Below are 1,153,433 nucleotides of genomic sequence, written 5' to 3'. Positions count from 1 at the left end.
TCACAGGTTGTCTCATCTGAAAGGACTGTTTGGGGTCCTGAATGGAGGTGTGGGAGGAGATAAATCGGCAAGTGTACTACAAAAGATGACCCCAACAGATTGGAATTGCTGTCAAGGTGTTATGTACCTCATGCCTGGTGGTATTTTTGAACAAAAGACAGTGGAAATAAATGTTGCAGATTAAGAACCAAACAGCCAGATTTTTCAGACTCTAAACCAGATTCCTGGGATATTGGCCTCACAGGCAAACCAATGATTTATTGGTCGTCTCTAACTGCCTTTGATGAGGATGGTTTGTTAGACATTTAGTGTGGGTAGTTAAGAATCAGCAACATTGCTATGGGTAACATCTGGCCAGAGTAGGTAAAAACAAATTAATTGCCTATCTAATCTAGCATATTCTCTGTGCTATTACTTTTTGAAGAAAATACGTTATTCAAAAGACTGCACCTTTAAACCAGCTTTTGCCAGGTAATGAAAGAAGAATGTCAGAAAGTCATTGTCTTTAGTGAAAATATCCTTTACTTACCTCCAAGTATTCCTGTAAAACAAAGAGGCATCTGGCCTGCTATGCAGAGATAACTCTGCAATTAGTTGGTACATGAGTGAATCTGCAGATGCTGGAAATAAATAAAAAACACAAAATACTGGCAGAACTCAGCAGGCCAGACAGCATCTATGGGAGGAGGTAGTGACGACGTTTTGGGCCGAAACTCTTCATCAGGAGTGAAGTAACATGGGTTGGTCAAGGGGGGATAAGAAGTGGTACATATTGTGGTTTACTTGTCTAATCCTTGCCTTGGGTTAGAATATTGTGGAGTTAAAGCCATTCCAGAAGTTGAAATAGAGACACAGAAGTTGGCACCTCAGTCCAATAATGAGGAATCTTTACCAAGTAGAGGTATCAATGAGATACCTCTATGCCCGCTTCCAATCTCCTAAGTGAACCCTGGCTGCTTTTCAAGAGGAGTGGGGACATTATTTGCTGAGCTAATACTTATTTCTCAGCCAAAAGCACTGAAGAAATTATCTGACCACCCTTTACCTAAGGGAGGATTTATTTGGTATGAAGGAGTGCAGCAAATGTTCGTCAGATTAACTCCTGTGATGGCAGGGCTGTCATATGAGGAAATACTGCATTGACTAGGCCTGTCTTAGGACGAATGAAAAGTAATCTCATTGAAGCAGGCAAAATTCTGACAGACTGAGTGCAGACAGGATGTTTCCCCTGGCTGAGAGATCTAGAACAATGTTCAAAGCCAAGGATGTGAGGTAAGACATTTAGAACTGAGCCAAGGCGAAACTTTTTCACACAGTTGATGGTAAATTGTGGAATTTTCAGCCAAGTGATAAAGTCCAAGTCACTGGAGAAGAAATTAATATGTTATTGAGATAAAAGATCAGCCATGATCATACTGGTTTCAAAGCAGCTCAAGGGGCCTAACCTTCCCCTACTTTCTATGATTTTGGACATTTGCTGAGAGAAAATGAGCTGATGAAGTTTATGAAATACAGTATTGAGCACATTTTAACTAAGGTGTTTATTTCTTTAGACTGTCCTAACACTATGTAAGGTGCTATGTAAGGCTGCCAGAACAGGTTGGCAATGTTAATTCTCCCGCTAATCTTGCCCCTTTGCCCAGTTAGTCACTCCTCCTGTCTCTGGTCGAGATACCCCAGAAGTTCACACATTTTGCCCTCTCAACCTGCAGTTCCTGGGAGTTCACCATTTACACACCCAAGAATATAACAATCACTAGCTTGGCTAATCAAAACAATCCCTTCAGCTAACTTGCTTTAGCGGTTTATAACTCATTAAAACAAGGGTTCTAGACAAAGGCATTCCAAACAGTTTCATTTATTTTTACTCACACTGTTAATTCAGTTTGTAAATAGAACAGCTCAAAAAGACCCGAGGGACAGTTTGGGGTGTCCTAAAATAATGCCTGGGTTAGTGGGAGCAGGTGCACTACACTCTGTACAGGAAACTCCACTGGGGGGAGACATTATTTAATTAATAATAATAATAATAATAAGTACTTCATTGATCCCGAATGGGAAATTATTTTGTTACAGCAACATTTAAAAGCACACTTAACAATAATAAATATAACAATAATACTATTAACTACTAATAAAATGCTGAATAATAAACACAATCATAATTTACCAATGTGCAATAATAATGTACAACGTAATAAAGCAGAGACTATTGTACTATGATGTGTGTTCTCCTGTTGCACAAAGATGAACTGTTGAATATTGCAATTGGTAGGAAAGATTTTCTGTAACAATCTTTGTGATAGCAGAGTTGAATGAGTCTGTTCAAAAGGGTGCACTGCTGCTTATTCTGTAAGTTATGGAGAGGATGTACCTGATTACCAGTTTGTTTAGTGACCTCCTCTCCACCTCCACCACTAACTCATAAAGTCCAGGTTGTAGCCAAGGATAGATCCAGCTTTTTTGAGGAGTTTATTTAGTCTTTTTTCATCACCAGCACCAATGATGCTCCCCCAACATAAAGCCACAAAGAAGACTGCACTCGCTACAACAGACTGGTAAAAGATCTCCAATAACCTGCTGCACGCATTGAAGGATCTCAGCTTCCTTAGGGAATAGAGTCTGCTCATCCCTTCTTGTAAATAACCTTGTTTTTGGTTTTCCAGTCAAGTTTGCTGTTGAGGTGAACACCCAAGTATTTGTGCTCCTCCACCACCGCAACTTCCTCTCCCAGAATGTATACAGAACTTGTCACAGCCTTCTTCCGCCATGGTCACCTCCCTGGTTTTGGCCATATTCAGGATCAGGTGATTCCTCCCACACCACTCCATAAGCTTGCCCACTGGTCCTCTGTACTCTGACTCCTGCCCATCTCTGATACACCCAACCACCGCAGTCATCAGAGAATGTAGACAGTGATCTATGGGTTTAACTAAAGCATTTGTTGTGGAATAAATCTGTGGGGTCCTAGAATCCCTGTTTTAAAATATTCCAATTCTACATCTGAAATAATTATTATAGTCTGGTCACGTGATTATATCATCCCCCACCCCCCCCCCCCCCCACCTGCAGACCAACAGTAGAATTTTCTGGTCCTCCCAAACCAAGCGAAGGCAGATATAAAGATATCTCTTTGATAGAGAGGTGCAGAGATTTGATTTGATGGTTGGTGAATAGCTATACTGAAAAGTTAAAGGCAAAATGTGCCATGGACAAAGCCTCTGTATATTTATACATTTTCATATGCATATTTGTTTTCATTTGTCTATTGTAATTACTTTTTTTCTACACAACCTTTGGGCAGCTTTTGTATTTTTTTTGTTTGGCACTAAATGAAACTCCTTTGCACTAACGTGCTGTTGTGGCTTACCATATTTTTTATCCAACTGGTCACCCTCGTGGGGCATGCTTACCCACACCTGATAAGTAAGAATGCAACACACAGGAGGCTGGTAGAAGGTAAGACCCAGACCTTGCTTTGCAGATATTGAGTGTAACACCCAGTTACTTATTTACTTAAGTGAATAAGTCAATGTTAACTTGGAGCTCTGCCTCGTACCATTTGCAGATCCAAGAATTGTCTACGTACTGCAGCTGGATGATTCAAATTGTAGTGACCTTGATTCTGGACAGAGAGGGTATAGGTTGAACATTTTCTCAATTATCCTGGAGATTACCTCAAATCTGGCAGGAAGCTCGATGGAGTTGAGGCATTGCGATATGATGAAAAAGATTGAGAAACTGAGAGGAAGACAAAACTTCATGTGACTCCAGACTGTACTGAACTCCGACCAGTTTTGGCCCTATTGTTTAAGATCAAAGCCTGCCTGTAATCATGTCACTGATGATGTAAGATCATGCATCAGGGTGTAAAAGTGAACTAGATGGAGATGGCACATATCAAATGGAAGAATCTCTGACACTATCTGTATGGTCAGACAAAATGTAAAGAAAGAAATAGAAGGAACTTATGGGAAAGTTAAGGTGATAAAAATGTTGAATCTCAATCCAACATGTGGAAAAAAATTAACTGGCCAAGGATTTCAAAGAGTGTTTCAGGATCGTTTGTTAGACCAGTACACTTTGGAACCAACCATAGGGCAAGTTTCACTCAAGCTGGTATTATGCAAAAAGATGGGGTTGTTAATGACTTCATTGTAAAGGTTTTCCCAGATAGCTGCAATCATAAAATAATCAAATTTTACATTCAGTTTCAGGGAGAAAAGAACAGGTTTGTCATATTTTGATCTTACAAAAAACAACTGAGAGGCCAACAATGGAGAACTAGCTAAAGTAACGTGAGGGAGGCAAGTACGGAGGGGGAATTTTCAGAGAAAGAAAGAAATAGAAAGAGAAGGAAAAGGAAAAAATCAAAGGGACTACGCACCAACTGTGCTGAACTATAAAGATAGTAACAAACTGAAAGACAAGCACATAATTGCACAGAAATGATGGTAGGTCAGAAGACTGGACAAATAGAAAAAACAAGCATGATTACATAATTAATCTGGAAGAAGAATATTGAAGCGTAAAGCAAAATTAGCCAGAAATATCACAGCAGATAGGAAGAGTTTCTATCAATATTTAAACAATAAAGATGTCAACAAAGTAGGGGTTGATCCTCCGGAAAGTGAGTGGGGAATTGATAATGGAATGCAAGGATATGATTAATTAGATGCCATGGTGACTGGTTAGATCTCGAAAGGACGTTTCCCCTTATGGAAGAATACATAGGGCTGGTGTTTAAAAATAGGAGCTCTCTAAGTAAGACAAGAGGCTACATATCCCCATGCCTGTGTTGGGGAATCGCTGCCTGGTTATCATTGAGATATTGGACTTTCTCTGCTCTTTCCACCTATAATTTTTGTGCATTATCATCTCAGTCTTTCATTGCTTGTAGAACTGCTTATTTTTTCTTGAGATATGGCATTTGCAAACCAAGTGCTTCAGAGTAATTACCTCCGGAATCTCCTGGTCATTCTTATCATGTTTTTTGGTAGAGAAGGCCAGAGTTTTCTTAAAGGTGCTTATTGTGATGAATTTCATAGTAGTACAGGCATCATGGGAACCTCCTTTGATTGGAGTTACCTGTAAGATGCTGGATCAGACAAGCAACACACACAAAATGCCGAAGGAACTCAGCAAGTCAGGTAGCATCTATGGAGGGAAGTAACTTCCATAGATTCCCTCCATAGATTCCCTCCATAGATTACACTTGATCTGTAAATTAATCCAGCAGTTTGCCTATCTTTCTCAAGATTTCCTACAACTACAGAATCTATTGTGTCTGCAGATGAGACAAGCAATCTTTGCAAGTACCTTAAGACTTCCAACATGGTTTTTCTTGTGCCAATAGCTCATATTTAAATAATGAAGGTGTTGATGGCTCTAGGCCTGTACTTACTGAAATTTAAAAGAATGAGGGGTGACCTCATTGAAACCTATCAAATATTGAAAGGTCTCAATAGAGAGGATGTGGAAAGGACGTTCTATCCTCTCCAGACCAGTGGACACAGCCTCAAAATAGAGGGACATCATTTTAGAATGCAGATGAGGAATTTCTTTAGCCAGGGAGTGGTGAATCTGTGGAATTTGCTGCTACAGGCAGCTGTGGAGGCCAAGTCTTTATGTATATTTAAGACAGAGTCTTATAGATTCTTGATTAGTCAGGGAATGAAGGGATACGGGAAGAAGAGAAGAGATTGTGGCTGAGAGGGAAAATGGAGCAGCCATGATGAAATGGCAGAACAGACTTGATGGGCAAAATAACCTAATTCTGCTCCTGTATCGTACGGTCTTATGGTCTTGAACAACATTGTTGAACGCTTAACAGTCCTGAAGTAGACATGTGATTCCAAGCTCTGTCACGGTGAAGGATTATCAATTAAACATTCTGAGGGTGGTCTCAAAGCCTCCTTGAAAATATGTGAAATCTTCTTCAACTCATGGATATCCCTGGTCCATATCCACTGGAAATGGAGAAGAAGCATTCAGAACAGCACTAAGAACCTTGCATATATTTGTTGAAAGCACAAAGAAGTCCAACGTACAGTAAATGTTTTAAGAAGCACAAGCCTGATTTTTAATCCTCCCACTCTGATACTTAAAATGCCCACACAAGCAACCACCTTGTTGATATTCATTATTCTGATGCTGAGGGATGGCCATTTAGGGAAGGCAATAGAATTTTGCCAGTTCTGATGCATCACCATCTTTATGAGATGACAGAATAATAGGATATACGTAAAATAATTAAGTATCTGTCATATCCTGCTTCGGTAATAACGTTGTAGCACAAATTAATTAAAGGTGAGTCAGTATCTGATTTTTGATAAACCTAAATTAAAATAAGAAATTTTTGCAAGTGTTCAGCCCTTCAACATTTCTGGGATTTTGCATTGTTGATTCCTTCACGGCTGTTGATTGCCGTGCTTTTGCTTTAAGCTCTGTAATTCCTCCAAGTCAGTCAACTCCTTTACTCCTCTTCCTCAAAGACCGAACCCTTTGACCATGTATTTGGTTATTGTGGTATCTGTTTCAGCAGCTGGGTGCTTTGGAACATTTAATTACAGACACCGGAAGAACACAATTCATTGGTATTCAACAAATTGATGGCTAAAAAAAGCAAACTGTTGCAGGAACTCAACTGGTCAAGCAGTATCTATGGAGGCAGAAGAATACAGAAAGATTGACCATCCCTGTGCCTCCAATGTTGACCCTCTGAGTCCTTCCAGCAGTGTGCTGTTCCAAGTTCTAGCATCTATTGTCTACTGTGTTTTGAAGATACTGGGAAAATTTAGGTTAACAACACAATAGGCTGATATGCAGTGTGAAATGTAAAATGCAAATAGACAATTCAAACAGGGTGACACTCGTGCCCACACAAGGTGAATGGCACGGACTGCAATGATTCCTTTTTTCTGAGCTTCTCCCAGCCTCTCATCTTTCTGTCAGTTTGCTGATTGGTTGCTTCTAGCCATTGCTGGCCTGGGATTGCAGCATTACATTAACTCATACTGAGGGACATCCCCTTCAAATGGGAAAGGCAGTCCACTGTACTCCCTGCTCTTTCTCCGGTTGGAGATCTACAGCACATCTGGAGAGAAGTAGTTTGCTTTGGGAATAAGGAAGTCAACAGATTATAAGATTGTCTGCTTAAGGCACTGGCAGTAGACACAATGTGAAGAAGGAGGATTTTTGGGGGTATATAGGGTCAAGATGGTATACTTATTCATCATCATCTTGTACACTCTTACATTCTTTAATAAATAAGCTATTTAGAATATAATTTTATAAGCTGAAATTGTGAATCATTGAAAAGTACTAAGCTGGTCCTACCTTGCCAAATATATATAAAACAATATCTTACACTTTCACATCTCTTTAAGATGTCCAAAGTCTTTTTAAAACCAATGAAATACTTCTAACTTGTTGGCACTATTGCAAAGTACAGTAAGAACCCAGTCATCGGATGCATGGTGAGGTTACACACATGGTATTGCCGAGCTGGTTTTGGTAACAGTAAAGGATAACCATTGATTAGGGCATCAGGGAGAGCTTCCTGTTCTGCCTGAATGCATTGCAATGTGATGCATTACATCCATTTGGTAAGGAGACAAAGCTTCAGTGTACAATTTTGCTTGATAACTGTGCCTGCAGCAATGCAGCACTCTACACCACTGCAAAGCAGAATTAGCCCAAATGTTTTTTGTGTAATTTTCTGGAACAGAACATGTGCATTGTGATCATTGCTGAGGATTTGCATGAGATGTTTCCATCAGTTTCAAGAATGAGTTCAATATCCAAATACGTTTAAGTGTTCCTCTTGATCTCACCTTGGACACTTGGTCTTGATATGACTTAACTACCACTGCGGTCATATAGAAACATAGAAAATAGGTGCAGGAGTAGGCCATTTGGCCCTTCGAGCCTGCACCGCCATTCAGTATGATCATGGCTGATCATCCAACTCAGAACCCTGTACCCGCTTTCTCTCCATACCCCCTGATCCCTTTAGCCACAAGGGCCATATCTAACTTCCTCTTAAATATAGCCAATGAACCGGCCTCAACTGTTTCCTGTGGCAGAGAATTCCACAGATTCACCACTCTCTGTGTGAAGAAGTTTTTCCTCATCTCGGTCCTAAAAGGCTTCCCCTTTATCCTTAAACTGTGACCCCTCGTTCTGGACTTCCCCAATGTCGGAAACAATCTTCCTGCATCTAGCCTGTCCAATCCCTTTAGAATTTTATACGTTTCAATAAGATCCCCCCTCAATCTTCTAAATTCCAGTGAATATAAGCCTAGTCGATCCAGTCTTTCTTCATATGAAAGTCCTGCCATCCCAGGAATCAATCTGTTGAACCTTCTCTGTACTCCCTCTATGGCAAGAATGTCTTTCCTCAGATTAGGGGACCAAAACTGCACACAATATTCTAGGTGTGGTCTCACCAAGGCCTTGTACAACTGCAGTAGAACCTCCCTGCTCCTGTACTCAAATCCTTTTGCTATGAATGCCAACATACCATTTGCCATTTTCACCGCCTGCTGTACCTGCATGCCCACCTTCAATGACTGGTGGACAATGACACCCAGGTCTCGTTGCATCTTCCCTTTTCCTAATCAGCCACCGTTCAGATAATAATCTGTTTTCCTGTTCTTGCAACCAAAGTGTATAACCTCACATTTATCCACATTAAATTGCATCTGCCATGAATTTGCCCACTCACCTAACCTATCCAAGTCACCCGGCATCCTCGTAGCATCCTCCTCACAGCTAACACCGCCACCCAGCTTCGTGTCATCTGCGAACTTGGACATGCTGCATTTAATTCCCTCGTCTAAATCATTAATATATATTGTAAATAACTGGGGTCCCAGCACTAAGCCTTGCGGTACCCCACTAGTCACTGCCTGACATTCTGAAAAGGTCCCATTTACACCTACTCTTTGCTTCCTGTCTGCCAACCAATTCTCTATCCACATCAATACCATACCCCCAATACCGCGTGCTTTAAGTTTGCACACTAATCTCCTGTGTGGGACCTTGTCAAAAGCCTTTCGAAAATCTATATATACCACATCCACTGGCTCTCCCCTATCCACTCTACTAGTTACATCTTCAAAAAATTCTATAAGACTCGTCAGACATAATTTTCCTTTCACAAATCCATCTGACTTTGTCCGATGATTTCACCTCTTTCCAAATGTGCTGTTATCACATCTTTGATAACCGACTCTAGCATCTTCCCCACCACCGATGTCATTCCCCAGTTTCTCGCTCCCTCTTTTTTTAAAAAGTGGGGTTACATTAGCCACCCTCCAATCCTCAGGAACTAATCTAGAATCTAAGGAGTTTTGAAAAATTATCACTAATGCATCCACTATTTCTTGGGCTACTTCCTTAAGCACTCTGGGATGCAGACCATCTGGCCCTGGGGATTTATCTGCCTTTAATCTCTTCAATTTACCTAACACCACTTCCCTACTAACATGTATTTCCCTCAGTTCCTCCATCTCACTAGACCCTCGGTCCCTTACTATTTCCAGAAGATTATTTATGTCCTCCTTAGTGAAGACAAAACCAAAGTAGTTATCCAATTGGTCTGCCATGTCTTTGTTCCCTATGATCAATTCACCTGTTTCTGACTGTAAAGGACCTACATTTGTCTTGACCAATCTTTTTCTTTTCACTTATCTATAAAAGCTTTTACAGTCAGTTTTTATGTTCCCTGCCAGCTTTCTCTCATAATCTTTTTTCCCTTTCCTAATTAAGCCCTTTGTCCTCCTCTGCTGGTCTCTGAATTTCTCCCAGTCCTCAGGTGTGCCGCTTTTTTTTACTAATTTATATGTTTCTTCTTTGGACTTGATACTATCCCTAATTTCCCTTGTCAGCCATGGATGCACTACCTTCCCTGGTTTATTCTTTTGCCAAACTGGGATGAACAATTGTTGTAGTTCATCCATGCGATCTTTAAATGCTTGCCATTGCATATCCACCGTCAACCCTTGAAGTATCATTTGCCAGTCTATCTTAGCTAATTCATATCTCATACCTTCAAAGTTACCCTTCTTTATGTTCAGAACCTTTGTTTCTGAATTAACTATGTCACTCTCCATCTTAATGAAGAATTCCACCATATTATGGTCACTCTTACCCAAGGGGCCTCGCACGACAAGATTGCTAACTAACCCTTCTTCATTGCTCAATACCCAATCTAGGATGACCTGCTCTCTAGTTAGTTCCTCGACATGTTGGTTCGGAAAACCATCCCGCATACATTCTAAGAAATCCTCTTCCTCAGCACCCTTACCAATTTGGTTCACCCAATCTATATGTAGATTGAAGTCACCCTTTAGTCACCCATTATAACTACTGTTCCTTTATTGCACGCATTTCTAACTTCCTGTTTATTGCCATCCCTAACCTCATTACTACTGTTAGGTGGCCTGTACACAACTCTCACCAGCGTTTTCAGTGTTTTGCAGCTCTACCCATATCGATTCCACATCCTCCAGGCTAATGTCCTTCCTTTCTATTGCGTTAATCTCCTCTCTAACCAGCAATGCTACCCCACCTCCTTTTCTTTCCTGTCTATCCCTCCTGAATATTGAATATCTCTGGATGTTGAGCTCCCATCCTTGGTCACCCTGGAGCCATGTCTCTGTGATCCCAACTATATCATATTCATTAATAACTATCTGCACATTCAATTCATCCACCTTGTTACAAATGCTCCTCGCATTGACACACAAAGCCTTCAGGCTTGTTTTTACAACACTCTTAGCCCTTATACAATTATGTTGAAAAGTGGCTCTTTTTGCTTTTTGCCCTGGATTTGCCTGCCTGCCACTTTTACTTTTCACCTTACTACTTTTTGCTTCTACCCTCATTTTACACCCCTCTGTCTCTCTGCACTTGTTCCCATCCCCCTGCCACATTAGTTTAAAGCCTCCTGAACAGCAGTAGCAAACGCTCCCCCTAGGACATTGGTTCCAGTCCAGCCCAGGTGCAGACCATCCTGTTTATACCGGTCCCACCTCCACCAGAACTGGTCCCAATGCCCCAGAAATTTGAATCTCTCCCCCTTGCACCATTTTTCAAGCCACATATTCATCTGAAATATCCTCCTATTTCTACTCTGACTCGCACGTGGCACTTGTAGTAATCCAGAGATTATTACCTTTGTGGTCCTACTTTTTAGTTTATCTCCTAACTCCCTAAATTCACCTTGTAGGACCTCATCCCGTTTTTTACCTATATCGTTGGTACATATGTGCACCATGACCACTGGCTGTTCACCCTCCCATTCCAGAATGTCCTGCAGCCGCTCAGAGACATCCTTGACCCTTGCACCAGGGAGGCAACATACCATCCTGGAGTCTCGTTTGTGGCCGCAGAAACGCCTATCTATTCCCCTTACAATCAAATCCCCTATCACTATAGCTCTCCCACTCCTTTTCCTTCCCTCCTGTGCCACAGAGCCACCCATGGTGCAATGAACTCGGCTGCTGCTGCCTTCCCCTGATGAGACATCTCCTGCAACAGTATCCAAAACAGTATATCTGTTTAGGAGGGAGATGACCTCAGGGGACTCCTGCACTATCTGCCTACTGCTACGCTGTCTAGTGGCCACCCCCTCCCTTTCTGCCTGTGTAGCCTTTACCTGCGGTAAAGGTATATTTCAAGAGAAAATCTGCCTTATCATAATTTGATATATTTCAGATAAATCTGAGAATCGTCAAACTATGCTCATGGAAGAAGCTCATTGTACCTCTTGCAGCTCCTGAAACACCTATCAAGTTCTAAAATTCTCTTCCACCATCCTTTCAGACAGTGAATTCCAGACCAAAGCAAGTTGCTGCATGGGTTAAAGTATTCATGTGTACATGGCAGCAAAGTGAGGCATTAGTAATGCTGTTGACTAACAGCTCCAGTGACCTATGTTCAGTCCTGACCTCTAGTGCTGTCTGTGTGGAGTTTGCATGTTCTTCTTGTAATTGCCTGGGTTTCTCCCGGGTTCTCTAGTTTCCTTCCATGTCGCAAAAAAATGATATGTTCTCTGATTACAGTAAACTTCCCGAAGTGTGGGTAGGTTGCAGGAGAATGAGAAGAGAATTAATTGCATGAGAAAGAGAGTTGGTTACCAGGGAAAAAGTGGCTATGTCAGATCATGGAAGTTACTCTGACAGAAAGCATTGATCAAGGACCAAATGGCTGCCTTCAACATTTCAACATGGGAGGGAAATAGGAATAAGGAATTTGGTCAGGGATATAACCAGACAGCACCACCTAAGATCTAACTGTTGCTTGTGAGTCATGCTGCTAGGCAGGACAGCTTTGGGTTCATTGGGATGTACATGGTCACAAAACTACTGTAGGAAGCATGGAGTAAAAACTCTCCCCTTACCTCTTTGGGTTTTATTACCCTTTGAGGTCATAGTTCTTTTGGAAACAAAATTTATTTGAAACTATAAAGTATAGAAACAAATTTAAACTGATTTTCATCTAACAAGCCTCGAGTAACACTTCTGTTTAGTTCTTCAGGCAGAAAAATATTCTCTTTAAGCAGCATAGCAAAATGAACAACGCAGAATTTCTAAAATGCTTGACCCCCAATGAAAACACTTCTACTATACTGCAGCTCATTTTCATAGGCTGCTTACGTTACCTATGTATCAGAGCTCAATACATTACTGGGTACAAGGAAGAAACTAATATGTCTCATGGCTGAATAAATTCACAATATTCTTGCACACTGCTACAAGTATGAAAAATCTTTGGTTCAGTTTCAACTTTCTCATTCTCGGAACAGTTGTCATTGCTTTTAAACAGCTGTTGGAACAGATTTGTGAGCTCTATTCTGACAACACACTAAACTTCTGACAATTATTGCTGCAGGATTACTCACAATAACAGAGGAATTAAGTTAAGTCTGAAGTCTACATTCCAGTGTTGCATCTACTCTGGTGTTCATTTTATTAAAAAGTTATTAAGGACATAGAGAAGGTTTAGTTTCTTTCATCTCATATCCATATTGAGATAGATGATCATCCCCATCTTTTTATAACCCCATGAGACTTTTTAAGTCATTGGTCTGACTACACGTGGAGTATTATGAACAGTTTTGGTCCCTATAATCTAAGAAAGAATGTGCTGCCATTGGAGAGGGTCCAGAGGTTTATGAGAATGGTCTTAGGAATGAAAGGGTTAACATATGAGGACCATTTGAGGGCTCTGGGCCTGTACAAGGACGAGAGGATCTCGTTGAAGCATACCGAATATTGAAAGGCCGAGATAGAAGGTACATGGAAAGAATATTTCTATAGTGACAGAGTCTAGGAACATGGGGCACTGCCTCAGAATAGTAGATCCTCCCTTTAGAGGAGAGATAAAGAGACTTTTCTTTAATGAGACAGCAGTGAATCTGTGAATTTCATTGCCACAGTTGACTGTAGAGGCCAAGTCATTGGGGTATATTTAAAGCAAAGGCTGGAAGTTTCTTAATTAGTAAAGGCATCAAAGGTTATAGGGAGAAGGCAAGACAGTGTGGTTGAGAGAGAAAGTAACTCTACCATGATTAAATGGCAAAGCAGACTCAATGAGCCAAATTACTTAATTCTACTCCTGTGTCTTATGATTTTATGGTCTCCTTATCTCACTATGTCCTGGCAATATACTATCTCTCACATCAACCCATCAGCTGTTTTTTAATCCCTTTTTCCATGAAGTAACACTTAGAGATAACTTATGGTAGGCAATTAGCTACTAGCAAACCTTTGGGATGTGGGAGGAAATTGGAGAACCCAACACAAACTTACATGGTCATGAGGAGAACATGAAAACTCAACAGAGCCAAGATAGAATCCAACGTACTGGACCTGTGAGAGAGCATCATTAACACTGTGGCATGAGTGCAAACGTTTTACGATGTCGCAAGTCAAGCACTGGCTTTTTCCTCCCTTGCAACATGAACTTTTGCTGAAACTCATAAAAAGCACAATACGTATGGACGCAGCATCACTAATAAGGTATCAATTAAAAGATCGCAGAATTGGTGCCAAAGTATGTAGGCAGTTATCAATACCTAGGAAAAGGGAAACCTCAATGGCAGATTGCAGCCATTTTATACATCAGAGCCTTATACTGTAACATCTACTATTACTCATTGTCCTGTTACTCACAGTGACACCAGGCTCTCATAACCCAGGACTCTTCTTAGAGCAGACAATTGCATGTTAGAGATCCACATGCAGAACACAACTATGTTCTTCCCTCCTTTGCAGTTCCCTCACCATAATGGCAATGGAATTTGTCTATTATTGTTCTAATTGTATTCTTTCCTGTAAAAATTGTGTATACTTTATTTGTAATGTATGCTTTTTTCTTGTGAATGCTATAATCTGATGCTATATAGTGCCTATAAAAAGTATTCACCTCGCACATACCTCCCTGCCGCAAGTTTTTATGTTTCATTGTTTTCCCACATTGAATAACACTGGATTTAATTAGGCTCTTTTTGACAGTGATCAACAGAAAAAAGATCCTTTCATGTCACAGTGATTACAAACATAAAACACAAAATAATTGATTGCACAAGTATTCACTCCCTTTAAAAATGATACACCAAATCATCACTGGTGCAGCCAATTGGTTTTAGAATTCATATAGTTTGTTAAATGGAGATCTGTTTTCAGAAATCCTTTATGCAGTCAAGGTGTTTCAACTGATTGTAGTAAAAATACACCTGTATCTGTCAGGTCCAACTACTGGAGAGTCAGTATCCTGGCAAAAACTACACCATGAAAACAAAAGAACACTCCAAGCAACTCCGTTAAAAGGTTATTGAAAAGCACAAGTCAAGAGATGGATACAACACAATTTCCAAGTCACTGAATCCCCCTTGGAGTACAGTTGTTAATTATCAAGGAATGGAAAGAATATGGCGCAGCTGTAAAGCTGCCTAGAGCAGGCCATCCTTAAAACTGAGGGACCGTGCAAGAAGGCGACTAGTGAGGGAGGCCACCAAGAGTCTTATGACAACTCTGGAGGAGTTACAAGCTTCAGAGGCTGAAATTGGAGAGACAGCACATACAACATCTGTTGCCTGGGTGCTTCACCAGTTGCAGCTTTATGGGAGAGTGGCAAAGAGAAAACCACTGTTGAAATAAACTCACATGAAATCTTGGCTAGAGTTTGCCAGAAGGCATGTGGGAGATTCTGAAGTCAGTTGGAAGAAGGTTCTATGGTCTGATGAAACCAAAATTGAGTTTTATGGCCATCAGACTAAACGCTATACCTGGCATAAGCTGAATGCCACACCTCATGAAAAATACACCATCCCTACAATAAAACATAGTGGTGGCTGCATCATGCTGTGGGGATGCTTTACTGCAGCAGCCTTGGAAGACTTGTGAAGGTAGAGGGTAAAATAAGTGCAGCAAAATACAAGGAAATCCTGGAGGAAAACCTTTTACAGTCTGCAAGAGAACTGTGACTTGAGAGGAGATTTGTTTTCCAGCAAGACAGTGACCCCCATGCATAAATCCAAACTACGCAGGAATTGCTTAAAAACAACAAAGTTAAAGCCTCAGAGAGGCCAAGTCAGAGTCCAGACCTCAATCCAATTTAGAATTTGTGGCTGTACTTGAAAAGGACTGTTCACTCATAATCCCCATGCAATCTGACAGAGTTTGAGCAGTTTTGTGAAGAAGAATGGGAAAACATTGCAGTGTCCAGATGTGCAAAGCTGTTAGAGACCTATCAACACAGACTCAATATTGTAATTGCTGCCAAAGGTGCATCTATTAAATACTGACTTGAAGGGGGTATATACTCAAAGAATCAATTATTTTGTGTTTTATTCTTCTTCTTCTTGCGCCCTTAACTCCCAGTGGAGTCATCGGAGTGTCGTCATGACAAGCTTTGCACTGGTCTGTTCCATCTGTCGCAGTTGTGTGCCAGGGCCTGGATCACCGCAAATGTTTTCCCTGCCCATTCTTTAATGTTGGCTATCCATTTTTCCCTCTGTCTGCCTCTCCTTTTCCCCTCCACAGTTCCTTGTAGAACGGTCTTTGCAAGGCCACTGGATCTTGTTACGTGGCCATACCATCTCAGCTTTCTTTCCTTCACTGTTGTGAGAAGGTCTTCTTGGGGGCCAATGTGGTGCTGGATGGTCTTGTGGACCTACTCGTTTGTGATGTGGTCCAACTATGATATACCCAAGACGTTGCGATAGCATCTCATTTCCAATGCCTGTATCTTCCTCTGTAGCTCTGCTGTGAGGGTCCATATCTCGCATGCGTACAGGAAGGTGGAGAATACCAATGCACACAGGAATCTGATCTTGTACTTCATGGTGATGTTGCTGCCCCTCCATATTGTCTTGAGTTTGGATAGTGCAGTCATTGTCTGTGTGGTTCTGGCCAGGATTTCTGGTCTTGATCCTTCATCACTGATGATTGTGCTTTATATTTGTAAATAATTTAGATCACTTTGTAGAGGTCTGTTCTCTCTTTGACACAAAAGAGTCTTCTTTGTTGACCAGCGTCAAAAAACCCCCAGATTAAATGCACTGTGATTCAATGTTGTAAAACAATAAAACATGAAGACTTCCAAGAGGGTTGAATACTTTTTATTGGCACTATATGCACCTGTGATTATGTTGCAAGTAAGTTTGTCATTGCACCTGCACATGCAAGTACTTATGCAGTCAACTTTGACTTTGTGTAACCCTCCTGGAGGCACCAGGGTAAAGTCCCTTTGAAGTCCAACTCACTTTCTGTTAATCAGCACAACAGAGTCACTTTTAATTTGCCTCCTATGTATAACCACGCAGATCCCATTTTAGCTCATTGCTCTGGAGATGAACTGGAGATGCTCTTTTGCCCATTTGCAATACTACAGTCAAATATGGGAATTTACTCCACATAACTTATTTAAGTAGGATATCATAGGCCTCATTCAACATTGATATATAGAACATTCCTTTTTCCATCATTTGCAGCTACAAAAACCAGGTCCCTGATAGGTATGGACCCAAATGACTCATTGGATCTACAATCACCTATTGAGACCATGGTCCCGGATTTGCTGGAAGCACTGAGAAAAATCCATGCCCTGCATGCACTACTTTTTCAATTACTGACCTAATTCCCTTAAGGGAAGATCATTTGGGATCTGCTCCTGCCACTCCTCCAGGCGGTGAATTTCAAAGAAACAAGACTGATGTTTTTTTTTAATCCTTGTCTCCCCCTTAAATGCATATGCAAATCAGCTTAAATCTCCCAAAATCATATTGTTCTAAATTACTCATCAGTTCAGAGAGCAGTGAAGAATCAATCATGTCAACTGGGTTGGAGTCGCTGAGAGGCTACATGGAAATCCTGGCACAAAGGAGCTGCACCACATTTCTTACTGAAGAAAGATAGTGAACCAGAAGGGCTTTCATTGTTGCCAGGAGTTTAATGGTCGCCTTCATTGGTGCTAATATTTTCTTTCAGGTTCTTTTAATTATTTGAATTTAAATCACTTCACTGTGATGTGATTCAAATTTATATTTCCAGAGTAATAGCCCTGATCAATGGTTCTGAGCCCAGTAACTCAATTGTGATCTCATTTTCTGGTAATGGTAATGACCTCTCTCCCTTTATCCAATTGAAATCATTCACCATATTCTTAAATGCAAGGATTTTTACATCAGAATTAAATATATTATCATTGACTTATATGGTGTGAAATTTGTTTAGTTGCAGCAGTACACTGCAGAGACATAAAATTATTATAAATTACAAAATAAATAAATAGTGTAAAACAAATTGACAAAACAACACACATAAAATGCTGGAACTACTCTGCAAGCCAGGCAGCATCCATGGAAGTGAATAGATAGTTGACGTCATGGGCCGAGACCCTTCTTCGGGACTGAGAAGGAAGAGGGAAGATCCTTGAATTAAAAGGTGAGAGGAGGGGAAAGAGGTTAGCTGGAAGGTGATGGGTGAAGCCAGGTGGGTAGAAAAGGTCAAGGGCTGGAGAAGAAGGAATCTGATAGGAGAAGAGAGTGGACCATAGAAGAAAGTGAAGGAGGAGAGGACCCAGGGGACATAACAGGCAGGTGAGAAGAGTGAGAAGAAGTAAAAGATCAGAATGGAGAATAGAGGATGGGAAGGGTGGAATTTGCTTACCAGAAGGAGAAATCTATATTCATGCTATCAGGTTAAAGGGTACTCAGATGAAACATAAGATGTAGCTCCTCCACCCTGAGGATGGCATCATCTTGGCACAAGAGGTGGCCAGGGACCGACACGTTGGAATGGGAATGGGAATGGGAATTAAAATGCATGTCCACCGGACCAAACGTTTTAATCAACAACAAACATGAGGAAATCTGTAGATGCTGGAAATTCAAACAACAACACACACAAAATGCTGGTAGAACACAGCAGGTTAGGCAGCATCTATAGGGAGAAGCGATGTTGACGTTTTGGGCCGAGACTCTTCGTCAGGACTAACCGAAAGGAAAGATAGTAAGAGATTTGAAAGTAGAGGGGGGAAGGGGGAAACGCGAAATGATAGGAGAAGACCGGAGGGGGTGGGATGAAGCTAAGAGCTGGAAAGGTGATTGGCGAAAGTGATACAGAGCTGGAGAAGGGAAAGGATCATGGGACGGGAGGCTTCGGGAGAAAGAAAGGGGGGGGGGAAGCACCAGAGGGAGATGGAGAACAGGCAAACAACTAAATATGTCAGGGATGGGGTAAGAAGGGGAGGAGGGGCATTAACGGAAGTTAGAGAAGTCAATGTTCATGCCATCAGGTTGGAGGCTACCCAGCCGGTATATAAGGTGTTGTTCCTCCAACCTGAGTTTGGATTCATTTTGACAATAGAGGAGGCCATGGATAGACATATCAGAATGGGAATGGGACATGGAGTTAAAATGTGTGGCCACTGGGAGATCCTGCTTTTTCCCCCTCCTCCCTCTACTTTCAAATCTCTTACTATCTTTCCTTTCGGTTAGTCCTGATGAAGGGTCTCTGCCCGAAACGTCAACATCGCTTCTCCCTATAGATGCTGCCTAGCCTGCTGTGTTCTCCCAGCATTTTGTGTGTTTTAATCAACAAGGTAGGTTTCATAGATCACTCAGAAATTTGAGGGCAAAGGGATGACATCTGTTTCTGAATCAATAAATGTCCCTCTTCCCCAATAGTAGTAACAAGAAAGAGGCAGAGGGCATGTCCCAGATGATGAAGCTCTTCAATGATGTATATGTCATCTTCTTAGGGAACTACCACTTGCAGATGTCCTTGATGGTGTGGAGTATTGAGCCATGGTGGAGCTAGAAGAGGCTACAGCCTCTTGCAGTCCTGTGCCTTTGTGCCATGCTGTGATGATATCAGTCAGAATACTTTTCACCTTACCTATAGAAATCTTCAGTGACACACTGAATCTCCAAAAACTCTGAATGAATTAGAGCTGCTAGCATGTCTTCTTCAATGTGTTAGACCCAGGCTAAATCTTCTGAGATGTTAATGCTCAGGAACTTGAATCTGCTCACCAGCTCCAGCACTGATCCCTCACCGAGGACTGGTGCGTGATCTTCCGACTTCCTCTTCCTGAAGTCTACAACCAATTCCTTTGTCTTGCAGATGTTGAGTGTGTGGTTATTGTTGCAACACCACTCAATCAGCTGATCCATCTCACACCTGTACACCTCCTCATCGCCACCTGAGATTCTACCAGCAATAACGTTGTGATTGATGAAGTTAGAGATGGAACTTGAGCTGCGCTCAGCCACACAGTCCTGAGTGTAGAGAGGATTGTCGAGCCACTCATACTCATCAATGGAAAAGCATATGGCAATGATTCCTAACAATCCTTTCACTCTTGACATGTGCTTTATTTGCTGCTGAACAGGATAGGCAGGACCACAAATCAACTGAGGTTCACCAACCTTAGTTTCAGCATGATGTGCCTTTGAAACACATTTTCCTCTAATCATAGCTAAGATCAAGATTCCTGTCTGGCACATGTATACATCTTGCATTGAGGCCATGGTCTCAAAATAAATGCCATATTACAGGGTGGATAGAATTTTAATGTGCAAACAGCTAAATATAGTGGATCTCCTACATAACTTCAGAAAGACCACAACATCAATGGAAGATGACAATTCAGTTCTGTGGCTTTTGTTATGTGGATTATTGTAATGCAGAACCTTAATGATGAACTATATTCAGTTTTGCTTGCTACGTTGTGGGAAGGATGTGAAAAATGTGAGACAGCCAGAAAAAAAAAGTTACAAATGGGTTCTCAAGTAAGATACCACAGTCACAAGGACAGATTACAGTGGCTTAGGACAGTTTGCTTTGGAGAAAGCTGATTTGATAGAAGCATTTAAAATGATGAATGGTCTAGACAGTGTGGATAATGAGATACTGTTTTCTTTGGTGGACCAGACAAGGACTTGAGGTCACAGGTACAAAATGAAGGATAAGAAAATTAAGAGTGTCTTGAGAAGAACATTTTTTATGCAGGGTGTGGTGGGAATCTCAATGTGTTACCTGTATATGAGGTGGATCGGCTTGCTTTGTGGCATTCAAGATAGAATTAAATTGATGTGTAATTTGCCAAGAGACAGGCCTTGGTGACATCCTCTGGTAGAGAGCGAGTTCAGATACAATGGGCCAAATGGACTCTTGGTATGTTGCAAACATTCTATGATTCTATGTTCAAATTTGTAATATTTTACAATGATCAATTGATATTCCAGAGAAAAACAAAGGCATGGCTTGATATAATGGCTTTCATGATTACAGAAGACATGCTGGTCCATGAAGCTGTTTTTATAGTCATTAGTGCTGTGGGAAATACTGCTATCTTACAAACAGCAGCAGAATAATGGCCAGATTGTTTCAAGACATAGCATTATAATTGGCTATGGAGAAATACATAGTGTACAAATTAATGGCAATTTAAATCTTGAATAAATACCACAGTAATAAAAAGGTAGCTTCCGATGGTAGATTTAAACCTCATGATGACAAGACAGTTCAGGGGTACAAGGAAAGATTGCTTGTTGAAGCAAAAAATTGATTACAATGAAAAGAAACCTGGAATACTCAGGAAGCCAGGCAGCCTCTAGTGAATATATCAGGCTGATTCAAGATTCATATTGTTTAATGTCATTTCCTGTACATGAGTGTCAAGGAGAACAAAATAATTGTTACTCCAGACCTGATGCAGCACAAAAAACAAAGATGAAGAACATAATAATAATAAAAACATAATAAATATAAATATATAAGATGGTTTATACAAAATTGGTAGCATGGTAGCATAGTGATTAGCACAACACTTTGCAATACAAGCAACCTGAGTCCAATTCCCGCCCTTGCCTGTAGGAGTTTGCACATTCTCCCCATGACTGCATGAGTTTCCTCCGAGTGCTCCGGTTTCCTCCCACATTTGAAAGGTGTACCAGTTAGTAGGTTAATTGGTCATTGTAAAGTGTCCCTTGATTAGGATAGGATTAAATGGGGGATCACTGGGCGGTGTGGTTCAAAGGGCTTATTCTGCGCTGTACATCAGAAAATTTAAAAAATAATATACATGATTAATATATACACAGATCAATTGTATGTCCAAGCCAGCAGCTGGAGATAAAAAAATAAACAAATTGGATCAGAAATATACTGCTACATCCCGAGAGAGAGGAGAAAAAGGAGTGGTTACCTGAAATACTTAACTTCAATATTAGACTCAAGGTCTGCCAGTTGCCCTGATGGAAGACAAGATGTTGTTCCTGCAGCTTCCATTGGGCATCCTTACTGTAATCAAGTTTAAATTTAATTATCATTCAATCATACACACAAGAGATTCTGCAGATACTGGAAATTCAAAGCAACACGTACATCTGGAGGAACTCAGTAGGTCAGGCAGCATCTATGGAAATGAATAAACTTTTGATGTTTCAGGCCAAGACCCTTCTTCAGGGTGCCTGTCCTGAATAATACATAATATGACCTTTCGAGCACTATATCAAGGTGGAAGCAGGCTCAACGGCAACATTCAAAAGAGAGTGGAAGAAATACTTGAAAGTGAAAAATCTGCAGAGCTATGATAAAAGAACAAAAATTGTTAGATAATTCTAACTATGATGCAACACAAGTACCTGGGCAAAATGGTCTTCTTCTACTGGGTTGAAATTTGCCCTTACTCATTTAAAACTAATATAAGTTCTTGATATTGACAGCACAGTGTATCCTGTTTCTTCCAATGAAATCAAATTTTGAGTGTGCAGTATGAAGCAAGGCTTCAGAGCAAATGTCTGTAGAAGAATTCTTTTCCTGTATATTTCTATATGAAAAGCAAACCATTTGGTCAATCTGAATCCCAGTCTTGTGATGATGTTGCAAAAAGATGATCATTTAATTGCAAATGTAATAATGTTGCTGTGACCTCATATTAATTTCTCTGAGCCACATGAAACACTTTTCTAGATATTTACACATAATAACTACATGTGATTGCTAAGCATATATTAGATATTTTATATATCTCTATAATATAGTATGGGCCCTTAGGAGTGAAGTTTTTGTTCAGTATTTTGTGGCTTTGATTCTGTGTATAATACAAAAATGTCACTATGTGCCATTGTCTTCTAGCTATATCTTGAAACCATTGTCCAATGTGCCATTAAAAGATGGCTGAGGAAGGGTTGCATAGTTCAAGGTCAGGAAGACTGTTTCCATTTATTAATAACTAGTGTAAACAATGACTGGGGCAACACGTAGGGGACACAGACAAATGGATAACATAGCACCTATTTTCTCTTCTAACTTTCTTTGATGATGATAAGTCAACCATTAATAAATGGTAAACACAAGAAATTCTGTAGACGATGTTAATCTTAAGCAATGTATACAAAATGCTGGAGAAACTCAGCAGGTCAAAGTTCAAAGTGCATTTTATTATCAAAGTATATATATATGTCACCCTGAGATTCACTTTCTTGTGGGCATCCTCAGCAAATCTGTAGAATAGTATCAAAACAGGATCAATGAAAGATCAACTAGAGTGCAGAAGACAACAAACTGTGCAAATGCAAATAAAAATAAATAGCAAAAAATAATGAGAACATGAGATAATGAGATAAAGAGTCCTTGAAAGTGAGATAATTGGTTGTGGGAACATTTCATTGATGGGGCAAGTGAAGTTTAGATAGATAGATAGATAGATAGATACTTTATTCATCCCCATGGGGAAATTCAACTTTTTTCCAATGTCCCATACACTTGTTGTAGCAAAACTAATTACATACAATACTTAACTCAGTAAAAAAATATGATATGCATCTAAATCACTATCTCAAAAAGCATTAATAATAGCTTTTAAAAAGTTCTTAAGTCCTGGCGGTAGAATTGTAAAGCCTAATGGCATTGGGGAGTATTGACCTCTTCATCCTGTCTGAGGAGCATTGCATCGATAGTAACCTGTCGCTGAAACTGCTTCTCTGTCTCTGGATGGTGCTATGTAGAGGATGTTCAGAGTTATCCATAATTGACCGTAGCCTACTCAGCACCCTTCGCTCAGCTACCGATGTTAAACCCTCCAGTACTTTGCCCACGACAGAGCCCGCCTTCCTTACCAGCTTATTAAGACGTGAGGCGTCCCTCTTCTTAATACTTCCTCCCCAACACGCCACCACAAAGAAGAGGGCGCTCTCCACAACTGACCTATAGAACATCTTCAGCATCTCACTACAGACATTGAATGACGCCAACCTTCTTAGGAAGTACAGTCGACTCTGTGCCTTCCTGCACAAGGCATCTGTGTTGGCAGTCCAGTCTAGCTTCTCGTCTAACTGTACTCCCAGATACTTGTAGGTCTTAACCTGCTCCACACATTCTCCATTAATGATCACTGGCTCCATATGAGGCCTAGATCTCCTAAAGTCCACCACCATCTCCTTGGTCTTGGTGATATTGAGACGCAGGTAGTTTGAGTTGCACCATATCACAAAGTCCTGTATCAGTTTCCTATACTCCTCTTCCTGTCCATTCCTGACACACCCCACTATGGCCGTGTCATCAGCGAACTTCTGCACATGGCAGGACTCCGAGTTATATTGGAAGTCTGATGTGTACAGGGTGAACAGGACCGGAGAGAGTACAGTTCCCTGCGGCGCCCCTGTGCTGCTGACCACCGTGTCAGACCTACAGTCTCCCAACCGCACATACTGAGGTCTATCTGTCAAGTAGTCCACTATCCAATCCACCATGTGAGAATCTACTCCCATCTCCGTTAGTTTGTGCCTTAAGATCTTGGGCTGGATGGTGTTAAAGGCACTAGAGAAGTCAAGGAATGTAATCCTCACAGCACAACTGACCCCCTCTAGGTGAGAGAGTGATTTGTGCAGCAAATACGTGATAGCATCCTCCACTCCCACCTTCTCCTTATACGCAAACTGAAGAGGATCCTGGGCGTGCCTGGTTTGTGGCCTCAGATTCTGTATTATCAGCCGCTCCATGGTCTTCATAACGTGCGACGTCAAGGCAACAGGTCTGAAGTCATTCAACTCCTTTGGTTGTGGTTTCTTCGGTACCGGGACAATACAGGATGTTTTCCACTGTCTGGGTACTCTTCTCTGCTCCAGGCTCATGTTGAAGATGCGCTGTAGTGGTTCTCCCAGCTCAGTCGCACAGGCCCTCAGTAATCGTGGGGAAACTCCATCCGGTCCAGCCGCCTTGCTGGTACAGATCTTCCTCAGTTGACCTTCCACCTGTGCAGCCGTAATCCTGGGCGTGGGCAAGGTCTCCTGTGAGTGGCTATTTTCCTGTGAGGGAAGTAAGCCTGGTGTGGATTTCTGCGGTGAGGATGAGATTGAGCTGTCGAACCTGTTGAAGAAGTTGTTCAGCTGGTTCGCTTTCTCCACATCTCCACTTATGTTCGCCCCCCGCTTTGCACCGCATCCGGTGATGATCTTCATCCCATCCCACACCACACAGTGTAGTGGTGTTTAGTGTAGTTATCCCCATTTTTTCAAGAGCCTGATGGCACAGGTGTAGTAACTGTTCTTGAGCCTGGTGGTGTGAATCCTGAGGCACGTGTACCTTCTACTTGATGGCAGCAGTGAGAAGAGAGCATGGCCTGGGCAGTGGGGATCTCTGATGATGGATGCTGCTTTCCTATGACAGCATTTCATGTAGGTTGCTCAGTGGTTGGGAGGGCTTTATCCGTGATGGATGGCTGAATCCACTACCTTTTGTAGGATGTGCCATTCAGAGGCATTGGTATTTCCATACCAGACTGTGATACAGCCAGTCAAAGAACTCTCCACTACACATCTATAGAGGTCTCCCGAAGTTTAAGATGTCACAGAATCTCTGCAAACTCCTAATGAAGTAAAAGCATTTTTGTGTTTTCATCACAATTGCACTTAGGTGTTGGGATAGGACAGGTCCTTCAAAATAATAACACACAGGAATTTAAAGCTGCAAAACCTTCTCCACCTTGGATCATCAGGTCCTGATGAAGGGTCTTGGTGCAAAATATCAACTGTTTATACACCTCAGTGGATGCTACCTGACTTGATAAATTCCTCCAGGATTGTGTGTGTATGGTCAATATTAAATGGGTCAGACTGGCACATATTCCTATCAATAGTGTCTATCATAAAACAACAAAGCCAAAAGTCAGAAGGCACTTAACAACAGTATGGAATATGTTAGGAAACAGATTTTTAATATGAATATTCACATATTATTGTGATGTAATATACAGTACTGTGCAAAAATTTCAAGCACCTATGTTTATCTATGTATCTATCTAGGTGCCTAAGACTTTTTCACTGTACTGTATTTGTCAACATGGAGCAGAGAGCGAGTTTATAAATCTGGTGGGAGCAAAGGATGTGTTGGGACAGCCGGCAGAGAAGGAGTGCCAGAGGCAGGGGCTAGCACAGGTACAGACACACCCAGCCCTGAGACACCAGGCAAGGTTATTTGATTCCCAACAATTGGTTTATTGGAGATGATTCCATGGTCAGATCAGCCATGGTCTTATTGAACGGCAGAGCGGGCTCAAAGGGCCAGATGGCCGACTCCTGCTCCTGTTTCTTATGTTCCTATTACAGAATGCCTCTCTGGTACTTCCTCCCATCTCCCTTCCATTGTTCCCAGCCATGATTCTCCTCTGCCTGCTCCCTTCCTACTCAGTCCACAGCAGAACCCCATATCAGAATCAGGCTAAGCATCATTTACATACAGTATGGAATGGAATTTGTTTTTTGCAGCACCAGCAGTACAGTGCAATATGTAAAATTGCTACAGTACTGTACAGAAGTCTTAGGTACCCTAGCTATATAGAGGTGCCTGACACTTTTGCACAGTATGTACATGAAAACCATACGAGGGAACAGGTAAATTTGACAATTGTTCTTGTGCAGGATTACTGTATAATGCCTCGTCTAGAAACCTTCCCGCAGAGATTCTCTCCATTAGATTTGTATTAGAGCCTTTTGATACAGATGCATCTCACCAGAGACTTGTTAGATTAGATTACATTTAGATGACAGTAAAGCTGCCAGTGCAAATGAGAATTAAGCCTGGGAAATTTAGCGACATGGCCTTTCTTTAAATGTCACTTGGAAGAGAATTTATCTCCTAGGCTAAATTGCAGCAGATTTTTAAATGCAAATAGACATTACAATTAAGAAGCAGAACTGAAAAGACAGATGAGGGAAGGATCAAAAACACTTGGACTGAATATTAACACACAGATTTGCATAAGATCATAGGACGTAGGAACAGAATTAGGCCATTCAGCCCATCTAGTCTGCTCCGCTATTCCATTGTGACTGATTTATTAAACCTCTCAACCCCATTCTCCTGCCTTCTCTCCGTAACCTTTGAGCCCTTACTAATCAAGAATCTTTCAACCTCGACTTTAAATATACCCAATGATCTGGCCTCCATAGCCAACCGTGGCAATGAGTTCCACCTTCAGGTTAAAGAAATTCCTCCTCATCTGTGTTCTAAATGGATGGCCCTCTATACCGAGGCTGTGCCCTCTGTTCCACACTGCCTCTAGACCTTTCAAAGTTCAATAGGTTTCAGTGAGATCCCCCTTATTCTTCTAAACTCCAACATGTACCGACCTAGAGCCATCAAATGTTCCTGATACATTAACCCTTTCATTCCTGGAATCATTCTCATGAACCTCCTCCAGATCCTCTCCAAGGCCTGCACATCCTTTCATAGATAAGGGGCCCTACACTGCTCCAAGTGTTGTCTGATCAATGCCTTATAAAGCCTCAACATTATATCTTTGCCTTTGTTTGGATTTACGGAAAGTTGCTCCCCTGCAGAGTTCATATCCAAGACAGGTTAGCTAATCCAACACTGTGGAAACCAGGTAGCCGAACTTCAGCAGGAGGTAGCTGACCTGCGATGCTGTAGAGAATTGGCAGGTAAGCTCCAGATGTCCTGTAGGGAAACAGGGTGAGTACCACAGGTTGAGACTCCAGACCAGAAAGAAAGAGACAGGTGGGTGAATATGGGAAGGAAGCACAGGGTAAGAGATGCACACTGCCCAGGGGCATCAACCCCAGAGTTGTAAGTGCCCAACCATTTTGAACATCTAGCAATACTCAACAATGACCATGACCTCTGATCCTAAACCTAAACCTTGTAAAAAGGAAGTAGTGATAGTAGGGGACTCAATTATCAGAGAGGGTTGAAAATCAGATGTGTACTGACATGGAGTTTTGTACGGTGTGTTGCCTACTAGGAGCACAAGTAGGAGACCTCCCTGGATGTGTAGGTAAGCTCCTGGCCAGAGCTGGAGTGGATCCAGGAGTCATCAGAACAAATGACGCAGGTAAGGGCAAGCTGCCAGTTCTGCCAAACAAATTTATAAAGTTAGGTGGAAAGTTCAGGGACAGAACTGACAAAATGGTCTTCTCGGAAGTTCTGCCTGTGCCAGGTGCCAGTCCAGGTAAGATGGAGGAAGTTAGATTTAATGTGTGGTTCAGATCATGGTGTAGGTTAGAGGGGTATAGTTTTATGGGACATTCGGGCACCTTTTGGAGTACGTGGAACCTATACCACCAGAAGGGTTGCATTTGAACTGGAGGAGCACTAATGTACTGGGCAGGCATATGCTTCAGTTAGTTGACAACTGTTTAAACTAGGAAATGGGGGCCAGGGAACTTAGAACAGGCCAGGCTCAACTGTTAAAAAGCCTTAGTGGAGAATAACATTTTTGGACATAAACTGATTATAGGCTTCAAAAATATAAAAATGGATCAAAATGGGGTGAAAACATTGGTAATAGACTAAGGTTGGCCTGTATAACTGGATGAAGTATTAAGAATAAAATAAATGAGCTGAAAGTATATGCAAGTCTGTATAAGTATGAGACACAGTAATAATAATAACTGAAACCTGGTTGACCTCAAAGGGTGGTGATGAGTATAGTATTAAATGATATACTGAGGAAAGATAGGCAAGATCGTAAAGGTGGAGTAGTAGCCACATACATTAGGCAGAATTTAAGCATGAGGCTGCTTAAGACAGGAGATGAATCGAGACTTAGTGAAGATATCTGAGTGAGAATTGAAAGCTGTAAGGGCAAAAGAATAACATTGGGTGTGTGTTTGAGACCCTCTAATGCTGATAGCGATTTTAATAAACAACTCTATCAGAATATTAGAAAAAAGTTTTAAGGGTGATGTTATAGATATGGGTGGTTTTAATTTCCTAAATATTGAGTGGGAGAACCCAGTGACTAATGGATTACAGGAAAGTGAATTCATTGAGTTATTGAATGATTTGCTTTGATGCAGTTGTAAATGCACCAACAAGAGGGGAGGCCTGTCTAGATTTGATATCGTGTAGCTATCAGGGTAGAATTTTGAGTACAAAAGTTGTTAAGCCTTTTGGAACAAGTGATCATAACATTGTTAGACTCAAAGTTTTTTGGGAGAAAAGAAAAAGACTAAAGCCATTAAATTGAATTTCAGAAAGGCGAAGTTTGTGCAGATGTGGCAAAGACTTCAGAAGATACCTTGGAAGGTGATGCTTGATGTTGAGTCAGTTGAGGAACAATGGGGTCTATTTGAAGAGGTAATACACACAGTGCAGGAAATGTTCACACCCAAGGTTGGGAGAAGCAATAAAAACAATAGATCAACAACATGGATGAAGATATACATTATATACAAAGATATACAATTAAAATGATTGAAGAGAAGACAGCTATATAAGGAAATCAGAAAAAAATAGCAATGATGTTTACCATAGGGACTTTGAAAATATGAGAGCTAAAGTCAAGAGGGAAATTCAGATTGCCAAAAGGCAGGTTGAGAAGGATATTGCTGATAATGCTAAGACTGACTCTAAGATTCTTTACTACTAAATACTTCAGTAGTAAAAGAAAAGTCAAAGAGGAAGTTAAGTGTATTAGGAATAATAGTGGGGTGTGAGATTATGCAGAGCAGGATGTAGCAGATACTCTTAACTCATATTTTGCTGAAGTATTTACCTGCAAAGATGTTACCAATATGCCAGTTAGTGTAGAGAAAAATAAGGTTGTTTAAGTGACTTCAAGATCTTAGAAAGTGAGGTCCTGCTTCAGCTGAAAAGGCTGAAAAGTAATAAATTTCCAGGGCGAGACAATATATATCGAAAGATGCCTAAAGAGGCCTGTGATTATATATACAAACTCCAAACACGTCTTTTCCAAACGTTATTGAAGACTGGTGATATCCCTAAGGACTGGAAATGGGCTAACGTTGTCCCAGTATATAAGAAGGGTGACCACACTGACCCTGGTATCTATAGACCAGTAAGCTTATTGTGTATGGTAGGTAAGATTATAGAAATATTAACAAAGAATAAGACAGAAAAGCATCTGATAAGAAAAGGCATGTCAGCGGAAAGCCAGCAAGGGTTCAGAAACGGAAAATTATATTTTACTCAACTGCTGGAGTTCTCTGAAGATGCTACTAAAATTTATGATAAAAATAAAGCAGTTGACATCATTTACTTGGACTTTCAGAAGGCTTTTGACAAGGCACACACGAGAGGTTAATATTCAAATTACAGGAGGTAGGGATTCAGGGTAAGGTGTGTGAATGGGAGCAGAATCAGCTCAAAAACAGAAAACAATGAGTTCTGGTGAAAGGATCATTTACACACCAAGAAGATGATAAAAGTGGGGTTCCACAGGGATTGGTTTCGGGGCCTCTGCTGTTTTTAACTTACATTAATGATTTGGATAAGCACACAACAAATAAGCTTGTAAAGTTTGCAGATGACACAAAATTAGGGGGACAGGCTGATAACATTCAGGCAGCATAATCAATACAATTAGATCTAAACAAAATCCAGATGTGGGCAGATAAATGGCAGATGAAGTTTAATGTAAGTCAATGTAAAGTATTATAGATAGGAAGTAGAAATATTAGATACAAGTCTACAATGGGGGTCTTGAGTTAGAAAGTGCATTGTAAGGAGGATTTTGGTGTCCTTCAACATCTAGACAATGCACAGAAGTGATTAGGAAGACAGACAGATGGACATACTTTATTGATCCCGAGGGAAATTGGGTTTCGTTACAGCCGCACCAACCAAGAATAGTGAAGAAATATAGCAATATAAAACCATAAATAATTAACTAATAATAAGTTAATCATGCCAAGTGGAAATAAGACTAATAGAATGCTGGACTATATAATGCACTCAGTGGAGTTCAAATCAAAAGTCATTCTCCTTAAGATGTAAAACTCACTTGTGAGGCCACACCCTGAACACTGTGTACAATTTTGGTCTCCATATTTTGTGAGAGATGTGAAGGCACTGGAGAGAGTCCAGAGAAGGGTGACTAGACTCATTCCAGGTCTGCAGGGTATGAGCCATGAAGGAGGATTGAAGTAATTAAATCTTTTTAGCCTAAGTCAATGTAGAATGAGAGGAGTCATGATAAAGGGTAAATCATTAAGGGTATAAGTAAAGTGAATGCTTGATGCGACTTCAAAATGAATCCATCATCAGTGACATGGGGCCATAGGTGGAGATTAGTTAAGGGAGATTTCAGGTTAACATCAGAAAGTATTTCTTTACACAGCGAGTTGTGGACACATGGAACAAACTACCTAGTTGTGTAGTTGAGAGTAGTGCCTTAGAGAGTTTCAGATTTAAGCTGGATAGTTATTTCAATGCACTATGTGAATAGGAATTTGGCAATCTATGTTATACTGAATGGCCTGTTCTTGCAAAAACTTTCTAATGTTCTATATTATATACCTGTTCATTTGCTTTTATGCTGTAATTGATTTCCTTTGTCAGCCAAGTTTGCCCCATTCTCCCTTTAGAATACTTCTTCAACTTTGGGATGTATCTATCCCGAACCTTCTGAATTGCTCCCAGAAACTCCAGTCATTGCTATTCAATCAATTTTGGCTAGCTCCTCTCTTATGCCGTTATAATTACCTTTACTCCACTGTAATACTAATACATCCAATTTTATCTTCACCCTGTCAAACTGCAGGGTAAATTCTATGATATTATAATCACTGCCTCTAAAGAATTCCTCTACCTTGAGCTCCCTAATCAAATCTGCTTCATTGCACAACACCCAATCCAGAATTGACTTTCCCCTTGTGGGCTCAACCACAGCTGCTCTAAAAACCCATCTCACAGGCATTCTACAAATTCTCTTTCTTGGGAACCAGCAGAAACCTTATTTTCCCAATGTGCCTGCACATTGAAATCTCCATAACTATTGCAACATTGCCCTCTTTCCATGCCTTTTCTATCTCCCAATGTAACTTATATCCCACATCCTGGCTACTATTCACGGGCCTGTATGTAACTCCAATCAGGGACTTTTTACCTTGCAGTTTCTGAACCCTATCCACAAGAATTCTACACCTTCTGATCCTATGTCACTTCTTTCTAAGATTTTGATTTCATTTTTAACCTACAAAGCCACCCCACCTCTTCTGCCTACCTGCTTCTCCTTTCAATACAATATGTATCCTTGGATTTTAAGCTCCCAACTATGATCTTCTTTCAGCCACATCTCAGTGATGCCAACAACATTATACCTGCCAATTTCTAACTGTGCTACAAAGTCATCTAACTTATTCCATATACCGCATGCATTTAAATATAACACCTTCAGTCCTATCCTCCATTGTAAGTTGTATCTCACATCATGGCTTGATAGTTAGGGATAAAAAGGATCAAAAGTCGTTTTTGATTTTGCCACCATGTTGCACTTCTACTCATCCCACCAACTGCATTTTTGCCCTATCATCTGCCTCTCCTTCCTCACAATCCCACTACACAATGCATTGACTTGTATATCAACCCTATCACTCTGGTTCCCATCTGCCCGCCAAATTAGTTTCAACCCTCCCCAATAGTACTAGCAAAACTACCTGCAAGGTACAAGTAACATATCCTTTTCATACATGTCATGACATCCCAATGATCCAGATATCTGAAACCATGCTCCCTCCACCACATTCTCAGCCACTCTTTCATCTATACTATCACCCTATTCCTGTCATGATTAGCATGCAGTATTGGGAATAATCTAGAGATTACTACCTTGGAGGTCCAGCTCTTCAGCCTCCTCCCTAACTCGGTCTATTCACTTTGCAGGACCTCTTCCCCCTTTCCACCCAAGTCATTGGTGCCAATGTGTACCACAACATCTGGCTGCTCACCCTCCCTCTTGAGAATCTTCTGCAGCCACTCTGAAGCACCCTAGGCCCTAGCACCTGGGAGGACACACACAATCCTGATGTTTCTTTCACGGCCACAGAATCTGCTGTCCGCCCCCTAACTATCGAGTCTCCTTTCACTATCACTCTGCCTGACTGGGTCTCAGAGCTGGCCACAAGGCCGCTGGCCTTACTGCTGCTGCTGTGCCTTGATAGGTCATTCTCCATTGCAGTATCCAAAGGGGTATACTTGTTACTGAGGGGAACCCTGCACTGACTGCTTACTCCCCTTCCCTCTCCAATAGGTCACCCATCCACTACCTGTAGCCTGCACTGCAGTGTTGCCACCTTGGTGAAAAGCACAAAGTTTACTAAGCTGCTTTAGAAGCATTGAAATTTGTCAGCCTGGAGGTAAGATGTGACTTCAGAGATGGAGCAGAGTTGGGGTGGTGAACTTTGGAGTGTCCAATTATATCTGGATTGATCACTAATTTTAAATTTGGGATTGATAGATTTTTGAGAAAAATGATGGAAGTGAGATAGGTACATCAATTTGGGATACAAATCATCAACAGATTCAAAGAACAGGTTCAGTGCCTATTATATTACAGTACAATATTCCCAGCTTAGGGGTTGGGAGGCTTATAATGGGTGGGCATTGGAGTTATGCATTAGGGTGGAGTGGAGGCAGTGACACTGACAATTTCTACAACTCCTCCTTGTCCTGGTCATCACGGCTTTGTTGCAACCTTCAGGTTTCCCGAGGCCTACTGTCAAAAACCAAATGGTCAACCGTTGAAGTTGTTTGGGATCTGATATTCCTGTGCCTCTGAGATAAGCTGTGTGCTCAAGTCCCACTGCGACCACTTAAATGCAAACAACTGCACAGTACTCTGGTGCTGGTTAATAGTAATCCTGTAATTGTCTGCTAAATTAGATGATTAATCCTGGTTCAGCAGTAAAAGGTTTCATAGTTTCCTTAATATCCAAGGCTGGTAAAAAAAATCATTTTCTGGATACTGTATTTATGCTATGTCACTCTGTATCAGGCCCTAGTAATTCAGAGTCTCTAGTAGATAAAATCCAATGTGTGCACAAATGAAGCACAGAAGCATTCCAATTTCTCAGGCACAGAGCAATTCCCAGCAGATCCAATATGCCATATAGTGAGGTCAATTTATCTACAGATAACACAATTGGTTTATTGTAACAGACAGATTTGTTCAGGCTGAGCAAACTATTCACCCAAAATGCAGTACAAAAACCCCTCTGCAGTATCCGAGTGTCTCTTGCATATAAATTCAATAAGACCATAAGATACAGGAGCAAGAATTAGGCCATTTGGCCTGTCAAGTCTGCTCCACAATTTCATCATGGCTGAGCCATTTTCCTCCCTCAGCCCCACTGTCTTGCCTTCTTCCTGTATCGTTTCATGCCCAGATGAATCAAGAATCTATCAACTTCCACCTTAAATATACCCCAGGACTTTGCCTCCACAGCTGCTTGAGGCATCAAATTCCACAGATTTACCACTCTCTGGTGAAAGAAATTCCTCCTCATTTCCATTCTAAATAGGCGTCTCTCTATTTTGGGGCTTCTAGTCCACCCCCACCATAGGAAACGTCTTCTCCACACTCTATCAAGGCCTTTCAACATTGAATGGTTTCAATGAAATCCCCCTTCATACATCTGAATTCCAGTGAGTACACGCCTGGAGCCATCAAACACTCCTCATACGAAAAACCATTCAATGCTGGAATCATTTTTGTGAACCTCCTTTGAACCCTCTCTAGTTTCAGCACATCTTTTCTTAGATAGGGAGCCAAAAACTCTTCTTAATACTCCAAGTGAGGCCTCACCAGTGCCTTATACAGTCTCAGCATTACATCCTCACTTTTATATTCTAGTCCTCTTGAAATGAATACTACTGTCTTGAGATAGATAGGTTCTTGATTTGCCAGGGCATCAAAGGGTATGGGGAGAAGGCAGGGGAGTGGGAATGACTAGAAGAATTGGATCAGCCCATGATTGAATGGCGGGGCAGACTCGATGGGCCAAACAGCTTACTTCTGCTCCTATATCTTATGGTCTTACTAACATTGCATTTTCCTACCACTCCACCAACTCAACCTGCAAACTAACCTTTAGGAGATCCTGCGGGAGGATTCCAAGTCTCTTTCCGCCTCTGATTTTGGAATTTTTTCTCCATTTAGAAAATAGTCTAGGCTTTTATTTCTTCTGCAAAAGTGCATAATCATACACTTCCCAACATTGTATTCCATCTGCCACTTCTTTGTCCATTCTCCTAATCTGTCTAAATCCTTCTTCAGCCTTCCTGCTTCCTCAACACTACCTGCCCCCTCCACCTACCTTCATAACAACTGCAAAAGTGGCCACAAAGCCATCAATTCTGTCATCCAAATCATGGACATACAACATAAAAAGAAACGGTCCTAACACCAATCCCTAGAGAGCACCGCTGATCATCAGCAGCCAACCATAAATGGCTTGCTTTATTCCCACTCTTCACCTCCTGCCAATCAGCCAATGCTGGAATCCATGGCAATCGATGTGATTATCTTTCCTGTAATACCATGGGCTCTTATCTTGTTAAGCAGCCTCATGTGCAGAACCTTGTCAAAGCCCTTCTGAAAATCCAAGTAAACAACATCCACTGACTCTTCTAGTTTACCTTGCCTATTTCCTCAAAGAATTCCAAAAGATTTGTCAGGCAAGATTTCCCATGCTGGCTTTGGCTTATTTTATCATGTGCCTCCATGTATCCAGAAACCTCATCCTTAACAATCAACTCCAACATCTTCCTAAACACTGAGGTCAGGCTCACTGGCCTATCATTTCTTTTCTTCTGCCTTTCTTCCTTCTTGAAGAGTCAAGTGACATTTGCAATTTTCCAGTCCTCTGGAACCATGCTAGAATGCTTTGATTCTTGGAAGATCATTACTAATGCCTCTACAATCCCTTCAGCTACCCCTTTCAGAACCCTGAGATGTACACCATCTAGTCCAGGTGACTTATCTACTTCCAGACCTGTCAGTTTCCCAAGCGCCTTCTCTCTAGTGATGGCAGCTCCACTCACTTCTGCCCCCTGACCCTCTCAGACTTTTGGCATCCTGCTGGTGTCTTCCACAGTGAAGACTGATGCAAAACAATTATTCAGTTTGTCCATGCCCCTAATACTACCCTGTTTCCTGTCACCCATAAAATATCACCGTTAAAGAAAAACTGGTGACTCATATCAGAATATCACAAATACAGGACAACAACACATTGCTGCTAGTAGACCTTCTTGGTTCCAGATTGATTGCTGCACTACCTACAAAACTGACCACACCTCAAAAATACCAGGTACTTTGAAGGGTCCGGCTTTTTTGGATGCATGTTCTTAAAAACTGAACACCTTTTGCAAAAGGATTAGTAGGACTCATCCTTCTTTGCTCATTTGAGTTAAATCCATAAGTCACCAGGTTTTCCACTGGCAGCATGCATTTCCAATTTAACCAGCTCATCCTTTCCATGCCCATGTGCTCTCATTCACTAAATCTCTCTCCCATGTGCTTGTTATTTGATTCCCAGTCGTCCTAGTACTATCTAGGGACAGGCAGTTTATAAATTCGCACCATATTCAGTGGCATGGTGAGTAACATGATCAAGATCAGAGAAAACACAATGGCAGCAACACTCAGAGACTATTAAATGAAATGAAAAGCACTTAACAGGCAATCAAATTGACATAAACATAGAGGGAACTCATTAGATATGGACCAACTAGAAACAATCAACAGGGATTTGTAAAGGGTGAGTCACATTTGATGAATTCAGTCAAATCCTTTGATGGAAGTATTAAGCTTCTACACAGAGCTAAAGCATGAGATGAGTTTTTAAAAAGACTACAGGACAAAAATTACAAGTCATACTACTGAAAAGCAAGTGCTGTGTGGATGTAGGGATTAGTGAAGTATAGGAGCTAAAGAGTGGGATTAAATTAACATCTGTGGGTTTGATATGCAATCCAGGATTCTGTGATAACACTGTCTTGTTCTGTTCTTCATTATATGCAAAATATTAAAAACGGGACTCAAAAGGGAAATATTTTCTATTGCCTTATGGTTTCCATGTATTGATCTCTGCACTCGGTATGTGACTTCACTAAGAACTAGGAACCACCTGGGTCCGAGAAATCACAATGGTGAAGGAACAATGGGGATTGGACTTCAAATAGTGCCTTCTGAAGTTTAAAAATTAAAGTTTTAGACTGAGAATTGATACTGAACTTGATAAGATTGTCAACTCCATTCAGAGGGTCATATCCAGTTCTTAATGTCCCAAAAAATAAAACACCGAGAAGCCAAGCTAAACTTGGGTGCACTGGCATAGCAGCATAGATTAGTGGAAATAACTATGAGACATTTGAAAAAATAAGGATAAAGAAATGGTCAAGGAAATGAAAATGAAAATATTTAAAATTGTGAAAGGATTTAAGAAGATAAAGAATGAAAGATTACTACTAGAGATTAACAAAGCTATGCTGAGGTGAGTTAAGGAAAAGATAGCGTTATCTTTGTATTAGAGTAAAGAGTGTATTGAAATAAATACTGTATCATATCATTGAAGAAGGAATCAAAGTACATATGAGCAGAAATCTTGAAGGATGGATGCAAAGGAGGAGAGAAAGAGTGATATAATACGTTTGTATAACTGCCTTTCACAGCTAATGAAGCACTTCTGAACAGTATTTGTTGCAATGTAAGAAGCACAGGGGACAGCTGCACACAGCGAGCTCCCAGGAACAACAATGTGATAACAACTGGATTACCTATCTTTGGTGTTGTTAATTGGGGGAAGGGGTGAGTTCACTTACTGTTAATGGGGAAATGAAAGCAAAAGGAGAGAAGGTATACTTCAATTATACAGACCTCATCTGGAGCAGTGAGCATAGAATTAGGCTCTTTATTTAAAGGAGGATATTAAAGCACTAGAAGCAATTCTGAAAAGGTTTGTTAGTCTAAACCCTATAATGGGCGGGACTTCCTATGAGCAAAAGGTTAGACAAGCTGGGTTTGTATCTACATAAACTGAGAAGACAGAGATGGAGCTTGACAGAAACGTAAGATACTGCAGTGTCTTGACAGGGTGGAGCTGGAGAGGATCCACATCCCAGATCTCTTGTGGGAGAATCTAAAACTAATGGTGATTGTTTAGAATGTAAGAGATCATTTACTTTTCATAGAGGTAAGACTTTGATTTTTTTCTTGGAGGACCATGAATCTTTGGAACTCTCTTTCTTAAAGGATGGCGAAAGCAAAGTCTTTGAATACTATTAAGGGTAGGGCACAGCTAGAGCTGAGGATACAATCTGATCAGCTATAATCTGATTGAATGGGGGCAGAACCACATTCTCCCTCTCTTAATATGTTCATGGATAAATATTAGCCAGGGCATCAGAGCCAACTCCTTCGCTAAAGACTCAGAATATCCGATGGAATGCCAGTATAAATAAAGTTATCAAAATACTTTATCCAGGCCTAAAATTTTCAAGGACTGTATCCCTTCTTGCACACAGTGGCAATAGAGCAGAGCAAGTGTGGTGGAATGGCCTCCAGCCTGCTTTTGTCACTGAGCACATATGTCGGAAAGCCAGACAATGGAAAAAATAAAAATGCAATTTGCAATCTTCTGACTGAAGATAGACATGGATTTCAATTTATGGCCTAGATCATGTGAATTCTGACCTTGGTGGTACATCAAAAGGCCAAGAGGCTCATTTCCCTTTTCCTTGTGCAGCTTAAGAGAGCAACAGTTTGGGCCATTGTACCTCCACTCTCACATTTAGTGATCAATCCCCAGCTCATCTCTGCGCCGCGCCTCAGTCCACCAAGTAATGTCACACACTCTGATCAGTATCAAATAGCCCAAATGCAAATGAGATCTACTACTCAAAAAATAAGCAGGCATTCCGTCAGGACGAGAGGCTGGCGAAGCTGTATGTTCCACAAACCACAACCAAGACTGCTCATTGATTGAAGCTTGCATTGAGAACAGGGTGAGGGTATATACAGACACATACAGTAAATAGTAGGGCATTAAGAGATGTTGATGAACAGAGAGAGGCAGTGATCCAAGTCCTTAGTTCCCTGAAAGTGGTCACATAGGTCAATAAGAAGGCATAAACCAAGCCTACCTTCATAGATTGAGGCATAGCAAAAAAGTTGTAATGTTTTCTTGCAACTTTATAAAACACTGGTTAGGACACATGGAATATTTGGTGCTTTTCTGATTGCCACACAATAGGAAGGAAGTGATTGAACTGGAGAAAGTTTCAGTGGAGATTTACCAGGATGTTGTATGGATTGGAGGACTTTAGAAATGGGAAGAATATGCTGGTTTTGTTTTCCGTGCAGTTAAGGAGCTTAAGGGTGTTACCTGATAGAAGTGTACTCTCTCAGTGGCCAATTTATTAAGTACCTCCTGTACCTCATAGAGTAGCTATTGAGTGTAAGTTTGTCTTCTGCTGTTGTGGGTCATCCACTTCAAAGTTCGACATGTTGTGCATTCAGGGATGCTCTTCTGCACCCACTGTTGTAACACCTGAACCAATCAGCTTGAACCAGTCTGGCCATTCCCCTCTGACTTCACTCATTAAAAAAGGGTTTTTTGCCCACACAACTGCCACTCGCTGGATTTTTTTTTGGTCTTTTTTTGCACTTTTCCCTGTAAGCTCCAGAGCATGTTATATGTGAAAATCCCAGGAGCTCATCACTTTCTGAGACCCTCAAACCACCCTGTCTGGCACCAACAATCGTTCCACAGTCAAAGTCACTTAGATCACATTTCCTCCCCCTTCTGATGTTTGGTCTGAATAACAACTCTTGACCATGTCTGCATGCTTTAATGTATTAAATTGCTGCCACGTATTGGCTGATTAGATATTTGCATTAACAAGCAGCTGAACAGGTGTACCTAATAAAGTGGCCACTGAGTGCACAATTCACACTATGCTGACTACAAAATGCAGGCCATCCTTCGCCGTTAAATAAAATGACAGACAAATCTATTCGCTGATACTTTCAGAAAGATGATTAATTTCTTGATCTTCAGTAACAGTTATGGGACACAAGGCTTTTTGTTTCTGTTTAAAACCATTCTGTTCTACTTTTCCTTTTATTTACTTCATTTCACTTATATGATGTGCGCTTTATGTTGGTGAGCTCTGTACAGTGTCTGTCATCTTGAAATATTAATCTCATGCTGTACAGGAGCTTTACTGACGCTAAAGGTTATCACGTTGATATAACGCAAATTAAACTAAGCAACTGAGAGTGGATGTGCATGGGCAGAGCAGCTGTAATGAAGCTTCTGATTTAAATGAGCTAAGGCCACAGGCAGAGACAATCCTCTCAAATAAAAAAAGCACTTTTAAATTCCCAGCAGATTTAATTTGGTAGTTTTAAAATATTATACCATACTGCGTTCAAATAACTCTGATTCTAATGTCTACCTTGTACAATATGCAACGTATCTGCATGTCCAGGCTACACTGATACCAGACCTGGAGTCTCTACAACTAAGAAGGTCAAGGGGATCAGGAACTACAGATTCCCATCCAATTAGCACCGGGGTCACCAACCTTCTTTGCATATATATTTTGACAATATTCTTGCGGACCGGCCGAGGAGGGGGTGCGGTGTGGGTGTTAATATCGACCGGAATATAGGTGATAAGTCAACTATAAGTCACTTATAAATGGCTAATACACGCAATTTCGTTTCTAAAAGGGTTTATCTAATGAATTTAATATTAAACACACAGCGCATATTTTCCTCGTATGAACATATAAAATTATTGCAACACACCAGTGAGAGGACAGGTTAAAGGGTGGAGGACCCTGTATTGGGACCACGGCGGTCACAGTCCAGACAGAGCGACCGACCAAGCGAGGAGTGTGACAGGGCGCACGCCCGCTCCCCTTGTAGGTAGGTAGGATCTATCGGCCGACAAAAGTTTGGCTCGAGGGATGACTTTCAGTAGACCGCAGTGACGTGGCTGCTCTGCTACTTATGGAAACCTGAGCCCGAATTAGGTCGTCTGCGAATATTTTAGCACCGGATTCCCCACAAACATTCGGTGTGCTAAACAGGTTTAGAGGCAGCGCCCATCTGTCCACGTTCCAGGCCAGTAGCAACGGCACTTCTCGTTGGCCGCGCGAGGCGGCCGGTTACCCGAGGCCAACCAGTGATCCTTGGCGTGAGGGTATCACTGCATTTAGGCGACTGATGATTTCACGTGCTTTCAAGTTCAACAGTGAGTGTGAGAGGAAATGAGAAAAGGTACAGCTGACTCATATCATTTCATATCAACAAATCATATCATTTCCTTGTGGCCCGCTAGCACATGCTTTGCGGCCTGGTACCGGTCCGCGGCCTGGTGGTTGGGGACGACTGAATTAGCACACCAACCACATCCACTCCTTTATTGTCACTGGCTGTAAGTTCTGCAATGCCCCCTCCAGTGGCACTGTGGACATTCATTCATGAGGACTGCCGTAGTTTTAGAAGGTAGCTCACCATCAACTTCTCAAGGATCAGTCAGATCCCAAAAAAGTGAATTGAAGAAAATGTTTTGAAAGTGATGCTACCCGTCTTGGCTTTGAGGTTATAACACATGGAAATGGCACATAAGAATAAGGAATCTTTACATTCAAGTAGCATCTGGGTCTGTTGCTTCAGCAGTTCAGGCCTAAACTTTCACAGATTCCTCGCTGTGTTCATCAGATTAGAGATGGATGACAGCTCAGATGACATGACACCTTAAAAACAGCAAGGGCAGCAAGCGAGGCATTTTAATTGGGAACTTGCTTCATGTGGATGTAAAGTGGAATGATTAACACTGTAGTGAAGTGGTAAAGACATGGGGTCAAAATACCAAATGCTGCTGCACTCAGGATCTAAATGCATAATAATTTTAGATAATATATAGGACTGAATCTTTTCTTGAATAGTGTGAATTTCACAACAATGACAATATAAAGAGAAAATGAATAAAACTTTGAATAACATACGCAGCACAATAGTCAAATAGTCAGCACAGTGTATTTCTGTTTAAAAATACCTATTTTAGATTATCAAATATTTCCCACAGATACCCTGTTTACAAAGACACCATTCTGTCTGCTTTCCCTGGAATTAGACAAGGCTCGACACAACTGCGACGGACTCTAATGGAGACGGATTACCAAACGTGCAGGGATCATCGGGGCCAGGGATTTTGTGTGCATTTTATGATACGCTTTCACTCCATCAATGTGCATCGTCACTATAAATCACCCTGAGGCTTCAGGCCCAGAGTTGCCATGGTAACTGTTTCATTGCATGTTATTTATAGAGACACATATTTGCTATAGCTCAACATATTCAGTGGAGGAAGATAGACTGAAAATCAATAAAATATATTATATTAAAATATTTCTTATTTATTAATGTGCCAGCATGTATTTCGCTGATTAGGAATTAAAACTGCAAAATTCAAAAGAAAGCATAACCTACATCCTGAAATCCATCTTAGCATTGCAATTATTATAACTTGTTATTCCAAACATAAATTTGCAAATGGTGATCACTGTACTTACAAGTAAGTTAAAGTCAACACATTGCTGAGTTGCTGAAATAAGTAGTACCAATGAGGGTAAATAAGGGCTTGTTCCTTGTCCTAAACTAAATCAGATGATTGAAGCTGGTGCAACAAAATCAAGTTTTATAATTTACACCAAGATCCCAGACTGGTTCCAGGGTCTCATCCAATGAGTCACTGTTGTAATTTGCAGAGTAATTCTTGGGAAACATGAAGAGATTTAAAAGATGTGACAGGTGTATTCCTAATTTATCCAACATTGTCCTGCACAAAATTATACACCTGTTTAAATATATCATGGATTCATTTGAGTTTTTCTATATAGACTACAGCCACAATCTAGTCCAACAGACTGATTTTGTTGAGGCAACTTACCACCAAAAGTATCCATAGAGTCCTAGATCATATCAGTCTCACCTCTGAGTGGAAGATCTACAGATTCTAGTCCAGATACTTGGGCCAATAATCTAGACTAACCCTCTGGTGCATTACTGGGTAGACATTACATTATCAAAAGAGGTGAGTTTCAGGTAAGTTGTTAAATTAAGGTCTCATTGGCACCAGCTGTATGGGACAAAAATCACTTTTAATGAAAACAGGTTGCAGGATCAAACCCTGATCTTATGTCCTACATTAATCTTTCAAAAAAACATTCTGATTATCACTACATTATTGTGTGTGAGATCTTGACCCCCATTTTACTTACGTTTTTACTTTCTATGGAGAGTATGCTTCAGTAAGTGTTTCATTGACTGTTGGGAGGATTGGGATGCACTACATTGCTGTCTTCTTTTCTTTGAGTACTCTGTACCAAGCTGCCTCCTTTACATTGTCCATTCTGTCTCCATCTCATTGTAATCAAACACTATCAGTTTTTTTCAGCCTTTATAGTATACACAGCTGGCTGGTGCCGTAGTGGCAACAGCGCTGGACTCCGGGGCCAGAGGTCCCAAGTTCGAATCCAGCTGGCTCCCGTTAAGAGCTGGTAATCTCTTAAAACAAAACTCACCCGGCAGAAGGCAAACCACTGCTGTAACTTGCCTAGTACACTATTTCCCAATATGTCAGAGCGGCGTGGAAGGAGATCATCTGCTACCTGGAAATGATTCCGGATGCGACATACCTACCTATATTACACAACTGATGCAGCCTGATCCCAAAAGCAGAATGTGATACAGCATTGCTTGGTAAATTCCCTCTGCACTCTCTCCAGTACTGTAAAATCCTTTATACAGTATGGTGGCCAGAAAGGTCCATGGTTCATTGTCCTCTCCTATCAGTTTCCATCTTCTTCAGACCTACCACCTCCCAGCTTCTAACTTCATCCTCATTCTCCCCCTTTCCTCACCTGTCTATCAACCCCCCACCCCCCACCACCTCATCTAGGCTCACCTGCTAGCTCCAACACCCTCTCCCCCCACCTTTTTATTCTGGTTATCTCACCTCTGATGAAGGGTTTTGATCTGAAATGATGATTGCCCATTTCCCTCCATAATTTCTGCCTGACCCGCTGAGTTCCTCCAACACTTTGTGTGTTGCTACGAATTTCCGGCATCTGCAGTTTCCAGTGTGTCTCCACATAGTATTCCAGCTGAGAGCTAAACAAAGCCTGATAGATTTGGAGCATAACCTCCATTTACAGCCCCAAGTAAAGAAGGCCAGTTTCACTTTGTATGTCCCAAATTTCCATTATCCTCCCACTGTAGTTATTCTTGCAGCTGTCTAGGCTGTGTACTGTGAGGCATCTGTTAGTCCCGCGAGACCATGGATCTGCACCTGGAAAGTCTGAGCGTCCTCTCCAGGGCGCAGGCCTGGGCAAGGTTGTATGGAAGACCGGCAGTTGCCCATGCAGCAAGTCTCCCCTCTCCACACCATCGATGTTGTCCAAGGGAAGGGCTTGGATACAGCTTGGCACCTGTGTCATCGCAGGAGTTGTCAGAATGAGGTTGAAGGCAACGTTTGACTGCCTTAGGGACTCCAGCTCTGGATTTGTCCTCGGGGTTCACTCCCGAAGCCTTTCCCATGAGTGGGTACGGCCACAAGGCAGAGGAGGTTTAAAATCAGAGTTTTCCCTCCCTTAGATGGACTGCCTTCCCAGTCTGACGAGATCCATCTACCCGAAGCACTGGTTTTAAGGTGCCAGGACCCGCCTTCACCCCTTCTCCTGTCAGTAGAAACAGTTCCGCCGGGCTTAGAGGCTAAGCCACACGAGAAGACCAGGAGTTGGACTTGGTTGTCAGAGGCCATTTGAGACATATGCCGTGAGGAGCACTTTTAGGTAGTGGAAGCTTGTCCCCACTACCACTCCTCGGCTTGACAAACTTTGGAACCATTTGTACTGTAATTTCCTTCTAAGCTTCTCTACCTTGTTCCTTTTTGAGACAAAGATGAAAAAAAACTTCAGTGGCCATGTCTTTTATCATCTGCCCTAATATTGTTTACAGTGGCCTACTGGCAAACTCAGTTGGACGTTGTGCCTGTGAAGTACAATGGAAAGATCTGGGTATGTAAACTGTGTAAAGATTTCCATCAATATGTTAGCGGCTAAAAGGCATAAAACACTGAGGAAATTATCACTCCTCTGCTTTATCAGTATCCTCACAGAGTGATTCTGGTGTTCTGATAAGTACATTGAGTTGTGATCAAACCTCTATTAGCTTTGTTGTGTGGCCCATTGTCTTATAGACCCTGCGACTAAGAAAGCACGGTGAAATGAATTGGAAAATTGCTAGAAACACTCAGCAGTCCAGCCAAGATCAGTGGAATTTACAATCTGTCAGTTTACAAATGTGCAGAGTAAGGGAGCAGGGAATGGCAAGTAAAGAGCATAGTCCGTGTTGGCATAGAAGACATGATGACAGTATAAGGCAAAAGGATGTCATTATGAGATGTAACGAGTAGAAAGGTCTAAACAGCAACAGTAGAATCATTGTACCTACTGTCTCAAGTAATTGGGAGCACTACAAGTGATCTAAAATGGTTAAATTCAGTATGAGGTTGAAATACCGCAATCAATATGAAAATGTGTCCGTTGATCTTATTGCATGTAGAACACTAAAACAATCATTTGCAGTGACACTTTTGTTATCCTTAAATTACTTGCAGCAGTTTTCAATATTGCAGAGTATTGATTATGTTTTTGTACAAATAAGAAACTGTTGGTCTATTCAAGTGAAGATGCAATTCAGTCTCAGATGTACTGAAAGTCAATCAGATCATTAGTTGTAAAGTCTGCACCATCATCGGTTGCAATTTGAAAGCAAATCTTTTTGTCTTAAAGCTTACCTTCATGGTCAATTTTCCAAGCATTCCTTGAATAACAATGAGTGCTTCCATTAAATTTTTTACTGCTTCAGGTGATTCCAAAGTATGCTCCAGCAAATTAAGGGCTTTTTTGAAATATAGTAACTATAATGCAGAAGTCAGCTTATGCATAGCAAGACCCCACAATGTGTTAACAAGCAGATATTTTTATTATAAATAAAGTCTGTTTTTGAAATATAAAGATATAAACAAAAGAAAGAACAATACAAAGCAATTTTTATACTCATGGTCTTTACATTGAGTGGTGTAAACTTTGAAAGAAAGAAAACACAAACACCATTTCAACTCATGTGGCTCTCTGAGGTGATACATCTTTCATTATTTGAGTAACTCACCACCTAGTTCAGCCCTTCCATGTTCAGTGGCAGAAGGAGTCTAGACTGTGGTCCTTCCCCACAGAGTTTTAGCACTGGCTGCACCGCTTCAGTGCATCCCTCAGCATGTACTCCTGCAGCCTGGACTGAGCCAGCCTACAGCATGCCCTTATAAATATCTAGTATGCTGGAAGACCAACAAGTTTCTGGCAGACCAATAGGAATCTTTCATCAGACTGATGACCTTCCAGCAGGACTTGATGTTTGTCTCAGTGTGTGACCCTGGAGATGGACCATAGATCAGAGAATCCACTGATAGGCAGCTGTTGGAGATAAACCAGGGACAGACTCTTGCATCCTTCAACATACCCTCTTATTAAGCCACAGTCCGCTGAAGTGGATGACCTCCTCCTCCCCACCACAGCTGCCCCAAGGGCAGTATACGCTGAGGTTGATTTCCTGTCCAGGAGGGCCTCTGGCTGTGAAGGCCACACTTGCTGCTGGCCAAGTGAGGTTTTGGTGCTTGTTGGTCAAATCCAGCAAAGAAGTTTTCTGTCAGATAGTTTGAACAATCTGCTTAAGGAACAAACCAACAGAATCGATAGTATTTCTGGCCCGCAATGTCTTCAGTATGTTCTGCGCTGACCACTACCTGATGGGCTTATGGTCAAAGGTGCTTACGTGGAACTACTCTTCCACAAAGAGCAGGTAGTGCAGCAACATCCAGCTGACTGGGGCATTGCACGGTTATGTGGCCTGGCCTATCTTCCGCACCACCAGGGACAAGTAGCACTCTGGTATGCAGTGTGCACTCAGTGGGGAGTTTACAGAGAATGGTGTGTAAAAAAGAAGTGAGCGGCAGTTTCATGAACAGAGGAGAGTGTCCAGACTAGTTCAACCTGACAGGAAGGCGACACTAACTTAAATAGCCACACGTTACAACAGAGGTGTGCAGAAGAACATCTCTGAATGCACAGCACATATTTACATACATTACTTCTCCATTCCGACGTTTGGTCTGGACAACGACTGAATCTCTGAACTACGTCTGCATGCTTATATAGGTTCTGGAATGGTTCTGGAAGACTGGAAAACTGTCAATTCCATTCTACTCTTTAAGAAAGGAGAGAAACAGAAGAAAGGATACTATAGGCCAGTTAGTCTGACCTCAGTGGTTAAAAAGATGTTGGAGTCGATTATTAAGGATGAGATCTCAGGGAATTTGGAGGCACATGATAAAATGGGCCATAATCAGCATGGTTTCCTCAAGGAAAAATCTTGCCTGATAAATCTATTAGAATTCTTTGAAGAAACAACAAGCAGGACGGTCAATGGAGAATCGGTTGATGTTGTGTACTTGGATTTTCAGAAGGCCTTTAACAAGGTGTCACACCTGAGGCTGCTTAACAAGCTATGAGCCCACGATATTACAGGAAAGATTCTAACATGGATAGAGCAGGGGCTGATTGGCAGGAGGCAAAGAGTGGGAATGAAGGGAGCCTTTTCTGGCCAGCTGCCAGTGACTAGTGGTGTTCCATGGGGTCTGTGCTGGGACCAATTCTTTTTATGTTATATTTCAATGATTTGGATAATGGAATTGAAGGCTTTGTCGCAAAGTTTGTAGACAATTTGAAGATAGGTGGAGGGATAGGTAGTTTTGAGGAAGCAGAGAGGCCACAGAAGGACTTAGACAGATTAGGAGAATGGCTAAAGAGATCGCAGATGGAATGCATGTCAGGAAGTGTATGGTCATGCACTTTGGTAAAAGAAATGAAAGGGTTGGCTATTTTCTAAATGGAGAGAAAATACAAAAAAACTGAGGTGCAAAGGGACTTGGGAGTCCTTGTGCAGGATTCCCCAAAGGGTAATTTTCAGGTTGAGTCTGGTGAGGAAGGCAAATGCAATGTTAGCATTCATTTCAAGAGGGCTAGAATATAAAAGCAAGAACATAATGTTGAGACTTTATAAAGCACTGGTGAGGCCTCACCTGGAGTATTATGAGCAGTTTTGGGACTCTTATCTTAAAAAAGATGTCCAGAAACTGGAAAGGTTTCAAAGGAGGTTGGTGAAAATGATTCCAGGATTGAATGTCTTGTCATACGAAGAGAGCTGGATAGCTCTGGGCCTGTAATTGCTGGAATTCAGAAGAATGAAGGGTGATTTCATTGAAACCTATCAAATGGTGAAAGGCCTTGACAGAGTGCATATAGATGCTTCCTATGGAGGGAGAGTCTAAGACCAAAGGACCCAGCCTCAGAATAGAGGGGGCGTACTTTCAAAGAAGAGATGAGGAGAAATTTATTTAGCCAAAGAATGGTGAATCTGTAGAAATCTTTGCCACAATCAGTTGTGGAGGGAAAGTCTTTATGTAATGCATACTTAAGGCAGACGTTGCCAGATTCTTGATTGGCCAGGGCATGAATGGATATGGGAAGAAGGCAGGAGATTGGGGCTGAGAGGAAAATTGGATCAGCCAGGACAAAATGGCGGAGCAGACTCAATGAGCCAAATGGCCTAATTCTGCTGCTATATCTTATGGTGGTGGGGGGGGGGGGGGGGGGGGGGAGAGAGAGAGAGAGAGAGAGAGAGAGAGAGAGAGAGAGAGAGAGAGAGAGAGAGAGAGAGAGAGTACAAATGTTAGAAAACTGAAATAAAAACAGAACATGTCAGGAAAGCTCAGTCGGTAGACAGCATCTGTGGAACAAGAAACAACAGATAACATTTCAGGTCAATGGACATTCATCAGAATTGGAATTAATTAGCCATCTTCAAAGAGATTCCACCTCCAGACCCATCTTCACCCCTTCAGTATTTCTTCAGGGAATGTTCCCTTTTGAGACTCTGGTCTACCATTCTTCCCCACCAACCAAAGGGCATACAACACTCATCTATCTGATGAAGGGTCTCGGCTTGAAATGCCAATGTCTTTTGCCTCGATAGATACTGCCTGACCTGCTGAGTACCTCCAGCATTTTCAGCATGCTGCACAAGATTTCCAGCATCTGCAGAATCAAGTCCCCACTCTAACCTAAAGGTCCGTCACAGTGAGGCCCAGTACAGGGTCTTCCTGTATTGAGGAACAGCATCTGATCTGGTGTCAGGGCACATTGCAGCCTTCTGAACTCAGTATCAAATTTTACAACTTTGGATAACTTGATTTCTGATGGTATCAGTCATCAATTTATGAAATTGGCTCATCTAGGTTTTTCCCGTTCCCCTATTTTTCTCTGCGGGAGTGGAGGACATGCCCAGCCTACCCTATCAGGTATGCCTTTGTTCTTTGGTCTCTGTTCTCACTCTATGACTGCTCCCATTAAGATAATTTTGTTTCTGGCTTATCTCCATGGTTCCCCTCCCTCTCCCCCCTCCCATACTAGAGACATTCCCTTCCCTACTCTCCCTGCAGCATAAATAGCTTCTTTTATCACCATTCCAGTTCTGACAAGGATTTTCGACCTGATACTTTAAATTTGTTCTTCTTCCCATGGATGCAACCTGAGCTACTGAGTATTTCCAGCATATCAGAAACATATCAGTAGTTCAATTCCAAGCATTCACTTTGTTTACTGTTCTTAAGAGGAGAAAAGTTGAAGATGAATACCTGTACTTATTCCAGTCTTGATGGGGAAATTGGATGACACCAGTGAGTTTTTAATGTTCTTATTATCTTTTACACTGATTCTTTGCCTCAGTATTTGGTTACTTGTCCCTCTGAACTGCTCTTGTTAATGCATATCTCTCAACTATCATCACTAACACAAATTAAAGAGAAACTCTGATAATCGAACACCCTCAGGACTTCAATGACACTGGCCCAGCAGATTTATATCAACACTTTGGTGATCCAGATGGAATTTCCAAATACTAGAATAATACTGGAGTTTTGACATTGCATCAGGGGCCAGAGAAAACCACAAAAAGAGCTAGAACTTGCTCCTCGGCAACTGGGCCAACTGATCCAATGCCACTTCAATTGTCGGGTCTGACTGCCTTGAAAGTGCTGGGGATTTGCTTGGAAAGGACTGAGGTGGGAATGGTAGGAAAGTTTCAAATTTACTTACCAAATACAGAAACATATCAGTAGTTTAATTCCAAATATTCACTTGGTTTACTGTTCTTATATGCAGAGAAATGGAAGGTGAGATCAAATATCTATGAAAGAGTCATAGGCAGGAATATTTTCCTATAGATCTGAAACCAGTCCCTGAGGTAGAATGTGCTGAAGCAGAGCAAAACAGCATAAGCACGAGAAAATATGCAGATACTGGAAACCCAAAGCAAAACACACAAAGTGCTGGAGGAGCTCAACAGGTCAGGCAGCATCTGTGGAAATGAATGAACAGTTGACGTTTTGGGCCAAGACCCTTCTTCAGGACTGACATGACTTAATTTCTAGGTAACGAACTGTCAGTTAATCTCCCTTGTTTTCCACTTGCATCAGCTGCCCCATTTATTCTCTCTCCCTTCACTTACTCTATATCTTAAAACTTATTTTATCTCTTCCAGTTTAGACTTGTGTCCCTGCAGATTATTTCCAGGAGTCTGTCCTTTTTTTGATTTTGGAATTCCAGCAGCTGTAGTATTTTAATTCTGACCATAGTTTTCCTGTTCTTTTATTTCATTACACTTTACCAGACATCCATCATTTGTTCTGTTTTCCTTATCGGTTGTCCAAACTATGTCAGTTTCTGATTGGCCACCATGTCCTCAAGCAAAAGGAGGCCTTTGTTTAGCTGGTTCCCCTAGTTGCTGTGAAATTCTGACCGACCTTTTGTAAAATCAACTGTACTTCACGTTAATGTTATATGGCTACTATATGCTGCTCATAATTGGGAATAAATTTACAGATAACTCTGTATATTAATATTGTCAGCAGAGGTGTTCGGCTGGAAAGCTGATGTAATGCATGACTGAGTCCATAGCAAGCAGCCAATTGTACAGCAAAAAAAAAACAGGGTTGCTCAAAATAACGCAAGAACCTATTCAAAAAGGTTGTAAGAAACACAACTCTTGACAATTTTGCTGGTTTATTTCTATTTTGCAATATCCTAAGGATATTTCAAACCATGAAAGGAAGCAAGGAGAATTGACAAAAAGGTGAAAGCTAAAACTGTTGACTTTGCTTCTTCTAAATACGCTTTTAAGCAATCCATCAAAACATGTTTAGTTCTATTTTGAAATGAGGTTTTTTCTCCCTTCCCACAATCACACCATATTAAAACAATCTATACTTCAGAAGATGCAAGCTATAATAATTATGCTGCTTTTCTAAGTTAGATTTTGTATCCAGAGTTATACTACAGTTAGACTGAACAGGGTTTACCCATAAAGAGCAGATTATACTGTACTGTTAAATAAAGATATGAAACAGATGTTCACAGAATGCCTGTAGGCATGGTCTGTCCAATGTGTGTTAAAGAAGAAAGAAAACAATCTTAACTCTTTGATTAAAAAATCATGTAGCCAACAAGATTTCACAAAATTGGGTAACAGATTTCCTTTCAGTATAGATGTTGAAGTGTCTTCGTCTCTAAATGAAATGATGTGCAAGCCGATAAAAATGTTTGTCGTGCATCCCAAGCTGGTTGAGCTATAAGTTCTAACTCTGGACAATAGCCAGAATGGTTATTGTGAATTGCCATCCAATGCAAATGAAGCTTGAGCAGTAAATTAGGTGACCTTATCACTATTAACAGTAGTATGAATAAAATATCCCCTCCCACTCCCAGACTTTGAAACTTGGACCCAGAATTCAGACCTTGATGAATTTAGGTCAGGGATTGTGGACATCTCTGATGCAGCTTACCAGCAGTAGGCATCTCAGAATATGATAGTTCCACTTCAGCTCCAGACTGAAAATGATTTATTGAGGTACAAGATCAAAGATTCAGTTTTGCCAGTGAAACCTAGTCTGGGTTGAAAACAAACCAAAAGGGGAAGCAATCCCTATGCTTTCTTCAGATATCTCACTCACTTTTCATAATCTGCATTAATAAAAAGCTGCCAGTCTTCCTTCCTGCGTTATCCTTGGGCACTTTAATTATCTTTTGTTCCTCCTTTCAATTCAGGGCCTGGAACATGTGAAGGGACCTCAGGCAGTCCCTGCCACTCTGAAGAGGTACAGCCAAACAACTTCACCCTAAATGGAAGGGCAAAGCTCTAATCGACATCATCATTCAGAACATGGTCATTCAGTTCAAATGATTGAGCAGCTGTCTCTGTTAACACACTGGTAGGCAATGATTATAACAGGGCTTCCAGACCACCTCATCACTCCTACACTCCATTCTCATCTACAATCATTTTGGTGAAGAAGTCTTGTCACTGGAGAGGCATATGTTGCTGTCTCTCATGACCAGAGCACAATAGCTCCATGATATTGCTCTTACTATGCCCCAGCTTGGGCTGAAAGAGATGCTGCCAACTCCAGCTGGGACCAGAGGATCCAAATCTGCTCCAGATAAGATACCTGATGAATCCACAGATCCAACTCCAGCACCTTCTGATAATTGTCATGTTGTGGGACCTTGCTTTGGCTGCCACTTTCAATCAGTATCAGAATCAGGGGTAATGTAATCGGCGTATGTCATGAAATTTACTCTTTTTGTGGCAGCAGTACAATGGAAACCATAATAATAAAAGAATAAACCAGGGAAGGTAGTACACCCGTGGCTGACAAGGGAAATTAGGGATAGTATCAAGTCCAAAGAAGAAACATATAAATTAGCAAAAAAAAGCGGCACACCTGAGGACTGGGAGAAATTCAGAGACCAGCAGAGGAGGACAAAGGGCTTAATTAGGAAAAGGAAAAAAGATTATGAAAGAAAGCTGGCAGGGAACATAAAAACTGATTGTAAAAGCTTTTATAGATACATGAAAAGAAAAAGATTGGTCAAGACAAATGTAGGTCCCTTACAGTCAGAAACAGGTGAATTGATCATAATGAACAAAGACATGGCAGACCAATTGAATAACTACTTTGGTTCTGTCTTCACTAAGGAGGACATAAATAATCTTCCAGAAATAGTAAGGGACCGAGGGTCTAGTGAGATGGAGGAACTGAGGGAAATACATGTTAGTAGGGAAGTGGTGTTAGGTAAATTCAAGGGATTAAAGGCAGATAAATCCCCAGGGCCAGATGGTCTGCATCCCAGAGTGCTTAAGGAAGTAGCCCAAGAAATAGTGGATGCATTAGTGATCATTTTTCAATACCCCTTAGATTCTGGATTAGTTCCTGAGGATTGGAGGGTGGCTAATGTAACCCCACTTTTTAAAAAAGGAGGGAGAGAGAAACTGGGAAATTATAGACCGGTTAGTCTGACATCGGTGGTGGGGAATATGCTAGAGTCGGTTATCAAAGATGTGATAACAGTACATTTGGAAAGAGGTGAAATCATCGGACAAAGTCAGCATGGATTTGTGAAAGGAAAATGCCTGTGATGGAGCAGACTTAGTTCACAACTTTCTGCAGCTCCTTTCACTTCTGTGCAGATCACCCCTCCACCCCGCCCCACCCATACCTGGTGGCGACTCAGCCAGTTAGAGTGCTCTGTCCACAGAACAAGTGCAGAAATTTGCAAGAGTTTTTGCTGACATACGAAATCCCTTCAAACTTCTAAGGAAATATAGCCACTGTTATGATTTCATTGTAACTGCATCGATATGTTGGGCCCAGGATTGACCTTTAAAAATGTTGACCCCCAGGAACTTGATATTACTCACTCTTTCCACTTCTGATCCCTCTATGAGGATCTGGTGTGTATTCCTTTGTCTGACATTGAGTGCAAGATTGTTCAAGTCAAGTCACTTTTTATTATCATTTCAACCATAACTGCTGGTACAATACACAGTAAAAATGAGACAATGTTTTTCAGGACCATGGTGCTATATGAAGCAATACAAAAGCTACACTGAACTATGTAAAACAACACAAAAACTACACTAGACTACAGACCTACCCACAACTGCATAAAGTGCACAACACAGTGCAGGCATTACAATAAATAATAAACAAGACAATAGGGCAGTAAGTTGGTGTCAGTCCAGACTCTGCCTATTGCGGAGTCTGATAGCTTGGGGTAAGAAGCTGTTACATAGTCTGGTCTTGACAGCCTGAATGCTCCGGTGCCTTTTCCCAGACGGCAGGAGGGAGAAGAGATTGTATGAGGGGTGCATGGGGTTCTTCATAATGCTGTTTCCTTTGCGGATGCAGCGTGTAGTGTAAATGTCCGTGATGGCGGGAAGAGAGACCCCGATGATCTTCTCAGCTGACCTCACTATCCGCTGCAGGGTCTTGCGATCCGAGATGGTGCAATTTCCGAACCAGGCAGTGATGCAGCTGCTCAGGATGCTCTCAATACAACCCCTGTAGAATGTGATGAGGATGGGGTGTGGGAGATGGACTTTCCTCAGCCTTCGCAGAAAGTAGAGACGCTGCTGGGCTTTCTTTGCTATGGAGCTAGTGTTAAGGGACCAGGTGAGATTCTCCGCCAGGTGAACACCAAGAAATTTAATGCTCTTAACTATCTCTACCGAGAAGCCATTGATGTGCAACGGGGAGTGGTCATTCCGTGTCCTCCTGAAGTCAACAACCATCTGTTTTGTTTTGTTCACATTCAGAGACAGGTTGTTGGCTCTGCACCAGTCTGTTAGCCACTGCACCTCCTCTCTGTAAGCTGACTTGTCGTTCTTGCTGATGAGACCCACCATGGTCGTATCATCGGCGAACTTGATGATGTGGTTCGAGCTGTGTGTTGCAGCACAGTCATGGGTTAGCAGAGTGAACAGCAGTGGACTGAGCACACAGCCCTGGGGGGCCCCCGTGCTCAGTGTGATGGTGTTGGAGATGCTGCCTCCGATCCGGACTGACTGAGGTCTCCCAGTCAGGAAGTCTAGGATCCAGTTGCAGAGGGAGGTGTTCAGGCCCAGTAGGCTCAGCTTTCCAATCAGTTTCTGAGGGATAATTGTGTTGAATGCTGAACTGAAGTCTATGAACCCCATTTGAACATACGTGTCTTTTTTGTCCAGGTGGAGGATGATGGCAATGGCGTCGTCTATTGAACGGTTGGGACGGTATGCAAACTGCAGGGGGTCCAGTGAGGGGGCAGTAATCTTGCTCCTGTACACCTTTTTGTCACCATCTGAAACTGCATTACAGCAAAGCCTAGATGTTACAATGAGCAGTAAGTCATTCAAGGTGTAAGTCATTAGTATTTTACACACTCTTCCATTTTTCATCACTTTTCTTATAAATGGTCCTCACAAGGGGATTATTGACGGGTTAAGTGAATGGACATGACAAATAGAAAGAAAAAATGTTACTGAGATTGTGCACTCATTTACATTAATTCTACACTAACCCATATAATTGATTCCCCGCCCCCCAAAGATTTAACATTCATCTGCACACAAGGGGCAACTTACAGTGGCGAATTAACCTGTCAGCCAGAGCATTTTTGACAAGTTGGATGAAAGTGGAACACTCACACACACTATCCCAGACAGAACATGCAAACTGTACACCTGCAGTACCGGAAGCCAGGATTGAAACTCAGTTGACGGAACTGTAAGGTGCAGCCATATTTGCTGTAATACCTAGAACAAAATGTGGGAAATGTGCAGTCATCTACTTTAGTCAACAACAAAGTGAAATGCTGATTATTTTTTAAATGGTTACCAAAGGGACCTGGGGTATCCTTGTGCAAAGGACATAGTACAGTACTGCAGAGGAAAGACCCTTCAGTCCAATCTTCACCAGCCATGATGCCAAATGAACTAATGCCTGCACATGGTCCCATATCCTTCCAGGCACCTACTACTTACTGTGTATAAAACTGGCCACACAAATTTCCTTTAGCCTTTGCCCCTCCCACCTTAAAGCTCTGCCCTCCATTTTTTGACCTTGTCATGGTGGAATAAAGGCTCAATCAATCAGATCTATATCTCTCATAATCTTATGCAAGCGTCTGATGCTCCAGAGAAAATAACCCAGGTTTGTCCATCCTCTCCTTATAACATACTCGCCAGTCCAACCTAAATCCCAGTGAGTCTTTTGAGTGCCCTCTCCAAAGTCTCCACATCCTTCCTGTGGTGTGGCACCGAAAGTTGCATACGGTGCTCAAGTTACAGCCTAGCTAGAGTTTTATGCAGCTACAAGAAGACTTCCTGATATTTCAACTTCAAGTTTATTATCATTCAATCATTCAACCATATACATGTTACTGATGAATGAAACAACGTTCTCCCGGACCAAGGCGCAGCACACAACACATAAGGTAATGTTACCAGATATAAATTAAAGGTGTGTTTACGACACAAGTCAAAAAATAAACAGTATATGCTACTGGCGCTTCATATGTGATGAGTCCTGGTGGTGGCAGAGAATTCAATAGTTTCACAGCCTAGGTGAAGTAGCTGTTTCCCACCGTAAGACTCCTTGTCCTAATGCCCTGATGAGAGGGCATCAAAGAGATTGTTGGAAGGATGGGAGGGATAATCGATATTGCTAAGGGCCCTGCATATACAACACTCCTGATTACTATCTCAGATAGGTGGAAGAGAAACCCAATGGTTCTCTGAGCAGTCTTCGTAATCTTCGTAGGTTCTTGTGGTCAGTTGCCTTGTGATTCCCATACCAGATGGTAATGCACTCTCAATGTCCTGTAAAAATTGGTTAGAATTATGAGGGAGAAGGGAGCCTCATTCGCCTCAATCTTTTCAGGAAATGGAGACGTTCCTGTGATTTCTTGTCTAAAGAGATGGTGTTGAAGGACCAAGTGACATAGTCTGTTATGTGCATCTCCAGAAACTTGGTGCTCCAAACTCTCCATGGAGAAACCATTTATGTGCAGGGAGGAATGGTCAGCCTCCACCTTCCTCAAGTCTGCAATCATCTCTTTAGTCTTGTCTACGTTCAGACTCAAGTTGTTCTGCTCACACCATACTATCAGCCGATCTACATTCTCTCTGTATGCAGTCTTGTCATTCTTGATAATTAACCAACCACCGTTGTGTGATCAATGAACTTGATGAATTCCTTTGAACTGGATCTAGCAGTACAGACATGCATCAGCAGTGTGATCAGTAATGGGAGAGGGGTGCTGCTAAGGGTGACAGAGCTAGAGATGTTTCTGCCAACACAGATTGACTGTGGTCTTTCTGTCAAGAAGTCCAAGATCCACTTACAGAAAGAAGTGCTGAGACCCAACTGGGACAGTTTACCCACCAGCATCTGAGGGATGATCGCATTAAATGCTGACCTGAAGTTGATAAACAGCACCCTGGCAGAGGAAGCACCATTTTCCGAGTGGGACAGGATGGAGCAGAGGGCAGAGGACATGGCATCATCAGTGGACTGATTTATATTCAATGCCCTGACTGATAAAGGCAAACATCCTATGTATCTTTTTATCACTCTATCAATTCATATTGTCACTTTCCGAGAGCTATAGACCTGCATACCAGGATACTTATGAATCTTGAAGCTCCTGGGGTTCCTGCCATTTATTGTATTTTTTCCTCTTGCGTGATTTCATGTGGTCTGTACGTACTGGCTGTGTCTTTCACCTCAGATGGTTGAAGAAGTTTGGCACGAGTCCCCAAATCCTAAGGACTTTCTACAGGGCCACAATTGAAAGCATCCTTACTGGCTGCATCACTGCCTGGTATGGGAACTGTACTTCCCTCAAACGCAGGACTCTGCAGAGAATGGAGTGGACAGCCCAGCACATCTGTAGATATAAACTTCCCACTATTCAGGACTGTTACAGAGATGAGCGTGTAAAAAGGGACCAAAGGATTATTGGGGAGCCGAGTCACCCCAACCACAAACTGTTCCAGCTGCTACCAAAACGGTACCGCAGCATTAAAGCCAGGACCAACAGGCTCCAGGACAGGTTCTTCCATCAGACTGATTAATTCATGCTGATACAAATGTATTTACATGCTGTATTGACTGCCCTGTTGTACATAGTATTTATTACAAATTACACATTTAGATGGAGACATAAAGAATTTTACTCCTCATGTATGTGAAGGATGTAAGAAATAAAGTCAGTTCTATTCAAATCGATTCAATTCTTGCATTATGCCTCCCAAAATTCAAAATGTCTTACTTCTTAGAGTAAACTCCAACTGCCTTTATTAATATTGATAAGTTGTATAATACCAACATGTTCCTCATCACTATCCAGGTCCTTCTTCTTGGCAAATCCAATGTCTTACTCTGGTTCCATGCATGAATTCCCTCCTTTATTCTTGAATGGACCCTTTCCCTAGCTACCCTCTTGTCTTCAATATATACTCAGTGGCCACTTGATTAGGTAAAGGAATGGAACTCGATGTAGTCTTCTGCTGTTGTAGCCCATCCACTTCCATATTCGATGTACTGCCCTCGCTGAGGTGATGCAACATCAACTAGACAGTCAGCCATATACCATTCAAAAATAACATGAGAGTCAGGAAATAGCATCCTAGTTCCTTGGTTTTATTTGCAGACTCAATGGCATGACAGAATGAATAAGGAAATGAAACTGAAAAACAACAACATAGAGTGCAATTGCTGTGTTGTTCCATTCACACAAGTTTTGACCAAACTTATCTTTCGTAATCCAAGGTTTCCAAACCCAGCTCTTACAGTATCTTTCACCCTCACTGGAATAATGACCTGGCCAGGCTCATTTCCCAATACAATGGCCTCTTTCTGATTGTAGCATGAACATAATGTTTCAAGAAGCCCTCATGAAAATACCAAACAAATAAACCCCGGCGCATAGGGGTGCCTGTCAGTGTGGGCGATGTTAAAATCAGCCACTACACTGTTACTTTTACAATCTTCACTGATCAGACTGCATTACTGCTACTGTAGACACTGTTTGCTATTGGTTGGTTTCTTGAGTAATCCCTTCATTGTAGCTACTATGCTATGATCTTATTGAATTGTGGATTAGGTTTACAGAGCAGAATAACCTGCACCTGCTTCGATTTCTTACTTTTTTATGTTCTTATAACATTAAAGGGATTCGGCATGTAACCATATGAGCTTTCTCCGCTCTGGCTGCTTCTCAATCTCAGCTCTATTTTTGTCAAATGCTGCCATATTCATTGATTACATGAATTTATTACTCTCAGTCTTCGATATAAAAAAAAGAATGAGGTTTACTAAAATTTATTGAAAAAATAACTATTTGCCCAAATTTTTGAACAGTTGACCTCATATCAGAGGACCGAGCTTCCTGTTCATACTTGTACATGAACTATCCTGCTATTTGTGTGATGGTGCTAATCCTTCCTCCCAATGGACAGCAATTTCCAAATCCATGTTCACCCTTACTTCAAAGAGCTACCTCCAAGGGGACCACAACTTCGTCATGGTTTGGAAGCTTGCATGCCTCAATGATCCAAAGAGCAATGCTGGCTGGAGCAAAGCTTTATGCTTTGGCTCTTGGAAGGGTCACCTATGCCAAACAGGTCAAAGGGTAGAGGCCAGACTAAGAGTGCTCCACTGGTCCTCCAGGTTCATGGGTTCAGCTCAGGGCAAACAACTTTGACTGGTAAAACAAAATTGTTATTGAAACGGCAAAGAAGAATCCTTTTACATCTGAGTGTGATGGTATTCCTGAGTCTCCACCTGGGACTTGCATGACTGACAGTAGTGACAACTGAGAAGAAGCTACTGACATGATGAAGGAAGCCCTCAACACCAACAGAGATGGTGGACCTTTATTACTGCCTTAAATGCCAGTGGAGTAACAGGCAGTAAGTAAGACAGAAGAATAAAGGGAGCAGATGATTGCAAAATGTACATGTATGTCTTTACCAAGATATTCTGTGTGTATGTGTACAGTGATACTCACAACAACATTCAAACAGTATGAATGTAGAGGAAATCAGCTATTTCATTTATATATTTTTTGAATGAATAAAGGTTAGTTTCAAAATTAAAATAAACCATATTACTCAGGAATAATCTGTTTCATATATTCCTGTCCTTAATATATTTTATCCTTAGTAGTTTTACTTCAGAAAACATTTATCCAATTTACTTCAATGTAAAAAAGAATGCATTACATCAATGTATGATATTTTGCACAGAAGCACAGATTCCATCAGCCAAGTGCTTTTTCATTAAAGGAACATTCATCAATAAGAATGCATTTCCCAGTGGCATCTGTTATTAACAAGACTAGATCATATGGAAATCCAATTACACCATGGCTGAGTAAACTCATAGATAGGGTACATAGCAAGTAGTCCACATTTCATCAAAAGCCATAGGATGTGTATGATTGTACAGAATTTTGCAAGGTGCTATGGAAATAATGTAATTTGATTCAAATTATGATGGTTGAATAAAACATCCATCCAGCTATTCAGATTAACTGAGTCATCGGATATGTTTTGTAAACATTTCTATGCACTTATAATTTTTGCCTTCACTAAATTTTGTACATCATTGTCTTTTTAAGCTATTGGCAATTGCAACATTCAATGGCAGACTATAGTCAACATAGGGAATCAACCGATTACCTAAAACATACAGTATGCCAATAAAATTACATTACAAGCTGATATTCTACAATTAAGCAAGAAGTTTTATTTTTAAACACCTTGAGCACACTGAATCACTTTTCAGAAAATGAAGTAATTTTGACACATGTTCACTGTTACAATGATCAAATGTCTTTCCTGTGAAATTGGTTGAAGGATAAATATTGACTAAAGCCCAATAGAGAGTTCAAGTGCTCTTCTTTGAATGAGTCCCTTGAGATCATTCATGTTCACTTAGAGTAAAACGGTATTGGGGATAAAGTCTTGTAAAGGATATGTTATTTCTATCAATGCTGCAAACTCCACAATAGCACAAAAGGTTGGTCAGATTTGTCAATAAATCCCATTAGTTAAAATATTTCCTCCACTACCAAATAGAAAATAAATTAAGAGTATGCTACAGTGACCACAGCGGAGCAGCTCAGCCAATGGCAATAAACTTTTTAGATGGGAAAAAGAACTGTCGATACACACAGTGGTCACTTTAATAGGTACCTCCTGAACCTAATAACAACGATGGATAGATAATATTACTCAGACAATGAGTATGACATTGGGGGATCTTAGGGAAGCAGTTTCCAACAAGAAGGCTTGGGGTGCAGGAGTCCATGATGTCACAAAGTGTCGGACTCGACTTAACGACTGAACAACTAAAACCTAATAAAATGGCCACTGAATGTATGCACATGGTCTTCGACTGCTATAGTCCATCCACTTCAAGTTTCAAAGTGTTGTGTATTCCAACATGCTTTTCAGCACACCACATAATACACGGTTATTTGAGTTAAAGCTCAAAGTTCTAAGTAAATTTTATTATCAGAGTACATATATGTCACCACATACAATGCTGAGATTCCTTTTCCTGTGGGCATACTCAGCAAATCTATAGAATAGTAACTATAACATGATCAATGAAAGACACAATTATGCTGAACTACGGATCATTTCCAAATAAGAAGTTATTTGTGAGGTATAAACAAAATGGAAACTAGTCCTTTTTAATCCTCAGCCATTCAAGAAGTTTCTAATCTCATCTATCATCAGGGAACCCCACCACCCTGATCATGCTCTCTTTTCACTGCTGCCATTAGGAAGAAGATACAGGAGCCCCAGGACTCACAACCATCAGGCCCTTGAACCAAAGGGGATAACTTCACTTGCTCCATCACTGAACTGTTGCTCATTGTCAAGGACCCTTCATCTCATGTCTTTGATATTTATTGCTTATCTGTTTATTATTATTAGTGTTGAATGGGAAGAGCTAAAGATGGCACCAGAGGTTTTTTTGGACCTGGACAACTTTTTCCAGTTCATCCAGGAAACAGTTCTCCTCTCCTCCTGTCTTTTCTTTCCTCTTCAAATTGCCTGGGATCCTGTTGGAATCCATAATCTATAGCAGTGGGTTCTCACTCTCTGAACTCATCATGTGGTCTGGTGTTTCAGATTCTCCAGGAATGTCCTGGAAGACATGTATCTTCAGGGTGCAGCCCTGTGGACAACCCAATTTCTCACCAATGTCACTGACTGAAGAGTCATGGGTGATTGAAACATCGAGACAGCAGGTGCAGATATGAAAGGCCTCTGTATTCGAGCGATCTCTCCCTCTCTCACTCTCAATGGTGACTGAGAGCCTACTGGCTCTCAAGTCAGGGGAACTCAAATAAGCAACGCTGCAGATTGTAACATTGAAACAGTGAACTGTTGGCCTCACCTTTCGCTGTGGCAAGACCAATATCACTCTCACCTTTGTTGGTGATGTCAGAGATTACGGTAAGTGTTAGGATGGACAGTAGTCTTTCATGGACTCTACACCATGGTCTCAGGGGTCTTTGCTATTGCTAGCATGGCAGTTGGTGAGGGGTTGATGCTCTTGCTGGAGCAAGTGGGTGGGGGGTTGATGCATTTTGCTGCTGATCGTGCATGGGAGGGGGGAGGGGGGTTCTAATGATAAAGTCTTCTCGGGCTTCCAGTCAGGTACAGATAACAATTACTTAATTGACAAACTCAGCCAACTTCATCAGGGATGATGCCTGAGCACATCTAGTTAGGCGGTAGTTATACCCCCTCAGTCCATCCCTCCTGAACTGTTAGTCTTCATCCAATCAGGTTTCTGCTCTCCCCACCTTTTCAACAATAGAATTCCAGTTTTTACTTAGAGTGAGAGCTTCAACTTTGTTGAAATTCTTTTCATCTGGGTTTATTTCAATGATTTCCTTTACCAGGCGGCCCCGAAAGCCATTGGTGCGACACAGTAGTGTTGTGACATCATAGAAACATAGAAAATAGGTGCAGGAGTAGGCCATTCGGCCCTTTGAGCCTGCACCACCATTCAGTATGATCATGGCTGATCATCCAACTCAGAACCCTGTACCTGCTTTCTCTCCATACCCCCGATCCCTTTAGCCACAAGGACCATATCTAACTTCCTCTTAAATATAGCCAATGAACGGGCCTCAACTGTTTCCTGTGGCAGAGAATTCCACAGATTCACCACTCTCTGTGTGAAGAAGTTTTTCTTCATGTCGGTCCTAAAAGGCTTCCCCTTTATCCTTAAACTGTGACCCCTCGTTCTGGACTTCCCCAACATCGGAAACAATCTTCCTGCATCTAGCCTGTCCAATCCCTTTAGAATTTTATACGTTTCAATAAGATCCCCCCTCAATCTTCTAAATTCCAGTGAGTATAAGCCTAGTCGATCCAGTCTTTCTTCATATAAAAGTCCTGCCATCCCAGGAATCAATCTGGTGAACCTTCTCTGTACTCCCTCTATGGCAAGAATGTCTTTCCTCAGATTAGGGGATCAAAACTGCACACAATACTCTAGGTGCGGTCTCACCAAGGCCTTGTACAACTGCAGTAGAACCTCCCTGCTCCTGTACTCAAATCCTTTTGCTATGAATGCCAACATACCATTTGCCTTTTTCACCGCCTGCTGTACCTGCATGCCTACCTCCAATGACTGGTGTACAATAACACCCAGGTCTCGTTGCATCTCCCCTTTTCCTAATCGGCCACCGTTCAGATAATAATCTGTTTTCCTGTTCTTGCAACCAAAGTGGATAACCTCACATTTATCCACATTAAATTGCATCTGCCATGAATTTGCCCATTCACCTAACTTATCCAAGTCACCCTGCATCCTCTTAGCATCCTCCTCACAGCTAACACAGCCGCCCAGCTTCGTGTCATCCGCAAACTTGGAGATGCTGCATTTAATTCCCTCGTCTAAATCATTAATATATATTGTAAACAACTGGGGTCCCAGCACTAAGCCTTGCGGTACCTCACAAGTCACTGCCTGCCATTCTGAAAAGGTCCCATTTACTCCCACTCTTTGCTTCCTGTCTGCCTAATCCCCTGTGTGGGACCTTGTCAAAAGCCTTTTGAAAATCTAAATATACCACATCCACTGGCTCTCCCCTATCCACTCTACTAGTTACATCTTCAAAAAATTCTATAAGACTCATCAGACATGACTTTCCTTTCACAAATCCATGCTGACTTTGTCCGATGATTTCACCTCTTTCCAAATGTGCTGTTATCACATCTTTGATAACCGACTCTAGCATTTTCCCCACCACCAATGTCAGACTAACTGGTCTATAATTCCCTGGTTTCTCTCTCTCTCCTTTTTTAAAAAGTGGGGTTACATTAGCCACCCTCCAATCTTCAGGAACTAATCCAGAATCTAAGGGGTTTTGAAAAATTATCACTAATGCATCCACTATTTCTTGGGCTACTTCCTTAAGCACTCTGGGATGCAGACCATCTGGTCCTGAGGATTTATCTGCCTTTAATTTACCTAACACCACTTCCCTACTAACATGTATTTCCCTCAGTTCCTCCATCTCACTAGACCCTCGGTCCCTTACTATTTCCAGAAGATTATTTATGTCCTCCTTAGTGAAGACAGAACCAAAGTAGTTATTCAATTGGTCTGCCATGTCTTTGTTCATTATGATCTATTCACCTGTTTCTGACTGTAAAGGACCTACATTTGTCTTGAACAATCTTTTTCTTTTCACGTATCTATAAAAGCTTTTACAGTCAGTTTTTATGTTCCCTGCCAGCTTTCTCTTATAATCTTTTTTCCCTTTCCTAATTAAGCCCTTTGTCCTCCTCTGCTGGTCTCTGAATTTCTCCCAGTCCTCAGGTGTGCCGCTTTTTTTTGCTAATTTATATGTTTCTTCTTTGGACTTGATACTATCCCTAACTTCCCTTGTCAGCCATGGGTGCACTACCTTCCCTGGTTTATTCTTTTGCCAAACTGGGATGAACAATTGTTGTAGTTCATCCATGCGATCTTTAAATGCTTGCCATTGCATATCCACCGTCAACCCTTTAAGTATCATTTGCCAGTCTATCTTAGCTAATTCACGTCTCATACCTTTAAAGTTACCCTTCTTTAAGTTCAGAACCTTTGTTTCTGAATTAACTATGTCATTCTCCATCTTAATGAAGAATTCCACCATATTATGGTCACTCTTACCCAAGGGGCCTCGCACAACAAGATTGCTAACAAACCCTTCCTCATTGCTCAATACCCAATCTAGAATGGCCTGCTCTCTAGTTGGTTCCTCGACATGTTGGTTCAGAAATCCATCCTGCATACATTCCAAGAAATCCTCTTCCTCAGCACCCTTACCAATTTGGTTCACCCAATCTATATGTAGATTCAAGTCGCCCATTATAACTACTGTTCCTTTATTGCACGCATTTCTAATTTCCTGTTTAAAGCCATCTCCAACCTCACTACTACTGTTAGGTGGCCTGTACACAACTCCCACCAGCGTTTTCTGCCCCTTAGTGTTATGCACCTCTACCCATATCGATTCCACATCCTCCAGGCTAATGTCCTTCCTTTCTATTGCATTAATCTCCTCTCTAACCAGCAATGCTACCCCACCTTCTTTTCTTTCCTGTCTATCCCTCCTGAATATTTAATATCCCTGGATGTTGAGCTCCCATCCTTGGTCACTCTGGAGCCAAGTCTCTGTGATCCCAACTATATCATATTCATTAATAACTATCTGCACATTCAATTCATCCATCTTGTTACGAATGCTTCTCGCATTGACACACAAAGCCTTCAGGCTTGTTTTTACAACACTCTTAGCCCTTATCCAATTATGTTGAAATGTGGCTCTTTTTGCTTTTTGCCCTGGATTTGCCTGCCTGCCACTTTTACTTTTCACCTTACTATTTTTTGCTTCTACCCTCATTTTACACCCCTCTGTCTCTCTGCACTTGTTCCCATCCCCCTGCCACATTAGTTTAAAGCCTCCTGAACAGCAGTAGCAAACACTCCCCCTAGGACATTGGTTCCAGTCCAGCCCAGGTGCAGACCGTCCTGTTTATACCAGTCCCACCTCCCCCAGAACTGGTTCCAATGTCCCAGAAATTTGAATCCTTCCCCCCTGCACCACTTTTCAAGCCACGTATTCATCTGAAATATCCTCCTATTTCTACTCTGACTAGCACGTGGCACTGGTAGTAATCCAGAGATTATTACCTTTGTGGTCCTACTTTTTAGTTTATCTCCGAACTCCCTAAATTCACCTTGTAGGACCTCATCCCGTTTTTTACCCATATCGTTGGTACCTATGTGCACCACGACCACTGGCTGTTCACCCTCTTATTCCAGAATGTCCTGCAGCCACTCAGAGACATCCTTGACCCTTGCACCAGGGAGGCAACATACCATCCTGGAGTCTCATTTGCAGCCACAGAAACGCCTATCTATTCCCCTTACAATCGAATCCCCTATCACTATAGCTCTCACACTCCTTTTCCTTCCCTCCTCTGCCGCAGAGCCACCCATGGTGCAATGAACTCGGCTGCTGCTGCCTTCCCCTGATGAGACATCTCCCCCAACAGTATCCAAAACAGTATATCTGTTTAAGAGGGAGATGACCCCAGGGGACTCCTGCACTACCTGCCTACTGCTACGCTGTCTAGTGGCCACCCCTTCCCTTTCTGCCTGTGTAGCCTTTACCTGCGGTGTAGCCAACTCACTGAACGTGCTATTCACGACTTTCTCAGCATTGCGGTTCTAATGTTTTCTGTCTTTCATTCTTTAGGTTTTCTTCTGTTTTGTGGATGACAGTGAAGAGTAAGGATTTCAGATTGTCTACTTACTACATTATCTGATCTTAATTGAACCATTATTTTTATCCTTTTTGTATTTGCTCAGTTTGTTGTCTTTTGCATACTGGTTGTACGCCCAGATGGAGTGGTCTTTTATTGATCCTTTCATGCCCACAAGAAAATGAATCTCAGAGTTGTACATGGTGACAAATATGTACTTTGATAATAAATTTACTTTGAACTTGGATTTTAATAAGATGTAAATGAACACATTGTAACTGTTAGAATGACCGACGGGATTAGTGATCCCAGTGACATAATAAAAATGAACAATTGGCTGGTAGTGTAAAGCTATGAACTATGCCCATCCCATTCTGCTACACTGATGTTATTTTAGTTGCTTTACACACTGCCTAGGTGGCCAAAAGATAAGAGCTCTGTCCCTGAATACTATCAAAAATCACACAATTATTTCTGACTTAGTGAACTGCTATTATTTGTTACACCAAACACACCTTTGAGGAGCATATTCATTAATGATGCGGTTACGCTGGAGGCCACAGTTGATACTGCCCTCACCCACATCTCCTCCGCTTCCCAAATATCCGCATTCACCCCATCTTCCCGCTGCCTTAACAGTGATAGAGTTCCTTTTGTCCTTACCTACCACCCCATGAGTCTCCGCATCCAAAACATAATTCTCCAAAACTTCTGCCATCTGCAAATGCATCATACCACCAAACATACCTTTAATTTCTCCCTCCCCTCCACTTTCTGCAGGATTCACTTCCTCTATGATTCTCTTGTCCATTCATCCCTCTCCAGTAATCTGCCTTCCCACTCTGATCCCTGTAAGTGGCCTAAGTGCTACACCTACCCATCCACCTCTTCCCTCACCTCCATTCAGGTCCCCAGACAGTCCTTTATGGTGAGACAACACTTCTCCATCGTAAATTTGCGGAACACTTTGTCGAGCACCTCCACTTCATCCACCAATAGCGGAACTTCTAGGTGACCAATCCCAATCCCCATCCCCATTCCTGTTCCGACATGTCGCCCATGGCTTCCTCTTGTTCCACAATGAGGCCACCCTCAGGACTGCGGAGCAACACCTTATATTCTGTCTGGGTAGCCTCCAATCTGATGGCATGAGCTTTCATTTCTTTTTCCAGGTAAAAAAAAAATACCCTCCCGTTCCCCTGTTCTTCTATTCCTCACTGGCCTCTTATCTCTTCCCACCTGCCTATCACCTCCTTCTGGGTCCTCTGCTCCTTCCCTTTTTCCTATGGTCCATTCTCCTCTCCAATCAGATTCCTTCCTCTCCAACTCTTTACCTTTCCAACCCACCAGGCTTCACTTAGCACCTTCAAGCTATCCTCCTTCCCCTACCCCAGCATTTTATTCTGGCATCTTCCCCCTTCCTTTCCAATCCTGAAGAAGGGTCTCATCCCAAAACATTGACTGTTTAGTCACTTCCATGGATGTTGCCTGACCTGCTCAGTTCCTGCAGCATTTTGTGTGTGTTGCTTTGGATTTTCTGCATCTGCAGAATGTCTCTTGTTTCTGATTTGCCATGACATTGTCTACTTTAAAGAATTTCTGTTATAAGAGGAGACTGCTTAGGCTGGGTTCGTTCTCCCTGGAGCAGAGAAGGCTGAAATGTACATAAAGATATATAAAATTATCAGAAGTCGATGGGTTAGATAGTAAAATTCTTTTATCGTGCTTAAGACAAGGGGCGTAGGTTTAAGAGGCAGGAGTTTTGAACTGAACTTGAGGAAGAATATTTTCACACAGAGGGTGATCGGAGAATGGATGAGTCATCTGAATACATGCTCAGGCAAATACTTCCACAACATTCACGAAGCCCGTAGACAAGCACATAAATAATCAGCACATTGAAGACTGGACAATGTGTAGGTAAATGGGATTAGTGTAGACAGGTACAGAGGGTGACATGATTATGCTGTGATGAAGGCTTTTTTCTGTGCCTTTTGACTTTATGACCTTTAACACACATAGCAGAGAAGTTCAATGAGCCCGGTCTGTCTTTTTGACAGATGAGTCCAAGCAAAGTACACCATGTTCTTAAAGTACATGAAATACATAAAACAAAGGATATAAAGTACATTAAAGTACAGTATATGAAGAAGTATTCAAAGGGAGGATGAAGCAACCATAGCTGACAAGGAAGTCAACAATAGCATAAATCAAAAGAGTGACGTATAATATACCAAAAATTATTGAGAGCTAGAGGATTAGGGGGCTGTTAAAAACCAATAGAAGGAGACTAAAAAAGCCATAAGGAGAGAAAAGATGAAATATGAATGTAAGCTAGCCAACAATATAGAGGATCCAAAAAGAGAGACCAGTGTGGTTATCGGACTGTTGGAAAATGATGCTGGAGAGACAGTAATGGGGGACAAAGGAATAACAGATGATAAGTAATTTGCATCAGAAATCACTGTGAAAGACATAAGCAAGATGCCAGAAATTCAGTGTCAGGAGGCAGAAGTGAGGGTAGTTGCTATTACAAAGGAGAAGGTGCTTGCAAAGCTGAAAGATCAGTCACCTGGACCAGATGGACTACACCCCAGGGTTCTGCAAAAAGTAGCTGAAGAGATTGAGGAGGCATTAATAGTAACTTTTCAAGAATAACTAGATCCTGGAATGGTTCTGGAGGACTGGATAATTATAAATGTCACTCTATTCTTTAAGAAGATAGGAAGGCGGAGAAAAAGGAAATGATAGGCAAGTTAGCCTAACTTCAGTGGTTGCAAAGATGTTGGAGTACGTTATTAAGGATGAGGTTTGGGGTAACTGGAGCATATGATAAGACACGCCAAAGTCATCATGGCTTCCTTAAAGGGAAATGTTACCTGACAAATCGGCTCTTGACAGGATAGACAAAGGAGAATCAGTGGATGCTGCTTACTTGAATTTTCAGAAGGCCTTTGACAAAGTGCCACACATGACGCTGCTTAACAAGATAAGAGTCCATGGTATTACAGGAAAGATACTAGTATGGATAGAGCAATGGCTGACTGGAAGGAGGCAAAGAGTGGGAATAAAGGTAGCCTTTTCTAATTGGCTACCAGTGACTCGTGGTGTTCTGCAGAGGCTGGTGTTGGGACTGCTTCTTTTTACATTATAGGTTATTGATTTGGATGATGATACAAATGTAGGTGGAAGAGAATGTTGAGGAAGTACGAAGTCCGCAGAATGACTTAGACAGATTAGGAGAAAAAGCAAATATGCAGCCGATGGATTATAGTGCAGGGAAGTGCATGGTCGCTCACTTTATTAGAAGAAATAAAGGCGTAGACTACTTTCTAATTAGGGAGAAAATTCAAAAAAACAGAGTTACAAAGTGACTTGGGAGTCCTTGTGTAGGATTCCCTAAAGGTCAAATTACAGTTTGAGTCATTGGTAAAGAAGGCAAATGCATGGTAGCATTCATTTCGGGAAGACTAGAACTTAAAAGTAGCTGAGACTTTATAAGGCATTAATCAGACCACAGTTGGGAGTACTATGAGCTGTTTTGGGCCCCTTATCCAAGGAGAACATGTGCTGGCCTTGAGGTGGTCCAGAGCAGGATCACGAGAATGATTCCGTGAGTGAAAGGTTTAATGTATGAGGAGAGTTTAATGGCTCTAGGCTTGTACTCACTGGAGTTTAGAAGAATGAAGGGGATCTCATTGAAACTTATCAAGTACTGAAAGGCCAAGACAGAGTTGATGTGGAGAGGATATTTCCTCGAGTGTGGGAGTTTAGAACCTGAGGGCACAGCCTCAGGTTAGAGCTACATCCATTTAGAACAGAGATGAGAAGAAATTTCTTTAACCAAAGGATGATGAATCTGTGGAATTCATTCCCACAGATGGTCGTGGGGGCCAAATCATTGGATATATCTAAAGCTGAGACTGATAAATTCATGAATAGTCACACCATCACAGGTTTCAGGGAAGAGGCTGAAGAATGGGCTTGACAGGGATAATAAATTTGCCATGATTGATTGATGGACCAGTATCAACTGGCCCAATGGTCTAACTCTGCTCGTATGTCTTATAGTCTTATAGTTTTAAATTGTTAGTCCATGTTCTAACCAACAGCAGTGAGGAGAAGATTAAACAATTTGTCTTTCATTAATTGGAGCACTTTTTCCTTTATCTTGGATTTCCCTCTACCATAGTTGACGGGCTCCCCTCTGCATCTCCTCCCACTCCTGCACTCCTATTCTCATCCCCATGACTCCCAGGCAGAAGGATGAGAGAGGGTTTCACTCATCCTTATCTTCTTCATCCGCATTCTACAGATCATACTCTATCAATTTCATCACATTCAATGGGATTCCACAAGACCATAAGACATAGGAGCAGAATTAGGCTATTTGGCCCATCAAGTCTACACCACCATTCCATCATGACTGATACATTTCCCTCTCAATCCCATTCTCCTGGCTAATCAAGAAACCACCAGCCTCCGCCTTAAATACACTCAATGACCTGGCATATGGCAATGAATTCCACCGATTCAACACCCTCTGGCTAAATAATTTCCTCATCTTCATTTAAAATGGACATTCCTGTATTCTGAGGTTGTGCTCTCTGGTCCTAGATTCCTTCACCATGGGAAACATTCTCTCCACATCTATCTTCCTAGGCCTTTCAAAATTCAATGTTTCAATGAGATCCTTCCCCCTCCCACCCCCACAGGGCCCGAAATCACTGCTCAAGTGATAACCCTTTCATTCCCAGAATCATTTCCATGAACCTCTTCTGAATCCTCTCCAACACCAGAACATTCTTTCTTAAATAACAGGCTCAAAACTGCTCACAATACTCCAAGTGCAGCCTCTCCAGTGCCTTATAAATCCTCAGCATTATATCCTTGATTTTATATTCTAGTCCTCTCGAAATGCTAACATTGCATTTGCCTTCCCCATTACTGACTCAACCTGCAAATTAACCTTCAGGAGATCCTGCGTGAAGACGCCCAAATCCCTTTGCCACTCGGATGTTTGAATTTTCTCCCTGTTTAGAAAATAGTCTGTGCTTTTATTCTGCATGACTATACACTTCCTGACAGTGGATTCCATCTGCCACTTCTTGGCCCACTCTCCTAATCTGTCTACGTCCTTCTGCTGCCTCCCTGCTTCCTGAACACTACCTGCCTCTCACCTGACTTTGTATCGTCTGAAAACTAGGCCACAAAGCCATCAATTTTGTCATCCAAATCACTGACGTACAATGTAAAAAGAAGCAGTCCCAACACCAACCCCAGCAGAACACGCCAGGCCATTTTTTTCTCCCCTTCCTTTCAGCATTCTGAAAGAATCATTCCCTCCGTGACTCCTTTGTCTTCACCAGCCACTTGCCTGCCGCCAGTCACAGGGATGCAACACTCGCTCTTTTACTCCAACTCATCTCGTCATCCATCTAACCAGTCTTTACAGATAAAGCAGCAATTAACTTGCACTTTGAATTAAGTGTATTACTTTTGAAGTTGAGTTTGTTGTCCCTTCTACTTCACAGAATGCTTCTATTCAGTTTGTGAGGACAATACTGAGTTTCCAGCCACCCGTTACTTTAATTCTCCCCTGCCTAGTCTGACCTCTCTGGCTTCTGCCTTTAAAGTTGCACAACAAAATGTTAAGGGCATGGTGGAGATAATACCTCTTCTTCCTTCTGGGCAACTTCCTTCCTATCCTTCCTCATCTCCCTCCAAACTCAATGTTGAAGTTAACAATCTCATGTAAGAATATTTCTTGCCTTCTCTCTCTTCACAGATGAATTGAATTACTTGACTTTATTGCTTACAGCCTTCATATACATGAAGAGTAAAAGCTTTTACGTTATGTCTCCGTTCAAATGTGCAATGTGCAATTGCAGTAATTTATAATAGTATGTACAACAAGATAGTCGGCCTGGTGGAAGAAGCAGTCTCGGAAACTGTTGGTCCTGGCTTTAATGCTGTGGTACCGTTACCCGAATGGTAGCAGCTGGAACAGTTTGTGGTTGGGGTGACTCGAGTCCCCAATCATCCTTTGGGCCCTTTTAACACAACTATCTTTGTAAATGTTCTGAATAGTGGGAAGTTCACATCTACAAATGCACCGGGCTGTTTTCCCCACTCTCTGCAGAGTCCTGTGATTGAGGGAAGTACAGTTCCCATACCAGGCAGTGACGCAGCCAGTTAGGCTGCTCTCAATCATGCCCTATAGAAAGTACTTAGATTTTTGGGGAGGGGGCATACCAAATTTCTTCAGCTGTCGGGTGGAAGAGGCGCTGTTGTACCTTTTTCAATGCACAGCCAATATGTACAGATCACGTGAGAAACTCAGTGATGTTTATGCCAAGGAACTTAAAGCTGTTCACCCTCTCAAACCCAAATCCATTGATGTCAATAGGGGTTAGACTGTTTCCATTCCTCCTGTAATCCACAACCAGCTCCTTTATTTTTGCGACATAGAGGGAGAGGTTGTTTTCTTGACAACATTATGTCAGGGTGATGACATCGCTGTAGGTTGCCCCATTATTATATGAGACTAGGCCAATCAATGTAGTGTCATCAGCAAATTTAATTAGCAGATTGGAGATGTGGGTGGTGACACAGTCATGGGTATACAAAGAGTAAAGGAGGGGACTTAGTACACAGCTCTGAGGGGCTCCTGGTCAGAAGGTCAGAGGGGAAGAGGTGAGGGAGCCCACTCTTACCATCTGCCAGCATTCTGACAGGAAGTGCAGGATCCAATGTTCTGCACTGTAGTCCAAGAACAGCATTCTCACATAAGCATCCCTCTTCACCAGATGTGTGAGGACAGTGTGTAGAGCAGTGGCTATTGTGTCATCTGTCAATCGGTTACATCGGTAGGCGAATAGTAAAGGGTCCAGTGTGGGTGGCAGCATGCTGTAGATATAGTCCTTGCCCAGTGTCTCAGAGCATTTGCTTATTAATGAGGTGAGTGCAACAGGATGCCAGTCACTCAGACATCTTACCTTGGTCTTTTAAGTACAGGGACAATGGTGGATGTCAGTCACTACCTAATTGCAGCGTGAAAAGACATGGCTGGACTTTTCCGTTTCAAGTAGTTGGTCTCCATCCTTCTGTGCTTCACTGCACCCTTCTCTTCTCACACCTGTTTTTCACCTTTCCCAGTTCTGGTAAAGTTATTGATCTGAAATATTGATATTGTTTCTCTCCCCATGGATACTTCCTGATCATTCATTAATGATGCATGAAGGAAAATGTGGTAACTTCATGAGAGTTCATGCATCCTCCTGAGAGAATCAACATATCACATCTGCATCCATCTTCACTCCTCTGCAACATCACCTTTGATTTCCTTTTACATATCCGAATCAGACCTGGAGCCAGAGCCTTCAGGGTCAATGCAAGGAGTGCTGTTCACTGATTCACACCTAGATGTTTACAGCCAAGAAGATAGCCACCCCAGCATCACAGGCAGGTAGATTCACACATCAATCATGTTATATTTCATTTATACATCAATTAAATTTCAAAGTAAATTTTATTCTCAAAGTACATGTATGTCACCACATACGACCCTGAGATTAATTTTCCTGTGGGCATACTCAGTAAATTTATAGGATAGTAACTATCACAGCATCAATGAAAGATCAACCAGATTGCAGAAGACAACAAACTGTGCAAATATAAATATAAATATATAGCAATAAATAATGAGAACATGAGATAACACGATACAGAGTCCTTGAAAGTCTGGTTATTGGTTGTGGGGACATTTCAGTGATGGGACATGTGAAGATGAGTGTAGTTATGCCCTTTTATTCGGTGGTGGAAGGGTAGTAATTGTTCTTGAACCTGGTGGTGCGAGCTCTGAGACTCTTGGGCCTTCCATCTAATGGCAGCAGTGAGAAGAGAGCCATAACCTGGGTGGTGAGGATCTCTGATGATGGGTGCTGCTTTCCTACGACAGCATTTCACGTAGATGTGCTCAGTGGTTGGGAGGGCTTTACCCATGATGTCACAGGGAATTATATAAGGCTGTGAAAAAGTGTACAAAACCAGATAGTGATGTAAAACAGAAACCCATTTGGATCCATATTGCTTCATTGGTGATGTAGGGTCAAGGTTATGAAGGTCAGTTCAAGAACCTAATTGTTGTTGTCTCTAAGCCTAGTGGTAAGGGACTTCAGGTTTCTGTGACTCCTGCCTGACAGGAGCTATGAGAAGACAGCATGAGTAACCCCTAACCCTCAGAATAGTGCTAAAGCTATCAGTGCTTCCCACTGGGTTACATCTGCAACTACAGATGTAAAACATTTCATGGTCACTATTTTGAAGAGAATAACTATTAAACACCAACACTGATTTTTGTTTTGGATATCACTGCACTCTGCACAAACTATATTTTACTTCAAGTCCTCTTCAAGCTGGACAATTGTTAGTTGATTCATTGAGATTTGTGAATTCTTGCTTCATATTTCTGGAATGATTTTAAATGTACTGTGAGCAAGGTCATTGATCCCTGCTAGAATCTGATTGATTGCTTTCATTTCACAAGAGCTGCTCTACCAAAGGAGCTGACTTGCAATTCTGTATCAGACACATAAGGGCAGAGGAGAGGAAGTAATATAATTTTCCTTTGGATAGTTAGCACATCACTGTTATGCATACAAGATCATTAGCAAGAGACGTTATTAAGATACAGCTCCAAAAAGAATCAGAATCTAATTTGCATACAAAAAGCAAAGTATGTGAATCATTAAAATTATAATAGATTAATTCCTCTGAGCCTATATATCACCAGGACCATTTGAAGTGAAATTCTAAGACAAAGCCTCAGCATACTAACTGTAGTGGTTACATTAAAATATACCAAAAGCTCTCAGAGGCTAAGCACTGGGTGGGGGAGGGCTGACTCCGTAAGATGTGCTCTCCATCAGATAATGAAGTTTTGAAGCCCTTTATTGAGAAACAATCAAAGACGAACTATCTTCTAACGATAAAACTAATGAAATTAAGGGTTGTGGTGTAAGTGTATTCAAACATACTTAAAACAAGCATTATTAAATGTATTTAAATGATAAATGAAGCGAGGCAGTCAACAGAAAAAATATCATTCCCAGCTACCTCTAACTCTAACCAGACTAAAAACTAATCTTAAAGCATGAATATGTCGCTATACTCTTCACTTCTACCACACCCCAACACGCGTGACAAATTACCCATAATAAATGCACAGCACAACAGACAGACAGACAGAAATTATATTCATGGTTTTGCAACATTTGCTCTTGAACCCATATGACTGATTTCTGGTGATCAAATGTCAGTACATTAATACTCAAAGTTCAAAGCAGATTTATCATTCAGGTGCATATATGCCACCATATGCTACCCTGAGATTCATTTTCTTGTGGGCATTCACAGTAAGTAGAATCAATGAAAATCCACACACGACAGAGGCAGACAAACAAAGAATGTGCAAAAGCCAACAATCTATGCAAGTCCAAAATGAAAAGAATAATAACTCCACATATTCATATGCAATTCTGATAAGAAGGATACACCACTAAACTTAAACGAAAGCAAAATTCAGAAGAAGAAATGATCACTATAGAAGAAAAGTTTAGCCAATGGAAGAGCATGACCCTCCAAGGAAGACATCCTCACGATCTGAACAGACAAGGTGTCGACGAGGAATTTCGAATGCCCGGCTCAGAGCGGGAGACCTCTTCCCAGAAACAGAAAGGCTCCTTGTGGCAATGTAGGACCAGGTGGTTTACACAAAAATATCAAAAATTCAAGATAAAATACCAACAAATTCAAGATGATAAATGCAGAATATGCCAAGAGAAAGCAGAAACAAGAAACGATCCAGCACATTAAATGATCCTGCAGCAGTTTAACTCAATCTAATTACACAGGCAAGATCAACTGACAAAACACAAAATATAAACACATAAAAGACACCATACTTTACTATAAATACAAGCCTGCGCCAGTTTCAGAGTTAGAGTCCTACAAATTATATTACACCTGATTCATTATCACAGACAGGACAATCCATAATAACCACCTAGATATAATAATACAGGATAAACAAGAGCAACTTACTTAATAAATATAGCCATTGCAAACACATGTAACATAAATTAATAAGAAAAAAACAGCAGGAATATGCTGAATTAAAAGAGGAAATTGAAGGACTATGGAACATGAACAGGGTATACATTGTCCCAATAGTAATATCTACAACTAGTATCATCCCAAAATCACTACTCATAGCATTAAACAATTAGGCATACACAGTAATGTTAATGTAAATCTTTAGATAGCCACAACACTAAACACCACTAGAATAGTCTGAAAGTTGCTAGCATATGAGAAATGGTGTGCTTGGCTATGCCAATACCTTAGGTTTTACCAGCTTGAGCTGAGAAAAATGAAAATAAAGCAATACCTTTTAAACATGAGGAAGTCTGCAGATGCTGGTAATACATGCAAAATGCTGAAGGAACTCAGCAGGCCAGGCAACATGTATGGAAATGAAGAGATAGTCACCCTTTTGGATCAAGCCCCTTCTTCAGGACTGAGAAGGATGGGGAGGATGTCAGAACAAAAGAGTTGGGGAGGGGGAAGGAGGCTAGCTAGAAGGTGATAGGTGAAGCCAGGTGGGTGGAAAAGGTAAAGGTCTGCAGAAGAAGAGATCTGAGAGGAGAGGAGAATGGATTATAGGAAAAAAGGAAGGAGGATGTTATATAAATAATAACTATTTATACAGCAACTTTTATACATTAAGATATAGGCTCAAAGTGCTTTACATATATTATAAAAGTAAATCAATATAATCATAAAATATTAGACAAAATTAAAAATCACAAGTAAAAGCAAACATTATATGGAATAAAAAGTAATCAAATATACTAAATTATATAAATGTAATCAACATCAACATGCATGAAGTAATCCTATAAGTAGGCCAAATTAAAAAGTAGGTTTTTAGAAGTGTTTTGAAATGTTGCACAGTGTTAGCCTGCCATATGCCAGTCAGTAGAGTATTTCAGATTTTTTGATGCATAAGAGCAAAAGGTATCAATTCTTACAGTATGTGCTTGGCTCTAGGAACACTAAGCAAACCAGAATTCATGGAGATATAGGGATATAAGGGGATAGACACTCCAAAATATATGGACGAGCTAGATTATTCAGAGCCTTACATACAATTAAGGATTAAAAATTGATCCTAAAGGACACAGACATCCTGTGTAATGATGCTAAAATGATGCAGATTGAATGGAGTATTGGCTCCTTACCTATACCTCACTTGGAGGGTTGCATTCAAAGCTTCTTGCAAACTCAGTATTCTTTGTTCAAAGTTCAATTTTATTATCAAAGTACATAACCATCACCATTTTCAACTCTGAGATTCATTTTTGCAGACATCCTCAATGAATCCAAAAACCATAATAGAATTAATGAAAGACTGTACCAAAAGGGCAGACAAGCAGTGTGCAAAAGACAACAAACTGAGCAAATGCAAAAAGAAAGAAAAAAACTAATAATAATATAAATAAACAATAACAAACAAGAGAAACTCTGTAGATGCTGGTAATCCTAGCAACACAGACAAAATTCTGGAGGAACTCAGCAGGCCAGGCAGCATCTATGCAAAAGATACAGTCAATGTTTTGGGCCGAGACCCTTTGGCAGGAGTGGAGAAAAAAAGATGAGGAATAGATTTAAAAGGTGGGGGGTGGAGGGAAAGGAGAAACACAGGATGATAGGTGAAATTGGGAGGGGGAGGGATGAAGTAAAGAGCTGGGACGTTGATTGGTGAAAGAGATACAGGGCTGGAGAAGAGAGAATCTAATAGGGGAGACAGAAGCCATGGAAAAAAGAAAAGTGGGAAGTAGCACCAGAGGGAGGCAAGGAGATAATGTGAGGAAGGGAAAAGGGGATGAGGAATGGTGAAGTGGAGGGGAGGCATTACCAGAAGTTTGAGAAATTGATATTCACTCTATCAGGTTGGAGGCCATAAAGTGAGATGGAATATAAAGTGTTTTTCCTCTAACCTGAGTGTGGGCACACTGTGACAGTAGAGCATCCAACAATAAATACTGAAAGCATGAGATGAAGCGTGCTTGAACGTGAGTCTATTGGTTGTTGGAACAGTTCAGTACTGGGCAGGTAAATTTGAGTGAAGTTATCCCCTTTGGTTCAAGAGCCTGATGGTTGAGAGGTAGTAACTTCTCACGAACCTGGTGGTGTGAGTCCTGAGGCTCCTGTATCTTCTTCCTGATGACAGCAACAAGGATAAAACATGACCTTGGTGTTGGGGGTCCCTGATGATGGATGCTGCTTTCCTGTGACAATTCTCTGTGTAGACATACTCAATGGAGGGGAGAGCTTTACCTGTGATACACTAGGCCGTATCCACTTCTTTTTGTTGGATTTTCTGTTCAAGGGCATTGGTGTTTCTATACCAAGCTGTGATAAAGCCAGTCAATATACTCTCCACTACACATCTATAGAAGTTGGTCAAAGTTTTAGATGTCATGACGAATCTTCGGCCAGCTTCTAAAGAAGTAAAGGCCCAAGACATCCTTCTGAAATTGGAACTCTGAGGAATTTAGTGACCCTCCCACTTTGTCATCCAATTGATCGAGCTGAGAGAAGCTTGTAGAAGACCAGTGATAACCTCAACCACAGCCAGTGAAGGCCTACTCTGAGGGCTCCTACTACTGGAGGGAAGATGGCACTGGCACTGGAAGAGGCAAGGCTGCAATCATCATGAAGAGCAAAGAAATTTGGACTCTGGGAGCTCTCTGAAGACACCCATAACCAGTCTCAAGTGTACCAGATAGTGTTTTGGACTATGACATTGAGTTGGAGCCTGAATTAAGTATTGCAATAATTAAGTGTGTGCTAATGAGTGTGTATAAATAAAGTGGAATTTGCACTGTCCTCTTATTTTCTTCAAAAATGTAAACCACCAGGGTAAAACACACACAAAGGGATATTAGCTGAAAAGCTCAGAAAAAGTAGGAGCAACATTCAGCTTGGAAAATGCCCAGTTATGGACAATCAGCCAGCAGATCTGTACACATCTCAGCTGCAGATCAACCATCTTTCCCAGGGGAGGTATCTGGCCCAGACGGGGTACCCGGCCAAGTACTGGGGACCTGTGTGATTCACTTGGCTAGTGTGTTCACCGTTATCTTTAACCAATGCACCATCCTGGCTTCTCTTTTGTAGCCACAGAATCTGCTGTCCGTCCCTCTGACTGTCATGTTTCCTATCACGACTGCTCTCCCTGACTTTACCCTTCCCTGCCGAGTCTCACCGCTGCTGCTGTGAACTGACAGATCATCCCACCCAGCAGTAGAGAAAGGGGTATACTTGTTGCTGAATGGAATGGCTACAGGGGAACCTGCACTGACTGCTTACTCAACTTACTTTTCCAGGTGGCCACCCATTTATTATCTAAAGCCTGCACTCTGGGTATGACCAGCTCAGTAAAAGTCTCATCTATGAAGTCTTCAGCCTCCCAGATGTTCCTGAGTGCTTCCAGATCCAGCTCCAGTTCCTGGACCTTGTCAGTCAGGAAATGGATGGACTTCCTGCAGATGAAGTCATTAGGTAATCTGAAATCCCACTTCTCACAGGAGGAGCATCTGCCATCCTGCCTATACTTGTTACGCCTCTAACTTCTCAAGCTTAAGTTCTAGCCAAGCTTTTGCTTTGAGATGGTGCTGGTGAAGCACAGCAACTACTTATCGGAAGCAAACAAAACAAAGAAAACTACTAAATGCCTTATTAATAATACTTTATTAATAACTATCACCGCTAACATTGGAGAGGTGAGCAGAAGCACAGATGAGGCAGAGTCGAGGCAAGTGGAGGCGAAGCGTCCTCAAGAGAGAGGAAAGACCCGATGTTTGACCGATTTAAGTGCCGAGCTGAATTGAAAAGGTTAGGTACTGGCCAAATAGTGACAACAGATTCCAAGCCCCAGGGCAGTTCGAGGGTAAGGAACAACCTGATGTTGGACAGTTTAAATGTCTGGCCAGATTGAAAAGGTCAGGTTGGCGGGACCTGAAGCAAAGGACAGGCCGGTTCTGCCCAGTTCTGCTCACTGCTCCCTGACATTTACTTAGCTCTGCACTGAACTGAGGCTGTGGACTGCTCCAACTGCAGTGATGTCCGGCTTCGTGTCTTTCATAAAATTTCAGTCCTGAATGCTATTTGCTTGCTTTTATCATTTGCATGATTTGTTTTCTTCTCTCTGCATATTGGCAGTTTGATGGTCTTTTTTTAAAAATGGGTTCTTTTGGGGTCTCTTTGTTTTGTGGTTGCCTGTAAAGAGACAAATCTCAATGTTGCATAATGTAGCAATACTTTGACAATAAATGCACTTTGAACTTTAGCCAGTGCTTGTTCTCACCCAGCGCTTAAATTGGTCATTCTAACATTGGCCCATCAGGCTCTGCTCTCTTTCTAAAACTGGCACGTAGAGTTCACATGGAACTGTCTCCACTCACTCTGCGATCTCCCACTCTACAGACAGAGATATGGATAGATAATGAGATTCTCAGGAGTTCCAGGAGCCAGAGAAAACATTGCAAGTGTCCATGGTGGTTTGAGAACATTCTTGAACTTTTTTTTCTGTCTGCCTTGGTGATCTCCCCCATTACAGAATTGAATGCCACTTTGAGAGTTTGGGAGAAAGGCTGGGTGAACATCTCATAGTCAGTATTCAGCAGAAATGGGTCTGAACCTTCCCCTGTGACCTCAGACACTGTTCACCATTTGGGAACTAGGTATAAATGTTCTCTTGGTGAGCTCAGACACTGTTCACCTGACGGAAATAAGTGTGACCATTTTCCTTGTGATCTCGGACAGTGTTCACCAGTCAGTGTATAGGTGTGAGCATTCCCCTAGTGAACGGTCATCGTTCAAATGCTAAGACATTCTAGCAGAAGCAGAAGGGAAGGAACTCATCAGCCCTGAGAGAGGAAATTGCTGACATTTGCCGCATTTTCTGTTGCTGCTTGTTGCTACGCAGCAGGATCTGACCATTTGTCTCTGTGGGACCTAATGGAAAGGACATGGGCAAATGGCATTTAAAGTAACAGGCAGTTTAGTAAAGCTGGTGTGCACCAGGAGACCAGTCAAAACTGATGAATATCAGTGCACGTGGAAAAGTTTTTACAGTCTCAGCTGAAAAGATTGCATGGATTTTTGATTAACAGTATAACTAGGGTTTGAACAGTGTCTGTGAGTCTGAGTGTCCAGGGCCAAGGACTGGAGGCCCATGAGCAAATTGTCCTGGGGTTGGGTCCTGTATGAAAGGGGTAGGTGGGTGGGTAGGAAAATGGCTTGTTTTGATGATATTGTCACATTTAGCATTTAGTTCTGTTGTTATTGCTGTTGCTGCTGCTGCTGTTGTTCTGCTGACTTTGTGGGCATGTTGTGTGACATTGGAATGTGTAATGACATTTGTGGGCTGCCCCCAGAAATCTTTGCGTGTGCTGGCTGTAAATGCAAACAAAACATTTCTATGCACATGTGTTTCAATGCACGTGGTAAAAGACTTAACTAATTAACAAACTAGTTCTTGATTGTAAAATAAAATGATTATCCACAATTCTACTTTAGTTAACGGTAAATCTGATTTTCCATTACAACAATGGTGTTTCCTGTGACATTATTAATGAAGTTCTTGAAACGTGGGTGTCATCACTGCTGCATTCCATGTCTCTACATTTCAGTTTTGTCTGCGGTTCTCCATTACTGCATTAGCACAATCCACATCCCTATTTACTGGTTGTTAGCCTTAACTTTTTTCCCTACAGCAGCTCCTTTAACTAGTGCTCACAGCTACCCAATTCCAAACTAAAGCAAGCTATGTCAACATGGACTGGAATGTTTTTGGTATCCATGCTTTGCTCAGTGGAATTGACTAACCCATCTTGTAATTGTTTAAAGCAGGAGACTGTTGAGCCATTGGTGTTAATTTAAAGCCGTCAAACACTGCAGCAAAAAAGCATGTTGTTTAATGCTGCTATTAAGCAGGCATGTTGACCTTCAAATGATAAAATATCAATGTCACAACAGCAAATGGCTTACTGTACACAAATACACGTTCATTAAATAAGTGCAATTTAAAATGATCAATTTATTCCTCTAGATGCTTTGGGCTCTGCTGGCTAATTGAATATAATCAATTGTCTCTGGATAATGTGTAAAATCTAGGTCGCTTCCTAATCAAACCTGACTATAACTATGTGCAGTGAAGCATTTTACACTATCCTGGACCGAGAAATCATGCCACTATTGTCTGAACAGCAAAATATAAAGCTACTTTTCTGTCCACCTGATCTAATGTAGAGTCAGCTCCATTCATCTTTAACAAGTTTCCAGATACAATACATGGCACACTATTAAACTGTCATTTTCACAAGGTTTTATTGCATCTGAAGGTGCAAAGAATGAATCCTGCCTTAAATATTAAAATGGTTCATTGCAGGAGAGATCAGATGGATCTTTTGCTTAACCATGGACAATTACTAATCAATCAAGAACGTCTCTCTGCCAAACAAAAATGGTTACAAATTGGTTTTGTGGAAGGTCTGAGGATTGAAAGCAAAACAAAATGAATATGGACATCCTACATTATCCAAAAGGCTTCTCTCTGAGGATTACATGAGCAGTTTTATTTGGCACACAGTTCACAAAACAACACCAAAAACAAACGAAGGCTTATCCCCAGGGAAGCTGCTAAACTATGATGTAACCAAAACTGGGACATCAAGAACAAAACCTAACACTAGAATGAGATTTAAATATATTCAGTGAAATACGTTGTTATATGAGGACAGTTAATCAGTGTATTGAACATTCAACATTGTAATCATATAACTGCATGAGTAAGATAAACCATCACTCTGAAACGAGAATAATTAGAAATAGTAATTATGGAGTGAGTCTCAATGTCACTTTGTCAGTGGAGCTGGTTCAAGACTTATGATCGGACCCATAGTAACCAATTGCTATTTACACATCAAATAGTAAACAAAATTATTCAGCAAATTGGAAAAAGTGGCTAGAAATCCAAAATTAGTACCGTGCATTGCCCCTACATTATTTAAGAGTAGTGTCTAAGAATTTTCAATCATAATCTTACTTCACCCACAGCATATAGTCAGATTTCTTTCCTCAAATAGTTCTTATTTGGGAGGTGGCTACCCCTCACGAAAGCCTGCAATAGAATGCTGAGCTATTGCTTTAGCTCTTAAAGGGATCTGTGCAACTTGTACTCACCCTGCAAAGAATGAGGACAGGAGAGCAAAGGAAGCAAAGCCCCTCCTCCCACTCCCAGCAGCCCACGCCAACAGTGTCAGAGAATTGCGGATTTCCTGGAAGAGATTCACAGCAGATGGAGGTGCTCTATGCCAGAGAGGCAGGAAGATGTCCAAAACTGCAACCAGACTCACCTGGCAGGAGGTAGGGGTGGGCTGATCTCCAGCAGCAAGACGTCCCAAAGTACAGAACGATATAAGAAGAACAGACGTTTGAGTTTTTATACAATTTACATTCCTCTAGAATGTAATGGCTTAGGCTGCTACACCGTGATGACTCAGGTGCCAGGTTTGAATCGCCAGCCCTCACTGATAATGCTGCACACACACTATCCTGTACTCCCTTCCCTAAACTAACAAGGGTTAACCCCATCCTCTCTCACACTTTACAAATGCCCAACAGTGATCCCCTCACTTCCTCCCTACCGCCATACCACAGTGGCAGCCAGACAGACTTCTGTTCTTACCCCCATCCAAATACAGACCAGTCTGAGCCCTACTCACTCTCCCTCTGAAAGACTCATAGATGGGCATTCAAAGCTCATATGCACGCCTGCTCCCTTCCCACCATGCTCACTGACAGCTGCTCACAGGTACACATCTTCACCAGGCAGAGAAAAAAAACAACTAAAAGATAGAAATAAACCATGAGGAGTAATCAAGTGCCATCGCTTCTGTGGAATACCTGTGTTCAGTCTGCAGGATAACCATATGCTTTCCACCTTAACTCCCCATCTTTCTCTCATTCTGTCCATGGTCTCCTCCACTGTTTTAATGAAGCCCAATGAAAGTTTGAGGAACAAAAACTTATTATCATATTCAAAACTCAATATTGACAACATGTCCCACAAGTCTCAACTCAGGACTGAACGTGTCCTAGAGCCTTACTAATAGCCACACATTACACAGGTAAAGAACGGTAATTTGAGTTTTACTAGTTCTTGTCCTTTGGTCTCCCCGGATCAGAGATATTGCTGTTGTCCTTCCCTTCCCTCTGTCACTCTCTTTCTCCTACCAAATTCTAACAAGTTCTTTTCTCAATCCTAGGTTTGACAGTGGATTCTGGGTCAAAATGTGACCTGTTTCTCTTTTGATAAATTTTGCTTGAATTCACTTCATGCTGGAAATCGAAAATTAAAGAGAAAATGATGGAGGTTTTAAAAAATTTATTTACATTAACAAAAGATGCTTGAGATGGAATGAAACTGCAGAATGCTGCAGAGCAAACGCTTTTGGGATCCCTGTGAATGACACTTGGAAAACTATATGGGAGGGCAGCAAATTATGAGGAAGCTAACAAGTGTTTTCTCTTAATTCAAAAAGGTTTGGAGAATAAAAGTAGGGAAGTCTTACAGCGGGAAGAGAAAGGAGATACACTATTTGTCACATGTACATTGAGACATCGAAACATACAGAGAAAATATGCTGGGGACTGGAGGACCTGAGTTATAAGGAAAATTAAATAGATTACGAATACAGTCCTTGTAACATAGAAGATCAAGAGGAGATTTGATAGAGGTATGCAGAATTATTAGTATAGATAGGGTAAAAGCATGTGGGCTCTTTCCACTGAGATTGGGTGGGACTACAACTAGAGGTCATGGGTTAAGTGTAAAAGGTGAAAAGTTTAAGAGGAGGAGATAAAGGTGGAGCCAGAGGTTTTTGAGGACCTGGGTGACTTCTTCGAGTTCATCTACGAAACCGTTTAAATCTTCTGTTTTCATGTCTTTTTTTTTCTTTTCAGGATGGCTGGGGTTCTGTTGGAGTCCATGATCTACAGCTGCGCACTAACTACGCTCATTACAAACGGTGGGTTCTCACTCTTCAGAACTCACCAAGTGGCCTGCATTTTGAGATATCCAGGAGCAGCTTGGAAGATGTGCGACTTATGGGTGTGGCCCTGTGGATGACCCGATTCCTTGACGACGTTGCTGACTGAAGTGTTGCGGGAGATCAAAGCATCAAGACAGCGGGCATGAATTTTGGAAGCCTCTGCACTTGAGTGATCTCTCTCTCTCTCTCTCTCTCTCTCTCTCTCTCTCTCTCTCTCTCTCTCTCTCTCTCTCTCTCTCTCTCTCTCTCTCTCTCTCTCTCTCTCTCTCCCCTCTCTCTCTCTCTCCCCTCTCTCTCTCTGCAGACTGTAACATCAAACAGCAAGCTGTTGTCCTCTCCTCTCGCTGTGACTGGAGCAATATCTCTCTCCCTAGTTAGTGAGAGAGGGCCTGTTGAGATGTCAAGCTGTTGGGATGGACAGCAGTTTTTGATGGTCTATATCATGGTCTCTGGGTGCTTGCTATTACTTGAAGTGGGGGTGGAGGGGCTGATAATTTTTGCTGGTTGTGTGTAGGAGGGGAGAGGGGCTTTGAGGTTCTAATGTTTCTTCTGTCATTCCTTTGTTTTTTTTTCTTGGATGCCTGCGAAGAGGAAGGATTTCAGGTTGTATATGATATGCATTCTCTGATATTAAATTAATCCATTGAACATGGGGGGAGCTTTTTCACTCATAGGGTCGTGAGAGTGTGGAATGAGCTGCCACTGCAAGTGGTGCAAGCGAGCTTGATTTTAACGTTTAAGAGAAGTTTGGATAGGTACACAGATAGCAGAGATATGGAGAGGACTGTAGGCTGCAGATCGATAGGACTAAGCAGTTTAAATGGCTTGCAATGGACTAGTTGGGCTGAAAAGCTTGTTTCTGTGCTGTACTTTTCTATGAGCCTCTGACTCTAAATGCATCAATTACATAACAATCAACACGGTTTGAGGATGTGTGAGGGCAGCCCACAAGTGCTGCCATGCTTCCAGCACCAACATGGCTGCACTCAGCTCACTAACCTGTATGTTTTTGAAATATGAGGGAAAACTAGAGCATCCGGAGGAAACCCACATGCTCAATGGGAGAACATGCAAACTCCTTACCGACAGTGGCAGGAATTGAACCCTGATTGCTTCCACAGTAAAGCATTCCACTAAACACTCTGCTATCAAGTAGGCACCAGTGAGACCACATTGCAGGCACTGTGGGCAGCTTTGGTTTCCCCTATTTCAAGAGAAGATCTTTGGAAGCACTTCAGAGAAGGTTGACTTGGATGATTCTGGGTATAAAAGAGCTTCCCTACAAGGAATGGTTAAACAGTCTGGGACTCTATTCATTTCACTTTAGAAGAATGAGAAATGATCTTCAAGTTAAAGCTGAAGGTCAAGTTTATTGTCATTCAACTGTCTAAATCAATACTACCAAATTAAACAATGTTCCTCTGGACCAAGTGGACAACACAGTACATATAACTCATACACAACACATAACGTAATACAATCAAAAATAAATTAACAAATAATGAAAGATATTCCAGAAGAATGACATTTAACATAACATGCATTTATAATACAAGTTAAAAAGTAAACAGCATAATTCTACAGGTGCTTCAGAAGTGATGAGACCTAGGTGGTGACAGGGAGTTCAGTAGTCTCACGGCCTGGGAGAAGATGCTCATCCCCATCCTAACACTCCTTGTCCAAATATTATGGTACCTCCTGCCTGATGGTAAGGGTTCTAAGAGATTGTAGGATAGATGGGAGGGATCCTCAACAATGCTAAGAGCCCTGTATCCACAGTGCTCCTGACAAGTATCTCAGATGGGTGGACGAGAGACACCGATAATCCTTTCAGCAGTCCTTGTAGGTTCTTGTAGTAAGATGGCTTGCAATTCCCATACCAGACAGTGATGCAGTTGGTCAGGACACTCTCAATGGTGCTCCTGTTAAAAACTGATCTGAATGGGGGGAGGGGGAGCCTCACTCATCTCAATCTCCTCAGGAAGCGGAGACACTACTGTGCTTTCTTGACTAAAGCAGTGTTGTTGAGGGACTAGGTGAAATCATCCATTATGTGAACTCCCAGAAACTTGGTGCTCATAACTCTCTCCACAGAGGAGCCGTTTATGTGGAGTGAGGAGCAGTCAACTTGCACCTTCCTGAAGTCCACAATTGTCACTTTAGTCTGTGCACTTTGAAACTTGAGCTGTTGTGTCACACCATTTCTACATTCCATTTTACCTCCTCTCTGTACATCGTCTCATTGTTGTTGTTGATCAGGCCAACCACTGTTCTGTCATCAGCAGAGCTGATGATTTGCTTTGAACTGGATCTAGCAATACATTCATATGTCAACAGTGTGACCAGTGGCGGGCTGAGCCCACAGCCCCGGGGCTGCCAGTGTTCGGAGTAATGGAGCTCGAGATGTTGCTGCCAAGACGAACTGACTGTGGTCTTTCTGTCAAGAAGTCTAAGATCCAGTTAGAGAGGTGTTGAGACCCAATGAGGACAGTTTACCCACCAGCTTCAGACAGCAAACTGGTGTATAAGGCACCATTTTCCAAATTGGACAGGACAGAGTGGAGGGCAGAGGCAATGGCAGACAGATTTGAACGATAAACAAACCAGAAAGGGTCCAGTGTAGCAGTCTTATTGAAACATTTGGCTGGGCAAGGTAACACTGTGAATATGTTTCATATTGTGGGAGAGTTCAGGATCTGATGGTCTCAAAATAAAGGGCCCATTTGATATTGACTGGCAAAATAATTTAATCTTCCAGAGGTTATGATTCTGTGAAACTCCCTGCCAGGAGATCTGTAGAAGCAGAATTCTTGGATATATTTAAGAATGAGATGGGTAGATTTCTCATCAGTAAGAAAATCGAGAATTATAGGGAAAGCAGGCCTCAGAAATGTCAGATCACACTCGATCTTCTTAAGAGGCTGAACCGGCTCAAGGAACTGAAAGGTCTATTTCTGTTCTTTCTTCCTATGGTTTTACAATCATGGTAAACAGCCTATTAAAGCAATCCAGGATGCTGCCTGGATTAGGAGATATGAACTATGTTGAGAATTTGGACACACTTCGGCTCTTTCCTCTGCAGAGTTGGAGGCTGAGGGGAGACTTGATAGAAATTTATACAATTATGAGTGGCAAAGACAGGGTAGGCAGTCAGAACCTTTTCCTCAGGGTAGAAATGTCAGATACAAGAGGACATACATTTAAGAAGAGAGGGGGTATATTTAAAAGAAACATGTGGGGAAGTGTTTTGACATCGTAAGTGATAGGTGCCTGCAATAGGCTGCCGTGGGTAGCAGTGGAAGCAGACACAACAGCAGCATTTACGTGATCTTCATGCAGGAATATGTAAGGATGGAGGGATATGGATCATGTGCAGGCAGAAGAGAGTTACTTTAAGTTTGTATAGTATTCAGCACGGACATTGTGGGCTGAGATGCCTGCTCCTGTACCATACTGTTCTATGTTCTATTTTCTGTCCCTGGCATCTCGGTTAATAAACAACACAGAGAAAACCAGCATTCATACAAACATTTGAACTAGGAGCAAGAGAAGACCACACACGGTAACCCTTCACTGCTCATGATATACAGCATGCTGTTTGAAGCAACATTCTGTATATAAATGGATGGTTAAGTCGCTTTGGCTGTAACTGTAAAAAAGGTCACAAGTACTTTGTTGGCCAAATTATCCACTGACTGATATTGTGAAAGGTCCTCTGTCTATAAAGCTCTTTCCATTTATTTGGAACATATGCTGCTGTTTGCTTGAATTATTGTACTAACATAAGATGTGGTGATGCCCTGTGTTACATAACTCCCTCTCTCCCCATGGAAGGCTGTGGTACTTAGTAAAGAAAGAATCCGTTGCTGCAGAATCCCCTTTAGGATTGTGGACCCCTCAACACAGTGAAAAGCTGCCAGAACAGGTATCAGGAGAGCTTACAACTTACTGCTAATGGCTTTTGCTGTCTTCCCTGGAGCTATTTGCGGCCATGGTTTAATGAACCATGTTCACAAATGAGTTCACTGTGATACAGCAGTTTTGTGAGGCAGACTCTTTACAAAACCCATTGGGGTCTCTGAGCACGTTTGCCTGTGAGCATTTAATGGACAGTAACACAGCAGGATTTTAAGAGAAAAAAGACACTAAACTCAGTGGGAAGGAAAGTGTTTTATTGAATGTATTGTCTGGGGTAAGATCTATCATTAAGAATTTTGGCAGCCTGTCTATCACTATCCATGAAACAATTACTTGTCCAGTGAAAGATCAATTAAAGTAGACAAGGAACCTATTTTGGTGTTTATTCCTTAAATATAAACAGTTCCATAATTGTCCCCCTTGGATAAACTCTGAAAAAGCAGTATCATGCATTTATATAACACCTTCATGACCACGTCAAGTCCAACAGAACATTATGGCAAATTATATACATCCAAAGTCCTTGTAACGTACAGCAAATCCCACAAAGATTTTAAAGATGATAATTTTAGTGATGGATTTTGATTGAGAAATAATTATTGACAGACCAATAATTTGCTATTGGGAGGTTGGATTGGGGTGAAGGATTGGAAAAGCTTAGAGAAGTTTGTATGTCTTCAAATTCTAAAAGAAAGGTAATTCCAACAACTGGAAAGGTGAAGAGTCTGCTAATTGTATGAAAGCTAGGGAAAGATATATGTTCTAATGAAATAGGTATGATTAGCTGAAGGGAAGGACAGATGCTGATGATGCTGTCTATTGAAGAACACAGACAATCCAAAATATTATATTACTCTTTCAAATAAAAAGATTGTCAAATGTAAATAAAAGTCCATCATTATATATATGGAAGACTTGGGATGCAGTGTTTAAAAGATGCATACATTTCCAAGCTTTGGAATATTCAGTAGATTAATATAGTGCAAATTAAAATATTAAATATAGCTTGCATTGTCATCTTTCACAATATGAACTGTCCTGAAACCCTTTCCAGCCAATGAAATACCTTTATATTGGAGGCTGGGTTGACATGATGGAGCTCACCAATCACAGACTTTATCGGAAGGTAAATGCTAATCAAGGGGAAACTTGGGTCTAACAGTTACATCACCTTCAAGATATAGTTACCTTTCACTTTTTGCTTGAAGTGTGTTTTATGATATGTGTTCATGTCTTATGCAATAAATCTCAATTGCAAGGGGACGTGTAAGACAGAATAATTCATAGAGTTAGAGAATGGTAAATGGGACTAATGGGATTGCCTCACTGAGACAACGGGCTGAGTGGCTTTCCTCTATGTCATTATAACTACAAGAGGTATGATATGATTCTCTGCGGTGAGACTGCTCTGGCTGCCACTGTACTTCACGTCTGCGAGCTTCATAGCAATTTGCCCCGCTATGTGTTGAACTGAGACCAAGGCTATGGGATTACTCCAGCTGTTCTGAGATCCAGGTCTATGGACTCAATCTGGTTTGAAATGCTGTTACTTGCTTTTATTGTTTGCATCATTTGTTTTTTTCTCCCCTCTGTTTCTCTGCACATCGGGTGTTGCTCTTCTTCTTAAACTGGGTTCTTTCCTACTTTGTGGCTGCCTGTAAGCAGACAAATCTCAAAGTTGTATAATTTATTCATACTTTGATGTTCAATACACTTTGAACATTGAACTTGAACCTTGAACATGGCATCCTAATGTCATAAAACATCTCAAAGTACTTCATAGCAGTAATCGTGAAGCTAAACATCTCACTGAGATACTAAAGAAAATATTTGGTCACTGAGGCACATCTAAGTGAAATGTAGTTTTAAGAATCAAATGTAACACATGCTGTGATGTGGACTCATTGTTATAGTAGCCTTGAAATATGTCCTGTGAATGGGTCTTCCTCTGTTCTCCGACTTGATAAGCAGCAAACTCCAAAAGTGCCTCCAGACGATAGGCAGGGGTAACAAGCAATCTGCTGGAAGAATCTCAACAGCTTGAGCAGCATCTCAGAGTCAGAATCAGGTTTGATATCAACAGCATATATCAAGTAATTTGATGGCCAGGGGATGGGAACCTACACAGAAAAGAGGGAAGTGATGCAGAGATCAAAGCTAGAATTAGTGAAGAAAAAATTAAGAGTAAAGTGCATAAAGGCAAAAAGCAAAAATCGCATAGGTCACTAGATTCTAAAAGGACAATGAGTATAAGGGCACCTTATCTAAATGCCTGTAGTATTAGAAACAAGGTTAGGGAACTTGTGGCACAGATCAGTACCAAGGCATTTGATTTAGTGGCCATTACAGAAACCTGGTTGTAAGGTGGAGATGACTGGGAATTAAGTATCAGGTAATATGGAAAGATAGACAGGAAGGCAAAGGAGGTGGGGTGGCACTCTTGATTAGGGATGAGATCAGGGTGATTGTGAGAGACGATATAAGAGCTATGGAGCAGAATGTTGAGTCCATCTGGGTAGAGATTAAGAATAATAAAGGGAAAAAAACCATTGGTGGGAGTTGTCTATAGGCCACCTAATAAAAATATTGCAGTGGCAGAGGCGATTAACCAAGAAATAACTGAAGCTTGTAAGAACAAAACGGCAGTTGTCATGGGGGATTTTAACTTCCACATAGATTGGGTGAATCAGATTGGTCAATGAAGCCTTGAGGAGGACTTCATAGAATGCATCCATGATGGCTTTCTTGAGCAGCATGTTAGTGAACCTACAAGGGAAAATGCTATCTTAGATCTAGTCCTATGCAATGAGACAGGTAAGATTAACAATCTTGTGATCAGGGATCCTCTTGGAAAGAGTGATCATAGTATGATTAAATATCGCATAGAGATGGAGGATGAAATAGTTAGATCTAAAACTAGTGTATTATGCTTGAACAGGGGAGACTACAATGGGATGATGGAGGAGTTGGCTAATGTGAGCACAAGCTATTTGGTAGGACAGTTGAGGAACAGTGGAATACTTCCAAAGAGATTGTTCACAGTGCTCAACAAAAGTATATTCCAGTCAAGAGTAAGGACAGTAAGTGTGGAGAGAGCCAGCCTTGGATGTCTAAGGAAATAAAAGATAGTATCAAATTAAAAGCTCATGTGTACAAAGTCACAAAAAGTAGTGGGAGACTGGTGGATTGGGAAAACTTTAAGAAGCAACGAAGAACAACTAAACAAGAAGTAAGGAAAGGGAAGATTGAGTATGAAAGTAAATTAGCACAAAATATAAAAACAGTTAGCAAAAGATTTTATAAATATATAAAGCGGAAGAGGGTGGCTAAAGTCAACATAAATCCGATGGAAGACGAGAAGGGGAAATTGATATTGGGTGATAAGGAAATGGCTGAGGCACTGAGTGACTATTTTGTGTCGGTCTTCATGGTGGAGGACACATCTAATATGGCAAGGAATGATGTTATGGATGAATTGGGAGGTGAGGACCTCAATAAAATCACTGTTACTAAAGAGATAGTGATGAGCAGACTCCAGGTCCTGAAGATAGATAAATCCCCTGGTCTGCATAGGATGCATCCCAGGGTGCTGAGGGAATTGGCAACGGTTATGGTAGATGCGTTGGTAATCATTTACCAAAATTCTCTAGGCTCTGGAAAGGTCCCGGTGGATTGGAAGACAGCAAATGTCACACCACTTTTTTAAAAAGGATGTAGGCAAAAGACGGGCAACTATAGGCGAGTTAGTTTAACATCCGTAGTCGGGAAAATTCTTGAAGCTGTCATTAAGGAAGAAATAGCGAAACATTTAGAAAGGAGTGGTTCCATTAGACAGACACAGCATGGATTCAGAAAGAGCAGGTCCTGTTTAACGAACTTACTTGGATTTCCAGAAGGTGTTCAGTAAGGTGCTGCACTAGAGACATAAATAAGATACGGATGCATGGAGTCGGAGGAAGTGTATTGGCATGGATAGTGGATTGGTTAACCAACAGAAAGCAGAGAGTTGGTATAAATGGGTGTTTCTCCAGTTGGCAGTTGGTGGTGAGTGGGGTGCCGCAGGGGTCGGTGCTGGGCCCGCAGCTGTTTACCATTTACATTGATGATTTGGAAGAGGGGACTGAGTGTAGCATAGTAAAATTTGCTGATGACACTAAACTGAGTGGAAAAGCAAATTGCACAGAGGATGTGGAGAGTCTGCAGAATATAGATAGGTCAAGTGACTGGGCCAAGGTCTGGCAGATGGAAGTGTGCGATCATCCACTTTGGAACGAATAATAGAAGAACTGATTATTACTTAAATGGTGAAATATTGCAGCATGCTGTTTTGCAGAGGGACTTGCGAGTGCTTATTCATGAATCGCAAAAAGTTGGCTTGCAAGTACAACAGGTTATTAAGAAGGCAAACGGAATGTTGGCCTTCATTGCTGGAGAGATTGAATTCAAGAGCAGGGAGGTCATGCTGCAACTATACAGGGTACTGGTGAGGCTGCACCAGGAGTATTGTGTCTAGTTCTGGTCTCCATACTTGAGGAAGGATATACTGGCTTTGGAGGCAGTGCAGAGGAGGTTCACCAGGTTGATTCCAGAGATGAAGGGGTTAACCTATGAGGAGAGAGTGAGTCGCCTGGGACTATACTGTCTGGAATTCGGAAGAATGAGAGGGGATCATATAGAAACATACAAAATTTTGAAAGGGATAGATAAGATAGAAGTAGGAAAGTTGTTTCCATTGGTCGGTGAGACTCGAACTCGGGGACATTTCCTCAAGGTTCAAGGGAGAAGATTTAGGACAGAGAGGAGGAGAAACTGTTTTTCCCAGAGAGTGGTGAATCTGTGGAATTCTCTGCCCAGGGAAGCAGTTGAGGCTTCTTCACTAAATATATTTAAGATAGAGTTAAATAGATTTTTACATAGTAGGGGAATTAAGGGTTATGGGGATAAGGCAGATAAATGGAGCTGAGTTACAGACAGATCAGCCATGATCTTATTGAATGGTGGGGCAGGCTCAATGGGCCGGATGGCCTACTCCTGCTCCTATTTCTTATGTTCTCATGTTCTTATGTTTTTGCAGCAATAGTACAATGCAATGATAATAAAATAACTGTGAATTGTAGTGTATATATACGTGTGTGTCTGTAGTGGCGGCTGCAATTACCAGCCGCACCATCAACCAGGCACATTAAAGTGTCCTGTAACCAACCATCCTCCTGATAATCTGGCAAATGACTGAGCTGTTGCATTGTACCAGCCTAAGTAGATGGGGCTGGATAATGGGTTTGTGCCATTCTGCTACAGCCAGAGGGGTGTTCTCTGGCTCTGCTTCATTTATGCCATATCTTTTTAAGGAGGGGTATGTTTTCTCTCTCCTGCAATTTACTGTGGACTGGCCAGCATCGAATATAAACCCACAGTAGGGAGATGAGTGGTGTCTCTTGGTTTGAGGAGCATTTACTATGTTGTAACTAAGTTCTGTTTAGCTGATTGAAGTTTGGACTCTAGAACAGTTCTGTTGAGTTTGTAAACATTTTGGGTAATAAAACCCCTATTTTTTTCACCTTTATCTGCTCTCCCAGTTTTTATTTATTTATTAAATTTTTAGAAAATTACAAAGAATAAATGTAATGATAAAATAGTAAGAGAGAGAAAAAATAATATTAACCCTCCCCCCTCCCCTTAACCCTTGTCTAAAGAAAGAAAAAAAAGAAAGAAGAGAAAGATTGCCTGGATATCGGAGGATCCCCACATGCTCCATGGAGTTCAAAATAATTTTTATTTTTATTTTTACTTTCCCCAATTACTTTATAATTTTATCTTCACAGGACCTATGTATTTAATCCTATCTTTTGTAGGTATGAGAGCCAAACTTTCAAAAATATATCATATTTATTTCTTAGATTGTATGTAATTTTTTCAAGTGGAATACAACTATATATTTCATTATTCCAATGATCCATAGTTAAATATAAATCAGATTTTCAAGTAACTGCGATAACTTTTTTGGTTAATGCCAATGCAATTTTTATAAATTTTTTCTGATATTTATTCAATTTAAGTTTTGGTATTGTCCCTTCAATGTCTCCTAATAAAAATAATATTGGACTATGTGGGAGTTGTTCCACATAATTTGTTCCAATAAAAGTCTTAGATTTATCCAAAATTATTGAATTTTAAAACAAGTAGAATGTAAAAAAGTACTAATTTCTTGATTACATCGAAAACATTGGTCAGACATATTTGAATTTAATCTATTTATTTTCTGTGGTGTTATATATAATTGATGTAAAAATTATATTGTACTAATCTAAGTTGAACATTTATTGTATTTATCATACTATCAGAACATAATCTTGACCAGCTTTTTCCATCAATTTTAATATTCAAATCAGATTCCCATTCCTGATTTAATTGTCTGTTTTTGAATCAAATTGTACATACAGGATGTAAATTTTTTAATTTTTCCTTTTTGAATTAATATTTCTATTTCACTAGGTTTTGGCATCAACATTGTTTGACCCAGCTTTTCTTGTAAGTAAGCCTGTAATTGAAAATAACAGAAAAGAGTGTTGTTTGATATTTTATATTATTTTTTAATTGATCACTCTCCCAGTTTTATGCTTACCCAGGTCCTATATATATACATATATATATATAGACACACACACACACACACACACACACACACACACACACACACACACACACACACACACACACACACACACACACACACACACACACACACACACACACACACACACACACACACTTCCTTCCTTCCTTCCTTCGTTCAAAGTCCATTTAGAAATTGGATGGCAGAGGGGAAGAAGCTGTTCCTGAATTGTTGAATGTGTGTTTTCAGGCTCCTGTACCTCCTCCCTGATGGTAGCAATAAGATCATTATCACCACCAGTTAATGGTGGTTCTTAATGATGGACACTGTCTTTTTGAGGTATCACTCCTTGAAGATGCCCTGGATACACTGGAGGCTAGTGCCCATGAGGGAGCTGACTAATTTCACAACTTTCTGCTTCTTCTTTTGATCCTGTGTTGCTACCCCCCTCCACCCATACCAGACGGTGACACAGCAAGTTCCATGGTGCATCTGCAGAAATTTGTAAGTGTTTTTGGTGATATACCAATCCTCCTCAAAATTGAAATGAAATTGATGCACCATCAATAACTCACGCCGAGACTTAGGTAGTGAGATATCGGCTTTTATTGACTGAAGAACAACACTACATCCTGGGGAAAATGAGGGAGAGCAGCAGGCCACAGTCGCCTTTATACAGGGGTCTGTGGGAGGAGCCACAGGGGTAGTCAGCAGGGTCTTGGGAGGAGCCACAGGAGCAGTCAGACAGGTATATCTAGTTCACCACAGAAATATAGCTGGTGCCATGCCTTTTTTTATAGCTGCATTGATATGTTGGGCCCAGGATAGATCCTAAGAGATGTTGACACCCAGGAACTTGAAATTGCTCATTCTTTCCACTTCTGATCCCTCCATGAGGACTGGTGTGTATTGCCTTGTTTCATCCTTTCTGAAGTTCACAATCAGTTCACATTCATCTGTGGGAGGAAATAAATTGCCAGCATTTTGATTCAGAACCCTGCATCAGGCAGGGCCTAGTCAAAGAGTTTTGGACTGATGAGGGAGAGTTGCAGGGAGAATATAGCCACTAGTGGTGGGAGGATTAAAACCTTGGTGGCAGATCTTGACTTACAAGTAGCATTAACACCTCAGCTAAGAGAGGCCCTCCTGTGGGTTAGCACAGTTTATGAGTGTGTAAGAAGTTATAGCCTCACATCATGGATCACCATAGGCTGTGTTTACGGAGGCTTCTAAGATCTGACATGCAGAGCTTCCAGTAGATAAAAAGGAGGCAGCCACCTCTCTTAATTGTATTGCAGCAAGCACCCCAGGAAGAAGCATTAACAAGTAGAGAGAAAAGCTGGCATGTTCCCTGGAGTCACATTACCATACATCACTTGCTTCCTGGTACCTGAAGGAAAATTCAAGCATAATTATCAAGCAAGCAATAATCCCGTCCTTTATGCTCTCAGCAGCAGGGACCAGAAATAGTCACTAATAAATTAAAGTTGTTAATTTTTCCTGGCAACTGTTTTTGGAAAAGGTGCTTGGCTCCATCATATAACAATAAATTCACCTCTGGCTTGAGCTGTTTGATGATGTTGGGCCATCAAACATTATCATCGATCATCAATTTGACATTTTGTTGAATTATTCACTTAGGAAGAAGCAAACTGTTTGAAGTACATCATCATCTCGGTTAATTCAGTTTTAGATTCTGACGATCAGCAATGTGTGTAGAATGCGAATTATTAAATGCTTTGGAGCTAACAGCATTGAAATAATTACAGGTTTTTTTGAAAAGCCACCTCGTTTTTTTCAGATTTTTATGCAGATAGACAAATGGTAACTGAATGTGATCATTCAACTCTGATCTTGGATTCTCAGCTTTTATTTCAGCTTGGTTGTGGTCATTTCCTGTACAGGATTTATTTTCCACAATTTGCATTGGGGCAGACAAGATTTGTCACTTTCTCTTACTGGGAGCAGCCGAGGCAACTTTACAGATTTGTTTAAGCTGGAGATGCATGAAGGGAAACGGCACAGAAGGTTGTGATTATGGGTTGGAATTAAAATAAGGTAGAAAGAGGAGGGGTGAAGGTTGTAAACTCTGGTGCAGGCCATTTTAACCATATGATCTATTTCTGTTCTGTTAATACTGCATAATTCAAAACCATACAGTAACACCATAACCTGGCAGTGACATGATTTCACTTTCCACAGAAGCCATTGATCAGACAAGCTCAGCCTGAATATGCTTATGGGGGAACCTAAAGCCAAGGATTGTAAGTAAGCTGCAAAGAAATAAACTCAATAAGGAGTTTAAAGAAAAGAATATTTTTAGTCAGAATAAAAGTAATAAGCCTGCAGTGAATTTAGGAATAAATATGGGAAGGAACGGATAAAAGGAAATACTGGTTGGCTGAGGTAAAGTAGAACAGAGGGAACATGGACAAGTTGGGCCGAATGGCTGTTTCTGTATTGTAAGTTTATTTGTTGAAAATAATGCATTGATTTTCACAAATAAAGCCAAAATTAATGTTAGTATCAACAGCTATAAAATGCACAGTCATTGTGTGCATTTGCTTAGATCATTAAAACCAATAGAGTGGGAAAGCTGGATTCTACCAGTTATTGATAATATGGCTTCATTAATAAGGCTGTTGATTAGTTTCTGTTTGGCATTATGTATTGTATTGACCATTAGGATGTTTGCGGAAAGCTCCTGGTCGTTCAGAATATCAATAGTCAATGATTACCATGGTTTTCAATACTAAAATTGATTCTATCAGGTGGAGTCAACTCTTTACATTTACCTGTTACACAAAGCTTTTTAAGACAAAATGACCTTTTTAAACCAGAAGGGCCATGTGACTGCATACTTCCCTGACTGGATGTTTAAATATTCTGCACGGCTACTAAAGCAAGTGATGTATCAAGGATTCCATTGTAACCATCCAGCGATATCCACCAACCACTTGCAAAGGCATTTTATACAAGATAAGAAATATCTTACCCCCTCACTATTCACAACGATTGTGGCCAACCTTTTACATCAGTGCCACCTTCCCGCATTAACTTCATATCCCCTGATTCCCTTAATTTTCAAAAATCTAGAAATTCTGCCTTGAATTTATTCATTAACTGAACCACCACCGGTTTTGTGGGCAGATTTACAAAATGAGTCCACCCGCTGTGTGAAGAACTTTCTTCATGGTTTGGTTCCGAATGGATCTTCCCTTATTTTGAGTCAATGACTTCTAATATACAAAGCCCCGGCTAGGGGAAACCTCCCATTCTTCTAAAATTGAGCATATAGGCCCATCTGCTTAATCTCTCACCATTTCACAAAACTTCAAGCACCAAGTCAACACACACAAAATGCTGAAGGAACTCAGCAGGACAGGCAGTATCTGTGGAAAAGAGTAAACAGTCAACGTTTTGAGTCAAGACCCTTCATCAGGACTGAAAAGGAAGCTGAGAAGTCAAAATACAAAGGTGGGGGGAAGGGAGGAAGAAGTACAAGGTGGCAGGTGATAAGTGAAACCAGGGAAGGGGAGAGTGAAATAAAGAGCTAGAAGTTGATTGGTTGAAAAAGATAAAGGGCTGGAGGAAGGGGAATCTGATGATAGAGGACAGAAGACTATGGAAGAAAGGGAAGAGAGAGGAGCACCAGAGGGGGATGATGGGAATAAGAAGAGAAGGTGTGAGAGAGAAACAAGAATGGTGAATGGTGAAGGGGAAGGGAACAATTACCATAAGTTCAAGAAATCAATGCCATCAGGATGGAGGCTACCCAGACGGAATATAAAGTGTTGCTCTTCCAAGCTGAATGTGGCCTGACCGTGGTAATAGAGGAGGCCATGGAGTGACATGTAGGAATGAAAATAGGAAGTAGAATTGAAATGGGTGGCCAATGGGAGATCCAGCTTTTTCTGGGAGATGGAGCAAAGAGGCTCGACAAATCAGTCTCCCAATTTACAGGATGCCACACTAGGAGCACCAGATACAGTAGATGACCCCAACAGACTTGCAAGTGAAGTGTCGCCTCACTTGGAAGGACTGTTTGGGGCCCTGAATGATAGTGAGGGAGAAGATGTAGGGGCAGGTGTGGCATTTTACTGCTTGCAAGTGTAAGTGCCAGGAAGGAAATCAGTGGCGAGTTGCAAGTGGACAAGGGAGTCGTATTGGGAGCGATCCTTGGGAAAAGCATAAAGTGGGAGGGAGGATAGAGAAAGATACGCCTGCTGGTGGTATCGGATTGGAGATGGAAAAAGTTACGGAGAATTATGTGCTGGATACAGAGGCTTATGCAGTGGTAGCTGAGGACAAGAGGGATCTTGTCCCTGTTGTGGTGAGGGGAGAATGGGATGAGGGCAATTGTGTGCGAAATGGAAGAGATGCAGGTGAGGGCAGAGTTGACAATCTTATACACCAAAATCTTTCAATTTTTCACATTTATGTAATACTCTACCTTTCTATTTTCTCTGTCAAAGTATCAATTGCTTGATGTATGTTACTTAATGAGTTTACTAGCTGTGACTGACCTGCCTAGTAATTACACTAGGCATAGGCTCGTTGTATGGAAAACCCTTTTTGTAAACAAGTCAGCTAAGAGCAGTTAATGAGTGTGGTTGAATAATAATTAAGTAGCATCCAGATTATTGATATGGAGATAAGTAAATTATTTTTATCAAGATGCCTGGGAATTTTAATATCAAGCTATTAAGTAGATCTGAAATAGCATCAGTAACTGTGACTAAGAAACTACTAGATGACTAATTCCTCAATAGCATTTGGGAAAGACTTTTAGGAAATTTCTATTTACCAACCAAATGTGTTTGGAATAAATAGCACACAATTGCAGTCAATCCTTCTGAGAGCCACCATAAAGCCACTTTCTTCAGTTTAATACCTTCTTAGTTGACAAACTGTGCTGCTTCCATTTCTATGCAAGTTAATTTTCATAGTGACGACAGTTATCGAGGTAGCACAGTAGTGCAGTTGCTTTACGGTGTTAGTGATTATTAGTCTGGGTTTCATTCCTGCTGCTGTCGGTAAGGAGTTTGTACATTCTCCCTGTGACTGTGTATGGTTCCGCCGCATTCTCCAGTTTCCCCCCTCATTGTAAAGAGATATGGTTAGTGTTAGCGAGTTGAGGGCATGCTATGTTGACAAGAAAGCATGGCAACACCAGTGGGCTTCCCCCAACACATCGCCAACAATGATGCACAGAACACATTTCACTCCATGTTTTGATGTTTCGATGCACATCTGACAAATTAAGATCAACTTTATTTTTACCTTTAAATTGGCTTGAGCTGTACCTCCATTGCAGTGCATGGGGTGAACAAGGCTAGCTTATAAATTCAAAGAAAAATGTTCAGAAATTTACTGGGCATCAATATTGTGAAGCAAAATACAGTCATCCCTCCTTATCAGCAAGGGATTGGTTCCAGGACTGTGGTAAACTATGTATACCTGTCTGGACACGCCCCTCTGCTGACTGCTCCTGTGACTCCTCCCACAGACCCCTGTATAAAGGCGATTGGGGCACTGCTCCTCCCTCAGTCTTCGAGATGTTGTGCTCCCTTTTGCTGTTAATAAAAGCCTATTGTTCACTTCCAGTCTCCGAGAGTTATTGATGGTGCATCAGGGACCCCCTGCGGATACCAAAAAAAAAGGATGCTAACGTCAGTGGACTTTAGGACCTGGCGGAGCTCGGAACCCGCCACCCACAGTGTTCCTGTTCCGTAAAATGATCATGATCGAAAATAGAGAAGAAATAATAAAGCGATCGGAAAGAGGTGAATCGCCATTGGTCATTGGAAAAGCATTAGGCTACAGTCAGTCAACGATCGAAACAATTTTAAAGGATAAAGTGACAAGAAGAAAAGTCTGTACATGCTCAAACACCAAGTGCTGGAGAGAGAACTTCTAGGGTTTCCCGATCCGCGGTTGGTTGAATCCACGCATGAGGAACCCGCAGATAAGGAGGGCCGACTGTATTATGACTGCTGACAATCTGATGTAAAAACAGAAACAAATTGAAATGTTCAGCATCCTGGAAAGGGAAGAAATGGGAATTCTTTTCTCAGCTTGATGGCTTCTCATTAATATTACTTGCAAGCTGAACTGTCTCTTTTGAATGTTGGTACCTCTATGTTTAATGAACTCTTGTAAACTCAAGTGAGGGGCGTCCAGCTTTAACAAACAGAACAGACAGCATGAGTGAAAAACCACAGTATGAGTTCATTTAATTTGTGCGTTCCAATCCTGCACCCCATCAACATCAAGCTTTGAATCATAATGACAGTCAATGAATCAAAACCAGAGATAGAATCAGGTTTATTATCGCTGATATATGTCATGAAATTTGTTGCTTTGTGGCAGTAGCACAATGCAATACATTCAAAATATTATAAATTACAGTAGGAAATATACTGTGGCACTCTAGGGGCATGGTCGACAGCTCACCCCAGTATTCCTAATGGCTAGCACTATTTATTGTTCTTGTTTTAAATTGTGCTCATGGAACTATGGCAAGATGTTCGTTCATTTATTCTTCCCTTTTAGCTCAGGTTATATAGTTGTTTGCCTGTGTATTTATGGGCCACCCTGACTTAAACAAAGGTGGATAATAATCAACTCCCCCATCTGTATGTGACTGAGTTCTTCTCTCCCTGGGTCATAGCACTCAGTTTGTTTTTGTGCTTGTCAAAATAAAAATAAAAGTTGAGTTGAATGAGCTCTCCTCATCTGTTGTCATGGACCAAATGTTCGCCACAATATATTTTTTTAAAAATTAAATAAGCAGAGTGAGAAAAGAATAAAAATAGTGAGGAAGTGTTCATGGGTTCATTGCCCATTCAGAAATCTGATGTTGGAGGTAAAGAAGTTGAAGTTAAGAGGTGGATGGGTAATTTCTTGCCACAAATATACATGTAACAGTAGTTTATTGTTCTGCTTTTCTCAAGCAGTGCTCTGTTGAAGCCAATGGATCCAAATTTCAGAAATGAAGTGCAATAACCAATCATTAACAGGTATGCTTTTATCACATGTATATGAGGATGAATCTGCCTAAAGGAGCAATCTTTGAGCCACAACCAAACAGCAAAAAGTGGAAGACAAGAGACTGAAGATGATGGGGCAACAATCAGTCTGCTGGAGGAGCTCAGGGGGTCAAGCAGCATCTCTGGCAGCAAAGGAATCGTTGATGTTTCGGATCAAAAGGCTGCATCAGGACCGAAAGTGAAGTGGGAAGATAGCCTGTATAATGAGACAAGGAGTGGTAAGGCAGGAGCGTGAGGTAAGCAGAAGTGGTTGAAGACAAAATCCAGCTGCAAATAACCACACCGTGACATCCTGCGGGATGCAAAATTTGCTTTTGCCTTCATTACCACTTCCGATACAGTTACTTTTTACTGGCTTACAGGAAGGAGTTCATCTGTCCTACACTCTCTTGCTAGATTCAAATGGTTAGTAAAGAAGCATTTTGGCCTTTTGAGACTGTGAAAGCGCCACTCTTTAGTTCTATTCTCCTTACTCCTATCCCATACCTTGCAGAATTATTTCTTGTTAAAGTATTTCCACCACCCTCTTTTTAAAAAATTGCTGTTAATTCTGCATTGCCCTGCCTTTGAAGCAACACATTCCAGATCATTGTACATCATGTAAAATAATCTCCTGTAAGATCATTCCTGGTGTTTTGACTTACTACCTTAGATTTACACCCAGCAGTAAATGATCTCTGCACATGCCAATACATCTCTCTGTATTTACTTTATATTTTCACCTGCTCTCTTAAATCCTCAGCTGTGGTTCATTGGTTAACATTATCATCTCCAAATCACAGTTGTGGGTACCTATCTAAGTTCAGAGATTGAAGCACAAATATGTAGGCTGATACCCCAGCACAGAAATGTGGGAGGGGAAAGAACTGCAGATAATGGAAATCTAAAATATAAACAGAAAATGGCAGAAACATTCAACAGGTCAAAAAAATCTGCAGAAAAAGAAACAGTTAATGATTCAGGTCACAAAACCTTTGTCAGAACTTGTCAAGAGAGAAAACAAATTAATTTTCAGAAACAAAGAAGAGAAATGAAAACTGAGTTAAATAAAGGGAATACCTCTGAACAGAATAGAATCAATTGCATTAATATAACAGCTAGAGGAGGAGATCACATCTGGCCATGCTTCTTTATCAATGTGCTCTGTTGCTAGCAGTAAGGTTGTAAGACTGCACCAGCAGGACAGACTATGCCAAACTGAGTTCAGATAATGACAGGCAGTGATATTCTTTTCCAATAGATAGAAAGAAAGGGTGAGTTATCTGAAGTTTGAGAAATTGATGTTGCAACTGGATCTCACAGAAAATTAGATATTGTTCCTCTGGTTCAGGGGTTCCCAACTTCTTTATGGTATGACCCAATACCATTAAACGTGGGGTCTGTGGACTACAGGTTGAGAACCCCGGCTGTAGTTTGTACTAGGCTTTATTGCTACAACATAATTCAAGAGAGATCAGTCAGAGAGGGAATAAGATGAAGAATTAAAGTGGACTGAATGCATGTACTCCACAAAGTGATCACCCAAGATGCCCTTGGTTTCTCCAGTGTAGAGGAGATCGGATTACAAACATCAAATATGCTACATCAGATTGGAAGAACCTTAAAGGAATTGTTGCCTCATCTGGCAGAACTGTTGGATCCCCATGTGGTGGGGAACAAGAAGTGATAGGACAAGAGGTGAATCACTTGCATTTGTGAAAGGAAGTGCCGTAGGATGGAAGAGTGGACCAGGCAGTCAAATGCTGAAATATGAATTGAATTGACTTTATTACTTATATCCTTTATCTACATAAGGAGTAAAAACCTTTACATTATGTCTCCGTCTAAATATGCAATGTGCAATTTATCGTAATTTGTAATAAATAATATGTACAACAGAACAGTCAATATAACATAGAAACACACTTGTATCAGCATGAATTAATCAGTCTGATGGCCTGGTGGAAGAAGCTGTCCTGGAGCCTGTTGGTCCTTTTATGTTGCGGTACCGTTTCCCAGATGGTAGCAGCTGGAACAGTTTGTGGTTGGGTGACTCAGGTCTCCGATGATCCTTTGGGCCCCCTCTACACACCTGTCTTTGTAAAAATCCTGAATAGTGGGAGGTTCACATCTGCAGATGCATTGGGCTGTCCGCACTTCCCTCTGCAGAGTCCTGCGATTGAGAGAAGTACAGTTCCCATACCAGGCTGTGATGTAGCCAGTCAGGATGCTCTCAATTATGCCCCTGTAGAAAGTTTGAGGAACTTTGTGGAATATTATTGGAGCTGGCAGAAATTGGGAAGAACATGCCTTGTTCTCATGGCTAGCATCAGAAAGGATGTACAGAAGCCTGAAGGCACACACAGCTTCTTCCCCTCTGCCTCCAATTTCTGAATGGACATTGAACACATGAACACTACCTCACTACTTTGTTATTTTAATTTTTACACTACTTATTAAATTTAACTATTTTATGTATCTATGATTACTGTAATTCACATAATTTTTCTATCATTATGTATTGCAATGTACTGGGTCATTAAAAAAAATTCATGACATATGCTGGTGATATTAAACCTGATTCTGATTCTGAAGTTAGATTGTGTACAAAAAGAAGACGTCTTATCCCTCATTCCCAATGTCCAGCAGCTCTAAAAGCTCCTCCCTGTAATTAATATTTCTGATCAATGGATTTTCACAGAATGGGAAAATTAGGTGTAAGTCGAAGGGGATGAATGAGGACAGAGGAAACAAAATGCTGGAACTGTGTGGTACAATATAGGTGCCAGAAGTATGAATAAAATAAATTGTTAGAAGTACTCAGAAGGTCAGGAGACATTTGATAGTGGTTAAAGTCGGAGTTAATGTTAGAGATTAGTGACCTTTCACCAGAACTGACCAGTCCTGATACAAACTAGGGACCATCTCAAGGTAATCTTCTGACTTCTCCAAAGTCATCTTTCAGACTTTTCAACTCAAACCAGAAAGGCCATCTTACACTATGTTCGTCTCTCCAACTGCTGCCTGATCAGTTGAGTAGTTCTAATATTCTTCTTTATATCAGAATTGCAACATCTGCATTTTCCTTATTTTCACATTATCCCTGATGCCCTGGTCAGCAATTATCCTTAAATTGAGACCTTCAGTACAGATCTAGTTTGTTATTGTAACATTGTTATTTGAAGAACATGGGTTGTACAAATCGGCTCCCATATCACCAATGATTATGAATATTACTCAATACTATTTGATTTGCTGTAAGCTTGTGAATGGCACCTTATGAATGCAAATCTTTCTTTCTTAACATTACAGTTTTACTTATTCTTGGATATCCCTGAAATAATTTTGGAATGCACTTACATCAAGTGTTTGCATTGTTATAGGTCATCTTACTGCATATCTTGAGAGCCACTCCATATGTGAATCCGTGGTGAGTGATTTTTCGATGGAGACTTCTGAAGCTGAATATGCCATTAGTGAAATTTATTACAGTAATACCTTTTTCTAATTTTCTGGCATCTGTAGCCACATAAAAAAATGGAATAAGGAATGTCAAGCTAAAAATTGGAGGCCTATTTGTAATTAATTATATATTACTTTAATACATCAGAGATCTGTTTTCTTTACTGTTGCATTTCTCTCCCCTGCTGAGATAATTTCCCCCTTATCACTCTGAACCAATACTACAATTAATCTTGGTTTCCTAGTATGGCAATTTTTTTTGGACCCTGTGTATATTTATCAATACGAATTTATCTTGCAAAAATGGTCATGATTTGGAAGTTTAAAGTACCCTGAGTCAGTCTGATTCTAACCCTTTACGCAGAAAAGATTGGCAAAGTCCAATAAAATTAAATGAGACGTAGCAGAGCAGCCATTGTAGGAGCGTCCATTGTCAGAGTGCACTATGTTAGATTTTGGCTCAACAGGCTTAGGCAAGAAGGGACAAAGACCCTAATTAAGTTTCTAATAAGCTATTTTTCTCTTTCTTTTTCATGTGAAATGTGGGAACCTACAGTTTCCCTTATACCAACATCTGCCTGATGTACATTGAGCTGCAGCTCCTTTGACACTGTTCTAAGGAGCTCAAGCTGCCGCTGGATGACCTTCGGCTCGATTGGGAGAACATGCAGGACTAGATTGGAGCTACAGAGAGGTAGTCACTCCCACGTTGCAGAAGGCAGGTACCTGGGTGATTGTCAGGAGAGAGAAAGGGAGTAGGGAGTCAGTGCAAAATTACCATGTGGCTGTTCCCCTCAATAAGTATATCACTTTGAATACTATTGGGGTGATGACCTACCAGGGGAAAGCTGTAGCCACTGGATCTCTGACATTAAGTCTGGGTCTGTGACATAGAAGGGAAGTGCAGTAGTAATATGTGATTCAGGAGATTATACGAATTTGAAAGAGACACATTTTGCCTCCCAGGTGCCAGGGTCAGGGATGTCTTAGATTGGGTCAGCAGCATTCTAAACAGGGAGAGTGAGCAGCCGGAAGTCATGTTACAAATTGGTACCAACAACAAAGGTAGGAAAGAAGAAACAATTCAGGGAGGTCCTGAAGGGACAATATAGGGTGTTAGGTGAAAGCTGAAAAGCAGTTCCTCCAAGGCAGTAATCTCTGTCACGTACCAATGAGGGTAATAATAAGATGAGTTGGCAGATGAATGTGTGGGTGAGGAACTGGTGCAGGGGAAAGTTTCAGATTTCTGGATCATTGCAATCACTTCTGGGAAAGGTATGACCTGTACAAAAAGGATAGACTGCACCTAAACCTGAGGATGACCAATATCCTTCCAGGTAGGTTTGCTTGAGTTGTTGGAGAGAGTTTAAACAAAGTTGGTGGAGGGATGGGAACTGGAGTGGTAGGGTTATGGATGGGGAAGTTGTTATACAAGTAGATGCATTGTGTAGTGAAACTGTGAAGAGTAACAGGCAGATGATAGGGCAACATTTTAGTCAGTGGGATGAGTTGAAGTGTAACGTGGGGTCAAAATTGATAAGTGTGAAGAATACAGGAGAGAAGGTGATATATTTGAATGCATGTACTATACGGAATAAGGTAGATGAATTTGTAGCGCAATTAGAAATTGGCAGGTGTGATGCTTTGCGCATCACTGAGTCATGGCTAAAAGAAGATCATAGCTGAGAACTTAATATCCAAAGATACGCATTATAGTGAAAGGACAGGCAGGTAGGTAAGGGGGTGGTTGGGTCTGCTGGTAAGAAATAAAATCATCTCCTAAGAAAGAAATGACATAGGATTCAAAGATGTAGAGTCCTTGTGGGTAGAGTGCGGAGAAAAGACCCTGATGGGAGTTATATACAGGCCTCCAAACAGTAGCCAGGACATGGGAATCAAATTACAATGGGAGATAGAAAAGGCATGTAAAATGGGCAAAGTTAGGACGGTCATGGGGGATTTCAATATGCAGGTAGACTGGGAAAACCAAAATGGTGCTGGATCCCAAGAGAGGCAATTTGTAGAATGCCTACAAGATGGATTGTTCAGAATAGCTTGTGCTTGAGCCCAATAGGGGAAATGCAATTCTGGATTGGGTGTTGTGTAATAAACCAGATTTGATTAGGGAATTTAAGATAAAAGAATGCCCAGGGTGCAGTAATCACAATATGATAGAATTCACCCCGTAGTTTAAGAGGCAGAAGGGTGAGTCAGATGTATCAGTATTACAGTGGAATAAAGAGAATTCTAGAGGCATGAGAGAGGAGCTGGCCAAGGTCATTTGGAAGGAGACACTAGCAGGGATGGCAGCAAACATCAATGACTGAAGTTTCTGGGATCAGTTTGGTAGACACAGGAGAGATACATCCCAAAGATAAAGAAGTATTCTAAACTACTGGACAGGGAGGGGATGTATTTGGTGGGAAAGCCCCTAAAACAATGCAAGAGTGTATTATCACGAAGACCTCTTAATAAATAAATAACATTGAGAATGTAAAAGATTTTCCACTGCATTTTTCTTTTTGTATATATATATTTTGGTCAGCATCAACTTCCAAAAATTTAATTTGCTCACCTAATCTATATGGGTTAATCAGGTGCAAGTGCTTCGGCCTTAGGAAAGAGAGGAGAGAGTTACGTAAAAATTTTCCCTGATTACATTAAGTCATTTAAATGTTTCTATATTTATTTTGATGTATGCTCGTATGTGTGTGTTTGTGTGTGTGTCTTGTGCATATGTATATCTGGTGTGTGTGTGTGTGTGTGTGTGTGTGTGTGTGTGTGTGTGTGTGTGTGTGTGTGTGTGTGTGTGTGTGTGTGTGTGTGTGTGTGTGTGTGTGTGTGTGTGTGTGTGTGTGTGTGTGTGTGTGTGTGTTTCTATGAGTCAGTGTGAAACACGCCTATGGAACCTATATCCCACCACTGAGCCATTGAGCTAAATGAAGGCATGCTGATCTCAGACAGATAACAGATAAGCGCAGAATAATGGTTAGATGGCAGAAATTTCAGGAGATGTCCAGACACCAAATCATACTTCAGCAGAGCCTGCTGGGATATAGGATACATGTTTCCTATAGTGGGGGAGTCTAGGACCTGAGGGCACAGCCTCAGAATAGAGGGATGTTCATTTAGGACAAAGATGAGGAGGAATTCACTTTATCTAGAGGGTAGTGAATCTGTGGAATTCATTGCCACAGACTCCATGATTAGTCAGGGCATCAAAGGTTATGGAGAGAAGACAGGAAAATGCATTTGAGAGAGATAATAAATCAGCCATAAGGAATGGCAAAGCAGACTCAATGGACCAAATGGGCTAATTCTGCTCCTATGTCTTATGGTCTTATATCACTCTCAGTGCAATTTTAATCCATTCCATTATGAGCTTGTTAGCAGTGAAGAGAAGTGGTCTGAGTAGTGCAAGTTAGGCAATTCAAAATTGGTGAGGCTGTTCCTTGGAGATACATGGCATTCAATGCATGAGCTTCTCTCTCTGCAGGTAAATTAAAATTAAACTTGTTTCTTCCTTTCAGTTTGCGTGAGTCAGTGTGAAACACGTCTATGGAACCACTATCCCACCTCTGAGCCATTAAGCTAAATGAAGGCATGCCGATCTCAGACAGGCAACAGACTGGTGCAGAATAATGGTTAGATGGCGGAAATTTCAGGAGATGTCCAGACACCAATCATAGCTCAGCAGAGCCTTCTGAGTTATGGACACACACAAAGTAAGAAAAATATCTATTATCTGTTCTAATACTCACAACCATAAGATGATCCTTGAGGTGCAATAATGATTGACTGTAGCATCAGTTCATTCCTTGGCATTAGCCACTGTTATGAAGATGACTTGCAGGTTCTGGGTGGAAAGAAATGAACTTGACCAACCCCTCCCCAGACCATTATCCAATTGTACTTTCCAGCTGTATTCAGGTTTCAGAACACAATGCTTTTCTGAGGCAGAGAAATGTGAGGAAGGTGAGGATATGCAAAGACATGCAAAGTTATTTATCTTTCTGCAGGCAATTTGTCCTCTATTCAACAGGATACATGCATTCAAATATCCTCATAGTACCTTGGCTATTTTTATAAAGTAATCCACATTAATGATTGCTAATCCTTTGTAAACTAAACATGGTGACAATGGGTAATGGCAGAAAACCTATACATATAATGTACACCTCCTTCCACTTTTCTGCAAACAATAGTTTCTCTCTTATTCAGTATCACATTAAACAATGATTTTTTTGTCATCAATTTGCTTTTGTGGGAGTTTGATAAGCATAAGTTTGACTGGAAAGTTTCCCACATTGCAACACTACAAAGCTGGCTACAAAACTCTTTGGAATGCAGTAACCAGCTCTTAATTTTCATTTATGTATATACCTTGCCTCAGGTAAAGCAGTGCAGTACAGATTCAATCAACTTATCTCACAATGAAAAGGGAGATAATATTTCTAATTAAAATTAATCCTTGATTCTTCAGGGAATGCTGAAACAATTAGTAAAAAAGATAATAGATTTTTAAAGAAGAGCAGAACACAGAGTACGAGTGATCCGTGTAACCACGCTTAAAGTAATAGTGGGCACAATATGAAATCAAGAACAAATATCAACAATTCCATGTCATAAGAGGCAATTTTACACCAGGAGTGATAATTGTACATGAGATAAAGCAATCCTACTGTATATTCTGAGTGTACTTTAGATAAGGTGCAGGCACGTTTGAACTCTGGCTCTCCATCTGAACAGTGGAGCTGGCTCCACGTCATGTCAGGACCCTCTGCTTTATGTCAAATAGTTCTTCTCATTTGACCTCATTAAAATGATTGGAGTAACTGCCTAGTTTAGAAAAGATAAGTGGGTTTCTTTTTCATATTGTTTTAATTAATATTCATGTTTTCAAATAATTTATGTTAAATATCTTTTTTAATGAATTCATTATTTTTCATTAATATTTTAATTTACATAGGTGCCTTTCATCAATTTCCAAAGGTCTCCAATTACCAGTGAGACTTGCAAGTGGTGAAAAGATCTTTGACTGTGCATGATCTCAAGAGGCCATCAAGGCAATCTGTGGCCTTGGTTACAGTTGGTTTACAGCTCTGTTCCATCAAATCTTATGACCTTGGCAGTGGGGTTAGGAAAACATTCAAAGCTTCAAGGCTGAAAACATTGGTGCATTCGCAGGCAACATGCATATTGTGCTGGGTTGGCAGTGATCCAGCCTATTAAGTCCATGCCAAAGTATAGTCGTGAAGTACTGATAAAATGACAGAATACAAAAGCAATATGACAATAGGCCAGTTGATACTTGATTTGACTCACTGTACAGCTGACAGCAATTTTGCGATCTCGGTACTTGAGCCATTCTGTGAATGGAAGGGCCGCAATTGCCAAGCAAGCCCTAGGACCATGGACTCTGAAGCTTATCTTCCCTGACTGCCATAGAGTCATAGAGTCATAGAGCACAGGAAAAGGCCCTCGGCCTAATTGGTCCATGCCAACCAAGATGCCCATCTTGTCTGGTCCCATTTGCCCACATTTGACCCACATCCCTCTCAAACTTTCCTTTCCAGGTACCTGTCCAAATCTGACCTTTCTCATGTTAAACCGAAGCTGTTTAGTTCTTGATTTCTCAACTCAGGGGAAAAAAGGCTATGTGTATTCACTCTATCTACGCCCTCCATGACCCTGCTCAGATCACCCCTCGGCACTCTAAACTTTAAGTAATAAAGTCCTAGCCTGCCCAACATCTCCCTATAACCCATTCCCTCGAGTCCTGAAAATATCTTCACACATTATTTCTGTATATTTTTCTGATTAATGGCATCATTCCTGTAACAAGGTGACCAAAAGTGAACATAGTACTCCAAGAGCAGCCTCAAGAGTGTTTTGTTCAATTGCATTATAATATGCCAACTTCTGTACTCAGTGCTTTGACTGATAAAACGCATTCTTTACCACCTACCAACCCGTGATGCCACTTCCAGTTGGTTGATTTAAGTAAGTACAGAGATAAAAATCAAAAGAATACATTTATTCAATCCATGTTGAAATGCTGTTAATTCATTAAAATCTTAAACGTATAAAGAAATAAATAACATGTTGGACAAAGGAGGATTTTTGTCACTGGAGTTGTGGAGATTGTGGGGAGTCATAGTCATAGAGCCATGGAAGAGTACAGCATAGAAACAGGCCCTTCAGCCCATCTAGTCCAAGCCAAACTATTTAAACTGCCTACTTCCATTGACCTGCACCCAGACTATAGCCATCCAAACCCCTATCTCCCATGTACCTTCTCTTCTCTAAAACTTTGAAATCGAGCTTGCATGCACCACTTGTGCTGGCAGCTGATTCCACACCCTTATGACCTTCTAAGTGAAGAAGTTGCCCCTCAGGTGCCCCTTAAACCTTTCACTTTTCACCCTTAAACCATGACCTCTAATTGTAGATATACCCAACGTCAGTGGAAGAAGCCAACTTGCATTTACCCTATCTGTATCCCTCATAATTTTGTACACCTCGAACAAATCTCCTCTCAATCTTTTACATTCCAAGGAATGAAGTCCTGATCTATTCAATTCTTCCCTATAACTCAGGTTCTCCAGACCTGGCAACATCCTTGCAAATTTTCTCTGCACTCTTTCAATCTTATTTACAATTTCCTGTAGGTAGGTGACCAAAATCATGCACAATACTCCAAATTACACTCCCCAGTGTCTTATATCGCTGATAAAATTTTAAACGTTTATAATATCATAAGAGGCACGGATAAAGTAGACAGCTGGTATCTTTTTTGCACAGTCGAAATGTCGATAATACTAGAGGGCACGTATTTAAGGTGAGGGCAGGGGGCAAGTTGAAAGGAGAAGTGTAGGGCAAGCATTTTTACACAGTGTGATGATGCCTGGAATACACTGTCAAAGCTAGTAATAGAAGCAGATGTGATAGAGGCATTTAAGAGTTTCTTCGATGGGCATTTGAATATGCAGACCGTGGAGGAATATTAATCATATATAGACAGAAAAAGGTTGGTGTCATTAGATTAATTTGTTCGATACAACACCATGGGCCAAAAGGGTCTGTTCCTGTGTTGTTTTAATATCAACCAGAAAATTTAAACAAATACCTCCTAAATTTTGATAGGCCATCTCATTCAAATGAATAGGTTGCCCTGCATTTGACAACCAGGACAGGTGTAAATCTGTGGAGGCAAATATAAAGTGCATCCAGCTTCTCAGCTCAGTAATTAACCAAATGCCTATGATCTTGGTTTTGCGACAAAACCTCCTACCTGTTTGTCAGAGCACTTCCGTGCATTGTTCATGAACTAGAATCCTGATTCCAAGGTGATTACAGTGGGGAAATATACTTAAATCCTAGCTGGGAAATTTCATTCAGTCCTATCAGTAGATTTGATAGAGGTCCTATCAAGTCCTATCAGACTTGATAGAGGTATTTAAAATTATGAGGGGGATAGATAGAGTTGACGTGGATAGGCTTTTTCCATTGTGAATAGGGGAGATTCAAACAAGAGGACATAAGTTGAGAGTTAGGGGGCAGAAGCTTAAGGGTAACACGAGGGGGAATTTCTTTACTCAGAGAGTAGTAGCTGTGTGGAATGAGCTTCCAGTAGAAGTGCTAGAGGCAGGTTCGGTATTGTCATTTAAAGTAAAATTGGATAGGTATATGGACAGGAAAGGAATGGAGGGTTATGGGATGAGTGCAGATCAGTGGGACTAGGTGAGAGTAAGCATTGGCATGGACTGGAAGGGCCGAGATGACCTGTTTCCGTGCTGTAATTGTTATATGGTTATATGGTCATATGATTTGGAGGGAGAAAAAGCTGATATCAGTAATGGTGATCATTAAACTATCAATCATTACTTGGAAAACAATATCTGGTTTATGAGTAAGTGCTGTCCTTGCCAGTGATATATACCTCCTGTGCAAGAATAAAGGAGAAGTCAAAACTAGAAATAGACTGCTTTTTGTTTGAACAATTGCTGCTACTGGGATTGACCATCAATCTGAAATATAATAACCGTTATCTAGGGACTGTTCACTGTCATTCTGAGGAGCAAGCATCAGGCGATGGAGGCAATGGTGTTGAAATAATAGATTGATGGTATGAATAGGCCTTTTCTACTGCCTGTTCAGGCAGCAATGAAGGTCCTCGATCTCTAGTGTTGTTCAAGGCTTTCTTCATTGTGTCAGTAGATTGGTTTTCACTACCATCAGTCATGCAAGTCCCGGGTGGAGACTCAGGAATACCGTCCCACACAGATGTAGAAGGACACTCCATTGCTGTTTCCATAACAATTTTGTTTTACCAATCAGGGTTACTTAGCCTTGAGTTGAACCCCTGAACCTGGAGGACCAGTGAACCATTCTTAGTCTGGCTTCTACCCTTTGACCTATTTAGCATGGATGAACCTACCAAGAGAAATAGCATAAAGACAAAGTGAACAGAGCTCTCTGGGTCATGGAGACACACAGGCCACCAAGCCACAAGTTGTGGATCTCTTGGAGGATGAACAGGCCTTGGTGCCTCAAGATTGTTTTTATATATTTATATTTATCCTTTATTATTCTGGTATCATTTGGTGAATCTTTGGTCTCTTCTCTTACACTTGATGTCATCTATAAATAAAAATAACCGCACATCTTGAAATTCTCTGAATCAGGTATATTCGGAATATGGCATTTAGCCAACATTAGTCTCTCCTCCAGATTACCTCCCTAATGTTATTCCAAAATGAAGTAGAAGATTTCCCCCAGATGACCTATTTGATACCTGTCCCACAATGAACATTTCAAAAGATGTAAGCATTCTCATTAAAAATGTCTGGAAAGTTGCTCGAAAGAATTTGTTGGAATTTTCACAGAGAATGTTTGGCAACAAGATTGAATCATTCTGATTGCAAGGTTCAAACCACATAAGGAGGCAGATCCAAGCAGCTTTGACATGTATTTCACTTGACATTAAGCACTTTTGACCTCATTGAAGCACTTTAAGCAGATTAGGTGGAAGTAGCACACACAAAATGCTGGTGGAACACAGCAGGCCAGGCAGCATCTATAGGGAGAAGCGCTGTTGATGTTTTGGGCCGAGATCCTTCATCAGGACTAACTGAAAGGAAAGATAGCAAGAGATTTGAAAGTAGGAGAGGGAGGGGAAAATGGGAAATGATAGAAGAAGACCGGAGGGGGCAGGTGAAGCTGAGAGCTGGAAAGGCAATTGGCAAAAGGGATACAGAGCTAGAGAAGGGAAAGGATCATGGGACGGGAGGCCTAGGGAGAAAGAAAGGGAGAAAGAAAGGGAGGGGGGAGCACCAGAGGGAGATGGAGAACAGGCAGAGTGATGGGCAGAGAGAGAAAAAAAGCTGAATATATCAGGGATGGGGTAAGAAGCGGAGGGGCATTAACAGAAGTTAGAGAAGTCAATGTTCATGCCATCAGGTTGGAGGCTACCCAGCCGGTATATAAGGTGTTGTTCCTCCAACCTGAGTGTGACTTCATCTTGACAGTAGAGGAGGCCATGGATAGACATATCAGAATGGGAATGGGACATGGAATTAAAATGTGTGGCCACTGGGAGATCCTGCTTTCTCTGGCGGACAGAGCGTAGGTGTTCAGCAAAGCGGTCTCAGTTGTGTATTTATTGGAAGTACTGTTTATCATTTCACAAATACTTTCTAATCTGCTGCACACTTTCAAAATTTCCTTCTTTATGTGGAATAATATTGTTTATCCTTCATCATCACTAAATCCAAGCTTGGGAGTACCTCCCTACCTGAAGGATTGCAATGGTTCAAGGAGGGACCTCATCTCTAACCTCCCAAGAGCAGTTAGGAATAGCTAATAAGTGTTGGCCTTGCCAGCAACATCGAGGAGATGAACATAACAACACAACACTTAATTTTAATGCTTTGAAGGATGCAATATGTCTGTCTTAAATGTTCCCCAATTAATATGAAATCAAAAGTAGCAGGAAATAGTCCTTCTGGATAAGACCATAGGAAAATATAGTTCAGCCCACCATGCTTTGCAGGCTCTTTGAAGAGCTGTCCAGTTAGTTACATTCACCTGCTTTTCCCTATAATGCTGTGGACTTTAAGGATGCACTGAATAATCATCTTTGATAATCATGGGACAAATGTATATTTTTTCAGACATGGGAATTAATTATTGTATAATTTATTATACACACAAAGGAAGTGGAAACATTTCTTCATAGATATCCAAGTATTTTATTTATTCCTTTTCGTATTTGTATAGTTTGTTGTCATTTGTACACTGGTGGAATGCCAAAAATGGTGGGTTTTTTCATTTATTCTATTATTTATTGAGTATGCCCACAAGAAAATTAAGAAAATTAATCTCAGGGTTGTATATAGTGACATAGACTGTATGTATAATGCCCTGGTTAAGATTTTTACTGCTCTGCATTTTAGTATTTTTCTGTAAAAAGCAAAGTGCCCTGCTGGTCGAATGTTTTGGTTTCAGCTAAAGATAAGGGGCCATGTTCTTCATCTTAGGAATGTTGTGTCAGCCAATCAGGATTGTGGAATTGGGAGAAGGTTCTAGAGAGAGCTGGATGGAGAGAGATTTGTGATGGACATTGGTGAGGTTCTTGGTCTTCTGATGGGAAATGTGGAGAAAAGAAGATCAGGAGAGATGTCCATAGGATTCGATGGGATACGATGGGAATCTCTACTAGTGATTGGTGATGAGAATTCAGCACCATGAATAATGGTTATACCCTGCTTTTGGAAGAAATGAGCCCCAACAGTCATGTGCATGTTTAGACTGGTCTAACTATAATGGCCCTTTTATATTTTTTCTTTCTATTCTTTCTTTTGCTAACTGTTTGATAAAACTGAAATTGGTAAATATACTTGCTTTATAATTTTATGCTGGTGTATGATTTGTTATTTCTTGGTCACCAGTAATTCTGTATGGGCAGTACCTAATCGAGTTTCCATCAATCAGAATATCTCAATTTTCCTGTTTGGTTGAACCCCAAATCTTACCGACCGTAGATGTATATTGGTATAAAAGTGGCCTTCTCACTACTTGGTCATGCGACTGTTAGAAGAGTTAGCTATCAAGCTAAGTTTGCATACGAGTCTGGTGAGAGGATTACACATGTACTTTGATAATAAATTTACATTGAACTTTGAACTTTGAAGTTCAACCTTAGAAAAGAATCACAAGGAATTATCAGAAGTTGTAGTACTGGAGTAGAAATTGGTCATTAATCTCTATTTTTTTTAATAAATATTCTATGCTATGAGTTTGAAAGCTGCAGTCAACATCGAAAGGTATCAGTCAATTATATAAGAAATCAATTATTATTGATATTTTGTGCGTGGTTAAATAAGCAGAGCTGTGTTCAATATGTTTGCATTGGAGGATACTAAATTTCATGATACAGATTAATTTTGTTAGTTATTAGTTACCAGTTGTATATTTATCAATCCAAGCTCTGTTAGTAGTTATGCAGTTAATGCCTTCTTGAAGTAACATTTGTTGTTGTCTCTAGATCTTATCAGTTCTGAACCTTTCTGGTTAGCCTCCATTAGTCTATTCCGTATAAACCTACAATTGTTCAGAACCTTGCTATACATGTTTTAACATACCAGAGCTAACTGCCCAGCTTTATCTCAATACCCTCATTTGGCATAGTCAGTCTCGTTGCAGGGTTTTGAGTGAAATGTTGACAATTCCTTTTCCCCACAGACTTCCTCTGATAGATTTTTATTCCTCCAAATTCTAGCATCTACAGTCTCAGTATGCCTCCGTTGGCATACTATTTGTCTGAATTACATCACACAATGAGTACTCCAGTCAAATATTGGGAAAACCAAAGCCATTGTCTTTGGTCACTTTTACAAGTTGCATTCTCTTGACATTAAATCTAACTCCATCCATAACAGTCATTTGCAGCTAGACACAGGGTGTTACAACATAGTGTCCTATATGACCCAGGTTAAGTTTTGGACTACATATCTACACCAACATATAGACAAGCTGCTCCCTTGTTCATAATGTCAGTACTCTGCTACTGAAACCCTCATCAATATTATGGCTCATCTCTACACTTGACAATTCCTTTACACTTCATGCTGCTCTCTCCTTCTCCAACCCCTCCACGCTCATAAGCTTACCTAGCACTCTGCTGTGTGCTAACTCGCCCCAATCCGTTCACTCAAAAGAATCAGAATGAGATTTATTATCGCTGACCTACACAATATGAAGTTTGTTGTCTTGTGGCAGCAATGCAGTACAAAGACATTAAATAAAATAAATTACAAAAATAAATAAGTAATACAAAAAAAGACACAGTAACATTCATGGGTTCATGAACTATTCAGAAATCTGATGGTGGAGGGGAGGAAGTATTTTCCAAATCATTGAGTGTGGTCTTCAGGCTCTTGTACTTCCTCCCTGATGGGAAAGAAAAGATTCAAGATTAGTTTTATTTGTCACATGAACATTGAAACTCAAAACATATAGAGAAATGTATCATTTGCATCAACAACAAACCTATTTGGAAGATGTGCTGTGGGCAATCAGCAAGTGTCATCATGTTTCTGACGCCATTATAACATGACCACATCTTCCTAACCCAAACCTGTACGCCTTTATAATGTGGAAAGGAACTAGAGTACATGGCAGAAATCCATGCAGTCATGGGGAGAAAGTACAAACTTCTTACCTTGAATGATCCAGATCCTGAACGAAATTAAACGGAGGTTCCGCGGCTCCAGGGCTGGAAAACTGCGCAGGGATAAGTGGACGGAGATGAAGAGGCGTTATAAACCCGCTGTTCCTTCGGTCATTATGGGGAACGTGAACTCGCTGCCAAATAAAGTGGATGAGCTAGCCTCATTAGTAAGGAATGTTAAAGAATACAAGGAATGCAGTTTAATGTGTTTTTCCGAAACATGGCTGACGGCTAACATCCCGGATGTAAATGTAGAATTACCTGGTTTTACTACGGTAAGATTTGACAGAGATGCCAAAAAGTGTGGGAAGAAGAAAGGAGGGGGACTCGCTGTCTACATTAACGAAAGATGGTGTAACCCTGGGCATGTGAGTACAAAGATCTCCGTTTGTGAAAGAGATATTGAGCTGATCGCCGTGAGTATGAGGCCATATTACCTGCCTCGAGAATTCGCAAGCGTCATTGTGGTGAATGTGTATGTCCCGCCGCGTGCCGACGCAACGGTAGCGTGTGACGTCATCAGCTCCGCTGTTGCTAGGCTTCAGACACAGCACCCTGAGGCACTGGTGATAATTACAGGGGACTTCAACCATGTGACTTTGGACAAGACACTACCTGCTTTCTCCCAGTACGTGGATTGTTACACCAGGGGTAATAGGACTATTGACCTACTGTATGCAAACGTAGAGGAGGCATATAGTGCATCCCCACTGCCTTCATTGGGGAAAGCTGATCACAACCTGGTTTTGTTACAGCCCAGATATAAATCAATTGTGATGAGGCATCCCACTACCACACGCTCTTTTAAGAAGTGGACTCCTGAAGCTGAACAGGCCCTGAGAGACTGCTTCGGTACTACTAACTGGGATGTACTGCAAGGGGGGCTCTGTGGGGGCGTTGAGGAGGTCACTGAATGCACAACGGACTATATTAACTTTTGTGTGGATGCAGTTGTCCCTGTTAGAACTGTTCGCTGCTATCCCAATAATAAGCCCTGGATCACTAGTCACATCAAAGGCCTCCTAAACCAGAAGAAGAGGGCCTTTAAAGATGGTGATCGGTTGGAGCTTAAAAGAGTTCAGAAGGAACTCAGAGTACAGATTAGGGGGGCAAAGGAGCAGTATAGGAGGAAGCTAGAACAAAAGCTGCAGAAAAAAGCATGAAGGAGGTGTGGGATGGGATGAAGATCATCACCGGATGCGGTGCAAAGTGGGGGGCGAACATAAGTGGAGATGTGGAGAAAGCGAACCAGCTGAACAACTTCTTCAACAGGTTCGACAGCTCAATCTCATCCTCACCGCAGAAATCCACACCAGGCTTACTTCCCTCACAGGAAAATAGCCACTCACAGGAGACCTTGCCCACGCCCAGGATTACGGCTGCACAGGTGGAAGGTCAACTGAGGAAGATCTGTACCAGCAAGGCGGCTGGACCGGATGGAGTTTCCCCACGATTACTGAGGGCCTGTGCGACTGAGCTGGGAGAACCACTACAGCGCATCTTCAACATGAGCCTGGAGCAGAGAAGAGTACCCAGACAGTGGAAAACATCCTGTATTGTCCCGGTACCGAAGAAACCACAACCAAAGGAGTTGAATGACTTCAGACCTGTTGCCTTGACGTCGCATGTTATGAAGACCATGGAGCGGCTGATAATACAGAATCTGAGGCCACAAACCAGGCACGCCCAGGATCCTCTTCAGTTTGCGTATAAGGAGAAGGTGGGAGTGGAGGATGCTATCACGTATTTGCTGCACAAATCACTCTCTCACCTAGAGGGGGTCAGTTGTGCTGTGAGGATTACATTCCTTGACTTCTCTAGTGCCTTTAACACCATCCAGCCCAAGATCTTAAGGCACAAACTAACGGAGATGGGAGTAGACTCTCACATGGTGGATTGGATAGTGGACTACTTGACAGATAGACCTCAGTATGTGCGGTTGGGAGACTGTAGGTCTGACACGGTGGTCAGCAGCACAGGGGCGCCGCAGGGAACCGTACTCTCTCCGGTCCTGTTCACCCTGTACACATCAGACTTCCAATATAACTCGGAGTCCTGCCATGTGCAGAAGTTCGCTGATGACACGGCCATAGTGGGGTGTGTCAGGAATGGACAGGAGGAGGAGTATAGGAAACTGATACAGGACTTTGTGATATGGTGCAACTCAAACTACCTGCGTCTCAATATCACCAAGACCAAGGAGATGGTGGTGGACTTTAGGAGATCTAGGCCTCATATGGAGCCAGTGATCATTAATGGAGAATGTGTGGAGCAGGTTAAGACCTACAAGTATCTGGGAGTACAGTTAGACGAGAAGCTAGACTGGACTGCCAACACAGATGCCTTGTGCAGGAAGGCACAGAGTCGACTGTACTTCCTAAGAAGGTTGGCGTCATTCAATGTCTGTGGTGAGATGCTGAAGATGTTCTATAGGTCAGTTGTGGAGAGCGCCCTCTTCTTTGTGGTGGCGTGTTGGGGAGGAAGCATTAAGAAGAGGGACGCCTCACGTCTTAATAAGCTGGTAAGGAAGGCAGGCTCTGTCGTGGGCAAAGTACTCAAGAGTTTAACATCGGTAGCTGAGCGAAGGGCGCTGAGTAGGCTACGGTCAATTATAGATAACTCTGAACATCCTCTACATAGCACCATCCAGAGACAGAGAAGCAGTTTCAGCGACAGGTTACTATCGATGCAATGCTCCTCAGACAGGATGAAGAGGTCAATACTCCCCAATGCCATTAGGCTTTACAATTCTACCGCCAGGACTTAAGAACTTTTTAAAAGCTATTATTAATGCTTTTTGAGATAGTGATTTAGATGCATATCATATTCTTTACTGAGTTAAGTATTGTATGTAATTAGTTTTGCTACAACAAGTGTATGGGACATTGGAAAAAAAGTTGAATTTCCCCATGGGGATGAATAAAGTATCTATCTATCTATCTATCTATCTATCTGAATCCTGATCTTACAGCTGCTGCTTTAAAGGATTACGCTAATCACTATGGTGCTGCGTTTATGAGAAGGGCTTGTCCCAGATGGTGAGAACACTTAACGATGGATGTTCCTTTCCTGAGGCACCATCTTTTGCAGATGTCCCTGATAATGAGGAGGATTGTGCCTGTGATGGATGTGGCTGAGCCCTCTGTGACCTCTTGTGATCCTGTGCATGAAACCTCCATACCAGGCTTTGACGCAACCTGTAAAATGTTCTCCAGCACATATTTATAGAAGGCTGCAAGAGTCTTTGGTGACATCCCAGATTTTCTCAAAATCCTAACGAGTACACAGAGTGTCTACTTTATTAAGTACCTTCTGTATCTAATGAAGCAACCACAGAGTGCATGTTTGTGGACTTCTACTGCTGTAGCCCCTCCACAGTCAAGGTTTGATATGTTGTGCATTCAGCAATGCTCATCTGCACACTGCTAATGTAATATGTGGTCATTGGAGTTACTGTCACCGTCCTACCAGCTTGAACCAGTCTGGTCATTCTCCTCTGACCTCTCTCATTAACAAGGCATTTTTGCTCACAGGGCTGGCACTCATTGGATGTTTTACATTTTTGCAGCATCCTCTGTAAACTCTAGAGATTGTCATGCATGAAAATCCCAGGAGATCAGCAGTTTTTGAGATACTTAAATCACACCATCTAACACCAGCAATTATCCCATGGTCAAAGTCACGTATATCATATTTCTTCCCCAATCTGATCCTTAGTCTGAACAACAGCTTGACTATGTCTGCATACCTTTATGCATTAAGTTGCTGCCACATGATTGGCAGATTAGATATTTGCATTAACGTGTAGGTGTACAGCTGTACCTAATAGACCAGGCAGCCTGACCTCAGTGGTTGGAAAGATGTTGGAGTCAATTGTCAAGTATGAGGTTATGGTGTACTTGGTGAACAGGATAAGATAGGACAAAATCTGCATGGTTTTCTTAAGGGAAAATCTTGCCGACAAACCTGTTGGAATTCCTTGAGGAGATTACAAGTAGGATAGACAAAGGGGATGCAGTGGATGTTGTATATTTGGACTTTCAGAAGGTCTTTGACAAGGTGCCACATATGAGGCTGCTTACCAAGTTAAGAGCCCATGGTATTACATCAAAGTTACTGGCATGTTTAGAGCATTGGCTGATTGGTAGGAGGCAGCAAGTGGGAATAAAAGGATCCTTTTCTGGTTGGCTGCCAATGACTAGTGGTGTTCCACAGCGGTCGGTGTTGGACTGTTTCTTTTTATGCTGTATATCAATGATTTAGATGATGAAATAGATGGCTTTGTTGACAAGTTTGCAGACGATACAAAGATTGGTGGATAAAGAGGGTTCAGAGGAGGTTCGCAAGGATGATTCTGGGAATGAAAGGGTTATCATATGAGGAATGTTTGATGGCTCTGGGCCTGTACTCACTAGAACTTAGAAGGATGAGGGGTGAATATCATTGAAACCTTTTGAATGATGAAAGGTCTAGACAGAGTAGATGTGGAAAGGATGTTTCCCATGGTGGGGGAGTTTAGGACAAGAGGAGACAGCCTTAGGATAGAGGGGTGTCCATGTAAAATAGAGATGGGGAGAAATTTCTTTAGCCAGATGGTGATGAATTTGTGGAATTTATTACCACATGCAGCTGTGGAGGCCAGGTTGTTGAGTGTACTTAAGGTGGAGATTAATAGGTTATTGATTGGTCATGGCATTGAAGGTTATGGGGAGAAGGCCAGGGAGTGGGACTCAGGAACGGTAAAAAAGCTCAGTCATAATTGAATGGTGGAGCAAACTCAATGGGCCAAATGACCTAATCCTGCTCCTAAGTCTTATGGTCTTATGGTCTAAATAGGACGAGTTTGGTTGGGGTATCTAGGCTGGTCTGGACCATTTGGTGTGGAGAGTTTGTTTCAGTGCTGTATAACTATGAACACTATAAAAACTTCACTTTTTCAATAGCTCATATTACCAATTATAATTCAAGTTGTTTCTGAATATTTGATTGAAACACTCTGTCCTTATTTTAGAACCACAACCTTTTGAATTAATCCAGTTATCTGCATTTCTATAAACTAGGTATTTTGGATGTAAAGATCATGCTTGAATTCTGTATTTGAACTCTGATTTGACAAAACTTCTACATTATGTTTTGGTTTAAAAGGTTTATTTTCTATCATGTAATCATATTGAAAGCAGATCATGGTTCAACCTCTCTATTCTCAGCAGAGACTTGTATTGCAGACTCAAGGAAACAGAATTGCTGATAAAAGCTTGCAATCTGTGACAAAGTGAAAGATCTGCCCTTGAGGAATTGAAAATCTGTCACTCTCGGGACCTCTTTTTCAGTTTGAACAAATTTCTCTCACTCTTGTTGATGTGTGAGATGAGAGAGAAAAAAAAGAGGGTGGACTAGGATCCAGAATGGTTTGAATGGAATGTGATTTTGTGGGATTGGGCAAGTTTAATGGGTGCACAGAAAATAGAAATGTCAGAAACAGAAGCCCAGATAGAGAAAGAGAGCCAGAAAATAAAATGTTCTCATGAGGAGGTTTGCTAGTATTGTAGGTCAGTTTAAGCCATTTTTGGTACAGAGTTGGGGACTGGAAGGTTACAGTTGTAAATGAGAAAGCAAGAATAGGGTAATGTAATTGGTGAAAATGTACATAATTTACAACCACTGACTTTTTGTTGGAGTTTACATGAAGTTCTGTTACTGTGCTTTTTATGTTCAGTGTTTGGAGTAAAATAAATGAGTTTTTATGGTTTTTCTTAAACATAAAATGCCTCATTTCATTTTAATTGCAAAGACCTACATTGGTGACCCCGATGCTCCAAGACGATGGGCAACACATTTGCTTTGAAACTGCTGGAATTTTGGGAACAGAATTACATTGCTTGGTTTATACAATCTACACTGCAAGAAATCTCTGCCAACAACACCAAATATTTCTATTTGGAAGCACCACTCAGTAATTCCACGGCTGCGGGAGTGATGAAACTACTAGAACACCTGCCTGAATATGATAAACTCGCAGAAAACTCACCTTTTATGGACTTCTGGATTATCAGACTCTGAGTATGTCAAACAGTTGCTCTCCTTGCGCAGCCTTGGTGATTCTAAGACATCGGAGCTAATGGACTACAGTACATGTTGTCTCTCCTGGGAAAACGCCATCCTTGTTTTATTTTTAAAGGATTCTTCTTGCAGCAAATACCTCATCAAGTTCACATAGCCCTCACTAAGGCACCCATGAAGGATTATATGGAGCTTCCTAAAATGGCTGACAGTCTACACTCAGCCAGGCTGTGACGCATCATTCCTCCTCCCTTCCCTACCTCAATAAGCACAGTCAGCAAGGTCCCTAGAATAAGGATGCCCATGGCTGCAAAACAGATGATGCCAGGCCTGTGCTTTTACCATGCTCGCTTTGGTATGAACAGTAGAAAGGGCCAACCATCTTGCAACTTTGACAGTGCCAGCACATCGGTCTGTCAGGGGTCTGTGAACACCATGGATTCCAGCTGCCAGGGTCATCTACTGTTCATTACAGACACTTTTTCAGGGCAACACTTCCTGGGAGCATGCTGCCAGCATTGCCTATTGATGAAATGGCAAAGAGCAACAAAAATTTGCTGGAGACCACCAACTGCAGCAGAATCCAGCAAGGACACGACAGGTGACATTCTGCTTCAGAGGGTGATGTTACACATGAGACTTTGTCCTAGCTACAGGGGCTAGACCTCTACTTGGTGCAGATTTCCTGTGTGCCAAACAACTGTTAGTCGATCTTCAGAACTAACAGCTTGTGGATGTCAAGGACTTTGGGTTGGTACCCTGCTCCCACAGTAAGAATCAGAATCAGAATCAGACATACTTTATTGATCCTGAGGGAAATTGGGTTTCATTACAGTCGCACCAACCAAGAATAGTGTAGAAATATAGCAATATAAAACCAAAAATAATTTAATAATAAGTAAATTATTCCAAGTGGAAATAAGTCCAGTACCAGCCTATTGGCTCAGGGTGTCAGACACTCCGAGGGAGGAGTTGTAAAGTTTGATGGCCACAGGCAGGAATGACTTCCTATGACGCTCAGTGTTGCATCTCGGTGGAATTAGTCTCTGACTGAACGTAATCCTGTGCCTAACCATTACATTATGAAGTGCATGGGAGACATTGTCCAAGATGGCATGCAACTTGGTACAGCATCCTCTTTTCAGACACCACTGTCAGAGGGTCCAGTTCTACCCCCACAACATCACTGGCCTTACGAATGAGTTTGTTGATTCTGTTGGTGTCTGCTGCCCCAGCACACAACAGCAAACATGATAGCAATGGCCACCACAGACACGTAGAACATCCTCAGCATCATCTAGCAGTTGTCCTCACAACAATTCTGACAACATGCACCACCGCATGTGAGTTTACTTGACTGCTGGGTGAATTCCCAAACCTCAGCAAGCCCACATTCTCCACTACAGTCCCGAAACATGGGATCGAGCACAACATTCCCAAAACTGGCCTGCCAGTCCATACCTGTGCATGTAGGCTGGACTCAGGAAAGCTGGCAACCACGAAGGCTGAGCTTGCCAATGTGGAAAGACTTGGAATTGTACACCGTTCCAATTGCCCCGGGCCTTGCCCCACCATGTGATCCCTAAGTCCGATAGTGGCTGCTGCCCATGTGGCGATTACCAATGTCTTAACGAGGTCACCACCGCCACTCATTTCCCACTCCCACATGTCCAAGACATTTTGGCACCTTTAGTCGGAAAGTTAATTTTTTCCAAAGTCAACTTAGTCATGGTCTACCTTCAGGTTCCTTTGTGCCTGGAAGACATTACTAAAACAGCTGTGGTAACACTGTTTGGCCTTTGAGTTTCTGTGCATGCCATTTGGGCTGAGAAATGTAGCATACACTTCCGAAAGGCTGATGGGCCGTGTATTAAAAAGACAGACTTTATTTTTGTTTACCAGGATGACATACCTGTCATCAGTGCATCCAAACCCAAACACATATCTCATCTCCACACATTCTTCAAGCGCTTAAGTCAACATGGGTTGATTATTAATCCTGGTAAATTCCAGTCTGGGTTGTCAACCATCGACTTTCTTGACCTTCACATCTCCACAGATGATGTGAAACCCCTATCATCAAAAGTAGCCACTATTATGGATTTCCCTCCTCATTGCACTACTAAAAAGCTGTAGGAGTTTTTAGGTATGGTTAATTTCTATCACCACTTTATTCATGAGCTGTTGAACTAATGCTCCTCCTGTATAGTGCACTTAAAGGCAATGTCCCTATTTACCTGCTTGACTAGTCTGAGTACATGACCAGAGCATTTGATGACACCAAACATGCTGTTTCCAACGTCTCCCTTGTGGCGTACCCAGTCCCCAATGCACCTATAGCCATTGCTACTGACACTTTAGACGATGCTGTGTGTGCTGTGCACGGGCACTTGGTTGGAGGCGTGTGGCAGCCGCTCGCTTTCTTCAGCCGGCAGCTTTATCCCCCAGAAACGAAGTACAGCACGTTTGACCATGAGCTACTTGCTCTCTATCCAACAGCCTGCATTTTCATTCTCTCCTAGAGGTTCGCCGTTTTACAGCATTCGTTGACCACAATCTCCTTGTGCATACAATGACCAAAATGTTAGACCCTTGGTCTGCACAGCAGCTAGGCCAACTGGCCTACATTCAGTATCAGATTTCACAACCAATATACAACATACCAAGGGGAAATATAATGTTGTGGCTGAATGCTTCCCATGGCCAGCTGTGGAGGCCATACACATAGGGGTTGACCCAGAGGTCCAAGCTTACCGATCAGTAACCATAGGCCTGCAGTTGGCTGACATTAGGTTTAGGGAAACTGGGGTTTCTCTCCTGTCCAATCCCTCAACTGGTCACACTTGCCCCATTGTGCCTGCAAACTGAATGCAGACTATCTTTGACTCCACAAATGGCTTCTCGCATCCAGGCTGGAAGGCCTCACAGAAACTGGCTGCACTAAAGTTTGTGTGTCATGGACTTAGAAGGGACACGCATGATTGGAGAGGAGCCTGTGTGGAGTGCTAGCAGGGAAAAATTAACCCTCATGTTGGTGCCATTGGGACCTTTTGAGGCCCTTGAGTGACAGTTTGACCATGTCAATGTAGATCCTGTTGGTCCCCTTACTCCCTCCCATGATTTCACACAACTCCTTAACATGGTGGACCGTAGCACCAGGTGGTCAGAGCTCATCCCTCTAGCATCGATGATGGCCGCAAACGTGGTTCGGGCCTTCTGGGTTGCTTGATTTGACACACCATCTGATATTTCTTCTGACTAATTAACTAATTAACTTCCTAATTAACTTCAGATCTCTGGGTCACGATGGCCCAGAACCTTGGCTTCAAGCTATATCGCATCTCGACTTATCACCCGCAGTCCTATTCCCTATGTGAGCGGTTTCACCATTTCTTAAGGGCTGCTCAGACAGATGAGTGTTGGCATGATCATCTCCCGTAGGTCCTGCAGGAGCTCAGAACAGCCCCAAAAGTGGACCTGCAGTCGTCCATGGCTGAATTGATATTCGGGCAGCCATTATGAGTGCTAGGTGATTTTATTCCTGATGCCACAGCCGCCTGGTCAGCCTTTCAACAGCATTCCACCCTCCTCAGTATATTCAATTACTTTGCACGTATTCCTACCTCCCATCATGGTGTACAGCACTCTTGGGTTCTTGTTGACCCTCATTCTGCCTCATTTGTTTTTATCTGCCATGACACACAACGTCCCCTTAGGCTCCCTAATAATAGCTTGTTCCATGTTTTGGAATGGAAGGAAAATACCTGAATGCATTTCAGTAGATCATCTTAAACCAGCCCACCAAGGTTTGGAGGATTCCGCTACCATGCCCCTGCTGTCACAACATGACCGTGAGTGTGTCAACACACCTCTGGATGAGCCAGAGGCACCTGCTGTTCCTCCACCCGTGGAACAGAGGACCCGAGCTGTGCAGCTCATCCAGTTGCAGACAGGCTCACAATGCTGGTTTTAGTGAATTCTGGGGGGACGGTGGGGGGTGAGTAGGGTGAAAACGTACATAACTCACAGCCACCAACATTGAGTTGGGGTTCACTTTAAGAGGCTGGTCTGACATGATGACGTATTACGTGAATTTCTGTACCACTTTTTTTGTGTTCAGTGTTCGGCGTAAAATAAACGAGCTGTAATGGCTTCTCTTAAACATAAAACACCTCATCTCATTTCACTTGTGAAAACCTACACGAGTACAAAGAGATCTAGGAGAGTTAAAAAGCAGCAGGGCAAAAAATAGAAAGTTTTTTAAAAAAATGTGATCAGATGAAGAGACAAGGTCAAAGATAATTCATGTCTACAAAGAGAAGAAATTAAATAAACGAGGCCAGGGAGTTGCAGATACAACCAATGACATATGATTTTGATGTTGTGAAAAGAACAGGGAATGCACTGGCTAAAAAAAGAAGCTGGAATTGCAAGATAATAACCACAGAAAATGGTGGAAAAACTCAGCAGGTCAGGAAGGATCTGTGGAAAGAGTAATAGTAAACATTTCAGGTCAATTCCCCTTTGTCAGACTGAATAGAAGAACTATTCCGTGATGGGAATGATGCTGAACAATTTCTGTCTGGTACTATATGCTTTCAAGCTTTTGTATCTTCTGCCTAATGGAAAAGGGAAGCGGGTGGTGCCTTTAATTATGCTAGCTGCTTTACCAAGGCAGCGAGAAGTGTCCACAGAATGTACAAGGGGTGATTGATAAATTCGTGGCCTAAGGTAGAAGGAGTCAATTTTAGAAAACCTAGCACATTTATTTTTCAACATAGTCCCCTCCTACATTTACACACTTAGTCCAGCGGTTGTGGAGTATACAGATCTTGGACCTCCAGAAAGTGTCCACAGCAGGGATGATTGATAAGTTCGTGGCCTAAGGTAGAAGGAGATGAGTTATAAAGCTCTCATTACATGTACATGCAGGTCAACTCTTTGAGTGATTATGCAGAAAGTTTGAAGTTGATAACTCATCAGGGTGATTGATAAGTTTGTGGCCTAAGGTAGAAGCAGATGAGTCAAAGTGAATTTCTTAATAAAGCACATATATGCTGCTGTGTACTATCCTGCAATTCATTTTCCTGCCGATATTTACAGGCAAGCATGGAGCAAGAATGGCAATGGAGCAGTAGGATGAAACATTTTTACTGAGTCGTGTTAGCCACTGTAAACACTGGGCAACTTACAATGCCAAAGCCACAAATTGGGCCCACCAAAATGAAAACTCGAAAAGAGAGTGCCTTCCACGTTTGGGAGACCTAATCGATTCACCGAGTGATCGATCAGCCACAAGCTCATTTTCCACATTCCTGCAGTCAATCTGATACAGTTCACCCCTCACCCCTGTAAATGGGAACTGCAGAGGAAGGGAACAAATGAGGTCAACTGAGAAAAACAATTAAATGTCTGTCCCACTTGGTACCGGCTGACTGATGGAGCCTCTTGGGCTGGGGAGAGCAGCTTCTACCTTTGTGCCTTAATAGTTAGCTGATGTCGAGTGCAGTGGGCTGTGAATCTCTTCTCTTGATGGCTCTGGCTTCATCAGCAGTTTGCTGGTGTACTGTATTTGATCCAAATGTCACCTAACAATTCATCCATCTGTTAGCTACTTGACTATGACAAAGCCAGACACATCTGATAGCCAGTTTCCTTCCTGTGAGGTGCACATGTAGATTCTATCTCTGGCACCAAACATTCACAGCCTGGAATGAGGATTGTATTTTTGTTTCAAGGCCTCTTGCTTGCTGCAACTTCACTCCTGGATGGCTGGCTGTAGGAAAGCTATTCTGGTGCATAAGCTGTAGCCCAGGATAATCTAGTGATGGAAAAGGCCTGAAATGGATTAGGTACTTGGAGTAGAACGGCCGTTCTTGTCTTGATCCCCATCACCAACAGTTACATACGTGCAGAGCAAGAACGACAAAGGAACAGAATGATTAAGGTACAGGCAGTCCCCAAGTTACAAATGTCCGACTTACGAACAACTCATACTTACGAATGGAGAGAGGAGAACGCCATCCGCCATTTTAAGTCAGATCACAATGCCATCCGCTATCTTAAGCCGTTGCCGTTAACACTGTGTTGAGTGTGTAACTTTGTAGTTGGCTTAAATATTTCTTAGCAAGATTCACCCTGACCTCCCCCACCTTTTCCAGTCAGCAACTTGTCCCATTTAACCTGTCTCAGTGCAGGTGGACTTTAGGACCTGGGGCAGCAGAGGACCCACAGCTGCTGCTGAATCTGCAGTTTTCCGTTCCGTTGATGGAAAACAATCGCGATTGAAAACGAAGTGGAAATAATAAAGTTTTCGGAAACAGGTGAAATGCCATCAGTCATTCGAAAAGCTTAAGGCTACAGTCAGTCAACGATTGGAACAATTTTAAAGGATACAGGTAAAGGATAAAGTGAGAATAATGGAGCATGTAAAAGGTCCTGCCCCGATGAAAGCTACAATTACTAAGCAACGCAGTGGTTTAATTTTTGAAATACATACATTTCTTAAGTGTTTTATATGCATAGAAAGGTAAAATATATACTATATACTAAGGCAAATGTTTGACTAACTGGCGCTAAATAATACCAGATGTACCTGTTCCGACTTAAGTACAAATCTGACTTAAAGACGGACTCAGGAACAGAACTCATTTGTAACCCGGGGACTGCCTGTATTTATTGAGTCATGTTAGCCATTGCACACACTGAGCAATTTACAGTGCGGAAGCTACAAACCAGGCCCGTCAAGATGAAAACACGTTCACATTCGAAAGCCCATGCAAAAGGTTCAAAGTAAGTTTATTATCAAAGTAAATATATGTCACTATATACTACTCTGAGATTCATTTTCTTGTAGGTATTCACAGTAAATATAACACAATAGAATCATTTGTATTGGACAAACAACCAAAGTCCAAAAGACAAGACGAAAAGCAAACAAATGAAATAATAATAATAAACAAATAAGCAATAGATATTAAGAAAATGAGATGAAGAGTCCTTAGAAGTTAGTCAATAGGCTATGAGAGCAGGTCAGTGTGGGGTTGAGTGAAGATGAGTGAAGTTATCCTCTCTGGTTCAAAAGCTCGATAGTTGGAAGGTAATAACTGTTCCTGATCCTGGTGGTGTGGACACTGTGACTCCCCTACCTCCTTCCTGATGGCAGCAGCAAGAAAAGAGCATGTCCTGGATAGTGGAGTCCTTGATGATCAATGCTGCTTTCCTGTGATGATGTGCTGTTAACCAGTTGTGATGGTGGGCAAGTTGGAGAGGATCCAAGTCGCTCCTCGGGGAGGACTTAATATGTTTCATCATCATCCTTCGGAAGCATTTCATCACAGTGGATTTAAGTACTACTGGACAATAGTTATCAAGACGAGTTATCACGTTCTCCTTAGGCACCGGCATAATTGAAGCCTATTTGAACATCAGACTGCTGAAGCGAGAGTTTAAAGATATCAGTGAACACCCCAGCCAGTGGATCAGCAGAGGTCTTCAGTACTTGGCCAGGTACCCCATTTGGCTCTAATTCTCTCCTGAAGAATGCTCTCATGACATCTTCAGAGAGACTGAAATCACAAGGTTTTCGGGGGCTGTGGGCGTTCATGAAGGTGACTTCATATTTTCTCAGTCAAAACAAGCATAAAAAGCACTAAGCTCAACTGGGGGTGAAACTTGGTTGTCACATGTGTTGCCTGGTTTTACTTTGTAGGAAATGATAGCACTCAAGCTGGGCCAAGGCTGCCAAGCATCCTTTTGTGATTTGAGTTTGGTCCAAAATTGCTGATTCACCTGTGAGATAGCTTTTTGGAAGTTGTACATGGATGTCTTGTACTTTACTTGCTCACTAGACCCAAATGCCATTGATCTGGCCCCCAGCAAATTATGGATCATCCTGGTTCATCTACCCCTTCTGACTGGGGAAGACTCTGAATTATTTTGTTGGGGAACACTTGTCCATGACTGGCTTTATAAAGTCTGTGACAAACATGGTGCATTCGTTGACATCTGGTGAGTCCTTGAACATGGCCTTGTCCACTGTCTTGAAGTCCTCTGCCTCACATGACCACCTCTTCATTGTCCTTACTTCTGGCTTTACTTGTCAGCCTCTGCCTATGTGCAAGTAGGAGGAGGACAGCCAGATGATCAGACTTCCTGAAATATGATCTAGCGATGGAACAGTAGGCATTCCTTATGGTATTGTAGAACTGGTCGAGTGTATTATCATAAGACCATAAGATATAGGAGCAGAAGTAGGCCATTTGACCCATCAAAACTGCTCTGCCATTCAATCATGGACTGATCCAATTCTTCCAGTCATCCCCACTCCTGTGCCTTCTCTCCATACCCTTTGATGCCCTGGCAAATCAAGAACCTATTTATCTCTGCCATAAATGCACCCAATGACTTGGCCTCCACAGCCACTCATGGCAACAAGTTCCGTAGATTTACCACCCTCTGACTAAAGCAATTTCTCCGCATCTCTGTTCTAAATGGTGTCCTTCAATCCTGAAATCGTGCCCTCTTGTCTTAGAATCCCCTACCATGGGAAATAACTTTGCCATATTTGATCTGTTTAGCCCTTTTAACATTCAGAATATTTATATGAGATCCCCCTCAATCTCCTGAACTCCAGGGAATACAGCCCAAGAGCTGCCAGACGTTCCTCATACGGTAACACTTTTGTTCCTGGGATCATTCTCATTAATCTTCTCTGAACACTCTCCAATGTCAATATATCCTTTCTAAAATAAGGAGCCCAAAACTGCGCACAATACTCCAAACAACACACACAAAATGCTGGTGGAACACAGCAGGCCAGGCAGCATCTATAAGGAGAAGCACTGTCGACATTTCCGGCCGAGACCCTTCGTCAGGACTAACTGAATGGAGAGATACTAAGAGATTTGAAAGTAGTGGGGGGAAGGTGAAATGCGAAATGATAGGAGAAGACTGGAGGGGGTGGGATGAAGCTAAGAGCTGGAAAGGTGATTGGCGAAATTGATACAGAGCTGGAGAAGGGAAAGGATCATGGGACAGGAGGCCGAGGGAGAAAGAAAGGGGGAAGGGAGCACCAGAGGGAGATGAAGAACAGGCAGAGTGATGGGCAGAGAGAGAGAGAGAGAAAAAAAACAAACAACTAAATATGTCAGGGATGGGGTAAGAAGGGGAGGAGGGGCATTAACGGAAGTTAGAGAAGTCAATGTTCATGCCATCAGGTTGGAGGCTACCCAGCTGGTATATAAGGTGTTCCTCCAACCTGAGTGTGGCTTCTTCTTGATAGTAGAGGAGGCCATGGATAGACATATCAGAATGGGAATGGGATGTGGAATTAAAATGTGTGGCCACTGGGAGATCCTGCTTCCTATGGCAGACAGAGCGTAGGTGTTCAGCGAAACGGTCTCCCAGTCTGCGTCGGGTCTCAGCAATAGATAAAAGGCCACACTGGGAGCACCGGACACAGTATACCACACCAGCCGACTCACAGGTGAAGTGTCGCCTCACCTGGAAGGACTGGAGGTGGCGGAAGTTACGCTGCCTCCTGCACGCATGCTGAGTTTCCTTCGCTACATCGATGACTGCATTGGCGCTGCCTCCTGCACACATGCTGAGCTCGTTGACTTCATTAACTTTGCCTCCAACTTTCACCCTGCCCTCAAATTTACCTGGTCCATTTCCGACACCTCCCTCCCCTTTCTTGATCTTTCTGTCTCCATCTCTGGAGACGGCTTATCTACTGATATCTACTATAAGCCTACAGGCTCTCACAGCTACCTGGACTATTCCTCTTCCCACCCTGTCTCTTGCAAAAATGCTATCCCCTTCTCACAATTCCTCTGTCTCCGCCGCATCTGCTCTCAGGATGAGGCTTTTCATTCCAGGATGAAGGAGATGTCTTCCTTTTTTAAACAAAGGGGCTTCCCTTCTTCCACCATCAACTTTGCTCTCAAACGCATCTCTCCCATTTCCCGCACATATGCCCTCACCCCATCCACCCGCCACCTCACTCAGGATAGGGTTCCCCTTGTCCTCACCTACCACCCCACCAGCCTCCAGATCCAACGTATAATTCTCCATAACTTCCGCCACCTCCAATGGGATCCTACTACCAAGCACATCTTTCCCTCCCCCTCCCCTTTCTGCTTTCCGCAGGGATTGCTCCCTATGCCACTCCCTTGTCCACTCGTCCCCCCCATCCCTTCCCACCAATCTCCCTCCTGGCACTTATCCTTGTAAGCGGAACAAGTGCTACACCTGCCCTTACACTTCCTCCCTCACCACCATTCAGGGCCCCAGACAGTCCTTCCAGGTGAGGCGACACTTCACCTATGAGTCGGCTGGTGTGGTATACTGCGTCTGGTGCTCCCGGTGTGGCCTTTTATATATTGGTGAGACCCGATACAGACTGGGAGACTGTTTCGCTGAACACCTACGCTCGGTCTGCCAGAGAAAACAGGATCTCCCAGTGGCCACACATTTTAATTCCATGTCCCTTTTCCATTCTGATATGTCTATCCATGGCCTCCTCTACTATCAAGATGAAGCCACACGCAGGTTGGAGGAACATCTTATATACCGGCTGGGTAGCCTTCAACCTGATGGCATGAACATTGACTTCTCTAACTTCCGTTAATGCCCCTCCACCCCTTCTTACCCCATCCCAGACATATTTAGTTGTTTGTTTTTTTCTCTCTCTCTGCCCATCACTCTGCCTGTTCTCCATCTCCCTCTGGTGCTCCCCCTCCCCCTTTCTTTCTCCCGAGGTCTCCCGTCCCATGATCCTTTCCCTTCTCCAGCTCTGTATCACTTTCATCAATCACCTTTCCAGCTCTTAGCTTCATCCCACCCCCTCCAGTCTTCTCCTTTCATTTTGCATTTCCCCCTCCCCCACTACTTTCAAATCTCTTAGTATCTTTCCCTTCAGTTAGTCCTGACGAAGGGTCTCGGCCCGAAATGTCAACAGTGCTTCTCCTTATAGATGCTGCCTAGCTTGCTGTGTTCCACCAGCATTTTGTGTGTGTTGTTTGATTTCCATCATCTGCAGATTTCCTTGTGTTTGCACAATACTCCAAGTGTGGTCTTACGAGTGACTTATAGAGCCTCAACATCATAACCCTGCTCTTATATTCTATGCCTCTAGAAATGAATGCCAACATTGCATTCATCTTCACCACCAATTCAACCTGGAGGTTAACCTTTAGTGTATTTGCACAAGGACTCCCAAGTCCCTTTGCATCTCTGCATTTTGAATTGGGACCCCCTGGTACTGCTGGTGATATGTTGATGATAATTGGGCAGAGATTTCTTCAAGCAAGCTTGTTTGAAGTCCCCAGCAATTACTTAAAAGGCATCAGGTAGGCTATTTCTTGTTTGTTAATTGCGGCACTCAACACGTTGACTGGTTGCTTAACATCAGCCTTTTGCAGTATGTAAACTGCGGTCAGAAGCATGGAGGAGAACCTTCTAGGTAAGTAGAATGGACTGCACTTAATCATTAGATGTTCCGGGTCAGGAGAATAAGAGTGCAACCAGACCGCTACATTTAAGCACCATGAAGAGTTTATCATGAAACACAGAACCCTATCTTTTGCCCCTTCAAATCAGAAGTCCAGTCAATCCTTTGGACTGAGAAACCCTTGAGTCTGATCATTGTATTTGGCTTGTCCGAGATGAGCCATGCCTCCATGAAACAGGGAACACAGCAATCCCTCATTTCCCTCCAACCTTGTCCTTACGTCTTCTATCATGTTCTCCAGAGACTGTACATTTGCTAACCAGAGAATGGGTGGAGGAAGTTTTTCAGCCTGCCGTTTTAGTCTTGCTTGCGTCCTCCCCTCCTTCCCCTCTTCCTGCTGTGGCAATGAACCTTCGTCTGCTTAAAGGTGCCACACCTGAGTCAAATCCGCCAAACTCTTCAGGATATCACAAAATCACTGCTTTGTAAAGACAGTTTAAAATAGTAAAGGGAAAATAAAGTCTGCAGATTGCAGGAATAATAGTTCAAAAGAGGTACATCTAGAGGAATATTAAGAGGAATAGATAGAGTGGACAGCCAGCGCTTCTTCCCCAGGGCACCACTGCTCAATACAAGAGGACGTGGTTTTAAGGTAAGGGGTGGAAAGTTCAAAGGGGGTATTAGAGGAAAGTATTTTACTGAGAGAGTGGTTGGTGCTTGGAATGCACTGCCTGAGTCAGTGGTGGAGGCAGATACACTAGTGAAATTTAAGAGACTACTAGACAGGTATACGAAGGAATTTAAGGTGGAGGGTTATATGGGTGGCAGGGTTTAAGGGCCAGCACAACATTGTGGGCCGAAGGGCCTGTACTGTGTTGTATTGTTCTATTTTCTATGTTCTAGAAGTTTTTTGAGAAGCCCACGGAACAACACAACGTATCACCAGCACCATCTTGGAAAAGGGAATCCTCTCGTGCATAGGAAGCCTGGTTGACTCACCACACAATCAATCAGCTGCATGTTACTTGCCATATTCTCCCAATTACAACCTTGTGTGGCTCAGTTTCAGTCAGTCACAACAGAATAAAGTGGTAATATCCTCTTATCTTCCAGCATCAAATGATGCCACTTGACATCAAAGGGAATTGTTAAGGAAATACTGGGCAGCAAGCATTTGGAGCATTTTGATTAATACTGAGACACTGAATAGAAAACTGCAAAACAGTTCCACAATCCACACTGGGTTATAATCTTGCTGTGTCACTACATAGAAGATTCACAACATGACTGAGTTTCGTTCAGCTAGATTTTGAAAGATGAGTGGAAGAGAAACAGTTGAGGCAGAAACAAATTGTAAGCCGGTCATAGAGTAAGCAAATTGATCAACATATAGTGATCCTATGTTAATACCACTCACTAAACCAGATATCTGGAATCAGAATGTTGAAATGGTAGTTGATGTACATGCTATAAAGATAAATGAAATAAAAAGAAGATTAAACCATAAGTAGATGCATAAAGCACTTAATGCCTACAAGAGGTATTGTCGTGGCTATTCCTCGAGATCGAGGATAATGTTCTTCGTTCCGTTTTCGCAAAGCGAAGATGCCTGCGCGTGTATTTGTTTAACTTAATGTTTCACTCCAAGAAGCACACGATACTTCACAAATCAACACACTAATTCCAATGGCATGGAAACCATGACGATTGGAACTGATGGATTTGTTGCAGCCTTCATCCACCTTCACAGCCATTGAGTGCAAAGTAACTTCATCTGCCTGTTCCACCGTTGAGGTCTTGGTTGGATTGTTCTTTGTCAGGGACCTCACCCTCGACCTCACCACCATGGGTGACCCTACTAGGAGCATAGCTCCAGATGGCGTTGTTCTCGGGATCTCAGGACTGCACGAGCTTCTCCACCACAACAAGGTGACAATCCATGGAGAAGTATACAAAAATGTCCAAGAATTGTACTGAAAATGCCCAAAATAGTGACACTTTATTCTTCTTTATAGATGCTGCCTGACTTGCTGAGTTCTTCCAGCATTTTTTGTGTGTGTTATTCTGGATTTCCAGTATCTGCAGAACCTCTTCTGTCTATGAATTATGCGATTAATGGTGTATTCTAGAAGCTGATTGATGTATACATATGAATGATTTTCTTTTTATAAAGGGGAAATCATCAGTCTAGTGTATAAATCTAGTAGTAATGTGACCACTTGTGTCAAGTATGATTTTCTCCTAACGGGTTGTTCCCTTACTGGGGAACACCTGGGCATGACTTTGTTCAATGTGGGGAGGCTGATGTATGGGCAGCCACCACATGGTCCTTGACAGATCAGGGTCATGGAATGCAAGATGACTGCAGACCCTTCACTGCTGAGGCCTTCCTCTGATATGTCATCGTCTCCCACCAGCTCCACTGTTGGGATCCTCTTTGGATCACACTTTGTCTGGAACCTCCCCCTTGACCCTTACCAGGAACTAAGTTCCAGAAAGCTTCTCCCCATAATCTTTAACTCCCTTACGAATCACGAACCTATCAATCTCTGCTTTTAATGCAGCCAATTCACAGATTCAGTGTCCTTTTGCCAAAGAAATTCCTCTTCATCTCAATTCTAAAATGCACATCTCTTTATCTTGAGTCTATGCCCACTGAACCTAAACTCCCTAACTGAATGGAAACATCCACTCCATGTCCACTCTATCCAGGTCTTTAGTAGGTTTCAGAAAAGAAAGTCATGGGTGAGTTAAAATGAGAAAACTAGCAAACCCAGAGCTTGCACCATGTTAGTTTAAAACTGTGCCATTAAACTTTGTTCAACATGGATAATGCCAGATCTCAGTGACTTAGAAGCACAAACATGAGAAACTCTGCAGTTCCTGGAAATCCAAAGCAGCACACACAAACTGCTGGAGGAAATCAGCAGGCCAGGCAGCATCTGTGGACAAGATACAGTCCTGATGAAGGGTCTTGTTATATTTGTCCTCATAAACCTGCAAGGCATAATAAAGATATTTACATTAACTTCAACTGTAATAAGCAAATACAGACCCCTATTCACTCATCTACTTTCAATCTGCCTCTGTGCTGGTTTAATGATCATTTTCAGTCTGGTAGTTGCTTCTACAGATGTATATCTTTCATTGGCTCTGTTGATTTTCTGTTCTTATTCTTGCTGTGTGGCCACTATTCACTTCACGTGCCTCATAATGGAGCCCTGGACTACATCCAGGTGATCAGTGGGTCTTTGCACAACTTTCTACTGGTTCCGTCTCAATTCACTGAGCTCCTTCTATTGGCTGCGTATTATAGTTAGCATCTCCTGTTGGTCTGTGTTGAACTGTTGCTGCTGTTCTAACCTTTGGGTCTGTGTGGTCTTCAAATGTTGAGAAGATTGTGGAGATATTGTTGATTTCTAGTATTTAATGGGAAGTCGATGAGAGACAGATTTTGAACCAAAGCTGCATAATGTGGAAGCAAGATTGGCGACTTCTTCATCATGATCACTGTTTAGTACTGGCATCCTGACTGTCATGCTGGTGTAGCTGGTACGGATGCCTGTGGAAGGTGGACAATTATTGCAGGTCTTTTCATAAGCAGGACACTACGTTGGGATGTACCCACCTCCACATCTGCTGCATTTACTGTTTGAGCCTACCTCTTCGCTATGTTGCTGCTTTGGGAAACACCTTGTGCTCTGTATCTCTGTTATCCCAGCATTAACTGTTGTTTCTGCCCAGTGCAGCTCTTTAGCTTGAGTTTGTGTGGTCTCTGCTGCCCTATACATATTCACTGCCTTTTCTAACGTCAAATATATTATCACAGAGCAGGCTTTCACTGAGCCCATTATCTGGGATTCTACAAACTATTTTTTCTCTGATTAGTGAGTCTCTCGAATCTCCAAACTCACAGGACTTACTCACTGTGAGTAGCTCAGCTAAGTATTGGTCAAAGCTAACACCTTGTTATTGGTCCTGACGAAGGGTCTCGGCCCAAAATGTCGACAGCGCTTCTCCCTATAGATGCTGCCTAGCCTGCTGTGTTCTACCAGCATTTTGTGTGTGTTGTTGTTTGAATTTCCAGCATCTGCAGATTTCCTCGTGTTTGACCTTGTTATTGGTCACAGGAAAAGAACTTGTATCTCGGAAAAGTGTCGTTTTTACTTGGGACAAATACTCCTCAAACTTTGTCATCAGAGTGTCCAATGCAAAAGCTGTCTCATCAATTTGAAAGCTGTTCTAGATGTCCAAAGCCTCTTTGCCTATTATATGCAGAAAGACAGATGCATTCAATTTTTCCTCCATCCCGCCAGCTCTGCTCACTGCTAAATACAAACGTTTGTATGTATTGAATCGCTGTTTGAAGCGTTTCCAATTATCAACTAAATTGCCGGTAAACTGCTTAGCTGTGGGTTATCCATTGCAGAGTTTTCGGGCTCTTGCCAGGTATTCTCTTGGTGAATCCTATGAACTTTGGCAGCTTCAAGAAGCAAAGTGCTCCCTGAACTTCTCTCTTTCTTAGTAGCACGTGACATTCATTTATGTTCTGTATTTAGACCTCACACTGACATCTGACACCACGTTTGAGTTTATTCATGATAAAAGACAAACTTTGAGGGGGTTTAAGCGCTGCCACATTTATTAACAGCCATGGCTTCAAGCTCCACACTTTGTGCGCACAGCCAGTTCACCAACATCACTTCCGGTTCCGGATGAACTGCCAGCATTGCACACAGGATCTGAAGTTCTTTATCATATGCTCACCTAATAACACAGGTATCAGTGAGAGTGTGACAGAGTGTGTGAGTGTGAGAGTGAGAGTGTGAGTATGAGTGTGACTGTGACTGTGAGGGTGTGAGTGTGAGAGTGAGAGTGTGAGAGAGTAAGTTTGTGAGAGTGAATGAGAGAGAGAGAGAGAGAGAGAGAATTTCAATGCAATGCATTTACACAGACATGAATTTACACAGCATATGTCAGGATGATTCAAAGTGCTTTGAGAAAATTTAGTATTTTGTAGTGTTGTCACACTACAATGTAGGAAGGACAGCTGTCAGTTCAGGCAAAGCAAGCTCCCGCATAGAGTAATCTGACGGCAAGCTGAAAAATCCGCACACACTGTGTTGAGTGAGGGATGAATAGTGGCCAGGACAGTTAGAGATTGCCATGCTCTTCTTTAAGATGGTGCCATGGATCGTATTAGAGAGCAGCGAGGGCTTTGGTTTACGACTCAGCTCCATCTGCTCCATTGAGTGCTATTCTTGGCAGCCTGCAGAGACAGTGTATTTTTTCTGTCAACCCAGCAGTGCGCTTGTGTGCACATTCCCCAGGGGGTTCCTGTGTGCACGGGGGAAGCAATGCCTGGATGTGATGTTGTAGAACAAGACTGCTGATGTCTGCTGCACACATTCAACATGACCTGAAAATTAATTTTTGCCTCACCAAAGCCAATACCAGAGTCTTAAAATAGTCCAAGCTGTGTCTGTCCTTTGTCACTTCTTCCTTAACAGGAGGTGGCTGCAGTTATTAGCTGCTGTGAAATTCGGTGGAGACTGTGAGCCTTGCCCCATCCCCCAACACCCCTTCCCCACTCTCTGCAATTAATGTGTGGGCCATCAGGATCCGATACATTACAGCCATTGGCTCCAAAGTGCACATGTGTGACTATAGTGAAATATCTTTTATTTTGCCTACCTTTGAAGCAAGTAAAACAGAGACGTATTTTACCTGCAGCTACCCCCACCCCCCTCCCCAAACCACCACCACATCTCTCAAATAAACAGCTGCAAACAGCAGCTGCTCTGGGAATTTACTGAAAATTGCCAATTGATCCAGGGTTTCAGAGCTGATTGCTGTTTGACTAACACATCTGCACTCTTACTGGGAATATTGAGAACCAACATTACACTCAAACCTGACTCGCTGACTTAAGTATCAGGAAGGCATGTCAATTCTGCCCAGAAATCTACTGGTACAGCAGCAACTAGTCAAATATCCACTTGGGCACCACAGGACACATTTGCTAGAAGTCTGGAATAGATAGGTGCCAACTGTAAATGATGTGTTGATAAAGTGCTGATTATACCCAATCCCATTCAGGAATTTACATCCTTACTTTATGAGAAGACTCCTTTGTTTTTACAAAATTGTATAGTTAAGAGCATACTGTTAAATTCTGTAAGATAAACAAAAACATATTCAGGATATGTGCAAGTTGATGGAAGTAGGCAATTTAAATAGTTTCAGCGTGGACTAGATGTGCTATACTTTTCCATGGCTCTATATTCTGAGGTCAATTTGAATATACTGTACAGTATATTTACAAATACAAAGTATGAAGTCATTTAGATACAACAGTAAATTATGTGCATTTCTGTAGCGTCCTTCTCAGAACTTCCAAAAGAGCTTTAGCTCCAGTTAAGTGACTTTGAAGTGAAATTGCTGGGGCAATGCAGGTAACATAGCAGGGCACAGCAAGGTGTCACTATCAGAAAAGTACAAATACCCAGGTATGGGGCATGTGAGGGATGAGTATTGACCAGGAAATGGAAAGAGCTGTCCTGTCCTTCAGTGAATCTTTTTGACTTAACTGACAGAGCAGATAGAGTGCGGGTTAAACTTTGCATCGGATAAGACAGCGCCCTGACAGTGTGGCAGTCATTTACCGTTACGTATCGGCGTGGATCTTATGCTTAGATATCTGAAATGGGCTTTGAATGCAACAGTTACTAATACAGGTAAGAAGGCTTCTAACTGACCAGGACCTGGTACTGTATAAACTGATGGAACTTTCTTGATATCACTCGCATTTTTAACATTTAATGGGTTGAGGGATGAATAAATAATCCAATTGTTTCTCAGGGCTGTTGCTATAACATCCTTAACCTGACTCACCAGCAGAACCCACTTTCATAATACAGACAACATCCTCTGGTGCAGCCAAGTATATTTCCATAAATCTAACTTCATCTTAACGAGGAGGTGTTCAAGCCAGAATCCTCGAGTTTGGTGATTGTGCTGAATCTCATCAGCTTTATTGCCCAAAAATATTCCTTTTAGATCCAACATGAAAATGTTTTATATTTTTTCCAGAATTTATTGTCCATGATAAGGAGCATTGCAAATTCCCAATCTCTCTATCTTTGTCATTCACTCTCCAACTGTTTCTTCCTATATCTCTTTTTCTCCATTTTTCTCTCTTACATCTCCTTTGCCTCTTCCTACCTCACTTTATTTTATATTTCTACTCCTCTCCTTCTCCTTACTCTCTTCCTCTTTCTTTTTCTCTGTCTTTCTCTCTCTCACTCCCTGTTCTACATTTCTCCCATCTCCCTCTTCCTCCGCAGCATGTCGCTTTTTCTCTGTCCCTATTTTCTCCATCTCTGTCCAGCTCCTCTTCTCCCTTTTCACTTTCCACTCTTTCTATTTTTCTCTCTCTCCCACTCTCTTCCTCTCTCGCTCCCTCACTCTATCTCCAAAGATGTACCAGATAGGTTAATTGGCCATTGTAATTTGTCCCGTGATTAGTTAAGGTCAAATTGAGGTTGTTGGGAGCTGCTGAGGTGGCATGGCTCAAAGGGCGGGAAGAGCCTACTCCAGACTATATCTCTAAATAAACAAATAAATCCCCCTTCCTCTCTCTCCCTTTGTCTCGTGCACACACAGAGAAGGCCAATCGGTCACATACATTGCAATTACTTCACCAGTCTGCCAAGATACTCTCACTCATACTAACCTGGCAGAATGATGGTATGTATTCAACATTTCAGCAATATTTGAGTAATATTATACAAATTCATCTAGATATTTCATTATGGATTATATGTAAAAGTACCTAAATGACATACAGTATGTCATCACTCCACCATGTCATATGTACGCGTCTCACAGAAGTAAAAGCAAAATGTAAACATTTTCCCCTGGCTCCCTTCTTTTTCTTTCAATTTGTTTTATCTTTCGGAGTTACAAAACACAACAGTGGCAATGTGGAAGTTTTAAAAAAACCCGAAACGACTACCTACCTGTTGAAGAACGGTAAGGCATTCAAGTTTAAAGAGTTGCAGCGAGAGGCGGTCGAGTTATAAAGAAGAGCAGCACGTATCTCCTCAGAAAAAGAAACAGAGATGATCAAGTTCAATAAAAGACAGAAAACAGGCGAAATTCACATTTTATAAACAATGAGTACTCGGTGTTAGTAATAATAAATCATAGCATATGAGTTGTGATGCATTCTGTATTGTGTAGGAATTTATATCTAAGCAGGGAGGAGAGTTACGTATTTAATATTTCAGTAATATTTGAATAATATTGTAAATGCATTGTTTGATTAAGCATTCTTGTTCATTTAAATAATTTATTCCAGCTTATATGTAAAGGTATGTAAATAGCAGACATTTTAGGCCACAAAGTCATATGCACACATCTTGTTAAAGTGAAAATGACTTCCTATCTTTTTGCTTTCAATTAGTTGATGCCACTTGCAATGTCCAGAGCAATAGTTTTAAACTGATAAATAAGTACTGTAGGAAAATGGGATTCTTGCCTTCATAAGAGTAAGGAGGTTATAGTGCACGTTTATAAATTATTTGTTAGGCTGCAGCTGGTGAACCGTGTGTAGTTCTAGTTGTCATACTTTAGGAAGGAAGTGACTTTAGGAGAGGGTGCAGAGGAGAATATAATATATAACCATATAACAAATACAGCACGGAAACAGGCCAACTCGGCCCTTCTAGTCCGTGTCGAACACATACTCTCACCATATAGCCACAATATGCATTTCAGTTGTGAGGAGAGATTGAATATGCAACCTTTGTCTTCTTTTAACTGGAGGAGATATTCAAAGTTATGAGAGGGAGAGATAGGGTAGACATTAAGAATCTTTTCCTCATAGTAGAAGTGTGCAAAACTATATTACATAGGTTTAGGGTAAGGATATGGGGTAAGGGGTTTAGAGAGGATCTGAGGAGGATTTTCTTTTTTTATCCAGAGGGTGTTTGAGATCTGGAATCCACTACCTGAAGAGGAGATGAAGACAGGAAGACTCCTACAATATTTAAGGAGTATTTAGAAGAACATTTGAATTACCAAAACATGGGAGACGGAAGCCTAATGCCAGTAAATGGGATTGGTAAAGAAGAGTGGTATTGATATTCACGGGGACATGGTGCATTGAGGCTTATATGATTCTCTGATACTATATTTATTTAAGTTCACAGACTAGAAACAACAAAATGTACAACTATGATGATCTAATGTGATGATGAAATAATGAATTGGATTTCTCATAATTAAGGTACACCATAATGCGATCAGTCAGTTTTGTCAATCACAGCCACAAACAACCAAGGCCATTACCACAGTGACTCCTTTTTAAAAAATGTAATTACTTTTGTAATGCAAGCAGCATAGAAGCTAATGTGTGCAAATCAATTTCCCACAGACCATGATATGATCATGAGCAGATAATGGACAGAACTGCTGCTAGCCTTTGACTACATAAATTAAATAATCCTCTTAATTTTCAGTTGGAAGTGTTTCCAGCGCCACTGAGAAAATTAAAGGAAGTGTGATTAATTGGCATTTCTCTTCCAAAGATACATAAAATGGTTTCTTTCTGTAATATCCCATTCAATGTTTCTGCAATGAGTAACATAAGTACTGAGTCAAGAACTATTTAAGGTTCCACTGTTTGTAATTCAGTGAGTACATGTTCCAGTAATGTTTGTTGAATAAAATCTCAACAAAAATAGTGGAAATGATGGATTACTTTCACCATCTCTTAAAGAGGCTTTCATAAATCCATACCGGGAGAAATAAATTCCTGTTGACATTTGGTTGCATCAACTGCTGTAAGTTGATTTTTACATCTTACTTCAGCTTATTTCCTACGCATTACCTAGTCCATCCGGCACATTTCCTCTGAGTAACCCTTCTCCAACCCATCAGCTGCAGGTAGCTCTAAACCTTCAAGTTCAATTATTTTAAAATTCAGTTTCAGTCCATCATAAAGATATTTTGAAGTACAAGCCACTTGCCCAGCTTCAGGGCTGGCTACTGTGATGGGTTACTCCAATCTGGTGATTGCAACACAGTAGGAAAATAATACAGCACTGTGATTGTATTTCTTTCAAATAAGGAACATATACAGTAATGGGACCCTAATTTATAAGCTCATGCCACAAAATTTGCTCATGGAGTAAATTTCTTATAGAAAGATTGTTTAATATATAAGATTGTCCTTAACTTATTTTGCTGCATCATCATTGAATTATTTTTAATTGGAAAAGCATCAGCATAAATCACAGAAAGGATTACTGGAAATGTATTAATTTTTCTAACTTGAAAATCATGGTTAGGTTTGAGGTACATAAACATGACCAAGAAACCTGCAGGAGTCTGCTCACTCCATTTATCATCTGAGGAGGTGAGAAAGGGGTGGATGCTGTGATTAAAGATAATATTTTGTTTGACAGTTCCAACTGTTTTTAATCTGTAATTTGGATGCTGCACTGACTGCTAAATTTGACTATATATGTTATCTGAAGTCCATCACTGTAGGTGATAACTGGGCTTTAAGAGAATGTAGTTATGGTAAACATGAAAAGAGATTCTATTGTATATACATCTGCATGTGTATGCATCTGTGATTGTGTGTGTAGTTTTGAGAACAGGTTGTCTACTTGGCTTGACTTTCAATATGTTTTTTTCTTGCAATAACTACTGACAGTTAGTAGACAGGAATAAAAGATATTTTGGTGACTCTTACAGTGTGATAAGCAATTACGAATGGTAAATTTATGAACAGCCTATAGAGGTACATAACCTAGTGAACTATAGCAGAGCACTCACCATATTTCTATTTCCTGGCTGGACCTGCAAAAGTTTTGTCAGGTAGGAAGTTATTTTTGTGTTGTTTCATTAATAACTAGAATAAGTTTGTTACTCACAAGAGCAGCATTTATTGTCCGTCCCCAAAATCCCTTGTGAATTGGTGGTGATTGCCTTCTTGAATTGTTGTAGCCATTTTGATGAAGGTGCTCCAAAGGGAGGGAGCTGCATGAGAACCACTAAGGAATGGCAATATATTTCCAAGTTCACTTGGAGGGGAGCCTGCAGATGGGGGTGTTTCCAGGTAGTGAAGGCAACAGGTTTAGAAGGTGCTATTGAGCAATCATAATGTATTTTTAGGATGGTGCATACAATGGCTGGTGTACCAATTATGGAATAATTGTTATGGCTATTAAATAAAATGTCAATCAAATGGTTTGCTTTGGTATATGTTCTTAAGCTTCTTTAGGAATTGTTTTAGCTGCATGCATAAACAAGTGAGAAATAGTTCATCATACTCCTGACCTGGACATATTAGATGGTGCAAAGTCCTTAAAACATTGGGATATGAATCACTCACAGCAGACTATTGTCTTAGACTTGCTCTTGTAGACCATATACTTTTGTGGCTGGAAGTTAGTTGAAGTTGTATGTCGGGGTGTTAATGATGGAAGCACCTTTGAATATCAAGGTTCAGAGTATGATCATCAGAGGTGATCATTACCACTCTAGCAAAACTTATGATGTAGATGCACCAAATAATTATTAACAATATTGAAATATTGGTCTTTATTGCAAGGAGTCTGGGATGTAAATATAGGGAGTTTTCCAGTGAACATTTGGAGTTCTATGTATAGTGTTCATCTTCATTTTTGCATTTGAGGCAGTACTGAGATTCCATCTGGTGGATACTTGGGATGAAGGAGCTGGTGTATGGAGAGGTTAAGCAAGTTGGTCTTGTATATGTTGGAGTTTAGAAGGAGAGATGTGATGCTATTGAAACATGCAAAATTCTGAAAGGGATTGACAGGGTGAATGCTGAAAGGAAGTTCTTCTATAGGAGATACCTACACACAGGAGGCATAGCTTCATTAATAAGGAATCCACCCATTTAAGAAAAAGATGAGGAGGAATTTATAGGGTCTGATGAATCTTCGGCATTCTCTACTCCAGAGAGATGTGGAGTCAGAATCTGAATCAGGTTTATTATCACTGACATATTTCAGTGAAATTTGTTGTTTTGCATCAGTGGTACAGTGCAAGACATAAAAACCACTATAAGTTAAAAAAAATAAATAAGTAGTGTAAGAGATGAATAGCATCTGTTAATGGGTTAATAGGATCATGGGCTGTTCAGAAAACTCTAGGTGGGTTGGTGGGGGGAAAGAAGCTGTTCTTAAAAATTTAAGTGTGGATCTCCAGGCTCCTATACCTCCTCCTTGGTGGTAGCAACACAAAGAGTGCATGTCTTAGATGGTGAGGGTCCTTAATGATGTATAATATCTTCTTGAGGCACCACCGCCTCAAGATGTCCTTGATGGCAGAGAAGGTGTTGTCCATGATGGAAATGGCTGACTCAACAATCCTCTGCAGCCTCTTGTGACCCTGTGCACTTGAGGCTCCATACTAGGCTCTGATGCAATCAGTCAGAATGCACTCCACTCTACATCTTCAAAGGCAGAGATTAGTGGGCATTTCAGCCAAAAGGGATCCTAGGGTTACGAAGAAAGAACGGGAAAGTGCGCTGAGAACAAGATTAGATTGGGTATAATTTCATTGAATGATGGAACTAGCAAGAGGGGCTTACAGGACCCTGAATTGAAACATTGACTGTCCATTTCCCTCCAGAGATGCCACCTGACCCACTTTGTTCCTCCAGCATCTTGTATGTTCCTCCTGTTTCTTAAAAGGTGCAACATGCCCACTTGTCAGCCTGTACTTGAATGTTGTCCAGACCTTGCCATGTGCAGGTGTAGAATATCTTATTTTTAAACAATATGCAAATAGAATTAAACATCTGGAATCATCAGGAAACACCTCTGATCTTATAATGTGATGGAAGTTACCTTGTGATGAAGCACCTGTGAATAGATGGGCCACAGACACTGCTCTGTGCAGTTTCTGAAATGATGTTGTAGGCTGGGGTTGTACAAGACAACCATCTTCCTTTGAAGGATGGCTTTGACTGGAGAGATTTTCCCCCGATGTTCCCTCACTTTAGTTCTACCCGTGCTTCTTAACGCCACACCTAGACAAGTGCAGTCTTGAGGAGAGTCACTCACAGCTCTGCTTTGGATTCCTTTGATCTATGTTCGTGATAAAGTCTGGAGCCAGCTGGCCCATCTCATGAAATGGTTGTATGACAGTGAGCTACTTATGAATCCTGTTCATTATACCACGGCTGTGAACGGCTCCAGGGAAGACAGCAAAAGACATTAGCAGAAAGCTCTGCTGATAACTCTTCTGACAGCTTTTCTCATTTTGGAGATGTGTTATCTCATTTCAGCTGAACAATTCAAAACACATTCTAATGGAAAAGAACATAGAGTTTTTTATAATATCACTATAATTAATGATATTAATTATAATGATATTATAAATAATAATAAATAAAAAGGCTTTATAGCCAAAAAAAATACTTCTGTTGCTATAAAAGCAACAGAAAATTATGGAGATGCTGGACAGATCAGGTCACATCTGTGTGAAGAAAATCAAAGTTAACATTTTAAGTTGAAGACCTTTTGTCAGAGCTGAGAGGAGTGAAAAGCAGGTTGTTAAACTGAAGACAGAATGGGGGAGTTGGAGAAATCTGGGATGGGGTAAAAAATAAACTGGCAACGATCAGGCTGGGTATGACTTCATTTCCAGAGAAAGGGGGAGAAAAGGCAGAAAAAAAAGCCAACCAAGCTAAGATAAAATCACAGATAGACAAGTGACCAACGCTGAGAAATTATAGTACCTCAAGTTATAGAACACAGTGCTGAATCTGGAAGGCTGCAATGTGCCCGTATGGAAGATGAGGTGCTGTTCCTGAAGCTTGCATTGAGCCACACTGTGACAGTACAGGAGCTCAGAGATACATCACAGGAACAGCCCATAATGTTGTACTGAACCAGCTTAAAAGCAAATTTTAAATTCCCAAATACGAATCCCTCCTAACTACACCATGTCCATATCCCTCCATCTTTCTTATATCCCATGCGCTTATCTAAATGCCTCTTAAAAGCCTCTAATGCATTTGCCTCCACAATCAAACCAGGCAGCACATTCCAGACATCCATGACTCACTGAGTTAAAAACTTACCCCTCGTATCCCCCTTGAACTTACTTCTTCTCACCTTCAATGCATGCCCTCTGGTGTTAGACATTACAACCCTGGGACACAGATACTCTCTGTCCACTCTATCTATGCCTCTCATAATCTTGTAAACCTCTATCAGATCTCTCCTCAGCCTCCGATGCTCCAGAGAAAACAATCCAAGATGCCTCTCATGATAGCACATGCCCTAAGACCAGGCAGCACTCTCATGAACCTCTTCTGCACCCTTTCCAAAGCCTCAACATCTTTCCTATAGTGGGGCAACCAGAACTGTACACAATACTCCAGATGTGGCTTAATAAGAGTTTTATAAAGTTGCAACTAAGACACTCCGGTTCCGGCGGCTGCATAAGTCTAGGGAAGATGATCTCCAACCCTGGCAAACGTGGGAGATTGAAGCACAAGCTCATCAGAAGACCCTGTTTGTGTGGATGCTGCGTGATTCATTACTCCATTACAAATAAATACCATGAAATAATGGACAATACACCACATACAATTAAATCATTCAGCCTTACAATTCTAAGTTTGACTAAAGGGTTAGTAAAGAAAAAGTGAAAAGACAAAAGGGCCCATTTCAATGAAATAGTCTAACGTGCACAAGTTGGAGCTCATGATTTCTCTTTCACCGATCCTCCTTCGACCCTCCTGGGCTTCGTCGAATCATGGCTCCGCTTCAGGTTGAGTCCTACGACCTCTTCTCTCTGGCATCTTCTGCCAAACCAAAAACGCAGCTCACACCAGTGTCAGGCACACAACACAGAAACACACTCCCTTCATTGGACCGCTCATATTCAAAAGCACCCATAACCCAATTACTGCTTCATTACGTTACGTTAGCAGTGAAACCTTTCCCAGGATGTTACACTCTCCCCATGACGTTGAGATAATTTGCCACCCCTTCATACAAAGCACAAAGTCTAACCCAGGTGTAAATGGCAGTGACATAGCTCCCCAAGGCAACCAGTGCCACACTCTGTTCCCCCGGTGCTACATAGGCCAGCCTATCTTGGGGTCTCCTGATTCTTTGAGACATCCTTACCCCATCATCTACTTCTTCAGATTCAGACACTCCTTGGGATACTTCTGGTCTACAAGGCGAGGCCTCTCCCGGACTATCACTCGTGCCCTCTTGCAGCTCAGACCCTATGCCATTTGGTTGAGCCCTGCTTCATCCCTTTCATGATCCAGCTACAACCCAGTCTACCCACAGATAGTCCCCCCGATTCCACCTGACTCTGTCTGAGAAGGGTCAGCAATCAGTGGGGAGTTAGCAAAAGGCAGCATATACCACACCCCCCATTTCCTCATCCTCAAGTCCATATCCCGTTCAGGGGTTAGGGCCGGTCTAATCTCTCCTGTTGTTGGTCCTTCAGTTGCTGAATTCTTAATCTCCTGATGGTCACCCATTTACTGTCCAGAGACTGCTCTCTGGGTCCGACCACCTCATCAAAAGTCTACTTTATATCGTATCTTCAGCCTTCCGAATGATCCTAAGTACATCCAACTCCAACTCCTTGACCCAGTCAGTCAGGCACTGAGGCTGAGTGCACTTCCTGCAGTGGTCGTCAACAGGGAAACCGCAGGTATCCTGAATTCCCACATCTGACAGGAGCAGCATTCCATCCTGACCACTCTCTACCGAAACATAAAAGGCTTACCTCTTCTTAGCTGTGCCTCTGCCTGTTAAGCCAAAGCCTTCACACTCTATCACTGGCAAACACAAGCAATGGCCACTCTGCTTGATTAAAGTGGTTAATTAGGTGATTAAAGTGCCTCCTTTTATTTGCATCTGAGGTTAGGCTTCTGCCACTGACACTTTCTGTCCTTACGCAGTCCGAAAAGACCGGCCTTGTGTGAATCTGTCCCTAAACTCCATAGGTTTCTGACACTGACTGATCCGCCGAGAAAAGACCAGCTTTATCAGAGTCTGCTCTTTTCATACTCGTATGCCACGCTGCAGTAGGCCTCATTCAGCTCCATCATGGGCACTGGCCTTCCCAGCATTCACAACATCTTTAAGAAGTGATGCTTCAAAAAGGCAGCATCCATTATTAAGGACCCCCATCTCTCAGGACATGCCCTCTTCTCATTGCTACCGTTAGGGAAAAAGAACCTGAAGGCACACACTCAATAATTCCGGAACAGATTTGTCTCCTCTGTAATCAGATTTCTGAATTGACATTGAATCCATGAACACTACCTCACTACTTTTCTGTATAAATATATACACAGACCTCTTATTGTAATTCACAGCTTACATTTTGTGTATTGCAATGCACTGCTACCACACAACAATAAATGACATATGCCAGTGATATTAAACCTGATTTTGATTCTAATAGATCAGAGTGGAAGTGGATCCCTGGTATTTCACACCCATTTCTAAATTATCTCAAGATCCTGGGGGAACTGAGATGCCTGCAGCCCAGGTGCTAAGTAACTCCAGGAAGCATACCGTTAGCACAGTCAGTCAAACTATGACGGATGGCCAAATATAGGAAAGTATTATGCGTCAAAATAGCTGCACAAACAGCCTAATTTTATTAAATGATTCTCTTTCACATAGAAAAAGAAATATTTATACTTGGGGGGGATTTTTCAATGCTTTTAGACACTATAAATAAACATGCATGCTTATAAAAACAAAGATTTGAGGACACACAGAAGACCCATTCACATAGTCTCCCTCGTTGCCCTTGGTGAGGTACAGTAGCAAGTCTTCATTTGCTGCTGAATCATAATTCTGTTCTATTTTATCTGTGAACTTTTATTTTAACGTGTTCTTCACATTGGGTGGTCTGAGATCAAAGACTTTCCAGCTGGGATGGGACACGTCACACACCAGGAACAGCTGAAATTGTCTCATCATCAAATGCAGACCTAAAACATTGCTGCTAGGCCGTTTAGCTGTTTAATATGTTAAAAGCACTACAAAATGGGCAAATAAAGTACATGTAATCCCTCTATTCCTCTTATATGTTCTAGTCAGGTTGGACTCAGGATCCCTCCCTTAGTATTACGTCAGTAAGTATGTATGAACCTTTAAGAAATGAGGGTAGCACGTGCTAAGAATTTTGATACACAATTATACTGGCCACTGATATTTGTTGGGTGTTTACTGCCTTCAGTAAAGGAAATCAGTCAGATCAAGTGTGCAGGTAGATTGGTGATTCGATGTGTTGCAGCCAAAGACAAATCTTTCCCACTTCATTCTTGAACTTAAAAAGAATGAATTTCAAATACGATGTAGAAATATTGAACTGAACAAAACATAAATTATCTTTGACAAGTGCTAAAAACTAGAAAAACAACAACCGACACCATCTATTATGTCCTGGAATATTGCAAATGAACAACTTATCTTGGCTTTTGCTTAGCTTGTGTTAAAAAAAAACAAGTTTATATTTTTGGCATCCTTTCTGACCGCAAGATACCCCCATCAAGCTTCAAGGCAAATATGACACAGGAAACTGTGGTAGCCAGCCTCTGTATGGTCGGATCCCACAAGGAGCGCAAGGCAAGATAATCTGCTCCAGCAAGGCCATTGTTGGAATAAATGATGACTGCTAGCTCTGGGAATCAAACGCTGCAAATTGATGGTCACTTAAGCTCTTACAAATCAGCTTGTGTGGAGATATTGAGGTTGAATTACAGCCCACACGTGAGCTGAATTGGAATTCATGCATATCTATCCGTTCGTGCTGTGATTTTATATCTTAATCCCTGACACCACTGTTTCAATTGCTGCTGACTGCAGAAATTCCTTGATGTGGTTGTGAAACTGAATGGTAGAAAAGATGGATCTGCCCACAATATATTCCTCAAGGTTATCTACAATGACAGGCAAAGGGATTCACATTCCCTTTGGGAATTACCTCATGGGTGCAAGATGCTGAAGTATGATTTCTTATGCTTATCCTCTATATTGCTTTTCCTAAGCATCCTGGTGATGCCCTCACTAATTACCAAGGAAGTGTTACATCTTCAGAGTGGTCATCTTTAGACTAGAAGTAGATCTTCTCTCTCATTGGATGCACAAGTTCATACTTACTGCCACAAATAAGAAAGCCATTCAGCGAGCATTTTCTCCTAGTTAAGCAATTCCATCTGTCCATTCCATCTCTCCTTATTTTCCTCTATCCTGTTATTTCTTACAAGTGAATCAACACCCATTTGTTTTATTTTTTTCAATCTACCTATGTCTATTTCATTATGGCCAATTAACCTATCACCATACATTTGAGATGTGGGGGAGTCCAGAGCACCTAGAGGAAACCCATCCAGCCACAGGGGTAACATGAACGCTCCACACAGTAAGTAAGGGGAGGGAGGGGGCTGGGGGTGGTGAGGTAATCACCCACTTACTTCTTTGCGGACCATGCATTTGCCAAGTATACCTGAAAATAATGCAAGGATCCTCCTCGAGGTTCAACCAAACGTAAAAGATGGCGTTGACTCAATGGGCCAAAAGGCCTCCTACGAAAACATGCAAATAATTTTTTACAACCGCTACACAGTTAAAGTCTTTGTACCTTATTTCGAGGTGCTTCATAATCTAAACTGCAAAATGGCACGTAGCTGGGATGTGATTTTATTAAATGAAGCTCTGTCTGATGCGTAACTTGGCACATTCAAAGTGTGATGCTAATACTAGCTGGTGCTGGTTTTGCAACCATCTCGCCTGTCCGTGATTAAATCTTGCTGTTGGGATTTAGAAAGAGCACACCTTTTCCTTTAGGGCTCTGTACAGAGCTGTAACATTAGTTACATGGCAAGCCAGCTACAATTAAAAGATTTGTCATTGATATTGTGTGTTATAACCAGAGTTCAAAAGGCCACAAAACACGGTTTCTTCTGATTCTTCACAGCCACACAGAGAAATGGAGATTTAAATATTGTTGTAAACTATAAACTAAAGAACAATGTTTAAAACCAAGAGTTAAACAGACATTTTGGTGGAAAGGGTTTCATTACACACTTGCTGATACTGATAGGCAAAGTCCCAGGCAACCAAATTCAGAGTCAATGGCTAGTGACAGGAAATTGAGAACAGGCACATTTCATAGCCTGGAGGGTAAATTATCAATAATCACCTGATGGGTTGGGTGGGAAAGCGGTGGCCCATTGTGCCATTTACATTGGTCATCTGCGAACTGCCAGGACGTGGACTCCAGATTCTCATTGGCATTGGAACCAGTTCTGGGGGAGGTGGGACCGGTATAAACAGGACGGTCTGCACCTGGGCTGGACTGGAACCAATGTCCTAGGGGGAGCATTTGCTACTGCTGTTCAGGAGGCTTTAAGCTAATCAGGAGGATGGGAACAAGTGCAGAGAGACAGAGGGGTGTAAAATGAGGGTAGAAGCAAAAAGTAGTAAGGTGAAAAGTAAAAGTGGCAGGCAGGCAAATCCAGGGCAAAAAGCAAAAAGAGCCACTTTTCAACATAATTGTATAAGGGCTAAGAGTGTTGTAAAAACAAGCCTGAAGGCTTTGTGTGTCAATGCGAGGAGCATTCGTAACAAGGTGGATGAATTGAATGTGCAGATAGTTATTAATGAATATGATATAGTTGGGATCACAGAAACATGGCTCCAGGGTGACCAAGGATGGGAGCTCAGCATCCAGGGATATTCAATATTCAGGAGGGATAGAGAGGAAAGAAAAGGAGGTGGGGTAGCATTGCTGGTTAGAGAGGAGATTAATGCAATAGAAAGGAAGGACATTAGCCTGGAGGATGTGGAATCGATATGGGTAGAGCTGCATAACACTAAGGGGCAGAAAACGCTGGTGGGAGTTGTGTACAGGCCACCTAACAGTAGTAGTGAGGTTGGGGATGGCATTAAACTGGAAATTAGAAATGCATGCAATAAAGGAACAGTAGTTATAATGGGTGACTTCAATCTACATATAGATTGGGTGAACCAAATTGGTAAGGGTGCTGAGGAAGAGGATTTCTTGGAATGTATGTGGGATGGTTTTCTGAACCAACATGTCGAGGAACCAACTAGAGAGCAGGCCATCCTAGATTGGGTATTGAGCAATGAGGAAGGGTTAGTTAGCAATCTTGTCGTGCGAGGCCCCTTGGGTAAGAGTGACCATAATATGGTGGAATTCTTCATTAAGATGCAGAGTGACATAGTTAATTCAGAAACAAAGGTTCTGAACTTAAAGAAGGGTAACTTTAAAGGTATGAGACGTGAATTAGCTAAGATATACTGGCAAATGATACTTAAAGGGTTGACGGTGGATATGCAATGGCAAGCATTTAAAGATCGCATGGATGAACTACAACAATTGTTCATCCCAGTTTGGCAAAAGAATAAACCAGGGAAGGTAGTGCACCCGTGGCTGACAAGGGAAATTAGGGATAGTATCAAGTCCAAAGAAGAAACAAAAATTAGCAAAAAAAAGCAGCACACCTGAGGACTGGGAGAAATTCAGAGACCAGCAGAGGAGGACAAAAGGCTTAAGTAGGAAAGGGAAAAAAGATTATGAGAGAAAGCTGGCAGGGAACATAAAAACTGATTGTAAAAGCTTTTATAGATACATGAAAAGAAAAAGATTGGTCAAGACAAATGTAGGTCCTTTACAGTCAGAAACAGGTGAATTGATCATAGGGAACAAAGACATGGCAACACCAATTGAATAACTACTTTGGTTCTGTCTTCACTAAGGAGGACATAAATAATCTTCCGGAAATAGTAAGGGACTGTGGGTCTAGTGAGATGGAGGAACTGAGGGAAATACATGTTAGTAGGGAAGTGGTGTTAGGTAAATTCAAGGGATTAAAGGCAGATAAATCCCCAGGGCCAGATGGTCTGCATCCCAGAGTGCTTAAGGAAGTAGCCCAAGAAATAGTGGATGCATTAGTGTTAATTTTTCAAAACCCCTTAGATTCTGGATTAGTTCCTGAAGATTGGAGGGTGGCTAATGTAACCCCACTTTTTAAAAAAGGAGGGAGAGAGAAACCGGGGAATTATAGACCAGTTAGTCTGACATCGGTGGTGGGGAAAATGCTAGAGTCGGTTATCAAAGATGTGATAACAGCACATTTGGAAAGAGGTGAAATCATCGGACAAAGTCAGCATGGATTTGTGAAAGGAAAATCATGTCTGACGAATCTTATAAAATTTTTTGAAGATGTAACTAGTAGAGTGGATAGGGGAGAGCCAGTGGATGTGGTATATTTAGATTTTCAAAAGGCTTTTGACAAGGTCCCACACAGGAGATTAGTGTGCAAACTTAAAGCACACGGTATTGGGGGTATGATATTGATGTGGATAGAGAATTGGTTAGCAGACAGGAAGCAAAGAGTGGGAGTAAACGGGACCTTTTCAGAATGGCAGGCAGTGATAGTGGGGTACCGCAAGGCTCAGTGCTGGGACCCCAGTTGTTTACAATATATATTAATGATTTAGACGAGGGAATTAAATGCAGCATCTCCAAGTTTGCGGATGACACGAAGCTGGGCGGCGGTGTTAGCTGTGAGGAGGATGCTAAGAGGATGCAGGGTGACTTGGATAGGTTAGGTGAGTGGGCAAATTCATGGCAGATGCAATTTAATGTGGATAAATGTGAGGTTATCCACTTTGGTTGCAAGAACAGGAAAACAGATTATTATCTGAACGGTGGCCGATTAGGAAAAGGGGAGATGCAATGAGACCTGGGTGTCATTGTACACCAGTCATTGAAGGTGGGCATGCAGGTACAGCAGGCGGTGAAAATGGCAAATGGTATGTTGGCATTCATAGCAAAAGGATTTGAGTACTGGAGCAGGGAGGTTCTACTGCAGTTGTACAAGGCCTTGGTGAGACCGCACCTAGAATATTGTGTTCAGTTTTGGTCCCCTAATCTGAGGAAAGACATTATTGCCATATAGGGAGTAAAGAGTAGATTCACCAGATTGATTCCTGGGATGGCAGGACTTTCATATGAAGAAAGACTGGATCGACTAGGCTTATTCTCACTGGAATTTAGAAGATTTAGGGGGGATCTTATTGAAACGTATAAAATTCTAAAGGGATTGGACAGGCTAGATGCAGGAAGATTGTTTCCGATGTTGGGGAAGTCCAGAACGAGGGGTCACAGCCTTTTCAGACCAAGATGAGGAAAAACTTCTTCACACAGAGAGTGGTGAATCTGTGAAATTCTCTGCCACAGGAAACAGTTGAGGCCGGTTCATTGGCTATATTTAAGAGGAAGTTAGATATGGCCCTTGTGGCTAAAGGGATCAGGGGGTATGGAGAGAAAGCAGGTACAGGGTTCTGAGTTGGATGATCAGCCATGATCATACTGAATGGCAGTGCAGGCTTGAAGGGCCAAATGGCCTACTCCTGCACCTATTTTCTATGTTTCTATGTTTCAGCACCATTACTGGCACTATCTCTCCACCTTATCCAAGATTAAGTTTGAGTTTATTGTCATCATAGGCATCTATTCACAAGGTATATATGCCAAGGAACTTAGCTTCATGCAGCAGCAGCACAGTACATTACAATCACGAGGAACATAAGTGATCATAAACATGAATTATACATCAAACATGAGAAAATCTGCAGATGCGGGAAATCCAAGCAACACGTGCAAAATGCTGGAGGAACTTAGCAGGCCAGGCAGCATCTATGGAAAAGAGTAAAATGTTGATGTTTCGGGCAAACAACAAAATAATGTCACTTTTTGCAGTCACGGATCAGAGATTCCTAGGGATCAGTGGGAGTGTTACCAGTTTTCTGGGGGTGGTGAGGTGGTTTGAACACATTCTTGAGCTTTTTTTTCTCTGAGCACCTTACAAATGTTTCCTATTAAAATAGAGAATAGGTTTTGGCGTGTGTTGTAGAGAAGGCATATGGCATACTTGCTTTCATCAGTTGAGACATAGAGTATAAATTGAAAAATTGGCCAATTAGTTCATTATTGTCACAGGTACAGTGAAAAGCTTGTCTTTCATACTGTCCATACAGATCAAATCATTACAACAGTGCATTCAGGCAGTTCAAGGGGAAAACCATACAGAGCAGGGCAGTTGCCATTCCATCTGGAAATGTCACAGTTGTCAAAAACTGTGGTTAGCAATGCTTGGAATATTTCATGGGGAGCTGATGGCTGCCTGCAACAAGCTGCTAGCGGTATCGATGTAAGGAGATGCAATCATGATATTATAGAGGCAGTTAGCAGGCACATAAGTATAAAGAAATGGAGGAATATGTGTGATGTGCGCGCACATAGGAGTCGTTTAATTTTTCATTGGGTTTGCACAGATATAATGGGCTGAAGGGCCTATCCTTATGTTCTGTGTTGAAATGGCCAGCATTTATCACCCATCGCTAATTACCCTTGAGAAGGAGAAAGGTAGCTGACACCTTGAATCTCTGTAGTCCTGTTGGTGAAGGTACATTGTCATTAAACATCTGTGTGCTACCCATAAACATCTGTTCAGTTTAGTTTAATATTTGCATTCTTTTATTGCTGACTGACCTCCAACTAAATCAGTGCAGAGAAAACCCATGATGGTATTTCATCCCAGTCAGTGCCTGGGCTAAAAATCTGCACTTCTGACTGCATGAAATCCAACACAAGTGTATATGAAATTCATTCTTTCCAGAATCACTACTCTATCAGCCTTCCCTCCATTGCATCAGATTGCTCCTTATACCAGCCAGCCTCCTGCCAACAATCATTTCCACTGGCGGTGCGCTCAAGCTATTAATTAGTTAAAAATTGGAGATCGATACTTCCATTTTCTCAAGTGAAGTGGTTACAAGTGCCTTTATGTATCAGGAGCACTTTCCAGTGTTTCAATGACAAACCACCTCACCAATGTCTCCATGGTCTCATTGATACTGAAACCCCTGCCCCTGGTGCACATAGCCAGAATTACCCCTGCTATTCCCTGGAGTGAAGAAATCATAAAGCATCACTGACTAGCAAACCCCACAACCCCTACCCCCTCCTTTTGGTTGGCTTTACTGAGGCAGAGGACAAATGTCACTCCAACTGTCCCGACGCTGTCATGGTGCTGACCGTTAATTCCCTTTGATGGCGGCACACCTGATTCTCATCAAGACCTGCAGCATAAGAACCCCGGCTTTGGAACCACTAGTTGCCAGATACTGTCGTTGGTTTTGCCTGTGTGGTCATTAATGTTTCCCAGCTGGTTTTTTTTTTTGCTTCATTACTGAGAATTACCTGTGAAACTCAGTCTCTTCATGTCAGGATAAGTCTTTTCAGTTTTACTTCGGCACCGTGTAACTCTGCCTCTCCGTGCTAAGAAAAGTTTTGTCTGCTTCTTCCCTTTCTACACTCCCTGTCAAGATCAGTTCTGCCTGACTCCTGACTTCCTGCACTTGCTCCTGTTTGCCACTCAACGCTCACGCCCACGTCTACATCCTAACGCAACTTCCATGTCCGTGGCCTGTGCTTGGGCTTGCTTTGTTCGTTGCAACAGGTGCATTGCTACAAGTGGATCACAGCTGGTCTGGGGTTGGGAAATGGAGGATGGGAGCGACCAGTTGATTAAAACACTGTGAGATTCTACGGAGCTCCATGAAGAGAACTATAGCTAACTATTGCAGAATTTGTTTCATAATATTTATGCAAATTGCACCCATTTATGATGGGTTTGATTCAGTATTCTGGAAGATTCCACATTCAAACTCCTCTCGAATTTCCTAAACTGCAATAATATTATAATGCATTTCATTACCTGTAATATCCCATGAGAATGGCACAGCTCAGGTTGCTATAGAATCACAAGTCTTTATTTTATATTATTTAGTGTAGAAAAAGAAGGAAATATTGGCACTATTCCTCATGCATAAAATAGAAAGGAAGCTGTATTGAAATAGAAATTTCCTAAGATGCCTTATAGCCAACAAAATACCTTTGTTACTTTTGTGATGTGGGAAACATTGCACTAACTTTCACAGAGCAAGCTTCCACTAAATGATTCCAGGATTGAAAGGCTTGTCATATGAAGAGCGTATGATGGCTCTAGGCCTGTATTCACTAGAATTCAGAAGAATGAGGGTGACCTCATTAAAACTTATCAAATGGTGAAAGGCCTTGATAGAGTGGATGTGGAGAGGATGTTTCCTATGGTGGGAGAGTCTAAGACCAGAGGACACAGCTTCAGAATAGAAGGACGTCCCTTTAGAATGGAGATGAGGATGAATTTCTTTAGCCAGGGCGTGGTGAATCCATGGAATTCTTTGCCACAGGCAGCTGTGGAGACCAAGTCTTTAAGGCAGAGGTTGATAGATTCTTGATTGGTCAGAGCATGAAGGGATATGGGGAGAAGGCAGGAGATTGGAGCTGAGAGGAAAATTGGATCAGCCATGATGAAATAGCAGAGCAGGCTTGGCGGGCCTAATTTTGCTATATTTTATGGTCTTATGGTCTTATTTTCATATTTTCATGTCTCCAGGAAGACCGCCTTCATTGCTGTTGCTGCTGTGAAGTCCGGGTCTCTGCTGGGAAGAACAGGCCCCCAGTCCTCGGGGTCACGTCGCCAATGGCCGTTGTCGGGGACGTCTTGATACACTCGGCAGAGGATGGTTCTCAGAGAAGCTGTACCAGAGGCTCGGAGTTTCAACGGACTCGGAGTCCGCTGCAGTCAGGTCGCTTTCACTGTGTGCTGTGTCTGCGAGGCTGAGTCGGACGGCGCTGTGGAAGTCCATAGCGGGGGTATTCCCTTCTGCCGCCAGCGTGGGAAGACGAGTCTGTCGGGACCCTGAGGACTTGTGGAAACTCTGTGGTGGTTTCTTTTGAACTTCACACACAAAATACTGGTGGAACACAGCAGACCAGGCAGCATCTACAGGAAGAAGCACTGTTGACGTTTCAGGCCGAGTCCCTTCATCAGGACGAAGGGTCTTGGCCCGAAACGTCGACAGTGTTTCTTCCTATAGATGCTGCCTGGCCTGCTGCGTTCCACCAGCATTTTATGTGTGTTGTTTGAATTTCCAGCATCTGCAGATTTCCTCGTGTTTGCTCTTTTGAACTTATAGTCTTTTAACATCTTTGGACTATTTTTACTGTGCCCATGGTCTGTTTTTTTTTAATCAATTATACTATTGTTTGCACTGTTGTAACTATATGTTGTAACAATGTGGTTTTGTGCAGGTCTTGTAGCTTTAGTTTTTGGTCTTGTTTTGTCTGGTGGATTTGGAGCTCCTTTCCGGGGAACACGCTAAGATGGTAGCGCGATATTAATACGCAGCAGCCTCTCCGGACTCTGGATTGGGAATTGCCAAACGTTATGTGTATTTTCTGGTATAGTCTGTTTTGTCATGTGCTTTTGTGATATCATTCTGGAGGAACGTTGTCTCATTTTTTAACTGCATTGCATTTGTGGTTTCTAAATGACAATAAACTGAATCTAAATCTGAATCTGAATAAACTGCCTCTTTGTTGTTGCTTGAGGTATAATTACTGGCTGAGACATCAAGAATGTCTACTCCTCTTCAAAATTTCCAGGCAATCTGTTATACCTTTTTAGTTAAAAGATAGGGCTTTAGTTAAATGCTTTTTTTCTGAATGTAGCAGCACTTATGGTTCAGCATTCCTTCAGTATAATTCAAGACAATTATACAAGAATTTTGTTCTCAAGTTCCTGGAATAGACTTCTGATGCTGAAACTTTACAAAGCCACAGCTCATTTTAACCCAGGATTCTGTTCTTTCACCACCCAAGTGTAGGTAAATGGTCCAAAGTTGTCACTTGAGAGAGAATTGGAAACTGTTGTGACACGCTTTTGGAAGATTCCTTTCTCCACTCTAAATGTACTTAATGTATCATGTCGGCAGAATAAGCCAAATGCAATAAAATAAACATGAAATCATGCAAAGCAAAAATTAGTGTGTGAAGCTTAAAATATTTGTTTATAATCCTTTTACATTGACTGAAGATGTTAACAAATCTCAGTGCCATGGTCATATACTAGTTTCTCTCTCAAGTTAAAATAAAAATCTTCTGAAAAACTAGACACCCAGCCCATTGATTCAGTTCAATGATTCAAGGCTGACCTAACTCCAAACCTTAATCCTTAATACACCAACAAATTTCTATTAGTCCGGGTTTTGACATTTTCAGTGGCTCTAACACCAACAGCTATTCTGGTGCAGAGGCGAGGTTACACATCTTTGTTACCTCTATCCACTGCATGATGTTCATGTTGTTTAACAAACGTGTGGTTCCCATGTTGCAGCCTCATTAGGCTGCCACCTCATCACTGCCTTTTGTTGCTCCCTTTAAGTTATTTTGCACTTCCAAATAAATTAGGGTTTATCACATGGCTTAATGGTAGTGGTAAAGTGATGGATGTGTCCAAAGGTTCTAAGGTGAATCATTATGGTGGTGTACATCTCCACTGCCATTGGATATCCAATTATAAGATGCAGACCTGTACTGGCTTCATGTGGTCTGGAGTCAACGTTGATATCTTCAAGGGCAACTCCCTCCTCCCTCCCCCCCTGTATACCACTGTAGCACCATCCCTGATTGGTCTGTCCTGCTGGGGACAAGACATACACAGGCATTGTAATGGTGGAGTCTGCCCAAGTTATTTATAAGGTCTGGTTGTATGAGGATGACCATGTCTGAATGTTACTTGACTGACCTGTGGGACAGCTTACCTAGTTTGAACAGCAGACACTAGATGTTCAGAAGGAGACTGCGCTGGGAGTAACTTGGTCATGTCTGAATTCAGTGTCTAGACTGATGGTAGTGGTCTACTGTGGTTTATTCCTTTATTGAAATAGTACAGATACAACTATGTAAGTTGTTAGATCACCTCAGAGGGCATGTAAGAATTAGTCTATGGAGTGGTATTTCGGCCAGAGCTAATAAAGATGGAAGATTGGAGATTAGTGAATCAGAAGGTTTTTATGAAAAATTAATTGCTTTAGTAGTCACCACTACTAAAATTACTTGGTGATTTATTTCCTCCAAGTTCCAGATATTTGTCAGAATCTAAATTCCACAGCTGCATCTAGGTATTTTACCTTGGGTCACTAGTTTTAGTCCAGACCACTGGATGACTGGTGACTTAATGCTTGCACCAACACCATTCCCATAGATCTGAGCTATCAATGACTCAATCCACTGGACTTTCAAGAATTTATCAAGACAAAAAGGAGACACGATAGGATGCAGCTGCCAGAATCCAGAGCAATCCACAAAGGAACCTGGAATCCAGATGAAGTGACTTGACACAAAACATCAACTGTCCACTTCCCTGCATAGATACTGCCTGACCCATTGAGTTCCTCCAGTAGGTTGTGTATTGATCTGCAAAACAAAGGTCCTCCACCATCTCACCACTCAATACAACACAATCCTCCAACAATAAAGGACCTCAACAAGACCCTGGAAAATAAACCACTTTGAATATCAGAGATCCAGAGATCAGTGGTTAATTGAGAACTTGACTATTCAAAGATAAAGACTTAAGAGCAGGCTCAAAGCACAAGGTCCATCAAGGTCACAGCAACCACTGCTGTCCTTTATGTGTTTAAAACTTGGACTACCTGCAGTAGGTACCTCTTAAGAGATACAATCAATGCTCTCTCTATAAATTTCCCCAAATAGATTGAAAGGTGAGGTGTACTAATCAATGATTTTCCCAATATCCCCAGAAGTGAAGCCATAACTACACTCAGTCAGCCTAATGCAAAGAACAGAACAACACAAGGTCTGTGCCAACCATAAAGGCAAACTAAACTTATCCTTCTGCATGCACATTATCCATATCCTTCCATTCCCTGCATATTCATGTACCTATCTAAAAGCCACTTGAACAGCATTATTGTATCTGGTCCCACTACCACCCCTGGTAGCGCATTCCAGGTACCTACCACTGGCTGTTTTAAAAAATGTCCTTCACATCCCCTTTAAACCTTCCACCTCTCAGCATAAAGTTATGATAGATAGATAGATAGATAGATAGATAGATAGATAGATACTTTATTCATCCCCATGGGGAAATTCAACTTTTTTCCAATGTCCCATACATTGTACATGTTGTAGCAAAACTAATTACATACAATACTTAACTCAGTAAAAAAATAAGATATGCATCTAAATCACTATCTCAAAAAGCATTAATAATAGCTTTTAAAAAGTTCTTAAGTCCTGGCGGTAGAATTGTAAAGCCTAATGGCATTGGGGAGTATTGACCTCTTCATCCTGTCTGAGGAGCATTGCATCGATAGTAACCTGTCGCTGACACTGCTTCTCTGTCTCTGGATGGTGCTATGTAGAGGATGTTCAGAGTTATCCATAATTGACCGTAGCCTACTCAGCGCCCTTCGCTCAGCTACCGATGTTAAACTCTCCAGTCCTTTGCCCATGACAGAGCCCGCCTTCCTTACCAGCTTATTAAGACGTGAGGCGTCCCTCTTCTTAATGCTTCCTTCCCAACACGCCACCACAAAGAAGAGGGCGCTCTCCACAACTGACCTATAGAACATCTTCAGCATCTCACTACAGACATTGAATGACGCCAACCTTCTAAGGAAGTACAGTCGACTCTGTGCCTTCCTGCACAAGGCATCTGTGTTGGCAGTCCAGTCTAGCTTCTCGTCTAACTGTACTCCCAGATACTTGTAGGTCTTAACCTGCTCCACACATTCTCCATTAATGATCACTGGCTCCATATGAGGCCTAGATCTCCTAAAGTCCACCACCATCTCCTTGGTCTTGGTGATATTGAGACGCAGGTAGTTTGAGTTGCACCATATCACAAAGTCCTGTATCAGTTTCCTATACTCCTCCTCCTGTCCATTCCTGACACACCCCACTATGGCCGTGTCATCAGCAAACTTCTGCACATGGCAGGACTCCGAGTTATATTGGAAGTAGTTATATGTCCTTTACTATTTGACATTTCATCCTGAGAAAAGACTCTGACCCTATCTATGCCTTTCATAGTTTTATAAACTTCACTCATGTTTAATTCAATTCCCTCAGATTCCACATTATTTACCTGATAGATGAGCAACAGTCCAAATAAATTAGTAAGTGCTTAATTCCCATTCAATTCCTTCACAAGCCATGTATAAAACAGTAATTACTATTATAGAAGACTGTGCCATTGAACTAAATAACTAGAAGTATCACAAATTTGCAGTCAGGTGAGATACGTTGATTTGTGTTGATTGCCATTGAGTAAGAACTGGTTGTAAACAAGCTCTAGCATCAATATCAGCTATGGATCAGCCACAAGTTCTCATTCTTTTGAATGAGTCCTCATTCTCCATTCAACTCAAGTTTATGGGTCTTGCGGGTTCAATTCCATTTCCAGAGAAATGAGGGAAGAGGAGCTGAGATTGCAGGGTGAAATCGTGTGGTGAAGGCCAGTATTTGCGTAACATGCTGTCTACCCATCACATGGGATCTCAACTAGTACTAAAACAGTCGTTTCAGACATGATCGCATTGCTGTGTGTGAGGTAAAATGCTGGAAGACTTCATTTCCATGTCTCATGTAGGTAATGGCATTTCCACAGTGAAGTATTCCCCAAATTAATCAGGACTAATAAGGCAGCTCAATAAACTGAGCAATATTCAGCGATAAGACAACCAAATGCAGGAAACTCAGAAATGCTTCAAAAATGGGTCTCTCTGTCATGTATGAATGCGGTATCCCACAAGGCTACCTGCAGATGGGTAATTGAACATAGAAATAAAATCACTAAAAATAGAAGCTGGACTAACATTCAACTTCCACCTGACCTCCCTCATAAACTAAAATGCTCCATGCCTTGAGAACTGTTATACCTGCAATCCTCACAAATCTAAAGAAATTCAAATTAAAATTATTGATTTTGGTTGATTCCCCAATCTGTCATATTATTTTTATAATACAATTGAAAAATTACATCATTTCTAAATAGTACTGTTATTGTACCTCAGTTACAGTATAACATAAGAAATGTGAACATGAAACTATAAGCTTTGGTTCATATTCATTAAAGATCAAGGAAAGGAAAATAAATACACTTTACACTCTGTGGGATTTCGATTGCTGCACTAATAATAACAAATATTTTATATCTAGCTTATATTTGGTTGTTTTAAGAGCTATGCATGTAGCATTAGTTTCATCAGTGAATCTATTCCTACTATCTAAATATTGATGTGTACACCAGTATGTGCCAAGTTGGCATAAGATGTTTCCTGTGAAAACATCTCACTGCTGTCAGATTGTAAAAAAATCATTCACAGTTTCATTTGGCAGTAAAGGTAATCATTATGTTTCATATTATTATGGATGGAGTTTAAATAATTGAGAGACAGCTCTCCATGCCAGGTGCCAACAAAATTTTTGCATGTGTCATCTTGAGCAGGTCATACAATAGTTTCGCTACCCCTGGAAGGCTACACCACTTGAGATTCTTGCAGGACATGCAGATGTTTGGTAGACCATGCCTTCTTTTATGTCTTGGTAAGAAGTTGAATTAAATCAAGAGATTGAATTTTATTGCTCTATGGATAAGCAGATCACCAAATCAATTTACTTCTAATTTTATCAGATCCTTTAAAGCAACTTCACATTTACATGGGACTTTGTTTCTCATTGAAAACTGTTCCAAAGGTTGCCCAATAACACCCATAATTGCTGCTCTCATTTTCACTTGAATATTCATTGAAATTCACTTGAATTGTCAATATTCTGCACTTTGTATGCAATCAATGTGGTTGGAATTAATGACTTGTGTTCCAAATGCCCCTAAAATTAATTCTGCACACCTCAACTTTGGAACATGCATCAGTTTTGCCAGAGTCCACCTATTTTTTGTTGATTGGACTCGTGTCAGTGGAAAGAAAGATCCAGAACTGTGGCAGTCCTTGTTCTGTTCTATGTGCTGCTGAGGTCAACGCCCTTAGAAAGGAAAATAAATATTTTCTTCACTAATTTTCAGATCTTTTTCAGAAAGTCCCATAACATTTTACAACCAAAGAAACCCTCTTCTTCAAAGGGGTAGACACAAGTGGTTTTGGAATTGAGGCAACCACTTTGCAGCAACAAGCTCCCTTTTACAGTTTTAAGCTAAATACTAACTAGTTTACCTATTTTAGAAATGTTGATTGTGGGATTAATGTGGGTTTGGATACTTAGTTATTCCTCTCCTATGCTTCAAAATAGTGGGATCATTTTCAACCGCAAGAGATCAGACAAATCTTTGGGTTCAATGCTTCATCCAAAATAGCACCTCCAATAATGAGGCATTCCCTCAATTATTCCTTCTTATTCCATCTTAAGCAGCCCCGTGGGTTCTGTCATAACTCAAGTCTGGTTTTATGGATTCTATGATAACTTCACTTCGGTTTGTGAGTTCTGAGATCACTTCACTCTGGTTTCTGGGTTCTGAGATAGCTATGAGGACAATGCAGAAACAAGCAACTCTTTTATAGATGGGACAGGAGGAGCCTGATGGAGTTGGCAGGTGGGTATTTGAGAGGTGATGTGGTCCTTCCAGTGGCCTTAATGAACTCCTGATACAGAATCTTGGGGTTCTCAATGCAATCCCAATTACCACATTTCTATTTTTTGCTGTTATTGGCCACAGACTCCCAGGAGTCAAGCAGTTATTGACCTTCTTCAAAAACGCTTTGAATACATCCTTGAATCTTTTCTTCAGTACACCAGGTCAATTCCTTCCATGAGGGCCCAGAGTAGAAACATAGAAAACCTACAGCACGATACAGGCCCTTCGGCCCACAATGCTGTGCCGAACATGTACTTACTTAGAAATTACCAAAGGTTACCCATAGCCCACTATTTTTCTAAGCTCCATGTACCTATCCAGAAGTCTCGTAAAAGACCCTATCGTATTCATCTCCACCACTGTTGCTGGCAGCCCATTCCATGCACTCACCACTTTGTGTGTAAAAAACTTACCCCTGACATCTCCTCAATACCTTCTTCCAAGCACCTTAAAACTGTGCCCTCTCGTGTTAGCCATTTCAGCCCTGGGAAAAAGCCTCTGACTAACCACATGATCAATGCCTCTCCTCTTGTAGGCAGTAAAATATCTATTTTTGGAACCTAGTGTCAAGTGTGTAATCAATATGGCTTGCTCTGTGTAGATAAGAGCAACTGAACACAGATACTAAGTTAATAGAGTCTCAGAGTTGCAGTATGGAAACAGGCCCTTTGTCCCACCAAGTCTGCACTGACCATTAAGGACCCATTAGCTGCTTCAGGTCCAGGCCTTTCTCAGATCTGAAAAGTTAACTTTGTTTCTCATTCCACAGATACAGTCCAATCTTCTGAATATTCTGAGCATTTTCTGTTTTTTATTTCAAATTTTCAGTATCTGCTCTTTTTGTTATTTTCATAATTTGTGTGTAATGAGGGTGCCAATGTTTTCAATGTTGACCTGGGTGAAGATACTGATAACACAAGAAAGTCTGCAGATGCTGGAAACCCAAAGCTACACACACAGAGTGCTAGAGGAGCTTTGCAGTTCAGACAGCATCTGTGGAAAAGAGTGAACAGTCGCCATTTTGAGCTGAGGCCTTCCTTCAGCACCGAAATGGAAAGGGGAAGATGCCAGAATGAAAAGGTGCAGGAGGGGAAAGAGGAATAGCTTGAGGGTGATAGGTGAATGCAGGTGGGTGGAAAAGCTGAAAGGCTGGAGAGGAGAGTGGCCCATTGGAGAGAGAAGAGGAGGAGGGCACCTGGGAGGAAGTAATGGGCAAGTGAGAAGAAGTGAAAGGTCAGAGTAGGGAACAGAGGAGAGGGGATGAATCTTGTTCACGGGAAGGAGAAATCAATATTCATGACATCAGCTTGGAGGGTACTCAGATAGAATATAAGATGTTGCTCCTGCACTCTGATGATCTCGTCATGGTACAATGGAAAATGAAAGATATCGATGTTGGCTTGTTTTCTTTCTAGTGAATTTGAAGGATTTAGCAGAAACATTGGTAGTATTTTTCCAGTGCCTTTAAATGCCTGCTGTAGGTAGTCCAGTCTCATATGGGAAGGCAGGGATTACTTGGTAGATCTTGATGCTTGTGCATGGTCTGAAGTCTTAATCTTCAAATACCCTCTTCCTCAACTGATCAAATACTGGTGAAGGTAGTAGTGAATTTCATCATACAAACCTGCATTCAAAATGGCTCAAACAAGGCTCTCAAGACTGGGAAGTGGTCGATATTTTCCTGGATCTAGTCATGAAACTTTTTTTTGTCTGAGGGCAGTATGCTTCAGGAAGATCGGATTGGCCTTGCAGATATTGTGAGGAAGACACATCTTACGCTTTGTTGCATGAATCAGCCGAGCAAGGCACTGCTGGTAGTTGCAGGGAACCTGACAAGCACAGTGTCCCCAATGCATCACTGACTCCTTCTGGCAAAGCTCACGAGTGATGCTTTGCTATCTCATCGAAATACCGTACTGCTTTCAATGGCCTCCTGCGATTTCACTGTTTTCATAAGGTTCATCAAATCCCAAGAGATCCTCTTCCTAAAGACCAGGGGAATCAAAGCTTTACAAGTTCCAGCTTGCCCAGTGCAGCTAATTCAAGCACAGGTAGATATACATAGAGTACTTGGTATAGAATGCCAGTGGTAAATACAGTAATACAATTTACTGAACACATTACTTTTAACAGGATACTGTCACAACCATGTTCACAGCTGCAGCGTCTGGGCACTCTCACAAGCAGGGAGCTGATAAGAGGCAGCAATCCCGCACGTGACAATGCACATTCCAGCCAGTCAGGCTTTCTTTGTAACACCCCTCCTTTTGTTTCAGTCCTGACCGAAGAAGAGCGACAACAATGCTCCCTGCTTACCTTGGCCCACGTCCCAGGAAAGAAGATGTTGTTAAAGGAGTGCTATTAATTTCATTTGAGGTTACTGCTTTCAAGACGCAGTGAAGGCATGAGATTTTAAGTAGTTGGGAGTTTTCAGTTAGCAGCCCTGTTGGCTAAATGGTTATTATTTTCTTTGTTACCGTACAGTTCTAATTTAAACAGAGTGAATTGTTCATTCGACTCTGCATCTCTCCCTCTGCACTTGGGCCACTGCTGAGGTCCTGGATACTGCACAGTAAGCCATGGAGACCCTGCACACAAGAGACGTTCAGATGCTGGAATTCCAGGGCAACACACACAAAATGCTGGGGGATCTCTGAGGGTCAGACAGCATCTATGGAAATGAATAAACAGTCGACGGTTTGGGTCAAGACTCTTCATCAGGATTGGAAAGGAAGGGAGAAGACAACAGAATGAAAAGGTGGGAGGAAGGGGAAGGAGTACAAATTAGAAGGTGATGGGTGAAGCCAGGCAGGTGGGGAGGGAGATGAAGAAAGATGCTGGGAGGCAATAGGTAGAAAAGGTAAACAGGTGGAGAAGAGGGAATCTGACAGGAGAGGAGTGTGGACTGTGGGGAAAAAAGGGAAGGTGGACGGGTGCCAGGGGGAGATGATAGGCAGATGAGGAAAAGAGGTAAGAGGGGATCCAGAGGGGGGAAATGAAGGAAGGGAAAGTGGGATGAATTACCAGAATTTGGAGAAATCTATATTCATGCCATCAGAAGATCTTCCACCAACTTTCTCAACTGAAATGATGACTATCTACTCATGCAGCATAGAGCATAGGGCAGAGAACACAATAGCATAAGACCATAAGATAGAGGAACAGAATTAGCCCATTTGGTCCATCAAGTCTGCTCCATTATTTTGTCACGGCTGATCTATTTCCCTCTCAGCCCCAATCTCCTGCTTTCTCCCCATAACTCTTCACATCCTAACTTGTCAAGAATCTATTAAACTCTGCTTTAAATATACCCAATGATGGCCTCCTTAGCTGCCTGTGGCAACAAATTCCACAGATCCACCACTCTCTAGCAAAAGGAATTCCTCATCTCTATTCAAAATAGACACCTCTCTAATCTGAGGCGGTGTTCTCTGGTCCTAGACTCTCTCACCATAGGAAACATCCTCTCTACATCTACTCTATCAAGGCCTTCTGACATTCGCTAGGTGTCAATGCGATTTCCCCACTTACTTGATTTTATGTTCTAGTTCTCAAAATTAATGCTAACATTGCATTTGCCTTCCTCACTATTAACTAAACCCGCAAATTAACCTTTAGGGAATCTGCACGAGGACTCCCAAGTCCTTTACTACCTCTTTGAACATGTTACAGTTTCCTTCCACTCTCTGTGTAAAAGAAAACTTGCTCCACATATCTCCTTTAAACTTTCCTATGCACAGCTTGAATCTATGCCATCTACTACTTGTATTCCCATCCAAGGACAAGCCTTCTATCCTTCCGAGCTATGCCTCTCATAATTTTATATCCTTCTGTCAGCCTCTGATGTTCCAGAGTAAACAATTTACGTTTGTACTACCTCTCCTCATAGCTAGTACTCTCCAATCCAGGTAACATCCTGGGGAACTGTTTCTGCAACTTTCCAAAGCCTGCACGTTGCTCCTGTAATGTTGCATCCAAAACATGAGTTCCCAACTATTATACTTCATGTCTCAAGCAATGAAGGCAAGCATGCCATCTGCCTTCTTTACCAGCCTATTGACTTGTGTTGCCACTTTCAGGGAGCTGTGGGCTGGCAACTCAAGATTCCTCTGGACTTGCATATTGCACAACATTCTATTAAGTACATGATGCACCATCAATAACTCACGCTGAGACTTAGGAAATGAGATATCGGCTTTTATTGACTGGAAGAATAAACAGCACTACATCCTGGGGAAAATGAGGGAGAGCAGCAGCCCACAGTCGCCTTTATACAGGGGTCTGTGGGAGGAGCCACAGGAGCAGTCAGACAGGTATATCTAGTTCACCACATTCACCCCTCCTTTGTTTAAAAAAAAATCCCCAAGTATATTTACAGGTTAAGTCTATCAGGTGGTCGAATCGTTCGCTGCGATCTACGTAGCTCCGGCTGCAATTGCACAGGTGCCGGAGGTGATGTTTGCACCGGAGGCGGAGAGTGGGTTGGTTCTGTCCCAACTGGAGGTGTCAGGGATCCCTCACGTGTGTGCGAGGCGCCCGGAATAGACGCGTACGAGATGCCCGGTACATGAGCGTCGTGAGGAGTCTGGGTGTGGCACGGTGTGTGCGGTGTCACCTCGGGTACAGGGTGCATAGTTACCGTGGAATGCTCGGGGTAGTGGTCTGCTGCTCCGGCGGGCGCCAGGTCGCGGACAGAGACCATGTCCTCCCGCCCATCAGGCAAGACCACGTAGGCATACTGGGGATTAGCATGCAGGAGGTGAACCCTCTCGACCAGCGGTGAGTACTTATTACTCCTCGCATGTTTACGTAGCAGCACTGGCCCCGGGGACGTCAGCCAAACTGGCAGGGTGGTCCCAGTGACAGACTTCCTGGGAAAAGAGAATAGGCGTTCGTGAGGGGTGGCATTAGTGGACGTACACAACAGGGAGCGGATAGAGTGGAGTGCCTCAGGGAGGACCTCCTGCCATCGGGAGACCGGCAACCCTTTTGACTTAAGGGCTAAAAGTGTGGCCTTCCACACTGTGGCATTCTCCCTCTCCACCTGGCCATTCCCCCGGGGATTATAACTCGTGGTGCTAGCAGGAACCGGCGCAACTCGTCATTCATAAAGGAGGACCCTCTATCACTGTGGACATAGCAGGGATATCCGAACAGAGTGAAGAGCTAGCGCAGGGCTTTTATGACCGACGTGGTAGTAGTGTCGGGGCAGGGAACGGCAAAGGGGAATCGCGAGTACTCGTCAATAATACTGAGAAAATAGACATTGCAGTCGGTGGAGGGAAGGGGGCCCTTAAAGTCAACACTCAGTCGCTCAAAAGGGCGGGTGGCCTTGACAAGCTGCGCAGTGTCAGGACGGTAGAAGTGCGGTTTGCACTCAGCGCAGATCTGGCAGTCCCTGGTCATCGTCCTGATGTCCTCCAGGGAGTACGGCAGGTTCCGGGCTTTAATGAAATGGTAAAATCGGGTGACCCCCAGATGGCAAAGATGGGCATGAAGGGCGTATAGCTGGTCGAGCTGTGCACTAGCACACGTTCCCCGGGATAGGGCATCAGGGGGCTCATTGAGTCTGCCAGGCCGGTACAGGATATCATAATTGTAGGTGGAGAGTTCTATTCTCCATCGCAAAATTTTATCATTTTTGATTTTGTCCCGCTGTTGGTTGCTGATCATGAACGCAACTGAGCGCTGGTTGGTCAGCAAGGTGAACCTTTTGCCGGCGAGATAGTGCCTCCAGTGCCTAATAGCTTCCACTATGGCCTGGGCTTCTTTCTCCACCGCGGAGTGCCGAAGTTCAGAGCCTTGAAGGGTACGAGAAAAAAACGCCACTGGTCTGCCTTCCTGATTGAGGGTAGCATTGAGGGCGACAAGCGCCCCCTCGTAGGTGGAGAGGTCCCTGATGAATGAATAAACTTTTGGGGCGACCCTCGAGAGGAGAAGTCTGAGCCGAACAGCTGAGTCGGTGGCACGAACCTCCTCCAAGTACGATTGGAAGCACACAAGCCAGTGTTCAAAGGCAAGAGCTGCTTCAGGGTCTTGGGGGTCCAAATCTAAGCGTTCTTGGCATAAAACGGTTTCCATGTTGTAACTTCCAGTCAATAAAATTGATGCACCATCAATAACTCACGCTGAGACTTAGGAAGTGAGATATCGGCTTTTATTGACTGGAAGAATAAACAGCACTACATCCTGGGGAAAATGAGGGAGAGCAGCAGCCCACAGTCGCCTTTATACAGGGGTCTGTGGGAGGAGCCACAGGAGCAGTCAGCAGGGTCTGTGGGAGGAGCCACAGGAGCAGTCAGACAGGTATATCTAGTTCACCACAGTACATTTATACTTCTTCAAGAACATTCTTATCAAATACTCCTGCATGACCATTACCTCACTACATTTTTTCTCTTTTTCCACTACTTTAATATATATATTACAATAATGTACAGTTTTTATTATTATGTATTGCATTATACTACTGCTGCATAATAACAAATTTCATGACATATGCCAGTGATATTAAGCCTGATTCCGATTCTGATGCTTATACCAGCTCGATATAAATTAAATCTCTTGCCATCCCATGCTCAACATAAAGTACACTCTTTGACAAAAATTTACCTTTTACAGTAATGAAATTACATTTACTGAAAAAGTCTGAAATTAATTGCTCAACATTTTATTCAGAACTCTCAGAGAGAAACAGAATTAACATTTGAGGTTTATGACCTTTTATCAGAACTTGTGGTGAATCTGTTCTGATGAAAAGACATTAACTTGAAACCTCAGCTTGCCTTGAATGTTGCTTAATTTCTTTCTGTCCTTTGTTGATTTTTGTTAGCCTGTATTTAATACTGATCTTTTCATTCATTGTCACCATAGCAACAGATTCCAATTTCACAACATAGTCTGGGCTTTGTTCAAATTAGTCTCAACTGTTTCCCCTTAAAGAGAAGGAAGAAATGAAAATGCAGTAGTTGAGGTGTATTGATTGCACAGGGACTTGAAAGACCTGCAACCTGCTCCAATCTGGTGCAGAATTGGCAGCGTCTCTTTTATTTAGTGAGCTACCACTGTCACACTCTGCTATTTGAACTCTGAAACAGAAGGGAGCTACTCATTGCATTTTATCTTTTCCAGATCAAAGATGGAGGCAGTGTCATTTAATTTACCTACATTGCAAACAAAAATAACGTAGGAAATTTAAATGGTGTTGGTTTCATCATTGCAAAGTCCACCACTTTGAATATAAAATGCCTTGGAATAGCCTAAGGTTGGGAAAGGGGTCGTACAGTGTATATTAAGGGCTTTTGCATCCATTACCTCGAGTTGACATTTAAGATTCAATCCTATTGTTTCGAAAATAGCAGAAAAGATATTTGTAACATCCTGGTTAATACTTATCCTTTTGGCCAACATCATTAATGACAAGTCAACATCACAATACTCTTCATATATGTTCTGATGAATGGCCATTAACATGAAACACTTACTGTGTTTCCCCCTCTACAAATGTTGCCTAGCCTGCTGAGTAACTAGCATTTTCAAAATCAGAATCTGGGTAGTATATGGTGATATACATGTACTTTGATAATAAATTTACTTTGAACTTTGACCTATGCCATGAAATTTGTTACTTTGTAGCAGCAGCACTTTGCAAGACATTAAGTATTACTATAAGTTAAAATTTAAAAATGTAATAAATAGTGCAAAAGAAGAATAGCGAGGTACTGTTCATGGATTCATAATTCAGAAATCTAATGGTGGAGGAGAAAAAATTGTTCCTAAGATGTTGCGTGTGCGTCTTCAGGTTCGTGTACCTTCTCCCTGATGTTTGTAAGGGTGAACAGGGCATGTCTCAGATAGTGAGGGTCCTTAATAATGGATGATATCTTCTTGAAGCACCACCATTTGAAGATGTCCTCAAAGGTGGGGAGATTTGTACCTATGGTGGAGCTGGGTGAGTCTACAGACCTCTGCAGATTCTTTCAATCTGTACATTTCCTGTTTTTACTTCAAATTTTCAGCATTTGGAGTTTTTGCCTTTCACTCACAATGCTCTTTGTTGGAACTTACTGTTGCAAGCAAACTGCCTTATTTTCATACTACAATAGCAACCACTTTCAAAAGTGCTTTATTGACTGTGCCTTGAGTGTGCAATTTAAATGCAATCTTATTTTAAAAATATTGTCTAAAGTGATACATTGTAGAAGCTTGTATAGTTATTCAGAAAGTGACTTTCAATAATTATTCAGAAACTGACTTCCCTTCATTATTACAAAAATAAACAAAAAGCCTTTTGTGTCTATTTCAGGATGTGCATTATGAACATAAGACATTGGAACAGTCATTTCCAAAGGGATGTAGATAGGTTAAGCAAGTGGGTAAAGATTTGGAGCACGGAGTATAATATGGAAAAGTATGAAACATAAAGAAAAGGAAAAATGACAAAGAAGCATATAATCAAAATGGAAAAAAATTGTAGAGTTTGAACTTCATGGCATCTGGATGTAGAATGTTTGTATGCTGGTAATTAAAAATACCTCTTTTTATTATGAAGGGAATTTCACACAAAAATAAATAAGTTATGCTTCAGTGATATAGAAGCTGCTGAAACCTCATCTGAGATACCATTTCCAGTTCTGTTAAAGTATATTGGACCTGATATACATATTAACTTTATTTCTTTTTCCACATAAGCTGCAGACCTGCTGAATGTTTCTAGCATTTTCTGTTTATACTACCACGTACAGTATTGGCCCTCTTATTAAAGGGCGTATGTTAAGGCATTTGGAGCAAATCAGAGAAGGTTTACAAGAGTATTGCATGGAATGGGTTGGTTGTCTCATGAGCAGAGAGCGACCAAGCTGGAATATCTGCTGAAATTCAGAAGAATGAAAGTAGATGGAAAGATACATCCTGAGGGGTGAACGGAGTTGATGAGAGAATGCTTCCTTTCTGTGGGAAAATGAAGAACTAAGGGGCACTCTATGAAAATAATAAATCACTTCCAGTGGAGGAATGTGAGATGTTCTGTCAGAGGATTGTGAGTCAATGAAAGTCTCTTCCTTAAAGGAGAGTAGAAACAGCATTTGAATATTAGAGATATGAAGGCAGTGATAAATAAATTCTTCATAAGCAAGGGGAAGAGAGGTTACCAGATCAGACAGGAATTGGAATTACAGTCAGATCATTAAATAGCCAAACAGGATTGATGGGCTGAGTGGCCTATTCTTACTTGAAATTCATTTGCTCCTGTATTCATTTATCTGTAACAGTAGGCCATTCTGTCACTCAGGCTTGTTCCACCATTCAACAAGATCATGGCTAATCAACTACCTCAACACCATTTCCTTGGCCTATCCCCATTTCACTTGATTTCTCTAAAATGCAGAAAGCTTACTATCTCAGTCTTGAAAGCAATCCACATGAGTCTATACTGCTCTCTGCAGCTGGAACACAGAAGTTCAATGAGAAATTATTTTCCTCTTAAATGGCTATTTGATCTGTGCCACTTTCAATGTACCAGGATGTACCAGGTTGAATATCTCACAACAACTCCATCATCTTTGTGCAAGAAAAGTAGCTCCATAACAATAGATTTCAGAACATGTGGACATATTAAACAATGTTTTGGTTCAGTTGAACTTCTGGCCCTTTCAATGAGATTCCAACTAAGCCTGCACAAAAGTTCTCTTTCCATTGGCTCTGCTTCTGCTCCCAATTCCTGGAATTAGTTCAACAAGTCCTTATCCAACCACACACACACTGTAGTAGAACAAGCAGAGAGGTACATACCACCAGAGGGGTAGAAAGGAAAGTTTCAGCAAATGAAAATTGTCAATTAAGTGACAACTACTTGCAAAGAGCAGTCTGCTGAAGCAACTAAGAAGGTCTAGCAAAACCTGTGCAGGAGAAAGGAATTGTCAATGTTACCCCAACCTCCCACCCAAATGATGCTGCTCAACCCATCAAGTTCCTTGTTTGTTACTCCAGATTCCAGTATTTGTAGTTTCTTGCATCACCAGCAATAACTTGCATATATGGAACATCTTCCACACAGTAAAATATCTCAAAGAGGTTTGCAGGAGGATTATTAAACAATATAGTCATAGTGAAACATATTTGACCAGATGATCTAAGGAAAGTGAGGTGAAAAGATACATCTTAAGAAGGAGAAGAGATTTCAAGAGGTGGAAAGGCCTACAATTGAAATTCCAAAGGATCAAAGGAATGGCAGTGAAACATGAACTCCCTGCGATAATTCTTTCCACAGGCACAGGCTGAAGGGTGAAGATCTGAAGAACAGCACAGCATTCTGACAAATCATTTCTCATCAAGCCAGATAGCTTCTCATTAGCAGGCGCCATGGGAAGCTGTGAGTAGTGCTGCTTCCTCGCAGGTTTCACCTCTTCTCGCTGCATCTTTAAAAGCTCCCGATGCTTTTGCTCAGCTTAAATGCATGTGCTGTATTACTGTATTACATTTAGCAGGACTGGATCAAGGTTAACAAGAAGACTTTGTACCTTATCGTGTCCTCATTAGCATTGAATTTAATTTTGATCAAAGCAATCCAACAGAGGTCTAACTGTTACGTCTGTTGATAGGACAAATATTTTCCCCTGCAGTTACACTGGAACCCTGTAATCCTCCTCTAGGCCTACCTAGTGCGACATCACAATGATTCCAATCCACACCAGCAAAATCCGAATCATTGTCAGAACACTGTGTCAATGTCAATGTCAGGCAAGTTTCTCTTTATGTGTTCTAGGTAGTGTGTTTGCAAATTACTGAACTGGTGTCCAGTGGTCTGAGTAATTGTCAAATGGTGCAAGCTAAATCATCTGCAGCCCAACATCAGCAAGACAAAGGTGAAGGTGATGGACTTTAGGAAGACTAAGCCCGCACTGCTCCCTGTTACTGTTGATGGTGAGGATGTGGATGTGGTGAGGACCCACAAGTACCTGGAGGTGCACCTGGATCACTGGAATTTAGAAGATTGAGGGGGGATCTTATTGAAACGTATAAAATTCTAAAGGGATTGGACAGGCTAGATGCAGGAAGATTGTTTCCGATGTTGGGGAAGTCCAGAACAAGGGGTCACAGTTTAAGCATAAAGGGGAAGCCTTTTAGGACCGAGATGAGGAAAAACTTCTTCACACAGAGAGTGGTGAATCTGTGGAATTCTCTGCCACAGGAAACAGTTGAGGCTGGTTCATTGGCTGTATTTAAGAGGAAGTTAGATATGGCCCTTGTGGTTAAAGGCATCAGGGGGTATGGAGAGAAAGCAGGTACAGGGTTCTGAGTTGGATGATCAGCCATGATCATACTGAATGGCAGTGCAGGCTCGAAGGGCCGAATGGCCTACTCCTGCCCTATTTTCTATGTTTCTATGTTTCTATGGATGACAGACTTGAGTGGAGCACCAACATGGAGGACGTGTACAAAAAGAGCCAGAGTCATCTCCACTTCCTGAGGAGTCTGAGGTCCTCTGGAGTATGCAGGTCTCTCCTTCACATGTTCTACCAGCCTGTTGTCATCAGTACGATCTTCTATGCAGTGGTATGCTGGGGCAATGGCATCAACACGGGTGATGCCAACAGGCTCAATAAACTAATAGAAAGTCTAGCTCTGTTTTAAGAGTCAAACTGGACACACTGGAGTCTCTGATAGAACAAAGAACCCTACATAAAATCCTGGCAATTCTGGACAATGTTTCTCACCCTCTGCATGCCACCTTGGCTGAACAGAGGAGCACTTTTAGTAATAAACTAAGGTAACTGTGCTGTTCCAAAGAGCACTATATGAGGTCATTCTTACCCTCGGCCATTAGGCTCTATTATGAGTCAACCTATAGCCGGGGAAGTGATGACCCCCTCTCGTAAGACTGTTTGAGGTCATTTGTTGAGCTCATGGAAGGAGGCCATTAGGCCCATCGACACTATGCCTGCACTCAGAGCATTTCTATTCATTCCATTCCTCCCATATTTCCCTATAACCTATTCTTTCTCATGTGTCCCTCAATACCTCCTAATTGTCCTGTCATTGTACCTAGACTGGCACAATTATCTAGATTAAATTACCTAGACTGGAAGGAATTTACAGGAGCCAATTAACCTATCAGCACAGCTTTTGATGTAGAATGAAACTGGAACAGGTGGAGAAAACAAACACAGTCACAGGGAGAAAGTACAAACTCCACATGGCCTGCCCACAAGGCCGCTCTCGGCTATGCCACTTTAGCCATTTTTGTGTATCCTCTTACTTGAGACCTTATCAGTAAATGATCACTGGGTTTCCCTTTTTGTCGCTGTTAGTTTCACGGTGTAGTGACAGTGACTGCCAATAGCTTGCTTGGCATGATAGTCATAAAGCTGGAGCAATGAGTGTGACCTTTCAATTAACTATGAATTTGAGCTCACGAATTCTTTGAATTCTTCTCCCATCACCCTGAGCTTTGTGAGGTGGTCTATCACTTAAACAAATCATGTTTTCTCCTAATTTCTCAATACCACCCTGTTCAGTCCTTCTCTTAGTGGACAGTCATAGACCTGAGGATCTCAGAAATCAGGGGAAATTTTGCCTTGAGCACATTTATGTAGAACCTCAAGCAAAGTAAAAATTATTCCAAAGAACTTCTTGAGGGGATTACACGTAATAGACCAGATGCTATACTACATGGGAAGACCAAGTGGCCAACAAAGCTTCATAAGGACAGATAGGGAAGAAGGGAGTGGAGGGAGTTCCAAAGTGTAGGGATATAGCTGCTGAGGTCACAGACATCAATGGGTGAGTGATAAAATCCACAATGTTCAAGAAGCCACCACTGGAAAAACACTGGGATCTCTAACTGTCTAGAGTCTGCAGGAGCTAAGGAGGAGAATCAAGATCCTGAAGTTTATTGTTGTCGAAGGCACACATTCACAGGGTATAAATGCTTTGAAAGTTAGCTTTTTGTAGCAGCACGTTATGTTGCAAGATGGATTCAAACATGTTAAATTAACCTCAATTATGAACAACTTAGATTTGCGCAAAGATAAACAACAAAACACACAATGGAGCAAGACTGAGGGAGAGAAAAATAATTGAAGGCAGCACAGGTCAGCAAGCAATAAAGTAATGGCAAATGGAACGTGGCACAATTCACTACACCAGCATCAAAGTTAGCAAAGAGAACTTCAAAACAGGAGCCAATAGATTTGAGGATATTGCATAAATTGACAGATGGATAATAAGTATAGGAAACTGAGAGACAACATCAGCCATGACCTTATTGAACAGAGGGCCAAGGGCAAAGGACCTAGTGGCCTACTCCTGCTTTATTTAGTTTTTCACAGAGCCAACGACTCTGGCCAGGATGCTGAAGCAGTCAAGTCTAGAGGCCACCAAGGTATCAGTGGGAAGTACAAACCATGCAATGAGCAGAAATAATTGTTAACCAGGATCAGCATCATCACAGATGACGCCCAGCATAGCAGCACTGAGCCACAGCGAGGCTGTTGAAATTCCAGCCTAGCCAGTCCCTCATCAAAATTGCTTTTCAGCTCTGGCATCTTCCTTGTGATTCTCTGTTTAATATTAACACATCCTCCCTACATTGTGGTGAGCAAAATTAGTGCTAATCCCCTCACCCCCATCCTGTAATCTTTTCTTGGCTCAGAATTTTTGTACTGTCTTAACCGATGTTCGTATCATCACTGGAGCAAGAGAATCCAAGGTTTAAACAGGGAGGTGACATGTGTTTGAACAGCGTGATCTTCAGTAGGCTGGAAATCATATTTAGATGTCTCCGTGGGTGAAAATGACAAATTCTTCACAGAAACACATTAAGGGAATTGACGTCTCATTTGAATATGTGTTTGTGGAGGATTATTGTTTTATTTCCATTGTTGATGTATTTCCACAGAGGCTAACTAGTGCCACGTTTTCAGAGAAAACAGGACAAAATCAACATCAATGAAATAATATTTCTTAGCCTTGCCTTTGATTTTTTCCCTTTCTCTGAGGTCACATTTCTCATAGTTTTTATAACACAAACATAGTTAAAGGTTGAGTCGATCCAAGCAGAATTTTGACCTAAACCCAAGGTCCCAGTGTATCACGTTGAGATGATTCATTCCCATTAGAAGGCTGCTCAGCCCAAAATTCTCTTAAAGCAGATCAACTTGTTTTGTTTATTCATAAAGGAGAAAAATAAAGCCTAAATTATAACAACAAAATTTTTATTTGTTTACTCACATGATATGAATATTGCTGACAAAACGAGAATATTTTGTTTTTTCCCCTATTTGTCCTTGAGAACATGGTGGTAAGCTACCCTCTTGAACTGCTTCAGTCCTCCTGGTGAAGGAATTCCCTCAATACTATTGGGGCATGAGACCAGCAACAATGAAAGAATGGGTTTGTGGATTGAAACTTGGAGGAGGTGGTGTTCCTACGTGGATAGACAACACTAAGGAAACTCTTGGGAGACAGTAATGTTGTTGCACTGGCAGTCCAACACAATTGAAAAAATGCATCAGTGTATAAATCACCATAATCTTACCTCCTGTGTATATGCTCATGTTCTACATACATAAGCTTAAAAGCAAGCATTCTTTCCTGTGCTCTGTTAAACATAGAACAGCACAGCATAGCACAGGAATAGGCCCTTCACAGTCAATGTCTGTACCAAACACAATGACAAATTACACTATATGTCCAGTCCCTGTACATTTACATGGCTCATCAGGAGGCTTCAAGGCTCTCCATTTCTTTCTTGATAATCCTAACCAGCTCCTCAGTCTGGCGGAATTGGTACTCATCCTCAACAGCTTCTCTTTCCCACTTTCTCCATGCCAAAGGTGCAGCCAGGGTCATTTGAATCTGACCCAGCTATTCCTGCCTTTTCATCAGCTACGTGGAACAGTCCACGTTCCAAACCTACACTGGTAACGCTCCCCAACTCCACGACATTGACAATTGCATTTGTGCTGCCTCCTGACCCTAAGCAGACCTCATCAAGTTCATTTACTTTGCCACCAACTTCCACCCCACCCTCAAATTTGCTTGGTCCATTTCTGACACCTCTCTCCATTTTCTTGATATCTTTGTCTCTATTTCTGAAGACAGATTATTTACTGACATTTTTTTTAAAAACCCACTGTCTCTCACGCCTACCTTGACTACACCTCTTCCCACCCTATCGCTTACAAGGAAGCCATTTCCTTCTCTCAGTTCTTCTGTCTCTGTTGCATCTGTTCTCATGATTATACTTCCATTCCAGGACATGTGAGATGTCCTCCTTTATCAAAAAATGGGGTTTCTCCTCCACTGCTATCAATGCATGCCTCTCCCACACTTCATCATTTTCATATCATTCTCTACATCCTACACCATCTCCAGTGGAACTCCCCACCCCACCAGGCACACTTTCACTTCCTCTCCTTTCTTCATTTTCTGCAGGGATCATTCTCTCCGTGACTCCTTTATCTGTTTGTCCCTACCAGTTATCTCCCTTATCTCTACAACCAGGCTGTTATACCTGTCCCTACGCCTCCTCCTTCACCAGTATTCTGGCTTCTAAACAGTGCTTCGCAGTGAGGCAGCATTTTGCACATGAGTATGAGCACTGAGGTCATTTACTGTATCTGATGCTCCCTCTGAGAGCTCCTCTACATTGGTGAGACATGAGATTGGGCAGTCAATTCATTGAGCACCTTCACTTATTCTGCCATAGCAGCCAAGGTCTCCTGTTGGCCAGCCATTTTAATTCCTTTTCAATTGCCATATTTGCAAGTCTGCCCTCAGCCTCCTCCACAGCCACAATGAAGCCAGAAGCAGACTAGAGGAGTAAAACCTCATATTCCATCTTGATAATTTTCAACCAGACGGTATCAATATTGATTTCACTAACTTCAAATAACCCTCCCCTCTTTTTGCCCCTCACCTTTGTTTTTCCTTATCCTTCTGGCACCTGTATGTGTACATTTCTGTGTTATCAATAAGATTGAAAGCATGCAGAGAAAAGTTGCATGGATATTGACAAATCTTGAAGACTTGAATTATGGGGAGCTGTTGGATAGGATAGAAATTTATTCCCTGCAGTGCAGGAGAATGAGGGGTGATCTAATAGAGGCATACAAAATTATGAGGGGTAGAAATAGGGTAAATACAAGCAGGCTTTTTCCACTGAGGTTGGATGAGACAAGAACTAGAGATCATAGGTTAACGGTCAAAGGTGAAATATTTATAGAGAGCAGGAGGGAGAACTTCTTCACTCAGAGTGTGGTGATTGTGGAACAAGCTGCCAGCAGAAGTAGTGGACATGGATTTGACTTCAAAATTTAGGAAATGTTTGGATAAGTACATAGACAGGAGGGGTATAGAGGGCTATGGTCTAGGTACAGGTTGTTGGGACTAGGCAGTATTAGGTTTGCTAATCAAAAATTATAAAATCAAATTACCTTAAGTCCTATTAGATATTCTCAGTCAAGGGAGGTTATACTGTAACTACCCAATCTTCAAAAAGTCGTTCACTTCCCTGTTTATTCTTCATGGCAAGGTTAGCTGCCAATACCATTACTTGAGTGGTGGGTACTCCTCGCTACCAAAGAGAAAGTACTTCCAGCTAACAATTAGTTTAAAACACATTTCATTTATTTCTAGTGATACACTGTTAAATCCAAACAATATTCTTAAAACTCAGTTAAAACACGCACAGGATTTCTATCATAAACATTTCCAAGTTACAAATCATTTCTAAAACACAAAGGATTTCCTAAACACATAAACAAAAAAATATATACCAATGATGCAGACAAACAAATCATTCATCACAAAAACTAAAGCCAGTGGGATGGATTCTAGTTCACCCCATGTTTCTTTCATGCTTCTTGATGTTTCTTACCCCATCCCTAATAAGCATGTACTGCTCTTTACATTTAAACGGTTTCTTTGCCACTTGGGAGACTTCACACACTTATATTTCCTCAGAAATCCTATTTACACAAATGGTTTAAAAGCTTTTCAGAAACATAGTTCCCAGCTATCCACAATTAATGCCTAAAAGCTAACTTCTCTAACTAAATAAATCTTCCAACTATAAGCACATCAGTTAATTGATATGCTAAATGTTTGTTTCCATCTGGTATGCAAGCTTCCTTGAACTAAGTAACTTAACCAGCATTGGCTAAAACAAGCCACATTAAATAACCCATTGCCTTATACCACAATTCTTCAGCAGTGGTCAACCAGGTGCAATGACCAACACCCTACATTCAACAGACAATGTGTCTGTTATATACAGAGCTGATTGCTAAGCTGTTCTATAGACAATGCTTGTTCTAATTTCGAACTATTACTGCTTTCTATTTACATTTTAAGAGCTGAAGATGGGTTCCTGTTTACAATCAGAAGTTAAGCAAAAGATATAATTGGATTATTAACTTACACTGCTCAATTTTACAAGTAGCAGCTGGAGTGTTTAAGAAGTTGAGCCAAGTAAAAAGGCCAAGAGACCCATTGGCCCAGGAAACAAATATCCATCACGCACTAAGATGGTATTGAGTTTGATGACCACAAAGTTCTAAACTCAACAAACACCTTAAGTCCTAACAGATATAAATATCCACAAATAGACCACTGCAGCACAAAAACAGCCCCTTTGGCCCATCAAGTCCATTCCACCTGATCTTCCACCTAGTCCGAATTATCTTCATCTGGACAATATCCTCTATACCCCTTTTAACCTGTATACATCCAACCTTCCTTTTAACATTGAAATTGATCCCATCAACCACTTCAGCTGGCAGCTCATTCCATACTAACACCACCATCTGAGTGAAGAAGTTTCCCTTCACGTTCCCCTTGAATATTTCACCCTTCACACTAAGCATATGACCAGTATGTCCCACCCAACCTGGGGGGAAAATGAAGGGTTTCAATCTGAAACAATGACCGTACATTTAGTGTGAGTACTCCTACTAAAGGGATTTTATACTGTAACTACCCAATCTTCAAAGACTAGCTCAGTTCCCTGTTTATTTTCCATTGCAAGTTGAGTTGCCAATAACTACTACTTGAATAGTGATCTTTTTATACAAATGATCTAAAAGTTTTTTTGAGAAACAGACCTTGAGTACAGTAAACTTTCAAATCATTAATAGATCACTTATTAATATGCTAGAAGAGTTAGATTCCATCTGGTCTGTAAATTTCTTTGAACTAAGCAACTTAGTCAATGTTATCTGTTTTGAAAAAAGCCAAATTAAATAACCCATTGTCTTATACTACACCTTTCAAGCATTAATAAACTAGATGTTGTGGGCTAGCAGTCGCAAAGGTATTCTACAGGCAGTGCTTGTTTTAATTTCAAACTAATTACTGCTTGACATTTACATTTTAAGAACTGAAGACCGGCTCACATTTATGACCAAAAGCTAAACAATGTCAGTTGGAAGTTCATTTATAACTTTATGATCTTAGAAGTGACAGCTGCTGTGCTTGGAAAGCTGAACTTAGCAAGCATGAGACCTCTTGACTCAATAAGTGAATACCCATCACAAACCTCCTCTTGCTTAGCGAAGATTTCTAACCTAGCTTCATCCTATGGTTATCAGCTTTGAGATCAAGACTCCTGCCACTTGGGAACAGACTATCACTCCACCAACCATTCCAGTAGGTTACCAGTGCTCAAAAAGCTCCTTTGGATCCAAGGCTCAAATAACTTATTGAGTACTTCTCAATATAGGAGTCTCTGTGTGATGTTCTCTTAGAGTATTCACTTCCTTAATCTCAACTGAAAATATTTCCCAAAACTCTAAGGACTGTCGCCATCACAATTTTCCATAAGTATGTGATAATGATACATCCATGCCCATACTACAAGTCCATATTAGTCTATCTTTAAAATCTTCTTCCCCATAAACTGTTCTTGCCATTTTCTTGATGCAAGTTTCAATCACTGTCTCTGTTAGTTCATTAGGTCAGTAGGCAATAACTTTCCCTAAGCAAAGATAGCACATTTTTTCACAGAGGTGTTTGCATTGCTTTTGATGTGGTGCATGACTTTACTCAGGTTTTCTGAAAGTGTGTCTTGTAAGCAAGTTACTGATTGTGTTTTGCTGTCTTCTTTTGCCTAAGAATTAGTAATTTCACATTTTAGTTATAGAAAATTATATCCATCAGCTACATGATTTCACAATATAATAACATACATAAAAGGCAAAACATTTACAAAACTAAAGAATAGTACAGTTTTCTCATTGAGGATTCTGTCCATACCTTTAATTCTAGGCTCCCAGAAAAAAAATGTCAGAACATAGGGATTGGTTATGTCCGTTGCTTGGGAGTGGCATAACTTAACTTTCTGACACCAACCATAACATCTACATAAGTTTTTTCCCATTTAGTTGATTTTGAACTCTGTATATAACTGTTCATGTCTTCCCTTTTTACTTTGTTGAGGATTGGGCCAAAATGAGAAGTATTGACACACCTTCCCAAATTTATGTTTTCCCAGATAACTTTAACTGAGCAAAGATTGCTCAATCTGTTCTGTCAAACCATGGGATTTTATCAACTAAATACACAGGCTGTTCTACAAACAAGAGAAAATCTGCAGATGCTGTAAATCCGAGCAACACACACAAAATGCTAGAGGACTCAGCAGACCGTACAGTCAACGTTTCGGGCCAAAACATCAACTGTACCTTTTTCCATAGATGTTGCCTGGCCTGCTGGGTTCCTCCAGCATTTTGTGTGTGTTTCACAGATTGTTCTGGTACTATCAAATATAACTTGAACGGCTGTATTGGTATGCCTAGTGATCCTCCTTGTTGCATTGTAGGTGTACCACGTACGCAATATATGCTCATACTCTGATAGAAGGTAAAAAACATTCAAATCGTTCTACCTTGTTACCATATAACGTTTTGTAGATCTCGGTCGTCCAAGGATTACATCACTATTCCTGAAGAAATTGCAACAGAACAGGTAAAAAGGTTACCAGGAGTATAGCACTCTTCTGGGGTAGATGTCCTTCTCCTCCTGGTAAGGCTAACATAACACACAACATATCACAATGGGGTTGAATATAAAAGTCAAAAACATAAACCATGACAGCATAATCCCAGCATTAGAAATGAACAATATCTTTACAAAGTACATTGTTTAAAGTCTTAAGAAACATAAATAGAGAAAATACTCATATTAGTAAGTAAATATGTAATATCCAAAAAAAAGAAATAAAAAATGTTTATCATCTCATTCTTCCATGGGATTTTGTTATTAGACCAATTATTCGCAAAAGACACATCACAACCTCCCTCAAGATGAGGCACAAAACATGCACACCCATGAAATGTTAGGAATTACGATTAGGAAAAGGAGAGGAATGAGAATAATATGATCAGGGCAGTCCCTGCTCTTCACTCTTCTAAGGCTGAGGACAAATCAGAGCAATAGGTGAAGAGGCATGCATGAGCAAAGCAGGCATAGTCATATGAAGGATATCCCATAGTAGTGCAGGCTAGTTATTGGAGTTAATAGAGTTATACAAAATGCAGGTCACCAAATTTCAGACTTTGCAGGCTTCAGTGTTTCAGCAGAAAGAGTGCCGATTCCAATGGCTAAGGGAATTGTCCATTGAAGAACTGCAGACAAAACAAAATCTGTAATCCAATTTAAAGTAGTGTCAATCCACCCAGAAACTGTATTTGCTGCTGCGGAAGCTAAATCTGTACAGATGGAAGGGTTTTAGTTATTGTTTCAACTAGAGCATTAAGCCAGTCAGGGGCTTAAAGTAAGCCTGCAAAGAAAATTTGTGGAAGAAGATGCCTCACTCTTCAGATTATGTCGGTTCATTTACTCTTGTAATGTATAGAGAAATTATCTTTAAATTTGTCTGAGTTTCTTCTAGCTATTGTTGATGAATATCAAGTCCTTAAAGTACATTGTTTGCTGCATCCATCATAAATCATTCCTTAAAACTGGATTCTGTCTTGAGAAATGCAACATAGATTAAATCATCAAATTACTCCGAGTTATTTAGACCATAAGACATAGGAGCAGAATTGGGCCATTTAGCCATTGAGTCTGCTCTGCCATTCAATCATGGCCAATCCCTTTTTTTACCCCCCTTCAGTCCCATTCTCCAGCGTTCTCTCAGTAACCTTTGATACAAGGCCAATCAAGAACCTATCAATCTCCACCTTAAATACACTCAGTACCCTGGCCTCCACAGCTGCTTGTGTAACAAATTCCACAAATTCACAACCCTCTGACTAAAGAAATTACTCCGCATCTCTGTTTTAAATGGTCACCCCTCTATCCTGAGGCTGTGCCCTCTTGTCCAAGACTCCCCCATCATGGGAAACATCCTATCCACATCTACTCTGTCTAGGCCCTTCAACATTAGAAAGGTTTCAAAGAGATCCCCCTCATTCTTCTAAATTCTAGCGAGTACAGGCCCAGAGCCATCAAACATACTTCATGTGATATCATTCCTTTCATTCCAGGAATCATCATTGTGGGCCTCCTCTGAACCCTCTCCAATGCTAGCACATTTCATCTTCAACAAGGAGCCCAAAACTATTCACGGTACTCAAGGTGAGACCTCACCGATGTCTTATAAAGCCTCAGCATTATATTCCAGACCCCTTGAATTGAATGCTAACATTGCATTTGCCTTCCTCAGCACCGACTCTACCTGACGGTTAACCTTTAAGGTGTCCTGCACAAGGACTCCCAAATCCCTTTGCATCCCAGATTTTTGGATTTCCTCCCAGTTTAGAAAATAGTCTGCACATTTACTTCTTCTATCAAAGTGCATGATCATGCATTTTCTAACATTGTATTTCATTTCCCATTTTCTTGCCCATTCTCCTAATCTGTCTAAGTCTTTCTGCAGCCTATCTGTTTCTTCAACACTACCTGCCCCTCCACCATATCATCTGCAAACTGGATACAAATCCGCCTATTCCATCATCTAAGACATTGATATACCACATAAAAAGAAATGGTCCCAACACCGACCCCTGCAGGACACCACTAGTTACTCATAGCCAACCAGAAAAGGATCCCTTTATTTCCACTCACTGACTCCCACCAATCAGCCAATGCTCTCACCATGTTAGTAACTTTCCTGTAATACCATAGGCTGTTAACTTAGTAAGTAGCATCATGTGTGGCACTTTGTCAAAGGCCTTATGCAAATTGAAATATACAACATCCAATGCATCTCCCTTATCTATCCTACTTGTAATCTCCTCAAAGAATTCCAACAGGTTATTCAGGCAAGATTTTCCCTTAAGGAAACCATGTTGACTTTATGCTATCTTATCCTGTGTCACCAAATAGTCCATAACCTCATCATTAAATATTGACTCCCAACCGCTTAGGTCAGGCTGACTGGTCTATAATTTCATTTCAGCTGCCTCCCTCCTTTCTTAAAGAGTGGCACCATGCCAGAGTCCAATGATTCTTGAAAGATCATTATCAATGCCTCCACTACCTCTGTCAGTACCCTAGACTGCAGTTCATCAGGTCCAGGAGACTTATGTACCTTTAGGTCTTTCAGCTTTTTCAGCACGTTCTCCCTTATAATACTAACTGTACTCACTTCTCTTCCCTCTCATTCTTCAACATCTGACACGCTGCTAGTGTCTTCCACAGTGAAGACTGATGCAAAATATTCATTTAGTTCATCTATCATCTCCTTGCCCCCCATTATTATCTCTCTAGCCTCATTTTTAGCAGTCCTGTATCAACTCTCATCTCTCTTTTATATTTTACATAGTTGAAAAAGCTTTTTCTATCCACCTTGATACTGTTGGTAGCTTGCTATCATATTTCATCTTTTCCCTCTTAATGATTCTTTTAGTTGCTTTCTGTAGCTTCACACCCCTTTATCTCCCCACTAATTTTTGTTTTATTGTATGTCCTCTCTTTTGCTTTTACATTAGCCTTGTCTTCACTTGTCAGCCATGGTTGAACTATTTTTCCATTTGAGTATTTCTTTGTTTTTGAAATACATCTATCCTGCACCTTCCTTGTGTTTCCCAGAAACTCAAGCCATTGCTGTTCTGCTGTCATCCCTGCCAGCATCTTCTTCCAACTTACTTTAGTCAACTCCGCTCTCATACCACTGTAATTTTCTTTACTCCACTGAAATACTGCTACATCAGACTTTACTTTCTCCCTATCAAATGTCAAGTTGAACTTAATCATATTGTGATCACTGGCTCACAAGGGTTATTTTACCTTAAGCTCTGTAATCGCCTCTGGTTCATTACTTAACACCCAATCTAGTAGACTCAACGACAAACTGCTCAAGAAAAGCCACCTTGTGGGCATTCAACAAATTCACTCTCTTGAGATCTATTGCCAACCTGATTTTCCCAATGAACCTGCATGTTAAAATCTCCCATGACTATCACAGCATTGCCCTTTAGACATAGCTTTTCTATTTCCCATTGCAATCTGTGGTCCACATCCCAGCTACCGTTTGGAAGCCTGTATATTAATTACAGTTCCTTAACTCAGCCCACAAGGATTCAACATCTTCTGATTCTATGTCACACTTTTCTCATGATCCTTTACCAACTGAGTCATGCCACCCCCTCTGCCTACCTTCCTATCCCTCTGATGCAATGTGTAGCCTCGGACACACAGTTCCCGACTACAACCATCCTTCAGCCACAGTTCAACGAAGGTCACAACATCATATCTGACAATCTGTAATAGTGCAACAAGATCATCCATCTTATTTCGTATACTTAGTTTTTTAAAATTTATTTATTTACGGGATGTGGGCGCCGCCAGCTAAGCCAGCATTTATTGCCCATCCCTAATTGCCCTTGAGAAGGTGGTGATGAGCTGCCTTCTTGAACTGCTGCAGTCGCTGTGGTGTAGGTACACCCACAGTGCTGTTAGGGAGGGAATTCATGATATTGACCCGGTGACAATGAAGGAACAGCGATATGTTTCCAAGACAGGATGGTGAGTGACTTAAAGGGGAATTTCCAAGGGGTGATGTTCCCAGGTATCTATGCATATAACACTTTGAGTACTGTATTTGCTACCCTTTTTGATTCTGCATCCCTAATGCACTGATACTCACCCTGATGACCGCAATTTTGTCCCATCATCTGCCTGCCATCCCTAATAGTCTGACTGCACACCATCTTTGCTTTTTCACCATCCAACCTATCCTGAGTCCCTTCACTCTGGTTCCCAACCCCCTGCCAAATCTGTGTAAAACCTCCCCAACATCTCTAACACACCTTCTCATGAGAATATTGGTGACTGTCTAGTTCAAGTGCAACCCATCGCTTTTGTACATGTCATACCTCCCCCAGAAGAGATCCCAATGATCCAAGAACCTGAAGCCCTGCCCCCTGCACCAGCCTCTCAGCCACGCATTTATCTGCCAAATCATCCTGTTTCTACCCTCACTGGTGCGTGGCACAGGCAGCAATCCAGAGATTACTACCAGGGCGGTCCTGGTTATCAGCTTTCTAAATTCTCTTTTCAAGACCTCATTGCTTTTCCTTCCTATGTCATTGGTACCAATATGTACCAAGACATGTGGCTGCTCTCCCTCCCCCTCCAAATTGGTGTAGACGCGATCCGAGACATCCCTGACCCTGGCACCTGGGAGGCAACATACCATCCAGGGGTTCCGTTCATGTCCACTGACCCTCCTGTCTGTTCCCCTCACTATCAAGTCCCCTATCACTACTACTCCACTCTTTTCCTTCTTTCCCATCTGCACCATAGACCCATGCTCAGTGCCAGTTTATATTTCCTCTACAAACTTTAAAAAGTGGGCGATCCTCTGATAGCAGTATGGCTGAACAACTTTTGTCTTCATAAAAGGATATATTTGGAAGATTAACTTACACTATTTGACCTAACAAATGACAGTTGTGGTGTTTAGAAAGCAGAGCTTGACAAAGTACCAAGAGGCCCATTGGCCCAGGAAGTGAATATCTATCACAGTGGTTTGACATGGACGAGATGGTTCAAATGGTTTGTTTCTATGCTGTAGTGTTCTATGACTCTAACCCAGTAATTCCCAAAGGGGGCAGTACTGCCCCCAAGGGGTGTTTACACGTCCTAAGGGGGTGTTAGGGGAAGTAGAAGTCATGGGGGTGGTGTTCAAGATTCTTGGGGGGCAGTAAGCGGCACCCTAACCTGAGACACGAGACCTGACCGATCGTGTCAACTGGCTGCCATCATCGACATCTGAAGGGCATTCCCAGTTTGTGTTAATTTTTTATTTTAATTTAGCCCCATTAATGATGGATGGTACGGCGCCATCTCTCTGAGTCTGAAGGTGCTGAAGTCTTGATTTCTAATCCTGCTAAGAAACTGAGACTACAGAAAGTGCGTCAATACAATGTTACATACCTGGAGTATGGTTTTATTCCAATTCCATCTGATCAGCAATGCCTGATGTGTCTTATTTGTAATAGTGTACTGTTTTATGAAGCCATTAAACCATCAAGATTGCAGGAACACTTCCATAAAAGACACCCTCACTGATAAGGCTATTTATGGTATTACTCAATTTCAGAAGATGAAAGAAGCATTTGAAAAGCATTGCACACTTGAGTCATTTGCCAAGAAAGCTAAAAATGACCTTGGTAATGGTCTTATTGCTTCTTAAAACATTTCCAAAATGACAGCAAGGTGTGGAAAATCTCATACAGTTGATGTAAGATTAATAATGCCGGCTGTATCAGAAGTGCTCACCACAGTTCTCAAAATGATACCAATATTTTAAAATTAATTCCTCTGAGTAATAACTCTGTAGCTGGTTGTGTTGATGAAATAAATGAAGACATTGAATATCAACTATGCACAGAGCTACAAAAACAGAATTTAGGATTCAACTGGATGAGTCAACTGTGCAAGACAATGAGCCATTGCTAATGGCGTATATACAGTTCATCAAAAATGGAAGAGCTTATGAAGAGCAAAAGAAAATCTGCAGATGCTGGAAATCTAAACAACACAAAATGCATGAGGAACTCAGCAGGTCAGGTAGCATTTATGGAAAAAAGTATAATTGACATTTTGGGTCAAGACCCTTCATCAGGAGAAATAGAATTTGTGAGGAGAGTATTCAAGATTCTTGAGGGTGCAATAAGTGGCACCCTAACTTTAGATACGAGACCTGACCTACTGTGTCAACTTACTGCCATCGTCAAAATATAAAAGGCATTCCCAAGGGGTGTCGCTGATCAGATGGGAATGGGATAAAACCATACTCCAGGTATGTGACATTGTATTAATGCACTTTCTATATTTTTTTGTTTCTTAGCAGGATTACAATTCAAGTTTATGAAGAGATTCTCTTTTGTAAAAAGTTAAAAACAAATATCAACAGAGAATCAATCTACGGCGAGCTCAAAATGTATATTGAGGATAAAAGAATTCCTATTAGGAACATGATCTCTTGTACAATAGATGGAGCACCATATATGACAGGACACCAAGCTGATTTAGTGGCATTTATGAAAAAAAAAATTCCAGTCTATTTGCAATCCATTGCAAATTGATTCTAGTCTATTTGCAATCAATTGTGTAATTCATTGTCAGCAATCAAAAACCTCTGCCAGTGACTTATTTCAAGCATAACCCTTGTAATATCAAGATTAAAGCTCATCCATTAAATAGCAAAATATTTCACCAATTATGCCAAGGTAGCAATGAAGAGTTTGAACACTTGCTTCTTCACACTGAAGTGTGTTGGCTGTCAAAAGACTGCTGCTTAAAATGATTCTTTGATCTTCTTAAATCGACAAGAACTTGGGAAACAAGATTGAACTTCAGTGTGAACGTGTGGCATACCTAGCTGATCTGTATAACAAAATGAACATTCTAAATATGAAATTGCAAGATGAGAATTTCAATTTAATCCAGGCAAAATGGACTGTCCACTTTTATCGGAAAATTGGAAATATACAAGTAACCCATTGGGAGATGAAAGTTCTCACAGTTTCCTTGCATGGAAAGTATAGCACTGTCTTTCACAGATGGTGATTTGCAAGAGTACTGTAGTCACTGAGAAGAATTTTCAGAATTGATTCAAGGATTTGAACAATCTGGAAATTACAGACTGGGTAATTAACCCATTTCTTTGCAAGGTAGAAAAATGAGAAGAGAGCTTGCAAGAAGAAATTATCAAAATTTAGAATGATGAAGGAGTAAAACTGCTTTTCATTGCATTTTCATCCTCCTACCTTGTTGAAAGAAGCTTCTGTGCAGTGAACCACACACTCACAAAAAACAGTAACTGCTTGAACATTGTTACACGTGGGGACTTAAGGCTTTTGCTGTCACAACTTGAACCAGATATTTCAACTCTTGCTAAAAACCATCAAGCTCAAGGATCACATTGATGGCGAAGCTGCTGTACAGTGCACAGGTACTGTGCAAGCTAGGTTTAAAGACAAATAAAAATTTAAAGCAGAGTCATTTTTCTCTTGCAAACGTGTGGTAGACATGTTTTTACACTATGTCCGATGGCATCTGTTAGTCTCGCGAGACCATGGCTCTTGCCCTCGAAAGTCTTGCAAGGGTCCTCTCCAGGGTGCAGGCCTGAGCAAGGTAGTATGGAAGACCGGCAGTTGCCCAAGCAGCAAGTCTCCCCTCTCCATGCCCCCGATGTTGTCCAAGGGAAGGGCAAGGGCCAATACAACTTGGCACCAAGTGACGTCGCAGGAGTTGCCAGAACGAGGTTGAAGGCAACATCGGACTGCCTTAGGGACTCCAGCTCCGGATTTATCCTCAGTGTTTACTCCCAAAGCCTTTCCCATGAGTGGGTATGGCCGCAAGGCAGCGGAGGTTTGAAATCAGAATTTTCCCTCCCTTAGATGGACTGCCTTCCCAGGCTGATGAGCTCCATCGACCCGATGGGGGCACCTTAAAGTATATTGTTCCTAAGAGGGGTGCTGGCAAGAATGAAGGTGCTTTAGCAGGGAGCTGGCAAGTATGAAAGTGCTTTAGAAGGGGTGTTGGGCTAATAAAGGTTAGGAAACACTGTTTTAACCTTTCTAAGCATCTACCATTCACAACATAAAAAAACTTTGCCCCACTCATCTTCTTTAAACTTTTGCCTTCTCGCCTTAAATTCATGTCCTCAAGTATTTGTCATTATTACCCTGAAAACACGCTTCTGTCTACCCTAGCTCTGTCTCTTATTATATTTATAAACCTCTATCAGATCATATCTCAGCTTCTAGCACTGCAGAGAGAACAACCCACTTTTGTCCAACCTCTTTCAACCTAGTTACTGCAAAAGTGTATAAGAACCATGCTCAGAACTTGGGTAGAAAAGGGTCTTAAATCTGGCACCTTTCCCATTAACAAAGATACCTGCAGCTTGGTAATGGAATTATTGAAGTTTTAGTGTCTTTACACAGTCTACTGCCAGATGTATTTAAGTCTAAGACAAGAAGCCCTCAACTTAAGTTGCTGTCACTTGCAAATAACTTCCTCTTCCTGTTTTGTTCTTTCACATTCATTTTTCTTCCACTGAGTAATAACAATATTAATAATGCACAATACTTCAGCCAAAGGGATATTGTGATATTGGAATATAATATGCTATTTTACTGATGTACTCCACTGAAACTGAAATAGGTAGCATGCTGAAAACCAAACCTAAGCTGCATCTTTATGATATATGTTACTGCCTTATTGGGAGGAGTCTGAATATTCTGGTTTCATACACTATCTTCATGTCAGAAATCTGAATTCAAGCCATACTAATCCCATCAAACTGCTTTCTGTTGATAGTCCTCTTGTTGAATTAAAAACAAACCATGGGAGGAATATTTAGCTAGACGAGCAGCATCTATGTTGTTAACATTTCAGAAATAAGTTTGTGGGGAGCAGGTCACATTGAAAGAAAAGAAATATATTGTCTTTAAACAAAATTCTCAAGCGTTACATTAAGGAACAAGCAACCATGATTTATTTCTGAATGTCAGCTTGCCCAGTGTGCTTGCAGATCAGTGGAAGGCCACCAGAGAGCATCAAAGAGCTTTTGTTCGCCACAGTGAAATAAAACATGATTAGCTTTGCTTGTCAGATGTTCATCGAAACTTCAAAATATTAAGCGAAATGCATCGTTTGTATCAGTAAATAACATAGTCCAAGGATGTTGTGGAGGTAACCTGCAAGGTGTGCCAGAACAAGCCCATAAACCTACTAAAACCCTAACCCTAATCTGTACGTGGTTCCTAAGGTTGTCATAGCTGGGGCGGTAGTGGGGATAAGCTCCCACTACCTATAAAGTGCTCCAAATGGCGTGCGACTCTAACAGCCTCTGACAAATAAGTCCAATTCTTGGCTTTAGCTACTAGGCCCGGCAGAACTGTTTCTACTGATAAGAGAAGAGGCAAAGATGGACGACTGGCGCCTCAAAACCAGTTGCTTTGGTCAGGTGGGGCTCGTCAGCCTTGGACGGCAGCCTGCCTTGGAGAAGGAAAACTCTGATTTTAAACCTCCGCTGCCTTGCAGTCATACCCATCCATGGGAAAGGCTTCGGGTGTAAACCCCAAGGAAGAAATCCGGAGCCGAGGTCCCTAAGGCAGTTTGATGTTGTTTACAACTTCACTCTGGCAACCTTTGCGACAACACTGGTGCCAAGCTGTATCAGCGCTTGCCCTTCCCTTGGACTGCGTCAGTGACGTGGAGAGGGGGAACCCGTTGCATGGGCAACAGCCAGTTCTTCAAATCTTCCCACCCAGGCTTTCACCCTGGAGAGGACACGGTCCCCCAGAGGCGTAAACCCAACGATCCCCTGGGATCGACAGTTGCTGATTTTGGAATCTGTATGTCTTTAGAATGTAGAAAGAAACTGGAGCATCTAGAGGAAACACATGTGGTCACAGGGGAGAACATTCAGGTTCCTTACAGACAGCAGTGGAAACTGAACACCAATCACAGATCACTGGCTCTGCAAAGTGTTGCGATAACCGCTATACTACTACAGTGCAGCTTTTTTTGGGAGGGGGGTGTGGGTAAGTGGTAATAACCTGACCTCCAAGCTCAGCCCACTGTAAATGCTTCTGCAATAAATAGTATCCATACTCAGCATACAATTTGTAATAGCCCAGTTGCTCAATGCTGCTGCAGATTTAGATCTTTAATTTATAAAACTACTCTATCAACAATATAAGTAACTTGATAGCAACTTTGTAATATAATGCTATACTCTATATCAACCATTCTATTACTCCAGAGTAAAATATATGTGTTATTTAAGTTTCAGGCTATTCATACTGTAAAGGCAAATGTGAATTAAGAGTATTTTTAAGGGTAATGCTTTGGATTACGAGTTGCTGATCTCACACCTGAAACATTTACTCTGTTTCTTTTTCCGTAGATGCTACCTGACCTGCTGAGTGTTTCCATCATTTTCTATTTTTATTGATGGTGCGATGTTCACAATCCCCTCCAATAATTGACTCCAAAATCTAGGCTGTTGCACCAGTATTTTGCAGAGGGATGTACAAGAGCTGCACCTGTGTCATCTTCCAGCTGTGGGCCGGTCCTGCTCGTTGCTTCACGATGTTTACTCAGCTCTACACTGAACCGCAGAGCCTGCTGCAGTGACGCCTGGCCACCAGCCTGTGGTCTCGCAGAGTTTGCTTAGCTTTGCGATGCAGGTGGCTGTTGCCTGCTCCATTTGCAGAGATGCCTGGCTTCGTGCCTTTCATAAAACTCCTTTTCTGAAGCTATTTGCTTATTTTCATTGTTTGCATGATTTGATTTTTTTCCCCTCCCTTTCTGCATGTTGGGTGTTTTGACGGTCATTTTTTTGAAGGGTTCTTTTGAGATTTCTTTGTTTTGTGGCCGCCTACAAGGAGATGAATCTCAAGATGTATAATGTATACATACTTCGATCATAAATGTACTTTGAACTTTGATATCAAAGTAAGTTCCAGTAAGTGTAAATGATCCTGTGGGATCATTCAAGAGTGATACACTGTGGTCTTCACTAGTATCCTAGCCAATGTTTATCACACATAACTGTGGCACTTATGTCACAAAGTCCAGTTTAATTTTCATAGGTTCTCTCATTAAGTTCATCTAATCTGATATAGTATAGATATCTAACAAGTCCAAGACTAGTGTTGATATTGGTTCTAGTATATTATTGTCATGTATACCAAGACATGGTAAAAAGTTTGTGGTAGTGTGCCAACCAGGAAGGCCCCATTCCACATACAAGAACATCAAGGTAGTAAAAAGAATATGGTGGATCAGCTGCAGAGAGAGTGCAGATAGACAAATACAGTTGTCCCTCCTTATCTGCGAGGGATTGGTTCCGGGACTCCTCGCGGATACCAAAAAACATGGATGCTCAATTCCCTTATTTAACCTGTCTCAGTGAGGTGGACCTTAGGACCCAGCGGAACCCCAGATCATATTTAACCTGTCTGAGTATGGTGGACATTAGGACCCGGCTAACCAGGTCAAAACTAACCAGGTCAGGCAGCTTCTGTGAAAAGAGTTCATGCTTCACATGAAAATAAAAATATAAATACCTCTGAGTTGCAGCAAAATGTGGGTGAAACCAAGGGAATTTATCTGATAAAGTGAAGACAAATGGTAGATGGGATGAAGTTAAGCTTTAATGGCTTAGTATTTGAAAACCAAACTGTTGGAAGAACTCAGTGGATCAAACAGCATCTGTGGAAGAAAAGGAATGGCCAATGCTTTGAATCAAGACCCATCACTGGAACTGAGAGTGGGGTGGAAGGTGAACCAGTAGAAAAGGGAGGGGAGGTAGGGACTGATACATGATGGATGGAGCTACATGGAGTGAGAGATGAAGGGCAGGTGGAGTCAGATGGAGGAGGAAGAGGGGTGAAGTAGAGAGGCAGAGGATGGGGTAAAATGCAAGTAACAAAGGCAGAAGGAGCCAGGTGGGATGAGGGTGGGGTGAAGGTTGAGGTTGAAGCTGCAGGGTAATTTGAGGAGGCACAAGATTTGCTGGACTAAGTAAGGAAGGTGATAAGTAGAGACAGAAAAGAGTGAGCTGATGGGCAGCTGGAACCAGATGGAGAAGGGATAGGAGATGAATGGTTAAGTGTCATGGGTGAGAGGTGGATCTGGCATACTGGGACATGCTCAAGGACTATTCATGGAGGAAATAAAAAATGATGTCATGTTATTGTGTAGTCAGGAATAAAGACAATGCTATCAGAAGTTAGAGAATTTGATATTAAGTTGAACGTGCTTCAATATGCCCAGAGAGAAGATGAAGTGGTATTCTTCTAGCTTGCATTGGGTCTCATTGTAACCAGAACTGCTGTTGAGATGTTTCTACTGGTGGAAGAGGACATAGATCAGTTATCAGTAAAATGGAAGTCATTTAAAATGGAGTGTGTCAGAATATCTCATCCTGGAAGATGTAAATCTCTGTAATCTCTACCCCGAGAGTTGTGGAGGCTGGACCTGTAACCAGTGAAAGTATTTTCACTGACACATTTTTAGCAGAGCAGGAAACTGGGCTATGAGGAATTGGCTCAGAAAAGGGTTAGCCATGATCACATTGAATGGCAAACAAGGCTAGGGGAGCCAGGTCATTTACTCCCACTACTAAATTCCTGGACATTTTTCTGCTCGTGTATATTATCTTAAGACTGAGTGCACGCTGTGCTAGCCTGCACCAAGTTTACCTTGGGAAGAATGTGAGAGATAGCAACTGTATTTCCCATTTGAGAAACCTTCAGTGAGATAGCACTGAAACGCCACCATACAGCAGCAGAAGTATCACAGTCAACCGGCTGGCAGTAGAGTAGAACTTCCATACTTCTTTGGCAGTCCCTTGAGATCACTGAAGCATGAGACAGCACCACTTATAATGCAAAATCTTGTTGCCAGTTAGAACACTATATCAAGAGATCACTTGGGTGCAAAGTATCAATGTTCTCTTTGCCTCCACATTTCCAGCTTTGTCTTCTGGGTTGTCCCAACAGTTTCATTTTTGCTTCAGAGTCTGAATCTGCAGTCCCTTGTGTCTCCAGGAAATGGTGTTGTGAGAATACCAGGAACATTCCACCTAACGTGGTCTAACTATGACCAAGAGTCATTACATACCACTTGCATTGTTAACAAGGATTTAGTTGAAAACGTGCTTTGACAGGGTTTTACTTAACTTGAGAAATGTGTGCCAAAATGCAAGTGTGTGTGATAACCTGCAAAATTTAATTCCAGGGACTTGAATGTGTGATGGATACTCATTCCTAGTCAGTAGTCCTCTTGGTTGTTGACTAACCTTGCTTTCTAAACACAGCAGCTGCAACTTGGAAGATCACAGACAATTGTAAGTAAACTTCCAACTAGCTGTTGTTTGACTTCTGGTTATAAATGGAAGTTTGTCTTCAGCTCTTAAAATATAAATGGCAAGCCATAATCAGATTGAAGTTAAAACAAGTACTGTCTGAAGAACAGATTGGCAAAGAAGCTCTGTAGATAATAGACACGCCATCTGTGAGAAGTATGATTTAGCTTACTACATCTGGTTTATTGTTGCTCGAGATGCAGTATAAGACAATCGGTTGTTTCGAGGAAGCTTACAAACAAAATGAATAACATAATTTAGAATATCAAATAACTGATGTGTTTATAGTTGGAAGGTTTGTGTACTCAGAGAAGTTAGTTTTACAACATTAATTGTGAACTGTGAGCATTAAGCTGAGTTCAATATCTCCAAAATCCTTTCAGACCATTTGAGGAAATATCATATATATGTGAAGTCACCAAGTGGTGGAAAAAAGGTATAAATGTAGAGAGTGCATCAATTTTATTATAAGTGTTTGAAGAACATCAATAAGAATGATAGGAAGACAAGGTGACTAAAATCCATTCCTCTTGCTTCAGTTTCTGTGACGGACGATTCATTCATCTGCATTATTGGTTTGTCTTTCTAGTTGAAAGGAATACTACCTGTGTTTTGGAAATTTTTTGTATTTTAAAAATGGTATGTAATTTGTAAATTTGTAAGGTAGAAATCCTCACTAAAGATAAATGAACTGTACTTAAAATACTTTGTTAGCTTGAAGTATTTTCTCCTTGGTAAGGAGAGGGCAGCCACTGCTGAAATAGTGGGCACTGACAGCTAAAACTTGCTGTGGAGAACAAACAGGGAAGAAAACTAGTCTTTGAAGATTGGATAATTACAGGATAATCTCCTTTTAGTGAAAGTATTTGTGGATATTTATATCCAATAGGGCTTAAGGTCATCTTGAGTTTTGAACTTTGCAGTCAGCAAAGCCAGTGCTATCACAATTGAAAGTGCATTCCCGAAACAAAGCACAATGCATGGCTCGTAGAGTTGACCTTCACTATTCATGTATGTGCAGCATCCTTTTTTTTGAAAATTCTCAGACAAGGGAACTAGACAAATTGGGCTAGCTCTTATCTATCAAATTGGGCCATCAATGCCTTTAGTGGGCCTTATGACATTATTTGTAGAATACATCTAAGAAGAAAAATCTTGTTCGCTTTGATCTATTCTTAGTGTCCCTGGATGACTCAGAATGAGAATATTTGGAGGAATATTGCTCCTTGAAATTGGCTGTGGGTTGAAGAATGTAATTTGAAATGTGTTCTATATTATTACTGGATTCTCAAAATAATATATAATGATGCTGCATACCCTGAGGTGATTTATAATGGCATTCTTATGCCCCATTCTACTACCACAAATCTTCTTGCTTTTCCCAACTTCCTTTTCAATTCATCATGCACAGCAGATGAAACTGGAAGCAAAGCAGCAAAATTTGGTGAGTAAAGATAGCGTACTCTATGGTATGTGTACATCTATTTCTCTGCCTCAGAGGGCCATGTTTCTAAGCTAGTGACTAAATTACTGCAAATAGCTAGTCATAGAAAAGAGTTTTATCCCAGCCAGCACTGTGAGCATCATCATTTATTGTTGAACAAAGGAGAAGAATGCTTTTTTAAAAAATTGGTCAAAATAAATCTTCAGACTTTCTTATAAGTACAATATTTTTCGGGCATGTTTCCTATCTTGATAGGAGGAAACATGTGACCTTTTTCTCTTCCCTTTCAGGGCTTCTCTGCCCTTGTTACAGATGATGCTTCTCCCTGATTCATTTCTGCCCACACTCCCTCTGCCTGAAAAAGTGGGACATAATGATTTCCCCAGATGGCAAGCTATTGATTTTCTTCCAACCTTTTGACATTTTCAGGAGGGCGCAGCACACAAATTGTAGTATCAGTCTCCAGTCTCTGCAATTTGTATTTCAACTAGCCACTACTTTATGGAGTAAACAAAATCTGTGATAACAACAGCATACTTTAGGGCTCTTTTATAAACTAAAGCCACATTTCCTGTACTACTCTTGTTTCTGATCCACACACACCATTACTGCCTGTCTATCTCTGTAACTTCCTCCAGCCTCAAGAACTCTAAGATATGTATTCTCCAGTTCTTGGCAGTTTATTATTAATGCCTATGTCTTCAACATCTGAAGTTCTAGGCTCTGGAATACCCTTTCTTTCTTTCCCAATACTAACTTTTTCTCTGAATACTTGCCATTCTTAATCATGCTTCTTAATATTATGTGATTTATTCAGTATCAGTATGTTCTCATTAACTGCTTCTGTGAAATACTTTGTCTCCATATTGCCAACTAAACACTAAATTGACATTGATTTATTATTGTCACATATACTGAGATGTAGTTAAAAGCTTCTTTTACACCCTGTTCCTACAGATCAAATCATTAAACAGTGAATCGAGGTACAACAAGGTGAAAAGAATGACACAGAGTAAAGTGTAACAGCTACAGAGAAAGTGCAATGCAGGTAAACAATAAGGTATAAGATTGTGAAGTCAAGTGTCTATCTTATCGTACTAAGGGCATATTTAATAGTCTTGTAACAGCACTGTAGGGGTTGTCCTTGAGCCTGATGAACATCCTTTTGGGCTTTTATAACTTCTGCTCCGTGGAAGAGGATAGAATAGAGAACGTCTGGGGTGGATGAGATCTTTGTGCTGGCTACTTTACTGAAGAAGTGAGAAGTTCAGCTGGATTTTATCAAGGGGTGGCTGGTTTCCATGATGTATCCACAACTCTCTGCAGTCATGTGCAGAGCAGTTGCTATATCAAGCCATTATGCATCCAGATAGGATGCTTTCCATGGTGCAACAATAACAAAGTGTAAGGGTTCATGGAGACTTGCCAAATTTCTTTAGCCTCCTGAGGAAGTAACAACATTAGTGAACTTTCTTGGCTGTGATGTCTATATAGTTGGACCAGGGAAGGCTACTGATGATGTTCACTCCCTAGAGCTTGAAGCTCTTAAATCTCTCAATCTCAACATCATTGATGTAGACAGGAGCATGTGCACCACCTCCCTTCCTGAAGTCAAAGACCAGATGTTTTGTTTTGTTACCATTGAGGAACAGGTTGTTGCCATGGCTTTATGCCACTAGGCTCTTTATCTCCTTCCAGTCCTCTGACTCATTATGTTTGAGACACGGCCCACTCTGATAGTAACATCTGCAAACTTATAAATGGGGCTAGAGCAGAATCTGGCCATGCTTTCATGAGTGTACAGAGAGTAGAGTAAGGGTTATGGATGCAACCCCGTGGAGCACCAGTGGAATAATCGTGGCAGAGGTCCAACTGCCTGTCTTTACAGATTGAGATCTGTTGGTCAAGAAGTGAAGGATCCGGTTGCAGGGTCTGGAGTTTGGGGATGAATTTTCTTAGCATTATGGTATTGAAGAAGGAACTGTAGTGAATAAGTAATACACTTATGTAGGTGTGATTACTGTCCAGATGCGCCAGCGATGAGGGTAAGGCTGGTGAGATGATGTCTACCAGAGACCTGTTTCGGCAGTTGGCAAATTGCTGTGGATCAAGGTTGTCTGCAAGGTTGGAGTTGATGACCAGACTCTTGAAGTACTTCATGATGGTAAATGTCAAAGCCACCAGCATATTATCTTCTTTCTTTTAGGTGCCAGGATGATGGTGGTCTTTGTAAAGCAGGTGGGGACCACAGATTGAAGAAGAAAAAAGTAAAACATGCGTACAAATACCCCTACCAGCTGATCTGCACAGGATCAAAGAACATTGCAGGGACACTATCTGGACTAGATGATTTCCATAGGTTCACTCTCTGGAAGACTGATCGTGCATCCACAATGGTGCCTGTGAGTTCAGGTGCATTGGAAGTTGTTGGGTAACTGATGACATTCCATGCCCAGTATTCAAAAGGTGCATAGACTATGTTAATCATCAAGAAGGGATGTGTTCTTGTTGGCAGTGCTGCTCAATTTCATTTTATATGTAACTCTTAAAGTATGTAACACTTGCCACAACTGTTGGCTGGTTTGGGGCTCTTCTTTTAATTGATACTGATATCAACCCTGATAGCTTTACACAGGTCATGTCTTGATTTCTTGTAAAGGTTAGGGTCACTTGATTTGAATACTGCATATCTAGACTTCAGCAGGAAGTGGATCTCTGTTTATCCATGGTTTGCGGTTTAGAAACCAAACTGTCCTCTTTGGTACACAGTCCACAGCACACTTGCTGATAAAATCCATAATGGTGGTGACATACTCATCTAGTCTGGCATCTGAGTCTTTGAATGTGGCCCAGTCTGCTGACTTAAAGCAGTCACATAGAATCCCTTTTATCTCTCAGACAACCTAGTGATTCTGATTTGCCAAAGTATGGCTGAGGGTGGGGGTGGGGGTGTATGGTATCTCAGTAGGCTGGTTGCATAGCAATGGTGGAGAGTCTTTGAGCCCCTGGTCAGGAGATATGCTGGTAGCAATTTGGTAGCACTCCCTTGAGGTTTTCCTGGTTGAAGTCACTGACAATGATGATAAAGGCATCTGGCTATCTTGTTTCAAGGCTGTTGACCATAGAGTATAATTCGTTGAGTGCAAGCTTCACTTCTATCTCAGGTGGGATCAAAATAGATTAAATGAATTCTTGTGACAGGTAGTATGGGCGACTGTTAAATATTCCAACCATGGTAGCAGGAGCTTACCACAACTGTTTCATACGAGCACCACAGGGAGTGGATTAAAAAGTCAACCCCCCCCCCAACTGTAACATTGTCTGAAGACACCATTGAGCCCATCCAATGAATTTAGAAGCCTTCAGACTGAATGTCACAGTCAAGTGAAGCAGCTGTTAAACCAATGCACCTTGCAGTCCCTCAATTCTCTTCAATAGGCCAGCCTTAGCATTAGGTCATCAATTTTGTTCTTAATGGCCTAGACATTGACTAGTAGTTCGCTGGGGAAGAAGAGCTTGACCCATGCTGTTTCAGCCTCACCTGCAGCCTAGCCCTCTTCCATGCTTCGAGGAAAGTGACTACACCCAGTCAGTCCTGGAGTGGAGCCACATGTCCGAGAAGGGAAGTGACTGCATAAGAACAGACCTGGAAGAGCTGGAGTGGATTCAGCTGGCCTGTAAGTTAAGCTCTTATTCTGTACAGGTCTGAAGGTCTTGAAGAGGAGTGGGCTGCCCCAGCAGGTTAGTGGGTGTATTTCAGAGAGCCCTATCATTGGTACTTTTGGGTGCTTTGTACAGTTGGGCTTTCAATCTAGAGGGGCCCCAGCATTGCGCCTCAAACTGGGTTCAGCTTCAAGCCTCAGCCCCCACAGCCTCCATAGATCAGGGGCTATTCAGCCTGCCAGCTCAAAACCTGACTTGCATTTGGTTCAAATGCTCAGCTTAGAGCACAATGTAGAGTATATGTTTGTCTTAATACATTCATGAAGATATTAGTCATTGAACATCTTTCAGGTAGATTAGAGCAAGACTTTTCTCAGATAATAACTTCTTATTTAACTTCAGGAATACTTAGTAATTTTGAAAATGTCTCAGGATATTATGCATGGGAAATTATTTCTTTAGTTGTGTCTCAGGGACATAAAAATGTAAGATATAAAACTCCTTTCAGAGTTATTCGCCTTTTTGCTGACTTCAAGGAGTGACAACATCAACTAATAAAAAAGGATGCTCCATTTTTAAATTCCACCACCCTCCACCACGATAAATTCCCTTTGATCACATAAAAATAGATATAGACCCTCAGTAAGGTGATCATCTTTGATTGCTTCAGCAAGGCAAACATTAGAAACAAATGGTCTAGAACATCCATGCATCTCAATTTGTATAAAAGTTAGAGACATTCCAAAAATGTCTAAGCTGATTTAGTTTCATTTATTGATGGGATGTGAGCATCAATAGCAAAGCCATCACTTTTATCCCCACCTCAAACTGCCCTGCAACTGAATGGTTTAACACGAGGAAATCTGCAGATGCTGGAAATTCAAACAACACACACAAAATGCTGGTGGAACACAGCAGGCCGGGCAGCATCTCTAAGGAGAAGCACTGTCGACGTTTCGGGCCGAGACCCTTTGTCTGAAAGGTTTATTTCAGAGGGCATTTAACACATTTGATGTGTCACCAAAGGCTGTAGCATGGAGACCACTCTGACTGGCTGTGTCACTGCTTAGCATGGAGGCTCCAATACATAGGATCCAAGAGGTTGTAAAGAGTTGTAGGCTTGGTCATTTCCATCACGGCATCCACCAACATGGTCCTTGACAGAGAAGTGTCAGGGTCCGATAGCAAGACTACTGGCGATCTTGCACTGCTGCAGCATTCCTCCATCTTCACTGCTGTCTTCTGCCAGTGCTACCATTGAGGCCTTGGTTGGATCTCTCTTTTTCTGGAACCTCTAGTTGACCTTACCACTATAGGTGACCCTAGCAGGAGCTGGGTACCAGATGGTGAAACTCCAGACAGCGTCGCCCCCGGGATCTTAGGAACACACAAGCCTCTCCACTGTGAAAGGTGGTGATCCTCAGACATGATGAACAGTCCATTAACCCATGAACATTACCTCACTATTCATTTTTTGCACTATTTATAGATTTTTGTGCAATTGTGTAATAAGTCATTTCTATGTCTTGTACTGTACTGCTGTCACAAAACAACAATTTTCAAGACATATGTCTGTTATGATAAACCTGTTTCTGAAGCTGGTTTTGATTCTGACATAGCTGAGGCTCTGGAAACAAACACTGAGGAAGGATAGGAGATCACCCAGAAAATCATGAACCAGAAACATAGTTTTTAATGATCTTCCTGGGAGATTCATTTGTGATTGTAGTACTACACTGAATTACATTTTCCAGTTGCATCAGTGGGATTCAATTTCATTTCTATGAATCTTTGACTCGAGCCTTTGGATTACCAGCAAAGTTGCAAAGCCATGACAAGGCAACTGCAGATGCTGGAATCAGAAGCAACACAAAAATACTGGAGGAACTCAGTGTGTCAGACAGCATCTACGGCAGGCAATGGACAATTAACATCTTCCGCCAGATGAAAGATCTCAATCCAAAAGGTCAATTGTCTATTTCCTTCTATAGGTCCATCTTATCCATTGAGTTCCTGCAGTGTTTTTGTTTGTTATCATTCTAAACTGAGATCCTACCTTATAGAATACAGCACTGTTGATGAGTTTTTCTTTTCCTGGTCTCTACATCAAGTCTAACTCTCACAAGTGCACTGCTACTTCTAGACAAAACTGGCATTGTCTGGCTTTAGTTAACAGTGGCACACAGTGACTGGTTTAATCATTCTCCCAGTCCCGCTGCTGTTTCTGATCCAAGTGATCACTTTCTCTTAGATGCTTAGGCTGCTTTGATTCCTTGGGATAAAGCTGAGCAGTCCTAGTATGGGATGCAACTCTGAGCTGTGTATTTTGGGTAACTAATATTCAGGAGAAATCTGATATGCCACCGAGTTAACGGCATTTCAGCCTGTTACACTCGAACAGCAACATGCAGGCAGTAGAGACTCTGTCATGTTGTTGAGCTCTCTGAATAATCCCAGGCATGCACAGTGAACGGATTTAACACAGAACACATCTGAAACTTCTCAGCTATGTCAGGTATGGTTACTCACAGCTGGTGCATCAGGAGCGGCTGCCTAAACCTCCCTGAAGACTATCTGCAACAATGTAAGTACAGTGCATTCTCTGTTCAAAATCTACGCAGGATACAACCAGCACTTCTTTTCACAAGTTATCCTTTGTTATCTGTTTATAGAGTGTATTTGTCGTTGCTAATACAAGCATTTACTGCCCCTTCCCCCATCTACTAATCAGAAAATTATCAGAAGAAGAGTCCCATTTCAGGTACCTGCAGAGCTCCATTCCATAGGTCTCAGGGTGGGAAGAAGATTTGCTGATTATTCCAACATGCTGCAGCTTTACACAGCAAATCTGGTGTTGTTGAATTGTATCAGGACATAGTTTATAATTTTCATATAATATAGAGTCATAAAGCACTTCAGCACAGAAGCAAGCCCTTTGGCCCATCTAGTCTGTGTTGAACTTTATTCTGCCTCGTTTCTTTGACCCGCACCTGGAACATAGCTGTCCATATCTCTCCCTTCCATGCACTTACCTAAACTTCTCTTAAATGTTGAAATCAAACTCATATCCATCACTTCTTCCGGCTGCTTGAAACATCTTTTGAGTGAAGAAGTTCCTCTTAAATATATCATCTTCACCCTTAGGGCAAAGTGCAAAATAAATCGTTTAAAAATTGATTGTGTTTAATAATGGTAGATGGCAGCATTCTTAATTAGACATTGCACATAGGTTTAGCAAGGGCAAAGATTGAAGATGAGAGGGAAAAGGTTTCAATAGCAATCTGTGGGGCAGCTTTTTAACCCAGAGGCTGGTCAGGATAAGGTATGAACTGCCAGAGGAAGTGCTTGAGACAGCTACATTGACAGCATTAAAAAGGTATGTACTTTTACAGGTACATGGATAGAAAAGGTTTAGAGCAGGGGTTCCCAACTTTTTTTATGCCATGAACCAACACCATTAAACAAGGGGTCCTGTTTTAAAGGAATATGGTCTAAATACTGGCAATTTGGTCTAGACTAATTTAGATGGGAATCTTGGTTAGCATGGACAAGTTAGGCTGAAGGGCCTTTTCCAGTGCTACATGACTTTAACAATAATATTTTCACAATAGCATTTTGGAAGCTCTGTTGGTTATATTAAGGAATGTTTCAGCTGATATGTTTCATGTATACCAACACATTTTATTTTTAAGATATGAGGAATTAAATAGTTAAATATTACTGGGTTTTTGGTCTTTGGAATGCAATTTGAGAAAGGTTGGTGGATCCACCAGCCTGGGTTTGATCCTGACCTTTGGTGCTGTTTATGTAGAGTTTGTATGATGTCCCTGCAACTAGGTCCTCTTGATTCACTCCATAGCCCAAAGATGTGCCAGTTAACCAGTTACTTAGTTATTATTGATCACTCCGAGTGTGGATGGTAGCAGGAAAATTAACTAAGGGAGGCATCTAGACAAGTGTTACAGGGAAATAAGTTGGAAAATGGCCTTGGTGGGAAACGTTTAAGAGTTGGAATGGACTTGATGGACTGAAAGTCATCCTTCATGTCATGAATAAATATGAGAATTTTTTAAATTACACAAATACATTTTATTGAAAAGTCCTTATTGATTTATAGAGATCATAAAAGGAACCACTTAAATGCAACTGTTTTTCATAATACGTTATTTTGTATTTCAATAACATATATTTATCGACATGTACATAATGAGATGCTCTTTTCATTACTTATACAATGTTGTAATGAATGTGGAATTAAACAATCAATGTTTTGAGTTATCCAGAGCATAATGCACTTGGTGAAAGGGTGGTGGGAGCAGATTCACTGCTGGCTTTCACTGTTAGCATAACCAAAGATTGTTAAAGGGCTCCAAAAAAAAAAGAATAAACAACTGTGGGTGCAAATGAATTAAAAAGGACATCTCATTCTCTTTATTTCTGTGTAGTACTGAGAAATGGCTTCACTGACTGAGTGTCCACTTTTATATAAGATATTAAAGTAGGACCTATCTACCTTTGCAGGCAGAGGTCTGAAATGAATGGATTTGTTGCAAAGAGGGAGTCATAGATGGCATAGAAGCCTATTGTTTGTGGAAACATGATGAGCACAAATTGGTTTCTGTGCTTCCTAAATCACCTACAGTTCAAAGGTATTTTATTGATTGTGAAGTATTTGGGATGCATTGAAAGGTGCTTGCAAAGTGTTTATTGTGGCAAGTCTTTCTTTATGAATCAACATGTTTCCTTCACGTTAATATTTTTGGAAGAATAAAAGGTGTTATATAAATGCATACAGATTCTCAAAATTGTGGTTTTACAAGCTAGAAAATATGAATATTTAATTCTGCTTCATAGAAGTGGTATTATGCAGTTGAATTTTACTCCATTGTTTTTATATAAAATAACAGTCGAAATATGTTTCCCAAAAGATGGAACAGAAGAAGTTCTGCTCCCAATTAAGCAACAACTGGATTCTACAATAGAGTGAAATAGAATGTTTCTGTGAACAGACTTCCACATTCATAAATACCTTGTGAACAGATAAGGACAATCCCTAATTGAGAAGTTCAAAGGTAGCACAAAAAAAAGTAAGGGTAGTATAAATTGAAGGATGCAAATCCAATGTGGATTTAGGAACAAAGAACAAATGGCTTATTATGCACAACTTTATGAAAGGTGACAGGACAGGTGAAGAATAAAAAATGTGGACTTCTGATTCTACAAATTGAGACATGTATTGCATTGAATCTATATAATATGTACACTTGTTCAGCTGCAATAGAAGTATTACTTTGAGTAGAGAACATCCTTCAGAAAGATGTGAAAGCCAAGAGCTAATGCAGAGATAAAGAATTGGAATGATGCTGAGCATAAGGGACATCAGTTACTTGGAAAATGTAGAGAATTTAGTGTTCTTCTCCTTGGAACAGAGACGAGTGCAAGGTATTTTGACAGAAGTGTCAAAATGATCAAAAGTGCACACAATGTGAATGATGCAGAAATGATAACCAGAAAGGTAGGGGTGAAATCACCAGGGAGGTTGAATGTAATAGTTTACATGTAGTGAGGATTCATAACCTGAGTTTCTCTACTTGAGGCAATAGGATCAGATTTAATTATCCCATTTGAAGGGATAAATTGAATCATTCTTCTTCTTGAGCTCTTAGCTTCCATCTCCATTGTCCAAAGTCAATGGTATTGTTGTTTCATCAATGTTCCTATATTCCATTGTATCCACTGTATAGAGGTTTGGCCTACACTGCTTCACCAGAGCTCTGTTGGCTGGCCTTGCCCATTTCCAGCTCTCACAACGGGGATGTAGGGTTGGACTTTGACAGGCGAATTGGACGATTACCAGAAAGAAAGAAGTGCATAGTCACAGTAATTATGCTCGGAAATAAGCCTAACTGGATCACTCCCATGGAGACCACTATCACCTGGATAGGCTGAATGTTTTCCTAGTATAAAATTCTACGATTCTTTTCTTGAGTGCTAATTGATGCTAAGAGGATTTGGGTGATGAATTTGTTCAAATATTTTAATGAAGCTTGTCTCAAGAACATTTGCACTGCCAGCGCAGCTCAGAAGAAAATGTTGCACTGTCAACCACAGAAGAACAGAAGAGTAAATGTGGCCAAGATTTACAAATTCATCCTCCAGCACAATAAGCAAAATTAATTAAGCTGATCTACAGAAGCGGATCAGAATTCCTGAAAATGCGACGATAATAATTTCAATCAATTAATTAGAGAGTGAATACACAATTAATGTTGTTGATAATAAAAGAAAGTGACCGCATAGATCCTGAGCCACATAGTAGCATATTCAATAGAACTCCTGCCTCACAAATCGGGTGACACAGGTTCAATCCTGATCTTGGGTGTTGTCTATGTGGAATTTGCACATACTCCCTCTGACTGTGAGAGTTTCCCCAAGTTTCTCAGTTCCCTCCTGCAGTCAAAAGAAGTGCTGGTTAGTAGGTTAGTTGGTGACTTTAAATTGCCACTAGTACATTGATGTGTTTGGAATCTGGGGAACACTGAGGAGAACATGCAAAGAATTAAGTGAGCTGGAGGCCACATCTCTGAGCTGTATGGTTCTATAAATCTGTTCGTCTGTACAAACCAGGAATTCTGTTTATCTGTGGCAACTCCACATTTATGGATCATCAATAAGTGAATGGTTGGCTATCAGTTGCACAAAAATAGACTCCAGTCTTTGTTTCAACTCTAGCCTGTTTTCAAGGATACTTGACTGAAGAGATGATGTCTACTCTGAAAGGAATCATAGTTTCATGAGAAGAATGAGAGGCAATGAATACTGATAAATGACGCAGCTGCAAATTGATGGCTTTTACCTTCAGTAGAGTGATTAACTAATGCTTTTCTTCTCTGTACATCTCTACTTATTGCTTTTCAGTTTCAAATACAGTATCTCTTATACAGCCACAGGCTAGAGTGCTCGAATATTACAAGCCTGTGTTGTTCCCAACTGAAAAAAATTACACAAATTTTATATTCTTATTATATCCCCAGGACAAAAAAAGTTCATATCATTAGTGTTTCCTTTCTGGTTTCAGCATTCTTTCTCCTCTTTGGAGAGAGGAGAGATGTCACCAGCTCAGCCCAGCCGTCCATGGGCACAATAAAACAGATCACTGTGAGTTAGAGTCATAGAATCTCACTGCATGGAAGCAGGTCCTTTGGTCCATCTTCTCTGTGCTGATCAAGTTTTCTAACTGAACTAGTACCATTTGCCTGCATTTGACAATATTCCTCTAAATGTTTTCTATCTATGTACCTGCCCAAGTTATTTTAAATGCCACAATTGGATTGCCTTGGCCACTTCCTCTGGCAGCTCACTCTACAGACACACTTGTTTGTGTGTAAAAGTTGTCCACCAGGTACCTTTCCCTTCTCTCTTTAAATCTGTGTCCTCTAGTACTTGACTCCTCTTGCCTGGGAAAAAGGGAAATGTGTCTATTCACTTTATCTCCGATTTTATAAACCTCCGTAAGGTGACTCTTCCTGCCGGGGGAGAAAAGTCCTATCCAGCCTCCAGTCCTGGTAACTTATCATGAATCAAGGATGTTGGATATCTGTAACAGAAACAGAGAATAGTGAAATTCTCAGCAGGTCAGGCAGCATCTGTGGCAAGATTGTCGGAGTTATTCTTTTTCAATCAATAGCCTTTTATCAGAACTGGGAATAATTAGAGATAAAATGATTTTTAAGATACAGAGAAGGAAGAGAGGGGAAAATGATAGGAAAGAACATGTAAATATATGAGGAGGAGGAGGAGAAGGACTATCATGGCTGATCTGAATGTAACCTCATCTCTGTATTCTCATCACAATGTTACCCTTTACCCTTTTTTTTAACCAAGAATTAATCTACCTCTGTCTTAAAAATATTCAAAGCTTCTATTTCAAAACCCTTTGAGGAAGATTGTTCCAAAAACTGAAAACACACAGAGAAAAAAAAGTCAACCATCCCTTTCTTTGACAGTAAGCCTTTAGTTAAATAGTGGGTCAAGATTGAGGCTAAATGAAGATTAAATAACAAAAGGGAATGATGCACTAAAGGGGATTGAAGAGAAAGAGATGATGATATGGAAGAACCCTTCTTGATTTTTCAAACGCTATCTAGCAGTCCAAGGAGAATCTAATTCATCAGATATGCTTCATAGATCAAGGTTTTGTGCTCGATGTCATTATTAACTGATTTATACACAAATGATCAGGAATTAAGATTTGGAAATAAAGAGTGTTTTATTCAAATAACACTTTATGCTATAGTGGAGAGATCAAGTTCGACTTCAGATTTAATTATCATCCAACCATACATGAATTTCAGGTTGTATGTCGTATACATTCTCTGATATTAAATGGAACTATTGAACTATTGAATACTCATGAATACAGCCAAATGAAAAAGCATTCCTCCGGGAACAAAGTGCAATACACAGAACCAAAAGTCATACATAGCACAAATATGATAGCAGTAAATGTACAGTCATACAAATAAATATAATATAGCTTAAGTTCCCAAATGGCATGTCCGATATAAATACTGTGGGCAGGAACACAGCCTCAGCAGTTGCCAGACAAATGCATGCACACAATCCAGCTTGTCTTCCACCGAGCAAACACTGGAAAGCAGCACCGATGGGAGTGACCGGCCCCCAATCCAGTGTGGCTGTTGCTCCACTCTTGATGGCTGCAACAGGCAACACCACAGCATGAGGCCTTGTCCTCAATACAACCAAGGCCATGCAGCTCCCCTGCTATTGGTCTAGCCAATAAACCGGTAAACCAGACTACAAGTATTCTACGTTATCAATGCCTAACATGACCTTGCATTGACAAGATAGATAGATAGATAGATAGATAGATAGATAGATAGATAGATAGATACTTTATTCATCCCCATGGGGAAATTCAACTTTTTTCCAATGTCCCATACACTTGTTGTAGCAAAACTAATTACATACAATACTTAAGTCAGTAAAAAAAAATATGATATGCATCTAAATCACTATCTCAAAAAGCATTAATAATAGCTTTTAAAAAGTTCTTAAGTCCTGGCGGTAGAATTGTAAAGCCTAATGGCATTGGGGAGTATTGACCTCTTCATCCTGTCTGAGGAGCATTGCATCAATAGTAACCTGTCACTGAAACTGCTTCTCTGTCTCTGGATGGTGCTATGTAGAGGATGTTCCGAGTTTTCCATAATTGACCGTAGCCTACTCAGCGCCCTTCGCTCAGCTACCGATGTTAAACTCTCCAGTACTTTGCCCACGACAGAGCCCGCCTTCCTTACCAGCTTATTAAGACGTGAGGCGTCCCTCTTCTTAATGCTTCCTCCCCAACACGCCACCACAAAGAAGAGGGCGCTCTCCACAACGGACCTATAGAACATCTTCAGCATCTCACTACAGACATTGAATGACGCCAACCTTCTAAGGAAGTACAGTCGACTCTGTGCCTTCCTGCACAAGGCATCTGTGTTGGCAGTCCAGTCTAGCTTCTCGTCTAACTGTACTCCCAGATACTTGTAGGTCTTAACCTGCTCCACACATTCACATTCACACAAGAGAAGTGTCTGAGATAATCACCCTCTGCTACACTGTACACTGCCTTCACACACCAACTCCAATGCCTTTCTGTTGTTGGTAGCAACATGATCCACACCAAGTTCAGCTGCTCCAGCTCCTCCACCAATGAGCAACTTGCTCATTGACTTTGAAGGACCATCCCAAAACATAGATCTACCGACTATCTTCAGGATGGCCTTGTTCTTTTCTCATCCTCACCTAAGTCTGGTATCACTTCATGGGGATTCCTGGTGTCCAGTGTACGGTATGGTATAGCCAACCAAGCTAATGCACTATTTTCAATTAACTTTTCTTCGATATTTACAGAGTGAAAAAATTAAATTGACACATGTGAATGTGTAGAAATACTGGAGCACTGATAAAAATAAAATTCTGATTATTTGGAAGTTCCTTTTATTTTGCAATATGTGAAAAATTGCAATTCCTATACAATAATTAGTTTCCCATGGTGTCTTATACAGCAAGGAAAAATATTCTTAGACCAAAAAAACTTGTTTTGGCCCATTTACACCACTCCTACACTAATCCCATTGTATTCACCCCACATTCCCATGGGCATCCCATCCCTCTCACCTCTATCACCCCCCTCCACCTCCACTTCCTCAACTCAATTGGCTAGTATAAACCTACAATTTACACTAGCCAATTAACCCTATCAAATCTCACACATTTAAGATGTGAGAGGAAACTGCAGCAGCCAAGGGAAACTCACATAGTCACAGGAAGAACATGCCGACTCCACACTGTTAGCACTGGAGGTCAGGATTGAAACTGGGTCACTGGGCCCTTGAGACAGCAGCTCTACTGACTGTGCCACTGAGTCACACGGTGCCTGGTGAGCCTGGTATTCGCCTCCTCAACGTGGCCTCTCTTTAAACTTCTTGCTGCCTCAGTAAAGCAGTCAGCATAATCAAAGACCCTACGCACCCCGGACATTCTCTCTTCTTCCATCGTCAGTCAGAAGATACAAAAGCCGGGACACACATAGCACCAGGCTTAACAACTGCTCTTTCCTCACTGCTAGAGGATGAATAGAATGATTACCCAGTACAATAGGATGGACACTTCTCCTCACGATTGACCTCGTTATGATCTTTCACCTTATTAGTTACCTGCACTGTATTTTCTATGTAGCTGTCACACTTTATTCTGCATTCTGTTATTGTTTTACCTTGTGCTACCTCAACACACTGAGTAATGAATTTGTCATAGATTTCAGATTACATGCTTTTTCTCTCAGTGCGGAACATGACTGATTATTGTGTCTGAAGTTGCAGTTAAATTACTTTAGTTTTAGGATTCTGGAAATGGTAACACATAGAGGTTTGCGGAAATGGAAGCAACAGCGAATCTTTGGATTGTCTACAAATAAAATTAGATGGCACGGTAATCATTCATTACTCAGGAACAGGAGCTACACCTGCCCCTACATCTCCTCCCTCACTACCATTCAGGGTCCAAACAGTCCTTCCAGGTGAGGCGACACTTCACCTATGAGTCTCTTGGGGTTATCTACTACATCCGGTGCTCCCGGTGTGGCCTGCTGTTTATCAGCGATACCTGATATAGATTGGGAGACTACTTCGCTCTGTACGCCAAAAAATGTGGGATCTTCCGGTGGCCATCTATTTCAATTCTACTTCCCATTCCCATCCCAACATGTCTGTCCATAGCCTCCTCTACTGCCAGGATGAGGCCATACTCAGACTGGAGGAGCAACACCTTATATTCTGTCTGGGTAGCACCACCCGATGGCATGAACATCAATTTTTTGAACTTCCAGTTATTCTTCCCCCCCCCACCCCCCATTCACCACTCCTCATTCCTGTTTCTCCCTTTCATCTTATCTCCTCACCTGCCCATCTTCCTCTGGTGTCCTCCCCTTCCCATTCATCCATGGTCTTCTGTCTTCCCCTAACAGATTCCCTCTTCTCCAGCCCTTTATCTCTTTCACCAATCAACTTTGCAGTTCTTTACTTCACCCCTCCCCCCACCTATCACCTGCCACCATGTACTTCCTCCCCTCCCTCTCCCCACCTTCTTACTCTGACATCTCATCTTTCTTTCTAGTTCTGATGAAGGGTCTTGGCCTGGAACGTCTACCGTTTACTCTTTTCCATTGATGGTGCATGGCCTGCTGAGTTCCTCCAGCATTTTGTGTGTGTTGCTTTGGATTTCCAGCATCTGCAGATTTTCTCACGTTAATGAAGATAAAGGGACCACATTAATGTGCTGCTATGAACACTGAATCAGACAGCAAGCTAGCATTTATCAGAAGAAATCTTCCCCGGTTGTGTTGTATTTTAACCACCAGGTGTCAGTAAACTTCCTATTATTATCCATAATCAGAACATGTTAAGCTAATAATATAAGATTTTCAAAATTCAAACTAGAATTTAATTTTCCCTATGCTGATGTTGTTTTATTAAAAATAAAAGAGCTGCAACTTGAATCTGAAAATAGCCACACTTAATATCAGCTTGAGTTAATGAATGCTTCTTTTGCAATGTAGTAGAGATTTATTTCCGATGCCACTCAACTGTCATTCCTATGGTCTGTCCCATGTTCCTCTTTGTTGACTCAAAAGCTTGTGTGAATCAAACACGATAAATCCAATTACCTGTACTGTCATAGATGCAGACTTTTAGATGAGACATCACAACTAAACTCTATCTGCCCTCTCGTACAGATGTATAAAAATCCAAGGCACTGTTTTAAATAAAAACATGTAAATTACCTCCAACGTGCAGGCCTTTCAAAGAAATTAGGTGATCCACCATGACAATAAGCAATAAGGTAGGCAAACCAACTGCCATATTTCAGGCACTGCAATGAGGAAAGGCTGAATATCAACATGGTGTCCATAATGTCCTGAGCTTATAAAGGATCCACAATGTATGAAAAGTCATTGCCTTTCTTGTTCAGGGATCTTAAAGAGCTGGTCACTATTTGTTACTTTATTAACAAAATTGAAGAGCAGATCAGCTGGTCATTTATCTTATTATTTGTAACAACCAACTACGTGCAGAGATTGGATGGAGTATTTGACCACTTAACAATAGCAGCTGCAAGACAGTCATTTCTCATAAGGGCTGTTGTTCAAAATATCCTGACAGACCGATAAGGTAAAATCTGGAGCAACAAACAACTTGCCAGCAGAATTCAGCTGGTCAAGCAACAATGGAAGAAAACGAATAGTTGGTGTTTCAGGTTGAAAATATGATGCAAGGTTTTGATCTGAAATGTCAACAAGATGGCACTGCTGAAGACAGTTACCAAAACAAGGAACACACCTAAACACTTCATTAATAACACTTTTTCTTTAAAAAAAAACTATGGTTAACGATCGGCGCAAACGATGGAGAGGCAAGTGAAGGTAAGGCTCAGTCGAGGGTCGAAGCGTGCGGGTGCAAGGTGAATTCGAGACAAGGTCAAGGCATGTTCGAGTCAAACTCAAGGCGAGCGAAGTGGAGCAATGTTGGAGCAGAAGAGAGGCAGATTCAACCCCATCCACTTAAACAGAGAGCAAGGTTTGATCCATCTGAGCACCGGGCCGATTTGGAAAGGTCGGGTACAGACTGAAACGTGACGGCAGGGTCCAGGCCCAGAGTATCAAAGTGACAGGGCCTGGGTCCTGCAATGAGGAATGACCCAATGTTTGGACAATTTAAACACCAGGCCAGATGGATTGGAAAGGCTGGATGTCAGAATCAGAGGTGAGGGTCACACCGGTTCTACCTGTTTCACAATGTTTCCTCCACTCTTCACTGCACTGAGGCTATAGTGGTGGCCTGCTCCGTCTGCTCCAGGCTCTGTGTCTGAGGATTCATTTTCATTCTAAATGCTGTTTGCTTACTTCTATTCTTTGCACGACTTATTTTTTTTTCTCTCTCATTGGATGTTTGTCAATCTTGTTTTTATGGAGTCTTTTGGGCTTTTTTGTTTTGTGGCTGCCTGTAAAGAGACGAATCTCAAGATTCTTGTATAACGTATACATACTTTGATAGTGTATACACTTTAAACTCTGAACTTTGAACTTTCTTCCACAGAGGATACTCAACCCACTCAGTTCCTCCATCAGGATTTTTGTTGCTTCATATCAATGACAGTCTTTATTAGTGTTACGTATTCGGGCAACAATAATATAGATGAGTTAGGCAAGGGGTTTTATAACGAATAACACGTTTATTAAACACTGATAACAAACCCCCTTCAAATGTAAACAAACCCAAACAATGGTCCGAGCTCAGCTGCTGGCAGCTGCTCAAACAGTCTTTAAAGTAGTATTGAAAAAACCAGTTCTCCAAAGCGATATGCCGAATGAAAGCAGTATTTTAAAACGATATGCCGACAGTTCAAAAGCTCACGGTACTTTTAAAAGGAGAGACTTTTTAAAGCGATGTAAATTCTCTTCCACGTCGATGTCCTTCGATTCCCAGCGTCGAACTCCCACGTCGAATCTTATTAAATATAACAACTTAAAGTGACTGACCTTCCTTCCAAAATATTCTCAAACCCTTTCTGGTCATCCCAGGGGTCAACAGCGAGAATAGTCAACGAAATCCTTCCGAATGAGGATCAAACAAAGTCGAAGTCAATCCATCGAAAATCAATTCTTCTCGATCTCCATTTTCCAAACTTTTCTTCACTCTCCATCAGCAAAGAAACCGTTGGCTCTGACCTTTTAAACTTTAGGCATTAACAAAACTTCATTTTTAACTAAACTGCGTCATCCTTTTAAATCACGCAGTGACATGAAGTCATCTTGGCAAATCCAGCCACGAACTGCCCCACCTGACAGGGTGGATCTTCCTTTTATACCCTGTAGAAAAAAACCTGTCACATGACCTCTACTGGCGGGAAAATGACATCACTCCACCATTACCTCATGTCCAGTATAACTTCAACCCCAGTCACGTGACAAGGGTACCACTGTCACGTGTCACGGGTACGTAACATTAGTAATATTTAGATTTGTGACCTTTGGTACACAGAAATCAAAGGAAATAATTTATTTCATATAATTTTTTAATTTGATGCATTCATCTGGTTATGTTTTTGTGTATGTAAAGGCAAAAATTTGCAGCCTCTGAAGCTTGAGGTAAAAGACCAGCAACAACTGTGATGTTTTAAATCAATTTCATTTCATTGGAAATTGATAAAGTTAGAGATGAAACTGAGTTTAAAAGTTACAAGGAATGGGAGAAGGTGCAGCGAGAACAAAGGGAATCTCTGTAATATAGCGGAGACCGGGGGTGGTGGTGATGCTAACAGAGAGTGGAAAGGTAAATGTGCCTGAGAAAGGTCTAAAAAGGAAGAGGGAAATGAGATCAAGAAAGAATGGAAGAGAGACTGAAAAAGACTGAATGCCAGAAATGTAAAATACACGGCTGCAATAGCTGAACATGAAAATTGTTGAGTTCATTGTTGAATCGAGAAGATTGCAATGAGCCAAATGGGAAAATGACATGTTGTTCCTCAAGCTTCTGTTCAGCTTCATTGGAACAGTGTGAGAATTTGTGTATTATTACTACTTCACTCTGACCTATTTGTGGCAAAGGTTCAAGTGCGTGTTCAAGATAATCTACAAGAATGACCCTTTGGAATCGTTGGCTCATGAGAGCTCAAAATACAGAAGCAACATTCAGAATGATATTGCATCAGGAACATACCAGTGCCCTACATCAGAAATAAAAGGACAACCCATAAGTCTACCCTCTCAGGCACCTCTGCCTCATCTGAGAGCATTCTTCTGCTCTCACATTGACTATGTTAGACCCTCAGAACCCACAAAACAGGAGTAAATGTGTTTCCTTTCATCCCAAGAATAAATAAGAAAATTGCCTGCATTCTGCTGTAGCTCCATGGAAAATATATTTGTTCCTGACTCAGAGGGTCTAGTTCATCTCACTCCAATGATACAAGCAGATGACTTCAGTGCCTTAGTACTGCTGCAGATAGTACAGCAGTCACATAGATTCAATGATTTGAGTCTGAATTTACTGTCTGCTGGAGTTTTTTACATTTTCCATGTAGCTACGTGCGCCATGCTGTTTGGAACTATAAGAAAAATGAGGTTATGCATCCAGTGCAGTGATGAAGGAGTGCTGTTCTGCTGGAAGAACCCTTGAAGGATGAAACATAGAATACTATCTCCCCTCACATCCTCATGAAACCATTCTTAAGGAGAGGAAGAAATTGACTTGTTGTCCTGGCTAATATGTATTTCTTTGTGACACTGAAAGAGATCTATTGGTTTATGAGATCTTGCTCTACATAAATAATTGCCAATGTTTCCTCCATTATAACAGTAACTGCAAAAGTACATTATTTAGGTTTCTTAAGGTTACGATAGTGGGGAGAGTAGTGGGGGTAAACCCCTACTACCTATTAAATACTCGCAATGGCATGCGTCTCAAATAGCTCCTGATAACCAAGTCCAGCTCCTAATCTAGCAGAACTGTTCTTATGAGCAGGAGAAGAAGCAAAAATAGGTTATTGGTGCCTCAAAACCAGTTGCTTGTCAACTATGCAACAGCTCATCGAGGAGCAGGAAATCTCTGATCCCAAACCTCCACGGCCCTGCAGCTATACTCACTCAAGGAGAAGGCTTCAGAAGTAAGCCTCAAGGAAAAAATCCAGAGCTGAGGTCTCTACATTGAGTTCAATGCTGACTGACAACTCCTGCGGCACTGCTGGTGCCAAATTGTTTTGGTGTCTGCCGTTCCTTTGGATTCAGCAGATGCGTGGAGAGGGTGAGCTCTAGTCCATTTCATTGGACTAGAGGGTGAGCTCTAGAAAATGTTGTTAATAAAAATAGGGAATACATTCATCCAGTTGTTTGTATCAAGTGTCCAATGTTGGCTCAGCTGCATGAATGGAACTGAATTTGGCAAGCAGTATGCAAAGCATGGCCTCCACTATAGAAACCAGATTAGGAGCTTCTGCATTGATAAGCAAACTAAACAGAAAGCTTCTGAAAGAGTGGAAAACAAGTGGTGCAAGGCAGAAGTGGATGGTAATGGGACACAAAAGGAAATAACTGGTGATCCTGAGGAAATTAAAATCAAAACAGCAGGACCATAACAAGAACCTAGAGACATTGGTGACTGCATATGCTGGAATCTGGAGAGGTAAACAAACTGCTGGAGGAACTTATGCAACATCTGTGGAGGGAAATGGACAGTTGTTGGCTGAGGTCAAGATGAAGGTTCTCGACAAGAAATGACATCTGTTGGTTTCCATCAACAGGTGCCTCCTGACCTGCTGAGTTCCTCCAGCAGTTTGTTTTATGCTCCAAGCTGGTGTCAGTAAAAACAGAGTGATCTCACCAGTGATAAAAAAGCAATCTCCCCTCTGTGGCAGCGGGGCAAACCCCAACAATAAAAAGGCAAGCAGATGGTGTTTCAATCTCCCTTGTCACTTTAATCAGCAAACAATGGAAGCTTTAATCAGTGAAATGGAGTCGAACATCAGCTCGCAGCCTTCTCACCACAAGATTCACACACACTGCCTCTCCCTCCTGAAATCCCCTCAGAGACTGCAAAGTGCCAGAACACCCAAACGATCTCCAATCACAGGCTGCAAATCACAGACTCCAACAGTTCCAGAATCACATTCAAGACAAAAAACAAATGTAAAAGACATTTTAAAAAATGAAATATACAGTTTCATGATCTATCCAGAAAATGTGGACTGAAGGAGTATTGTACATAGGCATCAACTTGACTAGAAGCCAATTTTGCTCTGATACAACTCAACAAAGTATCTCATCTCCTGTATTCAGTACTTTGACTTATGAGGGGCAACGTGCTAAAAGCTTTCTTTATGACCCTATCTACATGAGATGCCACTTTCAACCAGTTATAAAGCTATATTCCCAGATGCCATTATTCTACATTACTCGGCAGTTCCATACCACTCACTGAGTAAGTCCTGCCCTGGTTGGTCCTACCGACGTGCAACGCCTCACAATTGTCTGCATTAAATACCGCCTGCCATTTTTCAGCCCATTTGTCCAGTTGGCCCAGATCCCACTGCAAGCCATGATAGCCTTCCCTACTGTCCACTACACCCCCAATCTTGGTGTCATCCACAAATTTGCTGATCCAATTTACTACATTTTCATCCAGATCATTGATATAGATGACAAACAAAAATGGACCCAGCACCAACCCCTGCGGAATTCCACAAGTCACAGGTGTCCAGTCAGGGAGGTAACCATCCACTACCTGTCTTCTCCCACAAAGCCAATGTCTAATCCAATTTACTTCCTCATCTTGAATGCTGAGTGACTGAACTTCTTGAACAATCTCTCATGCAGACTTTGCCAAACTGCCTTGCTATAGTCCATGTAGACAACATCCAATGCCTTGCCTTTATCCACTTTCCTGGTAACTTCCTCAAAAATCTCTGTAGGACTAATTAGACATGATCTATCCTTAATCAGTCCATGAATCTCAAAATACTTACATATTAGTCCTTCAGAATATCTTCCAATAATTTTCCCACTACTGTTGTCAGGCTTACCAGCCTATAATATCCTGATTTATTTTTAGAGCCTTTCTTGAACAGTGGAACATCATTGGCTATGCTCCAATCCTCTGGTACATCAAATGTTCCTAAGGATGCTTTAAATATTTCTGCTAGGGCCCTGGCAATTTCTGCACTTGCCTCCCCCAGGGTCTGAGGGAACACCTTAATTTGCCTCAGGACAGCAAACACCTCCTGTCTGTAATCTGTATAAGTTAATGACGCTTTGTCTCACTTCTATAGACTGTGTGTCCATCTTCTGCATAAATAGAGATGCAAAAAAATCATTGAGGTTCTTCCCCTTCTCTTTTGGCCCCTCATTTGGATTACCATTCTGATCTTCCACAGGATCAATTTTGTCTCTTGCAATCCTTTTGCTCTTAATCTACCTGTAAAATCCCTTAGGATTTGCCTTCACCGTGTCTGCCAGGGCAATCTCATGCCTTATTTCAGCCCTCATGATCTCTTTTTTAAGTGTTCTGTTGCATTTCTTATACTCCATAAGCATCTGATTTGTCCTACCTGCCTATACCTGCTATGTATCTCCTTTTTATTACCCAAGGTCTCAATACGTCTTGAAAACTAAGGTTCCCTAAACCTGTTATCTTTACCTTTCATTCTGACAGGCACATACAAGCTTTGTACTCTCAAAATTTCACTTTTTAAGGCTCCCACTTACTAAGTTCACCATTGCCAGAAAACAGCATGTCCCAATCCTCACTTGCCAGATCCTTTCTGATACCATCAAAATTGGCCTTTCTCCAATTTAGAATTTTAACCCACGGACCAGACCTATCTTCTTACATATTTACTTTGAAACTAATGGTACTGTGATTGCTAGATGCAACATGTGCCCCTACACAAACTTCTGTCACCTGCCCTGTCTCACTCCATAATAGTTGATCAAGTGTCACACACTTTCTTGTAGGGACTTCTACGTACTGATCAAGGAAAATTTCCTGAACACATTTGACCCACTCTATCCCATCTAATCCTTTGACAGTATGGAAGTCCCAGTTAACATGTGGAAAGTTAAAATCACCTACTATTATAACAACCTTATGTTTCTTGCAACAGTCTGCAATCTCTCTGCAAATTTATTCCTCTAAATCCCTCAGACTGTTGGGTAGCTCTAATATAATCCCATTAACATGGTTATACCTTTCTTATTTCTCAGTTCCACCCATAACACCTCATTAGACAAATTCTTCAGCCTATCTTGACTAAGCACTGCAGTGACATTTTTCCCAACTAGTACCACCACCCCCTTGTCCTTTAATCCCTCCCACCCTGTCACATCTAAAATAGAACCCTGGAATATTAAGCTGCCGGTCCTGTCCTTCTTGCAACCAAGTCTCACTAATGGCTACAATGTCATAATTCCATGTGCTTATCCATGCCCTGAGCTCATGTGACTTTCCTACAATACTTCTTGCATTGAAATATATGCAGCTCTGTACATTTGTGGCACTATGCTCAACCTTTTGGTTCCTTACTTTGTCTGAAGTCTTAAGAACATCTGCCTCCACAACCACTCAACTAACTGTTCTGGCACTCTCGTTCCTGTCCCCCTGCAACTCTGGTTTGAACCCCACCATGCAGCATGACCAAACCTTCTTGGTTTCAGTTCAGGTGAAAACCCTTCTTCTGTACAGGTCCCACCTTCCCTGGAAGAGAGCCCAATATTACAGACCACCCAACAATCCAAGAGATTTAGAGGAACAAATCTACAAAGAGATCCAAAAATGTTATGCCCTCACTCCTACACCAACTCCTTAGCCACGTGTTAAACTGCATAACCTTCCTATTTCTGGCTTCACTAGCACATGGCGTGGGTAACAACCTTAAGATCACAAACTGGAGGCCCGGTGGTTTAACTTAGCACCTAACTCCCTGAACTCACTTTACAGAACCTCACCACTCTTCCTACTTATGTCATTGATATTTACAAGGGGTGATTGATAAGTTTGTGGCCTAAGGTAGAAGGAGTCAATTTTAGAAAACCTAGCACATTTATTTTTCAACATAGTCCCCTCCTACATTTATGCACTTAGCCCAGCAGTAGTGGAGCATACGGATTTTGGACCTCCAGAAAGTGTCCACAGCAGGGGTGATTGATAAGTTTGTGGGGTAGGGAGAAGGAGATGAGTTATAAAGCTCTCGTTACATGCACATGCAGTGCAACTCTTTGAGTGATTATGCAGAAAGTTTGAAGTTAATAATTCATCTCCTTCTACCTTAGACCACGAACTCAGTGCCAGAGACCTGACTGCTGCAACTTTCCTCTGCTTGGTCATCTCCCCAACACTACCAACAATAATATTACCTATTTCTGAGAGGGATGGCCAGAGGGGTACTCTGCACTGGCTGTTTAACCCTATTTCCCTTCCTGACTGTTGCCTAATGCCCTGTGTCCTGCACCTTGGGTGTAACTACTTCTCTATATATCATACTTATCACTTTCTCAGACTCCCGAATGATCCAGAGTTCTTCCAGTTCCAGGCTTATGCTCACTAAATTTTACAGTTTCATAAACATTCTTAAAAATCTTGATAGACCTTGAAATACTGTGTATCCTGTCTCAAGAAAAAATGAAGGAAAGGGGGAGTCAATGTGCCAAGATAAAGGATTGTCCATTTGTAATCAAAATGAAGAGAGGTTTCTTCACTCAGGTTGTGGCAAATCTATGGAATTCTCTATTCTGATGATTGTGAATGCCCATTCATTGATTTTTACCTGCACTGAATGTCAATACTTTTCACCTTGATGAATAATTTTTTCAAAATTGGTAAAGCAGGAAGGTAGAGTTGAATAGATGAAAAGTAGATATTTTTCAAGGTCAACTGGTTGATGCTGGTTCCTATTAATTGCAAAAAGATGTTACATTTCAAGTATCTAATTATTTATTTTTGATAGTTCCTTAAGCTTATCTAGGATATTCTTCCAATATATTGAATATGGAATATATGGGTTTCATTATGGATATCCTAGTCCCAGGAGCTCTGTAAAGAAAAGATTTGCATAGCTCTATCATATACTCTGACCAATAATATTAATGAATTATTAGTCCTGTCAAACAGTACAATTACTTATGTTAATGAGAAAGTGAAGGAAGATTATTACAATGGACATAAATAATAAAGAGTATAGCAGGGAATCAAAATCAAAATCAAGTTTAATATCACCAGCATGAAATCATAAAATTTGTTGTCTTTCTGGCAGCTGTATACATAATGACAGAAAAAAAGGGAAACTCTCATTTTATTTATTAAAGGTTGTGAGCATTCTGGACAAGAATACCAGTACCCCAAAGAAGATCATAGTGAAGTTTTCCACATTTGACAAATCAGTTGCTTGATAAATTACTCTACACTTGCCTGGATGTGTACAGCTCCAACATCTCCCATCTTTCTTAACAGCACCTTAACCACGGTCCTATGTAAATATAATTTCACTACCCAACAACACACTCTGCTGCAAAGTTCATTCCAGCAAAGTGATTCCAATAGCACCTTCAAACCTGTGACTTCCATCACTAAGAAGATCAGAATCAAAACAATCAGTTTTAAGTCTGTCTTATATGACATGAGTCTTTTTTGTTTTGTGGCAGCAGTACTGCGCAAAGACATAAAATTGCCAAAAATCACAAAAAAAATGTAAAAAATGAACCATTCAGGACCATTCAGAAATTTAATGGTGGCAGGGAAGAAGCTGTTTTTGAATCATTGAGTGCGGGTCATCAGGGTCCAGTACCTCCTCCCTGATGGTAGTAATGGGAAGAGGACACATAAGAGCCAAAGTTAAGTGATTGAAACATCCTTACAGAAATTATCTGACTGCTGCTAAAAGACATAGCACGTGTAGCCTCAAAGGATGGTGACAGAGGTGGGTTACATCAAGGTTGCCAGGCCGAAGAACAAAATAACACAGTAAATTGCAAATCAAAAACCTATAAAATAATAATTATTGCAATTTAAAATTCTGATGTGGGACACTGGCATTTAAAGATTGGCAATTTGGAAATAATGTTGAACTCAATCTGAGGAATATATGTGAGTCACTGTCCTGGAATTGTAAGTTAATTTCTTGAGAGTGACTGGAAAAAAAATCCAAGAGGGAATTGAAAGTATTTTCCCATTCAACGCTTCACTCGAACTCTATTTCACAAAGAATCAGTGGAGAGAAAACACAGACTCAGTAAGATGGCAGCCAGATTGGTCCAGAGAGGTAAGAAAAGATGTGTATGTTGTCCAATAGATGTGAGGCACTTTGAGGATGAACCAATGATGAGAGCAAGGTGGACCAGGCAATTAAAAGTAAGAATCAAAGGTAAGGCAAATATTAAAGATGAGAGTGAGAAAAATGAGAACCTGCTGAGTGTTTTTATCCCCTGGCATTTTCTGTTTTGAGAGGCCATTTGATGAAATATCTTGGAATTGATTAATTGGGTGGGAGTTTCAGGTACAGATGAAAACCGGCACATTGTAATGTTCAGTCACGCTCACTAGAGAACAGTGTAAATCATTGTCCACTAATTTAATTATTTTCAAAGTATGCTGAAATTATTCAATGGACAACTATGGAATTTCATATTAATATGCAGTGTGTCTTTATTTTGAATTGGGCTGCTTTTGTAAAGAATTATTTCCCTTCAAGAGAGAGGTCAGTAACCAGAACGGTTTAGCCATCTGGTGGAAGAATGTGAGTTGAGTTGGGGAAAAATAAATATTTACATCAAATAGCAAAGGGTTCAGGAGCTAACTACCTAAAAGTGTGATCGAGGCAGAAACCTTCCTCACATTTAGATGAGTAAACACTTCACAGGGCTGCAGACTAGAAGCTGGAAAATAACTAACATAGCTCTACTCTTTTTTTCTGGAAAGAATACAAGAGCAAAATGGCTTTCTTCCACTCTGTAATTTGTAATGATTCGATGCTTCAGTCAAAGGTCAAAATATGATTGATCCATTACTTCATTTAATCCTTTTTATATGATGGTATCTCACCATCATTATGGAGTATTATTCAACACATATGGAACACACTGCTGGAATGGGCAGTGGAAGTTTATTCAATAATAACAATGGAAAGAAAAGGGATGAACACGTGCACAGAAAAAACTGCAGGGAGAGGTAGAGAGAGCAGTGCAGTGATGCAGTGACAATCAGAAGGACCAGCAGCAGCAAGCTGGGGTCAAATAGCCTTTCTGTGTTGCGTCATTCTGTGATTCCTTTCCATGATTTATGTTTCAGTGTTGCTCTTATCATTGGACAATGGTGGAAGGCCGCTAGGGCAGGATATTACCATAAGCTAAGTAAATAGAAGGGCAGATAAAGTAAATGCAGACATAATAATTAAATGATACCAAAGTTTATGCCTTTATCCCACGAGTGAAGGCAAAACAAACATTGAGTAAAGGAAGACGATTCCCCAACTAGATAATCGACTTAAGGAGAAAAGTGATTAAAAAGATTACTTTTCTCTTGAGAAGAATTAGTGGTATTACATAGCACTGGGATATAAAAAAGACATTATCATTCGGATAAGTCATTGGATTTGGCAAGACCCCAGAGAAATGAGTATTGGAAGAGGCAAGGATTCAGCTTCGTTCCAATAAAACTGCCCTTAAAAAATTTAGAAATCCAACAAGGTTAAAGCAAAGATGAAGACAAGGTGAGTTGGGCAGATTCTTTTATGAGGCAGCAAATCATGAGTCAAAGGTAAATCAAACTAATCTGTCCCGATGAAGGATTTCAGCCCAAAACCTGACTGCTTATTGCCCATCATAGATGTTGCATAGATACTTGTTGAGTTCCTCCAGCATTTTGCGTGTGTGTTGTTCTTCATATACATATTACTTTAGCAACGAGCCTGCTTGTCTCTGACAATATTCATAGTCTACGCCAGCCACCTCCCATCTACATTAACTTGATTTATTTCTACATCCTATCTCTCCTTCCCCTTTTCATTTTGTTTAACTTTTCCAAAAGTGTATTGAACTATCCACCTCCTCATTCCTTAGACTCATGAGTTTCATGGTACCACCGCTTTCTAGGTTAAGAGGTTCCTCCTCAATTTTATATTGTATTCACTTATGACTGTCTTGTATTTACATGTCAGTGGATAGTCATATGAGCAGCTGGTGCATATCACAAGTCCTGGTTATGCGACCACTACACTAGGCAGACAATCTCTGAAGAGTATTGGTGATGGCTGAAGTCACCTGTCTTGTAAAGTCACTGCCCAGAAGAAAGCAATGGCAAACCACTTCTGTAGAAATATTTGCCAAGAACAATCATGGTCATGATTGCCCACATTATGATATGGCACATACTGATGATGATGCTATCTGACTATAATTATGGTCAAAAGTGCTAGAAGTGAAGGAATGAACTTTTGGTTAAGACATTCTTGATAATGCATCCAGTGTGTTGACTTCACATCACAAGATAAAGATTTATTGCAACTTGGCAATTTGATCCTAAAGTTGGCTTAGTAATAGGAGGCAGAGGGTGTTGGTGGAAAAGAGCCTAAGATCATGGTGTTCCACAGGGATCGGTGCGGGAACCTTTACTGCTCGGAGGAATAGGAGGTAATGTAGGAGGTATGATTATTAAGCTTGCAACTAACATGAAAGTTGGTATTATTGCTGATAAAGAAGGAGAAAGCTGAATGATATTGATCAATTGACAAGATAGGGAAAGCAATGGCAGATGGAATTTCATCCAGTTAGGTACGGTGTTGCATCTCTGAAGGGCTCATAAGGGTATCATATGATAAATAATAAGGCTCGTGCTCTAGGATCTATTGAAGAACTTTAGTGTACAACTACAAGGAATGCTGAGTTTGGCAGTGTAGGTGGATACAGTGTTAAAGGAGCCAGGCATAACATTGCCCTCATTAGCTAGGGCATACAACAGTCTAAAACATTGAGATACAACAGGGCATTCAATAGTCTAAGTAACTGGTTTGGCCCCAGCTTGAGAAGTGTGTGCAGTTCTGGGCACCATACTATAGGAAAGGCACAGTGGAACTGGAAAGGGTTAGAGACAGATCACTGGGCTGTTGCCTGAGATGGAGAGTTTCAGCTCTAAGGATAGAATGGAGAGGCTAGGTGTTTGCCTGTGGGGAGTACTCGATATTCTGTAAATAAATAAAATTATGAAGCACTTAGGGAGAACAGAGAATGGGAAACTCCTCTAAAAGCTGAGGTACATAAAGCCAGAGGATGCAAGTTTAGGGTATGGGTCAAAAGATTTAAAGGAGAAGAGCTTTTCACTCAGAAGGCAGCTGGGATCAGGAACACCCTCTCAAGAGGGCGGTGGAGACAGGTACATTCACAACCTTTAAGAAGCATATCGATGAGCATATGAATCCCTGCTGCATAAACAGTTATGGAACAGGTACTGGTCATCAATGGGATTTGTAAAGGAAGGTATTTGGTAGCCAGCATTGACATGGTATGCTGAAGGACCTATTTGTTTGCTGTGTAATGCTGTGACTCCATTACTCTATAACTATCTGTGTTGTGGGAGTATCATTCTCATGATAGTGCATGATTTTCTTTTTACCAGACCTAGTGTACAGTTCCGTGATATTTCCTGTTTTTGTAAGGTCAAAAGTGAAGGGAGGAGAGAAGTCTTCAGTATATTAAATTTGACATGTTAATGTTGGCAAAGCTTACACACACTGATGGGTTATTCAGGACTACTGAGAAGGAATATTCTTGACTAATTCAACATTCCCAAACGTGTGCCAATATCAAGCAGTCAATTAAGAGCAGATATATAGACATATACAGTTAGAGCCTGAAGGGATATGGGGAGAAAGCTGGAAATTGGGGCTGAGAAGGAAAATGGATCAGTCATGATGAAATGGCAGAGCAGACTTGATGGGCCAAACTTTTCTTGGCAAAGCTGTTCCTATAGTCTTGTTGGGGAGGGAGTTCCAGGATTTTGATACAGCAACACTGAAAAGACAGCAATCTATATCCAATTCAAAATTATTTAAAGTCTGAAAGAGATAGTATGGTGATATATGTGCTTCCATTTTGAGGTCATAGTTTTGAAGTGTCAGTCAAAGAAGTGTTGACAAGTTAATACAATGAACTTTATAAATGGGACCCAGTGGAGCCATAGTGTAATGCAAGTGAATGTTATAGTGAATGAGGCCCTAAGCAAGAAAATGACCTTGTCTTTGATAATGTTAAGCTTTTTTTAGTGTTGCTGGAACCATGCTGAACCAGGGAAGTGGAGAGGATTCTGTCATATTCTAGGGTTGTGTTTTATAGATGGTGGGAAGGCTTTGGGATGTGAAGAGGTGAGTCACTGGATACGCATCTCCTGATCTGTTCTTGCAGACTTGGCATTTTCGTGGCCTGCCCAGTTAAGTACCTGGTTAATAGTGGCCCCATAATGTAGATATTTGCAGATTAAGTGATGGTGATATCAGTAAATATAAAGGGAAGGACTGGACACTATCATGTTGAAGATGCTGAACGTTACGGACATTACAGAGACCTGGTTGCATGAGGGATAGGACCAGTAGCTTAACATTTTTAGGTTTCGTTGTTTTAGACATGATAGATGGGGGGGTTAAAGAAGTGGAGTTATACTACCAATAAGGGAACATGTCACAGCAGTACTTAGAGATGAACACACTTCAGAGGTTATCAAAAGAGACAATTTGGGTTGTGCTCAGAATAAGAAAGGTGCAATTACTCTGATGGGATTATACGAAAGGCTCCCCAAAATTGACGAAGAGTTGGAGGAACGGATGTGTAGACAGATTTTGGAAAGGTGCAGAAGCAACTGGGTTGTCATAATGGGGAACTTCAACATCCCCAGTATTGAATGGAACTTCATTCATGCAAGAAGTTTAGATTAGCGGGACCTTTTCAATGCATCAAAGAGGAGTTCTTGAAATAATATGTGGACAGTTCAACATATTAAGAAAACATATTGGATCTGGTTTTGGGGAATGAGCCTAGTCAGGTGACAGATCTGATTATCACCACCAGTTCAGAAATGGCCCAAGTGCGGAGTGAGAGACAATGAAACAGGTCAATAGTTCACAGACTTTAATTTGTTACGTATCCCGTAACTGGATCACTTACCAGCAAAGATAGAGAGGTCCGCTGAAGTCTGATGGTACAATTTTTAAACGTTTTTATTTATAAAGGGGCACAAACGTAAGGTTAATACAAACATTTAGATAACATACGTCGTCAATACTCAATCTAAAGCGCAGGTATAGTAATAATCAATCAGAAATAAGCTCTATCGTTGTCTAGGGGATAATATATTGTCCATTTGGAAATATAAAAGTCATTCAGAAGTCTGCAGGCTTCAGCCTCTTGGGAACCGCTGGGTTTCCCGTGTTGGAGAGAGAGAGAGAGATTGGTGAGAAAAGGAACACTTGCCCGGGTCCTTACGAAGCAAAGCCGTGGAATCAGGGGAGCAGGCTTCCCTGTTGTTAGTTAAAAGCAGTTTTCCGTGATTCCAGCCACAGACTCCCGATTCGGAATCTAACGCACGTGGCTTCCTTCAAAATGGCTTCCCGCTACGACGGGATCGCTATCGTGTCTCCTTGGTGCGTCTGAAGGGGTCGTCCCCCCCCCCAGACCCTCCTTTATACTTCCTCACGGGATCGCAGGTATCAATCTCTCTCTCAACCAGCCCACTTTGCCCGAGGGCTTTACACGTGGTCTTCATGAGACAATAGTCAAGGTCGCCTTATTCTGCATCCCGGTGGAACGCGGGATTCAGCACGTCTCTCTCTCTCCCATTTCCTGTGTCTATTCAGCACGTCTCTCTCTTCTCTTGGGTCATTGACCCCACCCCCCCTTCACTAGGGCTCTTGAGATTCTCACAAAGGAGGGGGCTAGTATCATAACAAATTCAAGAAAAGGAAAATAAAAGAATAAATGCTTGGCCAAACAGGGCCGATAACTAAAACTCTCAAAAGGGAAACAAAGCCTACACTGCGGCTGAAAAGAATATCTAAACATTAAACAAATACCGCTAGTCTTCAGAGTCAGTTGATTTTGAAAGTCCAATGGCTCTGGAAAGGCTGAATGCAAAACAGCAGCGAAGCTTTGCTATGCTCTGTCCAAGTCTCAACAAGCACTACAATGATAAGAATGTAGTTAAATACTATCACGATTAAATAATAATTACCTGACACATGCAAATTCACAAGCGCAATTGCCGTATCTACTGCGCTGCCGAATCTGTGGTTGTGACACTGATAGGGAGTGAACATTTTGTGAATAGTGACCACAGTTCATTATGCTCGAAGATAGTTATGAGTAAGGATAAACTCAGAAGGATCTGAACTGGGGAAGAGCAAATAATGATAGGATGACTGGAGTTAAATGTTGTTGATTAGCAATACTGGCTAATGAATAAGTCCTTATCTCATATATGGGAATTGTTTAAAGACTAACTGATTGGAGTTCTGGATTGGCGTGTTCCACTGGAGGAAACACAGAAAGCCTCTTGGGTTTCTGTGATTAATTTCACAACCCAATAAAGTACTTTTGGAGTCCAATCATTGTAGCATGTGGGCAGCACGATACAACTGTTACCTCTCAGCTCCAGCAACTCTGTTTCATCTCTAACTACTGGTGCAATCTGGATCAACCTTTCACATTCACCCTGTGACCACTCGGCTTTTCCAGGTGCTCTGGTTTCCTCCCACTTCTCCAAGATGTGCAGGTTGATTAAGTTGTTGCAAGTGTGTTGGGGAAGGATAGAATCAGGGCAGAGCTGATGAGAAAGAGGGTAGAAGAAAAATGGAATTGGTGTGGGATTGGTGTGAATGGGAACTTGATGGTTAGCATGGACTCTTGGACACATTACCGATAACATTCATTTTCCATGGTCAGACGTCATATAAAACTGGAATCATTATCAAGAGTGAAATGCAAGAATGACTATTTGTGACACATACACAGAATTGCTGGAGGAACTCAGCAGGTCGTGCAGCATCAATAGATTGAAATGAACAATTGGCATTTTGAGCTGAAACCCTCCTATTTATCTTCTTCCATAGATGCTGCCTGACTTGTTGAGTTCCTCCTGCATATTGCAGATTGTCGCACAAGATTTCCAGCATCTGCAGAATCTCGTGTGTCTCTGATCAATAATTTCTGAATTACTTCACACTGCTCCAGAAATATGGCTGGGCAGTTACAGGCATGGGCCATGTTTGTATATCTGACAAAATTCTCTTGTGGATCATTGTGGAGACATTTACATCATGTTTTCAGGGAACTGATTATAATCGGCAATGGGGTTAATATAGAGAAGCCATCTTAAGGCCCCTTGTTCTTTACTGTACTGACTGACTTACTTACTGCCCATTATGCTGTTACTGCTTAGGGCAACAATGAAGGTCCTCCATCTCTGGCTGTCCTTGCCCATCTTCTCTATCGTGCCCCAGGTGTGGTTCAGGATCCTCATTTCCACCTCTACAGTACGGGGCCAAGTTGTCTTTGGTCTCCCACATTTCCCCTGCCCTTCAGAGGTCTTATGAAGTGCTGTCATGATGATGAAGTTGGTCTCTCTTGACATCTCATGCCCAATCTACCTCCAGTGTATCCTCATGATGATTGTAGTCATGTATTCTTGATGACACTGAAGGAATAGAGCGTGGTTGGAGATCCTTCATGGCCAGAAAATACAAATGATCTTCTGGAGGCTCATGGTGTGGAATGACGACAGCTTGGCAAGGTCATTCATTCTGTCATACAACAGCATTCTGACCCGTACAAGAGTGTGGATAGAACAATGCTCTGGTACAGCTTCACCTTGGTGTGAAGACTGTACTTGGTTGATTCACATGCTGAGTCTGCACCGGATGTCGTCCTTGGTCCAACCAACCTGCTGAATGTCTGGGTAGGCGCCATGTAAGTTGATGCCGACTGCCTTAATGGGAGGAGGAGACTCTACGTTGCAGGTCATGGTCTCAGTCTTTCTTTGCCTGACTCTGGGTCCAACCTGTCCGCCAAATGTACACAAGCACTGAGTTTTCTCTTGCATGTGCTGATGTGTATGTGATAGTAATGTGAGGTCATCACAAAGTCAAGGTCTTCTAAAGCAGAGAATAGAGTCCACCTAATGCTTCTCTGCTCATATTTCATTGTTTGCCTCATAACCCAGTCAATCACCGGTTTAAACAAAATTGTTGACATCACTCAACCTTGCCCGACTCCTGTCTTGACTTCAAAGCTCAAATTGCAGTTACTATACCGAGGCTGCCTTTTATCACAAACTCAGGAATCCCCATGTGAATTAATCAATCATTCCTCAGCAATCACTATTGGCCTCGTGTTTATGCACAATTGATTGCTATGCCTTTTACTTTACATCAAAGTGGAATTGAAGTTAAGTTGCTGGGCTACCAGCCAGATTCGTCAGCCATTGATCCAAAGATCTGAGATCAATTCCTACCATATCTGATGGGAAATTTAAAGTTAAGTAATTATAAATCTGGACTTCAAAAAAGTCTCAGTAACAGTGTGAATAAAGCTACTAGTTGGTTATAAAATCCAATCATGAGAAGGATGTCTAGTATATACACTCAGTAAATCAATAGTTCCATTTAATATCAGAAAATGGGTACAATATACACCCTGAAATTCTTGCTCCACGAAAACAGGAGAACCCCAAAGAATGAGAGGCAGTAAAAACATTAGAAACCCAAAGGCCCCTTCTCCCCCCACACACAAACAGCAGCAAAGCATTTACACTCCCCCTCCCCCACCCATTTCAGCAAAGAAAATCAGCAGCCCTCACCCACCAAGCAAGCAATAGCAAAGCCCTCAAGAGAGACCATGATCTGCAGTACAACAAAAACTAATCGTTCACCCAACAATTCGACATACCACACGCTCTCTCGCTCCCTCCCTAAAAAAGGGGCAGGAGGTGTAACTCAGTGAGACGAGAGACAAAAGCAAAACAGGTCACTGATTTACAGTGTTAAAGTCAGCCACATCACTTCTTCTTTAAGTCCTCCGACTCGAGAATTGACACAAAATTCTCCCCCACTAACGAGAGAAAGCAGAAGAGCTGTTTGCCGAGTACAGAGACCTCCGACAGCTGATCCACTGTTCCTGATATTCCATTTTCTCCCACGACACTTTAGTCAGTGGCACTGGCATACAACTGGTTTGTCCACAGGGCGGCGAAGTCCCAGAACCCTGAAAGCGCCCTCATCTTCCAGGCTGCTTCCATAGGATATCGGAAAACGGCTGATTGGTGAGCCCTGGAGCGGGGTCTTGTTGCTGTAAAGAACCTAAGTTTGAGTGCAGCTGCAGGTCAAGGATACTGACAGAACCCCATCCACCTCAAAAAGTGAAAACGCAACATTAAATATAGAAATTAAACAGTTTCTGCAGATGAGCTTGAAGAAGCTGCTCTCTAGCACCATCGTAGTTATGCATATTTCACCCAGTGGATACATTATTAGGTACACTTTATTAGGTGCACCTGCTTGCTGATGCAAATATCTAATCAGCCAATCGTGTGGCAGAAAATCAATGCATACAAACATGGTCAAGAGGTTCAGTTGTTATTCAGACCAAGCATAAGAATGAGGAAGAGATATGATCTAAGTGACTCTGGCCGTGGAATGATTGTTGGTGCCAAAAGTGATGGTTTACGTACATTAAAAACTACTGATCTCCCGGAATTTCAACACACAACAGTCTCTAGAGTTTACAAAGAATGGTACAAAAGTGAAACAAAAATCCAGTAAGTGGCACTTCTGCAGGTGAATGAGAGAGTTCAGAGGAGAATGACCAGACTGATTTAAGCTGACAAGAAGGAGACAGTAGCTCAAATAGCTGCACAGTACAATAGTGGTGTGCAGAAGAGCATCTCTAAACACACAACACCGTGAACCTTAAAATGGATGGAATACAGCAGCAGAAGACCACAACATTAACACTCAGTCCCACTTTAGTAGGCACAGGAAGTAACTAATAAAATGGCCACTGAGTGTATGTGGTTCCAGGCTCTCCAATGTGGCTGACAGAAGTTATCAAGATGGACAATAAATGTTAGCATTGCCAGTGAGGCCCCCATCCTGCAGACAAGTAAATTAAAAAAATGTGACTGCACAACAAAAGTGTAACTGGATTCACAACACACACAAAATGGTGGGGGACCTCAGCAGGTTAGGGAGTATCTATGGAGAGGAATAAACAATCAACATTTCAGGCCAAGATCTTTTGGTTTATTCCTCTCGATAGATTCTGCCTGGCCTGCTGAGTTCCTCCAGCATTTTGTATGTGTTGGTCTGGATTTCCAGCATCTGCAGATCTCTTCCATTTATAAAGGTGACTCCTTCTTTTCCTTTGCCCTGAAGAAGATCAGGCCTCTCAAATAAAAGGTGAGTTATGCGCTGTAAGTGTTTCTACAAATATCAAGCTGTTATTTAGGCCATTATACATAAAGGAAGAATTAAGCCATTCAGTCCATTGAGACTGCTCTGTTATTCAATCGTGGCTGATTTATTTTCCCTCTCAGCCCCATCCTCCTTTGACATCTTTGACATCCTTGCTAATCAAGAAGTTATCAACCCCTACTTTTACCCATTGACTTGGTAATGAATTCCACTGGTTTACTACGCACGGTTGAAACAAACTCCCCCTCATCTCTGTTCGAAAGGATGCCCTTCTATTCTGCGGCTGTGCCCTTTGGTCCTAGACTCTCCCACTATTGAAAGCACCCTCTCCACGTCCATTTTCCCCAGGCTTTTCAATATTCGGTAGACTTTAAGGAGATTCCCCTGCATTCTTCCAAACCCCAGTCAGGGTAGGCTCACAGCTATCAAACACTGCTCAGACAGTAACCCTTTCATTCCTGTGATCATTCACATAAACCTCCTCGGGACCCTTTAAGCTATGAACATACAAAGATTGTATGTTTAGCAGGCATGTGAAAGTCACTTAATTGTTCACCCAACAATTCGACGTACCACAGGCTCTCTCGCTCTCCCTAAAAAAGGGGCAGGAGGTGTAACTCAGTGAGAGGAGAGACAAAAGAACAGAATGGCTCCTTGCATTAAAGGTGCATCAGCCCCCAATCAGCCCCACTCACACAAAGTTCCAATAGGATCAGATCTGCAGGGATTTAGGCTGAACCTTATAAACATTCAGGAACATCGGTCTCAGATTCCTGGACCCCAAAATCTTGGAACAAAGCACAAGGATGCTCACAACAACAGAAGTAATTCCACAAAGGACATGAGATGCCACTCCTCTAAGTGCTTATTCTTAGTGAGACAATAGACCCATTTACACATATACAATGTGTGATGCATTTCTCATCTGTTTGTTTTGAGCTGATTCCTTGGCAAACGAGAGAGATGAAGTAATGATACACTGGACTGGTCCTTAAGCTTGTCTCACATTTACAATATCGCATGAGCTGCATTCTAACTTCAACACAATTCATTTTCTCTCAGACATCCAGGATCTTGATTCCAGGATCACTGGATCATATTTTTACCTTATGGAAGAAGGCCATACAACTCAGTGGGTCCATGCTAGCTTCCAGTGGAGAAATCCCATCAGTCCCACTCTCCCCGCTTTATTTCCCTGTAGTCCTTCAACTTATTTTCTCTCACACATGCCATCATTTAGCCATTAAGCTGCACTATACGTAAATTATCTAGATATTTAACACAGAACATAAAACATAAAACAGTATAATGGTACCACATTGGCTCATAAAGTTTGTTTATTGAGATGCACCATGGAGTAGGCCCTTCAAGCCACACCCAGCAAATTTAACCCTAGCCTAATCTTGGGACTATTTACAATGACCAAATATCCTACTAACCGGTATATCTTTGGACTGTGGGAGGAAACCGGAACACCTGGAGGAAACCCACGCATTCCACAGGGAGGACGTATAGAATCCTTACAGATGATGTCAGAATTGAATGCCAAACTCTGATGCCCCGAGCTGTAATACCGTAACACTAAGCACCACTGTGGCAACGTATGTTGTGCCACATCCCTCCTGTAATAAGGCGACCAGAAACACGATATCCAAGTGTGGGTGGACCAAAGTTTTATAGAGCTACAACGCTGCCTGTTGAACTCACCCCCACAACTCATGAAGGCCACACACCAACACCTTCTTAATTACTGCTTGCACAGTAACTTTAGGAGATCTATGAACATGGATGCGGCACAACATGGGTACAGAGAAACAGACATCCCTCTGTTTCTCTATACTTCCGAATCTGCCATTAAACCTGCATTCTGGCTTAAATTTGACATGCCAACATGCCTTTGGGATGTGAGAGGAAACCACCCAGAGGAAAACCTATCCAGTCACAGGAAGGATATGCAAACTCCCTGTGAACACCACCAGTGGTCGGGTTTGAACTCAGTCCATGAGAACTGTAGGGCAGCTCTACTAATTCTGTTGATTTCTTCATTTATTGTCTCATACTATTCTCACTTGGATGTCTCAGAATTTTTTATTTCTTATACTGTCATTTCTTTGGTGGATACATCTCTACAAGTGGAGATCACTTAGTCCCAGTTACCTCAGATAAAGAGACCTCAAAGGTCATTGGGATCTCAACCTCTGATGCGGCTAACCTTTGCCATGTCAGTGGGAGGAGACCTTTTGCAGGAAGGAACAAGTCATTGCTGGGTTACTACTGGGGCTGGTGGGAAAGATGCAGGCATCTTCTCTGGCTATGAGGTTAATGGCTGAACCCACTTTTGTCTATCTGGACGGTTGACTTCATTGACATCAGAATCCAGGATAGATTGGTTCCTGTCTGAACAAGCCTAGTTAGGAGGTTTGGCTCAGATCTCTGCAGGGTGGTGAAGAAAGCACTGGGCACGCTTTCCTTCAGCTGTCAGGGTATTGAGTATGGGAGCTGTGACTTCATGTTCCAACTGTACAGTTCATCGGTGAGACCACACAGAGTATTGTGTACAGTCCTGGTCACCCAGCTGGGAAGGATGTCATTAAGCTGGAAAGCGTGTGGAAACAAATTGTCAAGATGTTACCAGGGCTGGAGAGCTGGAATTACAAGGAGTGATTGGATATGCTGAGACTTTTTGACAGGAGCATTGGAGGTTAAGGGGTAACCCTACAGAGGTATATAAAATACTGAGGGAATTAGATAAAATGAATGATTACAGTCTTTTTCACAGGATAATGGAATCTAATACTAGAAGAACTAGATTTAAGGTAAGAGGGGAAAGATTTAAAAGGAATCCACAAGGCAACTTTTTCACACAGGGGTTGGTGGATATATGGAATGAGCTGCCAAAGAGTGGTAGAGGCGAGTACAATTATAAAATGTAAATGACCTTTGAGAAGATAACTTGATACAAAAAGTTTATAGCAATATGGGCCGAAAGGAGGCAGATGCAACTAGCTCAAAATTGTATAACTCTATGACACATTGACTATATTGCTCCAGTTCTGGCTGTTCATATGCCCTTCATTTTCATTTCTTCATTACACCATCTCTCAAGGCCCTGAGCTTTGGAACTTCCTCATTCAACCTTTCACCTTCTCGGCCACTGCCTCTTTGTTTATGATGTTTCTTAAAACTGTCCCAAATCTTCATATACTTCCAGCATTAAATCTGTTTTGGTAACATTTCTCTGAAATGTCTTTGGACAATTGCCTGTCTTAAAGGCTCTGTTTGAATTGACGTTTTGTTTTTGTTTACATGTTATAATGCCCCTACAATTTGAAAGCTTCACCTACAGGACAATTCCTTTGAAGAAAAATTTCTACAGATCCTTGCATAACTTCAGGATATCACAAGGGAATTCACGTTGATCATTAATTTAAAGAATCAAATTCAAAAGCTTTATTATGAATTAGATCTGTTTGGGATAGACCATTCCCCAATGTGCTCCTGTGATTTCAGTCTCTGAGGCTGATGTGTGAGCAGCCTTCAGGAAGGTGAGCACACGAGAAACATTCGGCCCAGATGGGGTACCTGCCAAGTCCTAAAGACCTGTGTTGATCAACTGGCTGGAGTGTTCACTGAGATCTTTATCTTCTCGTTTCAGCAATCTCAGGTACCCACCTGCTTTAAGCAGGCTTCAATAATACCAGTATGCTAACCCACCTCACTGACTGTCATCCTGTTGTACTTCCAGTATATCCTCTCTGATGAAGTGCTTTGAGGGGTTGGTGATGAAACATATCAACTCCTGCCTGCAAAGTGACTTGGATCCTCTCCAGTTTGCCTACTGGAGCAGCAGGTCCACAGCAGATGTCACCTCATTTGCTCTTCACTCAACCCTGAAGCTTCTGGACAGCAAGAATGCACACATCAGGATTCTCTTTATCAACTACAGCTCAGCATTCAATACCATAATCGCTTCAAATCCTCCACAATCTTCATCAGCACAGTTGCACCACAAGGCTATGTGCTTAGTCCTCTGCTCTACTTGCTTTACACTTTTGATTGTGTGGCTAAGCACAGCTCCGATGCCACATTCAAGTTTGCTGATGACACCACTGTCATAGGCTGGCACAAAGCTGGTGATGAATCAGCATATAGGAGGGAGATTGAAAATCTGGCTGAGTTGTGTGATAACAACAACCTCTAACTCAACATCAGCAAGACCAAAGAGATATTTATAGATTCAGGAGATAGAAACCAGTTCAAGAGCTAGTCCTCATTGGAGGATCAGAGGTGGAAAGGGTCATCAACTTTAAGGTCCTCTGTGTTATTACTTTGGAGGACCCATCTGGATCCAGCACATAAGTGCAATTACGAGAGAAGTGTGCCAGTGCTTCTACTTCCTTAGGAACTTGCGAAGCCTTTGCATGACATCTAAAACGTTGACAAACTTTTACAGATGTGTTGTTGAGGCATATTAACAGGCTATATCACAGCATGGTATGGAAATACCAGTACCCTTGAATGGAAAATCCTACAAAAATTAATGGATATGACCCAGTTCGTCACAGGTAAAGCCCTCTCCACCACTACACATACTGTATGAAATGCTGTTTCAGGAAAGCAGCATCCATCATCAGGGACCCCCATGCTCTCTTCTTGCTGCTGCCATCAGGGAGAAAGTACAGGAGCCTCAGGTCATACTACTAGGTTCAGGAACAGTTATTACTCCTCAACCATTAGGTCTTGAACCAAAGTGGATAACTTCACTCAACTTCATTTGCACCATCATTGAAATGTTCCCACAATCTATGGATTCACTTTCAAGTACTTTTCATCTCATGTTCTCAATATTTATTGCTTATTTATTATTATTCTTTCTTCCTTTTGTATTTGCAGTTTGTCGTCTTTTGCGCACTAGTTGAATGCGCAAGTTGATGCAGTCTTTCATTGACTCTGTTATGATTATTATTCTATTAAGGATTTATTGAGTATGCCCACAAGATAATTAATTTTGGGGTTGAATATGGTGACACATATGTACTTTGATAATAAATTTACTTTGAACTTTGAAATCATGGCAATGGCTTCTTGTGAAAAGCCAAATGTTTGGTCTGAACCTTCCAGTTAGGATGTTACAGGACCGTCAATAGCACCAGAGTTACCATCTTCAAGGACCTATAAGTTTCAGGGTTCAGAACAAAAGTGATTTCTTTTCTTGGTCTAACACTCTTGACACAAATAAATTATTGGGTGAAGAACAACAGTGTGAAATTATTGAAGTCTATGTAGACATAAGTCCAAAGGTGCCAACTGCTGCTTTAATTGCTCTTGACATTAGTCTTACTTCCCCTTAGCAGGGGAAGTCATTGCCTTTTGGTATCTCACCCAGTTGGCAATTACTCTTGTTACGTACCCCGTAACTGGGTGTCTGACCAGCAGAGAAAGAAGAATCCGTTGGAGTCTGGTGGTACCAAACTTAAGGTGTTTATTAGTAAACTACTCAATACAATATCAAAAATGCAAATATACATATAAAACAAGTTAGCAGTAATAAACCTAAAAGTGTAGGAATAATAATAATCAATAATAAACAAGCTCTATCGATGTCTAGGGGTAAATGAATTGTCATAGGAAAGTATAGAGTTCAGTTCATAAATGCTGAGGTGGTTATGGTTGTTGTGTTGAAATCGTTGGAGAGAGAGAGAGAGAGAGCAAGCGAGAGGTAACAGCAACAGCTGTGGCAGGCAAACCTTTTGTTGCTTTCTTAATCCGTCGTGTCGTTGTGGCCATTCAGTTATGACCCCTCTGTTCTTCAGCCAGACCGTTCTTCTGTGGTGGACTCGTCACTCTGGCATGAGTGGACACACACACACAAGTCCCCACCGGCCCTGCTGTAACACTGTGAGCTTTACTGACCGATCTCCTGGTTCGGTCTCCGAAGCCCCCACCTTTCTGTGGGTTCCCAACACTCAGTCAGTGACAACTGGTGTGTCTGAGGGGTGTCTCTCCAGACCTGCCTTTTATCCCCACTCACGGGGTCTCAGCTATCCCATCAACTCTGAATGACCGTGTCCATCAAATCAGGCCACTCCTGCTATCTCCTGAGGAATGTTAATGAGCAAAGTACAGTCCTTGTAGTGGAAGGTAAATAATCCAGGAAGAGTCATAATACAGTAAATCAGCAGTCTCTCTCCCCCTCTTAACTGTAGCGAATGTTCTTGCCTGGGCTTTATCTCTCTCTCATGAGCAGCATAACAACAGCAATAGTTCGTAGTTCTCAGGAGGGGGGGGTTGGGAATGGTTAACTCTGCACCCCATTGTCCATCAGGTCTGTTCAGCACTCATAACACTCTATCTTAGCCATCTGCTCTGACCATTTGGGGCATCACAGGTCTCATCTTAGCCCAGTGTTCATCTGCACATGCCTTCTGAATGGCTAACAGTCATAATATTGGTCTGGCATTTTCCTATAATCCATTGCTCAGTCATAAGCACCCCGAATGAGAAGTAAACTAAAAGAAGCTGACATAAAAAACACTGGTATCAAATGTAAATCTATTTGCCACAATAACTTGTGTTTATGTTGTGTCGTTAGCAAAAGAAAAGTTCCAAGAGGCACCCCACAAGAGAGACATCAGAGAAGTACGAATGTGTAAACCACACAACGAAATAATCTGGATGGTGAGCCAAAGCTTGATGGAAGAGGAAGGCGTTAAGAGTAACTGAAAGATATAGGAAAATATAAAAGGCCAAGGAGATTCAGGAGGAAATTCTAAAGATTAGTTCCTTGATAGGTGAAGCCACAGACTTCATAGTGGAGCAATTACATTCAGAGATAATGGGAAACAACAACTGGAGGTGCACCAATGTCTCATAGGGTTGTAAGGTTGAAGGAGATTACAACAAAGGGAATAATGGAGAGATTTGAAAACAATAAGAACGTTAAAAACAAGGCAATGCTTGATTTTGAACATGCAAGACCAAGCATGGGGTAATGAATAAATGAGACAGTGCAAGATAGGACGTGCACAGCAGCATTTTGAATGAGCAGTTAGGTAGGAAAGCACAATGGAAGTCTTCAGTACCCAGTGATGTGGTAGAGCCAGTTGGGATTGGAATACGTGAATTCTGCAATAGCACCGAAGTTTGATCACTTCACCTCAGGATCACACACATCACCAAACTTGCAGCAGGTGCGGCTTAGCTTTGGGTGGGTGCTGAGGACAGGGACTGAGCTGCATTTGAGGGCAGAGTTTGGAGCAGACATTAAAGGCAACAGCTTTGATCAAACTCATGTGTGGAGCAGTTGGGAAAATTGCCTATTCTGGAAGTTAATTCTATGTCAAATTTGGTGACTATTTTTGTCACAGTTAATAATGAATTTCTTCAAATTCCAGTCGCAGATTCACAAATCTATTTAAAGTTAGCCATAGGGCCCACTGTGAATTTCAAAACTGACATTGATCAGCTTTTGAAAGGCAGTGGTTTTTAAAGATAGATGGTGGAATTAAGAAACAGGCAGCTATAACCTTATAGAAAGGCAGAATGGCCTTGAAGAGATGGACGGGCAACTCCTTTTCTAAGTTCCTTAAATAGCTCTGTTCACTGTATTGGATTTGGACTCTGGCTGATTGACTTTGACAGCTGTACAATCACAATAAGCCACATTGTCTCAAACGATTCAGGACCAGAATGCAAAGGAGACGCTCTCAATTCTGCCGTGATTCCACAATGTGCAGCCATTGGACAGAAAGATGATATACATTCAGCAGGTGTTAGCTTTGTCTGGAAGGAGAGTGGTATGGAATCTCACTGTCATTGGATGCCAAAATGATGCAGAACATTAAGAAGAACACTGACAGAGCACTCCTGGCCAGCCACCCTGCACCAGGACTGCTATCTGTCTATGCAAAACAAAGATACTATTTTTTTCTGACTATCCTTAAGAGTGGTCTTGAGGGAATACTTGCCCACAGTGTGAAGGCCTAAGAGTGCTACACTTGTGCGCCACCTGTACTGAAAACTTTGTCTACCCATTTTTTCACATAAGTGGAGATGAATATAGAAAGGCCAAGATAGAATGGACATGGAGAAGATGTATCCATCGGTGGGAAAGTGTAGGATCCAAGGGCACAGCCTCAGAATAAAGGGGCAACCCTTTAAAACTGAGATGAGGGCAGTGAATCTTTGGAATTCGTTGCCACATATGGCTGTGAAAGACAAGACATTGAGTATATTTAAGGCAATGTTTGATAGGTACTCGATTAGCAAAGGAATTAACAGTTATAGGGAGAAGGCAGGGGAACAGGTTTGAAAAAAAACTCAGTCATGATTGTATGGCAGAGCAAACTTAATTGACCAAATGGCCTGCTCCTGTATCTTATGGTCTTTCATCATGTCTTTAGTCACCTACCTGAGCATTGGTATTCAATTCTTCATACTAACTTATGTTAACTGATATCTCTGTTGGGTACCTCTGGTAATTCATTGCCATTAAAGATGCCATGTCAATGCAGGAGGTATTGTGGTAGTGTGGAAATTAAATAATTGGATTGTTAGTGCACAAAGCTGGACCAATAATCCAAAAACTCTCATTTACATCTTACCATGACCATTTAAATTTAGCTAATAATCAAGAATATATGAGAAATAGCTAGTGTTTGAACTGAAGGCTGTGAATCTAGTGGACATTTGTCATTAAAAACCCATCTTGTTCACTCATATTGAATAGAGAAGGAAGTCTCTCTTCACCCAGCTTCACCAATAGGTAATTCCAGATCCATCAATGTGATGACTCTTAAATCTCTTCTGAAGTAATTTAACATTTGGAGTAAACATCAGTAACTTCTAATATTCATCAGTAGAAAAATCTGCCATGATTGAAAGGTGGAACAGACATGATGTGCCAAATGGCCTAATTCTGCTCCTATATCTTATGGAAATTGGGATGGACAATAAATGCAATCTCGATCCCACATCTGAAGACATGATAAAAGATGCTGTTGTTTTTGCTGTGCTAATGAGCTGTTAAACTAAGCCCCATTTGCTCCCTGTGTACAAATTCCTACAGCCCTTTTTGAAGATGAGCACGAAATTTCTATTCAGTCTATTTCTATTCTTTTCAGTCTTCTGGCCAACATTTTTTTGTTCAATCAACATCTAAAATGAATAGCTTTGCTTTTGTTAATGGTGAAGTTAGTGAGAGCATGCTGTGTACAAATTGTGTGCTGTGTTTCCTACAACGCTGGCTCCAAATTGGAAGTATCTAAGTTTATTCTAAATTACTTTGCACCATTCCACTACTTGGGATGTGAGAAGACCAGGTGTTCATCCCACTACCATACAACCTCTGACTAATCTGCAGCAACCCAGAAAAAGCAGTGTGTTTCAACCACCACGGGGCAAACACCTCCTTGTGCAATTGGATCCAGTCAGTTTGAATTGGTACCAACATCTCCTCCATGATCTCCAACAGCACAGGCACTCCATAGATCTGTATGCTTAGCCCCTTGCTCTACTCGCTTTACACTGTGGTTAAGCACAGCTCTGATGCCATATCTAAGTTTGCTGATGACACCACTGTTAATGAATGAATCAAAGGTGGTGATGAATCAGCATATAGGAGGGAAATTGAAAACCTGGCTGAGTGGTGCCACACAACCTTTTACTCAATGTCAGCAAGACCAAAGAGCATTGACTTCACGAGGAGAAAACCAGAGGTCCATGAGCCATTCCTAATCAGGGGATCATAGCCAGAGAGGGTCAGCTACTTTAAACTACTTGGAGTGATCATTTCAGAAGACCTGTCCTGAGTCCACCATCTAAGTGCAATTATGAAGAAAGCATGGCAGTGCCTCGACTTCCTTGGAAGTTGGCGAAGATTCAGCATGACTTCTAAAACTTTGGCAAACTTCTAGAGATGTGTAGTGGAGAGTATATTGACTGGCTAAATCACAGTTTGGTATGGAAACACCAATGCAGTTGAATGGAATACCCTACAAAAAGTAACGGATACGGCCCAGTCCATCTTCACTCAACTTCACTCAAAAAAAATTCACTTGCCCCATCACTGAACTGACCCTGGAACCTATGAACTCATTTTCAAAGGCTCTTCATCTCATGTTCTTGATATTCATTGCTTATTTATTTATTATTATTACTTTGTTTTTCTTTCTTTTAGAATTTGCACAGTTTGCTGCCTTTTGCACATTGGCTCTCCACCCTGTTGGTGCAGTCTTTCATTGATTCTATTATGGTTATTGGGTTTATTCAAATGAATCTCGGGGCTGTACATGGTGACATTTATACACTTTGATAAAAAATTTACTTTGAACTTTGACTGGATCTGCGGCACTAGCGGAACCACTTGCCCCTTGTGCTTTTGACTCCTCTGCCATACCACTGACTCACTGAATTTCTCATATCTCTTCTTAACTTTCACAAAATTAAGCAGCCTTCACGTTTAATTTAGAAATCAGCAAATCTATCAGCTTTTCTATTGAATGCCATTGGTCCTATTCTTGGAGTTGATTTCCCTGGTGATATGCTGTACTTTGCTGCAGATTGTCTGGTGCGTAGAATTATCCTTGGTCTTTAAGCTCTAAACCATGTCAATCTCTATGATACTTTGCTTCCACATCACGTACTCCTGCTAACTACCACGATCATCTCATTAGTCAATGTCCTTGTACTGAGGAAGAAAAAGAGATGGCTGAATGCAAATTACATTACTATCTAATGTGATTTGCTCAAAAGGCAAAGATTATAGCCCGTTTGTCTTGCTGTGGTACGTCACTAATCAGAATAGTTGCTCTGTATTTGTGGATGAATGTATATTGATAAAAGCTTTATATTGATAAGATGCTTTCCGTTTGGGTTGATTATTGGTACTTCTGTGCTTTGATCTCTAATCTGAGATTGTGTTGTTCAAAATTGTCAATAATTCTTCCCTAATGACCATCTAGCAGTAATTCCATAAGGATCCATAAGGATGACTGGAATGGGGAGTGTAAACATTGCACCATTATGCTGAAACATTTGGAATTCTTTATGGGTTTTGGATTCAGTCCTAGAGCAGGTTAGAAGAAGCAATAATGCTAAATACCTTTTGTGAGATTTAAGCATGTTGTTGGTGGTGTCAGAGCTGCAGAATCAGAAGGAACTGTGATTTTTGGAGCTTTAATTAATACAAAAACATAAACATGCTAAGGAGTAGGCCGTTCAGCTCCTTTTCTGGCATTCAGTTAGACAAGCATGCTGTTCCTGTGGAGAGGAAGAATAAGGTGAAACTAGAATCAGGAGCGTGGTGGAAGAAGGGTCTTAATATCCATGCCACATAAGTAGATGGCCATGTGTGCTACTAAAAGGCCAGGTAGGGAAAAGACAACTAATCCTCCAGTTAAGGTGGCGTGCTCAGGCTACACTTCCCACTGGCTAGAGAAAGTAGACAACAAAATCAGGGATCCATCTCACTCTCATTATGTTCTCTTCTCCCACCTCTCATCAGGAAAAAGATAAATAGCTTGAGAACACACACCACCAGGCTGAAGAACAGCTTCTATCCCTCTGTTATCAAACTCATGCACACTAAAGACAAACTCTTGGTCTCAAACTATGCATACAATGGCCCTTGCATTTCATGATCTACACACTGCACTTTCTCTGTACTGTAGCATTATATTCTGTGCTGTATTCTTTCTGTACTAGATGAATGATTTGTCTGAATGGCATAAGTATAAAAACTTTTACTGTGTCTCTGTTCCCTTTCCCTCTCCCTCTCTCTCTCCTCCTGTCTCTCACAGAATGATGATTCTTTTTATTTGAAATGATTGTTTATAGAATGTTGTTTTTGTTTACCTTCCACATACCTAGGAATAACAGGTCATTGTGCGCCTACTCAGTGCTCTTATTCAATTAGGTTAGGGTTCCTCTGTATCTTAATGCCATTTACAATCAAACTTTCACTCATAAAAATGAGTACTGCTTTTGAAAACTTCTTCAGACTATATTCAAAACACTTCTAGGCAAGAGATGCAAGTTTTCACTGACCTTTACACTGGTTCGCAGCTCCAGTGTCTCTGGTGCAGTGTCTACTCTGTGACCGCACAGAACTTTCTCAGGGCACTCTCATTTCTTCCAGTATCCCAAAGGCATACGGATGTGTAAATTGGCCACTGTAAATTATTCCACAATGTAGCTACGAGGAGGCAAGGTGAATTATAAGGGAGTTGATGAATATGTGTATGAGGAAATGTCTCAGAGAGGAGGAGTGTGAGTAGTGGGATTTCTTCTGGTGGCTAGCATGGACCTGATGGGCTGAATACTCTTTTGTAAGTTAAGAAGTGAAGCACTACCTCAACATGATGCTGAAGTTTCAGCCTTTTTTTTTGCTTAATGAACATAGAGGAGATAGAATATGGAATAGTCCATCACCGGAATTGGCCATTCCTTCCACCGTTGCTGAACTAATGAAGTTAATGGATCCTGGGGTTGAAATGCCTAATACTAGAGGGTAAGTGTTTAAGGTGAAAGGAGGACAGTTTAAAGGAGATGTGCTGGGGTTTAATTTTACATAGAGTGGTGGGTGCCTGCCATGTACTGCCATTGGTGGTAGAGGAGGCAAACAGGATAGAAGTGTTTAAGAAGCACTCAGGTGGGCACATGAATATGCAGAGAATGGAGGGATATGGACCACATTAAGATATAGGGGAGCCCTAACCTAACTGAATGACAGCACCCAAGCAGGCGCCCAATGGCCTATTATTTCTAGGTGTGTGGAAGGTAAACAAAAACAGCATTCTTTAAGTAATAACTTCAGATTTTAAAAATGCGTCATTCTGTGTGTGTGAGACGGCGGGGTGGGGGGGGGGGGAGGGAGAGGGAGATCTCTCTCTGCATCAAACCTGCTAAGACTCCTGCAAATAACTGTGAATGTTCCATTTATATTTGATTTCCTAAGTTGCAACATCTTACCCTTGCCTAGATTAAACTCCATCTGCCATTTCTTTACCTATGCATGCAATTGATCTTTATCTCTCTGTATCCTTCAGCAACCTTTTCCACCATTCACCACAACACCATTCTTTGAGACATTTGCAAACTTACTAAATGACTCTTGCCTTGATCTAAGTCATTTCTACATACAGTGGATTGCAGTTAATTGGGGCACATTGGGACCAGTTCACTTTAGCCAAATTCAGTGGCTGACCCATTTAGCCAAAATTTCAGTGAAATAGTTAAAAAGGTATAAAAAAGACAAACTACCATTGAACTAAGTAACAAATTATGTTTTAAATGAAATACAGAACAAATTTGAACATTACCTACTGTGACACTATAAAATGGTGTATTAGCTCCTATAGTTATCAACAGAGGAATTCATCAAGTGTATCCTACAATGTTATTTTGAGTGACTGTAAATGAACAAAATCAGAACAGATGCCTAGTGCAGATAATGGACTGCATTCACTCCCGGACATTTATCGCATCACCAAACCTGAACTTTCAGAAGACATTTGATAAGGTGCCACACATGAGGCTGCTTAAGATAAAATCCTATGGTATTACAGCAAAGATATTGGCATGAATAGTGGAATGACTGACAGGCAGGAGGCAGCAAGTGGGAATAAAAGGGGCCTTTACTGGTTGGCTGCTGGTAACTATCGGTGTTCCTCAGGGGTCAAGATTGGGACCGCTGCTTTTCACATTGTTTGTCAGTGATTTAGATTATGGATTTGATGGCTTTGTGGCAGAGTTTACAGATGATAGAAAGATAGGTGGAAGGACAGCACGAACTTAGACAAATTGGAAGAATGGGAAAAAGGTGGCAGATGGAATACAGTATTGGGGAATGTATGATAATGCATTTTGGTAAAAGGAACAATTTTGTGAACTATTATCTAAATGGGGAGAAAGTTCAAACATCAGAGGTGCAAAGGGGACTTAGGCATCCTCATGCAAGACTCCCAGAAGATTAATTTACACGTTGAGTCCGTGGTAAAGAAGGCAAATGCAATGTTGGCATTTATTTCAAGGGGAATAGAATGTAAAAGCAAAGAGATAATGCTGGGCCTTTATAAGAAACTAGTCAGGCTGCACTTGGAGCATTATCAACAGTTTTGGGCCCCATATCTCAGAAAGGATGTGTTGTTATTGGAGAGAATCCAGAGGAGGTTCATGGGGATAATTCTGGGAATGAAGGGGTTAGCATATGAGGAGCATTTGACAGCTTTGGGCCTGTACTCACTGGAATTTAGAAGAATGCTGGGGGATCTCATTGAAACCTATCGAATGTTCAAAGGTCTAGATAGGGTGGATATGGAGAGGTTGTTTCCTCTGGTGGGGGTATCCAAAACTAGAGGTTACAGCCTCAAAATTAAAGGGCAACCTTTTAGAAGAGAGGTAAGGAGGAAAGTTTTTTATCCAGGCAGTAGTAAATTTGTGGAATGCTCTGCCTCAGACTGCGGCAGAAGCCAAGTCCATGCATATGTTTAAGGTGGAAGTTGATTGTTTCTTGATCGGTCGGGGCATGAAAGGATATGGCGAGAAGGCAGGTGTATGGGGTTGAGTGGAATCCGGGATCAGCCATGATGGAATGGTGGAGCAGACTCGATGGGCTGAATGGCCTAATTTTGCTCCTATGTCATATGGTCCAATGCATGCAACTGCAGTGAGTAACACAGTTCTGAACTGATTTATTGCTTATTTCTCGTCAACAATCAGTTACAAAAATCACAGTATTTGAGCACAAACACGCGCGATTTAAAAAATTGTTCACTCTAAACACAGTAGCGTTAAACAGCCGGAAAGGTACACGCAGCTGATGATAGTTAGAAACAGTTTGGCAACAGTCTCCTGTACCATTAAGTGGCATAGTGTCCTAAATAAACAAAGGGAATCCCAGGTATTATTTCAATTAGTTTTGTTCGTTAAGAGTTGTCCCAGATAAGTGGCTGCCCCACTTAACTGATCACTGTATCACATACAGCAGAGGTCCCTGTACAGCTCCTGCAGAACACAACTGGTCACAGACCTCAGCCAGAATAAGACATATCGAATGCCGTGAGCAAGTAAATTCGGAATCCAAGTGGCCAAGTCACCATAGATCATATGGTTTGATCTGTCATCTTTCAGAGACAAAAGATGAGCCTGACGCTGCAAATTTTAATTCTAACTGTCCATTACCATTTTTAGTGTTGTACACTTTCACAGTTGGGTGATGACTTCACAGAGCGGCCATCCGCTCACACAGCTGCTGTGCATACAATCTAGCACACACAAGACAACTTGAAATAAATGCTTCAGTTGTGAATGAATTGAATGTCATCAGCTGCAAGTCAACAACAACAAAACTTGACCTTTATGCAGCAACTGCCTGGAGTCTTTTCAGAACAGCATCCCACTCTAAACAAAGGAACACAAGAGTTTTTGGATGCATTTGACTTCCTAAAGGAGTGAAGTCTTGTCAGCCGACAGGTTGGGAAGTAACATTTCACATGCCACAGAATGAATATCATTTAACTGTAGCCCATTAACCTTTTATCACCTTGAAGAACAAATGAAGACTATTAGCTTAGAAGACTATTGGCTCAAGCCTCCCTTCGATCCATCTGTTTGTAAGAGATGCCAAGCTTCAGATATCTGCTGAAACGATGCGCAATGCTTTTAGAGGTAAAGGAGGAAAGTTCCAATGTGTTTACAACGTTGATCCCAGGGACAATCTGAGAAAGATCAGCACCATAAAATATGGGACAACTTGACTTACATGTGAATTGTGACCAAAACCACTTCAGAGATGTTTTACACCAACGCAAGGCTCGGGAACTTTAGGTCAGGGTCTCACCAGAAAATATCCATAGTGACGCTGGGAGATACCACTGGTAGCACTGGTTAGGGTGATTTATTTTAGTTGGACACATTGACAGTGTAGAATTGTTTTTAAACATTATTTAAATGATAAATACTTAATTTGCACAAAACTGAGAAGTGCACACCAATGAAACTGCTGCATATTTCAACCGAGCTTCTTTAAAAGTCGCTCACATTTCAATCCTCTGTCTCTGATTGCAGGTGAGCTGAGTGATCCTCTGTCTCTGTAAGATAAGAGCTGCAGCTTCAACATGTCCACATTTTGTGATCAGCAGTCTGATGTTGGTTTTGACTTTCAGATGCAGAGGCTAACTCCCACAGTTAGCATTGTAAACTATTTAATCAGAATCAGGTTTATTATCACCGGCATGTGACGTGAAATTTGTTAACTTAGCCACAGCAGTTCAATGCAATACATAATCTAGCAGAGAGAGAAAAGGAAATAATAATAATAAATAAGATAAAAGGCATTAATAAATAAACAAGTAAATCAATTACATATATTGAATAGATTATTAAAAATGTGCAAAAACAGAAATACTGTATATTTTAAAAAGTGAGGTAGTGTCCAAAGCTTCAAAGTTCATTCAGGAATCAGATGGCAGAGGGGAAGAAGCTGTTTCTGAATCGCTGAGTGTGTGCCTTCAGACTTCTGTACCTCCTACCTGATGGTACCAGTGAGAAAGGGCATGTCCTGGGTGCTGGAGGTCTTTAATAATGGACACTGCCTTTCTGAGACACCACTTCCTAGAGATGAATTGAAATCCCACATTTCAATTCAACTCAAATTTAATTGTCGCTCAACCATACATGAATACCCTTAAATACAGGCAAACGAGAGAGTGTTACCCCAGGGTGAAGGTGCAAAACACAGCACCAACAGTCACACACAGCACAAAAACCTACTAGTAAGATACAGCCATGCAATAAAAGAATCCAAACTTGAGCCATCTATGTTGCAGAGATCTACAGTCGACCACAATACATCATGTCTTCTGCTGAGTGAACACTGGGTGCGGTGGTGGGGGGGCCACACCGCCACAAGTGGAGTGCACTGGCTTTGAAGCCTCTCTCCTGGCAACTGTAAACAGTCAATACCACGGCTTGAAGCCTACTCTTTATCAATGTTCCCTCTAATTTGTAATGTCCAGTGTGCACAAAAATCGTATGCAATTTTTTGCAACAATATGTGCGCACTGAACAGTTTCTACTATAAAACTATATATTGGTAACACGAGGGGGAATTTTTTTACTCAGAGAGTGGTAGCTGTGTGGAATGAGCTTCCAGTAGAAGTGGTAGAGGCAGGTTCGGTATTGTCATTTAAAGTAAAATTGGATAGGTATATGGACAGGAAAGGAATGGAGAGTTGTGGGCTGAGTGCGGGCCAGTGGGACTAGATGAGTGTAAGCGTCGGCACGGACTAGAAGGGCCGAGATGGCCTGTTTCTATGCTGTAATTGTTATATGGTTATATGGTTATAAAACCAGTAGAAATAAGCCAGTTCTAAAATCTGCAGATAAATCATCGCAGACTCCAAGTTGTCAACACTGTCTGCATCAGAAGCCAGAAAAGGAAATATGGTTGTGTATGATTGTGAATATACTTAACATGCCAACGAGGTAGAGGGTGACAACCTATCTTATGTAATTTAAATTCCTTTGTGCACTAGTAGCAAAATACGTGTGTGTGCGCACATGCACAACTTAAAGAGAACATTGGTCCTCGCACTGCTTCACCATTAGGCAATGCTTTCAGGGAGCAACCATCCACTCACACACGTCCTCCACCTTAGGTACTAAACGGATATTATAACCAGAATAAATGAAGTGATTGGCTAAATTCTCTTCCACTCTCTTTCAGCTCATGAAGGTTCACCCCACAGTTAACAGCAAGCAAATGAATTTCATTAGAGAGCTGAACAATAGACCAACCGACACATTTTATCGCCAATTTCCAATTTCAAAATACTTTTAAAATAACTTACTGCATGCAGAAGTTCCAAGAATTTGGGATATCCAGAGTGGAGATTTGTTTCTCAGGTTAACGAAAAAATACAGAACACTAAAACTCACCCTCAGTATGCAGCATTGAAGTGTGTGGAAACAAATATCAGATACTGGAGATCAGCACCTTGGTGGTTATAGAGGAACAGAAGATGGAGCATAATCTTAGGGAGCGAGGGAAGAGAGAGGGGTGTGTGTGTGTGTGTGTGTGTGTGTGTGTGTGTGTGTGTGTGTGTGTGTGTGTGTGTGTGTGTGTGTGTATGTTTTGAGGGGGGAATGATGAAGGTTTTGGGAAATCTGGTTTGGTTGGATCAAGGTTGTGGAGTTCGGACCTCTCAGGGAATTGGGGTGTTTAGAGAACTGGGCAATCCTGGACTAGTGAGGCAGGAATACGGGGCTCAGGAAGTTCGGCAGCCAAATTAGAGAATCGGGTAATGGAGTTGGAAGGGTGACGTCAAGGGAAATGAATTAGGGATTAGGACAGGAGTGTTGGGGTCAGAAAATGGGCAAAAACCAGTGTATGAGTGTGTGCTACTAGACGCATGGGGAGGGAAGAGGACTATAAGAGAAGATATTAGCAATGGAAATTATCTGAGTCAAGTCCCAGGTCAGTGCTAATAGAGCATATTTGTTCCAGAAATCCCTCAAGCGGGCATTCCGGGGGATGACATAAATTAATTCCCAAGTTAATGCCTGACTGGGAATGGCACCAATTAATGCACACCTGAAGTGGAAATATTTCCAATGTGTTACAGTTCCCCTCAGTCAGAAGGACCTATTGAGTATCGCAGTGAGGCAGTTCAACAGGGAAATTATAGTAAGTTCATTGCACTCCAGGGTTTTAGTTTTCACATGCAAAACACTGAACAGAATCTGAGTCACCCATCTGAATTTTTAGGCCTTTATCATTCCTGGACACTTGAATTATAAGTGCATCAACTTCCAAGTAAATGAGGATGAGGTGGACTTGGAAGATTTCAATCTTCATAATTAGCTGGTGGAGTACACTGCCCAGCTGCTGCACCATTATCCTTATTGTCAATCCATTAATCTTTGTTACAAACCCTATTTACCTCAGTCTAATTGGTAAGAACTATTTGTCTGAAAATGTTGCTGTAATGGGATCTTAGGGCCCTGCTGTAAAACACACTGCACCACATTTCATCTTAGCATGGGCTGCTTCTCCTGGGCTCTAAGTGAATGTTCAGTGCAGGAGGGTAAGAGTTCAGCTCCAGCTGCACAGAAGCCAGGTTAGACTATTTCTGGAGTTCTGAGGAAACTAAGGTTGACGAGAATGATTCCTCTTGGATTTCAGGTATGAAATTACAGGGAGAGATTACACAAGCCAGGTTTGCATTAAGATTAGGGATTATTTGATTGATGTTTTTGAGGTTTTAAAGGAGAAGGACTAGATGGAGAAAAACTAATTGGTGAATCCAGGGCTACAGGGCAAGACCTAAGTACTTAAAGCCAGATAGTTCTGGAGTGAAATTAGAAAACACTTCAATACAAAATGGGTGGTGGAAGTTTAATTTACTCCTCTGCAAGCAGCAGCTGTTAATGGGTTAGTTAATCATTTTAAATATGGGACTAATAGACTTTTAGGCCAGCTGGTGGCACAGTGACAGCAGCGCTAGACTCCGGAGCAAAGGTTCCTGAGTTCAAATCCAGTCGGGCTGTTCCCAGACCGTGCTGGGTTGAATATCGAGCTCGCAACTCGGCCTTGTTAAAAAACATTGCGCTCTGAGAAGGACGTGGGGGACCACTCACAGAATCGTTTCTCCAAGACAACCACTTTGAAAAAAGTGGTCACTGAGGCTCTGGTAGAGCATGGCACACACAAAAAAAAAATAGACTTATATATATGGAAGCTATTAATGGATATGGGGAAAGAGACACAAACAAGAGAAAATATGCAGATGCTGGAAATCCGAACAGCACTCACAAAATGCCGGAGGAACTTAGCAGGCCAGGCAGGCCAAAACCCCAAAACGTCGACTGTACTTTTTTTCCAGAGATGTTGCCTGGCCTGCTGAGTTCCTCCAGGATTTTGAGTGTGAGGGGAAAAGGCATGGACTCAGATTATAGATCAAGCATTATCTTGTTGAATGAATTGTCAGCCTGACTCTCCTCCTCTTGTTCCTTTGTCTCTAATGTTAAAAGGTAGGGACAACTGAGGGATCTTTCACAAAATCAATGACAACTTCCTCAAGTGCCCCCTATCAATGACAACTTCCTCAAGTGCCCCCTTTGTGTTAGTGAAAGTGAAATCCTACTTTTGCAAAACTATTTCTAACACCACCACTTGGAAGGACTGTGTTTAACCGCATGCAATATTCTCTGTCACTGATGGCCTGATCTGTTACTAACCTATCACTAAGCAAGACTCTCATCGCTGAGTCTGAAGGCTGTAGGTTCACTGGCCTCTCCAGAGATGTGACTACAAAAATATAGGCTGCCTTTTCAGTGCAGAACTGAAGGAGACCTCACTGCTGGAAGTGCAGACCTACAATGCCTATAAAATATGTTCACCCCCCCCCATAAGTTTTCATGTTTTATTGTTTTTACAACAAATCTCAGTGGATTTAATTTGGCTTTTTTTTAAAGCTGATCAACAGAAAAAGTCTCTTTCATGTCAAAGTGAAAACAGACCTCTACAAAGTGATCTAAATTAATTGCAAATATAAAACACAAAATAATTGATTGTATAAGTATTCACTCCCCCCCCCCTTTAATATGACACACTAAATCATCAATAGTGCAGCCAATTGGTTTTTGAAGTCATATAATTAGTTAAATAGAGATCACCTGTGTGCAGTCAAGGTAATTCAATTGATTGTAGTAAAAATACACCTGTGGCTGGGAAGTCCGACTGGGAATACCGTAATCAACCAGAAACAGTTGAACATGTATTGATAAAGTGTAAGTACCAAAGAGAAAGAGGGAAGATGATAGCAGCACTTAAAGATAAACAAAAAAACTGCTGTGGGTATAAAAGACATTTTAAGTGGGATTTCAAGAGAAATATGGACCTATATCATGAAGTATCTGAAAGACTCTGGTTTATTATATAGAATTTAGGGAATGCAATTCTTTTCCTTCCTCCTGTTTATCAAATGATCCACACTCTAGTCTAGCAGGTGATGGTAATGCATCTTAAAGCTGGTTGGCCAACCGCCATAAAAGAATACTAGAAGAAGAAGAAGAAGAAGGTGGTCCAACTGGGCTGTTTATTGAAAGAATTGGATTGGTAAGGAGTTGGTGCTGGCTGGCTTGAGAAGTGGTGGTTTGTGGTGCTGGCTGTGAATGGTGTGGGGATGTTGGGAAATAGCATAGGTTTGGGGGTGGTGGAACTTAGAAAAGGAACTGCAAATGGAGGATTTGGGTGAGGATAGGAGGAGGTTGGAAGGTAGTTGAAACCAGATCTAGAAAATGGGAAAAGAAACATGATGTTGGAATAATTTCAAGTGATGGAGAGGAATAGATAGATATTTTGGAAGAAAAAGACTTCAAGGTATTGTTTAAATTTGAACTGGAATAGCTGCTCTCCATCAATCCCATTAAATTAACTACTGAGAGTGGCCATAAGGGCCACTTATGGCCCTTGTACTTGATTGTGCTTGTACTTTAAGAGGAGGGAAGGTGTTAATCATGTGTAAGGATAAAAAAGCAGTGTGAGAGGGCATTATGATTGAAGACTTGGCAAAATGATAGTACTGATTTTGCCTTCTAAAATAGAACACTTATAACAGATGTTCTGGTGGAGATTTTAACAGAAGAGGTTAAATCCCATTTATTGGGAGATAAGGTTAAGATGGTAAAGAGATTGCAAGTAGTCAGAAATGGGGGAAGGATAGATAATTTATATTGATATGTTTTGATGAAGTGAAGCTCCCTGATAAAGATAGTTTGGAGTATGTTAGTAATAATGTTTGAGCTTATACTCCACCTCCTGTTACAAATGTCAGAGGTTTGAGCATGTTGTGGCAGTATGTCGTGGGAAACTAAGATGTAGTAAGTGTAGTGAGGAACATAAATATGAAGATTGTGAAGGTGTAAAGTTGTAATTGTGGAGGAGAACATGGTGCAGCTTGTAGAGGATGTGAAGTACCTAAGAAGGCAGCTGAAGTTCAAAGGTTGAAGTATAGTTAGGCATATCTTCTGCAGAGACGGTGCAAAAAAATTAAACTGACCATTGATAAAGTATTACCAGTCAGAGGACAGACTGTGAAGTCAGAGGCTATTTGTCGGCATCATACTTTTACGAAAGATACCTTACTAATTGATAAAATAAAGTTTGTGATGTTCATAATGGATGTGGTGAATTGTACTGCTCATTTAGTCATACTGAGAAAATTAAAATTATTGTGAAAGCTGCTGAAGAGTATAACAGGTGTAATGTGGGAAGCTGTAAATGAAGACCTGATGGGTGGGGTATCTATATTTCAGTCTCCTTGTGAAGGCAGACAACGGGCACAAGAATATTGCAGGGGAATGTGAGAAGCCCAATTTCTAATGGTCAACACTTTAAGAAGTTAGTTTCTAATTTATCAAATCCACCTGATGCTATATGTATTCAGGAAATCTGGTTGTTACTGCATTTAAGTTTTTGCTTGCAGGGTTATATTGTAATTAGGCATGATAGGTTAGTTGGCAGAGGGGGTGGTGTTGCAAGTTTTATAAGGAAAGAGATGGGACATAAAGTTGTGGATGTAACTGAAGTATATGAGGCACTTGTAAAAGAAGTATTTGATTCAACAGGTAGCGGCATTAAAGTGGTAAATTTTTCTAACCCTTGTAGAAAGCTCTTGATTGATTTGCTGGAAAGCGTATGTAGCTCTAGCTCATTAAGGGTCATATGATGTGGGGATTTTAATGCACATCGTTCACTGTGGGATTGCTCGAAGAATGATGGTAACAGTTTGATTGTAGAAGAGTCTTTAGGTATTTCACACCTTGTGTGTCTTAATGATGGGAGGGGCATGAGATTTAATGTTCATGATAGTCCTGAAACTGCTATCAATTTAACTTTAGTTTTGAACATTCAGGCTGGTGTGAGTGAGTGGGATGTCATGGGAGATGAAACATTAGGAAGTGATCATTTTCCTATATTTGTAAATTTGGGTGTGGATTTGTATAGGGGACAGGAGGCCACTTTCAGGAGGTGAAATTTTGGTTAAAGCAACTAGGGAGAGGTTTAAAGTTCTGTGTCATGAATGTCTATATCAGAGCTGAATGTTGAGGATGATGTGGATTTCTGCAATGAATGTTATGTCACATAATTCATCAAACTGCTGTGGAAGTGATTCCTAATAGAAAGGGCATTAATATGAGAAAGGCTGTACCATGGTGGACTGAGGAGTGTACAGAGGTAGGAAGAGAAACAAGGCATTTAGGACCATTAGGAACTAACCCTCTCTGAGTGACGTTATTAAGTATAAAAAAAGGCACAGGCTGTGGTGAGGAAAGTGGAAAATGTTGCAATAAAGGTTTACTGGAGGTCATATTGTGATAGTATTGGAAGGGGTATTAAATTTGGAGATGTTTGGCGAATGTTTAAAAAATGGAGGGGATTCCAGTATTGATTAAAGAAGGTAATACAATTGTTACTGAAACAAAATTTGAGTTACTGGCTCAGTCATTTGCTGCAATTCATAATTAAGATAATTAAACTGCAGAGGCTAAACAATGTGGGGATAAGGCTCTAAGTAAATGCCCTGATGTGTCGGAAGCCAGCTGTAGCAATGATAGTATTAGTGATGTGGAGTTTTCTTTGTGCAAATTTATGAAAGCTATTGATAGTACAGGTCAAATGGCTCCAGGAAGGGATGATGTGTGTTATTGTATGTTTAAACATATGGCTGACATCTCTTTTAAGATAATATTAAAATTTCTAAACTGTATTTGGAATTTAGGCCACTTTCCCTCTTCATGGGAAATAGCAGTAGTAGTGCCTATTCTAAAGCCTGGAAATCCCCCATTGATCCTTCTAGTTATAGACCAATATGATAACATCCCATTTGTATAAACTTATGGAATGCATGGTAATAGAGCAGTTGAATTATATTTTGGTAAAAAAATGATATCGCATTTTACCAGAGCGGATTTCAGAAGGGTAAAATGACATTGTTTTCATTTTTGTGTTTGGAAGATATTAGGCAAGCACAGGTAAATAAAGAAGTTGTAATAGCAGTACTTTGATATTGAAAAAGCATGTGATATGTTATAGATGGAGGGACTTTTGACTAAATTATGGAAACTGGGAGTGGGAGAAAGGATATCTAATTTTTTGAGTTTCTGATTTGGGCGGTCTATGCAGGTAAGGATAGGAAAGGTATATTTGGGCTTCTGAGATGGAGAATGGGACTCTACAAGGCAGTATTTGCAGCCCTTTATTGTTTAATATTATGATTAATGATATTTTCTCTGAGATAGGCTCCATCACTTTTTGCAGATGATGGAGCTTTATGGATCAGAGGAAGAAAATTCAATTTAACTGTATATAGGATGCAATTAGTAATTGATAAGATTGAACAGTGGGCAAATAAATGGGGTTTTAAGCTTTCAGTAGCTAAAACACAAATTATGTTTTACAAAGAGTATCGATAGACCTGCACTCAATTTGAAATTGTATTGTCAAACTCCTGAGATGTCAGTGGTAAGATTTCTTGGCATGTGGCTGGATAAAAAGCTGACATGGAAGTGCCATATCAATAAGATAATTGAAAAATGTGAAGGGGTATAAGTATCCTTGCATGTCTATGTGAGTATTCTTGGGGTGCTACATGAAGATCTGTTCACCATTTATGTTTGTCTAATTAGATTGATACCTGATTGTGGCTGTGTGGTATATGGATCAGCATCTTCAAATTTAAAATGTTTGGATGTGATTCAAGCTCAGGCTTTAAGATTGTGTTGTGGTGCAGTAAGGTCATCTCCTGTTTCAGCTTTACTGGTTGAAATGGGACAATTACCCTTACAGTTATGGAGGATGAAGTTGTTGTTAACCTACTGGGTTACCCTGAGGGAGCAGAGGAATGATCATACTGTTGGCAGACTGTTTTTAGATTTTGAGTGGCTGAGGTTCTCATCCTGCTAGGAATACGGGTTTTCTGGACTATGCAATTTGGCCCACTGTAGCTTTTTTGGTTACCCTACCATGCATTTTTTCCAATGGCTTTAGTTGATTTTAGGTTGAATGAATTAATGATATCCATGGATTCTGATATGCCTGAGAGTCTGTTGGTTCATCAGAATGTTAAGGAGAATTATTGTGATGTTAACCATTTTTTATGATGGATCAAAAGATAATTGAATGGGAAATGTTGTTGGTGTGGCTGTTTTTATGTGCCTGAATTTCAGGTAACAATAAAGAAATGTTCTACTAACTATTTATCAGGTGCTTTGAGCACAGGATGACAACACAATATAGTTTTCAGTCGTTCAAACGCCTCCTGGCAGAGGTCAGCCCATACAAATCTCTCACTCTTCCCAAGGAGTTTTGTAAGGGGGAGAGCGATATCTGCAAAGCTTTTACAGAACTTCCAGTAATACCCCACCATTCCTAAAAACCTTCTCACAGCTTTCTTGTTAGTCAAAACGGGAATCTCAGCAATAGCCTGTACCTTGGCCTGTACAGGTGCCAGCTGGCCCTGGCCTACTACATACCCCAGATACGTGACAGTAGCATGGCCAAATTCACTTTTAGCGAGGTTCACTATTAGATTGGCTTCAGACAGCCGCTTGAACAATTTTTCCACAGCCACAATGTGCTCTTCCCACGTGTCACTCCAGACCACTAAATCATCGATACAAGCCCCTGTGTTTTCTAAACCTCTAATTACCGAGTCAATCATCCTTTGAAATGTTCCAGGACCATTTTCCATTCCAAAAGGTAAAACATTATATTCGTACAGTCCTGAAGGTGTGACAAGTGCTGAGATTTCTCTAGCCCTTTCAATCAAAGGAACACCAATATCCTTTCAGCAGGTCAATCTTTATGAGGTACTTGGCCTTTCCCACTTCATCAATGCAATCATCTACTCTTGGAATAGGATAAGCATCTGTCTTTGTGATGGCATTGATTTTCCAGTGTCTGCCATGGCCACTGGAAGCAGTACTAGATGATTGTCAAGTGTAATCACAATTCTCCTGCTAGGGATAATCTTTCGGCCATCACAAAACCACGTCACCTGTGGCTGTGGATAACTGCTGAGATTCGGAGGTTTTAGCACTGCTGCCTGGCCTTGGGTTATTGCAATATGTTGATCCGCTCCTTCAAAGTTCCCCATGTATGCTACATGTACTTCTGTCTTCCTCTGCATAAGTGCTCCCCGCCTGTTCCGTACAACACACTGGGAAAACCCAGTGTCCAATCGTTGGAGTGATGAGATTACATACCTGTATTCCCTTGAAAATGCCATGATCACTGTACCATTTTGGAACCATTTAAATTCGAGTGGCCAACTTCCTTCAGCTAGGCAAGTTAAGACCAGACGATTTCCCTCAAGATGAACTTGTGGCAGCCCTGGCTCCATCTTAAAATAAGGTAGAACATCTTCTTGTGCAAGGGTCTGTAGCACATGAATATGAAACAGCACCTCTCCGGTCAGCATTCGGATCCCTCTCCAAAGTCCTGATTTCCTGAACGGCCATTGCAATACCCTCTTCCGACCACCTTCGCCCCAACACAGTGGAAAGAGGTAGAAATGGGCGCGTTTGCTTCCCAAATCTGTTTTCATAATTCCACTGATACCTTCTATTCCAAAGCTAGGGAATTCTAGACAGTAATAATTAATCCCTTTGAACTTAACTCCCTCGTTTAACCCCAGGTTGATAATTAACTCCAACCATCTGGGCACTTTTGTTTTTTTTTAAAAATGTGTTTATATTTCTGAGGAAAGTTTGCTTGTTCCCCCCAATAGTAAATAGCAAGAAGTAAAATTCCGAAATCTTAATGAGATCCAACAGTACTCAATCTCGACCTCAAAAGTTTCATCTCCACACTTGGAGTAACTCCCAACTTTGAGCAAATCCTTCACACAGCCATAAAGCCTGCAGTTGACAAAGCTTTATCATTCAGTTAGTGTTTTGAACTGTGCTAAGGACGCACCACCCCACATAATTTGTTCCAATCCCGGACGCAGGCCCAATTTTGTCACGTACCCCATGACCGGGTTAAAGAACCAGCAGAAATGGAAAACACATTGGAGTCTGGTATGGCTATAAACTAATAGTGTTTATTAGTAACTATGCAATACAGTAATATAAATGCAAATATATTGAACAGGTTAGCAATGATATGTGTGTGTGTGGAAATAGGAACAAAACTAGGTTCTTTCAAACCTAGGGGTAAATGGGTACAGTCTTGCGATGTGATGAAGAGAGTTCAGTTCAGTTCGAGGTAGTTAGTTGAGTAACGTGGGGGGGGGGGGTGGGAGAGAGAGAGGTGATGCCGTCGATCTTCCCGTTGTTTTCCAAAGTCCTGTTGTGGTCATCGACTATGACCATGATATGATCAACTGTTCCATTCAGTGGTGGAATTATCACCCAGGCAAGGATGGACAGACACATAATTCCCCACCAGTCGCACCTTTTCACACTATGAGCCACTGATCGATTTCCCTGAATCAATCCTCCAAAACCCCCACCTTCCTGAGGGTGCAACAAGCTTGTTCAGTGTCCGAACTATGTGTCTCTTGGTGTGTCTGTCTGTGTAACAGCGGACCTGGCTTTTATCTCTCCATGTTGGACACCAGCTGTCCATCAACCTGCTCCTCCCTGCTCTCTCTACAGGAACCTTAACAAGCAGGCAAGTGACCTCGGGGGAAAAGGTCAACAAGCTGGCAGAGAAAATATTACATCAATCTTTCGAGCAGTTTTCCTCTATCTATCTATCTATCATTCTTAGGGTCTATTCTGGACCCTGTTTCAAACTAGGTTTTCCCCTGACACAGTGTATACTAGAGAACTGATCGCCATCATTTTGGGCTTACAGTGGGTGGAGGAAATTGTCCTTGCAAAATTGTAATTTGTTCAGATTCATTTTTTGGTTTTGACTCTTAAAACAGATCATTCTAACAGTAGGTCAGATTTACTGCTGAAAGCTCTTCAAACTTTATTTCACATTCAAAGTATTAGTCTACATGACTTCTTATTGGTACCTGCACCCAGAGGTGTTGAGGGGAATGACAGGTTGATTGTTTGGCCAAAAAGAACAGGGGAGTCCAAACCAATACTTTTCTCTCAATATGTCATTAAAACAGATTATCTGTCATTGCTACATTGCTACCTGTGAATTCTCTGCCTTAACTGTGTTTAAAAGTATTTCATTGGCTGTAAAGCACCTTGCGACATAAAGGTTGTGAAAGGTGCTATGTAAGTACAAGTCAACCATTGTTTTAAGCTGTTAAATTTGTGCCCACATTTTAGTTATCCTGTCGTCAGCCAATACCTATCAATAACACCTTGCCTTGAAGTTCAAGGAGCACATTGGCCAACTTGCATATTTTTTTTAAATTACGTTTCCATAAATGTGAAATTCCCGAAAGGTCATTATAACCACAATTTATTGAAACTAAAAAATGCTTGAGATGATTTTTGTTCCAGATGCTTTGCAATGATAACAAGGTAGTACTACATCGCCAAAAACAGAAGAAAGGCTGCAGATGCTGGAAATCCAAAGCAGCGCGCACAGAATACTGAAGGAACTCAGGAGGTCAGGCAGCATCTATGGAAATGAATAAACAGTTGACGTTTCTGGCCAAGACCTTTCTTCAGGACCATTATCTTGAAGAAAGGTCTCGGCCCGAAATGGTGACAGTTTATTCATTTCCATAGATGCCGTCTGACCTGCTGAGTTCAAGTATATTGTGTGTTGCACTGCATCACCAAGGCAAATGTATCAAAGAGCAAATGTATCCAAATGCATTAGATACTGGATTATAAAGCAGTCAAGTGACAAGACAATAAATACATTTACCTTATGGATTAATCATCAAAATAGGGCCAAACACCGAAAGAAGTCACTCTGGTCAGTCTGTTGTAAGTGAAAGGGTGAAGATTGGTTCTCATTTTATGACTGCCTTCAAGGAGAATGGCTGTGTCAATTCCCATGTACTTCATCAGTCATAATAATTAACTGGAAATAGCACTGACTTTGCATAACTTTGCAAATGCCACTCTAAATACTGTAAGTGTCTTTGTTCATGAGGAGACCTACACTGGTGAAAGCCAAAAAAAGCGGTCAAGGATTTGTTTTAAATAGAGTTGTTTCATAACATTCTTAATGAAAGAGATTAAAGTGGTCCAAAATATAGTGTAACATGATCCATCTTCATAAAAATAAAACAGTCCACATTATTTAAGCTGACTAATTTATTAATGAACTCACTGAAATATTAAGAACAATCCACTGTTTGAAGAAGGGTGAAAACTGATTTGGATGAGTTTTCTTGATTAGTCTTGGAGTAAGCGTCCGAGTGACTGCAGCTGGCCTGGAGTTGAGCTTCGGACCACATGTAATGGGTGATCACCTGGCACCTGCCACACCTTTGTGCTTTGCTCAAGGTGTCAGATGGCGTGCTTCACAAGCAAAGAGCTAGGAGAGGTGGGGGACAAATGATGAGTTGGCAGGGGGCTTGGGAATCCAGAACACAGTCCTGTTTCTCTTGGCTGCAAGAGACTTTGGTGGTTGGGGGGGGGGGGGGGGGTGGAATGTATAACATAGTTGATCAGAAGTATTTGTGGCCTGTCATTTGCCCTGCAGTGATTAATAAGGGGTTATGAGTGGGACAAGCCAGAAACATGCCCAGTTTCTTTGAGGGAACTTGAATGAGACCTTAGATCCCTTTAAATAATAAAAACAAAGAAAGGCCATTCAGCCCCTTGAACCTTTCCCACCATCTCATAAGATCATGGCTGACGTCTACATTCCTGCCTGTGTTCTCTTACCCCAATTCTCTCCATGTCCTCAATCTATTGATATCAGCCTTGCAACCAAAGTCTCATCTCTGAGAGCAGAGAACTGCCCAAAATTTCCCAAACCTATATAACCATATAACAATTACAGCATGGAAACCGGCCATCTCGGCCCTTCTAGTCCATGCCAAAGCTTACTCTCACCTAGTCCCACTGGCCCGCACTCAGCCCATAACCCTCCATTCCTTTCCTGTCCATATACCTATCCAATTTTACTTTAAGTGACAATATTGAACCTGCCTCTACCACTTCTACTGGAAGCTCATTCCACACAGCTACCACTCTCTGGAACCCTCCGTGGAAGAAAGTTTTCCTCATCTATGTCCTAAATTGCTGGCCCTTTGTCCTGAGAATGTAACTCTGCTGCCTAAAGTGAACACTCAGACCCCATCCTTTTGAATTTCAATAATGTTTAAGAACCCCTCGGCCTAATTGTAGGGTGAACATCTTGTAGGCACACTTGGAGTAAGGCCATTGTTTTATATAAAACTTTAATTAGGCTGCATTGGAATATTGTGTACAATTCTGGTTGCTCTATTAAATGACGGATGTGGAGGCTTTGGAGAGGATGCTGAGGGATTTCTGCCTAAATTGGAGGATATAAACTACTATTATCGAAACCGAAAAGGGTGGGTTCTGAGTGTTCTCTTTAGGAGAGTTACAGTGTCGGGATGAAGGGTTAGTGATGAGGAAAAATTTCTTCCCCAGGGACTTGATAATCTTGGGCAGTTCTCTACCTTCAGAGAATTTGGGCACACTTGAGCATTGGAAGTTGAGAGGAAACCTAGTAGAAATTTATAAAACTGAGCGGCAGAAGTGGGATAGGCAGTTGGAATCCTCTTCCCAGGGTAGAAATGCCAAGCACTAGAGCTGTGTATTTAAAGTCAGAAGGAAAGTTTAAAGGAGATTTGTGGGGCAAGCTTTTTATGAATAGGCAGTAGGTGTCTGGAATGAGCTGCCTTGGGTAATGATGAAAGCGGCATTCAAGAATCAGAATCAGGTTTATTATCACTGGCATGTGATGTGAAATTTGTTAACTTAGCAGCAGCAGTTCAATGCAATACATAATATGGAAGAGAAAAAAATTATAATAAACAATAAGTAAATCAATTGTATATATTGAATAGATTTTTTAAAGTGCAAACACATAAATACTATATTTTTTTTTTAAAAAGTGAGGTAGTGTCCAAAGATTCAATGTCCATTTAGGAATTGGATGGCAGAGGAGAAGAAGCTGTTCCTGAATCGCTGAGTGTATGCCTTCAGGCTTCTGATGGTAACAGTGAGAAAAGGGCATGGCCTGAGTGCTGGAGGTCCTTAGTAATGGGCGCTGCCTTCCTGAGACACTGCTCTTAAAGGTGTCCTGGGTACTTTGTAGGCTAGTACCCAAGACGGAGCTGACTGCAGCTTCTTTTGGTCCTGTGTAGTAGCTCCCCCCCCCCCCACACCAAACAGTGATGCAGCCTGTCAGAATGCTCTCCACGGTACAACTATAGAAGTTTTTGAGTGTATTTGTTGACATGCCAAATCTCTTCAAACTCCTAATAAAGTATAACCACTGTCTTGCCTTCTTTATAACTATATCCATATGTTGGGAGCAGGTTAGATCCTCAGAGATCTTGACACCCAGAAACTTGAAGCTGCTCTCTCAGAGGCTGTTGGGTAAATGAATATGAAGGGAAGACAATCATATACATTCAGAAGAGAGTTAGTTTAATTCAGCATCATAGACATTGTGGGCTGAAGGTCTTGTACCTTTGCTGTATTATACTATGTTCTATTTGTGGACCTGTTATCCCTGTACAGTCTACACATTACACAATAGCTGCTCAGCACACATTGCTTTGGGGTTTATGTGACATGGTCAAAAAGACCAACAGGACAAAGGCTTATTCACATTCACACACTGCTCTTATTAGCTGTGTAACTTCCTATCATATGGATATGTGATCTGCACATCTGCAAGCCTTCAATGAGTTAGGTTGCAAGGTTTCTACATGAGTCATAGGAACAGAATTTGAAGCATGTCACTGGGCATCCAGTGCACTCTTTGGTTCAAGTATGCATGCGATGTGGAGCAATACAGCAATTGTAAAAGAATGTCTGACCTGCCATAGAGATAAATCACCGATCAACTGCTTTGGAAGGAAACTTAATCACAGATTTCAGCAGGCAGTTTGGAATGTGTGACTGGACATCCACTCAAAGGAATAGTGGTATCACACTGAAGGAAGACTTGTATCCTTATCACACTTTCATGAGTGCAGGGATTTGTAAAGTGCATTAGAGCCAACAAACTCCCTTTAAAGTGAAACCTCTGTTGCACTCTGCAAAACTCAATGGCCAATTGCACACAATAAGCTATCATGATTTTTTGATTTTACAAGGATAGATGATCTACTTCTGAGGTTGATGACCAAGAGATCTTTTTTACATTCCGCTTGGAATATTCAGGACTTCAGATTGTCAGCTCCCTTGGAAAATCTAAGATTATTTTGGTTTGGAGAAGGAAAAGTCTGATTTCAAACCTCTGCTGCCTTGCGGCCAAATCTACACATGGGGAAAGGCTTCAAGAGTAAACCCCAAGAAAGAAATCTGGAGCCGGGGTCCCTAAGGCAGCTAGATGTAGTTCAAAACTTCACTCTGGCAGCCTCTGCGACAACACTGGTGCCAAGCTGTATCGATGCTTGCCTTTCCCTTGGACTGTGTCAGTGACGTGGAGAAGGGGAACCCACTGCATGGGCAACAGCCGGTTCTTCAAATCTTTCTGCCCAGGCTTGCACCCTGGAGAACACACAGTCCACCAGAGGTGCAAACTCATGATCTCCTGGGATCATCGGCTGTCTACTACTTTGGCTTAGAACCATAGAACATTACAGCACAAAAACAGGCCTTTTGGCCCTTGGCTGTGCCGAACCATTTTTCTACCTCGTCCCACTGACCTGCACCTGGGTCATATCCCTCCAAACCCCTCTCATCCATATACCTGTACAAGTTTTTCTTCAATGTCAAAAGTGAACCCGCATTCACCACTTCATCTGGCAACTCATTCCACACTCACACCACTCCTGTGTGAAGAAGCCCCCCACAATGTTCCCTTTAAACTTTCCCCCTTCACCCTTAACCTCTGGTTTTTTTTTCTCCCCTAGCCTCAGTGGAAAAAGCCTGCTTGCATTCACTCTATCTATACCCATCATAATTTTAAAAACCTATCAATCTCCTACGCTCCAGGGAATAAAGTCCTAACCTATTCAACCTTTCTCTGTAACTCAGTTTCTCAAGTCCCAGCAACATCCTTGTAAACCTTTTCTGCATTCTTTCAACCTTATTAATATCCTTCCTGTAATTAGATGACCAAAACTGCACATAATACTCCAAATTCAGTCTCACCAATGTCTTATACAACCTCACCATAACATTCCAACTCTTATACTCAATACTTTGATTTATAAAGGCCAATGTACCAAAAGCTCTCTTTACAACCCTATCTACCTGTGATGCCACTTTTAGGGAATTTTCTATCTGTAGTCCCAGATCCCTCTGTTCTACTGCACTCCTCAGTGCCCTACCATTTATCTTGTATGTTCTACCTTGGTTTGACCTTCTGAAGTGCAATACCTCACACTTGTCCGCATTAAACTCCACCTGCCATTTTTCTGCCCATTCCTCCAACCGGTCCAAGTCCCTCTGCAAGCTTTGTAAACCTTCCTCACTGTCCACTACACCTCCAATCTTTGTATCATCAGCAAATTTGCTGATCCAATTTGCCACATTATCATCCAGATCATTGATATAGATGACAAATAACAATGGACCCAGCACTGATCCCTGTGGCACACCACTAGTCACAGGCCTCCACTCAGAGTAGCAATCCTCCACTACCACTCTTTGGTTTCTTCCATTGAGCCAATGTCTAATCCAATTTACTACCTCTCCATGTATACCTAGCGTCTGAATCTTCCTAACTAACCTCCGTGCGGGACCTTGTCAAAGGCCTTACTGAGGTCCATGTATACAACATCCACTGCCTTCCCTTCATCCACTTTCCTGGTAACTTCCTCAAAAAACTCTAATAGATTGGTTAAACATGACCTACCACGCACAAAGCCATGCTGACTGTTTCTGATAAGTCCCTGTCTATCCAAATACTTGTAGATCCTATCTCTTAGTATTCCTTCCAATAATTTACCTACTACCGATGTCAAACTTACTGGCCTATAATTTACCGGCTTACTTTTTGAGCCTTTTTTAAACAGCGGAACTACATGAGCTATCCTCCAATCCTCCGGCACCTGACCCATGGATATCGACATTTTAAATATTTCTGCCAGGGCCCCTGCAATTTCAACACTAGTCTCCCTCAAGGTCTGCGGGAATACCCTGTCAGGTCCTGGGGATTTATCTACTCTGATTTGCCTCAAGAAAGCAGGAACCTCCTCCTCTTTAATCTGTATAAGTTCCATGACCTCCCTACTTGTTTGCCTTGTTTCCATAAACTCCATTCGAGTTTCCTCAGTAAATATAGATGCAAAAAACCCATTTAATATCTCTCCCATTTCTTTTGGTTCCATACATAGCCGACCACTCTGATCTTCAAGAGAACCAATTTTATCCCTTACTATCTTTTTGCTCTTAACATATCTGTAGAAGCTGTTAGTATTATCCTTCACCCTGACTGCCAAAGCAACCTCATGTCTTTTAGCCCTCCTGATTTCTTTCTTAAGTATTTTCTTACTCCTTTTATACTCCTCAAGCATCTTATTTCCTCCCTGTTGCCTATGCATGTTATACATCTCTCTCTTCTTTATCAGAGTTCCAATATCCCTCGAGAACCAAGGTTCCTTATTCTTATTCGTTTTGCCTTTAACCCTGACAGGAACATACAAACTCTGCATTCTCAAAATTTCTCCTTTGAAGGCCTCCCACTTACCAATCACATCCCTGCCAGAGAACAACCTGTCCCAATCTACACTTTTTAGATCCTTTCTCATTTCTTCAAATTTGGCCTTTATCCAGTTTAGAACCTCAACCTGAGGAACAGATCTATCTTTATCCATGATCAAGTTGAAACTAATGTGTTATGATCACTGGAACCAAAGTGTTCCCCTACACACACTTCCGTCACCTGCCCTAACTCATTCCCTAATAGGAGATTTAATATTGCATCTTCCCTAGTTGGTACATCTATATATTGATTTAGAAAAATTTCCTGAACACATTTCACAAACTCTAACCCATCTAGACCATTAACAGTATGAGAGTCCCAATCAATGTGTGGAAAATTAAAATCCCCCACAATCACAACTTTCTGCCTCCTGCAGTTGTCTGTTATCTCTCTGCAGATTTGTTCCTCCAATTCTTGCTGACTATTGGGTGGTCTATAATACAATCCTATTAATGTGGTCATGCCTTTCCTGTTTCTCAGCTCCACACATATAGCCTCAGTAGACAAGCCCTCTAATCTTTCCTGCCGAAGCACTGCTGTAATATATTCCCTGACTAGCAAAGCCACCCCCCCCCCCCCCACCCTTCATCCCTCTGCCTCTATCACATCTGAAACATCGGAACCCTGGAACATTGAGCTGCCAGTCCTGCCCCTCCTGTAGCCAAGTTTCAGTAATGGCTATGATGTCATAATTCCACATGTCAATCCAGGCCCTCGGCTCATCTGCCTTCCCACAATACTCCTTGCATTGAAATATACACACCTAGTAGATTGTTACCACCACACACAACCTTACTATTTATGACTTTGCATGAACTACTAACATCATTTATTTTTACCCCCGTTCCACTATAATATTTCTGCCATTAACAACTGAAAGCTATTAATCTTGTTCTAGATTTTTTTCCCAGAAAACTTGACGATATTTAGTGTATTTTCTGGTTTTACTTTTTAATATTCACACATGACTTCCCAGTGCTGCTGAACACCACAGCAAATGTTCTACCTGCTGTTTTCCATGTAGACAATCTGCTAGTTTTAATCTGAGGGAGGGGTTGGGGGGTCACTTGAGTTTTTGTTTCTTTTTCTTTTTTTGTGCAGGAGTTTTGATGTCTTTTCTTTTAATGATCTCCATGGTTTTTCTGTATTTCCTGGCTATCTGGAGAAGACAAATCTCAGAGCTGCATTGTGCATAAATGTTTCGATAATAAAATGAACCTTTGAATCTTTGAGCAAACACAAGGAAATCTGCAGATGCTGGAAATTCAAACAACACACACAAAATGCTGGTGGAACACAGCAGGCCAGGCAGCATCTATAAGGTGAAGCACTGTTGACGTTTCGGGCCGAGACCCTTCGTCAGGACTAACTGAAAGGAGAGATACTAAGAGATTTGAAAGTAGTGGGGGGAGGGGGAAATGCGAAATGATAGGAGAAGACCAGAGGGGATGTGATGAAGGTAAGAGCTGGAAAGGTGATTGGTGAAAGTGATACAGAGCTGGAGAAGGGAAAGGATCATGGGATGGGAGGACTCAGGAGAAAGAAAGGGAGAGGGGGTGGAGCACCAGAGGGAGATGGAGAACAGGCAGAGTGATGGGCAGAGAGAGAGAAAAAAAACAACTAAGTAGGTGTGGGAACTATGAGGTTGGTGGCAGTAGATGGGAGATCTCTGGAGCTGATAAGGTTGGTGATGGTATAGGAGACAGTGGCCTGGTGCTCCTTAGTGGGGTCATGATCAAGGGGTAAATAAGAGGAGGTATCAGAGAGTTGTCGCTGTGCCTTGGCCAGGTAGAGGTCAGTACACCAGACAACAACAGCTCCCCCCCTTATCAGCGGGTTTTATAGTGAGGTTGGGATTGGTGCGGAGGGAGCGGAGAGCAGAGCGTTTGGAAGGAGTGAGGTTGGAATTGGAACAGGGTGTGGTGAAGTCGAGACAGTTGATGCCCCATCGGCTATTAGCAATGAAGAGATCCAGAGCATGTAGAAGACCAGAGCAGGGTGTCCATGAAGAGGAGGAGGGTTGAAGATGGGAGAAGGGGTCACACATTTTAATTCCACATCCCATTCCCATTCTGACATGTCTATCCATGGCCTCCTCTACTGTCAAGATGAAGCCACACTCAGGTTGGAGGAACAACACCTTATATACCGGCTGGGTAGCCTCCAACCTAATCGCATGAACATTGACTTCTCTAACTTCCGTTATTGCCCCTTCTTACCCCATCCCTGACATATTTAGTTGTTTTTTTTCTCTCTCTCTGCCCATCTCCTGCTGGTGCTCCACCCCCCTCCCTCTTTCTTTCTCCCGAGAACTCCCGTCCCATGATCCTTTCCCTTCTCCTGCTCTGTATCACTTTCGCCAATCACCTTTCCAGCTCTTAGCTTCATCCCACCCCCTCCGGTCTTCTATCATTTCGCATTTCCCCCTCTCCCCACTACTTTCAAATCTCTTAGTATCTTTCCTTTCAGTTAGTCCTGACGAAGGGTCTCGGCCCAAAACGTCGACAGTGCTCCTCCTTATAGATGCTGCCTGGCCTGCTGTGTTCCACCAGCATTTTGTGTGTGTTCTTTGAATCTTTGAACCTTGAAATCACATCTGCAAAAGAAACTCTCCTATGGGTGGAGTAGGATGTCGGCAGTAGAAAGGAGAGGGAAAATATGTTGAGATTTAATGCAATATGTCAATTATCTGTTTCATTACTGAGTGAATTTGGAAAACAATCCCTTATCATAATACAGAAAATCTAATCAGTATACCATGTAGGTTAGACAGTATGAGTGAGTGTGTACATGTAAGTGTGTATCTGTGATGTACACGTGTATATATCGCAATATATATGTCTGTGCTTTGGAGTTTGAATGTGAATGTATGTATCTGTTTATTCGTTATCCATGTGCTTATATCTGAGTGTCTGTATGATACTATGTTTATCTCCCTCTACCTAATTGTGTTTCTGTACGTAGGAGTGCGTGTATGTTTTTATACATGTATGTATACCTACAGTATATTTGCATGTGTGCAGGTGTGTGTATGTGTGCATTTCCTTATGCCCAATAAATCTTGGCTGGAGGAAAAGACAAAAATAACTGAGAATTCCATCTGTTAATCATTCTGCACTTAAGTGGTTAAGGAAACAATGTTCCCTTTTGTTGAATTATGCTAAATAAACCAAAATGAGCATAAATTAATCCAATAACTCATCAGGAAAGGCATGAATTAGTAGAGTTTTGTTAAACTCACATGAGATTAAGACCTTTGCCTGGACTTGCTGATCCAAGACTCCATTATTCATAATTCTGACATCAGACTCTGGAAACTGAAACTTCTCTCCAAGCTCTTTCGGCTGAAATGTTTAGCAGATGATAGAAGAAAACATTGAAGGGTGTGCTCAAAGTATCCCGGGGGAAAAAATGCAAAATTCTGATTCCTCCTGATAATCTCTGCTCCCTCTGTGTATGAGTCTGCAATTCCCATATTGGCTTTATTAGTCACTTCAGGCCCCTCAGAAGAAGTAATCTTCAAGCTCGAAGGACTGTCTAAGAAGAAGGAAATTTTTATGGGATATAATTTGGATTGGTGAATGTCCATTTTGTAACTCCTTAAGTGCTTCAGTACAATCAAGAAGAAAGCAACAGCCCAATGTTTAAGTTGTGATATAAATTCTGAACTATTAGTAGATGGAAAAGACAGAGGTGTGTAAAGCAGTTTTGCAGAAGCTTCCACTTATTGTGTAAATCATGAGAGCACCAAGGTCTTGCACAAAGTAAGCTTGAGATAGTGGCCCAATTCACCCAATTCTGATGTGTGCATCTCATGTTTCCATCTACCCAATATTTTCCAGTTTATGGAAATCAAAAAGTTGCAGATGCTGCAAATTTGAATATGCTGGAAGTACTCAGCATTTCAGGCAGCATCCATAGAGAAAGAAACAGAATGTTTTAGGTTAAAGACTTTCATTAAAACACCATTTCCAGCTTCCCCTTGTTGTTTCTTTTGGATGGGAGAAGTTATGCAATTGTGTGGCATCAAAATAAATCACCTGCAGGAGGCTTCACTTGGGATGGGAGTCATGGGAATCTTGCCTTCTATAGGTTCTCCTCATCCTCTACCCACTCCCCATCATCCGATACTAAACACAGCTCTATATCTGTTGTTGCCACTGCCTGGGCCCTGTGGAATGATCCATCCAGCCACTTTGTCCTGGGAGGATTAAACATACATCACCAGTGTCATGTGAATGAGGTGCTTGTCATCCAAAGATATACTTCAACAAACCACATATGAACACCACCATTAAGGACAAAGGCATAGAGCAAATGTGAACACTATTGAGGAGATTGAGGGAGTTGAGAAGGTGGGGATTATTGTAAAGCAGGTTGTTGATGGTTAGTGTAGACTTGATGGACCTAGTGACCTGTTTCCATGCTCTATCTCCCAAAGATTCAATAACTCAATGACTCCTATATGAACAATGTACTCTATGTAATACACACAAAATGCTGCAGAAACTCATCAGCTTCTATGGAAAAGAGTAACTAGTCACTGTTTCAGGCTAAGACCCTTCATCACTGCCTGGATTGGAGAGCATGCCTTATGAGAATAGGCTGAGTGAACTTGGCCTTTTCTCCTTGGAGCAACGGAGGATGAGGGGTGACCTGTGTGAAAGAGGTGTACAAGATGATGAGAGGCATTGATCATGTGGATAGCTGGAGGCTTTTTCACAGGCCTGAAATGGCTAACCTGAGGGGATTTAGTTTTAGGGTGCTTAGAAGTAGGTACACGGGGGACGTCAGAGGTAAGTAAGAGAGTGGTGGGTGCGTGGAATGCACTGCTAGTGAAGGTGGTAGAGGTGGATACAATAGGGTCTTTGAAGAGTCTTAGATGGGTACAAGGAGCTTAGAAAAATAGAGGGCTATGTGGTAGGGAAATTCTAGGCAGTTTCTAGAGTAGGTTACATGGTCGGCACAACAATGTGGGCCGAAGGGCCTGTAATGTGCTGTAGATTTTCTAAATTTTTATGACTGGAGAAAGAAGACAGAGTAAGGAGGGGGAGGGGAGAAAGAAGTACAAGGTAGTAGGTGATAGATGAAACTGGGAGAGGAGGTGGAGTGAAGTAAGGAGGTGGGAAGTCGATCGGTGAAAGAGATAAAGGGCTGAAGAAGAGGAAATCTGATAAGAGGGGACAGAAGGCCATGGATGAAAGGGAAGAGGGAGGAGCACCAGAGGGAGGTGATGGACAGGTAAGGAGGTAAGGTGAGAGATGGGAATGGGGAAATGTAAGGGGGGGGGGAACAATTACCAGAAGTTCGAGAAATTGATCTTCATGCCATTAGGGGTTGGAGGCTACCCAGACAGAATATAACGTGTTGCTCCTTCAGACTGAGTGTAACCTCATTACGGCAGTAGAGGAGGCCATGAACTGAATTGTAGGAATGGAAATGGGAAGTAGAATTGAAATGAGTGGCCACCAGGAGATCTCCCTTTGTCTGACAAACGGATAGTAGCTGCTTGGCAAAGGAATACTGTATGTATTGGTAATTTATTTATTATTGTCACATGGTCCATGATACATTAAAAAGCTCTTGTTTGCATAACATCCAGGCATATCATTCCTGGTTAAGTACATGATATGAAAATAAGAAATAATGCAAAATATTTTTTCGGCAGGCTGCAATCATTGTGAAAGGTCATATGTTGGTGAGGCTGCATGAGATTTAAAAAGAATACATAGCATGTTGGAACTTTTCAGCAGACTGCAATTATCATGATCTTTAAAACACTTGGAAGGGACCAATAGAAAGAAGTGAGTTGAAAGCAAAGTAGCCATTGTTGGACTGAGCCTGTGCCAGAGTGGTTAGACTTTGGCTCAACAGGTTTGGGTGAGAACAGTCACAGGCTAGAACATAAGCTTGAGGAGATAAGTGTAGGCAGGATGGTAGTTCAGGCAGTGGAATACTCCTCCTGTGAGATGTGGGTTTTCAGGGTACCTAACGGTCACTCTAATGACTACATCTGCAGGAAGTGTACACAACTTCAGGTACTGACTGACAAGGTCAAGGAACTGGAGCTGGGTGCACTCAGGACCATCCAGGAAACTGACACCCTCCTTTACTGATGTGGTCAGCAGGAGAAGTAAGGGGAGTAAGCAGTCAGTGCAGGGTTCCCCTGTGGCCGTTCCCCTCAGCAACAAGAATACCTCTCTGGATACTGCTGGAGGGAGGGAAATGAACTAGCGGGTATAGAGGCAGCAGCCAGTCTCGTGGCACAGTGGCTGGCACTGAGACCCAGCAGAGAAGGATAAAGTCAGGCAGAGCAATAGTGATAGGAGACATGATGGTTAGAGGAATGGACTGCAGATTCTGTGCCAGCAAAAGAGAAGCCAGGTTGGTGTGTTGCCTCCCAGTTGCTAGGGTCCAGGATGTCTCAGAATGGCTGCAGAAGATTCTCAAGAGTGAGGATGAGCAGCCGGAGGTCATGGTTCACATTGGCACCAATGGCATAGATAGAAAGGGGAAGGAGTCCTGTACAGTGAGGATAGGGCGTTCGGGAAGAGGCTGATGAACTAAACCTCCAAGGTATTAATCTCTGGATTACACCCGTGCTACGTGCTAGTCAGGGCAGGAATAGGACAATAGTACAGATTAATGTGTAGCTGAGGGACTGGTGCGCACTGCAAGGCTTCAGGTTACTGGATTATTGGGATCTAATCTGGGAAGGGTATGACCTGTACAAAAAGAGCAGGTGGCACATGAGCCCGAGAGGGACAAATATCCTTGTGGCAAACTTTGCTATAGTTGTTGGTGAGGGTTTAAAATAATTTGGCAGGGAGATGGGAACTGGAGTGATAGGACTGAGGATAGGGCATGTGGCATTCAAGTTGATGCAGTGTGTAGTGAGGCTGTGGGGAAGGAAAGGTAGATGATAGGGCAAAATTGTAGTCAATGGGATGTGGTGAAGTGTAACGTGAGCAAAAATCAAAAAGGGTGAAGAATGCAAGACTGGAGGTTTCATATTTGAATGCAGACAGTGGATGGAATGAAGTAGGTGATCTTGTAGCACAGTTAGAGAATGGCAGGTATGACACTGTGGGCACAGTGAGCTGGGGCTGAAAGAAGATCATAGTTGAGAGCTTAACGTCCAAGGATCCACCTTGTATCAAAAGGATGGATAGGTAGGCAGAGGGAGCGGGGTGGCTTTCCTATTAAAAAAAATGAAATCAAATTCTTAGAAAGAAGTGACATAGGATTGAAAGATGTAGAATCCTTGTGGGTAGAGTTAAGAATGCAAGGGTAAAAAGACCCTGCTGGGGTATACAGGCCACCAAACAGGAACCAGAATGTGGATATATAAATTACAGTGGGAGAAGTAAAGGTAAGTAATACGGACAATGTTATGATGGTCATGGGGAATTTCAACATGCAGGTAGACTTGGAAAATTAGGTTGGTGCTGGATCCCAATGGAATTTGCAGAACGCCTAAAAGATGGCTTTTAAAAGTGGCTTTTGGTTGAGCCCACAAGAGGAAAGGTAATTCTGGATTGGGTCTTGTGTAATGAACCAGATTTGATCAGGGAGTTTAAGGTAAAGGAACTCTCAGGAGACAGTGATCATTATATGATAGAATCCACCATGCAGTTTGAGAGGGAGAAGTTAAAGTCAGACGTATCAGTACTGTATTGGAGTAAAGAGAGTTTCAGAGGCATGAGAGAGGAGCTGGACGAAGTTGATTTGAAGGGGACATAAGCAGGGATGACAGCAGAACAGCAGTGAATGGAATTTCGGGGGGCAATTCAGAAGGTGCAAGATAGACACATTCTAAAGATAAAGATGTTTCCTAAGAGAGGATAAGGCAACCATAGCTGACAAGAGAGGTCAAAGACTGTATAAAAGCAAAAGAGAAGGTATATAATATAGCAAAACATAGTGAGAAGTCAGAGGATTGTGAAGTGTTTTAAAACTAACAGTAGACAATTAAAAATACTTTAAGGAGAGTAAAGATGAAATATGAAGGTAAGCAAGCCAATAGCATAAAAGAGGATAGCAGATTTTTTTTTCAGATATACGAAGAGTAAAAGAGAGGAGTGAGTAGATATTGGTCCACGGAAAATGAAGCTGGGGAACTAGTAATGCGGGACAAGGAAAGGCAGATGAATTAAATAAGTATTTTCCATCACTCTTAACTGTGGAAGACACTAACAGTGTGCCAGAAATTCAGAAGTGTCAGGGAGCTGAAGTGTGTGTAGTTGCTTTTACTAAGGAGAAAGTGCTTGGGAAGCTGAAAGGTCTGAAGATAGATAAGTCACCTGGATCAGATGGACTACAGTCCAGGGTTCTGAAAGAGGTGGCTGAAAAGATTTTGGAAGCATTAATAACAATCTTTCAAGAATCACTAGACTCTGAACTGTTTTTGAAGGACTGAAAAATTGCAAATGTCACTCCTCTCTTTAAGAAAGGAGGGAGACAAAGAAAGGAAAGTATAAGTCAGTTCACCTGACTTCAGTGGTTGGGTAGATGTTTGAGACCATTATTAAGGATGAGTTTTCAAGGTACTTGGAGGCATATGAAACTCAGCATTGTTTCCTTAAGGGGAAATCTTGCCTGACAAATCTATTGGAATTTTTTGAGAAAATAACAGACAGCATAGACAAAGGAGAATTAGTGGATGATGGTTACTTTGATTTTCAGAAGGCCCTTATCAAGAAGCCACAAATAATGCTGCTTAACAAGTTAAGAGACCATGGTATTACAGGAAAGATACTAGCATCGATAGAAGATAGGCTGACTGGCAGGAGGCAAAGAATCAGAATAAAGAGGACCTATTCAGGTTGGCTTGTGGTGTTCCACAGGGGTTGGTATTGGGACCTTTTCTTTTCATGTTACATGTCAATGATTTGGATGACACCATTGATAGCTTTGTGACCAAATTTACAAATGATACAAAGATAAATGGGGGGGGGGGCAAGTAGTTTTAAGGATGCAGCAAGTCTGCAGAAGGACCTATACAGATTAGGAGAATGGGCAAAGAGGTGGCAGATAGAATATAGTATAAGGAAGTATATAGTCATGCACTTTGGTAGAAGAATTAAAGGTGTAGACTATTTTCTAAACAAGAAGAAAATTTATAAATCAGAGTTGCAAAAGGATTTTAGAGTCTTTATGGAGAATTCTCTAAAGAACTTATAGGTTGTGTTGTTGGTAAGGAAGGCAAATGCAATGTTAGCATTCATTTCAAGAGGACAGTATAAGAGCCAGGATGTGATGCGGAGTCTTTATAAGGCATCGGTTAGACTAAACTTGGAATATTGTGAACTGCTTTAGGCTCCATATCTAAGAAAAGATGTACTGGCTTTAAAGAATGTCCAGAGGAGGTTCACAAGAATAATTCTAGGAATGAACATGTGAGAAGCGGTTGATGGCTCTGGGCCTGTATTCACTGGAGTTTAGAAGAATGAGAGGGGAATCTGATTGAAACCTATCAGATATTGAAAAGTCTAGATAGAGTGAATGTGGGGAGGATGTTTCCTATAGTGGGTGAGTCTAGGACCAGAGGACATAGCTTCAGAACAGAGGGACATCAATTTAGAATAGAGATGAGGAAGAATTTCTTTAGCCAGATGATGGTGTATCTATGGAATTCATTGTCACAAATGGCTGCAGAGGCCAAGTCATTGAGTATATTTAAAGTGGAGGTTGATAAATTTGTGATTAGTCTGGGTATCAAAGGTTACAGGGAGAAAGCAGGAGAATGAGTTTGAGAGGATAATGTATCATCCTTGATGGAATGATGGAGCAGACTTAATGGGCCGAGTGGCCTAAATCTGTTCCTTTATTTTCTGGTCTAATGGTTCTATGTAATATTTCATATAACTGTAAGACGTACTGTCTTACAGTCATAGAGAAGAAAGTGCAAGGACAATTATGAGGTAGAATGAGAAACCAGAAGTTAATCTTTCATATACAAGAGATCAGTTTAGAACAGAGAACAGAGAAATCTACGGGACATTACAGGCCCTTCGGCCCACAATGTTGTGCCAACCATGTAACCTACTCTAGAAACTGCCTAGAATTTCCTAACTGCTAACCCTCTATTTTTCTAAGCTCCATGTACATATATCTAAGACTCTCTTAAGAGACCCTATTATATCCGCCTCTACCACCGTTGCTGGCAGTGCATTCCACGCACCCATCAATCTGTCTGTGAAAAACTTAGCTCCTTGTACCTACTTCCAAGCACCTTAAAACTATGCCCCTCCCCCTCATGGTAGTCATTTCAGGTCTGGGAAAAAGCCTCTGGCTATCCACACGAGCAATGCCTCTCATCACTTGCATGTCTCTATCAGGTCACCTCTCATCCTCCGTTGTTCCAAGGAGAAAAGACCAAGTTCACTCAACCTATTCTCATAAGGCATATTCTCCAATCCAGGCAACATCCTTGTAGTTTAAGAGATACATAATACTGGAATAGAAGGCATCCATTTCAGAAGGGCAGTCACAACTAACTTCTCAAGGGCAATTAGAGATAGAAATTAAATACTGGTCTTGACAGGAATTCATACCTCTCATGAATGAGTAAAAGTATCCTCTCACTATATCAGCCTACCCTCATTTCCCCCTCAACAAGGCATCTACTACTCTCACCAGATCAGTTACACAACACTACTGGATCCTGTCACTCCCAGTTGGGTACTCTCCACTATTTCCATTTACTTCTCTCAATGAGGTGTGTATTTTTTTCTTTTCAAAATGGGTTGCAAGGAAATGAGTGGTGGAATGGAATTCTAGGGACCATTCTGATAGTCAGAAAATGTCACAACAAATTAAAAATATGAGGAAATTCTCATTTTATAAAATAAGGATATCACACCAAATCTTAATCCATCCCATCCTTTAGAGTTAAGACTGTAAGAGAACTTTGATCTTCACATAAATGACATTACAAGATACAGGACATAGTCCAGTGGAGAAATGTGTAAACATTCTTTATGAAATATGCCTTATACTCAGCATTTGGGAAGACCCTTAGTTTCCCTGGAGAAGGTGGTGCTGAGTCTATGTAGAAATCATTTGGCCTCAACACACATGATACTAACAGTGTTTTCTGCCTCACTTCCAAAACAGTTCAATTGGAGTCACTGGGAACACAGAGCAGAAGAATACAAAATTGTGCAGCATCTTATGTGATTATTTCTCCTTGCAAAAGATGAATCTCTGAATCCTTCCCAGCAGTGCAAATATTGCACACTTTGTAAACTCTTCCCACCCTGTCACATAGGGTCGTCTAATGCTGCCCTGCTGTATCACACCAGCTCCATCGCTCTTTGTCTAGACTGGGTCTCTTCCAGCTGAATCTCTCCCAGCTGTATATGCTTTATGAAACCTTCCCTCTTAACTCCTACCTATAAAGTCAGCCAGAACTGAGCAGAGCCTCAAAGTCCGTATCCCAGCACAGTCTTGTTGTAGCTAAGGGATACAGGATAGAGATATAGAGTGAAACAGCATGGAAGTAGGCCCTAAGGGCCAGTAAGAACATCAAGTACCCACTTATATTAATTCTAAGTTAAGTCCATATTTGTTTCCCACATTTCCATCAGCTCCCCTCCCATTCCATTATCCACCTACCCAATAGGAACAAGTTTCAATAGCCAGTAAACCTAATAACTTGCATGGTTTGGGGATAAGACCAGAACATCTAGAGGAAATTTACATGGTCACAGAGAAGCATGCAAGCTCCACACAGACAGCACTGGAGGTCAAGAGTGAGCTGAAACTTCTGGCGCTATGAGGCAGCAGCTTATGAGCTGCACTGCTGGGTTCCAAAGATTTCTAGGAAGAGACTGGCTGATCTAGCACAACTTTCTTCATCAACATGCATGGTGTAGTTTAACAGAAAGAGAGACCACCCTGCCTATCAGCCCTATGCCTTCTCTTTGAGCATCTTATCCAATTAGTTCAGTTCCTACATGGCCCTGTGATTCTTTTCTTCTTTAGATGTTGTATAAAAAGACCAAAAACTCAAGAGATTCTACAGATGCAGAAAATACAGAGTAACACACACAAAATGCTCGAGGAACTCAGCAGGTCAGGCATCATCTATTGAGAGGAATAAATAATTGATGTTTCAGGCAGAGACCCTTCATCAAAAAATGCCATCATCTGTCCTAATGAAAGGTCTCAGCCCAAAACATCAACCTTTTATTCCTGTCCAGAGATACTGCCTGACCTGCTGAGTTCTTCCAGCATTTTGTATGTATAAAGTGACCACCTCAGACAGTTCAGTACCACATGAAATCTTTTCCTTATCACTTCCAGTCTTTTTTTTTTTTGCCTCACACTATGATGTTCTGACTAAATTTCCAATCCATTACCAACCAGGTACCAAAAGAGTCACAACGAGGTATTGCTTTACTCTTGCCGTTTTGATTGCTGCTGCTTCGATTACAAACACTGTGCTATTGTGCACACAAATTCCAGGCAACTAAATAACATCCATTGGGACTTCAAGGAGACTATCCGTCACCAGCCCCTTTACAATTGCTTATTCCTGTGTGCACAGCGTCTTTGTTTAACTTTCAGCAGCATCAAGAAATTATAAGTCTTGGACATCACTGAGTCCCTGTGTTACATTAAAAACCTTACCTTTCACAACCAATTTCAACCATAAAATGATTCCTGCCTCTGTAAATCACAGGAGACCTTGAGCTGCTTGAAAGAAACACACTAATTGATGGATTTGTATCTGTTTCACATTATTCAAATTGGAAAATGTTAACCACCCAAGGGTAAAATTTGTAAAGAAAAATCAGAATCAATATCTCCAATAGTTTCAGCACTATTCCCAATCTGACAGAAATGAAAATAATACAAAGATATAACAGCAAACACAGCAGCAACAAGCTCAGTGACAGCTTCTACCCTATTGTTACAAGACTCTTGAGCGGATGTCTTAAATGATAATGATGGATTCTTGATCTGTCACTCCTCATGACCCTTGAACTTTATCTGTCTTCCTGTACTACATATTCACTGACAGAAAGGCAATGACAACTCAAATAACCACTTGTTACGACAGGGGTGGGCAGAAGAGTATTTCTGAATGCACAACATGTTGAACCTTGAAGTGGATGGGCTGCAGCAGCAAAACATCACAAATATACCCTCAATTGCCACTTTATTAGGTACAGGGGGTACTTAATAAAGTGGTCACTGAGTGTATATTCTGCAGTCTGTTTATTTTTGCTTTTGTTTAGCCTTGATGTATTTGCATATGAAATAATCTGACTGAATGTCATGCAGACAAAAGCTTTTCACTGTGACAATAATAAACCAGCGACCCTTATCATTCAATCTCACTGGCTCTTCACCTGGCCTTGGACCACCTGGGCAACACCAATACCTACGTCAGGCTGTTTTGATTACAACTCAACATCCAACACCATTCATCCCCCCAGCAATAATAAATGAGCTTTAAAAGCTGGGCAGCACACACAAAATGCTGGAAGAAGTCAGCAGGTCAAGCAGCGTCCATGGAAATGGATGTTTGGGGGGAAAGACCCTTCTTCAGTACCCTCCTTCAAAACCTGGGCCTCTGCATCTCCCTCTGTATCTGGATCCTTGGCTTCCTCATCAAGAGATCACAGCCAGTGTGGATTGAAAATAACATTCTCCTCACTGATGATCAATATAGGCTAGACACCTCTCAAGGATGTGTACATAGCCTGCTGCTCTACTTTCTCTGCACCCATGACTGTGTGGCTAGGCACAGTTCATACGCCATCTATAAATTTGCTGACGACACAACTGTTGTCAGCTGAATCTCATATGGTGATGAGGAGATACACAGAAGTGAGATAGATCAGCTGATTAAGTGGTGTCATAACAACAACCTTGCACTCAACATCAGTAAGACCAAGGAACTGATTTTGGACTTCAGGAAGGGAAATTTGGGGAACACACCAGTCCTCATCAGCAGTGGAAAGAGTGAGCAGTTTCATGTTCCTGGCTATCAAAACCTTTGAAGATCTATCTTGTGCCCAACATATTGATGCAATTGCTAAGAAAGCACACCAATGGGTGTATTTCATTAGGAGTTTGAGGAAATTTGGTAAATCACCAATGACTCGAGCAAAATTCTACAGATGAACCATAGAGAGCACTCTGACTGGTTGAATAACCTTGCAGTATGCAGGTGCCAATGTACAGGATTGGAAAAAGCTGCAGAGGGTTTTAAACTCAGCCAGGTCCATCATGAGCACTAGCCTCCCCAGCATCAAGGACATCTTCAAAAGGTGATGCCTCAAGAAGGCAGCATCGATCATTAAGAACCTTCACCACCTGGGACATGCCATCAGGAAGGAGGTGCAGGAGCCTGAAGACACACACTCAGTGTTTTACTAATTTATTTTTATTGTAACTTACATTATTTTTATTATGCATTACACTTAACTGCTGCCACAAAACAACACATTTCATGAAATATGTCGTGATAATAACCCTGGTCCTGAATCAGTTTGTCAATCTAAGATGGGCGATGACTATTCAGCCATATATTACACATTGCTCCAGATTTGATGAAAACGTAAATCTGAACAGATGGATGACAGCAAGATGAATTGCCATCACTCACTTTGCATTACTTCCCACATTCAAATCCCTCCCAGTCCCTTGCTTGAAGCTGTTAGTTACAGAAAACAAGTCAGTCAGACATGGTGCAACAAATTATGTGCTGGAGGAGCTCAGCAGGTTGTGCAGTATCTGCAGGAGAAAAGAAATTGTTGATGTTTTGGATGGAGCCCTGCATCAGGATTGAGAGTGGAGATGTAAGATGGTCAGTATAGGGAGGAGAAGGGAGTGGCAAGAAATGATTCCAAGGTGACTGTGGTCTGAGGAGGGGTGTAGGATAACAGGCAGATGGTGCCAGGAAGCGGAGGTCAGCAAGGATGGAGTCAAGAGACTGTGGCAGGTGAACGATAAATGGAGGAAAAAGAAAAAAAATACAACAAGTGGAGTAAGGTGAAGAAGAGGAGTATGAAGATGGAAGACACCAGCTGGAGGGAGATAAGCAGGAACACAAATCACTGATAGATACGTAAAGGAGGTGAGAATTCATCACTAGGAGAGGGGTGAATGAATGGTGGAACAAGATGGAGAGAAGATGGCGGGAAACTCAATATTCATGCCATTGAGTTGTAGACTACCTGGTGGAATATAAAGTGTTGTTCCTCTACTTTGTGTGGGCTTCAGCCTGGCAGTAGAGAAGGTGAAGGATGGGCTGGTCAGTGTGGGAATGGGAAGGGGAGTTGAAGTGGTCGGCAACTAGGAGCTCAAGATGGCTATTGAAGACTGTGTGTAGGGGTTCTGTGAAGTATGAACCTGGTCTCACTAATGTTGAGGAGATCACATCAGGAGTGCCAAATGCAGTAGGTAAGTTTGGAGGAGATGCATGCGAACCTTTGCATCTCCTGGAAGCACTATTTAGGTTGCTGGATAGCAGTGAGGGAAGAGATGTAAGGACAATTGTTACATCAACTGTGAGAGCAGAGGAAAGAGATGGGGGTATGGGAAATTTAGGGATTGAGGGATGAGTGGACCAGTGATCTTGAGGGGGAGATCCCCAGAGAAGGGGAGGAGGAGAAGATGTGGTTGGTGGTGGTGTCATAGTGCTGACAGAAATGACAAATAATGGATCCACTTACTGGATGTGGAGGCCATCGTATGAAAGGTATGGACAAGGGAAGCTCTCTCTGTTCTGTCTGGGATGAGGTGGGGTACGAAAGTACAAGAAACAGATGGGATGTAAGATTGGGCTTCATCAATGACTGCAGAAAGGAATCTGTTTGCTGAAAAAGGAGGGCATTTCAGAGGACCTGGAATGCAAAGCTCGTTGATAGTAGGTGTGGTAGAGATTGAGAATCTGGGAGAAAAGAATGGCATCCTTGCAAGAAACAGGATGGAAGATGGATAATCTAAGTAGCTGTGGAGTTATTGGGTTTACTATAAATATCAGGTGAGATTTAGAAAAGCAAGAGAAGTGTCAGAAATGGTGCATGTGAATTTGAGTGCAGTGTTAAGGTGGAAGTTGGTGTTGAAGGTGATAAAATTGGTGAGTTTCACATGAGTGCAAGAAGCAACACCAATGCAGTCATCAATATGTTTGAGAAAGAGTTGGAGAGTAGTATTGGAGAAGGTTTGGAACAGCGACTGTCCACATAGCCAACAAATTATAGTCAGGTAATCTACTGTCACATTCTTCCAACTACAACCCTGCTCACCTCCCCTACCTGTCTGTCATCTTACATCTCTCCTCATTCCACCACTTGTCTTTGAATTCTTTCTTACCACTTCCCTTCTCTCAATGTGGCCATCTCACTTCTCTACTCTCAATCCAAAACCTTGACAATTTCTTTCCTCCAACAAAAGCTGCCTGACCCACAGAGTTACTCCAGCACATTGCTGCTTCAGATGCCAGCATTTCCAGTATCCCTCACCACCAACCAGTACCATGTTTGACAGGAATAACAAACAAAATGCTGTAGAAACTCAACGGGCCAGGCAGCATTTGTGGATGGAAATGAACAATTGACATTGTAGGCCAAGATCCTTTATCTGGACTGAATATAAATGGCAAACAGACAGCATGAAGAGGTGAGGCGATGGGATGAAGGAAGGGCCAGCAAGTCTTGGGTGAATCAGGTGAGGAGGGACGTTAGGCAGACGGAAGAGGCAAGAGTAGAAACAGCGACAGGGGCTGGGAGGTGATAAGAGGAGGCAGCAAAGGATTGCAAATGATGAAATCTGATAGGGAAGTTTAATGTGAAGCATGGAACCAAATAAGGAAGGTAGAGCGGGCGGGTAACTCAGTCCATAACCCCGTCCCTTGAGACCCAGCAACATCCTTATAAATGTCCTCTGTACTCTTTCTGGTTTAATGGCATCCAAGACTACATTTTCTGAAATATGGAATATAGAAGCTGTCCAATCTCTGCTCCTGCTTGGAGCTCAGGGTCCATCTCACACAGATATGAAGAAAGCAAATGAGGACAGAAGGCTGATTAAAGAGATTTTTTCTTTCAGTTTAGGAGCCCAAGGTGTGAGGTTATAGCCATCGGAACCCCTTGGCGATTTGAGAGCAATGACTGTAACACTGTTACAAAAAATATGGTGAGACAGGAAAGTTTCTATAGGAAACAAATTGACTGAAATAAAGAAACAAATATTTGTATTGCATCTTGTCTGGGAATCAAAGAGGTCAACATTAAAGAATTAGCCATTCTTTGACGTTATAGTAACTGCATCAAATCCAAATTATTTGGCACAAATGATGAAGCCAAGCTTCACAAAGCTGGACTTGAAACAGCAACCAATTAGACTAAATGCAACAAAATTGTCAAACTAGATTTCTCTAAGATAAAGATCCTTCTTTGTATTTAAATAGTTGTTTAATTACTTTTAAAGAATTCAATGGCCAGGGTCAGGAAGTAATTGTATTTATTTGGTTAAATGGCTAATTTAAATGCAATTTTCTGATCTGAATAGGTCCAGTTAAGGCAGAATGGGACAAAGTCTTCCTTTTTGGAATTCTGTCACTGCGTTTAATTGTTAATACTCACGGCAATGATAAAGCACACAAACTAATTCAGACATGATGCTTAGACATGAAAAAAAAGCCTTGTGTGAGCCACACTCACTTGTGCTGCCTTAGTGTACGGCCCTTTAGCACAGAAATAATGGACTCATTCTGAGCACCTTGTCAAAGGAATTCCTGTTAGTTTGAATAGTAAACGTCCAGCTTCTGACAGGTAAAGCACAGTGTTTCTCATTGTGTGATCATGCATTTATGGTTTGAAATGAGGACAATTAACATAGAAACTAAGTTAAAAGCTGCCCGTGAAAAATGAATCCAAGCAGAATCAATAAAAATGAGCAATGATCTCATTGAATTCATACAGGGTTCTATAGGGTTGATGTAGACTTGATGTTTCAACTAGTTTAAAAATAAAGAGTCCTCCTTTCATCACATTTATGTTGAAAAACTTTCTGAAGCCATATCACAGAAATCTGGAATTCTTTTGCCAAAGAAAGATGTAATCAGTTGTTCAGTGTATTGAGCACAGTGATCAGTATTGTACATTTTTTTGGATATTAGAGATACCAGGCAAAACCTCATTGATGAAGGGATGGCACTCATGTAACAGATCTGCCATGATCTTATTGAATGACAAAGCAAACTCAGGGCCCCAATGGTCTACTCCTGCTTTTACTTCTCAGTTTCTTTTCTACCTCAAGACAACTCAGGCTAAATGGGGCAGCTTTGGAAAAGATGAAATTTCATCTCTACTTCATCTTGACTATGTGGGCTGTTTGAAACTCTGAACAAAACTGCCTCACTCATCACAGAGTTCAGCTAGGCCTATACTTTCAACAGATGAACTGGCGCTGGAGGGGAGGCGCGGTAGTTTAGCAGTTAGCATAACGCTATTGCAATGCTAGCTGTAAGATAAGGCTTCAATTCCTGCCTCTGCCTTTAAGGGGTTTGTACGCTCTCCCCGTGAGTGCATGGGTTTCCTCTGGGTGCTCCAGTTTCCTCCCACATTCCAAAGTCAGAGTTAATAAATTGTGAGCATGTTATGTCAGTTGCCTCCAGCACATCTCGGATTCTGTAGGTCGTTGATGCAAAACAGCATATTTCACTGTACGTTTTGATACACGTGTGACAAATAAAGCTAATCTGATTTTACTACTGTAGTGTTATACCAATTTCAATCTGAGCTAATATTTTTACAGTTGGGATAAAGGATTAAATAATGAGACAGAGCCATAAATCTTACTTCCAGGCTTTCTTCAATATAGGTTTAAGGATTAATTTAACTGAAGTCTCTAATATACAGTAGTTAAAAGAATCAAAAGGTTTGATTAAGAACAACTGTTTCCACTGCAGAAACTAAGGGCCCATTTGCTGAAAGGGGTGATTTTAGGAGCCATTTCTTCAGGTAAGAGAAACTGGAACTATTTCCCTCTGCTACTGAGATTGCAGATCAAATGAAAATCACAGTATTGGAAGCAGTGTTGTTGGCAGGATTTCAGTGGTGACAAGGGGGCATACAGGAGTAAGATAGATCAGCTGGTTGAGTGGTGTTGCAACAGCTACTTCACACTCACTGTCTGCAAGACCAAGGATTTGATCGTGAACTCCTAGAAAGGAGTTTAGGAGAACTCAAGTAAGTCCTCACTGGGGGACCAGTGATGTTTAGGGTGAACAGCTTAATGTTCCTGGGTGTCAACATCTCAGAGGATCTATTCTGGGCTCAACATGTTGATAAAATCACAAAGAAGGCACATGAACTGCTCTAATTTATTGTGAGTTTGAGGAAATTTCAGATGTTACTTATAAATATTTACAGATGTACAGTAGAGAACATTCTGACAGTTTGCATCATGGTCTGGTATGCTGCTTCCAATGTACAGGATCACAAGAGGCTACAGAGGGTCGTAGAGTCAGCCAGTTCCATCGTGGGTACAACACTCCCCACCATTAAGGATATTTTTGAAAGTTGACGCGTTCACCTTGAAAGACCCTCATCATCCAGAAAATGCCCTCTTCACGTTACCATCAGGAGATGTACAGGAGCCTTAACTCAATGTTTTCAGCACAGCTTCTTCCTGTCTGAGTTCTGAGCTGTCTGTGCCTCATTATTTATCTATTTGTGTAACTTAGAGTAATTTTTATGCCTTGCTCAGTATACTGCTGCTGTTAAACAACAAATTTTACAATGTATGTCAGTGATAATAAATCTGATTCAAATGGCTTTTGTTTGATCAGCATATCAAGGACTAGGGAAGAAAGGTGGGTTGAGATGCAGGTTAACCTCGAGTTGACTAAATGATTGAGCAAGTCTGACATACTTACACAGGCTGTGGATGAAAGAACTACCCATTTCCAGCGCTGATAAGACATGGATCTCATTAATCAACCCTGAGGGTTTATTGGATGACAACCTGAGCTTGGCATGGTCATAGCTATAAATAATATCCTTTTATTTGCTCAGATTTCTTTGCATCATTCTGCAGTGGATTGAATTTTCAACCTTGTGCTTTATTCTGTTCATTCACAGCAAGTTCAGTAAATGTAAAAGACTTTTTTAATTTTTTTTTACCCTTTTAAAGGATTATAAAAAGCTGAGAAGAGAAACAGGATGCAAATGCCCTCCTTATGAAAGACATTGGCCGGGTTAGTCTCATGAAAAGGTCTGAGGTTAATTCACAGCACTCTTTCCAGCAATCTTTGGTGGTTGAGGTCAACTGCAGGCAATTTATGAACCTCCCAGTGATGGAACATAATGACTGACAATCAAAGATTTAACATTGGATTATAGTTTGCAATGGTTGTCTTCATTGTTTCTTTAGTGGTTTGATTGACTGACATCAACTTTAGCTTAGATTTATATGCCACTTTGAACATAGTAAAAAAGTGCTTCACAGGAAGGTTAGATTAGTTGTCATATTCTCAAGGCTGCAAGGAAATTCCTCAAAACATTCACATGAAACTCACAGAGTAAACAGTGTACGCACTGACAACAGATACAATTACAAAAATAAATACAGCAACTAGCTCCAAAGAACAGAATGGTGCAAAGATTGGAGTGCAAAACAAAAGCTAAAGTGATAATTATGGCAGAACCAAGAAAGAGCATGGCAACGCCACCAGGAAGGAGGCGCGAAAGAGGAGGTTGGTTCAGAAGTCTGATAGCAATGGGGAAGAAGCTGATCTTGTGTGGATGGCCAGGTTTTCAAGCTCCTGGATCTTCTTTCAGAAGGTAGAAGAGAGAAATAGGAATGACCAGATTGGCAGTGATCCTTGATGATACATTTAGCCTTCCTAAAGCAATACATAGTGGAGGGATACAACATGCATCAATTATAACCGGCATCTATAATAAATTACACATATATTTTCTGCAAATTGTATCTAAATTTGAAAATAAAGCAGAGCTGAAGCATGAAGCCTTAGTTTGCTTGTGTGTTTTAATATAGATAATTCAGGCCAGATCAGTGTGGACTCAATCTCAAACTGGTTACTAGTGCATTCCCTAAAATTTTCTCTCCATTTAATCTTCTAGTTGGATTGTCTTTTAAGATGTGAAATGTTGATACATTGTTACAAGGAAGACTTCCTACACAAATCCAGCTCATTTATAAGTGCAATGTAAGCTGTAGGCGAGGGCAGGCTAAACTCTTTGAAGCATAAACTGGCATGCAGTGGGAAGGTGTCTGAGTCAGACCACCAATGGGGCACATCTATTATCCACATTTCCTCTTCCCAACCAATAGGGAACATCAATCACCCCCTCTGTCTCCCTACAACTAATGGGAAACATCCAACTGTTAAAGTTATGGGTCCATGATGTAAGCAAGCAGCAGCTAATTATTTCTACCCTACCAACTGCATAGCTTGTGTGTAAGTCAAAGGTCATCAAGTCTACCTGGAGATTTGTGCTTACAGCAATATGTTTCCTCCCACATAGAAGGAATATCCTCCCCATTAGAAGCATAAGAAAGAGCGACAGCCCATTGAGACAATTATCATCTTCAGCAAAATCTTTTAGCTTTACTCAAAAGTGTGGAATTCCACACCTCAGGGTCCATGGATGCTCAGTCACAGAGGCATAGAGCACTCTCTAGGCCTTAGGCTCTTCATGTCCATGCTGACCTATTTACCCTTGTTAGCTGAAATAATGAGCCTGTTCAAGGCTAAGATCAATTTTTGGGTATAAAGTGACTCAGAGGATAAGAAGAAATGGGGGAATATGACACTGAGGTCAAAGTGCAACAGTGGCCTTATTGCAGGGCAACATAAGCTCGCTGGCCAAGTAACCTGGCTTGCTTCTAATCATTGTGGTCTGAACTCAGCTCCCCTATTCTAACAGCATTCCGATTGATCTCCCAAAAATAGAGGCAACTTTCTGAAATATGCCTGAGCTTCAAATTTTTATTTTGATCTGGATGGATCATTTTTATTTAGTATTTTATTAGTGTTCATTATTTTTAGTTTTAATAAAGAAAACCTAATTGAAAAATTGCTTCAACACTTGTTCGGCATAAAATTGAATCAGTAATAGTGACAATAAAAAACATTAGTTCGGTGTGACCTTACTTCTCTGACAAGATAATTTTAAATTTTGCATGAAACACACTTTATACATTTTGCCACTATCTTTTACACTTCTGGCTTACTTTTACTATTGTCACAGGGTGCCCTGCAAGCAACAAACCTCCAACACACAATGAAGTTTCTACTAGATATTTATGCACCTAGTTTTTGTAAAGAAAAATGTAAACATTTTCTTTCTTTGCACAGCAACTTCCCCGCTATCCATTCCCCAAACCATGATCCATAATCCATGATGCTGCATGCCTTGGTCTGACCACCTGGGGGCACCAGAGTCCACCAGGCTCTGATACACCCCACCCACCCCCCCTGCCCCCCGCCCCCTAGCAAAAGAGTAGGAGGCAGACACAGGTAACAGCCCACTGGGTCACCTTTTCATCCCTAACTTTATCCATTAGGATGTGTCACAATGCAGGCATAGCATGTATCACACTACATCTTCTCAAATGGTGGAGTTCATCAAGAGGTGGTTCTGGTGGCTGAGCATTGATAGAGATGTCAAATTATAAGTGGCAGCCTGTCACATCTGCACTCAGAATAAGGAACTCAGATCATATCCAGAGGGGCTGCTGGACCCACTGCCCGTTCTTTCCCATCCGTGGTCCCATATCTCCATGGTGGCGAACCAGTTCTCCAAGGCCTGCCATTTTGTGCCCTTACCCAAGTTTCCCTCAGCTCAGGATATGGCCAGCCTTATGCCGAAACATTTAGTTAGAGTACACAGCTTTCCCCAGGACATTGTTTCTGACCAAGGCCCTCAGTTTACCTCTGTTATGCCGTCGGCCCCCTCCTTTGTGAGAATCTCAAGAACCCTAGTCAAGGGGGGGTCAGCTGACCCAAAAGAGGAAGAGACGTGCTGAATAGACACAGGAAAATGGGAGAGAGAGAGAGAGACCACGTTCTCCCAAGAAGCAGAATGAAGGTGACCTTGACTATTGTCTCATGGAGACCACGTGAAAAGCCCTCGGGCAAAGTGGGCTGGTTGAGAGAGAGATCGCATTACCTGCAACTTGATTGACACCTGCGATCCCGTGAAGAAGTATAAAGGAGGGTCTGAGGCGGGGGAACCCTCAGACACACCCAGGAGACACCAAGGAAGCACGATATCGATTCCCGTGGGAGCGGGAAAGCATTTTGAAGGGAGCCATGTGCGTTAGATTCTGAATTTCGAATCTGTGGCTAGAACCAACGAAAGACTGCTTTTAACTAACAACGGGGAAGTCTGCTCCCCTGATTCCAAGGATTTGCTCTGCCAAGACGACGGGCAAGTGTTTATCTTTTCTAAATCATCTCTCTCTCTCTACAACGTGAAAACCCCAGCGGTACCCAAAAGGGAAAAGCCTGCAAACTTCTGAGTGACTCTTTATATTTCAATTGGACTTAGTATTACCCCTAGACAACTATAGAGCTTATTTCTGATTGATTATTGTTACACCGGTGTTTTAGATTGAGTTTTGATGATGTATATGATCTGAATGTGTTTGTATTAACCATACGTTTGTGCCCTTTTTGAACAAAACGTTTAAAAATAGTAGCATCCGACTCAGCTGATCCATCTATCTTTGCTGGTAAGTTACCTGGTTACGGGGTTACGTAACACGTCCCAGTTCTAGAAGGCCTTCTGTTGGTTCATTGGAGCTGTAGTCAGCCTCTCACCTGGATTTCACCCCCAGTACAATGGGGAGGTGGAGCGACCAACCAGGACCTGGAGAAGACCCTGTGGTGCTTTGTGTTGGGCGACACCTGGACCACCTGGAGCGATTACCTGCTCTAGGCAGAGCTTGCTCTTAACACTCTGCACCACTCTTCTACATGTGTGTCTCCTCTGAGGGTCAGATTGGTTGGTCAACCCCTCTGTTTCCCGAGGAGGAGCCCGAGGTGGGAGTCCCATCTGCTGAACAGCTGGTCCATTGTTGCGGGCAGAATTGATGAAAGCTTGGGCAGCTCTAATGGAGGCCTCACTGCAACAACAGCGACAAGCTAGCCATTGGAGGCAGCTGGGGCCTTTGTTCCATCCTGGTCAAAGTGTCTGCCTTTCCACCAAAGGCCTTCCCCTGCAGAAACTGATGCTACGCTGTATCAGATGTACGAGGTGCTCGGTCTGATCAACGCAGTTACCTACCTTCCTCAGTTGATTATCAACCCTATCTTTCATGTCTCCCATCTGTAGCCTCTTCTGTACAATCTGCTGTCACCAGTCCCAAGATCGCCCTCAGCTCGTGGCTGACTCCAGTACATGGTGGATTGAGGGTGTAAAAGCACAGAGGAAAGGTCGTGGCTTCCCTCCCTTGGCATCCTGGACCTGGACATGATCAGGGACTTCCACTGTTGCCATCCAGATCACCCTGGGCCATCAAGTGCTGGCCGTAATGAGCCAAGAGTGTGGTCATAGCATACCTTGTCCTGACCACCTTGGGGGCACCAGAGTCTGCCAGGCTCCAACAATCCTCCTCCCCTGATTAGTAGTTGATTACTTTCACATGCTGGGGTGGTAATGGGGACAAGTTCCCACTACCTATCAAAAGCTCATCAAAAACCTCTGACAACCAAGTCCAGCTCCTGGTGTTCAAGTATGGTTTAGCTACTAAGCTTGACAGAATCATTTCTACAGACAGGAGAAAGTGCAAAGTCGGGTTATTGGCACCTTAAAACCGGTCGTTTCAGGCAGATGGGGCTCATCAGCCATGATTGGCAGCTCATCGAGGTGAAGGAAAACTATGATCTCAAACGTCCACTGCCTTACGACTGTACCCACACATGGGGAAGGCTTCAGGAGTAAACCCCGAGGGAAAAATCCAGAGCTGGAGTCCCTAAGGCAGTCCTACATTAAGTTCAATGCTGACTGGCAACTCTTGAGAAGCTGCTGGTACCAGTTTGTATCAGTCTCTGTCATTCCTTTGGGTTCATCAGATGTGTGGAGAGGGGGAGCTTGCTACATAGGCAACAGCTTGCTCTCCATATTGTACTGCCCAGACTTGTGTATCTAGACAGCTAGGACATAATATCCATGCTCAACTCTGACCTCAACTCACGTTTTCAGATGTGTCTTGTTTTACTTAACAACACACCTGTGCCTTCTTTTGCTTATCTGTTTAAGTTCACTCTGTTTCCTTTGTCTTTGCCCACAGGGTTTACCTACCCCATGTGTAATGCTTCTCAAATCCTAGACTATATAAAACAATGCACAACATATTCTTTGTTCAATTCTGTCCTCATCCCTGATCTCCTCTGCACTTTGGTCCATCTAGTCTGAGTCTCTCCTGGTAGTCCACTGTTTAAAGATATGGAACTTTACCATAACAATCGCAGTTCAAACCCAGCTTGGCCACTACCGCTAAAGACAGTGGACTTTAAATTCCTCTAATTTATTATTTCAGAGGACCTGTTCTGGAACCAGCACGTAACTGCAATTATAAAGGAAGCATGGCAACACCTCTACTTGCTTGGAAGTTTGCGAAGATTCAACATGTCACCTAAAACTTTGACAAACTTCTAAAGAAGTGTGGTGGAGAGTATAGTGACTGGTTGCAAAACAGCCTGGAATGGATACACCAATGCCCTTGTACAGAAAAACCTACAAAAAATAAAAGATATAGCCCAGTTCATCTCAGGTAAAGCCCTCCCATCTATTGAGCACACCTACATAGTGCATTGTTGCACTAAAGCAGCAGCCATCATAAGGAACCCCACAATCCAGGCCATGCTCTCTTCTCATTGCTGCCATCGGGAAGAAGTTACAGCAGCCTTAGAACCTGCACCACCATGTTCAGGAACAGTTATTACCCCTCAGTTAACAGACTGGTGAACCAGACGGGATAATTCACTTGCCCCATCATTGAACTGTTCCCACACCTATGGACTCACATTCAAGGAATTGTCATTTCATGTTCTTGATATCAAGTCAAGTCAAGTCAAGTCAAGTCAATTCACTTTTATTGTCATTTCAACCGTAACTGCTGGTACAGTACATAGTAAAAATGAGACAATGTTTTTCAGGACCAAGGTGTTACAGGACACAGTACAAAAACTAGACTGAACTACGTAAAAAAAAACAACACAGAGAAAGCTACACTAGACTACAGACCCACACAGGACTACATAAAGTGGACAAAACAGTGCAGGCATTACAATAAATAAAAAACAGGACAATAGGGCAGTAAGGTGTCAGTCCAGGCTTCGGGTATTGAGGAGTCTAATAGCTTGGGGGAAGAAACTGTTACATAGTCTGGCCGTGAGAGCCCGAATGCTTCAGAGCCTTTTCCCAGACGGCAGGAGGGAGAAGAGATTGTATGAAGGGTGCATGGGGTCCTTCATAATGCTGTTTCCTTTGCGGATGCAGCGTGTAGTGTAAATGTCCGTGATGGCAGGAAGAGAGACCCCGATGATCTTCTCAGCTGACCTCACTATCCGCTACAGGGTCTTGCGATCCGAGATGGTGCAATTTCCGAACCAGGCAGTGATGCAGCTCTATTTATTTCATATTTATTTATTATTATTTATTTTTCTTCTATTATTTCTTTTGTTCTCTTTCTTTTTGTATTTACACATTGTTGGGTTTTGTTTATTACATTGTTTATTTGTCGGTCCTGTTGGATGTGGCCTTTCGTTGACTCTATTGTACTTCTTATATTTACTGTGATTGCCCACAAGAAAATGAATCTCGGGGTTGTATATGCTGACATATATATGCTTTGATAATAAAATTACTTTGAGATTCACTTATTTATGTGCTTTTAGTATTGGAAAGGAGAAATGGGCTGTGTGTTATCATTTTCCAAACACCTGAGTACATTGCTCATTAGCTTCTGTCCAAATTCCTTCAGCAAAACTATGGATATCTTCAACATTTCTGGTTTTGCTTTAGTAAGAATGATAACTGATATTTTGATTGTCGTATCATTAAAGATAATTATTGGCTTCATCAAATACCTTTGCTTTAGAGATGTAAGAGATTAACTTAAGGTTGGTCCACAAGTTACACTGTTGACCAGTGGGAAGGGTGATTTCCATAACATAAGAGTACCCAGTGAAAGTAAATTGGGAACAGAGGCTTGTGTATAATTTGACAGCTGGCATATCGAGACATATTGAGAATGTAGAATCAGCATCTTCCAGTAGGGTGAAAGGCAAAGATAGCAAGATTAGAGGCATTAGTGACAAAGGATACTGAAGGTTTGATCAGGAAAATGGGGAAATATATGGCAGGTATAAACAAGTTGGGTTTGAGGAAGTCTTTTGAAGAATATAGAGCTGGAAATAACTTAAGAAAGAAATTAATAGGACAAAAAGGGGCCATGAAGCATCCTTGACAAATTAAATTAACAAGAATCCCAAGCTCTTCTCCAGGTATATCAGGAGCAAGAGGGTAACCAGCAAAAGTGTGAGTCCCCTGAGGGACCTAAGGGATTCTGGTGCTGGAGAAAATATCTTAAGTGAATACTTCTTATCTGTATTCACCAAGGAGAAGGACATGAAAGATTAAGTTCAGCGAGGGCTACATGCATTATCTAGAGCAAGTCTATATCAATAAGGAGAAGATGTTACATTCCAAGAGATATATAAGGGTTGATGAACCCCCAGGACTAGATCAAATCTATTACAGGTTGCCATGAGAAACAAGTGAGGAGATAGCTGGGATCCTGAAGGAGATGTGGGCATTTTGGACATTGGTGAGGTACCAGAAGACTGGAGGAAAGCTAATGTTCTTTCTTTAGTTAAGAAGTCTAGCAGGATAGGACAGGTGACTACAGACTGGTCATCCTTACATCAACTGGTGGAATTATTCAAGACAAATCCTAAAGGACAGTATTTATGTACGTTGGAAACACTATTGGCTACTCGGGGATAGATAACATAGCTTTATGCAGGGGAAATCCTTTCTCACTAATTTGATTGATGTTTTTTGAGATGGTAACCAAGGAGTTCTATGAAGCCAGGATGTGAGCATTATGAATATAAACTTCAGTAATGCATTTGAGAAGGTTACACATAACAGACTGCACAAAAGGTTAATGAGTATGGGATCCAAAGAACACCATCTAACAATCTAAAATTAGCTTGGTGATAAAAGGCAGTGTCACAGTGTGTGCTGACAGATGACTGAGCCCAGGTGTGGAGAAATGAGAGACTCCCAAGCAGAGACAGAAACAAAAGTTTATTCATAGGAATTCCAACAGAGCATCGATGGCTTGACTGAGTGACATCTTGAGGTGAATCATTGTTAAAACGCATGGACCCCACAATTGGCACCGACCTGGAGACCCCTTTGAATAACCACAGTACATGGAAAACCCATGCCAGTCAAAGTAAACTTGACGAGATTAAACAGAAAGCACAAGTGCTTAGCAATTCTAGATAAGACAGCAGTTAAGAAAAAATACAGGTGCACAGGCCCACTGGGCTCATGATGGTTCCTCTCTCCCTAAGGCTGGCACCTGATGGCCTTAGAACTCAGGACAGGGCTGGTAAACTCGAAAAAAGACCTGATGCTCTTGTAGCAGAACTGGTAAACTTGGGAACATTGTTTATAACTCGGAAACATTGCGTATAACTCAAAAACATAAAATCAAACTCAGAAACATGGAGTAGTCCTCAGAACCCTGGAAGACCCAGGAAAGCTTGGTGACCTGAACGTAGACTGGAGGAGCTCGGAGCTCGCAATTCCAACCCTCATTTAGTACTGCACTAAACATCCAGTCTGAAGGTATTTTTCCATCATGGATTCCAAATGTAATGTCAACTGAATGTACAGTCTCTGCAACTATCAACTGAGCTGCAACTGACAATGTATACAATTGCCATTTTGTAGACCTATTATGAGATAAAGTGACCAAGTTCTCCATGTTGAACGTTGGCCAGAACATCAGAGTAAAAATCCTCCGATTGTTTTCAATCGTCACTTAGCTCCAATTGATGTTGACACTTGGAATCCAAAATGGAGAAAATAAATACTTCGATTATTGTTGGGTATGAGTGCAACTGAGAAAGCAGTGCTTGATACACCCCAGAATAAATATATTATTGGAAAAGCTCATCAAGTCAGGCAATATCTGTGGAGACACAAACTGAATGTTTCATATTGTAAACCCTTCTTCAGATTTGGGTCCCAGTTCAATCTGAAATAGATTCTGTTTCTCTGTCCACTGATATTTTCTGACCAGCTGAATGTTTCCATCAGTTATTTTCAGATTTCCAGCAATTGGAGGTTTTTTTTGTTATTCAAGAAGGTATCACTTCTTACCCAGGTAACCACAGTTCCTTAAAAATAGGTGGCTGCTGTTCCTCGGCTGAAAACATTGTCATGGTTCCAATCCCCATCACAGTATACATCAGGACTAAAGGATTATTGGTGCAAATATTGCTAAATAAACTGAACCGGTCTAGCCAGTTAAAACAGCTCTTCATCTTAAAGCCTCATAATCCCAGTAAAAAGATTTCTGTATCTGGCCAGGAAGATTGGATTGAAGCACGATCTCAAGAAAAAATTGACTTTTTTTGGAACCAGTAAAAATGTTTGATTCCTTACTCTATAAAAGATGTGATGCATTAAATGTGGGCTTGCTCACAAAGCATTCATTATCTACAAAGTATTACTTCATGGTTATAAAGGAAAGCATTTCCTATACTCTGACATCACCCTTTCCGTTGCAGCTACTGGCCCACATGGTTTGCATAAAACTCATGGACCAGACTAAATAAGCTGAATGGAGTATGACTTTCATTGCAATTCACTCTGGTACAATTATCAAACTGATAATTTAGTGACTCACTTCTCTTCTTTCTTCCTCTGTGTTTCACCCACAGTGAATTAAATTAAAATTGTCAGATCCAGCTTTTAGTTTGTTCTTGCCATTTATGAATTGAAATCTAAACTCTGAGGCCATCTGGAGGTAATAACAATCAGACTGGTTCCCTGCTGCCTCGCAGAGATGTAATGGCATTGACAAAGGCCAGATGTCAAGGACTGAAATAATGCCAGGCACTCAGGAATGCACACAGTCATAATTTGTTGAGTCTTTCAAAAGTCTAACTTTACAGCTCTATATGCCAAACTTTACGGATAGTGTTATTGACCCACGAAAGCTCAAACCTGTATCTGGTTTTCCTCTGTTCCTGGCTTTAAAAGAACTAAAGTCCCTCACAAGTGTCCTGATATTGAATTAAATCATCGTCTTTCTTTTACCTCACCATCACTTCTCCACATGAACCGACATGCTTTCATTCAAGTCAAGTCAAGTCAAGTCAAGTCAACTTTTATTGTCATTTCGACCATAACTGCTGCTACAGTGCATAGTAAAAATGAGACAACGTTTTTCAGGACCATGGTTTACATGACACAGTACAAAAACTAGACTGAACTATGTAACTTAAAAAACACTGAGAAAGCTACACTAGACTACAGACCTACACTGGACTGCATAAAGTGCACAAAAACAGTACCGGCATTACAATAAATAATAAACAGGACAGTAGGGCAAGGTGTCAGTCCAGGCTTTGGGTATTGAGGAGTCTGATAGCTTGGGGGAAGAAACTGTTATATAGTCTGGTTGTAAGTGCCCAAATGCTTTGGAGCCTTTTCCCAGACGGCAGGAGGGAGAAGAGATTGTATGATGGGTGCATGGGGTCCTTCATAATGCTGTTTCCTTTGCGGATGCAGCATGTAGTGTAAGTGTCCATGATGGCAGAAAGAGAGACCCCGATGATCTTCTCAGCTGACCTCACTATCCGCTGCAGGGTCTTGCGATCCGAGATGGTACAATTTCCGAACCAGGCAGTGATGCAGTTGCTCAGGACGCTCTCAATGCAACCCCTGTAGAATGTGATGATTCAATAAATATTCTAAAATTCTATTGAATATACACAAAAGCTAAACCCTCACACCCTTCTTGGGTAAACAATTCTGAAGATACACAACTCTCTGGATAAGGATTCTTTTCTTCTGAATGGCCAAGCCTTGTTCTGCGATTTCAATCCCTGGTCCTAGGCACCCCAGGCAAGCAAAATATCAAATCCGCACCTACCTCGTCAAGCTCCAGAAGAATTTTTTTTTACTTATCATTTAGATTATCTCTCATTCTTATAAACAGGTAGAGGTTGCTAGATCTCTCCTCAAGGAAGCAAATCCCCATCTTTGGAATGGATCAGGAAAACCTTTGCTGAACTCCCTTTGTCACAAGTATATCACATTCAAGTTCAAGATTTAAAGTTTAATAATCATTCAACCATACATGAAACTAGCCAGACGAAACAACGTTCCTGCAGAGCCAAGGTGCAAAACGCATTATTAACAGCTCACAGCACACTGCACATAACACATTGCACAAATACCACATACAGTTATGATTTCAGAAAAGCATTCAATCATAAAGAAAAAAAAAAGTAATATAGCCCAAGCCCCTGAGTGGTTTGACTGTAGACTGTAAGTTGTCTTGGTCCAGTTTGTTCTTCCATTGAGCGAACACTGAAGGGCAGCACTGGGAGGAGGGACCAGCCCCACAACCCAGTATAGATTCCGGCACACCCACAGAGGCTACTGCTGTCGCCCACATTGCCTCAGCATCTCTTCCCCTGAACAACTGCAATAGATGATCCTGTAGCAAAGGCCTAGTCCTCGCCACAACCAAGACAATGCAGCTCCCCTGCCATTGGTCACACCAATGAACCTGTGAACCAGATTTACAGTATCCTGCATTACGAATGTCCAACAGGGTCTTGTGATTATATTAAAAACAACCAAGACAATTACATGCCACCTCTGCACAACAGTATGAAACAAGTCTAGGCAACAACAGATCAACAGTACACAATATGTCCAGCAACCTACTGATGAGATAATCCAGCAGTACTTGATGTTTTTAGCATCCAACAAGACTTGCAATCATAAAAAAAGACATACAAGATGAACAAATGCACCACAGATTGACCCCGGAGTAATCACTGTGTTTAATTTTACCGCCATTTTATCAAACAGATCCTTCCTTGGACACTAGATCTCTGCACATTGTCTCAATGAAATCTAAAGGTCTCTATATGATTGCAGCAAATCATTTTACTCTTGTACACAAATACTCTTGCAGTAAAGACCAATGTACCATTTGGCTGTACACTAACTTGTAACAATGAATTCACAAGGTCACACAATTCCCTTTGACAACCAACATCTTTCAATCTCCCATTATTTAAAAGAAAACTCCAATTTTCTACATCTTTCACTAAAATAGGTAACTCACATTTTTCCACATCACTCGTGAAGTCTACGTACATCCCCCCAGAGCCTTTCCACAATCCACCCTGTCACCCAGTTTGGTGCCACTAAGAGAAATTAATATTTTTCACTTGGTCTTTTCATCTAAGTTATTGAGTTACATAGATTATTAAGAGCTACAGTAATCTCCAACACTGATCCCTGCAGCACCCCAACTCAAATATGACCTCTTTATTCCTACTCACTATCACCCAATCAGCAGACCATGCCAGCAATCCAAATAAACGGATTTAGTTTAATAACCTTTTCTGTGCCACCTTATTGAATACCTTCTGAAAGTCCAACATTTCTAGATCTGCATCATCAGTTCAGTTGATTGCAGTCTCAAAAAAACTCTAGCAGATTTGCCAAACATTATTTTACATCAATATATCCATGTTGACTCTGTTTAGTCCTATGAATATTTTCTAGATGCCTTGTGGCCACTTCCTGAATAATTGATTTTCCCATGACTGATATCAAGCCAACTGATCTATCATTCTTTGTTTTTCCTTCATTCCTTTTTAAATAGTGGGGTTACATTACCCGTAAATCAATGGAAAATGATCTAGTATTGATATAATTTTGGAACATGACAACCAATGTATCCACTATCTCCAGATGATCTGGGATGCAGGTCATCAGGTCCTGGGAATTTAGTACTTTTATTCCCATTCATTTATCCAGGGCTGTTTGTTTACTTCAGATGCTTCCCAAATTATGGCAGAGTCTTTCTGAGGACTGTTTGTAGTCTGAGCAGTTTGCACATTGGAAATGCAGCTGCAAGCCAAGTTCCCACACAGCAGAAGATTCCTGTAGCTCCAATGCAGCTGACAAATCCATAGTAACTTGATGCAGGGAAATCGTCAAATGAGATGCCTCAAAAAAAGTCTGCGTCTATATTGAGGACCTCATCACCCAGGACATGCTCTATATGTATCAGTACCAAATACAGGGTGTGAAGGCCTCACCTTCACACACCTGCTGAGGTCATGACGTTTCTTTCAATATTGTTTTCTATGTTGTGGTTTGCTTTTCTTTTGGAGATGAAAGGTGCACATCGCTATTGACCTGGGTGGCCCACTGATCACTCCCACACACGCAAACTACCATCTTGTATGTGTGTTTCTGTGAAAGTAAGTGCACGTTTGTGATTTGTGCGTAAGTACATGCACACACTTGTGTCTTGTGCGTGTATGTCTGTGTTTGTGTGTGCACATGGATATATCTGTGGTTTCTGGTGAAGGGTAATGGAGCTGAGGTGTTACCTCTTTCTCTTTCCACAGCTGCTGCCTGGTCTTCTGGGTTTCTCTAATATTCTCTGTTTTGTTTCAGGTTTCTAGCATCTGCAGTTTCTTTTTTGTGCATGTGTGTGTGTGTTTCCATTTGGTATACCTGAATAGCTCTGTGAAACTGCATTGAAAGTTTTTATCAGGATACACCTGTTTCCATATAAACTAGTGCTCGGAAAATAAAACACTCTTGCACTGATGGACACAAATGGTAATAGTATACAGTTTTAGCATTTGATTGCAGGGTAAATGACTTTCCAGAATGGGGAAGTATAAGCATAGAGGAGAAATTGCCGAAGTATTTCCAAGTGGTGAGGAAAAGTTTAAATTGAGTTTCAGAAAAAAAATCTATTCCCCCCTCCCCCCTCCCCCCTCCCCAGGAAGCTACTAATGGTTGAAACAGTTCTATTAACAGCTGAGGAAATGCCAGTGATTGAAACGACATAAGCAGGCTTCTCAAAGCAAGAGTGTGTTCCTTGGGTACATTATAATGAGTCATAGAAGTTTGAAAACTAATCATTGTGATGCCTGGGAATTTAATTCCATGGTCTCAGAGGAACAGGAAGGGACGTGGAAGCAGCTTGGCAGTTCTTTTGGCATGACTTCCTGGCCATTTGCACAACAATAGGATGGCAACGATGTTCAGAGGGTTTCCTCTCTTTTCACATTTGAGATTTAACGTGCTTGCTGTCTTCTACTTTTAGAGAAATTGGAAGCATAGCAGGCTAGATAACTGAAATGTCTTTGCCAATGAAACCTCTTCAACAACTCACAGAAATGCAGGGCATTTTATACCCAATACAGTACTTGTTTGATACAGAATGTGGCACATCTTGAAGTCATAATAAAGAATCTCCACTTCTACTTACACACCTACCTCCAGACCCAACTCATCTCATCTGTTTCCGAGCCCTGATATGTGTTTTGTTTTGCTTCCAAACCTGACCTTACTAGTGTTCTCCAGACCGACTCTCACTTTCTGCTCTCTGTAAACTGAAGATCATTCAAATTTGGTCTCCCCAGGTTAGCTCACACCAAGTCTCACTCTTCCTTTACCCTGTGTTTGTTGACTCAGGGAACAGCAGCAGCCAGTGTTAGTATCACAGCCTTGTCATGCCCCTCCAAATCGCGAAATGCTCCGAGATTGCCTGCCCTTCCCATTCTGACATTTTACAGGTTCTTGATGGTTATCACTCCAACACTGGTGATCATGTGTTCATGTGACAAGGACCTAACCTCTGTAATTCTCTCTCTAAACATTTGCACTTTGTCACCTCTTTTACCTTTTGAGATACACCTTAAAAGATGGTCTCAGAACAAACTTTGGTCACTTCCTAATCTCTCTTTATTAAAGGTAACTTTGATTGATAATCTCTCCAGCAAAAGCATTAGTAAAAAATGTTATTAAAAACATGATGCAGCTGTGTGACCCATCTGTTAAGTAGCTTGATCTTTCTAGGAAACTACTTTTATTTGATCAAAAATATGCCACAATTCTCGCTATTTTTCTAAAATATCCTTCTTCTTAAGTATTGTACTGGGATCATGGAAGACACACATTTACTAAATTTGAGTGGGTTCTGAGGTCAGTGAGGGCCCTGAATATTTTGGCACTGTTGAACAGGAAGAACCTAGCTAACTAGATGGATGGGTAGTTTACATTCATTCCGGCGTGAGAACTACTATTTCTGGTAGCTCATTCAAAATACACACTGCCATTGCAGGAAGGAACCACCCATTTTAAATCTCTTGCTTCTGACCTTAAACTTATGCCCTCTTGAATTTAGCAGCCCTTTCCTGGGATAAAGCCTGTGTGCTTTCACCCTGTCTACCATACTATGCAAATCTTGGGCACATGTAAAAATTCTGAGGAATAAAGTCCTTAATAATTCCCTCCCCCTTTGCTGTTAAAGACCAAATAGTTTGCTCTGAATAAGAGTCTCAAAGCTGACATGTTATCTCTGTCTTTCTACGTAAGTTGCCTGGCCTGATAGGTATTTCCAGTTTTCACCTCATAATTGGTGAAGCACAGTGCTGCCCCAGAGAAGCTAATTTCATGATAATGAAGTTTGCTTTGTTGTGTTTTTAATCCTGTGTAAAAATACCCCTTTATGCTAATTATCTTGTGTTTGCAATCAGGGGCCACTTGACCCAAAGGCCTGGATTGAGGTGAACTGCTGACAGACCTATCAATCAGCTTGGTTACAAGGTGGGGATCGGGCCGAATAAAATGATGAGAACTGCTGTTACATTTCTTTGTGGTTCAGTTCCAATTTTGGTTTGATGATGCTCTTCACAAGAGTATATTAAAATGCATTACATTAAATCTGCTGGACAAATGTAAATTTTTATTGCCGTAAAGGCTGCAATAGCCCAGAACAGTGAACAAGCAGAATAGGTTCAAACCAAGTCAAAACAATCCAATGAAAGGAACGTAAGTGCATGGTGCCCACCATCTGTTCTGAATTAGTGATTTGTACTTGCTGTTTGACTGTTTAAGGTCAATGTGTTGTAACAACAAACACCTATGATCATGCAATATGCTCTTTCTGGTATCTTAAAGTCAATCAGAAGTTTTTGCACATTTTTTTGCTAACAGCTGAGGAAAGACAGGTCTTTAAGCTGCTTAAGCCTCAGAGCACTGGATTCCACTGAGTCTTTCCAATTGTAGATAACTTCAGATAAACTTGTCGGAATACTTCCACACGCTTGCTGCATCTGGTGCCCCTGAAGAAAGTGGACATGACTGAAGCTTTCTTGCTCATCTAGCAGCAGTCTAATGGTTTTTGATGGAAGTTTTTGGATTATATGATGCATTCTCACTAATAGTTAGCCCCCAGTCTACAACTATCAGTGAAGGATCATTCCCCTCTGACATCGAATTTCTAAATGGACACTGAACCCATGAACACTGACCTTTTTTAACTTAACTGTTTAGTAGGCATCTATAAACTTAAGCTAACTCGGTTTTTTCTCCTTTATATTTATTTATCAAGTATTTCATTGTACTGTTGCCATACAGATAACAAATTTCACAACATATGCCGATGATATTAAGCCTGATTCTGATAAATAACAATAATAAGTGGGTTGTTGGGTGGTGTGACATATTAATTAGTTCAATCTTCAATCAAATAGTATGTGATTTTCAAACTTCCATAGAACACATTCAGTATTTCAGCATTTATGTTTCATGGGAAGCAATTGGCTTCTATTAATGATGCATTTGAAGGAAAGCTGGAGAATCACATGAAGGGAGGAGTATCAAAAGGTTCTCATGAGGCTGTAGGATGAGGTAGTGTATGAAATCTAAATGGAGCTGAATACCAGCAAGAAGCAGCCAAAGTGGCCTGTGAAATTCTACACCCACTGAGGCTGGGTAGGACTACAACCTGAGGTCATGGGTTAAAGGTGAAAGGTGAAAAGTTTAACGGGAACATAAGGGGACTCTTCTACGCTCACAGGGTTGTGAGAGTATGGAATGAGCTGCCTGCACAAGTGTTGCAAGTGAGCTCAATTTCTAAGAGAAGTTCAGATAGGTACATGGATGGTAGAGGTATGGAGAGCTATAGTCCTGGTGCAGGTCAATGGGAGTAGGCAGTTTAAATGGTTCAGCACAGACTAGATGGGCTGAATGACCTATTTCTTCTGTACTTTTCTAGACTTTCTAATTCTATGAAGTACGGTATTTCTTTCTCAATCGTTCAGCTGTTGTGATAGAATCTAATTTAAGGGGTTAAATAAACAGCTGAGGGAGAAAGAACTGAAGGAAATGCTGGATGAGGTGAAGAAGAGCAGGAGGCTTGTGGGCACATGTTCCAGGTAAAGAGTAGAGGGCCTAAATGTTCTTTTCCATTCCTATGCGTGCTTATAACTTAATTCGGTTAGAAAATATCAAGTGGTGTTTCATTTTGCTTTTGGTGTTTTGACACATTAAGATTATCGTTTCAAAATGAGTTTGAGAAAGCCAAGGCCTTCATACTTGTGTGCAAGTTCCAACCATGAAATGAAAGCTGTTTTGTGCATTGATCTCCTTACTGAGCTTTGCTTTCAATTACTTTGCTCTCAAGTAGCAGCAGCACCCTCCAGAAATTGTTACCAAACAATGTGTTTGTAAAAACTGGCTCCCGTGAGTGACTGTTGCCTTCTTGATGTTCCATAGATAGCAACATATTATATCCCTATAGCACTTTTAAGCATGGGTGTCAGTGTTCTAGAGCAGGGATCCAATCACAGACCTAGTTCTGTGCACACAGTGATATTAATTGAGTAACAAATCCCAAGGTGCAAACAAAGTTAGTGTCAAAGTTCAGGCAGAGATCAAAACATCCAGAGAAATCCAAAAACCAGAATCGGGAAACAGGCAGAGACAATATTCAGACGAACCTAGTACAGATTTGAATGCTGGAAAGGCTCAGGAAAACTCACTGGTGCAATCTTGCAACAAACAGGTGAAAACACAGGACTGAAATACACTGAACAATAAACAGAGAGGCAGATGATAGGTGGAGCACAATGAGACACAGGGGGCAGCAATACAGGTGATAATGAGAAACAGATGAGGGACAGAGTACTCAGTGATACAGGGGCCGGAGTAGAGCAGGAGCACATGGCAATACAAAACCACAGACTGACGGGCTAGGGGAAACACACAAAAGGACAGAATTCAACTGGACGTACTGACAATGGGTCCAGAATGAGAAATCTGATACCAAGTCACAAAGCATGATGGCTGACCAAAGACTTGCTCAGAAACTTAAGTTTCAAGGAATATTTCGAAGAGAAAGGGAGAAATTTGGAACATGGGAGGTTGGGACAGCACAGCACAGGAACAGGAACAGGCCTTGCAGGCCATGATACTTGTGCTGAATACGATGCCTAATTAAATTAAATCCCTTCTGCCTGTACATGATCCACATCCCTCCATTCCATGCATGTAGACATTGCATGTGTCAGTCTGGCAGCTTCTTTGGTGTCACTATTGTAGTTATTGCATCACTACCAATAGCAGTGCATCCCAGACTCTAACCACTCTCTGCATTAAATATCTGTCCTACACATTTCCTTTAAGCTTTTCCCCTCTCACCTTAAATGCAACATATCCAACCTGGGAAAAAAGATTACAATTCTCCACCCTATCTATATTTCTCGTAATTTTATAAACATCTATCAAGTCTCTCCTCAGCCTCCAACACTGCACAGAAAACAACTCAAGTTTATCCACCTTCTCCTTATAGTTCATACCTGATAATAGAGGCAACATCCCGGTAAGCCTGTCCTGCACCCTTTCCAAAGCCACCACTGTAACGGAGTGGCCATATTTCAATTTCAAAGTTCAAGGTAAATTATTATCAAAGTACACACATACCGTACCCTAAGATTTATTTTCTTGTGGACATTCACAGTAGCACAAAGAAATACAATAGGAGCAATGGAAAAACACATGAACAAAAACTGACAACCAATATGCAAAAGAAGATTAACTACTCAAATACAAAAAAACTAAAACTAACAAATAAATAAGTAAATAAATAATATTGAGAACAAAAGTTGTAGAGTTCATAAAAGACCATGACGCATAGGAACACTCAGCTCATCGAGTCTGGTCTGCCATTCCTTCATGGCTGATTTATTATCCCTCTCAATCCCATTCTCCTGCCTTCTCCCATTAACTTTTGATGCCCTGACTAATCAATATACTTAATGACTTGGCCTCCACAGCTATCCATGGCAATGAACTCCACAGATTCACCACTCTCTAGCTAAAGAAATTTCTTCTCATCTTTGTTCTAAATGGATGCCCCTCTATTCTGAGGCCGTGCCCTCTGGTTCTAGACTCATCTGCTATAGGAAATATCCTCTCCACATCCACTTTGTCTAGGCCATTAAATATCCAATAGGTACCAATGAAATCCCCTACCCCCCAATTCTTCTGAACTGCAGCAAGTACAGACTCAGAGTAATCAAATGCTCCTCATACATTAATCATTTCATTCCCAGAATAATTCTTGTGAGCCTCCTTTGGACCGTTTCCAATGCAAGCATATTTTCCCTCAGATAAGTGGGCCAACATTGCTCACAATACTCCAAGTGCAGACTGATCAATACCTTATAAAGCATTAATGTCACATCCTTGCACTTATATTCTACAACTTACAACTCAACCTGCAAGTTAACATTTAGGGAACCCTGCACAAAGACTCCCATCCCTTTGTACCTCTGATTTTTGAATTTATTCCCATTTAGAAAATAATCTATGCCCTTACCGCTGTGCATTACCATATACTTCCTGACACTATATTCCATCTGACACTTGTTTGCCCATTCTCCCAATCTGTCAAGTCCTTCTACAGACTCCCTGCTTCCTCAGTACCACCTGACCCTCAACATATGCTTGTATTGTCTGCAAGCTTGGCCATAGAGCCAGCAATCTTTCATCCAGATAATTGACATATAATTTGAAAAAAAGCAATCCCAATACCTCTTTTTTCCAGCAGAATTTTCAACCAGAATAAGCCAGCTTAATTCTGACTCTTTGCCTCCTGCCAGTCAGCCAATCTTCTAACCTGTAATACCATGAGCACCTATCATGTGCGGCACCTTGTCAGAGGCCTTCTGAAAATCCAAGCAAACAACATCCACAGATTCTCCTTTGGCTATCCTGCCTGTTACTACCTCAAAGAATTCCAACAGATTTGTCAAGCAAGTTTTTCCTTAAGGAAATCATGTTGATTTCGGCCTGATTTATCATGCACCTCCAAGTAACCTGAAACCTCACTCTTAAAAATGGAGTCCAACATCTTCCCAACCACTGAAGCACTGTTCCCTCTAAGTTGAGTGGGCGCATAGCTGCACAGTAACTGGAATTCTCCTGCACAGGTAGCCTTTGATGCCACACAGCTGGAACAAAGACAGACAAGAAGAAGTTTACAACATGTGAAACATTTTCTTTGTTGTACTGTATTTATTATACCCTTCAATTAATAAATAAAATCAAAATTATGTGATTTTTCAATTTTCACTCTAAGTGTTTATAGTATTCTTCTTACAAAAAGTGCCACGAAGCTTTCAGGCTGTGTAACAATCTCCTGTTTGAAGCAATGGTTCTCCATGCAGCTGTAAAAAGCAATGAGAGGGAACATTGCACTGAATGTCAGTATAACTGGCCTATAATTTCCAGTCTTCCAAAACCATTCTAGGATCTAGTGATTCTTGAAATATCAATACAAGTGCCTCCATAATCTCCTCAGGTAGCTCTTTCAGAACCCTGGGGTGTACTCCAGCTGATCCAGGTGACCTATCTACCTTCAGACTTTTCAGCTTCCCAAGCACCTTCTCATTAGAAATAGCAACTACACTCACTTCTGCCCCCTGACACTCTCGTACCTCTGGCATTCTGCTATGTCTTCCACAGTGAAAACTGACACAAAACACTTAGTAAGTTCATCTGCCATTTTTTTGTCCCCTTACTACCACTCCAGTGTAATTTTCCAGGAGTCAAATATCCACTCCCGCCTCTCTTTTATTCTCTATATATCTGGAAAAACTTTTGGTATCCACTTTTATATTATTGGCTAGGTTACTTTCATATTTCAGCTCAACCTACAGAATAAATTCCTATTCTTAGGACATACTCAATACATCCATAATAGAACAACAACCATAATAGAATGAATGAAAGACCACACCAACTTGGGTGTTCAACCAGTGTGCAAAGGACAACAAACTGTACAAACACAAAAAGAAAATAATTATAATACTAAATGAGTAAGCAATAAATAAATGAGTAAGCAATAAATATCAAGAACATGAGATGAAGAATCCTTGAAAATTAGTCCATGGGTTGTGGGAACATTTCAATGACGGAGCAAGTGAAGTTACCCCCTATGGTTCAAGAGCCTGATAGTCAATAACTGTTCCTGAACCCAGTGGTGTGAGCCCTGACCTTCCTGATGGCAGAAGCAAGAAGAGGGCAACACCTGGGTAGTGAGGGACCCTGATGATGGAGACTTCTTACCTGTGACAACATGCTGCGTAGATGTGCTCAATAGTGAGGAGGGCTTTACCCATGATGGACTGAGCCGAATTCATTACTTTGTTTAGGATTTTCCTTTCAAGAGTAGTCAATATACTCTCTAGCACACATTGATGTCATGCCGAATCTTCGCAAACTCCTAATGAAGTAGGGGCACTACCGTGCTTTCTTCATAATTGCACTTATGTGACAGGCCCAGAGCAGGTTCTCCAAAATGGTAACACCAAGAAATTTAAAGTTGCTGACCCTCTCTGCTTCTGATTCCCTGATGAAGACTGGTTCAACGACCTCTGGGTTCCTCCTCCTGAAGTCAATAATCAGTTCCTTGATCTTGCTGACATCGGGTAAGAGGTTGTTGTTGTGGCGCCACTCAGATTTTCAATCTCCCTCCTAAATGCTGAGTCATCACCACCTTTGATTCAACCTACAACAGTGGTGTTGTCAGCAAACTTGAACATGGCATTGAAGCTGTACTTAGCAACACAGTCATAAGTGTCAAGTGAGTGGAGCAGGGAACTAAGCCCACAGCTTTATGGTGCATCCGTGCTAATGGAGATTGTGGAGGAGATGTTTTTGCCAATCTGGACTGACTGGGGTCTGCAAGGAAGTCCAGGATGCAATTGCTCAAGAAGATATTGAAGCTTATTGATTAGCTTTGAGTCACTAATGGCATTGAATACTGAGCTGTAGTTGATAAGAAGCATCCTGATGTATGCATCTTTGCTGTCCAGATGTTACAGGGTTGAGCGAAGAGCCAATAAGATGGCATCTGCTGTGGACTTGCTGCTCCGGTAGGCAAATTTGTGCAGATCCATGTCACTTCTCAAGCAGGATTTGATATGTTTAATCACCAACCTCACAAAATACTCCATCACAGTGATGTAAGTGCTGCTGGATGATAATCATTGGGCAGGTTACCACATTCTTCTTAGGCACTGGTATAAGTAAAGTCTGCTTGAAGCAGGTAGGTATCTCAGACTGATGAAGCAAGAGGTCAAAGATCTCAGTGAGAACCCCAGCCATTTGATCAGCACAGGTCTTTAGAAATTGGCCAGGTATCCCATCTGGGCCAAATGCTTTTCATGGATTCATTCTCCCAAAGGCTGATTGCACTTTGGCCCCAGAGACTGAAATCACATGATTATTGGGAGCAGCAGGAGTTCATGATGGTTCCTCCATGTTTTTATGGTCAAAGTTATCATAGAAGGCATTGTGCTTATCTGGAAGTGAAGCTCTGTTGTCACCTATCTCACTCAATTTGACTTTATAAGAAGTGATGGAATTCAAGCCCTGCCACAGCTGCCAAGCATCTTTTGTTGAACCAAGTTTAGACCAGAGTTGCCACTTCACCTGTGAAATTATACCTGGACCTCTTGTAACTTTTTTGGTCACCAGACTCGAATGCCTCTGACCTGACCATCAGCAGACTGCAGATCTCATGGTTCATCCAGGGCTTCTGGTTGGGGATGACTCTGAATAATTTTGTGGGGACACACTAGTCTACAACTGCTTTAATAAAGTCCCTAACAGCCATAGTGTATTCATTCACATCCACAGATGAGCCTTTGAACACATTCCAGTTCACTAACTCAAAGCAAGCCCATAATCACTCCTCTGCCTCCTATGACCACCTCTTTGTTGTCCTAATCTTTAGCCTTGGCCTGTATGCAGGTAGGAGAAGAGTAGCCAAGTAATCAGATTTACCAAAATGTGGTCTGGGCATTGAATAGTAGGCATTTCTTATCTTAGTATAACAGTAATCTAGTGTATTGGAACCTCTGGTGCTACAGGTTATATGCTGATGGGAATTGGGCAGGGTTTTCTTCAAAAAGCCTGGTTGACATCTTTGACTATGATTTGAAATGAGTCAGGAAGGACTATTTCTTGATTGGAGACAACATCATGCAGTATCTTATAGTCGACTGCTGGTGGTATGTAAACCATAGTCAGGATTATGGAGGAAAACTCCCTAGGTAAATATAATGGATAGCATTTCACCATTAGGTGTTCAAGGTTGGGAGAACAAAACCGCCACATTGGAGCACCACTGAGGGTTTATCATGAAACACACACCTCCACCTTTTGCCTTTTCTGAATCAGCAGTTCAGTTCATCCCATGAATTGAGAAGCCTTTGGGTCTAATCACTTAACAGTGGTGCTAGAAATTTTGTGAACCCTTTAGAATATTCTCTATTTCTGCATAAAAGTGACCTAAAATGTCACGTAAAGAGAACCCAATTAAATAAATAACACAAAAAACATTATATTTGTTCATTTATTTATTGAGAAAAATAATCTAATATTGCATACATTTTTTGGATTGGATAAAGTGTGTGAACCTTTGCTTTCAATAACTGATGTGACCCCCCCTCGTACAGCAATAATTTCAATCAAACATTTCCGGTAACTATTGATCAGTCCTGCAAATCGGCTTGGAGAATGTTAGTCCATTCGTCCATATAAAACTGTTGCAGTTCATCAATCTTTCTGGGATACCTTGCATGAACAGCCCATTTCAGTTCATGCCACAGCATCTCAATTGGGTTAAGATCTGGACTCTGACTTGGCCATTTCAAAACACAGACTTTCTTCTTGTTAAACCTTTCTGTTGTTGATTTACTCTTGTGTTTTAGATCATTGTCTTGTTGCATTATCCAACTTCTATTAAGCTTCAGGTGATGGACTGCTACCCTGAAATTCTCCTGTAGAATGTCTTGATACAATTTTGAATTCACTGTCCCCTCAACAATTGCAAGTTGTCTAGGCCCAGAGGCAGCAAAGAAGCCTGAAACCATGATGCTTCTTCCACCATGCTTCACAGTTGGTATTGGTGTTGGTGTGCAGTGCCCTTTTTCCTCCAACCAGGGAAATGTGTATTTCTGCCAAATATTTCAACTTCTGTTTCATCTGTCCACGGAACATTGTCCCAGAAGTGCTGTGGAACATCCAGGTGGTCTTTGCAAACTTGAGATGTGCAGCAATGTTCTTATTTGGAGAGCAGTGGCTTTTTCCATGGTATTCTTCCACAAACTCCATTCTTGTTCAGTGTTTTCCTTATATTGGATGCATGATCAGAGTCCTTAGCAAGTTTTAGAGATTTCTGCTGTTACCCTTGGGTTCCTTTTCACCTCCTTCAGCATTACACATTGTGCTCTTGGTGTGATCTTTGCAGGACACCCATTCCTAAGGAGAGAAGCAATGGTAAAAAATTTCCTCCATTTGTAGACAATTTCTCTTAATGTGGACTGATGAACACTCAGGTCTTTAGAAATTCTTTTGTAGCTTTTTCCAGCTTCATGCATCTCTACAATTCCTCATCGAAGGTCCTTTGAAGGTTGTTTTGATCGAGGCATAGTGCACGTAAAGGGATCGTTCTTGAGAAGCGCAGGCTCTGTCAGTAACCTGACTTTGTGTGTCATTTTTAAAGGGCAGGGTATCTCTACAACCCACACCTCCAAACTCAACTCACTGATTGGAATACCTGACTCCAAATAACTTTGGAGGCATTACCTCGGAGGTTCACATACTTTTTTGAACCTAGATTGTGATTGTTTAAATAGTGTACTCAGTAAAGACAAGAAAAAATACAAATATTTGTGTGTTATTAGATTAGGCAGATTCCGTTTGTCTATTATTGCGACTTAGATGAAGATCAGACCACATTTTATGAGTAATTAATGCAGAAAACCAACTAATTGCAAAGAGTTCACAAACTTTTTCTTGCAACTGTATGTGGCACGTTAGAAGTAAGCTATGTCTCAATTACACATAGAACCCAACAGCTTCTCATTTCCCTCCAATACAGCAATCTTGTCCTCAGTTCCTCAATTTTATTCTCCAGCGACTGCACTTTTGCTAACAAGATACTGGGTAGAGGGGGTCTCATTACTCTGTTTCAGCCTCTCCTGCTTTGGGACATGGCGATGAATCTTCGTCCGCCTAAAGGTGCTGTACCTGCTTGCTTAAGAGTTAAGTCTGCCAAATCCTTCAGCAGATTGTGAAATCTGCAGTTCATTAAGTCAATTTAAAAGTACATTGCCAAAAGGGAAATTACATTCTGCAGATTGCAGTGACAGTAATTCAAAAGAGGTACATACAGAAGTGTTGTAAACCAACAGACGGCAACTAAAAAACCATAAGGAGAGAAAAGAGAAAAGGTGACATTTTTAGTTGCCTTCTGTTGGTGTTTAAGAGCTTCCCAATCTCCTAACTTCACACTAATTTTTGCGCTTTTATGTGCCCTCTCTTTTGCTTTTATGGTGTCTTTGGCTTCCCTTGTCAGCCATGGTTACGTAATCATCCCTTTAGAGTACATTGTCATCTTTGGAGTGTACTGTATCTATCCTGTGCCTTCTGAATTGTCCCCAGAAACTCTAACCATTTCAGTTCAGCCGTCACCCTTCCTAGTGACCTCTTCCAATCAACTCTGGCCAGTGCCTCTCTAATGGCTCTGTAATTCCCTTTGCTCCACTATAATGCTGATTCACCTGACCTTATCTTCTCCCTCTCAAACTGCAGCATGAATTCTATCATATTATGATCACTGTCTACCAAGTGTTCCTTTACCTTAAGTTTCCTAATCAAATCTGGTTCAAATACACAACACCAAACCCCAGATTGCCTTTCTCCTACTGCACTCCACCATAGGCTGCTCTAGAAATCCATCCTGTAGGCATTCTACAAATTCCTTCTCTTGGGATCCAGCTCCACCCTGATTTTCCCAATCTATCTGCACACTGAAATCCTCCATAACTGTTGTAACATTGTCCTTATTACATGCCTTTTTCCTTCCCGTTGAAATTTATATTGCACATCCTGGCTACTGTTCATTGGCCTGTGTATAGCTCCCATCAGGATCTTTACCCTTGCAGTTTCCTAACTCTCCCAACAAAGATTCTGTATCTTCTGATCCCATGTTACCTCTTTCTAAGGATTTGGTTTCATTTTTTACCAACAGAGCCCCCCACCCCCTCTGCATACCCACCTATCTTACCAATGTGTATCGTTGGATGTTAGACTCCCAACTATGACTCCCACCTCTCAGTCATGGCCAATTGTTTGTTCTGAATCCCAGTTTCGTGCCTTGTCCCCATAAACCTCAACCCTCTTGCCAATCAAGAACCTATCAATTTTTCCCTTAAATGCACACAGTGACCTGGACCTCACAGCCATCTTTAGCAATGAATTTGTAGAACTCATTGCCAGTTTAGTAACATGATGTCATGAAAACAGCAATTCCTTCAATGTCAGCAAAACAAAAGAGCTGGTCATTAACTTGAGGAAGGGAGGCATTGCACATGCTGCCATCTACATTAACAGTGCTGATTTTGAGAGAGTTCAGAGCTTCGAGTTCCTGGGAGTGAACATCACCAAACGTCTTTCCTGGCCCAACCATATAGAAGCCACAGACTTGAAAGCTCACCAACGCCTCGACTTCTTCAGAAGGCTAAAGAAATTTGGCATGTCCCCATCGAACCTTACTGATTTTTATCAATGCACCATAGAAAGTAGCCTATCTGGATGTATAATGGCAAATGCACTGCAAATTACAGCAAGAAACAGCAGAGGATTGTGGACACAGCTCAGCAAGCACAGAAACCAACCTCCCCTCTGTGGACTCTGTCTATGCTTCTCACTGCCTTAGTATAGTAGCCAGCATAGTCAAAGATCCCCACCCACCCCAAATATCACTCTGCCTTTTCCTCAGGAAGAAGAAAAGCCTGAAAGCATATAGCACTAGGCTCAAGGACAGCTTCTACCCCATTGTTTAGGACACTATTGAATGGTTTCTTAGCATAATAAGAGTGACTCTTGCCCTCACAATTTATCTTTCTATGTCCCTCCACCTTACTCATTATCCAGTGGGTTTCAATGAGATCCCTCCTCATCTTTCTGAACTCCAGTGAGTATAGGCCCAGAGACATCCAATTCTTCTCAAAATCCATCTGTTAGCTAACACTTTTGGTCACCTGAGCTAATTCCTCCTTGTATGGCTCAGGGTTGGAAGTCTTCCAGAAACTCCCCATATGCTAAAATCTTAGGCCATTTTGCTACATTAAATGTGCAAACTAAATGCTGCTGTTGATCCAAGATTTTGCAGTTGTCCAGAAGGTTCCGGTTCAGTCCGCTGGTGAAAAGGGAAATTCATTCACATTCCCAGTGAGTAAAGAGTGGAGTCACATTCCCACAGAATAAATTGCCTAACACACTCAACTATTACAGTGACAGACAGAAATCATGGGAACAACAACACACACAAAATGCTGGTGGAACACAGCAGGCCAGGCAGCATCGATAGGGAGAAGCACTGTCGACGTTTTGGGCCGAGACCCTTCGTCAGACCCTGCTCTGGATCTTTTAAAAATTACACTGAAGAAATCATGGGAACTCTCTTGTTTTCCAAAGTAAACACAATTAGGAGAATAATTAGTGATTGAACATTCAGTGTGAGAGGTTTTGGGTTTAACTCTGATCAAATCATATGAAGCTGTGAAATAGAACTAACTGGGAAAATGACTTGTTGGTGTATATTGGAATGTGTCGGCCATTTCTGCTCTCTGCAATCTGCCAGTTGTATCTGTCAGCAGTATCAAGCTTGTATATTCAATAGACCTGAGTACTAATTCCTCAGCATCTGTGGCTGGCTTTATTAATTCATACCTCCAAAACATAGAATTGTACAACACAGGAATAACGTAAGTACCCGTAAATTGCACAATTGATGCACTTGAATATTAGATACTTTAACTGTGTTCAATCCTGTAATACAAATGGCAGATTTGATGGGAGAGGAAAGGGAAGGGTCAGAGGAAAAGAAAAGGAAGGAAAAAGAGGTGAGAGAGAAGAAAAGAAGGGGAAACAGTGTTAGAGAAGGAAGGTGAGTGAAAGGAATGGCCTATAACATTAAAGAAAGGATGGTTGGTAGCCTGTGCGGTTGAAGGAAGGAGAGGGAGAAGGGGCACACGGAGAGGACGGAGAGATAGAGGAAGCATGGTGTAAAAGGTTAACCATAAAAAAGGTAACTGTAGATGGCAGCAACCTTGGCATTCAATCACAGCAGCTGAAGTGAACTCTAGGCTGGGAGGCAGCATGCTGATGAATTGCTCTCTTCTTTCTGTCTTCCTTCCTTTCCCTTCACTCCCACTTCTTTTCCCCTTCATCCCCCAACTCTCTACCACTTTTCTCTCTCATTTCTACCCTCCCTTCTTCTCTTATTCCCCTCTCTTTACCCTCTCATCCTCCTCTTTTCCCCCTCTCTTCCTGTCTCAGTTTCCCAATTTCCTTCTTCCCCTCTCTCACTCCAACCTTTCTCCCCGTTCTCTCTCCTCTCACCTGCTCTTCTCTCCAACTCTCTTTCCACAGTTCTTTCTTCCTTACTCTTTGCCTTTTCTCTCTCATCCTCACTGTCTCTCCACAGTTCTTCCTTCTTCTCTCCTCTTACTACTCTCTCTGACCCACTTTCTCTCCCTCAATCTCTCCTCCACATCTTTGTCCACAATTCTCTATCATCCATTCCTTTCCCTGCATTCCCCCTCCTTCCTCCTCTCCTCTTTCTTACATCCTCTCTCTCTCACCAAACTCTTCCCCCTTTTCTCTTTCACCCATTTTCACCACTATTCCTTTCACTTCTTAAGTCTCTCCCCTCTTCCCTACCTCTCAATGCAGATGGTACCATGCACCATTTCTTTATGTTCTGAATGTCAGAAGTAAATTAAACCTAATAGAACTGCTGATACTAGACTGTGAAACAAAAACAGAAGTGCTGGAAGAACTCAGATAATTAAAGAGCATCTGTCAACATTCAGTTTTCACAGTGACAGGTCAGACACAGATATGTTCTTCCATCATTCTCAGATCTCAGTTCCATGTAGGTTAAGAGGAATTGTGGCATGATTCACCTTGACCTCAGAGTGGGGAATGGTGGATAAAAATTGCATGGTACTCAACATCCTGTTGTTTTGAGCCATGTTACAGCATAAACCAAAAGGTATTTACAACCCACATTGGGTCACAACCAGTACTGACGAACCATTGATCTGGATCTTTGGTCATGATGGTTGTGCTCCTGGACTAATGTTCTTCTCCTGACCAACGGCTAAAATCCAGAAAGGCAGCTGATGATTCTTCAAAAATAAACTGTCCTGTGATGCAAAATCATCAGGTCCCGATGAAGCATCTCAACCCAAAATATTAACTGTCCATTTTCCTCCATGGATGCTACCTGACCTGTTGGGTTCCTCCAGCTTTTTGTTCGTTGCCCCAGAATTTTACAGTCAACTTAAATCTAAATAAATGCAAAAGCTAGAAATCTGAAACAAGAACAGAAAATGCTGAAAACTCCCAGTAACCCAAGCAACATCTGTGGAAAAAAGTAATGTTTCAGGTCAAACACTCTAGCAAAACTGAGTTTCTCAGTCAAAGTCAGGTTTATTGTCATTTGCACAAGAACGTATATGAACAGGTGCAAAGAAAAATTTACCTACAGCAACGTTACAAGCACTTAATGTCAGTGACTTGACATTTACAAGAAAAACAAAACTGTACATGAAAGAATACAAATAGAAAAATATATTACATTCCACCTAAAGTTCCACAGGAATGTTTCCAGCAATTCCATTTTTTAAACAGATTTTAAATTGTTTTACATTATATAGTGAAATAAAGAGCAAATATGCCTGATCTGCATTGAATAGTGGGAAAAAATATTCTATTACTAAAGCAAACAAATACTTTGTTTTAATCCACACAATCAATCTCTTACATTTGTTTTACTGGGCTCTTTGTCTTTTTATGAAGCTCAGAGCATAAACTATGATTTTATCAAAAGATCATCCATTCCATGCCAAGGAAACAATAACCCTGAAGTGAAGACAGGCAACTCAAATACAGCTTGGAGTTCATGAAGGTCAGGATGTTTAAACTCACTTTAATAAAAAAAAGAAAAACATTCTCAGTCAAGCATGCATATCATTAAACATGAAGAAATCCATTAATTTAGTAAAGAATGTGAGCGTAATCAGGAGTGGCTCAGGGTTTGAGACCTTTTCAGGCTTTGTTGATGTGTCATAGGCCATGTCTCCCAGACTTGATCCTTCAGGATTATGACAGCACAGAACAGCGCTGTGGCGCAGCTAATGGAGATAACTGCCTTATAGCAACCATGTTCATTTCTGACCTCTGGTGCTGTCTGTGTGGATATTCTCCCTGTAACTGCATGGGTTTACTCTGTATAGAGTCATAGAAAAGTACAGCACAGAAACAGGCCATTTGGCCCATCTACTCCATACCAAGCCATTTAAATGACCTACTCCATCGACCTGCACCATGACTATATCCCTCCATACCCCTACCATCCAAGCACCTATCCAAATTTTCCTTAAACATTAAAATCAAACTCGCATGCACCACTTGTGCTGGCAGCTCATTCCACACTCTCACAACCCCCTGAGCGAAGAAGTTTTCCCTCATGTTCCCCTTAAACTTTTCACCTTTCACCCTTAACCCATGACCTCTAGTTGTCATCTCATCCAGTCTCTTCTCACAAAGACAAACAAGTTGCTTGACTGGCAGCTGTCAATTGACCCTAGTGTATGAGTGAGTAGCAGAAACAGGGGAAATTGATGGGAATGCGGGCTGTAGGGAAAATTAATGGAGAAATGCGTTTGCTCTGAGTTGGCGTAATATTGATAAGCCAGGTGGCCTCATCTTATGTAGTGAAAAATAAGGAAGTATCTGAATAACAACATAAATAAATTGAGGATTCTTCACTTTTGACAGCTTAGGGAAAGTTGGTTTCCTTCCTAAATGTCTCTTCTCCAGTTCAAGTTCTGAGGGACAGACAAACAACTCACTGAAAGTTCATTCCCCCTCTCTCCTGGTCACAGAATGCGGCATCATTGGCAAGAACTGCATTAATTGTTCATCTCTAATTATTGTGAGAGAGTTGTGTGAGTCACCTTCTTAGCCACTACAGTCCAGGTTGTGAAGGAGAGACAGACCTTTTGGATACAAAGTTCAATGGTTTATACCCATGACAATGAGGGATCAGTCATATTTTGCTGACTCATAATCTAATCTGACCTAGAGAGGAACCTGCAAGAAGATGCTCCCTTACACTTTTGACACTCTTTCAGGGCTTGGGAAGTGCGATCAAAGTAGCCAAGATTAACTGATGCAATGTGTCTTGCAGTCTTGGAGCAATTGCTATCAAGGAAGTAACTACTTAAGCCGGTAATTATTTTGTCATTCAGGAGAGCTGTGTCCTCTTGTGGCAACCATTTCAGCCCTGGGGAAAAGCCTCTGACTATCCACACGATCAATGCCTCTCATCATCTTATACACCTTTATCAGGTCACTTCATATCCTCCGTCACTCCAAGGAGAAAAGGACGAGTTCACTCAACCTGTTCTCATAAGGCATGCTCCCCAATCCAGGCAACATCCTTGTAAATCTCCTCTGCACACGTTCTATGGCTTCTACATCCTTTCTCTAATGAAGCAACCAGAACTGAGCACAGTACTCCAAGTGGGGTCTGACCAGGGTCCTATATAGCTGCAATATTACCTCTCGGCTCCTAAATTCAATTCTACAATTGATGAAGGCCAATACACTGTACGCCTTCTTAATGACAGAGTCAACCTGCGCAGCTGCTTTGAGTGTCCTATGGACTCAGACTCCAAGATCTCTCTCACCCTCCACGGTGTCAAGAATCTTACCATTAATACTATATTCTGCCATCACATTTGATCTACCAAAATGAACCACTTCACGCTTTTTTGGGTTGAACTCCATCTTCCACTTCTCAGCCCAGTTTTCTATCCTATCAATGTCACTCTGTAACCTCTGACAGCCCTCCACACTACCCACAACACCTCCAACCTTTGTGTCATCAGCAAACTTACTGACCCAACCCTCCACTTCCTCATCCAGGTCATTTGTAGGGATCAGAACAGATTCCTGAGACACTCCACTGGTGACCAACCTCCATGCAGAATATGACCCATCTACTACTGCTCTTTGCCTTCTATGGGCAAGCCAGTTCTGGATCCACAAAGCAATGTTCCCTTGGATCCCATGCCTCTTTACTTTCTCAAGAAGCCTTGCATGGGGGACCTTATCAAATGCCTTGCTGAAATCCATATAAACTACGTTTACTGCTCTTCCTTTATCAATATACTTAGCCACATCCTCAAAAAATTCAATCAGGCTTGTAAGGCACGACCTGCCCTCAACAAAGTCATGCTGTCTATTCCTAATCATATTATACCTCTCCAAATGTTCATAACTCCTGCTTCTCAGGATCTTCTCCATCAACTTACCAACCACTGAGGTAAGACTCACTGGTCTATAATTTCCTGGGCTATCTCTACTCCCTTTCTTGAATAAAGGAAAAACATCCGCAACCCTCCAATCCTCCGGAACCTCTCCCACCCCCATTGATGATGCAAATATCATTGCCAGAGCCTCCTCCCTCGCCTTCCACAGTAGTCTGGGATACATCTCAACCGGTCCCAGTGACCTATCCAACTTGATGCTTTCCAAAAGCTCCAGCACATCCTCTGTCTTAATATCTACATACACCGGCTTTTCAGTCCACTGCAAGTCATCACTACAATCACAAAGATCCTTTTCCATAGTGAATACTGAAGTGAAGTATTCATTAAGTACCTCTGTTATTTCCTCCAGTTCCATACACACTTTTCCACTGTCACACTTGATAGGTCCTATTCTTTCAAATCTTATCCTCTTGCTCTTCACATACTTGTAGAATGCCTTGGGGTTTTACTTAATTCTGCCTACCAAGGCCTTCTCATGGCCCCTTCTGGCTCTCCTAGTTTCCTTCTTAAGCTCCTTCCTGTTAGCCTTATAATCTTCTAGATTATTACTGAGCTCTCTAAACCTTTTGCAAGCTTTTCTTTTCTTCTTGTCTCAATTTATTACAGCCTTTATACACCATGGTTCCTGTACCCTACTATAACTTCCTTGTATCATTGGAACGTACCTATGCAGAACTCCACACAAATGTCCCCTGAACATTTGCCACATTTCTTCCGTACTTTTTACTGAGAACATCTGTTTCCAATTTAAGCTTCCAATTTCCTGCCTGATAGCCTCATAATTCCCCTTACTCCAATTAAATGCTTTTCTAACTTGTCTGTTCCTATCTCTCTCCAATGCTATTGCAAAGGAGATAGAATTATGATCACTATCTCCAAAATGCTCTCCCACTGAGAGATCTGACACCTGACCAGATTCATTTCCCAATACCCAATCAAGTATAGCCTCTCCTCTTGTAAGCTTATCTTCATATTGTGTCAAGAAACGTTCCAGAACACACCTAACAAACTCCACCCCATCTAAACCCCTTGCTCTAGTGAGATGCCAATCAATATTTGGGAAATTAAAATCTCCCATCACAACAACTCTGTTATTATTACACCTTTCCGGGATCTGTTTCCCTATCTGCTCCTCGATATCCCTGTTACTATTGGGCAGCCTATAAAAAACAGCCAGTAAAGTTATTGACCCCTTCCTGTTCCTAAACTCCACCCACGGAGACTCCGTAGACAATCCCTCCATGGTGTCCACCTTTTCTGCGGCCGTGACACTATCTCTAATCAACAGTGCCATGCCCCCACCTCTTTTGCCTCCCTCCCCGTCCTTTCTAAAACATCTAAAACCCAGCATTTGAAGTAACTATTCCTGACCCTGAGCCATCAAAGTCTCTGTAATGCCACCACATCATATCTCCAAGTATTGATCCACGCTCTAAGCTCATCCGCTTTGTTCACAACACTCCTTGCGTTAAAATAGACACATCTCAAGCACGTCTGAACACGTCCCTTCTCTATCACCTGCCTATCCTCCCTCTCACACTGCCTACAACCTTTCTCAATGTGTGAGCCAACCTCCTCTTCCCCAGTCTCTTCAGTTCGGTTCCCACCCTCCAACCATTTTAGTTTAAACTCTCCCCAGTAGCCTTAGCAAACCTCCCCACCAGGATATTGTTCCCCCTGGGATTCAAGTGCAACCCGTCCTTTGTTATATTGCCTAAGTCACAAGGAGTTGAAAAGAGAAGGGGAGAGACAATATGCTCCATTCGTCGAGACTTCTGGTCCAATCCTAACTGGAACATTGTGTTCAGTTTTGATTGCTGACATCCGAGCTGATGTATTATCTTTGTAGGTGGTACATGCAAATTCAATATGAGGATGTGGTTAAAAGGGATAATATGTTGGGTAACTTTATATCAAACCATATAGCATATTAAAAGAAAAATGGAGATAAAATTCAAATATTTAAAATAAAGTAAGATAGACGTAGAGCAACTATTTCTCTGATAAGATGATCTAAATTAGGAAGTGAACATTTCTGCCATCGTCCTGATGCCTTCAGCAACACATTCAGAAAATATTTCTCTACCCCAAGCTGTGGGCGATGAGTTAAATCTTCAAGAACAACATCTGTGGATCTATAAATGAAATGGACAGCTAGGAGTGCAGAGCAAAGGCCAGAGAGGTTTTGCTCAATAATTAGCCCAGCAGGGGCAGACAAGATACTTATAGCAACACCTCAAAGCTTTGGAGAGATACCATTTTAAGATCTTCCAAACCCACTAACAAGATAAGTGAAACAATATCATCACCCTCTCCCTAACCAATAGCTCCAGTGTCAATGATCTAATGCATATCATTTCTAAGTATGATGTTAGATTCCCAAAACAGAATCTAGAGAAGAAACATCGGGAAAGACACCTAAACATCAAATCTTTTGGCTGGAAGCACAAAGAAGCCTAGCATTAATGACAGAAGGAACAAACCAACTTGCAAATTGCAGCACAGGAGCGCCGCAGGGAACCGTACTCTCTCCGGTCCTGTTCACCCTGTACATATCAGACTTCCAATATAACTCGGAGTCCTGCCATGTGCAGAAGTTCGCTGATGACACGGCCATAGTGGGGTGTGTCAGGAATGGACAGGAGGAGGAGTATAGGAAACTGATACAGGACTTTGTGATATGGTGCAACTCAAACTACCTGCGTCTCAATATCACCAAGACCAAGGAGATGGTGGTGGACTTTAGGAGATCTAGGCCTCATATGGAGCCAGTGATCATTAATGGAGAATGTGTGGAGCAGGTTAAGACCTACAAGTATCTGGGAGTACAGTTAGACAAGAAGCTAGACTGGACTGCCAACACAGATGCCTTGTGCAGGAAGGCACAGAGTCGACTGTACTTCCTAAGAAGGTTGGCGTCATTCAATGTCTGTAGTGAGATGCTGAAGATGTTCTATAGGTCAGTTGTGGAGAGCGCCCTCTTCTTTGTGGTGGCATGTTGGGGAGGAAGCATTAAGAAGAGGGATGCCTCACATCTTAATAAGCTGGTAAGGAAGGCGGGCTCTGTTGTGGGCAAAGTACTGGAGAGTTTAACATCGGTAGCTGAGCGAAGGGCGCTGAGTAGGCTACGGTCAATTATGGAAAACTCTGAACATCCTCTACATAGCACCATCCAGAGACAGAGAAGCAGTTTCAGCGACAGGTTACTATCGATGCAATGCTCCTCAGACAGGATGAAGAGGTCAATACTCCCCAATGCCATTAGGCTTTACAATTCAACCGCCAGGACTTAAGAACTTTTTAAAAGCTATTATGAATGCTTTTTGAGATAGTGATTTAGATGCATATCATATTTTTTTACTGAGTTAAGTATTGTATGTAATTAGTTTTGCTACAACAAGTGTATGGGACATTGGAAAAAAAGTTGAATTTCCCCATGGGGATGAATAAAGTATCTATCTATCTATCTATCTATCTAACCAATAGCCTCAGTGTCAATGATCATTCCTGAGTATGATGTTAGATTCCCAAAACAGACCCTTCCCTGCAAGCTCCATCATGATCAGAGGTTCCAGGCGAGCAGAACAAACATTTCAAGGATGTATTCAAAGCCCCTATGAGAGAGCACAACATTTCCACCAATCGGTGGAAGCCTTTGGCTTTATAACCAATTGATGTAGAGAAGGAACATCGGGGATGACACCTAAACATCAAATCTCTTGGCTGGAAGCACAAAGAAGCCTAGCATTCATGACAGAAGGAGCAATCCAACTTGCAAATTGCTCTCTCAAGCATCTCCAGCCCCACCACTGGGTGAGTCTAAAGGTCCTTCATAGGTCTTATCTGCCACTTGGGACAGTAATCTAGAGAAGTCTAGTAATCTAGTGTATACTACGCTCTTTAGAATTGACATTAAACCGATCCTCTCCCATATATCGACAATAAAGATCCGAAGGCAGCATTTCATGTTATCAGTATGATCACTTACCCCTTGGTTAACAGATCTCAAATTACCATTCATCACTTTGTCAGCAATGACTCTTTGTTGAATGATATCCAGCTGCCACATTCCTCCATCTTTCAACTGTGGACTGTAGTACAGCTGTGTAGAATGATGTGGAACTGCACCCATGCTGGGTTTTATCTTACAGCTCTACAAACTATGCTATCAAATAGTTACACTTTAATCTGCTTCCACCCTTCCTGGAGCAAAGCATTCCAGATCATTAAAACAATCCACATAAAATATACCCTTTATGTTGTTTGTATCAGTTGAAATTAGTTTTTTTATACACTCAATTAAAGTTCCTTTACAATGGTTGACATCTCTATGAATTACGCTTTTAACCCTGTCTGCTCTGATCAGAACAACCTTACCTCCACCAAAACTTCCATGTAACCAAGTTTCTCCTGCTCTGTCACTGTGCTAGAGCTGCCTTGTTGTTCAATTCGCCCACTCTCTCCAGTATAGATTGACACAACTGGGCTTACACAAAACCCATTCAACCTCTTGATAATCAATCTCACCCAGGCCTACAAGGAGATAAAGTTTGATTTTCAAATTCTCAAACTTGAATTCAAGCATCTCCATGGCTTTGATCTTCCTCCGCCAAAGGGTACAGTGCAGTTACAGAGAAAGTACTGTAGAGCAAAATCAGAAAATAAGCTGCAAGAACACAACTAGGTAGATTGTGAGGTAAAGAATCCATCTTATCATACAAGATGTCCATTCAGTGGTCTTATAACAGCAGCATAGGAACTGTCCTTGATCCTGATGGTACGTACATGTTTTCAGGCTTTTGTATCTTCTGCCCAATTGAAAGAGGAAGACAGAACATTATAGGAGACACCTTTGATTATGTTTGCAAATTTACCAATGCAGCAAAGAGACCTTGAAGGGGAGATGGGTTTTTGTGACATGTCAAGGTACATCCACAACTCTGCACATTTTGTGCACATTCTGCACATTTCTATGCATTTGAACATCTGGTGTCTGGATCAGTAATCCCTGACTGATATTATGTTAAGGATTTCACTTCAGAACACAAACAGAACCAAATGGTTTCACATCCCAATTCCTTCAAGTTTATTGCATCTGTCTTCAGATATGATGCTCACTCAAGAAGGAGAAGGTTGATTATCCAGGTCTCAGATCTCTCAGTATGCAGAGAGAGAGAGAGAGACAGACATACTCTGCAGTAAATCCAGGACTGCAGCTCATGCCACGCCCAGTACAGCAGAATGGGATTTACTGTTAAACTTGGCTAAGCAGAGAAGTCATGGGCAACATGACGGCATCACTGAATTTCCCAAAATTAACACCAGGAATCGCCATCCAGATCTACAGAACCTTTGTAAGGTCTGAAATCCCAATGATTTCAACTGGAATTATAAAACCATGGATCAGAAGGCAAAAGGAAAGTAAATTACTTTATCTAAATTATTTCGCATTTAGGGGGAATGGGGTCTCCCATTTGGCACACTAATAATTTTTTTCCCTTCTGTAGAAACCGAATTCTACAGATCAAAGCTGATTACCAGAAGAAGGGTCTTGGTATGAAAGGTCAACTGTCTATTCATTTCCATCGATGGCCTGCTGAGTTTCTCCAGCATTGTGTGTGCGTTGCTTTGCATTTCCAGTATCTGCAGATTTTCTCGTGTTTATAATTACCAACCCTAAAGTAACCAAGCCATCCTTTCGTGGGCACAAAGATCACTAGCCATATATGTTTCACAACAAGTTACTAATACAGAAGTGTTGTTCATTTGTTTCGTACAAGTAAATACTCTCAATTGGATCTTAAAAATTCTAAGCCATTTCATAACTTACAGTACCGCTACAGTGCCAAAGGTATAGAAGAAGATAGGGTCCTCATTCACAGATTGGTACATTGCCAGAATTTCACATTTAAGTCTCTCCAACATCTTCCATTCAGAGTCATAGAGTTGGACAACACAGGAATAAAGCCATTGTGTCCATGCTGACCACTGTGTTTAGTAAATAAGTCTCATTCACCTGCATATGGTCACTAGCTTCCCATGCCTTGGGCACTTGTGTGTTTGCACATAAGAACCTGGATTCACTACAGTGTACCTAAAGGGGTTAATGGCAACCCATTGTGGGTTAGTGGGAGAAACTTGGCGGTTCAGTCAAGGGACCAATGATTAGATTTTTATGAAATGCATAGTTCTTATTTCAGATGAGCAACAACTAAAACCAGCTTTAATTTAATATCTCATTTGAATCATGATCAATAATGTTTACAATCTAATGTCCATTTCTATATTTGTACATACTGTGCACTAAGTGGCCACTTTATTAAGTACACCTGTACACCTGCTTGTTGTTGCCAATACCTAATCAACCAATCATGTGTCAGCGACTCAATGCATAAATGCAGACATGGTCAAAAGGTTCAGTTGTTGCTCAGACCAAACATCAGAATAGGAAAGGACTGTGTGACTGATCGTGGAATGATTACTGATGCCAGATGGGGTGATTTGAGTGTCTCAGAAGGTGCTGATCTCCTGGGATTTTCACGCACCTCAGTCTCTAGAGTTTACATAGAACGGTGCAAAAAACAAAAAACATCCAGCCAGTGGCAGTTCTGTGGGTGAAAATACGTTGTTAATGAGAGAGGTCAGAGAAGAATGGTCAGACCGGTTCAAGCTGACAGGAAGGTGACGGTGACTTACCTTAGCATGCGTTACAATGGAGGTGTGCAGAAGAGAATCTCTGAACGCGCAATACGTTGAACCTTGAAGTAGATGGGCTACAGCGACAGAAGACCAATGAACATACACTCAGTGGCCACTTTATTAGGAAGTTCCTGATAAAGTGGCCGCTGATTATATATTAGTTAAAACATTCAATAAAATGTCTATAAGCAATGATGCTAATAGAAGGTGGTGTAACTTGCTGGCAGCTTCCACATTTTAGAGCATATATCTGCTGTACCTCAAGCTTCAACAATTCCACGAGCATTTACTGTGCTTCTTCTATCCACTTGCTGCAGTTGGAGGGTGATAATGGTTCAAAAGCATTTCAGTTTCCATCACATACGATTCATGTTATCCACCTAATGTCAAACAATCCTTCTTAGCACTTTGCAGCCATACACTTGATTTTAACATTGTGCAGTTTGGCGAGGCGCATTGAAATTGGGTTCATCTGAAATCAGTGGATCACGTTTATTAATGCTGATTGCCAAGTAGACCTAAACACCTTCAGTACTCCACAGACCTTGTTCAGTGTTCCTTATTTTGTCAGAATGAGCTGGCAGATTCACAGGCTCAGACCACTGAACAATTTATCAGCAACTGAGCTCACTTTATAATGGATTGATTGGGAAACATGGCAGCCTTTTAAGAGCAACTTTATCCATTTGTTTTCCTTAATTTTTGACTGACATGAAATAGCATCCCAGTGAAAGGTTTATTAGTTTATTATTGACACATGTACTGAGGAACAGTGGCAAAACTTGGTTTCCTTTGATTCATTGATGGCCAATGAGCCATCATCCCTCACCAGATCTAGATCTGCCTACTACTGCTAGAATGGTCCAAGATTTTCAAATCTCTTCCAGTTTAACCTTAAACATTGGATTCATTAGACAAGGGTTCCAAACATGGAGTCCACAGACCCTTCCTTAATGGTATTGATCCATGACATACAAAAGGAGGGGAGTCCCAACATTAAACCAATGGTATAGACTTCAACAAAACTGTCTTCAGTAAAACATCTTTAAATATTTTGGACAGGTGGGGAGGGAAGGGGTTTCTTTGCTATACGTTCTCATCCACCACCACCACACAGCTCCCAACCCACCTCTGTATTCTCCTCCAGGACCACACACCACGAAGATCTGTGATCTCCTTCACTTGTGGCCTGTTAGCAATCCTTAATGGCTATGCAGTTGATAGCCTTCTGCTGTCAGGGCTCCCTACCTATTTCACTCCATCTCTCTACCTGTTGTTACTCATTTATTATGCTCCTTTTAGATTAGGTGTTTGAACATCATTCCTATCATCTTCTTGGTGCCAAATTGATTTGATGATATTCGGGTGTGATACCACAGGATATTTTACACTAAAAAAGGTAAATGGAGGTTGTTGTTGCTATAGGATGACAAAATTAGTTTAAGGCAATGCACCTTCTTCTCTATGTTTTAGCACCATTGGATCCTTGGGCTGTTTGTAGCATGAAACAGCTTGAATTAAACCCAACTAGAACATACCCAATGCCACAGGATGAAAATCTTCAAATGTCTATTAGTTGTGGAGTCTCAATTAAATACCTGATATAGGATAGACACAAATGATATTAAAGCAGTGCAAGTACTAATGTCTGTCAAATAGGCACATTATAAAATTATATCCAGCAGAAAAAATGGAATTTGTATTGAAGAAATAAAGAATGATTTTTCATTATTTGCTGAATGTATCCATAAATTTGAAAAAATAAAAATCAAGGCAAATGAAGGAGCTAATATTCTTTCAGGCTGTTTGATCCTTGGGGAAAGTTTGTAAAAAATGTCCCTATTAAAGTAGATCCTTGCTGAAAAAGAGTTCAAGTAAAGGTGGCAGAAAGCACGAAGAATATTCTCTGCTGAAACAGGGGGGAAAAACAGCTAACTTATGCACAACAAGAATCCAGAAAAAGCAATGAAATGATGCAGAAGGGAAACAGGGGAAAGAGGGGAGCAGTAGTGATAGGGGACCCAGTAGTCAGAAGAACTGACAGGGAATTCTATGGATGTGAACAGGACACCAGGATGGTACGTTGCCTCCCAGATGCCAGGTTCAGGGACATCTTGGATCATGTCCACAGCATTTTGGAGGGGCGGGAGGAGAGCAGCCAGATGTCTTTGTACATATTGGAGCCAATGACATAGGCAGGAAAAGCAAAGAGATCCTGAATAGAGAATTTAGAGAGCTAGGCAGAAAACTGAGAAACAGGACCTCTAGGGTAATAATTTCTGGATTGCTACCTGTGCCATAAGCCAGTGGGGGTAGAAACAGGATGATCTGGCAGATAAGTGCATGGCTGCGAAGCTGGTGGAGGGAGCAGGGCTTCAGGTTCTTGGATCACTGGGATCTCCTCTGGTGGAAGTATGGCCTCTACAAAAGTGATGGGTTGCACCTGAACCTGAGGGGGACCAATACTCTTGTGGGCAGGTTTGTTAAAGCTGTTGAAGAGGGTTTAAACTAATTTAGCAGGGGTTTGGGAACTGGAGTGAACGGACTCAGCATAGGACGGATGGTAAAAAAGCCAACATAGCATGTAGTCAGACTGTCAGGAAGGGCAGACAGCAGATAGGGAAATATTGCAGCCAACAGGGTGAGTATCAGTCCACTAGGGATGCAGAATCAAAAAGGGTAGCAAATACAGTACCCAAAGTATAATATCTCAATGCATTGAGTGTAAGAAATAAGGTAGATGAACTTGTTGCACATTTACAAATTATTGGGTATGATATTGTGGCCATCACTGAATCGTGGCTGAAGGATGCTTGTAATTGGGAGCTGAATCTCCACGGTTACACATTGTATCAGAGGGATAGCAAGGTAGGCAAAGGAGGTGGTGTAGCTCTGTTGGTAAAGAATGGTATCAAATCAGTAGAAAGATGTGACAAAGGATAGGAAGATGTTGAATCCTTGTGAGTTGAGTTAAGAAACTACAAGGGTAAAAGGACCCTGATGGCATTTATATACAGGCCTCCAAACAGTAGCAGGGATGTGGACTGCAGATTGCAATGGGAAATAGAAAAGGTGTGTCAAAAGGCAATGTTATGATAGTAATGGGAGATTCTGACATACAGGTAGTTTGGGAAAATCAGGTTGGTAACGGATCTCAAGACAGTGAATTTGTTGAATGCCTACGAGATGGCTTTTTAGAGCAGTTTGCTGTTGAGCCTACTAGGGGATCAGCTATACTGGATTGGGTGTTATGTAATAAACCAGAGGCAAATAGGAGCTCAAAGTAAAAGAACCCTTAGGAAGCTATTAGCACCATATGATTGAGTTCAACTTGAAATTTGATAGGGAGAAAGTAAAGTCCGATGTAGCAGGATTTCAGTGGAGTGAGTGAAATTACAATGGTATGAGAGAGGAGATGGCCAAAGTAAATTGGAAGGTGATGCTGGCAGGGATGACAGCAGACAGTGATGGCTTAAGTTTCTGGGAAACACGAGGAAAGTGCAGGATAGATGTATTCCAAAAACAAAGAAATACTCAAATGGCAAAATAGTACAACTGTGGCTGACAAGGAAATTCAGCTAATGTAAAGGCAAAATAGAGGGCATACAACAAAGCAAAAATTAGTGGGAAGATAAAAGATTATGAAGCTTTTAAAAACCTACAGAAAGCAACTAAAAAATGAATTAGGAGGGAAAAGATGAAATATGAAAGCAAGCTAGCAAACAATATCAAGGTGGATGGAAAAAGCTTTATCAAGTATATAAAAAATAAAAAAGAGAAGAGAGTGGATATAGGATTGCTAGAGAATGAGGCCAGAGAGATAATACCAGGGAACAAGGAGATGGCAGATGAACAAAATATTTTGCATCAGTCTTCACTGAGGAATACACTAGCAGTGTGCCAGATGTTGAAGGGTGTGAGTGAAGAGAAATGAGTGCAGTTACTATTACAAGGAGAAAGTGCTCAAAAAGCTGAAAGTCCTAAAGGTACAGAAGTCTCCTGGACCAGATGAACTGCACACTAGGGTTCTGAAAGTGGTAGCAGTAGAGATTGTGGAGGCGTTAGTAATGATCATTCAAGAATCATTGGATTCTGGCATTGTTCCGGAGGACTGGAAAATTGTAAATGTCACTTTGCTCTTTAAAACATAGAAATCCTATAGTACAATGCAGGCCTCTTGGCCCACAAAGCTGTGCCAAACATGTCCCTACCTTAGAACTACCTAGGCTTTACCCATAGCCCTCTATTTTTCTAAGCTTCATGTAGCTATCCAGGAGTCTCTTAAAGGACCCTATCATTTCCGCCTCCACCACTGTCGCCGGCAGCCCATTCCATGCACTCACCACTCTCTGTGTAAAAAACTTACCCTGTGACATCTCCTCTGTACCTACTTCCAAGCACCTTAAAACTATGCCCTCTTGTGCTAGCCATTTCAGCCCTGGGGAAAAGCCTCTGACTATCCACACGATCAATGCCTCTCATTATCTTGTACACCTCTAACAGGTCACCTCACATCCTCTGTCGCTCCAAGGAGAAAAGGCCGAGTTCACTCAACCTATTCTCATAAGGCATGCTCCGCAATTCAGCCAACATCCTTGTAAATCTCCTCTGCACCCTTTCTATAGCTTCCATCTCCTTCCTGTAGTGAGGTGACCAGAATTGAGCACAGTACTCCAAGTGGGGTCTGCCCAGGGTCCTATATAGCTGCAACATTAAGAAAGGAGGAAAGCAGCAGAAAGGAAATCATAGACCAATTAGCCTAACCTCAGTGGTTGAGAAGATGTTGGAGTCAATTGTTAAGGATGGGGTTATAGAGTACTTGGTGACACCGGACACGATAGGACAAAGTCAGCATGGTTTCCTTAAAGGAAAATCTTGCTTGACAAACCTGTTTGAATTCTCTGAGGAGATTACAAGTAGGATAGATAAAGGGGATGCAATGGATGTATATTTGGATTTTCAGAAGGCCTTTGACAAAGTGCCATACATGAGGCTGTTTATCAAATAATCAGCCATGATTGAATAGCGGAGCAGACTCAATGGGCCAAATGGCCTAATTCTGCTCTTATGTCTTATGAGACCAGGCTACCTGTTGGTTTAGCGCTACAAATCAACTGTGACATGAAGGAAAATCTACACCCCCCCCCTCCAGTCTCTGCCCCTTTTCTCCTTCAAAGTGGTACCATGGTATTCTACAAGCCTGTCTGAGAAAATAGATGAGCCATTCACTTAATATACCACTCCAGTGGAAGTTGACTTTGTTTTGCAAGACATCCATGTGAATCATTTCACCACATCAGTACATCGAGCATATTGGCAAGCCCATCATCGCTGGACTTTGAGAGCATGCCGTCCAAAGAAAGGAGTGCAATAGCACCTTGATGGCCAATGAGCCAATCATCCCTGACACACTACTACCTCTCAAAATGGAATGATCCAAGTTTTTCTTAAATATTTTCTATTTCCTGGTATATACGTCTTGACTACTATATAGAGGCCTGTATATAACTCTCATCAGGATCTTTATATCTTTCCAGTTCATCATCACCACTCACAAAGGTTCTACACCTTGTTATCCTATACCAATTCCTGCAATTAATTTGATTTCATTTTGTTGTCTGAAGTTAGATTCCTAACCCAATCTAATCTCACAGTCCTTTTTTTAATTTTGGACACTTTAATAACCTCGACTGCACTCATCTTCTTGTTAACTGTTTCCTCAATTTTGCATATGCTGTTAAACCTAGCCCCACTCTCCCTACCACACCCCCAGAATAAAATAACTCACTCTTACTTTCTACTTGTTTACAAACTTACATTTCTGCATCCCATACTTTTATTTTCAGTTCTGTTTATTTCTGCATTATGACTATGCAACGTCACACAACATTAGCAGCACTTCATAAACACAAGATTCTGCATGTCCTGGAAATCCAGAACAACAGACTCAACTGCTGGAGGAACTCAGCGGGTCAGGCGACATCTGTAAAAATGAATAGACAGTCGACATTCCGGGACGAGACCCTAGCATTTCGTTAAGTACAGTAAATGCCAGAAGCACTCAGTAAGTTAGGCCACATCCATGGGAAGAGAAGCAGAACTAACATTTCAGGTCAAAGACCCTTCATACATTATAAGCTTAATCGTAGCTTAGCTGCATCCATTATTTCATCCTATCAGAGAAATCCCCATTGTTCCACCTACTGCCCTCCTCCACGTTCTCTGCTCTCTGGGCTAACCTGTTGCTCTTTCTCAGTTCTGATGAAGGGTTTCAAAGCTGAAATATTAACTTTCACACTTTCCACAGAGGTAGTCTGATCTGCTGTGTTTTTTCCGGTGTTTTCAGCTTCTATTTCATTCAGCTGATTTTCACATTGATTTTTGTATTTTGCACAGCTGTCAATGGTGACCTGTGCCAGAAGCAATCAAAAGCTGCCATACTCAAAGTATTGCAGATCCTTCTGCACCACCCTCTTACCTTTGAAAATTCATTGAGGGTTGGTGAGAGTGTCCAAATGAACATGCATTCTTTCCATGGGAGAAGCAGAACAATGTCTAGGCTTTTGAGATGTCATAAATAACCATAGTTTTGATATTTTTTATGAAATAGAAGGAAGCCATTAAACTTACTGAGTCCATGCTGGCAATGCCATTTCCCCACTAGCCATCCCCGTAATCTACTGCTCATGTCTACCCTTCATTCCCCCTTGATACAACCACTCCACTATACAAGGAGCAATACAAGTGATCGTTTAACTGACAAACCCACTTGTCTTTTGGACATAAAAGGAAAACAGAGCACCCAGAGCAAACTCACATGGTCACAAGAAGAACGTGCAAATAGACAGATTGAACCTAGGTGACTCCCTCTGTGAGTTTGCGTCTCTGCTTATTGCAGTACTGTGTTTAGTAAATGCTCCTGAAACAAGAGAGCTCAGACCGTATGAGATGAAAATTACTGTACTAAATTACTCCCAATAAGAGTGTAGTCCTCTGAGAACTGATTTAGTTAAATGGGCTTACATTCTCTGGAGTCTAGAGAAGTGAAAGGTGATCTACTTTCAGTAGAGGATTCTGAGGGAGAGTGAAAGGGGAGATTGTTCCCCTTAGCTGGAAAGGCTGGAACTCAGCAGAATTCTCTCAAGATAAGGAGTTGGATATTTGGGGCCGTGATCAGAATTTGTTCATTCACAGAATCATGAAACTCTTACTCCAGATAGTTGTTCATGCTCAGATACTCAAGATGTTCAATATTTTTATTCATTTAGTACAATTGGATCTGGAGAAATTGTGATCCAGAGATTCTTTTGAAATCAAGAATGAGGTGTAAATCTTGGGGGTTCTGAGTGTTTTATTCGGTGATCATAACAATAAAATGTAACGGTCATCTTACTCAAAATGTGCGGGGCACAGCTGCTGGTGTGCTTATAGGCATTTTTAATCTCTCCCTCTCCCAGTGTAAAGTGTCCTCCTGCCTCAAAACATCCAACATTGTCCCTGTACCAAAGAAAACCAAGGTAGAATTTCTGAACATCTAGCTTCCTGTCGCATTCACCTCAATCATAAGCAAATGCTTCAAGAGATTGGGCAAGGACTACATCTGCAGCATGCTACCACCCACATTGAACCCCTACAATTTACCTACTGACACAACTGATTAACAGACGATGCCATAGCCACAGCTCTGCACACCATCCTCACCCATCTGGAAAAGAGGGATGGTTATATTAGAGAAAATGCTATTCTTGAACTCCAGTTCAGCATTCAATGCCATTATTCCACCCAGGCTCGACAAAAAGCTCAGAGACCTTGGCCTACACCCCGCCTTGTGCAGCTGGATCCCGGACCTCATGTTAAATCGCTAGCAGGTAGTGAGGATGGGCACCCTCACCGCTACCCCTCTGACCCTCAACACAGGAGCCCCCCAGGGCTGTGTCCAGAGAACCCTCCTCTACTCCCTATGCACCCATGACTGTGTTGCCAAGCACAGCTCCATTCTGCTGATCTAGTCTGCAGATGACATGACATTGATAGGCCTTATTTCCAACAAAGACGAGACAGCCTACAGAGGAGAAGCCAATGCCCTGACACAGTGGTGCCAAGAAAACAACCTCTCCCTCAATGTCGAAAAAAAATGGAGAAGTTGATCGTGGATTACAGGAGGAATGGAAACAGGCTAGTCCCTAGACATGAATGGGACTGTAGTTGAGGGGGTGAGTAGTTTCAAGTTCCTCGGTATACACATCACCGAGGATCTTGCCTGTACTATGCATACCGGCTGTGTGGTGAAAAAGGAACAACAGTGCCTCTTTCAACTCAGACAGCTGAAGAAGTTTGGCATGAGTCCCCAAATCCTCAGGACTTTCTACAGGGGCACCATCGAGAGCAACCTGACTGGCTGTGTCACTGCCTGGTACGGGAACTTACTACTCTCAATCACAGCACACTGCAGAAAGTGGTGCAGACAGCCCAGCACATTGGGTTTGTGAACGTTCCTCTGTTCAGGACATTCACAGCAGCAGGTTACACCTGAACCCAAAAGGGTTGAATGTCCTAGCAGGCAGGTTTAATAGACCTGTTAGGGAGGGGTTAAACTAATCTGGCAAGGGGATGGGAACCGGAGTGATAGGGCTGAGGAAGGGGAAAACAGAAATAAATCAAAGGTAGCATGCAACAGAGGTTATAGAAAGAACAGGCAGGAGATGAGGCTTAATCAAAGCCTTGAGTTAATCAGGCATGAGTTACAGGGCAATAGAGGTGTGGTGCAGTTAAATCAGAAAGCAACAAATACTGGACTGAGAGTGTTGTATTTGAATGCACGCAGCATAAGGAATAAAATGGACAATCTTGAAATTCAGCTACAAATTGGCAAATATGATGTTGTGGCTGTGGTGATATCACGTGTCACATGTAAGAACATGATTGGACAGATTTCGGAGCATGCGCAGAAATGACAGAATAATCTAGAAAGTATGGCAGCATGGTTGCTGTTTGCTGTTAAATGAAAGTTCTAGCTTTAATTCTTCCAGAATATGGTTTGTTCTTAGTAACCCACGGTACGTATAAAGAACACAACATGGTCTCAGAAGTCGGTCAGGAAGAATAATTCGTTTCGCTAACATGGGAGAGATGAAGATAATCGAAAAAAAAAGAGCACGAACATTTTTGTTGTTTGCTAACAGCTTTAAGAATGGAAGTTTTGCAACCCCCATCAACGCTTCAGCTGACTGGAAACGTTACCGAAAACTGGAAAAGATTTAAACAGCGTTTTGATTGGAGCAGAAAATAAAATAGAGAAAACGAAAGCAGCGATCTTACTCCACATGACTGGGGACGACACAGTTGAAAATGGAGATAAGTTGAATCTAAAAGCGACAATGAAAAAATTTGAAGCATTTTGTATATTGAAGCACAATGTGACGTTTGAACGGTACAAGTTCTTTACCAGTCGGCAGAGAGCTGGTCAAACAATTGATCAATTTGTTATTGAGTTGAGAAACCGCAGTAAAACATGCGAGTTTACCGAGCTGACGGACTCTTTCGTTAAGAACAGAATTGTTTGTGGCATTCAGGATAATGGTCTGAGAGAAAGGCTGTTAAGAGAACAGGACTTTGACCTGGAAAAAGCTGTGATGTTTTGCTCAGCTTTTGAGACCATGATATCGGAGGCTGAAGAGCTTTTTATCGAGAATGGCAGCATAGATGCTGTAAAGCGTGAACATACTTTTAAAAGATAATAAAGCGACAATGAAACTGCCAGAGAGCAAGACGTCATCTGAAAGAAAAAAACCTTTGTGATTGCTGTGGGCGGGAGCATCGAACTAAAAAGTGTCCATCGTATGGAAAAACGTGCAATCGTTGTGGTAAGAGTAATCATTTTTCACACTGTTGCAGAAGTAGAAAGGAAATAAAACATGTAAATGCAGTGCTTGAAAATAAACATGAGGAATTTTATATAGATGTGCTTTCTGAAAACAAACAAAATAAGAATAACTGGACTGTGCCATTGCAAGTGAACCAAAACAATATTCTATTTAAACTGGATACCTGAGCACAAGTAAATATTCTTGCAGAATCTGAGTTTAATGCTTTAAAGCCAAGACCAAAGTTACATCAGACTGGGAATTCAGGTGCAGACATTCCAATTAACGGAACATGTGTGGCAAAAGTATCACACAAAAATATTGTGCACACGCTTTCATTTGTGGTTGTGCCTAAGAATGTACAGTCAATACTAGGTTTATCTGCCTGTGAGAGACTGAATTTGGTGAAAAGAGTCTTAGTCCTGGACAGTGACACAGAGTCGAATACAGTGACTTAATGAAAGAGCAAGAGAGAACAGAATTTGATTCCAATGCGGCAAAAGTAAAATAAGTCATAAAGAAAAATCCCAGACCCATCCCTTTGTTACAAAACTTGCCGGTACAGTACAATACTGATATGAAGCCAAAGAGTAACAAGAATCAGGATCCAACTGAAGAAGTGAAAGCACAAGTGAGGGAATTGAGAAGTTTTATTGAAATGATGAAGTCTCAGCATAAAAAAGAGATTACACAGTTAATGAATGAATTGCAATTTCTTCTTAAAGACCTCAAGAAAGAGCCAACTTCAGAGTTTCCATTAACTGATGCAGACCAGACGAAACATGAATATAACAACGAAACACAAGAACTGTGTGAACCACTTAGAAGGTCTACTCTTGTTTGTAGATACCCAGAGTGACTGATAGAGACATGTTAAATTATGCATTTGTTTTGATTAATGTTGCTAATTGTTTTTCTTTTTAAGGAAAGGAAAATATGGTGATATCACATGTCACGTGTAAGAACGTGATTGGACAGACTTTAGAGCATGCGCAGAAATGACAGAATGATCTAGAAAGTATGGCAGTGTAAAATGTGGTTGCTGTTTGCTGTTAAATAAAAGTTCTCAGTTTTAATTGTTCCAGAATATGGTTTGTTCTTAGTAACCCATGGTATGTATAAAGAACACAACAGTGGCCATCTCTGAAACTTGGCTAAAGGATGGCTGCCATTGGGAGCTGAACATCCAAGGATATACAGTGTATCAGAAAGATAGGTTAGTAGGCAGAGGGGGTGGTGTGGCTCTGTGTATAAGAAATAATATTAAATCATTAGAAAGGGATGGCATAGAATTGGAAGGAGTTAAGAAATAGCAAGGGTAAAAGGACCCTAATGGCAGTTGTATACAGGCCTCCAAACAGCGGCAGGGATGTGGATTTCCAATTACAGCACGAGATAGAAAAGGCATGTCAGAAGAGCAATGTCATGATAATCATTGGGGATTTTAACATGAAAATGGATTGGGAAAACCAGGCCAGTACTGGACCTCAAATGAGAGAATTTGTAGAATGTCTAAGGGATGGCTTTTTAGAACAACTTGCTGTTGAGCCCACTAGGGGATCAGCTGTGCTGGACTGGGTGTTGTGCAATGATCCAGAGGTGATAAGAGAGCTTAAGGTTAAGGAACCCTTAGAGAACAGTGATCACAATATGATCAAGTTCACTTAGAAATTTGAAATTCCAATATGTCGGTATTTCAGGAGAATAAAGGAAATTACAATGGCATGAGACAGTGGCAACAGGCCAAGGTTGATTGGAAAGGGACACTCGCATGCCGGACAGCAGAGCAACAATGGCTGGAGTTTCTGCGAAAAATGAGGGAAGTGCAAGACAGATATATTCCAAATGAGAAGAAATTTTCAAATGGAAGAAGCACGCTACCGTGACTAACAATTGAAGTCAGAGCCAAAGTAAAAGCAAAAGAGAGGGCATACAATGAAGCCAAAGATAGTGGCTAGATAAAGGATTGGGAAGCTTTTAAAAACTTGCAGAAGGAAACTAAGAAGGTCATTAGGAAGGAAAAGATGAATTATGAAAGGAAGCTTGCGACTAATATGAAAGATACTAAAAGATTTTAAGTATATAAAGGGTAAAGGAGAGTTGATGGTAGATTTAGGACACTGGAAATATTGTATTGAGAGACGCAGAGATGGCAGAGGATCTGAATGTGTACCTTGCATCAGTCTTCACAGTGGAAGACTTCTGCAGCTTAACCAACATTCAAGAGTGTCAGGGAAGTGAAGTATGTGCAGTGAAAATTACGACTGAGAAGGCGCTCAGGAAGCTTAATGGTTTGAGGGTGGATAAATCTCCTGGACCTGATGGAATGCACCTTGGGTTCTGAAGGAAGTAGCTGGAGAGATTGTGCAGGCATTAACGATGCTCTTTCAAGAATCGATAAATCCTGGCATTGTACCAGATGACTGGAAAATTGCAAATGTTATCCTGCTATTTAAGAAGGCTGGGAGGCAGCAGAAAGGAAACTATAGACCTGTAAGCCTGACATTAGTAGTAGGGAAGTTGTTGGAATTGATTGTTAGGGATGAGATTACAGAGTACCTGGAGGCACATGACAAGATAGACCAAAACCAGCATGATTTCCTGAAAGGAAAATCCTGCCTGACAAACCTACTGCAATTCTTTGAGGAAGTTACAAGCAGGGGAGACAAAGGAGATGCAGTGGATGTGGTGCACTTGGATTTTCAGAAGGCCTTTGCAAGGTGCCGCACATGGGGCTGCTTAGCAAGATAAGAGCCCATGGAATTACAGGGAAGCTACTAGCATGGGTGGAGCATTGACCGATTGGCAGAAAACAGAGAGTGGGAATAAAGGGATCCTATTCTGGCTGGCTGCTGGTTACCAGTGGAGTTCCACAGGGGTCAGTGTTGGGACCGTTGCTTTTTATGATGTACGTCAATGATTTAAACTATGAGATTAATGGATGTGTAGCTAAATTTGCCAATGATACAAAGCTAGGTGGAGGAGCAGGTAGAGCTGAGGAAACAGAGAGCCTGCAGAAAGGCTTAGATAGTTTAGGAGAATAAACAAAGAAGTGGTAAATGAAATATAATGTTGAAAAGTGTATGGTCATACACTTTGGTGGAAGAAATAAATGGGCAGAGTATTATATAGATGGAGAGAGAATTCAAAATGCAAAGATGCAAAGGGACTTGGGAGTCTTTGTGCAGGATACCCTAAAGGTTAACCTTCAGGTTGAATCGGTGGTGAAGAAGTTGAATGCAATGTCAGAATTCATTTCTAGAGGTACAGAATATAAGAGCAGGAATGTGATGTTGAGGCTCTATCAGGCACTCGTGAGACTACACTTGGAGTATTGTGTGCAGTTTTGGGCTCTTTATTTTAGAAATGATATACTGACATTGGAGAAGGTTCAGAGAATATTCAAGAAAATGATTCCAGGAATGAAAGGGTTACTGTATGAGGAACATCTGGCAGCTCTTGGGCTGTATTATTCCCTGTAGTTCAGGAGAATGAGGGGGAATCTCATAGAAACATACCGAATGTTAAAAGTCCTGAACAGATTAGATATAGCTAAGTTATTTCCCATGGTAGGGGATTCTAGGACAAGAGGGCACAACTTCTGGATTGTAGGACATCCATTTACAACAGTGATGTGGAGAAACTACTTTAGTCAGAGGGTGGTAAATCTGTGGGATTTGTTGCCATGAGTGGCTATGGAGACCAAGTCATTGAGTACATTTAAGACAGAGATAGATAGGTTCTTGATTAGACAGGACATCAAAGGGTATGGGGTGAAGGCAGGAGAGTGGGGATGACTGGAAGAATTGGATCAGGCTTGATTGAATGGCAGAGTAGACTCAATGTGTCGAATGGCCTACTTCTGCTCCTATATCTTATGGTCTTATAGGTACATAAAAAGGGTCCAGAGGATTATCAAGGACTCCAGCCATCCCAACCACAAACTGTTTCAGCTGCTTCGGTCTGGCAAATAGTACCACAGCATTAAGGTTAGGACCAACAGGCTCCGGGAGAGTGTCTTCCACCAGGCCATCAGATTTATCAATACACATTGATCTGATTGCATATCTGCCTGTGCATACACGTATACAAAACAATTATATATACAATCTTAGTGTTTGGGCAATATCCTCCCACATTTCCCTTCCTTATTGCTTGTACATAATGACAGGGACGCAACATAAAGATTTTTACTTCCTCATGTTGTGAGATGGATGTAAGAAATAAAATTCTAAGTCTAAAGGAGAAGAACTAAGAAAAGATAAAGAAACAACAAAGTCATTACTGTCTTGTACTAAAACTAGCTCACTAGAGAGATAAAGTGCAGTCCGGTGATAAGAGGTAGCCTATGAAATAGTTAGATTCAAGTGCCATGACACAGGCTGCAGAGAAACTTCCAGAAAATTACAGAATCTGTTATACTACTAGAATTACTGAAAATTCACTGAAGAATCGTACAAGAGCACTCAGTGTCCATCTTTATTATGTATTCCTGTACGCCTGCTCATTAATGCAAATATCTAATCAACCAAACATATGGCAGCAACTCAGTGCATAAGAGCATGCAGACATGGTCAAGAGGTTCAATTGTTGTTCAGACCAAACATCAGAATGGGAAAGAAATGTGATTTCAGTGACTTTGACTGTGGAATGGTTGTTAGTGCCAGACAGGGAAGTTTGACTATCTCAGAAACTGCTGATCTCCTGGGGTTTTCATGCACATCTGTCTCTAGAGTTTACAGAGGATGGTAGGAAAAACAGAAAACATCTGATGAGCAGCCGTTCCGTGGCTGAAAATGCCTTGAGAGAAGCTGGAGGAGACTGGCCAGACTGGTTTAAGCTTACAGGAAGGCACAATAACTTAAATGACCATGCATTACAACAGTGGTGTGCAGAAGAACTTGTCTGAATGCACGATATGTTAAACCTTGAAGTTAATGGTCTGTGTTAGCAGAAGACTATGAAAATACACTCAGCGGCCACTTTATTAAGTACAGAAGATATATAGATGATATGGGAAAAGTTAGACTACAAGAAAACCAAGTAGACACTCTAATCCCACAGTACTGAAACCTTTGGGATTGGATTCATATCAAGACTGGGCAGGTACTTGGGAATACAGCAACTGTAGATCAGCCATGATTGTATTGAATGGTGGAATAGGCTTGAAGGACCTCATGACCTACTTATGTCCTTAGGTACTGGCATCTGAAAGGGTGTGATGGGTTAGAAATGAATCCCTGCACTTCATCTTCAGAACATTACAAAGCACTTTGTGGCTGATAATGAAGTATAGCCATTATTGCAGTATTGGAAGTACTGAGGTTAAGTTACACACAGCAAGTTCCTGCAAAGCAATGTGATGCTGATGAGTTTTAGAAATATTTACTACTCTAGGGATAAATATTGGCTCGAGTATTAATAATAACTTACCTGTTCTTCTTTGAAACATGGGATCTTTTACAACAGCCTCAGTCTGAAAGCAGGTCTAGAGTCATCTGACGGACATGCAAGGGTAAAATTCTCAGCTTTGAGTGCAAATTGTGTATATCCTCTGTAGTTTAGAGGAAGCTGACATTCTGTAGAGTAGGTGACGGATGGTGGGCATAAAATTATTTAATGTAATTTAAAGAGATTGTACTGCAAATGTAGAGAAATTGTTTGTTTGGTAGGAGAATGAATTAGAATCAGAATTATTACCACTGACATAGATAACGTGAAATGTGTTGGTTTTTCTGCAGCAGTGGAAAGACATAAATCACAACATTAATTACAGTGCAAGAAAAATGAACAAAGTCGTGTTCATAGGTTCATAAACAATTCAGATATCTGATAGTGGAGGAGAAGAGGCTACTCCTAAATTATTGAGAGTGAGCCTTCAAGCGTCTGTACCTCTTCCCTGAGGGTAGTAATAAGAGGGCATCTCCCAGAAAGTGAGGGCCCTTCATAGTGGATGCCACCTTACTGAAGCATCTGTTCTTGAAAATGTCTCGATAGAGTGGAGTGTTGTTCCTCTGGTGGAACTGGCTGAGTCCACAACCCTCTGTGATTGGAGCCTCAACTCGTCATGGTAGTGCAACTAGTCAGATTGCTCTCCACCGTCCAAATATAAACATTTGTAAGAGCCCACAGTGACATACCAAATCTCCTCAGACTCCTAATGAAGTAGAGCTGCTCGCACGCCCTCTTCATGGTTACGTTGTTTTGTTGGGCCCAAGATAGATCCTCTGAAATACTGATGCCCAAGAACGTGAAAGTTGAAGCCCTTTCCACCTCAATAAGGACTAGTGTGTGTTCTCCTGACTTCCTCGTCCTAAAGTCCTCAACCAACTCCATGGTTTTGCTGACAGAGGACAAGGTTGTTGTGACACCACTCAATCAGCCAATATATCTCAGTCTCAGATTAAAGGAGACATGATTTTAAAATCTGAAGATAGAGCCTGCCTGCCTTCAGTATATGTAATGGTGAAGTCAGGGTGGTGGGGTGGAGATAATTCTCTACCAAAGGAGGTATAAGGTGCTCATTCCCTTGGGCAGGGTGTAACACCTTCTTGCCTCCCCCCTCCTCGATTAGGGTCATTTGAAGACATATGAGCAGCTGGTATAGATCACATCCTGGTTATACAACCACTGACGCCAGGCAGGCAGTCTCTGAAGAGCGTTGATAATGACTGGAGTCACCTGTCTTGTAAAGACACTGCTCAGAAGAAAGCAATGGCAAGCCACGTCTGTAGAAAAATTTGCCAAGAACAGTCGTGGTCATGGAAAGACCATGATCATCCACGTCATACGACACACCACATAACAACTGAGTGGTGAAGGTTAGACTGCTCTATACATTAAGTAGTGAAAATTTGAGAAACCTCGCTTTCAAGAGGCAGCAGTCTCAGCAATGAGAGAGCTCTTGATGTGTCAATTAAAAGCGTCAAAGCCAGGAATAGATCCCCGTTATTTATTTGACAGGAATAATAAGGGTGACAATAGATGGAGTTTTAATGCCGATCAGACCTGACCTAATTGTATGCTGTGAGAATTTAGGGAGGATGAATAGTTTACTCCTTTGCAAAGTTTCATTACAGCACTGCCACTGTTAAGGTCCCTAATAACTCTCGGGGCAGAATGAAACAAGGGAAAGAAGGAAAGTCTGGCTTCTGTGGAGTTGGTTGTGAAAGTCAAATGCTTGGAGCTACAAAGCTGATATTGTTTAAGCAGGAGAATTCCATAAAATGTGATACCTCTTTGCCAGGAGCATGTAATGAATTCCCAGGGGCACGGCACTGCTGTGAAATACTTCAGCCTGACCAGCAATGCTCTCAAGCTTTTCCTTATAAGGCAATTTAATTCCAGCACAGAGGAATGACAACAAGACAAAGTGTCAATCCCGGCAGCAATGGAGGAGTATAACAAACTTCACTATAGGGTCGTACTATTTACATTACTGCTCAGAAGGAGCTTGAGTTTATAACTGCACAAAAAAACTTGTAAACTGACCTTCCTATAAATTCTAGTTTGTACAAAGCTCGTACGAACTGTGGAACTAAATGATACATCAAAGAAAACAGATTTTCATTTCTACAGTGGCTTTTGCATCTCCTTCAGAATATTCTGAATCAAGCCACAAATGCTGGAGTATGTTTTTCTTTGGAAGGGTATTCAGCAAGCACCCCAAGCAGCAAATAAACTGTCTTAACGGTGTTGCTTGAGGGGCAAATATTGATCCCTGGAGACTGCAGATGCTGGGATCTGGAGCAACAATCTGCCAGAGCAACTCATCAGGTCAGGCAGCATCTTTGGGAAGGAGAGTGATTGTCAATATTTTGGGCAAAACCCTGTATCAGGACTGAGAATGGAAAAGAGACCTATCTGGCCATCTTCCCCTCTCCATCCTTAGTTTTGATGGCGTGTTTTAAGCTGAAACACTGACAACTCAAAATCAAAATCAGGTTTATTAACACTGATATAGGGAATGTTTTGGAAGTTGGTTTTGCAGCAGCTGTATTCAGTGCAAGACATAAACATTACAATAAATAAATAGTGCAAAAACAAATTGTGGGATAGTGTTCATAGATTTATCAGCAATTTAGAAATCTGATGGTGGAGGGGAAGAAGCCTTTCTTAAAATGCTAATTGTAGGTCTTCAGGCTCTTGTACCTCCTCAAAGAAGAGGGCATTTTTCAGATTGTGATGATCCTTTCTCCCTGCAGATACTGGTCAATCTGCTATGTTCCTCCAGCAGGTTGTTCGTTGACCCCTCAGAGGCCAGAGAGTAGTCCTATGCTCTCCTTTGAAAATCGCAAAATACTGCTGCATATCCCAACAATGACTACACTTCAGAAGATAAAACTATAAGGGGTTTTGGCATATATTTCGGTTATGAAAGGTATAATTTTTATGCATGTAGCCATAGAAAAAGAGCCAATTTGCCCGACAGTCTCCATGCCAGCTCCCAGGACACCCCAGTCACATTTCCTTTCGCATTACTTTCCAATAAATCTACAGCATATTCATTCTCACATAAGCCTATCAATTCCCCTTTGATTATTTTTGCAATTAGCCTTTTCTAAGGAGCAACTTACTGCAGAGTAGCCAATTAAAATGCCAGCAGATCTTTGGGAGATGGGAGGAAACTGGAGCACCTTGAGAAAACCACATGGATCATAAAGAGAACATTCAAACTCCAGGCAGAGAGCAGGACTGAACCCGGTTCGCTGCTGCTGTGGCACAGTGTATGGCTTTCTTTATTGGGTATTTGTGTAACATAAATCCATAGCAAAGCAAAAGAACCTGCCCTGTATGGAATCAATCTGAGCAGTCTTAATCTAGCTCCTGGTGTGTGTTGACCTACAGCTCACAAATACTTCAATGCTAGTACAATTTCTGCACCACAACATTCTTCACCTTGAGGTCCTTGGGTGGCTGGAATTCAAACCAGATGTTCAAAAGATAAAAGGAGAATGTATTTTGAATCACTTCGCTCAACTTTATTTCAAAAATGATATGCTATGTTTAATTATGCAGTGGATTCTGGTTAATTGGGGCATCTACTTATTTGGGACAACTGTTAAAGAACAAAAACTAATTGAGAAAATAGCCAGGATTTATTTGGGATGCTACGCTGCTTAATTGGGACAGGAGTCTGTTGCCTATCAGTTTTTAACTATCATTACTTGCCTGAACTTGTGTGACTATTGGACCATGCTTACAGCAAACAGCTTTTAAATAGCATCCATTGCATCTGTTTGTGTTCAAAAAGCAGTGATTTTTTTTTACGCTGATAATTGGTGAAAATTAAGCAGTAAGGCATTTTAGAACTGTTTTGCTCATTGTGTTTTCAAGCATTCAATTTGGAGATGTCAGAGATGTCCAGGAATGCAAATGAAATGATTTAAATACTTCAACAAGTAACGAACTATAAAGAATTTGAAGGTATCTGCATCATCTTGAATATTACTATGAAAATGAAGATTTGGAAGATGCAATCATTGGAAGCATTGTATGAAGACAGTCCATTATCTGCTCTAAGTGTCTGTGCTAATTTTGTTATTTACAGTCAATCAAATGAACACGGCAGCGTGATGGTTGTCCATCATATCCAATGACGACAGTGAAACCTGTGCAGGAGAGTTTTGAAAATGGAAAAGCCGTTCCACTCTCAACCTCAGAATTCCAGATCCGGTGGTATGAATAGTCGTCCCAAACTTAGGTCTACCTTCATTGCAGTGGAAAAACATGGCCTCTTCTGTACCTTATCATGTCCTTCTCTCTGCACAAAGCATTGCAGATCTGCCTTCTTGGCCATTGGATCTCAACAGCCCTGTCCCCCGGAGTCAGCTTCATATGCTAGGACAGATATGACCCTATTTCACTGGGGTATGAGGTCTGCTGGCTACCCTCACATGGCTTAGCTCGAATGTCAAAGCGTCACATGCAACCAGATGTTTGGAGCCACAGGTGAGAGCTAAGTGTTTGGTGGGGACCAAAGGTGAGTGAGCAGGTCCAGAATGGACATGACAAGCCCCTTCACTGTTTATCAGTTGGCATGTTAAACCTCTGACCGGATTAAAATTAAATGAATTTATCCTGATTCAGTTTGAACAATTCCTCTTTAGTTGAGTTTCTGTCTATTTAGAATTTTCTGTTTTTTTTCAAATCACCCATTGGCTTGTAATTCTTTATCTCTGAAAGCTCCACCATCTTCACAGCTCTCAGCAATTTGTTCTTCTGTTCTAGATTCCAGTATATACAATTTCTTGTGTCTCCATCACCCTTTGACATCATACTGGAGTGTCAGCCTAGACTGAGTCTATCAGGCCAAAATTTACTAAATCTCTCTCTACTCTTGGGAAATGGAACACCAAATGCTAAAAGTGATTGAAAGTGACCATCTTCAGGGAATGGATATCTAACAAGAAAAATCCCACTAAGCAACAACTATAAAATCATAGTAGCACAAAAAAATGAACCACACCTGCGACCCATACTCCGGAGATCCAGAGTCCATAAACCCCGGAGGCTGGTGCACTCAGGAACGTACTGTACCACAGTATCTGCAGAGAGAGAGAGTATTTCTGGTTGAAAGATCTCGTGAAAATTAGGACAGAACATGAGGTGGGACAGTAGCATAGTGGTTAGCTTTATAGCACCATCTACAAGATCAGGGTTCAATTCCTGCCAACTGTCTGGAAAGAGTTAGTTTGTTTTCTGCATGACCGTGCATGTTTAATCCAGGTGCTCTGGTTTCCTGCCACATTCTAAAGACACACGAGTTAGGGTAGTAAGTCTGTGATGTTGGTGTCGAGAGCATAGCAACACACGCGAATTTCGCCCAGCTCTGTTTGTCATTAACGCAGAAACAACTCATTTCATAAGAACATAAGAAATAGGAGCAGGAGTAGGCCATCCAGCCCATCGAGCCTGCCCCACCACTCAATAAGATCATGGCTGATCTGTCCGTAAACTCAACTCCATTTACCTGCCTCTTCTCCATAACCCTTAATTACCTTACTATGTAAAAACCTATCTAACTGTTTCTTAAAAATATTTAGTGAAGAAGCCTCAACTGCTTTCCTGGGCAGAGAATTCCATAGATTCACCACTCTCTGGGAAAAACAGTTTCTCCTCATCTCCATCCTAAATCTTCTCCCCTGAATCTTGAGGCCATGTCCCCTAGTTCTCGTAGACCAATGGAAACAACTTTCCTGCTGCTATCTTATCTATCCCTTTCAAAAAATTTTATGTTTCTGTAAGATCCCCTCTCATTCTTCAGAACTTCAGAGAGTGTAGTCCCAGGTGACTCAATCTCTCCTCATAGGTTAACCCCTTCATCCCTGGAATCAACCTGGTGAACCTCCTCTGCACTACCTCCAAAACTAGTATATCCTTCCTCAAGTATGGAGACTAGAACTGCACACAGTACTCCAGGTGCGGCCACACCAGTACCCTGTATAGTTGCAGCATGACCTCCCCGCTTTTGAATTCAATCTCTCTAGCAATGAAGGCCAACATTCCGTTTGCCTTCTTAATAACTTAACCTATCTATATCCCTCTGTAGACTCTCCACATCCTCTGTACAGTTTGTTTTCCACCCAGTTTAGTGTCATCAGCAAATTTTGCTATGCTACACTCAGTCCCCTCTTCCAAATCATCTATGTAAATGGTAAACAGCTGCAAGCCCAGCACCGACCCCTGCGGCACCCCACTCATCACTGACTTTATACCAACTCTCTGCCTTCTATTGGTTAACCAATCCACTATCCACTTTCACTGTGTGTTTTGAAGTTTACATATGACAAATAAAGTTAATCTTTTTAAATTTTGAAGAAAAGCATATAAACAAGTTAGTTTTAAGTTGCCGGGAGGGGGTTGATTGAAAAGATTGTTTGGAAGTAAAAGTGAATTGCTGCCTCGCCTGAAAGAACAGTTTGGATCACTAAATTATGGGAGGAATGAGATACAAACAAATGATGTGCAACCTTGTGAAGGTGACAGAAATGCAAGGGAAGTCCAGTTGAACATGGAAGCTGGTCGAGTGGGATATGGGAACCAGGGCTTTTCTATTCTTGCTTGTTCAGAAAGAGAGGGGTTGAGAACAGACGTGCAGGAATGAGGTGAAATGAAGTTGAGTGCTCTGTAGTAGAAGGGAAGCCATGCTTCAGGAAAAAAGGTAGGCATTTCAAAGTATTAACAGAGTGGATATGGAAAAAATGAGAGCAGCAAACACTGTTGGAGGAACTCAGCAGATGAGTCAGCTCTGGGGAAAGGAACTGTTGATGTTTCAGTCGAAATCCTGCATCAGACCTGGAACTCACAGAGGGGAGAACAGTAAGAAAGGGTCTCACAGAACTCCCATCAGAGAGAGGAGGAAAACAACTTCAAAGTTGGCATAGCTTGAAGAGACCTCTCAGTGGAGCAGTACAATGGAGACAAATGAGATGGCAGATGTTGGAATCTGGAGCAACAATTTGTTGGAGGTACTCAGCAGGCTGAGCAGCATCTGTTGCAGAAACAGAATTGTTGATCATTCAGGTCAAAGCTCAGAAATGCGAGCTCGAACTGGAGTCCTTATAGGAGGCAGAGTGAGAGGAAGCAGTTGAGAAAGGGTATCTGTGGGAATGTAATGGATATTGACCATCAATAAATCTACTGAGATGGAGACAGAGAGATCCAGAAGGAGCTCGAAGATTGGATATGGACTGAAGTGAAGGTAAGAGAAGAGTGGAAGTTGTTAATGAAAGGGATGAAGTATTCAAGTAGGACCAATACTGTTGCCCATGTACTGGATAAAGAATTAAGAGAGGAGTCTCCTGTCGGACTCCTGTAAACTGTCCCACGTATTCCACGAAGAGTCAGTTGTGGCTTGGGGTCCAAGGATTTTCTTACAGCTTCTCCTTTCATCTGGAATGAGTGGAATTGAAGGAGAAATGGTTAAATGCAAGTGCAAACTCAGCGTGGTGTACTTGTATGTTGAAGGAGGAGAATTCATTGGCGCTCTGTTCACCGAAGATGCAAGGAGCCCTTACACCAAATGTGATTCACCAAATCATCACTGAAGTTGCCAATTAACATAATTACTTAAATGGAGATCTTTGTGTGCAGTCAAGGTGTTTCAACTGATTGTAGTAAAAGTACACTTGTATCTGGAAGGTCCAACTGCTGGTAAGTCAGTATCCTGGCAAAAACTACACCATGAATATAAAAGAACACTCTAAGCAACTCTGCAAAAAGGTTATCAAAAAGCACACGTCAGGAAATGCATACAAGAAAACTTCCAGGTCTCTGAATATCCCTTAACTTAAGTCAATCATCAAGAAATGGAAAGAATATGGCATAGCTGTAAATCTGTCTAGACCAGGCCATCCTCAAAAACTGAGAGCCTGTGCAGGAAGAGGACTAGTGAGGGAGTCCACAAATAGATCTATGACAACTGTGGAGGAGTTACAAGCTTCAGTGGCTGAGATAGGAGAGACTGAACATACATCAACTGTTAAACGGGTGCTTCACCGGTCACCACTTTATGGGAAAGTGGCAAAGAGAAAGACACTATTGAAAAAAACTCACATGAAATCTCAGCTACAGTTTGCCAGAAGGGATGTGGGAGACTCTGGGCTCTATGGTCTGATGAAACCAAAATTGAGCTTTTTGGCCATTGGACTGAATGCTATGTTTAATGTAAGCCAAACACTGCATCATGCTGTGGGGATGCTTTATTGCAGCAGGCGCTAGAAGGTAGAATGCAAAATGAATGCAGCAAAATACAGGGAAATCCTGGAAGAAAACCTGATCCGGTCTGCAAGAGAACTGTGACTTGGGAGAAGATTTGTTTTTCAGCAAGACATTGACCCCAAGCATAAAACCAAAGCTACATAGGAATGGCTTATAAACAACAAAGTTAATGTCCTGGAGTGGCCAAGTCAGAGTCCAGACTTCATTCCAATCGAGAATTTGTGGCTGGACTTGAAAAGAGCTGTTGAGTCATGATCCCCATGCAATCTGACAGAGCTTGAGCAGTTTTGTAAAGAATGGGGAAAAATTGCAGTGTCCAGATATGCAAAGCTGATAGAGACCTATCCACACAGACTCAAAGCTGTCATTGCTGCCAAAGATGCATCTACTAAATACAGACTTGAAGGGGTGAATATTTATGCAATCAATTATTTGTGTTCTATATTTGTAATTAATTTAGATCATTTTGTAGAGCATTGTTTTCACTTTGACACAAAAGAGTCTTTTCCTGCTGATCAATATCAAAAAAAAGCCAAATTAAATCCACTGTGATTCAATGTTGTAAAACAATAAAACATGAAAACTTCCAAGGGAGGTGAGTACTTTTTATAGTCACTGTAAGAGGGAAGGGGCTAGAGCAGGAATGAAAGGGTGGAATCTAGCAAGAAGGAAATAAGTACATTGCAGAAAGAGCAAACTAAAACAATGGATCTGATCAGACAGCCCACTTACATTGAACATAGAACATAGAAAATTACAGCACAGTACAGGCTCTTCGGTCCACAATGTTGTGATGACCTTCTAACCTACCCTGAGATCAATCTACGCCTTCCCTCCTACATAGCCCTCCATTTGTCACACGCCCTTGATCTTTTCAATGGCTTCAAGTTCCCTGACCCTGGTTGTCTCATCCATGTGCAAATCTAAGTGTCCCTAATGTTTCTAGGCATTACACACACCTATCATACTGTGTGAAAATTTAACTCTGACACCCCTGAAGTGTTATATAAGTCTTTGAAAGGAAACAAAAGCAGACATGCTGCCAGTGGAACCCCACCCTCCCCTTCCCGTACCCACCACTCTGCAATACCATGACTCTTGGGTCCTCGGAGACTCCATCCTTCTTTCAACCCCATCTTCCATTAACAGCTAACCCTCCTCTCTCTTCAGCCACTACCAACCCTCCTCCCCCCTCCTATTCCTGCTTTCATCCATGCTGTGCTCTCAAAATTCCCCCTGACCTTCCCCTCTCTGAGGCAGAACGTTCTGTCCTCAGCAAGGGCCTCACCTTTGTCCCCTTGCGCCCACACCTCAGTGAGCTCTTCTTTCACTGCCTCCATCTCCATGTCTATTTCTTTGGCAAAGACTCTCCAACCCACACCGATGACCCCTTCTCCCATCTTCAACCCTTCTCCTCTTCTGATACACTGCTCTAGTCGTCTGCCTGCTCTGGATCTTCTCATTGCTAACTGCCGATGAGACATCAACCGTCTCGACCTCACCACTCCTCTCTTCAATTCTAACCTCACTCCTTTCGAACTCTCTGCTCTCTTCTCTCTCCACAGTAATCCTAACCTCACCAACAAACCTGCAGATAAGAGAAGTACCAGAATAAACTGGTGGACTGACTTTTACCTTGCTAAGGCCAAGCGACAACTCTCAAACACCTCCTCTTACTTACCCCCTGAACAGGACTCCACTAAGGAGCATCTGACCATTGTCACATGCACCTCCATGAAGAGCTCAGTGTTATGGCGGGTATGGAACTCACAGAGGTGTGGGTGCAAGGGGACAAAGATGAAGTGGTCGACCATGCGTACTGTGGCTCTGGTAGTTACTGAGAATGCCCTTTCCAGGGTGCAAGCCAGGGTAGAATTGATATGGATATCCGTCTGTTGCCCATGCAGTGGGACCCCCCCCCCCCCCACCACACTCCATGCTGATGACAGATGCAAAGGAACGACGAAAGTCGATACAGTTTGCTGCCAGCAGCATCGCAGGAGTTGCCGTGCCGGGGCTGGGTACAGCAGTCAGCCGCCTTCGGGACTCCGACTCCAGATTTTTCCTTGGGGTTTACTCCCAAAGCCTTTCCCGTGAGTGGGTATAGCCACAAGGCAGCGGAGGTTTGAAATCGGAGTTTCCATCTCCTAGATGAGCTACCATCTGTGGTTAACGAGCCCCATCTGCCTGGAGCAACTGGTTTTAAGGCACCAGTGGCCCACCTTTGCCCCTTCTCCAGTCAGTGAGAACAGCTCCGCCAAGCATAAGAACTATGCCACACGTGAAGCCCAGGAGTTGGACTTGGTTGTCAGAGGCTGTTTGAGACGTACGCCATGTAGAGCATTTGTCTAGCAGTGGGTGCTCGTCCCCACTACCACCCTTCAGCTATGACTACTTTGGAGCTCACATCACCAACTTTAGTAAATATAGTCATCTACCATCCACTACCACTAACTTCTTAGTTCCCTTGCCTCCCCTCCTCTTGTTTCTACCTCCTACCCAAGATCCATAAACCTGCCTGTCCAGACAGACCTCTTGTTTCTTCTTGTTCCTGCCCCACCAAAATTATATCTGCATACCTTGACTCTGTTTCATCCCACCCCCCAGTTCAGTCCCTTCCTACCTACATCTGTGACACTTCACACGCCCTTGATCATTTCAATGACTTCAGGTTCCCTGATCCTGGTTGTCTCATTTTCCCTATGGATGTCCAGTCCCTATATACCTCCATCTCTCACCAGGAAGGTCTCAAAGCTCTCCGCTTCTTTCTGGACAACAGACCTAACTAGTTTCCCTCCACCACCGCTCTCCTCCATCTGTTGAAACTGGTCCTCACTCTCAATAATTTCTCCTTTGGCTCCTCCCACTTTCTTCAAACAAAAGGTATAGCCATGGGCACCCGCATGGGTCCCAGCTATGCCTACCTTCCGATAACTCTTCCTTGATCTTTCTGTTTCTATCTCTGGAGACAGTTTATCTACTGATGTTTTTTATAAACCCACTGATTCTCACAGCTACCTAGACTATACCTCTTCCCACCCTGTCACTTGTGAAAATGCCATTCCCCTTCTCTCAATTCCACCATCTCCACCACATCTACTCTCAGGATGAGGCTTTTCATTCCAGAACTAATGAGTTGTCCTCATTCTTCAAAGAAAAAGCCTTTCCTTCCTCCACATCAAAGTTGCCCTCACTCGCATCTCTTCCATTTCATGCACACCTGCCCTCACCCCATCGACCCACCTCCCCATGGTGTACCTCTTGTTGTCGCATTCCACCCCACCAGCCTCCGCATCCAGCACATAATTCTCCATAACTTTCACCATCTCCAATGGGATCCCGCCACCAATCACATCTCCCCCCCCCCCACTTCCTGCTTTCCGCAGGGATCACTTACTATGTAACTCCCATGTCCATTCACCCTTCCCTCTGATCTCCTCCTGGTAATTATCCTTGCAAGCAGAACAAGTGCCACACCTACCCCTACACCTCCTCCCTCACTACCATTCAAGGCCCCAGACAGTCCTTCTAGGTGAGGTGATACTTCACCTGTGAGGCTGTGGAGTCATTTACTGTATCCAGTGCTCCTGGCATGGCCTCCTGTATATGAGTGCGACCCAACGTAGACTGGAAGACCACTTCACTGAGCAGCTACACTACATCCACCTCAAAAAGTGGGATCTCCCAGTCGCCACCTATTTCAATTCTACTTCCCATTCCCATTCCAACATGTCAGTCCATGGCCTCCTCTACTGTCGCAATGAGGCCACACTCAGGTTGGAGGAGCAACACCTTATATTCCGTTCGGATAGCCTCCAACCTGATGGCATGAACATCAATTTCTCAAACTTCCGGTAGTTGCCCCTTCACCATTCCACACTCCCATTTCCCTCTTTCACCTTATCCCCTTACCTTCCCATTACTTCCCCTTCCCATTACTTCCCCTTCCCTTTCTTCCATGGCCTTCTGTCCTCTCCAGCAGATTACCCCTTCTCCAGCCCATTATCTCTTTAAACAATCAACTTTCCAACTCTCTACTTCACCCATCCTCATCTCCCAGTTTCACCTGTCACCTCCTACCTTATACTTCTTCCTCCCCTCCTCCACCTTCTTACTCTGACCTCATCTCTTTTTTCCAGTCCTGTGGAAGGGTCTTGGCCTGAAACGATGAGTGTTTACCCTCTTCCATAGATACTGCCTGGCCTGCTGAGTTCCTCCAGCGTTTTGTGTGTATTATTTTGATTTCCGGCATCTGCAAATCTTCTCTTGTTTGTAAAAAGCAGGCAATACTGGGTTTGGGGGACAATAACTTTGGAGACTGTGGAGAGAAGATCCCCAAAGAAATAAGGTCAATGATTTCATGGGGACACAATGGTGTGATATACTGTAGATATAGTTAAGGTCCAGAGAGAGGTATGAGGAGGTGTCTGAGAGCTGACATTTGCCTCTGAGACAAAGGTCTGTTTGCCAACTCATGAAGACACCACATTTGTCAGCAGATTTGAGGGTTGACCGGAGTGAAAATGTGCTGCAATTTGCAGGGAGGTAGGTGAGAATAAGGAGCATAAAAAAAATTGAGATGGTCAATGTTACATAGGCAATTAGTGATGGATATGCTGGCATGTTCTCTCTGCCCCATATTGGCTCACCTCACACCCATTATTCATGCTGCAATGGTGGACGAATTCCAATTATATTGAAGAGTTTGAGCTATGTATTGAAGAAGTGTACATTGGAGAAAGCAAAATTGGACTTACAGTATTTGATCACTCTAAACATGGAAACACTGCCTTCATTCTCCATCCCTCCCTCCGCACCTCTGTGAAAACTAATCAGCCAAATCAAAGTGCATGTGAAGATCTACATACAAAGCTCTATTCATGTAATTGTTGAAAATTTAACGGGAATCAGATTGTTTCATGTAATGTTCAATAGCTTGGTTATGGAGCTAGCAGTGCCCGTGTATAAAAATCTCAGCATTGTACCTTCCAGGCAAGTTCTGAGTGGAAACATTCAGATGAATCCAAACAAAAGTCTGTATCTTTTCATGTGGATTAACCCAAGTTGCATATCGTTAAAGAATCCAAAATAATTTGGCATGTGCTCTTGTGACAATTTGCAGTAAGTCTACTGTAATGGGACAGAGAAACTTAGGAGTACAAATGCATATTTTGTTGAAAGCAGCATCACAAGTAGATATGGTGGTGAAAAGGTCCTTTAGCACACCGACCGGCCTTCATCAGTGGGGACTTTATGTTGTAGTTGTATGACTTGGTGGTGAGGTGGTACTTGGAGTGTCATATACAGGAAAAATATGGTTAAACTGGAAAAATTGCAGAAAAGATTTACGAGCATGCTGTCAAGATTAGAAGGCTTGAGTTATAGGGAGAGGTTGGCCAGTTTAGGTCTTTATTCCATGAAGCGTAGGAGAATGAGGTGTAACCCTATACTGCAGATGTTTATGAAATCACTAGGGATACAGATCAGGTAGACAGTAAGTCTATTCCCCAGGCTTGTGGGCTCCAAAACTAAGGAAAATAAATTTTGTGTGAGAAGGTAAAGATTTTAAAGGGACACTTTTCAGCAGGAAGAAATGGATGATGAAAGTATCATTCAAGAAGTAAATGGAGGGTTAGAGCTTGGAGGGAAATAGGCTGAACACAGGAAATTATACTAGGTGGGAGAACATTGTGGCTGGCATGGACTCATTGGGCCAAAGGATCTGTATCCATGCAGTATTGCTCTATAACTCAGAAAGGTAATAGCAGGGGATGGTTCCTATTGATCTGAAAGGACAGGTAATGTTATAGTTTAAAATCCAATATCCTCTCACCTCAGTCCATGCAGCACACCTTCTGTACTCCACTAGAGATTGGTATAACTATCCACTGTTTTGTCAACCCTTCCTCCCTGCCTAGCACTCCCATCACTTCTCTCTTCCTGCCTCTCACTCCCATCCTGCCACTCACACCCTCCTTGTCTCTCATTCCCTCCCTGCCTCTCATTTCCTGCTGGGAGGAGAGGCAGGTAACCTGGATGTTTGTCTACACAGGAAGCATTTACTAAGGGAATAAAGGAATGAGACTTGGTAGTGACTTTCAAAGGGAAAGTGGATGTCAAGCAGAGAGAGAACCATTCAAGGCTGAAGGAGAGAGTGGGACCAATTGGACCTCATTATCCAAATGGCCTCCTACCTTGCCGAATGACTTTATGATTCTCCCACATTCCCAAGGTTACACCAGTCATTGAGGATTTTCTTTTATATTTTGATCTTTAAAATTTACAAAGAAATCCTCGCAATGAAAAAGGATAACAAAATGCTTTCAGCTTTCAAAATCTGGAATGTGATGTCAACATTAGGAGCTCGTCACCTCTTGGAGTTCTATAAGAAACTACTGGCTTCCAACCACATGGAATAAGTTCTGCTACTAAACTGGAAGTTGGCAGCAGACCTGGAAAAATAGCAGTAAAGCAAAAAGGCTGTCTGGACTATTTTTAGTGTGATTCCTAATGGGCTTTTTGCATGATCTTTTGCTTTCTCTTTCTCCCATACATCCACATTCACACACAGACACATATATACACACATACAGTACAACTACACAAACACACACTCACACCTTCTTGCCTACCGCATATATATCACATAAAGTAATATGCTTCCACCCAAGGGTCATTATTACACATTGTTGCAGTGTTGAGGCCCCCTCTGCCATGACCCTATTCTAGGAGGAGCAAGCCGTTAGCAGCGCGTCAAAGCAGAAAAATGATAGACATGCCAGCTATTCCTCTGCTCAGCTCCTTCTCGCTGCACATATGAGGCTCGTGTCAGCAGTGTGGAGAAAATGCCCTCACATTACAGCTGAAGGAGGCATTGATCTAGTGGCTGAAATGAGTCTTTGCAGTACATCTTGCCGGCAATAGCGTCTCGCAGGGAGAGCTCTTTCAAGCTAAATCCCCTACACCTCCTGTCCCCATCCCACCACTCTCCTTCTTCTTCAACTTACCTGAGTGCTTCAACTACGCTCTGTTTGGTGACTACACTCTTCTGTGTCCCTCCTCTAGGATGGCAGAGGCTGAACTGCAGAAACAGAGACTTCAAGCCATAGCAGTAAGTCAATTCTCTTTACCTCCTCTCTGGCAGATTTTTAACTTTTCACTACATTCAGTCCATATGTCATGTTATAGGAGACGCAGCTGGAAAGAGGCAGAACATTGCAATGAAGCCTGATGAACTTCCACCCAGGTCTACAAGTCAATAAAACCTTTACCAACAATTGTGTTAAAATACGCTCCTGCATGGTGTGTTATGTACAAATGTGTTGTGATATTTTTAACTCCATCATTTGGGGTTTGCAGTCAGTTCTGTCTATATGGTCTCTGTTTCATTTTCATTTTCTTTCCTCTGGGTAAACAAATGATTTTTTTTTCACAAATGGTCACAGGCAGGCTAAATCCAAGGAAAATCCAGTGATCATTAACAAAAAGATTGTAGTGAGGACACAGATCCTGAATCGGGTTGCTGTGTGTGATTAAAAGCAGAGCGTTCCCAAACAGCACTCTAGCCTGCTGAGGGCCGAAGATTTAAACTACAGCCTTCACTTGGCTTTAACCCTTTGATGACAGTTTTTGCTGTACACGCAAGTTGCAGAATATCAACAGTGAACAAACTAAATTTATTTTGACAGTTCCTTCTGCGGGAGATTTAAAATGTATTTAATCTTTGTTCATAAGAACTTAGAATATTAGAAAAAAATGTTGCATGTGAGATATGTAAATTTCATTTTTAATTTGCTGCATCTTTTCAAGTAAGAAAACACAGATTGTGGCCTAATGAGCAGTTCTACGTTCTTAAAATAAAACTGGTGCTTAGAGCCTGTTATTAAAAGCCTCCTGCAGAAAATCCACTGCATTCTGAATTGGGCCAGTGATTTTTAAATAATTCTCCTTTATCAGGGCTGTAACTGTTCGATATTTTGGTTGGGATTTGGACCCTTATATTAATAATCCAGCACTCCTTTGTTTGAGCAATGTTGGTGGGCTCTGTGGTCCAGAGGCAGAAAATGGAGAATCAACAATCTTTAAAATGGCAAATTGAAGGTTTACTAGCAATCCGATGTTCCTATTGCACTAAAGTCTCTGTGCTCTTCCAATTCTGATGTCTTGCACATCCCTGATTTTCATTGCTCCACTATTGACAGCTTTGCCTTCAGCTGCTTGGTCACCAAACTCTGGAATTTCCACCCCTCCTACCCCACCTAATCCTATCTATCTCCCTACCCACACTTCTTCAAAAATACATTTTTGGCCAGGCTTTTGATCCTCTGACTCAAAACCTTCACATAGTGCAATCAATTTTTTTCCCCTAATCACTCACTTAAAACACCTTAGGTTGTTTTATGACACCATCGGTGTTATGTTTTGTAACTTCAAAGCATTAAACTAATTCAAAGGAAGTCGCGGGAGTCCAAAATGTGAGTTAACTACAGGTTTACTTTAAGCGAAACATGCACATATCATGTGATAGTCTAATGATGTATGTAGTTCACATATTTATAAATATAACCCAAAATGAATTATTTAAACAAACAGGAATGCTTAATCAACCAATATATATACACAAGATTACACAAATATAAATGAAATATTAAAATCATAACACTAGACTCAATATGGAACAGGTAAATGAACAGATGGAATATGAATCACATGCAGGCAGTTAGAAACAGAAACATAGAAAACCTACAGCACAATACCGGCCCTTCGGCCCACAAAGCTGTGCTGCTGAACATGTCCCTACCTTAGAAATTACCTAAGCTTACCCATAGCCCTCTATTTTTCTAAGCTCCACGTACCTATCCAGGAGTCTCTTAAAAGACCCTATAGTTTCCGCCTCCACCACAGCCACCGGAAGCCCATTCCACGCACTCACCACTCTCTGCGTAAAAGACTTACGCAGGATTAATTTCGTTTAACATCTTGGTCTGCACTTACATTGTGGGATGAGGGGACTGTTCCTGTGCTGTACTCTTCTATGTTCTATATAGATGCAACTACTGGTTGTTTGGTTAATACCTGAGAGGCACTGATTTTCTTTTTCTTCAACTGACCTCTCACTGTGTGTCTGCCACTGGCTTAGAGTTTTTATATGTCAAATGTTGTGAGGTAAGATGATCAACACTCCTCATCTAGCTTATAGGCCTTTCCAGTGACATGAGAAGCTTGAGCAGTGACTGTGCCAAATAGCAATGGGAAGAAGAACTAAACCAAATGGAGCTGGCATGAGCTGGAACTGGCCCTGTCAGTAAGAGGCTGGGCACAAGAGACTTCTCCCACAGCCTTTCACCAGGACTTATAACAGTTGTTTCTAATTCCCAAGCCAAGGTGTTTGCACAGATGATTTTAATTAGAAGGGCAGCTACTTTGCTGGGTTCATTTATCTCAAACCACTGAGAATGGGTAGGGTGGAGAAGCCTTTGGGAATTTCTAATAATAGCTGCTGCTGGGTTTCAGCCAGTCGGTGAGCGGGGGTGGAGGTTGAGCGTGGATGGCTATAAAACTCTTCCCAAGTACCCTCAAGCGTCAGCTGTGTGATATTTGCAAAGTTTACATACATGAGATCCCTTGTCTTTAAGAATTCAGCTGCTCTGGGCAGTAATTTTCTGCAGGAACAGTCCATTGGAATGTTAGAATATTTTTAGTTAGGCTCACGACTGACTCATGCATTAATGTTGCTCTAAATATGAACATACAGCTGCTTCCAAAATATATATTGGGTTTTATAGCTTGCTGTTCTGCCATCTCTCAAAGATTTAATCGATATTTTGTTTCCCTGCATTCACGCCCACTTTAATGAGAGTCCTGTAATTCATTAAAAATCATATTGCCTCTTGAACTTAATGCTGTTATTTCTGGTGCAAACATTTGAAAAATGTTACTTCAATTATTACATGGAAAATGTCAGATTATAAGAGCATTTGAGCCCGTGATAATGCTAACTAGTGGTGAAGATTCTAATTCCATATTGAATTCCAAGTACTGCTCAACAATACCCATTCCCTCTGATGTGATCTGATCAAAGGTGCATACTTGCAACTGAAATCTAAAATAAAACATTCAGCTTATTTCACCTCTGTTGAGAGACAGCTGTGATGATAAGAATGCATTAAACATTTTTTTTAAACACATCACCTGAAGATTTCATTATTTATTAAAATGCTTATCAAAAAGCATTATATATCTCCAGAGATGCACTTACTGACGGGTGTGCAACTGAGGTGATCTTTGAAATCATAATGTTCCGTACAACTTTATAACTTCCAGATCAGTTTCAAAATGATAGCTTATTTTTGCAGGTAATCAGTTTTCATATTTCAAAATGTTAATATATTGTAGAAGTGGTAGAGGCAGGTTCGGTATTGCCATTTAAAGTAAAATTGGATAGGTATATGGTCAGTGGGACTAGGTGAGAGTAAGCGTTCGGCACGGACTAGAAGGGCCGAGATGGCCTGTTTCCGTGCTGTAATTGTTATATGGCTATATGTGGTTATATTGCTTAGAACAAATAAGAAGCAAAACAGATTTTAGCACCCATCCACCAAGATAATTGAAATACAGATTTCAAAGGCTGAATTAAATGGGAAAAAACACAATGAAATGAAGTTGCAATGGAAGTGAAAGCAACGTAACATTCTATTTAACACAGTTGTATTGCTAACATTGCTGATTTAACCCATTCATTCTGACTGCACAGCCCACAAACTTACCAAATACACTGTACTCATTCACCTTCACTTGAATTTTCTGGAATGAATGATTTCTTCAACACTTCTATGAGTATGTTGAATTTATGAAAAGGAACTATTTCTTCTAGTTGGAAAGTCTGGGGGATGAGGATATTGTCGAAAAACAGAGCTAGATTTCTTGGGAATTAAGTTAGAATAGTTGAAAAAACTGACTTTTTCCACAAATAAGACTGATGCTGGATTAGTGACAGGTATAAAAAGCAAAAATACAGATAGAGTGAACAACAAAACGTCTAACAGAACTTTATTATTTATTGGAAAATGGAATCTAATTACAAAAGTAGAGACGTTATGCTTCATTTGTAACTTCTTCCCATGCAAACCCTCTGAATTAAAGCTGACTTGCTTCTACTACAGTGTTATGGACCCTGAGGTTTCTGGTGATAGCAGTGTGATTACACTGGGCTTTGGCAAGGCCACATGTCGAGTACTGTGCACAGTATTGGTCTTATTTAAGGAAAGACCTAAATATGTTGGAAGCAGTTCAGAGGTTTACTGGACTAATATCTGAATGAACAAGTTGTCCTGTGAAGAAAGGTTGAACAGGATTGACTTGTATTCCTTGGAGTTTAGAAGATTGAGAGTGTTCTGGACTAGAATTTAAGGTTTGATGTGGAAAGGATATTTCCTCTTGTGGGAGAATATAGAACTAAGAACCAATGTTTAAAAATAGTAGGTTTCCCATTTAAGACACAGATGTCCTGATATTTTTTTTCTGTCAGAGAGTAATGAATCTTTGAAACTCTCCTCTTCAAAGCACAATGGAAGCAAAGCCCTTAAATATTTTTAAAACAGAGGTAGATAGATGCTAGCTAAGCAAGAGGATGAAAGGTTATGAAGGATAGAAGGGAATGCAGGGTTAGGATTACAGTCAGTTTAGCCATGATCTCATTTTAGGGCAGAGTATGTTCAAGGGTCCATGGACACAGTGCTGCTCCTAATTTATACATGTGATTGCTAAGCCTGAATCTGAAATTGATGGATCTTTGTTATTCTGTCTGAGTTAGATGGAGCTGGGGGACAGATCAGCCTTCATCATGCTGAATGGAAGACCAGACTGAATGGATTTTGCTAGTTTGATTGCTTCTGTGAGCATAAAAATCAGAACAATAGAGCATACTGAAGAAATCACTGACTGACTGCACAACAAACAATATTTGGTGCACCTTATATTTGTGTGAACCAGAGAAACGGTCCATTGCTATGCTAGGGATATCACTGCCGAACGGGAACAGGCTGGATATATCAGAGGGCTGTCATTTCATTTCCCTGTCATTTCTTGTGTATGTGTATAACTGTCTGCCCTTAATAGTGTTTAGAGTTCAGCTGGGGTTTCAAAAATTCTCTGTTCCAAGTCCCTCCCACAGACTGCATTCCAGCCTAACTCTCAGTAGTAAATCACACGAGGCTGGAGTGAATGCTGGTACAATTAATATTCTCGTTTTAAACTCTGCCGTCCTCACATGAAGAGGGTCAGATCTTTAATGCTCCTCTGCTCCCAAGAGAAAAACCCCTCACAGTAGCACTTGATTATTTAAATGAACTCTTATTTCTTGCCATAATTATAATGGGATGCACCAATAAATTTATGTCCTTCCCAAATCTGTTAACCAGTAATCCTGACAGGCAAAGTCATATCGTTTTAATGACGCACATCATATGTATACTAATTTAGATATAAGCCTTGAATTGCAATCCTCCAGAATCTGCTGTTGATTTATACAACGTCTTTTAATTAATGTGTCTGTAAGGCATTGACACTATGGGCTACGTGACTCCTTCTGTGTTATAACAATTCAAAGTACATGGTAACTAGTCAACCCAACAGAAAAAGGAAAAATCTAAACTCTTCAATCTTATCCAGTAATGTAGGGAAAAGTGAGGGCATTGTCAGAAATGTCTGATTTTCATTTTTCTTTTTGCCTTTCAGTCGCTTTTCTTTCCATCTCTTAATGCAGTCATCCTCTCCTGTCTCTGAGAAAGAGTACTGAGTTCTTGCCTGTATTCTGGGCCAGGAATTATCAGTCTATCAACATTACAAAAACATATTTAACAAGCAATAAAGTGCAAGTGCTGAAAATAAAATAATCAGAAACTGAAATCAGAGTTGGTTGTGCAGATCTTTGAGCCACTCTGTCAATCAGAAAAACTGTGGCTAATTTTCAACTTTAGTTTTCCTTCACTATCCCATATCCATTAATTTCTTTAATTACAGGAAACCTATTCTCAGTTTTGTATTGAATCCATGTCTGAGACTCCAAGCTTAGCAAGATAAAGAATCCCAAAGGTTCAGAATCCTTTAAGTGTAATTTCTCCTAATTTCAGTTATAAAGAGTTTACTTTTTATTTTGATTCTGTGATCCCTCATTCCAGGTTCCTTGGACTGCGGGTACATCTTCCCTGTACCTGGTGAGTCCCTGAAAGAACGTTCCTTACTTCTATAAGGTCACCCCTCATTCTTCCAACCCTCACCAATCCCTACTCAATTTCTCCTCAGACCTAGAAGAAATACTGTGAACTCTTGTTACATTCTCTCTATAGCAAGTGTATCCTTTTAAAGAAGCAAAATCTGAGGGCACTGACCACTTCAAGGTCCTGTGTAAGGCAGCTTTACTCATGTATTGAAATCCTTTCAGAATAAAACCCAGTATCAGAACCAGATTTATTATTACTGACAAATGACATGATTTGTAAAAATTTTATTTATTTGTTTGTTTGTTTGTTTATTAAAATACAGTGTGGAATAGGCCCTCTGGCCTATTGTAATGCTGGTGCTGGAATGTGTGGCAACACTCTTAGGCTGTCCCAGCACACCCTTGGATCTTCTGGTTGCTAACACAAATGAAGCATTTCACTGTATTTTTTGATGCACATGTAACAAAAAAACTTGAATCTTGAGTTATACATGTGGTGTGATGTTTGAACTTGAAACCTCATCATACTCATCACTGCCTTGATGCATAAAACAGAATGGTAAACTTAATGCTCATATCACTAAAGCATGGAGTTCTGCCAGGTTTCTACAGTGGGAATAGAACTCGGGGCTTAGTTTTGACATTGTTTCTCCTTAATAGCGTAAACATTAGCAAGTGAGGGGATTTTGGTTTATTTTAAGATCTTCAGTTTGCAACTTTTTCTTTTTCTTAAATCCATGATTTATTAGCACGTTTACTGTGACCTTTACTTGAACGCGGTATAAAAATTGCCAAAAGTTTGAGCCCATGAAACATTGGTATAGATACTACTCAGTGAGCTAACTTGAGAGCTCGTAAGCTGAGCATTCACAGATCCATGACAATAAATGAGCGTGCCCATCTGGACCTGGGACAATGATGATGCCTCTCAACCACAACATAATGAATATAAATAGGGGAAAGGCCATTCAGCTCCCTCTGCTTTCTCCAACCTACACTGAGATCATGACTGATCTTTTACTTCAGTGACACTTCCCTGCACCAACCCCAAGTTACCTGATTTCCTTAATATATAAAATTCTATCAATCTTGAATACACTCAGTGACTGAGCTTCTTTTGCAAAGAATTCCAATGTTTCATCACTCTCTCGGTGAAGAATACCAGAGAATTCTGAGACCTGAATAGGTAACCTTTTTTTTAAAGAATCAGGGAGATCAAGTCATGTGCTAAGTAGAGTGAGGTACAACATCACACACGTTTGGGTGTAGCCAACACGCAGAATATAACTCACACATAAATGTTATAAAACATTAAAAAGTTTGGATAGGGCAGAATTCTTTAAGGTGTGTCCAGGAAGATTTCTGATTCAATATATAGACAGGCTGACTGGAGGAGAGGCCATTTTGGATTTGGTGCTAAGCAATAGACCAGGTCAGGTGTCAGATCTCTCAGTGGGAGAGTGTTTCAATAACTCCCTGACCTTTACTATAACCTTGGAGATGGATAGGAGCAGATGGTATAGGAAAGTATTTAATTGGGGAAGAGGGAGTTGTAATGCTATTGGGCAGAAAATGGGGAACAAAAATTGGAAACAGGTGTACTCAAGAAATCGATAACAGAAAAGTGGAGGTTGTTGAGGGAGAACTTGCTGGGGATTCTGGATTTGTTTGTAATATCAAGGTGGGGAAAAGTAAGGTGAAGAAACTGTGTTTGATAAGAGATATGGAACTTTTAGCCAAGAGAAAGAAGGAAGCTTAATTAAGGTTTTTGAAGCAAGGATCAGGCTGGGCCCTAGAGAGTTACAAGATAGCCAGAAAGAAACTGAAGAATAAACTTAGGAGAGCTAGAAGGGGGTATGACAAGGTCTCGGCATGTAGAATTAAGGAAAACCCTAAAGCGTCTACACATATGTAAAGAACAGGGGGATGGCTAAAGTGAGCGTAGGACCAATCAGTGATAGAAAAGGAAATGCGTGCCTGGAGTTGGGGGAGGTAAGGAAAGTCCTTAATTAATACTTTGCTTCAGAATTCACAGTGAAAGGGAGCTCAAGGTTTGTAAGGACAGTGTAGAACAGGCTGATATGCTGGAACATGTTGATATTAAGAAAGAGGATAAGCTAGAACTTTTGAAAAACGTTAGGATAAATTAGTCCCAAGGGCCAGGCGGTATATAACCCTGGTTATCGTGGAAAGCAAGGGAATAGATTGCTGCAGCTTTAATGAGGATCCTTGCATCATCACAGGCCACAGAGTGGTATCAGCTGATTGGAGATTGGTGAATATTATTGCTTTGTGCAGTAAAGGGAGTAGTGATGACCCTGGGAATTACATACCTTAGAGTCTTATTTTGACAGGAAGCAAATTATTGGAGAGGTCTCTTAGAGACAGGAATTATGTGTATTTGGAGAGGCATAATCTGATTAAAGATAGTAAACGTGGCTTTGTGAGGGGCAAGTCATGTCTCACAGGCCTAACTGAGTTCTTTGAGGATGTGACAAAGTATATTGATGAACGTAGACACATAAAATGCTGGAGGAACTCAGCAGGCCAGGCAGCATCTATGGAAAAGAGTACAGTCAACATTCTGGACCGAGACACTTCATCAGTACCTGGTCTGCTGTGTTCCTCCAGCATTCTGTGGGTGCTGATTGGATTTCCAGCATTTGCAGATTTTCTCTTGTTTGTTGATGAATGTAAAGTAGTGGATGTGGTGTATATAGATTTTAGTAAGGTGTTTGATAACATAGTAGGCTTATTCAGAAGGTCAGGAATCTTGCAGGGAAGTTTGGCTGTGTGGAAATATAACTGGCCTGGAGTTTGGTGACCAGAGGTGTTCTGCAGGGATCTGTTCTGGAGCCCTTGGTCTTTATGATTTTTTATAAATGACTTGGATAAGCAAATGGAAGGCTGGGTTAGTAAATCTGCAGATAGCATGAGGGTTGGTGGAGTTGTAGGTAATGAGGAGAGTTGGTGTAGGTTGCAATGGGACATTGATAGGATGCAGAGTTGGGCTAAAAAGTGGCAAATGGTGTTCAACCCGGAAAAAAGGGAAGTGATTTATTTTGGAAGGTTGAATTTGAAGGCAGAAAACAGAGTTAATGGCAGGATTCATGGTGATGTAGAGGAACAGAGGGATCTTGGGGCCTATATCCATAGACCCTCAAAGTTACCACAAAGTTGATTGGACTTTTAAGAAGGAATATGGTGTGATATCCTTCACGAGTTGAGGAATTGAGTTCAAGAGCCGTGAGGTAATGTTGCAGCTCTGTAAAACCCTGGTTAGATCACACTTGGAATATTGTGTTCAGTTCTGGTTGCCCCATTTTAGGAAAAATGTGTAAGCTTTAGATAGGGTGCAGAGAATTTTTACCAAGATGCTGCCCAAACTAGACAGCATGTTTTATGAAGATAGGTTGAGTGAGCTATGGTTTTTCCCTTTGGTGCAAAGTGGAAGGAGAGGTGGCCCAATGATAAATCATTTAGACAGATTGGATAGCCAGAGACATTTCCTCAGGGCAGAAATGTCTATATCAGAGGGACAATTTTAAGGTGATTGGAGGAAGTTATAGGGGGGTATCAGAGGTACATTCTTTACACAGAGAGTGGTAGGTAATGGAATGCCTTGCCAGGAGTGATGGTAGAGCAAATACAGTAGGGGCATTTAAGAAACTCTTAGATAGGTACATTGATAATAGAAATATGGAGGGCTATGTAGAAGGGAAGGATTTAATTGATCTTAGAATAGATTAAATGCCATTACAAAGAAGGCATGTCTCAAAGTTTTTCGAAGTTTGTGAAGCTTAGGCATGTTACCCAGAACTTTGACAAACTTCCATAGGTGCATGGTGAAGAGTACACTGACTGGTTGCACCCTGGCCTGGTATGGAAATGCCAATGCCCTTGAATGGAAATCCTACAAAAAGTAGTGGATACAGCCCAGCACATCAGAGCTAAAGCCCTCCCCACTATTGAGCACACCTACAAGGAGCATTGTTGCAGGAAAGCAGCATCCATCATCAAGGACTGCCCCCCCCCCCCCCCCAATCTTAGCCATGCTCTCTTCTCACTGTCGACATCAGGAAGGAGGTACAGGAACCTTAGGTCCCACACCACCAGGTTCAGGAACTGTTATTACCCATCAACCCTCAGGTTCCTGAACCAGAGTCAATAACTTCACTCACCCCAGCACTGAACTGATTCCATAACCTGTAGACTTATTTTCAAGGACTCTACAACTCATGTTCTCACTATTATTTATGACTTATTTAGTATCATTATTATTATTTTGCTTTTCTTTTTGTACTTGCACAATTTAATGTCTTTAGCACATTAGTTGTTTGTCCAGCTTTGTGTGAACATTTCATTGATTCGATGGTGTGTCTTTATATCTACTATGAATGCTCGCGAGAGAATTAATCTCAGGATAGTATTTAGTGACATATATGTACTTAGATAATAAATATACTTTGAACTTTTGAAAGTGTTGATACAACATCATGGGCTTAAGGGCCTCAAATGTACTTTAATGTGCTATGTTTTCTGTATTAGAAGGGGTGAGAAGCAAGAGTGTGGGAAATCAAGACCTTAGTGCAGAGGAGACACAATGCAAGACAAGCTGATGAGATGCACTATTCCTGTCTCTTCAAGCACTTATCACTTCTAGCCTCAGTCAGTATTTTTCCCCTCCCCTCCACCTACTCAGCTCCATCTGACCAACGTGCCCATTTAAAGTGTCTCTGAAACGTCACTAATGTATCAGCCTCTACCACCTCCCTGGCAGTGCATTCCAGCCACTCTTTGTGTAAAAAAAAATGAATTCCAGCATCAGCCATCTCCTCACTCTCCATTATCCCTGCATCTACTATGTCAAGGAAATTGAAGATGTCACAAATGGACTCACATATTTTTCTCTGGAGTTGACTTGATGCTTCTGATAAGTCATGAAAATTATTTGGATTTTCATTCAGGGTCTGATTACTAAAGTCTGAGGGTCCATCCCACAGTGCAGGAGCATGGCTAATCCCAGTTATGCACCTGTTCCTTAGTCTGTTCGGCATTCCTGGTCTTGGCTTTGTCTGTGTGGTCCTGACTTTGGGCTTCACATACAGACTGTCTTCAGACTCACATACATGCTCTTGATCTCTGTTTTTGTCTTTATGCTCATGACCCCAACCTATGATTGTACGCTTGACCTCTGCTTTAAAATCCAGCCACAGCCTCAAGCCAGGCTTTGCATGCTTAATCTCAGGTCTGTGCCCTCAATCCATGTGGCCCATCGAGTCTACTCCACCATTTCATTATGGCTGATCCTTTTGCTCTCTCAGCCCCAATCTCCTGCCTTCTTCCCATATCCCTTCATGCCCTGACCAATCAAGAATCAATCAACCTCTGCCTTAAATATACATAAGGACTTGGCCCTCACAACTGCCTGAGGGCAATGAATTCCACAGATTAACCACTTTCTGGCTAAAGAAACTCCTCCTCATCTCCATTCTAAATGAACATCCCTCTATTCTTGGAAACATCCTCTCCACATCCACTATTCCGAGGCCTTTCAACATTCGATAGGTTTTGATGATGTTGCTGTGTGTAGCAGTTTTGTTATTGGGAAGTATTAATTATTATGATACTGCAGGTATCAATGGTTGGGCACAAGCCTCTCATAACAGATCAGTGATTTTAATGCGGAAGTCCAATGTAATATTGGGCACGATTGCGGGTTGTGAGAAAGATACAAAGAGGCTTCCAGGTGACTTAGAATGAATGAGTGGGAAATAATTGAGAGAAGCAATATAATATTGATAAATGTGAGATTTTCCTTCCACTACAGTAGGGAAAGCAGAAAATACTATGAGCTTGGGAAGTACTGATGTACAAAGTGTCCTGGTAACCCAGTTACTGAAAGCAGTTAAGAAGGCAAGTGGTATGTTGGCCTTTGTGGCAACAGGATTTAAGCCCAAGAGCAAGAATGCCTTGATATAATTACATTGAGATGATTCTTGCAAAATTGTATGCAGGCTTTATCTCTTTACCTTGGAAAGGATATGTTTGCCATAGACAGTGTGCAGAGGTGTGAGAAGAGTGAAGATCTGGATTCATTAGGATTAAGAAAAATGAGATGAGATCTAATTGAAAGTTACACAGTCTGATGTGGCTGGATGTTGGGAGGATGTTTGCCTTGGCTGGATTTTCTAGGAAATAGAATCACAGACTTAGCCAACAGATTTAGGTCCGGGTTGCGAAGAAGTTTCTTCCCTCAGGGGTTGATGAACCTGTGGAAGTTCTTACCACAGAGGGCTACAGAGGACAGGTCACTTAATATTGATAAGAAGGAGATTTTAAAAACTCAATGCAAATGGCATCACAGGGTTTGGGGGGAAGAGCAGGAATAAGGTAATGGGAGAGAGTATCAACATGATCAAAGAGCTGAATTGCCTACCTTTCTTTTTTATTTAATAATCTTTTGCTTCTATGTTTTAAGAAAAGTGTTTGATTGCTAGAATGTTGGCATAAGGGATGAACTGGTAACAGTTGAAGCAACACATTTAAAACACTCTCTCCCTCGCTCTCTTTGAAGGAAAAAAGGCAGAGGCAGAGAGAAATCGAGAACAAACGACACCAGCTCGAGGACAAAATACTTCAGCTGCAGCACCACAAGGTAGGAGATCAACGAGAGAACTTCAGGCTGTATTTCCTGTCAAGTGCGCAATACTGTCATGCTCATTTATTCTAGGTGACTCTGCTGAGAGTGTCTGTGGCTAAATATTCCTAATGGGATGGCCAATTCATATCTTAGATGTGATTATGAGTTACTGCATTCCTTTGCTGCTTTGTCCTTGCATTTGGGTTAGACTCTTCCAGTACCTAAACATGGAAGAATTTTAGTCTGCCAGTAACAGAACATTTTTGTTCCAAATTAAGACAGAATATGCTAGAAACACCCAGCAGATCAGGCAGCATCAGCTGAGAGAGAAACCGAGCTAACATTTCAAACTGATAACTTCTAAGAGAACTGAAAATTGTTAGACAAGATCCAAAGAGAGGGTAGGGATGAGCAAACATGAGAGAAGATGAAGTGGAAAATGTAAATCAAATAAACTGTGAATGCTGGGAATGTGAAATAAAACAGGAAAACTGGCAGATCAGACAGCTTCTATGGAGAGAGTATCAGCATTTTACCTCAGGCTGATGGTCCTTCATCAAAAGATGCTGAAGAGATTCAATGAAGAATAGAAGAGTGCTCCAAGCAAAGGTTTCCATTTTCTTTTGTTTGTAACTTCAGATTTTCATCACCGTCGTATGTTGATTTTGATTTTTTTAAAATTGTTTGTTTTTATCTTGTTTTGACTATGAAAGACCCCTGTGACTTCTCTGTGTTAAATCCTGACAATATATCTTAGACCCAGGTACCTCCCTGATATATGCAGCAGCAGTTGCTACCACTGACAACTTGATGACCTCTCTAAGGTCTTTCCACCTCCCCAGTCTCCTTGTGCATCCTAATTCCCTTTGTTGTACCTCACTTATCTGGTCACTAAACATCTCCAAAAAACCTTCAGTCCCATTTACTCTCCCTCCTCCTGAGGCACCTCTTAAATCAATCTCTTTGACCTAACTCCTGTGCTCATGTCTCATGTGATACGCTATTGTAATTTGTTCTATAGCATACGTATGAAAACCCTGGAAATGTTTTAATGCTAAATAAATGCAAATAAATATTTATGTAGTCTGACAAAATAATTTGAAAATTTCATGCAAATTATCATGGTCTTGCATTGTGGAATTGCGGCAACAAGGTGATGTAGCTCCCTCTTTTTATCGGGAGGTTACCATAGCAACAATAGACACTTCACCCCTTTGGGGAATGATGTCAAAACCCAGAGCTGAAAGGGCAAGTTCTTTGGTTTTTTTTGAAAAAGGATGTGTATTTAAGGTGAGAGAAGCAAAGTATAAAGGAAAGGTGCAGGGCAGGTGTTTTACACAGAAACGGTAGCTGCCTGGAGCAGGCTGCCAGGGGTCATGGTGGAAGCTGATACAACAATGGCATTTAGGAGGTGGATAGACAGACACGTGAATGTGCAGGAAATGGAGATATATTTTTGGTGTACAGGCAGAAGAGACATGATTTAATTCGGTGCAGATATTGTGGTCGAAGGGCCTTTTCCCATGCTGCACTGTTCTATGTTCTAGGACAAAAATCTGGTGCAATAAGAAAGGAAATGACTGGCTGGCAGATCATAGGGCCTGTTGTTACCTCAGTTCTTCGGATCTTAATCCTTAATTCGTTCCACATGGTGCTTTAAAAATTATATCGACTACTTTACAGTAATATTTCACAAGCAACTGGGGATGAATAAGGCTGCCAAAAATTTATGTAATAAAAATTGAGAATGACTACAGACTATGGTTTTGATTCAAGTCAAACAAACATTCTGATAAATCTGGTGAGCGGAAGGCTTGAGCTTTGTAGCTGACAACATATTGCAGGGGTGATTGTTAACCAGTCAATGAAGGACTCATTCTCCAGAAAACTCTGTTTGTCGGTCTGCAGTATGGTCTGTTCGGGTGGAAGAGAGGGCTCACAAGTTGTATTGTGGTCAACCTTGGTAAGAATGCATATGGCAAATACTCATCAGTGACCCGGAAAATACTTTGGGATGATGAAAATCTAAAATAAAAGCAGAAAAGCACTGGAACCACTCAACAGGTCAGGTAATGAAAGAGATGATAGGCACTTCAGGACAATGGCCTTTTGTCAAACTGACAAGAGGTCATCGCCTGTGTTTCTCGCTCCACAGAAGCTACTTGACCTGTTGAGTATTTCGAGCTCGTCCCATTTTTAACTCACAGACAGCCGCTGATTAGGATTTTACCCATCTGCTCCTGAGTTCCAGCTCAGGATATTTCTACCTTTGCATGAGGTTTCTGACAGCAGGTTCCTGAAGAAGTCCCTTCTGCAGGGTCTTCGGGTTGTGCCCAACAGTTGCCTATATTGAGCAGATAGTGCTGACATGGATGACAGTTGCAATTGAGATAAATTACTTCAGGTGTGCCAGCTGTTACAGACAGGGAGATATCCTTCTATTCCAACACACATCTGCCTTCATAGGCCAATCGTAACTGCACTTGCATCAACCCTGCTATGAGGTGAGGCAGGACGCAAGATGGGAATTGGCTGGAGCATGGAATCATGGAACCATACAGCATAGAAACTGGCCATGTAGCCCATTAACCCCTTGCTGACAATTGGTACCACTATACCAACTATAAGAAAAAGATGGTGATCTTACAGATGAAGAAATGGATATGAATTAAACCAAAGGTTACTTTTTTATTGTGGAAACTGGTGAGAGATTAATAATGTACATATAGGAATTACAATGGAGAAACAGGCCATTTGTCCCAAATGGTTCATGCTCCACATACACTTGGTGGCCACTTTATTAGGTACACCTGTACACCTGCTCATTAATGCAAATGTCTAATCAACCAATCATGTGGCAGCAACTCAATGTATAGAAGCATGCAGACATGGTCAAGAGGTTCTGTTGTTATTCATACCAAACTTCAGAATGGAGAAGCAATGTGATCTAAGTGACTTCAGCTATGGAATGATTGTTGGTGCTAGACAAGGTGGTTTGAGTATCTTAGAAACTGCTAATCTCCTGGGATTTTCACAAACAATACTCTCTAGATTTTACAGAGAATGGTTTGATAAACCAAAAACTTCCAGTGAGCGGCAGTTTCGTGGGTGAAAATGCCTTGCTAATGACTGGGATTAGAGGAGAATGGCCAGACTAGTTCAAGGAATGCGACAGTAACCCAAATAACCACATGTTATGATAGTGGTGTGCAGTACAGCATCTCTGAACACAGGTCAAACCAAACCTTGAAGTTATTGGGCTACAGCAGCAGACCACATCTATCTTCTTTTTCCCACATGTAGTTTTCCCTATTTCCCAATAAATGGGTCAGAAACCCACAAGCTCCGGAATCATACAGTCACAGCTGAAAGAGCTGCTACTGCACAGCTCCCATGACCGCTGATGCAGAGTGCTCCTTGTGCTCCCTGTGACCATTTGCCCACTGGTGCCCTGCTTTCTTCCCAAATCTCAAAAAATGTGTGACTTGATACGTTACTTGGCCACCCCAAATTGCTACTAGTGTATTAATGAGAGATGGGATCTGGGGGAAGCTGATGGGATATGGGGAGAATAAAATGGGTTAAATTAGGATTAGAGTAAGTAGGTGCCTGATGGTGTGTGGACTCCATTAAAAATGCCCATGCTGACCATGACAGCAATTTAAGCAGTTCGTTTGCCTGCACATTGTGTATCCCTCCATTCCTACCTATTCATATGACTGTTTAAATTTGTGATCATATCTGACTCCTCTACTCAGGCACCTAGTACTCTCTGTGTAAAAAAAAAACTTGCCTTGTAAACCTCCTTTCAACCTTTCCCCTCTCATCTTAAACTTATACACTCAGAGATTTGACATTTCCATCTTGGAAAAATGACACTATTTATCTAACCTATTTATTACCTCTCAAACATATGGAACAATCTGCCACTTCTAGCAGCTCATTCCTCTCACCCTAAATCTATGCTCTCTGGAGCTGGTCTCTCCTAAGCTGTCCACCTTCTCTATGGCTCTCATATTTTTAAACATTTCCATAACCTTGTCTCCCATTCTCCTGCATGCCAAGGAATAAAAAACCTGACCAACCCCTCCTTATAACTCAAGTCCTCTGGACCTGTCAGTATCCTCATAAATCTTTTCTGCTTTCTTTCCAGTTGAACCATAATTTTTCCTATAACAGGGAGACCAAAACTGTACTCAGTACTCTAAGTGCAGCCTCAGTAATGACTTACACAACTGCAATGTAATGTTGTAACTCCCATACCCAAAGCCCTAAATGATGAAGCCAAATGCACTAAATACCTTTTTCACCACCTTGTCTACCTGTGATACCACTTTCAATGAACTGTACACTGTTCCATTACACTCCCTAGTGCTGTGCCATCACAATATAAGTACTACACTGGTTTGATTTTCCAAAATGCATCACCTAACACTGCATATCTCAATAGGTTTCAGAGGTACATTTAATGTCAGAGAAATGTATACAATATACGTCCTGAAATTCTTCTTCTTCACAAACATCCACGAAAACAGAGGCGTGCCCCCAAAGAATGAATGACAGTTAAATGTTGGAACCCCAAAGCCTCCCCAGATCCCCCTCCCATGCATAAGCAGCAGCAAAGTAATGACCCCCCCACCAGAAAAAAACATCGGCACCCCCCCCACCGAGTACTCAAGCATCAGTAAAGCAGCAACAAAGACACGTGACTTGCAGTACACCAAGGTCTACTAGTTCACCCGGTATTGAACATACTGCAGGCTCTCTCTCTCTCTCTCACCCTAATAAAGGAAAGAGAGGTGTCCCCATTTCACAGTGAGAGGGGAGACATAACAAAACAACTCACTGATTTATGGTGTTAAAAGTCACACAAAGTACTGGAGGAACTCAGCAGTCCAGGCAGCACCTAGGAAAAGAGTACAGTCAATGTTTTGGGCCAAAAAGAAGTCATGCCAAAGGGTCAGAGCTAATTGTTCATCCTTCACCTTCTCTATTTGAATTGATTGAAGGGAACCAAGTGTGTTGCTCGTGTTCTTCGTGCTTCACTGAGATTTGGAAAATTTCCCTGCTTCAATCTACTCCCAGCCATTCCCCCGCCCCCCCCCCCCCCCCACACACACACACACCCCGTTTGCTGAATAAGCAAAAATTAGTATTTGGACTGTGCATGCAGGAACAGAAGATACTCTGCTCTGATACTCAGAGTTAATTTGCCTGCATCTTCCTTGACGCTCTACCTGACAAAAATCCATCAGCTAACATTCTGAGGTTTTCCATTGACCCATCCGGTCCAGCAGGACTTCTAGATTTCAATTCCTCTTGGTAGACTGTCTCCTCACATCACCTCAGAATGACCTGGCCATAATTTTTAAGTTCTGCCCTCCTGTTGTGGACAATGCCAGCAGAGCACTTAGCTGCTCTTCATATGCCGCACTAAAGGTCCCATATTAAATACTTATTATTATAGCTGTTGGTCTAATCCCTGTTTTATTTTCCCCTTGGCAATATCAACCAGTCACTCAAATTAACAGTAGCTGTAAAGGACTATAACAACCATTGCATTACCAATGATATTTGACTACGGCATCTTATGTTATTCATAATAAATTTTAAAATGAAGCAGATGAGAATGGCTGTGAAAATATTTGCATATATTGAGGAGGTGTCAGCCCTGCAGAGTGTTCTCCGCAGCTGGAGTTTGACCCTGTTCTGCCCTACAGAACTCCCTTAAATATGGGAATGTTGCCTGATTAAAGTAATAGGAAGCAGCCAGGCATTGAGTTAAAGGACCAAATCAACAAATCTATTGAAATCCATGCAATTTCCTCCCATCAAATCCAAAAGCAATCTCAGTTAGAGAAATGGATTTTCTAAACTATTGAACTTGTTTCAAAATTAATCGAGTAACCTCTATTGACCGAGTGTCTTTAACTTAGTAGAGCATTCCACTGTTTAATTTGAATCTCATCAAACAAAATATGATGTCATGTCACAGAAGGACATGACAGAAGTCTGACGTGCAAAGAGACTTGGGAGTCCTCATTCAGAATTGAGTCGGTGGTGAGGAAGACAAATGCAATGTTAGCTTTCATTTCAAGAGGACTAGAATATAAAAGCAAGGATGTAATGTTGAGGCTTTATAAAGCATTGGTGAGGCCTCAATTGGAATATTGTGAGCGCTTTGGGTCCTTTATCTAAGAAAGGATGTGTTGACATTGGAGATGGTTCAAAAGAAGTTCACAAAAATGATTCCGGGATTGAAAGGCTTATCATATAAAGAGCATTTGATGGCTTTGGGTCTGCACTCATTGGAATTCAGAAGAATGAGGGGAGAATCTCATTGAAACCTATCAATTGTTGAAAGGCATCAATAGGGTGGATGTGGAAAGGATGTTTCCTATGGTGAGGGGTGTCTAAGACCAGAGGATACAGCCTTAGAATGGCGGGATGTCTCTTTCGAACTAAGATGAGGAGAAACTTCTTTAGCCAGAGAGTGGTGAATCTGTGAAATTCATTGCCACAGGCATCTGTGCAGGCCAAGTGTTAGGGTATATTGAAGGCAGAGTTTGATAGATTCTTGATTGATAAGGGCATAGCGATTAGGGCTGAGAGGGAAATGGATCAGCTGAAATGAAATGGCAGAGCCGACGATGGTCCAAATAGCGGAATTGTGTTCCTATATTTTACTGTCTTATGGTCCATGGAGACATTAAACTGGGTGTCCAGAAGCTTGCTTTGATAGATTGGTTTTAAATGGTGTCTTAAAGTGGCAGAGAAAGACAATATATCGAGAAGCATTTTCAAGGGACAAGGCCAGAACAGCTATGGGCAGGTTGATTACAATCGGAGATCAAGGTTTTGTGACTTCCCTGCTCTGCAAATTAAAGTTTTCAACAAGTCTTTCTTCTTTCCTCACTCAGTCCAAAGCCATGCGAGAAAGATGGCTGCTGCAAGGAATCCCTGCCTCATCACCTGAAGAGGAGGAAGCAAGGACCAACCAGGTCCAGCTGGATGAGAACAAGGCAAAGAAATTGGAAGAAGCCATTCGCAGGTCAGAGCTTACATTTATAATCATTTATTATGCTAGCGAATAAATGATGGCCTGTAACACATCTCCATCTTCACGTGTAAGGAGTCCTTCCTGGTACTGGACCATCCCAAAGGGGAAGGATGGTCCCAGGTCCCATCCCCATCCTTTACTGAGTTAATTGTTCCCAGTCAGATGATAATGGGAGTTTCAAGTTCAAGTTCAAGTTTATGGCTTTCATCTATATAAATGTATACCACCAAACAAAACAACGTTACTCTGGACCAAGGTGCACAACACAGTATGTATAACTCAAACACAGCACAAAAGGTACTATTACCACAAATAACATAACAAATAAGAAGGTGCATTTACAACAGAAGTCAAAAAATAAACAGTACACATTAATGGTGCTTCATATGTGTTGAGATCTGGTTGGTGGCAGGGAGTTCAGTAATCTCATGCTCTGGTGGAAGAAGCTGTTTCCCATCCTAACAGTCATAGTTTAATGCTACAATACCTCCAACCTAGTGGTAGGGGGTCAAAGCAATGGCTGTCAAAGAGGCTGTTACACAGAGGGGAGGAATCATTGACAATGGTAAGGGCTTTGCAGGCAGCTCTCCTGATGGGTTGAAGAGAGTCCCCGGTGATCCTCTCAATAGTCCTCACAACCCTTTGTAGGGTCTTGTAGTCATATGCCTTGCAGTTCCCCTATCAGATGGTAATGCAGTTGGTCAGGACACTCTCACTGGTGCTCCAGTAAAAATTGGTTAAAGTGGGGTGGTGGGGGCTCGATCACCTCAGTCTCCTCTACAAGTGGGGATGCTGCTGTGCTGTCCCATTTCAGGAAGTAAAACAGAATTCTAAATTGGTAAATTAGTTATTGTACAAAAGGACTGTTCAATAGTCTTATAACAGCAAGATTGAAGCTGGCCTTGAACCTGGTGGTACATGTCTTCAGGCTTTTGTATCTTCTGTCTGATGGTGGGTGGGGGAGAACTGAGTATGTCTGGGTTGGGTGGGGTCTTTGATTGTGTTGGCTGCTTTACTGAGGCAGCAATAAGTCCATGGAGGAAGGTTGGTTTTCGTGATGTCCACAACTCTCTTAAGTTTCTTTCCTACAGTCACATGAAGTGCAATTGCCATACCGAGCCAAGATGCATCTGTATAGAATGTTTTCAAAAGTGTATTAATAAAAATTGGTGAGGGACTAAGGATGCAGCCTTGTGGGACAGCAGTACTGAGGATAGTTGTGGCTGAGGTATAGTTACCTGTCCTCACTGATTGCTGTTTGTTTGTCAGGATGTCAAGGATCCAATGCAAAGGGAGATGTTGAGCCCCAGATCTAGAACTTTGGAGATAAGCTTGCTTGGAATCATAGTATTGAAGATGGAGTTGTAGTCAGTCAATAAACAAAGATCTAAGATAGATGCCTTTACTGTCCAGATGATTCAAAGATGATCGTAGGGCCAGGAAGATGGTGTCTGCAATAGACCTGTTTCGGTAGTAGATGAATTACAGTGGGCCAAGGTTGTCTGGGAGGCTGTAACTGATGTGTACCATGACCGGCCTCTTGAAGCACCATATGATAATAGATGGCAGAGTCTTCAAGTGGTAATCATTAAGGTACATCACCTTATTTTTCTTAGTTAGTGGATGAAAGTGGTCTTTTATTAAAAAAAAGTAGAACTTCAGATTGAAGTAAGGAGAGATTAAAAATTCCTGCAAATATTCTCGCCAGCTGTTCTTTGCAGGATCTAGGGATACTGGCATGAGCGCCATCCGGGCCAGATGCTTTCTGCAAGTTCACTCTCCTGCAGATTGATCTGATTTCTGCAATCATGACTGGGGGGTTCAGTTGCTTTGGAGGCTGTTGAGGTGTGTGGTGATGTACTTATACCCTTCTGTTCAAAACATGCAGAGGGAAACTCATCAGAAAGAGATGTGCTGTTGTCAGCAATGCTGCCCAGCTTCGTCTCGTCTCGTAGCCTTTTATAGCGTGTAAGCCCTGCCCTTATACACTAAGACCCAAGGGTCTCGGCCCGAAACGTCGACAGTGCTTCTCCCTATAGATGCTGCCTGGCCTGCTGCGTTCCACCAGCATTTTGTGTGAGTTGTTGTTTGAATTTCCAGCATCTGCAGATTTCCTCGTGTTTGCTCTTTAAACTGGTATGGTCTCTTGGCATCTCAGATAGTTTTATCCCAATTTCTTGTATGGGACAAGGTTACCTGATATGAATTCCACAGTCCTGGATTTTAGTAGGGAGTAGACCAGCTACAGTTCCTGGCTTGGGAACACCCAGATTGGCATCTTTTGTACACAGTCCTTTACACGCTTGCTGATAAAATCCATTATGGTGGCGGCATATTCAACTAGTTTGGCTGCTACTTGGATTCTAGTGTATATTACAGCAATAGCATAATCCAAAGCCCACAGTCAGGTGTGTCACTGGAATGTAATGATCTGCTTCGGATCAGGAGAAGATAACAATAGTAAGAGGCATTGAGGATTAGAGAGAATAAATATAAATGCATCTCCGAAAGTAGCAGCACTGGTAAATGATATTGCCTGGAAAGCATACACGACTCTTAACTTTTATTGGAGAGAGCATTGAATAAAGCAGAAAGGAGGTCATGATAGAAATGCAAAGGGAACAACTGAAATACTATCCGAATGTGATGTTGCTGGAGATGATGAAGAGATCTTTGAAGATAGTGTGAAGTGGAACTAAATGGATATTAATTGAGCAGTGCATTTTTTCATCCAGAGACTGACAAAGGTTGAAAATCATTATAGCCATTATACATATCCTGTTTGAAAATGATATTTGATTGTGTGTAATGTCTATTTGATTATACACAATGAGGTGCTGTGATGAGTTTTGAATACACTAGTACCAAACAGTTCCCAGGAGTGAGAGTATTAATGGGGTTAATGCTAAAGGGGAGTTATTATAGCAATATCAGAAGAGAGAGAGAGAGATACATCGCTGATAACACACACTGCATAAACCACAGTTCTCTTCACTACTGTGCGCTGCTTTACGGGAATTCTGATTGGGGACTTAGCCCGCTGCTGGTGTTCCCATGGCAATGAAACAGTTAAAGTGTCCTCTTCACCAATGTGGGGTAAGCCACCATGGCAGAGTGCAACAAGCACCTGAAATGACCCGACATTGTTTTTGGCTTGGGTGAGAGGAGTGGCTCAGAGTGGCACCTTGGCCACCTCAGTGACTTCACACCATGATGACAGACTGGCAGCATTTACTCTGTGTGTTGTCAGACCATTCAGATCAACTACATCTCATCACCTCCTCTCATCACAGTTGCTATGGTAACAAGCTAAATATCCAATGACCACTGCTGAGCTTGTTTCCTCTGTTTGTGTCGGAGCTCAAAATAGATTATCAGTTCAGGAGTGGGGTGTAAGACTCATGAATGACATAGCCTGCCCAGCAGATCCAACTGATTGTATCTAGGGCCTCAGTGCTGGAAATATTGGCCTGGGAGAGGAGATGAACTTTGGTTCACTAATCCACTTGGAGGGTTTTGCAAAGACATTGGTCACATCTTTGTGGTACTAGAAGTCATGAGTTCTGGTGCCAATCTCCAAAAGAGCCATAGCTCCTTTTCATTTTTTTTCTACTGGGCCTTCATCCTGCACTAAAGGGGTCATATTTCATGTAAATTATTTTCGCTGTTCCTTGTTTTATGGTAAAAACAAATTAGATAAATGCATTTGAAAAGGAAAACATATTCAGTGTTAGGCAGAAAGGGTGAGGGATTTGATTGGATGGCTCCTTTAAACTAATATCAGAGGCACAGTGAAACAAATGGATTGCTTCACTGCTCAGTGTTTGCAGCACTCACTGTTACACTTCACACATTTGGTCACCCTGGTGACACCGAGGCTCATCGTCAGACAATCCGTGAATTATAAATTGGTGTGAAAAGACGCCTTACTCAGAAAAGAGGAATAAAATGTGAAACAGAGAGAACTTACAGGTTAGGTTGTTTAAAGGATTAACAAATCCTGTTGTGTTTAAAAGCTGTTCTTGGATCCTTATAGGCTATTAAATAAGTCAGGCTAGAACTATTTCTGTGTATACTAGTCAAAGCAACTGGGAAAGCTCACGTCCATTAAGTGCACCAGTAAGCCGTGTCAGGTAGGTGGGGATTAGTTTAAATAAATGTGGTGGGTATGTCAATTTATTTGGATTAGTTTCTGCAGCAGCAGTCTTAAAGGCAATTTACGGTGACAGCAGAGGTTGTGGATAGGTTGCAAGGCCATTTCATGCATGTCAGATCATCTGTGTTGTTTCATTTTGTTACAAACCTGCATAAAAGGATGATGATAAGTGTAGTGGCTTAAAGTTAAATGCAAGACTTTAAAGGGCAGAAAATTGGACCACTCAGCACATCCATCATACTCACTCCACGGCCAAGTATGGTCAGCTCTCTCCAAGCTTTCACAAGAGTTAACTTACAATGAGGACTTTGGTTGCCTGTAGATGTCCCTGTTTACCATATGACCATTGAATTACCTTCAAACTTCAGTCACTAAAGCACTGTAATGTGGCACAGTGCAATCCCACAACAATTAAATTAATAGACACTTTTTGTTTTGGATAATCATGATGCCCAGAAGAGAACAGGAAAGTTTCCTGAGTAATGTTTCATGTGAAAGTTCAATGGTCCCTGTGGGAGCACTAGCCTTGATTACAGGCTGGAGAGTAGGACCGGACTAGTAGGATCTATAACTTTCCAGTGTTGAAATCTGTTCCCAGTAAGGGTGATGCAAACAGATTCAACAAAAATAGCTACTCGAAGAGGAACAGCTTACAGAGCTATGGAAACAATGGGATGCGGGGTCAAGATGATTGAAAGTGGGTGGTCTTGTTGTGAACCCCTGTTTACATATATGTCATCATCCACATTAGCCTAACCACCATCTGTATCTGACTCTGTCTGGTATTACCCTGTGGCAATGAATACCATTCCATCAGCTTGTGCAAGATGTCTACAGACTGGCTTGTCAGCACATCATTAACCTATATTGCGGGATAAACGAGCATCATAACTCTGTGAATAGACCTGCCAACAGCAATTACTGAAAATAGGAATATTTCATAAACAATGCCCAGGAACAGCTGTGTTTAAGAAGGATTAACACTCTCTGATGAATGGATCACAAACGAGGCAAGGCTATCAGATTTAGAGTTGGTCTTTAACTGAGGTTGTACAGTAACAGCAAAAGTAATCGAGAATATTACATCCTCAACAATAGCAAAATTAGAACAAAATGGAGAACTGTCTACAAAGACATCAGAAGAGATTGTAACAATTTGACTTAGGCCAAATGTCCTGACAAGATATCTGTCAGCTCTTAGTTTTAGGGAATGTTGGATTGATGCCATGGAGTGCAAAGCTTGCAAAGAAAATGTTGGATGTGTTTCATTGGCATCTACTGGATTTGAACAATGTTATTTGATACCAGTGAAGACAGTAGGCATTGGCCATGGATCAGAAGAGAGGGATTATACTTGCTTAAAGCAGCTCATTGTTCAGAAGCATGCTGAGGAATGATACTAATCTCAAATAAAGTTGGCAGTAGCATTTTCAGAGAGCGATGTGCTGTATCTGTAAACCCAGCAGAACTTCAAACCGCAAGGACTCACTCAAAAAAAAGCTACTAGACATAGATATATCTGCAAAGAAGGAAGCGAGAGAGAAAGAGCAGCAAAGAAAGAAGAAAGAAATTGGCAATATGTGAAGTGAATTGATTCCATTGGAAAAAGTAGTGGAATATAAAGGATTGAAGGAAGGCATCAGGATCCAAAGGGTATTATGGAATCATCAGAGAGACAGTTCATCACAACGAGAAATCTCAAGAGGGTCAGAGGATTTGTGCTGCACAAAGAGAGTGTTTCTGTTTTTTGCTCAAATTGTGACCCAAGCAAAAGTTGCACTCAAATTGTTGTTTTTAAAACTGATCCAATTATTGTTTGAGTGTGCACCTAGATTTACATATATTATCAAATATAATCAAGTCTGCAGAACAGGCAGTGTTTTAGAAGATCAATTTTATTCAAACCGTTTATTGAACTAAGAAATATTCCATGATCTCCAGAGTGCTTATTTAGTTGATCGAGATGAAAATTAATTCAATGCATAAGTAAGCATTTACCATTATTCTGATTTTTAATAACTGAACAAAATGTTACAAAAAAGATAAAGAGCCATCATAACACATACATAAGAAAATCTGCAGATGCTAGAAATCAAAAGAAACACACACAAAATGCTGGAGGAACCCAGCAGGCCAGGCAACATCTATGAAAGAATAAACAGTCGACATTTCCCCAACCATTATCAATGCTCATCAGAAGTGGTCTGTCTGGCATCAGTGGCTGCAAAACCAGCACTTGTGATATGTACCAGCTGCTCATATGACTATCCACCACCTGTTCCCATGGCTTCACATGACCCTGATCGGGGGTCTAAGCAGATGCTACACCTTGCCCAAGGGCAACCTGCAGGCTAGTGAAGGAAAAGAGTGCCTTACACCTCCTTTGGTAGAGACATGCCTCCACTATCACCCATCTGTCAGAGTAGGCTGGGTAAATAATCATAATTCATTTCATGGACAGCCCATACTGCAATTAGGTTATCCCTGTGGTGAAATGAATGAATATTTAAGATGGTGGAGGGGGAGGAAATCAAATGGGCTTCTTTGTTCTGGATTAAAACATGTTAGTGCTGCATCCAGGATAAATAAGTGAAGAAGATCCCTTGCTAGAGGGCGCCCTTCTGGATCCTGGCAAGAATGTGGTTCATCAGGCGATGAGCCACTTGCCAGAGTTTTCCCAGGCTCTGATCTGTCCTTATTCCCATGATATTTATATAGTTTGTCTAGTTGAGTTTCTGGTCAACGCTGACCTCTAGAACATAACATATGAGGACTCTGAGATAGTAAAATTATTGAATATCAAGGGCTGATGGTTAGGCCATCCCTTACTGGAGTTACTCATTGCCTGACAATTGCCACTTATCAGCCCATATCAGACTGTCTTCTGGGTTTTGTTGAATGCAAACATGGGCTGCTTCATTGGCTGGAATTGACCACTGTAATCATCAAAACTTCCATATATCGCAATTCTCCAACTAAATCTTCCCTCTCCACCGCATCATCTGTTACAGACTGCTGCCAGGTCCTGGGTGAAAAATATTTACCTCAAATTCCCTTTAATCCTTCCACCAATAAAATGAAATACCAAAAATAAATCTTGGTAAATTAATAAATTTAGTAACATTTAAGATGACTACTACAGTTATTAAAAATAGTTTCATAGTAAATTAGGGAAAAGACTGGAATGTGATCCATACAAGGTCACAGGCTGCAAAGACTGATTGGGTGTGCAGGAAAGACAGCAGCAAAGCCATGGGACATGGCTGTGGACAATGAATCAACCTCACCCCAGGGAGAATAAAGACCAACAGCTTTGTGGTGAAGGTGAAGGAGGTGAGGTTGAGTTACATCTAGGGGATGAGGGTAGAGGGAGAGAGAGGGATATTGGTAAGAGAAGGGTAATGATGAGGGAATATCACATGAGAAAGAGAAAGGAGAAGGGGCCTCACAGAGGAAGATGATATTGGTCAAGGGAGGGCAGCAGAAGAAGAGAAATGAACATGTTGTGTATATCCATCTGTGTGACCATGTGCCTGTAGCTAGAGTGGAGTTAGACTTGGGATCTGAATATATCTGTAGTTATTTGCAGAAGAGCCTGGTCTCCAAATATCTTGGACCTTTTTGGATGAAGACATTTGCGGGTTGCAATTAGAAATCTATGTTAAAAGAGTAGACACAACAGATCCTCAAATGCAAGAGAGTACAGGGCAGAAAAACCTTTTGAAATGCGTCACCTTCAAAATCTAAGAAGAGGAGTAGACAATTTATGCATAGCAGGATCCCAGAATTTTCAATATTACAATGCCCATACAATCACCTTCTGAGAGATTAGTATTAGCCATGAAAATTTAAAAAATAAACATCGGTGACCACACATGACAGCAGAAGAAAAAATAGACTGTAGATTAAAAAGAGAAATTCAATGCAATATAAACCGGTATACCTTAAATGGCATTAAGTCTTTTAGCCATGTATTTGTGATTTTATAAGTTATGTTTGTCAATGTCTTTCAATGGCTTCTTTGGTGTATTCCCAGTTTTAGGGCAATATCCCTTCATATTTAAAGTGCACTGTTTATTATGTGATAATGGGTTGCAGGTTAGTAAGAAATTGGGAGCAAAAATAAATGTGAAAATAGTGTCCAACTCCACAAAAAAAACATGCTCTGGTATCCTAGTTATTTTATTTTAGTAGGATTAAATTGCCATTTTATAAATAGTTTCTCTTCCCTTCTCCAGTGAAAGGCATGCAGGGGCTTTAAATGACAACTATCTGCACTATTTCATGGGAATAACTTTCAAGCACATACAGTACATAACTGTGAGCCAAAATAACTTTAACAAATATTCAGCTTTGAAAAACAACCTACTATAAATGACAAGTCACACTATCCTTTGAAAATATTTTCTGTTTCATTTCTTCCCGCCCCATTTTCACCTAACAGTCTTGCTTTGATTCGGCAGATAGTACAGTATGGAAACAGATCTTCAGCCCATCCAGCCTATGCTGTCATTTAACTTCCACATCTGTAAACAGTTATTGATTACATTCTCTATCCAAGTTTCTGACCCATTTCTTGTTTGTCTGCAGTTCTCAATCCTATATAACCTTGAATGTTAACATAGATTCTACTAAGACCTTTGACCTTGAAAGTGAGTTCCACAGTGTCCCAGCACTGTGCAAAGAGGTCCTCTTCACTCTATTTTTAGAACATAGAACTGTACAACACAGGAAAAGATCATTTAGCTCACAGTAACAATGCCAATCATGATGATGAATTAAACTAAACCTATCTGATTGTAAATGAAGCACATCCCTCCATACCCTGCAAGTTGATATGCCTGCCTAGATGCTTCTCAAATGCCCCTATCATGTCTGTCTCCACCAACAACCATGACAGCGCTTTTCAGGTGCCTACTGCTCTCTGGGTAAAAAAAATCCAATCCATCTCCTTCAAACTTTTCCCCTCTCACCTCAAATCTATGTGCTCTGATAGTTGACATTTCTACCCTGGGAAAAAGAATCAGAAAAGCCAGGTTTATTATCACTGACGTATGTCATGAAAATTGTTATTTTGCGGCAGCGTTACACTGCAATATATAAAATGTATTATAAATTACAATAAAAATACACACTCAGTGGCCACTCTATTAAGTACAACTTCTCATTAATGCAATTATTTAAACAGTAAATCATGTAGGAGCAACTCGATGCATAAAAGCATGCTGACATGGTCAAGAGGTTCAGTTGTTGTTCAGACCAAACAGAATGGGGAAGAAATGTGATCTAAGTGACTTTGACCATAAAATGATTGTTGGTGCCAGAGAGGGGTGTTTGAGTATCTCAGAAACTGCTGATCTCCTGGAATTTTCATGTACAACATTCTCTAGAGCTTACAGAGATGGTGTGACAAACAAAGATCATCCAGCGAGTGGCAGATCTGTGGGTGAAAGCACCCTGTTAATGAGAAAGGTCAGCTAGCCAAACTGGTTCAAGCTGACAGGAAGGCAACAGTAACGGCACAACAGTGTCATGCAGAAGAGCATCTCTGAACACACAACACATCGAGCTTGTGGCCTACAGTAGCAGAAGATTAGAACGTACATAATAAAGTGGCTGTGTGTGTGTGTGTATATATATATATATATATATACATATATAACAGCAAAAATACTGATCATGGGTTCATTGTCTGCTCAGAAATCTGATGATGAAGGGCAAGAAACTATTGCTAAAATATTGAGTGTGTGTCTTCAGGCTCCTGTCCTTAATGATGGATGCCATATGTTGAAGATAACTTTAATAGTATCTTTTCCAGTGCTTCTAATAAATCAGCTGATCATCTAGGTCATTTGTTCAAAAAAAATCTCTTTTTATTGGCTGTAAAGCATTCACCAGAACATGACTGCAATATGAATTTATACTTCTTGAAAACGGCAAGGAAGAAAGACATATAAAGAAGATTCCACAATAATTTATAGAGCTCTGGAATTCCAATCTATTTCCAGTATCTTTTATACCCACACACATTTATTTATTTAGTGATACAGTGTGGAGTAGGCCCTTCCCGTACTTTAATCCACGCTGCTCATCCCTCAACAAACCCCATCAACCCTAACTTAATCGTGGGACAATATACAATGACCAATTAATCTACTAACCGACACAGCTATAGACTGTTGGAGGAAACCAGAGCACCTGGGAGAACCTCACACATTCCATGGCGAGGATGTGTAGATTCCGTACAGAATGGATCCGGAATTGAACTCTGAACTCTGGAATGCCCCGAACCGTATTAGTGTCGCGCTAACCGTTATGCTACCTTGGAGCCCACATATATCCCTAACATGTTAAATGATTATTGAAGGTAGAGGGACTGTGTCTCTTTTGCAACTCAACCTCCCTCCTTTCCTCCACGCACCCTGGCATCCCAGACACGGAATCTCTCAGCCTTTTTGTTCATAAATAAGATCTGGCCACGTGCTAAATACGAAGTGTCACTTTTTGGATTCTGCTTCCACACATGGAACACAAAACGACAGTGAGCAGGAGGCTGCGATAAACAAACGAAGTTGGAAGATGCATAGTCTGTGCTCTGCAGCAGAGCTGCACGGTACAAGGGGTTTTCCACTGGCCTGAGATATTAGCTGTCAAGCCTGTCTTAATAAAGAAAGTGAGTTAGGTCAACTAAATTGTCTTTGGATCTAACTTTATCAGACATTGGAGGATAGCCAGTATGTTAAACCAGCAACATATTCATATAAACAAAAGGCTTTTCTGAGAGAGCAGCTTGGAAACCGTTGTCGTGCACCCTTATCAGTCCCATCTGTTGGACTGCACCAATTCCAGGTTTTGGCATCACTCTTGCTGATGACAATGAACTCCACCTCATACCTCTCCGGATTCTTTGGGATCACTACTTACACGGTGCAAATCCTGGCAGGCTTCTGAGCAGTCTTGTTCTCTATTGATCACACCTCCTGTGGGTTTTACCTACACTACCTCTAGATAAATGGCTTACTTCATGCAGATACGGTATTGCATGTTGCTCTGAGTCAAACTAAAACATCTTTAGTTTCCCTCATTCCAACATCTTGGCATAAACACATTTAGTGGGTATTTCTTTCACTGAATTAGCCTCATTTGGCACCAAGGTAATTATGGTCAACTAGTACTCTGATTCTAACACCACACCCTAAGGATTTTCAATGTCTTCTTTCCATTTGAACACGATTTGTCAAGGTAATTTTTACAGTGTTCATCATGTGTATTTTTCCCAAGCACAGTGCACTGCTTTGCCAGCTTATCATTTTGCTGTCCACAAGAATCGCAACATCTAATCAATCTTAGCTTTACTTTCACTCTTCTGCCTTTAATCTCTCACCTCTCCACATGTACTTCCTGCTGCTGGCCATCCAAAATTTCCATCCTGGCCTTGGATAGCTACACAAATTTGAATGCCCCCGTTTGGAGTTAAACCACTTTCAGCCATTTCCTCAGGCTGATCTTGTGTGTTCCACAAATAGCAAATCTTTGTTGAGGGAGTTCTTTAAATCTATACAATCACAGATCCTTCAAGAAATTATCAGATAATTTTCCCTGCTTCCAAGTTCCGTGCAAAGAAGTGGTCACAGTCCACGTTTCATTTCAAGGCGCTTTGCAGTGTGCTTGTATTGTGTTCTCCAGGGTCTCATTTGACTGTTTACTGATAGGATACAACTTTGTGGTGTTGCTGCCAAGAGACTTTATAATATCTCAACTTCTGGCTGTTCTGATTGATTTTGAGGTGAAAATTTTTTCTCCACTATCTCCATTCCTCTGAAACATGACTTGCCTGGAAATCCATCAACTATTCCTTTGTTTCAATCGCACGACTGATTGTCAACAAATAAATGTATGCAGGTTTGATTAATTAGGAGAGATCCTATTTTCCATTAAGTATTCAAGTTCATATAGGGAGTTGAAATGTTATGGCTTTATCAACCAGCGCTTCTAACAGCACACATCAATATTATTCTGTAAGATACTGGAGGATATCAGAATCAGGCTTATTACCATTGTCTTATGAGAAGAAATTTAACAGCAGTGTGAGAGAGTGAGAAAGAATCAAGTAAGTTTTTATTTCATGTTAAGTTTTCTGCCATTTGCTACAGATGGAACTGATGAATTTAATCAGTCTTGGTACAACAAAAAATACTGGAAACACTCAACAGAATAGATAGCATCAGTGGAAAGAAAGACACAGTGATTCTCCAAGTTGAACCTGCAAGATTAACTCTGTTTCTATCTTCCCAGATGCTGCCTGACCCAGATAATGTTCCCAGCATTTTCTGGTTTTATTCAGATTTTCAGCATTTGTGTTTTTTTTTCATCTTCATTACAGATAATTGGGTGTATTTTTTTCCATCGGCAACCTCTTGCTCCTCTTATATGTTTTTTTGGCAAACTTGATCAGTGTTCAATTATCCATCAACAGTCAATGAGCCTTAGTTTAGTTGGCTCAACAGCCACTGAATTCCTCTAACATCTGAAATCAGTCCAGTTTTTTTATGGCAATTTGTCAGGCATGAATCCCCAGGCAGAATGCTCAGAAGCTTCAGCCTATGGTAGTAAATTCTAATTGGCAGGCAGGAGTTGGTGATCAGTAAGAATAAGGTACCATTCTTGTTGTACTCTACAGTCTACAAGTCAATGGCCTTTAGCAATTCTCCAACTAACTTCTTTGAGGAATATAAAGACCAGGGAACTAATGTAAATGCTGTGTTTTTTGTTGATTTGAAGAACAACAACTTTTATTTAAGAAAACGCTCAACAAAACATTCTGTGATGCTTCACACAGGTTTCCTCATGTATAAGTTGTGATAATAAGGCAGGTAATTAAATGCCCATTAAGGAGAGAGTTCTTCAGGGGTAGTTTAAAGAGAAAAAAAAACAGAAGGGTTTAATGCGGGAATTCTAGGACAGGGGATCATAACAGATGAAGAAGTGTTGTTCATTTTGTAGTTGCTTTGTTTATAGATGATCCAAGCAGGGAAGTAAAGGATTGGTGGTTCTGGATGAGAACGCAGAGGCAATGAGGTGTGAGACAGTGGAGGGATTGAAAAACAAAGATGAGAATTTTAAAATCTAAACTTTGCTTAACCTTACAAGGCAGCAGGAAGGACATGGATAGGACACAGGCAGCAACCTTTTGGGTGACCTCTGTTTTAGGGAGAGTATCTGAGATGCAAAGTGACTTGACACAGATTAGGAGAATGGGCAAGAAAGCAGCAAATGAAATACAATGTTGGAAAATGCATGGTCGTGCACTTTGGTAGTAGAAATAAATGTGAAGGCTATTTTCTAAATAGGGAAAAAATCCAAATATCTGAGATGCAAAGGGTCTTGGGAGTCCTTGTGCAGAACACCCTAAGGGTTAACATGCAGGTTGAGTCAATGGTGAGGAAGGCAAATGAAATGTTAAAATTCATTTCAAGAAGTCTAGAACACAAAATCAAGGATGTGATGCTGATGATTTATAAGGCACTAGTGAGGCCTCACCTTGAGTACTGTGAATAGTTTTGGTCTCCTCATCTAAGAAAACATATGCTGGTATTGGAGAGGGTCCAGAAAAGGTTCACAAGGATGATTCTGGGAATGAAAGGGTTATCATACAAGGAATGTTTGATGGCTCTGGGTCTGTACTCGCTGGAATTCAGAAGGATCAGGGAGGATATCATTGAAACCTTTGAAATATTGAAAGAACTAGCAGGGTAGATGTGGAACTGATGTTTCCCATGGTGAGGGAGTCTAGAACAAAAAGGCAAAGCCTAGCCTCCATTTAAAACAGGGTTGCAGAGGAATTTCTTTAGCCAGAGGGTGGTGAATTTGTGGAATTTGTTACCACATGCAGCTGTGGAGGCCAGGTCGTTGGGTGTATTTAAGGCAGAGATTGGTAGATTGTTGATTGGACATGGCATCAAAGGTTACAGGGAGAAGGCCAAGGAATGGGTTTGAGGAGGAGAAGAAAAAAGGATCGTCCATGATTGAATGGCCTGATTACATCCCATCGACCATTATCCTCTGTCCTCTACAAGCAAGCCAGTTCTGAATCCGAACAAACAATTCACCATAGATCCTTTGCATCTTAATCTTCTGGATGAACCTCCCTGAAGGTCCTTGTCAAATGCCTTACTAAAATCCATGTAGACTACACTCAACCTTTATCAATCAACTTTGGTCAAGACTCCAGCAATCTCATCTCCCACCTCTCTCATTAACCTTGTGTATACTCCTCAGGTCCTGGGAACTTATCCACCTTAATATTTTTTAACAGACTGAGCACTGACACCAGTCCTTTGTTATACAGTCGGCCCTCCTTATCCGCGAGTTCCGCATGCGCGAATTCAACCAACCGCGAATCGAGAAAACCTGGAAGTGCTCTTCCAGCACTTGTTGTTCAAGCATGTACAGACTTTTTTCTTGTCATTATTCCCTAAACAATGCAGTATAACAACTATTTACATAGTATTTACATTGTATTAGGTATTATAAGTAGAGATGATTTAAAGTATACGGGAGGATGTGCGTAGGTTATTGCGGATCGGGATTGGAAAAAACAATGAGTTCTTTTACTAAGTGAGTTGGAATATAATATTTAGCGTCAGTTAATCAAACGTTTGTCTTAGTATATTGTACATATTTTACCTTTCTATGCATATAAAATGCTTAAGAAATGTATGTATTTCAATAATTAAACCATTGTGTAGCTTAGTAATAAATTGTAGCTTTCATTGGGGCAGAGCCTTTCTCACTTTATCCTTTAAAATTGTTCCAATCATTGACCGACTGTAGCCTAATGCTTTTCCAATGACCAATGGTGTTTCACCTCTTTCCGATCGCTTTATTATTTCCACTTTATTTTCAATCGTGATCATTTTCGTGAACAGAAACACTGCGGATTCAGATCTCCGCTGGGTCCTAAAGTCCACCGCACTGAGACAGGTTAAATAAGGGACTTGAGCATCCGTGAATTTTGGTATCTGCGAGGGGTCCCAGAACCAATCCCTCGCGGATAAGGAGGGCCGACTGTATTGATATGCCCTAGCTTAAATTCACACTCCACACCGATCACCTTGTCTTCCAGTCCTTCTCATTGGTAAATACTGATTCAAAGTACTCATTTAGACCTCACCTACATACTGCACGTCCAAGCACATGTTCTTTCCTTTATCTTTGAATGGTCCTACCCGCTTCCTAGTTATCCACTTGCTCATGATACACATACAGAGTGCCTTAGGATCCTCTTTAATCCTACTTCCCAAGGAACTTTCACAACCCCTCCAGGCTCTTCTATTTCCCTCTTGAGTTCTTTTCTGGCTTCTTTATAATCATCACGTGCTCTGTTTGATTTTGGCTTCCTAAATCTTAAATATGTTTCCTTTTTCTCCTTGACTAAATTCACCACCTTTTTCAACATGCAAGATTCCCTTACCTTGTATTTCCTTCCTATTAAAACAGACCTGTCCTACACTCTGTACTGTTTGTCTTTAAACACCCTCCACATGTCAGTATTGGACTTGCCCAAAAACAGCTGTTCCCAATTAACTCTCCCTTGTTCCCGCCTAATACTCCGGTAATTTGATCTGTTCCAATTAAGTACTCACTGCAAGGTCAATGTTATCCTTATCAGTAGCAATTTTAAAACTTAAATAGTTGTGATTACTGTTCTCCCACTGAAAGTTCAGTTACCTGGCCAGGCTCATTATCCAGCACTGTAGACTTTCCTCTTGTTAGACTATCAATATATTGATTTAAGAAACCCTCCTGGATGCACCTAACATATTTTGCTCCCCTCTAAACCTTGTGCATTAAGAAGGTGTAGTCTATATTGGGAAAGTTAAAGCTACCCACTACAACAATATTGTTGCTTGTACATTTTTCCCTAATCTGCCTTCATATTTGTTCCTCATTGTCCCAGTGGATACTGGGGAGATCTGTAGTATAATTCCATCTGAGTGACTGCATCTTTCTTATTTCTGATTCCTTCCACTGTGGACTCTATGGATGAGCCCACCATTATGTACCCTCTGAATGCAGCTATGATACTGCCCCTGATAAATAGTGCAACTGCCCCACTCCTACACATTTTACTTCTTCCTCTATATTTTCTGAACCATTGAAACACTGGAGCATTAAGTATCCATTCTCATTCTCTCTCCCTCACCCTCTCTTCCTCTCTCCCTCTCTTTCCCTCCCTCTCTCCCTCTCTATCCCTCCCTCTCTCCCTCTCTTTCCCTCCATCTCTCCCTCTCTTTCCCTCCCTGTCTCCCTCCCTTGTCTCAAAATCGCAGTTCCATGTATTGTTCCATAATCTAAGTTCATCACCCTTATCCATAATACTCCCAATATTAAAATACACACATTTCAATCTGTCCACCCCATTATGTCTACAGCATTGCTCCTGTCAGTTCTTACTGGTCTTGCATTCTACCTTCTTTTCAGTCCCTCCACTTACTGATCTGGTGCGCTGGTCCCCATTCCCGTACCAAACTAGTTTAAAGTTTCCTGAGTAGCACTAGTGAACTTCTCGGCTAAGATATCAGTTTCACTCCAGATCAGAATCAGGTTTTTGTGGCAGCAGTACAATGCAATACATAATATTTTTAACTGAATTACAAAGTTTATACTATATATATAAAATATGCAATGCAAAAAAAGGTAGTGAGGTAGTCTTCATGGGTTTGATGTCCATTCAGCAATCAGACAGCCAAGATGAAAGTTGTTTTCTGAATCTCTGAGTGTGTGCCTTTAGGCTCCTGTACCTCCTTCCTGATGGTAGCAATGAGAAGAGGGCATGCCCTTGGCGATTGGGGTCCTTAATGATGGACGCTGCCTTTTTGAGGCATCACTCCTTGAAGATGTCCTGGATGCTATGGAGGCTTAGTGCCCATGATGGAGCTGACTGAGTTCACAACTTCATACAGCTTCTTTTGATCCTGTGCAGTACCCCTCCCCCCATACCAGACGGTGATGCAGCCAGTCAGAATGCTCTCCACGATACTTTTGCAGAGATTTGTGAGTGTCTTTGAAGACATAGCAAATCTCCTCAATCTCCTAACGAAATATAGCCACTGTCATAACTTTGCTGTAACTGCATCAATCTGTTGAGCCCAGGATAGATCCTCAGAGATGCTGACACCCAGGAACTGCTCACTATTTCCACTTCTAATTCATGAGGACTGGTGAGGAGAGGAAGTCAAAGTCAAGTTTATTGTCATATGCACTAGTGTTATGAAAAGTTTAGTTACCACAGCATTGGAGACAAAGTCATAGAGTCTGCATCATCCATCAACTACCTACTTATACTAATCCTACAGTAATCTCACTTTTTATTCTCCCCACATTCCCCCAAGATTCTACCACTCACCTGCACACCAGGGGCAATTTTATAGTGGTCCTACATATCATTGGGATCTGGGAGGAAACCAGAGCGTCCGGAGGAAACCTGGATGGTACGAATTCCAACACATGCAGCACCCAAGGTCAGGAGCAAACCAGGTCTCTGGCATTGCAAAGGCAGCTCTATCTATTGTGCCACTGTGCCAACCTCATTTTAGTAAATAAGTAAGGAAACCTAGCACTGAATCAGATTATTTGGAATGACTACTTGAAAAGGTAATGGAAGAAGATTCAATAGCAACTTTCAATCAAGGAATTAGTTGAATATTGGTTAGCTATAGGATAGGATGGGGAAAGAAGAGTAATGGGATATTGTTTTAAAACATCTGGCAAAGTCATGATGGACTGAATGGCCTCTATCTGCATTAAAATTACGAGGAAGACAGGATTCCCCATCTTACAAACCAGAGCTCAATGAAAAAGAATACAAAAATACTTTGAGTGCATTTCTGAACCTGATGATTAATGCAGGTATTAAGTACATCAAATTTTGGATTTCACCATATTTTCAGGCTGCTATATTAGAGCTTACGCCTGTAAATGAGAAACAATCTTAGAGTCACAGCGCAACTAAAAATTGATAAGATTCAGTTCATGCAATTTCGTTGAAATTTTTGTGGGGCTGCCATGTCTTTGACTATAACCATGCTACCATAAACACTTTTCAGTTTTCCCTAGAGGGGCAATTAGTTGAAATTGTTAGTTTTCTGCAGCTGATCTTGATTTACAAGTAGCGTAGCTGACTAAATAATCACATTTCTATTTCAATTAGCTTGGAAACCTTTTGTTTTATGACAAAGAAAATTATCCTAAATACTTGCTGGTCTCTCACAGTGGACTCCTGCCAAAGTTGTTTTTAATTCATTCTTGGCATGTGGCCATAGCTGAAAACAGAAAAATGTGTTGCCCATCTTTTGGTCCCCAAACTGAAACCTGAGTACATTTTATGAGACCACTTCATAAGACAGTTCAAGGTCAAACATGTTCTCAGGGGAAAAGTGACACTATAGACCAGACCAAAATTAATATGATCCTGGAGGAGTTGAGGGGTTTTGTTGGAGTGGTTGTGGAGAGGATGCTTCTTCTTGTGGGAGAATCATGAATTCACTTTGGGTAAATGGGAATGTGGATTTGAGATATCAATCAAATGAGCTATGATTTTATTAAATGCCAACACAGGTCTGAGGAGCCAACTAGGTTACTCCTGCTCTTCACTTGTATCTTCATATGATTATTCTTACCAAAGGCAATTTTTTTAAACCATGCCTGGATTGTCAATCTGCTTCAGCCCTGAAATAGTTTCATTCCAGGAGGGTTGGTTATTAAAGCAGCTGCCTGGATTATGGACTGGCAAGGTTCTTCATGAAGTATCTGGAGTGGTTTGAGCCCTGCTCCAGAACCTGGCAAAAGATCTGTCATGATGTCTCAGTAGTGAGGGAATGCTTCATACTCAAAGCTGAGGTACCTCAAATTAGAAATAAATAGGAATCATAGAGTGTTACAATACAGAGGCCATTCAACCCATCAGGTTTATGCTAGACTCTGGTATAGCAAACCTGTCAGGCCCATGCCCCACTATTTCCACACAAAACTTTGAAGATTTCTCTCCCAGATCCTAGCCGCCATCCTTTCAGATTACCAATATAAACTATCCTCAACCACCCCAAAAGGGAGTAAATTTCAGATACTATATGAAAAAGATTTTCCTCACAGACCTCATCCTGCCCTTTTATGTATTTTGCTAATTTTTTTCAATCTGTATCTCAAGTAGTTGAACTTACCTTTGTACAGTTCTGTCAATTCTCCTATCAATCTTCTTTAGTCCATGTAGATCAAGATATCTCCTCCTTGTATCCAAAACCTGTCATATCTGAAATTATTTTTAAGAAAGGATTTTCTGAAATCTTTTCTGCAACCTGTCTAGGATTGTCAGGTCCCTCCTTAAGTGGGGTGACAGGAAGGAACTCGATGGGAACTGTGGTTGTGAAATGCGATAACCCCCTTTAGAAGCTCCTGCTTTTCTTAACGGACAGACCTCAAAGATCACAGAGCACAATGTTGAAGAATTACAGTCCCATTTATCACTTAGAAAACATAACAAAAATATTATGATAGGTCTTTGATGTGAAACGTCTCTCTCCACCGATGCTGCCTGACCTGCTAGATTTGTAGATACTCCTGCAATCTCCTTTTTAACAGATTCTCATGGGGAGAACATACAAACTCCTTATAGGCATGGCGGGAATTGAACCCAGGTTGCCTGTACTGTAAAGCCTTGTGCTAACCACTACACTACCAATAATGGAACTAACTCTGGTTATTCCTTTGGATGCATAGAGTTAAGTTTCTTGAGACTTACTGGCACCGCACTCATCCATGCCAGGAAGTATGATCCACATCTGTGAAATGTGGATCATACAAAACCATAAAGCATTAAAGCAGAATTAGGCCATTCTGCCTATTGAATTTGCTCCACTATTTGATCATGCCCAATTTTCCTTCCTCTCAAACTCCTGTCTCATTCTCCTGCCTTCTCTCCATAACGTTAACAGCCTTACAAATTGAAAACTATTGACCTCTGCTTTAAATATACCCAATGACTTACACCACAGCTTTCTGTGGCAATGAATTCCACTGGCTAAAGAAATTCCTCCTCATCTCTGTTCTAAAAGGACATCCTTTTATTCTGAGGCTGTGCTCTCTGGTCCTAGATGTTTCCGCTATGGGAAACATCCTCTCCACTTCCACTCAATCCAGGCCCTCTCAGTAGGTTTCAATGAGATTACTCTTCACTCTTCTAAACTCCAGTGAGTACAGGCCATGAGTCATCAAATGCTTCTCATATGTTAACTCTTTCATCCTCAAGCTCAGATTCATAAAGCTCTCTGGACCTCCTCCGTCACCAGCAGATCTTTCTGATTTATTCCTTGTAATGTAGAAAATTGAGAGGTGATTTGATAGGGGTATACAAAATTATGAGAGGTATAGATAGCGTAAATGCAAACAGACTTTTTCCACTGAGGTTGAGTGAGACTACAACTAAAGGTCATGGGTTAAGAGTGGAAGGTCAAAAGTTTAAGGGGAACACGTGGGAAAACTTCTTCACTCAGACGGTTGTCAGAGTGTGGTACAAGCTGCCAGCACAAGTGATGCATGCAAGCCCGATTTCAATGTTTATGAAAACTTTGGATAGGTACATGGATTGTAGGGGTAAGGGGGGCTCTGGTCCCCGTGCAGATCAATGGGAGTAGACAGTTGAGGTGGTTTGGCACAGACTAGATGGCTTGAAGAGCCTGTTTCTCTGTTGTACTTTTCTATGACTCTATCCTTCTTTACACTCCAAGTGCAGTTTGACCAATGCCTAATAGATCCTTAGCATTACATCCTTGCTTTAATATTTTAGTCCTCTAGATATGAATGCAAGCTTTGCATTTGGCTTCTTCAAAACCATTATCATTGGAGTAGGGTGGTGAAAGTTTTGAGAGGGAGGCTAGGGAGAGAGCCAGGATTGCCCATGTCTTGGATTCTTTAAAAAAAATGCAATTTATATATTTTTAAATCATTTTCAAGAAATAATGATTTGCAAAGAAATACTGTAAAATTAGATTTGTCTTCTGAAAGTCCTTCTTTAAAAAATTACCCAGCTAAAAGTGGCCCAATGAATGTTTCACTCTGATGTTAGTATACGGCTATTAAAATAATCAAATACCTATTAATGTTACATCGGAATCCACTGTTGGTTTCACTTAAATTCTTTACATTGGGTTTCCTAATAAAAATAATTATGAGTTTACAGTACTGCTTGTTCTGCTTCACCCTCCCTGCACACTGTTTAGCTGGATTCTTTAAATACAATCACACTCTTTGTCCTTTACCTGCAGTTCTGACAGGTTGGGGTAAATCCGGACAATCTTTCTATTAAGAGTCAAATAATTATTCTCCTTCTGAGAAATTGAAGACTTTATTAGCAAAAACTCAAAAATAAGAGCCCGACATTGCATTATTTTTCAAGCCTGCATAAATCATAACTAGGAATCTTAACACACAAGTCTTCTCAGGAGAAGGAGAAACCATTTCAATATAGTTTGCTTTGTTCTGGAACCAAGCACTTTTGCCAAATGTATAGATTCAGCAGTTATACAGAAACACTATTGTTCATTTTGCGAGTTACTTCTTTCAGTGGAATAAGAACGAGGACTGTGGTTAATAGAGAGGGGCTCCTTTTTTTAAAAAAAAAACAACCAATTCTAGTGTATATTTTTGCAATGCTTCTGTTATTTACAAGTTCATAGAATAGTGGCTATTGAAAGTACAGAGACCAGCTTCTGTACTACGTGCCAAGAATGATTTTTCAATCATGGCAGAAATTAACTGAGGTTAGGATTTTTGCTAAACTGCCCTTGCAGAAGGAATGTATTTTTGCCTGTTTCAGGGATGGTAAAGCTATGAAATAAACGTTCCTTACCCAGAGATCAGTTGGATGCAGAACATGCTGCTGCAGAGCTGCTTTGAAATAATCAGTATGGATGCAGTTAAGGGGCTGATAAGTACACACAAGGGGAGGAAAGGGAAAAAAGGAGGGAAGAAGTTTGTTCAGAGCATATATACCAGCATGAAGTAGTTGAGGCAAATAGTATTTTTCTGTACTGTAGGGGTTAGTGGTTCCTTGAACACCCAGATTTGGAAGCAGTTCTTGATGATGAGGCCGCACTTGGTGAATTTAATGCCAGAATCAGAATCAGGTTTATTATCATTGGCATGTGACGTGAAATTTGTTAACTTACCAGCAGCAGTTCGATGCAATACGTAATCTAGCAGAGAGAGAAAAATAATAACAATAATAAATAAAATAAAAAATAATAATAAATTGCTAGAAACAGTACAAGAACGTGGTCAGGACTTGAGATCCTGAATTATCAGGAGATCTTAGGCAGGCTAGGACTCTTCCTTCGATCATAGGACACTACGGGGTGACCTCATGCAGATGTATAAAATCACAAAGGGCATAAATAAGATGAATGAACACAGTCTTTTACCCAGGTAATGGTAATCAAAAAGCTAGAGGACACAGATCAAAGATGAGAGGAGAATTTTTTAGAAGTGACTTGAGGAGTAAATTTTTCACACAGCAGGGGGTGCATAGATGGAATAAGCTACCAGAGGAAGTGATTGAGGTAGGTACAATAATATCACTTAAAAAAATATTTGGATAGGTACATTGATAGGAAGGTTTAGAGGGAAATGGGCCAAACAAAGGCAAATGAGACCAGTTTTGTTGGGCAGCTAGGTCAGCACGGACGAGTTGGGCCGAAGAGCCTGTTTCTACACTGTATTACTCTATGAAGGTGGGTTAGGGGCAGGCTCAGCTGTACTGTTCCATCTAATATGTTTAGGATGATGGCTTGGATAATATGTTAGGAAAGCAGCACCATTAATGAGCAAAACTATGGCAAATGCTACCTAATGTAGGGAAGTAAGAGCTCAGTCACTTCGGCTCCACAAAAAATAGACTGAAACACTTTCTTACTGTAAACATCTAATAGGTAGTGGCTGTTCAGAAAAGGATTGTCATGGTGAGAAATTAGTGGGACAGGGTGGGGTGGAAGCAAAAGGATTTAAGTATCCCTCGACACAAAACATTTGTTAATAAATATACAACATAATGAAAAGGCCTCTTGAAAAATGGTGGTCACTGAATACCACTACCCCATGAAGAAACCAGGAGAGCAGGTGAATGTGTTAGCCATTGTGTTTATAGGAGGGAGCTGTCCACTTTATAATCAAGCACACATCTCAGTAAGTTGATGCAAGGAAGTCTCTACGTGACATGCATGGTAACATTATTAAAGACAGAAACTGCTGGCCAGGCAGCATCTGTGGAAAGAGAAACGGTCAAAGTTCAAGTTTGACATACTGATCTGCAATTATTTTGATTTTTATTATGATATTTAGGCCAGGTTTGTTCACCTAGAGCAAACCTCGGGTGTGTGCTAGTGGCAATGGCGTATTTATCAGAATGCTGGTGGCTTGAAAGGAAGTAGCTAGCATGAACTAACTTTAATCCCAGTATCCATCAGCATGAACATATCCAGTATCTGTCAGGTGGGCTCAGTGGAAAGATTCATATTTCTGAGGTGGATAGCTGAGTTTCAAGACCCACCCTAGAGATAAGATCACAACATCCAGGCTGACACTCCCAGTTCAACTCGACAATGTTAGGTGGCCCATCTTTTGGATGAAATATAGATTCAAAGTCCCACCTGATCTCAGGGAACCATCAAAAGTCCCTCGGCATAAAATTATGAAAAGAATACAACTTCTTGCCAAAATTGGTCCCTTGATTAACAACATTAAAACATTATCATCAGCGCAGATGACGGGCCTCGACCCAAAATGTCATCTGCCCTTTTCCTTCCTTAGATGCTGCTTGACCCGTTGAGTTCCTCCAGCATCTTGAGTGTTGCTCCAGGTTCCAGTATCTGAAGTTTCTAGTGTCTCTAAAATTGCCTGTTATGATGTGGTGGTTATGTGACCACTGTACAAATGCATTTCATAAATTGCAAAACATTTGAAATGTTCTGGACTTGTTTATGTGCTTCTTTATATTGAATAACATCAATAAATGTGTCAGGTTTGATGGCAGATTTACACTGTCTGTATGAGTATAGAAACTACAAGAAATTCTCTTGTTGGAAGCATGCCATTTGTTTGAAGGTGGTTCATAGGTGCTTGGAGATGCAGTACCTTGTTAGACGAGGAGATTTAAGTTTAACTAGAATTAATGAGTAAATTCAGAGCAAGAAGGCTGTGAGTGAACTGCTGATTTTTCGGAGCGAAGGGAGTTCTTTTTTACTACTTGGGTTAAAGAGAGGCGAGACTGCGCAGGCGCGTAACATCAACCAATAGAGCATGAAAGGTTTAAAAAGAAGGCAGCCATATCCAGTGGGCAGCAGAGTGAGAAGGCAGCAGAGCTATAGGGCTTTGGCTCAACGGGCTTAGGCGGTAATGGGACAAGACGAGGTAGGAAGTATATGTGTGAGGCCAGTTTTCTGTGCTCAGTGTCAGATCTGGGGTGTCCTGGAGTCTCCCAGCCTCCTGGACAGCCACATCTGCACCACATGTATTGAGCTGCAGCTCCTTATGGACCGAGTTAGGGAACTGGAGATGCAGCTCGATGACCTTCGCCTCGTCAGGAAAAGCGCGGAGGTGATAGAGAGGAGTTACAGGCAGGTGGTCACACCGGGGCCAAGGGAGACAGACAAGTGGGTCACAGTCAGGAGGGGGAAGGGGAAGAGTCAGGAACTAGAGAGTACCCCTGTGGCTGTACCCCTTGACAATAAGTACTCCTGTTTGAGTATTGTTGGGGGGGACAGCCTACCTGGGGGAAGCAACAGTGGCCGTGCCTCTGGCACAGAGTCTGTGGATGCAGGAAAGAAACTCAGATGGTAGTTAGCCTCCCAGGTGCCAGGGTCCGGGATGTTTTGGATTGCATCCAAGATATCCTGCGGTGGGAGGGAGAACAGCCAGAGGTCATGGTACATATTGGTACCAATGACATAGTAGGAAAAGGGAAGAGGTCCTGAAAAAAAGAGTACAGGGAGTTAGGAAGGAAGTTGAGAAGCAGGACTGCAAACATAGTAATCTTGGGATTACTGCCTGTGCCACGCAACAGTGAGAATAGGAACAGGATGAGGTGGAGGATAAATGCGTGGCTGAGGGATTGGAGCAGGGGGCTGGGATTCAGATTTCTGGATCATTGGGACCTCTTTTGGGGCAGGTGTGACCTGTACAAAAAGGACGGGTTGCACTTGAATCCCAGGGGGACCAATATGCTGGTGGGGAGGTTTGCTAAGGCTACTAGGGAGAGTTTAAACTAAATTGGTGGGGGGTGGGAACTGAACTGAAGAGACTGGGGAAGAGGTCAGCTCACAAATAGAAAAAGCTTGTAAACAGTGTGAGAGGGAGGATGGGCAGGTGATAGAGAAGGGACGCGCTCAAATTGAAGGCTTGAGATGCGTCTATTTTAATGCAAGGAGTCTTGTGAACAAAGCAGATGAGCTTAGAACATGGATCAGTACTTGGAGCTATGATGTTGTGGCCATTACAGAGACCTGGATGGCTCAGGGACAGGAATGGTTACTTCAAGTGCCAGGTTTTAGATGTTTCAGAAAGGACAGGGAGGGAGGCAAAAGAGGTGGGGGCGTGACACTGTTGATCAGAGATAGTGTCACGGATGCAGAAAAGGTGGACGCCATGGAAGAATTGTCTACGGAGTCTCCGTGGGTGGAGTTTAGGAACAGGAAGGGGTCAATAACTTTGCTGGGTGTTTTTTATAGGTCACCCAATAGTAAAAGGGATATCAATGAGCAGATAGGGAAACAGATCCTGGAAAGGATTAATAATAACAGAGTTGTCATGATGGGAGACTTTAATTTCCCAAATATTGATTGGCATCTGCCTAGAGCAAGGGGCTTAGATGGAGTGGAGTTTGTTAGGTGTGTTCAGGAAGGTTTCTTGACACAATATGTAGATAAGCCTGCAAGAGGAGAGGCTGTACTTAGTTTGGTATTGGAAAATGAACCTGGTCAGGTGTCAGATCTCTCAGTGGGAGAGCATTTTGGAGATAGGGATCATAATTCTATCTCTTTTACAATAGCATTGGAGAGAGATAGGAACAGACAAGTTAGAAAAGCGTTTAATTGGAGTAAGGGGAATTATGAGGCTATCAGGCAGGAAATTGGAGGCTTAAATTGGAAACAGATTTTCTCAAGGAAAAGTATGGAAGAAATGTGGCAAATATTCAGGGGATATTTGTGTAGAGTTCTGTATAGGTACATTCCAATGAGACAGGGAAGTTATGGTAGGGTACAGGAACCGTGGTATACAAAGGCTGTAATAAATCTAGTCAAGAAGAAAAGAAAAGCTTACAAAAGGTTCAGAGAGCTGGGTAATGTTAGAGATCTAGAAGATTATAAGGCAAATAGGAAGGAGCTTAAGAAGGAAATTAGGAGAGCCAGAAAGGGCCATGAGAAGGCCTTGGCCGGCAGGATTAAGGAAAACCCCAAGGCATTCTACAAGTATGTGAAGAGCAAGAGGATAAGACATGAAAGGATAGGACCTATCAAGTTTGACAGTGGGAAAGTGTGTATGGAACCGGAGGAAATAGCAGAGGTACTTAATGAAGTACCTCTTTAGAATTCACTATGGAAAAGGATCTTAGTGATTGTAGTGATGACTTGTAGCAGACTGATAAGCTTGAACATGTAGATATTAAGAAAGAAGATGTGCTGGAGCTTTTGGAAAGCATCAAGTTGGATAAGTCGCCGGGACCAGACAAAATGTACCCCAGGCTACTTTGGGAGACGAGGGAGGAGATTGCTGAGCCTCTGGCGCTGATCTTTGCATCATCAATGGTGACGGGAGAGGTTCTGGAGGATTGGAGGGTTGCGGATGTTGTTCCTTTATTCAAGAAAGGGAGTAGAGATAGCCCAGGAAATTATAGACCAGTGAGTCTTACTTCAGTGGTTGGTAAGTTGATGGAGAAGATCCTGAGAGGCAGGATTTATGAACATTTGGAGAGGTATAATATGACTAGCAGTAGTCAGCATGGCTTTGTAAAGGGCAGGTCATGCCTTTTATTGGATTTTATTGGATTGGATAGTGGACTACTTGACAGATAGACCTCAGTATGTGCGGTTGGGAGACTGTAGGTCTGACACGGTGGTCAGCAGCACTGGAGCGCCACAGGGAACCGTACTCTCTCCGGTCCTGTTCACCCTGTACACATCAGACTTCCAATATAACTCGGAGTCCTGCCATGTACAGAAGTTCGCTGATGACACGGCCATAGTGGGGTGTGTCAGGAATGGACAGGAGGAGGAGTATAGGAAACTGATACAGGACTTTGTGATATGGTGCAACTCAAACTACCTGCGTCTCAATGTCACCAAGACCAAGGAGATGGTGGTGGACTTTAGGAGATCTAGGCCTCATATGGAGCCAGTGATCATTAATGGAGAATGTGTGGAGCAGGTTAAGACCTACAGGTATCTGGGAGTACAGTTAGACGAGAAGCTAGACTGGACTGCCAACACAGATGCCTTGTGCAGGAAGGCACAGAGTCGACTGTACTTCCTTAGAAGGTTGGCGTCATTCAATGTCTGCAGTGAGATGCTGAAGATGTTCTATAGGTCAGTTGTTGAGAGCGCCCTCTTCTTTGTGGTGGCGTGTTGGGGAGGAAGCATTAAGAAGAAGGACGCCTCACGTCTTAATAAGCTGGTAAGGAAGGCGGGCTCTGTCGTGGGCAAAGTACTGGAGAGTTTAACATCGGTAGCTGAGCGAAGGGCGCTGAGTAGGCTACAGTCAATTATGGAAAACCCTGAACATCCTCTACATAGCACCATCCAGAGACAGAGAAGCAGTTTCAGCGACAGGTTACTGTCGATGCAATGCTCCTCAGACAGGATGAAGAGGTCAATACTCCCCAATGCCATTAGGCTTTACAATTCAACTGCCAGGACTTAAGAACTTTTTTTAAAGCTATTATTAATGCTTTTTGAGTTAGTGATTTAGATGCATATCATATTATTACTGAGTTAAGTATTGTATGTAATGAGTTTTTGCTACAACAAGTGTATGGGACATTGGAAAAAAAAGTTGAATTTCCCCTTGGGGATGAATAAAGTATCTATCTATCTATCTATCTATCTTACGAGCCTGATTGAATTTTTTGAGGATGTGACTAATGTTGTGGTTTCTCATGCCCCACAAACGACCAGGAGACGCAGAAGATTCTTCAAGAAGGGTTAAACTTTAATTTGCAAATCAAAGCTGAGACAGTCATTGAGCTAGTCGCTGATTGCCCACCGATCCTTGTACATAGCATTTTTTATAGCAATCTCCTGGTTTAGTTGCATTAGCATATCCAATCCGTCTACAGTTGCGTATCACAAGTACATCCGCCACTATTGTTTCTACCCATTGACTTAATCATGTTCTAATCTACATCTCTTAGCTACCTCTCATTAACACACCATTATCTTCTACATTCTTAAGATTTCATTCCCCTACTAAATTGGATACATGCATAGCAAATAGCAAACTCAAAGCTGACTACATAATCTACATCTCTTAGCTAGCCTCTCATTAACACACCATTGTCTTCTACATTCTTAAGATTTCATTCTCCTACTAAATTGGATACATGCATAGCAAATAGCAAGTTCAAAGCTGACTACATAGTTTTGGTTACACAGCAAACAATGCAACTTTTATACTCCAATATATCCCCCCTTACAGAGAAAGAAGACTAAGAGTCCGCGCACAAAAGCCCCAATAAACTCAAGCACTTATTCCCAAATCTCGGGTTAAACTATAATTTTCTGCGCCAAGACCTCAAAATATTCTCTCCCTGTTACCCTGGGCCGCTGAGCCAAAAACCTGTCCCTTTGTACCTGAGACAGGGAAAAAAACTCAGAAGCCCTTATAATCTACTCCCACACTGTCGTTTTGCTCTTGTTCATCCTGCAGGTGTTGTAGGCTATAACGATATATTTTCGGTGTTTCTTTCTCCACTAAGCTTGCTTCAGTAATTGCCACGAGCATCGGAAATTGTTTGGTTGCAGCACGCACTACAAGAGACTTGAGACAAGGAAGAAAACAGCACAGCACAAGCGCACAGCTCAACAATACAATACTGACAGTTATTGCCATTTTAGTCAGCCATGCTCCCCATCCTCCGAGTCTACTTTCTAACCAGTCAAATAACTGATGTCCAAATCCTGCATTCTGTTTAACTTCCTTTCTTCGACTTTTCAACTTATACATTGCCTTAGTAAACGATCCTTTATTTTCTTTATCGCATCCCCCCTTGCACAATGGTCAATCCCATGCACTTCTGAAATCAGAATCGTCAGTAGAGGGGTGGGCGCTACCAACAAACCATCTTCCATGCTCCACAAGCCTTCCGGGTTCTGCTTGGCCCCCCTTCGTCTCCACATTGTCTGTTCTGCCAAAGTAGCCTTACCTTGTATTTCAATTAGGTCCTCTACCACAGGTTCTGGAGCTAGGCTTACCTGGGGGGCAATGACAGCTGATGTACATCCAGACGCTTTTCTGGCTGCCTCGTCCGCAGCTTGATTTCCCTTTGTTATTACATCATTTCCCTTTTTATGTGCCTGGCATTTTACTATAGCCAATGCTTTAGGTTTCATTATGGCTTTTATTAAGTCTAGAATTCGCTGACAATGTTGTATGGGATCTCCACTGCTTTTTTTTAAAACCTCTCTGTTTCCACACTGCCCCGAACAAATGGCATACTCCATGAGCATATGCCGAATCAGTATAGATGTCTACTTTCTCACCTTCCATCATTTCACACGCAGCTGTCAGGGCTTTGATTTCCGCTAGTTGGGTGGAACACGGTTGGGGACAGGACTCCATCCTAATAATCTTATAGCTCGACTGATCCTGCTGCACTACTGAGAACCCTGCATGATTTCCATCATAATCCCTATAACAAGAGCCATCTACGAACAGAACCTTTTTATCTGCATCCTCTAGTGGTTCTGACCGTAAATCTGCTCTCAATTTGGCAAATGCCATCATCTTCCCTACACAATCATGGGGTTCTCCTTCATAGCCCAAAGGGACAAAATCAGCTATATTACTGGTAGTGCATCTCTGTATAGTTATGTCAGGAAATGTCAATAGCATCTGATACGTTGCTATCCTGGCTAGCGTCAGCACAAATTTCTCTCTTTCCAGCAATTCTGCTATTTTGTGGTGTGTGTACAGAGTCACAGGATAGCCCAGGGTTACAGATGATGCCTTTTCATATGCATAGTACAACGCCACCAATCCCTGATAACAGGGTGGATACCCCTGAGCCACCTCAGCTAGTCTCGTACTGTAGTATGCTATCGGCTGCTTTGCTTTTCCTGTGCCTGTCCCCCGTGCCAGAACCACCGTGACACAACCCTCCTGTCGGTTGGATACATACAAATGAAATACCTTCTCGTAGTCAGGCAAAGCTAATGCTGGTGCTGACTGCAATTCCTGCTTAATAGCATTAAAAGCTATCTCCGCCTCTCCATTCCACTGTAAGCCGTTCTTCAAATTGGTATGTCCTGCTTCTTTCATTATCTTTCTCAAAGGTGCCACAATCTCAGCATATTCTCCTATCCAATCTGAGTTGTACCCTGCCATTCCCAAAAACGTCATCATCTGCCCTACAGTCTGGGGTTTTGGGGCCTTAGTTATTGCCTCAATCTGATCTGGTGCTATCGCCTTCACTCCCTTGGATATTACCCTGCCTAAGTATTCCACTTGCTGCGTGCAAAATTGCAGTTTCTTTTTGGATACTTTATGTCCTCCATGCGCCAGCTTCTCTAACAGAGTTATAGTGTCCTGCTCACACTGTTCCTCACTGTGGGAGCAAATCAACAGGTCATCCACATACTGTAACAATGTACTTTCCAATGGTATGCCCTCTAGGTCTGCCTTCAACACCTGATTAAAAACATGTGGTGAATGTTTAAACCCTTGCAGCATTCTGGTATAGGTATACTGAGCACCTCTGTAAGTAAATGCAAACAGATACTGACACTGGTCGGCCAGAGGAATGCTGAAGAAAGCCGAACACAAATCAATCACTGAAAAGTAACTCGCTTCTGGTGGAACATTAGTCAAAAGCGTGTGTGGGTTGGGGACTACCGCTGGCCAGTCCTCTACCACATCATTTACCGCTCGCAAATCATGCACCAATCTCCACTTAGACTTATCTGCTTTTAAGACCGGCAGCAACGGGGTATTGCATGGACTGTTTGTTCTTTTAAGCACTCCTATTTCAAGCAACCCCTGCACTGTCGATGCTATTCCCTCTTCTGCTTCTGGTCTTAGAGGGTATTGTGGTCTCCTGGGTGGAATTGCTCCTTTTTTCAGCCTTATTTCCACCGGACTAGCTGTTTTTATTTTCCCTACGTCCGTGTCATGCTGTGACCACAGAATAGATGGCAACTCATCTAACCTTCTATCTTTCTTCTGGCCTCTTTCCTTTCCCAGCAAGGGCAGGTGTGGGTGGGGAGTTATTTCAACCTCTCTCACTATCCCTACCATATCTACACTTACCATTATTTTAATGCAATTGTTGTCTTCTGATATCCACACCTCTGGCATGATTTTCCTCCACACTGTTACGGTTTCAGCACTCTTAACTAAGGGTCCTAAGTCTTTAGACTGATATCCCTTGTTTACCAACAACGTTACGTGGGGCGCAGCCTCTGGTATCCTGTACCATTTTTCTAAAAAGGTGTTCCACTTAACTTGTAAAGCTGCCCCTTGCTTTCCAATTATCACAGCCTCCCCTTCCAGGTGCTGTTGGGTACATGCCTCCAGGTGCCATCTCTCCTCTAACTCCCTGTTCTGAGTCTTGTCAAAAATCACTGTACAATGTAGCTCAGATTTGGGCATTACAGCCCTGGGTAATATAGCCTGCACGCCCTTTTTCCATTTTTCCCAGGTTCCCTGAATCTGATCTGCGATGTCTCCTATCCAAAAGACATTAGCCTTCTTGTTTTCTTGCACTATCAATTGAGCCCCTGCTCTTTCCACACTCAGCCCATTTCTGGTGCATTCTAATTTTAATTCCAGTTTCAATAAGGCATCTCTGCCTAACAAATTAATTGGACTTCCTTTAAATACTAGCACCGGCAAAACAATTCCTTTATTTCCCATTCTCAACTGCACTGGAGCCGTGCACTGTGTCAACTGTGTTTTCCCCGAGAACCCTACTGTCTTAATAAACTTTCCTGACATGGGAAGGTGAAGGGCATACTGTGGCTGTACACAAGTGTACGTGGCTCCAGTATCTATCATCATTGGTGTCAGTTGCCCTTCTAACATAACCTGAACAATGGGTTCCTCGTCTGCCTCCCTTGTTATCATTGGGTAATGTCCCTTCCCACTCGAGTTCTCGGGGCACCCCTAATACCTCGCATAGGAGTTCACAGGTCCGCTTGGGCCTGTGAGGGCTGGTCCTTGGCTACACTTTAGTTCCCTTCTTATCGGTTCCTGCTGGTGTGTGACAGGCCATGGTGTAAACGGACAATCTCTTCTCATGTGACCTGGCTGATTACATCCCCAGCACAATCTCTCTACCTCTCTTTCCCCGTTTCCTCACTGGTCCCCTCTGCCCATAGCTCCTCTGTCCCCCTCCTTGGGACTTCCAGTCCTGTCTGGGCTGTTTGAATTTAGTCTGTTCCTGATAGGGCATTTGTGGGAATGCTCCTCCAAAGACGTTGATTATTGGCATGGGGTTTTCCGGCCCTTGTCTTACAGTATGATCAGCTCCTCCATATAGCAGTGCTTCATCCAGTTTGATGGCTGTACTCGGACCGGTGGTTGCTGGCAGCATCTTTTTGTTTTTCTCTTTTTCCTTCTTTTTGAGTTCTTCGAGCTGCATTTGTATTAACTTTCTTTACACCTCTTCCAGCTGCTCAGCCAACCTTCGTTTGTCTTTCCGGTATTTCTCAACCACATGGACTATGTGGTCTCTAAATTCTTGTGGGGTCATTGACGTCAGCCCAACCACTTCCTCCAGTTTGGATTTTACTTGCGGAGGCATTGCATCCAAGATGCTATGTCGGAACAGTGTGGTGATAAATAAGCTATTTTCCACCTCTTGCTCAGTCTCCAGTCTCCACCTTTTCAACTGGTTTTCTACGTAGGCTGCTGGGTTTTCAGTGTCTCCCAGTGGATCCCCCTTTAAGGCTTTGGGGTCCACTTTGGGTGGGTAAAGCTTCCTGAGGGCCTGCCATACCCTCTGCCTCACTCTGTCAAACCCGTCTCCATCAGTTCTCGGGTTGTTCGAGTTTACTATGCCAGCCATTTCCATTAGTTCGTTAAATTTGGAGGTTCCCATCAACCTTATCAATAGTGCCTTCAAATCTCCCATAGCCAATAATAGTCCCGCCGTTTCTTCTTCAAAGGCTCTAATCCATTTCCCTGCTCCTTCATGTAGATTGAGCAGAGTGTTTTTCAGCCCTTCTAGGTCCTGGAATCCCCAAGGGATATACTGCACTTGTCCTGATCCTTTAACTAACAACGGCATCATTCTTCCTCCTCCTTCCCACCTGCCCTGGCTCTCCTCCTCGCCTGACTCCCCATCTGTCTCAGGGTATGTCTTTACTGCCTCCCACACAAATTTCTCCGGGGTCCTCTTCTTCCCTCGGTCTCCCTGTGGAGTCCTTCCTTTCTGTCTTGATTCAATACTTGGTTGGCCCCTGGAGTATTTTTTGCATCTCCTCTGGCAATCCCCTCTCAGTAACTTATCTAGCTCTCTCTCTACTTCCGCAAGTCACTTCCCTACTGCCTCCTTCTGCTCTTCTAGGCTTCTGCCTCCTACCTCTTCCCCACAAATTCTCACATCCTCTCTCTCTCTCCACTTAACTCTTGCTCCTCCAATGAGTCACCTTCTCTTTCTTCCTGTCCGTGTCTATACACCTGTGGCAGGGACTCCTGATGATCCTTACTCGTGCTTGATTCCCTTTTCTCTTGTGTTTCTCCAAGACTCTCATCTCCTATCTTTTTTCCACTTCCTCTTGAATGCCTCATCTCTTCCTGCCCTGATGAGCCACTTTCTTTTCTAGTCTGTTTATTTCTATGGTATAACCGATACTCCTCATACTCCTTTTCCTCTCTCAAGTATTTCATCCGTTCAATCTCTTCTTTCATTTCTCTCTTTGCCTGTTCCACCTTTATCCTTTCTGCTTGTATCTCCTTCCATATCGCCATTTTTTCCTTCTCGTATTGTCTTTTTCCTCCTCATTATCCCAAACTTGTACTTCTCCCTGCATGTTTACTGTTCCCGTCAACAGGGGGCACTGCTTAGGGGTTCCTTCCTCATTATAGGGAGGGGACTTTTCTGTTTCTTTCGCATCCGGGTACAGAGCTGAAGCCAGCTTCTCACTGTACCTTCCTCTCTCTCTAACAGGCTGTTTCTCCAGCACCTTAGTGTCTTCCTCGCTTGTAATCAATATTCTACCTGTCCTCCTCAGCCTTTCTCCCTCCGTTCTGAAGAGTTTTAGCACTTCCATTTCTTGTTCTCTTTTTTGCCCTCTTTTCTTAGATTTATCTTTTGGTTTGTAATTTTTAATTAGTGCCTCCATTTCTTCGCACAAGCTTAAATCAAATGTTCCTTCTCTTGGCCATTTTGTGACCAGGTTTTTGGTTCTCTTTTCCCATTTTTCTGAAGTTTTTGTGATCTCATATTTATTTACCGGGATTTTTTTGCTCAGAATCTCTACTGCCATTCCTTTACCTGTCATGTTGTTCTCTCTTTTTAAGGTATCTCAGAGATTCACAATTCGTTTACAGGATAATATTATTTTCTCTAATTCTATGCCTAGTCTATCGTTTATCTACCAGCTCTTTAAACTATATATTGGACTGTCCTTGTTTCCTATTCTGTTCTGCCTGTACAGACCTCTACTCAGAGCGGTATCCACAGAACTTTCTCTTTGCACCTCGTCTATTCAGACCCTTATCTCTTAAGGCGGTATCCACGAGGATTTTCTCTATTTTCCTTTCCCTGCCCGTTCAGACCTTCATTTCATACGAAGCGGTATCCACAGGGATTTTCTCTATGCACCTCATCTATTCAGACCCTTATCTCTTAAGGCGGTATCCACAGGGATTTTCTCTATTTTCCCTTTCCCTGCCCATTCAGACCTTCGTTTCATACGAAGCGGTATCCACAGGGATTTACCAACACCACGTGGAAGTTTTCTTCACTTAACTTCTTATTAGCTTATTTGTACTTACCTTCACTGCAGTGTTCTCGATCAATCCTCTGAGCCTCCTGTTAACCCCCAATTCTGCCAGATTCTTTGGACCGGAGAGACCCTTTGGCAGTGCTTCTACACTTCTGAGACTCCAAGACCTCCCCAAAACCAACAGAATTCTTAGTCCAAATTGTCGCAAAAAGCGCTTACCTTTTGTTTGGGTGCACCCTTAATTCTGTTAGCCTTGTGGGGGTCCCTAGAGGACTGGAAAGCGTCCCCAATCTGCCGTTTCCTTTCCGCGGGTCTCTTTCCAGTCCTGCCGCGGTCGCCAATTTTGTTGTGGTTTCTCGTGCCCCACAAACGACCAGGAGACGCAGAAGATTCTTCAAGAAGGGTTAAACTTTAATTTGCAAATCAAAGCTGAGACAGTCATTGAGCTAGTCGCTGATTGCCCACCGATCCTTGTACATAGCATTTTTTATAGCAATCTCCTGGTTTAGTTGCATTAGCATATCCAATCCGTCTATAGTTGCGTATCACAAGTACATCCGCCACTATTGTTTCTACCTATTGACTTAATCATGTTCTAATCTACATCTCTTAGCTACCTCTCATTAACACACGATTATCTTCTACCTTCTTAAGATTTCATTCTCATACTAAATTGGATACATGCATAGCAAATAGCAAACTCAAAGCTGACTACATAGTTTTGGTTACACAGCAAACAATGCAACTTTTATACTCCAATACTAAATACATTGATGAAGGAAGAGCAGTAGATGTAGTGTATATGGATTTCAGCAAGGCATTTAATAAAGTACCTCATGCAAAGCTTACTGAGAAAGTAAGGAGGACTGGGATCCAAGGGTACATTGCTTTGTGGATTCAGAACTGTCTTGCCCCCAGATGGCAATGAGTGGTTGTAGACGGGTCATATTCTGCAGGGAGGTCGGTCACCAGTGGAGTGCCTCAGGAATCTATACTGGGACCCCTACTCTTCGTGATTTTTATAAATGACCTGGATGAAGAAGTGAAGGGATGGGTTAGTAAGTTTGCTTTCTTTTTACAATATTTTTATTCAGAAGAAAAAACAAGATTTACAGAGTGCAACACATAGATACATCTCAACATAAATTGTGCACATTCATATGTTGTAATAAAATTGATGAAAATGTTATAGCATATCACATAAAGGTATACCACTCTGTAATCAAAAATTTAAAGATAGGTCATACATCATAAAAGAAATTTTTTATATAAAAAAATGTCAACCCCCTACCAACTACCAAAGAAAAAAGCTGATGGATGATAATGGATAATTAGAAAAAAAACATATTCGCTTAAGAAGAGAAGATAAAAATATACATAAAAGTCTGTGCACTCTTAAACTTTATAAATTGGAAAAGTAATTTAGGAAATGTCCCCAGATATCATAAAAAGATTGTTTCGAATTTAAGACTGAGCAGCGGATTTTTTCTAAATTTAAGTAAGACATAATATCACATAGCCATTGAAGATGTGTAGGAGGAGTAGACTCCTTCCATTTAAGCAAGATTGCTCTTCTTGCTAAAAGAGACGTAAAAACTAAAACCTGTAGGTTAGGAGTATTTAACGTTATATCTTCATTTACAATAATACCAAACAAGGCAGTAAGGGGATTTGGGTCAAATTGGACCCTAAAAAGTTGTGAGAAGGTATGGAATACTTCCCGCCAAAACTTTTCAATTTTAGGGCAAAACCAAAACATATGAATTAAAGAGGCATCAGCAGAGTTGTATTTATTACAAAGTGGAGAAACGTGCGGATAAAAACTGGACAGCTTCTGTTTAGAAATGTAAGCTCTATGAACCACTTTAAATTGTAGGAGAGAATGACAAGCACAGAAAGATGATTTATTAACCCATTTAAGAATTTTATTCCATCTTTCATCAGAAATCTGACAATTTAGGTCATCCTCCCAAGCTTTTTTTATTTTATCTAAAAAGTTTTGTCTAGAATCAATCAAGTTATAGATACCGGTAATAGAACCATTAACAAAAGGTTTTTAATTTAAAATATCATCCAGTAAATTTTTATCAGGACCTATAGGAAAAGTAGTTAATTGGAAACGTAAGTTTGCTGATGACACAAAGGTTGGAGGTGTTGTGGATAGTGTGGAGGGCTGTCAGAGGTTACAGCGAGACATTGATAGGATGCAAAACTGGGCTGAGAAGTGGCAGATGGAATTCAACACAGATAAGTGTGAAGTGGTTCATTTTGGTAGGTCTAATATGATGGCAGAATACAGTATTAATGGTAAGACTCTTGTCTGTGTGGAGGATCAGAGGGATCTTGGGGTCCGAGTCCATAGGACGCTTAAAGCAGCTGCGCAGGTTGACTCTGTGGTTAAGAAGGCATACGGTATATTGGCCTTCATCAATCCTGGAATTGAATTTAGGAGCCGAGAGGTAATGTTGCAGCTGTATAGGACCCTGGTCAGACCCCTCATGGAGTACTGTGCTCAGTTCTGGTTGCCTCACTACAGGAAGGATGTGGAAGCCATAGAAAGTGTTCAGAGGAGATTTACAAGGATGTTGCCTGAATTGGGGAGCATGCTATATGAGAATAAGTTGAGTAAACTCGGCCTTTTCTCCTTGGAGCGAAGGAGGATGAGCGGTGACCTGATAGAGGTGTACAAGATGATGAGAGGCATTGATCATGTGGATAGTCAGAGGCTTTTTCCCAGGGCTGAAATGGTTGCCACAAGAGGAAACAGATTTAAGATGCTGGGAAGTAGGTACAGAGGAGATGGCAGGGGTAACTATTTTACTCAGAGAGTGGTGAGTGCGTGGAATGGGCTGCTGGCAATGGTGGTGGAGGCAGATACGATAGGGTCTTTTAAGAGGCTTTTAGATAGGTACATAGAGCTTAGTAAAATAGAGGCTATAGGTAAGCCTAGTAATTTCTAAGGTAGGGACATGTTCGGCACAACTTTGTGGGCCGAAGGGCCTGTACTATGCTGTAGGTTTTCTATGTTTCGATGTTTCTAAATGCAAAGGTTTCCTAAGACACACAGGGTTATTGATGTAAAGCTGCAATTTCCTTTTAATTGATAATTTAGTCACACAATTTGCACAGCTACTGGCTCTTAAAACTGTTACAGAACTCACATAAGGTTCTGACTTGTAATACAAACCCATTTCTCCACTTTAGTCCCATGTTCCTGGAACCGCGCAGAATCATTTGAAAAATTATCTCTAAATTTATTTACTCTGACAAATTCCAAAAGCCTTTGACTAGTTACTACATCCAGCCCAGCAGATCCAAGTCATTCACAGCAGATTTCAATGCCAAGGCTTTAATGGGTTTCCAGGGGCGTATCTACGGAAAATAGCGCCTATGGCAAGCACTGAAATTACGCCCCTGTCCAAACATCAGACACCCATCTTTTAGATAACTTTACCATAATATCAGCTCAAAAATACAAGTCAAGCTCGTTAATCTTTTGATTAACTAATTATGGCGCTACATGAAAATCATAACTGTGCCTTCCTTGCTTTCACTGATGCGAATTGGTCTATGATGTGATCAAAGTTAGTTTTTTCAGTTTCTTCTCTTTCCACACACAGCAGAACAAGATCACAGAGCTGCCTTGACCCATGGAGGCTCTCAAATATGAAAGTACTAGTTTTAACTTGCTGAATAATCTCTCACAGCTGGTGATGGAAACTGTGATGGTTAGCATTATCTGAATAGCAATGCGAAGATTGGGGAAGACGCTCTCATCTCCATACCGAACAATAAATTCAAGAAGCTCTTCAGGTCTTGATATTGTCATATTGACCTGCCTTGATAGCAACATTCTGCAATCCAAAATTTCTTCATATCGCTGCTATCCATCAACATCAGAGCTGTACAATTCACCCAAATTTTCGCACTTCTTCTTTAGGTCGTTACCATTGGTGCCGTAACACAGTCCCTTGACATCAAGAAGGAACCCAGACTTGTTGTCAGTGTTGTGCAAGCGTGCGAACCTTTCGTCCATTTCTCTGTGAAGATGGTCAAGTGTTCCCTTCATGACTCTTTCCATTTCCTCCTTAGCTGTTAACCCAGCGTCTCTCAAGTTCTCATTAGCCATTCGTTTCTTTCGTCTCTGACGTCTTTCAACTTCAATATTCCTTTCTTGACAGAGACCGACTCCTTCTTCGAGTGACTCACTGACCAACACTTCTCTTTCATCATAAAAATGATCTCAGAGGGCTTTCAAATCCAGGGCAGCATTGTGAAAGTTCATGCTAGGATCCTGCAGCCTCTTTTGAATACAGTGAACGCGAATGAGTACTTTGTTCCAAAATCCTAGAAAAATCAGAAAATCATAACTCAACATGCAGTTGTACAGCTGCCTTATGTCACTTCTTGTTTCACTGGTCTTGTTTTCATTGTCTATCATGTTCTGGAGAACTTGAAGTATCTCCTCAAGGTACTTGTTAACAGGTTTCACTGCTTCTGTCCTTGCACTCCACCTGGTTTCGGACTCCAAATTAACAACCACAGGCACGGCGTTTTTGAGGTTTTCCCTGCTCTGTGTTGAACAAGAGAAAAACACATAGAGAGCTTCAATGGTTCCAAAAAACATGATCATTATTGTATCCTGCTTGGCTGCATGTACACCCACCAAGTTGAGTGAGTAATTGTCGCAATTCACAAACAATGCCAGGTTGTTTTTCTCACTTATTCTTTGATGAACACCACTTCTGTGCCCAACCATCACAGCAGCGTTGTCATAGCACTGTGACCAACAATCTTGTAGCTCCATTTCGTCCTTCTCTAGCTGTTTCAAGATGTCTTCAACCAAGCTCCCAGCATCCTTCTGGCTTATCTGGATAAAACCAAGGAAGGACTCTCTACCACAGACTGTTTTCCTCTCAAGATCAACTTCCACATACCTCACTACTTCTGACATCTGCTCACAGTGTGCCTGATCAAGAGACGAGTCGAACATGAGACTATAGTACTTGGCATTGCGAATGCTTCTCAGTAAACTCTGGCAAACAGTGAATGCCATCATGTGGATGAATTCTTTCTGGACACCCAGTGAAAGATAAGACATGGGTCCAGGATGACTTCCCAAATGAGTGAGATGTTCTTTTATGACAGGGTCAAAGATGGCCAGTAGTTTCAGTAAACCAAGGATATTTCCCACATTAGAGTCATCGTCTAGCTGAAGTGACTCCCTGTGTCCTCGCAAAACCAGGTTCTGAGTCTCAAAGAACTTTATGCAGTGAAGGATTCTCGTCAAGATATCACGCCACTTCTGCTTTTCCTTCTCAATCTGTGACTGAAATACTGTGTCAATAACTCCTCTGTTTCCAACTAACTTTCTTTCCACTGTGTGAAGCATTCCTGATAATTTTTGGCATTTTCATGAACACTAATCCTTTCAGGTGTTTTCCACTGGTTGAATCCACTTTCCTGCTCCAATAAGGATTGGTGGTCTGACCGGGAATAGAGAAGACAACAGATACAAAATGCAGACCTTTTAGAAGGGGAATAGACCAGCCATGAGCGAGTCACTTCCTCACCACAACCATTTCCCAATTTCCTTTTGAACCAAGTTTTGTTCATTGAGTGGTTATTTGTTGGTACGAAAGGCCCCTCACTGTTCTGGAAATACTTCGAACCCAGCTTTATTATTTCTGTTCTCAATGCATCAGGCAGAATTACTTTTCCAGTATCCTTGTCAAACTTCAGAAGTCCAATGTCATGCTGTTCAATCACTTCTGGTATGACAGTTCAAGGCTCTTTAACACTTTCCAGTTCACTAGGTTCAGTGTCGTCAGGTTCAATCTCGTCAGGTAAAATCTCATCAATAAATTCAACATCACCACCACCAAATTCTTCCCCTCCTGTCATGCCCACATTCTCTGTGGCAGCCTCACTCTTAATCTCGTCATACTCGGATTTATCTGACTTGACTTCCTCCTCGGCTTGTGACGTATTTGTACTTGATCCACCTTCGGATTCTAACGAACTTGTAACAGGTGCAGGCGACTCCATGGAATGTATCAAACTACTTGTTCAGGGCTTTTCAAAGAAGGGCATGAAGAACTTGCTCAACTTCTTGGCTTCCTCTGCCTCCAACTTTCGTCTCTTCCGTCTTTCAGCTCCACTTTCCTTCTTCTTCGTGAAGAAACGTTTCATGGTCTTCTTACACAATGCTCTGAAATAAGGCCATCCTAGTGCTTCTCACCCATGATAATCAAAGACAGATCACACTTCTGAAGAAAATTCTTTTATCACTATCCGAGGATGGCTTGTCTGACTTTAATAGAAACTGCTCAGTGGCGCCCCCCCCCTTCAAGTGGCGCCCAGGGCACATGCCATACCTGCCATGCCTTAGATACGCCACTGCGGGTTTCCTGCTTTAGGTCTTATACCCTTCTATTCCTTGGGTCATAGAATGTGCGATGACAAAGTCCTTAAGTTCTAAGGTGAGTTAGACTGCCATGTGTTAGTGATTGTAAGGTGATTCACTGTGGCTGTAAAATTAATACTGCTAGATTCCTCATCTGAGCCAGGGCCCCCTTGAAACCTGCCATTATCTTTCAAAACTAAATCTCATAAATTGTGCTGCCAATCTCAGGCAAAGGCTTTATTTGCTCTTATATCACCATGCCCTTGGCTGCCTTCTCCTGTTACTGGTGCTCTTGAGGGAGGTTATCATTTGGTGACGTCTTTTCTCCAGATTCATTCAGCCCACACATGCGGATATTGGCAGCAAGTGTAAAGTGCCACTATGCATGTGTTCTTTTTTTTAAACTGTGTCTGACCAGTTACAGCCCCCGTGCTCAATAACTAGGCATGCTGACCTTGCAACAAAACCTATCTCCTGAAAAATAAATTGAGAACAGCACAGTTTATGACTTCTTTAATTTGGTATTAGGGAAATGTTATCATTACAAGGCCAACATTTATTGCCCATCACTCTCATTGTGTTTGAGATGGGGGCGAGCTGCCTTCTTGAAAACTACAGTCCTTCTGGTAAGGGTACTCCCACAGTGCTGTGGGAGGAGTTTCACCCAGCAATATACTGTATTTCCAAGTCGAGATGGTGTCTGACTTGCACTGAAATCTTAGGTAGTGGTACTTTCGTGCACACTGCTACCATTTCTGTCTTGGTGTTTGATGTCACAGGCATGGGAGATTCTACCAGCTTAGCCGAGGTAAGCAAATTCATTAGATTTTTTTAATATTTCACACTACGTTCACAGTGGTGAAGAGGTAAAAATTAAGTGAGCTGCTTTATCCTACATGGGTGTAGAGTTTATGTGAATTAATGGACTGCATTGATCCAGACAAGTGGAGAAAATTTCTTCATATTCCTAAAGTCTGCCTTGTAGATGATGGAATGAACTGGGAGGATTTAAGGATTTGGTGGTCGAGAGGTTAGTCACTCTGCACAAGATGCCTTGCTATAGAATTTATATGACTGGGCCAGTTGACTTTCTGATCACTGGTGACCCAAGGTGTTTAAGGTGCAGAATTTGTCCTTGAATATCAAAGTTGGTCCATGGTTCATGCTGATATTCACAGTGAGCTGATAAATTCTCTCTTGCTCGAGATGATATTGTGTGGCACTTTTCTGGTGTGAATGTCACTTGCCATTTGTCAACTCATGCTGAATGTTGTCTAGGTCTTTCTGTACGCTTGCGTGGAATGCCTCCTTTACTGTGAATGGTGTTGAGTATGTAGAATCATTTGTGAACATTGTATAATCTGATACTATAATGGAACCAAGGTCATTGATGAAGCTGCTGTAGCCGATTGCATTAAGGACACCATCCTGTGTAACACCTGCCACAATATCCTGGGATAGGATGTTTGACTTCAAACAAGCACAATTATTTTCCTTACTGCAACGTTCCTCCAAATATGAAGGGTTTTCCTCTGATATCCATTGACTTCAGTTTTACACTCAATCAAATGGAGCCTTGTAGTCAAGAGCAGCTAATCTCCTCTCAACCATGTAAACACCTGTTTGGTCCATCTTTTCAGAAAGGTTATGACAGTGTTGTTAAGAAGGTGTATGGTGTGTTGGCATTCATCAACCATGGGATTGAGTTCAAGGGCTGTGGGGTAATGTTATAGCTATACAAGACCTTGGTCAGACCCCACTCGGAGTACTGTGTTCAATTCTGGCCACCTAACTACAGGAAGGATGTGGATACTATAGGGTCTGCAGAGGAGATTTACAAAGATGTTGCCTGGATTGGAGGGTGTATCTTATGAGAACAGGTTGAGTGAACTCGGCCTTTTCTCCTTGGAGTGACGGAGAATGAGAAGTGACCTGATAGAGGTGTGTAAGATGATAAGAGGCATTGATCATGTGGATAGCCAGAGGCTTCTTCCCAGGGCTGAAATGGCTAACATGAGGGGGAACAATTTTAAGGTTTTAGGTACCAAGGGGATGTCAGGGGTAAGTTTTTCACACAGAGAGTGGCATATGGGATTGATGCCACTTGTTTTTCTAACAGGATTGTACTTTTTGAATGCACTGCCGGCAGTGGTGGTGGAAGCGGATACAAAAGGGTCTTTTAAGAGCCTCTTAGATAGGTACATGGAGCTTGGAAAAAATAGAGAGCTATGCGCTTGGGAAATTCTAGGCATTTCTAGAGGAGGTTGCATGGTCAGCACAACATTGTGGGCTGAAGGGCCTGTAATGTGTTGTAGATTTCTATGTTCTATGTTCTGTATTCTAAGGGTTCAGTGAAATCCAAACTGGGCACCAGAGAGTGGATTGTTGACTAAGTGTTGCTTGACAGTTGTAATTCTCCTGTGTTCTGCAGATGGGACATACCAAAGCTACTTTTCAATTTGTTGGTTAGATGGCAATGTTGCAACTGTATTGGAACAGCTTTGCTGTTGATGCACAATTCCGAAACACAGGTCTACAATACTGCAGTCTGGATGGCGTCTGGTCCATAAATGTGCATGTTATATCGTACTTCCTTAGCAGTTTCTTCATGTCACATGCAGTGGGTCAGTTTGGTTGTAGTCTGGCTTTCATGAAAGTTAGGATCTCAGGATAAAACCAAAATTAGTCATCCACTCTGCACTCAAGAACACTGCAGAACAGAAACAGGCCCTTTGGCCTATCTAGTCCATGCTGAATCTGCCTAGTCCCATCCATACACCTCTCATCGATGTACCTATCAAATTTCTCTCAAGTGTTGACATTGAACTGCCACTTCCACCACTTCCATTAGCAGCTCATCCACAATCTCATCACCTTCTGAGTGAAGAAGTTCCCCTTTGGGTTCCCCTTAAACATTTTACCTTTCACCATTAACCCATGACCTCCAGTTTTGTCTCACCCAATCTCATTGGAAAAAGCCTATCATTTACCCTATCAATGCCCCTCATAATTTTGTATAATTCTATCAAATATCCCCTCATTATTCAATATTCTCAGGAATAAAGTGAATTTCTGGTTGAACATGGATGGAAATTCTTGTTCAACAAAGCAGTGACCAGCAAAGTGTTGTAGGTGGCAGGGATTGGACCTAAGTCTAGATATCTGAGAGTGACAGTGAACTCAACTTTCACATTGAAATCAGTGGTCCTATTTGAAGGAATTTATACTTGTGGCTTTTTGGCATTACAGGTGTGAACAAGGACAGGTTTGAGTGAGGAGAAAGCAGGTATGAGTGAGAACAGGTATCAGCAAGGTTAAGTGAGATTTGAGACAGGTGTAAGTGAACACACATGTGAGCAAAGAGGTGAGAATGAGGGCAAGTATGAAGGTGAGCAGGTGAGAGTGAGGACAAGTTTGAGGAAGGACAAATGTGAGCAAAGACAGGTGAGAGCGAAGACTGGTGTGAGTGAGGATAGGGGTGAATAAAGAGTTGTTAGTGAAGACAGCTGAGGAAGAGGACAGGTATGAAGGAAAGCAGCTATGAGTCTGGATGGATGCAAGTAAGGAAAAGTGAATATTGCTGCAGCGAGATGTGTAGATAAAAGATAGCCAGAGTTAATAAGGCTTTAAAGGCATCTCTTTTGTCAGATATTAATAACTACTTATAATCTAATGAACATAAAGCTACTTCCAACAATATTTCTTCTGGTATTTCTGAACATTTAATTTTGAGAGCAGTCTCCTTAAAAGCAATTCTAAGATATTTCTGGGATGGGAAGTGCTTCAGGGGATGACTGGGATCTCACTTTGGGTCAGTCTATTGAGATTTGTTTGACAGATAATTTGGCATTTCTCTGCCTGTGACAGAGCAAGAGGTGACACTACTGTGAAGCACTAACATACTGTGAAGTTTCAAAAAGTGGCTCCTCTGTAAGTGAATAGCACACGTGTTGGTTCAGAACAATATGGTTGAAAATCTCACTGAAGATAAATTTTGGGTGCTGTCCCACTGCTGACATCATTTAAGTGGGAAGGGTGCCGGAAGTTCAGTGCCAAGATACACAAAAATCTATTGGTATTTCTATTAGAATTGGTTTATTATTGTTACATGAACTGAGATGTAGTGAGAAGCTTGTCTTGCATGGTGTCCATACAGATCAAATTATTAAATAAATCTGACAGAAAGGACCTTGCAATGTTAGCAACTTTAGTTAATTCACCCAGAAAAATGCATGGACAGGACAATGCAAGCCTTGATGTGTTCCACTCAATACCTGATGGCCAGATTCAAATAGAAAATCTCTCTTTCCTTTTATATTTTGTTTAAGTCACCTTTAATCTAATCCAGGGGTATGTTGTGGCTGAAGCATTATCTCATCAATCACTTCATTCTTTCACAGGAGCCTGATTGACAGAATTGTATTCATCTTGCACAATGGTATTGAGTATTTTTCTACCTTGAAAAGTAAACTACATAATGGGAACAAGAGGACCCCTTGAACCAGTTCAAAGTTTCAGTTAGAACAAGACTGATCCTTATGTACACAGCTCTATGTCCCTTGACTGTCTTTCCAAAGATAAACCAAAACTCACTAGAATAAGCATTTCATGTATTAATGCCTCAGCTTTATACAGGTTCCTTAAGCTTCCTTAAAGTTTATATCCTGGGATTCTCTCGCTAATGCTCTGGACCAATTCTCTTCCCTTAAGAAACTTCTTGGGACTTGTAGAGTCTACATGTTTGGTACAGCATACAGTATTATTCTCCATATTTAAGGAAGAACCTGAATTTATTGGAAGCAGTTCTAAGATATTTCTAGTATGGGCAGGCTGTCTTCTAATGTTGAACAGTTTAGGTTTGTATCCACTGAAGTTTAGGGGACAATTGAAACATTTTAGATCTGTACAGGGTGGATTAAGTTGGTCTCTCTTGCAGGGAAATCTGGACATGGAGACTCCATTTATCATTAAGTAAAGCAGAGAAGAGAAACCTTTCTGAGGACTGTGAGTCTTGAACTGTGAGGACTGTGAGACTGTGAACACTTCCTGAAAGCTTGTGGAAACAGAATATTCTGAAACTTCCTTTGCAATGAAGGTTGCATCTGACTTTAAGAATTTTTTAAATGTTTCTAGCATAAATAATTTAACATACTAAATTAAAACAAAACAATTCAAACATTGCATCAAACATTGAAATAAATGTGATTAGTGAACTGAGTGAACTGAATCCCCAGAGTAAATGATGGAGAATCTCAGAGAGACTGGATTCTGCTTCCAGTCCAAAAGTGGAGCCAGCTGATATTCAGCCCTCAAAGTACACCAGTCAATAAGACCAGGATTTTCATGGTTTATAGCACATGGTCCAAGATTTGAATGTTAGCATTTAGATCATCAAATGTCAGTGCCTGCTAACCCAAACACTGTAATCTGACTTTGAGTACGACTTCACATTAACAGTATCTGGGCTTTCAATGCTGGCTGCCGGATTGAGAGTGACTACATTTTCTAATCAGATGTTTAGATTTGTGAGGCCAGAGAATACAGAGAGAAAAAGCATTTTAATTCCCAAAGCTCCCAACGATTGAGAAAGAAAAGCCTGCTTATTCAGAGTAAAGTAAAAGCTACCACTGATGCCCAGATTATCAAGTCAGCTGTATGGGTACTACTAAAGGAACCTAAATGACCAATAGACTGCATTGCTATGGTACAAGTGTCAATCTACAGTATAAAGACATAAAGGAGATTGTATCACACATCTCCAGCATTGTGCCCGGCAACTCAAAGTAGTAGAAAGGGGACTGAGAAGGAGAATGATCAGAGACTAGAAACGCAATTGCCGGGGCAGTCAGTCTGACCACATTTAAAGTGTAGCTGGTAGAGTCATAACATAGAGAGCTATGCTGGGAAATAGAATTAATCTAAAGTTGACTTCTGGTCAGAACGGATAAGATGGTCCAAATAGCCACCTTCTGGGCTGTATACTTCTGTGATTTTCCAGTGGCTACATTGGTAGCATTTGTGGTGGTGGCCCACCCATCCAGCACTCTGACACTCCAGCCCATCTCACTCTTGGTCCCTGCCACCACTCTGTCTCACCAGCTCCATGGTTCCCAGTTTGTGGTACCAGTAGAGGATGCACAGTCCCAAACCCCTGTCTGGTCTGAAGCAGGCTGATAGCCATGCATCTGGAGGTAGCTGGAAGGAAGTGAGTGAGACATTGACTAGTCCTAAGGGAGTGCAGCAGGCAATTCGGCCTGCAGCAGTGCAAGGATGGTGATAAGCATCACGTAAAAGGATCCTTTGCCTGAAATATTAGCTTTGTATCACTTCCCACAGATGCGACCTGACCTGCTAAGCTTTTCCACCATTTGATGTTTGTACATATATTGGTGATATGTAATCCTTTGCCACTGATTGTAGTCATTCCTTCCTTTTCTGGTAATTGTTGAGAGGGGGGGTGGTGGATTCCAGCTCTAGAGTCTCTTTGCACGGTTTCAACCCAAAACATCAACAATTCCTTTCATTTGCTGCCCAACCCACTGAGTTCTTCCGGCATTCCAACATATTGTTTGTGGCACCAGAAAGTAATTAGCAATCCCTGGAACAATCAGAGTCCCAAACTTACACAGCTATCGGCTTTACATCATGCAGCTCGGAATGGGCCCCACTTAATCCATGCCATCCCCAAGGACCAATTTACACACATTCCACTTTATTGCCCCCACACTCCCAACAACTCCCTCCAGGTTCTACCACTCACTTGGTAATTCACAGTGGGTGGAAACCGGAGCACACGAAAGAAATCCACACGGTTGATGGAAGAACATTAAAACTCCACACAGACTCCAATGGGAGTCAGGATTGATCCTAGATTACTGGAACTGTGAGGCAGCAGAACCATGAGCTGCAATATTATACAGTTTAATTATGTCTCTTTCAATGTAGGGAAACTATACATTCATTCCTCTCAGTGATTAACCAGGTCTCTGAATTACTAATCCAATTACATTGTCACCGTACAACCAAACTCCATTGAAATAGGGTAAAAAAAATCTTGAAAGATAATTTACTGAAAAAGACTGATCCATTTATCTGTAAAAGTGGGAATTAGCATTCAGTAAAAGAATTAAACTCATTCAGATCAACAGCTGTTTCACATATTAATTCAATCTATTGGGTCAGGGAGAAGAATGAAACTTCTAACCTATTTACTGAGGGAGCCTAAGTGAATTAAATTTTGAATTATGTATAGCCACGCATCATCACCCTTTGTTTCTGAATATTCTATTCCTGGTGTCATTCAAAAGAAGTATCCAATGAGACAATAAACTCACCTTGAATTTTACATTTTGACCATTCAAATAGGCAAGACAACCAGTGCAAAATGTCAAGCTTGGAATTGGATTTTGTTCTGGAGCATGTTTTATTTAAAACAATCAACAAGGCAGAGGAGCCATCTTAAACACGTGCCACCAACAACATCTATGTTTGTTAATGCATGGTGCCTTCTGTGTAGAAACATACCTAAGGAGTTTCAGATCAGTATGGTCACAGTGCCGCATGAGAAGATCTTAGGATGCAGCCCAAATGCTTCGTGAAAGGGTGATGTTTAAGAGTTTCTTTAAAAAAAGAGAAAGGGGGATGGAGTTTAAGAAGCGAAGTCCAGATTTTAGCAGCTGAAGACATAGCCTCAAAAGCTTCTGTAGAGAAACTTTACATGTGAGGTCAAAGCTGTCTCCAGGAATGCTGATAGACCAGCCCAATGCAAGATTTGAGCATAAGGACAATAATTTTAAGTTCAAGAAGTCACTAGAATATGGAGTCAGAATAGGTCAACAACTTCAGAAGTGAGGGATGAATAAAACTTGGTACAAGTCCGAACGCAACACTTTGCACATCTTTAAACAAAGTTACAGTATTGTCAGAGCTTTCATTATACAATCAAATGATCAAATGTTCTGATGAAGGGGCTCAACCCAAAATGCTGACTGTTCATTTCCCTCCATATTTGCTGCCTGACCTATTCAGTTTCTCCAGCTCCTTCATGTGTTGCTTCAGAGTTCCAGCATCTGCTGACTCTTGTATATCCTGGTTTTCATGGGTACTGAATGACCTACTGGATAGAATTAGTTTTCCTACATCCCATCCCTCCCTACCTCACCATCTGTAGAGAGCTTCAAACATACAATCAATTCTAACCTGCATTTGAGAATTTCAGTGGCATTTCAATCATGGTTGGTAAAGTGTGGTATATATGGTGTCAACTTTGATTTAGATTTTTACCTTCCTGATTTAAGAAGTGTAACCTAAAGCTGACAGAGCAACTGGGTGTTTCTCCTCAACTCCAATTTATTTCCTTTTGACAATAGATGCATGACTTTGCCCAAACTTTCAATGCGCTCTGCATCAGCATTTGATACATAATATTTTCACTTCTGAGTCAAAAAATTTGGAGATTCAAATCCTGCTCTTGAAACATGAGACCACTCTCTAGAATTGCTTCTAGCTTGTTTGGTAGGCTGAATTTCAAATCATGCATTAATCCAACCTCAACAATTATCTTAGGCACACTACTGAAATAATGAATGCTCTTTCACCAATAATTATTTCTGAGGGTAGATCCGGAATAAAAACAGAAAAGCTGGAAATATTTGGCACCTGCAAAAAGAAAAGCAGAGTTAATGTTCCAAAACGATGGCCCTTTGTCTTACGCTTTCCCCTTTCTATGGACATTGCCTGACTTCCTGAGCAACCCCAGCATTTTCTGTTTTTATTTCAGATTTCCACCATCTGCAGGTTTTTATTCAGTTTCATTTCCTGAAGTTGGGTTATCCAAACAGGTAAGCAGATTAACTATCTCAGTGATAGTTGCTGGAATTTAGGTGCATATTAGCCCGCTTCTTGTTCATCAAGGTGTACTAGAATTGCTCTAACACCCATTTGAAATTCGGTTTTAGTGCAATAATTGGAACGATTGTATAAATCATAGTGTTGGAACCTATATGTTACATATTATAGCCAGGGAAACATTATTCACTGAAACATTGTGTAAATGATTAAATAATGATGGGAGACATTCTGATAAAGTAATGAATTAATCCAAAGGTTAATCTACCAGATATTGCAAGGCCATAGAAATGAAAGGACATTTAGTTTGTAAGACCTTTGTCTGATGCTTGTGTGATCTGAATTTACTGTGGCTCAGTGGTCAGAATAATGTCTCTGAGTCAGGAAGTTGTGAGTTCAATTCTGTTACAGGTCTGTAAACAAGAGAAAATCTGCAGACACTGGAAATCCAAGCAACATACGCAAAATGCTGGAGGAGTTCAGCAGGCCAGGCAGCATCTATGGAAGAGAGTAAGCAGTCGACATTCTGGGCTGAGACCCTTCATCAGGACTGCTGAATTCCTCCAGAATTTTGCGTGTGCTGCACAGGTCTGAAAATACCACGTTCGTGGAGGGTTCACCTTTTGGATAAGCTGCTACACTCTTCACCGTAAATGATCCCAAGGAACTATTCTGAACAAGATCAGGAAGATTTTCCTGGTGCCCTAGCTGTAGGAGCCACATGTCTATTTTCTAGACTGCATTGCATTTTGTGGCAGGTTTATTATGGTGATCTGTCACATGGGTTGGGATGTGTTACAAGAAAATGAGTATAGTTACATATTTACACTTTATTTTAGTTAGTAATTTAGTTTAGTTTAGTCTAGTGAAGAGGGGATGAGCCACTGGGATTGACTCATAATTTAGTTCAACCACTAACTGAAATGCTAACTTCAATACTTCATCAAATACACCATTATATTGCTTGATTGTATCACTAACTTCATTATTTCACTAATTGGATTGCTAACTTCACTAACTAGATCACTAATTAGAACAGTTAGATAGGCTAATTATGCTATGATACTGCTTAGTATCACTAATTTTGCTATCAGACCATTTGTTAGACTGTTAAATCGCTAATTTAGTTTTGTTTCTTTTCATCACTACAAGATCATTTGTCTTTGCTGATTTCATAATAGAGGATCAAATGTACCTTTCCGATTTGGAAATTCATTATTTAGAAACATGTCATACAGTGTCGATTACCCTGGCTTAGTCTCTTGGCAGTTTTGGTTTGTTTTCAAGTAACAGCAACACAAGACAATATTAATTCCAAAACCAACATTGTCAATTGAGATTATTTGATCGTTATCGAACTTGGGATTTTGCTATTCTTCATTGACTGCAGAATCTCTTGTATTGTAAAAATGGCAAGAATGGCATTACTATAATGTGAAGGGACTAAATACACTCAGAGGCCACTTTATTAGGTACACCTGTACACCTACTCACTCATGCACATGCAATATACAATCAGCCAATCATATGGCAGCAATGCAATGTAGTAAAACATTCAGATGTGGTCAAGAGGTTCAGTTGTTGCTCACACCAAACATCAGAAAGGGGAAGAAATGTGATCTAAGTGACTTTGACGGTGGAAAGACTGTTGGTGCCAGACAGGGTGGTTTGAGTATCTCAGAAGCTGTTAATCTCCTGGGATTTTCATGCACAACAGTCTCTAGACTGTACAGAAAATGATGCAGAAAACAAAAATGGAAAAATGGAGCAAAATCGCCTTGTTGGTTAGAGAGATCAGAGCAGAATAGCCAGATAAGTTCAATCTGACAGGAAAGCAACACTCGAATAAACACGTGTTACAACAGTGGTGCCCAGAAGATGATCACTGAATATACAGCACAGCGAACCTTCAAGTGAATAAGCTACAGAAGCAGGCGTCCACTGACATACACTCTGTGGCTACTTTATTAGGTACAGGAGGTATCTAAAAAAAAAGTGGCTGGTGTGTGTAAGTCTTGTACTCTCATTCTCAAAACTCACTTAACTTCTGCAGATATTTCTATTATTTTTAAATCTGCAGGATTTCAAAGATGCAGATCTTCATTTTAGAAGTCTTTACATGCAAAAGGAAATTATGGAATTTCATAGGATTTGTATGTTTCTGTTTTCTTCTTTCCCTACCACTATGTCCACTGAGTACTAAGTTTTCTTCACAAAGCTGCAAAATATTTCCTCAATACCACCTCCAAATGTCAGTGAGATTAAGCGTAGGTTCACCCAAGGAACAGCATGTGCACACATTAAAGAGGCACTGAATTTCAATCAATGGTTATTAACTTAATCAGAGCTCCAATACATTTGAATTGCTGTAGAAAAAGCAGGTTCTTTTGTAAGCTTAATTTCTGAACAACCCTGTTGACCTGAATCATATTTTCAGACTCCTCAGAACGAAAGCAGCCCTGTTCCAAAGTTTGACATGTAGAGCTGAAATTTACAGTGTGCAGACTTATAAAATGACCTGAACACTGTCTCCAATCAGTACCAACATGGAATGTCAGCGCAAGCTTTATTTCCTTGCTGTTTGGACATTAAAATTTATGTTAATAGTTTCTCCAAAGCAAAGACCCATAAATATAAAATCAATTCACCCAAAGGGAAATTTATGAGAAACATCATCGCAGAGAGTGAGTGGAATGTGGATCTCTGTACCATATGGAGAATTTGTGGCAAATGGCATTGATATATACAAAGGGAAGCCAGCATGACACAAAAGAGGGATTGGGAGTGATGTGGACACAAGTGTGGGTGAATATAACTTTGGCATGAGTCAGATGGGCTGAATAGCCTCTTTCCATTGTACATTTGATGTAACTGTAATTGGTAGAGGTGCTTGAAGAAAAACATGTGTTTTTTTCATGGCAATATGCCAGCATTTTGGGAATTACATACCATGAAGACAACAAACCAGATGGTTGACATTGACACAATAAGCACCAGAAGGGTAAGTTCAATAATATCCTATATATTGAGCTTTTTTATTTTATTATCGTTCTAATCTTTCAGTTAAGAGTTAATGTCTTTGCCTGGAGACAGGGGAGAAAAGCAAATTCCCTAATGGAGGGTTGCATTCTAGGAGTGGATATTAATCATTAATGAAGCTGATCGAAGCATCTATTTCAGACATTGAGAATCATAGATACTAAAATCATCACTGGTCTATGTACACATCACAAGGATTTAAAGTTGAAATTTACTTCATCAAGACCTTCAAAATATCTTAGTTTTCATACCTACCTTTACTCTTTGTCACCTCTCAAAGTATTCCATCAAAATATCAACCATGCTCTTCCATTTCATTTCAATATGATTGACTCTAAAATACCCCCTGTAAAGCCATTTTATCTATTTTGTCCTTTCATTAAATTTTTTTCAGGGGCAATTAGGGGTGGCAGTAAATGACAGCCACAGTCAGCTAAAATGGAAAATTAGAAAACTAAACATGAAACAGGGCTGAATGTATGTAAGTTTCTGTTTGTATTTGTATTGTGAATACTTATTGCCTTTTGATCACACCATCGTGGGCTCTTTGCATAATATATGACATAATTTAGCTAAACACAGATCAACTAATGGAGACATAAGAGACTGCTGATGCAGGAATGTGGAGCTACACATAGCAATTTGGAGGAACTCCATAGGAAATACTAAATTGTCCCATTCAGGCCTAAAGATTTAATTGCTGTGAAGGATTTTTTTTCTCTTGTGGGATAACGTCTTTCATGACAAGGGGGATCGCTTTGCTTGGCAGGTGAGACTTGTGACTATGAAAACAATCTCAGGTTCTGGGACCTCCTCTTTGTTGGCTATAGGAGTTGGCTCTGAGACAGCAACAGGTGGTTATGACAGCTCCAAACACCTTTCTCCTTACTTTTTCTTCTTTTCGTTTGTGCATCTTGATCTTGGAAAGGTGGATTTAATTCACTGGAGTATTATCTTATTAATCCTTCTGTTGCTCCCTTTATGATCTGATCTCTCCTCTTGGTTTCCTTATCCACAACATCATCTGATGAATCATCCGTTTTTGTATCTCCATTGATTTCTCTTTTTTTTGGCCTTCCCTTTGTCCAGCTGGGCTTTGGTTTTTGTATCTACTTTTACAAGCAGTTTGTTGTCTCCCACTTGAAGTTCATGCAATAATCTTAAAGCATGCAGAGTAGATTCTGGTCCTTTATACTCACAAAAGCTGAATATTTGCAGCTTTCCTGAAACTCCTTGAACTCTCTTCCAGCTTAAAACCAAGCCACATTTCGCAAGTAACTGCCTGATTAACGTATTGGAAGCTTTCTCAGATATGTTGCCTACAAAACCTGTTGTAGTTGGATCATTGCTTTCATCATGTTCTCGATCCCTGTGAGCAACATAGTTCTTCCTTGGGCCAATATGCTTTCCAACCAGAAGCACAGAGGTTGCCAGCAACGCCTGTTTGACCTCTGTTGGGTAATAGTTCATGATGTACAGCATGGGGACAGGTGTGGCATCATCCAGTAACTTTCTTAATTTACTTTCAGTTGGCTTCATTGTAGAGCATGTGGATATTCAAATGCTGGATGGATCACTAATCAAATTGAAGTTGTCTCAGCCAATCATGTCCCCACAATGTTCGCTCTCCTTTTTTAACCACATACAAGCTCAATGTGGCTTATTCAGATTTTTCATCAACAATATGCAGATTAGTGCTCTTTTTGAAAGTTCAACTTGACTTGTTATCTTTTTCTTTTCTCTGTGCTATCCATTTGGTTTTTGCCTGCCTGACATGCTCTTAGTATTGTTACGTACTCGTGACACGTGACAGTGGTACCCTTGTCACGTGACTGGGGTTGAAGCTATACGGGACTTGAGGTAATGATCTTGTGATGGTGGAGTGACGTCATTTTCCCGCCAGTAGAGGTCATGTGACAGGTTTTTTTTACAGGGTATAAAAGGAGGACCCCTCCCTGTGAGGTGGGGCAGTTCGTGGCTGGATTTGCCATGTTGACTTCATGCCACTGCGTGATTTAATGTTATGACGCAGTTTAGTTGAAAGATGAAGTTTTATCTAATGCCTAAAGTTTAAAAGGTCATTGCCAGCAGTTTCTTTACAATACTGCTAGTTGAGAATCAGTGGAGAGTGAAGATCGGAGTTCGGGAGTTAAAGATCGAGGAGAATCGATTTTCGACGGTGAAACAGGTTCGACCTTGTTTGATCCTTATTCGGAAGGATTTCGTTGACTATTCTCGTGTTAATCCCTGGGATGACCAGAAAGGATTTGAGAATGGTGATAAAGGAAAGGTCAGTGCCTTTAAGCCGTTACGTTTCATAAAATTCTTCGTGGGAAGAGTTCGACTTTGGAAACTGAAGAAAAACGACGTGAAAGAGAATTTAAATCGTCTTAAAAAGTCTCTCCTTTTAAATGGACTGTGAGCATTTTGAACTTTTGGCAATACCACTTTAAAGAACTGTTTTTGCAACATCGCTTTAAGAACTGTTTGAGCTGCATCGCTTTAAGAACTGTTTAAGCTGCCGCACAGCAGCTGATTTCCGGTTACGTTAGTGTTTGTTTACTTTTGGGGGGTTTGTTTTCAGTGTTTAATAAACGTGTTATTTGTTATGAAAACCCTTGCCTAACTCACATATATTTATTGTTGCCTGAATCCGTAACAGTATGTGTTCTACTTCGATTCATTTTCTGAAAGATTTACCTTTAAACCTGCATTGATCTGGTGTATGTGAGCCACTGCCACAACGCTAACACTATTTGTTGGCCAGGCTAGTTTCTGTTTAGACTTTGAGGTTTTGTTCACGCTCACTTTCATTCCTGACTGCAACACAATTTTGCCTCAGTCTGTGCTTTCCACTGAAACAGCAATTTCAACTATTCTTTTAAGTATAAGTTGTGCTTCAGTTAGAAGCAGTTTTTGAATGCTTTCTCAACGATTCCACAAACTAAATGATCTCTGAATGTATCATTAAGGCTATTACCAAACAGACAATGCTCAGAAGCAGGATAAGGGAACTATGAGGTTGGTGACAGTGGATAGGAGATCCCCAGAGTTAATAAGATTAGTGATGGTGTGGGTGACGATGACCTGGTGTTCCTTAGTAAGGTCCTGCTCAAGGGGTAAGCGAGAGAAGGTGTCTGAGAGTTTCCAGACTACTACAACATCTCCCTTTTCTATGGGTTTGATAGTAAGATTGGCATTCGTGTGGAGAGAGTGGAGACCAGTGCCTCAGATGGAGTGAAGTTAGAATTGGAGAGAGGAGTGGTGAAGTCAAATGGTTGATATCCTGTCAGCAGTTAACAATGATCCAGAGCAGGGTGTCAAGGAATAGGAGGAGGGTTGAAGATGGGAGAAGGGGTCATCAGTGCAGGCTGGAGAATACTTGCCAAAGAAGTAGGCAGAGAGATGGAGGTAGTGGAAGAAGAGCTCGGAGTCACGGTGGGCACGGAACTCACTGAGGTGTGGGCTCAAGGGGATTAAGGTGAGGCCTTTACTGAGGAAGCAACATTCAGCCTCAGAGAAGGGAAGGTCAGGGGAAATTGTGAACACCCGGCACGGATGAGAGCTGGGTCAGAAGGGGGAAGAGGGTTTGTGGTCTCTGAGGAGAGGGGAGGGTTTGGGTGTTCAGGGAAGTATTTTTAAAAAAAGGTATAAAACAACAGACATCATGGGTACATAAACATTGAGTACCAGGTGATAAAAAAGGAGCAGAAATGTCTGGCTACATCAGAAAGATTAGTATGTTTGATTCCACAAGAGAAAACTGGAATATGTATACTAAGCTAATTCAACAATATTTTGAAGCAAATGCAATAGCCAATGAGAAACAAGTACCAATTTTGCTGTGCATTGAATTTAAAGGCATACAGTTTACCTCAAAGTTTGACTGATCCAACCCAACCATCCATTTTGTGTGTATTATTTTTAATACTTGATTGTGTCTTCCCTTCCAAAGAACAAGTGTTATGCTGCATTTTGTACCTGAAAGATCTGTTGCTGCATTTTATTTTAGTTCAGACATCTCACCGCACTTCAACGGGTCAGTAGCTGTCTTGGGTTTGTTTTTAAAATTCCTCATTGCCAATGTTATGTTTTGTAACTTCAAGACATCAACCCTGGAGTCTGGGAATGTGGGTCTAACTTTGTGTTTATTTTAAGCGAGGCGTGCATGTATCACATGGTAGTGTGACAATGTGTGCAATTTACGTATTTAAGCATATAACCCATAATGAATTATTTAAACAGACAAGAATGGTTAATCAAACAATGTATATGCAAGATTACTCAAATATTGCTGAAATATTGAATACATGACACTACCCAATCAGTTTCTGTCAAATAGATCTGTGTAAAATGATGTCAAAACAGGTCATTAACATCACTTCTCAAAGTCAAAGTAAATTTATTATCAAAGTACTTATTTGTCACTGTATATTATCCCAAGTTTCATACTCTTGTAGGAAGTTACAGGAAAATAAATAAATGCAATAAAATTTTAAAAACTATAAATAAACAAAGACTGACTAACAAACAGTGCAAGAGAAGACAAACTGTGCAAATAAAAGAAACAGTAATACTGAGAAATGTGAATTGTAGAGTCCTTAAAAGTGAGGCTGTGGGTTGTGGAATCTCTTCACAGCTGAGCTGGGTGAAGTTATCCAAAATAGTTCAGGAGCCTGATGACTGTTGGGTAATAGCTGTTTCTGAACATGGTGGTGAGGGACACAGGATCCTGTATCTCTTGCATGGTGGTAAAGACAAGAAGAAAGCATGACTAGATGGTGGGAATCCTTTATGATCGTTGCTACTTTTTCAAGGCAGCCCTCTTTGTAAATGTGCTGAGTGGTGAGGATGCATTTGAATATGATGGACTACTGCATCCACCACTTACTGTAAAGAAATAATTTTAAAATGTAGACCATAATTTTAAGTTAGGCCATAACTGATGTTCTGTGAATAGTTTCCTTATCATCAGAAGAACATAAGACCATAAGACATATGAGCAAAATTAGGCCATTTGGCCTACTAAGTCCACTCCACCATTTGATCATGGCTAATTTATTTTCCTTCTCAACCCTATTCTCCAAATCCCTTTGCAACTTCAATATCTGAATTTGCTCTCCATTTAGAAAATAGTCTATACCTTTATTCCTTCTTCCAAATGGCATGACCTACACTTCCGGGCATTGTATTCCATCTGCCACTCTTTGCCTTTTCTCTAAACTTTTCAAATTCTTCTGCAGACTCCCTGCATCCACAACACCACTTGCCCCTCTACTTATCTTCGAATCATCTGCAAAATTAGCCACATAGCCATTAATTCCACCAGCCAGATCATTAACATACAATGTGAAAAGTAGCAGAGCACCTCTGACTCTGTGGAACACCATTAGGCACCAGCAGATATTCACAAAAGAGGCCCCTTTTATTCCCACTCTTTGCCTTCTGCCAGTCAGCCAGTCTTCTGTCCATGCTAGAATCTTTCCTGTAATAACATAGGCTCTTATCCTGTTTAGCAGCCTCATGTGAAGCACATTATCATAGGCCTCCAGAATATCGGAATAAACAACACCCACTAACTCTCCTTTGTTTATCCTAACTGTCATATTCCTTAAAGAATTACAACAAATTTTCAGGCAAAATTTTCCCGTAAGGAAACCAAGCTGGCTTGGGCCAATTTTATCATATGCTTCCAAGTACCTCAAAACCTCATCCTTAGTAATGGACTCTAACATCTTGCCAACCACTGATGTCAGGCTAACTGTCCTAAAAGTTCTTATCATTTGCCACCCTCCCTTCTTAAAGAGGAGAGTGATACTTGCAAGGAAGACCATAGGAACCATACAAGAACGTGCTCCTGAATGCTTTTACCTTTTGGGGTGGATTGAAGAGACTAATGCTTATTTTTCTGAAATATGTCAGAAGGTTTAATAAACCACAGATAAATTTCCAGTTGAGTAGGATATAAATTAGATTAAAGAACTGTATCCAAAAAAATCAGATTGGTGATATAGAAGATATATAAATGAATTTTCAAATGTGATATTCGGAACGGGGTAATTGGAGGGTAAACCGGAAAAAGGAACAGTTGAGATGTGACAAATGAGACTTTATAAATATCAGCATGAACTAGATGGACAGAATTACCAATCTATGGGCTGCAAAATTATGGGATGGGTCTCATCACTAGTCATGTGTGGTCAGCTTTTCAAAGTTGATATCACTGCTTCCTGGTCTTCCTCCAGAATTCAAGCCAAGGAAGCCACATTTCCAAACAAAATCACATTTATTTCAATCCCTGAAAGAATATCACCTATTCCTCTAATTGACATTAAAAATAGTCACCACTGACTTTAAATCATAACATAATGATCAAATTTTTCTCATGTACTAAGAAGATAAGCATCAGACTACCACTGTTCAGTAATCTGTACAGCCAAACATGGCTAATTGAAGAAAATATTATGCTTGGATATACATTAAGTTTTTAAGTGTTATGTCTGGCGTGGGAGTAACATGTATTGTACAGGAAGAGAAATTACTTTGGTCTCTGGAATGTTTTGCCTCTGTCAGGTTGGCTCTTGAGACTTGAGAATTCTGCTTTCTGGGTCAAAAAATGTCTGTGACATTGATCCACATCAAATAACAACTGACGTGCATTATAGATTGGACAGACCATCGTTACAACAGACCCATGCCCATTAAAGATAGAATGACATCTTAAGCAAAGGTCAAATTCTGATCTTTAGAAGCTTAATTAATTTGGAGGATTGGTTAATGGAAATAATAAAAGGCACTTTCCAGTGAAATGACTGGAGTGATACTTTATAAGTTTAAAGAAGCCTGTACCACTTGTGAGCTGATGTTAAAGGGGAAAGCTGGTAGGCAAGTTGGTTTCATGCACAATATGCCTGTCAGAATTTCTAGGCTCCTTTGCAAAGACCTGACTGTGTATTAGCACCCTATATCACAGGGATGACAGGACTTCTAGCAGGCAGCTAATCTGACAAGAAACAGAGGCTACTTAAACAATGTACTCCAGCCAACACCCTACTGAATCTACTGCCAACAGATTCAGACTCTATTTAAACAGTGGACAACAATACAGAGACTGATGATAAGCAGCTTTACAAATCTCAGCAAAAAGAATTCATGATGAAAATTCAGTGATGTTTCCCAATATTAGCAGAATGATTTCTCCAGCAAAATAATTCTATAATAAAATTTCTGCATAAGATTACTGTGGGCACTTCCAACAGTGGGTCACCAGATGAGAATGACAGTGAAGTTAATCAGTCATCTGCATTCAAGCTGGTTGCTAATGACTTTGATTAAGGCCTATTTGCAGAATTATTTGCAGGTCCGGATGAAGGGTCTCGGCCCAAAACCTCAGCTGTTCACTCTTTTCCATAGCTGCTGCCTGGGCTGCTGAGTTCCTCCAGCATTTTGTGTGTGCTGCTTTGCAGACTTGAGAACAGCTATGGCCATTGTGTTAGAGGGAAAATATGGAGGCTTTGGAGAGGGTGTAGAAAAGTTCGACAGAAGGTTCTCTGGGTTAGAGAGTACTACGTGTAAGTGTGAAGTACGCTGCTGTCACTGCTTCTCCAAATCCGGGAGCCAGGTAGAGATTTTCCTATGTCCAGGCCGAGGCAATGGAACTTGGTGTTTGGTAGACGGTCAGAAGAATAGCGTAAGCCGAGGATCAGGGAAGGGAATTGATAGGCCAATGGAGAGAATCGGAGTGGGACTGGGTAAGACAGTTGTGGAGGATTAAGAATATGTAACCACATAGGAATGGAAGCTGGAGCTGTCCATTCATCCCAACCTGTCTTCACCACCATCACCAAGAGCTCAACTGATTTTTACATTCAGTGCCACTTTCCTGCATTTGTCTCTTGGTTAAATTAATATCTAAAAATTGATTGATATCTGCCACTTTGTGATGACAATTCCAAAGAATCACTCTTGGTAAAAATGCTTCTCTTATCTGTCCTGAATTGTTGATCCCTCTTGTGAGAATGTGAAACCTGGTTCTATATACCCAGCCAGAGGAAATATCAACTCCACATCTACTTTGTCCAACCCCAAGCAAGTTCGTCTATTTCACTGAAATCCAGTTTAATCTCTCCTCAACCATTCCTCATTCCAGGGATCAATCCAGTGAACGTCCACTGCACTGTATCACAAGTACATCTTTCCTTAAGTAGGAAGATCAAACCTGTGCACATTATTCCAGATTGAACAAAGCTTTATATAACTGTAGAAGATATATTTAATATGAGTCATAACTCCCCTTGTGATATGAGGCTGCAGGACAGATGAGGGAGAAGACAATGGCAAAAGCAGAAGGAAAGCCTATTTGAAGATCAAGACTTCAAATGTAGTATACAGTCCATAGCCTACTGGATAACAATGATCCCCAGCTTCCTGTATGGTTTCAAAATGCAGACTACACACAGCAGATACCTCAAAGCATTGGCATGGTGCTACCAGTCGTGCCTCTACAGAGTTTTACTGGCAGAATTGAACCAGCACCTGTGTTCCCCTCTTAGTCCAACATCCCCAACACAGAGACTCCAATGACACCCTGTCGGCGCCATTCGTATGCCCAGCACCAGACTTCCAAAGCAGACACTCTGTTCTACACTGACCACAAGAGAATCTCAGGTGGACTTGAACAAGTGCAACATCCCTACCAACTCCCAAAGAAGGCACACCAATGCCTTTACTTTCTTAGACAATTACGGAGGTCCGGCATGTCAGTGAACACAAATAAACTTCTACAGATTACTGGTTGCATTATGGACTGGTACTGCACAGGAATGCAAGAAGCTGCAGAGCGTAGTAGTGGACTCAACCCAATACATCACTGGCATGTCCCTTTCCACCATCTTTTCAAGAAGCTGCCTCAAGAAGACAACATCATCAAAGGGCCCTGCCGTCCAGGCCGTGACATCTTCTTGCTGCTACCATCAGGCTGGAGGAACAGAAGCCTGAATCTCCACACTACTAGAATCAACAGCAGCTACTTCCCTGCAGCCATTTGGCTCTTGAACCAATCTGTACAACCCTAATCACTGCCTCAGTATAGCAACATTATGGCCTCTTGACCATTTTGAATTACAATTGATTTTTTTTTGCTAGAGTTGTGTTCTTTCTTGCATACCCTTATATAATTAACTCATCAAACTTATCAAAACTAATTAATAAGCTCCAAGACCTTGGCCTCAATACCTCCTTGTTCAATTGGATTCTGGATTTCCTCACTTGTAGATCCCAGTCAGTTCGGATTGGCAATAACATCTCCTCTACAATTTCTATCAGCACAGGGGCACCACAAGGCTGTGTGCTTAGCCCCCTGCTCTGTTCACTTTACACCTATAACTGCGTGGTAAAGCACAGCTTCAATATCATATTCAAGGTTGCTGATGAAACTGCTATAGTGGGCCGAATCATAGAACCACAGAACCATAGAGCACTACAGCACAGAAAACAGGCCATTCAGCCCTTCTAGTCTGTGCCAAAACTTTATTCCACCAGTCCCATTGACCTGCACCCAGTCCATAACCCTCTGGACCTCTCCCATCTATGTATCTATCCAATTTATTCTTAGAACTTAAGAGTGAGCCCGCATTTACCACATCAGATGGCAGCTCGTTCCACACTTTCACCCCTCTCTGAGTGAAGTTCCCCCTAATGTTCCCCCTAAAACTTTCCTCTTTCACCCTAAAGCCATGTCCTCTCGTATTTATCTCTCCTAATCTAAGTGGAAAGCCTACTTGCATTTACTCTGTCTATACCCCTCATAATTTTGTAAACCTAATTCATAGATGGTGATGAATCAGCATATAGGAGGGAGATTGAAAATCTGGCAGAGTAATATCATAACAACAACCTCTCACTCAATGTCAGCAAGACCTAGGAACTAATAATCGACGACAGGAGAGGGAAATCAGAGCTCCATGATCCAGTCCTTATCAGAGGATCAGAGGTGGGGAAGGTTAGCAACTTTAAATTCATGAGTATTACTATTTCAGAGGACCTGTACTGGACCCGGCACATAAGTGGAATTGTGAAGAAAGCACAGCAGAGCCTCTTCGTCCTCAGGAGTTTGCAGAGACTCGGCATGACATCAATAACTGTAACAAACAGATAGATGTCTAGTGGAGAGTGTACGGACTGGCTGCATCACAGCCTGGTATGGGAACATCAGTGCCTTTGAATGGAAAATCCTACAAAAAGTAATGCATTTGGCACAGTACATCAGGGGTAAAGCCGTCCCACCTTTCAGCACATCTACATAAAAGCTGTAATAAAAAAGCAGCATCCATCATCAGAGATCCCCACTTCCCAGGTCATGCTCTTTTCTCATGATGTCTCTGGTACTATATTCCTGTGATATTGCTGCAACTAAGTTTTTCATTGCACCTGTACATACATGTACATATATTACATATATTACAACAAACTCAACTTTGACTTCGGCGTTGAATGCTTGGAAGTCCCTGGCCCACAGCCTCTCAGATTTGAGGAGGAACATTCAGGAAGGTATAAAGGAAGTCAAGGCCATGCAACAGGAAAATAAAAAGCCTAGAATACATGGCTGAAGGCATGCATCACTTTCCAAAATGAGTCAACTACCTTGTGTCCCACCTATAGGAGAACCTGCTGTCCCACACTAGTCTCACCATTTACCTCAGAACTGAGAGAAATAGAAGAGAAGCAACTTATTCTCCATCCACAAAGATTGCATGAGAGAGAGAAAACAAGGGCTGACCTCAGACAGAAGTTGCTTCAGGTTCGCAAGACTGAGTGACTGCACGGAGTGTCATGAAAAGGCTTGAAAGTGGCTGTTATTGTGCTTCCCATTGGAAAATGATTTTTCAAATACTTAATGCTGAAAAAAGCAGTGCTGCATGAATGGATTTCTCAATTAGATTAAATTCCTGCCTTAGAGAGAGTGCAACAAAGGTTCACTAGACCTATCTCTGACATGAAGAATTGTCTTATGAAGATCGATTGAGCAGACTAGGCCTATTTTCCCTTGAGCTCAGAAGAATGAGGTGATCTCACTTAAAATGATAAATTCTTAAAGGCTTGACAGGGTAAGTGTTGACAGACTATTTCAGCTGCCTGGGGAGTCTAGAAGCAGGGTCCTCGGATACCAGGTCAGCCATTTTGGACTGTGACGCAGAGACACATACTCACAAATCTTGAATCTGTCATTAATTAGATTCAAAACAGAGGTCAGTGAAGTTTGGGATATTAGTAAAATCAAAGAAATGGAAAATCATGTGAGAAAGTGACACCACGGTTAAAGATTGGTCTTAACCCCTTTGACTAGAGGGCCAAGTTAAAGGGCAATACAATCTGTTCTGTCTCCAGTTACTTAAGATCTTTTTTGACAAAAATCATTAATACTGTTTTTGTTTTCTTTCATTCTCCCCGTGACTCATGGGATCCAACCTCTTTAAACTCCCTTTGTTGCTTACCATAGTATATCCTCAAATTGTCTTAATTATATTTACATTTCGTCTTCAAGCACCTCCTATCTATCTATAATTCTGTGTGTTGAATTTTCCTTCCTTTTAATCGGTCTTAATCACGCAATGATTTCCTCTGTTTCCACTATTATCTTCCATTATCTTCCATTTTCCTTTCCCCTTTTCTAGTTTTACACCTATCTAACATTCCCAAGTGATTCTACTAAACCCATTGAATTCCTTCAGCAGATTGTTTGTTAATCCCAGATGTTCCTTTCCTCATAAATTACCGATCTGATCTTCCCTATTAAAATTAAATCTATTGGTTTGGGAATCCAGAGTGTAGAGAGAACATGCAAGTTTGTGGAAATTTTAAAAACCTTGATCAGCGTACTCCAAATTCTGTAGTAATTTAACCCATACAAGCCCCAGGAGTAGTGGCGAGTTAGAACTAAAACAAAGAATGTCACCTTAAAAGAATTAGCCACGTGCTTTAATGGTCTAAAGGGGATCATTGGGAACTGCTTGCTAAGACTGCCCTCTCCCACTAACCCCATCCCTGGGAAGGAAGTGAGCCAGGCAAAGAAATGCCAGCTGCTTTAGCAGAAGGACAAGAAGGTGAGATGACAACCTTGGTCTTTACAGGTACAGGAAATTCCTCCTCACCTGCAATGCACCTTCACCATCCCAGCATTTTGGCATGCATTTATATAAGCACTTTCATGGCTTCAGAGTGATTTATAGCCAATTAACTACTTTTAAAATGTGGTCTTGTTACATTGTAGATAACATGGCAGCCAATCACAAAACACCAAGCTCCTGCACCCAGGAAATATGATAATGATCCAATAGTCTGCTTTCATGCTGTTGCCTGAGGAATAAGCGCTCTATGACATGGGAGATGACACTCCTGCTCTCATTTGGATCAGCACAACAGTACCTTTACAGCGCAACTGAGAGGGCAGGTGGCGCTCACTTTATCAGTGCTAAATTGGAATGCCTGCCCAGCTTCTTGTGCTGAGGTAATTTGAACCATAACCTTTTAACCCCAAGACAAGAGTTAACTGACTGAGTCTGAGCCCAGCATTGCTGCTGAACCAATAATGAACATGCATGTTAAGAGTAGGTGTAGACCACTTGGCTCTTCATGTCTACCTCCACCTCAAAAATATTTAAAAATTCTACTTCCACAGCCTTTAGAGAAAGGAAATTCCAAACAATCCCAATCCTCTGAGATCTTCCTGACTAAAACAAGCAGCCAAGTACTTTTAAATATTGACCCCTTAGCTCCAAATTTTCTGACAAGAGGAAACATCATCCTGTCCGGACCCCTTGGGATTTAACTATGTCAATACTTTCCCCACTCATTCTTCTAAACTCCAAGGGATACAGCCTAGCCTGTCAACCTTTTCCTCATGTAGCAACCCACACATTCAGAGAACTAGTAAATCTTCTCTGAGTTGCCCCCAGAATCTTTGTTCCTTAAATCAGGGTGGTAAGCCAGATCTAATCTTTCTCAACGTTAATTGAAAATCCCATCCTTTGTCATATTAACTTCCTACTATTACCTGATAGAAATCCCTAAAGAGGTTTAATAATGGGATAGAAAACAAAGGGGAGTCTCCTGGACAGCATTCCCACAACATAAATCTGGCATTATTCCAGTGGAAAATTGGCCTCCACCGCAAAGTCCAATATGTTCCATTTTTCCAAAGGTGACCTCACTAATGCAAAATGTATGGTTGATATAGCCTGCTTCGTCCAATAGTCATTAATTGTCAGCACACTATCACCTTCAGGCTCCCCTCTTAGTCGCAAACCATCCTGATTCAGAAATACAATCACTCAAAATCAATGATCCTGAACACCGGAACTCAAACCTCAACAGCACAGTGGGAGCACCATCACTGGTTCAGTGGTTCCATTTGTTATCAGAGAATGTATACAGTATACAACCTGAAGTCCTTACTCTTTGCATACATCCACAAAACAGAAGAAAGCCCCAAAGAATGAGTGACAGAAAAACATTAGAACCCCATCAGAGCGAATAAAATCTTCTCGGGACCCTGATGAAGGTGACAGAGTTTGTCATCGAAATGTTAGTTAAAATTGATACCTGTATCTGGCTGGAAACCCAGGAAGAGTTTATTTATCACATCTGCCAGGAAATCACTAAATCCTTTTCCCATCAGAACATTTAGGAATGGACAATAAACGTTGGCCTTAACCAGATACAAAAAGAAAATCACTGAATAGTCTTCATGGCAAAGGGACATTTCTCTGAATGGCCAGTTCTCCTGTTTTGACTTTTAGCATCCAGTCATTGCAGGCACATTACTCAGGCTTTCTGTCGAGGAATAATATGATTTGCAATACCAAATTAATTTCAGGTTGACACCTCACTCAACTCCGTCTTTATTTCTTTATTTCCACAGGCTTCTCCTTACTTCATTCTTCCATTCCTTATTCTCCTCCCCTTTTGCTGTCTGACCTTAGAACTTGCTTTGGCTCTGACTTTATGATCAATAGAAGGTAACAGACCTGAAACATTACTCTTCTTGATCCCCGTATATTGCCCAGCATTTGACAACTTCTTTTGTTAACTTTAAATGATTTCTGCGATCAGCCATTCACTTATCCTTAAATTTCACTGATTGAAATTTGGCACATTTAGGCAGTAATTCTCCATCATTGCAGAAGCTTATTCAAATGTAGTCACAATTTGTAGACACAAATTCAATGTAGTCACTCATTTCAATAATATACTTTCATATAAAATTCAAACCTCATGGAAAATAGTGTTACACAAAGCAATTTTGACCCAGTGACTCCTTAGACAGTTCTTTGGGACTCTTCCAAAGGTGGAGCAGGAGGTGACTGAGAGGATGGGTAACTTGTGAGTTGGTGTTCTCCCTCCACTGTCACCGAGAACCACCGTGCATTTCCGGTACATGGCCTCAAGATTCTCGGTACAATCCTGAACTCTCCTTTCCCACTTTGAGTGGGCTTGGACCAGAGGTCCCAAGGAGTGAAAATGTCGCACATTTGACACTTGTTCCCACTATTATAGCAATAAGAATTCTGGGCTTTTTGGATGACATTTTGCTAAGATTTTGTGTTACTTTGTTCATTTGTCCAATGTCTGTGATTTGTAGGAGTTGGACTGGTCTGTGGGTATGCAGATGGCTGGAGAGGCCAGTCCATACTCAAAAAGTTCTTTGGCGGCATGGACAAAAGACGGCAGCCACATTGGGTTGGAGGACACTGGCTCAGGCTTTCCAGGCCATCCTATGTCTCTCTGCTGCGATTTCCCTTTCTATCTCACGTGTCACTGTACTCTTGTGGAGGGAGGAGCACCACTCAGCCTGATCCTTGATGATGTCTGGCTTGAAGCCAAAGGCTGTTAGTGAAGTTTTCAGAGTGTCTTTATGGCGTTTCTTTTGGCCTCCACAAGAACGCTTTCCTTTCTGTAGTTTGACCTAAAGCAGTCTTTCATGCAACCGATGGTCTGGCATACGAGCTACATGGCCTGCCCAGCAGAACTGGGACTGCATCAGAATAGTGTAGACTCTGGGCAGGCCTGGCTTGATAAGTACCTCCGTGTCAGGGATTCTGTCTTGCCACTTAATATTGAGGACCTTTCTGAGGCTGACTGTGTGTAAATGGCTGTTTCTTGGCATGCTGTTGGTACTGTCTATGTTTCACAGGCATAAAGCAGAGTAGGAAGTTCTACAGCACTACTATACACCTTCAGCTTCATCTGTAGATTTATTCCTCTTCTGTTCCAGATGTCAGTATAAAGTCTGCTGAAGGCTGCACTTGTTTTGGCATCCTGGAATTTACCTCATCATTGGTGATGATGTTCTGGGACAGCGAGCTGCCAAGATACACGAAGCTGTTCACTGGGTTGAATCTTTGACCATTGATCGTGATATTTGGCTCAACGTATCATTTCCCAGGAAAAGACAGATGCATTATTTCAGACTTCTCGGTGTGGATGGGGCACCCAAAGTTGGGACAGGCATCAGAAAACTTGGTGACACAGCACTGCATGTCACCTTTTGAATCAGCATCGAGGGCATAGTTATCAGCAGAAAGGAAGTCTCTGATGGTGTCTGTCTGTCATAACCTTAGTTTTTGCTTGGAGTTTCCAGAGGTTGAATACTTTCTCATCAGTGCAGAATCTGCTGCCAATGCCTACATCAACTTGACAGAAAACCCCATACTGAACAGCATTGGTGCCAAGACACAGCCCTGTTTGACCCCGTTTCAGATGGGGAAGGGCTCAGATGTCTCACCATTCTCCTGGACTCTAACTTTCAAGCCATCAAAGAATCACTGCACCCTGGTGATAAATTTCCTCGGTCGCTCGTACTTCCATGATCTTCCACAGATCATTTCTGCTAACAGTGCCAAAGACCTTTGTCACATCAACATAGCAAGAGAGCAGGTCATCGTTTTGCTCCTGACATTTCTGTTGCAGTTACCTTGCAGCAAACATCATGTTGATTGTCCAACACTCTTTCTGGAATCCTCTCTGGTAGGAGTCCCGGATCGTGGTGTGATGTGAGGCAGTTGAGAAGAAGCCTGGTAAAGATTTTTCCCGTCACAGAAAGCAAGGATTTTCCCCAAAAGTTGTCACAGAACTGTCAGTTTCCCTTTCACTTATACAGGTGGATGATGGTACAGGCGGATGATAGGTGTGTCTTTAAGTTCCTGTGGAATCATCTCTTGCTGCTACAGGTACTTGGGTCAGGGAATTGATAGTTTTGTCATTTAGAGTCGAAGGATGATTGAGAACACTGTTAGAGTACTCAGCCCACTTATGAAGCATTTTATTTTTGTCGATGTTCCCATCAGCACGAAGGAGAGGGGATGATCTTGATGATGTGGGGCCATAGACTTCTTTTGGTGCCACGGTAGAAGCTTTTAAGTCATCCTATCTGCATACACCTGGATCTCATCAGTTTTATTACTCAGCCAGGAATCCTGCATCTGGAGCAGTTTGTGTTGTATGGTACTTGAAGGCATCCTTCTTTGAGTAAGGAAAGCTTTGTGGAGATGAGGTTTCTCATCAGCAGTTGTTTGATGTCAACACAGTTTCATCAAACCTGTCCTTGTGCGTTCTGGAAGCAAACCCCTGAATCTCTGTAGCAGTGTTGTAGAGCAGCTCTTGAAGGATTGACCAAGCAATTTTGACATTCTGATTGGCCAGAGTAGTGGAGTTTAAAGCGGTCTTCCATGGTGTCAACAAAAGATTGCTTAATGTTGCTCTTTTCAGCTTGGAAACGTTCAGCCATCTTGGGGCTTTCTTTCCTTGAGGGCATCACTGGGACCAAATATGGATGTTCAGTTTAGAAACGATGAGACAGTGTTCTGTCCAGCATTCAACACTGCACATAGATTTTGTCACCTTTAAATCCTGCCTGTCTCTCGTCCTGATAATGACGTAGTCAATTAGATGCCAGTGCTTAGAGCAAAGATGCATCCACAAACTCTGTTCCAGGTGGGAAGACAGAAGACAGCATTGGTGTTCAACGATTCATGTTCGGCACATGTTTGAAGTAACAAAGACTGTTGCTGTTGCCGCAGCCAGTGCCATATTTCCCAAAGACCCCATCCCAGGATGTTTTGTCAGAACCTACCCTTATGCTGATGTCATCAAGGATGATGAGGTCCGCTTTGGGAACAGTGGCAATAACTGAGTGTAGTTCTTCGTAGAACTTGTCCTTGACATCATCTGAGTTGGTCATGGTTGGGGTATAAGTACTGGCAATGGTGACGTGCTTCCTACTATGTGACAGGTTATGGTCATTGTCCAGATCTTGTTATTCACACCATATGGAGGTCCAGCAAACTTCACTGCAAATCCATTCCCCAGCCTCATGTCAGTCTTGATTTCCTCTGCCACTCCAAAACAACTTGTATCCTGTGCCCCTTTCACAAAAGATCCCCCTGTCCTGCAAGGTAGATCTCACTCAGGGTCACGAAGTTGATGTTATGTTGGGCTAATTTGCTCCCTATTAAAGCAGTTCTCCTCTGAGGTCTGTCAGCATCAACTCTTTCCAACAGTGTACACACATTCCATGCACTGATGGTGAGAGAAAAGGTCTTTAATTTTCTCTTTGATGTACTGTATTTCAGTCATCACCAGCTAGGGCCCAGATAGGGCCCCACCAGCTGCAGTAAACTGGCCAGGGACAGAATGGAGCAAGTAATGTTTAGGGCACTTTTTCTAGCCCCTTCCTCATACCCTGGAGGTGAGCAGTACATTCCTGTAAAAGCTCAGTCACTCAGGTGGCTTCCAAAAGCCAAAAGTGTCAGTGGATAACGACCCAAATGCCTGAGTCGCCAGTGTGCAGGTCTGTGGCTACGGCTGCGAGTGTACCTGTATCTGCCGTTTGTCGCATCCTGTCACTACAGGACTTAGGTTAGTTTGGGATGGGAAGTATAGACGACGAGAGTGACTTGTGCAAAGATTTAGTTTAAAGTGAGGAAGAGTTGTGCAGCGTCAACCTCACCTACCTGTCTGAGACCATCTGTCTCCAGTGGCAAGACAGAGTCAAGATAGCTGGAGATGGAGTTAGATGTAGTGGATGACCATACCATCCTGAGTGCCTGGTCACAGCTCCTTGCTGGGTCCACCAACCTGCCCATTGAGCCAAACTACTGGGTACCTCCATGAAGTTTGCCAGGTCCAGTCTTCACTAGCTTGGGTAGACAAGCCCAAAACTCACCGAGGGTTAAGGCTCATCGATTACCCTCACCTGGTTTAGCCTGCTTGTCGAAGTGGACACTGTCACTAGCTAACAGCTGCTAGAAACCACAAATGAGAGCTGAGTGCCAAGTGGGGACCAGTGGTGGATGATCTACTCCCAAGGGAGCATGTTGTGCTACCATATCCTGACACCCCATGTCCTTTACACAAAGTATCAGTGAGGTGTTTTCATTCAGGGAATCTTCCTCAGTGAACCAGTCACACAAGCTTACAAACAAACAGGAGGAGTGGAAATAATGGAAGCACTGCCACCTACTCATTGATTTGACGTGGAAATAGATCCCAAGTCCTTCATCACCATTGAGTCTAACTCCTGGAAGTCCCTCCCACTCACCATCTTCAGAAGGACTGTTGTGGTCCAGGTAGAGTTGGTGATCAAGATTTACAGTTGTGCTTTAGCTCAGTTCAGTGCACTCAACATCAGAAAACCAAGATGAACTTCAGGAAGGGGAAGTCAGGAGAACACACACCAGTCCTCAGTGAGGGATCAGCAGTGAGCAGCTTCAAGTTCATGGGTGCTAACATCTTGAAGGATCTATCCTAGGACCAACACTTTCAAGGTATCACAAAGAAGGTACATCTGTGGCTATACTTCATTAGGAGTATTATAAGATTTGCCATGTCATCAAAGATCTAGCAAATTTCTACAGATGTACAAAGTATGTTAGAGCGCATTCTAATTCACTGCATTACTGTCTGGTAAGGAGGCTCCAATGTGCAGGATCAAAAGGGGCTGCCACGGGTTGTAGATTCATCATGGACGTAACCCTCCACACCATCAAGGGTATCAAGGAGATGGAAACCATCATTAAAAACCCTCACCATCCAGGTCATGCCCCCTTCTCATTGCCACCATCAAGGAGGAGGTATGGGAGCCTGAAGACCCACACTCAACTTTTTAGGAACAGCCTCTTCCCCGCAGGCATAAGAATTCTGAATGATCCATGAACCATGGCTAACCCTTTGCTCTATTCATTTTTTTTTGTAATTTAAAGTCATTTGTTTGTCTTGCACTGTACTGCTGCCACAAAACAACAAATATCACTTCATATGTCATTGATAATAAACCTGACTTTGATTCTGATGCATAATTGTTGCCTTCACATGGATTATCTGCACATCCTTTGCACACCCTAATCTGCCAGCACAACACAGAGTCTCCTTGACCTAGCTTTTCTACAGGCAGGAACACTTCTATGATTGACAGCCAACAGGATGATCAACTGAGGGAAAAAAGTCAGAAGAAAGCAGTTGTTGAAAAGCAAAGAACATTCAGCTGTAAATTACTAAACATTCCGTGATCTTTTCTCCTCAGGCTGTTCTTCTGGATGAATGTGAAGGCCCATCTGGCAACATTTGTGCTGGCTTGGTTAAGGACTCACCTAAATTGAATTACATATTTATATATTAGCAGCATTCTACACTTTTCTAAGATTTATGTGTGCTCTGAGTGTGAATGATTTCTGTGGTTTCCAATTGCCTTAAACGCCCTTGCCATTGAACACAGTAACCTCCCATGAAGAGCAGTATGAAAAATTCAGGAACTTTGTGTGAGTGATATGAAGAGTAATGCCGGTTGGCGTGCTAGGTGTGACTCCATTATCATTAAAAGAAGAATCAAGAGTATTTCTGGGTTCATTTAAGAGAAAAGATTGTCTTGCATCAGGGGTTCCCAATCTGGGGTCCACGGGTCCCTTGCTTAATGGGATTGGTCCATGGCATAAAAAAGGTTTGGGAACCCCTGTCTCAGATTGATGTCTGTTCTGAAAAGGACACCTCCAGAAGATCAGCATTCCCTCAGTGGTGCACTGGGAGGTGTTAGCCTAGATTTTTGACCTCACTCTTCTAACTTAGAAATAAGACAATTGAGCATGGAGCACTGCCATCGGCTAATCACACTATGAACTCACATTTTGATTCAGATCTCTATAAGGTTCAATCTCTTGGTATCTAAGAATTCAGCTGGGTCAAATGCAGTGGAGTAGCAAAGATCTCTTCTGCTTGTATGGGGATCTGAGAAAAGGAATGGGGTTGAAGACTGAAAGCAAGTGCTGAAGGGTCTGGACAAAAAGCTGAGGGTGGGTGAGGGTGAAAATCACAAGATGAGGCAATTGGTTGGGAAGGGGGTGTGGACGAGAGATGAAATGAGCGTTGAGACTAGGGGTGAAGTTGAAAAGTTGAGTAATGGTTGGAACAACTTGCAGGAGTCAATTAAAAAACTTTGGTGGCCAACCATGAGATCTGTGGAATTATTGGAGTGATGGACCACCCAATTAGAGCTGACTTTATTAATATTACGATTCCAATTATTTTTGATCTATTAAACCCAAGGGAGTACCAATTATACTGAAAGCCTCTGACTATATTCAAATTGACTTAGAGTCTTCTGCACAAAGAGAAAGAGGCTGATTTCTCACAGCTCTAGAAAGATTGCTGAAAACCAAGTCTATATTGGGTCATCTAGTTGGGCCAATAAAGAAACTTTATTTGTGGTGAAAAGCTGGAAACAGAGATCTGGGAGTCTGAGTACAGTGTAGATCAATAACTGTTAAAAGAATATGATTAAATATTAAAATGAAGTGTAGGCCTTTATATCTGGAGTGCTGAAGAAGGAGGGGATAGATCATAAGACATAGGAGTGGAATTAGGCCATTCAGCCCATCGAGTCTGCTCCACCATTCCATCTTGGCTGATCCTGGATCCCACTCAACCCCATACACCTGCCTATTTGCCATATCCTTTGATACCCTGACCAATCAGGAAATGATCAATATCCAGCTCAAATAAACTCATGGACTTGTCCTCCACTGCAGTCTGTGGCAGAGAACTCCATAGATTCAGTACTCTCTGGCTGAAACAATTATTTTTTACCTCTGTTCTAAAGGGTCAACCCCCCCCCCCCAATTTTGAGACTATGCCCTCTATTTCTGGATAACCCACCATAGGAAATATCCTCTCCTCATCCACACCATCTGGTCCTTCCAACATTCGATATGTTTCAATGAAATCCTCACGCAATCTTCCAAATTCCAGTGAGTAGAGGCCCAAAGCTGCCAAAGACTCCTCATATGTTAACCCCTTCATTCCCAGAATCATCCTTGTGAACTTCCTCCGGACTTTCTGCAATGACAACACATCCTTGAGATATGGGGCCCAAAACTGTTAACAATACTCCAAGTGTAGTCTGACTAGTGTCTTATACAGACTCAGCAATATCTCCTTGCGTTTATATTCTATCCTCCTTGAAATAAATGCCAACGTTGCATTTGCCTTCTTTATCACAGACTCAACCTGTACATTAACCTTCTGGGAGTCTTGCATGAGGACTCCTAAGTCCCAGTGCACCTCTGATGTCTGAACCTTCTCCCCATTTAGATAACAGACTGCACTATTGTTTCTTATACCAAAATGCATTATCATACATTTCCCATCACTGTATTCCATCAGCCCATTCTTCCAATTGTCTAAGTCCTGCTGGAATTTCAATTGCTTCCTCAGCACTACCTACCACTCCACCTATCTTCTATCATCTGCAAACTTTGCCACACACCAATCAATTCCATAATACAAATCATTAACAAACAATCTGAAAAGCAGTGAGCAGTCCCAATACTGACTCCTGTGGAACTCCACTAGTCACTGGCAGCCAACCAGAAAAGGTCCATTTTATTCCCACTTGCTGCCTCCTGCCTGTCATCCATTCCTCTATCCATGCCAGTATCTTTCCTGTAACACCATAGGATTTTATCTTGTTAAGCCGTCTTAAGTGTGGCACTTTATCAAACACCTTCTGAAATTCCAAGTAAATAACATCCACTGCCTTTCCTTTGTCCACCCTGTTTGTTACTTCCTCGAAGAACTCTAACAGATTTGTCAGGCAAGATTTCCCTTTACAGAAACCATGCTGACTTTGACTTGTTTTATCATTAGTCTCCAAGTACCTCAAAACCTCAGCCTTAATAATAGACTCCAAATTTTCCCAACCAGTTGGCTAACTGGCTTTGTAATTGCAATGACACTCACTCTTGCTCCCTGACACTCATGGACCTCTTGCACACTGTTAGGGTATTCCACAGTGAAGACAGATGCAAAGTATCCATTAAGTTGATCTGCAATTTCTTTGTTCCCCATTACTACCTCACCAGCATCATCATTTTCCAGTGGTCTAATATCAACTCTCACCTCCCTTTTACTCTTTATATAACTGAAAAAACTTTTGATATGTTGTTTTATATTATTGGCTGTCTTTCTCTCATATTTCATCTTCTCCTTCTTATAGCTTTTTTAGTTGCCTTTTGTTGGATTTTAAAAGCTTCCCAATCATCCAACTTCCAACTCACTTTTGCTACCCTATAATCCCTCTCCTTGGCTTTTTTCTTTGTCAGCCATGGATGCCTGCCCCTGCCATTTGAGAACAACTTCTTCTGTGAAACATATATATCCTGCACCTTGTGAACTATTCCCAGAAATTTCAGCCATCTCTGCTCTGCTGTCATCCCTGCCAGTATCCTACTCCAATCCAACTGGGCAAGCTCCTCTCCCATGTCTCTATAATTCCTTTTATTCTATTGCAATACTAATACATGTGAGTTATACTTCTCCCTCTCAAATTGCAGTATGAATTCAATCATATTATTATCACTGTCTCCTAGGTGTTCCTTTATGTTAAGCTTCCTAGTAAGATCTGGGTTATTACACAACACCCAATCTAAGATCGGTTTTCCCTGAGTACAAGCTGTTCTGAAAAGCCATCTCATAGGCATTCAATAAATTCCCTCTCTTGCGATCCAACACCAACCTGATTTTCCCAATCCTCTTGCGTATTGAAGTCTCCCATTACAATTGTGTCATTACTCTTCTTACATGCTTTTCGAGCTCCCTTTCCAATCTCAACCCCACATCTTGGCTACTATTTGGAGGCCTATAAATGATTCCCATAAAGATTTTTTTAACCCTTAAAATCTCTTAACTCCTTCCACAAAGATTCAACATTCTCTGACCCTATGTCACTTTTCTCTAAAGATGAAATTCTATCTCATACCAACAGAGCCACACCACTGCTTATGCCTTCTGCCTGGCCTTGTGATACAAAGTCTATCCTTTGATGTTAAGGTCCCAACTATGGCCTTCTTTCAGCCACAACTCACTGAAGCCCACAACGTCATACCGATTAATCTCTAATTACGCCGCGAGTTTGTCCACCTTATTCCAAATGCTGCGTGCATTTAAATACAGCACCATCAATCCTGCATTCTTCGCTCTTTTGAATTTTGCCTCTGTGGTACAATTTAACTCTTTGCTCTGTCAGCATTTGTACCCAATCATTGGCTTGTCCTTCCTTACATTCATGTTACATCCATCATCTACTTGTAAACCTGTTGACTCATCCTCAGCTCTATCATCCTGGCACCCATCCCCCTGCCATATTAGTATAAACCACTCCTGACAGCTCTAGTAAATCTGCCTGCAAGAGTATTGGTCCCCCTCGGATTCAAGTGTAAGCCCTCCCTTTTGTACAGGTCCCACTTGCCCCAGAAGAGCTCCCAATTATCCAGAAATATTAATCCCTGCCCCCTGCTCCAATTCTTCAGCCAGCATTTATCTGCCACCTCATTCTATTCCTATCCTCACTGTCGCGTAGCACAGGCAGTAATCCCAAGGTTACTACCTTTGAGCTCCTTCTTCTCAGCTTCCTTCCAATCTCCCTGTATTCTTTTTTCAGGACCTCCTCCCTTTTTTTTCTGATGTCATTGGTACCAATAGGTACCACAATTTCTGGCTGCTCACCCTCCCTTCTCAGGATAGACGTTATGGAGGAGGTGTTGAAATCCCTATTAGACCTTGCCTGGAACACTGTGGGCACCACACCTAAGAACATGTCAGATATGTTTACCAGAATGATACCTGGACTCTGGGGGTACATTACAGGGGGACTGTATAAACCAGATATGACTATACTGCAATTCAAGACTTTTAAAGTACTAAGGAGACTCAAGATTGGATGGAAACAGACATATTTCTGTTGGGCAATGAGTTGAGGGCCAAGGAGAAGAGTCTACAGATTATGGCTAGTCCTTTCAGGAGTGAATTTAGCTCCTGCTATACTCGATGGTAGAAATTGGAAACACTTTACAGATAGTTTAAACTGGGCCAATCATTAATTTTAAATGTGAACTTGATAGCAGAATCAATTTCCTTGAGTCCAGAGGAATAAAGCTAGTGTAACATGAGAGGCCATGAGAAGGTTGAGTTAAGTCAATGTACACGCATACACACGTTTTTCAACCAGTGCACAAAAGGTTAGTTACCTAAAATAATGTAGTAATTAGTAATTATACTTATTGAAAATAATCTTTTAGCTAAATGTTTCTGTTGACTAGTTAGCAGATGCATGGAAAGAAGTCAAGTTAATCAGAGACATTGAAACTTTGATGAGAACAATCTATACAATGTTTTCTTGATCTGCAATTAAAAGATGCAAATTTAAAGAAATTGCAGAGGCCCCTGAAAATGAAGCAGTTGCTTTCAGACCACTCAACGAAGTCAGATGGTTATCTAGACATTTTGCATTGCAGGCGATAATAAAAAATTATGAGGCACTGATCATGTACTTTGAAGAAGATCAGTCAAATGACACTGGCTAAATACTGCCACAAGAAATTGATAAACTTCACATACAAAGTAACTTTACAGGTTTTAAGTGATGTCTTTGATGAACCGGCTGCACTGTGCAAGATTCTGCAAAAGAGTGGCCTGACACTGATTGATTCACTTCATTTTGCACGAGGCAAAATTAACAAGATAAGAAAGCAGTATCTGGGAGATAATATTACGTGGAGTGACAAAGTTAAAGTTTCGCTAAGCCAACAACGTGAAGAAAACATCACAGTAGATACAAGTTCGCTGTTGACTTTTAGAAATAGTCTTTGTGTTCATTTAGAAGAAAGGTTTCCTGAAGATGATGTACAAGAATGGTCAGCTTTTGATTTCTCTGCAATTGCAGATTGTGACTTCACATTTAACGATGAACAAGTTAATGCTTTATGTCTAAAATACCATGATTTTCTAGCTGAAAATCTAGTTACACAGTTTAATGATTTCAAATCTTCCATGCAAGAAAAAATTAAATCCAAACTGATTTCAAATTTTGCTCAAATGGTGGCATTTGTACTTCAAACTGAACGGTTTTGTGACATTGCACAGTTGATGGTGTTACAAACCCCATAACTGGGTCACTTACCAGCAAAGATAGAGAGGTCCATTGAAGTCTGATGGTACTATTTTTAACAGTATTTATTAGTAAAAATACACAAAAATAATATCAATGCAACCATACAGATAATATACGTCATCAATACTAAATCTAAAAGTGCGGGTATAATAATAATCAATAAGAAATAGCTCTATCGTTGTCTAGGGGATAATGTATTGTCCGATGGAAACATAAAAGTCACTCAGTTCATTCAGGCTGCAGCCTTTTGGTTGGAGAGAGAGAGATTTTTAGAAACTTGCTGGCTTTCCTTTTATGATTTCGATCCGTCAGAAGTCCCGTTGGTATGGCCGTTCACTTGTGGCCTCTCCTTTAGCTAAGCCGTTATTCCGTGATGAGCCCGCTACCCTGGCAAGGGAGGACGCACACGGGCCCTTACCGGCGTTCGCTATAAAACGCTGTCACTGGTTTTCCAGCGTTTCTCCTGGTGCGTCTCAAGGGGTTGTTCCCCAGACCCTCTTTTATCCTTACTCACAGGGTCTCAGATGTCAATCAGGTTGGGATGATGCAATCCCTCAACCAGCCCACTCTGGTCATCCCCTGAGGGGCTTCAATGAATAGTACAGTACTCAATACACAATTCCGTCTCCAAGAGACAATAGCCGTTATCAGGGGTTTTGTTTTCGCTGAGGCCAGGACACATTCCAAAACCTTGTGGATTCTCTCTCATTTCCTGGGTCCCAGACCCGAATTAATAACAATCTTGTGATTCTCAAAAAGGAGGGGGCGACTTTGTACCCTTCAGCCCCTCAGAGTTGTGGCACATTCGTAACAATGGACATTGGGGGAACCTTTCTTGCATCTAGTGCGGACTGTGAGCGAGGTTTTAGCCTAACGAATCAACTCAAAAACAAGCTGAGAAATCGTTTAGGTGAACGTCATTTGGATATGTTAATAAGAAACAAAAGCTATCAATTTGATGGAAGTTCTATTAATCTAAATAGAGTTTACAAAGAATGGGTAAATGCCAAGGACAGGAGAGAGAAAAAAATAACTGAGTGACTTAAATATGTATGTTATTTTGTGTTATTCTGTGCAGTTTTATGTCAAATATTTTGTAAACTGTGCCATGTGTGCATTCAGTGTGCACATACTTTTGTCACAGGAAAAAACTTTGCACAACGTAAGATTTTTGCACATACAGACTAGTAAAAATTAGAGGGAACATTGGTCATAGATAGGACATGGTTTTACTGACAGGGAGCCTCTTCCTATTCTCACCTTCCTACAAATAGGTCTCACCCATTAAAGATTTGCCATCTCTTTCCACACTCGCTTGAGACCTTTTCCAAAGTGCTGTGGAGTATTTGACACTGAAATGCTCCCTAAATCATATTCTACTTCTTGTGGTTGATCCATAAATCAGCTTGACCTAAAAAGGTAACTTCTGATAGATGAGAGCATTTTTTAAAAAGAGCTAAAAAAAAAAACCTGGCCAGAAAGTAAAGAGCTTTGGTGGAGTCAATCCATTGGAACTTATTTGCAATTTTTTTTTTCACTTCCCAAAGACATTGACCTGAAGGAACTCAGTCCATGATGCCAGTGAGCTCTAAATTCCTTGCCAGGAGAAACAAGTTTTTGCGTGAATGATATTCAGTGGGTTTCCTGCTATTCCATAACAGCATTGCATAAGGTTGCATCAGAATCCTTTGTCCGTCCAACACAAATATCTCGGTTTCATGAAGACAGTTTTCAGACTCTCATAATTTGAACAAACACTCCCTGCTTATCTAAAGGGATCAGATATGTTCTTACGGTTTTGAATGGTAAACTAGGGCTTCTCCCAGATATGAAGAGTCCCTCAGTTAATGAACAAAGATCCTTGCATCTATTATTCCTGCTCAGACAATTGCCAGGTTTCCTAGGTCTTGGCAAATTGATACAACTTTGAACTTCCATGTGCTCAAATGGAAGTACTTTCTCCTAGGCTTTTCATGTTCATACCCTGAAGATGAGTCTTTGAAGGAGCAAATTATGTTTGCCAAATGTGTTTGGGATTATCAACCATCACTTGCCGTCACCATTTGTAAAGTTGGTTAAGTTGAAGACATTGAAACCAAAAGGCCGAAGGTAAGTAAAATTCGTTTAGACAATTACTCTCATTTAAGTTCTAGAAACCTTACTACAACCACAGATAATTGCCATCTCTATCTGTGGGGCAGGCATGAAGACAGATCTAAAGAGAAGACAAGTGAATCTGGACAGTGGAATTCACTCTTGGGAAAACTCCATTTCCTTCAATGGCAAGCAACTAGTTAATTCAATCTCTATTCCGTGTTAATCATTTTAAATTAAGATCCCTATTTTATATTTTGAAATGAACATATAAAGAAACAGAATTATTTGCTATGTTCTATTATACTTCAGCATTGAAACCAAACTATAGGCTTAATTGGTAGAAACTCTTCCTGTCAGAGCTTATGGTTTGTGTCTATTCTGGAGCTTTGAATATAAATTCTAGACTGTGAAGTCTAAAGAAAAATGTCATTTATTATAAAATCGAATTATAGAACCATACAGCACAGGAACAGGCCACTCTGTCCACCAAGTCCATGCTGGCCATTGTACTTACCTACACTAGTCCCATTTTCCTGCGTTCTGTCTGTAACCTTCTACACCGTGAACAGCTTGTCTAGCAGCTCCTTAAGTGTTGTGGGTATACCTGACAGAGAATGACCTTGCCAAGTTGTCATCATTCCATACCATGAGCCTCTGGATGATCCTTCATATTTTCTGGCCAAGAAAGATCTCTGGCTATAGCCTAATCCTTCAGTGTTACCAAGAGGACATGCTGCAATCATCATGAGGAAACATTGGAGATGGATTAGGCATGTGATGGGAAGAGAGGCCAACTCCATCATCAAGACAGCATGTCATTGCACCCATGAAGGGTGGAGGAAACATGGGAGACCAAAGAAAACTTGGCACCGTACCACAGAGGTGGAAATGAGGATTCTGAACCACACCTGGGGCACAATAGAGAAGATGGCCAAGGCCAGACAGAGATGGAGGACCTTCATTGTTGCCCTAAATGCCAGTAGCATAACAGAACATAACCAATACCTTCCTCCACCACCTCCTCAGGCAGCATATTCCAACCAATGTCTGTATGGAAAAATTCCACCTCAGGTCCCTTCTTAACCTTATACCTGTGCTGTCTTGCTTTCCACACACTCACCAAGTCTATGGGTGAAAGTAAAAGATCCTGAGAAGAGCAGTGGTGTTCTAACCCGTGCCCAGGCCAAAGACAAAATCAGGCTTCAGTCACAATGTATAAAAATGAAACAAATCATCCACCTTTTTCACATTGATATTTGTGTGAACTTGCTGATTTCAGAATGGCTGTCACTTACACATTTGCAGTGAAGTTCCTTGAACTGTTTGGACTGCTGCTTACATTTACACTTAACACCAGCTGGACCTATGTGGTATGCATCAAGGTAAAGAAAGACCACAATAGTTAAAGTAATAGACATAAAAGACATAAGAAGGAGCTGTACTTCCCAGCTCAACATTACATTGACATAATCAAGGACAATTCTAATTTAAAGGAAGAGCATTAAATAATGAATTCAATAGCAAAAAATTAAGGAAGGTGATCAGGAGAGTTTAAAAAAAACTTACAATGCTTAATTCTGTCAAGCTTCTCTCGCACCCTCAAGCTGCTCCCCTTTTAAAACACTCCATAAAACCTCTTTATTTTGGCCACTTGACCTAATATCTACTCATGTTAACAGCCATTGGATAATCCTCAAAGGAAGGGTCTTGGGTAGTTTACTATTTTAAAAGTATTATGTAAGCAAAATTTGGTGATAAAACCTGCAATATCCGATGTCATTTACATCAAGCCTACTCCACACAAAAACAACTTTCAATTGTCTCAGAGTAAATGGTATATAGCATATTAATAGGAGAGAAGAACATATTATTGAGAATGAGGATGGCCTAGAATATTTGACTGGATCATAGGGCGAAATGACTTTAGAGGTGCTGAAAACACTCAGAAGATCAGGTAATGTTTCCAAAAGAAACAGAATCTTTCAGGGCAATGACCTTACATCAATACTGTTCTGAAAAGTTATTCCTGCTACTCTCTGCCCGACCTGCTGATTTCCAGCATTTTCCTTTCTTATTTCAGATTTCCAACACCTGCAGTTTTTACTTTTCGATTTACATTTAATGTAATTCTGTTTTAGTTTTGAATAATGGTTGTAAAAGGTAGGTTAATGCATTTAGAATTGTCATGGGGTCCATTGTGTCGTATATAAAATATTGAATATTAATTAGCTTTGTATTCATTTTGGAACAAGGTTGACATTGTTATATAATACCGTATGTTTATATAGTAATCCAACCCTACAGAGTGCTGTTTCCCTAAACAATATTTTAGGATCAAGATCCAGATTTATTTCAGGACTTGTCACAACCTAGATACTAAAAATCTAGCTACGATATTTTCTTGGAGGGAAACTTTAAACAATTTAAGTATAGGGCCAGTCGAATGTAGTTTTTATAGATCTCATTAAGACCTCTGACTCTGTTGCCATAACCTTGCTTTTAAAGCATTGGGCCCTTATGGGGGTTGGCAACCATTTTGTTATCCTCATTTTGGACTGTTTTCCAGCACATCAATTTTTATTGCAAACTGGACCCATCCCTATCCCGAGAAGGGTGAAGCAGGATATCCTGATTTTGACTTTTTTTCTTTTTCCTTTTTTGTAGGAATGAGTGCCAGTTTTTATTTGGCAATGGGCAACTTTTATTGCTCCACCCTTGCTTTTGCAGATAATGTGGCCCTTATCAGTGACTTTCAAAAGGTCAAGACTGAGAACCTTGTAAAGAAGTTCTGTAAACATCAAAAAAATCATGCTTTTATATGGAGTCAAAAAATTAAGATGCTTATTTTGTGTATTAATTTATGGAAATTCATTGGTGGCATTTGGATCTAAATGTTAGCTGACTTTTCAAGGTTCTCTGAAATGACCTCGCAAGTCACTCGGTTTAGGGACACCTAAGATGTCGGATGATGCCCTCACTTGGAAAGTTCGCTTTGTACAGTACTCTGTACCTTTCAAGACCATCGTGTCTGCCATGAAGCAGTGCTCAGAAATGAAGGCAGAACAACAATGAAAGCAGCAGAGACACCATGGCACCTCCCAAACAAAGCATCACTTCTTGCCCCCACTGTTCCAGGCTATTCCCCTCCCATGAGATATAACCTTTGTTCCATTTTATTATATAGATGTCTGTGTCCAAATGATTCCTGAACACTATATGGACAGCTAACTCCATTTGTTATGTTACAGCTTCTAACTCCTTTCCATTTTGAAAATAGTAATATACTGTATACAGTTGTACTATCTAGTCATGTAGTAATCCCACACTACAGAACACAATATTTCTGGGCAATATCTTTGTCAACATCATCAAAACAGATTGGGTATGTAGACTTTTTTCCTGTTTGCTTGTGATGAGTCCGAAATGGTGAAGGTGGTCAGTTGCATACCACCTTGCAACTCAGCTCCATTGAAACAACTTTGTGAAGTGGGGTGCAATTCATGACAACTTTAGCATAAACAAGCAAAGCCATCTTCGTTTCTCTGGTCATCTGGCTGCTGTGTTCCCCACGTTTACAGCCCGCTTGTGGAAGGTGCTGCAGAAGTAATGCAGAATACTTGTACAAAACTGCACAGCTTAATCCTGCCACTTGGGGTCCCAGTCTAGCCATTTACGTAGTAGTGAATAGACATGCTCCAGGTACCTGAGTAATTTAACATTTGGATTAATTGTGGGAAACTGAGTAAGTGCCTTTGGTATGGAAAGGAGAAGCAAGATCAGAGGGGTGAAATGAAATATATTTTATTGCGTTCCATTTGCAGACTTTTGTCTTCAAAGAAAATTATACAGAGCTGAAATGCAATTACATAAAAGAAAAAAATCAATTTTAACAGCCTACAGTTCTCAAAAATAATGGAGTTTGGAACTTGGTGACATTCTTTACAAAGATGACACAATTGCCAAAAGAAATAAAGATGAAGTGGGGAAATAAAATTATGCAACTGGCTAATGTATTCTGGCATGGACTGCCTAAAAGGGTGATGGATGTATGTCCAAAAACAATTTTCAATGGAGGAAATAGGTACAGACACTCAGTGACCACTTTATTGGGTACTTCCTGTACTTAACAAAGTGACCACGGAGAGTATGTTCATGATCTTCTGTTGCTGAGCCCCATCCACTTCAAGGTTTGATGTGCTGTGTATTCAGAGATGCTCTTCTGTATATCATTGTTGTAATGTGTAGTTATTTGAATTACTCTTGCCTTTCTAAGTTGTCATCACTGCTGCCTTTTGTACATCTGGTCTCTCTTAGGCAGATGACAAAATATTTCTTGTCAACTATTTCAAAAAAAAGCATGGGATCTTTGGACTATATCTATCTCTCAACGGCCAACACTTAAAAATAGGTCATCAGGTCATTGCCATTTGTGAGAGTTTGCTCTGTGACGATATATTGTTCCATTATAGCCAACAACACATTGGCTATAAAGTACTGAGGGTGAAAGCTATATGTAAGCAAAAGACTATTTTGTTTCTTTGATTTCTGAAGTATTGGGTGTGAACATTATTCTTTAAGAGCTATTGGCACTTAAAATACAGTCTCTAGACCTTTTGCAGACTCTGCAATGTCTGAGAAGAAGATTAACATATCCAAATATCAATCACTAAATAATATTGAACAACTTGGGGCACCATGCTACAATGAGCCATCTCATGCCGTTCAGATAACCATATAACCATATAACAATCACAGCACGGAAACAGGCCATTCCGGCCCTCCTAGTCCGTGCCGAACTCTTAATCTCACCTAGTCCCACCTACCCGCACTCAGCACATAACCCTCCACTCCTTTCCTGTCCATATACCTATCCAATTTTACCTTAAATGACACAACTGAACTGGCCTCTACTACTTCTACAGGAAGCTCATTCCACACAGCTATCACTCTCTGAGTAAAGAAATACCCCCTCGTGTTTCCCTTAAACTTTTGCCCCCTAACTCTCAAATCATGTCCTCTCGTTTGAATCTCCCCTACTCTCAATGGAAACAGCCTATTCACGTCAACTCTATCTATCCCTCTCAAAATTTTAAATACCTCGATCAAATCCCCCCTCAACCTTCTACGCTCCAATGAATAGAGACCTAACTTGTTCAACCTTTCTCTGTAACTTAAGTGCTGAAACCCAGGTAACATCCTAGTAAATCGTCTCTGCACTCTCTCTAATTTATTGATATCTTTCCTATAATTCGGTGACCAGAACTGTACACAATATTCCAAATTTGGCCTTACCAATGCCTTGTACAATTTTAACATTACATCCCAACTTCTGTACTCAATGCTCTGATTTATAAAGGCCAGCATTCCAAAAGCCTTCTTCACCACCCTATCTACATGAGACTCCACCTTCAGGGAACTATTGACTGTTATTCCTAGATCTCTCTGTTCCACTGCATTCCTCAATGCCCTCCCATTTACCCTGTATGTTCTATTTGGATTATTCCTGCCAAAATGTAGAACCTCACACTTCTCAGCATTAAACTCCATCTGCCAACGTTCAGCCCATTCTTCTAACCGGCATAAATCTCCCTGCAAGCTTTGAAAACCCACCTCATTATCCACAACACCTCCTACCTTAGTATCATCGGCATACTTACTAATCCAATTTACCACCCCATCATCCAGATCATTTATGTATATTACAAACAACATTGGGCCCAAAACAGATCCCTGAGGCACCCCGCTAGTCACCGGCCTCCATCCCAATAAACAATTATCCACCACTACTCTCTGGCATTTCCCATCTAGCCACTGTCAAATCCATTTTATTACTCCAGCATTAATACCTAATGACTGAACCTTCTTAACTAACCTTCCATGTGGAACTTTGTCAAAGGCCTTGCTGAAGTCCATATAGACTACATCCACTGCCTTACCCTCGTCAACATTCCTTGTAACTTCTTCAAAAAATTCAATAAGGTTTGTCAAACATGACCTTCCACGCACAAATCCATGCTGGCTACTCCTAATCAGATCCTGTCTATCCAGATAATTATAAATACTATCTCTAAGAATACTTTCCATTAATTTACCCACCACTGATGTCAAACTGACAGATCTATAATTGCCAGGCTTACTTCTAGAACCCTTTTTAAACAATGGAACCACATGAGCAATACGCCAATCCTCCGGCACAATCCCCGTTTCTAATGACATCTGAAAGATCTCCGTCAGAGCTCCTGCTATCTCTACACAAACTTCCCTCAAGGTCCTGGGGAATATCCTATCAGGACTCGGAGATTTATCCACTTTTAAATTTGAAAAAGAATATTTTCCTCCAGAAAATTAATCATTCACAGGAACAATTGCTTAATTGTTATTTCGCCAGAATACCAAGATAATTGAATAACTTCATCTTTGATGTGTGGTGACACACTTCATAACTTGGGTGAAGTGTTCAATATCTTTACCATGGATCTATTCTAAAAAAGGTTGGGTCCATTCCCTTGAGTACTCTATACTTCTCAGTCAGCGATTAGGTGGTCATTGTCCCATTATTTGTTGGAGCTTTCTATAATTTAAAAGGGACCTGAAGAGCAACCTCTTTGTTCAGATGGTTGTCTGTAGACATCTGATTGAAGAGGTACTTAGAAAGAGCTGCTAAAGGAAGTAATTGAGGGAGGTCACAATTGCAACATCTAAAAGATACTTGGACAAGTACATGGATGGGTAAGGTTTATGGCCAATAGACCAAATGAAGGCTAATGAGACTAGATTAGGTTGCATCTTGATTGGCATGGATGAATTGAACCAAAAGGTCTATGTCCATCTTGTATAACTCTGCAATTCCACGGATCTAGAACAGCACAATGTCACTAATCTATCATGACAGTTGTTGTTTGAGGTACAAATATTGAGCAAGAGACTAGATTTAACTCTCCCACAAATTAACATTATGAATCTGAATCAAAAATCATATTTGTCATCACTGTTTTATATGAAGTAATATCTGCTGCTTTTTGGAAACAATACAGTGCAAAAACATGAAACTACTACAATTACAGAATAAATAAAAATTAAGGTAGTGTTCGTGGGTTCATGGACCATTCAGAAATCTGACAGCAGAGGGAAAAAAGCTGTTTCAGACTCAATGAGTGTGGGCATTCAGGTACTTTACTTCCAATCTGATGCTAGTAATAAGAAGAGGGAGGTCCCAAAGGATGAGGGTCTTAGTGATGGATGCCACCTCATGAAGAAGTCCTCGAAGATGAGGAGGTCTATAGTGCCTATAATGGAACTGGCTGAATCTACAACCCTCTGCAGCCTCTTCCAACCCTGTGATTGGAGGCTCCATACCAGGCTTTGATGCAAGTAGTAGATTGCTCTCTACAATACACCTACAGAAATTTGCATTGAGATCTTTATTTCCACATAAGACAGCAGATCAGACCTGGGTTTAAAATCTCATCTGAAAGACAACAGCTTCCCCAGTGCAATATTCCCTCTCAACCACTGTGAGAGGATCAGAATGAATTATACCCTCTGGTGAATGTTGCATCCAAAAACCACAATACTTAAGTCATGATCTATGAGGTGGAAGGACAGATGACCAACAAACACAGATACAGCTGGCAATGGCACTAGAATTGCATTCACATCCAGTGACCGGCCCCTTCATGAATATAACAACTTCTATGTAAGTTTCAACTTTATAGTTACAGTTTGCAGGCACCCGCATTCATATTCTCAATATTTATTGTTCATTTTTTTTTCTATTTTTCTATTTGCACAGCTTGTTGCTATTTGCACATTGGTCATTTGTTCATCTTGTTTTGTGCATTTATTCCATTCTATTGTGTTCCTTTGTTTTTACTGTGAGTGCCCACAGGAAAATGAATCTCAGGGAGGTAAATAGTGACATACATGTACTTTGATAATACATTTACTTTGAACTTCCCTGAATCATGGTGTTCCCAGTCCTGACACTAATGACACTTCCTGTTGCACAACTGTTCTACATCCTGGTTCCAGCTCCATCAACTCACCCAGTTCACGTTCCGGATCGCGGCAATCCTACCAACATTCACGTTCCCTGTGTTCCTGATTCCATCTTGCAAGCCTGTGGGTCAGCAGACGGTATGTGTGCAGATAACAAGGATTGAGAGTACATCTACTAAATGTGCATGTACCTTTGGAAGTGTTAGTATTGACCTTGTTCTTTGCTCCCCAGAGAGGGACCTGGTTCTACAGCAAGACAAGGCTGCCCAATAACCTTTGTTTTAAAGCTTTCATCATAGGCATATTGTACACAGGAGGTAGAGTAACACTGCACATTGGTTACTGAATACAGGACTCAAAGCCAAAAGCCTGTGCTGCTGTTGAGAAGACATGATTCTCCATTAGTCTGAATGACACTAGGAAAGCAAAATTCAAGTAATTATAGAGTCACGGAGCATGGAAACAGGCACTTCAATACAGCTCATCCAAGATGACCAACCCTGTGCCGTTTATATGTACACAGAACATAGATTGGAAGAACACAGGATTAGGCCCTCTGCACCAGACACAATGCCAAATTAAGCTAAATCACTTTCCCCATTCCTGATTCCTTTCCATATCATTTCATTCCCTACGTATTTGTGCCTTTATTTAAAAGAGTCCTAAATGTCACAACTCTGTCTGCTCCTATCACTATCCTTGGTATCCTGTCACTGCTCTCTGTACAAAACCCTTGCCCAACACATTCTGTTGTGTATTTAACTTTTAAGTAATGTTTGAGTGATCTTGTATATATATTGTTTGATTAAGGATTCCCATTTGTTTAAATAATTCATTACAGGTTATATGTATAAATACGTGGATTGTATATGTCATCACGCTTCCACGTGATACATGTGTGCCTCGCTTAAAGTAAACCCAAAGTTACACCCGCATGTCAGACTCCCGTGTCTTCCCTTGAATTAGTTTAATGTTTTGAAGGTACAAAGCACAGCAATTTCTATTAAACTTTTCCCCTCTCACTTTAAATGCATGTCCTCTGGTATTCTGACTGTCTACCCTTTCCATGCCTCTCATAATTTTATAAACTTCTAATTAAATCTGAAATTAAAAAGACAAATTATTAAGGATGACCACAAAATTACTGTATTGTTATAAAGACCTCATCTGGTTTCTCTTCAGGGAAAGAGGGAACTTTACTCTCCTTACTGAGGCTTGTCTATACACAGCTCCTGACTCATAATATCCTTTAAATTAGACTCAGAGAGATACAACATGCAGATAGGCCCTTCAGCCCACTCAATCCATGCTGGCAATCAAGTACCTGTTTACACTAATACTACATTCTCATCTCCTCCTCTCTCCCCCCATCACCAGATTTTCCAACTCACCTGCATTCTTAGGAAAATTTACAACAGCCAATTACCTGACCAACCTGCACATCATTAGGTTGTGGGGAGAAACTGAAGCACCCCAGGGGAAACCCACGTAGTCACAGAGGGAGGGTGCAAACTCCATACAGACAGCACTGGAGATCAGGGCTCAGCATTGTGAGAGAGCGGTTATGCTAGCTGTGCCACTCAGCTGAACCTGGCGCCTACAGGGCAATGACAAAAGAAAATAAATGTTACACTAGCCAGTGACGCCACTTGTCTGGAATGAATTAATAAATAAAAATTACTCAATTACTCTCAGGGTCAATAAGTGACACTTATAAACGTTTAGTTACAATCTCGCAGCTCGCTAATGAATTAGCGTCCAGAGCAGTGGATGGAGGCCCCTTTGAATCAGAGAGCTTCCATCTGCAGCAGCCATGTAATTCTCTGAACAGAGCAAGGATCGCACTCAGATTGGAGCCGGGTTGCAGCTGAGCCCAGCTCTGACACCTGGGTAACAGGAGAATTTAATGCACTTTCTCTGCCTTCGCTGACCCTGAACAGATTCCTTAGGAGTGTAACAAAGCAGAAAAGAGTGGACGAGATTTGTGTGGGATATGAATTTCTCTCCTGGTTTGCACCGGGCTGTATTTTGAATGAGGAAAAAAAGCAGCTAGTTGGAAGAAAGGCTCTGAGGAGAATGGCAGGAGGTAAGATGTCAGCACTGGTTTCAGTTATATTGTATAGTGAAGGGGTCTGGAAATACAGCTCAAATAATTTAAAGCAGGTGATATATCCCTAGCAGGAATTGTAAATAAGGTTAGACTCATTTTCTATTTGATCAGCTCTTTTTATTAAGATACAGCACTGCACGGTGCTTGATAAAAGTAATTGTTTCAATGAATCATGGATGTCTAAATGATCTGTTTGAGGCATGCAGAGGAAGGTCTATAAAAGGAGGATTCAGCAAGAACTGCTGCTTCAAACCTCCATGAAATTATTCTCTGCTGTTTCAGATTTTCTTTCATGTGTTGATATGGGCAGTGTTTTGGGCTGGTAATTAAGCTGGAAATTTAAGCATTTACAGCAGTTGTCAACGCACTGAGTATCCTCGATGAACAATTATATACACGCAAGAGAGTCAATGATAAGGACTTTATTTCCACGATTTATCAAGGACAGGCTCCAGATCCTTTCAAGGAAATCCTTCATCTGTCTATATATACACATCCATGATGAAGAAAGGCTGCCTGTTTGATAACTGACATTATTCATTTTAAACTCTAATATTTCATTTATTAGCTCTCCATTTTACGAAGGAAAAAATATCTTTCCTTCTGCTTGACTTAATATCTGCTGCTATCATTGGTCTCACCCTGAGAAGGTTTGGAACTATCCCAAATTCCCTTTTGGCTGCTTTCCGAAGCTAAAACGAGGAACTGTTGTACTTCCTGGCACCACTGGAATGTTAGCTTGGAGTCACCCTCAATGGGTGGGGAGAATTTTCACTCTGCAACGGGGACAACATAATTATAAATATGTTTCTGATGTTGTTATGTGTTACTAGGATAAATATGTATAATGGAAGTACAAAGCATTGCCTTTATTTAGATGAAATGCTTTGGCTGTAGCTCCAAAGATCACATTGTTACTGGCGGTGACACAATGCATATACCTGTCATCTTTGAATCGAAGGGCTCTGGGTCCAGAATAAGAACCAGGTTTAACATCACTGGCATATGTCATGAAATGTGCTGTTTTGCGGCAGCAGTACATTGCAATACATTATAATTTTTAAAAACTATGAATTACAATGAGAAATATATCTTTAAAAATTAAATTTAATAAATAGGCAAAAAGAGAGGAAAGAATATTGAAGTAGCGTACATGGGTTGAAGTCTCACTTTGAAGTTCCGAGTATTAAAAAAAAATCTAACATGACACCACTGGTTCAGTACTGAGGGAACACAGTGTTGATGGGATTGCCACTTGCTGGGTAGTATTAATCCAGGGCCTCCTTATTCTCCCACACAACTACTGAAGGACATTTAAACAGGTACATGGATAAACAAGAAGGATATGGACCATAAGGAGGCAAATGGCCGCCGCTTGGTTGATGTGAAAATGTTTGGCTCAAGGGGCTGATTTTGTGCTATATAATTCGACGTCATTATGACATAAAATGCACCATGGTGCTGTTTTGTGGGAAATAGGGAGAGTCCTTCCTTGAAATTTACTTCTGCCTTAACCTTAGTGAAATAGGTAATCGGGTGATAATCATTATACTATTGTGGAGCTTGCTGACAATAACTTGGATGCTGCATGCCTTGATTTTCACCAGTATATCAATTGGAGATGCACGAGTATTTTTGGACATCTCATGTATGTGAATGGTACTATAGAAATATAAATCATTGTTAGATGTTTGAACATTTCACAAAAAAAACAAGCCTTAAACTTCAAGGAAATAATTTATTTCCCATCCAACACTCATTTTTAATATTTGGCATCAAGATATTAAATCCTAAAAACCAAAGCCCTTCCACATTACCATAACTTCAGGGAAAATCAGCAGGAAGCATTGGGTTCTGGATGAGATCCCACATTATCCAAGACCATCAATGCGCTGACAGTGCTCCTCCAGCTTCCAAATAAAGTGTACAACAGCAAGAAGCCCTGCGATAGTTGGGGGAACTGATCTGTTTAGGAAATTCCTTCACAAAGACCTGGCATTGGGTTGTCACTAGATTATTCAGTAGGGTCAGAACACCTCCCTGCCGTACAATGGAAGCACGTAGGGAATGGGGCCCGAACCTCCTCACAGAAAACTAATAATGTGATGATATTGAATTTGCTGTCCACAAAATTCCAAACTTAAATGAAGATCTTAACCCCTATAAAAACACCAAGTGCTGGCAGAACTCAGCAGGCCAGACAGCATCTATGGGAGGAGGTAGTGACGACGGAAGGGTTTCAGCCCGAAACGTTGTCACTACCTCCTCCCATAGATGCTGTCTGGCCTGCTGAGTTCTGCCAGCATTTTGTGTTTTTATTTATTTCCAGCATCTGCAGATTCACTTGTGTAATCTTAAACCCTATTGACTGTAGATAGCTACAGGTACCCTTACTGAAGAGAAGTTATACAATAGCCACCTAAGGCTATTGATCTAATCTTCAAAGGTTAGATCACCTCCCTGTTTATTCTCCACAGAGAGTTTAACTGCCAATACCCTCTATTTGAGCAGTGCGTGTCCTCCGTACCCCCCCCCCACCCACCCCGCTTACCAAGATTCTTCTACCTAACAAAGTAGTTTAAACACGGTTCATTTACTTTTAGTGATACTTGTTTAAATTTAGATGAAATTCCTTAAGCACATTTAAAACTCACAAAGTTTCTATCTTATAAGTTATTTCCAAATTACAAACACTTTCTAAAACACAGAAGATTTCCAAAATACAGACACAGTTCCTATAAGTCAAAAAAGATAAGCCAATGAGCTATAGATACGTGAGTCATCGATCATGGAAATAAAAGGCAGAGGAACGGATTCTAGCCACCCTGTCATTCCTTGACCATTCCTAACAAGTCTGACAGCTCTCTGATATTTACACTGCTTTTTTAACTACTTGGTGACTTCACATGCATGTGATATGTTTCAGTTACATCATCAGGCCAGGTGACCCAGTTGTTCACTTGTTTATGACAGGAGACTCAGTAAGAACTGAGTAAGTCTGAGAATTTTGCTTGGAAGTTTAACTTACTTAGAAGCATCTCTTTGGCTGCTGGAAGAGTCAGCTGCTGTTTTAGAAAGCTGAGCTTGGCCAAAAGCCCCGAGACCTTGGACAGTGAATGTAATTTATAATAACATATTTGCAGTATGGTCACTCAGAGATTGCTTGTGTAGATCCACCAGTGCAACACTTACACTGCCCACCATCTTCCCATCTGTGCCAAGCTATAATTCAGTAGGAAGCACTCTTGCCTGCAGCTGAAAGTTGTGAGTTTGTATCCCACTCTAAAATGTTATGCACCCACCCCCTAACCCGCCATATCACTGAGGGAATGCTATACTGTCAAAGGCACTCTCTTTTGTTCTGGGACTTCACATGGAGCTTCAGTTTTGGTTGAATATGAAGGACATGACACAATTTTGATGAAGACCAAAGTTTTCTAAGTCATAGTTATCACCCACACGCTATGACTGCAACACAGATTACCTGGTCATTGTTACGTTGCTGTTTGTTGGAACGTGCTATTGCAAGTCATCTACCATGTTCCCTCCATTACAACTGAACCAATGGGATGATTGGCAGATTCAATAACTAAATCTGCACAGTTTCTTGAAAACAGAGTATAAAATAACCTTACAACAGCATGGAGGAACTCAGCAGGTCACACTGCATCTAAGGGAATGAGTTAACAATCGACGTTTGAGGCCAAGACCCCTCATCAGGTGTCAGCCCAAATCATCGACTGCTTATTCATTTCCACAGATACTACCTGACCTGCTGAATTCCTGCAGCATTTTGTATGTGTTACTCTGGATTTCCAGCATCTACAGAATCTCTTGTGTAAAATAAACATTCTTGTTACACTCCATCTCCATATTTCAACAAAAATGAAAACTTGCAAGAGTTCACATGACTAAAGGATGTAGAACTTGTACTTTAAGTTCTAAAGTAAATGTGTGGATAGTTCTGGTGTATAGGAATTAATTTAAAATTTTACAGGAGTGTGGGATTTCTGAACATTTGTGGAAGGAAGTGATCACATTATGAGGATGTTGGGAAGCCACTTCAACCATTCGGTTCAAAAGCAAGCAGGACAGTGGGTGGTTGAGTTAGGATTCAATGAAATGTTGACTTAGGAATCATATTGTACGAGCCAAATACCTTGATGTTATCACGCATATTAAACAGTGCAAATAAAAACGGAAGTCTTTCTTGCTGTGGGATCTGCCCATCGAAAGGAATCTAAACAATGGCAGGAAATTTCAGAGAGAGGTGGGGATGAAGTTAGAACAACCTTAAGTTTAGCAGTTTCCTGATTGGAGTGATCTCTCAAATGAATGCTGGAAAAGTCCACAGATTGCTCTCTGGCAATAAATATAACCTCAGAATCCCATCTCAAAGATAAAAGTTGTGAACGGTTTGATCTGTTACTGGTACCTATCAGGTTTCACCCCCATAAAGGTAAATAGAAGTACTGAGGTATATGATAAATGTTCCCTAATCCTTTACTGCTTTAACATAACATGATGCCCAACAAATAAATATCTGAGATACTCTATCATTGTCCCTATAGTCGTCACTTAAGAGTGCTGACTTGTATTTTCTTGGGAAATCCACCGAAGTTGGACAATGTGTTTCAAGTGTGTCAGCCACTCAGCTCCTGATGCTTCACGATGAAGCTTCATCAACATCAGTTCCTACCTACCACCTCCGACATTGTAAATGCCTCCAAGGCATCATAGAGCAAGGTTAGCAGAGATAGAGCAGCATTAGACCAAAGAATGGTTCCTTAAGGTTGTGTTACGTTCCCCAGTAACCGGGTGACTTATCAGCAAAGATAGATGGGTCCGCTGAAGCCTGATACTACTATTTTCAAACGTTTTTATTTATAAAGGGGCACAAACGCATGGTTAATACAAAACATTCAGATCATGTACGTCGTCACAACTCAATCTAAAGCACAGGTATAGTAATAATCAATCAGAAATAAGCTCTATCGTTGTCTAGGGGTAATGTAGATATATTTTGTTTACTGGATATTTCAAAGTCTTTTTGCGGTCACTGCAGTTCCACCCGCTGCTGTTGTCGTGGTGTCGCGTTGGTGCACTTTTGTTAGAAAGAGAGAGAGAGAATGAAACATTTACCCGACAGGTTTTCCAACCTGTAGGAGGTAGTCGGAAGTCTTGTTGGGGAATGGACTCTCATCTGTGGCTTCCCCTGTAGCTAGGCCGTTCTTCCGTGGTGAGGTCGCCAATCCCAGGCAAGGAAAAGACGCACACGAACCCCACCACCGGCTGTCGCTCTCCAAAACGCTGTCGCAGGAATTCTCGCATATCTTCTGGTGCTTCTGAAGGGGTCCTCCCCCACCCCCCCCCAGACCCTCCTTTATACTTCCTCACGGGACCGCCGGTGTCAATCTCTCTCAACCAGCCCACTTTGCCCGAGGGCTTTACACGTGGTCTTCATGAGACAATAGTCAAAGAGTCGCTTTATTCTGCTTCCCGGGGGAACGTGGTCTTCAGCACGTCTCCCTCTCTCTCTTGGGTCATTTGACCCCCCCCCCCTTGACTAGGGCTCTTGCGAATCTCACAAAGGAAGGGGCTGGGGTCATAACAGTTGTCATAGCTGGAAGTGTAGAAGGGAAAAGCTCCCACTACCTATTAAATGTTCCCAATGGCATGTGTCCCATATAACCTCTGACCATCACGACCAGCTCCTGGCTTCACATGGGGCTTAGCTTCTAAGTCCATCAGAACCGCTTCTACTGAGAGAAGGAACAAAGGCGGGTTACTGGCATTTTAAAACCCAGTCGCTTTGGGCAAATAGGGTTCATCAGCCACAGCTGGCAACTCATCTAGGAAAAGGAAAACTCTGATCTCAAACCACTGCTGCCTTGTGGCTATACTCACTCATGAGGAAGACTTCCGGAGTAAACTCCAAGGAAACCCCAGAACTGGAGTCCTAAGGCAGTAATACATTGAGTTCAACACTGACTGGCAACTCATGCAAGGCCGCTGGTGCCAAGCAGAATCGGTCTCTGCCGTTCCTTTGAATTTATCAGCTGCGTGAAGAGGGGGAGTCCGCTGCATGCCAACAGCTTGCTCTCCATATCATACTGCCCTGCCTTGCATTTACCAACTGTACTTAGTGAGCTAGGATGAAACATCTGACCAACAGAGTGCCTCAAACCAAAGAATGAAGCATTACGATAACTCATCATGTGTTTGGTCAAAAAGTAGCTTTCAAGGGTTTTAAGCAGAGCCTAAAAAGGAAAGGCAGAGAGGTTTGGAGAGGGAATTCCAGAGATTTCAGCAGGGACAGCTGAACCCCTTATGTTCTTTTTCTCTTTAATTAGGGACTTGCCACTAAGGAACATCTGCAAATGATCAGTGGCTAATTGTCACATCCTTAATAAAGAAATTTCTTGCAACAACTTTCAGTTCAGTGCAGATGAGAGATCAAACTCAGAAATTTACTCCTCTAGTTTCACTCAAAAGGCTTTATGCAATGAGCAATTGAGAGCAAACAAACCTCATCCCTTCCCCAACACCTGTTCTGAAGCGAAACCAGACAGTTTTCAATCCTGAAGTCATATTTAATCCCAAGATGTGCTTCGAAACACAGATCTGCAACACCACTAAATATGAATCTCAGTTATGTCCTACTCTGCCACTGCCTCACCTCATCTGCTGCAGAGACCCTTCTCCATACCTTGATGCTGCTAGACTGGACTATTCCAATGCACTTCTGATACCCTTCCTCTGTGCATCCTTCTTAAACATAATATTATCCAAACTTTTACCCGTGCCCTGACTCGCACCAATCCTGTTTTCCACCACCCCTGTGCTTGCTGATGTAGTTTGGCACTCCACAGTCCCCTTTCCTTCCCTTTCCTTTCCATGTCCCCAAGTCCTGCAAAGCCCGGCGATTCCTAAATTCCTCCATTTATTATCTTCTGAACATCCCCAAACTGAATCACTTTACCATTGCAATCCATGCCTCCAACTGCCAGGGTCTAAGCTCCAAACCCCAGATTTCCCTCTGTAAAGCCCTCCTCAATTATTCCCTCCTTTAAGACACACTCTGGAACCTATCCCTTTTTATCAAACGTGTTCATCCCTCCCAACATTTCATTGTGTAATTAAGTGTAAGGTTTTCTTTGATAATGTCCCTGTCAAATGAATCTTTCCTAATTAAGGGGTAATTGTTATTGTCACAACATATCTGTCTCTTGTTATACATATTATGATTAAATTATTGATCCCTATATTGCTCGGTTGACCATTGATGTTGCGCCCCAGCTGTCTACGTGATACGCAGACTAGGGCAGTACAATATGGAGAGAAAGCTGTTGCCTATGTACCAGGCTCCCCTCTCCATACAGCCAATGAATCTAGGGGAACGGCAGAGACCGATACAGTTTGGCACCAGCAGTGCCTCAGAAGCTGCCATTCAGCATTGAACTCAACATTCCTTAGAGGCTCCAATTCCGGATATTTCGTCACGGTTAATTCCTGAAGCCGTCCCCACAAGTGGGCACCGCCACAAGACAGTGGAGGTTTGAGATCAGAGTTCTCCTTCTCCAATATGAGCCGCCAACCGCAGCTGACGAGTCCCATCTGCCTGAAGTGACTGGTTTTAAGGCACAGTGACCCGCCTTTGCCCCTTCTCCTGTCAGTAGAAACGGTCGACCAGGCTTAGAAGCTAAACCACATGTAAAGGACAGGAGCTGGACTTGGTTGCCAGAGGCTATTTGAGACACACACCATTTAATAGAAGTGGGAGCTTATTCCCATCACCACCCGCAGCTATAACAACCTTAAGGAACCTGCTCTCTGATCAATTGTTCTAGGCCTATGTGTGCCACTTCAAGTTCTGGCAATAACTTCCAAATGATTTTGACTGCACTGCAACTACTCTACAGAAGAAAATCAGACATGTTACCCAGTCATTGAGATATAGAATGCAGCACAGAAACAGGCCCTTTGGCCCAATTCATCCATTCCTGCCTATGCTAGTCCCATTCCTGCTTGTAGCCCATATCCCCATAAACCTTTCCTATTCATCAAACCATTTCTTCTGTCAGCTCATTCTGTCTGAAAAGCTTGCCCTTTAGGTCCCATTTATATCGTTCCTGTCTCATCTTAATCCTTGGTCCTTTAGTTGTGGACTTCGCTACCCCAGGAAAAAGGCTGTGATCATCCATCTTCTCTATGCCCTCATGATTATATATGCTGCTAAAAGGTCACCCCTCAGACTCCTTCACTCCAGGGAAAATGATTACAGCTTACTCAGCCATCTCTCTTCATAACTCAAGCCTTCAAGTCAAGCAACGTCCTTGTGAATTTTTTTATGTACCCTCTCGCTATCTGCACTCAGAAACACACGTTGGCAATTCAGGTTTAGTACCCGCAGAATGTTCTGATCTTCAGATTTACAGCATCTCTAGTAATTTGCTATGTCATGATAAACAAGTTATACCTTATTTCCTCCTTCTCCTCCTATTGTTTCTCCCACTGTCCACTCTCCTCTCCTATCAGAGTCTTTCTTTTCCCACCCACCTGACTTAACCTATCACATTCCAGCTAACCTCTTTCCCCTCCCCCTAACATTTTATTCAGGCATCTTCCCCCTTCCTTTTCAGTCCTGAAGAAGGGCTTTGTCCCAAAATGTCAACTGTTCACTCCTTTCCATAGATGCTCCCTGACCTGCTGAGTTCTTCCAGCATTTTGTCTGAATAATTTATTTCCACGTCACTGGAGCAGAATTAGACCATTTGGCCCATTGAATCTGCTCTGCCATTTCATCATGGCTTAACCATTTTTCCTCTCATCCCCAATCTCCTGCCTTCTTCCCATATCCCTTCATGCCCTAATTAACCAAAAATCTGTCAACCTCTGCCTTATATATATATATGTTGCCTGTAGCAAAGAATTCCACAGATTCACCACTCTCTGGCTAAAGAAATTCCTCGTCATCTCCATTCTAAAATGCCGTCCCTCTATTCTGAGGCTGTGTCCTCTATCTTAGACTCTCCCACCACAGGAAACATCTTCTCCACATCCACTCTGTCAAAGCCTTTTTTCATTATTCGATACGTTTCAATGAAGTCACCCATCATTCCTCTGAATTCCAGTGAATACAGGCCCAAAGCTATCAAATGCTCTTCATATGACAAGCCATTCAAATCTGGAATAATATTTGTGAACCTCCTTTGAACCCTCTCCAGTTTCAATACAACCTTTCTAAGATAAGGGGCCCCAAACTGCTCACAACGCTCCAAATGAGGCCTTCCCGTGCTTTATAAAGTCTCATGATCTCAGAAGGCATTGGAATGCTTCAAAGGAAATAAGGTTTTTTTTAACAAAAAAATGCAACATTCCCCTCACTGACTCCTGGGAAACTCTCTCCCATATCCGCTCAAGGTGTACATGGGGTGCATGAGTACCACCCATCAGCCATCTCCTGTCCCATCTGTAAAGAACCACTTTGGCTTCATTAGCCAACACAGAATCTTCAAAACCAGAGATAAAGCAAGTCACCTTCAATCCCTGAGAGATTGTCTAGGATTCTTGACACGTGGTCAGCCACTTGGCATGATGCAGTTCATAGCACATAGACAACTGATTCAGACTTGTCATTGACCTGTTTAACTGACAGACAATTGTCCATCATGTACCTATCCTTCTAAAGTGATGATGGGATTCCAAGTCGGGCACCGTGGTAGTGAGGTGGTTAGCGCGATGCTATTACAGCTCAGGGTATTGGAGTTAGGAGTTCAATTCCAGCGTCCTCTGTCAGGAGATTGTATGCCCTCCCCATGGAAAGCATGCGTTTTCTCCGGGTGTTCCAGTTTCCTCCCACAGTCAAAAGATGTACCGGTTAGTAGGTTAATTGGGGATTGTAAATTGTCCCGTGATTAGGCTAGGGTTAGTTCTGGGGTTGCTGATGGTATGTTCCATGCTGTATCTCTGGATAAAATAATCCAAAACTCTTTTGATTCCGTGACTAGGTATCACAGCTGAGCCAAAAACAGTCTTCATCAGGCATATGCATAAATTCCTGCAGGATTTATAATCTATTCCGTTGTCCCTAAATAATCCTTGGCACAAGATTTGGAAGTTTAGTCCTTCTGTGTTATCCTGCTTAGATCAAATTAGTTCTGCTAAAACAGGCACTGTAGAATATTTCAGATCTCTGCAGTGTCAAACCTGCTTCCAATTTGCTGCTGAGTTTTACGTTATCTATGTCACAGTTTAAAAGTCGCATTTACCTTACCACAAAAACTGCAGCTGTGACTCCAAGTCCCATCACAGCAACTTGAGAAATTAAATTAAGTTAATTAAATGAACGTACACATTTAAAAAAAAAACTGAAATCAATAATGGTCACCATAAAACAACAGGATTGTTACAAAAAGCCATCTGGCTCACCAGTATACTTCAGGGAAGAAATCTTTTGTCCTGACTCAGTCTGGCCTATGTGTGACTCCTGGCCTACAGCAGAGCGGTTAACTCTTAACTACCCACTGATGTAGTGAAGTAGGCCTCCCAGTACATTGACAAATAATGGACAACAAACTTAGGCCCTGCCAGTGATGCATTCACTGCATGGTAGCAAAAGATTTTTTTCATACTTTGGGAATGCTTGTTTTAGCTGGGGGTTTGCTGTTTTCTGTGTGTAGTGACATGTTTAGCCATGGTGGACTCTAGAAATCCCCTTTACAGTTTTGGCCATTGCTCAGAAAAGGAAAAGTTTTCACTGAGCACAAAATATCAAGTTGCTGGAGGAACTCAGCAAGTCAGGCAGCATCTATGGAGGAAAATTGGTGATTACTATTCAAGTCAAGGCCCTTCATGAATAATGAAACATCTCAACCCAAAACATGGAATTTTCCTTTCCCTCCACAGATGCTGCCTGGCCTGCTAAGTTCCTCCAACAGATTCCAACATCTGCAGTTTCTTAGCAAAACACACAAAATGCCGGAGGAACTCAGCAGGCCAGGTAAAGAGTGCAGTCAACATTTCAGGCCGAAACCCTTCCGCAGGACTGGAGAAAAAGATGCTGAGGAGTAGATTTAAAAGAGAGGAGAGGGGAGAGAGAAGCACCAGAGGACAAGTGAAACCTGGAGTGGAAGGGATGAAGTAAAGTGCTGGGAAGTAAAGAAACATAAGACCATGGAAGCAAAGAAGAAGGTGGATCACCAGAGGGAGGCAATAGGTGGGCAAGGAGATAGGCGAGAGAGGGAAAAGCGGATGGGAAATGTGAAGGAGAGTGGAAGCTTGGGGGGCATTACTGGAAGTTTGAGAAATTGATGTTCATCAGGTTGGAGGCTGCCCAAAGGCTACCCAAACAGATTATAAGGTGTTGTTCCTCCAACCTGAGTGTGGCTTCATCTTGACAGTAGAGTAGGCCATGGATAGACATATCAGAATGGGAATGGAAGTGGAATTAAAATGGGTGGCCACTGGGTTTCCCACTTTTTCAGGTGGATGGAGTGTAGGAGCTCGGCAAAGCGGTCTGGCAATCTACATCAGGTCTCACCAATATACAAGAGGCCACACCAGGAGCATTGGACACAGTATATGACCCCAGCGCACTCACGGGTGAAGTGTTGCCTCACCTGGAAGGACTCTTCGGGACCCTGAATGGTAGTGAGGGAGGAGGTGTAGCACTTGTTCCACTTGCAAGGATAAGTGCCAGGAGGGAGATCAGTGGGGTGGGATGAATGGACAAAGGAGTTTCTTAGGGAACAACCCTGCAGAAAGCAGAAAGTGGGGGGAGAGAAAGATGTGCTTGGTGGTGGGATCCCACTGGAGATGGTGGAAATTTCAGAGAATTATGTGCTGGATGCAGAGGCTGATGAAGTGGTAGGTGAGGATGAGGAATCCTATCCCTGGTAGAGTGGTGGGAGGATGGCATAAGAGCAAACATGCGTGAAATGGAAAAGATGTAGTTGAAAGCAGCATTGATGGTGGAGGAGAGGAAGCCGCTTTCTTTGAAAATGGAGGACATCTCCTTTGTTCTAGAATGAAAAGCCTCATCCTCACAGCAGGTGGAGGAGGAGGAAGTGAGAGAAGGAAATGACGTTTTTACAAGTAACAGAGTGGGAAGAGGTATAGTCCAGGTAGCTGTGAGAGTACATGGGTTTATAATAGACATCAGTGGATAAGCTGTCTCCGGAGATTTAAGGGCAGGGTGGAATTTGGAGGCAAAATGGATGAAGTAGACGAGTTCATGGGTGCAGGAAGCTGCACCAATGCTGTCCTCAATGTTGCGCAGGTAAAGTGTGGGATGGTCACCAGTGTAGGCTTGGAACATAGACTGTTCCACATAGCCAACAAACAGGCAGGCATAGCTGGGACCCATGCGAGTGCCCATGGCTACATCTTTTGTATGAAGGAAGTAGGAGGAGCCAAAGGAGAAATTATTTAGAGTGAGGTCAAGTTCCGCTAGTCAGAGGAGAGTGGTGGTAGAGGGGAACTGGTTAGGTCTGGTGTCTAGAAAAGAACAGAGAGCTTTGAGGCCTTCCTGGTGGGGGATGGAGGTGTTATCTGCAGTTCCTTGTATACTCACTAAATACATTGACCAAATGGACATCTTTCATCCCTTTGCAATTTATTGGTGCTGCATTCATGACAACGCACCTGAATATTGTCTTCACCTCAATGTAGAAAGCAATGGGCCATGCAGGTGAACTTAAATAACTCTTGGTTAGACAGGAACAAATTCAGCCAATCCTGTGTTCTACTGGGGACTATTGTCAGAGCAACATAGGCATGTGACTGGATTTATCAGTCCAATTTTCCCCTGGATTCCATGAATATTAGTGATTGTAGCTCCAAACCAACTAACATGAACATCCTTTATGAATCCTGCAAGAATGCAATTGAAATCTATGGTCATGTTTATATAAGTGAGGAATGACCCACATTTGCACATTCAAGAAAGGAGACAGATAGATAGATAGATAGATAGATAGATAGATAGATAGATAGATAGATAGATAGATAGATAGATAGATAGATAGATAAATACTTTATTCATCCCCATGGGGAAATTCAACATTTTTTCCAATGTCCCATACACTTGTTGTAGCAAAACTAATTACATACAATACTTAACTCAATAAAAATATGATATGCATCTAAATCACTCTCTCAAAAAGCATTAATAATAGCTTTTAAAAAGTTCTTAAGTAGTTTACTTAAATACATTAAATACAATCAACCCCGGCACTTTAACATATCTTACTCCTGGCGGTTGAATTGTAAAACCTAATGGCAGAACTGACTGCAGTAACTTCAGAGGGGTCTTCAGCTATCTATTATGGAGAAAGCCTTTGCAAACTTCGCTCAATAACCAAAGAGATCTCCTTAAATCACTCTGTCCAGAGACACAGTGGGCATGACCTTCACCATGTGAAATGCCAATGGAAATACAGGAACTTTTTTGACCTTACCAAAACTCCTGACCCTATCAACCAGGAAGGAATATGGAATTTGTAGTGAAAAAATTAATTTCCATGTTGTGCCATCTTCATGATGGCATTTAAGGCATGATAGGTGGATTCACAATGGACACAACCACACTGCAGACAAGTGTCAAGCCAAACCCCATTACATCTTGCTCCAAAGTATGTTTCAATTTTCCTCTCTGTAGTACTACAAGTTACCTTCAATTAGCTCCCCACTAGAGTAGAGATATGTATACAATTGGACAAACTGGAAACTGTTCAAACTCTACTGCCTCGATATTTGAATCACTGTCTCACAACTTCAGTCGTCAAGATGCAGTACACAGATGTGATCATTTGAAGGGCGGGAATCCAAACAACATCAGCTTCTTAACGAAAATGTTTGAGACATTAATATCTGGAAGAGCTCCTTTATCAGCATGCCTCCCCTAGACCACAAAGTCCTCTGACAATAAAGATTCACGGTGAGATCTTGGGAAATCAGGGACCATTTCCCATATTTTGGGAGTCACATTATTTCAAAGGTTGACATCTGTAATCAAACTCGCATTATCTTCAATGCCCTGGAACAATCTTTAACCATGTGAAAAAATGGCTATTTATAGATTAAGTTTCCAAACTTGACGCAAAGCAGATAATCCCCAAGCAATAGTAACCATTTTATAGGTTCTTAGATTGATGCTACCTACAGCAAACATTCTAAGCACTAAAGAGATGCCACCACCAGTTTTAAATCCTTCTAATCCACCAAGAGGATAAGCAAACTAACATCAGTGTCACTTTGCAGGCCAACATCCCCAGTATTGAATCCTTGATTATATCCAATCAGCTCTGTCGTGCAAACAATATTTGCATAGTCAGAATCCTACATTGCCCACTCGTGATACTGATGTTCTACCAGGATTACCTGGAGGAACAGGACAACTGATTCACGAATATTGTCAAAGCCTCAATGAAGAAGTGTAACTTCCTAGTGGGCTTCTAAAATCAGATGGTCCTGAGAAACCACAGGTGCCAAGAAAGCCTGGTACAAGTGACAGATCCAGCAGACTATCTCACAATCTACTCATCCACCCTCCTATCCTAGCAGAAGCAGAATCTAATAACAACCATATTAGCTTCATCAGCTACCTCAGATCCCATGAAACAAAGAATAAGCAAATTATCCTTGACCCTGAAGGACTGATTAAGAAGAAAAAAAGAGTATATATTTTACAGTTTAAGAATGAAACAGATTTGAATATGCAGTGCCTATAAAATGTAGGACTAAGCAAAAATTAAATTGGGGCACTGAAGGAAACTCTCTATATTCAGTTTATGTTAACACCATCAACTTTTTGTGAGGAACAATAATGCCAAAAGAGCCTTGAAGGACAGATACAAATTCTGTGCTTTTTTTTCCGTGCAGACTCGAGGTGGAAATAGAACAACTTGAGAGAGAGGAATCCCAGATTTCTGCCAAGGAGCAAATCATTCGGGAAAAGTTAAGGGAAGCAGAGAAATCGATTGAGGACCTGCAGAAGGTAAGTGGACTGGAGCCCTTTACTCACTGACTGCTGAGGTGGAAGCAACTCTGAGCTTAAAGTTTATGCCACCTATAGCAGAGGATAAATTTAGAAATTAGGGAGAACCTGGAATTGTAAATGTTCAGATAGCTTTAAAAAGTTCTAGGGATGGACAAGGACAGTGGCAGATATCAATGAAAGCGTCCAGAGGCAGCATTTCCTTTGACCGTATCCTTAGGAAGGCAGTGACTCTTACTAGAAGTGCGGTGGGTGGGGGGGCAGCCATTTTAGATCATAAACCTGGATGGTTGAAGCACAAACCTCCATGCCCAAGGTGACGTGGCCCTCCATTCTACTGACCCTTTAAAAGAAAAGGGTCCATCTCCTGAGCAGGAGCAGTGTTCTCAGTGTTACTTGTGAGAAGCAGTTGCACACAAATTGGAAACTGAACAGATCAGATCTTTGCCTGGCTGGATGTTTCCTGATGGGATCACCATGACTTAAACCTATGGTGCCGCCCACTTTCACAGCAGTGGGCCTGTCCAGACGACTATCCCCATTTGAATGTCTTCTCATTGAAAGAGTATGCACAACAAGCAGTGTTCTGTCCTGACACCCAAATTCCAGTCCACCCTGATGTCCTTTGACCACTAGCCTGCACTTACCTTCCAGCTCAAGACTGGTGACCTCATTCACCAGAATGGAGGAACTCTAGATAGGCCAACAGCAGCTGGTATAAAGCTGAAGTGCCAATTGGCAAGAGCACCTCTCAGCTCAACTCATGATTGCTTGACTGCCATTTTTCAGCCAGCATCTGATCTCCAGCTAATGTCTGCCTTCCCAATGTCATTGTGTTGGTACAGAACTCAAACTCAAGATGACCAGCAAAGAGGTCACAGCTGGCACTACCTGTCCAAAAATAGCCATTATCCAATCAAGAATTCTAACAGTTGACATTATTTTTAACTGCATTTATTTTATTTTATTTTAATTCCCGTAGAACTTTGCTTAGGAGAGATTGGCCAATGTTGTGGGTTGATGGGAAGCACTCCTAGCTCGGATTCAGAAGGATGCAGAGAACAGTCCCATTCCGGAGATCATAGCAGAGATCTCTAGGCTGACATTTCCCTGCAGTGATGAGGAAGTGCCACCTGATGTTTAGAGGAGACGGTTTATTGAGTCCCTCTCTGCTCTCTCAGGTGAATGTAATAGAAGGACAGGGAGCTTCTGACGGTGTCCTGTACAATATTTACCTTCCAATCAAAATCTCTAAGTCAGGTAACTCATTGTTGTTTGTGAGGAGCAGTGGGAGGCTAATTGTTTTTTATGTTCCCCACAATACCACAGTGATCACTTAAGAACATGATTGGCTATAAAATGCATTGAGACAGCAAAAAACCATTAAAGAGTCCTGCTTTTATAACTGATCATAGTTCGGACTTAATGCAAACTGACAGCTTTTCCTTCAGTGATCTGAAGCAATGCCATTAGGGGAGATCTTTGGTCAATGTCATTCAATGCTCCTGGGATAGCTGGTCTGAAGAAAGGCTAAGTATCCTCTGAAGTTTGAAGAATAAAAGGAGACCCCGTTAGAAGGCACACAATTCTTGGATGGCCTGACAGAGTAGATAGAGAATGGATGTTTTTGTTGGAGGAGTCTTGAACCAAGGTTCATACTCAAGATAAAGGAAAAATTATTTTAAAATGAAGTGAGAGGAAAATTCTTCACTTAAAGCGTGGTGAACCTTTGGGATTTTCTCCGACAGCTAATTGGAGAGCTAAAGTATTAGTTGTATTCAGAATAAAGATCAATGGATGTTTGGATAAGTATTAAATGGCAGAATAGGTAGGAGAGACCAGTTGAGATGAATGATTGATTTTAAGAATGGTTTGAGCTGATATTTTAACGTGAATGATTTTATTCAGTGTCAAAAGCAGTTTTCACTGCTCACTGTGCATTCCCAGCCTGCTTTTGCTCCTTTTGTTTTTGCTATTATGCTGCACCATGGAAAAAAATAAGACTGTGATAGAAAAACGTGTTTATTAGCCTTCATTTCCTCCCCTTAAATGTACAGGCTCCTCCAAGACACACAGCCAAGTGAATGGTATCAGCTTGTGTTGTTGCAGGCAGACAATTGTGGCCACAAGCCTGATAAGGCTTCGGTATTAACCAACAAATGCATATCCTTCTAGAAAGGAAGGAAAGTCATTATTTGCATTTTTGGAGTTTTTTCCGGCTGCTGCACCTCCCAATGATTTACAGACAGTACAATGTTTCTCGTTGCCTGTTTACTGTTGTCGTGTGGGAAACAATGGCAGCCATGGGAAGATCAAAAGGGTAATGATCAGACAGACTTTATTTAGTGGTATTTACAGTGGAATAAATATTGTACAGGGCATTCAGGAGAACTTCTCTACCTTCATTCATGTTTGAAATACATCCTTACATTTTAACTATTGAGCATGAAAGAGAGATTTTCCCTTGAAGTGCTGTTTGGGAAATATCTTTTCTGCAGCCAATTTTGAATTGCTGATATAGTTGTCAAGTTACTGTACTGGTTCTCCAGAGCTCTGAAGTGAGTATACAGAGATGCAAATTTCACCATTTGGTGAACTCAGTTAATGAGCTCATCAGAAAGGTAAAAGTATTGACAACCATGAAACTTATCAGAGATGAGCTGAACAACTGAGATGGAAGATACCTAATGAAAAAGCAGGCTCAGTACAAACAATTGAATGACCTATGCCTGCATCAATTTATGGTTTATATCAGGCTGTTGTAAAAACCCATCTGGTCCATAAATGTTCTTTGGGGATCTAGACTGTAACATCACATGTGACTTAGTGTTAGATATTCTTTGATAATGCTCCCACAATAGAAGCTGATGTTTCAATAGCAACTAAGAATCTGTCTTGACAGGCCCCTTCACATACTTTATTTAATCTAATGGAAATATCTCCAACCACAGTAATCATAATGGGTGTGTTACATTGCATGGCAGTGACAAAGAAAAAGGATGCCCCTCCCTTGCAGACCCAACTCCTCAAATGTTGTGCCACTAAGTCAGCTGATGACTCAAGTTAAACCCTCGGAAACTCCTTCCACTTGCATGTTTCATAGCTTGCAATAAAGTATAATTTTAAAATATGTTTTAATCTTCGCTTGAAATTCCCTAGTATAGTAAAATGGAATTGTGACCCCACGATCTACCTTATTATGATTTTGCACGTTATTGTCCTCCTGCTCTGCACTTACTCTGTAGCTGCTACACTTCATTCTGCATTCTGTTACTGTTTTATCTTGTTTGACCTCATGCATAGCATAATGATTCAATCTATATGAACAGTATACAAGACAAGGTTTTCACTGTATCTTGTTATTTATGACAGTAATAAACCAGGTCCATTCCCCGGTTGTCCCCAGACCCAACAGTCTGATCTGGTCATTAGGTTATAGAATCACGTGGCATGACTAGTGCCCTTCAGCCCATCAAGGCTGAACTGACCACGGAGCACACATTTGCACTGCACCAATCCCTTGTTATTCTCCCCACATTTCCATCAGTTTCCCCTGAACAACAAAAGCAAATGCATCCAGGCACTCCTCTACTCACTCGAGGGAATGTACAGGGGACAATTAACCCAACAGCCCACAGGTCTTCGGGATATGGGAGAAAAGCAAAGCAACCAGTGGAAACCAAAACATGCAAACTCCACACTGAGAGCAGCCAAGATTAGGATCAAACTGGAGTTCCTGGAGCTGTGAGACAGCAGTCCTAGGTTTCCCAAGCCTTTGAGTAAGGATGTGCTTCCTCCATGGGCCTCAACCAGCCTAGTTCTATCATTATGTATTCTTGTCCTGAACTGCTTCTTGAAGAAGCAGTAGTTGGTCTTCAACCATCCCAACGTGATTTTCTTTTAAACTTATCAGTCAGATTGCTCATGCAAAGGTGCACCTGGATGGTGGAATTTATTACTTAGTCTGTGTAAATGTCTCTCAAACAGCACTAGATCCATGGTGATGCCTGATAGTCAGCTGAATACAGCATTCCTCTCAGTCTCCAAGCCACTGCACCAGAACAGCCTGTGCTTCGGTATCCCAGCCCCCAAGTTAATTATCCTGTTAGTAGCTACTTCCATGGAGAATGGTCGCGGAGCTCAGGACTGACCTTTTGTCCTCACCAAGTGGGCCCCCCCACCAAAACCTAATTGTGTAGCTCCTCGGCAGGAGAGAAACCGGCAGCGTGACATTTCTTTGAAAGCTCTCCTCTTAGCAAATTTGTGTTAAACATCAATTGAGGCCACCATCAGTGCCGAGACTTCCCCCCGTAATCATCTTAAAAATCACCCAGTTTCTGCGCTACGGTTTGACTGCTGCAGAGTGCTTGTAATCCATAATGATATTATAAGCAATCACGTGACTTCTCATGCACTGATACGCAACTGGTTAGGTCTGTATGAGGAGGCATCTCACTCTGCTTTGTAATAACTGCAATGGAAAGCTGGAATTTCAGCAGAAAGTAGATTTTAATCTTGCTGCTAGGGTGTGTGCCTTAAATTATTGTGCCTTGTGTCCATTACAATATTAATAAATGAATGCTTTGTTTCATTTCACAGAGCTTCTCCAAACCTGATGGGGGTAAGTAAGCTTTTCATATTCAGTATAAGATGTTTTGGTGTGCAGGTGCTGTATGGTTGTCAGTGATATAAATGGAGATTGCAATTGTACATATTGCCTTCACTTGTGAACACACTTGCACAACACAAATTTGAAAAGGGATTAACCTGTGTCAAGTACATAAGCTTACTGACTCCTTCAAATGGTGCATTATTTTTTTAAATTCAAAAATCAGCAAGATTAAAGTGCTATTCCTGTTGCTGTCAATCATATTTTTTTAAATATTATGAAGAAATCAGAGGTTTCCGAGTATGAAATTCTCCACCTGAATAGTCTCAGTGGCTGACTACATCGAAGCCATAGATCAATAGATCGGATAAAGGAATCAAAGAATGAAGGCTTAGAAAGGAAAGTGAACAATATTATTCAAAGGTAGAGCAGCCTTCAGGAAATTTGGCACATTCCTGCTCATATTTTGTATGTTCTTACAATATAATGTATCCCCATTATTTGATTGCCAGTGGCAGGTTATTCAGTCACTCTGACCCTGATTTCTGTCCCTAGGTCCTTCTGTGTTAACCATTTTTAGTTCTTCCCTACAAACCCTTTGTGCTGGTTAATGGATTAATAGAGTATTGCTGGTGAGCACAGCACTTATATATAGATCTGAAATTTCCTTTGAGAGGGAGTTGATGAGCTGTCTTTTCAGATACAATAGGCCTTGTGGAAGTGGTGCTTCTGCAGTGCTGTTGCATAAGGAGTTCAGAGTCATATTGGTTTATTTTACAGATGTACTTTATTCATAATGCATACAATAAATACTCAGTACATGTCTGTATTTATTGTGTGTCAGTCCAATATATTTCCTGACAAACGTGTCAATGTCACTCCCATTTACTGCATCCATGAAGCATTTGAGAAATTGCTTCACAGGCACCAGAACCTCAATATCCAGTGACAGCATGACCTTAGACTGCGATCCTCCCATACAGGGCCTTTGCAGAGACTGCAACTCTCAACACCTTGGGATGTGCTTGGGTCATCTCCTTTCACTGGAAGTCCAAAAGATTTTGAGCAGACCAGATCACATCTTTCATGACATGTGTGATCTTTTAGCAACAGCTGTTGCTTGTCTCAGTATGCATCTAGTGACATCAAAGGCCACCTCAAAAATTCATCTGATTACCGTAGTGGCCTAGTGTCGACACTTCTCCCTTCTTCCTGCACCAGCTCCAATAGAAGATGTATACAGGGCAGCTGCTAAACAGCGTTTCCTGGTCAATTGACTCTGCATTGATGTGGGATATAACCTGTACTTTCCTGTAGAACCTGCATCTCATGGACCTTCAGTGCTCTGAAAGCTGACTAAGCAAAGCCAAGTCCAATGTAAAAGTTCAAATGAGATCAAACATTGTTTGTTAATTCCAAGGATGGAAAGCCCCTCACCAGTTTGTATTGACTTCTAGTACAAATCAAATAATTTCAAAAATTACACTTGGGTTTCATACCTTGCCATGTATTCATCCCTCCACAGCACTGATACAATGTCAAGGATGTATATGGTATTCACACTCTGATAATAAATTTACTTAGAAATTTTGAACTTTGAAACCTCTCCTGAGTGTGTAACCTCTGAAGAAATCTATGTCAGTCTGATACTAGCTTCTTGCATCCTCCTGGTTTTCATCACAGCACCAGTAGTGGCCATTCTTACAGGGTTGCCCAGTTCCTAAGCTCCGGAGTTCCTTCCTTGTACCTTTCTACTTTCACACTCCAATGTGATCCCTAAAACCTTCTCTTAAACCTCAGTTACCCAACCTCACAGCTCCTAATCCACTCAGTGTAAAATTATGTCCACATAAGGCACCTTATTATTTTAAAGGATATGTATGAATGCATGCCTTTGTTGTGGTTCTGGCACCTTGCAGATTAATGTAATTGTTTATTTTTGGGGGGTGGTGTGCTTGCTGTGCCCAAATTGACTTCATCTTTGAAATATTCATCACTGACCAAAAGAGAATTAGTTTCCAAAATCTTATGAATGAAAATTGATTTCAGCATTGCAAATCTGGATAAAGAAAGAATCTAAAATAAATAAAGTTGTAATTTTAAACATAAGAAATTCTTCAGGGTTGGATCACACACAAAATGCCAGAGGAACTCAGCAGGTCAGGCAGCATCTATGAAAATGAATAAACAGTCGACCTTTCAGGCCAAGACCCTTCTTCAGGACTGGAAAGGAAGAGGGGAAACGCCAGAATAAAAAGGTGGAGGAAGGGGAGGGATGGTAATTAAAAGGTGATAGGTGAACCCAGATAAATGGCTGGAGAGAAAGGAATCTGAAAGGGGAGGAGAATGGACCATAGGGAAAAGGGAAGGAGGAGGAGACCCAGGAGGAACTGATAGGCAGGTGGGAAAAGGCAAGAGGTCAGAGTGAGGAATAGAAGAGGAGAGAGTGAGGGAAATTATTTTTTAACCGGTAGAAGAAATCGATGTTCATGCCATCAGGTTGGAGGCTACCCAGACAGAATATAAAGTGTTGCTCTTCCACTCTGAGGGTGGCCTCATTGTGGCACAAGAGGAGGTCATGGACCAACATGTTGGAACAGAAATGGGAACTGGAAACATAACTTGTATATCTGAAGATCTAAAACCTCATTCTCACTCAAGGGACCTTCTTAGTTGGAAGAAAGATGGTAATGTGATTCATTACTGGTTTTGTAATGATGTGACCCCTAGAAGAATAATTAAAACCTCAACCAATCTTGCTAAAGAAGCAATGTGGCAATTGTCCTTGTGTTTTCCTAGAGCCTGGCAGTGACTGGCTTCAGTAGTCAATGGCAGTGGTGAAATGGGTGGGATTCTGGGGTGAACAAGAACGATTATTGTTGATTCCTCGGGTGGAGAATCTGGGAGGGTATGGTCTCACATAAAGAGTTGACTCTGTCCGAATGTTTCAAATTCCACTTCTAAAACTTGAGCACAAAAGACTAGGCTGACCTTTTGGGGCAGTGCAGAGAGAGTAAGTGCTCTGTCACATGCACTGGTCCTCAGTTCCTCTGTTCTTTCGAGTGGCCATGAGAGCTGCCCCAGCACTCTATTTGAAGACAGCGGAAAGGTTCTTTCCAACCACCTAAACATCATTTATCCCTTAGTCAACCTCATTTTTAAAAAATAAGGGATTACATCACTATCATGCATTCTATGTGGGGCCAGAGTTAAGAGTTTGTCAGCACCAGTGACCCAGATTCCATCCTGACCTCCGGTGCTGTCCGGGTGGGTGGAGTTTTCATATTCTCTCAGTGACCAAAGGGTTTCCCGTCTACTCCGGTTGTCCCCTCCCCATATCCCAAAAGCATGCAAGTTGGTAGGTCAACAGGCTGCTTTATGTGTGTGGGTAAAGGTAGATGAGTTTATATTGTCCTTCCTATACAGCAGGGTGTAATGGCGTTCATTGTTCCTAGTAAAGCGAGCACGTGGTGATTATAAAAACAACTATCAATAGAAATGCGAGTGCAAACAAAAAGACAGCAGCAAGGTGGAAATGCCATAGTGCAATATGAGGTAGTACAAACGAAATGCAAATTCTGAAGTGACACTAGTGGAGAAACCGAGGGAGGTAAAGTTAAGAATGGGAGAATGTACCCGCGCCACTGGGAAGAGGTAACAGTGGAGACGTCAAAGTTCGATGGACATGTGAGAGAGAATAAATTACAGGGAAATAAATGAGGGACTGGAATCGCTCAGAAAGCCAGCTTGGGCTTGACAGGCCCAATGGCGTCTCCAATGTTGTGAGGAAACAAAATAAGTCGGAATGAGCAGGAGGTGGGAGCTTCCCGTGCACTGATTTTCCACTACATCTCGTCCATTATAAACGTAATGACAGAGGAGCAATTTGTGAAGCGGTGAAAGGACGATTCATTCCTTTCTCTGCGCGGTAGTTCAGGTGTTTTGGAAATTGATACAGTTCGTATCTGGAACCCCAGTGGATTTTCCTCTCTGTAAAATGTTGCTAAAATCAAGGAGCTGCGACGTGGGAGTGTCACCGAGCTCTGTTCAAAACCTGGAAACACCGACTGAATGAAATGTTCAGCGGCTCGTAGGCGAGTCTCGATATTTCCTGCCTCAGCTCCCCTATTTAACGCCAATCATGGGACTGTGATCCTGTTCATTGTTCCCTCTGATCCAGCTGTTCAGTGCGAAAAAAAAAAGCCTGATGCGGTGGCTGCCTTTTATTGTTCAGCTTTAATACACTACTCCCGGAGACTGCTACATCAGCAGCAATCTCGTCCTGCCAGTCATTTTGTTTTCCCATTTCCTTTCCCACCACTCCCCCCACCCTCCAACCCCACCAGCAGATGCACTGAATTACGATTTTTCTCGGACTCCCGACCTTCCGACTCTCTGCTCACAAAGGAAGGAGGCGATGAAGGGGGAAGACGGCACAGAGGAGGTGGCGGGTGAGTGGCAGAGGAGGGTCTGTGTAATCTGCGTAGTACATTTCGGGAGGGGGGGGGACCTGAAGGTATGCGGATTCAGATCTTTGAAGGTCTCAGGACAAGTTGGGGAGGCTTTGAAGGGAGCATCCAGGTATCTTGGCTTTATTGGTAATAACGGCGTAAGGTACAAAAGCAGGGAAGTTGTGCTGAACCTTAATGAGACGTTGAGAAGGCATCAGCTGGAATATCGTGTTCAGTTCTGAACACCAGACTTTGAGGAAAGATGTCATTGGTCTTAGACTAGACTGCAGAGGAGGTTTGACAGACATCGTACCAGGGTTGTGGGACATGAGATTTGTGAGGGCTCTCCAGTTTGGAACAGAGAAGGTCACAGGAAGATTTATGTTCAAAATGCTGGAGGATTTGGCTGCTGAGATTCAGGAGGGCTGACAACCAGAGGAAAATAATCAGAGATGAAATGAGGAAAGTTTTGTTTTTTTGCAAAGCAAGTTGTTGTGAATGGGAGGACACAGCCTGAAATGAGAATGGGAGAAAACTAAATGGTAGGAATTCTTGAAGAGAAAATTATGATAGAACTGACTGCAAAGAGAGAGGAATAAGATTAATTTGAATTTTGCCTTTAAAAGTCTGGTACTGACTAAATGAGATAAATAACTACCTTCTGGTACGTTAACCAAATGATCACAAATCTGATTGGTGAATGTAAAATCATTAATGTCAATCGTCCCTCCAACTTCCTATTTGTCTGCATAAGAGGGAGGGAAGACAGGTTAAGATTCACCCTTACCCAGTATGGAGGGAGATTTGTCTTCTCTTGTCTATACTAAGCATGTACACTAGTTGCTAGTTACACACCACAGCCACAATGAGATCAGTGTGTGAATGGAAGTGCTGAGCAGCATGTCCAGTAGCTGATAGCCTTGTGCACCACATCTCCCCACTGTCCCTTTCAGAAGAAAGTCCTATTTAATTGCCCAAGGCAGGATCAATGACTGAATTAATCTAGGTCATAACTTAGTCAGTTCCCAACTCCACTCTTGGCCAGACTAATTAGGTATAGGCCTGCGGTCCTACAATATCACAATTTTAATGGCTGTTCTAAAACAATGCTAATGAAGAATTTGTCCGAATATGACTTAATATCTTTCGATGATTGTGGTGCTGAAGCAGTGTGCTGCAAATGTCCCTGGTTTTTGATGCTATGTTAAACCAAATGTTTCACCTGATCTCAGGTGGATGTAAAAGATCTCATGCCACATTTTCAAAGGAGTTCACCCTAAGATTCTGGCCAGTATTTTTCCTTAAATCAATGTTTTTCGACAATGAATTATCACACTAATACTCATGGGTATTGTTCTGGACATTCTCTATGCTTATCCCAGAGTCACCAGACCATAAAAACATGCTTTATTGATTGTAAATTATCTTAGGACATCATTTGGAGAGTAAAAGAAATGTTAGTAATGGAAACTGAAGGGTGGGTTAGCTGTATCTGGGTCATTTCTATACAAAGCATGTGCTGGTGTAGTGGTTAGTGTGACATTATAACAGTTCAGGGGCGAGGGAGTTCAGAGTTCGATTCCAGTGTCCTCCGTAAGGAGTCTGTAGGTCCTCCCCATAGAATTCGTGGGTCTTCTCCAGGTGCTGCAGTTTCCTCCAACAGGCCAAAGACGTCCCGGTTAGTAAGCTAATTGGTCATTTAAAATTGATCATGATTAGGCTAGGGATAAATTGGGGGTTGCTGAGCAGCATAGCTCAAAGGGCTTACTTCACTAAACAAAACCATGGCTGAATAGATCACCTCACTGAATGAGATATATCCCTTATTTATTGCCATATATGAAAGGAAATTCAACCCACGCTAGGTCCCAGCCAAGCTACCCCAACAGCCTATTTCCTTTCTTTCCTCATGCCTGTGCCTATCCACTCTTCTTTAATTCTTTTGCAGTTTCCCAGCACTAAGGGTGATTTACAGTGGCCAGTTAACACTTCCCAGCATGTCTGGGACTGGGGAGGAAACCAGGGCACCCACTCTGGAACTGTTGGGCAACAGCAGTATCTGCTACACCACCATGCTCCTTTTAGTGGCCTCATTAGCTGGGCCTGATGCACAAGTAATATTTTGTTTTGAAGTCTGTGGTGTCTGCTTTACTGTTTGCCAGTGATCAGCTTTCAGCAGGGCTCCATTCTGTCACTGGGACTCCATTCTACTCTGAGCTGTAAGGAAGAGTGTGAGAAAGGTAGTGCGGTGCAGAAATATGAGCCAGACAGAAAAGCAGAACAGCCTGTTTCTGTGCTGTGTACAAGGTGTAACTCAAAATATGTATAATAAGACCTTTCTTGGTATACTGCCTGATTTTGTATCCGCAAATCACATAAGTATTTTTCTTTGCACTGCTATAGTCATTTTGCTATTAGTCATTTTATGCCACTGTCCAACAAAATATAAGCACTAACTCAAACACAAGAACCAGGCTGACTCTCAGGGACAGTACTAGGGAAACCTTGACTTGTTGGAGGAGCTACCAGTAAGCTGAGATGCTAAACCAAGACCCTATATGTCTCTCAGGTGTAAAGAGAGATCCCTATGCACACTTTTGGAAGTGACCTAGGAAACATTCCAGGTGTCCTGGCCAATGTTTATCACTCAGTCAGTTTGTGGGAGTTTGCAATGCACTACAATATTTGGCTGCCAAGTTTCCTGTGTTGAGGTGACTGCTCTTTATTTGCTGTCAAACAACCTAAGACTGTTAGTGAAATGCAAATATCTTCCAGACTGTCAAAATTACCTTTACCCGGTCATTATCTATCATTGGAATCCAGGGATCATTTCTGCAAATTTTCTCTTCAACTTGATGAAATAATCTGCCACTTATGTTAATAAGATTAAAAAGATTCGTCTTTGGGGGCACTTTTCAGGAAGTCAGGAAGATACAGAACACCTTGCTACTATAGGAGACACAGAGATTTTGCAGATGTTGAGAATCTTGAGCAACATACACAAAATTATGGAGGAACTCAGCAGGTCAAGCAACTCCATGGAGGGAAATGAATAGTTTACGTTTTGGACTGAGTTCCTCCAGAATTTTGTGCATACTGCTACAGGAAAGTATAATTTGAAATATAGTCAGTGTTATAATGTCCATTTTATTGTAAAGTCTATTTCTCTGCTATGCTACTTATCATTCACTCTGAGCCTTTACACGGTCAATTCCAATCTGATTTGCAATGTGAGAAATTTGTGTACAAGCTCCCATCAATTATGTTCAGTGCAAACACGAGGAAATCTGCAGATGCTGGAAATTCAAACAACAACACACACAAAATGCTGGTAGAACACAGCAGGCTAGGCAGCATCTATACATCCTGACGAAGGGTCTCAGCCCGAAACATCGACAGTGTTTCTCCCAATAGATGCTGCCTAGCCTGCTGTGTTCTACCAGCATTTTGTGTGTGTAATTATGTTCAGAGATTAAATTTGAGAATTTCTGTGTGCAAGAACAATAAAGGTTAAATTTTCAAAAGATTTTCCAATGTATGTTTTAGTTCACTGAGAAACTACTCCCAATGTAATTAGCAATATAATTAGCAACAAAAAATAATTATTTAACTATTTCCTAGGTGATGGTTGGATCATTATTTTTTGATAATCTAGTTTTGAGTTGCATTAGGCAGTAGTACCAAATTATCATTATTCATTGTATCTCACTATTATCAGGTCAGGAGGAAGATTGGCCTTTTTTTACACTAGAACTTAGCAGTGACAGCAAGGTTTTGTAAAAGATTGTCAGAGTAAATGCCAAATGACTGGCAAGCCTTTAAGCAGAACCTTTAGTCTCAGAATAAAGCTTAGTCATTTCCAACCAGGGGAAGGAGAAATCTCTTTGGAATCCTCTGTTCCCTATCTAGGCTGTGATTAGTACATTTTAGAGTGCTAAAGGAAATGGGAATTGGATAGAGTAGTTCACTTGAGCACAGGATGGTAGTGATCGTATTGAATACTAGAGCAGGTTTGAGGGACAGAATGCCCTGAGCCTGCTTCCCTTTCTAACATTCACTTGTGGGATAGTTTAAAGTAACCTGACCTTGCTGATTTGTGGTTAGTTGTGTAGATTCGAAGATTCAAAGTACATTTATTATCAAAGTATGTATACAACTCATAGAACATAGAGCAGTACAGCACAGGACCAGGCCATTTGGCCCACCATGTTGTGGTGAACCAGCTAAAAGAAAATCAAAAACACCCAAACACTAATCTCTCCTACCCTATGCCATGTCCATATCCCTCCATCTTTCTTGCAATCATGTGTCTATCCAAACGTCTTTTAAAATCCTCTAATGTATTTCCCTCTGCCGCCATAACAGGCAGCATATTCCCAGCATTCATGACATTCTCAGTAAAAAACTTACCCCTCACATCCCCTTTGAACCTGCCCCGTCTCACCTTCAATGCATGCTCTCTGGTATTAGACATTTGAACCTTGGGACACAGATACTCTCTGTCCACTCTATCTATGCCTCTCATAATCTTGTAATCCTCTATCAGATCTCCCCTCAGCCTCCAGTTCTCCAGAGAAAACAGTCCATGTTTATCCAGCCTGTCGTGAATGCACTTGCCCTCTAAACCAGGCAGCGTCTTGGTAAACCTCTTCTGCACCCTCTCCAAAGCCTCAACATCTGTCCTATAGTGGGGCAACCAGAACTGGATGCAATACTTCAGATGTAGCCTAACTATAGTTTTATAAAGTTACAATATAATCTCCTGACTTTTGAACTCAACAAAAGCAAGCATTCCATAAACCTTCTTAACTACCTTATCAACCTGCCTCACCACTTTCAAGGAGCTATAAAGGTAGATCCCTAGATTTCTCTGCTCAACAACACTGTTAAGGATCTTGCTTTTAACAGTGTACTGTCTCCTTGCATTTTCCCTACAGAGGTGTAACACCTCACATTTATCTGGGATAAACTCCATCTGCCATTTCTCAGCCCATATCTGTAACTGGTCTATATCGCAATATATTCTTTGCCAGTCTTCTACATTATACACAACTCCACTAACCTTGATAACATTAGCAAACGTACACACCCGTCTACATTCTCATCCAGGTTGATTATAGACATTACAAACAGTGGAGGTCCCAGCACAGATCCCTGCAGAACACTACTAAATACAAACCTCCAGCTCAATTTAGTCCCTTTAACCACTGTCTTCTGTCTTCTATGCATAAGCCAGTTCTGAATCCAAACAGCCAATTTGCCGCAGACCAAATGTATCTATATCCTCTGGATTAGCCTCCAATGAGGCACTTTGTCAAATACTTTACTAAAATCCATGTAGACAACATCCATTGCCCTAGCTTCATCAGTCTCTCTCATCACCTTGTCAAAAAGAAACTCAATCAAGTTGGTAAGGCATAACCTACCACGCACAAAGCCATGCTGGCTCTCCCTACTTACACCATGGGTTTCCGTATGCTCATATATCCTATCCCTAAGAATTTTCTACAGTAATTTCACTACATCTAATGTGAGACTCACTGGGCTATAGTTCCCAAGATTTCTCTTATTCCGTTCTTAAATAAAAGCACAACATTAGGGTCTCACCAGTCCTCCTGGACCTCGCCTGTAACTAGAGAGGTCAAGGGCCCATCAATCTCATGTCTTGCCTCCTTCAATAACCCGGAGTAAATCCCATCAAGCTCTGGGGACCTATCTACCTTAATATTCATTAGGAGGGCCAACACTTCCTCCTCATTGACGTCTAAATACTCTAACATATTTATACACTCAGCACTTATCTCCTGGTCCTCCATATCCTTTTCCTTGGTAATTACTGAAGCAAAATACTCAATAAGTACCTCATTCACATCCTCTGCATCCAAGCAAATGTTCTCCCCTTTATCCTTGAGTGGTCCCATCCTCTCCCTAATTATCCTCTTGCTCTTGATTTATGTGTAGAATGCCTTGGGATTCACTTTAATCTAACTTGCCAATGCCTTTTCCTAGCCCCTCCTGGCTTTCCCAATTCCCTGTCTCTAGTTCTTTTCTGGCTTCTTTATACTCCTCGTGTGGTTCAATTGATCCCAGCTTGCAAAGCTTTACATACATTTCCAGTTTCTTCTTGACTAAATTCATCACCTCTCTGGACATCCAAGGTTCTCTTTTCATCCCATCCTTCCTTCTAATAGGAACATACCTTTCCTGTACTCTGTGCGATTGATTTTTAATCACCCTCCACATGTCTGATGTGAAGGTGCCAGAGGAAAGATGTTCCAAACTAACACTCCTTAGTTCCTGCCTTATGCTCTTATAATTTGCCCTGCTCCAATATAAAACTCTCCCACAAGGACCATACCTATCCATATCTATAGCTGTCCTGAAAGCTAAGGAGTGGTTTCTACTCCATAACTGTTCACGCACTGATAGGTCAGTCACCTGGCCAGGATCATTACCCAACACCAGATCCTGTACGCCCCCCCCCCCCTCTCATTGGACCATCCGCATCTTGATTTTAGAAACCTTGGATACACTTTTTAAAAATCTGCCCCATCTAAGCCCCTTAAACTAAGAAGATCCCATTATGTTTTAGGGAAGTTGAAATCCCCCATGACAACAACACTATGATTTTTGAACATTTCCTTAATCTGTTTACATATCTGTTCCTTGATGTGCCAGTGGCCATTAGAGGGTCTGGAGTACAATTCCATCAGTGTGATTGCACCCTTCCTGTCCCTGAGTTATACACAAATGGACTCAGTATCTGACCCCTCCGTTATATCTCCTGAGTACAGCTACGATATTGTCCCTAATTAGTAGTGCAATTCTCCCCCACCCTTTTACCTCCTCCTCTATCTTTTCTAAAACTTCAAAAACCTGGTACATTAATCATCCATTCCTGCCCCTCTCTCAACCAAGTTACAACAACATAGTTCCATGTACTGATCCATGCTTTAAGTTCATCCCATCACCCATAATACTCGTACCATTAAAATATGCACGCTTCAAACTATCTGATCCATCATACATGTTATTGCGACGTTGCCTCTCAGTACTTTCCCTTACATCTACCTTCTGGCCCAGTCCTTCCCTTAATGACCTGGGGCTCTGGTTCCCAGCCCCCTGCAGAACTAGTTTAAACTCTCCCGAGTACATAGGCAAACCACCCAGCCAGGATATTGGTTCCCCTCCTCTCCCTCTTGTACAGGTCACCCCTTACCCAGAAAAGGTTCCAATGATCAAAGGAGCCCTGCCTCCTGCACCATCTCCGCAGCCACTCATTCATCCATGCCATCACCCCATTCCCTACCTGCACTAGCCCGTGGCACAGGGAGTAGCCCAGAGATTACAACCTTGGAGGTCCTTCTCTTCTGCCTCTTTCCTAACTCTATATACTCACTGCATAGGACCTCTTCCCCTTTACTGCCTGTGTCATTGGTGCCAATATGCACCACGACCTTGGCTGTTCCCTAACCCCTTGAGAATTTCCTACAGTCGCTCCAATATACCATGGACACTAGCACCTGGGAGGCAACACAGAATCTTGGTGTCTCTTTTGCGACCACAGAATCTCCTTTCTGTCCCCCTAACTATCGAGTACCCTATAACTACCGTACTGCCTGACTTCATCCTTTTCTCCAGAGCCTCAGAGCTGGGCACAGTGCCAACAGCCTAGCTGCTCCTGTTCCCCCCCCCCCCCCAGCAGTATCCAAAAAGGTATACTTGTTGCTAAGGAGAACAGCCACAGGGATCCCTGCACTGACTTCTTAATTCCTTTACCTTTCCTGAAGGTCAGCCACCCACTGTCCCAAGCCTGTACTCTGGATGTGACCACCTCTTCAAAATTATTGTCTATAATACTTCAGCCTCCCAGTTGACCTGAGTAAATCCAACTCCAGCTCCAACTCTTTGACCCAGTCAGTTAGTTGAGTGCTATTCCCGGATATGTAGTCATCAGGGAAATCACCAGGTATCCTGAATTCCCACATCTGACAGGAGGAGAATTCCATAAGACCATAAGACATAGGAACAGGATTAGGCCATTCAGCCCATTGAGTCTGCCCCATCATTCCATCAAGGCTGATCCCAGATCCCACTCAACCCCATACATCTGTCTGCTCACCATATCCTTTCATGCCCTGGCCGATCAGCAAACAACCAACTTCCGCCTTAATATACGCACAGACTTGGCCTCCGCCGCAGTCTGGACAGAATATTCCACAGATTTATTAGTCTCTGGCTTAAAATAATTCCTCCTTACCTCTGTTCTAACGGGTCACCCTCAAATTTGCAGCTGTTACCTCTAGTTCTGGATAACCCCACCATTGGAAACGTCCTCTCCACATCCACCCCTAGTTCTTTCAACATTCGGTAGGTTTCAATGAGATGCCCCACATTCTTCAAAATTCCAGTGAGTACAGGCCCAAAGCTGCCAAAAGCAAATCACATGTTAACCCCTTCATTCCCGGAATCATCCTTGTGAACCTCCTCTAAACTCACTTCAATGACAACACATCCTTTCTGAGCTATGAGGCCCAAAGCTGTTAACAATACTACAATTGCAGCATGACTAGTGCCTTATAAAGGCTCAGCATTATCTCCTTGCTTTTATATTCTATCCCCCTTGAAATAAATGCCAACAGTGCATTTGCCTTCTTTACCACAGACTCAACCTGTAAATTAACCTTCTGGGAGTCTTGCATGAGGACTCCTAAGTCTCACTGCACCTCTGAAGTTTGAACCATCTCCCCATTTAGATAATAGTCTACACTATTGTTCCTTTTACCACAATGCATTATCATACATTTCCCATCACTGTATTCCTTCTGCCCATTCTTCCAATTGTCTAAGTCCTGCTGCAATTGCAATTGCTTCCTCAACAATACCTACCCCTCCACCTATCTTGTTATCATTCACAAACTTTGACACAAAGCCATCAATTCCATTACCTAAGTCACTGACAAACAGTGTGAAAAGTAGCGGTCCCAATACTAACCCCTGATGAAAACCACTAGTCACCGGCAGCAAACCAGAAAAGGCTCCCTTTATTCCCATTCGCTGCCTCCTGCCTGTCAGCCATTCCACTATCCATGCCTGTAGTGCCATATGATTTCATCTTGTTAAGCAGCCTTATGTGTGGCAACCAGTCAAGCACCTTCTGAAAGTCCAAGTAAATGACAGCCACTGCTTCTCCTTTATCCACCCTGCTTGTTCTTCCTCAAAGAGCTCTAACAGATTTGTCAGGCAAGATTTCCCTTCACAGAAACCATGCTAACTTTAACTTATTCTATCATTAGTCTCCAAGAGCCTCAAAACCTCATATTCTTAATAATAGACTCCAACACTTTCCCATCCACTGAGGTCAGGCTCTCTGGCCTATAATTTCCTTGCTTTTGCCTTCCTCCCTTCTTAAAGAGTGGAGTGACATTTGCAATCTTCCAGTCCTCCAGGACCGTGCCAGAATCAAGTGATTCTTGAAAGATCATGACCAATGCATCTGTTATCTCTTCAGCAACCTCTCTCAGGACTCTGGGATGTAGTCCGTCTGGCCCTGGTGACTTATCCACCCTAAGACCTTTGAGTTTACCTAGCACTTTTTCCATTGTAATAGCAATGGAACTCATTCCTGCTCCCTGACGCTCACAGACCTCTGGTTCACTGCTACTGTCTTCCACAGTGAAGACAAATTACAAGTACCCATTAAGTTCGTCTGCCATTTCTCCGTCCCCCATTACTGCCTCACCAGCAAAATTTTCCTTTCTTTTTCAATCTTTTTATTAATATCAACATCATGAGATAACAAAAATTGATACATCATTATTGGGATTACAAAATTAAAATGAACATAAAAGGATATATAAACAATAAGTACAATAAAGTTAAATCTCCCAAAATCATACATGATACGAATATAATATGAACAAGACAAAAAAAACAAAGTAGGTATAACATTATGAAAAAAAACAGAAAAAAAATTTACCCCAAAAAAAAGAACTAATCTAACAAACTAACCACTAACTTAAAAAAAAGAAAAAGAAGAAAAAAAAATGGGCTGTTTTTAATATCTAAGAAAAGACAAAGAATCATCAGTGTCATCAACTCCGATCCTCTTTACATATATATAATCAGAAACGGAAAAAAAATAAGATTGGAAAAGGGTCAAATTACATCATATGAAAATATTGAATAAATGGCCTCCAAGTCTTTTCAAATTTAATAGAAAGATCATATATGACACTTCTAATTTTTTCCAAATTTAAACATAACATAGTTTGAGAAAACCAATTAAATGTGGTAGGGGGATTAATCTTTTTCCAATTCAACAAAATAGATCTTTTAGCCATTAATGTAAGAAATGCAATTATCCAACACGCAGAAGGAGATAACCAACAAAATTTTCCAGTGGTCCAATTTCAACTCTCACCTCCTTTTTACTCTTTATATAACTGAAAATACTTTTAGTATCCTGCTTTATATTGTTGGCTAATTTGCCCTCATATTTCATCTTTTCCCTTTTAGCTTTTTATGTACCTTATATGCCCTTTCCTTGGCTTTTATGCAGTCCTTAACTTCCTTTACCCCTGCAATTTGAGAACATCTTCCTCTGTGGGACATACCTATCCTGCACCTTGTGAACTATTCCCAGATACTTCAGCCATCCCTGCTGTGCCGTCATCCCAGCCAGTATCCTCCTCCAATTCACTGGGCAAGCTCCTCTCTCATGCCTCTGTAATTCCTTTTATTCCATTGTGATACAGATACACGTGAATTATACTTCTCCCTCTCAAATTGCAGTTTGAATTCAATCATAATATGATTACTGACTCCTTAGAGTTCCTTTACGTTAAGCTCCCTAATAAGATCTGGGTTATTACACAACACCCAATCTAAGATCGGTTTTCCCTGAGTACAAGCTGTTCTAAAAAGCATCTCATAGGCATTCAATAAATTTCCTCTCTTGCGATCTGACACCAACCCGATTTTCCTAATCCTCTTGCGTATTGAAATCCCTCATTGCAATTGTGTCATTACTCTTCTTACATGTCTTTTCCAGCTCCCACAACCCCACATCTTGGCTACTATTTAGAAGCCTATATATGACTACCATAATGGGTCTTTTACCCTTGCGATTTCTTAACTCCACCCACAAAGATTCCACATTCTCTGATGTGATGCCACCTCTTTCTAAAGATGTAATTGCATCTCTTACCAACAGAGCCACACCACTCCCTATACCTTCCTGCCTGTCTTTTCAATAGAAAGTGTATCCTTTGATGTTAATCTCCCAACCATGTCCTTCTTATAGCCATGATTCAGTGATGCCCTCAGCGTCATACCGACCAATCTCTGATTGCGCCATGAGCTCGTCCACCTTATTCTGAATGCTAGGTGCATTTAAATACAGCACCTTCAGTCCTGCATTCTTCGCCCTTTTGAATTTTGCCTCTGTGGTACAATTTAACTCTTTGCTCTGTCTGCATTTGTACCCAATCATTGGCTTGTCCTTCCTTACATTCATATTACATCCATCATCTACTTGTAAACCTGTTTACATCCTCACTACTCAGTACTAAAAAAAGGCTTAACTCTTCTTTACTGGGCTTCTGCCTGTTCATCTTGAAGCCATTAAGCCAAAGCCTTTCCACTCTATAACTGGCACACTCAAACAATGGTCGCTCCAAAAATGGCCACTCCTCGAGCCTAGCTTCCTTTCATTTGCAGCTGGGTTTAGGCCTCTGACACTGACACCTTCTGCACCTGCGCTGCCCAAAAAGACCAGCCTTGCCCAAATCTGTTCCTTTTATCCTCTCTCGCCCAACTTCTGTAGAGCTCTGACACCAACACTCACATTCCTCATCCCTGAGCCACCCAAAAAAATCTCTGAGATTCATCTTCCCACAGGCAACAAAGAAACACCATGGAATCTGTTCAGCGAAAGCATCAAACATGCAAAACACAAAAAAGAGAACAGATCATGCAATTGGCAAAAAATGAGTGAAAAACGCAGAATATGAAACATTAAACCACAGAGTCTTTGAAGTAGTCTAGGAATATTCAGTTCAGTTCAATTTAGCACTGCGTTGTCCATTGATGAATTGTATCCTTAAATGTCACTTTTCCAATCTGGCAGATGTTCAATGGCCATTAACAGCAAACATGCCCATCTGCATAAGCTTTGTTCCAAAGAGAGTCGTAAGGAAAAGGAGCATGGAAACAGGCCACTCAGCCAACTGAGTCCATGCCCAACATCAGGCACCCATTTTATAGACAATAGACAATAGATGCAGAAGTAGACCATTCGGCCCTTCGAGCCTGCACTGCCATTCTGAGATCATGGCTGATCATCTACTATCAATATCCGATTCCTGCCTTGTCCCCATATTCCTTGATTCCCCTATCCATAAGATACCTATCTAGCTCCTTCTTGAAAGCATCCAGAGAATTGGCCTCCACTGCCTTCCGAGGCAGTGCATTCCAGACCCCCACAACTCTCTGGGAGAAGAAGTTTTTCCTTAACTCTGTCCTAAATGACCTACCCCTTATTCTCAAACCATGCCCTCTGGAACTGGACTCTCCCAGCAGCTGGAACATATTTCCTGCCTCTATCTTGTCCAATCCCTTAATAATCTTATATGTTGCAATCAGATCCCCACTCAATCTCCTTAATTCTAGCGTGTACAAGCCCAGTCTCTCTAACCTCTCTGCGTAAGACAGTCCGGACATCCCAGGGATTAACCTCGTGAATCTACGCTGCACTTCCTCTATAGCCAGGATGTCCTTCCTTAACCCTGGAGACCAAAACTGTACACAATACTCCAGGTGTGGTCTCACCAGGGCCCTGTACAAATGCAAAAGGATTTCCTTGCTCTTGTACTCAATTCCCTTTGTAATAAAGGCCAACATTCCATTAGCCTTCTTCACTGCCTGCTGCACTTACTCATTCACCTTCAGTGACTGATGAACAAGGTCTCCTAGATCTCTTTGTATTTCTCCCTTACCTAACTCTACACTGTTCCGATAATAATCTGCCTTCCTGTTCTTACTCCCAAAGTGGATAACCTCACACTTATTCACATTAAATGTCATCTGCCAAGTATCTGCCCACTCACTCAGCCTATCCAAGTCACCCTGAATTCTCCTAACATCCTCATCACATGTCACACTGCCACCCAGCTTAGTATCATCAGCAAACTTGCTGATGTTGTTCTCAATGCCTTCGTCTAAATCGTTGATGTAAATCGTAAACAGATTTTTTACACCAGTCCTATCCCTAACCCATTTTATTCACCCCATGTTCGCGTCAGCTACCCCATAGATCCTAATCCTAACCCTTCCATGCTAGTGGCAAATTACAGTAGCTAATTTAACTACCAATCCTAATATCTTGATCAGCTGGTCAGAGCAAGACTAGTTACTTCTTTAATATTTGTGTTCTTGATATTACAGCAATGTATGCCATGGAGGTCAGCGTAGAAAAGGACAAGCTAACGGGGGAATCCAAGGTTCTCTCCGCAACTCCCGTGGGTCCTGAGGGAGTTCACCAGAGAGGGGTTAAGGTGTACGACGATGGCAACAAAGTTGTATATGAGGTACATTCTGGAGATGCGGTGGTGGAGAATGGGGTTCATCATTTAACCACATCAGCAGTGGACCGACTGATAAACAAAGCAGGGAGAGCGAATGTGGTCAGTAAATGTGCATCGGAAAGCAGTACTTCCCGGGACGATTGCCGGAGTGGTGGGGATAGCGGACTTAGAAAGGACATGGTTGGGAAGGAAGCCCGGCTGAAGGCTGGCCAGGCGGGAAAGGAGGTGCAGCCGATCCCTCCTGGGGAAGCTCCCAAGGCCAGCGCCGAACACCCAGTGACAATGATCTTCATGGGGTATCAGAACGTGGAGGATCAGGAGGAAACCAACAAACTTCTGGGATATGACGGCACCATCCAGGCTGAGCTGGTGCTGATCGACGAAGACGACGAGAAGTCATTGCGAGAGAAGACTGTCACGGACATCTCGACAACGGATGGCAACGCTGCGGAACTGGTGGCCGGCAAATCCATAACCGAGGCTTCTGAGACCCTCTCAGCAGAGGAGAACGAAGGGACGGACACTCGGATGGAACCAGTCGCAGGTACAGGCAAGAAAAAGCGCTGTAAGTGCTGTGCTGTCATGTGACCACATCTCCAGGCAATGTGGTCTCACTGTCTCTCACTGACTTTAACCTCATTTTATTAATTACACTGCCTGTACTGTGAACTGGAAGGGACCTTCCTTAATTCACTGGAAGTCGGTTCCTGAACACTCACCTTACTATGGTCTAACCAACACCAGAGCCTTATCACTGGTTAGACCTCCTTTGAGTTTACATGGAACACACACCACAGAAACAGGCCACTCAGCCCCATAGTCCATGTTCCATCAGAAACCTTTGCACATCTCACCCTCTCCGTATATTGATTCCTTTTCCCATGTCTTATATCCATATTATCTCCTTCAACCACATCATTTTAATAATTTTAATAGGGTGACGAAGATTGACCCTGAATTCTTCATGGGGTTTATTATTGCTGTTCTTTCATTGATGTTTGCAATTTCCCATGAAGTATAAAGAGTTAAAAGAATTACCCACAAGAAGGATAGAATAGCAATAGCCACTTAATAAAACTCCTATGTTACCACAAAACATATGGATAATACTTAAACTTGCAATAAGCTTATGATTCTCACCTCCCTGTGTTATAATCTAATCACGGCTACACTGATCTGTGCCATTTGTTTCCTGAATTACTTCCTATCCTGAAGTCCCTATTCATTTCAACATTATCAGTTCCTACCCATTAAAATTTTATGCTACAACACAAGAAGGGATTATTATAAACTATCTTTCATTCAGGTTCAAAAGACTTCCTGATTTCCTTCAACTTTACTGAGGAGTTTCTAAACTTCAAAGGAAATTTATTATACGTATATGTCACCATATACTACCTTGAGATGCATGCTCTGGCAGGCATTTACAGGAAAAATAAAGAAATACAATAGACTTTACACTGCCTGTTAAGACTGACAAACAACCAATGTGCAAAAGAAGGCAAACTGTGCAAATGAAAAGTTATACAGAGAAAATGAGTTGGAAAGAATCCTTGAAAGTGAGTCTGTAGGTGATAGAATCGGTTCAGAGTCAAGTTGAGTTAAGTTATCGTTGCCGGCTCAGAACCTGATGGTTGTAGGGTAATAACTGTTCCTGAAGCTGGTGGTGAGGGACAAGGCTTCTGTACCTCCAGCCCATCAATAGTAGTGGGAAGAGTGCATGGTCAGAAAGGTGGGCGTCCTTGATAGTAAATGCTGCTTTCTTGGGGCAGTGCTCCACGTATATCTATTCAGCAATGAAGCAGGCTCCAACTTGGCAGTTACTTGTAAACTGGCAAGGCTTATAGGCGGCATCAGGGTTAGCTGCTCACAAACAGGCTCACATGAAATGCTGGAGGAACTAGCAGGTCAGCCACCATCCATGGAACAGATGACTTCCAGGCCAAAACTCTACTTCACGACTGGAAAGGGAGGGGGAAGATGCCAGGAAAAAGGTAGGGTGAGGGGAAGGATGACAGCTAGAAGGTGATAGGTGAAGCCAGGTGGGTTGGAAAGGTATAGGGCTGGAGAGGAAGGAATCTGAGAGGAGAGTGAACCATAAGATAAAGGGAAGGGGGGTTTGATAGGCAGGTGAGAAGAGGTAAGAGGCCAGAGTGGGGAATAGAAGAAGAGGGGGGGGAGGCAATTTATTTTTTACCCAAAGAAAAAATCGATTCATGCCGTCAGGTTGGAAGCTACCTATACTAAATATAAGGAGTTGCTTCTCTACCCTGAAGGGTGGTCTCATCGTAGCACAAGAGGGGGCAATGGACCAACATTGGCAGAACAGGGAATTGGATTTAAAATGTTTGGCCACTGGCATGTCCCGCTTATGGAGGATAGTGTGGAGGTGCTCGACAAAGCGGTCCCCCAATTTATGACAGATTTCACCGATGCAGAGGAGACCGCATTGGGAGCATTGGACACAATAGACAACTCCAGCAGTTTCACAGTCAAAGTGTTCTGTCAACTGAAAGGACTGTTTAGGGCCCTGAATGGGTAGGTGTGACACGTTGACAGCTTACAGGGATAAGTGTCGGGAGGGAGATTAGTGTGGAGGGACAACTGAACTAGGGAATCACGGGGGGGAGTGATCCTTGTGGAAAGCGGAGAGAGGCAGTAGGTAAAGATGTGTTTAGTGGTAGGGCCCCTTTGGAGATGGCTGAAGTTGCGGAGCATGATATGTTGGTTCATGGGGTGGTAGATGAGGACAAAAGAAATGCTATCACGGTTAACTTATTTATTGCCTGTTACACTGCTGGCTTTTAGGGCAGCAATGAAGCTCCTCCATCTCTGTTGGAATTCAGAGCTTCTTTCATCATGATCAGTAGCTTCCTCTCAGTTTACTGTCAGTCAAGCTGAACCCCCGAACCTGGAGAACTGGTGGACCACTCTTAGTCTGCCCTCTACCCTTTGGTCTATTTACCAAGAGCCAAAGCATAAAGCCCTGACTCCAACTAATTTAGCACTCCGGGTCACTGAGGCATGCAAGCCTCCAAACCACAACAAGATTGTGGTCCTCTTAGAGGTATCACTATTAAGGCAACGGGAAAGTGGGGTGAGTGCAGATGTTCAGAAAATGGAGGAGATGTGGGTGAGGGCAGCATTAATGGTGGAACCCCATTCTTTGAAGAAGGAGTACCTCTCTCATAACCTGGAAAGGAAAGCTCCATCCTGGGAACAAATGCAGTGAATTTGAAAGACCTGAGAAAAGGGAATAGTACAAAGACTGTAATCTCTGGGCCTTAGACTTGCCAAATCAGGTTTCAGTTCCCAGTGATGCCAAATGTCTGGTAACTTTGAAATCAGCAAGAAATCAAACAGCCAATGAAATTAAAGAATTCTCACAGACAGCAAATCAGGAAGTAGAAAGCAATAATTAGTAACAACTGATTTAAACAGTTTACAGAGTGTTACATAAAGTTTAGAAAATACAAATAGAATAAGAAAAAGGTGAACATCATAAACAACTTTAAAAATATATTCAATTTTTTATCACTTTAAAAAAAAGGGAATTTTGAAATCACTAACAAAGATAATGACAATCTATATATATATAATTGGTTTTGAGCCCAGTAAAGTTGTTAGGACATAATTTTGATTTATCTGTTAAAAGCTTTGTTAACCTTCATTATAAAAAATTTGACTGCTCTGTTACCAAAAGAATAATTGGAAAACATTTAAAGATCTTGTCAATTCACTGATTTCAGCAGATAGTGCTGCTGAGAACAGCAATGATGCTTCCTGTGGTGATTACCCACAACAACTTCTGGATTTCAGTACTTCACCACGCATGTGCGTGTATCCAGGATATACAGTCAGATTTTTCCATTGTAGCATCATTAGCTTCATAACTATTCCTCTCCAGTGATGTAATCTCTGCCTAGTCCACTGAGATGTTACTGTAAAGTATGAAAGGCCAATACCAGCTGATTTTCAATGTAACAAAAGCAGTCCCAAAGAATGTGCAGGATGATCTGGGGTGAAGTACAATGAAAAGTGGGTGGCAGGAGAATGGGGGAGAGGGATACCCTTCTTTCCCTAGTTTAACCTTCTGCTCCAATACAGTGGATTAATGGGCTGTCTGGTGTAAAGTTGTAGTGCAGAGAATTGTAAATTCAAATGCAGGACTGTGTTGGGTTTTGCTGATCTCAAAGATCACCTTTGTTTGAGGTACTACAGTTGGCAGAAAAATTGGTTGGTGAACTAACCTGACTTACTGGCCCTGATTGCTGACTTAAGACCCTGGTGAAATGTGCTTAAGCATCAGGCACGTGAGGATCCATACACGTTCAATGGAAGCTTTGCCAGCTACACCATGTAAAACAGACCACGGGAACCAATAAAAGTAAAAGGAGAGTTGCTAGCTCCTTCTGGGACATCCTACACTCTTATACAAACACAATGTCCATCATTGGATTGAGGGTGGAAGATTAATGTATAATGTACAGTCTGTGCCCCAGGAAAGACAATGTATTGTGAAGTATTTATTTCCCAAGACATTGAGTCGTTAAACCATATTATTACTTTTTTTAGTCATCAATATACCTTTAAAAGCTATGCAGATTTTATTAATATTCAAATGGCTTTGCAAATATGACAGTGTCATCAGACAATAATTACACCAATATATTTATTGCCAGCTTGAGTTTTCCAAATCTCCTGGCTGCAGAAGAATTATTGACATATTGTGCACATTTGTATCTATTCTGATAGAAAGCCTGTAGGTAAATTCCCAACAGATGAAAATCTTGTTATGATGTCCCCATGGGTAATTACTATACAAATAATCTATTCAGCAACATCTTAACAGAAGTACCTACAACTGTTCTATATTCTATCTGTAAGGGACAGAGGATGGATTTGATTGGAAGGTAACAACTAAAATGTTAACTGTATTTCCAACAGGTTTTGCATTTGAATCACTAAAAACGGCAAAGAGTAGAAATATCTACTATGGGATTGTGAGAAATTGAAGCTGGAGCTGGTAGCAAGTACTAGCGCCACCTTTGATGTATAGTAAAATCTTACCTTTGACCAATGTTATTAAAGCTGATTGCAGAGTTCGGGGAAGAAAGGGGGAAAAGACTTGAAAAAGTAGTCAAAAAACAGAGAGCACAGATGTGCAGAAAATCAGCTATCAGTGGGAGCACTTAACCACAAATTGCTGGATATTTTCCAATGCAGTGGTAAGATCTACCAGCTCAGACCCTGAACTGGACCCCAGTGTACTGACAGCCTATGGCCCGTGGGGCTCATGCAGGTGGTTTCTGACATTGCATTGGGTACAAAGTGGGTTTCAGCAAACAGAAACTCTCTATTTTCATTGAAGTTGATGAAGTTTAGGAGAGATGTAAACCCATTGCATGATTTTCATTCTTGTGCAAGTTCAGGAACAGTCCTGGTGCTACTAAAGATATCCTGGTATATTGGATCCTCGGGATACCAGATAGCCCGTCAGCCCACGTAAACTGGTGGATTTCAAAGGCTTCTGTGTATGCTCATAAAGATATTAATTCCACTCTATTGAAGTTTTCACCAGGATTACATTAAGACATTTCTAAATCGACTAAGTGCTTTTTTTTGTATTGTTAAGTGGGTTCTTTTGTATTGGTAAGAAATTATAGGGTGGGTGGGAAGTGAAGGAGTCCTAATTTTCGAATATTGGTGCCTTTGTCTAATAGCTTTGATTGCACCGAGAGGTGGAATGCCTCACAGTGATTCTGGGGCTCTGAATCAGTGAGAATGGATCCATGATACATTAACTGGGTTCAGGTTAACTACCTGCTTAGTTCTGTGATTTTTAAAACTGCTCATAATTGGCATCCTGTACAACCTAGCAGGTTCCATCTCACCCCCAGTCCCTCCCAGTTCACAGTGCTTGGTTACCCAATCTATTCACGAGCACAGGTGAGGGAGAACTAACACTATAAAACTGTCATTGATTTTCTGCGATGCCTTTCAGTGACTGTGCCTGATTTTTTTTCTCCCCACCCCTAAATCCCATACACTAATGGTTTTTTTGCCTAGTTTCAATTTGATTAAGGATACTGCTGTATATGGATGTTCAATGATATGGTCTATAATTAATATCTCGTATACAGGTGGGAAATTCCCCTCTCCTCTTTCAATTGCTAAAGGTTGTGAATTTCCTACTTATAAAGCAATTTTTTTGATTCTATGATTACTTTCACTGAGACATATCTATGACGCAACTAACACTGTTGTTCTACAAGAAGGTTGTCTTTGAATTGACCATTTTGTACCTTGTTCTATTGCAGTTTGTATGAGATTTCTACTTATCTTTTCCTTTTTTTTAAAAAAAACACAATACTCTGGAGCAAACTTAGTAACTATTGCTGTTTCTAAGCATTTGATGCAGTGTGTGATTATGGTTCTCTGTTCCCTTTTCCTTTGATGCCAGTACCAACGAGCTCTTTTACATTACCTCTTCAAGCTACTTATCCACCCACTGAGGCTTAGGCAACACCCATGCAATGGGGACTTTGATTGACAGCAGCTGGATGTAATAATTCCCCCTGAGTAATTAACCCATTGTGCATTGAATGAGCATGTTGCTGCCAGATTGCACAAGACCTGGCTTTTGATGCAAAATGTCACTCTGAGTTGTGTGCACTTTTAAGACAATAATTTGTTTCTGTGGAGCATGTTGAACATTTTGATAAGTCTCAACATTTTTCACAGTAGCACTGAGCTGGACAGTGCTAGTTGGTCAAGGATTTGGTTTTAAGGAGTATTCTGATGGATGAAAGAAAGGAAGAGAGCTGAAGTTGTGAGAGAGACTTCCAGAGGCTTTGGCAGCTCAAGGGAAGATTTCCAATGAATGAATGACTAAAATAGGGTGTCAGAGAAATCCCAGAGGGACACTGATTTTCCAGAATGTTACACACACACACACACACACACACACACACACACACACACACACACACACACACACACACACACACACACACACACACACACACACACACACACACACACACACACACACACACACACACACACACACACCTCACGTGCATATTACATACACACAGACATGCCCGTGCTGACAGATAGCACACAGAGGCAGTTGCATACTCACATGTTACACACAGTTTCCACTTGGGTACAGGTAGTCCATTAAAATGGAGAATAATCAAAATGGAATGTTGGTACATTAAAAAAGTGAAACAATGATTGCCATGGTTACCATGGTTGATTATATTCCTTAGGATATTAAAACTTTCAGAACTGTAGGATGCCTCAGTGTTTTTCTGCCTTTTTTGTAATTATACTATTTTAGTACAAAAAGTACAAGCATTGATTTGCACATGGTGAGCCCCCAAAGACAACTATTTGATGGAGTCCTTATAAGCTAGAGAATATAGTTACTTGTGATTGATAACCAGCTGCTGCAGCTCGTGTTCCACTAAAAAATATCTTTCAAACACAACTAAAGTCCTCTGGTTTTCTAGGGATGGAAGTCATCCCTCTGTATCTGACTGCAAGCCCATGCAGCAATATGGTGACTGTAAACTTCCCTCTGGAATGGCCTAGGTTGGACCATGTTTCCATTCTCTCCACACAGCCTGCAGTGGTGTTGCTGTGATCTTTCAAGCTGCTGCCTCATCACTCCTGGGTGCCAGGTTTGATCCTCACCTTTGATGTTGGTGTGGAGTTTGCTCCTACTCTCCATGACAGTGTGGCTTTCCTCAGAGTGCTCCCATTTCCTCAGTTACGCTAAGTTGCCTTTTAGTGCAGGTTAACAAGAATCAGGGAGGGTTGAACATTTCCAAAAAGGAATTGAGAGATGGACATCAAATGCTGACCTTGCTATTGAGACAAAGAATAAATAAAAATCAATTGATGTGATCTGTTTTTCCATAGTTAATAATAGATCTTTTATAGAATTATAAGATCATCCATAACAAAGGAAAACCATTCAGCTTACACATACCAGCCAAAAAGAGTTATTTAAACTAATCTAACTTCCAAGTTCTCAGTTGATTATAAGTCTGTAGATCACAGCACCCCCAGGTACATTTTAAATGTGACGAGGTTTTTTTTTCCGCCTTCATACATTCAAGCATTGCATGCCAGGTCACCATTGCATGGGAGTACATTCCTCAACTCTTATCTAATCCTTCTATATATCATCTTAAACTTATATCCTAAAAGGATTAACCTCACTACTGAAGGAAATAATTCCTTCCTGTTCTGAGAAATTATCTTTGAACTAAGGAGTCAGTAGATTACCTGATGAGTTGAATGTCTGCAATCTTAAAAAAGTGAACATTCTGATAGAATTATCATTTTAATTGCAATTTTTGAGAGAGAGACATAGTGATTCCTGTTAAGAGATAAAAATAATCACATCTTTCAGGCTTTTACAACACATGGAAATGAAATTAGTCAAGATAGGAAAAGCTCACCATATGTAACCCATCCCAAAATCGCTCTGTGTACATAAGGATTGCCACATGTCATCCTAACACTGAGCCATCTGGGATGTTGAGCCTTGACTTTGATCCAGCACCTGGACCAAAAATTCCTTTGTTGAACTTTTCAAAGTGGAAGTGATCTTCCACATCCCTTCAAGGAGACTCATGAGCCCATGAAATGGAGACAGGGACATTCTTTAAATATCTCAAATACCACTCATGAAATTTCCCATGCACATGCCCCTCGACATCATGTTACCTTTATGTTTATTAGCTAGTTAAAAGAGTGTTGTAATGCGACTTCATAGTCCTTGTCAGTTAATCAACTGGTAAACCTTTCATGAAACATCACTTATGATTAATAATGCAATTTTGTTTTACAGTGATTAAAAGAACTTGCTTCAATAATCTGGAAGTCAATCTTTTTGTGGTAGAGAACTCCAAAGATTTATACCTGTCCAGTTGAAAAAATCACTTGCATATCTGTCCTAAGTGACCAACTCTTTATCTTTTACTGCCAATAATAGTTGGTGTCTACTGCAGTTGGAATTTGACCATGTGCTTAATGATGCTCATCAGCATCCTAGTATCCCTTTCAGACACACTAGTTCCCTTTGATGACTTTTTTTCAGATCAGCCAGAAGTTCAATGGGATCATCACTGACCTCACTCAATGTGATCAATGCCTCGAGAACATTAGTTTTCAAAAGATGGTTAAAGATAGACTATTTTGAAACTGCAATGGGTGAATAGTTCATAACATCCATAAATATTTTGGAAGTATAGGAACATAGTTCTATAATTTTATAAAACCATCATAAGTATTATACAACCATTTATCTAACAAGGGATAGAATGAGTTATTCACTAAAGACACTTGCATTTAAGTTGCTTTGATACTTTTAATGATTAGTCTTTCAGTAGATGATAAAACGGGATTGGTCTGGAGGCTTTCTTCAATGTCAGGTTCAACATCCTCCAATATAATCCAGAAGAATCACTGCCTGTAATTTGTCAAATATGTGGCAAACACCAACCATTGTTAATGGGTAATGGGTAGGAGAATGGAAAGTTGGATTTATAATGAACATTTCCCAGTGGCCTTAATACAGGAGCCATTTTGAACAATGCTTCACTCCGCCGTGCCAACAGTGAAGTTCAATACCACTGTTACTTTCATTAAAAGAACAAGTTTAAAAAATATCCTTTGGGAACATGCCTGACAATTATTGAAAATGTTTACAGAGACAAGGTATATCATATTTACTATTAGCACTATTTGCAAAAACTGCATCAAATCCTGACCTTATACAAAACCCTAAGGTTTATATGATCACTCACACCACTGCAGGATAGGGATGTGAATAAACATTGACTCTAACTTCTTACGTTGTAATGCTGTCCACACTTCAAAAGTACTTCAGCAGCTGTCAGGCACTCTGAAATATCCTGAGGTATTAAAGGGACATTCTAGAAAGGCACCTCTTCTTCCTTAGCTTAACTATTTGTTATTTTGTGGTTTATTCTTAATCTAGTTTTGACTTCTTTTGCATTGCTATTTTTGACATGCTCCCACAAATTTAAAACAGATGTTATAAATACATAGGCTCAATAAACAGTCTCCAATATTCTTCAGCTCCCTTGCTGAAGATCTTAGTCTGAACAACAAACAAGATCCTAATCTTGATACTGACCAGCAAGCATAGTGTTGAACCTAGTGTCTATCTTAGAAGGGGCTACTGTAGGTGGAACTCAAAGGTTAGCAGTGCTGATTCTGTGTAGGGTGGGGCAAAGAGGGAGAAGTCCAGTGAATAGGGTAAGAATGTCATAGTCGGAGCTAACTCTGTAATGGAATGTGGTAACTTGTAGTGGGAGTTAAGACAATAATTTGCATGGTTTAAATTGGATGGAGCTAGAGACATAATGAGTGGAATTAAAGCTGCAAAGGTTGGAGCTAATGCTGGGGAGGCTGGTACCAAAACGTGGATGCAGCAAAAGGCATAGTTGTAGGACTGGAGCTTTAATAGATGTAGGTAAAACAGTAGTAGACAGTGCAGATGGTGGTGTAGGCAGAGCAACAGATGTGATGGGTCTGATGTAGAAATGGAAGAGTTAAGAATGTAGCAGGTGGTCTTAAAGCTGTAGTTCCCATGGTTTGCAGAAAAAAATCAGAGATTCCGTTTCATGAGATATTATTGAAGTCACAACACATTTTTTCTTATTGCCGTCTTTTACTTAATTGTTTTTGATTTGTTTATTTTGCAAGCTACAAAATTCTAATTTCATTTCTTACATAAAAGTCAACCACGAAAAGGTGTTAATAGGTCTGCCAAGAGAGGTATGCTTTTGGGCATTTAAACACAGCAGACTGGGAAATCCAAAAGACATCGAGGTCTATTTTGCTTTTGCTGACTCAAAGAACACCCCAAAGTCCTTAACAGTTAATGAAGCAGATGGGAAGTGCGGGATAGGTGATGGACTATTTGCATGTAGTTAGCTCCCACAAGCAGCAAAATAATCACCTGGGTTAGTGGTTTTGAGGTTATATATTGGCTAGGACACTTTGAATGACTGCATGAATGGGCAGAAAAGACCTTACCCAAACAAGGGCACCTGAGCAGTGCTGCACTCGTTCAATACTGCAAAAGAATAATATCAGTTAATATTGTGCAGCTTCCATTTATAAACAGTTCTGTTTTTCAACAGCTCCAAGATGCCAATGGGAAGGAGAGAACATTCCTCACTTACTTTGTGAAACTAAGCCCTTTGTAATTGTACATAGGCATTTATTCTTACAGCAATTAAGAAATCTATTTTAGATGTATGCACACAGCTCCAAGCTATGTGAGTGCCAATTTTGGTTACCCACTTTAAGGATTTCTTCAGTCATTCCATATAACTGGTTCAAACCTGCAAGAGAGCTAGATGTATTAGTACACATCACTGCCTTCTCTCATTCTATTAGCTGGTATCCTACAAGAGAAGCCTTTCCAGCTGTCATAGTTAAACAATATGAAGCACAATTAGTAAATTCTTTTACATCAATTTTCATCGACCTCTATATTTTGATACAATCATTCAACACCACCACTTACTGCATCAATGCCATGTCATTATTTTTGAGCAGCTGTCAAATTTGTACTATTGAAGTCATTTCCTGGGCGGCACGGTGGTGTAATGGTTAACACAATGCTTTACAGTACCAGTGACCAGGTTCAATTCCCGCTGCTGCCCTTAAGGTGTTTGTACGTTCTCCTTAGTTTTCTCCAGGTGCTCCAGTTTCCTCCCACAGTCCAAAGATGTACCAGTTGGTTAATCAGTCATTGTAAATTGTCCCATGATTAGAATGGGGGCACGGCTCAAAGGGCTGGAAGGGCCTATTCCACAGTATATCTCAATAAATAAATAAAATTAACAAAGTGCCAAGAGAAAGTGAGTTAAAACCAGAGTACATTTACATCCACTGCATCAAAGGCGGGAGGTTATTAGATTGGGAGAGAGGAAGCTGTGTGTTTTATTAATAAATCATCTGCCTAAATAAATGTAAAAGAGCTCAGAGACTGGGAATTATGCTGTGCTAACACTGGATCAAACTTGCTGCGTTTTCTGCTGTACTTTTGTAACCTGAAGTGTACTTGGACTGTACTGTTCTGTTCTGATAAACTGCCACTGGCCAAGCTGTGACTTCAGCTTCTCTTCTGTACCGAATTAATATGAATAAACTGGCTCTCCACAGTGTCTACACAAGATGGTCTCTGCTACATTTCTTTCTAACCCTCACTTTGTAAGACACTCCAGACTACAAAAAGAAGAAGCACTGTTCTGATAGCACAGCCTGCACTAAAAGGTTACTAACCTCTTTAACTTCCACTCTGCACGAGCATGCATCACTCTTCTCCCTGTTTCTGTCACTGCGGCAGCTTGCTACTGCATTAAGAAAATGCCTTTTACACTTGGATTCCTGGGGCGTTTGGCAACGAAGGCTCTCTTCAGGGACAGGAATGAGATGTCCAGTTTGATCATTAAAACCAATACAATGCCCTTCATGAACTGAACACTTCCCTAAACAGTTTGCAGTCACTGAAGCGATACTTTAAAGTGTAGTCACTGTTGTAGCATAGCAAAAAGCCACCTTTTCCTTGGCACATTCTTGTAAATAAAAATGTGAAAATGACTAGTGTTACATTTTATAACTTCAAAATGTACAATTAATTACAAGGAAAAGACTGGATTCCAGTTTTAATTTTGTTTTTATTGTAAGCAAGTCATGCACTTATGACGCAATGGTGTAATAATGTATACCATTCACGTACTTAATATATATCAAACCAAATTCCATTATTTAAACAAATAGAGAATGCTTAATCAAGCAATATATTTAAAATATTACTTAAATATCACCAAAATATTAATTACACAACACTCCTTCCTGCTTAGCTATAAACTCCAACTCAATAGAGAATGCATCTTGACTTATATACATATATGCAGTATACTATATAACTACCATATAGACATCCACAGCATGTGTAAGTTATAAGTTGTTCCTTTCAGGCCTGAAGATTTAATTGCTGTGGAGGATTTCTAACTCCTATGAGATAACATATTTGCTGACACTCTGCTTGCAAGGTGAGATCTCAGGTTCCGGGGCCTCCTCCATAGTAGTTGTAGGAGTTGACTCTGGGACTGCAAGAGGTGGTTCTGATGGCTCTGGGCACCTTTCTTCGCAATGAGTTTGAGGGGTGGAGCACAGTAGGTAGGTATGGCGGGAACCTGTTATGGAAACTGCGACACATACTTTGGCTTTGAGGCATCCACCACGGCTTGAATTTTCTCAGCACACTTGAGTAATACTTGAGTGTTAGTCGTGTGACTACAATAAGTGATGCTTGGTTTTAAGATTACAAGTTGCGTCATGCCCTAAGCCCGTAGTCTTCTAATCATTTTCCGCTGTCTTGAGATTTCAGAGATGTTCTTGTCATCATAACCAGTAACAATTATGTCATCCAGATAACACTGAGTGCCTGGACAGCCTTGCAGCACCTGGTCCATGGCTTTCAGAAAGAGTGCAGTTGCAGATGCTGCTCTGAAAATAAACCGAAATACTGACAAAGCCCATTATGATTGTTTATGGTGAAAAACACTTTGGATTCTTCTTTCAACTCCATCTGTTGGTAAACCTCAGCTACCACCACATTGCTGAAGTGTTTCCCTCCAGAAAGTTGTGCAAAGTTATCATCTATCCTAGGCAGAGAGTATTGATCTACTTTCAGTACTGGGCTAATGGTGACCTAAAATCACCACAGATCCTGACAGACCTAGTCTTCTTGACCACTGGCATTGCCCATGGGCTCCACTCAATCTTGGAAAGAATTCCTTCAGCCTCCATGCAATTTAGCTCACTGGCTACTTTATCACAGGTGGTATAATGAGCTGAATGGACTTTGTAAACCTTGGGTGTGGCATTTTCATTTAACACTATCTTACCCTTGATATGTTTGAGTTTTCCAATGCCATCCTTGAACATTGCTGAGGCATCACCCAGTAACTTTCTTAATTCACTTTCAGTTGCCTCTATTGCAGGGGATGTGGCATGCAAACGATGGATGGATCTCCAAGCAAGTTGTAGCTGTATGAGCCAATCATGACCCCACAATGATGGCCCTCCTGTTTATACCACATACAAGCCCAATGTGCCTTATTGCTTGTTGTATTTCACTGTTACAAATATTATTCCCACAGGAATTATCTCTTCTCCAGTATAAGTTCTTTGGTGGATATCTGCAGGCTTCAGTTCAGAACCTTTGAAATGCTGTTCAGGGTCATTTTGTGGAATGACTATAACAGCTGATCCAGTGTTCAATTCCATTTTAATTATCTTACCATTCACTTCTGGTATAAGCCATATTGCTTGTCTATTGTTAGTTCTCACACTGTAAATCTCAAAGCTACTCAGTCCTGCGTCATTCTCATTATTATCAGATTTTTCATCAACGGCATACGGATTAGTATGCTGTTCTTGAAACTGAAACTTGACTTGTTTTTCTTATTTTTCTCATTTTCTTTATCTCTTTTTCTCTTTCCTGTGCATGTATTTTTGTTTGTTTGACATGCTCTTTGTATGTGACCTACTTTGTAAAATCGAAACTAAGACTCATTTTCCTGGGCTTTTTCTTGCAATTCGTCTTATATTCTGGAGTTGCAAAACATAACAACAAGGCCACCTATTTTAGTGATGTTGGTTGAAGGTTAAGTGAGAACTCCCTCCTTTGCCATTTTTCAAAATAATTACACAGGATCTTTTGGGTCTACCTCAGAGGACAAAAACATCCTCAGTTTAATATCTCATTCAAATGACAACAATAAAGTATCACTATCTCGGTACTGTACTAAAACGGTATGCTAAGTTTTTTTTACTCTGGTCTCTGTAGCGAGGCACAAGTTTAATACCTTTAGAAGTGTAACCTTAACTAAGAGCCTGTGGAAGTACTTTCAAAATGTTCACTTCACTATGGTTCTGCATTGAAGTTCTTCTGTCTGATTGAACTCCACTTCAACTGACATCAAGTCCCTATAAACAGCATAAAGAGGGGCATTGCATATTCAGAGGTGACCCAAGATAGGTGGAGGGTTAAACTACTAAATGATAACTTCACATGTAATGCAGGCCCCCATAGTCTGTCAGCATCCTTCCAAATTGGAAGAGAATGTAGGAAACTGATCCGTGAGGGCAAGAGAAAAGGTCAAAGGAGTGGATATCCAAAGAAGTAAAATTTCTTTGGTAAGAACAGGCTATTTGGTCCAGCTTGTCAAGGCCAATATTTATAGTCTGTACCTGATCCTCCTACTCTACTTCATCTAACCAGGAACACAAAATAGAAGAAATTTTGGCAACTCCTGTGTTTAAGTGTGCGGCATCTAGAAACACTTCTGCCTCAAGGTCTGGAGCAAGGCCATGTTGGGATTAAATACAATTGCAAAGGCCTTTAGTTTGAGGCATTGCAGTACCAGAGGCACAAGCAAGGTGGGTGAGCACATGACAAATTGTGGGAAGTGGAGGTGCAGATTGGTTGCCAATGGGAGAACAGTGGGTAGACCACTGGATAGGTCCCTCTAGAAATGACAAATAACTTGGTTAATACTTTGAGACAGAGGCAGAAACTAGGATAGAGATGGACAGAAGTGGGATTGATAATATTAAGCAAATGATATCAATCAAATGGTCAGAGTCAAGAAGTCATACCGCATGGAAACAGGCCCTCTATGTCCACTGTGCCCACGCACACCAAATGTACTGATGCCATTTTCCAGCTCTGATCCATTGCCTCCTCTGCTTAGCAAATCAAGCTCTTATCTATATACTTCGAAAAAGCTGTGAATGTCTCTGTCTCCACAGTCCTCCTTCCTTCTTCCTCAGATGAGCTCTAAACCTCCTGGCCCTTACTTTAGACCTATGCCCTTTGGTTTCGACCCATCTATGCCCCTCAAGGTTGTACATCTCAGTCCGATCTCGTTTTGCCTCCATCGCCACAAGAAGAGCACATCCAGATGGTTCAGTCCCTCCCCATAACTGAAATGATCCAACCCAAATCAACATACTGGAGTTGCAATCACTCTCCAGTGCGATCACTTCCTTACTAGAATGAGACAAACAGAGCTTAACTTTTACTTCAGGTAATCACAATCAGATGTATTATCACTGATATGTGTTGTGAAATTTATTGCCCTCTGGCAGTGCTACAGTGCACAATATAAATATTACTATAAGTCTCAAAAATAAATAGTGTAAAGGAGAAATAATGAGTTTGTGTTGATGGACCATTCAGAAGTCTTTTGGTAGCCGTTCCTGTATTGTGGGTCTTCAAGCACCTATACCTCCCCATGATGGTAGAAACATGAAGTGGCCCTAATCAATAGTTAATACAATTGTTCCATCACCTCACTGCTCTCATTTATTTTATTTACATATTATTGATACAGCACGGAGTGAGCCCTTCGAGTCACACCGCCCCAGCAGCCCCTGACAAACCTGATTAACCCTAACCTCATCACGGGACATATTACAATGACTAATTAGTGTACCTGACACATCTTTGGACCTGGTGAGGAAACTGGAGGATCCCTGCTAATGAGGGCAAAGGCACCATATGTTTCCTAATCCACCCTGTCTAGCTGTGCTGCCACCTTCAGGAAATGTTGGAACTGTACACCAAAGCCTGTCAATACTCTTCAGTACTGCCCAGGACATTCCATTCACTGTGCATGTTCTACCTTTATTAGCTGTCCTAAAGAGCATCACCTCACAGTTCTTCTGCCTGTGCTGTTCTGTCTTTTCAGCTCTTCAATATCATCCCTAAGATGAACATCCACATGATCAAAAAGGTGACTAATATACGGACTGTACCTTTTATTTTCACATCCAAATTTTCAACGTATATGACAAACAATAAAAGGTGCCAGCACCTATTGTGCGGTACATTACTGGCCACATGTTTACAATCACAAATCAACCTTTGCTATCATCTGTGTCACCTGTTTTCAAATTTGGATCCAATTTGTCCTGGATCCCGTGGGGTCCAACTTTTTGATTTGCTCTACCATGTGCGACCTTGACAATCACTTGCTGAAGTCCATGTAGATTTCATCTACTGCACTTCCCTCATCAATACACTTTGCTACTTCTTTGAAAACGTCAAACTTGTTGGACCTAACAAAGCCATGCTGACTATCTTTGATCAGAGTCCGTTCCTTTTCAATGTAGATTCATCTCATCTCTCGGTATTATTTCCACTATTCAATTATTTCCTACCATTGACATTACACTGAGAAGCCTATTGTTACCTGGCTTACTTCTGCTGCCTTCTCACAGAGGGACCACTTTTCCTGGCCTCGAGTCATCTAGAGTCTCGCCTGTAGCCAATGAAGATTTAAAAATCCTGCAACTTCCATGATAGTTTCCCATAGAGAACTGGATACATCGTATCAGGAACTTTCAGCTCACTAAGACATATATCTCTTCTCTTTGTTAATAACATGTTCCAGAATTTCACCATTCTGACCTGAATTCTCCAAATGCACTGTTACTGTGAATATTTCTCATGTGAGTAGTGAATTCTGTCAGAAGTATTCATTTAAGACCTCACCTCCTGTGGCTCTACAGAGAAATAGTAACTTTGGCCCTCAATGGGGCATACTTTTCACCGGCTACATTACTAGTCACTTTTTTCTCTTAATATACTCATAAAATGCTTTAGACTTTCCTTAATCACCTTATTTCCCTTCTAATTACACCCTATACTTACCATCTTCATAGACTCATAGTAAAGTCCAGAACAGAAACAGTCCCTTTGGCCCATGTAGTCCATGCCAAACCATTTAAACTCCCTACTCCCACCAACCTGCATTGGGACCTGAGCCCTCCATAGCCCTACCATCCATGTACCTATCCAAGCTTCTCTTAAACACTGAAAACAAGCTCAAATGCATCACTTGGGCTGGCAGCTCATTCCACACTCTCACAACCCTCTGAGTGAAAAGGGTTTGCCCTCATGTTCCCCTTAAGCTTCTCATCCTTCACCCTTAACCCATGACCTCTGGTTATAGTTCCACCCATCTTCAATGAAAAAAAGTTTGCTTGCATTTACTCTATCTATACCCCTCATTATTTTGTATACCTCCATCAAATCTTCTCTTAATTTTCAGGTTCCAACAAATAAAGTCCTAACCTTTTCCATCTTGTCTTATGACTCGGGTCCTCCAGTCCCAGCAACATTCTTGTAAAATTTCTCTGTACTCTTTCAACCTTATTTTCATCTTTCCTGCAGGTAGGTGATCAGACTGCACACAATACTACAGATTAGGCCTCACCAATCTCTTAAACAACTTCAACACAACATCCCATCTTCTGCACTTACTATTTTGATTCATGAAGGCCAAGGTGTCAAAAACTTTCTTTATAACCCTAGCAACCTGTGATGCCACAATCAATGAATTATGGACCTGTATTCCCAGATCCCTTTGATCTATCACACACCTCAATACCGTACTGTTCACTATGTAAAACCCACCCTGATTGGTCCTACTGAAGTGCAACATCTCACACTTGTCTGCATTGAATTCCATCTGCCATTTTTTCAGCCCATTCCCCACCTTTCATTTCTCTACACCTGTCATTTGTTTCCTTTATTTTTCATTTTTAGCCAAACCTCCATATCCCTTTAACCCAGGTTTCCTGGGAGCTGCTGATATGGATTCATGGAGTAATACAAGCCATTCAGCCCAACTCATCCATGCCAACTAGGCGTCTCCCTAAGCTAATCCCACTTGCATGCTTTTGGCCCATATCCATCTAAACCTTTCCTATCCATGTACTTACCCAAACGTCTTTTAATATTGTGGTTATAACCTTCTTAAACTAACTTGTATGCTAGCACATTCTATATATGCACCACTAAATGAAGAAGTTGCCCCTCAGATCCCATTTGAATCTTTTGTCTCTCGTCTTTAAGCTACACCCTATAGCTTTCGGCTTCCTGTCCTTGGGAAAGAGACTGTGTGCATTCATAATGTCTGTACTCATCATGATTTCATACATGTGTAAAGGTTCACTCCTCAGCCTCGCATGTTCAAAGGAATAAAACCCTAGCCTGCCTAATCTTTCCAATAATGCATGCCCTTGAGTTCTGGAAATATTCTCATAAATCTTCTTTACACTCTTTTCAGCTTAATGACATCTTTCCTATGATGGCCAATACCAAACACAGTACTCCAAGGGCAGCCTCACCAAAATAATGTCCCAACAACACATACAAAAAGCTGGAGGAACTCAGCAGGTCAGGCAGCATCAATGAGTTTGGAGAAAGTGGGAGGAGCCGAAGGAGAAATTGTTGAGAACAAGGCCCAGTTCTACCAGACAAAGGAGGGTGCTGGTGGAAGGGAACTGGTTGGGTCTTTTGTTGAGTAAGAAGCAGTGGGCTTTAAGGCCTTCTTGATAGGGATAGAAGTGTACAGGGACTGTACATCCACAGTGAAAATGAGGCAGTCAGGGCCAGAGAAATGAAAGTTGTTGAGAAGATCAGGAGCATGAAAGCATAATGTCTCAACTCCTACACTCAGTGTCCTGACTAATGAAGGCCAGTGTGCCAAACGCCTTCTTCACCACTCTGTCTACTTGTGATGCCAATGTCAGCAAATGATGCACCTGTACTCCTCAGTCCCTTTGTTCCACAACTCTTCCCAGGGCTCCACCACTCAGTGTACTGTATAAGCATAACCCTTCTTTGACTTCCCAAGATGCAACGTCTTGCTCTTAACTATACTGAAATACATTTTCCAATCCTTGGCTCACTATATCACCCTGTAATTTTTCATATCTTTCTTCAGTTTACAATACAACCTATTTTGCAAATTTACTATTCAGGCCTTGTACGTTCTTATCCAATAACAAGCAATGGAGGTCCCAGCACCAGTCTCTGTGTAACATCAATATCCATGGGCTTCCACTCCAAGAAACAACCTTCCGCCATTACCATCTGCATCCTACCATCAAACAATTATGAATCCAGTTTACTAGTGATCTCAATCGACCTAACCTTCCAACAAGTCTACCATGTAGGACCTTGTCAGAGTCCTTGCTAACATCTATACAGACAACGTCCATCACATTGTCCTCATCTATTTTCTTGGTTACTTCTTTGAAAACCTGTAACAGGTTTCTTAGGCCCAATTTTACATGGACAAAGCTAGGCTGTCTATCTCTAATTAGACCTTTTCTATCCAAATGCTGGTAGGTCCTATCCCTCAGAATCCCCTCCAGTATCTTACTCACCAGCTTGCAGGGATGTAGTTCCCTGACTTGCCTTTGCTGCCCTTCTTAAATAGCTCTTATTATTACCTGTCTTTCTTTAAGTAACATGTTGGCCTGGAACTCTCACCACAGTGCCTCCCCAGGTTACTACAGTGTTCCATTCTGTGAATCATTTGTAACCACAAGTCAGAAATGTGGCCACAGACCAAGTTTCCATAAGGCAGATGATGCCCGCAGCCCTGCAGCAGATGGCAAATCCATTCTGCCGGTCTCCCAGATCTTCAGTCATATGTATAGGATGTATGTAAATTAGGCATTTGTAAGCTGGGGAGGACCTGTATTTCACTTTTAAATGGTTCTCACTTTTCAAATGTAGACTTGGCTACTAATCGCTGCTCGCAGTCTAATTTTGCAAGCTCTCCTAATTAAGGATCTGTTTCCTGTCCATCCATATCCCTTGAACATAACAGAATTATGGCCATTATCTCCAAGGTTTTCTCCAGCCACTTGACTGGTTACATTCCCTTAGCTGTGCCTCTTCTCTTGTAGGTCTGTCTACCGACTGGTACAACCAACTCCTCATAACACATTTAGGGCTCTAAGCCTTTTGTAATAAATTGCTTGCTGAGTCAGGAAGTCAGATGGGTTCATGTAAGATGACAAGTCTCTCTCCTTGTCTCAACACTGAGGCAAGGAGAGAGGCTACACTGGTGAGATGGGTATGAAGTGTATTACACCATTGACACTATAGGAATTTACTTTCTATTGTCTGAGCTAAATGCATGACATGAACTTTATAAAATCTAGCCTCACTGAAGACAATATTGTAGTGTATATAATATTGCAGTAATAGTTGAGTAAAATTGTAAATATAATGATTGATTCAGCAATTTTGTTCACATAATTCTTTATGTAAAAAGCACGTCACATAAGAGTACCTCACTGAAGTGAAACTAAGTACACGAGTATCTCCAGACTCCTGTGCTTTGCTTTCGGTGCAGTTACAAAACGTAGCAGTGGCAATGGGGAAGTTTTAAAATGAACCCAAGACAACTACCTCTCTGTTGAAGTGCAGCACGTTTATTTCCTTTGGAAAGGGAGAGAGAAATGTTTGAGTTCATAAAAAAAGTGCAGCACATCTGTTCAAAGAAGAGAGAGAGACATTCATTTTAAAAAAGGCAGAAAATGGATGAAATTCATGGGTTCATAAACAGTACACACTGGGTGATAATAATACTAAATAATTCTTAAAATAACAGAAATGACTGGCTGTATTAGAAAGATAGATACATTCAATTGCACAAGAAATAAGTGGATGGTGTATACTGAATAAATTAAGCAGTACTTTCAAGCAAGTGAACTAGCCAATGAAAAGCAAGTGCCAGTGTTACTGAGTGCAATAGGTAGAAAAGCATACAGTTTATTTAACTGTGCCAACCAAACCAGCCAAAATGAGCTTTGCTGATATCATGAACATAATGCAGGAACATTTAGAACTGAATCCACTGTTGATCACAGAACTCTTTAGGTCTCATAAATGGAATCAAAAGGAAAAGGGGTCCATTTCAGTTTACATGGTTGAATTGAAGAGATAGTCTGAGCATTGTCAGTTCAGTGGTGCACTGAGAGATCATTTAGATTGCAGAATCTTACAAGAAAACATTCAAAACTGGCTCCTATCTGAAGCACAACTCACATTTAAAAGAGCAGTTGAAATTACTGTATCAGTGGAAACAGAAGACAGATGCAATTGAGTTGCAGTCAAAAGTGCAAATGAGTGTGAACAAAATAGCAACATCTAATCAGAAACCTGCCTGGCTAAACAAATTGTGTTACTGTTGTGACAGGGGCTCACATACACCAAACCAATGCAAGTTTAAAGGCAAAATTTGCAAGAAGTGAAACAAAGTAGGACACATACAAAGAGCATGCCAGGTAGACAAAAGTAAAGGGACTTCACATGGGAGAGAAAAGGAGAAAAAGGTCAAGTTGCAGTATCAAAAAGAAAACTAATGTGAATGCTACTGATTGAAACTCGGATAATGATGAGAGTGACACAGGGCTGATAGGCTTGAGATTTACAATGTGAAAACTAACAAGGGACAAGCAATATGGCTTACACCAGAAGCGAACAGCAAGTTAATTAAAATGGAATTGGACACTGGTTCAGCAGTTTCAGTCATTCCACAAAAAATGGCATTTGAGACATTCTGAACAGAAACTTGCAGATATCAAACTTATACTGGGGAAAAGATAACTCCTGTAGGAATGACGTTCGTAACAGTGAAATACAACAACCAACAAGGCACATTGGGCTTGTGTGTTGTTAAAATAGGAGGGCCAGCGTTGTGGGGCCATGATTGGCTGAGACAACTACAACTTGGTTGGAGAGCCACACCCTATTTGCATGCCATATCCTGTACAATAGAGTCAACAGAAAGCGTATTAACAAAAGTACTGGGTGATGCCACAGCAGTGTTCAAGGATGGCACTAGAAAACTCAAACATATCAAGGGTAATCATCATCATCTTTATGTTCCATGTCATATGATGTGACTGCTCATGATTACTCTTAGAAAATGTTCCTCCAGAAGTAGTTTGCCATTGCCATCTTCTTTGCAGCATCTTTACAAGATGGGTGACCCCAGCCATTAGCAATACTCTTCAGAGATTGTCTACCTGGCATCAGTGGTCGCATATGCACCAGCTGCTCCCACGGCTTCACGTGGCCCTGGTCATGGGGCTTAGCAGGTGCTATGTTTTGCCCAAGGGTAACCTGCAGGCTAGTGGAGGGAAGGAGTGCCTTACAAATCCGCTGGTAGAGACATATTTCCACCCCGCCACCCAAATATTAAGGGTAATATAATGTTAAATGAAAGTGCCGTACGCAAGTTTTACAAAGCCCATCCGCTTCCGTATACTATCTGTAACATTTGCACTTGCATTCTGGCAGGAAGCTATGGACCAGGTACCGCAAGGTTGCCCAGGCACTCAGTGTTACCTGGATGGCATTGTTACCGGTAAGGATGACATCTCCAAAATCTCGAGAGAGAGTGTTAAAAAGATCAGAAGATTATGGGCTCAGACCACAACACAAGTGTGAATTCTGTAAACCAAGCATCACTTATTGTGGTCACACCATTACACATTTGTGCTGAGCAAGTTCAAGCAGACTCTGAAGAAATGCAATGGACAAAGCAGTGTGAGGTGAATTTCCAAAAGGCAAAGGGAATAGTGATGTCAGACACTGTGCTCACACATTGTCCAGTGAAGCCGGCCATGCACTGTTCAGGAATCCAACACGCCCAGAAGAAAGGTATCCAAAGCAGTCAGAGCTACTTTCTGCAGAGTCAAGTCCTATAACACCCATTTAGGTGGCCCCAGAACCTGGTATTTTTTCACAGCCACAAGTCTCACCTACCAACCCTCTTGTCAGGAGAGACGTTATCCCATAAGAGTAGGAAAGCCTCCTCAGTGATTAAATCTTTAGGACTGAATGGGACAATTTACAATTTACCATGCAGTGGATGTCTGTATAATAGTTGTACTATATAGTATACTGCGTGCATTGTTGAAATGCATTCTATATTGAGTTGGAGTTTATAGCTAAGCTGGAAGGAGTGTTGTGCATTTAATATTTCAGTAGTATTTGTGTGATATTGTAAATAAACAGTGTGATTAAGCTTTCTTGTTTGTTGAAATAATTCATTATGGGTTATGTGCAAAAATAAGTGAATTGCATACATCATGACCCTGCCATGTCATACGTACTCACCTCGCTTAAAGTAAAAACTAAATTAGACTCGCATTCCTGGCTCCGTGTTTCTTTTCAACTAGTTTTTCAATATTAGATGGGTTTCAATGAAATCCCTCCTCATTCCCTCATTCCTTTGAATTCCAGTGAGGACAGGCCCAGAGACATCAAAAGCTCCTAGTATATTAACCCTTTCATTCCGAGGATCATTCTCATGAATCTCATGTGCTTGTTAGTTCACGGTGCATTTAGAACACCCCGCAGAGGAAAATTTTGTCCCCACCCAGTGATTAACTCAATGCTGATCAGTAAGCAAAAGAAACATTTCACAGCCACATCATATACAGTGCTTCCTGCAGTTCTTTCCGATAGCACTAGATCGAGTGGGCCAGCTCCCAAGAATCCCTGAGAGCAGATGGGAGAGCAGGGCCACAACTAATAAAACTCAGTGGCAGTAAACTTAGATACAAGTTTGGTTCAGTGTAACAATAAGTACAGTCACAAGGACCTGTAATATTCTTTAGCTAAAGATCGCAAACTGTAGTCTCCAAGCCACAGAATAATTCAATCCCTTATTTTCTTGGCTCTTGTTTCCATTATCCTTGTGGCTAATTTTGCAAACAAGTAATCAAACAGTTCCCAAGCTTCCAGCAGTAATTGTTACTGATTTGATTGACACTGACAACAGCCTAGAATTACACACTCACTCCCTCACATTATCAAACCTCTCCGTCATACCACAATGACAATATCAAGTGACAAGATTCAGAACTGAGGCATTTAGTCACCAGTTTTGGGTAAGGAGGAATTGTTTTATTTCTGTTCGGTGCAGGAAGTAGCCATTGAGGCTGTTACTAGAGAACTGATTCATCTGGAATGAGTATCCAAAGGAATGTGTCATTCAGTCTTTGAGGGTGAAAGGAAAGTATCGAGCCTTTGACCAGTCATTCCAGGAGCTCTATAAACAGTAGGATGACCCAGAAGAGTACATTACTCAAGTAGAAAAAGCTGGTGACTGAGGAACCAAGGCCTGATTTGTTCATCATTGGAACTATACTACAAATGCAGAGTCTTTGGGATAAACTATGAAGGGTTAGAATTCAAAGGTTCATAATAAGCAATGGGGCAGATGAAATCCAACGGAACAGTGCAAACCTCTACAGATTTCGTAGCTCTCAGACCAGGTTCCCCGGGACAAGACTATGATCATGCCGAAATCAATGAGAGAACTCAGATCCTAGAACGAGAACAAGGAAAGGTTTGTACCTGGTTTAATTAAGTTAGTTTCAAAGTCCTGATACAGGGTTTTGGCCCAATATGTCAGCAATTCTGCTCCCACATACCCAACATTTAACCCATTGTATTCCTCCAGAGATTATTTTTTGTTCCAGTTTCCAGCATCTGCAGTTCTTGTGTCTCTAGTTTCAAAGTTCCATTTGTTTTAAATGTTTGATTTTATCTTAACTTCAAAATTATTACTTAATTATTTTAAATTTATTAAAACAGCTTTTTTAATTTTGCTCAGTCTTGAGTGAATGTGAATGGATACCAGTCACAAGCACTCAAATTAACCATATAACCATACAACAATTACAGCACAGAAACAGGCCAACTCGGCCCTTCTAGTCCGTGCCGAACGCTTACTCTCACCTAGTCCCACTGACCCGCACTCAGCCTATAACCCTCCATTCCTTTCCTGTCCATATACCTATCCAATTTTACTTTAAATGACAATACTGAACCTGTCTCTACCACTTCTACTGGAAGCTCATTCCACACAGCTACCACTCTCTAAGTAAAGAAATTCCCCCTCGTGTTACCCTTAAACTTTTGCCTCCTAACTCTCAACTCATGTCCTCTTGTTTGAATCTCCTCTACTCTCAATGGAAAAACCCTATCCACGTCAACTCTATCTATCCCCCTCATAATTTAAAATACCTCTATCAAGTCCCCCCTCAACCTTCTATGCTCCAAAGAATAAAGACCTAACTTGTTCAATCTTTCCCTATAACTTAGATGCTGAAACCCAGGTAACATTCTAGTAAATCTTCTCTGTATTCTCTCTGTTTTGTTGTCATCTTTCCTATAATTCGGTGACCAGAACTGTACACAATACTCCAAGTTCGGCCTTACCAACGCTTTGTACAATTTTAACATTACATCCCAACTCCTATATTCAATGCTCTGATTTATAAAGGCCAATATACCAAAAGCTTTCTTCACCACCCTATCCACATGAGATTCCACCTTCAGGGAACTATGCACCATTATTTCTAGATCACTCTGTTCTACCGCATTCTTCAAAGCCCTACCATTTACCATGTATGTCCTATTTGGATTATTCCTACCAAAATGTAGCACCTCACACTTATCAGCATTAAACTCCATCTGCCATCATTCAGCCCACTCTTCTAATTGGCCTAAATCTCTCTGCAGGCTTTGAAAACCTACTTCATTATCCACAACGCCACCTACCTTAGTATTATCTACATACTTACTAATCCAATTTACCACCCCATCATCCAGATCATTAATGTATATGACAAACAACATTGGACCCAGTACAGATCCCTGAGGCACACCACTAGTCACCAGCCTCTAAATCGACAAACAGTTATCCACCACTACTCTCTGGCATCTCCCATCCAGCCATTGTTGAATCCAGAAATTCAGCAGAAAGTTTGCCAGCTGGTGAGCTGGAATGATGAACTGTTGCATCTCTCCTACCAGATATCATCTCTGGGAGAGGCCCTGTGTTTCCTGGGGCTTTAGTGATGTGGGTGCCAAGCTCCCAGCTGAAGACTGTATACAGGACCCTGGCTGAAGGAAGCCCCTTGAATCTGCTTGGCTATATAGCTGGTCCCTGATCCTTAAGGCCACCAACATCATGTCCCACAAAGCAACCAAAACTCTTTCAGAGGTGGTCCTGTTGAAAATAAGGGGGAATTCAGTAAATAGGATTAACTTGGATTTTCAGAAATGATTTGAAAAAAATTATGTGGTGACAATCTTTCAAATAGTGAAAGCATATTAATTATATGGACTGAAAACTGGCTTAGTGTTAGGAAGCAAAATAGGATCAGGGAAAATATAAGATCTGACATAACCAAAAGGTCTTTGAGCTCTTCAGTTAATCAATTCCCCTCTTAAAGCACTGGCTGACTTCCATAGAACCCCTGTGGATATTGGCAAACTCCTGAAGGTGTCACCTACCCAAATGAAAACACTGCTACTATGCAAGAATTTATTTTGAACTGTATATTCACAGCAGTAGAACTAATGTGTTAGTAATAGGATGGATTGAGTTGAACAAAATCTTATGTTTCTGGTGACCCAGTTCCTTAAACAAAACAAATGATTTATAAACTCTGTAGGAATGAGTACCTACATTGTACATTGAATAATTTAGTACAGGCTTTCTTACCCTTTTTTGACCCTAATAATAATAATAAAATGTAGCTGCAGTGCTGCTGTGGGTGAGAAGAAGAAAGGGTTTGTTTAGTTATGATGCTTTAATCTAGCCACAATCTGTATGGTACAGCGTTAATGGAGCACCTCAAAAACATTGTACTTATGAAATTAAAAATGACACATATTAATCCGATCTGGTACACTCCAATTCCCAATAGTGATTCATATACTGAAAGCCTGAGATAGCCCTATTATCAAATCCAAATATTAATTTGCTTGCAGCTCCTTTGCAGAAACTACTCTAAATGAAAATCCAGATCAGAGCTCGGAAAAGAAGGCTATTTTACCCATTATGCCAGTGCTAACTCTTTGTAGAACTACCAGCTGCTATATCTCCACAGGTCAGTAAGTTTCCCCCAAACAATTATTTGTTTGGTTCCTTTAGGGCAAATATTGCATCCAATTCCATTGACAGTATTTAAGAAAAACAGCCATTCTGATCTCCCTTCTGTTTTCTCGGCTGTCTATTTTAAATTTCTTTCCACTGCTAGTGCAAACTGTTATCTCTGTCAATATCTTCTATCATTGTGAAGTCCAGCATTAAATCTTTTTCCTGTAAACCTCTTCCAAGCAAGGAGACCATTTCCAGTTTCTCCATTCTTCATACCACATCATATCACCAAACTGATCTTGAGTAGTTGCTTGGGCCAAGTAAGCCAAGGGAAGGTAGGCAATGACAGTAATAGAGTTGAGGTGTGGGGGAGGCAAACAAGAGTCCAAATCTTCACTATTTCAAAAAAGGAAGTTGTAGATACTGGATATCTGAAATAAAAATAGAAAATGCTAGAAATAGTCAGAAAGCCAGGCTGTATCTGTGGGAAAAGAAGATCCTTCACTCATCTTCTGCTGAAGGATGTTCGATTAAGAGTCTTTGAAACTTTAGCCCTGTTTCTTTTCCACAGATGCAGCCAGACCAGCATTTTCTATTTTTATTTCAGAGCAGTTAGTTCTTTGGTCATGTTGGTGGAAAGCAGTTCACTAAATAAATAATTTTACTATGATGTTATTCAATAAACATTATTCATTTAACAACATATCATTGATGCCTGAAGTAATGGCCTCTAGAAGATTATACATTTAAATTAGAATCAGGAAATGCTAGAAACACACAACCGGTCAGGTAGCAGCTACAGAGAGAGAAAGAAAGCTAAAGTATCAGGAGTATATTCTTTAATTGCTTCACCTTTTTTCCTTTCTCCACAGTTACTTACTAACCTGAGGAGTACTTTAAGATTTTTCTATTTATATTTTAAACTTCCTGCATTTGCAGTTTTCACTTTTTGACCACTTTAAATTATGGTATATATGTATGATTACTCACTAATTAAGATCTCTCCCAGGACGTTTGGGTGGTAGGGTTTTAAACTCGGTGAAGACTGCTAAATACACAACATCTCATCCTCATGTAGTTCGTATTTGTCTTTCAGTTTGGATGTTTTCCCCATCTCTTCCTTACAGGCCTGGACTATGTCTTGTACCAAAAGAAGGCTGATAGGTGGCCTGAAAGAGGAGCTTAAAATTATAGGAGACAGTAATACAGTACATCTTATATTCCATCTGGGTACCCTCCTACCTGATGGCATAAATATCGACTTCTCCTTCCTATAAACAAATTACCCCCCACCCCTTCCTTTATTCCTCATTTTAACCTTTTTCTTTTTCTCACCTGCCTATTACTGCACCCTGATCCCCTCCTCCATCCCTTCCTCTTGTGGTCCTCTCTCCTCTCCTATCAGATTCCTTCAATCCTTTACCTTTCCCACCCACCTGGATTCACCTATCACCTTCCATCTCGTGTCTTTCAGCTTCACCTATCACCTTCCTGCTTGCCTCTTTCCCCTCCCCTCACACTTATATTCTGGCATCTTTCCCCCTTCCTCCTCAGTCCTGAAGAAGGGTCTCGGCCCAAAAAGTCAACTGTTCTATTCATTTCCATAGATACTGCCTGACCTGCTGGGTTACTCCAGCATTTTGAGTGTGTTGCAGTAGACAGTGGTTGTTACTGAACTAGTATCCAGTAATCTTGACTATTGATCCAGAATTCTTAGTTCAAATCACTTGAAATGAAAATTAAATCTGGCATTAAAATACTTGTAGTATCATGAAATGTGACCGATAAACTACTGGTATCTAATAAATGTAGACCTACTCAGAAAAGGCAAATGCCATCCTTATGTCATGTGGTCACATGTGAGCTAGCAACGTGATTGTCTCTTATCTGCCCGCAGTAAATGCCCTGTGACCAGATGTGAGGATTGTGCCCCAAATAGCTCCAGTGGCTATAACTTCTGAGCGGCATCTCAGAAAGGCAGCATCCATTATTAAGGACCTCCAGCACCCAGGGCATGCCCTTTTCTCACTGTTACCATCAGGTAGGAGGTACAGAAGCCTGAAGGCACACACTCAGCAATTCAGAAACAGCTTCTTCCCCTCTGACATCCAATTCCTAAATGGAAATTGAATCTTTGGACGCTACCTCACTTTTTTTTTAATATACAGTATTTCTGTTTTTGCATGTTTTTTATCTGTTCAATATACATAATTGATCTACTTGTTTGTTTATTTATTTATTTATTTATTCTCTCTGCTAGATTAAGTATTACATTGAACTTGCTGCCGCTAAGCTAACAAATTTCATGTCACATGCCAGTGATAATAAACCTGATTCTGATTCAGAGACACCCATGTCTTAGAATGAATTTGAATCAAAAAGAAAGTGAATGGGTTTCCATTTGGGATACATGGAGCCATAACTTCATCCACCAATTGGACATTCACAGAGAGCAGTTGCTATGTGAAATCCTTGGCATTCTGATTAGTTGAGGCATCCATGGAATTAAGGGGAAATCATGGAAGAAAGGGGAAGCAGAGACAACCTGACTGATTGGGATAGAAGGATGTGTCACTGCTTTGGTGCTGGGCATTCCATAAGATATAACGCTAAGGTTTCCTAAACTGTTGTGACCTAGTTTAGATGAAAGAATTTAGTTTGAGTCAGGTTGGCAACATGCCTCCACCAATGTTCTAATATATCTAACATGAGTACAAAGGTCCCAGGGCAGCTATTAACCAGCTCCTGCAATCTGCCAAAACACGAGAGCCTCAGTTCAGTTCACTGCACACCATTAATTTTGAGAGAGACTTCCTCGGTTAACAGATGGCACTGGAACCTGCTTGCAGCTCTCTGTTCTGTAACGAGGGTGGGAAATAAGTGTTGAATGTAATTTGAAGAACGGTATTCCGGGGAGGGATTAATAAGTGCAGGTGGTACATTATCCCATCTGCCCACCTCAACAGAGATACCGGTTCTGGGTTAGGTTAATGTGGGCAAGCAGGAAAAAATCTGCAGGTGCTGGAAATCCGAGCAGCACACACTAAATGCTGGAGGAACTCAGCAGGATAGGCAGCATCTATGGAAGAGAGTACAGTCGAAGTTTCAGGCCGAGACTTCATCTGAGCTGATTAAGGGTCATGGCCCGAAACGTCGACTGTAATGTTTTCCACAGATGCTGCCTAGCCCGCTGAGTTCCTCCAGCATTTTAATGTGGGTAGTGAGGTTCCTGGTCATTCTTCGCTCTCTGCTGCCCAGAAGAATCCAGCAACTTACGCTGCAACCGTTTGTATATTTGCTTTCAGCTTTTACCTTCTCTTCCAGATCTGCTTCTTGGAGAAGATTCAATGCATGACTTTTCACACGTCCCACTCATTTACTCAATTAATTTGAAATTCAGACCCGCATCCTGAGAGGAAACAGTGACAGCCTGTGAAACTTGTCAATGAGTATGCAACCCAGCACTGCAGCATGGATAGAGACACACCAAGAGTGGAACTGGGGGGTGGAATTCAATGAGGAAAAACATAATTTTCATATGTCTTTTATGACCGTGGCATTTTCTTGTTCATCAGGTGCCATTAAAGTGAAGTTGCTTTTGTACAAACTTGCACAAGGCATGATCTCCACAAATAAATCAACATGCTAATATGTTTTAGTGAAGTTGGGCACAGAATAAATATTGGCCTGGAAGTTGGTGATCATCATCACTCCAAATAAGTACCACTAAATACCTTATAGACATCTGAGTTGCAGATGGAATTTCAACTTATTGTCTTATCCAAGATCAGTGCTTCCAATAAAACTGAAAACCCTTGCCACTGTGGTGGTGTATCCACCTAGTTGTGAAGACACTTGAGTGTGTGGAGTGGCTCTGAGAACAGGTACTGGAAAAAAAGTAGTCCTGACTGAACTACAGTTAAAACCACGCTTTTACTAAACATCAGATGCACTCAGTGTCGCATTTATTCCAGCACATGCCCAACAGCCCCAATAAGTTTATCAATTCAGTGTCTAGACTATCACAGACTCAATCTCCTTTTGCTTTCCTCAGTAATTCAGAGTAAGTCCTACTGTCTCTATTTTAGGAAGGAGGGAATCACCTGTCATTCCAACTCACGTGTGTCCTTTCAAAATGGGGCACTATTGGGCGCAGAATCTGAGTCACGGGGTATGTTAATTATTCTCATCCACTACGGAAATGATGTGGATACAGGATCAGTTTAGCAGGATGTTCCAACACTCACTCCAAAGCTGAGTGTGAATCACAGTCATAACAAACTTTTATTTATAGGATCCAGAAATCATCACAAAGCCACAGTTAATGCCCCTGACAGGGGTGGTGGATCCAGTCTTAAACTACAGTCTACAGTCCCCCTCATGAAGCTGCTCACACATTGCTATTGGGTAGGGAGTTCCGGGATTTGATCAAATGATAACAATGACAGTTCCGTGTCAGGATGTTGCCACAACTTGGAAGTGCATAGGTTAGTAGTGGTGTTTCCATACACCTGCTATCCATGTTCTTTTTAGTAATAGAGGCTATGGTTATGGAAATGACTCGGACCTCACAGTTGCTTCATGGGGCTGATAGTTCACCTGTCAACAAATCAGCAGCAGGGCCACGTGCGAAGGCTTGCTCTCTACTGAGTCCGTGATGTTGTCTCTGCATCTGTCGGGATTCCTCCTTTTCTTTCTTTCCTCAAGGGAACAAAGTTTTGTCATTTCCCTCTAAAATCCAACAAGAAAGGTATTGATGGGAGGAGATAAGTGAGCAATGTCTCCTCAGAAATACTGTAAGGGGAAGTCCTGACTTGGACCATCTGTTAGAAATGTATGATGGTTGAAAAGCTTTAATTATTGCTTTTTAGGGGCAGAGATAAGCCACACCTATCAATCCAAAGAGTTGGTTCAGTCAACCGAGTTCGACATCGCTGGGACACAACAGACCACAGTGGTGAGTCATTTCCTATCTTAATACAACAGTTGAATATCTTTATATCTCATTCCTCTGTAAAGACAATATAAGGAAAAGATGATTTACTGTGGCTTGTAGCAAATTGGTTCAACCCAAGTGATAATAGTTGCAGATTATGAAGAACTGCAAAAGAACAGATTTGGTAGGGCATGTGGAAATCTTGCCTCAGATCAGAAAAGCATTAAAAGAGTTCTGTATTAATCACTGAGACATGAAGCCTGTGCAAACTTTTCTTGCACATGAAGAAATTGCAAATGAAGTCTGCAGAGTTTTACGTAGAGCAAGTTATTTTGCAAATTTCAAATGAAGTAAATCAACTGCTTCAGTGTTCTTCTTTCTCCACTACACATTTCGACACTCAGTCCATTGATTTCACCCTGCCCTCATTAGTGGAATCCTTGCCTAGAGTCAGAATCCAAACCTGCCCTAGAGACTGGAGAACAAATCTAGGCTGGTGCTACAGTGACACCATCGAACTGACATCTCTGAACTGAACTGCCCTTTTCACCATCGCTCCTTGGGAAAACTTGCTCAGTTACATACTTTAAATAGTACTTCATTGAACTAAAGGGTGATAGAAGATACTGAGGTTACAAAAGGAACTATTTAAATGCTGTATACTTGCTCCAGAAAATTGAGCCTTCCCTTCAAAGCTTAAAAAATAGAATAGTCAAAGATTATTTGTGGGGGCATTTAAATTAAATCAAATTTAACATCAGGAAAATTAGATAAATTTTATCATCAGGATGGAAGATTTAACCCTCATCCTTCTTGTTTACAAAACCATAAATATTTTTGAAGAGCTTGTTTGCAGTTGCACCGCCAGGCAAAACATAAAACAATATACACAAAACGCTGGAGAAATTCTGCGGGTCAGCATCCAAATGAACTCTTCATCACTCGCAAGCATGAATTTTAAACTCTTTTCCTTAAGTACAAGAAGGGCTGAGGGAAGATTTAATAGAATTAGTTAAAGTTATGAAGATTTTTGAATCTGTAAATAGAGGGGAAATATTTTTGCTGGCAGAGTGTCAGTAATCAAAAGACTCAAATAAATAGAACAACTGGCAAATATTCCAGAGCTGGTGGAAAATGAGGAGAAATTCTTTTATTCCCTGAGTTGTAATACATTTGAATTCAATGCATTGTGAGTGCTGGAAGCAATTTCAGTGGTATCTTTGAAAAGGCAACTGAATGAATAAAAAAAACAACTTTTTTTAAACTCATGGCTAGGGGAAAAGAGCAAGGGATCTGGAGTAACTGAATAGAGCTTTTCAGGGACTCTGTATGGACATGCTGACCTGTTGGTGAACTATATGGCTGTATTTTCTACTTGAAGATATAATTCCATGTTAATAATATTAGAAACCATCTTATTTCTGGTGAAGCACATGAAATTCACAACACCTTGTATATCGGCTGGGTAGCCTCCAACCTGATGGCATGAACATTGACTTCTCTAACTTCTGTTAATGCCCCTCCTCCCCTTCTTACCCCATCCCTGATATATTTAGTTACCAACTTACCAAGATTTTATAAAATCTGATAGGGATTGATAGAGACAAACAATTTCTGCTACTTGGCGAATCCAACACAAGGGACATGGTCCCAGCATTAGAGTAAAATCAGGATTCATTTCCACACACAAAGGAGACTGGAAATTCAGAACTCACTTCAAATAGTGATTCATGTCGGGCCATTTACCAACTTGAAAGACTAGTTAGATGTGTTTTTTTTCTCAGAAGTACAAAGAATGTGGGAAATGTGTGTCAGTAGGTAACAGCATTAAGATGCATGTGAAAATATAAGGTCTTTACAGTCAGTGGACTGGAGAAGCCCTGTAGTGTTTATATTCCCTCTTTCACCACCAGAGCACACTAAATCCTGCACGATAGTGCCACTACCCTACCACTCCAGTGACCCTTGTTGGATCCTGACTTCCTGTAGAGTCAGTAGGAAGGTCTCCCCATGATCCCCATGGTTTTCTCCCACAGTCCAAGGATGTGTAAGTTAATTGGGTTGAGTTGTTCTCCGATCTTGGCAGTTTACTTACAAATGTTTCATCACCGTCAGTGCACTGTTAATTGTGATTTGTCCTCAGAATACTTATCAATCAGCTGTTTGGCTGTCATTGCAGAAGCTCAATTGGGATGTGGAGAGGATATCTCATCACTGATTGGTTGTGTGGCAAACTTCATGCGTTGTGGTCAGGAATTTTGCCACCTTGGCTCACAAATAGGATCAAGGTCTACATGTCCGTTGTTCACGGAAAACCATGCTTTTAGGAATTCTTTTGCATGCCTCTTGTTCACTTGCACCATGACTTTCACTGATGCCCAGTTGAATTTGTGTCCCTCTTGATCTTCATGGGTAGAGACTAGGAAGAGTTGGCCATGCTGCTTTACAGCCAGAGGATTGTCATGGATCTTTGTAGATAATTTTCTCCCAATTGGGCTGACGTAATATTTACTACAGTCCCTACATTGGATTTTGTAGACCACATTGGTCTTATCCAGTTGTAAGTTAATTGTCCACTGTAAATTACCCACAAGGTATGCAAAAGATAAAGGAATCAAGGTGTAAATATTTTAAGTGCACTTGAGTGAAAGTGTCAGGGAATTTATCAGGAGACTGGGAGTGACAGCTTTGCTCTCAAAGATTGCTGAATAAATGCAGTGGACTGAATGCTTATGTTGTAAAAATATATGATATGAAAAGTGAAGGAAGCATCAAAGTGTTTTTCTTTTAATAAAGCATTTGTCAAAGTATAGCCTGTTTGCAGAAAGCTACTAATAATAGACAGTTAGGTTGTAAATCAGGTATGGTTTCACTTAAGACGTTAATTGGCCTACTTCTGATCCCATGTAAAATCATTTGCTTTGAATTCAATAATATTCCATTTGCTGATTAATCCAGTAATATGAGGAGTGGATGATCCTTGATTCATGAATCTGGACCACGCTTGCCAGCTGACTTGAGCATGGAAGCATACTGTCTTTTCAAAGCAAATTGCAGCTTGACCTTTTAATCTCCAAAGAGCAGCCAGCATCAGCTAATGGAATTCAAGAATAACATGGCAATCCAGTGTACTTGAGATAAGCAATAGGAAACCTCTGGGATACTAAAAATAACAGCACACATCAGTACTGCAGAGCAAAATAGGTCGAGCTGGATTCTCTTTCTTAAGTCGCTTCTCCAGATACCTATAGAATGGTTAATACCTAGTATTTGAGTTTTGAGACAACAATTGCAAATTTTAAAAATCTTGCATTTTGCTTATGTCAAACATATATTAAATTAGATTCTTTCTGATTCTCTTATAAAGCATTAATAATATCTGCAGTTTGAAGTTCTGACCCAATGTTATTCATGTGTGAACAATGGTCTAATTTTTAAAAAATCATTCCCAGGAGGTGAACTTCAATGACAAAGCCAGCATCTATTGCTTGTCCCTAAGTTCCCTCTTCAATGCCTTCTTCAGTGACTGTTGTCCAGAAAGTGAAGGCCTTCTCACACTGCTGTTAGTTCAGAGGTTCCAGGACTTGAATCCAGCAATATGATGGAATAACATTACTTTTAGACCAGTGTGATGTGTGATCGGAATGGAAACTTGCAGGAGGTGGGCTCCCACTAATTTCATGCCCTTGTACTTGTAAGTAGTGAAGTTCCTGGGGATATTGATTGTGGTTTGCTGTTGACCTTACTCAACTGCCCTATCCATTAGCAATTATAAGAACATCAGATATAGGTGCAGGAGAAGATCATTGAGTCTTTGAGGTCTTCTCTGCCATTCAACAAGATAACGGGTAATCAAAAACCTACATTGCCACCCTATCCTCCATATATCCCTTGATTCGTTTGGCAATCTTTGCTTTGAGCATCATCAGTGATTGAGTGCTCACACCTTCCGCGTGAGGACATTTCTCACCTTTCTCACTCCTAAGTGGCCTGCTCTTTACAATTCATCCTCAAGTTATGGCAGGGTTCTGTTCCTGCGAGCTCTTCATAACTCAAACAGTTCACAAGTCAGAAATGCAGCTGCAAACCGAGTTTCCAGTTGGCAGAAGATGCCTGCAGCTACGCAGCAGCTGCCAAATCTATCCCAGTGATTTCCCAAATGCCTTTTAGCAGGTACGGGCTGTACATAAGTCAGACATTAGTAAGCTGGGGAGGACCTGTATTCTGTGAATGTTATTCTAAATTTCATCCCCAGGGGAAGCATCTTCCACCCTGTTGAGTTTAATATGTTGTCACCTCTCTTTCTTCCAAACTCTAAAGAATAGGATAGAAGCTAACTCAATATCTCCTCAATGAGAACAATATTCTAAAAAAGTTTAAGCAGGATTTAGAGCAAACCACAACACAGAGATGGCCCTTAGCTAAATTGTCAGCAACCTTGGGCTCAGCACCAGATCTTTGACACAATTGACTACAACATTCTCCTAGATCACCTTGCCAACTGGGGTGGCCTCTCTGGTAATGCCTTTAATTGGTTTCACTCATATAAGAAAATTTTTTTGTCACAAGTGCAGATCCTCTTTAAGAAAACAGAAGTGTGGAAGGCGTGCTGGGCTACAGGTACAATTGAAATGCAGAGGCCTTAGACCCTCACCCCCCCCCCCCCCAAGCAACTCCTGACTATCCTGCTGGCAAAAGTACAGCCTCTAGAAAATAAAATAAAATTGAAAACCTCAGTGCAAGATTGCAGTACCAAAGGGACATCAGGGACTGCTATGTCCTTTGCTTCACGGAAACATACCTCAGCCATTTCAGACGCAGCACTGCAGCCCGATGGCTTCAACGTTCTCCACAAAGACAGGTCAGCTGAGTCTTTTAAAGCTAGTAGAGAGGAAGTATGCTTCACGAGTAGCTCATCGAGCTGCACAGACAGGATGGTTCTATCTCAGTCCCGCTCACACACCCTGGAACACCTAGTGGTCAAGTGCAGGGGGAGTTTTCACTGTCATGCTGGTGGTGGTACGCATTCCACCTCTAGTCAGTCAGGCACTAAAGGAGCTGAGCACCATGATCATCAGTCTCAAAACAGCTCACCCCGACGCCTTCCCTTTCATTGTGCGGGATTTCAACCAGGCCAGCTTGAAGAAGTTTCAGAACAACGACCACCTATATATCAGCTATGGGACAGAGGAGTCAACACATTTGACCACTTTATACCATCATAAGAAAGCTTCCCATGGTATCCCATGCCGGCAAATTGGGAAGTCTGATCACCTAGCGGTACGTCTACTCTGTGGTTGTAGGCTGAGGTTAAAGACCACAGATCCATGGTGGTATGGTCAAGAGAAGGAGAGAAACACTTACAGGACTGCTTTATGTCGGTGGACTGGACAATATTCAGGGATTCATCTTTGGATCTGAATTAATACCCCATAGTTGTCACTGACTCCATCAAGATCTGTATGCATAAGTATGTGCCTTTGCAATCATTCCAGGCATACCCAAACCAAAAGCCATGGATGAACCAGGAGATTCATAATCTGCTGAGGGCTAGATCAAGGGTCCAGTGATCCAGAACAATACAAGAAGTTTTGGGCCCCCTATCTTAGAAAGGATGTGCTGGTGTTGGAGAGAGTTCAGAGAAGAATCGCTAGGATGATTCCTGGAGTGCAGAGACTAACATATGAGGAGTGCTTGTCGGCTCTTGGATTTTATTCATTAGAGTATAGAAGAATGAGAGGGGATCTCATAGAAACATTTCAAATGTTGAAAGGGTTGGACAGAGTAGATGTGGAAAGGCTGTTTCCCTTGGTGGGTGAGTCCAGGACAAGAGGTCACAGTCTTAGAATTAGAGGGTCATGGATTTATGGAATTCGTTGCCACATACAGCTGTGGAGGCCCAATCAGTGAGGGTGTTTAAGGAGGAGATTGATAGGTATCTAATTAGATACTAGATGGGAGAATAGTTTAGCTCATGGTGGAGTGGCGGAGCAGACTTGATGGGCTGAATGGCCTACTTCTGCTCCTTTGTCTTGTGATCTTGTAAGAAGTCAAGGTACAAGCTATGAAAGTCTATTTTAAGAGTGAAAAAACAATTCCCATTGAAATTAGAGAGAGAATCAGATGCATGTCACCTCTGGTAAGGTTTTCAGACCATTACTTCCTACAAGGCAAAACCTAACTTCATGATGGGATAAACACCTAATGCACACTTTGAAAGGAAGAATAAAACTACACCTGTGTGTATCCCTGCAGCATCTGGTGACTCTGTAGCCTGTGTCTCATAGGCCGACATCAGAACATCTTTCAGGAGGGTGAACCATCACAAGGTGCTAGGCCCTGATGGTGTACCTGGTAGGGCACTGAAAACCTGTGCTAACCAACTTGTGGGAGTGTTCAAGGACATCAGCCAGAGGTTCACACCTGCTTCAAAAGGGAAACAATCGTACCAGTGCCCAAAAAGAACAGGGTGAGCTGCCTCAATGACTATCACCAAGTTGCACTCACATCTGCTGAAGTGTTTTGAGAGGGTGATCATGGCTAAAATCAACTTCTGCCTAAGCAGGGACCTGGACACACTGCAATTGTCTGTCACTTCATTAGGTCTACAGCAGATGCAATCTCACTGTAATGAGAGGTCTAGACAAGGATGGTAACGACGCAAGTGCTGGAGTATCAGAGACTAGAATTGAGACATGATATGAGACTATGACGAGGACAGGGTCCTAAATTTGATGCTAGATAATGATCCAAAGTAGAACTGACAATTGAGCACCAAACCTACGTTCAGATGCTCTTTAAATACTAACATCTTGGTGCCAAAACATGGCCGTCAATTAGGGGAGTGGGTCTGAATCTTTAAAGGAACCGTGCCAGATATTCATTCCCCAGAAAATCGGAGTGTCTAAACTCCGGAAGCTGGCATGGTCAGGTGCATATCATAACACTCAATGGCTTTCCACTCAGCCTTGGATACCCTGGACAATAGCAATACCTACATCGGGCTGCTGTTTATTCGTTACAGCTCAGCATCAACACAAATCATACCCTCAGTTCCAATTAACAAGCTCCAAAACCTGGTCCTCTGTGCTTCCCTCTGCAGCTGGATCCTTGTCTTCTTCATTGGGAGGCCATAGTCAGTACAGATTGGAAATAACATCTCCTCGTCACTGACAATAAACACGGGCACACCTCAAGGATATGTGCTTAGTCTACTGGTCTATTCTCTCTACACCCATGACTGTGTGGCCAGGCACAGCTCAATCCCCATCTATAAATTTGCCAATGACAAAACTACTGTTAGCAGAATTTCAGATGGTAGCGAAGAGGCATATGGGAGAGGGATAGGCCAGCTGATTCAATGGTGTAGGAACAACAACCTTGCACTCAGTGTCAATAAGACCAAGGAATTGATTGTGGACCTCAGGAAGGGGAAGTCGAGGGATCACACACCAGTCCTCATCGAGGGATCAACAGTGGAAAGGGTGAGCTGTTTCAGTTCCTAGGTGTCAACATCTCTGAAGATCTATCCTGTGCCCAAAATGTTGATGCAATTACAAAGAAGACGCGACAGCGGCGATATTTCATTAGGTGTTTGAGGAGATTAGTTATGTCACCGAAGACTCCCACAAATTTCTACAGATGTACCATGGAGAACATTCTAACTGGTTGCATCACAGTCTGATATGGAGGGGCCACTGCACAGGGTCAGAAAACACTGCAGAAAGTTGCACCCTCAGCTAGTTCCATCATGGGCACTTGCTTCCCCAGCATCGAGGACATTTTCAAATGGCAATGCCTCAGAAAGGCAGCATCTACCATCAAGGACCCCCGTCACCCAGGATATGACCTCTTCGCATTGCTACCATGAAGCAGAAGGTATAGAAGCCTGAGGACACACTCTCATTTAGGAACCCAACGCTATCAGATTTCTGACTGGACGGTGAACCCATGTAACCTACCTCACTATTTTACCTTTTTAATTATGTATTGAAATGTACTGCTGCCACAAAAGAAATATATTTCACAACATGTGCCAGTGATATTAAACCTAATTATGATTCTGATTCTAAATCAGACGTAACAAGCCTGGGTGTTACCTTTGATTCAGATTTGAATTTTAAATTCCACATTAAGAAGGTAACCAGAGCAGCATTTCTACACTTAGGAAATATTGCAAAGGCACGTTCATTTCTGTCATTTAATGATGCTGAGAAACTAATTCATGCCTTTATATTGAATAAACTAGATTACTACAATACACTTTTTATTGGCCTTCCAAAGCAATCTATTGACAAACCTCAACTCATTCAGAATGGCACTGCTAGACTTTTAACAAAAACCAGGATGAGGGACCATATCACTCCTACCTTAGCTACTCTGCATTGGCTTCCTGTATCTTTTAGAATTGATTTTACAGTTCTCTTACTTGTTTTTAAAGCTCTCAATGGTCTGAGGCCAGAGTCCATCACAGAATCACTTTTGCTTCATAATCCCGCTCGAGTGCTCAGGTCTTCTTCCACAAGTCTCTTAACTTTAAACGATCTTCCTCTAAAGAAACTTGGCAGGACAACTTTTTTTTGAACTACACTCCTAAACCATGGAATTCAAAGGCTAAAACTATAAGGAATGCAGACTCATTGACAATTTTAATTGCCAGCTCAAAACCTTCTTATTTAACCTTGCTTTTAACTATCATCTTTGCGTCTTTTATTTTCATATTTTCACTTTATCCCATTGTAAAACACTTTGAACCACATCATCTATAAGAAAAGTGCTCCATTAGTAAGTTATTATTTTAGAGGAAACCCACCATTCTGGTAACCACTCTATTGAATAATCACAGCATTTCCTCTATTGCAGGTATATGTACATTCTCTTTTTTAAAGTCAGGAGACCAAAACTGTAAACAATATTTCAGAGGTGGTCTCAGAAATGGCCTATAGAATGATGGAAAGAAACCTTTTCTCTCGTACTCAGCTCATCTTGTAATAAAGACCAACATGAGAGATTGGGAAATGTTGATGCTCAAAAGAGCCTCCGGCAACTTTAAGGAAACATGTCTCAGGAACAAAGGAACCAGTAAAGACAACTGACAAAAGCAATGTGATGTACAGGATCACACGTGGAGACTGCAACAAGAACTACATCAGCAGCAGACAGGGTGTAAACTCTCAACTCATTTACAGAAACACAAACTGGCAGTACAGAGACATCATCCACTGTCACTAATCTCGGTACACAAAGATCAAGAAGGGGTTCTGGCACAGACAAACGCAAAGCAGGCATGAGAATTCTTAGAAATGTGGTTCTCTTCTGACAATTCCGTAAATAAATTTATCAAAATAGATGGCATCCACAAACCCCTAAGAGCCAAAGAAACCCGACCCAATAGAATTCAAAGGCCAACCGAAGCGGTAGCCAATTAGGATCAAAGCAAGCGAACAGGGCCAGAGAGGAACACCAACAACTGCACGCTGAGGATGTCACCTCGGCTGGTGATGAACTGGCTGCAAGCTAAACGCCAAGTTCAGTGAACACTGCAACATCAAAAGACCAACATATCATTTGTCTTCCTAACTACCTGCTGTACCTGCACGTCAGCTTACAGTGACTTGTGTACCGGATACACAGGCTCTTTTGAACATTAACTTTCCCAATCTCTCATAATGCAAAATATATTCAGTATTTCTTTTCTCACTACCAAGGTGGATAATTTCACATTGTTCCTTTCTGCAATGTTATTGCCCTCTCACTGATTCCTACAGCCTCTTGGAATGTCCTTGCATCTCTATCAATACTAACAAAGTGTTTCATCAGCAAACTTGGGGAATGATACACTTGAACCCCTCATTCAAGTCACTGACATCAGTTATGAATAGTTAGGGCCAAAGCACTGATCCCTGTGGTAGCCCACTTAAAACGGCCTGCCAGACTGAGAAGGTTCCATTGATTCATACATTGTTCCCTTAAGAGTTTGCCAAACACTTATCTTACCAACTTCCATGGGTTCTGAGCTTGCTCAGCCTCCCTCAGGGTACCTTACAAAAATCCAAATACACTACTGCTTTACTTTTACTTTATTGTCACCAAACAATTGATACTAGAGCGTACAATCATCACAGTGATATTTGATTCTGCGCTTTGTGCTCCCTGGAGTACAAATCGAAGTAAACATAATACAAATTTAAATTATAAATCATAATTAGAAAATAGAAAAGGAAAAGTAAGGTAGTGCAAGTCAGGTGCGGATATTTGGAAGGTACGGCCCAGATCCGGCTCAGGATCTGTTCAGCAATCTTATCACAGTTGGAAAGAAGCTGTTCCCAAATCTGGACGTATGAATCTTCATGTTCCTGAACCTTCTCCCAGGGGAAGAATTCTAGTGTACTAGAAGTACTAGTGTACTGCGTACAACCTTAAAGAATTTCAATAGATTACTCAAACATGAATTCCCTTTCGCATACTGAATCTACTCAATCATATTATCTTCTAAGTATCTGCATGTCCCATTATGTATGATTGACCACAGTCTCTGGCAACTGCAGCTGTGAAGCTAACGGGTAACTACTTCCTTGCTTTCTGGTTCATATCTTTCTCGTGCATTAAAATATCCCAATTTTCTAAAATGCAGTGAAAAGATTTTATAAAGCATTCAAGATACAGGTACTTGGTTTATTTTTTTCCAGCCTAACCTGACACTCTTAAATGTCAGAGTTAGCCGTCTATACTGTGAAAGCGAGGCAGCATTGCAAATGTAGGAAGAGGAGGACATTGTCACTGAGCCATTCAATTCTGTTCCAGCATTCAGTGGTCGTAGGTGATTTACATTTTAACTCCATAAACCTGACTTGGTTCCATAGCCCTTTGACCCTCATTCAGCTCATATCCTTTGCCTTTGCCGACTGACAGGCATATCCCTAATCTTCCATGCAGAGGTCTGTTAGTGGACTACTGGTTTCTCCCCCTCTCTCGCCCTTAAGTCTGCCTTGATCTCTGTGCACCAGTTTTCAGCACTTGAGAAAGTTTGGGCACAGTGATCACCAGGCTAGTTTTTAGTGGCTTTAGGTGACCCTGCTGGGGGTTTTGGCAAGTGGCAATGACCAGGTGCATGTATAAAGTGTTGGCAAACAAAACCTACTGCAGCTGCTCCCGGCTTCCCTACCACAGGGATCCAGACATAATAGAAAGATCAGCCTGGTGTTACAAATGCAAGGGAATGTAATATTACAGTTGGAAGGTTTGCATTATTACGGCCACAGATTTTAGTGCTGAACATTATTTTCTCTGCACTTCAGTCATCATGCAATTGAGCATTCATATCATAGAGGTTTGTTTATTAAATTATATCTGTTTAGGAAATAAACTCTTAAAAATGTAATAAAATATTGTAAAATGAGAGGCGTAATTAGATTGTTGTCATAAAAAGTCATAGAGTTATAGAGCACACCTTCAGCCCAATTCATCCATGCCCTCCTGAGCTAGTCCCATTTGCCTGTGTTTGGTCCATAGGCCTCTAAAACCTTCCTATCCATAAACATGTCTTTTAAATGTTGTAATTACACCCAACTCTACCATTTACTCTGGCAATTTGTTCAATTACCTCTGTGTGAAAGCAAGTTCCTTAAATCTTTGCATTCTCACCTCAAACCTCTGCCCTGGGGGTAAAAAAGCTGTGACTATCCACCTTCCTATGGCCCTCATGATTTTATAAATCTCTATATGTTCATTCCTCAGCATCCTCTGCTCCAGAGATGACAGTCCCAGCCTATCCAGTCTCTCCCTACAGTGCAAGCCTTGCATTCCTGGCAAAATCACTGTCAGCCTTTCCTACATCCTCTCTTGCTTAATTATATTCTTTCTATAGGAGGGCAAACACAACCAGAGCTGCTTCCAATCTTTTCTTTCTTTCTCAGTCTCTCTCTCTTTCTTTCTCTCCCTCACTCTCTCTTTCTCTTTATATATCTTACCGGTAGACACAATCTGTGCAGACTGGTGATAATATCCCCTCCTCGCTGATGATCAACACTGGTGCACCTCAGGGGTGTGTGCTTAGCCCACTGCTCTACTCCCTCTATACCCATGACTGTGTGGCTAGGCATAGCTCAAATACCATCTATAAATTTGCTGATGATACAACCATTGTTGATAGAATCTCAGATGGAGACGAGGGGGCGTACAGGAGCAAAATATACCAACTAGTGGAGTGGTGTCGCAGCAACAATCTTGTACTCAACATCAGTAAGATGAAAGAGATGATTGTGGACTTCAGGAAGGGTAAGATGAAGGAACACATACCAATCCTCATGGAGGAATCAGAAGTGGAGAGAGTGAGCAGTTTCAAGTTCCTGGGTGTCAAAATCTCTGAGGACCTAACCTAGACCCAACATATCGATGCAGCTATAAAGATGGCAAGACAGTGACTATACTTCATGAGGAGTTTGAAGAGATTTGGTATGTCAACAAAAACACTCAAAACCTTCTGTAGATGTACTGTAGAGAGCATTCTGACAGGCTGCATCGCTGTCTGGTATGGGGATTGGGTGGCTACTGCACAGGTCCAAAAAAAGCTGCAGAGGGTTGTAAATTTAGTCTGCTCCATCTTGGGTACTAGCCTACAAAGTACCCGGGACATCTTCAAGCAGTGGTGTCTCAGAAAGGCAGCGTTCATTACTAAGGACCTCCAGCACCCAGGACATGCCCTTTTCTCACTTCAGGTAGGAGGTACAGAAGCCTGAAGGCACACACTCAGAAATTCAGGAACAGCTTCCCTTCTGACATCCGATTCCTAAATGGGCATTGAATCCATGAACACTACCTCACTTTTTAAAATATATATTATTTCTGTTTTTACACAATTTTTAATCTATTCAATATACATATACTGTAATACATATTTATTTGTTTATTATTATTTTCTTCTATATTATGTATTGCTTTGAACTGCTGCTGCTAAGTTAACAAATTTCAAGACACATGCCGGTGATAATAAACCTGATTCTGATTCTGATTCTGATTCTGACATATAACGGGAGAGAAAGTGGATTCAGGTTAATTGGACCACTAGTTAATAGGTGCAGCCAATTATTTGGGACAACTCTTAAGAACAAAAGCTAATCAAGAAAATTGCCACAATTCCTTTCATTTATTTAGGACATTATGCCACTTAATTGGGGCAGGAAACTGTTTTTGGACAAGTTCTAACTAGTGTCAGTCACAGGCATTGTGTAGCCATTAGATGCTGCACCATGTCTGGAGCAACCAGTTTTTAAATAGCATCAGCTGTGTATGTTTGTCGTCAAAAACCAGATGGGAAATAAGCAGTTAGAAGATTCTGAGCTCTTTTGCTTACTGTGGTTTCAAGCATTCAGGCTTCCAGAAATGATTTCACTACTTTAACAAGTCAAGAACTACAAAGAATTTGAAAGTATCGACAATCATCTCAAATATTACAATGAAAATGAAGATTTGGAGGATGAAATCATGATAGAATTGTATGGAAGCAATCCATTATCTGAACTAGGTGTGTGCGTTAATTTTGTTCATTGCATACACTGGATGAACTCCTCTGTTGATGGTTATTAGGAATTAAGGTTTTTCCAGCTCTCTCATGGGTTATTTTGATGCATGATGCATCCTGATCACTAATCATCAAAGTGCCAAAACCCACAAGAGAGCTGGGAGAACCTCAGTTTAGTCAGCATTCCCTCAATCCTGCAATGGAGTGCCAGGATCTCTGGAACAAGGCTTAAACCCAGAACCTGACCAGGAGGTGAGAGTAGTACTGATTGAGATGCAGTTGAACAACATGGCAGAATTTGGCAAAAGATGTTGAGACAAAAAAAATTAGGAGTCATTGCAGTCACACCTTGAAGCTAAAGTGACCTAATACTTGAAATCAATAACATGTATGTTTTAATTGACATCAATTTATTGGAGCATGACTTTCCATCAAAATTCAGGCTTTGCTTGTTAGGCTTTTCTCCCTGAATATTTGAAGTGAATTTTGACTGTGGGTCTAAACATCTAGGTTTGTCTAAACTAAGAACATAACTTGTGTTTTATTGTATCTGGTGTAGCGAGGAGAGATGGAGATAAATTGTATCACAAACAAGAGGCAATCTGCAGATGCTAGAAATCCAAAACAACACAGACACAATGACTGAGGAACTCAGCAGGCCAGGCAGCATCTATGGAAAAGTGTATACAATTGACATTTCGGGCCGAGACCCTTCACCTGGACTGGAAAGAAAGAGGAGAATTCAGAGTAAAAAGGTGGAGTGACAGGAGGGAGAAGTACAAGGTGGTGGGTGATAGGTGAAACCAGGAGAGGGGGAAGGATGAACTAAAGAGCTGGAAATTTGATTGATGAAAGAGATAAAGGGCTGGAAAAGGGGTATCTGACTGGAGAGGACAGAAGGCCATGGAAGAAAGAGAAGGGGGAGGAGCACCAGAGCGTGCTGATGGGTAGATAAGGAGATAACAAGAAAACGAAACAGGAATGGGGAATGCCGAAGGAGATGAGGGGGGCCATTACTGGAAGTTCAAGAAATCAATTTTCATGCCATCAGATTGGAGGCTACCCAAACGGAATATGAGGTACTGTTCCTCCATTCTAAGTCTGGTTTCATCATGGCAGTAGAGGGGGCCATAGACTGAGATAGGAATGAGAAGCAGAATTGAAATGGGTGGCTGCCAGGAGTATATGCCACTTTCTTGCAGATGGAGTATATGTGCTTAGCGAAGCTTAGCAGTCTCCCAATCTATGTTGGGTCTCACTGATAGACAGGAGGCCACACCAAGAACACCGGATACAGTATATGATCCCAACAGACAGACTGGTGAACTGTTGCCCCACCTGGAAGGACAATTAGGGGCCTTGAACGGTAGTGAGGGAGGAGATGTAGGGATAGGCATGGCACTTGTTCTGCTTGCAGGGATAAGTACCAGGAGGGAGATCAGAGTGGAGGGATGAGAAGGCAAGGGAATCACTTAGGGAGCGATCTCTGCAGAAAGTGGGAAGTGGTGGTGGGGGACGGAACCTAGCTGTGCTTGGTGGAGGTGTCCCGTTGAAGATGGCAGAAGTTATGGAGGATTATGTGCTGGATGCAGGGGCCAGTGGGGTGCTGATGAAGTGTCACCTCACCTGGAAGGACTGCTTGTGGCCCTGAATTGAAAGTGAGGGAGGAGGTGTGGGGGCAGGTGAGGCACTTGTTCCGTTTGAAAGGATAATTACTAGGAGGAAGATCAGTGGGGAGGGATGAATGGACAAGGGCTCACCTTCCCTTTCTTCCATGGTCTTCTATCCTTTCCTATCATATTCCCCCTTCTCCAGCCCTTTATCTCTTTCACCAATCAACTTCCCAGCTCTTTCACCAATCAACTCACCCTCTCCCCCTCTCCTGGTTTCACCTATCACCTTGTATTTCTTCCTCCCCTCCCCCACCTCCCTGTTCTGACTTCTCTTTCTTTCCAGTCCTGATGAAGGGTCTCAGTCCAAAACATCGACTGTTTACTCTTTTCCATAGATGCTGCCTGGCCTGCTGGGTTCCTCCAGCATTTTGTGTGTGTTGCTTTGAAGATAAATTGCATTGCTTTGTAAATTGATGTATTTTCAGGGGTGCTGATATATTTTCAGGGGTGATATTGGCCTTCGATGCAACATCTATGAGGTCCAGACATTGTATGAACAGAGGTAAGGGCAAAGCAGTGGAAGGAGAATTAAAAGAGGGAGATTACAAAACCGGGATTACAGACATTACCAGGAGTACCGGGAGGGACAAGTGGACAAGGGCTCACCTTCACCTTCTTCCATGGTCTTCTATCCACCCCTATCAGATTCCCCCTTCTCCAATCTTTCTCTCTTTCAACAATCATCTTCCGAGCTCTTTACTTCACCCGCTCCCCCTCTCCGGGTTGCACCTATCACCTACCACTTTGTACTTACTCCTCCCTTCCCCTCCCACTTCCAGTCAAGTCCCTGTCTAGTCAAATCCACACGTACACAAACCTTGAAGAAGTCTCTCATCTCACTAATCTCAGAATCACGCTCTGCAGGAGACCATTCAGCCCCTCATAATAGAAGTATCTCTTGTGAATGCTGTGTGCCTGTGATGCTACAAGTACTTTTTTCATTGCACCTGTGCATACATATACTTGTGGACATGACAGTAAAATAACCTTAACTGTAACTTTGAAACGGATGCCCCATACAGCCCTATTCCCTGCTTCTTCCCGCATGTCCATGACAGTTTTTCATTTTCCAGTATATACTCATTCAAAAGGTGAATCAAGTACCTTCTTAGGCACCACACTCCTCTTCACCATACCTCGACAGCAAATGAGTCTCTCCTCAAACATTAAGCTCTGCCACCCTTTGCCATTGCATCAATCAGAGTTGGCCATATATGGAGGTGGCCAGTCCAGGAAGAATGATGCAGATGCTCCGTCAGGATAAAAATGCTCTGACAGGGCAGTCATGGTTGATATTTGATAGCTGGTATCTCTGTTTTGCAAACAATCCAGTCAGATTAGGTTTCCTATTCCTCATGAATGGAGAGATGAACAACTTTAGCCCTTACCCAAGCTCAGAGCTGGGCTCCACAATAATCCTCAAGCAAAATTAAAGTTACTTTGCACTCTACCCTGGGAACACAGGCAACTTAATTCTTGGATGCTTGCTAGAAATAAATGCAAGAATTGCCCAGAGGATTTAACCCACACCTGCTGCTTCTAATTAAGGTAACTCACTAGCTCCTTGACATGAATGGTGCATCGAGCCATTGCAAAACATGCTGCAGATTGGGTTATCACATCAGCATTGCACCGCTGAAAACTGTATCTGTTACAAAGCAATACAATTCACAGAATGAGAGGCATATGTTGTTATTTAGGAAGTCATAGATTTGTACAGCCCAGGCACAGAATCTTAATCAGGTTTAATATCACAGGCGTATGCCGTGAGATTTGTTGATTTTTGCGGCAGCAGTACAATGCAATATATAATAATAGAGAATAAACAGTGAATTACACTAAGTATATAAAATAGTTGAATTAAATAAGTAGTGAAAAAAATAAAAATAAAAAAGTAGTGAGGTAGTGTTCGAGGGTTCAATGTCCATTCAGAAATCGGATGGCAGAGGGGAAGAAGCTGCTCCTGAATTACTGATGTGTGCCTTCAGGCTCCTGTACCTCCTCCCTGATGGCAGCAACAAGAACAAGGAACGACCTGGGTGATGGGGTCTTTAATGATGGATGCCGTCTTTTTGAGGCATTGCTCCTTGAAGATGTCCTGGATACTACAGAGGCCAGACCCCATGATGGAGCTGACTATGTTTACAGCTCTCTGCAGCTTATTTTGATCCTGTGCAGTAGCCCCCTCACACCTCCCACCCCACTCCCCCAATCGAGACGGTGATGCAGCCAGTTAGAATGCTCTCCATGGTACATCTGTAAAAATTTGCAGGCGTCTTTCGTTACATACTCCCAATGAAGTAAAGCCGCTGTCATGCCTTATTTGTCGTTGCATCAATATGTTGAGTCCAGGATAGAAATATTGACACCCAGGAACTTGAAATTGCTCATTCTTTCCACCTCTGATCCCTCTATGAGAACTGGCATGTGCTTCCTTGTCTTACTCTTTCTGAAGTCCACAAGCAGTTCTTTGGTCTTACTGACATTGAGTGCAATAGACCCTTTGGCCCTATTCATACCAAGCCACCTTCTAGAGCTAGTTTCATTTGCCTGCATGAGGATAGTACTCCTTAAGGCTAGTCTACACCTTCTTAAAACTACCCTACTCTTAAAGGAAAGGTGCCTTGTTGTTACAGTTGGCTCTGTAGTTGGTCTAGAAATGATTCTGACACATGCCCCATTGAAGAATGTACAGTAGGAGAGAGATATAGTTACACCGTGCGTCAACGCATCCTCGAGGTGGGCAGGAGTGGAAAGTTCAGCGTGATGCCCCAGACAGCCACTGCAAAAACAGTGGGACAAAATTGCTGTGAAAAATAATGTGAAGCCCCCATGACTTGGATGCAGCACAGCAGGAGGTAAAATGGCCTTGCAGAAGTGGTCACGGTCAGAGAATGCATCTTCAGATCCCTCCGCTGCATCACATGGCATTCAAAGCACCACATCTTCATCACTCATCTATCAACAATCTCCAGCAACCAGTTCCTGCACCGAACGTTAATATCTTTCATATCCCTCCGCCCAGACACAATAGTGCTGCACGAAGAGATCAAAGTATTACAACAACTTCAGCGACCAATAAAGCTACAACAGCTCCTGTGATAGAAGTTCTCCAACCAGTGTGCTGGCAAGCAATCAAACAAATGTGACCACTACAGGCAATCCCCAGATAACAGAAAATGTTCAGATTTAGTCAGAAAATACACAAAAATCACTCAATACAGTTACCAGATTTCATTTGATATAAATGGCATCAAAAGCAAATAAAACTGATAAGAAAGAACAATTATACAGATGGAGAGAGAGAGAAGGAGAGAGGGAGGGAAGGAGGGAGGGAGAGGGAGGGAGAGGGGAGAGAGGGGGAGAGAGGGAGGGGGAGTCGAGAGGGAGAGGGAGGGAGAGAGAGGGAGTGGGAGGAGAGAGGGAGAGGGGCAGAGAGAGAGAGAAAGAAAGAAAGAAAGCAAGCTAGTTCTGCCAATTATATAAATGAACAAATTCTAAGGACTTTTGAATTTAATAATATTCTATGAGTTTACTTGAGTAAAGGGTTGGCCATAAATTGGGTGTTCATCACCCAGAGACAGCCTGTACCGCCACAGTTCTAGGAGGTGAATCAATTACCTGAATCAACACTTCCACACAGGGGTACCAAGCTGTTGATCTGCTAGTGGTTTCTCCTTTTAGGCAAGGTAGCAAATTAAGATCCATTTTTCCTGTACTGTTGGCTTATTTGACATTGAAGATGTCACTCATGAACACCAAAGAATTCTTCCAGTTTCAACTCAAACCAACTCCCTCCATCAAATTTGCCAAATTTGTGTTTTTCCTTCTCCCTCTCTTGATCTCTCCATCTCTATCTCTATATCTCTGTCTCTCTTTACATACATATTTCTATCTCTCTATCTCTCTCTTTCTTGCACTCACTTTCTATCTTTCCAGCTTTCCACCCATCTCATTTGTTGCTGAATAGATTTAGCTGTGCTCAAATGGGCTGCTATATTTCATGCATAGCAAAGCTAACTTGCAGTTATGAAGTGCCTTTAAAGCAGGGGATCCCATCCTGGGGTTCAAGGAACACTTGGTTAATGGTAAGGCTCCATGGCCTAAAAAAATGGTTAGGAACCCCTGCTTTAAAGCAATAAAATGTCTCAAGATATATCAGAGATGCCACATAAATGCAAGTACTCGGAAATCAATTGGAGTGTTTTATTGACAAATATATCTGCTATCCAACTAGAAAGAAATCACTGCATTTTGGTCCCTTTCAGGTTGTCCAAAATGCAATGTAACCATTGACAATCTGTTGAAGTGTGGTCAATATTCTGAAGCAGGAAATATGGCAGACAATTTATACAAGCAAGATCCCACAGATGGTAACAGTGACGGCAGACAGATAAACTGTCAGAGTGCTGTTCAGTAGGAGAGAAATGTTCATTTCAACAATGGGAGGGAGCTCCTCTGCTATTCTTTGAAATAGTACCATCGAATCTTTTCCATCTACCTGATGAAGCAGACTAAGCCTTGGTTCTGAAAGACAACAGCACTAACACTGCCACACTCCCACTGTGTAGCACTAGGCTGTTAGTCTAGGGCTTTTGTGCTCAATTTCCTGTAAGGGGTCCATTCAAGATGAAGTTTCAGCGTTGCAGTTCCAGTACAGTGCTTCTGCCTTGCTGTGCCCTCAAACTGATGTTGACAGAGTCCAGTCAGAATCTTTGGAATGCCATGAACTTAGAATGAAAAGTTTTGGAAACCCCTCAGTACGATGGACCAGAGTAAAAGGCACTTAGTCAGCATTGGTGAGTTACAGCCAAAACAACCAATCAAGTAATAAACCTGAAATAGTGTTTAAATTGCCATCTGCTCATTCAGATTCAGATTTATTTATTTATCACACGTACGTCAAAACACAAAGTGAAATGTGTCATTTGGGTAAACGATCAACAACCTCTCGGATGTGCTGAGGGAAGCCCGCAAATGTCACCACACAATTCAGTGGCAATATAGCATTCCCCTACTGGACTTGAAGAGATTTGCAGACTTGGGGCTCCAGTCATCTTGGCTCGACTTTCAGACTTCCGATTGATCTTCAGGCTTCGATCCAGACCTCCGAACAATCTTCAGTATCAACCTAGGACTCACAGGTGATGACAAATAAGGACCCAAAATCCAGATAACATGTCTATCTATGGCTTCCTCTATCGTCACAATGAGGCTAAACACAGTTTTGAGGAGCAATGCCCCATATTCTATCTGGGTAGCCTCCAATCTGATGGTATGAACATCAAATTTTCTAACTTTGAATAATCCATTCCCTTCTGTCCCCCCTCCCGCGCACTATCTTTTTCCATTCCAGTTACCCCTTCTCTTCTCCTTTCCTGCCCTCATGACCTTCCCCTGGTTTCCTACCTCCTTCCCTTTATTCCAAGATCCACTGTCCTCTCCTGTCACATTTTTTTCTTCTTCAACCCTTTACCTCTTCCACCTATCACCTCACAGCTCCTACTCCTCCTCCAGCTCCCAACCCACACCTTCTTATTCTGGCTGCTGTCTCCTTCCTTTCCAGTCCTTTACAAGGGTTTCTTTGTCCAAAACATCGACTCCATAGATACTGCCTTAGCAGCTGAGTTCCTCCAGTATTTTGTGTGTGTTGCTCAAGATGTCCAGCATCTGCAGAATCTTTTGTGTCAATGAGCCTCTAATCTGCACCTCTACATTGTGAGGTTGCAAGATGACATTTCCAAGGCACTTCTAAATGTTTACACAAAATTATGAAATCCCTTTATAAATGTAAGGCATGTGCTTTAGATATGGATGGAATTTACATCTTTGAATCAGGAAGTTATTGCTTCAAGTCTGAAGCCAGAAACTTAGATGCAAAAATAGAAGCTATTGTTCAAGTCCAGTACTGAGAAAAGGCTGCACAAACACAACAACATTATTCAGTTGGATGTAAAACATTCAAGGACACCACTGCAGGTGAGTTAATTCATAGCGCCCCAGCTAATGGAAACTCTTTAATCAGTGCTACCTTTAAAAGAAAAATTGCTGACCAGTGGGCAGTGGTATCCATACTGGACTTCGAGGCGAGTGGTCCTGGGATCAAATACAGCTGGCTCCTTGCATGTTTTCCATCCACGCTGTGTTGAGCATCAAGCTGGCAATTTGGTCTCATTAAAAAACAGACAAATGCTAAAGAAATGGCAAGGTTGCCCCTCATGTGCCACAAGGCGCGGAGAGGAACAGCAACAACAGTTAAAAGAAAGTCACATGGTTAATTATGCCACTGCTGACTGGTTCCGTATTTCCGCTGGAATCCCTACACTTCAAAAAGTGCTTAATTGATTGTAAAGTACTTTGAGATATCCCGGTGCCCTGATGTGGAGTTTCATGTGCAATTCTTGGTAAATTGGTTTGGGAAACAGAAGTACTTGGGTTTCCAAAAATCTGCAGAAGTGCCACGTCTATGCTGGAAGTCATAAAGCATTTTACACAACTGAGTAGAAACACTGCTAATTTGAAAATACAAGAAAAATTTTGAATTAGGTAAGTATGGCACAGTCATACGTTTGAGCACAACATATCCCAAAATAAAATTAATACTATTTATTCAATTATTTCTTGCCAAGAGGTTCTTGATGAAATATTCATGACATCAGCTGGAGCTGACACCCACATCCCATTCTTGAGATAGCTAATGTTTGAAACATTGATCCTGCAGAAATATGTGTCAGCAAGACAAGCATTCAAGACAGCTACTAAATGAAGCAATCCCTGCAGGCAAATTGCTGCAGTGAATAACTGGGATACCACACAAATGGGAGAAGTGGGGCTAGCTGAAAATAGAACATTAAATAAATTCTGTGTCAAAGTAAAATTGTGTGTAATCCACAAAAAAAATCTTGAAATACGAACAGGTAACACAATAAAATTAGAATTATATCCATGCTGTCGATTAACAAAATAATTATGTTCAGCAGAATTATAATATGGCTGTACACAATACAACAACAACAACAACATACTGCATGTATATATATATATAAATGAAAAATAGTGCAAATGATGAAAATCTGAAATAAAATCAGAAAATGCTGAGAGGAACCAAAAAATAAATTTAATTTATAATGATCAGTTACTCATTTGATATATAAGTTATTCTCAACTAAGCTTGGAGTTTATCCCAGCCATGTATTAATCATACAGATAAGTTCCTAACCACTTCCCCTCCACAACAACTCTCCTTCATTTGGCGGAACTGGTCCTCACACTCAACAACTTCTCTCTTGGTTTGCCCAGTTTCTCCAACCCAATGTGCAGTCATGGGCACTTCAGCTATGCCTGCATTTTCATTGGCTATGTGGAACAGGCATGTTCCAAGCCTTCACTGATAACACCCTTCCCCCTCACCCAATTCTTTCTGCACTACATTGATGACTGCATTGGTACTGCTTCCTGCACGCATGCTGAACTTGTCAATTTCTTCAACTTTGCCTCCAACTTTTCACTCTGCCCTTCAATCTATTTGGTCCATTTCTGACACCTCTCTCCTCTTTCTCAATCTCTCTGTCTCCATCTCTGGAGACAGACTGTCCACTGATATCTTTTATAAACATATTGACTCTCCAAGCTATCTTGGCTGTACCTCTTCCCACCCTGCCTCCACCACTGATGCTGCAATCATTGCATCTCTTCCATTTCCCAGACATCTTCCCTCAGCTCATCTTCGCAGCACCATAGCAGCAATCGAATTCTTGTTGTCCTTACCTGCAACTCCATGAGCCTCTGCATCCAGCACATCATTCTCCACAACTTCGGCCGCCTTCAAGGGGAATCTATCACCAAACACATCTTTACCTCCTCCACCCCCACTTTCCACTTTCCACAGGGATCATTCCCTTGTCCATTCATCCCCCCCCCCCCCCCCCATTGATCTCCATTCTGGCACGTATCCCTGCCAGTGGCACAAGTGCTACACTTGCCCCTACACCTTCTCCCTCACTATCATTCAGCACCACAAACAGTCCTTCCAGATGAGGCAACACTTCATCTGTGAGTCTCTCGTGGTCATCAGCTGTACCCAGTGTTCGCTGTGTAGCTCCTCCACATTGGCAAGACAAAATGTAGATTGGGGGACTACTTTGTTGAGTACCTTGGGTCCATTTGGAACAGGCAGGGTTTCCCAGTGAACAACCATTTTAATTCCATTCCCCATTCCCATCCCAACTTGTCAGTCCATATCTCCGTTACTGCCCCAATGAGGCCACTCTCATGTTGGAGAACACTTCATGTTCTGTTTGGGTTACCTCCAACCTAACAGCATGAACATCAATATCTCCAACTTCCAGTAATTTCTGCTCCTCTCCCTTCTCTTTTTTTTCTGTTCCCCATTCTGCCCCCCCCTCTTACCCCATCACTTCTCTTTATTTACCTGTTACCTCCCTTTGGTGCCCCTCCTCCTTCTCTTTCTTACTTTCCCTTTCTCTTCTCTCCTATCAGATTCCTTATTCTTCAACTCTTTACTTCCTCCATCTATCATCTCCCAGCTTCTCACTTCATCCTCCCTCCCCCAACTCCCTACCTTACCCCTCACCTGTCTTCAGCTATCATCTTCCAGCTTGTACTCCTTCTCTTCCCCCTCGGCCCAAAACATTGACTCTTTATTCCTCCCCATAAATGCTGCTTGGTAAGAAAAAGAGGTAGCTGGGATTCAATAATGAATTTCAGAGGTTAGGGCCATTAAATTCAGCAAGAGGCCAGAATTAAGGCATGAAGACACTTTACAAGATAATTACAGAGATAGGAAGGGTAAGACCATGGTGGAATTTAGAAAAAGGTTAAGCATTTTAAAACTGAAACACTGTTAATAAGGATGACAGATGGAGAGGACCTGTGGCCAGTTCAGATATGGTCAATAGAGTTCTGGTTGACATCATATTAATGGAAAGCAGAAGGCAGGAAGACAATCACCACCATTTTACAATGATCAAGGAGTTTTAGCAACAGATGGGGTGAAACCAGAGTGTAGTCAGCCAACATTATGAAGGTGGAAGTTGGAGGTCTGAGTGATGGTATGGATGAGATTTCAGAAACTAAACTGGATCAAATACGATACCCAGACTGGTTTACTCTCAGACAGATGTCAGGGAGAGGGATATAATCGGTGACTTGGAATGCAATTTGTGAAGGTGACCATAATGACAGCTTCAGCCTTCCCAATATTAATCCGGATGAAATTTCAGCTCATCCAGTTCTCAGTGTTGAACCATCACACTGATAATTTACAGATAGTGGAGAGGCCAAGAGAGATAATGGTGGAGTAGAGCTGGATGTCATCAATATATATGAGAAAACTGGCACTGTATCTTCAGGTAGTGTTCCAAAGATGAGAAATGCGAAGGGACCAAGGATGGATTCTTTGCGGAATACCAGAGAAAATTGTGTGGATTTGGGAAGCGAAAATTCACCATAGCTAAGAATGGAACCCAGTGAATCCAACCCCCTATGGCTGGATGAAAGTTGTGTAGCATTGTAATCAGAGACAATGGCTAAAGATGGGATAGAATGGTTGTGGAGCGAGAGATCACTCTTCATTGCAGGAACAGAGAGTGTCATCCATAGAATGATACCATAGCTGCACATTATCTCTAGAGTAATATTAATCCTTGTAAAATCAGCTGTTTATAACTTGATGTAACAGTGTAAAATGGTGAATAGGCTGTGCAATAAGCTACAAGTATATGATGCTTATAAAAAAGCACTGCTGTTTACTTTCTATACAATTGTAAACTTGGAAAGCTTGTTAGCATGTATTGTTTTCCATTTGAGTATCTCAAAGCTTGTGATTTTTCCTAACACTTTCTAGGACGAATTGCTTAGAGTTGTGATGACTTTGGGAGACCTCAGCAATCTTGCATGGTTTGCCATCCACCCAGGGGATAGAAGTATGCTATCAGAATCAGAATCAGGATTATTATCACTGATGTCGTGAAATTTGTTGTTTACTACAGCAGTAAAGTGCAAGACTTGAAAATTACCATAAGTCACAAAAAATAGTTAGCTCAAAAGAGGAATAAGAAGCTTGTGTTCAGGGGTTTATGGACTGTTCAGAAACCTAATAGAGAAGGGAAAGAATCTGTTCCTAAAACATTGAGTGTGGTTCTTTAGGTTCCTGTATCTCCTGCCTGATGTTGTAATGAGTTCCCAAACCTTTCTGACAAGAAATTAATGGAAAATGAATGTGGCAACTATATTGGCTTTTTAATAGAAGTAATCATGTATAGAATTAAACTATGCCAAGGATTCCTACACCTGAACCTGGCAGGTGGGGTATGATAGTTTGATTACTGGATCTGGAAATACAGACTATATCTAATGGTCTAGTAATGTGAATCAGATCACAGAGATTTAAATCCAGTTGATGAAATGAAAATTTATCATCAATAATGGTGATTCTTGTCAAAAATCCATTCGGTTTGTAATGTCCCTAACAAATGGATATACGTTGACTTTACATGGTGCTTGATTCTTGTTGAAGACTGAACTTACCACTGAATGGAACAGCACATAGAAAGCTGCAGGATCTCAGCACAGCAGGCAGCATTTATGAAGGGAAAAGGACGGTTGACAATTTATCAGGACTGAAAGATGAAGGGTCTCAGCCTGAAATATCAACTTTCTATTTCTTTCCTTAGGTGCTGTTTGACCCACTGAGCTCCTCCAGCTATTTGTGTGTTTCTCCAAATCAGCATCTGCAGTCCCTTGTGTCTCCATTCTGTTACTGAATAGAATGGGTTGATAGCTTTAAGGGGAAGTGAGATGAAGACATCTCATAAATAAATCAGGAAAAAAATCCAGTCTATAAAAATTCAAGTACATAGTGGGGGGCATATATGTTCATGACCTGACTCCAAACACTAAGTGTGAGAGATCCTATGGGAGCTTAATTAACCTGATTTTCCTTCCAGTCTGAAGAGAAATCTATGGAATTCTTTCATTCGGTGATATAAGGACAAATAAAACCAATGCTTCGATCTTCAATTTTTATCTGTCTTGCAGAATGAACTGAACATTAGTCTAACTATTGACTCCACACCCTCCCACAGGAAACATTAGCTGGGGCTGAACCAGATTGCTCACAAACTAACCATTTTATTCCACCCCAAGGCAAACATTGATAAATGTTTCATGACCCTGTTTGTCCAGGAAGCAGTGAAGAAGATAATAACATAGATGGGTTAAAGAAGCTGACTAAACATAAAGGGTGAAAGGAATTGAAGGTTATGCTGGTAGAATTAAATGGAACAAGCTCAGAGAATACTCACAAGCATGGACCCGACACGCTGAATTGTGTATTTGTGTGAATACGTTGTATTGGTCTACATAAGCGACTTTCACCTTGATCAGGTATGTTAATGCCCTGCAGCATCTACAGCAGGTAGATTTGGAAAGCAATGATGGCCCACTTTAACATGGCCTGGAAATCAAAGGGGAGGTAGAATAATTAAAATTATCTTCCCACCTTGCCGCTACCCCATCTCTTTGAACAATTGAACAAGGTGGAAATCTTTTGTGTCAAGGGAAGAGGGGTGACCTGATGGATGCCCTTATAACGCTCAAGGGAAGAGATGTTTTTGTACCTGAAGGAATCCAAAAACCGGTGGTCCTTAATACAAGACGTCCACTAACACATTTTTAAAAAAAGGGACAAGTTCCTCACTCAGGGTGGTGAGGCTGTAGGACTTACATCCAAATAAGAACGGGCCGATGCTTCTGAGGGCAATGCAAAAGAAAGGAATACGGGGGCGTGCACGTTAATGAGATGTGAGTTAGCACAGTCCAGTTGGGCCGAATGACCGGTATCTGTGTTGTTAATTCTGTACACCGTTTTGGTTCGATCGGACGGCAGAGTTTAAGCGATCTTTCGTGGGTTAAGCCGAGGAAGGGTTAACCATAAAAGAGAAAAGGCTTAACAAATTCCTAAAACATGACTTTTAAAAAATGGGCTCAGTTTTGATTGGACAAGGTGTTTTCCGCTGGGCTTCTTCCCCCCCGCCCTCCCCTCTCCCCTCTCCCACCCCCGCCTAGACAATAGAGAGGACGCGCGTTTTAAGTGACTGAACTGATCGTCAAAGCTTGACTATTTGAGGCAGCGCTTCCCCTTATTCTGATCCATCCTGCTTTGTACTGGGAGGCCGTTTGAGATCCGAGAGAGAGAGAGACAGTACGCACGTTGCCTGGTTTCATTCATTATTTAGAGAGAGAAACAGACACACAATCAGGAGGATCAGGAGTGGAGGGGATTGGTCAGTGCTAGCCTCCGGACACCACTACAACCCTCTTGGATATTTAACCAACTTCAATGCAAACAGCCCGTTTGCTCCTTCTCCAAGTGGTTTCGCCAGCGCTGGGACGAAAGTTGCCGAACCCTGTCAGGTAGGCGTGTGGGATCACTTAATGAGGGTTAACTACTGAGTGTGTGAGTGTGTGAGTGGGTGGGTGGTGTTGATAGCATCGCCGGTGCCGGGAAGGTTTTTGCTTCAGCCAACCTAAAGTGATACGCAGCCTGCGGAGTGTCCCATGCCCCAACCCAACCCCCACTGCAGCTGCCTATCGGTTTCTGGAGCAGAGCTGGCTGCACCGGGCTCGGTGTCCCAACGACAAGAGGAGGTCGGCCACAAACTCGGTCAAAGCTTCACGCATGTACGAGCGAAGTCGACACTAAATATGTGTAGGCAGACTCCGGGAAGGTGGCGGGGGGTACTGGGATGCGGCGGAATTGGGGTAAGGGCAATGACAGATGGAACTGCGTTTTGAGCCATATAGCCTCTCATTTACAGGCTGTTGGCGATGTAGTTTGTGGTGGAGTCTCCCCCCGAGGATCTCAAACGTGGAGGTTAATTCCGGGATTTGGCCTCAACAGAAAAATTATGATATTGTGTAATTGTACACACAGAGTAGGAGGCCGTTCTGTCCATATCTTTGTGCTAGCTCTGTGCAATATCAGCCAAATTATCTGCCCCACACCACCCCACCCTCCGGTGCTAAATTTCACTCAGAAATGCCGAGGAGAAGTGTAGCCCGATCTACTTTCATCGCTCTCTCTGGCGGTGCAGTCCGGAGCATGATAATTCACTTAGTTCGCAGAGGGAAAGAATCTGAACTCCCCTCCCTCATCTGCGGTTACCGATCTTCCTGCCCCAATAATGCACTTTTTGTCTCGTTTAATCTCTCAGTGCTCATCATAATTTTAAATGCCAACTCGGTGCTCAGTGGAGAATAACAAAAACTCGCATTTGCATTCATGATGCGCAGGTATAGAATATGTCACAGGAGCGTTAACGGGGCTGACCCGGAGCCTTGTGAGATGTAGCGCCAGTTGAAAAGGGAGATTGGTCAGAGAGGTAGGCTGTGAAGAGAATGTTAGGGGAGGGAATTACGGCGCGTGAGATGGGGAACTGAGGGCACAGGTGGAATATTGAAAAGAAAAGGAAAGATCAGGCCTGTACAACTAAGCACTGTACAGAGGTAGGTAAGACCAGGGCTCTATCTGTATTAGTAACTGGCTGAGTTCTGTCCTGGGGAGAGGAACAGCCTGCTGGATTGTTAAAGCGGTGCTTTGGTATCTTGTTCATTAATGCCTGCAATATAGAAAACTGGCATATGGAGTGTTGACGATTAAAAGCACTTCCTGTTCAATTAGAATGAAGAAGGTGCTGTCAACATTGCAAACGAGAAAATCTGCAGATGTTGGAAATCCGAGCAACACATTCAAAATGCCGGAGGAACTCAGCAGGCCGGGCAGCATCTATGGAAAAGAGTACAGTCGGCGTTTCGGACTGAAACCCTTCGGCGGGTCCTGTACTCTTTTCCATAGATGCTGCCTGGCCTGCTGAGTTCCTCCAGCATTTTGTGTGTGTTGCTGTCAACATTGTATTCAGTTGTTCTGTCTCACTCTGGAGGCCATTCAGTCCCTCAGTTGGATCCTGAGTATATGACTCTGTAGCAGAATTCAACCACCTTGATTCCACAGTCCTGTGTGTCTCTGCCCAACTGATCATTCTGAATTTTGAAATATGCTTTTTATTTCTAGTTTTCTATGCTTCAATGTAGATGCCGAAGCAATTTTTTCAGGGCCACCTAACAGTAGAGTTTGCCAGCCTGTGATCTACTGGAAGGGTCATTTCCTCCTCAATATCTTCCATTTATGTAGTAGTGCCTTTACCATCATTGTCTCAAAGTGTTTCACAGGAGTTTTACTGAAAAAATTTGTCACTGTAACATGTGATGAGATAAAACAGATGAGCAAACTCCCAGTCAGAGGTAGTTTCTAAACTTGCTTAAAGGATGGAAAGGTTTAGGAAGGAAATGCCAACCAGTAGTGGAGGAAAGAAGCCAGAGATCTATACGTAAACAAAAACAGAGGAGCACAAAGCCATCGGTGGGTGGAGAGGGTTGAAGAAATAGGGAGAGGCAGGCCAAGGAGGATTTGATCACCAACCTAAAAATTTTTAAATCTGAGTCAATATAACTCGATGTCAAATCACAAGACTCTGGGGACATTCCCAACAAGCAAGTACTGGAAAAAAAACTGCAGCATTTTAGACTTGCAAAGCCAACGTAAGCAAGGCACCAAGTAGTGTAGTGGTTAGTGCAACCAAGTGGTTAGTGGAGTTTGGAGTTCAATTCTGGCATCCTCCGTAAGCAAGTTTGTGCATTCCTTCCCATGTGCACGTGGGTTTCCTCTGAGGGCTCCAGTCCAAAGATGTACCCATCAGTACATTAATTGGTCATTGCAAATCGTCCTATGATTCGGCTAGGGTTAAATCAGTGGGTTGCTGGGCGGCATGGCCTGAAGGGTCTGTTCCACACTGTATATATTGCAAGAACCTCTACCAGAGTGCCTGCTGATACATGAAACGGTGCCCCCCTCGAGGGTCCTGGGTGTAGGATATTCAACAGTAGGAATTCTTCTGTTATTTTAGTTAAACAATCAATGTACTGTAATGATAGTTGTCCAATGAACTCAGCTTCGGGTTACAGTTGTCATAAGTTGAATTGCTGCCCATTAGTTCTCAAGTTTAGCTGTTCTCCCACAACAGGTTTGTCAGAGATCAGTAGCAGCTCTGTTGTAAGAAAGATTGGAAATGCATTGGGGCAATTACCTTGTTTGAGGTGAGTCTTCACTGAGAATGGTCCAATTGCGGACCCATCTGTTATTCACCAGGGCTATTCCAGCAGTAATGCTCAAAGCAGCACGCTAGCATAGTGGTTAGCACAACGCTTTACAGTACCAGCGACGGGTTCAATTCCCACTGCTGTCTGGAAGGAGCTTGTATATTCTCCCTGTGATCCTGTGGGTTTCATTCAGGTGCTCCCGTTTCCTGCTACGTCCTGAAGACATACCAGTTGATAGGTTAACTGGTCATTGTAAATTATCCCATGATTAGGCTAGGGTGAAATCGGGGGTTGCTGGATGCCATGGCTCGAAGTGCCAGAAAGCCCTAATCTACATTGTTTGTCAATAAATAAGCATTCTTTAAAAAAATCCATGCCCTGTAGTAATAAGAAGATCAAGAGTCGAAAAGGCACATTAACACACCGCCACTTGCTGATTCCCCTCCTGTCACAGTCGCACGTCATCTTGATTTGAAATATATTCCTATGCCTTCATTATGGTCATGTCTAAATTTTGGGATTTCCAACACAACAGTATTATAACAGGATCTTTGCTAGAGCTTCAGCAGTTCAAGATGGTAGCTCACCATCTCAGGGGCAATATTGACAACCTTGCCGATGTGGTCCTGTCAGAGAAACAAATTAGCTTTTTTGAACAAAGGCAAAGAGTTTTCTTTCTTGTACATAAGGAAGTTTATCATTTGGGACCCTGTGCTTTGGTATTAAGGTGTATTTTAGTAGAGAGTGAAAACAGTATCAAATGACAGTACTTGTGATTTAATATAGGTTGTGAGCAATGTGAGGCTTCCTGATCGTACATGAAGCTAGTTTCTGAGTGTAATGCCGTTCAATGGGAAGTAGTAAAGAGATTAAAGGCTGCTAGGAGTGTTAACATTACATACATGGTGACATTTTTTTCTCATATTTGTCATGTATCCCTGAAACATGGAAACAATGTGGTCCATCAAGTGATGTAGGATAGGAGTGAAACAATCACATGTGTACATCACACCAAGACTGTGTGAAGTGGTTCCTGGATGTCCAATAACCAAAACGGAAGACGCTTATGCATCAAGCAGCTTTTGCTGCATGCTTTTTATAATTAAATTTGAAAGATTTCTCAGAGAGCACTCGAACAGTTTGCCAGTTTACCTCTGCTTCATATTTCAGGTTCACTGTACACTTGGCTCAGTCAGGTTGAAAGAGAGATGAAATATTTTACCTCTAGGATGTGATGGTTTTTGTGGAGCATGGATATATAGAGTAGGTTGAATGGCTTGTTTGTATGCTATTGGTCTGAAGAAACTCTGGAAGATCGATCCTGTCCCCAAACTGTGATTCGATATTCTCAGTCGCTGCACCTACATTGTGCAAAGCCCAGAGGAACTTTCTAAGATAAATTTAATCCTTACTCTAAGTAATTAGACTAGTTAATTATAAATAGACTTGCCCATCCTTTAATTGGGGAAATCAGCCATTTTAAAAGTCGATAATTTTCTTTGAAGTTAAGCGCAATTTGTGTCAGTGCAGCAGAACTGAAGTGTAATCTGCAGCACAATTGTGGATGCTGGCATCAGAGTGGTTGGCAGCTGGGTGGGGAATGTGGTCCTGTCTCTCCAATTTCTTAATCCATTGAAACCTGCTGCAGGAGAGAATGGGAATAAGGCCTACCGTGATCATATCCACAGTCAATACCCTTCCGACATTAAGGATCAACACACAAATGTGATCACTTTGGAGACATCCACAAATCACTGCTGGAGCGAAATTGAAAACAAATTGTATTCCTTTTGGAACTGTTTCCTTCCTGACAGCTTTTACAATTGAAGAACTGCCTTTTGTGTACCTGACTGATAATGCTCCTATCTTGGTATCAAGAAACTCGGATTTCAGACTCTTGAGCACAAAAACACTGGATTAAAATTACAGTGCAGTACTTGGAGGAATTTATTTATTTATTGAGATGCAGTGTAGAATAGGGCCTTCTGCCCCTTTGAGCCATGCTGCCCAGTAACGCTCATTTTAACCGTAGTCTAATCATAGGGCAATTTACAATAACCAATTAACCTATAACCTGGTACGTCCTTGGACTGCTAGAGGAAACCGGAGCACCCGGAGGAAGGCCACGTGACCACAGAGAGAACGTACCAACTCCTTACAGACAGTGGCAGGAATTGATCACTGGTACTGTAAAGCGTTCTGCTACCATGCCACTTTGAGCATTGCTACTGAAGTAGCCGGAATAGCAGGTGGGTCCACAACTGAATCATTCTTAGTGAAGACCAATATGACGTTGGAAGTTTTGTCCTTCAGTTGAGATGTTAAATAGAGGCCCAAACTGAATGTAACAGATTCAGTGGAATACATTTGAAGAAAAGCACCAAAATCATCTCCAGCATCCCAGGATCTCTCGGTCATTATCACTTTTGCATGTTATGTGGTCATGACTATATTGCTGTGTACAAAAGCCTTCTGTGTACAAAGCAGCTGCTGTAATTCCTACCTGGCATTGCTTTAGAAATATTTCATTGCCTTTGGATCTTTTGGGATGTACTGAAAGATGCTATAGAAATGTAATATCCTTTCTCCAAGTAAAACTGTGCAAAAACAATTCACAATTTACCATACTAACCCGCCGTTCTCATTATTCAAAAGGATTCTAACTACATTTAAGGGCAGTTGTGCGGTTGCTGGTTAATGACATTTACTTTAAATGTCTTTTAATTGTATTAAGAGGCTTTTAATTGTATCTGGGCAATCCTTTCAGTGAGGTTTCAGTCTGAAATGAGTTGCAAGCTCAAGCCATTAACTGAGATCTTCACATGTACTTATTGTCCATTATGCCACTAGTGTTTAGGGCAGCAATGAACGTCCTCCATCATCCATCTCTGGCAGTGTTCAGGGCTTCTTTCATCATATCTGTAGCTCAGTTTTCACGATCAGTCATGCAAGTTCCAGGTGGAGACTCAGGAATACCTTTGTACTCAGATGTAGTGGGATTCTTCATTATTATATCCATAACAAATTTGTTTGACCAGCCAGGGTGGTTTGCCCTGAGCTGTACCCCCGAACCTGAAGGACCAGTGGACCACTCTTAGTCTGGCCTCTACCCTTTGACTTGTTTGGCATGGGTGACCCTACCAAGAGCCAAAGCATAAAGCCCTGTAGCTCTCTGAGGCATGCAAGCCTCCAATACCAACAACAAGGTTGTGGTCCTCTTGGAGCTAATGTAGTGATAGTCATTTAAACTCCCGATGAAAGTGTCAAGGGAATGTGATGTTTCAATGCTTGTACTTGCCTGAGTTTCAGTTCCATTCCTTTAAGGTTAAAAGAAACGAAAGAGTTAAGGGTGTTCGGAGATAAGGTCATGATTGTGTGATTCACTGTCAGACAAGACTGGTGACCACACTGATATAAATGATTGAGATGAACTAGGTGCTATCCTTCACTCACTGTATTTTCTTAGAGAAACCACCCAGTTTCTACTTACTGGTTGTCAATCACTCACTCTATTAAAATAAACATCACCAGGATCATGATTGCGATAAACTGCAAAGTCAGATTTGCTACTAGTTGAGCAACTTTACAATTGGTGACACACTCATGGTCCAATTTTTCTCATTGTATGTGGCAGTGGTTATGGGGAATCTCTTATTGCCTGTGCAAATGGAGCAGGATCGTTTTTTACAGTGGCACAGGGAAATATTACTGAGAAGGTATTATATGTAAATGCAAGTTTTATTGTGCCATTAACTTGTAATGCAAGACAAGAAACCCTGTTGGGTTCTAGACTCGCCCTGTGAACAATAATCCACATGCAGAGAGATAACACAAGGTATTGTTTGCTGTGTGCAAATATTTCTTATTGTTACAGAATGTTAGGGTGCAGTCATCAAGATAATCAGTGTTCTTGTTATATATCAAACTGTACAGAACTGTAGATGCTGGATGAATTGTTTCTTAACATCCTTACAGCATCATTAATCTATATAAGACATGGCCTTCACAGCTGCCTGTGGCAAAGAATTCTGCAGAATCAGCATTCCTAAAGAAATTCCTCCTCATCTCTGTTCTAAAAGGATGCCCCTCTATTCTGAGGCTAAGTCCTCTGGTTTTAGACTCTCCCACCATAGGAAGCATCCTCTCCACATCCACTCTATCAAGCCTTTCAACATTCAATAGGTTTCAATGAGGTCACCTCTCATTCTTCAGAATTCCAGTGAATGCAGGCTCAGAGCCATCAAAGGCTCTTCATATGACAAGCCCTTCAAAGCTGGAATAATTTTTGCGAACCTCCTTTAAAGCCTCTCCAGTTTCAATACATCCTTTCTAAGATAAGGGGCTCAAACCTGCTCACAATACTCCAAGTGAGGCCTCACTAATGCTTTATAATACCTCAACATTACATACCTGCTTTTATAAGCTAGTCCTCTTGAAATGAATGCTAACATCGCACTTGCCTTCCTCACCATAGACTCAAATAAACCTTTAGGGAATGCTGCACAAGGACTCCCAAGTGCCTTTGCACCTCAGATTTTTGGATTTTCTCTCCATTTGGAAAATAGTTAACTCCTTCAGTTCTTCTACCAACGTACATGACCATACACTTCCTGGCACTGTATTCCATCTGCCACTTCTTCACCCATCTCCTACTCTGTCTAAGTCCTTCAGTAGCCTTTCTATTCCCTCAAAACTAACTACCCCTCCACCGATCTTCGTATCATTTGCAAACTTGGCAACAAAGCCATCAGCTTCAGCATCCAAATCATTGGCATATAACATAAAAAGAATTGGTCCCAACACAGACCCTTGTGGACACCACTAATCACTGGCAGCCAATCAGTAAAGGCTCCCTTTATTCCCACTCTATACCTCCAGCCAATCAGCCACTGCTTTATCCATGCTAGAATCTTTCCTGTAATACCATGGGCTTGTAAACTTGTTGGGCAGCCTCATGTGTGGCACCTTGTCAAAGGCCTTCTGAAAATCCAAGTACTAATATCAATCACCCCCACCATCCTCCCTTCTCTGTTCCCTACCACCCTCCCTTTTCTGACACAGTACCCTCCCTCCCCACCCCTCCACTCCCTTTCCACCCCGCTACCCTGCCTCTCCATCTTCTTCCCTCCCATCCTTGACAAAGGTGAGTAGCTGTGCAGTTGCCTGCTGTGACCCTGGGCCATATTTGAGAAATGGACCATCTTCCACCTCTCCCAACTATCTTGTGGCTCCTCGCTGTGAAAGCTGGTCAGTAGAGGATGAGAGGATTGGTATGGAATCGCTTTGCAGTGTCCCTCTACCAACATTGGCAAAGGTACATTGAGTAGCTTGGCCAGTTGCTGAAGAATTTCAGTAACTCTGGAACTGTCTGCAGTATGAATCTGGGCTAGTCAGTGCAGAATCAGGAGCATTAGTAACCATGTCATTTGTTTATTTGCTGTACGGTTCACAGAAAATCTCTCAGCTTTTTTTTCTGCTGATTCAACTTTTCCGTGATGAGTCGAGGTGATCTATTTGCTGATTCAATTTAGCCATCACTGCACTCGGGCTGAATCAGCAAAATAACTGCAAAACACATTTGTACTGCAGGTCCGGAACTTGGTGGAAGCCTCTATTTTGGTCGGATGCCATCGCCCTCGTGATGCGCTCCTGAACCAAAGCCATGAATCAGATTGGAGCGAAGAATCTGGGCTCGTGCTTCCAGTACAGTGCAGAGAAGGTTCAGCAGGAGCCAAGTTCTGGTCCTCAGATTAATTGCTAAACTGAATTAACCGGGTTTACAAAAGCAAAAGTCCACCATTGAGGTTTTTTTTGTGACCTGTTGGGTTGAAACGAGAACAGATTTGATCTTTCTCTGGTGTTCCAATAGACAGCAAAATACTTAGTTGAAATGTAAGCACTGATTGGATGTATTAACACTTTATCATCCTGCAGATGGTAAATAATATGTGCTCATAAAATTGAGTGTGGAATAACTACTAGCCAGCAAAACCAGAATGCTGATTTATCCTTAACGTCCACACTATGTCAACTCTTCTACCAACTGAATTGGTGTCATGGTTATTTAAGTATTAACAAGTGATTACTGAGTGGTTAGGACAAGGAGGAGCATGCCCTTTCTCTGAAGTGGGATGATAAACTGAATGGAGCTGAAACATCAGTTGTGCATCCCCCTTCACAGATGCTGTTTGTCCTGCAGATGTTTTTCATTCCAGAGTCCAGCACCTGCAGTTCCTTGTGTTTGCACTGCCCTGATCTTTAAATAGCACCAAGTCATGAGAGGCAAACAAAACTACACTGACAGTTCATCCCAATGATACAGGCTGGTAATAGCACAGAAGGAGAATTATTCAGTCCAAGAAGTCTATGTAAGAGGAGTCCCGCTCCTCCGACACCACTGTCCTCTCTCCATGGTTCTGCAAAGTCTTTTCTTTCGGATGCTGTCAATGCAGCACTGTCTTAGACCAGCTGGGCAGAATCAGCTTCTGTGTTGCCCAGGATGGTTCTATTCTATATCTCGCCACTTCAACTGGGAGCCCATCTTTGGATTCGCTTGTTAACACTCAAATAGCCATTGTGCGATATGCTGGGATGTGCGCCATCCAGGCTAAAAGGGTGAATTCTCTTCTGTCAATCAGAATTGTGGGGGCTGATTTTCAGCTGAACTTGCTCATCATGTCAGCCCTGGGCGATTGTAGTGTAAAGCTATGGCAAACTGAGACTGGGAGCCAATGGTGGTTTGGGTGCATAGGTGAGAACAAACCCAGGGATGGGAATTTGACGTTTCAGACCTTTTATGGATTTTAATGGAAATGCAGAGATGGTGTGAAATAGATCCCCAGTTTGGGTTTTGTACAATGAAAGGAGCCACTGACAGTCACCTTCACTGGAAATGAGTGAAGGAACTTCTGCTTCCAAATGTTTAAAGCACAGTTATGTGGGGACCAGCATCAGTATCTCTCTACCCTATGACAGCAGCAGAAACCAAACCTCTGAATCCAGACTTGTGTGCTGTCCCCAGATTATTGTCTTTCTTATGCTGGCCACATCTGCAACTGTGAGTAGCAGCTCATCTTGCTGCTTGGAGGGCAGAGATTCAGGTGCAAAGCCTGTACATTAACTCAGGACAACACTTCCAGTGCAATACTAAGTGATAGGTCTGTTAAAACAAGGTATCAGTGTTTTGTCTGACACCACCCCAGTGAAACGTGTAAGAATGTTTGTGACATTTTCCTGACTGATATTTACCCATAACCTACGTCAGTGCTATTGATTACCACATTGCTGTTGGGAGTTTGCTATACAAATATTGATTGCTAGGTCCTTGCAGGGCAGCACTGACTACATTTCAGGAAGTACATCTTTGAGTGTCTTGGACACCCCACAGTCATACATGGCACCATATGGTTGTAGATCTTCCTTTATTAAAGCTAACAGATAAATAGATGTTGACCAAACTCTGACCAAGCTTTACAGACTCACACCTACTCCATAATGTGCTCACACCTATTTCTTAATTCCTTCTGCTCTATGTCAGTTTGCATCCAGTTCTTCTGTGAAGCACCTTGCAGTCTTTGAGGCACAGTGGTGCAGCAAGTGTGCTGCTGCTCCATAGCTTCAGCAAATCGGATTCGCTCCCGACTCTCGGTGCTGTGTGTGGAGTTTGCGTGTTCTCCCTGTGACCACGCAGGTTTCTCCCAGGTGCCCTGCTCTCTTCCCACACCCTAATGGGCAGCCCTCGATCCCAGGGGATCATGGGTTTGCGGCTCTGGTGGACTGTGTCCTCTCCAGGGCGCAGGCCTGGCCGGGAAATTTGAAGAACCGGCTGTTGCCCATGCAGCGGGTTCCCCCTCTCCACATCACTGACACAGTCCAAGGGAAGGGCAAGCGGCAGTACAGCTTGGCGCCAGTGTCGCACATGTTGCCAGAGTGACGTTGTAAACAGCATCAAACTGTCTTAGGGACCCTGGCTCCGGATTTCTTCCTCAGGTTTACTCCCGAAGCCTTTCCCATGGGTTAGTATGGTCGCAAGGCAGCAGAGGTCTAAAATCAGAGTTTTCCTGCTCCTAGGCAGGCTGCTGTCCAAGGCCGACAAGCCCCACCTGCCTGAAGCAACTTGTTTTGAGGCATCAGTGATCCGCCTTTGCCCATTCTCTTGTCAGTAGAAACAGTTCCGCCAGGCCTAGTAGCTAAGCCACACATGAAGGCGAAGAGTTGGACTTGGTTGTCAGACTGTTAGAATCGCACGCTATTTGGAGCACTTTATAGGTAGTGGGAGCTTATCCCCACTATCCCCCTGGCTCTGACAATCTTAGGAACCACCCACACTCTAAAGACAGGCAAATGGTAGTTAATTGGCTGCTGAAACTTCCTGGTCATGTGAGTGGTTACTGAGGCTACGTCCACACTAGACCGGATAACTTTGAAAATGCTGGTTTCGCGTAAAAACGATAGGCGTCCACACTAGGCGTTTAAAAAAAATCTCTGTCCACATTAAAATGGATATTTCGGCGAATCTCCTCCTACTGCGCATGCGCAGGACACATCTACCAAAAACAAGTGACATGTTTGGTGTCGAATCTCAAAGTGAAAGACTTGGTGTGTGTTTGTTCAGTTACAGACTAGAAAAACTTAAACGACGGACAGCTGTTGGCTCTTGTGCAGGAGGATTTAATACTAAAAAAACCAAATACTGGAGCATACGGAGGCAAACGACAGGGCGTTCACGGACAGTATGACTCGGTGACAACGAACTAACTGTGTTGCATTAATAAAGCACCTTGTTAAATGTATAAAACATGTCTGCATCAGTGTTATCTTGTATTTCCATACAATGTTACATTAAGTATCTATTGTCAGAGAAGTACTTGCATAAATAGGTAAACCGCCTTCGTATGAGCAAGGACAGAAAACGGGGCAAAGTATACTTAATTATTTGATAAGTTATGGGCCAAAGTATTTGGTGAGTACATTTCTAACTCTTCTGGCTTCAGTCTCATTGCCGTCTGTTCTGAAATTGTTAGGTTGCGTTCAAGAAAACAATGAAATGGAACGCTGCTGCCACAATCTGTTCCGGCTCGTCGTGACAGCATTTTTAGATTTCTCCAGTTACCCATTCCACACTACTCTGCCCAAGCGGCGTTTTCAAAATTACACACTCTGGAGAGCATTTCTGAAAATCTCCATTTTCGGGGGATGAAAATGCCGTTTTAGTGTGGACGGAGGGCAAAAACAAAGAGGAAAAGCTTCGGTTACAGATTTATCCAGTGTAGTGTGGATGTAGCCTAAGAGAATCAGGGTGGGTTTGAGAGGGGATGTCTGAGAGTTTATCTGAGATCTCATAGGTTATAGGGAAATGGAACGAATGGAAATGCTGAGAGAGCTAGCATGGATTTAATGACCACCTTCTGTACCATGAGGATGAGATTAGGTGGATGACCTATTTAAGTGCAAGTCACTGTTGTTAACCTCTACTGCAAAAAAGGATCTACTACTGTTCTGCCTTAGTATACTCAATAGGATAATCAACAAAATTTGGTAAAGATTTCATTCCACAGTGTTCATTGCATTACCCTTCAAGAACCATGACTTGCCCCATTTCCTTTCACCAGGTGCAAAGGCGGATATAAAGCAGGCTTGTGTGCGCTGTGACCTGCATCCCAAGCTGTTCTCACTTCTGAGGAGGGAACTCCTGATTGCACCCAGTAAATGCTGAAAACCACAGCATTCCCTACCATCTCCAGGTTGAAGTCAACATTCCCTAGAAAGTGAAATTAAATGTTGATAATAACATCTCAAACACAAGACAGGAAAACATATGGGAAGAATGTATCGTGGACAACCAAACTTGATCAGAAAAGTTGACCAGAAGATAGAAAATACCTGAGGAAGATTTGAAAAGCAGTCAAAATGCTCCTAAGTTAATCATTTTGCATTAATCTGTGGGAGTTGTGAAAAAGACCTGCTTGTAATTCCATCATAACTCCATCTTGGAGACATTAATGAACTATAGTATTGTATTATAGCAGGTATATATAGCAACTGTGGTATTACTATAGTATAGAACTATAGTATTCTATAGTATTAGCAGCAGCAGGATGAGTAACAGCATTACTAAGTGACAGTACAGTGCCAGTGAAGCTGACGAGGAAAGCCTTACAAGATAGGGGAAGGATTGAGATGCCTGTGGGAAACTTGAAAGGACATTCAAAGTGATAGATAAGAGTCCTGATGTAGAGTTTTAACCCAAAACAGCATCAACAATGCTTTATGTCCCTCAGGTGCTATTCACCCTGTGGATTTCTTCCAGCAGGTTGGTTATTGCGCTAGATAAGAATCCTCAGATGAGCGAACTATCAAAAGTGAATAAAGAGAGGATTAATGAGTCAGGGTATAGTAAAGGAAATGGAGTTAACAAAAACATACAAGGAAGAGAATGGGCAATTGATGACTACAAGGGAAAAGAACTTCCTGAAATGGCACAGGCAGAGGGAAGAACGTACAAACTCCTTGCAGGCGGGAACTGAACCCGTGTCGCTGGTAATTTTAGGTGTTGTGCTAACTACTACGCTACCGTGCTGCTGACATACTTCACTGATAGAATGGTGTGAATGTGTTTTGTTTTGTGCAGCAGTACAGTGCCAGACATAAGAATGACTATAAATTACAATAAATAAACAACGCAAAGGAGGAATAGTGAAGTAGTGTTCACGGACTATTCAGAAATCTGATAGTGGAGGGAAAGAAGCTGCTCTTAAAATACTGAGTGTGGGCCTTCAGGCTCCTGTACCTCCTCCCGGATGGTACTAATGAAATGAGGACATGTCTCAGATATTGAGCGTCCTTAATGATGGATGTGAGGCACCGACCTTTCAAGATGTCCTTGATGGTGGGATTGTGCCTGTAATCGAGCTGGCTGAGTTTACCCCTCTGCAGCCTCGTTTGATCCTGTGCATTGCAGCTGTCATTCCAGTTAGAATGCTCTCCACTGTACATCTGTCGAAGTTAGCCAAGAGTCTTTGGTGACATACCATATCTCCTCAAATTCCGAAGGAAGTACAAAAAAAAACTAACAAAATTTGAGAGTGAGTTAAAGAAGGATGCTAGAAATTTGGTCAATGTTAAGGAACTTGACTAGGAAGATGGCGAGATGAGAAAGTGAGTTTGAGGGTTAGATCTGAGGCAGCTGAAGGCACAGATGCCAGTGGTGCAGACACAAAAGCCAGGGCTACAGGAACACAGAGATGTCTGTGGCTTGTTTGTCTTGTGGAGGGGTCAGATTCAGAGAGGGGTCTGAAACTGGGAAGATGGTTGGAGAGTTGAAAGTTAGCTCACTGACCAAATGGAGCTTTCATACGAAGCGTGATGAAAGTGTGGAATGAAGTCTTTCGGGAGGCAATTGTGGCTGATTACATCAGGAATTTGAAGGAGACGTTTAACAAGTAATTGGTGATAAACATCAATAAAGGGACTGAGGCGCCTGTATTCTCCAGATGGCTGATGGACTCCAATAGGTTTTCCTTCTTGTGCATGAGAAAGTAATTTCCATTTGGCATGATATACACCTCCTTGGGTCAGCAACTTAAGAAACAAATTAAAGGAAGCAGTTGAGCACAAAATTTTTAAAACTTGTACTCAAAGATTTCCTAGTATGGTAGCTTAATAGATCTCCTGCATAGTAAACTAGCAGCATGCATATTAATGCCAAAAACACTCATATTGATGGTGTCATCTATGACTCAGCTGATGTTGCTCATGTTTCTGAGTCAGAAAGTCGTAGCTTCAAGTCAAGCACCAAGAACTCAAACACAAAATCTTGGCCAATGTTTCATTTTGCTTCTAAGAAGGAGTGATATGTTTGGAGCTGTTGTCTCTCAAATGTGTTGTCAAACTGAAGCTCTGCCTGTGCTCAGAAGCCTGTATTTGCTCAACTGCCATCTCCCTTGTGATGTACTCCCACATCAAAGCCACATATCAGAATGGAGCGCAAAGTCTAGTCTAATGCTTTCATCACAGTGCAAAGTAAGTTTAGCAAGTTCTCAATAAGTACTAAACTGAATTAACGCCATTTCAAAATTGAGCTGCAAAGTCTGTGACCTGAACAATATTTTTCACTCGCTCAACATCACTGTTGGAAATGGGTTATCTTTGATTTTTTTTGTTCTTGCAGTTGGAAAGAAGGGGATGACATTTCCTAAATTAAACCATTTCAATCTTTGGGTCTATTCTGAGATTGTCTTTGCCACAGTGATGGGTGAGAACATGGAGGAAATTGGGAGTTGCAGAGTTGGGGGTGGGAGGTAGTAGATCCCATTCTAATACCGACACTCCAGAATTGAGGATGCTCAACACATTCAAAGTGCTGTGCTTTGGAGCACAGTCTGTGAGTTCTTGGACAAATTCAAAAGATCCCACTGCTACGTTTCAGAGGACAGAAAGGAACTTCTCATTGGTATCCTCGTCAACAGTTAACCGACACTCCTTATCACTAAAATGGGTTCTCTGACCATTACTGATTGTCACAGCATGCTGTGCACAACTTGGCTGATACAACTGCTACACAGGAACTGCAATTGTAAACTAAAGGTACAATTTCTGGCTTATACTCTGGAAGGCACTGAAAGATGTTAAAGGTGCTATACAAGTCTTTTCCTTTTATGGTCCTTGAATTTTCATGAAGTGTTCATTCACCCACACTAGGATGAAACTCCATTAGCCAGTAGACTGTTGCCATGACTACGGCACAAATTTTGCTGCACATCCATATGTACTCATGGTGACTAACATGGAACTAAGAGAAGTGTGTCCCATTTTGCTTGAAACCTTGCCAGATAGGCAGATGGTGGCAAGAACTTGCTGAGAAGTTGGTCTAAAGAGAGTTAATATTGACTTTGTCTGACAGAGTTGTAACTGTGAAGTAATTTCATTCATGTTGTCTGATGCCAGCACAGTAAGTGCGTTTTTTGGTTTTTGCAATTCCCAAGGAGGTTTGTCATTCCCATGTCAGAACCCTGATCTTCCTACTCATAAGCATTTGGCTATTCGACTGGCTTACAATAGTTCCAGCAGACCTGTCAGACATGACTGTATCCCTTATTCTGGCTTGGAGAGATGGTGGAGTTTAGGGACCAGCAACACATTGCAATCTAAACTAGTCTCCCTAACTTGTCCTTGGTACGTAGTGTAAGATGTATTGTGATTTTCAAAAGGCTGATGGTAGATCTTGATTTTTTTAAGACATATGTTTCAAAGCTGATGTGTTGGGAACAAATTTTTGAGGGGAAGTCTTTCAGTGTAGTAATCTCCCACAAACACTTTTTTTCTTGTTCTTCAGCACCATGTTTTCTCTCATCTCTCTGATTCGAATATTTCACATGGAATCCTCTCCAGGGGTCATAACACAGTTCAAAGAAACAATTTTCTTTCCAGTCATTCCAAAGGGATTTCAGTACAAGGCTCCATCCTCTCTCGAGTGTGTTTTAAAGTATCATGGCACAGTCATTTTTCTCCAATGTCCAAGCTGGTATTTACACTCCATTCAACATGAGTAAAACAGATTATCTGCTCGTTGAGATATATCACCTTTTGCATGAATTACTGTGTATAAATTGGTTTCCAGTATTGTAGTTATGTCTTCACCTTGTTGGCTGTAATGTACTTTGAGATGTTCTTTTTTTTAAATATAGCTTTCTGAGCCCCTTCCTTTTACAACCCATTTGTCCCAGTTTCATGCCTGATGTACATAGTGCTTCTATGGAGTCATGGAGCAATTCAACATTTATACAGGCCCCTCAGCCCAAAGACTCCATGGCAACCATATTGTCCACTTAGCTGGTCCCAGTTACTCCAGGTGCTTCTTAAATCATACTACCTGCCTTAGCCACTTCCTCCGGCAGCTCATCTTCTGTGTGAACAAGTTGCTCCTCAGGCCCCTTTTAACTCTTTCCCTCCTCTGACCCTAAATCTATACCCTCTACCTCCCGTCCCTAGGGAAAACTCTATTACCTTTTCTGTACATCGCATAATTTAAAATACTTCCTTGCAAGGTCACTCCTCATTTTTCCGCATTCCAAGGAATAAAGACATAGCCTGACCAACCTCCTCCTATAACGCAGACCCGCTAGTCCAGGCAGCATCCTCGTAAATCTTTTTTGCATCCTTTCCAATTGAACAACATCTTTCCTATAACAAGACGATAAAAACTGTGCACAATGTTCCAAGTGCAGCCTCACCAACAACTTATACAACTGTAACATAATGTCCTACTTTTGTACTCAATATATTGACTAATGAAGGTCAGCATGCTGAATGCCTTGTTTTTTTAACCACCCTGATTTCCAATGACACTGCTCTCAATGAGCTATGCTCTTGTACTCCCCAGCTCCCCCTGATTTATTACATACCTGAGTGACCTGCCTTTCATAGGATAAGTCCTACTCTGCCAGTACTTTCTAAAATGCATTATCTCACACTTCGCTGCATTGAAATCCACTTGCTACTCTTTAGCTCACTTCCCTAACTGATCAATCTACAATAACCTCCTTCACTATCAATGACACCTCTTACTTTTGGGTAATATGCAAATTTTCTGATTAAGCTTTGTAGATTCACATCCAAATCATTTATATAAATAACCTATTACAAGAGTCTCAAAACCATTTGTGTTACGTATTCGGGCAACAATAATATAGATGAGTTAGGCAAGAGGTTTTATAACAAATAACACGTTTATTAAACACTGATAACAAACCCCCTTCAAAAGTAAACAAACCCAAACAATGACCCGAGCTCAGCTGCTGGCAGCTGAATCAAACAGTTCTTAATAGCGTTGCAGTCTCAAACAGTCTTTAAAGCGGTATTGAAAAGAACTCAGTTCTCTAAAGCGATATGCCGAATGAAAACAGTATTTTAAAACGATATGCCGGCAGTTCAAAAGCTCACGGTACTTTTAAAAGGAGAGACTTTTTAAAGCGATGTAAATTCTCTTCCACGTCGATGTCCTTCGATTCCCAGCGTCGAACTCCCACGTCGAATCTTATTAAATATAACAACTTAAAGTGACTGACCTTCCTTCCAAAATATTCTCAAACCCTTTCTGGTCATCCCAGGGGTCAACAGCGAGAATAGTCAACGAAATCCTTCCGAATGAGGATCAAACAAGGTCGAAGTCAATCCATCGAAAATCGATTCTTCTTGATCTCCAAACTTCACTCTCCATCAGCAAAGAAACCGTTGGCTCTGACCTTTTAAACTTTAGGCATTATACAAAACTTCATTTTTAACTAAACTGCGTCATCACATTAAATCACACAGTAACATGAAGTCATCTTGGCAAATCCAGCCACGAACTGCCCCACCTGACAGGGTGGGTCTTCCTTTTATACCCTGTAGAAAAAACCTGTCACATGACCTCTACTGGCGGGAAAATGACATCACTCCACCATTACCTCATGTCCAGTATAACTTCAACCCCAGTCACGTGACAAGGGTACCACTGTCATGTGTCACGGGTACGTAACACCTCCCTCCAAAAAAAAAACATTTTTGGTCTATCAAGAACAAAAATTTTTAACAATTACTTACAAAAAAAAACAAATGTATAAATTATATAACATACACAATATATAATACAGTAGGAGTGTTACAATAAAAAAAAAACCACTCCAAAAAAAAAAACATTGTACATTCAATATCGAGATAGACAATCAGCAACCACATTATCTTTACCTTTAATATGAGTTATCACAATATTGTACTCTTGTAACATCAAACTCCAATTTAACAATCTTCTGTTTTTGTTTTTCATCTTACTCAGAAAAACTAACGGATTATGATCAGTGTAAACAATAAGTGGTTTTTGAGTTGTACCAACATATACCTCAAAATATTCCAAAGCCAAAACAAGAGATAACAATTCTTTCTCTATTGCTGAATAGTTTCTTTGATGCTTATTAAATTTCTTAGAAAAGTAAGCTACTGGATGATCAACCTCATCACCCTCATTCCTTTGCATCAATACTGCTCCCGCAGCTTCATCACTAGCATCCACAGCTAATGAAAAAGGTTTTTCAAAGTCAGGTGCCTTAAGCACAGGTTGTTCACATATCATTGTTTTCAATTTTTCAAATGCTTCCTGACAAAACACTGTCCATACAAACTTCACATTCTTCTGCAGAAGATTAGTTAATGGAAGGGCAACATTAGCAAAATTCTTACAAAATTTTCGATAATATCCTACCATTCCCAAAAACCTTCTGAGAGTTTTTTTCCCCGTTGGAGTGGGAATTTCCAAAATTGCCTGAACTTTTGCCTGAACAGGAGCTACCTTACCTTGACCCACAACATAACCAAGGTAAGTCACAGTAGCATGTCCAAATTCACTCTTGGCTAAATTAATAGTCAAGTTAGCTTTTGAAAGCTTTTCAAACAATTTCTCCACCGCAATAATGTGTGCTTCCCAAGTATCATTTCCTGTCACTAAATCATCAATATAAGCATCAGTATCTTTCAATCCCTGAATCACAGAATTAATCATCCTCTGGAAAGTACCTGGGGCATTCTTCATCCCAAATGGAAGAACATTATACTCATATAACCCAGATGGAGTTACAAATGCAGAAATCTCTCTACCTCTGTCCGTTAGTGGAACACACCAATACCCTTTCAATAAATCAATCTTTGTAAGGAACTTTGCTTTCCCAACTTTATCTACACAATCATCTACTCTAGGAATTGGATATGCATCTGTTTTCGTTACAGCATTCACCTTCCTATAGTCCGTACAAAACCTAATACTACCATCAGGTTTTGGCACCATAACACATGGCGAACTCCAATTCGAGTTAGAATGTCTAATAATATCATTCTCTAACATGTATTCAATTTCTTTCTCAGCAAGTTCACATTTTTCCATGTTCATCCTATATGGATGTTGTTTAATAGGTTTGGCATCTCCAACATCTACATCATGTGAAGCTATAGTAGTCCTTCTCGGAACATCTGGAAACAAATCCTTATACTTAAAAATCAATTCCTTCATCTGTTGTTTCTGCTCTAGCTGTAAATGTGCTAATTTCTCATCCATATTTTCCAAAATAGTCGAATTAGGTAACCTAACGGAAACAATGTTAGATTTAGAATGAAAGTCAGATGAATCATCTATCATGTTCCCAGTTAAATCCAACTCATTCTCACTAACCACAACAGTCACAGTATCAGATTGTTTCTCAAAATATGGTTTAATCATATTTATGTGGCAAAGTTGTGTTGACCTTCTACGATCTGGAGTTTTTATTACATAATCCACATCATTAACTCTAGACACAATTTCATAAGGTCCATGAAATCTAGCTTGTAAAGGATTTGTCTGCACTGGGAAAAAAACCAACACCTTATCTCCAGGCTTAAACATCCTCATCCTAGCTTCCTTATCATACCAAGTCTTCATTTTCTCCTGAGCCAACTTTAAATTTTCCTTGGCTAAGCTACAAGCTCTATGTAACCTGTCCTTAAATTTCAAAACATAGTCCAACAAATTAGTATGCACTTCCTTACTAATCCACTGTTCCTTCAATAAAGCTAAAGGTCCTCTAACTCTATGTCCAAACACAAGTTCAAATGGACTAAAACCTAAAGATTCCTGTACCGATTCCCTTACTGCAAATAAAAGTAAGTTTATACTCTCATCCCAGTCACCTTCATTCTCCACACAATATGTCCTAATCATATTCTTGAGAGTAGAATGAAACCTCTCCAAAGCACCTTGCGATTCTGGATGGTACGCAGACGAAGTAATTTGCTTAGCTCCCAATTTATAAACTATCTGTTGAAACAATCCAGACATAAAATTACTACCTTGATCAGTTTGTATTTCCTTAGGCAATCCAAAATAAGTAAAGAATTTTATAAGAGCCTTCGTCACAGTTTTAGCTTTTATATTCCTAAGTGGTACTGCCTCTGGAAACCTAGACGAAGTACACATGATAGTCAACAAATACTGATAACCAGTTTTTGTCTTTGGTAATGGACCAACACAATCTACAATAACTTTAGAAAACGGTTCACCGAATGCTGGAATAGGTTGTAATGGAGCTACTGGTGTAACCTGATTTGGTTTACCCACAATTTGACAAGTATGGCACGTCTTACAAAACATCGCCACATCTTTTCTTAAACCAGGCCAGTAAAAATGTTTTAAAATCTTGTCCACAGTTTTCCTTACCCCTTGATGTCCACCTAAAGGCACACTATGAGCTAAAGTCAAAATCTCATTCCGATAAACTTTAGGAACAACTACCTGATAAACAACATTCCATTCCTCACTTGCAGGAATTGTAGGCGACCTCCACTTTCTCATCAACACTCCTTTTTCCAAGTAATATCCTACTGACACCTTCTCAATTTCACTACCTAGTAAAGCTTGTTCCCTTAATTTTACAATCTCAGGATCTCTATTCTGCTCTGCTATCATCTCCTTCCGAGACAGAGATAAATCTTCATAGTCAGACTTACTCCCAGAATCTTGTTCAAACAACGAAGGTAAGAAAGTTTCTGACACATCCTCAAAACTCAAATCCTGAGTTGAACAGTCATGAGTAACAACCTCATTCTGCACATCAATTTTTTTAGCCATAGCTCTAGTCACAACACAGGAAGAATCTGTGTTAGAATTCACCTCAGGTACCTCTGACTCCATTGTCAAATGCACTTCAGGAAAAACTTGTCCACCTGCCAAGTCATTACCTAACAATAAAGAAATACCCTTCACAGGTAAGCTATGCTGTAGTCCTACCTTAACAAATCCTGTAACTAACCCTGACTTCAAATTTACTTCATGTAAACGTACAGGCATAAAATCACTTCCAACACCTCTTATGTAATTTACCTCACCAGTATCACTCTCTTCATTAAACTTCAACACACTATCTAACATCAGTGATTGAGAAGCTCCAGTATCCCTAAGAATTTTTATTGGCACCAGAGTAGATCCTTCTTTCAAGGATACAAACCCTTCAGTTATAAAATGATCATATCCCTTTCTAACTTTGTCAGACTCTAACAAATCCTCATTTGTATTTACCAAACCCTGTAACTTTACAGGTGCTTTAGTATGTTGCACACAAGCATCTGGAACTGCTTCCTTCTCTTTCTTTTTCAATTTGAAACAGTTAACTATTACATGGCCAGGCTTCTTACAATAGTTACAAATAAGACCAAACTGTCTTTCCTTCACAGGCTTTCCTTCCTCCTTACCTCTCTCATTAACCTCTAATTTAATTTCTGATTTACCTTGAGTCTCCATATTATTTCTCCTCTTAAAAATTCTACCCTGAGGAAATTTATTCTTATGGATTAAAACATACTCATCAGCTAATCTAGCACAGTCCTGAAATTTCTCAGTATCCCTCTCATTTAAGTAGGACCTTACTTCAACAGGAATGCTTCTTTTAAATTCCTCCATTAAAATCAGCTCTCTCAATGTATCATAGTCCCCATTTACATTTTTAGAAGAAACCCATCTCTCAAAACACATAGCTTTATCATAGGCAAATTCCACATAAGTCTTTTCCACAGACTTTTTCAAACTCCTGAATCTTTCCCTGTACGCTTCTGGGACCAACTCATACGATTTGAGAATATTTTCTTTCACAATATCATAATCTAATGCTTGCGCAGCAGTTAAAGCTGTGTAAACGTGTCGTGCCTTTCCTTTGATTACACTCTGTAATAACACTGACCATTTATCTTTCGGCCACTCTGACATCCGAGCAATAGTTTCAAAATGTTGAAAATATCTCTCCACTTCTGTTTCACTAAATGGAGGGACCAATTTAATTTCTTGGCTAGCAACAAACGGTTTACTAGAATCAGCAGACTTTTCTACAGACCTTAATTTCTCCATTGCATATTCAAAATCCCTCTGCTTTTGTTCAATTTCCAATTTACACCTTTCTAACATCATTTGTTCAATTTGCAACTGCATCTCCAGATTACTTATTGGAAACGATTCTAAAATCGATTCTTCAAAATGACCCGAAGCCACAAAATGTGATGCGATCTTTCTCTGTATTACAGCTTTTGATGTAGTTGGCAAGATCCCTTTAAGATGCAAACGATTAGCAAGTTCAGAGACTTCAGTTTTTTTCGCCTTCGCTAACAAAACCGCGTCTGGCGAATCCAGAAACTCATCAATATTCATCGTTGCCGAATACCACTCACAAGCCAAACAAACAAAAAAAAATCGAGCAATCCCCGTTACCAAAACACCGATTCAAAATTCAAAAAACTTTAACTCAAATAATTCAATTCCGGACGTACCCCCATAATTATGTTACGTATTCGGGCAACAATAATATAGATGAGTTAGGCAAGAGGTTTTATAACAAATAACACGTTTATTAAACACTGATAACAAACCCCCTTCAAAAGTAAACAAACCCAAACAATGACCCGAGCTCAGCTGCTGGCAGCTGAATCAAACAGTTCTTAATAGCGTTGCAGTCTCAAACAGTCTTTAAAGCGGTATTGAAAAGAACTCAGTTCTCTAAAGCGATATGCCGAATGAAAACAGTATTTTAAAACGATATGCCGGCAGTTCAAAAGCTCACGGTACTTTTAAAAGGAGAGACTTTTTAAAGCGATGTAAATTCTCTTCCACGTCGATGTCCTTCGATTCCCAGCGTCGAACTCCCACGTCGAATCTTATTAAATATAACAACTTAAAGTGACTGACCTTCCTTCCAAAATATTCTCAAACCCTTTCTGGTCATCCCAGGGGTCAACAGCGAGAATAGTCAACGAAATCCTTCCGAATGAGGATCAAACAAGGTCGAAGTCAATCCATCGAAAATCGATTCTTCTTGATCTCCAAACTTCACTCTCCATCAGCAAAGAAACCGTTGGCTCTGACCTTTTAAACTTTAGGCATTATACAAAACTTCATTTTTAACTAAACTGCGTCATCACATTAAATCACACAGTAACATGAAGTCATCTTGGCAAATCCAGCCACGAACTGCCCCACCTGACAGGGTGGGTCTTCCTTTTATACCCTGTAGAAAAAACCTGTCACATGACCTCTACTGGCGGGAAAATGACATCACTCCACCATTACCTCATGTCCAGTATAACTTCAACCCCAGTCACGTGACAAGGGTACCACTGTCATGTGTCACGGGTACGTAACATTTGCTTCAGCATAAGACTAATCACTAGTCTTCTTTCCCAGACATAACCATCAACCATCACCCTGTGCTTCCTACCTCGGAGTGGATTTTGAGTTCACCTTTCTAGCTCTCCCTGTATTCCATGGAACCTAACCTTGGCAAACACCTTACTTTACGTTTCCTCTTCAAAGAGTTTGTCAAACACAATTTCCCATGAACAAATCCAAGCTGACTCCTCCTAATCAGAAATGCTGCTGGATCATGTCCCTCAGAAATCACCCTAGTGTCTGACCCACAATTGATTTCCCCCCCCCCCCCTCCCAGTGAGGCACCACAGTTTCTGTCAATTGTGACTCAGCTGAGGGAACACTGTTTCTGGGTCTAGATTCCTGTGCCCGTTCCAAAGGAGTGCTGTGCTTTTTGAGTCTGTTTTCCTGATGTGTTGACTCTTGAGGCCTTACCTGCTGTCTGGGGGTGGGCATAGAGTTATCACCATATTATTTTAAAGATTAGACTCAAGTTCTCCCATTGAGATGCCCACAATTGACCTCTGAACCAACCTCGCTAAAACTAAAGGATTATAAAAAAGATGAAGAGATAATGCATCCGGTGCTCCCGGTGTGGCCTTTTATATATTGGCGAGACCCGACGCAGACTGGGAGACCATTTTGTGGAACACCTACGCTCGGTCTGCCAGAAAAAGCAGGATCTCCCAGTGGCCACACATTTTAATTCCACGTCCCATTCTGATATGTCTATCCATGGCCTCCTCTAATGTCAAAATGAATCCAAACTCAGGTAGGAGGAACAACACCTTATATACCGGCTGGGCAGCCTCCAACCTGATGGCATGAACATTGACTTCTCTAACTTCTGTTAATGCCCCTCCTCCCCTTCTTACCCCATCCCTGCCATATTTAGTTGTTTGCCTGTTCTCCATCTCCCTCTGGTGCTTCCCCCCCCCCCCCTTTCTCCTGAGGCCTCCCGTCCCATGATCCTTTCGCTTCTCCAGCTCTGTATCACTTTCGCCAATCACCTTTCCAGCTCTTAGCTTCATCCCAGCCCCTCCGGTCTTCTCCTATCATTTCGCGTTTCCCCCTTCCCCCCTCTACTTTCAAATCTCTTACTATCTTTCCTTTCGGTTAGTCCTGACGAAGGGTCTCGGCCCGAAACGTCGACATCGCTTCTCCCTATAGATGCTGCTGGCCTGCTGTGTTCTACCAGCATTTTGTGTGTGTTGTTGAAGAGATATTAGGTTTATTTGTCACATGTACGTAGAAACATCAAAACATCTAAGAGATATGTTGTTTGCATCAAATCAAATCAGTGAGGATTGGGCAGGGGCGACCCACAAGTGTGTTGCCATGCTTCCAGGGCGAACGTAGCATGCCCAAACTTACTAACCCTAACCCATACATCCTTGGAATGAGGAAGGAAACCAAGCACTCATAGGAAACCTCATGGTCATAGGGAGAACACACAAAGCCCTTGGAAGGTAGTGCGAGAATTGCACCCTGATCAGTGATTGGTAGCTCTGTAATGGCATTATGGTGATTGTTATGCTACCACTATATAATGTATAGATAAGACTTTTCCCTGGGGGGAAGGGAGTCCAAGACTAGTGTGGCATGGATTTAGGGTGAAAGGGGTAAGATTTGAAAGTGAGTGAAGGTCAACCTGATCACACAGAGGTTAGTGAATAGAAATGGACAGATTTGTCAGGGTGCTGTTTACAGGAGCCTGCTGTGCTTGATCTGACCTCGCTATCTCCCACGTTATGACAGTGACTATTTCAAAGCCGATTTATTGGCCGTAGGAGGCAATGGGATATCCTGAGGTAATCAACGGTGTGAAAGAAATTATTCATTTAAATGTCTGGTTGATTCCAAAGTGGAGCAGTTTTGATTTAGAGAAACTGGAAATGGTTAGGAGGCTACCTTTTATGTTTAACATTCAGCATCACCAGTGAAGCTTCAGGACAATTTATTTATTGAGAGAAACAGCACAAAAACAGGCCCTATGGCCCACTGTTTCATACTAACCATCAACCACCATCTACTCCAGGGGTTCCTAACCTGGGGTCCATGGACCACTTGCTTATTGGTATTGGTCCATGGCATAGAAAATGGTTGGGAACCCCTGGTTTCCAAACTAATCCCACATTAATCCCATTTTGTATTCTCTATACTTTTTTGTTAGCTCACATTAGATTCTGCCACTGACCTACAAACATTAGAGGGAAATTCATAGCGCAATAAGGGTTTTGTAGCTGGGGGTGGCAATGGGGCAAGCTCCCAACTCCTGTTAAATGGTCCCAGTGGCATGCGCCTCAAATGGCCTCTGACAACAAAGTCCTGCTCCTGGCCTTCACATGTGGCTTAGCTACTAAGCCCGGCGGAAACGTTTCTACTGACAGGAGAAGGGGCAAAGGCGGGTTACTGGCTCCTTAAAGCCAGTCACTTCAGGCAAATGGGGCTCATCAGCCGTGGTTGGCAGCTCATCTAGGAGAAGGAAAACTCTGATCTCAAAACCTCTGCTGCCTTGCGGCTGTACCCTCTCATGGGGAAGTCTTCGGAAGTAAACCACAAGGAAAAAATCCAGAGCTGAAGTCCCTAAGGCAGTCCTACATTGAGCTCAATGCTGACTGGCAACTCCTGTGGTGCTGCTGGTACCAGTCTGTATCAGTCTCTGCCGTTCCATTGGTTTCATCAGATGCATGGAGAGGGGGAGCTTGCTGCCCGGGCAACAGCTTGCTCCCCATATCGTACTGCCCAGGCTTGCGTTTCTAGAGTGCTAGCATGCATCATCCATGATCGACCCTGACCAACGGAGGCCTCACTCATAGCAGTCAATTAACAGACTAACCCCAAATGTGGGAAGAAACCCAAGCAACTAGAGTTGACCTTCAAGACCACAGTCGGAGCATGCAAACTCAATAGAAGCAGCACACAAGCTCAGGATCAAATGTGGATCTCTGATGTGTAAGGCTGCTGCTCTGCTAGCTGCAACACTGTGCCATCCGTTTATAACTCGGTTCTTTGTCCTGGTCCCTTGTTGCCAGAATGAGGCAATCCATCAAGGGCGCATCCAAGGGTTAAGGTTAACTACACACTACAAAGCAGTTAAAAAGAAATTGGATCTCATAGAAACATCAGTGCATCTCACGTTTAATTCTTAGTGAAAGGACAATGGTAAATGAGCATCAGGGAGCAGCTGTGAATTGTGTAGTGCTGTCCCTTGTGTACGCAGAATGCTTGGAGCTTCCAAGGGTTTTTACTCAGTCATGCATGACCTGCTGGCCACTCAAGATAAAAGGGAGGCCTTGCTTAGTTGTTCGAACTGCTCCTGGCCCACACGGGAGCCTCAGCTCCTCCTTCAGTGATGTACTTATCTGCCTCTTCCTCAGTAGCAAACTACTCTTTTCAACAACAGTCCCTAGACTGCAGCTTCATTGCCACCCATGCTGTCCTCCCTTCTCCCTCCCCCTCAACCTCTGCGACCTAGCTCAAACCCTTACCTGTCTATCCACAAATCATCTCTTTCTCCAAACCCTCTACTGTGGCAAAGCACATAAAGTGAGGAGCTTTTCTACTGAAGGCCAGTTCTGTAGGTTACAGTACCTTGGCTTCAAGGATCTGGTGGACTTTCTGTTTTGGCTGGTCCTCAGACAAGAATGTTCAGTGATGAACCATGTAATAGGGTCAGTTTAAAAGGTTTACACAGTTTCCTTTCAAGTGTTAGGTACCAACTATAAGTATCATGGAAATACATAGTGTTAGTAGCCAAATACACAGAAACAGGTGGTGAAAACCGTCAAACAACAATGCAAAGAATGTTCAGACCTTGGGGACAAAGCACTAGCATTTTGAAATGGCAGGAAACTTGCAAGGAGAATTGGGTAGAACCTGGCAGTTTGGACCATATTTTAGTGAGCCTGTCACTACTCATTCTGTTTAATATACTACAGCTACTTGATAACTACGTAGTGGTTTCCATCACTGAAAGAGATGTGTTACCAAGCATTGTTAACCTGATTGGTTCTGTCATTAAAAGAGGTGTGTTAGCATGTATTGTTAACCCTGATTGGTTGCTTTTACTGAGACAGGCATGCTACATGTATTGTTAACTCTGATTGGCTGCTGTATCTAAAAGAGGTGTGTTAGCATGCATTGTTAATCTGATTGGTTGCTGTCACTGAAAGAGGCGTGTTACATGTGTTGTTAAGCTTGATTGGCTGTTTTAACAGAGAAGGTAGCAACAACCAACTGCTCTGAATATAGTAAGAAGTCCAAGATGCTACAGAAGAATATCAGCAAACTTAATTTACTCCAAACCATACAAATTCCTCAAAATGGAGTCCACAGTCTTTAGTCTCAAACCAGTCAACTGCTGAAACCAAATTCTAAATGGTAGACAGCAGGCATTGCTTAGCAGAAGAAAGCAGCCAGCGCAAGCTGTTCAAATGAGGCATTAAGAGATTTAAAGACTTCCTTCAATTATTGAGCTGACTGATTTGAACCATACAAGTTCAAAGTTGTTTTCCCTCTCGATCTTTGTGAAATGTTTCAGGTCAGGAATGTGCTGGACGTTTAAGGAATTGTATATTTAACTTGTTAGGTATTTTCCAGAGGAAGTTCCTTATCTTACTTTGTCACAGTCCTATTAAATGCTAATTATCAGTTGTCTGTTTTTTTTCCCTCCCTCCTCCCCACCAACCAGCCTCTGGAGTATTTTTTATAAACACTGCACGAGACGATAGGTTGGAGGGGAATCAAGCCTGTTCTGGGGCTAGCAACATGTTTATTTTACATCTAAGTCTGTTCACTCAGTAAACAGTATAAAGAGGAAAAACAAACTACAGAAACGTTTTCCTATCAGAACTGGGTGATTTAATTTTAAAACGGTACTGTGTGAAGAGTAATTATATATATGCTGTATTTTGTGTGTGAAATCAGTCTGTCACTGAAAAGAGTGAACATCAAAGTTGATCAACAAAGAAATCACTCACATATCTGGCATTGTTACTAAACACAGGATTTACTTCCATCATCTCCTGTTTCCATGATCACCTCTACCTCTACTGCCTCCTTCATCTTGACAGTTCTCTGACATTTTTGCATTTCTCCAATTCTGGCATGTTAAAGTCATAGTCGTAGAATAATACACCACAGAAGCAGGCACTGCAGACCAGCGAGTCTGTGTTGACCATCAAGAAGGCATTTCTACTGTTCCTTCAAAAGTATGATGAAACCCGTGCACTCACAGCGAGAACATCCAAGCTCCACGCAGACTGCATCACAGGTCTGTTCTTGCTACTGCCATCAGGAAGAAGGTACAGGAGCCACAGGACCCACACCACCAGGTTTAGGAACAGTTACTACCCTTCAACCATCAAGCTCTTGAACCAGAGGGGATAACTTCACTTGCCCTGCCATTGAAATGTTCCCATTGCCAATGAATTCACATCCAAGGAATGTTCATCTCATGCCCTTCATATTTATTGTTTATGTACTATTGTTATTATTGTTCCTTTTTTGTATTTGCACAGTTTGGCGTCTTCTGCAATTTGGTTGAATGCCATTGTTTGGCGGTCTTTCATTTATTCTGTGACATTATTCTATAGCTTTATTGAGTAAAAAATTAATCTTGGGGTTGTACGTAGTGACGTTTATGTACCTTGATAATAAAATTTTCTTAAAACTTTTGAATTTTACTTTTTCCTGTTGAGACATCCCTTAAAACAAACTTGTGATCAAATATTCGTTGTGCTCTGATTTCTCTTTGTGTCAGACTTATTCTGCCATTCCTGTGAAGCTGCTAGAGAAAGTTCACTGTGCTAAAGGCTCTGCATAAATGTATGGTGTTGCTTCTAATGCTCACAGGATCTGTTTTGCTTTATTCCTGTCATGCAATTCTGGAACAGTCAGTCAGGTAATATTCCGCACCACCCCTTTCTCCATCCGTCATCTAAACAAAATGATTTGTATCACTGTGTGCCAGCTACAAATTTTACAGTCCAATTATTTTCAGTAACAAACACGTGCAATTCGTAATGTCAGTTCTGCGAGGCACTGGTGAGTGTTTCTCATCACTTGATAGTTTTCCATCAGTGATTAGCTCACAGTGGCATAAAAGGTAAGGTCAAAGGCCTTGTTAACTTTCCCATACTAATAGAACAACATACTGGGCTTTGCAAGCAAACTGATTCTGATCTGGCCCAATACGTGGTTGGAGTCAGTGAATGGCAGCAAAAGTTTATGTTTATATAGCACTTTCAAAGCATCCGAAAGCATTTTGCAGTCACTGAGGTCATTTTAAAGAGTAATTGTTGTCATGTAGGGAATATAGCAACAAGTTTGTGCATAGCAACATCCCAAAAATGTCATAATGATTTCAGTTCTCCTACTTTCAGAAGAAACATGTGAGACCTAATCAAGACATAGAAAGTTCTTACAGAACTTGACAAAGGTAGGCATGGGAGGATGGTTAGGACTAAAGTGTGCGGAAATGTCTTAATTTAAAAGAAAATGTTGGAATTCCTTATGACACAGGGCTGAGCTATCGACTTCACTTAAAATAGCTTTCTGGGTATTAAAGGAATAAGGGATGTAGCGGTAGGGAAGGAAAGCAGGTGCTTGAGGTGAAAGATTGATTGTGATCTTGTTGGATGGAACAGGCACGAGAGTCTGAACAACTCACTAATTTTCCCATTTCTAATGTTCCGTAAGAAAGCTTTAAGGCAAGAGTGATGTAACGACAACTCCAGGATTACAACCAGTGTTGACAAACAGTGATGGAAATCTTCACTGGACTCAGATCCAGGTCCCAACCGGAGGTTCTCCATTGATCAGGGTCAAACGTATATGTTGCATCCTAGCTGTCTACATTTGGTCTATACACAAGCAAGCCAGAGCAGTACGATATAGAGAGCAAGCTGTTGTGCGTGCAGCGGGCTCCCCCTCTCCATGTAGCTGAGCGATCCCAAGGTCCGGCAAAGACTGATACATTTTGACACCAGCAGCATCGCAGGAGTTACTAGTCAACATAGAAATCTCTCAGCGACTCCAGCTCCAGATTTGTCCTCGGGGTTTTGATGCACCATCAATAACTCATTCTGAGACGTAAAAGCGAGATATCGGCTTTTATTGACTGGAAGAAGGAACGAGCAGTGAGTGACCACCATACTACATCCTGGAGACTGAGAGGCCGGGCTCAGACCTCCATCACCTTTATACAGGGGTCTGTGGGAGGAGCCACAGGAGCAGTCAGCGGGGGGGTGTGTCCAGACAGGTATATGTAGTTCACCACATTCACCCCCCCTTTGTTTTAAAAAGAGTCCCCATATGGCGAAGTTTCTTACAAGTATATTTACAGGTTAAGTCTATCAGGTGGTCGAATCTGTCGCTGCGATCTACGTAGCACCGGCTGTGATTGCACAGGTGCTGGTGGTGGTGATTGCACAGGTGCCGGTGGTGGTGATTGCACAGGTGCCGGAGGTGGTGATTGCACAGGTGCCGGTGGTGGTGATTGCACAGGTGCCGGTGGTGGTGATTGCACAGGAGCCGGTGGTGGTGATTGCACAGATGCCGGTGGTGGTGATTGCACAGGAGCCGGTGGTGGTGATTGCACAGGTGCCGGTGGTGGTGATTGCACAGATGCCGGTGGTGATTGCACAGGTGCTGGTGGTGGTGATTGCACAGATGCCGGTGGTGGTGATTGCACAGGTGCCGGTGGTGGTGATTGCACAGGTGCCGGTGGTGGTGATTGCACAGGTGCCGGTGGTGATGACTGCACAGGTGCCGGTGGTGGTGATTGCACAGGTGCCGGTGGTGGTGATTGCACAGGTGCCGGTGGTGGTGATTGCACAGGTGCCGGTGGTGGTGATTGCACAGATGCCGGTGGTGATGACTGCACAGGTGCCGGTGATGGTGATTGCACAGGTGCCGGTGGTGGTGACTGCACAGGTGCCGGTGGTGGTGATTGCACAGGTGCCGGTGGTGGTGATTGCACAGGTGCCGGTGGTGATGATTGCACAGGTGCCGGTGGTGGTGATTGCACAGATGCCGGAGGTGGTGATTGCACAGGTGCCGGTGGTGATTGCACAGGTGCCGGTGGTGGTGATTGCACAGGTGCTGGTGGTGGTGATTGCACAGATGCCGGAGGTGGTGATTGCACAGGTGCCGGTGGTGATGACTGCACAGATGCCGGTGGTGATGACTGCACAGGTGCCGGTGATGGTGATTGCACAGGTGCCGGTGGTGGTGATTGCACAGGTGCCGGTGGTGGTGATTGCACAGGTGCCGGTGGTGATTGCACAGGTGCCGGTGGTGGTGATTGCACAGGTGCCGGTGGTGGTGACTGCACAGGTGCCGGTGGTGGTGATTGCACAGGTGCCGGTGGTGGTGATTGCACAGGTGCCGGTGGTGATGATTGCACAGGTGCCGGTGGTGGTGATTGCACAGGTGCCGGTGGTGATGACTGCACAGATGCCGGTGGTGGTGATTGCACAGGTGCCGGTGGTGGTGATTGCACAGGTGCCGGTGGTGATGATCGCACAGGTGCTGGTGGTGATTGCACAGGTGCCGGTGGTGGTGATTGCACAGATGCCGGTGGTGATGACTGCACAGGTGCCGGTGGTGGTGATTGCACAGGTGCCGGTGGTGGTGATTGCACAGGTGCTGGTGGTGGTGATTGCACAGGTGCCGGTGGTGGTGATTGCACAGGTGCTGGTGGTGATGACTGCACAGGTGCCGGTGGTGGTGATTGCACAGGTGCCGGTGATGGTGATTGCACAGGTGCCGGTGGTGGTGATTGCACAGATGCCGGTGGTGGTGATTGCACAGGTGCCGGTGGTGGTGATTGCACAGGTGCAGGTGGTGATTGCACCGGAGACGGAGGTTGTGCTGGTTCCGGCCTAACTGGAGGTGTCAGCCCACTAGGCGTCAGTGATCCCTCACGCGTGTGTGAGGCACCTGGAATCTACGCGTACGAGACTCCCGGTATATGAGTGTCGTGAGGGGTCAGTGTAGGGCTCGGTGTGCGCAGTGTCACCTCGGGTACAGGGTTCATAGTCACCGTGGAGTGTTTGGGGTAGTGGTCTGCTGCTCCTACGGGCGCCAGGTCACGGACTGAGACCGTGTCCTCCCGCCCATCAGGTAAGACCACGTAGGCATACTGGGGGTTCGCATGTAGAAGGTGAACCCTCTCGACCAGCGGGGAGTATTTATTACTCCTCACATGTTTTCGGAGCAGCACTGGCCCTGGGGACATCAGCCAAACTGGTAGGGTGGTCCCAGTGACAGACTTCCTGGGAAAAGAGAATAGGCGTTCGTGAGGGGTGGCATTGGTGGACGTACATAACAGGGAGTGGATAGAGTGGAGTGCCTCAGGGAGGACCTCCTGCCATCGAGAGACCGGCAACCCTTTTGACTTAAGGGCTAAAAGTGTGGCTTTCCACACTGTGGCATTCTCCCTCTCCACCTGTCCATTTCCCCGGGGATTATAACTCGTGGTCCGACTAGTAGCAATGCCCCTAGCTAGCAGGTACCGGCGCAGCTCATCACTCATAAAGGAGGACCCTCTATCACTGTGGATATAGCAGGGATATCCGAACAGAGTGAAGAGCTGGTGCAGGGCTTTTATGACGGACGTGGTAGTGGTGTCGGGGCAGGGAATGGCAAAGGGGAACCACAAGTACTCGTCGATAATATTGAGAAAATAGACATTGCGGTCAGTGGAGGGAAGGGGGCCCTTAAAGTCAACACTCAGTCGCTCAAAAGGGCGGGTGGCCTTGACAAGTTGCGCCGTTTCAGGACGGTAGAAGTGCGGTTTGCACTCAGCGCAGATTTGGCAGTCCCTGGTCATCGTCCTGATGTCCTCCAGGGAGTACGGCAGGTTCCGGGCTTTCACGAAATGGTAAAATCGGGTGACCCCCGGATGGCAAAGTTGTGCATGAAGGGCGTATAGCTGGTCGAGCTGTGCACTAGCACACGTTCCCCGGGATAGGGCATCAGGGGGCTCATTGAGCCTGCCAGGCCGGTACAGGATGTCATAGTTGTAGGTGGAGAGTTCTATTCTCCACCGCAAAATGTTATCATTTTTGATTTTGCCCCGCTGTTGGTTGCTGAACATGAACGCAACCGAGCGCTGGTCGGTCAGCAAGGTGAACCTTTTGCCGGCGAGATAGTGCCTCCAGTGCCTAATAGCTTCCACTATGGCCTGGGCTTCTTTCTCCACCGCGGAGTGCCGAATTTCAGAGCCTTGAAGGGTATGAGAAAAGAATGCTACTGGCCTGCCTTCCTGATTGAGGGTAGCGGCAAGCGCGAAATCGGAGGCGTCACTCTCCACTTGGAAGGGAATGGTCTCGTCCACCGCATGCATCGTTGCTTTGGCAATGTCCCCTTTAATGCAGGCCTCGGCAGAGAGGGGAAAAGTGGTAGACTTGACCAGGGGGCAGGCCTTGTCTGCGTAATGGGGGACCCATTGGGCAGTAATAGGAAAAAAAAAACAGGCACCATCTGAGGGTTCTGAGAGAGGTGGGAAGAGGGAGTTCTAACAGGGGGCGCATACGGTCGGGATCAGGGGCAATGACCCCGTTCTCCACGACATACCCAAGGATAGCGAGTCGGGTGGTTCCAAACACACACTTGTCCCTGTTATAAGTAAGGTTCAGAGCTTCGGCCACTTGGAAAAATCATTGGAGGTTGGCGTCGTGATCCGACCAGTCGCGACCATAGATGGTGATGTTATCTAGATAGGGAAATGTGGCCTTCAGTTGGTACTGGTCCATTTCCCTCTGGAAGACCGAAACACCATTTGTGACACCGAAGTGGATGCGTAGGAAGTGATAGAGCCTGCCGCCCGCCTCGAAGGCAGTGTAGGGGCGGTCCTCTGGGCGGATGGGGAGCTGGTGATAAGCGGATTTCAGATCTATTGTCGAGTACACCTTGTACTGAGCTATCTGGTTGACCATATCCGCGATGCGGGGTAGGGGGTATGCGTCAAGCTGCGTGAACCTATTGATGGTTTGACTATAGTCCACGACCATCCTATTTTTCTGCCCAGTCCGAACAACAACCACCTGGGCCCTCCAAGGACTTGTGCTTGGCTCAATGATCCCCTCCCTGAGCAGCCGCTGCACCTCTGACTGAATGAAGGCCCTGTCCCCTGCGCTGTACCTCCTGCTTTTAGTGGCCACCGGTTTACAGTCGGGGGTCAGGTTGGCGAACAGTGGTGGGGGAGGGATCTTGAGGGTGGAGAGGCTGCAAGTGGTGTCGGTAGCGCAGCTGTCGGCATGGTGCTGGGTGGGACGTGTGGTTCAGTGTGTGTGTGTGTGTGTGCAGTAACGGGGTATATGGCGAAGTCCCACCAAACTGAGGATTCCTGACAGTGAGTGGTGGGAGGGGCCCGTCATATGCCATAGTCACACTTTCGAGGTGGCTCTGGAAGTCCAGCCCCAATAGCACAGGTGCGCACAGTCGAGGCATGACCAGTAGCGCAAAGTCCCGATATTCTGTGCCCTGCACCACCAATGTCGCTACACAACCCACCCGGATGTCTGTGGAATGCGACCCAGAAGCCAAGGTGATCCTGTGACTTACCGGCCATGTCACGAGTCCACAGCGTTGCACCGTGTCCGGGTCAATAAAACTCTCAGTGCTGCCCGTGTCAAACAGGCAGCTAGTCCTGTGCCCCTCCACCAGGATGTCCATCATTGACCTTGCAAGCTGGTGTGGGGCACTTTGGTCGAGGGTTACGGTGGCCAGAGTTGAACTGCTGTCTTGGTGCCCAGTAAACACCGGCGGGTCGGGGGCGGGGCATGGTGACGCCGATAAAGATGGCCGCCCACATCTGGGCATGCAAGATGGCGGCCTCCACGTCTCACACGGGTAGGGGGCGGGGCATGGTGACACCGACAAAGATGGCCGCCAACATCCGGGCATGCAAGATGGCGGCCCCCACATCTCACACGCCGCGCTGCTCGACCCCGCTCGCGGTTTAGACTTACAGACCCTGGCAAAATGGCCCTTTTTCCCGCAGCTGGAGCAGGTCGCTTCTCGAGCCTGGCAGCATTTTCGGGGATGCATTTTGAGTCCACAGAAGTAACACAGCTCAGGCATTTGCCTGGCCGCCACCGTGGTCGGGTTCGGGGAGTTCGTGGAATCGCGACTGGCAGCGGCGTTGGTGAATTCGCTCGCGGGAACCGGTGGCGGCGGGGTCTGAGGCGTCCACAGAACCGGCGGGGAATCGCGCGGCTGGACAGCGTCAGCGTCGTGCAGAGCAGCCTCAAGTGTGTCGGCCGTCTCGATCGCCGAGCGTAAGGTAAGATCGGCATTTTCTAGCAGCCGCTGGCGCACGTACACTGACCTAATTCCTGTCACAAAGGCGTCTCATACCAAGAGTTCCGCATGCTGTTGCGCCGTGAGCGTTTTGCAGTCACAAGTCCGCACGAGTGTCTGCAGAACTTGGAGAAACTGGGCGACTCCGCAGGCCGCTGTCGGCGCGTAGCTAAACGATGTCTTGCGTAGACAGCGTTCACCGGCCGCAGATACTGTCTTTTGAGGGCGTCCAGTGCCCCTTCGTAGGTCGGCAGGTCTCTGATAAATGAATAAACTTTTGGGGTTACTCTCGAGAGGAGAATTCTGTGTATAACAGCGGGGTCAGTTGCATGAACCTCCTCCAAGTATGAGTGGAAGCATGCAAGCCAGAGTTCAAAGGCAAGAGCTGCTTCAGGGGCTTGGGGGTCCAAATCCAATCTTTCCGGACGTAAAACGGTTTCCATGTTTTAAAACTTCCAGTCAATAAAATTGATGCCCCATCAATAACTCACTCTGAGACGTAAAAGCGAGATATCGGCTTTTATTGACTGGAAGAAGGAACGAGCAGTGAGTGACCACCATACTACATCCTGGAGACAGAGAGGCCGGGCTCAGACCTCCATCACCTTTATACAGGGGTCTGTGGGAGGAGCCACAGGAGCAGTCATCAGGAGGCGTGTCCAGACAGGTATATGTAGTTCACCACAGGTTTACTCCCAAAGCCTCCCCCATGTGTGATTATAGCCACAAGGCAATGGCAGAGCTTTTCTTCTCTAAATAAACTGACAAGCACGGCGAACAAACCCCATCTGCCTGGAAGGTCCCAGCAGGTAAGACGAAAGTGCACGAATGCAATGAGGCCACAAAGCTTGGATCACTTTTATTTTTGACTTCTTTACATTTTCAGCTTGGTCCTAGTGGTGTGCTGTTCCAATTCGTTGGAGTCAGTAGCATCTGGTTATTACAGTGCCACAAACCACTATAACACTGTCTTCAGTCTTCCCCAACATATAGAGAGCTTGCTTCCCATTTCCATAACCAGTGTCTTGTAGCCCCTCATACTGGGACTGCCAGCTGTTGGCAAATTAGGGCCAAATGCACTTTGTCAACACAGGATATCTATCATGGATTTATTGGGTTTGAAGGAGTAGATTTAGCAGAAATCCATCCAGTCACCAAGGTTTACAATTACAAGGAGAGATTACATAAACTATGCCTGATTTCCTTGGCATTTAAAGGTTAAGTACAAAATTTGATTAGAGTTTTCAAGATATTAGCTGTAGAATAGTGTCTGAACAGAGTTAGGGGCTGGAATGACAAGACCGTCCAGCTGGTGCCTTCTCTTTCTAGTGTCGGCTGTTGGGATTAGGTAGAGGCAAGCAGCTGGCAGGTGATAAAATTGTGCAGAGAAGCTGAACGGCCCTGTTGGGCGTGTGCAAAAGAAAGCAGAACAATCTTGCTGCCAGCCAGAGCCCACTGGAGAAAACCGGAATTGACACTGCACTGACTGCCTGTAAGTATCCAGTCATCAGCTGATTCCTTGCCTCTATGTTATTCAGGCTTTGTGTATTGGCCACTTGTCTTGGTGGGTGACCTTTAGGCTTGGATGTAGTGCATTCAACCTTCACTATGAAAATTTGGTCACTAGGTTCCTCAAATCTACAATCCCAATGCAGCATGTTTTAACACGCGAGGCTTCACTTCCATCTTGCAATTCCGTGAGGAGGAATTGGAATTTTTGCCCAGTAAAATGATCAACGTTCATCTACTAACCATACTAAAACAAATGATCTAGCTGCTGTTACATTGTTCCTTACTGCCAATCTTCAGAAATCTTGGTCTGTGGTGAGTTTCCTACCTTGCAAAAGTGACTGTACTTGAGAGTTACTGCCTAGGCTTCAGCACTGGTTGTAAAGGACACAATAGAAATGCAAGTTGTTATTCTATCATGAGCAATGACCGAGAATCATCAAGGACACATATGACATCTAGCTGTAATGTCTTCATAAAGTCCTGTAAAGCATGAGCACATCTGCTTTCACTTGTGAAATTGCTTCTGGTAATGTAGTTCTTATTTCTCTGTAATAACAGCAGAAAATGTCAGAAACATGAAGGTAATGTCCCAGGAGAGAGAAACAGAGTTAATGATTCAGACCTTCTATCAGAAGTGGGAAAGGTTAGAAAACTAGCATATTTTAATGTGAAAGAGAAAGGGGAGGGAGCGTGTAGAGTGGTAGGGTGGTCTGGAATTGGATAGGGAAAAGAAACACCTGTGGTGACACAGAGATGGAAAGTTGGGTGTCAGCTGAGGAATTATTAATGGCAGCTGAACTCTCGGGAAGCGGTACAAGTAGGGGGAAGAATAAAGAGGTAAAAATGCTGCAACTGTGAGATGCAAAACACTACCGGTACTAGAAATTGGAGATGTACTAGAATGCTGGAAATACTCAGGTCGGGGAGAATCTGCAGAGAGAGATATTTCTGTTACAAATTGATGACTTTGTCAGAACTTGCTACAAACTGGATGGCAGGTTTTTGGATTTGCTGACTGATAGTGAGCCCAAGGGGGGTGGTGTGTGTGGGTGTGGTGTATCATGCACATATGTGTTGTAGACAGAAAATCAGATACAATTTCTCAAGTTTACGCTAGGCTTCTTGGAATTCATTTTTAAAATTGCATTCAACTAGTTAGTGGGTCTCTGCATTGGTCAGTGTTAGTTCCTGGAATAAACTGAAGCAACACACACAAAATGCTGGAGGAACTCAACAAGCCAGGCAGCATCTCTGGATAAAAGTACAGTCGACATTTCAGGAGACCAGTGCCGAAGGGTCTCGGCCCAAAACATCAACTGTACTCTCTTCTAGAGATGCTGCCTGGCCTGCTGAGTTCCTCCAGCATCTTGTGTGTGTTGCTTGGATTTCCAGCATCTGCAGGATTTCTCTTGGTTGCGACTGAATAAACTGAAGGTTAGTTTAGTGACTGAATTATGACAACACACAGGACTCATTAATAACCTAGAGATTCTGCTTTCGCTGAGGGAAGTGCAGGGGCAATGGAATATGGCCCCAGTGCATACCACAGTCCTGTCCAGGGATCAGCTGGTAGCAAATTTGCTCCTGAATCTGGTGGATTCCGATTTAAGTAATCTGAGCCTCAAACTCCAAAGTGTTTTTCTGAGGGATTCCTGTATTGTTGGAGGTGTGTACTTCCCAAAATGATACCGAAAGTGCCCTATTCTGTCTCAATGCAGGAATTCAACCTGAAACATCAACAGTTCCTTCCTCCCCATAAATATGGCTCAACCCAAGGAGACTGTCTACTCCTTCTCAACCTCCTCAAATTAATTTGCTGTACAGTATCAATGTAATCCTTGCATTTAACCCCAAGATTATAAATTTTGAAATTGCCTGCTCATGCTTACTCACACATTTCTCAAATCATACTTATTTAATGAATGGGTGATCTTCCCTGATATGTCAGATTCAGGTTATTTTATTGTTGCGATGACATTCCTTCCTTGTCTGAGGATGACAGAGTAAACAATATACATGGTATAAATATAGCAATGAATGCCGAATGATAGAATAGTGTAAAGTACAGTAGTGTAAACTGAAGCAATGGAAAAAATTCTGAGGTGACAATAATTTACCAATTACTTTACCCAGTTTCCCTCGGGATCAATAAAGTATGTCTGTCTGTCTGTCAATAGAGGAGTTAGAATTAACAGTTCCAAAACTTGCCTGTGCCGCCTGAAAGGGGAAAGTTGGATCTCACTTGCTGCTGCTGGAGAAGGTATCTGTGTCTAGTGGTCTCTTCCCTCTCTCTTGCTCACTGTCCCAAGGGAGGGTCCTAGCATTCGAGTGATCACCCTCTACCTCGATTTTGTCAGTGGATGATGCCAGAGCAAAGTTTAATCGATGCGGATTGCAGATTTGGACTAATTCATGATTATGATGTGTTCTCACTTCTAGTTTCTAGTTCTATTTCTGATCATTCTTCTTTGTCACTACTTTTGAACTATTTTTAAATTGGGGTGGCCTGCAAATAATGAACATTGAGCTGAACTGTAGTAAAATAAATCTTTTAATTTTGTGTTTTATATTGTGTTTTCACTCTTTTTTGTTGCCATTTGTGCATTTGATGTTTTTCTTTGAGAGGGTTAGTCCCGTGGTTCTTTGTTTCATAACTGTCTATGGAGAAGACAAATTTCAGGGTTGTATACTGCATACGTAATTTGATAGTTATTTGTACTTTGAATCTTGTTTGATAGTTGCTTCTGTATTGTACTTTGGAAACATCATTTTTGTTTTGTTCTGCAGCAAACAGTTGACTTACTGTAAATTTTAGAGAATAAAAGTGACCGCACACTCAGTTCCTGTTAAAAATCCCAACCAAATTAGGAACAGACTAACAAGAACTATTTGTAATGCAGAATTTTCAAATACAGATTTTTTTTTTAATTGAAGGCTCCTGGGATTTGCACATTGTTGCACTGAAGAACTACTGCTTTGTGAGTCATTGCCTGTTTTATTCGAAACTTTTAGATACAAGTGTTGGTGTTCAAATCTTCTGAGGAAATATTTTGGAAATTACAATTAAATCGTGATCAAGGGTTCAGAGTGGATGCTGGCAAGTGAACATATATGGATGTTTCTGCAGAAAGAACTGGCATTAATTTTGTGACTACTTGACTATTGAAATGGTGGAGTCCGTACCATTGGGGTGAGGGTCAGAGGAGGATTATTAAAGCTAGAGGCCAATGAGAATGTTAAAGTCATGGCTTTGACCACTTAACTATATAAATATTCTGTACCATTTATGGAATTATTTCTCAAAAATTATCTACTGTTTAGTGCATGAAGCCAATGTTTTGAAATCTTTGGGCGGTCCCGGCGAGGAATCTGTCAAAATTCCATTATTCTCTTGCTGGAGCTAAATATACTTACTATAAGTCATCAGTAAGCTCTGTGGTTTACACAATTGTTAAGTCTACTGGAAGAAAAAGATGTACTGCTTATTAGAATTATTTTCGTTTTGATTTCAGATGCCTGAGCCATTGGGTCTCTCCAGCTTTTTTTTCAAATTTTATCTGAGGAAGTTTAGACTTGTACATGAGCACTGAGTTTGCCAGCAGTGAAACCATTATATTGCAGGACCGCTGATTCCAAAAGTCCTATGGTTACCCCACATGATATCAAACTTCCAGTAACCCAGCAGAAAGTGCAATTAACCCATTCCAAGTACTTTTTCTGGTTTAAAAAAAAATGCTTGCATAGACTTCACAGCAAGAAAGCAGATCATTAGATCCAGCCTGCTGGAGTTTAGGCAAATGATACCTTACTGGCTTTAAGCACTTTGGAACAGGTGAAAGGAAACATAAAGTTAGGAACTTCTTTTAATTAATGGGGACTTCAAGTCAATCCTGGCATGAGAGCAGCCTGACTGGATTAAGACTGTACCCAGTCAGGTTTTTAAGTTCTTATTAAACTCCTTTACTGATGCGGATCAGCATCAGTCTACAAGCATGATCTTGGTGCCTTCTGGGAGGCGGACGATCAACTATAATGCATAGTGTGGGATCTGCTCTCTGCCGCTCTTCGCTGTAGCATCTGGCCTGAGGTTCACAACCATTTTGGATGAAAATCACAGTTGTTCACACTCAGTAATATGTGCTCTCCCCTCCCCCCCCCCCCCAACAAATACCTAATGACATCAAAGCTGCTTCCATTAAGGACGGGTACCATTCCTCTGAACTATGGTTGGGCCACCCAATGTTGCAATTATGTTTTTTATTTTTATTTGTGATCTTTCCAATTAAAACACACAAATACTGTTAAGAGATCACAAAGTAACCTTGAGGACAACGGAATCTGGACAACGATTCAGTGCTGAGCTAAGGGGAGCCAAAGCCAACTGAGAAGGCAGAGGAATTTCACGGATGCGGCCGGGTGTCCATGGAATTGAGTTTGTTTCTATGTCTGCATGAGATACACGTTTTCTATCTGGGAAAAAGCTGAAAGTTGGGCTTATTTTGGAAAATGGCTCAGATGAAAATAAGCACAGAGACCTTTGTTTTTGAAATCATGTTTGCTTTCTAGAAGGGCCAGTGAGACGGACAGAAGGAGGGGAACCTATTATTTTTACACTGTTAAACTAATTTGCAATGTACCGTCCGAAATGGTGATGAATGCAGAATGAGAGTCATGACATGGTAGTGGCACCATTCTGGAGTTGGTATAGAAGTGTCAAACTGAATGTATTATCATTTCTGTGACTTGTATTTTGTAAAAGGTAGCAATATGCCCAAGGCATATGTGTAATAGAATCACAGAAACCCAGAAACAGATCATTTGGTCCAGTATGCCTATCCTGCATATTATACCTAACCTCACCAATCCCATTTACCTGCATTAGTTTTCTCTGCCTTTCAAGTACTCGTCTAGGTGCTTCTTAAAGGCTGTGAGAGTGTTTGCTTCCAGCATCTCATAAGGCAAAGTATTCCAGACAGCCACCACTCTGAGGAAAAATACTCCATCTCAGATCCTCTCTAAACCTCCTACCTTAAACCTATACACTCTTGTCTTAAAGGCATCCACAAGGTGAAAAAGTTTTTAGAACCTAACCCATCTATCTCCCTCATTAATTTACATAACGCTATTTGGTCACCGTCATCCTTCTCTTCTTCAAAGAAAGTCAACCCAGCCTAAGCAATCCTTCCTAGTACCTGCAGGTAATGAATGGGTTCCTTTAGACCAAAGTCCATGAGTTGATTTGTCTGTGAATTGGGAAATATATAAAAAATCACTCAAAATTTTAACCACACCTTAACAGCATGTAAGAGAGATAAGAAAGAACAATTACTAAAAGTGAAAGAGAGAGGAAACTAGTTTTGCCATTTATAGAAGCACATATAAATACATTGGTCAGACTTAAGAATTGAATAATATAGTATCTCATTTGTATGAAGAGTATTCATAACCTGAGTATGGCTGCACCCAGATCCAGGAAACAGCCAATGAATCTTCAGCGCATTGTGGGAAGGGAAGATTTCGATACTGGACATTCACTGTACAGATCTTTGCAGAATTAAAATGTCTTCATATTTATTTCCCAGAATTTGGTGCTGGCCTCTTAAACCAAGCTCTACTATTGGGACTGTCCATCTGAGTGTTAACATTGAATTTGTATATTAGAAGCAGCAACTGGATGTTTATGTTTCATTAATCTTGTCAGAGACTTTACTGTAGAGGTGAGTGAGCTAGTAACAGAGGCAAGTCGAAATACATTAAAAAAGGATTGGGTTATCATGGTAGGTAACATCTAGGATTACTCAACTTCAAATGTGGACTTTGTTCTAAACTCTCGATCACATGCAGAGCTGAAAACGCACAAACATACAACCTGGCAAGCCAGCAGCTTCAGCCCAGAGGTGTAAACTTGCAGCAAGTTATGGAAGAGCTGCCTCGATCCTGAGCCTGTAACTTAAATCTATTTTCTTTCCACTGTGATTCTACAATTCTCCGTCCGAGAGGACCAAGTGTTACTGTGTATACATGACCAAAATCAATAGATTTCATTTTGGTTAATCAGGATTTTGGTGGATACGAGGTTAGTGCAGGAAAGGACTAAGTAGTAAATGATCAGCCATGACCTAATTGAATGAAGGAGCAAGTATGAGGGGCTGAATGGCCTACTCATGCTTCTATTTCTCATGCACACAGGAAAATCAGGAATTGTGGCCAAAATCTGACTGGCCACAATCTCACTGAATGGTGGACTTTTTGTGGACTCCTATACCTTATGTTTTCATCAAGGGAAAAGGTGGGACTTAAACTGACAGTGCTCACTTGCAGCAAAAAAGTGAATCAGAATCACTGACTTGCATGTCGTGGAATGTATTGTCGTGCAGTGCCAGTGCAGTGCAAAGACATAATATTACTATAGATCACAAATTAGTAAATAATACATAAAAAGGAATGAGGCAGTGTGTACATGTTCATGGATCATTCAGAGATCCGACGGCAGAGGGGAAAAAGCTGTTCCTAATACGTTGAGTGTGTGTCCTCAAGCTTCTGTACCTCCTCTCTGGTGGTAACGAAAAGAGGGCATGTCCCAGATTTTGTGGGTCCTTAGTGATGGATGCTGCCCTCGACTGAAGATGTTCTCAGTGGTGGGGAGATCTGTCTTTGTGATGAATCTTTACAATACTCTGCAGCTGCTGGTGACCTGTGCATTGGAGCCCCCATATCAGGCTGCAATGATCCTAATGTGCTAAAATTGGGAGAGCCACAGTTTAACCTGCTCCTGTCTTCTTGTATTCTGTACAACAGTAGCAGTTCACCTATACCTCACCTGAGCATCATGGCCTCCTCTTGTCCTATGATTGTCTACCATCTTATAATTTTCGCATGGAGTAGCCTCTGCCTGCCCTCTTTTAATAAGTCTATAAAGGGCTGGGATCACAGGCTGAGGTTGGGGGCTTCCCTGTTCCTGTCCTTAGGCTGAAAGTCCAGCGGTGGCCAGTAGCTTGCGGTGGTTATGCAACTGTCCCACCGGTGAGGACTGGGTCCCAGAGAGAGACGCAGATTCACAAAGGTGGTGACTTCCATTGAGGTGGATGATGACTCCTTAAACCTGAGCCACAGCATTTTATACTCATCTCAGTGGTGGAATATTGTGAGCCATTTTGGGCCGCATTTCTAAGAAAGGTTGTGCTGGCCCTGGTGAGGGATCGAGGAGGATCGCAGAAATGATCCCACATGCTGTATGAAAGGATTAACATATGAGGAGTAACACAGAATGCTGGAGAAACTCAGCAGATCTGGCAGCGTCTATGGAGGGAAATGAACAGTCGACATTTCAGGTCAAGGCCCTTCGTCAAGACTGGAAAGAAAGAGGGGTGGTATCAGTATAAAAAGGTGGGAGGGGGAAGGGGTGGAGCACGAGCTGGCAGGTAATAAGTGGATCCAGGTAAGGGCTTTGATAGGCAGATGAGGGAGGGGAGAGAGGGAATGATGCAAGAAGCTAGAAAGTGATAGGTGGAAGTGACAAAAAGCTGAAGAAGATAGAATCTGATAAGAGTAGACAGTGGCCAATGGCATTAATTTCTCTAACTTCCAATAACCACATTCCTATGCCCCTTCCTGTTTGTCCTTTATCCCACTGGACCCATCACCTCATTCCTTCCCCTCTTGCCCTCTTTCAGTCAGCCCATCACTCACACATCCCTCCTTTTGTTTCCCTTCCTCACCCCCATTCCCTTTATTCTATGTTCCACCAATTTCTCCTATCGGATTCTTTTTCCTCTGCCCTGATTTCTCCCCCTCTAAAGATTCTGTATCTGTTTCTGTCCAATAGCATTGGGATGTTTTGCTACATTGAAAGGTGTTATGTTAATTGAGGTTGTTGTGGAAGCAAGTATACTTGGACATTCCAATAAGACATAGGAGCAGAATTAGGCCATTTGGCCCATCACGTCTGCTCCGCCATTTCATCGCGGTCGATCCATTTCCCTCTCAGCCCCAATCTCCTGCCTTCTCCCCGTATCCCTTCATGCCCTGACCAGTCAAGAATCTATCAACCTCTGTCTTAAATATACATAAAGACATGGCTCCACAGCTGCCTGTGAAAAGAATATCACAGGTTCACCACTCTCTGACTAAAGAAATTCCTCATCTCCATTCTAAAAGGAGCCCCTCTATTCTGAGGCTGTGTCCTCTGGTCCTAGACTCTGCCACCATAGGAAACATCCTCTCCACATTCACTCAATCAAGGCCTTTCACCATTCGATAGCTTTCAATGAGGCAGACATCCCACCCTGCAAAAACTCATTTCAGGGAGGTAGCATCCCTACCCCCCCCCCCCCCCCCCCCACCATCGACCTCCAAAGATAATACTTTGTTTAGTGATTTTGTCTAATCTGTAAACCAAGTTGGGTATATGCAGAAAATATGACATTAAAATACGTACTTATATTATCATGGAGTCGTTTTTTTTATTCTATTAAAATTTTAAGCAAGTTTACAGGGAGTTTGGCCTCATCACATAAGATATCAATAGAGTAGCTCCTTCGCAGCTAGCCAGCTAATTCAAATAACGTTAGCTGTGCTAATGAACAAATGACACCTGTTAAACTCACCTCAATATGTCTTTTACATTTTAACCCACCATGGACAATAGAAAAGTCATTGTTTTTGAGGTCGATTGTAAAGCCCGCCCACAGAGAAAACTTAGCACGAAGAGAGACCAATCAGGATGCTCCACATCAGGATATTTGCTTCCACAAGAGCTCTCGCTCTTCCTCTTCCTCTCCCTCTCAAAAGAATCGATTTCTGGGATATTGTATATAATTTGCGGGCGTCAGGGAGCCGCTATCAATATGCGGGAGATGTGGGATGACTGATGAGGTCACCCCTCATTCTTCTGAATTCTAGTGAATACAGGCCCAGAGCCATCAAATGCTCTTCCTACGACAGGCCGTTCAATCCTGGAATCATTTCCGTGAACCTCCTTTGAACCTTCACCAGTTTCAGCACGTCCCTTCTAAGATAAGGAGTCCCAAACTGCTCACAATACACCAAGTGAAGTCTCGACATAAGAAGGTAGAATCTGAGAGAGAAGGTTAGGGTGGCACGCTGGTGCTGCAGCTCCATGCACGTGGGTTCTATCCTGACCCCTGTCTCTGTTTGTGTGGTGTTTTCAGCTTTTCTCTGTGACTACACGAGTTTCCTTTGGGCTGTCCAGTTTCCTCTCACATCCCACATACACGCAGGTCAATAGGTCGATTTGCCCTTGTAAAATGGCCCTAATATGCCCGTGACTGGTAGAACTGATGGGAATCATGGGGTCGACCATCTGCTCCCTCGGTGCAAGTGTCCTGCGCCTGACAGCGCCTTGAAAATTAAATGAAACGTGGCAAACTGCAAAAGAGATGTGTGGAAATGTTTGTGATGTGGTCTGAAATTAAGTTTTGACGGTTTATTGTCGTTGTGCAATGTTTTCCTTCGAAGGGTGGGGAAGTAGAAGAGGGTTCTGGTAGCAGTGGGATGCTCCAGGTTGAGGAAGTCCAAAGTAGCTTTGCCACAAATTGTGTAACCTGCAGTAATGTTGCTACTATTGTAAGTATATTCAGAACAGGAAATAATGAGGACTATTTCAAACAGCAGGTTGTGCCCCTGAAATATCACTCAGGATGACTCGGACCTTGGGCCTCAAGTTTATCTGCTCAAATTTAGCAAACCTGAAGCTAAGACTGTCTTTTTAGGATTGCCTGTGTAATAGGAACTTGCTGAGGTGAGGTAGGGCCTTATTGTTGAAGGGAGAGTTCTGTAAGGAGATGGGCGTTTATCAAGGTGGGGGTAATGAGCATGAGGATGGGAGGAACCAAGAGGAGCACGAAACTTCTAGAGGAGTTGAGGATTGAGGCTGGCTGTCTGATGGCAGGCAGTGCAACATCAAGAATGCAAACCCATGCTTAACTGGAGACTAGATTAATCTCCAGGGTCCTTTTACTCCTTTTCTGTTCCCCATTCTGGCTCCCCTCTTACCCCTTCTTCTCACCTGCCCATCACCTCTGATGCCCCTTCTCCTTCCCTTTCTCCCATGGCTCACTGTCCTCTCCTATCAGAATCCTCCTTCAGCCCTCCCAGCTTTCACATCAGCCCACTCACTCCCCGCCCACCACCTCCCTCTCACCACATTTCACCTATCACCCATCAGCTTGTACTCCTTCACCTCCCATCACCTTATTCTGGCTTCTGTTCTACTTCTTTCCAGTCCTGATGAAGCGTCTCAACCCAGAACATCGACTGTTTATTCCACCAGCACTGTGCGTGTGTTGCTCTGGATCTTTTGTGTTTATGGTCATCTCCAGGGCACTTTTGTAATAAATGCTTGTTCAAATATTTCAACGAGGGAGTTTAAAAACACATTTTAATCAATTCCCTTTGAAGGCTTTAATTGTGGTTAGTTATTATCACAACCAAACTATTCAAAAGTATCCAAGTATCAAATAAAAGTGCTGATCTGTTGGCTCTTTGTAATGAACCAACAGGGTATACTATATTTTATTGTGAGGTTTTATACCTGAAGGCCTTGTGCCCATAAGGATTATCACAGGCCTAAGTCTATCCTCTCCCATTTGTTTTGAGGAATGCAAGCATCCTGTGCCGCTGGGTTGGCCAGCTGGAACCAGAAGGTCTGATGTCATTTCCAAGGAGATATCCAGTCAGCTTTGCTGGGCCTAATAAACCAAAGGAGGGTTGCAGTGTAAATCCCCTTGGCCCACCCAGCCACTCAGTGGCATAATGGCCAAACCCCAGCCTCACTTGTTCCCTGATCAGCACAACCCATGACTATGGAGGCGTATTTGCAACAACTGAGCACTTGGAGCCCTCTGGGCCGAGAGTTTCAAAGATTCCTGTGTCCCAAGAATAAAAGTATTTCCCCTTTTCTCAGTCCAGAATTCTGATTTCCCACCTGTGGCAATGTTTCTTAATCACGCCCAACTAAAAGAAAATGGTTTCACAGAATCTACCCTTTGTCAGCAATTCCCAGGTTAGGTAAGAGTTCCATTCCTGAGAACTCTCTGCAAGTCAACTTATCTGTAAGTCATAAATGTCCATTTTCTATGTTGGATCATTCTACATACACTTGCTACAATTCTTTAATTTCATTTATTATACACCCGAACACTACCCATAATTATATTAATCTAGCATATACTGTTTTCAATCTTTACTGAATACCATGAAATTTATTATCTTGAAAAATACTTTAAAAATATATGGGAGAATTTGCGTGAAATCATAATTGTGTAAGTCAGCTCGTCTATAAATGGGGAGCCCCCGCATCTACCCGACCATCGGGACATGCAGCATCCAACATGCAGTGATCATTAAGGGAGAATGTGTGGAGCAGGTTAAGACCTACAAGTATCTGGGAGTACAGTTAGACGAGAAGCTAGACTGGACTGCCAACACAGATGCCTTGTGCAGGAAGGCACAGAGTCGACTGTACTTCCTTAGAAGGTTGGCGTCATTCAATGTCTGTAGTGAGATGCTGAAGATGTTCTATAGGTCAGTTGTGGAGAGCGCCCTCTTCTTTGTGGTGGCGTGTTGGGGAGGAAGCATTAAGAAGAGGGACGCCTCACGTCTTAATAAGCTGGTAAGGAAGGCGGGCTCTGTCGTGGGCAAAGTACTGGAGAGTTTAACATCGGTAGCTGAGCGAAGGGCGCTGAGTAGGCTATGGTCAATTATGGAAAACTCTGAACATCCTCTACATAGCACCATCCAGAGACAGAGAAGCAGTTTCAGCGACAGGTTACTATCGATGCAATGCTCCTCAGACAGGATGAAGAGGTCAATACTCCCCAATGCCATTAGGCTTTACAATTCAACCGCCAGGACTTTTTAAAAGCTATTATTAATGCTTTTTGAGATAGTGATTTAGATGCATATCATATTTTTTTTACTGAGTTAAGTATTGTATGTAATTAGTTTTGCTACAACAAGTGTATGGGACATTGGAAAAAAAGTTGAATTTCCCCGTGGGGATGAATAAAGTATCTATCTATCTATCTATCTATCAACTTACAGCAAGCTCAGTGTGATGACAGGACAGTGTGTTTTCTGATTGCTTCGATGGACACGTAGGCAAATGGGACCAGCGTAGATGGGTTATTTTGGTCAGCATGAACCGGTTGGGCCAGAGGGCTTGTTTCCATGTTGTAAAACTCCGTGACTGTGTTGAATCAGAGATAAATATTGGCCAAGGTGACTGAGAAGAACTTCCTGCAGAGTCTGTTTATTGAAATAGAGCCATGCAATTGTTTACAGATGCCTGAGGACGTAGATAGAGCTTTTTGACATCTCTTGTGATTCTAGTGCTGCAGCATGTCATCAGCACTACACTGGAGTGGCTGTTCAGTCCTCAGACCTGGTCACAGCATCTCCTGACCCAGCAGCCAGAGATGCTACAAACAGAACCATGCTGGCGTCGCATCGAGTTAAGTTTATTTCTGTTTAGCTTTTGTTTTACTGTGCCCAGCTGCGGGCTTGTGTTTATTTCCTTGTGGACATGGGAGCAGCCAAAGCAGGAATGTGACCTGTGATTAAAGCCCAAGGTCATACTCAGGAAAACCACTTCACAGTGAATTAGCAGAGTGTTTGTTTCCAAGTGAGCAGTCCCACCTCTGCAGAGGTTTACTGACTTTCAGTGAGCCCATGATTGATCCAGGTCCGATACTTTACCGGAGTTGTTTCGAGCGTGGAAACAGGTTACCTTATGTACCGGCTTCCAATTTTCTACAGGCACCCAGTTCCAAAAGAGCACTCCAGCCATTTTCTTTCTGAGCTGCCGTTTTCGGATTTGCTCTCATCGAACATAAGTGCAGTTTTTTAAACGAAGCATTTGATTAGAACAGGATTTGACGTAAAGATAAAGGAAGAGAACAACACTTCAGGGAATTGTACAACTGACAAAGCAATTTGTCTTTGTTTTACGTCTTTGAAGGTCTCACGTACCATGATTTCCTGGTTGATTCTGTACTCTTTGGTTTTGGTGAGTATGTTGACGTCTGACTGGAGACCCTTGAAGGTCATTTAAAGTGGGTGTCCTGAGATGGCTTTTCGTGCATGCTCATTTCGGTCCTGCTATAACAGGCTGATATGTTCTGAGGCAGGATTTGAAGCTGAAGACATGTTAAAAGTCAGCTTAGACTTCTGTGTTCCTTCTGGCTTATCACATGTAAATGCAGAATGGTGCGTGCAAACTACTGTATTGTATGTAAAACCTCTTACATGCACTTTCTGGAATGTGGTCATGGCTGTAAGCTGGAAAATAGTTGCATAGCAAGCTTCTCAAAGAGCTTTGCAATAGATGGCCTGGAAATCAAGTGAAGTTGCTTGAGAGAGAGAAATATTGTGATACCAGCAACCTCAGAATACCTGCCACTGCCAAAGAGTAGAGACCCAAGTATTTTAAAACAGGTTGTTGAATTGATTTGAGGTGATGAAGTGGCGCCATCACACTAGGGAGCCAATTTGTTCACAGTAACACTGCAGCCTAACTAACGGTAGATTAGAAGGTGGGTCAGGGACTGCTATGGGGTGGAAGTTTTGCAAGAGTTGTACTGCACTCTCTGCAGGTATCCATTTTGGGAAGACTTTGCTAGTGAGGAGGGTGCAACACAGATTCAACAGAGTGCTAACGAGTGAAGCGACCATGTCTGAATGGCTTTGAATGGGGAAAAATTAAAGAGAACCAACATAGTGAATAGAGAGTATTATTTTCAAAGGTGGGAAGGTCCAGAACATTAAAGCTGGAGCCAGACCAATCAGAGGTGGTTTTAGAAAGCACGCCTAGATGTAAAGGAACAGAAACCTAGAACTCATTTTCAAACCGTTGCTGAGGTAGAAACTGGCTGGTCAGGTTTTTATACATAAAATTCAAATGAACAAAGAGAGTAAGTTGGACACAGAGTAATAAAGATCAGAGAACATCACATATTGAATTCTGCCTGTCTGGCACATCAATAACATACAAGCTGGACAATATCAAGTAAGAAATTAAAACTTCAAAAGATTTTGAATCTGCTGAGCTGTCTGTGAGATTGTGAAACTTGTTAACACTCCAAAATGTGGATTTTCCTGTGTCTGTGTGGCCGTGTGTGTGCCCATCCATGTCACCAATGATTCTACAGAACTTATCATTTGAGCACACTTGTTGTATAGCACAGGACAAGCATCTGCCAACACTGTTGTGCCAATTCTGATGCCAGTTTATCCTAAATACCCTCCTCCTTTGTATCCTCCATATCCCTCCATTCCCTTTATATTCATGTGTCTATCTAAAAGCCTCTTAGACTCCAAACTACTTGATTGCACAACTACCACTGCTAACCCATTCCAGGCACCCATTACTCTCTGCATTTTTTTTAAAAAGCTTTGCGCTTCACATTGCCTTTAAATTTTCTTTCTTTAAACTTCAAAATATGTCCTTAAGTGTTTGAAATTTCTACTCTGAAGAAAAGATGCCTCTGGTAATTTTAACAAATGCTGGTCGGTCAGTTCTTCCCTCAGCTTCCATCACTCTAGGGAGAACAACCTGAGTCTGTCGAACCATTCCTTATTGCTTATGCCTTCTAATCCAGGCACAATCTGAGTAAACCTCTTCTGCACCCTCTCTACACAGTCTCCACATCTCTCCAGTAAACTGCACACACTATACTTCCAAATGTGCTGTGACTAAAGCTTTATATAGCTGCATCATTACTTCCAAACTCTTGAACTCGTCATCCCTACCAATGAAGGAAAGCATGATATTTTATTTCTTTACCAACCTAACCAATTACATAGCCACTTTTGGTGAACTGTGGGCCTAGACGCCATGATTATTCTGTATCGTATGCCATTAAGGAGTCTATCATTAACCGTATACCTTCTCCTTTCGTTTGACCTCCCAAAGTGCAACACCTCATAGTTGTCCAGATCAAACCCTATCTGCCACTTCTCTGCCCATATCTGTAACTGATCTATACCCTGCTGTGTCCTTTGATCATCCTATATATTCTCCACAACACCACAAAACTTGGTCTCATCCATAAACTTGCTAATCCACCTAATGACATTGTCATCTAAGTCATTGATCTATTTCACAAATGGCAGAGTCCAATAATGATCCTTGTAGGACATAGAATGTAGCACATTGAGCACTACAGCACAGTACAGGTCCTTAGGCCCACAGTGTTTTGCCAATCCTTTAACCCTTCCTTCTCACATAGCCCACCATTTCTCATTCAACCACGTACCTGTCTAAAAGTCCCTTCAATATCCCTAATGTATGTGCCTCTACCAAGACCTCTGGTCACAGACCTCCAGCTGAATAATAACTTTCCATCCCTACTGTCTTGTCTTCTATGGACAAGCCAATCCTGAATCCAGATTTACAGTTCACTCTGCATATCGTGCATCTTTATCTTCTGAATCAACCTCCCACGAGGGTGTAATGTTGAATCAAGTTCGTGGGCCAGGCAAGTGATACAGAAGGCACTCTCTGTGAATAGCTATATTAATCATTTATTTACAAACAGTAAAAACTCGACCAAACATTCATGTTCCTCAAGTTACAGACACCACAAAGCTGAATATTCAACAAACAATCATGTATTCAATAAACATACTTAGTTAAAAGTGCATACAAAGCATACCATCCCAATCATAATGTGCATCCTTGCCTTAAACAAAGGAAGAAGAGAGCAAGCCTCTTCCACATGCTATTTTATATACTGGAAACTGGACACTAAGCAGATATCCAATGGGAAAAGCAGCTGCAGCTTCTAAACTAACCAATTACAATGGAAGTGATTTTCGACAATCAGAATAAAGCTTGTCCCCACAGGGCAGAGGGACCTTATCAAATGCCTTACTAAAGTTCATGCAGGTAATGTCTAATGCCTTACCATCAAACACCTTTGTCATTTCCTTAAAACAAAATCAATTTTTTAAGACATGACGTGCCCGCACAAAGCCATGCTGATTGTCACTCATAATGTCAAATGTCCCACTTATTTCTGGTATTCAGCATTGGATATATATAAAGAGATGAAAGGAAGTCATATTTGAAGAACAAGACTTTACTCCAAACTTACAAAATTAAAATGAACATAAAAGGATACACAAGCAATAAGTACAATATAGTTAAGTCTTCCCAAATCATGAATGGTACAAATGTCATATAAACAAAAAAAAACTAGGTAAATCATGTTGGAAAAAAAAACAGAAAAGAGAAAAAGAAAAAAAAAATTAATACCCTAAGAAAAACTAAACTAGCAAACTAACCACTAACTATTAAAGAAAAAAAGAAAGAAGAAAAAAAGAGCTGGTTATAGTATCTATTAAAAAAATTACAAAATCATCAGTGTCCCCAACTCCAATCCTCTCAACATATATATATATTTAATCAAAACCGAAAAAACAAATAGGATTGGAACAGGTTCAAATTACATCATGTGAAAATATTGAATAAATGGCCTCCAAATCTTTTCAAATTTAATAGAAGGGTCATATACGACACTTATAATTTTCTCCAAATTTAGACATAACATAGTTTGAGAAAACCAATGAAATACGGTAGGGGGATTAATTTCTTTCCAATTCCAATCCCATTATCTATGTACTAATCTTATCATGTTGATATTAATAAAAATATTGAAAAAGACTTTACTCCAAGCATTAAACTCCTGTTCAGTAGTGATCTCTGTCCTCCTATGCTTCCGAGGCTTGGACTGCACTGAGAAATACCACCAATGATGGAAAGGGAATCACACCAACTTTTTGTATCCTCTCCTAAAACTATCACCCCAGTAGTGTGGCCCTTGTTACATTTAGTTTGGCATGTTGGACAGCCATATGTTCAAGTGTCTGGCACCATATTCCTGGAACACACATCCTACTCCAAGATCTGATTTAGGAAGAGATTACCAAATGCTCAGATGAAAAGATTCAAGAATAAGCCAAAAGCTTCCTTGGAAAAAGTGCAACATTCCCACTGCCTTTTGGGCAATACTGGGCCATAATGGCTTAAAGTAAGGAAGGCATATTTGAGAACTTCAGATCCATACACTGGGAACACACAAAGATCTTACAAAGGAGACATAAAGAGTGGGCACCTCACAACTACGTTTCAGCCTGTACTTGCCACATCTGGAAAGAATCAGCAGTTCCCAGACTGGCCTCATCTGAAAAAACTCAATCATCAAAACAAGAATGTAAGAAAATAAGAGCATTATTAGGCCACTTGACCCCCCCCCCCACCCCCACACTCCAAGTATCTCCACCGTAAATTTGTCTAATGATCTGGCCAGACTCACCACCCACTGAAAGGGACTGTGTAAGAAGAAATACTTGCAAGGACTTTCCCTGTAGATGTCAGTAATTGAAGGGGATGCCAATGTATTTCTCAATATTTCCAGGGAACCTCTGTGATATATTGAGTGTCTCCTTGAGGGAAAGTGTAAAAATATCACAGTTTTTATGTGATCAATAGGCTGAAGCATAGAATGATGTTGACTAGAGTAATGGATAGTGTGTTTTCTATTAGTGTCCTGTCTTCTCAATGTATGAACATTCTTTGGGTGCAAACCAAGTGACTAGAGACCCACATATTCCTGTGCTTTAAAACACGGTTGAATTTTCAAAGCAGCTACTGTTTTCAAAGTAAAACTGGAGCCAATCCAATCAGGGGTAATGTCTTGAAGTGCTCCTACACACAAAGGGGAGTATTCTGGATCTCCCTTTAAAATACTTGTCAATACTGTAAGATTTAGAAACCACAACTGGGACACTTGAGCAGCGAAAAATACTGCTGGAGGAACTCAGCAGGCTGAGCAGCATCTGTGAAGGCAGAGAGAGGGTTGATGTTCTAAATCAGCACACTGCATCAGGACAGAGAGTGTGGGGGGTGGGGAGATGGCCACTATAAAAAGATCAGTGGTAGGGGTGAGGCAGGAACTAGCAGGTGGTGAATGGAACCAGTTGAGGAGGGGGTTTCTGGGATGTGAAGCCAGATAGTAGGAAGGTGAAGTTGGAAAGTGATACTGGGGGACAATTAAGGGCTGCAGATTATAGAATCTGAATAGGAGGGTGAAAATTGAGACCAATTAAGGGAGGGATAATGGACAGATGGGTCAAGCGAGAAAAGGATTGGGAGACCCAATGGGTGAAACTCAGCCCTGATTCACTCATCTAGCCATACCCCTCCCAAGCACTTTCACCTGCAACCATAACTTGTCTCTTCACTTCCTCCCTCCCCACCACCCTGAGAGCTAACCAGCCGTACAGGCACCACCTCTACATCGCAACTAAGTGCAGACTAGTCAACCACTTTGCTGAGTCAGTGCACTGTCTGCAAAGACCACTTTAAGCTCCCAGTTCCATGACATTTCAACTCCTCTTCTCATTCCTACTTTAACTTATCTCTCCTTGGTCTCCTTCACTGCCAGGATGACACTGAAGCAATCTAAAAGAGTAGCACTTCATATTCTACATGGCTAGTTTGCAACTCAGTGGATATTGAATTCTCCAGTTTCAAGTAAACCATATCCCCATGTTCCTTTCTCTCTCCTGAAGCTCCCTCACCCTGCTCACTATTTTTTTCGAGACCACTCCACAGCCCTTCCTCCACCATAAACTAGTTCCACCTGCTCATCTCCCCTCTTTTATTTGGTTCCACTTATCACCTTCCTTCCTTATCAGAATCTGTAACTGCATCCCATTGTTTTCTCCACACCACCTTCACCTCCATCCTCCCCTCGCCCTACCTGTCCATCATTCCCCTCCTTACCTGGTTCCTCATTTCGCCTGACAGCTCCTGTCTCATCCTCCTCCATCTCTTTAAACTAGCTACCTTGCCTCTGCACTCTCAGTCCTGATGCAGGCTCTCCACCAGAGGTATCAGTTTTCCCCTGTTACCACAGTTGATGCCTGGTTCACTGACTTCCTCCAGTTTGTTTTTAGCTCCAGACTCCAGCATCTGCAGCATAGTATCTTCGTTGGAAAATTGAAGTCCTGGTTGCTCTCTTGGCTGTAATGGTTACAGAATCAAGCTGGGCCAGTACAATTGAAATATATTTCTATGATAATTTAACTTTAAATTTTTGCATTGAATGTTAATGCCACCAGCCGGGTGAATATTTAGTACCCATCCCCAATTGCCCTTGAATGAGAAGCTTGCTTTGTCATTCTAGAAAGAAGTTAAATAATCAATTACATAGTGCTTGTTTTAATTTACCCAAGGGATGAATTTACCATTTATTGTTCATCTCCAACTGTCTTTGAACTGAAAAGTCAGTCAGGAGTCAACCACGTTACTGAATCAGGAGTTCTAAAAAACTGATTAGCATTGCTTTATGCGTGTGAAATTATGTCTCATGCATTTGTGTGAGTTGGCTTTTTGCAGAAGTATTCAATAGGATTAGCAAGGATGGGCTGGTAGACGTTATCCAATAGACTAGTGGTCACCAACCTTTCTAAGCCCAAGATCCCCTACTCGGTCTTAGTGAGATCGACAAGTTACACGCATGCGCACCGGGGCAGAAAAGACCAGAAGTAAAACCCCACAACCCGGACTAGAAATGTATAAACACCAGGGATACCCACCCTTTTTTGCACCGCGGACCTGTTTAATATTGACAATATTCTTGCGGACTGGCCAACGGGGGGGGGGGTGGGGGGGGGCGGTGGTTGGTTGGTGTTAAACACGACTGGAATACACTGACACAGATTCCTTATGTCCAGTCTATTCCGCAATTTTTTCGTGGCTCTCGGCACTTGTTTCTTCCCGCTGAAAAATCTCAACGCGTTTGTCTTTAAGTGTGGGGTGCTTGGACTCGGTACTGAAGCCGTTTTGAGGGCTTCATTGCCTCCGACAGCCTCCCAGCCCAAAATGCAGCCTCCGCCCACCCGCCACCAGGTGCAGCTGGTTGCGGGTGGAGTGAGAGGACAAGGTCAGGGCTGGAGAGGTCCCCGTGTCGGGGCCGCGGCGGTCACAGTCCGGAGAGAGCAGCTGACTGAGCGAGGAGTGTGACAGGCCCGCCTCCCCCCTGTAGGATCTATCGGCCAACAAAAGTTTGTTTTAGTAGATTGCACCACAGTAGCTGCTCTGATACTAACGAAACCTTGAGTCCGAATTAGGTCATCTGCAAATATTTTAGCACCAGCTTCCCCATGAACATTCGGTGTGGTGAACAGGTTTGGAGGTGGTGCCCATCTGTCCACGCTCCGGGCCCATAGTAATGGCACTTCCCGCCGGCCGCGCTCCGGGCCAGTAACATCGGCATTTCCCGCTGGCTGCGCTCCGGGCCAGTACCATCGGCATTTAACGCCGGCCGCACGAGGCAAACACTGGCACGAGGGTATCACTGCGTTTAGGCGACTGATGACCTCGCATGGGTTCAAGTTCAACAGTGGGCTGACAGGGAATGAGGAAAGGTATAGCTGACTCATATTGTTTCCTCATGGCCCGGTGGTTGGGGACCATTGAATTACACTGTGTAGTGCAGGGGAGATACATGCATGCACACTGGGCAGAAAGAACGGAACTAAAACCCCGCAACCCAGAAACAATCTCTCAACAGTATTTGTGTATTTATTTTTCATTTTTTTCGGGATCTACTGGGAAAGTCTCAAAGATCGACCAGGTGATCACTACAATAGACCTTAGTGAGGCCTTTGACAAGATTCCATGTCTAGGGTAAAGGCTGATTTATACTTGTGCGTCTGGTAACGTGTACCCTAAGCCGTACCCTACACCGTAGGGTAATATGCACCTCTCCAGAAAAGTTACTCATGTGTCGTGGCGACGCAGACCGCAACAACTGTGATTGGTCCGCTTGGTAGCATCGCATTCCCTCCTACGCATTTCCGGTTGCTTCTTCTCCGCCATGACCAATACGAAATAGATGAACCAAATCGTCAAATCTACCTGCCGACATGCGAAAATGTTTGAAATGCATTTCCTCATCCATGTCTTTCACGAGGAAACTCAACACAGTGGCATAGAAACCCCACCGCCAACTAGCATTTTGGCGCACACCAACCCATGCTTGCTACGGCGTAGTGCGACGCAGAAGTGAAAATCAGGGTTACGGCATAGGCTGCGGCGTAGCCCCTACGCTCAAGTATAAATCAGCCTTTAGTGGTCAAACGGGATGTAAAGTTGGCTTGGTTGTAGAAGGTGGATGGTTGTTTTTTAGATTGAAGGCTTACGACAGTTTATGTGCTACAAGGATCAACAGGGAAATTTGTTAAGGGGCTGGCAGATGAAATTTAACTTTGACTCCAAATAGTTTTTGTAAAAGGCATTATCCAAAGGTTCATAGACTTTTTTGAACCTGGACTGTGAATGGATTAATGAAAAGAAGTACAATTGCTTGTGTGTTATTAGATTAGGCAGATTGTGTTTGTCTATTATTGTGACATAGATGAAGTTCAGACTACATTTTATGTGTAATTAATGCAGAAAACAATATAGAGATCCATTATGTTGTAAATTTTATATTATCCCATGTAAGCCTAAAGATGTAATCATTGTAGAGGATTTCTAACTCCTATGGGATAATGTCTTTCCTGACGTGGGGGGGAGGGGGTGCAACTCTGCTTCACTGGTGAGACTTGTAGCTGTGACACAATCTCAAGTTCTGTGTCCTCTTCTGTGGCGATTGTAGGAGTTGTCTCTGGGACTACCAAAAGAGTTAGGTTTGCAGATCTTGGGTAGGAGGTAGATATATGTGGGGTATGTGTTATGTTTTGTAACTCCATATCACAAAACTAATTAAAAGAAAAAGATGGGAGCCTGGGAGAACTGTACATTTGGTTTTTACTTTTAGCAAGGCGTGCACATATGAGGTGGTAGCATCATGATATATGCTGTTCATGTACCTTTTTATACAGAACCCATAATGAATTATTTAAACAACAATATTATTAACAATCTTACTCAAACATTACTGAAATGTTAAATACACAACTCTGCTCCCTGCTTAGCTATAAACTCTAACTCAATATAGAGTGCATCTCAAGTCAAAGATATACAGTTGCAAGAAAAAGTTTGTGAACCCTTTGCAATTACCTGGTTTTCTGTATTAAATACTCATAAAATTTGGTCTGATCTTCATCTAAATCACAATAATAGACATCCACAATCTGCCTAAGCTAATAACATACAAACAATTGTACTTTCCATGTCTTTATTGAACACACTGTTTAATCATTCACAGTCCAGGCTGGAAAAAAGTAGGTGAACCTTGTATTTAATAACTGGTAGAACTTCATTTAGCAGCAATAACCTCCTCCAAACATTTCCTGTAGCTGCTGATCGGGCTTGCACAATGGCGAGGAAGAACTTTAGACTATTCCTCCAAACAAAACTGTTTCATTTCATCAATATTTCTGGGATACCTTGTACGAACAGCCCTCTTTAGGTCATGCCACAGCATCTGAATTGGGTTAAGATCTGGACTCTGACTTCCTTATTCCAAAACACAAACTTTCTTCTTTTTAAACTATTCTGTTGTTGATATACTCTTGTGTTTTAGATCGTTGTCAATCATTTCAGATCCTTCAACGATTGCAAGTTGTCCAGGCCTTGAGGCAGCAAAGCAGTCCCAAACCATAATGCTCCTTCCACCATGCTTCACAGTTGGGATGAGGTTTTGGTGTTGGTGTGCAGTGACCTTTTCCCTCCAAATATAGCGGTGTGCATTTCTGCCAAAATTTGACTTTTGTCTCATCTGTCCACAGAAGATTGTTCCAGAAGTGTTGTGGAACATCCAAATGGTCTTTTGCAAACTGGAGATGTGCAGAAATGTTTTTTTTTTGGAGAGCAGTGATTTTGTCCATGGTGTCCTTCCATGAACACTATTCTTGTTCAGTGTTTTTCTTATAGAACAGAGACTCGAGCAAGTTCTAGAGATTTCAACAAGTTTTTTGCTGTTACTGTTGTGTTCTTTTTCACCTCCTTCAGCATTACACATTGTCCTCTTGGTGTGATCTTTGCAGAATGCCCACTTTTAGGGAGAGTAGTAACAGCACTGAATTTCCTCCATTTGTAGACGATTTCTCTTACTGGGGACTGATGAATATTCAGGTCTTTAGAAACGCTTTGCAGCTTTTTCCAGCTTCGTGCATCTCTACAATTCCTCTTCCGAGGTCCTCTGAAAGTTGTTTTGATCGAGGCATGGTGCACATGAACAGATTTTTCTTGAGAAGAGCAGGCTCTGTCATAACCTGACTTTGCGTGTTTTTTTTATAGGGCAGGGCACTCTACAACCCACACCTCCAATCTCATTTCATTGATTGGAACATCTGACTCCAAATAGTTTTTGTAAAAGGCATTACCTAAAGGTTCATAGACTTTTTTGAACCTAGACTGCGAATGGATTAACGAAAAGAAGTACAATTGCTCATGTGTTATTAGATTAGGCAGATTGTATTTGGCTATTATTGTGACATAGGTGGAGTTCAGACCACATTTTATGTGTAATTAATGCAGAAAACAATATAGGAATCCATCACATTGTAGATTTTATATTATCCCATTCAGGTCTAGAGATGTAATCGCTGTAGAGGATTTCTAACTCCTATGGGATAATATCTTTCCTGACGGGAGGGTGGGGTCAATCTGCTTCACCAGTGAGACTTGTGGCTGTGACACAATCTCAGGTTCTGTGTCCTCTCTGGTGGTTGTAGGAATTGTCTCTGGGACTGCAGAAGTTGTTCTGGCAGCTCTGGACACCTTTCTTCTCTACAATTGACTCTGCCCTCCTCAACTGATCAATGTGTTGACGTGTTTATGGAGTGTGCTGCACTGCGATATGTAAGGAGGAAATTAGCAAGCTTCTGATTTCAGTGTTAGTGTAGTGTGTTCTGCTGAGATTGCTGGAAGTCAGACATGTACTCCCTCCAACACATTAGCTCTCAGCTTGGATGGTACAACTCTCAAACCTCACTTGCAGCAACCTTTGTCAAGGGCAAGCTCCTCCCAGCACTGGTAAAAATGGGGAAACTAGAATTTCTGCTGCACATTCCAGCCATTTTGGATGGCCGCATAAATCTGAGACAGTGTGGGGTCTTTTCTGGTTTCTCTTTGCATCATCTCTGCTGTTATAGGGAGACTTTTGATTTGCATTAGGGAAAATACGCCAGTAGGAGTGTCCTATTTTGTAAATTTTTCAGTTGTTTCCTTTTTCAAAAGTAAATGAACAATCCATCAGCATTTCCATGATTAGCTGTCCTCTTGAATTCGATGTTGTAATTGTGTCCTCCAAGGAACAGAGCCCATCTCTGCATTTGTGCTGCTGCTGTTAATTGAACTCCCTTCTGTGGATTGAAAATAGACACTAGGTAACTCTGATTTGTCTACATGGCCTTGCAAGCACCTGATTCATAGCTCACTGTCATAATGCAAGTGCAGGTGCAGATGCTGCTCCAAAAATAAGCTGATTATAGCTATAAAGCCCTTTGTGCAGGCTTACAGTGACAAACACTTTGGACTCTTCTTCCATCTCCATCTGCAGCTAATCCACTTTGCTGAAGTGTTTTCCTCCAGAAAAATTTGCAAAGGTATCCTCTGTACTGACCAGAGGACATTGATCTACTTTCAGTACTAGATAGATGGTGACTTTAAAATCATCATAGATCCTGACAGACCCATTCTTCTTGGCTTCTGGGACCACTGGCTTTGCCTATGGGCTCCACTCAACCTTGGAAAGAATTCCTTCAGCCTCCATGTGATTTAGCTCACTGGCTAATTTATCACAGGTGGTATAAGGAACTGGACGGGCTTTGTAGGTCTTGGGTGTGGCATTTTTATTTAACATTATTTTACCCTTGATATGTTTGAGTTTTCCAATGCCAGCCTTAAATACTGCTGTGGCATCATCCAGTACCTTTCTTAATTCACTTTCAGTGTTTCCATTGCAGGAGATGAGGCTTGCAGAAGATGGATGCATTTCCAATCAAGTTGTATTTTGCTCACCCAATCATGACCCCTCAGTGCATGTCCTCCTGTTTTTTATCACATGCACGCCCAATGTAGCTTGTTGGTTGTTATGAATGTCATTCCCACGTGAGTTATACTGGAGAAAAGATAAGTTCTTTGTTGGATATATGCAGGTTTCAGTTTAGCAACTCAGAAATGTCATTCAAATTATTTTTGTGGAATGACTGAAACAGCTGAGCCAGAGTCCAATTCCATTTTAATTAATTTGTCATTCAGTTCTGATCTAAGCCATATTACTAGTCTCTTGTTAGTTTTCATATTGTAAATCTCATGTCTACGCAGTCCTGTGTCACTCTTATCATTATCAGATATTTTATCAACAGCATGCAGATTATTGATCTTTTTGAAACTGAAACTTGACATCTTATCTTTTCCTCTTCACTGTGCAATCCATTTATTTTTGTCCACTGAACATGCTCCTTGTATGTGTCCTGCTTTGTTGCATTTTCTGCAAGTTTTGCCTTTAAACATGCATTGGTGGGGTGGAGCCACTGCCACAAAGGTAACACAACTTGTTTGGCCAGACATAATTTTGTCTATGTTTACTTTCATTCCTGACTGCAACTCAATTGCGTCTGTCTACTGTTTCAATTGATACAACAATTTTAACTGCATTTTTAAATGTAAGTCATGTTTCAATTAGAAGCTAATTTAAATTCCTCCTTGTAAGAGTCCACAAACCAAATGATTGTTCAGTGCATCATTAAGCCCAACATTGAACTGACAATGCTCAGGCAATCTCTTCAATTCAGCCACATGTGTTGAAATGGATTCCCCTTCCTTTGATTCCATTTATGAAACCGAAAGCATTCTGTAATCAGTGATGGTTTCAGTTCTAAATATTCCTCCATTACTTTCATGAGATCAGCAAAGCTCATTTCAGCTTGTTTGGTTGGAGCAGTTTTAAACATCTAAGCAAACTGTATACTCTTCCCCCTGTGGCACTCAGCAAAACTGGCACCAGCTATTTCATTTGCTTCAAAATACTGCTCAATTCACTCAGTATACAACATCCAATTATCTCTTGTGAAATCAAATGTGTCTGTCTTTCCAATGTTGCCAGCCTTTTCTGCTTTTTAAAAAATAGTGATTATTAGTGTTTATAAACCCATTAACTCCTTGTTTTTAACTTGAACCTCACAACTCTCTCAGAGGGGGGGGGAAAGTCTGATTGTGTTTCAACAGGTAAGTAGTCGACCCGGATTCTTTTCTAAACTACCTCGTTGCCACTGTTGTGCTTTGTAGCTCCAAATTGTAACACTAATTGAAAGAAAAAGATAGGAGCCTGTGAGAAAGAACGTGTATGTTTCATTTTTACTTTTAGCGAAGCTTACACATACAACGTGGTAGCGTCATGACAAATGCCATTCATGTTCTTCTACATAAAACCCATAACAAATTTTTTAAACAAAGAATGCTAAATCAGATAATTGCAATATTACTCAAATATTACTGAAATATTAAATACACCACAGTATGGAAAGCATGAGATTGGTGGCCGTGGATGGCAGATCACCAGAGTCGGAGATAGTGTGGGAGACAATGGTCTAGTTCTCCTTCGTGGGGTCCTGTGCAAGGGGGTAAATAAGAGAAGCTTACAAGAGCTGCCACCTGGTCAATTCCTGACTAACATAACAAAATGTTGCTGATTGAGAATAAGTTCCTCTGTGTGGACTGAAGACCCTAACTGGAAAACAACCAGAAAATAAGTGAAGCTTGTTTGCTGGTTGTTGGCCTTCCGAATCCAAAAGCTCCTGGTATGGCCTCCTGTATATCGGTGAGACCCGACGTAGATTGATTGACCGCTTCGCCGAGCATCTACACTCCATCTGTCAGAACAAGCGGGATCTCCCAGTAGCCACCCATTTTAATTACACTTCTCATTCCGATATGTCCATCCATGGCCTCCTCCACTGTCGTGATAAGGCCACAATTAGGTTGGAGGAACAACACCTTATATTCTGTCTGGGTAGCCTCCAACCTGATGGCACAAACATCGATTTCTCAAACTTCCAGTAGTGCCTCTCCCACACCTCTTCACCATTTCCCATCCCTTTCTCTCTCTCTCTCTCGCTCTCATGTTAGCTCCTTGCAAGTCCATCCTCTCCCTCTGGTGCTCCTACTCCCACCCCTCCCCACCACCTTTTGCTTTTCTTTCTTCCATAGCCTTCTGTCTCTTTCACCAATCAAATTCCAAACTCTTTGCTTCATCCCTCCCCCCTCCAAGTTTCACCTATCGCCTGCTGCTTTTCTCTCCCTTTCCTCCCACCTTTCAAATCTACTCATCAGCTCCTGCCACAGGGTTTCAGCCCGAAACATCAGCTGTGTTTTTTTCCATGAATGCTACCTGGCCTGCTGAGTTCCTCCAGCATTTTATGTGTGTTGTTCAGAATCCAAAACCCGGTTATGAAATAAGAAGTGGTGTTGGCTGTGAAGTGGGCTTAGGTCCCATGTACGGTCTAGAGAACGTTTGCTGGTGTTGGCAGTCGGTCATTAAACACCAATAAAGGGTTTTACACATGCCCAGAAAACGGAGTTTAGCCTTTTCTGCTGTGATAAACAGGTGCTGCCTGCAGCAATCATAACCATTTGGGTGATCTGCAAGAAAACTGGAAAAACAAATGCTTTAAAAAATCAAATAACTGTAGTATTGTTCAGTTAGATTTGTGCACCAAACCTGTACTGTTCACAATGGAGTTGAGGTCAGAGATTGCCATTGTGGAACACCTTTAGAACAGACTGTCAGGGAAAATACACAGAAGTGTGGAATGCGAGTCATCCTATACACAGGAGATGTATAGGATGTGGCAGAGATCGTAGCATGGAAATCTGGTGTGTATTCTACAGAAAGGAAGAACTTGGAAAATGGAATACTTCTAAATATGCTGAGCATTGCAAACTAAGGGTGAGAAACACACTTTCAACATCAATGGAAGCATGGGGATCCCTTAACTCAGGGGTTCCAAACCCTTTTTATCCCATGGACCAATACCATTAAGCAAGGGGGTCTGTTGTCACTAGGTTGGGAACCTCTGCCTTAAATATTGTCTCTTTGCTGACCATTCCGGGTTTTCTCGTATTCTTATTGTGAATGAAAAGTGCGGATCTTGGGCTACTCCTTTAAAATCCAATTTTTGACAGTAAATTCTCCCATAATTGTGCTGGCTGGCAGGAAATGAGTAGCTCAAAGGGAGGGAAATCAGTTGATTTAAATAAACGGAAAATATACACAATTAAATCTTCCGTTGTGACCTCCTCTATACATTTCTGGGTAGATAGCATAAGGTAAAAGAGTTAGGATTAAGTTACTGGACTGGAATCCAGACTCATGGGCAGCTGTTTTTAGTGTACAGCATAGAAACAGGCCTTAAAACATCTGAGATGCCCTCTGTTTTCAAAGAATGGGTTTCCCCCTCCTTTGCCATTGATGCTGTCCTCACTGCACCGCCTCCATTTCCCACACATCTGTCCTCAGCCCATCCTCCACTGGTACAACAGCAAATGGGTACCTTGTCCTTACCTACCACCCCATGAGCTTCTGTATCCAGCACATTATTTTCTGTAGTCACTGACATCTCCAACAGGATCTTGCCAGTAAGCCCATCATTCTTTCCTTCCCTTCCCAACTCCCTTCCACTTTCCATAGGGATCACTCTCTACATGACTTCCTTGTCCACTCATCCTTCTCCTACTGCTTATCCCTGCAAGCGTGATGAGTGTCCCTACACCTCATCCCTCATCACCGTCCAGGCTCCAAACAGTCCTTCCAGGTGAGGTAACACTTCACCTGCAAGTCTGTCAAAATCATCTTTTGTATACACTGTTCCCTCCTCTACATTGGTGAGACCTGATGCAGAATGGGGGAACACTTTGCAAGCAATTTCGGTCCATCTGCCACAAAAGTCAGCATCTCCTGGTGGCCACCCTTTTCAGTTCTACTTCCCCATTCTGACCTGTCTGTCCATGGCCTCCACTACTGCCATAATTGGGCCAAACTCAGGTTGGAGGAGCAACACCTTATATTCTATTTGGATAGCGTCCAACCTGATGGCAGAAGCATCGATTTCTCTAACTTCCGATAACTTCTCCCCCTTCCTTCATTTTCTTCTATTCCATTCCGGTTACCTTCTCACCTGCCCATACCTGTGCTCTGGCCCCCCTCCTTCCCTTTCTTCCATCCTACACTGTGCTCCTCTGTCAGATTCCTCCTTCTTCAACCCTTTATTTCTTCCACCTTGCCCTCCAAGCTTCAGCTCCCCTCTCCACTCACCAACTTTCCCCCTCACCTGATCTCACCTGCCAGCTTTCCCCCCACCCCCACCTGATTCTGGCTTCTGCCCTCTTCCTTTCCCATCAGGACAAAAGGTCTTGGCTCAAAATATCCATTGTTTATTCCTTTCCATAGATAATGCCCAACTTGTTGAATTCCTCCAGCATTTTCTGTGTGTTGTTCAAGATTTCTAGCATCTGCAGAATCTCTTGTTTCATACACTAATCTTCTTTGATTTTTAACTGATACTTAATTTCAGTGGTGATTAGCTTTAAAAGAATATTTCATAATAAAATGCTTTGGGATGTCTCAAGACTGTGAAAGCTGCCATAGGAAAGCAAATGCCGTCCTCCTTCCCTCTTGAATAAAAGACAGAAAGAAACAAATTAGTGTCTCAGCTTGGAAAAGGAGTTCATCTCTGATCTGTAAGATGCTGACACTTGAACCCAGTAAAATAAATGACAACTGCATTGCTGCATGGAAAACGTGTGTCTTATTTCAATGAGTTGCACATTATGGTTTCAACGTACAGCACAGTATTGTGAGTAGTTCTGACATGACTAAGCTTGGATTTGGTGAATGTGGCCTTACTGTTTGTTAGGCTGTGCTATGTATTTGAAAAACAGAGTACAGATCTAGCTACTTGAATCAAGTGATGAAAGATGTGTAGAGATGTGATGCTCCATCATGATTTAAAAGAACTTAGCTTTAACTTCAAATCCCATAATAGCTGTTAGAAGTAGATGAGCAGTGGACATGCAAAGACACAAAAATCTCTCTGTTAGAGTGATGCATTGTTTACACTGTCTTTCCAGCTCAGATAAGGACAAGGAACCCTTCCTTTTTGGCTGAATTTATCCTCATTGTGTTCTCTCTCAAATGAGACAGATGCTTCCTAGGTTCCAAATGTCCCCACCCCAATTCAGACCTGCAAGTCTGCAATGCCCAGGGTGGTCTGCTCAGCCAAACCACACCATGAACAAAATTGGCAATTTTATGCAACCTTTGAGAAGCAATTTTTATCTACCATTTTCTCTGCTGTTTACAGGAAAGCAAAATCCCACAATGAATAGGTCAGGACTGTAGAAGATTGAGGGGAGATTTGATAGAGATATACAAAATTATGAGGGGTATAGATAGGGTAAATGCCCACAGGTTTTTTTCACTGAAAAATTACAATTACAGGTCATGGGTTAAGAGTGAAAGGCAAAAAATTTAAGGGAAACATGAGGGGTATTTTCTTCAGTCTAAAGGTTGTGAGAGTATGAAACAAGTTGCCAGTGCAAGTGGTGCGTGCAAACTTTATTTCAACGTTTCAAAGAAGTTGAATGGTAAGGATATGGAGGTGTAGGTCGATGGGAGTAGGCAGTTTAAATAATTCAGCATGGACTAGATGGGCCAAAAAGCCAGTTCCCTTGCTGTACTCTTCTACTACTCTAAAGAAAACCAAAAGGTGTAGATACTGCAAAGATGCCTTCCATCCAGTGGATTTTCCAATAAGCTTTTGCAAAAGTTTGTGATTTCCTGTGTAATGGCAGCCAATGGAAAATCAGTCAAATTAAGTTTGTTAGGGTATGATAACACAACTGAATATTAGTCAATTTGAGAGGGTACTATTCTTGTTTATATTGTCAAATGATGGTGCATTGAAAGCTAAGTATCATCTTGCACGATATATCTCCATGCAGTGCTAACTTCTGCAGAGGTATGACTCACTTATTGGTGCCGGGCTCACAAAATTATAATACATCCTTTTAGTGATGCAATTCATCAATATATCGATCAATTGTGAGCTCATGCTGAGCTAAAACAATGATTAATATTTGTCTGCAAATGAAAATCAAAAGAACTGCAGATGCTGGAAATCTGAAATGAGCCTTTTTAAGCTCTTTCCTGTTGTTGGCGAAGGGTATCTGACCTAAATCGTCAAATATCTTTACTTCCACAGATGCTGCTTGATCTGCTTAAGCGTTTCCAACACTTCCTGTTTTTATTATTAATATTTCTTCTACAGTCACTGTGGTTAAAAATCAAATTCTTGTGTAAACATGGTCCAGTCTTCTCTTTTGTCTTATTTTGTGCCTAAAGCAGTAACAAGGAACAAAGCTTATTCTTTAATGTTTCTGCCTATCCCCATCTTCACACAAGTGCTCTTGCCCAAAGTTTTGGAGAATGGCAGAATAACTCTGGATTCTGCATTCTGTTCCCCAGTACATCGGTGACTGGGTTTACAGAAAGTTCATGCATTACCCTTTGAATATCTGGAATGGGTCAGAAAGTGGATTAAATGCCCAGACTCAAAGGATCTTGTGTTAGGTAATACCAATCATGTCCAGTGTTAGTGCAGTGTCAACTGGAATGCCAGGTAATTATATTGTACCCAGCTGATCAATAACCAAAGGACACAGGTTTAAGGTAGAAGGATTAAAGGAAAGTTGAGGAAAAACATTTGTACTAAACAAACCAGGAGGCTGGAACTTGCTGCCTGACATGACGATGGGGACAGAAGCTATTAGTACCTGGATGAATATTTGACATATCATTTAAGCTCGTCCAGAGCACTCGTTTGATTTAATGGTCCTTGTTAACTGAAGAGCCACAAAATCTTCAGTCAACTGTATGGGAAATATGTGCATTTTGAACACAACTGTGAGTTCACACAGTCCACAAAGAGATTTCAGCAAAGTCCTGGAGAAATGGCCCAAGTGGTTTAAAATCAATTTCCAGTGACCTTCTAGGAATTGTACTAATTCCTGGTGGGAACTCAGGAAAACCTGATGAAAATTCAGGATCCAGATGTCAAGAACAATCCTACATATGGTGTATAAAGGTTTAAAATATTTTTTCTTGTTTATATTGAGACTGAAAGGAGTAATTTCAAAGGATTAGAAGGGAAGTGAAGAAAATATATTCACCCAAAAGAGGCTTGAAGGCAGAACCCCTCAGCTTATTTTGCAAAGAACCCTGAGTACTTTGGGAACCAGGATCTGGAGTGTGGAATCAAATGGACTGAATCTTACTCAACCTGGTGTCAATAGCGAGGGCTGACTTGGCCAACTCTTCCTTGTAAATGTATCCCGAATGCTGGGAAAACTCTGCAAGTTAAGCAACATCTATGGAATTAAACAGTGTAAGTCAATGTTTGGGAAGTCCAAAACATTGAGACACTTTTTTTCTCTAATGATGCTGCTTGACCTGTTGAACTGTTTCAGAATTAATTTTGTTTTGTTCCAGATTTCAGAATCTAGGCTCTCTTGTATCTGAAAGGGAGCATAAGCATCTGTTGACCACCCCCCCCCCCCGCCCCATCTCTCCCTTTCAAGTCCTACAATACCAAGATATCAGGTGCTGGCCTTCTCTATATCCCCAAATTTCCACCCACCTTCTCCACTTCTCCCACTATTGCCGATCATACCATTGTCTGCCTGGTCTCTAAGCTTTATAGGTCCCTTACTAAAACTCCAGTGTCTCAGCTTATGATGACGTTCCTACAAACCCTTCTCTCAGAGCAGGTCTTCAACTATCAAGTTATTCATCAATATTCTGTTCTATGACCTCTTTACTGAATTGTCTCAAATATTGCCAGAGAATGCCTTGTATCTTTTTACAGTGCTAAAGGCACTGTAACATTGGGTGCTTATTGAAGGGTGTGAGTTATCACTTGCATTCTCTGGTTTTGTGACCTCCATTTCAAATCACAGAATCAAAGAAATTCGTGGCACAGAAAGAAATCATTTGGCCCATCATAGTGTATGGAAACAAGCCCTTTGACTTAACTGATCTATGCCAACTGTGTCACTCAATGAGCTCAAATAATGTTCTGATAGATGATTTTAACTTTCCACATATTGACTGGTACTCCCATACTGGAAGAGGACTGAATTGGATAGAGTTTATCAAATGTGTTTGGGCATTAGATGGCAATTTGCAGTTAAGATACAGGACATGCAATGACTTTGAGTGGTGGTGGGGTCTCAAATGTCATGTAGCTTACCTTTACTCTTATATGGTCCTGTTGCAAGGTGTCAACTCAAAACATTGACCATCCTTCTGCCAGCACAGATACTGCCTGATCTACTGTGTTCTTCCATAAGTTTGTTTATCTCCTTCTCTAAATTACAACTTACCCTTGACCTTGGGTTCAAATGATAACAAAGTAACATAATTCCAAATTCTCTAGGAGGTGGGGAATGGCATGTTCACAGTAGCACAGCTTGGGGCATTCTGGAGTTCAGAATTCAATTCCAGCACCATCTGTACATCCTCCCTGTGGAATGCAAGGGTTTTCTCTGGTGATCCAGTTTCCTTCCACAGTCCAAAGACGTACTGACTAGGTTAAATAATCAACTTTGAAAATGGTCCCATGATTAGTTTAGGGCTAACTGACTCAAAGCTTTGTGACGGGCTATCAAATCTATCCACACTATCCTTCGGCATTAACAGTCACATACATACATACAGATACTGATTGCAACATTTCAACAGTAAACCCGACCATCTTCCTCGGCACAAGTTAGTCAAATAACAAGTTGCACCCCCTAGAGAAACCTTCTTATATACCCTGTTGAGTGAGCAGCACGTGGGCATGCCTTAATGTTTGATCCTGACTGGCTAGATCTGAATTGCCAATTCTTGAGTGGTTAGTTTGATTTGGCCTTGTTCCGATTAGTTGATTTTTTTTAGGCCAAACCTTCTATAGGAATGTGTGGTCCCAAACTCTACACTCTTAGAACTTACATTTTGGTCCCCACATGGTCCATCCTTAGTGATTCCCTAATCCTTCTCTTGTAGGCATTCTCTTCCTTGCCAGGAAGAGAATGTTGGCCAATCATGAAGATGATGTTGGCCTCATCATACTTTGGTCTACATGTGCATGATAGGCAGTGCTCAGTGATCCGACTTTGTTCTGCTCTCAAGCTTTTTAAAGGCACTCTTATGTTCTGCTATCCTGGTCTTCAATGGCCTTCTGGTCTCACCAAATATAGTTTTTAGCATAGTGATAGCAGTGTGGAATACACAACACCCTGACACGGTTCATTAGGTCTACTAAATGCCATTTTGCATAGCCTTTCTCTAATTGTGTCCTTACTTTTCACTATTTACTAGACAGCATATTTTTAGCAAATTGGTGTTAATTTTTCAGGTAAGCTGCCACTGTATGGCACAATAACCATTCTATCTATATAAAAAATTGACCGATCAGAATAAGGCCAATTCAAACTAACCAATCAGGTACAGGCAATTCAGATCCCGCTCATCAGGTTCGAGCATTAAGCCCTGCCCTTGCCCTGCTCAGTCGAGAGGGTATATAAGGAGATGTCTCTAAGAGGGCTTGTCAATTGACTAGCTTGTGCCTGAGAAAGATTGTTGGTCTACAGGTGAAATGTTGCAGTCAGTAGCTGTAAGTATGTGATTGTTAAGGTCAAATGATAGTATGGATAGATTAGTTTAGGGTTGCTGGGGCACTGAGTCTCGAAGGGCTGGAAGGGCTCCACGCTGTATCACTAAATCAATAAAAAATGCTTTAAAGTAGTACAAAATTATGAGGGGTATAGATAAGATAAACGCAAGCAGGTGGTTTCCACTGAAGTTGGGTGGAACTACAACTGGAGATCATGGGTTAAGGGTGAAAGGTGAGAAGTTTAAGAGGAACATGAGGGGAGGCTTCTTTACTGAGAGGGTTGTGAGGATGTGGAATAAGCTGCTAGCACAAGAAGCTAGCAAGTGCATGCAATGCTTAAGAGCAGTTTGGATAGGTATAAGGATGGTAAGGTTATTGTGAGCTATGGTCCTGGTGCAAGTTGATGGGAGTAGGCAGTTTAAATTGTTTCAGCATGGACTAGATGGGCCAAATGGCCTGCAGTGCTGCACTCCTCTATGATGAGAGATTGAAGTAGAGACCAAATAAGGCTGTTGATTAAATGCCTGAAGATGAAGGGCAGGTTAAGCTTTAGTGGTCTGAATGGCCTTTCCTTGTGCGATATTGTCTGATTGTGAATTTATTTCTGCATGAGCACTGATGCTCAGTGCTGGAGCTTCGCTTCTTGCGTTTGCAATCAATTCTTGACAATTTAAGTATATCTTGATAAGCCCCAAAGCTACTAAGGTTATTGATTTTGAAAGATAGCAGTCCTGGATTGCTCTTGGTTACAGAGTAAAATGATGAACAATAGCATGTTTTATCATCTACTTTTACCATGTTACAGATGCTCTAAGTTTTTACCACACTATTTGTATATTGATTTCAATTGGCTCAATTGCATAGCACTGTTGTGTATTAAATCTAGATTATCAGTTCAAGTTTAATCGTCTTTCAACTTTTCATGAATATCCATGAATACAGCCAAATGAAACAGTGTTCTTCCAGTACCAGCAGTCATACACAACACAAGGCACATCTAAGATAGCAGTAAGTATAGAGTCACAAATAAAAATATAATATAGCCATGTCCCTGAGTCCCTGGATGTTGTCAACAGGAACAGGCCCACAGCAGACAAACACAATCCAGCTTGTCTTCCACCGAGCACACACTGGAGAGCAGCACTAACATCAATATGGACAACACGCCACACCGCCTCTGGGCAACAGCTCCGACACCACTCTCCTGGTGGCTGCGCACTGCAGCATGAGACCCGGGGTCCACGCTACAACCAAGGCCACGCAACTCCCCTGCCGCCAGTCCTGCCAATAAACCAGTGAACCAGACTTGCAGCTTTCCACATTACCGATATCTAACAGTGTCATGAGATCACAAGAAAAACGTCCAAGATAATCACGTGCTGTTAGCCTTCATGCACCAACGCTGATGCCTTTTTGTAGCAGGTAGCAGGAAACACGACAGTCAGCACCAAGTCCAGCTCCTCCACCAATGAGCAACTCGCTGATGGAGTTGACCTGCAGTACTTGAATTTCTTGGTGTCCAGCTGTGCCTTACAATCATAAAAAAAGAAATTGACATAAGACAATGACCGCTTTGATTGTCCCCATAGAGGACAGTGTGTCTGAGCACACATCAATCTTACTGGAAGATCTTACAAAAACTGCTGTTCATTTGGTAGCAGCCAATAACATAAGATTATCTTCATTAGGTATCTAGTTATCACAATTTAACTTGCTTCACACGTCTGCCACTGCTGCTGCAGTGTTGCAGACAAAAAGCATGATTAACAGCTGAAGGCAGTAATTCAATTTTAGTATTCTGCAGTTTCTCATAAATTGTTTGAATCTCCAAGCTTGGAATTTATGATTGTACTTGTAACTTTAAATCAAATTAAGCTTTTTTATGCACATCTGGCAACCTTTAATGCAGAGATGTGTGATTTCAGTCGTTAACTGTTATTACTTACGCACGCACACCTCTCATCAATTCAGGTGGCATCTATTGAAGGGAATAAACATCAATGTTTTGGGCCAAGGCACTTCATTAGGACTGGAAATGCAGGTGGGGGCAAAAGCCAGAATAAGATGTTGAGGAATGGGGGTGAGGAGGAGTACTATCTGTCAAATGATAGATGAGACTAGGTGAGGAGGGGGAAGAAGGATATGAAGTAAGAAGTTGGGAGGTGATAGGTGGAAGAGGTAAAGTGCTGAAGAAGAAGAAATCTAATGGGAGAGGACCATGGAAGGAAGGGAACCAAAGGGAGATGATGAGCAAGTGAGGACTAGTTCCCTCTTCCTTCCTTTTCTTTCACTCCAAAGCATACAAGGCTGCTGGCTGTGTGGTGTGGTGAGTTGGACCATCCACTCACAATGGAGACTAGCTTCTATTTTGCCCCAGAATAATGGGATTGAAAGCATTCTGTCTGATTACCAGCAGTGAACTTCCTGAAAGGAACAAGATACTTTATACTTGACAGCAGATCACATCAAGTGGTATTTTCATGGAAACCACAGGAGTAAGTTTGGACCATTGTGGATTCAACGTTGGTTTGGTACACCTTTGATTTTGTAATTGGCATGTGAGATCTTGATCGAAGATGCTGGTTCAAGATTCTGAAATCCACTTAGTACCATCACCAATCCCACCACATCTATGTCATCTTCCGTGAAGAAAATGTGAATCATGACCCTAGCCTCATTGACGTCAGAGTGACCTATGACCACTCCATAAAACAAAGTGAACATCACTTGTAAGATTAGAAGCATATTGGAGCATAGAAACGGGCGACCTCCACACGTCACATGCTGGTTTCCAATCCCTAGGGTCTAAGGTTAAGCAAAGAAATGCATCCATACTGAAAGGTGCATGGAACAGTAAATCAGGTACAACTTTCTGATTCAGAGTATTCTAAACTTTACCAGTGACTTTTCAATCCTTTCGAAAATTGAGTGTACATTGATTCTCTGAAGGAAGGCTATTAAAGTCTTGCAAAGGATACAACAAAGAATAGTTAGGTTTTAGCCACTTGGGTTTATTCTCTCTGCCCTCCCTCACGCTCAGCAACAGGCTTCTCATTGACTATTTAGGGAGGTTGATGACAAGTGGAAGTGACCTTCCACAGCTTTGTTCCCTGACACTGGCAGAAAGAATGGGGTGTGGAAAAATGTAGGAAGGATATACTGGCTTTGGAAGCAGTACAGAGGAGGTTCACCAGGTTGATTTCAGAGACTGTGAGGAGAGATTGAGTTGCCTTGGGCTGCACTCACTGGAATTCAAAAGAATCAGAGGAGATCTTATTGAAACGTATAAAATTATGAACGGGATAGATAAGATAGAGGCAGGAAAGCTGTTTTCACTTGTCAGTGAGACTAGATAGCCTCAGGATTTGGGGGAATAGATCTTGGATGGAGATAAAGAGGAACTGCTTTTCCCAGAGGGTGGTGAATCTGGAATTGTCTGCCCAATGAAGCAGTGGAAGCTACCTCAGTAAATATATTTAAGGCAAGGTTGGATAGATTTTTGCATAGTAGAGGAATTGAGGGTTATGGAGAAAAGTCAGGTAGGTGGAGATGAGTTTATGGTCAGATCAGCCATGATCTTATTGAATGGTGGAGCAGGCTCGACGAGCCAGATGGCCTACTCCTCCTATTTCTTATGTTCTTAAGTAGGAGTAGTGTAAATCTGGCCCGACCAATCTATCAGATGATGGCTGATTCTCAACCTGAGGAACACCAGTGACTCCCTTTGGGTCCAAAGCTGTATTACAAGGATTGCAGCTTTTCTTCCCCAGGGGTTGTTGGTGAACCAGATGGAACTTTACAACTAACTACTGAGACCACATCTGGAGTACTGCATATATGTCCTGTCTCTCTGTATAAGGAAGGATATACTTGTAATAGAGGGAACGTAACAAAAGTTCAGACTAATTCCTGGGGTATAATGACACCAGTGATCGGATTCATTTCCTATCACTGCCGATAAGGAATTTGTACATTCACCATGTGGGTTCCCTCCCACAGCCCAAGAACATACCAGTTCTGATCATTGTAAATTGTTCCATGATTAGGCTAGGATTGAATAAAATCAGGGGATTGCTAGGCAGCTTGGCTCAAAGTGCTGTATTTCAATATAAAAATAAATAAATAGTGGGTTTGCCATATGAGAAGATTTTATGGAAGTGGGATTTGGAACACTTAACTTTAAAACAACTAGAACATTTTTAAAACATAGATACCAGGGATCAGAGTCCCAAAATAAGGGTTTGGCCATTAAGACAAATATGAGAAGAAATTTATTCACCTAGGTGACAATAAATATTTTGAATACTACACCTAAGAGGCCTGTGGAGGCCCAGGCACTGAATACATTTGGGAGAGAAAACAATGATTCCATGATATTGAGGGAACGTGAGGCTCATGTGGAAAGGTGAACCTCAGGTAAAAGTCAGTCTTGATCTTATTAAATAGCAGAGGAGAGGCCAAGCTAAAATAGGCCATAGATGATTTTATTTCTTTCTTAATTAATTTTTGTACTTAAATTCCTCAGCTGCCTTGGGGAGATGTGAATCATGTCTGTGGCTCAGTGTCCAGTGCTTAGGCTATTAGTGCTCCAATTTAACTATTATGCTACGGTACCAACTTTTAATCTCCAAAATCAGCCATTCTGGTTCCTGTGAACTTCTAGTATTCAGAAATTCTTTTCCTTCTGCCAGCATTGATTCCTTTGCCTGCAGCCATAATTCTGGTCATAGCCAGTTACCTCCCTATTTTTAAATATTTCAAACCAATCTCCACTGGGCCTTCTTTGCATCAAAGGCAACCAGTCCAGCTTCTTTAGTCTTTCCATGTAGCAACTTTTATTCATCTCTAGGGCAATAATTAATTTTCTTCTCAACAACACACAAGCATGAGTCCTGATGAAGGGTCTCGGCCCAAAATCTCGACGGTACTCTTATCCATAGATGCTGCCTGGCCTGCTGAGTTCCTCCAGCATTGTGTATGTTGCTTGGATTTCAAGCATCTGCAGATTTTCTCCCGTTAGTGATTAATTTTCTTCTGAAATCTTTCCAAATCCTTCAGGACTTTGCTGTCCGATAGGTGAGGCCAAACTGGTTTATTATATACCTACCTTGCAAATACCCAATTAACCTGCTTGAAGCAGGCTGCCTTTTTTGGGACATGGTGGACAGTAATTAATCAAGGCTAAGTGGAACAATCAACTAAACCCTTTCTGAACAATTTGGAACTATCCTTATCTAAAGTACTTTTACAGTCAGCTACCTCATTGTTTTGATGAGCTGAATGAAGTGTATACATTAAACTTGCAAAAGACAAATAGCCTGTTTGAAACAAGTACGGTAGGCTTCTTTGTGATACAGTGGATCCTAACTAATTAGAGTTAAGTTTTACAATCAAATAAACATTCCAAATGATTTACCACCATTCTAAATTAAAGTACTTTATAATAAACAATTACATCATATTTTTATTTAGTTAATGAAACATACACTCATATTGGAAAATGCCAATTGGCCTCTATGAAGCAGGTAGCCTCTTTTCAGCTGAGAGAACTCTTCCTCGTAGAGCACTAGATACAGTCTTAGAATATTTTACAGCAGGGGTAGATAGATTCTTGATAAACAAGGGACTGAAGTTGCTCTATGTGCATGAGAATACAGAATTGCTGTTACAATCGCATCATAGATGATCTTATTAAATGGCAGAGCAAACTCCAGGGACTGAGTGGCCTTCTCCTGCTCCTAATTCGTATCATCAGCTAATCCATTGTTAATGAGCTATATACGGTAGTTCTTTCCTGAGCTATATAGGTCAGATTTACTTTTACCCAGTTTGTCCAATAGAGGAGCTCAGTGCAACATTTTGGCTTCATTTCATAATCAATGGCCTTCTCCCCTCTCCCCCCTCCCCCTTGACATTTGTTAGAGGGACAGTTGTCAATGTAACGGGTTGTGTTGTGTTCATTGATACCAACAATGATTGGACATATTCCTGGAAGTGACAACTTTTGACTCTCCTGTTAATCACCCACATAGTAAAACAATGTTTCTATTTCCCGTTTTTTTTAATTCCTGGAACCCTGGGGGTTCCTGAGCACTGGAGCAATCTTGGGGATAGTTTCCTCTGCAGGTGCTAATAGCTCAGATAAAAAGAGCAGTGAAGTCTCGGTCACCCTGTAGATTTAAGGCAGAAGTGGAAAGATCCTCAAGAGGCGATGACTCAGGGAGGTTCCATCCATTGCTAAGGACCTACACCATCCAAGACATGCCCACTTCTTGTTACTGCCATTAGGGAGGAGGTACAGATGCCCGTAGACCCGCACTCTATGTTTTAGGGACAGCTTCTTCCCCTCTGTCCATCAGGATTTTGAACAGTCCATGAACACAACCTCACTATTCCTCATTTGCGTTATTTATTTTTGTAACGTGCAGTAATTTATGTCTTGCACTGTACTGCTGCCACAAAATAACTTTCATGACATCATCTTATGACGTGGGCAATCATGGTCTTCCATCTATTTTCAATCTGATCATTTTCAGTGGGTAAGATCCCCTTCATGCTGTTATTCTTTTCTCGATCCATGATTGTACTTGGCAAATTTTTCTACCTACAGAAATGGTTTGCCATTGCCTTCTTCTGGGCCATGTCTTTACAAGACAGGTAACCCCAGCCATTATCAATACTCTTCAGAGATTGCCTGCCTGGCATCAGTGGTTGCATAACCAGGACTTGTGATGTGCACCAGCTGCTCATACGACCGTCCACCACCTGCTTCCATGGATTCATGTGACATTGGTCTGGGGGATGGGGGAGGGTGAGGACCTAAGCAGGTGCTACACTTCGCCCAAAGGTCACCTGCAGGCTAGCAGAGGGAAGGAGTAGGAATGTATCTCCACCCTGCCGTATGTCCACCATAATAAACTTGATTCTACTTCTAAAGGAATTACAAGAGATTGCAGAGGCTGGAAGCTCGAACAACAGTTTGCTGGAGGAACACAGCAGGTCAAGCAGCATCCGTGAAGGAATGGACAGCTGACATTTCAGGTCAAGACCCTCTATCTGGGCTGGATGAAGGGTCTCAACCTAAAACATCAGCCATCCAGAATCACGTTTATTTTCACTGACGTACGTTTTGAAGTAATAGTTGTGCAGCAGCAGTACAGTGCAATACATAAAATATACTATAAATTACAGTAGAAAAAAATATACAAATAGTGCAAAAGGAGACCAAAAGTAGAGTGGTAGTGTTCATGGGTTCGTTGAAGTTTCAGAAATCCATTGGCAGAGGTGACAAAGCTGTTCCATTTTATTCCCTCGGTGCTCCTTGACGCAGTTGAGTTCCTCCAGCATCTTGTGTTCCAGAATCTGCGGTCTCTCTCATGTCCTCAGTCTGCTGGAGGAACTCAGTAGACACAGTAACATCTGTGGGGAAAAGGAATTGTTCACATTTTGGGTTGAAGCCCTGCATCAGGATGGAAGGATGTTTAGATACTGAGGGGTATGGGGCCAGTACGGGAATGTGGCACAGTGACATATGGTCGGCTATGATGTTATTGCATTATGAAGTAGACACAATGGGCTGAATGGCCTGTCCTTATTGTATTAATTCTGAGTGCTGCCTTCACTAACTTGCTGAGTTATGTGGTGATGGTGAAGGTCCCTTTCAGGGGATCAGGGCTGCAGTTAATCTGATTTGTAAATGTGGTGCATTTCTTTGTTTGAGAAGTCAGTAAAATCTCATATTCAGAAAGAGGAGTGTTATAACCTTGAAAAGAGGACAGGATGGGGACAGGCGATGATGCAGCGCAGCATGACGGGCAGCGAGAGGACTGGAAAGTGTGCCAGTACCTCCCAGAGGTACCAGAGCCGAGGCTGACAAGAACATTTTGAGCTATTAATTATCTCTTTACTTTCCCACTGGTTGCCTTGAGGCTTCTACCAACTTGTCCATTTACATAGATAAATTGTAGAGAGCTTGGGAGGTGATGGTTGTGGTTTGGCGGAGTAAGGGGTTCATTTAATTTTATCAGAATTTACCAAGGTGGACACTCACCCCTACAATGCTCCCAACACACACTTGCCGCAGCCCATGAAATGTTTTGAAATGCTAATGATAAAATATATGCTAATGTATGATTTAAGACGAATATTTGGAATAGTGGAAAAGAAGAGGCTGTGTACAGTGGTGAGAGGACTAGCCCAAGGACAAAGAGTTAAAGCAATTAGCAGCAAAGCCAGAGGCAAGGTGGTGAGTGTTGTTTCAACACAGTCACTCGTGATGTGAGATGTACTGCCAAAAGGGACATTGAAAGCAGATTCAATTACAGCCTTCATAAGGGAATTGGATTAATTCATGATGGGGAAAGATTTACAGGGCTGCAGTGGAAGGATGAGTAGGTAGTGAGGAGAATTTCAGGCCTCATTCAGAGCTAGCACAGGCACAGTGGGTGGAGTGGCCTTTTTGTGCTTTATTGTTCTATATTTTAAACAGAACCAGGAAAATTCAATTATATTTGATGTTGCATGGTTTATAAGTTCAACTCCATCTGTACAGTGTAACACACTGCAGTCACATTACAACAGGGAGTCTCTCACCCATACTGCAGCAACAAGTAAAATTAATTTACATCTGGTTTTGGTGTCTTGTTAACTATAAGTAAACTGGTTGGTTATAAACAGCATGTGGTACCATATGCTCAGTGGCGATGGAACTGCGTTGTCAATATTAATTTATTTCAGAGAAAGCAAGGTGTTATATAGATTAAAGTTTTACCTAGTCATGGGGCTGCACAAAGGGACTGCAGTGAAGGTTTTTAATTGTCCTAATGTAAGAAAACTGGCAGTTAGTTTTTGGAAAAGCCAGAGTGACACTGTTCTGTTTTAGTGTTTCGGGAGTGAACAGTTTTTAGTCGCCGTAACGCTCCTGCTCTTCTCTGGGATAACTTCTCCGGTATATCCATGTATATGTTCAGCTGCCACTTTAGTTCAATGACTCAACTGTAAAACAGCACCCCTGACAGTGCACCGCTTCTGTACTAAAGAGTGCCCTTCATCTTGTGCTGGAGTCTCGAGTCTGCACCAAAATCTCAGCCTCTCAGGTATTGTGGGAAGGGGTTTGGTAAAATAGATAAAATGCTGAGAGCCCACAACTCAGTGGGCAATAAGTCCAGCACATCTGTCACTGTGCACTGTTGAAAAAGTCCTCATGGGATCGGATGGAAACTGTTACTGCTCGAGAATCTCCTTTTCGCTCCTCTGCCAGTTTGTACCTGCCGCAGGGTTTGAGGCCCGTTGATTTCAATAGAAATTTTAGGTCCTTGCAAAAGGAAGAAAGGTTAAGTGCAATATACCTTAGTAATTGCTGCAGCATTTTAAATTATATTTTTAGTCTTAATTAAAATTTATTTCAATTTTAACCATTCTTGTATCTCTGAATGTCAGACATTTGAAATCAATTACAACTTTAACAGTAGACGTGATCCCAAGTCTTAGGGCTGACACTTCACTGTTCTGCTAGGACCAGGGAGATCTGTCCACCACACCCAGCCTGGACATGCAGGTGCTGCAGGTAATTGCACACTGTAGCTAACAAGACCCTATTAACACTTTCGTGTTTCAAAATTTAAGTTACAGTTTTGTAGATTAAAACTGTTGTCTTTGGTGACATACTTTTTTGCATTATGAATAAGACAGTGTGGAAAGGATGGCAGCAGACATTAATTTCACAGTGCAGGTGAGGAGTACAAGCTTTTTATAGGCTAGTGCCTGTCTGGTGGGAATCTCAGGAAAACGTGTGAAGAGGAGCTGATTAAAATTCATGCCACATTCCCTGCATTCCAATAGTAACTAGACTTCAAAAGTACTTCATTGGCTTTAAAATGCTGTTTAGCACCATAGCATCATGAATGGTTTTGGATTAATGTCATTTCCTTCTTTCACTTATTGTTTATAAATTTAAGGGTATCATTGGCCTGTCCATGAGGAAGATCAAGCATTGAAGTGTGACGTTAATGCACACTTGCTTCTGATTCAAGTTTCACACTAACTTCCTCTAAGCCAGCAGGTTACATATTTTAGGGTGTAGGAGTATATTGGTTAACATGCTGGACTAGCTCTGCAATATTCTGGGTGTAAAGTTTGAATCTCACAATGGGGAGTTAAAATCCATTTTTTGAATAATCTCCTGGATAAGTGAACTGGAATTGCTGTTTAGTGTTCAAAGTAACTTTATTATCAAAGTACATCTGTTAAGATATATTACTATTTCCCTGAGATCCAAGGATGGAAATTGCTTCCTGAGCATCTGGAGTAGTCATAGCCTCATTTTGTCCTGGGAAGGTAAATGACTGCATGCTGTGTTAGCATCTTCAGCTGCGCTTCAGAAACGCATAACCTGCTGCAAAGCAGTTGCTGGGTTTTTTTTTGGGCTGATATTAGACCATAGACATAGGAGCAGAATTCAGCCAATTGGCCCATTGAGTCTGCTCTGCCATTCAATCATGGGTGATCCTTCCCCCCCCCCACCCCCACCCAGCCCCACACCCTGGCCTTCTTCCTAGAACCTTTGATGCTGTGACCAATCAAGAACTTCTCAATCTCCGCCTTAAGTACATCCAACAACCTGGTCTCCACAGCTGCCTGTGGTAATAAATTCCACAAATTCACCAACCTCTGGCTAAAGAAATTTCTCCACATCTGTTTTAAATGGACTCTATCCTGAGGATGTACCCTCTTGGCCTAGACTCTCCCACCATGGGAAACATCCTTTCCACATCTACTTTGTCTAGGCCTTTCAACATTTGAAAGGTTTCAATGAGATCCTCCCTCAACCTTCTAAATTCCAGTGAGTACAGGACCAGAGCCAGCAAATGTTCCTCATATGATAACTCTTTTGTTCCTGGAATCATCCTTGTGAACCTCCTCTGAACCCTCTCCAATGCAAGCGCATCTTTTCTTAGATAAGGAGCCCAAAACTGTTCACCATACTCAAGGTGAGGCCTCACCATTGCCTTATAAAGCCTCTGCATCACATCCCTCCTCTTGTATTCTAGACCTCTTGAAATGAATAGTAACATTACATTTGCCTTCCTTCCCACCGACTCAACCTGCAAGTTAATCTTTAGGGTGTACTGCACAAGTCGCTTTGCTCCTCAGATTTGTATCTAAGGCCTGATTGACATTGGCCTGAGATGGAATGTATAGCACTGCCAAAATGATTATGGAAATCTCCCGTACTAGGTAAAATGGACAGCACTTAACTGTGAGATATTCCAGGTCCGGTGAGCAGAATTGAGACAGTACTGATATATTTGTGCACCAAGAGGAGTTGAACATGAGGCATGTTCCTCCACCTCTGCTTTTGAGAGATTCTATAGATCTATCTTGACGGTGTACAGTAAACCCGTTGATCTGGATCGCTGCATCCGGTACGGAAGGGATTAACCAGGATTCTGTGAAACAAAGGACACACACGGTCTTAAGGTCCCAACATATCGATGCAGCTACTGTATAAAGAAGGCAAGACAGTGACTATACTTAAGAGTTTGAAGAGAATTTGGTATGTCAACAAAAACACTCAAAAACTTCTATAGATGTACCGAGGAGAGCATTCTGACAAGCTGCATCACTGTCTGGTGGGGGGGGGGGAGGGGGGTGCTACTGTACAGGACCGAAAGAAGCTGCAGAGGGTCATAAACTTGGTCGGCTCCATCTTGGGTACTAGCCTACAAAGTACCCAGGACAACTTTAGGGAGTGGTTTTTTAGAAAGACAGTGTCCATTATTAAGGATCTCCAGTACCTAGGACATGCCCTTTTCTCACTGTTACCATCAAGGTAGGAGGTACAGAAGCCTGAAGGCACACTCAGCAATTCAGGAACAGCTTCTTCCCCTCTGCCATCTAATTCCTAAATGGACATTGAACCCGTGAACACTACCTGGCTTTTAAAATATATATTATTTATGTTTTTGCATGATTTTTAATCTATTCAATATATGTATACTGTAATCAATTTACTTATTTATTTATTCTTCTATATTATGTATTGCATTGAACTGCTGCTGCTAAGTTAGTAAATTTAATGACACATACCGATGATAATAAACCTGATTCTGATTGTGAATTTTTGGATTTTCTCCCAGTTTAGAAAATAGTCTGCACAGTTATCTCTACTACCAAAGTGCATGACCATGCATTTTCCAGCATTGTATTTCATTTGCCACTTTCTTGCCAATTCTCCTAATCTGTCTATGTCCTTCTGCAGCCTACCTGTTTCCTCAACACTACCTGCCCCTCCACCAATCTTCATATCATCTGCAAACTTGGCAACAAAGCCATCTATTCCATCATCTAAATCATTGATGTACAGCATAAAAAGAAGTGGTCCCAAAACTGACCCCTGCGGAACACAACTAGTCACTGGCAACCAATGAGAAAAGGATCTTTTTATGCCTACTCACTGCCTCCTACCAATCAGCCAATGCTCTAACCATGCTAGTAGGTTTCCTGTAATACCTTGGGCTCTTAACTTGGTAAGCAGCCTCATGTGTGACAGCTTGTCAAAGGCCTTCTGAAAATCCAAATATACAATATCCACTGCGTCCCCTTTATCCTTTATCTTGTAATCTCAAAGAATTCTAACGGGTAAGGTCTACCCATGTCCTATCTCATCCTGTTACCAAGTACTCCTTAACCTCATCCTTGACAATTGATTCCAACATCTTCCCAACCACTGAGGACAGGCTAGTAGGTCTATAATGTCCTTTTTTAAAGAGAGGAGTGACATTTGTAATTTTCTAGTCCTCCAGAACCATGCCAGAGACCAATGATTCTTGAAAAATTATTACTACTGCCTCCACAATCTCTACCACTACCTCTTTCAGAACCCTAGAGTGCAGTCCACCTGGTCTGGGTGCTTCGAGGTCTTTCAGCTTTTTGAGCACTTTGTCCCTAGTAATAGTAACTGCACTCATTTCTCTTCCCTCACTCACACCCTTCAACATCTGGCACACTGCTAGTGTCTTCCAAAGTGAAAACTGATGCAAAATACTCATTTGGTTCATCTTTCATCCCCTTGTCCCGTTACCATTTTTCTGGCCTCATTTTCAATCTGTCCTATATCTACTCGCGTCTCTCTTTTGTTTTTTACATACTTGGAGAAAGCTTTTTCTATTCACCTTGATATTGTTTGCTAGCTCGCTTCATATTTCATCTTTTCCCTACCAATGGTTTTTTTCTGTTGCTTTTAAAAAACTTCCCAATCCTGTCTTCCCACTAATTTTAGCTTTGTAGTATGCCCTCTCTTTTGCTTTTACATTAGCTTTGATTTCTCTTGTTGGCCACAGTTGTACTGTTTTGCCATTTGAGTGTTTCTTTGTTTCTGGAATACATCTATCCTGCACCTTCCTGATTTTTCCCCAGAAACTTGCGTGACTGCTGCTCTGCTGTCATCCCTGCCAGCACCTTCTTCCAATTTACTTTGGCCAACTCTCTCATAGCTCTGTAATTTCCTTTACTGCACTGAAATACTGCTGTGTCAGACTTTACTTTCTCCCTATCAAATTTCAAGTTGGACTCAATCATATTGTGATCACTGCCTCCTAAGGGTTGTTTTACCTTAACCTCCCCAATCACCTCCAGTTCGTTGCATAACACCCAATCCAGTATAGCTGATTCCCTAGTAGGCTCAATGACAAACTACTCTAAAAAGCCGTCTCTTAGGCATTCAACAAATTCACTCTCTTGGGATCCATTACCAACATGATCTTCCAAATCTATCTGCATGTTAAAATCTTCCATGACTATCATAACATTGCCCTTTTGACATGCCTTTTCTATTTCCCATTGTAATCTGTAGTTTACATCCCAGCCACTGTTGGGAGGCCTGTATATAACTGCCATCAGGGTCCTTTTACCCATGCAGTTTCTTAACTCAACCCACAAAGATTCAACATCTTCTGATCCTATGTCACATCTTTCTGCTGATTTGATGCCACTCTTTACCAGTAGAGCCACACCTCCTCTTTTGCGTACCTTCCTATCCCTCCGATACAATGTGTAACCTTGGACGTTCAGCTCCCACCTTCAACCATCCTTCAGCCATGATTCAGTGATGGCCACAACACCATACCTGACAACCTGTAAAAGTGCATCAGGATCATCCACCTCATTTCACCTTATACCCTGTGCATTGAGATACAACACTTTGAGTACTGCATTTGCTACCCTTTTTGATTCTGCATCCCTAAAGCACTGATACTCACCCTGCTGGCTGCAATTTTGTCCTGTCTTTTGCCTGACCTTCCCGACAGTCTGATTGCATGCTATCTTTGTTTTTTTTAACCATCCGTCCTATCCTGAGCTCCCTCATCCCGTTCCCAACGCCATGCCAAATTAGTTTAAATCCTGCCCAACTGCTCTAACAAACCTGTCCACAACACTTTTAACTATCACTTAAGCGGCTGATTAGGAAGCACAAAGGGGCTCAAGGAAAATCCCAAGGCATTGCACTCTTGTATTATGAGAAAGAATGTAACTAAAGAGAGGGTGACTACTCGGGGATAAAGGAGGGAATTTGTACTTGTAGTCAGACACTGCATTGGTATTTACCAGTGAGAAGGATTTTGGGGACAGTGAAAACAGTAGGCCATGCTAATGCACTGGGGTATTTTGAGGCTAAAGAGGAGGTTGTGTTCTGTCTTCTGAAAGGCATTAAATTGGATAAGTCCCCAGGGCATGATGACATGCATTCCAGAATATCGTAAGTAAGAGGATTGCTGGGGCTTTGTCAAAGATCCTTGTGTCTTCACTAGCAAATGGCAATGTCCTGGAGGACTGGAGAGTAGCAAATATTGTGCCTTGGTGCAAAAAGGGAAACAAAGACAATCCAGGTAATTTTGGGCTCGTGAGCCTCATGTCAGTGTAGGGAAGCTTTTGCAGAGGACACTTGAGGATAGGATTTATGCACGTTTAGAAAAGCATACTCTATTTAGAGTCAGCATGGCGTTGTGTGGGGCAGGTCGTGCCTTACAAACATGATTAACTTTGAGGAGGTGACAAAGGAGGTGAATGCTACCTACGTGGCCATTTAATTAGGCCTTTGATGAAGTCCCTCATAGCAGATTGATTCAGAAGCTAATGAGACTTGGGGTTCAGGGTAAATGCAAGTTTGGACTTGGAACTGATTTGCCCATTGAAGCCAGAGTAGGGGCAGAAAGCTGTTACTCTGGCTGGAGGTCAGTGACCGGAGGTGTTCCACAGGGATCAGTGCTGGGAACTCTAATGCTGATATAAATTATTTGGATGAAAATGTTCATGGGTGGATTAGTAAGTTTGTGTATGGAAAGGAACCAAGATTGGTGGAAGTGTGGACAATATAATAGACTGTCAAAGAATACAATTACAGATATGGGCAGACAAGTGTCACATGGAGCTTAATCCAAACAAGTGTGAGGTGTTGCACTTTAGGAGGATAAAGTATACAGTTAACTGTAGATTCCTAAATAGCACTGAGGTACAGAGATCTTGAGGTCCATGTCCATAGTTCAATGCAAGTGGATAAGGTAGTAAAGAAGATGTATGGCATGCCTACCTTCGTTGGTGGGGTGTTGGGTGTTAGAGTAAAGAAATCATACTGCACCTAAACTTTAGTCAGACTATACTTGGAGTATATTGTGTGCAGGTCTGGCCACTCCATAATAGGAAGGGTGTGGAGACTGTGGAAAGGATGCAGATAAGTTTTTTTTTCCCAGGATGCTGCCAAGATTAGAAGATATAAGGTTGGACAAACAGGTTGTTCTCCCTGGAGCATCGCAGGCTGAGGGGAGACCTAACAGAGGTCTTTAAAATGATGAGTGGCATAGATAAGATGGACACTGGAAATCTGTTCCCTAGAGTAGAAATACCAAATGCTAGAGGACATGCTTTCTAGTTTAGAGGAGGTTGTTTAAAGGCAACATGAGGGAAAGTTTTTTTTTAAGCAGAGTGCCTGGAATGGGCTACGAGTGGTACTAATAGAGGCAGACAGTTTGGAGTTCAAGAGACATTTAGACAGACTTGTGAATATGAAAGGATGTGGATGATACTCAGAAGTAGGACATTTAAAACAAATTGACATCATGATCAGTACAATATCCTGGCTAAACAGCCTGCTAGAGTTGTACTGTTCTATCTTAATGACTTGGATGGAATGTACCTGGGCTTCATATTTCTGCAGGATATTTTCAGTTAAGATGAGCCCATAAATGGGCTTGACCTAGTTTATTTCTCACAAATATAATTTGGTGCTGGATGACCCTGAGTGAGGTTGGTGCAACTCTTATGGGACGTGGTTGGAAGTGCCCTTCCAACCCACTTTGTCAGGCTATACGTACAAGAGAATGGACTAGAAACAGCAATGAGAAAATCCAGCGGGTATTGATCAATCTTCCTAGCCTGTTTAAACAAAAAATTCACTGACACAATGCATCATGTCACTGCTCTGTGCAGTGAAATCAGTAATTCAGATGTTGGTACAGATTCCTCTCCTTCACCGAACACACAGAAAACAGATGTAGAGCTACGGGCAAGTGGTCTAAACATTCGGCAAAGAGTATGCCTTTATTTCTTTTGGAATAAAAATTAGCTTTCTATCATTGTTCTGGAATTTGCTTTCTCGTTCCTTCTGGTTTTGTCTTTGTTTTCATGACCACCCTCCATTGTCCAGAGTTTTCAGAGAAAGAATTTGCTGTAAGCATGAGTATTAATTATCATTTCAGTCTGGATTCTTTGTCAGAGCTGTTCTGATACGGGGTCTCTGGCCTGAAAACAACTGTTTCTTTTTCACATGCTACCTGACCTACTGATTATTTATGACATTTTCTACTTTTTAACCAAAGAAGAGATGCCCAAATAATTTCAGTTTTGTGCATCAAGAGATTTGCACGTCCAGTCTGGTAATTTATGACCGTTCATCTGGGCTGACAGCCCGGATGAAGGGTCTCAACCCAAAATACTGACTGTCCATTTCTCTTCATAGATACTGCCTGATCTGCTGAGATCATCCAGCGATACATCTTTTAATGTCAGGTCACTTGGTCTATTTTGATATCCACACCCAAAGCATGAGTTCTTCTTTGCTCCACATTGACGCTCCATGGGCTGTTGAGGCTTTGTGACTTTCTACTGTATTTGTTCTGATTTAGCAACAAGCCTAAGCTGTTTCAGGAGCCACTTAGACATTTTCCCTGCCGATCGCCATTGTACAACCAGCGTCAAATACAGAGGCTGAGGGAGGAGTCTCTCCACTGGTTTCCTGGAGGCACTAGGAGTACTCCTGCACATCTCCTGTCAAAAAGCGAAGGAAGGAGCTGCCTGATCCATGCTGGATCATCATTTTAAAAAATTATCCTTCCTTTCACCCTTCAGAATTTTCCAACAGAGCAATTTTCTTCACCATCATTCAGGGATGCACAGAATCAGGCACTTTAACACGCCAAGTTTATGTCAACCATACATTGTTTTAACAATAATCCCACTTTTAATACATTTTACACCATTTTGGTGGTGGCTGTGTTGGTGACCTCCTCTCCCTCTTCACTTTAAGTGGAAGAGACCAAGAGCAGTGCAGAGGTAGGTCCCATTTGCTTGAATATTGTCTGTATCCCTCTAAAGGCCTAACTGCCTTTGAAACACTGTCATTGTCCCTGCCATTACTGCTTCTCCCTGGCAGCTCAACCCATATATCCACCACCTTTACAGATCTCTTTTAAATCTTCCCCGTCTCACCTTAAATCCTTAAATTTTAGACTCCCCTCCTCTGGATGTTGTAGTTTGAATGAGGTTCAAAGTAAATTAATTATCAAAGTACATGTATGTCACATAAATGACATTGATTTTCTTGCAAGCTTTCACAGTAGAACAAAGACGGCAATAGAATCAGTGGAAAAACTACACGCAAACTAAGACTGACAACAAATGTACAAAAGAAGAAAATCTGTGCAAATACAAAAAAAACTAGTAATAACAATAATAATAAATAATACTGAGAATATGAGTTGTAGAGTCCTTGCAAGTGAGTCCATTGGTTGTGGAATCAGTTCAGTGTTGAGGTGAGTGAAGTTCTCCATGCTGGTTCAGGGGCCTGATGGTTAAAGGATAATAACTTTTCCTCAGCCTGGTGGTGTGGGACCTGAAGTCCTTTACCTCCTTCCCAATGGCGAGAGCGAGAAGAGGGCATGTCCTGGGTGGTGGCGCTCCTCGATGATGGATGCTGCTTTCTTCTGGATGTGCTCTACGGTAGTGAGGGCTTTGCCTGTGATTCACTGCACTGTATCCACCACTTTATTGCAGACTTTTCTGCTGCTGGGCATTGGTGTTTCCATATGCTGGCATCTGTGAGCATCAATGCATCCACTGTGCATCTAGAAACATAGAAAACATACAGCACAATACAGGCCCTTCAGTCCACAATGTTGTAGCACGAGATGTAACACTGAGCGTCATAGGAAGTCATTCCTACCCGTGGCCATCAAACTTTACAACTCCTCCCTCGGAGTGTCAGACACCCTGACCCAATAGGCTGGTCCTAGACGTATTTCTACTTGGCAAGATTAACTTATTACTAAATTATTTAATTATTTATGGGTTTTGTATTGCTATATTTCTTCACTATTCTTGGTTGGTGCGGCTGTAATGAAACCCAATTTCCCTCAGGATCAATAAAGTATGTCTGTCTGTACCGAACATGTACTTACTTTAGAAATTACCTAGTGTTACCCAAAGCCCTCCGTGCACCACGGAAATTTGTCAAAGTTTTAGGTGACACGTTAAATCGATGCAAAATTCTAAGAAAGTAGAGGTACTGTCATGCCTCCTTTGTAATAGTACATATGTGCTGGTTCCAGGACAGATCGTCAGATATGATAACTCCAAGAGATTTAAAATTACTGACCCTCTCCACCTCCAATATCCTGGCTGCAGAAATGGAGATATTAGTTTTCATGGTCACTGCTACCATCAAGGAGGACAGAGGCAGTGGACTCAGTACATGGAACCCTGACTTGGAGTACCCCAAATTAGTGAATGCCCTAAGGATGCAAACCTTCCTTTTTTCAATATGGTGTCTGCCCTCCTTGTATTGTCTGCCCATGCCTGTGCTCTGGAGAATTGTTAGATTCTGATGGAGTGTTTCTGCCATTATGATTTGAATAAGGCAGTGCCTTTGCCCTCACCATCATGTGCTTGTGATATTGAAATGCAAGTTGGAAGGAGATCACTTTATTTATTTGTGAGCTGTGAGCATTGCTGCCCATCCATATTTGCCCTTGAACGTGCTGGCCTTCCAGGGTATTTCAGGAGAATCATCTCCTTGGTGAGTTGAAATTCATGTTTTAGCCCTAGATTCTCTGGTTTCCTCCTCCATCTCAATGTTTTGTTGGTTGCTCGGTTTATTAGCCACTGTGAATTACCACTAGTGTAGTTGGGTGCCAGTGAAACAGGGTGGAATTGATATGTATGAGAGAGACATGGTATGGAAAAATAGAGAATGGGACAAAGGAAATTAACTGCAGAAATGGCATTGATTCAATTGGCCTAATAGTCACCTCTATGTCATAGGAATAATGGTATAAGCAATCAGACTTCTGTCAGCATTCTCTCATAACTATCAAGGAGTGTCCATTTATATTTGAATGCTATATCCCTCTGATGCAATAACTTATCATGAAGCAACAGGACTATGATAAAAAATATTGTAGGTCCATCAAGGAAGGAAAGAAATCTGCAATTTTCAACATTTTCTGCCTTCTGTTTATGGCAAAATAGTTGGATTCTGTTCAATTTTGTAATCTTGATTTACAGGCAGTTTTTCAGGAATGGACTCTTGGCGGTTGGGGTGTGGGGGGGGGCAAGGCGTGGGTTATGTAAACAGAATAAGCTAAAAAATAACTGGGTCATTGGATATTGTAGTTGAGCCAGGGGAAGGTTGGGCTCGTTGACTAACGAAGTTGGAGATTGGCTGTTCTGGGAAAAGCAGAGAATTCTGTGTCCTTGTGTGTGCTCATCCACCCTCAACAGCTGATGGACAGATTGCATTGTTGTGAAATAATACTAATTAAATACAGTTGAAAAATGTATGAAACTAAATCCTCCCTTTCTGCTAACCGCATATTTTTATTTTACCTTTAAGAAAATAAGGTTCAAAGACCCGTAGCCCCATTCTCTTGTTCAGCAACATGGCCCATCTTTTATCACTAAGCCTTTTTGATGCCCTTACCTACTGTTTATCAGTCAATAATACCAAGACAATTGTTTAATATTGTTGCCCACAGATTTACTCTATTTATTTTTATATCAGAAGCACTGAAGTACATCCTATAAACTTAGAAATACAAAGCTTTCCTCATTATTTTTCAATAAGTGGGAAGCAAAATAAAGAATTATTTAGTTATATAACTATAAAGGTATTTATAAGAAAATTGACTGTAATCTTGCTGTAAGCTCTTCCCCTTTGTGCCATAATACCTCTTTACTTACTAGGTTCCAACATTTATAGACACAACCTTCATCTTCCAAGGCATTTATTCAATGGCCTACATAGTAATACACTGAAATTTCATTTAACTTACTCTGACAGAACTGGATGTCAGAAGCAGAATTCAATTCCTTTATCATATGTTTAGCACATGTAACGGGGAAAGAATTTCTGCTCCAAGGACATACAACAGAATGGAGGAAAGAAAAAATATCTTGGTTTTAATATTAGCAAAGTTTTCAAAGATTCAATGTACATTCATTATTAAAGTATGTATGCCATATACAACCCTGAGATTTGTCTCACCACAGAGACCCATGAAACAATGGACAAAAAAACCATGGAAATTGCTCAAAGATAATCGAACCTCCAATGCACAGGCGAAAAAGAAACACGCAAATGGCTTAAAAAAATGAGCGAGAAACACAATATAAATCAGAAAACCACAAGTTATCCAACCAGTTTTTACATATGCAGTCTGTTAATCAAACCTGTCAATTATTAGCTCAATTATCAATGGGTAATATTACCAATCACCATAATCAACAGGCTTTAAATAACCAATTGTGCTAAAATGACTAAAATTAGTATATTCTCAGTTAATTAATAAGCTATTGTACCATAATAAATATATTACAAACTGAGTCAAGCTTCTGAGGGGTGAACTGAAGCAGGTACTTTGCTCTCTGATTATATAAAGCCTTCCTTTAAACTCACAAGCTACCTCATGGAGTTTTTGCAGAGAAAATTTGAAAGGCAGGTATGGAAGTTAATGACCAAAATCTTGCTCAGTGGTGGAGAACTGACAGAGCAGTTTAACAAAGGAGACAGGAGATTCAGGAAGTGAATTCCAGACTTGAGGCCTAAGCAGCTGAAGATTGCAGGGAGCAGCATTCTCCCAGAACCATTTACCAGGTAATCCTACTGATGGACTTTTTAATGTGTGGTCTGAGAGTGATTCACTTACTGAGGCCATTAATTTCCACTTGACCTAACTAGTGGCATTCCACTTGCTAATTACCCAGAGGTACTTATCAGTTACTGCAGAATAGTGTTCACTTAAGACAGAAGTTTCATTTGGATGTGCGATTGAAGGGCGTTATATGCCATTTTTGAGTGCCTGAAAAGGGAAGAAATGTGCACTAACACATGAAGTGAAGCCACATTCAATGTTAACACAGGGGAGCAGGTATAAAAAGTGCAGAGACACAGGAAACACCCAGACATACATTCTTATCCTTTCACCAGATGAGGGCATTTTTGGAAAGCCAACATTTATTACCCTCCCCTAATTGCCCTTGAAACAAATGGCTATTAGGCTGGAGGGAATATTAGATCAGTCATATATCTCTGGCCCATCAAGCCCAGACTGGGTAAAAAAAAATACTTCCATAAGAGACAGTAATAAACACTAGAATTCAAAAACAATTCATTCACTTTGTAGTCACCATTTATAAGATTTCAGTGTAATTTTGTTTTAATATCCACAAAATTTAAATTCCACAGCTGCACTTCTCAGTTTTGCCCTCCAGTATGGCTTGTAAGTTGTGACCTCTGGACTGATTATTAGAGGCATAGAGACTTAAAGTATTCAACCAAACTCATCCATTACAACCAAGATGTTCACCTAAGCAAGTCCCATTTAAATCTGTTAAATATTGTTGTGGGACCCATCTCTACGATCTGCTCTGGTATTTTCGTATACACCTCTGCATCAAGAACGTGCCCCTCGGGTCCCCTCTAAATCTACGCCTTCTCACCTTAAATCTGTGTGGTCCAGCTTTTGATTCTCTCCGTTATTTCTAAAGAAGGATGTACTTCTATAGACAGCTACTGGAAAGGTTCACCAGATAGATTCTTAGGTTGGTAGGTTTATTATACAAGGGCTAAATAGACAACGCCTGCGTTCTCTTGAGTCTGAAGGAAAAAGAGTTGACCTTATTAAAGTTTGCATAATTCTTACAAGGCATGTCAGGGTAGATGTAGAGTTGATGTTTCTGTGGCTGCAGTGTCTAGAACCTGGGCTCTGCAGTGTCTCAGAACAGAATGTCAACCTGTCAGGACACAGATGAGAAGAAATTTCTTCACTTGTGGCAAAGTGAATATTTTCTCTTTCTCTACCCAAGAGAAAGGAGCTCAGTTACTGACAATATTGAAAATAGAGATTCTTAATGTTTAGATATTAAGAGTCTGGGATTAGTTCAGGAGAATGGCACTGGGGTAAGTGGTGAGCCATGAACTTTTTGAATGGAGGAACATTAAGTATCAAATGGCCTAATCCTGCCCTATTTTCTTACATTATGCTATTCTTACTAATTAGCTTAATAATCACACAACAATGTAAAAAGAATGTTTCAATTTCTGGTAGAGAGGTATAAAAAGCAGTGACCACAATTCCCAGAGAGACATTTATAAATTCCAGTGGAGAAATAGATGGGGACTACAATGTGAAACCTGATACTTCAGGAAATAATTGAGGCAAACAGCTTTGATGCTGCTAAGAGATAACTCAAAGAGAAAAGGGAAAAGAAAGAGGTGAATGGCAAAAGATAAGATGAAAAATATAGAATCAGAATCTGGTTTAATATCACTGGCATATGTCATGAAATTTGTTTTGTGGCAGCAGCATATTGCAATGCATACTATTAAAAATTAAATAAGTAGTACAAAAAGAGCAAAAAAAAGAAAAAATAGTGAGTACATGGATTCATTGTCCATTCATGAATCTGATGCAGGAGGTGAAGAAGTGTGTGATTTCGGGCTCCTGTACCTCTTTCTTGATGAGAAAAGGGCATTTCCTGGGTGGTAGGGGTCCTTAATGATGGATGCTGCCTTTTTGAGGTATTGCCTTTTGAAGATGTCCTCGATGCTGGGAAGGTCAGTCCCCGTGATGGAGCTGGCTGAGTTTGTAACCTTCTGCAGCTTTCCCAGTCCAGTGCAGTGGCCCCTCCATGCCAGACAGTGATGCAAATAGTTGGACTGTTCTCTGTAGTACACCTGTAGAAAATTGCGATTTTTGGTGACATACCAAGTTTCCTCAAGCTCCTAATGAAATATAGTCACTCGTAGAATGCACTCTTTGTAATTGCATTAATATGTTGGGCCCAGGATAGATCTTCAGAATGGTGACACCCAGGAGCTTGAAACTGCTCACCCTTTCCAAAACTGATTCCTCGATGAGGACTAGTGTGTGTTTGCTCGACCTCCCCTTCTTGAAGTCCACAGTCATTTCCTTGGTCTAACTGACATTGAGTGCAAGGTTGCTGTTGCTTCAGCATTGAACCAACTGATCTATTTCACTCACTTATGCCTCCTCGTCACCATCTGAAATCCTGCCAACTATAGTTGTCATTGGCAAATTTATAGATGGGGATTGGGCCTTGCCTGGCCACGCAGTCGTGGGTGGAGAGAGAGTGGAGCAATGGGCTAAGCGCACATCCCTGTGGTTCACCAGTGTTGACTGTCAGTCAGGAAGAGATGCTATTTCCGATCCACACTGACTGTGGTCTCCCAATGAGGAAGTCAAGGATCCAGTGGCAGAGAGAGGTACAAGTGCCCAGGCTTTGGAGCTTGTTGATTAGTACTGAGGATATGATTGTGTTGAACGCTGAGCTTTAATCAATAAACAGCAGCCTGAGGTAGGTATTGCTATTGTCCAGCTGATCCAAGGCTGAGTGGAGAGTAGGTGAGATGGCATCTGCATGCGTGGACCAGATGGAGTGACTGCCCAGTGTCTGCAATACATACTGTACATGTTTGTAATCTTGCCTCAGCTAATTGAGTTTGACGTGAGACTCATCCATTGTGAAATAAAGCTTCTTATAGCAGCTTTGTTTAGATTTTCATAGTGCTTAAATGTGCAGGCTGAATATAGAAACCCTTAGGACAGCATAAACCTGTGAGGAGTCTTGTTTACGTAGCGAATATATTGGAAGCAAAAGCCTCACCTCAGAATTTCCTTCATCCTCTGCTGTCAGTGATGATGTTCAGATACACCTCACCATGGCAGGTGCTTTGCTATTCAATGGAGCAAGGTTTCAAGGTAAGAGCTCATTAATCTCTGTTAACAAAATAATCGCACTGATAGTTACATGGTATAGAATCTGAATTGGCTCATCGTCCATACGCTGCAATGTTTTCCTTATTCCAGTTGCTTTGAAAATGCATGTTGCTCTGACCCCAGCATCTGCAGAGTATTTTGTGTTACTGAAAATGTTCACTTTTTCTCTCCATTTCTGAATCAGAATCAGGTTTAATATCACTCACATATGTTGTGAAATTTGTTGTCTTTGCGGCAGCAGTACATTGCAATACATAATAATGGAGAGAAAAAGCTGAGTTGCAGTAAGTAACTATATTAATTAAGTAAGGCAAAAACAGAAAGAATACGTAAAGTAGTGAGGTAATGTGCATCTAGAAATCAGATGGCAGAGGGAAGGACGCTGATCCTGAGTTGTTGAGTGTGTGTCTTCAGGCTTCTGTACCTCCTTCCTGATGGTTGCAATGAGAAGGGGGCATATCCTGGGTGATGGGAGTCTTAATGATGGATGCCGCCTTTTTTTTGAGGCATCACTCCTTGAAAATGGTTGTTGAACAACCAGAGTAAATGCAATTTAGGGGAAAGTGCCAAATGGTATGGACTGTGAAATTGTCACGGTCATCTAACACCCATAAGTGTTTGAAAAGACCTGTGCACAGGATCAATTAGGGCAGTAGACCTGAAGCAACACTGAAAACTTTAGAATTACTAGCAGCCGCAGGAGACTCTGCAATGAACATTATGGGATTCAACTTTCAGACCAACTTTGCAGCAGGGCTAGAAACTGTTAAAGGTGGTGTCAAGGAGATGTACAGGGTGAGATAGATCGGCTGGTTGAGTGGTCACCGCTAATAAACCTGATTCTCATTCTGAAATAATTGGTTTTAAATGTAGACCCAAACAAAGGCAAGTGAGTTGGAGTAGAAGAGGATAGAGAAGGAGATAATTTATCAAGGTGGAACTTTATTTTTTAATTTATATTTATTGCGATAAAGCACGGTATAGGTTCTTCCAGCCCTTTGAGTCACCCAGCAATCTCCCAATTTAATCCTAGCCTAATCACAGGACAATTTATAATGACAACTAACCTACCAACCATAACATTGTTGGAATGTGGGAGGAAACTAGGGCTTCCAGAGGAAACGCGCGGTCACAGGGAGAACATACAAACTCCATACATACAGCAGCAGGAATTGAACCCTGGTCGCTTTAAAGCATTGTGCTAGCCACTACACTACTATGCTGCCAGTCATTTTCAGTCCCAGAAAGAATAGTCAGCTGCAGAAATATTTGCCAAGCAGAGTGTGAACTTGAAACCTGTCTTACTAGATAGCTGATCAAGTGTAGGTGTGGAAATATAAACTTATGAATGAGGTTTAAAAAGTTGAACAGAGAATATCCGAGATGACCCTTCTCTGAAAAGGAATAGCAGTGAATCAAAGCACTCAACCTAACTCCCTGATTCTGAGTGAGGAATAAATAATTGTCCAGGGCATTTGGCAGGATTCCCATAATCTTCTATAAAATAACACAAGACCTTTAACTTTTACAGGAAAAACATTAGCTACCTGATCTATAATCTCTAGAAATCACCCCCTACCTTCCTGTCATGTCTTTTTATGTGGATTGGTGTAAAATTTTTGATAATATACATGTAAGGCATCTTTTAGAGTTGCTATATTAATGCAATACATCGTATAAAACTTTGTTTAAATGTTCTGATCATCAACATCACCACACAAGAAATTTGATACTGTATTAGACAATATTTCTCATGAGGTAGGCCATTTTGGCCCATGAAGTCAATGCTTCCTAGTCCAGGCTTCATGAAGCACTGAATGTCCTTGAGGGGATGATCTCAATGGAGGGAGCAGGAAGTCGAGTGGAAAGCAAGTAAGAAAGTGAACTTGATGTGCTTACAATAAGCATACCCACTCCTCTTGCCACAACAGAAACATTGCAAAGGCATTCCAGGAAGTTATCCTTGTGACCCTTCAGATGCTGGAAAAACTGGATGGTCAGAGTTAACCTTGGAAGCTGAGAAAACTCCATCATACAGGTTTTAAACAATTAATCCCTTATTGTAGGAATAGGTTGATTGCCTGTTTTCCTTCATTAAAATTGGATTTTAATTATTTGGGGAAATAAATGAACTTCTTTAAAATTTTAAAATCCTAGTCTCTCTCTGCTCAGTTTTCCTGGTTAAATTTCAACCAGTAATCACTGACTGTGAGAAAGGCTTCAGAGAACTTTTTTGAAAATCGTTGTCCCAGTTTGATACAACACACTATCACATTGGCTCTCTTTTACAGTTTGGTTCTCCTAATGAGAACCTGGCAATCATTTAGAGTACACAAACAGATGTTTAAATCAGTTAAACAGGAAACTGAACAAATTAAATTAATACAGTTCGTTCCAAATGTTTTGTCTTTTGTTGACAATGAGACTTCCTGTTGGATATTTCAACACTCAGCATGATGCACATTGTATTTCTAACATTCCTTCTTGGGACATTTTGACTTGTAAGGGTAATTCCAATTACTGCTATTGAGTGGAGAGAGTGACTTGTGACACTGAATGAGATCAGTTAGCATTGTCTAACAAAGAAGTGGTGCCTTCCCTGCACTTATTGTAAGATAGGAGGAGTTGTCAAGTTTCTTTCAAGCACTTAAAGTTTTTTTTACATCCACTGGTCTATTTGAAGTGGTGTCTTGAAGGAGGAATGAAGGACTGACAGATTTAGGGAGGGAATGTCAGAACTGAAGCCAATGACTGTACCCTCATGGATGCACAATAAGCTAGAACTGGAGGACACTGGAGATCCAAGGTTTGTAAGACCAGAGGAGATGACAGATAGGGAGAGGGTAGGAATGTGGAGATTTAGGCAATGCTCCACTTGCTCTGAAAATTTATTCTGTTCTAAGGTGAGCCTGTCGCTTGGCACTTTCAGAAGCAGTATGTCTTGACAGGTGCTCCCTGAGGAAGAACCCACCTAAGAAAAGGTCCCTGTCTTATCTCCTACCTTCAGGACACTCGCTCATCATCAACATACACACCAGTCCAGTCATCAATCTTGTCCCTTCCCTCCCCTATTGTCACTGATTCTCACAACTCATCCACTCTACCACCCTGCTCAACTCCAACTCGAATCCCACCCAAGATCCAAACTTGGTGACTGTCCCTGCCTAATCTCCCCACTCATCCCAGCTTCACCAAACCTAGCCATGGTCTGGACATCTCTAATTTATTTATTAACTTACATGGAGATGCAGTGAAGAATAGGCCCTTGAGGCCCTTCAAGCCACACCACCCAGCAACCCACCGATTTAACCCTAGCCTAATCATGGAGCAATTTACAATGGCCAATTAACCTACTAACCTGTACACTGTCAGACTGTGGGAGAAAACTAGAACATCTGGAGGAAACCCACGTGCACATGAGAAGGAGTGTACAAAATTGATTACAGGAGGGTTTCAGAATTGACCTCTGAACTTCAACGCTCCAAGCTGTAATAGCATCTCGCTAACCGCTACATTACAGTGGCACCCAATACATTCCTTTACACACTCTGCCATTGGGAAACTCAGAATGGAAAGTCCATTAGGGGCAGTGAGCTACCTTAGGTCTTGGATGCTGTTTTAGAGTGGTCATGACCATTTCAGATTCATATTAGTTTACTGTTATTATTCTGACACCATGACATCAAGTTTTACAATCGCTATCCTGTACTTTGCCTCAGAATTGATGTTGATCTGGCCTATTACAGCAGTGTCATTGATGAGCTTGAAGATTGAACTCGCGCTGTATCTGGCCAAACACTAATGGGTATGCAGGGAAGTAGTACAGGAGCAACCATGTGGAGCACCAGTGCTAAGGGTCAGGTTGGATGAAGTGCTATGACCAACTCTAACCAACTGAGTTCTGCTGGTCAGGAAGACTATAAAAGCCACTTGCTGATGGGGACCTTAAGGCCAAGGTCCAAGAGTTTAGGGATGAGCTTATGATGTAGGATGGTGTTGAAAGCTGTTGCAAATCGTGACATGGGTATACCTATTGTCAAGGTGATCTAGAACTGAATGTTGTGCACGGGACATGACATCCTCCATGCCCCTATTTATCCTGTAAGCAAATGCAGGGGGTCCATATTGTCTGGCAGGCTGGCATTGGTGTGAGCTATTGCCAATCTCTCATAAAGCCCGCCAGTATACATTTCCCCAGGGACTGGAATGATGGATGTTTCATTTAGATCCCTCCCCCAGTACCAGTGAATGTTTAGTCTTTGCAAACCCTACTTACTATGCATGGGAAATTCTGCAAGCATATGTAACCTCTGGTGGCTGGTTTGAACTTTTTTCTTCTGGAAACTGACAGTCTAATGTCCCTCACATCTTTTGGCTATTCATATGAAAGTCACATCAGAGGGCAGTCCATGGAGTCAGTCCCTTGGTATTAGACATGTGTTTATGAAGCTTCTAGTTCATATTCTATATTTGGCGAAGGCCTATAAATTTTGTTCCAGGCCCAATGAACTATGGGACAGTGGCCCAGCAACAAGAAGGCAAAGGAAAAATTTGGACTGCTTTCTAGTTATTATTGACGAATTCTGTGGCTAAGGAGAGCCTTGTATTATAACTGATAGATTGTGTTTACTGCATTAAATCAAACTTCCAACTGTATTCCACACTATTTATTTGAGTGAGAATGTATACCTGTATTTCTTTTAAACAGAAATGAGCCAGAAATGATTGGATGCAATGTTTAACTGTCACTATAATTGAAGAAAAGTATTTTAGGAAGCATTCAGGGTTTCTAGCAGTGCAGAATGAACTACAAGGCAGTGACCTTTTTTTTTTAATGTGCTAAAGTGGAAAAATAAATCAAAACTGGAGATTGAAGTACAATCTCAATTGTGTCCACCACTCAGCAAGAGATGAGCTGAAACTTTGATTGTTAGGATTCTCCCAATTGTGAATTCCTTGTCGCTTAAAGTCATATTTAATGGCATATTTAATGAAGATTCCAGATGAATTTCCTTTGTACAAAGGTGGGAGCATCAAGTTCAATACAAATTGTGAAGTAAGGATGTGATGCATAGAGAAGGCTATAACAGAGGGCGATTTCTTACTGACCCAGTGATATTGAGGACTAAAAGTCTGGAAGTCATTTTTGTTTGGTGGGGTCAGAAGCATTATTCATATTGGACCAGGATTCATACCACTTACTATCAGGAGCTTAGTTGGTGCAGGAAGTGGCTGAAGCAGGGAAGCTCAACTCATGTAAAATTCAAAGTAAATTTACTGTCACTATATACAACCCTGAGTTTAATTTTTTGTGAGCATTCTCAGTAAATCCATAATAGAATAATAGCCATAATAGAATCATTGATAAATCACAACTTCTGCATTCAACCAGTCTGCCAAAGACACAAAACTGTGCAGGTGCAAAAAGAAAGTAATAATAAATAAGCAATAAATATCTAGAACGTGAGATGAAGAGTCCTTGAAAGTGAGTCCATACGTTGCAGGAACATTTCAATGAAGTGAAGATGAGTGAAGTTATCCTCTTTGGTTCCTCATGTGGGACACACACAAGAGGATTTTCACCGTTTCAAAACCAGTTCACCAGAAGTGAGGCTTGAACCTCTGAACCTTCAAAAGAAGAATTTCAGAGTTGTAAACCGTTTCTGATGGGACACCTGGTTTGAAGCCGTGGTTCAGGATGGTATTGCTAACCCAGATACTTACTTTGGAGGGAAATATTGGGAATAGGTTAACACTGGGGCTCAATTAATAAGTGTTGCTGAGAAGGTACTGAGGTGCACCATCAATAGGAAAGGAATAAGCTAACAAAAAAAAACAGCCGTGGTATTCATAGAATGAACTCTTCTTCTTCGATTGTGCCAATCACTCTTTAATTCAATTGAAAATTGTACATCGTTACTGTTTGACAAAGGAGAGGCTGTCTAAAATGTTTCCTAATGTTGAAAGTCAGTGTGACAGATGTAAAACCGAGACAGCCACATTGACACATATGTTTTGGTCATGTTCTGTACTGAAACATTTTTAGAAGTCTATTTTCTCTACAATTTCTAAAGTTTTAAAAATTAATTTACAACCTAATAAATTGACAGTTTTATTTGGTTTAATCCCTCAATATATTCATGGTATTTCTCCATCAGACCAACATGTAACTGCATTTGTTACATTATTGGCCAGAAGGGCTATTTTGTTGAAATGGAAAGATGCTTCTGCTCCTACTTTGATACAATGGTTTTCTCAGGTGATGCTATGTAGTTTGGAGAAAATCAGAAGTCGAACTTTTGATCCTCGATTTGATTTTAAGAAAAGGTGGGGTTTATTCGCCCACTACTATCATCTGATTTGAGTTAATTAATGTATCTTTTTCTTTTCATCTTCAACAATAGTTAATAAAAAGATTTTAAAATGAATTTCTACCCCATGGGGACTGTGCATTTAGTAGTTTTCAATCCAGGAACATTCTGAGCACAACACGAAGCATATAGATGGACTCTAGGAAATAGAGAGGTGGTACAAGGTTTATGTTCCCAAACAAAGTTTGATGTATAGAAAGACATGAACATTTTGTCCAAGATTACTTTTAACTGCCCTTGGCCAGGCACAGTCTGTGACAGTCAAGACCTAAAATTGACGGAGTTTGAATTTAAGTCATGATCCGTTGCAATCAGACTCCCTTAAACACCTCAGCACTAGATAGTTCACTTAATAGGGAGCCTTAGTTGGCCAGAAGATTATCCCCAACTTACCAGGTAATTTTCACTACTTTATTAAGTTCTGTAAAATTTTCCAGGTTGTGTTTTTTTTTCCAGAAAACTCCATTTGGCATGATATATTGTTATCAAAACTGAATCATGATCCCATGTGTCAGAATAATTACTTACTGTATTAATTGATTGAGGATATTGGAAATAATACCCTGTTACTCCCACCATGAGATCTTTGCTTTTACCTGCTAGTGGGCGGGACCCGAGTTTAACACACCTGAAGAGTGTCACTCCTGTCAGGTGGAATGTCACCTTGCACTATGTGGCTAACTCTTTGGAGAGCAAAGTTGTTTTAGCTCTCCGCCCACTCTGGAAATAAAAATATTTAGATTGAGGGGCATGTCTGCTTCTTGCCCAAGCCTTTCTGTCCATTTCCTTACCCTGTCAGATTAATACCCCATGTTCACTGACTACACTCGTTCCTACTCCATGGACTGCCCAAATTTCAGATCCTTCAAGTCACTTTGTGACCACACCATTCACTTCCACTACAATCTCTGACAATGGACTCCATGGGTTTCCTTACGACACTTTCCTCCCAATGACATGCTGTAAGGTAACTGACCCTTGTAAATTGGTGGCTGGGGAAAATCTAATGGGAATGTGGGTAAGGACAGGATGTCATAGAGACATAGAAAAGTACAGTACAGAAACAGCCCCTTCAGCCCATCTAGTCCATGCCAAACCATTTATATTGCCTGCTTCCATCGACCCGCACTGGGACCATAGCCCTCCATACCCCTACCATCCATGTACCTACCCAAACTTCTCTTAAACATTGAAATCGTGTTCACTTGCACTGGCAGCTTGTTCCATGCTCTCCCGACCCTCTGAGTGAAGAACTTTCCCCTTATTTTCCCCTTAAACTTTTCACTTTTCAGCCTTAACCTGTGACCTCTAGAAATCCTACCCAACCCTGTGGGAAAAGCCTGCTTACATTTATCCGATCTATACCCCTCATAATTTTGTATATCTCTATCAAATCTCCTCTCAATCTTCTAAATTCCAAGAAATAAAATCCTAAAGAATATCAAAAAGTGTGATGGTTGACACATACTATATCATTCTAGGGCTTTTTTATATACTGTATATGTGATGTACATAAGTAACCTCTTTCATCTCACCACTGGTGGCTATTCCTTCAGCTGACTAGGCCCGAAGCTCTGGAATTCCCTTCTTAAACATCCCCACCTGTTTACCCCGCTCTCCTCCTTTAAGACATCTTTGAGCTTTCAAACACCTGTCCTCAAATCTACTAAAACCAGAATTTGATTTAAGACAATCTTTCATTGATTAACCATTTTGAAGTGTTAAATGAGTGCAAATGGCCTCAGTGGTTGAGAGAATCGCTGTGAAAGATAACTTGCAAGGAAAATGAGTCTAGATAAGTATGTAATTTCAAACTGTTGTCTACTTGTGCAATTAACTTAAAACCACAGACCACACACTGAAAGAGAACTTCCTGGCACCGTAGCCTTCTCTGCCTTTCAACGGTCCTACAGATAACGGAAGTAGCAGATGTTCCTTTGTATGGTTACCAACATGCATTGTCAAACTGAGGTGCACAGTCAGCTGAAGAGCAGAAACTGGTAGACATTTGCCAGCCCACACAGATTCCCCTCCCAAAGAGCTTGATTGTATTGGTGTGTAAATGCCATTGCAACAATAACAACTTGTATTAATAACGTGCTGGAGATGAAATAAAACATCTCTGTTTTCAAAATGTGACATCTCAGAAGCTGATATCAGGGTAAGAAGGGTCGAAGGATTAGAGTGAGTTGGAAAAGCAGAGAGCTTTACAGTTGGATTCCCAGGCTGAAGCTGCAGCCAATAGTGGCGGAGCAATTAAGATCTGGGACATGCAAGAAGCCAGCACTGAAGGAGATGTTGAATAGTGCTTGAGATGGTGGAAGTTGTACAGACAGGGAAGTGTGAAGCCATTTAGGAACACGAAGACTTTAAAGTCAATGCATTTCTGGAAATGGAGCCAGTATATATCAGTTACTTCGGTCATAGGCCAATAGGACTCAGAGCAAGTTGAGACCCAAGCAGCAGATTTTTCAGATAGGCTCGGTTTTGCAGAAGGTATGCATTAGGAGACTTTGGAATAGTAAGATCAGGTGGCAAAATTAATAGGAAGTTTGATGAAGGTTTGTTTCTGGGTTTAATGTGATTCGTACAGTGAGTTCAGAATGTGCCTCTAACTGGTTGCAAGATATTCTAAAGGGGGAGTGGGAGCAGACAGATGCTGTCATGCATATTGGTATCAAAGACATTGGTGGAAAGGGGGTAGAGGTCCTGCACAATGAGTATAGGGTGTTAGGAAAGAGACTGGAAAGCAGAATCTCATGGATAGTAAATCTGGATTACTCCTGGTGCTACATGCTAGTCAGGGCAGGAGCAGAAAGAGTGGTGGAGAAACTAGTAGAACGAGCAGGGTTTCAGGTTCTTGGATGATTGGAACCTCTTTTGGGGCAGGGGTGACCTGTAGAAGAGGAACAAATTGCTGCTTACCTGCAGAGAAACTAACATCCTGGCCAGGAGGGTTTAAATTGTTTGGCAGGGTGACGGGAGCCAGAGCACCAGGTCAGAAACTGAAGGTACTGAGAGGAAGATGGATATCATGACCAATGAGAACTAGCAGGAGCAACATAATAGACATACTGGGATGGACTGGTTGAAGAGTGTGTATTTCAATGCTAGGAGTATTATGGGTAAGTAATGAACTTGGAGTAACATGGAACTTTGCTGTGGCTGTACCAGAGACATGTTTGTGAGGGGAACAGGAATGGATGCCTAATGTTCCAGGGTTGTGATGTTTTGGAAAAGATGGAGGAGGAGGTTGGGTTTGAAGGGGAAGCCTCTCTGTTAATCAGGGACAATATCACACCTGCATTCAGAGGGAACATAATGAAGGGCTCAGCCACAGAGTCTATATGGGTAGAACTCAAAAATAAAAAGAAATGTGCAATCACTCTGAGATTACACTGCAGACCCCTAATAGCCACTAGGACATTGAGGAATAGATATGCAGACAGATAAGGGTAAAGTGTAACAACATCAGGGTTGTTGTAATGGATGACTCCATAGTGCAAGTGGTTTAGATGGGGCAGAACTTGCTAGGTATATTCAGGAGGATTTTTTACATCAATATAAGGCAACAAGAGCAACGCACGCAAATTGCTGGAGGAACTCGGCAGGTTGGGCAGCTTCTGTGGAAGGAAATGAACAGTCAGCGTTTTGGACTGGTAAGGGAGGGGGCAGAAGCCAGAATAGAAACATAGGTGAAAGAGCAGGTGCACAGCATCCCCTCCAACCTTCCCCTCTTATAATAATTTTGTGCTCCTCTCTTGTAGTGATGTTCTGCAGGGATCTGTTCTGGGAACCCTTTGTTTTCCTTTCCCCCTGCCCATTGACTCTCCTTGGATTCAGAAGGGGTTTACCAGGATTGTACCGTGGGCTATAAGGAGATTGGACAAACGAGTTGTTTTCTCTAGAGAGGCAGAGACTGATAGAGGGAATTGTGCACGGCATAGTAGAAAGCCAGATTTTTTCTCCCGTGTTTGTAAATCCTAATACCAGCAGATCATTATTTAAGGTGAGAGGGGGTAAGTTCAAAGGAAATTTGCAGGACTTTTTTTGTTACCCAGAGTAGTGGGTGTTTGGAAATTACTACCGTGTGTGTGTGCAGGAAATGGATGGACATGGACATTGTCTAGGCAGAAAGGATTAGTTTAGTTGAGCTTTCATTACCATTTTATTTAGTTCAGCACAATGTGGGCTGAGGGCCTGTTCTTGTGCTGTAGTATTTGATGTTCAATTTTAGCAGTAGAAATATGGAATTAGTGTCTGAGTCCACTCTATGTCTTCATTTATTTTATCGTGAAACCACACAGAATAGGCCTTTCTGGCCCTTCGAGCTGCAGTGCCCAGAAACCCCCCCTCCCAATTTAATCTGAGCCTAATCACAGAACAATTTACATTGACCAATTAAACTTCCGACCAGTACAACTTTATCGTGGGAGGAAACCAGAGCAACTAGAGGAAGCCCACACTGTCACTGGGAGAACATACAGACAGCAGCAGGAATTGAAACTGATTCACCTGTACTGTAGAGCATCGTGTTAACCATTACGCTACCGTGTCCTTGGTTTCAACTTCCTCCTCCCTCCTATTTTTCTCTCTCCTTCCTGAAAGACTAGAAGTTGTGGATAACGTGAATACAATCCAACTACATTACCCTGTGAAGCAGTAAAAATCCCAAGGAACATCACAGCCAGCACAGATGCCAGTTCAGAAGGACGAGTGTAAGCATGGTCAAAGAAGTAAGCTTTGAGTGATGGAGATTTTAGAGAGGGAATTCCAGAGTGTAGGGCCTTGGCAGCTGATGGAGCAGTGACATACAGGTTAATGAAGGGACCAACGGTGCCACTAAAGTTCAAGTTGATTGTTGTGTGGATCCACCTAAATGTTATCACAATTAACTTTTGTAGTAGCAGCACAGGGCATCATAAATGTAACAAATGTAAATTGCATAATCTTAAATTAACATAAATTAAACGTAACTTAAAAGAGAAAGTATACAAAAATAAACTAAGTGGCATTCGTACAAGCTGACAGATCTGAAAGCCTGGCAGTGGTGGAGAGGATACTGATGCTGAACTTTGAGGTGTGGGTCAGTAGGCTCCTGAACCTCCTACCTAATAGCAACCATTTGAAGAGGATAAGGTCCTAATGGTGTGGGTTCTTAATGATGGATGTCGTCTTCACAAAGGAAATAAAGCCCTTCCATCACCATGTGGGTGGTGAAGCTCATCCTATAGAATGCAGTAGTGTTTAAAGATCAACTATGTTTATATTCTGTAGGGCACAGTTTGATCGGAATTACTAAAGTTTCAAATAACCTTAGGCACTGCTAGTCTAACCCTGTAGTGGTAAAATAGAGTTATTGTACAGAGGGGAGGCGGGAGGGGGAAGGGGTGTGGTTTCAGTGGCAGGCTGAGGTCTTGCGATAGAACAAGAAATACCACGCCGAGACTGAAGAGATTCTTTGTATGAATGGAGTGGGAGGTGGGGGGGGGGACTGTGTTCCGTCACACAATCCCAGCTCGCTGACATCACTCACTCCAGAAGGCAGGAAAGGAATGTGAGAGGAGAGAGGGGATAAAAGGGAAAGGGAGAGAGCGGCTTGGAACCGAGCTCTGCCATCTTCGCTGGGGAGAATTATTCCACAGGTAGGTACCAGTCTGAGAGAGACAGTAGCAGCTTTGAAGAGATAACTTTCTAAATGTGTAATGTGGCTTTGATTAGTATGTTGGATTTTGAGATAAAATGCACTAGGCTGCAGACATATGTGAGGCTGTCAACTCTGGGCTGTTCAGCAGGCCGTACGGAACAGAAAGTAAAGGCATGTGAAAAGTTTAGTAGTATCCTGTAGTCCTGCGGCTTCTCAAACACACAAATAACCCGTGGCAGCTTCGTAGAGGTAGATAATTCTGTTGAGAAAACTGAAGTGTGAGATGTCTGCCCCTGTTTGTGTGGCTGTGTTTCTTGTCATTAACTGTTTCTCTGTTCATCGGGCTGTTGAAATTCTTTGAGGCGTCTGTCAAAGGTGCAGGGGTCACATCTGCTTTCACTGTGGAGATCAGACTGCGTGTCCCTGTCAGTTTAGGAAGCCCTCCAGACCCTGCATCCACCCCTGTGTGTTGTACTGTGTTATTTGGATGTACAGTGGAAGGAGCAAAGGCACTCTTGAGAGAAAGAGAGATATCTGCTTGGATTACCTGGCATGGTACAAGTTAAGTGTGCACATTTATGTTTAAGTTCCCATGGCTACGGAGGACAGAGTCGGAAACACCTTTGCCTGGTGTTGAAATAAACAGAGCTACCTGGTCAAGGTCGTGGGTCAGTAATCCCATGTGCTGTCTCACATCATAACACAAATTGCTTCTGATTAATAAAGGCATGGTTGTCTTCAATAAATATCATATAGTCTGCACATTGCTGATCACTTTGAGACGTCTCTGCGCTTCATGCTTATGTGATACAGTTACTATATTATGTTTCTTCATCCTGAACTGGCCCAATGTTTCTGTATAGCTTGGCCTGGCTGTGGTATTGTAATAAGTGGACCTGGATTTCTAAATACAATCATGCTCGTTCTTCATGTTGACTGTGCAACTGTGATTTGATCACAGTTTTAAGTGTTTAAAGGTGATAATTCACTGCAGCTTCCAAAGCATTAACAGTGGAGGCAATATTTAACAGTAAATTTCATCTCACCAGAGGTAGAGGAGCAGGCCATTCTGCCCCTCAAACCCATTCTATAATTCAATTGCACATTAGCTGGACTACATCATAACTATTTATCCCTTCTGCTCCATATGCTACAGCACCCAAACCCAACCCACTCTACCAGACTGGCTACTCTGGATTACATAGGCCTCGCACAATCCACAAGCTCTCGTAGGGATCAAGCTCCATGTGGCTGGGGCATATGCTGATTTCATTCCCAAATGGCCAGGCTGAAATTTTAAAACTGTCCTTTTAATTCGGAATCACCCATCACAGGAATTAAATTCTGCTTCTATCAGTACCCTTTCTCATTTTGAATTCTTTACTGTAGACAGCCTCAGTCACTGTATATATTCAGGCTGGCTCCAGAAATTTGTGAATAATAAGGAAGACAGGAGTTAGATAGACAGATAGATATTTTATTCATCCCAAAGTCACAGTAGTATTACAAATGCACGGATATAAAATATACAAATATTAGAGAAGTAAGAAAGTATGCAAATGTTGCCTCAAACAGTCTAACAGGGAGAGGTGTGGGGGTGGGGGGGGGTTAGTCATCACTTCCCCAGCTACAAGTTGACTCATTATAGAGCCTAATGGCTGAGGGTAAGAATGACCTCATATCGTGCTCCATAGTTCAGGGAAATGGCACAGATGTTAAAGATCAGCAATGACCTTACTGACTGTTGAGCCAGGTTCCAAGGACGTTGTGGATACTCCTTTCTTTTAATGTTCATATGTTCTTAAATGTACCTGTCAGATCATCCCTCAACCGTCTCAATTCACTGTAACGTACTGTGAATCAGCTTATTCAGCCTGTCCTTGCATTAAACCATTAAGTGCCAGGGTCACTGGTAACTTCGCACTGAACCACTTCCAACGGCTGTTGTTTTACCAAAGCTGAAATCTGTAACTGAAGGCAGCATTTGATATGGTATCTGATCAAAGTTCTGTTCAATTGAAGATTCAGTTCCTCCCCGTTTGGATTTCAACCCTCTCGGTTTCATTAATATGGGCATGCAGATTGTTCCCTATTACAGAAATGTTTCGTTTTGTTCTTCTCCGGTCTTAACTGAATGGCCTCCAACATTCCAGCATTGAACTCCATCACTAGCAGTTCCACTCACTCTGTCTGATTCTAACCCTGCTGTTGTAATCCACAACCTTCCAAAATGGGTTCAAGACCCAATCCAGACATTTATCTGTGATTAGACACATTACATTAGTTCCTCCATCAATAGTTTATCACAATCCAGAAATATCATCAATCTGGCAGTCACTTTTTCCAATTTCCCAAATATGGTTAACTAGGATTAACTGTTCAATGTGGTATGTCTCTCCAATTTTAACAATGGAATTCCTGCACATGTACACCCCAATTATTTCCCAGCTCTGATCTGTTAGAGATCTCAGCACAAAATCATTATTATGCAAGCTCAACTGCTTCTCTTTGCAGCTTAACTTCTTCTCTTCCACTTTACTTTTCAAACAGGGCTGAAATCCAACCTTGCTAGTGTAGCAGTTAGCGTAACAGTTTACAGCACTGACAGTTGAAAGTCCAGTGTTCGATTCCCACTGCTGCCTGTAAGGAGTCTGTACACTCTCCTGGACTGCATTGGCCATCGACGCAAAACAATAAATTTCACCATTTCACTGTTGCAGAGTACATATGACAAATAAAACTAACCTCTAATCTTTCTGACTTTTCTATTTTAGCAGAAAACAATCCAATTGTGAATTGAGGTACAGTCGTGTAGTTTAGGAGAAATGCTGCCAGTTGATGTTTCATGGTGATGTTCAGTCCTATCATGCCTCCTTACTGAGTGAACTGACCCTTCCATTCACCTATTGGAAGCTGTGTAAAGAAGAGAGTAAAATAAGGCCTTCCTCCACTGCTCTTTCTGAATCATTCAACTGAGTTAATCTGAACTGTGAACCATCTCTGTGATAATCTCTCCAGGAAGTCAGTGCACAGCAAAGATAGGCCCTAACTCTTTATCATGGTTTCTGTGCCAATATGCACCCTTCAAAACTTTCCCTACAAAGATTCTACTCAACCTGCTGAATTTCTCTAGCAGTCTATTTAATACTTCAATCTAGCCACATTGAGTGCTTAATGCAGGGTCCCTGCTCAAAACACTAACCATCCAACTGCCTGACCCATTGAGTTCTTCCAGCTGTTTCTTGTTTATTCCAGATTATAGCATCTACAATCTCCCCTTTGAATGCCTATCAGTTATTACTAATAAATTACTATTACTGATGTCTTTTTTTACACAATCGATAGGGATGTACTAGAATGGTCTTGTAGATCAGTTTCACCCCAAGAGATTTTCATTATGGGATTGTATTCTGTAATCTCTTGGCTGGGTGTTCTGAATATTTGTCAAAGCTAAACCAGCAGGCTAATCTTCTAACAATGTCTTTGCATTTACTCTCAAGTGTTCTGTATGCAGTTTATCTATAGTTTTCCTTTGTTGATAGTACCTAGTATCCACACTTTACATCAACTATGATTGGTGGACTGTTCACATCTGGAAAGAGATGGCTTCATGTCCTCATTCCAAAATCACTCCATCCACTTGATGTGATTTCATACATTCATTATAAGGCAGGGTCTTTCTGTGACCCCTCCATCTTCTATGACCTATCAAGTGCAAATTTTCTTTTCTATATTAAGACATATTTTATAAGCTAATGTTGACCAAGCACTCACTGTAAGGCTTGCTAGGATATTCTTACTTAGTGTCATAGCTGTACTAAGAGTAAAGATGGGGCATCCCTGTATGCTTCCTTCTACCTTTATTCATGGGAGTCCCAAGATGACCAGCAGAGGCTTGTAGTCAATAATCAGTGTGTATGGTCGTCTCAGCAAAGCCAGGTGATACCAGTTATCTCTGATATAATCACCAACTTTATTATCACCTACAATCACCATCACAATTGCATTTGGTCAGTGCATGGAATGTGTTTGCTGTACTCTTTCTATGTATGGCTGAGAGGTTTGACCCGACCACTGTAGAGGACGAAACTGATCTCTGCCTCAACTCCACAGCTGTCTCGGGCAGCTTTTAATATTGTAATGCAGCTCAGATGACTCGGCTGGGGCTTTCCTTCCACAGGTTGTACCTTTTAGCCAGTCTATGCCCCTCAGCTCTGGATTGAGTCAACACTGCAGCAACTTGGCTAGGAGTTTGCCTTGACCCTGGTCACACCTGGGAATGACCAGTACACAGTGAGTTTTCTGGGTCCACCTTTTCTTGGACTGGGTGCATCTCATGTCCATCCATCTCCTGTTGTGATTTCCTCCTGCAATCAGAAATTCCTCAGGGTCAGTCACATAAATACTGTGGCTACAAGAGAGCGTCAGAGGCTTTGGTATCCTACACTGTGTGACTTAGCTGACACCTTTTCACCATCTACAAGACACAAGAACATGATCTCCACTTGAGCCCCATGACACAGTCCCTACCATCAGGAAGGACGAGGGCAACAAGTGCATGGGAATATTGCTACCTGCCGATTCCTTTCCAAGTTAAGCATCGTCCCCATTTGGAAATGCATCACTGGTCCTTCATTATTAATGGAGCTAAAGCTGGAGCTCCCTCCCCAATGACACCGTGGGGGCACCTTCACCAGGAAGACGGCAGTGCTTTAAGGAGGAAGCTTAGCACTATCAGCTCAAGGGAGGTCAGGACTGGACAATAATTGTTGTCTTAGACAGTGACACCAATGCAATTAAGCAGGAAGAAAAGCCTCTTTCCTTGCCCATTGTCCCATCAGTTACAGATATAACACAATTATCACCAATCCCATGCAATCACACAAGATGATCATTATTTTAATGGAATGCCACTAAATGGACAATTCCCCCATCTGCCATAATGGTGCTACCCTTCCTTGGAAAATCCAGCACTGTCAGATCAGGGTAATGCAAATCAAGGTTCCACTCCCAGTTATCATATGGCACTTTCTGCTGGCACGTTGGTCAGTGAATACTGAAAGGGATGAGTTGTGACCAGACCCCACACTAAACTAGTTGTGTTGTGATTTGTATTTCCTGTTTCTTTAAGACTTTGGGGGGGGGGGGGGGTTTGTGTGTGATTGTCACGGGGAGCATTGGCATCTGGGGTGGTTTGCAAAGTATTAGAGGCCACACCCCACAGTGTTTCATGGACCCTGCAGTTCCATGGCATGCCTGGGTGGGTGAAGGGTGCTTATATTATTTGTAAACCTCCCCAAGGTGGCATCACAATTTAGCTTTCTGCAGAGTCATCCCAGGCTATAGCCTGTTAGTGTTCTCAGGTGCTGGAACCAATTTGGAGACCTGGAGCAGGACACGGGGTAAACTTTTCTCTGTAACCAACTTTGGTGACTCCTGCAGAACAGCATTGTGTTGCTTATGGGATCTTGTTGTGCACAAATTGGTTGTCACATTTCCTTCATCAGCTACAAAGATGTTTGCTACACCTGAGATACACTTTACAAATTAAGGCCTTTCCTTTAAACACCTTTTGTGCCTCTGACACTTTGCAGGGTTAATCTTTAGATTGGCAGAATTAGGTCATTATACTTGCAATCAAATCTGTTATTGCGTTCTCTAGCTGTCTTTCTACCAACCTTGAAGAGCTTTCTCTTCCTCCTTTCAAATTCTAAATGGAACAAGTGCTCCAAGCTGATCTACAACAGTTCTGGAAGTGACTTCTCAGTGTATCTCTGCCTCCTTGTCATTAGCTGGCAATCAGTCACAGTGTGTCATTTTGACCTCCAATCCTTCTAGACGTCTCTAGTTCTGGCTTCAGGCATGTGTCTGACTTCCCTCCTTTTTTTTCTTTGGCAGCTGTGCCTTCAGCTGCTGGACTCCTAAGCTCTGGAATTGCATCAGTGACACTTTCTTCCTCGTTTTCATCTTCAAAACTATTCTAATATTTTAACTGGCCATTTCTGGTATCATGTTGCACCTCATAATGTACCTGAGAAACCTCTTGCAGAGCCTTATGATAATTGCATTTTATACTTGTGTTGTCATGGGGAAGGTGAAATATAACTGCAAAGTGGCATTTTTAATTAAAATTTATTGTAAACTTCTGGAGTGTCTGCCACTGCAGGAGCCTGTATGGTAATAGCTCTTTACAGTTTGCTGCAGGCTACCTAAAGCTCTCACAAACATACCACTAATAGGAAATCATTGAATTTCTCCTTTTGAAGCCGTGAGATCCATGGTTCTGGTTCTGATTTAGATTCACTAATGGGTTGAGGGTCTTGCAGGCCAAGGCAGCATATGTTTTCCAGCCTCTCTCTTCATGACAGCGTGGAAATGTGAAGGCATTTTGCCTTGAATCTTCATAGTGAATTGTCTACTGCAGGTCTCAGTCGGGGAGTTCAGGAGCTGTGAGCCAGCAATGATCTGGAAATGACTTATTTATTTAAAATCCCAAACAAAAACACAAAAATCTGCAGATACTCAACAGGTTTGGCAGCATTTGTGGAAAGAGAAGAAAAAGCTAATGTTTCAGGTTGATGACCTTCATTTCAGAATTGGAACAGTGTGAAGGCAGGTTTGTTTTAAATTTCAGTAACGGGGTGTGAGAAAATAAAGGGACTGTCTGTGATAGGCTGAGGATTGTGTCGCCTCAACAAACTTTATCTCTGCCCTCTTCTTCACACCACTCTCCTCTCTATAAGCTTCCTCCGCTTACCCAGTTTAACAAAGACTTTTCACCCTGAACCATTAACTTACCGTAGTTCTCTTTCCACAGAGGCTGCCTGACCTGTTGAGTATTTCCAGTGTTTTCTGTGTTTTTATTTCTGCTTTACAGAATCTGCAGGGTTTTTTTCTCTAATGAAGTCAGGGTGGAGTATATTTTGGAAGGAAACTTGATATTGCTTCAAACATAAACTCTCTATATCATGGCAGATGTTTTAATTGTGTACACAGGTTATCTAGCCAAACATATTGTGTTCTAACATTTACTATTCAGACCTATAGAGGTCAAAGAACAGGCTATCCAGGTTAATGAGCTGATTACTTTGTATATAAACACTGAGTATCCACACATAAAGTAACCACCTTGTATATGTCATGCAAAAACAATCTGAAATTGTATCACGCTTTTAATATAAGGAACATTCCTCCAGATAGCTGATCAAATAAAACTTGACACCAAGTCAAATCAGGAAATATTAAAAGAGGTGAGTGAAAGATTGATGAAGGAAGAGGGTTTTAAGGAGTGTCTTAAAAGAAGAGACAGGCAGAGATATTTAGAGCGGGAAGGCCCAAAAGTAGGATCTGTGCATTACCACTGGTTGAGACCTCCAAGAGCACCACAACCTTGTTGTAGGGTTTGGAGCTTGTATGCCTCAATGACCCAGAGAGCTCTGTTGGCTGGAGTCAGGACCTTGCACTTTGACGCCTGGTAGGGATGTGCATGCCAAACAAATTAAAGAGTAGAGACCAGACTAAGAATGGTCCACAGGTCCTCAGGCTCAGGAGTTTGAGGGTTCAGCTCAGGGCTGATAAGCCTGACTGGTCAGACAATTGTTATAGAAACAGCAATGAGTATCTGTGTGCAACCGTATGGACAGACAGAGATGGAGAACCTCCATTGCTGCCCTAAATGCCAGCAATGTAAGGGGCAGTTTTAAAAAAAAACTGGTTGAATGATTGCGTTTAAGTTGCCTGAGAGGGCAAAATCAGAGGAGCATGGAAAAAGAAACATACAGCATAAAAACAGGCCCTCTATCCATGAAGTTGATGCTATGCAATAGGCACCCATTGACACCAATCCCATTTTATTGTCCCTATGTTTACATCAATTGCCACCTGCCCCCACCAGATCCTACCACTCATCTACACATTAGGAACAATTCTCAGTGGCCAATTCACCAACCCAGTCCCTATCTCTTTGGCAGATAGGAGGACCCTGAAGCATCTACGTAGCTGAAATGCATGCAGTGGTAGGAAGAACACAAGGCAACAGTGGAGGTCAGGATTTGATTGTTGGAGCTGAGGCTATGTTGGACTTGGGGAGATAACAGAAATAAAACGAACTAAGCTCATGGATAGCTGTGAAACTGAGAGAAGAGCTTTTAAGTGTGGTGCATTAACAGGTTTTCCCATAAGAAATAGCAGCAGGTGAGCAAACAGAATATGGGGTTTGAGTATCATCAGTTAGGCTTGTGTTTTAGTCAGCCTTAATTAATACTTGGCAGATTAATGAAAACAGTATCATTGAAGTCTTCTTACCACAGCTTGCAGAGGCTTCCATAAAGGAGCAATTAATGAATTTTAAACCAAGGACTAGGCCATTCAGCTCCTCAAGTGTATTCCACTTTTCAGTGTTGCTCTGAACCTAGTCTATTTGCCAGCATCAGTCTCACTGACCTGACCAGTGCAAGCACTTTCCACATGTATGAATTGACCCTTAATTTCCAACATCTCGCTGCAGGTATGTAAGACTTTGGTGAGTCTATACCTGAAATATTCTGTACTGATATTCTCACCATAACTAAGGAATAGTTTGTTTACAAGGGAGAGCGATTGGGTCTTAAGGGAGTTGAGGGGTCTGAGGTTAATGTAGGAAAATGGCACTGAGGCATTGAGGTAGATTGGTTTTGATCTTTTTGAGTGACGGAGCAGGCACAAGGGGTTGCATAATCTGCTTCTATTTCACCAAATTCAATCTGCTTCTATTTCACCAAATTCTTTTTACTGTGAGCATTCCAGTGTTTCCATTGAATGAAGACATCACTTTTGAACAGCCCAGTTTTAATCTTATGGTTATTTTCCTTTTCTTTTCCCTGTGCTATCTTTGCAATTGTGATGTAGAGGCAAGTGGCTGTTCAGAACTCCCTGGTGTGTTCCAGCACTAGAGATTGCTCACAGCTCTAACACACAGAAGGAACCATAGAAAGAAGCAGCATAAGCTTAATAACCTACTTTCTCTTGCACATAAATCAGCTCAGATATAAAAGAATGATTTAATGGAGCAGGAAGGTCTCCAATGATTGATGCTACGTGCTCCAAACATCTGCACTTCAGGCTTTTGAGAGTAGAGTGACTAAGGTGAATAGGACTGATGCACTTGAGGTTTATCGGATACACCAAGCTCAAAAAAGTTAATGGAAAGCATTGGTAATGAGGCGAGAAGGGTAGAGTGAGAAAAGACAGTATAAATAATGTTAAGCAGAGTAGCCTGTTTCTATGCTTTGAAATTTACCTTAATTCTATCTTTAAGTTGGCCTGAGTGGTTATAGCAGCAGAAAACTGTCCTCAAAGCATTAAAGTAGCTTCCATGTATACAGAATATTTCATCAAATAAAGCATCCCAATGTTATCATAGCAGCAATTATCAGGCAATGTTTGACATACAGCCAAGTAAAGGGGTATTAGGACAAGTAGGCAAAGATTTGATCAAAGAGATTTTAAGGAATGTCCCAAAGGAAACAGATGAGGTAATGTGTGGATGGAATTCCAGAGCTTGTGCCTTGGCAATTGAGGACACAGCCCCATTGAGAGACAAAACAAGAGGGCAGAGTTGGAGTACAAAGATTGGAGGAGTGGGTGGTTAGGCTGGAAGCTGTTACAGAGAAAGAAAGCCAAGATGATGAACTTTAAAACAAAGATTATTTTAAACAGGTAAGCTATTAGTCCCATGCCCATTTTCTGTGTTTCTGTTTGTGTGAAACAGGAGACTTTTCAAATGAATGGGTGTTCAAAGCTTTGGAGAAAACTCTCAAAACTGCAACAGAGGCCTTCAGAAATATAAAGTGTCATTTTTGTTCCACTTCCTGGCTGCTCAAGACAAGCAGCCTTGTGTTTCCTGTTTAATTTCTTAAACTGAATTGTCCCTTTCTCCTTTGCTCATTTGCAGAGAATATGGGCTTATCACCAAAAATGTCCCACACACCAAGTCCTTGGGCCACATGGTGCTTGGAACTGGTCAGTGACACAAAGTTGCAATGAGAGAAGCTTCTGATTTCTAATGCATTGCGACACTATTTGGAGAGTTATTGACTTTCTGCAGCTTACGGGAAGCAATAATCCTGATAATTATATGGCATGATACGGAATGGGGTTTTCCTCAGGGCAAATAGTTCTCACTGTCATCTGGAACACATTTATTATCTTGAGTCTGAATGTATCATTTATAGAGTTCAGCCTTTCATTGAAATATTTTTCAGTTAGTCTGGCAATCTGGGGTGGACTTCTCCATTGCAGCTCATGCTCTTTCCACCATCAGCTCCCGGAGTGGAAGAACTGATACAGATGTTCCTATTTCAAGGGAGAGGATAGATACTCCACAACTACCTGACAGTTATACTTGTGCTCCATGGCTCTCAGCTGATCCAGTAAAGTTCCATCTCCACAACCCTCTGAGATCTCTCTGCTTCTCCATTTCCCTTCTGTTTTCCATTATGTGGGATCTGGCATCATTGGCCAGACCAGGATTTATTGTCTATCCACTAGTTATGCTCAATCAGGAGTCACTGTCTTGTTCTACTGCATACAATCTGGTGAATGTACTGCTGGGAAGAGAGTTGTAGCAACAATGATGGAGCAATATATTTCCAGGCCAGGGTGGTGTTTGTATAGGCGGCTGAATCAATGTCATTCTTGCCAGTAGAGGTTGGAGGTTTGAGGTGTGATATTGGAATATCCCATGGGAATAACTGTGGTGCATTTTGATAATCATGGCCTAGGGAAAGATTGGGTGGAGATTTTTTGTCTTGAATGGTGTCAAAAGTGTGATGGAATCGCACCCCATCACCAAGCCAGTGGAGAATATAACATTAGACTCCAGACTTGCTTTAGAGATAGTGGGAAGCCCTAGCCTCAATAACTTAACCCAAGAGGAATGGTTAAAACAGGAAGGCATCCACTCCAAGATATAGCACTAAAATAATCTCCACAAATACTAAATATTATATCAAATAAAGAGTTCCAAGTTAATTTGAAAGGTCAATGTAATCCCGTCGCTGCTCCTCTACCTCCCACAACCACTTCTTGGTTGCCCTAATATCTGGGCCTTTGTTCTTTAGCCTCTGCCTGTATAGAAACATAGAAAAAAGGTGCAGGAGTAGGCCATTCGGCCCTTCGAGCCTGCACCGCCATTCAGTATGATCATGGCTGATCATCCAACTCAGAACCCTGTACCTGCTTTCTCTCCATACCGCCTGATCCCTTTAGCCACAAGGGCCGTATCTAACTTCCTCTTAAATATAGCCAATGAACTGGCATCAACTGTTTCCTGTGGCAGAGAATTCCACAGATTCACCACTATTTGTGTGAAGAAGTTTCTCCTCATCTCGGTCCTAAAAGGCTTCCCCTTTATCCTTAAACTGTGATCCCTCGTTCTGGACTTCCCCAACATCGGAAACAATCTTCCTGCATCTAGCCTGTCCAATCCCTTTAGAATTTTAGACATTTCAATAAGATCCCCCCCTCAATCTTCTAAATTCCAGTGAGTATAGTCAATCCAGTCTTTCTTCATATGAAAGTCCTGCCATCCCAAGAATCAATCTGGTGAACTTTCTCTGTACTCCCTCTATGGCAAGAATGTCTTTCCTCAGATTAGGGGACCAAAACTGCACACAATATTCTAGGTGTGGTCTAACCAAGGCCTTGTACAACTGCAGTAGAACCTCCCTGCTCCTGTACTCAAATCCTTTGGCTACAACCGCCTGCTGTACCTGCATGCCCACCTTCAATGACTGGTGTACAATGACACTCAGGTCTCGTTGCATCTCCCCTTTTCCTAATCAGCCACCGTTCAGATAATAATCTGTTTTCCTGTTCTTGCAACCAAAGTGGATAACCTCACATTTATCCACATTAAATTGCATCTGCCATGAATTTGCCCACACACCTAACCTATCCAAGTCACCCTGCATCCTCTTAGCATCCTCCTCACAGCTAACACCGCCGCCCAGCTTCGTGTCTTCTGCAAACTTGGAGATCCTGCATTTAATTCCCTCGTCTAAATCATTAATATATATTGTAAACAACTGGGGTCCCAGCACTGAGCCTTGCGGTACCCCGCCAGTCACTGCCTGCCATTCTGAAAAGGTCCTGTTTACTCCCACTCTTTGGTTCCTGTCTGCCAACCAATTTTGTGGAAGGAAAATCATGTCTGACGAATCTTATAGAATTTTTTGAAGATGTAACTAGTAGAGTGGATAGGGGAGAGCCAGTGGATGTGGTATATTTAGATTTTCAAAAGGCTTTTCACAAGGTCCCACACAGGAGATTAGTGTGCAAACTTAAAGCACATGGTATTGGGGGTATGGTATTGATGTGGATAGAGAATTGGTTGGCTGTTCACCCTCCCATTCAAGAATGTCCTGCAGCTGCTCAGTATGCAGAGAAGGACAGCCAAGTGATCCAATGTACTGAAATGTGGTCTGGGCATGAAACAGTAGGCATTCCTAATCTTAGTATAACGGTGGTCTAGTGTGTTGTGGTCTCATGGTGCTACAGGTTATATGCTGATAGTAATTGGGCAGAGTTTTCTTCAAACATGCCCAGTTGAAGTTCCCGACAATGACTATGACAGTGTCTGGATGTACTGTTTCTTCATTGAAGAGAGCATCATGCAATATCTCAAGTACTTAATTATAGATGCCCACTGGTGGTATGTAAACTGCAGTCAGGATTATTGACGAGAACTTCCTCGGTAAATAGAACGGATGGCCTCTGACTGTTAGGTGTTCAAAGTCAGGGGAACATGGGTTCGACAAAACTGCCACATTGGAGTACCACCAAGAGTTTATCTGAAAACACACATCTCCACCTTTTGCCTTTTCTGAATCAGCAGTTTGGTCCATACAGAAAACTGAGAAGCCTACCAGTTTGACCGCTGTATCTGGCATGCTGGGAAGATGGCCAAGTTTCACTAAGACTTAGCTTAGGAGCAATTGTCACATGAAGTTTGACATGCAGACATAACATGACTGTTTAGGAGAGATGACCAAAACCTTGCTCAAAGAAGGATTGTCCAAAAAGAGGAAGAGATGGAAAAATGTAGAGGAGGAATTCTGAAATTTAGGGTCTTGGTTGTACTCTGTGTGCACTGCTACCTATGGTAAAGGGGAGACATTCAGGGAGTGGGAGAAATGCAGATTTTGTATTTGGTTGTTGATCTGCAGAAAGAGGGCCATGGCCATTGATTAGAACAAAAAATGATGACTTTAAACAAACAATCATTAGTTTTCTGTTTCTATCACTTGTAAAATGTAATTTGTTATCCTGAGAAATACAAACCTAATAGAAATAAAAATTAATATTACAGCCTTTGTGCTCAATTTTATCATTCAGACTTTGAAGCTGAGCTTGATTCGCATTTATCCTTAGCTCTGGAATTCCCTTATGAAACATATAATCACTACCTCTCATTCAGATACAGGAGAAGATTGCTCTGAGATAACAGCGGATTTATGACCATTCTCTGTGTTCCTGATTTTCCCCATAGTCCCTGAGTTATCTTTGTTTAAATGTTAAGAGTAAAAAATAACCCATCACCAGTTGCAATTTCCAGAGCAGGATCTCAAACTTTTACCCTCTGTTTCCTTAACATCATTTTTCAGGGGAGCTGAATCTAATTTTTAGATGTTGCCTTCTAGTCTCAGCCTCTCCAGTCTGTGGACTTTTTTGCCCTCTTAATCAAACTTAGTAACTTCCCATATTATTCTGGAGACTTTGACCAGATGTAAATAAATTTGAGAGAATGCAACTCTATGATACACAAGATGCTAATCATTTGATTAATCTTTTACTCATCCAGCCTATTCCCTTCATAAGTGACTCAGTGTCATTGTGAAACATTTGGAATATTTTGTTGTGTTAAGGGCACCATGTAAATGCATGTTATTGTGTTGGTTTAAGCGGGAAGTACGAAGTCACCTACAAAAGGCTGGCAGACTTTATTACCACAAAGCTGATTCCAACTCGATAACCAATTGGTTGAAAGTGTCCCAAACCTAGTGGCTGAGGAATTGTCAACTTGCTGTAAAATAAAATGTAGCATTAAACAGATCAACTAAACGTCTGTTTGTTTCCAAATACTCTTTTAAATACTGGATTAGTAGTACACTCTTGCATTGTAGCACCCATCTTGGACTCTAATGAACTGCAAGCTTACACATTTGCTGATTCCGGGATATTAGAATATTAGCTCAGATTAATACTAGCAATAGCAAAGTCCGATTGACTGATTACTTGTTAACTGAAAACAAAATTAATTATCTACCTCTTCTCAAATCTTTTCTTTCTGTGATCCCACCAGTTCTCAGCTTTCTGCTCTGCAGATCACAGCTGGAATTTTTGCAGTTTTGCAATCAACAGTAAAACATATTTGTTGGTTTAGTCATCAGCTGGGCATTTGACAGGGATGGAGTGCTGGCTGACTGAAGCAGTCAAAGGAAGATCGCATTCGTTGAGCATGACATCCAGCACATTAGTGCACCACACAAATATTCACCGTATCCATTTTGCCAATGAGTCGCAAGAGAGTGGTTGAGGCAAGGATCACAACTGCATTTAAGGGGCAGTTACATAAGCACACAGGGTGCAAAGAGGTGTTGATTATGCCAGCTGGATGAGGAGAGGCATGTCAGACACAAAAGCAAGGTGGAACAAGATGGGCAGCACTTCTGTAGATTTTATGTAATTTTTGCATCAGAATTTCTATTCAAAGTATCACATACAGTCCTGTTATTCCATAAATGCGAAAAGAAAATCATGGCAATTCCTAATTAGTTGGGATATTGTGTCCCTCATTTACAAAGACATCTGAAAATAGAGGGAATATTCAATAATGGGAATATTTGGTGACCTTGTGGTTTGGAAACCAAACCCTGGCAGAAGTAGTCCGGAAATTTGAGGACTCAAGTGTTTTAGGAATGTTGTAGGGGTCCGTTGGAAGACATTATGGGAGGTTGAGTTAAATCTTCTTAGTTTGTTCGTCTCCATTGGGTACATGGAGTCATTTGACTGAGTCAGCAAAGTTGCGGATGTTGGAGAGGGCAACACTGAGTGAGTCCACAAAGCTAGTAAGATTGATTGTTGATGGAGCAATGATGGTGTCTGGTTGAATTGAGTTATTTTAAATAGAGGAATCACATTTGCCAGATTCCCAATTTGCATGAACCATTCCAGAAGCTACAGAAAAACAAAGTTGCCTTGTCCACAGAAAAGTAAAAATAACCTGTTTCTTTTTTAAAACATTGAGAGGTGAATATTTGCCAACGCGCTGTTGCTAATTCCTTAGGAGGAACAACATCTGCCTTCTAGGGTGAATGTAAGTGATCCTGCAGTGCAAATCTGCTATTCTGAAACAAATTATCTGGCCAATATCACATTGTTGTCAGTGGGAGCTCACTGTGCATATATTAGCTTCTGCATTTTTTAAATTTCAGTAACTAAAAAATGTTCCAGATGTTCTTGTGAAAGATGTTTTACAAATTCAGATGCAAGGTCCTGTCTTATCTTTATATTACTTTTAAAGATTTATCATTGGAGTATTATGTATAGTTCTGGTCACTGAATTATAGGAAAGATGTCAACAAAATAGAGAGAGTACAGAGGAGATTTACTAGAATGTTACCTTGGTTTCAGCACCTAGGTTACAGAGAAAGGTTGAACAAGTTAGGTCTTCATTCTTTGGAGTGTAGAAGGTTGAGGGGGGACTTGATAGAGGTATTTAAAATTATGAGGGGGATAGAGAGAGTTGAAATGGATAGGGTTTTTCCATTGAGAGTAGGGGAGATTCAAACAAGAGGACCTGAGTTGAGAGTTAGGGGGCAAAAGTTTAAAGGTAACACAAGGGGGAATTTCTTTACTCAGAGAGTGGTAGCTGTGCGGAACAAGCTTCCAGTAGAAGTGGTAGAGGCAGGTTCGATATTGTCATTAAAAAAAAAATTGGTTAGATATATGAACAGGAAAGGAATGGAGGGTTATGGGCTGAGTACAGGTCAGTGGGACTAGTTGAGAGTAAGCGTTCGGCACGGACTAGAAGGGCCGAGATGGCCTGTTTCCGTGCTGTAATTGTTATATGGTTATATTGTACTGAGACCTCCTCGGAGTATATTGTGACTGTCCTGTCTATTCAGTTCAACCATTTATGGTTTTAAAGGGTTGTATCACATAATATAGAATTATTCTGTTGGAATGAAAACTAACTCAGTTTCCCACATCCTCCTCATTTCCACAAACCAAGGAAAATCCTAGCGTGTCATTGCTGTAAACTTGTCCATGACCTCTACATCCTTTCTAAATGCTTTGGCCAAAACTGCAGTCATTTCTTGAGTTAAAAGGAACATTAAAGAGTTGCATTAATGTAGCACTGTTCATGTTACCTTTTACAGTATTTGTAGCAGTCATAATTTCTGTTAGCATTTTCTATAGATTTTCATTTAAGTAACTTTTCTCATAAATGTTAATAACCTAAATCCAGTTTCTTGACAATCTCACACATGCAACGTAAACAAGATGTCACCCTTGCCATATTAGTGGTGGAGGTTCTGCCAGGGGAAGGCTGATGACTGACTGAAAGCATTTAGACATGCTTGTGACTCTTTTAGTCACTCCCAAATCTCATGTGGCTGTGTCTTGATTTGGTCTGCTGCTGGATTAGCCAGTGTCCTCAGTGTCAACTTGGAGTTTCCATTCCATCTGGAGTGCACAGCAAGGAACTGCTGCTGTACTGGTATTAACCATGGCTTAGTGTGTGGTATGCTCTGCCCAGGTTAAATACCAGGCCCAATATTGAGGCTCAGTTGTCTTAACTTTTGCCTGTTAATGCAGGGAGTGCTGGGGCAGACTGCACTGTTGAATCTGTCGTATCTCAAAAACGTGAAACTAATAAAAAGAAAAACACAGGAGAGCCTGGGAGAATGTGTACACTTTGTAGTATTATTTCTAGTGAGGTGTGCATGTGTGATGTGGTGACATAATGATGTATGCCATTCACACACTTTTATATATAACCCGTACAAATTATTTAAGTAACAAAGAATGCATAAGAATTAGTACTTAACTGTTCCCAAGTGGAAAATGATTTCATTGCAGCAGCAACATTTAAAAACACACTTAACAATATTAATAAATAATAATAATATTAACTAATAATAAAGTTCAGAATATACACAATAATTTACCAATGTGCAATACCATGTAATAATGTACAAAATAATAAAACAGACTATTGTACTATGATGTATGCTCTCCTGTGGCACAGAGATGAACTGTTGTATATGCTTCTTGCATTTGGAAGGAAAAATTTTCTGTAACAATCCTTGTGACAGTGGAGCTGAATGAGGCTGTTCAATAGGGTGCTGTGCAGCTTACTCAGTAGGTCATGGAAGGGATATGCCTGATTGTCCATAACGAATAACAAGCAATATATTTACAATATTACTCAAATACAACACCTGTCTGACCCTGAGATGAATGTAAAAGATTCCCATGGCATCATTTTGAAGGAGTGCTCAAGAGTTCTCCGTGCTCTGCCAGTTAAATCTTTCCCTTGAACCAACCTTAAGTAAAGCAGAATACGTTGACAGTAAACCACTTGAGAACATCCAGTGATGCAACCCTTTTTTTAGAGCCACCGCCTTGATAATAGACACAGTTAATTTTGTATCAAAAGAATACTTGTGGTCTGCTACACAGTACTGCCTCATGAAATTTCGAATGCTGCTGATTTAAAAGAAATGGTTTCTTGCTGATTGTAACCTCTGTTTCAGATATACAGAGAGGTATGAGATCCCTACATTACACTATGAAGTATAGAATCCATTGTTGCTGGGTTTGTCACACTGGCATAATTTCATCCATTATTTCAATCACTCAGAAACATTAGTGTCCTCGCTGATATTAGCTGAGAACGCGTCCTCCATACTGCTGGTGGTTCAGAGTGATGGCATCAAATTGGCATGTTGTTTGTCAAATAAAATACATAATTGCCTTTGGCTGAGGTTACTTCAGAATATTTTTTAAAACTCAGGAGCAAACTAGGTCATAGTCAAAAACAAACATAGACTGCATAATGTTCTTCTGCTTGTCTTGTCAATGGTCAGCTGTTTTTATGCCAGCACTACCTCTCTTGCTCTATAAATGAAACTCACCACTCTTGATTTGGCAACACTTTTCCTTCCTGGGGAAAGTTCAAATGCATTTCTGGTTGGACCTAATCAGTCACTTTGTACCTATACTGACACAGAGAGGCTACTTGGCTCATCAAGTCCAAGCCAACTCCCAAGGGTGTTCGGGTTCCTACCATTCTCATACAGTGTCTTCCACCTGTTTCGGTTAGTTTCAACGGTTTCTTTTTTTCCACAAATGTTGCGTGCCCTGCTGAGTGTTTCCAGCATTTCCTGAATTTATTTCAGATTTCCAGCAGTTCTGTGTGTTTTTTTCTCTCCCCTTGCAGCCTTTTCTCAACCCCCCCCCAATGATCATCTCCCCTATCACTGTCTTTGCCATCGATCCCACGAAGGTGGCCAGATCTTGATCAGAAATCCATCCCCCGTCCCCAGCACCCCCCCCCCCCAGCACAGATGCTGCTCAGCCTACAGCATTCCTCCAGCTTATTTGTAGCTTTGAAGTAAACGTGCCAACAGTGGCAGACGGAATGTACCTGTTAACTGTGTTTCTCCCACACAGTAATAGCTGGAATGCCATGATACAACTTTATAGAACAGTGGTTAGGCCAGCACTTGGAACAATGTGTGAAGATTTGGTCACCACACACTGGCAAGGAGAGAGTGCAGTAGCGAGTTACTAGATGGGACTAGATGGGCTGTGTTTGTTTTCCCTTGAACCAAGCAGGCTTAGGAGCGACCTGCTGGAGTAAACAAAGTTATTGAGGGGGTTAGATAGATAAATAGTAAGCAACTTATCCCTTGCTGGAGTTGTATTAAGACAAGAGAATGTACATTTCACGTGAGAAGCAAGAAATTTAAAGGGGATCTGAGGGGATTTTTTTTCCACAGAGTGGTTGGACCCAAGAGCTCATTTCCTGAGGTGGAGGCAAGCACTTGGACAAACTTTAGGAAGGATGTTGAAAAGCACTTGATTCACAAAGACGTAAAAGGCTATGGACCTAGTGAGAGAGTCTAGGACCAGAGGCCGCAGCCTCAAAATAGAAGTGCGTCCCTTTAGAACAAATGAGGAAGAATTTCTTTGGTCAGAGGGTGGTGAATCTGTGGAGTTCATTGCCACAGACAGCTGTGAAGGCTAAGTTATTGGTTATATTTAAAGCAAATGTTGATAGGTTCTTGATTACTGAGAAGGCAAGAGAATGGAGTTGAGAGGGAAAGTAAATCAGCCATGATTGAGTGGTGGAGCAGACTTGATAGGCTGAATGGCCTGATTCTGCTCCCATGTCTTGCGGTCTTAATTCAGCAAAATAAAATTGTTGATGGTTTCATCTGTCAGTTGAGACGCAGCAGGTCGAAGTTCGGTTTCTGTGCTGTTCCGCTCTTATTACAATAATGGTTTCTGTATCCACTTCCAGCCCAAAAACTAAATTATATCCAGGAAAGGCAAAAAAAAACTGGATTAGCAACAAATGCGAGCAAGAAAAAAGCAACACGTGCTGGAAATTCAAAACAAAAGCAAAGTATTGGAAGTGCTCAGCAAGTCATTCTGGGCAGCATCCATTGCGAGGGAAGTAGTCAGCACTGAGGGCCAAGAACTCTTCATCATGGATACAAAAACTTGGGCCCATTTAAGGGAAAGAAAACTGCAATTTATTCAGTGTTATGAAAATAATATTTGGGATATACTTTAGTTTTATTTCTCTTGAACACAATTAAATAAGAATGCATTTTTGAATGGCGGTTGAGTAAGAGGTTGGTCGAGAGAATAAGCCACACAAAGGTGGTAGGGAGATGGGATGAAACTTCTAGGTTATATTGACCCAGAACTGTTGCCTCAAACTCAACTAGGACAGCTGGTCAACACTGTCACTGAGACACACCTCTGACCAGCTGACGTCATTCCAAAATCTATGTGCTCGTTTCGGGGAGTGAATGAACCAGCCTTTTCTTGAAGCAGAGATGCAGAGTATTCTACAGAGTCCTGTATATGTGGCCTGTCTGGCAGCTGAAAAACCCTAGCCACACACATCCCATCAGAGAAACCGCAGTCTTGCAGGGGAGAATGCAGTACCTTCTCAGGCCACTCAATCATAAATATTTGTCTGAAGATGTTCTGTGTCACATTGACTTAAAAGAAACAATCGTGGCATTTCATTCGGTAATTTTGATTTAACTCAGATAGACTTGCATTTCAGCCACACCTTTCACAAAGTGGTTAGCATTCTAATACAAGAAGACAGTGCCAAATTCTGAACTACAAGCTCCCTCAAAGAGTATTGTGATAATGACCAGACAATGTGTGTTAAGGATGCTGAGTGAGGGATACATCTTGGCCAGTATACCAGGGAGTTCTCTCCATTCTATGGGCCCTTTTACACAACCTGAGAGACCACACAGAGCCCCAGTTTAATATTTCTTCTGAACTGGGGCAACCACAACAGTATGGTGCTCCCTCCACAGTGCTTGGTCGGCCTGGGGTTTTGGGCTGGGATTTGTTGACACAACCTTCTGACTCAGAAGCCGCTGCTCACTTGAGCTCCAGGTGACATTATGTAGCCATTATTTAATGACGATATTAAAGCGCAGCATGGAGTAATTAAGGAGATACCATGCCCGAGGGCCAGCAGCAACAGATTTTGGATAACTGCCCAAATATTCAAAAGCATGGGAGGAACGTATGCTTTTGCAAATTAATCTGGAATGTGCAGCTTGAGAGAGCCTTGGAAACTGGTATTAGTTTTTTAAAAGGGAGAAGAATGGCAGCAAAATAACGGGAAAGCCTTTTCAAATGGAAAATCAATAGGCAGAATGGCCTTCTTCAAAACTATTACGTCATGCAATTCCTTATTACGTCATGCGATTCCCCATGTCAGAACCAGTTTTGAAGTTCTGCAGTAACACAGTTACTAAGGACTTGGACCTTGATGCAGCTACCAGTTCAATCCCCACCACAGCAGGTGAGGAATTTCAGTTCAAGTAATTCTAAAGATCAGTATCAGTGAAGGTTTCTGTGAAACTACTGGAGTATAAATACCACTGTGTCTAGTTAATATATCTGAAGGATCTACAATCCTTCCTGGATTTTGTCCATATATGACTCTAAATCACAACAGTGGCCTTGTCTTTCAACTGCTCTGAAACGGGACAAGTTATTTTCTGAAGCAATTAGGGAAAGATAATAAATTTGGCCTAGTCAAGAATTCCAATGTCTTTGAAGTGATAAAAGAACTTAGTCATTTATCGAGATGATGGCCAATAGCTACTGAGCATAGTATCCTGTTTCAAAGCAAAACACAGAAGATGCTGGAGGAATTCAGCGGGCAAGGCAGCATGGAAAAGAGTAAATAGTCGATGTTTCTGGCTGAGATCCTTCTTCAGGGCTAAGGGGGAAGAGTGGAGATGACTGAATTAAAAGGTAGGGGGAGGGGAAGGAGGCTCGTTGGAAGGTGATTAGTGAAGCCGGGTGGGTGGGAAAGATCAAGGACTGGAGAAGAAAGAATCTGATGGGAGGGGAAGGAGGACAATAGGAGAAAGGAATGGAGTGGGGGGCCAATGGGGAATAATAGGCAGGTGAGAAGAAGTCAAAGGTAAGAGTGGGGTATGAGGGTGGGGTTTGTTCACCAGAAGGAGAAATCTATATTCATGCCATCAGTTTGGAGGGTATCCAGATGGCATTTAAAGTGTTGCTCCTCCACCCTGAGGGTGACCTCAACTTGGCCCAAGTGGAGGCCATGGACTGGCGTGTCAGAACGAGAATGTTTGGACACTGGGAAGTCCTGCTTGTGGCAGATGGTGCGGAGCTGCTTGATGAGGCAGTCCTCCACTTCCGATCCTGTTTGATTGGAACCTCATCTGCAACCATTCGCTCACTCCATCACCGCAGCAGCGGTCCATGTCATGTCCGCATGTCAGCAACTCACCGCGACCCTTTCGACAGCATCTTCCAAACCCACCCTGGCTGCCAGCCGGAAGGACAAGGCAGCTAAAGCAGGAGACCGCCACCAACTGGAATCTGCCGTGCCGCCACACGCCAACCTGACGTGGGCCTATATCACCATTTCTTCACTGGGTCAAACTTGTGCAACTCTCTCCCTAACAGCACTGTAAGTGTATCCACAACTCCAGGATTGCAGCAGCTCAGCACTACATTCTCAAGGGCACCTAGGGAGGGGCAATTAAATGCTGGCTCAGCCTGAAAAGCCCACATCCCTTAAATGAATATAAACCAGAAAACAGCATTATTATTGTAAACAAATGAACAAAGTCACGCCCTCCAAGAGGACCACAGACTTGTCTTGGGGAGTGGAGGCTTGCATGCCACAGAGCTATGTTGGCTGGAGTCAGGGCTTTATGCTTTGGCTTTTGATAGGGTCACCCGTGCCAAACAGGTTAAAGTTTCGAGGCCAGACTAAGAGTGGAGTATCGGTCCTCCGGGTTCAGCTAAGAGCTAGCAACCCTGACCACTAAAACAAAATTGTTATGGAAACGGCAATCAAGGATCCTGCTACATTTGAGTGCACAAGTATTCTTGAGTCTCCACTTGGAACTTGCATGACTAACAGTCATGAACCAAGCTACTGACATAATGAAGAAAGCCCTGAACGCTGCTAGAGATGGAGCAGCGTAACGTGCAGTAGAGAAAGTCATACCCTAGAAGCTTCTTTAGTGAACAAAATGAGCAAGCACAATGCTCAATGCTCAGAGTGGAAGGGACAATACAGACACAACAGGACACCAGTGCGTCGGGAAAGGATATTGATAATGCATCCCCTCTGATCAGATGACACAACCCATTTATTGTCAGAAAACTAAAACATGAACTAGGAAAGCAACTAACAGAATCTTGGAACTATATTTTACTGAATGTAAAGACTATTCGGATTACTTTGACCAAGGCTGCCAACTGAAAGGTTATTCGGACTAACCATGCTTTCCAGCTCATCTTGTATTGTTGCAGGTTAAAGCATTTTAGCTGCTCATACAGGGTCTGAGGGCTTTTGCCTCCAGCACTCTGGCTGAAGTGTTTTGCCTTCACTCGGTGCTTCTCATTCTGTGATTATCCTCAACTTTTGTTAAAGGGAAGCGTTCAGAGTAATGGGTTTCAAATTCTCTGCAGCAGCAATATACTTTTATATGTCAATACAGTAAAGTGTCTCAGTGCTCCACAATAGAGTAACCAGGCAAAGTGTGATTGTGAGCCATGTTAGGAGATAATAGGCAAGTATACATAGATTTGGTTAAGGCAAATCTTAGAGAACCAGAGTGCTTTAGTGAGAGCATGCTTGAAGTTAGGACCTGGGCAGCTTAAAAAAAACAGCTGCAAATGATGCAACAATGGCTGCACAAAGCTCCATATACAAAGGAATGGAAGTTTCGATTCAAAGATAACAAAGGCAGTGAGAGAAGGACTGCAGAGGAGCTGACTCCGTAACAAGATCTGAACACAGTGATAAAGCATTTTAAAATTGAGGCACTGGGTGCAAGCTCAAATAAGGTTTTGAATGAAGTCATGCTTAAGAAGAGCTGGTGATGAGAGTCCAGGAATAAAAGCAACGAAAAAAAGCTGAGTGGCTGGTTACAGATTTTGTTAAATTGTCTCTGAAACTGGTTTGCCTTTCTCAACCAGCGGGTTCCCTTAGTGCAATGTTCTGTTACTACAAAACTTCCTACTTTACAGGAACTGTGACTCATTAACTGAAGTGTTTTGAGAATTGTGTAACTTTGGAAGAAGAAGCTCTTGAAAAATACTGTGATAGCATCAACACAGACTGTTAATGGTATGCGGGAAAGTATTTCTATCCTCAAACACACAAAGGTTTGAACATAGTGATGACCGATGCCTGGGTAAGGGATACAGGCTGATTTAACTTCATGTCCTGTCAGAAAATAATCACAGCAAACCAAATATTTGTTTGACCAATGCTTGGTTTGTTGACCTGAACAGTTAATATTAAAGCTAGCAAAGGCAGATGCTTTCTATTGTCCTTTGTTTCCTTTAAGCTCTGCTTAAGCGTAGTTAAATATAATTGAACTAATTTGTTTATCAAATCCCATGATGGAAGGTAAACTGCAGAGACAGAAGCCAGCCAAAAGCCCCAAACTCACCAGAAATTCTTTCATTGATCGACTGAAATTTCCCTGATGCTCTTCAGCTAGTGATTCATTTATGAGAATTTTATTTGCTTCCTTTGGCTACAAGTGTGCTTTTTCCTGAAAAACTAGCTGTTAAAGAGCAATGGTTTCGTTTTCCTTCAAACACTGACACAAATGCTAATCCTCCCCATTCCTTTGACAATATGCCAAGGTGTCTCTGCATAGGGAACCACAGTGCAATAGAACACTGCTCTGTCACTTGCAGTAGAGAGAGATTAACAGCATTCCACCGACCATTCTGTCCATGGTTCCCTTCCTGTTATAACGAGATCTAGTGCCAAATTGGGCAACAGCACATCTCCTTCCACCTCGGCACGTTGCAACCTCCACAACTCGGTAGTAAATTCTACAACTTCAGGTAATGTACTCTCTCTGTCTTTATTAGACCCAGCCAGGCCTGCTGTGGTATTGGCTCAACGAATCTCCCTCCGTCAGCACTGTCTGACCCACTGATCACCTCCATCAGCCCTGCACCTATTTTACTCCATTTTGTAATTTAATGTTTGTAAAATCACTCTCTAACTTGTCCTCAGTCCTGATGCAAGGTCTTGTCCTGAAATGTCGACTGTTTCCTCTTTTCCACGGATGCTGCCTGGCCTGCTGAGTTAAACTAGCATTTTGTGTGTGTCGCTGTGATTTCCAGCATCTGCAGATTTTTCTCGTCTCTAACTTACCCTGTTAACAGCAAGATCCCATATAAACAGGCCCCTCAGCTCACTGAGTCTGTGCCCACCGTCAGCGATCCATTTGCACAGTTTCCATTTTATTCTCCCCACATTTCCATGAATTTCCCCCTGATTCTTCCACTCCCACAGGAAACAGGGACAATTTTCAGGGGCTGTTTCACCCACTGACCCACACCAATTTAAAATGCAAGAAAAAACTGTTAGCAGGCTCTTTCTTGTGATCATCACATCAACATTTGATGTAACGGTTTTGACTGAGGAATTAATATTGGGCAAAACTCCTTTGATCTCTACGACTTATCTCCTTGACACTCCTGGCCTCACCCTATCGCAAGCATTCTATTTGCCCTCTCCATCCATTGTACATCCTTTCTGCTGGTTAAAAGCAGCCTGCTTCCCACACTTGCCCATTTCTGATGAAGGGTCCTCAATCTGAACCATCAACTTTGGTTAAGACAGCTGTGTTGCTCCAAAGAGCGCTGTACGAGGTCATTCTTACCTTCAGCCATTAGACTCTATGATGAGTCAACCTGGGGAAGTGATGACCCCCTCTGTTAGACTGTTGGAAGTAACTTATTTTTTTGTTCTTCCTTCTCTTCTCATATCTGTATATCTGCACACTTGTAAAGCTACTGTGTCACTGTAATTTCCTATGGGATCAATAAAGTATCTATCAACCCACAGGTGCTAACTGGGCACGACTGTAGTGTAGCAGTGAGTGGCAAGACTATTACAGCCCAGGGTGTCAGAGTTCAGAGTTCAATTCCAGCATCCCTCTGTAAGGAGTTTGTAAATCTTTCCCATGAATATGTGGGTTTACTCCAGGTGCTCTGGTTTCCTCCCACAGTCCAAAGACATATCAGTTAGTAGGTTAATTGATTATTGTAAATTGTCCTGTGATTAGGCTACGATTAAATAGGTGAGTAGCTGGGTGATGCAGTTTGTTGGGCTGGAAGGGCTTATTCTGCGCTCCATCTCTAAAGTAGAATAAAATAAAATAAATAGAACTGCCAAGTGATTCTAGGACTTTCTGTTCTTTGATTTCCGTTCACTGCTAAGGAACTCATGATCATGCTGTGCCCAGTATTTATTCCTCAATCACAATTTCTAAAGCAAAACTGGGTCTCGTGACTATCACATTGTGGTTACTGCTGTACTCTTTTTAATTACACTTTCAAGGGCATTTTATTGGTTGTCAAAGGGTTTAGGAAAATCCTACGATGCTAAAGAACATTTGAAAAATTCAACTACTTTTTTCATTCTCTCTTGCATTAATTAGTTAATAGTGATAAAGAATACTGTTTTATTCCTCAGTTGATGACATGGCTCCTTCGTCTTTATTCTTGGGTTATTAGGTGTCATATTTGGTCTGATCGAACTATTGTGTCACCACCCATATCCCCACTGCCACTCTTGCTTCAGAGGGGCTTTAATGAATGGCATTGCCTGGGAACCTCTCTTCTAATTGGTTAGATTGTGATAAGCTCAGACCTTGCTCCAGGGATATGCACACTCAATTTAGACTTACACCCCAGGACTACAGGTAACCACTAAAATTCAGAGCCCATCGTTTTAAAGTAAATTTATATTAACAAGTGCTGAGTAGCACTTCTCCATCTTCCCTCATTGGATCTATAGCCCATGTATCACAATTCTTCAGTTGCTTTTTAACTGCACTCAGTCCTCGTTATCCACTTATTATCCACACACCCTGGGACTTGGCTGTGTGAATTCCCCCAGAGCCCACCCTTGTGGCTGGTGAATTTTATTGACTATGAAATGATTTAATTTGAACTATCAATAGTAGATGTGCAGCTGGAATCGGGATCGGGATCATTGGGGTGGGGAATGTGGGCTGGTTTGTTTTGACAAGCTGAAATGAACATAGATGTTCTATTTTCAGAGGGGCTGATCACTAAATGCCATACGACATTTCTGCTTTCTTGTCATTGCCAGCGGCCTTGGTCATATCTGAATTTTGCCCCGATCCCTTGCCAGTAACAAAGACTTAGTGTGCTGTTTAAATGTGCTGAAAGTTTCTACCACTATCGCTCTTTTCTGGATCCCACTGGGTGAAATCTTTTATCCCCCTTCTTCTCTTTCTTGAAGAGACTGTGTTAGGGATCCTCAACAATGCTTCAGTCCCTTTGTATATAATTCTCCTGGAAAATGTCATATATCGGGGGGAATTTTATCCTGTCCAAGGTGGTCGGAATCTGGGACACACTGCTTAAGTGATTGATGGAAGCAGTTACTCTAATAACTGTTAAAGTGTACATATGTAGTCGAGTACTTGAATCACCAGCGCATAGAAGGCTATGGAACAAGGGAATGGAAATGGTATTCATGTAAATAGGCAAAGGGCCTGTTAGTTTACTGTATGACTCTGTATTTGAAAGACTTGGTCAAAGTAAAGGAGGAGGAAAGGCAAAGAGATGGAAAATAACACATACAAAATGCTGCAGGAACTCAGAAGGTCAGGCAGCATCTATGGAAGTGATTAAACAGTTGACATTTTGGCTGGAGACGTCAACTGTTTATTTCTCTCCATAGATGCTGCCTGACCTGCTGAGTTCCTCTAACATTTTGCGTGTGATTTCCAGCATCTGCAGAATCTCTTGGGTGTATAAAGAGATGAAGAGGAGTAGTGAGGGAATTCTAGAGCTTAAAGCCATGGATATCGGAGACCTATCCGTGATGGAGAAACAAATACCCAGGGAGCTTAAGCAACCAGAGACAACAGCAGCACTTTCCCTTCCTACCCGCTCTTACAAAACTCAAGGACAAAAGTCTTAGTTGGCACACAATGTGCTAGTCCATCAGAAGTGACAACACTCAGATGAGACATTGAACTAAGGTTCCATCCGCTCTCTGAGGCAATTATTGAATATCTCAATTTTTGAAAAATAGCAAAGGAATTGTCTTTGAAATCCTGGGACCGGTATTTATCCCTCAGCCAACAACTAAAGCTGAGCAACAGGCAAGTGCCACACTGTAGATGCCGGAATGTGATGTGTGCTAATTGGCTTACATTCAAAGGCAGTGAAGTCTTTGGTATATCCTGAGTTCAAGTCAGGTGTACTGTATATAAATGAAAGTCTTTATTGTTTGTTCATATAGACTAGAATCAGAATCAGCTTTAATATCACTGGCATGTGTCATTAAATGTATTGTTCTTGAGGCAGCAGTACAATGCAATAGATAAACTGAATTACAGTAAATATATATATTTAAGAGAGTTAAATAAGCAGAGCAAAAAAAGTTGTGAGGTAGTGTTCATGGGTTCAATGTCCATTCAGAAATCAGATGGCAGAGGGGAAGAAGCTGTTTCTGAATCATTGAGTGTGTGCCTTCAGGCTCCAGTACCTCTTCCCTGATCCCTGATGGTTGCAATGAGAAGAGGGCATGACCTGGCTGATGATGAATGCCAACTTCTTGAGGCATCGCGCCTTAATGTCCTGGATGTTTCAGAGGTTAGTGCCTATGATGGACCTGACTGAGTCCACAACCTTCTGCAGCTTCTTTCCATCCTGTGTGCCAGCCAGTTAGAATGCTCTCCATGGCACACCTGCAGAAATTTGCGAGTGTCTTTGGAAACATACCAGATCTGCTCAAACTCCAAATGAAGTGTAGCTGCTGCCGTGCTGCCTTTGTAGTTGCTTTGATACGTCGGGCCCAGGATGGATCCTCAGATGTTGACACCCAGGAACTTGAAATTGCTCGCTGCTTACTCAAAGAGATTGGCACTGACCCTTTCTACATCAGAATTCAACAGGCGTTGATGTTCCGGAAGCTGTCAGTGCAATCTTCTCAGGTGGCTACATCTCCAACACTGGTTGTGAAAATGTGATAAACATGGCTACCGAGTGCAGACCCTACGTACACATCAGTAATGACAGAATCCCAATATGAAGTATGTTTCTCCATGTTCAGTGCTGCTAAATTATATATTTTCTTAAAGTGGAGTTAAATGGTTTAGCTGTAATGTTTTCCTCACATGCTTCCCTGTAAGTCAATAACTTCATCAAAGTTAGATCTTTGGCTTCCTACCCAAACCTAAATAAGAAACGTCAACAGGCTGAAATTACCAATCATCTCTTTTCCCTCTGAGCGATGTGGGTGCGCAGCCACACAGTAATTGAAATGCTCCCATACACATAGCCTTTTGCCATGCAGATGGAATTTTCTTTTACATAATATTTTATTAAAGTGTCCGACAGTTTGCAGGGAATATTGCCAAACATATATAATTTGTTGCATTCCACTTTGTGTAACTTTCTGCACATAAATGCTTTCACTAATCTGCAGCAAAGTGAAGACAATTTGAGGCAAGGCTAATGGTTGGTACTGGGGCTGCCAGCCTTACAGGGATCTCCAGAGGTGCCCACTGCTGGTCGTTCTCTCTGCACATTTGCTTATATTGAATCTAGTGGAATCAGGTGTACAACTGGCAGCCACGTCAGCCAGCAATCAAAGATGTGGTCCTCCCCCTTATTATTTAGTTATAAAAAAGAGGAGGAAAGGCCTGACTGAGAGATGGAAGTCACCTTGATTGGCTAATAACAGGCTGCTTGCTGTCTGATAGGCCGAGAAGGCAGTGTAGGTATGTTAAGTGATTTAGAATTGTTTTGGATTGTCACATACACGAACAAGCCTTTGTTTACATGCCTTCAAGACCAATCATTCCATTTACAAGTACGTGGAGGCAGTAAAAAGGAAAACAAAATGCAAAATATAATGTTACAGTTACAGAAAAAGGTAAACAAACCACAACGAGGTAGAATGATAGATCAGGAGTTCACCTTTTAGTGTATGAGAGGTCTGTTAAGAGTCTGATAACAGTCCTTGTCCTTGACATTTTTAAAGTTTTTTTAATCTTCTACCCAATGAGAGAGAGAGAAGAGAATGCGCAGGGTGGGAAATGTGCATGATTATGCTGGCTGCTTTCCTGGGCACCAGGAAGCGAAAACAGAGTCATTGGAAGAGAGACTGGGTTGTTGAAGTGACCAGTAGAGTGTGGAGTTGAGATGGCTTTAAATCTTGTGATCCTATCTCCACATGTCTACTAACTTTAGGCACTGTGGCATTTGAGTTAAGGAATTAAGGCTGACTTGAGACTGATATCTGTCAATATTCATACCACCCCACAGTCCAAAGACATACTGGTTAGTGGGTCCGAGCAACACACACAAAATGCTGGAGGAACTCAGCAGGCCAGGCAGCATCTATGGGGAAAAAAATACAGTTGACGTTTCGGGCCGAGACCCTTCGGCAGAACTGGGATTTGATTACTACTCTGTGAAGTCTCTTTCAGCAGTGCCTGCCCTGAAGAAGTTTAAATCTTCCCTGTGATGAGAGTTCAGTGAAACTCTCTCTCACTGCTCCCCGCTGTGATCCCTGCTGCTCGCCAACTCTTTGACCACGTGCTTACCCAGATCCGCTGCTACAGCCATTGTCCCTTCTGGGAACACGCCTTTGCCGCACAGTTTCCAGATTTGTTTTCCAGTCCTGCCAAGGGGTTTCAGCCCAAAACGTCAACTGTACTTTTTTCCATAGACGCTGCCTGGTCTGCTGAGTTCCTCCAGCATTTTGGGTGTGTTGATCAGATTCCAGGCATCTGCAGATTTTTTTCTTGTTTCTGGTTAGTAGGTTAATTGTCCATGATTAGGTTAGGGTTAGATCGGGGATTGTTGGAGCTGTTGTGCATGTAGTTCGAAAGGCTGGAAGGACCTACTGTATTCTATGCTTTACCTCTAAATAAATAAATATTCCACGAGTTCTTCATGCAACCAGCCAGAAAGACACTGATTTCATGAACTTTTCAGGAGAAAGACCTAATGATCTTCAACAGTAATGGAGTTTAAGGCAGAGACCGCGCAAGATTTCCTGCGCAACTCTCCTGACTATTTTTTTCAAATGCTGATTTGTGGATATCATAGGATAATCAGGAGTTAGTATATGAAATATAAGAACTCATAATGTTGATTTAAGAGGTTCGCTGACAAGCGTTGTGCGATGTATAGACAAAGCTTCACACTTTTCTGTGTGCATGTATTATATAATGCCCAGCTGAGGCACATTCTGCCTTTGATACATGAAGTGTATTGGAGCATGTAATAGTCAAATTTACAGCATGGCCTCAATAGATCAAAGCCTGATATTCACAGCCAATTTACCAGACCCTGCAGTTAAAAACATCTTTCATTAACTATGGCCATACTCCTTCATTACACACCAGGTCACGTACAAACATCAATTCCTAGTCTTACTGTAGCATATTAGGGAGGACCATCATTCTAGCCAAAACAGGAATAGAACGAAGAGAAACCGCAGGAACAGAAACAGCATTTGTTTTGTTTGTAACGATTTTGAAACAAACTGTATTTTTTAAATTCTTATTTTCCACAAGGCATAACGTAGAAAGGCCTAAAACACTTGAGGGATTCTTGAAAGTTCCTTCAGTCTACTAGATATAGTTAACAGCATAAAGATTGTTCAAAGATATAACATTCACAATATTTAATCATTTAAACTATTTTTCTGCTGGCTCCATAACCAAGATTGCCCCTGTGGCTTGAACCTTTTCCTGCAGATTACTTCACCTGACCTTACATCCCCACCCCATTTCCAACTGTTGGTCGCTGTGTATGCCAAACCTTATGAAAGACTACGTACCCTTGGTATCTGGGCAGCACATCTTTCTTCCCCAACTGGAAGATTCTTGGCCATCAATCACATTACCTCAGCTTTTGCTCTCTTCACTTCATCAGACCCACCAAAGCCAGCCTACCACCAGTATTCCAATGAGTACTGGAATTATCAGTGGAATTCTTTCCTTTTCTAAATTCTTCCTCTCAACAATGTTTGGAGATTGCTGGTTCTTGCAGATCTTGGAAGGACTGACAGCCCTATTCCAGACTTCCAACAAACAACAGAGAATTCTATCAATGTCTCTTGGATCTTCAGAGAGACGTGACAATATTCACCCTGGAGTTCCTTTTCTTCCCTTTCCTTCTAGCCTTCTATGCTCTTTTTGTTCAGTTGCTCCAAAGTTTTCTGTGACATCCACACATTAGTCAAACCCAAAGTGGGGCAGCTTTCATCTCCATCAGCGGAGTAGCGTTAAAACCCTACTGAACATTATTTGGTCAGACCCTTGTCATTGACCACATTTCTGAACACCTCTATTGCCATTACACTGTAATAAGGAGCAAATAATAAATACTCTAGGAAGCAAACTGTAAATTTCACAGCCTCAGGATATCCAATACTGCTTTATAACCAGTGAGATGTTCTTTTCATCGCCAAGAAAGCTCACCACTGCCTCTACTTCCTCAGGAGACTAAAGAAATTTGGCATGCCACCTTTGACCCTCACTAATTTTTATCGTTGCACCTTAGAAAGCATCTTATTTGGATACATTGCTGCTTAGTATGGCATCTGCTCTGCTCATGAGCGCAAGAAACTGGAAAAAGTTGTGGACTCAACTCAGCTCATCAAAGAAGCCAGCTTCACCTTCGTGGACTCTCTTTACACTCCTTGCTGCCTTGGTGAAGTAGTCAGCATTATCAAAATCCCACTCACCCTGAATATGCTTTCTTCTCCCTACTCGCATCAGACAGAAGCTACAAAAGGCTCAAGGACGTCTCTCCTGCTGTTGTAAGACAACAGAATGCTTCCCTAGTGAAAGAAGGTGGAGTTTTAACTTCACAATGTACCTCATTGTGACCTTGCACCATACAGTTTACCTGCACCCCACTTTCTCTTTAATACTTCATTCTGCAAATTTATTGTTTTACCTTGTGCTACCTTAATTTGATCTGTATGAACGTGTGAAAGATGTTTTCACTGTACCTCAGTACATGTGACAGTAGTAAACTTATTTAAGTTTGTATTATTGATGCTTTTTTTGTAAGGGACCAGGGAGTCAATTTGCATAAAGCAAGATCCCAATGAACAGCAATGTAAGAAAGAATTGCATGTATAACTCACTTTTCATGACATTGGGCTGTCATCCCAAAGAGTTATGGTTAATGTAGCACTCTATTAGTACAGTCACTGCAGCAATATTTGAAAAGAGCATCAAATCCCTACAAACAGCAATGTGATTATGAATAGATCTGTAGTGACTAGCAGAATCAGAATCAGGTTTAATATTACCAGCATATGTCATGTAATTTGTTGTTATGCAGCAGCAGTACAATGCAATACATAATAAAACTGAATTATAGTAAGAAATATATATAGTGTATGTATAGTAAGAAGCCGTTCCTGAATTGTTGATTGTGTGCCTTCAGGCTGCTGTTATCTCCTCCCTGATGGTAGCAATGTGAAGGAGGTTTGTCCTGGGAGGCTAGTGTCCATGATGGAGCTGACTGAGTTTACAACTTTCTGCAGCTTATTTTGATCCTGTGCAATGCCCCCCTCCCTGATACCAGGCGGTGCTGCAGCCATGCTGTCCACGGTACATCTGTAGAAATCTGCGAGTGTCTTTGGTAACACCCCAAATCTCCTCAAACTCCTAACGAAATATAGCTGCTGCTTCTTAGTATATAGCTATACCTTCTTAGTAACTGCATTGGCCCAGGATAGATCCTTTGAGATGTTGGCCACTTGGAATTTGAAATTCCTCACTCATTCTACCTCTGATCCATCTGAGGACTGGTGTGTGCTCCCTCATCTTACCCTTTCTGAAGTCTTACTGATGCTGAGTACAAGGTTGTTGCTGCAACACCACTCAACCGGCTGCTAGTTTTTCCCAACAGTCCCATGAACTCTCTTACATCCTTGCCATAAAGCTTCAAGAACTCATCCAAACTATAGCACTTCCAACGGTGTGACACACCTCAGGGTTACACAGGCAGCAGAGATGACTGTTCCGGTGTCTCTGGAGTGGGGCCAGAACCCACAACCTTCTGACTTGCCGTGGGCATTCTGCCTGCAGCTGCCAGACCAGATTATTCATCACTGGGAGTGCTTAATCTGCTGATCTGCCAACCAGTAACCGAGTTGGAATTTGGGAGCAAGATGCACTTTGCCCGACACGAATGTCAAAGGAAATCAACAGATGCATATTGTAACTGGCTGTTTGGGATAGTGTAGCTAATAGCAGACCCCCTGGAGACTTTTTTGTATCATGTGGCCCTTTTAGTTTTGTTTGAAATTAACAGTGACAATTTCTCAAATCCATAAGTAATAATGCTGGCAGATGCCGTTGTTAAATTGGTTGTGGCATAGTTCACAATGAACTCCAGCTGTGGGAAGATCAGCAAGTAAAATTGAAAGATAAAATGGCGTGAAGAAGCATCAGAAGTGGCTGGTCTGTCATTTCATCAAGTGAGAATAAATGGATTCACTCTTTCCCGAGGAGCAGAATCACACTCCTCTGCGGAAACACCTCCTGTCAAAGCACAGAACAAACTTGGGTAGAAAATTAAGACCCAAACCTATTGCTCGAGCACATCTGTAGACATCCAGATGTACCCCACCACCAACAAAAAGTCTTTGTGATTACTATTGCAGGGAATGCAGCAGCTAATTTGTGATTTGAAATACCTATTAAGGGCATTTAGGAGACTCTGAGATAGGCACGTGGATCATAGGAAAAATAGAGAGCTGTGTGGGAGGGAAGGATTAGGCTGAGCTTACAGTAGGTTAAAACGTTGGCAAATCGTCATCAGCCAAAGGGCCTAGACTGTTCCATGTAACATCAAGGCGTAACAAACATCTGTGTGACAACAATCAATTCATTGGTCTCGGTAATATTGACAAGGTTAAATTTTGCACAGACCTCTGGGGAGCAGCCCCTGCCTTTTACAAAAATGGTGCCATGGGATCTTTCACCTGGGACAGCTTAAGTTTGACATCTGACCCAAGAAGCGGTATCTCCAAAATGCTGCTCTGCTTGGAATATTGTTCTAGATTCTTGGTTTTGGGGTTGTAGAGTCGAACCTGCTGTTTCATAGGTAGGTGTTCTGCTAATTAAGCCACAGCTGACACTTGAATCTGTGCTTAAAAGGGGAAATATTTGCAAATATTTGGGGTCAATGCAGTGGCATGTGGCTGTGAATAATTCTTACACAGAGTTGGCACAGTAAGAGTGGACAGAATGGTCACCTTCTGTACAATTTTATTCTATCATTCCACCAAACAAAACAAGTTTGGCTACATTCCATTTTGGACTGGCAGCAAGAAGGCTGTTATACACAGGCCTTGCTGCCAGTGATGCATAATATACAGGTGATTGTATTCCTAATAAGGCCATTGTATCTGCATCCTAACAAAAACACACTCTCTATTAGTTAGTAGCAAATACTGTACATTTAGACCTTCATAGTAGACATGTAGATCTGAATATATGCTGAGCTTTCAAAGATGCTTCAGCAATTTGCTGTTCATGCTAAGATTGAGAGTGAAGTATTCCTCCTCCCCAATGGAGTGGGACAGAAAGACTATGAGCAGGTCTTGTGGGATCCTTCATGATGTTATTGCCCTGTTTCTGCCACCTTTCTGTATATATGCTGTTGATGGCGGCCAGGCTGGTACCAGTGATTCATTGGGCATTAGGGTAGAACCTTCCTGTCCGCCACAGAGCAATTTCCATACCAAACAGTGATGTAGCTTGTTAGGATGCTCCCTACGGCATTCCTGTAGAATGACATGAGTATAGATGCACAACCTAACCTGCATCTTAGTTCAGATACCACCTACCTAATCCTTGGTTCCACAAGCTCTAATATTCTGTTCTAACAAAAGTCATCTGTAAATTCCACTTCACCCCTTGTCTCGGCAGTCTTTTAAGACAAGAAGCTGCAAGTTTCCATTGGCTATTGTACCTCTTCTTCACATCTAACATTAACTTCTAATAGTTTTTTATATAGGACCCTGCTCCCCGAACAGAAAAAAAAATAGCCTCTCTCTGTCTACACTTTCAAATCTTTTCATTGTTTAAAATTAAAAAGTACCTTCTATTCTCAGAAAAGATGTGAGGCCATTGTGAGTGCCTCACTGATTAAAACCCAGTCATATAAAACCCTGTTAGGACAACGGTCAGAATCACATCCAGATGAGTCTAAATAATATAGTGAAACAAATTGAGAAGAGGCTGGATTCTGTTGCTCCTTGTAATTTATATAAATTTATATTAAATTTTGTACTGTAATGGTTTCACCTCTTTCACTTCAAACGGTTGAGGAAGTTTGGTATAGGCCTCCAAATCCCAAGAACTTTCTACAGGGGCACAACTGAGAGCATCCTGACTGAATGCATCACTGCCTGGTATGGGAACTGTACCTCCCTTAATCGCAGGATTCTGCAGAGAGTGGTGCAGACAGCCCTGCGCATCCGTAGTTGTAAGCTTCCCATGACTCAGGATATTTACAAAGACAGGTGTGTAAAAAGGACCTGTAGGATCATTGGAGACCCAACCACAATCTATCACACCAAATATTGTTGCATGAACGAAATCATTGGAGAGAGTTACTGGTAGATGCAAAGCAACTTCTTTATTCGACAAAACAAGGTACAGCAGGCATCATACAGAGACGCTTTCAGTGGAAAGATCTGCTGGCCCAAAGTGGGGCTCGATATTTATTTGCTAAGCACAAAGGACAATCCATATTTACAAAGTATAGACAATGCTTTCTTTTGAAACTACATACAAACTTCACACCTCCAGATTTGCATCCATCCCACAGATGCCAGCAGCTTCTGGATTGGGATCCAAAGCTTCTAAGGAATGCATTATTCCAAACTGAATCCACAATACATAGTCAAGGAACAGAAGACTGGTAGCCAAAGCCATTTGCCAAATGTAAATGACCTAAACCCAAAAATGGTATTCAAGCTGCTACCATCCAGGAAGTGATACCACAGCTTAAAAGCCAGGACCAACAGGCTCCGTCCGGGACAGCTTCTTCCACCAGGCTGTCAAACTGATGAACTCATGCTGATTTGAGTGTACTCTATATTACATTGACTGTTCTATTTATTATAAATTATTATAAATTACTATGATGGCACATGGCACATTTAGATGGAGACGTAACATAAAGAATTTTACTCCTCGGGTATGTTAAGGATGTAAGAAATAAAGTCAATTCAATTCAATACTGATCAGAGGAATCTCTTCTTGGGGTGATTTGAGGATCCTCTATCTTTCCCATTAACCTTCAATGAAACAAACACAGAACTGATGACACGCAGATTTCCTTTCCCTCTGTACGTGCTGAGCATACAAATCCCCAGACATTTGGTTGCATAGGATTCAACAAATATTGAGCAGGGATTAGAAGGGAAGTTCCGGTGATCAAAGCCAAATTTCTAGCCCATTGTGTTTTTTTTTCTCTGAATGATTTATCTCAGTCCCTCATAATTCCTGGCGGGGGACAGTTGTGAGAGACTGGACATGCATGGAGCCCTTCATTACTGCAGGGCAGTCCAAGCACTTTACAGCAGTGACCTGGTTTTGAAGTGTGTTCACTGTTGTCATGATGTTAATGCAATGATAGATAGATAGATAGATAGATACTTTATTCATCCCCATGGGGAAATTCAACTTTTTTTTTCCAATGTCCTATACACTTGTTGTAGCAAAACTAATTACATACAATACTTAACTCAGTAAAAAATATGATATGCATCTAAATCACTATCTCAAAAAGCATTAATAATAGCTTTTAAAAAGTTCTTAAGTCCTGGCGGTTGAATTGTAAAGCCTAATGGCATTGGGGAGTATTGACCTCTTCATCCTGTCTGAGGAGCATTGCATCGATAGTAACCTGTCGCTGAAACTGCTTCTCTGTCTCTGGATGGTGCTATGTAGAGGATGTTCCGAGTTTTACATAATTGACCGTAGCCTACTCAGCGCCCTTCGCTCAGCTACCGATGTTAAACTCTCCAGTACTTTGCCCACGACAGAGCCCGCCTTCCTTACCAGCTTATTAAGACGTGAGGCGTCCCTCTTCTTAATGCTTCCTCCCCAACACGCCACCACAAAGAAGAGGGCGCTCTCCACAACTGACCTATAGAACATCTTCAGCATCTCACTACAGACATTGAATGACGCCAACCTTCTAAGGAAGTACAGTCGACTCTGTGCCTTCCTGCACAAGGCATCTGTGTTGGCAGTCCAGTCTAGCTTCTCGTCTAACTGTACTCCCAGATACTTGTAGGTCTTAACCTGCTCCACACATTCTCCATTAATGATCACTGGCTCCATATGAGGCCTAGATCTCCTAAAGTCCACCACCATCTCCTTGGTCTTGGTGATCAGTTTGTGTTCAACAGACTCCCACAAACAAAGCACGGCAATGACCAGATTTTCTGTTTTTAGCAATGGTTATTGAAGGAGGATATTCAGTGCATTGTGTCTTGGCTACACAGCAGCAGAGCAAATACACAAAAAGATGCTTTCTTTGAAATAGTGCTGTGGCCAATTTGTGGGATAGCTTAGCTCTGAAGCTGGAAATAGAGGATCAGTAGTTACATCCTAGGATTGCATCTTCACCCCTGTGATATCTCCAAATAGATTTGAAAGAACAGTCATAATCAAACTTTCCCTAGTTCTTATACTCCTGTCTCCAAAACTGACAGGACTAAACGCACCAAATGATGTGGAGCTCACAGAGTTTGCCTGGTTATTCTTTGCAATTAAGTTTAATGATGGTACATCATTTTGTCTTGTTATAACAATAACCTGCCATTTACCAAAGAATAACAGCAAAAACTTGTATATATATGGCATAGCAAAGCATTTATGATGGCACAACGTTTGGTGGAGTCATTTGCAGATGACTCAAATATTGGTGGAGTTGTGGACAGTGTAGAGGGCTGTCAAAAGTTACAGCAAAACATAGATCAGTTACAGATATGGGCAGAGGAATGGCAGATGGAGTTTAATCCTAGCAACTATGAGTTTTTAGGAGGTCAAATATAATTAATATGCAACTAATGGCAGGATTCTTAATAGCATCGTTGTACAGAGGGATCTTGGGTTCAAGTCCATAGCTCCCCGAAAGTGGCTGTGTGAGTGGTAAAGAAAGCACGCTTGCCTTCATTAGTTGCGGCATTGAGTATGTGAATCAGGAAGTCAAGTGGCATCAATATTAAACAATGTCTAGGCTGCTTTTGGGGTATTGTGTGTAGTTCTGGTTTCCCCATTACAGGAAAGATATGGAAGCTTTGGAAAGGGTGTAGAAGAAGCAATATATTTGAGGATGGTTCATGACTTGAGTGAGAAACATGGAAGTGGAGATGGAGAGATTTGAAATGCCCATTCACAACCCTAACAAAGCATACCAACCTGGACAAAGATCCATTTAAAATCAGTGCTGTAGGTCATTTGCACAGTTTTTAGAGCAGCTGCCTCACGGCGTAAGAGTTTCTTTCTCCTGCACCTGCAACATGACCTCCTAAGTATTTCCAACATTTTCTGTTTATTTCAGATTTCCAGCACCTGCAGCTTTTTGGTTTTAATATTGAAAGTGTTTTATTTTATCTGCGTCCCAATCAAATGAAACACATAGTAAAATGGCCCCATAGATGTAATTGGAATCAGTTTATTGTTAATCGTTCAGGGGAAAATTTAGTTCTGTTTAGTACTACAAGGGAAATGTAATAACAGAATGCAGAATATAGTGTTACAGTTACCGAGAAAGTGCAGTGCAGGTAGAGAATAAGGTGCAAGAGATCCATTCAGGAAAGAAGCTGTCGTTGAGCCTGGTGGTGTGCATTTGCAAGCTTTTGTATCTCTTGCCTGTTGGAAGGGAGACTAAGAGAAAATGCCCGTGATAGGACTTGTTCGATTATGGTAGCTGCTTTACTGAGGCAGCAAGAGCTCCATGCAGAGAGACTCCATGGAAGGGAGGCTGATTTCCGTAATGGACTGAGCTGTGTCTACAAATCTTGGCAACATCTTGCTTTCAGCAGTGCATCTATAAAAGTATTGATGAGGGTCAAAGGTGTCATGCTGAATTTCCTTAGCCTTCTGAGAAACTAGAAGTGCTGGTGTATTTTTTTGGCCATAGCATCTACGTGGTTGAATCAAGATAGACTGTGGGTGGTAGTTACACCTAGGAACTTGAACCTTGGCACATACATGGGTCTCGCTTGTTTTGCTGACATTATTAGCTTAACAACATATCTCTAGGCTCTCTGTCTCCTTCCTTCACTCCATCTCATTATCATTTGAGATCCGGCCCATTATGGTGATGTCATCTATGAACTTATACAAGAGGTGATTGATAAGTTGATGGCCTAAGGTAGAAGGAGTCAATTTTAGAAAACCTAGCTCTTTTATTTTTCAACATAGGCCCCTCCTACATTTACACACTTAGTCCAGCGTACGAATCTTGGACCTCCAGAAAATGTCCACTCCAGGGGTAATTGATAAGTTCGTGGCCTAAGGTAGAAGGACATGAGTTATTAACTTCAAAGTTTCTGCATAATCACTCAAAGAGTTGAACTGCCTGTGCATGTAACAAGAGCTGTATAACTCATCTCCTTCTACCTTAGGCCACAAACTTATCAATCACCCATCTGTGGACACTTTCTGGAAGTCCAAGATCCATATGCTCCACCACCGCTGGACTAAGTGTGTAAATGTAGGAGGGACTATGTTGAAAAATAAATCTGCTAGGTTTTCTAAACTCGACTCCTTCTACCTTAGGCCACAAACTTATCAATCCTCATCCAATCAGTACACTGAGCTGTGACAGACTGAGTCAAAGTGAAGATAATATCGGTGAGAGGTGCTGTGTGTAGTTTTCTGTTGAATTGCCCGGACACCCTATCTAATTTAACGCTTGTTTCCCCTTCATTTTGCGCAGAAACCTGCAGCCAGGCTCCTGGAGGATGGCACTAAACTGAGGAGGGACAAGAGCAGCGGAAACTCCAATCATCAGACGTCTGGGCAGGAGGACAGAATGGAGGTGGACAACCAGCCGAGTGGTCCCATGACCGTGAACACAGCCGTGCCCAAGGTTGTGACCTCGGAGTCCACCCCCCTGGACAGCGAACCACTTTGCCATGGCAACAAAGAGCACAACGGCATCCAGAGCAGGCATGAATCACTGGACAGCGACGTTGCGAAGGAGATCAGGTACCTCGACGAGGTCTTGGAGGCAAATTGCTGTGACCCTGTTATGGAGAACGGGTCGAATGCACCGCCTTCTCTCGAGCCGTGCCCAGTCATGGCAGACAGCCGAGTTCCTCCCAGTCCCATGGCAGCAAACCCTGCGGATTCACCCCTCACCAGGGAGGAGCCCGCACTCACTGAGCAACAGGTGCAGGGCGAGAATGAGGTTAAGGTGAATGGTCTTTCACCGAGCTGCCCTGAAGCATCACCCATTGCCAATCAGAGCAGAGAGCAGACGGAAAATTCCAGAAAGCCTTCCAGGGACGGCGAGCCGGTCATCATCTCCCTGAAGAAGGAGGCCAGGTTCGAGCTACGGGCTTACCACGAGGACAAAAAGCCCTCCAAGCTCTTTGTGGAGGACGAGAAAAGCAAAAGCTACAAGATTAAGAAGAGCAGGGCCTCGGACGAGATCGCGGAGCTGGAACGAGCCCGACTGGAGGTCATCCGGAGCCAGGTGGTGAGGAAGAACCCAAGCATCACGGAGAAGTGGAAGCCCCCCCAAGAGAAGTCCCTCGAGCAGCAGTTGGACCCAGATAAGCTGGAATCACACAAGAAGTATGCCGAGCGCAAGCAGAGGAAGCAGGGAGGCCACCTGTCCCCCGTCTCACCGAAGCAGAAAGCCCCTGTGTTTGTGCCACCGGAGCCTGTCAGCATCAACAGGGAGGACATCGTCACAGAGCAAATTGACTTCTCTGCCGCCAGGAGGCAATTCCTGCAGATGGAGAGCGGGCCTGAGGTCACCGCGCATCATGGACAGAGGCGGACAGGGATTACCAGAGGGGGCTCTGCACTACCGGCGCAGAAGCTGGCGGAGGCCCCCCAGAAGGAGCGGACGGCCGTCTCAGGTGGAGCGGCGGGGGCGAGTGGGGCTCAGGGGCAGCCGATGCAGGTGAGTGTCAGCGAAGTGTCCCTCGTCAAGGTGTCCAAAGTAAGCATCGTGCCTGACGACGGCGAGAGCAGGGAGGTGCCCTCACCCCCCTGTGAGAGAAAGCAGACCGGGGGGCTGAGCTCGGAGCAGCCTCTGCACACAACTGCTGACCAACTGATCAGCAGCAGTCTGAAGGAAGAGTTAGTCAGAAAGGCCAACGTAGACGACGAAGGGTTTACCAGGGTCAGGGCTGTCTTGACAGTGCTGAATGAAGATGGTGACAGTGACACCTCTGACCACTGCTTCAAGTGTGTAAGTCTCCCCACCACAGTGGAAGAGGTAGATTCTGGTTTGGATGACTTATCCCTTCGATCCCAGGACACGACGGTGATGGAAACCCTGTCCAATGATTTCAGTATTGACAACGTGAGTGACAGCGGCGCTTCAAATGAGACAACAAATGTGTCCCTGGACTATTCTTTGGGTGGGTCTCAGGAATTCTCTCAACCGCAGACGCCCCAGGCTCTCACACCCAGCGACAGGGATGGAGAGGAGAGTCTTGACAAGAGGGAAGGAGGCCTGGGCTCACTCGGTGACGAGGAGTTATATAGGCAGCGGTCCCCTCTGCCACTGGACACCGAGCAGCAGCTTCAATACCAGGCAGAGATAGTGGTGAAGAATGCCATACAGCTCGCCCTGGCACAGGAGACCAACACAGCTCCTGCGACAGGTGAAGGTGCTCTAAGTGAGCCTGAGTCGGATTTGATGAGTGAGCCAGCCGACATTGCTCTGCCTGAACCACAGACTGGGCTGTCACCACCACCTCCAGTGCAGGACCAGAGACTCCACATTCCAAAGAGTGAGGTAGAGGCAGAGCCAGACCACCACAAGGACCATTGCCTCCCATCTCCCACGGCAACGACCAGACCGAGCAGTACCACGGCAGTCGTCAGCGGCAACAGTGGTGGCGGCTCACAGCCCTCGTTATACAGGCCGGAGTTCAGCCCCTTCAGTGACGTTGCCAGTTACCTGGAGCCCACAGACTATTCCAGAACCAATGTCTTTGTCAGCCATTCACAGGAGCCGGAGGTCATCGCCCAGTCCGGCCCCTTTAAGCTGCGCTCGCGCAGGCAGAAGACACTGTCGATGATCGAGCAGGAGATCAGGGCAGCCCAGGATCGAGAGGAGGAGCTTCGCCGCCAGAGAGAGGTCCTGAAGACGGTGCAGACTCTCCGCAGGAGCTCGGGGCCCCAGACACCGTCACTGGCATGTCCCCCCAGAGCAAAAGCCCCCGGTAAGACCCCGAACTCTCCTCATTGCATGAACCAGGCTCGTGGGTTTGGAATATGAGCCAAGCCAGAGGGATCATATTACAGCTCAGCTGGTGAACATCAGAGCTAATGGGGCAGTTAAACTATCCGAAAAGACAAATGTGTCTTGTGGCTTCTCTCTCTGCAGGATATTCAGAGAACTGAGGTAGGCCATTTAGCCAAAGTGGACTATGTCAGTCTTTACTCTCTAATATGCCTTCTTCCCCCAACCTTCTCCCATATGGAGATCCTTCCCCTGCATTTACCTAGCTTTGCTTTAGCTGTATATCTGCCATTAGGCTCCACCTTCTCACCACCCCACACCCAGAGAATAGTCTCCTAAATTCCTCACCGGACATATTAGCAACAGTCTAGTAATGTGGTCTCCAGTCTTGGTCTTCCCCGGCTGGTCCACATCTGCATTGTCCATCTTAAACACTGGATCATTCCTCAGCCTGGCCCTTTCCAAAAGAGATTGACAAAATTAACCAGGAGTTGTGCTGACCAAGATGGCAGGGTTGGGCACCGGCCAGAGTCCACTGCTGTAACCCTGGACCACCAACCTGACACCCAGCATTTCCCTCAGCGTCCCAGTGGGTAGGTCAGTGCTCAAGCTTGTAGGCTGAACTGAAGGTCTGGAGAGGAGCGGGGGTCTTTCCCACCTGGGCATCTCAACCCCAGGCATTTCCCTCAGCGTCCCAGTGGGTAGGTCAGTGCTCAAGCTTGTAGGCCGAGCTGAAGGTCTGGAGTGGAGCTATAGTCTTTCACACCTGGGCATCTCAACCCCAGGCATTTCCCTCAGCGTCCCAGTGGGAAGGTCAGTGCCCAGGCTCACAGGCCGAGCTGAAGATCTGGAGAAGAGCTATAGTCTTTCCCATCTGGGCATCTCGGCCTGTGCAGGTGCAAGTATCCGGTCTTGCCCAAGTGGTATTTGCAGGAGGGTCAGATGGGTAATACGCATGGTGCAACTCTCAGGGCAACAGACAAAAAGCACTAGGCCCCAAGCGCCACTGAACCAGCACAGCCTTGGAATGCTGAATGGCCTCTTTCTACATTAAACATTTCACCATAGCATAGAGTGTTAGAGATTAGCAGCTTTGAGATTTTCCCACCCAAATACACGGGGAAGGGAGTTCAAATCTCCCACTAACCTTCATGTGAAAGAGAGCTTCATGGGTTTTAAGTTTCTGCCTCTTTGCCCTGGACTTCTGAACCTTCACCCTAAATATTTCATCAGGTAGACCATCCCAAAACAGGGCATGTAGACTACGTCCTTCTCATTTAAACCCACTGGCCTGAGTGCTGTTCTGGTGTGATTCAGCCTCTGTAAGTCCGGAACAGGCAGGGTCACTGAAGGTACAAAGTCCAAATTGGCTGCAGTTTTGTTTTGAACAGTGTGTGGCTGCCTTTCCGGTGGCTGGCTCAGAGTTTGTCACACAGAGCCTGGGTGTTAGCTGTGACATTATCCTTCTGCTTCTTGGCAGTTGCACAGCCCTGTTGCTGGCAGTCCTGTATGCTGTGCCAGGATGAGGTCACCAGGAGCAAGGGTCCTTTCTCTGTTAAAATGTCAATGTTCCTCTGTCCCCCCTCTCAGTCACACACAGGAAATAAAATATCAGGAGGTCACAATCTTGTAGAATGACATACTCCCTTCAGTTCTGTTGGGAGGAGGACTCGAGCTGAGGGAAATGAGAAAAGGAATATTCTCAAACAGCATCTTCTTATGGAAAAAGCAGAATTCAGTTTGGGCTGTGTGGACCTACATTTGATGAGTAAAGGGATGGTTTTGCAGAGGTCTTCTCCTCTAAGCTGAGTTGGACATATCAGCCTTGTGTTGCATCTCTGGTATGCTGTCAGTTGCGGCCTACTTTTGGTGCTCCTGCCTCGGAATCAGGGGGTTACAGGTTGAAAGTCAAGCACAGGCTGCTCTTTCAGGGCCTTACCAGCAGGCATTGTCTTTTAGATGAGGCTTTTACCTTCTCGGTTAGGCTTTATTGGGCATTTTCTAAGAATGGCGATAGTTCTTACCATTGTCCTGAGACCGGTCTCTGAGCAAACATCATTAAAGGATGATATCTTCCTCTTCTATCACCCTCATGGAAGCTTGCTGTGCATAACTAGCTGATGTGATTTAGTGTGAAGCACTTCTGGACATGCTGGGTTTGGAAGATACTCCATATTATTCCAAATCTCTCCCTTATTTTTACATGAGGACTTAGTTCAATGCAGCTGGGGAAGAAAGTGAACATTTTATTCTCACCCCACCCACCCACCCACAAGAAACTGGGAGAATCAGGGAGGCCCAACAGACTGCAGATACTGGAATGTGGAGCAATCAACAATCTGCAGGAAAAACTCAGCAACAGTGAGAGTAAAGGAACTGACAATTCCTTTCTTCTTGCACGCTGCTTGACCCACTAAGTTCCTCTAGCAGATTTTTGTTGCTTTTAGTTCCACTTGTATGGCCCTGCCGGCTTTTAGATTGCACCTGATGTGAGATCCTTTGTTGGCAGAGGTGATAGACTTAATTACAGACTCGGCCAGAATTCATGACCTTCCGAGTGGGAGCCGAGAGGGCTGCTGGTGGAGCCAGGCCTGACACCTGCCTAACATGGTGCTACTTCCTTTCCTGAAATGTATAACAAATGCCAAATGTCAGCTTTGTCTACATAGAGTCAATCTGCAAATGTGCTGTCAAAATCCTTCCTTTTTAACGACTAGTTATGACCTCTTTGGATTTTGCAGCAATCTGCCAGGTTGCGTGTTTAATATTGTGGTACTGTGATCTATTTAAGACAGAACGCAATGAAGAAATCCCAAGGCGAAAAAAAGTGAAAATCCCATTAGATGATGAGATGCTCAGATTCAATAAGACTGTGGCACTGGTTAACACAGGGAAGGTGCAAAGACCTAGACTTCAATTCTCCAGACCTCAGTGGAGTTCATCCTGACTCTTTTCTACCATCTAGTGGCAGAAGTGAAAAGTTACTGATTATTAGTAACTGAGCCCTGAGACCTTGCCTCCTCCAACCTTTGTTACTCCAGGACTGAAATATTAAATAATTGAGTCTTAGAGAGATACAGCACACAGACCTTTCGACCCATTGATTCTGTGCTGATTCTCAGCCATCCATTTGCATTAATCCCTTTGCCCTTAATTCTTATATATTCAATGTGCAAAAATGTTGTCGCTTGTAAACAATTATTTATACAGGGTAACAAGATGCCTCGATACTTTCTAGCAAACCAAATTTGATGCTGAACCACAGAAAGAGATCTCGAGAGCAGGTTAGATAGGTTGTTGTAAATGAGGAAGGAGATGCTAAGAGTTTATGGAAGGAATTTCATGAGTTGAGTTAAGTTACCAGTGATGGGTAGAGTAAACAGTGGATTGCAGCAGGAGTCCAGAACTGGGGTAACAGAAGTATCTTGGAGGGTTATTGGACAGGACAAGTGTATGCAGGTAGTGAAATTTGGGGAATGGAGGAAATGTCCTGAAGTCATTCCCGCATATCACTAAGTGACAGAACTACCTGTGAGGTCAGACAACTGTGTGAAGAGAGAAACAGAGTGAATATATCGGATCAATGAGCACTCAACTGAATCCTACACTGAAGTATGGAATTGTAATGAAACTACCTGACAATTAATTGTTCCTTCTGAAATGGCCAGATCCTTGGAGTTGAACATTAGCGTAAATGTTTTATTACGTGAGAAATCCAAATGTAATTCATTACTTTACCAGTGCTAAGTCTCGAATTTAAAACACTGAAAATATTAGAAAGGCTCAGCAAGTTTGCCAAGATTTGTGAAAAGAGAAACAGTGTTAGAGAGACTGGGAAAGGGAGAAAACAAACCAGTTTTCAGTAGAAGGTAGAAGAGGGATGGGAAGAACAAAAGGAGTAAGGTGAAACCAAATGAGTTATTGTCACAGTTAGATGAACCATTAGAATCAACTTGGACTTATTTTGCCTGTGGAATGTGTTGCTGGTAACAGGGCTGTGGGACGTGACCACCATACGAGAAGCAGAGAAAGGAAAAAATTGGCAGGCTGTACTGATTCAGACTGACAGGAGGAGTACATTGCCTAAAGTAGTGAAACCGATATGAAGTCTCAAAGCTGCAGTGTGTCCTGGTGGAAGATGAGGTGTGGGGCTTCATTGTAATCGTATGAGTGGCCACAGACTGACAGGTCAGAGTGGGAGTGGGATGCAGGCAGCTGAACACAGGTGCGCCTCAAAGTAGCCACCAAACTGCCTCAGCTTTCTCTGTCCTGCCGCTGCCTGTAAGGAGTTCGTATGTTCTTCCCGTGACCTCGTGAGTTTCCTCCAGGTTCCTCACACAGTCCCACGACATGCCAGTTGGTAGGCTAATTGGTCATTGTAAATAGTTCGGTGATTAGCCGAGGATGAAATGGGGGGATTGCTGGGTGCCATGGCTGGAAGGGCCAGAAGGGCCTGTTTCATGCTCCATCTCAATAAGTAACGCAGGTGAGACCGCATTGTGAACTCCGAATTGCTGATTCACATGGAATGACTGTTTGGTCCCTGGATGATGGGAAGGAGAGTTGAAGAGATAGGTGTGGCTTTTCCTCTTGTGGGAAAGTGCCTTAAGATGAGGAACAGTTGATGGAGACAGAAGTGTGGACCAGAGAATTGCAAAAGGTGTAATCCCTTCAGAATACTCATAGGGTTGGGGGGGGGGGGGGGTGAGGAATGGGAATATCATGTCTTATTGATTTCATGGCCCTAGACTTCTTTCATTTATGATGAGATTCTGATAAAGACGGTGCCTTCTACAAAATATATTGCCATGAAGGAAAATGTGAATTACCGAACAAATTCTCCTTATTTTGGCTAGTCTGAACATCAGACAAGACCATCGATATATGGAACGTACGCGGTGGATTAGATTTAGTTAGTAGCCCTCACTATGCAAGACAGTGCCAGCTAAAGTTTAGGTAGCACAGTGCATTCCACTCCTGGAATTAAAGATTAACTGCAGGACACAAGTGTGATTGACACTGAGCAGAAATGTCAGAAGAGCATCCTTCATAAATTTTCTGTGAATGTCGTTATTACGTTATCTGGGGAAAAGCTTCAGGCAAGGACAGATTAGTTGACAGAAAGGAATCCAGTGGAAAGGAAAACTTTCATTTCTCTAGCACCTTTCTCACCTTAGGATATCACGACACATTCTACAGTTAGTGAAGTGCCAACACTCTTGTGGGAAACAAGTCTGCTGATTTGCACAGAGCAACGCATACAAGCATCCATGGGATATTGGACAATCACCTATTGCTTGTAGGGATTATGATCAAGGAATAAGATGCATGAAGAGATTATTGCTCTGCTGTGATATAATGGTGTGGGATCTATCAGACAGCAGGAGTCTCACTTCACTATCTCATCTGAAAGAGGTAGGACAGGTTGGTCTGGACCAGTGTAAATGCCAGGTGGACCAGGTGGATCTATTGTGTCTATTATATGTGTAAGCCAATGTTAAAACAGGATAGTGGAGAAAGTGATAAGGATTATCATGTTTCATAAGACCATGGTTAATAATACAGAAAGGTCACCAAAAACAGTTTGCATGGTTCTGGGAAAGAATGCAGAGGTGCTGATTGGAAGACTATAGACAAAGTGGTATAAAGCAGTGATGGTCACGTATCTCCATTGTACCTTCAGGTCCAAAGGGAACATTCAGTTTAATCTGCAGGAATTATTATTAACCACAGTCTTACGTACCATGATAATCTTAATCACTTTATACATTCCACTTTGCTGTTTTTTACATTGGATTACACATACACAACACAGAACCTGTGTCCCAACCGTGAATACACTTTGATAGTAACTGACTCGCAATGTATATTGTTATCCTCTATAATTCAAATTGTGTTTCAAAAAAAGGTGCTGTTATAACAATAACAAAGTGAGAGATGAACTTAGCTCTGGAAAGTAATTTCTGTATTCCCTCTTGCAATAGGCAAATTTGCTCTGTGTGAGGGAAGAGTAGAACTAGGGTTATGGACCATTGTCTCCATCTCTCACAATGATATGTCACCATGATACTCACTGGAAACCATGGCAATTCTGATCTACTCATGTACGGCAAGCAAACTACCTCTTGCACTACTATTGACGTCTGTGATTTTCCTTTTGCACTTGGGTCTTGTTTTGCAGTTGTTCACTGTCTTGTATAAATGTATGCTCTAGGTGTTATCTGAACCTACGTGCTTGTGATGCTCTCACAAGCAAGTTTTTCCATGGTATCCATGGTTTCCATGGTTCCCCTGCACATGGTGATAAATTCAACTTGAAACTGCAGTAATAGATTCAAGGTATGATAATACTGTCAAAGTTGGGTTTATTGTCATGTGCACAAATACTGGTATGCACAGGTGATATAAAAAAAACTCCTTGCAGCAGGCCCACAGGCTCATAAGATTGGATAATTTTCATTAGGGTCTCACCCCAACATGTTGACTGTTTATTCCCTTCCATACATGCTGCCTGACTTACAAATTGCTGAAGGAATTGTGTGTGTGTGTGTGTGTGTGTGTGTGTGTGTGTGTGTGTGTGTGTGTGTGTGTGTGTGTGTGTGTGTGTGTGTGTGTGTGTGTGTGTGTGTGTGTGTGTGTGTGACTCAAGATCCCCAGCATCTGTGGAATTTCTTGTGTTTATGGTTGAAGGGAAATAGCTGCTCTTGAACCTGGGGTGAGGGGTTTCAGGCGTCTGCACCTGCTGCTTGATAGCAACTGTGAGAAAATGGCATGGCCTGGCTGGTGGGGATCTGCACCTTCAGCACATTTTGTTGGAAGTTTCTTCTTTTATACCTGAATAACTTTCGATCTCAGGACATCAGTATAGTAACCAAAGTAGCTGGAAGAGAATTCTAAAAGTTGGTGCTACTCATAGCTATCAGACTTCAATGTCCTTCTGTGTTTTTTTTTAAAGAAGACCTCTGCCTAAGCATCACACAGAATATATTAATGAATCAATTGAAAAATTCCTCTTGCTATTCCTCCCTTTTCCATGCAGGGAAAATGGAAAAATCCAGTCCAGTGTCACCAGTGACTGAACGCCCAGTGCCCTCTCCACGGTCTGAACCCACACCTGTGGATCAGCAAACTTCAGGACAGTCTCGTTCCAGAGGCCTGATGGAGACATTACTGGAAGACTATGAAGTACAGAAGGTTAAGCGGCGAGAGAGGCGGGACGAGCCCAATGTAAGCACTTGTGTTTCTCATAACCGTAATGAACGTTATAACACTTGTAGTCTTGCTTCGAATCCCACACACCCTTGGCATTCTCTACGAAAGAGATGGAGCTCTTTGAAACAATGCAGGGGATTATATGCATGAAAAGAAATTGTTTCCACCTGAGATGAAGATCAATGGTAAGTTAGGTAGCTAGTAATAAATGCAAAGTATTCTGGAGTATTGTGTGGAACTCACTAAATGTTAGGAGTAGTGAAGTCTAATAGCACAGATGCACTAAAGGAAAATTAGAGGCTACAGTCTGGGAGGAGGTACAGGAGCATGAAGCCACACACTTAATGCTTTAGGAACAGCTGCTTCCCCTCCGCCATCAGATTGCTAGGAGTGAATGCATGAACACTACCTCACTATTTTTGCTCTCAAATTGCACTATTTATTTAACTTAATTTATATATACTTATTGTAATTTATAGTTTGCTTTTATGTATTGTGCTGTACTGCAGCCACAAAATAACAAATTTCACAACAAATGTCAGTAACATTACACCTGATTCTGAGAGGGGAGAATTAGACTGGAATTGGAGGGAAAGGAGCTGGAGGAATCTTTTGTGGAGCATAAACTCAGCTTTGATGCTGTTTTACCAAGTGCCCTATGTCTGTGCTGTAATTTCTATACAGAGTGTTGCCAGCAGCATTTATATAAGAAGCTAGTCTAGACTAGGATCTCTCCTGGTGTTTACCTGATCTTGACTAGTATCTCTCCTTGTGCTTCCCTGATCTTGACCAGGATCTGTCCCGGTGTTTACCTGATCTAAACTAGGATCTCCCCTGGTGCTTCCCTGATCTAGACTAGGATCTCATCTGGTGTTCCCTGATCTAGAACACAATCTCTCCTTGTGTTTCCCTGATCTGGACTAGGATCTCTCAGGGTTGCCCTAGAGTTCCAGGAACTCAACATGTGCTATCCTGAGAGGCTGGATAAACTTGGGTTGTTTTCTTTGGAGCGGCGGAGGCTGACGGGAGATCTGATAGAGGTTTATAAGATTATGAGAGGCATAGAGTGGACAGAGTATCTTTTTCCCAGGGTTGAAATGTCTAATACCAGAGGACACGCATTGAAGGTGAGAGGGAGTAGGTTCAAAGGGGATGTGAGGGGTAAGTTTTTTACTCAGAGTTGTGAATGCCTGGAAACGTAATAGAGGCAAATATATGAGAGGCTTTTAAGAGACATTTAGATAGGCACCTGAGTATGAGGAAGATATAGAAATATGGACATTGTATAGGTAGGAGGGGTTAGCTTTTGGGTTTTTTTCAGGTTTCTGGTTCGGTATGGCATTGTGGGCCAAAGCACCTGTTCCTTGCTGTAGTTGTTCCATGTTACATGATCTGTCAATCACCAGGGTGACCACACCCAAGAACAGTCACAGATAAACAAGAAAATCTTCATTTCTTACCTTGTTTATTATGTTGGGGATGGGGAGCGTTGTTGTGTGGTGCTGTTGAGAGATCTTGGTATACATTTGATCACCGCTGGCTACCCAGCCCCAAGCCAAGTGAGTCAAGTGGCCAGAAAATCCCTGACTTGTGACTGGCTGTTCCAGCTGTTTACGTATCCACCTCAGGGGTAAAGAGAGGTGACCATATCACATGGATGAACGTGGACATTTTTTTGTCATCTCTGTACTGGAATGTGGTTCTGTTTTCAGCTCAGGTGGTGCCAGTGAGCTTGGCACCGTTAGATTTAGCCGGTCTGATTGGCTGGTGGAATGTTCAGGAAACCTCTTTACAGTGCAGGTTAGCACTTCGATGAGATGAAGAGATTGTTGAGTGGGGATAGCAGGACCCCACAATATGAGAGACCAAACACAATGAGTAGTTGTGGACAGACTTCCACAGCAACACTGAAAGTGGTATCAAGAGTCTTATTTTTGTACTCTTGTTTTGGAAGTGTTTCTTCAGATGAGCAGGTTATCCAATGTGCCACCTTGTCTCCCTCTTTCCTCCCCCCCCCCCCCGATGTGTGCATCTCTTCACTCTGCATTGCAAGATAAACACATTGCCTCAATGACAGAAATATTATCAGAGGCTTGTCAAAACCAATCTGAGTTTCTCAACTCACATGTTAAAAGTGATAATAAGTTCAGTACATGATAGCAAACCAGATAAATTTTCTCATCCATCTGACATTCCTGCTATAATCCCATAATCAGTCTTCCCTGTAAATCATATCCCCACCCATATCCCATGAATTTTTCTCCATGTGAATCTCACATTCAGTATCTGGTCTTCACTGCAGATATTTTTTGCACAGCCTGCATAACACGGTCTCTTCTGACCCTTCCACCCCACCACACTGCAAACCTGCCCCCTTCAAAATCTCAAAGTAACAAATGTCAGATCACTTCTGTGATCTGAAACCCAATATACATATCCCTACACACACGTTAGAGAACCCTGACCAATACACACAAAATGATGGAGGAACTCAGCAGGTCAGGCAGCATCTATGGAAATGAATAGACCATCGATGTTTCAGGCCAAGACCCTTCTTCAGAACTCTAGATAATCCTGAATAAGTCTGTCCTTAAAAGAATGCCTTAAAATGAACATCTGAATAAACACTAATCTCAAGCATGTTATTCAACTTGGATATCATGCTTATGCAGGAAAGGTTTCCCAATATTCTCAAATGTTGCTGTCACTCTTTCGAAGGATGACTAATAATTACCCGTTCCTTTTCTCTACCGGTACACCAGCATTCTTTCCTCTGTCGGGGTCAATTCACAACTATCCTGTCAGTTACTTGCTGTTAATCAGCTGTAACCAGCATCTATAGCTTCTACATTACATATTTTGACAGGGTGGGGTAATTGATAGAGTGGCTGAGTTGCTAGATTTGAGATTTGTTGGACGTGAGTTCAAACCCCACACGAGCAACTGATAAAAGCAAGTAATCAAACACAGATTGAAAAGCCACAGTGCCTGGGAACTGTTGTCCAGAGAGGCTGAGCAAGCCGTTCAGCATTAAGGTTCACATTAAAAGCTGGCCTTACCAGACATTCACATTTTGTCAAGAAGTTAAAAGTATCAATAGTTGTTGCCAGGTAGAATTTAATGTGCTTCCAGCATAGAATTAGTTGGATAAAATTTATAACAAAGGAACCAACCATTCAGTTCTACTGGCCTAAGCTGGTCTTTACCCTCAACATCAGCTTCCTTCCCCCCCAGTTCTCCAGCTTCTCCTGTCACTGTACCTTCTATTCCATTCTCACTCTTGTGAAATGCTTTGTGAGATATCATCTGATTTCTCCTTAAACGCATTTCCGATACCAATCTCAAACTTTCCCTACAACAGTACTTCAGACTTTATAAAGGACGTTCTCCTCAATTCCTGGTCGGACATACTAGAGATTATCTCACATATTCTCGTAACTTCCCTCATCCCCAACCATCTGGGGAGAAGAGCCCTGTCTGGCAAATCGTGGGTGATCAGTTTAACCTCTCTTTGTGGGGCAGTCAGATTAGATATTCAAAGTGTTGCTATTTAGAGATTTCAAGGAGCAGCAGTAGTTCAGGGGAGGGTGATGGGAGAAATTTCCAGAATATCGGGCCTTGGCCTCTGAATGCACGTATAATTTGTAAAGGTTATGACAGAAAGCAAAGATGTTTTCACATGGCAGACAGGTTGATGCTCAGCAGACATGGTTTTAATGTACATAGCAACAGAATGGGCAATGTAGAGAAATTCCTCTTAATCCTCAGCTCCTCCTTCACCCCCCTACCTTTCTCTTCCCCTCCCATTCTGTCTTCCTCCGCCCCTCCTCTCCTTCCCCTTATCTCCACTCACCACCTCCTCTTCCTCTCCTATCCTCCACATTTCTTCTCCTCCCCTTTGTCTCCCTCCCCTCTACCCAGGAACTTCCTACCAGGAAATTCACTACAAGGTAAATTTCAGCTTCAGTGACAAGCCATTTTCCCTTCTCAGCCAACGACCCTGCCATTGTACATCAGCTGCTTGGGTTGGGATAATCACAAGGGAAGGGGGTCCCCAGGTACCGGACGCCCAATTAGCAGGGTACCCCATTCAGTAAAGGACCTTTGCCAACTGTTACTTACGTAGAAACCAACTCAGTCCCACAGATAGACACCCCTGTCCATTACCTCCCAGCTGATCATTGCTGTAGGCATTTGCCCCTGCCCCCAACCACTTGCTGCCCTGTCCCCAGAAATCTTAACCGACCTCACGTCACTTGGCATGGACCAGATGGGCCAAATGGCCTGTTTCTGGTCTGTGTGACTCTCGCTCAGAAGCAGCAGGATAAGGATCTGTTTAGGAGAGAACACCATGTCCTCTCCTTTGAGCCACACGAGGAGAAAGGTGTCTCAAGAGTGGAGGAGAAAATGAAATCCGTTTGTATTTAAACTGAAGTACAAAATACTCTTCAGCCGGCATGCGATCAATATCCTCACATTTCCTGTGTGTCTGTCTAAAAGCCTCTTAATTACCACCATCATATCTGCTTCCACCTTGCCCCCGACAGCTCGTTCCAGGCACCTACCACTTTGTGTAAAGAGAAAGACTTGCCCCACGCCTCTTTAAACCACCTCCCTCTCACCTTAAATTCCAGTCCTCCAGTATTTGACTTTTTCCAAGGCCAGAAGTGATTCTGACTGGCCACATAAATAAAAGGGAATTAGAACAGATACTCGTTGGGGTTGAAAGGCCCCAGTGAGTATCTGTACTAATCCCCTTTTATGTAGATTGAGTAGCCAGTGGTGTGATGTGTGACTCATTACTTTAACAATAATGATGGAATGCAAAGGAATTTAAAGACAAATATTAACTACCAAGTTATAAGTACAATACAAACTTTCAGAGGGCACTCCATTGCAGTACTTGAGGGAGTGCTGCCTCAGAAATGCCATCAAATGGATGCTCGACTACCCACTGACACAGTTATAGAGTTCAGAGTAATACAGTACAGAAACAGGCTTTTTGGCCCAACTGGTTTCTGTCGACCTCAGATCCTCCCTGCTTAGTCCCTGTTTCCCATGTCTCTGGCCATTTATTCTAGGAACTCACTGCCCTCTGTGTAAAGAAGTTACCTCTTTGGGCTCTCAAACCTCTCCCCTCTTATCTGTGCCCTCCAGGTTTGGGCTCCCCAACCATAGGGAAAAGACTGTCCATTCATCTTATTTGTAACCCTCATGATTTTATAAACTTCTATGATGTCACCTCTCATTCTGCTGTGCTCCAAGGATGTCCAGCCTCTCCCTAGAACTCAGACCCTCTAGTCCAGGTAACATCCTCGTAAATCTCTTCTGCATCCTCTTCAGCTTGACGACGTCTTTCCTATACTGGGTGACCAAAACTGTACACAATACTTCAAGTGTAGTCTCACCAATAACGGTTATAACTGCAAAAAACTGTCCACATTTCCTAAACTTGGTGCCCTGGCTGACGAAGGCCATTGCCTAAACACCTTCTTTACTACCCTGTCTATTCAGCGAATTGTGTTTTTGTTCCACCACACTCATCGGTGCTTTGCTATTCAATGCACAATCCTACCCTGGTCTGACTGTCCAAATGCATCAATTCACACTTAACTAGGTCGAAAGCCATTCACTATTCCTCTGTCCATCTCCCTTACTGAACAAGATCTCTTTGCAATTCACTGTAACCTGCTTCATTATCGACAAGACTCCCTAATTTAGTATCGTCAGCCAATTTGCTAATCATGAAGTTCATTCACATCCAAATCATTTACTTTATAGTAATCTGGAGATCACTAACCTGCATTTCAATTTCTTACCCAACTCCCTCTACTCACTCGACAGGACTCCATATCTTCCTTTACTTGGGTCACTTGTGCCAACATGTATAACAACCTCTGGCTGTTCGCCCTCCCCCTCAAGGATTTTCTACAGCTGCTCAGAGACATCCTTGTCCCTGGCACCTGGGAGGAGCCCACCATCCTGACATCCTGCGACCTCAGAATCTCATGCCTCTTCCTCCCTCACTATGGAGTCTCCTATCACTCTCAGCCTGTCTGATTGTACCCTACCCTTCAGCGTCCGAGCCCGTCACAGTACCAGAGACCTGACTACTGCTGTTAAACCTTGAAAGGACACCCTCCTCAAAGGTATCCAAAAGGGTATAGCTGTTAGTGATGGGAATGGCCACAGAAGAACCATCCATTGACTGCCTGCACCCTTTATTTCTCCTGGTGGTCGTCCGCCTGTAAACCCTCAATTTCCCAGATGATCCTGAGTACCAAGGATAAACAACAAAATAAAACTTTACCTGCTCTTACCTCTGCCTTCTCACTGAAGCCTTTTTAAAGAGCTGCTTTCTCGCCCCACATCTGGGCCACTTAGTCCATCTCGTAAAGCTGAATCTGGTTTAACATCGCCGACCTATGTAGTGAACAACAGATTTCACAATGTATATCAGTAATGTTAAACCGGGTTGATTCATTGAGGATGGAATCAAGGGAGGGGAACTGGTGGAAGGCATGTGTTGATGAAGGGCAGATGGAGAGGTTGGGAGAAGGGAAAGAGGTGGGGTTCAGCTGGATCGGGGGAGAGAGTGAAACGGGACAGAGGGGGAGCACATTACAAGAAGTTTGAGAGTTCAGTGTTCATGCTGTCAAGTTGGAGATCACCCACACCGTGACCTGGCAGTGTAGGAGGCTGTGGACAGGCATACCAGTCTGGGAATGTGAAGTAGAATTGAATTGGCTGTCCATCAGGAGAATTAAGTGAAGTGGTCAGCCATGCCCTAAAGGCACGAAAGCAGTGATAGAAACAGAAATTTACTTTTTAAATTGATGCATTAGTGGAGAAGTGGTGGTGGAACCTTTCATTGGTTTGGGGTTTGTGAGAGAGAGAGTGAAATAACTGAAATAAACAGACTGTTGCAGAAACGTATCATGCATATCTTCCGCAATTATTTTATCACTTTCACCCAGACGTGAAGTTTTGTGAGCTAGTTGTATTTTATTTCAAATAAAAATGCTTTTTCTACAGATCAGTACAATATAGATATGTTCTTCATTTAAAGTGAAAGAGGAAAGAGGAAGCCCTAAGATGTTCTGCTATTTTAACGTTGAACTGTTTTACATGGTACAGATGGAGTAATTACTCAGCCTCGCCACAGATGGGGAACCTGGGAATGTGAGTTTTGTAAAGTTGTAACGGTTCAAGTATTAATTAGTTAATCCACAACCCATTTCTCATTAGTTATAAATCTGCCTAACCATTAATCCCTCCCTCTCCCTCATTCATATGCTTCATTTTTAACTTGCCTAATCAATCCCTGCCTACAGCCTAAATATGGGCTGCCCGCCAGCAGCTACTGACGAGCTGATGTTCAACACGCTTCTTGACATGTGTCCATCATTAACAATAAAACCATCTCTTTCCAAGGCTACAGGGGTCATGGGAATATCCCCCGAAGCGACTCATTCAGCCAACATTGGCAAGGTGACCACTGATCTGTCGTGGGTGGGTTATTCTCAATACGCTCCTGTGACCCTGGTCTTCACTCCCATACACTTAACAAGAAGCTCTTGTAGGGTTACAATGTCTATAACCATTAAGCAAACTTGGGATGCAAAACCTTGGTACTTTGTGGCTATGTCTATTTACCTGCGAGCCACATTACATACAATGGCAAAACAAAATCCACAACAGCCAGTCAATACAATTCCCTCAATACTGCCAACACTGAGAGATCCCACTGATTGTCTGTGAAACTGGAAGCATCTTCTGTGACCTCCACATGGTAAGGTGATGTACTTCTGCAACTAACACATCTGCAATATTAGAGCAGGGCTAAAAGGGCTCATTAATGACAGTTGTTGGAGTGATTTGGGTAAATAGAACCATCAAATATTACAGAACAAAAACAGACTATTTAACCCGGCAAATCCATTCCAGCTGAACATTACCATTCATAACCACAAGCTCTTGATCTGTGGCCCACCAGCCTCTCAAGCCTGCCCCTTTATCCTGAGCTACTGTATGCTTTAATTACATTTGCCCTCTCTCATTTTATGGCTGGCTCACGATTAAAGCTGAACTGAAAGTGACTCTCTTAGATATGGCTCACATTATATAATGCAGTGGGGAGATGCAGTTCTTTGAACTGTAATTGCATGAGAATCCTGTCCTCGCTTCATGTCCCTCAGACACATGAAACTCAACCCAAGAGTATGATTGTGGGACAACAGCTTGATTGTTTAGGAATGAAAGCGCTCCACTGGGAAAGTCAGGAATTTACCAGCCTGCAGGATTGGGAATGCTTAGTCATTGAGGATAACCAATACTGAAATTGATTATTTTGGAATCATAGGTTTTTGGGATTGGACTGTGATCTAATTGAATGGCAGAGCAGATTTGAGGGAACATGTGACCTATTCCTGCTCCATTTTCCTCTCCAGAAAATCTGAAAGTGATGATAGGGTACAAGATAAATTCAATTATTTTTTTCTTACTTGACACAATCACACACCTCACCAAATGTTCTTTGCTCTTCTGTTACCATGTGGAGATTAGAGTGAATTGACACTGAATCGAAGCCAGCGTGGGTGATGAAGGCAGGTCTATAGGGGGAGAAAGTGCTTCCAATTCTTCTGTAGCCCACTTTGTGTTAACTGCAGCTGAATTCTGAGGATTTGTAACCCAAGTGTTCAACATTCTTTATAATATAAAAACCGATGCCGCACGTCTCTAATTCTACCTAGGCTGGGATCAAACGTGGTACCTGATATCAGCTATATTTGATGTATTGTTGGACCTACAGCAGCACACTCTCTTTGAAAATTAATTGGAATATTGGCTTCAAGGAAATGATGACTGTGTCAGTAAGCCATGAATGAGTGTGTGTGAGAGCGGAGGTGTTTCCATTTGCCAACCCTTGCACTGAGTCTGACTATCACTTTGTGAGGTGATAGATGTGCAACATTCACCTGCCACTCTTTTATAAAATTACTGCACCTATCCTATGGAAAGGATCACTCCACCAAATTAATAAATAACCTCAAGAAAATCGAAGTTATTCAGAATTGAATCGTTCATTCTAAACATACGAAATTCTGGAGATGCTGGAAATCTTGAGCGACACACACAAAACGTCAGAGGAACTTGTAAGTCAGTGTGTTTATTTCCTTAAATAGATGCCACCTGACTTGCTGGATTCCTCCAGCATTTTGTGTGTTGCTCAATTAATCATTCATTCTGCTTTATTCCAATTAATTGTGTTTATAATGTGGGTCAGTTTAAAAATGTCCACATTGGAACAAAAAGGCCCATATTCCCTTTTTCTGGACTGGTGTTATTCACACAAGGAAGACTGAAGCACAGTTTCAACATGCAGGATGGATACCACCCCGTAGTATTGTGAATCAATCCAGCCTAGGACGGTCAGTAGTGTACTGTATTTAACCCGCTCTTTACTTAAGCAGCCACTTTCTCCTCAAAGTGACCTCCCAGTTGAGTTGGGATTAATGATTTGCAGAGCTAATTTCTGATTTAAATGGTTTTCAGTTTATTATCAGAGAATATATACAGTATACAACCTGAAATTCTTAGTCTTCGCAGACATCCATGATAAACAGAAGAACCCCAAAAGACTGACGGACAGAAAAATGTCAGAACACCAAAGCCCCCCCTCCCCCTTCCCTGTGCAAGAAGCAGCAAAGCATCACCACTCCCCCCTCCCCCCACACTCATTTCAGCAAAAAGCATCAGCACCCACCAAGCAAGCAATAGCAAAGCCCCGAAAGAGAGACCATGATCTGCAGTCCAGCACAAACTATTGTTCACCCGACGGTTCGACGCTCTCCCCTTCCCCCTCCCCTTCATTTCACAGCGAAAGGGGAGACCAACAACAGTTGCTGTTGCGATGTTACGGTCTGCCACATCGCTTTTTATTCCGAGATTCTCCAACTCGAGAATCGGCAGAAAGCTCTCTCCCACCATTGGGACATTGTGTCTGAAATGAGGTTGAAAGATAAAGCCAGAGGTGAAAGGGAATGGCGATACTTCAGTCTGTGTCAATGAGCTACACAGTACCCCTCACTCCATTGGAGGAAGGTCTGGTTAGTGGGTTGAACTGGTTAGTGACATCGTAATATTATCCATGTTTGTCTACTTGGCCTTTATTAGTGATCGATCAATTTACCTATCAGCCAGTGGAAGTTAACTAGTATTGCCAGTTTATTTTAACTATTTAGATTTATAATAGGGAGTAATTGAAAAATACAATTATCAGTGCAAGTAGGTTGTTACATTTATTTTTAATGGTTTTCTCAGCTCACCAAACCTTTCTGCTCAGAGAGATGGGTTGCTAACAACAAAAGCACCTGCTTACATTGAGTTAAAACGAACAGTGTACATCGAAAACAGAAAAGGCACAACATTTTTATTGGCCCCTGAAAGGTGAATGATTAAACGTCAGAACATTCTTAAAACTCTAACCCACATCTCTGTCAGATGCAAATGAGCTTTCAGAGGATTTCACTATCGCTATTTTAGATTTCTGTTTTTATCTCCACCATTTGAAGAGAAAAGAATTTTGAGAAGATTACTTGAGGCTTAGATTGAAGGATGTTACATGTAATGGGACTGTAGTAGTATAGTGGCTAGATCTGTAACCAGAGATACCAGTTGAAATCTCAACAGTAGACCCTCCACTGGTTGGGGTTACCATGGATATTCATCCTAGCTGACTACGTGACACATAAGCCAGTACACAAGGCCGTACAATATGGTGAACAAGCTGTTACCTATCCAGTAGGCTACCATGCTCCACTTAGCTGATGAGCCCAAAGGAACGATACAGTTTGCTGTACCAGTTTTGCCATGATGCTTGACCAGAGATTTGGGGTTTTGCCCTTAATTAGGATTCAGAGACAAATGCGATACAGTATGGAAATGAGCCCTTCAGCCTACCGAATCCACACCATTATTTACATTAATCCTACCCTAATCCAGTTTATCCTGGCATTCCCAGTAACCCTTCCTGATTCTAGCACTAATCCATACGCTAGCGGCAATTTACTGTGACCTTTGGTACATGGGATCCATACATTCACAGGGAGAATGTGCAAACACCACACAGACAGCGCTTAAGGTCAGGAATGAACCCAGGCCCCTAGAGTTAAGAGATGACAACACCACTAGCTGTACCACTGGGCCACCCCTAGTTAAACAACAAATGGAATAATCTGTCAGCATGAAGTGGGAGTTCACTTTGACAAAGGAGATTTTTATTGCTTAGAAACTTTAGCTTAATTGATTGATTTTTTTTCTTCCACTCATTTCTCTTGGGGTTTATAATTCTTCCAGGTACTGGAGGCGACCAGGGTGACCCGCCGAAAGAGCGCCATGGCTTTGCGCTGGGAGGCTGGCATTTATGCCAACCATGAGGAAAAGTAGCCAACTTCATCACCACTACACAAAGGAAAGGTCAAGAGTATCTTGTTCTGTTACATTTCTTTTGTTTTTGCTGTTGTTGCTGAAGCACAGATACAAAGCGGCATATCTATCCATGCGAAGCCGTGCTGGGGCACACGGCAGAAACATCCACCTTTGCAAGCACGATGAATTGGTAAACGGAGAGGTTCTTTGTTCTCGGACATATCCCAGCTACTGCAAAAAAGAAAAGGAGACAAGGATTGCCGGACAATAACTGCAAAACCTGAAGAGCCAGTTACTTGTATATGTATAAATACTCCTCGCATCCTTGTATTTAATTTTGCATGGGCTAAGTTTAATTCTCAGTCCCTCAGACTTCCACTGATGTCAGCCTCCTTGTAAATAACCATGGTAATGTATTGCAAAAGCTTTTATTTTAATTATAGCTCTCATTTGCTTACTAACCCAAGAGGAAATGTGGCTTAAGTGATATGCAACATTGTGGTTTTCAGGGAGTTTTGTCCATGCAGCAACTTTCATTTAGCTGTGTTGGGTCAAGTCACACACACCCACAGCGCGTCAAAACAACCTTCATTCACTCTTTGATACCTGCCCTTAATTTATACCGTTCGTAATTTGCCAGATTTGGCAACAGCAAACAACTAATCCAGACGCAAACCCTATGAGCCACAGGATTTGTTTATTTATTACGGCATGTGGCGCTTGCCTTGATCAGGAATCAATGGAATAGTTGGACAATGTTCTTTATTACCACAGACTGGGGTGGCTAAGTGCATGGAGGGGAAGTTGCCTCGGGATTCATTTGCCTTGAGGTTGACTTGTAGCCGAGGCACCAGAAGGATAGCCGATCAGAGAAACGGACTTTGTTTTGCAAACATACAGGAAAAGTCAAACTAACTACTTACACAAAAGTATCCAAAACCTTTTGAAATGTCATTGGTGTCAGGCTCTGTCTCCTGCTCCGTTGCCCTCACAAATGCCTATACTTGATTTCCAATCAGAATGTGTCTGTGCTGGGTGCAGTTTACTTACCAGCTGGTAACTAGGAAGGTGCTGGGCCAGACAACTTCAGAAAAGGCAGACTCTGGCATTGTGCTGTGCCACACGGATCATATTTGTGCGTAGTTTTAGTCAAAAGAGCCTTTGGCTCCTTCAGAAAGTGTATTGCGTATACCAATCTGTTGTATAAACACAAGAGATTCTGCAGAGGCTAGAAATCCAGAGCTACGCATACAAAATACTGGAGGAATTCAGCAGGTCAGGCAGCTTCTATGGAGAGGAATAAACAGTCAACGTTTTGGTCCAAGGAGAAGAAATCTGATGGGAGAGGACAGTGGATCATGGGAGGAAGAGAAGGGGGTGGGGCTCCAGAGGAGGTGATGGACAGGTGACGAGAAGAGAATGGGGAGGTGGGAGGGGAGAAATTATCAGAAGTTAGAGAAATCTTTGTTCATGCCGTCAGGTTGAAGGCTACCCAGATGGAATATGAGCTGTTGTGGTCTTTCGTGACAGTACAGGAGGCCATAGACTAATATGTCAGAATGGGAATGGGAGGTCGAATTGAAATGGGTGACCACCGTGAAATCTCACCTTTTGAGTGGACAGACCGAGCATGCTCGGCAAAGCAATCCCCTCGTCTACGTTAGGTCTCAAAGGTTTTTTTCTTCTTCAGCCCTTAAGCTCTTCAACCTAACACATCCCAGTTCCTTAATTCATCCTACGTACTCCCTCATCCGGTTTCACCTATCACCTGCCACCTTGTACTCCTCCCCTCCCCCCGCCTTCTTAACATGATTTCTGTCCCCTTCCTTTCCAGTCCTGATGAAGAGTCTCAGCTCGAAACATGGACAGTTCATTCCTCTCCGTTGATGCTGCCTGAGTTGCTCCAACATTCTCTCTGTTTCTCCCAGTCTTTTGTTTTAAATTTTTTTGAGTCTTAATACAGACAAAAGTAGTGTAGTCAGTGAAGTAAGAGAGCAGAAAGTGCTGCTGTGTTAGTTGCATGAAATTGTTTTCTGCAGATAACTGGTTAGAACATGCAAAACAATTGTGGTGTTTATTCCTGTGTATTTTTATCAATTAAAGATTGTTCAGGGCTGACAGTTTGACTGCAACTTGGCTTCCTTTAACTCCATGCTAAAGCGAAACCATTAAACAGATTAATTAATCCTTTATTCAGTGTTATGCATCATTAGCTCCTGTATAGAAGAATTGTGCCAGTATTGAGACTTAATGCTACGCAGCTTTTTGCCTTTTTATGTGCATGTGTCACGGATGACAAGAGAGACAATATAAACACAGGCCGAAGCACAAAAAAGGAGTAGACATTACCTCCTGCACTCCAACCCAGCTTTAAAATGTTGAATCCTCCTAAGAAAAGAAAAATCTGTCCCAATATCAGCAGATGGATTTAGAAGTCTTATTACAAATTATAGGCCTGTTTTGTGTGTGTGTGTGTGTGTGTGTGTGTGTGTGTGTGTGTGTGTGTGTGTGTGTGTGTGTGTGTGTGTGTGTGTGTGTGTGTGTGTGTGTGTGTGTGTGTGTGTGTGTGTGTGTGTGTGTGTGTGTGTGTGTTCTGTGAAGAAAGTAATTCATCACTAATCTAGAGGCAACAGATTTGATGGCCAATATGATAATAACAGTGTGAAGAACTAACCTTGAAGATAATAGGAGGTACTAACCTATCAACAGACTTTGTGTTCTTATAGATAAAGATCTGAATTATTACACATTGAAATTATGCTGGTGTAGCTGTGAGTTCACCCAAGCAGTGATGGTTTCTCTCATTATCCTACTAACCGGATTCAGTAGTGTTTTTTCTCGGGCCTGTGCATGTTGAATTATTCGCTGTTCTACAGGCTGTTTGACACCAGTAATGACTGCAGACTGACTGATGATTGACTTCTTGTTCATTATAAACTCCTTGTGCTGAATGCCCCAAGTGGTCTTTGTGAGATCTATATAAGCCGTTGGACCACACTCCTGCACAGCTGAATTTGTGAAATATTAATAGGTATTATTTTTGGTTGTATTTGGAGTTGCTTGCTAACCAGGGTAGCTGTCGTTTTGGGCAGTTTCTTTATATAACTTCCCGCTGCCAATACCCACCCTACTCCCTCATTATTGGTCACCCAATATGTCTCAGGTCCTGTTCAAAGTTTTCAGAGTACATTTATTATCAAAGTACATATACAGTATACAGCTCTGAGATTTGTCCTCCCACAGGTAGCCACAAAATAAAGAGAACCTGATTAAAGAAAACGTCAAACACCCAATGCATGAAAAAAGAACAAATCGTGCAAACAACACACAGAACATTAAAAATCAGACCGATTCAGTGCAGTTTAGCGTTGTGTCACTTACCACAGGCCACAGTCATAGAGGCAGTTCAGTGCAAAAAAGTGTCACCAGAAACACTTGGACGATTAACCACATTGTCCTCCAAAAAGAGTCCACAGCCATGGAGCATGTACAGCGCTGAAGACGTTAAACATCAAGACGCAGAGTCCCACAATTCAACCTTGCGGGGTGGGGCCCAGGATTCCTGCACTTTCCTCCAGAAGCAGCAAGAGGGAGACCAGTCAAACAGAGGTGGACGGTGCTGAACGCCCACTTGCATTTAGCGCTCGTCCTTGTCCACTTCAATCTTGCTCAACACTTTAATCAGCGAGGAGTAACGGAGCCGACCATGGGTTTGCTTTTCCACCATTAGGTTACGAGGCCACACGCTCTGCTCTCAACCTCGCCGAATTCCCCAGGAGATCGCAAAAGTGCAAGATCACTCAGCCAGCCCAAAAACAGATCATCTCAATGGAAATGACAGGCTGCAATCAATAGCAGTTCAGAAGCACATTTAAAAGAAGAAGGAGTTGTTTCGTGAGCTGCCTGCAGGATGTTGCCATTGGTCACAGGCGTCACCTTGAATTGAGTAGCAAAATGATCTTAGCTACCTGATTGGATCGATCTTAAATCTGAACCTTAACTGTACAGCTGTCAGCCCATCTCTGCTGTTTTTATTACAATTGAACACCAAGTGCAAATTAAAATGAAAAACCCGCACAGTTTTTTCTCAAATTCCCAAATTATTTTGTGCCCAAATAATTTGATTTTTTTTTTAAGAGGTTGAAATGAAATTGTGTGGGATGGTCAGTCTTATTTGGAAGCGATGGCTGGTGAGGATTTTAAACGTGCAAGTCAGCTAGATAGTTTTTTAATGTGGCAGCCATTTGCTCTGCTTCGAGCTTGAATGCAGGAATGTTGTCAAGGGCAGCATTAGAAAGTAAAGTCTATTTCTCAGTACAAGAAGTATGACAGTCACGAGATTTAGCAGTTGCTCTGTGTGGTTTCACTTCCTCATCTAGTGGAAATGCAATGATTCTGAATTCTACTGACAAGGCCCTCAACTCCTCAGGGAAGGTCCATCATCAGGAACCCACTTTTGAGATAGGTTAGCATGGGTTAATTTTGCTAGTGGTTAATTGAGTTTTCCCTTTCTCTACCAAAATGCAACAGAAATGTCTGAAAAGTATTTTTAGAGAGAAATAATTAACAAAAATATAAAAAAAGAGTGCAGAGTTTATAAAAATGTTGTAATCTGGAGAATCATTACAATGGTCAAAGCAACGACTTTACCCAGAAGAACATCAGACGGCCCTGATACTGTGGATAGAAGTACAAATACTGGCGCACATTCCTTGGGTCAGCACTCCAACAAGGGATGCCAATGTGATCTAGCACCCTTCACCGACGCTCTACAGGCACAAAACCAAATCATACTGTACCATTGCACCTGGGGAATTTTAGTGCCATTTATCAACTACAGAATTAGTACAACTAATAGTGACCGGGAAACTGCATCTGGGCCACTAATGACCCTTTACAGGGAAAGGAAATCTGAATCAAATGCTACGCCACACCCGGAGCCCTGCACTTGACACGATTACTAATCAATGGTCAAGGGAGCCATTCAGTTCAAGTGCAGTTAAGAGTCGAGCACTGAATACCAGCCTCGTCAGATTCCATGAATGCATGCATGTAAAACAAAGCTAACAACAACAGTGTCTGTGCAAGTTGCTCCTGGCACTACAAGTCATAATGATGACCATACCCTTTATGTAAAGAGGCAAACTCCAATGATTCTGAATGTTTTTCCTAAACCTCAAGGGCTGAGATAAACGGAAATGTCAGAAATTTCCAACAACTCTTTGAGTGACTGGAGCGCCAGTGTAAGTGACACAGCTTGATATTTATAGTACTCCACCATGCAGGCGTTCTAATTCTCTCACTACAAACTGAACTTGTCTCCCCATAAAAGTCAGAGACCACGGTACAGTGTTCTCAGTGACATTTTCACATGGTTCTGCCCTATTTGGATGCAGTGTCTCCTTTGCACACAAATACTGCCTCAGTTTGTAACAAGAAAGAAAGAAAGATGTGGGTTATGTTTAATTCATTGAGGGACTTGTTATGCTGAGTTCCTCTGTGCGAGTGAACATACTGGCAAGTTCAGCTCTCAGTCAGGATCAATAATGCCATCTTCTCATTAAAATATATAAATACATCCAAATCAAGGGGGCACCATGCCTCAGCAGTTACAGCTTCGGAGACACAAATCGGAGCCTGGTGCTATCTGCATTCACTTTGTACATTCAGCCCATGAACTGTTTCTCCTGGGAACTCCACTTTCCTCCCACATCCCAGAGACATATTGTAGGTTAACTAGATTCTCCAAATCACACCCGTCTGCAGTTGGTTAGCTAAAGGGTCAACTGGCATTTGATAGACACTTGAGAGAGGAGTTGTTGCGGGGAAATAAAGAAGGTGAATGGGAATGATGGGGTAGTATGGTTGGAAGCCACTGGGCTAAATGGCCTCCTGCGTCATAATAAGTAAGAGATTTAATCTGAGTCATCAGCACAGAAATGAATCACTCAGCCCAAGTTTGTAACTCTACATGTTGATGTTGCTGCCTAACCCTTTGCAAAGAAGTATTTCCTTCCAAAATTCAGCCCCATCATTAAAAGAAAGGAATGCAAATTAAATCAAACACCCAATTCTCGTTTAGGAAAATAATTTACCAGAGGAAAAGAAGAATCAAGATTCTATCTGAGGATCCACTCCACTGCCATCAGGAGTAAGATTAATATGTATGTCCCTGTGCTGTTCATTGAATTACGTAAAAATTAACACACTGAAACAGGCAATTTAGCTCAACTAGTTAATGGAAGTATCAGTACTCCACAAAAATACTCTTCCCATATTACTTCATCTCACCTTATCACCATATCCTTTCTCTCTTTAAACACACTTAAGCCTGTCACATCAACTGCTTCAGGATGGCAGCGTGCCCTGCCTTCTATTGTCCTTCAATTCCTTCCTCAGTGGAAGATTACTCTACCCCATCAACTGTAGTACCATTTCTTTCCTGCCACTCTGAACCACAGAAATAGATACATACTTTTGGGGCAATTCATTTCTGCTTACAAAGCTTATACTACAGCAGGAGGGAACTAGGGCACAATGTAATTGATAAGATGGGCATTAATCATTAGCTATATGTCTGTTAAGTTGACCACAATGATGGTAAAGGGTGGTATAATATCTACAGTGACAATCAAAAATATTGTAGATGCTGGAAATCTAAAGTAAAAAAAAGAATAATTCTCAGCAGGTCAGGCCACTTCTGATGGAAGAGAAATTTGTAAAGTTCAGGTGGAAAACCTTCTTCAGAACTGTGAGGAAGGTGAAAGAAGCTGACTAAGCTAGGGGAGGTGTGGAAGTCTATGAAAGGGTAAAACTGGGGTGACCATAAGATTATCTGGACAATGAGTGAATGGGAGCAGTAAGTTAATTAGAACATTAGACAAAGGATGTAAGTGTTGTGAAGTGCAGAGCAGGGGGGTGTGCCCAGCAGGTCAGGCTTCAGTCTTCTGCTTGAAATGTTAATTCTGTTTCTCTTCTCATAGATGCAGCCTGATCTGCATTTCCAGCAGTTTTAAAAATCTCTATTCAATATTTTGTGACAGGGATGTAAATGCATAAAGGCCATGTAATAGCTCAATTTACCACATTCTTCTGTGTAAATGATAAAGTAGGATAGATGGGGCAGGTTATAACAATATAATTTATTGATATGTATACCAACAACTATGCCACGAGGTCTGGATATACTGTATGTCCTAGCAAAAGTGTTTAACTGAAGAATATAAGTGCTGCACGATGTGATGTGTTAGCTAAAAAATGACCTGTTATGATATAGGATGCATTACTATGCAGGATATATGTATTAATGTAGGAGACATATGACAATAATTAGAGTATAAAGTTATAATATATGTAGTAATGTAGTATTCTTTGAAGTAGTATAGAATACATGCTACAATTTTATGGTAAATCTGATTATATATGGTATATGTGATCAATTTAGACTTATGAAATAAAGTAGGGCAGATGTGATGAAGCAAGGTGTGAGATCAAGTGTTACAATGGCCGTTCAGACAAAAGCAATCTTCAGTCAGTCAGTCAAACTGGTAGGAGCTCCTGTTTGACCCAGAATCTACAATGTTTTCCCATTGACTCTTTAACATAATTGGTGAGGCAGATTGGTTGGAACAGTGCAGATTTTTTTTTCTGTTGGTAATGCCAAAGTATTAAAACTTTATTTTCTAGATCTGTTGTTATGAACTTTTATTATGTAGCTACTCAAACAATGCCTAAACTTTATGGAATTATAAATATATTTTCAAGTGAATATTGGCTTGGTATTTTTATAAGAAGAACTCCAATGGAGTGTCAAAGATGTATATCACTATGCAGAACAATGTTGAAATAAAATCTGGCTTTGCTTAATCTTGTTCTTGTGTTTATTGAGTCTGATATGTTGAGTCATATCGTGTAAGGAAAATTGTGACAGTTTACTTTATGAAGAAGTGGGCTGCACGATTGGTGGACCTGGGTCAGGATTTAACCCCTTGTTTTGCACCTGCAGATGCTTCCCTTCTCTGCATAGTTGCTCCATCTCATCAGCTTCTGGGCATTTTCTCTGAATGAGAGATAGATGTGGCAGTCTTTCAGTGCAGTTCATTTCCCACCAGCAGAAATTTCCCACTGCAGCAGGAGGGAATTAGGATGCAGGGTAAGTGATAAAGTTGGGTATCAGTCCGAACTATGCCAACCTGAGTTCAGCACTGGTAAAGGAGGAATAGTACAAAATACACAATATTGATGATAGGAATGTGAATTGATGGAAACTAATAGCTTAATTTGCATTATTGTGCTGCATGAGTGGTAAAGAGGGTACTTTTGGAAAGTTATAGAGTAACAATAAAACATATATGAACAGCAACAACTATGCCATGATGTTTGGGTACATGATCAAGAAGTGTTTTATTGAGGAATGCAAGTATAGCATGATGCAATGTACTTGAGGAATTGGCACACTGGAGGTCTTTTCCATGACCCATAATCTAAACATCCAGTGGCCCAGTGAAGTTTAAAAGAATCATGAAAATTATAGATCAAACTTAAGGAAATGACAATAAGAGTAAACAAATGTATCAGTCAGTATCCTCCACTATTCATTCAGTTCAAGAATGCCCAAACTCTGGCCAGTGTAAGTACTTGGATTGCTTCGCCAAGAGACCTGCAACATTGTGTTACGCACAAAACCCGTATCTTTGTACAGTGGATTGTGTCCCTCCTTAGCAGAAATTATGGAGGAAGCAAGTTAAGGAAAAGATCACATGGGATAAGGCATGTGATTGCAGTTTGATGTGAATGCTGCACGAGACAGATGGTCTGGCCACCTGTGGTAGGATTGATCACAACCTTTTGAGTAAGACCATCAGTAGTGCTCTTGCAAGCTTTGTATTGAGAATTTACTATCTGCAACGTCAAATAGTGGTGTGACATCAGTGAAATGAAAGGATCTGCTTGGGTAGCACGGTGCACAAAAATGCTGGTAGTTATTTTTGGCCAACAATCTTGAGCTCTAACCTCAAAATAGTCCTCCAAAAAAGTTTGAATATACACAGCTTCTCTTTTTAGTGCATTGAATTACTTGCAGAAACCTCCAGGAAATTAAGAATATGAGAAGAAGGAACTGTGCTAGCCCCAGCTACAACAAGCTTGCTGTGCCATTCAAGCAGAGCAAGGCTGTTCTTGTGCCTCCAATTGACACACCTATCCAATCTCCACACCTTCTAATCCCTCATCTTCCAAATCCCTCAAACTCTGCAAGAAACAAAATGCTAGAGGGAGTTAGCAGGTTGAGCATCATCTGTGGGAGGTAAGTAGTTTTTAATGTTTATGAACAAATTGTTGACAATGCCTATCCTCCCACAGATGCTGCTCAACCCCCTGAGTCCCCCCAACAGATTGTTGCACCAGATCCCAGTATTTGCAGCCTCTCGAGTCTCCTCGCTTCAGACTTGATACCAGAGACCAGCAATCTTCTCTGTACAGAACTCTCTCCTTAACTCACCTCTACTATGCAGTAAACCCCTCATCTGGAAATGATGCTCCTTTGTTACAGATTCTACAGCTCAAGGGGAAACTACTAAGCACCTATCCTCACTATCCCACTCAGAAATCCACACGTCTGAATAAGATTATGTTTATTTTTCTGTCAGTTTGGATCCCTCTCATCTCATCCCACCACCTCCTAGCAATCACTCTTCCCCGCACTGATTCCTCTGAGTATGGAAATGAGATTTCTACACAGTATTCTAAATGAGCTATCTCTCAGGTTATGTAATTAATTGGGCCCCCAACTAATCTTGACAGCTGGTCTTATTCACCATTTGGTTGATTATTTCAACAGAACAAACGGTGAAATACTGTACATCATTCAGCCAAGCAGGTGTACACTACACATACATGGACCACTGCATCTCTCTTTTCATCATAATTTATTCCTAGCTCCCTTAATTATTGTAATGTAAATGCATCTATTCTATTTGTCTTGTACATTCTCACCAATTTCAGGATAGCCAGTGTTGGCCTGAATTAACTACTGAATTTATGAGTGGCCACCTTTCCCAGTAGAAAATGTCCTTAATGGTTAGAAGCTCAGTAAGAATCTTAATCATTAAGTGCATAATATAATAGTGGACGTATGCTGTTATGCCATTTCTAAAGTCTATTATCAAGCACAATGCTCTTAGCAATGGTTGTACAGTTAGCACTGGCAACCAATATCAAATTCCTACCCAAGTAGTTATCAGCTGTGCTCACCTGAAAGGCACAATCATGGTCAATGATAAATGGTGAGAGAAGAGGCTCTGTCTCCTTATGTAACTAGATTTACTACCTGCATCACTGTCATTCACAACCACTGCAGGATAATACATCACAGATGACAGCTGGAGTGTTCATTCTCCTTAAGGAAACTGGTGTAGCACCTTTGCTCGTGGGGCATTTTCCCTTCAAGAGATCTGTCTTTAATCTGCATTGACTTGCTCTTCTTTCATCTTCATAATAGGCCCTTTACTAACTAGCTCAAACTCACTAAGATCAACAATCTCAAAATCTGTTCTTGGGAATGTCCAAAACCCTGGGACATGAGTGGCAGTGATAAATTCTTGACAGTCATGCTCGCTGGAGTAAGCCAGCATAGCCATGGAAATGGAAGAAAATTACGACATGGGAAGGAGGGATTTAGCTCATCATTTCCATGTTGGCTAAAGGATCCATTTATATTTCCCTTGTTTCCCACCTCTTTGTCAAAGACTGTGTTGGTTATAATCTTCAAGTATTAAAGGATGACGGGTTCTAATTAGGAAAATTCCCATGGACAAATTAACAGTAAAATTAAGAACCAGTTTCTTCCTCAGTTCTGGGGCTTACCAAATAAAAAATGCAGAAACAAATTGAAAGAGAAAACCTAACTAATGAGGAACTAGTTACCTTGGGACTTCAACACTAAGTTAGTATTTAATATACAGAACTGCCTGTTCTGTTTGGGAAAGGTTGTTTAACTGAATTAGATATGCCACTTCCATATGGTACTATATAAAAAAGGCAGCATAATTATCCTATCAATTGCCTTTTTAGATATTTAGGTGAAGGGAGTCTTCACTAAAAGCAAGTCAAGCCAAGTTTATTGTCATTTAACTACCGTATATACATGTGTGTAAGGTAGATAACCATATAATGTATATAGAAATGAGACAAAGTTTCTTCGAACTAGGGTGTAAAGCACAGTAGTACACATAACACACATAGCACAAAATAACTTATGAAGGTAAGGATAAAATCTACAGATGAAGCACACATTAATAACAAAATAAAGTGCATTAATATTAAATATTGTAAGGTACAGAACAGATAAACCAGTGACACTTCGAATACGATGTGGCAGGGAGTTCGGAAGCCTAATGGCCTGAGGGAAGAAACTGTCTCTCATTCTTCCCATTCTTGTTTTATTGCATTGTAGTCTCCTGCCCGACGGTGGAAAGTCAAAGAGGATGCTGATTGGATCAATGGGATCTGTAATAATACTAAGGGCTCTGCATATGCAGCACTCCTGATAAATGTCCCCGTTGGATGGTAGGGAGACCACTATGGTCTCGTAGTGAGCATGTTATCAAGACAGAATTTCCACCATTTTGATTCTGCATTTTATGAAGGTAACTGCATGCTCCCCTGCTCTGTATAATACGACAGTGTAGGATCTTACAAAAGAATCAGGTCACGGATGTTTAATTCATGAAGTTCATTGTGCTGTACAAAACCTAGCTGACGAAATTGAAACCACTTGAAGGTTTGAGGGTTGCAGTGAGGTAACAGAACAAGTGAAATGCTATAAGTACAGCCAACTCCAATGAGCCAGGTTTTTGAAGGTAGGTGCTTGTGAAGCCAAGGAATCTTGGGATAACATCCTCATTTTGGAACATTAGATAGTGCTGATTTTTACCAACAAAATACTGACAGGCACACTTTATGAATACCATGATTAAAAATAAAACCATTCCAACCACAATAATCATTTTTCGCTCCCTTTTGGGACTGGGATCACTTATGACATGGCTACTGCCTACTATTATAATGAAGAACCTCCTTAAGTGGTGTGCTGTTTGGGTTGGCTATATGAATGCTTCAGAATATACCATCTATTGTCTTGGAGTTTGGTTTTTCCAAAATGGTCGAGGACTTCTTGATGATCACAAGTGGAATGGTTTTATTCTTTGCTGGAATTCTAACTATGGTCTTCATAAGGTGGACCTATCGGTACTTCATTGGTAACAATCAGCACTATCTAATGTTCCAAAATAAGGATTTAGCTTTACTTAGTAGTGTTTATTGACAAATTTAAATTCTAAGGTTGTACCATTTGCTGTTCTAGCAACAAAGTGTACCTATCACATTATCCATCCCATCATTTTTGATCTCACTTTAGTTGAATATAGTTTCTTATCCATTTGACTTGGCTTTGGGAAGGATCTGCTGCTACCCAAATAGGATAGCACAGGAGGCAAAAGGCAAAAGTAATAATAATATTACCATTAACGTAAGTGAGGCCTCCATCGATCGTGGTCGACTATGGATGTTGTGTCCTAGCTGTCTATATATGCAAGCCTGGGCAGTACACTATGGAGAGCAAGCTTCCCCTCTCCACACAACTGATGAACACAAAGGAACGGCAGAGACCGATACAGTTTGGCACCAGCAGCGTCACAGGAGTTGCTAGTCAGCATTGAAGTCGACACAGGACTGCCTTAGGGACCCCAGCTCCAGATGTTTCCGTCGGGGTTTACTCCCAAAGCTTTCCCCTGAGTGGGCATAGCGCAAGGCAGTGGAGGTGTGAGATCAGAGTTTCCCTCCTCAGAGATGAGCTGCCAACCACGGCTGATGAACCTTATGAACCTGCCCGAAGCAACTAGTTTTAAGGCACCAATAACCCGCCTCTACCCCTTCTCCTGTCAGTAGAAGCAGTTCCACCAGGCTTAATAGCTAAGCCACACGTGAAGGCCAGGAGCTGGACTAGGTCATCAAAAGCTACTTGGAACACACACCATTGGGAGCATTTAATAGGTAGTGGGAGCCATTAACATAGCACATTTTTCCCCATCCATCCACAGTAATGAACATTATCAGTATAGCTACTATTTATTGTCCCATTACCCCTAAACTGAGATGGAAGATTTCCCACCTGAATGATATGAATTAACAAAATGGGCTTTATGGACTTCTGGTAGAGCTGTTCATACCACTATCTGGCTGAATGTCTACGAAACATGACTTTGGACACAACTACAATATTTTCTCCTTAGCTGGGAGCAACCCACTGTAATGTGTTATGACCCCAGCCCCCTCCTTTGTGAGAATCGCGAGAGAGAGAGAGCAGCCTTACAGTTTGGAATGTGGGCTGGCCTCTCAGTCAGACAAAAGCCATGGACATAGCCATTGTCTTGGGAGACACCTTTGTGGAATAAGGGACTGGACTACGTGCAAACCCTCAGGGCAACGTGGGCTGGGTGATGGGGGAAAGATTGCCTCACCCCCACCCTGATTGACATCTACAACCCTGCCAGTCCAGATAAAAGGTGGGCTGCCGAGGCGGGGCCTCAGACGCACCAAGGAGACACACGAAGAAGACACGATAGCGCTTCCCGTCGGAGCGAGAAGCCATTCTGAAGGAAGCCACGTGCGTTAGATTCCGGATCGGGAGTCTGTGGCTGGAACCAAAGGAAAAACCGTTTTAACTAACAACAGGGATTTGCTTCGCAAAGATGACGGGCAAGTGTTCCTTCTCTCTCTCTCCAACACATGAAATGCCAGCGGTTCCCAAAATGGGGAAGCCTGCAGACTTTGAGTGACTCTTATATTCCATTGGACTCAGTATCCCCTAGACAACGATAGAGCTTATTTTTGATTGATTATTACTATACCTGTGCTTTAGATTGAGTTTTGACGATGTATATGATCTGAATGTTTTGTATTAACCATACGTTTGTGCCCCTTTATAAATAAAAATGTTTAAAAATAGTATCATCAGGCTTCAGCGGACCTCTCTATCTTTGCTGGTAAGTCACCCGGTTACTGGGAACGTAACAAGTGGGGCCTCGTCCCGGGATTTGAAACCAAAGGGGAGGGTCAGTGAATCGGGCTGTAAGTCCAAACTTAAATCTGGTTACGCAGGTAGCCAGACAGGAAACCAGCAAAGATGGATGTGGATGAATTTATGAGAAACCCGACTGTAGAGGCGCTAGGGGCGGCTACCAAATTAGACTTGGTAAATCTGGCAAAGGAGTTAGACCTCACAGAGGTGAGGTCATCAATGAAAAAGCAGGAAGCGCGAAGGGTCATAAATCTGTATTACATTGGGAAGAAGGTGTTTGCAGCTGAGGATTTGGAAAATATCCCCGAAAAGAGATTAGCGAGTGGGACAGATCAGTTAGAGTTGGAGAAAGCAAGGTTGGAACATGAACTTAAAGTAAAGCAGCTAGAAGCAGCTGAGAAGGAAAAGGAACGGGCTGAGAAACGGGGTCATGAGCTCCAGCTAAAGCAGCTGGAAGCAGAAGAGAAAGAGAAACAAAGGAGCCATGAATTGGAGCTGGACAGGCGAAGGCAAGAGCGAAGAGCTCAAGGGGTAGAGAGAGAGGAGGGGTTTGATGTTAGTCGGGCTTTGAGGTTGGTCCCCCCGTTCGAGGAGACGGACATTGATAGTTATTTCTTGCTTTTTGAAAAGGTGGCAGTGAATCAGAAGTGGCCCAGAGAGCAGTGGGTGGCGTTGTTACAAAGTGTGTTACGAGGGAAAGCACAGCGGGCATATGCAGCGTTGCCCCCGGAAGGGGAAGGGAATTATGACCAAGTAAAGGAGGCCATTCTCCGAGGTTACGAGTTAGTACCTGAGGCGTATAGACAAAGGTTCCGAAATTTAAGGAAAGGGTGGAATCAAACGTATACCGAGCTAGCCCATGAGAAGGGTGTGCTCTTGGACCATTGGTGCACCGCGGAAAAGGTGGCCGAGAACTATGGGCGTCTCAGGGAGTTATTTTTGATTGAGGAATTTAAAGGTTGTGTTCCAGAAGAGATCCGGATGTATTTAAATGAGAGGACGAATCAGTCCATCTCAGAAATTGCTAGGTTCGCAGATGAATATGCCCTAACCCACAAGACAAAGTTTTCCTCGCCAAAAAGTTACCCGAGAGACCATCGGAATGGTAGGGAAAGCCCGCCGGCTGAGGCGGAGATCCCGCTGGGAGCTAGTGGTAAAATTGAGGAGGAGAGGCAAGACAGCAGGAGAGGTCCTGGCTTGACCTGTTTTAATTGTGGAAAGGTGGGTCATATTGCATCTAAATGCTTTGCTCCGAGAAAGGAGCCAGAGAGAGAGAGAGCAGCGATCCCTATCGGGCGTGCAGTGGTAATCAGAAAATCGGCAAGAGGGTCCCAGGGGAGCAGAGAACGTGAGGGGTCGGAGATTTATCTGTCACCCGGAACCGTGTCTGTGAGGAAGGGGGACCCGCCAATCCCCGTACGGATTTGGAGAGACACGGGGGCAGAGCTATCATTAATTAGCCGTAACGTATTACCATTCGGACCTCCGACGGGCGAGGTAGCCCTGAGAGGCATAGGAAACTGGACCGAGGTAGTGCCTTTGCATAGGGTCCTTCTAGATTGTGAGTTGGTGTCGGGACCAGTGGAACTGGGGGTCTTGCCGGAGTTGCCGGGGGAAGGCGTGGACGTCCTTCTGGGTAACGACCTAGCGGGTGGGAAGATGGGAGCAGCCGTGAAGCTGACAAACCAGCCCGTGAGAGTTGAGGCCCCGCCCATAGAGTCCCCGAGCTATCCCGCATGCGCGGACACTCGCAGCCTGTCGAGAGCGGCAGCTGAGAAAGCGAGCAGTTTAAAATTGGCCCAGACGTCTTTACCGACCCTGTGCCACGAGGGTTTCGAGGGTGGGGGGGGGGGTAAAACGAGGAATAGTAACGTAAAAGGGGGTAAGGGAGAGAAGGTAGATCCTCCCTTAGCGAAGAAAAAGGTCCTAGAGGTAGGAAATAAAGATGAGAAACAGATAAAGCTGTTAAAAGGTCCAGGGTTGGACATGGATGAGTCTAAAGGGGTTCCCGATAATGAAATGAGGGCAGTCCTCGATGAAAAGGATGCCATTACATTGAAGAAGTCTGCTGGGCTGGCAGATGAGGTTGTTTCAGCCCAAGGGGTTGAGTTTACTCCGGAAGTGACTTGCCCAGAGAGTAACTGGGAGGATCAGGGGAATTTAGAATTTGAAAAGGGTATGGGTATTGAAAGCCTGGAAGAGGCCAATGCCCCGTTTGAGTGTGTCCAAGATGGGGATGCCCGTGGTCCTAAACCTAGTCACAGAGCTCAGAAAAAGTCTGAGGTATTTGACTCGGCTGGACGAGACGGCCGTCCTTTTGGATCAGATAGACTTGGTTCGGGGAAGAAGGTGTCTGTGCTGAAGGGGGTGTTCAGAGTTAATGTGGAGTTTACGAATGGGGAGATAACTGTTGTGGAGGAGAACGGTAAATCTGTAGTTCCCAAATCGAATGAAAAAAAGTTAAAGTCTACATTGATGCCTGCGCATCGATTACAGGTTGATTTGGAATGTAAAGGGGCCTCACACGCTATTGTTATTCAAGAAAGCGCTGTGAGGAAGCCGAAATTTAAATGCGGCCGGAGAAAAAGGTTCGAACTGAAACACATCAGCCTGCATGGTCTTGACAAAAGGGTTAACTACCTGTGTAGCATTAAAGAATTGGGTGGAAGTTCCCATGATGGACTAGGTTGGGGACACGGAGTTAAGAGAATAACCCTCGTGGAAAGGAAAGGCGGGAGAGTACCTCGCCAAATTACTCAAGTTCCCCACGGGGGGACTCCCCGGGAAAGAGGCGATGGTTAATAGAAATTGTCATTTTTAAACAGCAACGCCGGTTGTACGGGTTTGCGCCAAAGCCTGTGACTAATAAAGACAACCCCTTTGGAGACCTGCTGGTGAAATAACACGACCGAAACGATTAGTATTTGTATAAACTTTTGTAGATGCACCTAAGCTAAGATCACACCTCCTTAGTTGTGTTGCTGAAGAAAATAAATAAAAATAGGTGGTTATTGAGCTGAAGTTTGATGCTACCAGACTTTAGTACGGTACGTGATGTTAAGATATTAAAGAAAGGGGCACTGTAATTGTTACCTGTTTAGATACTGACTGGAATGTATAACGGTAGTACTCTGTGAAGAGAAAAGCTTGTGTAGTATGTTAGATTCCAAAAATCCTACACCAACTTGTTTTTAACCGCTGGTAAAAAACTTTTAAGAGGGGAGGTGTTATGACCCCAGCCCCCTCCTTTGTGAGAATCACGAGAGAGAGAGAGCAGCCTCACAGTTTGGAATGTGGGCTGGCCTCTCAGTCAGACAAAAGCCATGGACATAGCCATTGTCTTGGGAGACACCTTTGTGGAATAAGGGACTGGACTACGTGCAAACCCTCAGGGCAACGTGGGCTGGGTGATGGGGGAAAGATTGCCTCACCCCCACCCTGATTGACATCTACAACCCTGCCAGTCCAGATAAAAGGTGGGCTGCCGAGGCGGGGCCTCAGACGCACCAAGGAGACACACGAAGAAGACACGATAGCGCTTCCCGTCGGAGCGAGAAGCCATTCTGAAGGAAGCCACGTGCGTTAGATTCCGGATCGGGAGTCTGTGGCTGGAACCAAAGGAAAAACTGTTTTAACTAACAACAGGGATTTGCTTCGCAAAGACGACAGGCAAGTGTTCCTTCTCTCTCTCTCTCTCCAACATGTGAAATGCCAGCGGTTCCCAAAACGGGGAAGCCTGCAGACTTTGAGTGACTCTTATATTCCATTGGACTCAGTATCCCATAGACAACGATAGAGCTTATTTTTGATTGATTATTACTATACCTGTGCTTTAGATTGAGTTTTGACGATGTATATGATCTGAATGTTTTGTATTAACCATACGCTTGTGCCCCTTTATAAATAAAAACGTTTAAAAATAGTATCATCAGGCTTCAGCGGACCTCTCTATCTTTGCTGGTAAGTCACCCGGTTACTGGGAACGTAACAAATGATATAAAAGATCTTTGAAATGGGTGCAGAAGAAATTTACCAAAGCAATTCCTGACAGCAGAGGCTATAAGATATACAGGTAGACTGGAAAAGTAAAAGCTACTCTCCTTGCAATAGACGCTGTTGATACTGGAATCCAGAGCACAAAAAAACTCCTGGAGGAACACACACAAAATGTTGAAGGAACTCATTAGGTCAGGCAGCATCTCCGGAAATGAATAAAAAGTCTATGTTTCGGGCCGAAACTCTTAATCAGGACTTGAAAGCAGTGGTAGAATAAGAAGATGAGTGGGGGGGGGGGGGGTGGAGGGTGGGTGAAGTAAAAAGTTGGGAAGTGATAGGTGGAAAAGGTAAAGAGATAGAGAAAGAGGAATCTGATAAAAGAGGAGAGTAGACCAGAGGAGAAAGGGAAGGAGGAGGGGCACCATGGAAAGGTGATAGGCAGGTGAGAAGAGGTAAGGGGGGGACCTAAAGTGAGGAACTGAAGAAGAGGGAAGGGGAGAGGGAGGCATTACCATAAACTGGAGACATCAATGTTCATGCCATCAGGTTGGAGGCTACCTAGATGGAATATGATGTGTTACTTTTTCAATGTGAGAGTGGCCTCATTGTGGCAGAAGAAGAGGCCGTGGTCAACGTGTCAGAATGGGAATGAGGATTGGAATTAAAATGGTTGGCCACCAGGAAATTCTGCTTCCGGCAGGTAGAGCGAAGGTGCTAGACAAAGCAGTTTCCAATCAACGTCAGGTCTCATCAATGTAGAGGAGGCCGCACCGGGAGCAGTGGATATAGTGGATGACCCCAACAGACTTGCAGGTGAAGTGTTGCCTCATTTTTCTAAACAAACATTTCTTAAGCTGCAAAGAAATTTGGTGCCAGTGAGGGGTTGCAGCAAGGGGCAGGTAAGTTCAAAGTAAATTTATTAGCAAAGTATGTGTATGTTACCATATACCACCTTGAGATTCATTTTCTTGCAGGTTTTAAAGGAAAGATAAAGATATTCTTGGAGTTTACAGAAAACTATAGATAAACAATCAATGTGCAAAAGAAGACAAACTACAAATTGAAAAAGCCTTCTGATTTTAAATCCCTGTGTTCTACTGTGGTCAATGCCATTTCATTCCAGTCTCCGCATAAAGCGGAAACTTCAGACTGTGACATCTGTGTAAAACAACAAAAACTGTCAGAGGAACTTAACAGGTCAGGCATCAACTGTGGAGAGAAACGCAGAGTCAACCTCTCAAGTCCAGACCCTTCACTTGGACTGGAAGGGAGCAGGTGTTGGTAGACAGTACAGAGGTGAGGGACAAGAGCTGCCTAGCCATAGGTGGATCCAGGTGAGGAGTGGTGAAAGGCAGGTAGAGGAGAGAAGAGTGGGAATAGTTAAGGTGGTGATGGGTGGAGGGAAACGGCTGCAGATGATGAATCTGCTGCTGTGCGTTCATGCCCTGCTAGTGTGAAAACTGGGGACCGAGGCTCGGTCCTACTCCAGCTGCTCTGGGAACAGATCTGGGACTCAATCTGGTCTGGGATGCTGTTGGCTTGCTTCTACTGTTTACACAGTGTGCGATTTTCTCTCTCTCTCCTTCTCTGCGCAGTGGCTTTTGGTCTTCTTTTAAAAATTGAGTTATTTGAGTTCCTTGCTTTGTGGTTGCCAGTAAGACAATTCTCAAGGTGTATAATTTGTAAGTGATAATAAATGTGCTTTGAATCCAATAGTAAAGCAGGTGTAGCATGGAACCAAATAAGGAGGTGGAGTGGGCTAGTGGGAACAGTGGAGGAGGAGTACACCCAGTGGGAGGAAGGTGGACCTATGGATTTGGGGTAGGAAGGAAAAGAAGCAGCTTGATAAGGGACTTTGGTAGTGTAGGAGGATCAGGATATGATGTAACAGAGATAGAGGGCACATATGCTGCTCGCCATCCAGCAGTTTCCTGAACCTGCAGTCTCCTGGGGACTCGTGACTGCAATGGCAATAACTATACTATATCTACTCCTCGAATCCCGCTGGGGCCGTGTCGCTATGCGTCCAAAAACCGGTCGGACGGGTCCGGCAGCTGCGGAATTCCTCAGACGAATTGCGGATCGGGGTGTGGTATCGAATCGAGCCATCTGCAGAGAGAGAGAGAGACAGAGAGATAGGGGGAAGTACTTCTGCTCCGCTCTAGCGGACTTTCCGGATCTGTCCTTACCGCGGCGAATTGATTGACTTGGTCGCTTTGAGGCACGGGAGAAGCTCGGAAGACTTACGTAGAACAAAAATTCAAAATGTGCGAGAAGCTACCTTCCCTTCTAGAGATCGTCGTGGTTTTCCACCAGGTCGCGGGAGCTTTCTTTGACACTGGTCTGCTGATGGTTGCTCAAGAGCGCTGTAACGCCACGGCTGCCGGAGTCAGGCAAACTTGCATCTCCCAGTTTTACATGTGCAACAGCATTATGCTGGGACTCACCCCACTACTCTTCACCTTCATCTTAGCCAAGCTGGGAGATGAGAGATCCAGGAAGATCACCATCTGCGTGCCACTCCTGGGCTACCTGATCTCCAGGTCTCTGCTGTTCTGTGTGATCCTGTTTCATCTGCCCTTGGAGGTGATGTTTGCCACTGCGCTGCTCAATGGCCTGAGTGGGGGCTTCCCTTCTTTCTGGTCAGGAATCATGGCCCTGGCCTCAGACACCTCCTCTGCCAAGGACAGGTCAGTCAGGCTCATTAGAATCGAGCTGGCCTATGGCTTGGCCGGGTTGATTGGAAGCCTCTCATCTGGACACATCTTCATTCACTTCACCCTCTCGCATGACCAGGGGGTAGTATTGGCAGGCTGTAGCTGCCTCTGTTATTTGATAAGCTTGCTGTACTGCCTCCTGGGGGTGAAAGTGCCATCCAGACAAGTGGAAGCTTGCGAGCAGGTTGGAAGCACACCACCTCTTGAAAGTGACAGAGTGCTGGATCAGTCTGGGTGGGACCACGACTCTGAAGCTGCCACTAGGATTGAAGCTGAGCGAAACAGAGCCACGAATAGGCATCCAACTGAAACCTCAAGGCTACTGGATTACATTGTAAGGGCTGAAGGCAAATCCAGTTGTTGTACAGCAGTGAATTTCACAGTTGTTTTACTCTTTACAAGTGGGGTGTTATACGATCTGAGTGTGACAGGTGGAGTGGATATAATTCCCATGTTTGTATTGAAAGACCCATTGAACTGGGATGCTGTGTGGGTTGGCTATGGCTCTGCAGCAGGATACACCATCTTCCTGACCAGTTTCCTAGGAGTCAAAGTTCTTTCCAGATACCTGAAAGACACTTCTTTGATAGTGATTGGAATAGTATCATTTTCCACTGGGATGCTGATCATGGCTTTTGTGAAGAGGACTTACCTATTTTTCATTGGTAAGTATCATTACAGTCTGGAACTGCTTTAGACATTCTTAATTAATATACACTTTGTAGTCAACGGAAATTTTGACAATGCTTTCAGTTCCTATCTACAGATCATTGATGTAGCTTCATTATGAACAGTCCTAGTTAGGGACCTATGACATATTCTCCCCATTGCTTTATGAAAGTTTGTATGAATGGCATTACCTACGAGCTCCTGTCAGCATTGCACAAGAACACTGACTCAAAACTTAAATATTAGTGTAGATTATGTGCTTAAGTACAACACTGAAGGGCAATATTGGTTGTTCAACAATGATAACAGAACACTCCTAAGGCTTTAAACATCTCAGTAGAACAGTTGTAACTGGAATTCCAACACAGATTAGCTATGTAGTTCTTAAAAAAAAGTATGAGATAATGTTCATTACCTCAATGCCATCTGATTTCAGAATGAACATTGAACCCACAAACACTACCTCACTACATTTTTTCTCTCTTTTTCCACTACTTATCTTTTTAAATATATACATTGCTTAATTTATAGTTTTTACTGTTATGTACTGCTGCCGCATAACAAATTTCATGAAATATGCCGGTGATATTAAACCTGATTCTGATTTTCATGAGAAATGGTAATTGTTTCTCCCTCCATAGATATGCACTATCTTTGCATTTTGATTAGGTGCACCATTATCTCTTTGATGGTTGTGAGATCCTGTAATAGACTAATTAACAACCATAGTTGCCGAGATTGCACCACTATCCACAATTCGAAAGTGGGTTACTGGCAGAAAATACTGCCCCTGAAGAAAATTCTCCCCCTAAAATAGCAATAGAAATTTTAAAAAAGCTAAAAATATACATCGGGTCAAGCAGCAACTGTAGAAAGAAAAACAGAGTTACTGATTCAGTCCACAGATCCTTCACTGGTATATTTCCAGAAGTTTTTTTTATTTCAGATTTCCAGCATTCAGTCTTCAGACTGTCTCTTCTAATGCTAAAACAATCAGAAAACAGTTCAAAGTAACCCAATGCTCACAGCTCTGATCAAATTAGCCCCACATTAAAGAATTCTCCAAAAAAGAAGCAAATCAAGAAATACAAGTCTTTTTTAAAGCTGTTACAAGAGAGAAGATGCTCAAAAAGCTGAAAGACCTAAAGGTACATAATCACCCGGACCAGAGGAACTGCACGCTAGGGTTCTGAAAGAGTTAGCGTTAGAGATTGCGGCAGCATTAGAAACGATCTTTCAAAAAAATCATTGGACTCTGGCATGGTGCTAGAGGACAGGAAAATTGCAGATGTTACTCCACCCTTTAAGAAAGAAGGAAGGCAGCAAAGAGGAAATTATAGACCAGTTAGCCTGACCTCAGTGGTTGGGAAGATGTTAGAGTCAATTGTTAGGGATGAGGTGATGGAGTACTTGGTGACACAGGACAAGATAGTACAAAGTCAGCATGGTTTCCTTAAGGGAAAAATCCTACCTGACAAACCTGTTGGAATTCTTTGATAAGGTTATAAGTAGGATAAACGAGATGTAGTAGATGTTGTATATTTGGACTTTCAGAAGACCTTTGACAAGGTGCCACACATGAGGCTGCTTAAAAAGTTAAGAGCCTGTGGTATTACAGGGAAGTTACTAACATGGTTAGAGCATTGGCTGATTGGTAGGAGGCAACGAGTGGGAATAAAAGGATCCTTTTTTGGTTGGCTGCCAGTGACTAGTGGTGTACCGCAGGGGCTGGTGTTAGGACCACTTCTTTTTATGCTGTATATCAATGATTTAGATGATGGAACAGATGGCTTTGTTGCCAAGTTTGCAGATGATACGAAGATTGGTGGCGGGGCAGGTAGTGTTGAGGAAACAGGTAGGCTGCAGAAGGTCAGATAGATTAAGAGAATGGTCAAGAAAGTGGCAAATGAAATACAATGTTGGAAAATGCACGGTCATGCACTTTGGTAGTAGAAATTAATGTGCGGACTATTTTCTAAACAGGGAGAAAATCCAGGAATCAGAAGGGCAAAGGAATGTGGGAGTCCTTGTGCAGAACACCCTGAAGGTTAACTTGCAGGTTGAGTTGGTGGTGAGGAAGGCAAATGCCATGCTAGCATTCATTTCAATAGGTCTACAATACAAGAGCAAGGATGTGATGCTGAGGCTTTATAAGGCACTGGAGAGGCCTCACCTTGTGTATTGTGAACAGTTTTGGGCCCCTCATCTTAAAAAAACATGTGTTGGCATTGGAGAGGGTCCAGAAGAGGTTCACATGGATGATTCCAGGAATGAAAGGGTTATCATACGAGAAACAGTTGATGGCTCTGGGTCTGCACTCGCTGGAATTCAGAAAGATGAAGTGGGGGATCTCATTGAAAACTTTCGAATGTTGAAAGGCCCAGACAGAGTAGATGTGGAAAGGATGTTTCCCATGGTGGGAGAGTCTAGGACAAGAGGGCACAGCCTCAGGATTTAGAGGTGCCCTTTCAGAACAGAGATGCAGAGAAATTTCTTTGGCCAGAGGGTGATGAATTTGTGGGATTTGTTGCCACATGCAGCTGTGGAGGCCAGATCATTGAGTGTATTTAAGACAGAGATTGATAGGTTCTTGATTGGACATGGCATCAAAGGTTATGGGGAGAAGTCTGGGAAGTGGGGTTGAGGAGGAGATTAAAAAAAGGATCAGCCATGATTGAATGGCGGAGCAGACTCAATAGGCCAGATGGCTTAATTCTGCTCCTAAGTCTTATAAAATCCACCACCTTTTGATCAAATACCCTCATCTCAAACAAGAGAAAGTCTGCAGATGCTTGAAATCCAAGCAACATACACAAAATGCTGGAGGAACTCAGCAGGCCAGGCGGCATCTATGGAAAAAAGTATCCTTACTGCTGAAGGGTCTTGGCCCGAAACGTCAACTGTACTCTTTTCCATAGGTGCTGCCTGGCCTGTTGAGGCCCTCCAGCATTGTGTGTGTTACCCTCATCCGACTCAGAATTAATTTTGGTTGATAAACTACTTTGAAGCAACTTGGAATTTTTTTTTTAATTCGCTATAGTATTGGGTACCTCAGAAGTGCTGCTGCCTTAGCCTCATGACCACATTCAAACGTGACCTACAGTGCTGCTTGTATGGAGTTTTCATACTCTCCCCATGACTGCACAGGTTTCCTCTGGGTTCTGTGGCTTTCTCCCATGTCCAATAATGTGCAGATTAATTGACCATTGTAAATTGCTCTGAGTGTGCAAATTGGTAGAACCTGACATGGAGGATTGTTGGGAAAATGGAGAGAATAAGTTACTAGGGAAAATACAGGAGGACTGGGGTCAGAGTGCTAACACAAGCTTGCGTTGAATAGTCTCCTTCTGTGTTTCAAGGAGAGTGGAAAGAGTGATCAGTTTCGTGTTCTCTGGTGTCAATACCTGAGGATCTAACCTGAACTCCATCTATTGATGCAACTTTATAAAACTCTGGTTAGGCCACATCTGGAGTATTGCATACTGTTCTCATTGCCCCCTGTAGGGTGGATGTTGAGGCTTTCTAGTGGGTGCCCACGAGGATTACCAGGATGGTGCCTAGTGAGGGCATGTTCTATCATGAGAGGCTGGATAAACTTGAGTTGTCTTCTTCGGAGTGCTGGAGGCTGAGGGGAGATCTGATAGAAGTTTACAGAACTGTGAGAGGAAAGATAGTGGACACTATTTGTTTCCCAGGGTTGAAATGTCTAATACCAGAGGGCATGCATTGAAGGTGACAGAAGGTAGGTTCAAAGGGGATGTGAGGTGTAAGTTTGTTCACTCAGAGTGGAGGTGCCTGGTGTGGTGTTAGAGTAAAATACATTGGAGGCTTTTAAGAGATGTTTGGATAGGCACATGGAAAGCTATTTGCTCCGGGAAATTGCCTTTCCCATCCAGGTTGGCCTTGACACACCAATCATTGGCTGAAGAAAGTATACTTGATCATGGGCCTGCACTGTACACCCTTGACTTGGAGCCTTCTTTCACAAATGGTATGTGATGTTCTGTGCAGCATGGGGCATGAGATAAGTTGTGCTGCAGTACTCTCTGCTCAACCGCTTCTGTTACAACTTTGAGAACGTTGTTATGCCACTGGAAAGATTGACTCTGCATGCACTCAAAATATGTTGAGTGTTCCCTTCTCACCACAAGCAGCACACCTGTCTGTCTTATCTTCATACCAGGTGCTGAGGTTGGCAGGTGTTGGGAGCAGGTCATACACCGCTCTATATAGAAAAGAAATGCGGAGCGGTTCCATCTGCCACAGGACATTCCAAGATAGATGTCATTGTTCAACACTTTCCCACCAGGTCTAAGCCCCTTGTTTGGTCAGGCCAGCTGCTTTAGCTAACCTCTTCTCCTCTTCTACCTCTCGTATTTCTTGCGTTACAAGCTCATGGCGCTCCTTACCTGTAGAAGATGACCACCAATTGTGGGTTGTCCATCCAAGTCCCTGGTGGCCTAGCTGGGTAGCCCCAACAGTCTCCTTGTACTTCAATCTAGACTCTGCCTCATCAACTGCTGCCCGGGCTGACCACTTCCTGCCTGATCTCACATCCGGCTGGATGTTCTTGATGACAGGGTCTTTTGAGTCTCGAAGCATCAAGAATGATCCTACCTTGGCTACCTTGACCTCTTCAACAAGGGATTGCACTGGGATGGTAATCTTTGTCTGGCTACTGTGGATTGCAACATTAGTGAGGCTGCTCGGTACTCCAAACCAATTCTTCACATACCTGTTGATCTTCCGTTCCATTGCCTCAACATGAGACATTGCCACTTCATAGACAGTTAGTGGCCACATTATCCATGGCATCAGTCTGTACTGCAAGCACCACAACTTCAACTTGCCAGGCAAGCCACACTTGTCGACAGACATCAGACCTCTGTTGATCTGTTCTCCTGTCTCTTGAACCCTCTTGGTGTCTCTCAGTTTCTCTGTGTACCATCACCCGAGGCTCTTAACTGATTGGTCCTGAATGGATGGAATCTCCTCTCCACAAAGGGTGAAATGAAAGTCAGCCAGCTCTCCTCTCCTAAGAACAAGGCTCCTTGAATTCCTGATCTTGAACTTCATTCTTCCCCAATCCATTAGCTCCTCGATTCTAGATAGTAGACTTTCCAAAGCCTCCGTGCTAGGACCCAAAAGGGTGAGATCATCCATGAACGCTCGTATTGGTGGTAACTCCCCTCCGCCATCAAGTGCGATACCTGGTCCCACTGATTCTGCAGCCCTCACAATGACCTCCATGACTAACACAAAAAGGATGGGTGAAATCGCACAGTCCAATGTCCAAGCTCTGCCACCTAGTTGTAAACTGCTGAGTGGAGAACCTCATCCGGAAATCGTTGTAGTACTGCATAATGAAGTTCCTCACCTTAGCAGGAATCCATAGGAATTCCATCGCAAACTCAATCAGGACATGGGGAACAGAACCATACGCATTTGCAAGATCAAGCCAAACTACAGCCAGATTTCTTCTCAACCTTTTTGACTCCTGGATGGTATGCTATATCATACTAGTATGTTCAAGGCATCCCGGGAATCCTGGTATTCCTGCCTTCTACACAGATGTGTTTACATCTCTATCACAAACGAAGATATTCTTTCTGCTAGAATGCCAAACATAATCTTCCCCTCTACATTCAGGAGTGAAATTGGTCGGAACTGATTCAATGTAATAGAAATCTCTTCCTTCGGGATGTATACTCCTTCAGCCTCACTCCATGACAAAGGAACAACACCTTGTCTCCACACCACCTTTAATAATCTCCACAAGTATTTCCTCAGCTCATCACACTTCTTGAACACCTTATACAGCACTCCATTAGGTCCTGGCATTGAACCTGACCTTGCCTTTCTGATGAACCACTCGACTTCTACCAGTTTGGGTTCTGACAGATTGAACTTCACTCCTGGCTTGGTAGGCTTCACAAGCCCAGAAATGTCAAACAAAGGAGCCTCCCGTTGTTCGTTAGAGTAAGTGCTTGTCAGGTGATCCTCCAGTTCTTGTTGAGAGATGTTAAGCTGCCTGCTCTTACTTTGTTCAAACAATCTCTTTGTGAACTGGTGAGGGTTCTCAAAGAATGCCTTTCTTGCCTTCTCTCTCTTCTTTCTCTTTTTACGCTGTGACTCTGGACGATGGAGTGATGCTAACTTTATTCGAAGCTGCTCTCGGAGATCAGCAAGCCCTGGCTTGTCACCCTCATTTGCTACCTTCCACCTCTGTCTCAACGATCTAAAGCTCTCTCCTCAACCTACTACTCTCCTTCTGGCACCTGCTTGGTGTCCGTGTAGGCTTTGCTTTCTTCAACTCAACTAAACCTGTACTTTCCAACATCAGAAATCATATCACCCATCACTTCCAACTTTCTCTTTGATGTTCCCCCGAGAATATTCTGCAACATCATACTGATATCCTCATCAAACACACACCAAGCCTTCTCATCTGCCATTGCTGGCCACTTGACCTTCCTCTTCTTCTCTACCACCTCACCACCGCCATCATGCGAAGGATCTACCTGGGTACTGTGGTCTGCAACCTGACCTGGGTTATCTCTCATCTGACCTGGAGTATGATGACTCTCTCCAGAGTGAATCGCTGTGGCTTGTGTATCAGTGGTTGAAAAGACCACATCTTCTGTGCTTGATGAAGTAATTTCATCTTCATCCACTGGGATGGAATAGCACTTCAACTTTCCTCGGTGGACTAGTAAACCTTTAATGCTGGAAAACGCTCTCCCACACCAACTCATTAGACACTCAGAGCCTCTTATCCTAGCTCTTGGTCGTAGTTGTTCCCTGTAATTAACTGTATCCATCCAGTTGGGTCCATCATTCTCCCTCCCTCTCAGAGGACCCCGAGGGTATGTTTCTCCATGTAAACTAGAAGCTTCAAGCTTCTAGGATACAAGGAAGATGGAAGGATATGGACATGATGTAGGAAGGAGGGATTAATGTTTGGGTTTTGTTTTTAATTTGTTTTTTAGCTGGTTCAGCACAACATTGTGAGTGAATGGCCTGTTCCTATGCTGTACTGTTTTATGTTCTGAGAATTGGTATGTCTCCAAAACACTGGATAATTTCTACAGATGTACTTTGGAGAATGTTCTAACTGGCTGCATCAATGTCTGGTATTGTGGGGGGGGGGGGCTACTGCACAGCATCGAGCTAAGCTGCAGAGAGTGTAAATTTAGTCAGCTCCATCATGAGCACTAGCCTCTGTAGTATCCAGGACATTGTCAAGGAGTGATACCTCAAAGGTGGTGTCCATTATTAAGGACCTCTGTCACCCAGGTCATGGTTGTTCTCCTGCAACAAATTTCACAACATACGCCAGTGATATTAAACCTGATTCTGATATACAAATTATAAGCCCTGCGTAAATGAAAATCAATGTGTTGCTGTTGCAAAGAACTTAGTTGCACATCCAGCAAAGATAGGAAGCAGTGAAAGAAGTTTGTAGAAAGAAGAGCTAACAAAACCATTTAAAATATTAAAAGATTAAACTAAAGTAAAATAATGAAAGCTTGCTCCTCATTTGTTTCTTACCTTTAGGCTTAGAGTCCCCATACACATCCTTTGACTGTGCTTAAAGGCCTGACCCACAAATAAGTCATATAAGATATTCACCAGTTTAACAGTGGTAAATGAGCTTCTGGACTATGTAGCGAACCCAGCCACAGGATAAGGCAGACTTGGCCTTCCCACGTGTATTAGTGAGTCCAAGACTCAATATTGGCATTTGGTTGGCAGAACACTAACAGCTCTGTTCAGAACCATTGACCACATCTATATTTGCCACAGTGCTTTCACGATAAGCCTTAGCAAATATTTTCTGAAAATGGACAACTTTATTTATGCTCTCAGGAGAGAAGATAAATAAATTTAAAAAATTTTAAAAAGAAAGCAGCAGTGCTAATAAAATGAAAGCTTCTTTATTAGACCGGTGTTTTAATTTCAAATTCAGTTATCAGAATCTAAAGTGGCTGTTCGAAATTCAAAGTGAATTTATTATCAAGTACATATACTGAATGTCACCACATACAACCTGAGATTCATTTCATATGGGCTTGATCAATAAATACGATAACCATAATAGAATTAGTGAAAGCACACCAACAAGGCAGACAACCAGTGCACTAAAGACAGCAAACTGTGCAAGTACAAAAAGGATTAGACAGACAGGGAGCATGAAATGAAGAGTCCATGAACTTGAGTACACAGGTTGGGGGAGCAGTTCAGTGATGGGGCAGGTGAAGTTATCCCCACTGGTTCAGGAGCCTGATGGTTAAGGGGTAATAACTGTTCATGGACCTGGTGATGAGACCCCTGAGGCTCCCGTACCTTCTTCCTGATGACTGCAGTGTGAAGAGTGCATGGCCTTGGTGGTGAGGATCCCTGAAGATGGATGCTGCTTTCCCATGACAACACTCCATGGTGGGGAGGGCTTTACTTGTGATGGACTAAGCATTTCCACTACTTTTTATAAGACTTTCCATTCAAGGGTATTGGTGTTTCCATACCAGGCTGTAATGCAGCCAGTCAATACAGTCTCTACCACACTTCCACAGAAGTTTGTCAAAGTTTTTGATGTCATGCCAAATCTTCACAAACTCCTAAGAAAGCAGAGGCACTTGCCCTGCTTTCTTCATAATTGCACATATGTGCCGGGCCCAGGACGGGCCTTCTGAAATGATAAGACCAAGGAATTTAAAGTTGCTGACCCTCTTCACCTCTGATACTCCATTTTTCCTCCTCCTGAAAGCAATAATCAGCCCCTTAGCTTTGCTGACATTGGGTAAGAGGTTGTTGAGGCACTATTCAGCAAGATTTTCAACCCTCCCCCCACCCCCATACATACTGATTTGTCACCACCTTTTTGTTAGCCTATGACGTGGTGTCTTCAGCAAACTTGAATATGGCATTGGAGCTGTGCTTAGCCACACAATTGTAAGTGTTAAGCAAGTAGAACGGGGGTCCAAGCACATAGTCTTTTGGTGCACCGTGCTGATGGAGATTGTGGAGGAGATGCTGTTGCCAATCTGACCTGACTGGGGTCTGCAAGTGAGGAAATTGAAGGTTCAATCACACAAGGAGGTATTGAAGCCAAGGCCTTGAAACTTACCGATTAGTTTTGAGGGGTTGATAGTATTGAGTGCCAAGCTGTTCATTAATGGCACAGCAAAAAATCTTAATAAAACAAATTAAAGGCATCTTAAAGAGGATGGCAGCAGTGATAGGGGACTCTGTAGTTAGGGGGCCAGACAGGCTATTCTGCGGACAGAGGAAAGAAACACAGATGGTAGTTTGACTCCCAGGTGCCAGGGTCCGGGATGTTTCCTGATTGAGTCCATGATATCCTGAAGTGGGAAGGTGAACAGTCAGAGGTCATGGTACATATTGGTACCAACAACATAGGTAGGAAAAGGCAGGATTTCCTGAAAACAGACTACAGGGAGTTCGGAAAGAAGCTGAGAAGCAGGACCTCAAAGGTAGTAATCTCAACAGTGAGTATGGGAATAGAGTGAGGTGGAGGATAAATGAGGGATTGGAGCAGGGGACAAGGATTCAGATTTCTGGATCATTGGGACCTCTTTTGGGGCAGGTGTGACCTGTACAAAAAGGACGGTTGCACTTGAATCCCAGGGGGACCAATATCCTGGCAGGTAGGTTTGCTAAGGCTATTGGAGAGAGTTTAAACTAGAATTGCTAGGGAGTGGGAACCGAACTGAGGAGATGGAGGAAGGGCAGTTAGCTTACAAATAGAGAAAGCTTGTTGGCAGTGTGAGAGGGAGGATAGGCAGGTGATAGAGAAAGAATGCGCTCAGACCGATGGTTTGAGATGTGTCTTTTAATGCAAGGAGTTTTATGAACAAAGCGGGTGAGCTTAGAGCATGGATCAGTTCTTGGAGCTATGATGTTGTTGCCATTACAGAGACTTGGATGGCTCAGGGGCAGGAATGACTACTTAGAGTGCCAGGCTTTGGATGTTTCAGAAAGGACAGGGAGGGAGGCAAAAGAGGTGGGGGAGTGGCATTGCCGATCAGAGATAGTGTCACAGCTGCAGAAAAGGAGGAAGTCATGGAGGGATTGTCGACTGAGTCTCTGGCTAGAATTTAGAAACAGGAAGGAGTCAATAACCCTATTGGGTGTTTTTTATAGACCACCCAATAGTAACAGGGACATTGACGAGCAAATTGGGAGATAGATTCTGGAATGGTGCAATAATAACAACGTTGTCGTGATGGGAGATTTTAATTTCCCAAATATTGATTGGCATCTCCTTAGAGCAAGGGGTTTAGATGGGGTGGAGTTTGTTAGGTGTGTTCAGGAAAGTTTTCTGACACAATCTGTAGGTAAGCCTACAAGAGGAGAGGCTGTACTTGATCTGGTATTGGGAAATGAACCTGGTCACGTGTCGGGTCTCTCAGTTGGAGAGCATTTTGGAAATAGTGATCACAATTCTGTCTCCTTTACCATAGCATTGGAGAGGGATAGGAGCAGACAAGTCAGGAAAATGTTTAATTGGAGTAAGGGGAAATATGAGCCTATCAGGCAGGAACTTGGAAGCATAAATTAGGAACAGATGTTCTTAGGGAAATGTACGGCAGAAATGTGGCAAATGTTCAGGGGATATCTGCGTGGAGTTCTGTATAGGTACATTCCAATGAGACAGGGAAAGGATGGTAGAGTACAGGAACTGTGGGGTACAAAGGCTGTAGAAAATCTAGTCAAGAAGAAGAGCTTACGAAAGGTTCAAAGAACTAGGTAATGATAGAGATCTAGAAAATTATACGGCTAGCAGGAAGGACCTTAAGAATGAAATTAGGAGAGCCAGAAGGGGTCATGAGAAGGCCTTGGCGAACAGGATTAAGGAAAACCCCACGGCATTCTACAAGTATGTGAAGAGCAAGAGGAATAGATATGAGAGAATAAGACCAATCAAGAGCAACAGTGAAAAAATGTATATGGAACTGGAGGAGGTAGCAAAGGTACTTAATGAATACTTTGCTTCAGTATTCACTACAGAAAAGGAGCTTGGCAATTGTAGGGATGATTTACAGCGGACTGAAGAGCTTGAGCATATAGACATTAAGAAAGAGGATGCACAGGAGCTTTTGGAAAGCATCAAGCTGTATAAGTCTCTGGGACCGGACGAGATCTACCCCAGGCTACTGTGGGAGTCAAGGGAGGAGATTACTGAGCCTCTGGAAATGATCTTTGCATCATCAATGGGGACGGGAGAAGTTCTGGAGGATTGGAGGGTTGCAGATGTTGTTCCCTTATTTAAGAAAGGAAGTAGAGATAGCCCAGGAAATTATAGACCAGTGAAACTTACTTCAGTGGTTGGTAAGTTGATGGAAAAGATCCTAAGAGGTAGGATTTATGAACATTTAGAGAGGCATAATATGATTAGGAATAGTCAGCATGGCTTTGGCAAAGGCAGGTCATGCCTTACGAGCCTGACTGAATTTTTTGAGGATGTGATTAAACACATTGATGAAGGTGGAGCAGTAATGTAGTGTATATGGATTTCAGCAAGGCATTTGATGAGGTACTCCATGCAAGGCTTATTGAGAAGGTAAGGAGGCATGGGATCCAAGGGGACCTTGCTTTGTGGATCCAGAATTGGCTTGCCCACAGAAGGCAAAGGCTGATTGTAGACAGGTCATACTCTACATGGAGGTCAGTGACCGGTGGTGTGCCTCAGGGATCTGTTCTGGGACCCTTACTCTTTGTGATATTTATAAATGACCTGGATGAGGAAATGGGTTAGTAAATTTACTGATAACACAATGGTTGGGGGTGTTGTGGATAGTGTGGAGGGCTGTTAGAGGTTACAGCAGGACATCGATAGGATGCAGAACTGGGCTGAGAAGTGGCAGATGGAGTTCAACCCAGATAAGTGTGAGATGGTTCATTTAGGTAGGTCAAATCTGATGGCAGAATATAGTATTAATGGTAAGACTCTTGGCAGTGTGGAGGATCAGAGGGATCTTGGAGTCTGAGTCCATTGGACGCTCAAAGCAGCTGCGCAGGTTGACTGTGTGGTTAAGGCGGCATACAGTGTATTGGCTTTCATCAACCGTGGGATTGAGTTCAAGAGCCGAGAGGTAATGTTGTAGCTACATAGGACCCTGGTCAGACCCCACTTGGAATACTGTGCTCAGTTCTGGTCACCTCACTACAGGAAGGATGTGGAAACTATAGGAAGGGTGCAGAGGAGATTTCCAAGGTTATTGCCTGGATTGGGGAACATGCCTTATGAGAATAGGTTGAGTGAACTTGGCCTTTTCTCCTTCAAGCAAAGGAGAATGAGATGTGACCTGATGGAGGTGTAAAAGATGATGAGAGGCATTGATTGTGTGGATAGTCAGAGGCTTTTTCCTAAGGCTGAAATGGCCAATACGAGAGGGCACAGTTTTAAGCTGCTTGGAAGTAGGTACAGAGGAGATGTCAGGAGTAAGTTGTTTTTTAAAAAAAAACGCAGAGAGTGGTGAGTGCGTGGAATGGGCTGCCGGCGATAGTGGTGGAGGCGGATACTATAGGGTATTTTGAGAGACTCCTGGACAGGTACATGGAGCTTAGAAAAATAGAGGGCTATGGGTAACCCTAGGGAATTTTAAAAGGAAATACATGTTCGGCACAGCATTGTGGGCCAAAGGGCCTGTATTGTGATGTAGGTTTTCTATGTGTCTAATAGTCTGTAAATTTCCTTTCAAAGAGCCACAAAATAGCAGATGATCATCTTGCCATTTTTAAAAATAAATGATTAATCTTAAGAAATTTAAACCATTAGACAGTGATATCTTTTGGCAAGATGGTTCTCAATAGCCACTCAAAATTTAATAACGTCACAAACACAACAAATATTAACTAACACATTGATAACATTGCAATAGGTAACATTAGCTCTGCAAAAAATGAAACAGTTACAATGACTCAGTCACTTTAAACAAAAACCTCAAGGTAAACAAGGACATTCTAGGTGCAAAGATGGCCTAGGCTGTCTCTCCTTCAAGGAGAAAGCAATATTATTTTTTCATTTTTAATATTTCTATTACACTGTGCATATATATATTGTGCTTATGATAAACTATTTAAATTTCTCTTGAGAAACTGTAGTGCTCAAATACAAAATATATTTGATAATGTTCACCACTACCACATTACACAGAAATCATGTTGTGTAAATGATTCTGAACCGAGTGCTATTTTTCCTCTGCTTCACCTTGTTGCCTGCATTGGACTCTTTGAAATTTTCACCCAGTATTGGTCTCAACCACAAACTCCTTTGTTAAGTCCCCAACTGCATTTTAGTCCTGAAGAATCTGCAGCTAACACACACTAATCTCAGTTTTGGCATTTCTGTTGCTTGCAGTTCTGTTTCTGACTGAGTCCTCACCCATTTTCACTCCTGGATCATCAGACATCCTTACCCAAGCTTTGGCACTTCCATTACCAATGCATTCATCCATGGCAGCATAACTCAGGACTCAAATATTGCAATGTGCTCCTGCTTGGTCTCCACATTGCATCTCCTGTCTTCATTATGACTTGCAGCAACTCTCATTCACTTGTGTTTTCTGAACTAATGCTGTCTCTTCTTCCAGCAAACTTTTAAATTCTCTTTTGGGGTCACAGAACACACACAACCTCACTCTGCTATTTGTGTTTTCTATGGTCCACCCAATGTCAATTTAAGTCAGCTATTGGCTTGGAATTCTCTCCATAAATTTCTCAGTTCTTTCAAAATCATTGCTTCAAAACTGCTTCTGGTGATCTGTAGCAAAATATGTCTTATATCTGTTAAGTGATTTGGAACACTAATGTGTTAATGAACCAATATCCGTGCTGATATGTGGTATGACTAATGTGGACAGTGTTGTACACAAAGAAAACATGAACCAATTGATCAAATTGGGTAAGCATTTGCATGGAATGTCAAATGCAGAATATCCCTATTTAGTGAACTTCTTAACAACCAATTAACCATTTTTTGAAATATCTCTTGCAGCTCGAGCAGTGATGCTGTTTGCCCTTATTCCTCTCCCAACGATTCGGTCAGTGATTTCAAAGCATATAAAAGAGACTTCATATGGTTAGTATGCTCCCAATTTATCAGCTGGCATCTGGATTAGTTTCATTAATGTGCATTTTCACCGAGTTGCTTCCTTCCACCCAGTGTACCAAAACAATTTGAGAAGATCACTTGGCCAATATAGCTGTGGCAATAGCTTCTACAAAAGACGTGTTAAGTGAAGGTCCTTGATAGGTATAAATGGACCTTTGGCAGCTGTCAGACTTGTCTTTTAATGGTAAAAACTGTGGGTTTTACTCTAGAGGCTTGAGCAATATCTAGGCTAATATCCCAGAATAGAACTAGGAATGACGCACTGACCCACGTTCCATCTTTTGAATGAAATATTAAACCATGATAGAGTTCATGGTGATGCAGAAGATCCCATGGCACCATTTTAATATGCAATAAGAGATTTTTCTATTCTATTCAAAGTCCCAATAAACATCACTCAACAGACTGTTTATATCTGTTTGGGAGGATTTGTATCATTAACCAGCTACTCTTTGCACTGTATTATTACAACAGTAATTGCACTTCAAGCTTGTTTGCTTTGTTCTAAAGCACTGAGGACAAACCTGGAAGTCGGTGGCCAGAAGTGCATGCATTTCTCAGTCTGACAAATGGAGATGGGTAACAGATTGCCCACTTCCCAGGTGCTAATTGGCCAAGTACTGCCAAATTTACAGGACATCATTAAACATTGCAACTTCATGCAAATTTGGATGCACCAGCCAGAAGCTACCTAGATCAAGTTAAATTAGGAGGAAGTTCAGTGCCGAACTCGGTAATCCAAGATAGCACCAGAAAATGGCAACTATTTGCATGAAGCTCTGAATGGAATCATCAAATATCCCTCTTTAGGACTACCACAGCAGAAATCCACAATCAGAGCCGGCCATGAACATTGTACAGTACTGTTGCCACAAAACATCAAATTTCACAACACATGCCAGTGCTATTAAACCTGATTCAGTACTATATTACAGCACAAATAACAAGTGTCCACAATTATATTTTACGTAGTTACATAATGTCATTATAGCAATGATTAATGGTACTTCATTACCTGTAATGGGACATGAAAGATGTTATAGAAATGAAAGTTTCTCTTGATTGAAGTATGTAAACTTTTCAATTGTACTTCAAGGGAAAGTGCTTGCCGTCCTCCAGATTATCATGACATTGGCTGGAGTCATTTCTTCAATCAGCTTCATCCAGATTTACCTATTAACAAAAGACTGGTATCCAAACTTCTGTTTCAGCCTGTCTTCAGTCATCGGTTGCTTAAGTATCATTCCCATAATGTAAGTAAAATTAAGCTGCAACATACCTGTCATTATGTCATGCAATTTCTATAATAATACTCGATTTGAATAACGCAATCATAGAAAAAATGTGGATCATTCAACCCATGTAGTACATCCAGACTGATCCTAGTTCCTAGGTCTTGATATTTAAAAGATTCAAACGTACATTTAATGCCAGAGAAATGTATACAATATATATCCTGAAATGCTTTTTATTCGCAACCATCCATGAAAACAGAGGAGTGCTCCCAAAGAATGAATGACCGTTAAGTGTTAGAACCCCAAAGTCCCCCCCAGCTCCCCTCCCTCCTGCGAGTAAGCAAGCAACGATCCTCCCCACCCCACCAGCAAATAAAAGCATCGGCACCCGCCACCGAGCACTCAAGCTTGAGCAAAGCAACAAAGACACAGACTTGCAGTGACCCCAAAGACTCTTTCACCCGGTATTCGACATACCACAGGGTCTCTGTCCCTAATAAGGGAGAAAGAGGTGTCTCCATTTCACATGATATGATACCTTTGTTTAAAAAGCAATTATGCTATAAATTATGACAGGCTTCCCAAAAGCTGTCCGTAATCCAAGTGGTTTGCAAATTGGAAATGAACAGAAGTAATGTACAAGAGGGGATAACAAAAGCATCTGTGACATGAGAGCAAGAGTGGCTGCCAGGCAGTCTGCTCAATACTGCAGCTCCTTTCGTCTCCACCCAGCCTGAATGTAGCAGCTTGAGGAAGAAACAGAGGGTGAAGAGAAGACACACAGAAAAACTCAGATCTTTTCCACCAGAAAATTCATGCAGCCTCATAGCAACTGTCAAGAGCATCCCACCGGTCTCCTAAATACTTTTGCACATGTAATGGGGGTGGAGTGGGGAGAGTGTCCATACGCCAGCTTCTCCTTGGCTTACCAACACGTATTTTCAAAAACAATTGTTGCTGTCTCCAATAACCTTTCAAACTGCAAGTTCAAGCAAAACCACTTGCTACCACCACCACCACCACCCTGAACTGACTTACATTTGAATCCATCCAATCCTTCATCTTTTATCTATGCCTCATGTATCTCAGCCTTGCTACTCAGAAAACTGGTCCCTTAATATTCACCCTTGACTCATTATGCAACCGTTTTATCCATCTCAAGCAGATCAGTCCCCAGTGTTCCAAAGAAGATGCCCCAGCCTAGCCGATGTCTTTATAAAATAATCCTACCTTGACAATACTCATGCAGACCTCTCAAGAGATTATAGTTGTTGAGTCATATTGAAAACAGAATATAGGGTATTGGTGAGATGTTATCTGAAGCAGAAAATACAGCACTGGTTTGATATATGGAAGAAAGCAGTATTGAAGGATTACAATATCACAGCAACTTAAGGGCTTTTCAATCCATGTTAAAGGGTCTAAAGAATTACAAATAGTTTTGTTTGAGAAACATTAAGTGTTGTTGTTAGAAGTTAACTTGACAAATTTAGGGAAAGTGCCAAATTCAAGAGAAGTATTCTCTCCAAGGCTGCCTTGCTGCCTATAGATCTAACACAGGATAAGTCAAACCCAGGACAAATCTGAACTCCAGACTGAATCCCTGTAGTTAATGTTAATTATATCTCATGATTTGGCCTCCACAGCCATCAAAGGTTAACTCCACCCTCTGGCTGAAGAAGTTCCTCCTCATATGTTTAAAAGAGATGTCCTTCTATTCTGAAGATGTGATCTCTGGTCCTAGACTCCACCACTATAGGAAACATCCTCTCCATATCCACTCTACCTACGCCTGTCAATATTTGATAGTTTCAGTGAGACCCCCCCCTCATTCTTCTAAATTCCAGTGAGTACATTCCCAGGGTATTCAAACACTCGTATGTTAACCCTTTCATTTCTGGGATCATTCTCTTGAATCTCCTCTGGACCTTCTCCATTGCCAAATCCTTTCTTAAATAAGAAGTCAAAAACTGCATTGTCTGATTAATGCCTTACAAAGCCTCAGTATTATATCCTTCTTTATATTTGAGTGCTCTCAAAATAAATACTAATATAATATTGGTATTCCTTACCCCCATCTCAACCTGCAAGTTAAACTTTAGGGAATACTGCACGAAGACTCCCAAGTCCATCTGTACCTCTGATTTCTGAATTTTCTTACTGTTTAGAGAAGTCTACACCTTCATTCCATCTACCAAAGTGAATGACCATATACTTCCCTACACTATATTCTATTAGACACTTCTTTGCCCATTCTTCTAATCTGTCCAAGTCCTTCTGAGGACACCCTGCTTCGTCAACACCACCTGCCCCTCCACTTATCTTTGTATTGTTTGCAAACTTAGCCACAAAGCCATCAATTTCATCAACCAAATCACTGACATAACATGAAAAGAAACTGCTCCAACACCGACTCCTGCAGAGGCCCAGTAATCATTGGCAGTCAATGAGAAAAGGCTCCCTTCTTTCCAACACTTTACTCCTGCCAGTCAGCCAATCTTCTATTCATGCTAGTATCTTTATTGTGATATGATGGGCTCTTGTTGAGTCCTCTCATGTGCGGCTTCTTATCAAAGGCCTTCTGAAAATCCAAGTGAATATCTTCCACTGTCTCTCCTTTGCCTGTCCTGTCTGTTACTTCTTCAAATAATTCCAACAGATTTGTCAGACAAGATTTTCTGTTAAGGAAACCAAGCTAACTTTGGCCTATTTTGTCTTGTGCTGTACAGATCCCTGCAGAACACCACAGATCACAGACCTCCAGTCAGGATAAGTCCCATGTACCACTACCTTCTGGCCGAGCCTCCCATGAATGGCCTTATCAAATGCCCTCCTATAATTACTGTAGACAACATCCATAGCTGTAGCTTCATCAGTCACTTTTCTCACCCAAAAAACTCAGTCAAGTTAGTAAAACATGGCCTGCCAAACACATACCCATGTTGACTGTCCCTAAATTGCCTGTAGTTTTTCCAAATGTTCATCAATTCAATCCCTAACTATCCCCTCCAGCAACTTCCCTACCAGCGACATAAGACTTACTAGTCTGTAGCTTTCAGGATCATCGCCATTTCCCTTCATGGATAATGGAACACTAGCTTCTCACTAGTCCTTGAGGACTGCACATGTTTCAAGGGAAGTGAGACAAAGTTGTAGAACACTGAACCCCAGAAGAGTGTAGAAGCAAGAGGGCAGCTTTGAAAGTTCACAGAGATAGCTTTAAGGACACTTGGCAAAGCCAAGAATAGCACAAGTCAGAAATTAAACATGTAACTTTTTTTTCCCCAGTCTGCTCCACGGCATGTGTAAGATTAGGAAATCTGCTACAGTCAGAAAATGATTCCATTTTTAGCCAACCTCAATTCAGTTTTAGGGTTGTGTTAATTAAGAATTAGTTAGGAATACAAAGTTGAATATTACCTTTAGTTACCAGTGCTCTTTGAATTGACTTCAGAGCATGTGTAGGCACAAACTAGGTTTCTATTTTAAAAAAAATGGGTGGCACCCGTCAGGGATGCCCCTTAAGTCCCTTTCTCTTTGATTTGGCTATAGAACCTCTGGCGATAGCATTTCGAAATTGTCCTGAATTGACCGGGATTTGGAGAGGGGGTGTTGAGCATAAAGTTTCTCTCTATGCTGATGACTTATTACTCTTTCTCTCAAATCCGTCTACATCCTTACCTCTAATGTTTTCACTTCTTGACCAGTTTAGCCAGATCTCTGGCTATAAACTCAATTTACATAAGAGTGAACTTTTCCCAATTAATAAAGAAGCACAAGAACTAATATTTCATGATCTCCCTTTTAAAGTAGTCCATAATCAATTTACTTATCTTGGAATTACAGTCACAAGGAAGTTTAAAGATCTTTTTCGTGAAAACTTTGTCAATCTTTCATATGCTATAAAACAGAGTCTGGTACAATGGTCACCTCTATCTATGTCTTTGGTAGGTTGTATTAATGTTGCTAAAATGTATGTTCTCCCCAAATTTTTATACTTATTTCAATCTATCCCAATTTTTATCCCTAAATCTTTTTTTGATTCCTTAGACTCTATTATCTTGTCATATCTGTGGCAGAATAAGCGCTCTAGAATTAATAAAATCCACCTCCAAAAATCTAAAAAAGAGGGTGGCATGGCTTTACCTAACTTTCGCTTATATTACTGGGCAGCTAATATACGTTGTGCTGCCTTCTGGTCTTTCTTCTACGGTCAACCCGAGTGCCCTAACTGGGTGGCAATGGAGTTGAGCTCCACTAAAGAATTATCTATATCTGCACTTCTTGGCTCTGCACTCCCTAGCAGTCTGCCCAGATCAATAGCTAATCCTCTTGTTAGACACACTTTGCGTATATGGGCTCAGATCAGGAAATGCTATGGTTTCTAGGGGTTTTCCATTTCTAGCCCTGTTGCACATAATCACCTTTTTTTACCTACTACGTACGATTCAGCATTCCATGTTTGGTACAGGAAGGGCATTAGACATTTTGAAGATCTCTTCATTGATAATCGCTTCACTTCTTTTCAGTAGCTCTCTGTTAAGTTCAACCTGCCTAACGCTCACTTTTTCAGATATCTCCAAATCCGACACTTTCTTGCTCCTTTAATTCCTAACTTTCCTGAAATGCCTGCAAAAAATGCTATGGACCTATTTCTTTCCATTAATCCACTAGGTAAAGGTTTAATATCAATTATCTGAGATAAACTAGCAGCCTTACGACGGGCCCCTGTGGATAAAATTAAAATGGCCTGGGAGCAGGATTTAAATATCTCCTTATCTGAGGAGAGCTGGGACTCAGTTCTCAAATCGGTTAACTCAACCTCTCTTTGTGCTCACCATTGCCTTTTACAGTTTAAGATTGTTCATAGAGCCCATATGTCTAAATCTAAACTATCTCGATTCTACCCTGGCATTAGTCCACTCTGTGATAAATGCAAGAGGGGCGTGGCCTCTCTCATCCATATGTACTGGTTCTGTCCTAGCTTGGAGAAATTCTGGAAAGATGTCTTCACTACATTATCGGGTATTCTGAATCAGCACCTAGAACCAAACCCCTTAATTGCTCTGTTCGGTTTTTGGGGCGAGACAGATTTATGTCTGGATCCGACCAAATGCCGAATACTATCCTTTGCCTCTCTCCTGGCGAGACGCTCGATCCTCCTTAGATGGAGAGATGTTGCCCCGCCCACTCATGCGCAATGGCTTAACGACATTATGGCCTGCTTGGACCTCGAAAAAATTCATTATTCAGTTCTTAATTCGGATCTAAAGTTCCATAAAGTCTGGGGACCTTTTATCGAGTACTTTCATAACCTTCCTCTTGACTAGGGTTTTTTTTTCTTTTTTTTTCTTCTTTTCGGTCCCTTGCTTTCAGCTCCCTTTTCTTTTCTGGTAGCAGGCATTATTATCCTCTGTTGCTAAGTGTATTCACAGTCTGGGAGTTTGACTGTCCGGACTTATACTCTCTATATTGTGTTGTGGTCGGTCTGGAGTTGTTGTTTTTTTCTTGTGTTGTGGGGTTTGGGGAGGACACTAAGCTTACTTGTCTTTAATTTAGGTGCTTTTTTGTTAAATTCTCTTCCTTTGTAGCATATTGTCATTGTATGCTTAATTTTGCACTGTATTAATGCTCCTCATTGGGATTTGGGGTTTTTAATTTGTAAAATGTTTTGAAAAACTAATAAAAAAAAATTTTTTTAAATGGGGAAATAGATATCCATTGGCAGGGTAGTCTAATTTTAGGTTGGCTCCCAAAGATTTCATTCATCACAGAATTACACAGCACAGGATCAGGCTCTTCAGTTGAACTGGTCCGTAGCATTCACCCTACTTATTTGATGTGTGCATTTGGAACAGAGAATGGGAGTGGGGGATGGGAGTGGGGGGAACATTAAATTTTTTGATGAGGTACAACCAAGATTTGGGCACAGTACGTAGCTTTAAAATTAGTACAGCTCATTTTGCTACTGTAAGTCTCCTATTCTGCTTCACTTGCAGCCTTGTAGAACGCAGATCATCTGAGCAATCTGGATATTCCAGAATACCAGAAGATTGATGTGAAACCCAGCACTAAAATATCTGGAGAGCTCCAACTATTCAAAGAATCACTGGCTGTTTTCCAAAACACCCATATGCCTTGAAAAGCAAGTTTTACTTCCCTCCAATTACAACTGTAATTTCAACTCATGCCTCCATTCAGCGGACATCTCCAAAATCTTGAAGAAAATCACTGCTGTCGTTGTTGCTTGGAAACTAGTTTGAAAGATCAGTCTACAATACTGTTGTTACATTGAACATAACATCTCATTATTGTGTCACTTGACATCTTTCAACATGACTGCATTCATCCTCCACCTTCAGTTGTGCACTTTACTTACATTGTTCTTAAGCAGTTATACTCTGGTTCCTAGACCCAAATGAGAGAGTACAAAACAGCTACTCAGAACTTTAGGAAAACAAAGCCATAGTTCTAGGTTTCAACCAGGTGAACTTACCTGCCATATCATAATTGCTATCATTACACTCATCTTTCACAGCACTGTCCTCTTGTCAAATATTACTAATACTTAGACCTTAAGCAAAATTAACACACACAAAATGCTGGAGGAATTCAGCAGGCCAGGCAGCAATCATACTAAGTACAGTCGAGGTTTTGGGGCAAGACCCTTCCGCAGGACTGGGGGAAAAAAAGATGAGGAGTAGATTTAAAAGATTGATGGGGGGGGGGGGGGGGGAGGAGAGAGAAACAAGGTGATAGGTTAAACTGGGAGGGGGAAGGGATGAAGTAAAGAGCTGGGAAGTTGGTGAAAGAGATACAGGGCTGGAAGAGGGGGAATTATAATTGGAAAGGACAGAAGGCCATGGAAGGAAGAAAAGGGGGTAAGAGCACCAGATGGAGGCAATGGGCAGGTAAGGAGGTAAAGTGAGAGAGGGAAAGGGATGGGAAATGGTGAAGGGGAAGTGGAGGCATTACCGGAGGTTCAAGAAATCGATGTTCATGCCGTCAGGTTGGAGGCTACCCAGATGGAATACAAGGTGCTTTTCCTCTAACCTGAGTGTGGTAACATCAATTTCTCGAACTTCCGGTCTGCACCGCCATTTAATCATGGCTAATCCATTTTCCTCTCAACCCCATTCTCCTGCCTTCTCCCCATAACTTTCCACACCCTGATTAATCGAGAATGTATCAACCTCCGCCTCAAGTACAACCAAAGATCTGGCCTCCACTGCCACCTGTAGCAACAAATTCCACAAATTCACCACCCTCTGGCTAAAGAAATTCCTCCTCCTCACTATTCTAAATGGACATCCCTCTATTCTTGGGATTCCCAAAATGGGGTCCACTGCCCCTCAGTTAACGGTAGGGGCCCCATGGCATAAAAAAGGTTAGGAACTCCTGCTCTACTTTGAGGCTGTGCCATTTGGTCCTAGATTCATCCTCTAAAGGAAGCATCCTACTGAAGGGTCTCAGCCCAAAACCACAACTGTACTTGTTTCCAAAGATGCTGCCTGGCCTGCTGAGTTCCTCCAGTATTTTATGTACGTTGCTCAGATTTCCAGTTGTTTGTGGCAGGGAACATCCTCTCCACATCCACTCTGAATGTTTAGAGCTCTTAGGTACAGAAATGATGGTGACTGATTTGAAGCACTTGGGGACAGCAGCCTGGCCTCCACTGCCACTTGTAGCAACAAATTCCAAAGATTAACCATCCTCTGACTAAAAACAATTCCTCATCTCCATTCTATATGGACATCCCTCTAATCTGAGGCTGCATCTGACTCCTCCACTATAGGAAACAAACTCTCCACATACATGTTGAAAGGCCTAGATAGAGTGTATTAGGTTTTAATGAGATCTCCCCCTCATTTTTTTTTTAAATTCCAGTGAGTAAAGGCCCAGAGCCATCAAATGCTCCACATATAAGCCTTTCATTCCCAGATCATTCTCATGAACCTTCTATGCTAGTAAAACTTTTCTTAAACAAGGGGCCCAAACACTGTTCACAACACTCCAAGTGAGGCCTTACCTGTGCCTTAAAGCCTTAGCATTACCTGCGTCTCAATATCACCAAGACCAAGGAGATGGTGGTGGACTTTAGGAGATCTAGGCCTCATATGGAGCCAGTGATCATTAATGGAGAATGTGTGGAGCAGGTTAAGACCTACAAGTATCTGGGAGTACAGTTAGACGAGAAGCTAGACTGGACTGCCAACACAGATGCCTTGTGCAGGAAGGCACAGAGTCGACTGTACTTCCTTAGAAGGTTGGCGTCATTCAATGTTTGTAGTGAGATGCTGAAGATGTTCTATAGGTCAGTTGTGGAGAGCGCCCTCTTCTTTGTGGTGGCGTGTTGGGGAGGCAGCATTAAGAAGAGGGACGCCTCACGTCTTAATAAGCTGGTAAGGAAGGCGGGCTCTGTCGTGGGCAAAGTACTGGAGAGTATAACATTGGTAGCAGAGCGAAGGGCGCTGAGTAGGCTACGGTCAATTATGGAAAACCCTGAACATCCTCTACATAGCACCATCCAGAGACAGTGCCGGGGTTATGACTCAATGTATTTAAGTAAACTACTTAAGAACTTTTTAAAAGCTATTTATTAATGCTTTTTGAGAGGGTGATTTTAAATGCATATCATATTTTTACTGAGTTAAGTATTGTATGTAATTAGTTTTGCTACAATAAGTGTATGGGACATTGGAAAAAATGTTGAATTTCCCCATGGGGATGAATAAAGTATCTATCTATCTATCTATCTATCATTACATCCTTGTTTTTAATATTCTAGTCCTCTTGAAATGAAAGCTAACATTGCAATTGCCTTCCTCACCCTTCACTCAACCTGGAAGTTAACCTTTAGGGAAACCTGCACAAGGACTCTGAAGTCCTTTTGTACCTCAGATTTTTAAAATTTCTCCCCATTTAGAGAAAAGTCGATGCTTTTATTCCTTCTGCCAAAGTGCACGACTATACACTTCCCAACACTGTATTCCATTTGCCACTCTTTGCCCATCATCCTAATCTACAACCTCCCTTCTTCCTCAACACTACCTGCCCCTCCACCTAGGCTTGGATTCGGAAGCCTAGGATCTTGGGGCTCTGGTGACAGGCAAATCAAGGGTCAGTATCACGACAGGAGACCCATGTGTCATCTGGGGAGTCGGGATGTCTGTGGCTGTGCACCCAGTTTTTGGACACAGAGCTTGAAAAAAAGTGACGTGGCTTACTTTTAACATCATAAGCAAGTGAGTTGTTTGGTATGTCTCCCCACTCACTGGGAAAATGGAGACATCTCTTTCTCCCTTATTAGGGAGAGAGAGGGAACCTGTGGTGTGTTGAATAGCAGGTGAAACACAAAGTCTTTGAGTGTAACTGTGAGTCTGTGTCTTTGCTATTGCTTTGCTCACGCTTGAGTGCTTAGTGCTGAGTGCCAATGCTTTGTTTTTGCCAGTGGGGGGGGGATTGTTGCTCGCTGCTGCTTACGCGCAGGATGGGGGTCTTTGGGGTTCTAATATTTAACTGTTGTTCATTCTTTGGGGGCACTCCTCAGTTTTCATGGATGGTTGTGAAGAAAAAATCATTTCAGGATGTATATTGTATACATCTCTGACATTAAATTGTACCTTTGAACCAAATCACTGACATACAACACTAAAAGCAGTCCCAATACAAACTCCTGCTGAACACCACTCAGCACTGGCAGCCAATCAGAAAAGGCTCCCTTTATTCCCACACTCTGCTTCCTGCCAATCAGCCAATGCTAGTAGCTTTCCTGTAGTACTATGGGTTCTGATCTTGCTAAGTAGCCTCATGTGTGTATCCCTCTCTCATTATTTGTTAGCTTATCTTCATTTTTAAAGCAACACACACAAAATGCTGGAGGAACTCAGCCAGTCAGACAGCATCTGTGGAAAAGTGTAAACAGCTGACATTTTGGGCTGAGACCTTTCTTCAGGAATAAAGGGGAAGTAGGGAAGAGATGCCTGAATTTAAAGGTTGGGGAGGGGAAAGAGGTTAGCTAGAAGATGATAGGTGAAGCCAGGTGGCTGGGAAAGGTTAAGGGCTGGAGAAGAAACATTCTGGTAGGTGAGGAGAAAGGGAGAGTGGAGGGGACCCAGGGGGAAGTAATAGCCAGGTGGGAAGTAGTAAAAGCTCAGAGTGGAGAATCGAGGAAGTGGGGAATTTTGTTTTCAAGGACAGAGAAAATAGATATACCTACTGTCAGGCTGGAAAGTACCCAGATGGAATACAAGGTGTTACTCCTCTACCCTGTGGTTGGCTTCATTTTGGCACAACAGGCGGCCATGGATTGACACATTAGAACAGGAATGGGAATTGGAATTAAGATATTTGGCCACCAGGAAGTCCCGCTTGTGGTAGATAATGCAGAGGTGCTTGATGAAGTGGTCTCCCAATTTACAACAGGAGGAGGCTGAATTGGGAACACTGGACACAGTAGACAACCCCAGTAAATTCGCAGGTGAAGTGTTGTTGCAGCTGGAAGGACTGTTTGGGGCCCTGAATGGAGGTGCGGGAGATGGTGTATGGGCAGGCGTAGCACTTAAGCCATTTGCTGGGACAAGTGCCTGGAGGGAGATGAGTGGGGATGTACAAGTGGGCAAAGGAACCTCCAAGGGAGTGATCTCTGCAGAAAACTGGTGGGGGTTGAGAGAGGTAAAGGTATGTTTAGTGCTAGGGTCCCTTTGGAGATGGCGGAGGTTGCAGAGTGTGTGTTGCATGTGGAGGCAAGGACTATTATGATGGAGAGAAGATGGGGTGAGTGCCAATGTACAGGAAATGGAGAAGTGGGTGAAGTCAGCATCAATAGTAGAGAGGGAAACCCCATCATTTGAAAGAGGACAACATCTCTGATATCCAGGAATGGAAATCCTGAGAACAGGTGCAGCACAGGTGAACAAACTGAGAAAAGGGAAAAGAATTTAAAACAAAAACAGGAGATAGGAAGAGGTATAGCCCAAATAACTATGGGAATCAGTAGGTTTACAAAAGATGTCAGTTGACAGTTTGTCTCCAGAGATAGAGACAGGGAGATCAAGAAAGGGGAGGGAGGTATCAGAGATGGCCAAGTGAATTTAAGGGCAGGGTGGAGGTTAGAAGCAAAATTGATTAAATTGGCGAACTTAGCATGAAGCAGCACCAATGCTGTCATCAGTGTAGTGGAAGACGACTTGGGGAGTATAACCAGGGAAGGCTTCGAACATCGACTTTTCTACATAGCCAACAAAAGGCAGGCATAGTTTGAGCCCGTGCCTACCTTCTGGTTTGGAGAAGGTGGGAGAAGCCAAAGGAAAAATTGTTCAGGTTGAGAACCAGTTCTGCCAGACAGGAGAGAGTGGAGGTGGAGGGGGGATTGATTGGTTCTTATGTCAAAAAAGCAGAGGGATTTGAGGCCTTCCTGATGGGGGATAGAAGTGTATAGGGACTGAACATTCATGAAGATGAGGCTGTCAGGGCCAGGGAATTGAAAGTTACTGAGGAGATTGAATAAGAGTCATGGAGGGAGGTGGGAAAGGACTGGGCAAAGGGGGACAAAATGGAATCAAGATACAAGGTCATGAGATTGGTAGGGCAGGAGCAGGCTGAGACAATACACTAGCTGGACAGTCTGGTTTGTGGCTCTTGGGTAGGAGGTAGAAGTGAGCAATGCAGGGTAAGGGAACTACAAGTTTGGTGACAGTCGTTGGGAGTTCTCCAGAGTGACTGAGAACAATAATAGTTTCGGAGACAGTTTTCTGATGATATGGAATGTGTTTCTTAAGGGGTAAGCATGACAAGGTGACCGAGAGTTGTCACCTGGCCTGAACAAGGTAGAGGTCAGTGTGCCACACAACAATAGCACCCCCTTCATCTTCAGCTTTGATGGTAAGGCTGGGATTGGTGCAGAGGGGGTGCAGGGCAGTGTTCTGAATGGGTCAGGTTGGAGGAGAAAGGAGTGTTGAAATCAGAGATCAGCAATTAGATATGGAAAGACTCAGAGCAGGCATAGAACCAGAATGGAGTGTCCAAGAAAAGGAGAGAGTTGGAAATGAGAGCAGGGTTCATCAGTGCGGGGTGTGGGATCCTTGTTAAAGAAGTGCACTCGGAGATGGAAGCAGAGCTTGATATCATAGTGGGCACAGAACTCATATTTCTTTTCCCTTCTCGTGGGAATTTTAAAAAAATTTGCCTTCTATTGGTTTTTAAAAGCTTCCCAATCCTTTAACTTCCCATTCATTTTTGCTCCATCATATGCCCTTCCTTTTGTTTTTATGTTGGCTTTGACTTCCTTTGTCAACCACGATTATGTCATCCTGCCTAGAGTACTATTACTTCTTTGGGATGCATCTATCTTGTGCATTCCAAATTGTTCCCAGAAACTCCAGCCACTGTTGCTCTGCTGTCATCTCTGTTAGTGTCCCCTTCCAATCAACTTGGCCAGCTTCTCTCTCATGCCTGTATAAATTCCCATTGTTCCACTGTAATACGAATACAATTTACGTTAGCTCCTCACCCTCTAAATGCAGGGCAAAAATCTATCATATTATGATCATTCTCTCCTACAGGTTCCTTTACTTAAACTCCTTAATCCAGATCATTACACAACTCAATCCAAAATAGCTGATCCCATTGTGGGCTAAATCAACAGCTGCTCTAAAATGCCATCTCATAGGCTTTCTACAAATTCCCCCTCGAGATCCAGCACCAACCTGATTTTCCCCAATCTAACTGCATATTGAAATCCCCCATGACAATTGTAACTTTGCCCTATTGACATGCATTTTCTATCACCTATTATAATTTGTAGCCCACATTCTGGCTACTGTACAGAGGTCTGTATACAGCTCCTATCAGACTATTTTTTACCCTTGCTATTTCTCAACTCTACCAACAAACCTTAATCTTCCAGTCCAATGTCACCCCTTTCTAAGGATTTAATTTCATTTTTTAAATCCAACAGTCAGTCCACTCCCTCTGCCTGCCTGCCCTTTCAATGCAAAGTGAAGTTAAGCTGTTAAGCTTAAACTCTGTTAAGCTCCCAACAATCTCTTTTCAGTCGCAACTCAGTGATGTCCACAACGTCATACCCAACAATCACTAACTGCTCTACAAGACCTACCTTATTCTGTACACTGCATGTATTCGAATACAATATCTTCAGATGGTATCACCTTTTTTCAGTTTTGTTCCCCTGCTGCACTGCATCTCATCCCATTACCATTTCCCCATCCACTGCCAAATTAGTTTTAACCCTCCCTAGGAATGTTAGACAATGTTGCAAACTTTTGCCAGTCATTTGCTTTTAAAAAACAGGCCACCTCAAATAACTCTTTAATTACATCTCTTTTATCCATTACCATCATTCTTGAAAAGTCACTCGTGATCAACTCTGGTGGTAGGACACAAATTCTTCCAACTCAAAGCAGGACAACTCCTCCACATTAAAGTCTCACATTTACAAAACAGGGAACAGATAGGAATTGCCCATTAATTATCTATTGCAAATAATTAATTGCTGAACTGTATAGGGCATCAAGACTGAAAGGTTTTCACAAATGATAGGTCTTCATTATAGGGAGTGAATTTACTTTATATTCTAGAGTAATTCAAAGGTCTGAATTAATAACCTAATTAAAATTAAAATGACACTTTCATGGTAAGGAATTTAAATCTGGAGAGCTAGTACCTGGTATAATGATTAAAAATATTAGATTCCTATATAAACCAATCAGGTAAAAAAAAATACCGCACTTAACCAGTTACACCAGGTATAATTCCAGACCCACATCAGTGGAGTAAAGTTTCATCTGCATTCTGGAATGACCTAGCAAGACATTAACTTAACAATAAATAGAGCCCTTACCAGCAATGGGCATATTCCGTAAGTGGGTGAATTTAAAAAAAAGTCACATTTCAAATCCTTGTGAATTAAATTAGAAAACGGTACCATGTTGTTTTTAAATACATTAATTTTTATTAGTCAAAGTATTTAAAATCAATTGAGGTAAAGAAATGCAATATCAAAATTATACAGTTCATATAGTTTAGCCATGATCACTTAAAGTTTATACAATACACATTTTCACACAAATCCAATTGTTAACCAATGTACATGGATGATCAAATTTCCTATGATGCAATATAGACACACTGCACATTCAGCCAAGCCTGTACACTTGTTAAAAGCTTTCACTGCAGACGATCGTGCACTGAGAAAACCACACATCGAGTAAATGATTTACATAGATTTCAATTTTACATTAGTTACCAATTACAAAAGATGGCAGTATTTTGCAACCTTGAATTGCCAATCCTTTACAAAAAAAGATTTAGAAAAATTGCCAGAAGCTCAATATTGTAGTTGACATTTACAGATATAGAAAATGTTCTTTCTGCAATCATTATCTCTTCAGTGAAAATAAAGCCTATTTTAGAACTATACAATCATTAACTTCTACTGGTCACTGCATTAAAAAAAGAGACAAATCTTCAATGTTTCTTTTAACCATCAAGTTATTTCCATTATTTTTCCTTGACTGATATACTGCTACTTTGTGCTTAGATCATCAAAACCAAGTATGCATTAAGAATAACTGATAATGATAGCAGTCAGCCAGTAGCAATTCATAACCAAAGAAACAAGGAGAAACCCCAATGGCCTGTGATAGCATCCAACAGAATCCTAGCACATCTCAGCGTTGGCTTTAACTGCAGAGATTCCTATTGCCTAGAACATTTTAAATCAACTGGAAAATGCTCAATGGCCTACCATCCACAAGTATTTAAAGAAGGTAATAGATTCATTATTTATCTAAATTCCAGGGATTCCAGGCTTTCTGCTAAATCTTTCCTTAAAAAAAAACACCCTCTCATCTGGTCTACTTTCTTTGCACTCCACACCCAATGGAGGAATACTCAAATAATCAGCTTCCTGGGGATGTCAGTGGTACTAGATTAGCACATTTCCAGTTGCTAAACTGGATATTTGCAACATGTATATATTACCTTGTAACATGTTTGTTTAAAAGAAATAAACAATTCCAGTGAGTAGGAAGCTTAGCCTTGGCGGGTAAACAGGCACCCGCTGAGTTTAAACAGGAGCACAGAAAAAAGAAACAGGCTAATTTCAGACTGCTTCAATTACTCCAAGGCCTGGCTAAACTCCATGCATAGTGCTCTTGATCATAACTCCACATCTGGCCCACACCTGCAGTCATAGACAGGACCTTGCTAGTACACCATTAGCATGTCCACAGGTAACATCAACTTAGTGTTTGTTAGTAAGTGAACCCTGAAGTTTCCACATCTGATTGACTGCATGTATTGTTCTGAAAGCTCTGTACTGTTGTAGCAAAACTTACGGTACTTGTATCATGTACTCTTTGCAATAAAGGTCTATTTTGTTTGTCTTCCCAATTTGATGTATCTGAATGCTAACCTTAAGTCTCACAATACTTCAATAAAATTCTGAGTTCTATTCTACCCAAACCAAAGACCTAATTTCCTCAAACAGAAGTTACCTTACAAGTTTTTTAAAAATGCAACTGACTCAAACAGCAGTCGTCAGCACTGATCCACCGGCATCCTTTTAGTTGTCATCCCGAACATTACCAATTTATGTTTACTCGCCACCTTCTGATAGTTAACCGGGTCCTTTTTCCCATGTTCGCACCATTAACCTCATCTTGCACAATGGAAATGTAAATTGTACTTTGTAAATATTACAATACTGTTTCAAGCTTTCATAATCTCCCTTGACTGCTTCATCTTCTAATAAATGTGTTAAACACCATTTCCTTTTCATAACACTAGGATTGAAAAGTGGGAAAATACTTACATAAACAATTTCATACAATGTTATCAAATTTCAATATTATGGTTTAGTTGACAACACTTATACAGTATCAGGCATTCTAGACACAAAACGTAAATCCTAGGCTACTAGTTTCCCACAACCTTGGCAAGTTCAGCACAATCAACCACAAAAAAAAATTAAAAACGTAAAAACAAAAATCACAGATTCCAAAAAACTTGGCACATTAATTGTCCCAAGCACAAGTCTGGCTACATTCTTAATGACAGCCTCAACTTCCTAAGAGAGGTAGCCCACGTATCACAAATGCAAAAAAAGCAAGGCGATTTAAAATCGGGGACCACAAAACTAAGTCAATGAACAATCAGGTGCTTCACTTTTAGTTAAACTATCAAGTTGATTCTCCAGCACCAATATGTTAAAGTATCATTGGATATTAGCTTTGGTTTCCTGGCCAAGATAGAACATATCTTTCATAAAGTTTACTAAAAATAGCTGATCTGTTCAATAACACTATTTATAGAAGTCTGTTATATTCTATTTTCTACACTGCAGAAACACTTCATTATATGCAAACTCCTCTTTGGGTCATGCTGCCATAGCAACAAGTCTTTCCTCCTAATTAATGAAGTTCAAGTCCAAGAACCATTTGTGAATGAACATCCTATGCAAGGAAAAACATCAACTGTACCAGTGACACCTCCCTCCCTGTCACTCTAAACAACTTTTATGCACACTTTGAGGCATGCAATACAACACCAGCAACAAAAGCTACACCCTCCCAGGTCAGCAGACATGAGAAGGACTCTGCAGAAAGTCAACCCCAGTAAAGCAACCGAGCCAGACAACAAATCAAGTAGGGTACTCCCAAGTGTGTGCATCAACTCACTGACATCTTCAAAGAGACCATATCAACACTTCTGTCATCCAGGCTGCTACAAATCAGCCACTATTTCTTTACCAAAGAGCTTTAAACCTTCAAAGTGGATGCAGAGAAGATATTCCCTTTGGTGGGGGAGTCTAGGACCAGAGGGCATAGCCACAGAATAGAGCAGAAGTTCCCAAACTTTTCATGCCATAGACCCCTACCATTAACTGAGGGGCCCATGGACCCCAGACTGGGAACCCCTTGAATAAAGCGATGTCCATTTGGAACGGAGAGGAGGGTCATGAATCTATGGAATTCGTTGCCACAGGCTACTATGGAGGCAAGGTCATTGAGTGTATTTTTGATGTCAGAACATGCAAGGTTACAGAGAGAGGATGGAGATGGATTAGACCGTGTGAGTAGACTAGATGGGACAAATGGACTAATTCTGCTCTCATGTCTTATGGTCTAAATATTAGTAATGTTTGGCAACACAAGAGGACAGTGTTGTGGAAGATATGTGTAATAATGGCCTAATTCTGATTTTATCTCCTATGGCCTCGTGGTCTAAATGAACGCTGCCCAGTGGCACTAACACCAATCAAGTGCTTTGAATGGTTGATTATAGCACATATCAAAAAATCAAAACCTCCATTCCTACCACATCGTACACTCACCAACAGAACCACTCTATGAAAGATGCACCTGGCCCTGACACACCTAGAAAATGAGGACACCAGAATGCTGTTTCTGGATTTCAGTTTGACATTCAAAATATTGCCCACAGACTTTGGTGAATAAACTCCTACTCCTCAGTCTAAATATACCACTGCTATGGGTGTTGGACTTCCTAACGAGATCAGATATTCAGGATGCACAACCTTTCCTCCCTCCCCATCATCCTTTAACACTGGTGCCCCAGGGGCTGTGTACTGAGCCCATTGCTGTACACTCTACTCACCCAAGACCACGTGGCCTAACACCCGAGTGTTCACACTATCAAATTCATTGATAACATGACAGTGGTGGGGTTCATCACCAACAGTGAGACTGACTTCTCAATGTCCACAAGACGAAGGAGATGTTTATCGACTTCAGGAGAACTTGGTGGCATAGCAATGAAAACTGCAAGCAGTTTTAAACTCCTGGGAGTACACATTTTACACAAACTCTCATGGTCTCAAAACACATTCTGCACAGTCATGAAAGATCAGCAATGTCTCTACTTTGAAAAGGCTGAAGAGAGCTGGACTATGCACGCCCAACTTGTGTCTTTCTGCAGATGCACAGTAAGGGGCATCGAAACAAGCTGCATTACTGCTTGGCAAGGAAACTATGCTGCATCAGAAAGGAAGGCTCTACAACAGGTAGTCAAAACTGCTCAATGCATCACCAGCATCAACCTACCCACCAGCAAGGACATGTACAGAAAGGTGCTGTAAGGGCCAGTAACATCATGAAGGCTCCCACTCAACCTGCTCATGTACTGCTTTCCCCACTCTAATGAGGCTATGTAGCATTCATACCAGGACCACCAGACTCAAAAAGTTACTTTCCCCAAGCAGTAAGGTTGATCAACATCTCCACCCACTAACCTACCGCCCCCAACCACCACTTCTTTATTTACTGATAAGTCACTTATGTACAGATACTTATGTGCCTAGCACCACTATGGACATACAATGTATACAAGCTATCTTATGTATTTATAATTGTTTTTGAACATTATTGGGTTCTTTTTTTAAAAAAAGCTCCATCGGATCTGAAGTCATAAGTATTTAATTCTCCTTTACAAATGCATACAGGAACTATTAAACAATCTTGAAAATAGAATTTGCATTCTTTTAACAAATCTACAATTAACCAGCTTTGTTGAACTCTGATCACAAACTATCTTTACAAAATAGAAAGGATAAAACTAGAATTTTACCAGTTCAACGAAAATCTGCTTGAAAACCTAAAAATAAATGGGATAGAGTCAGTGCCTAGCGCTAAACCAGAGATAATTTCTCCATTATTAAAATTGCTGTATTAGTTCCTCATAAGTTTTACTTTGTAGATTGTGCCTCTTATTGAATTTGTCTCTATTCCATTCTTGTAAACTCAACTTCCTCATACTTACTGGATTCCAGGTTTACAAGCAAAATATTCAATTACCACTCTTAGAAGTTAAAGGAAGATTGATTCTACGAATGAAAAGAAGTTTTATTGTATCTTAGGTATAATTGGAATTTAGGAAGAGCACATTAGGGATCTGACATCACATCTACCCCATGCCGAAAAGGGAAACCAATGCAGGCATCCCCCACCCTATCCTTGGTGCGGAGTGGCTGGCTCTTGCCCAAACTGAAAAAAGACTTAGAAATTTTCAGATTACACTGATAGCTCAGTGGAGAAAAAGGACTGCAGATATCAAAGTATGGAGCAAAAAGCAACCTGCTGGAAAATGAGTAGGTCATGCAGCATCCATAGGAAGAAAGGGTTCAATCCAAAAGTTCTTTCAGCAGACTGTTGCTCTTGATACCTTAGTATTACTACTACTTTTACTTTTGAATACACATCTTCAGTGCTCATTCACCACAACCTTTTAACATGGGAGATAACATAGCTTTAATGGTTCACAAGTACAGTACAAGTACTGATGAGACATTAAATAGTGCCAAACTCTACCAAAATTACAACTGTGCCTGCCAGCAAGAAATTGGTTTATTATCCACTGCTTAACAGAACTCTTTGCCAGGCTCACAACCCATCTAAAATAAATTTGATTCCATAAATTACATTAGGAAGTGCTGCCCATTTAATGAAACAAAATTATTTTTGGAATGCTTAGTTTTCTTACTCAAAGATTAAGAAAGGCTTGACAGAATTAGTGAGTGTACACCAGAAATGTACTTATTCCTGCATAACAATAATATTTAAAGGCAAATACTTGACCCAAAACTTTATTCAATAGTGTTCAAAAAAAAAGATTCATAGGTACAAATAAGATTACAATGTTGGCAATAGCACCAAACTTGCAGGGGAAAGATGTACCAAATTAAATAGTCCACATTCATTTTAATAACTATTAACTCCTTCATGATTTATCAAATGTTTCATGGTTTACAGTTCACAGTAAACAAAAGCACAACCTCAAACAATTGAGGATTACAATTGAATTTACCCCAAGATCCACCGGCAAAACAAGGGAACAAAACTTTCAATGTCTCACTTCTATAATCTAGTACCTTGCAAAACTGCAATAATCCACATTGTAAGAAGCCTTCAACGGAGTTCCATTTAACTAAATTAGGCACGTCTACTCCCTAAAGGGGATTAATATATTTATTCCAATTAGCAAATAGTGGAGACACAAACATTTGATTAGTTCATTTCATTGTTAATTTAAGTAATGAAAATGACCATCACTATTACACTGTGCTGGATATGGTAATTGTACCCAAACCTGCCAAATGGAACTTTACATTAGAATTTTGCTCTGGATTATCTATACCTTTGTAAGCACAAGTGACAGCCATTACAGCTTTAACAGTAGCACTGATATTACTTTTCTCATACAACTAAGTAAAACCAACAAACGACCCTGAACACCACTTACACTGCTACTTGCCTATGCCATGAGTTTCCAATGGTTCATTTGCTCCACACTAACTTGCTACAAGTCTAATCATTTGACTTAAATCATTCACTTTTGTTTCTCCATTGAAAACATTAAGTATCTGTGAAAGTGGAATAAAGTTTTGGCACTTAAGCAAATCACTACATACAAATAGCAATAAATTATAGCATAGCCAAATGATCCATTTACAAGCCAAGAACATGAAAGTCTTTGCAAGATTAGTGTACATTGAGGCATCTCACTGGTGTGATAAAATAATGATCATTTAAGAATATTCTGCTATTACTCTTCTGACCGAAAAGTTCTTTTTCTGAACTTTTTAAAAAACGCTTTCCCCCACCCCCACCCAATACAGGCCTGTCCTCCAACTTTGAAGATATCATTTCGAGCAAGATAATTAACAGGGAACATTGATTTCAAGTGTACAGCAAATTTCAATCAAATCCAAATTTTACACCCATTCTTCAAAGAGGAACACCCAATAGCTTTGTTTTTAGTTTCACACATTAAACTGCTCACAATAAGGAGCTGCACAGAAATGAGTGAGTAGATAGGCAAAATATCTCAATGCTACATAGAATTCTCTTGGAAATTACCATGGATGAAAATATAAAAATGAAAATCTCATTCTTTAACCAGACCCTTATTTTCAAAGCAGTCCACATTTAATGAAATTCTCCTTCAAATAGCAGTTCAGTTAGAAGACCTTAAGTATCTAATACAAAACACCTAAATGAGCATGAAACAGCATTGTAGATGCAAAAAGTACAACCAGATTTCTCTTTTATCAAAAAATGAGTAAATGGAACACAATAGCACTTTTAAAAAATTGCCCATTGTTTAGCGATCTATCAATGTTCATTTCAGGAGAAACTGAAAAAAAATCATTGAGTGCAGTGATTCCATTACAGAAGGCATGAAGGCAAAGTGCAAATCATGCAATTTGGCCAGTTTTCCCCTCACTTTATAGTTTAGTACATTGAAGCCTGGGGTTGCTTAATATTCAGACAGATAAATTTGCTTATACAAAATTTTTCATGCAACAAAGGCACTTTTGTACACCCATAATTAATTCAATTATTTGCTCCCTGGGTTATCTGATAGGAATACCTCTGCCTTTATCTGCAATAGTCACTCAAGTAAGATACAAGCAGGTCTAATCAACAAGAGGAAAAAAAATTAAATGAGTCTTTATTTCCTTTCCCGTAAAAATATCATTTCAGATGATCTGGAAATATCAAACATGACAACGAATGTGAAAAATAACATATCAAGGATTAGAAACTGTACAGAGTGAAAATAGAAGATACTATACCCTCAAGTAACACGAGTGAAGGATGGATAGGTTTACCCTAATATTAATAAATGGAATGCTGTTAATTTTCAATTGATGGCCTCAAAAATGTCTCACATGCAGTGCATGGTGATGGAATCTCACAAATAATTAGTGTCCTACTGTCATGGTCTAATGTGCACAAGGGAATAAACATTTTACAAAATTAAAGTTGATTACTAGTGTAGTGATAACAGAATACAAAAGAACAAATCTCAAGTATCAGGTGTTTCCTCCCATTGGTCTAGGGGTTTTAATATATCACTCAATCCCCAAAACAAGCCTTAGGGCTTTCCAATGTATAAATATACTCAAATCTCTACAACCAAATCCACAGAAGTACCAGCACATACCCAACTGCACTCTGTTGGTTGCATACATTAGACATCAAAAACGCTTTTTTTTAAAGTACAGTTTATGAAACAGCACAACAGCCTACATTATATTCTTCACCATTTGGAGTACTAGACATGGACTGCACTCAGCAGACCACAAAGTGAATTGTTAGATAACACTGGACAAAACAAAAACCTTCATTACAGAGAGCACACCTTCTGCAGTTTTATGCCCTTGCACAACATGGCATTGATGTAGAGCCACACACAAAATTAACCAACTCTCCTGCCCCAAAGTGCAATATTCCAGTACTGAGCTGGGGAAGTGATGGTCATCAGTGACCAATGCTGAACAACAAGCTACGAGTGGTCCTCACTTTTATCATCCGGCTTCTCTTGTAGAAGAGGAATAACAGACTCCCATGCTGCAAGGCACTGTAGAACACAAAAACAAGTATCAAGACAAGTGCATGCCATGAATTCCAAACGAGAAAATGAAGCTGCGCCCCAATTCAGAATTTGTCTCAAACTAGCAAGTCAGTTACTTCCTAGAACAACATGTGTGAGCAGCAGTAACATACCAGTTGTTTTGCATGGGATATCACACCAAGGCATAAATACAAACACAAACAATAGAAACAGGTGGTTGAAAGTATGATTTTAAAAAGTCAGGCAGCATGGCATGAACATTCATATCACAGATTTACCTTCTCATAATACTGGATGTTTTTGTCTGCCATTCCCATTAACAGATGCCGGAAGTCCTGCCTCTTATTACACTGCCACCGATCCCAATCTGCCTTTAGATCAGCATTAAAGCATTCCACGCGATCCTGGCACTTTTCAACATCTGTTGGTATCTTTACAATAGAAAAGATTCAATTTGTCTTCATATATTGTGCACTTAAAAAAGAAAAACAATTAACCACTAGCATAGGTTGCATGGAAGAACTACTTTCTGCCAATGATTCAGAGGATTACACAAGTAATCCAATGCAGCTCAATGGCAACTGACCTCCTACTCTGCCACTGGACTGAGTCTGGGACAGAACAAAATTAGAAAGCTGAGGGGCCATATAAACCTTGCATATATTCCAGCTACAGCCAGCATACATAAACCATGGTCCCTTCATTTGAAAGAAATTTAATGAGAGGGCAGAAAAAGCTTTTTCTTATTAAATATTAATGCTGATATTTATTATCAAAATACATACATCACCATAGGCAATTCCTGCAGGCACACTCAGCAAATTTATAGAATAGTAACTAACAGAATCAAAGAAAGATCAACTCGGAGTGCAGAAGACAACAAACTGTGCAAATGCAAATATAAATAAATAGCAATAAAACAAGAATGAGATACTGAGATAAAGAATCCTTAAAATGAGGTTATTGGTTGTGGGAACATCTCAATGGATGGGCAAGTGTTGTTATCCCCTTTTGTTCAAGAGCCTGACAGGTAGCAAACAAGCGAGTTTATTTGGTATAGCACTTTTCAAACACAAGGCAGTTCAAACTGCTTTATATAGAACAAGATCTAATAATCAAACAATACACAATCAAATCACAAAGGATATGAGAGGCTATAGTGCAGGAGATTTTAACTTTTTACTGTAGCTTTTAATTACGTTTTAAGCCTCGATTTAAAAGAACTTGAAGTTGGGGCAGACTTCAGATCTTTCAGAAGGTTATTTCAGATATATGAGCATAGTAACTAAAGGCTGCTTCACCATGTTTAATTTTAACCCCGGGGACAGATAGCAGACTCACTCCAGATGACCTGAGAGCACGGGAAGGTTCATAATGCAGCAAGAGATCAGAGATGTATTTTGACCCTAGACCACTCAGTGCTTTGTAAACCACTAGCAATATTTTGAAGTCAATCCTCTGATAGACAGGAAGCCATGGTTCTGAGAACTGCAGTGATATATTCTACTTTCTTGGTCTTAGTGAGGACTCCAGTAGCTGTCTGAGGTATTATTTTAAAAACAGAGCCCTGTGAAAACACCATTACAGTAATATCAAGCCTACTAAAATTAAATGCACGGACAAGTTTTTCTAGCTCATGCTGAGACACAAACCCTTTAGCTCTTGCTATACATATTTTTTTAAGACGATAGTAGACTGGCTTTGTAATTGTCTTAATGTAGCAGTTAAAATTTAAGTCAAACCATCTCAACCACCAAGATTTCTGGTTTGGTTTGTGGTCTGAAAAGACAGGGATTCTAAGTGAGCATCGACTTTTGAATGTTCTATTTGGCCCCAGAACAATTATTTCAGCACTCTCTTTAACTGGAGGAAAATTTGACACATCCAATCAGTGATTTGTTCAATACTGGGTTTTTTTTAGATAGTATGGGACCATAGTCACTTGGTGACATATATAAATTGGAGTGTCTTTTGCATAATTAAGATATTTTGTTGCTTACCATGATTTGAGCTAGAGGGAGCATGTATACATTAAACAGAAGAGGCCTTAGTATGGACCCTTGAGGCACTCACATGCAATTTTTGTTGAGTCAGATACGTAGCTACCAAATTGATATAAAATATCCCTGTAAATACAATTTAAATCACTTAAGGACTATACCAGAAAGTCCCACCCAGTTTTCCACTCTGTCCAGTAATCACCAGCTGTATCAAAAAAACAGCATTAAGATCCAGTAAAACCAAAACTAAAAGTTCATCATGATTTAAGCAGGTGTCATTTAAAACATTGGCCAGAAAAGTCTCAGTGCTATGGCATTGTCCAAATCCAGACTGGAAAACATCCATACAATTGCTTAGTGCCAAAAAGTTATTATGTTGCTGATAAACCATCTTTTCAGTGATTTTACTTAAACACAAGTTTGACATAAGACTGTAGTCATTAGTTACTCGGGCATCTAGATTATTTTTTAGAAAATGAGGTTTAAATAACTGCAGTTTCCAGGGCTTTTGGGAAGCAGACAGATAGAAGAGAGAAGTGTTGAATATTTGCAGTAACTGTTCTTGACCCTGGTGGTGACAGTCCAAAGTTTGAAGTGTCACTGTCCTTCCGACACCAACATAACGTGCCCACCACTTACTAACCTTATCGCAACATCTTTAGAATGTGGGAGGAAATCCACGTACAAATTCCTTACAAATAGCAATGGTAATTGAATCCTGGTGCTGAATTAGCATTACACTGACTTCTACTCTATCATGCCAATCATTTCACAACAGAAGGCAAACAGGGCATGATGAAAAAACATAATAGAACATACTCCAAAGCATGGATCAGGCTTTTGAAAGTCAAAAGATTAAAAATTTACACCTGAACAAACCCAATAGTTAGTTTGTTGGTCATTCATTCCTCCAGTTACAGGTTAGAATGAATATTTCATAGACTGCCGCTGCTAACACCCAGAAGACATGAGAGTGCAGATGGTGGAAGCTACAGTCAAACAGTGAGCTTCTAGAGGAACCCAGCAGGTCAGGCAGCATCTCTGCAGGTAAATGGACAGAGCATTTCCCTCCAGAAATGCTGAATTACTCCAGTAGCTCATCTACCATTCCCTCCACTCACAAACTCTATAATATTATTTTATTATTTTGATTGAATAAAAATATTGTATAAATTTCCAGTTGAAAACGTTGTACTTGCACTGAATGAATCAGTAATACAGCTCGGATATAGTGCAAGGTGACTTATGAGGCTGCTTAACAAAGTAGAAGCCCATAGTATTACAAGAAAGATACTAGCATGGATACAGGATTGGCTGATTGGCAGGAGGTAAAATGGGAATAAAGGTTGGCTGTCGGTGACTAAAGGTGTTCCACAGGGGTTGGTGCTGGGACAGCTTTATAACATTATATGTCAATAATTTGAATGATGGAATTCAGTTTTGCGGCCAAGACGATACAAAGTGATGGGGCAGGTAATGTTGAAGAGACAGGGAGGAGGCAAAAGGACTTGAACAGATTAGGAGAAGGGGCAAGGTATTGTCAGACAATACAGTGCTGGGAAGTGTATAGTCATGCACTTTGGTAGAAGGAATAAAAGTATATACCATCTTCTAAATAGGAAGAAAATTTTAAAATCTAAGGTGCAAAGGGACTTGGGAGTCCTCATGCAGTATTCTGTAAAGTTTAACTTGCAGTTTGAGTTGGCAGTGAAGGCATTGAGGGGGTTAGAATAGAAAAGCAAGGACATTACGCTGACACTTTAAAAGGCACTGGTGAGGCATCACTTGAAGTTTTCAGAGCAGATTTGGGCCCCTTATCCAAAAGATATACTAACATTGGAGAGGATTCACAGGAAGCTCACGAGAATGATACCAAGAATGAAGCAGTTATTGTAGGAGTGTTTGATGGTCCTGGGCCTGTACTCACTAGAAGTTAGAAAAATAAGGGATGGATCTCATTGAAATCTATTGAATCTTGAAAGCCCCAGTGGATGTGGGGAGGATTTCTCCTATTGTGGGGCAGTCTATGACCAGAGAGCAATCTCAAAATCAAGGGACATCCACTTAGAACAGATGTGGAGGAACTTCTTTAGCCAGTGGTTGGTGAATCTGTGGAATTCATTGCCATAGACATATGTGAAGGCCAGGTCATTGGTGTATTAAGGCAGATGTTAATAGTTTCTTGACTAGTCAATGCATTGGAGGCAACAGGGATAAGGCAGCAGAATGGGGTCGAGGGAAAATGGATCAGCCATGATGAAATGGTGGAGCATCCTTGATGGGTCAAATGGCAGAAATCTGCTCCTATAGTTTATGGTCAGCATCCAGAATTAGTTCATTCAAAACTGGATTTATCCTGGAAAGACCAAGTATACCAGCTTAAAAACTGTCTTTATGTCAAATGTTATCTGTGATTTCTAACAAAAATCCTTTTCCATCATGGATTGCCTGATATGCTGACTTACTACTGAATGAAACACCTTTTAATCTCATTTCAAAACCACAGCCAGACATACAAAAGAAACTGCTAAGCAACACTAGGCACATGAGGGAGCCCAATGCAGAACACATGAAGAGGTTATGGTTGAAGGATTGTTTTCCTAATGGTGACAAAATCCACTGCATTACACAAGTTTTAGAACATCCAACTCTATACTTACTACAAGCATTTCAACTAGAGCTCTTCCCCTAACCCGTTCCCCATCATTTCACCATCATCACTTTTTGTTGAAGCCTTCCTGCAATTTAGAACCCAGCGTCAGTTTATATGACCAGAGACTTTTGGCTTCATTTCAAATTTTCACTGCTGCTTCCTTTAAGCATTTCCTCAGTCAACACCAGTATCAAAAAAGAAAATACAAGATACAGTCTGTACACATTAGTTAAAGAGACCCAAAAACTGCAGCACAACAAATTCCTTAATGATATGGCATATTGCACTGGAAAGTTTAGCTCATTCAATACCACAATTAATTCTACCTTGTCAGCTAGCAAACAAGCCCGCCTTTTTGGAAAGTAGGATTACATGACTTAAAACATGTTTTCCACAGTTTGTTGCATGTTGCCAATTTAGTTTGCTCCATTTTGCCTATGTCATTCTGGTTCACAAACACGACATTTCAGGTTAAGTTTCTGCCTCTTCCCATTCCAGACCCTGCTTAAAGATTACTTCAAAAGGGTTTATGAATTGTCCTACCATTTCTATGCTACAGTACCAAATTCTGCTTGACAAAGTTCTAGTAAAGCCCTCATTAAAACATGTAATAAATACAAGCAAATGGAAGACAGATACAAAGTTTGAGCATTTAGCACCCAATATAGACATTTACATATTCAACAGCATACATTTCCCAGATTACCAAAAAAAAATCAAGCATGCACCGACATTAACATTCAAACACCACTGAACTCACATGTTACAATACCAACACCTAGATGAATCCCATCAATTACCATTTTCCCTGTAATCTATTGTTACGAACCCCGTAACTGGGTCACTTACCAGCAAAGATAGAGAGGTCCGTTGCAGTCTGATGGTACTATTTTTAACAGTATTTATTAGTAAAACTACACAAAAATAATATCAATGCAAACATACGGATAATATACGTCGTCAATACTAAATCTAAAAGTGCGGGTATAATAATAATCAATAAGAAATAAGCTCTATCGTTGTCTAGGGGATAATGTATTGTCCGATGGAAATATAAAAGTCAGTCAAGTTCATGCAGGCTGCAGCCTTTTGTTGGAGAGAGAGATTTTTGGGAGAAAAACTTGCCGGCTTTTCCTTTTATGATTTCGATCCGTCGGGAGTCCCATTGGTGTGGCCGTTCACTTGTGGCCTCTCCTTTAGCTAAAGCCGTTCTTCCGTGGTGAGGCCGCCAATCCCAGGCAAGGGAAGGACGCACACAAGCCCCCCACCGGCTGTCGCTATTAAACGCTATCATGGGATTTCTAGCGTTTCTCCTGGTGCGTCTAAAGGGGTTGTTCCCCAGACCCTCTTTTATCCTTACGCACGGGGTCTCAGATGTCAATCAGGTTGGAATGATGCAATCCCTCAACCAGCCCACTCTGGTCGTCCCGAGGGCTTCAATGAATAGTACAGTACTCAATACACAATTCCGTCTCCAAGAGACAATGGCCGTTATCAGTGGCTTTGTTTCGCTGAGGCCAAGACACATTCCAAAACCTTGTGGATTCTCTCTCATTTCCTGGGTCCCAGACCCGAATTAATAGCGATCTTGCGATTCTCAAAAAGGAGGGGGCGACTCTGTACCCTTCGGCCCCTCAGAGTTGCTGCACATTCGTAACACTATTCTCTCTTGTGAATCAAATCCTTTCATGATTCTAAACTACCTCTTCTCACTCCTTCCACCTCACCGACAATGTGCAATTTACAGTGGCCAATTAAACTACCAACCAGCACATTTTGTAATATGGAGTAAGTCACAACTGTGGCATAGATAAAAATGAATCCAATGCCATCACTGTAAAAACATGCAAACACGACTATCCCACCTTGAGTATTTTAGCCAAGGAATTCCAAGCCCAAATAAAACTGCTGATAAAATTTCAACAGATGGAATTACGAAAAGGGCTTTATGTATGGACATTTGAATGATTCTTCCAGACTGGCAATTTAAAAAAACTTAATTCAGTGATTCTTTTTTAAAAACGGACTAAATTACTGGTTTAACAGGATTAGCTGAGCTTACAAATAATCAAAAATTCCTTTCTTCCTAATCAAGGTTTATTCAAACATTGCGTATTTGTTTTGTATTTGCTTAGTTTGGAAAGAAGGTAGGTGATACCAGCTCCAGACCCAGTACCAGTCATTTATTATCGCTTTCCATTTGAATTGATTTAGAAATACACTTTTCAAAACAGGGAAATTTCTCGAAAACTTTTTAATTTACACCTTTGTTTAGATTATGACTTTAAAGAATATTCAACTATGCTGATTGACTAGTAATACCAACTGAAGACATGTGCTTCAGTTTGGAAAGAAATTAAGTAATTCTATGCTACACAAGAGAACTTGCCAATATATTGCTTTGTAAACTTTCCTTAATTTAGACACCCACTTCCCAGATCCAAACTCTTGCTGCCATTTATTCCAAGATGCATCAATCTTTAAAGAGCATGACCAAATTTATCCCAAACACAATACATATCCAGTAGCAAGTAGCAAGAGTCTTCTGACTCGTGTTAAAACTAGATTAGGAACATTAAAACATTAATTTTGAACTACAAACCCCATTTCCAGATTCACATGAACCTTTATTTAACTGACAAAAGTACAAAGAAAAGATTTCAATAGTTTTACTGACCAACTTAACTGTATTTTGTAAATATACCTGCTACCAATAAGCCTGCTTAATGTGGAGTCTTCCAAACTGGTGTTACTTGAATATTCTGCTGCCAGTCCAGATCTATCTCCTATTGAAAATGTATGGCGCATCATGAAGAGGAGAATCAGACAACGGAGACCACAGACTGTTGAGCAGCTGAAGTCTTATATCAAGCAAGAATGGACAAAATTTCCAATTGCAAATCTACTACAATTAGTATCCTCAGTTCCAAAACGATTAAAAAGTGTTATTAAAAGGAAAGGTGATGTAACACAATGGTAAACATGCCTCTGTCCCAACTTTTGTTGAGTGCGTTGCAGCCATCAAATTCTAAATTTGTGTATATTTACAAAATACAATTAAGTTGGTCAGTAAAACTATTGAAAATATTTTCTTTGCACTTTCGTCAGTTAAATAAAGGCTCACGTGAATTAACGTATCACAGATTTTTGTTTTTATTGCATTTTGGAAAATATCCCAACTTTTCTGGAAATGGGGTTTGTAGACACCTATAGCTATTTTCCTACAAGGCTAAAAAAAAAGAAATTTCTTGATTGATTTACCTCCAAACACAAGTATTTTCATCAGAAAGCATATCCCTGCCTTATTTAATAGAAAATCTGGATGACTGACCAAAATAATCATTCCTTGGAGATCAATATAGACAATAGCTCAGGTCTTCAAATTCATTTCATTTTCATTTTTGAAATCTTTTTATTGGTACATAACCTTCTACAGCTATAAAATGATACAAAACTTCAACAGATTAATATGTATACAATCAATAAAGCTGAAGAAAAAAAGCTGATCGTAATATATAAAAATGGGAATATATATATATTACGATCAGCTTTTTTTCTTCAGCTTTATTGATATATATATATATATATATATATATATATATATATATATATATATATATATATATATATATATATTTATATATATATATATATTTATATATATATATATATATATATATATATATATATATATATAGGAAAAAGGAAAAAAAAACATCTAACTAGGGGAAAAACCCCACTAACTACAAAAGAAGGGGAAAAAAACATCAGGAATCAATCATTAGGATGGTCAAATGTATTAGGAGCAATACATTTGACCATCATCTAAATATATTTTAAAAAGTCATCAACTACCAATTCGTATTTATAAAAAAAAATAAAATTGGAAGGAAACCATACAGAATAATTCAAATTAAATGATATTTGGGAAAAGAACCCATCTTCTCTCAAAATCGAATTGAGGATCGAAAGTTCTACTTCTAATTTTTTCCAAACTGAGACATAACGTTACTTGAGAGAACCATTCAATTAATGTAGGGGAAGAGATATCTTTCCATTTTAATAAAATAGCCCTTCTTGCCAGTAGTGTAACAAATGCAATTACATGTTGATCTGAAGATGAAATACCCTGAATATGATGCGGAACTATTCCAAATAGAGCAGTCAATCTATTAGGTTGTAAATTAATATTCAGAGCTTTAGAAATTGTAGAAAATAAAGATTTCCAAAACAATTTTAATGAAGAACTTGACCAGAACATATGTGACAAAGTAGCTACTTCAGTTTTACATCTATCACAGTAGTTGTCTGTACTAGGAAATATTTTAGATATTCTCTCCTTTGTTAAATAATAATGGTGAACAATTATAAATTGGATTAAACAGTGGTTGGCACATATAGAAGAAGAACTTACGTTTTCAAAACTCAAAGCCGATCTTCATTAACAAAGGACATATTAAGTTCTCTCTCCTAATCTTGTTTAATCTTTAGTGGTAGGTTCTCTTTTTGTGACAAAAATACATCATAAATTCTGCTAATGGAACCTCTCACTAAAGGATTTAACTTCAAAATGGTATCCAACAAATCAGATTCTTGTAAATATGGAAACTTAAATATTGTTGTAAAAAATGTCCAACCTGAAAATATTGCAAAAAATGTGTATGAACAAGAGAAATTTATTAATTAACTCTTCAAAAGACATCAATCGACCATCACAAAATAAATCTGTAGAAGAACGGATCCCTTTATTTCTCCATAGGAGAAAAATGGGGTCAGTTATTGAAGGTTTAAATGAAAAGTTTTGATATTAAAAAACTAGACAACTTAAATTGTTTAAAATTTAAAAAATTACGAAACTGAACCCAAATCCGTAAGGATTGTTTAATAACCAGGTAAAGATTTAAATTTGGAATTTTAGAGAGTTGGAAAGGTAATGAAGCTCCTAATATTGAAGTTAAATGAAATTATTTAACAGCTTTTAATTCCAAATCAACCCATAATGGTTTTTGGTTCTTATCGAGCCAGTATAACCAAAAACATAATTGTTTGATATTTACAGCCCAATAATAGTCTTAAATTAGGAAGTGCAAGTCCATCTTTTTTAGATTTTTGTAAATGATACTTGTTAATTCTTGGTCTCTTATTGTTCCAAATAAAGGAAGAAATAAGAGAGTCAATTTGATCAAAAAAAAATTTTAGTTAAAAAGATAGGTATATTTTGGAAAATATATAAAAATCTAGGTAAAATCATCATTTTCACAGCATGGATACAACCTATTAAAGAAAGAATAAGTGGATTCCATCTAGAAAATAGTTGTTCCATAGAGTCCATTAAAGGAACTATGTTAGCTTTATAAAGATCTGCATATTTTTAGTAATTATAACACATAAATATCTAAAAGTATTAACAGTTTTAAAAGGAATATCATTATATATACTAACAGGGACATTTAATGGAAACAATTCACTTTTATTCAAGTTAAGTTTATCTCCTGAAAATTTACCAAAATGTTTAAGTGTTTCCAAAAGATTAGGAATTGATTCCTCAAGATTCGAAATAAAAACCAAAAGATCATCTACATAAAGAGAAATCTCATGATATCTCTTAGAGATACCATGAATATTTTTAGCTTCACGTAATGTTATAGCTAAAGGTTCCAATACAAGATTAAATAATAAAGGGCTTAATGGAATCCCTATCTAGTACAAAAAGAAAGTGAGAAAAAAGACGTGCAGTTATTAGTAATGACCGTGGCAATAGGATTCTTATAAATCATTTGAATCCACCTATTGAAATTACCAAAACCAAATTTTTCTAATACTTTAAACAAATATGGCCACTCAACTCTATCAAAAGCCTTTTCTGCATCAATAGAGCCAACACATTGAGGTTGCTTAGATAATGATGAATATATAATGTTCATCAATCTCCGAACATTAGAGAAAGAGTAACGGCCTTTAATAAAGCCCGTTTGATCCACATAGATGATTTTAGTTAAAATATTTTCCAAGTGATTAGCCATTATTTTAGAGAGAATTTTTGCATCCACATTTAATAGCAAAATAGGTCTATATGTTGACCATTCAACAGGATCTTTATCTTTAAGAATTAAGGAAATAGATGCTTCATAATATTGCTTCATTACCCTTCTCAAAGGATTCATGAAATATTTCCAAAAGTTACAGAGAAAGTAATCTTTCAAATTTTTTATAAAATCCCATTGAATACCATCAAGTCCAGGAGCTTCACCTGATTGCATTGATAAAATAGCTTTCTGAATTTCATGCTCGGTAATTAGAGCATCAAGCATCTGTTGATCTTCAACAGAAATTTGTGGAAATTTAATCTTATGTAAAAAAAAAGCCTTCATTTTGAAGGAATCTGCAGGAAATTGAGATCTATAAAGATCAGAGTAAAAATCTTGAAAATTATTAATGTCCTCATGGTTACTTGCTATATCTCCATTATTTTTAGGAATCTTTAAAATTTGTCTTTTAGCTCTAGCTGCTCTTAACTGGGAAGCTAAGAGCTTACCATTTTTATCCCCAAAAATATAAAATTGACTTTTCAATTTAAGCAAATATCCTTCAATAGGATATGTTAGTAATAAATTATACTGCGATTGTAATTCTACTCTTCTTTTAAATGAAACAACATTTGGAGAGATTGCACTGATGTTATCTAATTCTTTAATTTGTTTAGAAATTTTATCTAATTCCATTCTTGTTTCTTCAGTTTAGCTATATACGAAATAATTTGACCACGTAAATAAGCTTTTAATGTATCCCAAATTACTAACTTCGAAACATTTCCTATATTAAAGAGAAAAATCTCTTATCTGAGCTTCAATAAACTCAACAAATTCTGAACTTTGTAATAAATGTTCTGGAACATTCCAAAATGGTCTGGTAGAAACAACATCTTTAAGTTCAAATATTAAGTTTAAAGGAGCATGATCAGAGATAGCAATCGCATAATACTCACATTTCTGAACATTAAATAAAAGTTGAGGGACGACTATAAAATAGTCTATTCTCGAACATTTATTATGAACATGCGAGAAAAAAAGAGTATTCTCTATCACTAGGGTGCATATGCCTCCAGACCTCAATTAAACCATAATCAATTAAGAAAGAATAAAGAAGTGATGCAGAACAATTAGGGAGTTGATATTTGGATGATTACTTATCTATTAAAGGATTTAAACAAGTATTAAAATCACCACCCATTAATAAAATATATTCATTAAATCAAGTAATAGAGCAAAGACAGCTTTAAAAACAGAGGGATCATCAACATTTGGTCCATAAATATTAACCAAAACCATTTTCCTATTACAAATTATTCCTTTAACAATCAAAAATCTACCATTAATATCGGCTATAATATCCTCCTGATTAAAAGGAATATTGGAATCAATAAAAATAGAGACACCTCTAGTTTTACTCTGGGAGTTTGCATGAAACTGAGGACCCTTCAAAAAATTTTTAAAAATCGATTTTTAATCACATAACCTGATATGCATCTCTTGAGCAAAGATTATATCAGGCTGGAATCGGTTAATAACTTTAAATGCTTTCTTACGCTAAATAGGATGATTCCAACCACGAACATTCCAAGTTAAAATATTTAACTGTTTAGATATCATCTTGGAACTTTGTATCTAAGAAGTGTAGTTAGACACATGTCAGGATAAGGTAGTCAAAAATGGCAGAGATGAACAACAATAAAATTCATTCACGTATGCTCCGGGATTCCATAATGGGGTTTTAAAAAAAAACAAAAAAAACACCCAAACTACAAAGCCCAGAAACGAGTCGATATCATTCGACGCAAGCCCCAAGAAAAGCATAGATGCAAATACAAACTCCGCCTACCTAAGTAAAAAAGTGAAAAAAAGTAATCTGTCTCCCTCTACCGAACATAAAACTCATTACAGTCGACATATATCTCAATATAATTAACTTGGAAGTTAAGTGTTTTTCTTGTAAAACAAAACGACCTTCAATTTGAAAGTAACCTTCATAATAATAGAAAAGGGAAGAAAAACACATCCAAAACAATTCTTGAAATATTTGCACAAAAGAAAATCAATCGCCATCTTTAAATTGTCCAATCTATCTTTAAAACATAAGGAAATCCAAATAATTATTTAAAAGATCTTTACAAAAGCATATGAAACAAAAAAACCCAATTCATTCATTTAAATACTGCAGAGGAAAAATTCTAAATGGTTCAAACTTATCTACAGTCTATTAACAGTTCTCCCGCTATGTCTTCTGAGGTTAAAGCCATCCAAACCGGTCTTTTTCAGAGATAAAAATGCATTTTAAGGTAAAGACTTTCTGTAACCATCAAATCTTCCAATCTCATCACTCTTTACACCGCAAGACAATCAAGCCATTATAAATCATTAAAGCTGCAGTCTTCAGATTCATCATCAGATCCATCAGGTAAAGAGTTAATAAAACGCAATGCTTCGTCATCAAAAATATGAGTGCCAGACTTTTTGACAAAAAGCCTCAATTTAGCTGGATACTGGAGCAGTGGAAAAAGCTTTTTTTGATATGCTAATTTCATAATCGATGTGAATCCACCATGCTTAACAATTTTGCATGGAAAATCTTCAAAAAAGCCAATCTCTGAACCTTGATACTGAAATAGCCTTTTTTTTCCTCTCGCAAGCCTAATAATATGGTCTTAATAATATGGAGAAAAAACACAACAATGTGTCTGTTTTTACCTTGATCCAAGAATTTTAAAGTGCCAATTCTATGAGCCATTTTGGTATCTGAAGGCTGTAAACAAACCTCCGGAAATAAAGACTGAAACATTTTTGCGAAATAATCCAGTGTGTCGGCTGATTCTGATTTCTCTTTTAATCCAACAATTTGGATATTAGTCCAACTTGATTGAGCTTCAAAATCGACGATCCGTTGTTGGGCTTTTTCCAACGAGAAGAAAGGTCAGCAGCATTTCGACTAACTTCTTTTAGATCAAGGCTCAGACAGTTAACTTCTCCTTCAAATTTCTCTTTTAACTGAGTTATTTCCATACCGATACTACTGATTTGAGACTCCAGTCTCTTCACCCAGGGGAATTCCTCTGAGAATTCACCAGCTTTTTTGGGCTTCCCATTGCCCGGGTCCAGAGTTCTTCTGGTGCTTCTGAGAGTAGCCATAACTATAACTGTTACTCTACAGATCCGACTGAGTAAAGTTGAAATTTCAAAGTTTACGTCGGAAAAGGGCAAGATTAAAGGCGGACATAAAGAGACTATGTCTTATACATCCATACGCAGAGGACGGAGTCCTTCAAATTCAAACCCTTCATTCAAGTTGACAGTACCCAAGAAAACAATCTGCTTGAATGAAAGTGGATCAGCATTATTTGTTACATATACATCGAAGCGAAGCACAGTGAAATGCATCATTTGAGTCAATGTACTGGGGAATGCCCATAACGTCACCATGCTTTGGTGCCAACACCAACATGCTAACTTACTAACCCAAACATTGTATCCTTACAATGTTGAAAGAAACTGGAGCACTCAGAAGAAACCCAACAATCATGAGAACATACAAACTCCTTACAGACACCTACAAAATTGAACCTGGGTCGCTGGCACTGTAATAGCATTACACTAACTGGACAACTAGTCAGTTAGAATTTTATCTCTGGGAAATACATGTTTACCAAATGGCATTCACAATTTTCCAATTCAGCCCTGGCATAATCAAATAAAGGAACTCTTCAGCTTGAACAGATAAGGCTGTCATATGTCAAAACACTTAACAAGAAGGTCAAAACTAGTGCAATACTGAGACTGTTACATTGTCACAAAGATCTCAGACCCCCAAGATCAATGTAATGCACATTTACCTTAAAATCATCTTCTGAGGGAATTCACTATTGGCAACATGGTTATGCTTCCCACCCTACTATATCTATACTTCAAATGTAGTTTGCTATCAATAAAGTACTTGACACCCTAAAGGATGTATTAAAAAAGGCCCAAGTGTACACATTAATCTTTAATAGAAAAGTAAAGTGAATTAGGACACAATATGGAAATAAATGGCACTGGCAATCATCAGTTATGTTTTGTGGACAGCAGGAAATTCCAAAATTTCTTTTAAATATACCACTTTAGAATGACTTTCACTGCAGTCAGCAGCACGTAACTTCCCACTAAGAAGTGGACTTTTAAATCAACTCCAATGGTCGTCAGATCTCACAAACTGAAATACCCAACAGACCAGTCAGGTACGGCAACCTTAAGGTTGCTGAAAGCAAAGCAGAAGAGGACGACTCCAAGCCAGGCTGAAATAGAGGGAAGACACCCTCTCCACCCAGTATCTTGCTGGCAAATGTACTGTCGATAGAGAACAAAATTGAGGACCCGAGGTCAAGATTGCTGTATCAGAAGCAACTGAGAAACTGCTCAATTGCATGCTTTATTGGAATGCAATTTTCTTTAGTTTCACCAGACACAGCGAACAAACCAGACGTATTCTCGGTCTACAGAATGGACCGAACCACGGATTCAGAAAAGGCAAAAGGAGAAGGTGTGTGTGTTATGATAAACTCGCTGGCGCTCCAATGTGGCGGTTTTGTCAAACTCGTGTTCCCCCAACCTTGAACATCTGTCAAAAGCCGTCTGTTTTGTTTACCTAGGAAGTTCTCAGTAATCCTGACCACAATGTACATACCATCAACAGCTGACTATAATCATGCACTCATGACAATCCATGATGCAGTCTCCAAACAAGAAACAATCCATCCTAATGCATTTCAAATCATAGAGACTTAAACCAGGCTTGTTTGAAGGCTTAAGACAGAGCTACAATGGTTTCTGGAAAGCATCTCAACAACAAAGTGGAAATTCCTTACCAAACTTGAATCAACTAGGGATGCTCAACAGTTGTAGCAGGGTTTGACTGCTATCATCTTTTAAAGTTAACTCAAGCAACATAGGAGACAGCAAGGCTTCACTTCCAGATACACTCAATGCTCACTTTGACCAGAGTACAGACGACCATCATGAACTCCCACATCTCCTGATGATTCTATGACTTCAATCTCTGAAGCAGAAGTGCAGGCTGCCTTCAGGAGGGTGTACCCTTGGAAAGCACCTGGGCCAGAGGGATTACCTGGCCACATACAACAAAATCTATGCTGCTCAACTGGTTTGTCTGTTCACAGATCCTTAACCTCGCACTCTGGCAGTGAGTGACACCCACCTACTTCAAGCAGGCTTCAATTATACCAGTGCCCAAGACTGAGGTGACCTGCCTCAATGACTATAGTCCAGTTGCACTTACATCCACAGTGAAGTGTTTTGAGAGGATGGTGATGAATCATATCAGCTCCTGCCCAAGAGGCAACTTGGATCCATTCCAATTTGCCTACAAGAAAAACAGATCTACAGTAGATGCCATCTCATTGCCAAGTATTCTAGGGTTGGGTGAAGAGCCAAAGACACATACATCAGGATGCTCTTTATTGACTACAGCTCAGCATTCAAAACCATCATCCCCTCAAAACTGATTAATAAACTCCTAGAACTTGGCCTCATACCTGCTTGTGCAACTGGATCTTGGATTTCCTTACTTGTAGACCCTAGTCAGTTCAGATTGGCAACATCTCTTCCATGGTCTCCATCAGCAAAGATGCACCACAAGACTGTGTGCTTAGCTCTCTGCTCTACTCATTTTACAATATGATTGTGTGGCTAAGCACAGCTTCAATGCCACATTCAAGTCTGCTGATGACACCACTGTCGTCCTAATCAAAGGTTGTGATAAGTCAGCATATAGAGGGAGATTGAAAATCTGGCTGAGTGATGCCATAACATCCACCTCTCATCCAATGTCAATAAAACCGAGGAGCCGATCATAGACTTCAGGAGATGGAAACCAGAGGTCCATGAATTAGTCCTCACCAGAGGATCAGAGGTAGTGAGGGTCAGCTGACCCAAAGTGATACTATCTTAGAGGACCTTATTAATAATAGACTTGAATACAATGTTTTCTGTAATTTAACTGACAACTGTGCCAATCTTCAAAATTTTTTGTTACCAGACAGTAACCAGTTAGTACAATTCATTTTCACTTCTAAAACGATCTTGGCACATGCAAATAAAACTGACAAACTTCTATAGATGTGTCTTGGAGAGTACATTGATTGGCTGCATCACAGCCTGGTATAGAAACACCAATGCCCTTGAACAGAAAATCCTATGAAAAGTAGTGGATTTGGGGTTTTGGGTCCAGATCATCACAAGTAAAGCCCTCCCAACCTCCCTACATGAAACTTCATAGGAAAGCAATATCCATCATCAGGGATCCCCACCATCCATGCCACGCTCTCTTCTCACTGCAGCCATCAGAAAGACAGAGCAAGAGCCTCAGGACTTACACCACCAGGTTCAAGAACAGTTAAGATCTCTCAACCATCAGGCTCTTGAACAAAGGGGATAATTTCACTCAACATCACTTGTCCCATCACTGAAATGTTCCCACAACCAATGGACTCACTTTCAATAACTTTATTTCATATTCTTGTTACTTATTGCTATTTATTTACATTTCCATTTGCAGTTTGTTGTCTTCTGCACTCTGGTTGAACACCCTAATTGTGCAGTCTTTCATTGATTCTGTTATAGTTACGATTCTACAGATTTGTTGAGTAAGCCCACAAAAAAATGAATCTCAGGGTTGTATATGGTGACATACATGTACTTTGATAATAAATTTTACTTTGATCCAAGCTCACTTATTAAATGGAAAATTTCAACATCCTCAAAGGTTTAAGACGGAAGAAATAAGCATATTCAAAGCAGAGCATTGCTTGCCAAGAATAATAAAAAGGTGCAGAGCTGAAGACTGTTCAGAGCTGAAGTTTCTTCTAAGACCTTTCTTTAAAATTGAGGAAAATTTTGTCCAGTGACAGCAGTCTTAATCTTCCAATCTTAGCCTTTTCAAAAGAGCCAAATACAAGTCCAGTTTTTTTTAAACTCAAGAATGGCAGAAATGAAGGTACCTGGCTAAACAGCCAGTGTTTTCCTTTCTAGACAGTAAAATATAAAGAAAAATCTGATGCATTAGTTCAAATTTGGCCATCCATTGAAAGGCTGCACTACCAACTGATTCAGAGAACCCACCTGTCAACAGGATATACAAACATTAAAACACAAACATTGCAATGCCCTTAGAACAAATTCAATTTCTAGCATTTACAAAATTGTTAATTTTATACACAGTTGTCAAAGTCAAACATTAGGATAACAGATCAAATTGAATTTTGCTCTGCATTAATTTGATCAAAGTATCTTTGCCTTTTGAGCACTCAGCCAGGGCAGGCAACAGCAATGCCAGGAAGCTCAGGGGAAATACTGTGCTCAAAATGGAGGCTGGTGCCATTGAAACTTTCAAAACAATTCGATACTGGGTAAATACAGTACAGATTAGCTACAATCTTAGTGAATGGCAGAACCATCTCAAAATGGCTGAATGTTCAATTCTTGTCTCATATCATTATCACAAGGACAGCCACTCACTAGCAGCTTTTCTTGCTTTTACTACATGAGAACAATGAACAAAGTCCCAGAAAAGTTGCTGTGCTTAAACACTTTGGGGCCATGAACCTAGGCTCATTTGAAATGGATTCCTCTAATTGGCAGAGAAGGATGCATTGAACAGCTTGAACAAATCCAAACCTAGACTAGAGAAATGAAGAGTCCTCAACCAGCTCCCCATTTGTCTGTCTCACTGTACTGAGATCTGTAGGTTGAAAAGCCTGTACACACGAGGAAGTCTGCAGATGCTGGAAATTCAAGCAACACACACAAAATGCTAGTGGAACACAGCAGGTCAGGCAGCATCTATAGGAAGAAACACTGTTGACGTTTTGGACCGAGACCCTTCGTCCTGACAATTTAACTTAATAGTGAAATAGTACTCACTGCTTGTTTTTCTTCTTTCTTGTAAACAGCAGTTTCCAGTTTAGCTTCATACTCTGCTTGAACTTGATCCCTTTTTCTCAGCACATTCTGGAAAAAAAAACAGACTTGAACAGAATGTTATCTGTAATTTAACTGACAGCTGTGCTAATCTTCAAAAGTTGTGTTACCAGACAGTAACCAGTTAGTACAATTCATTTTCACTTCTAAAACAATCCTGGCACATGCAAATGAAGCACTCACTAGACAAATGTTAATAAATCAGCCGGCATAGATGCTGAATCAGAATCTGCACTTAAGTATTAAATCTCAGGAAGAGCAACACGCAAAACACATCATATAAAGCACTTCAAATTTCCAAATATACCTCGAGTAAACCACAGCAGCCGACAACCACTTAAAATGTGGATTCAAAAGAATAACCATATGAGAAAACATTTCTCAAGTGAAATACGTTACATCATATATACTGCACATTTGTCCCACTGCCCCCCACTGCAAATTCTAAGCATCTTCCATTCCTTTGCTACAAGCACATTAGACTTGTTTATTGCTTAGCCCCAAACTTTCTGTACAGTTTTATGACTTCACTTAAATGAAGGATTTACAGTGAAATAATTTGGTATCCAATTCATTCAGCATCTTAAACAAAGCTGTCTCCTCCCATTCCTTTCAAACTCACTGGCTTATTTTCCTTGCACCCTTTAAGATCACCAGAGCCCAGTTCCCACACCCATTTTAAACCCAGGATTTTCTGGAAAATATTTTGCTAATGAGTATCATCTGGGAAAAAATATACATTGGGTTAATAACATCCAATAATCTAGAAAATCTGATATTCCAGTGTCAATTACCAAGGGTGCTCTATTAATGGAATCTTACTCTTCTCATGATTATAGCCATGCTGCGAAGATTAGATGGGTTCCTGGGATGGTAGATTCGTCAAAAATGAGAGATCAAGTAGGTTAAGCATCTAATCTCTAGAAAAAAAATTAGATAACTTCACAGAATATGCATGATTGTTAAAAAGCTCTACAAGTTAAATGTCAGCAAGGCATTCTCCCAGCAGTGCAGGACAAGCTATATCCACGGAAACAAGTATCAGTCATTTAGAACCCATCAATGCAAAATATTTGAAAATCTTGAAGATTACTAGTGACATTTAAGAGACTACTACACAGGTATATGGAGGAATTTAAGGTGGAGGGTTATACGGGAGGCAGGGTTTAAGGGTCAGCACAACATTGTGGGCCGAAGGGCCTGTACTGTGCTGTATTGTTCTATGTTCTATTGCAAAGGCTTGATTATTTATAGATTTTCAGGATATTAGAGGGGAAATAAGGTTTATGGAGATGGGGCATGAAAACAATTGTCAGTTGTTGAGTTTTCAAGCAGATAACAGTAATTTTAAAAAAGGTCAACATTTAATATGAATGGATACTCTTAAATATTAAAAAGAAATTGAAAAGAATATCAACAGAATCACTCCTGAAGATTTAGGCTTGACCAAGGTTGTAGCAATGGAATTTCCAAATATTACTTCTACCCCGTTTGAGAAATAGTGTATTTCAACCATCAAACAGTAGATGCACAATGCAAAGCTCAAAAATAACCCTAGTGGAGTAAAAAGGATCTCTTACTTTCATTGATTCTACGTAGAGGATATATTCACGAAGTACAGGAAGGAAGTCTTCAGACATGCCTTCTGACAGTTCTTCCAGGGCCACACAGCAGCTGCCAATGCAATTTGATGCCCCACTGAGGGGCTTGTTTAGTTGTTCTTCCACCTCAGACCAGGAAAAATAAATAGGCCCGTATTCTCGAAGCTCCACCAAATATTCTAAGTAATAGAGGTTTGAAATTTTAAAAATTGCTTTATTAATTACAAGCACAATGAAAACACTAGATACTTAAATAGAAGACAAATTACACGCATCTCCCAATAACTACCATGTGACTTACGGTGTAGCAAACCATTTCCTGGACACACCCTCAGACAACGAACTTTCAACTTGAATAGTGACCAAGTTTCTCCAATCAATCTGGCTCAAATTTTCAGTTAACTGTTCCTTTAACTATTTACCTTGACCAAGTAAAGACGAGATTATTCCACATAATATGCTCAGCAGGTTCTTTGCCGCACTCCCCCACCCCCGTCTTACTGAGGTCCCCTCTGATCTCAGTGGGACGGATTTGCTGTATTTCTAAACAGCTGACTGTCTGCAATGACACTTTCATTTAATTGCCCCATTGAACAGTATTAGGAGACCAACCTGGCAGTGTGGAAGGATTGCAGCCAATGCTCCAAACACAAGGCCAAATTGTAGCTCTGCTCAAGAATTGACCAGCTCCAGGCAAAATTGTAACATTTGAGGTTTTTCCCAAAAGCTTGCTTTAATTTTCCATCATCTTTACATGACTAATTTCTCAGCTAATTTTTCTGCATCTGTGGAGTTCTCAAATAAAATCAGTAGCCTTTGAATTCCCCAAACTACTTTGTACGTCTTCCTAACCTACTTAAAGTTGTTTCTCCTAGTCTCCCATGCCAGAACAATGACTAGGGCAGCTTCTGTATCACAAATTCTTTTCTTTCAGTCAAGCTTGAATCACTGTGACGGATTCCACCCAAGTGCTCTGTCTCACCTTTCACTTGATATTGCTGCGCTCAACTTTGCAATTGCTTTACAATCCCTCGTGCCTTCCTCATTCCAAAATGGTCCCTCCATGACAGGTAAGTGAAGCCTCCCACTAATTCCAATAATGGTTCTTTTGCCAATTAGAGTAACTCCACCCAAACACTCACTTGTAAAGAGAAACTGGATTTGTTGTACTTCCAGCCAGCTGACTAACCTACTGGAAACAAATTAACCCATTGACAGTAACCTGAAATTTTGTTCATCACTATAGCTTTGAATACTTTTGCTTCTTCAAATTCAAGCTCTATTGTCTTGCTCTCTCTGTGTTGTTCAAATGAAGGTCAATCCATGTTTGAGGAATATTAGCAAATACTGACTGATTAGACGCTTGCAACTTTCTGGCTGTGACACTAAGCATTAGCTGAACCACAGCTTCCATCTTTGAGTAGCTGCTCACAATACATAACATGTGCATCAGTGCTTCAGAGAATGAGGATTGAAATAGGTTTGCGCTTAAGTAATATTATTCATCGATATTACTTGCAAAAATCTACATAGCTTGTATTGAGCTACTTCCACTATCATAGCACCCTCCCCCACTAAAAAAACTAGAGGGAAAATTAGGATCAGGCATCCCTTTGGCAAATGTCTAAACTCTCCTTTTCAGCCAACATTTGGATTCAGGTTCCATCTGCATTCAAGTCCGTAGAAGTAGCTGAAAAATATACTTCTTGTATAGCATCTCATCTCTCAACCATCCTCTCAATTTTTTCCCCGATTATTTGACAAAACACAAGACCATGAGACACACTAGCAGAATTAGGCCATTTGGCCCAGTGCCTGCTCTGCCATTCTATCGTGGCCAATTTATTATCCCTCTCAACCCCCTTGTGCATTTTGTTACCACTTCACTTTATAAACCAAGTTGCTCACTTGGTTCTAGCAAGGTTTAATAACAATGTATTTATAGCACATTTTTCATACAAATGATGTAGTTTAAACTGCTTTACAATGAAATAAAAGACAAAAATGTTAGTTAAAAACGCCATATAGATTTTGAGATGGCATTTAAAAGTGTCAACTGAGACTACATCCTTTATAGTTTTGAGTTTCAGAGATTAGGAACATAGTTCAAAAAAGCTGACCTGCTAATTATCCCTTGAGGGAAATTATTTAAATTTAAGAGACTGGCAGCGATGCTTCACTACCAGATGAATTCAATACCTTCTATGCCTTCATTTGAAAGGGAGAACCCAACTACAGCTGTGAAGATCCCTGCTGCACCTGATGACCCTGTGATCTCCGTCTCAGAGGCCAATGTTCAGCTGTCTTTAAGAAGAGTGAACCTTTCTAAGGCGGAAGGCCCTGAGGGTGTACCTGGTAAGGCTCTGAAAACCTGTGCCAACCAATTGGCGGGAGTATTCAAGGACATTTACAACCTCTCTCTGCTATGGGTAGAAGTTCCCACTTTAAAAAGGCAACAATTATACCAGTGCCTAAGAAGAATAAGGTGAGCTGCTTTAATGACTATTGCCTGGTAGCACTCACATCTACAGTGATGAAATGCTTTGAGGTTGGTCATGACTAGACTGAATTCCTGCCTCAGCAAGGACCTGAACCCATTGCAATTTGCCTATCACCACAATACGTCAACGGCAGATGCAATCTCAATAGCTCTCCACATGGCTTTAGACTACCTGGACAACACAAACACCTATGTCAGGATGCTGTTCATTGACTATAGCTCAGCATTTAAAACCATCATTCCCAGAATCCTGAGTGAGAAGTTGCAGAACCTGGGCCTCTGTACCTCCCTCTGCAATTGGATCCTATACTTTCTAACCAGAAGATCACAATCTGTGCAGATTGGTGATATTATCGTCAGTATTCCTCGCTGACGAACAATACTGGGGTACTTCAGGGGGTATGTGCTTAGCCCACTACTCCACTCTCTATGCACACATGACTGTGTGGCTAGGCACAGCTCAAATACCATCTATAAATTTGCTGATGATACAACCATTGTTGGTAGAATCTCAGGTGGTGACAAGAGGGCGTACAGGAATAAGATATGCAAGCTAGTGGAGTGGTGCTGCAGCAACAACCTGGCACTCAACACCAGTAAGACAGAAGAGCTGATTGTGGACTTCAGGAAGAGCAAGACGAAGGAACACGTACCAATCCTCAGAGGGATCAGAAGTGGACAGAGTGAGTAATTTCAAGTTCCTGGGTGTCTAGATTTGAGAATCTAACTTGGTCCTAGCATATCAATGCAGTTATAAAGAAGACAGTGGCTGTACTTCATTAGGAGTTTTAAGAGTTTTGGCACGTCAACAAATACACTCAAAAACTTCTATTGACGTACCCGATTCTGATTCTGAAGATGACCTGAAAGCTCGAGCAAGATTATGAAACAAAAGTGATTCTGTGACGTACTCTGGTCCAGACCATTGACAGCTTTAAAAATTTAAAATAACTTTAAAAATCAATTCTAAAAGATACAAGAAGCCAATGCAGAGTAGAGCTAAGATGGGAGTGACATGCACCCTCGACCTAGTTTTAGATAACACTCAGGCTTGTTACTTCAGATTTTACAAGGGCAGACAAATTCAGGTTTATTTGGAAGATGATCTCTTTTGGCTTTGGGCCCAACCAAATGTATTTCAGCTTTATCTTCATTTAGTTTTAGGAAATTATTGATCATCCAGTTGTTTATTACAGCCATACCAGAAGACAGAAAAGATAGGATGTTATCATCATCAGGTTCAACCTGCATAACTTGTGGAAATCATAAATGTTTTCTAATGATTATTGAAGTCAATAATGATTGACTTCAGGAGGATGAAACCAGGGGTCCATAAGCCAGTCTTCATCGGAGGATTAGAGGTGGAGAGGGTCAGCAGCTTTAAATCCCTCAGTGTTATCATTTCGAAGGACCTGACCTGGGCCCAGTACACAAGTGCAATAACAAAGAAAGCACAGCAGCTTTTCTACTTCCTTAGTAGCTTGCCAAGATTTGGTACAAAATCTAAAACTTCGAGAAACTTCTATAGATGTGTGAAGGAGAGCATATTGACAGGCTGCACAACAGCCTGATATAAAAACACTAATGCCCTCAAATAGAAAATCCGAGAAAAAAGTGATACAACAAAGTCATCCCTCCCTACCATTAAGCACATCTACACAAAGCATTGTTGCAAGAAAGCAGCATCCATCCATCATCAAGGATAACCAACCCCCCCCCCCCCCAAAAAATTACCCAAGTAATGCTCTCTTCTTGCTGCTGTCATCAGGAAGGTGGTACAGGAGCCTCAGGACTCCCACGACCAGATTCAAGAGAAGTTATTACCCCTCAAACATTAAGCTCCTGAACTAAAGCAGACAGCTTCACTTGCCCTTTCAATGAAATGTTCCCACGACATTTGTTCCTACAACACAAGGTGTTGAAGACAAGAGGGCTTAGGTTTATGGTACAGGAAAATTGGTTTAGAAAGGATTTCTCCCATTCCTTTCCCTCCCCAGGCATAGGGTAATTGAAGTCAGAACATGTTACCTGTAAAGGGTGGCAGAGGCAGTTACACATAACGTTTATGCAGCAGCTAGTCAAGTACTTCAACCTTTAAGGTATAGAAGTCTACAGAGCTAATGTGCTAAATGGGATTACAGTTGGGGACAATGGACAGAATGAACATGATGGGCTGAAGTACTAACCATTTATTTTGGAAGCACCATTACTAAAGTTACTTTAAAACAAGCACAAAGTTAACCTAAATGGAACTGTGCACAACATGTAAGCACAGTTTCAAAAATCAACATACAGTATCTTACCCGTTTGTTCCTTAACTATCCTTTGTGCAATTCGATCAATTGTCCCCAGCTTCTGAGAAAACATATCCAAGTAATCTCCCACAGCAGCAAACTCTACAGGGCGGCTTCTTAGTTTGTAACCTCCAGTAACATATTTTACAGACTCTCCCATCTTTGCAATAAAAGCCAGGCCTTGCTTTTTATAAGGATTCAAATCCTATATTTAAAAAAAGCCACAAAAGTCAGTTGAAAATAACAATTTGTTAAACAATAAAAAATTTCAAGAACAAGAAGAAAGAATAGTTCTCAGGAACAAGAGGAAGGACCATATGCCCAAAATTGTGTTGGAAGTGTATATGACTAATTTTGAAAAACAGATTTTAAAAGGCATGAATAGATTCTTCAGTGCTGCCATGACCACTTTCATTGGGTGGGCCATTAGGTGTTGAGCCTATTTAGAGGAACGTTTATCAAGAACAAGGCAGTTAGACCCTGCTGCTGTAAGGAGCACCTTGAAGCGATCTCGCCTTATCATGAATTTCCTTGATTCCACCCTACACCACCATCCAGTCCAATCTCAACACTAGCCCAGAAAGACCAAGTTGAAAAGGCCACATCAATTAGAAAACAATAAGGCAAGGCCTCTGGAGCAGAAAAAAATCCCTACCAAAGGGAAGGGCCTCAGACTCCAGTTTCATGAAAGGAAACCTGATTTGTGGTAACAGCAGAATGGTCTTCAATGCCTGACCAATAAAAGGCAATTTCTTGTTACAAGTAATACCTTAAGAGTTCTGATTTTAAAATTAGAATATTGGAAATTTTGTTCATTGATCTGTTGATAACAAAGGTCAAAGGGTGCGTTGGGTAGATGAACAAAACATGATCTGTGTTCTACAATCTGTAATGTTGTACTTGATGACAAAATTCTCATGCCCGAGTCCAACCTCAGGAATAGCTTGTATGTTAAGTGTTTATTTTTGTTTTCTTTCTCTGCAGTTGACATCTGACATTAAATTGGCATCCTTAATCCTTTTTGAACTAATTACTTTGCATGGCATGGAGGGGGCTACTGGTAAAGTGAATACTGGCTGAATAACATAGTCAGTCTGATCTGGCAGCACAGAATGATGAAACTGAATCAATTCTGGACTGGCTTTTGAAAAAAGTATCTGATCTGTTGCTTACCCGTTTCCATAACCTGGATTTGATTTTTGTTTTCTTTTTTATTGACATGCAGCATGAAGGTAGCCCTTTTAGCCCTTTGAGTAGGAGCCCACTGATTCCCCAATTTACTCCTAGCCTAATCACGGGGCAATTTAACCTAACAACCAGTACATCTTTGAAATGTGGGAGAAAACCAGAACACTCGGAGGAAACGCACACAGTCACGGGGAGAATGTACAAACTCCTTACAGGCAGTGGCAGGAAATGTACCTACGTCACTGGTACTGTAAAGCACTCTGCTAAGGTAAGACCTAAACCAGGTACCTTTGCCGTAAGAAATAAATTAAAGTGATCATTGAAGGAAAGAACAGGATGATCAGAGATTCTTTTCAGAAACTTGTCCAGTGCCTTCCTTCTAGTCTCCACAAAGTCTTCTGAAAAGCGATCCACAACCCCCTTCACTACAAACTTCTCTGGCAAAGGCTGCAAGAAAAGAAATTTAAATTTACTGCATGAAATTAGTGATTTATGAATCTCTCTGCACTTAAAATACATTTAAAATTGGATGACACATTCACCTGTGTACAACATTCAGGAGAAACCACAAGACTTTTTAAAAAAGATATTAAAGAGGTTTCAAAATTAGGACCATAAATTAAAATCACCAATCAGGGAAGGAATCTGGAAGAAACTTCAAACCAAAGAGTTACCACAAGAAACTCATTACAGAACAAAGCAGATGAGCTGTACAAAGGAACTAAAGGCAAGACAACACTTCTATAAAACAATTAAGCAGATTGTCCAGTTCTGGTGGTGTAAAATCATATGCAATTCAATGCAAATTAAACAGATTAACTATTAGGTTTCCTCAGTTTTCAACTTTGAAGCAATCCATTTTCACCTCACCCCCCCCCCCCACCCCCAAAACAAATGATGTGACAATAAACACTACAAACCAACCAGAATGGGAGTGGACAATCAGCAAGTCAGATTATAACTTTGGCATATATTTAAACACTGTACATGTTAATAATACATTGCAATGGAAATGTGGGTAGAAACTACACCACCAAATGAGGCAACATATTTTAAAATACCAAATGAGCAGACTACCTTGTAACCAAAGCCAAGAAAGGCAGTACTAAAATTTGCAGTTATTTCAACAAATTAAAAGTGCACTATTTTGATCAGAGCACCTAAAATTAGACATTCTTAGTTTGTGGCAATACTGTAATTATGGGATGCAATTTCCAATGCTGTGCACTAGAGGATTCTGATCTATACGTTATTCCTAGAGACATTCACTGAGATGGATATCTAATGCTGTTGCAAAATCAAAATATGAAAGTTTTTTTGATCTGCTTAAAACTTACTCTTCCATCACACCAAGATATCCAGAAGGGAATGTTACCAATTGAAGGATGCATTGAAGCTTGATACATCAAAATCATCACATGCTGTGACATATGAATTGGGCAACATGGTCTTCCATTTGTCTTTAATCTGATGTACTAATAAGCTCTTCACACCTTTTGCCTGCCCATCCTTTAAGGTAACATGGATATCATGCGCTATCAACCACGACTTCCTTCTCCATCAGTTTTTCCTGGCACTAAAAGATGTTCGAGCTTCCCTTTCCTCAGTACAGGTCCCAGAAATTCCAGTTGCCATTTCCTGATTGATAACATCAGCTCTCTTATTCTGGGTTCTCGAAATACTTCAGTTGTTACTTTGTCCTTCCACGATATTTTCATCTTCTCATTCTTTTCTGCAGCTTAGTCTTCCCTCATTTTGCTTTGATATTGTCCAACATTTGCTTCTATGTTAGTGTAGAATGAACACAGCTCCTCAATACAGTTTTGTACCCACAGAAATTATTTTTTTAGTACCTTGCTCAAATGTTCAATCTTGCATTCTCCTTCTAACTTCAGCATCAGTCCTACCGCTAGCTGTTATCTCGCTCCCTAAGTAATTGAATTTCCTTGCTTCATTGCACATTTTCAGTTCACATTTCTGTATTTCATTCTTTATGAAACCATACATTCAGTTTTTCTTGCAGTTGATGATCAATTCCCTCTTAGCACTTCCTTCAACAACTTTGATATTTCTTGGAGATTCTCTTTAGAAATAGCTATCCGCACTGTGTCATCTGCATATCATAGATTGTTCAAATTGTATCCTAGAATACTGCTAACTTCTCTTCTCGTTATAAAGGCTGAACAAGCCAAGTGAGAGAACACAACCCTGTCAAACCCCTCTTAATATCGACAAAAAAACCACTAGTTTCATTTTCAACTCTCATTCCTGCCCTTTGTTCACAATACAAGTTTCTGTTATCTTTCCCAGTAATGTCCAAGTGCTGAAGGATTTTTATCAGCTCTTCTGTCTCACCTCATCAAAAGCTTTTATATAATTGATGAAACATGGGTATAGATCTTTCTGGACCTCAAATCATTCCAAGGATGAAGTTTGCTTCATCATGATGAGAGCAAGAAAATGAAGATCACACAAACAGTTCTGCTTCATTGAAGGTAGTGGAACTTGAAATGCAAACTTCATGCTTGGCAGGACGTTCACAACATGATTCAAACTAATTGTGCAGTGTAACTCACATTCAATTGCTTGAGGTTTGTTCTTTTTAAGCAGTGCAATAAACACTGATTTGCTCATTTCCTCACCCACCTCCCCATTATTTCATTCAGTAAATCTGACAACCTTTCAATCCCAAAATCTTCCAGAGCTTGAATCATTTCTATAGCAATGCCATCTGGTCCCAATGCTTTATTCTTTTTAATTTCCCCTGCTGCTGCTTTAACTTCTAATTTCATAATAGATGGGCCGTCCATGTACTTAGTAATTATTGACTTCTCTCCTATCACTTTTTCAAACAAGTCGACAATGTATCAGACTATCTAACCAGTATATCTGCTTCTTTCATGAGTATCGATGCCTCAAACACCTACTAGATATACAAGAATTAGCACCCATGAGTGTCCTCACCTTGTGCATGTCAGAATTTTTCAGTTTCTCTACCTCTGCATTCTCTATTCATCCACTGTTCTTTCACTTCCCTAAATTTTCACTTGATCTCTTTGTTTCAAAGTTTTATCATTGTCACTGTTCTTTGGATACATCACTACCAAAGGAGGTGTAAGGTGTTCCTTCCCTCTGGTAGACTGCAGGTCACCGTCAGGCAAGGTGTAGTACTTGCTTAGCACCCTCCTTGATCAGGATTACATGAAGCCACAGGAGCAGGTGATGGATGGTTGGAGGAGCAGGGTGCACATCACAAGTCCTGGTTATGCAACCACTGACACCAGGCAAACTATCTCTGAAGATAATGTCTGGAATCACACATCTTGCATAGTCATTGCCCAGAAGGTGGCAATGGCAAAGCACCTTGGTAGAAGAACTTACCAAGAACAATGATGGACTAAGAGGAAAGGCGTGAAGGGGGTCTTCCCCACAGGCAACAATCCCTCGCTCAGTAGAGTCAATGATACACAACAGATGAGACTCGACCGTCATCAGCCTATGGTCCGTAACAAGGATACCATCAAAACAGCAACTAAGAATGCAAGAACTCTATCAAGCTGGAAAGCTAGAGAATATGAAGCAAGAAATGGAACATTTGAGACTCAACATCATGGGACTGTGAGAGACAAGATGGGAAGGACCAGATGTTTCAATTCTGATTATCTAGTCAGGTGGTGATAAACCTGAAGGAGATGTGGGAATAATACTAGATGCTGAGAAAAAAAAAACAAAAGCTTTATGGGATACTGGGCATTATCGGACAGAGTCCTGCTGGTGAAACTCTGAGGACAACCCATGAGCATTTCAATAATAGTGATATATACTCCAACAGCTGATAGTAGTGAAGATGATACAGGAAGTTTTTAAATAATATCTTGCAAGGAGCAAAAGACCACTGCAAATCACAAGATATAATGATAGGGAATATGAATAAAGTTGGACAACAACACGATGGTAATACTGTCGGCATATTTGGATTAGGAACCAGAAACAGAGATAACAGATTCATAGACTGGTGTTGTACAAATGATCAGGTAATAACAAACAAAGCCTTTGACTTGGAGAAGCTCTGAAGATGGGTATCACAATCAATAGACTACATCACAATCAGCAAGCATTTAGGAATGCCGTGCAACAGCCCAAGGCATATCCAGGAGTGGACTGAGAGAGTGACCATGTTCCAGTGATGTGCACATTGAGGGTTAAGCTTTGACTGTTAAGGAAATCTAAGTGCTTGGTATAATTTCTGAACCTATAACTATGTTTCATCCAAATTAGACCTGGCTTGCTTGAAATATCCGGACACAAAGATGAAATACACTTCAGCAGTGAAGAAAACACCAAGTTTGCTTATGTTTAAAAAGGCAGCAGTGAATATGCCTAATGAACTGATACTCAAAAAAGAAAGAAAGAAAAATAGCTAACAGATGAAATTCAGGATCTGATGAAAGACTAACAGAAAATCATGCCAAAGAACAGCGACAACCATAAAACTTGGAACAAAGAAGCTTGGAACAGCCAACACAAAGGGTCTGAGGGGAAAGGACCAATGTCTAAGTTTTGCCTTCAACCTGACATGGAGAGGCCAAATCAGATGGAGAAGTCCCTCAAACAATGAAAGTGTCTGTCACCACTTGAAACCATTAGTGCGCACACACACACCCACACACACGGTCAGCTGCTTCAAGTTACTGGGTGTCAACTTCTCAGATTATCCTGGGCCCAACATATTGATGCAATTACAAAGGCAACATGACTGCAGGCTCTATATTAGTTAGGAGTTTGAGTATTTCTACAGTTGTACCACTTAGAGCATTCTAACTGGCTCCATCAACGTCTGGTATGGAGGGGCCACTGTACAAGACTGGAAAGGGCTGCAGAGGATTGCAAACCCAGCCATCTCCATCATGAGCATTAGCCCCACAGCACTTAGGAGATCTTAAAGAAGTAACGTCTATCATTAAGAACCTCAATCACTCAGGACATGCTCTCTTTTTATTACTATCATTAGTGAGGTGGTTCTGGTTACAAGAACTGTTCAAAACCAATTTTCTATAGTTCAGAAATGATTAAGAAATGATCTGGTCAAGATGGTGCCAAGATGCAGTGTCAGACAAGAGCGTAGCTGAGAAACTTAGTTGTTTCTTGAAGCTCACAGGAATGGCTTAGGGGACAGAGGGGAAGTTAGGAAGGTTGAGGTTTAGGGACAGGGATATAGAGTTAGCTAGGTCAGAGTCTAGCCCTCTGCTACACACTCAAAGCCTAGTGAAGTGGACATGTCACAAAGGACATTTGTGGATGCTAGGCTGGCAAGAATCTGATAAAGACCAGCAAGGACAATGGCTGGTGGGCCTCCAGATCTGAGTCTGGTGTCGGATGTCCGTGAGAGCAGGAGGCACAAATCTGGAGTTCACAATCCCATCATCTAGTCCTGGAGTCGATACTGAAGATAGAAGCCAGAAGTCAAAGCCCAATGACCGAAGTTCTGGGTCTGCAAGTCCCAGAAATTAAAGGCCCATTGTTCAAGTCTGCTGGAGGCCTTGAAGCCCATCTTGGGTTGGAAGAAAGTTTGGGAGTGATAGAGAGGGAAGAAAGGGGTTTGATTTGCTGCTTGTTATGTACCATTGTTGTTGCTGCTGAACATTGTGGCCATGTTCTGTTGGCCACAGAATGTGTATGACACTTGCGGGCTGTCCCCAGCATATTCTTAGCTTGTTGGCTGTTAAGACAAATGACAATTCATGTTTCAATATACTGTACATGTGAAAAATTAGTGAATAATTTTGCCCTAAAGCAATGTTAAAAACGGCATCCAAAATAGTTGCACCTCCCTTTGATTTATTTATTTAATATATATAAATAACCATACACAACAAGATTCATTTCCTTCCAGGCATACTCCATAAATCCATAATAGAATAATAACCATAATAGAATCAATGTACACAAAACTATGAGGGGTACAGACAGTGGGGGTGGAGGGTGGGAAGCCTGCTTGCATTTACCCCAAGGCTGGGTGGGACTACAACTAGATCATGAGTTAAGGGTGAAAGGTGAAAAGTTAAGGGGAACACAAGGGGAAACCACTCAAGAGTCATGAATGTGGAATGAATTGCCAGTGCAAGTAGAGCATGCAAGCTTGACTTCAACATTTAAGAAAAGTTTGGGTATGTACATTGGTGGGAATGGTATGGAGGGCTATTGTCCCGGTGCAGGTTGATGGGAGTATGCAGCTTAAATTGTTCGGCATGGACTAGATGGTCTAAAGTGCCCATTTCTGTGCTGTACTTCTCTGTGACTGACCCCAATGACATGGGTCAGTGAAAAAGACAAACTGTAACTCCAAACATAAAGCAGAGTCCTTGAAAATGAGTTCAATGGTTGTGAGAATATTTCAGTGATGAAGTGAAGTTACCCCCTTTGATTGAAGAGCCTTATGGTTGAGAAGTAATAACTGTTCCTGAACCTGGTGGTATACAAGTCTTTGGGCTCCTGTACCCATTTCCTGATGGCAGCTACAAGAAGAGAGCATGTCCTGGGTGGAGATCTCTGATGATGGATGCTGCTTTCCTGCAACAGCATTTCATGTAGAGATGTACTCAATAGTGGGGAGGGCTTTGCCCTTGATGAACTGGGCCACACCCACTACTTTTTGTAGGATTTTCCATTTAAGGGCATTAGTGTTTCCATACCAGGCTGTAATGTAGCCAGTCAATATATTCTCCACTACACATCTACAGAAGTTTGTAAAAGTTTTAGATAACATGTTGAATCCTTGCAAATTCCCAAGTAGAGATACTGCTATGCTTTCTTCATAATTGCACTTACATGCTGGGCCCAGGACAAGTCCTCTGAAATGATAACACTGAGGAATTTAAGTTGCTGACCCTCTTCTCCTCCAATGAGGACTGGCTCATGAACCTCTGGTTTCCTTCGCAAGTCAATAATCAGCTTCTTGGTCTTGCTGATATTGAGTAAGAGGCTGCTGTTATGGTATCACTCAGCCTGATTTTCAATCGTCCTCCTACAAGCCAATTCATCACCACCTTTGATTTGGCTTTCAACAGTGATGTCTTCAGCAAACTTCAATATGGCATTGAAGCTGTACTTAACCAGTGTTCCGCTGACGTCACTGTCCAGAATGGCAGCTTAAAATAATAGCTCCTCCGGAAAACCACTTATTTTGCCCCGTTAATCCACCAAATACAAGATTTCTTGAAAATATCTGAACTGGTAAAGGGGTTAAGAATGGGAAAAAAGGAATGGAGATTTTTTTTAAAGCATCACTGCAGAGCCTGTGGACGAGGGGGTTGCAACGAGCGGCTCTCCTATACGAACTTGTGGTAGCGAGGCTGATGCTAGGCCTCGTTCAGACGAGGCGGCAAATTTAGTAAAGATTTTGGGAGAGATATGGGAATTCCAAAAAGACATAAAACAGCAATTAAATGATATCAAGTCAGAGCACACCAATGTTAATCAAAAAATAGCAGCGGCAGAGACATGAATTAAAAAGGTGGAAGATCGTGTTCAAAACGTGGAATGGATATTCTGTAAGATGATAAAAGTGATAAATCAACAGGAAAGTAAGCTACTCGAACAAAATGGAAGGTCACGACATAAGAATATCAGGATATATAATGTTCCCGAAGGAGCGGAGGGGTTGTTCTATGGCAGAGTTTGTAGAAAACTTGCTACGGAACAGAGTGGAGCTTCCCCCAACCATGGCACTCGACAGAGAGCACACCACGCGCTTGTTCCGAGGCCTTCTGGAGACAGGGAAGGTAAGCCACAGTCAATATTGATCAGATTCCTTTGGTACAAAATCAAAGCAGAGATTCTGCGCAAGGCCTGGGGAAAGAAGGTATTTTTGAACTGGAAATTAATATATTTTGATCAGCATTACCCCTCAGCAGTCCTGCAGAAATGTGTTTTATGGAGTTGGGATGCAGCTGTATCAGACAGCGGAAGAGGTGACTGCAGACATGAAGAACAGAGGGTTGCCCATCAGCGTGATCAAACCAAGGGAAAGCCTGGCTGAGCAGTTATCCCACTCTGCTTAGAGAATTGAGAAAGCAGGGGACGGGAGGAGAGCAAGAGAAGAATACCAGGCAGAGATGACCGGTTTTCAGAAGACAGCCCTCACCCCCTCCAGAAGAGCCATAAGGTCTGACTGATTTCAAAAGTGTTGATAAGCTAAACAGAAGCAAAAATAAATGGTGCTATACTTATTTCAAGAAGCACATACTACAATGTGGATTTTATATTACTCAATTATTTTTATTTTTTATTCATTCATTCATTCACTCACTCCTTTTTCCCCACCTAAATGAGAATATATACATGGGAGGAATACACAGGTAAGTTTTTTCTGTGTAATGAACATAGATTTTTTTCACTTACTTTTGTGGGTACTGCAGTGGGGGCCCCTCGACTCACAGGTAGGAGAGGCTATCCCCCACGGCTAGACATTTCCTCTAGCTCAACTCAGGGTCATCTACCAGAGACGTCAGCCTTGCAATCACATCCTCCTTACCTTTGTTCTCCTTCACATTTCTTGATTCTTATTTGTTCAGGGAGTAGATTGATTAAGTTTTATTCTGCTAATTTCAATGATATACTGACAGATAAATACACATGGCTAAGGACAGTGTAAAATTCATTTCTTTTAATATCAATGGGCTGTTAAATTCAATCAGGGGAGTCTCAAGATGGCGCTCATGGAGTAAACCGCTTCTAGGCTTTGCTCCAAACCTTTTACGTCTTTTTAACCTACAAACACCCCTTAAAGGATCTTTTTATACTTATTCTAAAGGGGTCTAAACATATAGAATTTTTCCTTTTAATTATTGGAATTATTCTCAACTTGTTGAAATGTCTAAAGCAAAAGAATCGAAACAGACGAAAGAACAGATAACTTTAGAAACAATTATGAAGTTTATAGAAGACAAATTTGAAGAACAGGAGAGAAAATTAACCGCAAAGTTTTTTCCGCTTGGCGAACGTTTGAAAGTGGTTGAAGAAAAGCTCCAGACACTTACGCTGGAATCACAAAAACAACAAGCAAGTATTTTGGCTCTTGAAGAAGCCGCTTGAGAAAGATCGTATAATTGAAAAAATGCAAGAAGAGCAAACTTCGAAGTCTCAACAGATGGATCGTTATAAAGTTAAAATTACTGATTTGGAAAATCGCTCTCGAAGACAAAATCTTCGGCTAATTGGGATTCCAGAAAAATTTGAAAGCGGTGATCTTACCGTTTTCTTCTCTAAATTTCTAATGGATGTCCTGCGTTCAGAGGTACTGGATACTCCCCTGGTAATCGATCGGGCACATCGTATTTCCCGGTTTCAGACTGATTCAAGTTTGGAACCACGACACGTAATTCTTCGGATCCATTATCCCCATATCAAAGAACGTTTGATTCGGGCGGCTCGAAAAAAAGGTATGCTATCAAGAATTCAAGTTTCGCATTTTGCAAGATTATAGCCCGGAGGTTTTAAGGGCTAGGCTGGCTTTTGGATCGGTTATGTCGAAATTTCACCAGAAAGGCTACAAGCAAGCGCTGTTATTTCCAGCACACTTGAGAGTCACTCTTCAGGATGGATCTTTTCGGCTGTTTAAATCTCCAGCGGATGCTCAAGGTTTCCTGGAACAATGACATTCTATCGGGCTGACCAATGTAATCTAGCCTATAGATTTGGATCTGTTATAGAATGACGTTTGGGTTTTTTTTGGGTATGGTTTACATGTATTTCTTATATACAGTTCAAGTTTTTTTTTTCGCTGGGTTTATTTTGACTTTAATATTTTATCATAGTATTAATCTATTAGCGTTGAAAATAACTTATTAGGGTCCATTTTTCCTTTTTGTTTTTCTTTTTTTAAAAATCGATATACGCTCTCTTTTATACTTTTAACATTTAAATATTAAGATTTGAAAAAAAAAATAAAATGGCGTTTCTTCTTCCCGACAGACTTTAGTGTTTGGAGCGTCATAACTGTTTTGATGTGTTTGAAAGTTTTAAATTTTCATTTATTGTTTTAATTTTTTTTTAACCCTTTTGTTTATATACATTTATAACACTAATTTTATATTTTAACTTTTGTTATATCAACCCTTTTTATAATGTGGGTTGTTTGTATTTTTTTTTAAACTTTGTTACGTTTGAGTTGCCGTCTTGAGACAAGGGGGTAATTTTAGTATTAGATTGCTTGCTTGCCTCTTTTTGGCTTTTTTCCTGGGGTTTCGAGGGTGGTGGGAGGGGGATTTTTCTTTTTTCTTCGCTTGCTTTTTGCTTAGTTTTATTTCATGGGCTTATATGAAACTACAAAAATGGTTGCAGTGCTGTGACTTCCGGTTTCCCCTTGAACTTACTTCCTTCTTCCGGGTTCATGAGTTCACTTTTCTTTCAAACTTAAGTGTTAACTGTAATATATATTGTCAATATGGATAAGACTATTAACTTTGTTTCTTGGAATACTAATGGCTTAAATCATCCGATCAAACTGAAAAAAACATTCAAAGTATTCCACAGAATGAATGTTAATGTTATTTTTGTACAAGAGACTCATGTAAGGAAGGTGGATAGTCAGCGGTTGTTTAGGTTTTGGCAGGGCCAACAGTATCACTCAAATTCGCAAGCCAAAGTGAGAGGTGTTTCTATTTTTATAGACTCATCAACTTCTTTTATACATCATGAAACAATTTCAGATCCGCAAGGTAGATTTTTGCTTATTACTGGTTTAATTTTTAATCAAAAAGTTGTTTTAGTTAATGTTTATGCTCCAAATACTGATTGTCCTGAATTTTTTAAAATGCTTATTTACATCCTTTCCCAATCTGAATCAATATAGATTGATAATGGGTGGGGATTTTAATTGTTGTCTAAACCCTTTGATGGATAGATCCAAGCCCACCCAAACTCTTCCGAATAAATCGGCTTCTCTTATTAATTCTTTTATGATTGATTCAGCTATTTGTGAAATTTGGCGTTTTTTACATCCTAATGACAAAGAGTTTTCATACTTTTCCCATGTGTATCATAATTACTCAAGAATTGATTACTTTTTCATTGATCAGGATTTACTCACAGATGTTATGGATTGTAAATATGACTCTATTACTATATCTGATCATGCACCTTTGAAGTTATCCATTAAGATGACGGATTCATATATTAATACTAAAGGTTGGAGGTTTAATCGTGTTTTATTGCAGGACTCTGACTTTGTCAACTTTATTAAACAGCAAATTGATTTGTTTTTCTCAACAAATTCTACAGCAGAGATCTCTAGTGGAATTTTGTGGGATACTTTTAAGGCATATATTCGTGGACAGATTATTTCATATTCTGCTGGAGTTAGGAAACAAACTAATTCTAAAATATTAACATTAGTTGATAAAATTAAGGCAATTGACAAGATCTATTCATTGACCCCTAGCAAAGAACTTTATAAAGAAAGAGTGGAACTTCAAATGGAGCATAGTTTACTATTATCCTCTTCGATTGAAAGTCAGTTAATTAAATCGAAAGCTCAATTCTATACATATGGAGATAAGTCTGGTAAATTACTAGCTAACCAATTGAAAATTGCTTCAGATAAGCGACAGATTACTAGGATTCGTAAGCAAGATGGTACTCTGACGATTGATCATAAAGAGATAAATAAAGCCTTTCAAGATTTTTATAATTCCTTATATCAATCAGAATGTACTAAGGACTCTTCTATAATGAATGAATTTTTAAGGAAATTGAATATTCCAAAAGTAACTGTTGAGGATAGTGTATTTTTGGACACACCTATTACGGAGTCTGAAATAGAAAAGGCTATTTTTTTAATGAATTCGGGTAAAGCTTCGGGTCCAGATGGTTTTTCTGCAGAATTTTTTAAATCCTTTTCTTCCATACTTTCTCCTTGGCTTTGTAAAATTTTTAAAGATGCATTAAGTATAGGCAAACTACCACAATCTTTTTATGAAGCTTCTATTTCTTTAATTCTTAAAAAAGATAAAGACCCTACTGAATGTGCATCCTATCGGCCTATATCTTTGCTGAATACGGATTTTAAGATTTTTAGTAAAATTTTGGCTATTAGATTAGAAAATATATTGCCTCGGATTATTTCTGAGGATCAGACTGGATTTATTAAAAATCGCTATTCATCTTTTAACATTAGAAAATTAATTAATATTATTTATACCTCTTCATCTAAAACACCAGAATGTGTCATCTCTTTAGATGCCGAAAAAGCATTTGATAGAGTCGAATGGTCATATTTATTTAATACATTGCAACATTTTAATTTTAGTTCAAAATTTATATCATGGATTAAATTAATATATCATAAACCTTTAGCTTCGGTCTTTACCAACAATCAAAGATCCCCTTTTTTTTCCAATTATTTCGGGGTACAAGGCAAGGTTGTCCTCTAAGCCCTTTATTATTTGACATTGCTTTAGAACCCTTGGCTATAGCTATTCGTGAATCACCCAATATTTTAGGTATTACCCGTGGGGAGATGACGTATAAGGTATCATTATATGCGGATGACTTGTTATTATATATATCTGACCCTGAAAGATCTATTCCTGCTATTTCTTCTTTGCTTGCTCAATTTAGTAATTTTTCTGGTTATAAATTGAATTTTAATAAGAGTGAACTATTTCCATTAAATATGCATGTTTCAATTTATAATCATGTACCATATAGAATTGTTAGATTATTTTATTTATTTAGGTATTAAAATTACTAAAAAACATAAAGATTTATTTAAAACTAATTTTCTACCTTTAATAGATCAAATTAAGCAACTTGCTAATAGGTGGTCTCCACTATCTTTGTCTTTGGTAGGCAGAGTTAACGCCATTAAGATGATGATACTACCTAAATTTTTATACTTATTTCAAGCATTACCAATTTTTATTCCTAAATCTTTTTTTGATATAGTTGATTCTAAAATATCTTCGTATTTGTGGCAGAACAAAAATCCTAGACTAGGCAAAAAATATTTACAGAAGCCTAAGAAGGAGGGCGGCTTGGCTCTACCAAACTTAAGATTTTACTATTGGGCAGTTAATAAATGGTATTTGATATTTTGGACACAAGAATCGACTACAGTTGCTGGCCCACAATGGGTAAATTTGGAATGTAAATCTGTGCAAGATTTCTCATTGATCTCAATCTTAGGATCTTCACTTCCTTTTTCGTTACTCAAAATGAATAAACAGATAACTAATCCCATAGTCAAGTATACATTACGAATCTGGTTTCAATTTCGTAAATTTTTTGGCTTGAATAAGTTTATGCTGTCAAGTCCTATAATATCTAACTACTTCTTCCGACCATCATCTATAGATCAAGCTTTTCTTTTATGGAAAACAAAAGGTATAACATGCTTTCGTGATCTGTTTTTGGATGATAACATTATGTCCTTTGAACAGCTATCTAATAAATATAATTTATCTAAAACCCATTTTTTTTTTTAGATATTTGCAAGTTAGAAATTTTCTGTATAATGAATTAAAGTCTTTTTCGAAAGAATGTCCATTGGACATTACAGAAAGAATTTTAGCTCTCAACCCTTGTCAAAAGGGTTTAGTAGCTATTATTTACAATATGATTATGAATGTACAGCCAGATGTATCAGAAAAAATTAAGAAGGAATGGCAGGAAGAATTGCATTGTCCTATATCTACTGAGCAATGGGAAAAAATTTTATCATTGGTAAACTCATCCTCTATTTGTGCTAAACATGCTCTAATACAATTTAAGGTTGTACATAGAGCTCACATGTCTAAAGATAAACTTGCTCGATTTTATTCTTATGTTAATTCAACCTGTGATAGATGTCATTCTGATGTTGCTTCATTGACTCATATGTTTTGGTCTTGTCCTTGTTTACAAAACTATTGGAAAGATATTTTTAATATTATTTCAAGAGTTTTAAATATTAATTTCCAACCACATCCTTTTACCGCAATATTCAGTTTACCAATGATAGATAATAAGCGTTTATCCGCTTCATCCCAACGAATGATTGCATTTGTTACATTAATGGCTAGAAGATCTATTTTACTGAATTGGAAAGAAATTAACCCTCCAACTGTATTTCAGTGGTTTTCTCAAACTATTTCCTGTTTGAGTTTAGAAAAAATTAGAAGTGTGGTTTTTGATTCTTCAGTTAAATTTGAGGAAACTTGGAGACCATTTATTCAACATTTTCATATGAATTAAATGGTCTGATCCAGAACCTTATTGTTACTACCCTTAATTGTATGGATGGAGGTTCGGAGTTATCGGCACTACTGTATGTATCTAACATTATGCAATTGCCCATGTTGGTTAGTTTTTTTTATTAGTTTTTTTTTTAAGTTCTCTTTTAGTTTTTTTGGGTTTTTTTTTCTTTTTTCTCTTTTTCTTAATTCCTTTACATTAATACTATGAGTTTGGGAGGCCTTATATATTGATTATTACATATCTGATTGTTTATTTAAACTATTAATTGTGTACTCTCAAATGTTTTTGTACTCATATTTCACTTATGTTTTTCTTAAAATTAATAAAAAGATTTGAAAAGAAAGAAAGAAAAGAAATTCAATCAAACACAGTAAAATTCTATCAAAAAATGAAGAACGAACAAGTCCATGTAGTATATTTACAGGAAACTCACTAAGTGATAATGAGCATGGAAAACCAAAGCGAATGGGCTTCACTAATTTGTTTTTCTCTTCATATAAATCAGGACATAGAAGAGGAGTTGCTATTCTCATCTCAAGCAAGCTAAATTTTGAAAAGTATTCGAAATGGGAGATAAGGAGGGCAGGTATATTCTGGTGAGGGGGAATATAGATGGAAATTCAGTTACTCTATTGAATATATACTCGCCCCCAGGAAGTGATATTAGTTTCTTCCAGAAAATTACTAATAATGGAAACATAAGGTCTCTTGATATGTGGGAGAGACTTAAATTTACAATTACAACCAAATATAGACTCTTCCAATAGAAAAACCTACAAAATCAAGTCCTTACATAAGAAAGTTAACACACTTTTTGAGGATGTTGGTCTAATTGATATATGGAGGGATCTTTTCCCCAACAGAAGGGATTACACTCATTATTCTGCCCCAATTCTTTATATACAAGAATGGACTATTTCATAACATTTGGAAAAGATAAAGACAAAATAAACACCCGTGGAATAGGGACAATAGATATAACTGACCATGCAACTATATATTTATTTGTTGATTGTGACCTACACCAAAGAATACTATTTGGAAACTAAATTCAAGTCCACTCAATGATCCCTATTTTAAGGAATAAATTAAAAAAGAAATTAGTCTTTACTTAGAATTCACTGATAATGGAGAGATTTCACTTCCCATTCTATAGGATACTGTGAAGGCTGTCTTAAGAGGGAAAATTATAGCGATATCTTCATATAAGAAAAAATAAGGTATAAAACATTAGAGGAATTACAAAATAAACTGAAGGAACTCAAAAAAAACACAAGTTGTGTTTGGCACAGGACACATTAGAGGAAATTTAAAAAATTAGGAATGAAGTTAATAGTTGTCTACAAAAGAAATCAGGAAAAATCTAATGTTTCTGAAATAGAGACAATATGAAAGTGGATCTAAACCTATGAAAATACTGGCATGGAAACTGAAAAAAAGATAGCAGAAAATACATTTCATAGAATTAGGGATCCAAGAACAAAAGTGATTAAAAAAAATAAGCTAAGTGAAATTCAAGCAGCTTTTGAAGAGTTTTACAAAACTCTATATTCCAAAGTTCCAGAGGGAAGCATAACCCAAATTGAACCTTCCTGAATTCTACAGTTACCCACTTTAAGCGGAAAACAAAATAGAACGATGATTGCTGACATAACTGAAGCTGAACTAAAAACTGCAATTAGTAGGCTTAACTTAAGCAAGTCACCAGGAACCAGATGGATATATGGCAGAGTGGTATAAAGAATTTAAAAATGAGTTAATTCCTGTTTTACTCCCCACACTGAACTGGACTCTTTAAAAAAAAAGGTGCAAATGCCACCCAGCTAGAAGGAGATAATCTCAGCTATACCAAAAGAAGGCAAGGATAAAATGGAATGTGGGTCATTTAGACCAATATCTGTTCTTAACGTAGACTATAGACCATTTATCTCCATCATGGCCAAAAGATTAGAAGAGTTTCTACCCACACTGATACATAATGATCAAACAGGTCTTATACAACAGCAAACAATATATGAAGGACACTTCACATTATGGATCATATACAAAAAATAAAATTGAAGCAATAGTGATAATCGTGGACGCTAAAAAGGCATTTGATTTGGTTAATTGGAATTTTTTTTACAGAGTTTTACATAGAATTGGTTTACATGACAATTATTAAAACTATACTGGCACTATATGATAATCCTACTGCTAGGATTAAAATCAATGGATATTGATCAAATAGTTTTACCCTAGAAAGGGGCATGAGACAGGGTTGTGCATGGTAACCACTACTCTTCGCATTAAATCTGGAACCATTAGCTCAATACATGAGACAAAATGAAGATATCAGGGGAATTACTATTAAAGGGACAGAGCATAAATTGGTTTATTATGCGGATGACATTTTGATCTATCCAGGGCAACCAACATACTCTTTACCGAAGTTGATGCAATCCTTTGAACAATATGGTCAATTATCAGGATACAAGACATAAATAAAACCCAATTACTTTTGTATAACTATAGCTCACCAACAGAAATTGAAAATAGATATCCCTGGACATGGCAAACAGAGCCTTTCAAATACTTGGGCAAAAGATTTGGCAAAATTATCAGAATGCAATTCTAAGGGGTTTCTTTTATGTTACTGCTAAGGCTAATAAAATGGCTTCTTTGTTATATTAACTGCTGAGAAAGTGCTTCTCTCTGGCAGCTTGTTTGGGTTATAATTACTGATAGAGAGAATTGCATTCATTTACTAACCAATTGGGATAGATGTTATTCTTTCTTGTGATTCTGTAAGCTACTGTTTTCGCAGGCTTTGGGGGGGAAGGCACAATGGGGACAGAGAGATGAGATGCGATGCTGTAAGATGCTGGGCGATGGAACGGACTCTGAGCGGGAGTCCAAGGCCCAGGGTCTTCGGCGAGGAGAGGAGACGAGGACAGACTTGAGTAGAGCATTTAGTCGATCACCGAGGGTGGTCCCATTCGTGGGTCGGCAGAGTTCGGAAGACATCGACTGGAGGAAGGGGGACCTGGTTCCATAAGAGCTCCAACGATGTGTGCACAAACTGGTTAATAATAATGGTGCCTTTTTCTTTTTTTAAAAAAAAACAGTTAAACAGTTCTGATTTTGTTCCTTTACTATCTACATAGTCAAACTAAGAGTTATAAAGTGTACTCCTTTAATCACATATGGTGTAATGTCTGTTATTTGGCATCAACACAAACTTTATTACATAGTTTGGCGGGGCCGAAGGCTGCTCCCCCAGACGGAAGCAAGCTGAACGAGACTGAAGTGTACCAGGGGCTACACAATTATCCGCCTACATATAAAAAATCAAGGAAGATATAACAAGATGGAACCTAATTCCATTTTTTAGTCTCAGTTCAAGGATTGAATCCATTAAAATGAATATATTGCCCAGACTATTATATCTCTTTCAGACCCTACCAATAGAGATTAACCAAAATCAGTTCAATGAATGGAACAAGATGTTATCAAGATATATATATATATGGCAAGGAAAAAGGCCTAGAATGCGTCTCAAAACTTTGCAATTAGCCAAGGAAAGGGGGGGATGGGGCCTAACTTCTCTTCGAGATTATTATTTTGCAGCATGGAGTTGTGATATGCTGGTGCAACCCATCATATAACACTCAATGGAAAAACATCCCCATACAAGCAATTTTGGCTGATAACAACTACAAAGTTAAATAAATACTATTGACAAACCATGGGTGAAATGAGCTCTTAAAATACGGAAAACTACTATAAAAGATTATAAACTAGAGGGACATATTGCAATTCTTAAATGGTGTGCATACGACTCGGATTTTACACTGAATAAACTGGATGCTAGATTCAAGGACTGGACAGCTAAAGGAATAACAGTTCTTTGCAATATAATGAAAGAAGGAACACTGTTCAGTTTCGAAATGCTTAAAGAGAAACACTTATTAGAAAAACAAGACTTTTATTGGTATTTGCAGATGTGACAGTATGTTCATAGGAGGGTTAAAAATGTAACCAAGGCAAGTACATGCTTGATAGAACTATTTAGAAAAGCACATAATTCAGATAATGGTAGTAGAATCATTTCAAGCATGTTTAAGGGTTTATCAAATCTTAAAACACATTCAACTTCATACATTAGAACAAAATGGGAGAAGGAGGGATAATTATATCTACAGTAAAATGGACAATAACATGGAGATATCAATGGAAGTGTACCAGTTCACTGAAATGGAGGGAATTTGGGTGGAAAAACTTGCTAAGATATTTTATTATACCCTCTCAGAAATCCCATTATGATAGTAACCTCCCTGTTTGCTGGAGAAATTGTGGAAATCAAAATGCAAGCCATTATCATATTTTCTGGGATTGCTCGTTATCAAAGACTATTGGAGCGGGATACACAATGCCCTACAAGACATTTTTGAATGTGAAATATCCTTAGGAAGTAAGACCATATATTTTGGGTATATACCTCAAGAATGGCTGAAAAGAGATAAATATTTAATGAATATACTGCTGGTGGCTGGTAAAAAGACTCTTACCAGGAAATGGTTATCACAGGAGAGCCCAACTTTAAACACATGGATGGAAATTACAATGGACATTTACAAAATGGAGAAGATAACAGCATCTGTTAATCATAAGTTGGAACAATTTGATTCACACTGTGAAAGGTGGTTTAACTACATAACACCTCATAGGCCTGATTTTATTCTCACAAATTACTATGTTGTTACATAGTTTTCTCCTTTTACTTGTTCTTTCTTTCCTCTCTTTTCTACAAGTGTATACCTCAGATAAATATGTGGAGATCTGTGACAAATATGAATATATGATATATATGTACAAAATCTGAAATTTATCTTATAGAAATGTTTGTTTGATGATGAACTTCAATAAAAAATAAATTACAAAAATAAAGAAGCTGTACTTAGCCACACAGTCATGTGTAAAACAAGTTGAGCAGGTGGTCAAGCACACAGCCTTGAAGTGTACCTGTGCTGATGGAGAACATGGAGATGTTGTTGCCAATCTGGACTGGCTGGCTTCTGCAAGTGAGGAAACTGAGGACCCAGTTGCACAAAGGGGTATTGAGGCCAAGGTCTTGGAGCTTATTGATTAGTTTTGAGAGTATGATGGTATTGAATGCCAAGCTGTACTCAATAAAGAACATAATGATGTATGCATCTTTGCTGTCCAGATAGTACAAGGTTGAGTGAAGAGCCAATGAGATAGTATCTGCTGTGGACCTGTAAGCATGCTGTGGTTGCTTAATAATGACTAGAGTAACATGCTGAAGGACACAGCAAGTCAAGCAACATCTATGGAGAGGAATGAAGAGTTGATGTTTCAGGTTGAGACCTTTCATCATGAGAGTCCTGATGAAAGGTCTTGCTGAAATGTTGAATTTATTCCTCTCCATAGATGCTGCCTGGCCTACAGAACTGCTCCAGCATTCCGAGTGTTATTCTGGACTTCAAGTAATTGCAGAATCTCATATTAACAATGACAAGTTTGTTCATCTATAGGATTCTTGAGAGATTATTGTAGATATGGTTAATTGATTGGGGGATAGGGCAACTAAAGTTAAGAATTCAACTTCTGTGTAAACTTTGCAGTATAAATGGAAATATTTGTATATATTGAGCCATTTTTAAAATCAGTGATGTGATTCACTTATTTAATAATTGAGGCCAGCATTAAATTTGGAATTGTAAGCATCTGATCTCATTAATTCTTGTTTTGGGTTATTATGACCATCTATTAATATTGTCCACTTGATATTACTAGTTATCACAAGAAATACAAATCACTAGTTCCTGTTATCTGGTATATTGGAAATATTTCTGACAACCAACAAAACCCAAGAGATTTATATCTAGGAGAGAATGGGCCAAAAAAAAGGCAGATTCACAATGTTTGTTAATATACATGTGAATTTTGATTACCTCACACTGAATGGAGACATGCTGATATAGGAAGCAAACTATTGATTGCAGAGATTGTAACAACAATAGGCACTTGAAAGACAATAGAATAAAGCAGATCCATGCATTTGGCCAAAGTATACATTTAGCAGTAGTTCAAGGTGCAGTTCAACATTATCAAAACCTAATAAAGTACACTTTTCCAGATCATGCATGCCATGAATGAATTTAAATATCATATGCACCTGGAGACCAGATTTACCCTGTACCTACTGGTATGATATGCGTCGGCTGCGATTCTTCCAGTTTAATCCTCAACCAATCAAAATCCTGGTATCTGCGCCGTACTACATATTCTGGTAAATCAAATTCGGTTCTGGTGGTCTGAAATTAATTGAAACTTTTAGTAAACAGGGTGAAATTAAAATATTAACTTTTGTTAAAAATTCAGAATATTGGAATTTGATCTGACTAATCCAAATTGGTTTATTAACTTGCACTAATTAAACTGCGAAGCTTTAGAAGTTATCCAAGATTCATAACATTTTACATTTGTTTAAAAATAGCATTGACAATTACTGGGATATAAATACAATAACTAAGTCCGTGGAAGAAAAATGTGAAACCAGTTAATAAGAAATTAATAATTATGATCAAAGACCAACTAAGGATTCTTTTAACAAGCCTGAGTCTCAGAGCTATTTTTTGCCCGCAAAACACCTCTCAAACAAGTGTCCAGCTTAGTCATTAATAGTTCATTGTTTCAATTTAGCAAACATATTCCAGTAAGACAAACTAGTCATTTCTTTCCACAATTTAAGCCCATCAAAATAGCATGAAGGCTGATTGTGTACATTAGCCTGTGATCCTCTCCATCACATCAACATAAAGCAAAATAAATAGGAGTTAAAAGATTTCAACGCAATGGCACTTCAGGCCATATTCATCAGGGAGACTGACGCCCACTGGGCTCGTACATGTTAATAAGCAACTCAATATACAGATACAGTAGCATAAAGTGGGGGCAACTTTATGCTATTGATATTTAGCTTGAAGGTTAATTAAATACAGTACTTTTAAGAAGTCTTAGGTGCCCAAGACTTTTGCATAGTATTGTATTTGTCAATGTGGAGCAGAGCAGGAGTTTGTAAATCTGGCAGGAGCAAAGGATATTGGAAATGGCGAGGGTGAAGCACAGTGGGAGGGCTGTAGGATGAGTGGTGAAGTGCCAGTAAGTGGCATGAGTGTCAACACACCCAGCCCTGAGACACCAGACAAGATTATTTGATTCCAAACAATTAGTTTATTGATCACTGCCGAATGTCTCGGATGCTTCCCACTCCCTCCGCTCTCCCTGCCCCCTTCCCACTCTCAGTCCACAGAGGCTCACATCAGAATCAGGTTTATCATCAAATCATGAAATTTGTTTTTGTTTTACGGCAGTATTTTGTTATGCAGTACACTGCTGTCGCAAACAGCTTCTAACTAGTGACAGTCCCCTGCACCACAGTACAGTGCATGAGTCTTGGATATACACGCTCAATACCTTTGCACAGTCCTGTAAATTGTGGAGAAACATTTCTGGCTGTTAATTGTTGTGAAGGAACTTTTGAAACCAACAAATACTTTAAAGTCCAAAAAGAACAATTAAGGCAAGGGAGACAGTGTATTTTTCTTCTGCAGTCACATCATCTACTGTTCAACTATTCCCAATTACAGTGTATTCCAGTTAATTGGAACACATTGGGACCAGAACACATTTGGCCAAATTACATGGCTGCCCAACAGCCCAAGTTTCACAGAAATAGTTAAAAAGGCATATTTTAAAAAAAGACAAAACTACCATTTAACTGAGTAACAAATTATGTGCTTAAATGAAATACAAAATAAATTAGAACACTGCCAAAACTACTATAGTACTATAAAACTGTATTAGCCTCTAATAGTTAGAGGAATTCAGTGTATGCTGATGTGTTTTTTTGATTGGCTAATTAAACAAAATCAGCTCTGATACTAGTGCAGATTGTGGACAGCCTTCAAACAACACTTTTAATTATTGCATGCTCCAAATTTTCATTGCAATATTCATGATTGTCAATACTTTCAAATTCTTCATAGTTCCTAATCTGAAGTAGTCAAATCATTTCATTTTCACTCTTCATCATTTCTACCATCTCCAAGACTGAATGCTTGAAACAGTAGTAAGCAAAACAGTTCTGTCTTACTGTTCATTACTTGCCAATTATCAGTGACAAAAATCACAAAACACACCAATATCACAATTTAAAACCTGCTCGCTTGAAGCATGGTGTAGTGTCTAACGGCACGTTATGTGCATGCAACTGTCATTAATTAGAAAGTGTTTAGCAACAGTCTCCTGCACCAATTGAGAGGCATAGTGTCCCAGATAAACTAAGGGAATCCCAGCTATTTTCTCAATTTGTTTTTGTCCTTTAAGAGCTGTCCCAATTAACTACAACCACTGTACTTCATTTGTACCATTCTACTCTCTGATCCAAGAGAGATGATATCGTATTTCACAGCTTTTAAACAAGGGTAAGTAGTCTTTCATCAAGTCTGGAAAATTTTCAGGTGGCTGGGTTCTGTATCGACCAGAAGAATATTACATCACAATACAATGTGTCCATTGGATACCCAACTATTTGTGAACATTTAATCCCAAATGCAGTTCATTCCAGTTTAGCTGAAGGCACACATTTAACGAAAGGTTTTCAAATCTGCACAACAGCTCCTTGGTGGGTCTCAATACAAACTACACAAGGAGTGAACTAGACAACCTTTAACAATCTGCTCGGTGATTAATACTATTGACTACCTTCTCCTTCTACCCCCTCCTACTACTTCCATAGCTTCCCTGGTGGGATTTGAGTTCTTTACATAACTATTTCCAAGCCAAAAAAATACAGTGTATAGCAGGAAAATGAACAGTTCAATTATTCATACCTTTGTACTAACTCTGTAAGTGATGTAAGTCTCCATTGCAGACACATGTTTCTTTGGGTCATCAACTGTAACAAATAGATCTCTAGTTTCACCATCTAGCTCATCATCTAGCTGCAGTCTATTGAGAAGTGACGATGAAGAGGCAGGGCTTGATGTCTCCACCGGTGTCCCATTGGGCAATGTTAGATCCTGAAAGACAAGTCAACACTTAGCTGACCAGCATTAAAAATAGATTTGCTATTTACAAAACCCAAGATAACCAGAACTTCCACAATGATACACACAACCAACATTCCAACAGATAGATATGCAACTTTATTAATGCTTAAACATAGCAACGCTCACACAGCTCACGTACAATTTAACAGGACGCTAAACGACTAGGTATGCATTGTATTCTATTTTTCAAGAAACTGAAGCAGTTCAGAACTTGCAACCATGAATTCAGTAAGGCATTATGCTTTCTGAACTCTAAGAATATCTATGAGACATGTTACAGGTTCCAAAGGTTTAGACCACATGGATATTTCTATTAGTTATCTGTTTCATTTTTCATAGCCTCATAATCCCTTTCCTGAGCACGTTAGGCTAGCTTCAACTGAACAACAATATAGTGGTATCCATTAGTACCAGGCATGTTTCTTTCCTCTCAAAGATGCTAAACAGGTTAACATCGCCAGTGAGAGCTCCAGATCTTGGTGCCTTTGATACATGGTGCCACTTCAGCAAAAATATTACACAGCACATTAACCTTTACTTACCTACATCTTCTAGCAAGGTGCACAAGAATGAAGCTTCACAACTCCACTAAGTTTGAACAACTGAATTCATGTATCCAAATATTTTGAACATCTCCCATTTCATCCTCAAAAGGGGGGCAATTTGTGAATTTAAACTCTTCTGCTGGCAGACAGACATGTTCGTGCATAGACCCATCAAATGGTTCATATACTCATTGACTACTTTCCCACAAAGTATTCATCCTATAATAATCTAAAAACCTGTCTGCAGGGAGGCAAGCAGGAATACAATCTTCACACTCCCCTCCACCCCTCCGCCTCCAGCTATCAGTCACCAGCCAGTATCCCAAATCCAGCCCTGCCCACTAACACATCTATCATCTTACACCCCTCAGTCACCAATCACCTCAGACTTCCTTCTCACCATTCCCCTCTTTATACTGACCGTCTCTCAATTCCATGTTCAGTCCTGAGGGAAGGATGCTACCCAAAACATCAATTCCATACTTCTCATAGATGCTGCTCGATCCACCAAATTCCTCCTTTCCCATCTTACTGGTCTGCAGACAATCTTGGATCCTCAGGTGCCAAATGAAGTACAACTTAATAGCATTATGTTTGGTCCATATACATCCCTGCAGCAAAGATGCTGGCTTCTTACCACCATCTGCAACATTAACACTTCATCAGTACAGTATGAAAATACACAAAACAGCTCCATCCACTTACCAGCAAATAAGTAACTGTACACAAATATTCAAATTCAACCGAAACCTATCTCCAAGCATTCATGAATGTGCACTGAGAAATGCTAAAGCAAAACTTAAAACTTCTCAGCTATTCCATGCATTCATATATATTGCTTTATTTCCTTATAGCAACGTAGACAGTGCAGAAGAGATTCACCGAGATGTTGATTGGTTGCAGTTAAAAAAGGAGATTGGATAGGGTGGATTTATTTTCACTGAACCATTGAAGGTCAAGTGATGATTTTATCAGGGATTCATGAAATTATGAGGGATATAGACCACATTATAATGCAGATCATTGATATAGATAACAAAAAAAACTGCAGCATTTCACTAATCACAGCCCTCCAGGCAGAGAAGCAACCATCTAACACTCTCTGGCTTCTACAAAGCCAACATCTAATGCAATCTACAACCTCATCTTGAAAGCAGAGCACCAACCTTCTTGACCATCCTCCCACGTGGGACCTTGTCAAATGCCATGCTAATGCTATGTAGACAATATCCATTGCCTTGCTTCCATCAACTTTCCTGGTAACCTCAAAAAAAACTACAAGATTGATTAGACATGACCTACCACGCACAAAGCCATGCTGACTATCCCCAGTCAGTCCACGTCTATCCAAATACTCATATCAGTCACTTGGAATACCTTCCAATAACTTACCCACCACTGATGTCAGGCTCACCACCCTGTAATTCCCTGGTTTATTTTAAAAGGCTTTCCTAAACAGCAAAACATTAGCTATTCGCCAATCCTCCAGTGCCTCACCTGTTGCTAGGGATGATTTTAAATATCTCTGCTAGGCCCCTGCAATTTCAAAACTTGCTTCCCAGAGGGTCTGGGGAAAACACCTTCTCAGGGTTTTACACCCTGGGTATTTATCCACCCCAATTTACCTAAAGACAACAAACACCTCCTTCTCTGTAATCTGCATAGAGTGCTTGGCCTCACTTCTATAGATTGTGTCCATCTCCCCAGTAAATACAGATGCAAAAAGCCCATGCTAGATCTCCACCATCCCTTTTGGCTCCATGCATGGATTACCTCTCTTATCTTCCAGAGGAAGAACATTGTCCCTTGCAATCCTTCTGTTCTTAACACATCTGTAAAACCCCTTAAGATTCTCCCTTACCTTGTCTGCTTGAGCAACTTTGTGCTTTCTTTTATTCCTCCTGATTTCTTTGGTTCTCTTGCATCTCTTCTACTCAAGTACCACATTTGTTCCTACCTGCCTATACCTACTATACACCTTTTTTTCTTAACCAGGGCCTCAATATCTCTTGAAAACCAAGGTTCTCTAATTTTACCTTTTATCGTGACAAACAAATTCAAGCTCTGTACTCTCAAAATTTCAATTTTGAAGGCCTCCCACTTACCAAGTACACCTTTGCCAGAAAGCAGCCTATTCCAATCCACACTTGCGAGATCCTTTCTGACACCATCAAAATTGGCCTTTCTCCAATTTAGAATCTCAACCTGCTTATCAGACCTATCCTTTTCTGTATTTACTTTAAACTAAACGCAAAGTCTTTCCCAACACAAACTTCTGTCCCCTGCCATCTCATTCCCTAATAGGAGATCAAGTATTGCAGTCTTGCACTGGGACTGAAATGATTAAGGAAACTTTCTGGAACACATCCAACAAACTATATCCCACCTAGTCCTTTTATGGTAAACCATAAGGTCATTTGGCCCATTAAGGAACAGAGTTAGGTCATTTGGCCCATTAAGTCTGCTCTGCCATTCAGTCATGACTGATCCTTTTTCCCCACTCTACAACCTTCTTCCCATAACCTTTGATGCCATATCCAATCAAGAACCTCTGAGCTCTGCCTTAAATACACCCAATGACCTGGCCTCCACAGTTGCCTGTGGTAACAAATTCAATAAATTTACCAATCTCTGGTTGAAGAAATTTCTCAGCAGATTCAATTGGGAGAAGTGTACAGATGCAGTAGCTCATCATAAAGCAAGGCCGCTGAAGTTCTAAGTAAAAGGCAGAACACTGCCTAGCAGAGCAGTCAGAGTAGTAGGGCTTTGGCTCATTGGGGTTTTGGCGAGAACAGGAGGCAAGTTACTTCCATATATTTTTCCCCCTCTAACTTAAGAATAGTGGGTATGTCTGCAAGATCAGTTACTTCTCCCGGTGTCAGATATGGGCTATCCAGGGGACTTCCAGCCTCGCTGATGGCCACATCTGCGCCAGGTGCATCAAGCTGCAGCTCCTTAGAGACTGAATTAGAGAACTGGAACTGCAGCTCGATGACCTTCGGCTTGCTGGGGAAAGTAAGGAAGCAATTGATAGGAGCTACAGGCAGGTAACTCACACCAGGGCCCCACAGGAGATGAACAAGTGAGTGACTATCAGGAGAGGGAAGGGAGCGCATCACGTAGTGGAGAGCACCCCTGTGGCCATCCCCCTTAACAACAGACACTGAATTTTGAGTACTGTTGGGGGGGTGGGGGAGAACTGACCTACCTGGGGGAAGCAACAGCGGCCATGTTCTGGCCCAGAGTCTGGCCCTGTGGCTGAGAAGGGTATGGAACAGAAGAGGATGGCAGCAGTAATAGGGGACTCTATAGTTGGGGGGGGGGGGGGGGAGAAGAGAAACAGAGGCAATTCTATGGGCACGAAAAAGAAACATGGAAGGTGGTTTGCCTCACAGGTGCCAGAGTTCATGATGTTTCTGAATGCGTCCACAATATCCTGAAATGGGAGGGTGAGCAGCCAGAGTTCGTGGTACATGTTGATAGCAACATCACAGGTAGAAAAAGGGAGGTCCTGAAAGCAGAATACAGGGAGTTAGGAAGGAAGCTGAAAAGCAGGACCTCAAGGGTAGTTTTGTCAGGAATAGATAGATAGATAGATAGATAGATAGATAGATAGATAGATAGATAGATAGATAGATAGATAGATAGATAGATAGATAGATAGATAGATAGATAGATAGATAGATAGATAGATAGATAGATAGATAGATAGATAGATAGATAGATAGATAGATAGATAGATAGATAGATAGATAGATAGATAGATAGATAGATAGATAGATAGATAGATAGATAGATAGATAGATAGATAGATAGATAGATAGATAGATAGATAGATAGATAGATAGATAGATAGATAGATAGATAGATAGATAGATAGATAGACAGACAGACAGACAGACAGACAGACAGACAGACAGACAGACAGACAGACAGACAGACAGACAGACAGACAGACAGACAGACAGACAGACAGACAGACAGACAGACAGACAGACAGACAGACAGACAGACAGACAGACAGACAGACAGACAGACAGACAGACAGACAGACAGACAGACAGACAGACAGACAGACAGACAGACAGACAGACAGACAGACAGACAGACAGACAGACAGACAGACAGACAGACAGACAGACAGACAGACAGACAGACAGACAGACAGACAGACAGACAGACAGACAGACAGACAGACAGACAGACAGACAGACAGACAGACAGACAGACAGACAGACAGACAGACAGACAGACAGACAGACAGACAGACAGACAGACAGACAGACAGACAGACAGATACTTTATTCATCCCCATGGGGAAATTCAACTTTTTTTTTCCAATGTCCCATACACTTGTTGTAGCAAAACTAATTACATACAATACTTAACTCAGTAAAAAATATGATATGCATCTAAATCACTATCTCAAAAAGCATTAATAATAGCTTTTAAAAAGTTCTTAAATCCTGGCGGTAGAATTGTAAAGCCTAATGGCATTGGGGAGTATTGACCTCTTCATCCTGTCTGAGGAGCATTGCATCGATAGTAACCTGTCGCTGAAACTGCTTCTCTGTCTCTGGATGGTGCTATGTAGAGGATGTTCAGAGTTATCCATAATTGACCGTAGCCTACTCAGCGCCCTTCGCTCAGCTACCGATGTTAAACTCTCCAGTACTTTGCCCACGACAGAGCCCGCCTTCCTTACCAGCTTATTAAGACGTGAGGCGTCCCTCTTCTTAATGCTTCCTCCCCAACACGCCACCACAAAGAAGAGGGCGCTCTCCACAACTGACCTATAGAACATCTTCAGCATCTCACTACAGACATTGAATGACGCCAACCTTCTTAGGTTCTTAACCTTCTTATACTCACATGACAGTGAGTATAAGAATAGAATGAGGTGGCGGATAAATGAGTAGCTGAAGGACTGGAGTGGGGCTAGGGATTCAGATTTCTGGATTATTGAGACCTCTTCTGAGGCAGGTGTGACCTGTACCAAAAGGACGGGTTGCACTTGAATCTGAGGGAGACCACTATCCTGGCAGGGAGGTTTGCTAATGTTATTGGGGAAGGTTTAAACTAGATTTGCAGGGGGTGGGAACCGAAGTGAAGAGGCAGAGGATGGGGCACTTGGTGCAAAAATAGAGACAGTTTGTAGGCAGTTTGTGAGGAAGGACAGGCAGATGATGGAGCAAAGATGCACTCAGCCTGATGGTTTGAGATGTATAATTTTAATGTAAGGAGTATCTTAAAAAAGGCAGGTGAACTTAGAGCGTGAATCAATACATAGAACTATGATGTTGTTGCCATTACAGAGACTTGGATGTCTCAGTGTCAGGAATGGCTGCTGAGTATGCTGGGCTTTAGATGTTTCAAAAAGGTCAGGGAGGGAGGGAGGCAAAAGAGATGCAGACGTGGCATTGCTAATCAGAGATAGTGTCACAGCTGCAGAAAAGGAGTAAGCCACAGAGGGATTATGTACTGAGTCAGTGTAGGTGGAAGTAAGAAACAGGAAAGGGGCAGTAACTCTACTGGGTGCTTTTTTTAAAGACCCTCCAATAGTAAGAGATATCAAGGAGCAGGTAGGGAGGCAGATTCTGGAACGGTGCAATAATAAGGATTGTTGCAATGGGAGATTTTAAACTTCCCTAGTATTGACTGGCATCTCCTCAGAGCAAGAGGTTTAGATGGGGCGGAGATTGTTAGGTGCATTCATGAAGGTTTCTTGACGCAATATATAGATAAGCCAACTAGAGGGGAGGCTGTACTTGATCTGGCATTGGGAAATGAACTTGGTCAGGTTTCAAATCTCTCAGTGGGAGAGCATTTTGGAGATAGTGATCACAATTCTATCTCCTTCACCATAGCACTGGAGAAGGATAGAAGCAGACAATTTGTGAAAACATTTAATTGGGGTATGGGGAAAAGCATGATGCTAATTAGCAGGAACTTAGTAGCATAAATTGTGAGCAGATGTTCTCAGGGATATGCATGGCAGGGATATGCATGGCAGAAATATGGCAAATGTTTAGGGAAGATTAGAAACAGAAAACATATAGCACAATACAGGCCCTTTGGCTCACAAAGCTGGGCCGAACATGTCCCTACCTTAGAACTACCTAGGCTTTATCCATAGTCCTCTATTTTTTTTAAGCTCCACCTAGCCATCCAGGAGTCTCTTAAAAGACTCTATCGTTTCTGCCTCCATCACCGCCACTGGCAGCCCATTCCATGCACTCACCGCTCTCTGCGTAAAAAAAAACTTACCTCTGACATCTCTTCTGTACCAGCTTCCAAGCACCTTAAAACTATGTCTTCTCATGCTAGCCAATTCAGCCCTGGGGAAAAACATCTGACTATCCACATGATCAATGCCTCTCATTATCTTGTACATTTCTCATTCTCCGTTGCTCCAAGGAGAAAAGGCAGAGTTCACTCAACCTATTCTCATAAGGCAGGCTCCCCAATCCAGGCAACATCCATGCAAGATTTGCATGGTGTTCTGCATGGGTATGTTTCATTGAGGCAGGGAAAGGATGGTACGGTAAAAGAACCATGGTGTACAAAGGATATAAAAAATCTAGTTAAGAAGAAAAGCTTACGAAAGGTTCAAGAAACTAGGTACTGATAGAGTTCTAGAAAATTACAAGGTTACCAGGAAGGAGCTTAAGAATGAAATTAGGAGAGCTAGAAGGGACCATGAGAAGGCCTCGGCGAGCAGGATTAAGGAAAACCTCGAGGCATTCTACAAGTAAGTGAAGAGCAAGAGGATGAGTCGTGTGAAAATAGGACCAGGTTCAATAGTGGAAACATGTGCATGGAGTCAGAGGAGGTAGTGGAGGTTCTTTCTGAATGCTTTGTTTTCACCAGGGAAAAGGACCTTGGCAATTGTGGGAATGACTTACAGCAGACTGAAACATGAGCATATAGACATTAAGGAAGAAGATGTGCTGGAGATTTTGAAAGGTATTAACTTAGATAAGTCACCAGGACCTGACAAGATATACCCCAGACTACTGTGGGAAAAGAAAGAGACTGCTAAGCCTCTGACAATGATCTTTGCATCATCATGAGGGCCAGGAGAAGTACCAGAGGATTGGAGTGTTGCAAATGTTGTTCCCCTGTTCAAGTGGAGATAAATGAGGAAATTATAGACCAGTGACTCCTACTTCAGTGGTAGGCAAGTTGTTGGAGAAGGTCCTAAGGCAGGATTTATGAGCATTTGGAGAGACATCTGATTAGGCATGGTCAGCATGGCTTTGTCAAGGGCAGGTCGTGTCTTACGAGCCTGATTGAATTATTTGAGGAAGTAACAAAACACATTGATGAAGGTAGAGCAGTGGATGTAGTGTATATGGATTTCAGCAAGGCAAGTGCTTAACCAAGGATACCAATTAGTAATCAAAGAACTCAGTTTAGTTGCAATTTATTTCAATCAAGGCATCTTTTGAATCTATTAAAAGGACACAAAAAAATCTTTAAACATAAAACATATGAACATGATGCATTGAATGGTGGTAAATTAAGTATAATAAAAAATTTTTTTTAATGCAAACAGTCAATAAGTCACTGTGAAACTTGATGCTGTTTGTTGCTTGTCAGTATGGTCATGTGAAACACTCAGAATAAGGGGGAAAAATCCACTCGTGGGCCGGATAAGCATAGCATACCAATATTTGCTCATAGGCTGGTCAAAATACCTCAGAGGCTAGATCTGGCCTACCCCTGGTCTAAAAGGCTGTCAGAGGTTACAGCAGGACATCGATAGGATGCAGAACTGGGCTGAGAAATGGCAAATGGAGTTCAACCCAGATAAGTGTGAAGTGGTTCATTTTGGTAGGTCAAATTTGAAGACAGAAAATAGTATTAACGGTAAGACACTTGGCAGTGTGGAAGATCAGAGATATCTTTGGGTCTGTGTCCATAGGATGCTCAAAGCTGCTGTGCCGCTTGATAGCGTTGTTAAGAAAGAGTATGCTGTGTTGGCATTCATCAACCATGGGAATGAGTTCGAGAGCCATGAGGTAATGTTACAGCTATACAAGACCTTGGTCAGGCCCCACTTGGGGTATTGTGTTCTGTTCTACTCACCTCACTACAGGAAGAACATGGATACTACAGAAAGAGTGCAAAGCAGATTTACAAAGATGTTGCCTGGATTGGAAAGCTTGTCTTATGAGAATAGGTTGTGTGAACTTGGCCTTTTCTCCTTGGAGTGATGGAGGATGAGAGGCGACCTAATGGAGTTGTACAAGATGTGAGGCACAGATCATGTGGATAACCAGAGGCTATTTTCCCCCAGGGCTGAAATGGCTAACATGAGGGGGGATAGCTTTAAGGTGCTTGGAAGTAGATACAGAGGGGATGCCAGGGTCAAGTTTTTCGACACAGGTGGGTGCGTGGAATGCACTGCTGGCGACGGTGGTGGATGTGAATACAATAGGGTCTTTTAAGAAAATTAGATAAGTACATGGAGCTTGGGAAAATAGGGAGCTATGTAGTAGGGTAATTCCAGACAGTTTCCAGAGTAGGTTACATGGTCAGCACAACAGTGGGCCGAAGGGCCTGTAATGTGCTACAGATTTCTATGTTATGTTGTTTTAAATGGACACCCCTCTATCCTGAGGTTGCAACCTCTTGTCCTAGACTCCCTCACCATGGGAAACACCCTTTCCACATCTCCTGTCTAGGTTTCTATGAGGTCCTTTCCAAACCACCCCTCCTTCACCCTGCCAATCCTTCCAAATCCAGACTCAGAGCTATCAAATGTTCCTCATATTATAACCCTTTCATTCCTGGAATCATCCTTGTGAACCTGCTCCACGCCTGTACATCATTTCTTAGAAAGGAGCCCAAACTGTTCACGATACTCAAGGTGAGACCTCACCAGTGCCTTATAAAGCCTCAGCATCACATCCCTGCTCTATTCTGGGCTTCTTGAAATGAATGCTAACATGGCATTTGCCTTCCTCCACCGACTCCACTTGCAAGTTAACCTTTAGGGTGTTCTGCACAAGGACTCCCAAGTCCCTCTGCATCTCAGATTCCTGGATTTCTCCCCATTTGGAAAATAGTTCACATATTCATTTCTACTATCAAAGTGCATGAACATGCATTTTCCAACAAAGTATTTCATTTGCCAATGTCTTGCCCATTCTCCTAATCTGACTAAATCCTTCTACAGCCTACCTGTTTCCTCAACACTACTTGCTCCTCCAACAATCTTCATATCACAACCATCCAGGGCCCCAAAAAGTTCTTCCACGTGAGACGACACTTCACCTGTGAGATTGTAGGGGTCATATACTGTGTCCGGTGCTCCTGATGTGGTCTCCTGTACATCGGTGAGACCGGACATTGATAGGAAGATTCTTCGCAGAGCACCTACATTCCATCTGCCAGAAAAAGCAGGACCTCCCAGTGGCCACACTCAGGTTGGAGGAAAAGCACCTTATATTCTGTCTGGGTAGCCTCCAACCTGATGGCATGACATCAATTTCTCAAACTTGCGGTAATGCCCCCCCTTTAGCATTCCCCATCCCCATTTCCTCCTCACCTTATTTCCTTGCCTGCTCATTGGCTCCCTCTGGTGCTCTTCCTCCTTTTCTTTCTCCCATGGCCTTCTATCATCCATCAGACTCCCCCTTCTCCAGCCCCATACCTCTTTCACCAACTTCCCAGCTCTCTACTTCACTCCTCCCTCTCCCAGTTTCACCTATCACATTGTGTTTCTCCCTCCCCCCTTCCACCTTTTAACTCTACTCAGCTTTCCCCCCCCCCCCCCCCAGTCCTGCTGAAGGGTCTTGGCCCAAAATGTCGACTGCACTCTTCCAAAGATGCTGCCTGGCCTGCTGAGTTCCTACAGCATTTGCAGATTTTCTCTTCTTCATATCATCTGCAAACTTGTCAATAAAGTCATCTATTCCATCATCTGAATCATTGATATATAACATGAAAAGTAGTGGTCCCAACACAGACCCCTGTGGAACACCACTGGTCACTGGCAGCCAACCAGTAAAGGATTATTTTATTCCTACTCACCGCCTCCTACTAATCAGCCAATACTCTAACCATGCCAGTAATTTTCTTGTAATGCCAGGGCTCTTAACTTGCTAAGCAGCTTCATGTGTGGCACCTTGTCAAAGGCCTTCTCACAGTCCAAATATACAACATCCACTGCATCCCCTTTATCTATCCTACACGTAACCGCCTCAAAAATTTCCAACAGGTTTGTCAGGCAAGATTTTTGCTCAAGAAAGCCATGCTGCCTTTGTCCTATCTTGACCTCATCCTTTAACAACTGACTCCAACATCTTCCCAACCACTGAGGTCAGGTCAACCGGTCTATAATTTCCTTTCTACTGCTTTCCTCCTTTCTTAAAAAGTGGAGTGACATTTGCAATTTTCCAGTCCTCTGGCATGTTGCCGAAGTTCAATGATTTTTAAAAGATCATTACTAATGCCTCCACAATCTCTACCACTACCTCTTTCAGAATCCTTAGGTGCAGTCCATCTAGTCCGGGTGACTTATGTACTGGGTCTTTCAGCTTTTTGAGCAGCTTCTCCCTTGTAATAGCAACTGCACTCACTTCTCTTCCCTCACACCAGTTCAACATGTGGCACAATGCTAGTGTCTTCCACAGTGAAGACATGCAAAATACTCAGTTTATCTGCCATCTACTTGGTCCCCGTTATTATTTCTCTGGTCTCATTTTCTAGCAGTCCTATATCCACTCATCTCATTGTTTTTTTAAAAAAAACATTGTTGAAAAAGTTTTTACTAGCGACTTTGATATTGTTTGCTAGCTTGCTTTAATATTTCAATCTTTCCCCTCCTAATGATTCTTTTAGATGCCCCCTGTAGGGTTTTTAAAGCTTCCCAATCCTGCCTTCTCACTACAGGTAGTCCCCGAGTAACGAACGTCGGACTTACAGACAACTCGTACTTACGAACCAAGGAAAGTGAACGCCGTCCGCCATTTTAAGTTGGATGGCAACGCCATCCGTCATTTTAAGTCATTGCCGTTGACACTGTATTGAGTGTTTAACTTTGTATTTGGCTTAAATTTTTCTTAGTAAGAATCACCCTGACCCTGCACCCACCCACCCCCGCCCCCCGTTCCAGCCGGGCTCGAGAACGGAGGTTTCTGAGTTCGATCCAGTGAGAGACCGCTCCTGTGCCGGGTTGATGTCGAGCTCGCTATTCGACCTCAAAAAAAACACTGCCACCTCCAGTTTAAATTCCCACAGGGAATATCGTGGATGATCAAATACCCAAACCCAGCGCAGCCCCCACTTGTCCCATTTAGCCTGTCTCAATGCAGTAGTCCTTAGGACCCTGCAGACCTCGGGAGCCAGCGCAGCTCGGGACCTGCCGCCCACAACGTTTCTGTTCCGTTGACGGGAAGCGATTGTGATTGAAAATAAAGAGGAAATAATAAAGCGTTTGGAAAGAAGTGAAATGCCATCGGTCATTGGAAAAGCGTCAAGCTACAGTCGGTCAACGATCAGAACAATTTTAAAGGATAACGGATAAAGTGAGAATAATGGAGCATGTGAAAGACCCTGCCCCGATGAAAGCTACTTATTACTAAGCAATGCAGTGGTTTAATTATTGGCATACATTTCTTAAGTGTTTTATATGCATATTTGACTAACTGACGCTAAATAATACCGGATGTACTTGCTCCAACTTACGTACAAATCCGACTTAAACACAGACACAGGAACGGAACTTGTACGTAACCCGGGGACTGCCTGCAATTTTTGCTTTGTTATATGCCCTCTTTTGCTTTTACATTTGCTTTGACTTCCTTTGCCATCCATGGTTGTACTATTTTAACACTGAGTATTTCTTTGTTTTTGAAATACATCTATCCTGCATCTTCCTAATTTTTCCTAGAAACTCACGCCATTGCTGATCTGTTGTCATCCCTGCCAATACCTTGTTTACTTTGGCCAACTCCCCTCTCATACCACTATAATTTCCTTTACTCCACTGAAATACTGCTACATCAGTCTTTAACTTCTCCCCATCAAATTTCAAGTTGAACTCAATCATATTGTAATCACTGCTTCCCAAGGGTTCTCTTACCTTAAGCTCCCTCATTGTCTGTTTCATAACACCCAATCCAGTATAGCTGATCCCCTCCAGTAGGCTCAATAACAAACTGCTCTAAAAAGCCATCTTGTAGGCATTCAACAAACTCGAGATCCATTACCAACCAGATTTTCCCCAATCGATCTGCATGTTGAAATCTCCCATGACCATCATAACACTGCCTTTTTGACATACCTTTTCTATTTTCTTTTGTATCTTTGGTCCATATCCAGTGGAGTTCTAGTCAATATGTGAAAAGTTGATATCACCTAGTATAACAACCTTACAATTCCTGCAACAGTCTGCAATCTCACTACAGAACTTCAGCTTTGTCAGGCACGTAAAAGAAATAGACTGCAAGTTCCAAACTGGGACATTATATCTCAGCCTAAAACCCATAGTGCACTAGGAAGCAAAGAGAATAAATGCTCACATAAAGCAAGCCTCAAAAGTGAAGCTATAATTAGCTTGGTATATTGCTCACAAGATTACAGAAAACTGGATTGGGAACTTCAAATACTGGCACAGAAGGCGGAGCTAAGATGGCGCCAAATGGTTGCTTCTTTGAGCTCATCCGCGGAAACAGTTTAAATTTCTCTCCTTAATGTCTTTTTCCCTCTTCAAGATGGCTGGGGCTCTATTGAAGCCCCTGATCTGCAACAGCACTCAAACTATCCCCCCCCCTGCCCCCCGCCATTGTGGATGAGTTCCGCTCTTGGAGCTCACCAACTGATCCACAGCAGGCAGAAGACCAGAGCAGGGTGTCCACGAAGAGGAGGAGGAATTCACACAATTCCTCCGTCTCCGCCGCATCTACTCTCAGGATGAGGCTTCTCATTCCAGACCTAACCAATTCCCCTCTACCACCACTCTCCTCCGTCTAGCCGAATTAGTTCTTACTCTCAATAATTTCTCCTTTGGCTCCTCCCACTTTCTCCAAACCAAGAGTGTAGACATGGGCACCCGAATGGGTCCCAGTTATGCCTGCCTTTTTGTTGGCTTTGTGGAACAGTCCATGTTCCAAGTCTATACGGGTATCCATCCCCCTCTTTTCCTTTGCTACACTGACGACTGCCTTGGCGCTGCCTCCTGCACGCATGCTGAGCTCGTTGACTTCATTAACTTTGCCTCCCACTTTCACCCTGCCCTCAAATTTACCTGGTCCATTTCCGACACCTCCCTCCCCTTTCTTGATCTTTCTGTCTCCATCTCTGGAGACGGCTTATCTACTGATATCTACTTTAAGCCTACAGACTCTCACAGCTACCTGGACTATTCCTCTTCCCACTGTCTCTTGCAAAAATGCTATCCCCTTCTCACAATTCCTCCGTCTCCGCCGCATCTGCTCTCAGGATGAGGCTTTTCATTCTAGGACGAAGGAGATGTCTTACTTTTTTAAACAAATGGGCTTTCCTTCTTCCACCATCAACTCTGCTCTCAAACGCATCTCTCCCATTTCCCACACATCTGCCCTCACCCCATCCACCCGCCACCCCACTCGGGATAGGGTTCCTCTTGTCCTCACTTACCACCCCACCAGCCTCCAGGTCCAACGTATAATTCTCCGTAACTTCCGCCACCTCCAATGGGATCCTACTACCAAGTACATCTTTCCCTTCCCCTCCTTTCTGCTTTCCGCAGGGATCGCTCCTTACACGACTCCCTTGTCCACTCGCTCCCCTCCCATCCCTTCCCACCGATCTCCCTCCTGGCACTTATCCTTGTAAGCGGAACAAGTGCTACACCTGCCCTCACACTTCCTCCCTCACCACCATTCAGGACCCCAGACAGTCCTTCCAGGTGAGGCGACACTTCACCTGTGAGTCAACTGGTGTGGTATACTGCGTCCGGTGCTCCCGGTGTGGCCTTTTATATATTGGTGAGACCCGATGCAGACTTGGAGACCATTTCGCTGAACACCTACGCTCGGTCCGCCAGAGAAAGCAGGATCTCCCAGTGGTCACACATTTTAATTCCACGTCCCATTCCCATTCTGATATGTCTATCCATGGCTTCCTCTACTGTCAAAATGAATCCAAACTCAGGACTTTTGACAATTCAATGCGATCTCAGACATGTTAGCCAAGAGCCAAATTACATTCATGGTATAACAGGGGTCCACACCTCCCATTCACTCAGCCAGAGAAAAAGAACACAGCAACCCAAACAAGAGTGTACGAATGGAAGTACAGTATAAAATTCAACAGATATGGAAAACAGATTTTCAAACCTAAGCTTTTTACCTTTTGTTTTTTAAAAAAGTGTGGAGCTGTTCTCTTCCTCCTCCCCCCCCCCCCCCACCCCCTAACAATGGGAAATGAAGAATGAAGTGAGGCTCTGGGCTATCAATAGGCTGATTTTGCACAGGTCCAATAAAAAGAGAGGATGTGTATGTGGAGCAGCCATAGCTGGAGAGGTTGTGCTTTGGCTCAACAGGCTTGGGCAAGCACAGGTGGAGGTTCTAAGTAAAAAAGTTTCTAGCAAGTTTTTTTCTCCATTAGTACATAGTGAGTGCACTGAAAATGGATCCAGATGTAGTGGTACATTCCTTGTGTGAGATCTGGGAAATTTGGGAGATAATCAGAAGTGCATCGAGCTACAGCTCCTCAGAGACCATGCCAAGTGTAACCCCCTGGGTCGCCTCAGGCTCGCTCAGCTCATTCTCGTCTAGGGGGAGCAGCCTTCGGCCCCGCCAAACTGGGTAATCAGCTGGTGTGGATGCTGTGCGATGTCCCCGCCTCGCCCAAAAACAGACAGTACACCATATGCGATTAAATGAGTACAATTTATAAAGGTTACTATAACTAAGTGATTAATAACGATACCGTATATATGAAGGAAAAACAATAAAGAAAAGGCGCCAAACTTATCAAAGTCCAAACCACTTCGTGCACAACCGTTGGAGCTCAATTACTGAAGTCTTCTGGCCACCATTCAATCCCCTCCGAACTCCTCAACTCGCAGCTTAGGACCACCCGAAGTGGTCAACCAAGCACATCTAGCTTTATCTCCTCTCCTCGGAGTACCTCCTGGCCTTGGACGCCCGCTTGGGGTCCGTTCCTCGCCCAGCTTACAGCATCGCATCCTCTCTCTCTCAACCCCTCACGCCGATCTCCCCAAAAGCCCGCCAACAATAGCTTACAGACTCAGAAGAAAGAACAACATTAATCCCAATTGGTTTACAAAGGAATACAATTCTCATTATCGGTAAATTTTAACCCAAACAAGCTTCCAGCACTCTCTCGCAACAAAGAAGCATTCCTGCTTTTAACAAAAGAAGCCATTTTGATTACATACACAGTTACAAAGAAAAAAGAAGAAACCCCCTTTACACTAGGAACAGAAATTGCAGCTGGATGACATTAGGCTCATAGAAAAATATGATAGATATGACCCACATGGAGGTAGTCACCCCCAGGTTGCAGGAGGAAGGTACCAGGATGACTGTCAGGAAGGGGAATAGACAGCTACTACAGAACACCCTTGTGGCTGTTGTTAGGGGAGATGACCTATTGAAGAAAGCTATAGCGACCAGATCTCTGGCAGAGAGTCTGGCCCTGTGGCTCAGGTGGGGTGGGAAGAAGAGGAGTGCAGTCGTGATTCCACAATTAGAACAGAAAGCAAATTTTGTGGAATGAAAGAAACCCAGGTGCCAAGGTCAGGGACGTCTCAGATCATGTCCATGCCATTCACCCTGCAGTTTGAGATAGAGAAAGTAAAACTGAATGTATCAATATGCAGAAAGCAGAAAGAGGTGGTGAGGGGGGGGGGGGGAGAAGGACCTACCACCCCACCAGCCTCCGGATCCAACATATAATTCTCCATAACTTCTGCTACCTCTAACAGGATCCCACTGCCAAGCACATCTTTCCCTCACCCCTCCCTTTCTGCTTTCCACATGGATCGCTCCCTAAGCAACTCCCTTGTCCATTCATACCCCAGCTCCCCATCCCTTCCCACCAATCTCCCTCCTGGCACTTATCCTTGTAAACTGAACAAGTGCTACACCTGCCCTTACACTTCCTCCCTCACCACCATTCATGGCCCCAGACAGTCCTTCCAGGTGAGGCGACCCTTCACCTGTGAGTCGGCTGGTGTGGTATACTGCGTCCGATGCTCCCGGTGTGGCCTTTTATATATTGGTGAGACCCGACGCAGACTGGGAGACCGTTTCGCTGAACACCTACACTCTGTCCGCCAGAGAAAGCAGGATCTCCCACTGGCCACACATTTTAGTTCCACGTCCCATTCTGATATGTCTATCCATGGCCTCCTCTACTGTCAAGACAAAACCACACTCAGGTTGGAGTAACAACACCTTATATTCCATCTGGGTAGCCTCCAACCTGATGGCATGAACATTGATTTCTCTAACTTCCGTTAATGCCCCTCCTTACCCCATCCCTAATTATTAATTTTTAATATTTTTTGTCTCTCTTTCCCTCACAATAACTCTTTGCCTGTTCTGCATTTTTCTCTGGCGCTCCTTTCCCTCTTTCTTTCTTCCAAGGCCTTCCATCCTATGATACTCCCCCTTCTTTAGCCGTGTATCCCTTTTGCCAATCAACTTCCCAGCTCTTAGCCTCATCCCTCCCCCTCCTGTCTTCTCCTATCATTTTGGGTCTCCCCCTCCCCCACCCACTTTCTAATCTCTTTTTTCTGTTAGTCCTGACAAAGGGTCTCAACCCGAAAAGTCGACTGTACTTCTTCCTATTGATGCTGACTGGCCTGCTGCATTCCACCAGCATTTTGTGTGTGTTGCTTGAATTTCCAGCATCTGCAGATTTCCTCGTGTGTGCGCACACAATATAGCAAAAATTAGTGAGAAGGTACAGTATTGGAAAGCTTTTAAGAATCAACAGAAGGCAATTAAAGCCATCAAGAGAAAAGATGAAGTATGAAGGCAAGCTAGCCAATGATTTAAAAGAGAATTCCTAAAGTTTTTTCCCCCCAAGATGTATAGAAGAAATAGTGGATAGTGAACTGCTGGAGATGTAGTATTAAGGGACAAAGACATAGCAGACAAACTTAAGTATTTTGCGTCTGGCTTCACTGTGACCACACTCGCAGAATGCCAGAAATGAGAGTGTGTCAGGGGCAGAAGTGAGTGTAGCTGGTATTACTAAGGTGCTTCAGAAGCTTAAAGGTCTGAAGTCGCCTGAACCAGATGGACTACACCCCAGGGCTCTGAAAGAGGTAGCTGAAAAGATTGTGGAGATATTAGTAATGATCTTTCAAGATTCACTAAATTCTGGAATAGCTCCTGAGGTGAGAAAATTGCAAATGTTACTCCATTCTTTAAGATGTAAAGGAGGCAGAAGAATGGAAATTATAGGATAGTTAGCTCAATTTCAGTGGTTAGAAATTTGTTGGTGTCTATTAAGGATGAAATTTTGAGATGCTTGGAGGCACATGATAAAATATGCCAAAGTTAGCATGTTTTCTAGTGGGGAAACTGACAAATCTGTTGGAATTCTTTAAGGAAATAAAAGGCAGGATGTTGTATAAATGTATTTTCTAAAGGTCACAGACAAGGTAACAAGAGCCCATGGTATTACTGGAAAGGTCCTAACATGGATAGAGCATTGACTGACTGGCAATGAGTGGGAATAAAGGGGACCTTTTCTGGTTTGCTGCCAGGGTCAATGTTGGGACTTCTTTTTATGTTGTGTCAATGATTTGGATGAAGGAATTGACATCTTTGTGTACAAAGCTAGGTAATGTTGAGGAAGCAGGGTGCCTGCAGACAGACTTAGATTGGGGGAAAATGAGGAAACAAGTATCAGATGGAATATAATGTAGGGGGTGCATGGTCACACACTTTGGCAGATGGAATAAAAGTGTGGACTATCTTCAAAATGAGGAGAAAATTCAAAAATCAGAGGTGCAGAGGGACTTGGAAGTTTTTGTGCAGGATTCCCTAAAGGTTAACTTGCAGGTTGAGTTGGCGGTAAGGAAGGCAAATACAACGTTAGCATTCATTTTGAGAGAATTAGAATACAAAAGCAAGGATGCAATGTGAGGTTTTATAAGGCATTGGGCAGACTGCATTTTGTGAGTAGTCCTGGGCCCCTTAGCTAAGAAGTGATGTTCTGAATTTGGAGAGGGTCCAGAGAAATTTCACAAGAATGAATCTGAGGCATGAAGTCTATCTGTGTAAGGGGTGGGTGGGTAAAGGCAGGGGTCCCCAACCTTTTTTGCACCGCGGACCGGTTTAATATTAACAATATTCTTGCGGACCGGCCAACCCGGGTTGGGGGGAGGGGGAGGGAGGGGGTGTTAATCACGACCAGAATATAGGTGATAAGTAAACTATAGGTCACTTACAAGTGGCTAATACACTCAATTTCATTTCCAAAAGGGTTTATCCAACAAATTTAATATTAAACACGCAGCGCGTGTTTCCCTCGCATGAATATAGTGATAAGTCAATCATACATCACTTATAAGTCAATAGCATCATAGCATTTTAAGTAACGTTTGTATATTAAAAACAGCACATATTTTCCTTGTATGAACATATAAAATCACTGCAACACACCAATATCGCTGAATCAGTGGGAGCCCTGGGCTTGTTTCCCTGCAACAAGATGGTCCCATCGAGGGGTGATGGGAGAAAGCAATACTCGAAGGGGGTTCCTTTTGTCCAGTCTATTCCGCAATGTAGTTTTCATTGCATTCATTGCAGAAAACCCTGCTTTGCAGAGATATGATGTTGGAAATGGAAGCAACGTTTTCAGTGCTTTCGTGACTATCTCAAGATATTCAGCCTTGACTTTGATCCAGAATGCCGGCAGAGATGTTATGTCAAACATACTTTTCAGCCCACTATCATTTGCAAGCTCTAGGAGTTGATCTTCTTCCTGCGCTGACGTGGATGATTCACCAGGAACATTCACAAATGGATCACAGACCCATTCCTTTGCACATCTTGGGTCATTTGCAGTTGGGAAGTAACGCTCGAATTCTAACGACAGCGAAGAAAGGTGATCGCGTACCAGCTATGAGAAGGACGGTGCAGCCTCAGTCTCTCCCAAAATCCCAGCTAATGTTGGGAACATGTCAAATATGTCCCTGTCCACTCGCTGTCCCCACAGATCCAGTTTGGCTTTGAAAGCAGACACTTTATCTGCCAACTTGAAGACAATTGTCATTCTCCTCTGAAGAGACAAATTGAGTTCAATAAGCAGGTTGAAGATGTCACACAGATCAGGCAGTTTTGCTATCCACTGCTCGTCACATGGTGACTCGTTAAGCCATTCCAACAGCTTCGATGTCCTCCACTATGCCATCAATTCTCCTTGAAACTGTGGTGGCTGAAAGAGAAACCTATGCCATCTTGTTACCTGAAGCTTCTCCAAACAGTTCACAGCACATGTCCTTGGCAGCAGGCAGAATCCATTCCTCACCAACAGTGAGAGGCTTCTTAGCCTTAGCAATATGGCTAGCCACTAAGTACGACGCTCTCAGAGCAGCAGCATTTGTGGAGGTGGTGGCTCTCAGCACTTGCTTCTGTCCCGCTTGCTCACATTATTTCCACTCAAAAAACTCAAACGAGTTTGTCTTTAAGTGCAGGGTGCTTGGACTCAAGGTGTCAAAGTAGTTTTGAGGGCTTCATTGCCTCATTAGACAGCTTGTCTCCACAGATCACACACAGGAGTCTTGGAGCGTGCGAGTCACCGGTCGCATTAAAGCCATATTTTATGTACGAGTCATCGTATTTTCTGTTGAAGGGAGCTTTCTTTTTAGTCTGGGCCTCAGTTGTCTCTGCGTTATCATCATCGTTAGGCTTTTTATGTCCCTACCACCTCTTCCAAAGAAACTCGAGCGACATTTGTTTTTTCGCTCATTGAGTAAGTTGTAGGTTAATGACCGACTGATGACCTCACATGCATAATGACCTCACATGCGTTCAAGTTCAACAGGGGGCATGAGAGGGAATGAGGAAAGGTGCAGCTGACTCATATCATTTCATATAACCAAATCATATCATTCCTTCGCAGCCTGGTAGCACATGCTTTGCGGCCCGATACCAGTCCAGGGCCCAGTGGTTGGGGACCACTGGGTAAGGGGTTTGTATTTCTGTTGTTTTGTTGCTGTTCTCCTGAACACTTCAGCGTGCTCTGTTGGTGCTGGAATGTGTGGCGACATTACAGACCCTTTAAACCACTGAGGCTACATAGACCATGTACAACACATTTACAATAATGCTACACTAATCTCTTTTCTCCACATTCTCATCCACACGCCCTCAGATTTTACCACTCATTTGCACACTATATACATGGAAACAAACCAAAGCAGAAGAAAGTACACATATACCCAGTGAGAACATGCAAACTCCATGCAAAAAGAGACCTAGGTCAGACCACAAGACATAGAAGCAGAATTAGGCCGTCCGGCCCATCGAGTCACCACATTCCAAATGGCCAATTTATTATCACTCTCAACCCCATTGTCCCACCTTCTCCCTGTAACCTGACACCCTGACAAATCAAGAATCTTTCGAGCTCCTTTTTAAATATACACAATGACTGGCCTCTGCAGCCATCCATTGCAGTGAATTCCAGACTCACCACTCTCTAGCTGCAAGACTGAACCAAAGTCTCCAGTGCTGTGAGATGGCAGATATAAAAGTTGTGCCACTGTGCCCACCCACAAATACACAACATAATCACCAACCTGCATTCTGAACACAAATAAATGCAAATGTATTTTGAACACAAACATCCAACTGACACTACTTAAAAACTGTTCGCTCTAAGCAGTGTAGTGTATTATGGCCATGTAAGTGCACGTGACTGACACTAGTTAGAAATTGTTCAGCAACAGTCTCCTGGTTCAACTAAGTGGCATAGTGTCCAAAATAAACATAGGGAATACTGACTATTTTCTTGATTTAGTTTTTGTTCTTTAAGAGTTTTACTAAATAAACTTTATCCAATTACCAATGGCTCAATTTACTGTAATCCTCTGTATCCTATATACCTTTACTTTTATTCTTTACTAGTTAGAAACCTGCAATCCTTTGTTCTATTTTCTATATTAAAACAGCAAAGAATAAATTTAGAGCTGGACTTTAAATTTATGTTCAATTTTATGAGCTTGATATTTACAGGTAACACCAGTGACTAGATTTAACCAGCTCCCTTCACAGTTCAGTCCTTGCCACCATTTTTTCCTCGTTTTGAATCTCTACCAATTCAGAACCAATTTGTTTTTTTAAAATAAAACAATGAGTAGCATATTAGTCAACAAGTCCACTTTGGGAATTGATCAAACATTAACCCAGGTTTTGCTGCAGTTAGACTGTAAACCAGTTTCTTCACAGCCTTCAGTTCCAAAAAGAGCTCAAAGTAAATGATACCAGGAGAATCTTGGTCTCTGGAAACTGAACTACAGGACCAACAGAAGACAGTGTGAACTGCAGCCCATACAGCCGCATAGACGCTTCCCAGTCAGAAAGCTGGTGATCAAAAGCTCATCATGATAATCACAGTTCTAAGCTTACACTTCAGGATTGATGATCTTTAAGTTTTAGCATAGCCAGCTACTGCATTACCAAGTTCTCCACTACCAACATCCTGGGGGTCACCACTGGTCAGAAAGTCAAGACCATACATGCAAGTGGCTATAGGAGAAAGTCTGACAGCAAGTGACACTCCATAAAATACAGAACAAACAGCCCACTTTACTGGTACACCTCCATGATACTATACATCCATAAAATGTACTAATATTAATTATCCACATTACTCCAGTGGCAATAACTAACCAGAAAACGACAAAGGTTTCAGGCAAACATGAACAATGCAATCTGCATTTTTTCCTCCACTCCCCCCCCCCCCAAAGTTACACCCCTTCCTGACTTGAAACATAACCCATGCTGGACCCAAATCCTGGAACACCCTACTTAACAACAGGGCAATTAACCCAGGCCATGTCCACGATGGCAACATCTCAAAGATCAAATAAAGTATAGCACTTCATTATCAGAGACTCCAGCTCCAAACTGAGATGTTAACAGAGGACCACATCTGCACATTGAATAGTATGGAAGTTCTAATAGCATCCTTTCAAAAGGGTATCCTCAATATCAACATCAATTGTTAATTCTTCAGACTCCAGAAAAATAATTTACATTGTTTGTATTACTTGTTCTATTCACATATTGGTTACTCACTTCCCCAATTCAGTGTGCGATGTTCCAGAGAACTTAAAAAAAGGCATTACGTAAATTTGTCTCTTATGATCTGAATGAAATTTCCAAGTAGAACAACGGATAAATTACTAACGAAGTAAGGCAAGAGTCAAGTTAACAGTTGAGAATGAGACCAGTTCTTAAACTTGGAAAAAGTACTACTTATTTCCATTCTTGTGTTTTCTAGCATGCACTACTCTCCATAGACATTGTTTTATAAATTTCCATTGGGATCATAGATTGGCTTTAACAGATCTGAGTACACTCTTTCTTGAGCTGAACATTTCTTCATCTCACACTATCTCTATCTGTACCGTATGCTTAATCCTAAAGCCCAAAGCAAGAACAAACAACAGCACAGCATTCTCAGTCTAGGTACTTCTGAGCCTACCAAACTCAAAATCTTACAACTTCAATGACCTTGCTTTCCCTTTCCACAAGTACTACCTGGCCTGTTGCATGTTTCCAGTATTTTCTGCTTTTATTTCAGAGTTTTAACTCTGTCTCAATCACATATGGCCATTCCATCTATGTCATTGGAACATCAGCCAGACTTGTTTTATAGATCTGCAATTTGCAGCTTCTGTTTTCATTTGAGTGCATATTCTCTAACCACCCTCATTGCATGGCTTTTCTGTTCCTTTGTTAATATGTCCTCCGTAACTGCCCCTTTAGCCCTGCAACCTGATGACTGTATTTAAAGCTTAGCCATGGGAACCACTCTCACCTTAGAGAAGCTCTTTGTCTTACCCATCCCCACATCTATCCTCTCAGCAATTTAAAACTTAGAGCTAATATTTTTACTAACTAACCCACTCTGCTGAAGGATGCGCAACAGGATACATCAAGACTTGCCCAACCTACTGGTCATGTCCAGTGTTTCCTCCATAACTTTATACAATAGGTTTTGCATACTTGGAAGTCCCATTGGCTTATTACTCATCTCTTCATAATTAGGTTAATTCATTCACAGTTATCACCCAAGTAGATACACACACTTTGCAAAATTCACTATAATCCTTACTTCCTCATTGAATTAATATTTTTTTCTAATCCAAAAAAAATGGTTTGGTGGAATCCCCCAGGTGGAAAATTTTTCACTTCCTGCAAAAATAAAAAAAGAACTGGCTAGGGCGATATAACTGATTGCAGAACAAGTTGTAAATGACATACTGACATTTAGGGTTCAGCTCCATTTCACCTACAAGCCTGAGAACATCATATGCCAAACCTGCACCTGTCATAATGCAATACTATCATTCAGGTTTCTACCCAACTAAGTTGGACAGTGTCCCAAAAATCAAATTTCACAACTAGCCCATTTCTTATGAAACTAGGCAACAAATATCCAATCAAGTGATCTCATTTGGCAAACATTTAAGGCCACTGCTTTTTTGTTCATATGGTTGGATAGAATGCCTAAACATTTTCTACTAAGTAGGTAGATCTCTTCTCAGCTCCACATCATGAAGTCAGATCTAGCTATAAATTTTCTGCTGACTGTTCAGATCTAAGCAGAACATAGAGATCCAATTTAGGCAGAACACCCATAGGAACCAAGTAGTGAGTCCTAAACAATCTGGAGACTATATATAACTGCAAGAAATCTGCATTTTGTACCATCATCCCCTTACCCTGTTATGAACAAATCAAAGAACCCTAACCCACAAGAGGAGCATTCTATGTTACAACACAGCTAAAACAACAAGAGAAAATGTGCAGATGCTGGAAATCCCAGCAACACACACAAAATTCTAGAGGAACTCAGCAGGCCAGGCAGAATCTACAGAAAAAAAAAAGTAGATTTGATGCTCTGGGATGAAACCCTTTGACAGGACTAGGGAAAAAAAGTTGAGGAGTAGATTTGAAAGGGGGGGAGAGGGGGAGGGGGGAGAGGGGGAGACTTGGAGACTTGGAGGGGAGAGATGAAGCAAAGAGCTAGGAAGTTGATTGGTGAAAGAGGCAAGGCCATGAAGAAGGGGGGGGGAAGAGAGGAGGAACACCAGGAGGTGGCGATGGGCGGGCAAGGAGATAATATGAGAGAGAGAAAAGGGATGGGAGTGAAGGGGAAGTGGAGGCATTACTGGAAGTTTGAGAAATCAATATTCATGCCATCAGGTTGGAGGCTACCCAAATGGAATACAGGGTGTTGTTCCTTCCACCTAAGTGTGACTTTATCTCGATAGTGGAGGCCATGGATGGACATATCAGAATGGGAAATGGAATTAAAATGGGTGGCCACTGGGAGATCCCACTTGTTCTGGTGGATGAAGCATAGATGCTCGGCAAAGCGGTCTCCAAATCTACATTGGATCTCACTGATATACAAGAGGCTACACTAAGAGCACCATACACAGTATATGACCCCAACAGACTCACAGGTGAAGTGTTGCCTCACCTGGAAGGACTGTTTGGGACCCTGAATAGTAGTGAGGGAAGAGGTGTAGGGACAGGTGGGAAATCAGAGGGGAGGGACAAATGGACAAGGGAGTTACATAGGGAGCAATCCCTGCAGAAAGCAGAAAGTGGGGGGGGGGGGGGAGAAGAGGGGAAGGTGTGTTTGGTGGTGGGATCCAGTTGAAGGTGGCGGAAGGTTCAGAGAATTATGTGTTGGGTGCAGAGGCTGGTGGGGTGGTAGGTGAGGGCAAGGAACCCTATCCCTGGTAACTTGGCAGGAGAAAGGGGTAAGAACAGACGTGCATAAAATGGAAGAGATGCAGTTAAGGACAGCATTGATGGAGGAACAGAAGTCCCTATCTTTGAAAAATAAAGAGGGCATTTCTTTCGTACTAGAATGAAAAACCTCAGCCTGAGAGCAGATGCAGTGGAGACGGAGGAATTGAGAGAAGGGGATAGTGGTTTTACAAGTAGCAGGGTGGGACAGGGTATAGTCCAGGTAGCTCTAAGTCCTTTGGTTTATAAGTAGACACTAGTGGATAAGTTGTCTCCGGAGATAAAGATAATGAGATTGAGAAAGGGGTGGGAAGTGTTGGAAATGGACCAGGTGAATTTGAGGGCCGGGTGGAAGTTAGAAGCAAAGTGGAAGAAATTGACTAGTTCAGCACAGGTGCAGGAAGCAGCACCAGTGCAGTCATCAATGTAGCGTAGGGAAAGTGTGGGACTGTCACCAGTACAGACTTGCAACATAGACTGTCCCTCTTCTTCCCCCCACCCCCAAATTTAGGACATCAGAACAACACAGCTGCTGTAATAGGAACAAAGTGAACGGAAATAAGGAACTGGAAGGTGCAGTGCAAAGACTTCTTGAAAAATGGATGAACTCTGTAGAACAAATGGAACTTAACCCACTCAGACAGCTGCTATTTTAAATGTGTGGCTTCCACTTAAACATTTCAACTAGAATCTACAACTCTGCCACGGCACTAGCTTCCGATCAAAATGATGTCCACATACAATACACCTTCAGCATAGATCATGAAACCATACATTTCATTTATGTCTTTTACATTTGTTTTTCATCTTGAATGTAACTCTGGAACTGTTGGACCCTGTGATTTGCTATTTGGAGGTTATCTGGGTGTTGTAGCACTCTAGAGTCTCCAAGGGGATTCCAGGAGGCAGATGCAGTGTGCACGAACCTTGTGGTGAAAAGGCTGCAAGCCAACGTTCAACTCCATTTTCTCAATTAAAGCTTCCATTAACTCGAAGAGGGAGATTGAAACATTGAAATGAATGTGGAAGGTGACTGGCAGCTGCCTGCCTTTTGATCACTGGTGGGATTGCTCTACTGCCGGAGTCGAAGGCTATCTTTTGATCACCAGTTGGATCACTCTGCTATGAAGAGGGAGATGACCCTTTTATCACTGGTGGGATCGCTTTGCCTTGGAGAGGGAAGAGCCTCTTGCTGTGCCCTAAGAATGTTACCCAGGTTTTCTACATTTTGGATTTCAACTTGGTCTACAGACAGTTTTCTTCCACGCCCCCCAGTCTTATAGCTTTTTTTTATATTCCATGTTTTTCACCCCATTTGTGGGGTTTTTTGTGCATAGCGGAGGGGGATGGGGGGGGTGTCGGTTCTGTCTTTAGGTTTTTTGTGTGCAGAGAAGAGAGATTTGGGGGATGATGATAGTGCTTCCATTCTTTTCTTTGTTGGTTCTGTGGCTATCTGGAGAAGAATTTCAATTGCATACTTTGATAATAAATGAACCTTTGAACAATATAGGGACTTCTGCTATACAGTAAGGTGAAGTGCATCATACTTTGCCTCATACCAAACCATAAATTTAAAAATTGAATCTTTATTTTTGCAATTGCACCATGTCCAAGCAGGAATATTTAAAATTACTATTCAACAAATTAGACAGCATTTATCTTGTAGTATGATTAGCTGCGCACAGTAAGCAATATAGACTCCAGATTCTGTAGATGCTAGAATTGGGAGAGAAACTGCGAGAGTTACTCAAGGAGATTTAAAAAAAACAGTAAACAATGTGGTTCATCTGAGCCTCTAAAACAAATGCAGGTAGTTTTCCCTAAATTCCAGCCAACAAGAGAATATATCAATTTTCTACCTTTTATGAGCATTGTACAACCATTGGTAGCCAATTAAAAACACTAACTGCCATTTACAATAGGAACAATTTAATAAATGTGGTAACACCCTTATATAGCAAAACTAGTGGTTATAGCACATCTAACTGAATCACTTACAACATATATGTCAAACTCAAGGCCCGCAGGCCAAATCCGGCCCCGAGATAATATCTAATTACTATTAAAGCTGGCCCCAGTAATCGAAGCGCCTATGGCGTATGATATGGCTAATGCTGAGTTTATTCAGGTACCAGGTTTTCAGGGTTTTTAGTGTTTATTCGGCAGTCTTCTTCATAAGAAACGGAATTTGTAAAGTGAAACACTTTGTAGTTATAGCAGAGACTGAGACACATGAGAGCAGGCTGAAAAAACAGAAGCAACGAAAGCTGCGTTCGCACGCGTCCGACTGATCCGGTCCGCATGAAGCTGCATTTTGCTCAATCCGGTCCGTGACCTAAAATGAGTTTGACACCCCTGAACTTACAAGATATCTTCTAACAAGGGTAAAACAAATTCTCTTCCAGCTATAATTAAAGTGCACCTTGGCCAAATGAAAAGTACAACAGCTGCCTTTGCGGAATCCAACTCCCCAGATAGTGAGATTCAATTAGATCAGAATAAACCAAAACAAAAAAAAAAGGAGCAGCCCAACTATAAAGAACATGGCATGCTTTTGAAGACCAACACTGCATGTTCAAAAAATTCAAATAGTAAAATATTGTAGACACTTGTTATGATAGATACAAAACATTTGCTGTCTCTCCCCTCAGCTACTACCTGACTAGAGTGCTTCCAAAACTCTTTTATTTTAAAAGTTTATTCATAAAAATGCACACAGGAAATACAATGATGCATTCTTTTCATTCCATGGATGTCATGACTTGTTGACACTTGCTTCATTAAGCCGATATTTTCACAAAACACCAATGTTAAATATTTGTGACTTGACCAAAAGACCCACGGAGATGCTTAAGAGATCACTAGATTGTGCCATTCAATATCAGGTGGTGCAGGACCCTAGTTTGTAGTGCTTCTCTACAAAGTCTTTGTATTGCCTTCACGAGGTTTCAGTGTTCCTTAGCATTTGCTCCTACAACCCGGCATAGCCAGAAGAATTCAATTTGACATTTTGTGGCACAAGACGGCCAAATTTTAAGGAAGCCAAGCTGCAACTTTCACCAAATCAAAGATCTTCCAGCAGCACTTATACTATGCCTCTGAAAAGAGCCAACAGACGAGTCCTTTGTTATATTGCAGCTCAGGCTGAACAAGGACTCTTGCATCTTTTTCCAAACCTTCTTGATCAAAGGGATAGACAGTCACCTCTGCAACACTTGTTGATAGTGAGAATCTGACTGTGCAAGAGAAATCTGATGGGGAAAGCCCCTCTCACTGCCAGCCAAACAATAGCTCGATACTTGCTGATGAGTTATAAAGAGATATTCTGTCAATTGCAAGAAATTAACCTAGAGGAATATGCACCACCTACCACCCCCCCCCCAAATGTTTCTCACTGATCACTGCCTGGCAGACTTGTAGTCAAAGATGATTTTCACACCTTAGTGGTGGCCATCAGGACAAGGGCAATATTAGGTACACTTTTTCCCCCATTCTATGAAAAGCTTTATTTTGTCTTTAGGCAGTGTTCTTAGATTTCCAGGTGAAAAGGATGATAGTTTGGGCACAAACAATACCAAAAATACCTTGCCCTGATGACCAGGTCCTTTTCGATATTGAGAGCAAGTACTGCTTCTACAGTTCCAGATTTTGATCAGTCTTGTCTATCTGATCTAGTGAATTCTTGCCATATCCTTTTACACCTCAGAAGACCTACAGTACCTTTAGGTAGATAGACTAAACAGTGAAAGGGATGCTGAATCAGTCAAAAAAAAGATTTATTCTTCCTGCAGTTGACTGCTTCCCCACTGACACCAACTCTAACTGGCTAAAGATAATTAATATACAGTTTAACCATCAGCCCACACAGAAGATGGTGATGTCATCTATTACAGCAGGGTTTCTCAATCAGGGTTCCATCAGAGGTCACTAGGGTTTCCACAAGAGACTGTGATTGAACTTCGCACAACACTTTATGCTAGCGCTCACAGTGGAGGACAATGACCGAGCAGACCCCTTTTACCAATCTTGTTAGAGGTCTCTCAGCTTCATATGGCAGTGTGCAGTAGGACCATGTTTATTTGGTTGAGTCCATTCTCAAATTTTGACTCGAGATTGGGCTGTTGATAATTGGTGAACATTGCACAGAAGGGAGAATGGTAGGCTGATGGTGAGCGCTCTATTGCACAGAGGGGAGGACGGTAGGCTGATGACGAGCGCTGTATGCATGGAAGGGAGGAGCATGAAATGCGTTTTCCAGGCATTGAATGGACTTGCTCAACTTGGGCTGTGACGTCAGCCTCTCCCTCTTGAATTACGTCCCTCAACCTCTCCTTATGTGCCCCCAGCTGACTCACGGGTGCGAGCAAACTACCAGTGTAGTAGAAAATTGGAGGGAAATTTTCATTCTAAAGATAGTCCAGAGTGGCGATTTTTGAAGAGGTGGTGCAAGATGGAAGAGAAGATTCTAGGTCTAGCCCTATAGACAATTTTGATAAGGCTAATAATGAATTACAATCTTCTGAGTCAACAATAGACAAAAAAATTTCCTCCTTACAATGAAAGCTACTTATCAGTGGGCTTTACATAGACAGGTGATCCAAGTTGTCCTATCCCATTGTGCCTAGTCTGTGGCAAATAACTCAGAAATGTAGCAATGGCTCCAGCACAATTGAAAAGACACTTAACTACAAATCATAGCTATATGACACCTAAGTGCTGATTATTTTAAACAACTATTGGAATCTCAAAACAAACAGATTAAAGCTTTTGAAAATAAAGTCACAGTCAATGGGGGGAAAAAAAGTTCAGGAAGCAAGTTATTTAGCAGCTTTTAAGACCAGTACACTAGAGAATGCTAAAAAACTGAAAACCTGGACAACGAGCACCAATCTCCTACCATATACAGATACCCGGTGGCATAGCAGAGAAAGAGTTCTTAACAGGGTGTTTGAGCTGAAAGGTGAATCGCAGGAGTACTTTCAAGAAAATAGAAGGCCAGATTTTGCTGAGTGCTTTAAAAATGAAGAATGGCTGCAGAAACTAGCCTACCGTAGATTCCGGATTTTAAGCCGCTACTTTTTTCCCACATTTTGAACAGCTTTGAACTTTGCGGCCTATAATCCAGAGCGGCTAATGCATGGTTTTTTTTCATGCCGCCTCGTAAACATTTTGCCTCATAACAGTAGACCAATAAAATTGATGAGTAGTTCACAGAGGTCCAATGAAATTGTACGATAAATCAAGCGCACTTTCACAATTAAATTATTGTAAATCAGTCATTTGTACTCACCCTCATCAACATGGAAAACACTCGAAGCATTGTGCTGCCTACTTAGTTTAAACTATATTTGTTTTCTGTACTACATCGCGGGATGCTATGACGTCACACCCGGTTTCGCGGTGTCTTGTGGGAAAATGCCGGTTTGCGATAAACAGAAAGGAGGGGGGAGCGCATTACGCGAGCGGCTTTGGATCTGAGCGAACGCTGCTTTTAAATGCCGTTTGCGATAAACGGAAAGGGGGGGGAGCGCATTACGCGAGCGGCTTTGGATCTGAGCGAACGCTGCTTTTAAGTTAAAGGTGATCAATAACTTTTCCTGGTAGGCTGCAATATATATATATTTTTTACCAGTCGTTAGGAGATATTGGAATGTTGTTCAGTAAAGAAGTATACGCAACGTATATTTAAAAGTAGCCGCGTACGGGCACGGTTCGAAAAAAAGCATTTGCAATATGTATTTGTTTTTGTTACCATATGGATTTAATTAAAAGTTAAAAAAATCCTCACGTGTAATATCTTTCTGTGTAAATATCTCATATTACAACATGGGACACCTGCGGCCTAAAATCCGGTGCGGCCTAAAATCCGATGCGGCCTTTACAATTAAAAAATTGATTTTATTTCTAAAATTAGAGCCAGCGGCTTTTAATCAGGTGCGCTCTGTAGTCCGGAATCTACGGTACTTTTTTTCATCACATGAACCAGTTGAACAAGTCTCTGCAAGGCCCTGGAGAAAATATTTTGACTTCAAGTGAAAAGATTCTTGGGTTTAAAAGGAAACTGAATTTTTGGAAAAATCATGTTGTATAAAAAAATCTTGAAATGTTTCCACTGCTGCTTGGGCTTGAGAGGGAGGAAATCTCAGGAATATTGAAAACCACCTGGAAGAACTGCAAAACAAAATTGAGCAGCATTCTTCCTCCCTTTCAACACAAGTGTATGACTGCCTGAGGGGGCCTTTCTCTGAATCTTCTCAGGCTGAGCAGAACTTGACTTTAAGAAAAAGGAAGAACTTTGTGAGCTGCACTCTGATCAAGATGAGATTTACTGACCTGCGCTTGGACAAATTCTGGATTTCTGTGAAAGAGCACCCTGCCATTCATAAGAAAGCAGTGAACATTTTGCTGCAGTTTTCAACTTCTTACATGTGTGTGCAAGATCCTTCTTGTTTAACAAGCATCAAGAGCAAGGATAAAAATAGACTCGTTTCAGTTGAAGGTGAAATCCATGTATGCTTATCCCAAGTTTGATCCAGAATATTACTGAGAATGTATTATGTTTGCCCAAGAGTTTTTTTAAATTGATGAAAGAGAAAGATTAATTTCAAGAAAATAAAGCAAAAAATGTATTTTCTATCAAAAAAGTGTTTTTTTGGATTATTATATCTACAACTTACTGATCTCACTAATGTACCATGAGCTGTAGATATAATTCTTATGTGGTGGTTCCCCAAGACCTGAAAATTATTTCAAGGGTTCCTCTAGGGCAAAGTTGTTGAGAAAGGCTGCATTACAGGCTTTAATACAAGTGTCTCCAATGCAGCAGAATGTGTTGTTATGGTGAACATAAAATACTAAGCTAGCTAAAGTGTCTGAAGTATCCTAATAAGTTATTAATCTCCCAAAATGCTGGTGGAATGCAGCAGGACAGGCAGCATCTATAGGGAGAAGCACTGTCGACGTTTCCGGCTGAGACCCTTCGCCAGGGTCTCGTCCTGACGAAGGGTCTCAGCCTGAAATGTCAACAGTGCTTCTCCCTATAGATGCTGCCTGGTCTGCTGCGTTCCACCAGCATTTTGTGTGTGTTGCTTGAATTTCCAGCATCTGCAGATTTCCTTGAAGTTATTAATCTAGTGTTTATCTAAAAAAACTGCATACTGAAAATGTCAAGCAGCATTTATAACCATATAACCATATAACAATCACAGCACGGAAACAGGCCATTCCGGTCCTCCTAGTCTGTGCCGAACTCTTAATCTCACCTAGTCCCACCTACCCGCACTCAGCCCATAACCCTCCACTCCTTTCCTGTCCATATACCTATCCAATTTTACCTTAATTCCAGGTATCAATCCACGCTTTAAGCTCATCCACCTTTCTTACAATGCTCCTAGCATTAAAATAGATACATTTAAGATGCTCTCCACCTCCTCCTCTCTTTTCATCCCTAACAATGCATTCAAATTTATTATCCTTTTCTTTCTTCTCCCCTACATCTTCGGGCTGAGCGCATCCCTTCTCCATCACCTGCCTTTCCTCCCTCACACACTATCTACTTACTTGCTCTACTGGTGAACTAACCTCCTCTCCCATAGTTTCCTCAAATTGACTTCCACCCCCCCCCCCCATCTTACTAGTTTAAAGTCTGCCCTGTAGCCCTAGCAAACCTCCCCGCTAGGATATTGGTCCCCCCAGGATTCAAGTGTAACCCGTCCTTCTTGAACAGGTCACGCCTGCCCCAGATTCCCATTTCAGATTACAGAACAAAGTGAAAAGTTAAATTGCAAAGAGGTGATGAATTCAAAGAAAATACTCCTGAAAGACCAAGCTCATGACTGCCCAAATGATCCAATATTTACAGAGACAGAGGCCAATTATTCAGAAAATAAACATATAAAAGCTGTGAAATACTTGAACCTGAAACCAAAGAAATACTGGAAATGGATTGTTGCTCTGTTGCAGCTTGTGGGGGGGGCAGGGGGAGGTAGGGGGCTTTGGGGTTCTAATTCTTTGGCATCACTCATTCTTTGGGACACTTGTGTTTGTGGATGTCTGGAAAGAACAACTTCAGGTTGTATATTCTACACATTCTCTGATATTAAATAGAACTATTGAAATACCCAAAAGACTAGACAATACCATGGAAGATGAAAAACTGAGTTAATATTAGAAATAGATCTTGTAGATTATATCAAATCAATAATTCAATACCCCCAAAAGTCATAACACGATGGAAGATGAAATAAGATTCCATTGGGATTTTTGGAACAGCGTAATTGGCAATAGACAAGTCAGGGAGGGATTGGGAGGGAGAATTAAAGTGTAGGGCAACTTAGCAGCTCAAAAAAAGTCTTGCAGACAGACTGATTTATTCTGTAAAGCATTCCCTTCAGAATGATGCAAGAGGGACCTGGTAGTGGAATCTCACTAAGTGAGCAAAAATGGCAAAAAGATGATCAATGCAGAGGGGAAGATAAACTAAGGCCGAAGGGATAGAAAAAGGAAGATTTATCAGAGATAGTGTTAAAAGTCTCATCACTAGAGCAGTGACAGGAGAAAGTGGGAAAGTGTGCGGAGAGATGTAGAGTCAATATAGCAATTAACTTAAAGTGGATATTTCTCAATAATCTGTTTCCAAAAGGGACCAGTTAGAAGTGAGAAGGCAGGAAATTGGCAGCAAAACTAAACGAGTTCTGCACAATTAAGTAAAACACTAATAGTAGTAATTGACATAACAGAAAAGTTGGGGGTGGGTTCTTAATGGGACTGAAATGATGGCTTTTCTGTATATCACAGAGAAACATGCACTTTATGAGCCTGTGTGAATTTCCATAGCTACAACTTTCATGCAGAGAAAGCAGGTGAGTTCAGGGGAAAGTTGTTCAGTACAAGGGTTTATCCAGGTAAGCATGGATGTTAACAGTGGGAACTGGTTAATCAAGGGAGCAGCGGACCCTGAAATGATCCTATATGAGACAGAGGGAAAGAGGGATTCCATGCAGTGAATATGAGTTATTTGGAGTAAGGAAACTAAAATAAATATTTAAGGAGTAAATGACATTAGAACTATAATGAACATGAGTGACAAGTTTCTGGACTAGGGAGAAAGGATGGAGCCAAGTAGATTTATATAGGCATCTTGAGTAAAAGAAAAATTGAATCCCAGTAGTCAAATATTGAGAAGCAAAAACCTGTATATACTGAAAATCAAAGTAATACTGAGAATACACAACAGACAGCAAACACAAGTCAGTTTAGCACAGCAACGGCCCTTCAGCTCACAATATTGTACTGAACTTGTTAAGCAATTAACTAAACTAGCCTCTTCTGCCTATAAAATGCCCATACCCCTCCATTCTCCACAAATTCATTCACCCATCCAAGAGCCTCTTAAATGCCTCTATGTTTGCCTCCACTTGACAGTATACTCCAGGCATTCACGTTTTTCAAAAAAAAACTGTCCCACATAGCTCCTTTGAACTTGCCCCTCTACTTAAATGCATTCTGCCTCGTATTAGGATAGTTCAACCCTGGGAAAAGGATACAGATCCTATTCTATTTATGCCTCTATCTCTTACAAACTTTATTAGGGTCCCCCTCAAACCCCACTACTCTAGAGAAAACAACCCAATTTTGTCCAATCTCTCCTTGCAGAAGATGCCTTCTAATCCAGGCAACGTCCTGGTAAACCTCTCTTGCATAACATCCACATCCATCCTTAAATGGGGCAAGCAGAATTGAATTCAATTCAATATTCCAAAACATACCTAACCAAAGTTTTATAAAACTACAGCACAACTTCCTGACTCAAAATTAGTGACCGACTAAAAAGGTAAGCATTTCATATGCCTTCTTCACTACCCCATCAACCGATGCAATCACTTTAAGGGATCTAAGGACTTGGATCCCAATATCCCTCTCTGCATCAATACTGGCAAGCCTCTTGTCATTAACAGTGTACGGTCTCTAGATTTGATCTCCTAAAGCGTAAAACCTCACTCTGGGACATTAACCCCATCTGCCATTTCTCCAACCACACCTGCAACTGATCCATATCCTGCTGTATCCTTTAGCAATTATCAGACCTCCAACCTAAATAAGCACATTAACCACTACCCTGTCTCCCATGGGCAAGACAATTGTGAATCCCCAATGGCTAAGTGCCTATGGATCTCATGTGATTTTGTCAAATGGTTTACTAAAATTTATGTACACAACACACACAGATCTACCTTCAATCATCTTCATGAGCTCCTCAAACAATTTTAATTAGTAATCTGACTTGACCTGTACAAAACCATATTGAACGACCACAATTAGGCCATGGTTTTCAAATGCATATAATCCTATCCTTAAGAATCCTCTCGAGTAGCTTCCCTACCAAAGGCATGAGACTCTATGGTCTATAGTTCCTAAGATTATCCTTTTTCCTTATTGAATAAGGAAACACTACATACAACTGGCAATTGTAATTTGTTAAATTTTAAGCGTGGGCATTTACCATTCCAAATAAAAGCCTTAATTATTTTATCAAATTGCTTAAAATATGTTAATGGGATTTGAACTGGTAATGATCGGAACAAATAATTAACCTTTGGAATGTATTCATCTTCAAGGCATTTACTTTTCTTGACATTGACAAATACAATGATGACCATCTGTCTACATCACATGAAATTCTCTGCAATAATGATCAAAATTTACCTTTACTAAATCCTTCAGTTGAGGGTGAAAAATTAATACCCAAGTATCGTATACCCTTCTTTAGTCAGTAAAATTGGCCTGAGTAAAAAGCAGATGCAGGGCAATCTGCAGTCAACGATAGTGCTTCTGATTTTGTCCAATTAACCTTATAACCTGAGAATCTAGAGTAAGACTTTATCATGTTAAAAAGACATGGCACTGACCAACTAGGGTCCGACACAAATAATAAAATATCCGCATAAAGCATCAGCTTATGAACCTGTCCTCCCACAGATATCCCTATAAAGTTCTCATTCTCTCTGATAGCTGCTGCCAAGGGCTCCAAAGCCAGACAGAACAACATTGGGGAAAGTGGGGAACCCTGTCGGGCACCCCTTCTGAAAGAGAAGTAAGGTAAAATGTAACCACTAGTTTGAACCGCTGCTTCAGTGTTATTATATAACAGTCTAATATATTTTTAAAAGATGGGTCCAAATCCAAAAAAATTGAAGAATCTGAAAAAGATAGTCCCATTCCACCCGACCAAATGCTTTTTCAGCATCGAGTGAGATAGACTGATTATCAGCCACCGACCACAAAATATTCACAAGATGCCTTATGTTATCAGATGAGCTGCAGCCCCTGATAAATCCCACCTGATCACTATGTATCATCAGTGTTATTACTGTATCTAAACGGTGTAACACTCAGCTCTATCAACCCACGTTCGTCTAGGGAAAACCACCGTCTCCCTGCCAAACTGTGTCTCACATTTGCGTAAATGCTGTGTATGCACTCCGGCACAATTCCACAACGTAAAATATCAGTCAATACACAATGAACGTTTAAACAATTACACTTTATAAATTTTACTCTGACTATGGGGTTAGTAGAGAAACAAAATTATAATAAAAAGGCGCCAAAAATAGAGATTATACAGTTTGTGCACACGTTGGAGCTCACGCAATATCCTTAATCCACCATTTGCTTTCCTCTGACCTCCTAGACCCTCGGACTGGGACTAACTATGGTGGTCTACCAGAGTGCTTCCCACATGTCCTCCCTCTTCGCTTCTCCTCGCCGAACTTCCCGCACACCAACCCCAGTTCCCACACATACAGATAGAACAATAAGACTCCCATTGGTTCGTTCCCCCGTTATCAGTAGTTATAACCCAAACATTTCAGCTACAGAGAACATTACCTCACAGTTAACATTACAGAGAAGCTACTTCATTATAACACTTCAGAGAAACCATTTTATTATTAGCAGTTAACATTACAGTTAATATTACTGAGAACCCTACAATGGTTTGCAAGGATCTTTGATAAAAAATTTCACATCTATTGGGATTAGGAAAATTGGTCTATAATTCGTACATTCACACGGGTCTTTACCCTCTTTCAGAATCAATGTAATTAGTGCTTGTGATAAAGTAGGGGATAAATTACCCCGCTCTATAGACTCATTGTACATATTCAGCAGTAGTGGAGCTAGCTCCTCCACATAGCATTTAAAAAATGTCACTGTAAATCAATCTGGGCCAGGAGCTTTCCAGTAGGTAAGGTCTTAATCATTGATATAATTTCTTCCAATGTTACAGCAGAATCAAGGTATTGTTGTTGTTCTTTCAACTTAGGTAACCCTAATGGCCTCAGAAAGCTACCAATTTCTTCCTCACTAGAGTTGGAGGTTGATGTATATAGGTTCTTATAAAAAACTCTTGGAATACATCATTAATATCTTTAGGTGTCAAAGTATCACCTGTTGCTGGTCTAATAGCTGGGATGATAGATATTGATTCTCTGTTTTATACACCTTGCTAGAAGCTTGCCAGCTTTCTCCCCTGATTCAAATTGCCTTTTCTTGCCCTGAAAAGCCAAAATTCTACTTTCTGGGATAATATTAGATTGTACTGATATTTCAGCCATGTTAGTTCTCTCAAATCTTTGGATGACATCCACTGCTTCAATTTTATCTCAATCTCTTTGATTTTATTTTCTAAGTTTGTAATTTTCTGATTATTCTGTTTTTTTTAATATAAGTATGTTGAATAGTATGTCCCCTCAAAACTGCCTTCAGGGCGTCCCAGTTTGTCCCTACCGAGGAGACCATAGGTATATTTATCTCTAAATATTCCTTGATTTGTTGTCTCATAGTTTGCCTAAATATTGAATCTTGTAACAAGGATGAATTAAATCTCCATCTATGTGACTGCATTCTCTTATACTGAGGTACTGTCGCTAGAAAAACCCAAGCATTATCTGATATTATAATATCACCAATTGCACATTGAGACGCAGACTGAATAAGTGACTTGGATATAAGGAAATCAATCCTTGTGTATGTTTTATGAACTGCAGAAAAAAAAAGTGTAATCCCTCCCATTGGACAGACAGACAGAAATACTTTATTGATCCCGAGGGAAACTGGGTTTCGTTACAGCCGCACCAACCAAGAATAGTGAAGAAATATAGCAATATAAAATCATAACTAATTAAATAATTTAATCCTGCCAAGTGGAAATAAGTCCAGGACCAGCCTATTGGCACAGGCTGTCTCACCAATACTCTGGTCCTGAACTTATTTCCACTGGGATTCATAAGGCGTCAAACATCCACAAGCCCAAGGGCTTTAAACATTTTTTGCACCATCACAGTGAGTTTTGAGGTTCTATATGACAAGATCTTACTACAGTCGATGAGTGGATGCGTTACCAAATTAAAATGTCCCCCAAGTATGATATAAGCTCCAATAGAATGTAACTTCCCTTCAAGATCAACAAAAACTCCTGCATCTTCTATACTGGATGCATATATGTTTGCTAAAATAATATGCTGCTTCTGTACTTCTGCCAAATAAGAATTCTCCCTGCTTCAGCTTTGAATTGTTTCTCACATCTAAATTGCAGCCGCCTATAAGTGTTATAACGCACCTGCTCTGTAAAACCATGATCTGTTAAAACTCTCCAGCAGCTTTACTGATTCCTCTGCTGATAAATGTGTTTCCTGTAGAAATACTACATCCCATTTTTATCTAAGCTTATTCATTACTTTTCTCTTTTTTATAGGACTCCCCATTAATATTCCATGTGGTGAAACATTTTATCTGAATTAAGAGAAGTCATAGTTGGGACAAAGAAACAAATACACTACAATATTTTGACACTGACTCATAAACCCCAGTTCAAACTGAAAGGTAACAAAATGGCGCGTAAAACTCTCCCACGCGCAACAGTGGCCACAGAACATAGCCAAACATCCCTTCTACAAAGGATTATGGTCCATGAAACGCCTGGACTAGTTTTAACTCCTCAGAAACGATGCCGGTGCAATTTTACAGTAAACAAAGCACACTTAACAGCATGTCAGCCCTAGTGAGAATAAGGTGGCTTCAGTACAATAATAATAATAGCAAGATTTAAAAAAAATAGCAAACACAACTTGACTCACATCTTGCTCAATTTAACTGGCGTAGTTAAACTACCCCATCTCCTCAATAAATTTTCTTGCTTTACGTGGGCACTCAAAAACTTGAAACCATCCTTAGTCTCTATTCTTAGCTTGGCTGGGTAAAGCAGCGCAAAGCTCACATTCCACCCCCAAAGCATCTTATTACATTCTTTAAACTTTCCTCGTTTTACTTGCGAGGGTCTGGAGAAGTCCAGGAAGATCATAACATGATTGTTGTCAGGAAAACTTGCCCTTGACCCTCGCCGCTTGCAGCACAAAATCTCGATCCTTTGACCTCAGGAACCTTGCGAGGATAGGCCGAGGCCTATCTCCGGTATTGGGTCTAGGGCCCAGCGCTCTGTGTGCACGTTCTATTTCAAGCTTTTCCTCTCGATCGCCGATAAGCTCTGAGACTAGCTTATCCATGAATGCAACGATATCCTGCCCCTCTTTTCCCTTTGGAATGCCGATGAATCATAGATTGTTGCACCGATTACAGTTCTCCATGTCTTCCGGTTTATCTGTTAGCTGGTCAATATCCACTTTGGTAACCAATGGGTTGACTTCTCGTTCCCTATCTGCCGCTTCTAGATAGTCAACCTGCTTCTCGACATCTGCAAGCATGGTCATCAGCGATGACAATTTTGACTCCACTAACGATATAGATCAGCATACATCTTCAAGGCCTACCAGGTCGTCCAAGATTTTTTTCAAAGCCGCATATACGTCAGCCAAGTCATGACTCACCTCTTGTTGGTCTCCATCAGATGATGGTCCTCTGCCATTTTGATCAGAGGCCGTCTGCCCGGAGCACTACAACCTCAAATGCCTAATATCTCCGGAAGCCTTCGTTTTAAGTTGTTTTGACATCTTACACAGACAGTAACACTTTAGAGCTGCAACAGTGATAAAATAGAGAGTGAAAGCAAATTTTTAAAGGATAATTATATACCACTGGCGTGGAGCACTGTTCTAAGCAGCCGTCTCTGTCATTGTGTCACCTGATTTTAGCTTCTTAAACCTTACGTTCACTTTTCCTTCTTGACCAAATTTACTAACCTTCTCAACAAGGTTTACTTTCCCACCTTTGTCCTTGCTTCTTTCTGAAACATACCTGTTCTGTACTCTGTGCAGTTGGTCTCTTAATGCCATCTGTGGACTAGCCTAAAAAAATGCTGTTTCCAATTAACACTTTCTAGCTCCTGCCTAATACTCCTGTAACTTGTCCTGCTCCAATTAAATACTCTCCCATAAGGCCCATATTTATCCTCATCTATAGCTATCTTAAAACTTACAAAGGAGTTGTGATTACGGTTCCCCAACTGCTCTCCCTACGAAAGTCACCTAGACAGGCTCATTTCCCCCATACCAGGTCCAGTATGGACCTCCTCTCATTGGACTTTGTATTATTTAATAAACCCTTCTAGATGCAGGTAACAAATTCTGCCCCATCTAAAACTCTGAACTAAGGAGATCTATCTATATTACACAAGTTGAAGTTGCTCATGGCAGCCACCCTGATGTTTTTACACTTTTCCCTGATCTGCCTGCCTATCTGCTCCCCAGTACCCTATGGCTATTAGGAGATCCGATACCCCAGTGACAAGGTGGAGATGTGTCTCTACCAAAGGAGGTTTAAGATGCTCCTTCCCTCTGCTAGCCTGCAGGTCACCCTTGGGCAAGTTGAATTGCCTGCTTAGTCCCCAGGTCAAGTGAAGCCATGGGAGCAGGTGGTGGATGGCTGCATGTACAGCTGGTACATACCACAAGTCCTGGTTATGTAACCACTGACACCAGGCAGACACTGCCCAGAGGGCAACAATGGCAAACCACTTTTGTAGAAAAGTTTCCAAGAACGAACATGGTTGCAACCATGATTGCTCATGCCATATGACACAGCTGGAGAAGGTGACATGTATCCCCAAGTGATTGTAGCTTTCTTATTTTTGAGCTCTACCCATATAGGTTCAGTAGGTGAGACATCCATTACATTCTGTTTGCAGTTATAATATTGTCACTGATTAACTCTCTCCGCCTTTACCTCCCTCTATCTTTTCTAAATGATAGAAACTAATATTAAAGCATCTATTCCTGTCCTTCTCTCAACCAAGTCTCTTTTCTGGACATATCAAACATACCCAAATCAAAAGCCATGGATGAACTAGGAGATTCATAGTCTGCTGAGGTCTAGATCACTGGCATTCAAGACCAGTGATCCAAGAAGTAAACAGGCGGCTATCCCAAGAGTGGAAAAAAAATTCCGATTGAGGTTAGAGACAGAATTGGATGCCCATCAGCTCTGGCACGGTTTGCAGGCCATTGCTCCCTACAAATCTAACGCCCAACATCATGAAAGGTTATGATGCTTCATTCCCAGATGACCTCAATACCTTTTATGCACGCTTTGAAAGGGAGAATAAAACTGCACTTATGCAAATCCCTGCAACATCTGGTGACCCTTTGATCTGTCTCAGAGGACATCAGAACATCCTTCAAGAACGCAAGCCCTCACAAGGAGTCAGGCCCTGATGGTACTTGGTACAGCTCTGAAAGTCTGTACCAGCCAACTGGTGGGAGTGTTCAAGGACATCTTCAATTTCTCACTGCTGTAGCTGGAGGTTCCCACCTGCTTCAAAAAGGCAACAATCATACCCGTGTCCAAAAAGAGCAGAATGAGCTGCCTCAATGCTCATCACCCAGTGGCACTCACAACTACTACAAAGTACTTGCAAGGGTAGTCATAGCTAGAATCAACCCCTGCCTAAGCAAAGACTTCAACCCCTTGAAATCTGCCTTTCACAACAACAGGTCTACAGCAGATGCAATCTCACTGGCTCTCCACATAGCTTTGGATCACCTGGGCAGTAGAAATACTTGTGTCAGGCTCCAGTTTGTTGACAACAACTCAGCATTCAACACAATCATATCCTCAATTCTAATCAAAAAGCTCAACACCTGGGCCTCTGTGCCTTCTTCTGCAATTAGGATCCTTGACTTCCTCACCAAGAGACCATATGTAATGCACAACAGAAATAACGTCTCCTCACTGACAATCAACATTGCCGCAAATTAAGAATGTGAACTTAGCCCATTGATATATTCTCTCTATACCCATGACTGTGTGGCTGGGCACAGCTCAAATGTCATCTACAAAGTTGCCAATAAATATTATTGGCATAATTTCAGATGGTGATGAAGCATCGTACAGGAGATAGATAAGCTGGTTGAATGTATCATAGTAACAACCTTACACTTAACATCAGTAAGGCTTAGGACTTGATTGTGGACTTCAGGAAGGACAAGTCAAGAGATCAGAAGTGGAAAGGGGGGAGCAGTTTCAAGTTCCTGAGTGTCAACATCTATGAGAATCTATTCTGTGACATTGATGCAATCACATTGGTAAAGGCAACATAACAGCAGATCTATTTCCATAAAGAGCTTGAGGAGAATTGGTAAGTCAGAGACACTAACTTCTACTGATGTACCATGGAGAGCATTCTAACTGGCTGCACCACTGTCTGTATGGGGGGTGGGGGAAGGGTTACTGCATAGGATTGGACAAAGTTGCAAAAAGTTGTAAACTCAGTCAACTCCATCATGAGTACTAGCCTCCCCAGCATCCACGCCACCTTCAAAAACGTGATGCCTCCAAAAGGCAGGATTTATCATTTATGACCCCCATCACCCAGGACATGGCCTCTTCTCATTGCTACCATCACGATGATACAGAAGCCTGAAGACACTCAACACGTCAAGAACAGCTTCTTCCTCTCCACAACATCAGATTTCTGAATGGACAATGAACCCATGAACACTTCCTCAGAATTTATATTTTCCTCTTTTTGCACCATTTAATTTATTGTTATATACACACACTTTCCTGTAATTTATAGTTTTGATTACTATGTTTTGCAATGCACTGCTGTCGCTAAAACAAATTTCGCAACATATACGGTGATGTTAAATCCGACTGCTGATTTGGATAATGGCCCTTGATAACGAAGACCAAAATTTGTTAACATTACAAGTTGATGACCTTCAATTAGAATTGACCAGTTCTAACATAAAACAGTCAGGATGATGGGGGTGGGAGGAAGGAGGAGGGAGTGAAGTAAGAGTCACCGAGAAAAATCATAGCAAAAAGCCATTATCTGCTTTCCTGTTTCCTCAGAGTGGAAGGCAAAGACAATTACACTGAAAATGTGACAGTTCTAATATGACAGCAGTCTACACCCCACCTCAGACAGATGAAGTTTGAACTTAATGAACTATACTGCTGTCAATAGTCTTGAAACTGGAATACCAAAAGCCCTCTCATCATTGCTAGTGACTCCAAATAGGCCAACTTCAAGAGCGTTATCAAAATGCAAGCAGATGCCCAAACACATTCCACCACTACTGCATAACAAAAAATGACCACTTCTGTCCACAATGATAAACCAGACCACAGGTTGCACTGCTACTTCCAGTGTACAAACAGAAACTTAAAACAGAAGCATCCAGTGCAGAATCATACAGTGATATCTGAGGAAACAGATGAGCTTCTACATGATTGCTTTAATTCCGTAACTGGTCCATGTTCAAAGACTCAGCTGTCAGCCTAGAAGAGTATGGCACCACCATCGTCAGTAAGTCTGCTGAGAACTGTGCAAAGAGGACAGTCAATGGGGTCAACTCTTCATTTTAACAAGAAAAACACACTACAGGAGTCCCCCGTTTTTCGAACATTCGCTCTACATCACCTCGCTGTTATGAAAGACCTATATTAGTTACCTGTTTTTACTCACAGAAGGTGTTTTCACTGTTACGAAAAAAGGCAGTGCCCACCCCGAGCAGCCAAGCTCCTCCCCTGGAACTGCATTCTAGCCGGCATTGCTTAAACACGTGCCTGTGAGCATCTGTGCTTTATTTCGATTTATTTTGCGCATCCGTTAGCAAGATGAGTTCTAAGGTATTGGAAAAGCCTAAAAGAGCACGTAAGGGTGTTACACTTAGCGTAAAACTAGACATAATTAAGTGTTTCGTTTGTGGTGAACTAAGTAAGGATATAGTGAGTTTGGCAAAGGGTTTGTGGAAGTTGATGAAGATGTTGAAGAGGTTTTGGCATCACATGACCAAGAACTGAGAGATGAAGAGCTGATGAAGAGGAAAGGATAACAATTGAAGCCGAATGCAGTAGCAAATGGCCCAAAAGTGTAGTAGTCCAGGAACTGAATGTGAAGCAATTGCGTGAGACTTTCGCTGCGATTGACAACGCTACAATGATTGCAGAAAAGTATGACTTTAATTTTGAAGGGTACATAGGTTTAGGGCATATTTGCAGGATGGTTTGAGTGCTTACAAAGAACTATATGATAGAAAGATGCACGAGGCTAAACAGTCAAGCATACTGTTGTTTTACAAGCCTTCCACATCAGCCACAGCAGACAACAAACATTGACCTTAGACATCGAAGCAGGCAGACATAGAAGAAGGTGACCCGCCTGCCCTGATGGAAACAGACCACGATGAGATAACACCCCAGTCTGCTGTACCTCCCACCATGCCAACCTCCGGCGACTCAGCCTAACACACCATCATCAGTGTGCTCATTGTCTTCCCGATTCCAGTAAGTAAAACTACACTGAGCGTACATTATTTCTACTGTATATAGGCTGTGTATTTTTGTGTTACTTGGTAGCTTCATATCTTAAAGGTTATTGGAAGGAGTGCTTCTGCCGGGAGTGCTTGCACCTTGTATTTTTGCTGTGAGTGCTGCCAACAGCGCTTGCGTGAGATTTTCGCTGCAGTGGACAGTGCTGCAATAATTGCAGAAAAGTATTCCTACATTATATAGGCTGTGTATTCATCAGATCATTCCTGCTTTTACTATCTGTTACTTTAGGTCTTATGTGTTATTTGGCATGATTTGGTATGTTATTTTTTGGGTCTGCGAACGCTCACAAATTTTTCCCATATAAATAAATGGTAATTGCTTCTTCACTTTACGACATTCTGGCTTACGAACCATTTCATAGAAATGAATAGGGGGGAAACCTGTATTTGAAATGTGAATTTTTGTAGTACACCCATCCTATATTGCAACATGATTACACAAAAAAATTCAGAAACTTAAACTATCCCTAGATGCAAGTTGATTTACAATAATAATCAGCCTGGTACAATGACATTAGTTAATATTGTGGTTGCTGTCTGGCACATGCTTCAACCATAAATATCTCATCTGAGTTTGCAAATTCACACATTCTCAATCATTTTTATGCTCCAAATCATACAATCTTCGGAGTTGCACAAACACCATTTCCTGAAGTTATTATCCGAAATCTACCACTATGACACTGCAGAAAGCATAGCAGAACACACAATAGTACTTCAACAAAAGCATTATCCAGCCATCGGATTTAAGTACATTTGAAAATTCTCCTAACATTTGGTGGTTGGAAGTGAAGAGAGATGATTAACTAAACAGTAATAAATTCAATTAAAATGATTTGAAAAACTAATCCATTATATTCAGCATTTTTACACCTACATCTTTGCTACAACAGATAAAACAAAAATAGAAACTCTGCAAGAACAGATACAAATTAAAAAACTCAAAAATCAGGATTAGAGAATAAGATAAAATGCCATTGCAAAATTTAACTTTTACCTGTATTAATCAAGATGAAATTCCTGTAAAATTTTAAAAATAACCCAATGAAAACTATCTTGCTAAAAGCACTTTTACAAAGAATTCATTACCTACCAACATATATAATGTATTATTTGTACTATTCAATAAAGCACAATGAGGTGGAAGCAACATCCTAACCAGAAGCATTTTGATAGTAGACTTCAACAAAAGCACCAATAGCATTTCATATTGAAAACTTTACTCATTAATGGCCAATAGCCAGATACTCGTTATTCAAAATAAATTACAAATACATTGTATTGCTCACCTCTATACAGGATAGAAGCAGCAGCCAAAAAGGATGCAATGGGCACTTATTGTTCAGTATGGACAGTATATGGTCTCTCACACCAGAAGATTCAAGTTTATGTCCCATTCAATGATCCCACAATTTAGACTGATGCACTCAGTATTTAACTGTCAGAGACTCCAGCATGATATTAAAATCAAATGCGCTATCCAGCTAACCTGAAAGTCCTTTTTGAATAACAGAATCCTTCTCTACTCCTGGGTCAAAATCTATCTGTCAATCAACATCACAAAAACAATCAGATGAAAGGAAATGAAACCAAAAACATTGACTGCTCTTTCCTCAGAGGATGCTTGGTAATTTTAAATTACTGCACAGGATATGGCTAGCACAGGCAAGATCAATAATTATCATTCATTCACAAAATGATAGCCTGACAAGAAGGGGCTGTTGATTTTTGGCACCTTCTGCTTACATTTCAGATTTTCAATTTTTTTGTTTGCAGGAGCTTCCTGTGCATAAACTAACTGTATGCAAGACTGGCTATCGAGTCAAATGCTATCACATTTAGGCCATGGTCATAAACTTCCATCCCCCAACTCCACTGAAATGAGCACAAAAACCTGGGTTCACAATTCCAATCAAAATGCTGTCAGAGGAGATACCTTTGCCAAACTTCCCTTCCAGGTGGATGAAATGCAGCAGGATTTTTAATGTGCTTATTCTGATGTCCTGAACAATATTTAATCCTCATTCAGCAACACAAAATGCAGATTACCTGGTAACAAATGCAACACTAACAAAGTACTAGAGGAACTCAGTAGGTCAGGCCACATCTATGGAAGGAAATGAGCAGTCGATGTTTCAGGCCCAGAACTTTCAATGGGACTAGAAAAAAGTGAGGCAGAAACTAGAATGAAAATATGGGGTGGGGGGGGGGGGAGAGAAGGGGAGATACACAAGCTGGCAGGCGACAAGTGAATCCAGGTGAGAGCCACCTCTCACCTGGACTCACCAATCATTAGCCCCTTCTCACCTGGATTGTGTATGCTGCTCCAGATTTCCAGCATCTGCAGTCTCTCATGACCCTTATCTTGATGTTTACAGGTCCATTTCATATTCAAATCAGCTAATGTTTCAGACATTATATGCAGCAACAATATTTCAAGATTACTTCATCTGCTTTAACACTCTAGGATATTCAAATAGATACAAAAGAAATCCCAAACTTTTCTATAAGTGCCCATCAGTTTCTCTTAAAAATACCCCTACACTGCCTGCAAAGCAACCAATGATGGAAATGGACTTGCAAATTTAAAAAACAGAGATAAACTGGTGTGAACTCTACAGGTAGAGTCCAACTTCAGGAGAGACAATGAAATTTTGAGATGACACCAAAGAAGAAATTGAACACCAAAGTTCTCAGGGAGCAAACATCCCAAGAGTCACATTTCCCACCTCAACCACTACCTGTAGCATTAACTAACGATTTACCACCATTACACCTATTTATCAAGCTACCTCACACACCTCCAATGCCCCACTTCATCACTCACCCCATCTCACACAAACCCCATAAACACCATGCCCTCAACCATGTCACCTGACACACCTAGCTCCCTAGCCACAATCCTTTCATTCACCCGTCATTCACAACCACTCTCCCCACCCTCCCTTGTACAAAGCACCCTTATCCACTTCTCTCCCATTCACAGCCCCGCTCCACCCTCCCTCTCGGCGGAGCATCCTCTGCTCACAGCCCCCACCCTCTTCTGTACCCCTTACAACAACCCACACTCACCTCACAGCCCCACCTCCAGATCACAGCACCCAGTCCCCTGTGTTACCCGCCACTGCAACCCCCAATCCCCACCACAGAACCCACTTCCCCACCCCTCACACCACAGCTCCCACCTCCCCACCCCCACCTTGTCCCCATCTGCCGCTGTCGCGTCGGGTCCGGACGACAGCAGTTCCTCGGCCGACAACGGGTGCGAAACGTCGCAAATGGATCTTGGGCCCGAGGAGGGCAACGCTTTGCACATCACACTCATGGCACCCGAGTCGTCTCCTTCTCCTTCGCCTTCTCCTCCCGTCGCTCCGTCCTCTACCCAAGCTTCTGCTACTGCCAGCACCTCCATTTAAAAAAACAGCAGCCCAGATCCTCCCCACAACCCGTGCCGCCACCACTGCGCATGTCAGGACTCGCCCCTCACGCTGTAATACCAGGTTTCCCCTGCTAGGAGGCGCTGCCACCGGTGATTGCATCGACGGCGTCCGCATTTGTTGCTCTCTGGTGCCCGACCTTTCCCCTACTCAATCTCTCCGTGTTGTAGATACCAGCTGTACCAATTAAACCACTGGGATATGATATTCTCCAGCACCAGGTCGCACTGCATTAGGGGAACATCACTATCAAATCACAACCAGTTCCTGCATTATAACTCAGCAAGGATCAGAATCAGGTTTATTATTACTGGCATGTGACATGAAATTTGTTAACTTAGCAGCAGCAGTACAATGCAATACACAATATAGAAAAAAAATAAACCATTTACAGTATACATATATTAAATAGATTAAAAATTGTGCAAAAAACAGAAATTCTATATATTAAAAATGTGAGGTAGTATCCAAGGGTTCAATGTCCATTTAGTAATCCGATGGCAGAGGGGAAGAAGCTGTTCCTGAATCACTGAGTGTGTGCTTTCAGGCTTCTGTACCTCCTACCTGATGGTTACAATTAGAAAAGGACATGCCCTGGGTGCTGTCCTTAATAATGGACACTGCCTTTCTGAGACATCGCTCCTTGAAGATGTCCTGAGTATTTGTAGGCTAGTACCCAAGATGGAGCCGACTAAATTTACAATCTTCTGCAGTTTTATTTTGGTCCTGTGCAGTAGCCCCCCCCCCCCCCATACCAGACAGTGATGCAGCCTGTCAGAATGCTCTCCACAGTACATCTATAAAAGTTTTTGAGTGTATTTGTTGACAGACCAAATCAATTCAGACTCCCAATGAAGTACAGCTGCTGTCTTGCCTTCTTTATAACTGCATCAATATGTTGGGACCAGGTTAGATCCTCAGAGACCTTGACATCCAGGAACTTGAAACTACTCACTCTCTTCACTTCTGATCCCTTTATAAGGATTGGGGTGTGTTTCTTCGTCTTACCCTTCCTGAATTCCACAATCAGCTCTTTCATCTTACTGATGTTGAGTGCCAAGTTGTTGTTGCGACACCACTTCACTAGTTGGCATGTCTCACTTCTATACACCCTCTCATCACCACCTGAGATTCTACCAACAATGGTTATATTGTCAGCAAATTTATGGATGGCATTTGAACTATGCCTAGCCACACAGTCATGGGTATACAGAGAATAGAGCAGTGGGCTAAGCACTCACCCCTGAGGTGCACCAGTGTTGATCATCAGCGAGGAGGGGATGTTATCACCAATCCACACAGATTGTGGCCTTCTGGTTAGGAAGTCGAGGATCCAATTGCAGAGGGAGGTACAGAGGTCCAGGTTCTGCCACTTCTCAATCAGGATTCTGGGAATGATGGTATTAAATGCTGAGCTATAGTCAATGAACAGCATCCTGACAGAGGTGTTTGTGTTGTCCAGGTGGCCTAAAGCTGTGTGAAGAGCCATTGAGATTGCATCTGCCATTGACCTATTGTAGCGATAGACAAATTACAATGGGTCCAGGTCCTTGCTGAGGCAGGAGTTCAGTCCAGTCATGACCAACCTCTCAAAGCATTTCATCACTGTAGACGTGAGTGCTACCGGGCGATAGTCATTAAAGCAGCTCACATTATTCCACTTAGGCACTGATATAATTGTTGCCTTTTTGAAGCAAGTTGGAACTTCTGCCCATAGCATTGAGAGGTTGAAAGCGTACTTGAATACTCCCGCCAATTGGTTGGCACAGGTTTTCAGAGCCTTAACAGGCTCATTGGAAAGTCCATTGGGACTTTCCACCTTGTAAGGGTTAACTCTCTTTACTCGGCCTCTGAGACAGAGATCACAGGGTCATCAGATGCAACAGGGATCTTCACAGCTGTAGTGGTATTGTACCTTTCAAAGCGGGCATAGAAAGCATTGAGTTCATCTGGTAGTGAAGCATCCTGCCATTCATGCTACTGGGCTTCACTTTGTAGGAAGTAATGTCTTGCAAACCCTGCCAAAGTTATTGTGCATCCGATGTCACCTCCAACCTCATTTGAAATTGTCTCTTCACCCTTGAAATAGCTTTCCACAAATCATAATCTTCTGGTACAGGCCTGGGTTGCCAGACTTGAATGCCACAGATCTAGCCTTCAGCAGATGACGTACCTCCTGGTTCATCCACAGCGTTTGGTTTGGGAATGTACAGTAAGTCTTTGTAGGCACACACTCATCCACACAGGTTTTAATGAAGTCGATAACAACTGCAGCATACTCATCCAGGTTCAAAGATAAACCCCTGAATACAGTCCAATCCACCAATTCAAAGCAGTCCTGTAGGTATTCCTGTGCTTCCCTTGTCCATACCTCCTTGGTCCTCACTGATGGTGCTGCAGTCTTCAGTCTCTGCCTATACTCAGGGAGTAGCAGTACAGCCAGGTGATCAGACTTCCTGAAGTGAGGGCGTGGAATAGCACAGTAGGTATTCTTGATGGTGGTGTAGCAATGGTCCAGTGTGTTGTTTCCTCTAGTATTGCAAGTGATCTGTTGATGGTAGTTGCTTAGTGATTTTTTTCTCAGACTGGTCTGGTTAAAATCTCTCAAAACAATGGTGAAAGTGTTAGGGTGTGCTGTTTCGTGCTTGTTGATCCCATTGCTCAGATCATCTAAAGCCTGATTGACATTGGCCTGAGGTGGAATGTATACTGCTACCAAAATAGTCAAGCTAAAGTCATTATTATAATGCATAATGTCAAAGAAGAACAGGTTGCAAAAATGCAGAAGACTTGGTTGGGCAGCATCTGAGTCGAGAGAAATAGTTAACCATTCAGGTCAGTGGCCATCAGAATAAGGAAAACCTCAGAAAACAAACATATGACAGAAAAAGCAGAGGGTGAAAGCAACATTGTTGGTAGGATGGAAACCAAGAGAGACAGAGTGATAACTACAGCGTTGGTGCTGACTAAAAAAGGGTTTGCGAACTGAAACTGAACTGACTGGAGCAGGTGTAGATAGAATGAGATGAATGAAAAGATTAGACAAGGGAGGAAAAATAAAGTTAGGGAACTCAGCAGTTGCTGGAAATAAACAAGGGAGAATACTAGAAATACCCAGTAGGTGAGGCATAAGAAATAATGGATGCAATGGGCCATTTGGCCTCTTAGTTCTGCATCACAACCTTATTTCTTTCCTGTCCCCAAATCCATTGATCTTGTTATATCCAGAAATTTATTAACATCAGTTCTGAGTCTTCTCAAACCCCTGGAAATGAGAATGTAAAGGATTTGCACCACTGGAAAGAAGAAATTTCTCCTTAACATATGACATTCTAACTGGCCTAATTCTAACTTTGACACAATCCCTTAGATTTACATTCCTTAGCCTCGGAAAACATCCTTCCCGTATCAACTCCGTCAATCTTTCTTGGAATTTCAAAATCAAAGTCAGGTTTATTGTCATGTGCGCAAGTACATGTATGCACAGATGGAATGAAAGACATACTTGCAGCAACATCACAGGCAGGCAGCATTATATAAATTCACAAGAAAAATATATATTACACATAAATACAATTTTCACAAGAAAGAACAGAATTAGAACATCAAAAATGAGTCCAATATAGTGCAAAGTAATCAAAGTAGTCATATTTTAATTAGTAATAGAGTTCTTAAAATCTACTGATTAGGGTTGCATTGGTTGTTTAAAAATCAGCATGGTTGAAGGGCAGTTGTTCTGGAACCTGATGGTGTGGCGTTTCAGGCTTCTGTACTTCGTGCCCAGTGGTAGCTGTGAGAAGGTGGCATTGATGACCAAGACCATGGGGAACACTACTGATGGATGTTACCTTCTTGAGGCAGCACCTCCTGTAGATAACTACCAATGGTGGGGAGAGATGTGCCTGTGTTCTATTGGTACTAAGTCCATTACTTTCCGTGGCTTCTTATATTCCTGTTCATTTGAATTGCTGTATCGGACAATGGTGCAACTAGTCAAACACTTTCAACAGTACATCTGTAGAAGTTTGTTAGAGCCCAAGCTCCTTAACCACCTAAGAAATTAAAGACACAGGCACACTTTCCTCACGATTGCATCTTTGTACTGGGCCCAGAACGAGCCATCCGACATGTTAACACCCAGGATATTAAAGCTGTTGACTCTCTCCACTGCTGATCCAACAATGTAGACTGGAGTATGCTCACCATCCTTCCCCTTTTGAAGTCAACCATTAGCTTTTTGGTTTAACTCTCACGTTCTTCGAAGCACTAGAGAATAGTGGCCTGGTCTATTGAATGTCCTTCTCATATAACAAAATGTATCATCCCAGAACTAACCTGGTGAATCTTCACTTCCCTCCCTCGACAGCAAGTAAATCCAAAATTGTGTACATTAGTCCAGATGTGGTCTCAACAAGGCCTTATAGAATAGTGGTAAGACATCTTCTCTCAAATCTTCTTAAAATGAAGGCCAGCAAACCATGTACCTCACAAATTGCCTGCTGTACTTGTAGATAGATAGATAGATAGATAGATAGATAGATAGATAGATAGATAGATAGATAGATACTTTATTCATCCCCATGGGGAAATTCAACTTTTTTTTTCCAATGTCCCAGACACTTGTTGTAGCAAAACTAATTACATACAATACTTAACTCAGTAAAAAATATGATATGCATCTAAATCACTATCTCAAAAAGCATTAATAATAGCTTTTAAAAAGTTCTTAAGTCCTGGCGGTAGAATTGTAAAGCCTAATGGCATTGGGGAGTATTGACCTCTTCATCCTGTCTGAGGAGCATTGCATCGATAGTAACCTGTCGCTGAAACTGCTTCTCTGTCTCTGGATGGTGCTATGTAGAGGATGTTCAGAGTTATCCATAATTGACCGTAGCCTACTCAGCGCCCTTCGCTCAGCTACCGATGTTAAACTCTCCAGTACTTTGCCCACGACAGAGCCCGCCTTCCTTACCAGCTTATTAAGATGTGAGGCGTCCCTCTTCTTAATGCTTCCTCCCCAACACGCCACCACAAAGAAGAGGGCGCTCTCCACAACTGACCTATAGAACATCTTCAGCATCTCACTACAGACATTGAATGACGCCAACCTTCTTAGGAAGTACAGTCGACTCTGTGCCTTCCTGCACAAGGCATCTGTGTTGGCAGTCCAGTCTAGCTTCTCGTCTAACTGTACTCCCAGATACTTGTAGGTCTTAACCTGCTCCACACATTCTTCATTAATGATCACTGGCTCCATATGAGGCCTAGATCTCCTAAAGTCCACCACCATCTCCTTGGTCTTGGTGATATTGAGACGCAGGTAGTTTGAGTTGCTCCATATCACAAAGTCCTGTATCAGTTTCCTATACTCCTCCTCCTGTCCATTCCTGACACACCCCACTATGGCCGTGTCATCAGCGAACTTCTGCACATGGCAGGACTCCGAGTTATATTGGAAGTCTGATGTGTACAGGGTGAACAGGACCGGAGAGAGTACGGTTCCCTGCGGCGCTCCTGTGCTGCTGACCACCGTGTCAGACCTACAGTCTCCCAACCGCACATACTGAGGTCTATCTGTCAAGTAGTCCACTATCCAATCCACCATGTGAGAGTCTACTCCCATCTCCGTTAGTTTGTGCCTTAAGATCTTGGGCTGGATGGTGTTAAAGGCACTAGAGAAGTCAAGGAATGTAATCCTCACAGCACAACTGACCCCCTCTAGGTGAGAGAGTGATTTGTGCAGCAAATACGTGATAGCATCCTCCACTCCCACCTTCTCCTTATACGCAAACTGAAGAGGATCCTGGGCGTGCCTGGTTTGTGGCCTCAGATTCTGTATTATCAGCCGCTCCATGGTCTTCATAACGTGCGACGTCAAGGCAACAGGTCTGAAGTCATTCAACTCCTTTGGTTGTGGTTTCTTCGGTACCGGGACAATACAGGATGTTTTCCACTGTCTGGGTACTCTTCTCTGCTCCAGGCTCATGTTGAAGATGCGCTGTAGTGGTTCTCCCAGCTCAGTCGCACAGGCCCTCAGTAATCATGGGGAAACTCCATCCGGTCCAGCCGCCTTGCTGGTACAGATCTTCCTCAGTTGACCTTCCACCTGTGCAGCCGTAATCCTGGGCGTGGGCAAGGTCTCCTGTGAGTGGCTATTTTCCTGTGAGGGAAGTAAGCCTGGTGTGGATTTCTGCGGTGAGGATGAGATTGAGCTGTCGAACCTGTTGAAGAAGTTGTTCAGCTGGTTCGCTTTCTCCACATCTCCACTTATGTTCGCCCCCCGCTTTGCACCGCATCCGGTGATGATCTTCATCCCATCCCACACCTCCTTCATGCTTTTTTTCTGCAGCTTTTGTTCTAGCTTCCTCCTATACTGCTCCTTTGCCCCCCTTATCCGTACTCTGAGTTCCTTCTGAACTCTTTTAAGCTCCAACCGATCACCATCTTTAAAGGCCCTCTTCTTCTGGTTTAGGAGGCCTTTGATGTGACTAGTGATCCAGGGCTTATTATTGGGATAGCAGCGAACAGTTCTAACAGGAACAACTGCATCCACACAAAAGTTAATATAGTCCGTTGTGCATTCAGTGACCTCCTCAACGCCCCCACAGAGCCCCCCTTGCAGTACATCCCAGTTAGTAGTACCGAAGCAGTCTCTCAGGGCCTGTTCAGCTTCAGGAGTCCACTTCCTAAAAGAGCGTGTGGTAGTGGGATGCCTCATCACAATTGATTTATATCTGGGCTGTAACAAAACCAGGTTGTGATCAGCTTTCCCCAATGAAGGCAGTGGGGATGCACTATATGCCTCCTCTACGTTTGCATACAGTAGGTCAATAGTCCTATTACCCCTGGTGTAGCAATCCACGTACTGGGAGAAAGCAGGTAGTGTCTTGTCCAAAGTCACATGGTTGAAGTCCCCTGTAATTATCACCAGTGCCTCAGGGTGCTGTGTCTGAAGCCTAGCAACAGCGGAGCTGATGACATCACACGCTACCGTTGCGTCGGCACGCGGCGGGACATACACATTCACCCCAATGACGCTTGCGAATTCTCGAGGCAGGTAATATGGCCTCATACTCACGGCGATCAGCTCAATATCTCTTTCACAAACGGAGATCTTTGTACTCACATGCCCGGGGTTACACCATCTTACGTTAATGTAGAGAGCGAGTCCCCCTCCTTTCTTCTTCCCACACTTTTTGGCATCTCTGTCAAATCTTACCGTAGTAAAACCAGGTAATTCTACATTTACATCCGGGATGTTAGCCGTCAGCCATGTTTCGGAAAAACACATTAAACTGCATTCCTTGTATTCTTTAACATTCCTTACTAATGAGGCTAGCTCATCCAATTTATTTGGCAGCGAGTTCACGTTCCCCATAATGACCGAAGGAACAGCGGGTTTATAACGCCTCTTCATCTCCGTCCAGGGAAAAGTGGAGAATTATAATTCTCCACCTTCCCCGAGGCCATTTCCCTTCAGCCTATCACTTTCCAGCTCTCTACTTCATCCCTCCCCCCACTTCTTATCCCCCCTCGACCATCCCATGTAACTTCACTCCTGATGAAGGGTTTCGGCCCGAAACGTCGTCACTACCTCCTCCCATAGACGCTGTCTGGCCTGCTGAGTTCTGCCAGCATTTTGTGTTTTTATTTATTTCCAGCATCTGCAGATTCACTCGTGTTGCCTAATAAAACATGACTTCATTTTATAAATCCAAATGACTCTCTGTAGTTTTAAAAGCTAAGTAATAATAACTGAACTTTTTCAATATGCTTCACAAATAATAGTTTCTTAATATTTAAGTGAATTAAAAATTTGAATGTGTCAAAATTTCACTATTTTGGCCTTGTCCCCTATCCAGTCTCTGTAAATTTTTCTTCAAAATGAAGTAATAATAAGTATTAAATTCATGAAAACTTTAGTTTACATTTTCTCACGAGAACTTCTAAAACACACTTCAAATTCACATGGATTATTTTTTTTATTGTTTGTACATTTTTATGACAAAGAACCACTATCCCCAATACTTCTGTTATTATCAACATGCAACACATTTTAGAGACCAATCACGTTTTTTCAAACAACTGTTTATGTGGTTGCCATAAAAAGAAGTGATGGGGAACATGTGGCTGTAATGGCATAATACTGACATTTTGATGTCCTGATCTGAGAGTATGTTTATTACATGTCATTACCAAACGAGTTACTGTTCAAGTGTTTTAACAGAGAAATAAATAACTTCACTTTATTTCTGTATATTTAAATTACATTTACAAGCTAGCTATCCTGTTGAGTTAGCAAGTGCGATAGTTAGCCAACTATTTATTTAAAAAGAAATGTCATTACCACCACACGACTGGTGGTGAAGTTGTCAAGATGGTCACAAAATCATCAGCAGACTGATTAAAAAGTATAAAGACACTCTTGAAGAAGACCCAGAGAAATATCAGAAGTACCTTGAATGAGAAAGAGAGAGATTAAAAAAAAAGGGAGACAGGCAAATTTAAGACTACCTCACAATTACCAAAATGTGGACAGAGACTGAAGAAATGACAGTGGAGATTTAATCAAAAAAAAACAAAAGGGCTGCTGATAAGAAAAGACAGACAGTGCAAAGTTTTATAGCAGAGAATACCCCATAGGCCAGCAACAAGAGTAAAATGACGTCCATCTTCCTGAGGCTTCAAAGGTTCAAAGGTTCCTTTTATTGTCAAAGTATGCATGTACAACTCTGATGTTCATCTTCTCCAGATAGCCATGAAATACAAGAAGACCATGGGGTTGATAAAAGAAAAGACACCAACTCCCTCTGCCCCCCTCAGCATGAAAAAGAAAAGAAACAAAACTTGCATCTCCAAAATCCCCCACCCACTCCTCCACAGAAAAAAGCAACAATAACATCAAATCCCACCCTTCCCCTGCAGAATAGAACAGCGACAATAACAATCCCCAATTCCCTCACTCGCAGAAAAGGACAGCAAAATTAAAACCCACAATAATCCCCCTTACACACAAAAAAATTAACAGATCACCCACCAGCTTATCAGCCAAAAGAAAGAAATCACCGAAAAACTGAAGGAAACCAATATAAAATACAGTTCAATAATCACATAAATTTCAGAATATCGAAAACATCTTTTTTGTCTGCCTATGAGGAAAGTGGCTGCACAAACTCAGTCTACTCAAAGCTAGATGTTTCATAAGCATTATTGTTTTTTTAACAAGACTAGACAATGCCTAGTTTAGCTGGGCTGCCTTTGTTCATGATTCACGTGGATGTTTTTAACCAATTGTTCTAGCTGTCTAATGATTTTGATAAATAGTGCAGACTGTAAGGACATGTTTTAAGTGTTGCTCCTTCTAGTTAGACAAATGTTTTGTCAGAGTTAATGTCAAACTAAAGCCATTGTTTGTCAACGTTGAAAGTATTTTGTCATTAGCATCACTGTGCATATTTTGATGGGAAATAAAGTTTTGTTTAGTAATATTGGTCTGAACTCATTTGCTGGAGTCAAGTGCTTTGATGCTAAAGTCAGCATTCTGTCAAAAAGGACTAAAATTCCAATAATCCAATTAGTAAACAAATGTGTAGCTACTTAGCCAAGGAAAATATTGATTTTCTTAAGAAAATCACCATCTCATGGTGAACCACCATGAATCATCATGGGAACCACCATCTCTCAGGATCTGAAGTGGGAGCAGAACATCAGCTCCATCCTGAAGAAGGCCCAGCAGCGGATGTATTTCCTGCGGCTCTTGAGGAAATACGGTCTGCCTCAGGAATTGCTGCTGCAATTCTACACTGCAGTCATTGAGTCTGTCCTGTGCACCTCCATCATTGTGTGGTTTGGAGCCGCCACCAAGCAGGATAGAACCAGACTACAGCGCACAGTGAGGACTGCCGAGCGCATTATTGGAGCCTCCCTGCCCTCTATTGTGGACCTGTACTCTTCCAGGTTGAAGAAGAGGGCGGGGAACATCATAAAGGACTCCTCCCATCCTGCGCACGGACTGTTTGATCTGCTTCCGTCTGGTAGGCACTTCAGATCCCTCCAGACTAAGACTAATAGGCACTGGAGAAGTTTTTTCCCTACTGCGGTCACTTTGCTGAACAGTTAACTGCCGGTTAACTGTCAGCTAACTATTACTTGGATTGCACTACCTGTATGTACAATTTATATTTTCATTTATATTTATCATTATTATTGTTATGAGCAGAGAGACAACATCGGCCGGAAGTAAATTCCTTGTATGTGCATAGGTACTTGGCAATTAAAGTCTGATTCTGATTCTGAAAATGTGTCTCAAAGATGTATTCTGAATGTACTTAAAATGAGTTAAAGCAAATTTATCAAAGGGCATTGTTTTTATTTACAGGTTTGACATTCATTTTAAATTAAATTCTGTATTTTGATGGTGTGATGATAATAACACTCACATGTGAAAACTCTGCAAAAACATCTTAAAATATTAAAGTTCCCTTAAAGGTTGGTCGGTGACTAGATCTGGTCTTCATTCCAGAACCAAAAACAAAAGTTATAAGATAAACATAACAGAGTTTCAAGAAATTTCACTTTTAAGAAATACAAGTCGTCAAAAGTGTCCCCTAATTGAAGAATCACCAGAGTATGGATGAAAGTCACATTCTCTCCAGCCTCCTCAGAAAGTACAGACATTGGTGAGCTTTGTTAGAGTCATAGAAAAGTACAACATAGAAACAGGCACAACAGCCCATCTAGTTCACAGAATAATAGAAATCTAAAGCACATTACAGGCCCTTTGGCCCACAATGTTGTGTCAACCATGTAATCTACTGTGGAAACTGCCTAGAATTTCCCTACCACATAGCCCTCTATTTTTCTAAGCTCCATGTAGCTATCTAAGAGTCTCTTAAAAGACCCTGTTGTATCCGCCTCTACTACCTTTGCTGGTAGTGTATTCCATGATGAAATCTACTCCCATTGACCTGCATCAGAACCACATCCCTCCATACCCCTACCATCAATGTACCTATCCAAACTTTGTTTGAGCATTGACATCGAGGTCGTATGCACCACTCGTGCTGGCAGCTCGTTCCATGCTCTCACAACACTCTGAGTGAAGGAGTTTCCCTCATGCTCCCCTTAAATGTTTCACCTTTCACACTTAACCCATGACCTCTGGTTATAATCCCACCCAAACTCAGTGGAAAAAGCCTGCTTGCACTTACACTATCTAGAACTTATTTACATCGTTCCTGGAGATGACCAAAACTGCATACAATACTCCAAATAAGGCCTCATCAATGTCTTATACAACTTCAACATAATATCTCATCTCCTGTATTCAATACTTTGATTTATTAAGGCCAAAGTGCCAAAAGCTTTCTTTATAACCCTATCCACTTTCAATGAATTATGAATTCCCAGATCATTTTGTTCTCCCAAGCTCCTCAGTGCCCTACTGTTCACTGTGTAAGACCTACCCTGGCACCTTGCACTTGCCTGGATTAAATTACATCTGCTGTTTCTCACTGCAACACACACAAAATGCTGGTAGAACACAACAGGCCAGGCAGCATCTATAGGGAAAGCGCTGTCGACGTTTCGGGCCGAGACGTCGACAGCGCTTCTCCCTATAGATGCTGCCTGGCCTGCTGTGTTCTACCAGCATTTTGTGTGTGTTGCTGTTTGAATTTCCAGCATCTCCAGATTTCCTCGTGTTTGCCATTTCTCAGCCCATTTTTCCATCTGATCCAGATCCCTCTACATACCATGATACCCTTCCTTGCTGGACACTACACCCCCGGTCTTGGTGTCATCTGCAAATTTGCTGATCCAGTTCACCACATTATCATCCAGATCGTTGATATGGATGACAAACAACAATGGACCCAGCACCAATCCCTGTGACACTCTACTAGTTACAGGCCTCCAGTCAGAGAGGCAACCAACTACAATCACTCCCTGGCTTTTCTCACAAAGCCGATGTCTTTTTTAATTTACTACCTCATCTTGAATGCTGAGTGACTGAACCTTCTTGACCAACCTCCCTTGGGAGAACTTGTCAAATGCCTTGCTAAAGTCCACATAGACAATATCCACTGCCTTGCCTTTATCTTCTTTCCTGATATCTTCCTTGAAAAACTCAATAAGATTGGTTAGACATGACCTACCATTCATGAAGCCATGCTGACTATCCTTTAATCAGCCAATGTCTATCCAAATGGTTATATATCTGGTCCCTCAGAATACCTCCAATAATTTTCCCACTACTCATGTCAGGCTTACCAGCCTATAATTTCTAGAGGGGGAGGTGCATTTGAGCCTTTCTTAAACAGCAGAACAACATTGGCTATCCTCCAATCCTCTTGTACCTCACTTGTCGTTAATGATGATTTAAATATCTCTGCCAGGGCCTCGACAATTTCTGCACTTGCCTCCCGCAAATTCCAAGGGAACACCTTGTCAGGCCCTGGGAATTCATCCATCCTGATTTGCTTCAGGACAGGAAACACCTCTTCCTCTGTAATCTGTATAGGGTCCATGAAGTTGATGTTACATTGCCTCACTTCTACAGACTCCATGTCTGTCTCCTGAATAAATACAGGTGCAAAAAAAAACACTTAAGATCTCCCCCATCTCTTCTGGTTCCACATATTAATTACCTTTCTGATCTTCCAGAGGTCCAATTATGTCCCTTGCAATCCTTTTGCTCTTAACTTATCTGTAGAATCCCTTAGGCTTCTCCTTCACTTTGTCTGCTTGAGCAAGTGTATGCCTTCTTTTATCCCTCCTGATTTCTTTCTGACATGTCCTCTTGCATTTTCTTATACTCCATAAGCACTTCATTTGTTCCTACCTGCCTATATCTGTTAAACACCTTCCTTTTTCATAACCAGGGCCTTAATATCCCTTGAAAACCAAGGATCCCTACACTTGTTATCTTTACTTTATTCTGACAGGCACATACAAGCTTTGTACACTTAAAATTTCACTTTTGAAGGCCTTCCACTTGCCAAGAACACCTTTGCCAGAAAACAGCCTGTCCCAATCCATACTTCCTAGATCATTTCTGATGCTATTAAAATTGGCTTTCCTCTGATTTAGAATTTCAACCCGTGGACCAGACCTATCTTTTGCATAATTACTTTGAAACTATTGTTATTGTGATCACTAGATGCAAAACATTCCCCCACACAAACTTCTGTTAACTGCCCTGTCTCATTCCCTAATAGAAGAACAAGTATCACACACTCTCTTTAGGGTCTTCTATCTACTGATTAAGGAAATGTTCCTGAACACATTTGACAAAACTGTGTTGGATGTGTTCTGGGACCCAGAAGCGCGAGGTTGTGCATGAGGTAGGTTCCAAGAGTATGTAACTGCTGTGCTGCCGATGGAAAATGGGGTGTGAGTGGTGTGAGTTCTCCTGAAGTTGATAACCATCTCCTCCGGACTAGAAATGCCTTGCAAAGTGTGACATCGAACCATCAGTTAAAATTGATACTTGAATCCGGCTGGAAGCCTAAGAAAAGTTAATTCATCAAAATGAAACTTGTCCACATTTGAAGTCTGCCAATTTAGAATGGGGTTTTTGAAAAATAATTTTATTTTCATTAAGTGAAAAGATTAAAAGAAAATCAAAAAGCAAACATTGCTAGCCTTTAATTAACAAGGACTGGTGTAGTCACGTGCCTGCAGCTGGGTCACTGAATCAATGCTGAAAAGAAAATTGATATAAATTCTTATCCCAAGTATTAAAAACTATTGATAGGTCCCAATCTCAGAGGTGAACCTTTCAAATTGACTACAATTTTGAAAAGGAATCCTGAAATATTTATATGTAAAATATGTTTTCACCTGTATCCATGCTAGGTGAAAATATTATGAATGTAACATGCCAAAGTAACAAGATAACTCTGGTATATTTAGTTCTGTCTTCAAAGAGCATACATTAGTGTGAGTACTAGTGGAAACATTTATTACTCTGTTTTTGACTGCAGATAAACTCAAAAACACTATTTTTCTGCACCTTAAACCCTTTTGTATTGGTAATGTTTCAACATCAAAGCATCTTTGTTGTGATAATGTTTCAACATCAAACATTTCCACAGGGGCATACAGAATGGAGATGGTACGGTAAAAATGGAAGGTTGTGTTAATCAAAATATCACCAGTGTAATTTGGGTATGTTTAGATTTTAAGAAAGAGAGAAGCAGCTACAGTTCAGGAGAAAAACCTGAGCAGCTGGCATAGCGAGCTCTGTTGCAAACCTTACAATATTTAATATTAATGCACTTTAGCTTGTTATTTATGTGCGATTCAGCTGTAGATTTTATCCTTACTTTCATAAGTTTTGTGTGATATGTGTATTCTGTTTTACACTGATTCAAAGAAATGTTACCTCATTTCAATATACATTATATGGTTATACTGTATATTTTATATACATGTACAGTGCCAATAAAAAATATTCACCCCCCCCCCCCCCGGAAGTTTTCATGTTTTATTGTTTTACAACATTGAATCTCAGTGGATTTAATTTGGCTTTTTTGACACTGATCAGCAGAAAAAGACTCTTTCATGTCAAAGTGAAAACAGATCTCTACAAAGTGATTTAAATTAATTACAAATATAAAATACAAAATATTTGATTGCACAAGTATTCACCCCCTTTAATTTGACACACATAATCATCACTGCTGCAGCCAGCTGGTTTTAGAAGCCACATAATTAGTTAAATGGAGATTAACTGGTGCAGTCAAGATGTTTCAATTAATTGTTGTAAAAATACACTTGTATCTGATGGATCCAACTGCTGGTGTGTCAGTATCCTGGCAAAAAACTACACCATGGAAGATAAAAGAACTCTCCAAGCAAATCTGAAAAGGTTATTGAAAAGCACGAGTCACAATATGGATACAAGAACATCTCCAAATCACTGAATACCCCTTGGAGTACAGTTAAGTCAATCATCAAAAAATGGAAAGAATATGGCACAGCTGTAAATTTGCCTAAAACAGGCTGTCCTCAAAAACTGAGTGATAATGCAGAAGGGGCCTGATGAGGGAGACCACCAAGAGACCTATGACAACTCTAGAGAAATTACATGCTTCAACGGTGGAGATGGGAGAGTCTGCACATACAACAACTTGACGGGGTGCTTCACCAGTCACAGCTTTATGGAAGAGTGGCAAGGAGAAAGCCATTGTTGGAAAAAAAAACTCACATGAAATTTTGGCTAGAGTTTGCCAGAAGGCAAGTGGGAGACTCTGAAGTCAGCTGGAAGTTCTATGGTCTGATGAAACCAAAATTGAGATTTTTTGGCCATCAGACTAAACACACTTTTTGGCGTAAGCCAAACACCACACATCATCAAAAATACACCATCCCCATTGTGAAGAAAGGTGAAGGCTGAATCATGCTGCGGGGATGCTTCACAGCAGCAGGTCCTGGAAGGCTTGTGAAGGTAGAAGGTAAAATGAATGCAGCAAACCACCTACCCTGATGCCTTTCAGTGTGATTCTTGTCGGTGATTTCATTCAGGCTAGCTTGAAGAAATCCCTGCCCAATTACCATTAGCACATCTCCTGCAGCATCAAGGGACCCAACACATCTGACCACTTCTATCCTACCATCAACAATGCCTACTGTTCCAATTCTAGACTGCACTTTGGGAAATCTGATCATGTGAATGGCCTCCTCCTTCCTGCATTCAGGCAAAGGCAAAAGGGAAAGGCACCAGGGGGAAGTTACTGCAGGCAAAATCAGAATCAGGTTCAATATCACTGGCATATGTCGTGAAATCCAAAACTGCTCGCAATGCTCAAGGTGAGGCCTCACAAGTGCTTTACTAATTCTCAACATTACATCCTTGCTTTTATATTCTAGTCTTCTTGAAATGAATGCTAACATTGCATTTGCTTCTTTCACCACAGCCTCAACCTGCAAATTACCCTTTAGGGAATCCTGCACAAGGATTCCCAAGTCTCTTTGCTCCTCCATTTTTTTTGTATTTTATCTCCATTTAGAAAACAGTCAACCCTTTCATTTCTTCTACCAATGCAGCAAGATTTTCTCTTGAGGAAACCATGCTGACTACAGAAGAATGTGATAACCTGCCTCAGTAACTACCATCCAATAACACTTACATCCACGGCGATGTAATGCTTTGAGAGGTTGGTCAATGAACTTATCAACTCCTGCTTGAAGAGTGACTTAGATCCACTTCAATTTGCCTGCTCACAACAGGTCTACAGCAGATGCCATTCAACCCTGGTGCATCTGGACAGTGAAGGGGCATACATCAGAATACTCTCTATTGACTACAGCTCAGCTTTCAAAATCATCATCCCTTCAAAACTAATCACTGAGCTCCAATACCTAGGCCTTGATACCTCCTTGTGTAACCGGTTTTCTCATTTGCAGACCCAGTCAGTTCGGATTTGTAACATCTCCTGCACAATCTCCATCAACACAGGTGCACCACAAGGCTGATGGTTAGCCCCCTGCTCTACTCGCTTTACACTTATGACAGTGTGGTTAAGCACAGCTCCAATGCTATTTTAAGTTTGTTGGCAACACCACTGTTGATGGCTGAATCAAAGGTAGTGATGCACCGGAATACAAGAGGGAGATGAAAAATCTGGTTGAATTGTGCTACAACAACAACCTCTCTTTCAAAATCAAACAAACCACAGAGGTGATTATTGACAAAAGGAGGAAGAAACTGGAGGTCATGAGTCAATCCTCACTAGGGGATTAGAGGTGAAGAGGGTCAGTAACTTTAATTTCCTTGGCGTTATCGTATCAGAGGACGATATAGTACGAGCATGCAAGTACTATCACAAAGAAGGCAAATATGGTTTTCAAAGTTTCCCACCATTGGGGTTTTCATTCAGAATGGTCATTGATAGATTCCTATGATTAATTATCATTGTTTTGGTTATGGCTGAATTGAGGCAGTGGGGCACCGTCCCAAGAGCGTTTGAAGGGCAGGGCCAGGGTCCAAGAGTGAGGAATGACCAAATGTTTGGACAATTTAAGCACTGGGCCAGGTTGAATAGGTCAAGATGTTGGGACCGGAGGTGAGGGACAGACCAGTTCTGCTTGCTGCTCTGCAATGTTTACTCCGCTCTGCACTGAATGAGGCTGCAGCCCACTCCAGCTGCTGTGATGCTTGGCTTTGTGTCTGTGGATTTACTTTTGTAAAACTTCAGTTCTGAATGCTATTTGCTTACTTTTATTGTTTCCATGATTTGTTTTTTTCTCTCTGCATGTTGGGTGTTTGATACCTTTTTTTTAATGAGTTATTTTGGGTTTCTTTGCTTTGTGACTGCCTGTAAGGAGACAAATCTCAAGGTTGTATAAATACTTTTATACTAAATGTACGTTGAACTTTATGACTTGGATTAAATGATAGAATGAATGGTAACCAATTTTGTCACTGATACGAATGAGCAGGGAAACAAGTTGTAAAGATGCCAGTTTCCAAAAGTTAAGCAAATGAGCAAAAATTTGGTACGTTCATGTTTATTGTCATCTGTCTGTACATATATACACAGACATCCCACCTCTCCCGGAAGTTCTGGGAGTTTCCTGCATATTGATAGCGACTCCCTGACGCCTGCAAATTACATACAATATCCCGGAAATCAATTTTTTTGAGAGCAAGCAAGTGAGAGAAGGAGAGAGAGAGAGAGAGACAGAGAGCAAGTGACAGATGTAGTGAGAGAGTGAGAGAGAGAGCATCCTGATTGGTCTCTCTTTGTGCTAAGTAGACCTATCAGCTTTCTCTGTGGGCAGGCTTTACAGTCGACCTCTCTCTCTCTCTTTCATTGTCCACCAAGCAGATTTATTGAGCCAAAGGTATTGAGAGAACAGAACGTTCAGTAGATAGATGTGAGCAACACTGAAATTCACTGCCCAGATGAAGAGCTTTTTATTGGGTACCTGGCAAGGAGGCAGTTGCTAAGCGAGGAAGCACAAGAGATCCCCCGCCCCCCCCCCCCTTACAAGACAAAGTAGTTCTTCAAAGATGCCAGAGCATTCTATGTCAGGAGCTTTCAGGTGTGATGTAGAAAGGGCATTTAGCACAGTGTGTCACATTAAGACAGAATTCAGAAGTCAGCTGTCTCACAAAACACTTGTGAATCTGATGTCTTGCAAAATTAACAAATTCATTGACACAGACTGCTATAAGGTTGAGACTTCCAGCAAAATGCTCAAATCTGCCAAGCAAGCCACATCACAGTACAAAGAAAGTTTGCAAAAGAAATAGAAAATGTATTTGCATTAGCATTTAGCTATTAGTATTGAGACTGCCAACAAAATACTCAACAAGGAATATACTGTGTGTGTGTGTGTGTGTGTGTGCGTGCGTGTGTGTGTGTATAGGTTCATATGTGATCAAATTAATTGTTGTGTTCTTTCATTATCAAATGTCCTAAATGTCCTGTATACATACACCCTTGGAGGTTGACTGGGGGGGGGGTATGGGGTTGCGGGGGTTGCGGGGGGTGGTGCTACCTCCCTGAAATGAGTTTTTGCAGGGTGGGATGTTTGTATACAACCAATGTTCTTCCTGACCACAGTGCACCCACAACACATATATCACAGCACATAAAACGATACATTACTGCAACTAAGTTAAGAAAATATACTGTATTTAAAATGTATGTGAAGTGCACAGCACCAGTAAAAGGTAAACAGTTCATTGTCCTAGTGATGAGATCTCAGTGGTGACAGGGTATTAATTAGGAAGAGATTAATGTGTGGAGATGGTAGGATATTGATTAAATGGCAAGTGACCACAGAATATTGTAGTAGAGGGATCTTGCGGAACAAATTAACAGAAAGGTAAACATAAATGATTCTGCTTATGCTGGAAATCTAGAGCAGCACAGTAAGTCAGGCATCATCTATGAAGAGGAATAAACATTCAATGTTTCAAGGATAAAACAAGTCATTAGAAAGGCCCTCCTGCTTCAAATTATCCACAATTGTCTCTGTACCAAAAAAGACCAAGGTAATATGCTTGAACGACTGACATCCTGTCGCACTCACCTCAATAATAAGCAAATACTTTGAGAAGCTGGTCAAGGATTACATCTGCAGCTTGCTACCACCCAATCTGGACCCCCTACAATTCGCCGACACAACCAATCGACAGATGATGCAATAGCCACTGCTCTATACAGTGTACTTATACATCTGGATAAGAGGGATGCTTATGTGAGAATGCAGTTCTTGGACTACAGTTCAGCATTCAACACAATAATTCCATCCATGCTCAACAAGAAACTCAGAGACCTTGGCCTTGACCCTGCCTTATGCAGCTGGATCCTGGACTTCCTGTCAGATCGCTGGCAGGTGGTAACAGTGGGCTCCCTCACCTTTGTTCCTCTGACTCTCAATACAGGAGTCTCAAAGAGCTATGTACTAAGTATCCTCCTTTACTCCCTGTATAAACATGACTGTGTCGCCACCCACAGCTCTAATCTGCTAATTAAATTTGCTGACACTACATTGATTGGCCTAATCTCAAACAATAACAAGGTGGCCTACAGGGAAGAAGTTATCACTCTGACACAGTGTTGTCAAGAAAACCACCTCTCCCTCAATGTTGCAAAAACAAAGTAGCTGATTGTGGATTACAGGAGGAATAGAGACGGGCTTACCCCTATTGATATCAAGAGGGTGAACAGCTTTAAGTTCCTCGGCATCCACATCACTGAGGATCTCGCGTTGTCTGTACACACCACCTGTGTGGTGAAAAAGGCACAACAGCGCCTCTTTCACCTCAGACAGTTGAGGAAGTTTGGTATCGGCCTCCAAATCCTAAGAACTTTCTACAGGGGCTCAATTGAGAGCATCCTGACTGGCTGCATCACTGCCTAGTATGGGAACTGTACCTCCCTCAGTCGCAGGATTCTGCAGAGAGTGGTGCAGACAGCCAGCACATCTGTAGTTGTGAACTTCCCATGAGTCAAGACATTTATAAAGTCAGGTGTGTAAAAAGGGCCCATAAGATCATTGTGGACCTGAGTCACCCCAACCACAATCTATTCCAGCAGCTGCCATCAGGGAAATGGTACCGCAGCATAAAAGCCAGGACCAACAGGCTCTGGGACAGCTTCTTCCACCAGGTCATAAGACTGATTAACTCATGCTGATTTGAGTGTATTTCTATGTTACATTGACTGTCTATTTATTATAAATTACTATGATTGCACATTGCACATTTAGATGGAGACGTGACATAAAGATTTTTACTCCTCATGTGTGTGAAGGATGTAAGAAATAAAGTCAATTCAATAACTACTATTGCACTGTCACAAAAGAACACCATCCACCATCAAGGATCTCCACCATTCAACCCAGTGCTCTCTTCTTGCTGCTGCCATCAGCAAGGAGGTACAGGAGCCTCAGACCTCATACCACCAGGTTCTGGAAGTTATTACCCCTCAATTATCAGGCTACCAAACCAGTATGAATAACTTCACTCACCTTAACGCTGAAATGATTCTATAATCTATTGACTCATTTTCAAGGACTCTACAACTGATGTTTTTAGTTTTTTTTGGTACTTGCAGTTTTCTTTTGCACACTCGTTGTCTGTCAGTCTTTGTAAATAGTTTTTCATTATGTTTTTTTTCTTTGTTCTACTGTGAATTCCAGGAAATAAATATGAAAGTCAGGTATATGGTGGATAATAAATCTACTTTGAACTTTGCAATGAGAATGGGATTTAAAGTATATCTTGTTGCTACTGTACAGGTTTTGATGAGACCAAATTGCAGTGTTGTATGTAGTTTAATTCTCCTTTAATTAGTGAGGCTTATTTGCACTGCAGATCAGAGGTTTACTAGGTTGATTCTTAACGGAGAGTTGTCTCTTGAGGAACTGTTCAAAAGGTTGCCCTAAACACATTACAGTAGTTTAGAAGAACCATATAACCATATAACAATCACAGCACGGAAACAGGCCATTCCGGCCCTCCTAGTCCGTGCCAAACTCTTAATCTCACCTAGTCCCACTTACCCGCACTCAGCCCATAACCCTCCACACCTTTCCTGTCCATATACCTATCCAATTTTACCTTAAATGACACAACTGAACTGGCCTCTACTACTTCTACAGGAAGCTCATTCCACACAGCTATCACTCTCTGAGTAAAGAAATACCCCCTTGTGTTTCCCTTAAACTTTTGCCCCCTAACTCTCAAATCATGTCCTCTCGTTTGAATCTCCCCTACTCTCAATGGAAACAGCCTATTCACGTCAACTCTATTTATTCCTCTCAACATTTTAAATACCTTGATCAAATCCCCCCTCAACCTTCTACGCTCCAATGAATAGAGACCTAACTTGTTCAACCTTTCTCTGTAACTTAAGTGCTGAAACGCAGGTAACATCCTAGTAAATCGGCTCTGCACTCTCTCTAATTTATTGATATCTTTCCTATAATTCAGTGACCAGAACTGTACACAATATTCCAAATTTGGCCTTACCAATGCCTTGTACAATTTTAACATTACATCCCAACTTCTGTACTCAATGCTCTGATTTATAAAGGCCAGCATTCCAAAAGCCTTCTTCACCACCCTATCTACATGAGACTCCACCTTCAGGGAACTATGCACTGTTATTCCTAGATCTCTCTGTTCCACTGCATTCCTCAATGCCCTCCCATTTACCCTGTATGTTCTATTTGGATTATTCCTGCCAAAATGTAGAACCTCACACTTCTCAGCATTAAACTCCATCTGCCAACGTTCAGCCCATTCTTCTAACCGGCATAAATCTCCCTGCAAGCTTTGAAAACCCACCTCATTATCTACAACACCTCCTACCTTAGTATCATCGGCATACTTACTAATCCAATTTACCACCCCATCATCCAGATCATTTATGTATATTACAAACAACATTGGGCCCAAAACAGATCCCTGAGGCACCCCGCTAGTCACCGGCCTCCATCCCGACAAACAATTATCCACCACTACTCTCTGGCATCTCCCATCTAGCCACTGTTGAATCCATTTTATTACTCCAGCATTAATACCTAACGACTGAACCTTCTTAACTAACCTTCCATGTGGAACGACTGGAGATCTTGTTGAAGAATTTGATTCTGAGACAGCCTGACAATTATTCCACTTCATCAGGGGAATCTACAACTAAGATCATCATTTCAAAGCTCACAACCTCTCTCCGTCCTTGCTTTACATCTACGCAATTTTAAAACCCGGCCCCTTTAACCGCGATCAAACGCATGCGCACTAATATCATAGCAGGTGGACGCCTCCATCGAGATTGTGTGCAATGTACCTGAGAACGTGAGAGAGTGCTATCACTTTTAACGCCCTTTGGTAGATTGTTCATTTTAACCACGACATTTTAAAAAGCTTCAAGATCAAGATTTGTTAAGATGCGTGCCGGCGTCAAGGAAATTGAGCGAACCCAACAGGTAGACAGCGCGCATAAGTTCCGGTATGAAGACGATCTAACATACCCGTCCGATAGGAAGTGCGCATGCGTGCCGGTGTGAAGGCGCTCGCGCGTACCCGACGACGCGCATGCGTGTTTTGCCCGCATTGGCGGTGTAAGTGGCTGTCAGTTGTTAACACATCTGTCGCCGAATGTGAGGACGTCAGTAACGGAGACCGGCGTGGAGGAGGGTGTGGGAGTCGATTGGTAGGTCTACGGGAGGGCAAAATAAACTTTCTGAAGGGAAGGCTGGGCTAGGTTGATGTGTTCCTGAGCAAGTTGTTGCCTCCACCGTGCGTTGCAGGCCTGCAGCAAACCGCCATCTCCCCCACCCCTACCGACCCTTCGCGCCCTACGTGACGTCAGCTGTCCCGGAAGCAGCGGACGATCTCCGGGTGTAGTGACTGAGAGGGTGACAGTAACGGCAGTGTCATCCCTGCCACAGTATGGGTTAGATTTTAATCATTCTTGCCGTGCACATGCATGTTTCCAGGATCACGCCTGGCCGATCATTTCCCCTTCTATAATACTAGAGGAATTCTATCAATAAAAGCAGAATACTGTATATCAGTAGTAGTTACCATTGTATGGAAAAAAAAATTCAGAAGTTATTCCTGCAACATTCTACCTGCAGTTTATTTTTCTTCGATGCTTGTTTTGTCCTCCGTTAGTACGGTATTGTTAATGTACGAGAGTACATTGGTGCTTTTTATTGTTGTAGGTTACGATTGCTAGTTAAATTATTTAAACTACATTCTTTGTGGTGTATTGTTATCTTGGATCAGTATAGATTCCCTTCTGACGACAGACCAGTGGCTTAATTTGAATGTACCTGTCTATATGGTATCATAGGGCATCTTCGACATTGGTTCCCCAACCCGTGACTTATATTGGGGTAATAAAGACGCAGACGCTGGAAATCTGAAATTAAAAGTAGAAATGCTGAAAATAATTGGCAGGTCAGGCAGCGTCTAGAGCATAGAACTGTGCAGCACTAAAACAGGCCCTTTGGCCCATGATATTATGCTGAACCAGCTAAAAAGTAAATCAAAGAATCCCCCAAAACGAACTCCTGCTACCTACACAACCATATCCCTCCATCTTCCTTATATTCATGTGCCTCTTACCCCTCACAGCCCCCAGATGGTATGAGACATTTCATCCCTTGGAAAAGGATACTCTCCACTCTATCTATGCCTCTCATAATCTTATAAACCTCTTTTAGATCTCCCCTCATCCTCCGCTGCTGCAAAGAAAACAACCCAAGTTTATCCAGCCTCTCATGATAGCTTATCCCTTTAAGCATGTGATAAACCTCTTCTGCACCCTCTCCAAAGCCTCAACATCCTTCCTATGGTGGCGTGAACAGAACTTTATGTAATCCTGCAGATGAGGCCTAAACAGAATTCTGTAACAAGAGTTCTACATCTGCTGCAACAAAAAGAAGTTGTGTTTTGGGTTGAAGACTGTTCATTGGGATTGAGATGTTACAGATGAAGCGTGCTTTAAGTTGTAGGGGAGGGGTTGAGCAAACAAAGATTATTGCTAATAATAATATGAAGGCCATAAAATGGTGATCGTGCTGACTGCAAAGATATTGATGGGGCGTTAATTGCAGCTGATCTCACTAAAGAGGAGATACATACATACACACAAGGGGATGATTTAAATAAAGAGTAGACAAATGATAAACACCAGATTCTGCAAATGCTGGAAATCAGAACAAAACACAAAGTGCTGGAGGAACTGTGACAAGGGTGGTAGAGATAGAAGCAGGAAACATCTGGGATTGACATCATCTCCAGTTGTGCACCCATTTCACACACAATATGACAGATGTGTATCATAATTCTTTCATTTTCATTGGACATGATCCTGAAATTCTCAGCTTATCTGCATAATGGATGTACTTTGTAGCCAGCAGGATACAACAGTGTGAGAATTAGCTGTCATGGTTAGCTAGGAAAGGGTAACATATGCTAGCCATGCTCGGGACTTGCATATCTCAAGAATTTGTGTTCAAGAAAGCTGCTTGAAGTTACAGCTTACCTTAGTGCAGTAAAATAAAATGACCATTTATCTTTGCAGCTGTATACTCTTGTAATAATTAAAGAGAGTGATTTGCACCAGTGTGTGGTAGCTGACTAATCCATAAAATTGGCCATGGGTTTAGGAACCAACTGAAGGAGGATGTTCTAGTTCCAGAATGCATTTAGATTTTGTAGATTAAAATTTAATTTCCTCTTTGAATTCCCGTATTTATTTGTTTAATATCCTTCAAGTTCATGGGTTCACCATTCTAACTTCCAGTTTTTATTCCTGTGATTTGCTAGTATTGCATTTGGTGCTTAGATTGGAAATCTATCTTGCCAGTCTATATTAAAGTCCTTTGCACCTTAGTAGTGATGTATCTGAGAGAAATGCATATGTTGCCATACAGTGGAAATAGTTTTTCAAAGCAACCATACAGATCATTTCAAATGCAAGTACTAGAGAAGAGCAATAACAGATTGCAGAATATATGCTACAGTCACAAAGTGCAGTGTAAGATTGTGAAGTCAACACACACAAAATGCTGGATGAACTCAGCAGATCAGGTAGCATCTGTGGAAATGAACAAACGGTCAATGTTTCGGATTGAGACCTCTCATCAGCACTGGAAAGGAAGGGGGAAGCTGCCAGAATAAGAATGTGGGGGGAGGGGTAATGGAATACAAACTAGAAGGTGATAGCTGAATCCAGGTGGGTGGGGGGATGAATTAAGAAGCTGGGAGATGATAGGTAGAAAAGGTAAAGGGTTGGAGAAAAAGGAATCTGAGGAGAGGAAAGTGGACCATGGGAGAAAGGAAAGGAGGAGGGGCACCAGGGCTACGTGATAGGTGAATCTGAGAAGGAAGGGGGGCAGATAGGGGAAATGAAGAAGAGGGAAAGGGGGGAAAACTACTGGAAGTCAGAGAAATAAATCTTCATGCCAACAGGTTGGAGGCTACGCGGGTTCAATTATGTGGCCTCCAACCTTGGCTGCTACCATCTCAAGGCCGAGACCTTTCTCTTTGCTGCTGGGCTCCACTTCCCCTCAGATACTCCCCAACCCCGAGTCTGAGGCTTCTCCATCACCTCTTGGGTCCTCAGGGTCTCCATCTTCTTCGCATCCTATCTTCCCTGAACACCCCAGCCCTCCCCTTTATCACCACCAATTCCCCTCCCCTCTGATCCCAGCTCTAATCCCTGCCATGTCTTCACCATTCCCTCCAACCTTCTCTCTGAGGCAGCACATTCTGTCCTCAGCAAGGGCCTTACCTTTGCCCTCCTCCTCCTGCACCTTAGTGAATTTTGTGCTTGCCATGACATTGAGCTCTTCTTCTGTCACGTCCATCACTTCTTTGGCCAGGATCCCTCACTCCGCAATGATGACCCTTTCTTCCATCTCCAACTTTCCTCCTGTTAGACACCCTGCTCTGGATCTTTTCACCTGTAATTGCTGACGAGACACACCTTTGAGCCCTACAGTCTCTGCACCAGTCCGACCCTCACCATCAAACCTGCAGACAAAGGAGGTGCTGTTGTACTCTGGCAGGCTGACTTTTACCTTCCTGAGACTGGCTGGCAACTCTCAGACTCCCTTACCCCTTGAAAAGGACCCCAGTAAGAAACATCAGGCTGTTGTCCTCTGCGCCATCACCAAAAGATCTCCCTTCCACTGCCATCAACCTAACAGTTCTGTTACCCTGCACAGCTCCTTTCTGCTTCCTACCCAAGATCCACAAACCTGACTGCCATTGTTTCTACCTGCTCCTCCCCACTGAACTCGTATCCATATACTGTACTGCAACTCCATTTTATCCCCCTTGGTTCGGTCTCTTCCCACCTACCTCCGCATCACTTTACATGTTTGCGATCTCCTCACCAACTTTAAATTCCCTGCCCTGATCACCATGGATGTCTAGTCCTATACACTTCTGTCCCCCGTCGAGAAGACCTTAAAGCCCTCCGTTTCTTTCTCAACTACAGACCTGACGACTTCCCCTCCACCAACACCCTCACCCTGGCAAACTAGTCCTCACCCTCAACAGTTTCTCTTTTGGTTCCTTCCACTTTCTACAAACTCAAAGTGTCTCTGTGGGCACCTGCATGGTCCCCAGCCTTCAGCTGCATGGAACATTCTATGTTCCAACTCTTCCCTGGTAATTCTCCCCAACTCTTTCTGCACTGTATTGCTCACTGCATTGATGCTGCTTCATGCACCCATGCTGAGCTTGTCAATTTCATCAACTTTGACTCCAATTTCCACCCTGTCCTTAAACTCAGTCAGTCCATTCCTGACATTTCTCTCCCCTTTCTCAATCTTTGTTTTCATCTCTGAGGGCAAACTGCCTACCAATATCTTTTATAAGCCTACTGATTTCCATGGCTATCTTGACTACACCACTTTCCACCCTGTCCCTTGTAAAAATGCCATTCTCTTTACTCAGATCCTTTGTCTCTGCAGCATCTGTTCCCAGGATGAAGCTTTCCTCCTTCAAAGATGTCAAAGAACTGGGTTTCCCTTCCTTGACCATTGATGGTGCCTTCACCCACATCTCCATTCCTAAGACATCTACCTGACACCCACCCCCCACATTCTGCCCAACACCCCCACCCACCTGATTGCACTTGTCACCTTCTAGCTTGTACTCCTTCCAATCCCGTCACCTTATTCTGGCATCTTGCCACTTCCTTTGCTGGGCCCAAAATGTTGACTGTTCTCATATCTTCATGGATCTTGCCTGACCTGCTGAGTTCCTCCAGTGTTGCTTCGCTTTTCCAGCATGTGCAGAATCTTTTGTGTTTAAGATTGTTTCAAAGGTACATTTAATGTCAGAGAAATGTATACAATATACAACCTGAAATGCTTTTTCTTCCCAACCATCCACGAAAAACAGAGGAGTGCCCATAACGAATGAATGACAGTTAGAACCCCAAAGTCCCCCCTCCAGCTCCCCACCCTCCCGCACGAAAGCAGAAACAAGCATGATTCCCCATCCCCCCACAGGCAGAAAAAAGCATCGGCCCCCACCACCGAGCACTGAAGCATGACACAGACTTGCAGTACTCCAAAGACTACTCGTTCACCCAGTATTTGACATACCACAGGCTCTCTCTCCCTAATAAGGAAGAAAGAGGTCAATGTGATTGTGAGGTCAGTGGTTGATCATTAATGTATAGAAGGTCCATTAATGCACCTTAACAGCAGGTAAAAAGCTGTCCTTGAACCTGGTGATGCATGTTTTTAAGTTTTTGTAGCTTATGCCTAATTGGCGAAGAGAAAATATCCTGGGTGGGAGGTTTTAAGTCAAGTCTTTGATTATGCTAGCTGATTTTCTGAAGCAGTGAGAAGTGTAGATAGAGTCCATGAAGGGGAAGCTGGTTTTCATGATGTGGGCACTGCTCAGCACAGCTCTGCTATTTTTATGGTCTAGAGTAGAGCAGTTGCCATACCAAGCTGGCATGTGCCACTTTTTATAACTGCATCCAGATGGGATGTTTTCAATGGTGCATTTATAAGATTGGTGAGGATCAATAAGGACAGGCTAAATTTCCTTAGCCTTCTGAGGAAGTATGTTTATAGCACCTTCATTTCACAGACCATGGTAACAGTCATTGCAGAGATGGTACAGCCACTGGATTGGATAAAATTGACCTAGATTGAAGTATAGCATTGTCAGATACCATCTGTAAGCATAGGACACACAGAAGTGTAAGTATTATTAGTGTGTAAGTTATACAGTATTACTTCAAATTCTGCTGCCAAACTTGATAAGAAAAAAAGATGCCATTTATACTCCTGGGATTGTTTGTTGGCTAAGGCTCAAACCATTGGGACAAACCCTCAAGAATAATGTGCTGCTTGACAAGTATTGATTTTTTACATAAAGTCTGTATGTTGCTATATTCTCAGCTTCTGTAATTGCTGTTTTTATGGGATACAACCCTATCACTGTTCAGGTTTTCCCTTTTAATTGTCACCAAATCTATAATTTCCATTCCTAATATTTACCTTTTGTTTTAAATAGATTTTGGATGTTCAATAGAAATGACAACAAACCCTCCAGCACCAGGTAAGATATGGCCAAGAGCAATAGTAGATACACATGGTTAGAGTTTAGAAATCGAAATGAATTTCAGCCCCTGTTTTTCCCCCCCATTGTACCAATGATTTCATGTCAAAAAGAGTTTGTAGGTTGGCCACATATGGTGGGCAAAGTTGCTATGCAATTGCAGTTTCATCCATCTTTTCATGCAGTAAAGTGCTTACATAGAACAGTACAGCACAGGAACAGTCCCTTCAACCCACAAAGTTGTGCTGAACCAATTAAATTAGTAATCAAATGGCCAGCTAAACAAATCCATTTTGCCTATACAATGTTCTTATCCTTCTATTTCCCTCACATTCATATGCCTATCTAAACATCTCATAAAATTCTCTAATGTTTCTGCCTCTATCACACCACAGGCACCCATCACTCTCTATATGTATAAAAAAACTTGCCACTCACATCTCCTTTGAACTTGCATCCACTAACTTTAGATGCATGCCCTCTGATATTAGACATTTCAACACTGGGAAACAGGTACTGTCTGTCTACTCTATCAATGCCTCTCATAATCTTATAAACCTCTATCAATTCTCCCCTCAACCTCTGCTGCTCTAGAGAAAAAAACCCAAGTTAGTCCAACTTCTGATTATACCAGGCAGCATCTTCTGTACCTTCTCCAAAGCCTCGACATCCTTTATATAATGAGGCAACCCAGAACTGTATGCAATATTCTAACTAGAGCTTTAAAAAGCTGCAACATATCTTCCTGACTTTTGAATTCAGTATCTCAGCTAATGGCAGGCATGTCATGTGCCTTCTTAACTACTCTATCAACCTGTGTAGCCAATGTCAGGGAGCTATGAACTTGATTCCAATGTCCCTCAGCTCATCAACAGCACCAATCTTCACATCATCTGCAAATTTACTAACCCAGCCATCTGCATTTTTATCCAAATCCAAATCCAAACCGTAGCAATCCCTTCGGAACACTGGATATAGACGTGCGTGGTACATCATGTCTAACCAATCTTACAGAGCTTTTCAAGGTAGTTACCAGGAAAGTGAATGAAGGCAAGGCAATGGATGTTGTCTACATGGGCTTTAGTAAGACATTTGACAAAGCCCCACATGGAAGGCTAGTCAAGAAGGTTCAGTTGCTCAGCATTGAGGATGCGGTAGTAAATTGGATTAGACATTGACTATGTGAGACTAGTCAGAGAGTGGTAGTAGAGGGTTGCCTCTTTGACTGGAGGCCACTGATTAGTGGTACTGCAGGGACTGATCCTGAGTCCTTTGTTGTCATCTATATCAGTGATCTGGATGATCGTATTTGCTGATGACACTGAGATTGGAGATCTAGTGGATGGTGAGGAAAGCTATTACATCTTGCATAGGGATCTGCATCAGCTGGAAAAATGGGCTGAAAAATGGCAGATGGAATGTAATGCAGACAAGTGCGAGGTTTTGCACTTTGGTAGGATCAACCAGGGTAGATCTTACACAGTGAATGGTAGGGCCCTGAGAAATGTGATAGAACAAGAGGATCTGGGAATACAGGTCTATAATTCAGTAAAAGTGACAGTGATAGAATCGTAAAGAAAGCTTTTGGCAGATTTGCCTTCATAAATCAACGTATTGAGTACAGAAGATGGGATGTTATGTTGAAGTTGTTTAAGATACTTAGAGTATTGTGTGCTACAATCTACCTACAGGAAAGATGTAAACAAGGTTGAAAGAGTGCAGAGAAAATTTACAAGGATGTTGCCAGGTCTGGAGAACCTGAGTTATAAGAAAAGTTTGAATAAATTAGGACTGTATCCTTTTTTACAGTGTATTATGCCTAAATAATAGAGACCACAATGGAATGAGGTTGGATTTGGCTAGTGTAGACTGGGAACACAGGCTATATAGTGGGACAGTTGAGGAACAGTGGAAGGCTTTCTAAGAGATTTTTCACAACAAAAGTATATTCCAGTTAAAAGCAAGGACGGTACAGGTGGGGAGAGCCAGCCTTGGATAACTAAGGAAATAAAGGAAGGCATCAAACTAAAAGCTCATGCATACAAAGTCACCAAGAGTAGTGGGAAACTGGAAGATTGGGGAAAGCTTTAAAAAGCAGCAAAGTACCACGAAGCGAGCAATAAAGAAATGGAAGCTAGATTATGAAAATAAGCTAGCAGAAAATATAAAAATGGTTAGTAAATGTTTTTATAATTATATAAGTAGAAAAGGGGGGCTAAGGTGAATATAGGTCCCTTGGAGGACAAGAAGGGGAATTGATATTGGATAATGAGGAAATGGCTGAGGCTTTGAATGACTATTTTGTGTCGGTCTTCATGGTGGAGGACACACCTAACATACCAAAGAGAGATGTTATGGATGTGAAGGAAGGTGGGGATCTCGATACAACAGCTATCATTAAAGAAGTAGTGCTGAGTAAACTTGTGGTCCTGATGGAATGCATCCCAGGGTACTGAAAGAAATGGCAGAGGTTATAGTAGAGGCTTTGGTGATGATTTACCAAAATTCCCTGGACTCTGGGCAAGTCCCGGTGGATTGGAAGACGGCAAATGTCACGCCACTGTTTAAAAAGGGATGTATGCAAAAGGCAGGTAACTATAGGCCAGTTAGTTTAATATCTGTAGTTCGGAAAATGCTTGAAGCTCTCATTAAAGAAGAAATAGTAAAGTATCTTGAAAGAAATATATCCATCATACAGACACACCGTAGATTCAGCAAAGGCAGGTTCTGTTTGACAAACTTAGTGGAGTTCTTTGAGGATATAACAAGCAGAGTGGATAGAGGGAGATAGATGGATGTTATTTACTTGGATTTCCAGAAGACATTCAATAAGGTGCCACATAAAAGACGTATCCATAAGATAATGATGCATATAGTTGGGGGTAAAACCACAGAAAGAGGATTGGTTAACTAATAGAAAGCAGAGAGTTGGGATACATGGGTGTTACTCTGGTTGGCAATCAGTGGTGAGTGGTGTGCCACAGGGGTCGGTGATGCGTCCACAACTGATTACGAAATACATTAACGATTTGGAAGAGGGGACCGAGTGTAGTGTATCTAAGTTTGCTGATGATACTAAATTGAGTGGAAAAGCAAATTGTGCAGAAGATACGGAGAGTTTGCAGAGAGATATTGATAGGTTAAGTGAGTGGGCAAGGGTCTGACAGATGAAATACAATGTTAGTAAACGCGAGGTCATGCACTTTGGAAAGAAAAATAAAAAAGCAGATTATTATTTAAATGGTAAAAAGCTGCAGCATGCTGCTGTGCAGAGAGAATTGGGAGTGTTTGTGCATGAATCAAAAAGGTTGGTTTTAAAAGGCAGGTGGAATTGCCCTTCGTTGCTAGAGGGATTGAATTTAAGAGCAGGGAGTGTATGCTGCAATTGTACAGGGTACTGGTGAGGTCACACCTGGAATGCTGTATGCAGTTCCGGCCTCCTTACTTGAGGAAGGATATGCTGGCTTTGGAGGCAGTGCAGAGGATGTTCACCAGGTTGATTCCAGAGATGAGAAGGTTAGGCTATGAGGAGAGATTGAGTCACCTGGGACAGTGCTTGGAAGAATTCAGAAGAATGATAGGAGATGTTATAGAAACATATAACATTATAAAAGGGATAGATAAGATAGAGGTAGGAAAGTTGTTTCCACTGGTAGGTGAGTCTAGAACTAGGGGAAATAGCCTCAAGATTTGGGGGAGTAGATTTAGGACAGAGATGAGGAGGAACTGCTTTTCCCAGTGAGTGGTGAATCTGTGGAATTCTCTACTCAATGAAGCAGTGAAGGCTACCTGAGCAAATATATTTAAGACAAGGCTGGATAGTAGGGGAATTAAGGGTTATGGGGAAAAGGCAGGCAGGTGGAGATGAGTCCATGGCCAGATCAGCTAGGATCTTATTGAATGGCGGAATAGGCTTCGTCAGGCCAGATGGCCTGCTCTTGCACCTATTTCTTATTTCTTATGTTCTTTAGACTGTAAAAGATTGAGAGATTTCAAAGGTTTCAGAGGTACATTTAATGTCAGAGCAATGTATACAATATACATCCTGAAATTCTTTTTCTTCGCAAACATCCACGAAAATAGAGGAGTGCCCCCAAAGAATGAATGGCAGTTAAATGTTAGAACCCCAAACCCCTCCAACTCCTGCCACCCACGCATAAGCAGTAGCAGAGCAATGACCCCCCTCCCCCGCCAGCAAAGAAGCATCTGCACCCCCCACCGAATACTCATTCGTGTAGCAAAGCATCAATAAAGACACAGATGCTGTACCCCAAAGACTACTTGTTCACCTGGTAATTCTACATACCACAGTCTGTCTCTCTCCCTCCCTCCCCCTCCCCCCAATAAAGGAAAAAGAGGTACTGGTGAGGTCACAGAGGTATACAAAATTATGAAGGGTATTGATAGGGTAAACACAGGTATGTTTTTTCCACTGAGGTTAGGTGGGACTGCGACAAGAGGTCATGGCTTAAGGGTGAAAGGTGAGAAGTTTAAGAGGAACATGAGGGGAAACATTCACTCAAGGGTCATGAGAGTGTGGAATGAACTGCCAGCACAAGTGGTCCATGCGAGCTTAATTTCAACGTTTAAGAGAAATTTGGATACATGGATAGTAGCTGTGATCCTGGCACAGGTCAATGGGAGTCGGCGGTTTAAATGGTTTTGGCATGGACTGAATAGACAAAAGGGCTTGTTTCTGAACTGTACTTCTTTATGACCACTAATCACAGACCTTGAGTTAAAAGAAGTCCCTTTGACCACAACTCTTTTTCTTCTATGGGCAAGCCAGTTCTAAATACAAACGGCCAATTCACCATGGATCTCATGCATTGTAATCTGCATAAGCCTCCCATGAAAGACCTTGTCAAATGCCTTACTAAAATCCGTGTAGAGAACATCCACAGCTCTGCCTTCATCAATTGCCCTCATCATGTCATCAAAAAATGCAATCAGGTTAGTAAGATTTGCTCTGCACAAAGCAATTCTGGCTAACCCTAATCAGGCCATGGTTTTCCAAATGCTCACAAATCCTTTCCCTAAGAATTCTCTACAGTAAATTCTCCACCACTAAACTAAGACTTACTGGTCTATAGTTTCCAGCGTTACGCTTTGGTCTCTTCTTGTATAATAGGACAACATTAGTTACTTCCCAGTCCTCCATGACCTCGCCTGTGGCTAGAGAAGATACTAATATACTGGTTAAGGCCCCAGCTTCTCTTGCCTGTCTCATTAACCGGAGGCAAATCCCATCAGGCCCTGGGGACTTGCCTACCCTAATGCTCTCTTAAGAGACTCAACACCACTTCCTCATATTTACCTCAAAATGCCCAAGCATATTAATACCATAAGATATAGGAGCATAATTAGGCCATTTGACCTATCAAGACTGCTCCACCATTTCACCATGACTGATTCATTTCCCTCCAATCTCCTACCTTCCTCCCGTATTCCTTCATATCCTGACTAATCAAGAATCCATCAACCTCTGCCATAAATATACCCAGTTGATGGCCTCCACAGCCCCTTGTGGCAACAAATTCCACGAATATGCTCGGCATTGATCTGCCTATCTTCCATATCCTTCTGTTTGGTAAATATTGATGTAAGGTACTCAGGAAGGACCTCACCCACATCCTCCGCATCCAAGCTGTTTCCAATGTTTCCTGCTTTGTCCTTGAGTGGTCCTACTCTCTAGTTATCCTCTCGCTCTTGATGTATAGAATGCCTTGGGATTTCCTTTAATGCTACTTGCCACGGAATTTTCATAACCCTCCTTGCTTTCCTAATTCCCTTCTTGAGTTTTTTTTTGGCTTCTTTATAATCCCCAAGGTCTCTTAATCGTGCATAGCTTCCTAAGCTTTACGTACTTTTCCTTTTAATTCTTGACTAAATTTATCACCTCCCTTGACATCCAAGATTCTCTGGTTTTCTATCCTTGTACTTCCGTCTGACTGGAATGTACCTGTCCTGTACTCTGTGCAATTGGTCTTTAAACATCCTGCACATGTCAGATGTGGACTTGCCTGAGAAAAGGTGTTCCCAATGATCTTTTCCTAATTCCTGCCTAATGCTCCCATAACTTGCCCTGCTCCAATTTAATACTCTCCTGCAAGGTCCATACTTAGCTATAGCTGTCTTAAAAGTTAAGGAGTTGTGGTCATTGTTCCATAATTGTTTACCCACTGAAAGCTTAGTCACCGGGCCAGGCTCATTACCCAACACCAAATCTAGTACAGATCCTTCTCTTGTTCAACTATCTGCATATTGATTTAGGAAACCCTTCTGGATGCATCTAACACATTCTGTCCCACCCAAATCTCTTGTGCTAGGAAGATCCCTGTTTAAATCAGGGAAGTTGAAGTCCCCCTTGATAACAACCCTATTGTTTGTATACCTTATTCTACCTGCATGTCTGTTTCTCAGTGTCTTGGTGGTTTTTGGAGGGGGGGGTCAGAGCGATTGTACTTATTTTTGTGTTCTACCATATAGACTCAGTTGATGAGCCCTCAATTATGCCCTCTCTAAATACAGCTGTGATATTGTCCCTGATTAATAATGCAACTCCCCCCCACCTTACCTCCCTCCATCTTTTCTAAAAATCAAAACCCTGGTAGGACAATAAGCACCCATTCTTGTCCCTCTTTCAGCCAAGTCTCAGTAATCATCATATCATTTAAAGATCCATGCTCTAAGTTCATCACCTTTATACCCATAATACTTCTGGCATTAAATAGACAGACTTAAACATAGAAAAAAGTGTCAAAAGGCTTTTCAGAAATGTTCTGGTATTAAATAGATACCATGCCAAAGGGGAACTTTTAATCAGATTTTTGTACCTTCATTTGTTTGCCTCTCCTTTTTATTTTCTAAAATACTTTTTTACTATCTCCTAACCTATCATCTTCTCTCCCACTCCATTCACACACCTCTACAACATTCATTATATTGGGTGAGTGCACAATATTATTCAACTTGCATTTGGTACATATCTTGGATATCAATTTAAAGTTCTTATTTCATCTCCAAGTGGGAACTTAATTTTTGATTCTTAGAAATTGTTCTATTTTGGAAGTCAAGTGAGGTGGTTGGAAAATAATTGTCTGACTTGCTTTCAGCATATAATGCATAAATTTTGTTAGTGATGAACATTGTTGTGATGGGGTGAGGCGAGAGTATGTAGCAGCAATATTGCGATGTTTTCTATTTGGTAGAATATTCCTGGAGATGTATTTTATGCAAGTGATGTATACTGAAAGTGGATTATTAATTAGGGAAAACTGCAGAGGCAAGTGCTTGACAATGACAATTTTTTTTAAAAATTGCCTTCCTAAGCATGACTAACATGTAATGATGAATGGCGCATCAATAAGGCAGGATAGTGTTGGAGTAGTTAAAAGTGCTTTATATAATGTTGAGCACCTAAGCAGTTTTGAAACACTGGCAATCGTCTACAAGTACACACTTAAAGCATTTGTAATGGTATGTTAGTGTCCAGTGCTAGGATTTGAGGCGGGCTCCTTTTTTTGACTTTGGATGTTAAGTTTCTATTCATTATTGCATTGCGGTGAGTGCAGTTTCAGACTATAAAATTAACCATAAATAAGATGAATAGCCACCGTATTTTCCACAGAGTAGAGGAGTCCAGCACGAGACAGTATCAATTTAAAGTGAGAAGGGAAAGGTTTAAAAACGACCTGAAGGACAAGATTTTCACACAGAGGGTGGTGCAAATGAGCTGCCAGAGCATGTAGTAGAGATGACAGATACATGGATTGGAAAGGTTTTGAAGAATACGGGACTAGCTCAGTTAGGCAATTTGGTTAGCATGGACAAGTTGGGCCAAAGAGCCTGTTTTCTGGATTGTAGCATTATGGTTCTGTGTAGCTCTTCGTAGGATTGTGAGCACATTGCTGAATGAGTAAAAGGATTTTGTTCTTTAATTGACTAGAAATCAGGTGTGAATTAATTTTTTTCACAATACACCAATATCTCTCTGCAGCTCATGACTACCTTACGTACTATCAAAAATTCCACCAGTCTTCTGTGTTATCTGCAAACCCTATCTTGTCTCCCACATGTATTTTTGTGCGGTAAGAGATCACCATATGAACTGCTCCTGCTTTATCAGAGTATCCCTGTAGGTGGTGTTCTTTCCTGTGTGTGGATTAATTTGTTTTTCTTCCTGTTTTAAACTGAAATAATCTTAACAGCACCAATCAAATATCAGCAAATAGATAATGATTTTTTTCTAAAACCGCCTTCCCATAGAAAACTTGTTAACAGTGGTGAAGCAATCATTTTAAGGCAGTCTCATTCAGGGTGTGGGGATAGATTAAATCTTACTGAAAGAGCCACATGCTGAACCGTGATATTTGTCAAAATTAACATGATATCCTCTACTTTGACAGTAAGCCTCACTTAAAAAGAAACCGGTTAAACACTGGCAATTGATTGAGACACTTTTAAATAGAATAGCAAACAATTCAAAACAAGCCTTGCAATTGTAGCACTGTAAGCCTAACATCTGTGGTGAGGAAGATACTGGAAACAATTTTGAGGGAGAGGATTAATAATTACTTGGAAAGGCAGGGACTAATCAGAGACAGCCAGTGTATGTTTGTTCAGGACAATGCTGTCTTAACAACCTGATTGAATTCTTTGAAGCTGTAATAAAGTGTATTGATGAGGACAAGGCAGTTGGTGTGATTTAGATAAGCATTTGATAAGGCCCTACATGAGAAATTTGTTCAAAAGGTTCGGGCCACTGGATACAAAATTGATGGCAATAGGAGACAAAGGGGTGCTTTTGCAATTGGATGCCTGTGACTAGATCCCAGTGGATTGATGCTAGGACTCTTGTTGTTTGCTCTATGTGTAGATATAAAAAAATTAGGAGACATAAGTTTTGGTTAAGGGGGATAGAGGGGGTCCTTCTTCACCCAGTGAGAGGTTAAAACTAGAATGCTGAATCAAGATGAGCACTTGAATTGCATAGCCATGGAAGGCTATGGACCATGTGGTAGGTGTTGGGAGTGGTCAATGTAGACATGTGGGGCTGAATGGCTTTTTTCATGCTGTATCATTCTGTGAATTCTTTGATGTCTTTGATCATGGGAGGCCTAATATTGGGCAGCTAGTTTCTAGTATTTAGAAGGGGGCAAAATAAGTACAAAACCTAGTTCTCAATATGATTTTGAGGTGAAAAATGCTGGGTGTTGGTAAATAATAAATCAAACCTTTCCAGTGGGATACACCAAAAGTTTTAAGAATCCTGATTCTAAACTCAATTGTAAAGAGTAGTACTAATCCAATTAATATTTCTGTAAAACTGTTTCCTTGAAAGGTTAGCCACTGACCTGAAAGTCTTCCTCATCAGGGTCATTACTAAAACACTAATTGGGTAATAACCTATATTGTCGTCTCAGAAATGGAAGACTCAATAGGTGTTAGATAAATTTATTAATAGCAAAGAACATCAACATTTTGGGGGGGGAACACAAGAAACTACGGATGCTGGACTCTGGAGCACCACCCAAAACACTGGAGGAAATGAATGGATCAGGCGGCATCTATGGAGGGAAATAGACAGCTGGCATTTCAAGGCTGAGAATACTCCAGGCTTCATCTGGATATAAAAAAGGGGGGAGGTAGCATGTACAAAAAGGGGCTAGAGCAGGAACTGGCAGGTGGTGGGTGGATCCAAATAATAGGACAAATTGCTTTACAATGAGATAAAGTGCAAATATGAAAATAAAAGACAAAAAGATGTTTGTTAAAAGCAAGCTTAAATAAATGAGTTTTGAGCTGGTGTTTAAAATTGTCAACTGGGAGTGCATCCCTTATAGTTTTAGATGTTGAGTTCCACAATTTAGGGGCATAGTTCAAAAAGGCTGACCTGCCAATTATCTTTTGAGGGAGATAGTTTAAATTTAAGAAACTGGTGGAAGAAGATCTAAGAACTCAAGCAGGATTATAAAGCAAGTAAGACAACTTTAAATTTAATTCTAAAAGATACAGGAAGCCAATGCAGAGAAGCTAAGGTAGGAGTGATATGCTCCCTCATCCTGGTTTTGGTTAAAAGTCTAGCAGTGGCATTCTGAATGAGTTGAAGTTTGCCTATAGATTGCTTTGGAAGGCCAGTAAAAAGTGCATTGTAGTAATCTAGTTTATTCAATATTAAGGCATGGATTAGTTTCTCAGCATCATTAAATGACAGAAATGAACGTGCCTTTACAATATTCCTTAAGTATAGAAATGCTGCTCTGGTCACCTTCTTTCTGTGGGATTTAAAATTCAAATCTGAATCAAGGATAACACCCAGACTTGTTACGTCTGATTTTACAAGGGGAGCCAAGGTCAAAAATTTATCAAGTTTATCTCTTTTGGCTTTGGGATCAACCAAGAGTATTTGAGTTTTATCTTCATTTAGTTTTAGGAAATTATTGCTCATCCAATTATTTATTGCAGCCACACCAGATGACAGAAAAGATGGGGTGTTATCACCATCAGGCTTAACCAAGATGTACAATTGTGTGTCATCTGCATAACTGTAGATTCAATTTTTATGTTCTTTACTGATGTCTCCTATTGGGAGCATGTATAAGGAAAAGAATAGGGGACAAGACCGCTTCCCAGAGCAGCACCAAAAACTGTTAGGCGGCTGTGAGAGTGGAAATCGTGTCAAGCTGGTAGGTGAGAGGAAATGCCAAAAACTGAAAATGATGAAATCTGATAGAAGAGGAAGGGGGGGATATAGGAGAAGGCATCCAGTGGGAGGAGTGGATGGATGGTGGGTAGATGGAGAGGGTGGGAAGGAGAAAGATCCTGAAGAAGGGTCTTCACCCGAAACATTGACTGTGTATTAATTTCCATTGATGTTCCTGACTTGCTGAGTTCCTCAGCATTGTGTGTGTGTTGTGAAGGAGAAGAAGGTAGTGATGTGGGTCAGGTGGATGAGGAGGAGAGAGAAAAAGGGATGCAGTTAGTAATAGTTGAAAAATTCACCATTTATGTCACCAGGTTGTAGACCACCCTGGCAGAATACATGGTGCTGTTCTTCTAATTTAAATTTAGCTTCAACTCGAAGTGGGAGAGTGAGGACAGACATGTTGTTGTGTAAATGACAAAGAAAGTTATAATAGCTGGCAACCGGGAGAACTAGGCAGCCACAGTGCTCCGTAAAATGGTCGTGGTTAGAGGAGGCCACATTGGGAATATCAGATGCAATAAATACTGCCGGTGGATTTGTATGTGAAAGACTACCTCACCTGGAAGGGCTGTTTTGGGCCATGGATTGTGTACGGGTAGGTGTTACACCTCTTGTGATTACAGAGGAAGTGCCTGGGGAGGGATAAGCAGACCATGGAGTTGCAGTGAGTGGAATCCTGTTGTAGAATGGCCACAGTTGTGAAGAATGATAAGTGGTATGCACAGGCTGGTAGGCTGTTTTGCCTGTGGAATAGGAAGGGAAGTTGGGGAATGGGGTAAGGGCAGAGGTTTGGGAAATAGAGAAGGTCTACTTGACTCTATAAATGATAGTTGTAGTGAGGGGAATGTGTTTTCGAAAAAGTAAGATATCATAGACTCAGAACAGTTTTGGGCTAAGAAAAGATGTACTGACATTGGAAAGGGTTCTGAAGAGGCTCACAAGGATGATTATGGGAATGAAAGGGTTATCATACAAGGAACATATGATAGCTCTGGGTCTGTAGTCGCCGGAATTTAGAAAGATGGGGGATCTCTTTGAAACCTTCCAAATGTTGAAAGGCTGAGACAGTGTAGATGTAGAAAGGATGTTTCCCATGGTGGGGGAGTCTTGGAGAAAGGGCATCAACCTCAAAGATAGAGGGACATCCATTTCAAACAGAAATGCAGAGAAATTTCTTTAGCCACAGGATGGTGAATTTGTGGTATTTATTACCGCAGGTATCTATGGAGGCCAGTTTATTGGGTGTGTTTAAGGCAGAACTTGATAGGTTCTTGATTGGACACGGCATCAAAGTTACAGAGAGAAGGCTGGTGAATGGGGCTGAAGAGAAGATAAAAGGATCTGCCATGATTGAATGACAGAGCAGACTTGATGGGCCAAATGGCCTAATTCTGCTCCTATGTCTTATTTCGGAAACAGATGTGGTAGAGTTGGAAACTGAGGGAAGAAAAGAATGGAGATGAAGAGGTGTAGTCAAAACAGTTGTGGTGGGATTCTGTGGATTTGTAAATGTTGGTGGATACTCTTTCTCCAGAGATGGAGACAGATCAAGAAAGGGGAGATAAACATTTAGAGAAGCATTGATCGTGTGGATAGTCAGAAGCTTTTTCCCCGGGGCTGAAATGACTAACACGAGAGGACACAGTTTTAATATGCTTGGAAGTAGTTGCAGAGGAGATGTCGGGTAAGTTTTCTACGTAGAGAGTGGTGAGTGTGTGGAATGGGCTGCTAGCAACGGTGGTGGAGGCAGATGCAATATGGTCTTTTAAGAGACTCCTGAATGGGTACGTGGAGCTTTGAAAAGTAGAAGACTATGGGTAATCTGAGGTAATTTCTAAAGTAAGTACATGTTCAGCACAGCACTGTGGGCCGAAGGGCCTGTATTGTGTTGTAGGTTTTTCTGTGTTTCTAATTAAGGGCAGTTGGCATGGATTTATTAATGGATGTTCATATCAGATTAATTAGTTCTAACTTGAGATGTCAAGCATGTTCAATATGGATATATCATCCATGGAGAAAGTGATACATAAAATTTTAAATACTGTGTGAGGGACAGTAAAGGGTATTGGTCAACAGAAGTATTCATAACTGGAGTGTGTTGTGGTGTGGGATTCAGCTGAGCTCCCTATGATGCTTTGCAATTAATACTACATTTAGTAGAGATTTGACTAGTGCTTAAAGATGGGATTAAGCTAGGTAGCTTTTAATTCTTGATTGGCATGCATGTTATTAACTGAATGGTCCACTGTCATAATTTATTTTTTGATTTCTAAAAGCAGGAATTCATACAACAATTGTAATAAGTACTCACTAGGCTACAGCTGGAGAACTGTGTGCTGTTCTGCACACCACTTTAAAGGACATATATGATGGCATTAAAGATTTTAAAAATTACAGCCCTGTGCTGATCAATCATATTTCAGCGATATGGCAGTATTGGTACTACTGCTAGAAATTGAGGATGGGGGGTGGGGGATGGCAAAACCTAATCTGTGGCAATCATATAACGCATGGTACAGTGGCATTTACACTTTGTTTCCAGAGTGCTACAGAAGAGTTTATTGAATTCTGCCACTTATAGCTCCCAATACAATTAATCTCTCATACTTCTCAGAAAATGGGTTCATTGTATCATCTCTGTTCAGTCATTCTGTGGTGATTAGTGTTATATTGCAAATCTATTTTCTATTTAGTAATTAGATTAGTGTTTCACTGAAGAGCTGTGTCTTTCTTGTTAGATATGAAAAATCACATTTTATATAACCAGATTTTGTAACTTGAATGAACAATCTTAACTGTATATCATCTCTGCCCCCATCATCCCACAGATATAATCTACTAACACTGCCGTAAATAAATACTGCAGATGCTAGAAGTCTGGAGAAAGAAAGAGCAGGAAATAGTGAAGATACTCAGCTGGTCAGGTGACAAAAAAGTTAACAGCTCGGACTAATGACCTTTGATCAGAATTCAACAGGATTAAGGCTTTGGGTAGGTTGTGACAGCTCGGACTAATGACCTTTGATCAGAATTCAACAGGATTAAGGCTTTGGGTAGGTGGAGTGGGCTCAGAGGATAGGCTGGTTTGTACAGGTAAGAAGTATAGAGTATATCCGATACATAACATTTCTTCTGGTTTGAATTTTTCAGTAGCTTAATTTGGAAGCTCTGAAAGCTGAATCACCAAATAATCTAAAATAATGTTTTTTATAGGTGGAGGGCTAAAATGATTTTTTCTAAGTTACGTGATAGCGGACAAAGCCTTAGGTGATAGTACCTTGTATTTCAAGTATGGAAAACATTAATTTGCAGTTTTTTGCTAACAGTATGAACAGAATCTAAATGGTAAAATTTGTCTTGTTCATGACTATTTGGTGACTTTCTTGTGAAAAGTCTCTGAAATTATTTAAGTTCTCAATCAGCATCTCCCCAACCCACCCCTGGAAAATAAATTGTACACCACTGACAAAAATGCAGATTTTAAATAAGGTATTTTAAATAGCTGTCAATACTGTGTTCATTAATTAGAATAATTAAGTTGAATACCAAAAAAAAGTATTTCAGCTGATTGGTTCTTTAGCTAGGTAGTCTGCATCTAGGTGTTAATGATGGTATAGTGACTGGCCCAGTATCATTGAACAGTCCCAACGGTTAAATATAATTTTTTTAAAAATACTTTGTCATGACTTATTTGCTTTATTTACAGGAGCGGTATATTGATAAAACTCAAATAAAAACCTGCAAATGTATATGAAATTTTAAAAATCAATCATGATTGTATCCTGCATTTCAAATAAGGAAAACATTGATTAGCATTTAAGCTGTGCTATAGACAAAGCACTTGCCTGCGTTTTAAGGGTTAGCAATGAAATAATGGTACTCACAGCTTGATTTATTTTAGAAAGGTTCTCCATAGACTTAGCTATCATTTTGGCCAGGCTTTTTCTTTAAATGTTTGTTTCTAACTGATAACAATTTAAGGGTAGTATTTGGTTTCCAGGAATATTGATGAGAACAGTTGAAAAATTTTCTTTGGCGTCAAACCATGAAGTGAGAAGCAAATTTTTTAAACTATCTTAAATGTCAGAATCAAATTTATTATCACTGACTTGTATGCATCTCATAGATAGCACAATAAAGAATGAAGCATTCTCATAAAATCAAGGTAGAAGTTGAAATGTTTTAACAAAACTTTATTTTAAAAGCATTGTATTTTGGAGTAATTGAGTGATTTTCAATCTGCGTGACTGTTTAAAGAGTCAGCAAACGAACAGCTAACCAATAAATTAGTGCCCATAACACTTAGTGCCAGAATATTGGCTACTCATCACATCAATATTTTCTTGTAATTTATGCTGTTCAAGGCGACAAAACTGCACACTTGTTTTAAGTAGTTCATATTCAAAAGATGTTCTGAATGTAATTGCATGTACCTGTTCTTGTGGTCATTGCAGTGCAGAATCTATCCTCAGTGGGGCCAAGTGTGAATGGTTTAGTAACTATAAGCCAACAGCTTGGGCTACAAGCTATTTCAATATAAATGACGACCTTAATAAACGTATGCTCTACTACTTTATAGCAGTACTTTACTGAGGTAAATAAAACTGACCTTTGTTTGATCCAAGAGATAATGCTGGGTTGAACAATTCCGAACTAGAAGATAGCAAGAGTGGTGTTAGTACCTTCTGTACCCTTTTTTAGTGAAAAGATAATTGATTCATAAGGAAGCTTATGTAATAACACTCTTCCAAATTTTGAGCCGACTTTTTTGACTAGAGTAGCAGGAGAGCTTAAATCAGTCTCTTAAACAGATGCAGTGTTGTAACAATATTGCACACAAATAACTTCCCAATAGAAATGACAGATGTTTTCAAAGCAAAGTTCTTTTATCTGGCTGGCATAAAAGTAATTTCTGTGATGAAACTGATTTGCTAATTGCATTCATTTATTTAAAACCAGAACTTTAGTTTTCTCCACATTTCCAAACAGACATTTGACCATGGGGAGACTTTAAGTTGATTGAAACCCACTACATTCAGACTCTGCACAGAGTTAATCACAAGTAGAGATCCCAAGTAGTTACAGCTCTTTATTATCCAAGACATTAAAGTCAATTGTGCAACCTTGGATACGGTATTTAATTAGGAATTCGCTTTATCTGTATGATTCAGCTATTCCTTCTGTTTGAACTGCTGTGTTGAAGTGTTATGCAAAATAGTTGATTTATTCCAAGACTCTTCTGTGGTACATGCTATGGTATACGCTGAGATTTTTTGATTATGTAATTTTTCCCTTCAGTACAGACTCTAGTAAGCAGATAATGAAAATGCATTTTTGTAACCTTTTGATCTTTCAAGTTTAGGCATACTGAAACCAGATTAACTGGACTGAATATGTTTCCTAAAGTACACGTCTAGGCCTTCTCTCATACATCCCAAAATATCTCTTGCTGCATTGTTCTACTTTTTTATTTGTCTAGCAAATCTACCAAAATCTAACAAAGGAGAGTATCTTTCAAAAGCTTGTGTGTTTAGTTTTCACATGTAAACAAGAAATAAGAGCATTCATACATCATTAGTGGATGTAGATCCTGTTTTCTGTTTTATTCTCTCATCATAGATTGAGGAGAAGAGCTAATTTAGTTGTTTCAGTTCTCAATTTTTCCCTTTCCATCTCTGCCATGTACCATCTTCAGGGAGAAGCTGGACACTTACTTCTAATTGCTTACATTTCTTTATTGAGCTTCCTGTTAAAATGCATTTAGGTAATCTTTAGTGACACTTCCCATTTACTAAGCTTTTTTGAAAAACAAAATACCATAGTCTTTTCTCTCCATCCCATTTCAAAATTCTGATTTTAGGAAAATGTAAAACCAATAGTACCAGTCTAGTGATGTATGGGCTTCCGATGTAAAATTTGCTTAAGAGTTTGTTCATTGCAAAAGTAAGGTCTGAATCTTTTATTCCAGTTATCAGCTTTGAACTTTAGTACACTAGAAATAAGATCAAGGAAAATAAAGTTGGCTTTCCAAATGTTTTTCCTTTGAAATTGCTTCCTTGATAGTCATTTAAAAGTTAAGAAGTTTTAACTATTCTTCAAGTATCTGATTCATTATGTGTCATTTACACTCTCCAAAACTAATTTTTTTAAATTAAGATTTTCAGAACAAAAATCGTGCTGCTATCTTGGCAGAGCTGAAGCAGGAGAAGAAAAAGTTGATAATGCAGAATCAATCATCTATGAACAACCCTGGAGCCAGGTATCGTACATCAGATAGTTATTGAAAATTTATTTCAATATCAGTGATCAAAGTAACTTCAAAACTGAATTTTATGTGACCAGGGTGTAATCATTTTCATATGCAATTGATATTGCAATAAAAATCAGAAATTTCCTCCTCTTTCATTTTCCATTTTTAATAATTGGTGTTTTAAATGGTTGCAAATCTTTTTGGGTGAAAAGAAATAGAAGCAAAGCTAATACATTTTGTGGGAATTGATTTACTTTTCAATATTAAAATTATCTTTTTTGAAAAAACTGTACTCAATATGTAGTTCTTAAATGCCAAGTTTATAGTTGTTCAGAGATGATGATGTATCTCTTAAAAAATCTAGCTTTCTGAGAGAGTCAAGATCATAAAGCACAAATATACATACAGTATGCGATGAGCTTTTAAAATAATTTGGTTCATCATTATAAACTCAGTACTTTAGAGAAATTAATGGTCACACATGATCACACAAAATAGTTCATATTTCTTTTTGTTTTTGTAGTTTTGTTTTATGTGAATAATAGTTTTGGGAGTTGGGTGGATGGGTTGAGGGTGTTTGGTGTTCAGTTGACTTAATTTAACCATTAGAAAATGCTGATGATGGAGTCCATAATGTTGCTTAAGATTTTTTTTAAATTGTGATCTATTAATATCATGTAGTGCTGTTGCTGGAGTAAGTCATGTTTTGATGAACTTTGAGGATTCTTGAGTTACTTGGCTTGGTTCTTTCCAATTGTTGTTAGCCTGTGTTAATGTTTAATGGAAAAATAATACCTTTGGTCATTTCCAATCTCTGAATAGTATGATGAATTGTCATAGTGTGGAATCATTTAACGAATGTTATCCAAGATTTTCTGTAAATCTTAAGTTTTATATCCACAGATTATGCAAAATAAAATGTATAAGTGTAAATGAGTATGTCAATAATAGAATGAAGTGGAATTGATCAAAATACGCAGTGTGTTTGGTAGTGTATATATAGAGAGAAAAAGGGCTTAATGTTTTAGATTGATGATCTTTCCTTAACTTAATTTTCTCCATTGATACTACTTGATTTTCTGGGTATTTTGTATTTTCTTTTTTTAATTTCAATTATTTATACAGGTATCATTTTGTACTGACATAATGTTTCTATTGACATTAACAAGATTATGAACGTATGATCAATCACAATGCTTTATCTCCAATTTGTGTTCATGTATAATGCACAGTTGACTAAAACCTTCTATCATCTTCACAATTTTATATTTTTTATTTACCGTAGATTCCGGACTACAGAGCGCACCTGATTAAAAGCCGCTGGCTCTAATTTTAGAAATAAAATCAATTTTTTAATTGTAAAGGCCGCACCGGATTTTAGGCCGCAGGTGTCCCACGTTGTAATATGAGATATTTACACAGAAAGATATTACACGTGAGGATTTTTTAACTTTTAATTAAATCCATATGGTAACAAAAACAAATACATATTGCAAATGCTTTTTTTCGAACCATGCCCGTAACGCGGCTACTTTTAAATATACGTTGCGTATACTTCTTTACTGAACAACATTCCAATATCTCCTAACGACTGGTAAAAAATATATATACTGCAGCCTACCAGGAAAAGTTATTGATCGCCTTTAACTTAAAAGCAGCGTTCGCTCAGATCCAAAGCCGCTCGCGTAATGCGCTCCCCCCCTCCTTTCCGTTTATCGCAAACCGGCGTTTTCCCACAAGACACCGCGAAACCGGGTGTGACGTCATAGCATCCCGCGATGTAGTACAGAAAACAAATATAGTTAAAACTCTTCTAACTTTAACTAGAAAATGAATTACTAAGCGAAAATATTATAAACTAAATAACTGCCATAAGGCAGCACAATGCTTCGAGTGTTTTCCATGTTGATGAGGGTGAGTACAAATGACTGATTTACAATAATTTAATTGTGAAAGTGCGCTTGATTTATCGTACAATTTCATTGGACCTCTGTGAACTACTCATCAATTTTATTGGTCTACTGTTATGAGGCAAAATGTTTACGAGGCGGCATGAAAAAAATCATGTATTAGCCGCTCCGGATTAAAGGCCGCAAAGTTCAAAGCTGTTCAAAATGTGGGAAAAAAGTAGCGGCTTAAAATCCGGAATCTACGGTATTTACCATAAATATTTTTGCAATTGTTTTATTTTACAGTCAGTGCTAAGCCCCATTTGTAGAACCATATTGTGTGGACTGTGTGAAGAGATGTTTAAATAACTAAAATGCTTTGACTTACTTTTGTACCACTTGCTTATAGTATTCCTCTATCAAGGCCTGCTTTTGCTAAGGATTTTCGGGACCACGCTGAACAACAACATATAGCAGCGCAACAGAAGGCTGCCTTGCAGGTAATTTTGAACATAATTTTTATTATTAGTGTTGATGACTTATACACCCATATGTCAAATTTTTAGTGAGATGAACAGTTTGAGAGCTCTTATTTACTCCATTATGAACCTATTTCTATTCATGAATTTTCTGCCTAGTCTCAGTGTGTAAACTTTTGAAAGCTGTTTAAAGCGTGAAATTGAAAATTTACTCTGGGAAAAGCTGACATCTCTGATATCAAGGAGAAGATTTATGTAATTTAAAATTTATTCACAATTTTCCTTTGCAAATATTTTTAAAATGTTATGGGCAACAGGGAGGATACATTCTGACTGGCAGGTCATTCACAGACTGGGGTTTAGAGCCTTGGGTTTTGCTTGTAATTAGATTTTGTATGTATAAAGACTATGTTTTCAGTTCGTAAGGAAGGCAAATTGCCCGCCTCCATTCCTCCTGTAATCCACAACCAGCTGCTTTGTTTTTGCAACATTGATGGAGAGGTTGTTTTCTTGACACCATTGTGTCAGAGAGATGTGCATCCCTCCAACTACAGTATGCTGTCAATCATCCATCCACAAGGAATGGGGAGTGCCAGCTTGCTGAATATGTCAGTTACTTGAAAATCGTTCAAAAAATACAGTATTTCACACACTGGTAATGTTTAATTTGCCAAACTATGTCATCTCCTTAACTCTTTTAACTGTTTTATAGTGTAATTCTAATATATTAAAGCCAAACAATGTTCATACAAAAATATAAAAATAAATTAATGACTGCATTCACCATGCCATGAAGCGCCAAATCTTCAGAAAATATTTCTGCTAATAAGACTAAAACTGTATAAACATATGCTAAAATATAATTTCACACGTGGCATAATTCATTGAGCTTATTTTCATAAAAAGGAAGCAGTCTGATTATAGGCTATGCATAGATTTTTCTGCATTGCTTAGCCTTGGTTAACATATGAGTTAAAACTAAAATCATTAATTCTAAATCACTGTGGTCTGGTTATTTTAATGGTATTTCTTCAAGTTAAACTGAATTTTTGTGAGTGAAGTTGAAGAACTTGTATTCTGAGAATTTTTTGCTAGTTGCGTGAAAATTCTTGATGTACTCTGTATACTGAATAAACAAGTTTGTCAAAAGTTGTGTTACTCTTTTAGGGTATAAAGTTCCTCAGACTGGTGATGTGATGCATAACAGTGGTTCTCAATTTTGTTTCTGCTTGTAGCCCACTTGTGACTTTCATTTACCTCTGGGGCCCCTATCCTCCATAGTCTCTGTGAGCTGCTAAAGTTTTCTTTGGTCAACTGTACTAATTATTCTAATTACAGTCAGTATTTATGTTTTAACAGTTTATAGGTATTACAGTATATGCTAAATATAATGTTACAAGTATATATGAAAAATAATTTTCAAGCTCTGAGCAGAATACTTTATTTATGAGACTATATAAATATTCTTCCAACGAGCATCGCAAAAGAGGTTAGTATTGTTGCTTTGGATATTTAATGAATCCCTTGTGAGTGTTCCTATTGTGAGACCTGTGCTGATCGACTGGCTGGAGTGTTCAGTTGGATCCTCTCCAATTTTCCTGTGGAGCACAGATCCGCAGCAGATGCCATATCATTGGCTCTTCACTCAACCCTGAAACGTCTGGACAGCAAAGATGCATACATAAAGATGTCCTTTATCGACTATAGTGCAGCATTCAATTACCATCATCCTCCTCAAAACTAATCAATAAGCTTCAACCCCGTGGCCTCAATACCCCGTTGTGCAACTGGATCCTGGATTTCCTCACTTGCAGACTCCTCACCTCATGTTTTCAATATATTTATTCCTTCTTGTTATTTCTTTCTTTTTGTATTTGCACAGATTGTTGTCTTTTGCACATTGGTTGAGTGCCCAAGTTGGTGTTGTCTTTCTATTCTGGTTATTAAGCTGTTATGGACTTATTGAGTATGCCTGCAAGAAAATGAATCTCAAGGTTGTATATGGTGATATCTATACTTTGATAACAAATTTGCTTTGAACTTTAATGCAAACTAACAAGTTATTAAATATCTGGTTACAACTTAGTTAAAGATAAAATCAAAGATTGCCTCTTTTCACAACATCAGGATGGTTACAAGATGTTGGTAGGTGAAGCATTTGACTAAAACCATATTCAAGTACATAAGAGGTGGGAAATCCAATTTAAAATATTTTTGCTTTCTTCCAGAGCTGTGGAAATTTATTTTGAATAAAACTAGTTATCCAGAATTTAGCATGAGCTGTTATATCACTCAGCACAGTAAGACAGACATTCTTGCAATGTGGTGTCAACATCATTCATATTTACCCCAAATGGATCCATCCAATCTGGAATATGCATCTTCAGTAGGTCTCTGAACTGAAATTCCATATCTATCAATGTACAGTTGTTTCAAATGATCAAGATATATAATCAGATCATCTTGCAATTCTATTTTAGGAGTGCACAGTGAAGGAGATTGCATAAACTTATCACGTCCAATATTGCTGCTGAAAATTTTGGGTTTTCTAAGGAAATCTGTAAAAGCCTTTTTGCATAATAGAGATTGCAGTTTTTTCCTTGTAACTGTTTAATAAACTTAGTTTTACAAACATATCTAACAGGTAAACTATTTCAGATATAGCAGTGACAACTTGTTCTGCAAGCTGCTTATCACTTAGAAATGCTACAATATTATCAAGAAAAGTGAATTTAACTTCCTGTCAATATATGATGAGCATCAGGAATTTAATGGAAATAGCAGTGGTGGACTTCATCCTTTCTTGCCTCTGCAGTTTAACCATTTATGGCAGATGACCCCACATTGAAGTCCGCTGATGTACAAGATGTTGTGCACTAAAGCAAGAGATCTGAGGGTGAAGTGATAGTTGTATTGTGATTTGAGAGTTGATATCTGCTAAGCTGTGAGAAAACAGGATATCCAGTTCGCTAAGATTCCATACCCAAACCTAGGTATCTTATTTTGCCCCTGTTGCACACAAAGTAACTTATAACTAGTTCTAATGTCAATGGATTTTTATCAGCAACATGTGAAATCTATTTATTGGCTTGCATTAAAAATTCTGTTTCATCAGTGATGTAATTGCATTACCCACATGTTCAACTTGTCCATCAATAATTATTAATTAAAATCCAGTAATATTGGATTTAAAGTCATGAATTTTCCTAGCATGAACTATCATATGTGAAAGAAATATGCAATTTTTTACAACTTTGCATTTTCTAACTTTTCTGAGAAGTCTGTTCCTACATGTTGGCTGTTACCTTTTTAAACTCCTCAACCTGTGGGAATAGTTTTCATTTACTGAGTTACCTTTCCCGATGCATTGAAAATATCTTAAAAATATTGATTATAGTACCCCTTCAACTAAATTCTACAAAGTCTAAGGAGTCAGAATCATTTAGTTGTAATGGTATAGAAGGCCAAATGATTTGTTGGATTTTCTGCCAACTCACAATACAGTAATCTTGTTGATGCTATTTTCCCACTATTTTTCCCAAAGCCCTGCAAATTATTTTCTTTGCTTATGCAGCTTCATTTTGAAGACATTGATTTGGTTTCCATCCTTTCAGGTAGTGAATTACTGATCCTAACTACTGTTTATCCTTGTGTCCCATTTATCTTCTGCGCATCTGTTTTACATCTGAGTATTCCGATCTTTGAGCTATTTACTAATAAGGAAAGTTACCCTACCTAAACTAATCTTGTATCTATATATCACTATCAAATCTCTTGCTTAGTTCCAAGGAAAACAGTCCCAGCTTTCCCATTCAAAGTTTTCATACCCAAATTCCCACATACTAGAAAATATTTTCTGCGGACTTTCTAGGGTCTTTGTTCTTTGTTAGGATAAACTTGCATGTGCCCATTGAAATCTATTTTTTCAATCAATTAATATTGATATGTGTTAATACTTTTTTATGTATGTGTGCAGTATTGTCCATCTTTATGTCACCATCAAACTTGAATGGTCATCCTTCCATCCTGTAACAAGTAGTTTATAATTCTGATGATTAGATGAAACTACTACAGTTTTTTGTATTACAACATTAGATACAACCTGCCAGGATATTCTCTTGAGAATCTATACTAAAAGCCCCTATTAAATCCAGCAAATCTTAGCTGCATGGTTCCTTAATTTTTACATTGATGTATTCTGCCTCTTCAGTGCTATTGTCAGTAGGTTCACACATCATTTCTATTAGGGTCCTTTCTCTTAATTTTACCTGTAAGCTGATCACTGCCAGTTGTATTCTCTTAATTTGACTGTCATATCTTCTACAGTTTTATGTTTCTAGTAGACCTTTACAAGCCTGCATATTTGTTACTAGTTCTGATGGTCTTGGTTTTGGTAATGATTACCCTGTCATACCCTTATAATTGAATTTGTGCCTGCAAGTCACAAAAGCATGAGAACTAGGAGCAGGAATAAGTCATCTCCCTTTCTGTGTATACTGTCACTCAGTTGCAATTACTGTGTCATCCGTTTATTGGGCAGAGGAGATTCAGTGCCCATGCCCGGGTGCAAGGTTGGATTGCTCTGGATGCTGAGCTGATTTGAAGAGCTTCAGAGTGGCTTTGTGCTGGGTGGTGAAATTTGGGCTCTGGAGCCTTTCTCTTGCACATAGAGTGTTGGTCTTTTATTTTTATTCTTTTTTTTCTTTAATTGGGTTTTTTCAGGTTTCTTGCTTTATGGTTACTTATGAGTAAGCAAATCTCAAGGTTATATACTTTATACATTATAAATAAATGAATCTTGAACCTTGTTACTTGATTCCCTTGCTATCCAGAACTCTAACAGTCTTTTGACTGATCTCAGCGACAAAACCTTAGATGAGGAAATGTCTTGATCTTAAATGGCCAACCCTTTATTCTGACACACTGACTCTTGGTTCTAGATGTCTGAGCCATGTAAAACATTTTATCCATATTCATTTTGTTGAAATGTACAAGTTTCAATGAGATAATATCCCATTCCAGATATGTCTATTTGACCTCTCCTTTGACCACCACCCCATGAGCCAGCTTGATGAATCTTTATAGGGTATGGTCATTTAAAATTAAAGTTCATAGCTTCTTTCAGAGGGTAGGAGGGTGGTGAATCACTAGAATTCAAGATGCTGGGTGGTGGGAATAGTTGAGGGGTGGTAGTTAAAGAGGAAATGAGGATTTTTTTTGAAAGATCTTGAAATTGAGGGCTACGGAAGCCTGGACCAATTGGCCATAATTGTTTTGAATTATAGGCCAGTGTTAAAGAGCCAACTGACCTATTCTGCCACCTGTTGTGTTCATTGAAGTATTCATTCTATAAAGAGTATATGGTTTAGGTAAAGAAATAAAATCATGCTTTAAAAAAAAAACAATGTTTGACTTGTCCTCCTATTCATTAAGGTTCTTTTTTTTAATAAAGAGACAGAAAGAGAAAGAGACATTAGCTTTGAAAAGGATCTAGTGCTTTCCTGGCACTATTACAGACATTTACACCACACGCTGCACCCGCAAAGCTAACAGTATTGTGAAGGACCCCACGCACCCCTCACACAAACTCTTCTCCCTCCTGCCATCTAGCAAAAGGTATCGAAGCATTCGGGCTGTCACGACCAGACTGTGCAACAGTTTCTTCCCCTTAACCATTAGACTATTCAATAAGAGTCTAGACTGACATCTACATCATTTATAATTATATTGTAATTTGTCCTCTACTGTGCCTATTGTCTTGTTTATTAATTGTTGTACTGCCCTGCATTGTTTTGTGCACTTTATGTAGTCCTGTGTAGGTCTGTAGTCTAGTGCAGTTTTTATGTTGTTTTACGTAGTCTAGTGTAGTTTTTTTGTGTTGTTTTATGCAGCACCAGGATCCTGGAGGAACGTTGTTTTGTTTTTACTGTGTACTGTACCAGCAGTTTATGGTCGAAATGACAATAAACTTGACTATATGACGAATAAATTCTTCTAATGAAAATGGTGCAGCTTGTCATCAAAACATCGGTTATAATTGATACCTGTACGTGGCTGGAAACTCAGTTTATTCGTAGAGATTAGCTTTATTTGTCACATGCACATCGAAACATACAATGAAATGTATCATTTGCATTAACAATTAACACAGTTGGAGGATGGTGACGGGCCAGCCCTCAAGTGTCACCATGCTTCCAGTGCTGACATAGCATGCCACAACTCACTAACCTTAGCCATATGTCTTCAGAATATTGGAGGAAACTGGAGCACCCTGAGGAATCCCACACAGTTACAGAGAAAGTGTACAAAACATACAGACACCGGCAGGCACTATACCCAAAACAGTGACTGCTGGCTCTGTAAGGCATTGTGCTAACTGCTCTTCATTTATATACAAAATGCTTATTGGGGCAACCAGTGGAATAGGAATTAGCTTCTAGAGAATCTAATTTGTTTTCTTAATTCCTCATCTGTGGCATGCTATGGAATTTATCAGCCCTATTCTAATCCTGCACTTCTAAAATCTGATCAAGGACTGGTTCAAATTTATTAGAAGTTCCTCCCACTTCCACCTTTGAATTGGTGTTGCATTTGTAGTATGGAAATGAACTAATCCAGACAACTGTACATGTTGGTGTTTGTGCTCTACACAAGTCTCCTTCAATTGAACATCTTCAAACTCTGGTTCCTAACCTTTTTTTTAATGCTATGGACCAGTATCATCAAGCAAGGGATCCGTGGATCTCGGGATGGATATCAACATACTGCGCCTTGTAAGAGTATTCAGGCGCCAACCCATTGTTCACATAAATGAGTATTACAACCAGGGATTTTGATCAATTTAACTGAGAATCTTTATTTGTGAATCACATGCTCCTTTTTTCCACACATTGAGGGCTATGGGGGCAATATCTGTTCCCACAAAAAACAGGGAAAATTGTAAAGCAAGAAGTACTAAAAATTCAAAAACTGAAATGTCAGCAATTCAAAAGTATTCACCCCTCCTCTCACAGTAGTTGAACCTACTCTCACAGCTGTTACATCCAGTAATTTTTTTGGATATGTCTGTATTAGCTTCGCCCAATGTGAGAGAGCAAGATTTTTCATTCCTCCTTGCAAAATTGCTCAAGCTGTGCCAGGTTATTTGGAGAATGGCGGTGAACAGCAAACTTGAGGTCTTGCCAGAGATGTTTGATTAGGTTAAGGTTAAGACTCTGACTAGGCCACTCAAGGATATAAATTTTCATCATTTGAAGCCTCTCCAGGGTGATTTGAGTCATTATCCTGCTGAGAGATGAACTTCCCAGTTTAAGCATTCATCTTCACATTGACCCTGACCAGATTTTCAGTCTCTGCTGTTGAAAAACATTCTCATAGCATGATGCCAACTCCACCATACTTTACCATAGGGATGGTGTTACCTGGCTGATGTACAGTATTAGATTTATGGCATTTGTAACACTTAGTGTTGAGCCCATAATGTTACACCTAAGTCTCATCCGACCACAAGACCTTCTACAACTTTACAGTATCTTCTAAGTAACATTTTGCAGAACCTTGCTGGACAGGGATATGTTTGTTGTTCTTAGCCAAGGCTTCTTTCTTGCCACTCTTCCATAAATACCCTTTTTGTGTAAGGCATTAGAGATTATGGAGCCGTGAACTTCATCTCCAAATACAGCAACTGACTTCAGCAGGTCACTCAGAGTGACTGTTGGTGTCACAGTACAAGTGTCATTCTTCTCAGGAATGTTTAGAGGGATGACCCAACCTAGGCAGTGTGGCTATGGTTTCATGATTGACTGCACTGAGCTCTGAGGTATATTCAGTGCCTTTGGGATGGTTTTGTACCCTTCTCCAGATTTGTGCTTCTCTATTATTATTTCCCTGACTTGTCTTGAATGCTGTTTTGTCTTCATTTTGGTTTGGTCTTGAAAATCTACCATACTGCTGGACCTTAGAGAGAGCGAGAGAGAGAGAGAGAGAGGATATTTTATCTTATGAATTCATTGAAAACAAGTGATCCTTCAATTTTCTACATGAACAAATTGGGTGAGTTGATGAGGTAATATACAGTATTCACCTGAGGAAAGTTAGCATAGTAATTCATTTTTCAGTATCACAATTTTGTTTCTATATTTTTAATAAATTGTTGATAGGTTTTAGAATTATTCTTTTGATTTGACATGATGCACAATGTTTTGTAGATTAGCTTAAAAAATCCTAATTCAATATATTTTAAATTTAGTAAATGTGAAAATAGTTGTAGTGCCTGTGTACTTTTTCCAAGGCACTGTATCTTTCTATTGGTGTGTATCTTGGGTTATATTTCCAGTCACTACCAGAACAGAATATTTGGTCACTTGGTCACTATCCAACATCAGTCTCTGAACAGACCTGCCCCTGTTTGTTCTGCTTACTGCATTGGCTGTGAAATGTGATGACATACCTTGCAGATACAATAAGTGTTATAAAAGTGCAGGTTCATTGATTCAGTCAATTAAATTGCTACAAACTGAAAATTATCCCACATTTGAAATAGCTGCTGATTATACAGTAGATTGAAATCCAGTATAGATTATTAGGAAATAACCAACATCCCTCATGCATTATCAAATTGTAGTGTCTCCAAATTGCATCCCATCTCAGTGCCTTGCACTGAAGAGATTTAAAACAAGTGCATACTGCACAAATGTTTGTTTGGACTGTGTTTCTCTCTGCAATCTCGCAATCCGAAGTTAGGGCTTTTAAACACTCTTCCTTAATCTGCACAATTCACATTTTTGTGAGTCTGTTACTAGTCTATAATGTCATATTAACATATCAGACAAAATTTTGAAAAGGGTGTCATGTTGCAAACAATGCATTTCATTATGTTTTGACGTATGATATACGTGACAAGTAAGTTAACTTTTAGTTTTTTGATTGCAAGAATCCTTATGGGTGCAGCAACTTATCAACTTCACACTTTTTTAAAAATACATTTTTTAACTAATAGTTAATTTTAAATATGAGGTTGTATGACTCAAGTTATACCATATGGAGCAGATCTTTCTACTTCTTTGACTATCTTTACCTCATTAATTTAATGCCACAAAATAGAGAATTTATGTATTCCCCACCTGCCTATCTCCTCCCCCGGTGCCCCTCACCTTTCCCTTTCTCCTATGGTCCATTCTCCTCTCAGATTTCTTTATCTCCAACCCTTTACCTTTCCCACCCACCTGGTTTCACCCATCACCTTCTAGCTATCCTCCTTCTCCCCCTTCCCCCATCTTTTTATTCTGGTATCTTCCCCCTTCCTTTCCAGTGCTGAAGAAGGGCCTCGGCCCAAAGCATTGACTCTTCATTCACTTCCATGGATGCTGCCTGACCTCCTGAGTTCTCCAGCATTTTGTGTGTGTTGCTTTGAGTTGAATGTTATGTTGATGAGATTAGATAAAGAGAGTGAGTATGACCATACTTTCTGTATATCGCTTTGGATTTCCAGCATCTGCAGAATTTCTTATGTTTATATAGAAAATTTTACTCTTACTACTTTAAGCTGTATTTGATCTACACGAGACATTACTTTAGAATGGATTTCTGTCTAAAGACCCATTTGTTGATTCAGAGCGATAAAATTTCTTTTTAAATGGCAGTATTTTCCATTCTTGGATTGGAGTTGTTTTCTTAATACATCTCTCCTGATGTTTCAATGTACAATATTAATTGCTGCACTTCAGGTACAGTGCATATAAAAAGTATTCACTCCCCCCCAGGAAGTTTTCATCTACAAATTGGTCTAAATTTATTACAATTATTAAACACAAAATAATTGTTTGGATAGTTACTTGCCCCCTTCAAGTCAGTATTTAGTAGATGCACCTTTGGCAGCAATTACAGCCTTGAGTCAGTGTGAATAGTTTCTATCAGCTTTGCACATCTGAACACTGCAATTTTTCCCCATTCTTTTTCACAAAACTGCCGAAGCTCTGTTGTGAGTGAGCAGCCCATTTCAAGTCCAGCCACAAATTCTCAATTGGATTGAGGTCTGGACTCTGACTTGACCACTCCAGGACATTAACTTTGTTGTTTTTAAGCTATTCCTGTGTAGCTTTGGCTTTATGCTTGGGGTCATTGCCTTGCTGGAAAACAAATCTTCTCCCAAGCCACAGTTCTCTTGCAGACTGTATCAAGTTTTCCTCCAGGATTTCCCTGTATTTTGCTGCATTCATTTTACCTTCTACCTTCACAAACCTTCCAGGGCCTGCTACAGTGAAGCATCCCCACAGCATGATGCAGCCACCACCATGCTTCATGGTAGGGATGGTGTGTTTTTGATAATATGTGGGTTTTGGCTTACGTCAAACATAGTACTTAGTCTGATGGCCAAAAGCTCAATTTTGGTTTCATCAGACCATAGAACCTTCTTCCAGTTGACTTCAGACCATTCCTTCTGGCAAACTCTACCCGAGAGCTGTTTTTTAACAGTGGCTTTCTCTTTTCTACTCTCCCATAAAGCTGTGACTGGTGAAGCACCTGGGCAACAGTTGTTGTATGTGCAGGCTCTCCCATCTTAGCCACTGAAGCTTGTAACTCCTCCAGAGTTCCAAGATGGCAGTGCGATGCAGCTTGCAGCGGCCACTCTCCCGGAGCTGATTATCTGTTATTTGTGAAGTGGGGTGCCATGCGCAATCATAATCGATTGAAAACGGATGTGGGAGCATGGAGGAACATCTCCAGGAAGACCTTCTTCGTTGCTGCTGGTGCTGTGAAGTCCAGGACTCTGCTGGGAAGAACAGGCCCCCAGTCCTCGGGGTTGCATTGCCGATGGCCGTTGGCGGGGCCGTCTTAATACGCTCGGCAGAGGATGGTGCTCAGAGAAGCTGTGCCGGAGGGGATGATCATCGGCTCGGAGGTTCAACGGACTCGGAGTCCGCTGCGGTCAGGTCGCTTTCGGTGTGTGCTGCGTCTGCGAGGCTGGATTTTACGGAGCTTTCATTGTGTGCTGAGTCTGTGAGGCTGAGTCGGACGGCGCCCTGGAAGTCCATAGCGGGGGTATTCCCTTCTGCCGCCAGCGTGGGGTGGCGAGTCTGTCAGGACCCTGGGGACTTGTGGAAACTGTGTGGTGATTTCTTTTGAACTATAGTCCTTTAACATCTTTGGACTATTTTTACTGTGCCCATGGTCTGTTTTTTATCAATTATGCTATTGTTTGCACTGTTGTAACTATGTGGGTTTGTGCAGGTCTTGTAGCTTTAGTTTTTGGTCTTGTTTGTTTGGTGGATGTGGAGCTCCTTTCCGGGAAACGTGCTAAGACGGTAGCGCGATATTAATACGCAGCAGCCTCTCTGGACTCTGGATTGGCGATTGCCAAACGTTATGTGGATTTTCTGGTGTAGTCTGTTTTGTCATATGCTTTTGTGATATCATTCTGGAGGAACGTTGTCTCATTTTTAACTACATTGCATTTGTGGTTTCTAAATGACAATAAACTGAATCTGAATCTGAGTTGTCATAGGACTCTTGGAGCCTCCTTCACTAATCCACTTCTTGCACAGTCACTCAGTATTTGAGGATACTGCTCTAGGCAAATTTACAGCTGTGCCATATTCTTTCCATTTCTTGATGATTGACTTAACTGTAATCCAAGGGATATTCAGTGACTTGGAAATTTTCTTGTATCCATCTCCTGATTTGTGCTTTTCAATAATCTTTTCACGGAGTTCGTTGGCGTGTTCTTTTATCTACACGTTATAGTTTTTGCCTGGATACTGACCCACCAGCAGTTGGACTTCCCAGACACAGGTGTATTTTTACTACAATCAATTGAACACCCTGGCTGCACACAGGTGATCCCCATTTAACTAATTATGTGACATCTAAAAACAATTGGCTGCTCCAGTGATGATTTAGTGTGTCATATTAAAGGGAGTGAATACTGTACTTATGTAATCAAATATTTTGTTTTATATTTGTAATTAATTTAGATCACTTTGTAGAGATTTGTTTTCACTTTGACATGAAAGAATCTTTTTCTGTTGATCAGTGTCAAAAAAGCCAAATTAAATCCACTGTGATTCAATGTTGTTAAACAATAAAACATGAAAACTTCCAAGGGGGTTGAATACTTTTTATGTGCACTGTAATTCATTTGTAATCATTTCATACAGAACGATGCACATAAATTTTTACCTTTTGTGAGTGTATCAGTAGTTTATTTACTTACCGTAGTTCTTTGCTTTTGGTAGCTTCCAAATTGCTGATGTTTTCTATTGGTTAGAGTTGATTTTGGCAATTCTTCATTAGTTTGAGCTGTTATTATAGTATTTGCTGTTATATGTAAATATATTTAAACCAATGACAAGCAACATTATTGGGAGCTAATTTGGATTATTGACTGATCTTACTAGACATTTCTGTATTTGAAATCTAATGTATTTTCTTTTATTTGATTCACAGCATGCACATGCACATTCATCGGGATATTTCATAACTCAAGACTCGGCTTTTGGAAATCTTATTCTTCCTGTTTTGCCTCGTTTGGAGCCAGAATAAGCACTCAAAAACAGTCTTGATTGTTGGAGAGGATTTTTCATAAATGAGACTATTTCTTGCACCTGAAAGGACGGCAATAAAGGGAAATTTAATTTCATCATTTGATGCTACTAGTGGACCATGATATATTATCTTCCAGATTTTGTGTATATGTGCAAGAGGGAAACAGATGCCTAATTTCTGCTTTCCAGTTCATTCATATGACTTTCCCTCATTTCTCATTACATTCACCAGCAGTGAAAGAAGTATTCTGTAAAGGTTTAACAGTGAACATGATCTTGGACATCAGGAACTTGTCAAATAATGAGGGTACTCACTTTGATAATCATCTGTCTACAAGCAAGTTAGTACATTATGTACTGTTTATGGGTTCATCATTATACTGAAAAAATATGGCCTCATTTGCCTAATGCTGCTAATACAAAATGGATTGGCCAAGCTCCTGCTTAGGCTGAGGAAACTTAAAAATGTATATTACTGAGAAAAGGTTTTTGTAAGCATGCTTTAGAAATCTTGATTGTATTTCAATGCATTCTGTGTAGTTTAAGCTTGAAGTATGTGGCTATATAACTCAGATTTTGTGGGTTTTTTTGTTGAATGTCAGTTTTGTATCCACTGTTGTCAATATTATCATTCTTTATTTTAGTTGAGTTCTTGGATTTTGAGTGAAGTCACTCAGTTTTTAAGTGTTAAAAGCCCAGATATAGAACTACTCTGTCATTATGGTGGTACAGTACCAACTTGTGTAATTGCTGTACTGCAAAAAAAGAATTGCAAGTCACTAAACCAGACATGACGTCTAATAATTACTTGATTGGAATGTGAGAAAGAGATGTTAAACTGTTAGTGGAAGCAATATCTATTCAGTGAACTCCTGGCCTTGTAAACAGTATGATACTAGATTGCATCTGGGCTTCAGTCTGTTTAAAATTCTCCAACTTGGGTGCTACATTTGGCCTTGGTTAAAGAGAGACTGGAAAAGCAGCCAAGATTCCACATTAAACCTGTGCTGGTAGTGTGGCTTCAGGGCAAAATATAGAATTGGCTGTAGTGTTGCAATGGCAACTTGACAGATCCCAGACAGTAAACTGAACCTCAGTAAGGAATTAGATGGAAGAGGCAAAGATTGTTCAATTAAAAGGTGGTGAGAAGGGCAGATTTTTCAACCAACTTGTTAGTTTTCTTTTTGAAAGTATTTAAAGCAGATAAACCTAACTTGATCCATCTTCCCATAAACTGATTAATCGCAAGTTTGTTGTGACAGTGAATTGTTTCCTCACCATCGCTTAAAGATGCATTTGTGCCACAGTAACAGTTTTGGAGTCAGTATTGCACAAAATTAAAAGCACACATATTGGCCTGCTTCTCTGCACAAAGGACACAGCTCCACTTGCACACCTCATCTTACAACTATTGTGTATAACCTATTATTTATTTGCCTTCCTCTTCTGTTCATACAAATATGAATCGGGAGCAGGAATAGGCCTTTCAAATCTGCTCTGCCACTTCACAAGCATGTAACCCAATATAAATCATGGTGCAAAACCGTCTATTTTGAGGAACAATAAATTTGAATGCCTCTTGTATTTTGTGAACACAGAATTTTTCCATCAATCTACCAATGTTTTGAATGCAAATTGAATTAAACTTTGAAGGAAACCAATAGCAAAATAAGTGGCAATTCCTACAAATGTCCAGAATAAACACACATTAATTTTCAAGTAATAAATTGTACTAAATATATGTAGCACAATGGAACTCTTTATAAGTAACTAATCATATTATTTTGTGTAGTTTTATTTGATTTAACCATAATTTGAATGAGTGAATTCCTGTTTCTGTGTTTCCATTTATCGCGGGCATCAGGTGTTCAATTCATTACAGATTTTAAAAATATTGAAAGCCTTGAAGCTAAGCACAGAAAATTAATTATCTCCCAGGCCTAGGCAAGGATCCAAGAGTTTTATTACAAAAGGCTGATTTATTTCCAAGTAGGTATTTGGTCCATCCAACTGATCAATGCGATTCATTAAAACATTGATACATTTATCTGCCATTTGTATTTTGAAGAATATAATAAAATTACTGGTTATTTACAAAAAAATTAAAACTTGGTTTATATATCCAAAATCTGAATGTAGTGAGTTGTATTTTGTTTGTGCTGCTCTGTAAAAAACATGTTTTTGCGAGTGTTGCATTTCTGTCATCTAGGGGAGACCAAGAAGTTTGATAGTAACAGTGGTGAAAACAACAGCAAGAAGAATCATGTTATAGAGCAATACAGCACAGATACAGGCCTTTGGCTTAATGCTGACAACAGTGCTCATCCAACCAGAACCGATTTCCTGCATTCGGCCCATTTCTCAATTTCTTCCACAGAACAGTGTATTCTTGGCTTGGTTTTGTGAGAATTTTGAAATTAAGGATTAGATGTTTTTGACGGATGGCGGGGTGTGTTTTGATAGGGAACAAAATGTTCAGAGATTGTGAGGAGGGAGAGGTTGGATTTGGAGTCAGCTTACTAGGGCATAGGAAATAACTGGTATTTTGTCTTTTTCACGTTTGTGATATAGTGGGTGTGAATATCTTTACTTGAGTTTGAAAATGTTTTGACAACTTCATTTTTGTTTTTGATGCACTTTCCATAATATCACAATTCTTATTACAGACAATCCTATCTGTGCCCACAAATGCAGTGAAATATGACTGCAGTACTTGAAATGGCATGTGCACGGTGCAAACTTTAAACCCAGCATTTATGAAAGAACGTTGATTATAATTTGAAGTCAGGGTGATATGTGACTTGGAAACCTGTACTTCCATACTTAGATAACTTTAAGGTTGTAACTTTCATCGTAGAGCCAGCAGCACAGAACAGCACTTCATCCTTAACCTATGACCTCTAGTTATAGTCTCTCCCAACCTCAGTGGAAAAGGCCTGCTTGCATTTACCCCATCTATACCTACCATAATTTTGTGTACCTCCAAATCTCCCCTCATTCTTCTATGCTCTAAGGAATAAAATCCTAACCTAGTTGGTCTTACCCAATAACACAGGTCTGCAAGTCCTGACAAAACCCTTTTTTCTCTAAATTTTCTCTATACCTTTTCAATCTTAGTGGTTGTTTTCCTGTAGGTAGGTGCTACATATTAGGCCTCACAAACATCTTGTGTAACATCCCAACTCCTGCACTCACTACCTTGATTTATAAAGGTCAAAATGCCAAAAGTTTTCTTTATGACCCTATCTACCCATGACACCACTTTCAATTAATTATGGAGCTTTATTCCCAGATCCCTCCATTCTCCCACACTCCTCAGTGCCCTACCATTCACTGTGTAAGTGCTACTCTGGTTTATCCTACCAAAGTGCAACACCACATTTGTCTGCATTAAATTCCATTTGGGCATTTTTCTAGCTGGTTCAGATGCTGCTGAAAGCTTTGATAGCCTTCCTCACTGTCCACTGTGCCCCCATGTAATCTGCAAATTTGCAGATTATGTTTACCACTTTATCATCCAGATCAATGATATATAGTAAATGTCAAACAAAAATGGAACCCGCGCCAATTCCTGTGGCACCCCATTAGTCACAGGCCTCCAGTCAGAGAGACAACCATCAACTACCATAAGACATAGGAGCAGAATTAGGCTATTTGGCCCATCGAGTCCACTCTGCCATTTCTTAATGGCTCAGCCCCATTCTGCCTTCACCCTGCAACCTTACTAATCAAGAACCTATCAACTTCCATCTTAAATATATTTATGACCTAGTCTCTGCAGCTGCCTGTGGCAAAGAATTCAACAGATTCATCACATCTGGCAAGGGAGGTTCCTCCTCATCGCCATTCTAAATGGGCTTCCATCTATTCCGAGGCTGTGCCCTCTGTTCCTAGACTCCCCTTCCATAGGAAACACTTGATCCACATCCACTCTATGTAGGCCTTTCAACATTCAATAGGTTTCAATGAGATCCCTCCTTATTCTAAGTTCTGGTGAGTAAAGGCCCAGAGCCACTAATCACTCACACGATAAGCCTTTCATTCCTGGAATCATTATTGTGAACCCTCTCCAGAGTCAGCACCTCCTTTCTTAAATAGGAGTCCAGATCTGAGCACAGTACTCCAAGTGAGGCCTCACCTGTGCCCTTTGAAGCTTCAGCATTACATTCTTTCATATTCTAGTCCTCTCAATGAATGCTAACATTACTTTCTCCTTCCTCATCACCAACTTGTCCTGCAAATTAACCTTTAGGGAATCCTGCATGTGGACTCCAGAGACCCCTTGCAGCTCGGATTTTTTAACTTCCTCTCCATTTAGAAATTAGTCCATGCTTTTACTCCTTCAACCAAAGTGCATGACCATACTGTTACGAAGGATGAACAGCTCTGATGGGCAGAAGGGTATGGAGTTGCCCATGTCCCCCTCCCCTGGGAGAATCACGCTGCTCATGAGAGGGAATGAGAGAGACACACAGATAAGAGGAAAACAAGTTGGAACATCTGCTGCTGATAACACCGGGTGAGAGAGACCATATTATGACTCCTGTAAGACTCACGGCTCCGGAGAGGGCTGTTTACTTGGTACTATTCTGTTCATTAAAATTCCTCAGTGGACAGCTGGAGTGGGCTGGTTTGATGGGCTAAGCCATTCAAAACTGATTGACACCTGAGACCCTGTGAGTAGGGATAAAAGTGAGGTCTGGGGAGACACCCCTCAGACACACCAGGAGACGCATCAAGAGACACACAAGTGAGCACTGCTTAAGTGTTGGAACCCATGAGAAAAGTGTGGGGCATTGGAGACCGAACAAAGGATTGGTCAATTTTAACTCACAGTGTTTGTAGCGAGGCCAGTGGGGGCTTGTGTGTGTGTCCACCCTTGCCTGGGTGACGAGTCCACCATAGAAGAACGGTCTAGCTAAAGGACAGAGGGGTCATACCTGAATGGCCACAACAACACATCGACGGATCAAGAAAGTAAAGGAAGGTTTGAATGACTGTAGCTGTCACTGTTTGCTCGCCCTTTTTTTCTCTCTCTCTCCCCCCAACAATTACAACACATCGACCAACAATTACCTCAGCCTGTATGAATTGAACTGAACTTTATATTCACATATGACAATTCATTATCCCCTAGACATCGATAGAGCTTGTTTATTATTATTATTATACCCACACTTTTAGGTTTAGTATTGCTAACGTGTATTATCTGTATATTTGCATTGTTGATATTGATTTGTATATTTTTACTAATAAACACTGTTTTGAAATTAGTACCAGACTCCAACGGACACTTCTATCTTTGCTGGTAAGACACCCAGTTACGGGGTACGTAACAATACGCTTCCAGACACTGCATTCCATCTGCAACCACTGTTTTTTGTAGACCTTTTCATGCTTTGTCAATAGTGTTTCCAACCCAGGCCATGATACAAGCAGTCAGGGTAATCTCCACTGCGCATCTGTAGAAGTTAGTCAAGTTGTTAGATTACATGCTGAATCTGTGCAAACTTCTAAGAAAATAGAAACCAATTCCCCTCTACCACCACTCTCCTCCGTCTAGCGGAATTAGTTCTTTCTCTCAATAATTTCTCCTTTGGCTCTTCCCACTTCCTCCAAACCAAGAGTGTAGACATGGGCACCCGCATGGGTCCCAGTTATGCCTGCCTTTTTGTTGGCTTTGTGGACCAGTCCATGTTCCAACTCTATACGGGTATCCATCCCCCTCTTTTCCTTCACTACATCGACAACTGCATTGGCGCTGCCTCCTGCACGCATGCTGAGCTCGTTGACTTCATTAACTTTGCCTCCAACTTTCACCCTGCCCTCAAATTTACTTAGTCTATTTCTGACACCTCCCTCCCCTTTCTTGATCTTTGTGTCTCCATCTCTGGAGACGGCTTATCTATTGATATCTACTATAAGCCTACAGACTCTCACAGCTACCTGGACTATTCCTCTTCCCACCCTGTCTCTTGCAAAAATGCTATCCCCTTCTCACAATTCCTCCGTCTCCGCCGCATCTGCTCTCAGGATGAGACTTTTCATTCCAGGACGAAGGAGATGTCTTCCTTTTTTTTAAAACAAAGGGGCTTCCCCTCTTCCACCATCAACTCTGCTCTCAAATGCATCAGTCCCATTTCCCGCACACCTGCCCTCACCCCTTCTGCCCACCGCCCCACTCGGGATAGGGTTCCCCTTGTCTTCACCTACCACCCCACCAGCCTCCGGGTCCAACGTATAATTCTCCGTAACTTCCGCCACCTCCAACAGGATCCCACCACCAAGCACATCTTTCCCTCCCCCTCTTTCTGCTTTTCGCAGGGATCACTCCCTATGCGACTCCCTTGTCCACTTGTCCCACCCCCCTGTCCCTCCCCACCGATCTCCCTCCTGGCACTTATCCTTGTAAGCGGAACAAGTGCTACACCTGCCCTTCCACTTCCTCCCTCACCACCATTCAGGGCCCCAGACAGTCCTTCCAGGTGAGGCGACACTTCACCTGTGAGTCGGCTGGTGTGGTATACTGCGTCTGGTGCTCCCGGTGTGGCCTTTTATATATTGGTGAGACTCGACGCAGACTGGGAGACCGTTTCGCTGAACACCTACGCTCGGTCTGTCAGAGAAAGCAGGATCTCCCAGTGGCCACACATTTTAATTCCATGTCCCATTCCCATTCTGATATGTCTATCCATGGCCTCCTCTACTGTCAAGATGAAGCCACACTCAGGTTGGAGGAACAACACCTTATATACTGGCTGGGTAGCCTCCAACCTGATGGCATGAACATTGACTTCTCTAACTTCTGTTAATGCCCCTCCTCCCCTTCTTACCCCATCCCTGATATATTTAGTTTTCTCACCCCTCCTTTCTTTTTCTCTCTCTCTGCCCATCACTCTGCCTATTCTCCATCTCCCTCTGGTGCTCCCCTCCTCCTTTCTTTCTCCCTAGGCCTCCCGTCCCATGATCCTTTCCCTTTTCTAGCTCTGTATCCCTTTTGCCAATCACCTTTCCGGCTCTCAGCTTCACTCCACCCCCTCCGTCTCCTATCATTTCGCATTTCCTCCATCCCCTCCTACTTTCAAATCTCTTACTATCTTTCTTTTAGTTAGTCCTGACGAAGGGTCTCAGCCCGAAACGTCGACAGTGCTTCTCCCTATAGATGCTGCCTGGTCGGCTATGTTCCACCAGCATTTTGTGTGTGTTGCAAGAAAATAGAGGCACTATTTTGCCTTCTCTGTAATGGCACATGCTGGTCCCAGGACAGCTCCTCCGATACGATAATGCCAAGGAATTTAGTTACGGACCCCTCCACCTCCAATTCCACTCAGCCATTTTTTAATGAAATTCCACTTTTATATGTCTGACCATATTCTGCAGTTGTTATGACGGGATTTAAATGCTATTTGTACAGTTTTCTTCTCTTACACACTGGTTAAACAGACAGTTGGTGCGGTCTTTCATTGATTATACAATGATTATGGACTTATTGAGTATGCCCTCAAGATAATGAATCAGGGATGTATATGGTGAGATCGATGTACTTTGAACTTTAAACTCTTTCAAGCTAGTTTTCAGCTAGTAAAGTGCCTGGTAGCCGAATTATTTTCTATCTTCAGATCATGCACAGATGCAACATGGCAATGGGAGTGAAAGGAAAGAGAGAGATATGGAATAATGTGGGAACTTGGAGTGAGGGTTACCAACAGTCCTGTATGACACAAGACTGCCTGCATTTGAAATCTCACTCAGTCACATATTAACATAAGATGCTAACTTTCCTGTGAAACGAACAGAGCAGGTGAAACTAGAAATGCTCAAGCCAACCACATTACTTGAAAAGAGCAGTCACTAGTTACATGACTGTTTCTCTTGAATTATGTGTCCCACAGTGATGGTGGGGACTGGGATTGTGGTGAGATCAACAGCTCAGGATTTGGTACGATTTCAACTTTCCCTATTGGCAAGGTGTGGGGGCCCATCCTATGCTGGACCTGGATACTCAAGCAGGAACAGAGGCCTCTCCTGTTGTCAGGTTTGACACTATAGACACAAGAAAATAGGAGCAGGAGCAAGCCTCTTGTTCTAAATTATGGATTTGACTCAACAACTGAGAGTAATCTCTATGTTCCACATTCTTTATTAATATGGCTGCTTACCCATATTCTGGCTAAAGTAGGAGAAAGTTTGGACGTACCATCTTGTATCATTTAATGTTCCATATAAATGCTGGAATTGAACACATTCAATCTAATTGCTGCAGCAACAGGTTCCTCTATTACCATATTTTTTATTTCATGACATAAACCTGGTAGTACAGTTAGAGCTGCTGCCTCAAAGTTCTAGTGAGCTCAGTTCAAATCTGTCTTTTGGTGTTGACCAAGTGGAGTCTGTTTTCTATAGTAACTAATATCATGTCACTCTGCTGCAAAAGATTTTCAGCTCCTCAGACAGAATATTAAAGAACTGGAGCTGCAACTCAATGACGTATGGCTCATAAGGGAAACTGAGGAGATGATAGCTATGAGTTAGAGAGAGATAGTCACCCCTAGGCTGCGGAAGGCAGGTGAATGGGTTACTGTCAGGAGAGGGAAGGGAAATAGGCAGTTGTTACAGAGTACGCCTGTAGCCATTCCCCTCAATAACAAGTAAACCATTTTGGATAATGGGGTGGGAATGGAAGTGACCAGGCCTTGGGCACTGAGCCTGGCAATGTACCTCAGAAGGGAAAGGGCCAGGAGAGAAAAGCAGTGGCGATAGGAGAGTCTGTGTTGAGACTGCTACTTTTTACACTATATGTCAATGACTTGGCTGATGAAATTGATGGCTTTGAGGCCAGGTTTGCAGATGATACAAAGATAGGAGGAGGGGCTATAGAACGACTTGGGCAGATTAGGAGAATGGACAAGGACGTAACAGATGGAATACAGTGTCAGGAGCTGCATGGTCATGCACTTTGTAGAAGGAATAAAAGCATTTTTTCTAAACGGGGAGAATTTTTTTAAAAAAGAGGTGCAAAAGGATTTGGGAGTCCTCGTTTTTTGCAGGTTGAATCAGTGGTGAGAAAGGTAAGTGCAATGTTAGCATTCATTTTAGGAGGACTAGAATATAAAAACAAGGGTGTAATGCTCAAACTGTATAAAGCACTGGTGAGGTCTCACCTGAAGTATTGGGAGCAATTTTGGGCCCCTTATTTAAGAAAGGAGGTGCTGACATTGGAGGGTGTTCAGAGGTTTATGAGAATAATTCCAGGAAAGAAAGGGTTATCACATGAGCAGCAATTGAAGGCTATGGGCCTGTAATCCTGGAATTTAGAAGAATGAGGGGATTTCATTGAAAACTATCGAATGCTGCAAGGCCTAGATGGAGTGGATGTGAAGAGGAGGTTTCCTTTGGTAGGTCAGTCTAGGACCAGAGGGCACAACCTCAGAATAGAGGGATGTCCATTTATAAGAGAAATGAGGAGGAATTTCTTTAGCCAAAGGGTGATGAGTGTGGAATTCACTGCCACAGGCAGCTGTGGAGACTAGGTCACTGGGTGCACTTAAGGCGGGCATGTAAAGTAATGAGGAGAAGGCAGGAGAATGGGGTTGAGAGGGAAATGGAACAGCCATGATGAAATGGTGGAGCAGACTCAATGGGGTGAATGGCCCAATTCTATTCCTATGTCTATATGCGGTCTTGTGCCATGTATTACTCTGAAAACACTTGCTGTAACTCTTTCATTGAACATTTCATCGATAACATTAGCAATAATAAAACCAAAGAAATATATACCAAATCCAGTCATAATGAGTGCCATTAAGTATTATTATTACTAGCTAGAAAAGTGCTTTAAAAATATATGGGAGAACTTTTATGAAGTCAGATTTTCATAAGTCAGTTTGTTCCTAACTTGAGCAGCTCCAGTCTATACTCAGATTAGAATGGTTGAATGGTTCAATACTGGAGGATGTATCTTCAGGGATTTATTACACTACAATCTGTCCCTTATGTGAGCATAAAAGATCTCATGGGGGGTGGGGCAGAGAAGCTGGATTTAGTACAAAAAGCCTTCCATAACCTCAGGATGTGCCTGAGAGTTTTAAAGCCATTATTGTAACATGGTCACCAGTGGCATAAAGCAAGATCTCATAAATATCAACGTGATAAGATCTGGTGTTTTCAATAGTGCTGAAAGATGAATATGGTTCAAAATGCAGGAGATTTCATAATATCTTGGCCAACCCACAGCCATCAAAATAGATTATTGTTCATTGGACAAAAAGCATTCTGGTATGTTCCAAGGACATGAAAGGGGATAATATGAAAGCATTCTTTCCTCCTGGCATAGCTCTAATAACAGCAGTCAACAATAGAATAAGCAAGTTTCCTCTGTTCTACTTCCATTCATCCTTAGGATCTGTTATGAAATTGAGGGAAATTTTGCGAAGCTTAATATAAATAGGTCATGTGCTTGTGACCCATGACACTTGCTTGTTGCTTGCACTGGCTCCTCTCAGGTAGGATGACTTACAGTCAGTTTTTTGCAGGACAAAAGTAAGATTTTCTATAAAATGTATTATGTTAAAGTTATTATAACAATATATAAAAGTTGTCATAATATCATAATTATAAAGAAACTGTTAGCCAAGTGGTGGCAAAATGCTCCACCTTAAAGAGACATACACATAGAGCAACTATTTGTTTCACTCTAGTCAAACTGCGTGACTAATTACAGTGGCATTGAATAGATGGATAACACCTATTATCCAAAGTGTTCCCACCCGTCTGCTGCAATAGACACAATGTTTTCTCTCCACAGAGATGGTTCAACCATCTGAGGTGAAAGAGGCACTGTTGTGTTCCTTCTGCCCCACACATATGTACAGACCATGTGAGATCCTTGGTGATGTGTATGCTGCAGAACATAAAGCTGTTCACCCTCTCAACCCCAGATCCATTGATGTCTTTCTCCATTCCTCCTGTAATCCACAACCAGCTCCTTTGTTTTTGCGACATTGAGGGAGAGGTTGTTTTCTTGACACCACTGTGTCAGAGTGATGACTTCTTCTCTGTAGGCTGCCTCGTTATTACCTGAGATTAGGCCAATCAGTGTAGTGTCGTCAGCAAATTTTATTAGCATATTGGAGCTGTGGATAGTGACAGTCATGGGTATACAGAGAGTAAAGGAGGGGGCTTGGAGTCAACTCTTGATTAATCAAAACCTCAATTGTATGTTATATTTGATTTCTTAACACTAATATACTAACCCAATCAAATTATACCATTATAAATTAACACTCCTCCTATTTCCCCTTTTGCCAGGGCTGAACATTTTGTGGAAAGAGTTTTGAGATTTTCACTGTCCCTTGTGTGAAGCTATGTTTCCAAACATAATGGGCTGCATCTTAAAATAATGCTGCTTTGTTCTCAGTTCCACCATCGGAAGTTATATGACTCCCTTTAATTATCTGAAATCATCACTTATTCATCAACACTGAAGGGAAGTCAAGCCTGACCTATGAAATAAAATAATTCAAATACTCAGCAGAATTGATTGGGAAATGGTTTTGGGGAAACTCAAATTCAGGTGTATGTCTCAATTCTATGAAATTTGAGAGTCTTTTTTGCAAACAGCTCTGATATTGAGTTAATAACATCAAATTACTTTTTAAATTTTAAATCAGATTGGTGCATTTTCATTAACCAAGAGTTTTACAGGTCTCGAGTTAGACCATGGATAAAAATGAATGACAGAATAAATGGTCTCTTGTTCCTTTCTACTTGTGTTCTTCTTAATTTAACTCTGTTAGTCCTGGAATGATTAGACTGCACCTCAGATACTTTGTTTCCATAGTAAACATATCTTTATAAATACACAACAAACAGAATTGAATCCAGTCCCCTAAATAAACCAAGATTTACTTAACTGTTACAAATCCATTTAAGTTTCCACAATTGGTGGAAATTGTGGTGTATTTAATTTTTAGTATTATTTGAGTAATATTGTAAATATATTGTTTGATTAAGCATTCTTTGTGTAGATTACGGGTTATATGTAAAAGTATGTGGACTGCCACCACATCATAAGTGTGCACCTTACTAAAAGTAAAGCAGAGTGCAGACACGTTTATCCCTGGGCTCCCGTGTTTTCTTTGAATTAGTTTTATATTTTAGAGTTACAAAAGATAATAGAGGCAACGAGTAAGTTTTAAAACAAACCCGAGACAACCACCTGCCTGTTGGAGCACAACACATCTTTCTTTGCAAGAGGAGAGAGAAGTTCAAATGTAAAAAAAGTGCAGCATGTGTCTCTTTGGAAGAGGAAGGGAGGCGGTTGAGTTACAAAAAAGGTTAGAAAACAGCAAATTAACGTATTCATAAACAGTGAGTACTGGATGATAATAATAAATAAAATAAAGCAGAAATGGCTGACTGCATTGGAAAGGTAGACATATTTAATTGCACAACAGATTACCGGAATATGCAGACTAAACGAATCGAGCAGCATTTTGAAGCAAATGAAATAACCGATGCAAAGAGAGTAAACACGAGGAAATCTGCAGATGCTGGAAATTCAAACAACACACACAAAATGCTGGCGGAACACAGCAGGCCAGGCAGCATCTATAGGGAGAAGCACTGTCGACGTTTTGGGCCGACATCAACAGTGCTTCTCCTTATAGATGCTGCCTGGCCTGCTGTGTTCCACCAGCATTTTGTGGATGCAAAGAGAGTGTCAGTTTTGCTCGGTGTAATAGGTGCAAATGCATACAATTTGCTTAAAAGTTTAACAGCTTGAATCAAACCAGCCAAAATGAGCTTTGCTGAATTGTGAAAGTAGTGCAGGACCATTTAAAACTCAAACCATTGCTGATTGCAGAACACTTTAGGTTTCATAAGCAGAATCAAAAACAAGGCGAGCCTATTTCGACACATGTGGCTGAATTGAAGAGATTGTCTGAACATTGTCAGTTCAGCGATAGGCTTCATGATGCACTGAGAGATTGTTTAGTGGAATATTTCATGAAACCATTCAAAAATGACTCCTAACTGAAGCACAACTTACATTTAGAAGAGCAGTTGAACCCTTCTATCAATGGAAACAGCAGCCATAGACAGAATTGAGATGCAGTCAGGAATGAAAGTGAGCGAGAACAAAATTGTGATGTCTAAACAGAAACCTGCCTGGCTGTACAAACTATGTTACTGTTGTGGTAGGGACACATACACCAGACCATTGCAGGGTTAAGGGCAAAACTTGCAGAAAATGCAACAAAATAGGACACATACAAAGAGCATGTTGAGTAGACAAAAATAAATGGACTGCACAGGGAAGAGAAAAAGAAAAAAATTCAAGTTTCAATTTTAGAAAGGGCACTAATCCGCATGATGTTGATGAAAAATCTGATAATGTTGAGAGCAGCCACAAGACTGAATAGCCTTGAGATTTATGATGTGAAAACTAACAGGAGGTAAGCAATATGTATTACACCAGAAGTGAGTGACAAATTAATTAAGATGGCAATGAACACTGACTCGGCTGTTTCAGTCATTCCACAATATGAGTTGGAATGCCATGTCAAAGATGCTCAACTATCTTGCCTGTAGATATCCACATAAGAATCTATGCTGGAGAAAAGTTAATTCCTGTGGGAATGACATTTGTAATAGTGGAATACAACAACCAACAAGCCACTTTGGGCTTGAATGTAGTTAAAAACTGAAAGGCCAGCATTGTGTGGATATAATTGGCTGATACAACTACAACTTGACTGGAGATCCATCCACAATTTGCATGCCACATCCTCTGCAATAAAGTCAACTGAAAGCAAATTAAGAAAGGTACTGGATGATGCCAGAGCAGTGTTCAAGGATGGCATTGGAAAAATCAAATTTATCAAGGGTAAAATAATGTTAAAGGAAAATGCCACACCCATGTTTTACAAAGTTATAAAATCTGTGATTAAAAAAAAGCCAGTGAGCTTGAACGCATGGAGGCTGAAGGAATCGTTTCCAAGGTTGAGGTTAGCCTGGCACAGCTTGAGCAATTTTGCAGAAAGGAATGCTCCATCATGTTGTGCAAAGCTAATAGAGACTTACCCAAAAAGACTTCTGGCTGTAACAGCAGCAAGAGATGGTTCAACTAACTACTGAGCAAAGGGGTGTAATACTTCTAAACTGCCAGCATTTCAGTTTTTCAATTTTTAGTTTTTCATTTTTTACAATTTTCCCTAATTTTGGGGTCTACTGTGGAAAATAAAGGAGCATGTGATGTACAATTAAAAATTCTTACTCATATGTTATTAAGCATGTATATAATAGAGAACTTCAGTTCCCAGTGGGCAATGTGGGCAGTTCACCCGGAACTGGAAGCTTCAATGGTGAGCTGATCACACAACACATACTCAGGGTCGAACAGAGTTCAGTAATAAAAATGTTCTAGCATTTACCCACGCCCAGTTTGTCTTTATCAAGAACAAACATAACATGGCATCAGAGGTTCGTGGGAGATCTAAACACAGAGAGTAAATGAATACTGTGAGTGACTGAGAAAGAGACAGAGAGAAGCAAGTGTTCCAGAAGTTCACCAGATTCACCAAGAAATTCAGGTGAGAGGCTGAGAGTTGCCTTTATGCACAAGCTAAGCCTTTCACGAAAAGCTCAACCTGATAAAAAGCATTTTCATAGTGCCTTCACAGACCAAAGATGACCACACAACACTCATGGAAGAGTATGCAAAAGTCTTTGAGGGGCTTGGATGCTTACCTGGGTGTACACAAAATTTATATAGATGAGGCAATGGTTCCTGTTGTCCATGCATGCCGGAAAGGTCTGTTTGCTCTTAGAGACAAACTCAAACAAGAACCAGCACGCATGGAACAGATAAATGTCATGCAGAAAATTGAAGAACCAACAGATTGGGTGAGCTCACTGGTCATTGTGCAAAAGAAAAATTGAGCACTGTGGATATGTCTAGACCCAGGAGATCTCAATAAAGATATTAGGGGTGGGGGGAGCATTTTAAGTTGCCTGAAAGAGGAGATCATGTCCCAGTTTGCAGGTGCCAAGTGATTAAGCAAGTTTGACTGGGTTTTGGCAGATTAAGCTAGAGGAGGCAAGTTTAACACACATAGGGAAGATATAGTTTTCTTCGGCAACCATATGGGGTTCTGTCTGCACCTGAAGTTTACCATAAAACCATCCACATGATCGTTGAGGGCATATGTAGTGTCAAGAGCATGATGAATGACATCGTCGACTGGGGTCCACCAAGGAGAACATGATGCACAACTGAGACAGCTACTTAACATGACACTGAATGTCAATTTGAAATTAAATAAAGAGAAATGTGAGTCTGGTGTTTAGACACTAATTTTCATAGCGATGTCATATCTGAAGGAGGAATGCAGCCTGGCCCAAGAAAGATGTCAGTCATTGAAAACATGGAGAGGCCCCAAAACAAAGAGGTGAGTCGTTTCTTGGGGATGGTGACTTACCTAGCCAAGTTCATCCCTCGACTGTCTACTGTATCACCATTTAGGTCACTCCTTGAGCTGCATAATAAGTGGATTTAGTCTCACAAGCAAGAAGAGTATTTCTAGAGTTAAAGTTCCCGTGTTAAAGTTTTATGATCCAGAAAGGTGTACTGGGATCTCAGCTGATGTGTGCCAGTACAGCCTTAGAGCAGTTCTACTGCAGCAGCATGACACATGTCGACCTGCGGCCGATGCATCAAGGGCTTTAACAAGTGTGGAAGCCAACTATGCACAGATAGAGAAAGAGATTCTCATCATATCCATGCAAAAGGTTCCATCAGTACCTCTATGTACCTCTACTGCATGAGGATACAGTGCTGTTGATAATGCTGCAGAAATATGACATAAAGATGATCTACCCACCCGGAAAATATATGTTTGCTGCTGATGTGTTATCTCGAGCAGTCAACAAGAAAGAAAGGAGTGGCCAAGAGATTAATTCTGATAAACAGGCCTTTGTCAACATGGTTGTCACCTCCATTCCAGTGTCTCCTGATAGAACAGAGCAGATTAGGAAAGCAGCAGGGACAGATGAAACAATGAAAGTACTCAAGGAGACAATGCAGAAAGAATGGCCAGCAACTATGGATCACTGTCCAATGTGTATTCGGAATTATTGGGCATGCAGAGATTACTGACAGTAGTGGAAGAAATGGTCTTCAAAGTGAGCAGGTTTGTGAATCCAGTGTTGCTATGCAAGGAAATGCTCCAGAAGATACACGAGGGGCTTCTTGGTGAGGTAAAATGTAAATGTAGTGCTCATGCAGTGATACTGGCTAAAAATTAATCGAGATATCAGCCAGATCACTGCGTCATGTGAAATATGCCTGTCCTACAGACCAAAGCAGCAAGCAGAACTGCTTACACCACACCTGTGCGAGATGGGCCGTACTTCAAAATCGGAATGGATCTGTTTGATGGTAATGGGAAGAGTCATATTGTTGTAACAGACTACTTTTCCCTATTTCCCAAAGGTTGCAACACTGCGATCTAATCCAGCAAAGCAGTCATCACCTTCCTGAAAGCTGTCTTTGTCAGGTGTGGAGTTCCATGTGAAGTGGTATCAGACAATGGTTCACAATTTGAGCTGTGAATTTGAGTCCTTTGCCAACGATTCGAGGGTTTCACATGTAACTATATAACCGTATAACTAAGCCCATAGCACCCAAAATCTAATGGCCTAGCAGAGAGTTTGGTCAAGGAAGTGAAAGGCCTCATGAAAAAGGTGCTTGTTGGACAAGAGGATTTCCACAGAAGTCTAACAATTTACAGCAGTGCGCCACTGCAAAATGGCCTTTCTCCAGCCCAAATGCTGATAGATTGATGGATATGCAATAACCTCCCAGTGCATTGAAACTAAAGGAGTACACAAGGTCAATTTGGCTAAGATGAAAGGGAAATACAAACAGAAACAGTATCACAACAAGACTGCGAAAAGCCCACCAGTCCTGAAGCCTGGATATCAAGTGAGAGTCCAAGTTCACGATTCTGGCACGTGGTCCATGCCAGGATATGTGCAAAAGGAAGTCGCTCCATATTCTCACCAGATCCAGATGGATCAAGGGCCACCTCAGAGAAGGAACAACCACAAGCTCCAACCCAGAGCTGTGACACATCACCTGTCAGTGAACCAAAGAGGCCTGCAAATGTAAAATAAATGAGCATGCTGACCAGAGTTCCAAGAAAGGCAAATATTAAAAAGCCAAATGCATGCAATACACCTGTGGAAACAAATAGCAGACAAGAAAGGATCATTAAACCACCTCAGTGATGAATCTGTGCTGTGGGACTCAATTTCTGTGAAAAGCAAAAGGAAGGTTTATAGCAAGTGGTGGACAATAAACATTGTTTAATGCTATGTAAATTTTCCACAAGAGTTTACAGAAGTATTGGATAATTGCATTTGCTTTATTACTGCCAGTGAACAATTTGTCTTGCACACTGTTCATACAGATCAAATCATTACAATGAGGTAGTACAAAGCATTCAGTAACGGAAAGCAGAATAGAGTGTAACAGCTACAGAGAAAGTGCAGTACAGGAAGACCGCAAGGTGCAAGATCATAAGGACTGGAGAAAAAAAGATGAGAAGTCAGGGTAAGAAGGTGGGGGAAGGAGAGGAAGTAGTACAAAGTGATATTGGGAGAGAGGGAGGGGAGGAGTCCATGGCCTCCTTTACTGCCACAATGAGGCCACACTCAGGTTGAGGAGCAACTCCTTATATTTAACACAAAGTACACTGCAGATGCTGTGGTCAAATCAACACGTACAAAAGCTGGATGAACTCAGCAGGTCGGGCAGCATCCGTTGACTGCTCATTTCAATGGAAGCTGCCCGACCTGCCGAGTTCATCCAGCTTTTGTACACCTTATACTTTGTCTGGGTAGCCTCCCACCTGATGACATGAACATAGATTTCTCAAATTTCCAGTAATTGCCCTCCCCTTTCATGTTTCCCTCTCTCACCTCATCTCCTTACCTGCCAATCACCTCCCTCTGGTGCTCCTCCCCTTCGATTTCTTCCATGGTTTTCTACTGTCTCCTGTCAGATTCCCCCTTCTCCAGCCCTTTATCTCTTTCAAAATCAACTCCCCAGCTTTTTACTTCACCCCTCTCCTGTTTCATCCATCACCTACCACCTTGTATTTCTTCTTCCCTTTTCCTGCCACCTTCTTACTCTGACTTCTCATCTGTTTTTCCAGTCCTGATGAAGGTTCTTGGCCCAAACCGTCAACTGATCACTCTTTTTCATAGTTGCTTGCCTGGCCTGCTGAGCTCCCCCAGCATTTTGTGTGTGGTGCTTGCATTTCCCGTATCTGCAGATTTTTTCATGTTTGTAACAACTAAGTTTATATTTTGTTAAGAAAAATTAAATAAACAAGAATGCTTAATCAAACATACATATATACACACAGACACACATGCAAGATTACTCAAATTTTAAATACACACTCCTCCCTGTTTAGTTATAAACTCCAGCTCAATAGGGTTTATAACTATTGAGTTATAATAGTTATAACTATTATAGGACATAGGAGCAGAAGTAGGCCTTTCAGCCCATCTAGCCTGCTCTGCCATTCAATCATGTGTTGATCTAATTCTTCCAGTCATCCCCCCTCCCCTGCCTTCACCCCATACCCTTTGATGCCCTGGCTAATCAAGAATCTATCTATCTCTGCTTTAATAGCACCCAATGACTTGGCCTCTTAGTCACCCTCTGACTAAAGTAATTTCTCTGCTTCTCAGTTCTAAATGGACATCCTTCAATCCTGAAGTTGTGCCCACTTGTCCTAGAATCCCCTACCATGGGAAATAACTTTGCCATATCTCATCTGTTCAGGCCTTTTAACATTCGGAATGTTTCTATGAGATCCCCCCTCATTCTCCTGAACTCCAGGGAATACAGCCCAAGAGCTGCCAGACTTTCCTCATACTGTAACCCTTTCATTCCTGGAATCATTCTTGTGAATCTTCTCTGAACCCTCTCCAATGTCAGTATATCCCTTCTAAAATAAGGAGCCCAAAACTGCACACAATACTGTACTCCAAGTGTGATCTCATGAGTACTTTATACAGCCTCAACATCACATCCCTGCTCTTATATTCTATACCTCTAGAAATGAATGCCAACATTGCATTCGCCTTCTTCACAACCAACTCAACCTGGAGGTTAACCTTTAGGGTATCTTGCACAAGGACTCCCAAGTCTCTCTGCATCTTTGCATTTTAAATATTTTCCCCATCTAAATAATAGTCTTCCTGTTTATTTCTTCCACCAAAGTGCATGACCATACACCTTCCAACATTATATTTCATTTGCTACTTCTTTGCCCATTCCCCTAAACTATCTAAGTCTCTCTGCAGGCTCTCTGTTTCCTCAACACTACCCACTCCCCCACATATCTTTGTATCATCAGCAAATTTAGCCACAAATCCATTAATCCCATAGTTCAAATCATTGACATATATCATCAAAAGCAGCGGTCCCAACACCGACCCCTGTGGAACTCCACTGGTAACCGGCAGCCACTCAGAATAGGACCCCTTTAATCCCACTTTGTTTTCTGCTGACCAGCCAATGATCCACCCACACTAGTAACTTTCCTGTAATTCCATGGGCTCTTGTCTTGCTAAGCAAGATGCACAGTTTCAGAATAAGGCATTTAATGTTAGGATATGGAGAAATTTCTTCTTTCAGCAGTGATGAATATGTGGAGTTCCTTATCGTGTGGAGACTCAGCTACTGCGTTCATTGATAGACATTTGGGCATCCAGAGATGTGGGGATAATACTGGAAAACATCACTCGGTATGAGACCAGCTGTGACCTTAATGAATGGTGGAGCAGGCTTGCAGGAATTGGGTTCCTTCTGTTATTTCCAGAGCGTGATGAGAACGTGGAGATCACTGCCACAACAGAGTCGGTCAAAATGCATTTAAGGGGAGGTTAGAAAGCCATGTGAGGGCTATAAAAATAAAGGGTTATGCAGACAGGGTTAGTCAAATATATGAGAAGCGTGTTTCAGTCTGAGAAGTGGCCCATTTCTCTGCACATTGTAACAGTTCAAAGTACATTTATTATCAAAGTATGTATACGCCTTGAGATTCATCTCCTTACAGGCAGTCACTAAACAAGAAACCCAAAAGAACCCATTTTTAAAAATTCAACAGATACCCAATGTACAGAGAGAACAAAACACATTGTGTAAACTGTTATGTTACTTCTGTTTAAATGTACCATGGGTTAACAATGAAGAATCATATACTGGAAGAATTAGAGAACTTTTATTTACAGTAATAAACAAGCACGTCTTAACCCAGCCACGTGCTGGAACATTCTAGCAATCCTGCGCATGCTCAGTGCACTGTCCAATCATGTACTGGCACGTCATTGCATGTGATATCACATCTTCCTTTCCTTAAAAGAAAAACAATTAACAGCATTAATCAAAGCAAATACCTAATTCTGCAAGTCTCTTTCAGTTTCTCTGTGGGTTTATGGACATGAGTAGACCTTCTAAGTGGTACACACAGATCTTGTGTTTCCTTGTTATTATTTACATGTTTTGTCTCATCTTCAGCCATTAACTGAAGATCTTTGTGATTTCTTCTTAGCACTACTCCCTCCTCTGTTTGGACCATGTATGATCTGGGTTGTACTCCTCAAGTACTGTAGCTTTCTGTGTCCATGTGTTCACTTTGTCTTGTATTCTTACTTCATCTCCCTGAAGCAGTTCAGGTGATGGACGAGAACGTCTATCAGAGTATATTTTCTGCTTTGCTTTGTGTTCACCTTTCCATCTTTTCACTTGTTCACCTCCCTCTGTTCTCACAAGGCTCTCATCCACTGGCAGATTAGATCTCAAACATCGTCCCATCAAGAGCTGAGCAGGCGAAAATCCACATTCCAGTGAAGTACCTCGGCAGGCTAACAAGGCTTTATAAAAATCACTTCCACTATCTTTTGCCTTATGCATCAGTTTCTTGACAATTCCTACCGATTTCTCAACTATTCCATTAAACTGAGGGAAAAATGGACTAGATGTTGTATGAACAAAGCCCCATTCACAAGCAAAATGTTCCATGCATTCACTACTGAATTGTGGACCATTGTGAAAACTTCATCAGGTACACCATGTCTTGAAAAACTGATTTCATGCATGTAATTACATTTTCTGCAGTCGTTCTGCCCAGACAACACACTTCAGGATACAATGAGTAGTAATCTGTTATTAATAGATAGTCTTTGTTGTTAGTTATAAAAAGATCAACACCTACCTTCTGATAAGGTCTACAAGGATTCGGATGTGGATGCAGTGGCTCCTTAGGGTTGCTAGGTTGGTATTTAAGGCATATTTGACAAGAAGACACCAATTCTTCAATCTCTTGATTCATACTGGACCAAAACATCACTTCCCGTGCCCTTCTCTTACATTTTTCAATGGCCAAGGTGGCATTCATGAATTTTATCAATCATTTCTTTACGGAGACTTTTGGATATAACAATTCTGCTACCTTTGTACAATATCCCATCCAGAACAGGCAGTTCTGATCTATGGTTCCAATAATCTTGTACTACTGAGGTACAGTCATGCCTATTATCTGCCCATCCATCCAACACCACTTGTATTACCTGATTGAGAATTTTGTCCTTCTCTGTCTCAAGGCGTAGCAGTTCCAGCTTTTTGGGAGCAACAGGTACAGTTTCTATGACCATATCGATAAATATCTGAACATCAGTAACATTCCTGTGACTATCTTTTGTCGTTAGATCCACAGCTCTGGAAAGTGTGTCAGCCATGTACATGAATTTTCCAGGTGTGTATAACACATTTAACGCATATCTTTGCAATTTGATCATCCTTCGCTGAGTTCACAAAGGACAGTCGCTTAAAGATTTGTTAAACAATGCAATCAACGGCTTATGATTGGTTTCAACATCAATAGATTGCCCTGACACAGACTGATGAAATCTCTCACAGGCAAACATAATGCTGAGCAATTCTTTTTCAATTTGGGCATACCTTGTTTCTGGATCAGATAATGAATGAGATGCATATGCCACTGGTAGCCATTCCTGATCATGTTTTTGGAGTAATACATGATCTAAGCCCGCTTGAGATGCATCACATGAGATTTTGATGGGTCTCTGAGCATCATAAAATTTCAACACAGGTTCTTTCTTGAGATTTTGCCATGCCTTCTGTTCATGGTTCCAGCTCCATTCATTTCTCTTTTCTGTTATCTGCCTCAATGGAGCAAGCTGTTCTGAGAGACTGGGTATAAACTTTCCCATATAGTTAACCATTCCCATAAACCTCTGAACATCCTTTTTACATTGCGGTCTTGGCATATTCTCAATAGCAGAAACCTTCAATGGATCAGGACGCACACACTCATTGCTGATGATATCACCCACAAAGGTAAGTTCAGTCACTTCTAGCTGACATATTTCTTTATTCAATTTCAGGTTTGCCTTGCATGTTGCCTCAAAGACTTGTCTGAGCCTGGTGTCATGCTCTTGCTTAGTCGATCCCCAAATAATAATATCGTCCATGGATGTATCTATGCCCTCAATGTGCTCATATAACATGCGAATGGTTTTATGGTACACTTCAGGAGCTGATGCAATTCCAAATGGAAGCCTAAGAAAACAGTATCTGGTAAAAGGAGTGTTAAAGGTACACAATTTTGAACTCTGTTCATCTAATTTGAGTTGCCAGTATCCGGAGGATGCATCTAATTTACCAATTGTGGCAAACTGTGACAAAATTTCTTCATGAGTGGGCAATTTGAAATGCTCTCTTTTAATGGCCTGATTCAAGTCTCTTGGGTCTAAACAAATCCGCAGTTTTCCATTTTTCTTATCAATTTCCCTCGGGATCTCTAAAGTATGTCTGTCTGTCTGTCAATGACAAGCGAATTGACCCATTCAGTTGGTTCATCAATTTTTTTTAATGACTCCTAGCCTTTCCATTCTGTCTAGCTCTGTTTTCAGTTGATGATGTAATGCAAAAGGTACTTTTCTGCATGGACGTATTACGGATTGCACTGTGTGGTCAATTTTAATCGCGTGCTCTCTTGGAAGACAACCAAGCCCTTTAAACAAGTCTTCATACTCTTTCATCAAGTCACAGTATTCTGACTCTGTGTCGCTATCCAGGACTAAAATTCTTTTCACCAAATTAAGTCTTTCACAAGCAGATAAACCCAGACTTGACTGTACATTTTTTGGCACGACCACAAATGAAAGCGTGTGCACAATATTTTTGTGTGATACCTTTGCCACGCATGTTCCTTTAACTGGAATGTCTGCACCTGAGTACCCAGTCACTTTTATATTTGTCTGATGTAACTTTGGTCTTGGCTTTAATGCATTAAACTCAGATTCTGCAAGAACATTTACTTGTGCTCCAGTATCCAGTTTAAACAGAATATTGTTTTGATTCACTTGCAATGGAATAGTCCAGTCATTCTTACTTTTTTATTTTCACTAAGCACATCTATATAAAATTCCTCACATTCATCTTCAAGCACAGCATTTACTTGTTCCATTTTATTTTCATTCTTTCTACTTTTACAACAGCATGAAAAATGATTAATCTTACCGCAGCCATTGCAAATTTTGCCATATGCAGGACACTGATTTGGACGATGTTCCCGTGCACAGTGATCACATGACTTTTTTCTTTCAAATGCCATCTTGCTCTCTGTCGGTTTCTTCGACGTATTATTATATTTCTTGATATATTTGTGCTTTTTTACAGCTTTTACATTGCAGTTTCTGACAAAAGCTCTTCAGCCTGCACTGTTACAGTCTCAGAAGCTTTGCAAAGTGCCAAAGCTTTTCCAAAATTTAATTTTTGCTCTCTCAACAGCCTTTGTCTCAGAGCATTATCTCGAATGCCACAAACAAGTCTACCTTTAACAAGAGAGTCCATGAGCAATCCAAACTCGCATGTTCTACTACGCTTTCTTAACTCAGTAACATGCTGATCAATTGTTTTTTTTAAAAAAAATTTTATTAGATTTTTAATGCATTTTCTACATCACTACAGATAGAAAAAAAAACCCAAATCAAAATGAAGAAAATTAATACAGTGCAAAAATAAACATACAATAATATAATACAAAAAAGATAATTGAGAAAGCACACAAATTGAAGACATGTAATGTTAGTATCCTCCCCAAGCCCCGCAACAAAAAAAACTCCAGACCAACCACAACACAATATAGAGAATATAAATCAGGACATTCAAACCTCCAAAACTGTAAATACACTTAAAAACAGAAGATAATAATGCCTACTACCAAAAAAAAGAGCTGAAAGCAAGGGACCGAAAAAAAAACCTTAGTTAAGAGGAAGGTTATGAAAGTACTCAATAAAAGTTCCCCAGACCTTATGGAACTTTATATCCGAATTAAGAACTGAATAATGAATTTTTTCAAGGTCTAAGCAGGACATAATATCAGTAAGCCATTGAGCATGTGTGGGCAGGGCAACATCTCTCCATCTAAGGAGGATTAAACGTCTAGCCAGGAGAGAAGCAAAAGATAATATTCGATACTTGGTTGAACTCAAACGAAAATCTGTCTCACCCAAAAAACCAAACAAAGCAATTAAAGGGTTAGGTTCTAAGTGGTGATTCAGAATATAGGATAAAGTTATGAAGACATCTTTCCAAAATTTCTCTAAGCTAGGACAGGACCAGTACATATGAATAAGAGAGGCCTCGCCCCTTTTGCATTTATCACAAAGAGGACTAATATTAGGGTAAAATCGAGATAATTTAGATTTAGACATATGGGCTCTATGAACAATCTTAAACTGTAAAAGGCAATGGTGAGCCCAAAGAGAGGTTGAATTAACCGATTTGAGAACTGAGTCCCAAGTCTCATCAGATAAAGAGATATTTAAATCATGCTCCCAAGCCATTCTAATTTTATCCACAGGGGCACGCCGTAAGAATGCTAATTTGTCATGAATAAATGATATTAAACCTTTACCCAGTGGATTAATAGAAAGAAAGAAATCCATAACATTTTTCTCAGGCATTTCAGGGAAGTTAGGAATTAATAAAGTGTCTAATTTGGAGATATCTAAAAAAATGAGCATTAGGCAGATTGAACTTAGCAGAGAGCTGTTGAAAAGATGTGAAGCGATTATCAATAAAAAGATCTTCAAAATGTCTAATGCCCTTCCTATACCAATCATGGAATGTTGAATCATACATAGTAGGTAAAAAAAGGTGATTATGTAAGATAGGACTAGAAAAGGAAAAACCATAGAAACCATAAAATTTCCTAAACTGAGCCCATATTCGCAAAGTCTGTCTAACAAGAGGATTAACAATTAATCTGGACAAACTACTAGGGAGTACAGAGCCAAGAAGTGCAGAAATAGATAAATCTTTAGTGGAATTCAACTCCATTGCCACCCAATTAGGGCACTCGGGTTGGCTATGGAAAAAAGACCAAAAGGTAGCACAACGTATATTGGCTGCCCAATAATATAAATGAAAGTTAGGTAAGGCCATGCCACCCTCTTTTTTAGATTTTTGGAGATAAACTTTATTAATTCTAGAACGCTTATTCTTCCACAGATATGACAAAATAATAGTCTAAGGAATCAAAAAAAGATTTAGGAATAAAAATTGGGATTGATTGAAATAAATATAAAAATTTAGGGACAACATACATTTTAACAACATTAATATGACCTACCAAAGACATAGATAGAGGTGACCATTGTGACAGACTCTGTTTTGTAGTATATAGAAGATTGGCAAAATTTTCACGAAAAAGATCTTTAAACTTCCTTGTGACTATAATCCCAAGATAAGTAAATTGATTATGAACTACTTTAAAAGAGAGGTCATGAAATGTTAATTCTTGTGCTTCTTTATTAATTGGGAAAAGTTCACTCTTATGTAAATTAAGTTTATAGCCAGAAAACTGGCTAAACTGATCAAGAAGTGAGAACATTGGAGGTAAGGATGTAGACGGATTTGAAAGAAAAAGTAATAAGTCATCAGCATAAAGAGAAACTTTATGCTCAACACCCCCCCTGCAAATCCCGGTCAATTCAGGACAGCTTTGGAATGCTATCGCCAGAGGTTCTATAGCCAAATCAAAGAGAAAGGGACTTAAAGGGCATCCTTGATGGGTGCCACGTTTAAGGTTAAATAATTGGGATTTCTGAAAATTAGTCAAAACAGAGGCAGTAGGACACAGATACAGCAATTTGATCCAAGAGATAAAACTTTGACCGAAGCCAAATTTTTCTAAAACTGCAAAAAGGTAGTTCCACTCTATACGATCAAATGCTTTCTCCGCATCGAGGGAGATAACACATTCAGGAATCCCAGTTGAAGGTGAATATAAAATGTTAAATAAACGCCGAATATTAAAAAAAGGAAGACGGTTTTTAATAAAACCAGTTTGATCATCAGAAATAATAGAGGGAATAACAGTTTCTAATCTATAAGCCAAAATTTTGGCCAAGACTTTAACATCAACATTAAGCAAAGAAATCGGCCTATATGAGGAACACTCTGTTGGGTCTTTACCCTTTTTTAATAAAAGAACAATAGATGCCTCATTAAAAGAGAGTAGCAATTTACCGTAATTAAACAAGTCAGATAGTACTGAGAGTAACTGAGGAGAAAGAAGTGAAGAGAATGATTTATAAAATTCTACGGGGAACCCATCAGGTCCAGGAGATTTCCCTGAAGACAAGGCAGAAATTGCAAAAGATATTTCTTCTGATGATATAGGCACATTAAGTTTGGCTTTAAAATCAGATGAAAGCGAAGGAATATTCAGATTATTTTAAAAAAGATCAACAGAAATATTCTCATTCAGAGATTCAGAGGAATAAAGTCGAGAGTAAAAATTTTTAAATACGTCATTGATTTCTAAGTGATCCGATGTAAAGTCTCCATTTTCCTTCCGGATCTTTGTAATATGTTGTTTAGCTTTAGAACGCCTCAGCTGATTGACTAGAAATTTACCAGATTTGTCACCATGAATATAAAAGCGACTCTTACTTTCAAGAAGTTGGCATTCAACAGGTTGAGTAGACAGAAGATTAAATTTAGTTTGAAGTTCTACACGCTTCTTGTATAATTCAGGATTCTTAGTTTGAGCATACAGTTGATCTAATTCTTTAATCTGATTAATGAGGTCTAATCGATCTGTACAGGACTTTCTATTAAGATTTGCTGTATAGGAGATTATTTGACCTCTCAAATATGCTTTCATGGCATCCCAGACAATCTGGGATGACATTTCAGATGATGTATTGGTTTTAAAATAAAAGGTTATCTGATCCTTAATAAATTTTAGAAAATCATCCAATAATAAAGTCGAGTCAAGACGCCAGTGTTTATTCCTCTGAGGGAGACCAGGAAAGTTTAAAGACAAAGTAATTGGGGCATGATCAGAAATCAGTATACTCTGATAATCACAAGAATAGACAAATGGAATAAGTTGATTATCAAGTAAAAAATAGTCAATTCTAGTAAAAGTATGGTGAACATGTGAAAAAAAAGAATAATCTCTCTCAGTAGGATGAAGGAAACGCCGTATATCTGAGATACCATAATTAGAAAGAAAAGAGTGAATAGCTAAGGCAGATTTAGTAGGTAATCTAGTAACAGAGGACGATTGATCCAAATTAGGATCTAACCAACAATTAAAATCACCACCCAGTATAAGAGAGTATGAGTTTAAATCTGGTAGTGAGGAGAAAAAATGTTCAAAAAAATTAACATCATCAAAATTGGGAGCATACAGGTTTGCTAGTACAACTTTAGTATTATATAATTTACCAGAAACAATAATAAAACAGCCATTTGTATCAGATATCTTATTATGGAGTTCAAAAGGAATATTTGAATTAATAAGGATGGAGACCCCCCCTAGCTTTGGCGGCAAAGGATGAATGAAAATGCTGACCCGCCCACTTTGACAGAAGCCGAGAATTATCAAAACTACGAATATGAGTTTCTTGAAGGAAAACAATGTCAGCTTTGAGTTGTTTAATATGCGAGAAGACCTTCCTTCTTTTAACAGGATGATTCAATCCCTTTACATTCCAGCTCACAAATTTAAGTGTATTAACCATTATCAATTGTTAGTGCATAGAAGGCAGCAGGCATATAAAAAATCAAGCAGTACAGTAACAGTCTGGGAGCAAAAATGTAAACATAGATCAGTAGAATCAAAACAGAGACATGTCCTGAATAACAAGGGAAAACAAAAGAAACAGTGAGTAGTGTTGGAACTGGAGAACCCACCCCACCCTCGCAACCCAAAACTAGATGGCTACCCGAAAAAGCAGCTAGCTCTACAAAAAAAATTAACCCAAAAATGACTTCCAGTTCCGTATCGTTAACAAAAGTTCCGTATAAATAATATAGCAAATAATAACTAATTTATGAGAACAGAATTACGAATAGGAACAACTTCAACAGAAAAAGTATAAAACTTAATACAAAAAAAATCAGAAAAGAAAACTAAAACTAACCTACCCGCGAAAAATTATAAAAGATTGAAAGAAAAACTGATCAATTGTTTCAGCAGCTCTCTATGCACATGTAAAGAATTGATATCACTCATACGTTAAATTATGCTTAGGTATACAAAATACTTCAAATCTGTCCATTATCGACTTTAAATAGAAATTATCTCCATCTTCAAAGACAAAATTACTACATCTCTACTGTGTCATTCCCGATTACATGGCGCAAAAGCGCAGCTTTGGTATTTTCTGATTTTTCTTCATAATCAATCGTCGATAAGTACAGCTCAAACTGTTGCTTGAATGTCCTCCAATTCTCAGCTACATTGCCAGTCAGCTGAAGTTTTGATGGGGATTGTAAACCTTCCATTTTACCGTTTACAGTTCGAACTTTTTTCTTCTTCTCTTCTTTTTCTTCGATTATCTTCGATTCTCAATTCTCCTGTATTATTCTTCCAGAACCACTTCTAACACCATGTTATGTTATTTCTGTTTAAATGCACTGTGGGTTAACAATGAAGAGTCATATTCTAGAAGAATTAGAGAACTTTTATTGATAGTAATAAACAAAGACGTCTTAACCAGCCACGTGCTGGAACATTCTAGTAATCCTGCACATGCTCAGTGCTCTGTCCAATCATGTACTGGCACATCATTGCACATGATATCACCACAGTAAAAGCAAGCAAACAGCATTCAGAACGAAAGCGTGCCCAGAGGCACAAAACATAGAGCAGCCAGAACGGGGCAAAACTTCATGGAGCCCACAGATACGAAGCCCCGGAGCAGACCTCAGCCTCGGCCTGAGTGGAGCAAACGTCATAGAGTGTGAGCAGAACTGGCCTGATCCTCACCTCTGGTCCCGATGCCGTGCTTTTTCAATCCATCCAGCCTGGAGTTTAAATCATCCAATCATTGGGTCAAGGTCCTGAGCCCTGTCGCATCGATCTGCTCCGGGCCTGGACAACGCCGCCACATTTCGGCCTGTACCCGACGTTTCTGAATTGGCCTGGTGTTTAGATTTCTCAAACCTTGCTCTTAGTTTAGGTGGTCCAGAGCTAGCAATTTCCTGCTAATTTCCTCCAATAAATATAAAGTTCCCTGGCTGTTACTTCCTGAGGTATTAGTCAGCTGCACTGACATTCTGCCATCATTTTGCAAGTGCTTCTAAATCTCCAAGGAACTTACTTTGCACAAAATATATTTATTTACAAGCTTAGTACGCCATGCAAAGAACCTGAAAATGTTCACTAACAAGGCATACTCAAGGACCCAGTTTGCTCTCTCTCTCTCTGTGCTGAGCACTCTTAACAAAGTACAACTTATATTTGAAAAGGCATTAACATCACATGCAATCCATCAACGAATTAGGAACCAGCCATACCCATCCTCCCTATAAATAACGTATTTCAGCTAGCTCCACAAACACACCACTGGTAGTAAAGTCACATCAGAAAAACCAAAGAAAATGGGAAAACTCACTGTGGCAGTTCTGCTCCTCCTCACTTCTACTATTGGTGTGTCTTTCTTCGAGAATGTGCAACTCTGGGGACTTTTTTCAACATGACATTGATCTCAAATCTCCTCTTCTTTTGCATTATAGGTCTCACTAAAAGTGTGCAGGAGCAGCTCCAAGATGGGATAAGGGGAGGTAGGATGCTATTTGTGTTCCATGAGTGCCTGTGCATGATGCAGATGTAATCTGTTGTTTCCTGGCTCTTTGTTTTCTATTTTACTTGGTTACTTCTATCTTACATGGTTAAGTTTTTAAGCTTAATTATTATCATGTGAAGTGGAATATTCCAGTATTAAATGCATTTGTCCCAGTCTAATGTGCTTAATTCTTAATATTTTTAACTTCTGAAAATTATTTTTAGTTGTTGGTAATTATATTCTAAATAAGAAATATCAATTGCTTTGAACTCTAAACTGTCCTGGCAGTAGAGATTGTTGTTTTGCCTTTTGCCTGGATTTGACCACCAATAAAATAATCCATCAATATAGACCTATGTCTTCTCACTGCAGGAAGACAAGGTAGACCCAGTCTATAGAATTTGTCTCACTGATGCTGTTGAGTTTAGGGGGTTTTATCTCTGGTCTGAGATTGGATAAATGGAATGGGACGTAGGAAAATATTTTATCCATCTGAGATTGATTTTAATGTACTGGTCTGTAATTCCTGTAGCTAAAGGAAGTTATACTTGCCTAAAGCTCAGACTGGCTCTTGGAATGAGGGAATTGTCATATTGAGAGAGTGAGGATACTTGCCCTAAATTTATGAAGAATGGGGGACATCATGTTGAGATGCATCAGATTTGCAGGGTGGTTACAGCAAGGCTGTTTTCACAGATTGGAGGCTGTTGAAGCAGGATCTTGGCATGACATTTGGGAAAGAGATGAAGGGGAGATAAAGCTCCCCAAGTAGGCTCATTCAGAAAGTCAGGAGGGATGGGATCCAGGGAAACCTGGCTGATTGGATTCAGAATTGGCTTAACTATAGAAGCAGAAGGTGGTTGTATATAGAGCATATTCTAACTGGAGGTCAGTGACCAGTGATGTTCGACAGGGATCTGTTCTGGCAGCCCTGCTCTTTGTGTTTCTCATAAATGACTTGGACAATGATGTGAAACTGTGGATTAGTAAGTGTCCAGATGATATGAAGGTTGGTGGGTATGTGGATAATGCAGAAGGTTCTAGTCACCTCATTATAGGAAGGAGATAGAACCTTTAGTGTGTGTAGAGATCTACCAGGATGCTGCCTGGATTAAGACCATATTTTAGGAGGGAAGAGTGAGTAAGTTGGGGCTTTTCTCTTTGGAACAAAGGAGGAGAGGTGGCTTGATAGAGAGTACAAGATGATAAGAGGCATAGATTGAGTTGATAGCCAGATACTTTTTCTTGGGAGTGCGGAGGGGGGGAATGGCTAATACTAGTGGCATAATTTTAAGATGATTCAAAGAAAGTATAGAGGGGATGTCAGAAGTATTCAGAGAGTGGTAGAGGCAGATACATCAGGGTATTTTTTAAAAACTCTTAGCTAGGCACATAGGATGATAGAAAACTGGAGAGCTATGTAGGAGGGAAGGGTTAGACAGAGTTGGTTAAAAGGCTGACACAACATTGTGGGTCGAAAGGTTTGTACTATGCTGTACTGTTCTATGTTTTTTGGGCAGAAAATTATAATTCTTTAATCAGAAGGTTGTGAACACTCGAAGTTGTATTTGAGTTATATACTATAAGTTTATAGGGCGCGGACAAAAAAAAGGAACTGAAGTTTATTGACCGGTTGATTTCAGGGGTGGGAAGCTTTTCCCTCTCCTTCTCCTGGCTCTAATATCCTCATGGGAGTAGAGGAGGGGATTGGGGAGATTTTACAATTTTCCCTCTGAAAGTGGAAATTTGTGGACGAAGAAGAGCAACATTTTAGAAAGATAATACCCACAGTGGACCAATAGATAAACTTTAGTCTACATGAAACATTGGCTTTCAATATTATCTTCATTCCTGTATTTGGTATTGTTCTCAGTTTTGTTTCTTGAACACTTTAGTGCGTTTTTCCAAAAAGGCTGAGTCACTGATTGATGAAGATGCTGCAAATGAAGAAAAATACGGTAGGAACGATTGGATGGATTAATTGTCTGACTGGTGTGACAGTTTCAAAGTACAATACAGTGCTGTGGATGCTCTTTAAATTGGCAATAAAAGATCTACATTTCCATAGCACCTTTACAGTCAAACAAGTACTTTAGACTAGATAATACTGTAATGTAGAAAACAGAGCAGTGCACTGTACCTAGCAACCTCCCACAAACAGCAGTATGATAGTGATCAACTAATGAATGTTTTAATTGAATTTCTGATCCTGGGTGTGAAGCTGTTTGTTGTGTATTTTATTTTTTTTACAGGTCTTTTACATACTCAACAACAACTCCATTTGTATAACCCCTTTAAGGTAGTCAAATGCTCTAGAGCATTTTGCAGGAGAACAATTGAACAAAAATACTGATTTGTACAAAAAAAACTGTCGAGGTTTGACCCCTTACAAGGGTTCACCCTCTTGAACTATGTTCTGACACTGGCCTCGACACAGGGATCACAGGGTCACCAGATACTGCAGGGATTCACACAAATGTAATTTCATTCTCTCTTTCAAAGCATGCATATAGGTGTTGAGCTCATCTGGGAATGAAGCATCACAGCCATTCAGGATGTTAAGTTTTGCACTGTAGCAAATGAGCTGCAAACCCTGTTTTGAGCTGGAATTGCTTTCTCTCTTTTAAAATGGCCGTCTGTAGGTCAGACCTAGATGACTTACTTGTATAGTTCTGAATCACCAGTCTTGAGAGCCACAGATCCTGCCCTCAGTAGACCACAAATCTCCTGGTTAGTCCACAACTTTTGGTTTGTCTATGTTCTTGAAGGCACACACTCATTTGTTATTCAACCATACATGGATACAGCCAAACAAAACAGTGTTACTCTGGGATCAAGGAGCAAAACACAGTAACAACATTCATATACAGCACAAGACATGTATAACACATGTGAGATAGCAAGCACATGCAAGATGTCAGTAAAATAGTCACACAAAAACATAGTTCATGGCCCTGGTATACAACAGTCTGCTGTCTAATACAATACTCGTCTTCTACTGAGTGAACACTAGAGGGCAGCACTGGCTTCAGCATGAAAGCCTCGCCACACTTCTCCTGGCACTGCGGTGAACCACACCAATTCCAGCGCCTCTCCTGGGAGCTACAAAGAGGTGACAACCCAGATTGAGCCCCGTCCTTACCATGACCAAGCCCCCTTACTGTCCACCAAATAAATCAGTGAATCAGACTTGCACCATTCCACATCAGCAATGTCCAACAGGGAATTGCAATCACAAAAACAGCGACTTGATGATTGCACCCTGCCTTTGTGTACCAAGCCCTCCGATGTCTCTCTGGCACATGCAGCAGCACGATCTGCACCAAACCCAGCTCCTCCACCAGCAAGCAACCAACTGATGGAGTAGACCTGCAGCACTGAGTTCTCAATGTCCAGCAGGGTCTTGCAATTGTAAAAAAATACATTCACAAAAGACAAGAACACCTCTGGTTGGCCCTGTAGAAGTTGCTGTGCCTGAGTGGCTCACATCTTGCCAGTCTTGATGAAGTTGGTGACATTCAGATTCAAAGATGAATCCCTGAATATTGTCCAGTGCACCGACTCAAAACAGACCAATAAGCACAACCCACCTCCCTTGACCATACCTTCTTGGTCCTCTTCACTGGTGTTGTAGTCTTTAATCTCTGCAGTTTGGCCGAGAGTAGAAGTACAGCCAGGTGCTCACACTTCTCAAACTGTGAGCGTGAGATGGCATGGTAAGCATTCTTGATGGTGGTAAAATAGTGGTCAAGTGTGTTGGCTCCTCTGGTAGCAAAGGTGATATGTCATTGGTGGTAGTTGTTCAAAACTTCTTCAAGCTGGCCTGGTACAAATCTCCTGAGATGATAGGGATGGCATCTGGGTGCATTGTTTTGTGAGTGCTAATCACAATGTTCATCTCTTCCATTGCCTGGCGTTGGCTTGAGGTGGAATGTCCTCCACTACCAGGATGATGGTCGAAAGCTCCCTTGGCAGATAGCTCCTTTGACTGCTTGATGTTCCAGGATGGGTGAGCAGGATTGAGACAGAACCGTCACATCCGCTTTTCAGCAGTGCAGTCATGGTCAAATCGTCACATGAGGATTCGTGCATTAGATAGGTAGACAGCTGAAAAGCAGGACCTCCAGGGTAGCAATCTCTGGATTGCTCCCTGTGCCAGTGAGGGTAAGAATAGGATGATTTGTCAGATGAACGCATGGCAGAGGAACAGGTAGGGGTTCAGATTTGTAGATCATCCTCTCCAGGAGAGTTTGCAATGACCTATACAAAAGGGGCGGGTTACACCCAAACCTGACGGGGACCAAAATCCTCACAGGCAGGTTTGCTCGAGCTGTTTGATACATCTAAACTAATTTGGTAGAGGGATGGGAACTGGCATGATTAGGGCTGAAGATAGGGATGTTGGCTTGCAAGCAGAGGCAGTGTGTAGTGAGACTCTCAGGAAGGACTGGCTGATGACTGGGCAAAATTGTAGTCAGTGGGATGAGTTGCAGTGTAAAAGGGTTGGGGAGGGGGAAACAAAATTGAAAAGGGCGATAGATACAGGGCTGAAGGTGTTATTTTGAATGCACACAATATACAGAATAACGTAAAACTTGTAAGCAATGACACTGGCAGAAAGAGGATTATAGTTTGGAGCTTAACATCCAATGATGCACATTAAGTCGAAAAGACAGGCAGGAAGGCAGAGGGTGGCGGGGCTTTGTTGGTTTAAAAAAAATGAAATTAAATCCTTTAGAAGGATCTGACATGGGATCAGAAGATGTAGAATCCTTGTGATTACGAAACTACAAGGGTAGAAAGACCTTGATGGGAGTTTTGCACAGGCCTCCGAACTGTAGCCAGGATATGGGTGAAAACAACAGAGGGAGATAGAAAAGGCATGTCAAGAGGACAACATTACAATAGTCATGGGGTATTTCATTATGCAGGTAGATTAGGAAAATCAGGTTGGTGCTGGATCCCAAGAGAGGGAATTTGCACAATGTCTATCGGATGGCTTTTTGGAACAGCTTGTGGTTCAACCCAGTAGGGATCAGTTATTTTGGATTGGGTGTTCTGTAATGAACCCAATTTGATGAGGGAGCTTAAGGTAAAGGAACTCTTAGGAAACAATGATCATAATATGATAGAATTCACCCTGCAATTCCGGAGGGAGAAGCTAAAGTCAGATGTATCAGTATTACAGTGGATTAACGGGAATTATAGAGGCATGAGAGAGGAGCTGACCAAAGTTGTTTGGAAGAAGACAAGAGCAAGCTGGAGTTTCTGGCAGCAATTCAGAAGGCGCAGTATGGATGCATCCCAAAGAATAAGCAGTACTCTACAGGCAGGATTATGCAACTGTGGCTGACAAGGGAAATCAAAATAAAGGCAAAAGAGGGCACATAATAGAGCAAAAATTAGTGTGACGTTAGACGATTTGGAAACTTTAAAAAAAAACAGAAGACAACTAAAAAAGCCATAAAGGGGAAAAGATGAAATATGGTAGGAAGCTAGCCAACAAAATCAAAGAGGATACCAAAATTTATTCAGATAAAGACTTTTTTTTAAAAAAGGCGAGTAGATATTGGACTGCTGAAAAATGGCACTAGATAAATACTAATGGGGGACAAGGAGATGGCGGATGAACTGGATAAGTATTTTGCATCAGTCTTCAATATGGAGGGTACAATCAGTATGCCGGAAGTTTGAGAGTGCCAGGGGCAGAAGTGAGTGCAGTTGCTACAGAGAAGGTGCTAAGGAAACAAAGATCTGAAGGTAGATAAGTCATCTGGACCAGGTGGACTACACTTCGGGGTTCTGAAAAAGGTAACTGAAGAGATTGTGGAGGCATTAATAATGAACTTTCAAGAATCACTAGATTCTGGAACGGTTCTGGAAGACTGGAAAATTGCAAAGGTCACTCCACTTGAGGGAAGGTGGCAAAAGAAAGGAAATTGCAGGCTAGTTAGCCTGACCTCAGTGGCTGGGAATATGTTTAGCTGGTCAAAGCTTCTGCTTATCAATGACTGGTGGATAAAGGCAGGTTAAAGATAATGGTCAAGTGTTGGTGAGACAGAGCTGAGGCTTGAGCATGTTCAAATAGAGATGGTCACTGTTCCTGATGAAAAGAATAGGAAGTGTCTTATGGAAGCACCAGATGAAATGGAAGGAGATGGGAAGGGAAGGGTCACCACTGCTGGTTGCAAGTGCATTGGTACGAATGAGACCTCGGCTGGCTCGATGATGATGGGTTGCCAAGAGGATAGTGAGCAAAGGCCACACAGATTCAGAAGAATAAGTGGAGAGGGTACAGTTGTGGTTTATAACCACAACTGTTTGACATGGGTAGAATACTGATTAGAGGGACTCAAACACGGGTAAAGGTGTGCATAGATTCAGGAGGCTACAATACATTCAAAGTAAATTCATTTTCTTATAGGGATACACAATAAATCCAATAACCATAACAATCAATGAAAGACCACACCACCAGGGCGGACAGCCAGTGTGCAAAAGACAACACTGTACAAATACAAAAAGAATGATAAAAAAGTAATTATGTATAAATAAGCAATAAATATCTAACATGAGATGTCCTTGAAAGTGAGTCAATAGGTTGTGAAAACATTTCAGTGTTGAGCAAGTAGAGTGAAGTTATTTCCTTTGGTTCAAGAACCTGATGGTTGAGGGGTATGAACCTGGAGGTGTGTGACCTGAGGCTCCTGTACCTTCGTCCTGAAGGTAGCAGTGAGAAGAGAGCATAGTTAGGATGGTGGGGGTCCCTGATGATGAATGTCTGTTTCCTGCAACCAGGTGTCGGTGTTTCCACAGCAGTCAATATACTCTCCACTACACCTATAGAAGCTTGTCAAAGTTTGAGATGTCATGCCGAATCTCCTCAAACTCCAAAGTAGAGGTGCTGCTATGCTTTCTTCATAAGCGGATGTGCTAGGCCTTGGTCAGGCTCTTGAAATGGTAGCACTGAGGAATTTAAAGTTGCTGGCCCTCTCAACTTCCGATTTCCCCCCACCCCCCTCCCCCAGTGAGGCTCATGGACCACCAGTTTCCTCCAGTAGTCTATAATCTGTCCTTGGTCTTGCTGCTATTGAGGTTGCTGTGGCATCACTCAGCCAATTTTTCAATCTTCCTCCGATATGTTGATTCAGCATCTTTGATTCAGCCTCTGACGCTGGTGGCACCAGCACACTGAATATACTATAACAGGACATTAAAGAGGAAAGGGACTTTGAACAACAAAGTTGGAGAGGGTAAAAACAGCAGCAGATTTAGAGCAGATCAGACTGAAGCTGAAGGAGTTGAATTAATAATTTCACTGAAGCTGGGGTCAGAAAGTAGGCCGGGTAGTCAGCAGTTCAGGATGGAAGGAGTGGGCCACAGGTTTTATGACTATGGACAACGACTATGTAGCAGAGAGGGCCTAAAGGAAGCAGCAAGTGCTGAGCTCATATCACACTGATTAATATTGCTTCCGTGGAAGTGGACAGGGAAAAGGAAAGACTGCAGGATTGTCATGGGGAGAGGGTGGTGGTGGTGAGAAGATGTTTGTAAAGATCTCCGTCACTGCTCATTGCTTTCTGCTGTAACAGTCATCATTCAACTTTTCCTGATGATTGAGAGTGGAACAACTGGAGCTCAAGCTTCCCAATGTAAAGCCAGCTCTTCAGTTAGCATTGCCCTTCATGTGTTGTAGTTTTAGTGTTGTGTTTATTTTACTGAGTCTGAATGGTGAATTGAAAGAATCAGGCAGCGAGTCCAAAAGGTTAGATTTGTAGAGGGACTATTGATGTTTGTACTGAGTTGGTGATGGGATGGACTTTGACGTTTAAATGTATTCAGAGATTACCATAGAGGAGGTTTACAATAGCAGAAGGAATTCATTGCAACAAACAGACCCCATTGTAAGTTGAGAGCCGAGGAATTCCTTCTCAAAGCTTCAAACGAAAGATGCAGTGCTGTTGAAAATTGAGTTAACCCAGAGTGGATTTTGCCGGTTGACTTCATGCTCATCAAGAAATTTGATCCCTACTTAGTTGGAGGAATTTTTATTTTCCTTTGCTGTTGGTGTAAATCTCCCCCCGAATGATGTCAACAGTGGTGTGACAGGCACATTAGTGATCTTCAACCTCACTAGTCACAAAAAAATGACTTGTATATGCAAAGGACAAATTTTATGATCTCCATTTCCCTGGAACGGCCCTTTAAAGGACAAACACAGACTAGATCCTTGGTCTCCTCCAGCCTCAGTTACAACCCCGTGTGCAGCCTAATGCTCTGCTCCTGGATGTTAGAACTGCAGTCCCTCACAGCTTCGCAGCCTCGAGCTCATTCTCAGTTGCCACCCGGACCGATCTTGCCACATCACACATTTATGCTGCTGTGTCAGGAAGGTCTTCTAAATGCCATCCTCAGGGACAAGAGGCCCATTTATTTTCCCTTGAGCCCAAAGAAACAGGTGTAGTGAAACAGACATCTGAGTGTAGAGCAGCCTTCCCCAAAATACCAGCGTTCAGAGACAGAACTCGTGTTCTTGCAGAGATCTCCCTGATAAATGCCTGCTGGGGAACCTAGCCATAGGTTTGGAAGGTCTATGTATATCTGGTATACAAAAGCTACTAATCTATCACCCATGACAATTTCTCCAGAACCACATGGCCCCTGGGAGTATTCTTCACCACCTCCAACCCCCGTCCCACACTCACACTCCCTTGCCCCTCTTTCCCAACAGTTCCACATTGATTCACTCAGTACTTCACTGGCCTGTAGTTGGGGAAGCGCTGCTTGCATTGTGGGATGAGCAAGCTGCAGAGATGACAGATGCTGGGCTACATGTTGTCATTTACATCTCAGTACAACTCAAATTTACAACAGTAAACCACAAGAAAACTTGGCAAAGCTTTTTTTTTGTGCAACTTGGGTCCTGAGTTCTTGGTTTTAATGCAGCTTTCAGAAACAGCATGAGGTGACCTGCACTGCTGGTAATGCAGGATAAGGTGTTGTGGAGCAGTTTCCAAGCCAGTCTATTTGCCAAAGCAAGCAGAATCCGTGAACAACAGCAGACGCTGTTCATACTGGGGGGGCGGGGGGGGGGGGGAGGGTGGAATAATTGGATAAGTAATCAATTTGACCCTTCCAACAGGCAGAATACACTTGGCATATGAGAATCCACTTACTGAAGCAAACAGAGATTCCAAACTCCCAGAAGCTACAGCATGCTCCCAGGAAGAGAAAAATTTATTCCAGTCACAATCTGCAACACTGTCTCCACACGGGATTGATAGAGAAATGACCCAGTCACCTCAAATCTCACTGGAAGCAGTGTGGCCCCTAGATCCAGTTGGTCAGTGAGTGATTACACCTGGCCTCAATTTGGAAACAAGAAGAAATAAATCAATACGATATAAAGGCATCCTTGTCTGGTTGGATAACAATGGCACCTGGTAACTAATATTCCCTTTAGTGCTAGTGAACCTTTATTACACAACTTCTATTGCAAACATATCCTTTACTTTTGGATAAGGAGACCAAAATAATGTATTATGTACCAGTTATGATCTCAACAAAGTCCAATATAATTGCAGTCAGATATCTTTACCAAAATCCCCTCAAAATAAACACCAACATATTCCATTTGCCTTCCTAACCAAATCATTGATATGTGTAGTGACTAGCTGAGGCCTCAGGACCAATCCCTTTGGAACCTTGTCAGTCCCAGCCAGCAACCCAAGAAAGATCCAGTAATCCTCATTCTGTTTCTCAATCCCAAATCTCAATTCAAAGCAGTACATCATTCGCATTGTACTCCAAACTCATTCACCAACTTCCCATGTGAGACCATTAAAATTTAAATCCACTAGTTCCCTATTACCTATTGGTCAGGTCTTCAAAAGACACCAATAAGCTCATCAAACCATGATATCCATCTCTCCAGTTCATTCAGATCTCATTTAATTCCATTTTTCTTTTCAAGGTTTTCAATTATTACATCCTTTCCTACATTCAAGAATTTTACTACTTATTAGTATCAAGCTAATAGATTGGTAGTTCCCTCCTCAAATAATGGGGTCACATTTGCCACACTCCAATCTGCAGGGACACTCTGCAGGCTGTTGAAAGGTGATAACCAATGTCAACTCCAGAGCCAACTTCTCCAAATTTCTGGAATATAGGACAGAATGGGACTGGATTTGATGGCTTTCACCTTCCCCTGTTTTCCTGGTCCTTGTGTATTAATTTCATACACTTTCTCTGTACTTTGCATCCTTCAGTTCTGCCCTGAAGACAGATGCACGTATTTAAAGTTCTGTTATTTCTATATTTGTCATAAATTCTCTTGTCTCTGTTTGTGAGGGACCTATATTCGTCCTTACTGTTTTCCTCAGGCCTGTTGCTAATACTGGCAACTTTATTAGCCACATCCTTCGATTAAGCACTAGTTTTAATCTCTCCTGTCAGTCACGGGCAGCCAACAATTCCTTTTGGGTTTCTGTGCTGTAGAGGAATTTTTTTTCATAAATTGCATTCTATTCCACTCAAAGTTAGTCATGGCTTGCTCACTATCTATATTGCAGTTCACCAATCAACTCATCCCTGATGTCTTCCTTATTTCCTTTGCTTAGGTTGAATTACACCACCTTCAAATGCAATTTAGTATTCTGTCATATTATGGTCATTTTATGCCACAATAAGATTATTAGTTTATTTTTCACCACCATTGATGCTGCTGCCCTCATCTGCATCTCCTCCATTTCCCACACGTCTACCCTCACCCACACTCCAGCCATCATAACGGGTAGGGTTCTCCTTGTCTTTACCTACCATCCCAGAAGCCTCTGTATCCAACACATCATTCTACGCCATCTTCAACAGAATTCTAACACTAAGCAAATCTTCCACCTCTTCTCCCCCTCCCCCCACTGGCACTCTATATCCCATTTCCATAGGGATTGCTCTCTATGCAACTCACCTCATCCATTTGTGCCTGCCCATGGATCTCCCTCCCGGAATTTATCCCTGCAAGTGGAACAAACGCTACACCTGCCCTTACACCTCTTCCCTCACCACCATTCAAGGCCCCAATCCTTCCCGATGCAGCAATACTTCACTTGTGAGTCATCTATTGTATCCAGTGCTCCTGATATGCCGCCTCTACATCAGTAGGACCCGATCGATACAGACTAAGGGAATGCTTTGTCGAGTGCCTTCACTCTGTCTGCCTCAGAAGGCAGGATCTCCCAGTGACTTACCTATTTCAACTCAACATCCTATTCTCATGCTGACATGTTTGTCCATGGCTTCCTCTACTGCCATGAAGAGGCCAAACTCAGGTTGAAAAAGCAACACTTCATATCCTGTCTGTGAAGCCTCCAATCTGATGGCATGAACAATGATTTATCTAACTTCTGATAATTTCTTCCCTTCCTTCCTCTCTCTTTCCATTACCCATTCTGGTTACCCTCTCAGCCCTGTTCTTCTCCTCAAATGGCCTTTTGGTTCCTCACCTTCCATGATCCACTGTCCTCTCCTATTAAATTTCTTCTTCAGCTTCTAACCTCTTCCACCTATCTCAGCTTTTTGCTGCATCCCCTTCCATCACCCACCCACCTTTTCTCTCTCTCACCCAGTCTCATCCATCATTTGCCAGCTTAAACTACTTGCCTCTGCCCTGACTTCTTATTCTCATTTCTGCTGCCTTCCTTTTCAGACTTGGTGAAGGGTCTTGGCCTCAAATGTCATCTGTTTATTCCCCTCCATAGACACTGCCTGACTTGGTGAGTTCTTCTAGCATTTTGTGTGTGCTGCTCAAGATTTCCAGCATCTGCAGATTCTCTTGTGGTTATTAATGAACTTCACCTCATTTTATTATACTAGATTTCAAATTACCTTTTTCCTAGTAGGTTCCTCAATATATAGTATCTTGAAAACTATATATAATTCCACGAATTGGTTGTCCACCTATTTAACTCATCCTGTCTATTTGGAGATTGAAGTTCCCCATGATTACTCAATTATTCCTACTTCTCCAAGTCAGCTTTTGGGCAATCTGCCTTTAATAACTCCTGTAGCCTATGCAAATTTTTGATCAATAATCCCTCACATGAAGTTTCCTGAGACTTTTTTTTAAGATTAGAGGTGCCGTTGAACTGTAAACTGTTACCCTCTAGCTCTTTTTCCCTGTAGTGAATTGAAAACATTACCCGTTACTCCTTCCTCAGATGCTGCCTGATCTACTAAGCATTCCCAATATTTTCTGTTCTTGTTTCTCCCTTGTAATTTAAAAATAAATAAATGGGCCAGGTGTTAAAGTTGTGTGTTTTATCAGACAAGTAGGGTTTATTGTTCCAAGTCTTTGCCTAACTCTCACAGGTGCATACAGCTGTTGTCCATGGAATTTGTGTGGATCATCAACCATGTATTGATACCAATCCTACATTACACTGCTCTGATGTTTAAGGGTACCACTAAGAAGGGATCTGATAAGAGTAGATCAGCTGCTGCCAGAATGGATTGTCATGTTTACAAAAGTTAAGCAAGCAGTGTATGTTAGGGTGGTAATGTAGTTAAACAGTGAGGTGAGTAATCCGGAGCTCTGGGCTTGTTCAAATTCCACCACAGATAATTTGGAAAAGACTAGTATTTAATAATGGTTTACTAGTCAGTAAGCCACTGGATTGTTGTAAAACCTATCAGGGAAAGAAACCTGCTACAACTTGCATGGTCAGATCCATATATGACTGCAGACTCACCAAGGTGACTGACTCTAAATGGGCTACCAACCAACTCAATTCATAGGTGATTATGACTTGCTTACATATGCAAGTTATGTCAGACTAATTTTTAAGCTGTTGCAATGAGCCAAGCAAGGCTGCCTCATTCCCCCAGAAAAATTCCAGTCTATTTTAAGATATTCCGATCAGTGTTGCCAGTAATATTTCATAATCACACATATAGAAGAACCTATTTGATTTATGGTGCCGACTCTTTAGTGGATATTCAATTTTCAATTGGTCCCAATCCCCATTGCCCTGTGTAATTGTGCTATTCAAAGTAATTACCTGTCTCCCCTACAAATGTTACACTTGACTTTCTTTCTTCTCGGGCTGTTTATTCCAGGTTGAACAACTGGCAGCGTAACTTTTTCTCATTGACTCCCTTCATGATATAATTGAATCCACTTATTAACCAGTGTATTCCACATTGTAAGATGACTCCCATCATCTTACCTATGGTTCTTCGAATTATTATCTTGCTAACAACTCTTTCCTAATATCAACTTGTTGACATCCTCTCTCTCGATTTGTTTTTCCTTTCAATTAGGGTGCGTAGTTGACCGTTGTTTTCCTGATTTGAAGATCTGTATGGATGCAAGATTTGGCATCACAGGTAGCTCCTGAAGTGAAATCATTGTCAAAATTGAAGCTCGTACCTTTGCATAAGCCAGCATCATCTCATCATCATTATGTATTTTCATGTTTTTCTTTTACCAACTTTGAGCTCCAGGGATAGAGCTGAAACACTAAATACCTCTATGCAGAGCTATTACCAGACCATTCTGAACTATCTGACCACAATTTGGGCAACAGGATTATTTGATGTGGTTATTTTAAAGCTCTCTTCTGTCAATAAGAGAAATCCAAAATGTAACCATTCTTTAAATGCGTGTTTAAACAAGGCTGCCTAGGTCATGGTCTCATCTCTGAATCAAAAGATTGTGGGCTTAAAACTATATTAGGATGAGGTCAACGTCTAGAAACAGGCCCATCAGCCCAACTTGTCCCAGCTAACCAATGTGCCTTTCCGAGGTTGTCCAAGTTTGCCTACTTTTGGCTCATATCCATCTAAATATTTCCTATTATTCTATCTAATCTATTTTAAATGGGTAATTGTACCTGCTTCTTTCACTTCCTTGGCACCCTGTTCCATTTTCCTAGTGTGAAAAAATTGCCCAAAGTCCCCTTTTAAATCTTACTCCTCTCACCTTAAACCTATGGTCTCTGGTTTTAACTTCCCCCACCATGGGGAAAATACTGTGTCCATCCACCTTACTTATGCCCCTCATGATTTTATTTGCCTCAATAATGTCATTGCTTAGCCTTCTCTGCTCCAGGACAAACAGTCCTAGCCTATCTTTCTAATTCAAGCCCTCTGGTCCTCTTAACATCCCCAAAAATATCTCTTCTGCATTTTCTCTAAATTAATCACATCTTTCCGATACTATGGGGAAAGTTTTGTGACCTGAACTACACACAATAGTCCAAATGCAGTCTCACCAACATCTTGTACATCTGTAACATGACGTCCCAACTCTTGAACATATGAGATTATGACCCATCCAATAAAGGGAAGCGTGCCATGTGTCTTCACCACCCTATCTACCTGTGTCACCACTTTCAGGGAAACATGTGCTTCTTTACCTTGGGTCTCTGTCTACAACATTCTGCAGGGCCCTTCCATTCAGAGTGTATGTTCTGCCTGATTTAACTTCCACAAATGTCTGAGTTGAATTTCTCATTCTCTCTCCATCACATCACCCATTTTGGTGTCAGCTGCCAACTTACTAATCAGACAATCTACATTCTCTCACAAATCATTAATGGATATGACAAACAGGGATCCCTGTGGCACACCAGTGCTCCCATGCTTCCAATCTGAAAACCAGCCCTTCAGTACCATCCTTCGGCCGACCTATTTTATATTCGGTTGGCTAGCTCACCTTCAGTCCCATGGGACCTAATGCTCCAGACCAGCTGACCATCTTGGACCTTGTCAAAGGTCTTGTTTGACATTCCAGTGCAGTACTGCCAAAGGTGAGGCTAAACCAAGGGCCAATTTGTTTATTGTAGAAAATCTGCACCCTTGGCAAAATTTACCCATTGACTAACAAAAATATAATAATTATGGGCTGCAGGTTTGTGTCAGAATTTTAAAACTTGATTCATCTGGGAGTCCAAGCATGATCCAGAATACTGGTGGACACTGAACTACCACAATGCTTTGGGGCAGATATGCCAACTGTCCCATAAGCTACGAGCATTTCCATTTCAGAAAGGTATATCATCCATCCCTTAATATTTTAATAATTTTTGAACCAACAGAGTAGTTGTGGGCAGGAATAACTAAGTTTGGCTCTACATGCTGAAAGTACAGCTAGTGTATTTACTTGCAATATGTCAAAAACCACAAAAAAAAAATGTGTACTCATTGATACTATCCCTCAGGTCATCTAGTGTTGACCCAGACCCAGGAAGACAATTTGGCACCCAGGGCCAGATGTCTTCCTGAAACTGGTGCATGGTCCAGAACCAAGGGCCTGACTAGGCCTGGGACTAGAATCTGGAGACACTTGTAGCACAGTGGACTCAGGACCAGAACCTCAAAGGGATTAGACAGGGCCTGGAACCATAGGCCTAGACACCACCTTGGTCCTGAATCTGACACCAGAGACAGGATAGATAAGGACTGATGTCAGGGACTCAGTGAGGAGATACACAGGGTCCAGAGACAAATAGCCCTGTAAGGTCTATTTGGATCTTTTGGACCAGAGTCTAGATGTAAGTCCATACATCCAAGGATACCAAACTAGCGGGCACAGTTTGTCAAATAACACCAGTGTACAGTGTTTCAGGTCGATACTACGCTATTATTGTATGACATAAGTACATTAAGGGTGGGTACAGATCTCTCACTGGTACTAAATACAGCTTTAAGGAACTAGAGGTAAGAATGCAAGTATCATATTTTGGATTACCTGTCTCAACTTCTTGATTGACATAGTAATAATAAGTGTAGTCCAGGAAGACACGTGTCCAGTCTGCTGACTTTGAGGAAGATGCAAACAGCAGTATTTTATTCTGAATAGCTGACAGCAATTTTTTTGGGGATTCACTTCTTAATGTAATTGTACACAATTTATTTTAAAATGTGGTTGGTTTCAACAATTTTACTACCATTTCAGATTGTCTGTAGTTACAGTTTAACCCATTAATCATATGCTAAGATGAGATCATATGAAAGCAGATTTTTCATCCAGCTTACGGATTTTACTTGAAACCCCATCAATGTAATATTCATGGACCTATTGATAAGCTTGCCTCATATAAGCAATCCAATCATTTCCTTCTTGCTGCTCTTCATCAATATTACTCTGCTTCCATGAGTGTACATTAACCAGAATTTTTAAAAATTATTATTCTAGGTCATAAGGACAAGCAGATAAAGGAAACTCGCTGTGTGATTGAATTTGGAACATGTGCTACTTCTTGTTTTGATGTCTACAAGATCTCTGATGTTTAAATTCATAATGAGCAAATATGTCTTTGAAATAATGTAACTTCTCTGGAATAGAATGACCTGTATATAATATTTGGTAATCATTATTGAAGTAAAATAGCATGCACCAGACAAATCTATGTTAGCATCATAAGGCTGAATTAATAAAATGTTTCCTCAGAAATCTAACTCTCTAATTTGTATGCCGTCATAAAATATTTTACACAGTTGGTTCATGTGTCCCAGTTGCAAAGTTTTAGTTTTGTTGAAATGGATAAAATGCCTTCCATGCTGTTCCCTCATCCACATTGTGGGCATGGTTTTAGATAGTCTGGATTTTGCAAACATCTTAGTATGTCTGTGTGGACTGGAGGCACTGTCAAGCTGCTCTGAAACATCAGTGTAGCCCATCCAAATTTGTCAGCCCAATACCTACACTCATTTTATCACTGGATAGTCAACAGCAATGGAACCTTGACTGCATTTCTATCTCCCAGCTGTAACACCCCCCCCCCCCCCGCCCTACATTCACAAACCTGAGTTTGCAAGTCAGTTGGATCTTAAAGGAGTTTGATAGGAGTAACACTTAATGTGTCCTATGTGAAGACTGTTTCTCACCCAATTAACATCTGCCATCATATTTAGGTTTGAGTTAAAATGAAGAATAAGACAGTCATTGTAATTCTGAATCTATTGCTATTTATTATTGCCACATTTGTCATGATTATTCAGCAGTACACAGACTAATTCTGTTGGAATTTCATTTTGTTTCCAGTAATTTGTAATAGCTTCATATTACTCTATGCACACTTCTGTAGCCCCACAACTAACAAAAGGTTGCAACTCCCGAATGGTAGATTGTAAGGCTACTCATTTTAAAGTATAGTAGTGAGTGAACACATAATAGATTTAATAATCAATTGTTCAGAATGTCTGGTCACAGATTACATTTGAAACTGTGTTAATAAACTTGGACAATAACTTAAACAAGAGCAGCGTTTTCAAGTTCCAAATGTTAATGTTCCATGTCAATCCCTGCATTTCTCATTCCTCCTCAGGTCTGTAATTATCTTCAACCCACCAATTCTGCTTTTGTGCATAATTTCAGTACTCTACTACACAAAACGAAATCTGACTTCTAAACTCTACAAAACTTAGTGGGTACGTTGCTTTTTGAAAAAAAATTAACTCTCATCATCCCCTTCTGTGGTTCACTGTCAAATCTTATCTGATAAACACCCTTGAAGCACTTTACTATGTTTTATTTTACCAGTATTGTTAGTACTCTGCTCAGACTTTAAGCATGACTGCAAGAAACTGGACTGCTTCCATCATGGTTACATTTAGTGGTAATGGTAAAATAGATTTTCTGTAAACAAAAATGTAAAGTTGACCAAACTATTGGGGTGCTTTACAAACTGAAATTAGTTCTGAAACAGGACCTGTGCAATTCCTGATGGAATCTCACAAAATTCTGCATCTCCCTTGACACTTTGTTACACAGCAACTGGAAGGCAGCAGTCCTGATAGATGTACACTCCCTGTGGCACCTACACAGAGCAAGCATACAGTATAGGATGGACTGTAGAAAGAGTTACAAAATACACCCAGAAGAATCTGACCACTCTGGTCAAAGAGATACATGCCAACAGGAAAGCCCCGAATGTTGCGGGTGGGTCAGGTGGGAAGGTGGCTCTAGTTTAGCAATGAGAATTCCAGACAGTGTAAGTAATGTTAAAAGACATTCTATGTGTCAAGCTGAGCCATGCAACTCTATAACAATGCAATGGAAATGCCATAGAAAATGCTCGTTTTGCAGAGGTTTGAGATATTAAGTGAGGTGCCTCTCATCAAGAAATAAGAAATGTTGTAGCAATTGGAAACAAGGTCAGTACTTCATGAATTGTACTGGATACAATGGACCTGTAGAGCAGGATGTGAGGGGATATTTGTCCAGGCTGATTGCTTTATCGCCAAGACATTATCACAGCATTGTAATCTGGAGAGAGTTACCTGGTTTGCAATGGGGAATTTTATTTTTCAATAAAATACAGGTTGACTACTCTTATCTGAAACGTTTGGGGCCAGAAGTGTTTTGGAACATATAATGAGATAGCTTGGAATCCTCATCATTCCCGGCTCCGGCTCTGAGTTTATATGCTACAGGTAAGCAGCCTTTGTTCATTACACATCTGTACTTAACAGTAAAATTTATTACATACTATTAATATAATGAAAATATATTGTGTGCAGGGTAACAAAAGCAACACAGCGGCATCGGGAGAAAACTTGAATCAGCTGTTGAGCAACAACAAACAATGGCAGGCTTTCAGTCTACGATGCCGTGTTTTCATTAAAAGGTTATAGTTCACTATGTGTATTTTACTTTTTTCTAGGTTTTAATGTAAAGTATGGCATTATAGACCTGTTCTGGTATTAGATTTTCATCAGTGACGTATCTTCACAAACCTATCAATGAATTTCTCTCCTGCTTCTTGATCATCAGACATTTCATCCTTAAAATTATTAAAAATTTAATGTCGTGCCTTTTCTTAAATTTATGCAACCAGCCGCTGAATATTCACAATTACCTTCAATTTTCTGTTTGTCGTTGTAGAACTGATTGTTTAATGATCAGTATTCAGTTAAGCGGCATATGTTGACTCCAACACGGACAAATCCACTCTTTCAATACACAATCGAGACCTTCAGTTTTCACTTTATGCATTGTTTTTCTATTCTTCATTAACTTCTCCTAACATGTGCAGTCATGTCTCGGAACAGTCTGCGCTGCACAGAGACTTACACATCACCAGGGAACCTTTCCAGCCTCTTTGAGGAAGTTTCCATTTGTGACATCATGTCAGCACTCGAAAAATATTCGGATTGTGGAGAATTTTGAATTTTAGAATTTCAGGTAAGAGGTACTCAACCTGTATAAATTTCCTTGCATGACAAGCTTTCTTCATGGAGCCCCTTTTATTCCACACTGCCAGCATCAGCCTCCTTCACTTAGCTGCCAGGTTAAGCTATGGATACAGAGCAGGGGCATGTCTTTATAAATCTTTCTCTTCCTCAGGCTCTATGTCTTCACGCTGCTCTTCCCAGGCACTGGCTGCCAGCTTACTATGTACAGTAAATTGCACACAATGAGAAGGGCTCCTCCTGGGCTGACTCGTGCTATTTTCCATTCTGAATCTAGTACCTCTGCACTACTTGTTTTATCTATAATTCAGCTGTTGTAATTGGAGAACTCACCAGTTTGAGAAGCTGAGAAGGGAGTACAGTAATGGAATCATGACACACTTTGAGTGAAAATTTTCCTCCACAAGTGGTGCCTGGCTTGATCTCTGATGCAGGGGTAAGCAGCACATTGTGAGATATGACAGACAGCTGAAGCTGCTTGGAAATGCCCTGTGGCAAGCAAGTTTTAAATTAATTGTGGCCTTATTTTCTGTGCAAAGAGCAGTCTTAACACAGGAGCATGATGAAAGGACAAAATATCATATAATCAGCTGTTGGCAGCCTTGGTCTACCTGAACTTGTGAATCCATGTTTCATCAGCTGGTGGTTCTGAAGACTGTGTTGGAGAAGTGTCTTCACATTGGGCACATCTTTGATTCCTGTGCTAAGATACCCAAATTAATCTGAGTGGGTGCTGCCAGCAGCCTCCACCCTGAGTTCCACTCCACTGCATGAGGATCTCATCAGGCTAACACTGCCAGCACACTGTGGGCTTCATGAACTTATGAAGGTGCTTAGTTAAGTTTCTCAATGTAGCACAGTCTCCCTTTAAATATACAAGGTAGCAAATGGAACAACATGCTCCAAGTTCAGCTGAGTATCTCCACACATGAACAAATCTTGTTCCTTGCTGCTGTTCTTTCCATTTCTTATAAATGGTCAAATCAACTCTCTCATAATTGAAGTACAAGAATACAATTAAACAAGAAATGAATGTAATTCATTACCATTGGTGACACTAAATTTAACTGTATCAGCTTATACCAAGCTGACACAAGGCAGAAGGGTTTGATCTGGTTAGACGAGAGTTGGTGCTTTTCCTCTATTTCCCCATTAACAGAGTGGATGATGGATAGAAGGATGCAAGTACATGGGGATACCTTGCCTCTCAAGAACTGGTCATTTGTCATTCATCTTACATACTCATGACATTGTCCAGCTAATGGAAGTTCCTGTTCAATGTTGACAACTCACACCAATCTGCAGGAAAATCAGTTACTTCCAACCTTCTATGTGCACTTTTTCAGTTTTGTTTTCCTGATGATGGGGTTTTTCTAAGGTTCTCGTAAGTGATTATGATTAGAATAAATGTTTTGGAAATGCACGAGTATAATGATCAAAATGTATAAATGACATATTTAACAAAATCAGGACATCCTTGGGAGCCTTTAAAATTTAGTCACTGTTGCAAGCTGGGAAGTGGAAGTTATATAGCAATGCAGTTGTGGATATGGAAAGGCAAGATGGTTCTTATACATGACAGTCAAATCTGTCAGGTACTTCACATCACAGAGATTTTTACTGTTAAGTGGGTTTATCAATAAAATTCCTGATTTCAGATAGGTGGGGAAGAGCTGGTGCAGAGACAAGGAGGATCATAGCATTGTCGTGACAGAAAGCAACTGTAGAATTCATCATACGTACATTGGCTCTCCAAAAGAATGATCCAGTTGGAACCACTTCCTGCTCTCTTTGCAAAACTTATATCCCATATACAGTACTATTCTAGGATATTTCTGCATCCTTGCTGGGGCCTTTTCCAAAGTCCATGATTGGACACACTACTCTCAAGTGTGCACATTAGACTAGCCCAAAACTTTCAGAGGTTGTCTTAGTGCAGTCCCGAAGAGGTGCTACACTATCAGGAGTACTATCTGTTGGAAAAGGCTTTTTAAATGAAGCCCCTCACAACCCTCAAGTGGATGAGACTATTTCCTTCAGCAGAAAGGTTGCAGTTTATCCTGAATAACAAGAGTGACTGCACTTCAAAAGTACTTCATTGGCTCCAGAGCATTTTGCACTGACAGAAGGCTCTTTATAAATGGGAGCCTTTACAGTTTTTCTATGATCTTTATCCAGATGACCTGTAGCAAAAGTCTTTCTGAAGCTTAAATTATACTCAAGGACACAGAAGATATACAAAATAGTTACTGTGACAAACTCAAAATTGCTATTTCCTTTTAAAAGGATGATAAAATAGAATTAAAATTATAAATAAAAAATAAAAATATATGAATTCTCCCTTTTATAAAAGAGACAACTCAGGAGCAAGTTGGGCTTTGAATGTGCTTTTTTGAGCAAAACAACTCCAGCAATATCATAAGACCTCAGCTCACAAGATTCTAATCTAGCAGAGGAACTGGGCAAATCAATCACGGGTATATGAGTTCATGGCAGAAAACAAAAGTGTTTCTTTCCAAGTAAGAAATACAGCAAGGAGTTGTGACTAGGCTGAAAATAATTAGCAAACAGATCACACATATTCAAGAGTATGCGTAGTGGTGTTGTGCAACACTGGATTTCCCAACCAAATAGCTTATGATACTGAGATTCTCCATTGTTATACAAAATATAATTCTGCAAGTTGAACAAGAGTCAGGAAAACTTCAATTACATGCTCTAAGAAGTAGAACCTATTTAACATCTCTGAAAGAGGAGAAAACATTTTCATAATCATGAACTCCTCATGGTCTACAGAAACAGTGCATCACAAAGAAAGTACAAAGAAATAATCACAGTAATCTGAATAACACACAGCAAATAAATCTTTTAACAGTCTAATTGTCTCATAATTATAGCATCACAAAATGATACTACACAGGAGAATGCTATTGGATTAATGTTAATCTTTTAATGATCAATTCAATTGGAGGTTTTCAAGATGGTGGCACAGTGAAAAGTCTGCTTTGCTAAGCTCAGCACCGCAACACTGATAATTTTGCATATAAACCTATCGTTTCAACTGTTTTTTAAATGCTCAAGTGGTGGATTTAATGACATGAACATTGACCAGTATTTTTTTTGAGCTGCTTCAAACCCATGCCATTGAAAGGTACTAAAAAGGTGGCCAAGCTGGGCTGCACAGGGCGCTCACCCGGAGCTGGGGAGCTAGCTACTGCTAGCTCTGCTAACACGTTGGACCCTGCTTTTCGTCAAGTAATTCAGGAAGTTACAGAGAACATATCCAAAACGATTGGCAAGAAGCTGGCTCTGCGCTCTCTAACACTCCAAAACTACACATTGGAGCTTAAAAATCTTGATTCAAGAACGATTGAGACCGAGGGCCGAGTCTCCACTGTAGAGACTGTATCTGATCAGGCCTAAAGCCACATCCGGGCACTAGAAAAGCAAGTTCAAATCCTGTCTGACCATGTCGATGATCTTGAGAACAGAGGTAGGAGAAAGAATATGCATCTCATCGGTCTACCCGAAGGTACAGAAGGCAGCCAGCCAGTGAAGTTTTTTGAGGGCTGGCTGCTTAACTTCCTTGATTTGGAAACCAAGACTGGACGCATTAAAGTGGAAAGAGCTCACCATACGCTGGCGCCAAAACTGGGCCCAGGCCAACGCCCTCAACCTGTCCTCGTGCAGTTCCATAATTTCAGTGATAAGCAAAGAGTGATGGAGGCTTCGAGGCGCCGCGAGACGCCCAGACTTTAATATATGAGGGATCCAGGCTTATGTTTTTCCCAAGATTTGTTGGCAGCCGTTATTCGGAAGCGCAGGAATTCGATCAGGTAAAGAAGCAGCTGAGAGAATCTGGAATCCAATACTTTATGCTATACCCAGTGGCGCTGAAAATCACCTACAATGGGACCACCAAGATATTTGATTCTCCTTGCAAAGCTAAAACTTCTGTGGACACATTGGGCTAAAGAATGTATACAGTATATTGTGTAGTCCTGGTTATGGATGATAACATGCTCGATGGTTGCTTTATTTTACCTTCATTACTCGACGGCAAGATATCTTATAGGATGGGTAACGTGTTTGCTTTGATAGCTATTATTAATGCTTTTTGAGAGAGTGATTTAGATGCATATCATATTTTTACTGAGTTAAGTATTGTATGTAATTAGTTTTGCTACAATAAGTGTATGGGACATTGGAAAAAATGTTGAATTTCCCCATGGGGATGAATAAAGTATCTATCTATCTATCTATCTAATAGTTTCATTATTTGTTTCAATTAGTGGTGCTGCTCCAGCCTGAAGGAGTTTAAACATGCCAGTAACAAATCGGTGGATTGATAAATTATGCCCTGTTTTCATTTTTGACTATGTTAAATGCCATATTGGCAGTGGAGCAGAATATGGGGTGCTAGAAGGTTCAGATAGATCCTTTGAGTGTGGGTTAAGTCCTCTTGTTCAGCGCTGTTGGCGCTTTGTTTTTGTGTGTGTTTTTTTATTTACTTATTGCTGCTCAGCTGATCTTAAGTCAGGTTTCTTCTCCTCCAGAGTCACATGATTGTTATAAAGGGTTATGACCAGTAATATATTAAAATTCTGCACTTGGAACATTAAGAGGAGTCGTTCACCAATCAAGAGAAAGAAAATCCTACTAAACCTGGAAAGGGTGGATATAGCCTTATTGTAGGAGACACATTTAAATGATAAAGAACATCTAACACTGCAACAGAATGGATTTGATTAAGTCTATTTTTCATCTTTTAATACCAGGAGTAGAGGGGTAGCCATATTAATTAGGAAGAACTTACCTTTTAAGTTAATAGACTGCATTAAGGATAAGTATGGGAGATTTGTGATTGTTAAGGCTTCAATATATGGAGAGGAATATGGTATTCTCAATGTTTACTGCCCTCCAGCTCATCCTCTCAAATTCCTAAGAGATGCTTTTTCCAAACTTACAAGCTTTTCAATAGTAGGTGGGGATTTTAATTGTCTCATGGACCCATTGATGGTCAGAGTGCCTAGTGGTCCCCCATTGCTCTCCTCACAGTCCAAACAAATCATGGGCTTATGTGGAGAATTAGGACTTGTGGATATCTGGAGATTGTTACATGCCTCAAACAAAGACTTCACATTTTTTTCTAATCTTCTCAAGTGTTACACTAGATTAGACTTTTTTCTAACACCTAAAACTCTCCTAGATTTAGCTGTATCCTGCACAATTGGAAATATCATTATTTCTGACCATGCAGCAGTATATTTAAATATTAAGCCCAAAGACAATTCAGCACAATCTAGACATTGGAGGCTGAATCCTTTTATTCTAAAAGATAATAAATTTATAGACTACTTACGAATTCAAAACTTTCATATCTATTAATTCCAAATCAGCTAGTAGTCCATCGATGCTCTGGGAAACCGCAAAGGCCTATGCAAGGGGATTAATTATCTTCTACTCTGCTAGTAAGAAATGACAAGCTGCGGAACAGCAGTGCCTAGTGGAAGCACGGCTTGCGGCAGATGAGAAGGATTATATTAGTAAGCCTTCTGCAGCCAAGTTACAGAATATCACAGCCCTACGCTGTGCACTAAACTCCTCACTTACACAAGCAGCCAAAAGAAAATTGACATTTGCTAAATGACAATTGTCTGAACATGGTGAAAAACCAGGTAGGTATTTGGCTTATTTAGCTAGAAAGAAAAATGCCTCTCAGACTATTGCTCCAATTAGGGATAGGACAGGAGTCCTCGCTAGTAATTCTAAAATGATTAATGTCGTGTTTAAGAATTCATATTCTAAACTGTATCAGTCTGAGCAATGTAGTGATGGACAATCTAGGATGGCGTCCTTTTTCAGGAATTTAGATCTCCTAGGCATTTCTTCTGAACATGAGTCCCTCCTCAATGCTCCGTTATCTATACATGAGATACAAGAAGCTGTGAGACAGCTCCAAAGCGGGAAGATCCCTGGTCCTGATGGACTCACTAGTGAATTCTATAAAGAGTTCACAGGGTTATTATCAGAGCCTATGCTAAACATGTTCAATCATGCATTTAATTGTGGTCTCCTCCCACCATCATTGAGAGAAGCTAATATCTCCCTAATTCTTAAGAAAGGTAAGAGCCCTGAAGATTTGCCTCTTACAGGCTTATTTCATGTTAAATGTTGACTTTAAAATCTTATCTAAATCCTTAGCGTTGTGATGAGAAACTGTATTACCTTTTTATCATAAAAGAGGATCAAATGGGTTTTGTAAAAGACCGTAGATCATCTAACAATATCTGAAGATTACTTAATGTGATTCAGGCATGTCAGCAACGGGCAGTGGATGGCTTGGTGGTTTCCTTAGATGCAGAAAAGGCCTTCGATCGTGCTGAATGGCCGTATCTTTTTTTCACTTTAGAATGATTTGGTTTGGGCAATAATTTTATTAAGTGGGTGAAGGTTCTTTTTAATGACCCTTTGGCTGCGTTTCTCACTAATGGTATTAGGTCAGATAATTTTAATATTCTGAGGGGCAGCCAGCAGGGCTGCCCTTTATCACCACTACTTTTCACACTAGTGATTGAGCCATTGGCCGAGGCTATTCAGCGAGACCCCAAAATATCTGCTCCAGCCACAGGATGAGAGTCACATAAAATAACATTGTATGCAGATGATGTTCTAATTTTCTTATCAAACCCTGCTACATCAGTGCACCGACTTATACAATGCATCACTTCATTTAGTGCCTTTTCAGGTTATAAAATCAACTTTACTAAATCAGAGGCTATGCCTCTGGGGAATCTGCAGCAGGTACCTGACACTCAGGGTGTTTTCCCCTTTAAATGGTCACAGACAGGTTTTGTTTACTTAGGCATATTTATCACACCTACGTTTGATCAATTGTTCAAAGCTAACTTTACACAGTTACTTGACAAAATCAAACAGGATCTTGAGCGATGGAGCGCTCTTCCCATTTCTTGGCTTGGTCAAATATCCTCGCTGAAAATGAACATTCTTCCTCGTCTGCTCTACCCAATAAGAATGATTCCAATCATTTTTACCCAACAAATACTTAAAAAAAATAAATAGCTGGTTTGGTTCTTTCATTTGGAACAAAATGAAGGCCCTGTATTAAAATGTCTAAGTTACAGCTTCCCAGTAGTCTAGGGGCTCTGGATTTTCCAGACATCAAAAAATATCAATTAAGTTCCTTTTTATCTTATGTGGTTGACTGGGTTTGCAAGGACCCCTCCTCAATTTGGCTAGTCTCCATTAGTACTTTTTACAGCATCCTAAGGGAATGTTCTTGTGGAGAAGCTGAGCAGCTGGGAAAGGTCTGGGAGGGAGAGCTGGGAGTAGAAATTACAGCTGAAACATGGGAAGACATCTGTGATAATGCAGAGAAGATTTCAGTTTGTAATAGAACTAAAGCATTGAAACTCAAAATTATGCATAGAGCCCATATGACTCCACATCGTCTCCCAAAATTTAAGATGGCAGTTTCTCCAATGTGTTCTAAATGTAAAGTAAATACTGGAACTTTCACCCACCGTTTTTGGACTTGTCCCAAACTTCAGGCATACTGGAGTGATATTTTGGGTGAAATGGAAAAGATTCTGAAGAGCTTGAACTGGACCCAGTGTCTTTTCTCTTAGGCTTACCCAGCACTCATATTATCAATGCACATCAGAAAAAACTTTTTAACATCCTGACTTTTTGTGCGAGAAAGTACATTTTACTTTGTTGGATATCCGATACGGCCCCTGGACTTTTGGTTGGCATAAGTTAATCATGGAATACATTCCTTTGGACTTTTTGACAAGTATGGTACATTCAAAAACAAATTGTTTTTATAAAACATGGCAACCTTTTCTGCAGTATATAGATGTAAACCTGTCTGCTATACTAATAAGGGCTTTTGTATAGGATGTTGTGGTGATGTCTATATTTTGATGGAAGTGTTCTGATACCTGATATCTGTGAGGGGAAGAAATATAAATGTAAGTGTATCTGGAAATTGAAAGTTTTGTCATGCTGAGCAAAAAAAATTAAAATAAAAAATGATCAATTCAATTATTATTTCTACACTGACTTTTCACCATATCACTGTAGTTTTCTTTGGAGTGTGAGCAATTGTTTTTATTATTAAATCTGCTTCCACCATCTTCCCCACACTATTACTCACTGCATGATCTTTTCCCTCACGTCACCTCTAGTGCTTTGACCAATTGCCTTAAATCCAGATTCTATGGTGGAGAAAATTGCTCCGACTCAGTATTCTCTGCGCAACCCCCACCCCATTGTCGTACACTGTCCCAAGAGCAGTCTATAGCACCTTTGCTTGCGCTACTTAACTGTTCTCATTCATCCAATCCCATTCTGCTGACTCTGCGTGTGCACCTTCTCCAAGGTTATGAGATCCTTTTTAAAGACCAGTGCACAGAGTTGGCCATGATGTCAGTGTTCAGAACAACTCCCCTGCTTTTGTATTCTATTCTGGAGGCCAAAGGTCCCATATCCCTTTTCAAGAACTTTGCAATTTGTCTCACCTTCAGAGACCTGTGCACTGACATCCTTCTGCTTCTCCATTAATGAGATCCAGCTCAGGTACCCTACACTGATATTTTTATAAGCATATACTTTTGGTTCCCATGCGGTCTCCAAACTCTGGCCATTTCCTTCCCCTTCACTCATTCACTGGTGTTCTTTATTCTATTACATGGAGATAGCACAGCAGGCAAGTGCAAAAACACCAATCCATCCCTTCTTACGATCGCCATGATCACAGCATCTTTACAATGTAAAAATCCACCTCTATCCCCACTCTTCCTACCAAGGTATTCCACCCCTGCAGTGCTCAGTATGTACTCTCCTGAGGTGATGGCATTTTCAGCATTGAAAGTGCCACACGACTGGGAAGCCCCGCATCTCTTCCTTTTCCTTGTGTAACTTCTCACTTATTTCACCCTTGAATCTCGTGGTTGTGGTGTCATCGCCCCCTGCAATATGAATTTCTCAACATTGCATATTCCCTCCAATCACCTCATATCAGCACAATCCTGGAGCTCTTACTCAAAAGATTGAAGGGGAGGGGGTTCATCTACCTCATCACTGTGGTTAAAATCCATTTATTAAAACATCAGCTTGAACTTCTATAATACTCTTCAATTAATAATTGCAAGGTGCTTCACAGAGCATTAACAAATAAGATTTGACACAATAAACACTGAGAAATAGGACAGATAACTTAGATCTGGACCACCGAGACAGGTTTTATGAAGCATATTGCAGGAGTGAGAAGTAGAAAGTACTTTGAGGCTTTCAATTTTGATGAATTCTCGTGTTTGAAGGCAATCAATGAACATGGGACCACCAACGATGGATTAATCAAAATTGTGACTTTGTAAGCAGTCAGACTCAGGGGAGGACAGATAACTTGGGTGCTGTGGGACTGAAGAATATTACAGAGATACAGAGGGTGGTAGGCAGGGAACAGCCATGGAGAAATTCAACTATAGAAGTGATTGCCGGAATTAGAGCCAAGGCAGTAAAGAAAGAAAGGAGTAACGGATGAAGGGGACCCACCATTGAACAAATCTATATAGAGCATTGTCACAGGAAAGCAGTATCTATCATCTGGGACACCCACCACCCAGTACATGCTCTCTTCTCGCTGCTGCCATCGGGAAGATATTACAGGGGCCTCAGACCTTACACTACGAGGTTCAGGAACAGTTATTACCCCTCGGCCATCAGGCTCCTGAACCAAAAGGGGTAACCTTACTCAACTTCAATTGTCCCTTCACTGAAATGTTCCCACAACCTATGGATTCACTTTCAAGCACGTTTCAGCTCATGTTCTCGATATTTATTGCTTATTTATTTTATTATTTATTATTTTATTCTTTTTGTATTTGTACAGTTTGCTGTCTTTTGCACACTGATTGGACACTCAGTTTTTAACCATCTTGCATTCATTCTATTATGGATTTATTAAGTATGCACACAAGAAAATGAATCTCAAGGTTGTATAGGGTGACATAAATGCACTTTGAACTTAGCACCATCTTTCCCTTCAGCACTACACATTTAATCACAGCAAACTCTGAGCATCTTTCTTTCAGTCTTTCAAAAGAAGAATAAGTATGTTTTTTCTTTATTCATCTAGGGGATATGGGTGTCATTGGCAAGGCCAGTATTTATAGCCCTAGCCCACACCCAGCTTCCAGAACTGCTTCAGTCCTTCTAGTGAAGTCCCCCTCTGTGTGGAGTTCAAAGTCATAGACCCAGTAACAATGAGAAAATGGTGATACATTTCCAAGTCAGAACAGTGTGCATCTATCTGGAGGAGGGTGTTCCCACTCCCTGCTGTCTTGCCCTTCATGGCAGGTATTGCAGGTTTGGGAGGAGGTCCTATCAGGGCAACTGAGATGAGTAACTGCGGTGAATTTTATGGCTGATATACACATATAGCCATAGTGAAACAACATTGAAGAGAGAATAAAGATGGCGATGGGCTGCCAATAAAATAGGATACTGTCCTAAGCTTCAAGTGTTGGAAGACCTGCACTCATCCAGGTAAGCAGCAATTAGTTCATCACTCTCCTGACTATACCTCGTCAATGATGGAAAGGCTTTAATGAACCAGCACCAAAGAATATTCAGCTTTTAATCTGCTCTGGATGTGTGGCGTGTCCATTCAAGTTTGCCAGCTCTCATAAAACCAGATCTCTTCAGACACACACTTGTTACAGATGGTCAGTCAACATTATTAGCACTTTATCAGATACCCAGTTAATGCATACCGACTTGCAGTTTTTTTTTGTTCTAAAAACATAAAGACATCAGTTTGATTTAAAACCAAAACACTCCACTACTCACTACTACTTACCAGGGAATTCCCATTCTCACCAAATTCCCCACAGCAATAGTTTGCAGTTTTGTTTTATTTTACAGAGGTTATGTGACAGTAGCCTTTTAGAAAAAACAAACCTGCAATGAAAATGTTGCAACAAAAAGATTATGAAAGATTAAATAACTATTACCTATTTCAAAATAAATTCACATTGTGTTTCATTTTCTATCTGCTAGCCTGATCATTATTTTCCACCCTCCATTATTTAGAAGATCTATGGTTATAACAACTCTTTTGGTCCACAGCTACAGACTTTTCTCAGCTGTCAGAAGAAAGGAACTTTCCTGGCTTGAGGAGAGATGCCTGAGTGAAGGACACAAACGTGAAGCTCTCGCTTTGCTCAAGCCTTACTTTCTTTGCCAGTTTTGGGACCACTGCCCTGAGAGAGCGGAGGCCCATTCTCTGCTCCTCAAACCAGACGCTGTCCAGCTGGGAGAAATCCTTCCTGGCCACAAGGTAAAAGGGAGATTTGGGATCCCGCTGGCTTGGAGGCCGGTGGGTATACATGTATTTATACAGCAGGCAGTATGGACATCTCTTGAGTCCTTCCGAGTGCTCGTGGTAGACTTGCCCAAAGCAGAGCTTGTTACTGCAGAGTTTGCTCTCTCTTTTGACCATGTCAGTCCGTGCAAAGAAGGGCCTATTCTCTGCATCCTTCAACAGCTCGATATCCCCATACATGAGGTCCACGTGCTCCTGCAAGGTTCTCATGTTAAAGTACTGGCTGTTGAACTTTACCACCACGCTCAGCAAAGCAACCGGGTTGGTGTCACCTAGGTAACCAGCATGCCACATCTCCTCCTCATCTTGTCCAGTGAAGTAGATGATGTTTCGGGACCGTGAGCCAGACATGCCTGCTTTGTTCAGCATCCTCAGTTTGTCCTTCAGTTTCTGGGTGGAGGACTTGAAGCTGGCATCACCTATGGAGAAGCCCACATTGGCATTTTTCAGCACCCGATCCAGGCCCCTTCGGATTGCATGAAGGGAGGTGGCCAGAAAATCAGAGCCATCGGTCTTCTTCACTGTCACATAGAAGTCCTCCAGCAACTCGTTGAGCTTCACAGGTGGAATCTTTAAAAGGAGAGAAATTAGCAAGTAATTGAAGTTGCAAGGCTCCTTTAGCTTATTTCCCACTTCATTTTCGCCAATGCCAATCATCCTACATGAGGTTTGCCCTCACTTTAAATGTGAGCTGTGACAGCCAGTAGGATGTTTGGTCTTGGAAAAAAGACTTGATCCGGACTCTGCCTGTGCATGCCTGAAGGAATACCAATCAGGATCCCCTTTCTTACTCCAACTACTTCCCATTCACCAGAGATAATTCCACCACCCAGACAGATCAAAAGATCTACCCAATGCCACTCTGAACAGGAACCAGTCCTGGGTCCCACCATTCAGTACTAGGGACAGCCGTGCTTCGTGCATTCTTTAGCATAACCCTCTGACTCTGGACACTGTTCCCCACTCTTCTTTCCTGCTCATGCAGCGTTTCCAAACCTTTCTTACTGCACTGTTAACAGATCTGCACACATGTAATCAATGAATATTAAACATTTTATCTTCAGATATATTTAAGACAGAGGTAAATAGTTACTTGATAAAAGTAGATGAAATGTTACTGTGAGCAAATAGGAATGTGGAGACTGGGTTACAATCATAATCTTAACAAATGATGGAGCAGACTTGAGCATCGGAGTGTCCTACTTCTGATTTTGATCCACGTATATAAACAAAAGGGCAAGTGATAGTGGAAATCAAATCTTTTAAAGATTATTTCAAGATGTCAAACTTCCAGGAATGTCAGAATCTCTGGGAATTCAAAAATGAATTGTTCAAATAATCTGCTGAGTAATTCCAGAAAAAAATCATGTAAAACTTAAAAAGCAAAATACTACAGATGCTGGAAATGTGAAATACACAACATGCTGGAAACACTCAGCAAGTTTAATAGAACCAATAGAGAAAGAAACAAAGTTAATGAAAGGCTGCATTCTGCAGCCTTGGTTCAAAGTGATTAAGTATGCTTAGAATGGTGAATGGAGAATGGAGTTTTGATTAGGGTCTAGAGCTATACTAATCAAGACAAACGCAATGTATTTCATTACACTCTGGACGTTGGCCTACGCCAGTGTTTATGCTCCACATGAGTCTTCACATATACATCTCACGCTTCTACTCCTTTCTTCCTTGTTTTACCTAGCTTCACACCAAATGCCCCTCCTCTACGCACCTCAACTTCTCCCCATTGGGGCGAGTTACACAGTCTCACCCATTTAAGGCATTCAAAACCAATCAAACAGTGGCTGAATGTTTCTTTCTAAACATTCTATTTTTGACAAAAACTAAGTAGAACTTTTGAAGCACGTGTTTGCAATGCCTGTCAAATACATTTCACCTGGACGATGATAGTACTGATGGTCAGAAGTCAGAAATTGGCAGCAACAGCTTTAATCAACTGAAAAAGGGGAGATGGGAGATTTAAAACCACTGTTACACAAATACTGCCAGAGAGTCACAGAATGGAGAAGTGCAAAAGGAAGCTACTGTACCTGAGCTGGCTCTGGAGGAGGAATCCAGTTCGGTCCCCACACCCACTTCCAGTAATAAATAGAATGTTAGTATTGTCTTAATAAAAAATTCTTAATGCTCATCCCAAGTAAAATTTCTCATTTCAGGGGAGTGATCCATACATGCACTGTTTTCTGACTCTGTCTGCCTTGTACTGTGTTATATGAATGTACCGTTTCTAATGGATGTCTATATCGTGATGAAGAAGCTTCCTGCATTTACTCAAAATGAAGAGGCCATCCTGCTCCTTGATAAGAGGAGTCATGGGCTCCCTGAACTGCAGCTCGGACCAATGTGCCAAACCTCTCATTTCAATTAACTGACCAATTTATCTTTTCGCCATCGTACACCTCAATCTTTCCTCTCTCCAGAAACACCTATAATTGCTATATAATCTTACTTTAAGTTGAAACTCGAAAACAGACAAAAGAAAAACATGCTGACTGGAGGTTCATGTGCAGTTGCACAGATAGGTCTGGAACAGTAATATTCAAATGGCTCACCTTGGTAATGTCCATGTATTGTTTCAGCTCTCGAGTCACACACCAGTATCGCCATACATTCAGAGAATACAGGGTCGCCTTCGTAGTGTTGGCACTGACAGCGCTTGTACAGAGCTCCTTCAATTCACCATCAAACGTCGGAAACCTGTTGAGTTTTCCTGAAAGGGCTATATAAAACAAAAACACAACCCAGAGGTGACGGCCAAGGTTAATTTCTGGGGACTTCTGCAACATTGTGCAGTCAAACAAGGAAAAATTAGCATTACTGTATTCATTCTAGTTTTAATAAGGACAAAATGTGGTGGTTCACTAGAATTAATATACTGATACAATGAGCTGGTTATTTCACAGCTCACATTATACGTCATCCAGTAACAAACACCTGAAACAATCCTGGATTACAGTAAAAGTATTAAGATTTTTAGAAATCTCAAAGCAGGACCACAAATCACTGTTTTATATGCGTAATAGAATCACCATAGCACACTCAAAGCCCAGGGCAGTCAGAGAGCTCATTCAAACCAATTCTACTATAGTTTGTGGGGATCGAATGGATAAAGTGAGCATTCAGCAGCTGTACAAAATGGACCAGCAGCTAAAGAACATTACAGAAAGGAAGAACAAAGAAGACCACAATAAATTGGAGCACAAGCAGGCCACATCCCCCTTGAGCCTCCCTGCCATTCAGGGCGATAATGGTGATCTACTCCAAGTCTCCTCTCCTATGTGAATTACACACAGCTTTCAATTAATTGATGTTCAATAACTTTCCAGCCTCCATAACCTTCTGGAGTCAAGGATTCTAGAGATCCACCATCCTCCTACATCTCTCAACTTTAAAATGATCACCCCTTTGCCTTGTAACTACATCCTCATTTGAGGCTCTCCTGCAACACCCATCCATCACAACACGTTTGAATCACATATTTCATTCAGTATGATCACCCCTCATCTCCCAACCTCCAAAGAATGTGGGTATAACATTTTAGCCATTTGTGACAAGACAACCCTTTCATTCCAGGAATAAGTCTCCTGAATATCTTCAGAACTACATTTGATCCAAGTGTGCCTTTTCTTTAATAATGAAACCAAAACAATGCACAGTACTCCAGATATAGCTTCATCAACATCTTGTATAACTGTTGCCTTATTTCTAAACTCTAACCCACTAGCAATAAATGCCAATATGTCACCTTATCACTTGCTACACCCACTTGCTAACTCTGTGTTTCATGCATGAAAATAACTGTACTTCACTCATTTACAGCTACTCTCTATTTCAATCAGTCTTCCTTTAGATTCTTCCCACTGAAGTGACCTTACAGTTTCCTACATTAAATTAACTACACTTGCTAAGCTTTGCTAACCCATCATCATCCAGATACAGATTCCAAATGTCCCAGCATATCAAATAAACTCTTCTTGGCTTCCAGCCAGGTGCAGGTTTGAGTTACCTGGAGAAATTGGCAGTGGCAGAACACTGCATTTGCAACGGCCATAGGATTGATTTTGATGGCACAAAACCACTGTGCTGTGCAATGGCTTTTGGGACAGCCTGGTGAAGGAAGCCATTGAACTAAAACAACAGGAAAAGAATTTTTAGCAAAAGTGAAGCTCTCGCTCCAAGTAAGAACTGGAGTTCAATTGTAAACAAAACACAGCAGAAACCTGACTGAATGAGGACTAACTAATCAGGAGGGACAGGCAGTGGGGGTATATATACCTCCAGACCAGAGGTGCCCAGGCATCATCTCTGATGAAGATGGCAGAGTTTGTCATCAAAATGTCGATTAAAATCAATACTTGTACCTGGATAGAAGCCCAAGAAGAGTTTATTTGTCAATAATGCCAGGAAAGCACTAGATCCTTTTTGTCCTAGCATGTGTTTCCACTATGTCATGTCACAATAAATATGGATACCTTATGCTCTAACCTCTCCTCCAAGTCATTAATATAGACAGTAAATAACTAAGGACTGACAGACTCCAAGGACAGCACTGTTAGTTTCTTTCCAGTTTGAAAGACCCATTTATTCCAATTCTATCTACTATGTGAAAATTTGTCTTCAGTTTATGTTCACACTCCTCCACATTACCATGACTTCTCATCGCATGCATTAACAATTATTGTGGCACATTATCAAACATCCAAATACACTACTCATACAAGTTGCTCTCAATTGCCTCTGCTCCATACATCCTCAAAGAGCTCCAGCAAGCTTGCCATACATGATTTCCCTTTCATAAAGCCATGTCGAATTGATTTGATTGCATTTAACTTTTGTAGATGACTTGTTTATAGACCCAAGCATTTTCTCAACAACAGACATAACACTAACTGGCCTAAAACATCCTGATTTTTGTCTCTCCTCCTACCCGTGGTTTTCCAAACCAATTGTACCCTTCTGAAATATAATGGAGTTGAATCTGATATCTCTGCGCCACTTCCTTTCAAGCCATTGGATGTCAGGTATTGTCCTGGCAACTTAGTTGGTTTATCATTCTCATTGACACCCTCTTTCTGAATGTGATACATTTCTGCAGTGTTTTATGAAATAGTTGCTTAATTTTCTGCCACAGCTCACCCACTCACCTTTCCTTTATTCTTTTTTTCCCAGTTCAATTTCTCCCACATATCTTTGAAGCTGCCTTTTTAAGTTAAGGATAATGGCTTTGCACTCAGATTATAACCGGAATTCCACCATGGTGCAATCACTGCTCCCTAGCAATATGATCTCCTATTAATACAACCTCAATAACCTTGATCAAATCTACAGTAGCCTATGCACTTTCCATAACATATTGCTTTAAGAAATAATCCCTAATGATTTCACTAATTCCTCTTCCATAAGGCCCATGTCAGTTTTATTAATCCAATCAATTTGCAAATTATAGTTGTAGTTCTCCTTTCATACATTCAACAATCATTTAGGCTTTTATCTTCCATGAGGCAACAATGTAAGGGCCTATAGAAAACTCACAACCATATCTCTGTTATTCCTTATTCCCATCTAACTGGATTTCACCTAATATTATTAATCACAACAGTACTGATTGTTTCCTTGATTAGCAATGCTAACAATCTTTTCCCTTTTTGTCCTTTCTTCTGGAATATCAAATTATCCTGGAATACTGTGCTCCCAGTAATTAATCACTCGGTGATCAGTTCTCTGAAACAGCTGCCAAATCAAAGTCACTTATTTCTAACTAGTTATGAATGCTTTGCACTTTCAGTACAAACAGAAAAGTTAACTTGTTTCTCCCTATTTTATGCTCAAAACAAATTTCACCTTAAGATAGTTCTAAAAGATTGAAAATTTTTGGCAGGCATGAAGATATGGGGCTGAATAGCCTCCTTAGTTCGCTAAATTTCTGTGATTCAACACTTAGGCAGCTAAGTTTCTGGTCCCTTCATTTTTCAGCACACAGATCACAAGAAAATCTCAGTTAATTTAGTTTGATAACTGATTGCTAATTTTGTTATATTGGCAACTGCAGCTCAAAGTTTTTAATGCTCAGGAATATTGCAAAGAGGACACAATAACAATCTGCAGACAGGCACAATTTCATTACTTCATAGAACTTAACAATGTTGTGACTAGTGGTGTTCCACAAGGATCTATTCTGGGACCTCTACTTTTCGTGATTTTTATTAACGACCTGGATGAGGGGTTAGAAGGGTGGGTTGGCAAGTTTGCAGACAACACAAAAGTTGGTGGTGTTGTAGATAGTGTAGAGGATTGTCAAAGATTGCAGAGAGACATTGATAGGATGCAGAAGTGGGCTGTGCAGTGGCAGATGGAGTTCAACCCGGAGAAGTGTGAGGTGGTACACTTTGGAAGGACAAACTCCAAGGCAGAGTATAAAATAAATGGCAGGATACTTGGTAGTGTGGAGGAGCAGAGGGATCTGGGGTTATATGTCCACAGATCCCTGAAAGTTGACTCACAGGTAGATAGGGTAGATAAAAAAACTTATGGGGTGTTAGCTTTCATAAGTCGAGGGATAAAGTTTAAGAGACGCGATGTAATGATGCAGCTATATAAAACTCTGGTTAGGCCACACTTGGAGTACTGTGTTCAGTTCTGGTCGCCTCACTATAGGAAGGATGTGGAAGCATTGGAAAGGGTACAGAGGAGATTTACCAGGATACTGCCTGGTTTAGAGAGTATGGATTATGATCAGAGATTAAGGGAGCTAGGGCTTTACTCTTTGGAGAGAAGGAAGATGAGAGGAGACATGATAGAGGTGTACAAGATATTAAGAGGAATAGACAGAGTGGACAGCCAGCGCCTCTTCCCCAGGGCACCACTGCTCAGTACAAGAGGACATGGCTTTAAGGTAAGGGGAGGGAAGTTCAAGGGGGATATTAGAGGAAGGTTTTTTACTCAGAGAGTGGTTGGTGCGTGGAATGCACTGCCTGAGTCAGTGGTGGAGACAGATACACTAGTGAAGTTTAAGAGACTACTAGACAGGTATACGGAGGAATTTAAGGTGGGGATTATATGGGAAGCAAGGTTTGAGAGTTGGCACAACCTTGTGGGCCAAAGGGCCTGTAATGTACTGTACTATTCTATGTTTAAGGGCATTAATAGTATTCTTGATTCAGATTCCAATAGTAGGTTCAAATCGTTTGGCAAGAACTTCAACACAATCTGTAGAATGCATTTTTGAACATTCCTAAAAGGGTGTTGCCTTTCTCAAGGTGCTGCCTTTGCAGGAAATGTTAAACCACGATGGATGAAATAAACTCCATGATATTATTTAATATGGAACTTGTGAACACCCATTTTTTGCACCATGACAAGATGACCTATAGTGGCTCAAACATCGATCAACTTCCCAAAGCTCTGAAGAATGATAAATGTGATAACAAACAAAAAATAATTGAGTATTCTAAAATGGAATAATTTGTGTTTATACAGCAACCTTTACATTTTTCATGCCTATCCAAAGCACAGACTACAATAATCTTGCCACCTGCAGCATTTAGAATGCACTTGTTTTATCCAAATGAAACATCAGGTTACAGGTTATTTTTAATAAATCATATACCGCAACTCAATAATTGTATAGTGAGCTGGGCAACTGTGAACTGGTCTTCGTAAGTTTGTTCACAATTGTGGGTTCTTCGATTAGAAACACACCCAAGGACCAACATGCCTCAAGAGTGGTCACCATGCTCAAGTCAGCCTAGGGTCTACTATAGCTCACCCTGTTTTTTTTCAATAGAAAAAACATGTTTTAATATAAAAGCAAACACAGATTTAAAAGGGAAACCAGAATCAAGGCAAGAAGTAGTTAATTGAATGATACACCAAAAAGATTAAAAGCATGAATTTGTATAACATTTTTCATGCATTTCAAGAAATTTTGCAGGAACAGCAACAAAACGACATCTTGATAATCTGTTTTAGTGAAGTTAGTTGATAAAATATATTTTTACTTTTCTTTCAAGTAGGATCTTTCCAATAACAGATTTGATCTAGCAAAGTCACGGAAAATTCAACAGTCCATCACTCTCTCATGGCCGCAAAACATTGTCAGCCTAAGCTTCAATGCTCCAGCCTCTGAATGAAAAGGGTATGTGTTGCATACCCTCTGGCATAGACCAATTCTTCTGTTGCTTTGCTGCAACTCCCATAGACCCCTATTTCTTGAAATGTTCCTGGATTCTGATCTCGTTCAGCTTGGAACAATGACATTGAATTGAACATTCTTACTTGGTCCCAGGATTGACTCAATAACATGAGAAGACAAGAAGGAAAACTGAAAATTGAGTCCATGTGGTTCAGCTATTTACGGAGCTTGTGAAGGAGTTATTGATATATCCCTTAATATTTATTGGGTGTGAATTTCAAATGAATTACAATCTCCCACTCCCTTTGCCTCTGATGAATGATTACTCTTTCATTTCACCCTCTCAAAAATAATCGCAATGAAACAAGAGGGCCCTGAAACAATTCCCAAAATTAAATGGTGATTGCATTTAATTGACAATAAATATTGGCCATCCAACAACACCTACATCCCACAAATACATTTAAAATAATCCGATTTATGATTTATTTTATTACAGTTGTCAGTCTGGATTATGCAATAGTCCGCAAAAATTCAAAGCATGCAACAATTTTATCCTCAAAACTGGACCGATTACTCACAAAAAATTATATAATTAAAATGTCAGTTCATGCCAGGACAACTGTTGATACTTTTCACTTTGGAGTAGGGAGAGGAAGAACTATTGAAAAGAACAAGTCTCATTGCATGCATGTTTCACTGGGCCAATAATAAAAAGTGAGGTTTAACTGGAGTGGCCAGATAAGGAGAATGGACAAAGAAGTGGCATATGGAAGTGAGTGCAAGGAAATGTATGGCCATGCACTTTGGTAGAAGGAATAAAGCAAAATCTATTTTCTAAACAGGAAGCAAATTCAGAAATCAGAGGAACAAATGGACTCGAGTACTTGTGCAGGATTCCCTAAAAGTCAACTTGCAGAGTGTGTCCATAATAAAGAAAGCAAGTGGAATTTTAGAATTCATCTCCAGAAGAAGCCAAAATGCAATGCTGAGACTTTATAAGGAACTGTCAGACTGCATTTGCAGTATAGTGAGCAGTATTGGGTTGCATATCTAAGGAAGGATATGTTGGCTTTGGAGAGGGTTCAAAAGAGGCTTTCGAGAATGATCCCAGGAATGAAAGGGTTAATGTATAAAGAACTTTGATTCCCCTGAGCCTGTACTTACTGGAGTTTAAAAGGATTGGGTGAGGCGGAATGGAGGATATAGAGTGAACATGGAGAGGATGTTTCAAATAGAGGATCTGAATGGCACAGCCTCAGAGTAGAAAAGAGGAGGAATTTCTTTAGCCAGAGGGTGATAAATCAGTGGAATTCATTGCCACAGACAGCTACTGGGTATATTTAAAATAGTACTTGATTAGTAAGGGGATCAAAGGATAAGGGGAGAAGGCTGGAGAATGGGGTTGAGGGAAAATTAATCCACCATGATTGGTGAAACAGACTTGATGGGCCGAATAACATAATTTTGCCCGTATGTCATATCATCTTATGGCTTTAACACATGACAACCAACACAAGTCCAAGATCTTTTTTCAGCCTCTTCTGGAATGTTGCTCTTGCTCCAAGTTCTATACATGATATTAGACTGCAGTAGGGCAATATTCCAGACAGCAATGTGCCAATGGCTAGAGCAGGAGTTCCCAGCCTGGGGTTCATGGACTCCTTGTTTAATGGTATCGGTCCATGGCATTTTAAAAAAAAGTTGGGAACCCTTGGGCTAGAGGGAGTTTGGATTAATAAGGAATAATGGTATGCAAAGGACACTTTCAAAAAGTATAGTCAAGCACTCTGAGGGGCAAATATTCTTGGGAGTTTAATTTACATTACAGCATTAATTTTTTAACATGGAGCTACAGAATAATTATCACACAGAGAAAGGCCATTGAGTCCTGAGACCAGGCTGTCTCCCCATAGAGCAATATACTCAGTTCTAGCACCCCCCAACCCATGTTCCTATGAAGTATTTCCCCTGAAATGTCAACCAATTCTGTTTTAATCTCCAAATAGATTCTTTCTTGCGGGCAGCAAATTTCAGATCTTTCAATTAGCTTCCCCCTCACATTTCTCTGGTATCGTTAGTCCATAACTTGATACAAGAACATAACATCAGAACATAAGAAATAGGATCTGGTGTAGGCCATCTGGCCCATCGAGCCTTCTCCACTAGTCCATAACATCATGGCTGATCTGACCATGGACTCATTTCCACCCTCCTGCCTTTTCCCCATAACCCTTAATTCTCCTATTATGCAGGTTGCCTGGTGATTAAAAGGAAATTATGATTTAAAAATACAACGTTAAGTCAATCACAGTTCTTACTGCCTATGAAAATGACTATTTTAATGCTGTAAAGGAAAATATATATTGTTGTAACTAATCTAATGTTATAATTTAGTTCTTATGGTGCTCTTACCACTCTGTGATTTGTACCTTTTTCTAAATTTCACCAGAGGGTGTGATGGGAGACAAGACAGAGGTGGGGGGGGGGGGGGGGTTCAGAGAAGGAGAGAGAGACGGCAGAGTATGAGAGAAAGATAGAACGCAAGAGCAAGAGAATGAGAAAGACAGAGGGAGAAGGTGAGAGTGAGAGGGAGACATGAGACGCATAGCTCATTATCCTTGCGCCCCCAACTCTCTCCATAACCTCCATTCTCCACACAACTCTGCAGCTCTCCCCACGACAACAGAAAAACCCTGGAGTTCAGCAGGACCTTACTGAAATAGGCTCTCCCCCCCCCCCCCACCCCTCCCAATGAACCTTCCAAATCTGAGACTTGACCTGACTAGAGGGAGGTAGCAGGGGTCTGCAAGAACCTAGGTAGTGACTCCCCTAATATCACTTGCACATAAGTCACATCAGTCATTCACACCAAATCTCATCCTTTACAAATCCTTTCAAACTGTCCTCATTTAGTCAATATTGTCCCCTCTCATTTTCCCTGTCAACATCACACCCGTGAACACTATTTTACAGCCAAATAAGGTAGAACCAGCACTGCTGCCCACAAAATCCACTCAAAGGTGTTGAGAAAGCTCAAGGACAGATGCATTCCTAGAGGATGTTTTTGCCATAAACCTCAGTCCTGATGCCACAATAAACCTGACTGGCTTAGTTCTCAGTGTCTCCTCATCAGAAAAAGAGTTAAGAATATTATTTCATCAATATTTAATTTTTACAAAATGACTTCAATGGAGAATAATACTCTCTGCACTTCTGAATTTTTTTGCCAAGCTTGAATAAAAAGAATCTCTAGAAATTAAAAGATGATTTTTGAGTATTGGCAAGAATTTTAATCATGCTTTCTGACTGTACTTTAAAAGTTACTTCCCATTGGTTATTATAATTTAATTCAAAGAAATACGAGATGTTTTACGATCAGTTAACGGAGTAAAATGCAGTACTTTGCAAGAGCGTTATCAAAGACAATTTCTCAAAGAGCCTTAAAATATTGGAACAGCTGACTAACTGAACACTTACACAAAACAGTTGCCAGAAGTGAACTTGGGACAGTACACGAGATATACTTAGAGTTTCACTAACTGTACTATGTCTATCCCTAGAGAGAGGAGACAGAAGATGCAAACATGAAAGAAAATGCAGCTTTACAGCCATTGAGAATTAAGGAGTGGTCAGAAAATCTAATCTTAAATCCCAGGTTGGTGAAAGCAAGCAAAGGGCTAACTACCATTCTACTTGAGTCATTCCAAATACTGTGTAACATGACTATCTTCTCTCCATAAAATAGGAACAGTGTATGACAATAAACAGGGTAAAGAAAGACACTATGAAGCAGAACATGATCAAGGTTCATAAACTCTCACAATCACAAAATCTATCAAAACTAAAGCCAAGACTGTCTTGAAGATTGTCTTCAATGATACAAACATAGAAATTGTAGAGAATCAGGTGCACAAGGCAGTGACATCCATTATTAAAAACCCTCAAAAACCCTCACCGTTCAGGATGTGTGCTCTTCTCGTTCTGCTGCCACAAACAAATTTCATATCATATAAGACAGTGATAATAAACCTAATTCTGAAACGGACACAGAATTCTTGACTAGTGAATAATTATATTTGGTTCATGGAAAAAAGCCATACCTTACATAAAAGCAGTTCAAGTGATGATTTGCTTTTAGGCAAAACAGAGTGAATAAGCTGAAATATGCATAATTAATTCAATATTTCCAATAGAAACTAACAATCCACTGCAGTGAAGAGTCCTGTCCTCTTAAAATGTGGCTGGCTACCTGAGCTCACGTATCAGACCATTTATGCAAGTTACATTCCTCCTTGCTTGACCAACGTGTCTTCTGGTGTGTCCGTTACATTACATAGTATAATTAATGTTTTTGTGATGAAAATGATACTTTTCAACAAATGGTTGATTTTAAGAAGCAATCACATTAAAATCTCTGCCTTCTCATGTTCTCATTCAATCTACTCAGAAGGGCAGAGATGTGAAAGTTGTTGGGCTACAGGCAATCGGAAAGATATAAAGGGGTGAGATGCAGGGATTTCAAAATATTGATATGAACTATAAAACTATAAATAACTGCTGCAACATCTTGTTCAAGGCTCTTAGACAGCCTTGAATATATTTAAAATTAAATTGAAAAACAGCCTTTTGCTATGTATATTTCTCAGTGAAATTCAGCAAATAAGGTACAAGCGAAGCATAGAACTGACCTTACTTTATCAATATCAGTGAAAGTACCAGTAAAAGTATAAAATCACACTAGTGCATTTAAGGTTAAGGCATCAGTTCCCTAATACCTATATAGAGAAATTGCCTACAGCAATATGTTGATTCTTTGCTCCCCACTAAATAGCTTAGTAAACTAGTCAGTTGAATAAACATGTACCAGATCAAGCAGAGGCACACAATCTAGGCTGGTGTCTCAATGAAGTTTTAAAGTGCTGCATCTTTCAGATGAAATATTAAAAAGGTCCTAACGAGCTTTGTGGGTGGGTAAGATTACAGACACTGTTCTAAAGATGATGAGTTATTATTGACTAAGACTCGCTGGTGTCATGGTCAATATTCATCCCTCTGACAACATAGCTGAAATAGATTATCTGGTCATTATCACATTACTGTTTGAGAGATCTTGCTGGGTGCAAATTGCATGCGGCATTTCCTACAACACTCAAATGGAAATATTTTGGAATGAATTATCATAGATAGTGTAGAAATGCAAGATTTCTTCTTAAACTTGAACAATGAAATTTCAGTTCGACATATGAAAAAAAATCTTCTTTGAGTAAGATGTGAAGGACAACTTCGCAGGCATTTCAAACAAAATGCTGAACATTTTAGATGATAAATATTACAAGCTAGCTCAAGCTTTAAATAATAAATTGATTCGTGAATTCTAAATAAAACAACGCTCAGTCCAATAAAATTTCATTTTTTATTACTGTGATCCTTCAAAAGAGCCACATTCAGAATACATAATTTATTACCATCAATGACAGATTTTTGACAACATGATACAAGCACAGGAGGTGTCTTTGTATATGTAACTGCATGATTCTTAACTCAGAAGCACAGCACTAAAATAAAAACAAATCCTACCCAAGTGGAGAATACAGCATAGATTTATTCTTTATTATCTGGAAAATCATTCACTTTCTACATACACAGAGAAACTCCGAAGCAGCATGCAGCAATCAAACAGACAATTATTAATAACTTTAAAAACAGATTAATTTTAAGTAGTGTGCAAGTATTTTTTATGTTTTTTTGAGGGGGGCAACATTTTTTCCCCATAAACAGCAAAGATGTTAGCCTACCAATCAATTCAGTCATCTTGAATGGGTACAAGTACTGCATGATGCAAATGCCACTCAAACGACTCTTTCTTCTGTACACCCCCACAAAATGAATGAACAATACTGAAGAACATTAAATACATTGTCTGTAGGAAATGACAGCACACACACAGGCAAAAAATTAAATTCAAATGCATGTTATAAATATTCTGAAGAATATGGAGCATCTTGAAACATTATTTCATCAACTAAGGAAAAGTGAAGGTGGTTTAGGAGAAAGATATCACTATCTGTCACAGTAAACCTTTTTCAACCAGCTTTGCTTATCTCCATTCCAACCAACCTTCCCTTCCCCCATCCCACCGCCCTTGTGGTTTTATAAAAGAAATCTCAGAAATAGTTTTTTTTTGCACCATTCTTATTGTTTGGTCCAACAAGAACAAGTCAAACACCCAACAGAAAGAATTGATTAGTGGAACTACACTAAAGGCTCTAAACACTCTTCAAAATTATTAATAGATTATTAGCAGCAAATTGTAACATTTCTAAAAAATATCAAATCACTCATGAAAATATAAGTGCCTGCAAAACATGCTTATTCTGCATTGCAACAATACATAATGCATAGAGATCGGCATGTTTTTTTTGGCAAGACAGTGACAATTCATTGACAAAATACTGTTAGTATTACAATTCTATTTTCAGAAACAAAAATCAATCTTCACTTGAAAGTAAAATTGAAGTTCAGACAGCAGGACAAAACTCAAACCAAGATATAGCGTGGAAATGAAAAATTTGAGTCTCCCTTAGTTTTAAGGTGCACCTTGTGAAATGAATGATCAAAATACAGAATGCACATCTTTAGAGCTTGTGTATGCTATCTTCACTGCAGCAGGAGAAAGGTGAACAAAGCTACTTGAATCACCTGATAATAATTTGGCTGTACAGACACTAAGGAGTGTGATCAGTCACCTATCCAGCCGGTAAAGATGACAGATATCAAAAGCAATACTGAAGTTACTGAAAATCAAATAAAAATAGAAGATGCTAGTAATGTTAAGCAGGTTCAACCAGCATTCATGAACCATCAACCATTCTTGATCTTCTTGCCAGAAATGCAGCCTCACCTGTTACTTTATCCAGCATTTTCGGTTTCTATAAGAAAAATCTATTCTTCCAGTGGGAAGAGCAACAATATAAGCAACCTAGTATAATTTTAAAAGGTGTCCAAACAACCCTCGATTTTTCAAACTAACAAATCTCTTAAGATTAAAGGCAGTTATGAGCCATCAAATGAAAAGATTCCCTGGTTTCAGATAACTACAGCACAGAAACAGACAATTTAGCCCTTCCAGTCCAACCCAAACCATGTAAACTGCCTAGTCTCATTAACCTGCAGCCAGACCATAGCCTTCTATACTCCTCCCATCCACGTCCCTATCTAAACCTCTCTTAAATGTTGAAATCAAAATTGCATCCATCACTTCTGGCTAGCAGCTCATTCCACACTCTTGCCAACCTCTGATGTTTTCCTTCATGTTCCTTTTAAACATTTCACCCTTACCCCATGACCTCTAATTGTAGATTCTCCCAACCACAATGGAAAAAGCCTGCTTACATTTATTCTATCTACATCCCTCATATCTGCCATCAATCTTCTACATTCTAGGCAATGAAGTTCGAACCTATTCAATCTTTCCTGATAACTCAAATCCTCCAGTCCTGGCAACACCCTTGTTAATTTTCTCCATACTTCCATCTTATGTACATCTTTCCTATAGTTAGGTCACCAAAACTTCAAATATAACTCCAAATTAGGCCTCACCAACTTTGTACACAATTTCAACATAACATCCCAACTCCTGTACTCAATACTTTGATCTATGAAGGCCATTGTGCTAAAAGCTTTCTTTATGACCCCATCTACCTGTGACGCCACATTCAATGAATTATGGACCTGTATTCGCAGATACCTTTGTTCTGCCGCACACCTCAGTGCCCTACCACTCACTGCCTAAGACCTACCCTGGTTAATCCTACCGAAGTGCACACTTGTTTCTGAAATTCCATCTTTCACTGTCAACCCACTTTTCCAGTTGGCCCAGATCCTGTTGCAAGTTTTGATAGTCTTCCTTGCTGTCCTCTACACCCCTAATCTTGGTGTCATCCACAAATCTGCAGATCCAGTTAACCACATTATCACCCAGATAACTGATACAGATGACAAACACTGATCCCAGTAGCACACCATTAATCACAGGCCTGCAGTCAGAGAGGCAACCAGCTACAACCACTCTCTGGCTTCTTCCATGAAGCCGAAGTCAAATCCAATTTACTACCTCATCTTGAAGGCCAAGCAACTGAACCTTCTTGACCAACCTCTCACGTGGGACCTTATCAAATGCCTTGCTAAAGACAATATCCACTGCCTTGCTTTCATCAATATTTCTAGTATCTTCCTCTAAAAACTCTATAAGACTGGTTAGACATGACCTACCATGAGCAAAGCCATGCTGACTATCCTTCATCAGTCCTTGTCTATCCAAGTACTCATATAGTCGGTCCCTTAGAATACCTTCCAATAACTTTCCCACTACTGATAACAGGCTCACCGGCCTATAATTTCCTGGATTATTCTTACAGCTTTCCTTAAACAGTGGAGCAACATTAGCTACCCCACAATCCTCCGATACCTCACTTGTTGCTAAGGGTGATTTAAATATTTCTGCTAGGGCCCCTGCAATTTCAACCCTTAACTCCCAAAGGGTCCGAGGGAACAACTTGTCAAACCCTGGTGATTTATTTACCCTCATTTGCCTCAAGACAGCAAACACCTCTTCCTCCAATCTGTATAAGATCCATGACCTCACAGTCGCTTGCCTCACTTCTATATACTCTACGTCCATCTCCCGAGTAAATACAGATGTAAAAGAATCTATTTAAGATCTCGCCCATCTCTTTTGGCTCCATACATAGATTAGCATTCTGATCTTCCAGAGGATCAATTTTGCCCCTTTGCAAACCTTTTGCTCTTAACATATCTGTAGAAGCCCTTAAGATTCTCCTTCTGCTTGTCTACTAGAGCAACCTTATGCCTTTTTTGGCCCTGCTGATTTCTATAAGTTAACTGCATCTGACAGAGTCTGCAGTTATATGGTGGGGAATATATCATGGGTGCCCATGGGGAAGCAACCATTATCCCATTCCTTCTGCAGCCCCTCCACTATGCTCCTCAAGTCTCTCTTTGACCATGCCTTTAGTCATCCATGTCTCTTTTTGAAACAGTTTCAAATTGTTTGATAATTACTCCTGCAAAATGCACTAGAATATTTTGGGTTTATAAATCATCTTGGTTTGTTACTGGGGTACAGTTGTCACAGGCAGCAGTTAATACCTGGGAGCTTAACTATGTGGCATTACTTATTGGAGCTGTGATGATAAAAATTGAGCTCTGGGAGAGATTAACAGTAAAATCTGAACTTTTCTTTCACCTTGTAATGGAAACCATTGCCAAATACTACAGTAACCCTGCTCCCCACCATTGCTGAATGTCAGTCAACTGCAGCACCTCATTATAATTTTCACAACCAAGATTAGGTAAAAGTGCACCAAAGCAGCTGGAGCCAACACAGGTAGATGGCACTAGGGCACTCATTCAGCATGATCCAAACGAACAGCGGAGCAAGTTCACAGAGCTAATAGTTCCCAAGAATTACTATCTTCTATGTTGATACAAAATACTGCAGATGCTGCAGCAACAAACAATACGCCAGCAGAACTCAGTGGGTCAGGCAGCATCCGTGAAGAGAAACGGACAAACAGTATTTTGGGTTGAGACTCTTCATATGGACAAGGGGTTCTAACCCAAAGCTGAATGACCTGACTGCTCATTTTTCGTCACAGATGCTGCCTGTCCAACTGAGTTCCTCAAGCAAATTGCTTATCTACTAAGATTGGATCAACCTAGACAGGATCTAAATGGTGTGGCTTTAATGTTAATTGGTGCAAATAAGCCACTTGCAAGCTAAATTGCACAACTTTTTTCATGTGCTTAATTGTTTGATCTTTAATCCATTGGGACATTCATGAGATGAGAGAAATAATCTTATTCTTTAACAAGTACTGTCTTAGGCTGGCTATAGAAATAAAGCATTACACTGTGAAAACATTCAATGATGCAGGAATCAAGAACAAATGCACATGATTAAAATATAGAGATTAAAATTTTATGAAGGCTTGTATTCAAAAGCTGATCTGAAAACTTTCAATAAAAGAGAAATCCACATCTAAACATCTGAACTACACTTCAGGCAGTGATTTTAGTGTCTCCTAAAGAATTTCAAACTTGGGCCAAAATCTGGAGCCATACAGAACCCTCTTGATGTTGACCTCATCTTAAACTAAAAGAAGAACAGGTTATTTTATCCCTTACAGTATCTTTTGACCTTTCAATGCACCTCTTCTGTGGAAGAATTTATGCAGAATCGGAAGTCTATTACAGTTATAGGCATGTTTCGCAATTCACTCCACATCTGGATTCCATTTAAATTCTGGTGTTTAGATGCAGAAAGAGATAAATTAACCAAGCACAACTTCTATATATTAGTTTTTGATTAAAAAGTAGTACCTAACAGTCTCCTTTATAAGTAATCTTTACATATTCATTAAAACAATAAAATTGATTGATACAAAACAAACGGCTCTATTTAACAACCCCAAAACCTTTTACTTCTCGAGAAAGGTATACTTTAATCTTTTATTGAGAAGAGCACGCGCATATAGGTGCATTATTAAGGTACAAAAATTTTCAACAATTTTAGAACTCTTTTTAGTTGGTTTAAAAAATAAGGAAAATTGGGTTTAATTTGCACAAAATGTCTTAAATACACACAGTCACATGTGGCTCTAGAAATTGCTACAGGAAGTAAAACAGTGTCCTGCACTAAAGTCTACTTCTCTTTAAACTTGTGGAATTATACCATCAAGTCAGACAGACCTATAGCCGATAAATCCTTCACTGAAGTGAACCTCGTAGCAGATTTAGCTTAGTTTTTCCAAAATTGGAGCTCCAACAAATATGAGTACTTGTATATGAGAAGCCTAGTTATAATTGCAAAGTGCCATCAAATGAAACTAAAATAAATATGACATACAAAATATGTGACATTAATAGTAATCAAAAAAATCTCAAGTCAAACAGAAGATTTTTTTTACAAACAATTTTCAGCTATGCAGAGCCCAAAGAAACAAAACAATGGATAAGAAACTATGCATTTAAAACACAACATGGTTACCAGAACACTGAATTATTTTCCTCAATATTAAGACAATATCCTCAATAACTGTAAAGTGAAAAGGTTGAAATGGTAGGAGTCTTCATCAGCAAACTTCACAGAAAGAAAATAGTGAGATACCAGTCTACTATGTTTCAGGTTTTAGCCAGACTAACATCGTTATCTTGCAAGTACATTTTAATGTATGTTTCTAGGTAGGACACTACGGGCATGGATCAGCTAGTCCATACGGAAAGATGTGAATGGACCCTACAGGTCACTGACAGAGGTACTCAAACCCTGAAAATGTTCAAATATAATTGCTAAGCTTCAATGTTGTAAAAATAAATCTTTTTATGGTATATTTGTCACATATTTACTTTGAGGGAATTTCAGTGTCAGCTAATCGTTTTCAATTACTAAAATAGCTTGACTTCAAAGGTGGCAAACGTGTAATTTATAATACTCTGATTCACTTGCAGATCAAAGAACTGGGGCAGCAATGGGGTGAGAATGTAAAGGGGGGACAAGGGACACTGGGAAGGTAGTTAAAACACTGATGAGAAATGGCTAAAAACATCACACAGTTAATACTGGGTTAAACATTTAATACTGCAGTTACAGAAAGAGGCAAGATTGTTCAAAAATATTATTTCCCATCTCCCCATCTGGAAATCTGTGAATTAAAATCTGTGCAGCTGAATAATTTCTGTAACCCTTCTTGAAAATTTAGTATTTAAACATAAAGGATGCCATTGTTAAAGAACTGAATAAAGTTGGTGCACATTTCAAAATATAATCAAAAATTTTTGAACCACTTCATGGAACTAAAGTACTTCAAAAGAGATTTAAGTTTATGATGTCCACAGCCTTGCTTGAAAGAAAAATTCCAGACCGATATCAGTACACATTTACTTTTAAAAAGAGTTTTACTAAATCATTTACCTGTACAATCGATCATTGATTTGTTTTTTTTTAATTTGTCCACTTCCAAGATATAATTCATTCACACACCGAGTTTAAAAAGTATAACTATTGGTGGCTGAAGAATGATTAGGCTCTATAAAATTGCAAGAGGACAGAGAGTACTAAAAATAATTTTTAAAATCCTAAAGCAAATTTCTGTCAAGCTGTATCAGAGGAAGAGTCAAAAGAACCCGAGATAATAAAATTCCCTGTATTGTTGAGACCAGACATTGACTGGGCAGCTTGCTGGCTCAGATTGTTACATATCAACACCAACTGGTTGCTTTGTGCCTCAGACAGAGAACTGCAGCTCTGGTAAACACTAAAGTTGGTCTTCCTCCCTGGAATATTCCCCTTTTCACACATAGTTTTAACCATTTTTGACAGTTTATTCTTCCCTAGGGATTGACTATTGTACCAGTAAAGTGCAGCCAGATTACAGACTGGCTTAATTGACAGATAGAAGGGGGCATCTTCATAGCGCATAGCTGGAGGGCGCCTTTGTGCGTACTCTTTGTAGTCCTGCACGGGACATGTCTGTGGAGAATGCGGCGTGGCGTAAATTCTGCACTCCGTTCCAGCTCTCCGGCTCTTCCCTTGTGCATCAGAATTGTCTATGATTTCCCACTCCAGGTACTCCAAGCCTGTCTCGGTTATGTGCAGCCTGATATCCCCCCACTTTAGCGTAGAACTGTGGAATCCTGCACAATGCCCAAAAGCTTTAGTGTTGTTCAACCACACAAGATTGAGCAGCCCCTCAGGGTTATATCTGCTTAGCAAACCCCTCTTGCGCAGGATGAGCTCATCGGCAAAAGTTAGTTTCATTGACTTATGTGGCTTGTTTCCTTTCCCTTTACCTCTTAGCTCAAGCTGCTTCTGCTTAAGTGCTTCTTGGGACCGCCTGAATTCCTTATCTCTTGTTATACTGAACCCATATTTGTATTCCTTTAAGTACCTTTCAAGTCCACACTGATAGTTGGCCAAACTGTTGGGCTCGTATTCAGAACCATCTTTCTGCCTGGCATCCACAAAGAATGAAGCTAGGTAGACATCAAGTTCCGTGCATGGTATGAATTGGATTTCCCGGTTTTCGTGTGGGTATTTGGAAAGGAGGAACTCTCGGAAGTTTCTTAGTGCTGTCAGGGTGCTCCGAACAGTTTTTTCGTTCTGTTGACCCTCGCAGGCTCTTTCTTCATTTTCTAAAAATGGAACAGGGAAGGGAAAGAAAAAAAAATATAAGCTGCTCATAAAGCCAATTAAAAGTAAATTTCAATTTCACAAAGGTCATTGGAAAACGATATTACATACCTGTCTTAGGTTTCAAAAGCCAACTTCAATTTCACACATGACGTAAAAACTTAAAGACGCAAAAATTATCAAAAAGGTCCTCATGTCAATGTTGCACTCAATAGTGCACATGAATTAGTGAGAGAAATCAGATAGAGCACAGACCATCTCAGATCAAACATACCAGGCCAACATGTTGCAATGTTACATTGCAGAACCAACCAATGCACGACCCTGCAAATGGATGCCGTAAATCGAGCAACAGCAGCCTGGATGCATGAAGTAAAGATGCAACAACAAGTAGCCTGCCTGTATTACTCTGACAGTAATTAGGGAAGTCAAATGGTGGAATACCAAACTAATGTAAAATAAACTATTTGTGGTTTAAGCAAAAGAGGTAACCTATAACAGCACGAGTAGAATTTTCATCTTTTACCCTTTCTTAATATTGTTTCTAGGATTTCCATAATTAAATAGAATACTGAAAAATTGTCCAATGTGTAATTAAACATTTCAACTTGTGTTGGACCCACGGCAAACACATTTTGAAGTGCAAAGCATTTGGGTTAACTATTAACAGTTAAATGTTGCCTACTGACAGTGAGAGAATATCAACAATGAACCGTAAGTATTTGGTCCTGCTCAAAATGCATCTCCTTCCAGACAATTGGCTACAATATCCAAAAATTAACTTGCAGCTCGAGTTAGGTTCATCAGACTCCACAAGAATGTCAAAAGAAATAAAATCTTCACTGTGCACATGCTAAAGCAAATTGTACTGGTTTAAGCATCATATACTTTGTGCTTACAACAGTACAAAGAAACTAACTTGAAAAATTTAGTTTTATGGAACATGTGGACCAAACATATTGTAGATAATGCATGACTATCATTACATAAAAGTGCTACATTGCAATTATACAATGGTGAAATAGCATACAAGAAATCTGAAACAGAAAATTAGGTCGTAAATTCTCAACAGGTCAGGGAGTATTAGTGCAGAAGGATTTTGATAAAAAGTTCATCAATCTGATGTGTTAATTCTTATTTCCTTTTCTACAGATGTTGACAAGTTGCCTCGGGTACTGCAGTAAATAAGAGCATACAACCACCATACAGTAGGAGCAGAATTAGGCCATTTGGCCTACGAATATGCTCCACCATTTCATCATGGCTGATCCTTTTTGCCTTAGCCCCAATCTCCTGACTTCTCCCCGTATCCCTTCATACCGTCACTAATCAAGAATCTATCAACCTCACCTTAAATATACCCAATGACATGGCCTCCATAACCACCTGTGACAACAAATTCCAGATTCACCACTCTCTGACTAAAGAAATTCTTCCTTAACTCTGTTCTATAAGGACACCCCTCTATCCTGAGGCTGCATCCTCTGGTCGTAGACTCCCCCACATCCACTCTATCGAGGTCTTTCAACATTCAATAGGTTTCAATGAGGTCACCCCTCATTCTTCTGAATTCCAGTGACCAGAGGCTATAAGCCATTAAATGTTCCTCATATGACATGCCTTTTAATCCCAGAATCATTTTTATGAACCTCCTTTGAACCTTCTCTAAAGTCAGCAGATCCTTTCTTAGATAAGGGGCCCAAAACTGCTCACAATGGTCCAACTGAGGCCTCACCAGTACTTTGTAAAGCTTCAACATTACATCCTTGCTTTTATATTCTAGTCAAATAAAACTAAGAATAGATGTTCATGAATAAATCTAGGAGAAAATTTAGAAACAACTTTATCCAAGCAGAGGTAAGACCGCAAAACTCAGAAATTGCAAGGCTGAGGCAAATGGTACAGACACAAACAGGAAGTCAGAAAGGAATTAAGAGATATGCCAAATGAACAAGATGGAGGAGGATGGGAAGAAGTTGAAGCATCGTCACAAGCGTTCTGAAGATGGGCCAAATTGCAGATATGTTATAGTGTAAATGGTATATCAAATACAGCTCAGTCTTTTTACTTCATCAAGGCAACTGTGTTCAGGCATGCAGTTTAGTAGCAGCACAGCAGCTGTGGAAAATAAACTAAAAATGCTGTAAATTTACTTTTTTCCTGAAAAAGGTGGTATGTGTGTTCTGGAATTTCATTATTTGCTTTGCTCTACTTAGCATTAGAGACAAATTTGCAACTGCAACTGAGCAAGTACAGTGAGCCCCCAGGCTGTAGAGATAAAAATAAAACATTGAGTAGCAGAGGTTATAGCCTTGGCAAGACATAAAAAAGGGAGTATAAATAGATCGAGGGGAAGAGCGAAGACGGGGAAAAATACATGAAAATCACTTTTTAAAAATACGTTAAAAACACATTTATATGTGGTATTAGCCATGCAGTTACATCACTGGCTGATGAATTGGCCTGATTTGGAATCTATCTTGAAAGCTGGGCTAGATTTAAATAGTTCACAGCGGCATGGGAAGTGGTGGTTTTATGGTGTTGCAGGATACTTCCTTTTGCCATTATACATATAGAATTTAAAAGAGCTACACAAACAGGTCCAACTATTTCAAATCCAAATTAAAGCATTTGTAGATCTTCTTACCATGACAGGATTTCAATACTAGGTTGGAAGGCATGTAACTGAAAGATTAAAAGCTGTATCATTTAAATTAGGTTAGCTGTTTAAAGTGTTAGCAGGTTCTATGGCTGCACTGAAAGCAAAGAGTGGGAATGAAAGGGGTTTTTAAAAAGCAAACACGAGGAAATCTGCAGATGCTGGAAATTCAAGTAACATAAATAAAATTCTGGTGGAACACAGCAGGCCAGACAGCATCTATAGGGAGAAGCACTGCCAACATTTCGGGCCGAGATCCTAAGGGTCTCGGCCTGATACGTCGACAGTGCTGCTCCCTATAGATGCTGCCTGGTCTGCTGCGTTCCACCAGCATTTTATGAAAGGGGTTTTTCTGGTTAGCTGCTGGTGACTAGTGGTATTGTTCCCCAGGGGTCAAGAGTTGGGTCTGCTACTTTTCATCTTGTACGTTAATGATTGAGATAATGGAATTTATGTCTTGAGGGAAAAGGTTGCAGATGATACAAAGACCGGTGGAACTGAAGAAGCAGGAAATCTTCAGATGGATTTGGAAAACTGGGAATATTGGCATAGACTATTTTCTAAATGGGGAGAAAATTGACTTGACTTTATTTCTTACATCCTTCACATACATGGAGTAAAAATGTTTAAGTTACATCTGTCTAAATGTGCAATCATAGTAATTTATAATAAATAGAACAGTGCAATTTATAGTAATTTGTAATAAATAGTATGTACAACAGAACAGCCAAAATAACATAGAAATAAAATTGTCTCAGCATGAATTAATCAGTCTGATGGCCTGAAGGAAGCTGTCCTGGAGCCTGTTGGGGTAACCTGGGTCCCAAAAGATAATTCGGGCCCTTTTTCTGTACTTGTTGCAGTAACTGTCCTGAATAGTGGGAAGTTCACATCCACAGATGCACTGGGCTGTCTTTGCAGAGTTCTGCAATTGAGGGAAGTATAGTTCCTGTACCAGGCAGTGATGCTGCCAGTCAGGATGCTCTCAATTGTGCCCCTGTAGAAAATCCTTAGAATTCAGACCGGGTGTGCTGAGGGACTTGGGAGTCCAAGTGCAGGGTTTCATAAGGGTTAACTTGCAGGTTGAGTTAGTGTGAGGGAAATCAAATACAATGTTGACATTCATTTCAAGAGGACTAGAATATAAAAACACAAGATGTAATGCTGAGTCTTTATAAGCCATTGGTGACACTGCACTTGAAGTATTGTGAGCAGTTTTAGGCCCTGATACAAGGAAGGATGTGTTGACAATGGAGAGGATCCAGAAGGAGATTACGTGAACGATACTGAGGATGAAAGGATTAACATATCAAGAGCATTTGATGGCTCTGGCCTGGTACTTGCTGGGGTTTAGAAGAATGGGAGGGGGGGGGGGGGAATTTCATTGAAACCAAATGAATATCGAAAGACCGCAACAGAGTGGACACGGAGAGGATATTTCTTATAGTGGAGAAATCAAGGACCAGAAAGCACAGCCTCACAACCATTAGAACAGAGATGAAGTGGAATTTCTTTAGCCAGAGGGTGATGAATCTGTGGAACCCTTTGCCACAGACAGCTGTAAGTCAGTCATTGAGTATATTTAAAGCAGAAGTTGATAGGTTCTTAATTAGTAAGGATGTCAAAGGTTATGGGGAGAAGTCAAGAGAATTGGGTTGAAAGAAAATATCAGCCTTGATCAAATGGCAGAGCGGATTGACTGAATGGTCTCATTCTGCTCCTTTGTCTTATGTACTATACAATATCTAGCTTGTTTGTAAGTTAGTACATTAGGCATTGCTTCTACTGTGAGGATATGAACAATATGTCAAAATTCAGTGACTTTATGCTTTGTCTATTGAATTCCTAAGATCCAGGTACCAAAATCATTTTGGAGTAAACCACAAACACCAAAGCACTTAAGGAAAATAATTTGCATTAGTTGGGAATAGGTGTAGGATAAAAGAAATGTGAATCGGACACTGTTCACTAGATCAAGACCTAGACAACATTTGGGCACCAGCTTGAGAATACAAAGAAAAATACATATGACAAATATGCCAGATAATAATAATTTTCAAAGTAATATGCTACTTCCTTCCATTAATTTTGAGCATCAATGTTACCTGCAGGAATCTAGGGGGAACTGTGGCAGAGTGCAGTGGTCACACTAATTGTAGGCTTAACTGGCCAAGCCACACAAATACTGTGTTAGCAGCACCAGGTTTGAAGGCAAAGTATAGCAAATGTAAGTGACTCATGTTCAGCAATGAAGTCTGATTGACTAGCAAATCATCCACTACCAGTACTTATTGGTTAAAGAATGCAAAGTGCCAACCAAGGACTGTCCATAGGTTTTTTCACTGATCCCTACCATGACCTTGACCATCTAGAAGGGCAAAGAGCCGAGACACCAGCAGGTTTCTCTGCATTACGCGTCATATTCTCCTTAAAAACGGCTCACCATCCTTTCCTCAATGAGTCTAAATGCTGCAATTCCAAATCTAGCATTACCATTGGAGTACCTATGCCGTCTGTGCTGTAGCAATTCAAAAAATTAGGACGAGCAATAAATCCTGGGCTTGCCAGCAATGCTGACATTCCTTACATGAAAAAATAGTGAAGAAGATGACTGTTTCTGCTTGTGCACTCCTGAAAAAAATTTGTCAAATGGTCCACTGGACAAAAGCCTCCTATCATTGGGCAGCAAGGAGCAAGTCTATCACAAAGAATAAAACTAGAAAGTAGTTAACAAAATGATGGCTGCTGGGTAAGGCCACTTGGCTCATATTGGTTTATAATCCAAAAGTGATTGTCAGTCCCTTCAGAACAGCACTCAATTGTTTCAATCCAATGGTCCTGATGAAGGGGCTTGATCCGAAACATCGACTATACTCTTTTCCATAGATGCTGCCTGGTCTGCTGAGCTCCTCCACCATTTTGAAGGTGTTGCTTGGATTTCCAGTATCTGCAGATTTTCTCTGGTCTATTTTCAAGAATACATTTCACATATTGGGAGAACTAGTAAAGCCATTACTCCGGTACAAGCCCACACCTTAAAGAGAAGGAAACCGGCAGTGGGAGAGGAAAACACCAATCAACTTACCGGTATCTCTGTCCTTCATAACATGGAATGAGGTATTGCATATTAACTGTGTTCTTCACCAAGAATCGCCATGTGTTGCTTATAGAAATGAAGAACCAGAATCTCTTGAACCAAAAGCAATAAGAATAAAGGCCCTGGGCACAGTTGGCTTGACAGGGTGCATTTGCAATGCCATGTGTCAGCCTGGGCCCATACCAAGGTAAAGTTGTTTCTGAATGGTCCACTTTTGTGTCTGGAACCTGTGTTGTGTATCACATGCAGTGAAACACAAAACCCACAGAGTCAGTCATAGCCCCTTCAAATAACTGCACCTTTAAATATTCACATTATATAAACATATAAGCATTCACAACTTGATGCATTAGCCTCTGCACTACAAGCAGCTGCCCTGTTCAGTGTACTTCCTAATCATTCCCCCGTAGCCCAAAAATGATGACCTCTGATGTAAATGGCCCCTTTGAATTGTACAAATTTCATAATTTCCTAGTGTTACTCTGAAAATGCAGTGCCAAAAACCAGAGGCATTTATTTAGGATTTGCACTCAAGGGGCACCAACAGAAATCTCCATTTCAGCTGCCTTGCATGAGAAAATAAGCATTACTGTAACTAATCAACATACAAATCCCTCATCGAATTTCTCAGTCTAACTGTAATCTGTTCACTCGTGAATTTTTCCAAGTGAATGGAGATCAAAGGGACCAAATTTATCCAGTTTCTGTAAGCAGTCTATATTTCCATACATCCTTAACATTGATTTTGTGGCTTTGATGATCTTTCTCAAAATCTCCAGAGGCATAATGTAGTTTCGGAATCTTTCATATAAAACATTGGTCATTGGCAGTTTCCTTCTTTAGTGTGTAAAAGTTGCAGAAGTGTAACTTGCATCAAATACATCTTCAGTAAATTCAAAATCAATGCCCAAATGTAATATTTAACTTCAGGCCGGTGGACAATCTTGTTAAAATAAGGGTCCTTGTATACTTAAAATTGTGCAGTTCATCATCAAAGCCACTCATTACTGTTCTGGACCATTTTGTTTTTAGCTGTTGGCCATCTGTTTCCAAAAGTACCAGTTATCTCGATTATATAATTTCAGCAGTGTTTGAAAATTAATGATAGTTTAAACCTCTGCACTTAAAAGTGGCTGAAAAAAAGTTGAACTGCTGTAAGACTAAGAATTTAAAAGCTCTTAACTCTACAGTGCAAATAACTGAAGTTTTGTTTACATCATACATTAGAGAATAGTTAAAAGGGTAATTCAAAAGGAAGAGGGAATAAGCATGTTTATGAAAGACTGACAGACTTCATTTCAGCAGACTTGACCTGTGATAATGCAATTTAGAAATGGTTTTAAAAAATTATTTTTAAAAAAACAAAGGAAATTGAAGTAGCTTAATCTGAATTGATGTTATTTGGAGGATCTGGAACTCAATGTCCTCCTTGTGATTGAAAGAGCAGTGAGTGTTGAGGTCTGAAATGCTTTTTCATTTTTTAAAATAACTGATTCTCCGCTTGGCACTTACTTTTTACAATACATTCCTAAATCAAATCTACAGCCTGTTGGAGCACCAAGATTATTCCTTTAAATATTTTTGTAGTGCCGATTAAAACCATAAATTACAAAAGGAACCCGTTATTATATTCACATCCCGAACACACAACATAACCAGCACAGGGCACAGTTTAGATACCAAAGTAGTTTTAACTGTATTCTATATAAAAAGGTATATTAAAATATTTTAGTTAGTACTGCAAAAAAATAGGCTTGCAATTTCTGGTTGAAAAGCTCAGATCTGGCTTACCTTGCTGTTTACAACTGAGAGCAACTCTGACATCTGAACATTAAAGATGAAAATCACTAAGTTACTGTCAGCTCACTGATATTACAGAGTATGCTAATGTGGCCTTAATAAACCCAATAAACCAATCGCACGGATTCTGTCTTGAGCATCACTACTTACACGTAGCTGTATATACATGTGTGTGTGCATACACACACACACACACACACACACACACACACACACACACACACACACACACACACATATATATATATATATACACACACACACACACACACACACACACATATATATATACACACACACACACACACACATATATATACACACACACACACACACACACACACACACACACACACACACACACACACACACACACACACACACACACACACACACACACACACACACACACACAAATGCCCAGTCAAATCCAGTTTTATCTTAATGCAAACTGGAATGGTAATTTTCCTTTTCCTTGCTCATAGATGTCTCAGATCATTCACAAAAGACACCAGATTACTCGAGTTGAAACATAGTAAAATGGACATCATGGTTTGGGGCTGCTTTGCTGCCCCAGGGTCTGGACAGCTTGCAATCAAGGGAATAATGAATTCAAAATTTTATCAAGTCATTTTACAGGAGAATGTCAGCGTAGCAGCCCATCACCTGAAGCTTGAAAATGTAACAAGATAATCCTCCAAAAGACAACAGTAAATCAACAAATATATGTAATGTTGGATCATTTCTCTCAATAAATAAATGAACAAATATGCTGTTTCTTGTGTTGTTTATTTAATTGGGTTCTCCGTCTAGTTTTAGAACTTACGCAAAGATCTGATCACATTTTAGGTCATACTTATGCAGAAACAAACAAAATTCTACACTGTTCACAAACTTTCTAGCACCATTGTGCTATATTTCCAAACCAAACCAATTAAGTGCATATGAAATATTGGTGTAATGTTGAAAATGAACTAGATAATTTGCATTCAGCCATCTTCAACAAGCAGTGTTATAATTACCAAATGTTCTTTTTAGTTTAACAGACAAAGGTTAGCCGGAATACTTGTGAACCAGACTGTTTCGCTTCAAATTTACATCACAACATTTTTAAAACATTGATTTGAAAGAACAGCTGTGATCTGGATTTAAACCCTCATTTAATAAAGGTGCTGCCTCTGAACTATATGGAAATACCAGCCTTGGTTTTATGCTCAGGTTTCTACAGTGAGGCACTAGTGGAATTTGTGGTATTAGAAAAAAAATCAGATGCAATTGTGGCATTCTTGCAAGATTGAACTGAAACAGTATCTCCTCTAGAATGAGCATTCCAATGCCAACATCAACATGTATCACCAAGATAAAGATAAAAAGTGAACAAAGCAAAAGCAGATGATAATTGGTTTGGAATTATCAGGAGTTGTAAGAAAAATGTATCATGCATCAGGCTCACCAATTAAGATTCTAATGTGACAAGAATTCCTCCTAACATCAAAAAGCATAAAAAATATTATCTAGAATTATATTCTAATCTCAGAGATTCAACTTTGAAAATTCTATTTAACTTGCCCCACTCAATTTAACAATAACAAGCAGCAAAATGCACCACCCCCACTCAATTCAACAATAACAAGCAGCAAAATGCACCACACAGAATTTGTGGTTTAGCCTGTGTTGAATCTGTTTGTTTGCTTCTGAAAGAATTAATTACTCACACCCAGATGGTGTCCAGATAGTGTTAAACACCAGATGAACAGCCACTTCACTGCTTAAACAAATCCATCATTTCTACTCACAGCTGCACAAATAGAAATTGGCACCAGGTGACCTGTGGTGTTGATGAGATTCTAATTTTAAAAGCCAAGTGACAACTAACTGCTGATCCCTACAAAAGGGAAAAAAAGGTTCATTGTCAAGAGTGTAGATCTAAACAGAAAGTAAGAGCAAGTGGGTGGCAGGATGGGGTGGGTGTGGTTGAAGGAAAAGAAAAAGAGCATCTCACACACACACACACACACACAAAATGAGGGACTGTGATAATGTGGGTGGGGGGAAAGGCATGGTCAACAGAGGTAAACACACAGACAGGCATCAATGGCTCAATATTGAACGAAAAACCATATGATTTCTGTAGGTATTGAGAATTGACAAGAGATGAAAGGGAACAACAACCTAAAAACAAAGTTAGATAGTCCCTCCCTCCTGGAACATTATGACAGAGAGAAGAAAGAAGACCAGTGTGGTTAGGTGTTGACTGGAAGTTTTGAGTGAAGCTATTTATTCTGTTGGTCTCAATGTTTTCTCAATGAAAAGACTGGTGCATGTTAGGCTTGGATTCTTAGGTAACAAGGCTAGTCAATGAAGAAAAAGTAACAGGTGTGCATGTACAAGGTTTGGAATGTTTTGAGCTTGTCAGAGTTGCCTGAGTTTTCTTGGGCTAATGGTAGTGAGCTTAACAAAAATTTTTTTTAAAATAGGTTAAATAACATATATATTAAACAATAAATAAAAATATCTTTAGTGGATTTTCCTGAGTAGCAAAACCACGATGCTACATTTCAAATATTTTTCGTGAAGTACTTTGCAAAACACGACTGAAGATTAAAAAAGATAAAAATAATGGATTCGCAAAGCTGAAAGCTATCTCATCACCAACAAGGAAACTAAAAAAAGCTAGAACTTGATTTGAATAACAGGTCATTATGCAAATATAAATTACTGTGCTATTGTGACTGAAAAGAAGAAATTTATTAAGATACATAATGAAATACCTTCCAAATATATCCTCAATGCATTCTTCATGTTTAAAACTTCACATCAAAACCCCAAGAAATCCAAGTCAATGCTTGCAAATGATATTAATAAATTTTAAAAGAAAGAATAAAGAGGTCATGCTAATAATCAAAAATCACACAAACCAGACATGCAAACTGAACACCTAAAGGTATAAGGCAGTTATACCAGAATACAGAAATAGGAAGCATTCAATAAAAAAATTACAAAGATTAGAAATCTAAATAAGAATTTAAAAAATACAGAAATTAGAGAATGCCAAGAGATTCTATATCTATATTAAGATTAAAAGAATGGCAAGGGAGAGAGTAGATCACCTTAAAGATCAGCGAGACTTTCTACATTTGGAGCTACAGGAGATGGGCAAGAGTTTTAATAAATATTTCTCATCAGTTTTACCTCTGGAAATAAAATAATGGATGCTAAAAAAGAGTGAAGATGTCTTGGACAATATAAAAATGTTGAAGATGTCAACATAAAAATGCCTTAAAGTACATTAAGGTTGGTAAATCTCCAGTGCCTGAGTGAATCCTTGGACCAAACCAACAGAGCCCTTGCGGAGATACAGTGGTGCTAGAAAGTCCGTGAACCTTGCAGTATTTTCTCTATTTCTGCATAAATATGACCTAAAATGTGATCAGATCTTCAGACAAGTCGTAAAACTAGATCAAGGGAACCAAATTAAATAACACAAAAAACATTATACTTGTTCATTTATTTATTGACAAAAATTACCCAATATTACATGTATTTGTCGGAATAAGTATGTGAACCTCCAGGGTAATGCCTTCTACAAAAGCTATTTGGAGTCAGGTGTTCGAATCAATGAACTGAGATTGGTGGGTTTAGATGTGTCCTGCCCTATAAAAAAAAAACACACAGAAAATCAGGTTACTGACAGAGCCTACTTTGCTCAAGAAAGATCTGTTTATGTGCACCATGCCTTGATCAAAACAACTTTCGGAGGACCTTTGAAGAAGAATTGTAGAAATGCATTAAGCTGGAAAGGGCTACAGAAGTATTCCTAAAGACCTGAGTGTTCATCAGTCCACAGTAAGAGAAACTGTCTACAAGTAGAGGAAATTCAGTGTTGTTGCTACTCTGCCAAAGTTAATAAAAGATTAAGCAAAGAGCCAAACACATTTCAATTAGAAACAAATGGGAAAGTCATTCCATTCCTATTAAATAGGATCATTCTTCTGCATAGTACAAAGCTAAAAGCAATGGCAGCCAAAGTGATTGAAGTGTCATTTACAGAAATCATAAACATTATAGACTGGGACAGAAAATAATCAAAAGTGTTAACAGCCAGTATGCCATTATATTCAGATGACTGGAGTGTACGAGCAATACAAAGTTGTTGTGACTACAATAGCTCTATGAGCAGTTTTAGCTATTCTTCCTTAGAAAGGATATACTGAGTTGAAGAAATAGCAGCATGGATTTACAGTAATGTTACCTAAATTTATGGAGATTATTTACTCAAATTAGAGCTTTTTCCAAGAAAATGATAAAGTTAAAGAATACTTCAAGTTGTCACAAAATTAAGAATTGCTGAAGTAGAAAGTTGGTTTGGAAGCCTAGGATTAGGAGGCATAGCCCACAATTAAGCCAAGAGCAACTGATTATGTGGAAGGAATATGAAACTTGCGTCCATAAAGAACAATTAATGCAAAATCCATTGTTAATTCTGAATCTAAGATTGCTCATTTCTGGACCACTATTGTCTAACTGTACTGCACTCTCTCTGTAGTGGTTTCACTTTATTCTGCATTCTGTTATTGTTTTACTTATACTGCACTGTGTAAGGAATTGTTCTGTATGAACAGTATGCAGGACAAGCTTTTCACTGTACCTTGGTACATGTGACAATAATAAACCAATACTAATTTTGGAGCTAAGTTAGGAACAGGGAGCAAAGGGAGTCAGGGTATGGTAGCACTGCACTCAAATTAATGAACAGGTATACAGAAGTTATCACTACCTCTCTGAAAACAAGTCCAACCCCCATAACAGCAGCATAAACTATCCATCTGATCTAAAAATCCATTGTTTATTATATAATTGTAATGACACAATAATTAATTCAGCTCACTGAATCTCTCTCCCCTGCTCACTGTCCCTGGAAATTTATTTCCCAAAGTTCCTTTTCAAATGGCTGTCTATGAAAGTGGAAGCATTTATAACTACTTGTGTTAAAAAGGTTCTCTTAAAATTTTCTACCTTGATTCTCTTGTCCAACCTTAATCTCTTAATCTGTAGACCTTGAATAATAAGCTAAAGGAAATATTGTTTGCCTTTCTCTTATTTAAACCGGACATAATCTTCTACACCTCTATCCAATATCCCATCAGCCTCCTCTGTTGCAAAGAGATCATCTTCAAATACTCAGATCTAAACTCCAAATGCCTAAACACCTCATCCCTGCCTGCAATTCTGCTAAATCTCCTCTAACTCCTGAAGGATTTTTAAAAATCATTAATTTTTCCAGGTGTACACATCATATGTAAGGCACAATTTACTGCCCACTTCCTTGAAATTTCTTGAGTACCCGGTAGTTCTGACAAAGGCACTCCCTCAGATGCCGTCGGGTAGAGAACTCTAAATAGCAGCAGGACATGGTGAACACAGTGATAAATTTCGGAGTCAGGGTGGTATGTCACTAGAAGGGTAAGCTGCAGGTACTGCTGTTCCCGTGTGACTGCTGCCTTTGTCATCCTTTGTGGTAGAGGTCATATGTTTGAGAAGTGTCACAGACACCATGGACGAGTATGTACAGTGTATTTTGTAGACAACGCACACTGCAGTTTCTATGTATTGACGTTGGATAGAAAGACCATTTTAGTTGGTTGCGGGGCATGCCTCTGGCCTGCTGTTGTAGCCATAGCTTCTGGTCAATAGCGACCATAGCCCCTCCCCCCCACACACAACTCTATGGTATTAATAGTGAAGAATACAGTGATGGCAACATCACTGAATGTCTTAAGCAGATGGGTAGTATCTATCTTGTAAATGATGATCACGTGAGGCAATACTGCTTAAATGTTGCTTGACGTTTAAAAACCCATGCTTGAATGCTGTCTATGTCTTGCCACATGCTTCAATTGCTGTGAATGGACTAAATATTGTACAGTGGAAGGAGCTTGTTGATGAACTATCTCAAGATGGTTGTCAAGCATACTACCCTGAGGAATTCTTGCAGTGATGTTCTTCCATCATGATGATTGACCTCCAACAACACAGCCATTTATTTGTTGGAGATATGACTAACTATCAGAGAGTTTTCCCTGCCTTGACTTCAGTTTTACCAGACCCTGATAACATATTTGTCAGTTGCTGACTTTATGTGATGTGCCCTGTAAAGTGCTCATGAGGAAACTGTCAAAGATTCAGGCAAACTCAATTCAGTCGACATTGTCTTTCCATCCATTCTGTCAAAATGCCTTAATCCATGATTCTCTGCATTTAATTTCATCTGCCAGTTGTCTGTCCATTCTACACGTCCACCTGTGTCCTATCAAATTGATTGGCATCATCCGATAGTCTTCCCATCCGAACTTAATCTCAGTATTTTATTATATATTCTAATATTCCACTCACTTTTATATAATTCCCTTTGCTATTTGAAGGCTACAAAATAGCCTCATGTTATCTTCTCTTTTTAAACCTCTCTCAACTCCTACCAACCAATTAGTTGCTTCTTCACGCAAACACGAGGAAATCTGCAGTTGCTGGAAATTCAAGCAACACACACAAAATGCTGGTGGAATGCAGCAGCCCAGACAGCATCTACAAGAAGAAGCACAGTCGATGTTTTGGGCTGAGACCCTTCGTCAGGACTAACTGAAAGAAGAGATAGTAAGAGATTTGAAAATGGGAGAGGGAGGGGGAGATCCAAAATGATAGGAGAAGACAGGAGGACTGTCTGGGGCCCTGAATGGTGGTGAGGTAGGAAGTGTAAGGGCAGGTGTAGCACTTGTTCCCCAGACAGTCCTTCTAGGTGAGGCGACACTTCACCTGTGAGTTGGCTGGTGTGATATACTGTGTCCAGTGCTCCCGGTGCGGCCTTTTATATATTGGTGAGACCCGACATAAACTGGGAGACCATTTCCCTGAACACCTATGTTCTGTCCGCCAGAGAAAGCAGGATCTCCCAGTGGCCACACATTTTAATTCCACGTCCCATTCCCAATCTGATATGTCTATCCATGGCCTCCTCTACTGTCAAGATGAAGCCACATTCAGGTTGGAGGAACAACACCTTATATTCCTTCTAGGTAGCCTCCAATCTGATGGCATGAACACTCACTTCTCTAACTTCTGTTAATGTCCCTCTCCCCTTCTTACCCCATCCTTTATTTATTGATATATTTATTATTTTCCCCCTTTTTTGTTTCTTCTTTTCTCCCTCTTTCTCTCTCTGCCCCTCTCACAAACACTCCTTACCTGCTCTCCATCTCCCTCTGGTGCTCCCCTCCCCCTTTCTTTCTCCCTAGGCCTCCCATCCCATGATCCTTTCCCTTCTCCAGCAGGTAATCCTTTTTACCAATCAACTTTCCAGCTCTTAGCTTCATCCCCCTCCCCCTCTCAAATCTCTTACTATCTCTCTTAGTTAGCCCTGATGAAGGGTCTCAGTCCGAAACATCGACTGTACTTCTTCCTATAGATGCTGCCTGGCCTGCTGCATTTCACCAGCATTTTCTGAGAGTTGTTTGTTCACCCTCTTAGGAGACCAAAATTAAAGGGCCACAAAAGTTAATGGCAGCACACTTAACTGTGCTGATGTCCACTTTCCTTGAAAGTGACTAAACAGGTCAACAGGGTTGTAAAGGCAGCGCATGGCAAGCTTGCTTATTTTATTAGTTGAGACAATGAGTTCAAGAATCAGCAAGTTATAATGCAGCCTTATAAAACTGTTGAGGTCGCATCTGGCATAGTACATTTATTTCTGGTCGCCCTGTTATATAGAATGTGGAAGTTTTGGAGAGGATGTAGAAGAAATTTACCAGAATGCTGCCTGGATTAGAAGGCCTATTTAAGGAAGTTAGAGAAACATAGAAAACCTACAGTACAATACAGGCCCTTCAGCCCACAATGCTGTGCCAAACATCTACTTACCTGGGTTGTTTTCTCTGGATATTATGAGGGGTATAAATAGAGGATTGAAATGCCTAATACAAGAGGGCATTTATTTGAGGTGAGAGGGTTCAAATGGTGATATGTGGGGAAAACTTTTCCTTGACACAGAAGCACGGAAAGGTCCAAGTATTCCAGTGGATACCGAGAATACACTGGTGGGGATGGTAAATATGACAGAGGCATTTAGGAGGCTCTTTAGATAGGCACACAGAGGTGCAGAGAATAGAGGGATATTAACACTGTGTAGACAGAAGGGATTAGTTTCTAATTTAATTAGCCTATGAGTACTATGGTCTCAACTGTAATCTTTAACTTTTACACAAACGACCAACCAACCTTTCCTAATACATGCAGGTTTATCTATGCAGATGACCTATGCATTGCAACACAAGCTAACTCCTTCCAAGAAGTTGAAGTACGACTTACAGCAGTCCTCAAAGAAATTAAGCAGTATTATGAAAAATGGTCTCTGAACCCAAATCCATCAAAAACTCAAGAGTGTGCATTCCACCTGAGGAATCGAGAAGCAGCTCGGAAACTCAAGATCTTCTGGTGTGGGAAGGAGCTCGAACACCATCTGACTCCAATTCACCTGGGCGTAACACTGGATAGGACGATCTCATTGGCCACCCACATCCAAAAACTCTGAGGGAAAGCTGGCTCTCGCAATTCTCTCTTGAAAAAAATTAGCAGGCACGAAATAGGGAGCAAGTGCTCACACACTTAGATCAACTGCCCTAGCACTCTGCTAAGCACCTGTGTGGGGCAGATCAGCCCATGAAAAGAAAATAGATCCGTACTTAATGAAGCCTGCCAAATAATCACCGGCACACTGCACCCCACACCCACTAACATCGCTTACAGATTTACAGACTTGCTCCCCCAGAGATCTGAAGACACACTACAACAAATATTGAAAAAGGTAAACAGAACTCGGATCCACAGCACCCACTACATCATCATGTGCCAGTTTCCAACCGCCTAAAGTCGAGAAAAAGCTTTGCTACAGTGGAGGAACTACTGCACAGAACATCCTTCCAAACATACAGGATTGACCTCTGGTAACAAACAGAAGCCAGAACCCCACCAAACAATACAGTGTAAGACCCCACAGAAATGTTGCCAGACATGGCACTGCGTGACAGATGGAAGTGGTGCACTCTCAACCGAGAGAGAGCGGAAGTTTCTAGGACAGGAGACAATATGGTGAAGTGGGGTTTAAAGACCAGCAAATCCTGTAAGTGTGCCGAAAGGGTGCAGAACACTGAACCCATTCTGCGCAACTGCCCACTTTCACCTGATATAGCTGACACTGACCTGCTCAACATCAACCAAACAACACCAGAGTGGCTGGCTGTCTGGTGTGAAGAGCTATGAATGTATGTGGAAGAAAATACCCAGAGCTGACACTGTATTGAGCAAGGAAGGGTTAATGATCTTCACATGTAAAATCAAAAGTAGATCGCTTCAGAATGCCTTTATTTTAGCATGATATCATGGAGTTCATCCTCCTAAAAGCAGAGTTCCGAGACTCTGCCTGACAATGGGTCACGCTCTTGTTTATATCCCAAGCATACGAGAGAAAAAACACACAAATCAGAAGGAGGAACTTTAACGGCAGTTCTGCTGAGAAGCAAAGTTGCAGGATATGTCCTTGAACAGTTACACATTTACTTCAGTGTTAATTTCTCAAAAGGGTACATCAGACAGGCTAAAAGAGTACATCAGATATGTGATAATTCTTAGAACAAAGAAGAAGAAACAGTTATTTTAATCGTCCTGACTGAAAGGCACATTGTCAGCAGCACAGAGTACATTAGTCACAGTAGACTTTGATTTTACATTTGAAGATCATTAACCCTTCCTTGCTCAATACGGTGTCAGCTCTGGGTATTTTCTTCCACAGTTCCCTCCTTGTTAATCTTCTAGATTAACCTTTCTTACTAGGGTATCTCCTCCTCCTCCTCCTCATACGGGGGATTGTAAGCCTTAGGAAAGGGTCTTTCTCTCACAGGATACACCTTCTCTCCCCACCAGTACCCTTGGCTAGCGGTGGCCCTTAGTATTCGAGGCATCATAGGGATACTTTCAGACCTTCCCAGGGCCCTCTTTATTAACTGACTGCTGCACCCTTAAGTACTCCACACACACAACACCAGAGTATACTATATGATTGCCACTATGATTATCCCATGGAGGATCCTGCTTCCCTAGTCGGAAAACTACCCCCATATTCCATCCCACCAACTTGCTCTATTAGTAAAGTTTCTCATCCAGCTTCCTATTTCCTTTATCTTCTTCACCTTTTCCCATATGTACTGGTTCAAGTTAGTAACATTCTCGGAGACATCAGGGATGTACGTACAATATTCTTTCCTTGAGAGAACAAGTGCCCCCTTTCTCGTCCATCCGATTCTGCAATAATGTCTGCCTGATGGCAATCATTTCAGTAGTAATTCTATATATCTGGGACTGAGCGTCTTCCAGAGCGTCGGCGGTATTGTTAGCCAACTCCTCTAGGGTGGCTGCTAATTTAATTATTTTGGTAGCCATCCGTCCCCCCACATAACTAGGAAACATTATCATCCCAAATTGTTCTGCCTCAGTTATGCCTCTTTGGGTCCCACCAAACCTGGGAAGTTGGGATGTTGAGGACCCTAATCTGTGTGAATACTATGTAAACACTGCCCCCATGCAATCGCCCTTCGTTAAGAAATAATACACTGCACACAGTATAATTATAAAGAAAGTATATTTATTAAAGAAAGAAGAAAATTCAAAAGGGCCCATCATAATTAAAACAGTCAAATGTGCATAGGCTGGAGCCCAAATCTTCCAAAAGCTGTTGTATCTGATGTACTCACAGAGCCAGGAGGATTCCCCCTCTTGGATTCCATCAAATTGCGCATCCCTGTTGGATTGGAATCCCATGCCCGGGTTCTCTCTAACTTCTTCTCTCTCCCTCTTCTGCCGAAAAAGATCTCGACCTATCTCAGTGTCTATCACAAAACCTCTCCGCCCAGTGCTTTCTAGAACCTTCTCCCAATTCCATCATCCTGATTAGATAACATGACATTCCAAAGCATGAACATCACAACCCCTCATTTTTAACATTAACCCAGACACTACCAACGGAACACACTGCTTCTACAGAACGCCATTAAATGAAATACCCTGTAACATTAGCAGTAAAATCTTAATCAGGACATTACAGTGATCATCTCTAAACCTGCCCCTTAAAATGGCTCAGCCAGACAATTCAAAAATCAATCATGAGTAGACAGTAAATGCCTGAGAAGCCAACATTTCAAAGTTATAAAGGTCGAGGATTAGTCAGTGATATAGAATTACCGTAGATTCCGGATTTTAAGCCGCTACTTTTTTCCCACATTTTGAACTGCTTTGAACTTTGCGGCCTTTAATACGGAGCGGCTAATGCATTATTTTTTTTCATGCCGCCTCGTAAACATTTTGCCTCGTAACAGTAGACCAATAAAATTGATGAGTAGTTCACAGAGGTCCAATGAAATTGTACGATAAATCAAGCGCACTTTCACAATTAAATTATTGTAAATCCGTCATTTGTACTCACCCTCATCAACATGGAAAACACTCGAAGAAAAGCATTGTGCTGCCTTTATGGCAGTTATTTAGTTTATAATATTTTCGCTTAGTAATTCATTTTCTAGTTAAAGTTAGAAGAGTTTTAACTATATTTGTTTTCTGTACTACATCGCGGGATGCTATGACATCACACCCGGTTTCGCCGCGTCTTGTGGGATACCAGTTTGCGATAAACGGAAAGGAGGGGGGGAGCGGCAGAGCCAAAACGCTGCTTTTAAGTTAAAGGCGATCAATAACTTTTCCTGGTAGGCTGCAGTATATATATTTTTTACCAGTCGTGAGGAGATATTGGAATGTTGTTCAGTAAAGAAGTATACGCAACGTATATTTAAAAGTAGCCGCGTTACGGGCACGGTTCGAAAAAAAGCATTTGCAATATGTATTTGTTTTTGTTACCATATGGATTTAATTAAAAGTTAAAAAATCCTCACGTGTAATATCTTTCTGTGTAAATATCTCATATTACAACGTGGGACACCTGCGGCCGAAAATCCGGTGCAGTCTTTACAAGTAAAAAATTGATTTTATTTCTAAAATTAGAGCCAGCGGCTTTTAATCAGGTGCGCTCTGTAGTCCGGAATCTACGGTAAATAATGTCTTCTGCAAAATAATGCAATTTATTATTTTTAATTCACAACTTACAAAAAGAACAAGAAATAAATATTTCTCATGTTTATGATAATACACTAACCCCTTACCAGGAACTTGATTACTATATACAAAAACCTATACACTGAATTTCTACAAACAGAGACTCTATACAGTTATCTGCCAAGTTTATAAAAGTAGATGGGAATTACTTCATTTTCCAAATGTAAATGACACCTCATTTGCTTTATAATGCCAACTTATGCTGCAGTGAAAGAAGGTCCTCCTCGACAAGATGCAGTCCCCTATGTTTGATATGGGCAAGCTCCTACCAGCATGAAAACCCCAACTATTAGCCTTGTTTGTTTATACTGAAAATTTCAAAGTAGGCAGTTAAATCAAACTGAGCACTCTATTTACTTCAACTGTAGCAGCTGTGGTTAATGCCAATTCACACATTACATTGAGATTTTTTATGACAGCTTGTTTTTTCTACCAACACCCACAACACCACCCTCCATCCAAACTTGACGTTTCAGCTCCAGCTATCTTGAATTTTATCTGTCAACTCTCCAGAGACATACAATTTCATTAACAGTGTACTTTTATATGAACATTTGGAAGTGTTGGGTTACAATCCCTGGCCAACAATACGCTACATCATTACTCATTAGTATACAAACCTTACTGTCCCATGGGATGGCTCCAAAATCCATGACACTACAAAGGAAATGATTTTTAATTGTGCAAATGCTAATGAATTATATTGGTAATATGATAGCAAAAGCAGCTGGAACTATTGGCCAATAGCTCACCCTTCTCACTTAACTCGGGAATCTTTCTCTCACCTTTCTCTGCCAACAGGAAAGGCAGTCCAACCATATGCATTCCAAGCAATGGGACATCCATGAATTACATAATATCACACTTGGATGGTTTAATCACATAAGAATTTCATTCGTGGTTAACATGTGATTCTTCTCACCAATATTTTAATGCTAAGTGAGGGAGCTCTACATACATTTTTATGTCAGGTGCTATTAACATTTCCACCTGAAATTCTTCAATGACTTCTCATTTATCAATTAATAAGTGTAGTTGGACTCAGGTTTTGATCTGGTTTTATTTGGATGATGTAAAGTAAATACACAAGGCAACACCAAGATAATGGATCTTTACTTTACCTGTTGCTCTTCCATATCAAAACTTACTGATAAAATCAAATTATAAACAGGCTATGAAGTAACTGCTAGAAATCTGCAACTACATTCCCAAGTCACACAACTGTTTATCTGAAAAGTGCAGACAAAATCAATGACTGATTCAGGATAACAGACTTGAGCATCTGGCACCAGATTAACATTCGCAATAACATTCGCATTTAAAACCCTGAAAACAAGCTACCCAATTCCGGTTCAGGCAGATTGTATTCATTAAAATGACAGTAGTGCATATGAAAGCATTTCCTCGTCTGGGGTGATAATCTTGATGTTCTTTGCTGAGTGAATGTGATGATGTCTATGTATTTCCATTTTGCTATTCCACCAAAAAGCTCATAATTCCACCAACAAGCCTAACATAGATGCACACAAATAACGGAAATGAGTAACACTCGTTTCCCACAGAAACCTGCTAATTATCATCGGAAAATGTGGCGTCAGTTTTCTTTACAAGCAACAAACACACAAAATGCTGGAGGAACTCAGCAGATTTGGCAGCCCCTATGGAAAAAGGTACAGCTGATGTTTCAGGCTGAGACCCTTCATCAGGAGAAAAGAAAGATGAGGCCTCAGATTAAAAAGTGGGGGGAAGAAGTACAAGGTAATAGATGAAACCGGGAGGGGGAAGGGGTGAAGTAAAGAGTTAGGAAGTTGATTGGTGAAACAGATTCAGGGCTGGAGAAGGGGGAAATCTGCCTGGAGAGGACAGAAGGCCATGGAAGAAAGAAAAGGGTGAGGAGCACCAGAGGAAAGTGGCGGGCAGGTAAGAGAGGGGAGAAGGAATTGGAGAATGGTTGGGAGGGGGGGGTGCATTACCTGAAATTTGAGAAACCAAAGTTTATGCCATCAGGTTGGATACCCAGACGGAATATAAGGCGCTGCTCCTCCAACCTGAGTGTAGTCTCATCACGACAATCGAGGAGGTCATGGACTTGCATAATAGAATTGGAATTTTGATGAAGGGTCTCAACCCAAAATGTCGACTATACTCTTCTGCACAGATGCTGCATAGCCTGCTGAGTTCCTCCAGCTGTGTGTGTGTGTACGTGTACGTGTGTGTGTGTGTGTGTGTGTACGTGTGTGTGTGTGTGTGTGTGTGTGTACGTGTGTAGCTTAGATTTCCAACATCTGCAGATTTTCTTTTGCTTGTGATCAATTTTCTTTATTCTTCCTCATTTCTCAGCTCTTCTTTACCATGTTCTTGACCTGGAATTATTCAATTTACACGAGGACATTGCCGTAATTCAAACAAAAAACAGTGATTTTACAAAAATATACACTGATTGGAGTAGAGTAAGAGATGTGAAGTACATGCAAGGAATTTCTGGTTTTTAATCCAGTTTTAGTTTGGTAGTATCAGCTCAATTATAGCATTTCCTGAAATGTCTAAAATGTGGTGCGAGTGGAGGGGATTTATGAACAAGAGCAAGGCACAGTGCAGATATCCAACTACAGAGTAACCCTTGTAACAAGGTTTAAGTTTCCCCCTTATCTGACTTAGCAAGCACTGTGTGGCTGTTTATTCACTTCTCATCTCTCCAGTTCCTGAAGTATTGAATAGAATTGACTTTATTACTTAGACCTTCATATACCCGAGGAGTAAAAATCTTTACGTTTCGTTCGAATATGCAATTACAGTAATTTATAATAAATATTACATAAAACAGGATAGTCAATATAACGTAGAAATACAAATTGTATCAGCATCAATTAAGTAGTATGATGGCCTGGTGGAACAAGCTGTTGGTCCTGGCTTTTATGCTTTTATGCTGCAGTACCATTTCCCGGATGGTTGCAGTTTGTGGTTGGGGTGACTCGGGTCCCCAATGATCCTTCATGCCCTTTTTACACACCTGTCTTTGTCCTGACTAGTGGTAAGTTCTATGCAGAGTCCTGCAATTGAGGGAAGTACAGTTCCCATACCAGGCAGTGATACAGCCAGTCATGATACTCTCAATCATGCCCTTATAGAATGTTCTTAGAATTTGGGGGCCCATACCAAACTTCTCAATTGTCTGAGGTGAAAGAGGCACTGTTATGCCTTTTTCACCACACAGCCGGTATGTACAGACCATGTATGATCTTCAATGATGTTTATGCCGAGGAACTTAAAGCTGTTCTCTCTCTCAACCCTAAATCCATTAATATCTATAGGAATTAGCCTGTCTCCATTCCTCTTGTAGTCTACAACCAGCTCCTTTATGTTTGTGACATTGAGAGAGAGGTTGTTTTCTTGACACCATTGTGTTAGGGTGATGACTTCCTCTCTGTAGGTTGCCTCATTATTATTTGAGATTAGGCCAAACAGTGTAGTGTCATCAGCAAATTTAATTAGCAGATTGGAGCTGTGGGTGGTGACACAGTCTGCAGAGAGTAAAGGAGGGGGCTTAGTACACAGCCTGAGGGGCACCTGTGTTGAGAGTAAGAGGGGCAGAGGTGAGGGAGCCCACTCTTACCACCTGTCAGCGATCTGACAGGAAGTCCAGGATCCGGCTACACAAAGCAGGGTGAAGGTAGAGGTCTCTGAGCTTCTTGTCGAGCCTGGAGGGAATTATGGTGTTGAAGGCTGAACTGTAGTCCAAGAAAAGCATTCTCACATAAGCATCCCTCTTCTCCAGATGTGTAAGGATGGTGTGTAGAGCAGTGGCTATTGCATCATCTGTCGATCGGTTGTGTCAGTAGGCGAATTGCAAGGGGTCCAGTGTAGGTGGCAGCAAGCCACAGATGTAGTTCTTGACCAGCCTCTCAAAGCATTTGCTTATTATTGGTGAGTGCAACTGGACACTAGTCATTCAGACATGTTACCTTGGTCTTTTTTAGGTACAGGGACAATGGTGGATGTTTTGAAGTACTTTAACTGCTTTAAATGTTTTACTTCTAAAAAAGTTTCATGTGAACAAAGCACTTCATCTGATGATATCTGTTGACCTTCTGCTCAATGCCACTGGCCAAATTATGCATGTTCAATTAACAGCTGACACATCGAAGCAAGGGGTGACAATCACAGTTTACAGCAGCAAAGCACCAGCTTACCACCAGGAATTGCCTAACAGAAAGCTATAACCCACATTCATTAGGAATTTCTATAAAAGACAAGCACTATAAAGTGCACAACATCAAACTGCCGGACATTGATAAGTCTGAGATAAGATGTTCAATTGTTTTCATATACCCACTTAAAGATTACAAACTTCAAAAAGGAATCAAAGTCTGCAATTGTAATTACAAATATGGCCATTGGATTGCATGGCATCATGCTATTCACTAACTAAATATCCCCGTACATTGCATTTACTGCAGCCTACTCCTTTCCAGTATTGAAGATGGCTCCTTTTCTTTCTTTCAATCTTCACCCGTCATTACTAAGAATGCCATAGTGATCAATGTTAATGTGAGTTTCACCTATCTAAACATTGCTGCACAAACTACTCCAGCTTTCTGTAATGAAGGTGAGGGGAACTGGTAGTGAGAGTAACAGCTAAGAGAGCTACCGATCTCTTACCAGCTTCCACTTTCTCTCACACTGCCCACCTATTGCCTCAATATGTCAGTCTCCACTTGAAACATCGACTGTCCATTTCCCTTCACTGATGCTGCCTGACCTGCTGTTCATCCAGCATCACGTGTGTTGCTCCAGATTTCTTTAAGTGTTTTACAGTTGACTGTCAAAACAGTGCTGCTACCTAGCAATTAGCTCTATTCTTGAATAGAACTGCACTGTTGGTCATATTTTATGAATTCAAGTACAGTTCAGGAAACATGAAAACTCCATGAGCCATGCTGAGGAAGTACTGCATATCAGCACCATCTTTTGTGATAAATTCTTCACCAACATCTAAAGTGGGCATAGACCGACAAACAAACTAGAGAAATCCCAAGTCATGTACAATTCAGCAGATCACCATAGAAACCTGAAAGTCTGAACAAGATCCAACTCTTTCATGTCAAAGAATTCCAGAGATTCTTTCCCACCCACATCCCTCAATATAATTTTCACTGTTTACTGCGAGTTGGATGAAAACAAAGAAAACCTCTCATTTATATTAACTTATTAAAATGCAATAGTATATATATTAGCAACAATCTGGAGGAAACATCAGACCCACACTCGTCGAGTCTCAGTTTTTACTCCTTCTCTTTTCTTTACGACAAACTTTGCTCTCATTCCATCGCTACACAAGGACTCTTTAGTGTACAGCCTCATTTATTCAACATCCTACTTTGTTCTTCACACCTACCACACTCGCCCCCACCCAAAACAACACACATGCTGTAATGTTTGTGGATTTAATTCCACTACATCTACACTTGATAATACTAATTGTTTATACTTGTCATTTTGTAAATGGTAAGTGGTGACTTAACTTAAAACAACTGCTGTTAAATCAAAAATACTGTACTAAAGAAAAACAAGTGTGGTTCAGGTTCACATTTGCACATGCATTTTGAAATGGTGTTTCCTAAACATTCCAAAGGGATTGTTGAATTACATTGGCTTGTAAACAGATAACATGCTAGCAGTATTATTATATTTAGTCCAGGTTTATATGCACTCTCTTGCGTGTTTTAAAAAGAGAGTTTGTATTGATTCTATGTTATTTTATTATATCAACCAACTACCATTTCCTATACAGTAAAAAGAAATTAATCTGATATAAATGCCAAAGTTCCAACAAGAAATTTATAAAATCTGACCCGCTTCAAACTAACAATGTGTTACAAGTTCCCGTTAAGTAGAAACCACTGCTGCCAATTGTTGCAAGGTATGCCCTTACTAAAGCAATGCAATACACCAGCAAGTAATTTAATTGATGCTGATTGATGCACGAATATTGTCCAGAAAAGCATCAAGAATTTGCTTGTTTTTCAATTCTCAAATAGGCACTGATCCTCAGTTTTTTTTAGCAGAATAATCATAATATATGCAAAAATAACTTGTTTGGATGAAATAAGAAATAGCTCAAAACAGTATTTCACCAACATTCCTCCTTCTAACAACAGATGCCCATTGAATTATTTTTCCACTGAATCAACAATTTGTTCAATCTCAATTATTCACAGTCCAGTTATTTACAAGAAAAGAGAACATATACTGTTGAAATAACCAAAGGATTATTCTTTGGTTTAAAGCAGAGAAATCCGATTGGGCACATTAAAATGTGTTTCAGAGTTATAAATACACCCCAATATATAATTTCCAATGCCACCCTGTCCACCCTCCAACTGATCAGATGCACACCATGTGAGTTTCTGCTTGAAAATGAAATCTCAATTCAGCCTTTGGTAGAATTATTCCTCCTTTGATTAACATTTTCTTGTGCCTTCAGTAGGTTTACCAAAATGTTAAAGAAACCTCTAAACTCAAGGAAATTAACAAACAGTACCATTAAAAAGATGCTTATGCAATACCATATACAGGAACAAAGTTAAAAATGCAAATTAGATCCCAATCTCATTCTAACATTATGAAGAACACTGTTCACTCTAATTTTATTTACAGCTGCGCAAACCAACCATTGCTCTGATCAGGAAATTTTTACATGGCCTGAAAACTGGGTGGCTCTTTAAATGATCTTCTGTAATATGCACATCAAAGAAATGCAAACTACAACTCACAACACAAGTGAACCATGTCAGGCAATCAAAGCAACGGACAGGCACAATGGCAAAAGTAAAATGTTTTGACAAGATGGTGTTGGTGTTCAGTGAGCCAGTGGTTTATTAACAATGAGTTACCAACTTCCATTCTGTGTTTAATGTTATAATTTGTAACAGTGTTGCAACTTGAAACAATTATAATGTAGATACGTTGAAATTGTAAAATGTTTCAAAGTAAAAGCTAACAGTATTTAGAAAATTTATGGATATTAACTTATTTACAGGGCATTTCACAATTAACAGATTTCAAACTTATCTTAGCACAATTTCAAAATAATATTAACATTACATAAAAGAAAATTCCAGCTGCGCAGCAACAGAGGATATATGCACAGGAGCATTTCAGTTACATTGCGGCTGTGCACCTTCAAGGGAACAGTGGTGAACCCAACCATTAAAACTGCAAGTTCAGTATGTTAGCACACTTAGTTTATGAAGTTCTTGTCAGTATAATAAGCCTTTATTTCCTCTGTTTTTAAAGAGATGCTAGAATTTGCCATCCACTCACTTACTCATAACCACCAGCTCTACTGCATAGGACTGGAGCCCTGCATGATTATGTAGTTGTTCATTGTTTTATCTCTCTCTCTCTCACTTTCACAATCTCAGTTTAAAAGATAACATGCAGATTTTGCTAGCAATGCAAGCCCAATAATAAACAGGTAATTTGATCCTCATTTGAACTGCACTCTGATGAAATTCACATACAAAAAGAGCTGGTTTTGTGGAATGGATTCCCTTGCCTGCTTTCACATTCTCCACTGCCTCAAACTTACCTGGTCCAGGTCTGAAGACCAATTTTCCTGGCAATGATTATCCTGAATCATGTGGCAAAGCCCATTGTTGAAGCATGGGCCTTGGTGAATGTAATCGGGTCATGTGCCACAGCAATGATTGTCCATAAACATCTGGAAGCCTTTTATGGATGCCTTTGCTCAGAGCTGTGACATTAATCAAAGCTTTTCAATATACTGACATAAAAAAAACCTCAATATCAAATTTTAAATTAAAAAACATTAAAAACAATAGTTTTAAATGAATAGAATTACAAGTACAAATACTTAGAACTTAGTTTTTACTTACTTTCTCAGAATTACTTTTTGTAATTTCTTATTTTTATTGTTACCTTTATTCACCCCTCGTACTTCAATTTGCTCCTTCAAACTTGGTGTATAACTTTTTAGCTAAGCAATTATGCAGTCAAAGTGATTTCCTTCAAGTGGCAAGGGTAGCCTTAAGGTGAACTGAAAATGTTACACAAAATAATTCATATTGCCTGAAATCCTGTTGGCATTTTACTATAACTGCTGGCAGCACTGCCCACTAAAGATCTGCCTGCAACAGTAAAAGTCAACAGAAGCACACTGGCAATGATTGCTTCTAATCACAAAGACCTTTGCTCATCTGAGCTTAATCAATCACTGAACAATCCTGTACCTTACTGTGTTCATTCAACACAGGTTCTGGACAATAACTAGAAAGTGATCACACATGAGCCTTATCCAATGGTCACAAGTACACCCTTTCTAGCAATTGATTACTAAATAAAGACCATGACTAGCAGTTCTGGCCAATTCTTCTTCATTCCATCATACAGAGGCCCTCATTGCCCACTTAAGCAAAGTTATGCAAAGTCAGTAGTTAAACTTGGGAATCTTTTTCATAGAAAATTGCAATTTGTTTATTTTGTCCTGATTATCTCCAGTACAAAAGAAATCCCTAACCTACAGAAACAAAGGCACTGTTTATATTGTGCTGCACCAGAGGTATGTGCAGTGCATTTCATTTAGCTCAGTCACTTCAGTAACTTGAGTAGCTCAGTGTTTCTGTCTGAATGCCTTCACATTGTTCTAGTTATTACACTAAAAACATTTATTTACATGATTGAAAGCTAACTGGAAAGTTTTTACACTACAAGCAATGGGGCCAATATAAATAATCACAGCTGAGCAACAAAAAATGTTTCTTTGTGTTTTCTTTAAATTTAAAAAAATGCAAGATCGCTTGCAACCAGAACACTGTTAAATGATAATTAGTCAAATTTACCAGGTCTGAAATTACCAAAGATCAAATTGTTTAAATATGAAGAATGCAGTTAATTATTTCCCAGCATGTGACACTACTCACGACTACAAGCCACGATGATGTGACAGTGTAGAGAGAGGAGGTACAGCAGCTGGTCGAATGGTGCAGGCACAACTCGAGTCTCAATGTAGACAAAACTTAAGAGATGATTGTAGAATTTAGGAAGGTGCAGGCTGACCACTTCTCAGTGCACATAAACAGCTCCTCCATGGAGAGTGTTAGGAGCACCAAGTATCTGGGAGCACACTTAATGGACAATTTCACCTGGTCCCTCAACACCACTGCTTTAGTTAATAAAGCACAGCAATGGTCTCGACTTCCTGAGGAGAAAGATGAGCAAGGCTCCTCCTCCATCCCCACTCTGTCTCATTTTAACAAATTTTTACAAGAGTACCATTAAATGTCTTGACTAGCTGCATCACCATCTGGTATGGTATTTGCAAGCCAACTGAACTCAAGACTCAACAAAGGACTGTGAGAACTGCTTAGAGGATCATCACGTCTCTGTTCCATGCATCTGAGATATTTATCAGGAGTGCTGTGTATTCAGGGACCTTAGAATTGTTAAGGATCCCTCGCATCCATCCAACAATCTCTTAGACCCCTACCATCAGGCAGAAGGCACTGGAGCATCAGGACATGGATTGTTAGGATGGCTAACAGATACTTCCCACAGGCCGTGAGATGCCCTTGCCAACACCCAGGTCTCAGCACCAGTAGGGTTATACTGTTTATTTTTTTTAAATTGTGTCGTAAATGCACATTATTTGTTAATGTATTTGTGCTAATATTATTTTATGTGCTGTGTGTGAGTCATAGGTTCTGTATTGTACACCCTGGTCTGGAGGAACATTATTTCGTTTGGCGGTATTCTTGTATACAGTTGAATGACAATAAACTTGAACTTGAAGACCACAGCAAGATTTAGGCATGAGCAAATAACATTGCTGCCCCAGAAGTTCTTGAAAACAATGAGTGTAACTCACTTACCCTAAACATTCCATGGTAATAGCATTACCAACTCCCCTGCTGTCAACATCCTGCTGGTGAACTTTGCCAGATTAGTCATGTGAATGGTGCAGTCTCAAGAGCAGCTCTGAGACGAGGTATCCTGCAGTAAGTCAGTCATTCTCATCATAGTACAAACCCTTTCAATCAATTTCAAAACACAAGTGAGAAGCTTGATACAGTAGACTTGCTGACCTGGATGAATATAGCCCCAGAGCAACACACACAAAATGCTCGAGGAATTCAGCAGGTCAGGCAGCATCTGCAGAAGGGAATGAACAGTTGACATTTTGGAATATTTCTCAGGGAACAGAAGCCTGCTGGATTGAAATCTCACCCACTTGCCGAAACAAATCATTCCTTGCAGCATACTTGTCTTTAATCTACAAAATGGACTGCAATTACTCACCCATGGTACTCCAAGAATTTTCCCAAAATCTGGATCTTTATCACCTAGAAGGACAAGGAAATAGATGCATGGGAGTACAACAACCTGCAGATTCACTGCAAGCCACACGCCATCCTGACTTGGAAATATGATCACAATTCCTTTGTGATCACTGGGCTTAGATGTCAGAACTCCCCCACCCAACACAATGTGGGAACATCTTCACTGGGAGAACAGATGCAATGACCCACTGCCATCTTCTCAAAATGCTAAAAAATGAAGAATTAATGCCGGCCTTGTTTATGCAATAAATTTTAAAATAAATTTTAATGTAAAGACGTACTGTTCTATTTGTATGGAACTTCACAAATCATACCATTCCACACAATGATCACACAAATAATTTTTAAGAGCAGATGAAAGTCCCAGCACAAAATTAAGTGGATTCCTGAATTCCTTTCTCAAGAGAATAAAAATAGTCACTGATAAAATAATAATGAACAACCCTATACTACGGCATGTACATTTCACAAAGCAACTCATCTGCTGCAAAATGTTTTAAAATATCCTGGAAGAATATGAAAGGTGCTACAAGAAAGCAAACCTGTATTTTAAATTCAATTCCCATTCATTTTCAAGCAGAAATCAAAGTGCAGGGGAGAGAAGTTTCAAAAACCATCAAGAGGGACCATCAAGACTTTTTTAATCAAAAGGGCGCATCAGAATGATGTTCCAGTTACAGGAATGTTTGGACGTGGTGTCAGATGAAATACATAGATAGCATTTCTTGATTTGAAGTGTATAGAAACTGGAGGAAAGGAGGTAAATCAGAAAAACAATAACCAAGTGCTCAAGTACAGAGTTGAAAAAGATATACATGAGTATTCCAAGAAAGATGACCTGTGGTCAGGCGATGGAAGGAATCTTCTTTCTCCTCTCTCTCTGATAAAATTATATTTAGCTTTCCTTTGATTGACCCATACAATTCTTACGAAGTTTCAGGATGTGCTTGGTTGGGCAGGTTGAAGTTATGGAGTATCCATCAGTTTGCAGGCTGCCAAACAGGTGCATTATAACCTGATAAATTGCCTTCTGGTTTACCAAACTTTTTATGCCATGAACCAATGCCATTAAGCACGAGGTCTATGAACCCCAGGTTGTAATTGAACCCACATCCAGCACTTCTGCTGGCAGGTCCTAGACAAAGTGCTGCAGTAATTAAACATTTTGAATGTATTATACATATATTAACTAATGATGACAGACACTAGCCTCAACTCAAAATTCTTAAAGAGTAAAATACACAGATCTTTATTTTCTAATTGCAGGATTAAATGCTGTACACTTATGGTACATGCCATAGTTAACCACAGGGTATTTCCAACATTAAATCTTGTTTGCAATATCAGAGCACCAGATAAACTCAAGACAATTCAATCAAGTTCACATGGTAGCTACCTTAAAATACGCATAACTACTCTTCTCTAATGGCTTGAAATTTGCCTTATCCAAGTAAATATCAAATTACCTTTTGGAAAAAAACTATGCATATATCTGAATCAGTGGAAAATTAAGCTAATGTGTAGAATTGATGGAGCTGGTTACATTTATTATCACAGATTACTCCAATATCTCAACCAAACTAATACAAAATAAAACAGTATTAGAGCCAATCAAGACATCACCATTTTTGAAAGGCTTGTTTTTTTTTAAAAAAAAGCTATATTGATTTGTATAAAAATAAATTACAATGTATCCAAAGAGAAATTTAACATGGATAGAGGAGTAGCATAAAGCCTTACTAATTTGTGTCAGACAGATGAAGATGTTGCTAAGAATAAATGGAATCACACAAAATAAAATTACTACAAAGAGATTTCCAGTAGCTTGCACAACCAGAGTACAAGTCAGCATCCAAATTACAAATACTGTACCTTCAATGTGTTAATCTTCAAGATGATGCACAAATTCATAAATAGCACCATTCTCACACACTGAACGTCATCAACTGCTCCCCAAGATCTATAACTCTAATAATAACCTAATGGACTATAAATAAATGCACGTCTATGAAAATAAACTCAGCAATCAGCAACAAGTCAGTTAGCTGTAAAGATGTAAATAGCCCATTTGGTGCTCAAGTCAAATTGGTATAATGCTGATTATTAACTTATGTAGGGAAGGCACAAGCTAAAAGCAACTGCTCTTAGAGAATCTATTGTAAAAAAAAACTTAAGATTCAGATTAGAAACTGCACACAAATCATTCCTTATATGCAGCCACTATTTCCGCTTTCCACCTCCATCTTTATAATTACAGAATATTTTGCATTAAAGCCACTTGTGTGTCAGATTTGATAGTGAAAAGGAGATCGCTCATTATGACATAACAGTTACCTACATGCACGCAATACCAATATTGATATTTTACATGGTGTTGCTGACCAAAAATATTGCACATCAACAATTTTTGGATCACCTGGGTTAGAATACACCTACTTCATCAGGCACAAATTTACCCTCTATTGTGCAAAACTATTGGGCAAATGCTATACATCTCCTCCCCAAGTTATGAATGCCCAACTAATGGACAGTGTATATATAAATACAGGCAAACATTGAAACCCAACTAGGTGGATGGGGATGGATTTAGGGCTGAAAGAATCCGTTGGGTGGGAATGGGACATAAACATGTACCTTCTCTACCAACACTTACCCCACTCCACCCCAAGCTACAACAATCAGGGGCTGGGTCAAGCTGAGCAGAAATGGGAGCACTGAGCCCACTTGCTCATTCAGTGACTCGAGGCTGGATGATAGCTTCTCTTTCCAACTTACAAGCAATTCAGGTTAAGGACTATTATCTGGAATAGAGTCATGTCATAACCTAGAGAAATCCTGAAAATAGTCACAACAAAAGAGACAGCAAAACCAAAATTCAAACAGATTGGGGCTCTTTCCTATTTCTAGCAAGATAAAGGTTGACAGGTGACAAACTAAAATAATAGAGGGGTATGGCAGGGTATATATTTATTGTGACATTGAAAGAGGCCATTCAGCCCATCATGTGTCTGCTGAGCCCTACAAAGCACTCCGTTACCTCACCTTACTTCCCTGCAATCCTGTAATTCATTCAGTTTCCCAAGCCTATCAACTTCCCTTTAATATTTTTTGCCACTTATCTACACCAAGAGCTAAAGTTACAGTGGCCTATTAATCTACCAGCATGCTTTGGATGTGGGAGATACTGGAGCACCAAAGGGAAACACAAAGTCTGAGGAGATGTGCAAACTCCTTTCAATGATCTGGACTGGATCACTGGGAGCAAGAGCGGCTGCTTTCACTTGTGCAGGAGTCTCAAGTGCAAGTCAATCACAAATGAATCCATGAAGGAGTTTCTCTCATGGTAAAAATGTCAAACTTGTAGAAAAACAAAGTAGGTAGAAATGAACAATTTTCATGTACTTAAGAATAGCTACCCAAGTTCAAGAGGCAGGAAGCAAAGTTAGGATATTATGTTAAGGATGGATGAAACACTAATAATGTTATAAACCTGGTGTATATTCGGTGCTATAAATAAAATCTAATAAATTTGGGAGAGATGCAAGTACTGTCGTGGTTTCTCGTGCCCCACAAATGACCAAGAGACGCAGAAGATTCTTCAAGAAGGGTTAAACTTTAATTTGCAAATCAAAGCTGAGACAGTCATTGAGCTAGTCGCTGATTGCCCACCAATCTTTGGACACAGCATTTTTTACAGCAATCTCCTGGTCCAGTTGCTATAGTTGCGTATCACACGTACCACACGTACATCTTGTCCCTATTGTTTCTACCCATTGACTTAATCATGTTCTAATCTACATCTCTTAGCTACCTCTCATTAACACACCATTGTCTTCTACATTCTTAAGATTTCATTCTCCTACTAAATTGAGTACATGCATATCAAATAGCAAGTTTCAAAACTGACTTCATAGTTTTGGTTACACAGCAAAATTTATACTTTTATACTTCAATAGTACAATATCAGGAATTCAACAACAAACACTGTTTTTAAACCACCAATGTATCAAATTTACTGGGTCTTGGAAGACTCTGAAAGAAGTCATTTTGGCTTTCACTCCTAAAATCTCTTGGCAGTGTTTGGGAGCTGGTTGCTTGAGATCCAGCGTGAGAAACTAACAAAACCATATGTTACTAGAAAGCTACTTGGCACTGAAACAAAACTTAATTAAAAATATAAATGCTTCAAAATGGCAACAAAGCTGTAAATGCTTCATCTCCATACTTTGTATTCATGATTGGGATAGCTAAGTACCCACCTATCGCTAAAAAGAAAGCAAGTATCTGCCAGCCAAATTACAAATATGGAACTAGAGCCCACACATCAATTCGTATAATTATGTTAAATGGCACCCTAAAGTCATCTCTGTAGGTATTCAAAAGACATGTTTGATGTGTTTGTTGAACATTTATCATAATACGACTAGTCTTTTTGGATTGTACTAACCAAAAGTAATTCTATTATATAACTGCAATTGAAGAGAAAAGCAGATGCATTGTTTCCAGTACTATAAAGCTAAATAATTATTCACATGGATCGAAGAACCCAAGTTAAGTAGATAAGAATTTACTGTTAATCTGTAACTTACTCCAAAATGGTGCTCTACAAGTGTGAAAAAGAAAATCAACAAACCAGAAAGTAGAACACAAAGACAACAGAACCTGTTTTTGTAGCATTTGGTCACGACTTGAAGGAAACTCAGAACTATTTTTAAAGCATTGGTATTTAAATCTATTACCCAACAAATACAAATTCTTAAAGGTTTAAAAAAAAAGCAAAACTAGTTTGTAAAAACATAGCAAAATTGTTGGTTTTAATAGGTTAAAAATAAGTGCAATCTAAATAAGCAGTCTAATAAAGTACATTGGCAGAGTCAGGAATTGAAACTATGTCCTTTTTATATTACAAACTTCATTCATTTAGGAGTTTCACAGACACACATAAACTGTATCTACCCTTCTTATCCCTCATGCATCACCACCCCAGACCCTTCCACCCACCAACATTGAGGTTAATTAAGACCAATTTTTTTCACTATTTATTGTCCACAGCTTCAAATTACCTGTTAATATTTAAAAGGTGCTAATCTGATAACAAGAAAAATTTGGTCAGCTTTGCTGTTTGGACAAACATTACTTACAAGGGGAAATCAACACTTCGGAAGAAAATCCCCCCCCCCCCCCACCCCCAAAAATCAGTCTGCCCTATCATTGCCTGAAAAATCAATACAATAGAATATTAGATGTTAGAAAGACTTCAAACTGAAACTACCTCTCACATTGCAATTACAGTTACAGAAACCACAAATTGCAGGACCAAAGTGCTATGTTAATTGAGCTTTCTTACCTGCTGCTGATGATTGTACATTGACATCTTTTGCCAGGGACTGAAGCAAACTTGACTGCTGCTGACTTGAGCTGACTTCAGGTTCTGCACTGATAGATGGAGATAATGAAACCTCACTGGATGCTCTGGTCTTTACCAGCTGTACTCCAATGTCTTCAGAAGCATTCTGCTCCTCTTGGCCAGGAAGCTGGAGGGCTGACAATGGGATATTGATCTGCTGGTTTCCTCCCGAAGTGCTGACTGGCATTTGAAGAACTAACTGCTGTCCAGTTCCTTGACCATCATTTAGCTTCTTCTGTGAAGACGTACAACTCTTCCCAGACTTGGGACCCATTGTCCTTGTCGTATTTGGTGGAATAATAGAAACAGCTTTTGACTCAGTCCTTTCGGGCATGTGGCTAGCAGGAAGGAGGGCTGAAGATTTGGTAGGCCCTAAATAGGAAGCAGGACCAGGCTTCGGCTTGGATCTCACAGTTACAGAGGAACTCTCATTGTCTAGAGCTATTTCAGCATTTGTCACAATGTAATAATCTTCAGGACCCTCTTGCTTAATCTTTTTTACAATAACTTCATTACTGTTTTCATGAGAAAGGTGATTTGGAGAGTCCAGTGCAAGCAAAGGCCCTGCTTCTCGCCTTTTCAGTGTGTTCTTTTGTAGCCGTGATTCATAATCACTGTCTTCATCAGTTGCAGAAGACTCACATGCCATGTGAAATAAATCACCATCATATTCTTCCACATTTTCATCAACCTCTGAATGTTCACTATATGAAAAATCACAGGAATCTCTATTCCTTGAAAACTCCACCTTTCCTTTTGAGGATCTACTTTGGTACTTCTCCGATGGGCTTTGCTGGGCCTCAGAAGATACTGCAATGATGCTGGAGCTGTCTGAGTTAAAGCTTCTACTGTCCTGAAAGCACACTCTGTCCTGGGATCCTGTCCTGCAGGTGACAGCCAGTGGCCAGTGGTAGGCATGGCCAGCGCCACAACCCCACATTGCAGTAAGGTTTCCATGGGCCCCTTCAGTCAACAAGTGCTTCAGGTTTGGAATGAGACTACAAATTGTTCCATGACTGTGAGCCCAGCTAACCAGTTTGGACAAGTTTTCTGAAGACGTGTGAAGGCAGTCCTCCATCTTGTTGGGCTGTCACTCTTCAGTAATCAGTGTTCTGTAAGAGGAAAAGGGGAAAGCAAAATTTCAAACTTGGCTGCTCCAATCACACAACTTCATGACTCAAAGGGCATACCAACAAGCAGCAGCAAACCAGCTTCAAGGGCTTATAATAAAGAATAAACAGATTAGTCATTTAACTACAACAGGTTAATTTTGAGTCAATTACTTCAGAAGCAGACATATTTAGACAAGTACTTTAACTTAGACAAGTAATCACACCGTTCGTAGTTACTTCTAGAAAATTGTTGTGACCTTCATAAGTGTATTCCATTGTACAATTAGATTTAATGTTTTATTTTCTTTTAATCTGCTCAGGATACCATAGTTCAATTACTCAAAGATGTACTCACTCAAGATTGTAGCCCTGACCATTCAGGCAGAAAACAGCAGTCAAACACCAATTTTGATCAGGGAATTATATTTTAGCTGAATATTCCCACCTTGCAACTGGTCATTTACTAGAGAAAAGCTCTGTTCAATACTGTACTTTTTGTGGTTCACAGTATACCAGAATGTTCTGTTGACCACCATTCAATACAACTATGCTTCAGAACATTGGAATTTGATCTTTTGGAAACAATCCTTAACCACTGTGTTCCTTCAAAGAAAATGGGGAATGTTCAAAATAACTCAGCTGTACCAGCAAGAAACTACCATAAAAAGAACACCTAGGGCTTTATCATTGTCACACATTACTGAATAATTAACTCTAGAAGTGATAGGTGTTCTTGTTGAAAGCAAAAATGTTTCCTCCTATTTGCATATAGTGATTGTCATAAATGAACACATGAAATGCCCTGAATTGGATTAAATTCAAAATAAACTAGAGAGTACCCCTGTGGCTGTACCGCTTGACAATGAGTACTCCTGTTTGAGTACTGCTGGGGGGGGGGGGGGGGGGGGAACAGCTTACATGGGGGAAGTGACAGTGGCCGTGCCTCTGCCACAGAGTCTGGCCCTGTGGCTCAGAAGGGCAGGGAAGGGAAGAGGAAGGCAGTAGTGATAGGGGACTGTATAGTCAAGAGGTCAGACAGGCAATTCTGTGGACGCAGGAAAGAAACTCAGATGGTAGTTTGCCTCCCAGGTGCCAGGGTCTGGGATGTTTCAGATCGCATCCAGGATATCCTGTAGTGCGAGGGAGAACAACCAGAAGTCGTGGTACATATTGGTACCAATTGACATAGGTAGAAAAAAGGTAAAAGGTCCTGAAAAAAAGACTGCAGGGAGTTAGGAAGGAAGTTGAGAAGCAGGACAGCAAAGGTAGTAATCTTGGGATTACTGCCTGTGCCACGTGACAGTGAGAATAGGAATAGAATGAGGTAGAGGATAAATGTGTGGCTGAGGGATTGGAGCAGGGGGCAGGGATTCAGATTTCTGGATCATTGGGATCTCTTTTGGGGCAGGTGTGACCTGTACAAAAAGGACGGGTTGCACTTGAATCCCAGGGGGACCAATATCCTGGCAAGGAGGTTTGCTAAGGCTATTGGAGAGAGTTTAAACTAGAATTGCTGGGGGGTGGGAACCGAACTGAAGAGACTGGGGAAAAGGTCAGTTCACAAATAGAGAAAGCTTGTAGACAGTGTGAGAGGGAGGATGGGCAGGTGATAGAGAAGGGACACGCTCAGACTGAAGGCTTGAGATGCGTCCATTTTAATACAAGGAGTCTTGTGAACAAAGCAGATGAGCTTAGAACATGGAACAGTACTTGGAGAGATGATGAGGTGGCCATTACAGAGACTTGGATGGCTCAGGGACAGGATTGGTTACTTCAAGTGCCAGGTTTTAGATGTTTCAGAAAGGACAGGGAGGGAGGCAAAAGAGGTGGGGGCATAGCAATGTTGATCAGAGATAGTGTCATGGATACAGAAAAGGTGGACGCCATGGAGGGATTGTCTACAGAATCTCTGTGGGTGGAGGTTAGGAACAGGAAGGGGTCAATAACTTTACTGGGTGTTTTTTTATAGACCGCTCAATAGTAACAGGGATATCAAGGAGCAGATAGGGAAACAGATCTTGGAAAGGTGTAATAATAACAACAGAGTTGTCGTGATGAGAGATTTTAATTTCCCAAATATCAGCTGGCATCTCACCAGAGCAAGAGGTTTAAGATAGGGTGGAATTTGTTAGGTGTGTTCAGGAAGGTTTCTTGACACAATATGTAGATAAGCCTACAAGAGGAGAGGCTGTACTTGATTTGGTATTGGGAAATGAACCTGGTCAGGTGTCAGATCTCTCAGTGGGAGAGCATTTTGGAGATAGTGATCATAATTCTATCTCCTTTACAACAGCATTGGAGAGAGATAGGAACAGACAAGTTAGAAAAGTGTTTATTGGAGTAAGGGGAATTATGAGGCTATCAGGCAGGAAACTGGAGGCTTAAATTGGAAATTGTTCTCAGGGAAAAGTACAGAAGAAATGTAGCAAATATTCAGGGGATATTTATGTAGAGTTCTGTATAGGTACATTCCAATGAGAGAGGGAAGTTATGGTAGGGTACAGGAACTGTGGTGTACAAAGGCTGTAATAAATCTAGTCAAGAAGAAAAGAAAAGCTTACAAAAGGTTCAGAGAACTAGGTAATGTTAAAGATCTAGAAGGTTATAAGGCTACTAGGAATGAGCTTAAGGAGGAAATTAGGAGAGGCGGAAGGGGCCATGAAAAGGCCTGGGGAGGCAGAATTAAGGAAAACCCCAAGGCATTCTACAAGTATGTGAAGAGCTGACGTGAAAGAATAGGACCTATCAAGTGTGACAGTGGGAAAGTGTGTATGGAACCGGTGGAAGCAGCAGAGGTACTGAATGAATTCTTTACTTCAGTATTCACTATGGAAAAGGATCTTAGTGATCATAGTGATGACCTGCAGCAGACTGAAAAGCTTGAGCATGGAGATATTAAGAAAGAGGATGCGCTGGAGCTTTTGGAATGCATCAAGTTGGATAAGTTGCCAGGACCAGACAAAATGTACCCCAGGCTACTGTGAGAGGAGAGGGAGGAGATTGCTGAGCCTCTGGCGATGATCTTTGCATCATCAATAGGGATGGGAGAGGTTCCAGAGGATTGGAAGGTTGCGGATGTTGTTCCTTTATTCAAGAAAGGGAGTAGAGATAGCTCAGGGAATTACAGACCAGTGAATCTTACCTCAGTGGTTGGTAAGTTGATGGAGAAGACCCTGAGAAGCAGGATTCATGAACATTTGGAGAGGTATAAAATGATTAGGTGTAGTCAGCATGGCTTTGTCAAGGGCGGGTCGTGCCTTACAAGCCTGATTGAATTTTTTGAGGATGTGACTAAACACATTGATGAAGAAAGAGCAGTAGATGTAGTGTATATGGATTTCAGCAAGGCATTTGATAAGATACCCCATGCAAGACTTATTGAGAAAATAAGGAGGCATGGGATCCAAGGGGACATTGATTTGTGGATCCAGAACTAGCTTGCCCACAGAAGGCAAAGAGTGGTTGTAGACGGGTCATATTCTGCATGGAGGTCGGTCACCAGTGGAGTGAGTGCCTCAGGAATCTGTTCTGGGACCCTTACTCTTCGTGGTTTTTATAAATGACCTGGATGAGGAAGTGGAGGGATGGGTTAGTAAGTTTGCTGATGACACAAAGGTTGGAGGTGTTGTGGATAGTGTGGAGGGCTGTCAGAGGTTACAGTGGGACATTGATAGGATGCAAAACTGGGCTGAGAAATGGCAGATGGAGTTCAACCCAGATAAATGTGAAGACCCCACTTGGAGTACTGTGCTTAGTTCTGGTCGCCTTGCTACAGGAAGGATGTGGAAGCCATAGAAATGGTGCAGAGTAGATTTACAAGGATATTGGCTGGATTGGGGAGCATGCCTTATGAGAACAGGTTGAGTGAACTCAGCCTTTTCTCCTTGAGGCGAAGGAGGATGAGAGGTGACCTGATAGAGGTGTATAAGATGAGGAGAGGCATTGATTGTGTGGATAGTCAGAGGCTTTTTCCCAGGGCTGAAATGGTTGCCACAAGAGGACACAGGTTTAAGGTGCTGGGGAGTAGATACAGAGAAGATGTCAGGGGTAAGTGTTTTTTTTTACTCAGAGTGGTGAGTGCATGGAATGGATTGCCAGCAACAGTGGTGGAGGCTGATACGATAGGGTCTTTTAAGAGGCTTTTAGACAGGTACATGGAGCTAAGTAAAATAGAGGGCTATAGGTAAGCCCAGTAATTTCTAAGGTAGGGACATGTTTGGCACAACTTTATGGGCCGAAGGGCCTGTATTGCACTGTAGGTTTTCTGTGTTTGTATAAACCTACAACAATTTAATGGAATATAACCCAATTTAAGAACTGCATACAAAAGGAGGATAATAAAAGGTAAATGGTAATACCAACCCCTCCCCAAGTTCCACTAGCAGTAAGATATTCTGACTAAGCATTAGAAATAAACTTTGGAAGTTACTCCAACAGTATTGTAGGAATAGCGTAACCCAGCAGAATACAGTGGCGTAAAACAGCCAAGAATAACCACCACGTATTATAGGAAAACTGTTCTGAGCAGTTCAAAGTAAATTATCAAAGTACATACTGTATACAACCCTGAGATTCACTTTCTCGTGAGCATTCACAAAAAATAGGAAGAAACATGACTGAACTTTTGAAAAAAATACACACTAGACAAATAACCAATGTGCAAAAGGCAACAAATTGTGCAAATTTTAAAATAATAAATAAACAACATACAACGAGAGCATGAGATGAAGAGTTCTCGAAAGTCAGTCCACAGGCTGTGGGAACAGTTTCGGGTTCAGGTGATCTCAGTGGAGGAACTGGGAATTCCAGTTAATATATCAAGTAGCTAAACCTCACCCCAGATTAAATCATCCAAAATGAGTTCTTAAATTTAAAAGGTACATGGTTCAGTGCAGACTTAACACGTTCTACCAGTGCAAATATTTTACAATATTATTGGTACTATACAAATGCACATTTTCTGTTAATGGTCATCAAAAATCAACAAAGAAAACATCAAATGAGTCACAGAGTCATTAAACATAGTGAATGGTGGATTAGGGACATGTGGAAATGTACTTTACTTGTAGTAACAAAATGGAACATGTATTGTACCAGTGTGCTTTGCCAATAGTGTTCGTGCAACATTATGCCAATGAACTGAGTCCTTGAATAACTGCAGATCAGCAGATGGGTGGCTGAAAGAATGACAAGTACACTGATCAAGCAGGACAGAATGCACCCTTCCCTTGAACTGAAGTGTGGGTAGCTGTGCTTGTATGAGTAAGGAGTGGCTTTGTTTGAAGGCTATCACCAATACTTGTGCAGTGATGCTCTCCCCTTGCTGCAAGTAAAATAAATGTAGTTATGATTGATCAACTCTTGAGTTATTTATTGTTTATTATGGGACATAGCAAAAAGGTGTTTTGACAGAACAATATGCACATAAAATAAATGGGGTCAAGTCAGCCCACATTCAGCATCCTTCTGATCTGTTTTATACATTATGTGAAATTATACAATTCAAATGCAAAATTACCATTTTTTAAAAAAACTGTTCCCCCATAGCTCAGTAAATTTTCACCTCCCCCCCCCCCCCCACCTGGGAGAATAGATTCCTGCTGCAATAAGTACCAATTATTAACATTATGTTTTTGAGTAAATCCCTCAGAAGAGACAGGGGATCTGGGCTTTTAACTGGTAATGATGCTGGGTAAACTAATACCAAAAGATTAAATTGTTCTGGTGATGGAGACGGCACTAAGCTGTGACATGGTACCACTGAGGTTGCAGCTCAGTTTTAAAAGTTTTTAAGAGTTTTTTTTTTAAAAAGGTGTTTTTTAGGATTTTATGGGGATAGTTTGGTAACAGAGACGAATTAGAGATCAGTTAGGGTTTTAGGAATCGGGATGTGGGGGAACTGGGGGAATTGGAGGAATGAGAGGATAGTCCGAAGACCAAGACTCCTCTCCACATTCTGAGGACAGCGACATAGATGTCTCACATCCGCAGGCTGGACCATGATGTCCAGCGGGATGTTGGATTGACAGACCGGTGAATAGAAGGGCTGATGGCTCCCCCAAGGTCAGGGAGTTGGAGGATTCTGGATTTGGAGTTCCTTGCAAGCTGGAGGAGCAAGATCCAATCACACCCTTGGTTTGTGAATTGGTTAGACCAGAGGTAGGGGGCCTAGTGTTCAGGGTCCTGTCATTGGCAAATCTAGAGTTTGGTAACTGGAAGATGCCAAGTGCTAAATTGGAAGTCCAGAAGCTGAGGCCCTATGGCTATAGGCCCAGATCTGCGAATCCAAGTCCACTAGAGTAGTCAAAGGTCCAAAGTCTGCGTGTCCAAGTCCAAATCCGAGTCCAGTGGAGGCAGGAGTCCGAAGACAGACTGTCTTGGGGTTAGAGCACTCTACGTGCATGGGTGAGAGGGGGACAGGGCGTGTTTTGTTGCTTGTTGCGTTCTGTGTTGTTCTGCCAAGTTGATGGTGCCTCGCCAACTTACGGGCTTCCCCTAGCACGCACTCAGATTTGTTAGCTGTTACACAAACAAACCATTTCACTGTATGTTTTGATGTATATATGATAAATAAACCTGAATCTTGAGTCATGAGGAAATTTAAAGAGTTGCTCAGATTGGAAAATTACAGCCATACAGGCTTAATCAACTGGGATTATTCTTTGGATCAGAGAAGGCAGAGGGAAGATTTAACTGATGTAAAATTGAGTAACCAAAGTAAATAGGAAGGACCTATTCTCTTTATCAAGGAGGTCAAAAACCAAAGAGCATGGACTTAAAAGTAGTAGAACGATTAGAGAGGAGTGAAAGAAACAACTTTTTTCCACCCTTGAATGATGGAGGTCTGTACTCATGGAAACCATAAATGGATGATAGAGATGAAAATCCTTGTCACATTTTACTTGGGTGTGTACTTGTGAAGTGATTCAATTGCAGGGTTACACAGATCCTAGTGCTGAAGGTTGGGCTTAGATTGCATAGCTCTTTTGACTGGCATTGGCTATGATGGTTGAATGGTCTCTAATGTGTCAAACTTTTTCAAAATTTTAGGATTAAATGAGCACTGATAATATATTACTTGTTAATAATGATCACAAGTCTCTTCTATGCCAAAATGATTGATTTTGCCAACGGCCTGAATTAAACAACGCAGAACTAGTTCTGATTAACTTAGACAGGCAATTTGAATTACCATTTTCTGTCACCTATTGCCATACAAATCCATGCCTTTTTTTACACAGGGGAATGACATTCTTGCTGCAACACACATTCATCACATCTTACAATTGCTTGCAGAAATCCCTATCAAAAGTACCATATTACCACGTTGACAGAAAATGTTAGGTTTTTCAGAACACAAGTGCCATGTAACGCACAGTAACCAAGCCTAAACAGAACTTTATTGGTTTGAGCATTTTGTCATGATTTGACCACAGTGAAATTGACACTGAAAAACAGTACTTGGAGAGTACCAAACTTGCAGAGGTGCCATATTATGGATGACATTACCAGAGGCCTCAAGCCATCTATACACCTCACTAAGTACAGTTACGAGATCCCAACAAATATTCACCTCAATAATCAGTAAAATCAGATTAAAGTAAAACTCCAACAATCCCATCTGACTATTCAGAAATCCCAATGGCTTGGCATCCGGCTCACCAGGTAACATTCATGGTTTTTTGCAACTCAGCAAGGTCCCAATTCCAGTGCTTCATTCTAAATCACTGAGCTCATTCATCATTTTGTTGCATAATACCTAAAAAAAAGACAAATTAAAAGTATGTTGACATATTAATGGAAATAAAATCTGCAAAATCAAACACCAAAGGCCCAATCATGAAAAATTACTGAAGTTCCACTGTAAAAGGTCACCTAACTCACAGTTTACAAGAGGCTCTTGTGCACTAAGTCAAGGCCATAAAATCATAAGATACAGTAACAGAATCAGGCCTTTTGGCCCATCAAGTCTGCTCTTGCATTAAATCACCAGACTTATTTCAGCAATTGTTCAACCTTCTCCCCATGGCCTTTCACATCCTTACTAATCAAGAATTTTTCAACCTCTGTCTTAAATACACCAAATGATTTGGCCTCCAGAAGTTTTGACAATAAATTTTACAGATCGATCACCATTAGCTTGAAAAAATTCCTCTTCACCTCAGTTTTAAAGGAACATCTTTTTATTCTGAGGCTGTGCCCTCATTTCCTAGACTCTCCTACTAACAGAATCATCAAAGTCAGCCCCAGTCTTTCTTAAGCCTTTCAGTATTTCGTTAGTTTCAATGAAATTTCCCCCTCCCTCCACTCCTCATCCTTCCAAACACCAACAAGTGCCATTAGGTTTTCCTATGTCAAGACTTTTATTCTTGAGAACATCCTCTGAACCCTCTCCAGGGTTAACTAATTGGCTGCTACATTCTCGGATGAGTGGTGATCCCACTTCAAAAAAAGTGACTTTAAAGCAATTTTGAATACCCTTATCTCCTAAAAGGAGTGACAAACATGCGAAGTCTACACAAATGAATTGCATGACAACAGAATATTGGAGCAATGCGTATACTTCAATGCCACAATCCGATTTAGTTTTAAAAAAGACATTGAAAAGAGAGGATATTAACTATTCTGTTTATGACAAAAACACTACACAAAATTGATCAAGGCTTTTTTGCACTACTAAAATCTCAGCTAAGATAAATTCAGACTCTTCTCAGCTAAACGTGAACTTCATTTGAGCAACCACCTTTCAACACATTTATTTCCATCAATTATTATACATACCAAATTAATTGTGCTATGGAAAGCAATGGAGTGAAAATTCTATAACAGCACCCTTCAGTAAAACTATATTTTTCCAAGCCATAAAACACTTGGCAGTGACTGTTGCATCTGTTTAGACAAGAATGCTTAAAATTCACTATTTTCAGAAGCATAATTTGGAAACAAAAGTAAGGGGATTTACATGACAAATATTCAGAACATTATTATTTGCTTCTAAATCAACTGCAATTTCACAAATGCTGGGGACTGACCAATTAGTACAAATAATAATGATCGATGTTCCTACTTCCACCCCACACCCTTCATAAATTTTGTTCGATATCTGGTTATTGTAGCTGAAGGAAAGATAAATCAAAACTGAAAAGGGAATGAAACAAGAAAATTTACTGTCTTTGCACTTTAAAATCAGTGCACAAGCACGGAACATGATGGGATACAAATGTTAGATACAAAACCAAAATCACAAAATGATAGTTTTTGAGAAATATTAAATAACTTCTGTAGACAAAGATATTATTAGAAGAGAAATAGTGACACTACCTTAGCACAGTAGGAACCCTGGAGCCTGCTGCATTATTTAATAAGAGAATGCCTAGTTTTACTTCTATTGATCATTGTTTCATAATCCTTAATACCCTCCTAATAAAGAAAAACACTCTTAGCTTCATGTAGGGTAGGCCATCAAGATTTCCAAGATATTTTGCGCAAAGAAATATTTCTCATCACCCCTTACCAATTAAGCTTTAAGTTTAAGATCGTGCTCCTTTGTCTGAAGCTGCATCCTATAGTTGATCACATTCATTCACTGACTGACAGCATCTTAAACTGATTAATTATAAAACATTCAGAAGGAATAAAACTTGGGCTGCTCACTTCCTTCCCTGTTTAGGCAACTATTTTTACACATCTGTGTTTATGCAGAATCAGCCAGTCATCAACATCTCAAGTATTTAATATACAAAATCAGTTTCATGTATGTATGGATGGAGACCAGACAGACATGTAAACAAATCCTTGAACCAGAAGCAATGTTTTAAAATGACTCAGTTAAAGTTGAAACATGAAACAGCAGGACAAAGGCATTTCAGTTATTTATTCAAAGAGGGTTCTAAAGGGCACTTGATTAAATCCTCCATGGGAAATTACTATCTAAAATTGAGACTCATGGAATTACAGAGAGAAAGGATTATGAATCAACACTCAAATCCACAGCTGTCCATGCGGTGAATTTCCGATTCACCATCTTCTGGCTAAAGAAATTCCTTCTCACCTCTATTCTAAATGAATGCCCCTTTATTTTGAGCTTGTAACATCTGGTCCTAGACTCATCCACTACAGGAAATATTCTCTCCACATCCACTCTGCCCAGGTCTTTCAATATTCGATAGATTTCAATTAGAATCCCCCCCCCCCCCCATTCTTCTAAATTCCAGCAAGTACAGGCCCAGAGCCATCATATGCTCCTCACTTGTTAACCTTTACATTCTTGGGGTAATGCTCATACACCCCCTCTAGACCCTCTCTAATGCCAGCACATCTTTTCTTAAATAAGGGGCCCAAAACTGCTCACTATACTCGCAAATGCAGTCTGACCAATGTCATACAAAAGCCTCAGCATCTCCTCAAAACTAATCAATAAACTTCAAAACTTTGGCATTAATACCTCCTTGAGCACTAGTTCCTCAATTTCCTCACTTACAGACACAAATCAGTTCGGATTGACAACACCTCCTCCACAATTTCTACCAGCACGGATGCACCACAAGGCTGTGTGCTTAGCCCCCTGCTCTACTCACTTTACACTTAGGGCTGTGTGGCTTAGCACAGCTCCGATTCCATTTTCAAGTTTGCAGATGACCTCACTGTTGCAGGCTGAATCAAAGGAGGTGATGAAACAGCACACAGGAAGGAGACTGAAAAATCTGGCTGAGTGGTGCCACAATAACAACTTTTACTCAACGTCAGCAAAGCCAAGGAGTTGATTATTGCTTTCAGGAGGAGCAAACCTGAGGATAACACAAAGTACTCTGCAGATGCTGGGGTCAAAGCAACATGTACAACAAGCTAGAAGAACTCAGCAGGTCGGGCAGCATCCGTGGAAACGAGCAGTCAACGTTTCGGCCTAAAACGTTGATTGCTCATTTCCATGGATGCTGCCCAACCTGCTGAGTTCCTCCAGCTTGTTGTACGTAAACCTGAGGATAACTTCACTTTCCCCAACACTGAACTGCTCCTACAACCTATAGACTCACTTTCAAAGACTCTTCCAGTGCTCCAGAACCATTCCAGAATTTGGTAATTCCTGAAAGATTATTACAAATGCCTCCACAATCTCTTCAGCTATGTCTTTCAGAACCCTGGAGTGTAGTCCTAACCCTGGAGTGTAGACCTCTTTGTCCAGGTGACTTACCCATCTTCAGACCTTCCAGCTTCTCAAGTACCTTCTCCATAGCAATAGCAACTACATTCATCACTTCCAGTCCCTGACTCTCTCACATTGCTGGCATTCTGCTAGTGTCTTTCACAGTGAAGACTGACGTGAAATAAGTTCATCCACCATTCTTTGCCCACCTCTCCAGCATCACTTTCCAAAGGCCCAATATTCACTCACTCTCTTACTCTTTATATACATCGGAAAAACTTTTTGGTATCTTATGATATTTTGCCTAGTTTACCTTCATATTTTATCTTTTCTTTCATTTTTTTTTTAAAAAGGTGATTTCTGCTAGCTTTTAAAAGCTTCCCAATCCTCTAACTTCTCATTAATTTTTTGCTATAACCATATGCCCTTTCTATTGCTTTAATGCTATCTTTGACCTCACAGTTGCCTCATCCTCCCTTTAGAATACTTCATACTTGAGATGTATCTACCTTGCACCTTCTGAATTACCCCCAGGAACTTCAGCCATTGTTGTTCTGCCATCATCCCTGTTCGTGTACTCTTCCAATCAACTTGGTCTCTCTCATGTCTTCGTAATTCTCCTTACTCCACTGTAATACCGATACATCTGATTTTATCTTCTCCCTCCCAAAAGGCAGGGTGAATTCTATCATATTGTGATCACTGCCTCCCAAAGTTCATTACACAACACCCAATCCAGAATTGCTTTCCCCCAGTGGGCTCAAACACAAGCTGCTCTAGAACAGGGGTCACCAACCATTTTTACACCATGGAACGGTTTAATATTGACAACATTCTTACGGACCGGATGATGGTGAGGAGTGTTCATCACGACCAGAATATAGGTGATAAGTCCACTATGAGTCACTTATAAGTGGCTAATACAATCAATTTCATTTCTAAAAGTGTTTACCTAACGAATTTAATATTAAACACGGTGCATATTTTCCTCACATGAACATATAAATCATTGCAACATACCAATATCGCTGAATCAGTGGGAGCCCTGGGCTTGTTTCCCTGCAACAAGATGGTCCCATCCAGGAGTGATGGGAGACAGCGATACTCGAAGGGGGTTCCTTATGTCCAGTCTATTCCGCAATGTAGTTTTCGTAGCTCTTAGCACTTGCTTCTGTCCTGTTGGTTCACGTTTCTTCCACTCAAAAAAAACTCAACTGGTTTGTCTTTAAGTGCAGGGTGCTTGGACTCCAGGTGCTGAAGCAGTTTTGAGGGCTTCATTGCCTCATTAGACACCCTCCGGGCCCGAACTCCAGCCTTCCGCCCACCCACCGCTAGACGCCTTGGCCAGATGCAACTGGTTGTGGGTGGGGTGAGAGGACAAGGTAAGGGCTGGAGGTCCACGTGTCGGGGTCACAGTCCAGAGAGAGCAACCGACCGAGAAGTGCAACATGGTGCATGCTCACCCCCTTGTAGATAGGATCTATCAGCCGACAAAAGTTTGGCTTGAGGGATGACTTTCAGTAGATCACAGCGAGGTAGCTGCTCTGCTACTTATGAAACCCTGAGCCCAAATTAGGTCATCTGTGAATATTTTAGCACCGGGTTCCCCACAAACATTCGGTGTGGTCAACAGGCTTAGAGGTGGCACCCATCTGTCCGCGCTCCAGGCCAGTAGCTATGGCACTTCTTGCTAGCCGCGCGAGGCGGCTGGTTACTCGAGGCCAACCAATGATCCCTGGCACGAGGGTATCGCTGCATTTAGGCGACTGATGACCTCACGTGGGTTCAAGTTCTACAGTGGGTGTGACAGGGAATGAGGAAAGGTGCAGCTGACTCATATCGTTTCATATCGCCAAATCATATCGTTTCCGCACGGCCCGGTAGCACATGCTTTGCAGACCGGTACGCGGCCCAGTGGTTGGGGACCACTGCTCTAGCAAGCCCTCTCCTAGGCACGCTACAAGTTCCCTCTCGAGATTCAGCACCAACCTGATTTTCCCAATTTATCTGCATATTAAAATCCCCCATAACTATCGTAACATTCCTCTCATTACATGCTTTTCCTATTTCCTGCTGAAATTCATGTCTTACATCCTTCTACTATTCAGAGACCTGTATACACTCCCATCAAGGTCCTTTTGCCCTTGTAGTTTCTTAACTGTACCCACAAGGATTCCACATCTTCTGATCCTATGTCACCTCTAAGTATTTGATTTTGTTTTTTTACCAATAGAGCCACACCACCCCCATCTACCTGCCTGTCCTTCCAATAAAGTGAATTTTTTAGATACTAAGCTCCCAACTATGATCTTCTTTCAGCCACGTCTCAGTGATGATATTCATATTCAACATATTCAATACATCATCGTACCTACTCATCTTAAAGTGCACAACAAATCTACCTTATTCCATATACTGCATGAACTCAAGTATAACACCTTTAGTCCTGTGTCCATTCCCCTTTTGATTTTGCCCCCATGTTACAGCATCTCATCCCACTGACTGCAATTTTACCCCATCATCTGTTTGTCCATTCTCACAGCCCAACACACTGCTTTGACTTGAATACCAACTGCTCTCCCTCACTCTGGTTCTCATTCCCCTGCCAACCCAGTTTAAACACTCCCCAAAAGCACTAGCAAGCCTGCCTGCAAGGATATTAGTCCCCCTTGGGTTCAGATGTAAACCATCCTTTTTGTGCAAATCATACCTTCCCCAGAAGAGATCCTAATGATCCAAGTACCTGAAACCCTGCCCCCTGCACCACTTCCTCAGCCATTCATTCATACCATCACCTTATTCTTGCCCCGACTAGCCCACGACACTGAAAGTAATCCAGAATTACTACTTTGGAGTTCCTGTTCTCCAGCCTTTTCCCTAACTCCCTATAGCTTACTGCACTGGATGTCTTCTCCTATGTCACTGGTGCCAATGTACACCACAACCTCTGGCAGCCTACTCACCCTTATGCTCGAGAATCTTCTGCAGTTAGTCTGAGACATCCTGGACCCTAGACCCCACACCATACTGGCTTCTTTCATGGCCTGCATAATCTCCTGTCTAAACTCTTAACTACTGAGTCTGTCATCACTATCACTGCCTGGGTTTTACCCTTCCCTACTGAGCCCCAGAGTTGGTCACTGTGCCACTGGCCTGGCTGCAGCTGCCATGCCCTAACAGATCACCCCCTCCCTTCCAGCAATATCCAAAGGGGTTTACTTGTTGCTGAGGGGAATGGCCATAAGGAAGCCCCGCACTGAATACTTACTCCCCTCACTTCTCCTGGTGGTCATCCATCTACTACCTGAACCCAGCACTCTTGGTCTGACTACCTCAATAAAAGACTCGCCTATGAAGTTTTCAGCCTCCTGGATGGTCCTGAAGGCATCTAGTCCCAGTTCCAGCTTCTGGACTTTGAACAGGAGTTGAAGATGGGTGCACTTCCTGCTGAAGTAGTCATCAAGTAGGTACTCTGAAATCTCACATCTCACAGAAGCAGTATTCCATTGCTTGAACTCCCATCCTGCCTACATGTTATACCTTTTAATTTCTCAAGCTTAGGTTCTAGCCAAAGCCTGTCCACTCACACAACAGCCACTCCTACAAACATTGCCATTCCAAAGCATACTTATTTTCTGCCCATTACACTGCTGGCCTAGGTCCTCTATCTGTCCATCCATAATGTCACACACAGATATAGAAGGGTTCTTCATTGCTGTTTTCATAAAAATTGTTTTACCAGAAAGAGTTGGTAGCCCTGATCTGAACCCCCAAACCTGGAGGACCAGTGGAGCATTCCTAGTCTGGCCTCTAGCCTTTAACCTGTTGGCATGGGTGACCCTACCAAGAGCCATAGTATAAAGCCCTTATTCCAGCCACCATAACTGTTGTTGTGCGAATGAAATCGCCAGAGAAAATTACTGGTAGATACAAAGTAGCTTCTTTATTCAACAAAACAAGGTACATATGGAGATACTTTCAGTGGAAAGGTCTGCTGGCCCAACATGGAGCTCAGTATTTATTTGATAAACACAAAGGCCAATTCTATATTTACAAAGTATAGACAATGCTTTCTTTTGAAACTACATACAAACTTCACACCTCCAGATTTGCATCCATCCCACAGATGCCAGCAGCTTCTGGACTGGGATCCAAAGCTTCTAAGGAATGCATTATTCCAAACTGAATCCACAATACATAGTCAAGGAACAGAAGACTGGTAGCCAAAGCCATTTGCCAAATGTAAATGACCTAAACCCAAAAATCACTCACAAATACTCTCTGGGTCATTGAGGCACACAGGCCTTCAAACCATACAACAGGGTTGTAGTCCTCGTGGAGGGTTCCAAGACATGGAACCGGCAAATTCTTAAAACTGCATCTTTATTTCAACGCCAATAAGTATGTCTCTAGGGAAAGATGTTGCAGTCTACTAAAGCATGGAAATATAGCACCCTCATCTTCCTTCTCCTCAATTCACACATTACCAAAGAATGCTATTTTACCCAATCTTTGCAGAATGGAAAACAATTCATTCATTTTACACTTTGTAGCTGGTCAAACTGTTACTGTGTGGTTAACGGTCTCATTTACAGGAAGCAACACAATGAACAAGTGGACTACACATTCAGTGTAGGACAATGCACATTACTGCCGAATCTGACACCAGGCAACCTTCAATTTGTTTACATTTTTTTTTGCTAATTTTTTAATTTATCACCAACAAATTACATTCAATACAACCAACTGCCAATTACATTTTGACTGTTTAACCCAGCCACCCCCCAACCTTCCCCACCACCCTCCTCTACCCCTCTCCCCTCCACCCACCAACTGAATAGTAGTGCATACACAGACAAAGCATTCCTATTTTAACAAAAGATCTTGTAAGTTAGATATCAAATTTGTCCACATTAAGATTGAGTTTGGTCGTGCATCATTTACTCTTGCTGATGAAAGTTCCAAGTACGAAATGTCCAAAAAGCTCCGAAGCCAGTGAGTATATGAAATATCACGGGGAGGTTTCCAACGCTGGACTACAATCTTCTTAGCTGCAGTCAGACCTGCCAACCAGACTGTGCATGTTTTTTTCCATAAGGGAAAGGTAGGAGTCACCATTTAGAAGATGTACAGCAGGGTCCATTGGTAATTGTACCCCCGTTAGTTCTGTAAGAGTACTGATAACCTTCCCCCACAAACCAAAACCCCTGGACATTCCCATACAACATGTATAACAGAGCCAACGGTTCAGCGGGGGCAAAATGAGCAATATGGGTCAGGAACCAGTCCCATTGATGTCTAATTCTCCATGTTAAATATGCTCTGACAAAATTTCGTGTATATACCGATGATTTGGGTTTTTCGAAGCACCGGCAGCATTATTCCAAACTGCATCCCAGTCCAAGTCTTGTCCCAATTCAGGTATGTCCCTATCCCAGGCTTTTATTCCTGATGTGGGCATATAATTCTGGGAGTTTAATTTATCATAGATATATGACACTATCTGTCTTGGAGCACCCTGTATCTAGCTTAAATGGGATGGTCCTTTAAATCTGACCCCCAGGGAATGCCATAGGCTTTACAAGCTGATCTTACTCTAAAGTAGAAGAGAGTGTTTATCAATATTATATCAAGATATCAGTTCTTGAAAGCTAAGGATAGTACTTGCCCCATTAATAGCTTGAAGAGTAGCAATACCTTTATCCTCCCAAGTTCTGTTAGTGAATGGTTTCCCCCCCCAGATAGAAAATGATTATTGTTCCATAATGGAAATGACTTGCACCATACGCTTTTAAATTTTAGGAATTTTTCTGCTGCTCTAAACACTTGTAGCATATGGGTTAAAATTGGACCGTAATACAAATCATTTTTTTTGGTAGACATACCTATAAGGAGAAAGTACTTCAACCTTATTGGTGCTATTAGCTCTTGTTCTGTATTCTTGCTTACATTTTATATTAATGGAGAAAAAAAGCTGCTGTCATCACTTGCTTCCTCCATCTATCTCACCATGACAGAAATTGGCAACATAATTCATTTGATTTCACAGAATGGTAAGTATGTATCACCAATTTAAAATAATGGTGGAAAATATCAGCAGGCTGGGCTATATCTACAGTCAAGCAGTTAATGTTCCAGGTACTTAATCAACTTTCATTTGTTTCTTGCTCCACAGATGCTGCCTGACCTGTTGAATATTTCCAGTATTGTGTATTTCAGATTTCCAGCATCTTAAAATACTTCAAAATGACTCAACAGTTGCATCAGATAATAACTTTGTAACACACTGGGAACTCGCTACATCACCACAACCTACAAAATCACATTACTACCCCGTAGTTCATCATGCTTTAGAAATGTAAAAGGCCACAGGGACTCTTAGAAAATAAACAAGGAATCAAGATTTCCCAAAATGAAACGGTGTGCTGAGTAAGTGTCAGATGAATCAAGCATTCATTACCAGAATGTCACTAGAAACGATTATATTTTTTTATACATCTACACACAACTAATATGAAATGTAGATGAAAACCTAAATCAAAAATGATCTGTGTTAGATAGCTTTATACATGACTTGAAGTTGCAAGACATGATCTCCATGTGAACATTATAAACTTTCCTTATTTGTGGGTTCACCAAATCATGCATGTCAGGAGAAAAAACTGGATGCATTAAACCAAAAACTATCTAATTTTGTGGTTGTTTTCAAGGTGAATGTAATGACACCTGCTTAGTTCATGCTTTCAGCTACAATTGACTCATATTCATAAACAAAACATTTGAGTTTAATGGAAGCACGCTATGCACAAAGTGTTTAGCAAAGAATAGCGTTACCACTGTGAATTGGTACATATACACAAATCACTACTATTTGATTAAGTGGGAATGGGTGCATAGTCTCACGTATACCCAGTACCACATCACTGGAGAAATAACCCAGACAACTGGATTAATAAACCATGAATAATTTCAAATCCACAGCAGCTGGGGAATTTACATTCAGCTAATTATACAAAAGCTAGAGTTTAAAAAAAACAAGCATCAGGATTTTTTTTCCTACTGAAGTGGATAATTTCACATTTATCCACTTGCCCAGCTTTTGGTCACTAGCTCAATCTGTTTAAGTCAACTTGAAATCTTTATGCACTCTGCTTGCCAGAACACAAGAGGAAAAAAAGCCACTCACAACCCTCCCCATCCGTCATTCAATACAATTATGGCTGATTATGCTGGTCTAAATTCCTCTTTGTGGTAGTTCCCCATCAGACTCAATACTTTGATCCCTCAAGCATTTATCCGAGCCCAGTTTAAATGTGTCTAATGATCTGGTCTCCGTGAGAATTTCAGATATGTACCACCCTCTGAGAGAAGGTACTAAAAGGCCATCCTGCTTTTATATACTTAAGACATTGAGATTTTTCTGACCTTATTCTCACTTGCAAAGTTTCTCCATTTAGTTAATAATCCACCTTTTGATCGCTCTTACCCAAGAGCATATTTTTTTTATATAAGTAAACACAATCACTGAACTATCTATATCCTACTGCAGAATCACAAATATACTTATCACAACCTACCCTTCCATCCATTTTGTATCAACAACTTGAAACAATTTGCTTTCTCTACCAGTTCATTAATGTTAATAGCAAACAACAGAGAATCAATAATCAATCTCTGGGGCACTCCACTCATTACATCTGTCTAGGTAGAGTTATCAGGGATGCCAAGAGGGATACCAGTCCAAAATAGATCCCAGACCAGCTGCCAGTTGTGGCAAGGCTTACATGATATCATGGGCTACAAAGTGAAGCTGGACAGCATCATTAACAACACATCCATCCCTGATGAGCTGAATATATTGGATTGAGGTTAGGAATAGAAGGGCAATGACCCTGACAACCTCCAATGCACCTCAACGCACAGATGCTGTGACAGTGAACATGCTGATAACATCTGTCCTGTATGGAATCGGAGGCAGTATCCTCGGATCCTGCATGGATCTGCTGGCAGGGGTAGGTATTTGCAGATATTTTTAATCTCCATTTCAATCTGAGGTTTCCCAGCTGCTTCAACAAGAATAGCAAACTGCAAAGAAAGGTAATATGCCTGAAAGACTATTGCCCAGTGACTCTGACTTCCACCATCAGAAAGGGCTCTGACAGGCTGTTCGTGGCACAAAGCTCCATTCTCCCACACAACTCTAATCTCTCCTGGCAGATGCCAGCTCGCTGGCCCTACACTCATCTCAGGAGCTTCTAGATAACAAAAACACATACATTAGATTCTTATTTATTGACAAATCTGCCTTTTATTGCATAATTCCAAACAATCTCATCTCCAAACTCCTAGAAGTAGGAACTCAGCACTTTCCTGTGCAACAGGATCCTTGATTTCCTGACCAACAGACTGCAATCAACAACCCCTCTACCATGATTATGTTCGAAAATCGGTCTCCTGCAAATCTGCAAGCTCAGCCCCTTATGCTCAAGTCTGTTTGACCAGGTTCTGCTCCAATTCTATCTACATGTACAGATGACTTCACCCTAGTGAACAAAATTCTCAAATAAAGATGAAGGGAGGTACAAGAATGAGGTAAAGAGCTTAGTGACAATGGTGTCAAAAGATAAAATTTTCCATTAATATCCACAAAACAGAAGTGCTAGTTTAGGATACCAGACAGAGTACATGGCACCCAGCCATGGTGCGAAGGTGGAGACGGTTTGAGATGTCTGAGACCCCAGCCACCCTGGATATTCTCTTTTCTTCCGTTATCTTTATGTAGATGATTTGAAAGCTTAAAAACATCCACCATCAAGCTCAAGTACAGATTCTATCCTGCTGCTATATGAACCCTGAATGGAATTCTTGTGCAATAATAATGGATTCTTAACCTCACAATCTCCCTTATTGTAGGCCTTGCACCTTATTCTCTGCATGCGCCGCACTTTCGCTGTAACTGTAACACTATAGTCTGTATGCTGTTTTCGCATTCCCCTTTGCACTACCTCAATACACTAATGTGATGAGGTGATATGTACAGATAGGATGCTAATCAATTTTTTCCCTAATCTATCTTGACACAAGCAACAATAATAAACCAATTACCAAACTGAAAACATCTAATTATTTCAAATGCTTATGTGGCAGCTTCAATCCATGTCATGGCACTTCCTCCAATCCCCTGGGCTCTTAAATTATGCATCAGCCTCTCAGGAGGCACTTTGTCACATGCCTTTGGAAACCTAAATGCACTCCATGTTCCCTTATACCAAATACACCATCAGAATTTATCTTTCATAAAACCATATTGATATTTAACTATTCACCTTTCCCAAATTATGAGTTGTTTTCTTTGATTGATTATTGAATCTAGCATCTCACAAACAAGAGATGTTAAACTAAATGGCTTATAGTTCCCCACCTTCTGGCATCCTCTTGTTTTGAGCAAGTGAGTCATATCAGCTGTTTTCCAATCTTCTGGTACCCCACTTGAATTTAGTGAGTTTTTAAAAAAATGTTCCACTGATGGGTCACTATCTGCAGCTACTTCTTCAAACCCTCCTTATGCAAACCAGCAACATGTCCACCTTCAATGCCACGAGTTTCTCTACTACTTCATCCCATGTAATTGGAATTTTTAAAACTTCCTCCTTGTTGAATAAACACTTTTCAGGCTTCTAGCCGGGTACAGGTGTTGATTATAACCAACATTTCAATGACAAACTCTGCCATTTTCTTCAAGGATGATACCTGGGCACATCTAGTCTGGTGGAATATATGCCCCCGTAGTTTGTCCCTCCTGACTGATTAGTCCTCATCCAATCGAATTCCATTTCTTATTTAGAGTGAGCCCTTTATCTTTGTTAAAATTCTTTTTCTCTAGTTTTATTTCAATGGCTTCCTTTTCCAGGCGGTTCCAAAAGCCATTGACACGGCATAGTGGTTTTGCACCCGAGTCAATCCTACGACCATAGTAGTGTTTTGCTTCCAAATGGTGTTTCCTTAATGCGTGTTTCCACCATACGTCCTGTCTGGCCGATATACGCTTTTCCACATTCACAGGGAATCCTGTAAATGCAGGCCGACTTGACCCGGGTCATCGTTGACCAAACCTGTGACCCGAGTTTCCTTACAGGTTTGTGAATGGTATTAATGCTTAAATTTTAATGACCTTGCTGTCTTCCCTTTGTTGGGAGCTGTGCGCATCCATCACGAATTCAACCAACTTCGCTTAAACGATAACCAACATCTAGCTGAACCCGGAGGACATAATGGTCAGTTTTAACATGGTGTCCCTGTTCACAAGAGCTCCCATTTAGGACAGCTTAGTCTTCCTGCAGTCAAGGTTTGAAAAGGGTACCATTGACTTTTTTTGAATACACCTTTACATGACTTATTTCCTCTATGAGGGGAACTACTATGCACAAATGGATGAAGTAGCTGTGGGATCGCTTGTCGCTGGCTATTTTGAGGACTTTGAGGACAGAGCTCTGAGTTAATTGCCCTTGCGCCTCAAATGCTTCTTCATATACATCGATGAGACCTTCATAGTGTGGCCTCACGGACTCCAGGTGCTCCAACAGTTCCACAACCATCTGAACAATATACATTGAAACATTCAATTTACAATGGAGATGGAGAAGAATGGTTGCCTTCCATACCTGGACATTCTAATATGACAGAAACTGGACAGTAGCCTCGGACATAGTGTCTAATCAGAAAACCACTCACACTGACTTGTATCTTAATAATAGAGCTTTGATTAACTATGCGAAAACTATTTTGAACCCAGAGAGTCTACCCAAGAAAATAAGATGATTATACACAATGTTGCTACAGAATGGCTACAAGATGAAGAAAATCAATCAGGTCCTTAAAACAGCTGAGAAAAACTAAGAAACCTAACAACGAGAAGGAACCTGTCACTACTGCTCATCTTCCCTACATTTCCATGGTTTCTGGAAGGATTGCCAGGATCCTGAAGAAATACCAGCTTAGTACCATCCACAAACAAGGAAGTTCAAGTCACAGCTTATGTGGGTCAAAGGTGACCCAGGACTCAGGTTGGCTGACATTTACTGGATTCCCTGAGAATGCAGAGTAGCATATATTGACCAGACAGGACACAATATGGAAACCCAACAAGAGGCACCAGAGGTCTATCCATTTGGGTTACTCGGAGAAATCAGCGGTAACAGAACACTGCATTCACAGTGGCCACAGGATTGACTTCAACGGCACAAAACTACAGTGCTGCGCCAGTGGCTTTTGGGACCGCCTGGTGAAGACAGAAATTTAACAAAGATCAACGTCTTGCTCTAAGTAAGAACTGGAATTCAATTGTAAATGAAGGAGAGTGGAAACCTGATTGGATGAAAACTAACCAATCATGAAGGATCGACAACAGGGGAAGAAATACCGCTGGACTAGGCATGCCTAGGCATCATCCCTGAAGAAGATGGCATCAAAACATCAGTTATAATCGATATCTGTACCTGGCTGGAAGCCTGAGAAGAGTGTATTCATTATACATGCCAAGAAAGCACCAGATCCTTTTCTCTCTGTTATGTGAAATTACCTGTTATCTTAGTGACATTTACAGTACCCAACATGTTGAAAAAATTAACATTGTTTAAACACATGTTGAAAAAAGTTAACATTGTTTAACAATGTTAACAAAAAGTTCCCATTATTTGTTGTTAACTCACAAGCCTTACTCTCTAGAAATCCCATACTTGTTTACCCAATGAAACTCCTCTTTGCCTTCATTATAATACTCCCCAAACCACTCATTTCCCCCTAGATTTATTAAAGAGCTTGTTGTTGGAACCCTCTCCTTCTGTCTGCAGCCTTATTTTTGCAATTCACTAGGACATGGGCCCCAACACAATTCAGTTGAATTCAGTTGAGCTCCACCCCAAAGGAACAGTCCTCTTCTTCCCAATATCAGTGCCAGTGTCCCATGAATTGAAATCCATTGCTACCACACCATACTTTGAGCCACACATTTACTTCTCTAATCCTTATCTCTTATTACCAATCTGCATGTGAATCAGGAAATAACATCATACTACTTCGCACAAAAGTCCTGAACTTCCTTTCTGCAACCTCCCAGAAACAGCAGTACCCGAGTACCCTACACAAATGTTAAATTGTGAGATTAACAGTAACCAAAAGCACTGGTGATACTCAAAATCTGTCCAACTGAACTTCAAAAGCAGAAACAGTGATCACATAACACACTATGTGCTATGCTTAGACCACAATCAACCATAAAATAAATTAGAAGTTATCAAATAATATTCTGCAAAATGCTCTTTGTCACAAGAATGCAATAATTACTCAAAGAGAACTAGCTACAAGGGTAAACAGCTAACAGAGAATTTGTGGAAGAGGGGAAAATATTCCTTGCTGAATTACTTATTATTCAGTCAGTTCTCAAAAGGTTATCAAATTTGATGTTACATTCACTAAAAATTCAAGTTGACCAAACTTTTATTTTCCAGTCAATTATAATCATAGTTTTGACTAACTTTACATACCTTCCTGAAAGTGGTTAACACAGGTGGCAAAGATGCTTGGCACACTTGCCTTCATCAGTCGGCACACTAAATACAAGAGTTAATGCCATGGTATAGCAGTACAAGGTGGTAGGACCACAGATGGAATATCGTATGCACTTCTGGTTGCCATACTATACAAAGGATGCCATTGGAAAGGGTGCATAAAGGCTTTGGTTATAAGGAGAGGCTGGGACTGTTTTCCCTGGATCATAAGAAGCTGGGTGATGACCATAATAGAGGTACAATTAAATTATGAGGGACATCAAGTAGATAAAGTGAATGTCTTTTTGCCCGAGCTAGAGAGTCTAAAACTAGAGGTCCTGTTGAAATGGAAAATCCTACAAAAGGTAGTGGTGTAGCGGTGTGCTACGCGCAGCGCTGAAATTACGACACGGAGTCGGTAAACTGCAACCACGGAAAAAGTTTATTTCACAAACACAGTCTTGCTTAAAAGCCTGTCTCCCCCCACTCGAAACTTGGAGAGGCACGTAACTGAAACTCCCTGAGGCTATGTATCTTTGTCTCTGGCTCTGGCTAATTGTCAGCCGGTTCGAGTGTGCTAGTAATTGGGTCGCCACATAACCCCCCCCCAGAACCGGCGCTACACCCCCCAATGTCCACAGTCTGGGCCGGGCCCTGTTTGGGAGGTCGGCCTCTGCGCCGCGGTGCCGGAAACTCGACCGGTTGCGCCAAGTCCACGTGGGCCGGTTTGAGTCGGTCCACCGTGAAAACCTCCTCTCTCCCCCCAACGTCCAGCACGAACGTGGACCCGTCGTTTCTGATCACCGGAAACGGCCCCTCGTAGGGCCGTTGCAGCGGTGGCCGATGCCCGCCCCGGCGTACAAACACAAACTTACAGTTCTGCAGATCTTTGGGTACGCAGGTCGGGTGCTGTCCATGCTGCGAAGTGGGTATGGGGGCAAGGGCACCGAGTCTCTCGCGTAGTCTGCCCAGGACCGCTGCGGGTTCTTCCTCTCCAGCCCCTTGGGGCTGGTATGAACTCCCCAGGAACGACCAGGGGCGCGCCGTACACCAACTCGGCCGACGAAGCGTGCAGATCGTCTTTGGGCGCCGTGCGGACGCCGAGCAGGACCCAGGGAAGCTCGTCCGCCCAGTTAGCTCCTCGCAGGCGGGCCATGAGAGCCGACTTCAGGTGGCGGTGGAAACGCTCCACCAGTCCGTTCGACTGTGGGTGGTAGGCAGTGGTGTGGTGCAGCTGAGTCCCCAACAGGTTGGCCATCGCTGACCAGAGGCTGGAGGTGAACTGGGCGCCTCTGTCGGAGGTAATGTGGGCCGGGACACCAAAGCGGGACACCCAGGTGGCGATCAGCGCCCGGGCGCAAGATTCGGAGGTGGTGTCGGTGAGCGGGACCGCCTCTGGCCATCTTGTGAACCTGTCCACGATAGTCAGGAGGTGCCGCGCCCCGCGTGACACAGGCAGGGGGCCCACGATATCCACATGAATGTGGTCGAAACGCCGGTGGGTGGGGTGGAACTGCTGCGGCGGGGCCTTGGTGTGTCGCTGCACCTTGGCCGTCTGGCAGTGCAGGCACGTTCTGGCCCAGTCACGGACCTGCTTGCGGAGTCCGTGCCAAACGAACCTGCTGGAGACCATCCGGACGGTAGTGCGGATGGAGGGGTGGGCCAAGTTATGAATGGAGTCGAACACGCGTCGTCGCCAAGGTGCCGGGACGACGGGACGGGGCTGGCCGGTGGCGACGTCACAGAGTAGGGTCCTCTCACCTGGGCCTACGGGGAGGTCCTGGAGCTGCAAACCGGAGACTGCGGTCCGGTAACTCGGGATCTCCTCATCTGCCAGCTGTGCCTCTGCCAGCGCCTCAAAGTCTACCCCTTGGGAAAGGGCGTGAATGTTAGGACGAGAGAGTGCATCCGCCACGACATTGTCCTTACCCGAGACGTGCCGGACGTCCGTCGTGTATTCAGAGATGTAGGACAGATGGCGCTGCTGGCGGGACGACCAGGGATCGGACACCTTTGTGAATGTAAAGGTAAGCGGTTTGTGGTCCGTGAACGCGGTGAAGGGCCTGCCTTCTAAGAAGTACCTGAAATGCCGGATTGCCAGGTATAGCGCCAACAGCTCCCGGTCGAAAGCACTGTACTTGAGCTCGGGTGGCCGCAGGTGTTTGCTGAAAAACGCCAGGGGTTGCCAGCGGCCCGCGATGAGCTGCTCCAGTACCCCACCGACTGCCGTGTTAGAGGCGTCCACCGTGAGGGCGGTAGGGACATCCATTCTGGGGTGCACTAGCATCGTGGCATTCGCCAAGGCATCCTTCGTTTGAATGAAAGCGGCGGCGGACACCTCGTCCCAGGTAATGTCCTTGCCCGGACCGGACAGCAAGGCGAACAGGGGGCGCATGATCCGGGCAGCTGAAGGGAGGAAGCGGTGGTAGAAATTGACCATACCTACGAATTCCTGCAGGCCTTTGACCGTGGTGGGTCAGGGGAAATGACGGACCGCATCCACCTTAGCGGGCAGAGGGGTTGCCCCGTCTTTAGTAATCCTGTGGCCCAGGAAGTCAATGGTGTCGAGCCCGAACTGGCATTTGGCCAGGTTGATCGTTAGACCGTAGTCACTCAGCCAGGCAAAGAGCTGTCGGAGGTGGGACAGATGCTCCTGACGACTGCTGCTGGCTATGAGGATGTCGTCCAAATAGATGAATGCGAAGTCCAGGTCGCGTCCCACCGCGTCCATCAACCGCTGGAACGTCTGTGCGGCATTCTTCAGGCCGAACGGCATGCGGAGGAACTCGAAAAGGCCGAACGGGGTGATGAGAGCCGTTTTGGGGATGTCGTCTGGATGCATCGGGATTTGATGGTATCCGCGGATTAGGTCTACCTTGGAGAAGATCTGCGCGCCGTGCAGGTTGGCTGCAAAGTCCTGAATGTGCGGCACAGGGTAGCGGTCCGGTGTTGTAGCCTCGTTCAGCCTGCGGTAGTCGCCGCACGGTCTCCAGCCCCCTGTCGCCTTGGGCACCATGTGCAGGGGAGAGGCCCATGGGCTGTCAGACCGCCGTATGATCCCCAATTCCTCCATCCGTGTAAACTCCTCCTTCGCCAGTCGGAGCTTGTCCGGGGGAAGCCGCCGAGCGCGGGCATGGAGGGGTGGTCCCTGGGTCAGGATGTGGTGCTGTACACCGTGTCGGGGCATGGCTGCCGTGAACTGTGGTGCCAGAACCGATGGGAAATCCGCCAGGACTCTGGTGAAGTCGTTGCCGGACAGCGTGATGGAGCCGAGGTGAGGGGCCGGCAACTGGGCTGCACCCAGGGGGAATGTCTGAAAGGTATTTATGTTCCAATGGGGCAAAATCATCCTCATCACTTGTCTTGTTTATTGTGTTAAATCTTGACTTTCTCAAAAACAAAATGGAAACATTACAAGTTGCAAAGAAAATGAGTCAAGATGCTGAGATGTCAGACACTTCAAATGAAACTAATTTGCTCGAAATTGTATGTGCTGGTAATTCATAGCGGTTTGGTCACAGATGTTTGTTTGAAAGGTTCCATCCTTAATTGGATTCTCTCCTATTAGCCTGGCATCAATGGCACCTACATTTCAAGCTCTGATATTTTATTGAAAAAATTACTGTGCTTGCAGTAAACACAGCAACCAAATGTGTTGGCATTTATCCTTGTGTATTTCCAGGTTTAACCTCGTCTGTGATGTGTTAATTTTCCAAGGTTTAAATTAGGAATGTAATGAGACAAGAAGCCATATGCCAGGTGTCTGGTAACTAGCAAGTGGCAGCAGTATTGGATATCAACAGTTGAAACAGCACAGATACAATTTAAACTACACTTCGCAATAAACAGTCTGCCGGGTATGGTCAAATCACTCGTTGGTTCAGGTTACTGCACGCTCAAGCACTATGTACCTTCACTCAATTCCCTTGTGAAGCACTGACACCCACACTTAGACATTGTGCACATGAAGCCACTTATAAAAGTATTAATGGTACAAACAAGCTGGATGAACTCAGCAGGTCAGGCAGCATCTGTTGAAACGAGCAGTCAATGTTTCGGGCCGAGACCTTTCATCAGTATTAATGGTCCTGTTAGGACAGACAAAATGGGAAGCAAATAACTTTTTAATTACTTAAGAATTAAGAAAGATTTTTTTGAAGTTCAAGATGGCACCTTAAATAGACAATAGACAGTAGGTGCAGGAGCAGGCCATTCGGCCCTTCTAGCCAGCACCGCCATTCACTGTGATCATGGCTGATCATACACAATCAGTACCCCGTTCCTGCCCTCTCCCCATATCCCTTGACCCCGCTATCTATAAGAGCTCTATCTAACTCTATCGAGTGCAACCAAAAACTTGGCCTCCACTGCCTTCTGGGGCAGAGCATTCCACATATCCACCACTCTCTGGGTGAAAAAGTTTTTCCGTATCTCAGTTCTAAATGGCCTACCCCTTAAACTGTGGCCTCTAGTTCTGGGCTCACCCATCAGCGGGAACATGCTTCCTGCCTCCAGTGTGTCCAATCCCTTAATAATCTTATATGTTTCAATCAAATCCCCTCTCATCCTTCTAAATTCCAGTGTATACAAGCCCAGTCACTCCAATCTTTCAACATATGACAGTCCCGCCATTACGGGAATTAACCTTGTGAACCTACGCAGCACTCCCTCAATAGCAAGAATGTTCTTCCTCAAATTTGGAGACCAAAACTGCACACAATACTCCAGGTGGGGTCTCACCAGGGCCCTATACAGCTGCAGAATGACCTCTTTACTCCTATACTCAATTCCTCTTGTTATAAAAGCCAGCATGCCATTAGCTTTCTTCACTGCCTGCTGTACCTGCATGCTTGCTTTCATTGACTGATGTACAAGAACACCTAGATCTCGTCGTACTTCCCCTTTTCCTAACTTGACTCCATTTAGATAGTAATCTGCCTTCCTGTTCTTGCCAATGTGGATAACCTCACATTTATCCACATTAAACTGCATCTGCCATACATTTGCCCACTCACCCAACCTGTCCAAGTCACCCTGCATTCTCATAACATCCTCCTGACATTTCACACTGCCACCCAGCTTTGTGTCATCAGCAAATTTGCTAATGTTACTTTTAATCCCTTCATCTAAATCATATATGTCAAACTCAAGGCCCACGGGCCAAATCCGGCCCGCGGTGGAATTATCTTTGGCCCGCGAGATAATATCTAATTACTATTAAAGCCGGCCCCAGTAATCGAAGCGCCTATGGCGTATGATATGGCTAATGCTGAGTTTATTCAGGTACCAGGTTTTCAGGGTTTTTAGTGTTTATTCGGCAGTCTTGCTCGGCAGTCTTCTTCATAAGAAACGGAATTTGTAAAGTGAAACACTTTGTAGTTATAGCAGAGACTGAGCACATGAGAGCAGGCTGAAAAAACGGAGGCAACGAAAGCTGCGTTTGCACGCGTCCGACTGATCCGGCCCGCATGAAGCTGTATTTTGCTCAATCCGGCCCGTGACCTAAAATGAGTTTAACACCCCTGATCTAGATCATTAATGTATACTGTAAACAGCTGCGGTCCCAGCACCAAACCTTGCGGTACCCCACTGGTCACAGCTTGCCATTCCGAAAGGGACCCATTAATCATTACTCTTTGTTTCCTGTCAGCCAGCCAATTTTCAATCCATGTCAGTACTCTGCCCCCAATACCATGTGCCCTAATTTTGCCCACTAATCTCCTATGTGGGACTTTATCAAAAGCTTTCTGGAAGTCCAGGTACACTACATCCACTGGCTCTCCCTTGTCCATTTTCATAGTTACATCCTCAAAACACTCCAGAAGATTAGTCAAGCATGATTTTCCCTTCATAAATCCATGCTGACTCGGACTGATCCTTCTACTGCTATCCAAATGTGTCATAATTTCCTCTTTTATAATTGACTCCAGCATCTTTCCCACCACTGACGTCAGGCTAATCGGTCTATTCCCTGTTTTCTCTCTCCCTCCTTTCTTGAAAAGTGGGACAACATTAGCCACCCTCCAATCAGCAGGAACTGTTCCTGAATCTATAGAACATTGCAAAATGATTACCAATGCGTCCACGATTTCTAGAGCCACCTCTTTAGGTACCCTAGGATGCAGACCATCAGGTCCCGGGGACTTATCAGCCTTCAGACTCAACAGTCTATCCAACACCGTTTCTTGGCTAGTTTACCTTCGTACCTCATTTTTTTCTTGGTGTATTGCCTTTTTTGTTATCTTCTGTTGCTCTTTAAAAGCTTCCCAGTCCTCCGGTTTCCCGCTCATCTTTGCTATGTTATACTTCTCTTTTATTTTTATACTGCCCTTTACTTCCCTCGTCAGCCACGGCCACCCCTTACTCCCCTTAGGATCTTTCTTCCTCTTTGGAATGAACCGATCTTGTACCTTCTGCATTATTCCCAGAAATACCTGCCATTGTTGTTCCACTGTCTTCCCTGCTAGGGTATTGTTCCATTGAACTTTGGCCAGCTCCTCCCTCATAGCTCCATAGTTCCCTTTGTTCAACTATAATACTGACATATCCAATTTTCCCTTCTCCTTCTCAAATTGTAGGTTAAAACATATCATATTATGGTCACTACCTCCTAATGGTTCCTTTACCTCCAGGTCCCTGATCAAATCCGGTTCACTGCACAACCCTAAAACTAGAATTGCCTTCTCCCTGGTAGGCTCCAGAACAAGCTGTTCTAAGAATCCATCTCGGAGGCACTCCACAAATTCCCTTTCTTGGGGTCCAGTACCATTCTGATTCTCCCAGTCTACCTGCATGTTGAAATCCCCCATGACAACTGTATCATTACCTTTGCGACATGCCAATTTTAACTCTTCATTCAACTTACACCCTACATCCAGACTGCTGTTTGGGGGCCTGTAGATAACTCCCATTAGGGAGTTTCTACCCTTAGAATTTCTCAGTTCTATCCATACTGACTCTACATCCCCAGATTCTATGTCCCCCCTCGCAAGGGACTGAATATCATTCCTCACAAACAGAGCCACCCCACCCCCTCTGCCAGTCAGTCTGTCCTTTCGATAAGATGTATATCCTTGAATATTCATTTCCCAGGCCCTGTCCACTTGAAGCCATATCTCAGTTATTCCCATAACATCGTACTTGCCAATTTCCAACTGAGCCTCAAGCTCATCTACTTTATTCCTTATACTTCGTGCATTCATATATAATACTTCTAATTCGGTACTCCCCTCTCCTTTCATATCAATTCCTATTTCACTTGGCCATACTGTATGATCTCTTCTTGAGCTTCCTACTCCATTGATTCTGTTGTCCTTTTTAACTTTTCTTATTTTCACTTTCCCTTTAACTCCATCCTTATATTTCCTGTTCATTCCCTCCCCCCCACTACTTAGTTTAAACACATCTGTGTTGCAGTGGCAAACCTGTCTGCCAGAATGCTGGTCCCCCGCCTATTAAGGTGCAACCCGTCCCTTTTGTACAATTCATCCCTACCCCAAAACAGATCCCAGTGGTCCAAGAATGTAAATCCTTGCTTCCTGCACCAGTTCCTCAGCCACACATTCAGATCCATTATCTCCCTGTTCCTGCCCTCTCCAGCACGAGGAACTGGAAGCAAACCAGAGATAACCACCCTGGAAGTCCTGCTTTTCAGCCTTCTTCCGAGTTCTTTGAAGTCCCACTGCAGAATGTCCTTCCTCTTCTTCCCGATGTCATTTGTGCCGACATACACTACCACTTCCGGCTGTTCACCTTCACCCTTGAGGATTTCCTGCAATCGGTCCGTGATGTCCTGGATCCTAGCACCAGGGAGGCAACACACCATCCTTAAATCTCGCCTGTTGCCGCAGAAACCCCTTTTCGTACATCTTACTATGGAGTCCCCTACTACCACGGCTCTTCCTGATGTCTTACTCCTCGGCTCTGCTTCTGCACCAATTTCCGGCTTGCAGACTGGCAGTATCTTCTGTCCTGACAGCTTCCAAGAAGGTGAACCTGTTTACGAGAGGTACATCCCCTGGGGTCTCCTGTACTTCAAGCACCCTTTCCTTCCTCATCGTTGTCCCCTTTCTCTCTTCCGGTATCCTCTGTGTAACGACCTCACTGTAGGATCTGTCCAGAAAACCCTCATTTTCGCGGATAAACCTGAGGTCATCCAGTTCTTTCTTCAGTGCTGCAACATGCTCCTTCAGAAGCTGAATCTGGACACACTTTCCACAGCTGTAGCAGCCGGGGGCACCATCAGTGTCCCTGACCTCCCACATCATGCACGTAGCACACTGAATCAGCTTAGTGGTCATGTCTTCACCCTCTGCAATTGTGCCTGGCGTGGTCTCCTCGCCGAAGACTCTCGAGCCAAAGACTAGCACTTTTCACACCAGGCACTTCCCTTGACCAGGCTGCTTCCCGACAGGCCCGTCGGGAATATTTTAAATATTTATGTTTAAATAGTTAAACATAGAAGGATCTAATCAGACATTTTGCTTCATGAGTCAGGGCACATGCTGGTCTACAGTAGTGCAGCATGATTAAAATTACAAGTTCCCTTTCCTTTGTAACCACCACATTCTTTCACAACTATCTCTCCCACCCCAATGCATATTAGTTGAAATTCAGTTAAAATACAACTCTGGTTAAAGCTCTTATGAAATTCTGGTTACACTACACCTGGAGTAATACATTCAATTCTGGTCACCCTATTACAGGTGAAGGCTTTGGGAAGTTGCAGAAGAGGTTTACCAGGATATTTCTTTGATTAGATGGCATGCCTCAATGACTGTTCTCCAACAGCACTTGCATCCACTGTTTTGAGAGCATGGTCATGAAGCACATCAGCACCTGCTAAGCAGTGATCTGGATCGACTCCAATTTGCCTATCACCACTAGCAGGTCAACATCAGATGGCATTAGATCATCACACATCTCTGGAACATCTGGACAAAGGTACATACATCAGGATGCTGTTCATTGACTACAGTTCAGCATTCAACACTATCATCCCCTCAAACCTAATCAATAAGCTCTACTGCTTATGCCTCAATACCTCCTTGTGCAACTGGATCCTCAATTTCATCACTTACAGACCCCAGTCAGTTCAGATTGGCAACATATCCTCCCCAAATCACCATCAGCACACCACAAGGCTGTATGCCTAGCCCCCTGCTCTATTCGCTTTACACTTCCAACTGTGTGGCTAAGCACAGCTCCAATGTCATTTTCAAGTTTGCTGACAATACCACTGTCGTGGCCAAATCAAAGGTGGTAATGAAACAGCACATAGAAGGGAGACTGAAATTCCAGATGTATGGTGCCTCAACAACCTCTTACTCGAGATCACTAAAACCAAAGAGATGATTATTGACTACAGAAAGAGGAAACCATGAGCCAGCCCTCGTTAGAGGATCAGTGGTGGAGAGGTTCAGTTATAATTTCAGAGGATCTGTCCCAGAACCGGCCCGTAAGAAAATGAATCTCAAGGTAGTATATGGTGGCATTTACTTTGAATGTGGTATGAGAGGTTGGACAACTTGGGTTATTTTCCCTGAAGCAGTTTATAAGATAATGAGTGGCATAGATGGGGTTAACAGTGGTATTTTTCCTCCAGGGATGGAATGCTAAAACCAGAGGGGTTTTAGGTGAGAGGAGTTAAATTCAAAAAAAGCGTGGGGCAAATTTTGCTTTAAGAATGGAGTGGTGATGCCTGCAATGCACTGCTAGATGTGATAGTGGAGACAAATGCAATAGAGGAGTTTAAGAGGCTCTTACATCAGCACATGAATGTGCATACGGATTGGTGTAGGCAGAAGGGATGAGTTTAGTTAAGCCTTTAATTACTAGTTTAATAAATTTGGCACTGTAAGGGCTGAAGGGCCTATTCCTGTGCTGCACTGTTCCACGTTCTACATTTTTAACCATCATCCAATAGAAGCAATGCCTTTAAATTCCAACCATGAAAGGTTTACTGCTGCCTGGATTTGCAAGCAGCACCATTTTTAAGTTGTACAGAGAGCAAAACATGATCCTTGCCCAACCATTTTAGCTTCACAGAGAGAGCTGGGTCACTTAGATTTATTTGACTTCCAGTTGATGAACTGTTATGTAATAAAGGAGAGGTAGTATGTTACAAGACCATAATTCAGCCAAGTGATTTATGCAAAGTCATGAACAGCAAGAGCACAATTTCCCTTCAGAATGATGCAAACAACTAATTGCAGGATTATATTACTCTCTTAAACTTTTGCCACCATACAGTGTGGATGTAAATAAAAACTTGAGGTAATTGCAACTTTTCTAAAGCTCTTCTATTAATATGAGTAAAGGCACAGAAGTGATGTTAGCAAATCAAATTACGGGTGACACTTGGGCACCATGCATCCACATCTTTAATCTTCCATTGCCCTATTCTCCAGTTTTCTCCCCCAATTCTTCTGGATCTTTTTAAAGTCATGGGATTACTTTTAACCCCAGGGAGAGTATTCCAGATCCCCTTCCAGATCTTTTGGCAATAGCTTTGACTCTATGGGATTCAGAGTGGATACTGCCCCACTTTCTAGCCAAGAGTGTATTCCCCCAGCTGCTAACAAGAAAATTTGTTAACTTGAAAATCTGTGTTTGGTCATGACCTGAATTTCTTGGTCCCACAAAAAGTCTTAATATTATTTCAATCTTTCTCACCCGAGTAAAAGTCCTTTGTAAAGCCTCCAAGAACTTAACAGCTTTCCTCGTCTCATACACAGAATTGCATACAATACACATCAGAAGTCTAAAATATCATTTACAGGATTCAAGCTTCATACTTCTGTTTCTCTATTTTGCCACATAAACCAGAATAAGAAAGTACATTGTTTTATCTTAATATAGTAGAGAATCACAGAAACAAGCCCTTCAGCCCATCTAGTCTATGCTGAACTACTTAAATGACCAGCACCCAAACTATATCTATCCAAATGTCTCTTAACTTTTGAAATCAAGCTCACATGCACCACTTGTGCTGACAACTGGTTCCACACTTGTATGGCACTCAGTGAAGAAGTTTCCACTCATGTTCCTCTTAAACTTTTCACCCTTAACCCATGACGTTGAATTGTAGTCTCACTCAAATCTCAGTGGAAAAAGCCCACTTACATTTACCCAATCTACACCCCTCATAATTTGGTATACCTCTATCAAATCTTCCCCCAATCTTCTACATTCCAAGGAATGAAATTCTAACCTGTTCAAACTTTCCCTACATCTCAGGTTCTCCAATCCTTGTTAATTTTCTCTGTACTCTTTCAAACTTCCTTGCATCTTTCCTGTTGGTAGGTGACTAAAATTGCACACAATACTTCAAGTTAAGTCTCACCAATGTCTTATACAACTTCAACATAACATCCACCTGTCATTTTTCAGCCCCTTTTTCCAGCTTGTCCACATCCTGCTGCAAGCTCCAATAGTCTTCCTCACTGTCCACAACCTGCCACAATCTTGGTGTCATCCTCAGGTTTACTGATTCAGATAACCACATTATCATCCAGATCATTGAGATCGATGACAAACAACACCAATCCGTGCAGCACTCCACTAGTCACAGGACACCAGTCAGAGAGGCAATTATCTACTACCACACTCTGGCTTCTCCCACAAAGCCAATCTCTAATATACTACCTCATCTTGAATCCCGAGCAATTGCCTCATACGGGACCTTGTCAAATGCCTTGCTTAAGTCCATGTAAACAACATTCACTGCCTTGCCTTCATCAACCTTCCTTATAACTTCCTCTAAAAAAAACATTAAAACTGGTTAGACAAGACCTACCACACACAAAGCTATGCTGACTATCCTTAATCAGTCCAACTCTAGACAAGTGCTCATATGCAGTCCCTTAGAATACCTTCCATAAGAGCATAAGAAATAAGAGCAGGATAGGCCATCTGGCCTGTCGAGCCTACTCCGTCATTCAATAAGATCATGGTTCATCTGACCATGGACTCATTGCCAGCTACCTGCCTTTTCCCCATAACCCTTAATTCCCCTACCATTCAAAAATCTATCTAACCTTGTCTTAAATATACAGAGGCATGCAAAAGTTTGGGCACCCTGGTCAAAATTTCTGTTATTGTGAATAGTTAAGTGAGTAGATGATCTCCAAAAGTCATAAAGTTAAAGATGAAACATTCTTTTCAACATTTTAAACAAGAGTAGTGTATTATTTTCATTTTGTACAATTTTAGAGTGAAGAAAAGGAAAGGAGCACCATGCAAAAGTTTGGGCACCCCCAAGAGATTTGAGCTCTCAGATAACTTTTACCAAGGTCTCAGACCTTAATTAGCTTGTTAGGGCTATTGCCTGTTCACAGTCATTGTTAGGAAAGGCCAGGTGATGCAAATTTCAAAGCTTTATAAATACCCTGACTCCTCAAATCTTGTCCCAACAATCAGCAGCCATTGTCTCATCAGCAGCTGCCTAGCACTCTGAAAATTAAAATAAATGATGCCAACAAAGCAGAAGGTTATAAGAAGACAGCAAAGTGTTTTCAGGTAGCCGTTTCCTCAGTTCATAATGTCATTAAGAAATGGCAGTTAACAAGGAACAGTGGAGGTCAAGTTGAGGTCTGGAAGACCAAGAAAACTTTCCGAGAGAACTGCTCGTAGGATTGCTAGAAAGGCAAATCAAAACTGCCAATTGACTGCAAAAGACCTTCAGGAAGATTTAGCAGACTCTGGAGTGGTGGTGCACTGTTCTACTGCGCAGCGACACCTGCACAAATATGACCTTCGTGGAAGAGTCATCAGAAGAAAACCTTTCCTGCATCCTCACCACAAAATTCAGCATCAGAAGTTTACAAAGGAATATCTAAACAAGCCTGATGCATTTTGGAAACAAGTCCTGTGGACTGATGAAGTTAAAATAGAACTTTTTGGCCACAATGAGCAAAGGTATGTTTGGAGAAAAAATGGTGCAGAATCTCATGAAAAGAACACCTCTCCGACTGTTAAGCACGGGGGTGGATCGATCATACTTTGGGCTTGTGTTTCAGCTAGCGGCACAGGGAACATTTCACTGGTAGAGGGAAGAATGAATTCAATTAAATACCAGCAAACTCTGGAAGCAAACATCACACTGTCTGTAAAAAAAAAAGCTGAAGATGAAAAGAGGATAGCTTCGACAACAGGATAATGATCCTAAACACACCTCAAAATTCACAATGGACTATCTCAAGAGGCACAAGCTGAAGGTTTTGCCACGGCCCTCAGTCTCCTGACCTAAACATCATCGAGAATCTGTGGATAGACCTCAAAAGAGCAGTGCATGCAAGACGGCCCAAGAATCTCTCAGAACTAGAAGCCTTTTGCAAGGAAGAACAGGTGAACATCCCCCAAACAAGAATTGAAAGACTCTTAACTGGCTACATAAAGTGTTTACAAGCTGTGATACTTACCAAAGCGGGTGTTACTAACTGCTGACCATGAAGGGTGCCCAAACTTTTGTTTCGGGCCCCTTTCCCTTTTGTTATTTTGAAACTGTAAAAGATGTTAATAAAAAAGTAATCTTGCTTAAAATATTAAAGAAATATGTCATCTTTAACTTTATGCCTTTTGGAAATCAGGTCATCTTTTACTCGCTTAGCTATTCACAGTAACAGAAATTTTGACCAGAGGTGCCTAAACTTTTGCATGCCACTGCACTTACTGAGGTAACCTCCACTGCTTCTTTGGGCAGAGAATTCCATATATTCACCACTCTTTGGGAAAAGCAATTCCGCATCTCTATCCTGAATTTACTCCCTCGAATCTTGAGTAACTTTCGCATCAGGCTCACTGGCCTATGAATCTCCTGTTTAAGTTTTAGAGCCTTTCTTAAACTGCAGAACATTAGCTATCCTCCAATCCTCTACTACTTCACCTGTCAATAAGGATGATTCAAATATCCCTGCTTGGGTACCTGCAATTTCTGCACTAGCTTCACACAGGGTCCAAGGGAACACGCTGTCAGGCCCTGGGGAGTTATCTACCCTAATTTGCCTCAAGACAGCAAACACCTCCTTCTCTGTATAGGGTCCATGACCTCGCTGCTGCTTTGCATCACTTCCACATCCGCCTCCCAAGAAAATACAGATTCAAAAACTGTATCCCCATTCTCTTTTGGTTCCACACAGATTGCCATTCTGATCTTCCAGAAGACCTTGCAATCCTTTTGCTCTTAACATATCTATAGAAGCCCTTGGGAATCTCTTTCACTTTAGTTGCTAGGGCAACTTCATGCCTTCTTTCATCCCTCCTGATTTCTGACTTACCGGTAAGTGTTCTCTTGCACTTCTTAAATACCTAATTTGTTACTACCTGCCTATACCTGTTGTTTACCTCCTCTCTTTTTCTCAACCAGGGCCTCAATACCTCTTGAAAATCAATTTTCCCTAAACCTGTTACCTTTATCTTTTATTCTGACGGGCACATTCAATATTTCTACTCTCAATTTCACTTTTGAGGACCAGAAGACCTTTGCCAGAAAACAGCCTGTCCCGATCCACACTTGCCAGATCCTTTCTGATAACATCAAAATTAGCCTTTCTTCAATTTACAATCTTAACCCATGGACCAGACATATCTTTTTGCTTATTTACTTTGAAACTAATGGCATTATGATCACTAGGTGCAAGATGCTGCTCTACATAAACTTCAGTCACCTGCCCGGTCTCATTCCCTAACAAGAGATCAACTATTGCACAATCTCTTTGGGACTTCTACATACTGATTAAGGAAACCTTCGTAAACACATTTGGCAAACTTTATCCTATCTAATCATTCTATAGTATAAAGTCCCTGTCAATATGTGGGAAGTTAAAATCACCTACTATAACAACCTTGTGTTTCTTGCAAAAATCTACACTCACTCTCAAAAACTAGCAGCACTACCCTTTGCTCATTAATCCCTCACACTCTGTCACTTCTAAAAGAACAGAACCCTACGATATTGAGCTGCCAGTCCTGCATCTCCTACAAGCAATTCTCACTACTGGCTACAATATCACAATTCCAGATATTGATCTATGGCCTGAGCCCCTCTGCCTTTCCAGTGTATTTCTTATACTGAAATACACGCAGCTCAGAACATTAGCCACACCTTGCTCAACCTTAGTTTCCTGACTTTGACGGAGGCCTTAAAAACATCTGTCTTCACAACCTCTCCACTACCTGTTCTGGCACTCTGGTTCCCATCCTCCTGCAACTCTTGATTAAACCCCTCCCCCCCCCCCAATGCAGCATTAGCAAACCTTCCCGTTATGATATTAGTCTCCCTCCAATTCAGATGCAAATTGTCTTTTTTTGTACAGGTCCTGCCTTCCTTGGAAGAGAGCCAAAATCTGATGCCATTCTCCTATACCAATTCCTTATCCACATGTTAAACCGTATGATCTTCCTATTTCTGACCTCACTGGCAAGTGCCACGACCCTAGAGGTCCTGTCTTTTAACTTAGCATCTAACTCCTTGGACTCACTTTGCAGAACCTTGTCACCCTTCCTACCCATGACATCCACATGGACTACGACCTCCGATTGTTCACCCTCCAACTTAATGCTGAGGACTCGATCCAAGATGTCCCAGAGCCTGGTACCTGGGAGGCAACATACCATCTGGAATCTCATTCTTATCCACAGAACCTACCACCACAGGTCACCTCTTCTTCCCCCCTTCCCTTCCAAGTCAGAGAGCCAGATACCTGATCACTAGGCCATTCCCTAACCCCCCCCCCCCCCCGCACCCAAACAGTATCCGAAGCAATATATCAATGGTTGAGGGGGCTGGCCACAGGAATACTCTGCACTGGCTTTTAACCCCCTTCCCCTTCCTGTCACCCAGTCTTCTGTGTTCTGCACTTTGGGTGTAACTACCTCTGTATACGTCCCATCAGCTCCCCAGCCTCCCAAATGATCCTGAGTTCATCCAGCCCCAATTTCTTATCAAGGAGTTTTAGAAGCTACAGATGAATGCACTTCTCGCAGGTGAAGACGTCAGGGACATTGAAGGTCTCCCTGTCTTCCCACATTGCACAAGAGGAGCATTCAACTATCCTGCCTGACATCCCCTCTGTTTAACAGTGCAAATATAAAGGAAACAATAAATAAACTAGAAAAAATAACTTACAGCTTTTTTTTAAAATCATCTTTCACTCAAGCCTCGAAGAGGTAAAGCCTCAAATAACCACGATGTTTAATAAATAACAATATGTTTGAAGTGTTGCATTTATGAACATCATGGTCTGTCCTTCTTTAAAACTTCTTTAAAACCTTCTTTTAAAAAGATACAGTATACTATCTTTCACCTTTAATCTTCCTGAAGTACAACAGTCCGCCTTCTCTATATCTGAACTTCTTTTACCATACTTGAGTAGTTCACAATCCTGAAGGCTACAACCATCTCCTTTGCTATCCGCTGAGTTTTATATCACCCAAGAACTTTACCTCCGAACACAGAACTCAGGTGCAGGAGTAGGCCACTCTATCGATTAAGCCTGTTCTTCTGTACAATAAAATCAAAAGGCCAATCAAGATTCAAAGTACAAAGTACATATGCAGTATACAACACTGAGATTTATCTTCCCCATAGACAGCCATGAAACAATGAAAAACCATGGAATCCAAAGAAAAACATCAAATTACCTCCCATACGCAAAAAAACCCAAATCTCATAAACAGCAACAACAACAAAAAAAACAATATAGAACACAAAATGAAGGAGTCCAGGATCATTCGGCTCAGTTCAGTATTCGGTATCTCAGGCCGCCCTGATTCAAAATTACCCAAAATAGCAACAAGAAAAAAAAAGGAGCAGCCAGAAAAATATCATAACATGAACTGGACATCAAGCCACAAACCATGTTGATTAAACCTTGCTCAAGACCCCAGAACTACAGCACTGTCCTCCGACAGCATTGAGAAAGAGTGAGACCGTTACACGCAGACACCTTCTGGCAGCAGCGAGCAAGAGTCTAGTAGACAGCTCACCTTCTGCACTTACCTCAATGATTTCAATCTTCCACAGCATTTTAACTGGCAAAAAATGGAATCAATCATGGCTTGTGCCCCATCTTCAGGCTACTTGGTCTTGAGGCCTCATAGAGCCCTCTCAGCAACAGCAAAGCATCAGATTGCTCAATCAGCCCAAAAACACATCACCAAAATGTAGATCACAGGCTCCAACAGCAGCCGAACCACATTTGAAAGAAAACTATGCAAAAGTAGTGAAATAAGTAGTTTTGTGAACCATCTGGTTGAAACCCCCAAAATCCAGTCGACACATTTCATCCTCTTGTGCAAAGACAAAATTCTATTCCTTAGTTTGAGTTCAAATAATACCGTTTGGGCAATAACTAGGTTATATCAATCCCCTCATTATCAATGAGGCAGAAATAAGAATTCAAGCATCCCTTTCTCCAATTTTTCAAGATCTTAGTGATGAAATTTTTGTCCACTTGTACATCTCTGAATTTTGATGTTCTGGAGCTTCAGGGCCCAGGTCTAGAATTCTGCCTCCTTGAAGAAGCCTTTGGTTATTGGTTTAAAATCTTCAAAGGCCATGACAAATTCTGCTTGATAAGAGATTCGGCAGATGATTCTTTGTGAAAAGGTGATCTATGCAAAACATCTATGCTTAACTACTATCACTCTGAGCATTTATCTGCTGTCAAACAGATGTTAGTCTGAAGTCAATGTCTTTCACTTACAACAAATTCACAAAATAGGACGTCCTAAGGACTCTTTTACTTATGTTACAGAATTCATTAAGCAGCATTTATTTATCAGCTTGCATCAGTGAAAGCTTAGAGGAAATCCAGTATCTTCTGCAGAGCTATTTTTAGGATGAAGCACGGGACTGTATTAAAACTTGCTCCTATACTAATTGCAAGCAGTATGCTTCAAATAAAAATCTGAATGACCTTGTGCTGTGCAATATAAAACAATCTGTCAACAATGCATCAATATGAAGATCATCAAGATGATTAAAGTTCACAGACATATTTCAACTGATTAATAAAACTGCATTCAGAAAAAGCGATTTCCCAATCACAAAGCGTAATTGCACTGGATAAAGAACTGCGCCAAACAAGCTTGTTTGAACTCATAATTGACATGGTCCACAAGTTGTAAATGAATTTTATTAGAACTACCTTTTGCAATAATTTAAGTCAGCAAACTCACAGAATATTGGTCACAGGTACACACATCCTGCATGGATCAATATGCATAATTGACAGGGCTGACATCCTACTTTTCTTTCTAGCAAGTATGCTGATGACTTGTATTAGAAGCATTTGAAAAATATTTAAAAGGCAAACACAGATAAAATCCAACAGTCCTGGCATAATACATTGCTGATAACTGGGCTGCTAATGGGGAAGGGTAGCGGCTGAGGAAACACAGTTGGATGACATTAGAGCTCAGGTGATCCATAGTACAACCAGAGCTCTCCAATGAGAGCTGAACATTGCTATCAATATTACTGTTTTCGCAATACACAAAACATAACACGTAAACATAACAGCATGAAAATTGAGCTATATCATAGAAGCCACCATTACTCATCAAGTTTACTAAAAGCAAGTGCAGTTTTCACATGGCTAACACCTCTAGGCACATTTGACACTGGAGTATGGGAAATACTGGGGTAAATGATCAAAGCTCAGATAACAGAGGTAGATTGTGAGAAGTAAACAGGCTTAGGGGTGGAGAGAATTATGGTGCCCACAAATCAGGCAGCTAAAGACACTTCATGCAGAGGTGGAGCTACAACGGGGAGGAGAGGGGATAAGAATATAAAAGTAAACAAAATCGAAATAAAAAATCCAGAAGTTATATAGTTTAAGTGGTTAGTGACACATGAAAAGATAGGTTTACAGAGGAAGTCAAAAACAAAAATCAAAGTTTTAACAATGGGCCGAGTCAGCAAGATGAGCAAATTTGAATACTGTTGAATGAGTTTTGGATGAAGCCAAGTTAATGGACATGGAAAATGACGGGCTGATCAGAAGAGTGCAGCAATAATACATAACCAAGAAGCTGAGCAATAAAGACTCCCAACTTTGCAGTATTCTCTTACATTAGGACTAGGCTGCAGTCCAGGTCAGTTAGAGAAGGTAAACATCAACCACTTTGGTACCTCAAGTACCTATCAGGAAAGGAGTACTGGATTTGACTGTAACAAGGTGCTAGGAGAACTCTGAGTCAAGTGGTATCTGTGGAAGAAAAGAAATAGTTGAATTTTCAGGCCAAGTGTGGAAAGGCCAAAGAGAAGGGTTGATGAGAAAGGATTCCAAGCTGATTGGTGGACTCTGGAGGGATGCAAGATGACAGGCAGGAGAGGTGAGTGGGTAGAGTTGGAAGACAAGTAAATGATAGAGGCAGACAAGGTCCTTTCTCTCCACTTCCTTTCTCTTTATACTAGACATCTTGCCTGGCCACTCTTAGTCCTACTGCAGGTTTTCAACCCAAAACATCAACAACTTCTTTCTTTCTACAGATGGTTCTTAACCAACTGAGTTCCCCAGCACCTGTTTTGCTGCTCCAGATTCCAGCATATGTAGTTGTTTGCATCTCCATTGAATTTGGCTGTGTTGACTTGTAGTTCTGATCTGCAGATGGTTATCAGAAAGAATACACTACACAATGCAGGCATTGAATGTTTGAAATTATATAAATCTCAAGTACAAATATTAATCAACACACCTGAACAGTTTGCAACAACAGATGCAGATTTAATAATTTTTACCTTGCAATACATATTTGCTACAACAGAAAATGTAAACACTATTTATTGAATGCTCAAGTATCTGACAAATTTATCCTGACTCTGCTACATATCATTATCACACTTATCCATATGTATTTATTTATATATCATATCCATATATATGTATTATATACAAATCACTCCATAATGTACTGGTTAGGCACAGGAGTACATTCACAGAGACTCATTCCACCGCGATGCAACACAGAGCGTCATAGAAAGTCATTCCTGCCTGTGGCCATCAAACTTTACAACTCCTCCCTCGGAGTGTCAGACACCCTGAACCAATAGGCTGGTCCTGGACTTATTTCCACTTGGAATAATTTACTTATTATTAAATTATTTATGGTTTTATATTGCTATACTTCTACACTATTCTTGGTTGGTGCGACTGTAACGAAACCCAATTTCCCTTGGGATCAGTAAAGTATGTCTGTCTGTCTTATTAGTTCAAACATGCACAAATCTATTTGGAAGACTCAGTTATATCTTCAAGAATTTTTCTAGTCTACATAATTTTTAAATTTCACTTTCATATAAGATATCTGATTCACATAAGATTCCTACAAAATAAAATTACATCATTGAACCACTACTGAAAGTTTTACAATTCACTAGCTTATTTAAATCCCTGTCTCTTTTTGCCAGACTGCTGTTGCTGATACAAGCAAATACTAAATACAATTCACCAGTAACCCTTCCAAATAACAAAATATAAAAAACAAGAAACATTGTTACCATGTGGCTAATGACTATTATGTAGCATTGAGGCAGTGTTTAGTTTATAGTTTTAGGTCTACTGCAAACAAATTTAAACTAGAAAATAAACAAAAGATGCATTTTATGTAAGGAGCTGACTTAACATTATTGTGCTATGGGACCATAAATAAAACATGCAAGTTCTGCCAGGAATGTGTGATAAACATTAGTTTGTGCTGTACCTCATATCCAGAATCTGCTTATGTTTAATTGACCTGTGCACTGGCACTGTAGATAAAACAATTCCATAAAAGCCAATCAAGGTCTGGCCATCAAACACTGCTTGTCACATAAAATTAAAAATTAAGTGGTTTATCTTTTCTATGTAGTAGTAGCAGCAGCATTCTGGTGAAAAGTCCTGTCAACAAAATGCAAACAAACTTCAAACAGTGTTCCTGTTGCTATTGAAAATGAAATGTCAAAATTTTAACTGGTGCTTTAAGATCTGCTCTTAGTTATCCATGAGAAAGTAAAACAACATACATATTAAAATATCCTAGCAATTGAAACAAAAACTGATACAAAATTAATAGGGGAAAAAAAGACAGCCTTCAGTTTCACCAGCGGGGCACACAATTACAAACAGATTCAGATATGAATTAACATGAACCACATTTCATTTCTGTCATTTATTGTTCTGTGATTGCAAACATTTAATTCTTGCCAATAATAATACTTAACAAGATTTTAAAAGTTTCATCAATTTACATTTAAGCAAAAATAACATTTACGGTACTCAAATTAGTTATTACCAAATGTTGTAGCCATAATTAATTTAGACACAGTAATCACAGCCAAAGTAATGATTTTTTAAAGACACCGAGAAAATTGCCAATGTAAACATACATTTGCGTATAATTTAAATTACATATGAAAATAGCAGTCAGATTTGGAAAGTGAAAACAAGAATGCTGGATGGTCTCTATTAAGACAGATGGCCGCATGCAACTGAGATAACGTGTTCACAGTTTGTTTGTACATAGCACGGTGATCCCTGAGCAGCAGAGGGGAGAGTGGCAAAGAAAACAGATTGCGTATATCATAAGCACAAGAGATTCTGCAGATTCTGCTGGAAATCCAGGGCAATAAATATATTGTTGGAGGAACTCAGCAGGTCAGGCAGAATGTATGGAAATGAACAAACAGTTGATCTTTTGGGTAGAGACCCTTCTTCAGGACTGAAAAAGGGGAAAGATGCCACAACAAAAAGGTGGGGGGAGGGAGAAATAAGACCCCTTTAATAGATGGGAGGTGAAGCCAGGTAGGTGGGAAAGGTAAAGGGTTGGAGAAGAAGGAATCTGATAGGAGAGGAGATTGGACCATGGGAGAAAGGGAAGGAAGGGCACCAGGGGGAGGTGACTGGCAGGTGAGGAGAAGAGGCAATAAGTTAGAGTGGAGAATAGAAGAGGAGGGAAGGGGGAGGGATAATTTTTTTACTGGAAGGAAAAATCAATGTTCATGCCATCAGGTTGAAGACTACCTGGATGGAAATGAGGTGTTGTTCCTCCACCCTGAGAGTGGACTCATTATGGCAAAGAGGCCATGGAGCAGCATGTCAGAATGGGAATGGGGATAGGCATTAAAATGATTCGCTTCCAGTAAATTCCACTTTGGGCAGGTGGTGCATAGGTGCTCGATAAACTGGTTCCTAATTTGTCGGGTCTTACCAATGAAGAGGAGGCCTGATTGGGAAAACTGGATACAATAAACAACCCCAACAGAGTCACAGGTGAGGTGTTGCCTCACTTAGAAGAGCTGTTTGGGGCTCTGAATGGAGGCAAGGGAGGAGTTAAATGGGCAGGTGCAGCATTTCTGTCTCTTGCAGGGATATGTGCCAGGAGGGATATTAGTGGGAGGGATGAAGGGCAAGGGAATCATGGACAGAGCAATCCCTGCGGAAAGTGGGGAGGAGGTAAAGATGGATTTGGTGGTAGGATCCCATTGAAGATGGTAGAAGTTACAATGAATGATGTATTGGATGCCAAGGTTCACAGGGTAGTAGGTGAAGATACCAGGAACTCTATTCCTACTAAGGCAGTGATAGGCAGTGATAAGGTGCACGCAAATGTCCGAGAAATGGAGAAGCGGGTGAGAGCAGCACCAATGGTAGTGGAAGGGAAACCACATGAGAGGTCTCTTTCTCCTCACCTCCCACTGGTGCCCCTCCTTCCCTTTTTCCTATGGTTCACTCTCCTCTCCTATCAGATTATTTTTCTCCAGCCCTTAAATCTTTCCCACTTACCAGGCTTCATCTATAACCTTCTAGCTCGACCTCCTTCCCCTCCAACCACCTTTTCATTCTATCGTCACCCCCTTCCTTTCCAATCCTGAAGAAGGTTCTCATTCACCCTAAACGACGTCTGTTTAATCATTTCCATAGATGCTGCTAGACCTGCTGAGTTCCACCAGCATTTTACATACATCGTCCCGGTGTGATACAAATCAGGTATCAAGTTACATACTCTGCACATGGTTGAATACTATTATGTTACGTGTTTCTTAGCGAAAACAAATCTGAAAAGCTATACTCACAAAACTAGATACGATTGCGAGTGAATCATTCACACACGCAGCTCACTGTACGCAAACTGTACATTTGACTTTAAATACTTTAAAGTAAAATATCCAGTTTCTTACAGAGAAACATAACTATGAGCTAATCTTTACACTTACGGATGCATTCTGCTTAATTATCTACTTCTACGTAACAATTCAACCTGCCTGTATACGGTGCTCGATGCATAGTGATACAGTGTAGATATTCAGGCACGCACATAGTATTTATGGTCGGTTCTGTATAGGTCTGCTCACATTCCCTGCAAACTGATTGGGCAAAAAGCAAGGGAAAATGTGGCTGTGCCACTGTGTGTATGTGAATGAGTGAGTGAGGGTGGGGGCAGTAAAGTGGGAAGGGGAAGAAGACGGGCCCGGGGGTGACGGCACATCGGGTCTCGGGCCGCCCCCCACTCTCATTGTTTCATCACCGATAGGGCGGGTGGCAATGCGCAGACTCCGGCGCCGCAAACAAGAGACACAAAGGAAACCTAATAAATAAAGAGCGGTGGCGACGGTGCGTTTGGCCGGCCCTCGGCCTAGGGCGGCCAGCCGCATACCCGTTCCTCTCAACCTGCACCCACCTGCACCTCGGCATCCATAGGAGCAGCCCGCGTCCCGCTCTTCGTCCCTCGCTTTCTCGGTTGTCAACCGCGTGTGTATGCCCAGTTTCCTCGGTGTAGGACCCCCAACGCCGACTCGTCGCCTGGCAGAACAGCGGCGACTGCCCGGCTCCTCGATCCCACCGCCGTCGTCGCGGTTTTTTTTATTTTCTCCCAGCGAACGGGACGGAACACAACACAGAGCCCGACGGATTGCACGGACCCTTCCCGACAGCACCGGAAATGTGCTCCAGAGGAGCAGGGAGAGTGCGGCAGCGAACTCCTTCCTCCCTTCTTGCCGCCCAGTCCTTCGTCCCACTACGACCACTCCGCATTTGTACCTGTACCTGCTCGGTATTTCCCGGCGCGCCTCCGCACCTGTGCTCGAGCCGAGCCCCGGAGACGGCGTTTGCGGGACAATCAGCAGAGCAGCTAGGAGCCCTAATGGCGTGCAAGTCGTCCGTTGCAATTTTAATTCATGTAAACTGGTATTGCAAATATACCGATTGCACTGATAATCCACTTTATACTAAGAATGCTTTCCCAGGATCGACAGCGCGAGTAAAATCCGCGCTAAAAAGGGTCAATGTCGAGTTTATTTGTTGTTCGCACATTTCTGCACAGCTGTAATGAAAAGCTTATTTGCAGAATTACCACAGGCCTATATCATTAAATAAAAGGCTCTCAAAGATAAACATAAATAACCGTGCCAGGAAGCCTGCCTGCTTCAAGTTTATTCCCAACAAAATGGATTGGCTTAAAATCAAACTGCAGATTCTGGAGATCTACAACAAAAACAAAATGCTGGAAATACTCCCCAAATTCCCTTTAAAAAATGCTGGAAATACTCCCCAAATTCCCTTAAAAAAAATCCTGGAAATATTCTCCAAATGTTGTACGGTAAACTAGACTGGAGGAAGTGCACCTGGAGAATCTGTTTTGGTCTCAGGACGCTGGGAAGGAAAGACGAGAATAGACAAATATTGCATCGCCTATGGTTACTAGGGAAAGTGCTGTAAGTAGGAACGTAGGTGAGTGAACCAGAAAGTCATAAAAAGATCAGACCCTATGAAATGCTGAACAGGGAGAATGGAAGATGCGTCTGGGGTAGAATCTCTTTGAAGATGGCAGAAATGGCAAATTGTTGAATTTGGAGGCTGCGGGGTGTGTGTGTGCCATGGAATCTCTATCCTTGTTCTGTACTGGAGGAGGAGGTATGAGAATAGCGGTGCTGGAAACAAATGAGATGGGGTCAAGGGCTTTGTTAATAGTAAAATTGAAGCTGCAGTTCAGTAAGAAAGCATCTTGGAAGCTTCTACACAGATAGTCCCATCATCATTGTAAATACGATGGAGACAGAGATGGGGAGGGGGGAAGGCAGGGGTGTGTGAAATAGTTACAGAATAGCTATGTGTGTCAGGAGGTTTGTAATGGTACAGGGATGCACTGCTCCTCCACCATCTCCCCAAGCTTCTTTTGGGTAACATTGACTCTTTTTCTGTTCCTCACCCCTCAGAGGCTCCCAGAAACTGCTGAAGTCTTTCCAGCATGTCCTATAACAAAATATAAAAATTTTAAAAAGCATCATGAAACACAAGTAACCAAAAGCAAATGCTCTCTTTTTAGGAACAAAAGTAAATAAGTTAAAGCTGAAACTAAATTCAATGAACTAGAATACTATTCCAAATATTCTTGACATGACTATTCCCTACACCACCGGCATTCATTCACTCCTGCCATCAGTTACGTCAGATTTTCCAGTATTCATGTACTGTGATCAATCAACAGTATCGGATACAGGGATCCAGCAACACATGATAAAGGTGCACTGGATGGAAGAAAGTAAGAAGTCTGTGATGGACAGAGCACTGTTTAGAAACCTATAGGTCCAGAGCAGAGCATACCAGATTGAAATGCAACTGGTAAGGATCGTTTCTGTGGTGCATCTGTGGCTGTTAGTTCTCCACTACAACATACTTACCATACATAATTAAGTGGCATCTGAGCATATGTTCATAATCTTCTGCTGCTGTACCTTCAAGGTTCAGCATGTTATGTGTTCAGAGATGCTCTTCGACACACTTCTATTATAACGTGGTTATTTGAGTTACTGTCACCTTCCTGTCAGTTTGAAGCAGTCTGTCCATCATCCTCTGACTTGTCTCAAGAGCAGAGCATTTTCACCAACAGAACTGACATGCACTAGATGTTTTTCACAACATCCTCTGTAAACTCTGGAGACTGTTGTGCATGAAAATCCCAGGAGATACTCATCCCATCTGACGCCAACAATCATTCCAAAGTCAAAGTCACTAAGATTCCCCCTTCAGATGGTTGGTCTGAACAACAAATGAACCCCACTCAACCCTGTCTGCATGTTTTTATGCATTGATTTGTTGCCACGATTAGATATTTGCATTAGCGAACAGGTGTATCTAATAAAGAGGGCACTAGTGATTAGGCCTTCACAGCCCCCCGGGTTAGGGAATTTTGTAAGTTCACAACTCTGTCTCACCTCAGTACTGAATATCTTACTCCATATCTTTATACTGTAGCCCCTGGTTAAAAATACCCTAACAAGTGGAAATATTCTCCCTTGACATTCAGCTTTTCAAGCCCTCTCAGAGTTTTGTATGTTTCAATAAAATTTCCTCTCCTTCTGAATACACTTCCATTACCCCTGGAATTATTCTGGTAATCCTTCATTTTACTCACTCAACAGCAAATATATCTTTTCTAGAAATGAAAATGCATACAATCTTGGTCTTACCAAGGACCTGTATAATAATAGCAAGGCATCCTTGCTCCTCTACACAATTAACAACACAATGCTGGTGGAACACAGCAGGCCAGGCAACATCTATAAGGAGAAGCACAGTCAACGTTTCAGGCCGAGACCCTTCATCAGGAGTTGTTGTTTGAATTTCCAGCATCTGCAGATCTCCTCGTGTTTCCTCTACACAATATTAGATTTATTATTAACTGCTTGATGCACTTAAATGTTTGATTTCAGTAACTCATGTACAAGAAACACCTGGGACCCATTGTTCATCACTATTTCCAAATCTATCACCCTTTAAATAATTCTCTGCTTTGGTATTTTTCATAGAAAAATGATTTTAACTTTTGTTAAAACAGCCTCTTGCTCTTTATCAAACTCCATCAGCATTTCCTTTCTAGATCATACGTTCAGCTAACCTCCTCGCAATCTAGGCTGTTTGACTCAATGAATAATGTTAGGCTTGAGGTAAAATGGTGGGTTTGCAGAGATAAGATGTATGATGCTAAGGTTTAAGTTTCTGGTTAAAGCTGTGAATACCCAGAAAAATGTTCAAACTTTTTTCACCATTATGATGCTTACAGATAACATCAGGAACTCATCATTTTGTTTGTCATGTTTTCTCAGCTTCATTGTCCATTGAGGACCACTTCCATACATATGGTGTTTGACTTGCATTCTTCAGGTAAATAAATTGGCTATAGCAGTGCTGTAAGTTTTTAAAAAAACATCCTTGCATATCATTTTATGTCCTGAAGAAATCCAAAGCAATTTATAACTGAAACTTGGGACCAGCTACCTTTAAGCTGCAGTTCCTCACTCACTACAACTTCTCACAATAACAGGATTGGCCTTTTACACATCTATCTCCAAAATTTGTTCCAGACCTGAGAATTTGCTTACAGTGCACTGACAATGTCTCCTCGTATGGTGACAAAACGTTTGCAAGTAAATTGCCAAGACTGGAGAACAACTCAACCTAACTAGTTTAAATCCATCTTGGCTTCCTCCTGAGATCTGTATCATTATAGAAAACAGTCCTCACATTTCACTTACTTCATATTATACCAAGGAAGAGTAGAGCACAGGATTCTCTGCTTCAATGGATTCAGACAACATTCTAACTGCAGTACTGAGAATGTGTGCTTCAGAGCTAATGACACCCCTCGCCTAGCTGTTCCAGTAAAGTAACAATATTGGCATCCACCTGATAATGTGAAAAATTGCCAGTTTTGTATTGTATACAAAGTTTGGACAGATCCCTGCAGTCTGCATGTGAGTCTAGCATGTAACTGCCATTACAAAGAAAGCATAGCAGCACTTCTACTTTCTTACAAGTTTGCGAAGATTCAACATGCCATCTAAAACTTTGATAAATTTTAAAAGATGTGCGTGGAGAGTATACTGACTGGTTGCATCAAAGCCTGGTATGGGAAAACCAAGGCCTTTGAACCGAAAACCCTGCAAGATACAGTTGATGCAGCCCTGTCTATCATGGGTAAAGCTCTCCCCACCATTGAGCACATCTACATGGAGTGCTGTCACAGGAAAGCAGCATCCATGATCAGGCCATGCTCTCTTCTCGCTGCCGCCACCAGGAAGGAGGTACAGAAGCCTCAGGACTTTTCATCTCATGTTCTCGATATTTATTGCTTCTTTTTTTTATTTATTTGGGGTGTATGGCGAGTCCAGGAAGGCTTATCATGTCCATTCTGTGGCAGCTTACCTTTTGACCCCACCAGACACTTAGCTCTCACTTGTGGCTCCAAGTAGTTGTTTGTGTTCGACAGCAGCCACATCCCATAACACTGTTTCAACAGGCGGGCTAAACCAGGAGCGGGTAGCCTGCGGCCTCGTACCCCGGTGAGATAGGGAAATGCCTGTCCTAGCGTGTGAAGTCAGCTCCGGCGGACTGGGTGGATGAGATCCAATGGCCAGGAAGGTAGTTCTGCAATGCTTTGTGGAGAGCAAAGGACATGACAAGGCACTGAGGAAGGTCGTCCACTGCAGCCAAGGAAGACCCCAGTTTGTGACAACTACTTGTACCACTAGACCCAGACTTCTGAGTTTGATACAGTGGAACTGCCCCAGTGGAATGATTTTTCCACTTTAAAAACTCTCCTGCACAGGCCTCCTGTCATTGTTGGAAATGACGAACAATCAACATTTATTATTATTATTTTGTTTGTTTATTTTGTTTTCGTATTTGCAGTTTGTTGCACAATGTTTGTTTTTTTTATTGATTCTGTTGTGTTTACATAGAAAATAGAAACATAGAAAATAGGTGCAGGAGTAGGCCATTCGGCCCTTCGAGCCTGCACCACCATTCAGTATGATCATGGCTGATCATCCAACTCAGAACCCTATACCCGCTTTCTCTCCATATCCCCAATCCCTTTAGCCACAAGGGCCATATCTAACTTCCTCTTAAATATAGCCAATGAACTGGCCTCATCTGTTTCCTGTGGCAGAGAATTCCACAGATTCACCACTCCCTGTGTGAAGAAGTTTTTCCTCATCTCGGTCCTAAAAGGCTTCCCCTTTATCCTTATACTGTGACCCCTCGTTCTGGACTTCCCCAACGTCTGAAACAATCTTCCTGCATCTAGCCTGTCCAATCCCTTTAGAATTTTATACGTTTCAATAAGATCCCCCCTCAATCTTCTAAATTCCAGTGAGTATAAGCCTAGTCGATCCAGTCTTTCTTCATATGAAAGCCCTCCCATCCCAGGAATCAATCTGGTGAACCTTCTCTGTACTCCCTCTATGGCAAGAATGTCTTTCCTCAGCTTAGGTGACCAAAACTGCACACAATATTCTAGGTGCGGTCTCACCAAGGCCTTGCACAACTGCAGTAGAACCTCCCTGCTCCTGTACTCAAATCCTTTTGCTATGAATGCCAACATACCATTTGCCTTTTTCACCGCCTGCTGTACCTGCATGCCCACCTTCAATGACTGGTGTACAATGACACCCAGGTCTCGTTGCATCTCCCCTTTTCCTAATCGGCCACCGTTCAGATAATAATCTGTTTTCCTGTTCTTGCAATCAAAGTGGATAACCTCACATTTATCCACATTAAATTGCATCTGCCATGAATTTGCCCACTCACCTAACCTATCGAAGTTACCCTGCATCCTCTTAGCATCCTCCTCACAGCTAATACCGCCGCCCAGCTTTGTGTCATCCGCAAACTTCGAGATGCTGCATTTAATTCCCTTGTCTGAATCATTAATATATATTGTAAACAACTGGGGTCCCAGCACTGAGCCTTGCGGTACCCCACCAGTCACTGCCTGCCATTCTGAAAAGGTCCTGTTTACTCCCACTCTTTGCTTCCTGTCTGCCAACCAATTCTCTATCCACATCAATACCATACCCCCAATACCATGTGCTTTAAGTTTGCACACGAATCTCCTGTGTGGGACCTTGTCAAAAGCCTTTTGAAAATTTAAGTATATCACATCCACTGGCTCTCCCCTATCCACTCTACTAGTTACATCTTCAAAAAATTCTATAAGATTCGTCAGACATGATTTTCCTTTCACAAATCCATGCTGACTTTGTCCAATGATTTCACCTCTTTCCAAATGTGCTGTTATCACATCTTTGATAACCGACTCTAGCATTTTCCCCACCACCGATGTCAGACTAACTGGTCTATAATTCCCCAGTTTCTCTCTCCCTCCTTTTTTAAAAAGTGGGGTTACATTAGCCACCCTCCAATCCTCTGGAACTAATCCAGAATCTAAGGAGTTTTGAAAAATTATCACTAATGCATCCACTATTTCTTGGGCTACTTCCTTAAGCACTCTGGGATGCAGACCATCTGGCCCTGGGGATTTATCTGCCTTTAATCCCTTCAATTTACCTAACACCACTTCCCTACTAACATGTATTTCCCTCAGTTCCTCCATCTCACTAGACCCTCGGTCCCTTACTATTTCCGGAAGATTATTTATGTCCTCCTTAGTGAAGACAGAACCAAAATAGTTATTCAATTGGTCTGCCATGTCTTTGTTCCCTATGATCAATTCACCTGTTTCTGACTGTAAAGGACCTACATTTGTCTTGACCAATCTTTTTCTTTTCACGTATCTATAAAAGCTTTTACAGTCAGTTTTTATGTTCCCTGCCAGCTTTCTCTCATAATCTTTTTTCCCTTTCCTAATTAAGCCCTTTATCCTCCTCTGCTGGTCTCTGAATTTCTCCCAGTCCTCAGATGTGCTGCTTTTTTTTGTTAATTTATATGTTTCTTCTTTGGACTTGATACTATCCCTAATTTCCCTTGTCAGCCACGGGTGCACTACCTTCCCTGGTTTATTCTTTTGCCAAACTGGGATGAACAATTGTAGTTCATCCATGCGATCTTTAAATGCTTGCCATTGCATATCCACCGTCAACCCTTTAAGTATAATTTGCCAGTCTATCTTAACTAATTCACATCTCATACCTTCAAAGTTACCCTTCTTTAAGTTCAGAACCTTTGTTTCTGAATTAACTATGTCACTCTCCATCTTAATGAAGAATTCCACCATATTATGGTCACTCTTACCCAAGGGGCCTCGCATGACAAGATTGCTAACTAACCCTTCCTCATTGCTCAATACCCAATTCTTTGTATTTACTGTGAATCCTCGTAAGAAAATGGTTCTCAGCCTTGTATATGATGACATATTTGTACTTTGATAAGAAATTTACTTCTGAACTCAATCATAAGGGTGGTGGACGAGCCATGAAAATTAGTCATGCTGGCTACTCCTAATGCACTCCCAAACTTTCACCCTCTGTCCCTAGCAACACCTGATGTAACCTGTGGGTTCCCCTTTGAGTTGCTTAACATCCTAACTTGCATGCCTTCATAATCTGGTAGCTTCTTTGTCAATTCTACTTCCTCCATGACAGGACTGTGGGATTACCCTCACCAGATGTTCATCATCATCTTCTCAAGGGCAATGAGAGATAGAAAATAAATACCTTTCTCACCATGGATGCACAAGTCCCTGAATAATTGAAGGGATTGATGCCTTCACCAGTACTTTCAGGTATGAGATCAATCACTTCTGACACCAGGGTAAATGATTGACAGAACAACTTGTATGGTATTTGCATAATATTTATGTGTTTATGGGTAAACATTTTACGTCCAGTTTTACTGCAATGTGTATACATGGCTTGAAAGTATTTCATGAGTACTAGCTTCTTTGATGTCTGTCTTTTTATTTCTAATGGCATTTTCTTTTTTCATGTGCAATATTACGAAGTACTGTGATACTTGTACAACTATTTTGAGTTGAAGAACAACAGAGTGAAGACTATGAGTAAGCAGTTTATCTTTTGGTGGCTAGGTAGTGGTATACTGGTCAGCATTGCAATTGTTTTACTGTAATAAGAAAGAGATCTTTTATAATAACTCTTAATCCAAGGTTGTCAAGCCGAGGAGTGGTAGTGGGGGACAAGTTCACGCTACATAAAAGTGCTCTGGACAGCATGCAACTCAAATAGCCTCTGACAACCAAGTCCAACTCCCGGCCTTCTCGTGTGGCTTAACCTCTAAGCCCGGAGGAACTGTTTCTACTGACATGAGAAGGGGCGAAGGCAGGTCCTGGTGCCTTCAAACCTTCGGGTAGATGGAGTTCGTCAGCCTGGAAGGCAGTCCATCCAAGAGAGGGAAAACTCTGATTTCAAACCTCCGCTGCCTTGAGGCCATACCCATTTATGGGAAAGGCTTCGGGAGTAAACCCTGAGGACAAATCCGGAGCTGGAGTCCCTAAGGCAGTCCGACATTGCTTTCAACCTCCCTCTGGCAATTCCTGTGACATCACTGGTGCCAAGCTGTATCGGCCCTTGTCCTTCCCTCGGACAACATCGTGGCGTGGAGAGGGGAGACTTGCTGCTTGAGCAACTGCCGATCTTCCATACAACCTTGCCGAGGGCTGCACCCTGGAGGGGCTGAAGCAAGACTTTCCAGGCGCAGATCCATGATCTCGCGAGACTGACGGATGCCATCTGAAGCTGTAGAGAAACAAACACCCTGCAACTTGATTATTGAATTCCATTTTTCCATCTCCCTCAACTAGAAAGTGATGATTTCAACAGGTCTAACATTACCTTCTGTGAAGTCACAACATTCTCAATTTACAACCAAGCTAATCTCAACCCTACTGCAATGATCATTTTTATTAAAACACTAATAGTGTCAATAAAAGTCAATGATAAGAAAGCAAATAAAAGATTTGAATTGAACCAGAAGGTTCAAGGACATGAGCCAAGGACATGGAAGAGGGAATTAATACAGACAAGCACCCCACTGGTTGGCACAGAGGTTGTCAGTGGGAAGGTTTCCAAGCTGACTGACTCTACATACTATCTATAAACCAATTGGACCTACCTTGCTTTATATGCTTTCACTTACATTACAGCTTATTTGGGATGCTTAATCATCTGTTTTTATCATACATTGATAGGATGTTATCACTGATGAAGGTAGGTGTTCCTGAATTGCTCTTGAATTGAGTAGTTGTTATACCATTTCAGAAACAATGAAGAGTTAATTGCATTGGATTAGATGTGAATATACAAATCAGACCAGGGGTCAGGCATTGCAATTCCATAACCTCCGCCACCTCACAATCCTTCACTATCTCCACACTCTCCCAGTTCTTCTATTTTTTTCCCTGAAATTTACTTTCTCCACCACTAGCAGCTTTAGTTTAAGCTTCTGAAATTCCCTTCCTTAACAGGACTTTGTTAAGCTTCCCCACTACTCCATTCATTTTCATACATACCATTGCAGAATCACAGATCTTAACATTTGGTTTATTATTATCAAGGTCCAAAACTTTGTTTTGCAAGCCAGCCATACAGATCATTTCATCTCATCAGAACATTGCAGTAGTACAAGAGAAAGAAACTATAGAATGCAGGTTAAAATGCAATGGTTGCACAGACACTGTAGGCCAAGCAGAGAATAAGGTGCAAGGCCATGATGAGATAGATAGTGAGATTTAGATTCCAGCTTATCATACTAGGAGATTATTCAGTAGTCCTATTACAGAGACAGAAACTGACTTTGAACCTGCTTTCAGTTTTTTTCCCCTTCTGACTGATGGGATGGGGGAGGGGAAGAGAATGACCCAGATGGGAGGGGTCTTTTGATTGGTTTGGCTGCTTTGCTGAGGCAACGAGAAGTGTAGACCATGGAACGAAGGATGGAGTACACAAAAAATAATGGAGGAACTTAGCAAGTCAAGTAGCAAGGTGTTGAGGCAGTGAGAACAAGTGAGATAAGTCCATTGGTTGAGTGGTGTTATAGCAGCAACCTTGTTCCAATGTTGTCAAAACCAAGAAACTGATTGTGGACTTTAGAGAGGGTAGGCGAGCACATGCCAGTCCTCATTGAAGGGTCTGAGCAGCTTCAAGTGCATGGGTAACAAGATCTCAGAGGTCCTGGGCCCAGCACACTGATGCAACCATGAAGAAGCCACACCAGAGTTTCTACTTAAAAGTTTAAGGATATTTGGCATGTCATCAAACACTGATAGACTTCTATAGATGGACAAAATAAAGCATTCTGACTGGTTGCATCGTCGCCTGGTGTGGAAATTCCAATGCACAGGAATGCAGGAGGCTGCAGACAGTAGTACACTCACGTTTAGTTCCATCACGGGTTCCATCACTCTCCCACCATCGAAAATATCTACAAGAGGTGACATCCATCATCAAGGACCCCCACCACCTGGCACATGCCCTCTTTTCACTGCTGCGATCAGGCAGGTGGTACAAGAGTTTTAAGACCCACACCTAAAGGTTCAACAACAACTTCCACCCCTCTGTCAGTACTACTACTACTACTACTACTACGTTGACTCAGGCCTAGAGGGCCAGCGTCAGGCACGATGACAGACTCTCCACTCCTCCCTCTCCCTCATCAGTGTGTTTAGATCATCTACATTAGCCGTGCTGCTATCTTCTAGGTGTGTGACCATAGTCTTGGGAGGGCGCCCAGGGTTCATCCTCCCATGTGATGACTAGGCTGGCAGATAGCTCAGTGTGGCATAGACAGTACCCCGCTAGTTGCAGTCTTCTCGCCTCAATTTTAGTGGTGAGCATTGGTAGGTCATCATAGAGCTTGACGTTGGTCATGTGCTGTTGCCAATTCACGTCAAGAGCCATCCGGAGCATTCGTGTATAGTAACCGTCTACTGACTTTCGCATAATCTTAGTGAGTGTCCACGTCTCGCATCCATACATGAGAATGGACTCTATGACTGCTATGAAGATCCTCTTTTTGAGCCCTCCGGTCAGGTTCGACTTCCAGATTTCCTTCATGTCATTCATAGCCCTCCACGCTAGCGCCTTCCGTATCTATATCCTTTTCCGAACTCATCATTCCTGACCCGAGGTACTTGAAGTCTAAGACTTTCTTAATGGTATCATTCTTTACGGTCTTGAGAGTACCTTCGTCTCAGTTGAACGCCACGTACACTGTCTTTTTAGCGTTTAGGTGAAGTCCAACTTTATTGCACTCAATTCCACTTTTGACAGTAGCTGCTGCACTTCCTCCATCTGGTCAGAGAGCAGGACTGTCAGTAGGTTCTTGAATTGACCTGAAAAATCATAACACCTCCTCAAACTATATTTCTTTTCCTTTCTGTCAATTTATATTAATGCAGTAATATTGATTTTGATGTTTGAGTTATGTTTAATGTATGTTCATTTAAGTTCATGTTAACTTGTTTGTAATGTATTGTACTGCTGCTGCATAAAGCTAATTTTCATGGAATTTATACCCTGGGCATGCATACCTGTGACAAATGTGAACTTGACAACGATTGCTTGCCTTACTCTCTCCTTATGTGGAGTTTGTTTCATGATATACCTTGTGATGTTTCACTACATTTAAATGCATTGTTTTACTGTTCCCTGGAGAGGTAAACATCATATCCCCATAGTGATTTAGGTCACTACAATTCATTCCCATGTCAAGTAGTGGAGGTCCTACCTCATGCAAATTGTAAGGCATCCTTGTCTCTGCAGGTTATACTTTACCTCCCATTGCGTTAGTGCAAACTTGTTACATGCTGTGATCAATTTGTTGCACTGATTACTGTGGCTGTAGTACTCTTCCCTCCAATATGTGGAGACTGCAGCACCTACTGAGTTCAAATAGTACCATGGGAACCACAGAAAAACTTCAACTTAACCAACCACTCTTTCTTATACACAAGTAGCTGAATGACATTTAAATGTTCCAAAGCATTATACAACTCAGAGCCTAAAACATCTTATTTGGAAGAAAAGCTGAGGAGTTTGACAAGCACGAGAAACTATGCCAATGTTGGAAATCCAGAGTGCACACACAAAATGTTGGAGGAACTCAGCATGTCAGGCAGCAAGCATGGAAAAGAATGAAGACTCAAGGTTTTAGGCCAAGATCCTCCATCAGGACTGGAAAGAAAGAGGGAAAAATCCAGAATACAAAGATGGGGGAAGGGGTACAAACTGGAAGGCGATAGGTGAAACTAGATGAGGGGGAATGAAGTGAGAAGCTGGGTGATAAATGAAAAAGGTAAAGGGGTGAAGAAGGTATCTGAAACTCTGCTTTCCACAGGGATTACGCTCTCCATGATTCCCTTACCCACTCATCCATCCACACTGATGTCCATCCTGGTACATATCCTCACTTGCAGAACAAGTGCTAACCCTGCCCACTTACCTCACTCCTCACCACTTTTCAGGGCCCCAAACAGTCCTTCCATATAAGGCTGCACTTCACCTGTAATTCTGTCAAGATCATCTACAGAGTGGCCTCCTGGACGTTGGTGAAGCCTGACGTAGATTGGGGGAACTGCTTTGTTGAGCACCTCCACCCATCTGCAACGGGTGCAATTTCCCAGTGGCCAAACACTTTAATTCTAATCCCCATTCCCATTCTGAAATATTGGTCCATGGCCTCCTCTACTTCCAAGCACCCTAAAACTATGCCCCCTCATGTTAGCCATTTCAGCCTTGGGAAAAGGCTTTTGGCTATCCACACGATCAATGCCTCTCATCATCTTATACACCTCTCATCCTCCATCACTCTGAGAAAAGGCCAAGTTCACTCAACCAATTCACTTCAGGCATGCTCTCCAATCCAGGCAACATCCTTTGTACTCTCTCTATAGTTTCCACATCTTTCCTGTAGTGAGGTGACCAGAACTGAACACAGTACTCCAAATGGGGTCTAACTAAGATCTTATATAGCTGTAACATTACCTCTCTTGAACTCAATCCCTTGGTTGATGAAGGCCATCACACCATACATCTTCTTAACAACACTGTCAACCTACACAGCAGCTTTGAGTGTCCCATGGACATGGACTCCAAGATCTTGCTGATCCTCCACACTGCCAAGAGTCTTACCATTAATAGTATATTCTGTCTTCAAACTTGACCAACCAAAATGAATCACTTCACACTCAACTAGGTTGAACTCTTATCTGCTACTCCTCAGCCCAGTTCTGTGTCCTATCGATGTCACACTGTAACCTCTGACAACTGCACAGACTATCCACAACACTCCCAATGTTTGGGTCATCAGCAAACTTACAAACCCACCCTTCTACTTTTTCATCCAGGTCATTCATAAGAATCACACAGAGGAGGGGTCCTAGAACAGATCCATGTGGAATACCATTGGTCACCATCCTCCATGCAGAATATGAACCGGCTAAAACCACCGTTTTCCTTCTGTGGGCAAGCCACTGCTCTACCTTTATCAATATGTTTTGTTACATACTTAAAGAATTCAATCAGGCTCATAAGGCACAACCTGGCCTTGACAAAGCCTTGCTGACTATTTCTAATCAGATTATGCCTCTCCAAATGCTCATAAATCCTGCCTCTTAGGATGTTCTCCAACAACTTGCCAACCACTGAAGTAAGACTCATTGGTCTATCCTGGGTTATCTCTACTCCCAGTCTTAAAGAAGGGAACAACTTTTGCAACCTTTCAATCCTCTAATACTTTTCCCATCCCTATTGATGAAGCAAAGATCATCGCCAGAGACTCATCAATCTCCTCCCTTGCTTCCCACAGTAGCCTGGGGTATTTCTCATCTGGTCCTGGTGACTTATCCAACTTAATGCCTTTCAACAGCTCCAGCACATCCTCTTTCTCAATGTCTATACACTCAAGCATTTCAGTCCGCTACAAGTCATCCCCACAATTGCCGATGTCCTTTCACTGGTGAATACTGAAGCAAAGTATTCATTAAGTACCTCCACTACCTTCACCAACTCCATGCACGTTTCCACTATCACTCCTGATCAGTCCTATTCTCATCCTCTTGCTCTTCACATACTTGTAGAATGCCTTGGAGGCTTCTCATGGCCCCTTCTGGCTCTCTTAATTTTATTCTTGAGTTCCTTTCTGGCACCCTTGTAATTTTCTAGAGCTCTAAGAGTACCTAGTTTCTTGAACCTTTTGTAAGCTTTTCTTTTATTCTTAACTAGATTTTCTACATCCTTTGTACACTATGGTTCTTTTACCTTACCAGACTTTCCCTGCCTCAATGGAACATACCAATGCAGAACACCATGCAAGTATTCCCTGAATATTTGCTACATTTATGCTGTGCATTTCCCTGAAACATCTATTCCCAATTTATGTTCCGAAGTTCCTGCCTAATAGCATACTAGTTTAAACCCTTCCCAATAGATGGAACATTGGGATCTCTTCCAAGGAAGGTATGACCTGTACAAAAGTGAATTGGATTAACTTTATTACTTACATCCTTCACATACATAAGGAGTAAAGATCTTTTAAGTTACATCTCCATCTAAATGTTCAATTGTATCAGCGTGAATTAATCAGTCTGATGGCCTGATTGAAGAAGCTGTCCTAGAGCCTGTTGGTCTTGGCTTGTATGCTGTGGTACTGTTTCCTGGTTGGTAGCAGCAGGAACAGGTTGTGGTTGGAGTGACTCGGGTCCCCAATGATCTTTTGGGCCCTTTTTACACATCTATCTATCCTGAATAGTGGGAAGCTCATATCTACAGATGCACACCACTACTCTACAGGTCCACACCACTCTCTGCAGAGTCCTGCGATTGAGGGAAGTACAGTTCCCATACCAGGCAGTGATGGAGCCAGTCAGGATGTTCTCAATTGTACCCCTGTAGAAAGTCCTTAGGATTTGGGGACCCATACCAAACTTCTTCAACCATCTGAGGTGAAAGAGGCACTGTTGTTTTTTTTTCACCACACAGCCTGTATGTACAGACCACATGAGATCCTCGGTGATGTGGATGCCGAGGAACTTATAACTGTTCACCCTCTCAACCTCAGATCCATTGATGTCAATAGGGGTGAGCCTGTCTCCGTTCCTCCTGTAGTCCACAACCAGCTCCTTTATTTTTGCGACATTGATTGAGAGGTTGTTTTCTTGACACCACTGTGTCACGGTGATGACTTCTTCTCTGTAGGCTGCCTTGTTATTATTTGAGATTAGAATTAGAATCAGGTTTATTATCACCAGCACGTGACGTGAAATTTGTTAACATAGCAGCAACAGTTTAATGCAATACATAATATAGGAGAGAGAGAAAAAAATTAAAATAATTATAATAGATAAGGAAATCAATTACAGCATACACATATTGAATAATTTTTTTAAAGATGTAAAAAAACAGAAATACTGTATATTAAAAAAAAGTGAGGTAGTGTCCAAGGGTTCAATGTCCATTTAGGAAATTGGATGGCAGAGAGGAAGAAGCTGTTCCTGAATCACTGATTCAGGCTTCTGTACCCCCTACCTGTTGGTAACAGTGAGAAAAGGGCATGCCCTGGGTGCTGGAGATCCATAATAATATATGCTGCCTTTCTGAGACACTGCTCCCTGAAGATGTTCTGGGTACTTTGTAGGCTAGTGCCCAAGATGGAGCTGACTAGATTTACAACCCTCTGAAGTTTCTTTCGGTCCTGTGCAGCAGCCACCACCCCCCCCCCCCCCCACACACACATATCGGATAATGATGCAGCCTGTCAGAATGTTCTCCACAGTACTTCTTTAGAAGTTTTTGAGTGTATTTGTTGACATGCCAAATCTCTTCAAAATAATGAAGTATAGCCGCTGTCTTGACTTCTTTATAACAACATCGATATGTTGGGACCAGGTGAGATCCTTAGAGATCTTGACACCCAGGAACTAGAAACTGCTCATTCTTTCCAGTTCAGATCCCTCTATGAGGATTGGTATGTATTCCTTCATCTTGCTCTTCCTGAAGTCTACAATCAGCTCTTCCATGTTACTGACGTTGAGTGCCAGGTTGTTGCTGCGGCACCACTCCACTAGATGGCATATCTCACTCCTGCACGCCCTCTCGTCACCACCTGAGATTCTACCACCAATGGTTGTATCGTCAGCAAATTTATAGATGGTGTTATGATACCAGCCCCCTCCTTTGTGAGAATTGCAAGAGCCCTAGTGAAAGGGGGGTCAATGACCCGAGAGAGAGCAAGAGAGAGAGAGAGACATGCTGAATGGACACAGGAAATGGAAAGACAGCGACGTGCTGGATACCGCATTCCACTGGGACAAAAGCTGGCGACTGTGGCATTGTTCTCAGGAGACACCTGGGAACTGCAGACGTGCCAACTCGCAGGGACATTGTAAAGCCCTCGGGCAAAGTGGGCTGGTTGAGAGAGAGATTGCATCACCTGCAACCTGATTGACACCTGAGATCCCGTGAGGCAGTATAAAGAAGGGTCTGAAAGAGGACGACCCTCAGACGCACCAAGGAGACACCGAGAAGCACGATACCGCTTCCCGTGGGAACGGGAAGCCATTTTGAAGGAAGCCACGTGCGTTAAATTCCGAATGCGGAGTTTGTGGCTAGAACCAACGGAAAACCGCTTTTATTTAACACCAGGGAAGCCAAATCCTCTGAGGCTGAGGATTTGATTCATAAAGACAACGGCAAGTGTTCTCTTTTCCTAACAATCTCTCTCTCTCTCTCCAACACGTGAAACCAAAAGGGAAAAGCCTGCAGACTTCAGAGTGACTCTTTATATTTCCAATTGGACTCAGTATTATACCCTAGACAACGAAAGAGCTTATTTCTGAGTGATTATTAATGTACCTGCGTTTTAGATTGAGTATTGACGCATGTTATCTGAATGTTTGTATTAACCTTAATTTTTGTGCCCCTTTATTAATAAAACTTTTGAAAATAGTACCATTGGACTTCAACTGACATATCTATCTTTGCTGGTAAGTGAAACCAGTTACTGGTTTCATAACAATGGTATTTGAGCTATGCCTAGCCACACACTGATGTGTATATAGAGAGAAGGGCAGTGGGCTAAGCACACACCCCTGAGGTGTGTCAGTGTTAATCGTCAGCGAGGAGGATATGTTATCACCAATCTGCACAGAGTGTGATCTTCCAGTTGGGAAGTCAAGGATCCAATTGCAAAGGGAGGTACAGAGGCCCAGGTTCTGCAACTTCTCAATCAGGATTGTGGGAATAATGGTATTAAATGCTGAGCTATAGTCAATGAACAGCATCCTGACATAGGTGTTTGTGTTGTCCAGGTGGTCTAAAACTTTGTGGAGAGCCATTGAGATTGCATCTGTCATTGACTATTGTGGTGATAGGCAAATTGCAATGGGTTCAGGTCCTTGCTGAGGCAGGAGTTCAGTCTAGTCATGACTAACCTCTTAAAGCATTTCATCACTGTAGATGTGAGTGCTATGGGGTGATAGTCATTAAGGCAGCTCACATTATTAGGCATTGGTATAATTGTTAGGTCAATCAATGTAGTATCATCAGCAAATTTCATGAACAGATTGGAGCTGTGTGGGTGGCAACACAGTCATAGGTATCAAGGGAGTAAAGGAGGGGGCTTAAGACACAGTCCTGAGGGGCACCTGTGTTGAAGATCAGAGGGGCTGAGCTGAGGGAGCCCACTCTTACCACTTGTTGGTGATCTGACAGGAAATCCGGGATCCAGCTGCACAAGGCAAGGTGAAGGCCAAGGTTGCTGAGCTTCTTATCGAGCCTGGAGGGAATTATGGTGTTGAATGCTGAACTGTAGTGTAAGAACAGCATCCTTCTTCTCAAGATGTGCAAGGGTGGAGTGTAGAGCTGTGGCTAGTGAGGGCTACGCTTGAAGCTGAGCAGGACCAATATCGTTGCAGGCAGCTTTGCTAGAGCTGTTGGGAAGAGTTCAAACTAATTTGGTAAGGGGATGGGAACTGGTGTGACAGAGCTGAGGATAGGGATGTTGGTTTACAAGCAGAGATAGAATATAATGAGACTGTGAGAAAGGACAGGCAGATATTAGGATAACATTGCAGTCAGTAGGACAGGTTGCAGTGTAAAAAGGGGACAAAATTGAAAAGGGCGACAACTACAGGATTGAAAGTGATATATTTGAATGCATGCAGTAAACGAAATAAGGAAGATAATCTTGTAGTACAGTTAGAGTCTGGCAGGTACGATGTTGTGGGTATCATGGAGTCATGGCTGGAAGACAATTGTAGTTGAGAGCTTAATATCTAAGGATACACAATCTATTGAAAAACAGGCAGGTAAGCAGGAGGAGTAGTGGCTCGGTTGGTAAAAAATTAAATCAAATTTTTAGAAAGAGGTGACATAGGATCAGAAGATGTAGAATCCTTGTGGGTAGAGTTGAGAAACTGCAAGGGTAAGGAGACCTCAGTGGCAGTTATTTGTAGATGTGATCTACAAGTTACGGTGGACGATAGAAAAAGCATGTCAAAAAGGTGATGTTACGTTAGTAATGAGGCATTTCAATATGCAGATAGATGCTGCATCCCAATAGAATTTGTGGAATGCCTCTGAGATGGCTTTTTGGAGCAGCTTGTGGTTGAGCCCACTAGGGTATCAGCATTTCTGGATTGGGTATTGTGTAATGAACTGGATATGATTAGGGAGCTGAATGTAATGGAACCCTTAGAAAACAGTAAGAGGGAGAAGTTAAAGTCAGAGGTATCACTAATACAGTGCAGTAAAGGGGATTACAAGGGCACGAGAGAGGAGCTGGCCAAAGTTGATTGGAAGGGGACACTAGCAGGGATGACAGCAGAGCAGCAATGGCTGAAGTTTCAGGGAGCAATTTGGAAGGCACAGGAAAAACATCTCACAGAAAAGGAAGTATTGTAAAGGCAGGATGACGCAAAGGTGGCTGACAAGGGAAGTGAACCCCAACATAAAAGCCAAGGGAAGGGCAAATATTAGTGGGAAGTTAAAGGATTTTAAAAAACAACAGAATGCAACTACAAAGCCATAAGCGGGGAAAAGATGAAATATGAAGGTAAGCTAGGCAATAAAATCAATATGTATTAAAAGTTTTTCAGATATATTAGAGGCAAGAGTAGATATTGGACCACTGGAAAATGACGCCTGAGAGATAGTAAAGAGGGAGAAGAAAATGGCAGACAAACTAAATAAGTACTTTGCATCAGTCTTCACTGTGGAAGATACTGGTAGTAAGCTCCAAGTCCGAGAGCGTCAAGGGGCAGAAGTGAGTACAGTTGCTATTACTAGATAGATGGTGCTTGGGAAGCTAAAGGTCTTAAGGTAGAGAAGTCACCTGGACCTGATGGACTACAATCCAGGTTTCTTAAAGAGGTGGCTAAAGAAACTGTGGAGCCATTAGTAATGAACTTTCAAGAATCAATAGATTCTGGCATTATTCCAGAGGACAGGAACATTGCAAATATCACTTTGCTCTTCAAGAAGGAAAGGAGGCAGAAGAAAGGAAAATATAGGCTAGTTAGCCTGACTTCAGTAGTTGGGAAGATGTTGGAGTCGATTGCTAAGTAGGTGGTACTTGGAGGCACATGACAAAATAAGCTAAAGTCAATTTGGTTTTCTTAAGGGAAAATCTTGCCTGACAAATCTGTCGGAATTCTTTGAGGAAATAACAAGCAGGATAGACAACGGAAAATCAGTGGATGTTGTGTACTTGGATTTTCAGAAGGCCTTTGACAAGGTATCACACATGAGGCTGCTTACAAGATAAGATCCCAGGATATTACAGGAAAGGTACTAGCATGGATAGAGCATTGGCTGATTGGCAAGAGGCAAAGTGTGGGAATAAAGGCAGCCTTTTCGGGTTGGCTGCTGGTGACTAGTGGTGTTCCTCATGGGTCTCCGTTGGGACCACTTCTTTTCACATTGTATGTCAACAATTTAGATGATGAAATTGATGGCTTTGTGGCCAAGCTTGTGGACGATATAAGGATAGGTGGAGGGGCAGGTAGCATTGAGGTAGCAGGGAAGCTGCAGAAGGACTTAGACAGATTCGTAGAATGGGCAAAGAGGTGGCAGATGGAATACAGTGTCCGGAAGTGTATGGTCATGCACTTTGGTAGAAGGAAAAACTTCATTAGGAGAGAAAAATTCAAAGATTCAAGGTGCAAAGGGATCTGGGAGTCCTCAAGCAGAATTCCCTAAAGGTTAACTTGCAAGTTGAATCCAAGATGGCTCTAGTGATCCTCAGCAATGTTCTGTGGGCTGCAGACAACTTCACTTGCCACATTATTGAGATGTACCCACAACCAATGGACTCACTTTCAAGGACTCTTCATCTCATGTTCTCAATATTTATTGTTTGTTTATTTATTATTATTTCTTCTTTTTGTATTTGCACAGTTTGTTGTCTTCTGCACTCTGGATGAAGTACCTAGTTAGGTGGTCTTTCATTAATTTTTCTGGTTATAATTCTATAGATTTATTGAGTATGCCCAAAAGAAAATGAATCTCAGGTCAGGGTTGCATATGGTGACATATATGTACTTTGATAATAAATTTATTTTGAACTTTGAATCGGTGGTGAGGAGGGCGGATGCAATGTTAGCATTAATTTCAAGAGAACTAGAACATGAAAGCAAGGATGTAATGCTGAGGATGTAAGGCACTGGTGAGCCCTCATTTGGAGCACTGTGAGCAGTTTTGGGTCCCATTGAGAAAGGATGTGCTTACATCAGAGAGGGTTCAGAGGAGGTTCACAAGAATTATTCCAGGATTGTAAGGGTTATCATATGAGCGACGATGGAAGGTTCCAGGCCTATACTTGCTGGAATTTAGAAGAATGAGGGGGATCTCAGTGAAACCTATTGAATGTTGAACGGCCTTGATAGAGTGGTTGTGAAGAGGATGTTTCTTCTGGTGGGGGAGTCTAGGACCAGTGTGTACAGCCTTAAATTAGAGGGATGTCCTTTTAGAACAGAGATTAGGAAGAATTTCTTGAGCCTGAGAATTTGTTGCCACAGGTGGCGGTGGAGGCCAGGTCACTCTGTGCATTTAAGACAGAGATTGATAGGTTCTTGATTAGTCAGGGTCAGGTTATGGAGAGAAAGCAGGAGAATGGGGTTGAGAGGGAAATGGATTAGCGATGATGAAACGGTGGAGCATACTCGATGGGCCAAAATGCCCAATTCTTAAGTCAGTATTATTCAATTCTACACGAGGAAATCTGCAGATGCTAGAAATTCAAGCAACACACACAAGATGTGGAACACAGCAGGCCAGGCAGCATCTATAGGAAGAAGTACAGTCGAAGTTTCTGGCCGAGACCCTTCATCAGGACTAACTGAAAGGATAAATAGTAAGCGATTTTAAAGTAGTGGGGGGAGGGGGAAATGTGAAATGATAGGAGAAGACCAGAGGGGGTGGGGTGAATCTGAGAGCTGGAAAGGCGATTGGCAAAAGGGATACAGAGCTGGAGAAGGGAAAAGATCATGGGACGGGAGGCCTAGGGAGAAAGAAAGGGGGAGGAGGGGAGCACCAGAGGGAGATGGAGAACAGGCAAAGTGATGGGCAGAGAGAGAGAAAATAAAGAGGAGGGGGAAATAAACTAAATATATCAGGGATGGGGTAAGAAGTAGAGGGGGGACATTAACAGAAGTTAGAGAAGTCAATTTCATGCCATCAGGTTGGAGGCTACCCAGCCGGTATATAAGGTGTTGTTCCTCCAACCTGAGTGTAGCTTCATCTTGACAGTAGAGGAGGCCTAGGCCTCCCGTCCCATGATCCTTTCCCTTCTTCAGCTCTGTATCCCTTTTGCCAATCACCTTTCCAGCTCTCAGATTCACCCCACCCCCTCCTGTCTTCTTCTATCATTTTGCATTTCCCCCTCCCCCTCCTACTTTCAAATCTCTTACTATCTTTCCTTTCAGTTAGTCCTGATGAAGGGTCTCGGCCCGAAACGTCAACTGTACTTCTTCCTATAGATGCTGCCTGGCCTGCTGTGTTCCACCAGCATTTTGTGTGTGTTATTCAGTTCTATCAAGTTGGGAATTATATTTTAAAACATCCAAAAAAAATTCCCTTAAGTTTAGCAAATTTATTTGCTGAGTAGCTGATTGGTAGAAAAGGAAAATCCCACATATACACTTGGTCTCTGCAGAGTTAGGTGGTATGAGTTTGACGAATGGTGGCTACAGTGTAGCCTGTAGCTGCACTCCTGGTTAGTGACCGGCAATTCCTGTGTACTAAAATATTAAAGTTGGCAAGAGGTGCATCAGGTTCAGCACTGTCACCACCGTCGCTGGCCTGATCACATTCACTGTATCTGAAATCACCATGGCTACTTGTTGGCATCATGCTTTGTGGTGGTGAAGTCCTTGGAGACAATACACTAATTGTCAATGTGAGCTGCTGTATTTAAAAATAGTACAGTCCATGATTGTCCATTTTGTAATTATTGTTCAAGACTTTCTTCATCTGATATTTAATTACAAAAGGTTGTTTTGCAGGTGCAGCAGACTATCAAGAAAGCAATGGAATATTGGCCTTCATTGCTAGAGGGATTGAATTTAAGAACAGGGAGGTTATGCTGCAAATGTACAGGATACTGGTGAGGCCGCAACTGGAGTACTGCATGCAGTTCTGGTCTCCTTACTTGAGAAAGAATATACTGGCTTTGGAGGCAGTGCAGAGGAAATTCACCAGGTTGATTCCAGAGATGAGGGGGTTAGACTTGAGAAGAGATTGAGTTGTCTGGGTCTGTACTCGCTAGAATTCAAAAGGTTGAGAAGAGATCTTATAGAAACATATCAAATTATGAAAGGGATAGATAAGATAGAGGCAGAAAAGTTGTTTCCAATGGTAGGTGAGACTAGAACTAGGGAACATAGCCTCAAGATTCTGGGAAGTAAATTTAGGACAGAGGTGTAGAGGAACTTCTTTTCCTAAAGAGTGGTGAATCTGTGGAATTCTCTGCC

At 41.4% G+C, this 1,153,433-nt stretch overlaps 5 protein-coding genes across 14 annotated transcripts; 3 read left to right on the top strand and 2 right to left on the bottom strand.

The window, feature by feature from the left end:
* The first annotated feature begins 210,581 nt into the window (after window positions 1–210,581).
* LOC140729162 (PALM2-AKAP2 fusion protein-like) lies at window positions 210,582–754,076 on the top strand. 3 transcript variants are annotated; one of them, XM_073048621.1, is made up of 11 exons: window positions 365,690–365,997; window positions 378,683–378,763; window positions 385,669–385,799; window positions 492,048–492,162; window positions 496,762–496,783; window positions 501,118–501,222; window positions 514,669–515,373; window positions 547,528–547,613; window positions 725,079–727,548; window positions 734,608–734,795; window positions 746,139–754,076. In XM_073048621.1, exons 1-11 carry the CDS (start codon window positions 365,953–365,955, stop codon window positions 746,226–746,228), a joined length of 4,038 nt encoding a protein of 1,345 aa, XP_072904722.1. In that variant the 5' UTR covers window positions 365,690–365,952; the 3' UTR covers window positions 746,229–754,076. The 3 variants fall into 3 exon arrangements, with proteins under 3 accessions (XP_072904724.1, XP_072904722.1, XP_072904723.1); XM_073048623.1 differs by lacking the exons at window positions 501,118–501,222; window positions 514,669–515,373 and adding an exon at window positions 210,582–210,767 and having other exon boundaries at window positions 365,952–365,997; XM_073048622.1 differs by lacking the exons at window positions 365,690–365,997; window positions 378,683–378,763; window positions 385,669–385,799 and adding an exon at window positions 477,006–477,140.
* A 10,795-nt stretch (window positions 754,077–764,871) lies between these two features.
* LOC140729161 (solute carrier family 46 member 2-like) lies at window positions 764,872–789,739 on the top strand. The gene is made up of 4 exons (XM_073048619.1): window positions 764,872–767,665; window positions 781,690–781,773; window positions 782,903–783,059; window positions 789,041–789,739. The coding sequence occupies exons 1-4, from the start codon at window positions 766,549–766,551 to the stop codon at window positions 789,096–789,098; spliced, it is 1,416 nt and encodes a 471-aa protein (XP_072904720.1). The 5' UTR covers window positions 764,872–766,548; the 3' UTR covers window positions 789,099–789,739.
* A 7,251-nt stretch (window positions 789,740–796,990) lies between these two features.
* snx30 (sorting nexin family member 30) lies at window positions 796,991–926,263 on the bottom strand. Of its 2 annotated transcripts, none has more exons than XM_073048613.1 (9): window positions 926,113–926,263; window positions 854,835–855,023; window positions 852,144–852,254; window positions 831,988–832,146; window positions 830,521–830,716; window positions 825,697–825,896; window positions 824,060–824,146; window positions 805,718–805,870; window positions 796,991–805,445 (listed from the first exon to the last, which is right to left on the bottom strand). In XM_073048613.1, exons 1-9 carry the CDS (start codon window positions 926,164–926,166, stop codon window positions 805,371–805,373), a joined length of 1,224 nt encoding a protein of 407 aa, XP_072904714.1. In that variant the 5' UTR covers window positions 926,167–926,263; the 3' UTR covers window positions 796,991–805,370. The 2 variants fall into 2 exon arrangements, with proteins under 2 accessions (XP_072904714.1, XP_072904713.1); XM_073048612.1 differs by lacking the exon at window positions 926,113–926,263 and adding an exon at window positions 903,562–903,797.
* inip (ints3 and nabp interacting protein) lies at window positions 926,080–966,365 on the top strand. 5 transcript variants are annotated; one of them, XM_073048615.1, is made up of 7 exons: window positions 926,080–926,251; window positions 932,325–932,369; window positions 945,906–946,170; window positions 949,234–949,336; window positions 951,626–951,716; window positions 959,657–959,747; window positions 964,140–966,365. In XM_073048615.1, the coding sequence occupies exons 3-7, from the start codon at window positions 946,092–946,094 to the stop codon at window positions 964,253–964,255; spliced, it is 480 nt and encodes a 159-aa protein (XP_072904716.1). In that variant the 5' UTR covers window positions 926,080–926,251; window positions 932,325–932,369; window positions 945,906–946,091; the 3' UTR covers window positions 964,256–966,365. The 5 variants fall into 5 exon arrangements, with proteins under 5 accessions (XP_072904716.1, XP_072904718.1, XP_072904715.1 ...); XM_073048614.1 differs by lacking the exon at window positions 926,080–926,251 and adding an exon at window positions 926,313–926,478; XM_073048617.1 differs by lacking the exon at window positions 945,906–946,170.
* Window positions 966,366–1,011,380: 45,015 nt separating this feature from the next.
* On the bottom strand, window positions 1,011,381–1,130,531 carry LOC140729157 (uncharacterized protein KIAA1958). 3 transcript variants are annotated; one of them, XM_073048611.1, is made up of 4 exons: window positions 1,130,394–1,130,531; window positions 1,081,870–1,083,041; window positions 1,027,610–1,027,776; window positions 1,011,381–1,025,609 (listed from the first exon to the last, which is right to left on the bottom strand). In XM_073048611.1, the coding sequence occupies exons 2-4, from the start codon at window positions 1,083,005–1,083,007 to the stop codon at window positions 1,024,797–1,024,799; spliced, it is 2,118 nt and encodes a 705-aa protein (XP_072904712.1). In that variant the 5' UTR covers window positions 1,083,008–1,083,041; window positions 1,130,394–1,130,531; the 3' UTR covers window positions 1,011,381–1,024,796. The 3 variants fall into 3 exon arrangements, with proteins under 3 accessions (XP_072904712.1, XP_072904709.1, XP_072904710.1); XM_073048608.1 differs by lacking the exons at window positions 1,011,381–1,025,609; window positions 1,027,610–1,027,776 and adding an exon at window positions 1,038,591–1,046,403; XM_073048609.1 differs by lacking the exons at window positions 1,011,381–1,025,609; window positions 1,027,610–1,027,776; window positions 1,130,394–1,130,531 and adding exons at window positions 1,038,591–1,046,403; window positions 1,083,397–1,083,547.
* Window positions 1,130,532–1,153,433: the final 22,902 nt, after the last annotated feature.

The sequence above is a fragment of the Hemitrygon akajei genome, chromosome 6, assembly GCF_048418815.1.
Source record: "Hemitrygon akajei chromosome 6, sHemAka1.3, whole genome shotgun sequence".
Lineage (NCBI taxonomy): Eukaryota > Metazoa > Chordata > Chondrichthyes > Myliobatiformes > Dasyatidae > Hemitrygon > Hemitrygon akajei.
Note: the sequence above shows the minus strand (reverse complement) of the source record. Positions and strands in the feature narration are given on the sequence as shown.

Bases quoted from the DNA above. Each gene is read 5' to 3' on its own strand.
- LOC140729162 (XM_073048621.1), top strand. From the start codon at position 365,953: ATGGCAGAGGCTGAACTGCAGAAACAGAGACTTCAAGCCATAGCA. The intron at 365,998-378,682 runs GTAAGTCAATTC...CTCTCTTTGAAG, and splicing joins AGAGACTTCAAGCCATAGCA to GAAAAAAGGCAGAGGCAGAG. The intron at 727,549-734,607 runs GTAAGACCCCGA...TTTTCCATGCAG, and splicing joins CCCCAGAGCAAAAGCCCCCG to GGAAAATGGAAAAATCCAGT.
- LOC140729161 (XM_073048619.1), top strand. From the start codon at position 766,549: ATGTGCGAGAAGCTACCTTCCCTTCTAGAGATCGTCGTGGTTTTCCAC. The intron at 767,666-781,689 runs GTAAGTATCATT...TATCTCTTGCAG, and splicing joins GACTTACCTATTTTTCATTG to CTCGAGCAGTGATGCTGTTT. The intron at 783,060-789,040 runs GTAAGTAAAATT...CTTCACTTGCAG, and splicing joins TTAAGTATCATTCCCATAAT to CCTTGTAGAACGCAGATCAT.
- snx30 (XM_073048612.1), bottom strand. From the start codon at position 903,774: ATGGAGGTGCTGGCAGTAGCAGAAGCTTGGGTAGAGGACGGAGCGACG. The intron at 830,717-831,987 runs GTACCTGGTTTA...TTTTAAATATAG, and splicing joins ATTTATTTCTTACGGCAAAG to GATTTGAATCCTTATAAAAA. The intron at 825,897-830,520 runs GTAAGATACTGT...TCTATTACTTAG, and splicing joins GATAGTTAAGGAACAAACGG to AATATTTGGTGGAGCTTCGA.
- inip (XM_073048615.1), top strand. From the start codon at position 946,092: ATGACCTTTGATCAGAATTCAACAGGATTAAGGCTTTGGGTAGGTGGA. The intron at 949,337-951,625 runs GTATCGTACATC...ACTTGCTTATAG, and splicing joins ATGAACAACCCTGGAGCCAG to TATTCCTCTATCAAGGCCTG. The intron at 951,717-959,656 runs GTAATTTTGAAC...GCTGGACCTTAG, and splicing joins AACAGAAGGCTGCCTTGCAG to AGAGAGCGAGAGAGAGAGAG.
- LOC140729157 (XM_073048608.1), bottom strand. From the start codon at position 1,083,007: ATGGAGGACTGCCTTCACACGTCTTCAGAAAACTTGTCCAAACTGGTT. The intron at 1,046,404-1,081,869 runs GTAAGAAAGCTC...TTCCATTTTTAG, and splicing joins TGTACAATCATCAGCAGCAG to AAAATGAAGAAAGAGCCTGC.